The sequence below is a fragment of the Cervus elaphus genome, chromosome 23, assembly GCF_910594005.1.
Source record: "Cervus elaphus chromosome 23, mCerEla1.1, whole genome shotgun sequence".
Classification (NCBI taxonomy): Eukaryota; Metazoa; Chordata; class Mammalia; order Artiodactyla; family Cervidae; genus Cervus; species Cervus elaphus.
In genome coordinates this window covers 27,862,274-29,015,706 of record NC_057837.1, presented here as the reverse complement: position 1 = coordinate 29,015,706, position 1,153,433 = coordinate 27,862,274, and the positions used below count along the sequence as shown (strand labels likewise).

The following is a 1,153,433-nucleotide window of genomic DNA, read 5'->3' as shown; positions in this document are numbered from 1 at the left end:
ATGCTGCTATGAACATGTGCTTGCTAAGTCATTTCAGTTGTGTCTTTCTCATCGTAAGTCTAAGAACGGTAGCCTGCAGGCTCCTCTATTCATGGGATTCTCCGGGCAAGACTACTGGAGTGGGTTGCCAGGCCTTCTTCCAGCGGATCTTTCCCATCCATGAATAGAATCTGAATCTCATGTCTCCTGCATTGGCAGCTGGGTTCTTTACCACTAGTGCCACCTGGCATAGATGTACAAGTATCTGTTGGATCCTTGCTTTCATTCCCAGAAGTGAAATTGCTAGATTGCACATTAAATCTATGTCTAATTTTTAGGAACCACTAATTTTCTTTTCTTTCTTGTTCTTTTTTTTTTTTTTTTAAATTTTTGGTCACACTTCAAGGCTTGTAGGATGTTAGTTCCCTGACTAGGGATTGAACCTGTTATAGCCACGCTTTCCGGGAAACAAACTCACTTAGAAGGACAATGCAGATAGTGGAGTGCAGTTTATTACACCGGCGGGCCCGAGGCAGAGTCTCCTCTTAGCCAAGGGCCGCGACCAGCATTTGTGAAACTCACCACCCCAATCCCTTGATGCTTACAAAGGAAGGGTAAATACAATCACAATACCCCCTTCATTCACGTGTTATGTGTTCAAACAGTTAATAATCAATAAGCCCACGGTTACATTCCAACCAGTTAATAACCGATAAACCTGTGCTTACATTCTGATAGATAGTGTCCGGAGGCAGGGGTGATTAGTGTCTGTTTTCTCTTAGGTGATGAGTAACCTGGATATGATCTTCAAGGTTCCCCTGTCCGGAGGGGGTCTTATCCTTCCACTGTCGTTCCCAGAGACACTAAGCAGAGAGTTCAGAGTCCACTGGAGAGGTGGCCGAGCACGATCAGCACAGACAGGCCTGAGATAGAGTCCAGGCCCTATGAATTCCTTCTTCAAACCTGCAACCCCTGAGTCTTAATCGCTGGACCATCAGGGAAGTCCCTGGGAACCACTAATTTTCCATAGCAGCTGCACCATTTTACATTCTCAGTTAGCAGTGCACAAGGTTTTCATTTTCTCCACATTCTCACCAACACTTTATTTTCTGTTTTTCTGATGAGAGCCATCCTCATGGGTGAAAAGTAGAAACTCACATTTTGAGTAAAATAGTAGTTTGTTGTCTCTTCCATAGCAGGAGGTGCCTCCAGCTCCCACTGGAGATCCTTTGGCAGAGAATATGATTGGTTTTGTAAGTAGTGAGCAACAGTTCAATTGCTCTGTGGAGTTTCTTCAGCCTCCTTGGGGCTGCTTGAAGTCTAACCATGCAGGCAGAGTTTAAGGATCAGTCCAGAGATGTGGGCAAAGTTTATGCAGAAAATTTGGGGCTGATCTTCTCTCCTGCTCTCCTTTCTCAGATTTCTCCCCCTCACTTTCCAACAACTGTGGTTTCCCTGCTTCTGTTCTGTGGTTTTTTAGCCCAGAAAGACTGCAGGTTTCTATCCAAGGTTTTGCAGCTCTTCTATCCCCAGCGCCATCCTAAAGATACCATCTGACTTCAGGCTAAAGGCCACACAAGTAGGAAACTCAGCTGGCGCCACTACTGCCCTGAATATGGATTCCTCTCCAGGTTCTGCCTGCTTTTTGATCACTCACCAGAACTTCAGGAGTTGTTTTGGGATTTTATTTACAGTTGACAATTCTCTTCTGTGGGAGCATTGAGTCCACCATTACTGGAACCAGACCCTTATCCCCTTTCTCACCATCCATTCTCATCTTCAAACGATGCTGCTGCCGTGTGAATAAACCCAGGCTGCTTCTTCCTCTTTTGGTGTTGGTGGCGGTTTGGTGTTGGTCGTGCGGCTTGCAGGATCTTAGTTCCCAACCAGGGGTCCAATGCGTGGAGTCTTAACTACTGCACTGCCAGTGTCCCAGTTTTTGGACACTGAGCATATCTTTTGAAATCTTAAGAGCTGTTAATATTTTTATGATTTTAAAAAATCTGTAATAAAGCATCTTAAAATCATAACTCAATTATAGAAAAAACATCACAATCCCCTTCAGAACGCTAAGGGGAAACTCCACAATGGCTTCACATTCTTTTACTTCCAGGCACGTGAGCTGAGGCTTAGTTGACTCATTTAATCTCTTCCCTAAATTGTGTTTATGCTCCACGAAGTAGCTCAACATTTAACCAGAAAAGTTCTAAATTTCTCACTATGTGGGACGCAGGAGAAACATGAGGTTAATCCTGCAAAACAAGCGTCCATTGGATCAGTATTTTCTCTGGGTGCCTTGTGAAAAAAAGCTGACAGGTTTCAGATTGGAAAAAGATAATTCTGAGATCTGGGGGTTAATAAGAGATTTGTCTGCCTTTCTTCAGTAGTCCATTCGCTCAACAAATATGTGTTAGATTCGCATTACCTACTCATTAGCTTGTTTAATGAAAACTAGTTTAGTCATTTGTGGATTAGTGATTAGCTGGTGTGGTCACACTTTTCTTCGTCAATAAATTAATTTATTTCATGAATTTAATTTAGTTAATTTGTGAATGAATCAACACAATAATTTAATTCTTCAATAAATTTCTAATCCTTATTCCAAGGCCCTGCAAGATCCTGAAATGCCTTCTGAAATATCAAGTTAATCAGTTTTGCTCAGTATAGTTTTAGCATCAATTATATCTTCTTGCATTATTGGAAAACCAGGAGTCATGCATAGTACCTGTATTAGTTTTCTCAAATATTAGGTAAAGTTTTACTTTTCTGGTCATCAGTTTCATAATCAAAGGCCTATGTAAATTTCCCATGATCTCTTGAAGGGAGGCATCATTCAATGAGGTGTCTTTTTTTTTTTTTATTTGCCTGGGCTGTCTTAGTTGCAGCTTGGGGGATCTTTGATCTTCATTGAAGCTCATGGGGTTTTTTTTTTTTTTGGTTGCAGCATGTGAACTCTTTAACTGCAGCATGTGAGATCTATTGCCCTGACCAGGGATGGAACCCAGGTCCCCTGCATTGGGAGCGTAGAGTCTTAGCCACTGGATTACCAAGGAAGTCCTGTCAATGAGGTGTTCTTGACTAGCCGTATGATTTTAAGCCGATTATTCCAGCATATGGACCTCCAGCTCATTTTGGAACCACTCTCCTCTCTGGCACTTCTTGTCCTGTACCTCCGAGTCTCTATCGTAAGCTGGTCAGCCTCTCAGTCCCTGGGTAAAGTCCCAAGCCTCTCCTTCCCTATCTCATACTCTACCTACCTTCCATCCCCCACCTGTCTTCGTCCTTATCCTTTCCCTAAGAACAAAGTTACTTTTGGATTTCCTTTTTGCACTAATTTTTATGTGCAGATTTCTGAATTCTCTTGGAGGGGATTCTAATTCTGATGGCCAGGAATCTGTACTTTTCTTCATGGGCATACTACAACCTGCATTGTCCTACAGGGACTTGAACCTAGAAGAGCCTTGCCCTTGGCTTACTGCTCTGCTGTCACCATCTTAAAGTGCTTAAATCATTTTTTTTTTACAAGATGCATTTTAAAACATTTTATTCTGCGCTGGCCCCCACAGCTATGTAAGCAGTTCTGCATTTGGGAGAGGTGCTCAGTGGGCCAAGAGTTGTGCAATTCACTGGGGAAGGGGAAAAGAGCAATCAGGGCTATTTATGACATGACTGAGGGATAGAAGGGGACCAGAAAGTTAGAAATGGAGGGAAAATAGGATCATCTTTTAGCAGTGCTCCCTTTTCCCTTGGAAATCTCCTTAAAACGCCGGACCATAGTTACAGGACATAGTGGTAGACATCTTGGAGATCAATCAATGTGTTAGTTGCTCAGTCATGTCTGACTCTTTGCAACCCCATGGATTGTGGCCCACCAGGCTCCTCTGTTCATGGGATTTTCCAGGCAAGAATACTGGAGTAGGTATCCGTTCCCTTCTCAAGAGCATCTCCTCAACCCAGGGATTGAACCCAGGTCTTCCCCACTACAGGCAAACTCTTTACTGTCTGAGCCACCAGGGGAGTCTCCAAAGAACTTTCAAATGATCAGATCAGTCAATTCTCATCTACTCTTGGGGAATCCCTGCCAAATTCTACAAAAGGAATCTGTCTCTAAAAATAGATTGATTTAAAAAACCCTGCCATGGAATTTACACACTGGCTCATCTCTTTCGTCCAACAAGTAAACTAATTAAAAGATAGACAAGTTTATCCCAGGAAAGCCAGGAGCAAAATCTTGTCCTGTAAAGTATAAGAAGTGGCAGTAAGGTGCTTCACAGATGTTGACTGTAAAGGGATGTTATACTATGTTGGTTCAGGACAGAAATCCTGGGAGAGTGAATTAGAAAGAGAATTATGATGTCGACCTTTTCAAGAGGTGATAACATGCTGCCCAGGCAGAACCTGAGGGAAAACAATGAGATTCATATGTGAGAAGAAAACAAAGGAAAACATGTGAGATAATTTCAGACTGTCCTGGAAAAAAGAATTATCTATGTCGATCTAAATAGAAAGGTCTCTGTGATGATCTGGACAACAGAAAGGCAGAGTTGAGGTTGCAAATTCCTGCCTGCTTGCTTTGTAATCATTCTTTTGTTGGCTCTCAATAAGTGTAAAATAGTATTAAAAGTCCACGGGATAAACCATTTCGAACAGCCTAGATTCCATTAGAATTCTAAACAATAGCATTTGAAAGCTCTTGCTGAAGTCCTTTCATTTAATAATTGACTGCTCTTGACGCGAGTTCATTTCAGAGCATGATTTTGAAAATGGGAGCCGAGTAAAACATATACCCTGGTAGCTCAGCTGGTAAAGAATCCTCCTGCAATGCAGAAAACCCCAGTTTGATTCTGGGGTTGGGAAGATCCGCTGGAGAAGGGATAGGCTACCCACTCCAGTATTCTTGGGCTTCCCTGGCGGCTCAGCCTGTAAAGGATCTGCCTGCAATGTGGGAGTCCTGGATTGGGAAGATCCCCTGGAGAAGGGAACAGCTACCTTCTCCAGTATTCTGGCCTGGAGAATTTCATGGACTATTCCTTGGGGTTGCAAAGAGTTGGGCATGACAGAGTGACTATCACTATCACTTTCAAAACATATACACGTAAAATTCAGCTCTATTGAGGTGCACTGTTTTATTTCTTATGTGTTGGGATTACTTGGGAGCAGTGGGCATTTGTAGGCAATTCTTTTGCTAATGGTTACTATGGTCAATCTACGAAGTCAACTATTTTTCTGTAAGTCTATTTCCATTGAGTCTTTCAACACAGAAGGAATAACAATGGCATATTGAACTCAACAACCAAGTTTAAACATTGCATTCAGGGCACTAAGTGCTTCCCTTAATGCAAATTGCTGAAGTGAGCAAGGGAAGTACATTTTGGTGTTTTCTTCAAAGTCCTGACTATTGCACTGAGCCTGAAGTATGGACGACAGGAAATTCTACAGCCAAGAAACATTATCTATACATAACATCCTGCAGAAGATAAAGCTCCATCCAAGTTTTACCATGATACAGATTGTTCATTTACTGTGAAACTCAAAGAATGTATATATATATATACACAAACACATACACATATATATTTTCATGTATCTTAGATGGAAAGATTGTTAGTACTTCCATGACTTATGTGTTTTTTAATGTTAATACTCAATTTTTAAAAATAAATTGAGAAGTCACAATTTTTCCTTAAGCTTATAAATCTTATTTTGCTTTAAATTATATGCAGTGAATTTCTAAAATTCACTTTAAGGCCCTTTGATTCATCTTTGGGTTCCATTTAAAAACTAAACTCCTTTAAACATTTAAAATTTATTTAAATATCTTTAAATGTGGAGAAGGAAATGGCAACCCACTCCAGTATTCTTGCCTGGAAAAATCCATGGACAGAGGAGTCTGGCGGGCTGAAGTCCATGGGATTACTTGACTGAGCATGTGTGCATGAGGGTGGAGGGAGATGGGTTGGTAGCAATAAACTGGTAGAACTAAAAAAAAAAAAATAATAAACATCTTTAAATGTTAAACTTTATTTAACATTTAAAATGTTATTTTTAAATATCTGATTTATTTATATAGCTTTATTTCTAAGTCCTTCAATTGTCTCTGGAACACCAAAATTTCCCAAAACTTACTTAAAAAATATAAATACAATGTATATAATATGATAATACATGCATCACACTTACCTACTTATATATAATCTGCTATGCTGTGCTTAGTTGCTCTGCTGTGTCCGACTATTTGCAACCTCATGGTCCTCTATCCACCAGGCTCCTCTGTCCATAGGATTCTCCAGGCAAGAATACTGGAGCGGGTTGCCATACCCTTCTCCAGGGGATCTTTCAACCCAGGGGTCAAACCCAAGTCTCCCACATGGCAGGCGGATTTTTTACCATCTGAGCCACCAGGGAAGCCCATAATCTTAAATTCCCTGAAATCTTTCAGTACTGTTTACAAACTGGGTTTTAAATGGTCAGTTTAAAAATCAAGAGTCTGAATCAGTTAATCCATGCCAGTTGTTCTTTTAGACAATTTATACAAACATTTCAAATGCAAGGTACACAAAATTTTACATGCAATTTAACACCAAAATGTAAATATTATGAATTGCACTTACTCAATTATCTTTAGACTTAGCTCTAAGCTGACCTGGTATTAATCACACCCACCAAGGAACCAATTATACTTTCCCACATTCATTTCATTTTTCTTTCCAAGTATTTTTTTGGAATACCATTCCAAGGAAGTGGGATTTCCATTCCAAGTGCATTGAGGTGACCTCAGTGCATAAAAATTAGATTGGCCTGAGCATAAGATGAAGAGTTAGAGACATCCAACATAATTTTTTTCACCAATAGACTGTCATATTGAGTCTTTTTTTCTTTTTGATTGGAAGATAATTACAATGCTGTGTTGGATTCTGCCATACAACATAAATTGGCCATAAGTATACGTATGTCCCCTCCCTCTTGAACTTCTCTCCCACCTCCACCCTATCCCACCCCTCTAGCTTTTCACAGAGCACTGGATTGAGCTTCCTGTGTTATATAGGAACTTCTCACTAACTAACTATTTGACTATGACAAGCCTAGATAGCGTATTAAAAAGCAGATACATCACTTTGCCAACAAAGGTCCATATAGTCAAAGCTATGGGGTTTTTCTACTAATCATGTATGGATGTGAGAGTTAGACCATAAAGAAGCCTGAGAGCTGAAGAATCGATGCCTTCTAATTGTGCTGCTGGAGAAGATTCTTGAGAGTCCCTTGGACTACAAGGAGATCAAACCAGTCAATTCTAAATAAAATAAACCCTGAATATTTATTAGAAGGACTGATGCTGAAGTTGAAGCTCAAATACTTTGACCACCTGATGCAAAAAGCCAACCCACTGGAAAAGACCTGATGCCAGAGAAAGATTGAGGGCAGGAGAAGGGGGCAAAAGAGGATGAGATGGTCATATGGCATCACTGACTCAATGGGCATGAGTTTGAGCAAACTCAGGGTGATAGTGAAGGACAGGGAGGCCTGGAGTGCTGCAGTCCACGGGATCACAAAGAGTTGGACACGATTCAGCAACTGAACAACAGCAATCTGATTTACACAGAGTAGTGTGTATGTTTCAGTGCTACTCTCAATTCATCCCACCTCTCCTTCCCCACTGTATACACAAGTCTGTTTTCTATGTCTGCATCTCTATTCCTGCCCTGCAAATAGGTTAACCAACACCATCTTTCTAGATTTCATATATATGCATCAATATACAATATTTGTTTTTCTCTTTCTGACATACTTCACTGTGTATAACAGCATATTGACCCTTTTATCGGAAATTGAGGTGATATTCATGTAGCATAAAATTAACCACTTTAAAATAAATAAAAAATTCATCAGAATTGAGTACATCCACAATGTGTGAAACCACCCCCTTTATTTAGTTTTAAAACATTTCCATAACTCCAAATAAAGCCCTGTTCCCAGTGAGGAGTTATTCTATTACTCACTACCTCTGCTCCCAGGAACCACCAGTCTGCTTTTAGTTTCTATGGTTTTGCCTATTCTGGGTATTTAATATAAATGGAGTCATACAACATGTGGATTTTTGTGTCAGGGTGCTTTCATTTAGCATGACTTTAGATTCATCCATATCATAGCATGTTGTTGTTTAGTCACTAAGTCTGACTTTTTTGCCACCCCCAGGGACTGTAGCTCGCCAGGCTCCTCTGTCCATGGAATTTTCCAGGCAAGAATACTGGAATGGGTTGCCATTTCCTTCTCCTGACCCAGAGATTGAACCCACATCTTCTGCTTTGGCAGTTAGATTCTTTACCACTGAGCCACCATGGAAGCCCATGTTGCAGCATGTATCACTACTTTATTCCCTTCTGTGGCTAAATAATATTCCCTTGTATGGATAAACTGCAATTTGTGTATCCATTTATCCACTGATGGACATTTGGGTTGTTTCCACCTTTGACTCTTGTGAACAATGCTGCTATGAATGTGCTTGTACACGTGTTTTCGTGAACACCTGCCTTCAATTCTTTGGAGTATTTACCTAGGAGTAGAATTACTGGGTCGTGTGTGTGGTAATTCTACGCTTCGCTTTTTGAGGAACTGCCAAACTCTTTTCCACGGCAGCTGAACTATTTTATACCACCCCACTCAGCAATGTGTGAGGGTTCCAACTTCTTGACATCCTACTCAACACTTGTTACTTGCTATTAAAAAAGAATGATGGCCATCTTAGTGCCTATGAAGTGCTATCTTCTTATGGTTTTGATTTACATTTCCCGAGTGACTAATCATGCTTGAGACCTTTTTTTCTTAATGGCTTCTACCAATGGGGAGGGAAGCATGAAGTCAATGTCCTACACTGTAGGTCCTTTGAATTCATGCTCATTCTTTTGTTAGCTACTCTCAATTGTGTCCTAGATTAGGGCAAATTATATTATGTGACCTTCCTACCAAACCTCAATTCCATTCGTCCTCTTTGCTTCACAACCTAATTGGATTCAACCAATCTGTGTAATGCTTATTTCTACTCTACATTCTTTTCACATTCTATCTGGCAGAGCTGTTACCTTAAATAACTGTTTGTGTGACATCCTTTAGCTTCTGCTTGCCTCTCCTGCCTGTTTAACTGCATGGTCAATTTCTCAAGTCATTCTTTTTGTTTTTGGCCCTTCCACCTGGCATGCACGATCTTAGTTCTCTGACCAGGGATCAAACCTGTGCTCCCTGCAGTGGAAGTGCACAGTCTTAGCCACTGGACCACCAGGGAAGTCCCTCTAAATTCATTCCAATGATAATATTCTAAGTATAACATTAAATATATTGGGAGGTTGGAAATTTCAGACTGTGACCAAAGTATGTTTTGGCAGAATCAGATTACTGTCCTTTAAGAATTAATAACCATTCATTTAGGAAATTTTCCTTTTGAATCAAATAACCTTGATGGAGACCACAACGTTCAAGCAATGGCAATTTACCTCAATTGCTTGGATGGTAAATTGGTGCCTGTGGGGGGAGTAGGTAGTTCACCAATAGGAACTAGGCAGCGCCTGCCTTGTAAATGTCTTTTCTGACGATCACCTTCAGGCCATGGTCATATCTAATTAGGAGTGTCCTGGGAGTGGAGAGATGTTGATGAGAACAGAGAGCATAACCAATCGGTGCAGACGAAAATCAGAATTATAGATGAGGGTTTATAGTGTGGCAGCCAAGGATGCAGCAAGGCACAAACAACTCATATGGGGACAGATCAGAAAGGAATTCAGAGGTCACTGATCATGTCCTCGGTGGTACTTTTTATGCATGGCCCAAAAAGAGCTTTGCCGAGATACATGGAGACTTACAAGACTCCTGAAGCTATGAAACGATCCATCTCAAATCTACAGTCTGTTTCCATGAAAGTCTGGCCCTGCTATACCTGGGATTTCAGATGAGAAACCAAAGAGCAGAAGCACGGGGAGAGACTGTACTCCTTAGCATCTACACCCCACGATCTCCAGCTCTTGGACAATTGTCTGGGACAACGGAAAACTAAATTGCCACTCAAATACAAAACAGTGTTGCTTTTATTGTTCTCCTGATGAATTGTATATTGAAGGCAGAGGAGAGCAGAGGGGTCTGTGTTAATTCAAGCTATAAGAAGAGTCTTGTGTAAATCCAGGACCACCCAGGGACTAGCAGTGGCCAGCAGTGGTCAGCCCTCAAAACAACTAAATAAAATCATCACCGTAACAGGAGATGGCTTTTCTCTTCTCTTCTTGCTTTGCCAGCTGCAAAACAACCACTGTCTTAAAAGACTCGGAAGAGTCCCAAGTGTACTGAGAGGGGACCTCATGTCCCCAGCCTCCCGCTGGCCATAATGAAGGAGGAGGATGTGCTTTGCTTTGATGTACAGCTGTAGGTTTTTTAATGAGGGAGGCAAGAGATCAGATTCCATTAGGACATTTCCTTTTAAGCCTTGATTATTCAGCAGCCCTGTTGAAATTAGCTGTTCATTTATCTATGAGCAGCTGCATGCAGGGTTGGTCGCTTTTGCTTGTAGTGTGAAACTGACTAGGGCTGGGAGAAGGCACTCCTGAATATTTATCTAATTCAGTTATTCTTCTGTGCCATTTTTTTTTCTTCTTCTGTGCAATAGCCCCAGATTCTGAAGTTGCTAGAATTTCACTGTAAAAATGGCCAAGAAATTTGATCTGGATTTGTAAATCCGTAGCTTGGTTCCAATAGGAGACAAGTCCTCTGGGTCCAACCCTCCTGTTCCTCTTCCACGCGACATTAATGCCAATCTTGGCACATCTTGTCACAGCTGCAAAGCAGGGCTGGGCCCTCCTGTTGGCCTGTTCTGATGAGCTCCCTGCAGCGCTACCGGAATGGTCATATTCATGACTGTCAGGGTCTGGCTGGAAATACGAGGTGTGTGTTTCAGAGCAGAGGCCAAACTCTACTTACTGTCCTGGAAAGGTGTGTGTGGTTAGATGAGACTTTGTCAGGGGATCAAAGAAGCAGGAATGAAGGAGGACCCGGGCATGGGGCAGAGATTTGGTGCCAAGTTGGAGAACTGGCAGGGCTAGAAGGGATTCACACACATGCACACACACACACAAAGAAGTGGCATTCTGATCAACAGAATTATTGTCGTGTATTTCGTTCAATGGACCACCAGGAGCACAAGGGTTTCTCACTCTTTAAATAAAACTTTGTTATGCATGTGCTTTTGTTTGACAAGACCTCTGCATTATTATTTTTTCAATATTTTATTTGTTCTTAAAAATCAAATGCAATTTTTTCAGCTTAAAAAAAAATTTTTTTTTTTTGCAATGTTGTGTTGCAAATCAGCCATAATTATACCTACAACCCCTCCCTCCCCTCTTCCCTCTGGGTCATCACAGAGCACCAGACTGGGCTTCCTGTGCTACACAGCAACTTCTCACCAGCTATCCATCTTATTTCCAATAAATAGAGTATATATGTTGATGCTACTTTCTCCATTCATCTCACTCCCTCCTTCCCCCACTGTGTCCACAAGTCCATTCTCTACATTTGCATTTCCTTTCCTTCCCTTCAAATAGATTCATCAGTATCCTTTTTCTAGATTCCGTATGTATCAAATGCAATTTTTATCTTTGGCCACGTGGCATGTGGTATCTTAGTTCCCCAACCAGGGATCGAACATGTGATCCCTGCCTTGGAAGCACAGAGTCTTAACCACTGGACCACCAGGGAAGGGCCAAAAATTAAGTGCAATTTTAAAGGTTACTGTCCATTTAGCGTGATTACAAAACGTTGGCTGTATTCCCCGTGTTGTACAATACATCCCTGAGCCTGTCTTACACCAAATAGTTTGTACCTCCCCCTCTCCCACCCCTGTACTGCCCCTCCCCACCTAAGACCTCTGCATTATTGATTTAACTGTTCCACTCACCATGTTCTTTTCTCCCTACATGTGTCAGTTGCTTGAGCCATTTCACCACATTTGGTGCTCAAAGATGGAGTTCTACTCAGGGACCTTCAAGTTCCCTGGAAGCTGACCCCCAAGTTCTTTTTACTTTGAGAAAAAACAGGCCAAACAAATCCTGGACCCAGTGGAAGCGCCTCTGTCATTTCTTCTTCAACCTTTCCAGCCTATTTTGGAACAGGTTCCACATTTCCTTCACCTCCCGATGGGCTTCATGGTTTTATGGGCTGTTCTTACTCTCGCTAGGTTGTTTGTGTTGTTCTTGGGTCTCTTTCAGTGTTTCCAGTGGTTACTTAATGATCCTCCACGTGTTTTCTGAACTGGCCACCAGCCTCAGCTGACTCTGCTTTGTTCCTGCTTGCTAGGAACCCTCTGGAGACAAATGCCATGGTAGTTGATGACACAGGCAACTGACATTTTACAATCCTTCATTACTCAGAAGAATGCTTTGTAATTGGTGTTGGCAAGTTCATGAAAATGTGATGTGCTCAGCCCCAGAGAACAGACTAGTGGCTGTCAAGGGGGAGGGGTTTGGGGGAGGGATGGAGTGGGAAGTTGGGGTTAGCAGATATATTCTATTATATATCGAATGGATAAGCAATAAGGTCCTACTGTATAGCACGGGGAACTATATTCAATATCCTGTGATAAACTGTAGTGGAAAAGGATAGTTGAAAAAAGAATATATGTGTATAGCTCAATCACTTTGCTGTACAGCATAAATTAATACAACATTGTAAATCAATTATACTTAATTAAAAATATTAATAAAATCTGAAAACTGGAGAGGGCCTCTAACATAGTTTGGTGAAATGTATGAATCTAGCCTTAGTTCCTTTGAAAAAACATTGGATTTTATTGATCATCGGGCTTTGGGCTTTCGTAGCCATAGGGGTCCACTGACTGAGTAAAAGATATTTAACAAATACTCATTTTTTAGCTATGAGCCAGATAACATTTCATAATTAAAACTAAAGTGTATAAAATTATAAATTAATTTTTCCAAAAAAACCCCCAAATATCTCTTTTCTTTTTTCTTTTTTACATTAATTTATTTTAATTGGAGAATGATTGCTTTACAATATTGTGATGGTTTTTGCCATACATCAACATGGATCCGCTACAGGTACACATGTGTCCCTTCTATCCTGAAACCCCTTCCGCCACCCTCCCCACCCCATCTCTCTGGGTTGTCCCAGAGCACCAGCTTTGGGTGCCCTGCTTCATGCATTGAACTTGCGTTGGTCATCTGTCTTACATATGGTAATGTACATGTTTCAGTGGTGTTCTGTCAAATCATCCCCCCTCAGCTTCTCCCAGTGAGTCCAAAAGTCTGTTCTTTACATTTGTGTCTCCTTTGCTGCCCTGAATGTAGGATCATTGGTACCATCTTTCTAAATTCCCATATATATGTGTTAAATACAATATTTGTCTTTCTCTTTCTGACTTTCTTTACTCTGTATGATAAGCTCCAGGTTCATCCACCTCATTAGAACTGACTCAAATGCATTCCTTTTTATGGTTGGGTAATATTCCATTGTAGCTGAGTAATATTCCACTGTGTATATGTACCACAGATTTCTTATCCATTCATCTGCCAATGGACATCTAGGTTGCTTCCATGTCCGAGCTATTAAATGGTGCTGCAATGATCATTGGGGTACATGTGTCTCTTTCAATTCTGGTTTCCTCAGGGTGTATGCCCAGCATTGGGATTGCTGGGTTGTACGGCAATTCTATTTACAGAAAAAACCCAAAATATTATCTCATGTTCTAACCTGCTAGACCTACCAACATAATATAATCACTAGAAAGACTGTTAATGAATGGAGTAATTTTTCAACCTTATGCTGTTTTTTTACTCTTTTTATTTTATATTGGAGTATAGGCAATTAACGATGCTGTGGTAGTTTCAGGTTGCCAGCAACATGTGTCCATTCTCCTCCAAACTCCCCTCCCATCCAGGCTGCCATATTGAGCAGAGTTCCCTGTGCTATACAGTAGGTCCTTGTTTGGTTATCCATTTTAAATACAGCAGTGTAGACATGTCAGTCCCAAACTCACTAACGATCCCTTTCCCTCATCCTTTCCCCCTGGTAACCATAAGTTTGTTCTCTAAGCCTGTGAGTCTGTTTCTGTTTTGTAAATAAGTTCATTTGTATCATTTATTTTTAGATTCTGCATATAAGGAATGTCATTTGATATTTCTCCTTCTCTGACTTGCTTCACTCAGTATGACAATCTCTGGGTCCATCCATGTTGCTGCAAATGGTATTATTTCATTATTTTCAATGGCTGAGTAATATTTCATTGTGTACATGTGCACATCTTCTTTATCCATTCCTCTGTCGATAGACATTTGGATTGCTTCCATGTCCAGGCTATTGCACATAGTGCTGCTATGAACACTTGGGTGCAGTTATCCTATGCTGTTTTATCATAGTAAATAAAAGCTTCTATCTATTTTTCACATTAAAAACTAGTGTCCTTAGCAATGTTGAATATTACTGTTGGGAAAGATGAGTTTGACTTTTTGATAAACAGTGTAAAAGTTAAGGAAAAATTGATAATTTTAAATGCTTTTAGAGTGCGAAGCCCAACTGTGGGATATTAGCTTGAAGTCTGAACTTATCAAATCCTCTGTACGTATTTGTGATACTTTTGTGCCCATGTCCCTATACTTCTGTGCTGCTCACTCTCCTTGGATATTTGTGCCTTGTCCATTGTTGATGTCCTTAAAACACATCTCCACGTAGCCACCTGCTGGATTAAGGATGACTTTAAATGCTCTGGGTAGGGTGTACAGGGCGTTACATCCACAGCTTCCTAGACTCTGGCAGCTGATAGGTTATACCTATCTGTACCTACTGCTTGTTTTACTGATAAAAAGATGTGTTTGCTTCAAACTTCTTTACACCTGTTGTTATTTTAATACCCTAATGTAATGAGACATGAAATAAGTCAACAAAATATGAGTGCCAAAAGAAAGGGAATGGGGACTATGAAAAGCAAATCAAATGCTTGGAAAAGAAGGAGGATGAGCTTCTGAAGACAAACTGCTGTCAGGTTAGATGTGGGCAACTGGGCTTCCCTTGTGGCTCAGCTGGTAAAGAATCCCCCTCCAATGAGGGAGACCTGGGTTCGATCCCTGGGTTGGGAAGATTGCCTGGAGAAGGGAAAGGCTACCCACTCCAGTATTTTGGCCTGGAGAATTCCATGGACTGTATAGCCCATGGGGTCACAAAGAGTTGGACACGACTGAGTGACTTTTACACTCAAGAGAACATTAATATAAGATGAGTAAAAATCAAGAACGAGTTTTTACACAGATTGCTTTGCAATTCTTTCCCCATTCTTGTTCCCAAACAAGGCAGGGCGGGGTGGGAAGGACAGGGTGGGACAAATTGAGAGGGTAGCACTGACGTGTATACACTGCTATGTGTAAAATAACTAGCTATTGGGAAGCTGCTGAATAGCACAAAGAGCTGAGTTCAATACTCTGTGATGCCCTAGAGGGGTGGGATGAGGGGTTGGAGTGGGAGGGAGGCTCATGAGGGAGGGGATATATGTATACATATAGCTGATTCCCAGATGGTGCAAGTGGCCAATGCAGGAGATGCAAGAGTCATGGGTTTGATCCCCGGGTGGGGAAGATCCCTTGGAGAAGGGAATGGCCACCCACTCCAGTATGTCTTGCCTGGAAAATTCCATGGATAGAGGAACCTGTATGGCTACAGCTCATGGGGTCCCAAAGAATCAGATACAACCGAGCACACACATAGCCGGTTCACTTCACTGTACGGCAGAAACACAACACTGTACACCAAAGATACTCCATTTAAAAATAAAATTCTTAAAAATAAAGTTCAAAAAAGAATAAAACCCCAACAAGTTGGATATTGTATAGTTAGTGCATTATGGGTGTGATTTGTGGAGGAAACCAGACAGGGGAACCGCAGTTAGAAGGCTTAAGAGGAAACATTGACCCTACACCAAGTAAATGGGTGAATAAACACCCAATATGAGTTTATGCTGAATTAAGTGTTCAAGGCATAGATTATTTTTATATAGTTGCCTGCTTTGGTTAACTACTCATCTACCTGAAATTGAGCCAATAAGAGGACTTCCTGGGTACCAATCCTTTATCAGACATCTTGGGTGCAGTCTCCTCCAGGAAGCTTTCCTGATTGAAGCCTCCTTCATCCTGGCTCCCAGCCATTTGTCCATCACAGCATTTTATTACACAGCAACTGTTGGCTTAGTTGTCTCTATCCTCCACTAGGTTGTGAGTCTGCTGAGATCAGTGAACTCATTTTTAATCTCCAAATTCTTAGGTCTTGAAACACTGTCTGGCCCCAGTGTGGATGCATGAAGGCTTATTGATTGAAGATTGAGAAACAGACTTCATTAAATGTGTTGATGATATAACCAAAATTTAAAAAATAAAGAAAATGGTGTATCACTTTATGGAAAGATTGTGGAAAAACTTTGTTAGTATAAGGGAGTCATTTCTCTGGACTTGTGATGTGTCTTGTGATGAGATTAAAGACCAAATACTTGGGAATCACAGAGCAACGTCAATAGATTTTACTGTTAGTGTGCATTGTCTGGACACTTCGTCTAACTGCAAGATATTCGTGTATGTCTTTTTCACTTTGCAGAATTTTTGCTCCCTTTTGTTTTTCGCCCTTCACGTGCTATATTCTGTTTCCAGCAGCAGGGCTGGGGCTGCCCCACATCGAACGGACAGCCTCAAGGCATCTGAATCCTTCAGTTTCAAATCTTGTTTATTCTCCTTCCTCTCTTCCCTAACCTCAAATCAACATATGCGTCTAGTCTAGGAGTCTAGGGGACTTTTCAAGGCCGCGTATCCGGTTTCCTTTAATAGACTTGCAGCCTAACTAAGCCAAGAATTATCTCCCCCCTGCCACCCCCACCCCCATCTTTTACATTCTTTAATTCCTTGGTTTTAACTCTTTAATCAAATGTCTTGTTTTAATGTTCTCTTGCCCTGTGGCATTTGGCTTTTGTCTAGCCACAAAATGCTCCATTTTGTATACATTTTAAAAAGTGGCTTGCAAGAGGAAATACTTCATTCAAAAGTGAATTGTGTAGTTTGAACACTTAAAAGCTTAGAACCAAAGAGTCTGCAGGAGGCGTCAGTCACAGAACATGGATGACACAGGCACAGTTCAACAGGAAAATTTTTAAGTGAATTCATTTAATATAAGCAGCAATTTAATGGGTACTTGGAAAACATATAAATATGGAGCTGAATGTCATTTTTATTTGCTGTAAGCATGCCACTTCCCCTGAAGTCCCCTGAAAGGATGGCCAAATTTGAAAAACAAAGAACCTGAGAAATAGAACTCTATTGCAAATGAATGATTATCTACATTAAAAATCCCAAAGAACTAAGAGAGTTTATCAAGTAGTAATATGAGAGTTTATCAAATTCACAGGATAGAAGATCAATATATGGAAATCAGTTGTATTTCTATATAGTAGCAATAAGTAATTAGAAGTTGACATTTTAAAAATGTATCATTTACATGTATATGTATGACTGACTCTTTTCACTGTTCTCCTGAAACTATGACAATATTGTTAACCAGCTATACCACAATACACAATTAAAAGTTTTTTTAAAAGGTGTCTTTTAGAATAGAATCAAAACCATGAAATATGAAGGGATAACGTTAACAAAATATGTGCAAGATCTGTATGCTGAAAAGTACAAAACTTTAATGGAAGAAATCTAAAAAGATCTAACTAGATGTAAAGATATATCATGTTTATGGATTAGAAGACTAAATATTGTTAAAATGTCAGCTCTCCTCAAATGGAGTTACAGATTTAATATCATCTCAATTACAATCTCAGGAAGGTTTTTGAAAAAAAAATTACATATTGATTCGAAGATGTGTATGGAGAAATAAAGGACTTAGCATAACCAGAGGAATTTAAAAGAAAACCAAAGTTGGATGACTCACACTGCCCGACTTTAAGACTTAAAGCAAAACAAATAGCACAGTGTGATCTTGGTAAATGGAGAGATCTAGAGATATATGGGACAGAATGGAAAGTCCAGAAATAGACTCACATTTATATAGTCAGTTGGTTTCCAACAAAGTTACCATGGTAATTCAATTTATAAAAAACGATATTTTTAAAAATGGGACTGGGAATTTCCCTGGCAGTTCAGTGGTTAGGACGCAGTGCTTTGAAATCTTTTGTAAGCCAAAGTAATGTAAAGCGAAGAAGGAATTATAACTTAGAACACATCTTGCTAAAGGATGCAAAATAAATAGAGATAAAGCAGAGATGCTCACAGACACAATTCAAAGCTATAACGACTTGATGCTGAGATGCTGAGTGTGGTTCCCAGGAAAGGAGCTTGGCGGGGGGCGGGCCTCCAACAAACACCGAACGTTATTTTTGCTTTCTACCTTTTTTTTTTTTCTGTAAAAGCAAAAATCGCTTTCGGATTTCAGTTAGCAAAAACAGGTACCAATGTAAGTCTTTTGTAAAAGTAAAGTGGTGTAAAGCACTCTTTCAAGGATACTTGTATGAAGTTTCAATGACAGGATGTATTAATACAAATTTGTATCCAATCGTATTTGACGTATGCCAGTTTTGTTCTCTTAGACTGTGTCTCCTGCATGGCTTCAGCCTTCTTGGGCAAGACCAGGGCTCTCTCAAGTGAACTTGCCCATTTCAAGTTTACATCTGTCTTCCCCAGGAAAAGGGCCCCAGGCTTCAGGCGCAACCCCAAATCTGCCACAGACTTGCCAGTTGTATACTTCTCTTTGTACACAACCCCCACTTACAGGGAGTTTAGCAAGAGTCCCACACAGGCCTCAACAGGAAGGTTTCTTTCCTGAGTCTTGAATTCACAGTGAAAACCAGGCCATGACCTTCAAAAAAAAACTCTTAAAATATCCTGTGTCTTTCTCCCTGCTAACTTCCTTTTCCTTTCCAGCCTCTCCTCCTACCCCACCCCTGTCCCATCCCCGGTAAGGCCTTCCTGTCCCCTCTCCCCTTCTCTTCCTCCGTCTGCTCTTATCTGCTCACCTGCCATTCTTATTCTTACTGTTCTTTTTTTTTTTTTTCCACTTTCGCTACTCTTTTTTTTTTTTAATAATTTTTATTGGGGTATAGTTGCTTCACAATGTTGTGTTAGTTTCAACTGTACAGAAAAGTGATTCAGCCATATGTACACATAGATTGCTCTTCCTTGGATTTCCACCCCATTTAGGTCCCCACAGAGCATTGAGTAGGGTCCTCTGTGTTAGACAGTAGTTTCTCATTAGTTATCTGTTTTATATATATGCTGCTGCTGCTGCTGCTAAGTCGCTTCAGTCATGTCCGACTCTGTGCGACCCCATAGACGGCAGCCCACTAGGCTCCTCTGTCCCTGGGATTCTCCAGGCAAGAACACTGGAGTAGGTTGCCATTTCCTTCTCCAATGCATGAAAGTGAAAAGTGAAAGTGAAGTCGCTCAGTCGTGCCCGACTCTTAGCGACCCCATGTACTGCAGCCCACCAGGCTCCTCCATCCAGGGGATTTTCCAGGCAAGAGTACTGGAGTGGGATGCCATTGCCTTCTCTGTTTTATATATATATATAGTAGTATGTATATGTCAATCCCAATTAAAGTACTCTGACAACTACAAGGGACTCAAATGTATCTTTTCTTAAATCTATTTTTTACTGAAGCATAATTGAATGACAATGTTGTGTTAATTTCTGCTATACAGAAAAGTGACTCAGTTATATACATATATATATGTGTGTGTGTGTATGCATTCTTTTTCACATTCTTTTCCATTATGGTTTATCACAGGATATTGAATGTAGTTCCCTGTGCTAGATAGTAGAACCTTGTTTATTCATCCCAGTTTGCATCTGCAACATGATTGCTGTTCTTATTCAATCAAGTGTTGTGTTCTCAGAAGCCTAGGAGAAAATCTGCCACAGACTTGCCAGCTGTATACTCTCCGAGTGCCTCCACTTTTTTAATACCAGGCGGACCCAGGCGAGGGACAATACCCTTTATCAGCCTCTGGGTGTGATTCAAGCTCATGCATATTCATGTTTCAACCTCATCAGTAGTCCCCTGGGCTGACTGTGTCATCCAGAGAGCACAGAGCATTGTGGAAATCTCAGTTAAAACAATGTCCCTTGTCTTTTCATTGGCCTGGATCTATATTGAAACACAAGTTTCCAATCGCTCCATAGAATCAGATTCTTTTCCTATATAGAAAACTGAGTCTTAAAAAAACAGCCACTCCAGCAAATGGGCAATGTGCCTTTATCAAAATTCCCAATAAAGACACAGCTCTGCCTACCACAAGGAAATCAGAATCATTTTTTGAAATAATTACTTTAAGAAACTTTTTGTGACACAGTAGGGAAATATCTAACATCTTTTGGAACGATTAGAAATAATTGTCATAAAAATGTTTGAGGGAATAAACTGGAAGCTGAGTTTTTGGGTGATTATTTCTACAATCAGGAAGTAACATAATGGTCCTGTTAATAATTCCATCATACTGAATTTTTAATATAATTCAAACAATATCTATCTCATTTGTCTCATGGCTCTCTCATTATACTAAAAACACCAAGAGGATGAAAATATTGATTCCTGTCTGCCTTCAAGATTTCAAGGTAATTAGGAAAAAAAATAGGTACAAAAAAATTATAATATGTGACAGATAACAAGTTTGTTGCCTTCTAGAGTGTAGATATTGTGCTTTATATCAGGGTGTTCTTGTCTCATATCTAGCTCACTCCTTTGCAGACAGAGATATTTAATAAGTGTTTGAAAATTACTGGCTGTTATAAAGAAAAAAAAGAAGCAATGAATCCAGATGATGAAAATTAGGGATGGCCTCATGGGGAAAGTAGGGCTTGAGCTGAAATTTAACACATGGGCAGAGGGACCTCCCAGGTGTTCCAGTGGTTGGGATTCCACGCTTCCAATGCAGGGGGCTCGGGTTTAGATTCCTTGTCTAGAAACTAGGATCCCATATGCCTTACAGTAAAAAAGGAAAACAATACAACAACAAAAACATGGGTAGAATTTGGATCTGTTAAAAGGGGAAGGAATATAATTCCTGCCTGAGGGAACAGTATGAGCAAGGTTCAGAGGTGGGAGCAAGTATGTTCACGCCAATGGGAGGGAAACTGGCTGGAGCAAAGCATTCCCGTTAGCAAGGTTAGGGTTTAGTATTCAAAATGCCAATAAGGATAATCACTAATTCTCTCCATACAGGATCATCCTCATCAGCTTACAAAGAAAGTAACAAGAATTACACCTAGGCCTCATCATGCCATCGAGTTCTTCCAATGTAAAAATAAAACAAATATTAATAGAACCTTTCTTAGCTCTGTATTTACCATCACCTACCTCCCTAGAAAAAGTTGCCTATACCAGCTGCCTCCAGTTCCTCCACTCCTGTTCTTTCTTTTTTGTAATTGAAATGTAGTTGATTTATAATATTGTGTTAGTTTCAGGCGTACGGTAAGTGGTTCATATATTTTTTATATGTGATTATAATATATATGATAATTTATAATTATAATAAATTTATATTGTAAATAATATATAGAACATAGAAGTATAATATATTTTATATATTTATATATGTTGTAAAATTTTCCATTTACATTATTTCAAGATATTGAATATAGTTCCCTGTGTTATACAGTAAACCCTTGTTGCTTATCTATTTTATATATAGTTGTATGTACTTGTTAATCCCAAGCTCCTAATTTATCTCTCACCCTTCCCCTTTGGTAACCATAAGTTTGCTTTCTGTGTCTGTGAGTCTGTTTCTGTTTTGTAAATAGATTCATTCACATTACTTTTTAGATTTCATATATAAGTGATATCATATAATATTAGTCTGTCTCTGTCTGGCTTACTTCATTTAGTATGATAACCTCTAGGCCCATCCATGTTCCAGCAAATGGCAAGATTTCATTCATTTTTATGGTTAAGTAATATTCCATGGTATATTTTTATATATATGTACCACATCCTTTTGTCTGTTCGTCTGTTGACGGCAACTTAGGTTGCTTCCACGGCTTGGCTATTGCAAATAGTGCTGCAGGAATTCCCTCGCGGTCCAGTAGTTAGCACTCTGTGCTTTCACTGCTGAGGGCCCGGATTCAATTCTTGTTCAGGGAAATATAAGCCCACAAGTAGCATGATGTGGACAAAAAAAAAAGTGCCACCATGAATATTGGTTCCCATTCTATCTTGAGCTGCCCCATCCAGGTCTCCATCCCTTCTGCCCCACCAGTGACATGGAGGTTGTAAATCCAATGGTCAGCTCTTGGCCCCCATCTCACTGAGCCTCCAGCAGTGTTTGAGACTGCTGACCACTCTCCCTTTCTTGAAACATTGGCTCCACTTGGCCTCCAGGGCCCTGATCTCTTGGTTTTCATTCTCTTTCACTGGCCGTTCATTCTCTGTATCTTTTGCTACTTTTCAGTCACCTGCCTAATCTTTAAATGCCAGGTGGCCCACGGCAGAGACCTCAGTCATTTCCTTGGTGACATATGCAGTTTCCCAGCTTTCAGTATCGTATACCCACTGATGATTTCTAAATGTATAGCTCCAGACTGGACCTCTCCTGTTAATTCCAAACCCATATCCAAGTACTTTGTTCAATATCCTTGAACAATGCAGATATTATAGGCACGGACCCTTCCTGGAGTCGAAAAATCCTGGTATAATTGATAATCAGCCCTCCATATCCACAGTTCCCCATGGGCAGATTCAGCCAGTCAAGACTCTGTAGTGCGTATTTAGTGAAAATATCCTGGTTTAAATGCAGTTCACACCCATGTGGTTCAAGGGTCAGCTCTACTTATTTGATCTTTTCACTTGGATCATGGAGGGCGGCTCAGACTAAGCATACCCAAAGTTGAACTCTTCCACCTTCTCAGAAAAAGGAAATGCTATTCTTCCAGGTCCAAGTCAAGCCCCAAACTTTGAAGTCACCCTTGACTCTTTTTCTCTCCCACTCACCATCTCATAATCTGTCAGCAAATTCAGCTGGTTTTACCTTCACAATTTCCGTCATGTGACTCTTTCTCATCACTCAGGTTCTAGCCGCCACCTTCTCTCTCCCAGAAGAATGCATAGTCTTCCAAACATTCTTTCTGCTTCCACCTTTGTTCCCTTGGAGTCTGTCTTCAACCATGCAACTGCGTGATCCCATGAAAATGTATATCAAACTGGTCTCTCCTCTGTTCGAAATCTTCTGTTGGTGGCTTCCCAGCTCACTCGGAGTTAAAGCCAGACGCCCTCCAACAGCCCATGGGGCCTTCTGTGATCTGACTTCATCATCCATCATTTCCTCTGGACCTGCCCTTCAACTGTTTGCCTTCTTGCTGTTTCTCGAATTTGCTGTGTGTGTCAGCCTCATGCCCTCTGCGCTGCTATTCTAGTTGCCTGCAAAGATTTTCCTCCCAATGCCTGCAAAAGGAGTGCCTTCATATCCTCCAGGTGTTTGCCCAAATGTCACTTTCTGGGAGAAACCTTCCCTTGCCACCCAATTTAAAATTACACATTGCCATCACCACTTTTTATTACCTTCCTAGCTTATTTTATTTTTTAAAGTTTTATTGGACTATAGTTGAGATTTACAATGTTGTGTTAGTTTCAGGTGTACAGCAAAGTGTATCTGTTATACGTACACATATGTCCACTCTCTTTTAGATTCTTTTCCCATATAGCCATCACAGAGTATTGAGTACTTGAGTATTCCCTGTGCTATGCAGTAGGTCCTTATTAGTTATCTATCCCACTGGGTTTCTTCTATAGCATAGGAATAACTAATGCTATTGGACATATTATATGCCTTTCTATTCTTCTTCTCTTCTCTTTCCTCTTTCCTTCTTTTTTCATTCCTTCCTTTCTTGTTTGACTTCCTTGTCTAGAGTGTGTATCAGATAAAGGCAGGGATTTTTTTCCATTGTGTTCACTGTTGTATTCCCAGGGACTAGAATGAACAGGGCCTGGAACAACAGAAAAGTGTATCTGAGAATTATGTGTTAAATGAATAAATCCCCATTTAACTGATGGCAAAACCGAGGCTTAGAGAAGCTGAGTAAGTTGGCCAAGGTTACTCAGCTGCTCAGCAGGGGACATGAGACAGAAATTTCCATCAGTTGGTCTGGGCATTCAATCACTATATTCAGTTCTCTAGTGGGCAAAACAAGCATTTTTTAAATCTTACACAAGACATGGCACTGTTCTCCAGGCATTTTTAGTTATTTTATAACCTCCAAACTGTGAAAATATTTGATTCCCGCCCCCCCCGCTCCGTTGTTGGGAGTTGTAACTTGCTCAAAAATAAATGATGATAAAAGAACATGCTAATTCTAAATGTACACATCACTTTGTTAATTACCAAAAGGGTTATTTGGGAATTCACTTCTATTTTGAGAAGATAAGAAAAATCAGGAAATGAATTAAATTTATTATCCAAAGTAGTACAATATATCAGAAAAGTTTCATGAAAGAAGAAATATTCAGAATTGTTCAGTTTTGCTTATCTATTTTCATCCTAATTATACAAAGAACATAGCTAATTAGGAAAAATTATCTAGGCATATGTTTTGATAATTGTTCATAAGCAATATTATATAAGATCCAGGTCTTTCTAAATCCTTAAGAAGCTACTATTTCTTTTTTGTTTTGTTTTTGGATGTGGCATGTGGGATCTTAGTTCCCCGACCAGGGATTGAACCCACACCTCCTGCATTGGAAGTGCAGGGTCTTATCTGCTGGACCACCAGGGAAGTCCCAGAAGCTACTATTTCTGAAAATGTGTACAGTTCTTGTAAAGTAATAAATCTGATCAGTAACTATAATTCATGAGAAAATGCATTGTTCTATAAGAGTAAACGTCCCCTGCCTCTATATGTGTTCTTAATTTTCGGCTCAACTGAATTCATTAACACTGGCTCTATATTGTTTGATGGAAAAGAAAGCCATTTGAAAAAAAAAGTTGTATATATTTACAATATGTAACATGCTGATTTGATACATACATATGTAGTGGGATGATTACTACAGTCAAGCTAATTAACATGCTATCTCACATAGTTAGCATTGTGTGTGTGTGGGGGGGACTTTCCACTTTTCCGAAAATAATTTCTTAAAGAAAGAAGTAACTTTTAATTTTGATCAAAGGGTAACTAAAGGTTTGGATCTGAGGAAGGAAGCCTTATGTAACTAACTAGTTATGTTGGACATGCACTACAGGTGCTATGGCTTACGCAATAGTGTTCCCTATGTAGGAAAGGAGTGTTCATAGATGTCCATTCAATGAAGATTATGTATCTGTGGTCCAGGCAGAATTTGATAGAGATGGAGAGGAACATGTAGATTTGAGAGAAAAACAGTGAAAGCAATGGACTGGTTTTGTGACCCAAGTAGATGTGGGGCCCTAGAGAGGAAATGATTACCCTAAAGTTGTAGGATGGAGATTGTCAGGGGTCCTCTTGATAAGAGCATAAGTAGGGTTTTTCCAGTAGTCATGTATGGATGTGAAAGTTGGACTATAAAGAAAACTGAGCACCGAAGAATTGATGCTTTTGAACTGTGGTGTTGGAGAAGACTCTTGAGAGTCCCTTGGACTGCAAGGAGATCCAACCAGTCCATCCTAAAGGAAATGAGTCCTGAATATTCATTGGAAGGACTGATGCTGAAGCTGAAACTCCAATACTTTGGCCACCTAATGCGAAGAACTGACTTATTGGAAAAGACCCTGATGCTGGGAAAGATTGAAGGCAGGAGCAGAAGGGGATGACAGAGGATAAGATGGTTGGATGGCATCACTGACTCAATGGACATGAGTTTGAGTAAACTCCAGGAGTTGGTGATGGACAAGGAGGCCTGGTGTGCTGCAGTCCATGGGGTCACAAAGAGCTGGACGTGGCTGAACAACTGAACTGAACTGAGGGGAGTTGAGAGGAAAAAAGAGAAGTTCTGCTTTTGATTGGTCACATTGATAAACTGTCTCTCAAAAAGGTGAGACATATATATAACTAAGCCATGAATATCATTAATCATTCTGAAAATCAATTTCCATACTACTAGGTTCCTCCTATCCTGTGAGAAAATTTTAACTGCTGATTTGACTCATCGAAAGTGTGTGGGATTCTCCCAGTTTCCTATTTCATTCTGAATCACTTGGAGCAAGTTGATTTTTTCTAGGAATTTTTCCATTTCATTTAAATTTTCAGATAAAGTTGTCCCTGGTATTTCTATATTCTCTTTTGTGTGTCTTGAGTATCAATAGTTATGTCTCCATATTAATTCCTAATATTCTTTAAATTTTGTCTCTCTGTCTCTCATCATTTTGGACAGAAGTTTTTCAATTTTATTGATCTTTTAAAGAAAAAGAAATAGCTTCTACTCTATCTTTGCATTTCTTCATTTATCCATTTAACTATTGGGGAGGCCAAAAAGTTTGTTCAGGTTTTTCCATAAGTTGTTACAGAAAAACCCGAGCAAACTTTTTGGCCAACCCACTAGTTGTTTATGCACTCATGTAGATGAGAGCAGATGGTGTAAGCAGTTGTTGTAGGGAGAAATGATTTGGGAAGAGCAGGTGCATGTCAAAGTCCGGTTTCTTGCAATGTGTCTCAGCTGTTGACTTGCAAAAGGGGGATCATCAGGTCAGGCTGCAATCAGAACAACGCAGGTTGTTTTGCGCAATGGCAGTGACTGAGAGGTGCCAGGAAGGATTACAAACATTGCCAGAAACTAGCCTTCAGCCACCCCACAGGACTCTGTCCTTTTTATCACTCAGTCTTTCTCTCTAATTTTCCTTCATGGGTGTGTGCCTAGTCACTCAGTCAGCGGAGCGACTCTTGGCGACCCCATGGACTGTAGCCTGCCAGGTTCTTCCATCCATGGAATTTTCCAGGCAAGAATACTGGAGTAGATTGCCATTTCTTTCTCCAGGAGATCTTCCCAACCCAGTGATCGAATCAGTCTCCTGTATTTCCTGCATTGGCAAGTGAATTCTTTAGCACTGTGCCATGTGGGAACTTTTCCCTTATCAAGTTCAAATATTTACTAATATTAATATTATCCAGCTATACCTGACATTAGGTAGCATTTTAGTCCATGTTGAATTTTGGTGGAACACATAAAAGAATGTTATCACTCAGAGAGCAATTTTTAAAGCCCAGGAATCATTAGCACTTCAACTATGTGGCAATTCTCTAGGCAGAGTTAATAAGCAAACTTTCTGTGGCAAGATTTAACGTTAGTTTGCAGTTTGGACTTTAGTTGCAAGCCCAAAGTGGATTAAGCAGCCCCCAATTTCCAGCCAAGATGGGATAGCAACAGAAAAACCATTAATACTGTAATTTTTAGATAGAACATATATGTATACACACACCACTTCATATACATATATATATATATATAATATATATGTGTGTGTGTGTGTGTGTGTGCGCGCAATGGTGCTGTCTTTTTTTACACAGAACATTCATTTAACTAGATATAGATTTCAATTGAATCATTAACCACTAAATCCAGAGGCATTAGCCTACAGTAAGTTAAATATCTTATCCAAAATCAGAAAGCTAGTTGGTAGCAGAGCCATGGTTTAGATCTCTTCTGCCCTAGCCTGGTCTTTATTCTATAATTTTATGAACTTACTTTATTGCATTGTTTAAAAGGCAGGTGAATACGTATAAATAGCATTCAACTAGTTATTACCATTATGGCCATTTTAAGGGACACTTTCTGCTAATAGAAATGTATCTGGAATGTAGAGCAAGAAGAAAAAAAAGCTGGAGCAAATGCAGAGTGTTCTCAGTGAACTGGCCACTTGTTCTCTATGTTGGTTTTAGAATTAGGAAACATATAGGAGGAATTGTCTTTACTATGCTTATGTGCAGAGATGGTTTGTTTACTCATTAATATATACCTACTACTAAGACATCTGAATATTTTTGACAGGATGAGGGTTTGAGTGTTTTTTCCCCTCTCTTTGCTTTTAGAGATTTTTGTGTAAATGTACAGGAAGACACTCAGGAAATCCTTCCTTTTTTCTGGCTTTGGATTTATGTAAAGAAAAAGACGTAGAGGTCAGACCTTTGCACCATGCCCTAGTTGTTCATGCGACTAACGGCTGTTTCTTTGGATTCTTAAGGGATGTTTAGTTGCAAAGTTGAATCACCATCTTATAGAGTCCCTCTGATTTTAAAATTATGAGTAATAAAGACAAGTGTTTTGTAAAAACAAAATCAAAATCAAGCATTTTAGGCAACACATATATTAAAGGTTTTGAAATGAAAACTCTGCTGATTTTTAGACTAGAAATGACAGAGTGTCCAGTTACATTATGAAGCAGGGCTGTGTTGTTAAGTTTGCCAGACGCTTTGTAGCAGATTAACCATTAACTATTCAGGTAGATTCCCTATCTCCTCCTCTTTTGTTTGGCTTGGTAGGCATTTTTCATGTTCCTTTACCTGCTGGGTATTTCTCTGCCTTTTCATCTTGTTTCGATTGCTGTGTTTGGGGTGGCCTTTCTGAATTCTGGTGGTCCCTTTTTATTGTGGAGGTTTCTCCCAGTGGGTGGGGTTGGACAATTGGCTTGTCAAGGTTTCCTGGTTAGGGAAGCTTGCGTCGGTGTTCTGGTGCGTGGAGCTGGATTTCTTCTCTCTGGAGTGCAATGGAGGGTCCAGTAGTGAGTTTTGAGATGGGTCTATGTGTTTGGTGTGACTTTAGGAAGCCTGTATGTTGACGCTCAGGGCTATGTTCCTGCGTTGCTGGAGAATTTGTGTGGTATGTCTTGCTCTGGAACTTATTGGCTCTTGGGAACCATTAACTATTAAAGGGAAGAGGGTTCCTTTTTCTTACGGGTGCTGTTAGCATATTTAATGAAGTTATTCCATTCCCATACTCACAAATGCTCGTGCTCCAAGGGGTGGAGCCCCCAAACCTGTGATATTTTCAAACTATAGAATGTAGCAGGATGAGGTTAGATCTCAGTAGGCCTGATGGCTTCCTCTTTCACCCTCTGGGACCAGCTGCCATGGGAGGAAGTCCCTGTGAGCCTGCACCTGAGGTACCCAAGCAGACAGCTCCAGTCAGCATCTGGACTTTGAGGCCACTCAGGACAAGCCGGTCCATAGCCAACCTCCCAGGTGACAGCAAATGCATGATAGAGTGAAAGAGAACAGAAACCAAACAGAGCAGAAGCAAGGTATCCCAGCTGAGCCTCCTCCAAATTGCCAACCCACAGCACAGTGAGCAAATCATTCATTATTTTAAGCCACTATGTTTGGACATGCTGGGTTATTCATTAATAGATAACTGATACAGATATTGAAGAATATGACTTTTAAAATGTGAACTGAAAATTAAGATTCTATTTCTTTTTGAATGAACTCTTATCTATTCAAATGGCCATGTACATGGTGCAAAATTTAAGACACAAAAGGGTATAGATATATAAAAATATTTCCCTCCTCTGGGGCACTTTTAAGCCTTTCTCATCTGTTGGGAGCTATGCAGGATGATGGTTCGAACATAAGGCAACTATTTCAAGATCATACATAGGGAAAATGACCAAGTGGGAGATTAAAACACAACATATCTCATTCCAAATTGATTTGCTTTGTTCATTTTATGTTCCCTCCACATGTTCATCTCTGCTCTCCTCAGTTTTCTTTAGGAAAGAATACAAAAGGTGCCAGATGTCAAAGCAGAAGGCTGAGGTTAAAGCTGAGAGTATGGGTGGTCTTTTGGGTGAGTGTTGTAAGATGGAAGATTATTATGTGTACTCTGCAGTAGAGAATCTATCACTAATGATTGGTTAACAGACTCAAAAACCACTCAGAGGAACATTTTCTTTGTTTTATTTTTGGAGAAAGTGAGCAAAGGCTCTCTGTACACCTGGTGAACTGTGCCAGCCCAGGACTAGAGACCCAGGGAGGTGCTGCCAGCTCACCTGAACTTCCTGAGGTTCTGTCCACACCCAGAATATGGAATCTACCAGGACATCAGACTCAGGATGAGAGTTATGTGTCACCTGATGTAACCCCTGGGAAGTCTAGCTGTGTCCTGAAAGTCCAGGCTTATTTACTGGACAAACATCTGTCATGCCCTGAATACGGTCCAGGTGCTGTTGATAGAGGCTGTGGATTCAAGCATAAATATCACCCTGCGTGTTTGTGCATGCCAAGTTGCTCTGTCATGTCTGATTATGTGTGACTGTATACATGGACCGTAGCCCGCCAGGCTCCTCTGTCCATGAGGTTTCCCAGGTGAGAATACTGGAGTGGGTTGCCATTTCCTTCTCCAGGGGATCTTCCCGATCCAGGGATCAAACCTTTGTCTTACTTGCAGGTGATTGCCACCTGGGAAGCCCCAACACTCTTGCAGGTGATTGCCACCTGGGAAGTCCCAACACTCTAGTCCATTACCTTTTTAAAATTAAAAAAAAAAATTATTTCTTTTTGGTTGCTCTGGGTCTTTGCAGTGAGTGGGGGCTACTCTTCTCTGTGGTGTGTGGGCTTTTCACTGTGGGGGCTTCTCTTGTGGAGCACAGACTTTAGGAGCAGTAGTTGCGGCACGAAGGCTTAGTTACTCGAGGCATGTGGAATCTTTCCCGACTAGGGATGCAACCTGTGTCCCTTGCACTGACAGGTGGATTCTCATCCATTGTACCACCAAGGAAGTCCTAGTCCACAACCTTTAAGTTCTTATTTCCGGTTCCACCCACAGTGACTCCAGGTGTCCCAAGCCAAATTGGATATTTGATCCTAGCTGAATTAAGATCTCCTTAAGATTCTTAGGAATGTGAAATATGATAAAAGCTCCAAACCGTAGACTTAATGAATGAGTATTGGTGTCCTATCTTTTAATAAAGCTTAGACTCAAGAAGTGCAAAGTAAATATTTGATCTCCTCCTATTGTTTTTTATTTAGAAGAAGTAATGGTTCTTGATACAAAGGTAAGGAAGAGGCTGAGAGCTTCTGGACATTAATACCCCAGTATAGGGAATAAGCTGCATGTTTCTGTTTCTCTCCAGGGCAGGGAAGAGCCTGTGTGGTCACTTATCACATCTAGACACTCTGTCCATTGTCCTGGTATCATCAACGTTTGTCCAGGCTGCTTTAAGGGAACGTTATAGACTCACTGGTGGATCTATAGAAGGCATCCTTCTGCTCAGGCTGCCGTAACAGTGGCTTAAACCACAGACACTTATTTCTCACAGTTCTAGAGCCTGGAAGTCCAAGACCAAGGTGCTGGCAGAGTTGGTCTCTGGTGAAGCTCTTCCTGGCTTGCGGATGACTGCCTGTGGCTGTGTTCTCTCATGGCCTCTATGTGTGTGCACGCACACACACACACATACATACACACACACACACAGACAGAGAGACCTCTGGTATCTCTTCCTTTTCTTACAAGGTCACCATTCTTACAGGATTAGGTCCCCACTCTCATGACCTCATTTAACCTTCCTAAAGGCCCTGTCTCCAGATATAGTCACATTAGAGGTTTCAACATACGAATTTGGGGAAGACATTATTCAGTCCCTAACGTTCCTTATATGCCAGACACTAGGTTAAGCAGGAGGCTATGTATATCTGTGAAGATATGTACATCTATCAAGTATAAACTCTGCTCAAGGAGGGCACATATTTATAATTCGTGCACTAATTATAAGGTCATACTAGGTACAGAGGGGCAGAAAAAGTCCATTCAGTTTGAGCAAGTTAGGAAGTCTTCTCAGAGGAACTTGGGTTTCAGAGAGGAGAGGAGCTCTTGGGGATTGGGGTGGGGAAGTGTGCTAGGCAGCAGAAGTGTGCTGGTAGAAAAGCCAGCAGGTGACTTCTTTCATGCAGTCCTCATAGTCACAAGATAGGGCCATTTAGCAAATACAGCTCTCTGGCTGAGTGGAGCCAAGGGTATGTGTTTGGGGGAAGTAGAAAGACCCCAGGAAGGTCATCAAAGTGACATCAAGAAATGTGTTGCTCTTTGGGGTACTGTGTGAAGGAACTTGAACTGGGTCATGTAGTAGGAATTGGATATCCTTTAAAGGATTTTTTATTTTATTTATTTATTTTTAATTGGAATGTCATTGCATTATGATATGTTTATTTCTACAGTACATTGAAGTGAATCAGCTATATGTATATATATATATATATATATATACATATATCCCTTCCCTCTTGAGCCTTGCTCCCACCCTTCCCATCTCTCCCCTCTAGGTCATATTAGAGCACAGAGCTGAGCTCCCTGTGCTATATAGTAGCTTCCCACTAGCTGAGGGTTTTAAGAGCAGATTAGAACTTTGAAAGTTCACTGGGGAAGCAATCTGGAGGAAAAACATATATGAGATGAGAGGCTGGGGATATTGGGAGGCTACTGCTACAGGGTGGTGACAGATCCCAAAGGCCAACTGTGGCAGAACCGGTGGGATAGGGGCAGGGAGAGCCATCAAGGCATCATGTAGAACTGACTCCCATGTGGGGAGTGGGGAAAATCTAAGCCGGATCCCAGATTCTGGTTTGGTGACTGATGGATCCATTGTCAAGAGCAGAGCCAACACAACCCAAGAATGGGAGAGAAGTAAGACTTGTGGGGAACAAAGTGGATAAAGTTCACACAGGTCAATTTTGGGGCTTGGAAGACACTGTCTCTCTAAATCCTGTGGCAGGTGATCCCACCCCCTAGCAGGCTTCAAGGCCTAGGGAAGACCAGACTCTAAAGTATTATGACTTCAGAGCATCTTTGGAGGAAGTCATTGATTCGTCTGCTCAGTTGCTAAGTCATGTACAAAACTCTTTGCAACCCCACGGACTGTAGCCTGCCAGGCTCCTCTGTCCACGGGATTATCCCGACAAAGAATACTAGAAGGGGTTGCCATTTCCTTCTCTAGGGGATCTTCCCAACCCAGGATGGAACCGGAGTCTCCTGCATTGGCAGGTGGATTCTTTACCCCTGAGCCACCCGGGAAGTCCCAACTGGTTTACCAAAACCCATAATTGATATGACTTTTTTGTGTGATCATGACCCAAGCTGTTTCGGTCAGAAAGGTTTGCCCATAAACAAGTGCTTATTCACCTGCAGCCAAGAAAATTAAAAAGCTTTTGATCTAAAACCCATTACTGTTGTCTTTATTGTTTGTTACTCTGAAACAGATACCTCCCCCACCATTTTTTTTTTTTTAACCTGCTGTGATTCAGGGAGATTGTAATCTAAGAGTCTTAGGGTTGGGCAGAGAAGCAATTTGCTCTAAGAGAGCTGAGAAAAATGAAAACCTGAGAGGAAAAAAAAAAAAAAAAGAGGCAAAACATACCTTTTTCTCCTTTCCTAAAAATTTAAATACCCTTTCATGAGTGAGGAGGAGGAGTCTGAACAAATTACCCGGTCTCTGGGTTTCAGGCCCTGGTTGGTCAGTAAATTTGTACGGTTACAAAACAAATCTGATTCCCTGTCCCTTTGAGTTTTCTCTGGAGACGTGTTGGCAGGATTTTAATGGGGAAGCTTGAAGCCAGACAACAGCAGCCAAACACCCCAGAGTGCTTGTTCTTGCGGGGATGGTGGTATGTGTGTAATTTCCCATTTCTCTCATCTGGTGATACTCAGTTTTTTGTTCCAATACAGTATTCTCTCTCCTTCGAGAGTTCCCAAAGCGAACCAAACTAAAACCACAGAAGAAAAACCTCCGGAACCAAACCCGCTGACTTTTTCCCGGTGTAGCCCTAGTGGGCCACGGTCCGGAGAGCCGAGCTCCAGCCAGCGCGGCGGGGCGTGTCCGAGGGCGTGGCCTCAGCAATCTCGCCCCGCCCCCGCCCCGCCCCGCCGCTTAATTCGGACGCGCGGGGCCGCGGGGTGTGAAAGAGCCGCCCAGCGCCGGACGGGTAGCTGCCGCCGTCGGAGCCACCGCCCGGGCCGCTCTCAGCTGCTGGGCCACTGGGTGCCGCCGCGGCCGCCCGGAGCGAGCGCCGGGGAGGGAGCCGGGCGCCTTTGTGCGCGCGCCGAGGTGGGTTCGCCTCCGGCACTTACTTTGCACACAAAGACTGGGAGCTGAGGGGAGGCGGGGTGCCCGCCAGGGCTACCGCGTGGCCGCCCACCCTGCTCTGACCCCCGGCGCGAGGTTTTCCCGGTGGGAAGGGCCGCCAGGCTTCCCCTCCCCGCGGCTGGCGCGGGGGTGGGGGTCCTTGCGTGCGGGGGTTGGAGGGTTACGGTGCGCAGGGCGGTGGGCTTGCGGGGACCCCCGGCCACCCCGCGCTGTGCAGGGGACGGGTCCGGGGTGCGGGGTCGGGGCGTGGCAGGGGCCGCGTGCGGGGAGTCCCTGGTACCCGGGGATGCAGGGGATACGGGGAGTGCCGCCAGGGAGGCTAGCCTGGGCGGCCGCTCCGCTCGGCTTATTGTTGCTTCCTCGGCCCTGAAAATGGAGAGACCCTGCTTGGAGCGGGGATGCGCTGCCCACCGGCTGCGTCGCGCGCGGCCCGATGCCGAGCCCGGGGCGCCCGGCTCGCACCTCGCAGCCCTGGCCGCCGCGGAGCCTCCGCCTGGACAAACAAAGGAGGGGCAGCGCGGGGGTTGCCCCGCTGGTTGAAAGGTGATCGGGGCACTGTTTCCCAAACAGCCTGCAAGTAACTTTTCCATATCTGCCTCCTCTCCGCTCTGCTCCTATTGCTCCAGTGAACCCAGTATGTTGGGTGGCGTCTGTACCCAAGGCGTCCTAAAATTTTGATTCTCATAACTCCTCCCCCTAGCATCTTCGGGTCTCCTCTGGGATGGCGGGGATGCCTCTGGCCAAGTTTTGACGAGCTTTATAGGGGATGGTAACAGTCCTTCTGAAATATGGAGAGGAATCCCGTAGAGGATAAATGGCAGATCTTCTCTGTAGTAAGATACCGTAGCCTGCCTTTCGCGGGAAGACTTGAGTCAGTGACAGTAGAGCAAAGTTCTTTGATGAGAATGAGTGTGATATTTAAGACAAATATAGAAAATTTGAATAAGGCCTGTTAGGCTTTATATTTTTAACTTGCCAACAGGTACTTAGTTTCTCCTCGGACTATGTCCCTCTTTCATCACATTGGAGATTTCAACTGTACAAATTGCTTTGAGATAATATCTGAGGTGCATGTCTAGAGATTTCTTAGTGCTAGTAGTTTCCAGCTTAAAGCTTTTAGGTGTAAAATTATATATGTTTATTAACAAATTGAAAAAAAACAGGGAAAAAAAAGTCACTCATGTACCCAACCACCCAGACATACCCTAGAAAAAAGGCATATTTGCTTCATTTATGGCTTGGCAGCCCTGGTGTGAAGTGTGTGTGTGTGTGTGTGTGTGTGTGTATATGAATGTGAATGAATGAAGGAGTTACTGATTATTAATCTTGACCACTACCATCAGTCTAAAATATGATCTCTAATAACCTCAGTCTACAATGATGTTTTGCCAACAGATTGTTTGAAATATATTTCCTTATAGCCTTGCAAATAACCACCTTGTGTAGAAGGGGGAGGGAAGAAGTAGAAAAAACAATGCAAGTTCCACTTAAGTAGGAAAGAATGGACTGATGAAAGCATTTAATGTACTCTGTTCTTTGGATTTCAGGAGTAGTTTTGGGTTGACTTTTTTAAAAAATAAAAGCAACCTTTCATTTTTTAAAATGTTAAAAAAAATAAAATTGTGTTCTAAGAGCCACGAAAAATTGTAACAGAAAAGAACTCTTTTTGTAGAACCAGGAATAGCCATGGTTTTGTAGCTGGTGACATGCTTGCTTCTAAAAGACCTTGCATTGGGAAAGTAAAACAAGAAGGATTTTCCTGTGAGTGTAGAGAGTAGTTTTCAAGTGCCTGTGTTCTGGGAAAAAAACAAAAAAACAAAAAACACATTAAACCACACATTTGGCCACTGAATGTTTTTGTCATTATATACTTTTATTTTCCACTTGTAAAATTTTCCGACATTTAATTTCTCCAATATGAAAGTTTAAAAAGAGATCTTAGAAATGACTGTTTAGAAGTACTAGACTGATGATTAGGATGATGCAATGTTTTCTGAAGTTAGAAAATTTACGAGAAGGAAGTTGTGGTTACGTACTGTCAGGTGCAGTCTTTGTTCCTGTTTCTAACGTGGGGCTCCTTACTGTGCATATGTGTTTGGGGGGCTTACGCTACAGTACAGTTGGCTCTCCAAACCCCTGAGTTTTACATCCCCACAGTCACCCAATCAAGGATTGAATCTGCAGGTGTCAAACCCCAAGATGGAGAGGGCCAACTGTATTCATCGTACTGCACCATTTTATATAGGGACGTGAGCATCTGTAGATTTTGGTGTCCTCAGGGGTCCTGCAGCCAATACCCATAGACACAGAGGACCAACAACAGTGACCTGTGAGTGTAAAGTTTGTGACCTGTTGTGATAATGATACCTTTCTCCATCTAAAAGTCAAAAGAAACTAAAATAGGGGCTATCAGAATCTCTTAATCTTATTTTTCAATCCTCCTGTGACCTGGAACAGTCCAAGCAGCATAGCCAAGCTGGACAGGAGGTCAGAGTTGAGTCGCTTTGCTCTTAAAAGTTCTGTTGCTTTACAGGGAGGAGAGAAAAGTTTGGAAGTGGTCTAGGGTTACAGACTTGTATGGCTGTTTGTGATGGCCTGTCCCTGTGGCCTGGCGATTACATTCCTGACATATTTAAAAGTAGGCTTGGTTTGAACTTGAGAGAAGTGCTCTGAGAAGTCTGGTTCCTGAACTGTATGTGGTAGGATGCATGTGGTCATTTGTTCATTCATTCCTTTGATTTCTTCATTGTTTAAAATGTCACAGAGATGGAAAAGAGTTTTTACTGATTTTGATGGGAGTGGTTAAGGTATGGAAAACTTCTTCAAAAAGAGGGAACATAGTAGGTTAATAACATGGCTTCATTTTTTTTAAGAGTTTTTCTTTTTTTTTAATGTGGACCATTTTTAAAGTCTTTGTTGAATTTGTTACAATATTGCTTCTGTTTATGTTTTGGTTTTTTGGCCATGAGGCATGTTGGATCTTAACTCCCTGGCCAGGGATCCAATCTGTACCCCCTGCATTGGAAGGCAAAGTCTTAACCACTGGACTGCCAGGGAAGTCTCATAGGGCTTCATCTTCTTAATGTCCTGTCTGCCCTTTCCTTCCAGAATTCTCTGAAAATGTTTGGAGAAGAGAGGCCAGGAGGTTTGGTTGGGTGAGGTCTGGATTTGAGGCATTTTTGAAGTCCCCGGATATCTTGAGAGATACAAACTTGTCAGCCTTTTTTAAGTCTGGAGAAAGTAGCTGTGAGCACTGACCCGTTTTTGCATCTCACTTTGGGCTCCCGTTGTGCAGGGAGAGAACTGTGCAACAGAGGAGTCTGTGTGCACAGCCCGGGGCCACTTAGTGCTGGAATGACCTGAGGAGACTTCATTGCATTTCCTCACGTAATTTCCTAGTTCAAGCTTGGCCTAGTTTTGCTCTTTGTTAGTGAAGCAAACCAGTTTCTCCCCTTCTCCTTGTGCAAGAAGTGCTGGGTCCCATCCATCTGAACTGTAAACCTTTCCTTATGCAATGTACCCAGGGAACTCCGCTGAAAAGGATTCACGCTTTTATTGCATCTGATGCTGCTGATTCCAGGACCCTGTCAGTAAAAGAGAGAAAATCATTGGTCAGCTGCCATTTAGTCCTGGTGAATGGACGAGAGGCTATTTCTAAGGCTGATTGGGATGCTTTGTTTTCTATTCATTCCTTCATTGAACAGACATTTTCTTAGCTCTTCCCATGTGCCGGCACTGCCCTTGCATTGGGCGTACTGCAGTTGACAAGTCCCATTGGGTCCCTGTCCACCTGGCAGGGTAGGAGAGGAAAATATTTAAAGAATTGTGTAAAATCATTGTGTTTAATGACCATGATGTTAAGAGAAGGGAAGGGAAGCTTTGTGAATTAAGGTATCTCAAAGAGAATGGTGTAAATCCCAGCTCAGGCTGTGCGATTGAGTTTCTGAACTGTGGGTAAAGTGTCTGGGGTGAGAGGCGTGGTGGGAACTGAGTGTGATTTACCCAAGGCTGAGAGCTTGGTGATAGGAGCTTGGTGGAATAGACTTGGAAGACTGTTCAGTTGTGTCTAGAATTTGGCTGAGGGTTTGGGACACTTTCTGGTGCAAAATTGAGGAGGGACTAGGAAACCAAGGTCTTGTTCTTAATGTTCTTGCTGAAGGTAAACCTGCAGGCCATTTGTGGTGGGGATGTGGTGTCCCAGCAGGTCTGAGGGATTCCAAGGACCTGAGGGCTAGTGTTATGTGGTGGGGGGAGGCAGGACCAACTACATCTGTGCCCATCCCAGGTTCTGTTACTATTGAAAAGATAAGAGAGGGGTTTGTGGGGAACTTGTGGGAGGTCTTATTTAAGAAGACCTTTCAGACTCAGGTGAGCTGTAGGAAGGAAAACGGGGAGCAATGCAGAAAAAGAAGGGCTATCGCTTTGACATGAGTAAACTCTTCTGTGAACTCTGCAGTTCTACCAAGGGTTGCATTGAAGGTCAAGTAGCCATAGTCTGTGCCTCGTGTGCTTGGAGAGGTGGGAAGGAGGCATAGTTTAGTGACAGTGATGTTCCTTACAGACAGCACAATCTTGGAGTTCTGCAGTGTGGGAAAAAAACTCCCTCCACCCTCAGAGCTGTGAAAACAGCATGACCTATGTATGGGCTGTCTGCAGTGCTATTCCCGGATATGCTACTGAATTATAAACCCTTAGCAATTGTTTCATGGAGAAGTCTTAAATGAAGGATTGTAGAGCCTAGGCAAAAGATAGGAAAAAAAAAAAAAAAGTGCAGGTAGACCAGCTGTCCAAATCCTGGTGGGTTGTAGGTATGCGTTGTCTGGAGGATTTTCTCACTTTGTTCTCTGTTCTCCTTTCTGTTGTCAATGCCAAGGGTATTATAGTGAAGCATATATGGGGTACAGCCCTGCTTGGTACCAGCTCTGGGTGAGAGGAGTGGAATTGGGGAACGGGGCATGTTAATGAATGTGCTGTAGGGGAACGGTTTGGAGCTTTGAAGCCAGACACATCTGAGTTAGAACCAGGTAGCTCAGTTGCTAAAGAATCTGCCTGCAGACCCCGGTTCAATTCCTGGGTCAGGAAGAAAAGCTGGGGAAGGGATAGACTACCCACTCCAGCATTCTTGGGCTTCCCTAATGGCTCAGATGGTAAAGAATCTGCCCGCAATGCGGGAGACCCTGGGTTAGGAAGATCCCCTGGAGAAGGGCATGGCAACCCACTCCAGTAGTCTTGCCTGGAGAATCCTCATGGACAGAGGAGGAGCCTGGCAGGCTATAGTCCACAGGGTCGCAAAGAGTCGGACACCACTGAGCAAGTAAACATACACACACACACACACACACACCCAGTTTCATGAGCTCCACAAGTCACGGAGGCCCTGGGAGCTCTAGTGCTTTTGTTCGTGAGATGCACTTGGTGAGATCTCCCTCAAGGGCCTGAAGCCCTAAAACACAGTCCGTGAGACATGGCTGGCCATGGGTGTTGAGGCTCTTGTGTCATCGCGCACAGATTGTTGGTGACAGTGGTGCCAAGATGCTGATGAGGGACACCAGTGAGAGGAGGCGAGCGGTGAAGGGCTTTATCCCTTTTCGTCTGACCTTTCGGGATGCCTTCACGCCTTCAGGAGTGTTTTAAAGATAACCTGGCTTTGCTCTTAGAAACGGTGTGTTTTATTCTATTCTTGGACACAGATTCTGGCACCCTTTGTAAAGTGTCATATTCACGTGTCTAGGAGAGAGGCTGTGATCCCATGGTGTCAGCTTTTCTGTGTCATTCTTAGTATATGTAACACAGAGTGCATTGTAACACAGAGTGCATTCGGTGATCATTCGGGTTACACTCACATTTCATCCAGGTTTTTCAGGCGTATGGGCGGGATCCATGCTCATCAGTTTACAAAACCATGCAGTCATGTTATGAACTCCTGCAGTATAAATAATCAGTTGTTTCTGGGTGTCTCATGGAGAGGTATGAACATGTCCTTATGCTAGAGGAAGTTAATGCCATTGTGGATATGTATAGAAGGGGGCTTTCTAGGTGGCTCAGTGGTAAAGAATCTGCCTCTCAATGCAGGAGATCCAGGAGTCGCGAGCTGGATCCTTGAGTCAGCAAAATCCCCTGGAGAAGGAAATGTCAACCCACTCCAGTATTCTTGCCTCCAGAACTCCATAGACAGAAGAGCCTGGTGGACTACAGTCCATGGGGTCACAAAGAGTCAGACACACACACACACGTGTAGAAGCACTTTCTTTTGAACGTTCTGTTCCCTTACATTGTCATGTCATTTAAGATAGGTAAAGCTGTGGTCAGGGTTCTTTATCTTTCTTTCGTTTTTTTTCCCAGATGCCCAGAGTAGTGCAGTGTGTTGGAAAGAGAGAGACCTAGTGTTTTAAAATGTTCAGAATCCTGGGCCCAAGTTCACCATTAATGGTTTCCTAGCAGGTCATTTATTTCTCTTTTTTCTGCTTCCTCATCGATATGAAGATAATCAGCCTTGCCTACTTCTTAGAGTGGTCTTGAGGGAGAGGTGGAAGTCTGTCTTCATTTTACCTACTGGCATGCTCAGGATGATCAGTCGTCATTCCTGGGGCTGCTCTGGGGTTCAGTATCATGCTAGCCACCCCCTAGGATCAGGTGACTCTTTGAAGGTGAGGGGAGGCAGGGCACAGAAGGGAGAGCAGGACTGGCTGCATCACCCTTTGTGTTCCTGATGTGGGGTGGGAGTGAGGGAGCATCAGTTATACTGTGCATGGTGCAGGGAGGCACTGTGGATGTGTACGACCCTGTCAGACTTAGCATCTGACTGGCTTAGGCAGTTAACCTAGTAGGGCTTCCATATTCTCATCTGTGAAATGTAATTATAATAAATATTTTTATTATTACCAACTAACAGTTCTTGAGCACTTCCTGCCTTGTGCTAAGTGCTTCATAAGTGCTCTTTATTCCTTCAGCAAATACTTAATGAATTTTTCTCCATGCCAGACCCTGTGCCAGACTCTGGAGCGTGTAGATGGGAGGGGTAAAATTCTGCCTGCATGGGGCTTCTCTTCTAGCGGGAAGACAGAGTATAAGGCATACACAGATGATGTGCTTCTGAGCCCTGTTGGTGCTGTAAAGAAATCAGGTCAAGGGGCAGGAGCAGAGGCGGGCCTGCATCTGTCTGTGCAGGTTCAAGTACAGATAACAACCCAGGGGCCGGAGGCAGTCATCATGTGGGCCTACAGGCCACTGGGGACCAGGGGAGGGTCCTGAGCAGGAAGTGGTGGAGGTCGGCCTTGTGTTTTGTAAATATCCCCCTGTAGCCATGATTGCAAAGGCCAGAGTGGAGGCAGGAGGACACATGGAGGTTCTTGTGAGTCCTGGGGACTGCGATAGAGCTGGTGAGAAGTGGTTGGATGGATCCTGAAATACTTTGAAGGTGGAGCCATCAGGACTTGATCATGGTTTGGAGCTGATAACAGGAGAGGAGAGAAGTCATGAGTGATACGTCTGTGTTTAGCCTCAGCCCCTGGGTGAAGATTGACACCGTTTATTGATCTGGGAGACCCGGGAGAAGATTATCAATGCACACAAACAGCCTCTGAAATGAAAGCCGTTTTAGGCTTCCAATTTCACAGATGTGGAAACTGAGGGTTAGAGAAGTAACAAGTTGGCTGTAAGATTAAGCCGAGTCAGGATTAGGATCCAGGTCTAGTCCTTGCCCCAACCTTGCATTCTCAGCTGTTTTGCCGTGTTCAGCAAAGTATCTGAATTTACTGTCAAGAGTAGTTTGGTGAGAAAGGACCTGTGCAAACACTGAATACATGTCTCTCTCTCTTTTTTCATTACAGCCTTATTGAGGTGTCAGTTATATACCATTCAGCTCCCCCATGATGAGTGTACAGTTCCGTAAGTTTTAGGAAGTTTGTACAGTTGAGCAGCCATCGCTCTATCCAGTTTTTGACTCTGTAGTCACTTCCTGTTTCCATCCCTAGTTTCAGGCAACCATTGATCTTCTGTCTCTAAGGTTATGCCTTTTCTAGAAATTTCCTACATAGAGAATCATATACTACGTGGCCTTTTGTGTCCAGTTTTGTTCATTTAACCGAGAATTTCTGAGGCTCATCCATCGTGGCACAACACGTCTGGTCTTAAGGAACATTCTTTGCCTTGGTCAGAAAGAGGAGCTCAGTGCTGATGAGAATGATTTCTGTGGAGATGGGCCTTCAGATGATGATAAACGTAAGGATGGCACGCCTTTCTCATTGTGCCAGGTGTGGTTTTGTTCATTATATTCTGTGGTCTTCCAAGAAATGCCTCGAGGGAGGTACCATTAGTGTTAGTGTTTTACAAAGGAAGAGAAGTAAGCCTAGAGAGATGGAAAAGCTCGCCCCAGGTTCTAAGAGCTGGGATCAGAATTCGGCCTTGCCTCCTGTTGGCCACAACTCCACAGTCACTTATCTATGTTGATGAAACTTCTGACTTCTTAGCCTTAGGAAGGGCTTGGAATCCCAGGTGGAATAATGCACTTGCCAGGTCAATCTAAAACTGTAGTTTTAAGGAGGACATTTATACTGCATTTTAATTTGGGCATCCTTCCATGGAAATGATGACGTCTTAAAGTGATGCATTTTTGAAGGAATTTTCTTAGGTATGATGTGAGGATAGCACCAAATTAAAAACACATAATTATGTCATTAGGTAGAGCTTGTGTGTTTGAGTTGTGTCTTCAATATTATGTTTACCAGAAGGGCAGTTTTTTGGGTATGAAGTTTCCCAAGGCTGGTACCTTCTTATTAGTGGGCAGAATTTAATTAGGCATCATGCATTTTTCAAAATGCATTTTCTCCAATTCACATAGAGTTCATACTGGAAGATTTTGTCTTCCCCATTGCAGAAGAGTTCTTTGTACATCACAGATGGCTGAAAGTTTTGAGAAGAGTTTTAAACACTTCATATCTTTCTGTATATACTTATTTTTTAAAAGGTTATCAAGTTGCTTGTTAAGAGCTAGTTATATAATTTAGCCATTTAGCCATGATAAGTGATAACCTCATTGGACTACGGACTAACTTTGCATGAGATTCTGCCCTTGGTTTCTGGTAAGGCACTTTTTACTGGTGTCACAGCTTCCTAACTTTTTAAAATGGAATTATAGCATCTTTAAACTAACTCTGTAAGTGTAGTATAGCTTTCATTTTTAGGGATTTGAAATTATAGTTCCAGTTTACTAGTTCAAAATAGCAAACAAAGAAAGGTGACTTTTTATTTTAGAAAACCTGATCTTAATAGTAAAAGATCAACAGGATTAAGTTTTGATCTAAAAAGATTGTCTTTGAATCTGTGTTAATCTAATCTCTTCCTGCCATTAAAACCAGAGGGGACTGTACTCTTTTTGAAAAAGATTAACCAGTGAAATGCCAGATCTTGAAAACTTAGCCAATGGGGACAACCACTGTTGCAGACTCATTGGGCCGTTCCTAGGAGTGGCAGGTTAAAAAAACTCATGACTTGAGCTAGAACAGAGTGTTAGGATTTGGGAGCAGAGGGAGAGACTTTAAAAAATGCAGTAAGGAAGCCTGGTCTTTAGTTGCATCACACTGTTTAACTTCACTCTCTGCCCTGGTTAGACAGCTTGCTTCAGCTGTGCCGGCTACTAGCACACACAGCTCAGAAGCTGGAAACAGGCTCCCACTTGTTTCTGTTTGCATTCCAGGCTTGCTTCCGACTGGCAGTAGCCTTGAGAGGGGATGTGGTACTGGGCAGCCAAACCAAATAAAACTTGAATTGCAGGAGGTATAAATGGTTGGAGCAGTTTATGTACGTTCTACCTCAGTAATAATAATAATAAAATAATTATTATTTGGCCACACAGTGTGGCTTGCAGAATCTTAGTGTGCTGACCAGGGATTGAACTTGTGCCCCCCTGCAGTGGAAGCACAGAGCCCTAACCACTGGACCTCCAGGGAAGTCCCATCTATCTAAATTATTTGGGGAAACAAACAAACAAACAAAAAAAACACCTGTAAACTACACAAAACCAAATCTCTCCAGGGACTAGCTGCTAGGGTGGAGTCTTGTTCAAGAATGCAAAATCTGCATTACCACTTAGGTGTTCATCTTGTTTCCTTCTCTCCCATTTCATAGGTACTCTGCTTGCTTCAAATGCTGACCTCTCTGCTCAGAGCATTGATTTTACTCTTTTGAATGAAGCTCACAACTGCTAGAATCCTGTTGGCAGAAATGGTGCTCAGGAACCTGTAAATTTCTCTCTAGATTACCATACTTACTGCCTCTTGTTCTACCAACCAAGATCTTTTGAGCCTTCTTACCAAAAGTTTCCTTTCCTGTGCAGAGTGGGGTATGGCTCAGTTTCTGCTCATGGGCCCTGCCCTTTCACTTGGGGAGTGGCTGAATTGCAGTTTCAGAGCATCAGAAGGCAAAGTGGGGGGGGGGGCAGCCCAGGAATTTGTAGGACTCTCCATCTTCCCCACATTGATTTCACCCCTCATTGGCTTAAGAATGTCTTTTAGTAGTTGATTTCTTCATGCCAGGGTCTGAACAAAGCCCGCACATTGCGTTTGATATGCCTTGTGTAGTTTCAACTCTAGAGCAGCTCTTCTTCCCCCTGTCCTGTTCTCCCTAAGTTATTGCTTTGTTGAAGAAGCAAGTCAGTTGTCTTATAGAATGTCCCACATTCTGGATTTGACTGAGAGTTTTCTCTTTAAACATTTTCTACTAGTCTCTGTATTTCTGTAACCTGGAAATTAGCACTAAAGCTTGAGATTGTTGATATAAAACAATAAAACAACCACTTAATTTTACAGCAAAATGGGTTTATTTGGGAACAGCAAAGAATTGCTTTTGGGGACCTGCAACTTATGGTGAACCATAGGTAAATCCAGAGAACAAAGGAGAGAAACATTCTTTTATAGAGAGGTGAGAGTTGGGAGGGGCCATTATAAACAGAGTCCATTGGCGGAAACTGGGAGTTCAAAGTGTTGTGGCTTTTCCTTGGCTGATGTGTGACAGTCTCTTATTGGCTGGGCTGTTACTGGGCAAAGAGAAGTCCTTCCTCCTGCTGGGTGATAAAGTAATAACCTTCTTTCTGTTGGAGATACAAAGGTATCTCTTTTCCTTTTCAGTCTGCAGTTGGCCTTGACTGATGGGACCTGAGAACTCCCTCTTCTGGCCTCCTGATTCCATTTTAAATGAGGTTTCCTTTTATTAATTTTCATAGATTCATGTTCAGCTTTGTGGGGCAAGATGAGTTTGTTGATGGTATTGTACACTTCATGTCCCATTATCTCGGAACAATATCTGGTTTTCTCCCTTATAGTGATGCTGAGGTTAATCATTGGGTTCATGTAGTGGCAGCTTGATCCTTTCGTTGTAAATTTTCTCATCATTCTTTCTCTAAGGGTCTGTTAGCATCCTCTGGGAACTGTTGCCTGAATTGATTATTTCATGAGAGGTTGCTGATTCTTCTTGTCTTAATGAACATGTTAGTGAGTGTGAGATGAAACTTAAACTAGCCAGGGTGTCCACTTGAGGATGGCTCAATAATCAGTAGGAAAGCAATGATTGGCTTGGCTTTATCCAAGCATAGCGAATACTTCCAGACATTAGAGCTAATTGCCATTTGCACCCACTTTTATGAATGTTACTGTGAAAGTGAAAAAGTGAAAGTGCAAGTCACTCAGTGGTGTCCAACTCTTTGCGACCCCATGGACTATACAGTCCATGGGATTCTTCAGGCCAGGATACTGGAGTGGGTAGCTGTTCCCTTCTTCAGGGGATCTTCCCAACCCAGGGATCGAACCCAGGTCTCCCACATTGCAGGTGGATTCTTTACCAGCTGAGCCACCAGAGAAGCCCAAGAATACTAGAGTGGGTAGCCTATCCCTTCTCCAGTGGATCTTCCTGACCCAGGAATCGAACAGGGGTCTCCTGCATTGCAGGCAGATTCTTTACCAGCTGAGCTACCAGGGAAGCCCATGTTACTGTGCCAGGTTGATTTTATTGTAAGTCTTGTTTAGCAGCAACATAAAAAATTCTATCTGTGTTTGCTAACTTGGGTGCTTGACTGTCACCTAAAAATTAAGAGATTATGACATGGGTTTATAAATTAGAATTTCATATGATGGTGTAGACCATGATAGATTATCTTCTTCAGTAATCATCTAAAATTTCCTGACACATATGGATATTTATGCCTCATCTTTCCTTATAAGAGAAGATGTAAACCATTGATAAGTTTAAAAATACAGGAGGCAAATGACAAATCTGAAATAGTTGAGTTTCTGTTCTGCCTAGATGGAAGAAAAATGGACCTCTGCTGGCAACTTTCGACTTCATTGTTAAGATCGGAAAGGATGGATTATTGCAATGTGTGTAGCAGGAAGTAATTGGGAATTCCTTTTCAAGGAGGGTGGTTATAGCAAATGAATTTAATATATGTGTGCTCCGTCACTGCCACTGGAACAACCACAATATGATTTGGGGACATACCCAACATTTGAAGGCCCCTGGGATGGAAATACATTGTTTCCTCCTGCCATAGGCAGGCTCGCCTTTTGCCAGCATGTAAGTGTGTTAGTCAGTTGTGTCTGACTCTTTGCAACCCTGTGGACTGTAGCCTGCAAAACTCCTCTGTCCATGGCATTCTCCAGGCAAGAATACTGAAGTGGTTTGCCATTTCCTTTTCCAGGGGATCTTCCCAACCCAGGGATCGAACCTAGGTCTCCTGCATTGCAGACAGATTCTTCACCATGTGAGCCATATGTTCTTGGAAACTACAGCATGAAAAGGATATTCATAAAGCAGGTTCTAGGATCCCCACAGGCACAGTCTCATGATTAGGAGTTGTGCCTGTGACCTGACACTTGGTATTAAATGAATTGTAGCTGTGATCAGTACATCATAAAGGTGTGACAATTAGAAACCTAAAAGAATTTGAAATTAGAAACTACCCTGCATTGTCACAAAGGAGTTGAGCTTGAGGAAGCCTTAGAGATCAAGAGATCATCTCATTTAGACTCATTTTGTTTGGTGAATAAACCAACACTCAGCTGTGTTAACTACCTTACCTGAGACCACATAGCTCATTAGTGGTTGACTTTGGAACTGGAACTCACCCCACACTAACAGCCGCTAACATGTGGGTGTTTCTTACGCACGTGCTAACTGCTCTCTATGCGTTGTTTATGGGATCCTCATTCCGGGATGGAGGACTTTAATTGACTGTATTTTACTGTGGAGGACGCTGATGCTTAGAGACCGTCAATGATTTATCCAAGATCACAAAGAACTCAGAGTTGGCCCTCTGTATCTGCAGGTTCTGCATCTGTGGATTCAACCAACTTTTGATAAATTCCAGAAGGTTCTAAAATGCTTGAATTTGTGGCATTCTGATAATTATTTGCAAAACATCTATATTGTATGTACAGCTATTTAAATAGTATTTGCATTTATTAGGTATTATAAGTAATCTGGAGATGATTTTACAGTGTACAGGAGGATGGATGCTCTTAGGTTTTACGCAAATACTTCATCTAAGGATCTTGCACATCTCAGTATCAAATAAATCGCAGCTGTGACCAGTACATCATAAAGGTGTGACAACTGGAAACCTAGAAGAATTTGAAATTAGAAACTACCCTGCATTGTCACAAAGGGTTTGAGCTTGAGGAAGCCTTAGAGATCAAGAGATCATCTTATCTAGACTTTGGTGTCCGTGGTGGTCCTGGAACCCTTCTGTGCTGATACTGGGGGATGACTGTATATTCCTTAGAGAAAAGGTGTGTTTATTCACCCTCTGGTTCTGCCTTTTACTTTAGCCTTTTCTTCTTTTCTTCCTTCCTTCTTGCTCCTCATCACTATTATTATTTTAACTTTATTATTCCTTATTAAAGGAATTATTCCTAACAACCCATAGACATTGCCTTTCCATCCATGGCTTTCCATTTACTCTAAAGATTTATATTAAACCCACCAACTCTAATGTGTAAACATGGTCAATGGAAAACAATAAGTAATTTGACTTGACTACTTAGCGTTTAAAAGAGTTTTGGGAAGGTAAAAAAGCTCCTTTGAGCATTCTTAAAAACAAACAAACAAAAAATCCACCTAACCTTTAAGTTCTAGAAAACCTCACCGAGGCATTTCCTTGCAGCAGGCCTGGAAAGCAGAAGCTCCTTCCTTGAAAGTCTCCTCATCTCTTGCTTCTCTCCTCCTCCACCTTTTCCTCCTCTCTCTCCTCTTCCTCATTCTGTCACATTCCAGGCAGTGCTGTGGCAGAGATTTCATCAGGAGCAGGAGCAGGCCTGCTTTTGGGAGCAGGGGCGTGAAGGGTGATGGAGAGGGAGCAATGAAGGTGAGATGTTGCTTCTGGAAACGGGAGAGGGCATTGGTGTTGAGTGTTAGCTTCTCATTTCTGAAGCTTGCAAGACTCACCTTGTTTCTGTCCATGCTGCCCCCACAGAGCCAGGTGTGGGTGCCGCAGAAGTGTCGTTTTGATGAGATGGTCTGTGTTGTCTTGAGTACATAAGGGAGCAGGGAAATGTGGAGACCCTGGTAACGTCCAGGGAAATCTCCACTTGGAAATGTTTTGTACCCTGGTCCATGGGTGACATGAAACAGTTTGTGATAGAACAAAAACCCAGTTGGCTTTTCAGCTATCTGTATAGGTGCCCAGAGTAGAATTTGTTTCTAAATTGCAGTTCTTCGTGAGCTTCCTGTGTCAGACATACAGCTGAATCTGCATTGATGGGCTCAGCCAACACTGGTTTTTCTCCCCCCTCTCCATTTGTGTTCGAAACAAAGCCGCCTGCAGATACAGCCTGGGAGATGCTGCTTGCATGGGCTTCTTGGTGGACCCTGGCGCGGCGCTGACTTATTTCAAATGCTGCCTTTTTATAGCCTCTTCACAGTAATTGTTAGACGTTAGATGTTCTCTCTACCACCGCCATGTAGATTAATATGACTTTTTAAATGGAGATAAATTATGTTTTACTCACAGATGACTCATTTCATAGCCCTCTTTAAATACATGTCCAACCGTTTCTCTCAAGTGTCACTCTCCATTCTCTGTAAGCCGTAGTCTCTGAGGGGGTGGAGGCTTTCCAGAATATGGAGTTCTGTATGGAAATCTGGTGCTCAGAGAAGCTAGGACCCCAACATCTTACAAGTCTCCTTAGTGTAGACCTAGGACCAGACTTCTCTTCCCTTGATGGCTAATCCAGCACAGCTTCCTTTGCTCTGACATGCCTTGCCTACCCCCATCGGCCCCATGGACTGGCACTTGCCATCACAAAAGAGAAAGCATCCTAGTTTCTGGCATCCTAGGGTGTTGGCAATTATTTTATTGCAGAAAAAGAAGAATATGTTGTGCGTGTGTGTGTGTGTGTGTGTGTGTGTGTGTGTGTGTGTCTGTGCTGAGTCTTCATTGCTTTGCCCAGGCTTTTCTCTGGTTGTGGCAAGTGGGAGCTGCTCTTCATTGTGGTGCCTGGGCTTTCTCATTGCAGTGGTTTCTCTTGTTGTGGACCATGAACTCTAGGCATGTGGGCTTCAGTAGTTGTGGTTCTCGGGCTTTAGAGCACTGGCTTAGTAGCTGTGGTACACGGGCTTAGTTGCCCTGCATGTGGGGTCTTCCAGGACCAGGGATCAAACCTGTGTCCCCTGCACTGGCAGAATGTTTTATTTTATTTTATTTTATTTATTTATTTTTATTGTAGTGGTTTTTGTCATACATTGACATGAATCAGCCATGGATTTACATGTATTCCCCATCCCGATCTCCCCTCCCACCAATGTTTAAAAAAAAAAACCTCACATGGTTCTGTCATCCTAAAAAAAATCTCTTTCTTTCTTTCTTTTTTTTTGATGTGTATGTTCTTATTCATTCTAATATGAAGTCTTTAAAATGTTCAACATTAAAAAATAGTTATTTGTACCATAAGCAGAAACTACGGTGTTTATTTAAATACCTGAGAACTGTCTTTGCTGATGTTGTCTGGTGTCCACGTTTTGACTTCTAGGGCTAAGCTACTTCCTGTGGGTTGAATAAATATATGATGTCTTTCAATGTAAATCAGTGAGACTATATAAGAGTAAATATATGAGTTCTTTCCATAATTTTGGAAGAGTGCTTCTCACATCACCATTCCCTGCAAGTCTTTTTTCAAGTGTTGATTGTCATCAATGAGAAGGAGATGAACCTTCTGTCAGACAGACCTTGGGAGGTAGGTTCTTTTCTCTTTGTGAGCCCAGTGTTTTCGATTCTACAGTGTGAGTCCTAGGCAGGAGTTGGAGGTCAAGCACCTGGCATGGTGCCCGCAGGTACCAGCGTCAGTGTCCTCCCTGTGTCTGCCCCCCTTACACTGCGGTCTGGGTGTCACGTCACACCTGGCTGTTTTCACCCACCTGATGGAACAAAGCAGTTCAGTTCCGTTAGGACCCAGTTCGTTTGCCACAGGTTCAGAGTGCCTGCGTCAGCCCTACCTCCCTCGTGGACCTTCTGCACCTGAAGTGCTCTGCTAGTTGTATAAGCAGCGGTAGCTGGAGAGATGGGTTAGGAAGCTGAGGGAGAAGGGCCAGAGAGACCACCGGGCTCAAGGCTGTGGGTGTGGCCGCGAGCCAGCTCGGGTGTGGTAACAAACACCACAGACCAGGCAGCGTAACAGCAGACCTGTATTTCTCACCGTTCTGGAGGCTGGACGTCCAGGATCAAGATGCTGGCAGATTTGATGTCTCATTGAGGGCCCTTTTCCTAGTTTGCAGATGGCTGTCTTGCTGTATCCCCACATGGCAAACAGAGATCCCCTTTGTGTCTTTTCTTGTGAGGGCACGAATCTCATTTGTGAGGGCTCACCCTCGTGGCCTCATCACCTCCCAAAGGCCCTGTCTCCAAATACCATCCTTTTGGGAGTTAAGGTTTCAGCAGTGATTCTTGGGGAGATGCAGACATTCAGCCTGTGTGAGCTGAGGTTTAGGACCTATAGGCAGGCATCTTAGAAACAAAGATGAGTTCTATAGAGAAGGAAGGTTTTCAGTGGTTCAGGATGGAAGTGAAGTAGGGGGGATAGGATGAGAAGTGAGAGTGAAGCTCTGGGTCAGGAATCTGAGCCAGCCAGCAGAGCAGAGAATCGGGTCAGTAGGTCACCCATAGCCAGGAGTCCAAGGATGCTGGATAAAGGTTCTCACCCTGTTTATTTGTTGGTTTGTGGGCTCCTGTAAGCACAGGAACTGATTGCTGAATGAGGGGAGCCTTACAGGTAAAGAGGGACCCAGGGTCAGCAGTGAATGCAAGAGAGCAGCCCATCTGGTACCTCCTAGGTTGTCTGCAGGCAGCTTGATCCGTGTCTTCTTTGCACAGTGTAACTTTAGTAGAGCCTTCATCCACACTCAGAGTGACCTGGTCTGGTTGATAGATCATGTCATCATCCTTTGTATATTTCCTCAGTTGCAGGTAGGTATTTGCTGTGTGCATAAAAAAATCCCCATCAAAATTTTGTCTGACATGAGGTTTATTACCTGCCTCACTGAGGGAGCTTGGCTGCTATCTCTTTGCTCCTTGTTTGAACTCTGAAGAATGTTCTGTGTTAGCATTATGTTCTGTTTTTCAGCTTTCTTTTCTCTTGGTTTTCCTTCTGTTTGGGCAGCAATCCGCTAATGCCGTAAACTGTCACTCGGTTGCACCAGCAGCATATCTAATTGCACCTCTTCACCTGGAGCTCCTCAGGAGACCCTGCTCTCCCTGGGGCTTCCTGGGTGCCGGCGCCCCACCCCCAGTAGACCCTGGTGGCAGAGACTGGTGAAGAAAGGAGGAGGAGAGGAGGTGGAGGATGCTTTGTGTCCTTTTACTGGTCATCCTGATGAGAAGGATTTTGGAGTCTTGTTTGCGGTCTCGCCATTGGGGTGTGGGGGAGGGGAGGGAGGTGGGGTGGGGAACAGAGCCCAGGGTGCCGTCTTGGGGCTGTTGATAACATGCCCTGCTTCTTTCTTGTTCCCTTTGCCCTGGGTTCTCTGTGCTTCTGATAAGAGCTATATTCCACAGAAGGAGAGGTGACAAGCTATTAATATCTGATAGGGTCTTGCGCTTTGATAGTTTTGTTTGGGATGAATTGAGAGCAAGGCTCAGAGGGCTTGCATGCCCCCCAAACCCCCGGGCTGAGAGAACAGACCCCGACTGCACCTCGCCCCTGCGGGAGGGACTTCTGCATCTTTGGGTTTCTCTGTGGTCACTTGATCGTGGACTGCGTTTTTCCATCTCTGATTGGAAACTCCCAGGGCAGGACCTTGTCGTCCTAATCTCATCCTACTCAGGGTCAGGGCTTCTTCCTAAGTAACCACTGCTGCTCTGAGTCAGGCTCAGATGCCGGATTCAGACCCTGAGTGTGGCTGTCTGTTGAGTGGGGCTGGGCCAGCTTCGTAACTACGTTCATAAAGCACTGGAGGAAGGCTGGGCCTGTGCTGTCAGACCTTGTTTCAGACTCCGTGTGGGTGAGCATCAGAGATGTGCAGGAGGAGCCTGGAGTTTCTTCTGAAAGTAATGTTTACTTGCTCCCACATTTCCTGAGCTTGAAAGGACTTGCAAAGGACTTGCAAATCCCACTCTGCAAAGGACTTGCCCTGAAACATAGCCAGACACATGCGCATACACAACACCAGCAGCAGCAGCAACAGAACAGAGCCTTTAAGGGGAAAGTGTTGACCTGCACTTTAGTTTGTATCCCCAGGCCTTGGAACCTGAGAAGAACCAGCTTTGTGATATACTGCAGAGGGTCCCACTGCAGTGTGGAAATACCCTTCCAGTGAGTGGAAGGGTCCTGTGTGTCTGTGTGTTTTCCTCTCCTTGGCTTCTGTTGGTTAATTACTTCCTCTGCAAACTTCTCCCCATCCTTCCCACAGCTGATGTTGGCGAGTAAATGTGCCGGTTGGTTGGGTGGGGCCTGTCTTCTTCCTGCATCTCCACCCACCCTATCTTTACAAGTTGGGTGGGGTGCCATGTCAGGCCACGAATTCTGTGACCCCTTTTTAAAAAAATAAACAGAGCTGTGCTGCCAGCTTGTGATCGCCCCTAGATGAAAGGTTATTAAAATGGAAAAGGGCCATGGGCTGGTAGGTGGTTGCTTGCCCAGGAAGGTGAGCTTGCTTCCTGTTGTCTGAGCTCTCTGGTGCATTCCACGGTTCTGCATTTCATGTTACTTGTGGTTAATGAATAGCAGATCCTTTCCATGTAGTCTGTTTGGTTCTGGGTTATATACATTTCTCCAAAGAGTCCTAACTCTGGATCTTAAATAAGACCTAGATCATCTTATTAATTAAGTGGAAAAGGACGTGTCCTCCCCTCTCTGCCTGGTTAACTGCCGTCTCATGTATATTTTTCTCTGTCCAGTTTCTTTAAATAGAGAAGTCATGTGAATTCGGAGGCGCTCAATCACACTGCTTGGTTCCACCTTCTGGGCCTGCAGTTTATTATTGAGCTTTATCAGTAAAATGGGGATAATAATAGTACACACTTTATGGAGTTTTACAAGAACACAGTGAGTACACTTGCAGAGTGCTTGCATATAATATAGTTAGCATTCAGTTCAATGTTAAAAAATGTGGGTATTGATAATAACATAAAGCTGAGTACTCTGGTGCTGTTTTTGGAACTGTTATCCATCTCCTAGAGGTATGGTTACCATCTTTCCTCCGATCATGAGCAGAGGAAGTTGTGTGAGAATCATGCATGCATTTCTGGGGTTGACAAAGAAGAATATTTAAAATTGGGAGTGGCTTAGAAAACCTGAATCCTTTGGGTTACTTGCAGCAAACAGGATGTTGATAATAGGTTCTTTGGTTGGAGATGGGTTTTATTTTAACGTGTCTGGAGTTTTATCTGCTGTCACCAAGACTACAGCAGCAGAATGCCTGAACTGAAGCTGTCAGCCCTGGAAAGCATCCTACACAATCTTGATCAATCAGCCTCAACTCCCCACAGCCTATCTCCTTACCTGGGCTTTGATTTATCAACTACTGTGATGGGACTTCCCTGGTGGTCCAGTGGCTAAGTCTGTGTGCTCCTAATTAATGCAGGGGGCCTGAGTTCAATCCGTGGTCAGGGAACTCGATCCAGCAACTAAAGACATGCCACAATGAAGACACGCACAGCCAAAATAAATAAAACAAAAAACAAATAAAACTACCACGGCTGTGGGCCCCTGCAGAGGAAGCCCAAGTTAGACATCCCCTGGGACCTCTTGATGACTTTATCAGGCTGGGGGCAGGGGGAGGCAGTTTTTAACATCTTTCAGGCCAGTTGAGTCCCACCATGTTCAGTGGGATGGAACTCTGAGACCTACATCAGCCGCTCCCACAAAGTGAGAGAGTCGACCAGAAGCTGGCCTCGCCTTGCCGCCTCCCTGACCTAGTTTCCAGCCACTTTCCTCTTCTGTGTGCTCCAGCCACACTGGCCTCTTTTCTGTTTTTCTTACACAAGCCAAGCTCACGCTTGCCCGGGGCTGGACGGGCTCTCCAGAGCTGCCATCTGGAAAGCTCATCCCAGGTCTTGAGCCTCTCCGTCACCCTTTCCAGAGCCAGCCCCTGACCTGCAGCCGCTCACCTGCCCACTTGCCCTCCTTCCCAGACACGTTGCAGATACCTTGTCTGCTCACTGATTTCTTGCTGGTCCCTCGCCCCACCACTGGAAGAGAAAGTCCATGAAACCAGGGTTTCCAGCACAGAGACACTGCTTTGTTCTCACATGTGGCCCTTTGCTGGACTGCCAGGTGTCCTTCCAGTAGGGGAGATGGCTTCTCCTACTTGCAGAGCAGCAGGGGATAAGAGGGCGCTAGGTCGCAATTACCAAGGATAACCGAACGGTCTGTCTTCTCTGTAAGCCACAGAGGGAAACATTTGGGAAACGTGTTCTGCAGAATACATGATTTGAGCTTCCATCTTGGCATGTAAAGAAGGCTGAGCACCAAAGAACTGATGCGTTCAAACTGTGGTGCTGGAGAAGACCCCTGAGAGTCCCTTGGACAGCAAGATCAAACCAGTCAGTCTTACAGGAAATCAACTCTGAGAAAACTCATTGGGAGGACTGATACTGAAACTGAAGCTCCAGTACTTTGATCATCTGATGAGAACAACTGACTCATTAGAAAAGTCCCTGATGCTGGGAAAGATTGAGGGAAGAAGGAGAAGAGGGCGTCAGAGATTGAGATGGCTGGATGGCATCACTGCAGCAATGGACATGAACTTGGGCAAACTTGGGGAGATGGTGAGGGACAGGGAAGCCTGGTGTGCTGCAGTCCATGGGGTTGCAAAGAATCGGACATGACTGGGCGACTCAACAACAACAACATCTTGGCATGAAGTCGGGATCTTGGGAGGCCAAATAGGATCAGGTTAGCGTTTCATTTTCATGAATTAAAATGAATGAAAGGCCAGTGACTTCAAGGCCAGGCCTAATCCTATGCCCTTGGCCTTTAACTGTTTTCTGACACTATGTACCTGGAGCTCAGTTCCAGGAGACTCCCTGCTCCCGTCTTCATAGGCCCATCTCGAATTGTTGGTCCCCAGGTGACCCACTCCTGTTTCTTATTGTGATAAAATATACAAGTAAAATTTACCATTTTAACCATTTTTGAGAGAATAACTAGTTCAGTGGCATTCAGCACATTCACATTGATGTACAACCGTCACTATCATCCATCTCCAGAACTGTCTTCAGCTTCCCCAAATGGAAACCCTGTCCTCGTTAAACACTAACTCCCTGTTCCCCCTCCGTCTGCCTTGGTACCCACCCTCTCTTTTCTGTCCTTGTGAAAATGATGACTCTAGGTATTTCGTATACTGTGTGGGATCACACAATATTCGTCATCTTGTGGCTTGTTTTTACTTCACTTACATAACGTTTTCAGGGTTCATCCATGTTGTAGCATGAGTCAGAATTTCACTCCTTTTTAAAGCTAAATAGTATTCCATTGTATGTATCCACTGTGTTTTGTTAACACATCTGTCTGTTGACGGATCTGTCTTTTATACTGTGGGTTATAGTCAGCATTTTAAAACATACAGTAGGAAATGTTTGCCTGTATTAAGGATCAGTACTGTTTTGTGAAATGTGTGTGTGTGTGTGTGTGTTGTACTAAACCATACTGATTTTTTTACAGGCATTGTAGAGTAGAATGCTTCAGCATCTCCCGGGTCTGTGGCACTCATCACATCGAGAACTCTGCAGTGCTTCCTGTGTTTTGGGAGGGATGGGCTAGGAAAGTAGGAGCTTGAAGAGCAGGTTAACTCTGCCTTCTTGTTTGTTTTGAGCATCATGTGCCCAGAGTGATACACTTGGAAGGAATTCAGGTGGGCCCAGTGGGAGTCAGACAGCATTGTTTGTAAATAGTTTTCAGGGTTTTCCCTGAAACTTGTCTCTCTGGGGTCCTTCCCTGCTGTAGGGCACAGAATGAGATGGGGCTGCTTGCCTGGGAGAGTCTGCAGCTCTCGGAGGGCGGGCTTGGTGTAGGAGTTGACATGGACCTTGGATCAGAGCTGAGGTCAGCTCATGGGATATTATGTCTCGATCACGCCTCTGTGGTTGTTGTGTCATGCTCTTTGTCTTGATCTGGACTTGGTTATTTCCTACTAATTTAGTATCAGCAATCTAGCACTAGAAGGAAACTTTCTTGGTTTTAGAGGGACAGACCCTTCAGCCCAGAGGTCACTCAGGTATTTGTATGAAATGGGGACTAGTGCTCAAGACCCTCCTCCCCTGATGTTTTTTCCCCCACTGTATTAAATGCTTCCCTCCGAAATAGAAACATCCCAGCATATTTCACGAGTGGGCTGTAATGTCATGAATTAAGATAATTAAAAGTATAGGTTTGCATTATCTCAAAGCCTGGATGCTATAGAGATTGTGGGGGTTACAGAGAATGTTAGAATTCCACCTCCTTTAGTTGGGGTTGTTGTTGTTGAGTCACTGAGTCGTGTCTGACTCTTTGCAACCTCCTGACTGTCGCCCGCCAGCCTCCTCTGCCCATGGGATTTCCCAGGCAAGGCAAGAATACTGGAGTGGGTTGCCATTTCCTTCTCCAGGGGATCTTCCCAACCCAAGGATCAAACACAAGCCTCCTGCATTGGTAGGTGGATTCTTCACCACTGAGCCACCAGGGAATCCGCCTCTAGTTGGGAAGGGGATTATAAGTAGTTGGAAAGATCAATCAAGGGTGATCAAGGTGTGTGAATGTCAGGCTGGGGATGGTGCACATGCAGACCTGGGGAGATCACAGTGCATTTGTGGGTGTGTGTGTGCGTGTGACCCCAGTGCATTTGCGGTGTGTGTGTGTGTGTGTGTGATCCCAGTGTGTATGTATGTATGTGTGTGTGTATGTTTATAACACTTATTGAGGGAGCTGATTCTCAGGGGGACATGTTTGCTTTCATTGATAGGTTTCAATTAGCCTGTAAAGAGGGTATTTACTTGTAAGCTCTGAGGATGTTTTTCTGCACATGTGCTGCTGGAGACAGTGTGTTCCGTCTGGAAGGTCGGTAACTGGTACCAGGGTCCAGCGTCGGACGGTTTGTTTTTCATTGTTTGCACTCGTTTCTATGCCAGATGAAGTCATGCAGTTGCACACAGAGATGGGTATGCAAACTTTCCTGCTTTTTGAAGTTGCTGCAGAGACTCCCTTTGAACTTTAGTTCTCATTTTTAAAATTTCCAGCAAGACAGCTTCTTGGTGGGGGAGAGGTGGTGGTGGTGGTAAATTCTTGTTCTGGGTGCCTTGCTTTTATCACTAGAAAAAAGCATTACTGTTGGGAGGTGTGTTCCTGCTGTGGTCTTTTCATCTGTTGCCTTGAACGAGGAGCCTGAAGGATTCTGAAGAGATTAACATATATCCTCTATAACGTGTGGTTGCTTATGCCTTGAATAGGTAACATGTGTGGGGTGATTTTCTGGGCAAACTTTATCTTCCTAAAGGATGGCTTTTAAAATGTTGAATGTTCATGATGAAAGCATAAATATGTGAACATCTGAGGTCATAGTAAACCTTGAGATCTTCCCCTGAGTCATTGAATAGTCCTTCAGATGTGTGAACTTGAACTAGTGGGTTTAACAAAACATCAGACATATACAAGACTAAATAAAAAGTCACGTCTTGTTGTAGTTTGGGATGCCATGTCTTTGCCAGGGAGAGAGCTCTGTAAGAGGCTGTCTTGCAGTTGTAAACTAATTTTTTTTCCCAAACAATTTCTTCAAATGCCCCAGCATCTCTTATCAAACTCTGGATGAGTTGCCCTTTGGTCACCTTTTAAAAATATCTTTCAACATTCAGTAAGTTTTGTCTCCATTATTTTATCCATGTTTCATCCAGTGCCTGGGCTCCTGGTGATTAAATTGTGCTTCTTCTTTGAAGATCTCCACTTCCAGTGCAATGTGACTCTCCAATGAAAATTACAGGACTGATGTGTGTGTTGAAGTGCTTCATTTTAGCAAATTTTCATTTGCTTTGTAATTGTTTTGCTTCTCATCTCCACTTTCTCCTTGATGGTTGTGGTTATAAGATGCACAAACTTGTGAAAACAGCAAGACACTCTGATAGGCCTTGGTTTTAACTTGCTGCCTATTCCTTGGTGGGGGGTGGTTTTTTTGGGTGTCCATTGTGGAAGCAGTATTTTCAGTCTCTGTTCATACCTGTCTAATGACCCAAGGGGATTTAAATGCTGTCCTTCACTGTGGTGTCATAATTTCCACAGTGTTTTTGACTTGTTTTGCTACCTACTACTTCACACTCCTGTCTCGCCTAGATGTGTGCAGATATTTGCTGACAAAGTAATGTTGATGTAGACAAACAGATCACACACACACATACCACACCAATGCATGGGGCCTGGGATTGATTACTGGTCAGGGAACCAAGATCTTGCCTGCCACATGGTGTAGCCAAAATGATAAAAATAAAAATAAAAATGTACAAAACCGAAAATTTTCAATAGCAATCAATACATGCCATCTTGAGTAATAATGGCTTAGCTTTTGAAAGCTTTCATTCATAGATGAATTCTTTTTCTTTAACTAAGGAAGGTGGTTTAGAAGTTCATGTTTCTTGGTAGCTGCATTAGTGGCCACCCCTGAGAACATCCTGCTTTCTGAAACATTTTCACGTCCCTGAACTGCTGAGACCTCGCTCTCTCCTGCCTTCTCTTCTCTTTCTGGATCCTCCCCTTGGGTCTCCTTTGCAGTCTCCTCTTCTTTGTCTTCCCTTTGGAATTTGGGGGTTTTGGAGGGCACCTTTGTCACCCTATGAGTAATACGAGCGGTTTCCTTAGCCTCAGTTGCTTGTGGATTTGGGGCTCCCAGATCTACACGCCTGGCCTGTATCTGACTCCCGAGCTCAAGCACCATGTCCAGTGCTTCCTTTATTGTACATGTTCACACGTGCGCTTTACGGGCCTCTAAGCACCGTGTGTCTCGCTCTTCTCTCTGATCAACCTTGTTTATCCTAGAGCATCCATTTTGGCAAATGGCTCCACTGTGCCCCCAGGTGAGTTTGGATCTCTGGTTTTGCTATGCTGGATTGCAGCCATGAAATTAAAGGACGCTTACTCCTTGGAAGGAAAGTTATGACCAACCTAGATAGCATATTAAAAAGCAGAGATTACTTTGCCAACAAAGGTCCATCTAGTCAAGGCTATGGTTTTTCCAGTGGTCATGTATGGATGTGAGAGTTGGAATATAAAGAAAGCTGAGCACCGAAGAATTGATGCTTTTGAACTGTGGTGTTGGAGAAGACTCTTGAGAGTCCCTTGGACTGCAAGGAGATCCAGCCAGTCCATCCTAAAGGAGCTCAGTCCTGGGTGTTCATTGGAAGGACTGATGCTGAAGCTGAAACTCCAATACTTGGGCCACCTGATGCGAAGAGCTGACTCATTGGAAAAGACCCTGATGCTGGGAAAGATGGAGGGCAGGAGGAGAAGGGATTGACAGAGGATGAGATGGTTGGGTGGCATCACCGATTCAATGGACACGGGTTTCGGTGGACTGCGGGAGTTGGTGATGGACAGGGAGGCTTGGCGTGCTACAGTTCATGAGGTTGCAGAGTCGGATACGACTGAGCGACTGAACTAAACTGTCTTGGGCTCCCTCTCTTTTCTTCTGATCCATCTTGTATTTGAGGTCTGTGCCTCCATGTGGCTGTGAAGGGGTCACCCTGGGTCTGTATTTCATCCGGATGATCTTCCTGTTCTCAGGGCCTCCTGGGCTTTGCTTGTTCAAACCCAGCGCCTATCATGTCTCCTCTGTTAAGGGCCTGCTTTACCTCTTAGAATGTGAGCCTTATGAGAGCAGGGACTTCGTTTTGTTCACTGCTTTATCCTTAGTATTGGTGAGCTGGGCACCTGCTACACCTGAAATAAATGTTTTTTTAATTAATTACTTTTTAAAATTAATTAACATTTTCGCCATGCCATGGGCATGTGGGATCTTAGTTCTCCAACCAGGGATTGAACCTATGCCTCCTGAAGTGGAAGCATGGAGTCTTAGCCTCTGGACCACCAGGGAAGTCCCAGTAAATATGTATTTTAATGAAATAGTTTTTTATTTTCAACCTGATTTAAAAAAAAACAAAAAACAACTGTGACTGGTTACTTTGTAGAGACCATATGTTTTGGAAAAACAGGACAAGGGTGGAGAAGAATTCCTCTTCTGGAGATGCTAGGAATATCTATAATGATATAACAGTTTTGGACTTTTTGACTGGAGTGTTGTTGATCAGAAAGTAAAGTTGTAACAGGCACTAAGTGGGTGTTTTCTTATTTCCATTGAGTTCTGGTCCTGGTGGTTGGGAGGGAGCATGTGTCACTGACTCTGCAGAGTTGACAGAATCACTCGTATAGTTTGGTAGGAGGAAGTAAAAACAGATGATGGTAACTGTGAAGATAAGTGTGTATCAGGTACCATCATCTGAATCACTCTGCTCTTACCCCAGATGTCTCGATAATTTATTCTTTTTGTTTTTTTTTAAGCAACAAGTGGAGAGGTAGTTGTGGTCAGAGATCTATATCTCTGATTTCCCAGAGTCCTGTTTTCCTTGCAATATCTGCTTTAAAAAAGTGTGTGGTAACAGAATGTTGAAATACATTAAGTATTTGGGGACCTGATTATTTAGAAACTAAATGTGGGCCAGAAGAGGAAGGATTCCATTCAACAAAGACACTACTCATCCATCAAAGGTCTTGGAGAAGTTTCATTTTGAGTAGAAGTTTGTTACAAGCAAACAAAATAATACATAGGTTTATTTGTTTAAGGAGACCCTTTATTCTCCAGCTTAGTGGCTCTCAAACTTTTGGATCTCAGGACCCTTTACACTGTTATAAAGCAGTTGGTTGGCCAAAAAGTTCCAGGGTGTTTTCCCCTACCATCTTATGAAATGTAACACAACGGCGGAAAAAAAAAAAAAAAAAAACAATGAAATGTAACACAAACTAACCTTTTGGCCAACCCTTTACTTGTGGCCCCTCAAAGACCTTTGCCTGTTGTAATATCTGTTGATTATTTATTGTTAGGAATTAAAATTGAGAAAGTTGAAAATTTTCACTTAAAAATGACAAAATAACTATAAACCCATTACAGTTTAGGAAAAGATCATTTGTATTGAAAAATGTTTCCAAAACAGAAAAAAAAAAACCCAACATGATTTTACTTTTGTGCACATTTCTTCGATTATGTTTAAAAATGGAGCATAACTGTTCTGCAAAATTGAAACAATACTGAGTCTACTGGCATTGTTTTACCTTTTTGCAAATCTGTTTCATAACCAGCTATAATAGAATGTAACTCAGTTTTCATATCTGCTTCTGCATTCAGTCTGTTGTAGGTTGTTTCAGTTGAAGTATATGCAGAAAATCCGATCTCATGCAGATACATAGCTGGTTAAGGTGGGAGTATTGAAATAATCTTTTCAGGGAATTATGGATGGTGCAATGTGGATTCTGACACCATGACAATGGTCTTTTCTTACTCTGTTAATGTTAAAATTCATTAGATTACCTTTCGTTTTGAATAAGAAGAAGGAAAAGTGAACCTGTTTAATGCCATATTATGCAACCATATTTTAAAAGTATTTTATCACAGATGGAATGCTTACAAATGTGGTAAATTGTCTACTTAGTAGGACCCTCATTTTGCTAAAAATTAATGAAAAGACATATGTGTTAAATGAAAGGAAAATATATCAAAATATGGATGTGTTTAGTGATGCATTCATGGATGATATTTTATTTTCTGTCTACTATTCTGATTTTCCAAATTTTCTAGGATCACATTGCTTCCAAAACCTGGGTGAGGGGAGTTTTTCTTTTTTTTTAATAGTGAAATAAGTGTGTCTGTTAAGCCTTTTCCCCCCACAGGTTACCTTGTTTGTGAAAATTCCAGTTTTTATAGTTGGAGTGGTAACTAAGACCCCTTTCCCTCCTTTAAGTTTTTATTTATTTATCAGATTAATGTAACTTTTCTATGTCTGTTTTTAACCTCAGGACTTTCCCTCTTTCCTTGGATAACAATTAATTGATTTATTAGAGAGACTTTATTCAGGGCTTATTCAAGCAAATTATTGGCAGTGGAACTTTATAGCAAGGACGCAATTTACTTTTCCTCATTTCTGCTACACCTCAAGCAAACACAGATTCTTATCTAAGTAAAATGATTAAAGGATTTTGTCCTGTGGTGATAGTACAGCTCCTTAGTAGTTGAGAAATATCCTGGAAATTAGCATATCATTAACCTGTCAGTTATTTTATCTAAGTCCTTTTGTCAGCGGTGTGTTGTGTGTTTCTCTTTACAGTTGTATGGCTGGAAGTTGAAGTGTGTACGCGGAGCTGCAAAGGGCAGTTCACATCTGGGGATGAGCTCCCTGCTGACACCTGGATTTAGGAAGCCTGTTTACTCATTGTTGTGTAACTGACACAACAATGATAAAAAAAAGCGGTGGCTTTTATCCTTTCTCTATGGACAGGAATCCAAATATGCTGGTGGTCTGTTTTCCTGAAAGTGGAGGATTTCATCTTGTTATTTCTTGGTTTTATGTTCCTTGTGATATAATTAAGTGATTATTAAGATGTCTACAGAAGCAGCTAAGCACTCACAAAGCAGAAAATTAGCAGTTTTGCATTCACTACTTATCATCTTAAAGATATGAACATTGTTACTTTGATAGTTCCAATTGAACATAGAGTTCTGTGGCTTTAGTTAATAAATTAGTAACTGTTAATGTTTGCAATCTCTCCCAAGACTGTTTACAAAGGCACACCTGACTCTGAAGTATAAACTGTGATAGGAAATCACTTTATTGCTTGTCCTAATATTGTTTTACTAAATTAAAAGACTCTTCTATTCTCTGCTTAAAACAGTTGAGACTATTCTACTTGGGGGCACCCTTAAAGCTTTCTTCATTAAATTTGGAAACATTCTAATTTGACTTTAGTCAGCTTTTATGAGTTGAGCATTTTTGAGGCTAAGAAATGTACTCCGAGTATACCTATTGATTTCTTCCTTTTATAATTGAAACCAGTCTTTGAATTTAATTATTTCTTGGCTTTGTCCTTGTCTTTAATGTGATAGATGGGGCTTGGATGGTATCACAGGTTCTAAGTAAGACATAAGAAGTGTTATTATTATTGCATCCCCATAATCATGAACTGTGGGAGCATTTAGGATATACTCTGAAATCATTGCCACAATAGAGAAGATAGACTTGACGAAGGCAGGAGCTTTGATTATGTTCCTGCTAATTTCATGCTGTTTAGAACAGTGCGTTTATGCTCAAGTTTCTCAATCGTGTCTGACTCTTTACAACTCCATGGACTGTAGCCCACCAGGCTCCTCTGTCTATGGAATTTTTATGTCAAGAATACTGGAGTGGGTTGTCATTCCTACTCCAGAGGGTCTTCCCAACCCAGGGATTGAAACTATGTCTCCTGCATCTTCTGCATTAGCAGGCAGATTCTTTCCACTGAGCTACCTGGGAAGCCCGAATACCTACATGGGTGACAGTGTGTTAGTCACTCAGTTGTGTCCAACTCTTGGCAACCCTAAGGACTGTAGCCTACCAGGCTCCTCTGTCCGTGGAGTTCTTTAGGCAAGACTACTACTGGAGGGGGTTGCCATTCCCTTCTCCAGGGTATCTTCCCAACCCAGGAGTCAAACCCAGGTCTCCCACATTGCAGGCAGATTCTTTACTTCTGAGCCACCTGGGAAGTCCAAGAATACTGGAGTGGGTAGCCTATCCCTTCTCTAGGGGATCTTCCCAAGCCAGGAATCAAACCAGGGCCTCCTGCATTGCAGGCAGATTGTTACTGCTGGGCTACTGGGGGAACCGAACCTAGATGGGAGATGATCAAAAAACGTGTTCCCAGCAGTAAATTGAACAGTTCCAGGTGGGGGTTAGGGGGCAGGATGCAAACTTAGGACAGAGACAAATGGTGGAAGGACCCAGGTTAGATAGGGTGATCTGGGCAGATGGTGTATGAGTGGAGATTAAAGGGTGAGCCAGTGGTTACGAGAGATTTGCGATGGGGATGAGTTGTGGTGGAGGGAATTAGCATGAACACAAACTAGGTAAGCAATGAAAGGAGGCCAGTGGGACTGGAGGGCGGGGAGTAGGGTCTGGAGAGAGATGCAGGAGATGAGGTGTGAGAAATACACCTGGGTAGGGAGTGACAGACACCGTCAGGGGTTTAGAGAAGCTTCTGGTGAGTGACCTGACCTCACCTCATTTGTATTTTAAGACAGTCCCATGGGAGGAATATAAACTCTTAATGCAGGCTTCCTGCTTTAACATTTTTTTCTTTGATAATGAGAACATTGGGACAGCATTTTTAGCTATGAAACTGTTGGTTTCTGTTTGAGATGCAGTAATAACAATGTTGGGCTTCTCAAGTGACTCAAGGGGTAAAGAATCTGCCTGCAATGCAGGAGATGCGGGTTTGATCTCTGAGTCGGGAAGATTCCCTGGAGAAGGAGATGGCAACCCACTACAGTATTCTTGCCTGGGAAATCCCATGGACAGAGGAGCCTGGCAGGCTACAGTTCATGGGGTTGGAAAGAGTCAGACACGACTTAGCAACTGAGCACACACAATGACAAGGTGACCTCCTAAGTTTTCACCCTGAAATTTACATTGCGGCTTAACTGTGGGGCCAGGCTGGTGGCCTGGGTCGCATCCTACAGGTTCCCAGCAGGAAGAACAGGAAGGGGCTAGTCCAGCCAGTGGTTGGCACAGCTTTGCAGTGTCAAGAGTAGAACCGTGATTCGTTGGGGCTGTGATCGATGTGAATACTGTGACCTGGCTGACAGCTGGCAAGCCGAGCGCTGACTGATGTATTTCCTTTTTCAATCACAGCATCCTGGCTGAGCCAGGAACAATCCAGAAACTCCACCATCAGCACTTGGAGATCTTCTGTGCTTTTGGGAAGAATGAGCATGGACTAGTTTATTGTACATTTCTGATGTCAAATTACTGATGGTGAATCAGTCGTTTCAGATGACAGAGGAGGTCCGGATGGAAGGCCTCTTTAGAGCAACTGTTATTAATTGTTATTAATCCGTAGTGCTCTTTATTATAGGGAATGCTGAGAGAGGGAATGCTGAGAGAGGAGTGCTGTGCTTGTCTTAACTGGTTTGCTTTCTTAACTCTGCCTGGTCGCCTCCAAGCTTGGAGAGTCTGGGCGTACAAGCAGTGAGGGGCTGCATTTCAGATACAAACTTTAATCTGGATTTCATCTGGTCACAGATCTTCCGAAGAGTCACCCTATTATTTTGTATTATGCCTAAAAAATAGGGCTTCCTGGTGGCTCAGTAGTAAAGAATCCACCTGCAGTATAGGAGCACTGGAGACATGGGTTCGATCCCTGGGTGGGGAAGATCCCCGGGAGGAGGGCATGGCAACCCACTCCCATATTCTTGCTTGGACAGAGGAGCCTGGCCAGCTACAGTCCCTGGGGTCGCGAAAAGTCAGACTGAAGCGACTTCGCATGCATACCTAAAGATGGGCAAAAATAGTTCTCACATTTCCCCTTTGCAGGGGGATAGGGAGTGGCTTAGATGGAGTGGCTTAGAAAGGCCTGTTTGTGTTTGAGCGTGACTGTGTTGCCTGGTGCAGTATGTGTGTGTGTGTGTGCGTGTGTCTGTCCTGATTGGTGAGAATCTCTGGTCTCCTGGTCTGGGGCTCATAGGTGAGGAAACTGACTACTAGGGACATGATCCTTGTCTGAACCACAGAGCCTGGCGGTGGCTGAGCTGGGACCAGGACCTGGCATTTTTGATGCTTGGATCTGTGCCCTTTGACAGAATGTGTTGTTTGGATTAATTGTAAAGGAAATGGTCAGTAACAGATGTAATGAGGAAATAAGTAACATCCCATCATTTCAAGCCACTGAGTTCACTGGCAGTGAACCATTTTAAGAGAAAACAAAATTTGGTTTTAGCTAGTGAGGTGGAAACAACTTATTTTAAAAAGTGAGAATGAGGCAAAATAAAACTAGATTAAAGACAAAGTTGTTCATCTAGGATACTTTGTATCTTTATTTTATAATCAGGCATTAAATAAGAACATCAGTGAGTATGCACACTACTGTGTATAAGATAAATAATAAGTTATTATTACTGTAATAACTAATACCTGCTGTATAGGACAGGGACCTCTACTTAATACTCTGTAATGACCTGTATGCGAAAAGAATCTAAGAAAGAGTGGCTGTATGTATATGTATAACTGATTTACTTTACTGTATAGCAGAAACTAACTTGACATTGTGAATCAACTACAATAATAATTTTTAAAAAGTAGAATGTCAGTGGGACTGACTTTTAATGATTGTAAATTCATAATGCCCTCAGTACTTAATTTAGTTAAAATAATGAATGTGTAAGGAAATCTACTTTTGTTAGATAATATTATTTAATCTGGTAGGTCGTTTCAAAATTTTTCCCCTATGGGTAAAAAGCCACTGTATCTCTTCAGATTGTTAAATAGATATATAACAGCAATGTTCTGTTTTCTGAACATTCATAAATTCAACATGTGTCCTTTAGATTGATGAGTATATTTTTCCAAGTCAGCCTTATGGGTTGTATTCCCTTTTGGTTTGGCAAAATAGTGATTTCTTTTTAAAAATATTTGTTTGTTTGTTTTTGGCTGTGTTGGGTCTTTGTTGCTGCACAGGCTTGTCGTTGCGGCAGCTTCTCTGGTGCAGAGCACGGGCTCAGGGCTCGTGGGCTTCCGTGTGCGGCACGTGGGCGTGGTAGTTGGAGCTCTTGGGCTCTAGAGCATAAGGTCAGTAGTTGTGGTACATGGGCTTAGTTGGCCCAAAGCCTGTGGGATCTTCCGGAATCAGGGATTGAACCTGTGTCCCCTGCCGTGGTAGGCAGATTCCGTACCACTGAGCCACCAGGGAGACCCAAACTGGGGAATTCTTAATACTTGGAAAGTATATAATATAATTAGTGATAGGATGTATAGTGTAAAACAAAGAACTAAAGTGGTAAATACTGATCTGTGCAGGCATTTACTGTCCACTGTTACTATGACAACTGATAATTTAAGTCTAACATACATAGCTAGCTTGTTACACCTTGAGGGCACATGTGCAGTTAATTTCTTTGTTTTTTAAAACAGACTGGATTCAGTGATTGGGTGATGTTGTATTATTGACATGTCTTCCATCAACTTGGTAAAATTAACTTGTTTGATGTGTTCTGGTTCTTTCCATGGAACCAGCCTGTCAGTGCTTCTGTTTACCCACTTTCTGGGGGGTAAGGAAGTGGAGGAGGTAGCATTTGGCAACTAAGGTGGACAGGAAAGCAAGGGAGAAATGTAACCCCATTTTGAAAAGGTTTGTCGACACTTATTAACCACTCAGTCCCGGTACTTCCTGTTTCCAAAACTGATTTAATGCCAGCCTACCCTCCACTATGAGATTGTTTATTGCCTTCAGCAGAGTTCCTGGCATATTTGAGGCTCTGCCCCTCTAATTCCTGCCAGATCCCCAAGCCACAACTGGCTTAGTCGCTCTCCTGCCTTATTCTGTCCCCCGTCAGGACCTCGCAGGGTAAATACAGTTTAACCCTAGTGATTGTTTTAGGGTGCTCCTGCCGCACCATCTGAGTCCAGCCTTTGTGCTCTCTGCCTGTCATTGTCTTGGCTCTGAATGAAGCCTGACAACTTGGCCCTGTCTAGCAAACATTAGACACTCACCTCCCTTCCCTTAGTAAACATACTCATGATATGTGTTGTTTACTCTTGCCTGCAGTGCTGGTGAAATATTTCCTAAGGTTAATAAAAGGTATTTGTAGGGGAGGTGTGTTTGAAGGGTGGAGCAGTAAGAGGGTAGAAGGAAAAAAAAAGGTAAGGTTTCTATTGCTGAACAAAAGATAAGAAGTTTCTGAGTTTGAATAGGTGAAGCCCACTCACCTGAGATATTTGGTGACCTGCGCAGGTAGCAGCTGGGATGCTGGGTCGTGGGAGTGATGAGTCCTTATTAGCAGATGTTAATCTAAACAGCAACCTTGAGAAGGGAAGATAAGGAACCAGGCTCAGAAGACAGCCCCCACACACATTTTGAAATGAGTTGACTTATGTTTGAACTCTGGCCTTTCCATGACTAGTTGTATGAATTGGATAAGTGCCTTGGCCCAGGGATCCCCAACCTCCAGGATCTAATGCCTGATGATCCGAGATGGAGCTGATGTAATAATAATAGAAATAAAGTGCACAGTAAATGTAATGTGCTTGAATTATCCCCAAACCCCTCCTGCCCCCTGTTTATGGAAAAATTGTCTTCTGTGAAACTGGTTCCTAGAGCCAAAACAGTTGGGGACTGCTGCCTCAGCCCCTCTGGCACTCAGAATCTACCTCCGGTGTTGTGAAAATTCACTATTTGGGGACATTTAGGACTGTTTTCAGCCCATGTGCTAATATTTATTGAGTAATCATTTTAAGTATTTATATTGTTGAACCAAGGTCACCCAGCTAATACGTGACAGAGTTGGCTTTGGCGTTCTCAGACTTTAAAGCTTAGCTCTTTCTATGGTTTCATAACCACCATTCCTGCTGCCATGTCTCTTCTTACCAGGAAGAAAAATAGATCAATTCTTAGTTGCCTCCCTTACCATTTTCTGGCCAGGTTCCCATGTGGTCGGTGTAAATGACCTTGGACGGTTGAGTTGCAGGTACCCAGGACTGGAGAACTTCCTCTTACTGTTTTTGTTTTTTTGTGTGTGTGTGTGATTCTTTTTATTTTTAAAAGTAATTTTATTTAGTTGTTTGTTATTGGCTGTGCTAGGTCTTCATCGCTATGTGCAGGCGTTCTCCAGTTGCAGTGAGTGGGGCCACTCTCTAGTTGTGATGTGCAGGCTTCTCATTGCGGTCGCTTCTCTTGTTGCGGAGCACTGGCTCTGGAGCATGGGCTCAGTAGCTGTGCACGGACTTAGTTGCTCCTTGGCATGTAGGATCTTCCTGGATCAGGGATCGAACCTGTGTCTCCTTCCTTGGCAGGCAGATTCTTTACCACTGAGCCACCAAGGGAAGCCCCCTCTTACTCATTGTTCACTCCAGTTAACTGTGGAGTTTCGTCCTGTGTCTTAAAAAAATATGTAAATAGAATTGTTTTGGAATTAAGAAGCTGAGTTATACTGTAGTTTTTAACAAATAGGCAAATGCCATAAAGTTAGTTTTAAATATTGCTGTACTATGGCTATCATTTTATTTGTGGATAGAGAAACTGTTGAACCTGCTTTTAAAAGACACTTTAATAAGGGGAGAAAATACTGCCTTGGTGATCTCCATCCCCTATGTTCATCATCATGGAGAAAAAGACTTATCACTGAACTATGAACAAACATAATTCTCCAAGTAATCTCTAATTTGTATTCCTTTTCTCATTCACACATAGCTAGAAGGATTTGAGGTTATTCTTTAGCGATTGGAATAATGGTATTTTAAAGATTAGACAGAGGAGAAGATGATGGCTTCAACATTAGTAATAGAAGCCCAAATAAACTTTTAAAAGGTCATGGTTCTGAAGTGTTTCCCATTTGGAGGGGATGGTGACAGTTGGCATACATGGCATCTTCCAGTTTACATTTCCATTGGAAATTTTCAGGTGTCTTCCCTAGTACCTGAGTGCTGCCAGAGGCTGGTGGCAAAGTTAAGTAAATGAATTAGGATAAGATTTTCCAAGCTGCCTCCACTAGTGGATCACAGAACTGATTTAGTGGGTCACAAGAAGCATTACCTGGAGTAGGAAATGGCAACCCACTCCAGTATTCTTGCCTGGAGAATTCCATGGACAGAGGAGCCTGGAGGGCAACAGTTCATGGGCTTGCAAAGAGTCAGACCCAACTGAGCCACTAAGCAAGAAGCACTACCAAAAAAAAAAAAAAAAGTGAAAATTATGAGTGTATATAGTGTCAGGCTATCGCTTCTGGAAACTTTTACTTTACTTTAGTGTGGGCTTGTTATTAGGTCCCTGTGTATAAAGACAATTACAGACAGAAAAGTTTGGAAGCCATTGATCTCAGGTGTTTTTGAAAGTTTATCATCTTGAGAGCAAGTCTAAATGTTGCATGGAAGGGAAGTTCTTTAGCTGAGTCCTTGACATTGGTTTTTGTATAGGGTTCACAGAATGAAATTTAGGAATACAGTGTGGTAACTCAGAGATGTTTTTTTCCCCCAAAGCTAACATATATTTTATAAGTAGAAAATAAGGTTTATAATTTTAACTCCAGTGGTTCATGGATGAAATTACAAAATAAAGTTGATAGTGGCCTTCCTAATTATCATATCACATGTACCTTTGTGTTTGTAGATTTTTACTATAGACTAAATTTAAAAATTTTAAATTGGATTCTTAAATATTTGGGTTCATACTCAGTTTGGCCATTTGTAAGATTATAAACTAAAGGGTAGTGATTTTTGTTCCTTGAATTACCTTGAAAACTTTTAAAATGAAACATTTTTTCATGGCCTTTGGCTATGTTTTGCTTTTGAATATTTCATTTAAGTAGGTAAAACTATCCTGTCTTAATTAAGCTTTTCAGATTCCTTATTTTTTTTTTTAAGGCATCAAGGAAGTAGTTAGCTATCATGATACATCTGTAGTTTCTTGTTAAATTATTTTATAACTGTTCTTCTGGAAGCCGTGAATGATTTCCTTTATAACTAGCTATAAGTAGAGGAGAAATTTTCATTATGAATGTGTTGATATGCCCCTTATCCTTGCCCTTTTCATTTAATTAACCAGTAGCTCCTGTTGTGTGTAGATTTTAAAACAGATACAAAGTTCTAAACTTTTGGAGAAGAGCTGTAGAGAAGTCAGAAGCTGATGGGAAGTTTCTGGATGCAAAGTTCTTGAGTAAGGAGTCCTGTTGCAACAAAAGAAGTAAGAGCATCTCAAACTTGGGTAACTTCAGGGAGAGAGAGAAGCAGAGTTCTCCACTTCCTGTGCAACTGGGGTGGAGCAGAGCATTTGCTAGTTACCAGCTGTCCTGTTCTTTTACTTAATCAGTGTTGCTGCTGTGGATGGGTCAAGACTTGGGGAAAACATATAAAAGAATAGTATTGTTGGTAAGCAACAGATTTGATTGAGATGCCAGAGTGAATAGCCTGATGGAGGATGTTTTAGTACTCAACGGAACTTGTCCTGATCCCTGTTGGCTGAGGACCTGGGGCTGTAGACACTGGTAAGTGCATACTTGGATGGAAGGAGGAAGGGGTGATGGCTAAGGCTTTATTTTAAGAGAGAATGTCCTTGATGGAAGCTACCAAATAAATATGAGAGTTTTGCAGTAGTCATAAATTGTACATAAAACAATTTATGTTTGAACATAAACATCCCTAAAACATCTTGTTGGAATGAAGATGAATAATATCACCCAGTTTCTGTAGGACCTGGGTTATGATTGATGTATCTGTTGCTTGTCACTCAAGCTAAGTGCCTGTGTCTCTGAGGCCTCTGTATGCTTTCGGAATAGATACATTTTTAAAATATTGACTATTTTCTAATTAACCTCGAGCCCCCCTTCCTTTCCAGTAAGAAGAAAGGCTGTGTTATGTTAGGCTTTTCAGACACGGTGGCACCTGGTTTCTGCTGGTTTAAATGCAGGCTCCTTGTCTTCAGGCTTTTGTTTTTCGTGTTCCTTGCTTGCCAAGTAGGTTGCTGTCATTTTTCCCCCATTCTTATTTTGAAAATTTTCCTCTGCTTATTCCTGCCCGTTGTACATGGAGAAAGTCAGAGCTCCAGTGGAGGCCCAAGGGGGATTGTATCCAGTTTGTAGGTTGGGTGGGCCTGTTAGGTGGCGGGGGTGGTGTGGGGGGGAAGGAGGGCTGAAATCACTGTTTAGATCACAGAGACAGCCTCTTGGAGCTGGGGGCGCCTTGTTTTTCTTTTCCTGTCACTGCAAGACAACCTGTGGGAACACGGTAAGGCCTGGCAACCTAGAATGACAAACCTCTGGGGGAGGTGAGTTAATGCGTGGAGTTCACACGTGGTTTACTCCCTCAATCTGGCATCTCCTCCCACGACAAATTTGTTTATGTTTGAACTTTTGCCAAAATCCCCTTCCTTTAAAAAGGGGAGTTTTGTGTGGAAGGAGAAGCTAAAGGCTGAAAGGATTTCCATTAAAAGGGCCCCATCTCTGTTGTTCACTGTAGCTTTCCTTATGAATGTTCTGAGGACAGAACACTTCTGAGAAACGATCGGTGCTCTAGTTTCCTGGTCAGCTTTGGAGCTGAGAGGCAGGGTAGCCTCTGACTTCACCCAGAGGGGCCCAATGAGCCCCTCGTCAGGAGGCTGGAGTGCCTTTGAAGACAGTTGAATTGGGTTTGTGTCCTAGTCAGCTCCGGCTGCCATAGGCTGAGTGGACGCAGGAGCCTGGTGGGCCACTGCCCGTGGGTTGCACGTAGTCTGACACGACTGAGCGACTTAACACTTGAGTGGGTTAAACAACAGACATTTATTTCTCATGGTTCTGGAGGCTGGAAGTCCAAGATCAGGGTGCAGTTTGGATTCCTGGTGAGGACTCTCTGCCTGGCTTACAGATGGCAGACAGCCTTCTGACCTGAGTCTTTACAAGGTGGGGCTGGGGGAGATGCCAGTTCTGCTATCTCATCCTCCTGTGAGGACACCAGTCCCATCATGAGAGCCTCACCCCCATGACTTCATTTAGTCCTGATCATCTCACAAAGACCTCACCTCCGCATACTGTCATATTGGGGGTTGGGGCTTCAACATATGAATTTGGGGGGGCACATTCCACCCATAACTGTCTGTGTGTGGCAGATTCGATTGTCTACCTAACAGCCACTGCTGTCCCCCCTTTGCTGCTGGAATGCCATGTCTGCATTTTCCCAGGACCCTTTGTTGCTATGGTGATCACAGGACACAGTTCTGGCCAATGAGAGGGCTTCTGGGAGCGGCCTCCCTCCCAGATAAAGGGACCTCAGGGGGCGCCTTCCCAGTCTGCCTTTCCTCCTGGAGATGCCAGGGCTGCTGAGCAGAACAGAGCAGTGAGAAGATCCCAGTGCCCCCAAGACACCACTGAGCTCTGAGGCAGCCCTGCACAGCCTACCACCACATTCTTGTGAGAGGTAAAAACAGCGCTTGTGGCGCTGCTCCTTTTAGGCAGGTTTTGTGTGTGGTCCAGGGCATCCTCACTGATGGAGTCACAGGGGAGAACCTTCCTCCTTTTGGAGTTGGGAGGAGGTACAGTCTTAGAAACACCTTATCCCTGACACTGGCCTGGGCTTCCCACCCTCAAGGTGTACATATCACAGTATGGATTGTGAGCCTGTCTCCTCCAGGCCTTGAGCTCTGGACATCAGGGACCACATCTCACTCCTCCAAGATCTTTAGGGGCTGACCCGAGGCTCTTAGAAAGGAGTGGACACTCGTGGTCTGACCTTGGCTTAATAACCCTATGTTGGTTTTGGTGTCCTCATCACAAGGCTGGCTATTTGTTGTTCACAGAAAGCCCACCGGGTAACCAGTAGAGGAGTAAGTGGGAAAAGAGACTTTAATTAAAAGTACCTGGGCTTGCACACTGCTGCTCTCTGGGGTTTAGTTAGCGCCAGACAGTCCTCCAAAGACTCAGATGGAGATGTGCCCCAATCCTCATGCTAATTTGTCACTGTGGAAGGAGAAATCAAATCAAATATTACATTTGTATAATTATGAAACATATTAGCCATCCAGAAAAGCACATAAATTGGAACCATTGTTTCTCACATAAAGGCCTCTTTTCTTTAGAGTGAAAAATGAGGTTTTCGCAACTCTGCTGTATTTCACACATGAAATAATTGAGTGATTGGAAGTCAGAGCATCTTGTTCTATGGACATGAACCTATTTGACCCACAATATGGCTGAAATATAGTGTATTTGAGATGAAAAGTTGTAAAAGTATAGCATAATTGTCATTTTACCACTAAGGAAGCAGACCCAGAGAAGCAATAAGTCAGGATTTAGGTTAGTGGACCTTTACTTTTCAGGTTTTTTTCTGCTGTACCTCATGTTATTAGTAACTTATTAAGATAAAAGAGTGTTGAATTCCACCAGCCAGCAGCCTCCAGGAATGCACGTGTCATTGTAGAGATTCAGTTCATTTAGCAGCAGGGCGAGTGTAGCCCGGAAGAGCATTGGGATTCTGGGATTCTCTTGGAAAGGCAGAGTTGGATTTGCGCTTGTGCTGGGTGACTTGAAGGTGGGGTTAGAGAAATGGGGCCAGAGCTGGGTTGGATGTGGTAAGGAAGCAGGTACATTTCAGTGATTGGGTATATCTTAATTTTTATATAGGATGCAAGAGATTAAAGTGGGGTTAGAGTTGCCACTTGGTAAAGAATTAGCAGTCACAGGTCAGTGAGAAAAGTGGGATGGTCATTCGTTTTTGTGGAGGTAGGCACGGGCTTGGTGTCTGGGTTCTCTGCTGATGGAATATTGGGCTCGGTTGTTAGTAAGGCCTGTCTTTCCTTGTTCCATTGTTGGTAGGGCAGATTTTTACTTTTCCGGTAGTTGATTTGATTTGATCCTGGATAATGATCCTTGAGGGATGGTTGGCTTTAGTAGGAGAAGAATGAGACGGTGAGTGGAGAGTCCAAAGAGGGTGTCTGAAGTCACTGTCTGAACAGTCACTGTTCTTCAATGTTGTAGTTGCTCAATGTTAGTATCAGGTTTTTTAAAAAAGGCAAATGAGTTGTTTTCTCCTACCCTAAGAGGCATGGGTGGTTTTTTTTTTTTTGGCCATGCTTCATGTATGTGGGATCTTAGTTCCCCGACCAGGGATTGAACCCATGCCCCCCTGCATTGGAAGTGCAGAGTCCCAACCACTGGACCCACCAGGGAAGTAACAAGAGGTGTTTTTGTTTGTTTTGTTGTTTTAATCATCACAGTGACTTTGTAGTCTTCTGGAATTTGGCAGGATTGTGGAAGCAGATGGAAATGTGGATACTTATAACTGAAGCATATATCATCTGCAAAGATGCCATCCAGTTATTGATCAAGAGGTAACATTAATGGTGGTGGTAGTACTGATGTCAACCCTCCTGCCCCCCAAATCAGTAGAAAATGAATTTAGAAAACTCAGTACAGTTCAGTACAGGAGTCAGAAGCGAGTGAGGTGGTGTAGTCCAGCCAAGTGAGGGCCGGGGCAGACACGCACTTATGGTCCCGGCTTGGCCACCTTCTCTCTGAACTCAGCCAAACTTCCATCTCTCTGGGCCTCTGTTTCCTCCTCTTTGCTGCTGGGGAAGTTGAACAGATGGTCTCTGCTCTTACGTTTCTCTGTTAAGTCCTTTTTGAAGATACTCTCCTCTTTGGAAAATACTTCCATTTTATGAAATTATTATTCGTCCCTGAAAGCAGGAATATTTGAGGGCTTTGAAAGCTAGTCCAGCAGGAAGTTGTTTTTTTTTTTCTGGTCTGTGTAGTTTCCTTCCTCTCAGCAGGGGCCAGGCCTAAACCCACATCTTCCCAGGGCATCCCCTTTGTAGTCTCCTGAAATGAATGGCCTGAGGTGTTAACACCTTAGAAAGTCACATCCAGTAAATGTGCCAAGGGAGGCGCCTTTATTCAGGAATTTTCAGTTTGGGGGTAAAGGCTGGTGGTGTGTGTTTGCAAGTTTGAATTTTATGACTATAAAATAGCATTATATAAAAATTTAAGTATTATGATGCATGCAAATGTTGAATGCAGGAACCAAAATAGTAAAAGAAATTGATCAAAGTTGCCTAATTTCTAAGATAGTGGGCCAGGTGGCTTGTCCCGGGTGTTTATGGAATGGCCAGTGGCAGCTCCACTCTTGCTGGTGACAGGAAAGCTTTGCATGTTTAGTCCATATCATGCTCCGTGCTGCCACTCAAGGGCTTTAGGATTTCTGTTGATGGGGGCTGGTATTTAATGTGCACTTATATCAAAACGTCTTTTTAAAGACTCCAGTGATGTTGAGCAGATCTTCACCATGAGGTGAGTCAGTGGTGCCTGTGTTAGTGGTAACGCCGCCTGCCTCCCCGGCCCAGCCATAGCTTTGTAACAGGGCACTGAAACTCTAGGAAGAGTGGGGCGCATCGTGTTGTTGACTGAGGGAAAGGCGCTCAGGGCACTCTCACAGGTACAGAGTTACCCCAGGGAGGCCCTAGAGCAGAGTGGTGTGGAGTGTGGACTCCGGAGCGAGCTGTGCGAGCTTTGCAGCCTTAGGGAATTTACCTAGCTTCTCTGGGCCTCAGTCTCCCCGTCTGTACAATGGGGCGAATTTTAGTATCTCCCTCAAAAGGTTGTTCTGGGCACCCCCTGGGCTTCTCAGGGCTTCTTAGGGCACTCCCCCTGGGCTTCTCTGGGCACTCCCCCTGGGCTTCTCAGCTTCTCCCCCTGCAGCTGGTCATTGGACACTCCAAATACCTTTTGTTCATGCAGATGCACGTATTAGAAAATAAAGGACATACTATTTTTGGAACCTAGTGTTTTTCTCCCATTCGATCCATCATGAATATTTCCCCTTTCATTACTTATTCTAATAATATGGTTTTAAAGCTGCATTGTATTGCATTATTAGATATTTAAATGGGGTTTCTTTTTTCACTGTCGTGAACCACACATGAAATATTCTTATACATATGTTTTGTGTACATGTCTGGTTATCTCCTTGGAGTAAATTCCTGGGAGTGGAATTACCAGATTCACAGATGTGTATATGTTAAAGCCTCTTGTCACAGACTGCCCACAATTCTTCAGGCAGGAAGTAGCAAAATTTTATCTTCTTATGAATAGCCTGTGAGAGTAGATAGTGATTTTCTAAGTGTAAGGCAGTGAGGAGAAAAAACTGTCATTGACTGTATGAAATTCACGTGTTTGGGCTTTGTTGGGAGTAGGCAGGAAGAAGGTGGATTTATAGAGAAGGCAAAGATATGTCAAGAAAAGCTAAGAAGGAGCAAAAGGCTGAACTGTGGCTTGATTTCAGGGTAGTTTAGGATTCAGATGAATTAATTTAATAGTAGTGTAATGTGTACTTGCTATAGGTGGTTTCACGCAAAGAGGAATAAACAGTGCTTCGTTTTTGTTGATCATATATGGTATATGTGTGGTTCTTGACTGGATTATCTAGGGGCTCCCTGGACTGGGGCTCTGATTTAATAAAGTCTAGTCCACGCTCCCTCCTATGTGGACATCTCTAGCCCTGGACCAGGCCATTGAGACTCTCCTCGAGGGACTAGGAGTGAGGGTGGCTGCGTCTGGAGTAACGGGGCGTTAGGATCAGAAAGCCTAGAGTCAGACGCTGGGAACAGGGGCGAGCAGGCGTGGAGGGCACGGTGGGGCGTGCATGGAACGTGAGAGGGGTGCCCTCCCTGGGTCCGTCTGGCCCTGATGACAGGGCCAGAATTTCACAGCCTTGGGTCAGAAGCCCCCGTGGTGGGAGCACCAGATAAGCCGAACTCTTCTATCTTCTCAGAATGTTAGAACCAAGAAGGGAGCTCACGACCGTCTGGTCTAGCCTTCTCTCGTTACAGATAAGGAAGATAAATAATTTATTGTTTTCAATTAAACTTCACCTCTTAAGTTTTTAAAATCAGATAGTCAACCTTGAAACAGAATTGGCTTTCTTTCCTTGTTCTGGGAGAGCTGAACTTTTGAGAATTGAAAGGTCTGAATGGTGGACGGGAAAGCAGATGGCACAAGTGACCATATTGCTCAGCCCTGAGACACTGAATAGATTTCATGTCAAACCTGCACCTCCCCCTGTCACAGGGGCTTCCCGCATGTCTGGCTGCAGAGCGGCACACATCTGCCTGGTCCCCAAAGGCTTCAAAATAATTTTGGGCTTAGGGGAGCTCTCCTCTTGTGCCAGCCCCATGTTTTTCTTGAATTTACACACGCTAGTTTTCTTAGAGCAATTCTTCAAAAATGGTCTTCTTCTTTTCCATTGAGTAAAGAAACACATGTGACAAATACTTCTTTTAAAAAACAACAGCTGCTCTGAACACAGACTGTGCCTTCTGCCACTGGGTGACACTGTTAGACCACAGAACACTCTTCGAGAGTAAAATCAAGGGTCTTTGAACTTCAGATCTCATCAGGCTGCTTTACCTAGGAGAGAGAGAAACTCTGAACCACTTAATGGCCATCTATCAAATGTTATTTGATAAGTGTAATTTATCAGCCTACGGCAATTTTGAGGCCAGTGGGTTTAGGGTAATCAATTATTGAGGAAATCTGTTAATTGGACAGCATTTCAGCTGCTTAGAGGCTTGTGCAGATTGATGGGCTGCATATTAATGAGGTGCTAATTACTTCATGGGAATATTGGTGCAAGCCTGTGCACTCAGATTTATTTCCCACCAGACAATCTGAGTTATCTTTCTGGGGCAAAAGACACCTGGCTCATACATAGCAATTCATGTTACAGACTTTGAGTGAGGGTTTTGGGGGTCATCTTAAGCAAGAAGGAGCGTCATCTGCTGGGTTAGAAAAAAATGGGCATTTGGTTCCCTGGACTGATATGTACCAGGAGAACTAGGAACTTGTCTGTCACTCATTCTGAGCTTTTTCTTAAGATTTTTTTTTTTTTTGATGTGGACCATTTTTAAAGTTTTTATTGAATGTGTGACAATATAGCTTCTGTTGTGTGTTTTGGTTTTTTGGCTACAAGGCATGGGGGATCTTAGTGCCCCAAGGAGGGATTGAACCTGCTCCCTCTGCATTAGAAGGGGAAGTCTTAACCACGGGACCACCAGAGAAGTCCCCAGGCTTTGTCAAGATCAGCTGAGGACACAGTTTGTTCAAAGCCTGAGATGTCCTCTCTCCCCCTCCCCTGTTTTCCGTCCCTCGTGTGGGTCTGAGCTCTGCACGTCACTTGTCAGTGAGTCAAATTGAGTTGAACGATACACAGGAGGTATAGATAGCAATGTTTCTGCAGATAAGAAATGAGGAAAAGTCAGGCCTTCCCTTTGTGACTTTAAAGTGAGAGACTGTCATTGTCGTTTTCATAGCAGCAGCTATAAGCATCGCTCGAGAAGGGTTCACAGTGAGTGTCTTGTTGGGACAGAAGGGAGGAGAGCCACAAGAGGGATCAGGAGAGGCTTCAGGAGATGAGCTGCCTGGCTTGGGTTCTTCATTCCTTCAGTATCCGGCCCCTTCATTCAGTGCAGTTCTTTCGGGTGCCCGTGGGGTGACTCCCAGCCTGGGAATGCAGGAGGGAATAAAGCTGGGTATGCCGCTGGCCCCCCTGATGCTTAGCTGTGGGCACAAGGAGCCAGTGGCCCCACCTTCCTGTTGGTTCTTCGTCATCAACTAGTCATGGTGGGGCTGCTTCCACTTTGGACGGCATATGTGTGAGGCATTGTGCTGGGGGTGGGGAGGAGGGTGACTGAAATTGGTCAGGGGTCTTTTCCCCACTGAAGGGATGCACATCTCTCCTGCAGGAGGGACCACCTGGAGATGCAGGAAAAATTGACGGATGATAACTGTCAGATTCATGGACGGAGGGAACACCAAGTAACATCGTACTCAGCACTGCAGATGGGAGGGAGGCAGCTGGGGAGAGTGGCCGGGGGGAGAAACTAGTCACAGAACTGGAGGACTAAGGGTGTGGGGGCTGGGAAGGCGAGGCCGAGAAAGGTCTTTAGCTGAGGCCTGTTCCTGAGACCTCTCAGCACCGAGGGGTCAGGATGGAAGAGGACACGGGGCCATCGGGTGTGGAGAGAACCAAGAGAGAGGGTCTTCCAGGTGGCTGGCTTTCAGGTTGAGAAGGAGACGGACAGCAGCTTTGAATTCTCACAAGAGGCTGGGGAGAAAGTACCCTGAGAAGCCGGGGGCCTCCTGCACGTGGCCTGTGAGGTAAATGGGACGTTCTCTGCGATCTCTTTCTGTTAGGGATCCGCTGGTGGCTTTTTGTCCCTGGGGCCTTGAAGGTCGCAGCCCTTATGGACAGACCTGGGGGCCAGAGCCCAGGACCTTGAATCTTAAGGAACATCTGCCCCCGCAGCTAGCAGTTGGGAAGGAAGAGGTTTGCTACCGCCCTTCCAGGTTGAAATATATGTTGATTTGTTCTCAGGGGAAAAGCCCAAGTGCGTTTGCCTGGTTGAGAAGTTGCTGCCCTGCAGGAAGGACGAATGGCGTAGTGGACCCTGTGATACCCCATGCAGCGCTGGTGGCCCTCCTGCAGTGGTGGTGGGACCCCGCCCCGGTGATCCCCTCCTGGGCGCCCCGTCTCCCTCTCTCAGCTGTGTGCTGACCCCCTATCACTCACTGCTCGCAGAATGAGGTAGTGCTGCCGTCCACCAGGGAGTTCCAGACTCTTCTCTGGAGGCAGACAGAGGGCATGTACAGAGTCTGTGTCTCAGCTGAGGTTCTAGGACTTGCTTAGGTATTGGAGAAAAAACATCACCTGGATGAGCTGCCTGCCCGGATGGTGTGGACGTCATCGTTGGTTCGGTGCCTTTGAGGGATTTTGTTCACTTCTTTCTCTTCCTCCCTCAACTGAGCAACTTAGTAAATTTTTATCAATTTTATATTAGTTTTGTTCTACTGAGAGACATTTTTTTCTCATACCACCATTGTGGTTTTGTTTTTATTTTCTTTGTATATTTTGTCTTCACACTTCCCCAAGGTAGCTTGAATGGCCAACTTACTAGCAAAATAGGTTATTCAAGAACTGCTTTTTTGATTTCCTTTTTTTAAACTTTTACTTAGGCTTTGAGCATGACCTCATTGGCGACATAGCAAACTCCTTTTTCTTGCAAAGCATTGGACTTGGGGGAGCTAGAAGGCAGAAGGAATTCAGTCACAGGGTTAATTTGCTGGTTTCTATGGAAAGCAACCCAAACTTGGATCTGTTGACTGTCAGCATCACTTTTTTTTTTTTTTTTCTGATTAGACACCTGCAGTCTCTTGGGTGCCCAGCTTAGGTATGAGCATTTTCTGAGGTCCTGACGTTGCAGGCGTGTATTTTCTGGTTACTCCTTGTATGTGTTTGAACTGTTCTGTGTTAGATTATTAATACACTGCTTGATTATAAACGTGCAGGAGCAGTGCACTTTACTTACAGAGCCAGTGGAGTGAAGTGCAGAAGAACAAAGTGCTGTGTTTTTTGGTGACATTTTTGTTTGTCCTCCACCCATTGCTTCTCTGTCCACCCCTTTCCCATGGGGTTTGACTGAACATTATGCAAAAATACCTCTAAAAAGATATTGCCTGTTTTCTGTTTTGACTTTTTTGTAGAGTTGTCCGCTGAGTCATTAGGTCAGGTTCCACCAGGGCTATGGGAGGCTAAGTACATTATGAACATTTGATGTGTGAACAGTTTAACTCTTTATATTGGACTAGCTTCTGTTTTTATTTGTTGTTATTGTTCAGTCCTCAAGTGGTGTCTGACTCTTTGTGACCCCATGGACTGTAGCCCAACAGACTCGTTTGTACTGCACTATCTCCCAGTGTTTGCTCAAATTCATGTCCATTGAGTCAGTGATGCTATCTAACCATCTCATCCTCTGCCGCCTCCTTCTCTATTTGCCTTCATCTTTCCCAGCATCAGAGTCTTTTTTCCAGTGAGCCAGCTTTTCCCATCAAAGTATTGGAGTTTCAGCTTCAGTATAAGTCCTTGACTATTCAGGGTTGATTTCCTTTAGGGTTGACTGATTTGATCTCCTTGCAGTCCAAGGGACTCTCAAGAGTCTTCTCCAACACAGTTCGAAATTATGTTTTTATTGATCCCTCATATTTATATTATTGCTCTATATGCAGAATAGTTATTTACAACAGAAACCAGAGTGACATGGCAGCTCAGCTGTACAGATAAGAAAACCAAAGCCCAGAGACTGGCACATAATCAGCATTTTCATGGTGTGGACTGGCTTGGGCTGTGGACTCTTCTCTCTGCTTTGGCCGTGAAACAAAAGCCTGTCAGGGATTCTGTTTTCTCCCATAGACTCTGTCCCTCTCTTCCATCTAAGAACAAATTGGAAAAATGAGCAGAGGCCAATATGGGGTTCACCATTAAGCTTGGTCTAAACTAGTATACTTGTACTGTGTGGTCATCCATTTTTCAGTTTGATAGGACATTGATTCATGGAGAGTTAGATTAATGAATTAATTTGTTTTAACTATTCAACCATCCAATTTATTGAGCATCTGCCACATGGTCTGGTACCATGTGTAGTGAATGTTCTCCTTAAGTTTTACTCAGTGCTCACAACGATTCTGCAAGCGTGGCTATGAGAGCCTTGATTTACAGGTGAGGAAATCAAGACTCAGGTTAAGTCACATAATTGGTACGTGGCATAATAGGCTTCTAATTCAGGATGGAGGTGGTCTTCAAACTGGCTGGTATTTATTACTTCTCATGACTCAGCAAGGTTTAAAATGGATGAAATAGCAAAACTGTAATAACACAGCAGCAACTAAATGATCTCTAGGTTGTAATTTTAATAGCTATTAATATTTAATAGGGACTGTATTTATTGAGGTATAATACACATACAGAGAAGAGCATAAGCCAAAAAAAAAAAAAAAATGAACTGCTTGTTAAATTTTCAGAGTGAGTATGCCTGTGTAACTAGAACCAGAAATCAGAACCTTACCAGCACCCCAGGAGCCCTGTATCTTCCCGTGCACTCACTCTGTGCTCCCATTATACTGACATCTGACATCAGAGGTGGTTTTGCTCGTATTGAACATCGGATTGATGGAATGATCCAAGATGGACGCTTGTGTGTCTGGCTTCTTTTGCCGAACATTGTATTTCTGAGACTCAGTCAGGCTGTTGTCATTCTCCTAGCTCTTTGTTCTTCAGCTGTATCCTCATGCCCCACAGTTTGCTTCTCCACCCAATTGTTAATGGACATTGGGGTTGCCTCTCATTCGGGGCTGTCATGAATAGCGCTACTCTGAACATCCTTATAAAAACATTTATGTGTTTGAAAGGAAATGTGTCTCTCTTGCCACCTTTCCCCACTTCAGTATGATTTTCTGCAAGGTGTTTTCTGGTTGGGATTATAAAGCTATGAGGTTAGAATGCTTCTAAAATCTTGTTGAGAAAATCATCCTGTTTAAAGTGAAACCCGTTCTCTGCTCTCCTGCCTGCCCCCCTCCATTATCCCAGTGCAGAAGAGTGTGATGTTGAAAGGGGTGAAAGCACCCCTTTGGAATCAGACCCAAGTTCAAATGCTGGACCTGTACTTACCAAGCTGTGTAACCTGGGGCAGAATAACAGGGTTTCTGTTTATGGTGCTTAGTTGCTCGATCGTGTCCAACTCTTGTGACCCCATGGACTGTAGCCTGCCAGGCTCCTCTGTCCATGGGGATTCTCCATGCAAGAATACCAGAGTAGGTTGCCACACCCTTCTCCACAGGATCTTCCCAACCCAGGGACCAAACTTCCCACATTGCATGTGGATTCTTTACCAACTGAGGCATCAGGGACGCCCAAGAATACTAGTGTGGGTAGCCTATCCCTTCTCCAGGGGATCTTCCCAACCCAGGAATCGAACCGGGATCTCCTGCTTTGCAGGCAGAGTCTTTACCAGCTGCACTACCAGGGAAGCCCTAGTTGTTGTTATTTGTGGCCAGTGACAGCACTTGTCACAGGTGACATTTATGGAAGGCTTACTGTTTCCAGGCCCTGCGTTGGGTGTGCATTTCTCATTTATTCTTCATAATCATCTAAGAGGATCTGCCTTTCCTCCTCCTCTTCCTTCCTCTTCCTCCTCCTCTTCCTCTTCTTCTCCGTCTTCTTCCCCCTTCCCCTCCTTTCTTCTTCTTGTTCTTTTTAACTGGTGAGGAAACATAGCCCGAAATCACACTTACAATAAATGAGAACTGAAATTTGGACCCATTTGGTGTGATCGGAGCCCACATCGTTGAAGCTGTCTGAACTCAGAGGGAATTGGGAGACTCACAGGGAATAAAAACTCCTGCCTCACTGGGCCATCATGAGGCTTGCATGGGGAGATGCTTATGTAGAACATTGAGAGATGATGCATAGTTGACTCCAGAGTGGATTCATCTCGTGGCTTGTCTCTGATGCTTTTACTAACAGTGTTGAGGGTCCGGGTGAGGTGGCCCAGCTCCACTGGGCGTCATCCTGGAAACGGACACCTTGTTATTTGTGGAGCCATCGCCACCTGCCAGTTGTCCCGTCTCACTTGGTCCAGCTTAGATCTTAAACATTGGCACATGTTTTGTCTTCCCAAGGTTTCTCTTGCCTTCTTTCCCATCTTCTAAATATAAAATGTGTGCCTTTTTTTAATGTAAAATACATTTTTCAGGGATGAGAAAACGAGTTTGGTATTTTCCCAAGCGCGTCACTGTTTGGCAAGCGTGCTGCAACATCTCTGTGGCCAGTTTATTGCGAGTCTGAAATTCCAGCAGCGGTGGACCCGGCACAGTTGGAAAAGTCACATTTCTGAGCTTGTGTTGATTGCTCTGGCTCGGCGTCACTTGTCTGCCTTAGTTGAGTTTGTGGCCACGAAGGTCATCTGGGCACTTGTCTGATGCCTTTGGGTCCCAGATGTCTCCTGGTAATGAGACTGAATCTTCAGGTTGTTCCCAGGCTCAGGAGTTTTGTAAGTGAAGCCCTTGGCTGTTTGGGAGAAATTCCAATTTTAACTCTCTCTCTGCTGTCTCAGGGCCTTTCTCCTCACAACCAGCCTCCCTTCTGGGAACTGTGGGTGCTGAGGGAGACTGCCGTGGCTCCAGGGACAGTCCTTCCTCTTCCAGGTTGACCCAAGCTTGGACTTGGCTGGCCTGCAAACTTAAATGACTTGGGCTTTTCAGAGTATTGTGAGAGGGTTGCTAGAATCTGTTAGAGACAGCCTGGGAAACAAATGCTCTTAAAAACTTCCTGGGAATTACTTTCCAGAAGATACAGCACTTCAAACATTTAATTGTTTAGCTTCGGTTGGTTCTAGTTTAGCTGTAACCTGCGTGCACTGACAGGTTTCAGGTATTGTTTTATAAAGGATTCATTTATGAGTGCTTCTAGATAGATTTTAAATACTGAGGTGAACATGGAACTTAGCATATCTGTAAATTATGATTTTTTTCTCTCATATGATTGTTTTATTTTATAGTATAAATATAAATTTTATATGTACTGAAGTGAAGTGAAGTGAAAGTCGCTCAGTCGTGTCTGACTGTTTGTGACCCCATGGACTACACAGTCCATGAAATTCTCCAGGCCAGAACACTGGAGTGGGTAGCTTTTCTCTTCTCCAGGAGATCTTCCCAACCCAGGGATCGAACCCAGGTCTCCTGCATTGCAGGTGGATTCTTTACCAGCTGAGCCACGAGGGAAGACCCCAAAATTTGGGTGACTTGTTTTATTTCAATACTCAGTTTATTGTGGTCTAGAACCAAACCTGCAATATCTCTGAGGATTAAGTTTTAACTTCTGTCTTTGTGGGAATTCCCTGGTGGTCCAGTGACTAGGACTCTGAACTAATAAGTGTCTGGGTTCAGTCCCTGGTCAGGGAACTAAGATCCCTCAAGCCCTGCAAAAAAAAAAATATCTATATCTATATATCTTTGTGATGTAGAAATATGAAAATGAACTCCTGGAGCCAGGAATAGTCTAATGGGAAACCCAGATGCAGTCAATGTTTTTCATTGTTGTGAAATTGTGGAATTTTTCTGTGGGAATGGTTATTCACCTCTGAAAAGCAATCAACCCAAAATACCTGGGACTGGCAGAGGCCTGGACCCAGGGTTAACCTTTGAAAAGGGAAAAAAAATGCAAAGAAGGACTCAAGAGGGCATCTGTAGGGCTGGAATTCCCTTCTTTTTTTCTGGGACAGTGGAGTTTAGTAATGATTTTGCTCATTCACAGGAATCAAAGGTAGAATTCTCGTCAGGTTACATTTTTAGTGTGCAGTGTTAGTATGTGTCTAGAGTGCAAATCTGTGTTGTTATTCAACAGCTTAGAATCTTTCACTGAATCCCCTCGACCTCAAAACAGCATCTGTTTCTCAGCATCAGCCCTGCCTCCTTGGTACACGCCCTGCACTGTAGCCAGAGCCATTCAGAACTCCATGTGCGTGTGATAGACTTTTCACACTTTGCAGAAGGGTCTTAGTGTCGGTAGTGTCGGTAGCATGAATGGGTCTTAGAACCATTGAAAGTTACCAGCGACTGTGGATTACATGAAGGGAGGAGGTGAGTCAACCTAGGGAGACTTCCCAGTGAGCTAGGGGATTGTAAAGAATGCTTTATTATCATTAAAACAAACAAACCAGCAAACAGCAAAGAGAATTAATGGGCTCCATCATTTAAAAGAAGAAAAAGCTTAAAAAACAGAAAAAAGTTAACCAGAGAGAATATGAAGGGGGCTTTCCCAACTCTAGTTGTGAAGAAGAGGAATGTACCTTCATTTCAGTATCTGTGGGTCATTTAGTTTGAACTTTTTTATGTGTTTGAAGCACTCATACGCTTTAAAAGTCCTTGAGAAGTAGAGTTTTGTATACAGGGTTTCCCAGACCTCTGGGTAAAATATGAAATGTTGTTGGCTACATAGTTCGACTAACAATAGCTTCTATTTATTGAATCTGGCATCATAGATGTGCCAGAAATTATTACATTTTACGACCACACTCATTTTGAGAACCGAGGGGCTTTGTCCAAGATCTCAAACCAGGTTTGCTTCTCCTCTACTGAGCTGACCCTCATTTTCCTTCACTGACTTGATAGTTTCTAAAAAATCCCTTTATAAATCAGTTACTGGTCCAGGGGCGTGTATCTGACAAGAGTGTCTTCATGTTAATTTCTGGAAGAAGGTTTCATGTAGCAGTACTGATATCCATTTCAAAGTGCCTTTACTTCCAGACATTTTTCTGTCTCCTCTTTCCTTCTGGGCTGTGGATTACTGGTTGCTCAGAGCCCTTCAGGCTTTAAACCTTGTTGCTTGAGACTCCAAATAACTCCGGGGCTCCCTCTCCTGGTGGTTCTTCCTGGACTCTGTTCTTTCATTTAAAGATTAGTCTTTGACTCAGTGCAAGGTATCTGGTAAGTCAGATTGTAAAGAATCTGCTCGCAATGCGGGAGACCTGGGTTTGATTCCTGGGTTGGGAAGATCCCTTGGAGAAGAGAATAGCAACTCACTGCAATATTTTTGCCTGGAAAATTCCACAGACAGAGTCTGAGACTGGTGGGCTACCGTCTGTGGGGTTGCAGAGTCAGACACAACCGTGCGACTGAGCACGCGTGCATACAGGAATGGGGAGCAGTCCGTGGGTGCAGGGCCTCCATCATGTACAGTTTTCAGGGCCACACTCCTTCGCATCCATAACCTTCTCCAGACCCCAGCATGGTCCCCTCCCGGGGACCACAGGGTTCCCCTCAGTCTGGTTCACAGTCACGCTTGAGGTCGGAACACTTGACTCAGGCTGGGGCCCCCTTTCCCGTCTCCACTTGGATGAAGGACCAACCAGGGAGAGAGAAGAAGGAAGAAGTTTGTGCCTTCGCTTATGGGCAGAGCTCCGTCAGCCACTGCCCACCCGTGGCCTGTCTGCCTCTGTCCAGCAGGAGACAGGCCAAGCCTATCTCACTCCTCTCGGCCAGTGGGAAAAGAGAGGCTTCCCAGACCCCCAGTCTTAAGAGAAAGTGGAGAAGAATCCAAGCTAGAACTTGTTCCCTAGGGTCAGAACTGAAGTCCGTTCACTGTGTACACAGGAAGCTCAATCAGTGTCTTGGCACCAAGGCCCAAGACAATGTCTGTAGCCCGGCCCTGACCTCTAGGAACCGTGGGCAGTGGGCATTTCTGTGGGCTCCTGTCATGGGAATAGTGGGAGTGGAGGGCCGGGGGTGGGGGAGCGAAGTGAGAGACCCCGGCAGTCACTTAGTAAGACCAGGAAGGAGCCGCCCAGGGTCTGGGCGCTCACTGCGTCAGCTGCCTGCGCTCAATCACCTGGGTGTCTAGGGATGTCTCCAACCCAGCACGTCCCAGAGGGAGCTCCTGACCTCACTCCCGTCTGCTGTCCTCACAGTCTCCACCGCGGCAGCTCTGTCCTCGTTGTTCAGGCCAGAGCCCTTGGAGGCACCTCGACCTCTCTGCGTCTCACTCCTGCTTTGCAATCCTTCAGGAAGTCCCGAGGGCTGGGATGAAGTGACATCCGGCCTGCTGCACCCACCTCTCACCTGGGTCCCCTGACAGCTGCCTCCTGGAGTCCTTCCTTGGCTGTGCTGGGCCTGTCCTACTCTCGGCAGCTAGAGTAATCATCCAGACACATGAGTCAGAGCGCGTCACTTCCTGCTCAGAGCCCTGAATGGCTCTTTGCTGTCACTCAAGGCAAAGGCCCTGGCACTGGCCTTCAAGTGCCCGCATCGAATCCCACCCCTCTCCGGTGCCCCCACTGGTTCCCTTCCATCCCCACCTTCACTCACATCTGTCCTTCCTCAGATGCATCAGGCGTGCTCCTGACTCCTCATTCCCGAGTCTGGAACACTCTTCTCCGCAGGTCTACAGGCTCCCCTCCCCTGCTGACACCTTGACCTCAGGAGGCAGGAATCTGGATTTGAGGTCAGGGAGATTATCCCTGGTTTAGGGCAGAGGGACCAATCCTTTTATGGCAGCTCATTGCCTTCTTGTCTACTGATTAACTAGGATGAAACTGCTGTTGGCTTTTAAACAAAATCAAGACTGCCTGCAGGCCTGTCTGGCACTTCTCCAGTCTCCACCGAGGAGTGCGTGCTCCGAGGGGCCCATTCAAATAGGCTGCTGAGATGGGGTCGCTGACCTACCACAGGCCAGGTTCGTGAGTTTCCGTTTGGGGGAGGCTGCAGACATACTTGTCTTTAAAAGATCAATGCAGGTAGCATTTAAGGAATATTTGGTTTAATCTGTTAGATGGTGGTGGTGGTGGTTTAGTCGCTAAGTCGTGTCCGACTCTTGCGATCCCATGGACTGTAGCCTGCCAGGCTTCTCTGTCCATGGGATTCTCCAGGCAAGAATACTAGAGTGGGTTGCTATTTCCTTCTCCAGGGGATCTTCCTGACCCAGGAATCGAACCCGGGTCTCCTGTACTGCAGGCAGATTCTTCACCAACTGAGCTACGAGGGAAGCAATCTTCTAGATACGTGTATATTATTGCTTGGCCATGCATTTGTACCTAAAATATACAAATGATGCAGCTACAGCTTTTCTGTTTTCGTTGCTTTAATTTATTCTTTGTTTTTTTTTTTCTCTTTATTTCATGTTAATTTTCAAAAGATCTTTCTATTAAAAATAGGAAACATTGTAATTTGGTAGACAGGACATGAGTTTTAAGATCGGAGAGTGTTTTGTTTTTTTTTCAAGTTTGAGATTTACACTATTGGCAAAATTAGCCTAGGCAAGTTATTTTCACTTTTATTCCTCTGTTTATTGTCTGTGGAATAAAGATTCTAGTGCTTCTGTTCATAGGACTCTCACTGGTATCAGGTGTGATCACGTACCTGCAGGTGCTGTATCTAAAGTGTTGGGAAATTGTTGGCTGCTGTTGAAGAAAGTTCAGAGATTCAGGAAACATCACCGATGACTTTTGAGACCCAAGACTCCTACTTGTAGCTACCGGCCTCTGGACCCATTTTACATATTTCTAAATTTTACTTGAGATTGCATCTTTATTCGATTATCCCCCCACTCCCCCACCCCATGCCAGAGTCCATGGAAGCACCTAGCCACCTTTCTCCTCCCTGCACCCCTGCCCCGTGTGCAAACACACACACACACCCTCACTTGGGTGTTTGCTTGGGGCATTGATTTCATGGGCAGAAATAAAGATGGAGCCTATCTTCTAGGAGCTTGTTCACAGAGGCTTTGTCCTCTTTCTGTTTGTTACAGATTTGATTAAGTTAAAAATTTATTCAGCTTCTGCCATGTGCCAGACACTTGGCTGGACCCTCGGATTTAAAACTGGAGACGAAGTGGTTCTGGCTCTTTCACGGAACAGACAGACACATATGGTTACAGTGTGTGCGTGCATGAGTGCTCAGTCGCGTCCGACTCTTTTGTGGCCCCACGGACTGTAGTCTGCCAGGCTCCCCTGTCCATGGGATTCTGAAGGCAAGAATGCTGGAGTGAGTTTGCCATTTCCTTCTCCAGATGATCTTCCCAGATCAGAGATTAAACCCGTGTCTTCTGCGATCGTAGGCGGCCACTGGGGAAGCCCTCCCATGTGTAAGGATGCTTCTTGTACCAGAAATACATCTGCATGGTGCTGCTGGGGCTCTGAGGATGCAGGGGAGGGGGACCAATCTCTCGACTCACCAGGAGAGGTGGGGACAGGTGGCGGTGCTGGGTATGAACGCGCTCAGATGGTATCCTCCCTCATGCCCTCGCCCTCTTCTCAGATCCCTGTTCCATCTGGGGGCATGGCTCTTGCCAGAGAATTAACACGCATGTACTCTGGACTTTCCAGGGAAGTCCCACTATCAGATACTTTGCTGTGGTGAGGCCCCGCCTCTGGTTTTTGGTTTGGAAAATTTAGTCATCCTGCAGGACAGGGAGGCGTAAAATGACGTGTTGGTTATCTTGAAAGATTTATGTGTGTTGGGGAGAGGGAGCAGGGGTGGGTAAGTGCTGAGAGACATGCCCAGGGGTCTGCAGCAGTCGGATACCTGCCAGGTGGACCACAGGGGTTTCAGGCAGCACTCAGCCAGCCATGTCCCCCCAGCTCTTGCCCCCATGCGTTTTCTCTTCCGTCTCACAAAATATGACACGTTTTCACATGGTGCTCGCTGTGTATCGAGGCTGCAGGGGACGAAGGAAGGAGATGTGTGCCCCACTTGCCAGGGGCCTCTACACACACGCACTTAAAATTGAACACAGGACCCAGGGTCGTCACGATATGTGTTCCTTTCACATACTGATGCAGAGTCCAAGCCCAGAAATAAGCCACTTTGGGCGGTCTGTTCTGTTCTCCAGTGAAGCCTTCCTCTTCCTTCTAGACAAGAAGTGTGGAGAGCTGGGCTCTGCTGCCTGGTCCCCCCACCCCCGCTGCCTCCGGCACTCTTCTGGCAGCTGGGGGGTGGGGTGTGTGTGCAGATGAAATCCTTGCCCTCAGGAGCAGCAGCTCTAGGTGGCCAGTGACCAGTCAGTCAACCTGTGGTTTGGAGGAAGCAGGGAAGGGCTGGGGTGGGATTACAGGTTTAAGCAGGGCAGGTAGGAGGTCAGGGCTCTCTGAGAAGGTGCCATTTGAGGAAAGATGCGAAAGGCTGTGAACGGGATGGAGTCTCCAGGGTGCTCACAGGAGTGGGAAGGGAGACAGGGACCAGTAGCCTGGCAGGATATGGAGGCTGATCTGCCCCTGGGGAGCTGCTGGTCTCTTATGCGAGCTCTGGGATCTGTACGTTTTTAGAACGTCTTAATTTGGAGGCTGAAGGGAACATGAAGGACCTGGGTCTGGTGCCCAGGTGCTCATCGTGGGTTTAGCAGGTATTCAGAAACGGTGGAGGGCAGGACCCGTGTGACCTGAAGCTCACAGTGAGCCTGTGGGGACCCATGTGGCTGTGCTTTAGCTGTCCGCTCGCAGAACCAGGTGGGTTCCTCCGGCTTCTCGTCGCCCCCGTGGCTAAGACAGAGCTTCAGAGGGTTTCCAGTGAAGTGGTGGAGGCACCCTGGAGGATGTGCTCGGCCGTCCTGGGCCTCTGCTTTGGGCAGACAGACGTCTGAACCGACACCACAGTGACTCTCGTCGTTCTGTTTCAGACAGCCCACTGGAGGATTCTGACCCCAAGGACACGTATCTCATCCCGAGAAACATCATGGCCGAGCCAGACTATATAGACGATGACAATCCCGAACTCATTAGGCCTCAGAAACTAGTCAATCCTGTCAAGACATCCCGGAACCATCAAGACCTTCACAGAGAACTTCTTATGAATCAGAAAAGGTACGATGGCTTTTTGAGCAAAGTTTTCCTTAGGGGACTTTTGAGGTAACTAGATTTGTTTCTTGACCATGTTTAAAGCTTCCTTATTCCTTCAAGCATCCTTGAGTCAGAGCATCTATGATGTAAACCTGTCTATAGGCTCAGCTGCCGCCCCCACGATCACTCGGAGTTCTGTGGTCCTGAGTCCCCTTCTCAGATGGACACATATTTTAGAATGTATACACAAGAGGCTGGATTAAGGATAAAAGAGCGTGTCCTGCATTGAAGAGAAGTACATTGTTTCTTAGATTTGTAAAAATCCTGAATTTTCTCTGTATATTTGGGGAAATGTGAGAACCAGATAGTGCCCATCTTAGCATTTGTAGAGTGACAGAGAGAAGTCTCTAGAACCACATCAGACTTAACAATAGATAAGGGCCCCCTTTCTTGTGTTTTCATTTGTTTGTTTTTTTAGGGAGCATTTTAAATGATTACAATCATTTTTATTATTACTATTTGTTGTTTGGAGAGGAGTAAAACATTTACCTTCTGTCTTCCTTGTGAACCATTTGTTAGTTCCATCTGTGTCATAATGCAATTTTGATTGTTGGGTTTGGTGTATTCTGCTTTTTAAATTTTTTGAAAATTTATTTTATTGAAATATAGTTAATTTGCAATGTTGTGTTACTTTGTGGTGGACAGCAAAGTGATTCAGTTATACATGTAAATATATATTCTTTTCCATTATGGTTTACCACAGGACGTTGAATATAGTTCCCTGTACTATATGGTAGGACTCTCTTGTCCATCCATTCTGTATATAATAGTTTGCATCTGCTAATCCCAAACTCCCAATCCATCCCTCCCCTGTTCTCTGTCTTGGCAATGATGAGTCTGTTTTCTGTGTCTGTGAGCATGTTTCGTAGATAAGTTAATTTGTGTCATATTTTAGATTTCACAAGTAAGTAATGTCATATGGTATCTCTTTCTCATTCTGACTTTGCCTTGTATCATGGTCTCTAGGTCCATTCATTTTGTAGCACATGGCATTATTTCATTCTTTTTTATGGCTGGTACTCTGCTCTTTAAGTGATTCTAAGCAAGACCCCTGGACTAGGAGAGCTGAGGATGTAGAGTTGCTTCATGTATTAAGACACAAGTTGCTTTCTCTAAGATCTGTTAAGCTTCATTTAGAACTGTTTTCAGGTCTTCAGACTAAAATTGTCAGTCTGAATTGTGAAACTATGGATCACTCAACCACTCACTGTTTGCTCTGCCTTGGTGAAAAGGTAGCTACTACTCACTGAACTGAAAGATGTGCAGACAAAGCTAAGCACTGGGGTAATGTTTGGAAGGAAGGCTTAATTAAAAATAAAACCTTTTAAAAAGGATATGAGGGGCTATTTTTATGGTAATTCTCTGTCTGAGTATATCTAGGCCAGAACTCCTAACTTCTGTCCCAGGAACTCTCTACGATTACATCTCTCCCTCCAGAAGTGGAAATGTGTTTTGCTTTCTGTTACCAGCACGACAGTGTGCTGCTGGGTTAACTCTTATTCAACAGAATGTGAGTTTGATCCTTTTTGAGTAAGTGCTTAACTTCTACCTGTCTTCATCACATAAAAGTTAAAACAACAACAAAACCAAATGGGTATCATCATGCCCAAAGTTAAACAGAACTATGTAAGTTCCTCAGTAGGCCAGAGAATTTGGAAGCTGTCCCTGGGAAACCACGTCTGCATTTTGCTGGGAAGATGGAAAGTTTAATATCCTCTAAAAGAGAGTAGCTAAATGGTTTTCTGAACAAAAAGTTTTCTGACTGTCTTTATCTCTTGGATCTCAGCTTCCTTGTCTGTCAGATGACACTAGGACACTTAGTTGGATCTCTGAGAAACATTCTAGTTCAAACTGTTGTTGGTTTTTTGTTTTTTCTATGACATCTACAAAAAGCCTCCATGTCAGAAATAGAGGCAAAAGTAAACCAAAATTGGCAGCATAGTCGTTGTTTGAATTAGAGGCTCTAGACTATTCTGCAGAAATGTATGTAGCAGCCTGGGTCATACCCGTATAGGCAGAACATTACCGGTTTGGTTTGTGCAGTGAATCTGTTGCCAGATTTCCCGGAGTAGGTACATCCTGGGAGGATGCAGCATCCTCCTGTTGGCCTTTCTCCTGTGCTTTTTCTTCTCTCTTTGTTTGCACAGCTGACCTCTCAGCTGGGCCCTGCTCAGCTGCTTTTAGAGAGATTTTAGAGAATGGTCGTGTTCTCTTGAGCACCAAGGTGTAGAGAGCACATGGGCTTTGAGGTCGGGGAGAAATGGTATGGATCCGGTTCAACATTTAACTTGTTGTTTGGTTGCTACATCATGTCTGACTCTTTGTGACCCCGTGGACAGCTTGCCAGGCTTCTCTGTCCATGGTATTCTCCAGACAAGAATACTAGCGTGGGTTGCCATTCCCTGCCCCAGGGGATCTTCCCAACCTTTTATGATTTTGGACAAGGTCCTTCTTCCTGAGATCTGTTTCTTCATCTACTAAGTAAGAGATAAAAATAATCTTTCTTATAAAGATGAAAATGAAGGAGAGCATGTATAAACACCTACTAAAATACCTGACTTATGTAAGATGTGCTCAGTTAGCACCATCCGTCTTTCCACTTGCCCTGCAGCAGCATCTGAAAAATCCCTATTGCTTGTTCCTGTTTTTCTCTGAAGAGTTCTGATCTGGTTGTAGAAGTGTATTTAAAAAAATAAAAGTTGCAAAATCAAGTGAGTGTATCTTATACTACTTCTTCAGGTTTTTTTCAAAGGCAAAATCTTAGTTTGGTAGAATCCTCTTATTAGAAACACAACTGGTTTTAGAGTAAAGACTTCTAAAGCAGTTTCTTCTCTTATATTCATCTTCTAACACATATACTTTTTCACAACTTTGGCTTTTTGTTTCTAAGTTTTAGTACCAAATAATAGAAAGTATCACATCAATAGTATGTATGAATGAATGAATAAAAGTTGCTCAGTCAGGGCCGACTTAGTGACCCCATGGACTACATTATAGGCTGCCATGCTTCTCTGTCCATGGAATCTTCAGGCAAGAATACTGGAGTGGATAGCCATTTCCTTCTCCAGGGGATCTTCCCAATCCAGGGATCAAACCTGGGTCTCATGCATTGCAGGCAGATTCTTTACCATCTGAACCAGCAGGGAAGCCCCAATAGTATGTATATATTCAGTTAAAGGATTGTCATACTTGCTGACTAGTTTATACCATAATGAAATTCTATTGACTTTTCTGCAATTTGTAAAGGGCTTTCCCATATTTTATCCAATGATTTTTTCAGAAACCCAGTGTGTGTTGTTTTGGAATTGTTCTAATTTGATATGTGAATGAAGGGAAACTCTTCAGGGTACCAGGCTAAGGAGTCTTCTCAAGGTGACACGGTAGCTTTTTGGAATAAAAAAGGGTTGAAATCAATATAGAATTATGTATGTCTTTAATTATATATATGCTTAAAGACAGCTGTGAATCAAATTTACTATGAATGAGGGACTTCCCTGGTGTTCCAGTGACGAAAACTCTTCACTCCCAATGCAGGGGTCCTGGGTTCGATCCCTGGTCAGGAAACTAGATCCTGTGTGCCCCAACTAAAGATCCTGCAAGCCCCAACAAAGATTGAAGATCCCAAGTGCCACAACTAAGACTTGGCACAGCCCAATAAATAACTTAAAAAATAATATATAAATGAGAAGAAGGGGTAGGAATAGGAGAGGAAGATAGAACTGAGATCACAGAACAAGCTTTGTGGAACCTTTGCTCTTTGTGGCTGCACATTTGGCTCAAAGCTCTGTTGCAGTTCAAAGAGTTGTTGGAAGCACCTTCTAGAGATCAGAAGACAAAAGCAGAGGGCACATTCTCATAGGTGTTCTCACACCGCATTCCACACTCCTTCAAGTATGTCATTCTGCTCTTCTGTTGCCAGCTTCTGGACCCAGCTAAGGTTCAGGTTAAAAGTCTTTAAATTTTTTTTGAAAAGATGTTTTTGATGTGGACCATTTTTAAAGTCTTTTATTGAATTTGTTACAATGTTGCTTCTGTTTTATGTTTTGATTTTTTTCGCTGAGAGGCATGTGGGATCATAACTCCCTGACCAGTGACTGAACCTGCACCCTCTGCATTGGAAGATGAAATCTTAACCACTGGGCCACCAGGGAAGTCCCTAAAAGTCTTTATATTTTGATCTGGTCATGCCACTTGGTCTGACCATTAAGACCTTGTGTTAGGGTTCTTAGATTCTTTAGCTATTTCCATAAAATGGCAGATTGCAAGAGGCATTATTTTTGATACTTGAAAGATCAGTGTTCAAGAGTGCTTATTTCTGATTTAATTTAGAGAGAATCTGCCTTCTCTAAAAAAGAGTATCCATGCTAATTCACTTCAGTCGTGTCTGACTCTTGGCGACCCTATGGACCGTAGCCTGCCTGGCTCCTCTGTCCATGGGATACTCCAGGCAAGAATACTCCAGGCAATGCCCTCCTCCAGGGGATCTCCCCGATGCAGGGATCGAACCTGTGTCTCTTATGTCTCCTGCATTGGCAGGTGGGTTCTTTACCACCGAACCATCAGGGAAGCCATTCTAAAAAGAGTCCTTTGGGACAAATATAGAATACCCAGCTACCCTGCATCCCCACCGTTGGATCTTTGGCTTGTACCTTTCAGTCAGCAGTTTCCAGGACCTTCTGCAGTCGGCGTGCTTTGCTAGACAAACAATTCGTTTCTCAATAAATGCTTATTGCTGTGCATCATGAAAAAAAAAAATAAGGGAAGTTGTGATAGAAATATTTGCATTTGAATCCATGCAGATAGAAAGGGCTCAGTCAAAAATGTAGAGGTGGGCCGAACAAACCAGAAGATTCCAAGATTCAAGCTCAAGGGCTGGAGAACCAAAGGCAACCCTCCTCCTCCCCCATAAAGGAAAATGTTAGGCCACGAGGCTTGGCTGGGTAGGCAGGGGAAGGGAGCGTGTTGTGTCTGAGTTTGTGCCAGACCTGCCTCTGCTGGTGCTGACCCGCGTGATGGTTCCCCTGCCCCAGGGTTCAGTGTGGCTGCCGTGGAGGTGGGGCGGTCCAGTCGGCCCCCAGATGTGTTCAGTGGTTTCTATGAAAAGTGAAAGGGACCCTTAAAAGTTGTCTGTACGTTTTCATCGGGGGCGGCGGGAATATAAATTGTTGCAGCCTAGTTGGAAAGTGATTTGGCCATCCACATCCGAATCCAGAATTTGTAGATGCTTAGCTAGCAGTTATGCTTCTGAGAATGTCGCCAACAGAAATACTTGGATAGGACAGATATAAATGGTCGAGGAAGTCTCTGGCCTCCTTGTGTTCAATCAGGGACAACTGGACACAACCTAAATATCTCATTATAGGCGTGGCACAATTTTGGCGCTTCTGTGCTCTGATAAAGGTATAGGTAGTATAGGGGAGCACAGACTAGATGGGGAGTTATCTGTGGATGCAGTAGTGTGGGGAGGGCTTCCCAGGTGGCTCCGTTGGTAAAGAATCCACCTGCCAATGGAGGGGACTCAGGTTCCATCCCTTGGTTGGGAAGATCCCCTGGAGGAGGAAATGGCAACCCACTCCAGTATTTTTGGTTGGAAAAGTCCATGGACAGAGGATCCTGGTGGACTACAGTCCAAGGGGTCACAAAGAATCGGACACAATTGAACAACAGCACACGTGCACACAGGAATGGGGAGCAGTCCATGGGTGTAGGGCCTCTATCTCGTACAGTTTTCAGAGCCACCACTCACCTAGAATATCATGCAAGTGGTGTGCCCAGCAGATGTTGACCAGGGGGAGCTGAGGTGTGCTTTCACTTTTTGTCTTGCTAATATGTATATGTCAGCTAAGTTTTCTTTTTTTTTTCCAAAGTGTTAGTCGCTAAGTCATGTCCAACTCTTTGTGACTGCATGGACTGTAACCCGCCAGGCTCCTCTGTCCATGGGATTTCGCAGGCAAGATTACTGGAGTGGGTTGCCATTTCCTTCTCCAAAGGGTCTTCCCAACCCAGGGATCGAACCTGGGTCTCCTGCATTGCAGGCAGATTCTTTACCATCTGAGCCACCAGGGAAGCCCTAAAAAACATGGTTTTTTTCAAAGAGGACTTACTAATTTAAAAAATCAACTTGGTCCACTATAAAAGTCACAGTAAGCAATTCAGGAATAACTGTTAGTCTTGACTGGGTACCATGGCCCCCAGGCCAAGTTTTCAGTCATCAGGTGATTGAAAGTTCTTGTTAATTGCATATGTCAGAATGGATTAAAGATAATCAATGTTGTCATGCAGAGGCTTATACTGTCATTTTTATGAAACTTGGGAGAGACTCATTTCTGTCTGTCTATGCTCTCTCTGCAGTCTGATCCAGTTTTAGACTCAGAGAATCACATAGATAGTGCTTGCCTTTTTCCATTTAGCAGAAAGTTAAGTGAGCCGCTTAATAAAATATTAATTAAATTTGTATGACTTCTTGACTATTATAAGTGCAGGACATTTATCATATAAGCCCCATTTTCCTGAGTTTTGTGTTACTAAATATTTTATCTTACTGCACTATTGGGTAAAATCTTTGAACAGAAAATGAATACGTGTATTAGTTAAACTCATTCACATGTTTCTATAGAGTGCCAGCTTAATGCATCATACATCAGTTTGTTCAACAGCTTTTGCATAATCCAGAAGCACTTAATAACAGTTGAGGTTAATTTCTTCAGTGAATTATAGTTTGAAATTTAAATTATGCAGGTAGCTAAATTCTTAATTCTATAATTTAAATCCCTGAACTCTGTAAGTGTCCTAGTGAGAGTTTTTAATAGTCATGAAGCTCAGTGGGTCTTTCTCAGATTATTTACAAACATTTTCCAATGCTCAGTGACACCTAAATCTATCAGAGGAAAGTACCATAAGCAACTTTTTTATTGCACTGAGTAAAGATTTGGTTTCTGGAATAGTCTGTCTATACTTTTCTCCTCCTCATACAATCTTAATAACTGGGAAACAAATTGTAATTAAATCACAAAATAGCCTCTTTTATTTCACTGGAAATATGGCTGAATTTAATATTTTCTTTTTTTAAAAAAAAAAGTTCTGCTAATGAAAATGGGGAAAGGGAAGACATACATGTTATTTTGAGGTCTGTGTTCTTTATCTTCAGTGATGGATTATACTCATCTTTATAAACAGCAGCTTTGAAAAAATCATTTATTGTGATTTAAAAAGTAGGTAGAGAGGAGAGATGCCAGAATTTTAAAAATTCCGATAGATGAGGAAGTGTGATGTTTGCAAGTGTGATTAGTTTGCAAAATGTGATAGGGTGAACTTGAAAGAGATTGAAGCAAGGGTGTTGTTGAGATCCTTAAAATCAGAACATGTTTTGGAAATTCTTTAAGTTATTCAGATGACTCCTAGTTCATTAGTCGCCTTAGCTGATTGGAGTAGTTTGGAGAACAGCCACGGAGGTTGATGGGGCTGGTGCACAGACTCCCGGGCGTCATCATCAGGCCGGCAGGTGTGTGGGGAGGCACCCGGGCCTCCTCGGTCCCGGGCTGATCCAGCAGCGCTGGTTTCCTGCAGCCCAGAAAAGCGTGAGTTCCTGTTGTGGCTGTGGGTGTGCTCGTGGACTCTAGTGTGATAGCATTGTCACTTATACCCTTGGCTGTCTGACCTTGATAACGCTCTTCCTGTTTTGTAACTTGTGTTTTTGTCATCAGTGTGAATACTGAGTTGAGATACTTTAGGGGCCAGTGGAGACTGGCTCAAGAGAGGGAGCTTGGTGAAGAGGAGGTGGGCAGCTAAGCCAGCACCGAGGGTTGGGGCATGAGGGGGAGTCCAGACTGGAGAAACCCTGGGGAACAACCTGGCCAACAACCAGTTGGAGACTGGGCAAATCCCAGCTGACTTTAGCATAGAAATCCCTTCTACGAAAGTGTCAGTGAATGTCCTTCCCCTGACCCAGCTCAAACCTTTCAGATGAGAGTTGCTAGGTAATGGCCTGAGTTTTGGGTTTTGTTTTGCTCCATTTGAAGAGCTGGCAGCCTGATCCATCGCTCCCTGAAGCCTGACTCCCAAGCGTTGTCAGCAGTTGAACTGTGTGTCTGAAATGGTTCCAGAGTACTGGCCTGGGAGTCGGGATCCAGATTTTCCGTGGCCACGACCCCAGCAGTGATGGAGCCTTGGGTATGCCTTGGGATGTGTGAGAATCCTCTCCCAAGTCTCAAAGAGGGAGGGTTGGAGGATGTTTCCAGGCCATTTTGTTGTTGAGCTTTCTGCTAGCTTCTCTCCAGGCTGCATTTAATACTTGGGGTCAGGGGCTCCATCTTGGGAAACTTCCCCTGCAATTCCTGGTGGAGGCATCTTCCTCTTCAGTATAGTTGACCATCACATGCCCTGAATGAGCATGCTATTCCTGAACTTCCCCCACAAACCACAAACACTAGCCTCCCTTGCATGGCCTGGTATCTGACATACAGTAGAGATTTTATTGAGCGGTGGGTTTTGCTTACTCTTAAAAGTATGCTCTTGCCCTTTTCTTTCATGCTTGTGAATTTCTGAGGCCCCTCAGTGCTGACTGTTAGCTGGTAGTAGGCGTCACAGTCATGCTAAGTCACTAGACCCTTCTGTGGTTGATGCTTAAATTTCTGATCATGGAAGATGCGTCCATTAGATTACAACTCTTAAATTTTGTTGATGCTTTAAAAAAATTTTTCAATTTAAATTATTTTTACTTTTTTCAATAAAAAAATTTTTTTTGAAGTACAGTATTGCGTTAGTTTGAGGTTTTCAGCAAAGTGATTTGTTAATGCTTTTTTGCAGGGGTCTTGCTCCTCAGAATAAACCAGAACTGCAGAAAGTGATGGAAAAGAGAAAACGAGATCAAGTAATAAAGCAGAAGGAAGAAGAAGCACAAAAGAAGAAATCTGACTTGGAAATAGAACTATTAAAACGGCAGCAGAAGTTGGAGCAGGTAAGGGTGATTGGGGGTAAAGGTGGGGGTTTTTTATTGAGATATTTGACATAAAATATTGTTTGAGGGAAAATGTATTGATTTGATACATTTGTATCACAATTGTCATAGTAGTGTTAGCGCACACCTCTGTCGTATAATTACCCTTTCTTCTAGTGGTGTAGAGTGTTCTAGTTTCTTAATGTTCACGTTTATAATCGCTTTGTTCCCTGTAATCCCTGGACTATGTATTAGGCCTCCAGGACTTACCTTCTAGTTGCGAGTGTGTACCCTTAAATGCATCTTTCCCATTCCCCCAGCCTAAGTCCCTGCTAGTCCCCATTTTACCCTCTGTTTTTAGATTCCATATATAAGAGAGATCATATAGTACTTATCTTCTCAGACTTACCTTGTCCCGAATTTCCCAGACACGTCAGATGTAAGTGTTTATATATGGTGAAAGGAAAAGCTGAGACAGATGTCTGCAGGTGGACTAAAAGACGTTCAAGATAAAGAGAAGGATTCTGTTGAGGATCTAGAAGAGATCAGGGAGGCACAGCCAAAGCCAGGGACCACCATTGAATTCACAGCCCAGTGCTGGGGCTCAAGCACATGAGTGAAGTTCAGCTTCACTCACAGCTGGAGAGCCCCTGTGTGTTGCCCTCAGCTCTTGTTTTCATCCTTAGCCTTGATCTTCAGGTTCTCATCACCCCCGCAGGGTTTCAGCAATAACCCAGTCGGCTGCTGCTTCTCTGCAGAATTCTTACCCCAGGACCTAGATCCTGCCGCATATATGAAAATATAAATATATTTAAAGTGGAGACAGGGGAAACTTTTCTTCTGTTATGAATCGAAGTCATTTGGGCCTTTGGGAAGAGAAAACAGTGTTTTTGGAAAGCCTCTCCCTTTGTAAATAATTTGTAAATAATTCTCCTGTTTCTGAATTCTGTTTAGCTTGAACTCGAGAAACAGAAATTGCAAGAAGAGCAAGAAAATGCCCCAGAGTTTGTGAAGGTTAAAGGCAATCTCAGAAGAACAGGCCAAGAAGTGGCGCAAGCCCAGGAGTCGTAGGTCCAGGCTGCAGACACCACGCACCCAGCCCAGCACACAGAAGGCCTGTGCCAGGGCCTCCCCAGCGCTTAAGCTCAGGGCCAAAGCCCCTGGAGCAAATCCCAGCCAGCAGGGATCTGTTATTTTCAAAAGGGTTTGATTTTGGTTTTTCTCCCATCTGGGTGGGTGAGTCACCTGTGACTGTTGCAGTTCCTGTTCGCCAAACAAAGGATATTGACCAGCACTTAAGGTGGGACAGTGGACCTGTGTTCAAAGACTTTTAAAAGACAGCAACAAGAAACAAAGGAAGAGGACACTGGAGTAAATTCTTGAGAGTTGCACTACTTGGTTTTTCTTTCAATCCAAGTTTAGTGGGGCACAGAGCCTTTTCTCTTTCAAAACCTAAAGAAAAACGCCTTTCGTTCTTCTTTCTTATCTATCCAATAATTTAGATTGCACAGAAATGCGTTGAATCTGTTACATCCACCGTTTGTAAATTCCGTTTTCTTGTCTCATTTACACTTTCACCTAGTTTAGGCTTCACACTGGAGAATGTTAATATTCATGTTGAGCACAACTCTTACCTTTGTCGACATTAAGATTCAGAAATAGGATAAGGAGGTGTAAAAATACAGAAACAAAAATATGGAAACAAAACTCTGTAAATGTCCATCTCGATCTTGTTTTCATTCCTGCTGGTTTTCTGAGGCTTCATGGTGACCTTCTACTTCAGGGAAGGTATGTCCTACAAATCCATTATTGCTTTGATAACTGTTAGGGCTTTTGTTTCATTTTTTTTTTTTTTTAATTTCTTGCTCATTTAGTCCTTTTATGTCAAATAATCTCCCAGCCTTTTGAGGAATAAAAACTAGTCCGAATAACCCAACTTAAGTGTCAAAGGAGTGGGTTCAAGTCTTTTGGTTTCTTCTGAGAACGGTATGGGGAAATCTCCCACCGGAAGCTTGGGAAGGAAGTGTTCTTTGGACTTTTTGATGTGAAACGAATATGAACTGGTCTCTGCAAGAATTATAGCATTTATGCATTTTGAATATTATTTGAATCCAAGCTTTGAAATTCTCTAATGATCACCAGCTCTTTGCCCTTTTTCCTTGTGAAGGAAGACTGTCTCATCCCTACCTTCATGATGGTGATACTGTTGGTAAGGATGATGTTGTGACCACTGTTGATCTCTCAGGAACAGCTGAGGAGATGGGGCACACTCAGTCTGTGCTCTCCAATTGGCATACTATCCTCCACATGAACCCCGAGTTACCAACTTTACAGCCAGATTCTTAATGCAAAATCCATTCTCTGTCATCGGTATGGGCAGGGGAAGCATTTCTACTTGGGGTGGTTTAGAAGAATCTGTGTGGATCCAGTATGTTCTCTGTAGAAACAATTCATCCAGTAATTTCAACATCGAAGGCTCCTCTTATAATTCAAGAATCAAAGAAAGCTGGATCCTAAGCTTTTAAATCCTTAATCAGCCTAGTAGAAATTAGCTTTCTCTGGGAATTCTGCAGTTTTCATGGTTGGCCATTAGGCTTATATTCATCCCTAATGTGAACAAGACAAAAGTAAATGCATGGATAATATACTGTAGTCAGAGAACATGTGGACTACACCTGATTACACCAGATTATTTCTTTCATTAGCAAGTATTATATGAATAAAATACGAGGTGTTTAGGATAAAATGTTGCTGTATAGTAATTTGCTTTGGAAGGATGGAAGGATAACTATTTTTTCCCATCCTTTTTGCAAGAAGAAAGTGCGTTAACTAAGCATCTTGAAAGTACATTTCTGATTGCACATTGACTAGAGTTCTTTCTCTGTGTATATGGAATAGTGATGCGATTTATAAAATGAAGATTCAAGACTAGCTCATAGCCTTTAATCCAGCTGGATATGCAAGATCTTTAGATCCTGTATCCTTGAAGCAGTTCTGCCACTTGATAAAAATTTTAAGGGCCCAGACAGGCTTCTTTAGAAGGACCAATTCTGTTCCTAGAACTTACCTAGAATTCATGCTTCACTGGGAAAAGCTAAATTCCTAAAGCATTTCCCTCAATCTCACTCACAAATCTGTAAAATTAGTAGTGGTTGGTAGTCCAAGGTCTGGCCGAAAGAAGACTTGTAAATAGTGTCAAGTGATGTTTCCTCGCTAAACAGTGGAATGTACAGATAGAAAAGCTCTTTGAAGTTGCCAGGTCAGCTTGGCTCATAAGCTTGAGTTTAAAAAGGCATCATTCTCTCCCCCCACCGCTGCCCCACACTTCAATACTCTATAGTCCAAACCTCTAGGACTCACGGACATCTGAGCAGTTTTGGGCTTTGAGCCACTTTTTGACAAAAATGGCTCCATTTTTCCACTCTATGGTTTTCTTAAAATAGCTCAGTGTTTTCTAGTCTCCAAGTAGGAAGGTAGTGTTGCTTTCTAAGCTACCACAGTTGACTTTATTCTTCTACTCTGAAAAATGTTCACTTGTTTGAGTGTATATAATATATATAAAGGGAGCCTTAATGGATTTGTTTTCATAATTTAATATTTTTTGTATTTGCTCTTGTATAATTGTTTTTAATGGAAAGTATTACAGAATTGAGGGTGGAATTCTTAGAACCAAAGTTATTCTTAATAAAAATCACCACATGCTTGGACCTTACAGCTGTGTTTGTCTGATCTGTTTATGGTGGATGTCTGGAGCTGATGTGGGGGGTGCTGTGTTCAATTCAAGGGTTAGAAAGTGGTTCTGGGGTTTCCGTCTGATGGTCTTCTCCCCAAATCAGTTATGTCCCCTTGCCTTGTGTATTTATTCTGTCAAGAAAATTCATGCTAAGATATTGTTACACTTAGAATATGTGGTATTTTAGCAATAGCTGTTAGTTCTTCAGATCAGAGTACTCTGTATTTTAAGTAGCTTGGTAGAACAGTGGGAGATATATTTTTGGAAGGGCCATGTTTTAGTGCTTGTGAGCACACATGGCGTAAGTATGACCTTGAAATTATTTTGCTTATTCAGCTAAATTAATTTCATCCTCAAAGAAGTCACTTTGGGAAGCTGTACATGTGATTACATTATACTATTGGTTGTAATAGCCTTGGAGAGTCAAAATTTCTTTACTTTATAATATGCCTTTATTTTTCATCCCCCAATTACTACTCAGCTCATTCATCCAACTCCAATATCTTTGGACTGTTTTAAAAAATTATATCTACTCAGGACAGTGAAGATTTTCTATGTCTAGGGTTATACCATGAGCTCCAAAAGCCAATGAAGAAGGTGGGCTACAAAAATAATTTGAGGAATAACTACATCCTTGGAATAACTAGGCAGTTTTTCAAGGTGACAGTTTTGAGACTGTTGGTCCATTTCATTAGAGCATTTTGTGCTTCTTACGGTATAGTCATAGATTTGAAAGAAGACAGAGGTTAATTAACACATTATTGACTTGAGACATATCAACACCTCAGGCTTTAGTTTTTGTAAAACTCTCCTGGTCGAAAATGTGTGAATATGTTTGGTAAGATTTAAAATGCCAAAGTACAGCTAAAAAGAAGGAATAATATACTACTACCAGGCTTACATTTACGAATATAATGAAAAATGAAGTGTTTTATTCCAAGGTCTTAGGGTAAATAAAATCTTTATAAGATAACTGCAGTCTCACAATTATAATTTCTCCTTTTTTTCTTCTGAGAAAATGCAGTCTGATTATCAATTGGGGATGTTTTGGAACGTCTTCTCATTTGCCCAGGAAGATGGTAATGCCAGAGTCTGGTATGCCTTATCAATATCTTGTATAATTAGTAGAATCATATTGAGATTTTGTCTACTAAAAGTCATTAAGTTGTGTTTCCTCTGAGACGTTTGGCTATGTATTGTCTTGGATGTACTATCAGGTCCTTTTAAATTTGTTGTTTCTATGTTTATGGCCCCCTTTCTACTTGGTTATTATGTGTGACCACTGCTGATGATCACTCTTGTGCTATAATTTCCAGGGTGAACCAACAAACCCAGTTGTCTATCAGCTGGTGAATGGATAAGCAAAATGTGGTATATCCATGTGATGGAATATTATTCAGCCATGAAAAGGAGCGAAGTACTGATACAGGCTTCAACATGAACAAACCTCAGAAACATTCTGCTAAGTGAAAGGTGGCTGGCACAAAAGACGACACAGTATACACTTACATCCGTATGCAATATTCAGAGTAGATAAAACTATAGGGACAAAAAGCAGAATAGTAGTTCTAGTGGTAGGAGTGGGAAGTGATTGCAAATGGACATGAGATTTTGGGGATGGGGTGATAGAAATTATTTAAAACAAAATTGTGACAGTCATTCAACTCTTCACCTGTACAAGTAACTGTGTAAACATACTAATACCCACTTCAGATGGGTAGCTTTTATGGTATGTGAGTTATACCTCAATCAAACTTTTTAAAATGCACACATCCTTTGAATGCACAGTTCGATTTCTAGGAATTCTTTGGAAGGGCTTATCTGCACAAAGATTGTTGTTCAAAGATAGTGGAGCATTTCTCATAATTTCTCTTGGGAACACCCCAACTATATTGCAGTAGTTTGCTAGATTAAGTGTAATACATCCCTACTCCCTTTTAGGTATCATAATTCGTTTCTTTCAAAATAATCTGTGTGTGCTCAGTCACTCAGTTGTGTCCAACTGTTAGTGACCCCATGGACTATAACCCACCAGGCTTCTCTGTCCATGGGGATTCTCCAGGCAAGCATACTGGAGTGGGTGGCCAGGCCTTCCTCCAGGGGATCTTCCCAACCCAGTGATTGAACCCAGGTCTCCCACATTGCAGGCAGATTCTTTACCATCTAAGCTACCAGGAAAGGCATTAATATTTTATTTACTTGTACAGAAATAAGACTTTGAAGCTATACTGTCACATAAAAAAGCAAACTACAGAATCCCATTAACATGAAAAAATTAAAAGTATATTATCCATGCATCTACATAAAAGCTTATAAATAAGACATTTATTTATCATCTCAGTGGTGGTTACTTCTGAGGGAGGGAAAGGAATTTGGCTCAGAAATAAAGGGGGCTTCCTAGTTTAATTTGTGTATATTTTTAATATTTTTTTCACAGTTAAAAGGTGTTCTTGAGTCACCAGTATTTAAAAGGTCATAGAAAGCAAAGAAAAACCTTGGAAAAAAATGTGTTTCATACAAAATTATCTTCAGAACTGAATAATACATTTTGAGTTTATTTTTGTGTATGGTGTTAGAAAGGGTTCTAGTTTCATTCTTTTACAAGTGGTTGACCAGTTTTTCCAGCACCACTTGTAAGACCAGAAACTGTAAAACTCCTAGAGGAGAACATAGGCAAAGCACTCTCCAACATAAATCACAGCAAGATCCTCTATGACCCACCTCCCAGAATATTGGAAATAAAAGCAAAACTAAACAAATGGGACCTAATGAAACTTAAAAGCTTTTGCACAACAAAGGAAACTATAAGCAAGGTGAAAAGACAGTCTTCAGAATGGGAGAAAATAATAGCAAATGAAGCAATAGACAAAGGATTAATCTCAAAAATATACAAGTAATTCCTGCAGCTTAATTCCAGAAAAATAAATGACCCAATCAAAAAGTGGGCCAAAGATCTAAACAGACATTTCTCCAAAGAAGACATACAGATGGCTAACAAACACATGAAAAGATGCTCAACATCACTCATTAGAGAAATGCAAATCAAAACCACAATGAGGTACCATTACACGCCAGTCAGGATGGCTGCTATCCAAAAGTCTACAAGCAATAAATGCTGGAGAGGGTGTGGAGAAAAGGGAACCCTCTTACCCTGTTGGTGGGAATGCAAACTAGTACAGCCACTATGGAGAACAGTGTGGAGATTCCTTAAAAAACTGGAAATAGAACTGCCATATGACCCAGCAATCCCACTCCTGGGCATACACACCGAGGAAACCAGAACTGAAAGAAACATGTGCACCCCAATGTTCATCGAAGCACTGTTTATAATAGCCAGGACATGGAAGCAACCTAGATGCCCATCAGCAGACGAATGGATAAGGAAGCTGTGGTACATATACACAATGGAATATTAACTCAGCCATTAAAAAGAATTCATTTGAATCAGTTCTAATGAGATGGATGAAACTGGAGCCCATTATACAGAGTGAAGTAAACCCGAAAGATGAAGACCAATACAGTATACTAACACATATATATGGAATTTAGAAAGATGGTAACGATAACCCTATATACAAGACAGAAAAAGAGACATAGATGTATAGAACAGACTTTTGGACTCTATGGGAGAAGGCGAGGGTGGGATGATCTGAGAGAACAGTATCGAAACATGTATATTATCAAGTGTGAAACAGATGGCCAGTCCAGGTTGGATGCATGAGACAATTGCTCGAGGCTGGTGCACTGGGATGACCCAGAGGGATGGGATGGGGAGGTAGGCGGGAGGGGGGTTCAGGATGGGGAACACATGTAAATCCATGGCTGACTCATGTCAATTTATGGCAAAAACCACTATAATATTGTAAAGTAATTAGCCTCCAACTAATAAAAATAAATGAAAAAAAAAAAGAACTGAATAATACTCATTTAATAATTATTTGCACCTAGATCATGTGGTGAAAAAATTACAATGGAATGATTTCAGTGTTTTCAACAGCAAAGTAAAAGTGACTGTTTTAAGAAACTGTCAAGAATCCAATTATTTTAAGCACACAGACCTGTAATTGAAGTAGAGTCAAAGGAAAAGAGGGTCCAGGGAAGGAATAAAGAGAAGCATTGACTCTAGAATGGCAGTGAGGAATGTTTCAATTCTTTGTTGACCCCCAGGGTTCTTGGCCTCCTTAATCAATAGAAATTGATCAGAGGCCAGAAAAGAAACTCAGGAAAGGCTTTATTGGGGCCCCTGCTGCAGCAGGGGGCAGCGAGAACCAGAGCAGTTAGTTGCTCTTGGTCACTTCCTGAATTGAGGTGGTGAGCTGGTTCCTTATATGGGGTTAGGGTAGGGGCAGGTCCAGGGGTCCAGACAGAGGGGTGGCTTAGGTGGCTTGCCCACTGCTTTGTTGGTGTTGAGTGCAGGGGGCATGCACAGTCCTCTGCTTTGGCTCCCAGCACCCTGTTTTTGCACTCCACTCTTCAGAAGTGCCAATGGGGCTTTTTTGTCTTTTTGTATCGTATTGTTCATAATTTGCCCCAACTGTGCATGCACACAGTTATTTTTAGTCCTTAATAGTTTGTCTTTTGTTGAGGAGATGTTTTTCCAGGTATAGGCATTGCAGCAAAGGGTCCTAGGTGCCAAATCCCAGCCTGTCTCACAATGATGAACCAGAGACCTAAGGTGGGGCTCCTTGTAAGGGGTCCAGTTGTAGGCTTCAGCCTAAAAACAACTCTGCTCTTTAAATGTTTCCTCTGCTGTTGGAATGTAGGATAGTGCGGCTACATTATTGGTTTTTCGTATGTTTGTTTTTGTTGGCTGAGGTCAAGGAGACTGGGAACTTGGGGACATGTATCTTGGCAATGAATTACTGGTACCCTCTGCACACAGGGCCTTGGGAGCTTTAGGTTGACCAATCACAGTGTTCCTGGCGCATCTTCTCTTTTGGATGATGGTGAAAGTTCTATTCACCTTCTCCCTTGCTTCCAGGTGGAGATTTCATTCTATTACTAATACTTTTATTTCTTTTTCTGCTTCTTCTGGATAAAGGCTTAAAATTTAAACTCAGACTCAGCCATAAAAGAGAATGAAATCTGAACATTCACAGCAACATGGATGGACCTAGAGACTGTCATCCTAAGTGAAGTCAGAGAAGAACAAATATTACGTGGTATCACTTCCATATGGAATCTAAACATTAGCACAAATGAACTTATTTACAAAACAGAAACAGACTGACAGCCGTGGAAAACATATCTGGTTACCAAAGGGGAATGGGGGGAGGGATAAATTGTGATATTGGATTACCAGATGCATACTACTATATATAAAATGGAAACAACGAAGATTTACTGTAATATACAGGGAACTATATATTAAATAAGTTGTAGTAAACTATAATGGAAAAGTATATGAAAAAAAGACTTGATATATAAATGTATACATGTAATCACTTTGCTGTATACCTGAAATTAACAGTTTTTCACACCAACTATACTTCAATAAAAAAGTAAATAATTTTTTTTAAAAAAGATCTCAGCTTAGAAGAGGAATTAGCCAAGAAATGGAGAAATGCTGTCCCTTTCCAAAGGGCTAATAGGCCTTGGAATGGAAGCTGGCTTAGAAGAGAATTCATGCTGGAGAAAATAGACAGCAGTGCCAATTGTCCTGACTTTGCTATTGAAGTGGGAGATGTGATCACATGCATACCACCTTGGTCATTTCTCCACCGTCATTGACTTGTTCAAGAGATTTCAGGAAACCATCACATCTATGTCAGTCAGGTACCAACAAAGAGGGTCACCATGATCAAAACATCTAGTAAACCACTGTGCAAAAATCTTACACAGTGAACTGTGAGCCAGAATCGGGTTCATATGTAGCCTCTTTAGAGCTGGAATTCAACCTAGGACTTTCACAAGGAGAAAATTCACGGTGTAAACTCAAATAAGCAAAGGCAATTTTCTGGCTAAAACTCATAAATTGGCTTTAATTTGATGAGCTGGTTATCCCCATTTCTCTCTCCTTCCGCAGTGATTTCAGTGTTTCTCAAAGATAAGCCCCTAGATCGATCAACTAAAAGTACTTACTGAAGACGTTTACAAGGTATTTTGCAACAGGCCAGTTCTAGCCCTAGGGTATTTATAATCTTGTTCAGCCATAAGACTTTGCATGGGTTGTAACAAATAATTACAAGCATTAAATTAAATAAAAGACCACATGAACACCGAGAAGATAAGGCCTATAGGAGCAAATTAAGAAAAGAAAATAAACACGCTAAATCAAGTGGTTTTATTGCTACATAGATGCTCTCGTAAATGTTCTCAGAGAGGAAGCAGTGGAAAGGAACCGTTCAAGTAAAGTTTTAAATGAAATGTGCATATTATTTATCCTTGATCTTCCTCTTTGCTTCACTGTCTCTTTACAAAAAAAAAAAAGACTGGACAGTTTGAAAACCCAGGTTCTTCTGAATATCAGTGACAAGAGAGTGGAGAGTGGCAAAGAGGGCATAGCAAGTAAACCCTCAGCCCCACCGTGTACAACAGTTTGTAGCATTGCCAGGTGATGAATGACACTGTTTATTTCCGAAGAACTTCCTGAGATACTGAAGGTTAGGCTGTGGGTGAATTTAGATTTGCTTCCTAGCGTGAACCCTGAAGAGCTGTGCAGTTTGCGGTGGCATGATTAATACCAAGTAAGTAGCAAGCTTTCCCCATGTGCCTGGAGTGGGTACACAGGAATGAACAGGGTTCCAAGGAAGCATGCATTTCAGGTCCAGGTTCTTTGTTTTTAAACCACAGTGCTCAGCGACGGGCTACAAAATCATGTTCAGTCTCTGTTGTTTGGGAGCTTAAAATCTAAGGAGCCAAATGTTATTCAAAAAATCAGACAATGTGACAACTGGGGTATGTGCTATGATCACTGCCTGCCCCGCCCCCCCACCCCATCCACCGGCCCCAGTCAGGAAACCAGACAATGACAGTGAATCCACAGGGCAAGTCAGCAAATCTAGCCGATAAGAAGCTACTGTTGTTGTTGTTGAGTAGCTAAGTCATATTCAGTTCTTTGTGACCCCATGGACAGTAGCACACCAGGCTCCTTTGTCCTCCACTATCTCCTGGAATTTGCTCAAATTCATGTCCAGTGAGCCGGTGTTGCTATCCAACCATCTCATCCTCTGTCACCCCCTTCTCCTTTTGCCTTCAATCTTTGCCAGCATCAGGGTCTTTTCCAATGAGCTGGCTCTTCACATCAGGTGGCCAAGGTCAGAAAGATCAAAGGCAAGGCTGAGGAGAACAAAATTGAATGCATGTAATTACCCTTCCTTTTCCACATTTTATTCTTCAGCCGAGGACATTAGCCTATAATCCGAGACTTGGATGATTCCGAATGTAGGCTGTTTACTCATACTGATAAGCTGTTCATCTTAAAAGTAAGTCCCCTTCTCTCTCATCCTCAACACAACTCATTAACTACACCCCCTCCTCCTTCTCACATAGTGAAACAGAAAAGGTATTTAAATTGGTTTTTCTTTCCTTTGGCTGCTCTGCACAGCATGTGGGATCTTAGTTCTCCAACCAGGGATAAAACCCGTGCCCCCTGCATTGGTAAGTGCAGTCTTAACCACTGGACTGCCAGGGAAGTCCCTAAGACATTTTAAAGGTTGATCAAACGTTACCCAGTCAGGTGAGTTTTTCTTTGCAAACCTGCAACCATGAGGCTCTTATCAACTTGCTGTGTTGGAGATGATGACTTCACCATATTTCTGCGAATGGCCTGCATCTTACTCAAGATCTTGGGGAATCTGACCATCCAAGCTGTGCTGGCCTTTTCTGCAGTGCTGCATTGTTTTCCTCCTGTCTTATTTGACCTGTGGTGGCTTTTGGCTCTGGCTATGCAGTGTCATCGGAGAAGGCAATGGCACCCCACTCCACTACTCTTGCCTGGGAAATCGCATGGACGGAGGAACCTGGTGGGCTACAGTCCATGGGGTCGTGAAGAGTCAGACACAACTGAGTGACTTCACTTTCACTTTTCACTTTCATGCACTGGAGAAGGAAGTGGCAACCCACTCCAGTGTTCTTGCCTGGAGAATCCCAGGGACGGGAGCCTGGTGGGCTGCCGTCTGTGGGGTCGCACAGAGTCGGACACGACTGAAGTGACTTAGCAGCAGCAGCGGCATGCAGTGTCATACCTCTCCCTGTTCTGTGATGGAGGACGGGCATGGGGACTCCAGGGAAGCCCAGCGAGAGAGCCTTCAGGTGGAGGGGTGGCCAGTCGAGAAATTCAGAAGAGACCCCTTCTTTCCTGAGTTCACCCTCTCCTCTCCCAAGGAGTCATTTATTGAGAGCCTGCTATATGCTAGCCAGCATGAAGGTTGAATCTGAGTATGATAGAGGTCCCCATTCCGGAGCTTATGCTCCTTGGAGGCCCTTCAAGTAAACAAATGTCCTCAACATGCAAGGAACCTCCCGTGTATTGACCTTAACAGATGCGGATATAGTAAGTGTTGTAGGAACCACCAAAAAAAGCAATGTATGTTTTTCTAAGAGAGTATGAGGGAAAGGCAAATCTAGGCGTCACAAGAAAGTCCCATGCTCTTGTTGTGTCACTATAGGAACACACCTATAGGCTCACACACGTTTGTGTACGAGCCAAACGCAGTGATCCAAAGCCACGGTCAGCTCCTGGGCCTCCTTTCCCCAACTTGAAACTAACTTTGAGTCATTCTCCCCAGTTGACAGCATGAACCAGGAGGTATTTGGGGGTGGCTGTCTTCAGTAGAGGGTTGTGTGTGTGAGAGAGAGAGAGAGAGGGAGAGAGAGAGATGGGATTCACAATGGATGTTGGATTGGAGTTTGAGGGAAACATGAGTGGGCAACAGAGTAAGGTTAGGAGCCCAGGCTCTTGTTTGAATCTCAGCCCCTCCGTTTTCTAGCTTTGCAATCCTGGGAAAATAAAGTCTCTGGCCTCAGCTTTCTCATCTGAACAGTGGGGATAATGAGCAGACCTGTGTCACTGGGTCATGTGGGCTTTACAGGAGTCAGCACATGTGAAGCACATAATAGACGTTAGTGGCTGTGATGGTTTCTGTTCTTTGGGTCTGTGGTCTCCAGCTTGTCTTTATGAACAAGTGCAGTCTTGTTCAGCAGAGACTCTTGTGCCAGACGGCTTCAGGACTGTGTGGCTTACAGAATCCACGCCCAGGGCCAAGGCGATCCCAGTACAAGACTCTGCCTCATGGTGTGATTTAAAGCCATAACACCCACCTGCTCCCAGAATTACTCTCCTAAAAGCCTATAGCATTCTTTATTAGTATTTCTTAAATTGGAGGACAATTGCTTTACAATGTTGTGTTGGTCTCTTCTGTACAATGAAGTGAATCAGCTGCATGTTTACGTATATCCCCTCCCTCTTGGATCTCCCTCCCACCCCTCTCTTCCCACCGCTCTAGGCCATCACAGAGCACCGAGCTGAGCTCCCTGTGCTATATAGCAGCTTCCCACTAGCATCTGTTTTACACATGGTTGTGTATATATGTCAGCCCTATTCTCTTAGTTCATCCCCACCCCCCTTCCTTCTCCTCTGTGTCCACCTGTCTATTCTCTACGTCTGCGTCTCTATTCCTGCCCTGCAAATAGATTTAATTCCTACCACAGTCTAAATCTGTGAAAACTCCGATGTGCTGTCACCCGGAGAGAGAGAACAGTTACCCTCTCGTGTGTGGCACAGACACCTTGATGCACCCTTAAGTCCTAGGAACAGGACAGTCCCTTTTGGGCTGGGGAAGAGAGGAGACAGACTGGGCCATGAGCCGAGGGCTTGTGGAAGCTAAGCAGGAACCCTGAGGAGTCAGGAGCAGGAGGGTGGCTGGTATGGCTGGTGCAGGGGCAAGGCATGTGGGGCTTGGGGGCTGGTATTTGGGGCATGTTGCTGGCGCACAATAGGTGCTCAGTAAATACTTGCCATTGAAAGATGGGGCCTAGAAAGAGGCAGCTTGGGCACTGGCAGTTGTGGGCTGTCTTCAGTTGCCCAGGGACAACAGGGAGCCAGTAAGGGAGGTCCCTGGAGGTGTTGCCAGCCCATTCTAAGGTCCAGGGATGCCTCTGTCCCTACTGCCCCTTCTCACCATGGCAGGATCCTAATTCAGATGCTTCTAGGAAACAAGGCTTCCCTGGGGGTCGTCTTCAGTGACAAGGCAAGGCAGTCACATGGAACCTCTGTGCACGTCCACTCTGGCGAGAGGAAGGCTGGCGGCCTCAGGCTTCTAAATTTGATCCTTTCTGCTAGGCTGTTTTAATCTGCAGAACTGAGTGGTCATGAGGAGTAAATGAATAATAAAAATCAAGCCCTGGCTTAGGGCACAGTCTCTATAGACCCACCAAGGATGGGGGCTGACTGCTGCTATTACTGCCCTCAAAAGTGATGCAAGGGACTACCCGGGTGGTCCAGTGGCTATGACTCTGTGCTTGCAGTGCAGGGGGCGTGGGTTCCATCCCTGGTTGGGGAGCTAGGGTTCCCACAGGCTCTGTGGCACAGCTTAGAAAGAAAGAAAAAAACATTTTTCTTTTTTTGTTTTTTAAAGATGCGAGATGCTGCCCTCTAGTGTGCATCAGCAGAACTTTAAGTTTTTAATTAGAATTGAAATTAATTAATAAATTTAGTATTATTTCCTCTGTTGGCCTTAGGGTATTTTTCAGGATATCCGTTTTCTGTTCTTGATCTGAGGTGTCTAATGGAAGTCAAGCACGTCTGATTGATGCGCTAGCCTCCTGCACAGAGAGCAGAGCCTCTCTCTTCTGGTCCCACAACCTCTCTTCCTGTGGGGTGGTGGGTGAGTCCCTGGGCCTCTGGATGCGCAGTGTTTGTCATCTGTAAACTGGACTACCCAGCCCTTTTCAGTCTACAGCCAAGCCTGAGGAGCACAGTTTCACCCATTCATTCATTCATCCGACCAATCTGTGGTGGAGCCCGCTGAGTACCAGCCCTGGATCCTTCGTGAGGAAGGAGGGTGGGGGTGGGGGACTGCCATCGGGGAACTGGTGACCCAGGAGGAAATAGACCGACACACGAAATGAACAAGCCATGGAACCATTTCTCAAGGGACTCCTTCCTCCATTCTTGGCGTCCAGCCTTTTTCCTTTCCTAATACTAAAATTTTTTTCCCTGAAACACAAATCTGGACATCACTGGCTTGCTCAGAAACCAGCTCCCTTTTCAATACAAAAATGTCCAGTTTCTCTGTCCTGGACATTTCTCTATTCTGGCTGCTCCACTAGGCTGCTTCTGGTGTTTGGAACTCATAGCAGGTGACCTTGGCTTGGCAACAGGTGTACTGCTAAGTGCTTTATCTGTTCATCTTTGCCACAACCCAAGAGCTCCTATCACCACTCTCTGCTTATCAATGGGGAAACCAAGGCAGAGAGGAGCCAAGGAACTGGCCTGAGGCTGCACAGCTTGTAAACAGCAAGTCTCTGGGACTCAGACCCAGGTCCCCCTTATGGCAGAGCCCGTGTCCTTGACTTCTGTGCCACACTGACACCTAGCTTCCGGCTTCTGCACCTCTGCTCACATAGGGTGTGTGGGCTGTCCGGTGAAATCTCATCAATTACTCAGAGGTCCTGAGCACCAGGCTGCCCCTCACATCCATGGCCCTGCTCTGCCACCCCCAGCCCTGGAAGGGCCCCTGCCTGGGTCAAGCCTTGTCACATGTGGCGGAGTTCGTACTCATTTGCCTCCCTGGACACGTGACCAGTATCTCATCCACACCTGCAGCTGCCTGAACTAAACACAGGTTTGCTGAATGGCAGGAAATGAACAGCGCGGGAGAGTGCCCTGCACGCTGGAAAGCCTCAGAGAATCAGAAGTCAGCAGATGCTTTTAAAATGTCTTTATAAATGTAAACGGGTGTAGAAGATGAAATGTTTCGCTTGTGCCCGAGCATTTCTTGGTCTTGATTTTAGTATTACAATTCAGAGTGGCTTCTGTGATTTTAACCAAGGTTCACTATCTGGGGAAGTGTTTGTGTTCCTTACTGAGAAAGAGACTTGAAGCTATCCTGACATAGACTTTGCACAAAGGCAACCTTGAGGGACTTCCCTGGTGGTCCACTGGCTGGGACTCTGTGTTGCCAATGCAGGGGACCCAGATTCAATCCCTGGTCAGGGAACTAGGTCCCACATGCTGCAACTAAGACCCGGTGCAGCAAAATGGTTTTTTTTTTTTTTTTTTTTAAAGCAACTTGACCCTCCTGACAGAGCTCCAAGTAGCTTCAGTGCAGTGACTCTGATTGGGAGAAAAGTTTTTTCTTCATCCTTACCTCACCAGGAAATGGGTAGGACCCTGGTCTCGGATTTATGCACTTGATTCTGTCTGGGGCTCTGCCCCTCACTGACTGTTCCTTATTAAACTTCTCAGTGGAACAAGGGAGTTCCCCAAATGATTTCTGGGATTCCTTCAAATCCTAGGGTTCTTAGATTCAGATCTTGGCTCTGCAGCCTCATTGCTTAGAGTCATTTAATGATTTTAGAAAGCGGTTTCCTTGGCTATAAATTGGAGCTGGCCTAAATTATCAGAAGTCTGTGGGCACTGTGGAGAAATATGAATGTAAATTGCCCTTGCAATTAAAAATCTAACAAGTGGGGACTTCCTGGTGGTCCAGTGGCTAAGACTTCGCACTGCCAATGCCAGGGGGGCCCGAGTTTGATTCCTGGTCAGGGAACTGGCTCCCACATCCTGCAACTAAAGGTTCACATTCCACAACTAAAGATCCCACATGCCACAACTGAGACCGGTGCAGCCAAATAAATAGATAATTATTTTTTTAAAAATCTAATAAATGGAAAGAACTAAAGAGCGCAGTGTGTTGTCAGAGGTAAGTTTCAAAGGATGGCTCCCTATGGTAGCAGCCAATTTTCTCTTTTTAGAAGATGAATTAGATAGGTGAAACCTGGAGTCTTTTTTTTTTGAGGGGGAGCTCTGTGACAAAATGAGGTTTATATAGTCTGTGACAATAGAAACTACATCCCTTGTTCTCTAAGTAGATTTTCTTCCTCTTTCTCTGGTCTTCACTTTCTCTCATTTCATCTTATCTATCTGATCTTCCTGAATAATAGTTCTAGACTAAAAAATGAGTAACCTTAATGCCTTTTGTGACTGCAAATGAAAATTGCTTTATATGAAATAATTTGGAATCAGGAAGAGATTATAACATTAAAAAAACAAAATTTTCTTAAATAATGTTATGTGCTTGGCTATTGTAAACAGTGCTGCTATAAACATTGGGGGGCATGTATCTTTTTGAATTAACCTGGGTCATGGTTACATGAGTGTTTGCTTTATAATTATTTACAACACAGACATTCTTTATATACTCTTCTTAGTGTGAAATATTCCACAGTCCATTTTTTTCAATGACAACATTTCAGTTAAACTTAATGATTGGTTCTGTAAGAGAAACCTTGGTCCCATAGGAAGTGGACACCAGCATATCTGGGAAGAAGAAAGAAACCAGGAGCTTTCACAATATGATGGTCTTGAAGAAAGGATCTCTAATTTCATCTCTGAGCAGGCCCCTCTCCCACTGCCCTGCAGTAGTATCTTGCCTATCAACCAGCTCTCCCGGTGGGTTCTAGCAACTGCCAATATGCAGTGGAGTGAATACAATTTGTTCCGAGGAACAAAGGTGAGATAATTAGGGTGCATTCACATTGCAGCAAAAGGAATTGGATTAGATTTGCTTCACCTGTTACTTGTTTAAATCAATAGCACTGGCAACCATTGTAATAAATCTGTAGGATGTATATTGGCCTTACCACATTTGTCCGTGCAAACCCCAGACCCTCTCATCTTCATCTCCTTTTACTGGCCCCCTTATTGGGAGGCTGAGCAAGTACAAGCATCTGTTGATAGGAAATTTTATTTGGAATTCACTTAAAAGCCCAGATCCCTATAAAAATGGAACAAACGAAGGTTATAAGGGGAGGAGAGCCCATGCATAATAAATTACCCTTCACTTTCACTTTGTAATTTCTTTTGGCCCTAATCTCTATTTTCATGTCTGCGTTAAACTTGGCAGAGATTTGTCTGCCTGTGAGGGCTGTGGGGGCACTAGAGTGTGAGGCCTTTGAAAACCGGACTCTCCCCTGTTCTTAGAGGAAGAAGTACTTTGGGATGCTCCTACTAGAAATTTTGAAGGGGGACCTTCAGTGTACCATTTGGGGAGGTAAAGTCCATGCAGCAGTGTCTTAATTCCGTCAGTTTCTTCTATAAGGGGTTTTACTGTTATTTTAATAGGATGGATGTATTTCTTTGAAAAGAGCACCATGTAAGGGAATGAATAAATAACTAGTAAGTAATATTTAAATTCATTCTAATAACAGACTTTCTTAGTTATTTCCCTCCGGACATTGGCCATGCCCCATGTTAATCTGTAGCCCTAGTACCTGGCATGATAGGAGCCACTGGTGGGGACTGGACCCACTGGTGGGAACTCACTGAATCACATTGAATGAGTGAATGAATGAGATGAACGCTGAGTCTGGCATCCAGGCTTTCACTAGTGCTCTTTCCTGACCATACTTTCAGGATCCCTGAATCTAGAGACTTTTCCCCCAGCTTGTTATTCTGTTAATTTTGAGTGGAATAACAGTAACAGTTTTCCATTGCACCCAGGACTAAGGTCATCAGTAACCTGAGGCTGAGTTTGTGGTATTAGGATCTTAAAGATCAAGATTCTGTTTGTATCTGAAACAAAAAATTGAGTTGTGCTAATTCATGTAGAATAGCACATTACATCTTTTCCCATAAAATGATATTATTAAATGAATTTAGATGGCCTCTCAAGGGAATTAAAAGAGATATCCTCTACTTCAGGCTCCAGAGCATTGGATCTCTTCCTTCAGTTCAGTTCAGTTCATTCGCTCAGTCGTGTCCGATTCTTCGCGACCCCATGGAATGCAGCATGCCAGGCCTCCCTGTTGGATCCCTTGGTGGTTGTCAAAACCAATTTCTGGGCCCTGAGGATAAAAGAAAACAAGCACCTGTCCACAGGGGTCACTCATCATGCTTCCCAAACATAAATTTCTGTGAAATAGAGCCATAAGAGTGGGAATTTAAAGCAATGTGTAGTTAGTGAGAAATATTTTTCTTTTTGCTAGGCTGTGTGTGAAATTGAATGGTTATGAAAGCAGTATGCCTTCACTGCAGGCACAAAGATTTGGAGGTCAAGCACAGATGCCCTCCATAGAAGCATACGGCCAGGGCCTGCTGAGGGTTGTAGTGCCCAAGAACCTCCTTGGCCTCTGAAACATCGAAGTGCCCAGGAATCAATACCTGTGCTCCGCCAGTATGTCTACTGAACCAGAGCTAATAGCATCAGTGAGTAACTTCCTAGGAAATGTCTCTTTCCTTCCTTCTTTCCTCTCTCCTCCCTTCCTCCCTCTTTCTTTCTTCTGTTCTTGTTATAACAAGAGCACTGTGGCTGAATTTTTTACAAGCATTTGACAAAAACCCCACCACAGCCTAGAACATCAACATTCATCTTCTGGATGACATGTGCCAGTCAACCATTTCCCTGTTGACCAAAAAAGAGGCTTCCAGCTCCCTGGAGGGGCAGGAACGCACGGAAACAACAAGACCATGAAAGTGCGTTCCAAGCTGGACTGAAGGACCATGAGGTGTGGAGGCAGGGGGAGTTCAGGGGTGTTCCAGGTAAGCAGATCTAGAGTCAAATCCTGTTTCATTTATGCATTTACTCAGAAAATATTTGAATATTTGAATATCTGTTCTACTGGCCAGATTCTGTTCAAGCCATCCATTGTATATCAGTAGACAGAGAAATTCCCTATTTTCACTGAACTTGCAAGCTCATAGAGGGAGCATGCAAAAGACAATGCAACCAGATTACCATATTTTGTTGATCTGGGGGCAGTACAGAGTTTCACCGTTAGCCGCTCTGAATTTGGGAGGCTTTCTGTAATCACAGGGCATCTTACAATTGCTGCCGGCCAGGCAGCTGTCTTTAAGTATGTCATCGACTGCGACTGTGCTAAGCAGAGCTGTGAAATAGGAGCGGGGCAGTTGCACAGCCGTTATCGCGAGAGTATTGGCACGAGACCCAGAAAGCGACCGTTAGAGATCCCGCTGTGGCAACGGTCAGCCTGGCAGCGGGAGTCCTCGCGGCAGAAAGTGTGGTGAGAGGCGGATCACAGCCTTCTCCCCGGGGCCCTCCAGGTGCTCTGGCCTCAGGCCAGCAGGTGAACTGGGGGGCCGTGGGACAGGCCAGGGGCTGTGTCTCACATGGCTGCCCGTTTGTCGGGTCCAAGCCTGGAAGTGACCGTGAACCTCTTCACGGTCCTCGCCTGTGAGACTTGATGGCGACCTTGGTCGTCTCCACGGGTCTCCGTCCACAGAAGCCCCAGCAACTGAAGGATACGCACACTGCCATTCAGGTAATGCCTTCAACCAGCTTCAGTCTCTCCATTTAAGTTTCAGAAATCGATCCGGCTTAGATGAGTTGTCTAACCCTGGGAGGTCCGGGTTAAATTGCTAGGACATTGCAAGTCGTTACTTCGGGTCCACCTCTGTGGTCTGGGCTGTTCTAAGAAGGCAATCACTGTGAATTGGGAGTTATCCCAGTTGGTATTAGCTACAACACGTATTCCTATTGATCCTGTACAAAGGAGTCTCTCCAGGTTAAATGAAAAGTCTGGAGGCCGGCGGGGTCCTGGGTGCCTGGCTCCCTCATTGATGATGGCTGGGTGGGGACTTGGACCTTAGGGGGCTGCCAGCTGAGATCTACCTCTTCAGCAGGGCCCGGGTCCTGGCAGGAGGACCCAGACTGGGGGCTCGACCAATGCTCCTGGGACTCTGTCTTCTTAGCCAGGATCTGTTCCTCAGAGAGTGAAAGTCGAGCCTTGGGACCTTGCCTTTTCTAATCCGAACAGAGAATAACGTTTGGTGAAGGTTTACAGGAACATCGTGACCTGACCATGACTTCGCCTCAAGAACAGAGGACCTGGGACTTCCCTGGTGGTCCAGTGGTTAAGACTTCACCTTCCAATGCAGGGGATGCAGGTTCAATCCCAATCCCTGGTAGGGGAACTAAGATCCTATAAGCCTCATGGACACAAAACCGAAAGATAAAACAGAAGTGATATTGCAACAAGTTCATTAAGGACTTTAGAAATGATCCACATCAAAAAAATCTTAAAAAAAAAAAAGAACAAAGGATCTGACACCAAGAAGTCTGCAACAACTAACCATGCCCCTTTCCTGGAAAAGGGCTTTGCTGAAAGCTCTCGGGGAGTTTGGGGGTTTTAAGGCATGAGCCACCTGTCTCCTTGCGGGGTCCCTGCAGTAAACCTTTCTCTGCTGCAAATTGCAACGTTTTACTATCGTTTGTCCTCACTGTGCATCAGGCACATGGACTTGCGTTTGATAACAGCTGATCATAATGCTGTTGCTGCTCCAATCCAGTCATGCACATTGTTGGTTCTCTATGCATAGAATTTAATCTGCCACTTAAAGATGTCTCCAAAGAGTCCTTGATGTGAATGAAATAACAAGCTATGTACACTGAAAGACTTGGGAACCAAAGAAGCAAATACTCATTCTTGGAAGAATGACCACAATTCCATATTTTCTTTTTAAATTAAAAAAAATTAAATTAATGTTTTCTCACTGTTTAAAACATTATATTCTTTTTGATCAAAATCATGTGTGTATTTAATTTTGAGGACATTAGATTTTAGGTTTTGAATTATATTATTGGATTTATAATTGCTTTATGATGTTGTTAGTTTCTGCTGTACAACCCTAACCATATTTTCATATAAACAACTAACAATGTTTTGACACCTTAAGAAAGGAAGACGCCTCCAAGTAGATGTAGCCATATTTTATTAGTGAGCTGTATTTGCAAATGGATTCCTGATCACATGCCAAGGATATCAAGGCTGTAGATTACTCTTAAAACTTCTGAATTACACAAATTACCAAAGAAATTTGAGCAGTGTGACCTGACATTAAAGCATTGACTCAGCTGGCTAGTCTTCCCTTTTAGTGACACATGACCTAATGGTGTGTCTGAAAATTCTTGCTGCCTTTGTTGAAATGTGGTATTTTGAGTGTAAGAAGTGTTGTAGAGGAGAATAACATAGGAAAGTGCCATTGCAAATAATGTGGATTTGAAAGTGCTCACTGGGCAAGTAACATTTGAGCCAAGATCTGGAGGAATTCAAGGAAGAGCCATGCTTCCTTCCAGGGGAAGAGTGTTTGGGGAAGAATGACTAAAAAAATAATGATTTAAGGGCATACTCCAGCAAAACACAAAATAATTTAACGCTCTCACTGGGATGTATGTTTCAGGAAGACAGAGACTATGAGCTTGTGGCTGTTAGATCTCCCTGGAGGTCAGTATTTGTGGATTACATGAATAAACTAAAAAAATGAAAAGGAATGCTATAGTGAGGGATGAAACCATTAACATTTAAAGTTACATTTATTTTAAAAATTATTTATTTATTTAGCCATGCTGGATCTTCATTGCTGTGCTCAGGCTTTCTCTAGTTTCAGAGAGTGGGGGCTACTCTCTAGTCGTGATGTGCAGGCTTATTGTTATGGCTCCTTTTGTTGCAGAGCACGGGCTCTAGAGCATTTGGGGACAGTAAGTGGGGCACATGGGCTCAGGAGTCGCGGCTTCCGGGCTCTAGAGCACAGGCTTGATAGTTGTGGTGCACAGGCTTAGTTGCTCTGAGGTATGTGGGAGCTTCCTGGACTAAAAATTGAACCCTCTTCTCCTGTATTGGCTGGTGGATTCTTTACCACTGAGCCACCAGGGAAGCCCTAAAGTTACGTTTAGATTGTTGCTGTTAATGTTGTCATAAGGTTTCATACTGCTATGGTCTGAATGTTTGTGTTCCCCCCAAACTCATATGTTGGAACCCTAATCCCCAAGGTGATGGTATTAGGAGGTTAGGCCTTTGGAAGATGATCAGGTCGTGAGGGTGAAGCCCTCCTAATAGGGATTAGTGCCCTTAGCACAATGGTAGTGCATCTTACTCCAGATCAGAAGGTTGTATGTTCAAGTCACATCAGGGTAAAGCTGACTTTTTTTGGGATACGCAGGTAGCTCTGTGGTCAAGAATCTGCCTGCCAATGCAGGGGACACAGGTTTTATCCCTGGGTCAAGAAGATCCTCTGGAAGAAGAAATGGCCTGAAAAATCCCATGGACAGAGGAGCCTGGTGGACTGCAGTCCATGGGGTTGCAAAGAGTCCAACACAACTGAGTGGCTGAACATGCATGCATGCATGCATATCCTTATAAGAGACCCTACAGCTGGATACAAGAAGTCTGTGACCCAGAAGAGGCCCTTCATCTGGTCAAGCTGGCTTCTGATCTTGGACTTTCAGCTTCCAGAACTTTGAGAAATAAATTTTTGTTGTGTTTTAAGCCACCCAGTCTGTGGCATTTTGTTATATAAGCCCCAGTGGACCAAGACAAATTTTTTAAAGAATTAAAAAACTAAACAATATATGTCCCTAGAGAATTGCAAATTAAAGCAATTATCAAATATACCATTAGAATGGCAAAGATGTCAAACAGTGACAACCTCACATGCTGATGGTAATGTGGAACAGAAGAAACTCTCATCCATTGCTGGAGGAATGCAGATTGGTACAGCCACTTTGGGAGTTTCTTACAAGACGAACCATAATCTTACCATGCAATCTAGCAATTGCACTCCTTGGTATTTATCCAAACACATTTATAAGTTATGTCCACATGTCCTCAGAAATCCTACTCATGGATGTTTACGGCAGCCTTATTTATAATTTCTAAAACTTGGAAGTAACCAAGATGTCCTTCAGTGGATGAATGGTTAAATAAATTATGGTATATCCAGATAATGGAATATTATTCAGCACTAAAAAAAAAGAATGACATGGAGGAAACTTAGTTGCATATTACTTAGTGAAGGAAGCAATATGAAAAAGCTACAAAAAAAAAAGAAAAAGCTACATACTGTATGATTTTAACTATGTGACATCCTGCAAAAGACAAAACTATGGAGACAGTAAAGGATCAGTGACTGCAGGAGTTGGGGACAAGAGGGTTGAACAGCAGAGTGCCAAGGATTTTGAAGGCAGTGAAACTACCCTGTCTGACATTATAATGGTGGATACATGTCATTACACATTTGTCAAAACCCACCGAATGTAAAACACCAACACCAAGAGTGAACGTTAATGTAATCTATGATTTTGGGTGGTAATGATGAATCAGGTTTACTGATTGTAACAAATGCACCACTCTGGTGTGGAGTTTGATAGTGGGAGAAGCTGTGTGTGCATGGGGGTGGGGGCAAACGATAATATATGGGAACTCTCTACTTTCTGCTCAAAGGTACAGAAAGTGAGCCTAAAAGTGCTCTAAAAAATAGTCTATTAGACGTTAAAAAAAAAGCCCTCATGATAATAATTACAATCTTGGAGCTAAAATTCAACATTATTTCAACAAAGCTTAAGGCAAGGGGTCATTAAGAAGAGAGGATACAATAAGTTGTCACCGTATCATCTTGTTTGATTTGGAGAAGAGGGAGATTAAAATATTAATTATTGATGTTGCCAGAAAATGTAGTTTAATTGAGTTAGCTAAAGATGGAAGTAAAACTAGTAGACTAGAAATAGAATGTAGAGCTACAGGAAGAGTGTGCTAAGTCACTTCAGTCATGTCTGACTCTGTGCAACCCTATGGACTGTAGCCTTCCAGGTTTCTCTGTCTACAGGGATTCTCCAGACAAGAATACCGGAGTGGGTTGCCGTGCCCTCCTCCAGGGATCTTAGCGACCCAGGGATCGAACCCCAGCTCCTGCACCCCCTGCACTGCAGGTGGATTCTTTACCTCTGAGCCATAAGGGAAGTCCTCAAGAAGAGTGTAGAAAAGGAAAAAGAGAGTTTAATGGATCCAGTATATATTGGGAAAGGAAAAAAAAACCCATTGAGATAATATAAGAAAACATAAATGGAGTGGGTAAGAATAACATCTTCACCTACTAACAAGACAAAACTCCCCCAACTCCTGCCCCTGGTTAAGGGACAATCTGGTGCTAGGTGTGGGCAGGGAGGGAAGGTGACTACAGGGGACTTCTCTCAGGGCTCCCTGCAGCGAAGTGGGTGCTGGCAGGGGATGCTCTGGTGAGGAGCCTCCTTCCCCCAGGGGAGCCTGGGGGCAGCAGAGAAAGGAGTTTGCAAAACCTGATTCATCCCATGCCAGCCATCAATCTGCTGGTGAGATTTTTCTGGGTATTGCTATAGTGGGAATCAGGCAGGAATTAACTCAGAAGCAAAGTCATCCCTCTCTTCCAGGTGCTGTGGTGCACAAACATTATTCTGGTTCACGTTCTCTTGCTCACTGGTGCCTCATTGACATGAGGAGATGGTCAGGCACATCCTCCTGTGATCTGGTGAATAGTCCCCTCTGTGTGGGTCTGAGGGTGTGGACCAGCCAGCCTCTGTGTGGTTACAGTAGTTTTTTTGTTTATCCCTTGTTAGGTGTCCCGTTGACTCATTCTTGTCTACTGAACTCAGGAGTTTTACCAGACTCTATGGGGGAAGTGCTTCCATATCTGCCTTTGCAGTTGCTTAATCACAGGCCAGTCAGCCCTGATCCATTGAGCTGTCCAGTCCTGCCCTATCTGCATTACACTGTCCACAAAGTTCCCAGCGTTTCACTTTGCTATTTCCCAGAGCTCTTTTCTTGACTAATTTTTGTGTGCTTTGGTTATATCCATGGAGGTTTGAGAAGGAGGGAATACAGATGACAACCTGAAGATGCAAGTTACAGTTCTAAAATGACAACTCTGCTTATTCTGAGGGTGAAACACTCATTTGGGTGTGCCAAGTCTGTGATAATATGTGTGTTAAGAAACAAAGCCCATCCTTATGCGCACACCCAGCATGCTTCCCCAAGGCCTTTGCATGGCTCACCCCACCTCTATGCTGGCCCTTCCCTTGAACACTCACATAGTTTATTCCCCTTTACTCAGTTCTGTGCTCCGATGTCCCCTCCTCAAGTTATTTTCCCCATCTCTTTGTTCCTTGCTTTGTTTTTATTTCTTAACATGTATCACTCCTTGATGGGCTTCCCTGGTGGCTCAGTGGTAAAGAATCCACTTGCCAATGCAGGAGACGCAGGTTTGATCCCTGTTCTGGGAAGATAACCCTGGCGAAGGAAATGGCAATCCACTCCACTATTCTTGTCTGGAAAACCCCATGGACAAAGGAACCTGGTGGGCTATAGTCTATGGGATCAAAAAAGAGTCGGACATAACTTAGCAACTGAATAACAGCAACAACAGTCACTCCTTGACATTGTATTACGTATTTATCTGTTTGCTTTCTGCCTTCCCTTTCAATAGGAATAAACTCCAGAAGAGGGCAGGAACTTTGCCAACTTCTGTATCCCCAGCACCTAGAACAGTGGCACACAGGAGCATTTGTCTGTATTTGTGAACATGAGGATGTGTGGCCGTGGAGAAACTGAGGTAGCTGAACTGCAGTCCTCACTTTTTTTCCGTAATGTCAGATTCACACTACAACTAACCTTATCGTTTCAGAGGTGTTTTACTCCTAGATAAAAAATATATAAATGTATATAAAATTTATGTATATATATAAAAAATATATATATATCTTGCATTTCATTGCATGGTAATATGTCGACTTTCTGGTTAACAAATCCACCTCTGTGATACTGAGGTATAAAGCCCTGAGCTATAACCATATCAGAGATCTAAATCTGCTACCTGTCACCTTGTTGTCTGGGGTGTCCCTCTGAGTATAACCTTTAATTTGTGAGCATGTAACTTGGATTTGCCAGCTGGACAATCCTTCAGAAATAATAAGGCAGTTCCACGGTTCCCAGTGGCTGTGTCTGGTTGGTTCTGTCCTCAGCTGACATCATTTTATTAATACCAGCAATCCCTCCCTGCCTTTCTATTATTTTGCAGTGTGATTAATGGTAAGCCTCTGGATGGAAGGAGCTTTACAACAGTAAATGATCATTTAAGTCATGCTTTGATTACCTCCAGCTGCTTGTTCATGTAGACACTAACTGTTCAAGGTGGAAAGTCGTTGCTAGATGTAGGATTTAAGTACCCAGAGGGGTTAGAGTGGAAAGAAGGTTCTGAGGAGGACTGAATTTCTGAACATTGTGGGCTGATTTTCTGAAGCAGTGTTTGGGCAAAGGCAAGGGTTAGTCATTTCATTAGTAAAGTTGCAGGGCTTCCCAAGTAGCACTAGTGGTAAAGAATCCAACTGTCAATGCAGGAGACATAAGAGACTTGGGTTCAATCCCTCAATCTGGAAGATCCCCTGAAAAGGAAGTAGCAACCTGCTCCAATATTCTTGCCTGGAAAAGCCCATGGACAAAGGAGCCTGGTGCAGAGTCAGACATGACTGAGCAACTGAGCATGAGCATGAAGTGCTATTCGTACTAAAAGTCCTCCAGGAGAGACACGTGAGCCAGGAAAAATAACAGTTCCAAGGAAGGAAGGAGGGAACAAAGGAGGCAGAGACCAGGGGAAGAAAGGAAACAGTTTTTGTTGGGAAGTAATAGAAGAATTTTGCTCACTGATGTCAGTTTAAGGTCTTCTATCCAGAACACTTACTAATAGGACCATAATTGGTTCTCTTTCCCCCTGATTTCTGGAAATAATAATACAGAAGTCAACAGAAGTGCTTTGATGTTGCCAAAATTGCCTTGTGCACCATAAGTTCTGGAAGCAGCATTTCAGGGCACAGGTAAATTGAAGCTGGTACCAGTGGACAGATGTAATAAACATACTGATGGCTACTCCCAGAATTCCTCCTTTTGTAAATTAGTAATTCAGAGTCTTGAGTTACTGTCAGGAAGCCAGAGGTTGTCCTGGCTCCCAGAATGATTTTCAGGGTTGCTGATTGACCTTATGATGCCATCTTGGATATGGATTCAGACTAGTTCAAAGGGTACATTTTGGTGAAAGCTGTTATAGGAAAATCCCATCTCTGGAACGCTCTATAATTCCCTCTTGGTTTAGCATCCCTCTGTGGCACCAAACCCAGATGGGATGTTAAGTGATGGGATATATCAGGGAGTATGGGAAGAATCCCCTTGTGCAAGTTTTGCCTCCAGTTGGGCCTTAAAGTTTCCTTGAAGCAAAGTCATCATCATATGTACTGGTTCGTGCTTAGCACATTCAGACATATGACACTCTACCATTAGCCCTGGAAACTCTTCAGATGTCACTTAACTCATTATTGACCAGGAAATTTTTGCAGAAACTAATACCTATTGCCAGTGATTTTTCTTTTGGCCAGCCAAAAATTAATTCTGTTATTTCACTAACACTTTGTGGGTTATTACATTTAATAGTTACACTTAACACACCTGTAAAATCTTCTGATTTTCATGAGATGTTGTCTTCAATCCACTCCACTGTAGAAGCAAAGAAATATTCTCCAGCACTGTGAGTTTCATGTTCACTTTTCATATCAGAATCAATCACTAAGTCTTTTTGTCTTTTTGTTGGTCTAACATTCACCTCATTTGAATCACAACTGTATTACGAAGAACTGTCTTCTGAGACACTAGTATATATGTCTTGTGGACAATCAGAAAAAGCCTCTGTATACAACTCACTGAAAAATTCTTCTTCACTCAAAATTTCACAATGCATCATTTTTGAAAAATTTATGTTTATAATAAACACAAGGCTGGAGCAAAAACCTAATGGGGCAAAATGTGAATGATAGCAATTGTAAGTTGTACAATGAAGTGAAAAGTGAAAGTGTTAGTTGCTTAGTCATGTCTGACTCTTTGTGACCCCATGAATTGTAGCCTGCCAGGCTTCTCTGTTCATGGAATTCGCCAGGCAAGAAAACTGGAATGGATAGTCATTCCCTTCTCCAGAGGGTCTTCCAGACGCAGGGATGGAACCTAAGTCTCCTGCACTGCAGGCAATTCTTTACCATCTGAGCCACCAGGGAAGCCCAGTGTTCTGATAACAGAATATATATTCATGTCTCTGGTCAATAATGTGTTTAATATGTTGGCAACAAAGCTACCCCTTGAATCCTCCTGCAGGTTAAGTGGCAAGATCTCAGGCAAATAACATAATTACATAAATTCTAACAAGAGGGTGAGTCATCAGCAAGGGGCCTTGATTCTTGGTAAAAAAGTGAAGATGGCATAGCATTAAAAATGTGGGCTTGGCATTGAAACAAGTATACTATCAAGGGTGAAACAGACCACCAGTCCAGGTTGGATGCATGAGACAAGTGCTCAGGGCTGGTGCACTGGGAAGACCCAGAGGCATGGGATGGGGAGGGAGGCGGGAGGGGGGATCGGGATGGGGAACACATGTAAATCCATGGCTGATTCATGTCAATGTATGGCAAAAACCACTACAATACTGTAAAGTAATTAGCCTCCAACTAATAGAAATAAATAAAAAAATAATAATAAAAATGCGGGCTTGGGAATCTGAAAAATACACAATCCCCTAATTGGTAGTGCATGAGCTTCAGCTAATTACCTAGCTTCCGGGAGCCTCAGTTTCTCCGTCTGTGAGATGGGTTCTTACTAGCAGACCTTGCATATTCTAAATGCATAATAATTGCCATTGTATGATTACTGCTATTGTCATTAATTATAGAGAGTAATAGGAAGAAATAGCCAAAACAAAATTGACTCCAAATCTTCTCTGGTCAATCACATTCCCCAAAATCAAATTCAAGAATCCCTCAACTGTATGTCATTGCCATCAATGCCAACTGGACAGTCATTTCCCTTCAGTCTTTCTTTCATACAGTTTCCAGTTATTATGTAGAAAGTGAAAATCTTACCATGTTACTTCCTTCCCCCAGCTCCAGATTCCTGAGAAAAGGCCTCTATTATTTCCCCATGGGGGTCCCTGAGGACAGCCTACCTTGGTCCCCCTGTAATTCCATGGGGGGCAGTTATGAATTATAATTCTATATCAGAATCCCCCTGGATCCTGATCAGCTGGAACCATCTGTAGTAGTACTTGCAGTTGCTAGGGTTCCCTGGGGTGCTCACATCTTCCTCTTTCCCTTCTGTTGTCAATTTGGGCACTGCTACTCACTCATCCTTAAGACTCAACCTGGGGACTTCCCTTATGGTCCAGTGGCTAAAACTCTGCACCCCCAGTGCAGGGGTCCCAGACTCAATCCCTGGTTGGGGAACTGGATCCCACATACCACAGCTAAGACTGGTGCAGCCAAATAAATAAATATTTTTTTAAAAAAAGAAAAACAAAAAGACTCAACCCAAATGTGGTCTCCTTTGTGAATCCTGGGCTCATACCCAGGAGGGCACTCCCTCCGTTGTGCTGGACCTGGGGCATAGACAGCTTTCTGGTTGCATGTATGTCATGGGGTAGCAGGTGGTTGTTTACCTGCCCCCTTTCTCCACTGGACTGTGAGCTTCTGAGGGGTTCAGACCTTGTCTTGCTCATCTTGGTGGCCTCTGTGCAGGACTCAGTACTTGATGGCAGTTGCTCAGCAAGTGAGTAGAATGAATCAGTGAATGATAATCAGTGTTGCATATAAGAAGCTGGATGCACCTCTAGGTACCAACTTCCTTCCCATTGTGCCCGGTAGGAAACCTAAGTGCAGACAGGCCTGGTTGCATCCCCATGCTTTCCAGCCCCAGCTCCTTGGGCCTTTCATTTCGCTAAGTCTGGAGGTGCTTCCCAGTCTCCCCTACCTGTCCAACAAAACTTTCCTTCTTTGAAGCCCCACTTAGAAATTCTACATTATTACTGTTCAGTGCCAGTTATAAACACTGGATGCAGTGCCAGTGTCTACATCCCCTGATTATCTATATGCCCTTGAGGAACTGTATCTTTCATCATAGTTTGGTGCCCAGTGAAGTGCCTGGATCACGGGATTTATTCCGTAAATGCTGAGTGTGTAAATGGTTGATATACACTTAATAGCCTTACATTCATTTGGGACATGTTTTCTACTGGTGTCTTAATCACCTTTTCATATCACAGAATTCTTTTTCTAAAATTATTTATTTGGCTGTGTTGAGTCTTAGTTGCGGCATATACAGGATCTTTAGTTATGGCATGTGGGATCTAGTTCCCTGACCAGGGATAGAACCTGGGCCCCCCTGCATTGTGAATGTGGAGTCTTAGCCACTGGACCACCAGGGAAGTCCCCATATCATAGAATTCTTGAAATTACTTTTAGTACCTATCCCAGGCCCAAAGATTTAAGCGGCCCTTAATAAATATTTTTTGGTTACTTAAGGCTTTCCTTTACATTGCATTTTATAGCTTATATTTTGCCATTCTTAAATTTCTTAAAATTATCCCCAAAGTGAAAGACAAATACTTTAAGCTTTTTTTAAAAAATGTTTTATCTGTTTGGTTTTATTTACATTTTCCTCAAGTTCATACAAATCTATAAAAACAGATTGACGTTTCCCTGAGTAGATATTCTTCTATTTTTGTCAAAAAAAGTTTACAATTTTCTGTGACTTTCTATTTAATTAATTAATTTATTTTAATTGGAGGATAATTACTTTACAATATTGTGATGGTTTTTTGCCATGCATCAACAGGAATCGGGTGCCCTGCATCATGCATCGAACTTGCATTCAAATCAAGGTTTTAGCAGAGAAATAGCACTGTGATAACTATAGATGAACGAGCACGTGAATGGTTAGTGCTGCTGGGTGGCAGAAAAATAGCCCAACGCTAGAGGTCCCTCCCTCCACAGGTTCCACTGGCTCTGCCCAGGATTCCTGCCAACTTCCCTGGCTTCTGGCTTGGAACAAAAAGTGAGGAGCAAAGGAAATTTGAACCAGGGAATTCTTTGTGGCATCGAAAATTAGATCTTATGTATCAGTCCTGCACCGCAGAGGCGTTGGCAGAGCAACAAGGAAAATATTATTTTCTGCCCCCAAATCCTAGCCCCAGTTTAATTTTATTCTATATTTATCTGGCTCTTGAATTAGCCATGTGCCTTTATTCAAATCCTTTTATCTCAGCCCCATCTGGGAAGCAATCTGGGTTTGGTTGCTAGTTTTTCACTGAAATAACACCATAGAATATAAGCAAGGAATGGGATCCCCTTGTCCCTCACAGGGGCATGTCAAATCTTCAAAGATTTAGTAACCAGTTTAATGGCCTTTATTTGAGGGAAGGAATCCATGGATTGGGGGAGTATGGTGCCTCACACACTGTGGAGCCCTCTTCCCAAGGTTTTTTTTTTTTTTTTTTTTTTGTAATTTTTATTTTTTAATCCTAATGTCTTTTATTTTTTTAAAACTAGAATACTTTAAGCTAACAATTTCAGTTTATTTATTTTAAAGTATTTCTTTACTTATTTGGCTGCACTGGGACTATTTAGTTTTATTTTTATCATTTTAAATTTTTATTGGGGTCTTCTAGAGTGTTAGAAGAGGCAGTGTGGAAACAAGGCATGCTTGGTTAGGAGGCCAGGGAGTTCCTTCTAAGGCTAGCAGGCCCTGTTTTCTAGGGTAAGGGCAGGTTGCTAAAGTTGAGTTGGAGGGTTGTGATTGGTGTGTGTTGTTTCCCCCACAGGTGTTTCTGTAAGTGCAGGAGGACAGGTTTAGATTTGTGATGTGTGTTGGACCCTTGGGGTGGCCTCCATACTGTGGGTCCTAGGTTAGGAATTAACTTCCTCCAACAAGGTGGGTATGGGAATAAACTCAAGGGTTACTGGGGTCTTGTAGTTCTGGCTGTTCCTCATCCAGGTCAGGGCTCCTCCCAGACCTGAAGCATGTCCATTATTCCCATGCAACCAGCAAGTGCCAGAGAGGAGAATCTAAGTGGGTACCTTATTCTTTTCTCCAAGGGTCAGTTACTTGTAAGAAATCAATTGAGGTGCATACTTTTACTTTTGAAATGAGAAACACATTTTAACTTAAGTTAGAAAATACATGCACCCTAATGTTCACAGCAGTAGCATTTACAATAGCCAGGACAAAGAAGCAATCTAAATGTCCATCTACAGAGGAATGGATAAAGAAGATATGGTACATAGGTATAATAGAATATTACTCAACTGTGAAAAGGAATGAAATTGGGTCATTTGTAGAGATGAGGATTGACCTAGAGGCTGAATGGAGAGTGAAGTTAAGTCAGAAAGAAATAAAACAAATATCATATATATGTGGTATCTAGAAAAATGGTATCAGTTCAGTTCAGTCGCTCAGTCGTGTCTGACTCTTTGCGACCCCATGGGCTGCAGCATGCCAGGCTTCCCTGTCCATCACTAACTCCCAGAGCTTGCTCAAACTCATATCCATTGAGCTGGTGATGCCATCCAACCATCACATCCTCTATTGTTGCCTTCTCCTCTTGCCTTTAATCTTTCCCAGCATTAGGGTCTTTTCCAGTGAGTCAGTTCTTCACATCAGGTGGCCAAAGTATTGGAGTTTCAGCTTCAGCAATCAGTCCTTCCAATGGATATTCAGCACTGATTTCCTTTAGGATTGACTGATTTGATCTCCTTGCAATCCAAGGGACTCTCAAGAGTCTTCTCCAACACCACAGTTCAAACGCACCAATTCTCCGGCACTCGGGTTTCTTTAAATTGATAATTATGTATACAATTGAGAACTGATGGGAACCTACTGTACAGCACAGGGAACTCTACTTACTGCTCTGTGGTGACCTGAAGGGAAGGGAATCCAGAAGGAGGGGATGTATGTATACCAGATAGCTAATTCATTTTGCTATACAATAGAAACTAACACAGCATTATAAAGCAAATATACTGCAATAAAAGTTAATTAATAAAAAGGAAGGAAAATACAGAATAGAAAGATGTCTTTCAAGGAAATGAGTTAATAAAGTTTCAACTCTGTGCTGTGGTGCTGATGGAGTAGGGAAGAGGAGGTGGCCAGAAGTAAGAGACTCTCTGTGGCCTCCTTGTTGCTAAAGCAAATGTAACTTCTCCAGGACTGATCTTCTATGAACTCCCAAAGGCAACATTGCAGGTCACAGGAAAGCCTGCCCCCTTCTCTATCTGCACTGCAAGGGGCCTCCAACTCTGTCTCCTATAAACACCTACCTCTTGACATCTTATGTCCCAGGGATGTACTGTTGATGGCAGAGGGCACCTTATAGAGCACAAAACTGGAGAAGAGGCTGGCAGTGGGTCTGGAACAAACAAGGCTCTGGGCAATTTGATCATAGAGTTCTGGGGTCTAGGAGCAGGGCCATGAGCTCTTGTTATTGAAGGAGGAGAACCTCTCAGCTCTGTGAACCCCTCAGTCCATGTCAGGGGCTCAGCCAGAAAAGGACCAGCTCAGGGATCAGGGCAAGGACCCTTGTTGTCCAGATATAAAAGTAGTACTGTGTTATCTTAAGGTCTCCATCCTTGGTTCCTTGGTTTTCTGGTTCCATGTTCATTGCTCCCTGATCTAGAGCCTTCTCAACTAAGGACCAGGGAATATCCCATATGTAATATAACCAAAATTGCTTTCCCCATGCCTAGTAGCTAAGTTCTTAAGGATTTTTGCCAAATCCAGTGGCTTTGTACTTGGCCGAAAATGTGAGTAGCAAAGGAAATTTGAACCAGCAACTGTTTGATTGAGACAGGCTTTCTTCTTCTTTTTAAGTTTTTGTTTTATGTTGGACTATAGCCTATTAACAATGTTGTGACAGTTTCAGGTTGACAGCAAAGGGATTCAGTCATATATATCTATATATATCTATATCCATTCTCCACCCAACTCCCCTCCTGTCTAGGCTGCCACGTAACATTGAAGAGAGTTCTCTGTGCAATATAGTAGGACCTTGTTGGTTATCTGTTTTTTTTTTTTTTTGGTTATCTGTTTTAAATATAGCAGTGTGTACATGTTGACCCCAAATTCCCTAACTATTCCTTGCCCCCATCCTTCCCCCTGGTAACTGTGAGTTCCTTCTCTGTGAGTCTGTTTCTATTTTGTAAATTTGTATTCATTTCTTTTTAGATTCTACATATAAGGGATATTGTAAGATATTTCTTTTCTGTCTCACTTACTTCACTCAATATGACAATCTGTAGATCCATCCATATTGCAAGGCAGTCTTTCTTCTGATAGTATTGGGACCTGTTTAGAAGTAGCAGAAAATTACACAAGTTATCAATGCAATTCTGCATTCATCGCTGCTTCTCTGATTTGCTCCAAAGTGATTTTTGACTAGTTTCTAAGTGGATAACACCGAGAGATGAGATCAGACACACCTGGGGCCTGTGCAGAGAGTCTCCAAGTGGGTTTTGGAACCATAAGGCCAAACTCCATTTGCTGGGAGTGTGAAGAGTGTAAGAACAAAGAGTGGAGGTGGGGGTGGGGCGCTACAGATATCTCCGATGCCTCAATGTCAAAAGCCCACAGCAGATTATAGACATGTTAGTTTGCCACCCTGGAATTCTGCTTGGGGTTTTGGCAGAGTCTCTTAGCTGGCTGTGACCTGGCCACAAATTTGGGGAAAGCTAATGGGTTTCATATGTTTTTGGCAACTCTGGGCCCACCTATAGTACTGAAATAACTCAGGAAATGCCTTTGCTGGCTCCTGACTGCTTTTATTTTCCCTACAAAGAGACACAACTCAGAGGCCCCTGTAATTTCCAAATCAACGAGCAGGAACACCTGTGACTTGCTAATGGCTTGAAACGTTGGGGGTAAAGATGCTCAGAACTTGACAGTAGCATTCTGGTTAATTTAGGAAGAGGCCACCTTGGACCCCGAGTGAGCTGAATTTTCCCAGCCTTGTGTCCCTTGTTTCGTTATGAACACGTACAGCCTCCTACAAGGTGCACAGATTCTGAAATGGAATCCAATTAACCTTTAGCAGGGTTTGAGCTGGGAGGCTGGAAAGCACATTTGTTTCACCTAATTCCACAGTTGTCATGATGCTAATAGACGGTAGCACATTGAGGACCTCGTCACCATTGTGTTTTTATAGGCTGGCAATTAGCACCTCCGTTTTCCTGCAGCCTGGAAGGCAGGAATCTCCAGGTTGGGTTCCCTCTCACAGCTTCTCTTGCTTCTGAGCTACAGTGTGTGTGTATGTGCTCTGCAGGTGCCCGGAAAATCCCCCCAGTTCTCCCCTCAGTGGGGTCACAGCCAAATAATAAGCTTCAGTAAGAATGTCAATTTTAAAATAGTGCAATCACTTTTCTATATGAAATGTGTTTCTTTGGAAGGTGTAGAACTTCTGTTGTGCCAGTAATTTAAAAATATGTATTTTTTTGGAGATTGGGGGTATTTTGGTTATCAATTGCGGTGCACAAATTACCCTAAAATTTAGTGACTGAAAACAACTGTGTCATTTATCATCGTTGTATTGGTTTTCTAGGGCCTCCATAACAAAGTAGCACGGTCAGGAGGTTTAAACAACAGACTTATATTGTCTCCCAGTTCTGGAGGCTGGAAGTCCAAGGTTAAAGTGTTGGCAGGGCTGGATTTTCCTGAGGCCTCTCTCATTGGCTTATAGATGCCATCTTCTCCCAGTATCTTCACATAGCTGTCCCTCTCTGTGTATCTATCTGTGTCCTCATCTCCTCTTCTTATAAGGACACCAGCCAGATTGGATTAGGGCCCATCCTGGTTACCTCATTTTAACTTGTGAGTGAAAGTCGCTCAGTCATATCTGACTCTCTATGACCCCATGGACTGTAGTCCATGGAATTCTCCAGGACAGAATACTACAGTGGGTAGCCTTTCCCTTATCCAGGGGATCTTCCCAACCCAGGGATTAAACCCAGGCCTCTGGCATTACAGAAGGATTCTTTATCAGCTTAGCCACCAGGGAAGCCCCATTTTAACTTAATTACCCCTTGACATCACTGACTTTATGGACATGAGTTTGAGTAAGCTCTGGGAGTTGGTGATGGACAGGGAAGCCTGGCATGCTGCAGTCCTTTGGGTCACAAAGAGTCGGACACGACTGAGCAACTGAACTGAACTGAACATCTTTAAAAGTCCTGTCTCTAAATACAGTCACATTCTGAGGTACTGGGGCTTTGATCTTGAACACATGAATTTGAGGGGACATAATTCAGCCTGTAACAGTCATGAATCTACAGTTTGGACAGAGGTCAGCAGAGATGACCCCCTGGAGGCGGGCATGGCAATCCTGTTCAGTATTCTTGTCTGGAGAATCTCCATGGACAGAGGACCCTAGTGGCCTACAGTCCATGGGGTCACAGAGTTGGACATGATGGAAGCAACTTAGCATGCAAACAAGCACACAGCGGAGACGACTCATTCTGCTCCACATCTGGGACCTCATCAGGGCTGACTGCATAGATGAGAGCTAGACGATCTGGCCCCGGCCTCCCCAGCCCTGACATCTCTCTGTCTCCATTGTCTCTCTTCCCATATGCCTTTCCCAGGGTTGACTGCTTCAGGGGAGCTGGACTTCTTACATACCTGCTGAGTCAGAAATCTAAGGAACTTTGGCAGAAGAACTTTTAACAACCTAGCCTCAGACTCACCATTGCCAATATCTCTGTTTTTTTCTTTTTGGCTGCACCACATGACCTGTGTGATTGTGATTCCCTGACTAGGGATCGAACTTGGGCCCTCAGCAGTGAAAGCAAAGAGTCCTAACCATTGGATTGTCAGGGAAGTCCCAATTCCTCTTTACTCAGTGGGCCACCCAAGGCCAGGTCCAATTCACTATGGAAAAGGTTGAATAAGTATGTGGATACTGGGAGGTTTTTGGTGTTGGAGCATCATGTTGGAGGTTGGGTACTGCAGGCAAGAACATGAACTTGACACATAGAGCTGAAAAGAGATGCATTTGTATATAGTGCTAATTATAGACATTCGGCAATACACAATTATAAGGTTGTGGTAGTTCCTCGGCTGGTATGTCTGCTCCTCCATCTCTCTTCCTCTGGGAATGCTCTCCTTATATCAGAATTTCCTGGGTTTAAGAGAAGTATCACAATAAGGAACAGGTACTGCTATAGGCTGAATGTTTGTGTCTCTCCCCGGTTCATATGTCAAAATCTAACCCTCAAAGGAATGGTGTTAGGAGGTGGGGCCTCTGAGAGGTGATTAGGTCTTGAAGGTGGAGCCTTCATATATGAGATTAGTGCCCTTACAGAAGGGACCCCAGAGAACTATTTTACCCATTCTGCCACGTGAGGACAGTGAGAAGATAACAGAATGGAAGCGGGTTCTCATCAAACACTGAGTCTGCTGGCACCTTGATCTTGTACTTCCAGCCTCCAGAACCATGAGAAATAAATTTCTGCTGTTTATAAGCCACCCGGTATATAGTATTCTGTCATAGCATCTGGAACAGATTAACACATGCATCAATATCCTTTAAGTACCATCGACACCAAGGTGGCAAGGACAGGGGAATAGAGAATTTAGAGCAGTGTCACCCAGAGTGTGGAATCCTGCCAGTGTTTGTGACTGGCCCAGGAGGAGATAAGAGATTAAGAGTTCAGAAACTTTTATTGCAATTGAACTGAGTCATTTTAGTCCATTGAGTCTAATATTTTCATTTTTATTTATTTTTATTTTTTAAAGGATTGATTGATTTATTTTATTTTTGTCTGTGCTAGATCTTGGTTGCTCCACGCAGGCTTTCTCCAGTTGGGGTGAGGGGTTCATTGCTGTGACTTCTCTTGCTGCGCAGCACAGGCTCTAGGGCATGTGGGCTTCAGTAGTAGTGGTGCATAGGCTTAGTTGCTCCAAAGCATGTGGAATCTTCCCAGACCAGAGCTCAAACCCCTGCCACTTGCATTGACAGGTAGATCCTTCACCACTAGACCACCAGGGAAGCCCTGAATCTAATATTTTAAAATGTGGGTTTATTTTTATATGTATTTGGTTTGTTTCATTTTTCACTAATTTATTTTATTGTCTTATTGCATCAGCCTGCCATTTGGGCCAGAATTAGAAACTATGAATCTGTCACAGTTGAGCGCTTGGGAAGCACTGACTTAGGAATCTGAGTCCAGCTCCAAGAAGCAGAGAGAATGGTGGTTGTAGGGGCTGGGGTTGGCAGGTGCCAGGAGTGCTCAAAGAGGAGATAGAATCTTCTAGGACCAAGGTTCCTGAGTTAAGATGGAGGGCTCTAGAAGAAAGCTCAAGTATTAATATTACCAGTCTTCTCTGGTTGCGTTCTTCCTACTTGTACACAGGACATGGGACTGTGTTGGGGTCAGACTGAAACCATGAGGGGATTATGAAATGAGAGAGGGGTTTGCTTTTTCACAGACACATCTTGGTCAGAATGTCCCTATGGGTGTAAATATCTATGGTGTGGTTTCCATGATGTCCAGCTGACATCACATCAATCAAATTCTCCCTGGAACATTTTACGCCAGATTGGTTTCAATCTTTAAATTACCCCAGGCCCTCCAAAGTCTCCAGCTATAGGGAAAAAAGTCCTGATGCTTTAACAATGACCATTTGGCATGCTTTTCAGGCAGATTGAATGAGGCTTGAGCGAAGGACATGAGTTTGAGCTAGCTTCGGAAGATGGTGAAGGACAGGGAAGCCTGGCATGCTGCAGTCCATAGGGTCACAAAGAGTCAGACATGACTGAGCAACTGAACAATAACAATAACAAATGAGGCTTATTACATTTCTGTAAAGGGCCTAGTAGCTGATAAGTGATAAACCAAAGTTCTCTTTATGGGCTTATGATAATTTATGGTTTTAAAAAAAAGTCTTTAAAAAATAAAAATTTTAAAGTATTCATTCCACTTTCCTAGCAATTTCAGGCTTATTTTAGGTTTCAGCCAAGTTTGTAATCCTCTATAATAGATGAATCAATGAACTATGGTTTAGCAGAGGGTCAAGCTGACACAATCATCCCAAAGTTATTTGAAAACTGACTACAAAAAAGTCTTACCACGATTACAGCATTTTTTTAGTCAGGTGAAGAACAAGTCACAACAAAGTGTGTAAAATGATTCCCAGAGAAGCAATAAAGTCCATAGGGAAGGGCGTAGAGAGGCTATTCTTTGTCCTGCCAACGAGCAAGAATAAACACTAGGGTCTTCCCTGAGTCCAAAGTGTAGCTTTTGGAAAATAAAGATTTACGATGTGGGTATAAATGGTGATGAATCACTCAGTGATACAGGCTTTCTGGCATAGCCCGTCAAAAGTAACGAGCCATAGTCTATTCCAGAGTTCGTCCAGTTGTAAGTGTTCCCGATAAAATATGGAATAGAATAGAGCACAATTTGTCTGAGTCTCTGTACAACCTTCTCCCAATTACTGTGCTTCTGTCCCTGTCAGTGGTGGAAATAAATGGACTGATAATTATAGCCCCAGATACACTCTCGTAGCTTGAACTTCCTCAGGCTTTGCCAGGCACTGTGTCTAATGGGGTCACATTATGAGTCATAACTCAACATTTTATTGTCTCCTCCGATGCCCCCTTGGCCTTCTGTGCCCCCACTGACCTCCATTTCAGTGCAGAGTTCTTCCCACATCTCAGGGGCCCCCTGGAGGATGCCTCTTGCCTTTAAATGAGTCTGCTCCTCGTAGGACTGTTTCTGCCGTGGGCGTGCAGGGTCCTCCCGGGCACATCTGATGCTCTGCTGTTTTTGTTGGACTTAATGGTCTCCACTGATACCATCACACCTTTCTCTGGGCGCTGCCAAATTCACAGGGGCCCTCTGGCTGCCAAAGCTCTGTGGTGGTCTATGCAAGAGTAGGGGAACAAACACCTGTTTGTTTCTTACTCTGTTGTGTGTGTGTGTGCATGTGTGCACAATCTGTAACGCTTATACCAGGGAGTTTTACAAATATTTCGATGGACCAGCCTGTCTAATTTTACTAATTTTTTTTTTTTACTAATTTCTCTCTCCCCCAGACCTGCTTACAGCAGCTGCCCTTCCTCCCACGTGTACTCTCCATGGCCCCCCCACCCCCCCACCTCATCCACCCTGGCCAGAGTGAATTCTCTCCCAGGAAACACCTTAGCTCCCATGCAAATAGCAAATCTATCCCACCAGTTATCCAGACAAGCTCGACAAACATGGGTCCCAGCTGAAGCTCCAGCTGGGACATGCATTATATTTTCTTTTGTCTTTTTGCAAAGGTTTTCATGGTTACGGATGAGCCCCTTTCTTGGAAGGTTGGAGAGATGATATTGGCTGTCTGGAAACTAGGGCACTGGGGCGCTTCTCCTGGCTAGCTCCCAGGACGTGTTAATGATACATGGGTGAGACCTTGACCATGGCTGTGCTGCTTGATCTGTCCGTTATGTAGCTGACACCATGCATTCCATCCTGTCTCCACCTGGCTGTGTTAGGAGTGCTGTCTGTGTCCTAGGAAAGCCATTGGTGTGACTTACATGGATGTAATGTTTCAGCAGGCAGTTCTGGGGAAATGTGAGGGCAGAATGCCTCCTTGACACATTCTGATTTATATTGCTTTTAGATCAACTTTATTTACATACCTAACTTTAGGAAGCAGTCTTTTTTTTTTTTAAAGTGATGGGTAGGGAAGTTGAGAAAAAAAATCCAGGAAGTTAAAAACTCTGAGCCATGCCAAAGTATCTTTCTTACAGTCTTCAGTGGCCTACCCTGGAAGTGAACTTGAAGCAGAGAGAGACAGAAAAAGCAGAAGACATTAGCACCTGGACAGACTGATGCCTGTTTACTTCTCAGATCTGGGCAGCGTTCCAGGGTATCAGCACATGCTGCCTGTCTCCAGGATGACTTCATGTCATACTGTTGTTTTCACGAGCCATGAAGGACACGAGTCCAGGTCACAGATGGCTGGTCCCAGCGAGTCATGCTTTCAGTTCCAAGATCTTGCTCCATGAGGGTGATTGATGGATGCTTAGGGAAGTCTGAGCTTCACCTTTCCAGAGGTTACCATGGAACTGGCTAAACCAAGCTGAAACTTAAAAAAAAAATCACACATACCATGGATAATAGCAATAACAGGTATTTCAGAAAAGAAGCACTTAGAAACCCAATAGACCAATAAGTAACTATTATATTTTTTTCTGCATTCACTTATAGTGTAAGAGGTGAAATAATATGAAGAAAAGGGTGTTTGAGACTTTGAGTGAATCAGTGCACTCAATTGACTGGTTAAATATTCATGTAACTAGAGCCACTTTGGGTGAAAAGCTATAGTGGGTATTGGATGCCCTTATTTCTTCAAAATAGTGGGAAAAAAAGGAATAAGAAAAGTCTATATTATATTCGCATATCCTTAGTTCCCTGTTGGGAACTAAGAGGAAGATGTATCAATATCTTAACTTCTTTTATTTTTAAGGGCTTCCCTGGTGGCTGAGTGGTAAAGAATCTGCCTGACGATGCAGGAGACGTGGGTTCAATCCCTGGGTCAGAAAGATCCCTGGAGAAGGAAGTGGCAACCCACTCCCGTATTCTTGCCTGGGAAATCTCATGGACAGAGGAGCCTTGTGAGCTCTAGTCCCATGGGGTTGCAAAGGACTGGACACGACTTAGTGACTAAACAACAACAGTTGATTTACAATGGCATGTTAGTTTCAGGTGTACAGCAGAGTGATTGAGCATATTCTTTTTTATATTCTTTTATATTATAAGCTGTTAAAAATATTGAGTATGGTTCCCTTCCTGTGCTATACAGTAGATCCTTGTTTGTTTCTGCTTATTTTTTAGTAGTGTCTTCTCTGAGCCTGTATATTTTAAATTTGGTCATGCTCTACTGACAATGTTTATTTCTGCTTTCTTCAGTTGGTATTATTTCCAGAGCATTTCATCACTACCATTACATATTATTTAAGAGCATCATTTTATTATTTTTTATCATTTTCGTGTTTTATTGAGGTATGATTGATGTACAATAATGTATGTTTCAAATGTACAGCATAAAATAAGCCAGAGTTTTTAAAGGTTATACTTCATTATAGTTATTATAAAATACTGGCTGTATTTCCCTGTGTTGTACAATATATCCTTGTAGCTTATTTATTTTGTATATAGTAGCTTGTACCTCTTAATTCCCTACCCTTCTCTTGACACTCCCTGTGCCTTTCTTCCCTTTCCCCACCGGTAACCACTAGTTTAGGTCTTCCCTGATATCTCAGTTGGTAAAGAATCTGCCTGTAATGCAGGAGACCCCAGTTTGATTCCTAGGTTGGGAAGATCTGCTAGAGAAGGGATAGGCTACCCACTCCAGTATTCTTGGGCTTCCCTGGTGGTTCAGCTGGTAAAGAATCCACCTGCAATATGGGAGACCTGGGTTTGATCCCTGGGTTGGGAAGATCCCCTGGAGAAGAGAAAGGCTACCCACTCCAGTATTCTGGCCTGGAGAATCCCACAGTCCATGGGTTCACAAAGACTCAGACACAAGTGAGTGACTTTCACTTTCACTTTCCTTTCAAGCACTAGTTTGTTCTGTCTCTGTGAATCTGTTGCTTTTTTTGTTACAGAGGGCATAATTTTATTTATTTTAAATATATATATATATATATTTATTTATTTATCTATCTAACTAGCTAGCTAGCTAGCTAGCTGCACCTAGGGGCAAGGAGATCCAACCAGTCCATCCTAAAGGAGATCAGTCCTGGGTGTTCATTGGAAGGACTGATGCTGAAGCTGAAACTCCGATACTTCGGCCACATCATGCGAAGAGTTGACTCATTGGAAAAGACCCTGATGCTGGGAGGGATTGGGGGAAGGAGGAGAAGGGGACGACAGAGGACAGAGGATGAGATGGCTGGATGGCATCACCGACTTGATGGACATGAGTTTGAGTAAACTCCGGGAGTTGTGATGGACAAGGAGGCCTGGCATGCTGCGATTCATGGGGTCGCAAAGAGTCGGACACGACTGAGCGACTGAACTGAACTGAACTGAATTGAGGGCTTACCTGGTAGCTCAGCTGGTAAAGAATCCTCATGCAAAGAGGGAGACCTGGGTTTGATCCCTGGGTTGAGAAGATCCCCTGGAGAAGGGAACAGCTACCCACTCCAGTGTTCTGGCCTGGAGAATTCCATGGACTGTATAGCTCATGGGGTCACAAAGAGTGGGACACGACTGAGCGACTTTCACTTTCATTTTCACATGTGAACTCTTAGTTGAGGCATGTGACCTAGTTCCCTGACCAGGAATCAAATGGGCCCCCTGCACTGGGAACGTGGAGTCTTAGCCACTGGACAAGCAAGGAAGTCCTTGGAAGGCATCATTTTAGATCAGGGATCCCCAGCCTCTGGGATCTAATGCATGGTGATCTGAGGTGTAGCTGATTTAATAATAACAGAAATAAAGTGCACAATAAATTTAGCATACTGAATCATCCTGAAACCATTCCCACACCCCACAGTGGTCTCTGGAAAAATTGTCTTCCACGAAACCAGTCCCCTGGTGCCAAAAATGTTGGGGACCGTTGTTTTAGAGGGGCTGTATAACAGTTTATCACAAAGATTCTCTTATAGCTGAACATTTGATTCCAGTGTTTATCACAACTGTTACTGCAATGAACAAGTTTACCTTGATCTTTACTTGAGTTTCAGATGAATTCCTTAGGGAAGATACTTAGAAGACATCCTGTTATGAGCTTGAAAGTTGACCTTCTGTGAGTTTTAAACTAATACAAGTCTTTTCATTATCATTTTGGTTGTTACCTTAGGTTTAACAACATAATCCTTGACTTGTCAGAGCTTAATTAATAATTGGTACTTTTAGCTCTTTTTGGATAAAACAAGATCTTTTGTTGTTTTCTAAAATTCACATGCCATCATTGTTGTGTATTTTAATTCTATTTTATTCCTCAGGAAAAAAATTTGTTTTTTGCTTTTAATTTGTCAAAGCATTCAGATTTAATGTACCCTTTCAGTGTACATCATTTCCTCTCACAGCTGTGACTTTGTGTGGGGTAATTTTTCTGATGTCTGAAGAACTCCCTTAGTATTTCTTGCTGGGATTGTCTGCTGGTGATAAATGTTCTGCTTTGGTTTGCTTGAAAATATCTTCATCTCAGTTTAATTCTTGATGGATGCTTTCCCTGGATATAGTTATAGTTACTTCATTTCTTAGTTTTCTATCTTTCATTTTTTCCTATCATTCACTAATAACTACTGCTCCATTAAAAATAAGTTGTCTTTTTTTTCCAGGCAGCAGATTTTAAGATTTGAATTTTTCTTTCTTTCTTTTTTTTTTTTTTAAGTAATTTTAATAATATGTACCCAGGTGAGGATTTCTTCTTGTTTATCCTGTTTGGAATTTGTAGGGCTTGACTTGATGGCTTGATGTCAAAAATTTTGTTAGTTTTAGACAATATTTAACCAAACATGTCTTCCCTGTTTTCTTCTGAATCTCATTCTTGGTCTCCAGTTACACTGTGTCATACCGTCATCTAGCACCCTTTATGTTTTTCTACATTCTTTTCTGTATCTCCTATCCTTTTCTGTCGCTCATTCTGGATCTTTTTTTCTTGGCTGTATTTTATTCATCAAGTCTTCCTTCACCTATCCAATCTGCTGTAAATCCACCCTTCAAATTATTAATTTCAATTGTTGAATTTTTTCCAATCTAGAATTTTAATTTGTTCCTTTTTTTAATTTCAAATAGTTTCATCCTCTCTGTTGAAATTCTGTCTTGTTTATTTCCCTGAAAACTTCTATCATAAAGACTATGTCTGATTACTACAATATCTGGAATCCTGTAGGTCTCTTTGTTTTCTCTCCCATTTCTACTGTTTCATTCATGTGACTTTATATATTTCATGAGATTATTTTTTATTTTGAAGTTACAAAATTATTTGTAGGAATGACATGAGGCCAAGACTTCTTTTCTTTTTTTAAATTTATTTTATTAAAGTCTAATTGACTTACAATATTGTGTTAATTTCTACCATACAGCAAAGTGATTCTCGCTCTCTTTATATATGTATATACATATACATTCTTTTTGAAAAAATACTCTTTTCAATTATGATTTATCTCACAATATTGAATGTAGTTCCCTGTGTAGGATCTTATTGTTTATCCATTCTATATATTATAGTAGCATCTGCTAATCCCAAACTCCCAGTCCAATCCTCCCCCACCCTACCTTTCCCTTGGCAACTGCAAGTCTATTCTCTATGTCTGTGTGTTTGTTTCTATTTTGTAATAAGTTCATTTGTGTTATATTTTAGATTCCACATTTAAGTGATATCATATGGTGTTTGTCCTTCTCTGCCTGACTTCACTTAGTATGATAATCTCTAGGTCCATCCACTTTGCTGCAAATGGCATGATTTTATTCTTTTTCATGGTCAGAAAGTATTCCATTGCATATAAGTACCACCTGTTCTTTACCCATTCATCTGTTGATAAGATATCTAGGTTGTTTCCATGTCTTCAGTATTGTAAATACTGCTTCTATGAACATAGGATTGCATGTATCTATTGTAATTATAGTTTCCTCTGGATTTATGCCCAGGAGTAGATTGCACGATCATATGGCAACTCTATTTTTAGTTTTTTGAGAAACCTCCATACTGTTCTCCATAGTGGCTGTACCATTTTACATTCCCACCAACTGTATAGGAGGGTTCCCTTTTCTTCACACTCTGCAGCATTTATTATTTGTAGACTTTTTAATCATGGCCATTCTGACCGGTGTGAGATGGTGTCTTATTGTGGTTTTGATTTGCGTTCAAGAATGATTTTTTTTCCTTTGTCTGTAGCTTGGGTGGAACTAACAATTTGAGGCATCCTTGATACAACTTCAGGGACTGAGATAATTCAGAGACCTAGGAGGACTACTATACCTCCTGATCACCCCTCTCGTAGTAAATAGCTCTGTAAAGTCTCAATCCAAAGAAAAGGCATTCACTGGGACTTCTTTCTGATTGGCATCTGGACCATAAACCTTTTTCTTGGTCAAAAGCAGTAGTTGGTCTCTCAAGTATGGCCTTAGAGTTGGCAAACACTTCTAGGGGAAATCAGTCCTCATTACCAGCTCATCTCTCCTCCCCTAGCTCTTGACCCAGTAACTCTCTTTATCTTATTAGCTGTTTTCTCTCCCATCATGGACAGGGTAGAGCTGGGAGTGCCCTGGCGCAGAGGGGTCCTTCTGCCACCTTGGAGTCCAGGACCTGGGAAAGACGCTGCAGATAAGACAACAGTACCATTATCATCCTCTCACCAAGACACCAAATTCATTTCATTGTCTGCCTGAAATAATTAATCAACTTATATTTTGAACTTCAAATTTTTTTTTTTTTTGCTTTGAAATGAAACCTAGTGAAATACCATTCTTGGTGGCATTGAGCGCGTGTGTGCTAAGTCACTTCAGTTATGTCCAACTCTGTGTGACTCTATGGACTGTAGCCCACCAGGCTCTTCTGTCCAGGGATTCTCCAGGCAAGAATACTAGAAGGGGTTGTCATTTCCTTCTCCAGGGGACCTTCCAGACCCAGGGATCAAACCCGGGTCTCTTATGTCTCCTGCACTGGCAGATGAGTTAGTGCCACCTGGGAAGCCCCTTGATGCCACTATTTTGATGCTAATGTTTTGTCAGATCTGCTTTAAGTGGGATGGGGGGAATTTCTGATAGGACTCCATCCTTTTCCAGTCTCACATTTATTTAGGAAAGAATGCCAGGTAACAACCCAGGCTAACAAAAAGCAAAAAGTGTGAGGCCAAAACCACAGCTCCCATTTTCAAAGTCAGTCACCACTCTGGCTGATCTCAGATCTGATGTGTTTCAAATCCTCAAAATACCACCACTTTCTTTTCCTGTGTGCTCCTCAGCCCAGCCTAACCTTCAGATAGATAGGAAATAAGGCTGCTCTTAGGGAAGGAAGGATGTGAACGCAGTCTGGTTGTGGTTTTTCATCTCTGAGGGCAGCTTAGAACACTTCTCAGGAAACCATACTGGTGAGAGCTTAACCACTGTTTTGCAAAGTTTACAAATGTTAAGGCCTTAGAGACCAGCACTGCCCACAATTTTAGGGTGGGCACAGTGTGCCTACTTGTCTCACTTGTGCTTTGATGAAATATCACACTGTTAATGAGAACAAAAAGAAGGAAAGTTAAAACTATTGCACTTTTTTTCTGTTTACTTTTCTTTAACAATGTATATTCAACCCACTCCAGTATTCTTGCCTGGGAAATCCCATGGACAGGGGAGCCTGGGGCTCTACAGTCCATGGGGTCACAAAGAGTCGGACGCAACTGAGTGACTAAGCAATACATAACAATGACAACAATATATGAGCTGGAAGGACAAAGGGAAGTTGAGACTATGGGGGCTGGATGCAGAGGCGCAGCAATGCTGGGGGAGACTGGTTTGTTACACGTGAAGAGTTTCACAGCTCCAGTCAAAGTTTTGCTTTCTAATTTCATATTTGTGAAATATCTTAGACCCGGGAAGGACCAAGGAAACACAAGAGAAGGGGTGTGTGTTAGGCAGAGTTTTCCATAGAAACAGAATAGCTGTATATAGATATATGGTTATGTATATGCAGAGTATTTGTATATATATATATATATATATCTCTACATACAGAATATATATTTCTATATACAGTTATTTATATATCTATAGCTATATATGGCCACTAGGAAAGCCCATATATATCTATATAGACATATAGATATATAACCACTAGGGAAGCCCATATATATCTTTAGCGGTAAAGAATCCACCTGCAATTTAGGAGCCACAGGAGAGGTGTGTTTGATCCCTGGGTTGGGAAGATCCCCTGGAGGAGGGCACGACAACCACCAGTATTCTTGCCTGGAGAATCCCATGGACAGAGGAGCCTTGCAGGCTACAGTCCATGGGGTCACAAAGAGTTGGACACAACTGAAGCAACTTAGCACGCATAGATACATATGGATATCTATGTACAGGTACACACATGCACACACACACATGGAGAGAAAGAGTATCTTTTGGGGGGGAATTGGGTCATGTGATTGTGGCAGGGACTGGCAAATTCAAAATCCATAAACAGGCCAGCAGACTGGAAGCTTCAGGCAGCATTCCTATGTTATAGTCTGGAGATCAGATTCCTTCTTTTCTGGAAACTTTGGTCTTTGCCCTTAAGGCCTTCAACTGATTGCATGAAGCCCACCATGTATTGATTCTAATCTGTGCTTTTTTTGGCAATACGGAGTTAGGATGGAATTTTACTTTAGTAGTACAGTTCATGAAAGCTGCCTTTTGATGTCACACATTCATTTTTCACTCTGGGCCAACTCTTTACACCCAAAAAGCCAGCAATTTTCTTTAACATTTTGTATATTAGAGTAGGATGGAAGTATGTTCTGTAGTCAGTTCTCTTTCATCATCAGACTACACAGACCAAATAAATGTGGCCCCAAGGGCAGCAGATCATAATCACATCCAGGAAGTAATCCATTCTGTTAAAAAGACCTGTGCCATAAATAAATCAACATGGCTGCTGTCTCCTTACAGTTTCGTTTCCCATCTGAGACTCACAAGTGTGGTCGGGACCTCAGGCCATGGTGATTTCTTATAATTCTTTGATGAGTGATTTCTATTAAGCCTATTAATCTATTAATTAGATTAATTATAGATTAATTCTATTAATCTAAATTTTAAATAGTAATAGGTGAGGGGAATACAGTAATGGTACTCTAAGCCTAGTTCCCATGGATATGATCACTCTGGCATTAGTTCAGTTCAGTTGCTCAGTTGAGTCTGACTCTTTGCGACCCTATGGACTGCAGCATGCCAGGCTTCCTTGTCCATCCATTCTGGCATGGATGGGGACATTTTCTGGTGATGTTTTTCTAATGAATGTCTCATTAATTTTCTTTCTTTCATTTTCCTTTTTTTAAAAAAAAACACAAAGCTTATTCTAGTTTAAATGACATGCTTCCTTGGAAAGAGCAAGTGCAAATTATCTTTTGTTAGAAATGAAAGGGCACATCATGAATGCTTTTCCTCCATAGGGTTTCAAAGAATGCATTCATGCCTCTGGACAGAGAAAAAATTGGTTCTGAATTAACTACACAGTGAAGATTAAAATGTAATTTTCATGTCAGGGGTCCATCAGGTCCCTTACCTTTCCAGCCCAGGTGAGGCAGGGCTGCCTGGCTTCCTTCTCTCTTGGGGTGCTGCCTGTTTCCGTGGGATGCACATAGAACCCTAAGAAGCTGTCCAATTTGGGGCCATGATAGCAGTTATCAAGTGGACAGTGACCTTATTATAGTAAGTCCCCTACATGCGGATGAGTACCATCCTGAGGACATATTCATAAGACTGATTTGTTCATAAGTCAGACAAAGTTAGCCTAGGTACCCAACTAACACAGTCAACTATATAGGATTGTACTGTAATAGTTTTATAATATTTTCCACACAAACAATACATAAGAAACAAACACACACCAAAATTTTTTTGATCTTACAGTACAGTACCTTGAAAAGTAGAGTAGTAGATCGCAACAAACTGTAGAAAATTCTTCAAGAAATGGGAATACTAGACCACCTTACCTGTCTCCTGAGAAATCTGTATTCAGGTCAAGAAGCAACAGTTAGAACTGGACGTGGAATAACAGACTGGTTCGAAATTGAGAAAGGAGTACGTCAAGGCTGTATATTGTCACCCTGCTTATTTAACTTATATGCAGAGTACATCATGTGAAATGCTGGGCTGAAGCACAAGCTGGAATCAAGATTGCCGGGAGAAATATCAATAACCTCAGATATGCAGATGACACCACCCTTATGGCAGAAAGTGAAGAAGAACTAAAGAGCTTCTTTTTTTTTTTCATTTAATTTTATTAGTTGGAGGCTAATTACTTTACAATATTGTAGTGGTTTTTGCCATACATTGACATGAATCAGCCATGGATTTACATGTGTTCCCCATCCCGATCCCCCCTCCCGTCTCCCTCCCCATCCTATCCCTCTGGGTCTTCCCAGTGCACCAGCCCTGAGCACTTGTCTCATGCATCCAACCTGGGCTGGTGGTCTGTTTCACCCTTGATAGTATACTTGTTTCAGTGCTATTCTCTCAGAACATCCCACCCTCGCCTTCTTGATGAAAGTGAAAGAGGAGAGTGAAAAAGCTGGCTTCAAACTCAACATTCAAAAAACGAAGATCGTGACACCAGTTCCATCTCTTCATGGCAAATAGATGGGGAAACAATGGAAACAGTGACAGATTATTTTCTTGGGCTCCAAAATCACTGCAGATGGTGACTGCAGCCATGAAATTAAAAAACACTTCCTCCTTGGAAGAAAAGCTATGACCAACCTAGACAGCATATTAAAAAGTAGAGACATTACTTTGCCAACAAAGGTCCATCTAATCAAAGCTATGGTTTTTCCAGTAGTCATGTATGGATGTGAGAGTTGGACTGTAAAGAAAGCTGAACACCAAAGAATGGATACTTTTGAACTGTGGTGTTGGAGAAGACTCTTGAGAATCCCTTGACTGTAAGGAGATCCAGCCAGTCAATCCTAAAGGAAATCAGTCCTGAATATTCATTGGAAGGACTGATGTTGAAGTGGAAACTCCAATATTTTGGTCACCTGATGCGAAGAACTGACTCATTGGAAAAGACCGTGATGCTGGGAAAGATTGAAGACAGGAGGAGAAGGGGATGACAGAGGATGAGATGGTTGGATGACATCTCTGACTTGATGGACATGAGTTTGAGCAGGCTCTGGGAGTTGGTGATGGACAGGGAAGCCTGGAGTGCTGCAGTCCATGGGGTTGCAAAGAGTCGGACACGACTGAGTCACTGAACTGAACTGAACCAGCTATATCACTGCTGCTTTTATGCTTGTTTCTGAATGTCCTGGGCTTGAAATAATGATATGGTACTACTGTACTATAAAATATACAAGAGCACAACCACTGTAGATGATGTGCACTTGACAATATACAACAGACACATGAACTGACGGGTGTGATTGGACATGCAAACACTCATCCGCATCTTTGAAAGTTTGCAACTTGAAGGTTCATATGTAGGGGATTTACTGTATTTGATTCTTCCACTCATTTGGGATCTAGTTTTGGAACTAATGAATACCCCCAAGTACCAAGTAGAGGAGCTTGTGACACTAAATACCTCTCTTTGTTACATTCAACAATGATTTGTCACGTGCTCACTATATCCACCCCCCCCCCCCCCACTCCCCACTGAGTTCTAGGGCTGAGTACTAGGCCTGAAAGTGCAATGCTAAAAAAAATGGTTTTCTTAAACATCTGTGGATTTAACCTTTTTTGAGTGCTCTATTAGACTATGCCTTTTCAAAAGATCAGATTTAGTTCTTGGTGAGGACTTGCTTCTTGGCTTGTAGCCCGTCACCATCTTGCTGTGAGCGCATGTCACTTCTTCTTTGTGTGTGAGAACAAGAGAGAAATCTCTTTTGTCTCTTCTTCTTCAGATAAGCGCACTCATTCCATCATGGGGACCCCACCCTCATGACCTCATCTAAACCTGTTTTCTCCCAAAGGCCCTGCTTCCATGTACCATCACATTGTGGGTAGAAGATTCAATATATGAATTTGAGGGGACACAAACATTCAGTCCATTACAGTCCCCCTTGGAGAGGGAACCAGCCCAGGAGATGCCTCTTGAAGAGAAATGTGTTTGATCCCTGCATGAGCTGGAAGGAAACTGAAGATCACAGGGAGATTGCTCTGTGGGGAAACCCCTTCCTCCTTCTGCCCCACGGACTCCCCGCCCTCGGCAGGCCTGCTGACTACTTCAGTCCAAAGGTGAGGAGATTTATTCAGGGCCATGTTCCCAGGCCCGGGCCTGCTGATGGCTAAGTTTTCTCTCCTCTTGTTTAATTGGGTGCATTGGGCCATTCTGTATTCCAAGGTCATGCATGTCAGCTACTCACTAATTTCTGCTCCATCCCAGCTTACCAATATCTTTGCTGGTAAATCATTTTACTTCTCCTTTTCCTTTAGCTCTATTTCCAAAAGTTGAGAGTTATTCTGTTAAATTAGGAGGAAGAAGCCCTTTCAGAAATGAGCTGCTCCCTGACCCCTATAGCAGGTACTCTTGGCTCCTCTCCAGTCCGCAGAGTCCATCCTCAGATGTTGCCTGCTCTGGGTCCTATCTGTTAGCTGTTGCCTTTCAGCTTCTCCCATGTCTCATCCCAAGTCCTGAATGGGACTCTGGCCATGTGACTGGTGTCTTTCAAAGAACATGGGATCTTTGCCATCTCTCAGCCATCATCCTGCTCTTACTTCTTTCCCAGAAGACTTCCAAAGAGCATCTCAATGTGAATGAGAACTGCCAGATGGAGGAGTTCCACGTGTTTGCCTGGAAGTGGGTGCTCCAATTTTAAAAGCCCTGTGCCCAGAATTACATTCTGTTCTGCTTACCTCTCAAGCCCTCATTGGCAAAAAGAGACTCCATGGCTGGAGGGCTTCCCAGGACTCCTGGTGTTCTCGGGCCCAGCCCTCATCAGTATTTCTTATCTCTCTCAGTGCATCCAGGCATGATCTTTCATACACGAGGTGTCTATGAAGCATGTGCCTTGTCCAAAGTCATCAGCAGAGCCTGGTCAGGGGAACTCAGTGCCTTGGTTTTTTTTTTTTTAAACCAGTAAGTCTTTTTTTTTTTTTTTTTTTGATAATTTTTAAAATTTATTTATATATTATGTTTATTTTTGCTGTGCTGGGTTTTCGTTGCTGTGCAGGCTTTTCTCTAGTTGCAGGGAGCAGGGGCTACTCTTTAGTTGTGGTGCACAGGATTTTCATTGCGGTGGCTTCTCTTGTTTCAGAGCATGTGCTCTAGGGCGCACAGGCATCAGGAGTTGCGGCTTGAGGGCTCAGGATTTGCAGCTTCCGGCTCTAGAGCACAGGCTCAGTAGTTGTGGTGCACAGGCTTAGTTGCTCTGAGACATTTGGAATCTTCCTGGACCAGGGATTGAACCTGTCTCCTGCATTGGCAGGTGGATTCTTTACCTCTGAGCCACCAGGGAAGCCTAGTGCCTTGATTTTAAGTACACTTCTCTTTCACATTGTGACACAGAAAGTAGTTCAGTGTAGCGGGATCCACAGAGGGCTGGTGGCCAAAGACCTGCTGCCTGTTGTAGCTCAGTCACCACCAACCACTTGTGGGGTCTGGGGCAGCTTCTCCAGCCTCTGTTCCTTTGAGAACTGTGATGGTCAGCAGGAGCGTTTGTGTTCCCTCCCCCTGCCACTCAAGACCCTGCCCCTTTCCCACTGGCTGCAGAACCTTACAGAAAGCTGCTACCAATGACTGGATTTGCTCATAGAGCTGGATCCTATTTGTCCTGCCGCTCTTCATGTAAGACAAGGGATAAAATATATCACTGGTGTTCCAACAATTTTTAAGACAGAAATTCTCCCTTCAGATAACATCAGACAGGGCAACCCTGTGTATGAGTACAGTCATTCTCCTTATTCCTGGATTCTGTACTGGCAAAGTCACCCACTTGCGAACATTTATGTGTACCTCTAAAAGCAGTACCCACAGTCATTCATGGATATGTGCTTGGTGGTGGAATGTTTGAATCAGCCGCGTGCCTGGCCCCAGCTGAGGCTGAACAAGGCTCTGCCGCTTTGTCTCAGCCCCACCCAGAGATGACCAGAGGGTGGAGATGTAGGGCAGGTGGCAGGGCTGTGCACGGTGCCCCATCTCTGGGGCTGGCAGACAGGGTTTGAATATCAACTCTGACACCTGCTAGTTGGGGTGCCTCAAGGAAATCATCTTCTACTCTGAACCCTGTTTCCTCTTTTGTAAAACAGAGAGGACAGAGTCTACCAGAGTGTTTTTTTCTTTTAGAATTTAAGATTACAATTTACATGTGTATATAAACACACACACATATACACATACTTCCCCTAGAAGCAATAGTGCAGTATTCACTAATTGAGCATTCAAGTGACTTTATGGAACGTGAATAACTTGTGTGAATAACCAGACTGACTATATACCAAATGCAAAACTAGCCTGGAGACCCATTAGCTGGCTGTTTTCCACCTGTAAGTGGGGTGGGGAACCTAACTTGACAAGCCTGTGCAGGGGACCCTAAGGAGCCCCGCTGTGAGTGCGACTCCATGTGGTCCGGATTCCCTGGTCTGAGCAGAAACTCCTCCAGTCGAGCCAGGCCAGAGGATGGCTCTTCTTGGAGAGTCACAAAAGGACATGTTTCTTCCGGAGGAAGATTCCCCACGCAGCTCCTCTGGGGAGGTCTCAGCCTCTCAGTCTCATCAAAGGGCCCCTTTCTACTCATGTGGTCAGGATATCAGATCCAGAACTTCCTCTGCCCTTGACTTTCTTGTCTTGTTTCCTTTACTGAAATGAGGTGTGATTGTTTGAGCTTTAACTATCACAGTTTGTGTGTCTGTATTTGTATCTGTGCTTGTGTGTGTGTGTGTATGTGTGTGTGCATGCATGCATGTATATGTGTGCTTATCTGTGTGTATGCATGGGTACATGCATGGGTGCTTCTATATAGTGTCTGTGTATGCATGTTGATGTGTGTATGTATACATGCATTTCTCTCTGTGTGTGCATACATGCATGTGCATTTGTGTGTTTGTATCCGTGCTGTGTGTATGTGTGTGTCTGTCTGTGTGTGAATGTCTCTGTGTTTGTATCTGTCTTCTGTATATGTTTGCGTATGTATGCATGTGTGTAGGTCCGTGTGTGTGTGTACTGGAGGTGGGGTGTCATAAAAAGCGAGGGCAGCAACAGCATGAGTGGTGAATTTAAAGGCAGAAGAGAAAGGTGAACTTCCCCAGTGAGGCAGCTTCTGAGGCAGGAACTGACTTAAAAGATGTAAAAATCCTTTCCTATCTCAGCATTTGAACCTCCGCCCAGATGGTGACTTTAGCCTGATCAAAACCAGACAGAAGCCCTCCTCCCTCTCATCCTCCCTCTGCTCTCCCCCTTGCACCCTCTCCTTCCTGCCCTGCTTCTCTGTCCTGTCCCTCTCCTGCCCAGGTCACAACTGGATCTCTGTCAGTAGCAGTGGCTTTAAAGCCAACTCCCGCCATGCATCCCTGCCCCTGTGCCCAGCCTCCCTGTCCTATTCCACTTGTAGGGAAGGCGGAGCTTTATTCATCCCCAGCAGCACCACATCCCCCTCTTTCTGTGGCTCTGGAGCCACCACTTAAAGCTCAGGACATGGGAGCTAGCGGTCAGCCACGGGTGGTACAAGAGAATAGCACATCCACCATCCTCAGAGGAGAGCATTCCGAAATGGCAGGACACCTGCTTCCCCTCACAGCACGAAAGGACACAGAGTGTGGTGCTCAGATGATCTTTCCTTCATTTTAATGGGAGGACTGGCTGTGAGAGGTCCAGGGCTCAGGTACCACATTAGGGAGTGGGTCAAAGACCACCACTGCCTCGTCGACACCCATTCGCTTGTTTGTTTATTGGTGATAGACTGTCACTGACAGCGTCCTGTGTGCCAGGCACTGTTCTAGGTAGTCGGGACCCCAGAGTCTCCCCTGACTCAGCCATTGGCTGTGGAGGAAGTGACTGTGTGTTTGGGACCAATGAAACACTGTACTGCTTGGGGTTCCACTGTATCCAGGAGAGCCCTTGATTTTCATCTCCCCACCCCTCTCAGATACCTTCAAGGTCGAGAGGATTCTCTGGGCTGCCAGGGCTTTGGGTGTACCTTGTCTTCCCTGGTGACTCAGAGGGTAAAGCGTCTGCCTGCAATGTAGGAGACCTGGGTGCGATCCCTGGGTCAGGAAGATCCCCTGGAGAAGGAGATGGCAAGCCACTCTGGTACTGTTGCCTGGAAAATCTCATGGACGGAGAAGCCTGGTAGGCTACAGTCCATGGGGTCGCAAAGAGTTGGACACGACTGAGCGACTTCACTTCACTTCTTCAATTCCCTGTCAGGGACAGGGCTGAGCTGACTGTCTCCAGGTCCTCAGTTCCAGTTAGAGTCATTGTTCATTTGTTAACAACTTGCTAGACTTTATTGAGCAAAGAGTTTGTTTTTTTCCTCTTAAGATTGAAAACCCACTACCCTACTTATTCACCTTCAGGTTTGGAAGGCGGCTTCCAACCCTGAGATAAAGTCTAATCATGTCAACTCACTTACCTTGTTTCTTTTTTCTTCTTAAACTTACTTTTTTTTTTTTTTTTAATTAAAGTAGTGTTGATTTACAATGTTGTATTAGTTTCAGGTATATGGCACAGTGATTCAGATGTATCTCTATCTATGTATTTTTTTTCCAGATTCTTTTCCCTTATAGGTTATTAAAAAATATTGGATATAGTTCCTTGTGCTACACAGTAGGTCCTTGTTGATTATCTATTTTATATATAGTAATATGTATACCTTGATCCCAAACCCGTAGTTTCACTTACCTTGTTTCTGCCTCACATCTTATCTGGGGGATCAGGAAGGGGTCATAATAACTGCCAACAGCTTCCATAACTATCCTTTTATGTTTTCAAAACAATTTTATATACAGTATGTCATTAGATTTACATTGCCTCTCTCTCATGGTTGTAGTCACAACGGACAAAGCAATGATTGTATTTTCTGGAAGAAATAAACAAGGGTGCAGAGAATGTCTAAATGGATGGCTTCTGTGTAATGACAGAGTAGGCTGCAAGAACATATTTTTTCTATAGCACAATCACATTATTTTAAAAGTCCAAATACATTTGGGTTTTTAATGTATCAATAATTAAACAGGACAATGAAATAAAAATTACAGCTATCTCCCCTTCCCGCCTTTCTTTCCTCATGGGCAGTTGCTGTCGGTGCAGCTGACAAATCTGTTTACCACTGAGAAATAAACTGCTTTTCTAATATAAAGGGGCACCCAAACAGTGTCCACTCTTATAAGAAGACATAAAATATATACTTTGATTAAAAGAAAGTGTCAACCAGGGACTCAGTGGGCTTTTCTCCTGACTGTAGCCAGTAGCCCTGAAGTAAGGGTTCAGACCATGAGAAATGAAAAGTGGTCCACAGAAGAAGCCCCAAGCCTAACAGCACTTTGTAACAGATATTCTGATTGTATGCTTTGAACAGAAGCAAACTTTTCTGATGCATCTGAATTCTGTGGCTATTTATGTCCTCCCTCATTTTAAAGAATATTTGCTTGCTAGTTGAAAAATCATTATGATATCTTTCAAACATAAAAAAGATTTATATCATATATCTGTGTTTAAGATATAAGCATGAGTCAGAGACACATACTCATCATTTCATTTAAGAAATTACAAGAATTTTATGATTGTATTCCTTGCTTTTAGCCCTCAGGGATAAACACTGTTCGGTTTTTGTGTTCATCCTTCCCTCAATTTTTATTATAGGTTTACTACATAAGTGTAAATGGCTTCATTTTGTGTTTTTTACCATTAAATAAATAGAATCCTGATGTTTTTCTGCTTCCATGACGAACTTTTTAGTGTTATATGTTTCATAGATGCATTCTTAGAAAAAATTAGAAAAATCTATTAGTGTATGTAATTTTATTAGTTAATTTTAAAATCTTTTTTCTTAAAAATTTAATTTATCTAAGCTAAAACAGAAGCAGAAACAATTTACCCATTTCTTTTACCCCTCACTTTCTGTCTCTGGCAGCCACTGTGTGTTCTCTGCTTTAAATCTTTTTAAAAATTGAAGTATAGTTGATTTACAGTGTTGTGTTAATTTCTGCTGTAAAGTGACTCCATTTTACACATATATACATTCTTTTTCATATACTTTCCCATATGATTTATCACAGGATATTGAATATAGTCCCCTGTGCTATACAGTAGGACTTTGTTCATCCTACATATAAAAGCTTACATCTGCTAACCCCTACCTCCAACTCCATCCCTTCCCTAACCCCCTCCCCCATGGCAACCACCTGTCCTCTATGTCTGTGAGTCTGTTTCTGTTTCATAGATAAGTTCATTTGTATCATACTTTAGATTCCACATGTAAGTGATATCATATGGTATTAGTCTATCTCTGTCTGACATACTTCACTTAGTATGATAATCTCTAGGTCTATCCATGTTGCTGCAAACAGCATTATTTCATTCTTTTTTATAGCTGAGTAGTATAAGGCATAATACTGAATAGAAGTGGTAAGGATAGACATTCTTGCTTTATTCCTAATTGAACATATTCCTTCTTTCATAACTACGTGTGATGCTAGCATAGATTTTCAATAGATGCACTTTATCAAGTTGAGGCATTTTCTTCTGTCACAGCTGGCAGAAACTTTTTTTTATTATTATGAATAGCTGTTAAATTTTGTCAAATACTTCTGTGTTAATTTGGGGTGATCATATGGCTTTTATTTTAAAATTTGTTCATATAATTAATTATGTTGACTATCAACCTTGAATTCCTGGGATGCACCTCACTCGCTCATGATGTATTCTCCTTATATATTGATGGACTTGGTTTGATAAAATTTTGTTGAGGATTCTTACAACTATGCTGTGTTAGTTTCCTGTTGCCACTGTAAAAACTGCCATATGTTTCATGGCATAGAACACAAATTTATCTTCTTACAATTTTGGAGGTCAGAATCCCCAAAGCCATTTCACTGGGGTAAAGTTAAGGAGTTGGCTGGGCTGATTCCTTTTGGAGATTCTGAAGGGAGAATCCATCCATTTCCTTGATTTTTTTAGCTTCTTGTAGCCCCTTTTTACATCTTAAGCATCACTCTCGTCTCTGCTTCTGTCATCACATCTCCATGTTCTCTAATTTTGACTCCTCCAGCCTGCCTCTATCTTATAAGACCCTTTTGATTGCATCAGGTCCCACTGGATAATCTGGGATAATCTCCCGTCTCAGGATCCTTCATTTAATGACACCTACAAAGTCCTTTTTGCCATTTGAGGTAACGTTAAAGGTTCTGGGGACTAGGGCATGGACATATTTGTGTAGGGACATTATTCTGCCTGCCACATCTTCATGGAAGTATCCAGTTATCTTTGAGGGGAAAATTTTATATAATTTTGGTATTATGGTAAAGCTGCCCTCATAAAATCAGTTGAGAAATCGTCTCTCTTCTGTTTTCTGAAAGTGTGTGGGTTGATTTGGTATAGTTTATTCCTTGAAGGCTTAGTAGAATTCATCAGGAAAGCCATGTACTCCTCAGCAAATTCTCTCCTGAACCTCTAAGCTAAGTCAGGCCCTCCTGTTAAACTTTCTGAAACACCCTATACCTTTTCCTTGGAGCACTCAACACAATTTCTAATGATATATGTAGTTGTGTGATTACTTTGTTTATGTATGCCTCTACCAGAATATAAGCAGGGTGTAGGCCTGTCTCTTTCACTGATGAATACCCAGAACATATCACTGAATTTAGCACATATTAGTTACTCAATATGTAGTTTTTGAATAAATAAATGGATGCATTCCTGTTCTATGAGACTTCCCTGTAATTTTATATTTTCCCTCCCTGCTTTACAAAATAAGGATGCTTTCTTTTACTTATTTATTTTAATAATTGACAATAATTTATTCTACTTTATTGATATATAATTGACAAAATTGTAAGCATTTTTGGATTAAGCTAGATCACATTGGTTTCTCTTTCTCCTTACTGAAACTGTCTTAGAAATGGTCAGTCAGGTGAAGACTAGTATATACTTTGTGGAAGTAGGCTATGTGAGGACACTATGAGAAAGTGGCTGTCTGTAAGCCTGCAAGGGAGTTCTCACCAAGAATGGAATCTGCTGGTACCTTGGTCTGGGACTTCCCAGCCTCCATCTGTGAGAAATAAATGTCTGTTGTTTAAGTCATGCAGGCTGAGGTCTTTGTTATGGTCGTCCTGGGCTAAGACAGCAAGCACATCATATGTTATCTGCCGTGTTTACTCCACTAAAGCCTTCCCAGTCCTGTGTCCACCCTGGACCTGCTCTGCCTTGCATGCAGATGAGCAAGGCCAAAGATGCCTCCAACAAGAAAGAGTGGACCTGCAGTAGTCTGCAGCCTGGCTTCCTTTAGACAGTCCATCTCTTCAAACTTGCTTCAGTAGGTCCCTGAACGCTGCACTCCCTCACCCTAACTTTTCTCTTTCCTTGCCAAAGAAACAGGTGTGCATGCACACACACACAGACCCACAAGTGAACATCTATATACAACTCCAACTTCACAAGTGAAAGTGAAAGTGGCTCAGTCATGTCCAACTCTTTGCGACCCCATGGACTATATAGTCCATGGAATTCTCCAGGCCAGAGTATTGGAGTGGGTAGCCTTTCACTTTTCCAGGCAATCTTCCCAACCCAGGGATTGAACCCAGGTCTCCCACATTGCAGGCGGATTCTTTTTTTTTTTTTTTTGCAGGCGGATTCTTTACCAGCTGAGCCACAAGGGAAGCCCAAGAATATGGAATTGGTAGTCTATCCCTTCTCCAGCGGATCTTCCTGACCCAGGAATCGAACTGGGGTCTTCTGCTTTGCAGGCAGATTCTTTACCAACTGAGCTATCAGGGAAGCCCAAAGTGAAAATTGCTCAGTCGATTTTCTGTTTGGCTGTTTGTGACCACATGGACTATACAGTCCATGGAATTCTCCAGGCCAGAAATACACCTTCAAATGCAGTAAATCCCATGGTGATAAAGTCTCCTTCATTTAGATCACCTAAATGTATTCAAATATGAAGAAATAAGAATCTTTTACTTAGAAATAAGAAGAAATAAGACTCTTACTTCCAACTTATTTTTTCATTTGCGAAAATTTGTTGATAGCGCCAATGTGGCTCTAACCACGTCTAACTTAGATGGCTTCACAGGATGACTTCAGCCTAAGTAGAATGTGTCCGCGGTGCCTGCAGCCAGACTTGCCTGATTCATCGCTGTTGCTCTGAGATCAGTCATCAACTACCGAATCTTGAACACTTGGAAGGAATTGAAAAATCTCTGGAGAAGAAAGTCAAGGGAAATAAATGTGTCCTCAGATGGCCTTTGCTCACTCAATCTGACAAATGTAGATTATGTTGTTTGAAATACTTTCCAGTCTGCTAGGAAATGTCCCCATATGGAGCGTATGAAGGGAATTAAGCCCTCATATTGTTAGACAACACTCTGCTGTGTATGAAATGCCAGAGATTTGAAATGAAAGATGATGACGTCATCTGGTTCACTGTGCCAGAAAAGCCTTCTTTTTTCAAGTCTGTCATCAGACTGCAGTGTTTGGAGCTTTTATTGCCTGCAATTACTTACACATAGCAAAGTCGCACAGGGCCAGGTTCAAGTTCAATTTATCTTTACATCTGTAGTACCTAGCTTGGTAAAGGTGCCTGGTAGATACTTAATCCTGTTTCCTGAATGGAATTCTATTGATTCTTCATGTAAAGCCAAGTCTTTAACATATTGACCATTTTCTAGTTTGATTATTGAATTAACATTTATTATCTGAAACACATGAAGCACTGGTTTTTTATTCTTGATATTTATTTATTTTTTGGATGCACTGCATAGCATGTGGGATCTTAATCCCCAGATCAGGGATCAAACCTGTGCCCCCTGCACTGGAAGCTTGGAGTCTTAACCACTGGACTGCCAGGGAAGATACCAATACTTTTTTGATAAGCACATAAAAACAGATTCATCCATCTTCACAAGTAAATAAGATAAAACACTAAAAAACTTCTAAGGAAAGAAACAAACGATAATAAAATTCTACCCCCCAAAAGATAAAACATATGATACAATGGAATGCTTATAACGAACCTTGTGATTTACTAAAAATAAAAAAAAAAATAGAATAAACTCTATTTTTAAAATGAGAGAGAACTGTGTGTAAAGAACATAAAACTGACTCTGTCTTGTCTCATTTTTTCCTAAAAGCAAGTCTTAATAGACACCACAGGCAAACAAACAGAAAAGACTAATGAGAAACTGAAAACTACAGAACTTATAAAATGCTCATTGTAATATAATATGACAAATTTTACAGATAAATTAGAAAAGCTCTAATGTGCTCCTCATAATAGGAGAGATTGAAATAACCAAGGGATTTTAATTGTGTGCTCCACAAGCTCAGAATTTTATCCACGGGGGAAAAGTTATTTCTTTAAAAGATAAATAGATAAATCTGTGCCGTGTACAGATTATTCTTAAAGAATTGCTTATAGGCAATGCCTACATTTAGGTACTATGATTCTTTTTTAAAATAATTTTATTCATTTATGTTTGGCTGTGCTGGGTCTTTGTTGCTCTGTGGGCTTTTCTCTAGCTGCAGAGGGTGGGGACTACTCTTTAGGTGCAACGCATGGCCTTCTTATTGAGGTGGCTTCTCTTGTTCTCTAGGGCACTTGGGCTCAGTAGTTGAGGCTCATGGACTCTAGAGCATAGACTCAATTGTTGTGCATACATACTTATTTTGCTTCAAGGCGTGTAGGATCTTCTTGGACCAACGATTGAACCCATGTCTCCTGCGTTGGCAGGTAGATTCTTTACCACTGAACCACCAGGGAAGCCCCATTTTACTATGATTCTTGAAGACTAACCTCAAATGGGCTTGTTACAGGATGACTCTGTACCCAAGTTGTTATTCTGCGTGTCTTCCCTGATAACTGTCAAAGAAGATGTGGAAATCTCTATTAGGCCACATTGAATAAAGCATATGGTAAAATTAAAGTCTGTAAAGCACATAGTAAACCTCCTGGAGCTATTCCACATTCTTTAAAAATCTTTCCTGGTGTAAGAACACATACAGATGGTCAATAGGCACATGAAAAGATGCTCAACATTACTAATTATTAGAGAAATGCAAATCAAAACTACACTGAGGTACCCCCTCATACCAGTCAGAATAACCATCATTAAAAAGTCTACAGATAAATGCTGGAGAGGATATGGAGAAAAGGGAACCCTCCTATATTGTTGGTGGGAATACAAATTGGTGCAACCACTGTGGACAACAGTATGGAGGTTCCACAAAAAACTAAAACTAGAATTACTGTATGATTCAGCAATCCCACTCCTGGGCATATATACAGACAAAACTATAATTCAAAAAGATATATGACCCCTATGTTTATAGCAGCACTATTCACAATAGCCAAGACAAAGAAATAACCTAAATGTCCATCAATAGAGGAATGGATAAAGAAGATGTGGTATATATATACAATGGAATATTACTCACCCATAAAAAGAATGAAATAATGCTGTTTGCAGCAACATGAATGCAACTAGAGACCATTATACTAAATGAAGTAAATCAGAAAGTAAATGAAGTATATCACAAATACCATGTGATATCACTTATATATGGAATCTGAAATATGACACAAATGAATCTATCTATGAAACAGAAACAAACTCACGTATATAGAGAACAGACTTGTAGTTGCCAAGGGAGAGAGATTTGGGGGATGGATGGAGTTGGAAGTTGGGGTTAGCAGATGAAAGCTTTTATATATAGGATAGATAAACAACAAGGTCCTATTGTACAGCACAGAAAACTATATTCAATATCCCGTGATAAACCATAATGAAAAAGAATGTATATATACGTATAACTGAATCACTTTGCTGTATAGCAGTAATTAACACAACATTGTATATGAACTATACTTCAATTAAAAAAATATTTTTTTGTTGTTGTTATAAAATGGTGCCATTGGTTTTTAAAGAGAATTGTTTCACTGCACCAACAGCTGCATCAAAACTCCCATAGGACACACAACAGGGGCTTCAAGGACCGTCATCACTTCACCCCTCTCCTGGAACCCCTGAACTCTCTGTTCATTGAAATTCTGCTGGTTCAGTCTAAACATCAGCTTTTTCTCTCTTGCTGTGATACCACTTGAAATCTGACCCCATCCCTTGATTTTATTAACAGTAGTTGGGAAATCCAAATCATTAAATCATAATCTCACATCCTAACTGCATTTTAAAAATATTTTTTAAAAATTATTAAAAAAAAATCTTTGGTTCTGCTGCATCTTCATTGTAGCACCAAGTCTTCTCTTGTTGTCGAGTTCAGGCAGCATGTGGCTCAGGGCTCAGTTGTGGCATGCAGGCTAAGTTGCCCTGAGGCATGTGGAATCCCAGTTCCCTGACTAGGGATTGAACCTGAGTCCCTCACGTTGCAAGCTGAATTTTTACACTGGACCACCAGGGAAGTCCTCTAACTGAATGTTTAATCTGAGTTCACATTGATTATTCTGCCATCATCTTGTTTTTCTTTACAATAAGAAATGTGAAAGAAGGAAATGCCTCGGGGCATTGCCAGGCAGAACTGACTTCATGACCTGTGCTTTCCTCACTTCTTTAAATGCTGTTTTTGCTGTCTTGACACTCTTAATACTTCCTGGTCAAGGGGCCTACATTCTTATTTCTCACTGAGCTCCTCAAATTATAGAGCTGGTCCTGTGGTCACTGCCCTCATCTGTTTCTCAGACAAGCAGAAAGCTGGAATTGAGTGAAGTTGGATGAAATACTGAAGAAGACCACCTTGGTGTGGCTGAGACACAGTGTGGATTTTTGCTGTGTTTGTTCATATTTGCTGAACATGGCATCTCTGGGGAATCCAGATTCTTCATGGGAAATAGTAGTGGGATCTCTCGAGCTGCAGGCTATTATTCCTTATGCTGTCCCTTAAGTCTAGTACATGTTCCTGGCAGCATGGAAGAAAAAAAAATAAAAAGAGAGAGATGCACATGGAAGCAGAACAGTGAGGGAGGCAGCCCAGTGGTGTCCATGTTGTCATGCTTTCCCTAGACATTTGGCTACACCAGAGCATAGGATGTAGCCAAGTATTTTAACCTACTTTGTGCTGTGAAATTCTGATCTATCCAAGTAAATGTAATCCATTATTCAGAAATCATTTATGTCTAACTCTCCAAAGTATTATTCTTAAAGCCCCTTTGAGGTCTAGAAAAATGTTAGAAGCTCATAGAAGTTTTCTAGACTCCTATGGCTGACTTGCACTTTGCATAAATCAAGATGAACCACAGAATCAGAAAACAAACTTATGGTTACCAAAGGGAAAAGGTGTGGGGAGGAGGGATCAAATGGGAGTTTGGGATTGACATACACACACTATTTAAAATAGGTAACCAACAGGACCTACTGTATAGCACAGGGAACTCTACTCAATATTCTGTAATAACTTGAATGGGAAAAGATTTTGAAAAAGAATAAATATGTGTATATACAACTGAATCACTTCGCAGTACACCTGAAACCAACACATTGCATTTCAACTATATTGCATTATAAAATAAAAATTTGAAAAAAAGATGAACAATCCCCTCTTTTGAGACTGCCTTCTGTCATAAAGCCTAGTCCTTAATGGTGAGAGTATGATACATGGTCTCTGATGTTAGATGGCAGGCAGTGAGTGTCCCAGTCCTACCTCTGCAGTTTTAGTGACTATGGGTGGGTCTTTGTCTTGCCAGGACCATGATTCCCAGGAATGGGCTTAAAAGGGTCTTCTTTGCTGCCCAGACTACCATTTGCTCTTTGCTTCTCATTGTGGTCCCTGTGGTGCACCTACCTGAACCACAAGGGACTTTTATTTAGCAAAAGGTAGAGTCAAACTGTTGGAGTAACAGGCAAATTTGGCCTTGGAGTACAGAACGAAGCAGGGCAAAGGCTAATAGAGTTTTGTCAAGAGAACGCACTGGTCATAGCAAACATCCTCTTCCAACAACGCAAGAGAAGACTCTACACATGGACATCACCAGATGGTCAACACCGAAATCAGATTGATTATATTCTTTGCAGCCAAAGATGGAGAAGCTCTATACAGTCAGCAAAAACAAGACCGGGAGCTGACTGTGGCTCAGATCATGAACTCCTTATTGCTAAATTCAGACTTCAATTGAAGAAACTAGGGAAAACCACTAGACCATCCAGGTATGACCTAAATCAAATACCTTATGACTATACAGTGGAAGTGAGAAATAGATTTAAGGGACTAGATCTGATAGAGTGCCTGATGAACTATGGACGGAGGTTCGTGACATTGTACAGGAGACAGGGATCAAGATGATCCCCATGGAAAAGAAATGCAAAAAGGCAAAATGGCTGTCTGAGGAGGCCTTACAAATAGCTGTGAAAAGAAGAGAAGCAAAAAGCAAAGGAGAAAAGGAAAGATATTCCTGTTTGAATGCAGAGTTCCAAAGAACAGCAAGGAGAGATAAGAAAGCCTTCCTCAGCGATCAATGCAAAGAAATAGAGGAAAACAAGAGAATGGGAAAGACTAGAGATCTCTTGAAGAAAATTAGAGATACCAAGGGAACATTTCATGCAAAAATGGGTTTGATAAAGGACAGAAATGGTATGGACCTAACAGAAGCAGAAGATATTAAGAAGAGGTGGCAAGAATACACAGAAGAACTGTACAAAAAAGATCTTCATGACCCAGATAATCACGATGGTGTGATCACTCACCTAGAACCAGACATCCTGGCATGTGAAGTCAGGTGGGCCTTAGAAAGCATCACTACGAACTAGTGGAGGTGATGGAATTCCAGTTGAGCTATTTCAAATCCTGAAAGATGATGCTGTTACAGTGCTGCACTCAGTATGCCAGCAAATTTGGGAAACTCAGCAGTGGCCACAGGACTGGAAAAGGTCAGTTTTCATTCCAATCCCAAAGAAAGGCAATCCCAAAGAATGCTCAAACTACCACACAATTGCACTTATCTCCCACGCTAGTAAAGGAATGCTCAAAATTCTCCAAGCCATGCTTCAGCAATACGTGAACCATGAACTTTCAGATGTTCAAGCTGTTTTTAGAAAAGACAGAGGAACCAGAGATCAAATTGCCAACATCCGCTGGATCATCGAAAAAGCAAGAGAGCTCCAGAAAAACATCTATTTCTGCTTTATTGACTATGCCAAAGTCTTCAACTGTGTGGATCACAATAAACTGTGGAAATACCAGACCACCTGACGCACCTTTTGAGAAACCTATACACAGGTCAGGAAGCAACAGTTAGAACTGGACATGGGACAACAGACTGGTTCCAAATAGGAAAAGGAGTCCGTCAAGGCTATGTATTGTCACCCTGCTTATTTAACTTATATGCAGAGTACATCATGAGAAACGCTGGGCTGGAAGAAGCATAAGCTGTAATCAAGATTGCCAGGAGACATATCAACAACCTCAGATATGCAGATGACACCACCTTTATGGCTGAAAGTGAAGAGGAACTAAAAAGCCTCTTGATAAAAGTGAAAGAGGAGAGTGAAAAAGTTGGCTTAAAGCTCAACATTCAGAAAACTAAGATCATGGCATCTGGTCCCGTCACTTCATGGGAAATAGATGGGGAGACAGTGAAAGCAGTGTCAGACTTTATTTTTTTGGGCTGCAAAATCACTGTAGATGGTGATTGCAGCCATGAAATTAAAAGACGCTTACTCCTTGGAAGGAAAGTTATGACCAACCTAGATAGCATATTATAAAGCAGAGACATTACTTTGCCAACAAAGGTTTGTCTAGTCAAGGCTATGGTTTTTCCAGGTCATGTATGGATGTGAGAGTTGGACTGTGAAGAAAGCTGAGCGCCGAAAAATTGATGCTTTTGAACTGTGGTGTTGGGAAAGACTCTTGAGAGTCCCTTGGACTGCAAGGAGATCCAACCAGTCCATCCTAAAGGAGATCAGTCCTGGGTGCTCATTGGAAGGACTGACGCTGAAGCTGAAACTCCGATACTTCGGCCACCTCATGCGAAGAGTTGACTCATTGAAAAAGACCCTGATGCTGGGAGGGATTGGGGGCAGGAGGAGAAGGGGACAACAGAGGATGAGATGGCTGGATGGCATCACCAACTCAATGGGCATGAATTTGAGTAAACTCCGGGAGTTGGTGATGGACAGGGAGGCCTGTCATGCTGTGATTCATGGGGTCGCAAAGAGTCGGACACGACTGAGCGACTGAACTGAACTGAACTGAGAGTCAAACTGTATGCTATTAAACAACAAAGTCATAGCTATGGTTTTTCTGTGAGTCATGTACGGATGTGAGAGCTGGACAGTAAAAAAGACTGAGCACAGGAGAATTGATGCCCTCGAATGTGGTGCTTGAGAAGACTCTTGAGAATCTCTTGGCCAGCAAGGAGATCAAACCCATCAATGCTAAAGGAAACCAGTCCTGAATATTCATCGGAAGGACTTATACTGAAGCTGAAGCTCCAATACTTTGGCCACCTGATGCCAAGAGCTGACTCATTGGAAAAGACCCTGATGCTGGGAAAGATTTTTGAAGGCAGGAGAAGAGGGCGACAGAGGATGAGATGGTTGGATGGACAACTCAATGGTCATGAGTGTGAGCAAACTCCGGGAGATGGTGAAGGACAGGGAAGCCTGGCCTGCTGTAGTCCATGGGGTTACAAAGAGTCGGACATAACTGAGCAACTGAACAACAACAAGTTAAACAACAAGGTCACTGCACTATAATAAAACATAATGGAAAAGAATATTTAAAAATACATGTATAACTGAATCATTTTACTTTTGGGACCTTGATTTTGGACTTCCAGGCTTCAGAGCTATGAGAAATGACCCAGTTTATAAACCACTCAGTCTACAATATTCTGTTTGTTATAGTAGCTCAATGGACGAAGATGATAGCTTTGCACAATATCTGGCTTTTGCCTGCCATGCAGACCTGACTGTACATGAACCTTCAGCTCCAACACCATCTGCCTAATTCAGAGTCTGTTTCTTAGTTCCAGATTCCTGCCTGGGAGGAGTGACAATCCAGCCTAGAGCGTGTTCTGTCTTCCCCAATCCCAGCAATTGTGGTGGGCAGTTGCCCCTTCTAAGTGGGTGAGGCAGCTTCTTTAATAAGAGACTGTTGATGGGGAATATATGATGGATGTCTTTGGTCCAGCAACACAAGTCTGTGTAATTCATGGTGACACTTAATCAATATCAAGAAGCTCCAGCTTTAGGTTAAGACAGAACCTTGAGTTCATTAATCCTCTAAAGCAACTACACTAATCCTGCTAGAATATTAGTGCATAGAAACTTACTTGGATATGCCTCATTTGTTTTTGGCCTTTTATGATCCTAGAGCGAGTTCAAAACTGAAATTCAGTCTTTGAGCTTTCCTAGTTTTCACCCAGCTTGGTCAAGATATTAATGTTTAATTTATAATATCAGGGATTGTCTTATAAAAAATTTTGAGGATGGTGCAGACTCCTAAAATGAAGATGAACTAACTTACTTTGTGGTGGTATGTTAAATCTGGGGTATTGGAGATAATTAGCTTTATGAGCATCAAAGCCATTAATATTTATTGAGGATGAACAGGGTATAATCAATTTGGCACAATGTAAAAAATGATAAAGTTGTTTGCTTCTAATATTTGTTGAATGTTCATCATATGAGACAATAGTCACTTCCATCATTGAATTGGGAAATGAAAGCAAAGCCAATTTTATGTAAATGAAAAGTTAAACATAAAAGTCTAATTCTGTAGGTATTCTCTTAAATCAAGTTGAAGACTTCAGAAGTGCTGCTTGTACAATAAAACTCATCTTTCATTGAAATATAGAAAGATAGAGTTGATGGTGACCTTGGACCTAATCATAGTGTCTTGTTTTTAAAGAGGAAATTGAAGCCTAATGAAGGGTCTGAGTGACCAGTTCAAAGGTCATGTGGCTAATGGGGTCTCTTTCCCTAAGAGCACACTCCCTCGGTGACACTGGTGTGAGGTGATTATATGCTCTTTAGGTTGTCTACAGTGTTCATCTGGATGAATTTGTACACACACACACATATATATATATACAAATATGCTTGCATATATACACATCTCACACACATTTTATGTGTATGTATCTTACACATATGTACATATTTTCATATTTATATATATATTATACACATAACACCTGTAGCATTCATAACATCTTGCAGAAAAACCTGAACATTTTTTTGCCAATACAATATTTCCATGTAACTATTCAAATGATACCCCCAGCATCCCACAAAATATTCCTTCTCAGTATATACTTCATCCCTACAAAAGTAAGTACTATCTGCCAGCATCATCAAAGCATTATATTTCTTATCTAAAAGGAATTAAAGTTTCAAACTATGGGAAAGTCCCATAATTTATTTTCCATTCATTTATTTAATAAATATTTGTTGATCACTCTCTAATGAATTTTTGTACAGGCACTGGAGACTCAGTGAGGATGAATCATTTCTTGTACCATTTCTTGGTATTATAGATAATGCTGGAATCAGTCTCACTATATTTTGAAGGTTTTTTCCCCTTTAATTTTATTCTAAGTGTGTATCATTTTGAAATGTATTATATATTACATATACCAATTTGCGTTATTCTTTGTAGCTTTAATATTGAGTTTGAACCTTTAAAACAGTGGTCCCCAACCTTTTTGACATCAGGGACTGGTTTCGTGGAAGATAATTTTTCCATAGACTGGGAAGGGGGGGAAATAGTTTGGTGATGATTCAAGCCCATTATATTTATTATGCACTTTATTTCTAATCTAATGCTGTCACTGATATGACAGGAGGTACTGGTCTGAGACCCGGAGGTTGGGGACCCCTGCTTTAAAACATTTGCTTATTTTTGAAGGAGAACAGGTTTGCCATTGAACATAGAAGGAATATGACGACAGCAGAATGAAACCATTCCTTACTTAACCTATTGGGAACTCTGGCTGTCAGGACCAAACAGCCATAGCTATAGTGCCATTATCTACGAGGGGCAGCACGTCCTAGAGAAGGCAAAGTGCCCAGTTGGGATAAAGCTCGTGATCTTGTTGTGTGTTCTGCCCTGAGTCACTGTGGTGCAGAAGGAGAGAGACCAGGCAGGAAAATGAAGATGGAACGTCCCAGGAGAACACTGTATGGACGACACCTGTCTATATGTGGAAATAAATCTCTGCACCTCATTGTATTTTTGAGATATGTTAGTTTTATTCCAAAGGCAAAATGGGCAAGAGAATCTTTTAAAAAAATTACCTAACTTATTTTTGTCTGTGCTGGGTCTTTGTTGCTGTGCACTTGCTTTCTCTAGTTGCAGTGGAGCAGGCGCTACTCTCTAGCTGCACTGCTCGGGCTTCTCATTGTGATGGCTTTTCTTGTTTCAGAGCATGGGTTGTAGGGTGCATGGGCTTCAGTAGCTGCACCACATGGGCTTAGTTGCCCCTCAACACGTGGAATCCTCCCAGAGCAGGGGTTGAACCCATGTCCCCCGAATTGACAAACGAATTTTTAACCACTGGTGACCTCCAGGGGAGTCTGGGCAGGTGAATCTTGGCTGTTGCATCAGAAGTGTCCCTGCAGTCCGCATATCTAAATAATGCCTGAATGCTTGCTGAGTGCATTTCCCCAGAAAGGAAGACACTCCAAAGGAAACTGTTAATTATAGGTACTATTCTGGGTCAGTGCTCTTGCAAGTCTCAGCCTTATCATAGACAGTCAGTTTATCACTGTGTTAGAACTGAATTTAGATGTTTTTAGAAAGGGGAAAGTGTATTTTTCAGTTTTTTGTAGTATAAAAAAAAGAGAGAGATGTCTACTCTATTCTTTCTGAAAAAAAAAAAAAAGAAAAAAACAAATAGTGAGCACAGTTGAAAACAAAACCATGTATCTCCATAGTAAATGGCTTCTGGAGAGTGAGACCTAATCTATAAAGCTGTATAGGATTACCAAACACTATCGACAGACTCACCGTTTATCATTTACTAAAAGGCCTTGGGAAGGAAATAGTGGAGGAATTCACGACTCATGTCCCTAGGAGTGGTTGAGAGTTTGCTGTCTCTCTTCTTGGAGCGAATGGGAGGCTGCCCAGATGAACATTTGTTTCAGACAATTAAATTGAGGGAGTCATGATTGACGTGTTTTCATGTTATTCTTTCTTGGTTTGATAGAGAAAATCTCCTGGAATCAAGCTAATTTACAAATGAAGGGGTTTATTTTCCCTTTGCTTTGTGGACATAATTGTCCCCATTAACTTTAATAGGAGTTCTGGGGCCTGGTCTGAAGGGAGAAGGATGGCTTAGCATGGAGAGCTGGTTCTCTGCTATTAAATCCTCTGGGAGGAAATGCACCCAACTTCTCCACTGTGAAGAAAACAGAAGCTGTTTGAAACCATTCACATTTTGCTCTATTGATGCCTTAAAAAGAAATACAATGAAAGCCTGATGAGTGCTAGAACAATTTTATGTGGCTCTTGAAAAGATTAAGGATCATCTTAAAAACACCACAGACATTTTGTCTTGAGTAATGGGGATGTGTGTAGCAATAAATGCACACCACTAACGGAGAGCCTGACTTCTGCATCCTGTAACCAATATATGTTCATATCCAAAAGGTCAGATTGACCAATAAAACTTCCATAAAACTCAGAGAGTGGCAATCCAATCTCCTGAGAAATGAATTTGAGATACTATCAGGGAAGTAGTTCACAGTGAGGGTCTGTGTTTTGCTCTTTTGAAGAATATACATCAAAAGTGCTATAGGCATCCGGACAAGATAATGAAGGTACTTTTAATTATGAAGTTGGCTTTATTAATGACTTAAAACATCACATGGCATAGTGTACAATGTGAAACTGAAAGAGGGCTGTGGGAGAACAGAACTCTACTTAGGATTTAATTGTAATTTCTGCAAATGTTTATCGTCCTTGCTCACTGCCTGGCCGTGTTAGACATTCAGTAAGTTTTGTTGAATGAAACAATGAGTGACTGGTTGCTTATGATATGTGGTGCACCATCCTTATCAGGACAGTCAAATGTGGTCCTGGCTTTCAGGGAAGCACAGTCTAATAGATAATGCATATACAACTAGAGTGTCCTTTTTCCAGCTCTACTGTTTTAAATTCAAATACAAAGCCTATTATTCCAAGTGCAGTATTACAGAGAAGCACCAATTAAGTATAATGGGAGAACGCAGAAGGAAGTGATGAACCCTGTCTGAAGGTGACCTGGGGAGGCTTCACAGAGGAAATACCAGTTGACTTAGACACCTGTAATAGGGAGGGAAAGGAAAACATGAGCACAGGATCAGCTACAGGAACATGCACATCCTTTTCAGAGAATAGCTAATAGCCTAAGCTTTGTGGCCACAGCTAATTGGGTCTGTGTGGGGACAAGTGTAGGAAGACACAGGTGGAGGATGGTAAAGGCACAAGTTCCAATCATGCTGCAAGGGATACTGAATATCAGATGAAGGACTCTGAATATTTTTCTTTTTTAAAAATGATGGAATAATTGATTTTTTAAAAAGAAAGTAGGGTGATGTCAGGATTTAACCTGAGTTCTAGAACGATGACTGACATCGGTGTAGAAAATATATTGAGAGGGAAAGACAAGACTGTAGACAATGTTTATTATGGTGGCAGTTATAATAATGTAGATGATAACGATGATGATCTGAACAAGAGTAGGATCATTGGCAGCAGGGATGGGGAGGTATTCTGCCAAACCATCCATCCACCCACCTATCCATCATCCATCCATCCACTCACCCATCCATCCATTTACTCAATCAACAACTAATTGTGAAGTGTCATAGCCAATACTAATCCTTCCCTAACATCTATTTTCTCTCTTTAATTTCCCCAACAAACCTTACTTTCTTCCTGATATTAGGTGACTACGTACTTTTAGAGATGCTGAGCTCTCTCAGTTCCAGGCAGTTGATCTCAATTAGTCTATTCATTCATTCATTCAATATTTATTGGGTACCTTCTAGGGTTCAGGCATTGTTTTCAGAACTGGGGCTACAGAAGTGAGAAGAATAATTATGATTCTTCCCTCCAGTTAAAATGCTCACACTCTATTATTGGAGATATTTACCTTGACTAGATAGACGACATCAAAATTCACTGCAGTCAGACTTGTCACGTTCATCCATACCTTAAGCTTTTCTCCTGGGTACACATTTGTAGTCAGGCAGGATCAGAGTGACCATTTCTGGCTAATGGGCTGTGGATGAAACTTCACTTCCAAACAAGTGTTTTCCTCTTCAGTCATCCTGAATGAATAGATCATATGCTCTTGTTGGTACAGGTAGAAAAATCATCATTAGCTGGGGTCACTAAGTCTTCATGGAAGACAAGGAATCATCATTACCTGAGCAGATTTTGCTTGAAAGAGAAATATGCCCTTGTTTATAAATAATTAGGATTTGGGGAGTTGATTGTTACTGTAATATAAGCTAGCCTGTTCTTCCCACGTGGGTCAGTGGTAAAGAATCCGCTGGCCAAGCAGGAGATGTGGGTTCAATCCCTGGATTGGGATGATCCCCCGAAGAAGGAAATGGCAACCCATTCCAGTATTCTTGCCTGGGAAATCACATGGACAAAGGAACCTGGCAGGCTGCAGTCCATGAGGTTGCAAAGAGTTGGACAAAACTTAGCAACTAAACAACAAAAACAGCAGCAATCTAACTAATATGATGATTAATGCTGTCATTGAGGTAGGAGCTAAGTGCCATAGGAGCCCAGGGAAGGGAGTAACTCACTATCTGAGGTGTCAAAAAGGGGACTTTGGAGGTAATAACTTGAGTCAGGAAAAATGATTAAGATTTAGCTAGGCAGATAGGCAAGTGAGAGACTTCCATGTAATGGAAACATCCTGGGCAGAGGCTTAGGGGCTTGAAATAGCTCGACATATTGGGAGAACCATGCATGGATTTGTTTGGCTGCATGTAGAGTGTGTGGCTGCAGAATGCCCTCTGACAGCCCAGGAGTTCTGCTCATTACTACAGCACACTGAGTGTAGATGGTGGAAGACAGCAAGAGTCCCAAATAAAAGGAGCAAGTCAAATGTCAGAGCTCAATCATGATAATTAGGGGTAGAATTAAGGCTTTTCCTTCCACTTCAGACTTTCAGTCTTTGCTGTCACTAAATACCATTAAATGAAGTGATACAACTTCTGAACGTCTTTCAGACAATTCCCCGTGGGCTCATGGAGAGCTTTTAAGAGGGAGTAAACTTTGGAGGCAATGGTGTAAACAGGGATTATCCAGGCAGAATTAACAAAAGTGGGCAGATTCCATTTCAGTTGTATATGTTTATAATCTAAAAAAGGAAACCTAAAAATACCCTTAGAGCCTTGATATGTTCTGTGGCAGATTTAGTACTATAGAAAGGGACAATGCATAGTTATTCTTAAAATGTCTTTTCTAAGCCTCACAAACTTTATAATAAAGAAATATATGCTGTCATACAAATTGTTATATATCTCAAGGAAATGAATTGGCTAGAAAATGCTTTTTGGTCACTTTACAAAACTAGACAATTTTGCTCTTCCCTCTTTTTTGTATTTTTCATGGTATTGGTTAATTTATTTTTGAGCTGATCACATGCTAGATATAATCTAAAAAGTAATACACAAATGCAACAAATTGGGTTATCCCTCTTTATTTCTTCACATTAAAAAAACAAAACAAAACATGGGAACTAAGTAATTTCCTAACATTCAAGACTGTAATCTTTTCTACTTGAAGGCAGGAATGGCCTAGTTATTTTTATTTCTCTCAGAGCCTAGTGAAAGCTGATAACATAAATTTATTTAATCACAACAAATATTCACCCATGCCTACTCTGAGCCATGTAGTGTTCTAAGTGCTGAGGGTAGTCCACAAACTGGATGGAAAAGGTGCCTTAAGAAACTTGCATTTGAGATGGTGGCTGGGGCTATGGAGAACAACAGATCAGGGAAGGGTAGGGGTGCTGAGGATTGTTTGCTGTTATTTATGGAATGATTGGGGAGGCTTAGCCTTGATAAGGTGACATTTGTTCAGAGACTTGAAGAAAATGAGCTGAAGACCATGTGGATGTCTAGGGGAAGAGATGCTCAGGCAGAAGGAGCAGCCATGAAGAGATCCCAAGATGGCGTGTGCTTGGCATGTTGTAGGAACAGCAAGGACGTCAGAGGGGCGAGAAAGGAGTGAGCAAGGAGCAGAATAATGGGTTGTAGGATCAACGTGTTCTTGGGATCAGATTTTATAGGGTGTTTAGGTCTCTCTAGGAATTTTGGTTTCTATGCTGAGTCTTAAGGGGAGCTTCTGAAGGCTCCAAGAGGAGGGTGTTCTCTGACTTTAATGGGCTGAAATGTGCCCCCTCAAAATCCATAGGATAAAGTCCAAACCCCCAGTACCTCAGACTGTGACTGTATTTGGAGGTGGGGCCTTTAAGAGCAAATTTAGTTAAAATTGGGTCATATGAACATAAAGGGAAAGTCGCTCAGTCATATCTGACTCTTTGCGACCCTGTGGACTGAAGCCCACCAGGCTCCTCTGTCCATGAAATTCTCCGGGCAAGAATACTAGAGTGGGTAGCCATTCCCTTCTTCAGGGGATCTTCCTGACCCTGACATTGAGCCCAGGTCTCCTGCATTGCTGGCAGTTTTTTTTTTTTTTTTTACTGTTTGAGCCACCAGGGAAGCCCACATTTTCTCACTTTCACTTTAAGAACAAATTTAGTTAAAACTGGATCATATGGGTAGGGCTTCCCTGGTAGCTCTGCTTGTAAAGAATCCCCCTGCAGTGCTGGAGACCCTGATTCGATTCCTGGGTCAGGAAGATGCACTGGAGAAGGGATAGGCTACCCACTCAAGTATTCTTGGGCTTCCCTGGTGGCTCAGCTGGTAAAGAATCTGCCTGCAATGAGGGAGACCTGGATTCGATCTCTAGGTTGGGGGGATCCTCTGGAGAAGGGGACAACTACCCACTCCAGTATTCTGGCCTGGAGAACTCCACTGACTGTATAGTCCATGGGATTGCAAAGAGTTGGACATACCTGAACAAGTTTCACTCACTCACTCATGTGGCTGGGCCCTGGTCCAATATGATTGGTGCCTTTATAACAGGAGGGGATTAGGACAGAGACACGCACAGAAGGAGGATGATGTGAAGACACAGGAAGAAGACAGCCACTCACAGACTGAGGAGAGAAGCTGCAGGAGGAGCCAACTCTGCCCATACCTCAGTCTTGGACCTGCAGCTTCCAAACCTCTGAGGAAAAAAGTGTCTGTGTTTAAGGCCCCCAGACACTGGTACTTTGTTATGGCAGTCTAAGCAGACTAAAACAACACTGATCTTCCTTTTCAAACAAGGTCATTCTATCCTCTTGAGTGCAGAATGTTTCAGGAAGGGCAAAAGCTGGAAGAACAGGTAAATGCTATTTAGGTAATCCAGGTGAGATTTGCTGGCACTTAGTTCTGAGAGGTTGAAGTGGAGGAGTTATGACATGGTCAGATTCGGGATCTGTTTTTTTTTTTTTAGTTTATTTGGACTGTGCCGAGTCTTAATTGCAGCAGATGGGATCTCTAGTTGTGGCAATTTAACTCTTAGTTGTGGCATTTGCACTTAGTTGTGGCATGTGGGAATCCAGTTCCCTGACCAGGGATTGAACTCAGGTCCCCTGCATTATTACTGTGTAGTCTTAGCCACCGGACCACCAGGGAAGTCCCCCTGGGATCTATTTTGAAGGTAGAGAGATGGAATTTGCTCTTGGCTTAGTTACTGAATGTGAGACCAAGAGCAGACTCATGACTGTCTCTCAGGTTCACTGCGTGAGCAATTAGAAAAAGGATTTTGCCATTTTCTGAGGTGGGAAGACAGGGAGAGGAGGGGGTTTGGAGGGTGGCGTGGGAATCAGGACCACGATCTGGATGTGTGACTCTGACATGCCTGCTAGAGACCAAGTACATTGCTAATGCCACATAATGCCAAATAATTTTAAGAGCCTTTGTCTACTGAGTACCCAGTAGGTGATTACATGATGCTCCTTGGATAAATTAGTGGATGAAACTGGAGATGAGGGTTTTAGCTTTGTTCTTCTTTTGTTTTGGGGAAAAGCTCATTATCTCTCTGCTTGCATCTGAAAACAATTTAAATACTACTGCAGAGTTATCTTGCTTCAAGCTATATTTTTACAAATTATGATGTGGTGGTGGCAGCTCAGGGGTTCATGTAAAAAATATGTTGCATTACTGTTTTGAGGGAATTTTCCAAATTTATTAAAGTAGGACACATAATTCAAATAACAAAATGGATCTTTTATCATTTCTGGAACAGTTCTTGGTCCTTTTCTCCCACTGAGCTTTTAGTCCATCTTGTCCCCTCTGGTCTGTCTACATCAGGGTCTCCCAGGGAAGCACCCCTCAAGTGCTACTAGATGCTGACGTGGCTAACAGTGGCCACTCATGTGATTCCGTCCATACCATCATGAAAATTTGCTTCAAAATGATGCTTAGTATTCTCTAAAGGAGCTAGAACAGGCTAGAAAAATTTCAAACTTCCATCCCGCTGACGCACTGTGACACAAATATTTTATGGATGAATTTTTTTCCAGCTGTGATTTTTTTTCCTTGATACTATTTGAATACCATTTAAAACTTATAAGAAACTTTCAAAAGTAGGACAAGAAACACTGCTGTATTTAAAATAGATAACTAACAAGAACATACCATATAGCACAGGGAACTCTGGTCAATATTATGTGGCAACCTGGATGGGAGGAGTTTGGGGGAGAATGGATACACATACATGTATGGCTGAGTCACTTTGCTGTCCACCGGAAACTACCGCAGCATTGTTAATTGGCTATACTCCAATATAAAGTAAAAAGCTTTTTTTTTTTTTTAAAGAAAAAAAGAATAGTACAAGGATTTCCTAAATACCCTTTACCTGGAATTATCAATTATTTATATTTTATTTTCCTCTCCTTTGAGCATGCATACACTTGTTTTTTCTGAATTATATGGAAGTTGGAGATTTCATCCCCTTTTGCCCCTAAATACTTTGTCATGTATTTCCTTAAAACAGGAATATTCTTTTACATAATCATACTATCATGATCAAAATCAAGATATTTGCCATTAATAAAATGCTACTATTCGGTCCACAGTCTATATTTAGTTTTTCCATAGATGGCATTTCTTTATTGACATTTCTTTTCTGACTATTTTTTAAAATCAAAGTATAGTTGATTAACAGTGTTGTATTAATTTTAGGTGTACAGCCAAGTAATTTATTTATACTTACATAAAGTAAGTAAGTGCTCAGTCGCTCAGTCTTTGTCTTTTTGTGGCCCCATGGACTGTAGCCTGTCAGGCTCCTCTGTCCCTGGAATTCACCAGGCAAGAATACTAGAATGGGGTGCCATTTCCTACTCCAAGGGATCTTACTGACCCAGGAATTACACTCAAGTCTCTTTTGTCTCCTGCATTGTCAGGCAGATTCTTTACCACTATGGCCACCTGGGAAGCCCAATACCTACATAATTATCTATTCTTTTCAGATTCTTTTCCCTTATAGGTTATTATGAAATACTGAGTATAGTTCCTTGTGCTATACAGTATGTCCTTGTTGGTTATCTATTTTATGTGTAGAAATGTATATATGTTAATACCAATTATATGTTAATACCAATTTATCTCTCTTCTCCTTTCCCCTTTAGTAACCGTAAGCTTGTTTTCTATGTCTGTGGGTTTTCTGACCATTTTAAATGTGATGATCCAAGGTCAAAGATTACCTTTATTTGTCATAACCTGTTTTCCTTTAATTTAGTTTCTCAGCCTATCTTTATGATCTTGATCTTAACCTTTAAAAAATATTTAATTTTGATTGCCCTGGGTCTTCATTGCTTTGTGTGGGCTTTCCTAGTTACAGCAAACAGGGCCTACTCTTCAATGTGGTGCCCGGGCTTCTCATTGTGGTGGCTTCTCTTATTGCATAGCACAGGTGCTAGAGCGTGCAGACTTCAATAATTGTAGCTCAAGGGCTCAGTTGTTCTGTGGCATGTGGAATCTTCCCAGACCAGGGATTGAATCCATGTCCTCTGGTGAATTCTTATCCACCGCACCACCAGGGAAGTCCAGTCTTGACATTGTATTGAAAAGTAGAGTCCATATAACTTGTAGACTGTTTCTCTGTTTGACTTGTCTGCTATTTCCTCATAACTAGATTTGGGTTCTGCCTTTGGCAGGAACAGCAGAAAGTACTGTGTCCTTCTTGGTGCATTGCATCAGGAGGCCCATGCCTGTTTGAATTGGGGTGATGGTGACTTTGCTCACTTGGTAAAGATGGCGCTTCCCACGTCTCTCCCTTGTAAAGTTACCCTAGCTCCCTCTGTAGTGATTTGTCAGGAGACACTGTGAGACTTTAAGGGCTTCCCTGGTGGCTCAGACAGTAAAGAATCTACCTGCAATGCAGGATATCTGGGTTCGATCCCTGGGTCAAGAAATATCCCCTGGAGAAGGGAATGGCAACCCACTCCAGTATTCTTGCCTGGAGAATTCCATGGACAGAGGAGCCTGGCGGGCTATAGTCCATGGGTTCGCAAAGAGTCAGATACGACTAAGTGACTAACACTTTCACTATGAGACTTATATGAACATCCTGTTTCTTATCAAACTTTCTTCTGCTGGTGTATCTGTCCATGAGTTTCTGTCTCTAGGTTGACTGACTTTTATTGGGAATCCATTGATGAATTTCTGTCTCCAGGTTGATTGACTTTTATTGGTTATCCTTTGATGAGTTTCTGTCTCCTGGTTGATTAAAGCATATGATGTCTATTCAACTCAACATTTTCAGGATTCTTTCTTTCTAGATCTGTGTGGGGAGCTCAATGAAGCATAACTGAGGCACATGTATTCACGGCCTTCATTAGTCATGAAGACCATGATTAATTAAAATATCTGGCAAGATGTCATAAAATTAATGGCCCTCCTGGAAAGTCAAAGGGGTCTGTTGCAGCCCTTATTTAAAATTTGAAGATCATCTTATAGCACTGACAGTTCTCTATATGTAGAATATGTATAATCTACATATACTTCTGGATGGTATGAAAAAGATATAAAAAAGCTATAAAATAAATCCCTGATATGAGTTTGTTTCATTTTCTTTGATCTTTTCCATCCAATAGTAGAATGAGCAACATGTTTTAGTAAATGGAAGTGCTGCATGGCTAAAAGTAAAAATGTCAGTTTCTAAGTAACTTTAAGAATCTTTATTTCTTGTGACAACACAGAAATTACATAAATGCTCTCACCACCCACATGTATATATGATGCCCTTTTCTTCCTCTTCCAGTTATATAAGTTTTACATTATTGGGAGCATGAATTGCACTTTTTTTTCGTAAATAACTACTATACCATACCATGAAAACCAAACTGAGATGCAAATTATTTATGTGTTTACATGATAAACCATGCAAAACAGTGAAGATTATTGACCCAAGTATATTGGATCAATTCACAAACAACGTCTTATAAGTAATAAAATTACTTTGTAAATATTCAACAAAATGAAAAATAAAACTCTCAGCATTTTTAGTTCTCCTGTGTGTCTCCCCAGCTTTCAGGTTACCAGGTTTTATCAGGTGGGTGTAAAATTTCATGTTAATTCTGCCCTAGCACGGGGCCAACTGATTGGACCTCTTCTGGCCTTGCCAATATAGGATCTGTCACCACAAGCTGGCCCCCTCTTTCTAGCCCTCCTATGTACCCACACAGACTCAGGGGCTTGCAAGAGAGGTCTGAGTAAATGAAAGAACAGATCAGGGACTTGCCTATGTGGGTGATGGTACAGAGCCAAAGAATGTTCTCCTTGTGCTGTCCGCCCCAGGCTTTCTTCAGGAACACAGGCTGAGGGAGGCAGAACCGGTTTTTGTTTGTATGCTGTTATGGGCTTTGTCAGCGAGTCTCAAGCATCGCTTACAGTGAGGAACACAGAGACTGAGCACTTAATTTTTTTTTTTTTTACTGGAGGATAATTGCTTTACAATATTGTGTTGGTCTCTGCCGTTCATTGTCATGATCAGCCTCAGGTATACATATGTCCATTCCCTCCTGCACCCTCCTCCCATCTTCTACCCCTCTGGGTTGTCACAGAGCACTGGCTTGAGTTCCCTGTGTCACACAGCAAACTCCCACTTGTTATCTACTTTACTTATGGTATTGTATATATTTCCATGCTATTCTCTCAACTCATCCCACCCTCTCCTTCCCCTACTGTGTCCACAAGTCTATTCTCTATGAGACTGAGCATTTTTAATGTGCTCTGCTATTGGAAGAACTGAACTCAATCTGTTTGCAGAAAGCAAGAGATAAGTTATTAGACTCTGATCTTTGTTGTAGGTGCTTAAAATGAGGACTCCTGGGTTACAGTTGTATTACAGTGGGAGGGATGGGGATGCAGAAACTGACCATAGTAGGGGAGCATTTCATTATGAGGATGGCCCAGAGTTAAATCCTTTTGTAAGATGTGAGATTCAGCAAACCTTCAAAGGAAGTAGAGGCACAAAGACCTTCAGACCTTGTTCTCATGCTAGGATTATCATTTTAAGGAACCTCTAGCTTCCTTAATGTGGACTGAATATTATGGCATCACAAAGAGCTTTCTTTCTCATGTGCTCTGAACCTTAGCATGGTTTAATGTATAGGAGCAGCAAATCCACACCACACGAATGACATTATTTATTTATCTGCTTTGTATTTTAGGCGCATCATGCGGGATCTTTCATTGTGGTGCATAGGTTCAATAGTTGCAGCGCTCAGGCTTAGTTGCCCTGCAACTTGTGGGATCTTAGTTTCCCCACCAGGGATCAAACCTGTATCCCCCGTATTGGAAGACAGATTCCTAACCACTGGACCACCAGGGAAGTCCCTGAAATAATTATTTTATACTGTCTGACAAATGGCCAAGATGTTGAATACTCCATAAGATGAATATGCTCTTTTTACATAATAGTTCAGTTCAGTTCAGTCACTCAGTTGTGTCCAACTCTTTGCGAACCCATGGACTGCAGCATGCCCGACCTCCCTGTCCATCACCAACTCCCGGAGTTTACTCAAACTCATGTCCATTGAGTTGGTGATGCCATCCAACCATCTCATCCTCTGTCAACCCCTTCTCCTCCCACCTTCAATCTTTTCCAGCATGATGCTTTTCAAATGAGTCTGGGTCTTTGCATGGGTCTTTTCAAATGAGTCTGTTCTTTGCATCAGGTGGCCGAAATATTGGAGTTTCAGCTTCAGCATCAGTCCTTCCATTGAATGTTCAGGACTGATTTCCTTTAGGATGGACTGGCTGGCTCTCCTTGCAGACCATGGGACACTCAAGAGTCTTCTGTAACACCACAGTTCAAAAGCATCAATTCTTTGGTGCTCATATTTCTTTATAGTCCAACTCTCACATCCATACATGACTACTGGAAAAATCATAGCTTTGACTAGACAGACCTTTGTTGGTAAAGTAATGTCTCTGCTTTTTAATATACTGTCTAGGTTGGTCATAACTTTCCTTCCAAGGAGTAAGCGTCTTTTATTTTCATGGCTGCAGTTACCACCTGCAGTGATTTTGGAGCCCCCCAAACAAAAGTTTGCCATTGTTTCCCCATCTATTTGCCATGAAGTGATGGGACCATGATTTTAGTTTTCTCAATGTTTAGTTTTAGGCCAACTTTTTCATTCTCCTTTTTAATTTCATCAAGAGGCTCTTTAGTTCTTTTTTCTTTTCCGCCATAAACATGGTGTCATCTGCATATCTGAGGTTATTGATATTTCTCCCAGCAATCTTGATTCCAGCTTGTGATTCATCCAGTCCAGCATTTCTCATGATGTACTCTGCATATAAGTTAAATAAGCTGGGTGACAATATACAGCCTTGAAGTATTCCTTTCCCAATTTGGAGCCAGTCTTTTGTTCCATGTCCAGTTCTAATTGTTGCTTCTTCACCTGCATACAGATTTCTCAAGGGGCAGGTCAGGTGATCTGGTATTCCCATCTCTTTAAGAGTTTTCCACACTTTGTTGTGATCCAGCCAGTCTAAGGCTTTGGCATAGTCAGTAAAGCAGAAATAGATGTTTTTCTGGAACTCTCTTGCTTTTTCAGTGATCCAGTGGATGTCGGCAATTTGATCTCTGGTTCCTCTGCCTTTTCTAAATCCAGCTTGAACATCTGGAAGTTCATGGTTCACGAACTGTTGAAGCCTGGCTTAGAGAATTTTGAGCATTACTTTACTAGTGTGGGAGATGAGTGCAATTGTGCAATAGTTTGAGCATTCTTTGGCATTGCCTTTCTTTGGAACTGGAATGAAAACTGACCTTTTCCAGTCCTGTAGCCACTGCTGAGTTTTCCAAATTTGCTGGCATACTGAGTGCAGCACTTTCACAGCATCCTTTTTTAGGATTTGAAATAGCTCAACGGGAATTCCATCGCTTCCACTAGCTTTGTTTGTAGTGATGCTTCTTAAGGCCCATTTGACTTAGCATTTCAGGATGTCTGGCTCTAGGTGAGTGATTACACCATTGTGGTTATCTGGGTCATAATGATCTTTTTTGTATAGCTCTTCTGTGTATTCTTGCCACCTCTTCTGAATATCTTCTGCTTCTGTTAGGTCCATACCATTTCTGTCCTTTATGTGCTCATCTTTGCATGAAATGTTCACTTGGTATCTCTAATTTTCTTCAAGAGATCTCTAGTCTTTCCCATTCCATTGTTTTCCTCTATTTCTTTGCACTGATCACTGAGGAAGGCTTTCTTATCTCTCCTTGCTATTCTTTGGAACTCTGCATTCAAATGGGTATATCTTTCCTTTTCTCCTTTGCTTTTCGCTTCTCTTCTTTTCACAGCTATTTGTAAGGCCTCCTCAGACAGCCATTTTGCTTGTTTGCATTTCTTTTTCTTGGGGATGGTCTTGATCACTGCCTCCTGTACAGTGTCACAAACCTCCATCCATAGTTCTTCAGGCACTCTATCAGATCTAATCCCTTGAATCTGTTTGTCACTTCCATTGTATAATCGTAAGGGATTTGATTTAGGTCATACCTGAATGGTCTAGTGGTTTTCCCTAGTTTCTTCAATTGAAGTCTGAATTTGGCAATAAGGAGTTCATGATCTGAGCCACAGTCAGCTCCTGATCTTGTTTTTGCTGACTGTATAGAGCTTCTCCATCTTTGGCTGCAAAGAATATAATCAATCTGATTTTGATATTGACCATCTGGTGATGTCCGCGTGATGTCTGGTGATGTCTCTTGCGTTGTTGGAAGAGGGTGTTTGTTATGACCAGTGTGTTCTCTTGACAAAACTCTATTAGCCTTTGCCCTGCTTCATTCTGTACTCCAAGGCCAAATTTGCCTGTTACTCCAGGTATCTCTTGACTTCCTACTTTTGCCTTCAAGTCCCCTATAATGAAAAGGACATCTTTTTTGAGTGTTAGTTCTACAGGGTCTTGTAGGTCTTCATAGAACCTTTCAACTTCAGCTTCTTCAGCATTACTGGTCAAGGCATAGACTTGGATTACTGTGATATTGAATGGTTTGCCTTGGAAATGAACAGAGATCATTCTGTTGTTTTTGAGATTGCATCCAAGTACTGCATTTTGGACTCTTGTTGACTATGATGGCTACTCCATTTCTTCTATGGGATTCTTGCCCACAGTAGTAGATATAATGGTCATCTGAGTTAAATTCACCTATTCCAGTCCATTTTAGCTCACTGATTCCTAAAATGTTTATATTCACTCTTGCCACTTCCTGTTTAACTGCTTCCCCTTTGCCTTGATTCATGGACCTAACATTCCAGATTCCTATGCGATATTGCTCTTTACAGCATCAGTGTTTGCTCCTATCACCAGTCACATCCACAACTGGGTGTTGTTTTTGCTTTGGCTCTGTCTCTTCATTCTTTCTGGAGTTATTTGTCCACTGATCTCCAGTAGCATATTGGGCACGTTCTGACCTGGGGAGTTCATCTTTCAGTGTCCTGTCTTTTTGCCTTTTCATACTGTTCATGGTGTTCTCTTTTTACATATGTGTGTGTCTAATCGGTAACATGTTCAACAGTGTTCTTACAACATTCAAATATTCATTGCTATTTACAAGAACTAAGTTAGAGTTGAATCATGCAATAATTTCTTTATGTAGACTCAAAGAAGGCATCTGTAGACCCAAAGTGAAATCTCTGTTGTCTTTGGGAGACTGCTTGTGGAGCTAGGAGTGTCTAGCTACGTTTGTCAGTAGCCCCCATTGGTACTCTTCCCCTTCAATGGCTGTTTATTGAATTCATGGGCTAACAAGGTCACTGTTTTATTAACTAGAAAGGTTTTTGGGCGGCTGGATGGTCAATAACATTGACCATTCATAAATCAAATAATTAAGTCAAATGAAGCCCACACAACATAGGCTGACAGTTGCATAGAAAGTAACTTCCCATGAGTACTTCTACTGTACAGTGTGTTTCACTAGATTCCAGTCTTTTCTGGGATTAGCTTGGAGAGCTAGTTTTGGATTTTTGAATGTGGAGTAATTCATATCACAGCTATAACTGGGCACTTGTGTTGGTTCTGCCAGAGTGTCATGGGGCTGTCACATTTAGTGAACTATTCATTCCCCAAGGGCACTCCACAAAGTACTTTATTTTAAAACTTTTTACTTTTTATTAGGGTATAGTCGATTAACAATGTTGTGATAGTTTCAGATTGACAGCAAAGGGTCTCAGCCATACATTTACATGTATCCATTCTTCCCTAAACTCCCCTCCCATCCAGGCTGCCACATAACATCGAGCAGAGTTCCCTGTGCTATACAGAACATTCTTGTTGGTTATCCATTTAAAATATAGCAGTTTGGACATGTTGAAGTACCAATGAATCTTCCAAGACTCAGGAAAACCAAGACCACCACCACACATCTCATGTTCCTATAGAGCTTTAGCTGTTTCACGGGGTATTTTCACTGGTCATTTCTGCTATGGAAGAGCAGGAATGTTCTGGGCATATTTTCTTCCCCACCAGGCTCCTCTGTCCATGGGATTCTACAGGTGAGAATACTGGGGTGGGTTGCCATTTCCTATTCCAGGGTATCTTCCCGACTTAGGTATTGAACCCAGGTCTCCCGCATTGCAGGCAGATTCTTTATCATATGAGCCACCAGGGAAGCCTGAAGAATACTGAAGTGGGTTGCCATGACCTCCTCCAGGGCATCTTCCCAACCCAGGGACTGGACCCAGATCTTCTGCATTGCAGACAGATTCTTTACTTTCTGAGCCACCAGGGAAGCCCTTTTCTTCATGGAAAGACCAAAGACAAGGAAGCAAAAACAGAAGGAAAAAAAAACACCTCCCATTAAACTCAATGATATCTTTAGCTTTAAAAATCATAATGATAAAATCCTATATTTCCCATTTATGAAGCATCCATGATGTACCAAGTATTGTGTGGTAATCTTCACCACATTGACTTACATGCTCAAGATGCCCTTACAGAACAGAGAGTGCCCTCATTTTACAGATGACCTGGGTTCTGACTATAAAGTGATAAGACTAGGATTCAAACCTGGATCAGATTATCCTCATAAATATCTGGATAGAAGATGGAGTCAAGGTCAGATGATCTGAGGATGGAGTAAACCATCTTCTCTGCTACACGCATTTCTAGGGCTTAAGACTGAACTGGGAGTGTGAAAGGATGTTGATGGACACGTGCAAGTTTCACTGAGTTCCATGGTACCAAGGGGACAGTAGCTAATATGCAATGTTTAGTAGGTGCTGATCATCATTCTAAGCTCCCAGGTGCATAATTATGCAATGAATCCCTGCTGTGAATTTATGAGCTATGTACTCTATGATCCCCATTATGCCTGCTTAGGTAGCTAGCAGGCTCTTCAGGGCTCCGGATCTTGATGTGCGAGCAGAAGCACTCTGAAGTGACAGGAGAGTTAGACTTTTCTCTTAACTGTCCTTGTGAAATGCCATTTGTTGTAACACTTCGGGCATTGGTTAATAAAATCTAAGACAACAGTCTGAAATATGTGTTTTGAATTTCACATTTGTTTGTTTTAATTACAAGGGCGATTTTTTTTTTCAAACTACAGTGTGTTTTTAAATGAATTTTTGAATCCAAACCTCTTCAATGGAAGGGCATGGAATGTAAAAAAATCCTTATTCTTTGAGCAAGTCAGGTAAATGAGGAGAAATCTAAGGGAAGCCACCACTGAACAGAGGGAATCATTGCTATCAATGGGGCTCAGAGAACACAGGCCTTTAATTGCAACGAAAGGAGCAACACTCCAAATGCTCTTGATAAAAACTGATTGTGTCTCTGAATTCCACGGTAAAGCTCCCCAAGGATGTCTGACAGAGACTCAGAAACCAGTAGCAGTAGATCTAACAATGCCAATAAATTTAACAATGAAGTTATCAATTTACATCCAATAACATATGGTTTAGAATAGAACATCACTGAAAAAATTACCACGAACATCTATCTTCCCCCAAATTTAGATAACATATAACTATCATAAAATTTTTTACAGTTTTATTACTAGTCCAGCCATATATGTCCCTTTAGGAAAAATTTAAAAATTGAGACAAGAATAATTTTTTTATTTACCTGGTGATTATTCCTACGACTCAGAAAACAAGCACTGGTTGTTGTTTTTCATGGTTTTATTTCCAAGAACATCTGTGTTCTTCTGATGCAGGCTAGCAGCCATGTGATTCCACTTTGGCTAATTACTTTTGCTAGTAAGGAGCTGTCCAGATTTGAAGTCACTTCTATCTCTCTGCTGAGAGTGGCTCGATGGAAGGTCGGGGTGGGGGGTGGTGGTACCATTTTTGCCAAATGGTAGGAAAGAAAATGAGAATAATAAAGGTATTGGTACTTAAAGACAGTCTCTTTTATCCAGAGATCAACTGTTGTCTACAAAGTGATGGAACATGGACTTCTCTGGTGGTCCAGTGGTTAAGACTCTGCCTTCTAGAGTAGGGGGTGTGAGTTCAATCCCTGGTTGGGGAGCTAAGATCCCACATGCCACATGAGCAAAAATAATTAGGTATTATTATATGAAAGGTAACAAACTTTTGATCTGTAAAATGAACATAGAGTGTACTATCATTTTGTTGAATAGGCAGAGATTTTGCCACCTGAAAATTTGAGAGAGAAAAAAAAATCAAAACATAAAACAGAAGCAATATTGTAACAAAATTCAAGGAAGGCTTTTAAAAGTGTTCCTATTAAAAGTATTTAAAAAATTAAGTGATAGAACAAATCTAGGACAAAGCTAGAGCAGAACCAGAGCCCAAGACTTTATATTCTTCGTTGTTTGTTCTCCGTCCTCTTGGTCAGGAATTCCAATTATGGTGGCATATTCTTCAACTTGGCTCAGTCTCTCTTTGTTTTCATCTCAACTCAAAGCAGCAACTTTCTTGCTTCCTATTATGGTTCTCAGAGGAATGGATTTTCTGCAAGGGAGCATCTCCACTTAAGTCTTTTTGTGTGTTAAGCAGAGTTTTAGTTGAAAACGTAGCTTGTGTTTGTATCTTTGGCATTTAGGGTTCAACTTAGCTTAATTTACATAGTAACAAAAGAGGGATGGAGGGGTCATTTGAGAGGACAAGGGGTAGATAAAAAACAGACTATCATCTATTGGAGGTCAGATGGCCATGGACCCAGTGAGGGGTGGGCAGGTGAGATGCGTTTGTAGGGGTGGCATGAGATTAGAAATCAAGAAAATAATTGACATGCAGAAATAAGAGGAATCAAGAAGCCCAAGCAGAGGATCTGAGCTCCAGAGAACCAGGGTCCAGACATTTCTTCCATCTAATTTTGTAATTTAAAAATAGCGATAGGGCGTGGGATTCCCTGGATGTCCAATGGTTAGAACTCAGTGCTTTCACTGCCCTGGATTTGGTCTCTGATCGGGGAACTAAGATCCCATAGCTGCAAAAAAATAGAAAAAAGAAAAAATGGTAATAATAGTGGTAGGATATTGATTTTTATTGAAATGTAATTTTTTAAAAGCTATTTGGACACACTTAGGACTCCCTCTTGTCATCATTTCCCTTGTCGGTTAACATTTATAATGAAGAAATCAAAACTTTGTATATTTGTAATCTTTAAGATTGTTCTTTGAGGTGTAAGTATATTCAATAATATTCTCATTTTATAATAATCCATGGAAATAGGCTGACACTTTAGAATTCAGCATGACTGTGTCAAGAGTGGAAAATATGTTTTCATTTAAGTTAAGAAGAAAAAAGAATTCATGGTCAAATGACTGTTAAAATATAAATAAGAGTTGGAATGAAGAAAAAATCCAGAGAGGGTTGTAAAATGTACTGTGTTGGCAATGATGCTAGTTATGACTCTGATGGCCAGGAAAAATATTATAGTGTTTCTCATGCCATCTAAAGGCTAATATCACAATTTATGGACTACATAGAATGTTGTATTTAAACTCCTGGGAAATTTTAAAGCTGTATATACCAAGATAATACTTGAGGAAATAAAAAGTATAAATACTTGTGTTTTAAATCTTCAAGGTGGCATTAAAGTTGTGAATGTGAAGTTCACAGCCCCCGATCCCCTTTGCTTCAGCTTCTCCTCCAACTCTCCTTTTTCAGAAGTAAAAAGGACAAAAACCACATGCAAAGATTCTGGTAAAAATATTTCTTAAGAGGTAGAGAAAATAAGACAATGTGAAAGGAGGATCAAGAGACCTGGGAGCAAATATGGGACCAGGAAGGAGTGGTTAGGGGGATGTGGTTAGGGCAAAAATGTGAATGAATCCTTAAAGATTTGGGGAACCAGAGAAGTCTAAAGGGGACTAAATGCTAGTAGGAGATGCAGGGATTTTTCTGACCATCCTTAAATGTTTGAGAGAGAAGTGAGGATGTTAATTCCAATTTGGGCCATTCTTCTTTCACTGGGACCCTGATCCACAGTTGTACAGTAAGGGTCAGGGCATAAAGACTGTTAGATCCAAGTGACAGGAGACCACTCCATCCTGACTAGATCTGTGTTGGAGGACAAAAATCCACAGGTTCTGGGATTTCCCTGGTGGTCCAGTGGTTAAGACTTGACCTTCCAATTCAGGAGATACAGTTTGATCTCTGGTTGGGGAACTAAGATCCCACATGCCTCTTGGTCAAAAAACTGAAACATAAAACAGAAGCAATTTTGTAAAAAATTCCATTAAGACTTTAAAAAATTTCCACATCAAAATATCTTTAAACAAGCAGTGTATGTTATCTTAGTTTACTTAACAGCTGTCTAATACTGATGCTCTTTTGTCTCATGTATGGGTAAGGAGGACCGAGATTTGGAGAGAAGGCTTGGGTTGACCACGTGCTGACAGGGTGTACCCACACCCATTCTCCAATAGGCTGGCCCCATGCTCTGACCCCTTTCTTCCCTTTTTAAACAACATTTTAAGAGTTCAAGATTGATTCTTCTTTTTTCTCTCAATCTGAAGCCCCCATCACAAGTCTTTCTCTTCTGCTCTAGAAGATATTCAACAGAAAAGATGGGTGATGAAATGCCAGTCCTATGTGTGGCTTTGCTGGCTGGCTTGTTTGACCTACGGGGCCTTAAGACCTCTGTCTCAGATTTTCCCAAGTGAAAAACAGGCCTAGAAATGTTATTCTCATTCTCACAGAGAGTTAGCAGCAGCAGCAGAAAGGCAGGGCTGCCATACAGATCCTCAGGAGTAGAGCAGTTAGTAGAGTCAACAAGAGCCTAGTTCTTCCCATGATCAGCCTGAAGTCTTCCTCACAGGACCTTAGTAAATGAATGCCTTGGCAAACCAAGGATTGATTGGGACTCTGGTTCTGTTGCTGAGGTAGAATTCAGAATCTAAGCTGTACTTCTGCACTTATGAGAATTGGGGGTGAGAAGGGATGGGGCCAGAAAGGTTCTTCCAGGTGTCTCTGGAGCAGGCAAAGGTCCTTGAGTGAACATGTACATTTGTTGACTGGAGTATCAGACCCTGTAGAATAAACCCTATTCAAATATAGATGTGTGACTCAATGGGTCACTTGTTATATTACACACACAAATTATCCTTCATTAGCTTCTTTTGTTTGGGGTAAATTGCAGTGACAGTAATATGGACTTAAATTCTAGTCCTCTTATCAAACAAATTCAGAATGTACACTCTTGCCCACACTGATTTCATAATAAGTGCCCATCCAAGCATGTTTGTTGCTTGGATGAAAGAGGGGGCATTTCTTCCTTTCCAAGCCTTTCTGAAATTTAAGGAGTATTTGGATGAAGGCTAGTGATTCTTTTGATGCCAGGGGTTACTCAGTGCTCATCTGACATTTCAAACTGTTTGGCAAAGGGAAGGCCGTCAGATCTTGTGCTTTTGTTGTCAGAGCTTCCCTGGTGGTTCAGATGGTAAAGAATCTGCCCACAATGTGGGAGACCTAGGTTTGATCCCTGGGTTGGGAAGATCTCCTGGAGGAGGCATGGCAACCCACTCCAGTGTCCTTGGGGCTTCCCTGCTGGCTCACGTGATAGAGAACCTGCCCGCACAGACCGAGAGCAGCACCGCACAGCCTTCTGCTGGCAGATCGCTTAGCTTCCCTGCTGCATCTGAGACCAAGGAACCCATAATAAGGTCATCCCATCAGGAGAATAACAACAATTGGAAAGAAGCTTCTTTACTTTTTGTTAGAGCCTTTTCATGACTGACTGGATCCAGAAGAAGGGACATATTGATTCTGTGTCCTTTTGCTGAGTATGGTGGCATGACAAGTGTGACCTACAGGACATACTAGGTAAGATTTTGGTATTGCAACAAAAGCAAACACAGCAGAACAATAGATCAGAGTTCAGGTTGACCTGAGGCAGTCAGTAGGCAGTCCTAGGCATTTTGTCCTGGTAAGGAGAACTGTTCATTTCATTCATAAGTTTCTTCTTCTTCTTCCCCTTCTTCCTCTCCTTATCCTCCTCTTCCTTCTTTCCTCTTTCTCTTCCCTTTCCCTTCCACCTTCTTCTGAAAATGCTTTGGAAACTTTCTCCAAAGGGAAATGTCCTTTCCAAGCCCAGAATTGTTAATCCTTTTGCAGGCCAAGTTTCTGTCTTGTTCCAAAAAGAGAGCATTGACAGTAAATTCGGTGTCTCCTTAAAGTACCCCTTTATTTAAACCTTCAAATGTGTTTCATTTGTTATTGTTGTTTGCTGTTATTTTTAAGCCACAATGCTTACCCATCCTTACACCATCTATTTTGGGCACCCCGAGACGAAGAACTGAAATCAATGCTGGCTGTTGCTTTCTCAATTAGTTCAAGGGTTCCAAGAAGCCCTATGTGCCCTAAGCATTGTCTGTTAACTCGATAATAATGACTTACACACATGTGTAATGTTCATTGATTTTATTGTAAGGAATAAGATACAAACTTGTTTATAAACATTATTAAATCTGTAGTAGCTTTTGGCTCTTTCAATGTGTATTGAGTATAGCGATTATGAAGATATTGTTTTGAAAAGCACAAAGGGATTCTAATGTTGAAAAAAGATGGAAGTCAGTGGGGCAGAAAATGAGATTCAGAAGAGCACCTACCTCTCCAGACCCTCCATCACTTTATCTGGTTCCTCACAGAATTTGTTCCCCTTATGGGAAACGGCCAGAATGGACCAAGAGATCGAATGACTTGGGAAAGAATTTCAGCCCTGTTCCTTCTTTCTTAGCTATATATAACCGTGGTCAAGTTCCATGGCCTCTGAGTGCCTCAATTTTCTCATCTGTACTATGGGGACAATAGTTGTTGTTGTTCAGTTGCTAAGTCATGTCTGACTTTTTGCGACTTCATGGGTTGTAGCATGCCAGGCTCCTCTGTTCCTCACTGTCTCCTGGAGTTTGCTCATATTCATGTCCACTGAGTCGGTGATTCTATCTAACCATATCATCCTCTGTACTCCACCCCCCATTCTCCTTGCATCAGGGTATTTTCCAATGAGTCAGCTCCTTTGCTTCAAGTAGCCAAAGTACTAGAGCTTCAGCTTCAGCATCAGTTCTTTCAATGAATATTCAGGATTGATTTCCTTTAGGATTGACTGGTTTGATCTCCTTGCTGTCACTAGTAGGTCTATTTAAACTGTTTACAATAAGGCTTGGAGTACAATTACTATTCAACAAATAATAGCTACTGTTTATTAAAGATAACAATGACTTTTCTTTAAGAGGCCAAGACTGAGAAATTTCGGTTTGATTGGACAGAACCCCTGTTTATCATGAGTGTCCTTTGCTTGAGCTATGTAATGGGGAGAAAGGGCTTCCCAGGTGCTGCTAGAGATAAAGAACCTGCCTGCCAATTCAGGAGACATAAGAGATGTGTGTTTGATCCCTGGGTCAGGAAGATCCCCTGGAAGAGGGCATGGCAACCTACTCCACTATTCTTGCTTGGAGAATCGCATGGACAGAGGAGCCTGGAGGGCTACAGTCCATACGGTTGCAAAGACTTGAATGTGACTGAAGCAACTTAACATGCATGCATGTGTAGAAAACCCTGCCTTCCCACAAAGGATAAAGTGCTAAAATGATCCCCAAGGAACAAGGCTGATGAAAATATTTAGTTTTGTTCTGATTGAACAAACTCAGCACATGTTTAGTAGTTCCTTTATTTTTAGATTAAAAGGAAAAAGGAGAAGCCAAGCCTTCCAGATAAACCTGCCTGACAGCTTGGGACCACTGACCAGAGAGGACTGCTGATCATCCAGGCTCCCACTGGGCTGCCTGCCTGTGTCCTTCAACCTTGACGACAGGTTCTGGAAGACAACCTGGCAGCCCTCTCACAGTCCATTAAGGCAGCAGATGCAAACAGACTCAGAAGCCAACTGCTGAAATCAGGTTAATTTCAGCCCTGTCCTGGGGCTGCCCACTCACAGCCAATGCCAACTCAACCCAGAACTCTCAAGGTTAGGTCATGGTAAAGCTCTCATTAATGGACATTTCTCAGTAGGATCTGTGCTAAATAAATGCAGAACTGGGCGGCTGGATGGCTTCTGTTTCGAATAGAAATTGCCAGCCTATCATTAGGAGATGGGAGGATGGTTGAGCATAGAAATAGGAGACAAAGACACAGAAGCAGAGTCGGGTGAATAGGGAAATATCTGGCACTTGATCTATGTTCATTTCCTAGAAGATGAAATTGTTTCAGGAACACTGGACTTAATTGGGTTATGTGATTGAAATGTTTATGAAACAATAAGGTTTATTTGTATCTTCCCATTGCAACAGTAGTGTGGACCCATGTGGAGAAGCAGAAAGAAAGAGAGGAGTAGTTCAAGGATCATTTGTTTTTATCTTTCTCAGCACTCTGGCTTACTTGTTGACTCAAGTTTGTACTTACACTGAGAAAAATCTGCTTCTAGGTTTTCCTCTTGTGATTCACAGTCAAAATAATTTGAACTTAAATTTGGGGAAGAGGAAAGAATTTGAAGGTTGCCATCTTTTTTAGAAAAGCTTTTTGTTTTATATTGGAGTAAAGCCAGTTGAGAATGCTGTGACAGTTTCATGTAGACAGTACTCAGTCATACGTACATGTGTATCCATTCTCCCCAAATTCCCCTCCCATCCAGGCTGCCACACTGAACTTTGAGCAGAGTTCCTTGTGCTATGTAGTAGATGCTTGTTGGTTATCCATTTTAAATATAGCAGTGTGTACATATCCATCCCAAGCTCCCTAACCATCCCTTCCTCCCATTCTCACCCTTGGCAACCATAAGTTTGTTCTCTAAGTCTGTGAGTCTGTTTCTGTTTCATAAATAGTTTATTTATATCATTTTAGAGTCCACATACAAAAGATCTTATATGATATTTCTCCTTCTCTGTTTGACATACTTCATTCAATATGACAATTTGTAGGTCCATCCATGTTGCTGCAAATGGCATTATTTCATTCTTTTTAATGACTGAGTAATATTTCATTGTACAAATATACCATATTTGTTTATCCATTCCTGTCAATGGACATTTATGTTGCTTCCATGTCTTGGCTATTGTAAATAGTGCTGCTATGAACACTGGGATGCATGTATCCTTTTGGGCCATGTTTTTCTCTGGAGTGGAATTGGTAACTCTATTTATAGTTTTTAAGGAACCTTCCTACTATTGGAACAGTGTTTTTAGTTTTTAAGGAACTGAAGTGACTGTACCAATTTATATTCCCACCAACAGTATAGGAGGGTTCCTGAAGGTTGTCATCTTTGTGGTAACAGTTACACTGCCTCTTAGGGAAAACACCTTTCTATTAGTCTGAAAGGGAAAATAATGTGCTTTTTCTCTCTCATCATTACATTTCTGGTGGCTGTGTTTCTCTGATGGGCTGGTCCTCTATTCTCTCTCTGTTGTTTTCCTTGGTGCTGCCCCAACTTCCCTCCTTTCTCTGCCCCAGCACCCAGTTCAACAAGCTCCGCAAATGGCCATGTGTGCCTTTTCTAGACTGGGCACCTGGCTGAGCACTGGGGTATAGGAGACAAGTATGTCTGATCCTTGTTCATAAAGGGTCCATAGTTCTAGTGGTATAGGACTTGCCTGCCCCTTGGGGAAAAGTCAGGGCAAAATGAGTGGAGGAATCCTGAGAAAACACTCTTTTCTCTGCAGTTCTTACCTACAAAATACCCTAGGCTCATTTGGGCTCATGGCTGGTAAATGAAGGTGACCAGAAGCTTGCTTAACTGGGTATTTTCCAGAGTGATGGTTTAAGTAGCAGTGCTGCCTGTAGTTAAGTGCCTGGGTATTGGAATTAGACAGGACTGGCTTGGAATTCTGGCTTTGCCATGAACCACTGTGTGACCTTGAAAAATATACCTAACCTCTCTGAGCATCAACTTCTGCATATGCTAAAATGGGATAATAATAATGAGTTCATAGGGCTATTGAATGACATAAGAAGTGCAAAGTGGGTAGCACATACTAGGGGCTTAATAAATGGTAACTGCTTTTATTTTATAGCTGTTTATGTTTGTGGATGAATTCTTAGCCTCTGTGAAGGGTCAGACTGTATATAGGGAGCAGTTGACACATGAGCCATGGGTACCTGGGAACTCAGGTGGGTCTGAGGAGGTGGGGGGCAATGATGACCTCTTAGCTTTGGCAGCAGTTGAGTCCTCTCCTGTGGAAAGGAAATGGCCCATTTAGCCAGCTGCATAACCAAACTGCTACCATCAGAGTCTTTTTAAAATGGAGCTTTGTAAATGTGTGCCATGCAGCCTACGGTAATGAGATTCATGCTTCTTCAGTGGTAATCTTCCACCAGACAGCATTTTAAATCTTTTCCTATTTGGTGCACAGAACTGAGTCCAGGATATATATATTTCCAAGTGTCATTTTTAATTTAATGCATGATTGAACGTATTACCACTGGCACAGCTAAATAGTTAAACTAGAATCTATCAATTTGTCCTGAACTGTTGACACGCAGGGTAATGCTACAGTTAAATTAAATTTAAATATAAGAATGAGAGGCAGCTTGGTTTCGTGGCAGCCCTGGGGGCTGCTTTCTCAGTGAGGCCTGGCTGTAGGAGGAAAAGGACATTTTAAAATATGAGGTGCATCGCTCCCCTCCCCTCCATATGGCTCGGGGAATGTGCTGATTCTCTTGTGTTTCTGGTTGTTTTCCTGGACTGTGTGGCGGAGCAGACCAGGTGTCCAGAGTCTGGCAGGAAGACACTGTGCAAATGTAAAAGCAAATCACAGTTAATAGGAAAAACCTGGTTTGCAAATCATAACAGTTCAGAATGGGAACAGATTTGGGAGACCCCAGAATATCACAGTCAGGGAGACCAGCCAGAGCTTCTATCCAGCTCAGAGGGTCTGGGAAACCTGCCCAAGGATGTCTGAGTTGAGAACTGGGCCCTAAACTCAGAGTAAATGTTTTCTTCTCTGCATCTGAATAGGCTTAATGCAAAGACATGGCCAGGTATGCCCCACTGCTCATTTCTGTGATAACCTGGGCAAGTGAGTGAGCCCCTTGGAGCTCAGTATGCTTGTCTGTAAAATGAGGGTAGACTCACTAGCTGTCTCATCGGGTTGTCAAGACCACTAAGGAAGTTCTAGGTGTGGAATGATTACAATAGCGACCCATACTTGAGAAAGGCCCTGTAGATAGAAACTAGTCTTGCAGCTGTTGTACCAGTAAATATTACTTTACTATTGATTCAACATTTTCTCTGAACTGTTTTCTAGGAGTGGGAACACTCCCACTCCCAAGTATGTCCTCCATAGCTTGGTCCTCTGGTGTCCCCTTGCAGAAGGATTTGAGATGCCCCATGCATTAGTCAGTCTGCTGGGAGGGCCGTGAGGAGTTCCTGAAAGTTGGAGAGTTAAAACCGGAGACACATATTGTCTCATAGTTCTGGCGATCAGAAGTCCAAAGTCAAAGGGTTGGCTGGGATGTGCTATCTCTGAAGGCACTAGGGGAGGACCCTTCATCACTTTTTCTGGCTTCAGGTGGTTCCAAAAGCTCCTTGACTTGTGCCCACATCGTGCCAGTGTCTAGCTTCATTGTCACCTGGTCTTCTTTTCTTTCCAATGTGTCTGTCTTTTGTGCGTTCCTTATAAGGATGTTCATTATTGGGTTTAGGACCTATCTGGGTAACCCAGGATCTCATTTCATCTCAGATCTCATTGTGAGATCGTCACCTTATCTGCAAAGACCCTGGTAACGTGCCTTCACGTGCTAAGTGCTCAACACATAAAAGAAGTGAAAGTATTAGTCTCTCAGTCATGTCTGACTCTTTGTGACCCCATGGACTATAGCCCACCAGGCTCCTCTGTCCATGGGATTCTCTAGGCAAGAACACTGGAGTGGGTAACCATTCCCTTCTCCAGAGGATCTTCCTGACCTAGGGATCGAACCCAGGTCTCCTGCAATGCAGGCAGATGCTTTCTCGTCTGAGTGACCAGGGAAGCCCACTCAACACATAACTAAAGCTTTATTCAGAAATTCCCCTTGGATTATTGTAAAATAAGTGATATCCAGGTACAAGGGGCTGCTTCTGGTTTCCCACGTAGCTCGGAACACAATGGCTGCTCAAATGCAGGGATACCCAGAATACACCCACAAATATGGTCTGTTTAAAAATTCTTAAAAGGAAATCAACTCAGTGTGTTTCATTACTGATAAACAGAGCAACCTCTATGTACATGCCTCACATAGAGAAAGGAAGTTTCAGTCACATGCTTTCATAAAAATGACCTAGAAATTTAATAGGGTCCCTGTAAGATGCTTTAAGTCCAAGTTCCTTCTGGACTATTCTGCAGGAAAGTCCAGTATTCAGACTGTGTAGGGAAGGGTGCTCAGTTTCCTTGTTTCTGCATTGTTTGGATTTGCATCATTCATTACTTTTGAAGCCCAAACATAATGGGTGGAGGAAAAAGAAAAGTAAGGTCCATCTATCCATCTACAGTAGTGACATCAGATGCAGCTGGCTGGCCAGCCCTGCCAGCTCTGCTCGGCCTGCTGCTCAGAGCAAGGGAGGCAGCTGGCTGGCCCCTGGTAAGACTTTGTCAGCTGTGCAGCTGTGAGCCCTGGCTCATTGCTGCTTGAGCTTGGTGTAGACTGCCAGCTGCTGAATCTCCGGTGATTATGCTGAGATGCCCAGCAGATGAGGCACATTCAAGTCATGCTGCTTGTGGTCAGTAGCAGCCATTGTTATCACTGTCCTACTGATGGAGATTTAAGCACTCAGGTGATTTCTTAATTCCTTTGGCCCCTGACCTTTAAGATGATGATCAGATTTTTATGAGCTCTTAGACGCTTTTTTTTTAATTACTCATGATTTTGCCAAACCTGTGTTGTTGATGCCAGCAGTTCTGGGACAGAGCTTGCCATGATTAGAATTCAAGATACTTTTGAAGCTGACTTTCATTTCTTGTTCTTCTTAGATGATGCCAGAACTTGGAGTGTTCTGTATCTTTGAGGGAACTTCAAAACTGAGATACATACTAAAACTCTTGAGTTGGGTTGCTGGGGGATAGGGACACTGGACAAGTTGATAAGAAGGTGGGAGGGGTATAGTGTGTCCTGAAGTGTGATATCAAGGTCACCAGGATAACCATTTATAGCCACCAGGTCAATGAGTTCTGAAATTTGAAACTAGCCAAGAATCATTCTTTTGACTTCAGCCTGTCCTTTTATTGAAGAGCAAGTGCTACTGGGAAAGGCTAGCCAATTCATCTGTTTTCAGATATGTCTACTTGAACATACATGTGTCTATTGGATCATTTGCTGAGATTAAGTTTTGTTGGAAGGGTGCAGGAGGGAGAAAGAGGGCACTGGATGTCTGAATGGGGTGAGGAATCAGGAGAGGGTCATGGGTAAGAGATGATAGACAGAGCGAGGCTACCTTCATGTATTTTCCTAGGCTTGGCACCATGAAGAACGGAGTGATGGGATATCTGGACATCTTGGATGACAGCGACAGTGAGGAAAAAGGTATGATTAGAATTATGCTCCCCTAGAGAGAGACAGGGTGATCCAGCCAATAGCTTAAAATACAGCAGAGTGTTATTTAGGGTCCAGGGCCTTTGTCTTATAATAATTTTTTTCTGGATGTAATATATAGCCTGATACTTTAAAATATAGTTTTCCTCTCCTACCCCCACCCAACACAGCACTCATAGACCATCACTGGTAGCTTAGTCTCTTTCCTTGGCTCTCCAGATGCCATTTTGGAAGTAGGACAAGGGCTTTCCTGCAAAGTCATGGTACAAGAGCTGATAAGTAGAAAATACAATGTTACACTTATGTTTAAAATAACAGGTATGGACTGTTCTACAGCCAGTGGGTTGTAAATATTATCGGGTTTCCTTTATCCCCTAAGTTAAAACTAGCCTGTGAAAATTTAAAATGGCAAACCTAAAATTACATTATTACAGGGAGAAATAAGATTATTATGGTTTTGATGGGGTCAAACCATGAAATAGAATAAACTTTGTTGGTGAAACTGACTCAAGAATTCAGAGTGCAGGAAATTAATTCCATATCTCAGAGAGATAAGAAAGATTAAGTTAAGCAGGCTCATATTTAGTGATTCATAAAATACAATGAAAAAAAGGGAGGGGGACTTCCTGGTGGTCCAGTGGTTAAGCTCCACGCTTCTACTACAGGGGGTGTGAGTTTGATCCCTGGTCAGGGAACTTAGATCTTGCATTCCATGCAGCTCAGGAAAAAAAATTTAAAAATAAAACAAATATCATGAAATCTAGAAAAATGGTACTGATGAACCTATTTGAACATTGACATCTTAGGATCCTATCAGTGAACTAAAATGGACAGGAATGGGTGAATTCAATTCAGATGACCATTATATTTACTACTGTGGGCAAGAATCCCTTAGTAGCCCTCATGGAGTAGCCCTCATAATCAACAAAAGAGTCTGAAATGCAGTACTTGGGTGCAATCTCAAAAGCAACAGAATGATCTCGGTTCATTTCCAAGGCAAACCATTCAATATCACAGTAATCTATGCCCCAACCACTGATGCCAAAGAAGCTGAAGTTGACCAGTTCTATGAAGACCTAAAACACCTTCTAGAACTAACATCAAAAAACAATGTCCTTTCCATCATAGGGGATTGAAATGCAAAAGTAGGAAGCAAAGAGATAACTGAAATAACAGGCAAGTTTGATCTTGGAGTACAAGATGAAGCAGGGCAAAGGCTAACAGAGTTTTGTCAAGAGAACATGCTGGTCACAGCAAACACCCTTTCCCAACAACCCAAAAGACGATTCTACACATAGACATCACTAGATGGTCAATACTGAAATCAGATTGATTATGTTCTTTGAAGCTGAAGATGAAGGCACTCTATACAATCAGCAAAAACAAGACCTGGAGCTGACTGTGGCTCAGATCATGAGCTCCTTATTGCAAAATTCAGGCCTAAATTGAAGAAAATAGGAAAAACCACTAGGTTATTCTGGTATGACCTAAATCAAATCCCTTATGATTATACAGTGGAGGTGACAAATAGATTCAAGGGATTAGATCTTGTAGGCAGAGTGCCTCAAGAACTATGGACAGAGGTTTGTAACACTGTACAGGAGACAGTGACCAAAACCATCCTAAAGAAAATGAAATGCAAGGGAAAGTGCTTGTCTAAGGAGCCTTAGGGATAGCTGAGGAAAGAAGAAAAGTGAAAGATAAAGGAGAAAGGGAAAGATATACCCAACTGAATGCAGAATGTCAGAGAATAGCAAGGAGAGACAAGAAGGCCTTCTTAAATGAACAATGCAGAACGTCAGAGAATAGCAAGGAGAGACAAGAAGGCCTTCTTAAATGAACAATATATATATATATATATATATATATATATATATATATATATATATACACAGTAGAATGGGAAAGACCAAGGATCTCTTCAAGAGAATTGGAGATATCAAGGGAAAATTTCATGCAAGGATGGGCACAATAAAGGACAGAAATGGTAAGGACCAAACAGAAGCAGAAGAGATTAAGAAGAGGTGGCAAGAATACTCTGTATCCATACCTGGATAACCATGATGGTGTGGTTACTAACCTAGAGTCAGACATCCTGGAATGTGAAGTCAAGTGGGCCTTAGGAAGCATTTCCATGAACAAAGCTAGTAGAGGTGATGGAATTCCAGCTGAGCTATTTCAAATCCTAAAAGATGATGCTATCAAAGTGCAGCACTCAATATGTCAGCAAATTTGGAAAACTTAGCAGTGGCCACAGGACCAGAAAAGGTTAGTTTTTGTTCCAGTCCCAAAGAAGGGCAATGCCAAAAGTTCAAGCTACTGTGCAATTGCAGTCACTTCATATTCCAGTAAGGTTATGCTCAAAATCCTTCAAGCTAGGCTTCAACAGTACATGAACTGAGAACATCCAGATGGACACGCTAGATTTAGAAAAGGCAGAGAAACAAGAGATCAAATTGTCAACATTTGTTGGATCACAGAGAAAGTTAGGGAATTCCCGAAAAACATCTACTTCTGCTTCATTGATTACACCAAAACCTCTGACTGTGTGGATCACAAAGAAATGTGGAACATTCTTAAAGAGATGGGAGTACCAGACCACCTTACCTGCATCCTGAGAAATCTGTATACAGGGCAAGAAGCAACAGCTAGAACCCGACATGGAACAATGGACTGCTTCAAAACTGGGAAAGGAGTACATCAAGGCTGTATACTGTCACCCTGCTTATTTAGCTTACATGCAGAGTGCATGCGTGCTAAGTCGCTTCAGTCACATCTGACTCTTTGCGACTCTATGGACCATAGCCCACCAGGCTCCTCTGTGCATGGGATTCTCCAGGCAAGAACCCACTGGAGTGGGTTGCCGTCCCCTCCTCCAGGGCATCTTCCAGCCCCAGGGATGGAACCTGCATCTCTTAAGTCTCATGCGTTGGCAGGCAGGCTGTTTACCACTAGCACCATCTGGAAAGCCTCTACATGAAGAGTACATCATGTGAAATGCCAAGGCTGGATGAATCACAAACTGGAATCAAGATTGCAGGGAGAAATATCACCCTCAGATATGCTGATGATACCACTCTTAACAGCAGAGAGTGAAGAAGAACCAAAAAACCTCTTGATGAGGGTAGAAGAGGAGAGTGAAAAAGCTGGCTTAAAACTCAACATTCAAAAAAATAAGATCATGACATCTGGTCCCATCACTTCATGACAAATAGAAGAGGGAAAAAAGATCTGGCCTCTAATTTAGAGGTTATTTATTTTTGGACAATTATCACTCAAGATTGGAACCTGTAATCATTAGCCTGGGTTAACCTCAGTGTTTCTTTAAAAGTAGTTATTGAAGAAAACTATGTTTCTTCCCTTAAACTTATAAACCCTGTTACAGGAAATTGAATTTACTCCCTAATAACTAAACTCTGTATGATTTTACTGGCCATAGTAATATAAACCAGGTTAAATTTCTCTTTTCAGAAAAATTTTTCATAATCCAGAATTTCCTCCTTGAGTTAGCTATACAAGTAAAATAAGGTTTTGTTTATGTCCAAAACCACAAATTCTCATAATTTTGCAACTCACCCCCCTCTCCAAGATAGGAGAGAGCTCTAGTCTTTCTTGGGGGTCTCTCCTCCAAGAAATAGGATAATAGGAGAACCCTGGAGAGTTTATAAGGGCTAAAATGGGACCTGTCAAGCCTTGTTCTTAAACCTGCATGAGAATCCTATGCCTCCAGGATGCTTTCAGCCCTCAGAACCCAAGACACTGATACCTGGTCCTGAGACTGTCACTGAGGAAATGTGGGAGATTGAGAAAATTCAAATATTCCCTCTTAAATCAAACACAAGATGGTTCCATTGTCCATCTGTGTCCAGTGAGGACTCTGAATGAATTTACCTAAATTCAAGTAGAAAGTCAAGGTTATGTAATGAATATAGGGCTCTCACGATAATCACCTAACATGCTCAGGGCAATCATGTTCTAGATTTGTAGTATCAGAATAGCTTGGCAAATAGTGTGTATATACGTTGGGGTGGAGTGAAGATTTCTTTCAGGATTCCTGTGTCCTTAGAATTCTATGTCACTTACACATTCTGAGTTCTTGAATAATACCCATTAGGCTTCTTAAACCTACAGGTGAAGTTTGCTTAAGTTAATACCTTAATTCTCCTGAGGTATCCAGTTCTGCAAAACAATTATATCAAGACATTTTTTGCTTGTTTTGAGCTGCTGAGGATATGCTAGGCTGGAGAAATGTGCATTTGACAACCACTGAAGTTGAGTTTTTGGCTCATTATCTTCAACTGAGGGCTTCCCAGGTGGTGCTAGTGGTAAAGAACCTGCCTGCCAATGCAGAAGATGGAAGAGACGCAGGTTCGATCCCTGGGTTGGGAAGATCCCCTGGAGGAGGGCATGGCAACCTGCTCCAGGATTCTTGCTTGGAGAATCCCTATGGACAGAGGAGCCTGGTGGGCTACAGTCCATAGGGTTGCAAAGAGTTGAATATGAGTGAAGTGACTTAGCACAGCACACGCACGCCCTTGGATGGGGCTTGTTATGGGACTTTTTTAAGGTCAATGTCTCCATCCAGTCCAACCAAGTTCTGTTACATGTTTTGGATCTCATGGTATGTGGCTGAGGGTGTGTATCATATTGCTTTACACTAAGTGCTCTCCTATTTGGAAGAATCTCATTATCGCTCCTCTGTCATGAAATGCTGTTGATAAATTGATCCTATCAGTTACTCATTGGGTCCTTTATTTAATAAATAATGCCTGCACTATTCTTGACCATTAGTCCAGAATTAGTCAGCATGCACTTTTTATGCTTTAGGGATAAAACAGGAAAACAGACATGCTTTCAACTATCACAGAGCTCAATCTAGCAGGAAAAACAGACATTAAGCATATAATTATGACTATTAAATGCATAATTACAGGTATGAGAAATGCTGTAAAAGAATTCTGGGTGCTATGGGAAGGTTTAACAGGCAGACCTCAAAGTTGGGGAAGTCAAGGAAGATTTTTTTGAGGAAGGTGAAGCTGAAATAGGATGGAAGCATTTACATATGACTGTGTGGCAGGGATGCAATTTTTACTGGGTTTTAGGATGTGCCTGAGTCCCAGTTACTGTGCTCTAGTGGCCACCTGAGTTGGCTATAAAGCTGTTTCACTTGTCTCTGCATTTCTGGGGTCAGTGATTCAATGGGCCATGCGTGAAACTATGAGACTGTGCCCAGACCAGGAGCTAGAGGGAACCTTAAAGCTTTCCTTCAATGATGAGTCATGTTCATTATGGATTTTAATCCCTTGAGTATCCTGAGTTTCTGGATAGTCAATGAAGAAATTAAGAGCCTTTCTTTCTACTCTAGTACTAATGATTAGGGTGATTTAGGTTTCTACTCTCATCAGTTCCAAGGGGAAAGTTATATAATGTGGGTCTCACTAATAATGGCTTCTAGTCAAGGGCTCCCTCCATGAACACAGCCCTACATCCTTCCCAGCTCAGCCAAAGATTCTCGGGGTCTTCTCCATCTCATACTACTTCAGAGTGACTCTGAGAATCCTTTCCTGGATGTCCCAGAATGATCCTCCTGTTTTGCTCACTAGACGGCTTCTCCACTGTGCTGATACTTTCCGTAGAGTGCCAGGCGGTGCCTCTGAATAATTTGACATTAACCTGAGTCTAGATTTTCTTGTTTTGTTGAAACAAGGTGGCCATGTGCTCTGGGTTACCAAGAGCATCCATACTTGTAGTCTTCTTTCCCTTGAGTCAAGGTGAGTGTTCCAATTTACCACAGTCAACCCACTGCTTCTCTGGAAATTGTACAATGCCCCTGGGAGAAAGGGCTTCTCAGGTGGCACTAATGGTAAAGAATCCGTCTGCTAATGCAGGAGACAAAAGCAACACGGGTTCCATCCCTGGGTGGGGAAGATCCCCTGGAGGAGGGCATGGCAACCCACTCCAGGATTCTTGCTTGGAGGATCCCACAGACAGACGAGCCTAGCAGGCTACAGTCTGTGGGGTCGCATAGAGTTGGACACGACTGAAGCAACTTAACATGCAGGCACGCATGCCTGGGAGAAAAAGAGGGAACCGAGAAGCAATATAGATGATCACACCCAATGCTGCCCACGTTTGGTTTCCTTTCCACTCCTGCAGCCCCTAACACACTTCTTGAGTGGCAGTGTGGACTGTTGAGCCCCTACCACACTTCTTGGGTGGCAGTGTGGACTGTTTAGCTTGGAGAAAGAGGTTTTGACCCAAATGAAGGACCTCATGTCTGTGAACTCAGGGCAGATAGTTCGGGGGAGGGGAAGCCCTATCTTATGACACACAAGTTTAAATTTTCCAAAGCTCTGTGTGGGAGTGGCTGTTATAAATCCTGTTATCTGTTGATGGGATTTGAGCCTGAAACGCCCACGTGCTGCTTTGAAATTTTCCTCCATCTGTTCATTTCTGCAGAGCTTATTTATTTATTTAGGACAAGAGAATTGGCCTAGTAATGTCCCTAGCTGAAGAATTGGGATGGTAGATCTGAGGAGAAAATAGATAACTGTTTGCTGGGGGGTTCCTGATGTGTGTCTACCTAGGTCCCCTTCCTCTGGTATCTTCAGATTAAAAGGTTCTGGTGATTCAGATTAGAAGATTCAATTCATGGTTGATTAGTAGTAGAAGTTAGCAGCGGTGACTCGTCTATTCTCAGCGTGGGGAGTCCTACAGAGTAACAGTGGGGGTGTCCACAGAGGCCACTAGAAACTGAAGTGAGTGGCTTTCAGATCACAACATTGTGATAGGCAAGGACTGTTCACTAGGCTGTGGAAAATAAGATCAAATAACTATTTAGGGACTCAGCTTGGACTTGACCCAACTTGTACCTACTTCAGGAAGGAATTTGATCCTTAATTTGCCTTTGGGAAACTTCCCATAATTTTTTTTTTTTCCCTAATTCAACCTCTGGAGTTTTCTTCTTATCTCCTTCTTGGTTATGAGTCAAGTACATCCCAAGGCTTCCTTTCCCAGAATCACTTCCTTCCCCTTTGATGACAGGTGGGGTTTTGGCCCCAATTCCCACTCAGGTTTTTTGACCCATGTCTGTTGCGGACAAAATGTTGTGAACAAAAGCTCTCAGAGCCCTGACCCTTCCTCTCACCTCTCTGCTGTCCTTGGCCACAATTCTTCTGCAGACCCAGAAAAAATTGGAGCACTATCTTGCAGTTATTTCATAATCATGAAGCACTTCTTGGATGTTTATGCCTTTAGCAGATATTCACTGAGTGTCCCATATGAACAGAATACAGAACTGAAAATGTACACAAAGTTTTTGTTCTCAAGGACCTGATGGCTGAGTGGAAAAGACCTATGTAGAACAAGAAACTATACATACACTCATAATTTTCCATAGTGTAAAGTGTTGTGAAGAGTGAAAGGGAAGTAATGAAAACTGGGGACCTGAATGGGTTGAGGGCTTCCCAGAGGAGGTGACTTTCTTCCTGAAGTCATGGCTTCTCTATTTGCATTTCCCCCCACTATTTGCACTATATTTAGATTCTACTTCTGTTAAGGGTGTGATTGAGAATTAAAGCAACTCTTGTTCTATTAAAAATGAATTTGCTTGGGTAATTCTCTCCATCCCTGTTACCTCTGGTGCTTGATTACTGAGATCAGGAAAATGCAAGACATCCACGGATAAATTATTTTGTAACATCATGTTTACAGAGTGTGAGCAACTCACTTGGAAACTTTAGGCATTAGTCTTACTTGTGATGTGATGAAGTCCCTGGGGAGGGAATAGACTAGGTAGAAAGCTAAAAGGAAAACTTAGCTGACAGTTAAGACACCAAGCAGTCAGAAGAGGTAACCCTCTCTGCTGTTCGTTTTGGTAATCCCAGCTGCCCTATGGGCTGGGGGTTTATGTAAAACAGAATGTGTGACAATGGCTGGCTTGGGGATCTACCACAAAAATATTTGAGACTTGCTCCTTGGGAACCCCAGTCCTAGATGAATGTTTTCCCAAGACTCCACAAAAAGTCATAGATAGGCGATGAGGGTCCCCATATCAACCACTTGGGATGAGCCCAGGAATCTGCATTTCTGCTGCATTCCCAGGTGATGCTGCTGTTGCTGATCCTGCAAGCCAACTCCATAATCGCTCTCCTGGTTTCTCTCCCTGGTCCTGCTCCTCAGATTCCTCATTTCTCATATGGACACTGGCTTTTACCCACATTTCTCATCGTTGTTTCTCTTTTCTGTAATTCTACCAGCCCTAACACCAGCTCAGCTCACACTTTGGTCATTTTTGAAATGAGTGAAACAAACAAACAAAAAGATATTCTCTTTGCCTTTCCATCTAAGGCTTAGGGGAGCACACAGGGCTACCCCATATCCAGAAAATAGATCCTTTTTTTTTCTTTGTCTTTCATTGTCTCCATTAGATTGTTTCAGCCTTGTAGCTTTTTCATTGCTGCACCTGCTTTCTTTCTTACAAATGCTTTCAACCTAAAACAAACTGGTTATGAAACGAAATTGCACATCTACATGGGAACACGTTTATAATGAATTTTCTTTCCAGTTTACTGAACCATTTTTGGATTTATTTGGCAGTGAGTTTGGAGATCTCAGAAGAGGATGTAGAATCAGTGATTTATGCATTGTAATTTGGATGGTGTAGCAGGATTACAGTTCTGATGATGTCACACATCAAGGCAATGTGTTAATGTTTGCATTTCTAGTAACATTTTAAAAAGTAAAAAGAAATGGGTAAAGTTAATTTTAATAGTATATTTCATTTCTTATCTAAAATATTATTATTTCTACACATAATCAATATAGAAATTGTGGGCTTTTCTAGTGGTTCGGAGGTAAAAATTCCACTTGCCAATACAGGAGGCACAGCTTTAGTCCCTGAGTTAGGAAGATCCCCTGGAGAAGGAAATGGCAACCCACTCCAGTATTCTTGCCTATGGAATCCCATGGACAGAGAAGCCTGGTGGGTTACAGTCCATGGAGCCACAAAAGAGTCAGGACACAACTTTGCTACTAAATAACAAGAACAAGAACAACAACAACAACAACATTGTTTTGTACTAAGCCTTTGAAACCCAATGTGCATTTCATATTTATAGCCTATTTAAATCTAGACATTTCAAGCACTCCATCACCATGTGTGGTTAGTGGTTTCTAAATCATTGTTTTCCATTTCCTCTTTGACTGCCTGGATTTAAATACAATTGGCTCTCGGTATCCCAGGGTTTTGAATCAGCAGATTCAACCAACCGAAGATCAAATCTGCAGATGTGAAACCCCTGAATACAGAGGGCAGACTGTACACACTGTTTTATATGAGACATGAGCGTCCCTGGAGTTAGGTATCCGTGGGGATCCTGGAACCAATCCCAATCAGATGTCAAGGGGTGACTGCAGTGTCATTTAAAAATTAAGGCCTTTCAATATTGATGTCTCTGACATCTGTGTTAGAGTGAGACTAGTGTCTTATAAGCATAAATGGGACATCCAAAATATATATCAATATAATGGGTCAAAGACGAGTTTTTTCTCATTCACATAAAATCCAAAGTGAATATTCCTGATCAGCAGGTGGCTCTTTTCCAGGCAGTGATTCAGGAACCCTGCTCCCTTCTGTTGTGGCTCCTCAGTTTTCAACACGTAACTTTCACAGTCGCCATGCTCTTCTGTATCATGCTTTTTTCAGCTGGGGGTAGCTGGCCTGTGAGTGATGCATATTATGTTTGTGCATCATTGCTTGATATGTCTTACTGCGAGGAAGTAAGACATAGCTGTGTGCTCAGGAGAAAAGGGAAATAGATTCAGATTGGTGACCATCTAGCTAGTTTTCACCATAGTTTCAAAGGATCTAAAGGGTTTATCTCTGCAAAGAATAGAGGGAAGAATGTTCTTGGCAGGGGAAAAGATACACACAAGGCTCTGAGGCAAGAAAGAGCTTGACATGTTTGAGGAGCTGAAACAAGAATAGGGTGGCTGAAATACTTACTGGGGAAGCATAGTAATGTTTTCTAAACTCTTTAGACTCTTAGGTTAATTTCTCTTTCAGTAATAGTCTGGCCTATTTTTATGTATGTCCAAAAGAGAAATAATAAAATAAATACTATGATCACACACACACACACACACACAAAGAATAGGGTGGTTGAACCATGGTGAGCAGGAATGGAGCAACTGAGAGAGTGGTGAAGAAATGGGTGGGGGTCCAAGTAGGAGAGCAGTCTGGGATTGTTAATTTTTTGTTGTCATAAAATACAGGTAACATCAAACTTAACAATTTAACCATTTGTAACTATATCATTCACGCATTTAATACATTCACATTGTTGTGCAACCATAACCACCCTCCATTTCAAGAATATTTTTTGTCATCCAAAACTGAAATTCTGTACCGAATTCCCCCTCCCTCTAGCCTTTGGGAACCACTAGTTTACTTTCTGTCTCTGTGAATTTGACACGGTTTTAGGAACTTCTTATAAGAGCATTCATATAGTATTTGTCCTTTTGTGTCTGGCTTATTGCTTCTAGCATAATATCTTCAAGATTCATCCATGTTGTAGCACATATCAGACTTTTATTCCTTTTTTAAAGACTGAATGATATTCCCTTGCCCTTGCACACATATAAGACATCCTGTTTATCCATTCATCTTCCATCAGTCGGCCTTTGGGTTGTTCCACCTTTCAGCTATTGTGAATAATGCTGCTTTGAACGCCAGTGTACACATATCTGTCTGAGTTCCTGCTTTCAATTTTTTGGGCTATATACCAAGACAAATTGCCAGATCATATCATAATTCTATATTTAATTTTTTGAGGAACCACCATAATGTTTTCCTCCATGGCTGCACCATTTCGCATTCCCACCAGCAAGGTGCGAAGGGTCCATTTTCTCTACATTCTCCCCAGCATTTATAATTTTGTTTTTCTTTTAAAAATAATAACCATAGTAATGGGTATGAATGGTACCCATAGTAATGTTATCTCACTGTGGTTTCAATTTGCATCTCTCTAATGTTCAGTGATGTTGAGCCTGTTTTCATGTGCTTATTGGCCATTTTTGTCAGTCTTATTTGGAGAAATGTCTGTTCAAATTTTAGGCCTTTTTTGAATTGGTTTGTTTAGTTTTTAATTGTTGTTGAGGGAGTTAGGATTTTATTCTCAGTGCAATGGAAAGGCATCGTGGCACTCAAGCAAGGAAGTGATGTTTTAGGGAGAACCTATGCCTTTCTCAAAGGATTGTGTGAAATTCTCCAGCAACACAGGCTGCTGGGTCCAGAAGCAGTGTGGGTGGATATGGATGACATCACTAACCACAAGAGTCTCTGTTCACTATGAGCTAAAAATGTCACGTAATTAGGGCAGAAGGCTTAGGTTCTGTTTTTCCTCCCACAAACTTCAGCAACGTCCTATATTTCTATGCTGTTCCCATAGTGTCCCATATTTTCATATACTGAGACTGAGATGGGGTGGGGGTGGGGCAAAGCTCTGAGTCTGTGACAATGATTCACTCTCCAGGGCCCATGTAGTCCTGTGAATTTTTAAAAATTGACTTATCTTAGTTGATTTTAAATGTTTCAGATGTACTTTTTCAGATTATTTTTCATTACGGATTATTGCAAGATATTTAAATTTATTTATTTTTGGCTGCATTGGATTCTTCGTTGCTGTATGCAGGCTTTCTTTAGTTGTGGTGAGTTGGGGCTACTCTCTAGGTACAGGGCTCAGGCTTCTCATTGCAGTGGCTTCTCTTGTCCTAGAGCACAGGGATCCTCAGTGACTGCAGCTCATGGGCTCTGTAGTTGTGGCACATGGGCTTAGTTGCTCTGCAGTATGTGGGATCTTCCTGTAGCAGGAATCAAATCCATGTCCCCTGCACTGGTAGGCTGATTCTTAACTGCTGGACCACCAGGGAAGTCCTATTGCAAGGTATTGAATATAGTTCCTGTGCTACACAGTAGGTCCTTGTTGTTTATCTATTTTACATATAGTAGTGTGTTTGTGTTAATCCCAAAGTCCTAGTTTATCCCCCCTGTCCCTTGCCTCCACCCGGGCCTGTGATTCTTAAAGGGCCTGATGAGGGAACTCAATTAGTTCAGGCACTGATCTTGGTTGTTGTGATTACAGCGAAGAAACCTGTTCCTTGAAAAACTGGTGATATTATCAATTCATTTCACACCAGCCCAACAGAAACAACAGAGTCTGAGTAAGAGATCAGTGACAGGGAAGCGATAGGGCTTCTGCAGTCCTGAGAGCTAGCTCCCCTCATTTGGTTTTGTACATCCCATTATGTTCAAGTCAGAATTCGATATTAGACTTAACAGAGCACTTGACAATTTTATCAGTTTATCAGAGTAGGACACGAGCAACTGAGCACGCATGCATGCCCTGTGCTATACAGTAGGTTCTCATTAGTTATCTATTTTATTTGTAGAGATGTGGATGGATATGTTCTTGTTTACCCACTAAGGCAGTGGTTCTCAAACCTGAGTGTGTTAAAATTGTCTGGTGGTGCTGGTTCAGTCACTAAGTTATGTCCGACTCTTGCGACCCCTTGAACTATAGCCTGCCAGGTTCTTCTGTCCATGGGACTTCCCAGGCAAGAACACTGGAGTGGGTTGCCATTTTCTCTTCCAGAGGATCTTCCTGACCCTGGTACTGAACCTGTGTCTCCTGCATTGCAGGCAGATGCTTTACCACTAAGGGCCTGTTCAAACACATAGTGCTGGGCCCAGTCTCCCCAAACTTCTGACTCAGTAGGACTAGGGTGGGCAAGAATGTACATTCCCAAATGCCCAGGGGTTGCTGCTGCTGCCAGTCTGGGCCTCCCTGTTGAACCCTCACCTGAAGACACTAAGCCTAGCCCTGTAGAGTCAGAAAGCCAGCTGATTTAGGGTTCTTCAGTTAGCGGTGACTCAGCTACTGTTCATCGTGGCCTGGTGATAGGCAGCCACATCCTCTGGGGAGGTTTCCTTCTGCACTGCAGTATGCAAGGTGTTCGTGTGGGGGGTAGGGGTGATGAACACAGACATGCCAGTCCATGACCCTGGGGATTCTTCAAAGCCCACTGCTTTTCTGTGCAGACATTGTAAGTAGAAAGCCCCAGGCCCTGATATGGCTGGGAGAAAGTTACCTACTCTTTCTCTCCTGTTTGTTTCATGTGATGAAAAGGGACAATGCTATTGTCTCTATTGCTCAGCAGTACACAGGCATTAATTAACACCCGTGAAAATCTTTGATCTCATTCAGGCAGCTCATTAAAAATACATTAATTGAACATCCACCTTATGAAACCTTTGTTCTACATACTGGAGATAGAGCAGTGAACACAAATCAGTCCCTGATCAAGTTAAAACTTTTTTTCCTAGTGGCAGAGATATGAAAAAAACAAATGGAAAGGTAAATATGTGCTATGTTGGATGGCAATAGATACTGTGGGGGAAACAGGGTAGAGTATGGGAGATAGGATGTGGTGAGAATGGAAAGATTTGCCCTTTGTGTGTTTGTGTGTGTGTGTGTGAGCACATGTACATGCATAGTGGTCAGGGAGGTGTCTCTGAGAAGATGGCACTTGGGCATAGACTCTGAGGAAGTGAGGGAGTGAGCCACCTGAAAATCTGGAGGAACAGTGTGTTAGGCAGAGGGAACAGCATGTGCAAAGGTCCTGGGATGAGAGTACTTGACATTTCAGGGAAGAGCCAAGAAGCTAGTGTGACTAGTGAGGAACCAGATTAAAGAGGAGAGGGTGAGAGAGAAAGTCAGAGAAATAACCAGGACCAGCTTGCATAGGACCTTGTAAACTATTCTAAAGAGATGAAGTGGGCATCACTGGAGGGTTTGGGGCAGAGAAGGGGTACAGTGGGATTTACATATTAAAAGGTTTTTCTTAGCTGCCAGTGGCACTGTAAGGGAGTTATGGGGGCCAGGCAGGAAGGAAGACCAGTTAGGATGCAGATTCAATAACCAAGATGAGTCATAATGGTTGATGGGATCAGGATGCAAAAGGGGTGATCTTGAAGGAAAAGCCAACAGTGTTTACTCATTTAGACTAGGGGGAGGGGGAGAGAGAGGGGATACAGGATGGCTCCAGGTTCTTTGAGTCCAGCAACTGGAATAACAGAATTGCCAGTAATTAACTGAGCCCGGGGAAACATGCATAAGAAGCAGGCCCGTGGTCTAGCTGAGCACACAGGAGAGAGGAAAACAATATAAGATGTAAAGGGAAATCACTCAGATCCTACAACCTCAGCAGAGGTTTTATTTTTATTTTATTTACTTTTATTTTTTGTAATTCTTTCCATTTTCTATTCCTATTCATTTGTAGTTTACACAGAGGTGTAGGTAACATTATTGAGTAGTTAAAATATGACAGTTAACTGTAATAAGCATTTCTCATATCACACTGAATCCTTGAAAACTGCCCAGAATAAAGACCACAAAAGCTTAGACAGGTTGAGTAACACCTAGCTAGTAAACAGAATTCAATTTCACCCAGAACTAGAGTTTCACCCAGAACTAGAGTTTCACCCATGACTGTCTGACTTCAAAAATCCAAGTTATTCCCTATTGCACTACATTTCTTTATTATGTATGTATATAAAACCCAGAGAACCCCAAGTGTTACAGCTTTTAGAGTCATTGTCTCCTTTCTCTGGTGCTGATGGAGTTTCTCCCCTTCCACAAGATTCCTGCATCCTTTTCAGGGATCACTTTCCCTGGAATGTCTGAAATAAAGTTTAGACCTTCAGGGCTAAACGTGTAATCCACCATGAGGTTTATTGACTTGTGACAGTGGGGGAGAGAGCTCCAGGGAAACCAGAGTGTCTCATCACACAGAGGAGGTGATGAGGTTGTCAGGACTGGGGGAGACGGTGGGATTTACCTCAGATTCAACTAAATCAATGTCATGGTTTCAAAGCAAAGTAGGGCTGTGTGTAAAGGAAATAGCATCCTCCTGGGCTAAGGGAACAGACTCAGATTTTTTTTGGAAATGACAGGGTTAAGAGAAACATGGGTGGTTTATCCAAAATCCCTTATCTGAGGCTCTGCACCTGGGTTGGAAATTCAGGCTACTTCGTCTGTGTCCAGGATGACTGGGCTCTCTCAGCTAAGAGCGGGATGTTCCATTCTTATGAAAATGATTTTGGACAGGAAAGTTTCTGGAAATTTATAATTTTAGAGAACACAGTTTCTCAGGTCTATGTCTTTTTTTAAATTTTTTTAGAAATAAAGTCTTTAATTTACAAACATTTTACATTTACAGGAAGATTATTAAAGAGATTTGCCATAATCTGCCTACTTATTTGCCCCTATTATTACCATTTAACTTTATTATGATACTTTTGTTACAATTAATGAACAAATATTGATTTTTAAAAAAATTTTAAATTGGAGGATAATTGCTTTACAATGTTGTATTAGTTTCTGGTGTACAACAAAGTGAGTCAGCCATATATATATACATATATCCCCTCCTTCTTGTACCTCCCTCCCACTGCCCCATCCCACCTCTCTAGGTCATTACTGAACTGAGCTCCCTGTGCTATCCAGCAGGTTCCCACTAGCCATCTATTTTACACACGGTAATATATGTATGTCAGTGCTACTCTCAGTTCGTCCCACCCTCTCCTTTCCCCACTGTATCTCTATTCCTGCCCTGCAAATAGGCTCATCCGTACCATTTTTCTAGATTCCATATATATATGTGTGTGTGTGTTAATATATGATATTTGTTTTTCTCTTTCTGACTTACTTCACTCTGTATAACAGGCTCTAGGCTCATATATCTCAGTAACACTGACTCAAATTCATTCAGGGCTATGTCTTTTTGCTTATTAACAAAAGTGCTCAGAAGGAAGCTGACTTCTCTGCTCTGTGCCCTTATTCCTGGGGCTCCTGTTTTTCTTGCAACCCAGGCTCACTCTGCCACGGTCCTATGTCTCTCCAACCCATGAGTTCCACTCACATCAGCTGCTGGTACTTGTCTGTGCATTTGGGGTCGTGGTGTGGGATTACAGTACCATGAAGGTGACGCTGTGATGTTTCACTGCCAAGATGACAGTCTCAACAATCGTTTCCTACCTCAAGGAAATTGTCCACTAGCAAGCCCTGCTTACTGCCCTTTTCTTAGACTTCTCTGCCCTCCTTGGTTTTCTGAGTCTCCAAGTTTTCCTCTTTTCTCCTGTTTTGGGGCCTCCACCATTCTGAAAATTATGGGGGGAGTCATTAACATCCCCAAAGCTGCCCTCTTTGAAGAGGGATGTCTCTGATCCCCCTTTTCATATGCACAGGACCTCACATAGGAGAGTGAACGTAAACAGAAGTGAGTGAAGGGGTTCCATTTGCCTTTAGGAAGGACATCTGGATGCATGCAGATGAAGCACCAGAGGCAGGGAAGCCAGTGAGGAGGCAATGTGGACAGTGCATCCCCTGAGAGAGCCTGAACTGAGGAGGATTGAAGGGAAGCAGAAAATCACATCCCCAGAAAGGCTGGAGGATGGCTGCGAGTGACTGCAAGGGAACCTCAGGTGAAGTGGCCAGGGCCTCCCTGAGAACAGGAGCTGAGGGGAGGGAGAGACTCAAAGTCTGTAAAGATAGGAGCAAATGCCTGACCCTAGGGGGCTACTAGGAGACACTCTCTACTACCCAGGTCATGGCTGGTCCAGGCAGATGAGAGAGACCATTTTAGGGTTGTTTTCTGGTTTTCTGGGGGCTTGTGCATCTGACCTGGTAGGTGGACCGGATGGATTATTTTACCCTCACTTCACATTTTCACTTCGTCAGCAAAATGGACATGCCCGTCAGGGTGTACCTGATGCTCTCCATTAGACTGCCTCGGGCCGTGAGGGCTGTTCAGTGGTGTGTAAGTGATAACTGTAATAGCTCTATTACAATGCACACTCAAGAGTAAACCGTCCCATTAATCTTCACTGCATGAGGAAAAAAGCATCATTTGATGAGATACTAGAAGAATTTGCTGGAAGAAATGCCCACAACATAGTGTGAGGATGAAGAACAAAAGAAGCTCTGTTTTTTTTTTTTTTTTAAGGTGACATCACTGATTCCAACAGATACTAATTGAGAATTTACTATGTGCCAGGAACTGTTCTAGGCACTACATAGAGCAGTGAATGAAGAAAGCAAGACCCCTTCTTATGGAGCTGATATTTGGTGAGGGAGACAGGCAAATAACAAGTAACAAATAAGTGAGACAATTGAATTGTGGTAAGTGCAGTGAAGACAGAGGATTCATGTTCCTGAACTCAGGTTTGGCTACTTGTCATTCAGGAATCCAATACTGAGAGACAAGTGTTGGGTAAAAGGAAAGACAGCTTTTTTGAGGAGGCTCACAACCCTGGGGAGAAGGTGGGCTCATGTCCCAAAGAGCTAACTCCCCCTTGTCCATCAGGGAGCCAGAGTTTTGTTGTTGTTCAGTTGCTCACTCATGTCCGACTGACTCTTTGTGACCCTGTGGACTGCAGCACGCCAGGCTTCCCTGTCCTTCACTATCTCCCAGAGTTTGCTTAAACTCATGTCCATTGAGTTGATGATGCCATCTAACCATCTTGTCCTCTGTCACCCCCTTCTCTTCTTGCCCTCAATCTTTTCCAGCATTAGGGTCTTTTCCAATGAGTTTTTAAAGGAGAGTTTCAGGGGTGCATATGTGGGGGAGGGGGTTGTATGCCGAGCAGTACAGTGAGCTCTGACAGTCACCTTGAAATTGATTGTGCAGCAGTATGACTAGCACCATCTTGATTGTTTTAAGTACAGTTAATCTTCAGTTCCAAGGTCAGTTTGTTTCCATTTCCTTGAGGCCAGCTCTTGGAATTGTGTAAGACGGAGCACTTTATGTCCCATCTACAGACTGCTCTTCACGCTGTTATCGTCTCCCACCTGGTGAGGGTTTCAGTATCTGCAAAACAGCTCAAAGGACATGGCTCAGAATTTTTGTGTAGCCTTGAGGAGAAACTAAAGGTCCTTGACTATGTTTAATGGCTGTTATTGTTTTGTCTTATTTGACTGTCTTCCTTTGTTTCTGCATTTCTCATTTCTCTGATTAAATTTGTTCTTTGACTGAAGTTTTCCTGCAGCAGGCAGGTGGAAAACATGGTGGTTGAGGCCAGGGTGGGGAATCTGCCCTGGAAAGGCCCCATAGGATGCTGGTCTGTAACATTAACAGGGCAACATGATGGAGTATATTAGGATGGTCAGGGCAGGCCTTTCTGATAAGGTGATGGTGAGGCTTATTCATCTGGCTCAAACCATGGAAGTCTCCACTGATGGCAAGTTGAAAGCACCAGTGATCTAGGCTTCAGGCAACTTTGATTAGGAATACCATCAGAACTCACGTAACCACCTTCTTGCAGTGGCCTCTCTCCACGTTCCTAATTGCCTAGAAGTACAGGCTGCTTCGACCTTGATGAGACATGGATGTTTTGAGAAGACACCAGACTGCATCTGGTGTAATACTGTTGTTATCAGCTTAGGAGATGAGAGCATGGAGGGTGCAACCTCCCTGGGTCTCAGGGCTACCATGGGAGGAAGAAGGGCAGGAGTGGAGGGCTTTGGACCCCCAGTGCTGGGTGCTTCCTGCTCCAGCCATGGACCCTGGACTGTTTTTCTTTACTTCCTTTTCTCACATCATCTTATGGACCTCCTAGTCATGTTATCGACTCTTATCATCGTCTCCCTTACCCTCTCTTCACGACATCATATGTCCTGAAGAGAAGCTGTACCTAAGGCTAAAGAGAGAATTTATTACATTATAGCCTACCACTTTTTAGAAAGACCATGCAGGGATCGACACCAATCATGCAGAATTAAAGTTATCCATATGTGTTTGTGGATGGACCATCTATGTATACATACATGTTCATGTGTGTATATTACCACTAGCGCCTCCTGGGAAGCCCTATGAATATATATTTAAATATATTTTATATATAAAATTTGAAAATATATTTTATTCCATATCTTACATCTATTTTTTTATCTTGTGATAAAGTATCAGCTATGAGGTCCCTATAGAAATGAAACATGAATGTGACTGTCCTTTGACCTTGAAGTCCAATACAGACTAACTAGGACAGGATGATTTTGGTGGAAGAGGAACAGTGTCCCTGCTCTTTGTTCATGAAGGTCACAGCACTGGAGCTGGGGTGGCCAGGTGCTTGGGTCACCCTTGGCCAACCTGCCTCTAGCTGCCAAGGTCCATGGGATCAGAGTCCATCTCTGGCATGTGGTGCTGTTCCAGAGCTGCTACAGCTCACGGAGCCCCATGCTGACTGTGCTGATCCCGCAAGACCTCTGTGAGCTCTTTCATTCTGTTGCTCCCTGAGGCTGGCTGGGAGCAGATGGCGTAGACAGGCCCTAGACACTGGGGGAAGAAGTTGTCTGCCCAAAATCATCCCCCTCACTGTGGCATGAAATACCCTTTGTATTAAAGACCAGCAAGTCAATTACTTAATGTATTTACACTGAAGTATAGTTGACTTAAAATATTATATTAGTTTCACATGTATAGCAGAGCGATTCAATGTTTTTGTAGATTATATATTGACTATAATTCCTAATATGTGATATCCTTATTTATAGCTTATTTATTAGTAGTTTGTATCTCTTAATCCTGTACCCCTATCTTGCCCCTCCTCCCTTCCCTCTCCCCACTGGTAACCACTGATTTGTTTTCTATATCTGTGAGTCTGTTTCTGTTTTGTTATATTCATTAATTTTAAAATTTTGTATATGTGATAACATATAATATTTGCCTTTCTCTATCTGACATATCTCACTAAGCCTAATACCCTTCAGGTTCATCTATGTTGTTGCAAATGGAAAAATTTTATCCTTTCTTATGGCTTAGTAATATTCCATTATGTGTGTATTATCTTCTTTATTCATCTGTTGATGGAGACTTAGGTTGCTTGCATTTCTTGGCAATGAACACTGGAGTTCATGTATCTTTTTAAAATATTGTTATTGTTTATTTTGGATATATACCCAGGAGAGGAATTTCTGGATCATGTGGTAGTTCTATTTTTAGGTTTTTGTTTTTTATAGTGACTGCATCAATTTACATTCCCACCAACAGTGTATACGTGTTCTCTTTTCTCCACACCCTTGTCAATACTTGTCATTTGTGGTCTTTTTGATGATAACCATTCCAAGAGGTCGGAGGTGATAATCTCTTTGTGGTCATTTCTAAAGGTGCTGGACAGGGAGGGGGCAGTTTCTAGATAATCTTCTGTGCCCAGGGGGACGAGGTTACTTATGGGGAACCCATCTCCTCTTTCCTGTATTTATTCATTTGACAAATATTAGTGGGAATACTATGTGCAAGGCACTATTTAGATGTGGGGATAGAATGGTAAACAGAAGTCCTCAATCTCACAGAGCTGATATTCTAGCAGGGATGAAGGAAACAGTGAAGAGATAAATAAGTAAAATGAATAGTGTCATAGATGATGATAAGTACTTTGGAGGAAGATATGCAGAGGGAGGTAAGGAATCCCAGTGGGAGGGGGATTCATGATGCCCTTTTAAGTAGAATGGTTAGGAAAGCCCATGGGAAGGGAAAGAGGTTATGCAGTTCTGGGGGGTGGGGTGGGAGGTGTTCCAGGTAGAAGGACCAGTAAGGGCAGATGCGGAAAGTGGGATTCTGAGGGTGACTGGGGACCAGCGCGGAGGCCACGTGGCTGGAGTGGAGGAGGTGGGGAGAGAGGAGGGGATGGGGTTAGAGGCTGGAGGGTATCAGCTCAGGTACGGCCCTGTGCTCTGAAAGCACCAGATGTGGACACCATTGGTGCGGACACCATTGCAGACTTTTGAGCTGGGGAGCTACATGGTCACACACCGGAAAGTGTTGCGTTGGGCACTGTGTTCAGGATAGACAAAAGTGTAAACTGTAGATCAACTGGGAGGCTCTGGCTGTGACCCAAGTGAGATATGACAGTAGGGACCCTGCAAAGGGGGTAGGTCTGTGCAAGGGATGATTCAGGGACCCTGAAGACCAGAGCTGTTTTCTCCATAACTTGGTCTATTGTAGATTTTGCTATAAATCTCCCTGGCATACACACTTGCTTCCAGAATCACTGATAAGACCACTGGAGAGGGCCTGTTGTCTCAGGCTCTGGAGCTTAGACCATGTGTCCCTCCCTCCACCCCCCAACTCCCCCCACCCCCCACCACCACACATGCCATGGCCAAGCAGCACCTCATCACCTCCTGCACAAGCAGAACAGGTTGAAGGCTCGTTGATGAAAGGGCTGGAGGTACTAGCTCTCCTTACCTTTTCCTCATCCTCAACACCTGCTCAGCTCTGGTCTCTGTGACCTTGGACATGCTGCTAAATACATATATTCCCTGAAGACCAGCTTTTATGGGGAGGATGTTTGAGCTGTGATTTCTGTGCTTGTTCAGACCAGAGGCAGGAACCCTGAGTTCATGGAAGGGCATCTGTTGGACGGATGCAGATGGACGTGGCCGTGGCCCGACCCCTGCGCATTTGCTGGGGTCCAGAGGGGCAACTCCTGCCCCTCCCCACCTGTGGACAGGAAACCACAGATGGCTGGGCAATTTCATGTTCTGTGATGTTTTCAAAGCTCCCTGTGTGGTGTGTGCAGCCACACTGCTTGCTTCCAGGAAACTGCCTCCAGTGTGGGGAATTTGTCATTTGTATCCAGCTCCATTAAAAGCTTTGTAGTAGTACAAACCCCAGGCAGAAATGGCCTTTCTCTAAATGCCAAAAAAATCACTGAGTTCAAATGTACTGTGTTTATAAAAAGAACTCAGGCGGAGTGATTTTTCACACCTGGTGCTTCCCCTGTTCACTGTGAACGTGACAAAACATTCTGGTGACAATGAGATCATTTGCCCTGACTATCTTCATGGTCTATTTCCTTAGAAAAGATTATTCTTTGTTGCTCTTTAAAAAATTGTATTATGAGTTATTTTGAAAAGATGATTTTTTTTTCAATGCACAAGAGATACCTTTCTTCAGATTTGGCTTTTTTGGGGGTTTAAGTTTAGGAATGCTATGCCTTAATATCTACAAGATGATAAATGCATCTGCCTTTTCATGCAGAATTTCCACTTTGGGGATTTATTTTGTAAGTTCACGTCCCTGTATATGAAATAACATCTTAAGCATTGTTTGTAGTGACAAAGAGAAACTTGTTTAAAAAAACCCCACAATGCCACACCTTCATAGCAGGACCCTATGCCATGTAAAGAGGGATCAGGGTGTGCTCTTTTTACCAACATAGTATGATTTCTAGGATATGTGATTTAGTGGAAGAGCTAATTTTTGCATAAAATGGAGGAAAATAAGCATATATTTGTACTTGCTTGCATAGCATAAAGAAACACTAGAAGGGAAAAGAAATGGATAAAAATTATTCCTTTGGGGGCAAGAGAAATGGAGTGGATGAAGATGTGATGCAGTGTATTTATTAAAGTTTTGGTGCTACAGTCATCATATATTTTATCCCCACAAATTTTTTACAAGAAAGATACACCCAATCATATCCAGGCTCCAGTGGCTCGTCACTTGGCTTCTGACAGTGGTGCAGGGAAGTGCAAAGAGCTTTGATAATTATGTAATTTTTAAGCACCAGCCAGTGGAAGGTGGGGGTTGAGAGCAGGCTCTGGGGGAGGAAATAAGACCCAGGACCTACCTGAAGGCATTTACAGCCTAGCAGAGGGGACAGGTAAGTAAATTGCTGGTGATAACACATTGCACTGAGAATCACATGAGAGGAAAGTACAGGATGCTGTGGTGCTTGGAGGAGGACTGGAGAGGAACATGGAACTCCCATAGGGGATGGGGCTGGAGACAGAGGTGAGAAGGAAGGAGCTGGAAAGAGAAAGAATGGAGAGGCTCAACGGGGCAAGGAGAAGAGGACATAGTGTGGAGTTTGGTGTGCTTAGGGAAATGCAGGCAGTTCAACACAGCTGAAATGGAGTGGGTGAAATTGACAGGGGAATGATGGGATGTCAAAGACAGAAGAGAAGTGACCCAGTCATAAAGGTCCTTTTTTGTCATCCTATGACTGATGGTGCTTTTGCTACCAATACCTTTCCTCCCTTTATCCAATCTTCTATTTGTGGTTAGCATATGGGTTCTTGGACTCAACATTACCCAGCCTCCTTTGCAAATGTGTACAGCCATGTGACTACATTCTGGCCAATGGGATGTAAATGGAAGTGATGTGCACCTTCTAGAAAGTGCCTTCAAAGGATGGAATGTGCCTTTTCCCTTCTTTTCCCCTTTCTTCTGGATGAAATGCAGATGTGATAGCTAGAGTTAGAGCAGTCATTTTGGACCTAATGGAAGACACTTAAAGAGAGGAGTAGAGCACTGAGACTTAAGGGCCTATATTTATGTAAGAGAGAAGTTATCTGTTCCTAGCAGTTAAATCTAATACTAATTAACCTGGGTTAATTAGTAGTTATTCCTCAGTAGTTTAGGATTATGTTTCAAATATACCCAACTTCACTTTAATAGCTTTATCTCAAGTTAGGAACCCTAAGTTTAGTCTGTAAATATTTTTGGTCTGCACAATGTCTTTGAGTGAACATCTCTGTAATCTTTCTATCTGTTAAGTATGTGACTTTTGGATAATTGAAAACCCATCTCCTTCTAGCTTGATATCATGTATTTTAATCAAGTATTGAAGAATGGCTAACAGGGTGGACTGTGACACCAAACTCCTAGCATTTGAATCCTGCCTGTGTCACTTACCAGCTGTGTGACTTCAGATAAATTTTTTGTTCTCAATAAATCCCAGTTTCCCCCTCTCTAAAATGAGGAAACAGATAGTCCTTCCTTCATAGCCTTGTTGAGACAATCAAATGATAAAATTTAGGAAGAGCAATTAGCACAGTGCCTGATACTTGTAACCACCTGATACATACTAACTTCTAATACTAGCTAGGGTCTCCCATCCTTGAGAATCTTTAGGTACATTTCAAATAGTCTCATCAACATACCCAAAACTCCCCTCCAAGAGTCACATGAGGCCCCCTTTCCAAGCTGGATAGCTCTTAGAAACCGCTGAATCTCTGCTTCATTTTCTGAGACTGGCATTCCCAGTCAGCTCTCTGCAGCATCCTGGGCTCTACACTAGCAGCCAGGTTATTGGCTCCACCTAAAAAGAGAAAGCATGTCTGTCTCCTCATGGAGAAGTCCAGGGACCCATGTCCCCAAATCCTGGAGGCACCACTTCATTTTTTGATATGAATGCACTCCCTTAATTGTGCCTGTGCAACCATATGTGCCAGTGCTTAGGCCCCCAAGCAAAATCTCTCTCTGGCCAATGTGAAGGGTTTCCAACTCTACAGGGAAGCTAGGGCAATATATAGTCAAGAGGGAGGGGGAGAGTTTGCATGGCCACACATTCTCTCATGTTTCCAGAGGGGAGCCATCTCTGACTTATCTTCATTGTCTGTGAATCTGTGAACAAAGCAACTTGTGCCAGAGTATCTCAAGTAAGCTTCCTCCTAACTGTTTCTTGTGAGCGTGCATGCTAAGTTACTTCAGTCGTGTCCGACTCTTTGCGACCCTATGGATTGTAGCTCACCAGGCTCCTCTGTTCATGGAATTCTCCAGGCAAGAATACTGGAGTGGGTTGCTGTGCCTACCTCAAGGGGCTCTCTTGACCACATCTCTTATGTCTCCTGCCTTGGCAGGCGGGTTCTTTACCCTTAGCGCCACCTGGGAAGCTCAGCTGTTTCTTAGCAGTTCACAAAATACAGTGTTATGTTAATGATACAAGTTAATAACAAATGGAACACTCTCCGACATAAATCACAGCAGGATCCTCTATGACCCACCTCCCAGAATATTGGAAATAAAAGCAAAAATAAACAAATGGGACCTAATGAAACTTAAAAGCTTTTGCACAACGAAGAAACTATAAGCAAGGTGAAAAGACAGCCTTCAGAATGGGAGAAAATAATAGCAAATGAAAAAACAGACAAAGGATTAATCTCAAAAATATACAAGCAACTCCTACAGCTCAATTCCAGAAAAATAAATGACCCAATCAAAAAATGGGCCAAAGAGCTAAACAGACATTTCTCCAAAGAAGACATACAGATGGCTAACAAACACATGTAAAGATGCTTAGCATCACTCATTATCAGAGAAATGCAAATCAAAACCTCAATGAGGTACCATTACATGCCAGTCAAGATGGCTGCTATCCAAAAGTCTACAAGCAATAAATGCTGGAGAGGGTGTGGAGGAAAGGGAACCCTCTTACACTGTTGGTGGGAATGCAAACTAGTACAGCCACTATGGAGAACAGTGTGGAGATTCCTTAAAAAACTGGAAATAGAACTGCCATATGACCCAGCAATCCCACTCCTGGGCATACACACCGAGGAAACCAGATCTGAAAGAGACACGTGCACCCCAATGTTCATCGAAGCACTGTTTATAATAGCCAGGACATGGAAGCAACCTAGATGCCCATCAGCAGACGAATGGATAAGGAAGCTGTGGTACATATACACAATGGAATATTACTCATCCATTAAAAAGAATTCATTTGAATCAGTTCTAATGAGATGGATGAAACTGGAGCCCATTATACAGAGAGAAGTAAGCCAGAAAGATAAAGACCAATATAGTATACTAATGCATATAGATGGAATTTAGAAAGATGGTAATGATAACCCTATATGCAAAACAGAAAAAGAGACACAGATGTACAGAACAGACTTTTGGACTCTGTGGGTGAAGGCGAGGGTGGGATGTTCAGAGAGAACAGCATTGAAACAGGTATACTATCAAGGGTGAAAGAGATCACCAGTCCAGGTTGGATAGATGAGACAGGTGCTCAGGGCTGGTGCACTGGGAAGACCCAGAGGGATGGGATGAAGAGGGAGGCGGGAGGGGGGATGGGGATGGGGAACACATGTAAATCCATGGCTGATTCATGTCAATGTATGGCAAAAACCACTACAATATTGTACAATATTGTCAAGTAATTAGCCTCCAACGAATAAAAATAAATGGAAAAAGTAAAAAAAAAAAAAATAGCAAATGGAAAGGGTAACTAGCATTTATCTAAGGCCTTTTAAGTACCAGGCACTTTATATATGTCATCTCATGTAATCCTCACACCAAAGCTGAGAATGGTTAGCCCAATTTCTGTAGAAGAAGGAACTGGGATTCAGAAAGGATAACTTGCCTGAGGTCACCCAGATAATATACAACAGGGCTGGGATTTGAACTCTGGTCTGCCTGGCACCGAAGCCCTTTCCCTCTGCTGAGCTACAGCAGAACCTGGGTAAGTAGCAAACATTTGTCCGTAACACTCTCCCCCCAGTATTCCACTGACAGTCATCTGTTACCCACAGGGAACTGCAGTTGTCTACAGCAAACCTGGTCCAGATTAGGGGCCTCAGCAGGTGACAAGACACTCTGAATAACATCATGAATGAGGAAATAGTGCAGCTTATTGCCTAGGCTGGAGGGCAGATCATTGACTGACTGCCAACTTTGGGGAAAATCGGCTGTTTACTAGAGATAAATCAAACAAGGAATATTTCAACATTAAGGTATATGAATTTTGGCAGGGAAAGATTTGATGACTTAATGGTGAGCACTGGAGGCTAATTTGGAAATAGCAGATAACTCCGTCTGTACCTAAAACGGTAGGCTGTGTTATTAAAATGGAGTGCCGACGAGCCTGGAGACAGTGTTATTTAAATTGGATGGGATAGAGGCCATTCAGTCCCAGATGATGGCTTTTATGGCTGCTTAGGATTCATGATGTGTTGGGCCTGTTCAGGTCAGTGGCCTGGCTGTGTGCATGGCACCTCCTAACGGATCAGTGGACTGGAGGCAGCTATCAGCCTGCTGGATGGGTCCTCTGGCTTCAGAAGGGGACATTAGAGAAGCTTACAGATGAGTCCTCTGGACTCTACACAGCCAATGCTCAGTTACCTGAATGGAGGACAAGAGCTTGGCCGATCTGCAGAAAACTGCATTTTGACCATCGTGGCTGATGTACCTACCTGGGCATGTTGCCAAGGTAGGAAGGCCAAATAACATTTGCTTCTCCCAGCCCCACCTACAGTATTGTTGCAGGAGGAGGGCAACCAGGCAGCCTCAGTGTGACAAGCTAAGTGATTGGATGGTGCAAGCATGGGCAGCTATGGATGGGGTTATACCAGTCCAAATGGGTATCAACCTGTAAGGCATCCTGAGGAAGCTACAGTTCCCACATTGGACAGGAGAAGGCAATCCTGAGAGGGTCTCTGGATGCCAGTGTGTGGCTACTTCCCTACTGGCCATTGGGGCTCCTACCAGGAGGCAAAGGGGCATTTGCTTACCAGGATGCCAACATTGTCACCAGACTGGTCATCTCCCTTGCCATAGCTGCCCATGTTTGCACCATCCAGTTCAAGAAGAGAGAGGGAGAATGAACAAATGAATTTTCCCATCCTTCACTTTTTTTGTTCTATTTAGACCCTCAAGAGATTGGGTGATGCCCACTCAGCCAGGCTGAGGAGGGTGGTTTGCTCAGTCCACTAATTCAAATGCTTATCTCTTCTTCCCTCAGTCCACTTATTCAAATGCTTCTTCTTCTGAAAACACCCTCACAGGCATAATGACGCAGAAATAATATTTTGACAGCTATCTGACTTTGCTCTTTTTGGCCTTTTGTATTTTCTTAATGAATTTTAGGATCAACTTGCCAATTTCTAAAAAAAGAAAAGAAGTAAAATTTTGGGAATTTGATTGGGGTTGCATTAAACTCATAGATAAATTAGGAGAATATTTGATGTTTATAATACCATGTCCTACAATCCATGTACATGTCATACATCTTGATTCATTTACTTTCTCTTTATTTTCTCTCAGTAGTGTATTTTTAGTTTGCATTGTAGAGTTTTTGCATGCCATAGTGGCTATTGAAGGTCTGAGTTGTTTCAAAGGCAACAAAAGGATAAATTGAGAAGCTGAATATTCTTTTGAATGAAAGTTGAAATGTTTTTCAATTAGCTCAGCAACCACCAAACTACACAGCCTTTACCACAGCAAGAATCTGGAGTGAACTTCAATCCTCCTTTCCAAACAAAAAAGTGGACTATTGTAGGTTGAATTGTGTTTTCCCCCCAAAAGGTATCCTGAAGCCCACACGCCCTTTTCTTGGATGCAAGATAGTCTGAGAAATATAGTTTTTGACATTTGAGTCTCTGTGATGCAAGAAGGCACACGAGCAGTGAAAGTGGTGTTGAGTGAGACAGCTCGTAGCCCTGAATAAGAGGTTAGGATGTTTACTGCCTTGGTTTGTGTCTGGAAGAGAAAACCATCCAGATCAGCTCAGAGGGTCTTCCCCATCTCAGAACTTCTCCATAGTGCCTCCTTTTTGCATACTGTTTAGTTCTACCCACCTCTCACTCCCTGGTAGTCTTGGATTTTGAGATTTAACTCTTTCCTGCCCTTTCCTTTGTGAAGGTGACATTAGTACCTGGTTTCAAAAGCTCTGACAATTCATAGTATCTATTTCCCGGTCCATAGAAACTGTTGGTCAGTCTGCCTTCCCAACATGTTCAAGGCAGAAGCCGATTCTTGAAACCTCTAAGAGCCTCCTCTCTTTGCTATCACTTTTGTCCTCGGAGTTCTTTTCCTGGGACTGGCTGCAGTTCTGTCTAACAATAGCACCACATGGCATCCTGCCTCTCACTCTACTTCCATCAGCAATACATTCTTCTCTCCTCTGGTGCAGCTGACTGCCGGGTGCTTTTGAAATAGGATCAACAACACATGCTGCTACTTGGCATCAGTACACACTCACACATATGTAATGTGTGTGGTCTAGCCACTCTCTTCCACTATGGCAACTGGGGCACAAGCCTTGTGAGATCACCCTGGCACAGTCCACAGCATCCAGTGATGTGTGCATGGGCTCTGGAAATGGCACCCACATGATCCAGTGAAGAAGAGTGACATTGTCATGGTGCCCAAACCTGAGTGCCATCTTGCCCCTTCTCTTCAAGTGTTGAGCGGATTGCATTTGTATTGCTTTGGTAGGAGGTAAAAAAGGGCTGGGGAGTTTCATAAGCTTCTGTGACTGTTGGCCCCACATTCTCCTGAAGAGCGAGCTGTACTGAAAGCTGCTCTCTGATCTTTCCTAAGCTCTTTGACAGACATATATTTGCTGCTACAGCTGCTCAGATCATATTTATTTTTGGGTGAAGGAGAGGCTGGCACTTGTACTTGACAACAGGATGTGATTGGTTGAATCAAGCTGGCTATCGTGTCCTTGATTCCTCAACTTGAATTAGTTTTCTACTGTGTATGTCAGTCAGGGTCCAGGCAGGAAACAGATGGACTCCTCCAATGAAATGATTGCAGCGAGTTAATTAAGGCAATTTTTATAAAGTGGAGGGAGTAGTTTAGGGGTACCCGCAAGAGACTGTGAAGCATCCTTTGGTGGGCTGAAAGGGCCAGAGCAGGGAGCAAGTCTGAGAACTCTGGAGAGAAGGGTTGTAAGGAGATGGCTGCCTGCCTGTGCTCTTAGTCTCAGAGAAACAGCCACTCCATGGCATCCAGCAGGGAGGGGCTGGTGGAACACAGCCTCAGCTTCTTCCTGCCCTCCTGTCTCTTACCCCTCATTGAGCCAACCAGCCAGAAGCCAGAGGGCAAGGAGCTCCCCTGCAGCCTACAGAGATCAGTGGGTTCAGTGACGGGTACAAAGTGGAAGTGGAGAAATAAGTAGAAAATCACCAACAACTTCACTGGAACATACTAGAATGAATTTCCCCCACTGTGCTTGGGCACAAGAAATGCCTCATTGCTTTAGTTTTCTAAATTGAGGCAAAACTGGCTCAAGATACCATTATTATCATAAGTCACAAATGAATATCAGTTACTGAGAAACACCCCTGTATGACACTGGGTTTTAAACTGTCCTGGCTCTTATGTGACTGCGGGAAAAGCTGTAAGCGCCCTTTCTGTAGTAGACGCCTGTGTTTTTGCCAGTTTGTTCCTTTGTTTTAGCACATAGCCTCTCATGTTCATACAGGAAATGACTTCCCCCTAGTTGTACATATACTGATTGTGGCGGATTGTTAACCAAGTGCCCTGCCCTTCTTTGGCCAAGGGGTAGGCAACCAACCCACCAAGCCAGTCACACTCAATTTTCTGAAAGTTTGAATTGGAGCTGAGTACTTGATACCTAGACGAGGTGGTGCTAGTGGCAAAAAACTTGCCTGACAATGCAGGAGACATAAGGATGCGGATTCCATCCCTGGGTCAGGAAGATCACTTGGAGGAGGACATGGCAACCCACTCCAGTATTCTTGCCTGAAGAATCCCATGGACAGAGGAGCCTAGCAGGCTATAGTCCATGGGGTTGCAAAGAGTTGAACACAACTGAAGCAACTTACACACTTGCATTTGATACCTGCACAGAAAATAGTCAGAGAAGGCAATGGCACCCCACTCCAGTACTCTTGCCTGGAAAATCCCATGGATGGAGGAGCCTGGTAGGCTGCCGTCCATGGGGTCGCTAGGAGTTGGACACGACTGAGCGACTTCATTTTCACTTTTCACTTTCATGCATTGGAGAAGGAAATGATAACCCACTCCAGTACTCTTGCCTGGAGAATCCCAGGGATGAGGAGCCTGGTGGGCTGCCGTCTATGGGATCGCACAGAGTTGAACACGACTGAAGCGACTTAGCAGCAGCAGCAGCAACAGGAGAAAATAGTGGAAACCGAAGCATCCCAATCATGGAGCCCTAAGGAGATGGTCATCTCTTGTTACCTCGATAACCTGAACTTTGCTGGTTTCTGTCCTTTTGGACACCTGGGTTTTCAGTTTTCTCTCTGATTCTCTGAGATGACCTTTATAATTACTAGCATTGTTCTTGTTGCTTACAACCCAAGCATCCTTATAGCTACACTATTGTTGGCATGGCAACGTCTGCTACATGGTAACTTTGCTTCCCCTGTTTCTGACCTCCCAGCAGCACTGGGAGAGCTGCAGGGAGCTCTTTGCCAAGGTCTTCCTCCAACCACAGGCTTTACCAGAAGGGACCTTTGTCACACTTATAAACTGCAGGCTTGGTGTCCAGCCTGTCATTAGGTGTCCAGGGAGCATCCTGGGGAAGAGGGAACATCCCCACGACTTGTGCAAAACCCATCCCTTTGTACCCCATGTTCCCATCCTTCACTTCAAGGAGTTAAGACTGGGTTGGGCCAGTTCTCTGGAATCCAAATCTTCAGTGCTCTCATCTCTTGGACTAGTGACCTCTCTTACCTTGGTAGCCCACATTAAAAATAATAAAACTTAACTCCTTGCAAACAAGATAACTCTTGATTTCTAGGGTTCAAAACCTTGGACTGTCTTCTTAAATGGTCAAGTGCTGGGAAAATCCATTATTTTGCTGTGAGAAAACTTTAGTATAAGACCAAAACAAAACAATACACAAAAAGTTCGTTTCTCAAATGGTTAATACTGTACCATTACTCTCTATATTTTTGACAGAATGAATCTAAATCTACACTATGTATATCTGGGGTATCTTTTCACTTTCTCTTTCCTCAAATATAATTGTCATGAATATAATTTACTACTAAACTAGAAGGTATTTCTGTGTATGCAAATAAATTATATTTATCCATAATTAAGTATATGTCATTATATATAAACAGTATCTCTTTTGAAACTGTTGGAAAAATGAATGAAATAATACCTACAACAAATGACTCTCTACTAATTCACTGGCACTGGTCATTAATGACCTTAGTCAACATAACTGAGACAAAACTCACGGTTTTGTCTTAATTAAGACTTCCCTCCCTGTACCCATTTTTCATCACTCATGCGTCATGGCTACTGATCTCAGCACTGTTCCTCCCCAGTCTTTCTGGTAAACCTCCATGTCTAAACTATATCTCACCACCTGTAAGAAAATTTCCAAAATTGATTGGTATTTTACCTTTACTTAATATGAATGTATAATATAAATCCAAATACATGTTCACTTTCTACCACTTGTATGTATTTATGTCTGTGTTATATCTATGTCTGTTATTGTAACTCCAGAAAGAATGAAGGGATGGAGCCAAAGCAAAAACAATACCCAGTTGTGGATGTGACTGGTGATAGAAGCAAGGTCCGATGCTGTAAAGAGCAATGGTGCATAGGAACCTTGAATGTTAGGTCCATGAATCAAGACAAATTGGAAATAGTCAAACAGGAGATGGCAAGAGTGAACGTCGACATTCTAGGAATCAACGAACTGAAATGGACTGGAATGGGTGAATTTAACTCAGATGACCATTATATCTACTACTGTGGGCAGGAATCCCTTAGAAGAAACGGAGTAGCCGTCATGGTCAACAAAAGAGTCCGAAATGCAGTACTTGGATGCAATCTCAAAAACAACAGAGTGATCTCTGTTTGTTTCCAAGGCAAACCATTCAATATCATGGTAATCCAAGTCTATGCCCCAACCAGTAACGCTGAAGAAGCTGAACAGGTCTGTGAAGACCTATAAGACCTTTTAGAACTAACACCCCCCAAAAAATGTCCTTTTCATTATAGGCGACTGGAATGCGAAAGTAGGAAGTCAAGAAACACTTGGAGTAACAGGCAAAATTGGCCTTGGAGTACAGAATGAAGCAGGGCAAAGGCTAATAGAGTTTTGCCAAGAGAACACACTGGTCACAGCAAACACCCTCTTCCAACAACACAAGAGAAGACTCTACACGTGGACATCACCAGATGGCCAATACCAAAATCAGATTGATTATATTCTTTGCAGCCAAAGATGGAGAAGCTCTAGACAGTCAGCAAAAACAAGACCGGGAGCTGACTGTGGCTCAGATCATGAACTCCTTATTGCCAAATTCACACTTCAATTGAAGAAAGTAGGGAAAACCACTAGACCATTCAGGTATGACCTAAATCAAATCCCTTTTGATTATACAGTGGAAGTGAGAAATAGATTTAAAGGACTAGATCTATAGACAGAGTGCCTGATGAACTATGGACAGAGGTTTGTGACATTGTACAGGAGACAGGGATCAAGACCATCCCCATGGAAAAGAAATGCAAAAAAACAAAATGGCATTCTGAGGAGGCCTTACAAATAGCTGTAAAATGAAGAGAAGCTAAGAGCAAAGGAGAAAAGGAAAGATATTCCTGTTTGAATGCAGAGTTCCAAAGAATAGCAAGGATAGATAAGAAAGCCTTCCTCAGCAATCAATGCAAAGAAATAGAGGAAAACAAGAGAATGGGAAAGACTAGAGATCTCTTCAGAAAATTATGGATACTAAGGGAGCATTTCATGCAAAGATCGGTTAGATAAAGGACAGAAATGGTATGGACCTAACAGAAGCAGAAGATATTCAGAAGAGGTGGCAAGAATACACAGAAGAACTGTACAAAAAAGATCTTCAAAAAAAAAAAAAAAAGATCTTCACAACCCAGATAATCACGATGGTGTGATCACTCACCTAGAGCCAGACATCCAGGAATGTGAAGTCAAGTGGGTCTTAGAAAGCATCACGATGAACAAAGCTAGTGGAGGTGATAGAATTCTGGTGGAGATATTTCAAATCCTAAAAGATGATGCTGTGAAAGTGTTGCACTCAATATGCCAGCAAATTTGGAAAACTCAACAGTGGCCACAGGACTGGAAAAGGTCAGTTTTCATTCCAATTCCAAAGAAAGGCAATGCCAAAGAATGCTCAAACTATTGCACAATTGCACTCATCTCCCACGCTAGTAAAGTAATGCTTAAAATTCTCCAAACCAGGCTTCAGCAACACGTGAACCGTGAACTTCCAGATGTTCAAGCTGGTTTTAGAAAAGGCAGAGGAACCAGAGGTCAAATTGCCAACATCCGCTGGATCATCGAAAAAGCAAGAGAGTTCCAGAAAAACCTATTTCTGCTTTATTGACTATGCCAGAGCCTTTGACTGTGTGGATCACAATAAACTGTGGAAAATTCTGAAAGAGATGGGAATACTAGACCACCTGACCTGCCTCTTGAGAAACCTGTATGCAGGTCAGGAAGCAACAGTTAGAACTGGACATGGAACAACAGACTGGTTCCCAGTAGGAAAAGGAGTGCATCAAGGCTATATATTGTCACCCTGCTTATTTAACTTATATGCAGAGTACATCATGATCAACTCAGGACTGGAAGAAGCACAAGCTGTAATCAAGATTGCCAGGAGAGATATCAATAACCTCAGATAGGCAAATAACACCCCCCCCCCCTTATGGCGGAAAGTGAAGAGGAACTAAGAAGTCTCTTGATGCAAGTGAAAGAGGAGAGTGAAAAAGTTGGCTTAAAGCTCAACATTCAGAAAACTAAGATCATGGCATCTGGTCCTGTCATGAAGTGACGGGAAATAGATGGCGAAACAGTGGAAACAGTGTCAGACTTTATTTTTTGGGCTCCAAAATCACTGCAGATGATGATTGGAGCCATGAAATTAAAAGACATTTACTCCTTGGAAGGAAAGTTGTGACCAACCTAGATAGCATATTAAAAAGCAGAGACATTACTTTGCCAACAAAGTTCCGTCTAGTCAAGGCTATGGTTTTTCCAGTGGTCAGGTATGGATGTGAGAGTTGGACTGTAAAGAAAGCTGAGCGCCGAAGAACTGATGCTTTTGAACTGTGGTGTTGGGGAAGACTCTTGAGAATCCCTTGGACTGCAAGGAGATCCAACCAGTCCATCCTAAAGGAGATCAGTCCTGGGTGTTCATTGGAAGGACTGATGCTGAAGCTTAAACTCCAATACTTTGCCCACCTCATGCGAAGACTTGACTCATTGGAAAAAGACCCTGATGCTGGGAGGGATTGGGGGCAGGAGGAGAGGGGGATGACAGAGGACAAGATGGCTGGATGGCATCACCGACTTGATGGACACGAGTTTGAGTAAACTCCGGGAGTTGGTGACAGACAGGGAGGCCTGGTGTGCTGCAATTCATGTGGTCGCAGATTCAGACATGACTGAGCAACTGAACTGAATTGATGTTTGTCTATCTCTAATCTATTTCTCTATCTATCCATCATCCCTATGTTTACATAAGCAGAGATTTTGCCCATGTGTTAAAACTTAATTACGAATAAGAACTTATTTATAAGCAGAAGAAACAGGTGGGAGAAAAACTATTCTTTGCCCTGAACATGCCAATTTATTGAACTTCAGACAAATAGAAATAATTCTCTTGTCTTCTTTTTGAAGAGAAGGAATTAAAACCATCTATCATAATTTAATGGTAACAGATTAGAACTCTATACTGACATGGGAATCATAAGAATTATACAAAAGAGCACCATGCAATAGGCAAGCAAAGTTGATCTAGGATGGACATATTGTCTTAAAAATGTTAACTGTCTAAGAATAAACAATTAGTAAAAATTTTGGTAGCCTGGAAGACTGAAAAATTTCTTTAATTACTGAAAATTCAAGTTGGTATTGGGAGAAGAGAAAGAATACTGTATTGTGATTTATGATTATGAATCATAAAATGCCCAATTTCAGTGCAAAAGAGAATATTTGTTAGGTTTACATTTTATGTTCCAGGAAGCAGAATGATTTCAGTTTCTTGGTGATTTATGTCCCTTAAATACCTTTCAAAGAATACTTATAAATTCATGTATGTCTGCAGAAGTTGATGGGACCTACAGAAAAGACTTCTAGGCACAAAATTTTTTCTTTACTCAGGTGTCTCACAAATTGGAATTCTATTAGAGACAATACTTTTGTATTATGTTTTATCCACATTTTCATGATTTATTAATGTTGCAAACATAAACCACCATCTTCAGGAAACTGCAGAACATAAAGATGCAGAGGTCTTAGCTCTGCCTAAGACTTTATAGCCAATAGGGCTCCCTAGCCATGTTAAATAAGCAACCATATGTAGCAAAAAAAGAAAGTATGCTTCAAAAGCATATAAATACAGTAGTGAAGGAGAGAGCTTGAGGTATTACCTTGAAAAAAGGCCTACAGGGGTCCTGAAGCTGATGGTCCATAAGCCTGCATGGGGACTTGAAGAATGATGGATCCAAAATCACTAATGGAATTCAAACTTGTTAGGAACAAATGCCCTGACATTTGAAAGCTGGCCTTTGAGGTGGAAAGTGTGGACTCACTGTATACTTTGAGCCTCTGAGTCCAGAAATAAGGGTGTGAACAGGGAGTTTGACTTGTTGAGTTGGTAGTGGTTTAGTTACTAAGTTATGTACAACTCTTGTCACCCCATGGCCTGTAGCCCACCAGGATTCTCTGTCCATGGAATTCTCCAGGCAAGAATACTGGAGTGGGTAGCCATTTCCTTCTCCACGGGATCTTCCTGACCTGGGGTTTGAACCCAGGTCTCCTGCATTGCAGGCAGGTTCTTTACTCACTGAGATACGAGGGAAGCTGTTGAGTTGGAGTTTGCTTTAATGCCCCTCTCTCGCTCCAGGTCCCTGCTTCTTCCTTTCAGAACCGTTAGAATTCAGTCTGAGAATACTTCTTGCCACCCTCCTCTACCTCATAGACTTGTCCCCATTCTAAGATGTCAATGCACTGACCACCTAAGGACCTGGGAGAGTTGAGCATTGATCCAGATCACTTTCATCTCATCTCACTGGTCCCAACCCCATTACAGATATTTCAGTGATTTTCACTTTTTGCCCACTGTATATGTCCCTAGAATTTCCCTGTCCCCACATGAATCCATGACAGCAAAAAAGGGTGAATCAGAAAGGAAAAATCAATTATATTACTTTTATAATAAGCTTGTTGCCCTAAGCCTCCCAGGTTATCAGTGCTGCTGGTCCTCCGGGCTCTAAACCTTCAGGTCAGTGTTTTATATTTGTGTTAAGGAGTTGTATCTGGAATCAGACTAGGAAGGGATCTGAAGCACAGCATTGGTCACTGCAGCAACAAAAAGGATGCTGCCTGAGTTTCCACACTACCAGCCAGTATTGATGACTCAGCAGTACTGATGCCTGCCTTCCATTCAAGGTTGTAGTAATGACGGATTTGTCCTGGGCAGGGAGCCAGTACACCGCCTGACTGGCAGACACCTTTGCCCAGAGTTCTTTCATTCTCTCCCTACATAGAAGGGCCCTAGTGGTCCTGGGAAGAAGCAGTCCTATGACCCAGTATGTAAATGAACTCCTTGGAAGGGATTTTGGGGACTTGACAGTGCTGCCTCTTTGCAGGTTCTAAAAAAGGGCCAATCTTCCATAGAAAACTCTTTTAGAAAGTGTGCCAGCCTGGGAATGGCCTTATAGGGTGCTAATGAGCAGATAATGAGGACATAAGGAGCCCCGTCTGATCACTTTGATGGAAAATGAGAGAGGTGGAGAGAGATTACATATAATTAGTCTTTATCTTAATCACATTCTAGCTGCATCCTCAGACGTAATCCCAACAGTAGCTACATATGAAATGGACAAAACTCTAGTAATTAGGTAGAATTTCCAACATTTATATATATTTCTCATTATTTTTTCATTTTCTAATTTCATCTCTCTTTTTTCCTTGATGAATCTGGCTAAGGGTTTGTCAATTTTGTTTATCTTCTCAAAGAACCAGCTTTTAGTTTTATTCATCTTTACTATTGTTTCATTTCTTTTTCATTTATTTCTGCTTGGATCTTTATGATTTCTTTCCTTCTAACAATTTTGGGGTTTTTTTCCTTCTTATTTTTCCAGTTGCTTTAGGCGTAAAGTTAGGTTGTCTGTTTGATGTTTTTCTTGCTTCTTGAGGTAGGATTGTATTGCTATAAACTTCCCTCTTAGAACCCATAGGTTTTGAGTTGTTGTGTTTTCATTGTCATTTGTTTATAGAAATTTTTTGATCTCCCTTTTGATTTTTTTCAGTAACCTATTGGTTATTTATAAACATGTTGTTTAATCTCCATGTGTTTGTGTTTCTTACAGTTTTTTTTTCTTGTAATTGATATCTAGTCTCATACTGTTGTGGTTGGAGAAGATGCTTGATACAATTTCAATTTTCTTAAATTTACTGAGGTTTGATTTGTGACCCAAGATGTGTTCTATCCTGGAGAATGTTCCATGTGCACTTGAGAAGAAGGTGCATTCTTCTGCATTTGGATGGAATGGCCTGAAGATATCAATGAGATCCATCTCATCTAATGTATCATTTAAGACTTGTGTTTCCATATTAATTTTCTGCTTTGATGATCTGTCCATTGGTATGAGTGGGGTGTTAAAGTCTCCTACTATTATTGTGTTATGGTCAATTTCTCCTTTTATGTCTGTTAGTATTTGTCTTATGTATTGAGGTGCCCGTATGTTGGGTGCATAGATATTTATAGTTGTTATATCTTCCTCTTGGACTGATCCCTTGATCATTATGTAGTGTCCTTCCTTATCTCTTGTTACTTCTTTATTTTAAAGTCTATTTTGTCTGATACGAGGATTGCTACTCTAGCTTTCTTTTGCTTCCCATTTGCATGGAATATATCTTTCTATTCTCTCACTTTCAGTCCATATATATCTTGAGGTCTGAAGTGGGTTTCTTGTAGACAGCATATATATGGGTCTTGTTTTTGTATCCATTCAGCCAGTCTGTGTCTTTTAATGGAGCATTCAAACCATTTACATTTAAAGTAATTACTGATATATGTGTTCCTATTGCCACTTTCTAATTGTTTGGGGTTGATTTTGTAGATCTTTTTTCTTCTCTTGTATTTCTTGACTACATAAGTCCCTTTAACATTTGTTGTAAATCTGGTTTGGTAGTACTGAATTCTCTTAACTTTTGCTTGTCTGAAAAGCTTTTTATTTCTCCATCAATTTTGAATGAGATCCTTGCTGGGTACAGTAATCTTGGCTGTAGATTTTTTTCCCTTTCAGTATTTTAAATATATCCTGCCACTTTCTTCTGGCCTGTAGAGTTTCTGCTGAAAGATCAGCTGTTAAGCATATGGAGTTTCCCTTGTATGTTACTTGTTGCTTCTCCCTTGCTGCTTTTAATAATTCTTTCTTTGTGTTTAGAGTTTGTTAGTTTGATTAATATGTGTCTTGGCATGTTTCTTCTTGGGTTTATCCTGTATAGGACTCTTTGTGCGTCTTGGATTTGATTGACTATTTCCTTTTCCATGTTGGGGAAATTTTCAACTCTAATGTCTTCAAAAATTTTCTCATACCCTTTCTTTTTCTCTTCTTCTTCTGGGACCCCTATGATTCGAATGTTGGTGCATTTGATATGGTCCCACAGGTCTCTGAGACTGTCCTTGGCTCCTTTTGTTCTTTTTACTTTATTCTGCTCTTCAAAAGTTATTTCCACCATTTTATCTTCCAGCTCACTGATTCATTCTTCTGCTTCAACATTCTGCTTTTGATTCCTTCTAGAGTATTTTTAATTTCAGTAATTGTGTTGTTTGTCTCTGTATGTTTATTCTTTAACTCTTCTAGGTCCTTGGTAATTGATTTCTGCATTTTCCCCATTTTGTTTTCAAGGTTTTTGACCATCTTTACTATCATTATTCTGAATTCTTTTTCAGGTAATTTTCCTATTTCCTTTTCATTTATTTGTACTTCTGTGTTTCTAGTTTGTTCCTTCATTTGTGAAGTATTTCTCTACCTTTTCTTTTTTTTTTTTTCTACCTTTTCATTTTTTGAAAAATTATTGTGTTTGAGGTCTCGTTTTCCCAAGCTTCAAGGAAAGTTGAATTCTTTCCTTGAAGAAGGTTGAATTCTTTCTTCCTTTTGGTTTCTGCCCTCCTAAACCAGTCCATCCTAAAGGAGATCAGTCCTGGGTGTTCATTGGAAGGACTGATGCTGAAGCTGAAACTCCAATACTTTGGCCACCTCATGCGAAGAGTTGACTCATTGGAAAAGACCCTGATGCTGGGAGGGATTGGGGGCAGGAGGAGAAGGGGACGACAGAGGATGAGATGGCTGGATGGCATCTCCGACTCGATGGGCATGAGTTTGAGTAAACTCTGGGAGTTGGTGATGGACAGGGAGGCCTGGCGTGATGCAATTCATGGGTTCACAAGGAGTCGGACACTACTGAGCAACTGAACTGAACTGAACTGAAGGTTGGTCCAGTGGTTTGTGTGAGCTTCACATAGGGTGAGATTTGTGCTGAGTTTTTTTGTTCGTTTGTTTGTTTTTCCCCCGATGGGCAAGGCTGAGTGAGGTGGTTGGTACTCCTGTCTGCTGATGATTGGGTTTGTATTTTTGTTTTGTTTGTTGTTTAGATTAGGCATCCTACACAGGGTGCTACTGGTGGTTGGGTGATGCCGGGTCTTATATTCAAGTGGTTTTCTTTGTATGAGTTCTCACCATTTGATACTCCCTAGGGTTAGTTCTCTGGTAGTCTAGGGTCTTGGAGTCAGTGCTCCCACTCCAAAGGCTCAGGGTTTGATCTCTGGTCAGAAACAAAGATTCCACAAGTGATTTGTTATGGCATTAAGGGGGAGTAAAAGAAATATCCAAAAATGAGAAACCAAAGCTGAACCCTAGACAAATGGCAGTTACGAAATCAGGCAAATAATAATTAAAATAATGGAATATACACATATACATTATACACCCATGAGCAAAGTGAAAACAGTCCAACAAAAATAAAGTACAGTAGATTGATTTGGCAAACAAAGGAAATAAAAAATTATATTTACCAGTTAAGAACAAAACTAACTTAAGCACAAACTGGAAAACAAAACTAAAGCAAGGTGCGAAGTGGGGAATAAAGTAATGAAAACAAAGCTAACAAATATGTTGAGAGGAAAGGAAAGAAAGAAAACAAAGAATAGATCTGCAAAGTTAAATAAAGGTAGATGAAGAAGATTTATATACATTAAAGATTAACTGCAAGGGGAAAAGAACAATAGGAAAGGCAAATGCAGGAATAAATGTAGAAAAAAATAATAAGTTTAAAAAATTAAAATTCTGAAAAAGAGAAGAGAGAACAAAATGGAAGAAGAAAGAAAAAGGCGGGGGGGGTGGGGGTGGCGGGAGGGGCAGGGCAGGGAGGAAAACTCCACAGAACTGCAAAAGCCCAATGTAGAGGCAGAGGTTTATAACAACAATAGAAAGTTTGACTGAATATACACATATACATATACACCCATAAGCAGAATCAATACAGTTCAACAAAAATTAAGTGCAATAGATGGACCTGGTGAACAAAGGAAACCAAAAAATTACATCTACCAGAGCAAAATTAACTAAAGCACAAACTGGAAAACAAAACTAAAGGAAGGTGCCAAATGGGGAATAAAGCCATGAAAATAAAACTAACAAATATGTTGAGAGGAAAGGAGAGAAAGGAAAGAAAGAAAGAATAGATATGCAAAGTTAAATAGAGGTAGATAAAAAGAAGATTTATATACGTTAAAGATTAACTGCAAGGGGAAAAGAACAGTAGGAAAAGCAAACAAAGGAATAAATGTAGAAAAAACAATAATAGGCTTAAAAAATTAAAATAAAAAAGAGAGAAGGAAAAAAAGAGGAAAACTCCCCAGAACTTCAGAAGCCCAATGTAGAGGCAAAGGTTTATGACAACAATACAAAATGTGACTGAGGAAAAAGAAAAAAAAGACAACTCAAAAGCTTAATTGGATTTCTTAGTGCCAATAAAATCGACAACTACAATGGGGCAGGAAGAGGAAAAAAAATCCAAAATCTGCAGAACAAGTAAAAAAATAATAATAAATGTTTTTCTTGAGTCACTGCTGTTGGAGTCCTTCCCCATGCTGGGAATCACAGTCCAATTTACCTCCCTAGGATGCCCTCTAACACTCTACTGATTCTCTGTACCGCTGTGGGGGCTGCTCAGATTTTAATCTGGTTCTACTCCTGTGTGTTCTTGCCTCCAATGTCCACAGCTATTAGAGCTAGTGCATTTTCTTTTGTGGGAGCTCTCAATGGCCTTTTATATATTCCATACACACAGAGTCTGCTTAGTTGATCATGTGAATTTAATCTACAGCTTGTACAGCTGGTGGGAAGGTTTTGGGTCTTCTTCCTTAGCCGCACTGCGCTGGGTTTCAATTGTGGTTTTATTTCCACCTCTACATGTGGGTCGTCCACTGGGGGTTTAGCTCCTGAGGCTGCCCTGGAAGGCTTGGGTTTGCTCCTGTGAGGGCCAGGTGTGGAGGTGGTGCAGGTGCTTGGGTCACAGGGGTTCTGGCAGCACCAGGTACTCAGGGGAGTTGGCAGGTAGGGTAGTAGGAAATACAGTGCTCTAGAAGGGTATGGCAACCAGTATTGGCCAATACTCTCCAGTATTCTTGCCTGGAGAACCCCATCTCTGACAGAGAAGCCTGGCAGGCCACAGTCTACAGGTCGCAAAGAGTTGAACAGGACCGAAGCAACGCTGTGCGCATAAACACAAGACTTTCCCCCCACCACCCCGTGGCAGCTCTGCCCCAGGGAGAATTGATTGTGAAGGTGGTGCAGCTGCTTGGCTTGCAGGGACCCTGGCAGTGCCAAGTGTGCAGGGGACACGGACTGCCTCCACCGCAGGAGTTATGGCCCTATCAGAGTCTTTTTTCGAGCCTCTTGTAGCTGGCGATCAGAAGGCCTCCTTGGCCAGTCTTTCTCCTTAGCTCCGCCCGTTCAGGCACTTAGAGGGATCCCTTGCCTGGGGTCCTTCTCTGTTGTTTGGCGCTCTATTTTCTCATTCTGTGAGAACACATGTGAATAGAAGCATTAATATTTAATATAACTACACAGTTGAGACCATTTCACAATAAATGACTGGAGGAGTCTGAAATTTACCATCTTATTGACCATTTTGGGCATTTGGTATTAATTATTTTATGTTGAATATCCTCTATTTTTTTTTTTCAGGAGCTAATTAGGCTGTATTTCATTTGGGAAACCTCACAAGGGAAGGGCTCTTACCTGTAGACATTTTGAAGTTAATTCTTTTTTAGCTCTTATTCTAGCAAAAATAGGGAGTGAAGATATTCCCATTGTTTTCTCATTCTCTCCCCAGCTGTCCTTTGTTCTTGTGTTAGGCCCAGCTCAGGGGCTCCTTGGTCCTTCTGACAGCAACCAAAAGAAAGAATGAGGAGTTGGCTGCCAGCATCTGGTTTGATTCTCAAATATTTAAATTCCATGTTAGTGCTGGTCCTGCCCATACACAGCCCTGGGAGAAATCATTACTAAGACAATAGTTAATGTGATGAAAGAACAGGGGACAAACATGGAAATAAAACACTTAATGGCAACTATTTTGTTAAACAATGCAATATTATTTGAGAGAGACATTCCATTTTCTCTCTTGGATTATTAATATTTTTAGGTTAATTTCCCTCTGTTTTGTATATTGCATGACTTGAATAATTTTATATTTAGAAATATTTTGGAATGGAAACCTTTCCTATATTGCATATGGTGAAACTTAGCTTCCCTTTTAATATCTTTAGTTTTTGTTTTTTTTTAAGATTTCTTGTGTGGACCATTTTAAAAATCTTTATTAAATTTGTTACAATATTGCTTCTGCTTTATGTTTTGTTTTTTTGACCACAAGGCATCTGAGATCTCAGCTCCCCAATCAGGAATCGAACTTGTACCCCCTGTATTGGGAGGCAAAGTGTTAACCACTAAACTGCCCGGGAAGTCCCATCTTTAGTATTCTTAAACAGACTTCTTCTGGAGAATGCGAATAGAAATATTTAGTACATTCCTATGAAATGCCAATATTGTTCTCTCTTTAAAAAATTAGTAAATATTTATAATATATAAAAAACTCTTTCTTAAAAAAAATAATGTGTTAGTGGTGAATTTGGTCATGGTCATAGAAGCTAGACCTTTGAGAATGATTACTGAGATTCATTTTAAAACACCTTTATGTTCTCTCTTGTATTAAAACACATCACAAGGGAATGTTTAGTCTTCATTCTCCTGTGAGGGAGAAGTTGGAAGTCAACCCTGAAAGGTACATTCACAGAGGATTGCCATGATGGAACTTGTCTACTCAACTTCACAGCAATGCTGAGTTTATAAACCTCAAAGTTTCTTTGCTCCCAGCTCTTTGCTTGACTTTTCCATCTTGACATTAGCTCAAAGTGAGGAGTAAAGGATGATAACTTCAAGTTGTGAGTTCTGTGTCTTCAACCTGTTGACCTGATAGGGCCCAATCCTGTTAGTTCCTGTGGGATGGTGATGAATTTGTCATTTCTTGTCTCCTTGCAGAAATTTCCCCTTCTGTCTCATGTTCTGATTTCCAGTGTACAATTAAGGCTAAAACTCTCTCATCTTTGTTGTTGTTGCTTGGCTGGCTGACACCAGTGTTCTTGGGTGATCTTTGGTTTGACACTACTGGATAGCATGGTTTGCTGTTTGCAGATGTATGCATTGCTATAAGTAAATTTGGGCACAAAAGATTTAGAAAGAGAAGAATCCACTGATAGCATAATTTACAAAGAGATCAGTAGTTTTGAAAAAGTATTCATCATAATACTCAGTTCTTAAATGGCTCTTTGTTGTGGTGCGAGGGCTCTGCTGCCCTGCAGCGTGTGGGATCTTAATTTCTCTACCCGTGATGAAAGCTACATCACCTGTACTAGATAATGGATTCTTAACCACTGGACCACCAGGGAAGTCCCCATTGTGCTTGATTTTTAAAAAGTGGGATCTGTCCATCTCTGTTCTTTATCTACTTTATCAATTAGAAGCAGAGTCTCTATCTTATTTGTTGGATTTTTGTAAAGATAAAGCTACTTTCACAAGTATAAGCAACAGGGCATATTAAGACAATAGTCTAGATAATCCAAGCCCCAGATTACTTTGATATTGCCCAAAAATTGTAGGAAAAGTATACCTGAATCCATATTACCACCTACCTTGAGTTTTCACATATAGTTTTGGGAGTTTTTTCATCATCAATTATAAAAATAAATCACAATAATAAATATTTTTGGCCAGATTTCAGCCCTGTTCACAATTCTATTTTTTTAAATAAACTTGAAAAATTTTTAGAACAGAGTTAGATTTGTAGAAAAATTGAACAGAGAGTTCTCTTTATAGTCTACACACAGTTTCCTCTACTATTAATGTCTTTATTATAACATAGTGTATATGTATGGTATATTTGCCCAAATTAATGAATCAATATTGATATATAAATTATCATATCAATAATAAGATAAAGTCCATACCTCATTTAGACTTTCTTTGTTGTTACAAAATGTCCCTTTTCTGTTTTAGGTTCCCATCCAGGATACCCCATTTTGCTTACGTCTTATGTCTCTATAGGGTCTCCTTGGCTGTGACAGTTTATATAGACTTTTCCTTGTTTTTGATGACTTTAACACTTTTAAGGTGCACTGGTCAGGTATCTTATAGAATGTCCCTCAACTGGGGTTGGTCTGGTGCTTTTCTCATGGAAGGACTGGAGTTAAGGATTCTGGAAAGAGAGAAATTAGTAGAAACAATCTGCCACTTTCAGGTGGTTCAGACAGTAAAGAATCTGCCTGCAATGCAGGAGACCTGGGTTTGATCCCTGGGTTGGGAAGAATCCCTGGAGAAGTGAAAGGTTACCCACTCCAGTATTCTGGCCTGGAGAATCCCATGGACTGTATAGTCCATCTGGTCACAAAGAGTTGGACATGACTGAGTGACTTTCACTTTCACTTTTCATCACATTGCATCAAGGGTACATACTGTCAGTATAACTCATCACTATTGATGTTGACCTTGATCACCTGGCCAACGTGTAGTGTATGTCAGTCAAGGACTCTTTCAATAGGCAAATCCCCACTGCATACTAAAAAGACAGTAAAGAAATTTCTTTATGTGTCACCTGTTAGGACACAGTTTTACTTGAAAGAAACTGTACCTATAATGTTAATTTTGGGCAGTGAGAGATTGCATGAATATAGAATGAAACAAAACTACCTATAATTGACAAAACAATTGAATTTCTAATAAAGTTTCATTTGATTTTTAAACGTTTGCAAGTATGAAAAAAAACACAAAAATTGCATCTAATTGTTCTGAATCCTATATTGTAGTAAACACTAGACTTTTTACTACTAAAAGACAAATGCTAATGTAATTTATTCATTAAAATATTTGAACATGTTGCTGTGCTGGTGTCACAGAGATATATGTTAGAATTACAAACCAAGGTTTTACTTTTTCTTACCTGTGGGCCTATTATTTGTAGGAAAAGTAGGGATTAGGGAAACTACCAGACATTGGGAGAAGAGTCAGGTCATTAACAATGTTAAAAGAAATGATAACTCATGGGCTGTGTAATATGACTATGAAACATTGTCTGCATAAAAGTTAGTTGTTGATAACTGGAACTTCCATCAACCAACCCAGATGCAGTCATTAATCAATGTTACATACACAAACAAAGAAGACTTATTCACAGGGGAAATTTGAAATATGTCAGCAAAGCATTTTCTCCCCATCTTGCTTCATTTCATGCTGGCCAAATATTTAGAATTTCCTCTTCTTTGCTCTCTAGTGGATCAGCCATTGGCCTGTATCCATGAGAAGGCAATATGCCCAGTTGAACAGTATATCCAGTACTTTTAAGAATATCCCTGGAGATTAATTTCATTTGATCATTTACAGGAGAAATGTTTAGTGAAATAATATTAACACTCTGTAGGATGACATAATATACAAAACTACACTTGCCTGATGAGATGTTTAATAAAATTGAGCACCAGTTCCCAATCAGACCTATGAAAAGAGGGAATAAGAATATTGTTCTTCAAATGAAATAATATTTGTGGCAATGTGGATGGACCTATAGATTATCATACTAAGTGAAGCAAGTCAGAAATAGGAAGACAAATGCCATATGATATCACTTATATGTGGAATCTAAAGTATGGCACAAAGAAATTTATCTACAAAACAAAAACAGACTCCCAGATATAGAGAACAGATTTGTGTTTGCCAAGGGGGAAGGGATTGGGGGAGGTGATTGGGGGAGGGATGTGTTAGGAGTTTGGGATTAGCAGATGCAAATTAGTATATATAGGGTGGATAAACAACAAGGTCCTACTGTATAACACAGGTAACTAATAATATTCAATATCCTAGGATAAACCACAATGGAAGTGAAAGTCACTCAGTCATGTCCAACTTCTTGCGACCGCATGGGCTATACTGTCCATGGAATTCTCCAGGCCAGAAATACAACTTCAAATGCAGTAAATCCATGGTGATAAAGTCTCCTTCATTTAGATCACCTAAATATATTCAAATATGAAGAAATATGAATCTTTTACTTAGAAATAAGAAGAAATAAGACAGATTCTTTACCAGCTGAGCCACAAGGGAAGCCCAAACCATAATGGAAAAGAATATTAAAAAGTACATATATGTACAACTGAATCATTTTGCTGTACAGTTGGAATTAACACAATATTGTAAATCAACTATATTTCAATAAAATAAAAATGTAAACATTCTTTATATGATAAAACTGTCCATTTAATATCATAGGTAAAATCATACTGAGCTTACATATATTCAGAATTATTCACCCTCAACCTGATACAAAAATAATTCAGTACAATTCAATTCTTTTATTCAATAAAATTATGTACTTAGCAACTATTTCCTAATGCTGAGGACACAGTAAAAAGCAAAATAGACAGAGCCTTGCTTTCTCAGAGCCTAACATATTTTAATCTCAGGTTGTATGGGAAGAAGGTAGAAAGATGAGAAACACATGCATAGATGCAATGTCGCATGGTGAAAAGTGCAATGGAGAAAAGTAAAGCAGGAAAGGCTTAGGAAGCACAAGGAGAGGAAGTAATTTTAAATAGGGGAGTCAGGGAAAAAGCATCACTTAGAATCTAACATTTGAACAAACACGTGGAGGTGGTAAAGGGGTGAGCCATCCAAATACCAGGGAAGAGCTTTCCAGGCATCCGTAGTAGCAAGTGCAAGGGCCCTGAGGCAGGAATATATCTGATATGTTCAAGTAATAATAGCATCTCCTGTAACTGGAAAGAATTTAATGAGTACTGAAGTCTTAGGTTGCACAGATGGAAGAGGCAGACCATCTAGGGCTTTGCAAAGAAGTATCAAGAATCTGTCTGCAATACAGGAAACATAGGTTTGATCCCTGGGGTTGGGAAGATCCCCTGGAAAAGGGAATGGCAACCCACCCCAGTATTCTTGCCTGGAGAATTCCATGGACAGAGGAGCCTGGTGGGCTACAGTCTATGAGGTCACAAAGAGTTGGACACAACTGAGTGACTAACACTTTCACTTTTCATCAGGATTTTGGAAGATTTTGAGCAGGAATGTGACAAAATCTGACCTAACATCTTGAAAATCACTCTAATTGCCCTTTTGGACTGTGCTAAGGAGGCTGTTGCAATAATCCCTGTGAGAGGGCCTTGTGGCTGAGATAGAGCGGTGATGCTAGGAAGGACTGGGATTCTGGAAGTGTTTTGAAGGTACAGTCAGCAAGTTTTGCCTACACATAAATGTGGATGTGAATTTCTTTTCAGCATGAGTAGCAGGATGGAGTGGCTTTCACAATGGCTATTTTTCAGAAATTTCTATTTTCTTGTCCACATAATAACGTATAAAAAAGAAATGAGCTTTAAAAGGAACTCCATTAGAAAACTATGGTTATATACTTAGAAGAGCTAAAATAATCAACCAAAGCTATTAGAGATAATAGAACAGTGAGAAAAACTGCTGGTCAAAAGACAGAATCACGCAGAGAAGTCCTATACTCTAATGCCTTTATTATCCAGCTAAAAATATAATAATAAAAGACTTCCAATTTATGATAGCCAAAAAATTGAATTATGTGTTGATTAAACTTGTGTGATAGTATATAAAACATATTAAAAAAAAACTACAAAATTTTCATGGTGGACCAAAAGGCCTGAATGTGTAGAAAAATACATCCTTTTCGGAGAGGAAGGTTGAGTGAAGGTGGCAATTTTTTCTGTTTGTAGTTTTAAGACACCTTATGGCTCAGACAGTAAAGGTTTTACCTGAAATGCGGGAGACCAGAGTTTGATCCCTAAGTCGGGAAAATTCCCTGGAGAAGTAAATGGCTATTTACTCCAGTATTCTTGCCTGGAAAATCCCATGGTTGGAGGAGCCTGGCAGGCTACAATCCATGGGGTTGCAAAGAGTCAGACACGACTGAGTGACTTCATTTCCCTTCACTTCTTCAGTTGAAATACCAATGACGTCACTGGTGTTTTAAAGAGTTCAAAATAACTGATTCTATAGTATTCTTGGAAAGATAGACAAAAATATGAAAGTGTTAATGAAGAACTAATAATGATAAAATATATTTTTAAAAAATAACAATAATTGAGCTGGTATTAGAAGGAAAAATACAGATCATTGAAATAAAATAGGGCATGCATAAATAATTTTTAGTACATATGTAAAGATAATACATGGCAAATAAGTATAATAGAATTATATAGAACAAACTTATTCTATACATGCTTCTGGAGTAATTTTATTTCAGTGTGGCAAAAGACAAATTTACCTCAAAAATTAAAATAGAAAACTAAGTCGTATACAAAGAGATAGTTTATTTAACCAAAGACAGAAATCATTTTGGATTATTAGAGAAGTTATAAAGAAAAAAATGGGCAAAGGTTTTAAAATAAAATTCAAACTTCTGTACAATTAAAATAAAACAAAGATAAAATAGCAGCAAAATAAAGAAAAAAATTTTAAGTTCTTGCAGGAAGTCCAAGTGTCACATGCACAGTTATTGAATGTTTTATAAATTTACCTTTACAACAGATAGAAATTTAATAGATAAAATATGTAAACAGCTTATAAAATCCCCAAAACCACCACCAAATCTCCAATAGACAAATATATGTGTACATATATATATATATATATATATACACAAATGGAGAATAAACAAGTCTCACAAGAGAAAAATTGCTTAACCTCATTTATCAGAAAATAAATAGAAATTAAACTCATTCCAGAGTAAATTACACACCTATTAAATCAGTCAACATCAGAGGAAGTGCTGATGAATCTTGAAGCTGCCTCTTGCACTAGAGATGACGCTGGAAATTGATTCATTTCAACAGGGCAATATTTTAGGCAACATGAAACTAATTTTAGCTTTATTCTAGTAATCTTAGTATGGGGAAGTGTGTGTATGAAAATAATTTAAAAGGAAAGCAAATGTTATCTGTATAAAGCTGAGTTACAGTGGTATTACCTTCAATAGTTACAACAATAACTAGAGAGCAAAAAAAACAAATATTCATCACTTGATTATAATGATGAAGTAGCCTATAGTTCAACAATCTGATGTGAGCTGTTTATTATGAGCCTAAGGTGAGGAATAAGAAAAGTAGTTATCAGATAAGGATTATAGTAGAAAATAGCAAAACACAAAATTTTGACTATGATTCAAATATCACAGAAGGTTTACCTGTGCTTAAAGATGAGAGATGTTACTATGAAAGATAGTTGAGTCTTGGTAAAGGAGTCTTGGTAAAGGACTTTGTGATGTAATTTGTGTAGAATTTTAAAAAATCAACATTAAAGAATTAACAGGAACATCTGCATATACTAACGGATGAATTGGAGGTATTTGGGTGTTACAAGAAAAGTACTGATTTGCCTGTTTCCTATGCTTTGTCTTCTTTACACAGTATTGCTCATTTCATTTTAGAACTGGTGTGGCAAAAATGTCAAGGCTGTTGGCACCTGCATTCTGTTAGCCCTTTGGGAAGGAGAGTCCTGGCTGTAGGTGGACTGGTGGAGTAGGTGGGTTGGTGAAGCTGACCAGGCCATGGTGCTGCATGGACAACATATGTCCTAGGGTTTGGGGACAGGGTTGGAGTCTTGTGGAATTAGAATGCTGGGCAGAGGACAAAGGCAAAACCAGCTGTGTGGATCCAGCCAGCCCAGCAAGGAAGTGGCTTATGAAGGCATATGTATTGGCACAATACAGAATATCATGGACTCCTTTCTCTGGTTTAGAGCTAAGATGGACTGCATTTGCTGGTGAGTGGCATCTGAAACTCCCCTGGGTGGCCCAGGGAGGCCAGCAGTGGGGCTACCATCCACAGTTGTACTTCAGAGGAGTAGGCAGAGAATTTTGTTTGAGTCTGGGTCTGAGCAACAGCAGGACAGGATGGGTTCTGGGCTCAGGTCCCTGAAAGACATTAGGGAGAGTGCCCAGGTAAGCTTGCCCTTATGTAGGCCTTGTATGGAGTGGTCATCCACTCTGGAACCTTGTGCGTTCATGTTAGGCAGCAGCTCCCACTGAGAGGCCTGGCATAGGGGAGGAGGGTGTAGGCGTGAACCATCCCTCTGGGACCAGCATCTCCCAGAGCACATTGTCCTGGTTGAAGCAGAAGAAGAAAGAAAGCAAAAACATGGGAACTCTCTACTGAGATTAAAAACCTTTGAACAAAGGTGCTTCAAGCCCTCCTTAGCAGATTAACATATCACTGTTTCTATGCCTCCTTCATGTTTTCTCAACATTTCTATGCATTTTCACCTTTCTTTTTATTTCATGGGAAGATACAGCCCTCTGCCCAATGACAGCCCCTCTGTCTGGGAATCCATTCTCCTTCGATTCTTTTGGGCTTTGTATGTCCTTTGTCTTTTCATCTTGCTGGCTTCTTTAAAATATACCTGTGACTCTTCTGCTTTCAGCAGCAACAACCAACAAACAACGATGTCTTCTCCTAACCCTATGAGCTCCTCAATCTATACCTTTCTTCTTGTCCATGAGCTGATCATGCCCTCTTTGAACAATTACAATAAAACTTCTATCTTCCTCAAATTGGGACACATGGTTTCGAAGGTATTGGCCTTCTGTGGACCCCTTTGTCTGGCAAAGCAATAAAACAATTCTTTTCTACTTCACTCCCCAAAAGACAACTTTATTGAGGTAAAATTGACATGCAATAACCTGCACTTTTTTGGTTGCACTGGGTCTTCATTGCAGCTCACAGGTTTTCTCTAGTTGTGGCAAGCAGGCTCTCTAGTTCCAGTGCACGGGCTTAGTTGCCCCATGGCATATGGGATCTTAGCTCCTTGAACAAGGATCAAACCCATGTCCTCTGCATTGGAAGGCAGATTCTTAACCATTGGACCACTAGGGATGTCCAAACCTGCACATACTTGAAGAACACAATTTGAAAGTTCTTACACGTTTACACATCCTTAAGATCACCGCCATCATGAAGATAATGACATAGTCATCACCACCCACGTTTTCCTCATGCCTTGTGTTAATCCCTCCCCTCTGTGGACCCTTTGCTATATGTTCACTCCTTCCTACACCAGTCCTATTCCCCAGGAAACAACTGACCTGCTATCACTATGCATTAGTTTAAACAATCCAGAATTTTATATGAATGGAATTACATAATATGTATATTTTGGTCTAGTTTCTTTCATGCACTGTAATTATTTTGAGATTAATTCACATTGTCTGTATTGATAGTTCATTCCTTGTCTTTGTCAGGTTGAGAAAGTTCCTTTCTATTACTAGTTTGCAGAATTAAAAAAAAAATCAGGAATAGATGCTGAAATTTGTCATTTGCTTTTTAAATACATCAATTGAGGTAATTTTATGTTTTTTTTTTCTTTTTTAGTTTGTTATTATGACAAATTACATAGGTTGCTTTCAGAATGTTAAACCAACTTTGTATTCTTTGGATAAGCTTTGGCTGGTCATGATATATTATCTTTTTAATATATTGTTAGGTTCTAGTTTCTATAATTTAGTTTAGAATGTTTGCATCCTTGTTCATGAGGGTTACTTAATTTATAATTTTCCTTTCTTATACTGTCTTTATCTGATTTTGATATCAAGGTAATGCTGACCTTATAAAATGAGTTCAGAAATATTTTCTCCTCTTCCATGTTCTCAAATAACTTATAAAGAATTGTTATTTCTTTAAATATTTGCTATAATCAGTGAAGCCATTTGGGCCTGATTTTGGAGGGGATAAAGGGTGGGAAGTTTTATTTATTTCAAATCTCTCTTCTTTCTATTCATTTTGTATTTCTGAAAAAGTCTTTATAGCTTTTGCTTTTGAAAGTCACTTTTGTTGGATTAAAGAATCCTAACAGTTTTCCTTTAAATTTATTAAAGGATGTTGCTCTGCTGATTTCTGATAAGAAATCTAATGTTACCTTTACCTTTGTTCCTGTGTGTGTGACATAGGTTTGTTTCACTCTGGTTGCTTTCAAAATAGTTTCCTTGTCACTGATACTGTGCAATTTGATTACAATGTGACTTGGTGTAGTTTTCTTCATGTTTCTCATGCTTAGAGTTTGTTCATCTGTAATGTTTAATTTGGGGAAGTTTTAGCCATTATTTCTTCAAATATATTTTCTGTATTTGCCTTTCTTCAGGGATATAAATTATATGTACACTAGGCTGATAGAAGGGACCCTACAGTTCACAGATGCTCATTTTGTTTTATTTAGAAAAAAATTTTTTATCTCTTTCAATTGGCATAGTATATACATTTTCAAGTTCACTAATTTCTCTTTCTTTAATATATAATCTCCATTAATCCAAACCAATTTTTTTTTCTATTTTTGACATTGTAGTTTCTAATCTCTGAAAGTTCAAATTGGTTCTATTTTGTATCTTTCATATCTCTACTTAATTTTTTTAACATATTCAATAAAATTACAATAACTCTTTTGATGTTCTTTTCTGATAACTTTAACAAGTGTGTTAGTTCTGGATGATTTTTATTGATTTGTCTGTTATTTAATGGTCATAGTTCCCTACTGCTTTCCATACCTGGCAATTTTTATTACGTGTCAGGCATTGTAAATTTTGCCTTCTTGGGTGCTGGATATTTTTGAACTTATATAAATGTTCTTTAGCTTTGTTTTGGAACACAGTTAACTTACATGTCTTGCTATTCAGATTTGCTAGGCACTGATCAATCTATGGCGAATTATTCCTTTTTTCCCAGGTGGTGCAGTGGTAAAGAATCCACCTTCCAATGCAGGAGACACAGCTTTGATCCCTGGGTCGGGAAGATCCCCTGGAGGAGGAAATGGCAACCCACTGTTGTATTCTTGCCTGGACAATCCCATGGACAGAAGGATCTGGCAGACTACAGTCTATGGAATTGCGAAGAGTTGGACACAACTGAGTGAGTGAGCATGAGCATCCTTGCTACTGAGGCAAGAACTTTTTGAGCATCCTACCTAATGCACCATGAATTAGGCTTTCCTGACTGGATGTATGAACAGGTACAATTCCTGGGTCTGTGTGAGAACTCTGTCCATCTTGGTCCCCCCTGACTCTCAACTTTGTCTCCTAAATTTGGGGAATCTGATTCCACTTGGGATTCCCTCTCTGTTCTGGGGCCCAAAACACCTTTAGCCAATAATCTGAGACAGTTATAAGGCAAATTGTGGATCATTGTCCTTTGTTGCCCTGCTTTCAGTATCTTAAAAAATATTGGTTCATATATTTTGTCTGTTTTTTTGTTTGTTTATTTTCGGTGGGAGGGTAAATTTTGTCCCTGTTACTCCATCTTGGCTAGAAGCAGAAGTTCTTGGAAATATATTTAAATCCTCTTAAAATACAAATATTTACATGGCTGCCATTAGAGTATATGTATCATTTTATGGTCAAATCAACATTATGTCTCAGACAGACAGTTTCTATATTTCTAAATAGCTTTCATAATTGCCCTTTTAGTAGATGCAAAATATTCCACAGTGTGCCAAATTTATTTGAGAGCAATTTATACATTAAAGAACGATTGGTTCCAAAAAAGAATTTCAGATGGCTTACTGACAAAAAGGCCTACTAAATAAGAGTAATACACTATGAATTAAAAAGAAAAACAAGGTTGAGGAAAACCAAGAAAGTAATAATGCCAACTATGATAATATCTGCTTTAATTGAAAGTAAAATTAGGCTTCAAGTATTCTGGCAGCCAAAGGTGCCAACTGTGATGAGTTCTATTATTTTCATTTTATGGATGTAGAGGAGATTTAAGGGAACTGACTGTTATTTAAGGCCTACTGCGTTCTGCTTAACCAAAGGTATAATAACATTTGACTTGATTTTCACCTCATCCTCTTGGCACCTACCCTGTGTCACAGAGCAAATGACAAGAGTAGCTTTCTGATTTCCAAGAGGAAAATGTCATAGCAAGGATTCTGGGGCTAAAGCCACCGGTCATTCAAACTATCTCAGGAGGGACAGACATTTTCCTTGTACTAAATTCCAAGAGAAATTTGTTGCATGGGGCAATTTACACACGCAGCAGTGAGTGACTCAAACATCAGAGTCTACCCAACAGCTTCACACTAAGTACAGAAGAGGTTTTTCTTGGCTTTTTTTTTTTTTTTCTTTGCAATAGATTTTGCTTGGGGTGACATTAAACTGTGCTTTAACTGACGTGCTCTTAGGAGGAGCTACACTGAAAGGAGGGCTTCCCAGGTTGCTCAGTGGTAAAGAATCTTCCTGCCAAGCAGGAGGCATGGGTTGGGAAAATCCCCTTGAGAAGGAAATGTCAACTCACCCTAGTATTCTTGCCTGGGAAATTCCATGGACAGAATTTTTCCTGGCGGGCTACAGTCCATGGGGTCACAAAGACTTGGATATACTGAGTGACTAAACAGCAGCAGCAACACTGAAAGGAATTACTATGCAGATTTCTTGAGATGTTACATTAGCCAAAGATGGAACTTAGTTACTTAGAGGAAAGGATTGCTGTTCTCCAAACTTTCTATTTTGCTGATTTTGATTGCTCTTGGTTAAGGTTTTACAAAGATCTATAGAGCTCATATCTTTGTTTCTTTCTTTGTTTGATAAGGGTTTGTTTTATACTAATTGATTTTTCTTCTTCAGACTACTCCATTATTCTTCCCAGTTTAATCTCTACATCTGTAACTCGACTAAAAGCTCCAGGCATCTTTGTGGAGGAACCATTATGTTTGGAACTCTGAGGTTCTCTTTCTTCTCCTCTGTCAGACTGCTAGTTTTCTTCACAAAAGCCCCATGTTCTACCCACCCCTTCTAGTGTGCTGTCCTTGACCCTTTCTTCTTGTATTTGACATTTTAGCATCCTTATTGGTGGCCAGTTTAATATTATTGAGCTCCTACTGATCTGTGCTTGATGCTTGGAGCTATGGGATTTCACAGAGAGAAATGGTGCCTGATTCTGATGTCAGGTTGTTCATTCTCTAGTAGGAGGATAATAAAGGAAAGTGAACAATTGTTGCAAAAAAAACAGTAACTTAAACGTTGTACAAACGGCAGAGGCACTCATGGCACCACTGGATCCAGCCGCATTCACTCCACTCCATCTTCCCACAGCATTTGAACTTGGGTGGACACTGATATTAAGCTGCAAACTTTTTTGTCTCTTTTCCAACTCTACCCCTTCGTTTCTACATGGTCACCTCCAGAGATCAAGTCCTGAGCCTTTGGAGTGGGAGCACTGACTCCAAGACCCTAGACTATGAGAGAACTAACCCTAGGGAGTATCAAATAGTGAGAACTCATACAAAGAAAACCACTTGAATATAAGACCCGGCATCACCCAACCACCAGTAGCACCCTGTGCAGGACACCTAATCTAAGCAACAAACAAAACAAAAATACAAACCCAATCATCAGCAGACAGAATTACCACCTCACTCAGCCTTGCCCATCGGGGGGAAAACAAACAAAAACTCAGAACAAGTCTCACCCTATATGAAGCTTACACAAAGTACTAGACCAACCTTAGGAGGGCAGAAACCAAAAGGAAGAAAGAATTCAACCTTGAAGCCTGGGAAAAGGAGACTTCAAACACAGTAAGTTAAAAAAAATAATGAAAAGGCAGAGAAATATTACACAAATGGGGGAACAAACTAGAAACACAGAAGTACAAATAAATGAAGAGGAAATGGTCAAACTACCTGAAACAGAATTCAGAATAATGATAGTAAAGATGGTCAAAAACCTTGAAAACAAAGTGGAGAAAATGCAAGAATCAATTAACAAAGACCTAGAAGAGTTAAAGAATAAACATACAGAGACAAACAACACAATTACTGAAATTAAAAATACTCTAGAAGGAATCAAAAGCAGAATGTTGAAGCAGAAGAATGAATCAGTGAGCTGGAAGATAAAATGGTGGAAATAACTTTTGAAGAGCAGAATAAAGTAAAAAGAACAAAAGGAGCCAAGGACAGTCTCAGAGACCTGTGGGACCATATCAAATGCACCAACATTCGAATCATAGGGGTCCCAGAAGAAGAAGAGAAAAAGAAAGGGTATGAGAAAATTTTTGAAGACATTAGAGTTGAAAATTTCCCCAACATGGAAAAGGAAATAGTCAATCAAATCCAAGACGCACAAAGAGTCCTATACAGGATAAACCCAAGAAGAAACATGCCAAGACACATATTAATCAAACTAACAAACTCTAAACACAAAGAAAGAATTATTAAAAGCAGCAAGGGAGAAGCAACAAGTAACATACAAGGGAAACTCCATATGCTTAACAGCTGATCTTTCAGCAGAAACTCTACAGGCCAGAAGAAAGTGGCAGGATATATTTAAAATACTGAAAGGGAAAAAAATCTACAGCCAAGATTACTGTACCCAGCAAGGATCTCATTCAAAATTGATGGAGAAATAAAAAGCTTTTCAGACAAGCAAAAGTTAAGAGAATTCAGTACTACCAAACCAGATTTACAACAAATGTTAAAGGGACTTATGTAGTCAAGAAATACAAGAGAAGAAAAAAGATCTACAAAATCAACCCCAAACAATTAGAAAGTGGCAATAGGAACACATATATCAGTAATTACTTTAAATGTAAATGGTTTGAATGCTCCATTAAAAGACACAGACTGGCTGAATGGATACAAAAACAAGACCCATATATATGCTGTCTACAAGAAACCCACTTCAGACCTCAAGATATATATGGACTGAAAGTGAGAGAATAGAAAGATATATTCCATGCAAATGGGAAGCAAAAGAAAGCTAGAGTAGCAATCCTCGTATCAGACAAAATAGACTTTAAAATAAAGAAGTAACAAGAGATAAGGAAGGACACTACATAATGATCAAGGGATCAGTCCAAGAGGAAGATATAACAACTATAAATATCTATGCACCCAACATACGGGCACCTCAATACATAAGACAAATACTAACAGACATAAAAGGAGAAATTGACCATAACACAATAATAGTAGGAGACTTTAACACCCCACTCATACCAATGGACAGATCATCAAAGCAGAAAATTAATATGGAAACACAAGTCTTAAATGATACATTAGATGAGATGGATCTCATTGATATCTTCAGGCCATTCCATCCAAATGCAGAAGAATGCACCTTCTTCTCAAGTGCACATGGAACATTCTCCAGGATAGAACACATCTTGGGTCACAAATCAAACCTCAGTAAATTTAAGAAAATTGAAATTGTATCAAGCATCTTCTCCAACCACAACAGTATGAGACTAGATATCAATTACAAGAAAAAAAACTGTAAGAAACATAAACACATGGAGATTAAACAACATGTTTATAAATAACCAATAGGTTACTGAAAAAAATCAAAAGGGAGATCAAAAAATTTCTATAAACAAATGACAATGAAAACACAACAACTCAAAACCTATGGGTTCTAAGAGGGAAGTTTATAGCAATACAATCCTACCTAAAGAAACAAGAAAAACATCAAACAGACAACCTAACTTTACACCTAAAACGACTGGAAAAAGAAGAACAAAAGAAACCCAAAATTATTAGAAGGAAAGAAATCATAAAGATCCAAGCAGAAATAAATAAAAAAGAAATGAAAGAAACAATAGTAAAGATTAATAAAACTAAAGCTGGTTCTTTGAGAAGATAGACAAAATTGACAAACATTTAGCCAGACTCATAAAGAACAGAAGAGAGAAGAATCAATTCAACAAAATTAGAAGTGGAAAAGGAGAGGTTACAACAGACAATGCAGAAACAAAGTGTTATAAGAGAGTATTATGAACAACTACATGGTAATAAAATGGAAAACCTGGAAGAAATGGACAGATTTTTAGAAAAGTTCAATTTTCCAAGACTGAACCAGGAAGAAATAGAAATTATGAACAACCCAACTACAAGCACTGAAATTGAAACTGTGATAAAAAATCTCCCAAAAAACAAAAGCCCAGGACCAGATGGCTTCACAGGAGAATTCTATCATCCATTTCAGTTCAGTTCAGTTCAGTCGCTCAGTTGTGTCTGACCCTTCATGACCCCATGGACCACAGCATGCCAGGCCTCCCTGTCCATCACCAACACCCAGAGTCTAGTTAAACTCATCTCCACTGAGTTGGTGATGCCATCCAACCATCTCATCTTCTGTTGACCCCTTCTCCTCCTGCCTTCAATCTTTTCCAGCATCAGGGTCTTTTCAAATGAGTCAGCTCTTCGCGATCAGGTGGCCAAAGTATTGGACTTTCAGCTTCAATATCAGTCCTTCCAATGAACACTCAGGTCTGATCTCTTTTATGATGGATTGGTTGGTTCTCCTTGCAGTCCAAGGGACTCTCAAGAGTCTTCTCCAACACCACAGTTCAAAAGCATCAATTCTTTGGCCCTCAGCTTTCTTTAAGGTTCAACTCTCACATCCGTACATGACCACTGGAAAAACCATAGCCTTGACTAGACGAACCTTTATTGGCAAAGTAATGTCTCTGCTTTTTAATATGCTGCCTAGGTTGGTCATAACTTTCCTTCCAAGGAGCAAGCGTCTTTTAATTTCATGTCTGCAATCACCATCTGCAGTGATTTTGGAGCTCCCCAAAATAAAGTCAGCCACTGTTTCCCCATCTATTTCCCATGAAGTGATGGGACCGGATGCCATCATCAACCCTTTAGAGAAGAGCTAATACCTGTCCTTCTGAAAGTCTTTCAAAAACTTGCAGAGGAAGGAACACTTCCAAGCTCATTCTCAGAGGCCACCATCACCCTGATACCAAAACCAGACAAAGACAACACAAAAAAAGAAAACTACAGGCCAATATCACTGATGAACATAGGTGCAAAAATCCTCAACAAAATTTTAGCAAACAGAAATCAGTAACACATCAAAAAGCTCATACACTATGATCAAGTTGGGTTTATTCCAGGAATGCAAGGATTCTTCAATATACACAAATCAGTCAATGTGATACACTATATTAACAAATTGAATGATAAAAACCATATGATAATCTCAATAGGTGCAGAAAAAGCCTTTGACTAAAATCCAGCACCCATTTATGATTAAAACTCTTAAAAAAATGGGCATAAAAGGAACCTACCTCAACATAGCAAAGGACATATATGATAAGCCTACAGCAAACATTATTCTCAGTGGTCAGAAACTGAAAGCATTCCCCCTAAGATCAGGAACAAGACAAGGTGTCCACTTTCACCACTATTATTCAACATAGTTCTGGAAGTCCTAGATACAGCAATCAGAGAAGAAAAAGAAATAAAAGGAATCTGGATTGGAAAAGAAGAAGTAAAGCTCTCACTGTTTGCAGATGACATGATACTGTACATAGAAAACCCTAAAGATAGTATCAGAAAATTACTAGTGCTAATCAGTGAGTTTAGCAAAGCTGCAGGATACAAAGTCAATACACAGAAGTCACTTGCATTTTTACATACTAACAATACAAAATCAGAAAGAGAAATTAAGGAATCAATCCCATTCACCATTGCCGCAAAAAGAATTAAATATTTGGGAATAAACTTACCTAAGGAGACAAATGAACTGTATGCAGAAAATTATAAGACACTAATGAAAGAAATCAAAGACAACATAAACAGATGGAGAGATATTCCATGTTCCTGGGTAGGAAGAATCAATATTGTGAAAATGACTGTACTACTAAATGCAATCTACAGATTCAGTGCAATCCCTATCAAATTACAACGGCATTTTTCACAGAACTAGAACGAGAAACTTCACAATTCATATGGAAACACAAAAGACCCCAAAGAGCCAAAGCAGCCTTGAGAAAGAAGAATGGATCTGGAGGAATCAACCTTCCTGACTTCAGATTATGGTTGAATAGGACTTCCCTGGTGGCTCAGATGGTAAAGTGTCTGCCTACAAAGCAGGAGACCCAGGTTCGATCCTTGGGTTGGGAAGATCCTCTGGAGAAGGAAATGGCAACCAACTCCAGTACTCTTGCCTGGAAAATCCCATGAATGGAGGAGCCTGGTAGGCTACAGTCCATGGGGCCACAGAGTCAGACATGACTGAGTGACTTCACCTCACTTCACAAAGCTACAGTCATCAAGACAGTATGGTACTAGCACAAATACAAAAATATAGACCAATCGAACAAGATAGAAAGCCTAGAGATAAACCCATGCACCTATGGGTACCTTATTTTTGACAAAGGAGGCAAGAATATACAATGGGGTAAAGACAGCCTTTCTCTAAATGATGCTGAGAAAACTGGATGGCTACATGTAAAAGAATGAAATTAGAACACTTCCTAACACCATACACAAAGATAAAATCAAAATGGATTAAAAACCTAAATGTAATTTCAGAAACAATAACTGTACAAAAAATATCTTCATGACCCAGATAATCATGATGGTGTGATCACTCACACTCAGCTAGAGCCAGACATCCTGGTATGTGAAGTTAAGTGGGCCTTAGGAAGCATCACTACGAACAAAGCTACTGGAGGTGATGTAATTCTGGTGGAGATATTTCAAATCCTGAAAGATGATGCTGTGAAAGTGCTGCACTCAATATGTCAACAAATTTGGAAAACTCAGCAGTGGCCACAGGACTGGAAAAGGTCAGCTTTCATTCAAATCCCAAAGAAAGGCAATGCCAAAGAATGTTCAGACTACCGCACAATTGCACTCATCTCACACACTAGGAAAGTAATGCTTAAAATTCTCCAAGCCAGGCTTCAGCAATACATGAACCATAAACTTCCAGATGTTCAAGCTGGTTTTAGAAAAGGAAGAGGAACCAGAGATCAAATTGCCAACATCCACTGGATCATCGAAAAAGCAAGAGAGCTCCAGAAAAGCATCTATTTCTGCTTTATTGACTATGCCAAAGCCTTCAACTGTGTGGATCACAATAAACTGTGGAAAATTCTGAAAGAGATGGAAATACCAGACCACCTGACCTGCCTCTTGAGGAACCTGTATACAGGTCAGGAAGCAGCAATTAGAACTGGACATGGAACAACAAACTGGTTCACAATAGGAAAAGGAGTATGTTAAGGCTATATATTGTCACCCTGCTTATTTAACTTATATGAAGAGTACATCATGAGAAATGCCGGGCTGGAGGAAGCACAAGCTGGAATCAAGATTGCCGGGAGAAATATCAATAACCTCAGATATGCAAATGACAACACCCTTATGGCAGAAAGTGAAGAAGAACTAAAGAGCCTCTTGATGAAAGTGAAAGAGGAGAGTGAAAAAGTTGGCTTAAAGCTCAACATTCAGAAAACTAAGATCATGGCATCTGGTCCCATCACTTCATGGGAAATAGATGGGGAAACAGTGGAAACAGTGGCTGACTTAATTTTTTGGGGCTCCAGAATCACTGCAGATGGTGATTGCAGACATGAAATTAAAAGACGCTTGCTCCTTGGAAGGAAAGTTATGACCAACCTAGGCAGCATATTAAAAAGCAGAGACATTACTTTGCCAATAAAGGTTCGTCTAGTCAAGGCTATGGTTTTTCCAGTGGTCATGTACGGATGTGAGAGTTGAACCTTAAAGAAAGCTGAGGGCCAAAGAATTGATGCTTTTGAACTGTGGTGTTGGAGAAGACTCTTGAGAGTCCCTTGGACTGCAAGGAGAACCAACCAATCCATCATAAAAGAGATCAGACCTGAGTGTTCATTGGAAGGACTGATGTTGAAGCTGAAAGTCCAATACTTTGGCCACCTGATTGCGATGAGTTGACTCATTTGAAAAGACCCTGATGCTGGGAAAGATTGAAGGCAGGAGAAGAATGGGTCAACAGAAGATGAGATGGTTGGATGGCATCATCAACTCAATGGACATGAGTTTGAGTAAACTCTGGGAGTTGGTGACCGATAGGGAGGCCTGGCATGCTGTGGTCCGTGGGGTCATGAAGAGTCAGACACAACTGAGCGACTGAACTGTACTGAATGCATATATACAGAATCTAGAAAAATGGTGTTGAAGAATTTATTTACAGGGCATATATGGAGAAGCAGACATAGAGAACAGACTTATGGACATGGGGAGAGAGGAGGACAAGGGTGAGATGTATGGAAAGAGTAACATGGAAGCTTACCTTACCATGTATAAAATAGATAGCCAACGGGAATTTGCTCTATGACTCAGGAAACTCAAACAGTGGCTCTGTGTCAATGAAGAGGGATGGAATAGCGCAGCAGATGGGAGGGAGTTTCAAATGGAAGGGGATATATGTGTATTTATGGCTGATTCATGTTGAGGTTCGACAGAAAACAACAACATTCTGTAAAGCAATTCTTCTTCAATAAAAAATAAATTTTAAAAAGATGGTAAAGCAATTAAAATTGCTATTATTGCTCTATTCCAATTAAATTTTTTTTTAAAATAATAAAAAAAAGTTGTATAAACAAAGCACATTTGAATGCTCAAATGGAAAAGACAGAAAATGTTGCATCAAGGTTATAACTCTTGGTATTGAAAGTTATGTAAACCTATATACTTTCACCAGAGCCAGTTTTTGCAGCTCCCGGACTTGCTTCGCCCCTATCATGGCCTCTGGAATTTAGCTCTTTGCTTGGTGGGGAGCCCAGCTGCTGTCACTGTCATTTCACTTCCTAGCACAGCCAGCCATCCCAGCCTCCTCCAGAGTGTTGGCCAGACTTTGAGCCAGCTTCTATCACATACACTGAGGAAGGACCCTTAGCAGCCCCGGTGCCTACAAAGGTGGGACTGGCCCAGAAAGGTGAAAGATGTCCTTTCATTACTGTGCTCGCATGTTATGCCTTTATGTTATGTGGATGGCTACCTGAAGGTCAGCTAAAACTCTGAAATGTAAGGGAGTTCATGACCTGTAGAGCCCATTTAGCAAACAAGTCAGCTGATGGACAGGAGCAGGCTGGTAACCCCCTCACCCACTCTGATGGACCATCCCAGGGAATGAAGTCCTGTGCCTGTCTGGTCTCCATTCCTCACTACTGAGCATCTGTACTGTGACCAGCTGTAAAGGTACCGTGTGGTATCCACTCTCATCCCCTCCCGTCTCCTTCACTCTTGCTGCCCTGAGATGACATATCCCAATAATGTCCTCACGCTTGAGGCGTGTTGCTGGATGTTCTTTCTATGGCAGGGACTCAGGGTGAGGCTTTCCAAGCAAAGTGCAGAGAGAGGGAGGCAGGTGTGCTGAGGTCTGGTGTCAGTGGCTGGCATGCAGTCTCTCGCCCGCCGGTGTCCTGGGCTTCTCCATACAGGAACTCCTCCGGCTGGGCCCACTGTGGGATACACAGTTCCTCTGCCCTTGTCCACCAGCTGCAATAGCCAGATAGTTACTTTTTTCCTTATGCTTTCTATAATTTCCAAGTATGTAATCCACATGGAATCATAAACCAGAAGTCATAAAAGAGAAGTTCTATGTATTCCCTTAAATTCCAACTCAAAAACAATGACGTTCTAGAAGCTAAAAGTAACCTCTCTCTGCTCTGTGATGCCTGAACTGTTTTTAGGTCACTTTATAGCATTTATCACAGACTGTCTTGTCTCATAAATGATTCTTGGGTATCATTGCATCTACCAGATGAAAAGCCACTTGAGGGGAGAGATTATAATTGAGTTTTGTACCTTCTGCAAAGCCTATCACAGAATACAGCATATAGTAGGTACTCAACAAGGATGAGCTGAATACACTTAGCAACCCGTCCACAAGGTTAAGAGAACCCGTAAATATGTTCCTTAAATCATTACTATTATTATGGTTAATTTAAAATTCTTTTATGGAACCCACCAACAAATCTAAAATGTTTAGCAGCTCAGTACAAAGCCACACTCAGATCATACTGTGAATTTTCAAGCACCTGACAGTGGAGATTGATTCTCAGATGTTCCCAAGGTCAAGGACATTAGAATCCAATCCAACAATATGGAAGAGAGTTTTGACCCATTGGATCACCATAAGAAACTTTTCATTCACTCCAGAAATATTAATGAAGTGAATGAAAAGTTTCTTATGTCCATAGGAACATTTAAAGGTTATTGATTTCTTTCCCCCAATTTTTATTTAGAAAATTGATTTCCATTTTCCTATACTTCATACTGTGTAGTTAATTCCAAAGAATTTTTGTAGTCATTACAGCAGGTGAATAAAGGGAGAAATCAGAAAAGGGCATGAGAAACTTGCCAGAAGTATTAGTAATTGCTATTTTTAGTTGAAAAGGTGGACTCCACAAGAAGATATAAGCTTGGCAGTACTCATAAAAAAGAAAAAAAAGATGACTTAATTTTCTTAAATCTTTGGGAAGCCCTTATATAATAAGCCTGGGCCGACTTCTTCTTCTTTTTTTCCATTGACATCTTCCCAGGAAAATGCTGCACGATATGATTTTCAAGGCTAATTTGCTTTTTTTGTCTTAAGCACTGTCCCTGGCTACAAATTATCCTTCCAAGCCTCCGTAAGATAGAGTCTCCTTCAAAATTCCTAACAGGCAGCCTGGTGGAGAGATGGGAGGGAAAGAAGGGAGGGAGGCAGAGAGGGAGGGAGGGAGAGAGAGGTAGAGGGTGTCTGTCTGCCGTGTACATGTGGTGCAGGCAGGGAGATCAGAACGCTCACAGAACAGGCAGTGTAATTACATGGCCCTCGGAAGTATGCTAGCCCCACGGGGAACTCGGCTTGCCTGTCTACTTGGGGAGGAAAAGTAGATTTGGGGATGGTGGAAGGGGTCAGTTCATAACTGACTTCCTGCTTGGTTCTGGTGAGAGCATCTGCTCATCTCCAGTGACTGCCTGATGCTCGTGGTCAGGCTCTGCTCTCTCGCTCCCAGAGACTTGATTTTGCAAAAGGAAACACACCTTTCTGCAGGAAAGAAGACTCTGACCAGACTGCGAGCGGTAGGTTGACATCCAGCTTGTTTATGCAGCAGAATTGCTGAGAGATGCAGAGAAGGCGGGGAGGGGAGGTTATTCAGGCTGCCTGATTTGTCTGCAATAGGAAATGTTTTATTTTAATTGTCAGTTAAAAGAAGAGTTGCTGCCTAGGCTCAGGTGCCAGTGAAGCATCTCAGCTTTTATAATTGCGTTTGATGTGGTTTCTGTGCTTGCACGGCTTAGGGAAGCTAGGCAGGGTTCACCTTTAAAAAACCTGCAGCTTCCTATTTTTCCTCTTTTTCTCCTCCCTCTCCCTAAGCAGAATTCTCACCCCTTCTTGCCAACATCTCCTTGACCTCCCCTGCCACCCCATGTGAAATGTGGCCACTCAGTGTCTCGAGCCCTTTTGCACCTGAGTCTGGATTTTTTGCTGTTTTGCTGTAGGTTTCTGTGGATACTGTGCAGTTGCCCAGGGCCCAGGCGGACTGAGTGTGCAGGAGGTTCGTGTATGGGAATCGGAGACCATGGCAGTGCAGCTGGTGCCAGACTCCGCGCTCAGCCTGCTGATGGTAAGTGCTCGGGAGGAGGTGGGGCCCGGGCAGCGCCCAGCTCCAGCCTCTCTGCATCACACACCACACACCATGGGCTGCTGCTCCTGCTGCTTCAGTAGCTGCAGACATGTTCAAAATCTCTGCTTTATCCCACACGCTGTTCTGAAATGATTTCTTAAGTAAAGAGTCTCAGCCATGACAAAGCACTTCCAGGGAAAAGAAGCCTTAGATTTGCCATTTTAGAAACTTGTTGCTTAATGCTATTTTGAGAGATGAGTTTGCAAACAGGTGCTGAGAGCCTCCGGAAATAGATTCCCACCAACGCCTCCCCCTGGATTTCAGCATCCTCTCCCTGCCCCCCAATGTGCCTTTTTTTTTTCAATCTAAATCAAGGTAATCAGGTTTGTTTGTTTGTTTATTTACGTCTTCTCCTGGCAACCGTGCAATTTTTTGCCCACGCCGTGATGGAATAGGCCTTTCATTCCAGGTGCCCGTGTGTCTACTCAGATTTCCCCATAAAATCAGCCCATGGGGTTGGCTTGTGGCCTTTTGTGGCAGTTGGGCTGCAGAGCTGGAGAAAGCTTATCTCCCAACCACAATTGAGGAGACGGTGGCAAGCTCTGTATGGATCACTGACCTACTTTCAGTTGCTCTGTGATTTCTGTTATGTTAAAAAGGCCTCTGCTCTTAGCATATTTAAACAAACAAGGTCAGTGACATTGCCTTGTTTTTACTCAATTGACCTTTTGCTGGACTCTGGATTCAGGGTTTGCTTCTTCTGTCCTGTGGCTCCGCCCTCCTCCTCACCGTGTAGCCCACGTGTCCTGGGGATGCTGACGGAAGCAGCCCGCATTAAGCTGGGTATGTGAATGGGTGTCACAGTGACACGGGAGATTTTACACACAAAGCATAAGTACTTCGGCTGTGTGCACTGGCCTCTCCTTTCCGATGGAGAAGGGGAGATGCTGTTTTTTGGAGACCTGGGGAGTTTATTAAGGCTGCTTGGAAGATGAACAGGCTGGGAGCCTATCTCCTGGGTGGTGAGCCAGGTCAAGCTAGGAGACAGATCCTTTGGTTCTGCCTTATCCCAAATGTGGTTTAGGCCACAGAGGTACTTGAAATAATTGAGATCTCATGAGCCTCTGCTGGCTTCTGATGTCACTGGGGCAGAAGGATGGGAAAGAATGAAAGTTGTTTTCTGGAGAAATTACCCTTTGTACATTTTCCTTCCATCATAACTTCTATTGTTTGGTGATGCTTTAACCTCCATCATCTACCCATGGCCACAGAAGTGGATGGTGGGCATTTTGAATGTTTGTGACCGTGGCAGGCACTGAAGTGGCAGTAATTGTGAGGAGCAGGGGACTCCCAGGAAACTGAGAGTCTGGGTTATATGCCAGAAAAGTAGAGATGTAGCACGCTCACATGTAGGTATGCACATATATATTATCTGATATTGTTTAAATAATACAGAAATAAATTCTGCATTGTGCTAATGCAAAGCAGAAACTTGTTCTTGAGAAATGGCCTGCTTGCTTCCAGATTTCTGCTCTGAATTCTCTCTCAGGCTTCTGAGCACTGAGATATCTGTCTGTTTTCCTGGAAGCCCTAAAGTTGCATCTTTGGTACCCAAACAGCTCAACATCCTGGTCTAGCTGCTTCTGATACAGACACACGCAGGTTCTCCTGGTTCCCAGATATTCCTGGGGCTCCCAGATGTTACGGTCACCAACCCGGAAGTCTCTGCAGCTCAAACTTTATCCTCTCTTTGTCAGCGGCCTCTGCCCTCAGATCTCTCCCCAGAACTCACCTCCTGCCCAGATTAAAGGACTGTGTGCACTTCTCACTTGGAAGCAGGGGGAAATAGCTCTTGACACTGTGATGGACCTTTAGATTAGAAAACCCTGGAGCATTGTGTGTAATCGGAGTCAATGCATGTTTTCTGGTTCATGTGTTGTTCGTGGGAATTTTCCCCTATGGACTTCACTGCTTTTTTTCATCTTTAAGGGTAAAGCCTTCAAGCAATTATTTCCCTGACCAACTACATGATGAGTGCAAAAATTATCAGCAAGTCCAGAAGGAAAGAAAGAAGGAAAAGAGGCCGTTTAGCAGAGTTGCTTTGGCTGTGAGTTGAGGAAGGAAGCTATAAACATTATTATTTATTAGCTAATCAATCAGCCAATCAGTTCCCAGTATTTATGGAGTGCTCAATGACTGAGGGAAGAAGCATAGTGTAAGATCGAGAGTGGAAGCCCCCCACCCTCCCAAACACCCAGTCTGGGGGAAGGTCAATATCAGGATGCCTGATTGCAATTCTGGTTCTGTGCCTTGGAGTCACTGGGCTGCAGGGAATCCCAGGGGTGAGGGGAGGAAGGGGGAGCATAGGTCCACGCCCATTGCTTTTGGATAAGGAGTTGGCCAGAGGTTATATTCAGTGTAGCCTCTAAATGGTTCAGGGCAGATGTTTATTTGGCAGTGTAAATGGCAGCAGAGTCTAGAGGTGGAAAACCCTGTGTTCTGTTCCCGGCTCTACCATTCACTGGGTGATCCTGGGTATGTCGCTTCCCCTCTCTGTGCCTTAATCTGAAGGGGTCATGCTCATCACCAGGATTCTTTACAGCTCTGTTAGACATGATTTCAGACCCCTTGGAATAGTATTAAATATTTAGAAGAGGGCTCCTAATGCTTTATTCAGCATCGTGTCTTATTTGCACCTTTAACATGTGAACAATAGTGCTTTTGGAAATGTGTTCCCATCCATGTGGCTTTTACGCCAGGGTAAGTATGTTTCATACTATTTGCTGGAATGGGTGAGCATTAGGATTCATTCACATTCTGCTGTCAGGAGTCCTACCCCATGGAAGTCTGATTTATATTGTTGGACAAGAGCAGATGACTTTTGAGAAGTGCCTAGTTGCCTTTGTAATGTGGGGCTGGGTTTGGGCATCTGGGTGGGGTTCTGGGTTGTACTGTGTGGCTGATGAGATTCCACACAAGATGAAGGCCCTCAACAACCAACGAAGGGTGATCTTGGAAAGGATGGGTGCTAGTGGTGGGGACAGTCTCCCATGCTGTGGAAAAGCCCATCTTTCCAGAAAACTTGGGAAGCAAGTAAAGATATGTGTTTGTCACACTGTTAGGAGCTTTCAGCCTGATGTGAGTAATTGTAGAGCAGGAAGCTCATTTGCTGAAGTCATGTGAGTTTGGAACACACTAAAGCCGGGGATTCATTGATTATTTTGTAGTGACAGGATAGAGATACACAACCAAGGGGCTACCAAAATGACATTATGACATTTTAGCTTTGAGATTCTGAAAGTTCAGACACTGATTAAAATTATTTTTAATGTAAATTAGCCAGCTTGTCAATGCACATCATGTTTTTCTGCAAGCAAAGTGTCTCTATATATATTATCTCATATAATCCCTTCAATAATTTTATTTTTAAGACAAAATTGTTAATCAGAATTTGGGAACCTGTCAGTGGTCACACAGCAAAAATTGATGGTGCAAAGTCTCAAAATTGAGGTCCTCTGACTCTTAAGCCAGTGCTCTGATACCATTTTAAAGCTTGAGAAACTGGCCACCAGGATCTTCTGACACTTTGGATCAGGCCCTTAGGGGGGCCTCACCTTGGAGCCCTTTTGCATTTTCCCTGTTTCTAGGTGGGTAATCCTGGCTTCCTGGTCATCATTATTCTTTTCCATGTAGACATGTAAAATCAAAAAGTGGCATACCACAAGTATGACTCAAGACATCTGGTTTGACACTAGCCAAATGAAGTATTTTTATATCTGTCAAAGACTTGCTGTGTTTTCAAGGTCCCATTCTCTCGGACTCTGTTTCTAAGAAATTTCTGTCCTAAGAGCCACATTTTACAATAGGAAAATTAAATATGTAAAAACTCTAATCTAATAAGTCAGATGAATTAGCAGGTGGTTATTCTCAATGAATGAAGAGTGTGAATTAGACTATCCAGCAGGTTCTTCCCTTTATAAAAACTTGATTTTATATTTCTGAAATTCTCTCTAATAGAGTCACTCCTTGGTTTGTTTTAAATAGATTCCAGTTGATAATCTGCTGTCTTGTAGCTTTATTTTTCTCATTTCATTTCATTATAGACTCTTCTATCTTCAACCACTTTCTTCATTTGGATATTTTCTTTTTAATTAACCAAAAATTATTTGCTGAGTATATGCTCTGTCCAAAAAGAATAAAAACTGGTCACTGGCTTTAGTGGACTTATAATCTAATTGGAGAGACAAGATAGAGATATGTGGAGACTCTATTACGCATTCACAGGATGACTTCAGAGAATGACATAAGGACTGTAATAATACAGTGCATAACCATTACCAAGTGAGCTCTGGGGTATGCTGAGTTCAAAAACCCTGGGGTGCACTGATTGTCAGAATGGAGGAACTGATTAAGTTAGGTATAGTGTTGAGGAATGGATGTGTCAGGAGAGGAGATTTGAGGTGAGGAGAGTGATGGAATTACACTCAAATCTATCTTGTGTTTGGGCAATGGAAATCAACTGGTTTGCATAGAGTGGCTATAAGTAACAAAGGGTTACATGGTCAGGAGAATAGATTGGGGTGTGATTAAGGTCTAGTTCTGTTTGTTGTTGTTCAGTCACTAAGTTGTGTCTGATTCTTTGTGACCCCATGGGCTGCAGCATGCCAGGCTTCCTTGTCCTTCACTATCTCCTGAAGTTTGCTCAGATCCATGTTCAGTGAGTTGGTGATATTATCTAACCATCTCATCCTCTGCTGCCCTCTTCTCCTTTGCCTTCTGTCTTTCCCAGCATCATGGTCTTTTCCAATGAGTCAGCTCTTCACATCAGGTGGCCAAAGTATTGGAGCTTCAGCTTCAGCGTCAGTCCTTCCAATGAATATTCAGGGTTGATTTCCTTTGGATTGACTGGTTTGATCTCCTTACAGTCCAAGGAACTCTCAAGAGTCTTCTTTAGCATCACAATTCGAAAGCATCAGTTCTTTGGTGCTGAGCCTTCTTTATGCTCCAACTCTCACATCTGTACATGACTACTAGAAAAACCATAGCTTTGACTATATAGGCCTAATTTTCACCTAAATTTGACCAGTGACAGGTGTCTATTCAGAATTTCTATTAAAACCACAGATTTTCACCAGACCCCAGTTGGTAAATGGCATAGACTAAAATTGAACTCTCCCTTGAGGAATCGTGCTCTTGAGTTAACAATAATAATCTTTATTTTTTGGCTATTCGAGGTTTTTTTGTATTTCCATACAAATTGTGAAATTCTTTGGTCTAGTTCTGTGAAAAATACCGTTGGTAACTTGATAGGGATTGCATTGAATCTATAGATTGCTTTGGGTAGAATAGCCATTTTGACAATATTGATTCTTCCAATCCATGAACACGGTATGTTTCTCCATCTGTTTGTGTCCTCTTTGATTTCTTTCATCAGTGTTTTATAGTTTTCTATGTATAGGTCTTTTGTTTCTTTAGGTAGATATACTCCTAAGTATTTTATTCTTTTTGTTGCAATGGTGAATGGTATTGTTTCCTTAATTTCTCTTTCTGTTTTTTCATTGTTAGTATATAGGAATGCAAGGGATTTCTGTGTGTTAATTTTATATCCTGCAACTTTACTATATTCATTGATTAGCTCTAGTAATTTTCTGGTAGAGTCTTTAGGGTTTTCTATATAGAGGATCATGTCATCTGCAAACAGTGAGAGTTTTACTTCTTCTTTTCCTATCTGGATTCCTTTTACTTCTTTTTCTGCTCTGATTGCTGTGGCCAGAACTTCCAACACTATGTTGAATAGTAGTGGTGAGAGTGGGCACCCTTGTCTTGTTCCTGATTTCAGGGGAAATGCCTTCAATTTTTCACCATTGAGGGTGATGCTTGCTGTGGGTTTGTCATATATAGCTTTTATTATGTTGAGGTATGTTCCTTCTATTCCTGCTTTCTGGAGAGTTTTAATCATAAATGAGTGTTGAATTTTGTCAAAGGCTTTCTCTGCATCTATTGAGATAATCATATGGTTTTTATCTTTTAATTTGTTAATGTGGTGTATTACATTGATTGATTTGCGGATATTAAAGAATCCTTGCATTCCTGGGATAAAGCCCACTTGGTCATGGTGTATGATTTTTTTAATATGTTGTTGGATTCTGTTTGCTAGAATTTTGTTAAGGATTTTTGCATCTATGTTCATCAGTGATATTGGCCTGTAGTTTTCTTTTTTTGTGGCATCTTTGTCTGGTTTTGGAATTAGGGTGATGGTGGCCTCATAGAATGAGTTTGGAAGCTTACCTTCATCTGCAATTTTCTGGAAGAGTTTGAGTAAGGTAATCTTGAGAAAGAAGAATGGAACTGGAGGAATCAACCTGCCTGACTTCAGACTATACTACAAAGCCACAGTCATCAAGACAGTATGGTACTGGCACAAAGACAGAAATATAGATCAATGGAACAGAATAGAAAGCCCAGAGATAAATCCACGGACCTATGGACACCTTATCTTTGACAAAGGAGGCAAGGATATACAATGGAAAAAAGACAACCTCTTTAACAAGTGGTGCTGGGATAACTGGTCAACCACATGTAAAAGAATGAAACTAGAACACTTTCTAACACCATACACAAATAAACTCAAAATGGATTAAAGATCTAAATGTAAGACCAGAAACTATAAAACTCCTAGAGGAGAACATAGGCAAAACACTCTCCGACATAAATCACAGCAAGATCCTCTATGACCCACCTCCCAGAATATTGGAAATAAAAGCAAAAATAAACAAATGGGACCTAATGAAACTTAAAAGCTTTTGCACTACAAAGGAAACTATAAGTAAGGTGAAAAGACAGCCCTCAGATTGGGAGAAAATAATAGCAAATGAAGAAACAGACAAAGGATTAATCTCAAAAATATACAAGCAACTCCTACAGCTCAATTCCAGAAAAATAAATGACCCAATCAAAAAATGGGCCAAAGAACTAAACAGACATTTCTCCAAAGAAGACATATAGATGGCTAACAAACACATGAAAAGATGCTCAACATCACTCATTATTAGAGAAATGCAAATCAAAACCACAATGAGGTACCATTACTCGCCAGTCAGGATGGCTGCTATCCAAAAGTCTACAAGCAATAAATGCTGGAGAGGGTGTGGAGAAAAGGGAACCCTCTTACACTGTTGGTGGGAATGCAAACTAGTACAGCCGCTATGGAAAACAGTGTGGAGATTTCTTAAGAAACTGGAAATAGAACTGCCATATGACCCAGCAATCCCACTTCTGGGCATACACACTGAGGAAACCAGATCTGAAAGAGACACGTGCACCCCAATGTTCATCGCAGCACTGTTTATAATAGCCAGGACATGGAAGCAACCTAGATGCCCATCAGCAGATGAATGGATAAGGAAGCTGTGGTACATATACACCATGGAATATTACTCAGCCATTAAAAAGAATTCATTTGAACCAGTCCTAATGAGATGGATGAAACTGGAGCCCATTATACAGAGTGAAGTAAGCCAGAAAGATAAAGAACATTACAGCATACTAACACATATATATGGAATTTAGAAAGAAGGTAATGATAACCCTATATGCAAAACGGAAAAAGAGACACAGAAATACAGAACAGACTTTTGAACTCTGTGGGAGAATGTGAGGGTGGGATATTTCAAAAGAACAGCATGTATACTATTTATGGTGAAACAGATCACCAGCCCAGGTGGGATGCATGAGACAAATGCTCGGGCCTGGTGCACTGGGAAGACCCAGAGGAATCGGGTGGAGAGGGAGGTGGGAGGGGGGATCGGGATGGGGAATATGTGTAAATCTATGGCTGATTCATATCAATGTATGACAAATAAATAAATAAATAAAAATTAAAAAAAAATCTTTATTTTTTTCAAAGTGCTTTTGCATTTGTTGTCTTATCAGATGTCCTCTGCAATTCAAGTGGGACAAGCTCTCTATTGTTCTTTTATATGATGAAGCTGAGACTCAGAGAAGTTTAAATGACTTGCCCAACATGAAATTGAAATATTACCCAGGTTTCCATGATGGCTAACTCATAAGTTTGAAAATGTGATATTGACAACCTTTGTGGAAATTCAAAGAATAATACAAAGATGGGACCATCTAAGCATGGGGCCTGGGATGGGGACCCTGGATGTTGTAGTCTACAGGTGTGACTGGTTCATTTATCTTTCTGGTTTAAAGTAGAATAATTATGCAAAGTCTCTGGGAAATGTCTTGTCATTGTTACAACTAAGGCAGTAACTAAAATCCTTCTTACACTTAATTGTCTAGTTTCTAAGGTGTGATTTCCTAATGGGTAAATCTGAAATCTTGATATCAATAATTTTTGTCATTAGTGTTTAATATATAAATTTATCTGTTCTCAGAAGATGAAATTTGAAATCAATGACAGACAAATCACTTCTCTCAGATCATTCTTTTTGAATATATATATTTTTTCATTTTATATCAAATCTGTCCCTCTGGTTGTGACAGAGACCTACTCAAATTAGCATCACAAAGAGAGGAAGATATTGACCAATGTAATTGGGAAGACCAATAAATGACACAGCTCCAGGAAAAGCTGGATCAAGGACTTTGGGTGATGGCCTCAGAACTGTTTTCTGCCTCCCCCTGTGTCTCAATTCTACTTTGCGCTCATTGACTTCAGGCTCTGGAAGATTCATCCTCCAGCAACTCTGGGATTATTTGTCCTTAGGAGTTAGTGAACCAAGCTAAATGAATAAGACTTTTTTTTTTTTTTAACAAGTTCATCTGTTACCATCTGTTTGGCCCTGTTGGATAATAGGCTTTTCCTAGAACAATCACGATGAGTCCAGGAATGTGTTCTTTGATCAAGCAGGTTGGCTTCTGTCTCTAGACCTGAGGTGAGGAAGGAGGTGGGTCAATTGGCTGAAAACTCCACCTGAATCACATGAAATGGGAAGGGCAAGTTCCAAAAGGAAAAGAACTCTCTGTAAGAGGGGAAGGGATGTAGTAAAGCAAAACCCATAGAAGTCCATTACAATGGTCATTGCAACGAGTTTACCATTATGGGAAGCCTACAGAACTAGCCATGGAGGGAAAGCATTGGTGAACCCTAAATCATAGGTTCAGTTTCACTCAAAAAGATAAATGGGAAACCCCAATTGTCTAAATAGTTTATGCTGGGTTGAATAAGTCTCACCATCACTAAAGTGGGATAATAATAGCTACTATTAATACATAAGATTTAGAATAATTCAATGAGATGTGTATGCAGAGTACTTAGCACTGTTCCTGGACCAAAGTTAGTGCACAGTAAGTCCAGCTATCCCTAAGTATCTCTGGGAGGTTAGTTTCAGTACCCCAGTGGAAACCAAGGTCCTCAAGTTCCCTGTATAAAATGATGTAGAATTTGAGTATAACCTACCCACTTTCTCACATGCACTTTAAATCATCCCTAGATTGCTTATAAGACCTCATACAATGTAAATGCTATGTCAACAGTTGTTATGCTGTATTGTTTAGGGAATAATGACAAGAAAAGAAATCTGTGCATGTTCAGCACAGACATAAACATCATGGGTCTGACTATACAGAGCATGTCAGCAACAATGTAATATTATTAGGGATTGCTTTCACTCAATGATCTGAAAGAGAAATACATAGGATAAAACAGAATATTTAAAATACAAATAGAAAATATAATTATAAATATAGAAAATATAAATGTATTCTCTCTCTCTTTCTCTCATACCCACACATGAACCCAAACCCTAGCTCTTCTCTCTTTCTCTCTCTTTTTGGCTGCACAGTGCAGCATGTAGGATCTTAGTTCCCTGACTGGGAAGCAAATCTATGTCCTCTGCATTGGAATTATAGATTCTTCACCACTGGACTATGAGGGAAGTCCCTGGTCCTTTTCTGTTGCTAACCCTCATGATGATGATGGTGATGGTGATGTTTGCTATATGTTGCCTACAGTGTGGACATTCTCACGGAATGTGAGAAGGATCATCTGCACAGGAAGAACTGGGTTCTCCTAGTAGATGTTGACGCTGTGGAGGAGGTCAGGGGTATTGGCGTCAGGATCTGTGGAGTTTGAGGGCTCAGGATCTTCAGGCATCGAAGGCTGAGGTTCCACAGTTGCAGATGCTTTAGTTAGCAGTGTTGTTATTGGAAGCTGGGTTTGTTTTTTTTTTCATTTCCTTTGCATCAGCAAATAAATCTAGTGGTGGTTGTAAGAGTGTTGTTATTCCTCTGGTGACACAGAAACTTTGTTCCATCTAAAGACTGTGCTCAAGAATCATGTCCTTTAAAAACATTTGTGCCTGTTGAAAGTCTGCTTCAAATTTTTCAAGTGTCCAAATTGATGGCTCTGCCTCCTTAAAATTTTCTGCATCACCACCACCATCATCATCACCTGTGAGGATTTCAGCATGTCTTCAAGTTCCTTATTGGTAAGAATTCCTCTATGTTCTTCTACATGTTCCTCAACATCACCCATGATGATGTCAGAGAATTCTTGCCCACCAGTTTCCCTTGCAATGTTCAAGGTGTTCCTGACTTTTGCATCAAGAGCAGGGGAGCTCCTGAAATCTCTGCCTGCCTCACTCCATAATAGCTTCCAACACACATTGACTGGCTTCAGCTTTAGGGCACTGACAGACCTCTGTAACTGTGAAGCGCTTCCATAAATCAGTGATGCTGCTGTCTGGTTGACATCAAGGGTACCACAGATCCTCCTGAAGGTGAGGGAGGTACGTGTCACCTTCGTGCAGTTGATGATACCTTGATCAAGGGGCTGCAGTAGCGATGCAGTGTAGGAGGCAGAAACATCAGCTCCATATTCTCAGCAGGAGAAGCAGAGATTGGGGTGGCTGGGAGCCAATGTAATGTCAGTTGCAAGGAAGATTGTAAATGGCAGTGCCTTTCTTCAAAGTGCTTCTTCCTTTTAGGAATGAAGCATTGATGGAATCATTCCAAGAGCAAGATGGCCATTACCCAAGCCCTCTTGTGGTGCCAGAACAAGTGCAGGTAGTTTTCGGTTTGGTTTTTAAGGGCCTGGGGATTGTTTGCTCATTTGCTTTTGTGACCTGCTGTGTTGCCATGTGGCACCAAAGTGAGGTGATCTTTTAGACTTTGAGCCCCGGGGCTCTTTTGGCACTGGCACTCATGGATATAGGTGTGATTAGTCGTCCTCCAGAACAAGCCTGGATCATCACAACTGAAGGCTTGCTCTGAACGGTAGCCTTTCTCTTCTCTTCTGTGAGTCTCCTGAGCTCTTCTGGGAACCATGGTGCTGCCTCGACATCAGGCCATGTGGGTTCTCCCGTGATCTTTAAGTTCTAGAGGCTGTAGCAATATGCATAGCTAGTCAGCCTTCCCTCACTAGCTTTAAAGTCCTTCGTCTTCTCAACCTCCTCAGAGTAGTTCTTGTACAGACTATGTGCTTTCTCACACATCATTTTGCCATCAACAGGGACATATTTCTGTGACATATCCTCAAGCCACCCACTTAATAGTTTCTGTCTTTGCAAGCACTTTGTCACCAACCAGAGAGACCTCATTTGCCATTGTAGGGGCAGCACAAACACTGCCATGGATTTCAGCTGCTTTCTGGTTTACTACTCAAATGTTGGATTTATACTTATTGACTCTACGGCCCACTTTGGCAAGTGGCACACCACTTTCTAAAAGATCTAGGATTTTCACTTTCTCATCAAGAAATAGCCCTTTATGCTCTCTTAGACTTCAAGGGGTGACTTTGACCACTTACTTGCTTTGTAGGAGTCATTTTTTTCACAGAAAGAAAGGGTGCACAAAACATAGCAATGCATAAATAAGACATGAGGTTGAACAAGGCTCATTCAAGGAGTGCTGGGGAAAGACTGAGGACCTGAGAAGGTAGATGCTCCAGCAGGGAATACCTACCTACACATCACTTTATTCAAATGTATTCACTGTGGTGCTCAGAATATGGCTAATTTAAGTTTTTCTTATAGAAACTTTCTGGAATTTTCTTCCCCAATATTTATGACCAATTTTTGGTTGAATTGTAGGGGGGTGCATAACCTGTGGATACAGAGGACCAACTATATTAACTGCTTGCTTTTTCTTAAAATAATATGAAACAACCATCTACCCAAACTCATCTCATTGGATTCCTGCAGGAGACAGAATCAACCTAAAAGAAAAAGTTACCCAGTTCTCTCTTTCTGTAAACCCAGTCTCTGAATAATCAGTGACCACTTTTGGACAATCAGGCAATGGTTTTAGAAAAACTGGTGCTCTGAGGGTCAGGTGAACCATTCCAGTCAAATTTAAATTTGCATTCCTGTCTTGAATAACTAACAATTTTTTCTTACTCTCTGAGGGGAAATGATTAAAATATGGACTGCAATATGTTCTCTCTGGCAAATGCAAAATGCCCACCATCCAGGCCTGGTACACATGACTGGGCAGCTATTAGTGCATCTCTGCTAAAAATTAATTGTGCGGCTGCTTTGCAAAGTTTAATGGCGGTGTGGAGAGCATATGGTCCTGGTGCAGGTAGCAGTTTCTCATTGAATTCTCTGCCAAAATAGGAAATCTAATGGAACATATGGTATGTAGCCTGGTTGTAATCAAAGGTCCTGGAAAGATGCTTGACTAAGATTGTGTGGTACATACCGAGTAGGACACAATTCCAGTGTCGGGGTAACAGTGCATCTCATGTTGCATAGTGATGAATGCTTTCTATAACCCTGGATATTGACATTTTGGTTTTGCTGTTTAGACCTGGAGGAGCAATTTCCCTGAGGGGTAGAGGCACTTCCTTTTCCCAAGAAACATTAAGCACAACCATGATTTTAATTTTCATTTTTCATTCTTGACTGTCTGGTGGTGTCTGTGGCTCAGGCTTGCCCCCAAGCTCCCGGTGATTACCAAACCAAATGCTTATTGATTTATCCTCCTGCATATCCTGCAGGTACCTCAGACTCAGATCACCCCAAAGAGGACTTACGCTCTACTCATAGTCTGCACATCTTGGTGATAGCATCATTTACTCTGTCATCTCAGAATTCACCTTCTACTCTTTCTTCTCCCACATCCATCTTGTCCAGTTATCTCAAGTTCCTGGTACTTCTGCTTCCTTCTCTTTTCCCCTATCCGGCTCCTCCTTCCCCTCCTCCCTGACTCCCGCCACTGTTTAATAAGTCTATAATCTCATGTACCTGGGCTACCTGCAGAGCCACCTACCTGGTCTTCCTGCTTCTGTCAGACACAGAACACTCCTTGAATTTGTCCACTTTGCTCTTTTCTCATGCTGCCTCTTCATCCCTCTGCACGTGTTCCAGAGTGATATTTACCAAAGAAAGGTCTACTTTCTAGACCTAATATCCTCTGATTGTACCCAATTACACACAGAATCAGGCTCAAGCTTTTCAGTATACCATGTTGGTCACTTCAAACTCTGGTCTCTGCTCACCTGCATGGCCTTATGTCCCACTGTTCCCTCCACCAACCTTCAAAATTCCTATGTTAGCAGTTGTATGATATGTTCTTTCCACTATCTGGATTCTCATTCTTTTAGTTTCCCCTTTATTTCATTCACACACACACCAATTTTTCCTATCATCTCATTTATTGATAACACTGCTATATGATATTTGACTTCTGCATCTATTTTCCTTAATAGAGTGTGAGCCCATCAAAAATAGAGAATGCTTGTCATCTATTCAGTCAACAAATATTTACTGAATACCTACTAGTCTCTGGATACTGTTTTAATGTAAAAGATGCAGCAGAGAACAAGCTGAATGAGGCTTCTGCTGTCCTTGAGATCCCATTCTCTGGGGGGAGATTAAAAAAATAAATATATTGAAAATAAACAGAAATAAAAATGTTTAAGAGCCCTACTGGGAATGTAAAACAATCATGGGGAGACACTACTCTAGCTTTAGAGTAGATGATCAAGGAAACCTCCTCAGAGTAGGTGACTTTTAAGCTAAAAAGCAACTGGTAACAAGGAAACAATGGGCTATGGGCTAAACTTTTCATCCAAAGAAAAGGCTATAAGACCAGAAGGAGTTTAGCAAGCCCCAATGCCTGGCACTGAACTCAGTGAATTGAGTAGATTGATGTCAGGATTGAGCACTTCCAAGCATTAGCACTGGGCCAGGCTCTGGGAGGAATCTGAGGTAAGTACAGCGCATAGTCCTTATCCAGAGCTTAAATCTCATTAGAGAAGCAGAATTACAGAAAACATCGAGGTACCACTGCATGAAAGGAAATGGCCCCAAATTAATGGATGTGGTACCAACAACATGTTGGAAGGCGTTCAGAGGCATGTGGCTGTGGTCAGGGGGACAGGCGAGTGAAGCTTAGAGATCTAGCTAAGACAGAATCTGTGGAAGAAAAGGACATCAAGTCATATCAAAGGGTGCATTTCCATCCAGTTTTATTGCAATATAATTGACATACAACATTGTATTAAGTTTAAAGTGTACAATATGTTGATTTGATACAGTTATATATTGGAGAGTGATTACCACCATAAACGATTTGTCCACCAAATGGATGAATTCATTAGCTAACACTTCCCTCTTGCCATATAATTACCAGTTCATTTTTGTGATAAGAACATCTACAATCTACCCTCTTAGCAACTTTCAAGTATGTAATACCTCACTAACTGTAGTTACCAAGCTGTACACTAGATCTCCAGAATTTATTCACCTCCTAACTGGAAGTTTGTACCCTTTGATCAACATCTCACCTTTTCCCTCATCACAGCTCCTAGTAACTCCATTCTACTCTCCGTTTCTGTGAGTTCAGCTTTTTTAGATTCCATGTATTAGTGAGATAACACAGTAATGTCTTGCTCTTTCTGGCTTATCTCACTTAGCCAAATGCCTTCAAGGTCCATCCATGTTGTTGCAAAGGCAGGATTTCCTTCTTTATATTACTGAACAATATTCCATGCATACATATTCCATATCTTTTTTATCCAGTCATCTATTGATGGGTGCTTACACTGTTTCCATGTCTTGACTAATGTACGTAGTGCTGCTGTAAACATGGGTGTTCTCACAGATATATCTCTGAGATCTTTGTTTCATTTCCTTTGGATAAATACCCAGGAGTGGAATTGGGGTGTATTTATTTTTGATGGAAGAGGAAAGAGAAGGTATCTTCCCTTCAACAAAATGAGGGAAATTCAGGAGGAAATGATTATAAATGGCCAAGCATGGGAAGGGGATGATGGCAGAGGTGGGATGTGAGGGAGGGGTTGGTCAGGAGCCAATGGTCTAAATGAGGAGGAAGAAAGCCAGTGAATCGAGTTGGGACCAGATGAAGGAAGATGCTACAAATGCTTCAATGAGCACCTGGGGTGGAATCAGGGACACTTAAGAGCCTGCCTTGGGTGGGGACTGACTTAATGATTGTGGGGGTGGAGAAGTTTAATCTGGAGGTAGCATGCAGGGTGCACTGGGGAGATGGAAGGGAGAATTCAGGTTAGAGTCATTTTCATCAGTTCTGGTGGGTGATGAAGAGGCAGCATGAGAAAAGAGCAAAGTGGACAAATTCAAGAAGTGTTCTGAAGGCAGCATCCTTAGGACTTTATGATGGATTGACAGTAGGGGACCACACACAGGGAGAAGTAGCCAAGTTGGCAGAGTATTGGCTATTGGCGCTGCAGGGAGTGGGGACAGATAGGAACAACTTCAGGGTGGGAAATTCAATATGAAGAACAGGCTGCAATTAACTTAGCAGTCTGAGTGGAAGGTGCTGAGGTAATAACAAGATTTCCCAGCAGAGATATGTGATGGGTAGTTGGAGATGCTGGTCCCTTTGGGTCCGGGATTAGATGTGAAGGGGCAGAACTGGAAGTGAGACCAGAAACTCAGGAATCCTGAAGAAAGATTGTAGGGAGGAAAAAACAGGAGGTCAAGCCTGTGAAAGGTGAATTCCAGCAGATGTGGTTAGAAAGAGTTCATATTACCTTGGTATATGAGGCCACCTTTGGGCCATATCAATGTTACCTTGACTGTGGAATTAATTTTTCTTGTGTTAAATATACCACATGGCCTCATTGGAGCAGCCAAGAAGCTTTTTTGCTAGACGCTGGTTAAATGCAGTTCCATTAGATGACTGTACTTTGTCAGATTTCTGTAGTGCATGACTGAGCTGGGAATGTATGTAAGCAAACTATTACTAAACTTCACAAAGCAGCTGATGTGTCTGTCATGTGTATGTGTGCACATGTATTCCAATTATACTGCTGCACACAACTGTCTCACACTGTGTGACTTAATGCAATCATTTTACTGTGCTCACCAATTCTATGGGTCACAAGTTCCAACAGTTGATGATGGGAATGGCTTGTCTCTGCTCTAGTGTCTGGAGCCCTGGCTGGGAAGAGTCAAAGTCTGGGGTCACTGGACAGGTGGAGTCTGGCATCTCCTGGAGGTGTCTCCACTTATATATGGTGGTGGTGATGTTGCTGTCAGCTGGACCACAGCTGGTTGTGTTGACCACAGTGATTGTCCAGGTCCTCTCCCTATTGGCTTGGGCTTCCTCACAACATGGCTACTTCCAAATAGTTGCACTGCTTACATGATGGCTCAGGACCCAGAACCAAGTGTCTGAGCTAACAAGGCAGAGCTGTGTGACCTTTGGGGACCTAGCCTCAGCAGGCACACAGACCAACTTCTGCTGGATTTCCTTGGTTGCCAGAAGTCACTAAGGCTAGACTCAGAGAGTCTAACCCTAAACGGAGAGGATGAGCCCCCACCTTTTGATGCAAACATGTCAGCATATTTTCGGATGTGTTTAAAAGTCATCACAGTGTGTGTAACCTAATTGCATGTTCCTTGAGGGTCCTTTACTTGTTGTATTATGCACAACTTGTCTATGGAATTTTGCTTCATAAATATTTATTGATGGAATGGTAGATTGATATCTGAACATGCCAACTATTTATTTATTTATTGCCTATTAGCAAAGAGTTGCTTTTGACTTTTCAGGTTTTTATCCAAACTCTAAATATCCGAAGAGTCACAAGTGTTTCATGCTTCTATGTTGTACCTTCAAAGACTGTCCAGAGAATGTATGAGTCGTGAAGAATGTCAGGATCCATGACCTCTACCCCAGGTTTTAGTTCCCACTGATGACTGGGAGCTAATAATGCAATAATGTTGCTTCCTTTACATGCTTGGAATTTGGACTCCTAATTTGTTTTGTGTCTTTACTGCCATGTGTCAGGGTAAAAGAAGGGATGTAGCTTGGTGTTAGGACTGAAATGCCTTTTATTTTTCCCCTCTTGAAGAATGTGAGCATAATTGAGCCGTAATGAACACGGCTGAGGTCATTTCCCAGGGATTAATGACAGGGAGAATGTGTTCATGGCCTGAGGCTTAGTCTTTGGTCATTAACCTAGTTGGTCATTAATATTGTCCAGGAGTGCTTTATGTTAGGCCATTACAATCACTGCCATATGCCGCTACGATCAGGGACGTGAATATTACCTGTGTCAACAACTATTTGCTACCTCCCCATTCCCCATGATTACTGAGCCAGGCAGTAATACACACTCCAAAACCATGAAGCACCAAAGGCAGGAAAATCTGAAGCTTCCCTTCCCCCCTCATCCCTTCTCCCTCCTCCCTTTCCCTCCCTGCTTCTTCCCTTCCCCTCTCTTTTAAAAATGTTTGTGGAAGATAGCACTTAGATAAAGCACTAGGATATAGGAATAGATATGTAAATACCACCTGGTCCCTGCTCTCAAGAAGTTTAGAGTTTTGCTGGAAATGTCAATACGCAAATAATTTCAACACAGCAAGTTAATGTTATGACAGAGAAGTCGTCAATGTATTGTAGAACACAGGAACACAGAGTAGGAGCCTTTAAAGGGTACTGATGTTTCAGGTGAGTTTTGAAGGATTAGAGATGGGAGGTGGATGGTGGTGTTGGGAGCTCCAGATATAGGGAACAGTGTACACAGATGCAAATGAGAGAGCTGTATGTTTCAGCAACTATGTGGCATTTGGGTATGGGAATAGTAAGAGGGGATGGCAGAGATGAGATCAAGATCCTAGCTAGGCATGGACACAGGCTGCTTTCTGAGCAAATGGTAAGGAGTTTGAACTTGAAACTTACTAAGGGTCACTAATGCTTTTAAACATGGGATGATGTGCTCAGAGTTGGGATGCAGGAATATCACTTTAAAAGTAGTACCAAGAATGGATAGAAAGAAGAAGTTACTTGAGGGGAGGGAACCTGGGTAAGAGGATATGGAAATCATCCTGTTGACAGTCCAGTTGGATGAATGCCGGGCCACTGGGGATGGAGGGAAGGGATAGACTCATGGGCCACTGAAGTGGAAGGCAGAGATGGGTGCTTCATCATGACTCCCACTAATAAAATAAATACCTGCCTCAACTGGCTTACAGTAGGAAATCCTTTAGTTCAGATAGCAAGTCCAAAGGTAAAGTCATTACCAGACTCTGCTCCCACCCCTACTCCCACCTCCCCTGCTCTCTCTGCTCTGTCTGCAGGCTGATTTCCCTCACATGGTCACAAGATGGCTGCCAGCAACACCTGTTCAAGCCTAGGTGGAGAGAGGAAATGTTTTTCCTCAAAATAGGAGCAATAAATTCTTCCTTTCTTTTTGAGAGTGCCCACTCAGGTCATCTGCCCTCCCCAGGGGAAAGTCAAGCACCAGCTGGCTTAAGCCTGGGATTATGAACTGATCACTAGCCAAGAGGCATGGAGTGAGCCTGCTTGGCTTGGATACATCAGTATTTGTGCTGCATCTGCGAATGGGGTCAATTTCACATAAGAGGAAGAGAAGAAGGTGGGTGTGGTTGCTGCAGAGCAGTATCTATGACTAGAGCACAGAAAAGGGCACTCAACCTTCCCACCCTTTCTTGGGAGAACTGAAGGAAGAGAGAGGTCAGTGTGTGGATTGTAAGTTTTTTGAGAGAAGGACATATGTCTCATTCACCATTGTTTATTTAGCTCTTATCTCAGTGCCTGGCACATAGTAAGTGCTCAGTAAACATTTGTTGACTAAGTAAACTCATCTAGAAAGTGACCTGAGCTTGAAGGTACAGATCATGAGATGATGTAGAGGAAAAATTTCAAGCAGATTTAAAAGAATTTGCAACAGTGAAGAATCATACAATTGCATCATACATTTCAGTGAATTTAAGAAGTTTAGAATCACAGGCACAAAAGTCCAAGGCAGGGAGAGGCTGAGGATGATGTTAGAGAGTTAAGGAATGACCATATTCTGCTGAGGAGCTTGGGTCATCTCTTACAGAGAATGGAAGACACCTGAAAAATTTTAGACAAGAGAATGAAGTAATCCCATGCACATTTGTCTAGATCATTCTGCAAAGATGTGTAGAACATGATAAAGTGAAATCAGCAGTTGGTTAGTTTTTGATGGGATGTGTAGGAGGAGTTGGACTGTGAAGAAAGCTGAGCACTGAAAAATTGATGCTTTTGAACTGTGGTGTTGGAGAAGACTCTTGAGAGTCCCTTGGACTGCAAAGAGATCCAACTAGTCCATCCTAAAGGAGATCAGTCCTGAGTGTTCATTGGAAGGACTGATGCTGAAGCTGAAACTCCAGTACTGTGGCCACCTAATGTGACGAGTTGACTCATTGGAAAAGACCCTGATGCTGGGAGGGATTGGGGGCAGGAGGAGAAGGGGACAACAGAGGATGAGATGGCTGGATGGCATCACCGACTCGATGGGCATGAATTTGAGTAAACTCCGGCAGTTGGTGATGGACAGGGAGACCTGGCGTGCTGCGATTCATGGGGTCGCAAAGAGTCAGACATGACTGAGTGACTGAACTGAACTGTAGGAGTCAAGGATGACCTTAGGTCATTATGTTGGGTGAGGAGGCAGGGGGAGGTCACAAGGAAGAATAGATTTTAAAGGATTAATGATACTTTGTTTTGGATGGGCTCATGGGAACCAGTGAAACATTATAGGGGAGGTGTCTAGCTGTGGTCAGGTGTTTGCGTGTGAAGCTGGGGAAGAGTTCTGGTTAGGACATGCATATTCAGATTTGCCAATATTCAGGTGCCAGTTTGAACAACGCGAGAGAATGAAACCACCTGGGGAGTGTAGACTAGGTGGAGCCGTGAGCCATGGGTGAGGCACTGAAAGGGTAGGGAGTGGGAAGAAAGCCCAAAGAAAGAGACAAAGAAAGTCAAGAAGGTGGAAGAAGGTCCAGGAGCATATGCTGTCTTGGATGACAAGAGAATGGAGTTCTAAGAAAGACCGAGAATTGATGATTGAGGCCATCAAGTGAAGCAGAGAGATAAAGGGAAAAAAAATCTGAAACGTGTTTATTGTATTTGCCAATCAGGATGGCAGTGGTGACCTTATGGTGAGATGCTTCTTAGATGTGATAAAATCAGAAGCTAGGTTGCAAGTGAATGATGAGGGAATAGAAAGTAAGTAAATACACAGAAACGATACAGGAGAAGGGGAGAAGAGATGGTAACCTGAGGAGTGGAAGGAAACAAGGGAGGCATTTCAGAGATGGGGAAATCATAAGCATTGCTATGGACTCAAGGAGAGAGGCTCAAAGAGATTGCAACATTAAAAGTGCAAGGGACTGGGGAGGGGATGTTGGCAATGACGTGATCTCACAGTTCCAAAATGGCTGCTGCAGCTCCAACCATCACATCCCTCACTTCTGTGTCTAAAAGCAGAAAGAGGATGAACAGTAAAGAGAGCACTCCTTGTGTCTCTTAATTTCTATCAAGGAGGAAAATTGCTCCCCCTCCCACAACCCCTCCTAAATGCCCTCCTAAACTATTGACTGGGAATCTAAAACATACATTTCCCAATGTCCCTTGTAGCTGGGGTTCTGCATGTGGTCTGGCTTCCATGAAGCAAGCTCTCTGGCACCAGACTTGGAGAAGTGAAGTGAATGAGTTGAAGTGACTGTTGTAAATTTTCTTGCAAGCAAGATGGCAGAGTATCTGGTTCTTTGGGACCAACTGTCATGAAGGTGCCAGTGTCTAGTCTCTGGTGTCAGAGGTGGTGGCTGAGTGATGGTCTGGGGTCTGGAGGTATGCTTTGGCATTACGTTTGGCTCTGTGGTGAATGACCTTTGTCAACTGGTTTTCCCATATGTTCTTAAACTACCTAGTATGTGTGTGTGTGTGTGTGTGTGTTTGCATGTGTGTCTGTGCATGCAGGCATGCACGCCTGTTCTCAGTCATTTCTGACTCTTTGCAACTGCATGGACTGTAGCCTGTCAGGCTTCTTCGTCCATGGAATTTTCCAGGCAAGAATACTGGAGTGGGTTGCCATTTCCTACTCCAGGGGATCTAAATTCCCTAATACTCTGTAATAATGTCCTTCCTGCTTAAACTAATTAGAGTGGATTTTGTTGTTTGCAACAAAGAACCTGGGAGAACACACAAGATCCGCTCCAGCTGTCAGAGGGACTGGAAAAGAGAATCGCTGGCTTTTTTAGGTTCTTCTTGGAGAGCTGAAGGTTCAGGATAATGGCTGCTGTGTAGGGAACCAAAAGGATTTGCCAAAGATAAATGCGAACCTAAATAGGTTTTAAATAGAACAGACTGGTTAAGTGTTTTATTTGGTACAAGACGTTTTTGGGGACCATCAAAATATTTAAAGTATAACCATCATTTTATGACAGTGCTTTATGTGAAATAACCAATAGTACAAAAGCTAAACCTATTTCATTTCTGTTGTCTACTGATAATAGCCTCTGAAACACCAGTCAGGTCACCATCTAGATTTGAGGGATGACAGTTCCAAAATAGAATTCAGAGAAGGGAAGGTAGGAAGGAAGCAGGATTATCTTTTTAAATAAATATTATAATCTTAATTATGATTATGTAGACACACAGGCAAGGTGGGCATGGCAACCCACTCCGATATTCTTGCCTGGAGAATCCCCATGAACAGAGGAGCCTGGTGGGCTACAGTCCATGGGGTCGCAGAGTTGGCCACAACTGAGTGACTAAGTACACAGACACACAGGCAATATGGTTTTTGAAAATCTCGGTAGATACTTAGCCATTCAAGTCTTGGATCCAAATTCTTTTGACTATTAATACCATTTTTTGCAAATTAAGGTTATTTGGCTGGTTTTTAAAAATACAAATAACTTTACATGATATATGTAACTCATATATATATATATTTCACCCTCTGGGAAAAAATATATAACCTTCCACTCTAGTTCCTTAATCCTTTGGATTATTGTGTATCCTTCCAGAAATTGTCCATACAGATGCAAATCTTTACTTGTCAATCCCTATAGCATTATTTCATTCTTTTAAAAGAATATACAGTATTGTATGAATTATAGTTTATTTAATCAATCCCTTCTTAGGCTATTTTAAATATTTTATAATTACAAACTATCCTGCAGTGAAGATTCATGTGCATCCATCTTTGTGCAGATGGCTTGAATATTATTTTTGTTCAGTCACTCAGTCATGTCCGACTGTTTGCAACCCCATGGACTGCAGCACACCAAGCTTCCCTGTCCTTCACTATCTCCTGGAGTTTGCTCAGACTTATGTCCATTGAGTCGATGATGCCATCCAACCATCTCACCCTCTGTTGCCTCTTTCTCCTGCCCTTAATCTTTCTCAGCATCAGGGTCTTTTCCAATGAGTTGGCTTTTTGCATCAGGTGGCCCAACTCTTGGAGCTTCAGCGTCAGCATCAGTCCTTGGGATGAATGTTCAGAGTTGATTTTCTTTTGTATTGACTGGTTTGATCTCTTTGCCATCCAAGGGACTCTCAAGAGTCTTCTCTAGCACCACAGTTCGAAAGCATCATTTCTTTGGCACTCAGTTTTCTTTATGGTCTAACTCTCACATACATATACAACTACTGGAAAAACCATAGCTTTGACTAGATGGACCGTTATTGGCTAATTGATGTCCCTGCTTTTTAATATGCTGTCTAGGTTTGTCATAGCTTTTCTTCCAGGGAGCAAGTGTCTTTTAAAATTTCATGGCTGCAGTCACCATCTACAGTAATTTTGGAGCCCAGGAAAATAAAGTCTGTCACTGTTTCCATTTTTCCCCCATCTATTTGCCATGAAGTGATGGGACTGGATGCCATGATCTTATTTTTTTGAATGTTGAGTTTTAAGCCACCTTTTAACTCTCTCCTTTCACCTTCATTAAGAGGCTCTTTACTGTAGGTCAAATTCCTAGATGGAGAATGCTGAATCAAGGTATATCATTAAACATTTTTTATAGATATTGTCATATTATTCTCTTCAAAAAGACACCATGCAAATTTGTCTTTTAAAATTACACTTTCAAAGCTCTAGGTATATAAGAGCCCATTCCTATCTGCTGGTACTGAGTATGGAGACTATAGGAAAAGTGAGCTGTTCTCCAAAGGATATTTGGAATCTTACTGCACAAACAATTACTGCATTAAATGTCTGCAAAATTCAAGTGGCAAATGAGCATTGAATATCAATTACACATCTGTTCCATCTCAAAGGCAGATGGCCTTTTAATTTTATATCCCAAAAATTATACCCAAATTTCATCTCTTCCTCAGATTCCTCCCCTCTCTTCTTTTACTTCCACTGAGAAAATGGTTCATTGCACTTGTCACATATCAAATTAATTTTAACAGAAAGCACAATGAAACTCTCTTACTCACTTTAGTAAGCAGATATCTAGGACTATATTACTAAAGAAACATATATGTGGTCCCAGCAATTGTTTAAACACTGCAGAGTACCATCCAAGCAAAATTAGAAGGTCCCTACCTTCTGTGATTTTACAATCTTGAGAAATTGGCATAAAATGTAAATGATTAAAGGCCAAATACAAAGCAGAATCCAAATGCTATATGTATAATTTAGCTATTCGTACTTGTTAATGCAAAGAAGAAAGAGGTCGCTTTGTAGAGGAGCTCTCAGGGATTCTATGAAGTAGATGGGTGTTGGTTTGGCTTTGTGGGCTGGGAAGTGAAATGGAAAAGCTCTCTCCAAAGAAACGGGGAGAGGAGTGGGGTTGCTGTGAGCCAGTGGAACTGAGTGAGATCAGGGTTTGGGTGGATGAGATGGGACTACGTGACAAAAGGCCATGCTTGTTGGTAGAAATATACAGGAAATAATAGGAATTGAGTGTGATCTACTGGAAGGAGACTTTGGGAGAAAGAAGACGTGTCATGGGTGCAGAATGAGGGCCAAGAACCAAAGTGGCTTGTGGTCTGGTCTCTCACATTCAGCCATTTAAATCCAAAGTAGACCCATCTTAGTGTCCCACATATAAAATGCCATCCTTCTTTGTTCTAGAGCTTTGTGAATTTATCTAAATTTTTCCAGCCATTGTCCAGGACCTGAGTATATGCTCAGCAAAAGACTAAAGACTGGGGGCGGTGGTGGGAGAAGGAAATTGATGCTTTTTCAGTTTTTGTGAAAATGATTTGTCTGGTGTTCTCAATCCTGACCTGATTTTGTTAGTACTGTGTAATTACGGGGTGATGATCTTTAGCCTCTCTCCACTGGGAAGACGCCAGTCCATCAGGTCCCTTTCCTAACAATGGCGGCAGTGGTGGTGAACAAGCATCCCATTAATGCTTGAATGTTTTCAAAGAGTGTGCTTGTCTTTCAATATGAAAACAGACTTAAAAGAGGTACACTACTCAGAGATGAAAGATAGTTGCAGGGAGATAAAAACCTTTGAATTTATAAGAGGTAGCTATTTCATATGAAAGCCAAGCTATATTTTTCTCTCAATCTGCTCCTGCATGATTTTATCTGACTTTTCTAATTATGGTAACAGAACAAGAAAAATCCAGACTGCCGTTCACACTCTCACTCCTTTCCTCAAGGGAAAAAATAATAAATTGGTAGTATTTACGCCAAAGAAAGGGAAACAAAGACAACATGTAAATTTTCTTTGTGTGAGTTATCCTTGGCACGTTTCTTTCTCTTCTCTTCCCAAAGTCATTTAAAAGAGTGTCACTCAAGGCCAATTAAAAGGATTTGGATGAGAAACTTCGAGTTTACAGTTGGTCCAATCAATAGTACAATTTGTCCATCAATAGACTTCGAAATGCTCTTCAGAAATGACTACGTTTAACTGTGGCTGAATGATTAGAAAATGCAATTTCATTGAGCAAGTCAAGCCCTTCTTTGTTTGAAAAACTGAGCTTCAGAGTGCTGAAAATCAGTTGTGTGTGTGTGTGTGTGTGTGTGTGTGTGTGTGTGTAGACTATCGATTGGGTACGGAGAAACTGATGTATCTTAGATACTTTCCAACACAAAATTTTTGTCACTGACTTTTCCACACGTCTTGTGATGAAACCCATGGAGAAAGGAAGTAAAAAATTGGGACTCAGGACTAGAGTTAGTTCTAAAATAAGATCAAGTATGCCTTTCTTACCCAGAGAGTGTGTTTAAACTTAAAGCTTTGTTAAGACAAATTTCTTATCTTCTCTGGAGTCTAGGAAGGCAGATAAATGTTGCTAAACAAAAACTGTGGAATTATTCCACTATTTCCTCGTCTTTTCTGAAATAGCTTCAGTGGAATCTATGATTCCTGTCATACAAGTTGTTGCTCTGGGCAGGGAACATTTTGTTTCTTCCCTTTGGGTTTTCTTCTGCAGTTACCTGAACAATGTAGCCGGTGAGAGAGGTTCTTCCTCACCCCCAACAGGAGGGGCAGTGGGTAGGTTCATAGTTCTGGCTCTGGAAGGTGTGAAATTAAAATAAGAAACAGAGGTTTAGCTTTTGCACCTCAAGGTATCTTTTAAAAACACTGTGTAAATGTCACTACTGGCCGCCTCAAGTCAGACCAAGTAGAACGTGTCATGTGATCAAGTTCTTTTTCTTTTCATGATTCGTTTTTGGGGAGAGTGATTTCTCACCTGGGGACATTCTCCTTGATTAGTGTATTAGTCAGTATATTGAGCTGTCTTAACAAAACCCACAGACTGAGTGGCTTAAACAATATACATTTATTTCTCAGTTACAGAGGCTGGCATCCAGGATCAAGGTGCTGTCCAGTTGGGTTTCTGGTGTGAGCTGTCTTCTGAGCTTGCCATTGGTGTTAGTGAACCAAACTTGGGTCTGCTTGCCCACATGCAGTCAAGCCAATCTACTGACACTGGGTTGTGGAGGAAGAGAGTCCATCATTTATTGCAGGGCACCAAGCAAGGAGGATGCTCAAAAGATCGGAACTCCCTGAAGGCTTTCCGGGAAGGCATTTTAAAGGCAGTGTGAGGGAGGGAGCTGTAGAGTACCTGATCTGCTCTTGCAAAATTCCCAGATTGTTTGGCATCAAGGTGAAATTTCAAGTAGTCTAGTCTCTGTTCTTGTGGTCAGAAGTTTTCATCTGCAGGGGGTCCTCTTCACACATTTTAGGAATGTGTGTCAAGACTTTATATCTTTCAGAGAACAGGTGTTCAGTGATTCTGCTATGTGGTAGATTTAGTCTAAATTGTTACCAGTTTCTCAGCTCAACAGTTATTCTGCTTTTCTACAGCGTCACATTTCCTGATCATTAACCCCCCTTTTTTGTAATTGGAGTATAATTTTTTTACAGTGTTGCATTAGTTTCTGCTGTACCCAGAAAGTGACCCAGCAATCCCACTACATGTCATATAGGAGAAAACCATAATTCAATAAGACACATGTACCCCAATGTTCGTTGTAGCACTATTTACAATAGCCAGGAATGGAACCAACCTGAGTGTCCATAGACAGATGAATAAAGAAGGTGTGGTATACACATACAATGGAATATTACTCAGCCATAAAAAGGAATGAAATTGGGCCATTTAGAGATGTGGATGGATCTAGAGTCTGTCATACAGAGTGAAGTCAGAAACAAATACCATATATCAAATATCATATATCATATATATAATATATGATCATATATCATATATTAACATATGTATGTGGAATCTAGAAAAATGGTACAGATGAACATAATCATTAACTCTTAATTCAGCCTTTCAAGACTCAAAGGAGGCCTGGGAGACTAAAGCAAAAGCCTTTTACTTCAGAGGACAGGTACACAGGGGCTTGCACATGGTTGGAATGGTAGCCTTCTCACTGGATCCTCACACGACAAAGAGACCAAGAACGTTCCTGATGTCTCCTCCTCTTATAGTACAGCAATCTTACCAGATTGGGGCCCCACCATTATGACCTCATTTCACCTGGATTGCTTCCATAAAAGCCCTGTCTCCAAATGTTTGTTACATTGGGAGTTAGGGCTTCAGCATATAAAATTTGGGGAAACACAAGCATTCAGTCCTTAAGAACTGGTTAACATAGCTTCATGCAAAGCCCAGCCCTTTCTTGGATGTTGTTTTTTCTTTCTAATTGTCTCTGATTCCATGCTTGGCTTTAAATTAATAGCTTTATTAATGTGGGTTTTGTTTCTAGTGACAAATGGATGCAAATGTGTTATCAAAAGAGAAGTATCAGAAGTTCAAAACTGAGAATAAAGATAATTGATAAACAGCTTTAATGGCTGATAAGTATGAATATATTCCTACTTTAGTCACAAGAGTAGATTCTTTTTGGAAGCTAAAAAAATTTTTTTAATAGGGTCTTGATTTTGCTAAATGTTTCCAGATATTCTCCCTGGTTCCCCTGCCCCTCCCCACAGACATATTGGGTTCAGTGTTTTAGATAAAGTTATAAGGATAAAGGAGCCTGGTGGGCTATAGTCCATGGTATTGCAAAGAATCAGACATGACTGAGCAACCAATACACACACACACAAGTCATTTTGCCTTTTTCAAGACCTGGAGAAATTTAAAATAAAAACTTTAATCACTACACCTTAAACTGAGTCATTAGGTCTACATTTCTTATTTTTTGTGATGTGCATTTCCCTCAGAGGGACATAGGATTCCTATTATGCACCTACATCAAAATATCAAAACAGATATCCTTAATTCTTTTCCATGGAGAAAATGAGAAGATTCTGGTGGGGAGAGCCTCTGTCCCTTGCTATTCACATCCTAATACTCAGAATTTCTTGGGTGTTAGTGCTGCCTGCTCTTATAACATCCATAACCTTGAAACAGAACATTGGAGCTGTCTGATGGCATCTCTCTCAGTTTGCTCAGCTGTTCACTGCATTCTAGAATTAACTGGTTACTATTTTGGCTTAAAGGAGTTTCCTGGCTTCTCTTGGGTAAACGTTTACTTTCCCACCAGGATAGCACTGATAACCTCTCAAGGCTGGGAGAAGATATTTCTCAACTCCTTCCCCTCTTTTCCATTTTGAACTTGGCTCATTTTAATTTTCACTCTCCTATTTAAAATGTATGCAATTCCTCTGGGCTTCCCTGGTGGCTTAGACCATACAGAATATGCCTGCAAGACAGGAGACCTGGGTTTGATCCCTGGGTTGGGAAGGTCCTCTGGAGAAGGGCATGGCAACCCACTCCAGTATTCTTGCCTGGAGAATCCCCGTGGACAGAGGAGACGCAGGCTACAGTCTGTGGGATTGTAAAGAGTTGGGCATGACTGAGCAACTAAGCACAGCATAGCGCATAATTCCTTCAGGAAAAACATATGTTTCTCATATAACAACTGCTTTCTGTCGTTTCACTCTCAGTATAATGGTTATGAATCAGATACTTATGAAGGAGCAACTAACCACCAAGGGGAGCCCAGTAAAGAAAACATCTGGTACACAAGCTTGCCATGATTATGAGCTGTATTATTTTATTACTAGCATTAAAATCTATGAAGATGTTCCCTTGGCTTCAGATGTATGTGGTTTCTAATACATGTTATATTGTGCTGGAAACTCAAGTATTTGTATGGGAAAATATACAAACTGTATTACTTAAAATTCTTTCCAGCAATTTCCTATGTGCAGTATGCTACTTTGAAGTGTTTTGTAATTAGAGGTGGGTTTATGGGACATATGAATCTCCTTGAGGCACATGCATATCTGGGGAAAATGTGAATAATACAGCCTGGAAGAAAGATTAAGGACAAGGCACAGACTCTCGAATATTTTCAAAGATGTCAAAATCTTTCCCTGACTTTTTTCCACACTAACCATGAACAAGTACGGGCTGTTTGCAAGTATAGGTAGCAGAAAGAGGTGTAGCATTCTGTTTTGATTTGGGTTCCTCCCAGAAGCAGACCCTGAGGCCAGGATTTGAGCACAGGTTGTGGTCAGAGGAAATGCTTATAGGGAGGTGGGGAAGTGAGGCAGAAAAGAAAAGGAAGTCAAAAAAGTAGGCATTGTCCAACTGATTTCCACTGCAGGCATGAATTACTCAATCAGGAAACACTTGGAGAAGTGTAGAGGCGCCTTAGATATCCCAGTGCAGGGGAGAGGCAACGAGGGTAGTTGTCCACCAGCCCTCCATCTGCCACTTGCTGCAGGGTGCCCAGGGTCCATTCATTCTCCATCTCTTCTGATTTGTCACTTCCCAGTGCTCTGTGATTAAACAGCATTCTCCCACTTCTAGGAAAAAAGACCTCAGACAGAGTTGTGTTTTCTTTTTTTTTAATATAAATTTACTTATTTTAATTGGAGGCTAATTACTTTACAATATTGTAGTGGTTTTTGCCATACATTGACACGAATCTGCCATGGGTGTACATGTATTCCCCATCCTGAACCCCATTCCCACCTCCCTCCCTGTCCCATCCCTCTAGGTCATCCCAGTGCACCAACCCCTAGCACCCTGTATCATGCACTGAACCTGGACTGGTGATTCATTTCACATATGCTAATATACATGTTTCAATGCCCTTCTCCCATATCATCCCACCCTTGTCCTCTCCCACAGAGTCCAAAAGACTGTTCTATACATCTGTGTCAGGCAGAGTTTTTAAGCAGTGATTGAGGGGAGCTGGCAGGACATTGGGAGTGCCTACCCTAGTGTCCGTGCACAGAGGAGCCACTCTGGCTTCGACATGATTCAGGCAGTATTCCATTGAACTGTAAACTAGCACCGTGAGTAGTAAATAGTGATATGCTGCCTATAAATGTTTAGAATGAGATTATCTAGTTTTATTAAATCTACTGCTCTCGACATCACTAATCAATAGGAAAATGTGAATCAAAACCACAATGAATTATGGCCTAATATCCATTAGGATGGCTACTACCAAAGAAATAAAGAAAGAAAGAAGCCCAGAAAATAACAAGAGTTGGTGAGAATGTGGAGGAATTGGAACCCTTGTGCACTGTTAATGGGAGTACAAAATGGTGCAACTGCTATGAAAAATAGTATGGAAGTTCCTCAAAAAGTTGAAAATGGAATAACCATTTGATCCAAGCAATTCTATTTCTAGATATACCCTAAAGAATTAAAAGTAAGATCTGAAGAGTTATTTGTTCACCTATGTTCACAGCTGCTTATTTATAACAGTTAAAAAATGGAAGCAACTCAAGTGACCATAAGCAAAAGAACTATTGTTGTTAAGTCACTATGTCTGACTTTGGCAACCCCATGGACTTTAACCCAGCAGGCTCTGTCCGTGGGCTTTCACAGGCAAGGCAAGAATACTGGAGTAGGCTGTCATTTCATTCTCCAGGGGATCTTTCCAACCCAAGATCAAACCCACATCTCCTGCACTGACAGGTGGATTCTTTACCATTGAGCCATCTGTCAGAAGAATGGATAAGCAAAATGTGGTATATCTATGCAAGAGAATATTTCTCAGTCTTAAAAAGGAAGGAAACTTGGACACAAGCATTAAGGCCTTATGCTCAGTGAAAGAAGCTGGACACAAGAGGATAGATACTGTATGATTCCACCTCGATGAGGTATCGAGAGTAGCCAGATTCACAGAGAAAGAATGTAGAATGATGGCTCTCAGAGACTTCAGGAGAAAGAATGAGGAAAAGAAAAAAGTGCTGCAACTTCATTCATCTACCTCTTTTTACTTTTAAGTCTTTATCCCTTCTTTCTGGCTACAAATGCTGCCTGTGTCAGCCCTTGTCTTTGCCCCCTCAACTGAATTCACTGACAACCTGTGTGTGCAACCTCACACCTGCCCCGAGAGTCCTGACCATCTGGTGAAGAACATGATGGATTTCAGTGCTTTATCTCCCTGCCCCGGAGGCATAGACAAAGGCACACTTCCCAACCTAAGGACCTATCAGCCAAGTTGCAACTTCTGAGCAGCCACTTGGGGCTTCTCTCCAAATATTGTGTGTGCTGCCAGGCCCTAGCATCCATAGTCCACTGACCAGCAGCATCGGCATCACCAGGGAACTTGTTAGAAGTGCAGAATCTGGGATTTCACCCCGAGCTATGGAATCACTCTTTGCATTTTGACGAGAACCTGCGGTTTCCTTTGTACGTTAACATTGGAAAAGCAGTTGCATAAGTTTCAGGGCAATGGTTCTCAACCCTGGATGTATATTAAAATCATGGAGATGGGGGAAGCTTTTGGAAAACTGCTAGTACTCTGAAGTTCTGATTGTGTTGCCTTCAGGTAAGAGTACTGTGTTAAGCACTGTGTTAAGTTATGTGTTAAACACTGTTCTAAGAATATGTGTTAAATAATTTAAGCCTGTGAATGCATGCTCAGTCATGTCCAACTCTTTGAGACCCCATGGACTGTAGCCCACCAGGCTCCTCTGTTCACGGAATTATCCAGGCAAGAATACTGGAGTGGGTTGCCATTTCTTACTCCACAGGATCTTCCCAAACCAGGGATCGAACCTGCATCTCTTGCATTAGCAAGCAGGTTCTTTATCACTATGCCACCTGGGAAGCCCATGAAACCCCTGTAATGTGGGCCCTGTTATTATCTCCATTGTGCATTGAAAGCACAGAGAAGTTTGGTAACTTGCTCAAGTCACACAGCTGGTCCATGGCAGAGTTGGAATCCAGAGTCTGACTCCAAAGCTCATGTTCTTCATGTGATTTTTTCTTAAGTATCTTAAAAAAAATTTATTTCTGTGGCTGTATTGAGTCTTAGTTGTGGTTGCTGTGGCTCGTGGGATCTTTGATCGTCATTGCAGCATGTGGGTTTTTTTTTCAGTTGTGGTGTGCAGGATCTTTAGTTATGACATGCAAACTCTTAGTTGTGGCCTGTGGGATCTAGTTACTTGACCCAGGATGGAAGCCAGGCCCCTTGCAGTCTCAGCCACTGTGACCACCAGGGATGTCCCCCCATTATGCTATTTTTGAATAAAAGTCCCCTTAATACAAAGTGAGAAGGCTTCTGTGAATACATTCCATGCAGGGCAGATTTCACTATGAAGCTCCTTCGCTGAATTTAGTTTGATGCTGCATAACATATAAATTTGATTTTTAATAGTTTTCACTGGGCCCTCATCCACACCCCCAGGCCAGCCAGCTCAGCCTCTGGTGGTTAAACTTTGTTATTGGCCTGCAACTGACTTCAGGCATTGAAAGCACGGAGAAAGTTAGTAACTCACTCAAGATCACACAACTTGGGAAACTGTGGGAAGAGAAAAGAATTCTGGAGGGAAACCATGTATGTAAGAAGTGGATTGAAGGGTATGGGATGTCCAGGAAAGGGCTTCAGAAGAAAGGCCATCTGCTGCAATATATACAAATCAAAGCTCTCCCACTTCAGCGAGATCTGTTCCATAGCCACCTGAACTTGGAGGCCACTGTTTCTCAGTTCTATTTCCAGCTGGAAAGCTCCTGGGTATTACTCTCCTCTCTCAAGCTTTACCCAACTGACTTCATGGGTCAGTTGATGCCCTGTTGTCATGACTCACTGAGTTCCTTCAACCTGTACCCAATCATTTAGGATTCTACCTGCTCCTTTTCCAGATAATTTATCTTCGCCTTTTTAAAATCACTGGCTCAATTCTCCCTTCTTGAATCATGTTATTAATTTCACTGTCTACAAATCCTTCCTGATTCATTGTAAATTTAGCCTTTCTAAAGCATACTGTTACATTGGAAAACATATTTTATTATAGGAAAATAAGAATTATGTGTGGAGTGTAGTTGTATTCATAGGTCTTGAGATTGTAGAAAGAAGATAATGTTTGAAAAAAATTCAAGAGGATTCACTAGACACTGAGTATTTTTTATAACAGGCGATATGTCATCAATGGAATGAGGCTTTACGGTTTATAGAAAAAAAACAAACAAACCAATTTTGCTATTAAGAGCAAACTGGCCCAGTACTGAAAGTAAAACATCCTGCCCTCTGCTCATGGGACATTTCCTCTTTCAGCATCTGAGAAGTGGACAGTTCCCATGGGAGACCTTTCCACTTTGACACCTTTAGTTTAGATAATTCTCTAGAAGGACTCACAGAACTCCCTGAAAGCTGTTATAGTTACAATTTATTACAGTATAAGGATTCAGGTTAAAACCAGCCAAAGTAAGAAGCACTAGGGCAGAGTCCAGGGACATTACTACATTGCCTTTTTTTCCCCCAGCTTTAATGAAATATAATAGACATATAACATTGTGTAAGTTCAAGGTGTACAATGTGTTGCTTTCATACATTTATATATGTTGTTGTTCAGTCGCTAAATCATGTCTGACTCTTTGGGACCCCATGGACTGCAGCGTGCCAGGCTTCCTTGCTCTTTACCATCTTCCAGAGTTTGCTTAAACTCATGTCCATTATATATGTTGCAACATGATTATTACCATAACACTAGTTACCACTTCCATCCTGTTACTTTTTTTGTGGTGGTGGTGGCAAATTTAAGATTTACTCTCTTAGTAACATTCAAATATATATAGAAATACAATATTATTAGCTATAGTCACCATGCTGTACCTTAGAACCCCAGTACAAGGGGGATCTTGTTATAACTGGAAGCTTATTCTCTTTTACCATTATCTCCCCATTTCCACCTACCCCCAGACCCTTGTAACCACAAATCTCCTCTCTGTTTCTGTGAGGTCAGCATTGTTTTAAGATTCCTCATATAAGTGATATGCTGTTTGTCTGGCTTATTTCCATAGCATAATGCCCTCAAGATTCTTCCAAGTTGCACAAATGGTAGGATTTCCTTCTTTCTTGTGACTGAATAATATTCTATTGTTTATATACAAAGAGTTTATCACAAAGAGGCAGACATGACTGAAGCGACTAAGCACACAATATGGGTATTTAGATATCTTGCTGAGAACCTGAGTTCAATTCCTTTGGATATACATTCGAAAGTGGGATTGTTGGATCATATTCCATTGTCCTTTCCATGGATGAGGGTTACTTTCCTGGTACTGATGTTTGGCAACGTGCATATAGTACTGCCAACCAGGAAAGCTCACTCAAGCCTCTGTTGTCAAGAATTTTCACTGAGGTTCAATCATATATTTCCCACATAGCATTCACATGGACTCTTAAGAGTCCCTTGGACTGCAAGGAGATCAAACCAGTCAATCCTAAAAGAAATCAACCCTAAATATTCATTGGAAGGACTGATGCTGAAGCTACAGCTCCAGTAATTGGCTACCTGATTGGAAAATGAGCCAACTCATTGGAAAAGACCCTGATGCTGGGAAAGACTGAGGGTAGGAGGAGAAGGGGGCAACAGAAGATGAGATAGTTGTATGGCATCATCAACTCATGCATCATCATGCACATGAGTTTGACCAAACTCAGGGAGATGGTAAAGAACAGGGAAGCCTAGCGTGCTGCAGTCCATAGGGTCGCAAAGAGTTGGACATGACTGAGAGACTGAACAACAACAAAGGGCCTGGAATTAAAAAAAACAAAACACCTTCGGAGACTGGCTAATGACTTATGTGGTCTTGGACGAGTGAAAAAAGGACTGATGTTTATATAGTGCTTGAAGCAGGGCCTGGTACAGTGGTACTTGGGTTAATCCTCCACATCTCCAAGCCCATTGCCTTTCATGTAATTGAAAACTGACTCTGGGTAGAATTAAGCAGTTCAGTCTCACAAATAAAAGACCTGAGGAAGATCCGAAGGCTGGAGAGACATGGAAGGACCTTGAATTTATGCTTTGCTAAGGAAGTGCATTCCACTTAGAAAGTCAGACTTTACTACAATATTGTAAAGTAATTAGCCTCCAACTAATAAAAATAAATGAAAAAAAAAAAGTCAGTCTTTTGATACATTCACCAACTTTGTCAGGTAGATCTTTCTGGGTTATGTCACACAAGGTGGGTGTCTAGCTAGATTCTTCTCTGTATTCTGGGCCAAAAAATTGTTCCTTGGGACATCCTTCTAGAACCTTCCCTGTATGCTTCCACTTTCTTGCCTTCCTCTCTGCCTTGCTTCCTTGTGCGGTCCTGAGCAGAAAGCCCACCGATTCTATAGTGACTTCGCTTTCCTGTTCCTCCCTGCCCCCAGCCTACTTGTCCTTGGGTTTCAACTTAGCCAACCAACACATTGAATTCTTCTAATCTTTCCTGATAGATCAATCCTTCTCAGCCCTTAATTATTCATGCAGCTCTCCTCTGAATTCTCTTCAGGCTGCTGGCTCTTTTCTGGCAGTTGAGAGTCTTGTCTGAAGCAACTCATGCAGTTCCTGGGAGCTGTGCATTGGTACTTAAGGCGAGGAAGCCCCAAGGACAGACAAAGGGGTGACTGCAGTTGGGGAGGTGAGATGTGCAGCAGGAGTAGACGTTGGGGTGACTCACCTTAAATTATGGCTCCCCCACTTGATAGCTGTGTGCCATTGGCTAAATTAGTCAACCCCTTGCTGGAAAAATAGGGTGAAAATAATGTTTACATTGACTAGTGCTTATAAATATAAAATGAAGTTCTGGGTCAAAGTAAGCATCAATGCTTCTTCATGGGAGCATTTATTTTTATTAGCAGCAGCCAGCTTTCTCTCCCTCATCCAATCTTGCTATCCATTAGCTTCTCCACTGGCCAACCATATACCTATATTCATGCCACTAAACTAGTGCAGTTCTTCAGGATAATAACTTCTGCTGATAAAAGATCACAGTTAGATGAATGTGGAACAAGACATAAACAGAGAGGAGGAGGCCATTCCTTTCCATGGAAACTTTGGCAGGAAGTTATCCATCTGAAGAAAATGGATTAAAGATTCCTTAGCTTAGGAGTCTTGCATCTTGTGGCTGGTGACTACAGGAATAGGTCTGGACCAATCTCTTTGTCTCTACAAGGCTGAAAATGTCTGGTTTTCCAGGATTGTCCCAGTGTAAGCACTGAAAGTCCTATAACCCAGGAAACTCCTCTAGGGCAAATGGGAGCAGTAAGTCATCCTACAGTGAACGCCCCCTTTCCCCAATACCTTAGGTAATACCATCCTAAAATTGAGCTCAACATACCACTTTATCATCTGAATAACCCAGACTTTCCCTTGTTCAGTCTGGCAGTTGTAGTCTTTCCAAATATGGCCCCAACTTGCTTCCAAGCCTCATTTTAATGTCCTCACGCCTCATGCTTCGCTCCTACCAGCTCCTCCCTGTCCTCCCGGCATGCTTCTCCCCCTTTATGAGGTGCTTTTCTCTATAAAGGCTGCTAATAACACAAATACAGTCAATCAGAGAATAGTCAATCCCAAGGTCACAAGTGGTTCCAGTGATTTTTCCTTAAACCTGGCATAGTTCACTGATTTATGTTGCTTATCTGATTCATGCATGTATTTGAGGTTGGAAGTTATGATACAGAGCAGGAATTGGCCTGCCGTTCCTAAACCCACCTTCCCCTTTCCACTGCTACCTGCAGGCAAGAAAACACAAATGGCAACTAAACAAAATCAGGAAAAACAAAGCATGAAATAAAGTGAGAACTTTAGTGAAGAAGTAGAAACCATAAAAATGGACCAAACAGAAATATTATGTCCCACAGAGCCTAAAATAGACAGTGATTATTCTGTCTTGGTGGCATGACAGCAGTCTTAGGTAGCATGTGAATGAGTGAATGTATCTGTCATAATAAAACTTTGTTTTCAAAAGTGGGCATTGTGTTAAGTTTGACACTTAGCCCATATTAGTTCCTGATATAATTCATCTGCCTCATTTTACAGCTAAGGAAAACAGAGAGATAACATCAGTTACTGCTGCTGCTACTGCTAAGTCACTTCAGTCGTGTCTGACGCTGTGCGACCCCATAGACAGCAGCCCACCAGGCTCCTCATCCCTCGGATTCTCCAGGCAAGAACACTGGAGTGGGTTACCATTTCCTTCTCCAATGAGTGAAAGTGAAGTCGCTCAGTCATGTCCAACTCTAAGCAACCCCATGGACTGAAGCCTACCAGGCTCCTCCATCCATGGGATTTTCCAGGCAAGAGTACTGGAGTGGGGTGCCATTGCCTTCTCCGAACATCAGTTACTAGTTTGTAGCAAAACTCATGCTAAGGTCTCAGCTTTTTAGACCTCAAAAGGCCAACATGAATACGTCTACTTCATGTCATCATTCATCTACTACTGGTCAGCTTCCCTCTTGAGCTTCAATTCCACCCTGCTGGACACAGCGATATGACTGAAGCTATAGAAATAAGGGTAGAAGGTACAGGTGATGGAACTTAGCCAAACCTATAATAAGGTGTCCTCTCCCCGCTGCCAATAGTCTATAACAGCTTGACACTCATGTACCTAAAAATGGTACCTAGAAATCCTTCATTTTTGCTCTGAGTATGATTTCTTAAAATGGAAGCCTGAATGATATTCACAATCTTCTTTATAAATATTCATAATCTTCTTTGTATCCTCTTTCCTAAGGAAAAAAATATATAGAAAAATATCTTCTGAAAAGAGCCTATGGAGACCTGGGTTTCTCCTTGTGGAGTTAAGGGGGAGATAGCAAATAGGTTTCATCTTTTAAGATACATTTGTTCACTTGTTCCAGGATGCCTGAAGCACTGTGGAATGCTCAGGTTCAGAGAGAGAGCTCTGTGATTGACCAGTGATGTCTGCCATGGCACAGAAATAAGGAAGGAGGCTTGTAGGCTACATATTTCCATCACTAATTTAGGACAGGAAGATAATTGGGAAGAAGTTGCATTAACTTTCTTCTTCCTTGTTGTTCCTCTCTGGGGCAGTAATGAAGACAAAGCTACAAGAAAGGAGGCTCCTGTAATGAAGAGATGCCCTAAAGGGTACTGAATCAGGAAGGAGAGTGGTTGTAATTCATGGTGATGACTCTCGAGAAAGTAAATGAGAAGATAGGCAGAAAGTCCTGCATTAATCCCCCTTTGGCATTAAGAACTTGGCCTCTCTTCTCCTGTAATCTGCACATTAGCCTTTTATACTAATAAGCAGTCAGAGCTATTAACCCTTTTTCCTGGTATGTTTGAGATCATTTGAATATTATAGATGATGTAGAAAGATGGATCGTACTGATACCTGAGGGCAGATGAAGGTTGATTACAAGGGCTTGGGGATCAGAAAAGTGGCTTCTGAATGGACAGAGCCATAAGACTGACAAGTCAAGGACAGGAAACCCTTTCTGAGAAGATGACAGGCAGGACGTGGGGAAGCAGAGAGCTCCTGTTGCGGGGTAAAGGACACGCTGCACCTACATCTAGGAACTGGAGGTTAAGATCAGCTCTTTCTCTTGAGCATCAGCCTCTGTTTTTCAGTCTGCATGTTCCTATCTGTGAGTAGCCTTGTCAGGTCAGACCAGAATTTTATTGCTTTGGCCAAAGGCCTTTACAGGAAATATCTTTATCCAACAAATGTTTATGACTTTGTGTACATCACCTGGTCCCTCTTGGCTCTATTTTTCTTCTGGTGGGAGCAAGATGTGAGTTATGACTACAGTAGTTTCCCTGCCGTTCCAGATGATTCATTTTTGCATTTTATCTTATAAAGACACTTCTTGTTAAATAATTAAAACAATAGAAATAGTCATTGGAAAAATATTTTCTTAACAAAGCGCTTAGACATAGAGAACTGTATCATGCCCTTCTCCCCAGTTCCAAAAGGATTGTTTGTTCCATTTTGTTTATTTCAAACCGGTTTGGACTGCTGCATCCTGCTTTCTGGAATTATTTTTGAGATAATAGAACTTTTTGAAAGCTTATGCTATTGAGTTTATATAAGTTGATTTGCAAAAGCTTTTGCCATTAAGCAGTAAATTTTATTCTTTAAAATGTGTGTTAAACTGAAGTTTCTGTATTTCCTTCCCACCTCCCTCTCCCCAACTTCTTGTAAGGGAAGACTGCCCATCCATAGCCTCTGCTGCAACCTTATTGTATATGGTTTTCCCTCTCCTCATTTCCTTTCATCCCAGCCCCACTAGATAAGGGGAAGCCCAGAATGGAGGCAGTACCTTTGACATATGGCCCTGACAGACCTCCCACAAAATGTGAGCTGGGTGCAGCAGATTCTTTGGTCTGGAATTAGGGAGCATGGAGAGACTGAGGCAGTAGTAACTGACATGGAAAGTTCAAGACATGTATAGGGTCAGAGAGCCTATTTTTCGCACCCAAAAAGAAAGCATTTGACTTTTTAGCAAATCAGAGGTTCCCAGTGAATCAGATCTTTAGTGGAAATTAGGTATGTCTACAGCTATGGTAGATCCTAGAGTAAGTTATCACACAAAGGGAAACGTGGCCTAAAACCATCCCATGGGGCTCGGCCCCCCAGTACTGGAAGAGTAACACCATATTGATAAGGGGCTCTCATCACCTCTTCTGCTCCATATATACTTGTCCCAAAGCCTGAATTTCTAAAGGCTGATCCTCCTCGGAACCACTGTTTTAAGGAGGGAGAGATTGATCTCATTACAGATAGATCTTAGAGTTCAGTTTCAGATCACCACAATAAAGCAAATAAAGCAAGTTGCACAATTTTTTTGGTTTCCCAGTACATGTAAAAGTTATGTTTACACTATACTGTTGTCTATTAAGTGTGCAATAGCATTATGTCTAAAAAAAGTATGTACCTTAATTTAAAAATACTTTCTTGCTAAAAAATGCTAGCCATCATCTGAACCATCAGTGAGTTGTAACAGTAACTTCAAAGATCTTTGATGACAGATCGCCATAACCAATATAATCATGATGGAAAATCTTGAAATATTATGAGAATTACCATACTGTGATTCAAAGACATGAAGTGAACAAATGGTACCTGTAGACTTGCTTAGGGTTGTCAAAAATCTGGGGAAGTGTTGCCACAAATTTACACAATGTGTAAAAATTGCAGTATTTGCTAAGTGCAATAAAACAAAGTCTGTGTGTACTAAAAATGCTTTGTCTCTGTGTCTAAAAAGACTCCAGTTTTCTCATTTACAAAAAGCAAAGAGTGAGGTAAGTCAGAAAGGGAAAAACAAATATTGTGTATTAACTCATATATATGGAATTGAGAAAAATGGTACTGATGAACCTGTTTGCAGGCAGGAATAGAGATGAAGACAGAACAGAGCTTTGTGCTCTCTGATGACGTAGAGGGATGGGATGTGGGGTGGTGGGAGGGAGGGCCACATATATATTTCTATTTACAGCTGATTCATGTTGTTGTAGAGCAGGAACTAACACAACGTTGTAAAGCAATTATCCTCCAATTGGAAAAAAGCAGAAAGTCCCGGTTTACACCATCCCCATGTTGCCAGGGTAGATACAGGATTAATGGGAGACCCCGAAGGACACGTGCTGAGTGAGGCAGAGGACAGATGCCATGCAAATGAGGGACAGAATAATAGCGGAGCTCAGCACACCTGAGCCCACTGTAACCTTTGGGCAGCCTTCTTGAAAATAATATGGGAGATGATATTTAATCAAGCTTATGTGTTTCAGAAGACTGTGGTGGGGAATCTTGCCAAGCAGATTTAGGCTTCAGTGACCTTTTCTGACATTACAAATAGAGTCAGCAGGTTAACACAATGCAGAATGTGCTGTGTAGTAGAAAAAAAAAAACTTTTATGTCTTTATTATACTTTTTTTTTTTTTTGAAAGACTCTAAAGGCCTCCCTTTCATTGGTTTGTCCATTCAAATCTGCCTGAATTTGGGACCAGTTTACATTATGGATGAAGGAGGCATCGTAATCATGCCTCTATCAAGGGTCAGTGAACTATGGATTGCAATACTTGGCAGAGATATTGCATTTACTGCGTGGCCACAGGCATGGCCTTATTATTTTTTCTGGAGGACACCTAATATATTTACTTGTCCCTTTTTTATTGGTCTGTGCTAGGTCATTTGGACTTCTGGTCTTCCAGGCCCTGACTTTTTGCATCGCTGATGAGTTAAAGCAGATATTGCCTATTTTTAAATTTAAAAGTAGGAGATCATACATATGAAAGAATGCATAAAATGTATGTCCATTCTAAAATAGAATAAAATAAGCATTGATGTGAATAGGAAACAGACTAGCAGCCCCTAGTCCTGGGTCCCCTCCCTGTCTGCACCCTCTCCCACCCCACCTGGAGGTACCAACCTGATTTCACATTAATCATTCCTTTGCTGTTCTTGGTAGTTGTGCTGAGTTGCTATGCCCTCACAATACATTTATTTTTGCCAGTTTTTGAATGTTTTAGAGATAAAATTATCCTGTATGCATTTGCCTCTGGCTTTGTCTTTAACTTGATGTGATCGCTGAGGTTCCTTCACATTATAATGTTCAATTATGAATATTCCATCATTTATTTACCCATTTAACTGTTGATAAGCATCTGAATTGCTTCTAGATTTTTGCTAGAGTGACAATGCCACATGAATATTCCTGAATGTGTTTTCTGTAGCACAAGTTCAAGAGTTTCTCCAGGGTTTACACCAAGGAATGGAATTGTTGGGGCTTGGGGTAAATGCAGCATGTATAATGTAAAATGTTTTCAACAAAGTTGCACAAATTTAACCTTTAACCAGCTATGGACAAGCATTACCTGCTCTGTCTACAGTTTCATCAAAACTTAGGATTGCCAACCTAATAGTGTGAAATGATAATCTAAATGTGAAATGACTTTTGTTATTTCCCAATTTGTTTGTGAAACAGCACATTCTTGTTCATTGGACCTTCGAGTTTCCTCTTCTATAAAATTCCTGTTCTTCTCTTACACACATTTTTCAATCAATTGCTTGTTTTTTGTTATTAGGTTAGCAATTTGTTACAAGCTCATAACATTTATTCTTTACAGTTGTAATTGTTGTATTATCTACATTTGGTTGCTTATATTTTCTCTCTCCTTAAGATAATAATTTTTAGTGAGCAGAAATTCTTGATTCTAATGTAGTCAAATTTATAAATCTTTTCTCTTTGAATTACACATTGGTGTGTTTAAGAAATTCTACCCAGAGGTCATAAAGATGAACTCCTCAGTTCAGTTCAGTTGCTCAGTCATGTCCGATTCTTTGCGACCCCACGGACTGCAACACGCCAGGATTCCCTGTCCATCACCAACTCCCAGGGCTTACTCAAACTCATGTCCATTGCATTGGGGCCATCCAACCATCTCATCCTCTGTTGTCCCCTTCTCCTCTGGCCTTCAATCTTTCCCAGCATCAGGGTCTTTTCCAATGAATCAGTTCCTTGCATCAGGTGGTCAAAGTATTGGAGTTTCAGCTTCAGTCCTTCCAATGAATCAGTCCTTCCAATTGAAATCAGTCCTTCTGATGAATATTCAGGACTGATTCCCTTTAGGACAGACTGATTGGATCTCCTTGCAGTCCAAGGGACTCTCAAGAATCTTTTCCAACACCACAGTTCAAAAGCATCAATTCTTTGGTGCTCAGCTTTCTTCACAGTCCAACTCTCACATCCATACATGACTACTGGAAAAACCATAGCTTTCACTAGACAGACCTCTGTTCGCAAAGTAATATCTCTGCTTTTTTTTTTTTTTTTTTTTTTTTATATCTCTGCTTTTTAATATGCTGTCTAGGTTGGTCATAGCTTTCCTTCCAAGGAGCAAGCGTCTTTTATTTTCATGGCTTCAATCACCATCTGCAGTGATTTTGGAGCCCAAGAAAATACTCTCTCACTGTTTTCATTGTTTCCCCATCTATTTGCCATGATCTTAGTTCTGAATGTTGCATTTCAAGGCAACTTCTTCTCGCTCCTCTTTCACTTTCATCAAGAGGTTCTTTAGTTCTCCTTTGCTTTTTGCCATAAGGGTGGTGTCATTAGCATATCTGAGGTTATTGATATTTCTCCCTGCAATCTTGATTTCAGCTTGTGCTTCATCCAGCCTGGCATTTTGCATGATGTACTCTGCTTATAAGTTATAAGTTAAATAAGCAGAGACACAATATATAGCCTTGACATACTCCTTTCCCTATTTGGAACCAGTCTGTTGTTCCATGTCCAGTTCTAGCTGTTGCTTCTTGACCTGCATACAGATTTCTCAAGAGGCAGGTCAGGTGGTCTGGTATTCCCATCTCTTTCAGAATTTCACAGAGTTTTCTGTGATCCACACAGTCAAAGGCTTTGGCATAGTCAATAAAGCAGAAGTAGATGTTTTTCTGGAACTCTCTTGCTTTTTCGATGATCCAGCAGATGTTGGCAATTTGATCTCTGCTTCCTTTGCCTTTTCTAAATCCAGCTTGAACATTGGAAGTTCACAGTTCATATACTAATGAAGTCTGGCTTGGAGAATTTTAAGCATTATTTTACTAGTGTGTGAGATGAGTGCAATTGTGCAGTAGTTTGAGCATTCTTTGGCCTTGCCTTTCTTTGGGCTTGGAATGAAAACTAATCTTTTCCAGTCCTGTGGCCACTGCTGAGTTTTCCAAATTTGCTGGCATATTGAGTGAAGCACTTTCAGGATTTGAAATAGCTCAACTGGAATTCCATCACCTCCACGAGCTTTGTTCGTAGTGATGCTTCCTAAGGCCCATTTGACTTCGCATTCTAGGATGTCAGGTTCTAGGTGAGTGATCACACAATCATGGTTATCTGGGTCATGAAGATCTTTATTGTACAGTTCTTCTGTGTATTCTTGCCACCTTTTCTTAATATCTTCTGCTTCTGTTATATCTTCCCATTTCTGTCCTTTATTGAGGCCATCTTTGCATGAAATGTTCCCTTGGTATCTCTCATTTTCTTGAAGAGATCTCTACTCTTTCCCATTCTATTGTTTTCCTCTATTTCTTTGCACTGATCACTGAGGAAGGCTTTCTTATCTCTCCTTGCTATTCTTTGGAACTCTGCATTCAAATGGATATATCTTTCCTTTTCTCTTTTGCCTTAAGCTTCTCTTCTTTTCTCAGCTATTTGTAAGGCCTTGTCAGACAACCATTTTCCGTTTTTGCATTTCTTTTTCTTGGGGATGGTCTTGATCTCTGCCTCCTGAACATATGTCGCAAACTCCCATCCATAGATCTTCAAGGCAGTCTGTCTATCAGATCTAATCCCTTGAGTCTATTTGTCACTTCTGTATAATCGTAAAGGTTTTGATTTAGGTCATAGCTGAATGGTTTAGTGGTTTTGCCTACTTTCTTCAATTTATGTCTGAATTTGGCAATAAGGAGTTCATGATCTGAGCCACAGTCAACTCCTGGTCTTGTTTTTGCTTACTATATACCTTCTCCATCTTTGGCTGCAAAGAACATAATCAATCTGATTTCGGTATCAATCTTCTGGTGATGTCCATGTGTACATCATTCTCTGTGTTGTTGGAAGAGGGTGTTTGCTATGACTAGTGCATTCTCTTGACAAACCTCTGTTAGCCTTTGCTCTGCTTCATTTTGTACTTCAAGGCCAAATTTGCTGTTACTCCAGGTGTTTCTTGACTTCCTACTTTTGCATTCCAGTCCCATTTAATGAAAAGGACATATTTTTGGGGGTGTTAGTTCTAGAAATTCTTGCAGGTCTTCATAGAACCATTCAGCTTTAGCTTCTTCAGCATTACTGGTTGGGGCATGGACTTGGATTACTTTGATATTGAATGGTTTGCCTTGGAAACGAACAGAAATCATTTTTGAGATTGCACCCAAGTGCTGCATTTTGGACTCTTTTGTTCACTATGTTGGCTACTCCATTTCTTATACAGGATTCTTGCCCACGGTAGTAAATACACTGGTCATCTAATTTAAATTCACCAATTCCAGTCCATTTTATTTCACTTATTCCTAAAATGTTGATATTCACTCTTGCCATCTCCCCTTTGACCTCTTCCAATTGGCTTTGATTCATGGACCTAACATTCCAGGTTCCTATGCAATATTGCTCTTTACAGCATCGGACTTTACTTCCGTCACCCGTTACATCCACAACTGGGTGTTGTTTTTGCTTTGGCTCCATCTCTTCATTCTTTCTGAAGTTATTTTCCACTGATCTCCAGTAGTATATTGGGCACCTACTGACCTGGGGAGCTCATCTTTCAGTGTCCTATCTTTTTGCCTTTTCATAAAGGCAATCCCAAAGAATGCTCAAACTACCACACAATTGCACTCATCTCACACGCTAGTAAAGTAATGCTCAAAATTCTCCAAGCCAGGCTTCAGCAATACATGAACCATGAACTTCCAGATGTTCTAGCTGGTTTTAGAAAAGGCAGAGGAACCAGAGATCAAATTGCCAACATCCGCTGGATCATTGAAAAATCAAGTGAGTTCCAGAAAAGCATCTATTTCTGCTTTATTGACTATGCCAAAGCCTTTGACTGTGTGAATCACAATAAACTGTGGAAAATTCTGAAAGAGATGGGAATACCAGACCACCTGACCTGCCTCTTGAGAAACCTATATGCAGGTCAGGAAGCAACAGTTAGGACTGGATATGGAACAGCAGACTGGTTCCAAATAAGAAAAGGAGTATGTCAAGGCTATATATTGTCACCCTGCTTATTTAACTTATATGAAGAGTACATCATGAGAAACGCTGGTCTGGAAGAAGCACAAGCTGGAATCAAGATTGCTGGGAGAAATATCAATAACCTCAGATATGCAGATGACAACACCCTTATGGCAGAAAGTGAAGAGAAACCAAAAAGCCTCTTGATGAAAGTGAAAGAGGAGAGTGAAAAAGTTGGCTTAAAGCTCAACATTCAGAAAGCTAAGATCATGGCATCTGGTCCCATCACTTCATGGGAAATAGATGGGGAGACAGTGGAAACAGTGTCAGACTTTATTTTTTGGGGCTCCAAAAATCACTGCAGATGGTGATTGCAGCCATGAAATTAAAAGACGCTTACTCCTTGGAAGGAAAGTTATGACCAACCTAGACAGCATATTAAAAGGCAGAGACATTACTTTGCCAACAAAGGTCCGTCTCGTCAAGGCTATGGTTTTTCCAGTGGTCATGTATGGATGTGAGAGTTGGACTGTGAAGAAAGCTGAGCGCTAAAGAACTGATGCTTTTGAACTGTGGTGTTGGAGAAGACTCTTGAGAGTCCCTTGGACTGCAAGGAGATCCAACCAGTCCATCCTAAAGGAGATCAGTCCTGGGTGTTCATTGGAAGGACTGATGCTGAAGCTGAAACTCCAGTACTTTGGCCACCTAATGCGATGAGTTGACTCATTGGAAAAGACCCTGATGCTGGGAGGGATTGGAGGCAGGAGGAGAAGGGGACGACAGAGGATGAGATGGCTGGATGGCATCACCGACTCGATGGACATGAGGGGGTTTGAGTAAACTCCGGCAGTTGGTGATGGACAGGGAGGCCTGCCGTGCTGTGATTCATGGGATCACAACTAGTCAGACACGACTGAGCGACTGAACTGAACTGAACTGAACTGTTCATGGGGTTCTCAAGGCAAGAATACTGAAATGGTTTGCCATTCCCTTCTCCAGTGAACCACATTTTGTCAGAACTCTCCACCATGACCTGTCCGTCTTGGGTGGCCCTACATGGCATGGCTCGTAGTTTCATTGAGTTAGACAAGGTTGTGGTCCATGTGATCAGTTTGATTAGTTTTCTGTGATTGTGGTTTTCATTCTGTCTTCCCTCTGAAGGATAAGGATAAGAGGCTTATGGAAGCTTCCTGATGGGAGAGACTGACTGAGGGGGAAACTGTGTCTTGTTCTGATGGGTGGGGCCATGCTCAGTAAATCTTGAATCCAATTTTCTGTTAATGGGCAGGGCTGTGTTACCTCCCTGTTGTTTGACCTGAGACCAAACTATAGTGGAGGTAATGAAGATAAAGGCAACCTCCTTCAATGGTCCCATGTATGTATGCACTGTGGCACTCAGTGCCCCTGACCCGTGCATCTGCTGGAGACTCCTGGACACTCATGGGCAAGTCTGGGTCAGTCTCTTGTGGGGTCACTGCTCCTTTCTCCTGGGTCCTGGTGTGCACAAGGTTTTGTTTGTGCCCTCCAAGAGTCTGTTTCCCCACTCCTGTGTAAGTTCTAGTGGCTCTATGGTGGGGTTAACGGCGACCTCCTCCAAGAGGGCTTATGCCATACCACGGTCTGCCGCACCCAGAATCCCTGCCCCTGTGGCAGGCTGCTACTGACCCACACCTCTGCAGGAGACACTCAAGCACTCAAAGGCATGTCCGGCTCAGTCTCAGTGGGGACTCCTGGTATGCATAAGGTTTTGTTTGAGCCCTCTGAGCATCTCTGGCGGGGGTGGTGTTTGATTCTAAATGTGATATTGCCCCTCCTACCATCTTGCTGGGGCTTCTCCTTTGCCTTTGGACATGGGCAGGTTTTTGGTCGGATCCGAAATTCTCCTGGGTACAGTCGTTCAGTAGCAAGTTGTAAGTTTGGAGTTCTCACAGGAGTAGATGAGCACATGTCCTTCTACCCCACCATCTTGTAGATCCCTTGTGTAAAGATGAACTCCTACTTCTTCTAAAGTTTTATCATTTTCCCTATGGGCTTTAATAAAATCTACCAGGACTTATGTTTGTGTAGATAAGAGGAAATTTAACACTTTTATAGAATTGTCTGTCCTCTCTCCACTCATCTGTGTTGCTCTGAGATAGGTAAGATCTCCATATATGCGTGGGCATATTTCTAAGCATTCTATTTTGTTCAGTTAGCCTGTTTCTCATACCCTGTGCCAGCATCAAGAAGAAGTGTTTGAGTATAAAATATCACAGTCCAAATTTCCTCACTTTATTTCTCTTCCCAACTTGCTGTGAATAAACCCCATGTTCCTAGAGGATCAGTTATTTACAGTGGAGTCCCAAACCAATTTCACTACTAGTAAGAGATACCTGTTATTGAGTTCCTCTGTGCCAGATATTGTGCTAGGCAGTTGGCATATATTTTATACATTTTAGAACCCAAACCCTGTGAAGCAGCTATAATTATTCCCATTTCACAGATGAGGAAACTGAGTTTAAAAAGAATTGAGTAACTCTTCCAAGATCCTACAATATGGAACCTGCAAGGCCATTTTCCCTCAATACCTCAGTGCTGTTTCCCTTGGTTTATTCAGGTATTTGTATTTTTAATACATGGTGATGACTTACTTGGATGAGGAAAGTCTAAATTCCCATCATGAAATTGCCCATATTCCCTCTTGTATAATAAATTTCAACTTAATTAGAACTATCCATTCTCCCTTCTCTCATCCCCTCAAATCTAGGCAAACTGGATTTCTGCAGCCCAAGAGGCCTGGAGGCTTACTTTAAAGTAAGATTTCACAGTTTCTCTTTGGGAGGAATGGAGCATCCTCCTGCTTCACTATCAGGAAGTTGGACTATGTGCTTTGTGATAAATGCCCCCCTCTTAACTACCTCTTTAAGTATTTTAGCCACACTCACATTTCTAAAAAATAATAATAATAATAATAATGGTGAAGATGAAGAGCCTGGTGAGGGCTGGGTTGGCATACATCTTTCTTCTCAGAGTTGGTGTCTTTTCATCTTCTTTTTTCCCCTGGAGAAAGTCGTTTCATTTAGAGCATCAATTTCCTTTGAAAACGAAAGATAAGCACCTTTCTTCTCCGCAGGAGTCTAGGAAAGATTCTGTGGTTAGTTTGTAAGGCACTTTGAGCTTCTCAGGTAAGAGTCGTTTTGGAATTTCTGAGATTAAGGAATTATTGTCTTAACATCCTGTTTTTCTGAAACCTGATATTTACTGTTTTTTCCCATTTGTTTTGGTCTTTGCAAAAGATACCTCAAAAGCTGGCAGAGAGGTAAACCTTAAGAAGGTTGAGAATGTGTCTTTAATAGGGGCAGTGCAAGAAAGGGATGTGGGCAAGGGTGAAGAGGGGCCTTGTTTCTCATTGGTAAAAAGACAAACATCCCTATGATAGGAATGGTCTTATTTATAAGAGTTGGTGGTGGCTGCCAATATGATTGGGTCTTAGAACGTGTTAGGTGGGCTATCCCATCCCCAGTGACTGACATCCTACTCCTTGGGTCCTAAAGATCTTCTGATGCTTTGTAATCTCTGTTACAATGTTTATACATCTGAGAGAAATATACTGAAGGTGTTATCACTGCTATCTTTATCAACTTATTCAATTGCTTTAGAAATGTGTTTAATAACTACTAAGTGCCAAAACCAATGCTAAGGTCAGGGGATATAAAAAGAAAGGCAACAGAACCTTCTCCCTTTAGGACCTTGTAGGCTGGTACAATACATTTAAGAAAGCTGTAATTACAGTTGCGGGAACTGTGTCTACACACACACACACACACACACTTTCTGTAGAAACTCAGAAGAGGGGCACCTGATCACCAGCCTACCCCACAGCAGGGATGACCTGATGGCCATGTGAGAGCATGAATGGGTCACAGAAGTGAGCATGTCAGAGAATAAGATGATGGCAAGAAAAGAATTAGAACATTAGTTGGTGAAGCTGGAAGATAAACTTTGTCTGCTTTAATTTTATTAAAGATTGACCATGAAACAAAGAAAGTGTTAATCACTCAGTTGTTTCTGACTCTTTGCGATCCCATGGACTGTAGCCTTCCAGGCTCCTCCATCCATGGGATTCTCCAGGCAAGAATACTGGAGTGGGTTGCCATTTCCTTTTCCAGGGAATCTTCCTGACCCAGGGATAAAGATTGACCATAACAGTACAGAATCCCAAAAGCAACTCGAAATATACTTCTCGTGAGAATAGAAATGTGCTGTTTCTATTACTTCACTGGGGGCTGTGTAACCACTATACCCTTCAGAATCTTTCATTGGCTCCACTGTGCGGGCAACTACATTCCTGACCCCAAAAGTCCTTGGCAAACTTACACACATGGATGTGGTCTCTTCCTAGCCTCCACACCCATCTGACTTTCCAAAGGATTACTTTGTTAAGTTTCATTGGTGTAGAGCAGATCCAGGGCTCTGGACGGTGGCCTCCCTGTGCAACAGTGGAAGTGAATTCTGCCTCCGAGCCAGGCAGGCTGCTGGCCTTATGCTGTGAAACATAGCTGCTTGCCTCCTGGGAGTTGGTTGTTAGAGACTAGCTTCATAGGGAACAAAGAGGTGGGTTTCTCTTCATGCAGCTCTTTCCCCATCATAACAATTTCAGTTTTCCTGGCACAGTTTTCCTCAAGCCATTACTTAAGTGAGAGCAGCATGAATATGAATATTACAATTTGAGCAGAAAACTTGCAAAAGCAAGAGGTTGAGATGCGAAGGCTCCTTCAGCCTGGAGACTTGACCACATGACCGAGGAAGCCAGAAGTCCGGTCCTGCCTGCACTTTCATTTAAGAGACAATAAGGAGCTAGTTGGGTGAGAACAGACTACAAAGCTGTCACATCCTTTCTTTCTCTTTTTAACTGTTTCTTGATGAGCAAAGAAATTTCTAGTGAGCATTTGCAATTCCTTTTTTCAGACAGCCAAGTACAAATCCATTTGCTGAGTCCAAGAAGAACTGGGGCTTCGCTAAGAATGCCAAAGCTTTACAAAGCAAAATCGGGAAGGGCAATTTCTGATCTTAAATTAGCACCATCAGGTGTGAGGAGAATTCTAATCATCCACATGTGTTGCACAGCGATGATATTTTAGGAATTTTGAAGTTATTGCACAGATCCACCATTTTGCTTTTTTGAATAAAATAGGAAACTAGTATTTCCCAGCCCAGACTGTTCAGATCAGAACATGATCACCACCCTTTGATTCATTTACTGGCCCTTGACGGCAGTGGAGCTCCTGATCTGTTGCCTGCCGGTTGGCTGGCACTGATCCGTAATCTTAAACCTTGAGATGAGAGTCATTGCTTTTCAGGGAGTGCTGCTGTTGGGGAGGGGAGATGAGGGAGCAGATATGTGTTGTGCATACTCAGCACCATTGCCTACCGTGGGTGCTTCACAGGTAGGGCTTTGTATAATCCTCACAACAGCCTCAAGATATATTACTATCCCATTTTACAGGTGATCAGATAAGTTGAGTAACTTGCTCATGGTCTCACAGACAGCTTATCTATAAGGGGACAGACCTGAGTCACCCAGAAGCTGCGCTTTTCTGGCTACAGCAAGGCAGAGACGGGAGCCAGCAGTGTTAGCTAGGATTCTGTGCCCTGTGCACCATGGGGTGCGCACCGTCTCATCAGTAGAATTTCGTAGACTCCGAGTTAAAGAGAGAACCCATCTTAGAGGCTCTGATGTTCCTTCCAGTTGAACCTCATTGTTCAGACTAGTGTTTTCCATCCACATCTTTCCTCATGTCTAGAATATTGGCAGCTGCTGGGGTCTACAGCTTATAGCCCCACTGGGACTCTGACTCCTAGAGTGGGCTTTGTGATGACAAGAATTAGGCCCAGCTCCAAGAATGTAAATATGAAAACTAAGCAGGAGAGCTGGGGGAGTCTTGCTGGAGGGATTCACTTTGGGGGTTTAGTATGCTTTGCTCATCACCCCAAGTCTGACCTTCACTATAACCTTACTGGGAAGTGTCATCACTTATTCTCAGATGTCTAGTGAATTTCAATACTTAAAACATATTAAACCCTGCTTTACAGTACCTCAGCTATTCAGATTAATAGGAATTTTAAATCAGCACATTCAAAGTGTTCTTTCATTAAATAAACAATTACTGTGTAGCTTCTATATATCAAGCCCAGGTTGAAAGTGAAGTGAAAGTGTTAGTTGTGTCCAACTCTTTGCGACCCCAGGGATCAAACCCGTGTCCTCCTGCATTGGTAGGTGGATTCTTTACCACTGAGCCCCCCTCCCAACCACCCCCCCCCGCCGGAAACCATAAGCCCCAGGATGAACCTGGCTTAACAAATGTTTCCCAAGTGTAGTCCCCACTCTTAAGAGCCATCTAGGGGAATTCTGTAGTAGTACAGAAAAGAGGACAGCTCCCTTCTGCTATGGATTGAAGAGAAGGTTCCCAGAGGAAGACACTTTTGTGATGGACCTTGAAGGATGAATAGGAGTTTTCTAGGAAGAGAAGGCAAGAATGAAGACTATAGTTATATGACCACCACACAGGCATACAGAATAAGTACTGACGAAGTGCATACAGCACCACACAAGTTTTGCAGTCACCTTACATATTTTATTGCCAATGTGTTTAGCTCTCTAAGAGTATTTTATAATTGTTCTTTTGTTGCTGTATATTTTAGTTACCATTATCACTATCAGAAAGTGTTATTTGGCATGCATACATCAAGTTCAAGTAAGTAGAGTTCATTCAATGGTGATATGCATGGTGACAATTTGGGGCATCTTAGGCAGATATGGGCTTCCCTGGTGGCTCAGTGGTAAAGAATCGGCCTGCCAATGCAGGAGACACGGGTCTAATCCCTGGGTTGGGAAGATCTCTTGGAGAAGGAAATGGCAACCCACTCCAGTATTCTTGCCTGGGAAATCTCACGGACAAAGGAGACTGGCAGGCTACAGCCTGTGGGGTTGGACAGACTTAGTGATTAAACAACAACAACAAAGGAAGGTATATGATATTAGCAATGTTTACTGAGTTTACCTAATGTTTACTGAGTACCTACTTTATGTCAGCCTCTGAGGTATTGGTTACACATATAACCTTGTTTAAATTTGACAACAATCCTATGAGATGAGTATTTTTGCTCATTTTTAACAGTCAAGATAACTAAGACACAGAGAGGTAAAATAGTGTTTATAGACTGGTTGGGTTTAGATACTGCCTTACTTACTAGTTTTTGTTTGATCATGAACCAGTTACTTAAACCCTCCAACCAGCAAATTGGTTGTAATAATAGTAGACTTATCAAAAGGTTGTGGGGGAATCAGTTGAGATGATCTGTATTCAACCCTTGGCCCAGTATAAGTGCTCAATGAAGTATGACTGTTTTTAGTTATTATAACAGAGGTTAGGAAACTCACCCAGAATTAATCACTATTCTATTTGATTCCAAAACATGTACATGCGTGCTTTACAATTAGAGCTCAGATTCCATGACCTACAGGGATTATTTGCAAGATAAACGAAGTTGTTGAAACAACATGTATTATAAATAAATAGTTAAAGGTCAACATTACACACAACTGAAGGAATTCTTGTTATTATGAGGCAGTGAGTAAATGGATATGAACCCAAGAGAAAACAAAAAGTTTTGAATGCCACTACATGGGTCCAGTCTGAAATCTAAAAATTTTCCTTTCTTGAATTTATTTCTTTGTCTCTTGGTTGGTGGAAGTTTTGTTTTCAGTCTTTTCATCTTTACCATGGCTATAGAAATATATAGGGTAAGGTAAAGCAACGTTATGGGGCTTCCTCAGTGGCCTATTGGTAAAGAATCCACCTGCAATGCAGGAAATATGTGTTCAATCCCTATGTCAGGAAAATCCCCTGGAGAAGGGAATGGCAACCCACTCCAGTATTCTTACCTGGAGAATCCCACGGACAGAGGAGCTTGTCAGGCTACAGTCCATAGGGTCACAAAGGGTCAGACATGACTGAAGAGATTTAGTATGCCACACAAAGCAATGCTATAAGTCTGTAGTTAGGTGTTAAATATTTTATATCAAGCCTTATTTCTTTTCAATTACCAGCTTTTCAACCATTCCGTTTGAACTCTGCTGCTTTAGCAACTTCAAATTTTGGCAGAGGTCATTTTGATTTGAAGCCATTCAAACTCTGAAATCTTGCTAAGTTAAAGTCAGCACCTGCTAGGAATCTGAAACTGAAGATGAGAGATTTAGCTGAGAATTGTGGTTGGAGGAGAGCTTATAAATGACGTTTAGCAAGCACTGTTTTCTGTGGACACTGCTGTGTGATAACCCCTTCATATTTGTGAGTTGAGCCTAAAACTCATCCCTGGAACTCACAAGAAACACTGATGTCCTTTGAGGACACAACTCAAGTGTCCAGTAATAATGTTATCTGGACTTTAGCCTTCACAGTCCTTTCTGGAGGGAGGTATTTTGGTGTCAGGGCAAACCGCGAGAAACTACTTTTTCTGATTGTAGTTAAGGTGTTTCCTAGCTCAGCAATTCAAGGAAGGGAAGGGAAGGAGGACCTTCCAGCCTGTATAAAAAGATCCCTCTGAGAGCAATATACAGAAGGGAGGAGGTTGTGTATGTGTACTTTAGCTTGGACGACCCTGATTTCAAATTCTTACAACAGGTAAAAGGATGATTAATTGATGAGCAAATGTGGATGTGTCTCTTTCCAGATAGGTTCTCATCAAACCTGTATCTTTCCAGTTGCAAAGTTCATTTATGACCTGGAGTCTGAGCCGTGTTGATTCTCAGTTTCTTTATATGGTTAATTTCTGCATTTTTGTTCTGAAAGCTTCCTGCATTTTTAGCTGCATTGAATTCCATTTAGCATTGGGGGTAACTAAAGAACATCTCTTTGGAAGCCCATGACAGGGCTGTGTTAGAATGTATGGATTTCCCTTTCTCTCCTACCTTTGCTTAACCTGCTAGGCTATGACTCCTTCCTCATAACTAAAGCAAAGGCGGTTACTCATTTTATTAGAGAGCTTGTCTGGAGACTTCTGAGCCTTCTGGAAGGATTAATGAACCACAGTTGCTAGTTTATCTTGTCTGTAAGCAGGAGAGTTGGCTTAGCAAGCCATGAGCTCTTTGGGATCACAATCTAGGTTAAGCCTCTACTTTTAGAAAGGACACTTGCCAGCCCCTCATAAATACCTTCACACATATTTACTTTAATTTATTGACTAGTTTGGTCCTACATGTCCCTGTGTAAGTTTACTATATCTGGGCTGAAGTCAAGTGAGAAGGGGTTTTCGTGGCTCAGAACAGGCAGACAATTGGACTGCAAATGGTTAAGAGTAGGTTAGGATGGAGAGTTAGCATTTAATGGGTACAGAGTTTCCACTGGAGAAGATGAAAAAGTTCTGGAGATGGACGGTGGTGATGGTTGTATGTGAATGTCCTTAATACCACTGACTTAAAAAGGATTTAAGTGGCAAATTTCATGTTATGTATATTTTACCACAGACTAGGTGGTACTTAACAGAAATCCATGGTCTCATAGTTCTGGAGGTTAGAAGCCTAAGATCAAGCAGAGGTAGTTTCTTCCAAGGCCTCTCTCCTTGACTTGTAGGTGACTATCTTACCCACAAGTCTTCATATGGCCTTCCCCTCTCTGTGTCTGTGTCCTAATTTCCTCTTTTTAAAAGGACACCAGTCATATTTGAATAGGGCAGCTCCCAAGGACCTCATTTTAATTTAAGTCCCTCTTTAAAGACCCCATCCCTAAATATCATCACATTCTGATATCCTGGGGGTAAGGATTTCCGCATATGAAGTAAGCTTAATAACAATAATATGAATCATTAAGTCAATCTTCAGGAAAATCAACCCTGAATACTCATTTACCAATAAGTACTGATGCTGAAGTTGAAGCTCCAGTATTTTGGTCTCCTGATGCTAACAGCTGACTCAATGGAAAAGTCACTGATGCTGGGAAAGATTTAAGGCAGAAGGAGAAGAGGGCATCAGAGGATGAGATGGCTGGATGGCATCACCGATGCAGTGAACATGAACTTGGGCAGATTTTGGGAGATGGTGAGGGACAGGGAGGCCTGGCATGCTGTAGTCCATGGGGTCAAAAGAGTCAGACACAACTGGGTGACTGAAAAACAACAGCATATGAATTTGAGAGAACACAACTCAGCCCATAAGAAAAATACAGTTTTAGAAAGTAGGTTGGACTTGATTATCAGAAGGACTTCAAAACTTCCCATTTCTGACTTAGTGAATCTCAAGTGAAGTGTGAGAATAGCCTGCATATTCTCCAAAATTCATATGCCTTTCAGAATCTAGATATATGGGCTTAGATCTTTTGAAATACCTCCCTGGGAGCAAAGTCTGTTAGGAAAGGAGGAGAGAATGGATATGGTTAATTATTTTTACAGCTTAAACTAGACCTGTTTGAAAAGGATACTTTTTTTAATTTAAAAATTGATCTGGGTATATTTAGATTATGTTGTTTATTGGTTAAAGTTAGATTATGTTGTTTATAATACATACAAAGCATTTACATGGTTGGCTTGACCTTGGTAGGTCTGAGATGTAAGCAGTTTCATAATGTGCATGGCCAAGGTCAGGGTGGAATAAAGTCAATACATCATGAGGGGGTGATTATCAAGATGCTTTTCCACCAGGTTGGGCTGCAGGGACCTAGGCAGCTCCCTTGCTGTCCCTCTGCTTTGTCCCTCTCCCACATTGCCCTACCCAACACCAGGTAGCATTGTCCTTAGAAATTAAGTGACCATTTATGTGCCCAGAGGGTCAAATTCTACTCAAGATAGGTAAAGAGCTGTCAGGAGCCTGGGGTGGTCTGCTCATTCCTCCACAATTAACATAGTGATATTGGACAGTTCACCTCTCTGGGTCCCGGTTTCCACATCTATGAAGTGTGGGATGTGTACTAGATGGCAAGAATGTGTAGTGGTTATGAATGTAGGCTTGAGTCAGGCAGACCTGGGTTGGAAGACTGTCGTCTTAAAGAGGTGACTTCATTTTTGACCCCAGTTTCTTCAAAATGGGGAAAATAATGGGGAGATACTTGTTATCTTATAGAGTTGTTGTGAGGATCACTGAGGTAATGCATGTAACCCTAGCATCTAGTAGGCACCCATGACTGATCATCGTCACCTCCATTACCATCTAAGCTTCCATTTCAGATTCAGAATGATGGTTCTGTGATACTAAATCACAAAGAAGGGGATTCAACTTGACAAGATGGGCAACTGACTCATTTTTTTAATTGAGGTATAGTCAATTTATAATATCATGTTAGTTTCAGGTGTATGATACAGTGATTCATGTGTGTGTGTGTGTGTGTGTGTGTGTGTGTATATACACTTCAGCAGTTTCTCTTCCCCCAGAGGACATCAGAAAACATTAAGTTCCCTATGCTATACAGTTGATCCTTGTTGGTCATCTGTTTTATATAAGTAGTGTGTATATCTTAATCCCAACCACTTAATTTATCCCTACTTCCACCCTCTCTTTCCTCTTTGGTAACCATAAGTTTGTTTTCTCTGTCTGTGAGTCTCTTTCTCTTTTGGAAATTTGTCTGTGAGTCTCTTTCTCTTTTGGAAATAAGCTCATTTGTACCTTTTTTTTTTTTTTTTTGATTCAACATATAAGTGATATATATTTTCTGTTTGGCTTACTTTACTTAGTATAATCTCTAGGTCCATCCATGTTGCTATGAATGGCATCTCATTCTTTTTAACGGCTGAGCAATATTCCATCACACACACACACACACACACACACACACACACATATAAACTACATCTTCTTTATCCATTCTTCTGTCAATGGACATTTAGGTTGCTTGCATGTCTTGGCTATTGTATATAGCGGTACTATAAACATGGGGGTACATGTATCTTTTTGAATTATGGTTTTCTCCAGAAATATGCCCAGGAGTAGGATTGCTGGCTCATATGGTAGCTCTTGTTTTTTAAGTAACCTTCACACTGTTCTCTACAGTGGCTGCACCAATTTACATTTCCTCCAACAGTATAGGCAGAGAAGACAATGGCACCCCACTCCAGTACTCTTGCCTGGAAAATCACATGGAAGGAGGAGCCTGATAGGCTGCAGTCCATGGGGTCGGTAAGAGTTGGACACGACTGAGCAACTTCACTTTCACTTTTCACTTTCATGCATTGGAAAAGGAAATGGCAACCCACTCCAGTGTTCTTGCCTGGAGAATCCCAGGGATGGGGGAGCCTGATGGGCTGCTGCCTATGGGGTTGCACAGAGTCGGACATAACTGAAGCAACTTAGCAGCAGCAGCAGCAGCCAACAGTATAGGAGGGCTTCTTTTTCTCCACACCCTCTTCAGTGTTTATTGTTTGTAGATATTTTGATGATGGCCATTCTGACCAGTGGGAGGTGATACCTCACTGCAGTTTTGATTTGCTTTTCTCTAATAATTAGCAATATTGAGCATCCTTTCATGTGCCTTTTGGCCATCTGTATGTCTTCTTTGGAGAAATGTATTTAGATCTTCTGCCCATTTTTTAATTGAGTTGTTTTGGATTTTTTGATATTGAGTTGCATAAATTGTTTACATATTTTGAAAGAGGTATAAAAAAGAATGTTATAAGCAGTAAATTCAGACTCTTGACATGAGTTTTATAAAAGCTGAAGAACCCCACTTATTGGAGGAAATAGTTTACTTTGATAGTGGCTTTACGTTGAAGCTATTTATGCTTTCTAAACACCTACAGATCAATACCAGCTGGTTGTTGGAGCCCAGGCCAGGTGCTCAGCACACCCTGAAGTGATTGGGACCTTGTGAGATTCCCATGGCTCCCCCAGCTGATACACCAAATAGACCAAAGTACCAAAGAGAAAGAGGAGAATTCCAACAGCACAGCTGTGATAAACTAGAGAAAGGAAATCCATACATTTCATCCCGAAAACACAGAATCAAAGGCAAAAAAAAACAGAAAATAAAGATTCCCTTCTTGGTGTCCTCGCTGTGGGTCTCCTCTGTAACATTTGTCAGATGGGATGAGATTGATGGCTTCACCAGGCCAGGCACAGAGCTCTGTGAGCTGCAAAGACTGCAGAGTCACATGGTTACCTGGAAGACACATGACCGCCTTCAAACCCCAGGTCCGGGGCCAGGCAGGATTCTTTCCCTCATCTCATTCGTTAAACCTCTCAACCTGTGTCACCTTTTTGTGCCTTTATTTACATTCCTAAAGAAATGGAGCCTGGCCCCAATTACTTATTTCAACAAAAGGTTATAAGGATAAATATGTTCAAAGTTGTTTGCTGACTGAGATGTAGATCTCTATGAATGTGGGGAGATTGTTGCATTTTCATGTTGAATTATGGTGACCTTAGATAAGTGTTTTCCAGCTGACCCTTGAATATAGTGGATTTAAACTGCATAGGGTCTCCTTTCACATGAATATTTTTCATGAATATTTTTCAATAGTAGAGTGTTGTAGAATGACACGATCCCCAAATGGTAAATGCCTGGATTCCCCTCCCCCTGGGCCCTACTGGGCTGGAGCCCCTTCCCTGACTGGTGAAGATCTTATGGATCAGCCGAGAGCATCCTCAGTAGGCAACCTAGCATGGGGAAGGAGGGGCCAGAAAGGGTGACCAGGTGGAGAGTATAGTAACAGTGTGTGGGCTGGATGTCTTGAATGTTTATTGCCAGGCATTAAGTTGTATGTTCTAGGTTAACTCTTTTAATCATTACAACAACTGTAAGAGGTAGGTTCTGTTTCTAACTTCATTTGATGGATGAGGAAACCTAGGCACAGAGAAGTTAAATAATTGTCCAGTTTCACAAGTGGTAAAGCCAGGTTTCAAACCCTGGCAGTCAGGCTTCACAAGCCATCCCCTTAACCATGTTCCAACCTCTTACTAAAACTATAGGTTCATAGGCTCCTTCACAGCCCAAGGGTATACATTTTATGTATTTATTTTTAATTTAAAAATTTTTTTTCTTGGAGTTCAGTTGCTTTAAAATGTTGTGTTAGTTCCAGGTGTACGAGAAAGTGAATCAGTTATATGTGTGTGTATATATCCTCTCCCTTTTGGATTCCCTTCCTATTTAGGTCACCCCAGAGCATCGAGTAGTTCCCTGAGCTGTACAGTAGGATCTCATTAGTTGTCTATTTTATACATAGTATCAATAGTGTGTATATGCCAGTCCCATTCTCCCAATTCATCCCCCTCTTAGTGTCCATACATTTGTGTTTCTTTTTCTACTTTGCAAATAAGATCATCTATACCATTTTTCCAGATTCCACATATATGCATTGATATATGATATTTGTTTTACTCTTTCTGACTTACTTCATTCTGTGTGACAGTCTCTAGATGCATTTATGTGTCTACAAATGACCCAATTTCATTCCTTTTTATGGCTTAATAATATTCCATTTGCCTTCTTGTTTGCTGAGATGATTCTCTCATTTCTAAACATGATTCCTCCATCCTTCCCGGCCCTCATGCTCAGATTCAGACGTTCCTCCCTGACAACAGTAAGGGCTTCTCCTGAGCATCTCATCTGGTTGGGGATGGTGGGACACTGGGCCTATGACACTCCCTCACCCCCCACAAATGTGAGAAATGTGGGCCAGGAAAGAAAGGAGGAGGCAGACACTCTGCTGATCACACTGGAAGGAAGGGCAAGGCTATGTTGATGTTTGGCAGAAACCAACACAATACTATAAAGCAATTATCCTTCAATTAAAAGTAAATAAATTTTATATAACAAAGAGAAACAGAAAGTAAACAGAAAGAAAACTGTCTCAAGCTCGGGGGGCTCCAGTGAGGTGAGGATTCTAGCCTTTTCCTACTGCCTGTGGGGGTTCATGACATGGGGCCAATTTTCCTCACATGATTTTAGGCAATTCCAACTTCCCTGGGCAGGAATGGAAGCTAGAGGCAGAGCGCCAGAGTGGCAAGCTGAACCTGAAAACGGGAACACAGAGTTCCTGAGCAGAGAGGCCAGAAGCTGGGGCTTCTCAATGAGTAATTTTGGAGGAAGAGCTCTCCCTGAATGGGATTCCCGAGAGGTGGGGAGGAAAGTAATACAGGGAGGTGAGGTTTGCTCCAAGTGGCTTTTTGTGGGGGTCTTGAGCAGCCTCCTTAGAGGAAGTATTCTAGTTGAGTCACATTGGGTCAGATTGTGAAGCTGGACACATTGAACTTCCGCTTGGCTCTCAGAAGCACACAGTGTGCTCACAGGGCAGTGTTTCAGGCAATGTTGCATAGTCAGGACAATGAGGCATGGATTTTAGAGCCAGAAAGGTCCTTACACATTAACATAAAATACTGTTTTCTGTTGGAAAGAAAACAAAAAAGCATCCCCTGGAGCTCATTTGACTTGGTCAATGTCAAACGCTGGCAGGCCAAGACCAAATTCTTGGTTTTGTGATGCACTCTGATGGTGTGTTTGTAAAGACTAGAGATGGATTCCTGATGGAAAAGACTTAAATTTCTACCTAAAGAGAGGTCTGCATTTAACCACCTTTATCATCTAATGGCAGTCTGGTTGTATATAAGACAAAGCAAAAACTTCAGAGCACACTGAAACAGCTTAAATATCATCCAAAAGTATAAATTGGGCCTGATTCTCTTCTTTCAGACATTTTTCTTTGTTTGTTCTTTCTATATTCCCCTTCTTTGCATTGCCTGACATCTTTGCATAGGCTCAGCATATTCAAATGACCACAAAGCACGTGGCTGATGTTGGATATATAACTTGTATTTGCATATTTTGACTTAAAGGCAATATTGTTGTGTGCACTTCCTGGTATATTTTGTCCATCTATGCCTTTGTGCATTTTAAATACTCCCTGTACAAAGCTTATGTGGGCTTTATTTTGTTTAATTCTATTAGGAGAGGTTGAGACTTTGGCAATCACCCTTGTGTTGTTTGGTTAGTCTAAGCACTACGAACGTAAGTCTGGGAGATTAGTGATGGACACAAGGTTTTCTCCATTTCCCCGGGAAGGGGCAGAGATCCTGACATCCAGGAAATCAGACCCTCCCTTTATGGAGACAAGGTGAAACTGCCTGGCACCATCCAGTAGCTGGAGTCAGAAGTTAGACTTTGAAGGGTTGACCAGAGCAGGATGTGTCCTTCCAGAGACTGTGGGAAACAGGAAAACCAAGTATAAAGCTTGAGAGAGAGAAGGATGTCAACCTGGAAACTGAAATTCCAATGCCAAGGCCGAGGTCAGGGGTAAGAACCAATTTGTGATTCAGCTGCCAAACAGAAACTTGACAGCCAGAGATTTTAGTCAAAGGATCCAAAGTCCCCTCCACACTCATCCAAAGGACATGGAGACCAGCTTCAAAAAAGAATCCAGAGTCCCAAGCTGGAGGTACATAGAGATTAGGTCCCACCAAGTCTCTTGCCACATCTATGTCTATTGTTTGGATCTGGAAGTTCTATGAAAAGTTTAGAATTCACTTCTACCTTGAATCTAAGCTCTGTTCTAATTTGAAAAGATTAGCAGGGAATATTGCTAATTTCGTTCACTCAAAAAAAAAAAATCGCCTGCTCTGTGAGCTGATGCATTTTATATTACCTATTTTAATATTTCATTTGCAAAATGAATTTTGTTGAATTGGGAAGCCAGTGTTATGACTAAGAGATGCAGATTGAATACTTGAATAGAGATCAACAGAATAAAAGGGAACCTTTAACCAGCATTTTGCCATCTGGCTATGTAATTTCAAATCACCATAGTTCTCTATGGTGGCAGAATTAGTTACCTCCTTGCCCCCAGGAGAGGTATGTTTAAAAAAAAAAAAAGAACAGGAAGGTGTTTCAGAGCCTGAGATAACTATTTGAGCAAAACATTTGCCAGTTAAATTGATTTAAATATTAACTTCAAATATAACTGAGACAGTGGCATTCAAGCCCCTTTGTAAAGGTATGAACTTTGAGTAAGTCAACATTATCGACCATCCTAAAGGTAAATCATTCACGGAAAGACAAATCAGATGTCTTCAAAGTGTCAGTCACTGAAATTGCCATGACTTTAAGGGAAATTAGTTGTTTTAGGAAATCTTGAGAGACTCTTAGAGAAAATGAACCTGCCTTCAAAATGCCAGAGTTGCAAAATGGCGGAACAGTCATGGAGATGTTGGGATAGAAGATGGCTTGGATGGCTTAGCTACAGATCCCTTTTGTTTCTACTTCTGCTTGTTCAACTTTCACAATAGGAAGACAAAGAAGTCAGTGAAAAGAATGAAGGTGTTGGAGTGGCAAAGACAATTAGCCCCAACTAAAAATCCCATGCACTCCCCTCAATTTCCCAGCATTCTTTGAAGGCAAGTTAGGATTATGTGACTATTTCTGGCCAATGGCCTGGAAGAAGAAGTGATATTTGTCACTTTTCAGGTGAGGCAATTGAGAGCCAATATGCCTTCTCCATCTCTCTCCTCCTGCCTACAGCAAAGTTGACTGTAGGAAACCATGTTTTCCTGATGGCATAGCAACAAGATGGGGAAAAGTTACCTGAACTGCACTGGGCTTTGTGTGAGAAAAAAATAAACATTTATTTTATCATATTTTTTGAGATATCAAGATTTGTTGGGAGCAGTTTCTCAGGATAATCTGCTTAAGTCCTCAAATTTGTCCACTGAATAAAACAACTCTCAAAAAAGAGGGGGAGGGGATTTGTTTGTTGCTATTCTTACCTGATCAATGTGATAGGTCCCTTTATGATTTTTCTGACAGGTGGTTGAGTAAAGTAACAAATAAAATGCATTGTTAATTAATATTAGTTTTAATGAATTACAAATGAATTTACTAAGCTAATTATTAAGTAACAGCCATAAGAGTTTCACTGAAAAGATTTTATTTTTTTAAATAAATTTATTTATTTTAATTGGAGGCTAATTACTTTACAATATTGTAGTGGTTTTGCCATACATTGACATGAATCCGCCACAGGTGTACATGTGTTCCCCATCCTGAACCCCCTTCCCACCTCCCTCCCCATCCCATCTCTCTGGGTCATCCCAGTGCACCAGCCCTGAGCACCCTGTCTAATACATCGAACCTGGACTGCGATCCATTTCATATATGAGAATATACATGTTTCAATGCCATTCTCCCAAATCATCCCACCCTCGCCCTCTCTGAAAAGATTTTAGAAATGCCATGATGGAGACTTCCCTGATTTTCCAGTGGTTAGGACTCTCTGCTTCCATTTCAGGGGACCCAGATTCAATCCCTGGTTGGGAATCTAAGATCCTGCATGCCACATGGCAGGGCCAAAAGACCAACACCCCCTCCCCAAACAAACAAACAAACAAAAAATGCCATGATGTTGGCTGCTATAATTCCCAGAGCAAGGTAGGTTAATTTTACCTCCAGCTAATGACTTTTAAAGTATGTTTGTTAAAATGCAGATCATGTTATAGAATATCAAGAAAATGCCTCATTCGAGAGTTCCCTGGTGGCCTAGTGGTTAGGATTCTGGGCTTTCACTGCCATGGCTCAGGTTCAAGCTGTGGTCAGGGAATTAAGATCTGGCAAGCTGAGATCAAAGAAAATGTCTCATTGCCCTCTCAGCTTAAAAATTTTACAGATGTTGATTATTAAATAAGAAAATAACTTAATGCAAAGGTATCCCAAACCCTGTATCATAGGATGTTCTTTAGAGTAAATAAGAATGTTGTAATTGAGCACAGCTGTATTCTAACAGTTGTCATAATGGCATCTGCCAGAAGGATGTTTGCTATATAAATTAGCAATAATAATCATGGGTTCTCCCTGGTGGCTCAGATGGTAAAGAACCTGCCTGCAGTGCAGGATACCCGAGTTCAAACCTTGGGTCAGGAAGATCCCCCTGGAGAAGGAAATGGCAATCCATTCTGGTATTCTTGCCTAGAGAATTCCATGGACAGAAGAGCCTGGAGGTAGGCTATGGTCCATGGGGTCCCAAAGAATCAGACACAACTGAGTTATGGGTCAAATTGTGTGAAAATTGCTTCTTCAGTGGGTAGGAGGGATTTCTCATTAAAGGGGATGAATGGGTCAAGGATTTGGGAATCTTCAGATCATGGACCATTTTGGTAGGCAGGTTAATAGTTCCCCAAAGATGTCCTAATCCTAATCCTCAGAACCTGTGAGTATGTTACCATACATGACAAAAGGGGGCTTAGCAAATGTGATAAAGTTAAAGACCTTGAGATGGGAAGACTCTTGGATCATCCAGGTGGACCCAGTCTAATCACATGAGTCCATAGAAACAGAGAACTTTCCTCAGTCGGAGTCAGAAAGAGAGATGTGACAGTGGAATTAGGGGTCAGAAAGAGAGACAAGACAATGGAAGTAGGTCAGAGAGATGCTCCTTTGCTGCCTTTGAAGATGGAGGAAGGGGGCCGTGAGCCAAGGCATGTGGGCAGCCTCTCAAAAGTGGAAAAGTCAAGGAGAGATTCTTCCCTAGAGACTTCAGAAAGGAGTACATCCCTGCTGACACTTTGATTTAGTTCAGTGAGATTCATATCAGACTTCTAACCTACAAAACAAAAAGGTAATGGATTTGGGTTGTTTCAGGTGTTAAATTTGGGATAATTTGTTACAGCATCAATAGGATATAACCATGGCAGATATTAAGGCCACTCATAAAAGCTGTGATGTGGTTACCATTTCAAGGCTTTTCTTTGTTGAGCTTATGACCAGTATGGCATTTAGTGAGAATACCCACCTGCGAGAGTCACCACCCCATCCCATGGCCTTGCCCAACCAGCGGCATCCACAGAGCTGCTGTAGTATGACTTTATGGTTCAGGATGCAATTGTCTAAACACAGAGAGAAATCAAAATTTATTTCAGGTCCCCTACTTTTGCCCCGATTCCTATACCTAAACCTCAGATAGTTTTGTCACTGGCTCCTTGTCCTTGGATTTTATCCCAAGGAGTATACTTAGTGGACAACTCTTACCCGATGGTTTCTTCAAATGTGAGGCAATTTTTAAAAATGTAGTTGCTATTTAATTTGGATTAGACCCTGATGCTTTTCATTGAAAAGGACCCTGATCCTGGGAAAGATTAAGGGCCAAAGGAGAAGGGGGTAATGGAGGATGAGATGGCTAGATGACATCACCGACTCAATGGACATGAGTTTGAGCAAACTCTGGAAAATAGCAAAGGACAGGGAAGCCTGGTATGCTGCAGTCCATGGGATCCCAAAGAGTTGGACACAACTTAGTGACTGAACAACAACACTTGATTTGGAGCATTTTCAAATTGAGGATAGGCCCAAAATATGTAGTAACTCTGAACAGTAAGCCTTGGCTCTCAATGGTTTGACATGGAAGGGAATGCTTACTGGCTTCTACTGGCTCTTGGCTTAATTTGGGCAAAACCTTGCCTATGTCCTGAGCATGCACATGAATTGCAAATGAACAGCTACCAATCTTTGCATTTCCATAGGGATACCATGTCAGTTTCATAATTTGTCAGATATTTCAGACCTTAAGTGTCTTTCTCTAAGTATTAGTTAATCTTCAGTGGTTTGTTGGAGGCCCTGGCAAGTAGGTAGCACATGAAGAACTATAGCAATTTTGTTGCTACATTTTTTTATGAAGATGAATGGAAAAGTAAATGATTTGAGGAAGTCTTACAGTATATTACATTTTCAGTGTTTAGGCCTATTTGTGGAAAATAAATAGATCTAGGGCTGAAGCATTATGAATGGAGAGAGTGCAAGGCATTCATTGATTAGATGAAGACATCTATACAAAGAATTCACATTCAATTATCTGTCATTTGTGTCATTGTAGGCAGTACAAGTGGCCTATAACGTTGGAAGAACTGCCTTTTACTGTATATTTGTTGAAAAATGTCACTTATTTCTTGTTTATAGCAATGCCATGATTTGACAGTTGTGTTTCGTACTTGAAGCAAAAAGTAAAAAAAACAAATATACATAAACATGCACAAACACATACCTACATACAGGTTATTCCACTAATAAATGATTAATTTGAGCTATACATTTAAAATATGTGTCCTCTGTTTTAAATTCGATCACATTCTAATATTTGTGAATCAGTTATTTGGAATCTAGAATGCGTTATATCCTATAAGATAATCCTACAGAGATTAGGTATCTAAGGCCTCGGTCACAAACAACTATTTATGTTATAATAACACTAGGGATGTTTGCCAGGATGTACAGCTAGTAAATAGAAAAGTCAGGACTCAAATCTAAATTCTGAAAATTCTGTTAATTTATATTGACACAAAAATGATTTATAAACATTTAACTTAGAGTATTTGGAGCCTTAAAAGAGATTATTTGTTCACTCCATTGAATTCTTAATTGGCTGACTTGCATACACAAATAAAATGAAGAGAGTAGTCCATTCTGGAAATAAAAATAGATATTTTGCCCAGAGAGGCTGTATTGAGTGGCTTATGAGTAAGAAGAGGGCCTTGAAATTTGGCAAAACCATATTGCCTGACATTGGGCAACTTACTTAATGGGCCTCTAGTTTCCTCAACTTTAACACAGGTTAATAACATGCACTTCCTAGGGATGTTGTAAGGATTAAATGAGATAGTATGTGAAGATACAACTTTAAGCTATATGTATTTTTCCTTGCTTCTTCTCTTCCTTCTTTTAAACCTCCAGACATGTGTTCACAAGAACTACAATACACACAGACTTCATTTGTCTGAAAGAAACATGTGACACATAAAATAATAATTTAAAAAATCCCAAGGTCTTGATCTCTTACCTTTCTTAACCTCTCTTTATTTCTTCAGCCATGGATTTGATTTGTAGAACTGGAGCCAATTATGTTTTCTCTATGTGCCTTTGTTCTGACTCTATCAACTGCATCTATCCTCCTGCCCCAGGCATTGTGTCTCCTAAATAAAACGTGTTTTGTCAATACACAGTGCTAGCAACACTGAAACTTAAATGCTGCTTTGGAATTCTGAAGAAAAAAATAGTTCCGTTCTTGATTATTTCCATGACACAGTGTGGGGATTCATTATATCTAATGGTAGCTTGATGATATAAATTGTCTATTGACTACAACATGAACATTTATACCCATCTATTCACCCTAAAATTCTTAGTGTTCTCCAGAGAGCAGTAAAAGGATATGATTTATAATAGTATAATTAACTTTCAACTATATTTGCAAATTATATTTCTTGGAGTCTTTTCATAACAAAGAAAATAAAGGAAGTTAAACTAATGTATATACTCAAGTATGTAAATGTGATTTTTCTCCTTTCCAATTTTTTTCTCTTTTATGAATGTATTCTCTTTATGTCATTAACCTTTGAGGAAACATTTTCAAACATCCTTTTCTGCTTTCTGCTTTACTGAATGTTTGTGTAAAATAGTCCTGCATAGCCTTACACACACACACACACACACTGACACACACACACACTGACACACACACACACACACACACTGAGAGTTAAAAGCATCCAATGAAACAGAATTGTGGTCATTTAATTCAGTGATTCAATGGTATTGTACCAGAAAGTATATTAATAATCTAGAAATATGTTAGTCACTCAGTTGTGTCCGACTCTTTGCGACCCCATGCTCCTCTGACCATGGAATTCTCCAGGCAAGAATACTAGAGTGGGTTGCCATTCCCTTCTCCAGGGGATCTCCACAATCCAGGGATTGAACCTGGGTCTTCTGTATTGCAAGTGGATTGTTTACTGTCTGAGCCACCATGGAAGCCCCAATAATCTAAAAGCCCCTCCCCAAACTTCATCTGACTTTGAGAGAAACCTTGAGGGATAAGCAGTAGTTTTCAGTCAGGGACTAGTTTATCCCTCCAAGACTCATCCCTAGAGCAGGGATCCCCAACCTCTGGGCTGTGGACCGGTGCCTCCTGTCAGATCACAAGATTAGAAATAAAGTGCACAATAAATGCAATGCATTTGAATCATCCTGAAACCATCGCCTCCCTACATTCTGGTCTATAGAAAAGTTGTCTTCCATGAAATTGGTCCCTGGTGCCAAAAAGCTTGAGGACCGCTGTCCTAGAGGACATTTGGCCATGTCTGGAGAGGTTGTCACAGCTAGAGAGAAGGGGTGAACACATCTAGTCTATTGAGACCAGGTCTGTTAAACAGTCTGTGGTACACAAGACAGACCCCCGAGTGCAAGGAATTAACCAGCTCCAAATGTCAATAGTGTCAAGCTTAGGAAACCTGCTCAAAGCTTGCAGATTGTTCAGCTCACTGGTCCGTGTGATTCAGCACTTTTGATACTGGCCATCTTCAATACCAGACCATTTGACCTGTCTCCTGAGAAATCTATATACTGGTCAAGAAGCAACAATTAGAACTGAACATGGAACAACAGACTGGTTCCAAATCAAGAAAGGAGTACGTCAAGGCTGTATGTTGTCACCCTGCTTATTTAACTTATATGCAGAGTACATCATGCAAAATGTAGGACTAGATGAAGCACAAGCTGGAATCAAGGTTATGGGGAGAAATATCAATAACCTCAGATATGCAGATGACACCACCCTTATGGCAGAAAGCAAAGAAGAACTAAAGAGCCTCTTGATAAAAGTGAAAGAGGACAGTGAAAAAGTTGGCTTAATACTCAACATTGAGAAAGCTAAGATCATGGCATCTGGTCCCATCACTTCCTGGTAAATAGATGGGGAAACAATGGAAACAGTGAGAGACTTTATTTTCTTTGACTCCAAAATCACCACAGATGGTGACTGCAGCCATGAAATTAAAAGATGCTTGCTCCTTGGAAGAAAAGTTATGACCAACCTAGACAGCATATTAAAAAGCAGAGACATTACTTAACCAACAAAGGTCCGTTTAGTCAAAGCTATGGTTTTTCTGGTAGTCATGTATGGATGTGAGATTTGGACTATAAAGAAAGCTGAGCACTGAAGAATTGATGCTTTTGAACTGTGGTGTTGGAGAAGACTCTTGAGAGTCCCTTGGCCTGCAAGGAGATCCAACCAGTCCATCCTAAAGGAGACCAGTCCTGGGTGTTCATTGGAAGGACTGATGCTGAAGCTGAAACTCCAATACTTTGGCCACCTCATGCGAAGAGTTGACTCACTGGAAAAGACCCTGATGCTGGAAGGGATTGGGGGCAGGAGGAGAGGGGGACGACAGAGGATGAAATGGTTGGATGTCATCATTGACATGATGGACATGAGTTTGAGTAGGCTCCAGGAGTTGGTGATGGACAGGGAAGCCTGGCATGCTGCAATCCATGGGGTGGCAAAGTTGGACATGACTGAGCGACTGAACTGAACTGAATCTTCAGATTATTTTCTTTTTTCCCAAGTCTGAAGACTTGTGCTGAGGCAAGAGGGGACTTGGTAGGCAGTTACTGAGCTACTCTGAATGCTTCTTTATTTTCAAAGTGCATCACAACCTCCTCTCCATATATCCCTCTAGCAAATGGTGGCTGTTATCCCATTTGACATCCAGATCACTCTTTCTCAATTAATTTACATTATAAGGTCCATTTTCCCATTATGTTCACCTATTTTATTTTTAGACTGAGTAAATAACTCCTGTTGAAATAATAGGAAGAGACATACATAGCATACTTAGACAATCCGTTGTTGCAGTAGCTATTGGGGCAGGTAGAGATAATATCATTACTCCAACATGAGTAGGGAGAGTGATGGGGCAGCACCAGGTGGGATTTATGATAAATGGTTTTCTCTTTCTCCTTGGTTGCTCTGGCAACCAGTAGCAAACACATGTGAAGCCATAGTCCCAACCTATCTGGAGGGCACTGATTTGGGATGCTAGTATGCAGATCTAAAATATCTTGACTTTTTAGAATTCCATAGCCAGATCTTATTACTCAGAACCATTCCTAAATCCTTGTCATGTAGCTAGTGAGCCATTCCATTTTAATTCTGGTAGGATTATTAGAAATCACTATAGCAATAATCAGTTTTGCATTTTTACTCTCAGAAATGCCCTGTCTTTTAAAAGTATATTCTCATTATTTCTAGCTTGTATAATTTTATAAATATGAGTCCTTGTTCTAAAGTTTATATGATTTACTTAAAAAATTTTCATCTAAGAAGTGATGGATTTTTCTGAATTATAGCATAAATCACAAAACATCTTCCAAATCCCTATCAAAAAACTTTTAGGTTAAAAAGAAAAGCCTATTTGAATGATCCTACAGATATAACCAAGGATAAAATACCATCTGCTCATTTTAATCAGGTATAACCTTAAACTAAGGGCACTGAAGAGATTTTTTAAAAGGACAATGATAATAACATTAACATATTTTGTTATAATTTTGTAGCACTTTAAAATTTAGAAATCATAATAGTTAACTTTTATTGGGGGAATATTTTATAGATCAGGCACACAAATATTTTGTGTGAATTATTCCATTTTATCCTCACCACTGTCCCATGAAACACTACAACTCTTAATCTACTTCAGAAATGAAGAAACCAAGGACCTGAAGGTATTTAAGTGTCACATTAAAGTAGTAAGTGGAGTCAGGATTGGAACCCAGATCTGTGTAATCAGATTCTGGGTTCTTTCTTTAAAAAAGAAAAAGCAGTTTTTAAAAAAATTAATTTAAAAAATTTATTCTTTGGCTTCATTGGGCCTTTGTTACTATGCTCAGGCTGTCTCTAGTTGTGGTGAGCGGGGACTACTCTCTAGTTGCAGTGCACGGGCTTCACATTGTGGTGGCTTCTCTTGGTGCAGAGCACATTCTATAGCATGCAGGGCCAGTAATTGTGGCATGCTGGCTTAGTTGCCCTGAGGCATGTAGAATCTTCCCAGACTGTGGATAGAACCCATGTCCCCTACACTGGCAAGGGGATTCTTAGCCACTGGACCACCAGAGAAGTCCCAGATTTTGGGTTCTTAACTATGTGCTTTCACAAGCACCATCATGCTGATTAAAAAGGGTACAGTGTCAGGAACAGTCACTCCAACTTCCACAAAATGTATATAGGTTAACTGCTTTCATGCCTTCATCTCTCTGTTTTCTCCCTGACATATATACATCCTATCTTAGCTACCCATTAACTTGACAGTTATCATAGGGCAGTGATAGCTATGATAGTTGGCTCCTTTGATCTGTAGACCTCTAACTCTAATGCCGAGTCCTTCTGATTCCTTCTAGTGCTGACTCATTATTGCCCCCAAATTGGACAGAGGCATGATATGATGGTTTACACCCACAGCATCACTCCATCTGTATTCTCCCAGCATCTCATAGCAGTGAGCTAGCTGGAGGTGCAAAGAAGGCAATGGCACCCCACTCCTGTACTCTTGCCTGGAAAATCCCATGGATGGAGAAGCCTGGTAGGCTGTGGTCCATGGGGTCGCTTAGAGTTGGACACAACTGAGCGACTTCACTTTCACTTTTCACTTTCATGCATTGGAGAAGGTAATGGCAACTCACTCCAGTGTTCTTGCCTGGAGAATCCCAGGGATGGGGGAGCCTGGTGGGCTGACGTCTATGGGGTCGCACAGAGTTGGACATGGCTGAAGTGACTTAGCAGCAGCAGCAGCTGGAGGTGGGCTGTGAACTTGACATTTCTTTAGGTCTTGAGCTTGAACTTGACTCCATAATATGGTCTTTCTTGTTTTATTAGAAAATTAATATTTTAAGTTACTTACCAGGTGATTTATTTAACTTCTACTTCCTGAAACTTTGACAAAAGCGACCACCCTGGAAAATCTCACATGGTTCACCAGAGGTTTCCTACTGCCTGACACAAGGAATCATGCCTCTTAAGAGTATCTGCTGTGCTTTGGGAAACAAGGGAGGGATACGTCTTTGATCCAGAAGTAGCACAAGTGGCTATGGGAAAAGTTGAGAGCCAATAATGGGCAAAAGGCTTCTTTTTTCCCCAAAACTTGGAATAATGGTAATGGATTACAATAGTAAGTGACTAGTTCATCCTTGTGTCAGTGAAATTTAGAGGAAGTAAAAGTTGAAGGCAGGGAAAATATAGACCAATAGGTTTTTTAAATGAAATATTCCATAGGAATTCCTTATATTCAGGCTAAATAATATTACAACCAAATTGAGGGGGCATTCACTTTATTTTTTTAATATAAACTTAAGTTAGCACTGAGCACAGGGCATAGTATAACATTTGAAATATGGAAAGGATTCAATAAATGTCTGTTGATAAAATTAATAATTCATTGATGGCTATGAATCGGTCATCAGTAACAGTCTAGCAATACCTTAGCTATGAAAGAGTAACTTTGAGGATAATGACTACTTCTAAAGGGAACTAGTTAGGCATTGCACAACATGAAGAACAGGCCTGTATATTTTCTTTTTTATTTATTTGGCTGCCTCGGGTCTTAGTTGCATCCTGTGGGATCTGTCCTTGTGGTGCACAGACACTCTAGTTGTGGCTCGGGCTCACTAGTTGCGGCACGTGAGCTTGGTTGCTCCATGGCATGTGGGATCTTAGTTCTCCAACCAGGGATCAAACCTGTGTCCCCGGCACTGCAGGGTGGATTCTTAAGCACTAGATCACCAGGGAAGTCCCATCCAGCCTGTATATCTGTTACCCTTTTTCAGGATACTCATCCCAATGAAAGCTGGGGTAAAAGAAAAGACAGGAAAATCCTTGCTCAGACACTTGTGGTTTGCTTTATGGAAAGACAGTGGCTGCAGTGCCTCCAGAGACTCCAGGAAGTAGCTTTATCTCTGCTGTTACTCCATCTCTAAACTGGGCATAACCAGCTTCATGGGAGGGCCATGTGGATTAATGAGCTCATCTTGTGAAGTGCTTGGCAGATGGAAGGGTTTTGAGTGGTGCTCTGATTGTCTTCATTAGTTTTTGTAGACAGTCCAAGAGTGAATCTTTAGCAAGGATATGTGTGATTAATGCCACAGCTCTTTATAGGTAGTGTGGGGATGTCCGTGCAGGGGAGAAGAGCCTGATGCTGCTCTACCCCATCTCTTCCCCTGGTCACCACTGACTGCTTATTCCCCAGCCCCAGTCTAAGCATCTTCTTTGGATTACCTCTTCTGGCAACTGAACTGTCTGCAGGAATGTCTTAATTAGGTTTGGGATTTGCTTCTTGTCTTAGTTGTTTCGGGTGGCTATAACAAAATACCAGAGGATGTGTTAGTCACTCAGTGTTGTCTGGTTCTTTGCAACCCCATGGACTATAGCCTGCCAGGCTCCTTTGTCCATGGAATTCTCCAGGCAAGATTGCTGGAGTGAGTAGCCATTCTCTTCCTCAGGGGATCTTCCCAACCCAGGGATCAGACCAGAGTCTCCTACATTGCAGACAGATTCTTTACTGTCTGAGCCACCAGGAAGCACACTAGAGGATGGGTGGCTTATTGACATTTATTTCTCATGGTTCTGGAGGCTGGGAAGTCCAAGATCAACGTGCCGGCATATTTGTTGTTTGATGAGAGCCCGCTTCCTGGTTCACAGGTGGTTGCCTTCTTGTTGTGTCCTCACAAGTCAGAAATGGCCAGGAAGCTCTCTGGGATCTCTTTTATAAGGGCACTAATCCCATTCCTGAAGGTTCTACCCCTATTACCTAATCACCTCCCAGAGTCCTCACCTCCTACACCATCACACTGTAGGTTAAATTGCAACAGATGAATTTTGTGGGGACACAAACCTTCAGTCAATAGCCTTTATCAAGGGCAGGCCTGAGTCACAGTGGAAATTAAGTGTCTTCCAGTTCTTCTAAATGACTCCAAGGGCTTCTTGAACATTGTCCCTGTTCTGCACACACTCCAACCCCAGAATACTAGGAGTTTAGGAGGTCTTGTCTGGGATCCAAAGATCCCATCATTGATACCACAAACCTCTACCAATCCTTGTAGCATCTTCCTGGCAACAGCAGGTGGTGGTGTGTGGTACGTGGACAGACTGAGGAAACTCAGAGCTGGCTGTGGACAGGGATGACTTTCTGGTGAAGGATATTTACGAGAAACAGCCTCTATATTTTGAGGTTCCAAAGTATATGAAATGGATCCACTTATTAATATTTTTTAAAAAAGAAAGTTTATGAAACAAAGGAAGAAGATGGAAACTTTGGGTGATTCTTAGCAGCAAGCTTGTCCAGAGGCTTTACAAGCGATTTATTTGGCTAGCCCCACCTCCCTCTGGATTGGCTGAAGTCAAGGCCATGGGCTCATGAGTTTCTGTGCAGGGACCTCAGCTCTGCCTAGAAGACGCTTCACTCGGATGGGGCTGGTGGGGAGGGACCAGCTGGGCCATCTGGCTGTCCTGCCAGCTCCCAGGAGAGGGTATCACTGTCCTGCTTTCTCAAATTAAGTCTGTCCAAACTTCATGGCTCTGTGTCCTTAAACACTGCCATCAGAAAATAGCACATGAGTCCCTTCTTGGCTATTTGTCCTGAAAGGAAATTTCTGAGCAAGAATGGGACAGGAATTCAGGCCAGGGGGGTGCTGTGCTAGTTTATTTACCCCATTTGCTGGATCTGACTGACAGAATGAGAACAGCAAGGACTGGATTTGCTGTTTACTTCCTTTATGGCTTGCCCTCTGGTCTTCCTGATGAATTAGGGAGCTATTCAGTATGCTAACTTGTTTAATCTACTTGTAAAAGAAAATGTTCTTTAGGAGGGGATGCTCTTCACCGAGATCTTAACACACCTGAAGCCTGAGGCCGCAGGACCACCAGGTGATGTGCTTTGTCTTTTTCTCCATCACTAGAGCTTTATCTTTTGTCTCTCAACCCCTCTGGGAACGAGAAAGAGGCTCATTCTAAATTCCTTCTGCTGCTCACACCCAGAAGCCTTTTGTATGTTTGTAAATCATGAACTCTGGCAAGGGAGGGTCTCAGTTGGCAGGATGAGGTAAGAATGGTTCAGCTTTCTGAGCAAAAACACTCAAGCTCCGGCTCCTTTCTGCCTGCCCCACCATCATCATGCCAACAGCACCATTTATGCTCACATTCCAGAGCCTTCTGGATAAGCCTCATTACACAAAATATTATCACGAATATTTACGTATAATCATTACCCAGAATTTGCAAAGTGCCAGCAATGAGATTTTTAACATGCATGGCAACTTCATGCTGTAGTTATTTAAAGGCTGTTTTACAGAACCAGGTCTCAAAGGAGGAGGTAACTTGCCTAGAGTTACCTAGTTAGCATTAGGGAACCAGAGAGGAGATAGCCAGGTGAGGGAGATGATGTCTCAGCCCAGTTTTCATGTATTTGAAGAAAAGTGCAGACTGAAATACGGTATCTGCATTTTGTGGCTTTGTAGGAAGAAGACAGGTTTTCCTCCAGACTCTTTCCACTTATGAATCAAAGATTATCCTTGAAATTTTGGGAGCATATGGAAGTGGAAGAAGTATGTTGAGGAATGACACAAAGATATGGAGAGAAGGACAGAGAAGTCTAGAGGGGGACAGGGGGAAATGAAGAGTATGTGTGTGTGTGTGCGCGTTTGTGTAAGACTGTGAATAGCTGCCTCCCACCAGCCTCTGGTTGGTTAACAACCTCCCTTGAGGCCAATACCTGGGTTGGAGTCTCTCAGTTACTTTTCTTTGGACACAAGCGGCCTCAAAAGAACCTAGTAGAGTAATTTTACAAGATCTTTTTTAACTACATTACTGCCAAGAAAAAAGATCCTTCCTCGCTCTCCCTTCAGGCTACAGATGAAACAACTAAGGTGCAGAGAAGTTAAACGATTTACCCAAGGTCACCAACTCACCAACGACCGAGCCGGGATGAGAGCCCAGGTCTTCTTTCCTCATTGGGTGGCACAGCCATGGCATCCTCTTTGGAAGGGAAAAGTGAATTTACAGTGAAAATCACTCAGTCGTGTCCAACTCTTTACAACTCCATGAACTATACAGTCCATGGAATTCTCCAGGCCAAAATACGAGTGGGTAGCCTTTTCCTTCTCCAGGGGATCTTCCCAACCCAGCAATTGAACCCAGGTCTCCAACAGATGGATTCTTTACCAACTGAACCACAAGGGAAGCCCTTCGGAAGGAAAATTATTTGGAAAAGGCAGCTGTTCAAAAGCAGCAGCTTTGATTGGGATCCTTGAAAGGAAAGAGCTGGGCATTTGGGCTGGTGGTGAGGCAGTAAACCTTTCAGTACAGGACTACCTGGATGGGGAGATAACAGGGACACATTCTGACAACCAGTTAGATATCAAAACTGTCTGTTAATAGGGGCTGGTATCATGCAGCATAAATAGCTGATTACATGAGGCAAAAGTCTTAGCCCCAGAACCCAGAATGGTCTTATCCAGCATCCTTAAAGACTCTCTCCATTGTTCAGTTGAGTTGCTCAGTCATTTCCAAAATCTTTGAGACCCCAAGGACCGCAACATGCCAGGCTTCCCTGTCCATCATCAATTCCCAGAGCTAGATCAAACTCATGTCCATTGTGTCAGTGATGCCATCCAACCATCTCATCCTCTGTCACCCCCTTCTCCTTCCATCTTCAATCTTTCCCAGCATGAGGGTCTTTTCCAATGATTCAGCTCTTCACATCAGGTAGCCAAAGTATTAGAACTTCAGCTTCAGCATCAGTCCTTCCAATGAACACTTAGGACTGATCTCCTTTAGGATGGACTGGTTGGATCTGCTTGCAGTCTGAGGGACTCTCAAGAGTCTTCTCCAATACCACAGTTCAAAAGCATCAATTCTTCAGCACTCAGGTTTTTTAATAGGTGTCACTGTGTGCGTTTAATAATGCCATTGTCATGCCTACTGTGTAACTACTGTATATCTAATAGATATACTTGCTAAAGTTTTCTTCTACACTTTTTGATATCTGTTCTCTCATTTATTGGTTTCTGCTGATGTCCAAGTAGATGAGAGCAGTCAGGTTAACTACATTTAAATATGGTCTGGAGAATTCTTCACATTTAGTTTGTTCATTTATTTATTCACTCATCAAATATGTATTTAGCCCACCATGCCTAAAGAATCCATAAACAAGAATATAAGCAAATGTAACGGGAATAATACTCCCAATATTTAGTCAGTATATTTTGATGCCCCTTTAAATCTAAACTCGATGTAGCCTCAAGACTGATTCGTGAGGCATATTGCCCCAAGGAAGGAAAGATTGGAGGCTGTGTGGAACAAAGGGACCAGGGATCATGCTGATGGCTGAAGGCCAGACTCCAGCTTCTCAATCTCATGTGTTCATTGCCCAGGTACCATCTTGTATTAAAATTCTCCCCAAGAAGTTAGGCATAAAGCTCTTAGAGATCATCTATGTCAATGTTTTCCTTTTCCCAGTGAAAAACTGGCTTTAAAATGTGAGTGACATACTCAAAGAAGTTAGTGGCACAGCCCAAAACTTGACCCGAATGCTCTTTTTGGAATCGAGCAATTCTGAACAGTATATCACCGTATCTTCTTTGTTATTAGGGGAAATGCTCAGATTTTCTCCTATATTCATGTTTTACTTTTAATTCATTTTTATGGTCAGGGAAATAGTTTGCCTTGACAAAACTCATGTTTCATCATTGCTGGGAGAGTCTCTCTTAAGAACAAAGGTGGGGATTGTGAGCATGGCTGGTGAATGCTCCTTGGCTGTTTTGTGAGCTTGGCTGTGAATGCCCCTTGAGTCTGTTCTGCTCCTTGACAGGAAGTGGTCAATTTGAAGTGGTCAAGATCAGCATGTGCCTTGAATGGTGATCATTCTGGCTTCAGTTCTAATCTTCATAATGATTCAACACTGTCATTGAGGTGTCAGACCATGAAAGAAAACACTTTCCTTGTGACATAATGAGTATTTGGGACAACTGGTAACCCTCTGATTGGATCAGTGTGTGAAACTTGAGCCCCAGAAGACTTTTCATGTTTTCTCTGTGTTGTTGCAGCTGTTGTTGGCTTGACCCATCAACTCAGTCATTGTTTGGTGTCCATATCTACAGACTGGACAGTTTCCCTCTGCTAGATTGTTTGACTTGTGGGGACTAACACTTTATTGGTTTACTTGAGGATAAACAGATCCCCACCTAGAACTTGGATTACTGTGAAAGCAAATGAGAGTCTGCATGGTATGGAAGGGAGAGAGGGCAGTGGTTGGAAGGTGGATCATGCTAAGCTGGAGTCTGGGTCTTTCCATGACCTGATGAGACTCTACTACAGGTCACTTCACTTTAATTCATTCCTCTTTGTTCCCTTTTCTGCATGATGTCAGTGATAGTCTGCCCCGGGAGTCTAGTTGAGCTGCCAACAAGATGAGACATGGATTTTTTTTTCTCTCTGTATCTGGACAGTATCTATGACATAGAGATTTTTTTCTTTCTTGCAATGCTAGTATTAATTTCCTCTGAGTATTGTTAAGAGGAGGTAGAGGTATACATGAGAGAATAAGCTGGAACCACGTATGGATGGGAGATGCTAAATGGGACACTGTGGTCATCATGGCATGTATCCTATGAGCCATGTGGAAGCAGATCCCATGGTGACAATGTCAAGCTGCCCTCCCCCAGTGTGGGAAACCTGTAGTCAACAGGGAGGGAGACCTACAAGGTGCATCCAACTCTGTGCTTGTACATTTTCAAAATGAGCTAATTCAAGCATTTTCCTTTTCAAAAATGTTTTATTTGGTGAAAAAATTTATGGTCGCTATTAAAAATGTGAAAAAGAAATTATGGAGGAGAAAATTAAGATGATTTTGTATTGTGACACCTAGTGATATGAAGATTTTAATATTGGCAAATGTTTTCTCTCAAAAGTTTCTCCAATTGCTTTACCATTGCTGGAATATGGATGCTCACTTCACTGCATCAAAGCCAGCATTAATTATTAAAATTGAAAAAAGTGCCAGTTTTATTGATGAGAACTGGTGGGCAAAATATTGTTTTAAGTAATATTTTATTAATATAATTGTTGAAAAATTATATATTTTTTAGTTGTGAATTTTTGTTTACAGGTATGACTACTTTTAAAATTTGTTCATGTGTTCTTTTTTATTTTTGAGGCCACTTTGTATGTTTGGTACATTAAGCATTACATGTCATTGTTAAAAATAAATATTTCCCCTTGTTGTTTGTCCCATATGTCTTATTTTTATTTATTTATACATTTGACTGTTCCAGATCTTAGTTGTGGCACTTGGGATCATTGATCTCTGTTGAGGCATTCGAACTCTTGTTGCAGCATGTGGAATCTAGTTCCCTGACCAGGGATCAAACACTGGGAACCTGTAGTCTTAGCCTCTGGACCACCAGTGAAGTCCCTGGTTCATACTTTTTTAATTGTATGATTCCATTCTTTTTGTTACAGGATATGATTAGTATATAATACATTGCACATATTTAAAGTGTACATTCTTGATAAATTTTGACATATATATATATATATACATATATATACAGTCATTAAACCATCACCACAATCAAGATAATGAACCAACACATCATTCCTAGAAGTTTCCTTGTGTCCGTTGTAATCCCTCTCCTAGCATGTTAAATTTGAACAATTCTACTGGGTATCTAATAGTATCTAACTGTGGTTTAACTGGCTTTTTCCAAATAACTACTGATACCGGACATATTTTCATATCATATTGCCATTCTTATATCTTCTTTAGTGAAGTGTCTGTTAAAATTATTTGTCCATTTTTAAATTTATCTTATTATTGAACTTTGAACATCAATATATAAATATTTTAGATAAAATCCCTTTGTCATATATATGTCTGCAAATATTTTCTCCCAGTCTGTGGCTTGCCTTTTATTTTGTAACGTGTCTTTTAGGAATATAAGTTTTAAATTTTGACAAAGTCAAATTTATTGATTTCTTTTTTTTCTAGTGTATGTTTTTTGTGTCCTAGTTTAGAAATATTTTCCAAATTTTGGATTATGGTCCATAGTGTTGCAAAAAGTGGGACACAGCTGAGCAAACACACACACACACTCACACACACATACAGACACACCCAAGGCTCTCCAATATTTCCAGCACCATTTGTTGAAAAGATTTCCTTTCCCCTCTGAATTTTGCATTGATGTCCTAGGGCTGACATAACAAATTACAATCTGGGTGACTTAAAACCCAGAAACTAACTTTCTTCTAGTTCTAGAAGATAGAAGGTCAAAATAAGGGGTGAATCCTTCTTTTTCTCTTCCTAGCTTCTCATGGTTGCTGGCACTCCTTAGCACTGCTTGGCTTACAGCCACTCCAGTGTCTGCTTCTGGCTCCATGTGACAGTCTTTCCTCTGTGTGTCTGTTTTCTCTTCTTATTAGGATACCAGTCATACTGGTTATAAGGGCCACCATGCTCCTTATGAACTCATCTAAACCGGTTACATCTGCAAAGACCCTATCCCCAATTAAGTTCACATTCTGAGACTCTGGGTGGACATGCATTTAACCCAGTATAAATTACTTGGACATAAGTAATTTGCTGGAAATAAGTTAACCATGTATGTGACTTATACTCTTTGATTTGGTTCATTGCTTTTATGCTTCAAAAGTCATTTATCATCCTGAGGTCAAATATTAACCTCTGTTTTATTCCAACTTATTAAATGCTTTGGCTTTTAAAAATTGGGGTATATTTTGGAGTATTTTATATAGTTACACGGTAAGCTTATTTTTTTCTTCCAAACAACCAATTTCTTTTTTTCCTACCTAGTATCTAGTATTTATTTTAGGTTTTAATTTCTGAAGATATACACATGATAATTTATATAAATATCTGTATATGATTACATATACCTTTTTAAATTTTATTTTTTGTTTGTTTACTTTTGGCTGTGCTGGGTCTTTCTTGCTGCATGGGCTTTCTCTAGTTGCAGCAAGCAGGGGCTACTCTCTAGTTATGGTGAAAGGGCTTCTCTCATTGTGACATATGGTCTCTAGAGGGCACAGGCTTCAGTAGTTGGATTGTAAGGGCTTAGCTGCCCTGTGGCATGTGAGATCTTCCCAGACCAGGGATGGAATACGTGTCCCCTCCATTGATAGGCAAATTCTGAACCAATGGACCACTCCAGAAGTCCCTACATATACTTTTTTTTTTTTTTTAAAGAGAGTCATCATCCATTTCAGGGGTAATTCATCTCTTGCCTTTTCTGTTTCTTCCTTTAAGTTCTTATTAACATATACAGTAAGACCAATTAATGACCATTTTGTTCTAATACTGTTTTTGAGATTTTTACCAGTATTGCTCTCTAATAATCATTGTAACTTTATAATTGACTTTAACAATTATCAGGGGAAAATTTCCTATAACTTTCATACTTTCATTTTTTTCTTGCTTATTTGTCAAAATAAACTTTAAAATAATTTAGTCAAAATTGTTCAAGTCCACTGTAATTTCTACTCAACTAGCATTGTACTGATGCACAATTTTGTAGAGGACTGCCATTTTTTTCAATTTTAGTTACACCACAGAGAAACCGTTTATGCCTTCTTTTAATGTGATTTTTTTAATATCTTTCATTAAAGCTTTATAGTTTTCATGATATGGGTTTCTATTATGCATTTCTTATTAGCATCATTCCTAAATATTTCTACTTATTGATTTCCATTATAAACAGAGTCTTTCTTTTCTCTATTACATTTTTTTAACCAGTTTTTTAATCAGGAACCTGAATGTTTTTGGTATATTTATATTTTATCTGGTGACTTACTTAAACTACCTTTATCAATTCAATGATTTTCAAAATTGCTCTTATCTCCTTTTGACATCCAAGCTTTAAACTTCATTTATTTATTTAGGGTCCCTTTCATGATTGTTTTCTCGTGTCTGGACTAATTACCTTTTCAGATCTGCAATTTGAGGCATGTTTCTCATAACTGGATTCCCAGTGTCCAGCAAGTGCTATTCTACTAGTCTGATTTTCTCATGCCTTTGCTTCTTTGTTCTCTGAAATTCTAAGCATCATGGTGCATTAAAATGTATAATTTCCAGTGAGTAGTAACACCAGTGCTTTTCTTGGGTCCCCATCTACATTTCCTCTTGGAGACCATGCTTTGGCACAATGTCCCCTACCATTTCCTGTCTGGTGGCATACCCTACTTCTTTTCCTGAGAATTGCTCTGTCCGGTTGGGTGGAGGAGATCTGGAGTGGGTAGTACTGTGTTGCAATTCTTTGCCAAACTGCTGTTGAAATATTAGGATAGTTTTCTTAAACCTTAGAAGAGATGCTCACTATTTATCTTGAATGTTTCATGCTGTCATATTCTGCAGAAATGATTAATGATGATGCCAACTCAGTTACTTAGTCTTCAGTGGAATTAACCTTGACCAGAGCATAGATGAAGATACCAAAAATTTCTTAACATGAGCAAAGTCTCTGTTCCAGCAAGAGATCATATACCCATGTCTTTTAGAGATGAATGTATATATATATTTTTGGTCCTTAAATGTTATTAAAGTAATCTATTTGATTCAGAGCTATTCAGATTTATCTTTGTCTTTATTACAAATTATGGAGAGCAAAAGATAATAATCTGTTGAAAAAAGTAAGAATTCATGAGTCTACAGTGATGTGAATGAATGAATAAATTAATGGGGAAGAAAGGACAGCTCTTCCTTAAAGTAGAATGTCAACTAATGCATGCAAAATAAATTATGGAATTAAAAACACACCATTTGCCAACCAGCATAGTAATAATTGGCTTAGCATAGTGGATCAAAATTTGAGGAATAAAAGGATATTTACATGGTCTCCAAGTATATTCCCCACAAGCTACTTTTTGTTATAAAGAGAAAAATAGTAACTTTACAGTACAGATCATGACAGACATCTCCTGAACCAATGATCAAAGGTAATGTTGCCAAAAATGGCACAAATGGACAGCAAGTGCCACCTGACACCATGCTGTGAGAACTCGGCATCACTTGTGGAGTATTCCTGCCAAAAGGCGTAACTGAGCTCTAATTATGAGGAAACATTGGACAAACCCAAAGTGAAGGATACTCTCCAAAATAACTAGCCTAAATTCTTCCTAAATATCAATATCATAAAATACAGACAAATAAAAGAGTCAAGAATTGTAGATTTGACATGATGTGTCATCTAAATGCAGCACATGATATTGAATTCTTTTGCTATAAAGGAAATTATTGGGACAAATGACAAAAAGAATCTCAGTAAGATTTGTAGATTAGATGATAATAATTGTTCAGTGGTGGTTTCTTAATGTTGATGATTTCCTGTGGTTATGTGACAAAATAGTTTGGTTTTCAGAAAGACATGGTAGAGTATTTAGGGACACATTTTTCTTTAAATCTGAGAAAAATATGAAAGAGAAAGAAAAGGCCAAAACAAGTGGAATAAAATGTTAACTTTCGAGAAATCTAGAAGAGTGTCTGGTCATATGTATATCTGAAGTCTTATCAAAATGAAATATAAGCAAATACAAGTCTTAAAAGTAAAAGTATGTTAGTGAGATGTCATTTTGTACCATGTTTTAATTGTCATACTATTAAGCACTTACATAGCACTTGCTCTTTGGTCCTGTATTTTTCTTATTTAGTTTTTATCCTGTGAGCAAAGTGGTGTTGTTTTCCCCATTTTCAGACCCAGATTGAGGGACAGTAAGGTTAATTAATTGGCCTGTATTTATATGCTAGTAGAGGGAGGACATGAGATATGAACTCATAGAACTCTGGATCCAGAATCCTTGTAAGGGCTGAGTAAATCACAATAGACTTCTTATTTCAAAACTCATTCATAATACCTGGAACTGCTTTTCAGAAGTTTCTGTATAGAGTCTGTATTAATTTTCTGCTTAGCAATAGCAGTAGCAGTCTGCTTAACATGTTACCCCAAAACTTATGACTTGAAATAACAGACATTTAATACTCACAGTGTCTGTTGGTCAGGAATCTGGGTGCAACTCAGGTGGGTGTCTCTGTTTCAAGATTTCTCAAAAGGTTGTAATTGTAGTTGAAGCTGTTGGCTGGGGCTATGCTCTCATCTGAAGGCTTGCCTGGGAGATATTTGCATCCAAACCCACTCCATTGGTTGTCAGGAGTTCTGGGTTCTGTATCATATGGCTCTCCCACAAAGATGCCTTGTGATGTGGCAGCTGGACTCCTCCAGTTCAAGCAAAGAGAAAGACAGAGAGAGAGAGAGAGAAAATGCCTAAGATAGAAGCCACAGTCTTCTTATAATTGGACCTCAGAAGTGACATCCTGTGTTTTCTACTTACGAGAAACAGTAAGATCGTCTCACCTGGGAAGAGAAGGGAATTTCACATTTCACTAGGGAGTAAATACCAGGAGGTCGGGGTCATTGGTGGCTGTCTTAGAGGCCACTTGCCACAGAGTTTATGTATTAGTTGTATATATGTTTTCACATTTATTCTTGTTGGGTATAAAGATTGCTGTCTTTTAAATTTTTGTTTTATTTATTTATGGTTGTGCTAGGTCTTTGTTGCTGTGCAGAGGCTTCTCTAGTTATGGTGAGCAGGGGCTACTCTCTAGCTGCAGTGAGCGGACTTCTCATTGCAGGGGCTTCTCTTGTTGTGGAGCATGGTCTCTGGGGCTCAAGGGCTTCAGTAGTGGTAGGGTACAGGGCCTAGAGTGCATGGCCTTCAGTAGTTGTGGCACACAGGCTTAGTGGAATGTGGCATGTGGATTCTGAGGCATGTGGAATCTTTCTGGACCAGGGAATGAACCTGTGTCCCCTGCATTGGCAAGTGGATTCTTAACCACTGGGCTACCAGGGAAGTCCAGTGATCTCTTGAAAGAGGCCAGTTTTTGAATGCAGCTAGAAACATGTGACAGAAGAATGGAATGGCAGCTATCTAAGAGATGATTTGTCCTGGCAAGGAGTACAATTGGCTTCCTATTCCCTTTTCCCATTTAGTACCATTAGCCCTCTAGGTACTGGACATACCTCCCAGGTACCACCAAGTGACCGGCTGTAACTTTGGGCCCTCTCCCTGAGACTGCCCATTTCCTTACTGTTCACTGGGTCCATGTCTTCATCCGCCTGGCTGAAGTGGATTAGTGGACTCCCTGAGGGTAGAGAATGTGTCATTTTTGCCAAAACAGTTACTTCCCACCTAGCACAAACCCTGGGCCAGGAACTGGGTTGAAAGAGCATTGGCTTCTTCCCTAGGAGAGTTTGATTGATTTTTGGCCATAGCAGAGGACCTGACATATGCCAAGTGCTTTGCACACTTGGTTGGTTCTATAAGACAGGCTATTATATCTGTGCAGTTGTAATGGGGAGACCAAACAGATTTTGGACTTGATACCTTCTCGGGATTACAGCCTTAATCTTTTCTCCTTAATTGGAAAATCCTTTTGCAGGGCAACACCTCTGTGAAAGTATTTCAGGCAACAGTTTATAAAACAAGACATCATTTCCACCCAGTTCTGTCTCCTGCCATTCCATGTGGCCTGCTTTCTCTTTCTTGACCCCCTGAAATTCTCACTGTTGGAGTTATGCTTTTGGAATAGGCATGACTTTTTTTTGAAGCGAGAAAAAGAAAAATATAAATTGGAAAATAACACCTCATTTAATTCCATTACCCAGAGATTAACTAAGTTAACTTGTTGTTGTGCTTTTTCCTCATATTTTTTGATGTATGCATACTTTTATTTTTTAAAAATGATAAAGTTAGGGAATTCCATGGTGGTCCAGTGGTTAGGACTCCACGCTGTCACTGTTGTGGGCTTGAGCTCAATCCCTGGTCAGGAAACTAAGATCCCAGAAGCTGCAAGGTCAAAATAATAATAATAAAGCTAGAATCACATTACACAACCTCTCATTTTTTCCACCTAACACTTCATGAATGTTAAATATGGCTGCTTACCATTCCATTGTGAGCATGTAAGTAGTTTAGCACATCTCTCATTGTGGATTCTTAGTCTTTTTCCAAGGTTTTGTCCTTAAAAATAATGCTATCATGAATATCCTTGGGCTAAATAATCATGTGAATTTCTGATGGGCTCCCTCTGATAAATTCCTGTATGTGAAATTACTGAGTCAGAGAAAAGAATGATGACTGCCGTGGATTCTGAGACCAGCAGGAAGCTGTGGAAAGACAATTGGCTGAAGAAAGTGAACATGAGGTCAGGGGCCACATGAGGGGAGTACAGGCAGTGGTGTTAGTGGTTCAGCATGTGACCCCCTGGCCTGCAGTCAAACACTAGCTCTTTGATCTTAGCAAAGTTACTTCAACTTCTGAACCTCAGTTTCTTTATCTGTAAAATGGGATGAATGATCTCAAGTGAATCAGAATATAGGTCCAAAAGGCTTTTACCAAAAGCATCCCTTATTAAAGAAGCCATGTCTAAAAACTGGGATCCTTACAAAGTATCTGAAAATTTGAAATCCTTTAACTAAAAATGGTGGCAGTGATAAAAGAATCCTTCTCCCAATGCAGGAGATGTAAGAGATACGGCTTTGATCCCTGGTCGGAAAGATCCCCTGGAGGAGGAAATGGCAACCCCCTCCAGTATTCTTGCCTGGAAAATTCTCTGGACAGAGGAGCCTGGTGAGCTGCAGTCCACAGAGTTATAAGGAGTCGGACACAACTGAGCACAACACACAGAACAAAATATTGTTTAAAGAGAACACATTGGCATGAAAAGACTTGCATCCCTAAAATGTAAGCATCCCAGACATCCCAGCATTTGTTTGGGATGCTCACAGGGGTTTCTTGACAGAATACAGAACAAGTCAACAGAAAGGAGGCAAATGAATTGAACACAGATTTAGCAATTATTTCCGAGAATCTGACCTCATGAATTGAGAATACTGGATGCCGTTGTAAACAGAGCTTCTGAAGATTTCCTTCAAAGGCAGTAGTTGGTTACATTGTGCTGCTCATAAATACACACCTATAGTTTGAATACATAAAACAGCTGTCCTAATGTTATATTAATGCGTATTCATGGCTTGGGATAAACTTTCTAGTGACAGAGTACTATATCTCAGACAACTCAGATGGAAATGAAGATGACATGTTCTGGAAAAAAATGAATTGAATGACTCAAAAATTGGCTCTAGAGATAATGAACATGCGATGAATAAAATTATGTAATGATATGTCAGACTGGAAAGAGGCAATATTTCTCCATTAATGCATAATTTAAATAGTTTGTGGTTTTAAATATGTATGTGCAACCAAATTAATATTAATAAATTAAATTTTGTAAGTCATATTTACTTTAGCTACAGCCCTAAGAGTTTATATAAGTGACTGGATAAAAACTGGTATTGGGAAGATCTTCTCATTAAGATGGGTCTGCTTATATTTGGGTATAGATGTATTAGTTATTTAACTCCTGGTGTTGTGTGAGAATAAAGATGTGATGTTTATTGATGCTCAGGCCTCTTCCTGGCACATAGTAAGTGCTCCAGTCTGCTGGCTTGTACCATGGGGGCGTCAGATGGCAGACATCAACTCCGGTTGAATACCCATTGCGGGGCTGGGGTGGGGGAGGGAGGGGGTTTAGGACATAGAAGCATAAGGCACACTTACTTCTTCTATCATGTGGCATAGGATAGGATTTGACCATCTACAGTGGCTTGTTTCCAAAAGCAATTTTTTTTTAACTCTTAGAAATAATGTTTTGTGTAAGGCCCCAGTAGAGCTTTCTGGCTCTTGCACTGTGTGTGGAAGCACTTTACAAATTACCCCCCAAGTTTCTCTATGTCCTCACGACACATGGAAGCATGGAGTGGAGCTGAGCTTTACTTCATGGTTGAGACTTCATCGTGTGAGTCCTATGCCCCCTGTGGCATCCACTCCCTCTCCTCATCATCTGCGCCTCCCTCAATGGGGCTCATTCCCATTTGTCATTTGAAAGGAAGAGAATAGATGTGTCTTTCATACCAGCTTCCTCTGCCAGATTGTGACATATGGATCCTTGGGCTGCTGTTTAGAACACTGGCTAGAGAGAGAGACAGGCAGAGAGAGGGTGAGGCAAAGATAGAAAGTGAAACAGAGACAGAGAGAGATACAGAGAGAGAGGGAGACAGAAACAGAGAGACATACAGAGGTACATATATATAGAGAGGGAAACAGAGAGAGAGACAAAGAAACAGAGATATAGAGGGTTATAGAGATAGAGAGAGACACAAAGAGAGAGAGGTAGAGAGAGACAGAGAAGCAGAGAGAGGCAGAGAGGGCTGTCTGCATGGTAAGCTAGCTAGTTTAGCAGAAGAAGAAAGTGGCAAGAAATTTAATGTGATCTTATTCCTCCCAACAGGGGCTCTGAGCTGCGTTTTCCATTATCGGGTTTGGGGGACTGTGTAATGTCTTTATCCCTGGGCCTGAGGCCCTAACCTAGGTCTTCAGTAGCAAGTGCTCAGCAGTGGGACCATTGGAAAGATAAATAACTGTCCTTCTGAGGCTCTCTGTGGCCACCTAGGTAGCATACTCAGTTTCTACCACAATGAAAGCAGGATTCCCCCAAAGATGCCATCTGGTCTCCTACTGGCCTCTTGGGGTCCCTAGGCCCCCTGTGTGACCAGCAGTGTGTACATATGGATACCAGAGGAGACCTGCTGTTTCTATCCCACCCCCACCTCGTGTTGGTTTACATACTGAAGAAGCTGCTCACATAGCCAAGTGGAGAACTGCCAACATCCTTTGTTTATTTGGAAAAGTCTGCTTTGAAGAAAAATGGTCCAGGGCTTCACATACATGTAAAGGCTGCCGGGTCTCTGCAGTGAGCCTGTGGCTGGCATCTGCGGCCCCCTCCCCTTCCACGTCCCTGAAGTGCATGCTCTCAGACCCCTCTGCTACTGGACATACCAGCTCTCCTCTCCTACATGTCTTCAATCCCTCTGTGTCTCCATGTATTCTCCCTCTCTGTTTTCCTTGAAGAGGGTATTTACCTCCCTCTCTACCTTGTTGGCACCGTACCTTCCTTTGGGAATGGTGCTACACATTTCTGCCTAGGGGACTTGGTGTTTTGTCAAAACAACTTAATTTCTTTCAGCCCATTCTATCTCTGTGTGTGTGTGCTTTCTAAGTTTTTTCTGAATCAGGACTCCTTAGTGTATTTGAAAAAGTACTTTCCTGATATGAGTAACATTAGATCTCATGTTTGGTTGTGATATAAAATTTTTTCTTGATAAACTGACATTGCCTCCATTTCTCTGTAATACTCCTGAATCAAAGACCTAAATCTTTATTGAAACCTGAGAAAACTTTGGTGGTTCAACAAGAAACTAAGCATCGACCAACAGATTCTCTGAAAGGTTCCTACTGAGCCTAGGACTAGATTTGTCCTTGGTGGGGGGCAGGGTATAGAGTTGATCTGGGGGAGCCCCTTGCAGGGGTAGGTCAGCAGCCCACAAAGACTCCCTTTGGGTCACTTCCAGGATGATTACAGCCCAGGCCTATGAGAGAGAGGGGTTCTTTGTGGCCAGTGTGCTGCTATGTTCTCATGGCAAAGCCAGCTTTAATTTTCTAGCATCAGTAGCTAATGAGTATTTTCAGAGTTACTCTCTGATCACTGGCAACCAGGGGAGGCTAGAGCTACTGAACAAAGAACCACAGACTCAGAGGCTTACACAATAGGAGTTTTGCAGTTCTGGAGGTTGGAAGTCCAAGACAGAGGTGTCAGCAGCGTTGGTTTCTTCTGAGGCCTCTCTCTTTGACTTGTAGATGTCCACCTTCTTCCAGTGTCTTCACATTATCTTCCCCTCCATGAGTGTTTGCATCCAAATTTCCTCTTAATGTAAGGACTCCAGTGATATAGGATTGCTGCCCACCCTGAGGGCCTTATTTAACTTAATTTAATAACCTCTGTAAAGACCCAATGTCCAAAAGAGAGTCACATTCTAAGATACTGGAGATTATGGTTTCAACATAAGAATTTAAGGGGAATGCCTTTCAGCTGTAACAGGACTCAAGCATCTACTGGAAAGCACTTTGCTCTCTTCTAATGCCATAAATACTGTATATGTTCCTCTTCAACTTACCCTCTGGGTGATTTATAAGTAGGAACTCACTTTCTCCACACTTCAATCCCTTGGGTAGGTATTAATTTTGTCACCATTCACGAGGAAAGAGTAAAGGAGGATAACCTACTGATACCTCATAGCTGGTCGCTGGCCCATGGACCAGAGGCCAGACTCCGGCCCCACACTCTCTTCCCTGTGTAGATCCACCCCTGTTTTTCAGCCCTCCCCCCACCCCAGCACCAGCACTGTTCATCCTGATCTGAGAGCCTAAGAAAGACTCGAGACTTAATTCCTCGGGACCCAAGGTAAACTGTGCTGTGCAGTGTCTGTGAGCAAATGTGTCAGAAGAATGAACATTAGGGTTTTATCTCTCATTTTACAGCTGGGGTCATAGGATGTTGAGCCTTTGTGGAAGAAATTCAAGGGATCCAACAGCACTGGAGGGCTCTGCTTTCCAAAGAAGACTATTCTTCCAGAAAGGCGGTGCTTATTTAGACGTGAATCAAGTGGGGCAGATAAATCATTATTTTATCTCAAGGATAAACAACATAGCCCTTTAGAGATGACAGTGACTCATAATGGTTGTTGGTGGTGGTTTAGTTGCTAAGTCATGTCTGACTCTTGTGATCCCATGGACTGTAGCCTGCCAGGCTTCTCTGTCCATGGGATTCTCCAGGTAAGAATACTGGATTGGGTTGTCATTTCCTTCTCCAGGGGATCTTCCTGACCCAGGAATCAAACCTGGGTCTCCTGCATTGCAGGCAGATGATTTACCAACTGAGCTATCATAATGGTTCTTAATGGTTAAACCAGACATGAATGTTAAAGGGAACTTTACATTACAGTGGAAAGTGAACAGGTCTTAGAGTTTTAGCTGTTAGTACTAATTTAGTGGGTGTGATGTTTTGCCCCAACTGCTTCATCTGGAAAATGGGTACGTAATATCTCATTGCAGAGTTGCTGATGGTTTACAGATTATAGGCAGACATTATTTTATTGCACTTTACTGTGCTAAACAAATACTGTTTTGTTTTTGTGCTTCTTCTTCTTTTTTTTTTTTTTACAAATTGAAGGTTTGTGACAACCTCTTGTTGAGCAAGTCTATCAGCGCCATTTTTCTAACAGCCTCTGCTTGCTCCATGTCTCTGTGTCACATTTACAGTGATTTTCACAGTATTTCATTTTCATTCTGATTATATTTGTCATGGTGATCAGTGATCGCTGACCTTTGATGTTACTACTACAACTTTCTGAAGGCTCAGATGATGGTTAGCATTTTTTAAAAAATATATATGTCCCCTCTTGAGCCTCCCTCCCACCCCACCCCTGTCCCACCCCCTAGGCTGTCACAGAGCATCAAGCTGAAGTCCCTCTGCTATACAACAGCTTCTCACTAGCTATCTATTTTACATATAGCAGTGTATATATGTCAATACTAGCATTTTTTAGCTACAAAGTGTTTTTCAGTTAAGGGATGTGCTTTTTTAACGTTAAAAAAAGAACTCTTATTAGACTACACTGTAGTTAAACAAAGCTTTCTAAGTGCTAGGAAAACAAAACTGTGTGATGTACTTTATTGTGATATTCACCTTATTGAGGTGACCTGAAACGGAAACTGCAGTATCTCTGAGGTCTGTTTGTATATATGTTAGGGTACCCAGTTCAGTATCTCAGTTTTTTTTTTTTTTGGTTCTGTCACAAAATATAGGCTAGGCTAAATAAACTGCAGTAACAAATTACCCACAGTCTTAGTGGTTTATCCCTACAAATATTTGTGTCTAGTGTAGTATGTCTCCCCTTGACTCATCACTCTGATAGAAAAGCCACCATCTCAAGCATTGCTGGTCACCAGCCCTCTCTCGAGAATCTTGCACCATCAATGAATGCTTCTCTTTGTGAGTGACAAATGTTGCTTCTCAGCACTCACTAGCTGAACCCAGCCATGTGGCTCCACAGAAGCGCAAGCGGGCCCTGCACACAAACTTTCCAGTACCTGCCAGGAGGAGTAGGTGAAGAGCAATAAGGACACTTCACTCTATAGTGTAGGTACTGAGTGCATGGTACCAATATTCTTGGGGCTTCCCAGGTGGCTCAGTGGTAAAGAATTTGCCTGCCAATGCAGATGTAGGTTTGATCTCTGGGTCAGGAAGATCCCCTAGAGAAGGAAATGGCAACCCACTCCAGTAATTTTACCTGGGAAATCCCATGGACAGAGGATTCTTCAGGCTACAGTCCATGGGGTCACAAAAGAGTGAGACAACCAACATTCTTATAACCAGGTCTGCCTTTACTGAAAACTACTGTACTTGCTTTCACTTGCTCTCTTTCCAGAAGGGCTTAATGAATCCTAATCAAGTGGACTAATTGCTTGAGGTGCATATCCTCTTGCCCCCTCACCCTTGGGGAAAATTATCTGTGAATATCCCAAAGTCAGCTGTTATTTTCTGAGTTGTCATGGTAGAGCTGTGTAGACTCATCTATAAAAAGAAAGTATTTTTGACCATGCATTGAAAAGGATATTTTAGGACTCTGTCAGTGACATCACATATTTGTGTGTCTTGGGCAGAGATTGAAAGCCAGAGTTGATCATTTTAATCTGACTCATCCAGCTGAGGTCCACTCTGCTTTTTAGCACTGACCTGGATGTGGTTACATTCCAGCCCCGTACTGACTGCTCCCCTTAACTTTTTAAAAAATTGCAGTAAAATCTATGTAATATAAAATTTGCCATCTTAAGCACTTAAAAAATTATTTTGTATTGGGATACAGCTGGTTAACAACATTGCGGTAGTTTCCAGGTGCAAAGCAAAGGGGCTTGGCCACGTACATGCATGTGTATGCTCTGCCCAAGCTCTGCTTCCATTCGGCTGTCCCAGAACACTGAGGAGAGTCCCCTGCACTTAGGAGGGCCTTGTTGGTTATCCACTTTAAATATAGCAGAGTGTACATGTCCATCCCAAACTCCCTGACTATCCAGTCCTCCCATCCTTCCCCCTGGCGACCATAATGTCATCCTCTAAGTCTGTGAATCTCTTTCTGTTTTTTAAGTAAGTTCGTTTTTAACCATTCTTAAATATTTAGTGTTATTCATCAGTTCGGTTCAGTTCAGTCTCTCAGTTGTGTCTGACTCTGTGACACCATGGGCTGCAGCCCGCCAGGCCTCCCTGTCCAGCACCAACTCCTGGAGTTTACCCAAACTCATCTCCTTTGAGTCGGTGATGCCATCCAATAATCTCATCCTCTGTTGACCCCTTCTCCTCCTGCCCTCAACCTTTCCCAGCATCAGGGTCTTTTACAATGAGTCAGTTCTTCACATCAGGTGGCCAAAGTATTGGAGTTTCAGCTTCAACATTAGTCCTTCCAATGAATATTCAGGAACATTCTCCTTTAGGATGGACTGGTTGGATCTCCTTGCAGGCCAAGGGACTCTCAAGAGTCTTCTCCAACACCACATTTCAAAAGCATCAATTCTTCGGTGCTCAGTTTTCTTTATAGTCCAACGCTCACGTGCATATATGACTACTGGGAAAACCATAGCTTTGACCAGACAGACTTATGTTGGCAAAGTAATGTCTCTGCTTTTTAATATGCTGTCTAGGTTGGTCATAGCTTTTCTTCCAAGGAGCAAGCGTCTTTTAATTTCATGGCTGCAGTTACCATCTGCAGTGATTTTGGAGTCCAAAAGAGTAAGTCTGCCATTGTTTCCACTGTTTCTTCATCTATTTGCCATGATGAGACTGGATGCCATGATCTTAGTTTTCTGAATGTTGAGTTTTAAACCAACTTTTTCACTCTCCTCTTTCACTTTCTTTTTTTCTTTTTTTTTGAAATTTTTTTTCACTTATTTTTATTAGTTGGAGGCTAATTACTTTACAATATTGTAGTGGGTTTTGTCATACATTGACATGAATCAGCCATGGATTTACATGTATTCCCCATCCCAATCCCCTCTCCCACCTCCCTCTTTACCCGATCCCTCTGGGTCTTCCCAGTGCACCAGGCCCAAGCACTTGTCTCATGCATCCCACCTGGGCTGGTGATCTGTTTCACCATAGATAACATACATGTTCCGATGCTGTTCTCTCAAAACATCCCACCCTCGCCTTCTCCCACAGAGTCCAAAAGTCTGTTCTGTACATCTGTGTCTCTTTTTCTGTTTTGCATATAGGGTTATCATTACCATCTTTCTGAATTCCATATATATGTGTTAGCATGCTGTAATGTTCTTTATCTTTCTGGCTTACTTCACTCTGTATAATGGGCTCCAGTTTCATCCATCTCATTAGAACCGGTTCAAATGAATTCTTTTTAACGGCTGAGTAATATTCCATGGTGTATATGTACCACAGCTTCCTTATCCATTCGTCTGCTGATGGGCATCTAGGTTGCTTCCATGTCCTGGCTATTATAAACAGTGCTGCGATGAACATTGGGGTGCACGTGTCTCTTTCAGATCTGGTTTCCTCAGTGTGTATGCCCAGAAGTGGGATTGCTGGGTCATATGGCAGTTCTATTTCCAGTTTCTTAAGAAATCTCCACACTGTTTTCCATAGCGGCTGTACTAGTTTGCATTCCCACCAACAGTGTAAGAGGGTTCCCTTTTCTCCACACCCTCTCCAGCATTTATTGCTTGTAGACTTTTGGATAGCAGCCATCCTGACTGGCGTGTAATGGTACCTCACTGTGGTTTTGATTTGCATTTCTCTGATAATGAGTGATGTTGAGCATTTTTTCCTGTGTTTGTTAGCCATCTGTATGTCTTCTTTGGAGAAATGTCTGTTTAGTTCTTTGGCCCATTTTTTGATTGGGTCATTTATTTTTCTGGAATTGAGCTGCAGGAGTTGCTTGTATATTTTTGAGATTAATCCTTTGTCTGTTGCTTTGTTTGCTATTATTTTCTCCCAATCTGAGGGCTGTCTTTTCACCTTACTTATAGTTTCCTTTGTAGTGCAAAAGCTTTTAAGTTTCATTAGGTCCCATTTGTTTATTTTTGTTTTTATTTCCAATATTCTGGGAGGTGGGTCATAGAGGATCCTGCTGTGATTTATGTTGGAGAGTGTTTTGCCTATGTTCTCCTCTAGGAGTTTTATAGTTTCTGGTCTTACGTTTAGATCTTTAATCCATTTTGAGTGTATTTTTGTGTATGGTGTTAGAAAGTGTTCTAGTTTCATTCTTTTACAAGTGGTTGACCAGTTTTCCCAGCACCACTTGTTAAAGAGGTTGTCTTTTTTCCATTGTATATCCTTGCCTCCTTTGTCAAAGATAAGGTGTCCATAGGTCCGTGGATTTATCTCTGGGCTTTCTATTCTGTTCCATTGATCTATATTTCTGTCTTTGTGCCAGTACCATACTGTCTTGATGACTGTGACTTTGTAGTATAGTCTGAAGTCAGGCAGGTTGATTCCTCCAGTTCCATTCTTCTTTCTCAAGATTACTTTGGCTATTCAAGGTTTTTTGTATATCCATACAAATTGTGAAATTATTTGTTCTAGTTCTGTGAAAAATACCGTTGGTAGCTTGATAGGGATTGCATTGAATCTATAGATTGCTTTGGGTAGTATAGCCATTTTGACAATATCGTTTCTTCCAATCCATGAACATGGTATGTTTCTCCATCTGTTTGTGTCCTCTTTGATTTCTTTCATCAGTGTTTTATAGTTTTCTATGTATAGGTCTTTTGTTTCTTTAGGTAGATATACTCCTAAGTATTTTATTCTTTTTGTTGCAATGGTGAATGGTATTGTTTCCTTAATTTCTCTTTCTGTTTTCTCATTGTTAGTGTATAGGAATGCAAGGGATTTCTGTGTGTTAATTTTATATCCTGCAACTTTACTATATTCATTGATTAGCTCTAGTAATTTTCTGGTAGAGTCTTCAGGGCTTTCTATGTAGAGGATCATGTCATCTGCAAACAGCGAGAGTTTCACTTCTTTTCCTATCTGGATTCCTTTTACTTCTTTTTCTGCTCTGATTGCTGTGGCCAAAACGTCCAAAACTATGTTGAATAGTAGTGCACCCTTGTCTTGTTCCTGATTTCAGGGGAAATGCTTTCAATTTTTCACCATTGAGGGTAATGCTTTCTGTGGGTTTGTCATATATAGCTTTTATTATGTTGAGGTATGTTCCTTCTATTCCTGCTTTCTGGAGAGTTTTAATCATAAATGGGTGTTGAATTTTGTCAAAGGCTTTCTCTGCATCTATTGAGATAATCATATGGTTTTTATCTTTCAATCCTCTTTCACTTTCATCAAGAGGTTCTTTAGTTCTTCTTTGCTTTCTGGCATAAGGGTGGTGTCATCTGCTTATCTGAGGTTATTGATATTTCTCCCAGCAATCTTTATTCCAGCTTGTGCTTCATCCACCCCATAATTTCTCATGATGTACTCTGCATATAAGTGAAATAAGCAGGGTGACAATATACAGCCTTGATGTATTTCTTTTCCTATTTGGAACCAGTCTGTTGATCCATGTCCAGTTCTAACTGTTGCTTCCTGACCTGCATACAGATTTCTCAAGAGGCAGGTCAGGTGGTCTGGTATTCCCAACTCTTTCAGAATTTTTCACAGTTTGTTGTGATCCACACATCAAAGGCTTTGGTGTAATCAGTAAAGCAGAAATAGATGTTTTTCTGGAACTCTCTTGCTTTTTTGATAATCCAGTGGATGTTGGCAATTTGATCTCTGGTTCCTTTGCCTTTTCTAAATCCAGCTTGAACATCTGTAAGTTCATGGTTCAAGTACTATTGAAGCCTGGCTTGGAGAATTTTGAGCATTACTTATACTAGCATGTGAGATGAGTGCAATTGTGCGGTAGTTTGAGCATTTTTTGGCATTGCCTTTTCTTTGGGATTGAAATGAAAACTGAGCTTTTCCAGTCCTGTGGCCATTGCTGAGTTTTCCAAATTTGCTGGCATATTGAGTGAATCACTTTCACAGCATCATCTTTTAGGATTTGAAATAGCTCAACTGGAATTCCTTCACCTCCACTAGCTTGTTCATTGTGATGCTTCCTAAGGCCCACTTAACTTCACATTCCAGAATGTCTGGCTTTAGGTTGTGAGGCGAGCAGAAGTAACGCAGCTTAGATTAGGAGTAGACTTTCCTCCTTGGTACGACTGTTTGCCAATTAGGACCAATTAGCTTTCACTTAATACTGACCACTGTTTGCCAATTAGGAAATTAGGAACGGGGCGGAAACCCCCAGGAAAGTCCCGCGCGCGCAAAGTATTGACCAATGAAATTGCTTTGCAAACGTGTAACCAATCCGCTTCTAACCCTATAAATTTGTGTAACAGCTTGGGCTCGGGGCTCTCTGACTCGCACCACTGTGTTGGTTGCGGACGGAGAGTCCTGGCTCGAGTCAGTAATAAACTTCCCTTCCTGCGAGTTGCATTGTCTTGGAGGCCTTCTCTCTTCCCACTCAGGGATTTGGACATCGGGCATAACAAGGTGAGTGGTCACACCATTGTGATTATCTGGGTCATGAAGATCTTTTTTGTATAGTTCTTTTCTGTATTCTTGCCACCTCTTCTTAATATCTTCTGCTTCTGTTAGGTCCATACCATTTTTGTCCTTTATTGAGCCCATCTTTGCATGAAATGTTCCCTTGGTATCTGGAATTTTCTTGAAGAGATCTCTAGTCTTTCTCATTCTATTGTTTTCCTCTATTTCTTTGCACTGATCACTGAGGAAGACTTTCTTATCTCTCCTTGCTGTTCTTTGGAACTCTGCATTCAAATGGGTATATCTTTCCTTTTCTCCTTTGCTTTTTGCTTCTCTTCTTTTCACAGCTATTTGTAAGGCCTCCTGAAACAGTCATTTTGCTTTTTTGCATTTGTTTTCCATGGGGATGGTCTTGATCCCTACTTCCTATACAATGTTATGAAACTCCATCCATAGTTCTTCAGGCAATCTGTCAGATCTAATCCCTTGAATCTGTTTGTCACTTCTGTTGTATAATCATAAGGGATTTGATTTAGGTCATACCTGAATGGTCTAGTGATTTTCCCTACTTTCTCAATTCATGTCTGAATTTGGCAATAAGGAGTTCATGATCTGACCCATGGGCAGCTCCCGGTCTTGTTTTTGCTGACTGTATAGAGCTTCTCCATCTTTGCCTGCAAAGAATATAATCATTCTGATTTTGATATTGACCATCTGGTGATGTCCATGTGTAGAGTTTTCTCTTGTGTTGTTGGAAGAGGGTGTTTGCTATGACCAATGCGTTCTCTTGACAAAACTCTATTAGCCTTTGCCTTGCTTCATTCTGTACTCTAAGGCCAAATTTGCCTGTTACTCCAGGTGTCTCTTGACTTCCTACTTTTGCATTCAAGTCCCTGATAATGAAAAGGACATCTTTTTTGGGTGTTAGTTCTAGAAGGTCTTGTAGGTCTTTATAGAACTGTTCAACTTCAGCCTCTTCAGCATTACTGGTTAGGGCATAGACTTGTATTACAGTGATATTGAATGGTTTGCCTTGGAAACGAACAGAGGTCATTCTGTCATTTTTGAGATTGCATCCAAGTACTGCTTTTGGACCATTTTGTTGACTATGGCGGCTACTCCATTTCTTCTAAGTGTTATTCATAGATTTACATAATTGTGCAACCATCGCCACCAGCCGGTGCAGAACTTTTTTCATCTTCCCAGACTGAAACTCCACAGCCACTAAATGTAACTCTCCATTCCCCCTGCCCCATCTCCTGGCAACATCGTTCTACCTTCCATCTCTATAAATTTGACTACTCTCACTACTTCACATAAATGGAATCACATGGTATCTGTCCTTTTGTGACTGCTTATTTCACTTAATCACATTGTCTTAGAGGTTTATCTATATTATAATGTGTCTAAATTTCCTTCCTTTTAAAGGCTGAATAATATTCTCTTATATGTATAGACATTTGGTTTATCCATTCTTGTCTGCAGACACTTGGGTTGCTTCCACTTTTTGACTGTTGTGAATAATGCTGCTCTGAATATGTGTGTGAAAATACCTGTTTGAGCCCCTGCTTTCAGTTTTTGGGGGGAGATCTATACCCAGAAGTGGAAGTACTGGATTTTGTGGTAATTATATTTTAAAATTTTTGAGTCACTGCCATGTCATTTTCTATAGTTTTTACAGCACTTACCATTCCCTCCATCAGGGTGCACTTTTTATACCCTGGCTGACCTCCCCATGGAGGTCTTCAGAGTATAAGTTGCTTGTTTCACATTCTTGTACAAAGAACAGAGTCCTTCTTGCACCCCATTTATCATGACTTCATTGGGCATTTATTGCCTCCTTATCCTTGTTTTACTTTGTAAAGTTACTCAGAGGTCATGTACTAGAGGCATAGGTTATACTTTAAATCCTGACAAAGAACATGGGAACAAGTTATCCTTGGTATGGATTTTGGTCATTTTTTATTGCTGTTAATATACTTGCTATACCTATGGGCTGTCTATCGTAGAATTTTTCCAATATTCTTAGTAATGATGTGTAAGAAACACAAAGTCTAATATAGACATGCAGCCCCTTAGAGGTTTGTGGGAATAAAGTTACTTTAAGGAATGTACTTGATGTTTAGTTAGCATCTGACTTCTAGGTATACTAGTTATATATACTAGATATATCTGACTACATGCTACTCCATCAAAAATACAAAACAAAACAAAATTTGGGGAATCTAGCTAAATCTGTGGATGTTTTCCTTCTCCTTCCTCACTCTCCATGACTCTGGATGGTAATAAATATCTCATCAATGGAATCTGCCCCTCATTTTCTCAATATACTGTATAACCTTTTACTTGAAATGATGACTTTCCCCCATATCTTTTGGGTCCCAAGCCTGAAAAGATTTTAATTTCCTAGACTTGAAGTTAGCCTGTGAGGAGAGGTACAAATAAATGCTTTGAAGAGCAGTGTAGAGAAAACAGCCCCAACTTTTCCCACTGTCTGCTTCTCACTCCTGCAGTCAGGCTATTCTCCATCAGTTTTGTCTGAGCAAACAGTGCTCCACACCTGTCCACCACCAACCCCACCTGGGTGCATAGCTCTCCAAGAAAAGCAGCTCGGGGGTGATACTTGCTTAGGAAAACAGAAGATAGCCTATTTCAAGTTCTTCCTACAATGCCAGGAAATTCCTACCTGGGTGTCCTCGAGTCCTTGGGAAGCCATCTTCCCATACTTCCAGGCAGACATGCACATGCAACAGACAGTTCTGTAGTTTTATCTTATTTGCGTCATCTTTGTTCCTGACAGCACTTCTGTATAATTCTCAGTTTGGTTTTTTTTCTTAGAAGGAAAAAACAACTCCCCCCAATACTCTGTCAAGGAGAAGGAAATGGCAACCCACTCCAGCACTCTTGCCTGGAGAATCCCATGGAGGGAGGAGCGTGGTGGGCTACAGTCAGTGGGGTCGCTAAGAGTCGGACGCGACTGAGTGACTTCACTTTCACTTTTCACTTTCATGCATTGGAGAAGGAAATGGCAACTCCTGTATTCTTGCCTGGAGAATCCCAGGGACAGAGGAGCCTGGTGGACTGCTGTCTATGGGGTCACACAGGGTCGGACACAACTGAAGCGACTTAGCAGCAGCAGCAGCCAATACTCTGTCAAAGGGGATTAGAGTCACTGTGACATTCTAGGCTGGCTAATAAATAATTTGAATGAAAGTTACATAAACTCTGAACACAAGTGTGAGAATTCACAGGTGTCCTTCAAACCATTGTATTTCCATATTTCTGCTCTTTATGGAAGACTTTTTTTAAAAAAACGAGAGATAAAAATAAACTCATAATTGAAATCTCTTTTATGGTAAATAGGAATATTAATTGCTGTTGAATAATCAGCCTCACCTGATTATTTGGAGTTATACTCAAAATACTGACAATAGCAAAAAGGTTCTAGTAACAACAGGTCTAGATAGTTTCAACTGAGTCACTAGTGGGTAGTTTAATATAAAAAGTCCAGGTCAAAGCCAAGTCTGTTTAATATACATTCTTTTTTCCTCTAAATGGGACTGACAGGCTATTTTATAAATATGGTGACATGAAATTACATTTTACACTAGCTAGCTATTTTATTATAGGCTATTTTTAAAACAGACTGTTTTATAGGGCTGCTTTATTATATACCTTGAAAGCACTGCATCTTGGTAGAAGATATTCTGTTCTCATTAAACCAGCAGAAACCTATGTAGACTTAATTAATAGCCAACAGAACTTGGGTAACTGCGTCTTCATTTGCAAAATGCTGAGCCGTTAAGAGGATCAATCAGTAGGGGGTGGTGTAATCCACAAACACAGGCATTTTTCACGTGGTTCTGTTCATGCATCTGAATGAAAAATTGTTCAGGATTTTATTTTTGAAGTGTATTAAGGAAAAGACATCCCAGCAGGGGCTTAACAAAGGACTTCTCTCTTTTTCTAAACTTTTAATTTTCATTTCAGGCTTTATAGTTTGGAAACCATTTTGAAGTCAACGTAGTGAATATTAAACAGGGAAGGAAATGAGGCCAAGCTGTTACCTTGTAAAAATCAGATACTAACCTTTTATCACAGCCTGAGTGGAAGGTGTGATAGACTCAGAATGACCATTTTGATCTTGTTAAATGGGTGAATTTAGTAATAATGGTTAAATCTTAGGCAGACATAAGGGGAATTAAAACGGGGGTGGGTTTGTGAGGGGGTCCTGATCTCTAGGGCATAAACTTGAACCTTCATCTGGAGACCAAGGTTGTCCTGTTGAACTGAATTAAACTAAACATTGCCAGTGTTGCCCCTAACAACAGTTGCTAGGCGACCTTTGCCAGCATGTGGAGGGGTGGGAATCACTGCAGATCAGGGCACTGTTTATCATCATACACCAGTGGGCTTGATTTGGGAAGGGCCTGACACTTATACTGAGTGGGCCACGTGATAAAAATGTCACACTCACCCTGGGAAAGGGAGGCATTTGGGGACGGTCTGAGAAATCAGAAATAGTTGTCATGCAGCTGGTATTGCATCCCTGCCTGTGTGATCTCCAACTGAAACTTCCAGCACAGGCTTTGAGTGATCAACAGCATTGAATGTACAGTGTGACCATCCTACTCTGTTGGGGGAGGCTGGGAAGGGAAGGGAAGATGGAGCGAGTGAGGAATAATGAAGATTTCATTGCTCGATCAGTACTGAAACTGTAACTCTGGTAACAATCAATTGTAACTCTAGTAACAATCCATGTGGTACCCTATGTCACAATGTCCAAATCAAGTGAGCACACACTCAAAGCATTCTTTCAATCAGTACTTGATTTAATTTACAGTTCGCCAGATATCTCATGATGTAATTCCCTTCCTGAGGCGCAAAGGATCCTATTGCAGAAGCCTATTTATTCTTCTAAAGGTGTTACATCTATTGCAGCAGAAAATGTCGATGCTGTTCATTGAACAGATTAGCTCAGCATAAGCAGAGCCCAAGTGGGTGTTTCCAAAAATCACACTGCTCTTTGAGCTGAGTGCATGCTTGAAAGGGCATCTTTTCTTTTCCTACTCTCTTTCCACTTGGCCAATCTATGCAGTCTCAGTGGTTGGGCTGAGTTGTGTGTGGTTTGAGTAGTTAGATCGTAAATCAATAGAAACATGCCTGACCCCACTTTGTCTTTACTGTTTTAAAGGAGCAATTCTTTACAAGACTTTCTTTTTAAAAAGCAATTAAAAAGCTATTTTTAATTAGAGCAAATTAAAGCAGTTCATAAATTTATTAATCCCTGGAGCGTCATACCACCTAAATAACACCCCTGCTTCAGCGATTTCAACTCTTAAATGATCCAGCTCTGTTACCACAAAGGAAACGAAAAGGAAGCGAGTCTCTAGGACATTTTTCTATGAATGTGCCAGATAATTAAAATGACAGTAGCTCCAGGGTGAAATGTCATACCTGCCTTCCCATGTTCTCAATATTAGAACTGCATTTAGAAGACACTTTTATAGGTCACCAGTCAGGAAGGGTAGAAATAAATCAATGAAAAAAAAAAGCATCTTACTCTCTTGCTCAAAAAAGAAGAAGGGAAAGAAACAGATGTTTAAAAGGTCCTTTAGAGAAGTGATGGGTCAGAAGATGATATTATTTCCCTAAGGAAGATGTAGGGTTTCACTGGTTCTCAGATGGTAAAGAGTCTGCCTGTAATGTGGGAGACCCAGGTTCAATCCTTGGGTCGGGAAGATCCCCTGGAGAAGGAAATGGCGACCAACTCCAATATTCTTGCCTGGAAAATCCCTATGGACAGAGGAGCCTGACAGGCTACAGTCTATAGTGTCTCAAAGAGTTGGACATGACTGAGCAACTAACACACTAGGAAGACGTAAATTGGGTGATGATCTGGTTTCTGGACCGAGCATCATATAATGGCTCAGGGCTCTGGCTCTGAGATCAGGTTTGGACTCATTTATTGTTGCCGACACTTGCTGATGACCCCCATCAGGTGTGATTTTATCTGGATAAGCTCCCAATTCGCCTACAAATTTCAGATAATAAATATATCATGCATATACAATATATAATTAAAAAATTTGATGACACATAGTATGTAAGATGCTTCAGACTGTGCCTGGCAGTGGTAAGCTTGCAATAGATGTTAGGGTGGTTGGTGCCTTATTTTTGCTGTAATTCGCTGGGAAAGCTGTTCTTAGGGAGGATTCCTAAAGGGAGAAGTGAGTGTTATTTGAACTTGGGGAGCACATTGGCAGGTTGGAATGGTCCCCTCAATGGCACCTATGGTGGAATTCTGGGATGACACGAGCAGGGTAGGAACAGAAGCTTCTGGAAACAGATGAGGACCAAGGCGACATCTGCCTGCCACTAGGAGATGTCCAAGGGAGGCCCTTCACTGATAACCTCAGTGGCCTGACTGTGGTGGACACTCAGAGACCCAGAGTGGATGATGGATTCCCAGAGGGACCTTAAGTGGCCGACATAATGAGTAGCATTTATGGTGAACTTCATAGTTTCTCACATTGTCCACTCTTTCAATCCTAGCAACAGCCTATGACATAAATAGGGCTGGGAGTTTTCCTTCCTCTCTGTTCTGTTTCTCTGTTTCTCAGCAGAAGAGAAACTGATGGTCAAAACCTGTGACTTGCTCCTGATCAAATGATCCGGCATAAGAAGTGGAAGGCACAGGGACCTAGCACATGTGTTCTACCCCCAAATCCCACATGCTAGAGTCTTGGCTTTCTGTAACAGTGCTCTATCATGTCCGCATGTCCATTTGGCTTCAGTGCAGCTGAGGGGACAACACTTGTATATTGCCAGGGTTTCTCTCTGTTTCCGATCCCAGGATTTTCCCAGAAGCCTCCTGATCCTGAAGTAGGAAAGTTTAATGCCCTTGGAGGCAACTCTCAACCAACGGGAGGGTGGAAAAGAGATGGTGGAGGAGGGTGGAGAAGAGATGGTGGACAAACGCCCCAGCCTCTGTTCCCTGAGGGGACAATTTGGGGGACATCCTACAAGGCTCTTTAGGGGTCCCCAGTGAGATGTAGCCCACCCCTTGCTGCAGCAGGAATCACCCAATAATAACCTTTTTAGACTTCACTTCCTCTGTCTCACTTTTCTGCCCTCTCATGCTAAATACCTTGGAGAAGGAAATGCCAACCCACTCCAGTATTCTTGCTCGGAGAATTCCATGGACAGAGGAGCCTGGTGGGCTACAGTCTGTGGGGTCGCAAAGAGTTGGACACAACTGAGCGACTAATGCATGCTAATACCTAGGGTTTCCACTGTGATAAACTACTCACATCCTGCGTTCAGAGAAACCCAAAGGAAAGCAACAAACCTTTAACAAGGAAACTCTAAAGCTTTTATAAGCAAGAAGGACAAAGGCCATATTTAATATTCCAGTTGAATAATTCAAATCTCATTTTGTAAATTTTGAAGAATTTGAAAAATATTCCAATTGGATTCAAAATTCAACAGGGCAAAGGAAGACATTTCCCCATGTATTCTTTAAAATTTACTTATTTATTTTAATTGGAGGATAATTACTTTACAATAGAGTGGTGGTTCTTGCCATCCATCAATATGAATCAGCCACAGGCATACATTTGTCCCCTCTATCCTGTACCCCCTCCCACCTCCCTCCCCACCCCACCCCTCCAGGTTGTCGCAGCACACTGACTTCTGGCTTCTGTGGAGCCTGGTGGTCTGAGTCCTTGCAGGTTTGCTGTCCCTTAGCCGTGGGGCCGCCCAGAGGCACGGAGCTGGAGCACAGCTGAGGGCCTTTGCTGCCCCATGCAGTCTATTATTCCCTTCACTGGATTCACGCGGAAATGTGAAGGGTCTTCCATCCTCTGCCCCTTGGCAATCCCACCACAGAGCTCTGTCGGGGAGGCCAGCAAGGGCCAGCAGTGGGTCAGGGAGGGCTGAGCGCTCAGAATTGGTCACCTCCTCCTGCTTAGACTTCTCGTCATCATTCAGTGGGATGCCCGTGGGAGGCAGGGTTAGAACTTGGTATGAGTTCAGGCTCTTACTCCTGCCTGCTGTATGGACAGGAGTAAGCCACTTAGCTATCTGAGTGTTGGCTCCTCAACTGGACAAAAAAAAGGTGGGGGAGGAGGAGCAAAACTAATGAAGATGTATGTATATAACTTATGAGGCTGTTGTAGTCACAAAGGTGGAGATATATATGAAAGTGCTTAGAAAACCAAAGAGAAAAAAAGAAGTGTTCTTAATTTATAGGAGGTGGAGAGGGGGAAGGAGAAAGAGAAAGGAGAGAAAAGGTTACAAGGACCCTGTTTAGGAGGTTCCATCCCCTCAGGCTTCTCCCCCTGCCTAAAAACAGCTGCCTCCCCTCCACCTGTAGCCACTTTGCCTGGCCCACTCCTCTCTGCCTTTTGATCTCAGTTTAAAGCTTACTTGCTCCAGGAAGCCCACTCGGACTACCCCTCCACTAGCTCTTTGCAGTTGCTTCTGTGCCCTCATGCCAACTTGAACTTGACCCGTCAGAGCTCTTCCTTCACTGTCTGTGGTTTGTCTGCATTCCGTACAGCCCCATGACGATGGGCCTCAACACTACCTCACCTCAGTACCTTAAGGACTTCCCTGGTGGCTCAGACCGCAAAGCATTTGTCTACAATGCAGGAGACCTGGATTCGATCCCTGGGTCGGGAAGATTCCCTGGAGAAGGAAATGGCAACCCACTCCAGTACTCTTGCCTAGAAAATCCCATGGACAGAGGAGCCTGGTGTCCATGGGGTCGCAAAGAGTCAGACATGACTGAGTGACTTCACTTTCACTCAGTACCTAACCCAGTGCTTGGCATGCAGCGTGCTCAAAAACTAAAATGAGACCAGATATGCTATCTCAATCACTCCATGGTTGAGATTTTGAAGATGCAATATACTTGGTCTAAATCATCTTAATCTTGTTACTAACCAACCACTATAGTTATTAAAATATCAGAAAGTGCAGCCCATTGGTTAGGATATTTTTCTAGGAGAAGAACAAATCATCGACTGAGGTATAGACATTAGAGTCACTTTATTCAAATTTAGAATTAGGAGGCCCAGCTTTTCCTAAAGGTGAAGCAAGCCCTGAATTATGAACTTTGGAGATTTAAGTAAACATGCCTGTTTGAAAACTTGTCAGTATACAAAAGAAACACCATCACCAGCTCACCTTATCAATATGCTACATTGTAAACTTTAAAAAATAAGTTTCCCCTCCACCTGCTTTCATTTCATGGAAGGAGTACTTTCATTTACTGAGTGCTGCAGGTGCAGGAATATGTGACAATGAAAGATTGTGTGTGTGTGTGTGTGTGTGTGTGTGTGTCAAAATTCCTTGCAGAATTTCAGCATATTGTACATAATATGCATCTTTCAAAAAGCTTAAAATTTAAATGTCAGAAATATTGCTGCTCTGTGCTTAGTGTCTCAATCTTTTTAGACACATTTAAGTAACAGTTCAGTAGTCAATCCCTGTAGTGATTTAACACACAGGTACCTTTTCTTGTAACTTTCATGTCTGTGCTGATCTTAAAGTCATAAGTATGAAACTGCTACTAACAGTCCAAGATAGCTATTTATCTTTCCTGTCCAATTAAGTAACAAAGAATAGAAAGGTGTGATGAGAGTCTGATGCGGTTGATGTTATACTATGATCAGCGTATATTACTAAGAGTTATAAGTGCTCTGAGTCCTGAATGGGCCACAGCCCAACTCCTATGTTCACTGCAGCACATTCATGATGGTCAGGATGTGGAGACAACCTAAATTCCCATCGACAGATGAATGGATAAAGAGAGTGTGGTATACAAATACAATGGAATGTCATTCAGCCTTAAAAAAGAAGGAAATTATGCAATGGGCAATGGCATGAATGAACTTAAGTGAAATAAACCAGCCACAGAAATACAATGCTGCATGACAGCACTTATATGAGGTATTGATAATAGTTAAATTTGTAACATCAAATAGTGGAATGGCAGTTCCCAGTTGTCAGAGTGTGGGAGAAATGGGGAGTTACTAATCAATAGGCACAGTTTCAGTCAAGTAAGAAGAAGTTCTAGAGATCAGCTGTATAATATTGCATCTATAGTCGACAATAATATACACTTAAACATGTGATGAGGGTAGGTCTCATTAACTTTTTATCACTACAAAATAAAATTTTAAAATGAACAAGAGCAAACAAACAAACAAACAAAAAACACAAAGCTACTTTATGGTAGGCTCCCAGTACAGGTATTTTGATAGTACTTGGGATTTGCAGTTTGCTGGCATCATTCTTTATTTTCTTACCCAGGCAGAAGAGCAGGTTTAGAAGAATAAAGGGGTGTCCAGTCAAGGTCTCTGTACTGGTTTAAGATATCTGTTAGACATGTCAATGATGACTATACACACAGTTGGAGTCCGGTGCTTGAGGGAGGTCTAGAATGGAGGAGAATGTGGGCAACATCAAATTGCGCTGCCATTCAGAGCATAAATTGGGTGCAGTTATCTAAGGAGAGTAACTAGTGAAAGGAGGAGGCTCAACCAGGTACTGCAGCCTTCAGCAGTTCCCAGGTGCACTCCGCCCACCTGGACGCTCCTGCTCAGCAGAAGAGCCTCAGGGAACTCAGGGCTTCTCTTCAGGGCAGAAAGAAGTCAAGGTGTCCCCAAGTACAGTAACCTTAATCAGTGCTGGGAGGGTAGTTGCTAGCCACAAGCCAGACACAGTAGTTATCCTGCTGTAAGAGTCTTTGTTACAAAGCTGCCTGCAGGACCAGCATGGATGGTGTTCCCACAACTCCCCCACCCCTGCATCAGCTCCTGAAAATAGAGGTCCTGGAAGCACTCCTCATCTACTTTGTTTTTGCTTCATCTCTGTCAAAATACCCTGGCCACCACAGGAGTTGGGGCGCAGGGAAATTTTTCTTCTCTGCCTTCACCCCAAACCCACCACTCCCCTACTTGCTTTGCTTCTGCTTGGAATTTCCATCAAAGATCCAGCTTAGTACTGGAAGTCACATGACCAACTTATTCCAGGCCTCCCCTTTTATAACATAGGCCACACTTTAACATCTTTGGATTGTGTGATTTTGCTTCTAAATCCTGCAGAGAACATGAATGAGCTGTCCCTTCTCTCACCACCACCTTCTTTTGTGAAGCCATTTGTCCTGTTTGAATAAGAATAAATCATTGACTTATAAATAAGCCAATGTCTTGTGGGTACTGTATACACAGTATCTCTAATTCTTACGGCAATTCCTGAAATATAGGCTTTATTATCTGTTCTTTACAGATGAGGAGACTGAGACCCCAAGATCACTTGATCAACATCACACAAGATGAAGGGGGATTTTACACGGAGCCTTAGTTGGACTTAGTGTTAAATATCACCTGTTCAGAATGTTTCCTTCTTGGATTGTTCATTTGTTTATTTATTGATTGGCCACCATCTGAACTCCCTGACTATTTAAGGGCATCTCGCACCTGATATGTAAGACAGGCTCCCACTGCCCAGGATGGAATCCGAGCAGTTGGCTCTCTGCCTGGTTCTCTGCCTGTGCAGAGATAATGTACCAGTGCAGGGGCAGTTGTAGGTTAGTTATTAGAGGCACTGTAGTTTTAGTGACAGCATCAAGCTCCCAGTGGTATGGGGCCAGCTGTCCCAACTGACTGATGATGGGAGACCTCAGCTATCTCCTCTGCTCCCTAGACCCCTGACTCATCTTCTTTCTTTCACTCTGGTTTCCTAGTCACCCTCTCAGCCCAGGTGTGCTTCTCTACCTTCTTCCAGCGATGCCTCTTTTGCTTGAATCAGTCAGAGCTGCTTTCTTGGACTATAACCAAGAACTCTCATCCATGCTGCTGAGGAATCCAGGCTACCTTTTACAGGAGGGGCGTTTTACCTGGGAAAAGATGCTTCCCCAAAGACCTATAAACAGGAATGGGACCGAGGGAGAGGGTTTTACTTTGCTCTTTTTTACCACTGCATTGAAGGCAAGTGCAACATGAAGAACATTCCTTGTAGGACGTCCTAAAGAATGTGAAAGAAGACTTGGAGGCACTGTGGAGAACAGTCACGCATGAGACTCAGTGGAGTTCTTTCACTCTCAGTCTCTTCCTGGCCCTGTAAATTCTTGTTATGGGATTTTTTGAGACTCAGATACACTGTCTTCTGCCCTGGGTTGTTGCATCCTTCACTGTCAATGGTTGGATTTGCTGTCTGATTCTTAGAAGAGTCAGAGGTGAATTCAGAATGAGGATTATGATCTGTACTTATTCTGTAGAGTCCTCACAAAGTCATCCTAATTAGTTTTTTTGCCTGGCAGATAGCACAACCAGCAAGTAACCTGAGGACAGAAGACACCCTTTCATACTCTGGGATTCTCTCCTCATTTTTGTTAGCTCTGCAACAGCACAGCAGTCTTGGGCTGGCTGGAGAGTTGTTGGAAGGAAGCTCCCCTATGGGACATATGGCAACAGCTGACTCTGTAATACACATGTTATCAGGCATAACAAATACCCCATACCAAACCCCACCGAAGCAACAAATGGACGGCTGTTAACCTTGGTCTGGAAGATGTATGATAGCATGGTACCGGAAATGAAGCACTTCTAGCAATGCAGCAGTGGGTATGTAGGGAAAGATGGGGACTGCTGCTAAAAGACTGCTTAGGTTGCCCAGAAAGCCCTCTTACTGAAGCATAGCAAATCCATAAACATGGTAATGGTGAGCACAGGCCTAGAGGTGGACTAGTTGCTAACTGGAAGAGAGCTAAAACCTTTTTGTCTCCATGTGTCTATGAAGGAGCAAATAAGAAAAAAAGAACAAGACCTATAAAAGTACAGTTTATAAAGATAAATGCTTTAAAACTTGAGCATGGAAAAGTTTAGAGCAATGCTGAAAATTTTCTATAATCTGTGACTCCTTCATGATTGATCTAATGCAGAGCCACAGGGGCTGTTAGTAGATGTGGAACCATGAAGTTTCCAGAATTTGTTCATGAAAGGAGAAGATCTGAATGCCTAACATAGAGACATTTCTCCAACTGCTCTTGGCTGAAAGTTTCTGCCATTTTAATAAGGAAGAATTGGTCTTTGGCATCAGACCCACACTGTAGTTATTGAGTTCTGTTTCTAGGACAAGATCCGGTCCCTTTTGATTGCGGCCCTCTGCCCACATTCATACCCCAAAGCCACATAAGACCTACTCTGGCATTGAATGCCCAAACCAGCCCCTTGGGGCTCCATTCTGGGGCAATAAGTCTGAACATCCCTGTGTAAGATGGGCTGGTTGCTGCCTTTGAGAAATACCCCTGTGCCCAACTCACAGCAACCCTAGGATCCCTCTGAAGTGGTTCAGAGAACCAGGAAGGGGAGGAGGTTGCTGATAAGAACTATATATGAACACAAGGGAAAACAGAATCAGTCTCTGATGTTTTGATTAGTGGGAGTGGCTGACCCGGGACTCACAGACTCCTCACTAGGGACTGAAGCAAACTGATCCAGAAACAGAGGGTTGGAGCAGTTGACTCAACCAGAACTGAATTTTTTTCCCCAACCCCTGAGGTCCTAGCAAATAGGCAATCAACATCCCAAATGCGTATCTTCAGAGATGCTATGTCAAGTGTTCAGACAAAAAAAAGAGATGCATTTCATTTATCTGCTTGCCTGGCCCCCAGTTCTGAAAGAGTACCCAGCATTCTGGGCTTGGTCTCAGGAGGGAAAATGGTAGATTTCTAGGCTTGAGATTTCTTTCTCCCCGCTTCATGTTGGCACTAGAGCAAAGAAGAGATGTTTGAATTCTCAGCAGTGGCAAAACACAGCCTATTTAGAATCTTTTCCTTGTGTCGCATTGATTTATTATTTCAGGCCCACTTTCAAAAACAACTTTCTAGTTTTTGAATCTTGAATTAGGACCTGAAACGGTTTCTGATTCTGACTTCAGCTCTCCACATTGTAAAAGGCAATCACCTGGGTGCCTATGTGGTTTAATTGTAACCACCTCTGTCTCTCTGTGCTGAGTCGGTTCTTCTGTGAGGAAGCAAAACCAGTGGGTTTCTTTTGGCTCGCCTGTTTTTATTCTTTTTTAGTCTGTTTCTATTCTCGTGAATTTGCAAAGCTCTTACATCCTGTACTGAACTGAGTAGGGTCACAAAAGTGCCCAGAATGATTTTGTTTCTGGAAGTGGGGATACTGTGAAATCAGATGGTTTTGAGGACATATATTTTTATGCCTCAGTGGAAGTTGAAAACTAATAATATCTGTGTGTGTGTGTGTGTGCATGCCAAGTTGCTTCAGTAGCGTCCAACTCTTTGCAAACCTAGGAACTGTAGCCCGCCAGGCTCCTCTGTCCATAGGGATTCTCCAGACAAGAATACTAGAGTGGGTTGCCATGCCCGCCTCCAGGGGATATTCCTGATCCGGGGATAGAACCCACATCTCTTATGTCTCCTTAATTGGCAGGAGGTGGGTTCTTTACCACTAGCACCACCTCGGAAGCCCCAGTAATATCAGTAACAATAATTTTATATTATCTTTAATTCACAGTGATCCTATAAGGTAGATATTATCCCCATTTTGCACATGAGGAAACTGAGGCTCAGAATGGTTAAGAAAATGGCAGAGGGTCATGTAGCTATTATGTGTCAGAAATGGGTTGGAATTTTTTTCTGCTCTGCCACTCTACCTAACTAAAAATTATCATGAAGGCTTAGGAGTGCAAATCATTGCTCTTGTGAGTAGCAAGAACAATAGCTGCAACAAAAACAAACAACAATAATAACAACTAGTATTTATTGAGCACTTACCAGATGCCAGGAACTTTGATTGCATTATCTTCATGATCCTCACAATAATGTTGTGATTTAGATATTAACTTTATTCCTATTTTACAAACAAGGCAATTGATACCTAGGATTGCTAAAGAAACGTGCTCAGGGACCCAGAACTTTATATCCAATATCTACACTCCACGTTCCTAATTATTTCTCAGTAACAATGATCAGAAGTGTTCTTATCTGATATTAAGTAGGTGGAAGAAGAGGATCCCACAATTCTCATTTCTGAAATGAGAAACTGTAGTGAACTTTCTGCTTCCCTGATAGCTCAGTTGGTAGAGAATCTTGCCTGCAATGCAAGAGACCCCAGTTCAATTCGTGGGTCAGGAAGATCCGCTGGAGAAGGGATAGGCTACCCACTCTAGTATTCTTGGTCTTCCCTTGGCTCAGCTGGTTGTAAAGATTCTATCAATTGTAAATGAGAGGTACATGCCTTTCCTGTGTTTTACTCAGGGATGTGACACAGTGCTGTCATTAGAAAAATCATCAATGACTACATTTACAAGAAGGTCTCTGAGCAGTTGGGATCTGAGAGTTCTCTGACCATTAGATCAGCTCATCTCTGTAGACAGGGGTGGAATGAAGCAAATTGGATTTTCCACCAATTCCCAAAGGGCATGAACTCAACTTTCATAGTTCACAGGACAATTCAAGTTTTGATTTGGGGCAGAATGACCCCATGTAGAGAGGACAGGCTAGCTAGATGGTATGAGCATTCAGCTCTGTTTCAAGGCAAGAGCTCTGAGGAGTCTGAATTTTAGTTTTGTTTTATATAGAACTTGTTGACAAAAATCTCTTGGTTTTTGAAATAAAAATACATGTGTGTTTGTATGTTTGTGATATAACAGTCTTGTATAATTGGCCATAAGAAAAAAAACCAAGATCTTCAAATACATTTTACAAGGTTACGGAAGTATCTGTGGTTGCCATTTTTGCATACCTAATTTTAGTTTCAAAATACGGCACTTAAAGCAATGCTATGTATTGAGTAGCACAAGTTTAAATGATGGTGTAGACATGCATGCACACACACACACGATGTCTACTCATGTCACCAAGTTGGCTTTAAATTAATCTTGTGTCTGTGCTGTGCAACAGAAAAAAAGTCTAAGTGAAATTGCTCAGTCATGTCCGACTGTTTGCGACCCCATGGACTGTAACCTTCCAGGCTTCTCCATCTATGGGATTTTCCAGGCACTGGAGTGGGTTGCCATTTCCTTCTCCAGAGGATCTTCCTGACCCAGGGATTGAACCCAGGTCTCCTGCATTGCAGGCAGACCCTTTACTGTCTGAGCCACCAGGGAATATTACCTCTGTGAAAACCTCTTTTCCTGAATATGCTTTAAATTTTGAACTATGTTAAGCAAAAGATGACAAAAGACTCTTACCCTGGACATAAATCCATTCCACCCTCCCGTCATTAAAAAGTTCACTTTTATCTTAAAAACATTTCTCCAGCATTGGTGATGAAGAAGGGGAACAGGGCAAGGAAAATCTACATAAGCAGATAATCCCAGCAGTACCTGTATGAAGCTGTGGGGTGTGTTTTTGTACTCATATTACATAGCGGTTCAGCTGACTATGTGAGAATACCTAACAATTGAAACTAAATCACGGAGCAATCTTGGGCAATCTGATGTAAAAGTTCTGGAGAATTGACTTCCACATCCTGCTTTATGCCTCTGAACTGTGAGGGCTAAACCATAATTTTCCTAAATGTAAGAAATTAATTGCATGTATTTCTCAATGACTGAAAAACCTCAAACAAACAGAAATTGGTGATTTGTATTAATCTAGACCCTAATTTGCTTTAACTCAGTTACTCCAGATACATGCATCCCCTGTGGGCTCTATTACACATTGATTCAAATGTATTGTTTGCTTTATGTCAGAAGTCTGCATCATCTTATAAAACTTAGCTACTCTTACATTCTTGTTTCCAAACCACATTTTTCTCAAGAAAGCCTCATTCTGTATCTTTGGACTGCAGTTATTTACTTTCTCCTAAGCAGACAGAGTTAGGAAAATACTATTTTCACCTACAAAATGAGACATTTGTAAACTGGTGTATGAATGGTGGTGGTCAGTCACTCAGTCATGTCCATCTCTTTGCAACCCCAAGGACTGTAGCCCACCAGGCTCCTCTGTCCATGAGATTCTCCAGACAAGAATACTGGAGGGGGTTGCCATTTCCTCTTCCAGAAGATCTTCCTGCTATGTAAGTAGGTGACTGAATAATTGACCACCCAAGCCTTTGCACTTGTGAGAGAGAATGGGAATGTTATTAAAATTATGTCTGAATAATAAGATTAATCAATCTGATTTTGGTATTGACCATCTGGTGATGTCCATGTGTAGAGTCTTCTCTTGTGTTATTGGAAGAGGGTATTTGCTGTGACCAGTGTCTTCTCTTGGCAAAACTCTATTAGCCTTTGCCCTGCTTCATTCTGTACTCCAAGGCCAAATTTGCCTGTTACTCCAGGTATTTCTTGACTTCCTACTTTTGCATTCCAGTCCCCTATAATGAAAAGGACATCTTTTTTGGGTGTTAGTTCTAAAAGGTCTTGTAGGTCTTCGTAGAACCATTCAACTTCAGCTTCTTGTGCATTACTGGTTGGGTCATAGACTTGGATTACGTGATGTTGAATGGTTTGCCTAGGAAACAAAAAGAGATCATTCTGTTGTTTTTGAGATTGCATCCATTTCGGACCATTTTGTTGACTGTGATGGCTACTCCATTTCTTCTAAGGGATTCTTGCCCACAGTAGTAGGTATAATGGTGATCTGAGTTAAATTCACCCATTCCAGTCTGTTTTAGTTCGCTGATTCCTAAAATGTCAACATTCACTCTTGCCATCTCCTATTTGACCATGTCCAATTTGCCTTGATTCAAGAATCTCATATTCCAGGTTCCTATGCAATATTGTTCATTAGAGCATTGGACTTTGCTTCCATCACCAGTCATATCCACAACTGGGTGTTGTTTTTGCTTTGGCTCTGATTGTTTATATTCTTTGCAGCCAAAACTGGAGAAGCTCCATACAGTCAGCAAAAACAAGACCAGGAGTTGACTGTGGCTCAGATCATGAACTCCTAATTGCCAAACACAGATTTAAATTGAAGAAAGTAGGGAAAACCACTAGACCATTCAGGTATGACCTAAATCAAATCCCTTATGATTATACAACAAAAGTGACAAATAGATTCAAGGGATTAGATCTGATAGAGTGTCTGAAGAACTATGGATGGAGATTCGTGACATTGTACAGGAGGCAGAGATAAAGAACATCCCCAAGAACAATAAATGCAAAAAGGCAAAATGGTTGTCTGACGAGGCCTTACAAATAGCTGTGTTAAGAAGGGAAGCGAAAAGCAAAGGAGAAAAGGAAAGATATACCCATTTGAATGCAGAGTTCCAAGGAACAGCAAGGAGAGATAAGAAAGCCTTCCTCAGTGATCAGTGCAAAGAAATAGAGGAAAACAATAGAATGAGAAAGACTAGAGATCTCTTCAAGAAAATTGCAGATACCAAGGGAACATTTCATGCAAAGATGGGCTCAATAAAGGCAAGGAATGGTACAGACCTAATAGAAGGAGAAGATATCAAGAAGAGGTGGCAAGAATACACAGAAGAACTATACAAAAAAGATCTTCATGATCCAGATAATCACAATGGTGTGCTCACTCACCTAGAGCCAGATATCCTGGAATGTGAAGTCAAATGGGCCTTAGGAAGCATCACTATGAACAAGCTAGTGGAGGTGATGAAATTCCAGTTGAGCTATTTCAAATCCTAAAAGATGATGCTGTGAGGTGCTTCGCTCAATATGCCAGCAAATTTGGAAAACTCAGCAGTGGCCACAGGACTGGAAAAGGTCAGTTTTCATTCCAATCCCAAAGAAAGGCAATGCCAAAGAGGGCTCAAACTACCAAACAATTGCCCTCATCTCCACACTAGTAAAGTAATGCTCAAAATTCTCTAAGCCAGGCTTCAACAGTACGTGAACTGTGAACTTACAGATGTTCAAGCTTGATTTAGAAAAGGCAAAGGAAGCAGAGATCAAATTGCCAACATTCACTAGATCATTGAAAAAGCAAGAGAGTTCCAGGAAAACATGTACTTCTGCCTTATTGACTACGCCAAAACCTTTGACTGTGTGGATCACAAAAACTGTGGAAAATTCCAAAAAAGATGGGAATACCAGACCACTTGACCTGCCTCTTGAGAAATTTGTTGCAGGTGAGGAAGCAACAGTTAGAACTGGACATGGAACAACAGACTGGTTCCAAATAGGAAAAGAAGTTCATCAAGGCTGTATACTGTCACCCTGCTTATTTAACTTATATGCAGAGTACATCATGAGAAATGCAGGACTGGTTGAAGCACAGACTGGAATCAAGATTTCTGGGAGAGATATCAATAACCTCAGATATGCAGATGACACCACCCTCATGGCAGAAAGCAAAGAAGAACTAAAGAGCCTCTTGATGAAAGTGAAAGAGGAGAGTGAAAAAGTTGACTTAAAACACAAGATTCAGAAAAATAAGGTCATGGCATCTGGTCCCATCTCTTCATGGCAATAGATGGGGAAACAATGGAAACAGTGAGAGACTTTATTTTCTTGGACTCCAAAATCACTGCAGGTGGTGACTGCTGCCATGAAATTAAAATATGCTTGCTCCTTGGCAAAAAGGTTATGACAAACCTAGACAGTATATTAAAAAGCAGAGACATTACTTTGCCAACAAAGGTCCATCTAGTCAAGGCTATGGTTTTTCCAGTAGTCATGTATAGATGTGAGAGTTGGACTATAAAGAAAGCTGAGCACCGAAGAACTGATGCTTTTGAACTGTGGTGTTGGAGAAGACTCTTGAGAGTCCCTCGGACTGCAAGGAGATCCAACCAGTCCATCCTAAAGGAGATCAGTCCTGAATATTCATTGGAAGGACTGATGTTGCAGCTGAAACTCCAATACTTTTGCCACCTGATGCAAGGAGCTGACTCATTTGAAAAGACCCTGATGCTGGGAAAGATTGAGGGCAGGAGGAGAAGGGGATGACAGAGGATGAGATGGTTAGATGGCATCACCGACGTGATGGACAAGAGTTTGGATAGACTGTGGGAGTTGGTGATGGACAGGGAGGGCTGGCGTGCTGCGGTTCATGGGCGCAAAGAGTCGGACATGACTGAGCGACTGAACTGAACTGAACTCACATTCATACCTGACTCATACCGGAGTCATAGCTATATCTATATGAACCTTTGTCAGCAAAGTAATGTCTGTGCTTTTTAATATGCAATCTAGATTTATCATAGGTTTCCTTCCAAGGAGCAAGCATCTTTTAATTTCATCAGTTTAATTTCATGGCTGAATTTAAAGAAAAGAGAGAGAGAACTTTGCTTCTTCAAGAAATTGGGAGTAGATCACTTTTTCTGAATGTGCAGTCCTGGGTGGGCTGTGTTCAAGCAATGACACTTAGTATGTGGACCCAGATACTGAAAGGTCTTCAGAGCTGTGGTAAGGAATTTTGATTTCATTTTGAGGTAGGGGGTCCCACTGCAGTGCTTTAAAGGCAATAGCAAGTGAGACCTCTGGGTCTAGCTGTGAAGAGTGGTTGAGGGGTCTAGAGTGGGAGCCATAGGAAGGAAATGACGGAAGCCTAGAAAGGACTGTCACAGTGATAAAGGGTGGAGTCAGTGGGTAAGGGCTTTGATGTGGGGGCTGAGGAAGATTAGGGAATTAAAGATGTACTCATGGGTTGAACTGTGTACTCCCAAATTTATATATTGAAATCCTAACCCCTAGTGTCCTTATGAAAAGAGCACACTGGGACACAGACTAGACAGGAAAGACCATGTGAAGACATGCAGGGACTCCAAGGAGAAAGGCCTAGGACAGATCCTTCTCTCACAGCCTCCGGGAGGAATCAACCTGCCGACACCTTGATCATGGACTTTGAGCTCCAGTATTGTGGAACAAAACATGTCTGTTGTCTAAGCCTCCTGACTTGTGTTACCTTGTTAGGACAGTCCTAGCAAACAAATACAGATGGCCACTTGGGGTTTAAGTTTGAAGAGTGGGGAGCATTCCTTAAGACAGGGATCCCCAACCTCTGGGATCTAATGTGTGATGATCTGAGGTGGAGCTGATGTAATAATAATAGAAGTAAGGTGCACAATAAATATAATGTGCTTAAATTATCCTGAAATTGTCCCCTCACTCCTGTCCATGGGAAAATTGTCTTCCATGAAACCAGTCCCTGGTGCCAAAACGGTTGGAGACTGCTGCTAAGGTGAACAGGAGCCCGTGGAGGGAGATGGTGATAACACAGTTTCAACATGTTGACTTTGGGGGACTTGTCTGACCTCAGAGTCAAGAGGTCCAACTGGACGTGGACAGTCAAGGCTCTGGAAAGATGTCTGGGCTGGAGTTCCAGGTTCAGGAGCCATCATGAGTAGGATTCTCAGGCACTGATACTGTGGGAGTGGGCCTCAGGGAAGGGATTGGGGTGAGGGGTGAACAGAAAGAGAGTCCTGCTGTCACTTTGGTACTGAGTGCTTTCTTTACATTCAAGTGGATGAAAAAGGCTTTGTTAATACGTTGCTTCAAAATAGTTGCTTGTAGGAATTCGCAAAAAAAGGCATAGTAAGATTAGGGCATCAAATAGAAAGTCTGGCTGCCGAGAGTTCAGCCTTGGCTGCCCCCTTGGGTTAAGAAATTGCCCCATTGAATTGGTCCCAGAACAGACTCACACAGACCTTACAAGAAATGTTATCTAGACCCCAAATACCAAATTATTAATTTATAATGCGAGATAGGACTGGCAAGTAGAACAGACATGTGTGTCTTCCTAACCAACCTCTTCAACTGCTTACAGAAGAGCTGTAGAAACAAATAATTAGAATGTTGTCTGGTACCCATGGAATCAGAATAAGGGGGTTAGTTTCATGGTTTAAATTGGTAATCAGTTCAGGCTCTCATAGCCTGATGCAGTGCTCCCCATGATCCAGAGGAGATGCCGTACAGACTGCACATCGATTCATCCCGTCCAGCCATCAGCTGGCTATCCTCCACCCTGGTCAGTGCAGGCATGCTGAGTCGCTCAGTCATGCCTGACTCTTGAGACCCCCATGGACTGTAACCTACTAGGCTCCTCTGTCCATGGGATTACCCAGGCAAGAATACTGGAGTGGAGTTGCCATGCCTTTCTCCTGGCAATCTTTTCTGACCCAGGAATTGAACCCAAGTCTCTTGCATCTCCTGCATTGGCAGGTGGATTCTTTACCACTGAGCCACCTGAGAATCCCTCTGTGCTTGTGAGGTACTGCCAACTTTCATCGCTATGGTGTTCTTGCATCCATATTAATGAAGATGTGATTTGTCTTTTTTAATTTTTTGAAGAATAGCTAATTTATAATGTTGTGTTAGTTTCTGGCATACTGGTATACAGCAAAGTGATTCAGTATATATATTTTTTTCTATTATTTTTCTATTATTTTTTCATATTATTTTTATTTATTATTTTCTATTATATTATTTTCATATATTTTCTATTTTTTTCATATTCTTTTCTATTATAGTTTATTACAAGTGGTTTGTCTTTGAAATATGAATATCTTCCAATAGATTAAAGACTTGCCTTAATGCCTGAAGAACTGTTCACTTCCTTTGGAATAATTCTGCATATTGCTACTTTCATCCATTATGTTCTGACTTCAAGCTTCATTTCCCTTATTTCCACATTCTTGGCTGTGAGGGCTGGATTTCAGGGTTGGGGATGAGGCCTCACTGTGGTTCTCATGTCAATTTCTTAAATAGGTATAAATATAATATTTTTAAAGTAGTGATTTCAGTAATGGTTATTTCCGGCTCAATGCTTTGCAGCAAATTATTTTTTCAGTTTTGTTATCTCTTTATTTTTAGTTGTTGTTGGAGTATACTTGCCTTAGAGTGTTAGTTTCTGCTGTACAACAGTGAGAATGAGCTATGTGTATACACATGTTCCCTCCTTCCTGAGCTTCCCTCCCACCCCTCACCCCACCCCTCACCCCACCCCTCTAGGTTGCAGCAAATTTGTTGTTGTTCATTTGTAAAATATTGTTCCCTTACTGTCTCATCTGGGGTTTCCCTGATGGCTCAGTCTGTAAAAAATCTGCCTGCAGTGCAGTAGACCTTGGTTTGATCCTTGGGTCAGGAAGATCCCCTGTAGAAGGAAGTGGCAATCTACTCCAATATTCTTGCCTTGAGAATCCCATGGACAGAGGAACCTGATGGGCTACAGTCCAAGGGGTCGCAAAGAGCTGGACACGACTTAGTGACTAAACCACTAGCACTACCACCTTTAGGGTTTTCTCTTTATACTCACTCTCCTCTTGGGTATATTTCCCCTTTCCCTCTCCCCACTATTTCTAACACAAATGCTAGGTCTCTTTGGAGTCAGGTGACTCTCACCCTGGACTCTTGTTTTTAGGACTGTCTATAATTCAGAGGACATGGTTCATAATGGGAAAGGCAGGGCACATTTATTTCAGGTTTGCTGGTCCATTACTTTGAGCCCTCTTGGAAACTTTCCTTTTCCTTTAGTGAAATGAGAAATGGTTTCCTGTGGGGCCGCTCTCCATCAGTGACAAGCTGAACTTACAAATAAAGTTGATAAAACTTTTGGCCTCTCTCCCCATAGCTGCAGGCCAGTGAAACTAAATTAATCAAGTCTTCCCTCTTAACATGACTGTCATCAAAAGTCATATGCTGTAAGGAGATAAACATGAGCCTCTTTTAAGCTTCTGCTTTCATCTTTAGCTGCTTCTGGATAGTGATGGGAGCGGACCCCTGAATGGCTGCAGGTGGCAGTTGGAATTTTATCCACGTAGGCTTGCTTGCAAGTTGCTGGTATATTGAAGTTCTTTGCAGGAAAAATATTTCAGAATTTGGCCATTTTCACAGTCAAAAACGCTCCCTTATAACTATATTAACTGGTCTTTTAACTGGATAAATCCCAGATTTTTCTTCATGGTCTGAGTAAGGAGTGGAAATGAGGGAAGAAAAAACAAACTAAACACAGCTTTGCACTCAAAGGGCCCCCATCTGATGGGGAGATAGACACATATGCAAGAGACAATCACCCGGTAGCAGACATCCTAAAGGAGCCCCATGATGTTGCAGAGGGTCAAGGACGGGCAGAGAACTCCCCACCCCCATTAGAAGATAGGGGATTGTTCAGGTGTGGTCCCACACTGAGAAATAAAGACCTTGATTTGAAGACACTTCTCAGGAACTGGGCTATTTCTATGGGGCTGGCTTTCTGCACATGTTGTTGGGAGATGTGGATTTGAAAAAGAAGGAATTTTTCTTTCCATCTGAGGGTTCAAGGCAGCCCTGTTCTAAGAGTGAAATGGTCTGGACTTCTTCCTCAAGCAGAGCCATGGATGATAAATGCCACAGAGCCAAATTTTCAAAGGGGTGATTTGAGGGAACCCAGGGCAAATCTCCCTGCTGTAAATGACCAGCTTTAGAGAAGAGTCCCCCAAAATCTTTTCAGCTAGCCACTCAGCAGAAATGAGTTATTGGGTGGTAGGGGGATCCATGTTACAGGGGTCTATGGGGTTGAAGAGGAGAGCTCAACACAGGGATGGAGAGGGGCCAGGGCTTCCCATCCTTGTCACCTGCCTCTGCCCACATATCATACTTGGCTCTTTTCAATGATTCTCCAAGAACCCTAAAGAAAATCATTGGAGTCACTGGCACCAGAGTCTGTCACCTTCTAGAGAGCAGCTCTTCCTAGAGAGAAGCATGGTTGTGCCCACCATGTGGAAGGAAGGAGGAGGGAGTGTGTGTCCCTGGCATGGATGGTGCTGCCAGGGTGATTGTGCCATGCTGGCCCTGCTGAGCAGTTGTGCCTGATCATCCGAGAAATGTGGACCACTAAGGTCTTTCTCTCAGGGGAAGTGAAAATTACTAGACCAGTAGTTCTCAGGAATTTATTAATTTCAGAGCTCCATGGTGATCACCAATAGTCAGAAGTACCACCTGAATGCAACAAGAAAGCAATAAATAATATTTCTCTCCTCAAGATTTTTTCACTCCAAATGATCTCCAGGACTTGCCTATTCAAGACTGTTTTCCAGTTGTGCAACAAGTTGGGGACAGGTGGGAGTAGCACGTGTGTGGGTGAATGCTAAATTGCTTCAGTCATGTCTGACTTTGTCCATGTGATTCTCCAGGCCAGAATACTGGAGTGGGTTGCCGTGTCCTCCTTCAGGGGATCTTCTTGACCCGGGAATCGAATCTGCGTCTCTTACCTCTCCAGTATTGGCAGGCGGGGCACCTGGGAAACACCAGGGTAGCACCCTGGGGAAGCTACCACCTGGGAAGCCCGAGAGTAGCACAGTTGAATGGAAAAGGGTCACATGTGGTGAGAATCAAATTTTGAATATTGTTAAAAGAAGTACATCTAATTTCTGAGTATCTGTTCATACTACTGGTTCAGAAAATCCTCTGTTACAGACAGCTTAGTTTCTCTCTGTCTGTCGCTTCAAATCAGATTTTCATACCTTCTGCTCTAAAAGGGTAGTTCTGATTATTCAACAACTGGATAAGCATCACGCACCTCTTTTACACTGCACCATGGCAGGCACAAGCTGGGCTAGGTATTTTGCTGACCAGGGAGCACCAAGCAAACGTACGTTCTCTACATAATGAGAACTTTTGCTTACTAAGACCTGTTGATAATTATTTTGCACTGCCGATAGAGAACCCAAACACTCAGGAGTTTCAAGTGATTTCACAGCTGATTTATATGCACGAAGAATAATTCACACCATGTAATTTTCCTTGCCAGATTGATTCTCATTTGAATATTGAAAGATATGTCATTTTAAAATAATTTCATACTTCACTGATGAACTAAAATTGAGACATTGGACACATATGGCATGTGTGTGTTTGTGGGCAAGAAAACAATCACCTTCTCTCTTAGGAAGGCAGGGACAGCAAAATCCATGAGAAGGAATTAACCATCTTTGAGAGAAGCAACCATCATTTTTTTAAACCTGTTATCTAGAGAAGTAAACCGGGGTTTCACGACTCAGTAGTCAACTGTGCCCGCTCCAGTAGCACAAGGGAGTTCAGAAACAAAATCATGGGCATGAAAAGTCCACCAATTAAGAGATACAGATTCACAGATTAACCTTCTTGAAAGCAAAGATTTTAGAGATGCAGGAAGCTGGTTTGGTTTTGAAGAAAGGAAGGTGTTGTGATCCATCTCCCCAGATCACACCATCCAGGACTGGCCTTGGCTCACTGGGGTCAGAGAGCCCATTCTGGGTACCTGCCCTCACACAGCACTCTCTTTGAGGCATCCCACCCAGACCCCCAGGCTTCCTTCTCTGCATTTCTCTAAACTTTGATATGAGGCCTCCATTGTCACCAAAACCCCTGACTTAACCTTCTCCTGAAAACCCTCCACCCCCATAGATGCAGAAGTTTGCCCCTACCTGTATTGAGCAGGCCCTTGGTCAAGTTCAGATAACAGTGCTCACCTTGTCAAGAGGGTTTAAGGCCCCTTGGGTCAGTAGAGCAGCATCCAGGGCACTAGCCTTGCCAGACTTGCCTCTGCTCTGCCCAACCAGGATCCTGGCTCAGCCCCTTGCTTCTCCTCCGCCTAAATCTTTCCGCCATTGGCTGAATGACCCACTTTTTGGGGGGGATACCTCTTCTCAGTCAATATGGTCAGATTACTAACCCCCACATTATCCCATGTGCCTGCCTCAATGAGCTATGTCCTGCCACTGAGCTGCAGACACCTGTCATTCCAGACCATGCAACTTCTCCAACCCCCACTGCCTTCTTCCTGGATGCCAAGGCCACCAAGCAACCTACTTAGAGCCCCTCTCACCTGGTTGGTCCAGTGCAGGAGGACCTTGGGTTCTGACTTTCTCCCTTCTTTACTGATTTCAGCCACTTTAAAAGTCACTTACTGCAAAATCAGAATGCTTTCAAGCAGTTCAGGTGAATTTTCTCTGATTGTTTTGGAGAGTGCATCAGTGTTGAGAGGACTTTAAGGCCGTATAGCTCCAACATACCAAACAAATTCAACAATTGGCTGAAAAGCTGGAGATAGAGATGCCATCCTGACCCCACTTTAGTTCATTGGGGTGGGAGGGCATTGTGATTTCCAGGAAGGATTTTGAATTGCTCTGCTCAATTAAAAGAGGTGAAGGGGTCTTTTGAATGGCATGTCAAATTAGTAATATTATCAGTGATACAAGTAAAGTTAAAATTGCTTTCTGGGATGGCACAGTATAAATGAGGCACTTGAGATTTGACCTGATGGAGTGAATTCACACTGACCTAGTGGTGGGGGTCTCTTTGGAGAAGAATGGTAAGTTGTGTCTTTGGCCCCTAGAGGACAAGAGTAAACCAGTGTGAGTCACCAGAACATTAACTTCTGGAATGACAGCAGAGGAAAACACAGATCTTGGACTTTGAGGGCCAGGTGATCACGATGGTAAGTGGACGACCAGGCTTGAAAAACAGCCTCTTGCTCCAGATAGTGTCTCTGATGAGATTCATAATAAATCATGTAAAATTAATCGCAGGAATCTCCACTTTACTCTCTTGTCTTGAAATCAAGGGGAGAATATTTTTATTTCTCTTGATTTCTGGTACTTCCAAGCTTTAAGAAAGATGCATTTTCAGTTCAGTCAGTTCAGTGATGTCCTATCCTTTGCGACCCCATGGACCGCAGCATGCCAGGCTTCTCTGTCCATCCCCAACTCCCAGAGCTTGCTCAAACTCATGTCCATTGAGTCGGTGATGCCATCCAATCATTTCACCCTGTGTCATCCCCTTCTCCTGTCACATGATTCATGTGACTCATCTTAAAAACCTAGGCCCTGACCCAAAGCCGATTCCCTCCTTCCCACAGTCAGGTTTTGTTCCTGGAATGAGTCTTGAATGTGGACATTCACCAGCACGTACCCACCTTCCCTTGGCCCCTCAGAAGTTCTCAGGACTCCTGTCTGAAGGTATTCCATTTGGCTTAGCTGTCTCTGTTTACTGCTCCATTCTTAAAAAACAAAACAATAATAAATGTAGTTACTGGACACAAATGGATCAGCACAACTCGTCAAAAGAGCAAGAGTTTGTAGCCTGAGACTTCATGGACTCGAAGACCATCACTGCCTCATTCTGTCATCTCAGAAACTTATTTTTCTGAGCCACAGTTTCCTCATTGGATAGAAATAATATCCAATATAAATAAGAATAGTAATATCTAGGTTACAATTTCAAGATGCAATTAACATGTGCTAGCATGGAGTAAAGTGAAGAAGTGAAGTTGCTCAGACAGTCGTGTCCGACTCCTTGCAACCCCATGGACTACAGGTATCCTACTCTTTGCAACCCCAGGGACTATAGTCCATGGAATTCTCCAGGCAAGAATACTGGAATGGGTTGCCATTTCCTTCACCAGGGGATCTTCCCCATCCAGGGGTTGAACCTGGGTCTCCCGCACTGCAGAAAGACTGTTTACTGTCTGAGTCACCAGGGAAGCCTAGCATGGAGTAGGTGCTCAGTAAATATTTGCAGAATGTTGTGAATGAGCCAATTTCCCATGTGTTGCTCCTGATGTAAGTTCCAGGACATCTAGGTCCTCAAGAAAAACGTCTGACAAAGACAACAGAGGCAGTTCTTTTAAAACTTTTTCAGTCCTTCATATTTTCTTTCTTCTTAAAAAAATTATTCATTTTATTATTTATTTGGCTGTGCTGGCTCTAGTTGAGGCATGCACTTGGGAACTTAGTTGCAGCTTGCAGGACATTTAATTGCAGCATGTGAACTCTTAGTTGCAACATGCGGGACTTAGTTCCTGACCAGGAATCGAACCTGGGCTCCCTGTATTGAGAGCACAGAGTCTTAGCCATTGGACTACCAGGGAAGTCCCTGGCAGGTGTTGTTCTTCATACAGAAAGAATCCAGAGACTCAAGGTGCCCACAGTCACAAAGAACTTATATGAGTGCTAAGACAATGCAGAATAGAAACACTGGCTTTTGAGATGTCTCCATTATTCTGTTCCTAGTTCTTTTTGTCACACAGACTGAGCCCTGCTTACCTGACTTACTCTTGCTTATTCTTTGGCTTCCTCTCACCTCCTGTTTTCCTGGCCTCTCCTTTACTTCCTCTTCTTTGTTTCACAAACAGCTCCATAGCTAAGACACTCTCGATTCAATCTATGATGTACCACAGCTTATATGGATTGCATGAGATGGTGTGAGATTCTATATACAAGAGAACTTTGTAAACTATGAAATGTTGTACAAATGTAAAGAATGATGACATTGGTGGTTGGGATGATGCTTTGTCATTATGACTGAAGCCCAGCAATTTAACCCTAGTGATGATAACTCAGCAGTTTTGAATTCTTATTTGGGTCAGTTAATGAGCCTTTGAACAACTATGTCTTCTTGGTGAAAGAAGAAATGAGTCCAAAAATCTATTAAATTCTCTGCTGGTCTGAATGAAGATGTGGATAAAAAAGGGAATCCATGTGTCTAATCTTTAGGAACATCTTTAACTTCATTTCATGCCAATTTAAATCAACTAAGTTGACATGAAACTGGGAAATGATTGGATATAGATTACAAAAGAAGAGGAGAGAGTGGAGAAAAAAGATGACTATTTTGGAGGAGACACTGCTAGCCTACAGAGCAGCTTTGTGAGAATTTCTATAGGTGGTCCTTCTTGTAGCTGAATAGAGCCCTGTCCCAGAAGGGGGTCCCAGACTGCACAGAGCCAACTGTGACCAGGTGCTCCAGTGCAGGCCACCACCTATCAACCCTGCTGGGTAGTCCAGAGTGGGAACACATGTCCTCCAAGGATCAGTGCTAAGGACTGTTTCCTCTGACATTTTAAAATTCATCTACAGAATAGCGTGCATATTCATTTTGAAAACATATTCTATACAGTAAAATGTTTAAACAAAAAGATGAATGCATTAGGTGTAATTACAGAAAAGTGAGGAACTGAAGTTAACACTTAGGAAATCCCATGGATGGGTTTTGGGGAAAAGTTCTGAGCATGTTCTCGTGTCCTCAGCAGCCAGTTATGTTTCAGACATATAGTAGATGCTCAGGAAATGGATGAGAAAGAACTAAAGAAAGGGTGGGAATTTGGGAATAGGAGAAGGAGGTTTTGGATACAAAGGAGGTTCTGGATACAGAAGGAGGTTCTGGATACACAGAGTTTAAGGAATTGGTCCCTTCCTCTGGGATCTGCTATCTCACCAAGGAAGAGGGCTTGGTTTGGTAGTTGGTACAAGACTGATAATTTACAGGTTCCTTAAAGAACTTGGGCTTCTCTGGTGGCTCAGATAGGTAAAGAATCTGCCTGCAATGCAGGAGACCTGGGTTTGATACCTGGGTTGGGAAGATCCCCTGGAGAAGGGTATGGCAACCCATTCCGGTATTCTTGCCTGGAGAATTCCATGGACAGAGTAGCCTGGTGGGCTACAGCCCATGGAGCCACAAAGAGTTGGACATGACTGAGTGTCTTTCAGTCACTTGCCCACTAAAGAAATATATTCATCTTGTGACCAAAGGTATTTTTGAAAACCCAGAAGTTTGTTTTCCTTTCCAGCAAACTCAGGTTGTATCCCTACTTGAGATGGGGGTGTGATTCCCCATGTGTAAAATAGACAGCTAATGGGAACCTGGTATAAAGCACAGAGAGCTCAGCTCAGTACTCTGTGATAACCTAAAGGGGTGGGATGGGAGTGGGAGGGAGGGAGATCCAAGAGGGAGGGGATATATGTAACCATACAGCTGATTCAATTCATTGTACGACAGAAACTAACACAACAGTGTAATACTCCAATAATAATAATAATAATAAAAAGAAACCAAGAGGTATCCCAAGAATACTAATATTAGGGTATTTGTGAAGAGAGGGGAAAAATTGAACTGATTTTATCCTTGATGTTAATTCCATCATGAATGGCAAGGATGGGGTGAATACTTGTTCAGCAAATCTCAGAATTCTTCAGGGAACTGGGAACAACCACAGTTTATGTGAAACTAGTGGGTTTTCCTCAGCCTAAACATAGAGTTCATGCCCCAAAGCAGGCGAATATGGCCTTAGGTGCCACTGTCAGAAAAAGGTTGAACTCCTTTTCACAATAGTTAATTCAGTGTTAGCAAACAGAGTTTGAAAAATAAGAAAATGAAATGACCTGTTCAGAATGATAAGACTTTCTCAGTAAGGATGACAGAGGCAGGGAGAGTGACCTCTAAGACTCCCATGACTAAATTCTTAAATAGTGTGAAATGGTTAATATCACAGTAGGCTCTCCTTGTTCTTCGGCAAAACTTGGTGAATTTACTGACTGACTGGTTAATATAGACTTTCACTTGTGTGTTTGTACTATTCTTTCAAGTTTTCCTCCAAGATCTTCAAATAGAACCTCTAAGAAAAGCTTTCAACATGAGCGGGATAAACAGTTGGACACCTCCACCTAGTATTCTATAGGGAATTGTGTTATTACACTCAGTTTTATTAAATTTTCTTTTTTTCCCACTTAATGCTTTTTCTCTAAAAGAAGGAAAGCAAAAAAAGAAAAAAAAAACCCTAAAGTCACTCTTGCTAGTTTCAGTTTATAAAGTTGAAAGAGTTACAGTGAAAAAAGAAAACCATTCTTTCATGTTTTGACTAAGGGTAGGCATTCTGTAGTCTTATTAGTGATATTCTGGTGTTATATTAACTTTGCAACCACACCGTGCAATTCAAGTAGCAGACGGCAAAAAAAAAAAAACCAAGTTAAGCATGCTGTTACATTTTTTATGAGTAAGAAATATTGGTCCCTTTCAAATCAGAGTCATTTATATTGATGGCTTTAATTATTTTAGGACTTGGCTTATTTTTCACTTAAGTATACAGATGGAATTTAAAATAACTTTTGAACCCCTGGAATGTATTTATTTTCCATGACTTTTCCTTTAAAGTCAAGACTAAGGTTTCTAGAGCTGATGGTATCTACTTTTTTCCTATTTAACTGGCTGCTACTGTGTCCTTTCAATAGTCCAGCTGTTGGCATTTAAAATTTTCACTTTCTTTTATCTGAAATCTAATCTGATGAAGTGACCCAGTTCATCACGCTTGTGCTAATTCAGCCACAATAATAAATTGCAAAAAGTTGGAATAATGTGCTTTTTGTTATAAACCCATTAGCTTTATTGGTGTGATTCTGCCTTACAAATTATGATGTTCGAGGATAAATTAGTAAGGGGCTGTTACTTAGATAATTCTTTGTTTGCATTTAGACTCAATGCAAAGATTTTTTAAAATCACAGCTGGTTTCCTTCCTTTCTGTGTTTCCCAGAATGCTTCACCTTGCTTGTGTCTATGTGGTGTGACAGTGGAGGTCTAGGCACCGGGGAGATACGTCAGATACAAGAGTGTCTATGAACCGTGGGGCTCCAGACATCAAAACTTGTTGTTTTGATTGAGAATCTAGAGAAATGCTGCCTACAAGAAACTCAAAAATTTTAGAGAAATTTGATAGAAATAGAGATATGTGGAAATAATGCTGTACAAGATAATGCATGTTAAGTACTAAGTTACAATAATTTTGAGCTCAAAAGAGAGACAAGTTATACAGTTTTTGAGCTGGTAGGACCTTTATTTTAATTTTCAACAATCTTTTTATTTATTTATTTGGCTGTACCAGGTCTTAGTTGCAGCACTCAGGATCTTGAATCTTCATTGCAGTATCTTTAGTTGCAGCATGAGAACTCATAGTTGTGGCACGTAGGACCTAGTTCCCTTTGTATGTGTGCATGAGTGCTCAGTTATGTCTAACTCTGCGACCCCAAGGAATGTAGCCCACCCAGGCTCCTCTGTCCATGGAATTTCCCATCAAGGATACTGGCGTGGGTTGGGTTGCAATTTCCTTCTCTAGGGGATCTTCCAGACCCACAAATGGAACCTGTGTCTCCTGCATTGCAGGCAGATTCTTACCTGCTAAGCCATCAGGGAAGCCTGACCAGGGATCAAACCCAGGCCCCCTGCATTGGGAGTTCAGAGTCTTAGCCACTGAGCCACCAGGGAAGTCCCTGGCAGGACCTTTAGACTCACCTAATTCTGCTCCCTTATTTTCCAGAGGTAAAACTGAGATAAGGAAAAGTTAAATGATTTGTCTGGGCTCCCTCAGCTTACATTCAGCAGAATCACAGCTAAATCAACATATGCTAACTTGCAACCCAGAACTTTGGGTCCCAGCATTGCCTCTTCTTATCATCACAAGTATAGTCAAGGAAGGCTACATAGAACACATGGGATTGGAGTTGCACTTTGAAGGCCTAAGTTCAAAGACTTTAGGTAGAATTGTGTAGGTTGGACTCTGAACATCTCTCTGTTTGCCCCCATAAATGCTAATGACCAGCTCCTGAAGGGGAAGACATTCTATAAATGGATGAGATTTACATATGCAGAGAGCATGAAATCTCTGTAGCATCTCTCCCTGAGTGACTGCTAAGCACTGTGCCCTTCATTCAAATGGCATCAAGGAGGTTGCAGTCTTCAACTGCAACCTGAAATACTGAAATACTTGAAATACTGCCACCTCTGGTTTGTCTGTTCCCTGGGTTCAGTTCAGATCAGTCTAGTATCTCAGTCCTGACTGACTCTTTGTGACCCCATGGACTGCAGCACACCAGGCCTCCCTCTCCATCAACAACTCCGGTGTTTACTCAAACTCATGTCCATTGAGTCAGTGATGCCATCCAACCATCTCATCCTCTGTCGACCCCATCTCATCCTCTGTCGACCCCTTCTCCTCCCGCCTTCAATCTTTCCCAGCATCAGGTTCTTTTCCAATGAGTCAGTTCTTCACATCAGGTGGCCAAAGTATTGGCGTTTCAGCTTCAGCATCAGTCCTTCCAATGAATATTCAGGATTGATTTCCTTTAGGCTGGACTGGTTGGATCTCCTTGTTGTCCAAGGGACTCTCAAGAGTTTTCTCCAACACCACAGTTTAAAAGCATCAATTTTTTGGTGCTCAGCTTTCTTTATAGTCCAACACTCACATCCATAAATAACTACTGGAAAAACCATAGCCTTGACTAGACAGACCTTTGTTGGTCTCTGCTTTTAAACATGCTGTCTAGAAAAAAAAAAAAAGAAAAAAAAAATAAAAAAAAAAATAAACATGCTGTCTAGGTTGGTCATAACTTTTCTTCCAAGGAGCAAGCATCTTTTAATTTCATGGCTGCAGTCAACATCTGCACTGATTTTGGAGCCCCCCAAAAAATAAAGCTTCTCACTGGAATATCCCCATCTATTTGCCATGAAGTGATGGAACCAGATGCCAATATCTTAGTTTTCTGAATGTTGAGCTTTAAGTCAACTTTTTCACTCTCCTCTTTCACTTTCATTAAGAGGCTCTTTCGTTCTTCTTTGCTTTCTGCCATAAGGATGGTGTCATCTGCGTATTTGAGGTTATTGATATTTCTCCCTGCAATTGTGATTCCAGCTTGTGCTTCATCCAGTCCTGAGTTTATCATGATGTACTCTGCATATAAGTTCAATAAGCAGGGTGACCATATACAGACTGGACATACTCCTTTCCCTACTTGGAACCAGTCTGTTGTTCCATGTCCAGTTCTAACTGTTGCTTCCTGACCTACATACAGATTTCTCAGGAGGCAGGTCAAGTGATCTGATATTCCCATTCTTGAAGAATTTTCCACAGTTTTTGTTATCCACACAGTTGAAGGTTTTGGCATAGTCAATAAAGCAGAAGTAGATGTTTTTCTGGAACTCTCTTGCTTTTTCGATGATCCAGCGGATGTTGGCAATTTGATCTCTGGTTCCTCTGCCTTTTCTAAATCCAGTTTGAATATCTGGAAGTTTACGGTTCACATACTGTTGAAGCCTGGCTTGGAGAATTTTGAGCATTACTTTGCTACAGTGTGAGATGAGTGCAATTGTTTGGTAGTTTGAGCATTCTTTGGCATTGCCTTTCTTAGGGATTGGAATGAAAACTGACATTTTCCAGCCCTGTGGCCACTGCTGAGTTTTCCAAATTTGCTGGCATATTGAGTGAAGCACTTTCACAGCATCGTCTTTTAGGATTTGAAATAGCTCAACTGAAATTCCATCACCTCCGTTAGCTTTGTTCGTAGTGATGCTTCCTAAGGCCCACTTGACTTCACATTCTAGGATGTCTGGTTCTAGGTGAGTGATCACACCATTGTGATTATCTGGGTCATGAAGATCTTTTTTGTATAGTTCCTCTGTGTATTCTTGCCACATCTTCTTAATATCTTCTGCTTCTGTTAGATCCATACCATTTCTGTCCTTTATTGAGCCCATCTTTGCATGAAAAGTTCCCTTGGTATCTGGAATTTTCTTAAAGAGATCTCTAGTCTTTCCCATTCTATTGGTTTCCTCTATTTCTTTGCGCTGATCACTGAGGAAGGCTTTCTTATCTCTCCTTGCTATTCTTTGGAACTCTGCATTCAAATGGGTATATGCTTCCTTTCCCCTTTGCCTTTCACTTCTCTTCTTTTCACAGCTATTTGTAAGGCCTTGTCAGACAACCATTTTGCCTTTTTGCATTTATTGTTCTTGGGGATGGTCTTGGTCCCTGCCTCTTGTATAATGTCACGAACCCCATCCATAGTTATTCAGGCACTCTGTCTGTCAGATCTAGCCCCTTGAATCTATTTGTCACTTCCAGTGTAAGGGATTTAATTTAGGTCATACCTGAATGGTCTAGTGGTTTTCCCTGCTTTCTTCAATTTAAGTCTGAGTTTGGCAATTAGAAGTTCATGATCTGAGTCCCAATCAGCTCCCAGTCTTGTTTTTTCTGACTGTATGGAGCTTCTTCATCTTTGGCTGCAAAGAATATAATCAATCTGATTTCGGTATTGACCATCTGGTGATGTCCATGTGCAGGTTCTTCTCTTGTGTTGTTGGAAGGGAGTATTTGCTAAGACTAATGCATTCTCTTGGCAAAACTCTGTTAGCCTTTGTCCTGCTTCATTCTGTACTCTAAGGCCAAATTTGCCTGTTACTCCAGGTGTTTCTTGACTTCCTACTTTTGCATTCCAGTCCCCTATAATGAAAAGGACATCTTCTTTGGGTGTTAGTTCTAGAAGGTCTTATAGGTCTTCATAGAACCATTCAACTTCAGCTTCTTGTGCATTACTGGTTGGGGCATAGACTTGGATTACTGTGATATTGAGTGATTTGCCTTGGAAACAAACAGAGATCATTCTGTCATTTTTGAGATTGCATCCAAGTACTGCATTTCATACTCTTTTGTTGACTATGATGGCTACTCCATTTCTTCTAATAGATTCTTGCCCACAGTAGTAGGTATAATGGCGATCTGAGTTATAGTCACCCATTCCAGTCCATTTTAGTTTGCTGATTCCTAAAATGTCGATGTTCACTCTTGCCATCTCCTGTTTGACCACTTCCAATTTGCCTTGATTCATGGACCTAACATTCCAGGTTCCTATGCAATAGTGCTTTCTACAGCATCAGATTTAACTTCCATCACCAATCACATCCACAACTGGGTGTTGTTTATGCTTTGGTTCCCTCTCTTCATTCTTTCTGGAGTTATTTTTCCACTGATCTCCAGTAACATATTGGGCACCTACCGACCTGGGGAGTTCATCTTTCAGTGTCCTATCTTTTTGCCTTTTCATACTGTTCATGGGGTTCTCAAGGCAAGAATACTGAAGTGGTTTGCTATTCCCTTTCCAGTGGACCACATTTTGTCAGAACTCTCCACCATGACCCATCCGTCTTGGGTGGCCCTACATGGAATGGCTCATAGTTTCACTGAGTTAGACAAGGCTGTGCTCCATATGGTCAGATTGGTTAGTTTTCTGTGATTGTGGTTTTCAGTCTGTCTGCCCTCTGATCAAGAAAGATTAGAGGCTTATGGAAACTTATGGGAGAGACTGACTGAGGGGGAGACTGGGTATTGTTCTGATGGCCATGTTCAGTAAATCTTTAATCCAATTTTCTGTTGATGGGTGGGGCCGTGTTCCCTCCCTATTGTTTGACCTGAGGCCAAACTGTGGTGGAGGTAATGAAGATAGCGGTGACCTCCTTCAAAGGTCCCATCACTCACTGCTACACTCAGTGACCCCAACCCTGCAGCAGGCCATTGCTGGCCCATGCCTCTGCAGGTGCTGATGCGAGGCATCCATCACAAAACCACAGAGTCATTCTCCTGCTCTCCTACTCTGGCTTCAAGGCATCTTCCTATGCTTTAATGATATAGATAATTTCTGCCTGGTGTCCAGTATCCACAGGAGAAAAGCTGGCTGAGCTTGTGGCTATCATCACAGGGACTAAATGATTTTCAGTATCAGGAGTGCAGATCTGTTCTTCCATTAAGGGAGAAATAAGATCACTGGATGCTGGAAGCTCAGGGCAGACATCTGATCCATCCCCTATTGCTCTGATAAGGCAGTGGGGGTGGGCGTGGAGGGTGGAGTTAGGTGAAGTTGGAAGGACAGCAGGGACTGTTCCACTGCTTGCTAGACGCAGGAGGTCTTTGGAGGCAAAGGATAATGATGTCCCGTCTCTTATAATTAATATTCTCCCAAAGGATATCTTCCCAGGGCAGCTGATGCAAAGGCCTCGGTGCCTCTGAATTCTGGTGTGGATGCTGCTGAGCAGCCCTTGTTAGTGGGGGTCCCATAGGGAAGGTGTCGAATGGGGGTAGAATGGGGAGGGCCTCCCCTTTCTCCTCCTGGGAGAGGAGTGCCAATTTGGAGCTGTCCTGGGGGAACTTCTTCAGCCCAAACAAAGACAGATTGTCTCAAGCAGCAAACTGGGATGTCTTTTCATACCCTAGGCATCTTTTTGGAGTGCGAATCTACTTTGTTTTATCACACGGGTTCACTAAACAGAGATGAAGAAGATCTGGAGCCTGTTTTCCTGAGCTAAGGTATCATGGAGATACAGTCAGAGCTTTAAAGCACTTTATATTGAAATACCTCTCTTGGCAGCCCTTGTACAATTTCCATAAGAAAGTGGATTAAAATGTGTTGTAATGTCTGACAGTTTCCCAAGTCACTTAATTTGACTCATTCTTAAGATTCTTCCTTAAATATTAGATCCCAGCTCCAAATACTTTGTGGTCTTGGAAACATGGAAATGCATGATATCCTAGGCTGGCCCACACCAGACCCTCACTTGTCCTTTGCCCTGTCAAGGACAGTAAAGCTTTGGGGGACCCAAGATAAGTAAAATACAATTGTTGCCCCCTAAAAATCTTATCATGGCACACAAGGAGAGGGTAATTTAGCAGAAAGAGTATGTGGGCCTTTATAAGCAATATGTACATTTTAGTCTGATTCCTATCACAGTGCTGTAGAAATGTCTAGGAAACTCACTTTTCCTTGCCTGTGAAATAGAGATAGATCTATTAAACATTTCGGGTCCTCTCTCCAGCTTTTCAGCATCATAAATAATATTGTGATGAACATCCCTGCACAGAGATCTTTGTGGACTCTCTGGTTTTTTGGGCCAGCTCTCCAGAAGCAGAGGTGTCAACTAGGTCAAAGATTTTGAATGATTTTAAAGCTGTTGATTGGCCCAGATGCAGTTACTTCCCAGAAATACTGTATTATTTTGCATTTCCACCATGAATTTCCCCTGTGGTTCAGATGCTAAAGAATCTGCCTGTAATGTAGAAGACCCGGATTCTATCCCTGGGTCAGGAAGATCCCCTGGAGAAAGGAATGGCTGCCCCTCCAGTATTCTTACCTAGAGAATTCCATGGACAGAGGAGCCTGGCAGGTTACAGCCCATGGGGTCGCAGAGTCAGACATGACTGAGCAACTAACACTTTCACTTTGCATTTCAATCAGTGGGGTAGGAGCCTGCTGATCTCATCTCCAGTGTTTTATGTTATTATTTTTAATATATTTTGCTTCTCCATTTAAAGATTGAGTTTTGAACTAGCTTTTTAACATGGAACATCTGGGTCTACAAATAGGAGACTGAATAAAGAAGTTAGGACTAAAAAGAGCAATGGAGCATAAAGTAGATGAATATATATTAAAATTCAAAATACAGACCCCGAGTGTGGGAAAAACAGCAACAATAGTTTTTTTGTTCATTGTTTAAAAAAAAAACAAACTTGTCAGTGGTGGATCCATCTTTTCATTTTTTGTTCCAATTTAAGTACTAGTTGGTTATCTGTGTGTGGCTGAGGTAGGAGGAAAAAATGTGAGCTTTCGTGTTGAGAAGGTTGTAAGAAACTTGTGGGTCTATGTGGTTATGTGAGAATGAGTTAGATTACTCTGAATATTTAGCTTTGGAAACAACCAACAGGTCAGTGGCTGGGCTTCTATTAGCAGTGGCTGGATGTGATGCCCATCACACAGGAATGCAGGCTGGGTCACTGACGTGAGGCCTGGCCTGTGGGTAGAGCAGCCATGAGCCATCTTTTGTCTGTCTGAACCTACTCCCTCCAGAATACACAATAAATCTTGGGAAGAAACAGGAGCCTCAAGAAATGGCAAGGTGGACTTCCCTGGTGGTCCACTGGTTAAGAAGCCAACTGCCATTGTAGGGGGCACAGGTTAGATCCCTTGTCAAGGGATTCTACATGCTGTGAGGCAACTAAGCCCATGTACCACAACTACTGAAGCCTGAACACTTTAGAGCCCATCTCCACAAGAAAAGAAGCCACTGCAATGAGCAGTCCACACACTGCAACTTGAGTGTAGCCCCCACTCTACTCTGGGTGAGGAGTAAGCAATGGTTCAAGGGTGGGGATAGGAGGATGGGGAGAGGTGGGTTGTTGATAAGGATCGGAGTGTGTGCAGGCCTGCATTTCTTTAATCTGGCCTCAGGTGGTCTCCTCAAGAGCTTCTGTGATTCTTGAGGTTATCAAACTGGGACCTTCTCTCTGGAATTGATAATATCTCATCAGGTAGTTGACATCTTCCATTTGTTGGGGGTTTCATTACCTACAGAAGTACTCAAAGATATTCTTGTGTCTATTCCTTGAGGGGAATCAGGACCCTGCCCCAAGGTTACACTATTGTTTATTGGCTGCTCCTCTCTTGTCTCCAGATTCCCCTCCTTTCCTCAGTAACAACTGTTTGAACCTGCACTTTGAAACTCAGGAAAGGTTTTGGAGGCTGAAGCCTATTTCCTACAAACAAGAAACTGGGGACAGAGGGGCTTCCATGCCCAGGAGCCCCAAGGATCTTGCTTGGTTTCAGTCACACGATGTGCCATCCATAAGCTGGATAACCAAGAAAGGCAGTGGTGTAAAGCAGTTTGAGTCCAAAAGCCTGTGAACCAGTTGAGTCTATGGCATAAATCGCAGTCCAAGGGCAGGAGAAGATGAGCTATGTTCTGGCTCAGCAGTGAGGCAGGATTGAAGGACTAAATTCCCCCTTCCTCCACACTGTTCTCTATTCAGGCCCTGATGAGTTGGATGGCGCCCACCCACGCAGGGGAGGGCCAACCAGCTTTTCAACTGCTGATCTCATTGGGAAACCCCCTCACAGATGCACCCAGAAATAATCTGGGCATCCCAGGATCCAGTCATGTTGACACACAAAATTCACCATGACAATGATCTTGGGAGGCTACTTTAAAGATTAGGAAATTTTTCACATCCCAAATGAAGCAGAGGCCTCAGAATCTACAGGAATGAACACAATTTCTAAATAGCCTGAGTCACTTGGGCCCCAAGGAATTTCTGGCATGTGAATTCACATTCATGGGGCTTCCTAGGTGTCTCAAGTGGTAAAGAATCTGCCTGCCAATACAGGAGCCACAGATTCAAACCTTGGGTCAAGAAGTTCCCCTGAAGAAGGAAATGGCTACCCACTCCAGTATTTTTGCCACATGCAGGCAACGAGTTCACATTCGTAGTAATATCAGGAACTCAGCCAAAAATCAGGGAACGAACGTATTGGGTTGGTCAAAAAAGTTAATTCAAGTTTTTCTGTAAGAAGTTACCAAAAAATCAAATGAACTTTTTGACCAACCCAATAGATTCTCAGGGTGTCAGAAAGCTTACAGGGATATAAAACAGTTACATAGCGGAAGGTAAGTTCTATAGTCCTTCCATTGCCTGGAGAATTTTCTGCAGAGTTGGAAATGCTCTATCTCTACATGGCCAATATGGTAGCAACTAGCAACATGTGGTGGGTACTTGAAATGTGTCCAATGCAACTGAGAAATTGAATTTGTAATGGTATTTTTAGAATTCATTTTAATGTAAATGGTCACCTGTGGCTGTTGGCTGCTACACTGGCTAGCACATGTTTTCAAGTGATAAAAACCTTTTTTAGGTTTATGGCTAACACTGTTGAAAGTCCAAGTCCTGTTTTAAGTAAACTTTTAATTTATACAAAGAAGTAAAATGTTATAGCTATCAAAAGTGGGATCCAGCTGCTTGCCACTCTAAAGCCAATAAAGACACCAGGTTGGTAGAAAGGAAAGTTTGCTTTATTTTGGAGGACGGCAACTGGGGATTGGAGTAGGGGTGGAGAGGGTGGTTTCACGTCAGAAGGCCAACTCCCCACAACTGACAATCAGTGGGAAAGAGCTTATATAGATGAAGGGAGGGGGCTACATGCAGAAACATCACAGTCAGCTCTGACAATCATCTTGAAATTAGTCATGCAGTGGTCTGATCAGTGTCATTCTGATTGTTTTAAAAACAGTTAATCTTCAATTCCAGGCTCAGTTTCTCTGAGGCCAATTCTCAGAATTATGGTAGCTTACGGCTAAAGTCTGGTCATCGAATAGTTAACTTCTTCCACCTGGTGTGAGTTTCAGTATCTACAAGACAGCTCACAGGATATGGCTCAGAATATTACCTATAGCCCTTGAGGAGGAACTAAAGGTCCTTGACTTTGCTTACTGACTTTATTATTATTTTGTCCTGTTTGATTGCTTTTCTTTGCTTCTGCATTTTCTCGCTTGTCTAATTAAACTTATTCTTTGGCTAAAGTTTTTCTACAGACAAAAAGCAGGTGGAGGACACAGTAGGGAAGGACCATAGGGTCCTGCTTTGTTTCATTATCATTTCATCAAAAAAGAAGAATGAGGCAGCAGACTTGGGTAAAGAGCAGCTGAGTCGTCAGGCATGAAACTGAGCTTAGAGAGGATGAATTTGTTTGAAATGCAACCAAGTTGGATTTGCTTTGCTGGGGTGTGCTTTGCTGGGGCGTTGATTCCTTTCCTTCCTGGTTGCAGGGTTATTTTGGTGGTTCGGGGTTTCATGTTCAATAGGCTTGATTTTTCACACAGCTGGGGGATCTCAGCGTGAAAGCTCTCTGCCTGATCTTCCCAATCCCTCCTTGCTTGGTCCCACTGCACAGATGTGAATGTGACACTTTAATCTTTCTCAAAGACACTGATCAAGGATGACCGTTTCTATGATGTCCCCACATAGAAAAATAAACAAAATCCAACCTTATGGAATAAAAATGATATTATTCTGGGCAAGAGGAGTATCAGAGCACCAAAGGTTGCCATGTCTTTGCTATTCTTTGATGGAGTAGGTGCTAGTCGACCAGTTTACAACTGTCAGAAAAAGAATTGACCTTAACTATGGCCATCCGCCTTGACGTAGGATGTTGTGAGTTTCCACTCTTACATAAACCATCATTACCATAATTAATAATTATTTATGGATGGTATAGTGATATTTTTTCAATGAACCCCTCTTTCTTCTTTTCAACCATTTTTCAATGCTAAAGGAAACCTGGTAAATAAGAAAATTGACTATCCAGAGAAGAAACTAGCTTTCACATCTCTTACAAAAGGCTTCTTGTTCACTTTTTTAAAGGTAATTTATCCACTGTTGAGGTATAATTAACATCAACCTTTGTGAGTTTGAGGTGTACAATATAATAATTTGATATCTGTCTCTGTTCTGAAATGATCACCATGATAAGTCTAGCTAACACCCATCCATTGTTAACAAATATTTTTTTCTTATGATGAGGACTTTTAAGATGTATTTTCTTAGCTACTTTCAAATATGGTATTATTAACTGCAGTTACCATTCTGTACATTACATCCTATGATGTTTATTTTATAACTGAGTTTCTACCTTTTGACCCTCTTCACTGGTTTCATCTACCCACAACCCAACTCTCCCCTTTGGCAACCACCTGTGTGTTCTCTGTATCTATGAGCTCCTTTTTTTGTTTATTTTTTGAGATCATATAATATCTGTCTGACTTATTTCACTTAGCATAATGCCCTCAAGGTCTATCCGTACTGTCTGAGTTCCATCCTTTTCCATGTCTGAGTAATAGTCCATTGTATATACATACCATATCTTCTTTATCCATTCATCCATTGATGGACACTTAGGTTGTTTTCATATATTTTCCATTTTCTACAAAATAATAATTCAATCCATGTCTACTATCAATAAGTGCTTTCATCAATAAAGATGAAAAAAGGGAAAGTTGCAAAAATGTCCAATGATGATGGCACAGAGCCTAATGACAAGATGCAAACAAGGCAGGTGACACCCATGGGTCCATGGAAAGTACTTACTGATTCAAAAATCAAATGATCAGGACTAGAGGGGAAAAAAAGTTAATGTAGCTGAATTCCTATCTGATTTATATGTTTATTAGAGAGTGACAAGGGCCACTTGAACACTGTTATTACTAATTAACATAATAACTGCTTACTTTCTAGGATCTAGACACTTTCTAGAATCTAGTGTTGTCAATAGTTTATTGGCTTCCCCCTCTCACAAGTGTGACTTGCAGAAACATTCTCTGTTAACTATAGGAAGATGGCCTGTGTAATAATTAGGCTCAGTTTCAGACAGCCCATGTGTGCTGCATGCTAAGTCGCTTCAGTTGTGTCTGACTCTGCAACCCTATGGTCTGTAGCCCACCAGGTTCCTCTTTCCATGGGATTTTCCAGGCAAGAACACTGGAGTGGGTTGCCATTTCCTTCTCCAGGAGATCTTCCCGACTCAGAGACTGAGCCCGTGTCTCTTAAGTCTCCTGCATTGGCAGGCAGGTTCTTTATCACTAGTGCCACCTGGAAAGCTCATCCCTACCCAATTTTGAGAAGGAAAATGAGAAAATTGTATCAGTTGTCAACTTCTTCTACTATATCAAATATTCAAGTAATTGAGTATTTAATTTATATGAAAATGTATAGGCATTGCAATAAACATTTAAATTTAAAAAGTGAAGAAAATGAAGCAAAAGGAAAGAAAGACTATCAGTAAACATTGAGTGTGCAACCACATTTCTGCATTCCATCAATGTGGGCACCAATCTGATTCTAAATACCCCATCAGCCCTGCAAAGTTAGAGACATCCAGTTCTGAGATGCATGGTAACTGCACAGTCAAAACTAATTGGGTGCTTGGCAAGAGGACACCTTTTCCTGGACAGACCTCCAGGGTACAAACTTTCTGCTCTAAGATGAATAAGGTCTAGAGATATAATGTAAACCTGGTGACTACTACTGGTTGATAATATATTGTATAGTTGAAATCTGCTAAAAGAGTAGAACTTAAATGTGGCCACCAAAAGTAAATAGATAAATAAGAAAATTAAAAATCTAATACATATTAGAATTCATGGGAAACAATAAAGGATAAATAAACAAACACTAAAACAATAGCTAAAGCAAATGGGATTAACTTTTTTTATAATAAAACTTAAGAATATAATCAACAGATAACACTTAAAAATAAAACTAGTAATGTGGAATTAAAATGTTTATTTGGGCAAGAAAGAAAAATTATTTTTAAATTCAATTAACTTGAATTAGGTAATTTAGTTTTAAGTTAATTGTAAAGTCCAAAATCACTGCAGATGGGGACTGCAGCCATGAAAGTAAAATATGCTTGCTCCTTGGAAGGAAAGTTATGACCAACCTAGACAGCATATTAAAAAGCAGAGACATTACTTTGCCAACAAAGGTCCATCTAGTCAAGGCTATGGTTTTTCCAGTAGTCATGCATGGATGTGAGTATTGGACTATAAAGAAAGCTGAGGGCCAAAGAATTGATGCTTTTGAACTGTGGTGTTGGAGAAGACTCTTGAGAGTCCCTTGGACTGCAAGGAGATCCAACCAGTCCATCCTAAAGGAGACCAGTCCTGGGTGTTCATTGCAAGGACTGATGCTGAAGCTGAAACTCCAGTACTTTGGCCACCTCATGCAAAGAGTTGACTCATTTGAAAAGACCCTGATGCTGGGAGGGATTGAGGGCAGGAGGAGAAAGGGACGACAGAGAATGAGATGGCTGGATAGCATCACCGACTCGATGGACATGAGTTTGAGTAAACTCCGGGAGTTGGTGATGGACAGGGAGGCCTGGCGTGCTGTGATTCATGGGGTCACAAAGAGTTGGACACAACTGAGCGACTGAACTGAACTGAACTGAAATCTGTTTAGATGCAGAGCCCAAATTTTGTAGGAAAGCTCCAGGATAATGAACAGTAGAAAGAGGAGAAAGCATCAGTACATATTATGTCAATGAGATCCCAGAGTAATGCTGAATTGCCTATCTAGTCAATAAAACCTACCTGTGATAAGATAAAATGAGGATCACATCAGAAAGGAGAATAAAGGGGGTAATAGGAGGAAACCAAGAAAGAGTTTGGGCTATCAATAAAATCCCCTGAGAAACTGATGCCCAGCAGCATCCTCACTTCCTCACTGTCCCGTCCCTGGGTCACCAGAGCCTGGGGTGTCTCCTCTGCCCTGTGCCTCAAGCTTATTAGAGTGATATAGGGCCCTTCATCCACTTAACTCTTACCTTGCGTGACAAGAGGGCTTCCAGAGTACCCCTGGCCCTTCTGAGACCTGATGACCTGCTTGTTTTGACTGATTCAGGTTCCACTGCTTCGTGGACATTGCACGGCAGTTACCTCAACATCTCAGGTCTCCCCCATGTGCTGGTCCACATGAGGTCACCTAACATGAATACCCACATCTCCCTCGCCCTGAGACTCTGAAGAGTCTATTCTGTTCTTGTAGAGATCTGCTCCTCTGTTATTCCTGGGGATCCCAAAGAAAGGATATTCTATGTGTCCAGGCAGCCACTCCCCACTGGGATCTTCCTGTCGTGTCATCATCTCAACTGTTAAGTTTGGGAATGTACTGTGAATGCTTAGCAATTCCAAGAGACTGTTCAGGCACATTTCCTGATAGGAGCTGCTTTGCTGGATGAAGGTGAAGGTGAGGAAGCCACCTAAGTTTGCCTGGTCTGTCCTGTAGACTCCTTACTCCCCAAAGAGCCCAATATCAGAAATACCAGAAAAAAGGTCAAGCTGGCATGGCATGCAGTGGGCAGTGAAGAAGTAGGACGTTTCTGTCTCTTTAGCATGGTTTGGGGATATTTGTTTCTCAAGCTTGAGGATGCAGTGTTCTTGCTTTCCAGGATTAATAATCTGTACACTCAGGCTTTAGCATGAAGTTGACATTTTAATAGGACGTCTATGTGTATGTATGTGTATACATACATAACAAATACTTCAAAGCAATCTTATGGTATAAAATAGTAGTAGTAGTTTTAGTAATATAATATAGTGTAAATCTTGCTATAACTAGAGTGATATATAACCTATTTGCCAAGAATGGTTTTGGTTTATGTCTTTTGCTCCAACGTTATTATAGTCTCCTTCACTCTTAAAAGTTATCATTACACGAGCCATAATACAATAAATGGGAGTTCCAGTGTGTTGGTTCTGTCAAATACGAAGTTCCTTATTTGTGAGGCTGATGAATGAGTGAGGCTCCCCAGGTGGCTCAGTGGTGAAGAATCTGCCTACCAATGCAGGAGACTCGGGAGAGGAGAGTTCAATCCCTGGGTTGGAACGATCTCCTGGAGGAGGAAATGGCAACCCACTCCAGTATTCCTGCCTGGAAAATCCCAGGAACAGAGGAGCCTGGTAGGCTACAGTCCATGGGGTCACAAAGAGTCAGACATGACAGCATGCATGCCCAGAGTGAACAAGTGAGGTTCTGGGTTGGTCTTTTGGGTACAACCTTGTTGCGGCGCCACCTGGTGGCAGGTTTCTGGGATAACAAATATCTATAGGGACAATTCTGGGTGTTGTGACTGGCTGAGACTTGAAGGATAGTAGAAGGCAATGGCACCCCACTCCAGTACTCTTGCTTAGAGAATCCCATGGATGGAGGAGCCTAATAGGCTGCAGTCCATGGGGTCGTGAAGAGTCGGACATGGCTGAGTGACTTCACTTTCACTTTTCACTTTTATGCATTGGAGAAGGAAATGGCAACCCACTCCGATGTTCTTGCCTGGAGAATCCCAGGGATGGGGTTGCACAGAGTCGGACACGACTGAAGTGACTTAGCAGGAAGGGTAATTCCCAGGTGGCTTCTCTCGTAGCTCAGCTGGTAAAGAATCTGCCTACAAATGCAGGAGACCCTGGTTCGATTCCTGAGTCAAGAAGTTCCCCTGGCGAAGGGATAGGCTACCCACTCCAGCATTCTTGGGCTTCCCTGGTGGCTCAGACGGTAAAGAATCTGCCCATAATGAGGGAGACCTGGGTTTGATCTCTGGGTTGGGAAGATCCCCTGGAGGAGGGCATGGCAACCCACTTCAGTATGCTTCCCTGGAGAATTCCCATGGACAGGGGAGCATGGCTGGCTACCATCCATAGGGTCACAAAGAGTTGGACAAAACTGAGTGACTAAGCACAGCACAGTGGCAATTCCCAGGTGGCAGTAGTGGTAAAGAACCTGCCTGCCAGTGCAGGAGACAGAAGACATGTGGATTCAATCCCTTGGTCAGGAAGATCCCCTGGAGGAGGGCATGGCAACCATTCCAGTATTCTTGCCTGGAGAATCCTATGGACAAAGGAGACTGGTGACCTACAGTCCATAGGGTCACAAAGAGTTGGACACAACTGAAGAAACTTAGCACACACAGTAGCAATTCTAGGATTCTTCCAGTTAGTTTGTCTCTAGTTCATGGCGATTGGCCTGGCAAACTGCTTGCAAATACCTTCACCCATCTTAGATGGAGTTGCCTGCCTTCTGCCTGGCCTTGCCTTCCTTTTAACAGTATCCTTCCCCCAGACAAAAGCTTTGTCCATCCCATTTAGACAACTAAGGATGGGCACAGAGATGGGGGTAAGTCACTTTATATTTGATTTTAAGTTATCACATTTTGTCAGAGTTCTCCACCATGACCGTCCATCTTAGGTGGCCCTGCATGGCATGGCTCATAGCTTCACTGAGTTACACAAGGCTGTGATCCATGTGATCATTTTGGTTAGCTTTCTCTGAAGACCGAGTACCAAAGAATTGATGCTTTTGAATAGTGCTGCTGGAGAAGACTCTTGAGAGTCCCTTGGATGGCAAGGAGATCAAACCAGTCAATCCTAAAGGAAATCAACCCTGAATATACATTGGAAGGACTGATGCTGAAGTTGAAGCTCCAATATGTTGGCCATCTGATGCAAAGAGCTGACTCATTGGAAAAGACCCTGAGGCTGGGAAAGATTGAGAGCAGGAGGAGAAGGGGGCGACAGAGGATGAGATGATTGGATGGCATTATCGACTCAATGGATATGAGTTTGAGTAAACTCCAGAAGTGGTGAAGGACAGGGAAGCCTGGAGTGCTGTAGTCCATGGTGTCACAATGAGTTGGACAGGACTTAGTGACTGAACAACAACAAAGTTATCACAGTTAGCACTGGTAATCACAATAATAGTTAACATTTATTGAGAGATTTCTGCGATTCATCAGTTTACATTAAGAAAGTCATTTCTAATCAAATACCAGATAAATGTAAGTGCCCTGTAAACTCTGCTGTGATGCACACCCTGTAATCAACTCCACTGAGGTGGATGTCTCTCTGTATCTGTGATACATATAGGAATACTGTTTTAGTTTGTGCTTTTCTTTTTTATAAAAGTGGAGCCTTCAGATTTTGACTTAAATTGAATTTTAGCCTTGGATTTGAATCTTTCATGTTCTTCATGTGCCCCCAGAGCCATTTGCTAGTAGGTATATTTTTAAAATTTTCAATATCTCTGTAACTTTTGCAGGTTCAACTATTAGGCTGAAGGTCATTCTTCAGAGACACTCTGAGATTGATCCTTGGAGAGTAGGTCAAGTCTGAGTTGACCTGATCTTAATTTCTGATTGGGTCCCAATCAACCCCAGACATCACCAGTTTCTACTAATGAGCTTCCTGCCACATTCCCCTGTGACTCTGTGTGTGTGTGTGTGTGTGTGTGTGTGTGTGTAGTTATATTGGAAATATTTTCAGATGGGAGTTAGAATATGCTTTTGCTTCCCTGGTGGCTCAGTGATACTCTGCCTGTTAGTGCAGAAGATGTGAGTTTGATCCCTGGGTTGGGAAGATCCTCTGGAGAAGGAAATGGCAACCCACTCCAGTACTCTTGCCTGGGAAATCCCATGGACAGAGGAGCCCGGTGGGCTATAGTCTATGGGGTTATAAACAAGTTGGACACAATTTGGTGACTGAACAACAGTATATGCTTTTGCAGTTCCTGGCTGTTGTTATTGATTTGCCTTCCCTGAGAAAATCTTTATTGAATCTCTACTCCTACTGATCTTTCACAACAAGCTAGTAAAGAGACACAATCACTGCTTTCTGAATACATTACATGAAACATTTCAGTGTTGTCAAGTGGTAAAAAAAAAAAAATTACTTGATTCAGAATCTTTGTGTATGTTCAGTGTGGTACAGGAAACTATGATGGTGTGTACCATGGAAGAGGATGTTCACTTCCTATGTGAACCTCTCCTGGGCTGTGCATATGCTGAAGGCTTGGATGGACCTACTGCAACTTGCAACTATTAATTTCCTAATGGTATACAGCCTCAGAAAAGGAGCCAGTTTCCCTCTGGTCTTTCTGCTATGAGTTTACCACCTCCTTGCCTGGCAATCATGTGAAGAATTGATTGGACCCAGCTTGACTCTTCCTGTAGCAGGGACACCTGGAGATCTCTCAGCGCGAAGAGTCAGACTTGATGTTCCAAACTGAGCAAGTTTATTTATTATCTGAGGCGAGAACGGAATAATTGGGGGAACCTTAGGGAAATAATTTTTGCAGGTAGTTTTCAGTCTATAACTGCAGCCCTGCGTGTCTCTGTTATTTCCTGATAGCAACTGATTTTTAATGCAAAGAAACACAGGGGAGACATTTTACTTTTGTGAGAAAGATTTACTCTCACACGCAGGTATGCTCCTCTCAGGTATGTTTTTCTTTTAAAATTTCCCTGAAATCGTGAGTCAGATTTTAGAGATTTTGTTTCTAGTTCTTGTTCCATTTCTAATTTACTGGATTATAATAAGAAATAGCCTCTGGGTGTTTCCACTCAAGCAAAAATAAAAATTAGGACATTAAGACTCCATAAAAAGGATTGTCAGGGGAATATGGTAGATTATTTTTGACATTCTAGAAGAAAGAAATAACATATACTACTAATAATAGTTCTCATTGTTCTATTTAAACCTGCCCTGAGAATAAGAATTGCTATTTAATTTTTAAGGAAGGAAGGGAAAATAAGCAGAGAGATGATTACTTAATGCTTTGACCAGTCTGAAGTGGAGTAGGGGGCATTCCTCCTCAAAACCGGGATGTGATTCATAATTTTCATCCAATGGTCTTTACAAAACCAGATGAGGCATTTTTTCAAAGGACATTTGAAATATAAAGGATAATATTTTTTAAGGACAAAGGAAGGTTTTGAATTTTATTAGAAAAGCTAAGAAAGGGGGGGGGTCATGAAATGCAAGATTTTTATCAATTTCATGGTCTTGACATTTCAGAAATTAAAAGTTCTCAAAAATGCACCCCCACCCCACTGCCCCTTTACCACCAACCTCCTCAGTGCTTAACCCAGTGGTATGAAAAAAGGACTTGGTATGAGGTTGATGAGTGAATATAGGAATGTATAGCTGGGTGAACTAATGAAGAAACAGGTTACTATTCTGGTATCTCACCAGTGGTTTGTTGTTGCTTGTTTCTGTTACACTCAGATTGTTTGGGAAATGGAGACAAATATAAAAATGAAAATAATAATCACAGGGGATCACATTGTAAAGATATGGCATATTTCCTTCTGTTTTTCATGCATGCACACTACATACACACACACATGGGTGTTTGTATATAACTCTATAACCTCACTTTTCTAACTTGACATCATAATATATAGTCGTGTGATTAACTGTTTCTCCGATTAGTATTCTATTGTGAAGACTTTCACAGACAAAATGTGGTTAAAAATACGATTGGATGTACCTCAATAGGATTAAATTGTCTTGCAGATTGGGTATTTAAGTTTCACTATGAAAATAATTCTGTCATGAGTTCCTTTTCTATAAATAGTTATGCCGTCATAAGACAACTTCTTTAGGATGATTCCAAGATGTAGTGGAAAGGCCATTCTTGATTTGCTTTGCCTGTTTTTTATCAACCTCTTCTATTCTCCTTTTGACCTGTCATGCTCTCTGCCGACAGTGCCTGTTTTATTGGGGAAGGTAAAACTTGTCTCTCCCATAAGGAAGTGAATACAGCTGGTTCTCATGCCTGGTCACCTGCTGGGGGATAAGAAAGGCAGAAAGTGGCTTTAGACACCTACATCCAATCTTTTCGGGCTCTCAGATTAAATCGGGCTCTCAGCTTAAATCCAGACGTTGGTGCAACTACTGTAGAAAACAATTTGGTATTTCCTTACATAGTTAAATATAGAATTATCATGTGACCCAGCAATTCCCCTCCCAGGTTTAGACCCCAGAGAACTGAAAGCAGGGACTCAAATACATGCACACACACATTCAGAGAAACATTATTCCAATAGCCAGAAAGTGGAAACAACTCAAGATACCCATCAACTGCTGATTGCATAAATAAATCACCTGATGGATATCATTCAGTCAAAGGAATAAGGTATTGATACAGGCTACAACACAGATGATCCACAAAAACATTATACTGAGTTAAAGGAGCCGGACACAGAAGGTCACATTTTATGTGATTCCATTTATATGAATGACAGAATAGGTGAATCTATAGAGACAGATCACAGATTAGTGGTTGCCAGGAGCTGGGGAGAGGGAAGAATACTTACAAGTGTCACCAAAGGCTGCCCCATTGCCATAGCACAGCTCTCAAAGCAAGGCATATCCCTGGGTTCGTGATTCTTGGTGGATTAATTGATTAAGAGGCAACCTATCAGGAAGAAGCAAGGTAGAGTTTTTTGGTTTATAGGTTTACAAGCAATCAAAATGTGTTTAAAAATCATCTGAAGTAAGAGCATGTTCTTCAACATCTGTGATTGCCAGAAATCCCATTCAGACATAAAACAAAATTAGCCATGGTTGGCCCAGAGTGGAATTTCTGAACAGAGTATTTAACTTGACCTAGATATTGACAAGGATAACAGTGCAATCCTTGATGTTGAAGTCAGCAAACACAGGCTGTTATTCTTTATGTCTTTTGGGCATGACTCTCTGTGCACATTGTTGTGTACACAGTCCTGATGCTGAAGCCCGTTGGGGGTGATTAGAGCTGTAATAGCAAATAAATATATCATCCCCTGGTAGATTCTGGTCGACCTCTAGAAGAAGACATTGACTCAAAAATACTTAAAAACTTCTTCAAGAAATTCATTATGTTTTTAAATTCAGTTATATAGAGGCAGAGATGTCAGACCCTGGAAATTCACAGACTAAAAGTCATACATTGGTAATGCCGTCCGTGCCCACTAGTGTGCTTGAGTTTACTGTCTGACACTGGAGAAAGCAAGAAGGCACTTCTTTGGAGAGGTTTAGAGAGTGGAAAAAAATAAATAAGCCTGGAGAGATCCTGAAACTCTCTTAAGGAAAGAGGTTCAAAGGAGAAGGCTCTTACCTAAACCTGAAGGTTTGAAGAGGCCAGTCTGGATGAACAAGATTGTGGAGAAGACTTGTTTCACAAATCCTTGTATTCAGTACCTTTGAACAGAATTTGTGTTTTCAGACTGAGTATTCAAAATTTTCTTTTTCTTTCACACCAACAAGTTATTAGGGTTGCTATTTTTAACAGCTGATCAGTCTCTTTCAACATCATTCAAATAAGGTAAATAACATTGTGTGTGCGTGTGTATGTGTGTGTTCCCAAAATGGTGCATAGAGTTAAACCAAATCCTTTTAGCAATTCTCACAGAGATAAAGTAGAAATGACATACCTATTTGTCCAAATCCCTGAAGGCTTTTTATACAAAACCTGGAAATGTCAGTAAGTTGGGATCACCTTGGATGATAAGGGGATAGTAACTTCAAAGATAAAGAATTACCAGGTAACCAGTTATGCACCTTTAACTGGGGCTCAGAACAGTTAATTATTAGCAATGAAGGCTTAAACGGTGATCAGTTAGGGCCAGTGGGGATTAAGGCCTGATGATGTTTCAACTAGGGATATGAAACATGTAACTAAAGATATCCTGATGGAAGAAGAGATCCACAGCCAGTGAGAGAATAATTTTAATTATAGAATAAAGAGAAAATAGGAAGGAAGAATGAAGCAGCATCTAGGAAGTAAGTATACAAAGAGCTGCAGTCATGCCTAAGGAGATGGAGCATTTACCAGGAGGAAAAAAAAATATCCAACCAGTTGCACTGAAAACTCCCGTCTAAATGTGAAAGCAGGGAATATATTCTGAAGCTGGAAATATTCATCAGTGTGTTAAATGTCACACATTCTAAAAATATGAGATAGATTTCAACAGCCCTATAGTTAAAGACTGATGATTGGGATTTTGCTTTTATGATGCCACAGCAATTCAGATGGTTCTTAGGTCTCCATAGCAACAGCCCGATGCTACTTTTTGTTCTTCTGAGTTATTGCATGATGCTCGATGCACTGCATGAGAAATAGAAGCAGTTGATTGTAATCTCTAATTAGTGACACAGAGACCAGAATCAGGAAGAACTTTTATTGGCATTGGGTCTGAGCCTTGTAAACTGGAGCCATGATGCGGCAGCCTTTATTCTATGAGCTAGCACTTAAACTGGGTGTCAACCTTTGCATTGATGAACCATGGCTCTGTATCAATAGCACTGGAGCTTAATGAACTGTGTGTCCATCTTGATAAAGTTCCTTGGAGCAGGTGACCCCTTCTATTTGTGTTGCCCAATTTTCTTAAAAGTTGCCACCAGTATATATGATATATGAATGGTGGTTGCTAGCCATGAAGTGGCTAGTGACCATTTTCACTCTAGGATGAGCACCAGACTAACCTGCTAGGACAGAGGCACAGTGGTGTGTCATGGAACAATTGGCAAGTCGCTATAATGGTTTATACCTCAGTTTTCCCATCGTGAAAGGGGGTGATGAGCAAAGTCTTTTTCTTACTCACAGGGTGATGTCTGCATTTAGACCAGTTTTGTCAAACATGTTTTGGAAGTTGACTTACTCCAGAGAACCCCAAGTGCCCTAAGCTTTTATATGAGAGTTATCAAGGTGCTTTGTGGCTTAACCTAAAGCCAGAACACCGTGAAGCTTACACGATAGAAATCTCTCCTGAGCTCTCATTAAATTTACAAGGGTTTTCTTACTGAGGCCAACTTACATTCCCAACCCTTTCACCATCATTCTCATTAACGAGTATCTGGCTGAGTTAAGATCCATCCAAACTCACCTTGACACTGGCTGTTTTTCAGTTAGAGTCAGAAGTTTATGGACTCTAGTTCTAAGCAGTGACACCCACATTTGTTATCCTGTCTAAATCAATTCACTCCAATGTGTTACTCTTCCTCTGTAGGAGAAGATGTTTATACACTAACAAAGACTGTTACTTTGTGTACAGGAGGTAACCAATAAATACCTGTCCTCTTTCCTCCTCTTAATCCTTTCTCCATCTAAGATTCTTAAATTTCTGGAATTTTGCTATAAAGTTATGAGAGGTGAGTCAGTGATGTGTGTTTGAAGCTGAGGATAACATTCTAGTGATGCTACAGCAGCAGTGTCAGTGCGAGGTATTAAGCTCTTATTCTCCACAAGACACTACACATAGTGATGGGTATCAGAGGGGTTAAAAGGCAGTTAAAAGATAAAAGATAACAAGGTTCAGTTCAGTTCAGTCGCTCAGTTGTGTCTGACTCTCTGCAACCCCATGAACCGCAGCACGCCAGGCTTCCCTGTCCATCACCAACTCCCAGAGTCTATCCAAACCCATGTCCATTGAGTCAGTGATGCCATCCAACCTTCTCATCCTCTGTCGTCCCCTTCTCCTCCTGCCCTCAATCTTTCCCAGCATCAGGGTCTTTTCCAATGAGTCAGTTCTTCACATCAGGTGGCCAAAGTATTGGAGTTTCGGGTTCAGCATCAGTCCTTGCAACGAACACCCAGGACTGATCTCCTTTAGGATGGACTGGTTGAATCTCCTTGCAGTCCAAGGGACTCTCAAGAGTCTTCTCCAACACCACAGTTCAAAAGCATCAATTCTTCAGTGCTCAGCTTTCTTTATAGTCCAACTCTCACATTCACACATGACCACTGGAAAAACCATAGCCTTGACTAAACGGACCTTTGTTGGCAAAGTAATGTCTCTGCCTTTTAATATGCAGTCTAGGTTGGTCATAACTTTCCTTCCAAGGAGCAAGCGTCTTTTAATTTCATGTCTGCAATCACCATCTACAGTGATTTTGGAGCCCAGAAAAATAAAGTCAGCCACTGTTTCCACTGTTTCCCCATCTATTTGCCATGAAGTGATGGGATCAGATGCCATGATCTTAGTTTTCTGAATGTTGAGCTTTAAGCCAACTTTTTCACTCTCCTCTTTCACTTTCATCAAGAGGCTCTTTAGTTCCTCTTCACTTTCTGCCATAAGTGTGGTGTCATCTGCATATCTGAGGTTATTGATATTTCTCCCGTTAACCTTGATTCCAGCTTGTGCCTTCTCCAGCCCAGCGTTTCTCATGATGTACTCTGCATATAAGTTAAATAAGCAGGGTGACAATATACAGCCCTGATGTACTTCTTTTCCTATTTGGAACCAGTCTGTTGTTCCATGTCCAGTTCTAACTGTTGCTTCCTGACCTGCATACAAGTTTCTCAAGAGGCAGGTCAGGTGGTTTGGTATTCCCATCTCTTTAAGAATTTTCTACAGTTTATTGTGATCCAAACAGTCAAAGGCTTTGACATAGTCAATAAAGCAGAAGCTAAGTGTCAAATAGGAAATATAGATAAGGGGGGTAGGCCTGGGTTACTGAGCAAAAGCTTCCTGAAGAAAGAGGAATAACTGTGGTCTTTTAAGAGAGCTAACATTTATTGAGTGTGTATTAAGTAAAGAACATTGGGCCCTTTGCCCACTTAATCTCACTGATTAAGAGGGAGATTCTTTTTCTTTAATGATATTATCTTTCTCTGTCTGACTTATTTCACTCAGTATGAAAATTTCTTTTGTTAATATTTATTTTTATTTATTTGCTTATTTGTCAGTGTCAGGTCTAAGTTGTGGTACCCAGGATCTTCAGTCTTCATTACAGCATGCGAAATCTTTTAGTTGGGAGCGGGAAGTCTTAGCCACTGTACCACCAGGGAAATCATTAAGAGGGAGACTCTTGGTAATGTAATCGAAGTGGAAAAGTGGGAATATTGGCCTAGAAGTGAGAATGATTGAATAATAAGTTTGGCAGGAGGAGAGGTACACAGGAAAGATGATAGTAAATGAATCTAAAAGTCAAAATAAGGAGTTTGAACTGCGTTTTCAAGTCATGGGGAGTCATGTCATACCTTTTTTTTTTTTTTTTTTTAGTAGAGAATGCTGTGTACCTAATTGTACAATTTAAGAAAGAAACACTGGTGAAATCAATCAGGATACCACTGAGACAGCCCAGGCATTAGGTCGTGGCACCTGGACATAAATGGAGAGGCAGAAGGCAAGGGAGAGTATAAGGTTGATCAGAAGAATTATTACCATCAGTGGCAGCATTTGGAGGTCTAGGGGAGGGAGCTCGTCTGGGAGAAAGAATGTTAGAGCTGAGTTTGGATGTATTAAATTTGAGGGGACCACAAGAAGATGAAGAGATCTTCCCTGTAGGGTATTAGAGATGGGGAACTTGCATTGTGAGGGCTGCTGGAAAGCATACCCCTCACCTTCCTCATGGGGAAATGGGAAGGACACAGCCTGACAGCAGAGCTTAACTGAGCATCTTATCCTCGCTCTTCAGGGAGTAGCTGAGATTGGCCACCATTAGAAACTACCTTCTGGGCATCCTTGGTGTGTTTTAGTCGCTTAGTTGTGTCTGACTCTTTGTGATCCCATGGACTGTAGCCTACCAGGCTCCTCTGTCCACGGGATTCTCCAGGCCAGAATACTGGAGTGGGTTGACATTTCCTTCTCCAGGGGATCTTCCCAACCCAAGATTCGAACCCAGGTCTCCTGCATTGCAGGCAGACGCTTTACCATCTGTGCTACTAGGGAAGCCCATAATCCTGTAATTCTGTGATTCTGCCTAATTACTTGGGCAGAATGCTACATGGCTTTTATTTTCTGGCCAGTGCCCTAAGGGAATGTGAACCATCTATTTCTTTTAATTCCATCTCTCTTTGTGTTATCTTTCTTTGTATCACTGACTTTTCTCCTAGCAAATTATGAATTCAAATAAAAACCAAATTCTCCAAGTCTGACATCCCAAAACACATTATTCAGCAAGTTCTCACTGGGTACCTTTTTTTTTTTTTTGACAGACCCTTGTCCTCTCTCATTTCTTCCCACCATAACTGGCTGTCTGTTTCCCTCTGTACACTGGAGGGTGAATGGAGAAATGCTTTGGATACAGGTCAAAGCAAATGTCCAGGGAGAGTTTCTGAGTCATTTCACCAGTGTTTGTAAGTCTAAATAAAATACATTTATTGGCAAAGGATATATAATATAAGATTTGGAGGAGAAAGAACATCAAATTAGGAGGGCTGAGGACTTTGTATAACATTAGGAAATTCACTGAGTTCCCTGACACTCAGTTTTTACCTACCTGTTGAAATAAGTGGATAGGCTAGTTAGTATAAAATTCAGCTCTAATATAATAATGCTTTTATATCGTGGAGTTAGGCTTACTATGCCTTTGAGAAGTAGCATCGTTATATTTCTAGACTATAAGTGTTTCTTATTAAAATTTGTTCTTAAAGGGTACACTGTGCCCAGCGCCACCTTCAGCAGTCAAAGACCAATCTGTCCTGCTGCATCTCCTGGTTAGAAATCTGAAGCTCAATAAGCCTCTGTAGCCTCAGAGGCTGAATGACTCTCCTCTCTCAGGAGGGTCTGAATATTACTAAGAGAGCAGATGCACAGTCTAGACCTGTGGGTTACATGTGGGTGACATTGAATATGAAAGCAGCAGGGTCCACAGATCATCATGTTTCCTTTGAACTACCTGGGTCCCAGCTTGCACCCTTCCCCACTCTACGTCTCCATTGACCATGGACTCTGGGTAACTCATCATCTGGACCTGTTCCTGTCTTTATGTTTGACCCAGGATGACTCTGTTCTGGCTGCACATTTGCTAGCTGTTATTTATTTATTTATGGCTGTGCTTTATTGCTGCTCATGGGCTTTCTCTAGTTGTGGGGAGTGGGAGTGACTTTCCAGTTGTGATGTGCGAACTTCGCATCTCAGTGGTTCTTGTTGTGGAGCACAGGATTGAGGTGCTTGGGCTTTAGTAGCTGTGGCGCATGGGTTTAGTTGCCCTGTATCATATGGGATTTTCCCAGACCAGGGCTCGAACCCATGTCCCCTGCATTGGCAAGCGCATCCTTAACTACTGGACTACCAAGGAAGTCCCCTTTTTATTTTTTTTTTTAATTCAGAGCATTGCTAAGCCTGTCCAGTTCAGTTCAGTCACTCAGTCATGTCCTACTCTTTGTGACCCCATGGACTGCAGCTCGCCAGGCTTCCCTGTCCATCACCAACTCCCGGAGCGTGCTTCAGACTCATGTCCATTGAGTCAGTGATGCCATCTAACCATCTCATCCTCTGTTGTCCCCTTCTCCTCCTGCCTTCAATCTTTCCCAGCATCAGGGTCTTTTCCAGGGAGTCAGTTCTTCGCATCAGGTGGCCAATGTATTGGAGCTTCATCTTCAGCATCAGTCCTTCCAATGAATATTCAGGACTGATTTCCTTTAGGATGGACTTTTTGGATCTCCATGCAGCCTGTCTCTGCCCCACTGCTATTGTCAGTCTATCCTACTCTTTACAGAGCCTGACCGCTGCTGCTTCTGCTGGCTCCGGTCCAACTCAGCCCCACACCTTCCACAACTAGTCTGAATTACCCTCCCCTATGGTTTTGGCTGGACATCACTCCGCTGCCGTGATGTCTTTCTAGAATGACTGAAGCGCCCATTCCTGAAGCTGCCACTGCTGCCCCTGCTCCGATGTGGCTGCTGGAGGTACTCCGCCTCGGCTACCAACCCCTGACGCTGCTGCCACTCATGCTGTGCCGTGCTAAATCGCTTCAGCTGTGTCCACCTCTTTGTGACCCTGTGTACTGGAACCTGCCAGGCTCCTCTGTCCATGGGATACTCCAGGTCAAGAATACTGGAGTGGGTTGCCATGCCCTCTTCCAGGGAAATCTTCCTGACCCAGGGATCCAAACCCCAGCTCCAGCAGCCCCTGCATTGCAGGCAGATTCTTTACCACTGAGCCACCAAGGAAGCCCCGCTGCCAGTCATACCCAGGCTCAATTCTGTTTCCTACTTTACCACCACCGTGACCTCTTCTGTTGAAAGCATCACCAATAGGCACTATAACCTCAGTGCAAGGATGCTATGATCAGCCCCACCTCCAGTGCTAACTGGTGTCCCTACAGCTTTACCCAGGCTTCCCTGGTGGCTCAGCTGGTAAAGAATCTGCCTGCAATGCAGGAGACCTGGTTTCGACCCCTGGGTTGGGAAGATCCCCTGGAGGAGGGAAAGGCTACCCACTCCAGTATTCTGGCCTGGAGAAGTCCATGGACTGTATGGGGTCGCTAATAGTCGGACACGACTGAGTGACTTCACTTTCACTTTCAACTTTCATGCATTGGAGAAGGAAATGGCAACCCACTCCAGTGTTCTTGCCTGGAGAATCTCAGGGACAGGGGAGCCTGATGGGCTGCTGTCTATGGGGTCGCACAGAGTCGGACACGACTGAAGCGACTTAGCAGCAGCAGCAGCATATTATATACATAATAGGAAAAGTGAGATGAAGATGACTTCTGAGCTACATGCCTGGGAAAAACTTGTCCAGACACAGATTCTGGCAAAGGGTAATCAAGATGTGCAATGGTCTTGGGTTGGTTTCTCAGAGAAAAAGTAAACAAAATCAAGGCCCAGCGACCCAGATTCAAAGCATTCCTTTCTCCTGGGCATTGTTTTCTTTCATTCCAAGCTCTCTAGTTGTGTAACTGTCTAAACATATTCAGACATGAAAGGGAGACACCCTAAACTACTTTCGTGGTCATGTTTGTTTATGCACCATTTTGCCCACAGAGTTGCATCCCGGCGATCTTTGCCTGAGGATCCAGCATTTCCTTAAAAAAAAAAAAGAAGAAGAAATACCACTTTATTCCTCAAACTTCTCTCCTTTCATTTCTGAGCCATAGCCTATGTACCATACATCTGTGCTCCTTTGAAACATAGCTTCAAGAGATTTGTTTCATAGAGAGGTGAAAAAGAAGTTATGTCTTGCCCGGCCTGGGCATGTGCTTCTGCAAACAGTCAGGATGCCCCTCGGGAGATGGGCATGGTGCCTTGCACAGGGAACTTTAATCTTTGTTGAGTGAATGAATTCACTTAAATTGGAAAGAAATACCATTTGTTCAGGAAGATTTTGGAACATTTGAGAACTAGCAATTTTCCCATTTCCCGTTGAATAGAATAGAAAGTTGTCTAAGAGAAGTGGGGTACATAACGAAGATTACTTAACAAGTTAAATAGAGAAAATGAGTTCAGGTATAAGAGCTTTTATGATCCGGTTTTTAAAGGTCCGGTCGCTTTCCCCAGACCTTGGCCAGGTAGTCATTCCATGATCATAGCAAAGTTTAAAATAATTCCTTCTTTCCTCCCCCTCTATAGCTGTTCCATATCTCATAATTTCTCTTGATTCTTATGATTAATTACCATTATGTTTCAAGTCGATATGCTTTACATTCAGAGTTTGGTTTCTCGGGTTCAGGCTGAGGTTCTGAATCAGAAAAGTCACGTATTATTAGAACTGAAGCAGAAATATTCCTAATGTCTGATTAAAATGCCAATGACTGTGACCTCAGGCACTGGTGCCTCTCTTTTTGTTTATGAAAGAAAGTCACTAGTCTTGCTTTTAAGGCACATACTTAGATCTCAAGGTTCAGATATAGCTTGTGAACCAGAGTGTGTTTTCAGGTTTGGGAATAAAAGATGCCTATCAATATCTATCATTAATTCCATGAGTTTGACATGGTAAGAAATTGAATTAAGCAATTATTTTCCTTTGTGCCTCAGGCCAAAACTGGCCAATGAAACTTAAGTTGATTTGAAAAACTCCTCAGAGCTATGAAAATAATGCACATTGAGGCATATTTTATTATTTGAAAGGTCATGTTCTCAGCATAATTCCATTATTAGGTAATCTCACTGCTGGTAATTAAAGAGAACATTGAGTACTGCACAGGTATGCACACTTCAACTTGTCATGTCAAATAACTTTAAAGAATCAGAATTCATAATATATAAGAATTTCCTGCAGAATGTTAAGTAAATTAATATGGAACTTTCAAGAAAACACTGATGGTATAAAGTGAACTATCCTATTATTTCATTTGTGTGTGGTGTATAGATTTTTTCCCTAACAATGTGAGGTATAAATTAAGTTTTAAATTCGGAAAAATCACATCTGAGATCATATAACCTGGAGATCACTTGGCAGCACTTTGCGCACCTTGGTGTTGTTACCTTTGTCCTCAAGCGTGATGTTGTTTTCTGCCTCTGTGTTTCCTTTTTTTTTTTTAATATTCATTTTTTATTTACTTGGCTGTGTCAGGTCTTAGTTGTGGCACACAGGATCTTCATTGCGTCAAGCGGGATTTTTGTTGCATCACACAGACTCTCAACTTGCAGTGTGCAAGCTCAGTACTTGCTTCGTGACATGTGAGAGCTTAGTTCCCTGTCCAGGGATTGAACCCATGTCTCCTGTATTGTGAGGTGGATTCGTAACCACTGGACCACCAGGGAAGTCCCTGTGTTTGGTTTTCATATGTTAACCTCTCTGCCTGACATCCTCTCTTTAGTCTGACCCTTCTCCACACTCATTCCACTAACTTGACAACCGTCAATCTCATACACTGTCCACATAATGGTCTTAGAGCCACAAGAATAGCCCTCCCTATGAAGTCTTCATCCACAGTGTGAGGTGAATCAGTCCTTCCCCACCTTCAGTTCCACTTTAATTGTCCAACCCTCTATGCTAGTTCTCTCTGGTATCATTCAGGTCTTTGAAGGCATTTTCATCTCCAATCCTTGAAATTCTTCAAGAGCCATGGCTAGTCTTCATTAGCTTGGTATCCTCAGAGCAGAGGCTCTGGCTGGGCCTAACATACAGTAGGTTCTTCCTATAGACAAAATGTTTGTGCCCGCCCCCCCTCCCCAAATTCAAATGTTGAAACCTAATCCCTAAAGTGATGTGATGTTATTTGGAAGTGAGCCCTCTGAGAAATGATTAGGTTGTGAGGGTGGAGTCCTTGAATGGGATGAGTGCCCTTGGAAGAGGGACTCCAGAGAACTGCCTTGTCCCTCCCTCCCTGTGAGGACACAGAAAACAGCAACAGTCTATGAACTAGGAAGTGGGCTCTCACCAGACAGTGAGTCTGCTGACACCTTGATCTTGGCCTCCCCAACCTCCAGAACTGTAAGAAGTAAATTTCTGTTGCTAACATACAACCCTGTCTATGGTGTTTCTATGACAGCAGCCTGAAAGGACTAAGACATTTCTTAACACATACATGTGATTTGAAAGAATCTGCAGCATCCTGGGGCCCAGCTTCAATGAGCTCAGTCATTAATGAGGTGCTTTTAGGATAGAAGATGGGGGCTCTCTTTCACACCCTCAGGGTGCAGGATGGGCACATTGGAAAAAAAGATTCTTGTTCTATTTACACAGCTGGAGGGTTCAAAGAAATCTCCGAGCTGGAAACTGCTGGGATTCACCTCTCTGCATATCATTGTCATTTTTGTCCCATCCTCTCTGCATAGCATTATCATTTTTGTACCATCTGTGCCCAGGGTTTGATTTCTGAAAGTGATTTGTCTACAGCCTGACCTTCCTGAACATTTTGAGAGAAGGATCAAGAAAAGTTGTTTCCCTTGCATAATATTCTTCAGCACAATGCCTTATTTTGTAGCTTTGAAATAAGGACCCCAAGAGAAACAGGAGGCCTTTAAAAATGCTAACAGATGCCTTCTTTGCAGGGAAGAGGGTGGAGAGGGTTAAAGGAACATCCAGCTGCCTCTCCTTCTTCCTCAGGGTCCAAAGGAAGGAAAGTGCCAGCAGCTTCCTCAGTGTCTCGGGTCCAGATACCCTGTTTTGCTTTTCTCCTTATCTGTGTTCTCAAAGGTCTTCTAAGCAAATACCAGAGTAATGGGCTGAGGCCGCAGCAGCTGTTGGTTTCCTCACTCTTGACAAAAGCACTTAAACCAAAAACCTTAAAGAAAAGAAAGAGAGAAATATAAACACCTCTTTTTAAAGGCCTTGCAAAGTCATGTCACTTTGTTCCTTATCCTTTTTTGTACAACACAGGAATAGCTAGAGACCCATTTCCACTTAAAGCCTGCATGAGGATGAACAAAAGCAGTTTCTTTTTTCCCACTGTGTGGCACTTTTTCAGAAAGTCATGAACTGCTGAAGTAAGATGTCTCCCAGGGCTAGATTCCAATTAACTGTGGCACTGATTGCTGATAACTTTTGGCAATCACCAGTTCTTTAGGAAATGGGACAGAGTATCTGAAAGATCATAAAGACAAGATGACTGATCAACCAAGACTTAGAACCTAACACCCACTTTCCCCCAGGCTTCCTCAATTTTAGAATGAAAATAGTGGAGGGGAAAAAAAGCATTGAGAATGAAATGTTGCCAGTCTTATGCTTCATACTCAGTAACATAAAAGTGCTAGTGTGTGTCTTGAAACTCAGATATTGATCCAGAGGTCTGGAAAATACTTGAATGATCATCATTTCCATCAAACTCTGCATGACTTGCTTTCCGAACCATCTGGAGTAGGAAAACATGAAATTTGGACTTGGGAGATGTGTGTCTGTACTGGTTGTACTGTTTTCAGGACTGTGATCTTGGATAAGTCATTGTATCCATTGGCTGCATAACAGACACACTGCCTGGGACCAGGAGACTACCTGAGATATGCCCTTCTGGTGGACATTGTCAGCCATCTATTTGTAACACATCTGCTAACATCCCACTGGCTCACACCAGTCATACAGCCACACCCAGAGGAACTGAGAGAGTATAGTGAAGTCTAGGTGGAAGATGGCATAGATAACAAAATGCATGAAGGGTTGAGGCTAAATGATACAATGTACCATGATACTTAATTCTCTCAGTCTCTGTTCTTTCATCTGTTAAATGGGGATAATAATGCACCACTGAAGAGTAAACAAGATGGTACTCAGGACTACTCACCTCAAAGCTAGAACAAAGTCAATAGCTGATAAATGTTACTTTCTTCCCACTCCCCTCTCCAACTTTGCAAGATGGAAATTAATGCCTGCCACACCACACAAGATTATTGTGAGGTTCTGAAAAGGAAATGCATGTGAAAGCACTTGCAAAAAATGTCAATTGGTATATAATTTTTGTATTGTGATAACTTAGAGAATGCTCCCTCTTACCAGATACAAACATAAATTCAAACATATGGATATTAATTCACAATTGTCATTGAGTACTTTGGTTCAGCATGGAGTAAGTGGAAATTTTGTCTGTGATATGCTGTGGTATTTACATTATAAAGCAAAGTAAATACGTGTGGCCCAAGATCAAGGACAGGGGCAGGGGAAAGTGAAAATGGAAGGGGAAAGTATGGCATGAGCTAAAGTGACACTCAGAGTGTTGCCCAAGATAACTGGAACCCCCCCATCCAGGAATAAGGTCTTTGCTGTGCTTTATCATCTGCAAGTTCAGTTCAGTCGCTCAGTTGTGTCCGACTCTTTGCGACCCCATGGACTGCAGCACACCAGCCTTCCCTGTCCATCACCTACTCCCGGAGCTTGCTCAAACTCGTCTTCATCGAGTTGGTGATGCCATCCAACCAGCTCATCACATCACCTGAAAGCCTCAGTCTTAATGACATAGTTTCCCAACAAGAAGCAAGGAGTGATGGGTCATGGAGGGAAAACCCTGATGGTTGTCAGGTCACAGTCTTCTTACCTTAATAAATAAAAAACTGTTTATGAAGCCAGGCAATACTGTTACAGAAAGGAGAACCCCTCCAGGACCCTAGAGTGGGTTCTTGTCTAACACCTGTAAGTTGTTTAGGGAGACACATGTGCCGACAAAGCAAGAGACTTTGTTGGGAAGGGGGACCCAGGTGGAGAGCAGGAGGGTAAGGGAACCTAGGAGAACAGCTCTGCCACATGGCTCACAGTCTCAGGTTTTATGGTGATGCAGTTAGTTTCCAGGTTGTCTCTGCCCATCATTCTGACTCAGGGTCCTTCCTGGTGGTGCATGCACGTCATTCAGTCAGGATGAATTCCAGCGAGAAGGATTCTGGGAGATTGGTCAGACATGTGGGCTAGTGTCGCCTCTCTCCTTTTGACCTTTTCCGAATTCTTCCAGTTGGTGGTAGGCTCTTAGTTCCATGTTCCTTTCCAGGACCTCCTGTTGCTAACGTAACTCATGCAAGTGGCTAGTGCTACTGCTTGCCTGGCCAGAGCCGGCAGTTTCAGTCAGTGTTTCCCCTTTCAACACCATCCTCAGATAACGAGCCTCAAATGTGCAACTGGATGTGGTCCCCAGAGACTACAAGGGACCATAGAAATTAACCTTGAAGATGGAGAGGGTGGGGAAGAAAGGGTCAGCATCTTAAAGCGAGAGATGGGAAACCTGAGCCTCTGACAGAGACCTGTCTGATGGCCTTTGTGACATTTCCAAGTGCTTCTGGCCTAGAGAGGTTTATTATGAAGTTCTTTCTTTTTTTTTTTTTTAATGTCAAAATAGGGAAGATGGATGGCCCAAAGGATAAATGCATTTGCTGAGAGGTTCCTTAGTGCAGGAATATTGCCTCCAAGGTCAGAAGCCCCTACCGTGCAGTGGAAATTCCTTGAGCCAAGACTCTCTTTCCCTGTGATGCAAACTTAACTGATATTTTACCAATTTCTGTATATTTGGTATCCATTGACTTGTTCTTCCAAGGCTGAGTTAATCCCAGATTGTAATTCCTGCCCTTTTTGAAGCAGAAGGAACTCTTCTGGAACATGAAATAGTACATGGAGAATGCCTCAATCTAAGGAAATCTGGGGGAAGAGATGTGAATGAGTGTTCCCACTTTTGCATATTTTGGCAACATTAATCATCCTTAAGAGTGTCAGGAGGTCTAATGAACTGGTGATTATTGTCAACTGACATTGCACATCTATTGCCCAGGTTAGAATATTTCCTGAAACCCTACCACCACCACCATCTGCCCCTTCCCATTCCCCAAATAAATCTAATGAATTTAAATATAAGAGATGGAATGGTCAGTATTTAAAGGACTTAGATATAGACAGTAAATTGACTGGTATATTCCTTTTCACAAATAACTCATTATCTTTAATAAACACCAGACTTGTGCTTGGTAAGTGCCTTACATGGTAACTGACTTGAGGTGGATGGCCAATGAAGATTGATAGGTTTCATCAACGAATAAGGTACTAAAGTTAACACAATAGCCTAAAACAATGCAGTTTCAAATGCTTAATTTGCGGTCTGTAACTAATAAAAAACAGACCGTTAACTCTTTATATGTCTCCTGTTGCTGGAAGAGATGGGAAGGAACTAGTGTTCTCACTAACTGTGGCCTCATTGAGCTAAATGGAGGTCCATTGTGTGAGCAAATTACTTAGCCAAAACATCCACAAAATAGCAATGAGCACATTACTTCCCTCATAGGGTAGTTGAGGGGGTGATGTGAGCTAATGATGAAAATTACTTAGTCCAGCATCTAGTACAAGTTAAGTATTTAATAGCCATCATCATCTTCATCTTTACCATCACCATCAGCATCACCTCAAGATCCTAATTTGGTCCAGGTCCTATCAATGTTTAAAGGTTTGGGTTAGTCAGGGACCTCTCAGACCATTGTGAACGTGGTGAGCAACCCCAGACTTCAGGTTCTAGAGATATGGAGTGTGAGTAACCAGAAAAATTACACTTTCTTTATGTGGTGTGACAACACAGGAGATCCAAAATTCCTTCGTCAAGCTTCCTCCTCTGGCTCAGGAAGGCTATTATGGTTCCAAAAACTGTGCTTGGAGTTTGTCAGAAACCAACTAGCCTCAAACATATAATCAGTCTATTTTTTAAAAAAAACCTTGACATAGTCCCACTCTGTTGTACCAGTTTAACCCTCTGAGAGATTCAGGGTCAAAGAGAGAGACAAGAAGCAGGAAGTGATTAGTTGTGGCAAAATCAAAAAAGGGCAAAGAGAAGGTTTGAGAAAAGTGATTGGAATTGGTAATCCTGGGTGAGTCGGGTTCCAGGAGTAGGAAAGAACAAGACCAAACAGAAAGCTTCAGGAAAGATTTGTGGAAAATAAAAGGCACAAGATGGATGTACCTTGTCCAGGTTGTTGAGAAGTCAAAGAGGATGAAAGCTGGCTAGAATGGGTGATGTGCCAGAATGAGCGGAATAGCCAGCCTGTTTCAATGTCCAGCGCTAGGAAGTGGGGCAGATGAGCACTGCTGTCTTAAAAAAACCAAGAGTGATTTTCTCCCTCCCCCAAATAAAGCCCTTGAGGAGATAAAGGAAGGATTTGGGAGGTGGGAATATAATTAAACATGGAGGTGGAGGAATGGAATCTTGTGGAACAAATTGGTTGTTAGTTGATCCAGAAAGTGACTAATGGGTATCCCGCCAGAAGATGAGTGGAGCCATAGTGGAAGGGGAATCTCCTGGGAGGGGTGACAATCCTACAGAGAAACACAAGAACATGGATGGGCAGAGGTTGATATAAAAAATGGGGTGGCAAGAGCTTTCTCCACCCCATTTTCCACTGTATCACCTGAAACTCAAATAGGTCCCCAATCATAGTAGGTACATTACAAGTTGGTCAGATAGATGACTGAATATATAAAAGGTTAAATAACCCCTGAATATTAGTATGCTGTATACAAAAATGTCATGTTTAAGCTAGTAACTAAAAGAACAAGGTCCAGAGACCCCCCAGAATGCCAAAGATCAAGGCAGAATGTTGCACTCAGTACGCTGGGGTTATTGAGGATTTGTCTGGATGCTAAGACTCAAGCCAAACGATGGATATAATTGGTTGAATTAGAATGAGGTTACAGTTGTGCACGTGTCATGTAGTAGAGAAAGGTGAAGAGTAAAGGGCTGAGAGAGGAGAGGAATCAGAGGGTGAAAGTGTTGGTGTAGACCCTGGGACTCTTTAGAATGTGAGTGTGTGAGCTGGAGGAGAAAACACGGGTTCATGAAGGACAAAGAACACAAACGAAGGATGAAGAACACAAATAAAAGAAGAGGCTGGATAAGAGGATCAACTTCTGATACCATCTGGGGGTCAGCATGCGGGTCACCCCTATCCTGGAGATTAATTGAGAGTCAGGCATAAAAGCAGCAAGTTCTATCCAGGGAGCATTAACTTTAAATTTCATTGATGAGTTCACATGTAGTATGTGCGTGTCACACATATGGTGTAGAGATTTCAAATTATTTCCACATAGAGAATTTCTCAAACATAAAAAAGTTCCAGAAAACCTCATCTTTTTCAATTTCATTATGCTCTGACCCCAATCTTGGCAGTATTTTTTCACTGTCTAGTTTTTACAAGGGACCAACCAACAAGGCTGAATGAAACACTCAATCCTTGTTTATGTGGAGTCCTGGGCAGCACGCACACTTAATATTTCATGCTTAGCCCTTCAGGAACTGAGTCCATAAATCTGCTTTTGAAAGTTTTCCTAGGAAGAGGCTCTGCCTATACGTTCATACACATCTGGCCAAACGGCAAGAAAACCCAATTAACTATCCAGATGTTATGTCAACACTGAGCTTAAAAAAAAAAAATGGTAGCCTAGAAATATCCAAGTGATGAGATTTCTTTTTTGGCTTTCTGCACACCAGTCAGAAAACCAGCTGAGTAATGGTGGCAACTGGGTGCACGGCTGTTGGGTCCGTTCCTTAAAAGAGGAGTAAAGGAATGAATGAATGAATGAACAGCTCCACAGGGCCTTGGGCTGTCAGCTCTAGAGAGAGCATCTGCCAGCGGATCCTGGGGAGCAGGGGGATGCCCCGGGGAACAGCTAAGCCACCTCGCCTCCTGTCCTGGGTGAGCTGTCCCTGTGCTTTGGTGCAGATCACTTTTCTTGGCTCAAATGTGGTACCTAAGACAGGGATCATTTGTCAAGTGAGCCTGGTACACAGAGAGCTGTAGGCAGATTATGGAAAGAGAGAGGGAGGAGAGGGAGGGAGGGGAGAGAGAGCGCGGGAGAGAGAGAAAGAGCGAGGGAAGAGGGCGAGGAGAGGAGCAGGCTTCTTCAGGAACAGCGCTTTTCAGGCACCGGAGATTCAAGTTAGACAGGGTGGCAAGGCGCCTCTGGGAAGAGGGGAGTGACCGGCGACTCCCGGCATGGCTCTTTTCTTGTGGGATGCTTGAAGACAGCGCGCAGACAGAGTAACTTGGAGGAGAGGGAAACTGGCATGAGGATTCTGCCAAAATGGAAGGGCTCCTGTCTCCGATGAGGACGAAGGTAAGGGGAGTGGATCTCCATTTCTTTTGATTCCGCTCAAAGGTAAAGGAAAGGCGGCTGAGGTGTCCTCGGGCTTCTGTGAATGGGAGGCTCAGGGAGCTTTTGTCTTGTTTCAGAACTAGGCTGGCAGATGCAACTGGATCTCTCAAAGAATAGGCTAGCCTCAAAGGCAGTGCGATTCTGGGAAGGGGAAAGCAGCGGGGGAGAGAACCATCTGTCAGTGCGGACAATGGGAATCTTAGTGAATGAGTTCTCCTCTCGGGTGATTAGACAGCCATATTTTAGCAGGATTTCCAATTACTCTTCTTCGGAGGCTGTGCAGCCCTCAGAGATCGTTGCAGGAAGTACCAATTTCTGCACTGCTGTTAAGCAGAAAGAGTAACATGTTTGAAAGGAGAGCATGCCCAGCTCCCACTCGAAATATGCTCTTGCCTCTTCCTCTTCTCTAGAGCGAGAGGGCCAGGGAATCCTCAGTGAAAAGTAGGTTAATGCATTCTGGAAGCCAGCGTGTTCTCAGGGAACTGCCAGACCCATGGAAAAGAGTCCAGTGCACTGGACTAGCCTGATGTCTAGAACTCAGTCCTCTAACATTTAGAGGCGCTTGTAAGAAACAGCTCACCCTCTCCCGGAGGCTCTGGGAACTTACTCTCTGGGCTGGAGTTTGCTTTTTCGCTTGAAAAAGGGATGCTGTGAAGATGGGGCATTAAAAGCTCAGATGAGGACTATATTTGATATCTGCTATATCCACATGTAACTCGAAATGGGTGCACCAAAAGTTTTACTACCTTTTCTAAAATAAAATCAGAGGGAAATTATTTCCATAACCACCCAGAAGAGTTAAAGCCAAAAGATTATAGCTTTGATTTGATTTTCACCTCTTTGATCCTCTATTTAGTGATTCCAACACAAATAGACTCTTTTGTCATTGCACATTTTTTCTCTTGCTTGTTAATGAGCATGACCACAGTGTTTTAAGAGAATATTAGAACTAGAGTCTTATGCATGAAAGCTTCCATCCTTGGGGAGAATTCCCCATCTTCCTCTCTTGGTCCCCACTCGTGTGACAGTCATTCATTAGACGGACTGCCCCAAGTGAATTTGTTACCAGGGGCTGAGTTCTAATCTCAGCCCCTGGGCTGACTGGCTGACTGATCTCCTGCAAGACCTCTTCTGTGACCCATTTGCTCTCTCTTTTTTTTTTTTTCCACTTGCTCTCTTGAAGCATGTAGCTGGCATCGTTATGGTTGCAGGCAGCATGCCTCAATTCAAGGTGCTGCAGAGACAGCAGGTATCTTTTCCTATGTTGCCTACCACTGCATAGAGAGTGGCAAATGACAGTGGCTTCCTGTGTCTCTTTATTGACAGGGTGCGGTATGAGTGCTTTAGGGAATAGCCTGGAAATCTGTATGGCGAGCTTCTGAAATTGCTGCCACTGGCACTCTACCCTAGTCTAGTGCATGGTCAGGCTTCCATCAAAGCAATGAATCTGTGCTCACAACCTTAATGCGAGTACAACTCTCATAGACTTGGACGGAAGTTCCCAATGCAAATGAGTCAAGACCTAAGCACAGTGGCTGTGGCGTAAATCACACTGTGGGCCAATTAGAATGGCATGCTCTTGCAGGGGGAGATATGAATGTCAGTGGGTCAGACTACTCATATATTATGTTTATCAGTTTAATTCACATCACAGCTTTTCCCTTAACCATTATATCACCCAGTGAAACTATGGAGTAGGGGGTGGTCCCACTAGAGTTCAAACATAGTCTCTACATAGCAAATGGACTCATTCAGGCCCACTAATTTTTAGGTTTCATGAGATTTGTGTGTGTGAATTAAACTGCTTCTGTGAATTCTTTTTAACTCTCTGACACTGGAAATCGATTTATCCATATTGAAGATTCAAATTACGTTGAATTTGGTACCTTCCAGTATCATCCTGGCTCAGGGGACAAGACCTGACTGTGCAGGAGTCAAAAGGAGATCCCTTTGATGGGTCTCAGCTTTGGTTCCTTAATTGCCCTGTCCTGTGTTGTTGAAATTACCCTCTGAATTGTAAAAATCTACCCAGAGATGTAGATCAGTGGCAGTGGGTTGTTGTTCTTAAACTGTGATCCACACTGTGTCTCATTAGGTCTATTCTGGAATATTTTCACCCTTTCATAAGTATTTAGCTGGAAGTTTCTGACTTCAGAGTATCATAATATGTTGGACAAAGAAAGCCTCCTAGCGCTGAATTGTGGTGTATTATGGTTACTTAATAACTTACTGACAGTTTAAAGCAAGTGTTGAGGTAAATTGGACATCATGCACTAATTTCATTACGCTGTGTAATAGACTTAACCAGTGTAAATCATGGGTGCTTAATGCATTTTTATCTTGGGATTTGCATAATCGACACATAAATATGCATGAGGTTAACTGAAAATGGCAAAAGGAGGTGGGCAAAATGTTCCTGAGTGATCAAATAAGGCATTTGCAAGGAGTGCACCTGAGCACTGCATCTCCTGGGTGGCGGCCGCACCAGACATACCTGGAAACCGGGCAGCAGCTGGCCTCCTGCGTCACAGCGTGCTGTCAGTGACACAGGGACTCACGGAAGCTTTTGGCTCGTGGCTGGACTCACCTGAGTATACTACTTATTCTTCCTTTTATATATAATGCAATCTCAGAGCATCTGCAGGCTGATGGATAGACTTGTGACTGGTCTCCTGGCAGGTCACGACACAGGCCTCAGGATTCTAACCATAACAAATGATGTTTGCAGAGACTGGGGGTTGGAGGGAGGAAAAGAGAGGCACTGATTGAGTCATTTCTCCTAGGAGGGTCCAGGAAAGAATTTTATAATTAATCTTCTTTGTGCACTTTTTAAATGTGTCCTTTTTAAATTCGATTTTTAATCCCCCAACTTCCATAATTCTCTTTAATCCTCTGTGCACTGCCTCCAGTGAATGAGGCTGGCAGAAAAATTCCTCTCATTTTCAGCTTCTTGTTATTCCTGCTTGCCAGTGCCTGCTGTAAAATTTGCAGGAGGAGAAGAAAGGGGAGGGAAGGTGAGAGGAGGGAGGGAAGGGAAGATGGCTTGGTTAAAAGTTCATCTTTTGTTTTTTCCTTTCAGTTTTACTGAGATGTAATTGACATACCACACTGCATACATTTAAGGTGTAGAGAGTAATGACTTAACATATATATATGTATATATATATATATATATATATATATACACACATACACACACACATATATATATATTTCAAAATGATCATCACTGAGTTTATTTAACATCCAGCTCCTCATATAGTTACCAAAAAATGCTTTCCTTTGTGATGAAAACTTTTAGGATTTACTCTCTTAACAACTTTCAAATATAACAGCCAATAGTGTTCACTGTTCTCACCACACTGTACATTACATTCCTAGTACTGAGTGATCTTATGATTGGAAACTGTACATTTTGACCACCTTCCTTCCAATTCCCTCTACAGCCCCGTGCCTCTGGTAACCACAAATGTGATCTCTTTTTCTGTAAGTTTTTTTTTAATTCCTCATTTGAGAGAGATGAGTGAGATCATACAATATTCATCTTTCTCTGACTTATCACCCTTAGCACAATTCCTTCAAGTTTCATACATGTTGTCACAAAAGGCCAGGATTGCCTTATTTTTATGGCTGAATAGTATTTCATGTGTGTGTGTGTGTGTGTGTGTGTATAAAACAATTTCTTCATCCATTCATCCATTGATAGACATTTCTGTTGCTTCCATAGCTTGACTATTGTGAGTAGTGTGACAATGAATAAGGGGCGCAAATATCTTTTTGAGCTTGTGATTTCATTTCCTTTGGATAAATACCCAGAAATAGAATTACTGGATCATATGATAGCTTTATTTTCCATGTTTTGAGAAACATGAGGTCTATCTTTTATGTCCAAAAGATTTTATATCCAAGGTGGGTTTTATCAAGTGACTGCACTGTAAATGGATTAAAATGAACTTCTCTACAAAGGATGGAGTATTAACTTCCAGAAAGTTTAACTTGACAGGTTAGTAACTCTTCTGTGTACTAACTTGAGTTTTTAGAATACCATGACACTCTTGTCTTTTATATCTGCTTTCCATTAATAATTAGCTAACTTCCAGGAGAAGGTGTTGCTTATGTTTGAACCTCCCTAATTTCTGCCCAAGGATATTGTGGATATTACTTCACTTCAGTTACTTTTTTTTAAAAGAATGATTTCTGATCTGTGGCATAGGGTGATTTTCTAAGGGAAGTCATTCTGAAAGGATCAGGCCATTTGTGAAAGGGATACTAAGGAGAACTGTAAACTGAGCTGATAACAGTATAAGCATTTGAAGTTAGCACAAGAATTGTGTCTGGCTCTTGTGCACCCAGAGTAAGTGTCCCACGCAGCAGTTGCTGTCACTTCAAGGACAATCCTCCACCACACTGCAATTTTGGAAACATTAGATACAGATGTAAGATGTGAACATCATAAAATTGCAGGCAATACAGAGAGCAAAAGAAAGAATCAAAAGAGTGCAAAGCTCTCTGGCTCTTTAGATCAATTATCATGCAATATAGGAAACCCTTCAAGTCACTTAGAATTGTGCTAAATCTTCTCAAGACTTTGCCAGGACTCCATGGAGGAGTGTGTGAAATGATCCATTGTGTTCTGCCTGCTTGATACGTAGATTCTGAAAAAAATACTGAAATCTCCCTTTTAAAGAGCTCCTTGAAATTAGTACAGACTAAAGAATGCTGTAGTCTGAGTCGGAAAGTCTAAGGCAGAGGCTTGACAATTACTTTCAAACACATTAAATATACACAAGATTATTCACCAGCTAATGACAGGCTATACTTTATCTTAATGGAGACTTAAATAAGAGGAAAACTACTGGAGCTGAAACATGACAGCTGTAGATTAAATTCAAGGCAGTGTTTCTTGACATCAAAATGTTTTTCCTGAGAAAAGTTTATGTGGTTTCTAATCTAGAGGCTTCTGAGACAGGTAAGGACGATCCTACCTATGAAGCCAAGAGGAGTCTTTAAGACACTCCCTGTTTTTATGATGCTGTGAATTTTCACCATAAAGCCAATAAAACCAGATATAAGTTTGCTGACAAGGCATGCACTAGATTGCTTTACAAAGAGCTACATGTATTGAATCACTCAACTCAGTTGGGTGCAAACAGGAAACAACTTTATTCTTTTTTCAAACAACCTCTTGCAAGCAAACTGAATTGTGGAGAGGAAGTCAGGGACTACATAGGACAATTTATCTGCTTAATGAGAGGAGATGCACAAGGCAACATAACCTTCCCTAATCAGGCGATAGACTACATCACACTCCCCAAAACCTGTAAAACTTGTGGTTCACACTGTAGCTTTGCTGTTGACTTGGGTGTTTTTCTGAGACAGTTTCTTTGTGTACAAAATGCATACAGTGATGAAACCAATACCATATCAGGAGTCCCCAACCTCCAGGATCTAATGCCTGGTGATCTGAGGTGGAGCTGATGTAATAATAATAGAAATAAAGTGCACAATAAATGTAGGGTGCTTGAATCATCTAGAAACCATCACCCCACCCGGGTCCATGGAAAAATTGTCTTCCATAAAACCAGTCCCTGGTGCCCAAAATGTTGGGGACCGCTGCATAGACTGTTTTGAGAAGTAAATAAGATAATGGCTACAGGGTCTTGTCACATTATAATAAATGTTAGCCATTACTAGTATCCTGTGTGAATGAATATATACCAAAATGCAAGTCTCACGACAAAATGTTTGGGATGCACTGCCATAGTCATGAGCATAAGTACGAAAGGCAGAGCATTGGTCTTCAAGCTGAAATGCAGAAGGAGAGCCCCTTCCCACTGCAAGGTCCCTGTGAAGTCAGGCCCTCACCTGTCAAGGTGCAGCTCCAAGAGCTGAGAATAAAACAGATGCCTTTGGAGCGTAAATCAGTTCTCATCACAGTCAGGGCCTTCGCAACAAATGATGATGATGTGGAAATTGTTTAGAAGAAAAGACTGTAGATTCAGCTGAAGCCGAAAGGTTTCCTCTCCAGAACCTCGAGAAAATCAGTTTTCTGCTCCAGGTTTTGGTTTTGTCATCTCCACACTGACACCTTCATAAAAGAACAGTCCTTCTTTCTTTTGTGCTTTAGATCTTACCAAGTTGAAGGTGCATTATCTTCTGTGGTCTTTACTGCAGTGGTTACAAGGCCTCAGAGAGGAAAGAGCTGGGAATAGGCAGAGCGATGCCTCTGTGGGTCTCCCCAGATGGATCAGCTCTCCTGTCTCCCGACAGTGGGGCCTTGGTGCTTGGAAACCAGACCTGGGCAAATGCAGGATGCAAGGCTTGTTCCACTCCCCAGAAGGTAGATGAAAGAGCCAGGAACAGACCACGAAACAGCCTGGTAACTTTTGGACTCTCAAAGCCATGATTGGTTTAAAGCCTTTTCCATCATGTCCCAACAAAAATCCTGTTGGCCCAGGAGATTTTATGAAGTCACAGAGGAGGCTGGCTGGACGACCCTGTGGAAGCAGAAAAGGAATGGGCCCCTGGCTTCATCAGATTGGGTAACAGGGCCCCAGGTGGCAACATCCTGGGGCCAGTAAGCCAAATTCTACTTGTACCTAGGAAAAACAACACAGATGAGGGCCCTCAAGCTACTGAGCTCATGCTGTATAATTAAACTGGAATATGAATGTGGCAGGTAAATTTTAACATGATTGAGGGAGGAGAGGGCATAGATGAAGGTTTTTGAGCATTTCTGAAATATAAAAAAAAGAAAATGAAAATCGCTCAGTCATGTCCGACTCTTTGTAACCCATGAACTGTATGTAGCTTGTCATGCTCCTCTGTTCATGGAATTCTCCAGGCAAGAATACTGGAGTGGGTAGCCATTCCCTTCTCCAGGGATCTTTCCAACCCAAGATTCGAACTGGGATCTTTGAACTGGATTCTTTACTAGCTGAGCTACCATGGAAGCCCTATAAAAAATAGAGAGTTGATATATTTGTGGTAATTCTGTTCATTTTCCAGTCAGATCTATTTGGTACATTTCCAGCAGGAGAAGAGATCTCAACAACAAAGCTGCTGAGCAAGAGAAAGTAACCCGGCAGTTATTCTATCTCATTTACCTATCCATCCAGCAAGGACTTATTAAGTGCTTGGATCAAGTGTCAGGGAATAAATTCGTTTCTTTCTGTCAAGGTTGTCCAGACAAAAGGGGAACATGTTAAAGATCCACAAACCAGACAAAGCAGCCCAGTCCCTTCCCTTGAAAAGAATCTGAGCACACGCTCTAGAGGCTGGAAGCAGGAGAAAATGTTCTCCCCAAAGGGCACGTTCCTTTTCACTGAGTGAGATGCTTTTCATAAGTGGATGATAGCAATTGGATAAATTAACTCCGCATTGGTATTCAAAGGGAATTACGTTAATGGTAATAACTGAGTGTCTTCAAAGGGATAAAGATGCCTCCAGGAGGATCCTAGTGCATCTTGGAAGGTTTCCTTTATCTACGTGAAGAGCATGAACTCCGATGTATTTTCTAAATGGGAAAACTGAACACAGTTATTTCTCTAAAGATTTCAAGTCAAATGCTGTAGTTAGCACTGGGAAAACCAGGTTAGAAAATGCAGTGTAGAGTATGATGAAATTTGATAAAGACCAAAGTCCTTAGTTAATTCATTTTGATAACTAGAATAACCCCAACTACACAGTTGGACTTTCTATTATTCTTCTGTCTCTACAGATTTTTAGTGAGAGATTCATATTTGTGTATGTGTAGCTCTCATTCACTTTCAAAATTGATGTTTCTGAAGATGATTCCAATGCTAGTGTATGTCATAGAAATGGAGCAGAATTTAGATATTTTCCTATAGGCTATAAAACAAAGTTTAATTTACAGGTTAAATAAATCATGGCTAGCTCTTGGGTAGGGCTCTTGGGCATGTGCATTGTGGATAGATTGGAAAGATGTTAGCATTTACTGTAAGGTACTTTGTTTTCAATTTTAGGGGTAAAATCATAGTATGTACCAAGGATATGCTATAGTATATAACAAACAGTGAAGAGAATGCAAGTTCTCTAACTCAGCACTGGCCAAGAGAAAAATAATTTGAGCTACAGGAGTAATTTTAAAGTTGCTTGTAGCCACATTAAAAAAAAAAATATAGACATAGCTATAAGTATTGGGTTGTCCAAAAAGTTCATTCAGTTTTTGGTAAGATGTTAAAGGAAAATCTTAATGAACATTTTGGCCAACCCAATAATTTTAATGATGTCTTTTATTTGTTAAAAACATCTAATATATTATCATTTCCACATGTCATCAATATCAACATTATGAATGAGATATTTTACATTCTTTCTTTATAGTGTCTTCAAAATATGGAGTGCATTTTATGCTTACAGCACTTCTGGACCCAGACTGGCCACATTTCAAGGGTTCAGTAGGCACAGATGGTTGGTGGCCACCATGCTAGACAGGGCATCTCTAACTGATTTATTGGTACAACCAGCGAAGCCATAAAGCTGGGATTTGTCTAATACTGGTCAATTGCCATTGCTGTTCTAATAGCTTATGTTGACAACATCGGCTCTCCCCAGGGCTGTATTGTAGTTGGGATGCTGGTGCAGCCCAGGAGCTCTGGTATAAGCATATTTGGTGGGATGAATGCCCAGAGCACTTTGACCTCGACCATGAAAGCTGATGGTCACACACAAAGCATGAATGATCTCAATGCCCCCATTGTGTGGGAGGGATGGGGGTCAGGTCAGAGGGGGCATGTGGACACCAGGGAACAGAGCAATTCTAAGTGGTTCATGGGGTTGTTTTCCACATTTCCCTCCCAGTCAATTTAACATTAATACTTGAGTTTTTCTCTCTCTTTTTTCTTTGCCATTCCAAGTGTTGTTTCAGGTCTTTCCCTTTGGTGTAATCGCATTTCTGTAGGGATTTTCTCTAGCTGGTTGCTACAGACACCAAGGCACTCTATGCAAAGGTATTGTCAGCTGGGGGAGCATTTTCCTCCACTCTCCTCAAACAACAGACTTGAATCTCTTGGCTCTGCTGATCCTCCATGATCTCCACCCCCAGCCCACACCTCTCCCTCCAATTTCATGGCTACACATCCAAACAGTTGTTTGTTTCTGTTGTTGCTCTCGTCACTTGCTGGATATTCTAGAGACATTTTAAACCTAATATAAGCATGAACTCATTGTTACCTCCTCAAGCTGCTCCTTCCTGTGTCCCCACCTCACTAAGTGGCAGCCCCTTCCATCTAGGCTCAAGCCAAAGACCTGGTCTCTACACCCTCTTCTTCCCCTGATTCTTCATATCCCCTCAGTTCCCACGTCCTGGTTTCTCATCTCTGCACTCTGTCTTACATCTCTTCCTTCCTCTTCATCCACGAGATCACACTTGCAGTGCAAGTGGTCATCTTTTGACTGACTGCTTATTTGAGCCTCCTTACTGGGCTTCTGGTCGCCAAGACTCACTTCCTCTAATCCATCAATTTATTCATGACAGAGCCACTGTTCATAGACACAAACCCAATCATGTCACTCTTCTTCTCAAAATTCTTCTCTAGGTGCTTCCATCACCTATGAAGAAAACTATCCCCTCTAGTGTGACATCTGGGTAAATGTTACCAATCAGGGTTGTTGGCCTCCTTAATCAATAGAAACTGATTAGAGGCCAGACAGGAAATCCAGGCAAGGCCTTATTGGGCTCCTGCTGCAATAAGGGAGAGTAAGAACAAGTAACAGGTGCCCTTGCTCTCCTGCTCACTCTGAGGAGGGGGGAAGCTGGTGAGGGTAGGGGTGTGTCCAGGGGTCAGGCTGAAGTGGTGGCTTAGGTGGTTTGCCCACGTCTCAGGGCATGTGCAGGGGGCAGGCGCCGTACGCTGCTTTTCTCTCAGCTCTTCAAAAATGTCTTCATCCTTATTTTAAAGCAGAGCAACTGAGACTTGAGATGGTCAAGTAACTTTCTAAATATTATCACAGTCATCATGAGGTTAGAGCCAGGACCTGACCCCTTAGTTGACCTCAAATCCCGCATTTCTTTCCACTATACCAAATGCCTCCCAAATCTGTGATGTGGTTGCTGGTATTGTATGATATAAAGGTGATCCAGTAAAGAATGAGCCAGATTATGGTAGGTTCTGGGCTCCATTTGGGCAAAAGATAGTCTAGGAGCTGTGGAGAAGACTCAAAGGCTCTCCATGTAAGGTCACTTTCCACAGTATCAGAGCAAACGCTGTGCATGTCCTCTTATTAGGTTGGTCTGATGTATGGGACCTCCTTCACAGAGCATAGGGGGGTTGCTTTGCATTAGTTTTAGATTCAGTTTGGACTTCACTGCAACTCAAACCTGAACCTCAGGGCTTGCAAGGGGTGGTGAGTTTTGTTTGTAAAATATTCGTGTTCCTTTGCTCTTCTCTCAGGAGACCTACCTCTATTAAATGAATGAACCAACAACAGCAATACAGCCAACTACTCTGACATGAGTTCATTTGCTCTAAGGAAACATGTATCTGGATTGCTGTAAAGTTTCTTTTGCTTTACAGCTTAATGTTTTCATGAAGAGAGTCTTGATGGACTAATGAGCCTCTTTGATGAACCCAATGAGATCATCAGGCAAGGCTCGTGCTCAGATTTACAAGCTGTGGCCCAGGAATGGCTAGGAGTCTATGGATCTTCAAAGGTTTCTATTAAAGTATTTTCCAAGCAGTATTGAGTTATACATAAAATGGCTAATATGCCTTATTCGTCATGACTTATTTCAGGTATACAAAAACACATAAAGAATATAGACCTGTAGACCTATATATGTGTCACCCAGATTAAGAAATGAAACATTGCTGACAGAGTATCATCCCCCTTCTTACTTTCCCAGAGTTGACATCCTTTCTGAATTTGAGATTTACCATTTTATACCTTTATTTATATTCTTACTACCAACATTTGTCGTGAAAAGACAGTGATATTGTATGTATATTTTAGTGCTTCCCAGAAACAGTGCCTAAGTGTATGAACCTTCTGCAACTTGTTCTCGCCACTCAGCAGGGCATGTGTATCACCAACAGGGATGTGTGCAGCTGCAGGCCACTTGTTTTCCCTCCTGCAGGAATTGCTAGAGCACAGCAAGTGCATGGAAGACCTCAGGTCTTATGTCCGCTCTCTTGTGGGTGGATGTGTCCCTCTCTCACCTCTTTCAGTCATTGCAAGCAACATTGCAATGTCCACTCTGATATACATCTCCTTGAACTCACGGGGAAAGTTTCCAGAGTGTCTACACTGGGAGCAAAATCTGGGCTGGGAGGTATGGACATCCTAACATTTACTAAATTGTTCTGCAAAGACAATGACCATCAGAGCATTTTATTTCCCTGTTGTTATGACTCTCTCTTCACCGTATTCTGTGGTAGGGACAGCATAAATGTTTTTGTCTATATATGCAGCATTTATTGTACTCGTTGCATTGTGTCCAGAGGATGAAAATAAGAGAGGTATTTGATTACCTCCCACCAAAACCTCCATCTGCTCTCATTCTACTCTAACATGTACTTTCTCTCTTTAAAAATTTTATTTATTTAATTTAAGTATAGCTGGTTTATAATGTTATATTAGAGTCAGGTGTATAGCACAGTGCCTCAATTATACATATGTATCCTTTTCTCCTGTAAAGTGAAAGTGAAGTCACTCAGTCATGTCTAACTCTTTGCGACCCCATGGACTGTCTATGGGATTTTCCAGGCAAGAGTACTGTAGTGGGTTGCCATTTCCTTCTCCAGGATATCTTCCCAACCAGGGATTCTCCTATAGATTATTACAAAATATTGAATAGAGTTCCCTGTGCTATACAGTAGGTCCTTGTTGATTATTTTGTATATAGTAGTGTGTATATGTTAATCCCATCCTCCTGATTAATCCCTCCCCTTCCTCTTTTCCCTTTGATAACCATATGTTTACTTTCTATGTCTCTGAGTCTTTTTCTATTTTGTACATAAGTTCATTTGTATTTTTTTCCCCTAGATTCCACATATAAGTGATATCATATGATATTTGTCTTCTTCTTTCTGGTTTATTTCACTTGGTATGATAATGTCTAGGCCCATCCATGTTGCTGCAAATGGCATCTCATTCTTTTTTATATCTGAGTAATATTCCATTGTATATATGCACTGCATCTTTACCCATTCATCAGTCGATGGACATTAAGGTTTTTTCCAACTTACATGTACTTTCTAAGTCATCATCCCAATATCCCAGCACCCTCCCTACTGTGCATTGCATTATATGTATGACCTTAACATATGTCACTAATGTGTGTATGTGTGTTTGTATTTATAGCATTAATCAGCATTACCTGATCTGAGACTGCTTGATTTTACTGGGGTTTTTGATATGTGCTGCTTTGCTCTGTCCTTGACATAAGCGAAAACTTACAGAAAAAGAAATTTTCTTTACATAAAATTCATGAAACGATAATTTCATGCTACTGCTACATGCTACTGCTACTAAAGCCAAGCTCACCTTCTTTAAGGCTGTCTAAGAGCAGTGGACACAGGACTGGAAAAGGTCAGTTTTCATTCCAATCCCAAAGAAAGGCAATCCCAAAGAATGTTCAAACTACTGCACAATTGCACTCATCTCACATGCTGGTAAAGTAATGCTCAAAATTCTCCAAGCCAGGCTTCAGCAATACGTGAACCATGAACTTTCAGATGTTCAAGCTGGTTTTAGAAAAGGCAGAGGAACCAGAGATCAAATTGCCAATATCCGCTGGATCATCAGAAAAGCAAGAGAGTTCCAGAAAAACATCTATTTCTGCTTTATTGACTATGCCAAAGCCTTTGACTGTTTGGATCACAATAAACTGTGGAAAATTCTGAAAGAGATGGGCATACCAGACCACCTGACCTGCCTCTTGAGAAACCTATATGCAGGTCAGGAAGCAACAGTTAGAACGGGACATGGAACAACAGACTGGTTCCAAATAGAAAAAGGAGTACATCAGGGCTGTATGTTGTCACCCTGCTTATTTAACTTATATGCAGAGTACATCATGAGAAACGCTGGGCTGGAAGAAGCACGAGCTGGAATCAAGATTGCCAGGAGAAATATCAATAACCTCAGATATGCAGATGACACCACCCTTATGGCAGAAAGTGAAGAGGAACTAAAGAGCCTCATGATGAAAGTGAAAGAGGAGAGTGAAAAAGTTGGCTTAAAGCTCAACATTCAAAAAACTAATATCATGGCACCCAGTTCCATCACTTCATGGGAAATAGATGGGGAAACAGTGGAAACAGTGGCAGACTTTATTCTTTTGGGGCTCCAAAATCACTGCAGATGGTGATTGCAGCCATGAAATTAAAAGATGCTTGCTCCTTGGAAGAAAAGCTATGACCAACCTAGACAGCATATTGAAAAGCAAAGACATTCCTTTGCCAACAAAGTTCCATCTAGTCAAGGCTATGGTTTTTCCACTGGTCATGTATGGATGTGAGAGTTGGACTGTGAAGAAAGCTGAGCACTGAAGAATTGATGCTTTTGAACTGTGGTGTTGGAGAAGACTCTTGAGAGTCCCTCGGACTGCAAGGAGATCCAACCAGTCCATCCTAAAGGAGATCAGTCCTGGGTGTTCATTGGAAGGACTGATGCTGAAGCTGAAACTCTAATACTTTGGCCACCTCATGCAAAGAGTTGACTCATTTGAAAAGACTCTGATGCTGGGAGGGATTGGGGGCAGGTGGAGAAGGGGACGACAGAGGATGAGATGGTTGGATGGCATCACCGGCTCAATAGACATGAGTTTGAGTAAACTCCAGGAGTTGGTGATGGACAGGGAAGCCTGGTGTGCTGTGCTCCATGGGGTCACAAAGAGTTGGACACGACTGAGTGACTGAACTAAACTGAAGGAAGGAGAATCTCCACATGGAAAAAGATAGCAGCTAATCCTCTAACCTTTTGTTCCTTTTCCTGGCGATCCAGCTTCCCTGAGAGAACCACTTGGGATTTGTTGCCATCAAAACTAGGCTGGCCTCAGAGGCACTATTACTAGTTCTGCTTCTTGGGGGACCTCTATGAGAATTTGTATTTTGCATTTCTACCCAATAATCTTCAAAAGACAAAGAGTCAGGACTGTACACCATCTGATGATCACCTCATAGCTGAGCATTGGCCCACGATTATACCATCCACCTTGTTTCTTTCAGGCTAGAGGAAAGAGCAGAGATTTGCTTAGTAACAAATGATGTGGTTCTGCTAAATGCAGACTTAGGCATTGCCCTGCATTATTAAAGGTTTTGCAGAGGTTTGAAAAGGGAAAAAATGAGAGGAGAATTGACTTCTCACCCCGTACAGGGTAATACAAGCCTGCCACACTCAAAAGAAACTGCCACATGGGAATCAGAAACATAGTCACACTGAATTTAGTCTTAGTCCCCCAAAAACATCATTACTAGGGTCAATCAATGATGTTAATTTGAATTTTATTGATTTTATACTTATATATGTGTGTTTAAGTTACAAATTTGACTTTATAGTAATGGAAGAACTCTAAGCATAAAGAAATTATATTTTTTAATGGTCACACACATTTAAGTAACTAAAATTATTTTGTCCTTGAAAGGGGTCCACACATTTCTGAAGTGAAATCAAACCTCTTGGTATAGCTGAGACTCAGATGGAATATTTCCCTGTGAGTTTCTCATCTCTCTCAGGAGGAATAATTCACTCATGTTATAGTCCTCGTGGATGCTCCTGCTTGTCCCCTTCCTTGGCAGAAGCTTTCCTTCTTCCTCACCTGCAGTTCCTGCAAAAGCTGCTGGAAGCTCTCAAAATCCACACCCTAGAGCTTAAGGTCAAAGAGAGACATAACCTTCTTGCCCCACCTCTCTGAGATCACTTCCAGTTTGTTACTTCCTGTATCAGGTCCAGCCATGTGTTTCAAGCCCCAGGTCATCTAAGACAGGAAATTGGTTACCCAGGTGCTAGAAGAGCTAAGCAGCTGAACAGGGGATGGTGAAGTGACAGCAGGAAGCCACTATTCCACCGCCCACCCCACCCCCACCCCCCCACCCGCATAAGGCTGTAGGGACGGGAAGGAGGTAAGGTTACTTCAACTTCCCAGCCTGAGCCATCTGTCAGGAATCAGAGTTCCAGCAGGGGCTGCCTGGTAAAAGCCAAGTTCATGGAGGGAGACACAGTGAAGGAGAGACAGCCCTGATAGAAGGCTGTCTTCCCTCTTAACTCCCTACTGACAAAGAAAACAACCAGAGAGTCTGGGAATGCACTTCCTGTGACACAGAACAAGGGAAGGGAGGAAAACAGGCCTATGAAGGTGTGACTCCCGAGTTGTATTTTTTTTGTACAACAGCCCTCCACTTCTCTCAAATAACTGATACTGGGAATGACCATTATGGGTGACTCCCCCTTCAACACACTGGTATGGCCTCACTCTATGTCAGGCAGGACAAACAGGATTCTTATTTTGTACCAGTGTGATTGGTTGTTGTGGCTGCCTGGGTCCCCTTGTTGATGTTCCTGTGATTCTATTTGTGCATGTACAGTTGGGGAAAGAGTAGTGGATTGATTAGTCATATCTGTCAAGAGCACAGAGGGTAGCATCAGCACTCATGTTTGGTATATGCTATCTGTATCCTCTGGTTCCATCCTAAAAATCATTCAGGAGACAACATATGAAAGTTAACATTGATATATAACAGATTTGAATCCTAGTCTATCTACAAGGGTGGAGAAGAAAATGGTAACCCACTCCAGTATTCATGCCTGGAGAATCACATGGACAAAGAAGCCTGGTGGGCTGCAGTCCATGAGGTCACACAGTTGGATACAACTGAAGCGACTTAGCATGCATGCACAAGAGTAGGTGTGTAAGAGTGTTCATTGCTTTATTTTCTTAAATTGAATTAATGTGAATCTGAGTCTTTATCCCTATAGATCAGGAGGGATTACTCTCGTCATTATTTTCTCATGGTGCATGGAAAATAGGAGACCTGTCTTCTTCAGTCCATCATGGTCACCACTGACAGCTCACTGTCTAGCCTACATGATGCAAGTTGGGTAGCTCTCTGCTTCGCTGCCTTGTATGGGGCCCAGGGTCTTTGCCAAGGCCAGGAACCCTAGTGCCCAGGGTCCAGCATTCCCAGGAGCCCCTTGCAGTCATCTTCTTCTTGGATCTTGCCTTCTTCCCAGGGCTCCACCAGAGAGTGGGGTAAAGATCTCTACTGCTCATGGAACCACCTGACCTCTATCTACATCCCAGGCTAGAGAACTCTCTCTTCTCTACATTCTTAACTCATTATTGACCAGGGGATTTTTGTAGAAACTAGCTCCTGTGGCAAGTAATTTTTATTTTGGCCTGCCACAACTGAGTTCTGTTGTATCACTAACGCTTTGCAGTTTATTACATTCAATAGGTATACCCAACACACCTCTAAAGTCTTCTCCAGCACCATGAGTTTCATTTTCACTTTCCATATCAGAATCAATCACTCAGGTTTTTTTGTTTTTTGTTGGTCTAATATTCACATTGTCTGAATCAGAACTTATTTGAAGAACTATCATCTTCTGAGACACTAGTATATATGTTGTTTGTATAATCAAAGTATCTGAATAAAATTCACTGAAAAATTCTTCTTTACTTAAAACTTCATGATGCATCATTTTTGAAAATTTTACAGTAATAAACTTGGATTTATAACATACACAAGGTTGGAACAAAAAACTAATGGAGCAAAATGTGAGTTATAATGGCAATCATAGGTTGTATAATAAACTCTTGATCAGTTTTAAGCTCTTAACAACTTCTCACTGTCATATTAATTGTATCACTCTCTAAAAACATATTGATACCTCTCTGGTCAGTAATGAGTTAAGTCCAAGATGCTCAATAAAGGTGGTCCAAAAGGAAGACATTTGTCCCCAGATGTCCCCCTTGGTCAGTGCAACAACCAAGATGCCAGCCAGATAATTTTACTTCAGTTTCACTGGCTGAGTTACTCTCTTTAGACTTCTCTAATGGGAACACACAGATATATCTGGTTTGGCTACATATCTATTTTCTGGCAGATTCTGGTATATTAAGAGACAGCATAAATGCATTACATTGCCTTCTCTTTGTGCTGCTCAGTGTCCCAGTCTCTCACTCTTCTGCCCTTGGGAATCCTGGCAACATCTTTTCAACAATCTGAGTTTTAGGAAACTAGAAAGTGGGGTAGAACGTGCCCTGAAAGCTACTTCTTCTTTGGGCTTGGGTGGAAATCTTTCTGAAGTGAGAGGCATGGGGGCCTGCTGTCTTCCCAAAATAAAGGAAAGAAAAATACAAGGATAAAAGAAATTAATTAAACATCTCTAAAACTAATCTACAGCATTTCCAAGAAGCACAGCCTGGGGGTGGGAGGGAGGGAGGAAGGGTTACAGCGAGGATGGGCTGCTCTCCCTGTAGAAGGTTCCATTCTTTCAATAAGATACTCATCCTCCTGCAGTGGGCAGCAACTTTCCCAGGCACGGGGGCTGTTCCTGCAAATAAATGACCAGAACTACCCCATGGAGCTTTGAACTGAGAAGTCAAGGAATTTCAATAACCTCATCCTCTGCCTCTGAGCAGCATTTGAAATCCCTAAGTGTGTGACAAATTCAGTACCTAGGATATCACTAAGGTGTGATTCTTAACTGAGATTGCTCTGGAAAAAGCCCACAGTTGGCAATTACGAGGTCTTCATGTGAATGAGTATGAAATCAGTATAGTAATTTGTAGAGTAATTTTTAAAAGTGCTGATGTATTTGCACCTTGTTTCATTAGCTAAAGCTTCCTAGGAGATGAGCTGGGGAGGAAAATGGAAATGTGTACTTTGAGGTTCCTGGCTGTGAGTGTGTCTCCTAGGAAACCACGTGTGATGGAGCATGGTAGACTCTCCAAAACGGGAGAGGAGGAGTGAGAATTGATGGCCAATATGCACAGGGAAAGGAAAAAATAAATCACTGATTGAGCCCATGGTCTTTAATTCACAAAGTAAATACTCCATTTTTAGTGAAATTTTCTGGAACTGCTGATAAATTTGACGTAGGTAGAGGGCGGGAGAAGTCAAAATGGTTATATTGGCTGGACTGGAATGCAATCTAATCTCATTAATATGCAAAAAATTAAGCAACATACAAATGAAATAACAGCATCATCTCTACTTTGATGTCCCAGCATAAATGAAAATAACAATCTAATTATCTTCTGAGAATAAAGATGATACTACTTACTCCCTATCAGCAAGTCATAGGCATTGATTTGTTTTTACCAGTGGAGGCCACGTATGAAATGCATGAAATGTCCATGCTCCTCCATCTCCTTCCTTTCATGACCGAAGTATAGATCTTGATCCTAAATGGAAGAGTGCGGGCTAGGACACTTGGGGACAAGAAGCCTGTAAGTTAACCCCTTATCCTCCACCCTCCTTGAGGATGGGAAGTGGAGCTGCTACATGTTTAAGGTGATGGCGGGATATTGAAAAGGCATTTACATCAAACCCACTGGATATTTCTGTACCTCTAGTATAATTAATATTGAAGTATTAAGTACATTATGGCAGGAATTCCATTGCCTGATGAATGTTGTAATTTCTGTTTATTCCCCATGCTGTGCATTACAACCCTAGGACGTATTTACTTTATAACCGGATATTTATACCTTTGGCCCTCCTTCACCCAATTTACCCACCCACCCTGACCTCTGACAACTACCAATCTGTTCTCTGTATCTATGAGCTTGATTTTTGTTTGTTTGCATGTTTGGTTTTTTGTTTTTATTTTGTTTTGATTTCACATGTAAGGCATATCATATGGTATATATCTTTACCTGACTTATTTAATTTAGCATAATGCCTTCAAGGTTCATCCATGTAATCACAAAAGGCAGGATTTCATTTGTTTTTTTTAAATGACTGAATCAAAAAATAAATAAATAAAATGACTGAATCATATTCCATGTATGTATGTATGCATGCATATACACACACACACATACATACACAACATTTTCTTTATCCATTTATCCATTGATGGACATTTAGGTTGCTTATCTATCTGGTGGCTCAGATGTAAAGAGTCTGCCTGCAATGCAGGAGACCTGGGTTCAACTCCTGAGTCAGGAAGATCCCCTGGAGAAGGAAATAGCAATCCACTCCAGTATTCTTGCCTGGAAAATGCCATGGATAGAGGAGCCTGGCAGGCTGCAGTCCATGGGGTCACAAAGAGTCAGACATGACTGAATGACTAATACAGATACCATATCTTAAGGTGACAGGAATATTTAAAAAACAGTTACATCAAATTCACTGAATATGTCTATGCCAAAATACAATTAATATTGAAATAGTAAGCATATTATGGGAAGCATCGAGTTGTCTAATGACTATTGTAATTTATTTTTCAGTTGAAATTCTTCTATGACATGCTTTTTCTACAAAAACAATGGACCCTAAAAGAGTCCAGTTTCTCTGTAAGCAGGTACAGTTTAGGAAGTTTTAAGAACTTGGCTTTTGACTTCCTTGTGATGTTTATAGGTTATTAAAATCACCCTTATCAATGTTTTGTCATTTCTGTGCTTTGGTGTGTGAATTAGGTTTATTTTCAGTGATGTGTATTTAATCATGTATTATAGTTCATTCATAATTACAAGTGTGTGAGCGTTTGCATATATTTGGGTCTGTATATGGGAAGTAAAATCATAGTGTAAACATTTAATCATCTAGGAAACATTTTAACACTATGAGGTGTTACCCCAGATTTTAATGTTAAATATTCCTGGTTCTATTGTTACAATTCCTCAAAGAAACAGGGGTGGGGAGGGTTTTTTCATTGTTTCTTTTTTAAAAGGGGGTTTCCTCTGGATTTTAGAACCCTTGAGAATGTTTTATTTTTCATTCATTACTTGCAAAGGTGAGTTCCTGGTTGAAGCCAGGGTCAACTCATGACCATGCGTTCTGGTTGAATGTATTGAAAAATGGAGAAGTGTTTTCTAGAAAATGGATGAAAAGAATAACACAGTCATGACATGTAAACTTCCTGAAGCTCATTAACCTGGAAATGGAAAAAGGACAGTTAAAACACTTTATTTCTTTCCTTATCTGACTATATTTCATGAACTCTAGTACAGTAAATAGGGCATGTACACTCTTCAAGTGCCTAGTGAGGCTCAGTCTTCTCCAAGACCTTCTCCATAACATCATAGCACAGCACAGTACTTACTAGTAGAGAGTGTACCTCTTAAGGGAATGAGGACAGCCAACATTATTGAGAGGGTTCTCAAGAAATTAATGGAATTAAGTGATCCTCAAATACCCTCGGTGAAAGGTGAAAAGTTGCCCAGTGGTGTCTGACTCTTTGCAACCCCATGGACCTTAGCCTACCAGGCTCTTCCTCCATGGGATTTTCCAGGAAAGGATACTGGAGTGGGTTGCCATTTCCTTTTCCAACACCTTTAGATAGGAAGAATTTCAACTATTCCCTCCTTTACAGATAAAGAAATTGAGGCACCAGAAACACTAAGCAACTGTTCCAAGATCACATAGTAAATGAAGGAGTTAGGATCTGAACCCAGGCAGTGTGGGTCCAGAGCCTACATCCTTAGCAAGTCTCTGTGGCATCTCTGATCTGGAACTGGGGTTTGGCTCCAGCATGTAGAGCCAATTGACTCCCACTAGAAACATAGTAGACACCCACTGGGGCTGGCTCTGGATCTTCTCATCCCCAGACAGAAGGAGAGTCTGTCCTTCAGACTCTCACCTGCTTTGAAAGTCATAAGCTGTTCACCAGCTGCAGGTTGGCATGAGGAAAGGAACATTTGTATCTTTTCCAAAAGGTACTATGTCCTGGGGCTCTGAAATTACAATCCAAGCTATCTTTCAATGAACTGGCCTGTCTGGCATTTTGTTTATTTATTCATAATTTATACTTTGTGTATAAAAAAGGAGTTGAGGCAGCATAATACAGCCACATACATGTACTTCTTAGATGAAAATAGAAAATTACACACTTGAAAAGGAAATGAAGCAAGTAGATGATATTTACTATAATTAAGCATTCCTGTCATTTGCTTCAACTAATCACATACAAAACTCTTTTATTTTCAACCCATCAATCAACTCATTTGTACTTGGAGGCTACCTTGTGCCCAGTAAGTGCTAGGTGCTCTTTGTGAGACAAAGATGTTGAAGATATGACTGTTGAAGAGATGGCTACATGCTGACATTGAACCTCAGGGAAAGTCTGGTATATGTGAACCAAGAGATGAGAACAAGATCACACTTCATCGCCATACTGTGTCAGAAATTGTGTCAGGAGGGGCTCTGAGAAGTGAAAAACCAGTCAAGTGTGGAAGAATTCATCCCTGTATTTCCAGGATTCCAACAGGTATCATATGTAGGTAATGGCCACCATAACAGTCCACAGCAGTGAGATGAATAAGGTGCTGATCAAAATGGTTTTGCTATCAACTGTGTTGTGTCCTCTTGGGTTGAATTACATCATGTTGTAATGCTATTGGACCCATCGGTCTTCAGAGGAAGTACCTATCCTGACTGCCTCCCACATTTTGTAGGAATCTTTTCCTTCCTATATCATTCTGTGAATCATCTAGCTGCCACATCCAACATGGTAGAGGAGTGGTGACAAAGAGAAGAGCTAATATTTATCCTGCACTTTCTATGAGTCAGCTTTTAAGCATTCTTCATGTAGAACTCAGGCTCCCCTGGTGGTTTGGTGGTAAAGAATCCACCTGTAATGCAGGAGACACAGGTTTGATCCTTGGGTTGGGAAGATTCCCTGGAGAAGGAAATGGCAAACCACTCCAGTATTTTTGCCCATGGAAATCCCATGGACAGAGGAGCCTGATGGGCTACAGTCCATGGGATTGCAAAAGAGGTGGCCACGACTTAGTGACTGAACAACAACAACGTAGAGCTCACTGAATCCTTACACTAGTTTTATGAGGTGGGTCCTGTTACCAGCCCCACACTGAGATACAGAGATGTTTAGTCATTAGATTAAGGTCACAGGGTCAGCACCCAGCAGATCTGTCAACCACTAAGCCTTCTGAGACGATGATTTCATTTCCAGATTATATTGTTAGAAAAATGTTGTAAGGTTTGTCTGAAATCTACCTTCACATGCTGAGACCCAGTAATCCGGTTTTATCCTATCAGTGCAGAATAAGTCTTTTCTTCCAAAAGAAAATGTTCCCAAACCTTTGTCAGAGAGCCTGGTCTTTTCTTCTTAGGAAGGTGAACACCCTTCCGGTTTTTTTAGATAGTTTCTGCCTCTCAGGCAACATAATGAGAGATTGAGAGCCTGTCTTCTGGACCCCAGCAGTGTAAGTTCAAGTCATTCTGTCAGTCAATGGTTTTGTGACCTGGACATGACGCTTAACCTCTCAGTATCTCAACTTCCTCACCCTGTAGTAGTAAAATATAATTTTTGAAGATGTAACTACTAGAGTAACAATAAAATCTGCAAAACATCCTGGTCATAATGTCTAAATTGTTTGTATGTGTAACACAGGGCCTAGCCCAGAGCAAGTCGGTGCTATTATTACTGGGACTCACTGCACACACACCCCCACACTGACCCTGGGGATAGTATCTTAAGAGCAGCACTCAAACCTCAACAGGGGGAGGATGAGACACTGAACGTCTCAGTGACCTGTGTGTAGAACTCATTTTTTAAACTGGTGAGCATTAGTTAATTGTATATATTATCTCCATATGGGGAAGAGAAGGAACAGTGAGATCTAGGGGTGGTTAATTAAGTGACTCTTCCAAAGTCACTCAATAAGTCAGTGGTAGAATTAGGCTTAGAATTGTAGTTTCCTGAGCTTTTTGTGCTTACTTAGCAGTCCTCTGTGGTTGTCACCCACCTTATGTATACTATTTATGCTTCTTTCACTTGCCCTTATATGTATGTGTCTACTCTTTCGGTGTAAGCTTATATCTGTTCACAGTAACACCAGTCTCCAGGTCACCCCAGAAATGAACCTTGAAGTGACTTTGGATTCCTTTCCCTTCCCTGCCAGTAACACTGGCAGGCATCAATTTCTCCAGGCATCAGTAAAACAAAGGAGCAGCATTAGATGGTTTCAAAGGACCCTTCAGTTCTAAGAGTTTGTCCTTCCAGAGCTGGATAGTAGTTACAGCAGTAAAAATAGGTTTTAACCAGGAAGTATTGAAATGGGGGGAAAGTGACCCAGGGGAAATGGAACAGGGTCCATTCTGAATACAGCATGGACAAGTAGGGATTTATAGCCAAGGAGCGGGGGTGGGGATCCATGGTTAGAAAATTGCTAAGAGGAAACTTCAGAGGTAAGGGTGGATTCTGGCTAAAATGACTTGATAGGATTCTTGCTGAAGGCAGGAATCACCTGAGGAATCTGATCAAATGTCTAGGATGGGGATTCTAAACCACCTTGACAGGATGCTTGCTACAGCTGGGCAATGCAGGCCCAGTAAGGACACAAGGATGGACTCTGAACGTGGAGGCCTGGAGGGTTTAGAGGAGCCTGACTAGTGAAGGAGAGAGCATGTGTGGGTTTCCATGTCTTTGTCTCAACCCCGTGATTGCCATCTCCAGAATTTCTCTTAAAACCACATCCTTCTCTGCAGCAAGCACCCCATTCATCAGACTTACCACCCAACCCCAGAACCAAGTGGGGTTTGAAGCAGTTTAGGTTTTTCTCATTACAAGGCTACTTCCCTGTTTGACCCAAGGCTTTAGAAATCATCCTCTGTCTTTCAGGCTCAAGATGGCCATGGCATCTATCAGAACAAATTCCCACATGGCAGCCCAGCATGATAATACCCTTGTGAGTGACGCAAATTGTGCTGAGACAATTACCAAACATGATAAGGCTGCCGACTGCAGATAGAAAAAGTGCTATAAAGACACATTTACTGCCAGGGAGATGGTTTAGAGCAGAAACCCATCAAGGTTTTGTACTTTTCAATTTGAGCAGTGTAAATTGTGTGTGATGCCGAGCAAAGATAATTATTGGTACTATTTGAAATACTCACCTAAACACATCAGAGACTAAAAAGGAGCAAGAGAAATAAGAAGGAATCCTGTTGGGTTGTTAGACTCTTGTTTTCCCTCCTCCCCTCTCCTACACCCTCAGAATCAGTTCCCAGGGGAGTCCCCATCCTTGTTCTTTTAAGGCACTTGTAACCATGTGACCAAGTGCTGTAGCTCTCAGGAGTAATGCTGATTTGCATGTAGACAAGCTAAAGTCAAATGAATGAACTTCCAAGGAAGAAACTTTGAATATTAGCCAGCAGATGGGGAGGACTTTTGGGGAGCCCTCAAATCCCCCCCAGTAGCATGTAGGGGTCTTCTCTTCCACTTCTTTGTCACCCAAACTTCCACATCTTTTCAGTTTTAACAGTTTACTCCAGCTCTTCTATGCCCTCACCCTTTGTTCTCATTAAGTGAAAATGATACATACACATGACCTTTGTGTCCCATTTTTATTACACTAACAACATTTACTTTGGCAGCCAGGAACGGCAGGAAGATCCAAACTCAGATGTCTAGGAGGCTCAGGCTTTAATTCTACCCATTAAAATATTGTCTGGCTTTAGGTACTTCCCTATAATCTGTTCTCATTTTCTCTCATCTGGAAAGGAGACTGTTGGGTTATATTATCACTCAGAGGCTCTTCCAGGTTGGAAAGTCCCAATGCTAGTCATGAAGCAAATGTTAGTTTTGGAGAGTTTATTGGATGCAAACTCATAATCCACATCCTAGAACCAGATTTCCAGTTAAGGGTGCTCATCTCAGTGTTACTGCTTCTCTTAATTCTCTTAGGGCACAGGATAGATTTTTGACAGTATTTGTTCTCTAAGAAGCAGTCATCATGAGATTATGGCTTCTAAAGGGTCAGCATTTTACAAGGTCATATTTTCTGCTTAAATTGCCTGACAGTTTCCCTTAATAGCAGAGAGTACACTTTACTTAGAAAATCTGTGCTCAACAATTTAGAGGATGTCACCAGATCACGTGTATAAATGATACACACTTCTTGAATAACCATTACTGCTAGACAGAGAGGGGGCATACCAAAGGGGTTAACAATGGGAATGCTGGAACTTTCTGACAAAAACATCTTTCCTGTTAGTAGCACCTTTGTTTAAAAAACTGTCTTTCCAAAAAGTTCTTTGTCATGTCTCCCTCTATAAGAAAGAGCTTTCCCCATATATTATTGATCCTAATATTAATAAAAGCTAGTCACCCAAACTCTGTTTTGTTTTTTTTTAATAAACCTTCCTTTGTGAAAACAGAGCCTATTAGAGCAAATGTACATTTTGTGATCCTTCAGGGGAAATGAGATTTTTCAGTCAACCGATGTTTGTTGAATTCTGTCACTATGCCAGGCATCAGAGGTTTCCTTATGACACAAGGAATTTGTCATATTGAGGATCACACACACACACCCCAAATGCTAAACCAGAAAGACCACATCGTGAGAAGCACTGGAGGAAATAAAGTGGAAGCAACCAACCCTGATATGAAAGTGTAGAGAGAGGAAGCAATTCATCTTGCCCGGGAGTGGGGTGGAGAGAGCTGGGGTGATCATCAAGGGAGGTGTTACAGGAAGGGTAAGCTCTGAGGTGCACTTGAAGGAGAAATAGAATTTCGGTAGGTGGAGGAGATGGAGATGGAGGTGTGGAAGAAGGCATTCTGGGCAAGAGGAATAGATCCTGTATTAGTCCAAGTTCTCCAGGGAAACAAAACCAACAGGATGTGTGTATACATGTGCACATCATGCATCATGCTCAGTCAGGTCCTACTCTTTGCAACCCCATGAACTGTATCCCACCAGGCTCACATACACACACATAAACACACACACATACACACTCTTTATATATATGTAAAGGGATGTATTGTAAGGAATTGGCTCATGTGGTTATGGAAAGCAAGTCCCACGATCTGCAGAGTGAGTCAGTGAGCTCTAGCCTCAGTAGAGTCATACAGTTCCAGTCCAAAGACTGGCAGATGTGAGACTCAGGGAGAGCCAGTGTTCAGTTCTAATCTGAAAGCAGGAAAAAAAGCCCATGTCCCAGTTTGAAGGGACTCAACCAGGAATAATTCCCTCTTACTCCGAGCAGGGTCAGCCCTTTGTTCTATCCATGCTTTCTGCTGATTGGATGAGGCCCACCCACAGGGGGGAGGGCAATCTGCTTTACTCAGTGTACCCATTTATATGTTAATTTCATCCAGAAACACTTTCACAGTCACACCTGGAATAATGTTTGACCAAATATCTGGGTACCCTGTGGGCCAATCAGGGTGACACATAAAATTAACAGTCACAACCTGGGCAAAGGCAGAGCAGAGAGAAGACACTCTGTGTGTTTCAAGATGAGTCTCCGACATGAGAACAGGCAGAAGGTGGTGAGAGATGAAGCTGAATTGGTAGTACAGGACGCTTTGGTGAAGATGCTTAGGTGCCCTGCTCTCTGGACCTCTTTTTCTTACTTGTCAAATGATGATAAAAATGCTTTCCTCGCAGGTGCTGTGAAGTGCAGTTCCTGCAGTGGCTTCTGCAGTGGCTGGCATGTACTGGGAGCTCAAAAATACTTGTACTTTCCCTTGCATCTTCTGAGTGGAGACATTTAAAGGTCCTTATCTACCCATACCTGGTTTCTGATAAAATATCAGATCACCACCATCTCTTTAGCTTAGAAAACATGTCCAGTCTCTGTCTGCTTGAATTCTCCCCTCTCCCTGAAGTGTGTACATCTTACCAGTGCCTGTCTCTGCCCGCAGGCTAGCCCCTTTGGAGAGATGCCCTTTTGGGATGAACTGTAACAGCCTCCCATTGCCCTTTATGACTGAGTCTCTGCTGTCCTTGGAGGAGTGCTGGTCAGTCACTTGCCGTTTTTTGTTTCAGTATTTTAACAAGAAGCAGTTGTATTAGCTGAATGTCATGGATGCTGGTAGATAGATTAAAATTACTAAGCTTCCAACTTTCTCCTGGTCCCTTGTCCCAGCAGCATTAAGAAGATAATGAAGCAGATTGAATTTATTTATTTTGCTATCATTGTCATAAAACATTTACTGCATTACCAGTACAAGATCATTATCTTAGGGAGAAAGATGAGCCACTTAAAAGGCTGTGGAGAGTCTTTTTCACAAGACACAGTTGGATTCATCTGCTTCATCCTATCCACCATATTGTACAGAAAAAGGCATGTCTTGGGCACCTTGGTGTCACCAACAATGAACACTCAGCGAGACATGTAGAAAATTTGTGAATGAATAAACAAGCTTTTTCTTTTTTGGTTTATCATTTCCTCTCACTAAGATGATAAACACAGGAAAAGATAATTTAGGATAGAAGAAATGAATTTGTTTTGGGATGTGTTGAGACTGACACAGGTCTATGTTTAATTTAAGCTATTAATCTGGTCCAGACTGTTATTACTATTTCTTACCTGCAATCTTGCCATAACTTTACCACATCAATTTCTTCCAAATCTTTTCTTCATGTAGAAATCAGCCTGATGTATATAAAAGCAATTCCAAATACATTTCTTTGCTTAATACTTGAATTTCTAAACTTGAAGTTTAGTTGATTTATAATGTTGTGTTAGTTTCTGCTGTATGGCAAAATGATTCAATTATATGTATCTATGCATTATTTTTTTAATTCCTTTCCATTATGGTTTATCATAGGATACTGAGTGTGCTATACAATTGGACCTTATTGCTTATCCACTCTATATATAGTAGCTTACAGCTTCTAACCCCAACCTCCTTCTCCATCCCTCCCCCAAGTCCCACTGCGTTGGCAACCACCAGTCTATTCTCTAGGTTTATGAGTCTGTTTCTTTTTTTTTTTTTTCCAGAGAAGTTTATATTTGGGCCTTAAGCTTTTGAAAATAAAGTTTAGAGACATAGCATATTAATACCACTGTAATACACATGAAATATTCTATCAGACCCTAAAAATTAACATAAACTTAAACTTTCTCATAGTCAACAAAATAGTGGCTGGGTGCCGATTTTATTAGATAATTTGGTTACAGCATTTTAATTATCATTTTACGTCTATCTAGGTGTAGCTGAAACTCAAAATGCACATCAAAGTAAAACTATATCACAAGTCAATGCCATACTAAATGTACTTGGTCTCTGCTGTAAAATTCTAGTCAGACTTCATTTTTACTCCCTTCTCATCATGGCCCAAGTGGCTCTGACAGAAACGCAGGACTCGGTGCTCATTGTCACACAACAACCACTGTCTTTTTCATAACTTCTACAAAATTTGAAAGGGGAGGTGAGTCTGTTTCTTAAACCAGCTTATTCTTGATTCATTCAGCATCCAGAGTTAGTTGAAAACTCAATGACCCATTTTCCATTCCCATTCAGTAAATATGTTGGTCAGCTTTTAGTCTCTCAGCTTACCTGCTGGGATGCTGAAATGGTCATTCTGTCTAACAATAGCTTCATATTATGAGGAGCCTGTCCACACTTGCTTACCAGCAGAATGAGTGCAGGACAGCTCTGTTCAAAGATTTTGCTGTGGGACTTCCCAGGTGGTCCAGTAGTTAAGACTTCAGCTTCCAATGCAGGGGATGCAGATTCTATCCCTGGTTGGGGAGCTATTCCCACACATCTCCTGTCCAAAGGACCAAAACATAAAAACAGAAGTAATTTTGTTAACAAAATCAATAAAGGCTTAAAGATTTTGATGTGCTCAACCCCAAAATTCTCCCCAGTGAAAAAGCACTTGGGGCTTAAATAATCCCATAAGAGAAGGAAAAGAGGCAGGAATGAAATAGGTTCAGGGAGGATGAAAATGAAACTAGGGAACAGAGAAGGAGGGCAGCAGAACACCCTTTCATATTCAGAGGTGGAAAAAATATATAAGCAGGTGGCAGCTTTTGAGCAGAGGATGATCGGGGTAGGCGAGGAAGCTGGCGGGGAAGAGGCTAGGATGGAGAAGAGCTGGAAACTGCGTCTTAGAGGTATTTCTATTCAGTGAGAGCAGGTCTTCCTGGGCTACGTGGCATGAATTCTTTTCATACCTCCCTACTCATCTCCTCTCAACTTCAATCACTTCGCTCATATTACGCAAACAACTTTGTAACATCAAAATCAGTGTGTACCGATGGCTCTCAAGTCTCAGGGGAAAATTCAAAAGGTGGGTGTTTCAATGCGAGAGGAGGAAAGAGAGAAACGTGCCAAACCAACTCAAAGATTTCATTCAGTCAAACCCAACACCTTTTTGTCACTTGTCATAGCTTCAAAACACACAAGTTCCCAAGAAGAATTTAAAGCTCAGCTCAAATAGCCCAATGTGCTTGCTTGTAGACTACAAATCTGGCTTCAGAGTCAAAAGGCATCTTTCCACTGGGGACGGTATTCCGGTAGAGAAAGATAATTTTTAATGACTTCAGAGTCAAATTATACTCTTCCCATTCCAGTGGAAGAAAAGCAGAAGTCATAAGATCCTCCTTGTAGGAGTCACCTAAAGAAAATCCCTCCACGTGCGCTGGTTTTGGGGAGGTCAGAATAGCAGGACCTGGGGGCTTCACGTCACGAATGGATGGTTTTTGTTGAGTTGGAATAATCAGTAAGCACCAGTAATCAAGGGGGCAGTGAGAGCGTGGGGGTGCTGTCTGCAGGGAGAGGGCAAGCTACATGCAAGCATGGGAACTTCGTGGCAGTGCCTGAATTTCTCTCTTACTCATCTGTGGAATGCATAAACCTAGTTATGAACACTTAAAACCTACGTTTCCTAGATACGTTAACAAGATGATAGGAGAACTTTGAGCAACCTGGTTAGAGAGGGCAGTGAGAGGACCAGGGCAACCCCTGAAAATGGGAAACCAAGCTAGGGAGGCCGCAGCATATGTTCTCAATGGGTCGAATATTTAGAATTCATCTCATGACCCTGTACCTCTGAGCACTTGAAAAAGTAAATCAGGAAGCTGACTTTTCAGTTCAATGCTGCTTTTGTACTGAGTGCTTGCTTATTTAAATTTTTTTTCTATGAAAATATTATGGAAATAGAATGGCAGGTTACCTCTGCTGCCTCTAGACCTAAAACAAAATAGTGCCTCAAAAACTCTTTTGTTTCCCTTCAGTGTAGTTGTCAAGGGCATTGTATTCAGACACTTGACATGATAGGGTTTGTTATCGTGCATTTCTAAACTTAGTCTCATCCTCGTCCTCAGTAATCCTATTTTTTAAGTCTCCTTTGTCAACAGCCAGACAAGGGTAGTGAATGTTTTTCTCCTATTGCCTTAGTCTCTATCACTCTTTCTGCCTCATTTCTCTTTCTCTTTCTCTGATTGTCCATCCATTCATCCATCCACCCACCCACCTATCTATGTATGCTTTCTAAGGTTCATTGAAATCAAAACAGTTAAAGACATCTTGCAAAAGACATACTTTATAGCAGAAAAGGAACAAAGAAAGAAAACAAAGGAAAAAGAGTCAAAGGAAACCAAAGACTAAGCTAGTCTTCTTTTATTGGAAGTCATGTAGAAATTATCAAAAGGTAAATTACAGCTGTGGTTCTCAATTTGCTACTCATGCATATGTGCTAAGTCACCTCAGTCATGTCCGATTCTTTGTGACCCTATAGACTATAGCTCTCCAGGCTCCTCTGTCCATGGGATTCTCCAGGCAAGAATACTAAAGTGGGTTGCCATGCCCTCCTCCAAGGTATCTTCCTGACCCAGGGATCAAACCCACATCTCTTTTGTCTCCTGCACTGGCAAGTGAGTTCTTTTCCACTAGTGCCACCTGGGAAACCCAAATTTGCTAGTTCTCACAACAAATAGAAGAAATCAGCCTGTCCCAAGACTCAGGTCATGTCAGATGCTCCTTAGCATCTCCTTTAGCATTTCCTCCTCTCTCTGCCCATCACTACATGCTCCTAACATTATTTTCCCATCTGAATTCACCATATGTGGAACAAACTATTAATTCTAGAAGTAGAGAAAGAGGGAGGCCCTTTGTCCTCTAAATGGTAGGCTTTATTCAGAGAGTACAAAATCACAAGACATGAACGGTGAGTAAGCATGCTTTCAAGTCACCTCCCATTCTCCAAGTGGGTAAAAAGTGTCCTAGATGAGCAGAGGATTATGTGCCCACCTCTCCAGGCAGGATACTGCACACAGGAGGGAGTGGGTCCCCAGAAGAGCTGTGTCCTTCCTTCTTCAACCAGAGAAGGACCAGGACACCTGCCAGCTGGGCCTCAGCTGCCACTGGATGGGATCCTGTTGGCGCAGGCAGTCCCCAGCCATGGCCGTGGTACTCTCCTCGCATGGTCCATGGTCATGTTTCTTGTTGAGATGGCCAAGCTTCTCACTCGGTCTCAGAGACCGACTGCTGAGGCAGCAGGGACCCATGGATGCTTTTAAAACATATAGCCAAATGCCTGCCTGACTTTTACATTCTCCAACATCACTTTGGCACCTAAAATTGAACTCAATTATTCACTCAGTTTTCATATGACATCTTCATATTTAAAGCCTAGAGACTTCTACAAAATGCTTTTATCTGGCCCCAACTAGCCATGCCCCAAGAACCTCTTAGCAAGATACCTTTCTTTCCTCTTAATTTAACATCAATAGAGTCTATCTTAGGCTGAATTGAAATCACTTGTTCCTTCCACAGTCAAATTATTGAGCCAAATCCTTGAAAGTTTGGTCAGAATTCACTTACTCGGATTTCACTGAGTTTTTTCTCCTTCTTATCCTGATATTCCTGACAAGGGCACAAGATAAAACAGGACTAGCTATTCGTAAATTAGATGATCAGGATGGCTGCCCTGTCTTTAGAATTCTGATGGTACAGAAAAATACAGTTGTTGTCAAGGACCCACTATAGAGCACAAGGAACTGTATTCGGTATCCTGTAATAACCTATAAAGGAAACGAATCTGAAAATGAACTTATACATCTATAACTAGATAGATGTAACTGAATCACTTTGAAAGTGAAGTGAAAGTCGCTTGGTTGTGTCTGACTGTTTGTGATCCCATGGACTATACAGTCCATGGTATTCTCCAGGTCAGAATACTGGAGTGGGTAGCCTTTCCCTTCTCCAGGGGATCTTCCCGACCCAGGGATCAAACCCAGATCTCCCGCATTGCTGACGGATTCTTCACCAGCTAAGCCACCAGGGAAGTCCGAATCACTTTGATGTACACGTGAAACATTGTAAATCAATTGTACTTCAATTAAAAAGAAAAAAAAAAAAAAACAGTTGTTGAATCAACTGGAAACCACAGTAGGGGCTCAACCCCTGTTTGGCAGGTCACCGTGAGTAGAGACCATGCCTGTGGCAGAATAGAACTGGTTTCCTTCCACTCACAGTGTGACTCACATTCACACTGTGAGTCACAGGCAGGGCTGGGCTGGTGATGTGTCTCTCTTGTGGCTTCCTGTGATTGCCATGGTGTGTCCATTTCCTGCAAGGAAAGCTCCCAACATCAAATGAAAGGTTTTAAAAGAGAAAAATGGAGGGATGGTGGAATATACTCGAGACCCAGTTGTCTTACTCAGTTCAGGCTGTTATAACACATTATCATGGACCCAGTGATTTCAACAACAGACTTCATTTCTCACAGTTCTGGGAGCTGGGAGGTCCAAAGTCAAGGTGCATGCAGATTCAGCACCAGTCCTGGTTTACAGGTGGCTGCTCTCTTGCTGTGTTCTCACGTGGCCTTTCTGTGAGGTATGCATGTAGGGAAAAAGATTCAGAGATATTTTGTGTCTCTTCCTTTTAAAGGGTGCTATCCCCACCATGAGAACTCCCTCATGACCTAACGTGCATGTGTGTGAAGTCGCTTCAGTTGTGTCCAACTCTGCGATCCCATGGACTGTAGCCTGCCAGGCTCCTCTGTCCATGGGATTCTCCAGGCAAGAATACTAGAGTGGGTAGCAATGCCCTCCTCCAAGGGATCTTCCCAATCCAGGGATCGAACCTGTGTCTCTTACATGTCCTGCATTGGCAGGCAGGTTCTTTACCACTAGTGCCACTTGGGAAGCCCCATGGCCTAATAATATAAGCCTAAGTAAGTAAGTAAGTGAAGTCCTCAGTCGTGTCTGACTCTTTGCGACCCCATGGACTATAGCCTACCAGGCTCCTCCGTCCATGGGATTTCCCAAGCAAGAATACTGGAGTGGGTTGCCATTTCCTTTGTCAGGAGATCTTCCTGACCCAGGGATTGAACCTGATCTCCCACATTGTATGCAGACACTTACAATGTGGGCCACTAGGGAAGCCCTAACCATCTCCCAAAGGCCCCATGTCCAGAGCCCATCACGCTGGGGAGGAGGGCTTCAACACAGGAATTTGAGGACTCAGACATTCAGTCCACAATACCAGAGGTCTCTGCCTCATTCTCCCTCCTCTTTCCATGATGAGAGTCTCACAGAGTCCCAGGTGCCCATGGGTCAGAGGGTCAAAGATCTCAAAGGGTCAAAGACATCAGGAGGTGGAAGCTGCCTGACATCTGCTCCCACAAACCCCTGGCAGCCTCTCCATCCTCAGCACACACTCCACTGTCTTTTCCCTCAATATTTCTCGATCTGGTTGGTTGACACCTTAGAAAGGCAAGCGTGGCTCCATGAGAACTCCCATCTGACTGTGTATATGTGAATTTTCTGCCCCACTGGTCAGGGAAAAGAAATTGGAAATTGCCTGTGTGACTGCAGGTCACAAGATGATGGCCAGCAGAGCAGGGGCCTTGGGATGAGATTACAGAGGTGGGGTGTTTTTTTCCAGAGTGAAGAGGCCTTAGCTGTGGTCACAGTGTAGGGTAGAGGTCCATCAATCTGACAGCCCAGCTCCCAGCCCTGACTGCATGCTACCACCCTTGCAGGACAGGAGGAACCAGGTTTCCTGGGTCAGAGATATGCAGAAAATGACCCCCGTCCACCCAGTGACCTGGTGTCTTGTGTGTCTCTCTCTCCTGAGCCAAGATTTTAAAGTATATTTTCATCTATGCCCAAATTTCTTGTAATGGCCTGGCAAGTGGATGAGAATCTTCAGATGAAAGCCTCAGACATTTGACACGGGAGCCGGAGCAGTTACACTGCTAAGCCACAGACACTTAACTAAGTTACTCTGTCTATTTCGTTCATGGGTTGGGTCTCTGTCTTTTCCAGTAGTCTCCAAACGGTCACACCTTAACTGGATTCCATCATCAAGGCAGAGTACTGAAGCAGGGTGACCCAGGAGAGACACCAGATGGAAGAGACAACAGGGTGGTGGGAGGGCAGTCACTTGGATAAACTAATGAAGCATCCAGAAGGTTCTCTTTCCTTTTCCCTGAATCTGACTCTGATTCACTCTGCTCTGGGGGTCCCTCAGCACTTCCACATCACCTTACCCTCTCCTCCCTCTGGTGGTTTGGCCAGCCCTGGTGTTTGGGGTGTGGCATAATTAGAGGAGAGATTTGTGAACGCTGCAATTCACTCTTTCCTTTGTTCTAGCAAAAGTATAATTAGGGGATTTGTGTGGTTCAACTCCATGTTACAAATGCTACAGTTCAGTGCTTATGGTGTAACAGGGCCAATTATAGGAGAACCACAGAGACGGCATGTGAGAATTTAACCCTGTCTGGTGCAGCTAACCTTTTCCAAAAGAACAGCAGTACTGTGCCTCTCCAGGTGACAAGTATACAAGCCAGAGATGCTAGATTCCACCCAGGCATGTTAACCTCAGACCAAAGCTTGAGCTTCAACCCAGGATCTAACTGGAATGTCCCCTTGGAGAATTTAGGAATTACAGAGGCTTGATCCCAGGCTAAACAGATTTCAAAGCCTTCTTGGAGTCTGGTGTTAGGAGTTTTGAGACAAGTATATAAAGCTTTATTTCCTATGTCAAATAAACATACGCATACCTACAGATGGATACTGGAAGGTAGGTTTCAATGCTAATGCCTAAGTTGTGCAGCTTATATACAAATATTTAGGTATGTGATCATCACATTGTTTTTCAAGTGTGAATGAGAAGCTACAGTACATGTCCTGTGTTAGGTGGAACTTAGCAATGCCACCAAACACTGCAATGACCTCTAAGGAGAAACACCTAAGAATATGGATGGTGGTGAGACAGACAAAGGTTTCCAGGTGGTAGAAAACAGACATCTCTGAATATAGTAAAGACAAGAATGGCAGACATCTGGGGTTGGGGAGAAAGTGCCGTGGCAGCAAAAGATGTGTTCCCTTCATCTGTGGCAATTGCCATGGGTTCCCGAGAGGAAATCTAGGATTGGGGAAGAAGCATAGTGGGTCCACAAGGCATGGAAACAGCCTGAATCCAACTGTAGGACCACAGGCCAGGGAGGCTTGTGGGGAGGACAGCTCTGAGGAACCAGGAGAACCGAGAGGGCGTGCTGCAACATGGAAGGAGCTGGAAGGATCATCTACCCAAAGCTTCAGCCAGGTGCCCACAGCTAGGTGATGGAAAATCTGGCAGCATGTGGGCAATGAGGTTTGTAGACTTCAGAGACCAACCACTGACTTTTTGTTGTTTCATGTTAATTAAAGCCGGTAATATCACCCAACAGTATATCTTGGCTCAGGAGAGAGAGACACACAAGATACCAGGTCACTGGGTGGACGGGGGTCATTTTCTGCATATCTCTGACCCAGGAAACCTGGTTCCTCCTGTCCTGCAAGGGTGGTAGCATGCAGTCAGGGCTGGGAGCTGGGCTGTCAGATTGATGGACCTCTACCCTACACTGTGACCACAGCTAAGGCCTCTTCACTCTGGAAAAAAACACCCCACCTCTGTAATCTCATCCCAAGGCCCCTGCTCTGCTGGCCATCATCTTGTGACCTGCAGTCACACAGGCAATTTCCAATTTCTTTTCCCTGACCAGTGGGGCAGAAAATTCACATATACACAGTCAGATGGGAGTTCTCATGGAGCCACGCTTGCCTTTCTAAGGTGTCAACCAACCAGATCGAGAAATATTGAGGGAAAAGACAGTGGAGTGTGTGCTGAGGATGGAGAGGCTGCCAGGGGTTTGTGGGAGCAGATGTCAGGCAGCTTCCACCTCCTGATGTCTTTGACCCTTTGAGATCTTTGACCCTCTGACCCATGGGCACCTGGGACTCTGTGAGACTCTCATCATGGAAAGAGGAGGGAGAATGAGGCAGAGACCTCTGGTATTGTGGACTGAATGTCTGAGTCCTCAAATTCCTGTGTTGAAGCCCTCCTCCCCAGCGTGATGGGCTCTGGACATGGGGCCTTTGGGAGATGGTTAGGGCTTCCCTAGTGGCCCACATTGTAAGTGTCTGCATACAATGTGGGAGATCAGGTTCAATCCCTGGGTCAGGAAGATCTCCTGACAAAGGAAATGGCAACCCACTCCAGTATTCTTGCTTGGGAAATCCCATGGACGGAGGAGCCTGGTAGGCTATAGTCCATGGGGTCGCAAAGAGTCAGACACGACTGAGGACTTCACTTACTTACTTACTTAGGCTTATATTATTAGGCCATGGGGCTTCCCAAGTGGCACTAGTGGTAAAGAACCTGCCTGCCAATGCAGGACATGTAAGAGACACAGGTTCGATCCCTGGATTGGGAAGATCCCTTGGAGGAGGGCATTGCTACCCACTCTAGTATTCTTGCCTGGAGAATCCCATGGACAGAGGAGCCTGGCAGGCTACAGTCCATGGGATCGCAGAGTTGGACACAACTGAAGCGACTTCACACACATGCACGTTAGGTCATGAGGGAGTTCTCATGGTGGGGATAGCACCCTTTAAAAGGAAGAGACACAAAATATCTCTGAATCTTTTTCCCTACATGCATACCTCACAGAAAGGCCACGTGAGAACACAGCAAGAGAGCAGCCACCTGTAAACCAGGACTGGTGCTGAATCTGCATGCACCTTGACTTTGGACCTCCCAGCTCCCAGAACTGTGAGAAATGAAGTCTGTTGTTGAAATCACTGGGTCCACTGTGGAATATACTCCACTGTTGTATTGACATTCTCTGCGACCTTTAGCTGGTTTTGCAATTGCTGATTCCAAATTGCTTCAACCATTCATGTATATCTAGGAGTAGTAATGGTATTATTATAAATTATGGGTGATTTTTAATCAGTAAGCAATCCTGAGCCTCTCAGAGGAACTGTTTTTGTTTGGTCTTTTCCTGATTTAAGTCAAATGATCAAAGGGAGAAGTGTCTCTGTGCTTTGGTTCTTTGAATTATTAACTAGATAGACTGTAATAAGATGCTTCATTCCCATTCACAATGGTGGAAAGAGAGAGAAAGATGAAAGGCTATGGGGGTGTAGTATATATCAACGGAAAGTTTCATCCATATGAGGCAAGGCATAGGTTCAAAGAGGGGGTGGGGGCTGGAGACATGTTATCTGAGGGACAGAATTGTACTGTGGATATACAGACTTGCAAAGGAAGCTAATTTTCTTAGCCTGACAACAAGCAGTGTTCCTTCCCATGTATGCACCTGGCACTTTTTCACTTTCATCATCTTTCCGACTCTTACAACCCAAACACAGGGAATCCAGGACAGGTGAGGTTAAATGAGGTTAAAGGAGAGCTGTCACACTGGAGATGGTGTCAGGCCCGAGAGCGTTGATGGTGATGAAGATGATGATGATAATGGTGATGGTGATGATGGTAGTGATGACAGGGATGATGATATGGTGATGGTGATAGTGGTGATGATGTGGTGGTGATGATGGTGATGGTAGTGATGATGGTGATGATGATTGTGGTGGTGATGATGGCAGCAAGTGATATGCATATGTAGACAGATCTCATTTTATTGTGCTTTGTTTCATTGCATTCTTTTCTTTTTTCTTTTTTGGCAAAGCAAAGGTTTGAGGCAACCCTGCATTGGGGAAGTCTACTGGCACCATTTTTCTAAGAACATTTTCTCACTTTGTGTTACTCTGTCCAATCTTGATAATTCTCCCAATATTTCAAACTTTTTCTTATTATTACATTTGTTGACCTGGGATCTTTGATGTCACCACACCTCACTGAAGGCTCAGTTGATGGCTAACAGTTTTTAGCAAGAAAGGGTTTCTTAATTAAGGTGTGTACATTGTTTCTTTAGACATAGTTTTATTGCACAGTAGAGTGTAGACATAACTTTTACATGCACTGGGAAACCAAAAAAGTCATGTGATTCGCTTTATAGGAGTATTCAGTTTGTTGTGGTAATGTGGAACTGAAGCCACAATATCTCTGCATTGGCATGTCTCTACTGCTTATGATCTACAGTTATCATGGGCATTTTCTCATCATACAACTAAGAGACCCCATCTGTGTAATGTATTGGGAGGCAGAAAACCTTAGACTCTAGATTTGCTCAACTACCATATTCAAAGTCATGTACCAACCAGCAAATGTATTCTATTTTTGCAGGGAAAACATAATCAAAATTTGCATCAGATTTGACTCCCTAGAATACTTGGAATACAATGACTATACAAACAGCCTTTGCCCTCAATAATGTCACATTCGAGTAAAGGGAAGAATCACAAGTGCTTATCACTCTCTAAGAAAGCAAAAGATAAGAAGTGATAGGAAAAGTGGTCCAACCTCTAAAAGTGGGCTCAGAGGCAGTGGGGATAGCTGGGGGAGGGGGTGATTGAAGGAGGCTTTCTGAAGATGGAATTCGAATTAGTGTTTGGAGGATGGGTTGGATTTCAGTAAGAGGTGGGCCAAAGTTACTCCAGGGAGAGAAAATGTCACGAGCAGTAACATAGCAGAGATAAACACAGGCATGTGAGAGAGCAGTGAGTGATCCACTTGGGATGCAGCAAAGGACACAGGAAAGATGGTTCTGAGCTAAAACACGAAAAATGTTGGTAATTGGTCCAACTGTGAAGGGTCTTAGAGGGAGAGACAGATACTGTCATCATCCTCTTATACAGATGAGAACATTGAAGCAGAGAGAGGACATGGTTAGAAAGCCAGGATATGGGCCTGGGTGGTTTGGCTTCAGAAGCCACCCTCTTAAAGGCTACATGGCAGGACCTCTAGCCTGTCTAGGACCTCTAGCTCTAAAACCCTCTCCATCTTCAGCTTCCCCAGTGTGTAGTGAGGCCTCCCCTCTACCTCACAGAGCAGTGGGATCAGCATCAGTTATTTTGCTTTGGATTGCAAGTAACAGACTCTAACTCAGACCAACTGAAATCAAAGGCAAATGGATGAACTCACAGAACACGAAGTCCAGAGGTCAGGCATGAGCCATCACTGGTCAGTTCAGTGGCTCAGCATTCACATCCAGACTGTGGTGCTCCCTGCCCCTCCCGCTCCAGGCTGTGGGCCAGCCTCTACCACTGGCTGACTGCTCTCACTACCTCCCTGGTCTGGTCTCAGCTCTCCAGGGCAGCCTTTCTGACTCCCTCCTGATATCCGCTTCACTTCCAAGACTCCTGCAGTACCCATGGGTCTCCTCCTCCGAGCAGGGCTGTGCTATCTCATTATGTGACCGTGGCATTAGTGTCAGCCCTTCCCTTTAGACTTCAAGCACAGTGAGGGAAGGAGCTCTGTTCCTTTTTTGTTCATTGTTGGTTCTCTAGTGCCTGCCACTCAAATACTTTGCAGTGAATAAACAACAACACGTTTCCCTAGTACCTGGAAGCCCAAGGGCTACAATAAATATGTAATATGGAGCATTACTAATTACGATGTATTCTCCTATGGTGCTTTTCCCTGAGGCAAATTACTATCAGTTTCTTGCCCCCCCCCAACCATTATCCTCTTTGTTCTTCCTATACCCTCTAAGTGTGTGTGCTCATTTGTGTCCAACTCTTTGTGACCCCCTAGACTGTAGCCCTCCAAGCTTCTCTGTCCATGGGATTTTCAAGGCAAGAATACTGGAGTGGGTTTCCATTTCCTACTCCAGGGGATCTTCCTGACCCAGGGAGCAAGCCCATGTCTCTATGTCTCCTGTACTGGCAGGTGGATTCTTTACCACTAGCACCACCCATAAAACCCACGTTCATTTCAATAGCCACACCACCCCCTGTCCCACATGGTGATTCAGATTATTCTGCCACCTTGGGGCATTTCTCTGGCCCATGTCCAAAGCTGCCCAAACAGACAGAAGGAAAGGATGTATTTTTGGAGATAAACAAGGGTGCCTATTGACCCAGCTGCCGCTGGTGGTCATTTTGTAGCCAAGGTTGTGCTAGTGGAGTTGGGAAAAAATGGAGAGAAGTTTAGCAGGTAAAAGTGAACAGGACTTGATGGTGTTTGGGGACATAAGGGATGAGGGAGAAGATAGTCTTAAGGAAGACCCCTCATTTCTGACTTGGACCACTGGGTGATAGATGGAGGTTCCCCAGTTACCAGGATAAAAAACACTGGATAAACAGACTCATCCAGGCCAGATTATCATGCGCTGCTCTGCAATCAGTTCCATAAATTAAAGCAAGTCCAAATTCATCTCCGCTTCTTGTTTGCTTCTGTTGTACTGTGTCCGGCCCCCTGTTGTCCTGTTTATCACATTTCTCCTTGTATCAATCAGACTTATTGACTAATGTTTGCATGTCCTCCCTGGACTAGCCTGAGAACTTGGAGATAACAGGATATGTGTTCCCTCCCTGTGCGGGGTGTGTGTGTGTGTGTGTGTGTGTGTGTGTGTGATTGCATTCCCCACAGCAGATTATTGCTTTGTCCACATAAGCACTTGATAAATATTTGCTGGATTTAGCTGGGCTGTAGCTTTGTGAGAATCAGACAGCAATTCTTTGGTGGAGGAGTTGTGTTCTAACCTTGGAGCTGACAGAACGCCCACCTCGTCAGCTTTCCTCACTCCTGACTGTGCCATTAGTGGTTGCATGTTTGAAGAGTTCATCCCATAAGCCTCTCCTAAGTGCAAATGGACCTTTGAAAGCCTTGGCCTGACTACAGGGTGGCCGTATCTTTGACTATATGAAGCCCATCACCCTTTTTTCTTTGGAGGATAGGGTACAGCTTTCTCCCTGTTCTTCCAAATAGGTTTGCTATTATTTTGGCAAATCTAAAACAATATTCGAAGGCGGGGGAGAAGCAGCTGGGGGACATTACTTGTAATTGCTTAATATTATTATCACATTTGCTTACAAGAAAACAGAGGCAACCTGCCATCAGTCAAGGGAGGGCATTATCATAGACGTTGAACATGGTGCTTGCTCCGGAGTGTCATGGCAACCATCCCATGGTCCTGGTCTTGATGGCTTCCTGCTGCATCTCGGTCGTAGCTGAGTTGCTTCATTAACTTTGCTTTCTTCAACCTCATTTGTAAACGGAAGCTAGGAAACAGCCCCATGCAGAGTTTCATGCTCCTCTGCTCTGAAAAGCTGATGTTACAAAACAAAGTAGAATCTCTCCTTTCTAGCCTTCTTCAAACACTGTCTATTTGTGCATTCAGAGGTTCATGGGTCCTACTGTGGTCCCCAAAGAAGGGCTCATTCAGAGGTGACAGGAGATTACACACTATCCAGGTCTGTCTTTTTACAGGTGGGAAAAATGGAGTCAGGAAAGGTGCATGCCCAGCAGTGGATAGAGTCCTGTTTGGTGATCATGCACTCTTGAGTTCAAATCCTGGCTCCATCACTTACTACCTAGCTAGCTACTTACTTGTGACAGAGCCTCGGTTTTCTCCTCTGTGAGATGAGGGATTATAACATCTGCCTGTAAGACCTATTGTGAGAACCCCAGATCAAGCAAACTTCGTGGTACCTGGTACAGAGCAAGTGCTTGGTACCTGGGTACTGAAATTATTATTATATTTAGAGTCACAAAAGGAGCTGATGGGGAAGATGGACTCAGACTCTCGTGTCTTATAAGTCTGGCCTGATTCAACTACACCCCTGAGTCAGGAGGCCCTGGAATCCGGATGCTTACAGCATCTGCTCCATAAAGAGTTTCCCTCATTTTAAGCCTAGTGCTGTCCAGTTGCAGACAATCTCAGTGGGTGAGCTTTTGGTTGAATATTTGCCCTAAGCCCTGCTCCCTGTAGCATTTTACAGAAGCTTCTGCATTATCCTAGGGGATGTGGGGAGAATACATGGGTATACAGGGAGTTGCCAATAAAACGGCCAGTCTCCATCTCAAAGACTCAGGGGGCTACCGACATGGAGAAGACTCAGATCCAAGCACACCTCAGGGTCCACTGGGCACAAGCTTCACAAAGGAGTCACAAGGATGGTAGAGTTTAAACTTCACCATCAGTTCCAAGACAGCATGGTGGGCTCTCTCCTAGGGCTGGGGTCAAGTACCTCAGAATTCTTGAAGGTTCTGAGAGGTGAGGCAGACTTCTAGGACACAGAAGGATTTTCCACTGAGGAAAGGCTGTAGGTAGAGTGTGGTTTAGAAAGCAGAGTTCCTTCACTACTGAAGGAAAGATGGGAGAGCCCAGAAGCGTGGCCCTAGACCTGCAGAGGAACCTGACCCTTCTGGATAAGCCTGGTTTTCTTATGCAGGGAGAAGACTGGAGGCCCTCCAGTCCTGTGCATTTTGCCCTTGTTGTCACAAAGTTATCCTTCCAATTGGTAAAAGAAATGGAACTGGAGGAATGTTGCTGGAAGTTTTGGCCAGAAACCCAAAGATGCTGGCAAGAAGGAAAACTTCTGGAGAAGAGCTAGCAAAGGGGTGCTTGTGTGCTTACATGCACTTGTGTGCTTATGGGTCTTCCCCAGGAACAGACTGGTGTGAAACCACCAGCACTCAGCCTGTTGGGACCATGACCACAGAATATGTCCTGCCTTTGCATGGCAGGGCCAGTGTGTGTGTGCTCAGCCGTGTCTGACTCTTTGTGACCCTATGGACTGTAGCCTGTCAGGCTCCTCTGTCCATGGGATTTCCCAGTCAAGAACATTGGAGTGGGTTGCCATTTCCTTCTCCTGGGGATCTTCCTGACCCAGGACCCAGGGATTGAACCCAGGTCTCCTGCATTAGCAGGGAATTCTTTACCCTTGAGCCACCAGGGAAGCCCCGGCAGGGCCAGTGCAAGCTTCAGTTTGGCCGGAAGTCATGTTTGTGATTATTTTAGCAGCAGCTACCTTTTGGGTCATGCAATGCCTTGTGTTTACTTTCTCATTCAATCCCCACAACATCCCTACAAAGCAAGTACTTTGATTCCCCTTTAACAAATGGAGACAATGAAGCTTAGAGAGCTTAGGTAATTTGCCTGCAGACAAAGTTGGCAGGAAGATGAGTGAGATTAGAACCCAGTTTTCCCACCCTTTGATGCCCACACTTGCACACTCTACTTGTGTAACAGCAGAGCCATTCTGTGCCAAGTACACATATTCCCTGTGTTTCCGAGATCAGACGAGATCGGGCACACTCAGGGTGGTATAGCCATAGACACACATTCCCTATGTTAACATCATGCTGACACCAACCTTATAAGGTCAATATATGGCTAGTAACATCTCCATCTAACTGATGGGGAGATTGAGGCACCAGGGGGCTAAGAGATTTGCTCCAGTTTGCATAGCTAGTGGGTGGCAGGGAAAGGGTGACGAGCCAGTGTGGATCGGTCCCATGTGCTTGCCATTTGCTGTGGAGCTCTTGACGTCCAATCCCTGGAACCGCAGTACAAACATCACTCAGAACTTCAGGCCTCTTCCCAGAATGCCCAAAATCAAGACCCACAGTGATCTGGCCGGGCCCACTCACATCTGCTTGTGGTTTCTCTCCAGTTCACCCACTGGTGATGGAGATGACACTCTGCTTTCTAAATTCTTGTTCCTTGAAGTATGATCACTGAACTAACAATGTCCCCATCACCTGGGGGTTTATTAGAAATTCAGGGCTGCACTCAGATCTACTGAAGCAGAAGCTGTGTTTTAATAGGATCCCTGGGTGATTTACATGCACGTGAGAGGCTGAGAGACACTGACTTAAAACAAAGAAGATTACACCAACAAGATCCCCCTCTGATCTTGCTGCTTCAGAGACAAGAGAAGAGAGCTGGAAAGAAAGCAGCCAGGAGACACAGTCCTTTGCCTAGAAGGCCTGTGTGCTGATTAAGGTAAAAGAGGGCATGACAACCTGCTCCAGTATTCCTGCCTAGAGAATCCCATGGATAAGGAGCCTGGCATGCCATAGACCAGAGGGTAGCACAGAGTTGGACATGATGGAAGCAACTTAGCACACATGCAGATGCTGACACAGGTAATCTAAGTCTCTGTGATTAACAATAAGTATTTCTCACTTGTGTAAAATCTAATCTGGGGAGGGCTCTGCTCCCAGAAAATTGGAAGAGATGCTTATTATTAATACTTCAGTTCACCCTCCATGCCTACCTCTAAGTAGAAGGGAACATGGAAAACATGCTCTGGCTGAGTGATCAGGAAAAAGCTTTAGTGACTAGCCAGCCATTCCCACCACAGTTCACGGGTATACTTTTATTTCCCAAATGTTCATTTATTCATTGAATAAATGAATGAATGAATGCATGAATAGTATTGAAGAAATGAATAAGATTCATATATGCACCCATTCATCTATTTATTCATTCGACAAACATTTGTGAATGCCTAGTATATAGAAGGACTTAGAATAACAAGGGAATAGAAGTGTTCCATCTTGTCAATAGCTCAGTATCCAGAGGGATGATAATCAGCAGCCCAGTGACTAGAGACCATGGACAAGAGTAAGGAGGGGCATTCTGGGAACCCAGAGGAGATGGGCATCAAGCAGGGACATGAGGGAAGGCTTCCTGGCAGGAGTGATGTTGAAGTGACTTTAGACATATGGAAAGAATAAACAGGCTTCCCTAGTGGCTCAGACAGCAAAGAATCTGCCTGCAATGCAGGAGACCCGAGTTTGATCCCTGGGTCCTGAAGATTGTGTGGAGAAGAGAATGGCAACCTACTCCAGTATTCTTGTCTGGAGAAGACAGAGGAACCTGGCAGGCTACAGTCCATAGAATTGCAAAGAGTAGGACATGACTGAGTGACTAACACAACACAAAGAATAAACAAGGCAGAGTGAAGTTTGAAGACTGAACTGCAGCACAAGCAGCCTGTGTGAAGTCATGAAGGAGCTTAAGTTTGGGAAACTGAGATGTTGGTCAGTTGGATGATGCTTTTGGGGAAGGATGAGCAATGTGGAGGAAGACAATTCAGAATAGCTGAGTTGCCTATCTCCTGGAAGGTGGGAAAAGGTGGATCCACAATCTGGCCCCAGCTGGCAGGAAAAGATGCAAAGAGTCCTGACCACACACTTGCATGTCATTCTCATGCCTAGTCACCCAGAGAACAGTCACAAACAGACACCTGCACACACACACACACACACACAAATAAGCTTCCTCCCTACAATGCCCTTTATAACTCTGCAAGAATGGAGGTGCAAGCTGCTTTAAATTATCCCATATTTTATAGTCCTGAAACAGCTGTCACCTGCCTTGCCCTGGGGAACTCATTACTGAAGGAGGGATATGCAGATTTCACCCACTACCTAGGTCTTGAGTGGTACTGGGTTTTCAGAACAGCTGCACACTATCTCCACCAAACTCTCAGCCCCAAATACGTCCTTTCGCAGGTCTGTGGGACAGAACACAAAGTTCTGTCCATCATAATTAGGGAGAGTGATTAATAACTTAATCAGAACAAAGAGCAGCCCACAGGTGTCACCCCCTCTCATTTGTTGGGCTTTGAGCCCCCATTAATCACAGGACATTCTGAATGCAGAACAGACAGGTTGATTTGAAGCTTAGCATTGGGGTAACCTCGCTGCTGCTCCCTGATCTGCTTAACAAACGCTGCCAATATATCACGGCGAACAGCACCGTCAGCCTGTATTTTTAATGAACTTCTGAAACAGGGAAATGTAATATCTGCATGTGGAGGATGCTTGCTCCATCCCTCCTTCTCCCACTGGGGGATTCTCAGAGCCACTGCAGCACAGATGCACAGATGAGGAAGTTCTACGAAGTTAAATCCCACCCACGGAACCCTGCGCTCTGTTCTGCTGTCTCACTTTCTCCCACAGACCACAGGCTCCTCCCCCTGACCTCCTCTTCCGCTCCTAAGGATGCTCCTGAGAGATGCTTCCCTGCAGTTCTTGGTTCACAGAAGCTTATAGTTCTGGTGTCTGCAGGTGTAAGAATAAGTCACCCTCCTGTGTTTGTCACCTCTCTAAACTTGGGTGCTCACCTGACTTGCCCTGGCTGCTGGCGGGTGACAACCCATGGGTCCCTCAACATTGCTCCTGGCCACATTCCTGAGCTGGACTCTCAATTGGAAACCAATTCCTCTTCCAACAAAACACCATGTAGTCAACTGGGATTCTCCATCCCTCACTGTGGAAACACAACTGGCTGATGATGAAGGAAGGAAATTGGTTAAAAGGGAAGCCACTACGGAGGTTACAGAATTTCCAGGAGAGCCAGAGAATTGCTGGGATTCAGGTTAGATGGCTGGAAGAGATGCCCCAGACCTCACCTCCCAGTAGATGCCCTGAAGACACTATCACCACACCCAGATGCTGCAGCCCACAACCCCAGACACTAGACACCCTCACTAGGACAGCTGCCATCGCTGTTGCTCTGAGGCCACACACTCTCCCATGGCTAGACTGCTGCCACTGGAGATGCCCCTCAGTGCCCAGGACTCCTCGAAATGAGCCTCTGAATCCATGTGTAAAGTCAATGCAGATGCCCAGGTCCAGTGCCCATACCCTACCTTCAGGGTGTCTGGGAGAGTGAGGAAGCACCAAATATTTTCAGCTTCCCTGGCGGAAATGGACTCAGGCCCACCAAGTCTCATCTGGTGGGTGTGCCCCAAACTGGAAAGAGGTCCGTTGTTGACTTCTTCTGTCTTGTGCCTCTGGTGGATGAAGTGAGGTTTAAATGCATCAATACCAGGTGGCTCATAATATTATTCACAATAGACAATTAACACTTTCAGACACTGATAATGGGTTCACTCTCCATCCTTCCTGCCATTTCCATAAAGTCTTCGCTTATAAACATCTGATGTGTGTGTGCGTTCAGTCATGTCCAACTCTTTGCAACCCTATGGACTGTAGCCTGCCAGCCTCCTCTGTCCCTGGGATTCTTTAGACAAGAATACTGGAGTGGGTAGCAATTCCCTTCTCCAGGGATCTTCTCAACCCAGGGATCAAACCTGGGTCTTTTGCATTGCAGGCAGACTCTTCACTATCTGAGGCACTGGTGTCTACATCCCCATCTAATAAGGGTTGGCTGCCTCTGACATGATGCATCTTCAAGGGAAAAGGGTCTTGGGAATTTTTTGTTTGTTTGCTGGTTTTTTTTAAGATTTTTTTTAATGTGGGCCATTTTTTTTAAAGTCTTTATTGAATATGTTACAATATTGCTTCTTTTTTATGTTTTGGTTTTTGGGCTGCAAGGCATATGGGATCTTAGCTCACTGACCAGGAATTGAACCCACACCCCCTGTATTGGAAGGCAAAGTCTTAGCCAGTGGACTGCCAGGGAAGTCCTGGCCAAGGGAGTTGAATTCTGTGTGGCTATTGATAGATGTCCTTTCAGTTAAATCTCTATTTGTAATCTCCCTACCTTATCAGTTTGCTGCCAAAAATGAACTCTGTTGTTCTCAAGGTCTCCAATTGTCGTGTCTTTAACGTTGGCCATGTCGACTACGTTTAGGGCCAAGAGTCTCAGGGATGCGTCTGAAGATTCAGATTCCTGGGCCCTAGCTCCAGAGATTAGGGTGTCATGGATGTCTGATAAAACTGGTCTAGAGGTGTGAAGGTTAAATTCTTTGGCAATTTCACAATGTCTCTGAACATCCCCATTTCCCAGGTGCTGCACTCACTGCTTGAATATTTAGGGCATCCAAGCTCACCCCAGGCTCTAGACAGGCTCACATATCCAAGAAAACACATAGCAGCTGTCCTAGACTTCCAGGTTATGCTGCATGGGCTCCCGGAGTCCCCAGGATGCTCTGTGGTGTGTGTCGTCTTCTCCACTCCATCAGGAGATGCCCACACCACACTATTAGTGTTGACACAGAGCCAGCTCCCTCCACCTTCCTTCCCCAGGTTAACTGATCTATCTTGTTTGGCATTGACTTCAACCTTTACTTGATAATGTTGGCCTCTTGTTGGAGCCCTCTTTTTTGGCCTCACTGGGTGAAAAAAAAATGCTCATTGCCTGATGCCTTAGGAGCATAGATCTCAGTAAAGAAGGCTGCTGAGTTCTCAGAGTCTCAGAGACCTGAAGTCACCATGAACCCCATGGCAATACGACAACCCATCAACTTCTACACAGTGGAACCCTTGTTTCCTTGGAACTGGAGGGCAGTGGCCCTGATGATAAGGAGGCCAGCAGACTGTCATTTGCACAATGAATCAAGATTCATCTTCATACGTAGGGCTGAATAAGCGGCTCTCATTCATTCGCTCTTTTATTCACTCATTCAGCAAATATGACTTGAGTGACCACTGCATGCAAGGCCCTGTTTAGACCCTGCTTTGTGATGAACTCAGCCTTTCTCCTGGAATGGAGGAAAGGAGCCAGTGTGAGTCTGGGCCTTGCGAGAAGTGGACACCAAGTCAAGTATGAATATGCAAGGGGAAGTGCCTGCATGAATGGCAATGGAATTATTGTTCAGTCACTCAGCTGTGTCCAGCTCTTTGTGACCAAATGGGGTAGAGTGGGGAGAAGCTGGGTGAGGCCTCAAAAGGCAGTCCAAGTTTGACCTGGAGTGAAGGAGAAAGGGAGTGCTATGATCTGCAGGTTTGCATTCCTTCCAAAATTTTAGGTTGAAATCCTTACCTCCAAAGATTATGATATTAGGAGGTGGGACCTGTGAGAAGTGCTAAAGATTCTTGAGAGCCCCTTGGACAGCAAGGAGATCAAACCAGTCAATCCTAAAGGTAATCAGTCCTGAATATTCATTGGAAGGACTGATGCTGAAGCTGAAGCTCCAATACTTGGGCCATGTGATGTGAAGGGCCAATTCATTTGAAAAGACCCTGATGCTGGGAAAGATTGAAGGCAGGAGGAGGAGGGCAACAGAGGATGAGGTGGCATCTCTGAATCAATGGACGTGAGTTTGAGCAAACTCCTGGAGATAGTGAAGGACAGGGAAGCCTGACATGCTGCAGTCCATGGGGTCACAAAGAGTTGGACATGACTTAGTGACTGAACTACAACTGCCGCAAGTCGTGATGGTGGAGCCCTTCTGAATGGGATTAGTGCCATTGTAAGACAGAGGCTCCAGAGAGATCCCTCACCACCTTCTGCCTTAAGAAGACATGATAAAATATCTGTGTCTCTGAAAAAGGCCCTCAACCAAGCATGCCAGCACCCTGGTCTTGGACTTCAGCCTCTAAAACCATAAGATGTACGTTTCTATTGTTTATAACCCACTTGGGCTGCAGTGTTTTGTTGTATCAGCCCAAACTAAGATAAGTGGAGCAGTTTGGTTGGAAGCATCACAAACCACTGTGCTTGAGCCACTTGGAGTACCTGAGCCTAAACTGGCCAACAAATGAGTCCAGTGTCTGTAAGGAATGGGCTGCCTGAGTATCTCTGCTGCACTTGGGCATAGGTAGGGAGCAGCCCATGGATGGTGATACCTCAGGGCCAGCACAATGATGGATTTCAATGCATAGCAGAGGGCCCTGGCCCGTCATGCTCTCAGCTCTAGGAGGTCTACCAGGTGCATCCCCTTGGTGGTCACAGAGCCATACTTTTCACAAAACCAGAATGAAAAAGGGAGCTGGAGTAAATTTCGGTGTAAAGTCAGAGCTAAGGTAAGAAGAAGTTATATCCATCTTTCTGTAGGATGGCTTAGACTAGCTTGACTGATAACCCCTTTCTGTCTTCTAAAGGCAAGAAGTAACTTATGATGAGTGACTGTATAAATTGTGCCAGGTGCTGGTCTGAGCAGCAAAGGGTGGACAGGGCAGATGTTATGAGATGGCATTTGTTTACTGCTTGTTTAAAAGCATGGAGTTTTGCGTAATGAGGAAGCTGAGTTCAAGGAAGACCTCTCTAAGTCTTCCTTCTGCCTCAAGATCCCCTGATTAGAAGCCCCCTTTCACCCCTTCTGCTACCACTTACATCAGGGCTTCTTTTTTAGCAATGTCAGGGCTCAGTAAATCCCAGGATAAGCAAGTACTACAGTAATTCTCAATATCCACTTTCAGCCAAACTAGAAAACACAAAAGGCATAACACTGAAGTCTGTTCAACTCAGCAGTTTCAACAGATTCAATATGATTGTAACAGAGGAAGAAACATGCAAAAACCACACACCAGTGTGCATTCTTCATATGAATCTGAGGTGAAAAAATAAGCTGTCGCAGTAGTGTTTGGGTTTTCCTAACAGATGCTACACACGTTTCGTGGAGTGAAACATGTTCCTGTTTTCCTGTGTCAGCTCTGATTCCTAACAGGACAGAGCAATGAGGCAGGGCATGAAATTTTCATAACCAAGGCCCCCATTTGCATGCTTGAGAGCTGAGATAGCCTGAGGAGAAAAACAACAATCGCACAGAGATCTGAAGTGTTTCTGAATATTGGGCTGTTCCCCACCCCCAACCCATGCTTTGAGATTGATGAGTGCAGATGACATTTACAAAATATTTCTTCATTCTTTCACTCAGAGATATTTATTGAGTATCTATTATGGGCACGGGTTTTTCTTTTTTTTTTTTTTAAGAAACTACAGTACAGCCAGAGACGCTGATTGAAAATGGGGTGGGGTTCAGGGGAGTTAAATGGAGTTTTACATCCATTTCTTGCATAAAGTAGAGGAGAGTATAATCATGAAAGCAAAACCTTAGTCTGTGATAGAAAGACTGTAAGACTGGACATCATCTGTCTAACCAGATAAAAGAGCAATTATCTATAATTTTTCTTACGTAGTTGGTGATTCCATGAGAACTAAGAGGTAAGCTACATGTAGCCCAACCAATGATGGATTGGGACCTTTGGGTATGTAATGATCAAGGGATAACCAGAAATGTCTGAACCAGCATGCACTGGACAATGCAGTGCCAACTCACACACATGGTTACTGTACATTTGCAGTGTGCCTGGTCAGAACCGAGGTGCTCTAAGTATAAACAACACACTGGATTTCCATATCGGGGCTGCTCTAGACTATATAGACTTCTCCGAGTTGGGTTCTCTTACTGTATCCTTAGAACACACTCAATTCCTGGAATGTGCAAGGTGGTCTAAGATGTTTTCCAAGTGGGTGAGAGCATGAGTTAAGCAAGTCAGCACTGTCAGTAGTAGGAAGGTGATCATTTATTATCTCTCTCTGCACCCACTCTTAGTAGCCCATTCACGTTCCTTCCATGGTTCATTCATACCTTCTGACAAGCCCATTAGGAACTTGCTCTAAGGCATCCAGATGGTGGTCACAGGTCCTAAAGCAAACCCACTTGTGCTAATCCTGGCAGCTTCAATGGTTCTGCAAACTCAAATAGCCACAGTGGATCTGTGGGGTTCAGAAGCTCTCTGAAGGGAGCTCAACTGCCCATGCTCAGTTTTCCCTCACTGATTTCTTGCCTCTTACATTTCTTCAAACATTTTAGTTAGTAGATACACACACAGAGAGACATGCATCTTCTTTATCTGTTCCTCTGTCGATGGACTTTAAGTTGCAAAGCACTATTGAATGATGCTCTCAGAACCCAATCTGCATCTCAGGGTAGGAGCCAGCAGGTGGCAGACCAGAGCTCACCCACAGAGAGATGAACCCAAGGAAAAGGAGAGGGAGAATGAGGGAGAATGGGGAACAGATCTCCCTAAGCCTGCAAGAGCTTGTCCAAGCCATCCTCCCTAAATCTTTGTTGGGACACAGAGCAGACAATGGGCAGGGATGGTCTTTCAGAGAAGTCTGGGAAGGGGAGACTAAATTTCCAAACCAAGCCATACCCAAGCATGTTAAGCTTTTGAAAAGCCACTGAGACCTAGCCCAGTCCATGCACTGGAGTCTGGCGAGCTCACATCACCTCTCAGTATCCTTGGAGATAGGATAGGTTGGCATTATGGTGTGGGGTACAGAAGAACAGACCTTCCTGATCCTTCACCCTGGAGGTCAAGAGATCTGATTTCCAGGCTATTCAAATAGTGTTTGCTCAATAATCGAAATCTGATGAAGGAGAAAAACAAACATTTGTACATATATATACATATATGTACATTTCTAATTAGAGTTTCACTAATTGGTCTTTGATTCAGATAATTGAAGAAATGAACAACAAATGACTTCTGAAAATGGGCTTCTTGTGTATAGGTGCCTTTTTTTTAAAAGGAACATTTTAGCCAATAATGGTGAAGACAAATGAAATGAAAAAATCCGTGAACCCCGCAGCATTCTTTGAGCTGGTTTTCTGTCAAAGAATGCAAAATATAGCGTCATTAAAAGGGGTATTATAGATGTATCTGTACTAGACACACAAGCTCCTGTCCCCCCCCAGCCCCACCAAGTCATCCAGGCTGGCCCCTTGGTGTGTGTTTCCCAATTAGCACACACTTACACAGCCACCATTTAATAACCCCTTTGTATGTTGCCTTAATTATAATAATTATACCCATTGAGTGAGGATAGAGATGGGAGCATAGAATGAGATGTCCTTTTGAATTTGGAAGAAATAAAGTTTAATCATTGCCTTTCCCTAATCCTGAACTAAAGTGAGCAGATGGGGAGTTCTCAGGGGAGGTATTGTGAGCTCTTCAAAGCCATCTCGTTCTTCTGAAATCAATTGAGAGAAAATGCAGACCTGGCCTCATCCAGACCCTGGCAAAGTGTTCTTCACTGCTCTGTCTTCCCTTCTCTTCTCCACACTAATCCATCGCACATACCTGCCAGATTAATCCTCCTAAAATGCCACATTAATCATGTTATTCCTGCACACTGATCTTCATTGCTCCTAATTACTTAGAGAATTAAATTAAAAACCACATCCCACTGCTACAGGCCCAGCCCAGCAGGACGCACGTCCTCATATCTGACCTTTGCCTTCAGGTACCTCCAGGCCGGTCCCTGTCCTTCTGATAAACCACTCATCTTAGTGTTTCTCAAACAATTCCTGAACTGTTTTTGTTTTGTTCACACTGAACTGAACTAGTTTTTTTCACACTAGTCCCCAGGCTGTAATTCTCTTTGTCTTTTCAAATGCTACCTTCCTTGCTCCAGTAATCACTGAGCACCTATGGTGTGTGAGGAACTGTGTGTGAAATATCCTTCTTCCCCGGTGCACACAGCACTTGACTTTTTTGATCACTTTTGTCATTAATTTGTCCATCAGTCGTAGACTCCTGTGACAGTCACTTATGCCAGGAGTCCCCAGCCTCCGAGATCTAATGCCTGATTATCTGAGGTGGAGCTGATGTGATAATAAAAGAAAGAAAGCACACAATAAATGAAACGCACTTGAATCATCCCAAAAGCATCCCTCCCTGCCACCAGTTCATGGAAAAATTGTCTTCCATGAAACTGGTCCCTGATGCCATAAAGGTTGGGGACCACTGGTTTATTCTGTTATAGTCAACTACGTTAGTTCTCTTCTGGCTGTTCTAACAGAAGACCATTGGCTGTAGGCTTGCAAACAACACACCTTCATTTCTCACAGTTCTGGAGGCCAGAAGTCCAAAATGAAGGTGCCAGCAAATTTGGTGTCTGGTGAGGACCTGCTTCTTCGTTCATAGACGGCTGTCTTCTGGCTGTGTCCCCACATGGTGAGAAGGGAGAAGGAGTTCTCTGGGGTCCCTTTTATGAGAGCACTAGTCCCATTCAAGGAGGCTTCCCAGGTGGCTTACTAGTAAAGATTCTGCCTACCAGTGGCAGGAGATGCAGGAGACTTTGGTTCAGTCCCTGGGTGGGAAAGATCCCCTGGAGGAGGAAGTGGCAACCCACTGCAGTATTCTTGCCTGGAGAACCTCATGGGTAGAGGAACCTCATGGGCTACAGTCCATAGGGTCACAAAGAGTTGGACACGACTGAGCGACTGAACACACATGCAATCCCATCCAAGAGGGCTTCCCTTTCATGACCTAATCAGCTCCCAGAGGTCCCACCTCCTAATACCGTCACTGGGGGTAGGGGATAGGATTTAGTGTATAATGGGGGGGGGGGGTGGAAATCAGACTATAGCATATACTGTTCATTTTTTAAAATGTATTTACCTCATCTCTCAGTGAGATTTCAAGTTTCTTAGTACAAGGATCACGCTTTATTCTTTTTGGTACGTGACATAATGCTTTGACAGAGCTAGGTACGCCCAATACACATTTCTTCTATGGATGAATTAATTAATTAATGGATTCATTTTGTTAAAATTCAGTCTTAATGATGTCTGCACTCTGATCTTTCTCACAGTAGCAATCTTTTCCCAACCGTAGCATTTCAGGCTTAGAAATCCCTCCAGGGAAGAGGCAGTAATGCTGCCTAAGCAATCCATTCTCTCTCTCTCTTTTTAAATTTAATTAATTAATTATGTCTGTGCTGGGTCTTCGTTGCTTCACACAGGCTTTCTCTTATTGTGGCAAGTGGGGGTGACTCTTGTTGTGGAATACAGGCTCTAGGGCTCAAGGGCCTCAGTAGTTTTGGTGCACAGCCTTAGTTGCCCACAGCATTATGGAATCTTCCTGGACCAGGGATTGAACCCATGTGCCCTGCATTGCAAGGCAGATTCTTAACCCCTAGACCACCAGAGAAGTCCAGCAACCCATTCCTGAAGGAAGGGATGTGGAGGGGAGAGTGGTCCATGAGCTAGACACATGGACATGGTTATAAACCATCCAATAAAACCATGAGTCAAGTCATTCTCAATGGGTCCAGGCCTCAAGGAAACCCAAGGTATAGAGCCCTGTGGTTTTACAAAACAGAAGTATAATAAATAAGAGTTAAAACATACCCTATGCACCCGAAGGATGTTATGCTAAGTGAAATAAGCCAGTCACAAAAGGAGAAATACTGTGTATTCCACTTCTATGAGGTACCTGGAGTAGTCAAATGCCTGGAAACAGAAAGTCGAGTAGTGGTTTCTGGGGACTGGGGGAGAGGGACAGGGAGTTGTTTAGTGGCTTCAGAATTTCCATTTTGCAAGATGACAAGTGTTCTGGAGGTGGGTTGCACAACAATGTGAATGGACTTCCCACAAGTGAACTTTATAGTTTTAAATGGTTAAGATGGTAAATTTTATGTTAGGTATATTTTATCATAACTTTTAAAAATTTAAATTACTATTAAAAGAAACAGATAACTGCTCATGAGATAATTCTTAGAAATGTGTTTGGCACATTAAGATCATTTCAACAATGGCAAAAAAAAAAATTCTTATTTTCAGCATGACAAAGGAATTCACAGCTGTTTCTCAAAACAAAGGAGAAATCTGATTGAATATAGTTCAGGTGACCAGATGGATCCTTCCCTTGAAGGTTTTCTAATTTTCCTTTAGAAAATAAATAAATAAAAGAGATACACATCTCAGTTGTCCAGAATGTGTATTTCTACATCATCTTCTTGAATCATGAAAAAGAAGAAAACCTCAAAGATCACTTTACAATTTATAAAATCACTCACATTTGCTATTTTTTCAGACTTGAGAATGTCACAGAGGTCTATAGCACCTCATTTCCATGGTTGATCGTGGGCAAAGGTGTTTTTTCTTTCTTTCAATTCTCTCAAATGAATTTTTCCCATTCATTTTACAAACCACTTTCTCTTTATTTGGTCTTCTAAATTAAACTGAAATATCTTGGCAGCTTTTTCATGAAATCTCTCTTATAATTACATATTTGTAAGCAGTGTTTGTGTTTACATAACTTAATTTTTTTTTACCATATTTACTTTTAATAAGAGTTTTAGTGCCTCAGAGGTGGAACATTTAGGAATAGAGGAGAGACCATTTGTAAGATATAGAGATGGTGAAGACGTTTAGGTACCCATATGGAACAGTTCATATCTATTGTTGATTAAATTTGCTTACCAAGGTTATTAATTCCATAAATGCAGTCAGCCGGGACCTGGGCTTCTTGAGTTGTGGTACACTCCACCATCCTCAGTATATCCCCTCATGGCCCCAACTTGCTGCTTGAGATCAACACATTACATCTGTATTCCAGGCTGCAGTGAAGCAGAAAGGGGAGAGGCTATGTCCTCCTGGTTAAGGAGGCTTTGCTAACACCCACTAAGCACAGCAGTCACAGAACATATCTGCATGAGAATGCACTTGTATACCCCTTTTAAACGGGCTCATTGCTGATCTGATTAAAACATGTGTTTTGGTCCATGGAGCATAGGATAGAAAAGAATATCAAGGTTGATGCCACAGGCTCTGTTACTTCTGCAGTGGAGCCTGTGTTGGCCAAGGCACCTATGTCAAGGAGAGACTCATATCATGAAACCAGATATGAAAGGTGCCCAAATAGAACAAAACGTAAATCGTGTCAAACTCTTCATCATGACTATTTTTTAAACATTCCTGATTTGCTGTAGGCTGGGTTTAGCGTTTCAGAGGGGAAAAAAAAAAAAAAAAGCTTCAGGAAGTAGCTGTGACAAGTTGCCCTGTGTGAAACCTCCCGTGCATATAATCACTGCACCAGATATAATTGGGAGCTAATTTCATATTTCCTGCATATCATATTGGAAAATTGAGCTGTCAGATATATTTAAGGGCTACATGCCAAATGAGAACACCCAAGCCCTGCTCTTTTCAAGAATACATTTCTGCAAGACCTTTTCTTTTCTCTCTTCAAGACTTAACAATAGCATTTTACTAGGAGCCAGACCCATCTCATTCAGGAAGCTTTGAAGTTCAGGTATTTGCTGTATATAAAATTTAGAGAACTCACAGAAGACACTATATAACTGAGGGAAATCTTCTCTGAAGTATCTTTTCCCATAAAAAAAAAATCCCTTAAGTTCCAAATCTAATTGTGGATTGTAATGCAGCAGGCTGATGTCTCATACATTATATGAGGTTCAGTTGGGTCTTGATAATCTGTGATCAGGGTGCCCTGACATACCTGTGTAATCAAAAGCTTGGTTAATAAGAAATGAGCAGAAAATTATTCAGTCTGTCTCTTGAGAGACATTAAACTACATGCTGTGAATGTATATTGCTGAAGCCTTACTGCTGCTGTGGGACCATCGATTCTGTCCTTTATCAACGGATCTTCCAATCACTGGACAACCCCACTTGTGTTCTTCTCCCATAGCTTTTACTGAGCTCTTTTGCATCTTGGATTTCCCTGGTTGCTCAGATGGTAAAGAATCTGCCTGAAGTGTGCGAGACCCAGGTTCAATCCCTGGGTGGGGAAGATTCACCTGGAGAAGGAAATGGCAACCCACTCCAGTATTCTTGCCTAGAGAATCCCAGGGACAGAGGAGCCTGGTGTGCTGCAGTCCATGGGACTGCAAAGAGTCAGACATGGCTGAGCAACTAACGCTTTTGCATCTGGTGGTTTTTCAGAATATGCTTAACTAGGAGGAAATCTGCATCTTCTATTCTCTAAAAGCAGTCCACAAGTTGGACTGAAATCTGCTGAAAACAACTTGATCTCATTTAGTTTCTAGAACTGATTGAGAGGTGATGGTCCTCAAACATCTGGTGGGAGATATGCTTAAAATTCTATTCAATGACCTTGATCAGTTCAGTTCAGTTCAGTCACTCAGTCGTGTCCGACTCTTTGCGACCCCATGAATCACAGCATGCCAGGTCTCCCTGTCCATCACCAACTCCTGGAGCTTACCAAAACTCGTCTGCATCAAGTCAGTGATGCCATCCAATCATCTCATCCTCTGTCAACCCCTTCTCCTCCTGGCCCCAATCCCTCCCAGCATCAGGGTCTTTTTCAATGAGTCAACTCTTCACATGAGGTGGCCAAAGTACTGGAGTTTCAGCTTCAGCATCAGTCCTTGCAATGAACACCCAGGACTGATCTCCTTTAGGATGGACTGGTTGGACCTCCTTGCTGTCCAAGGGACTTTCAAGAGTCTTCTCCAACACTACAGTTCAAAAGCATCAATTCTTCAGCACTCAGCTTTCTTCACAGTCCAACTCTCACATCCATACATGACCACTGGAAAAACCATAGCCTTGACTAGACAGACCTTTGTTGGCAAAGTAATGTCTCTGCTTTTTAATATGCTATCTAGATTGGTCATAACTTTCCTTCCAAGGAGCAAGCGTCTTTTAATTTCATGGCTGCAATCACCACCTGCAGTTATTTTGGAGCCCAAAAAAAATAAAGTCTGACACTGTTTCCACTGTTTCCCCATCTATTTCCAGTGATAGGAAATGCCAAAATGAAGAGGGAAGAAGGAAGAAGAGAAGGAAGAGAATATACTTCTGGGATTTGTTCCATGAGTGGTTGATGGGTGTAATTCACAAAGTAAGATGTGTTGTGTTGTGTTAGCATAGAACCAGTCTCAACACTGGAAGGTAGCAGTTCTCAAGCACCAAGATGGTGACCATATGGACCAGGTCCAAATATGAGTAGAACATGAAGCAGGTAGAAGGATCATTGGTTCCTTCTTCATCTCCTTGTGTTGTTTTGCTTTTTACCTGATGTTCTTTCTATTTCATTCCCAGTATCATTTTTTCCCTCTCCTCTTGTCTCAAAAGAGTCTGTTGAACCTAATTTACCTAGTTGTTATAAAGTGTAATGAATTCCATTGGAATTTCAGCCAATGATCAATTTCTGAGAAAGGATATTTTGACTAGCAGATCACAGAGGCCTTTTTTTACCTGCTCCAAAGGCTATCTATGTGGCAAGTAACTCTTTTTTTATCATCAGTTCAGTTCAGTCACTCAGTCGTGTCCGACTCTTTGCGACCCCATGAATCACAACACGCCAGGCCACCCTGTCCATCACCAACTTCCGGATTCCACTCAAACTCATGTCCATCGAATCGGTGATGCCATCCAGCCATCTCATCCTCTGTCGTCCCCTTCTCCTCCTGCCCCCAATCCCTCCCAGCATCAGGGTCTTTTCCAATGAGTCAACTCTTTGCATGAGGTGGCCAAAGTATTGGAGTTTCAGCTTCAGCATCAGTCCTTCCAATGAACACCCAGGACTGATCTCCTTTAGGATGGACTGGTTGGATCTCCTTGCAGTCCAAGGGACTCTCAAGAGTCTTCTCCAACACTACAGTTCAAAAGCATCAATTTTTCGGCGCTCAGCTTTCTTCACAGTCCACCTCTCACATCCATACTTGACCACTGGAAAAACCATAGCCTTGACTAGACAGACCTTTGTTGGCAAAGTAATGTCTCTGCTTTTTAATATGCTATCTAGATTGGTCACAACTTTCCTTCCAAGGAGTAAGCGTCTTTTAATTTCATGTAAGTGTCTTTTAATTTTTATCACAGATTTGTCTTTTTCATTGCTTTTATTTACTTTCAATTAAAATATCATTGATTTCAATGTTGTGTTAGTTTTAGATGTATAGCAAAGTGATTCAGTTATATATTTGTGTGTATACACATTATATATATATATATTTATATATATTCTTTATATATATATATTCTTTTTCAGATTATTTTCCCTTATAGGTTATTAAAAATATTGAGTATAGTTCCCTTGCTATACAGTAGGTCCTTGTTGGTTATCTATTTTATATATCAGAAAGTAACTCATAAGAAAAATGCCTGGGAAGTGTCTTAGCAAGTTTCTCTATTGCAAGTCAGTTTCACTAGTTTCATTGCCCCCAGGGTGGTACAGGATAACTGTAGGAAGTTCTGGGTAATCCTGTAATCTTCATGAGATAGAGAATTGACAAAAGGATTACAATATCAGGTGAGAAGCTATTTAACTTCATTGAGCTATTACCTGTTATTGTTATTCAGTTGCTCAGTCATGTCTGATTCTTTGTGACCCCATGGAGCTATCACCTAGTCCAGAGGTTTATCAAACTTTTTGATCTTAAGCAAAATATTTGTAAGTAGAAACAGTAGAGGGATTCTTTTTTTTTTTATCACACACATAAATTTTAACTGCCAAAGTTCTTTGACTTCCATAGTTTCATCATGTAATTCTGAACAACATTTTCAAGGTTTTTCTTTCCTCTGTTAAAAACACAGGTTGGATAGAGATGTGGAGGTGAAAGGTTTTCAGCAGTATTCTGAAAAGGTCCATACTTCTCTTTATGAGTGTCCCTTTGAGTCTTCACCATTGTGACTCCTTCACAAAAAAGGAAAACATTCCTCAAAGGAGGCAGTAGGGGAATTCTTAACACATAAAACATCAAGCCGATTAAGCAGAGCTGTGTTGGTGGAAACCAGGGTGAGCATCAGGAGAAGGAGATTTGGGGAGGGGAAGAGGATGTCAGAGGCTCTTGCAGGGACCTCTGGGATTTAAAGCTTAAAGTCTAAACACTGTGGCACCATCCAACCCCCATGTCACAAAGATCCAGAAGCCTGAGTTCTGAGATGCTAAAAGACTTGCCCAAAATTACATAGTCAGGAGGGGCTGCATTAAACTGGACTCAACATTCCAAACTTCTAGTTAGAAGTTTCCCATAACAGTGAGCCAAAGACTGATCTTCCCTTCAGTGTTTATCTTTCCCAATTATTTGAAAACTTAGAAAGTGTAGGGAGTACAAGGGAAAAAATGAAATCCACCTAAAATCCTGTCAACCAGAAAAATGTACATGCTTTATTTCCAGTATAATCTTGACTTCAAGACTCTTAGACGTACTTAACTTTTCTCAGGTTGATTCAAATATGTGATTGATTCTCAGACAGTGAATACAGAGAATCTAATGTCCCAGACCCTATAGAGCATACCTGTGTGTGGAAAGATTAAGCTATTCCATTATTCAGAATTTTAAGGAGAAATCTATGGTGGAACAGTCTTTTTGAAATTACTCTTCCTAAAATCACAATAACTAGTTATCCTAGCACCCAAACACAGTCTATCATTATGGAGAATGATGGGATAATTTTTAAATATTTGCAACAGAGCATTTTTCTAGGCATTTCTCTCAAATGTCTGAGTATATCAAGTTCTGGCTGCAGCTGAATGTTTCTAGTGTATTTTTGAAGCTCCAGCATGGATGCTACTTCAAATTAAAAAAAGCGGTAGAAAATGAAATGCTTCTTTTACCACATGTATTAAGTGATTCTAAATTCATAAGTTCAGGTGAATCATGGTGAAAGTGAAAATGAAGATGACATAAATCACAGGGTAGCCCACGTGGATTTTTGCTGGGCTGATTGTGAAACAAGGATGGAATGAGCCATCAAAAACCAACACATTTGGGGTAAAACCCAGAGATCTGCACTCCACCTGAGAGTTTGCATAAATGTCAGGAACAGAGAATTGAGGGGTGAGCTGGACAGTGGACAGGGAGATGATGCTTGCCTGAATGTCAGGCTGCCTTGGTTCAAACCAGGTTCTGTGCCTTGAAACTTATTTAATCTCTCCGACCATCTCCATCCCCACCTATAAAGGGGGAACTAAAAATGGTACCAATCCTTTAAGATTTAATAAGATTTTTATCCTCTTTGACCTCCTGTCTGTCTCCTAACCCTGCCCTGGAAATATAGACTAGAAAGACTGTTTTATTGGATGCATCTGGAAGGCCAAAACAAAGATGAACCATAGTTATGGGTTTGAGGCTTAAGCCAAAGGTAGGCCTGAATGTGACACTGATGGAGTGTGAAGGTCAAGTAGACAGAGCAAACCCTGTATTGCTGGGTACCCGCCGAGACACAGTTCGAAGAGAGAGCACAGAATTTCCCAAGGCAAATAAAATAGTTTCCCTGTACCGAATGCTGTGTGCTGGACACTGAGCTAATTGGAATGTATCTGTTCTTTCCTTTGATGCTTTAAACAATGCATGCTTTCAGATGAACAAATAAAGTTTAGAGAATTCACACAACTAGCCCAAGGTCACACAGCTGGTGGGTGGCAGAGCTGGGATTCCAGTCCAAGTCTAGTCACCCCTAAAGCTCATATTCCTGTCCTCTATGCCACACTGCCTGCCAGAAGGCAGGCCAGATTGGGATCATTGCATGAACAAAAGTCTTAGACCTTTTGAACACTGATCCAGGTGTTTACATGACTGTGAGGGATGTAAAAAGGACTTGAGGCTGTATCATGGACCCTTGAGCACCATATAAGAAGCATTTACTTTATTGGTCAAGTGAAAAGAGCCATTGTGAGCTTCAGATACTAGAGAAAATCCTATGACTTGCATTTTCAGAGCATAACTCTGTTGGCAGCTTATGGGGATGGATTTGTTGGAGAAGAGACATGAGCCAGAGGTGGCCAGTTTGAAGACTATGACAATAGTCCCCTGAGAGCTTCCTAGACTAGGAAAAGGGAATAGAAAAGAAATTACATGTAAAGAATCCACTGACAGTGCAGGAGACTAAGAGATGTAGGTTTGATCCCTGGGTGAGGAAGAGCCCCTGGAGGAAGGCATGGCAACCCACTCCAGTATTCTTGCCTGGAGAATCCATGGACAGAAGAGCTTAACTGGCTACAGTCGGGGTAGCAAAGGGCCAGACACGACTAAAGCAACTGAGCATGCACACATGTATGTATGTGTATGCATATATATAAACAAAGATCTAGGACATCGTATATTCACAAGTGTAACAGTTAAGGACACTGACTCTGGAAACTGACAGTCTAAAGTCTGCATCTTAGTTCTGTCACATACTAATTGTTTAACATTGAACAATCAACTTCCTCCCTTATAAAGCAGAGACAATGATTGGCTTCGCTAGTTAGAGCTGCTATAATAAAATACCGTGGACTGAAGGGCATATAAACAACAGACATTCATTTCTCACAGTTTTGGAGGCTGGAAGTTTAAGATCAGGGTGCAAGTATGGCTGAGTTCTGATAAGAGCCCTCTTCTGGGTTACAGACTGTCAGCTTCTCCTTGTAACCTTACTTGGCAGAAAAAGAGTATGAGAACTCTCTGATGTCTCTTTTATAAGGGCCCTAATCCCATTCATTAGGGCTCTATCCTTATGACCTAATTTCCCCAAAGGTCCCACTTTCTAATACCATCATACTGGGGGTTGGGATTTCAACATATGAATTATATGAATATACAAACACTTTCAACTCATTGCAATGATATTACCTTAGAATGTATTGTGAAAGTAAGGATTAAAAAGATGAATCACTTAAAAGCAATAATAATACAGTGGCCTAGCCCATATTTAGTGCTGAATAAATAATAGCTACTTTACTATCATTATAATAATTGCTAATAATTCCTTACTGCCTCAGTCTTTCCTATCAATCAGAGGAAAAAACTGCAGAGAATAAGAATTAATGAATTTTAAATAATATTTCATTGTGATCTCATTTAAACCATTTAAAATTTTCAAAAATTGTATTTCTCATGTTTCCTAGGATGAGCAGGGTTGAGAATCTGTGGTATGCAGGCTGATGTCTTCCACAAATAGACATTTTGTTGTTCTTTCAGTTCAGTTCAGTTGCTTAGTCTTTATTGCAATCATGGACTGCAGCACGCCAGGTTTCCCTGTCCATCACCAACTCCTAGAGCTTATTCAAACTTATGTCCATCAAGTTGGTGATGCCATCCAACCATCTCATCCTCTGTCATCCCCTTCTCCTCCTACCTTCAATCTTGTGCATCATTGGGATCTTTTCCAAGAAGTCAGTTCTTCGCATCATGTGGCCAAAGTATTAGAGCTTCAGCTTCAAGCGTCAGTCCTTCCAATGAATATTTAGGACTGATTTCCTTTAGGATTGACTGGTTTGATCTGCTTTCAGTCCAAGGGACTCTCAAGAGACTTCTCCAACACCACAGTTCAAAAGCATCAATTCTTTGGCACTCAGCTTTCTTTATGGTCCAACTCTCTCATCCATACATGACTACTGGAAAAGCCATAACTTTGACTAGATGGACCTTTGTTGGCAAAGTAATGTTTCTGCTTTTTAATATGCTGTCTAGGTTGGTCATAGCTTTCCTTCCAAGGAGCAAGCATCTTTTAATTTCATGGCTACAGTCAACATCTGCAGTGATTTTGGAGTCTAAGAAAATAAAGTCTCTCACTGTTTGCATTGTTTCCCCATCTATTTGCCATGAAGTGATGGGACCAGATGCCATGATCTTCATTCTTTGAATGTTGAGTTTTAAATCAACTTTTTCACTCTCCTCTTTCACTTTCATCAAGAGGCTCTTCAGTTCCTCTTTGCTTTCTGCCCTAAGGATGGTATCATCTGCGTATCTGAGGTTGTTGATATTTCTCCCGAAAATCTTGATTCCAGCTTGTGCTTCATCCAGCCTGGCATTTTGCATGATGTACTCTGCATATAAGTTAAATAAGCAAGGTGACAGTATATAGCCTTGATATACTGCTTTCACCATTTGGAACCAGTCCATAGTTCCATGTCTGGTTCCAACTGTTGCTTCTTGACCTGCATACAGATTTCTCAGGAGGCAGGTCAGATGGTCTGGTATTTCCATCTCTTGAAGAATTTTTCACAGTTCGTTGTGATCCACACAGTCAAAGGCTTTGGTGTAGTTAATAAAGCAGAAGTAGATTTTTTTTCTGGAACTCTCTTGCTTTTGCTATGATCCAATAGATGTTGGCAATTTGATCTCTAGTTTCTCTGCCTTTTCTAAATCCAGTTTGCACATCTGAAGTTCTTGGTTCACGTAGTGTTGAAGCCTGACTTGGAGAATTTTGAGCATTACTTTGCTAGCGTGTGAGATGAGTGCAATTGTGGGGTAGTTTGAACATTCTTTGGCATTGCCTTTCTTAGGATTGGAATGAAAACTGACCTTTTCCAGTCCTGTGGCCACTGCTGAGTTTTCCAAATTTGCTGGCATATTGAGTGCAGTTCTTTAACACCATCATCTTTTAGAACTTGAAATAGCTCAACTGGAATTCCATCACCTCCACTAGCTTTGTTCATAGTGATGCTTCCTAAGGCCCACTTGACTTCACATTCCAGAATGTCTGGCTCTAGGTGAGTGATCACACCTTCATGATTATCTGGGTTGTGAAGATCTTTTTTGTATAGTTCTGTGTATTCTTGCCACCTTTTCTTAATATCTTCTGCTTCTGTTAGATCATACCATTTCTGTCCTTTTTTGTGCCCATCTTTGCATGAAAATTTCCCTTGGTATCTCTAATTTTCTTGAAAATATCTCTAGTCTTTCCCATTCTATTGTTTTCCTCTATTTCTTTGCATTGATCACTGAGGAAGGCTTTCTTATCTCTCCTGGCTATTCTTTGGAACTCTGCATTCAAATGGGTATATCTTTCCTTTTCTCCTTTTCCTTTAGGTTCTCTCCTTTTGTCAGCTGTTTGTAAGGCCTCCTCAGACAACCATTTTGGCTTTTTGCATTTCTTTTTCTTGGGGATGGTCTTTATCCCTGCCTCCTGTACAATGTCACGAACCTCTGTCCATAGTTCTTCAGGCACTCTATCAGATCTAATCCCTTGAATCTATTTGTCACTTCCACTGTATAGTCATAAGGTATTTGATTTAGGTCATACCTGAATAGTCTAGTGGTTTTCCCTACTTTCTTCAATTGAAGTCTGAATTTGGCAATAAGGAGTTCATGATCTGAGCCACAGTCAGCTCCTGGTTTTATTTTTGCTGACTGTATAGAGCTTCTCCATCTTTGGCTGCAAAGAATGTAATCAATCTCATTTTGGTTTTGACCATCTGGTGATGTCCATGTGTAAAGTCATCTCTTGTGTTGTTAGAAGAGGGTGTTCTCTATGACCAGTGAATTCTTTTGGTAAAACTCTATTAGCCTTTGCCCTGCTTCGTTTTGTACTTCAAGGCCAAACTTGCCTGTTATTCCAGGTATCTCTTGACTTCCTACTTTTGCATTCCAGGCCCCTATGATGAAAAGGGCATTATTTTTTGTTGTTAGTTATAGAAGGTCTGTTGATCATCATAGAACTGTTCAACTTCAGTTTCTTCAGCATTAGTGTTTGGGCCATAGACTTGGATTACTGTGATATTGAATGATTTGCCTTGGAAATGAACAGAGATCATTCTGTCTTTTTGAGATTGCACCCATGTACTCCATTTTAGACTGTTTTGTTGACTATGAGGGCTATTCCATTTATTCTAAGAGCTTCTTGCCCACAGCAGTCGAGATAATGGTCATCTAAATTAAATTCGCTTGTTGTTTTTTTAAATTGTTGTTCTTTAGTGAATGAATAACATGCAGTGCATCTAAATAAGCTGTCTTGCTAACATCCCCTTTGCATGGATGGGGAATGGCATGCTGCTGTCCTGTTTTTTTTTTTTTTGCTGTCCTGTTTTTATTTCGCTGCCTTTTTGACTCAGGCCCTCCTGGGTCCTCAACTCCTGGACAGCAGAGTCCAGGTCTTCCCGATTCTTTTCATGGTCAAGCAGAGTGAGCCCTATGCAAAATTAGTTTCTTAAAATTTACTCTGTGTGATTTATCTGTTTGAAATTTGGAGGGAAATATCTAATAACTAAAAACCTATTTATTTGCAAAGTTGTATTAAGGAGTCATTTTTCCCAAAGTTGCCTAGAAGATTTCTGTGAAGTCAGCTCCCTACCTCTAGGGGGATTGGGGAGTCACAGAGGCCCCAAATTGCTGCCAGGGGAAGTACTAATTAAGAATGCCTGACACTATTTTTTCCCTCCAAGAACAGGATGGTGAGGGTTATTTTTACAGCTTCTCTCAGTCGGGCACAGATGATCCAAATTCACAACACACTAGACTGTTCTAGTTTTACATTTTTACTCCTCAAATCTTCTTATTGTTCTACTGGTTTTACTGATTCTTGGAGAGCGAGTCCTGTGTTGGTCTTACACTGATGCCCTTTGGACTTGCCCTGGGGTGGGATCACTGACCTCTGGATGAAGTGTGGTATAACTAAGCTCTGGAGGAGTTAGATGTGATTTGGAAAGCATATTAGTTGTGCTTAATTATATGTTGAATCGTGTATGGGCTAACACCTTCACATGTGGTCTTTGTTTCGTTCCTTCGTATTGAATAAGGATTTGACCTGCTGTGTAAGAGGAACAATGATTCTGTAGAAATGGATCCAGTAAACAACACTGGCTCATAGGCTGCACAGTGCTAAAGGAGATGATATTGAGAAGTACACACATAAAATTATTCAAACAGTGATCCCCAGCGATATGCTTAGACTCTCTATGCATTGCACTATTAATAGCTCAGTTCCCCACAGACAGAGCAAGCATTCAAATTCAATTGACAGCTGTAAATTACAATACAAATAGCATCAAATCACTGAATGGCCCAGTGCCAAAATAATAATATCACCCTTTTTGCATCAGGGTAAATCTGCTCTGAGTGTGAAAGTGATGGCTAGCAGGAGACACGCAACAGCACATGCAGCATCTTTTAACACTGAACTATTTGCTCTGGAGGATGCCTGGGGGAGATGTCATGAGTGGAATGGTCCATGGTCTCTTGAGTGAAAAAAAGCAAATCTTAGAGTTTCATGTTGGTCTCATTTAACTATTAAAATCAGTGGATTTTTTCTTAGTTTCTGAACCAGGCAGCCTCACAGTTTCCTTAATTATCAGAGTCATTAAAACTCACCCTTCAGAGACAATGAAGACAATAAGAGATTTGAAATCATGAGTTTCTTAGTGTTTATACAGTATATGTACACATATACCCTTGAACTCACATGCACATATACAACCAGGTATATGTGTGTGCATGCATACATGCACACACTATAATGGCAGTTGCCACAGCAACTCTAATTTGCACAAATATTGTTACCTGAACTGGAAAAATCCACTTCTCTATCATGTTCATAGAACCCAGGCAAGCCTGAGAATCTGGGCGGGGCTGAGGGCTCTCATGATCCCAGTAGAGAGAGAGGTAAGGTGGATTCTGAAGCACAAGGACCAGGTTGAGCCGCACAGTAGCACTCACTGAATTGGTACCCATGCACCTCTCGCCTGCAGTTGTTTGTGTGGAGTGATGGAGGAGTAGTAGATGAGCAGTAGCTGGTTACCCTGGCTGGCTCTCCATTTGGGAGGGTGCAGCAGGGGCAGGAGGAGAAGGAGATGACAGAAGATGAGATGGCTGGATGGCATCACCGACTCGATGGACATGAGTTTGAGTAAACTCCAGGAGTTGGTGATGGACAGGGAGGCCTGGCGTGCTGCAGTTCATGGGGTCGCAAAGAGTCAGACACGACTGAGCGACTGAACTGAGCTGAACTGAACTGAGCCTTTTGTGTTCACACTGCAGGGAGACTGGCCAAGGCAAGAGCTGGGGTTAGGAAAGCTGCACATCATTACATTTCCATTCTAATGACACTTCCCCCACTTCTGTGATCATCCCCCCCCAGGGGGCCTCGTTAACATAGTTTTCATGCCTCCCATGCACAGACTCTGGAGTTATAGCACCGGCCACAGCATCATGCCAAACACCTTTCTCTTCTGTTGAGAACTTTCCATCTGTGCATAGGGCAGTGTGACATGTGGCCCTGCCTTTGGGGTCGACCAAGAGGTGGGCAAAGGGACAGATGATTCTGTTGAGCCAGGCTGTCCTGATTGGCAGCCCCATGCTGTCACGAATTGCTGACCTCAACCTGCTCTTTCCAGAAGGCTCCACCGGACAGCAGCTTCATTTATATGTTCTGCTCCAGTGGTTTGAATTTTATTATCTCCTCCACAGCCCTTTTGGCAAGAGCTTCCACCTTCCTGCTCCAGGCACCCCTTAAAATTTGACAGCTGAAGTCTATGGTTAAAGCCATCTTCCTTTTAAAAAGCATTTCCTTTCTAGCTCTGGTTTATTTTCCATATAAATTCACTAGGTGGCAGCGAACAGTGAGGGAAAGAAGGCTGCCTTTGAGAGGCTTTTGAGGGCAAGTGTGACTGAACATTCTAGGATATCCAACCTGCACCTTTTGGGGGGGAGGGGCCATGCCTTGTGGCATGCAGGAACTTAGCTCCTGAACCAGGGATCAAACCCGTGCCCCCTGCACTGGGAGCACAGAGCCTTAACCACATAGACCACCTAGGGAGTCCTTCAACCTGCAATTTTAAGGGAACACCTAGTATTTTACTAAATGATGAAATGCAAGATTCATTGTCAAACTCCTCTTAGCTTTCTGCTAATTTCTTTTCGGTTATATTCACAAAATCGTTGAAACCAATGACATTTATTCATTGCCTATAAACATATTGCCTTTTCAGAAAACAGTAATTACAATCAGGTCCTACTTGTCCAGTCAAAATTTCTATTGTGTGTGTAAGTGTAAGTGGGTATAAATGTGAAGGTGTTTGTGTTTTCTTTAGAAGACAAGTGAGCCTCATGATTTCTTGGAGGATTTAGGTGTTGTTCTTTGATTAATTTCTCTAGGTAACCATCACCTCCCTTTCACCCTATTAGATTTAGGGTCACAGTTTTTGCAACAGGCAAAGCCTGGAATCTTATATTGCCTCTGCCTTGAGAAGACTCTAAAACTTCAAATTTATGAAAGGACAGTAAAATCTTAGTGCTTATGCTCTCAATTAGTTTATATGCTGCCTAGTTTTTAACCTAAATGCACTTTGTGCAGAGGGGAAGAAAACAGTTATAAATCAACTGGAAAGGCAGTTTCCATAAACTACTGCGTTGTGCTGAGGCTGGAGAGGTTGACCTGACCAGGATCAGGAATGCAGGGGCTGTCATGTCACAGCCTGTGCACCTCCTCTTCTTTACCCACGGGCCCTGCCCTGGCCCTGACTCTGGCCCTGGCCTGGGAAACTTAACAGAAGTGATGCAGGAAGCTCTGTTTCTCGCCACACATTCCTGGACACAACAGCATTATTGCGTCAGCCATGTTGCTGCTCTAATGCTGATCTCATACTCCAGCTGTCATAACTCAGCTTCCTCCAACTTCTGGATCCTTCTCTCTGTGCAGGTCTCTGCCCTGCTCTTGATAACCAGTCCACTCCCACTGTACTGCCTTGGTCTCACTGGACACTCTCCAAGGCCTTTATAATCTGAGCCTGGTCTCAGGACCCAATTATCTGATGCAGACCATCCCCAAGTGCCTCTGGCCACTAAATATTGCTAACTTCCGGGTCCCTGAAAGTGTCCTCCACTGAGCTGTTTGGATGCCATGTGACTCCCCTTTGAATCCCTCCCATGAGATCACAGTGAAAAACTCCAGCTTTGCTGATGCCCTTGACAAACTCTGAGGAGGGTTACTATGTTCGAGGCTCCGAGCAGGTACTAGAGATACAGTGGGAATCAGACATGGTCCCTGTTGTCAGAGAGCTCACACCCACCTCCAGGTCTGTGTTCTGCCTTGGTATCTCCCCTCAAAGCCTGCTTCAGGGTCTGTTCCTGTGTTAGGCCACAGTCGCTCCCAGTCTGTCTGATCCTATTGCTGCAAACTGGGGTGTGGTTGGCTGCGTCTGAGGCTATCGAAACGTCCTACTCAGTTTCAGGTAAAACTCCTGTGTTCTCGGTCCACAAGCAGGTTGGGCTACCATTATTCAACTTGAAGAGAGAGACAGAGAGCTGAATAGTCACATAATCAGTCTTCTTCCTGGGTTTCCGTGGCCAGGAGTCCCCAACAGCAAGTGCAGCACAGAACAGACATGAGGAACCTGCCTGGTTTGGGGTGTGACGCCCTGGACCATTTACATCCTGCCAATGAACTTGCTGTTTGAGAGATGAATGTGTCTGGAGTGTAAAGTCATCCCTGTGCTCAGTCAGTCGTGTCCGACTCTTTGGTGCCCCGTGGACTGTAGCCCACCTGTCTACTCAGTCCATGGGACTTCCCAGGCAAGAATACTGAAGTGGGTTACCATTTCCTTCACCAAAAGTCACCTTTTTCTTAGGTTTAATCACATACATGATCAAGAGATCCTGAGGTGGCATTGAGTGAAAATAAGGCATCGCTTGCTAAGAGTATGAAAACAACTGGGGAGAAGTTTCTGTAAATAGTGGACAGTTGTACCTTCTAGAGAAGCTGTGCTTGGGATACTCTGTTAATTATCTTCTAAGTGAGTAGTGTGGGTTGTTAATAACATTGGCAGTTCCAGTTGTGGACTTAAAGATGCACGTGATAAATCTTAATGATATGCTAGCTGGACGGCAAATAAGAAAAACCAAGCTCCTCTCTGGTTCTCCCATTGGAATGAGTCAGGCATTGAAGAAAGATACACTCATAGGAAAACTAAGATTGGGAAAATTAGTTCAATCAGTTCTCTTAGAAAAAAAGAGATCTTTACATACATGGTGCAGTTTTTCCACGGAGCTATTTTTTCATGCAGTTATAGGAGTGCTTTGCTTTGTTTTGTTTTGTTTTGAATGCTGGGTGGCACTACCTTGTCTACTGTATACATATGCTTACATTCACACACGTATGCAGGAACCACCTGATTGCTTTTTAATGATGTTTAAAAGATAAAATGACTTACTTAAGACATTAAGTGTACAAAGAAACTCTCTTTAGGAATCTGAACAACCTTCCTCTCTTTCTTGCACTCTCATTCATGCCTTATAGTTTTAAGACCTTTGGGGACATTTCGTGGTTTGCTGATCTACACTGGCAGGATCCAAGAGTGGTGACATCAATGTTGGTTTGGGTGCTTTAATTTGGGTGCTTCTCTGTTATGAGAACTGAAGCTTGAAAATTTATAACAGTGACCAAAAGATGTATTGCAGAGTCCTGAACCCATGCTAACAAAGTATCCTCAATACAACTCATAAACTTAGAAACAGAGAAAAAAATCACAAATCATATCCAGGTCCATTGCATTCTGGTTCCCTCCTTCTTGGCCAGTTGTTGAAGGCTTTAGCACAGAGGGGCTGGGTAATTGCATTCTGATTTGAATCCAGACCCCAATCTCTGTGCCCCAATTCTGCGTTTCCTGCCCCTGCCCCTGCCCCATGCACATCCCTGCAAAGCAGCCCCTTCCTAGTGTGATGACCACCATCACGCTGATTTCGGAGTATCCTCAGGCTCTCTCTCTGCATCTCCCAGCACATGGTGCAAAATGCCTCACCCATGCTTCTACCAATCTTACTAATTCCCTTCCTGTTTCCAGTTCCTATCTGTCAGGTCTGTGCAGCACAAAGCTATGGGAGGGTTAACTTTTGCATACACTGTGAGTATACCGAATATTCTTTCCTGCGTGCCTGGGGATGTGCAGCCCTCCAGAATTTCAGACAAAAGTAAGAATATCTTCTAGACCAAATGCTACCTGAAGTCCTGTCTCCTGTTACTCAGGAAGCTTTTCTATTACAGTTATTTCTAGGTCCCTGCCATAAATATCCTCCCAGCAGTCATCTGCCCCTGAGGCAGAGTTTTACAATTTTATGCTGGCTGTTTGGGTTACACAATCACAGGACTGCCATCCATTCTAGAGCCATTTCAACTCTTCCTCTCTCTCTCCTAGAGAATATCGCCCCTGCTCTGTTAGAAGCGAGCAAGATTTATTTTTGTTTCCTGAAAAATCTGTACAGTTTATATAAAGCCATCAGGAGCCGGTCAGCTCATGTGGTTTAATCCATGAACTCGTGAAGGGGATGCAGGAAACAAAACAAGGTCTGGAAATTACCTTGACATCTGGGCTGTGAGCTCCTGTTCCATGGCACCGGGCCAGGTCCCCACACAATCCATCCACACTGGGGGTGGTAGCATCTCTCAATGGGGCAGGGAGAGATTTTCCCAGAAGAAAAAATTCCAGTAAAACTAGAGTTTGTATTTTTTTTTAAAGCTTGAGAGGGTATACTGTTTTACAATTCACAATGAATAAGGTGTTTCAAAGCCAAGACCCTAATGAGATAATCACCGCCAAAGCGGCCACTGAAAGGAGCATGTTTGAAAACTTATTGAAAACATAGAATGGGCTGGCCCTGTGCCTAGCATACTGCTTAAGAGGCGGGGGAGACGGTCTTTGTTTTCCCTGCAACAGGTGACTGTTCAGAGTCTGAACAGTCCAGCCTCTCTGGGAACCGTGCTGATATGTGCATGCAGGGGCTGGTGGGCCCAGTCCCTGGGGGGGAAGGATGGACCATGGAGGGGGTGCAGGGGTGGGGGGGAGTGAGCCAGGGGCAGCTGCCCTATTCACGGTGCTCTCCCTGTGGAAACAACTTCCAGGGAGCCATCACCAGGGTCTGGGAGGCACACAGGTATAATCAGGAGAGGCTCTGTGACTGTAAAATCAGCTGGGAAAGTAAATGGACTCCAAGCACTGGGCAAATGCCAAGAAAGAGGCTTTGAAGTGGTGGTGACCAGAAGCTGGCTGAACAAGCCCTACCGACTTCCTCATAAGTACTCATCTTTTTTTTCTTGGCTTTTACTTATTTTTTAATTTCTATTGGTGGATAGTTGCTTTATAGTGTTATATTAGTTTCTACTGTACAGCAAAATGAATCAGCCGTACATATACATATATCCCCTCACTTTTGGATTTCCTTCCAATTCAGGTCACCACAGAGCATTAAGTAGATTTCCCTGTGGTATACAAGGTGCTCTCATTAGTTACCTATTTTATGAAAGCGAAAGTGTCAATCACTCAGTGGAGTCTGACTCTTTGCCACCCATGGCCTGTAGCCCGCCAGTCTCCTCTGTCCATGGAATTCTCCAGGCAAGAATACTGGAGTGGGTAGCCATTCCCTTCTCCAGGAGATCTTCCTGACCCAGTGATCAAATCCAGTTCTCCTGCACTGCAGGCAGACTCTTTACCGTCTGAGCTATGAGGCAATGTATATGGGTTAATCCCAATCTCCCAATTCATCCCACCCCCTCTTCCCCTTGGTCTCCATACATTTGTTCTCTATGTCTATATTTCTGTTTTGCAAATAGGTTCATCTATACCATTTTTCTAGATTATACATGTATGCATTATTATACGATATTGTTTTTCTCTTTCTGACTTATTTCACTCTGATGACAGTCTCTAGGCCCATTCACATCTCTGAAAATGGCACAATTTTGTTCCTTTTATGGCTGAGAAATACTAAAAAAAAAAAAAACGCTTTACTTGGTATATGGCTTAGTTGTTGTTGTTCAGTTGCTAAGTCATGTCTGACTCTTCCAGCCCCATGAATTGCAGCATACCAGGCTTCCCTGTCCTTCACTATCTCCCGGAGTTTCCTCAAATTCATGCCCATTGAGTTAGTGATGCCATCCAACCATCTCATCATCTGTCGCTCCCTTCTTCTCCTGCCTTCAACCTTTCCCAGCATTAGGGTCTTTTCCAATGAGTCGGCTCTTCTCATCAGGTGGCCAGAGTATTAGAGCTTCAGCTTCAGTCCTTCCAATGAATATTCATGGTTGATTTCTTTTAGGATTGACTGGTTTGATCTCCTTGGTGTCCAAGGAACTCTCAAGAGTCTTCTCCAACACGACAATTTGAAAGCATCAATTCTTCAGTGCTCAGTCTCCTTTATGGTCCAAGTCTCACATCCATTCATGAGTACTAATAAAACTATAGCTTTAACTATATGGACCTTTGTGGACAAAGTCTCTACTTTTTAATACGCTGTCTAGGTTTGTCATAGCTTTTCTTCCAAGAAGCGAACGTCTTTTAGTTAATGATTTCACTCACCATCCACAGTGATTTAGGAGCCCAAGAAAATAAAATCTGTCACTGTTTCCACTGTTTCCCCATCTATTTGCCATGAAGTGATGGGACTGGATGCCATGATCTTAGCTTTTTGAATGTTGAGTTTTAAGCCAGCTTTTTCAGTCTCCTCTTTCAGCCTCATCAAGAGGTTCTTTAGTCCCTCTTAGCTTTCTGCCATTAGGGTGATATCATCTGTATATATGAGGTTGTTGATATTTCTCCCAGAAATCTTGATTCCAGTTTGTGAGTCATCCAGCCCAGTATTTAACATGATGTACTCTACATATATAATGGCTGAGTAATACTTTTAAAACATTTGATTATCCCAAATTATGTCAATGGGAAACATCCCTATTTCACTTACAGAAGATAAGATGCAAATCATAACAAAGTACATTATGAAGAAGCTTTTAGTATAAGTATTTTCAATCCTTTATTTAGAATACATGAACATGGAGTCAAATTTTTTATATTGGCGGATTTGCTGTTCATATTAGTGAATTTGAGGTACTATCAAATGCTGAGTTATCCAAGATTAATCAAATGTTCAGTCTACTAAGGCAGAAAAGCAGACTGGCTGGTACATTTGAAAGATTTTTTGTTAGAATAGTGGAAACCAAACTGAGATTTTCATTTAGACTTAGTTAAACAGTAATTAGATTTAATCAGTATATCCTGTTCCCTAGCCTACCTAATTAGTTTTACTTCTTTGCAAAGTAAAACTGGAAGTATCACTTCCATTTATTTTATACTAAATGTGGACCTGGACTAGAGAAATATATATCTAAAGTGGAATTACATGCCTTTAAATAAGTTGGAGAATTCTTAAAAGACCAAGGCACAAAAGGCTTCCACCCAATCCCATTAAAGTTGAAGGCAGAGGATTTTGCAAAAAAAAAAGAGAGAGAGAGAGAAATTTGTTGCAGTGCTCATCAAAATGAGCCCCTGCATGCCTGTTGCAGGCCAAAAAGGATGCTGATGCTCAAAGCTGTGAAATGAATGCATGATTCCTGCTGCTGAAATGAACAGTTAATGCAAATCCCTCCAAGTTCATGAATCACATTTGGGACCAGGCAGATGGTCCATGCCCAAAATCGTGACTACACCAATTTCACAGAGAGGAGGTTTTCACAGGACAGTGAGTGCAAATGAGTAGATGGGAAGATTGCGGCTGCCCACACACTCCCCCCTCCACCAATCCCACAGGCTGAGCTTTCCCTGGCGTGTTGCATGCCCGACGTGTGAGGCAGCCTTTTTTCCCAGCATCCCCATGGGCACTGAGTTGAAAGGCAAGCTCTCTGAATATAAGATTCTGAGACCTGTTTAATCTCTCTGCTGCAGAAAGAATTTTTGATAAGGGGGCCTATTCCTTGCAAACTCTCAGAGCTTCACCCATGGGTTGTCAAGCCACAGGAGCAAGACTGGTGATTGGAGAAAATAAGAACACTTGAAAGCTACTTTTCAGTTAGTACTAACTAGAACCCAAACAGGGGGCTGTGTTCTTTATAGACACCATTTTCTGTAAATCCACAACCCTGGGAAATGGAAATTCACATCTACATTTACAGATGAGAAAACTGGGACTTAGAGGGAATAACCAGCCCAGAAAATAGGAGTTAGGATGCAACCACCTCTTGCTGCCTCCAGGCTCATACCCAATGTCCTATGATATAATGGCACAGGGCAACCTACTTTGCAAGAAGGTTTTCAGAGCCTTTGATGAAAACTTCTTGATTTATAAAGAGATGGAAGAGTAATTTGGTTAGTGAAAATGAGGAGGATTTATTTTAGCATTGAGCAAGGAGGTGTTTCAAAAGGGACCCAGGACTTTGTTTTTATCTGTTGATAAGGCCAACACATCAGGAGACAGTTGTTATGGAAAAGGATTTGGTAGTCACCATTCCTAAGGGGAGAGGGCATGGCGCACCTCACAGGACCACACAGGGAAGCACCGGAGTCAGGCAGAAGACAGAAGAAGCAGGGAAAGGCGGGGGTAAAAGTCCTTATTGTGGATTATCACGGGAACGATTGGACAAGGAAGGCTGAGCAGCAGGGCACACTTGACGGTCGGATACTTTAACTTTGGCAGGTTCTGGGAATAGAGATGGTCTCTAGCTGTATCTGTCCCTGGGATGATTTGAGGCTGAGGGATAATGTCCCAGCCTGCAGGAGCCTGATGAAAGGAGATGGGTAGAGAAATAGACTCAGAATTGATTGGTTTGCATGTCAAGGTGTATTGGCTATCAAATTGTTTCCTGTCTCTAGGAGTTATTAATAATTCCAGGAGCCCTCTCACCCTTTTTGTGGTTTTGCTCTCCACAGTTTCAGTTGCCTACAGTTAACCTCAGTCCAAAATTATTAAATGGAATATTCCAGGAAAAGATAATGCTTAAGCTTTAGATTTTGAGCCACTCTGAGTCACGTGATGAGATCCTGAGCTGTCCCACTGTGTCCTGCCCAGAATGTGAATCATTCTTTTGTTGAGTATCACACTATTTATATACCCAGTAGCCACCTCAGTTATCAGATTGACAGTCCGTTTATCATGGTGCTTGTGTTTAAGTCATCCTTATTTTACTTAATAATGGCTCCAAAGCACAAGAGGAGTGATGCTGGCCATTTAGATCTGCCAATGAGAAAGGTGTCAAGAACTTACTATAAGTGAAAAGGTAAAATTTCTCAACTTAAATGAGGAAAGGGAAAAATTGTATGCTGAGGTTGCCAAGATCTACAGAGAACACATCTATCCATGAAGTTGTGAAAAAGGAAAAAGAAACTCATGCTAGTTTTGCTGCTGTATTTGAAACTGCAAAAGTTACAGTCACAGTGGGCAGTGAGTGCTTAGTTAAGATGTAAAAGGCATTAAATTTGTACAATAAGTTATTCTGAGACAGATTGAGAGAGACCACGTTTACACAACTTTGATTACTGCATATTGTTATAATTACTCTGTTCTATTTCTAGTTACTGTTATTCCCTTGCTGAACCTAATTTATAAGTTGAACTTTATCATAGGTAAGTATGTATAGGAAAAAACATAATATATGTAGTGGGAAAAGTGAAAGTGTTTCAGTACTAAATTGTTTACAACATCCACTAGGGTCCTTGGAATGTATCCCCTGTGGATGGGGATGGGGTGGTATGAAATAAAAAGTATGATTAATACAAGAGTGCCCCTACAAAACCTTCTGGTGCATATACCTTATTTACTTTCTGCCATGACAACCTAAGCAGCAGTCATGGCTACAGATGTTTTATGGGACAATTTTGCTGCTTTCAGAGCACAATCTGTGTACTGTTCACAAGTCTAAGGAGGCTGAAACATGGGCTTGTGTGCCATTTTTCTCTAGGTATAACCTCTCATAAATGAGTCTTTATTAGTGCAGGTATTTGACTCCTGGAAATATTTCTTTAGAAATAGGATCACCTGCTTCTTTAACAACCAGATTTTTCATTCCCTGGAGTTTCAATGGGACAAAGGTGGGGAAGAGATGCCTAACAAAAGTATACTGTTGTTGCTGTTCTGTTAGGAAATCATGTCCGACTCTTGTGACCCCATGGACTGCAGCACACCAGGCTTCCCTGTTCTTCACTATCTCCTGGAGTTTGCTCAAACTCATGTCCATTGAGTTGGTGATGCCATCTCACCATCTCATCCTCTGTTGCACCCTTTTCTTCCTGCCTTCACTGTTTCCCAGGATCAGGGTCTTTTTCCAATGAGTCGGCTCTTCGAATCAGGTGGCCAAAGTAGTGGCACTTTAGCTTCAGCATCAGTCCTTCCAATGAATGTTCAGGGGTTGATATTCTTTAGGAATGACTGGTTTGATCTCCTTGCAGTTCAAGGGACTCTCAAGAGTCTTCTCCAGCACCACAATTGAAAAGCATCAATTCCTCGGCATTCAAAAGTATGGATGTCATTATAACTTTTATATGATGCTCATATCAAGTTTTTTGTTTTATTTATGTCTTTGACAATAGTCTGTCTTCTTTGCTACCAAAAATGAAGGAATTGTGGCTATGAGAGGAATCGGCTCTAAAATCTACTTAGATGTCTCCTCATCCATTGGTGGACACAAGACAGTAGCAGTAACTTGGGTGGGTAGAGTCACTGTCAAATTCCTCTGTCAATTCACAGCTTCCCCTGCCTTTAGGGGTGTCCTCAGACTGAAGTCATGCCTAGAGGGATCACCTTTGCCATACTTCCATTCACCTGGAGGCACCTAAGGATCCAGTTCCTTTTATGTTCAAACAAAACAGAGTGGAGACAGTAACAGTCCATTACACCCCACCCTGCCTCCTCACCCTTCCTTTCAGAGGGGCCGATGGCCAAGAGCAGGTGCTCTGCAATACGACATGGGTTCCTCTTATGGCTCCACACCTGACCATCTCAGTGACTGGGGCTGGTCACCTGACCTCTATGTGCTCTAGGGGTTTTTTCCCTAATCTCTAGAATGCAATGATAATAACAGAAGCTATATTGTAGAATTGGTGTGAAGATTAATTAACTATTTCAGGGACAGAGTAAGGCTCACAGATATCAGCTGTTATTAATAATCTTTGGAACAGTATTTTCCCAAGTGGGGCCCATGGTCCACCTATACCAAAATAACCTATGCTGCTTTGGCAATGGTCCTAGAGAATCAGATTCTCTAGGGAGGTTCCAGGACTCTCTCCCCAGCCAGTCCTTATACATAAAGTGTGAGAACCACACCTTAAACTTTAAGGTTGAAAGTGGCAGATAGAGAAACTTTAAGGATAGAGGCTTTTCAGGCAGGCAGATCTAACTTCAGATTTCACCTCCTCCCTTAAATAGACCTGTGTGGTGCAGAACAAGTTACTGAGTTTATAGTTTCCTGGAGCTGCTATTTCAATACACTGAGATATTAACATCTATTTTGTTCAACAAATATTTATCAGTGATGCTATGTATACAACACCCTTCTAGCTGCTGGGAATATAATAGTGAACATTCTTGAAAAATCTACTTGTTCAGATTATTGTCAGACCTTGGTGGAAGGCACTAGAGCTCTCCACTTCTCTACAGCTCAGATTCCAGGAAAATGCCAGAGCACTGGGTCATTCATTGATTGGACCACTCAGCCCAAGAGATAGCATCCCATAGAGGAAGGGGCACAGTGACTTAAAATGATGTAGCCAGTTCTGTCACAAACTAGTTGGTGACCTTAGACACAGCACTACAAAATCCTTGAGCTTCAGAACCTTCTCTTGCAGAATAAGAATGTTGGACTCAAGAACTCTACAATCTCTTCCAGCTTTATCAGCTCATGGGAGATCTATTCTAAATACAATTAGGAGTTCTTGGCTCTTCTTGAATAAGCAGATTTGGGGACTCCCAATATCTATCCCTATCTATCCCCCCTCCATGTCTACAGGGCTTCTAGTCACTTTTGAGAAAGAAATGTTGGGTTCTGTGCAAAGACTCTCGCATTGGTTGACAACAAAGATGGTATGTCTTTTGCAGAATTCAAGACTGGAATATTAGTAGAAACATCCTAGGTTGCATCTGTGTTTAACAGCGAGTAGAAAAATCTTTGAAAAGTGTGGTCTGAGTTAAGACAGATAAACTTAAAAAAAAAAATTACATGTTGAAAGGTTTAGGGCAGTCCAAGACCATGACTAGAGCCAGACAACCAGATTGGAAGGCTGAATTTGCCACAGGAAGAATTTGCTTGTGTTGCTTCCAATAAGTTACCCATCTACTCTGATCTGAAGGAAAACCTGCCTCCTAGGAATGTATGGGGATTAAAAACAATAATGAATGTCTAATGTTTGACATAGTTCCCTACATCATTGAACACACTCAATATATTAACATGATATTTATTATGATCATCATCATTATATTGTTATTATTACTACTACATTATTATACTTTAACATTTTCCTGGACATAAAGCTCACTACTGAACATTCACTTACTTTCTCCTCCATCACCCCATGTGGTATGCAGAGATGGTACTATCTTAGATAAGGAGTCAATATGGGGCAACCGTGATTCCCACTCAATTCTGCTTCAGAGGGTCTCAGTCCAAAGTGGCTTTCCTGTCTCCTCTTCATCTGAGCTATCCAACGAAGTGCTTACAAGACCCTCAGTGCAGGCAGACCCTGGAAGAGGCAGTCAGGCACAGCAGCCTTCATCTGGCTGCCTAACGTAAACTGACAAATGTCTCACCACCAACATTTTGTTTTGTTTTTGGTCCTTTTGCCTTTGTCAGACACGTGCAGAAGGAAGTCGATACCAGAAATGTCACTTCAGCACAGACTAGAAATTGACTGCTGGGTTTTACATGGAGAGTTTATTAAAAAGTAAATTGATAGCTAAAAAGAACTCCGACTAAGAGAAGCCCATAAACTTAATGGCATTTATTAATTTATGGGCTTTTATCCCAAAATGAGTCATCTCTCTATAAAAGCATCAAAGAGCTGTGATTTGGTTAGGACGATGCCTGCTGTCTCCCCTTACAGAGATGACGACGACCGACCAACATCTGAACTGGTTAGATGCCCGGCAGCACACTCGCCACTTCAATCAGGCTGCCTTTCTCCAGGCCTCTCTTTGACTTGACACATTTATTTATCTCATTGTGATCAGTTTCTCACTCTACTAACACAAGCCTGGTAGATAATCCAGAAAAGGCAGCAGATGAGCCCTAATGAGACCCCGCTGGGCGCTGACCCCAGGATTCTTCTTCGAACTCAGCCTCTTGCTGACTTGCCAGGCTCCCTCTCAGGCTACAGTCTTCTCATCTGCAAAGTGAGGGGCTGGCATCACCAGCTCCTAATTGCAAACTGTCCTCAGGGAGGATCCAAAGGCATCTGGCCAGCAAAGTCCTGGGAAACAACCCCCAGCAAGGAGGGGCCCACTGTCTTGTCTCAGTCCTGGCACTCTCATAATGGCACCAGGAAAGAGAGACCCCAACAAAGAACATGCCCTGCCTGTCAAGTCACTGATCCCCATGAGTCCAGTGAAAGAGACTTCATGGTGCTGGAGGGCTTGTCATTGTGGGTGAGGGTTCCCTTCCTGGACTAACCTGCACACAGGACCCAGTTCCCATGTCCATGGCTGGGAAAATATGGAGGAAAGGATAGAATATCATCACAGCCTTCAGTTGTTAATGTGACAAAGTGGGGAAGTAGAAAAAGTGGACTGTGTGGAAGTCTGTCTCTATAGGACACTCCAGATAGAGCTGGGGAAGGAGTAGTCACATGACCCAACACTAGTACAGAACAGTCCATCTGAGTGCCGGTCTTGAGTGCCAGTGGTGTTTGAGGCAACAAAGGATACATAGAGTCAACACATAGGTCTGTTATTCTCTGGCCAGGGATTTTTTGTCTACAACTACTGTAGATTTCACCCATTTCATTATATACCATTGCTCTGAAGGCTTGATCATCTCAACATGCATGCTAGATGTAAAAAAAAAAAAAGATGGACCAGAAATTGTCATTTAATTTTTATTACTGGAAATATTAGAAGACACTTTTATTGTTTTTATATCATTTACTTTCTTCACATTTTGAGACATAAAAATCTAGCATGTATTGTCACTTTCTCAATGCTGGCCCCTGTTGTGTTTTCTGTGGCATTCATGTTTACTGTTCACATTGACCTCATAAGGAGTTTGCTGTTATTCCCAAGAAATAGACAGGGAAGGGAAGGTGGGATATTACATACACAGGTGGCGAGAGGAAAGGTTGGGATTTGACCACCTGCAGGATCTATTGGCCAGTTATCTGACCACCTGATGAGAAGAGCTGACTCATTGGAAAAGATCTGGATGCTGAGAAAGATTGAAGACAGGAGGAGAAGGCAGAAGCAGAGGATGAGATAGTTAGATAGCATCACCGACTCAATGGACACAAACTTGAGCAAATTCTGGGAGATAGTGAAGGACAGGGAAGCCTGGCATGCTGTAGTCCATGAGATTGCAAAAAGTCGGACACGAATGAGTGACTGAACAGCAACAGCAGGGATCTACTGTTATCCTCTCTGCCATACTGGGATGCCTCCCTCTGCACAGCTGCATGTGACTGCTAGGGTCAGGGAGGAAAGAAAAATGAGGGCTCTGGACCCTCTGAGATGACGAGACCTGGGCTGTCTCTAAAGGAAATCCTTCAGGACCTGGGGGTATTACTGGATGCCTCTTCCAGGAAGGAATTCCTAGGACTCATCCAGAACACGGAACCTTAATGCAAATGGCCCGCCAGAAGGGCTGCATGCAATGCGCCCGTCCTCACAGAGGGATGACAACCCAGGACAGCCAGAGGCTGAGAGGTGCAACTGGAAACATGGGTTTGGAGCCAGAAGACCTGGGTTTGAACTTCACTGTTACAACTTCTCTGAGCATCAGCTCCTTTGTGCATCATCTAGAGCGACAGTTCCCAACCTCTTTGGCACCAGGGACCAGTTTCATGGAAGACAATTTTCCCACAGACCAGGGGTGGAGGAATGGTTTGGGGATGATTCAAGTGCATTACATTTATTGTGCACTTTTATTATTACATCGGCTGCACCTCAGATCATCAGGTATTAGATCCCTGAGATGGGGGACCCCCAATCTAGAGGTCACCACCTCTACCATGCCCAAACCCAGAGAGTTATTATGAGGGTCACATGAAAAACAGATGTCAGACACTATAAAATGCAACATGTTTCAGAGATTGCTTCACACATGGTAGGTGCTCAGTGCATGACTGTTGAATGAGGTAACTTTATTCCATGAGCCCGTGTATCTTGCAGACAGGGAGAAAGGCAGCTTGCTTCATATGGCTTCCCTGGTGGCTCAGAGGTTAAAGCGTCTGCCTGAAATGAAGGAGACCTGGGTTCAATCCCTGGGTCAGGAAGATCCCCTGGAGAAGGGAATGGCAACCCACTCCAGTACTCTTGCCCGAGAATCCCATGGAGGGAGGAGCCTGATAGGCTACAGTCCACGGGGTCACAAAGAGTTGGACACAACTGAGCGACTTCACTCTCATGTGCCACTGAAAATGAATCAATTGTCCCAGGTGTAGTCTGGCTCCCACTAAATGATAGAGGCATTCAAGATTTGACACAAAGTAGGCAAACTTCCTGAGAGTTGGCATCTTAAAGCCTTGAGTGTGTCAGAATCTGGGATTCCTGGTGTCTCCTCACTTCTCTAATAGTTTGAGTGACACTGAGCTAGCCCTGAAGGAAACTGAAAGAAAGTATTAATACTCCTAGACCCAGGCCTTCTATTAAGAGGCTTAAAGTGCAAGATTCCAAGGGCTGTCTTCCCCACAAGCCTCTGGACTCTGCCTTCTCCTTTGTGCTTACTCCATCGTACACATGTCCACTCTCAGCTCCATATCTTTTCATCTCTTACTACCCCTTCTGTCTCCCCTACTTGAGAACTCACTGAGGGAAAGAGCCGCCCTTCATTCAACCTCATATGCTGAGGAGAGTTGTCCCGTTTGGGGGAATATGTGTGAAATGAACATATGAAGAAATTGATCAAATAATTCATTACTAGAGAGAGATCCAGGCAAGTATATGAAAAGGCAAATTGGTGGACTGCATCTATCTTGTTCCTCCTTCCCCCACCACCCCAAAATAAACAGTAATGACATTTAACAACTTCATACATTTTAGTTTCTTTTTTATTTATTTATTTATTTATTCAAATTCTTTAAAAGTATTTTTTTTTCCATTTATTTTTCTTGGAGGCTAATTACTTTACAATATTGTAGTGGTTTTTGCCATACATTGACATGAATCAGCCATGGATTTACATGTGTTCCCCATCCCGATCCCCTCTCCCGCCTCCCTCTCCATCCCATCCCTCTGGATCTTCCCAGTGCACCAGCCCTGAGCACCCGTCTCATGCATCCAACCTGGACTGGTGATCTGTTTCACCCTTGATAGTATACTTGTTTCAATGCTGTTCTCTCTGAACATCCCACCCTCATCTTCTCCCACAGAGTCTAAAAGTCTGTTCTGTACATCTGTGTCTCTTTTTCTGTTTTGCATATAGGGTTATCGTTCCCATCTTTTTAAATTCCATATATATGCGTTAGTATACTGTATTGGTCTTTATCTTTCTGGCTTACTTCACTCTGTATAATGGGCTCTAGTTTCATCTATCTCATTAGAACTGATTCAAATGAATTCTTTTTAATGGCTGAGTAATATTCCATAGTGTATATGTACCACAGCTTCCTTATCCATTCATCTGCTGATGGGCATCTAGGTTGCTTCCATGTCCTGGCTATTATAAACAGTGCTGCGATGAACATTGGGGTGCACGTGTCTCTTTCAGATCTGGTTTCCTTGGTGTGTATGCCTAGGAGTGGGATTGCTGGGTCATATGGCAGTTCTATTTCCAGTTTTTTAAGGAATCTCCACACTGTTCTCCATAGTGGCTGTACTAGTTTGCATTCCCACCAACAGTGTAAGAGGGTTCCCTTTTCTCCACACCCTCTCCAGCATTTATTGCTTGTAGACTTTTGGATAGCAGCCATTCTGACTGGCGTGTAATGGTACCTCATAGAGGTTTTGATTTGCATTTCTCTGATAATGAGTGATGTTGAGCATCTTTTCATGTGTTTGTTAGCCATCTGTATGTCACACTTTAGCTTCTTAAGGTGATGGTTTTAGTCCCAGAAATGGCAAAGTAAACCCAAGCACACTGTATTCTTTGGCCACGCTCACAAGTTCTGCAGTCCTCGTAATCATGCAGATTACCTGGGAGAGGCCAGTCGGGATTCACAGACAGGCCCGTGTGACACAGCTTCAGGCTTCTGGGTGCGACCCACGCTAGATAGATGAATAGGTAAAGGGATGCATGGGGTATGTGTGGTGCACTGGCCTCATAGCCCTGGGGCTGGTTTTTCTGAGCCTCAGGAGTGACAGACAGACCCAAGACCAGCTGGTCCTACAGCTTAAGTCAGGTTCTTCTGGCAAATATTAGTACCTTCCTGTAATTATCAACTTCCCTGGTGGCTCAGATGGTAAAGTACCTGCAGTGCGGGAGACCCGGGTTTGATCCCTGGGTTGGGAAGATCCCCTGGAGAAGGAAATGGCAACCCACTCCAGTATTCTTGCCTGGAAAATCCCATGGACAGAGGACCCTGATAGGCTACAGTCCATGGGGTCACAAAGAGTCGGACATGACTGAGCAACTTCACTTTCCTGTTAATTAAATGTAGGTGGTATATTACAAGCTCATGTTAGACTCAAGTATATTTTGCCACTGTTAGTTTGGGAAAGTAACATGGTCTAGGAAAGAGATAGCCCTGGATGTTCTTAGCCCTGAAAATTTACATCAACTCTTCAGAACTTGGTTCCTTGATTTGAAAAATAGAACCAATGGTAGGTAATGTATACTGTTGTTCTGATGATTAAATATGATAAGGGAGGTAAAGTATTTACTGAGTACCTGGATTGATTAGGTGCCAAGGAAATAATATTCCCTACTTCCTTGCCTCTCCCCAATATAGTAATAGTAATCAGATGAGCAGGATCTCATCAGAACATAAACAGCTAACTGAAGTGAAAAAGAACATTTTAAAAGACATAGATCACTGATGATCTCTATGCAAATGTGAGTGTAATTTAAAATAAGCTGTATCTAGTCATTGCTGATGATCTTACAGCGCTTTCCCTTGGCAGTGCTCTGTTTGCAGAAGTTGGCATGAGTTAGTGTAGCTTTTTTCTTTAATTATTAGAGCACCTTTGTTTGACTGTACAAAGTATGTCATGCTGCATGCTGAGTCACTTGAGTTGTGTCCGACTCTTTCGACTCTTTGAGACCCATGGTTCCTCTGTCCATGGGATTCTCCAGGCAAGAATACTGGAGTGAGTTGCTATGCCCCGCCCCCCCCCCCCCCCCCCCCGCCCCAGGGAATCTTCCCAACCCAGGGATCGAACCTGTATCTCTTATGTCTCCTACACTGGCGGGCAGGTTCTTTACCAGTATTTCAACTGTCAAGTAATTCTGGGTAATCTTCTCTCCCTGTCCGCAGGACTTGCTGTATTATAAGCTTCTGAAATATCTATTAAACCATCTAAGAGTACTTCCCTTGAAGTCAAGACCTGAAGGCTTCTTTTTTATATTCCTACCCTCATCCTGTCCCACATGCTTAGCCAGGAATGACCAGTGTTACCACCTTAAAAACCGCTCTTGACTTGTGTGAGTCTCCTCTCCTCAGTGGAGCTGCATCTTTTCCAGCTGTAAGTAACCATAAGTATGCAGTTGTACAAGTTCCTGGACACTATCCAGGATCTATAGAGACTCAAAATGTTAAGGAGGAAGAGCTAGTTCTATAGCCAGACATGCCCAATTGGTCCAACACCCTCCTGGATGAGACATTTCCTCTTTTATATGCTCATTAAACATGAACTCTGAATGCATTCATCCCCAAGGCCATTGCACCCAGACACAGAAATGCTTTTGTTCTGCACAGTAGTTTATAGCATTTGCAGTAGCTGTGATGTCTTTTTGACTGTTGACGTTGATCACTGTTGCTTTCCTGAACTGGGTGCATTCAACATTTTGGATGTGAAACTGCTGATAATTTATCTGGTTGAAGATGCAGGTCTTAAACATTTGCACTGCCTGACTCTCATCCTTAGCTTCAGGACAAGTGGGGGACAGGAGAACAGAGCCCAGGTTGAGGGCAGTTGACACACCCTTGAGACATATGTCCTCCCTGACCCTTCCACTGCTTCTAGTTTTGCTCTGTCCACTACTGAGTCTCCATTCCCATAACCCATACCTTTACAATTTACCTTGACTACCCTTCTACTTGCCACGTAAGTATTTGTTGGTGCCATGGTACTACCTGGGCTTCCCTGATAGCTCAGTTGATAAAGAATCTACCTGCAAGGCAGGAGACCCCAGTTTGATTCCTGGGTTGGGAAGATCCCCTGGAGAAGGAATAGGCTACCCACTCCAGTATTCTTGGGCTTCCCTTATGGCTCAGCTGGTAAAGAATCCACCTGCAATGTGGGAGACCTGGATTTGACCCCTGGGTTGGGAAGATCCCCTGGAGAAGGGAAAGGCTACCCACTCCAGTATTCTGGCCTGGAGAATTCCATGGACTGTATAGTCCATGGGGTCTCAAAGAGTCGGACATGATTGATTGACTTTCACTTTCTTTTCAAGGTACTACCTACACGAAATTTAAAATGAACTTTTGGTGACTCAACTCATGCAGGGCAACTTAGTCTTCCAACACCTGACTTACCAGGAATTTCAACTCTATTGTGTGGGAGTTAGATGAGTGCTGGTGGTGAAAAATTGATGAAAAGGGCAGACTTTATCCTGAATTGCCCCTCACTCCATCCCCTCCCTCTATAGCAAGCAGCCTCTGAGCAAGGCAAGACACCCCCAGTCTCATCAGTTATCATCTGAGATCTTTTCTATCACGGATACCAGCCATGTAGTATCTGACCTCAGATCCCCATCAGGTTTTGTTTTTGGAGGGTATATTCAAGGTCCTTTGTGTTTAGTTTCAACCACACAACCACAAAGCTAACCATCCAAAGATGATGACCAAATTAAGGAAATAACCTGGGAACTGGAGGAATATTAACATTTCTTACAAACAACCTAGTGATCTGGTTCTTTATGACCTAGAACACCTCCTTTCATACCAAAAATGCTTCCAAGTTTCCCATTCCACAGATCTCCTCGTGAGCCTTCTCTCAGGTCCACCAACAACCCAGCCTGCAGGTCACCCTCACTCTCCACTTAATAAAGGAGTTGTAAGAAGTATACCAATCAGCAAGATCCCCAGAGACAACATATAAATAGAAGACAGTGCCTGGCACTAACATCTGAGCCAAGAGATAGGGACCCCCTGTTGTGTGGGTGTAGGTTACAGGGTATCCTCACAGAGTAAGTCTTGTCCTTGAATCTTTTCTCTTTTTCTAATATGAAGTTATTTTTCTTTAATCCTTTTTTAGGCCCTTTCTCTCTTGCCTTTCCTATAAATTATGAACATATGTATATATTTTCCTAGTAATCAGTATTCCTAACTCTACTTTCCAAAGACTTGTGTTGAAGAAACAAACCACATAACTGGGAAGTGTGTGGGGCTAAGAGAAAGTAGAAAGCTATTTCCCAGAAGCATGTTTTATTACTTTTGATTCAACTATCTCCATCTCACCTCATTTTCCTTTAAGGCTATATATGTAGCAAACTGAGATGCACAGATATGGAATCTCCATGAGGAATGTGTGCAGACAAAAAGCTTATTAGCATAGTTTCCTCTCTTCTAAAAAAATCCTCCCCTTTCCCAAAATAACTGATAAATGATCCTTTGTGGTGGCGGTTGTGGTGCTGCCTTTACGCTGTCAAACGCCTACTTTACATCTTGCTGAAAATTAGAGCTTTGCAGCTGTGGCCAGCAAATATGGATGCTTACTCATTGGCTGATATCACCAAGGTTCGGAAAGCACTAGGTTTTAGAAGACCAGCTGAGGCCAACTCACAGAATTTTAAGTCTTTAAAATCTTTTAGGTTTGTAATTGCCAAAGAATGCTTACAACTTTGAAGAGTAAGGGTTATGTGAATGCTACATCATGCTAAAAAAGCTGCACAGACACAGTTGTTATTTGGGGTTTGTTCTTGCTAATATCGCCTTCACTTGGCGCTTTGAGGACAGTATCCTGGAGAAGTAAAAACTGACTTCCCAAAACTCCAGTTGTGCTTAAGCCCAGAATCTCCTTGACCCTACGTCACCTTGTCCCTTCTTCTCCATTTGGCCATCGAGCTGTCCTTATGCAGTTGATTTCAGCTAGATATCCAGAAGCAGTCTTATTTAAACACAGATCGTGAAAGATGAATGAATGGTCAATTGACTTGAACCTTCCCAAGAAAGCTATTCTTTTAAGGAGGATGTTGTTAGAATAAATCAATGTCTGATGGGTGGAATTTCAGGTAGAAGCATCAATGTTTATTGAAGGTTTATTAAACATTGGTCGCAGTTCTTTGAATTTTATGGCAAAACCACAAAATTAAGAGAAGCAGCCTGGTAATAGTACATGGACAATAACGCTTCCCAGCACCTCTTTCACACACTCTCTCTCTCACCTCAACTACCAGCTCCCACTCGTCGAAGTGTCCACCCCAGTTAACCATCCCTGAGTCTTCTCAAGTCATTCTTCATTCAATGATTACCTAGAGAAGATGCCCAGCAAGCACAGATCTTTCTGCACATGTGTCCGGTCATTACCTGCCTCATTACCACCCATATCTTAAGTCACCAGCAGCACTCAAGTCCTATCCACCTACCTCCTAAGAACAGAGTTCAGAGACAATAAAAATTCAGAATTTACATTTTCTTTCTATGCCATCTCCATCTCTTCCTCTCCTAGCTTAAAAATATTTTCCAATCCAAAGTAGGTCTTTTTTTCTCCTAAATCAGTTCTTTACATGAAGTATTTTCAGATGTTAAGAGTATTTTGGGATCATTTCCAAAGAAGATTTTTTTTCTTTACATTTTTAAATGTAATTAATCCCAAACCAAGGGTTTCTCCTGTGTTTGGAGAATGAAGGCATGATGTATGAAAGCTAAGCTTAACTTGAAGCTGGAAAATCAGGATTTACAGTGGCCAGTGTTAACACAAACTTTGTTTGAAAGTCATATGCATTTACTAGACTTCATCCCCAGCTAGGTCAAGATGCCAGCCTGATTGATTTTGATCCCTTGGAGAATTGGTTGCCTTTCTGAGTGTGGCATGGAATTTCTGGGGGCTAAGTCAGCCTTGGATTTATGTTTCCTCTTGACAAGCTTCTAAGAGACTTCATTATAAATACCCTCACAATTGGAATGGCCACAAGGAACAGCAGAAAGGTAATATGAGGAGGGTACCAGTGGTCAGGGGTCTGGGTTCTTTCCCTGGTAAGAGATGTTTGACTTGGCACATCAATGACCTCAGAGTAATTAATCAGAGAGTAATTAATAAAGGGTTAGCCAGTATGGATCTTATCTTGCAACTTTTCTATTTTCTTTCACTAGGTATATCAGTCTTGACTTGAAATTCTTGCATCTTCTTTTAAGAAGCTAAAGAAACTTCCTTTGGCAATGCATCTGTCAACTCAGTGATCTTGAAACATAAACTTCTCCCCTACGCTGCTGATCAGTGGTGGTGTGAGCCGCCTTGTTTGCAGAAATCTTGTCTGCATCTGTTTGCTGTTGCATCCCCAGTGTCTAGCAGTGTCTTGTACACAGTAGACTTTCAGTGGATAGTTGTTGAATGAATTAATGAACCAAGATATAGCCCTAACCCTGGATAACAGTCCAAAGGAGTTCCAGAGCCCTGAGAGAGATGAGTGGTCTGGTGCTTCTGAAGTCCCCAGATGGACAGCATTGCATTATCAAGTCCATTCTTGCTCAGATGGAAGACTAGCTCTTGCTGTCTGCCTCTCTTCAGCTCACTCTTCTTGACCATTTTACTTTCATCCAGTTCTTCTCCAGTTATTTAACAGGGCTGCCTGTTATATTGCTAATTAAATGTTGATAGAAGAAAAATACTGGGGGGGGGGGACAAATAAAATGAAAGATTAAGGGTGAGGAACATAGTGTATAGTTGTCTTTTTTTAAAGTATTATTGATTTACAGCATTGTGTACAGTTGGCATTTTTGAGTTCACTTCTTTGAACTGTACCTCCATTACAAGATGAAGGATCTTCCAAATTTCCAGGGGGAGTAGGGAGGGTTGGTAGTGTGAGGACAGAAGGAAAGATATGGAGCAGTTCTGGTCTGTGTGAGGTTTGAGGGGAAAGAAAGTAAATACACTGTGATGTTCTGTGCAAACCATTCCATCAAGAACACCCTCATCAAGACCTTTTGTTCTTCAAAGCTGATGGCTATTGATCTGTGTTGAATAGACCAGCCCAAGAAGCAGCCCAGTGGGGCTTCTCTGGTGGCACAGTGGTAAAGAATCCACCTGCCAATGCAGGAGACAGAGGAGATGCAGTTTTGATCCCTGGGTTGAGAAGATCCCCTGGAGTAGGAAATGGCACCCACTCCAGTATTCTTGTCTGGAAAATCCCATGACAAGAGGAGCCTGGTGGGCTAGGGTCCATATGGGGTCACAAGATTCAGGCATGACTGAGAGCACACACACACAGACACACTCACACCTGAGACATCCGAATGTGCCTTAACTAGCATTGCTCTCAAAGTAGCCAGAGACAGATAGCAAATGTTAGAAAGGAAAATTAAAGACCGTAAGAATCTTCTATGGAAGGTGTAATTCCCAAATATTTGGTTTCAGGGGCCATGAAAATATTTAAAATTTCCTTAAACCTAACTTTAACACTTTTGCCTTGGGAAGCCAGTGGAGCAGAAAGGGGGCGAGGGACTATCCTACATTAACACCATAATAATAAGTGAAACACCAAAACATGGGAAAATATACACTTTTTAAATAAACCAGTCTTTTTTTTTTTTTCCAGTGGGTTTTGTCATACATTGATATGAATCAGCCATGGATTTACATGTATTCCCAATCCCGATCCCCCCTCCCACCTCCCTCTCCACCCGATTCCTCTGGGTCTTCCCAGTGCACCAGGCCGGAGCACTTGTCTCATGCATCCCACCTGGGCTGGTGATCTGTTTCACCATAGATAGTATACATGCTGTTCTTTTGAAATATCCCACCCTCACATTCTCCCACAAAGTTCAAAAGTCTGTTCTGTATTTCTGTGTTTCTTTTTCTGTTTTGCATATAGGGTTATCGTTATCACCTTTCTAAATTCCATATATATGTGTTAGCATGCTGTAATGTTCTTTATCTTTCTGGCTTACTTCACTCTGTATAATGGGCTCCAGTTTCATCCATCTCATTAGGACTGGTTCAAATGAATTCTTTTTAATGGCTGAGTAATATTCCATGGTGTATATATACCACAGCTTCCTTATCCATTCATCTGCTGATGGGCATCTAGGTTGCTTCCATGTCCTGGCTATTATAAACAGTGCTGCGATGAACATTGGGGTGCACGTGTCTCTTTCAGATCTGGTTTCCTCAGTGTGTATGCCCAGAAGTGGGATTGCTGGGTCATATGGCAGTTCTATTTCCAGTTTTTTAAGAAATCTCCACACTGTTCTCCATAGCGGCTGTACTAGTTTGCATTCCCACCAACAGTGTAAGAGGGTTCCCTTTTCTCCACACCCTCTCCAGCATTTATTGCTTGTAGACTTTTGGATAGCAGCCATCCTGACTGGCGTGTAATGGTACCTCATTGTGGTTTTGATTTGCATTTCTCTGATAATGAGTGATGTTGAGCATCTTTTCATGTGTTTGTTAGCCATCTGTATGTCTTCTTTGGAGAAATGTCTGTTTAGTTCTTTGGCCCATTTTTTGATTGGGTCATTTATTTTTCTGGAATTGAGCTGCAGGAGTTGCTTGTATATTTTTGAGATTAATCCTTTGTCTGTTTCTTCATTTGCTATTATTTTCTCCCAATCTGAGGGCTGTCTTTTCACCTTGCTTATAGTTTCCTTTGTAGTGCAAAAGCTTTTAAATTTCATTAGGTCCCATTTGTTTAGTTTTGCTTTTATTTCCAATATTCTGGGAGGTGGGTCATAGAGGATCCTGCTGTGATTTATGTCGGAGAGTGTTTTGCCTATGTTCTCCTCTAGGAGTTTTATAGTTTCTGGTCTTACATTTAGATCTTTAATCCATTTTGAGTTTATTTTTGTGTATGGTGTTAGAAAGTGTTCTAGTTTCATTCTTTTACAAGTGGTTGACCAGTTTTCCCAGCACCACTTGTTAAAGAGGTTGTCTTTTTTCCATTGTATATCCTTGCCTCCTTTGTCAAAGATAAGGTGTCCATAGGTTCGTGGATTTATCTCTGGGCTTTCTATTCTGTTCCATTGATCTATATTTCTGTCTTTGTGCCAGTACCATACTGTCTTGATGACTGTGGCTTTGTAGTAGAGTCTGAAGTCAGGCAGGTTGATTCCTCCAGTTCCATTCTTCTTTCTCAAGATTATTTTGGCTATTCGAGGTTTTTTGTATTTCCATACAAATTGTGAAATTCTTTGGTCTAGTTCTGTGAAAAATACCGTTGGTAGCTTGATAGGGATTGCATTGAATCTATAGACTGCTTTGGGTAGAATAGCCATTTTGACAATATTGATTCTTCCAATCCATGAACACGGTATGTTTCTCCATCTGTTTGTGTCCTCTTTGATTTCTTTCATCAGTGTTTTATAGTTTTCTATGTATAGGTCCTTTGTTTCTTTAGGTAGATATACTCCTAAGTATTTTATTCTTTTTGTTGCAATGGTGAATGGTATTGTTTCCTTAATTTCTCTTTCTGTTTTTTCATTGTTAGTATATAGGAATGCAAGGGATTTCTGTGTGTTAATTTTATATCCTGCAACTTTACTATATTCATTGATTAGCTCTAGTAATTTTCTGGTAGAGTCTTTAGGGTTTTCTATATAGAGGATCATGTCATCTGCAAACAGTGAGAGTTTTACTTCTTCTTTTCCTATCTGGATTCCTTTTACTTCTTTTTCTGCTCTGATTGCTGTGGCCAGAACTTCCAACACTATGTTGAATAGTAGTGGTGAGAGTGGGCACCCTTGTCTTGTTCCTGATTTCAGGGGAAATGCCTTCAATTTTTCACCATTGAGGGTGATGCTTGCTGTGGGTTTGTCATATACAGCTTTTATTATGTTGAGGTATGTTCCTTCGATTCCTGCTTTCTGGAGAGTTTTAATCATAAATGAGTGTTGAATTTTGTCAAAGGCTTTCTCTGCATCTATTGAGATAATCATATGGTTTTTATCTTTCAATTTGTTAATGTGGTGTATTACATTGATTGATTTGCGGATATTAAAGAATCCTTGCATTCCTGAGATAAAGCCCACTTGGTCATGGTGTATGATTTTTTTAATATGTTGTTGGATTCTGTTTGCTAGAATTTTGTTAAGGATTTTTGCATCTATGTTCATCAGTGAAATTGGCCTGTAGTTTTCTTTTTTTGTGGCATCTTTGTCTGGTTTTGGAATTAGGGTGATAGTGGCCTCATAGAATGAGTTTGGAAGCTTACCTTCATCTGCAATTTTCTGGAAGAGTTTGAGTAAGATAGGTGTTAGCTCTTCTCTAAATTTTTGGTAGAATTCAGCTGTGAAGCCATCTGGTCCTGGGCTTTTGTTTGCTGGAAGATTTTTGATGACAGTTTCGATTTCCTTGCCTGTGATGGGTCTGTTAAGATCTTCTATTTCTTCCTGGTTCAGTTTTGGAAAGTTATACTTTTCTAAGAATTTGTCCATTTCATCCAAGTTGTCCATTTTATTGGCATAGAGCTGCTGGTAGTAGTCTCTTATGATCCTTTGTATTTCAGTGTTGTCTGTTGTGATCTCTCCATTTTCATTTCTAATTTTGTTAATTTGGTTTTTCTCTCTTTGTTTCTTAATGAGTCTTGCTAATGGTTTGTCAATTTTGTTTATTTTTTCAAAAAACCAGCTTTTAGCTTTGTTGATTTTTGCTATGGTCTCTTTAGTTTCTTTTGCATTTATTTCTGCCCTGATTTTTAAGATTTCTTTCCTTCTACTAACCCTGGGGTTCTTCATTTCTTCCTTCTCTAGTTGCTTTAGGTGTAGAGTTAGGTTATTTATTTGGTTTTTTTCTTGTTTCTTGATGTAAGCCTGTAATGCTATGAACCTTCCCCTTAGCACTGCTTTTACAGTGTCCCATAGGTTTTGGGTTGTTGTGTTTTCATTTTCATTCATTTCTATACATATTTTGATTTCTTTTTTGATTTCTTCTATGATTTGTTGGTTATTCAGAAGCGTGTTATTTAGCCTCCATATGTTTGAAGTTTTAACAATTTTTTTCCTGTAATTGAGATCTAATCTTACTGCACTGTGGTCAGAAAAGATGACTGGAATGATTTCAATTTTTTTGAATTTTCCAAGACCAGATTTATGGCCCAGGATGTGATCTATTCTGGAGAATGTTCCGTGTGCACTTGAGAAAAAGGTGAAGTTGATTGTTTTGGGGTGAAATGTCCTATAGATATCAATTAGGTCTAGCTGGTCCATTGTGTCATTTAAGGTTTGTGTTTCCTTGTTAATTTTCTGTTTAGTTGATCTATCCATAGTTGTGAGTGGGGTATTAAAGTCTCCCACTATTATTGTGTTACTATTAATTTCCTCTTTCATACTCGTTAGTGTTTGCCATACATATTGCGGTGCTCCTATGTTGGGTGCATATATATTTATAATTGTTATATCTTCTTCTTTGATTGATCCTTTGATCATTATGTAGTGTCCTTCTTTGTCTCTTTTCACATCCTTTATTTGAAAGTCTATTTTATCTGATATGAGTATTGCGACTCCTGCTTTCTTTTGGTCTCCGTTTGCATGAAATATTTTTTTCCAGCCCTTCACTTTTAGTCTGTATGTGTCTCTTGTTTTGAGGTGGGTCTCTTGTAGACAGCATATATAGGGGTCTTGTTTTTGTATCCATTCAGCCAATCTTTGTCTTTTGGTTGGGGCATTCAACCCATTTACATTTAGGGTAATTATTGATAGGTGTGGTCCCGTTGCCATTTACTTTGTTGTTTTGGGTTCACGTTTATACAACCTTTCTGTATTTCCTGTCTAGAGAAGATCCTTTAGCATTTGTTGAAGAGCTGGTTTGGTGGTGCTGAATTCTCTCAGCTTTTGCTTATCTGTAAAGCTTTTGAATTCTCCTTCATATCTGAATGAGATCCTTGCTGGATACAGTAATCTAGGTTGTAGGTTATTCTCTTTCATTATTTTCAGTACATCCTGCCATTCCCTTCTGGCCTGGAGGGTTTCTATTGATAGATCAGCTGTTATCCTTATGGGAATCCCTTTGTGTGTTATTTGTTGTTTTTCCCTTGCTGCTTTTAATATTTGTTCTTTGTGTTTGATCTTTGTTAATTTGATTAATATGTGTCTTGGGGTGTTTCGCCTTGGGTTTATCCTGTTTGGGACTCTCTGGGTTTCTTGGATTTGGGTGGCTATTTCCTTCCCCATTTTAGGGAAGTTTTCAGCTATTATCTCCTCGAGTATTTTCTCATGGCCTTTCTTTTTGTCTTCTTCTTCTGGAACTCCTATGATTCGAATGTTGGGGCGTTTCACAGTGTCCCAGAGGTCCCTGAGGTTGTCCTCATTTCTTTTGATCCTTTTTTCTTTTTTCCTCTCTGCTTCATTTATTTCCACCATTTTATCTTCTACCTCACTTATCCTATCTTCTGTCTCCATTATTCTACTCTTGGTTCCCTCCAAAGTGTTTTTGATCTCATTCATTGCATTATTCATTTTTAATTGACTCTTTTTTATTTCTTCTAGGTCTTTATTAAACAGTTCTTGAATCTTTTCAATCTTTGTTTCCAGGCTATTTATCTGTAACTCCATTTTGTTTTCAAGATTTTGGATCATTTTTATTATCATTATTCTTAATTCTTTTTCAGGTAGATTCCCTATCTCCTCCTCTTTTGTTTGACTTGGTGGGCATTTTTCATGTTCCTTTACCTGTTGGGTATTTCTTTGCTTTTTCATCTTGTTTAGGTTGCTGTATCTGGAGTGGGCTTTCTGTATTCTGGAGGTCTGTGGTTCCTTTTTATTGTGGAGGATTAACCCAGTGGGTGGGGTTAGACGATTGGCTTGTCAAGATTTCCTGGTTAGGGGAGCTTGCGTCAGTGTTCTGGTGCGTGGAACTTGATTTCTTCTCCTTGGAGAGCAATGGAGTGCCCAGTAATGAGTTTTGAGATGGGTCTATGTGTTAGGTGTGTCCTTGGGCAGCCTGTATGTTGATGTTCAGGGCTATGTTCCTGCGTTGCTGGAGAATTTGCGTGGTATGTTTTGCTCTAAAACTTATTGGCTCTTGGGTGGTGGTTGGTTTCAGTGTAGGTATGGAGGCTTTTGGACGGTCACTTATTACTTAAAGTTCCATGTAGTCAGGAGTTTTCTGGTGTTCTCAGGTTTTGGGCTTAAGTCTCCTGCCTCTGGATTTCAGTTTTATTCTTCCTGTAGTCTCAGGACTTCTCCAACTATACAGCCCTGATAAGAAAACTTCTAGGTTAATGGCTAAAAGATTCTCCCCCGTTAGGGACACCCAGAGAGGTTCACAGATTTACATGAAGAAGAGGAGAGGGAGGAGGGAGATAGAGATGAACAGGAGGAGAAAAAGGGGGACTCAAGAGGAGAGAGACAGATCTACGCAGCTGTCTGTTCCCAGAGTGTTCTCCGTAGCCCAGTCACCTACAAGGATTCACAGAATTGGATTGGGAAGAGAAGGGGAAAGGAGGAAATAGAGGTGTTCTGAGGTAGAAAACAGAGAGTCAAGATTGGGAGAGAATAATCTTCGGTTTAAAAATAGGGCTTCTCTTTTTTTTTTTTTGTAAGGTTATAGTGTATTGAAAATGAAAATTAAGGAGTAGTAGAGGAGTACTAGAGGACTTTAAAAGAAATAAGAGAAAAAGAAAAATAGAAAATAGAAGAGAAAAAGGAAAGAAAAAAAAGAAAAAAAAAAGAAAGAAAAAGAAAAAAAAAATTTTTTTTTCCCCCTTATTAAAAAATCGTAAAAGTCTGTGGAAATGAAAGTTAAGGAGTAATGGGGGAGTAATAGGGGATTTTAAAGGAAAATAAAAGAGAAGAAAGAAAAAAGAAAAAAAAGAAAAAAATTTAAAAAAATTAAAAAAAAAAAAAGAGAAAAAAGTAAAATTATATCTAGGAGTTTCTCTGGAGCTGTTGCGGTCAGTGTGGGTTCGGCTCAGTTTCAGATAGCTCCTCGTTCCAGCTTACGCTTCTCGATATCTACAGGCCCCTCCGGTGTAGTCAGCGTTTCCTAGAGGGATTTTAATCTGTTGCACCAGTCCCTTCTGAAGCGGTTCCCTTTGTTTATTTGGCTTCTGTTTGCCGGTCTCTTCAGAGCCTCATTTCCGCCCTGACACAGGCGGGCAGAGGTGGACTCTTATTCAGGTAGCTAGTTCCGTCGCTCTGCGGGGCAGGGAGGGGCTTGCGCTGCCGGGCGGGGCTGGCGCTGCTTTCTCCGTCTGTGCTGCTCAGGCTCCCGGCTGTTCTATATGGAGCGCGCCCCGAGCTGCGCGCGGTTCCAGCCCTCGGGTGTTCCACAAAACCGCAGAACGAAAAGCTGCGCCTTCTCTCTGCGCCTTCCCCGTCAGAGCGGTCCAGGCAGCCAGGGGCTTGGTGGACGCACTCTACCCAGGTGTGGCGCGCCCCCTCCCTTCCGTGGACCCAGTCTCAGTTTCCGCTGGCGCCAGTCGGGTGCGCGCGCCTTCCGCCCTCCGCGTCCCCAGCCCCAGTCCCCGCCCGTGCCGGTCGGGTGCCTGCGCCCTGTGTCTCGCCGCGACCTTCCCCTCCCCCCTGCCTCCTGCCTCCGGCGGGGCTGGGCCGGTCCGCAGCCTGCGAGCTCCTCTCTGGACCCTCTCGGTCTCTTTGTTCTGCGAACGGCCGGCAGTGTGTTCGGGCGGTTAATTTACTCTCTCTCTTGGTCTCCCACAGTTCAAGTTGGCAACTCACAGAAGTTCCCTCCGATTGTCCTCAGGGCACTCGGGTCCGGACCCTACCCCAAGCAATGCCGCCTAAGAGCTCCCGGGACAGATCTCCATCCTTAGCTCTTTTGTCTCACTTTTTATCTTTTATATTTTGTCCTACCTCCTTTCGAAGACAATGGGCTGCTTTTCTGGGCGCCTGATGACCTCAGCTAGCGATCTGAAGTTGTTTTGCGAAGTTTGCTCTGCGTTCAGTTATTCTTTTGATGAATTTGTAGGAGAGAAAGTGGTCTCCCCGTCCTACTCCTCCGCCATCTTGGCTCCTCCCTAAACCACAGTCTTTAAAGTTGTATCCATTTGGCTTCAGGAAAATTCCCTTACAATTGTTCTTATTTTTCACATTTTGTCATGGACCAATAAAATTTATTCATGAGTCCCCATACCAGTGCTTATGCACAGCTGTCCTGGAGGCTCCAGGGCAAACAGGCTGAATTCAGATGAAACTCATGAACTCTCTCCCAAGAAAATAGGCAGATGCATACACGCTTTTGCAAACAACTTCAGGAAGTTCATCTCTAAGATAAGCACTTGTGCTCTAGAGAACCATTATATGAATAGAGATCAGTCATCTGAATTCATTATACCATAGCCAGTCATTTTTGCAATTTTATCTTAATTTTATAGCTGTACATACCAAGGCATGGTAGTTCAATAACTTAGAGTCCATCACCATGTGAATTAGTGGCAGAACGAGGAATGCAGTTCACTTGACCTAAGTTTTGGAATGTGAAGTCAAGTGGGCCTTAGGAAGCATCATTATGAACAAAGCTAGTGGAGGTGATAGAATCCTAGTTGAGCTATTTCAAATCCTAAAAGATGATGCTGTGAAAGTGCTGCACTCAACATGTCAGCAAATTTGGAAAACTCAGCAGTGGCCACAGGACTGGAAAAGGTCAGTTTTCATTCCAATCCCAAAGAAAGGCAATGCCAAAGAATGCTCAAACTACCGCACAATTGCACTCATCTCACACGCTGGTAAAGAAATGCTCAAAATTCTCCAAGCCAGGCTTCAGCAGTATGTGAACCGTGAACTTCCAGATGTTCAAGCTGGTTTTAGAAAAGACAGAGGAACCAGAGATCAAATTGCCAACATCCACTAGATCATCGAAAAAGCAAGAGAGTTCCAGAAAAACATCTATTTCTGCTTTATTGACTACACCAAAGCCCTTGACTGTGTGGATCACAATAAACCGTGGAAAATTCTGAAAGAGATGGGAATACCAGACCACCTGACCTGCCTCTTGAGAAATCTGTATGCAGGTCAGGAAGCAATAGTTAGAACTGGACATGGAACAACAGACTGGTTCCAAATAGGAAAAGGAGTACATCAAGGTTATATATTGTCACCCTGCTTATTTAACTTATACAGAGTATAAGTACAGAGTACATCATGAGAAATGCTGGGCTGGATGAAGCACAAGCTGGAATAAAGATTGCCGGGAGAAATATCAGTAACCTCAGATATGCAAATGACACCACCCTTATGGCGGAAAGTGAAGAAGAACTAAAGAGCCACTTGATGAAAGTGAAAGAGGAGAGTGAAAAAGTTGACTTAAAGCTCAACATTCAGAAAACTGAGATCATGGCATCTGGTCCGATCACTTCATGGCAAATAGATGGGGAAACAATGGCTGACTTTATTTTTGGGGGCTCCAAAGTCACTGCAGATGGTGACTGCAGCCATGAAATTAAAAGACGCTTACTCCTTGGAAGGAAAGTTATGACCAACCTAGACAGCATATTAAAAAGCAGAGACATTACATTTCCACAAAGGTCCGCCTAGTCAAGCCTGTGGTTTTTCCAGTAGTCATGTATGGATGTGAGAGTTGGACTATCAAGAAAGCTGAGGGCTGAAAAATTGATGCTTTTGAACTGTGGTGTTGGAGAAGACTCTTGAGAGTCCCTCGGACTGCAAGGAGATCCAACCAGTCCATCCTAAAGGATATCAGTCCCGGGTGTTCATTGGAAGGACTGATGCTGAAGCTGAAACTCCAATAGTTTTGCCACCTGATGCGAAGAGCTGACTCTTTGGAAAAGACCCTGATGCTGAGAAAGATTGAGCGCAGGAGGAAAAGGGGACGACAGAGGATGAGATGGTTGGATGGCATCACCAACTCAATGGACAAGAGTGAGTAAACTCTGGGAGTTGGTGATGGACAGGGAGGCCTGGTGTGCTGCGGTTCATGGGGTCGCAAAGAGTCAGTGAGGACTGAGTGACTGAACTGAACTGACCTAAGTTCAGCATTGACTTAGCTAAACTACATAACTATCTGAGAATGTAACATAGAGGGCAAATGATATTTCCCCGACAGTACTGAAAAGTAAATCAGCAAATCTACTTTCTCCCTACCCTGGAGGCAGGAGTGGCTGCTGGGAATGGGGCGAGGTGGGGCTGATTGGAAACAGAGTGACATTACAGAAAGAACAAAAGCAATGCCCTTGGATGTGAGACAATAATATACTCACAAATCATTCAGGATTTTTTTAAGAGAAAAAGAAAACTGACCAGATAAGACAGCTTCCTTCATCTCACTTAGCCTAGGGGAGAAAAAACTGGGAAACAATTCCAATTAACCCTAATAAAACTAACATCATAATATGGGGCTAGTTCAGCCACTACCCAGCGGTGTATGATCTTCAAACTCACACAAATGTAAGTTATATCCAATGTAAGGTATTATTGTTTCTATATAATTTAATTATTTTCAATGGAAAGGGAAGGAAAAATGTCCTCCCATCCCCAGTACCCTTTTTTACATCCCAGGGTTAAGAACTCTGAGTAGAGCTACTGAGCACAGCCCAAAGTCAGATGTCCATACGAACATAATGAACAAAAGACAGTAACACATGCACTTGTGTGTGTGTGCCTAGTTGCTCAGTTGTGTCCTAGTCTCTGCGACCCCATGGACCATAGCCCATCAGGTTTCTCTGTCCGTGAGATTCTTCAGGCAAGGATACTGGAGTGGGTTGCCCTCCTGCAGGGGATCTTCCCAATCCGGTGATCAAACCAGTGTCTTATGCATCTCCTGCATTGGCAGGCAGATTCTTTACCACTGAGCCACCTGGGAAGCCAAGATATGCACTTACTAGATTATAATGAATCAAAACTTTATTGAGATCAAATTTTCTGCACCACACTTGAATGATAAAATCACAGGGAAATAAATAGCAAGGATCTGGTCTATATTATATATTCTTGATCATAACCAGTCTCCTGTATGCTCCCCTCAGGCATGTGGTATAATCACCCCTTAGCACAATCATCAGGGAAATGAAGTCTTACTTCTTTCATTGACATCACCCAAGACTTCACACACTCTCCCTGGGACCTGGGTCTGGAAAAGGTTGACCTTGTAACATGTAACATGTAACAGCTGCTTAGGTGTCAGTGACTTCATACCTGACTCCTCTTGGGCATATTTGGGCTGCAAAAGATGATCCTAGAAAGCAGACGGCTTCATTTATTTATGATGAACTTTCAGTGGTAGGATTGCAGATGGGGTAACACTGGATGGAACAGAGATTATAACTGGAGTGGAAGGAAACTTTCCCAGCACAAGTCTTGCTCTGCTTCTGCTATGTCTGACCCCTAGAATCAGTTCTGGTCCTACTGCTCCTATTCCTGCCAATTGATGACTCTTTCTTGTGTATACGTATGGAGGTGTGCGCGTGCCACACACTCCTCCCCACTTCATGTTTTTGCTGTTTCTGTTTTCTGGAAGTCCCTAGATACTTATCCCAGTAGGATGATGTGAGCAGGAGGATTACGGGCTAGGACTCTGGTCACCTCTAAACATTCCCTGGAGAAGAAGTTACTATGACCCTCTTCATGCTTTATTCAGCCTCTGAGTCTGTGAGCCAAGAGGTGAGGTGTACAAAAAAAGAAGCAGATGGGTTCCTCCTCTTTCATGAGAGCGGGGCTTCTTTGCTTCATCAAGTTAAGCAAGGTTTGTTGTTTAATTGCTCAGTCATGTCCGACTCTTTTGTGACCCCATGGACTGTAAGTAGACTGCCAGGCTCCTCCTGTCCATGGAATTTCCCAGGCAAAAATATTTTAGTGGGTTGCCATTTCCTTCTCCAGGGGATCTTCCTGACCCAGGTATCAAACACCAGTCTCCTGAATTGGCAGGCAGGTTCTTTACCACTGCACCACCTGGAAAGCCCTAAGCAAGGTTAGACCACTGTTTATTTTACTTTAATTCCAACAGCCTTTCTGATAGTAGAAATTTCTCCGGGATTCTGTTACTTGATGTTCCTATGTTGGATACTTGAATGAGTTCTTAGCATTTTTGGTGACTTAGGTATTTCAGTGCAAATTGGAGAGGTTGCATAAAGGCCTCTCCCCATAGTCTGCTTCAAGCAAGAACTGGAAAAACAGAGTTGGACTGAATAAGGCAAGGCTCCCATTCTCCATCTGTCTCCTCCCATTACTAGTAGAATGAAATATCAGTGATGGGTGTGGGCAAAGCCTCCATAGCCATCAATAGGGGTTTATGATACTCTACCATTCAAATTAGGAAGTACTGGGAGAATGCCTGAAAATGATATGGCATTCGATAAATGCTTGGTAACATTATTAGATATATTATTATTACCACATGCTAAAATTGCTTCTGCTGCTGTTTTAATGACTGATCACTTCCTCAGTGTTCAAAATAAGCATAATACTCTGGTCGCTGAAATTCACGAGGAACTTCACAGTAATGGGCACTAGCAAAGGGCTCTTTAAAGTTCATGCAGAAAAAATCATAATTTCCCGAGAATAAGCATTTACTGTTTTCCAAAGGCTGAAGGAACGCCTTCCCCATCGGTGGCCATGGCAATGTCGGGTGGAAGAATTAGATACTTGGATAGCCGCTTTCACATGGTGCTTTTTTACAATAAGGAATATTTCTGAGGTTGCTGGAAGTGGTCATAACGACGCGTAATTTAAAAGCACTATGAAAGGAAAAGTGGAACTGTGAACTCATGCATTCTTTCAGTGAGGCTGTAGTTAGGGAAAACATCAATATAAAAATAGACTATTTTTAGGACCTCAATATCTTCAGCTCCGTGGACGCTTCTGAGTCATATTTTATGAGGACACACTTGGCTACTGTTGGGCTCCAGCTCCGGTCCAGCTGGGGGGATTAAGCATGCATTCCATTGTTGAGCACTTCCCAGAGAGATTGCTAGCGTGTTCTGACTGCAAAATCTTTACTCCTGGTATTGACTTAGTAACAGAAAGAACATGACTTGATTTTTCAAATCCCTGGTAGATCTATAGCTTCTCTTAAGCTTTTGAACCATTCAGTAGGCCTCAAAAGTCTCGGGGAAGCTGCAAAATGTCCATTTTTATATTTCTACTGTTTAGTGCACTTAAAACTCATGGAGCAATTTTTTTTATGAGACGTATATAGCAAGTAGATTTAATTTTCATGTTTTGACTACCTCACCTTTACTACTGAGGTAGATAGGAAATTCTAAGGAGTTTGGAATGCATTGGCAAGAGAACACATATCAGATAGGCATTAGCTAAATCCACATGCACAATTATATGGTTTAAAGCAGCAGTCCCCATCATTTTTGGTGCCAGGGACTGGTTTCATGGAAGACAATTTTTCCATAGACCAGGGGTGGGGGTGGGGGGGATGATTTAGGAATGAGTCAAGTGTATTACATTTATTGTACACTTTATTTCTTTTATTATCATATCAGTTGCACCTGAGATCATCAGGCATTGTATCCCAGAGGTTGGGAACCCCAGTTTAAAGCCATGATGCCCAGTCTATACTGGCTTGTTTAGATAATGGCCAGGTAGTTATTAAGAAATAACTACATGCCCAGCAATGGTTTGAACCCTTTTGGGTTTAAACAGAGCAGTAACAAGTTTATCACTAAATTACGGACATGGAATTAAAGCTTATGGCATAGAACTTTTTTCTAAGAGGAAAGGAAACAAAGTAAAACTAACTTTGGCTTTTATCTTTAATTTGGGGTATGTTACTTGAACTTTCTGAGCCTCAGTTTCCATGTATGTAAAATTTCCAGAGATAATAAAACCAACCTAATAGTGTAGTTGAGAAAATAATATAATAAATATAAATGGCATAGCAAATATTTGGCTCATCTTGATGAGGCAAATCAGGGCCAAAATTAAAAGAAGAATCTGCTTCTTCTTTTTTTTTTTTTTTTTAAACCCATACAGTGTTTATTTATTTATTTATTTTTTAATGTTTCAAAAAGTGGGGAGGTAAAGGTTTATTTTTTTTTTTAAGATTCCACATATAATATATATTTTTTCCATTTATTTTTATTAGTTGGAAGCTAATTATTTTACAATATTGTAGTGGTTTTTGCCATACATTGACATGAATCAGCCATGGATTTACATGTGTTCCCCATCCTGAACCCCCCTCCCACCTCCCTTCCCATCCCATCCCTCTGGGTCTTCCCAGTGCACCAGCCCCGAGCACTTGTCTCATGCATCCAACCTGGACTGGTGATCTGTTTCACACTTGATAGTGTACATGTTTCAGTGCTGTTCTCTCAGATCATCCCACCCTCGCCTTCTCCCATAGAGTCCAAAAGTCTGTTCTGTACATCTGTGTCCCTTTTTCTGTCTTGCATATAGGGTTATTGTTATCATCTTTCTAAATTCCATATATATGCGTTGGTATACTGTATTGGTGTTTATCTTTCTGGCTTACTTCACTCTGTATAATGGGCTCCAGTTTCATCCATCTCATTAGAACTGAAGAATCTGCTTCTTGCCTCTGCTTTAAAGTGTTGGAGATTGATATTTGCTAATGTCCAGGAGTAATTCAGGCTGGAAAGATGTACACACACTAACCATAGCATCCAGAAAACTGAGGTGGGAACTAAGATGCTAGAAATTTACATTTATTTTTATTATTTGAGATTTATTACTTGGACTGGAAATATTTATGCCTTCAAAATAAGTACATTCTTTCCTTATGTATAAAGTTCTTAAAATAGTATCTGGTTCATATTAAGTGCTAATAAATAATCACTAAAACTTAAGTTGTATGATTACAGTTAACATGAGAAGCACTGTCAAAAAAAACCCAGAAAAGGTGCGGTGTCTGTAAGATCAGCACATTATGTCCCTAGAGACAAAACCATTGGGATTAAAACAAAGGAGTTGGAGGAATAAAATGAATGCCCACATAGTGGATTAGTGGACCCTGCAGAATGCTCACCCTCCACCCATATACCCCCACCTATTTCTGAACATTACCTTGATTTTGTTCAATACCCATCGCTCAGGCAAAGCCAACCCACCCCCAGTTCTAACCGTCAGCTCCTTTGGGCTAGAACAACACCTTTCTTACCCTACAGCTAATTCCAGTCCCTCAGTGGGAATGTGGTTAACAGATAAAAAGGAAATCTGTTGGGAGGCGACCAGGAAAGCTACAGGAAGGGACTCCCTCTTCTCTTTCTAGACAGGATCTGGGCTGGATGTGAACCATAATTCAGTCCACAGCAGACAGTTTCCAACAAATCCCACCTCTAGCTTTTGGATTCTCCTGGGTTTTTGCGAAACAGCACTGGGACTCCAAAGGAGACAGGAGCTCATACTTTAGCCACCTGGTTTCATTCACACACAAACATTAGGCTCCACAGTGATGTCCACAAAACATAACTAGATTTGGACCAGGTTTTCTCTCTCTTTCAATCCTGGTATGACATTTAATAAGCTCTTTGATTTTTGTTTTTCTTAGTTGTTTGTTAACCAAAATTATTGGATAAAGTTAAGTATGCTTTGCATTTTGCTTTTTGTATTCACCTCCATTATATCTCAATTCACCGTTATTGCCTTGACTACAAAAAACATTTTTAGTTTGACCACAGCATTTTTTCCTTGCTCCCACCTACCTTCTAAACCAAAGCTAGACATATGTGATTATGGCAGCCTAAAACACCACTTGGGCCTCTGAGTGCTGCATATCCCGTTTGGATTTGTGGTTTAGCTGGTGGGTGTGTGTAAACATGTACAACCAGTCTGCTCTCTGGAGACCCTACAATTGCAGGGTTCTCTATGGCGTGTTCCTTCACCAAAGGGCTTCACTTGGACTTCAAAGATTGCCATGCTGAGAGGTGTGCAGTGCTTCTGCCAGTCCGTCCCCTCTCCTGTCTTCTCATGCGGAGAAAGGACCATGAGAATCATATCCCTACTAACCTAGTTGAGGTGCTCAGTCAGCAGCGAATGTCTGTGTTTATCCTTTTCTATGAAATTTACTCAACTTTTCCTCTAGTTTCTACCACAGTACAGTAAATGAAAAGACCTGGATTTGAACAGTAACATGATGTAAAAAAAGATACCTTTCACGTTTCTTCTCTCTTAGACTCTTTCTTCCTCTTCCAGTGTCTTACTGATCCAGACTAGACAATATGTGTGTGTGTGTGTGTGTTTGTGTGTGCTCAGTTATATCTGACTCTTTGTGACCCCATGGCCTCTAGCCTGCCCGACTACTCTGTCCATGGGATTTTCCAGGCAAGGATGCTGGAGTGGGTTGCCATTTCCTTCCTCCTCCAGGGGATCTTCCTGACCCAGGGATTGAACCTGTGTCTCTTGCATCTCCTGCATTGACAGGTGGATTATTTACCACTGCACCACTCAATACACTTAAAGATAAATGGTGGAAAGATTCTAGAAGGAGAAATGAAGATTTTGAAAGCATACATTTAAAATTATATATATCGAAGTACATTTTTGTCCTTGAAAAAAGCAAAAGATGTGTAAATTTAAACTCCAGATTGGGCCTAAACCAATGAATTCTACATGGTGGATGAATTCATTATGAAAATAGCTAAAATATACTCTGTTTTCTCATCTCTAAGGACACAAAGAAGGAAAGGAAGCTTGCATTTGGGGATATGGTATATTTGGTAAGAGAAACTCCCACCCACCATCACCTCCCTCAACCAAGCCTAGGTTTTTCTGATCATTTCTCTCCAGTTTCAGCTCTTAAAGGAACCAGAAATAGACACACATCTATAGTGGGTTCAATTTAAGGCCTTAGTGAAGGTGAAGGTGAATTTAAGACCTTAGTGAAGGTGAATTCACTGATTCCTTTATAGGGAACTAGAGATTACTTCCCTGATCAAAACTGTTCCTTTATTTCTGGGTGAGTTTGACTATTATTTTTTAATCACATTCACCAACACAGACTAAGTTTGGTTCCTGGAGACTCTAATGAGTGTCGAGAGTAAACAAACACACTAGATGGGAAAGTGGTGTTTTACTTTCAAAATTAGCTTAGCACACATTGACTTCTTTTTATTTTATTTTAATTTATTGAAGTATATTACAATGTTATATTCAGGTATACCAAAAATAGTTTGCTATTTTCATAGATTACACACCATACGAAGTTATTATAAAATACTAACTATATCCCTTGTGCTGTGCATTTCATCTCTGGGACTTATCTACTTTGTAACTGGTAGTTTGTATCTCTCAATCCCTTTCACTTATTTCACCTCTCCTCCTACCTCTCTCCCCTTTGGTAACACTATTTGCTCTCTCTGTCTGTACTCATTTGCTTTGTTCTTTAGATGCCACCTATAAGTGAAAACATACAGTATTTGTCTTTCTCTGTCTGACTTATTTCACTAAGCATAATGCCCTCTGGGTCCATCCATGTTGTCAAAAATGACCAAATACCATTCTTTTTAATGGATGAGTAATATTCCATCATTGTGTGTGTGTGTGTGTGTGTGTGTGAGTGTGAGTGATAGCTCCACAGATAAAAAATCGGTCTTCAATGCAGGAAATACAGAAGACACAGGTTCAGTCCCTGGGTTGGCAAGATTCCCTGGAGGAGGAAATAGCAACCCACTCCAGTATTCTTGCCTGAAAAAATCTCATAGAGGAGCCTGATGGGCTACAGTCCATGGAGTCGCAAAGAGTAAGATGCAACTAAGCATGCATGCATCCGTGTGTATATGTAAGTATACATGTGTACAGCGTCTTCTTTACCTGTTGATGGGCACTTAGGTTGCTTCCATATCTTGGCTATTCTAATTAATGCTGCAGTGAACATAGGGGTGCATATTCTTTTCTAATTAGTGTTTTCATTTTCTTTTGATAAATATCCAAGGAGTCGACTTGCCAGATATTAAAAATAGAACATGTTGTCTTCTATCTTGTTGGATTTGTGTTTCCCTTTCTTTGAAATGTCTTGAGTTGAAGCAATAAGGCAAAATAGCTGCAGAGCCTGATGTTTATTATTTTCTTGTATTTGTCGACATAACCTATTCTCATAAATCCAGCTCTAGGGTAAAGATAATGTGTGAGGAAGATGCTATATTCAGATTGTGGTGAGGAGAACATTTTCTCTCTCTCTTTCTGCTTTCGCTTCATTAAGAATGTTGCTGTATTCACTGGGATTTGAAAAATAAGGCGCCAGTGTGCTCTCTGCCTGTGTCATCTTACCAGAGAGAGAAATAAATAACCCAGTCTAGGGTCTGTGCTGACAATATTGCATGACTAAACTTCCACTGACCTAAAAGCAAAATGCCTTCATTGCAAAGCTCTTTTAAGTCTCACTCTCCAAACCTAGCTGAAGTTTCTTGAATTCTTATTGTTGGCTGCTTTTTAGATATGACAAGTCCAAAGAAATACAAACTATGTCAGTCCATTTACTAAGGTTTCAAGGTTTTGTGACAAAACATAATCTGCCAGGCCTGGCATGGTTAAATATAACCATAGAAAAACTCACTTACTAAGGGAGATGTCAGGAACAATGATTTTTTTCCCCTAAATATTCTGTAAGCAATATCTTTTCTTTCGAAGGTAAGTGGGGCAAGAAAGCAAGAACTCTCCACCAGTGCTTTTCTCTCACTAGAAGAGACAAAGAAGCAGCAGAGAGCTGAGCTCTGCATTTGAAACGGCTGAGTATTTGCACCTGAATGAACCGGAGCAGATGTCCGGGTGTAGGGGGAGGCCTCCCCTAGGCTCTGGGTTTGGATTGGTTGAAAGATGTGTGAGTGGCAGGTTAGATGGCCAATAGCAAAGCAGTGATGCCATGAGCACCACTGGTCCAGGGAAGTGGTAACTGGAGCTGAGACTGGTCCTGTAGAAATATTGGGGGAATCTTTAAAATGTGAGGGAGAAGAACTAATCCCACATACTTCATAGCAAAGCCTTAAGTAAGTAAATAAATTTTCAGTTTAAAAAAGAATGAGGTTGGTATTTTAAAAATGAAAACAGCAAATATCTTTAAAATGAAGGCAGGTATAATTTACAGTCTTTTTAATCCTTCAGTCATTTCAGAAGCTTTGTAAGAAAACAAATCTAGGGATCATTCAATGTGTGCAAAGTTCACTGATTTTAGGTCTTGACTACGTGTGTGTGTGTGTGGCTAGAACAGTGGAGGGGTGGGGTATACAAGGAAGTCAGAAAAAGGGATGCAAACCTCACTGTCTATTCCCGAGGTTCTTACTGTCTGGATGGGAACACAGACAGAGCATGAAGATGAAGGTGGCATCTGGAAGGAGCAGACCCCCTAACCGTCCTGTAAAGTAACCTGAAAACCTAACCTATTCAAATCTTCCTTGGAAGGAAATAGTATTAATGTATTAATTTGTTAACAAAGAGACCGTGGTTGAATTTCTAGGGACAAGGACCAACTGACACTTAGGTAGTTGGAGGCAGGTTTTTCTCCGGAGTGAATCAGTGCTTTCTGTTGCCAGTGAATTTGAGGTTCTTGCTTCATCACAAAAAAATCTGGAGACAAAGTCATAGGTAAGATGTGGATTTATTTAGAAAGAAACACACTCCACAGACAGAGCATGGCCCATCTCAGAAGGTGAGAGAGAGAGCCCCGAAACATGACGTGGTTAGTTTTTATGGTCTGGGTAATTTCATAGGCTAACTAGTGGGAGGATTATTCCAATTATTTAGCGGGGAGAGGGGAGGATTTCCAGGGATTGGGCCACTGCCCACTTTGGGCCTTTTATGATTGCCCTCAGAACTGTCATGGTTCTGGTGGGTGTGTCATTTGGCTTATGTTAATGTACTACAATGAGTGTTTACTGAGGCTCAAGGCCTACTGGAAGTCAAATCTTCCATTATTTTGAACCCAGGTAGTTCTCACCAGTCTTTGTCATGTGCTATGTTTATGTCATTCATTTAAAGATTGTGCTCTGCCCCCTTCCCTCCTGTTTCATCTCCACCCATCTTCCTGGAAGGAGATAAAAATTGAAGCCCCAACAAAGTGGACTTGAGATGGGAGTTGGAGTGAAATACTCCCTCTCTTAGGATCTGAGAAGATAGTTTTTACTGAAACTGGAGAGGAAAACTGCCTGGAGAGACTGGGGCCTGGGATGGTGCTGGGTAGTCTGGCCTCTCTCCTTGGAGACTATCCAGTTTCTATGTGGGAGGCTGGCCATGTACCAAATAGGGACCACATGTGTACAGCAATTTCCATTTTTCTTTGCACTCGCGTTGAATTTTCAAAAAGGCCTATAAAAGTGTCAGCCTGGTCTCAGTCATGGGGGAAATTAGGGCAAGACTTGTTTCCATTCTTAGAGTTGTACAGAGAAGAATGAAAGAGGAGTGGTCTCTGTCCACAAACCAGAATTGGAGTCCCAGGGGTTGGGCCCAGAGAGGCAGTCTCTCCAGGGTCACCAGCAATGGAGGTGGAGGCAGGGATATAACTACACATGAAGGACCCAAACCAAGGACCCAGGGCTATTTGTTCTGGAATGTACCAAAGATAGGGCCTCAGAAAACGCTCTGAAATAGCAGGGGTCTTTTTGATGGAGCAGCACAGGGTTCAATCTCTGCAGAAGCAGATGGCAAACACCCTTGTTGTTGGTCAGTCACTGGCAAATGCTCTTGGCAAGTGCCAGTTTGCAGTTGACAAAGGGAAATGTGAGTGACTCCTTGGCTATAGGGGTGAAAGATCAACAAATCAAACCAAGTACTCAGTGTTAATGACTGAATACTTGTGACCCCAAAATTTGTATCTTGAAACCCTACTCCCAATATGATAGTATTAAAAGGTCAGGCTGGTAAGGGTACAGTAAGTCACCTAAATATGAATGAGTTTTGTTACGAGAGCACATTGGCAAGTCCAATCTGTCTGTTAAGTCCAACAAAGTTAGCTGAGGTACCCAACTAACACAGTTAGCTGTATAATACCATTAAGTGAAGTGAAGTGAAAGTCACTCAGTCGTGAATTCTCCAGGCCAGAATACTGGAGTGGGTAGCCTTTCCCTTCTCCAAGGGATCTTCCCAACCTAGGGATCGAACTCAGGTCTCCCACATTGCAGGTGGATTCTTTACCAGCTGAGCCACAAGGAAAACCCAAGAATACTGGAGTGGGTAGCCTATCCCATCTCCAGCGAATCTTCCCAACCCAGGGATTGAACTGGGGTCTCCTGCATTACAGGCAGATTCTTTACCACCTGAGCTATCAGGGAAGCCCTTATAGTAGTTTTAAAATAGTTTCACACAAATAATACATTGAAAACAAACAAAAAATAAAAATATTTTTAATCTTACAGTACAGTACCTTGAAAAGTACAAAAATACAGCACAACAGCTCCACACAAGGGTACATTCACATCTTTAAAGTTCAAAACTTAAGTTTCATGTGTTGGGGACTTGCTGTAGTAGAAATTAGATGAGGTTATGAGGGTGGAGCTCTTATTAGGAAATAGATGAGGTCATGAGGGTGGGATTAAGATTCAGAGAGAGTTTACTTGCTCCCTACTCTTTGTCACAGATGCATATAAAGAGCAGGCAGCCTCTGCAGCTTGGTCGAGGGTCTTCATTAGAACCCAGTCAGGCTGGCACCCCAATCTAATGCCCACTGTCCAGAACAGTGAGAAATACTCTTTGTTTTCTATAAGCCACCAGGTTGTGGTATTTTTGGTACAGTAGGCCAAAGAGACTAAGACACTTAGGGAATATAGAATAAGTGGGTTGACAGAGTTGGGTGAAGATAGTGAGCTAAGAGGAGCTTCGCTGGTGGTTCAGATGGTAAAAGAGTCTGCCCATAATGCAGGAGACCTGGGTTCCATCCCTGGGTCGGGAAGATCCCCTGGAGAAGGGAATGGCAACCCACTCCAGTATTCTTGCCTGGAGAATTCCATGGACAGAGGAGCCTGGCGAGCTACAGTTCATGGAGTCACAAAGAATCGGACATGACTGAGTGACTAACACACATACACAGTGAGCTAAGAGTCACAGGAAAGGTATGTTTGAAGTGAAGTTCTAGGGAAACTGGGACGCAAAAAGTAAGCATTCTAACTGCTAGCTGGGGGAAACCTGCAGGCTAGGCTCTGATGATATCCAAGCCTTGTGACTGATGGGACTTTCAGGCTGCACACCATGCTTCATGCATATCCTCCCCCCAAGATCTGCACTTGATTTTGTTGTTGTGCTGTGCAGTGAGGGATCTTAGTTCCCTCACCTGGGATTAAACCCCCACCTTCAGCAGTTCTAAACACTGGCTCTTGCCTCATGCTCAGTTGCTTAGACACGTGTGACTATTTGCGCCCTTTAGACTGTAGCCCACCCGCCTCCTCTGCCCTGGGATTCTCCAGGCAAGAATACTGGAGAGAGTTGCCTTTTCCTCCTCCAGGGGATCTTCCTGATCCAGGGATCGAACCTGTGTTTCCTGCATTGCAGTCAGATTCTTTATCCCTGAGCCATCAGGGGAAGCTCCTTAAATACTGGACCGCTAGGGAATTCCCTAGATCCACACATTTTAAGAGGTGTTTTCCTGTGCAGGAGCAGAATTACTCATGGAACTGCGATCCTCCTTAACTTCTCAAAGACTTCGTTTCATCATCCACAAAAAAGGGGATAATAACAGTACCCACTTCAGAGGGCTCTTGTGGGAATTAAATGAGTTGATTCTTGCAAAACTCTCAGGACAGCAACATCTAGCATAAGGGAACAGTGCAGTAAGTAAGAGCCATTTCTACCTAACATGCCTTTGCTCTGTGTTCCAACTGCTTTGCATGGATGAACCCATTTAATCTTCACAACAACTCTGGGAGATGAATACCATAAACCCCATTTTACAGATGGGAAAACTGAGGCCAAGAGAAGTTAAAGGAACGATCTAACACCAATATGTGTGTTGTAAGTGATGGAACCAAGCTTATACCCACATCATGACTCTTTACCTCCACATATAGGGGCTCAATAAAGACTTCTTGGTATGAAAAAATGGGTTGCATGGTGGTGTGGTATGCATGATGTGGAGAGCAACTGTAAATACATGGTCAACTCATAAAAGCAAGATTTTTTCCTCATGTTTAATAAAATCTTTACACAATGAAGTCCAACTTTTTAAAAACATAAGATCCAACAGCTCCTAAGAACATTAAAGAGAAAAAAGAATTTACTGTAGGCCACCGTGAATTACAAGGTGTAGAAGGACACAGTTTGATTGATCTTTTTCCTGATATGCCAACAACCACAGTGGGAGAAGGTATTGCGGTTTTAAAAGGCCACAGTCTATCTTTGGTTCTTAAAGATCTGGAATGCTTGTCAGCATGTTTCTTCAACTTCCTGTTCTCAGCCTGTTTTGAAGACTGTCTAATGTGAAACTGTCCACTTCACCATGAATTCCTTATTTATATAAGGAATTATATGTTATTAAATATATATTATTATCTCCTCACCCCACAAGTCCCCATTGTGCTTGCCTGCTAAGTCATTTGAGTCGTGTCCAGCTCTTTGCAACCCCAAGGACTGTAACCTGCCAGGGTACTCTGTCCATTAGATTCTCCAGGCAAGAATACTGGAGTGGGTTACCATTTTTGCTCCACAAGTCACCATAGCACATTTGTAATTCATTTGTCCTAATTGCTCTGCTTACCATCTTTGTAAACTTGTTTATTTGAAAAAGGTAGGAGAAGGGTCTCAGGTACAAATTAAACCAGCATTATCTGTATATGTGGAATCGACAGTGGACAAATCCAACACTTATTTTCTCCAGTAACTGGCTTCTCAACTTCTTTCTACATCATTCTATGAGCCCTCTGTTGGTCCTGAACCCAAAATCCTGTTTGTCATGGTCATCTCATGTATTCTTTTTGACTACAAGGGAGTTTCCCCATGCTCTGCCAATAAGAGATGCTGTCGATAAAGGCTAACTTCGCTGACATTTCTGAGCAAACTCTGGGAACTGGAGGTGAGTCGGTGAGTGGCAGTCTCCAGGGCCAGAAAGAAAGAAATATTTTTGTTTTAATAACAACTGGGGAGAGCCTGTTCTGTTCACAAAAATCATTAGTTTTTATTACTATAAGATGCTCCCTTATGTAATAAGTGTGTGCCTGTGTGCTAAGTCACTTTGGAAATGTAATAAATAGGGAGCTTTAAAAAATCAGCTATGCAAAATGAGGGGGTTGTGCTGTTAAGAGGAAAATGAAATGAAGAAGGCATTCTCAAAGCTCCTTGACCAGAATTTCCAAAGTTCCTGCTTCTCCATCCAAATCCATTCCAGTCCCAGAAGTTGTGTGCTGCAGCATGAATATCCCTGGGACGATTCTGAGTTCTGTGGCTGGCGGGGACTCCAGAGAACTGGTGTCCATCCTACTAATGTCTAGGGAGGCTAGTTCACTTTTCAGGTGATTCTGGTTGTTTGGTTACTACCCCCCACACTCCTACATCTCTCCTCATCCTCCTCCCCTGTAAGGACTCCACCTCCCTCCACTGTGATCTTGGAATTTTACTGATTAACAAATCAGAAATGATGTCTAATGTTTACCTAGTGACTGTGTGCTAGACTGTGCACTCAGTGCTTCATACATTATTCACTGACTGGTCAGAGCTGCTCTCTAAAGTAGGTACTATCGTCCCCCTTGCTGGGAAAGAGGCTGAGACTTGACCTTAAGAGTCTACCTCGGGTCTCCCAGTGGGGAAGCAGCAATGCCGTGATCCTCTCTGTTCTGCCTGACTCCAAGGCTTCTTTCTGTTTCACACCAGTACCTCACAACTTGTTGATATTCAAACCCCAAGGAGTCACATTCTCCTACATTTCTTCAATTTGAAAATCCCTTAAAGGGGAATATTTCTGGGATGGAAAGTGCTTCTCATCCTCAGGTTTCACTTTTCTTGTTACAGTCAGTTTTGCTTTCTAGAGTATTCAGCACTAGTACAATGGGTTTTCAGAACAGATAGGAGAGGAACCAACAGGAATATTTAAATTATCTTCCCCATCACTAAGAGTCTGTGTTAAGCATTCAAGTTTGTATCAAAGAAAGATTGGATAGTTTACATCAACCTCTGACCCTTTGGCCTCTGAAATGAGTACAGCTGACTGTGCTCTGGTTTGAAAAACTGAAATGAACCCAGTGGCCTCTTTTTCTCCTTTTCTTTCTTCTTTCTTACTTCTTTCTTTTTCTTGTTTGTTTTTGTCTTGTTTGTTATGATGATCTTCTGCTGTTTGGGATCTTGGTTCAGTTGATAAGCTGATAAAAACTTGGCCCCTCTACCTAGGATCAGGCACATATATTTATTTAAACACATTTTGGCTATGGTCTTAGGGATCTTAGTTCCTCAACCAAGGATTGAACCCAGGCCCATGGCAGTAAAAACTCAGAGTCCTAACCACTGGACCCCCAAGCCTGCCTTTTTTTAAACACAGTCAATTAGATCCCAAGTACTCAACTGATGCGGGAAAAGAGTTTTTCCAAAAGGTTATAGAACAGCTTTGCACGTTGCCATGTGTCTTTTATACACTGTTTTTAAAGATTCCCCCGAGAACAGAGAAAAGGAAATTCATGGCCTCTCTTGTGACGTTAGTAAGCTTTTACCTTCAGGTTTTATGAAGAAAAAAGTGTCACTGTTTCTAATCACTATGGTCACTTTAGTGCAGCAGGGATTGTAAAGCTCAGTTGTGTCTTAATTTTTCATTGCTGTATTTTATCCCATTATATGGTTACACAGTAGGAACATCAGTCAGTTCAGCTGCTCAGTCGTGTCCGACTCTCTGCAACCCCACGGACTGCAGCACGCCAGGCTTCCCTGTCCATCACCAACTCCTGGAACCGACTCAAACTCATGTCCACCGTGTTGGTGATGCCATCCAACCATCTCATTCTCTGTCATCCCCTTCTCCTCCTGCCTTCAATCTTTCCCAGTATTAGGATCTTTTCCAATGAGTCAGTTCTTCGCAGCAGGTGGCCAAAGTATTGGAGTTTCAGTTTCTGCATCAGTCCTTCCAATGAATATTCAGGACTGACTTCCTTTAAGATTGACTGGTTGGATCTCCTTGCTGTCCAAGGGACTCTCAAGAGTCTTTTCCAATACCACAGTTCAAAAGCATCAATTCTTTGGCGCTCAGCTTTCTTTATAGTCCAACTCTCACATCCATATATGACTACTGGAAAAACCATAGCCTTAACTAGACAGACCTTTGTTGGCAAAGTAATGTCTCTGCTTTTAAATATGCTGTCTAGGTTGGTCATAGCTTTTCTTCCAAGGAGCAAGCGTCTTTTAATTTCATGGCTACAGTCACCATCTGCAGTGATTTTGTGGTAGGAACATACTACATATTTATCTGTTATACCTCTGATGGGCATTTAGATTGTTTTTATTTTAAAGTTGTCATGAGTAATGCTTCTGTGAAAGTCCCTGAGCATGTCCTCTGGTGCTTATATAGACACTTACTTGGAAGGGAACTTACTTTTATGGGACACTTATTTTGGAGGATGGGTACATTCCTAGATGTGAAATTTATTTGAAAATGTTCCCTGACTTTAAATCTTGTTTAAATAAATAGCTTAGGTATGAAGATTATAGTGTGTTTCCTTCCCTTTTGGTGCAGAAAACAAATTCATTTACAAACAAAAATAATTTCAATTAGAATTCATGAAAAAAGCTAATCTGTAACCGAAACGTGGAACTATCAGAAGTACCACAGCAAAGCATGTCTTTTCTGAGAGCGTCATCAGAAAGGCTTTTTGAAAAACGTCACAAGGAAACCAAGTTAGCCTCCTTTAAAAGCACTCTGAAGAATTCAAAGGACAGAAAGAGTTCTCTTTTATCTGAGGAAAGCAGACGTGTCCAAATTGCCCTATTTTAGCATGAAAACAAAAAAACACAATAAAAAAAAGGAATCGATCAGACTCCACATTCTTTATGACTTTTTGACACCCTGCAATTTGCCATTTCCAAAGCTGCATTATGATCAAATAAGTCATTTTGCTTTCTCATAAAGGAGTCCTAGCTTTCCTTTAATGAAGAAGAAATAAAACAGTTATCCCACCCGGAAGGCCTGGCGCATACTACTCCACAGCCCTGAGAAATAGATTTCTGCAGGCTTGTGGGCAAGACTCCTGAAGACTCCTGGCCTCCTCCTCATCCCTGGCCTCTTCTGGTCCAGACACTTTCCCAACATCACCTCGTGAAAGGGAGCATCTGTGTGAATGAGCACTGCTCCACTGTGTCCACTGCAGGCCAGAAAGCTCTCAGTGCCTGTGATGAATGCATTTCAGAGTGGATCAAGGAGATACCTGAGCTGATCTGAGGCCTCTGAGGAGTCCTCAGTTCTGTTAATAAAGGACCGAAGCGGGACCACTGCACCTGGAGATGTTACGTCTGGATCCGGGTCCCTGGGTCCAAGATGGTCTCCAGCAGTCAGGCCAACTGAGGCCACAGTTCCCGGGGCTTGTTCCCTCATCTCCAAGATACAGTCAGCCTCAGATGAACCTTATACTCCTCCCAGTTTTAAGAATTGCATCACTGTGCTTTTTGCTCCAACATTAATTTCCACTGAATTTCTTTAGTACCGTTATTGAATCTCTCCATTACACAAGGGAGATGCTATTAAGATTATCTTGTTAATAAAAAAAAAAAAAATTATCTTGTTAATGAATAACAGACATTTTCCAGTGAGCCCCATCACCACCACACACTTTTAAACCAGCTTTGCTTCTTCACAAGAACTCTCTCTGTTTCATCCAACAGAAGAATGATTTTCCCTCCGTGACAGGGAACAAGCGATGGCTCACAAAACTAGGACGTTGGACACACATAGCCCAGTGTAGTGGTTACATCACTGACTCTGGAGCCAGAAAGCTTGGGCACAGATTCTGACTCCACCATTAGACTGGCTGTGTGACTGTTAGTAAGTGACTCTCTGTTCCTAAGTTTCCCCATCTGTAAGATGGAAATGGAGAAATGATAACCATCTCATGGGATTATAGTGAGGATAAGTTCATATTTGTGTGGCACTTAGAACAATGCCTGTGTGTGTTAATCACGTCAGTGGTGTCCAACTCTTTGAGATCCTATGCACTGTAGTCTGCCAGGCTCCTCTGTCCATGGAATTCTCCAGGCAAGAATAATGGATTGTGTCACCATTTCCTTCTCCAGGGGATCTTCCCAACCTAGGGATCGAACCTGGGTCTCACGCATTGCAGGTGGATTTTTTACCATCTGAGCCACCAGGGAAGCCCAGTACAATGCTTGGCACAGGACAAAGATTAAATGGGAGTTATATATAGAAATAGATACATTCAAAGATATAGAAAGAGAATAGATGGATGGATAGATAGACAAAGGATGGATCGATGGGAGAAAGAAAATGGAAAGATCAATTGATGATAGATAATAAATGGTTGGAAAGAAAATAGGTAAATGATGGACAGATGAGTGGATGGATGTATGTATGGATGGATGGAAGGAATAAAAGAAAGAAATTTGGATAGATTGATGATAAATAAGCAAGTAAACAAGCATAAGATCTACCTTAGAAACTAGAATGTCAAATTTGTAGCTGTGAAAGAACCAACTCACCCATAGTACGTATAATATCTACCCCATTGTGAATGTGAGTAAAAAGGGATATCATTAAATAACAATACAAGTACATGGTCTAAGTATATGGGTTATGTTCTATAAAACAGTCTTCTAACAATTTGTGAGTCTAAGCATTTCCACCCACAGGATTAATAGCTTGGTGATTATAGCACATGACAAAATCACTATAACCTCAATGCAAATCCAATAGAAAACAACAAACTCAGTAAATATTTAACATGTTTAATTACTTTAAATTAATTAAATTCATTATTTAGTTTGTTGGCTGTCATTCTGTAATGATTTTTTATGTGTCCATGAAGTGACTGAGATCTGCATTGCCCCTTTCAAAAATGCTCAAGACATGGTGTCCTGAAGATCAATATCATTATCATTTTGTCCAAACACAGCAAGTGACCTTGAAAGTAAGTGGAAATCTGAACAGAGATGAGCAAGCATAGAAAATAGAGGTGCATCATAAATTCAGTGAGGTAGGAGGACCAGCTTTATGGATGCAAGTCAATGGTCACAAGTCTTTGATCCACAAAGTCACCAGGGAATCGGTAGCTGTACCTGGTGGAGGTGACAATCTCATGTATCTTGGCACATAGTGGAAATTCTGAGGATCTTTATCACCTATGATTCTGAGTTTAGTAGATGTGAAATGGAATAGCTGACAAATGTTATCCACTTTGTACAGTCCACCTCTGATCAAGTGTCACGGTCCAATGTCTTTCAAGATTCAGCCTTTTTATTGCTTTGAGATCTCTTCTCAAGGTCAAGGGGAAATTTTATGAAGGAATGAATTACCCTGTTCTGGCTTAGCGTGGTTTTAATTTCCATTCATCCTAACAGGTGCGTTTTGGGGGGTAAGTGATACAGAGGTGCATAAGGGAGCCATTAATAAAGATTCTCTTATATTGCCTTTAAGTATGGATATCAGCAAGTACATGCGTCTAACATCTTGCTGCTAATCATTAGTTTATACTCATTATCAGAATGTTCATGAGACACAGCTGGACCCATCTGGATCAATGAATACTTGGTAAAGGGGGAATTCACATTAGCGAATTTTTGTGAACCATTTTTTTCAATTATTAAAGGAGATTATAAATTGAAATAAAAGTGAGATGCCATTTTTCACTTGTCATATTTCCAGGATTCAAAAGTTTTTGTCACACCATGTGGCTGACAGTGTCAGGAATCAGGCACTCTCTATTTTGGGGGGAGAGTAAATTGGCACAAACTCTATGGTGGGTAAAGAAAAAATTTTAATGTACATGACCTTTAAGTCAGCAGTTCCGCCTCTAGAAGTCTACACACACAAAATGTATTTTCATCTTGTCTTACCAACACATTGAAATCCCCATCAATAGGGTACAGATTAATAAAATATTCCAGATAGTGAAGTACTATTGCAATTGTAAATATTTGTGATAATACAAAAGTTGTGATATTTTATGCCTGAATCTGATCAGAACATCTCCAGAAACATCTCCAACTGAATGGCTGTAGATATAAAAGAAAGTTTTTAACCTGTTCTTGTTTGTTTTAAATTTTGTGCCACCTGCATACATTACCAATATAAAAATCATTAACAAAAAGATGTTCAAAAAACTGGAGCTCAGTCTTGTGCCTAGAAACCAGCTGTTCATTCTCAAGCACACACATAGGCAAGAGATTTCATCCTGGTGAGGGGCAGTAGTTTCCAGAGGGCACTGATGTTTCCAGAACACCCTTGCAAGGACTTGAGTCAACTAAGAAGTGAAATAAGATCACTACACTCTCCCTTGGCCTGGTTTTGTCCTTTCTCCACCCCCTTAAAATCGAAGGCAAGTGTTTATTTCTGCTTCCCTTTTCTGCCTGGCCAATGCTCTCTTCCCTGGGTTGGCATTGAAACTGTGGGAGAGAATAAACACATGGAGAGGAAGACAGAGGATCTGCTTGCAGTGATTCGCCTATGGGCTGTTTCTTCACATCTTTGGTCTGTGTTTTAGTAGCAGTGTGATGATGCGCTGAAAATCAGAGATAGAATTGCAGATGTTAAAAGCTGATCGTAGCTGACGTTCCTCTGGTTCCAGGAAGCACCAATCCCTGCCTGTAATAAACTCCTCACCAGTCTGTATCACGGGGAAAAAAAATACAGACAAGAGAGGGAGTTCTCTATCCAACTAAATGCCATCCACTTAAAATTCTGAGATTCTCTCTCTTCTATTTTTAGTATGTGTTAAAAATGTCTTTCCTTTAATACAATCTCAGTGATGGCAGATGGGAACAGGCTAATTTTGTTATTTGTTCTTGTTAATGCCCCAACTTAGCATATAAGATACTGGCAGCCCTAGCTTGGTCCTCTAAATATTTAATTTGATGTGCAAATTGTTGTGTTCTGTGACACCCATAGTCTAGAGTCCCTTGTGTAGGCTCAGCCTGGATTTAGACACCTGCAGAAACTGAGCCCAAAGAGGCTATGAACCTCAGTCACAGATGGGAGACCCCAGGGTCACTGCTGCCTCAGCTGTACTTGAACAGCCTCCAGGCAAGGTGAGAGGGAGCACTGACCTCCCTGGTAGCCACATGGAAACCTAGTTAGGGCAAATCCTGGCCGTTTGTGAAGCCATCCACGCGGTAAAGCGCTCACATCATTTAATCTCCATCTTTAGCCAAAGGTCCTGTAAAAGAGGGAGAAAAGTGATATTAACCATGGGGCTACCCTAAGAGCTTGAGACAAGACACATAGCATGTGAAAAAGTCCTACTCATGTAGTATATTAAATAACATACTTGAAAGAGCATGTGATACCAAAATTTCCCCTCTTTTGTGCCCTGTGATCTTCGTGTGACCAGTGGGAATTCCTCTGACCACATTTAGGAAAAGATTTCATCTTACCCTAATCAGGGCACAGTGTGGTATAGACGTCTCAGAGGAGTATAGCCTAAGACACTTGAATGCTTCAGGCTCTGTTTAAGCCAGAGGAAAATCTGTGGAGAATTCCTCTTGGCACCTGCATTGACAGGTGAGTCTCCCTATTATGAAATCACTCCCAGAATTGAAGTTGTTGCAGAAAAGTCAGTGCACCTCTGGTGGAATGAACCTTTCTCCTTTTAGGTCTGGCCCGAGTGAAAATGTCAGGGCCTGGTCCCTAGAGCAGGGCTGCCATGGTGAGATAAATCCAGGTCATTTTGTTTTCTTCTCTCTTCGGGGTTAATACTCCAGCTAAACTTGAACAGGGATTTGTCAAATGCATGAGGAACTCGGGTTATCTATTGATTAGGGCTGTGAGTTATGGGTAGAGACCCACCCAAAGCCCAGGTCTGATCATCTTCCCCCCACCCAATTCTTCTTATGAAAATATTTATCTTGTTGTCTTGTGGAAACTTCATTTTTCTCAGTGATGGGATTATATCAGTCTCATGAGGGTTAAAAGCCAAAAGCCATTCACAACTGCCATTTTTCATCCAGCTGCACTCGGAGTGCTCCTCCAAGTTCTGGGGATCAGGCAGGGCTCTTCTGGCTGAAGGACGGAGAATGTCAAGAACCAGTGCCTGGATTCGGACCACCTTGGAACTCTTTTTTTTTTTCTCCTTAACTTGATATATAGTTGATTTACAATGTTGTGTTAGTTTCAGGCATAGAGCAATGTGATTCTATTATACGTAGAGATATATCTATTCTTTTACAAATTCTTTTCCCTTATAGATTATAATAAAATATTAAGTATAGTTCCCTGTGCTATACAGCAGGTTCTTGTTGATTATCTATTTTACATATGGTAATATATACATATATATGTTAACCCCAAACTCCTCATTATCCTTCCCCCCGCCTTCCCCTTTGGTTACCTTAAGTTTGTTTTCTATGTCTGTGGGTCTATTTCTGTTTTGTAGATAAGTTCATTTGTATTCTGTTTAGATTCTACCTATAAGTGATATCATATGATATTTGTCTTCCTCTATCTGACTTACTTAGTATGATATCTCTAGATCCATCCCTGTTGCTGCAAGTGGCATCCTTTCATTCTTTTCTATGGCTGAGTAATATTCATTTAGCATAAATATACCACTTCTTTATCCATTCATCCGTAAATAGACATTTAGGTTGCTTCCCTGTCTTGGCTATTCTAAATAGTGCTGAGATGAATATTAGGATATACGTTTCTTTTTGAATTAGGGCTTTTCTCCAAATATATGCTCAGGAGTGGAATTGTAGGATCATATTGTAGTTCCATTATATTTTTAGCTTTCTAAGGAACCTCCATACTGTTCCCCATCATGGTCATACTAATTTAAATTCCCACCAACAGTGTAGGAACGTTCCCTTTTCTCCACACACTTTCCAGCATTTATCATTTGTATACTTTTTGATGATGGCCATTCTGACTGTGTGAAGTGCTTCACTGTGAACTCTTAAGAGAGATACACTAACAGGAGGCCAGCCTGCCACAGTCAAAATAGCCATGTGGACTGCTATAATAAAATACTACAGACCTGGTGCCTTTTAAGCAAGAGAAATTTATTTCTCACAGTTTTGGAAGCTGGAAATTCCAAGATCAAGGTGCCAGCAGATTCAGGGGCTGGTGAGAACCTATTTCCTGGTTCATAGATATCCATCTTCTAGCTATAACCTCATGTGGCAGAAGGAAGAGACAAGGGAGCTCTCTGGGATTTCTTTTGTAAGGGCACTAATCCTATTCATGAGGGCTCCTCCCTCATGACCTAATCACCTCCCAGAGGCTCTGCCTCCAGATACCATCACACTGGAGTCAGGTCTTCCACTTGTGGATATAATGAGGACACAAACATTCAGTTCATAGCAAGCAGTAACTATCCCATAGTTTGCATGCCCACAAGTTCTTGTTTTAGACTAGCTCAAAGCACTCTATCTAAATGTATTGGGTTCATTTTTAAAACATCCCTGCAAGACATGGAAATCTTTAAATCCTGTGCCACTTGAACAGATGAGAAAGAATCATCAAAAATGTCTGTAAAAGATTTGGGAGGATGAGGATCTTTGCTCCCACAACCTGTATTTGAACTCCAGAAAGCAAGGTGCCCTGAAAGGTATGGATGGTGGAGTTGGAATGATTATCCTTGGCACATCCCAAGGTACGCTGCAGGGGGTGAAGTTGGAATCTCTACAAGCTTCTTTTACTCCAAATGGTAGAGCAAGTAAATGACAGGTGGCAGGACTGAAAGAAATCAGACAAATATTTATGTGTTCCCTCCATCATCAGCCCAGAGTACCACTGCATGTGCCTGACACGAGTTTCACTGCTTGTTGGTTTTGAAAGTCTTGAAATTCATCCTTGTGAATGAGTAGGGGATACGGGTATGGGAGGCAGGGCCAGAGTGGAGTAGAGAGGACAGATGCAGAGAAACAGAGCCTTTGTATTCGTCAGAGAGGCTGTCAAAATTGAAAACGCTTGGTGCGTGGGGAAGACAAGGTTGCTTGTGTAAGCTATCTGACAAATGAAATGAGGCAGACACTGTGGGCATGGTCTGCTGATAGAGGACCCTGCCCTGAGCCACAGCAGTGCCAGCCTGCCACAGGCCCTATACAGGCAAACCTTTAAATTAACATGTCTGTCCTCTGAGAGACAGCTGGAGCAGTCAGGCGAGCCTTTATTACTAGACCCAGACAGGCAGCTGTCTGTAGGGCCATCAAAAGAGCCTGTTTTACTTAAGCATGCATATTCTTAAAATCCCTCTCTTTCTAGTTTTAAGGTAAGGCAGAAACTTGACAGACAAGTACATCAATGTGAAAAAGTGAAAGTGTTAGTTGCTCAGTCGTGTCTGATCTTTGCAACCCAATGGACTGTAACCTGCCAGGCTCCTCTGTCCACAGGATTTCCCTGGGAAGAACACTGGAGTAGGTAGAGATTCTCTTCTCCAGGGGATCTTCCTGAACCGGGGATTGAACCCGATTCTCCTGCATTGGCAGGTGGATTCTTTACCATAGCGCCAACTGGAAAGCGCCTTGCTTGCAGACAATTGTACATAATAGAAATTGTCCGATATAACTTGAACCACAAGAGAACCTCACCTCTGCACAATGTTCAAGCTCTAAAAGTGGATGATTTGTTTCAAAGCTGCAGAATAACATAGTTCTGTCTCAAAGACTGGTTTGCCATAGCTTCCCTCAGGAAGACTGAAGGGAGACTGGTTTCATGTCTGTTCAAGGAATTCTGCCAATCCGTCTTCGAAGGACTTTTCTTTCATCTAAGTCCTGTCACCAAAATACTGAGGCTGCTGAAGGAAGTTTTTCATGGACTTTGGGAGAAGGAAATGGTCAATGAGATTCAAAGAGAAAGAAACTCGAAATTTTTAAAAATACCCACCAATGTTATGATTTAGATGTGCAGAGCAGGTTCTAGCGTTTGCCTACTATATTAGATGTGTTGCTGATTAATTGTTCTCAATTGGCAAGCTTCAGCACAGTGGTGGGTGTCAGATTCTTCTCAGATGGCCATGAGGCGTCAATGACTGAAGTGTATTTGTTTCCTCAATGAGACGTATACATCTGTGGGATAGTGTCAGGATCTCAAGCTGCCAGTATTGAGACACTGGCTGCTACCTTCTCAAATCCAATGGTCTCTGGGCTCAGACCCCCAGAATCCATCACTGCCCCCAGCCACACCCCTGCCACTTACTTCTGCAAACCCCATCCTCAGGACATGTGCTCTACACCTCATTCATTCTTGTTCATTTCCCATGGGATGGAAGTCATGTCCTTCCTATTTTTTTTTCAATCAATGAACCCTCTCATCTCCCAAGTCCCAGAGTGAGTGCTCCCCAATAAGGAAGTACATCCTTTTTTCATATTCTCAAAAAAGGATAGTATAAAATTTTATCAGCACATCTTGCCATGTCTTCTGTAGACCATAAGTCTCAAAGAAACAGCCATGTCTTTTTTATTATTATTATTATTGAAGTATAGTTGCTTTGCAATTTTGTGTTGGTTTCTACTGAACAACCAACTGAATCCGCTATATGTATACATATATCCCCTCTTTTGTGGATTACCTTCCCATTTAGGTTACCACAGAGCTCTGAGTAGAGGTTCCTGTGCTATACAGTAGGTTCTCATTAGTTATTTTATACATAGTAGTGTATATTATGTCAATCCTAACTCCCCCCAATTCACCCCACACCTCCCATCCCCCCTTGGTATCTCTATGTTTGTTCTTTATGTCCGTGTCTCTATTTCTGCTTTGAAAATAAGTTCATCTATACTATTTTCCTAGATTTCACATATATGTTACTATAAGATGTTGGTTTTTCTCTTTCTGGCTTACTTCACTCTGTATGACAGTCTCTAGGTCCACCCACGTCTCTGCAAATGGCACAGTCTCACTTGTTTTTACGGCTGAGTAATAGTCCATCATATGAACGTATCACATCTTCTTTATCCAGTCCTCTGTTGATGGACATTTAGGTGGCTTCCATGTCATAGCTATTGTAAATAGTGCTGCAGTGAACCCTGGGTGCATGGATCTTTGAATTATGGTTTTCACCAGGTATATGCCCAGGAGTGGGATTGCTGGGTCATATGGTAGCTCTGTTTTTCTCTCTTTAAGGAACCTCCATACTGTTTTCCACAGCGGCTGCACCAACTTACATTCCTACCAACAGCATAGGAGAGTTCCCTTTTATCCACACCCTCACTAGCATTTATTGTTTATAGACTTTTTGATGTGGACATTCTGACCAGTGTGAGTGGTACACCATTGTAGTTTTGGTTTGCATTTCTCTAATAATTAGTGATGTCATCTTTTCATGTGTTTGAAAGAGCTGTGTCTTGATCTTCTTAGTAGTACAAGGACTCATCCCAATACTAGCCCAGTTGCTGAATAAATACTTGTTAAAAGTTTATGTGAATAAGTGAACAAATAAGCATCCATACTTGATATAAGCATCAGTGAAACTTCTCCATAGATATGGCTTTTCCAGTAGTCATGTGTGGATGTGATAGTTGGACCATAAAGAAGACTGAAAGCTGAAGAATTAATGCTTCTGAACCGTGGTGTTGGAGAAGACTCTTGAGAGTCCCTTGGACCGCAAGGAGATCCCACCAGTCAATTCGAAAGGAAATCAATCCTGAATATTCATTAAAAGGACTGATTCTGAAGCTGAAGCTCCAATACTTTGGCCACCTGATTCAAAGAGCTGACTCAATGGAAAAGATCCTGATGCTGGGAAAGGTTGAAGGTAGGAGAAGGGGACAACAGAGGACAAGATGGTTGGATGGCATCAGTGACTCAATGGACATGCATTTGAGCAAGCTCTAGGAGATAGTGAAGGACAGGGAAGCCTGGCGTGCTGCTTTCCATGGGGTTGCAAAGAGTCAGACACAGCTGAGGGACTGTGTCTGGTAACAACATAGTTACCAAAAATGTGTATCAATTAGAGTTACTACCTCATATGGGTGACATCCACAATCCGCTACCAGTCTTCCCATTCTCCCTTCATACTAACTCTCTTCCAGTCCATCTTTCCCCTTTGGAAACTGTTAAGGCAGCTTTGCTCCTAAAAGTAGGATGTTTTTGATACGTCGTTCTTAGAGCTCTAGCTCAAGAATATTAATTACTCACACCCCAAATTATGCACAGTTTCTTGTTGCTGAAGTTTGCTGTGTGTATTCTAAGAGAAGCCATGTCTTGGGTTGCTCTTAAAATCATGTAAGGTCACTGCTGAGACTGGGAGATAGACTGCCTTAGATGAGAAATATTAACTGTTCTCCATAGGCTGATCCCTGTCCATGCCAGGAAGAGGATTAATGAAATACACAGTATATTTTTTATGAAATCCCAGATTTTTGAAATACTTTGTCCAAATTGAATTCTAAAGGCAAGGGGCTCAAGAAAACCTGATTTTGAAAGCTCTCCGGAGTGTCTCAGGAGACCAGAACAGTATTACATTTGTGCACACACCTCGCCTCTCCTGCGGTCTCCAGGTTATAAGGCCAACAGGTCACTCTTAGATGTGGTGAGAGCAGGTACCTCGCATTTTGGGTTCCTTCGGGTCAGGTAGAGTTTTAACTCTACTTGTTTAAAAGATGCAACTACACGGCAGGACTTCTGCTGGTGCTGAGTCTTGGTGGCTGACATTGTTTGCTCTGGTACTTGCCTGCATTGCAGACATGGGAAACACATTAGCTCATAGGGAGGTTTGTGAATATGAGTTCACCCATCAGGGAAATATATTTTCTGTACACTCTTGGCTATTAGAGCCATTCATCACAATACTGTCGCCCCCTCCGTGGTGTCTTTGTCTAACAAGAGATGCTTGTCATGGAACCCACTCTAATTCCCCTATTAGAGGCCTGAAAACAGAATCAAAACCATAATTCAGAGAACATTTATGTACAATTTATGACTGACTGTCAAGCTAAACTACTCTGACAGACTCGAAATCTACTTTATAAATAACATGATGCTTTGTATCAGTTCTTTTCTTGGTCCTTTATTTTACGCTTGCTGTGCTTAAATGTTATATGCTGAGTGAAGTGGGTCTGTACCTCCTTTGGGAAAAATGAAAATTCATGGGAAGATACTAAATTGGAGAGTATCAGCTGTTCCCACTTTAAAGAGCTCATGAGAAGGGGACAAGTTTTATTATAAACCAGAGAGTTTCATATTTTTGTTTCCTTCTCCAATGCTTGTAGGCCACCTTCTCCATTGGCATCAATATTAACTGTTAAGCGGTCATAGCTTGTTTGGAGTCAGGGGCTAGAATTTGCATGGATTGTTCAGCAATTATTTAAGGAATGGAATAGAACTCAGTAGACCAAGGCTCTTTTTGTTATAGGACAGTAACAGGATGGGTGGCATCTGTACCACCATAGGCTTGACAACCAAGTGTTCCTGAGAGATGTACTCATGCCTGAAAAATTGTCCAAAGCAGTGGTCTTTCTTAAGATATCAGATTTTAGCCTTGAAAGGGAAAGGAATTCTGACACAAGCTACAACCTTGATAACATTATGCTACATGAAAGAAACCAGACATGAAAGAACAAATATTGTGTGATTCCACTTACATGAGGTACCAAGCTGTCAAATCCATAGAGACAGAAAGTAGAAATGGGGCTGCCAGGAACTGGGGTGGTGGGGAGTTACAGTTTAATAGGTATAGAGATTGAGTCCTACAAGATGAAAAGAGTTCTGGAGGTGGGTTACAAACAATGTGAATGGCCTTAACACTGCTGAACTAGCCACTTCAATATAGTCAGTTCAGTTCAGTCACTCAGTCGTGTCCGACTCTTTGCGACCCCATGAACCACAGCACGCCAGGCATCCCTGTCCATCACCAACTCCCAGAGTTTACTCAAACTCATGTCCACTGAGTCGGTGATGCCATCTAACCATCTCATCCTCTGTTGTCCCCTTCTCCTTCTGCCTTTAATCTTTCCCAGCATCAGAGTCTTTTCCAATGAGTCAGTTCTTTGCATCAGGTGGCCAAAATATTGGAGTTTCAGCTTCTTCCAATGAACACCCAGGACTGATCTCTTTTAGGATGGACTGGTTGGGTCTCCTTGCAGTCCAAGGGACTCTCAAGAGACTTCTCCAACACCACAGTTCAAAAGCATCAATTCTTTGGCACTCAGCTTTCTTTAGAGTCCAAATCTCACATCCATGCATGACTACTGGGAAAAACCACAGCCTTGACTAGACGGACCTTGGTTGACAAAGTAACGTCTCTGCTTTTTAATACACTGTCTATGTTGGTCATAACTTTCCTTCCAAGGAGTAAGCATCTTAATTTCATGGCTGCAGTCACTATCTGCAATGATTTTGGAGCCCCCAAAAATAAATTCAGCCACTGTTTCCCCATCTTTTTGCCATGAAGTGATGGGACCGGATGCCATGATCTTAGTTTTCTGAGTGTTGAGCTTTAACTCAACTTTTTCACTCTCCTCTTTCACTTTCATCAAGAGGCTCCTTAGTTCTTCTTCACTTTCTGCCATAAGAGTGGTGTCATCTACATATCTGAGATTACTGATATTTCTCCCGGCAATCTTGATTCCAGCTTCATCCATCCCAGCGTTTCTCATGATATATTCTGCATATAAGTTAAATAAGCAGGGTGACAATATACAATCTTGACATACTCCTTTTCCTATTTGAAACCAGTCTGTTGTTCCATGTCCAGTTCTAACTGTTGCTTCCTCACCTACATACAGGTTTCTCAAGAGGCAGCTCAGGTGGTCTGGTATTCCCATCTCCTTCAGAATTTTCCACAGTTTATTGTGATCCACACAGTCAAAGGCTTTGGCACAGTCAATAAAGCAGAAATAGATGTTTTTCTGGAACTCTCTTGCTTTTTTGATGATCCAGCAGATGTTGGCAATTTGATCTCTAGTTTCTCTGCCTTTTCTAAAACCAGCTTGAATATCTAGAAGTTCATGGTTCACATATTGCTGAAGCCTGGCTTGGAGAATTTTGAGCACTACTTTCCTAGTGTGTGAGATGAGTGCAATCGTGCAGTAGTTTGAGCATTCTTTGGTATTGCCTTTCTTTGGGATTGGAATGAAAACTGACCTTTTCAGTCCTGTGGCCACTGCTGAGTTTTGCAAATTTGCTGACATGTTGAGTGCAGCACTTTCACAGCATCATCTTTCAGGATTTGAAATAGCTCAACTGGAATTCCATCACCTCCACTAGCTTTGTTCGTAGTGATGCTTCCTAAGACCCACTTGACTTCACATTCCAGGATGTCTGGCTCTAGGTGAGTGAGCACACCATCATGATTATCTGGGTTGTGAAGATCTTTTTTGTATAGTTCTTCTGTGTATTCTTGTCACCTCTCCTTAATATCTTCTGCTTCTGTTAGGTCCATACCATTTCTGTCCTTTATTGAACCCATCTTTGCATGAAATGTTCCTTTAGTATCTCTAATTTTCTTGAAGTGATCTCTAATCTTTCCTTTTCTATTGTTTTCCTCTATTTCTCTGTATTGATCGCTGAGGAAGGCTTGCTGGTTAATTTCATGCTATGCATGTTTTACCATAGTTAAAACCTTTTAAGTAAAAACAAGAAGCAGCAAACCTTGGAGACAGAAAAGAAGAAATGGCCTTCACAAGATTGACTGGATAGTCTTTCACTGGCAGAAGCTTGAGGAGTTGATGCAAGATATTCAATTTTTTTCCTTGATGTTTATCTACTCTTACAGAGGAGGGGGTGGGAAGGACACAGGATGGGGGGTGAGTCTAAGTATCTAATAATATTCTGAGGAAAAAGGTCGTTTCCTTGTTTTTTACAAGACTATGTGCTTTTCTGTCATCGTGTACAGAACAAGGTCTGATGGGGGTTTTACAAAGAACCATTGATGGTGTGTCTGTGTGAATTGCCCCGGCATCGGTCACAGCCAACTTCGGCGGGACCCACTGCCCCCGCTCTACAATACACTCCAGTGTGTTTGGCCGTTTATGAAAGGTCACAAATGAACTGAGAAATGGGCTGGAGTCAAAAACATGTGGCCCTATAAATATCAGAGCCAGACGGTTTAGTCCATTTTTCCCCCACTCTCCCTACTCAACCCATCTTGCTTTCTCTCTCTCCTTCACCCACTGTCAGGATTTCCCTGCCTTTCCTACGGCACCTCAGACCCTGAAGTTATCAAGAAGCAGGATTCTTCACTGCGTGACATCACTTTATATCAAGACTGGTTCCACAGCACCCTTAATACGCTTCTTTTTTTTTTCCCCCCCAATCCTTTATGATTTCTGGCTACAAAGCTCTACCTGGACAGTCTGCAATGCTCTGTTCTCTTTTGAGGGTTTCTGCTTCCCATTAGTGGCGATTCTGCCTTGTCATTAAATTTGTCACCAAATTTTCCGAGTGGAGGCGTTTACAGGTTTGGGCCATCAGGGGGGACCAGATCACCCATCGGATCGTCCGTTATGACTTTAGCTGCCAAACTGGAGGACTTTGAGGTGACACTGGAACACCTGCTCATGGATGTGTTTGTAAGTAAAAGCAGACCCTCCCTCTGCCACCCCCAGGGTCTTCGTGTCCCCGTCACTGAGTCTGATTCTCTTCCACAATCATCCAATCCTTCCTGTGCTGTTGTTAATTTCTTCCTCCTGTGCCTCTAGGGGGAGAAAACCATAAGGTCACTAAATGCCTGAGCTGTGCAGATTGGTCTATATGGATTACAAAGCAGAGTAGCAACTTTTTAAACCAAATAACTTTCAGAAGTAGGAATGAATGAGATGAAGAAATAAAAAGTGTTTGCCAGGAGAGACCAAAGCAGCTTCAAAAGGCATTGCCTAGGAGAATCAGATTCATTTGTAAAGGGAAACAATCACTCTAGAAAAAAGGGGGAGGGTTGCCTGAAAAGTGTGTACTTTGCTGATGAAGGATGCAGAGGGCAGGGCAGTGTGAAGCCCCCTCTCCAGTGCTTGGATCCCTGCGTCTTTCCCCTTTCATAGGTATCAGGTTACCAAGACTTTCTCAGGAGTTGATTTTATAGAGAAGGCTGTCTGAGTGACTCTTTTAAAGAAAAAGCTCTTAACAGGGACAACTTCTGTGCCGTGATGAGCTCAGAAACACGGTCTTTGAAAACCCTTGGCGTCCGTAATGACCTAAACCGTGTTGCTGGGCCACACCAGCCACAGTCTTTCTCAGTCTCTCCTGGGGGTTTCCTGTCGGTGATAGGGTCTGTCTGCTTGGTGTTCCTGGTGGGGGTTTAGGGAACACCAGACTGTGTGAAACACGCAGGTGGTTACCTTCCAAGAACAACGCTGGCTCTGCCCTGGGAAAAGGCAGCTGGAGTGCATTTGGAGGACAAGCCACCCTGCCTCTCAAATCTGGAAAAGGCTTTGGGAGGGTTGGCTCTTTCTCTACTCTGCATCACTGAAGCCCTTTCAGGAACCTTTGGGGGAATGGTGTGTTTTGGCAGACGTGAGAGTCCGGGGCTTTTTCTCTTTATTAATTTATAATTTGTCTTCAAACTGAGGCAACATGATGCTGGCAGGATTCCCAGAAGAAGGAATCAACGTTTCCAGGGCTGGGAACCGGGATCTCAGGGACTCATGGTCACCCTGACCATAGGGCCGGGAAATTACGCCTTAAGGAGGAGAGTTGTCAAGAACTAAGAGGGTCTTTCTGGGTTTCCAGTGGTGGGAGACCCACAGCTAGCATCCTTACCTTATCTGAAGTATAAGTAGAGATGGAATGGCAGGATGAGAGGGTTTCTCTAATGGCTGATATCCTCTATCCAGCCACCACTGCCTGCCATGGTGGGGCTGGTGGCGGGTGGCCATAGGGTCTTGCGTCGGGGCAGTGTGGTATATCAAAGAATTGGTGTGAGTTTAGTTTGGGGGGTATGAAATTAACCAAGGAGTTGTTTCCTCTAAATACCATGAAGTCATTAATATATCTTTCTTCTCTCCTTAACCACCTGTACCCCATGCTATTTTACCAATGCTTCCATCTCCATTGTCTTGTTTGGAAGGTCCTAGAAGGGATTGCTGTCACACCCTCCATCCTTTTCAAGAAACACAACCCATAATTTCATGGCCCCAGTTTAGGTCCTCACTACCTCTCACTTGGACTAAGCATCTAATTATTCTCTTGTATCCAGTGTTTCTCCTCCAGTTCATCCTACCATTACCATCTCCAGATCAATCTCCTGACACTCTATTTTTTAATTCATAAAAAATAATCTTACACTAGTTTTAGATTCACAGCACAACTGAGCAAAAAGTATAAAGATTTCCCATATACCCCCATCCCCACACACTCACAACACCCCATACTACAGATATCCTTAGTAAGAGTAGTACATTTGCTACAATTGATGAACCTACCCTGACACATCATTATCCCTAAAAGTCAATATTTTACATTAGGGTTTACTCTTGGTGTTGTCTGAATAAATGTATAATGATGTGTATCCACCACTGCTGTATCACACAAGATAGTTTCACTGCCCTAAAAATCCTCTATTCTCCATCTCTTCATACATCTCTCTCCCCTAATGCCTGGAAACTAATAATCTTTTTATTGACTCCATAGTTTTGCCTTTTTCAGAATGCCATATAGTTGGAATCATAAATATATAGCTTGGCTTCTTTCACTTAGCAATATGAATTTAGGCGTGCGTGCTCAGTCATGTCCAACTCTTCGAGACCCCATTGACTGTAGGCTTCCAGGCTCCATGGGATTCCCCAGGCAAGAATACTGGAGTGGGTAGCCATTTCCTCTTCCAGGGAGATCTTCCCAACCCAGAGATCGAACCCGCATCTCCTACATCTCCTACATTGGCAGGTGAATTCTTTACCACTGCACCACCTGGGAAGCCCCATATGAATTTAAGTTTCTTCCATTTCTTTTCATGGCTTGATAGCTCATTTTTTCAGTACTGAATATTATTCCATTGTCTGGATATGCTACAGTCTGTTTATTCATTAACCTACTGAAGGAGAACTTAATTTCAAATTTTGGCAATTATGAGTAAGCTTCTATAAAAATCCATGTGCAGGTTCCTATGTGGCTGTAAGTTTCAGTTCATTTGAGTAAATGCCAAGGAGCTTGATTGCTGGATTATATGATAAGAGCATATTTCGTTTTGTAAGAAACAGCCAAATTGCATTCCAAACTGTTTGTGCCATTTTGCATTCCCACTGAATGAGAGCTCCTATTATTTTACATTCTCACCATTTGGTATTATCAGTGTTTTGGATTTTGACCATTTTAATAAGCATGTAGTGGTATCTCATTGCTGCCTTAATTTGCATTTCCTTAATAATATATGATTTTGAGCATCTTTTCAGTACCTTTGCTCTTTTGCCAAATATCACTTGGCTGTATTTATGTAGGTTTATTTCTGGGCTATTTATTCAGTTATATTGGTCTAATCTATTCTTGTACCACTAGCATACTGTTTTAATTAGTGTAACTTTTTAGTAAGTCAAAGGTAGTGTCAGCTCTTCAACTTTGTTTTTTTCACCAATATTGAGTCAACTAATCTGTATCTCTTGCCTCTCCATAAAAATTTCAGAATCAGTTTGTTGATATCCATAAAATTCCTTGCTGGGATTTTGATTGAGATTGTATTAAACACATAGATCAAGTTGGGAAGAACTAGCATTCTTGTAATATTGAGCCTTCCTATCCATGAACATAGAACATTTCTCTATTTTTTTCTTCTCTGGTATCTCTCATGACAATTCTCTCATTTCACTCACATATATCTTGTACATATTTGTTAGAATTATACTTAAACATTTTGTTTTGGGGGGGGAGTGTTAATGTAAATGGGAGGGCTTCCCTGGTGGCTCACGTGATAAAGAGCCTGCCTGCAGTGGAGGAGACCCGGGTTCAGTCCCTGGGTCGGGAAGGTCCCCTGGAGAAGGGCATGGCAGCTCACTCCAGGACCTTTGCCTGGTGAACTCCATGGACAGAGGAGCCTGGCGGGCTACAGTCCCTGGGATCACAAAGAGTTGGACACAACTGAGCAACTAACACACTCACAATGTAAATGGTAATATGTTTTTCATTTTTAATTCCACTTGTTCATTGCTAATACGTGGGAAAACCATTGACTTTTGTATGTTAACTTTATATCTTGTAACCTTCCTATAATCACTTATTAGTTCCAAGTATATTTTTGTCAATTCCTTCAAATTTTCTACTTGGATAATCATGTCATTTGTGAACAGAGATAGTTTTATTTTCTCTTTCCAAATCTATATAACTTTTGTTTCTTTTTCTTGTCTTATTGTATTACTTAGGACTTTGTTCAATAAGATGTTGAAAGCAATGCTGAGAAGGATATCCATGCCTTGTTCCTGATCTTAGAGGGAAAACTTCAGGTTTATCACTGCTCAGTATGATGTTAGCTGTAGGTTTTTGAGGATATTCTTCATCAAGTTGGGGAAGTTTACCTCTGATCCCTAGTTTACTGAGAGGTTTTTTTTAATCATGAATGGGTGTTGAATTTTGTCTAATTCCTTATCTGTATATATTGATATGATCATGTGATTTTTTTTCTCTAGCTTTTTGATATGATGAAATACATTAGTTAATTTTTGAATGTTTAAACAGCCTGGGATAAATCCAACTTGGGCATAGTATATAATTATTTTTTATCTGTTGTATTCTATTTACTAATACTTTGTTGAGGATTTTTATATCTATGTTCACAAGAGATATCAGTCTGTAGTTTCCTTTTCTAATAATGTCCATGTCTGGTTTTGACATTAGAGCAATGCTCGCTTCATGGAATGAGTTAGGAAGTCTTCTCTCTGTTTCTATTTTCTGGAAAAGACTGTTGACAACTGTACTTTCTTCTGTAAATGTTCAGTAGAATTCATCAGTGAATCCCACCTACCCTCTGACTTCTCTCAAGTTTTTTTCTTTATCACACATACAAGAATTTTTTCTTTACGCTGTGTTCATAGCAACACTATTTATAATAGCCAACCATCTAGGAAACAGCCTAAATGTCCAAAGACAGATGGATAAAGAAAATATGTATATGCATGTATTCCAGTAGTAATATTCAATATAATATGGACTACTACTCAGCCATAAAGCGAATGAAATAGTGCCATTTGTAGCAACATGGATGGACCTAGAGACCATCACGCTAAGTGATGTAAACCAGGAAGAGAAAGACACATATCATATGACACCACTTATTATCTGTAGAATCTAAACTGTGACACAAATGAACATGTCTACAGCACAGAAGCAGACTCCCAGACATAGAGAATCTCTCTGTGGTTGCCAAGGAGGCAGGGCATGGGGAGGGATGGACCAGGAGTTTGGGATTAGTAGATGCAAACTGTTATACATAGAATGGATAAGCAACAAGGTCCTACTGTATAGCCCAGGGCACTGTATTCAGTATCTTATAATAAACCGTAATGGAAAAATATGAAAAATGCTTTTTTTTAAAAAAGATTTTTTCCTTTGTCTTTGATCTTCTGAAGTTTGACAATAATATTCCTAAGTATAGTTTTTTGTTTGTTTTTGTTGTTTTTGTGGGATTTTTTGGTGTGTGGCTTTGTGGTGGGGGCTGATTTTAGGGTTTTGTAGGTAGGCGGATTTATCTGGTTTGATAGTCTCTGAGCTTTCTAGATCTATGTTTTGTGCCTGACACTAAATTTGGAGAAATTCTCAGTCATTATTTCTTCAAATATTGCTTTTTCTTTTTTTCTCTTTCTTCTCCTATTCCCATTATGCATATGTTACATGTTTTGTAGCTGTCACAGTTCTTGCATATTCCATTCTGGTTTTATTTTCAGTGTTTTTTTCTCTTTTTTTTTTCCATTTTAGGAGTTTCTGTTGTCATATCCTCAAGCTCAGAGATTTCTTCCTCAGCCATGTCCAGTTGACTGATGGAATCATCAAAGGCATTCTTCATTTATCTTACAGTGTTTTTGATCTCTAGAGTTTCTTTTTGATTCTTTCTTAGAATTTCTATCTCTCTGTTTATGTTATTCATCTGTTCCTTTGTATAATTAACCTTTCCATTACTGCCCTTAGGATAAAAATTATTGCTTCTATTGTTGCTGTTTGTTTGTTTGTTTGCTTTCTGGTCTGATTTAGTTCCAACACTCCTTACATGTCTGACTCTGGCTCTGATGCTTGTTTGACTGAACTGTATCTTTAAACTGTTTCTTACCTTTGAGGATGCCTTGTAATTTCAAGGTGGACATGATGTACTGTATAAAAGGAACTGTGGTGAATGGGCTTTTAGCAATGAGGCAGTGAGGTGAGCATTGGGGCATTTGATAGTCCCAGGTGAGGTCTCACTATTTTAGAAGCCTATGCCCTGTGTCTATGGTGAAACAGGTCACCAGCCCAGGTGGGATGCATGAGACAAGTGCTCGGACCTGGTGCACTGGGAAGACCCAGGGGAATCGGATGGAGAGGGAGGTGGGAGGGGGGATCGGGATGGGGAATACGTGTAAATCTATTGCTGATTCATGTCAATGTATGACAAAACCCACTGAAAAAATAAATAAATAAATAAATAAATAAAAAAGAAGCCTATGCCCTTAGGCTGTGAATTTCACAGCACTTCTCAGGGTTTTCCGCCTGCCCCCCCCCCACCGCCCCCTTTAGGTGAGACAGAATGGATGGAGTGGGCTGGAGTTGGCATTTCCCTTCCTGCAAGTAGGTTATGCTCTGATTCAACCTCAACTGTTTAGGCTCTGGTAAAATATTTTCTCCTGAAGGCAGCCTTGTTCAGAAGCACAGAATGCTCTGCTGTATCTCTGCATACACATCCTTAAAGAATACTGAGAATGAGCTTCAATGTCACATGGATTTGAGGTCTCAATCACAGCTTTGCAAGTGTTTAATCTTGATGAGCTTTGTCTTCCTCATCAAAGTGTAGCTAATACTACTCAGGTTATAGGATCACAGTGAATGTTTAAAAGAGGTCATCTAGAGCAAGAGCCCAGAGCCATGCCTGATGCACAGGAGGCACTGGGTGAGCAAATTATCTTCTTCCTTTTGCCTTCTCCTAGAAAAGGCATTGGTTGGTTGGTTGGTTGGTTTCTAAATAAATTTCATTTATTTATTTGTAAATTGTGGCTGCACTGGGTCTTTGTTGTGGCTCACGGGCTTTCTCTAGTTACAGCACGTGGAGGCTTCTCTAGTTGCAGTACATGGGTTCTTTAGTTGCCCTATGGCGTGTGGGATATTAGTTCTTCAAACAGGGATCGAACCCACATCCCCTGCATTTGAAGGTGGATTCTTAACCATGGGACCACCAGGGAAGTCCCAAGGCATCGTTTTTAAGTCCCTAACTGTAAAAAGTCATATCCCATGTCTTTGCCTCTAAAGCTCTCTCTCACTCCCATCACCAAACCTTCCCCTTTGAATGAAGGACAGTATTTGCTCCCTGCCTCAATCACATCAACCTGTGGCCATTTCTCCTGACTCCTTCCAAAATGGCAGCAGGCACCTCGTCCTGAATTCACCCAGTAGTGGACAGGGATGGAGCCCTGGGCACAGGCTGTGCTTGGCTTCTGCTCTCCATCTGGGATCCCCTGGTAGGGCCTTTTAGCAAAGGGACCAGAGTCTGCAGCTCCCAGTAGAGAGGCAGGGAGAGTGTTCGACATCCCACATGGCTTGGGAGGATAAAAATCAATGTATGAATGAGGGGATGTGATATCTACAGCCCAGTGTACCCCTCTCTGCATTCCTAGGGACTATAGACTTTCTCACGTGCGTCTAATTGTCTAGAAAGAATATTTGCAGCCGAGTCCCATTAGCCTTGAGTTTCCTCCATAGCTCATTAGAATGTCATCTAACTATCTCAACAACAGCTGTTTCCATATTGACACTTCCTTTCCAGGATTACAAAGATCCGCTGGGGGATTTCGTGGGAATGCAAGGCTTCTGCAAGATGAGATAAAAGGGACACATCAGGCGTAGTGTTTCATAATTAGTTGTCACCACTCTGAGGCTCCTGTAGCTGCTGCAGTGCTGCTAGGCTCACAAAAGGAAATAACACATGTGTATATGCGTGAGCATTCATACATGCAAACACAACCCAACACTGAGGTAAAGAGTTCAAAAGACATCCCTGGCAGCCCAGTGGTTAAGACTCCACACTTTCACTGCAGGGGGTGTGGGTTCAGTCCCTGGTGGGAAAACTGAGATTCCACAAGCCATGCAGCATAGCCCTCCCCACCTCCGCCCCCCAAAAAAGGTAAGATCACTCAAAAGCATGAATGACCCTTCAGGACTGGCTCCAGAATTGATGGCAGTGCCTTTGCTGATGTATTTGTCTTTCTCCTTTCGTCTGTCTATCCTCATCTTGTTTCAAAAGATGTATGGTGCTTCTTTCCGAGGTGTAGCTTAAAAGCTAGGCATTTTAAGCTATTTCAATTGAACAGCCATTTTCAACAGCCATTTCAATAGCAGATTCATGGATGGAGAGCCCGGTAACAGACACTGAAAGAAAAGACACCAGAGGAAATGAAGCAGGTCTCCTAAAACATTCACTCGAGTTAAATAACCCCAGTGTCTGGACCCAAATCTGTCCATTGAGAAAGAGGTCTGGCAATCCGGCTCTCCTTCCACAGCCAGCGTCTGCTGTCAGTGTCCCATGCACAGCTTCTCAGGGCCATGAGTGCCCTTCCAATTACCACTCACTACCCCCAGGCCTTATCCAGCTCACATTATCTTGAATGTTGCTCCTTCTCCTGACAGTTTCTCATTTTTATCAAAATTATGCCCGTGCATGGCAATTTTCATAGCATTGTGAAGTTGAAGAGTACTGGAAGATTTATAAACACAAACACTAGGCTGCATTTCCACTTCTTTTCATCTCTGAGTCCCTCTCCCCAGGGGCGCCCATGGACATTTTCTTTCAACTGTTGCTTCTGGTAGTTAATGCCAGATTTCTCGATCATCTGTTTATACTGTGATTTCTTAATCACTCAATTTTTGGCATTTTAGGCTGCCGCCCTGAGAGATGAGGCTTAAAATTTACTTCAGTTGTTACTCCACATCCCTACAGGCTCACACATCTCCTTTCCTATTTTCTCAAAATATCTCTATCACAGTTTAAGTCAAAATTCACTTTTATTATGACTATCAAGGTATTGTTTACAGCTAACAACTATTGTATAGTATCATTACATAGCCTGGATTTTCCAACTTTATGTTTTTCCAGGAATTAATACTTGCCTTATTTAATTGTTCACTTACTTAATATCCTATTATGCCCATCAAGTATTTTTCTCTAAGATCATCAATAAAGCTGTGTCTCTCCTCTCAATTTGGCAAATTCATTATTTGCTACTCAACCTATTCTTTTGTCTTTTTCTTTTTTTTTTTGAGGCATCCTTCCTAGATCCCTCCATCCTCCTATACCAATTGAACTAGCTCTCTAAGTCTCCTAAATGATTGTCTTCTTGAGGCTCCCTTTTCTTCACCATTATTCTGGGAATCCCTTTGCACCTGTCCTGTGATTCATTCTCCTTTTCTTGGAACTCAGGTTCTCCTCTTTGTAGGTTTAACTTTCTTTTGCTGGAGATCGTCTTCCAGTAAGCTCCTGAGAAACAGTGCATAAGAAGTAAATTTTTGTGTTCTTGAATGTCTTCCCTCACACTTGACTAATAACTTGTCTAGTTGTTACGTGTCTGCTGTTGAAATCCAGACCTACATTTCCAAGCTTGACTTCCCTCTTTAGTTTCAGGTCAAAACGTTCATGCACCAAAAATTCTGTACATTCAGAGCTACACTTATCATTGCTCCAAATCTCCCCCATCTTCTGTGTATTTATCTGAATTTATAGGACCTTTCTTCCTCTAGCCCCTCAGTAGAGAGGAACACTATTCTTCCTTCGAGCATTTATAACTTGTCGACATCATGTATTCAACCTTTCACCACCATTCTAGTTCTGGAGTTAATCATCACTGATTTGGACAATTGTGTTGACATTGTAGCTGCTCTCCTTGTCTCTACGCACCTTGACTCTCCATTCTACCCTTCATCCTTTATCCCTCAAGTTAAAAATATTCAGGAAGGTAGTATCATTCCTTTCAAAAGTAACTTTTAATGACTCTTTCTTGCAAATCGAATAAGATCTACAGTATATTCTTCTATAGCATTCAAATCAGAATATGATCTCATTGTCATCTGTGACCACCTTGTTCTCACACATGTGATTCACCGGCTCATTCAAGTTTCACAGCGGTCTATTACCTGTGTTCATGCTATAGGGGTTTAAAATTCAAATAGAATGGGATATGCAGGCAGACAGTAATAGAATCCCCTACTCATCCTCATTTAAATCTAAGGATTTGCCCACTGAAAGTATTTTTCCCATTTTGGCCATGATTTGATATTGAGAAAACATTTGGCATTTTGACTTACAGGAGCCCTCTAAGACACACTCAAGATAAGCCACATTCCTAAAATGTGTCACCCAACTTCCTAATAGATTCAAATGTTTTCTTTCCTCTTCTAGGGCAAATACAGACAATGTGGCTTATTACAGAGACCCCTGGGTAAAATGGGCACTTACCCTTGGGAGTGACACACTCCTGGGCACAGGAAAGAAAGCAAGCTGATGGCCCAAGAGAAAACCATCCCATTTTGCAGCACCAAAGATATCACTTAAACCAAGATGAACCTTTCTCTTATTGAAGAAAACTGCATGTTAAACTTCTCCTTCTGGGAAAAGGAAGCATAGAAATTAGCAGCAGATTTAAGAGTGGGTCGTTTACCACCCAATGCTTAACTGAAATTTGACAGCTAAAAAATAAATCAAAAGTCAACCTCCATTGACTGTTTGGAAGTATACTACATATATATTCAGCTAATCCGGGGCAGTCAATACCACAGATAAGGACATTATTTATCTGTCCATTCTAGGTGCAATTACACAGTTTAACCAGTACAAATAGCACTTCATAAATAGAGCAAATCAATGCTAGTTATCAAAATCCATCCACAACCGATAGCACATGAAAAAGGGCTTTGCAAAATGGCCTTGAAAGCCAATCTACATGACCAGTCCCACACAGGTCAGCTTATTGACTTCTTAATCACACAGGCATCCTGGCAACCTTATTGATTCCTCAGGACCTGGCCGTGACGTCACTCCTAACAGCACATGCACTGAGCCATTATTGCCATGCAGAAGAGCCATCATCCCAGGCTGCAGCCATTGATTGCCTGACTTAGCCTCTTGCTAGGAAGAGCAAGTGAAGCTCTGATGAGGGGGCAGGGGGCAAATCATACCCAGGTTCCATGTGAAGAACTTTCCTGTGGAGGAATAAGATCCATCAGCTGCTTGCAATCCAAGAGCTCTGCCTATTCCCTCTTTCCCTGGGTGACTAGTTGAAATAATCCTGCCAGCATGCTGAGGAGTCCTTTATTTGATGTCCATGAAACAAGGGTTGCTAAGATAGAATATGGACTAATCCTCCACATAAGCCATTAATATCTTCCACTTGACATTCTCTTCCCCTTGATCACTATCATAAAGATTGAATGAGACTCTGGGATTCCTGGTTAGTAAGCAAGGTTTCCATCAGCAAAACGCTATGTTTTCTTCCCTGTCCTGGAAGACTGAGATCTTTTCTTTTGTGATGGGATGTGTGTCTTTGAATTGATGGAGATAGAGGGTCTTACTCTGGGCTAATTAATTCTCTACCCAAATGGAACATCCTCAAGAGGAAATTCTCAAAATCTCTTTATCCCACCAAAAAAAGTGGGACTTAGCAGGGTGACCTTTAGGGAGTTCAGATGGATGAAACATGGCCATCATAGCAGGATATTGTATGAAGAGGGAGAGAAGTAGATGGTGAGGCCCAGGAATGCTGTTGTGGTGACAGGGGCAACAGGAAAACAGAGAGAGAGAGAGTGTGTGTGTGTGATTTTCAAAAACCTTTCACAAACATGATTTCATTTTCTCCTGATGCGTAGATGTTCAGTAACCTTCCAGGTGCCAGGTCAGGTATAAGGTCAGTGTTCTTTCACTTCCCCAGAGACCCTCATCAAGGACAGGAACTGAGTTTTAGGGACAAAAGAAAACTCTTCCAATAAGCAAAAGGTTTCTTGTGTCCTCAACTCCCGGCACATCTAGGAGAGTTGTTAACAGTTCATGGACTGTGAGGCCACTTTCAGGGGACCCTGGACAGGTAACTCCACTTCTCCCACCTTAGTTTCTTCATCCAGGGAGAACAAGAGTACCTATTTGATAAGATGTTGTGAGAACTAAGGGAATGACAGTATTTTTTTAAAAACCTTTGGAAGAGTTCCTGAAATAGACAACATTGGTTTAGACAAGGGTAAGGTTACTTAGCAGCAGCAGCAAGGTTGGTGTGGAGCTTGGTATGAAATACCAGTAGAGCACAGACAATGTCATTGTCACCTCAGAAGCAAATAGTAGATTCATCTTCATCCACCAAACCTTTCCCAGCAAGGATGAGCGGGAGTCAAACTGAAGGATTCAGGTTATACTTCTTTTCTTTGCCTGGATGGTCATGGAAAAAAACTGTTCCATGAAGCCCAGGACAGAGCCCAACTAAATAAAAGCAGCTTGAAACAGAAAGAGAAGAAAAGGGGTAGGGGGAAGAAGGGAAGGAAAAATTCATCTGCTTACTCAAGCTAGCTACCATTCTACCTACTGCTTCTTCCAAATGCCACAGGAGGAAGGAAGGTCTGTCCAAAGTTGGGTAATGACTACCATGCCTAGCACCAGGGCAAACCTTAGTTCCAACCAAGAGAAACCAAAACTCCTGCACGGGGACCTATAGATAATCCCACAGGCTCTGGGCACATGAGGTTCAGGGACACCGGTGTTGCTCCACATCTTGGTTCTGTTCTTTGGGATATTGGGTTTCATGTTTGGCCTAAATTCCAGCCACTTTTCAAACAGAAAATTATGACTGTCGGCAGTATTTCTGTTTGCATAGCCTCAGTCACAGCTTACTCTAATATGACGTGACATGAATCACCCAAGTTAGCTGAGTTAGGAGCTGGTGGAAAAGGTGCTGGAATGTTGAAGAAAGACAGGGCTTCCCTCCCTCCTGCTGGAGGAATTTTCCAAATTGGTTAGGAATGTGTTGTCTTCTTGTGTTTGGGTCCATCTCAGCTGATTGATTCTCTCATCCATTTTACGTGACAGTCGTTAAAAACTCCACACTTCATTCAAGAGCCAGAGACCGATGATGCTGGACGTGGGGAAAGTAGGAGAGGTCAGGTCAAGACAGTCTCTCTCTCTGGGTCTGACGGGGGTTTAAACCCAGTCTTGTCCTCGCAGGACGCCTGTGCATTGCTGGAAGTCCCTGCCCACCTCCCCACCCCCTGCCGTACTCACTGCTGGGGATTTCTCACTGCAGTTCCCGGGCACAAGCGATACCTGTTAACATTCTCAATACCCGTGTGTGGGGAAGGCGGACGAGAGGTGGTTCTCACATCAATGATTCTTTAACGCCAGCCAGGTCCTAGTCTGCCTGGAGACAGCATCGCTTCCCACGGGTTGAGGGCTCAGTCCTACAAGCCTGCCCTACCCCCAGTTTCAGACACTAATTGCAAATCCAGGTTGCCACGACCAGATGGCTATAAGTCAGACCTTCTCTGGGAGTTTGGTTCATTTGCTAGAGCAGCTTACAGAACTCAGAAACATTTTAGTTACTAGATGACCAATTGATTATTAAAGGATACAACTTAGGAACAGTCAGATGGAAGAGAAGCATGGGACAAACTATGAGCACACCCATCTCCCACACATCTCCAACCGGAAGCTCTCCAAACCCCAGACTATTGGGATTTTATGGAGGCTTCATTACATAGTCAGGATTGATTACATCATCAGCCCTTGGTGACTGATTCAGCCTCCAGCCCCTTCCCTCTCCCCAGAAGTCAGGGAGTAGGGCTGAAATTTCTAGCCCTCCAGGCACAGGCTGGGTTCCTCAGGTGACCAGCCCCGTTCTTAGGTATCCTAGGGACTTTACAAACTTCACCTTACGAACATAACAAACGTACCTCTATCATTCTCACCGGTTAGAAAATTCCAAGAGTGTTAAGAGTTTTGTGCCAGGAAAGGAGACTAAGACCAAATGTATATACTTTTTTATTTTTTAATAATTGTATTTGTTTATTTATGGCTGTGCTGGGTCTTCACTACTGCATGGGCTTTTCTCTAGTTGCGGTGAGAGGGGGCTACTCCATCGCAGTGTGCAAGCTTCTCATTGAGGTGGCTTCTCTTGTGGAACAGGGGCTCGAGGGCACGCAGGCTTCAGAAGCTACAGCTCCCGGGCCCTAGAGCACAGACTCAGTGGTCGTGGTACTCGTTGCTTCATGGCACGTGGGATCTTCCCTGATCAGGGATTGAACCCGTGTCTCCTATATTGGCAGGCAGATTCTTTACCACTGAGTTCTCAAAGGGAAGCCCTCAAAGGCATATTTTTTATTATAGATCACAATATCTAACTCTTTCCCAGGTGGTCACATAAAATCCCTCTCTTTGCCCCCAGCCTCCATCTCCCTTCCTTCACACAACATGCTGAGCACCTGGGATGAACCAAGACCATAGGATGAGACTGACCTCCTTCCTTTTGCTTCCAGCGGCTGCTCCAGGCGATCCCCTTTCCTGGTCACCTTCCCTGCGTGCACCTCACAGCCAGTCCCTCCCCCAGGTCTGAGGTGAGGGACCAGTGGCGCCCCCTTCTCTCTCGTTCTTCTGGCTGGACAACCTAAAGGGAAGGTCAGCTGAGGGCTTCAGAACCTCCCTTGCAAACCCTTGAGGGGGTTTGGAAGAAGGTGGCTCCTGCTGCCTTGAAACCACAGATAAAACTTAGCAAGAGCCCTTTCACATCCTACTCAACTGACAAGAAATAATGGCTTGAGATGGACGTTGGGAGAAGCATCTCAACTGTCCACTTTCTGTTGTCCTGTTTCCCCAATGTAAGTCACAGTCCACCTTTCACCAGAGAAAGGATGCAAGTGGCCAAAAAGGCCAGGGCTGACATTTCTCAGATGGATTCTGTCCTTCTTTCTGGAAAGGCGCTTCAGCTCACCACCTTCTGCCCCTACCCCAGACTCACAGTGACCTCAGGCTGCCCTCTGACCCCTCCCCTCCCCCACAGCATGCCCTCAGTCACCTCCATCAGACACCTCTCCGTCCCATGACCCCTTCTCTTTGTGTTCTGCCAAATGAACAAAATCACGCTGTGCGAATGAATTGACTGAGTGCCAGTAAGTTACAGTCGGTGGTGAGACTGGCATCCACATGCACCTGCCGAGGGCCAAAAAGGACTGGCCTCACAAATGGTAACTGCAGGTCCTGGGCCAGGAGGGGGAATAAGCACTTGGTTCTAGCGTGTCAGGCTCACTCTGGGCAGGAGGGTACAAAGATCAGTCCCCGTTCTGTGCCCAGTGTCCTCCCAGGAAATCACTCATGGCACCCTCCCATGGCTGCCACGCAGGTGCCCTCCTGGTCAGTGGCCTGACGTGGAAGTCAGCATCGCACCCAGGCACACACAGCACCCCAGGCGACCTTCCTTCCTGCCTCCCACTAGCTGTGCTGTTAGGAAATGCTTTCCCCCCCGACAGGCTGTCATTCCCTGACCCCCCTCTCTCCCCTCCTGCTATTCCTGACCATGAACTCCCATTTGATTGGATACATCTTACTTCTTTGGTGTGTCAAGACCATTGATTTTCCTGAAATATCGCTCGATTGATTCCTATGCATTTTCATTCCAGAGTTTGAATGTGAATACTTCTCACTGACAAGGGAAGGAAATATTCAGAATAAACAACCAAAAAGCTCCACCAGCCTAGAATGGGTGCTGTGGTCCCAGAGGCATCAGAAGCAGCAGCTTCAGGGACTCTAGAATGGAGGTCTGTCATCTCCACACCATCTCCCAGCAGGGCTCACTGATACCCTGATGGGGCAGGATCCTCCTGGTCTGTCCCCTGCCCATTAGGCTGCTGCTCCCAGGAGGCACAGGGAACCCTATCGTCCACCACCCTGGCAAAAACATACTCTAGCCACTTAATGGTATCAGCAGGGGATTGGTTCCTGGACCAATCCCAGTATCTGTGAATGCCACATTCACAAGTTCTACCAACTGCGGGTCAAAACCTGTCTCCAGGTTGATTGAATCTACTGATGGCAGGGGGTAGCCAGCTGTACCCCATTTCAAAGGCTTAGCTCCAAGGGACATCGAAGCAGTGGTTCCAGAGATACTAGCACTGCTCCATCTAACACCATTTTCTGTATTAACATTCTCTCTTTTTCAAAGACTTCCCATTCCAAAGGTCTTCCCATTCCTCTGCTGGGCACTGTGGATACATCTCTATTTTAGATTTCCAAAGTGCTATAATCGGATAAAGTCCTCTGAGGTAGGTGAGAATACAAGGGACCAAGTCAGGGCCTGAAATTAGCCAAATTGACTTTGGTTTTCATCTTAGCTCTGACAGTTCTAGCTGTGCTACCTTGGTCAACTTATTAACCCTCTCTGGGCCCTAATTTCATCAATTGTAAAACATGGATGTTTGTGTATGCTCAGTCATGTCTGACTCTTTGCAACCTCATAGACTGTAGCCTGCCAGGCTCTTCTGTCCATGGGACTTCCCAGAATGGGTTGCCATTTCCTTCTCCAGGGGATCTTCCTGACCAACCCAGGGATCAAATCCAAGTCCCTTGCATCTCTTGCATCAGCAGGTGAATTCTTTACCTCTGAGATAATGAAACTTAATTCTGCCATGGAGACAAGTCATTGGTAACCTTCTAGCATGTTTCCTGGCAATGGCCGAGCATTCACTAAATATCAGTTACCCCCACCTCTCTAAAGTGGTCATATCTGCTAAGGTATGGGTTATATCCATTCCCAAAAAACATATTTGTATTGTAACAGTGTAACAATAGTCTTCTGAAAATAAGTACATTAGATTCAATAATTAATTAAAACATGTAAATCTCAAACACCTAGAGTAAGACCATAAGAAAGATAATTTTGAACAAGCTGAACTTTAAGAGCCTTCAAACCTCTCTGAGGAGGTGTCCTCCTACTCTGTGGGGACTGAGGAGGATTCTCTATTAGCTGGGAGGAGGCGCCGGTGCTGATAGGAGAAATGATCCTGCCCCACACCCTACCCCTTGGGGAGGGGGGTAGAATGTGAAGGGCTCAAATGTGTGGGAGTCTGGCCAAGGGTTATTTTTTTTTGTTTCCATTAACATTCTCTTCTATATGTATTTTAACTTTAATCAAAGACATATGTTTTTGTTTTATTTGCACTTAGTTCATCAAAGTGTCTCTTACAATCTGAACTATGCTGCAAAGACTTGAGCTCTTCAGCGAAACCTTCATTAATACCCCTGGGAAACAGGAAGTTGCATTTAGTCAAATATAAATAAATCCAGCTCCCAGGGGCTTTGCCCTAGCCTGGGTCAGGAAGAGATGGTGACTTCTCTGTTGATCTGATCCATGGCCCCCTCTCAAGCTGCACTTGCAAACAGAAATCCCAGGGCTCTGGCCAGATCAGGGTTTTGAAAATGTGCCTCTCCTTTGTTCAAAACCGTTGTGGATTCAACAAGGAAAGAGAGACTTGATTTGGCCAGATTACTGGGTAGCATTCCAGATGCATTTCCACCAGGCAGTGCAGAAAGGAAATGAGAAAGAGGAAGAAGAGTTAGCCTAAACCACCTCGCCAAAGACTCTGTGCAGGTCATTCTGGAGAACTTTCCATCTCCCCGCACCTCGTCTCCCCCCGCCCCTTCCCTCTCACCCTCTCACTAACTCTCCAACTGCACATATGGAACCCATTATGAACAAAGCCCGATTGTTGTATATTTGGAATTTCCCACATCAACTTGATGCTTTCTTTAACTGCCTCTTAATGTGTGTCTGAGTTGGGTGACCAGACCCACGTCTCTGTTCCCCCACCCTCACCCCCCAGGAGCACCCCCATTCTAAGAGTCTTTTTCCGGATTCATTTTCAAGCAGTGTAAAATTCCACATTTTTCCCTTCTGCACCCCACCCCCACTTCCCATCAGATTCTTAGAATAAACAGAACTTTCTTTTCCATCATTTTCAATAAACGGGTCTGTAGAGAATAAATAAAAGCTGGTTCCCAAAACATAAGAGTGATATTAGGCAAACACCCAAAAGCATGGGATTTTTACAAAGGAAATGGCATCCCTTTCATAAAACCCCACAACATAGCAGCAGAGGCAAAAATAAGTTAAAAAGAGGAAAACCTAAAATACCTCCAATCCTAGAAGCCCCTTACTTGTTTTTCCTGTTGAGTAATTTTCTCTGCTCTCGAAATAAGCAGGTTTAGGGAATAGAGATGAGGGCAGTCTCACAAGTGAACAATATGTCAGAAACAAAATATTACAGGACACTTAAACTTTTAGAGCATGTGTACCCTCGGTCTGAGAAGCTTGTCTGATGTAGAATTTCACCATCTGATTAGAGAAGAATATACAAATGTGATGGGTGAATCTGAGCGTAGACAGTCCTTTTCAGAGCCTTGTAAAATCAAACATAATTTCTTCATGTTTATTGGCACACATAAAAACCAATGCTCTGTAACACAAACATTTAAATGAGGAGATGCCAAATGGGAGTCTGTCTGGTGTATTTGATTTGATTCATCTGAACCATGTGATACAAACGTTTTCTCCTTTCTTCCCTCAGACTTCCTCTTTGTGGATGCCATTCACATATATAATTAACTGTATGCCTACATTTGTTTTCTATCTGTTGGAAAGCAGGAAGAAAAAAACATGCACGTCTGACACTCAGGGTCATACGTCTAATTTATGGCTACAAAGAGGGACTCCCCCTCAAGTCCCCACTGTGTTATGTCACTGCCCTTCAAATATTTTCCCTGTGTCCAGAAGAGAGTGAAATCAGAATGCAGAATTGCACATTAATCTCTGCACCAGATGGTGATATTCCAAATAGTCTTTTTAAGGTGAGCATGTGACCTACTGTACGGCCGAGGGGCTTTAGAGTCACGTGACAGAGTGAATAATAAGTCTGATAGGGTTTCCATTAGACAACTGACCTGGTTACCGTCTGGAACCGAGGGAAGCAAAGTTGACATTTCAGGATCACTCCCCCCCAGAAGCGTCACTCACTGGCCCACTCCTGGGACGTGCAGTCTCACCGAGGGACTGACAGGCAGGGGCAGACAGGAGGGAGCGGGGCTGAGCTCCGGGCGGCGCGCTGAAGTTGCAGAACTTGGGCTCTTTTTTTTCCTTTCCCATCCCCCACCTCCAGACACACCACATCTTGACTCATACGGTCGTCGAAAGAAAAAAAAACCTCTTTCAGTTATTTGATATTTGCGAAACCTCCAGGAGACCGTAACTTAGTTTTGAGGACGCGTCCATCTCTCCCTTTGCTGGGAACAGATACACACACACACACACTCACTCACACTCACGCAGACACACTCACCCACGGCTCTACACCATGGTGGTTCAGGCTGCAGTGGCTCCAAATAGATCCCAGAGACTTCTACTGAAAATCCCGTATGGATCTCTGAGAAGACGCAGCGTGGAGAGGGTAAGCAACGTGGCGGGCTGTTGGCTTTTCACCCAAGCAATTGCTCCGAAGGAAAGGAGAGGCTTCTTTTCATTGTACATAGCATTCCTTCTGGAAGTCGTGTTTTCCTAAAAAAAAATTCAAATTCCGGGGGCTGGAGAAATCTATAGTATATGCAATTTTATTCTTAACAGATAATGATAAGACATTTGAAGCAAATTCTGGTCCCCGTGCATGGAGGTGGGAGCCCTAAGAGATGAAAGATAAAAGATTGGGGTAGGGATTGCCCTCTGGAAAGAGGATGGAAGATGCGGGTGCTTGCTGAAAAGAGCTTTGGGCTGTAAAACCTGTTTTCCTCTCTGGTGAAACAGATCCATTAGTGCAGCAGGGCTGCGAATTCCCTGTCCTTTTCTGGGAGACAGTGTCTTCAAAGGAGGTGATAAAGACCGAAGGAGCTGTGATGCTTTGAGGGTTTAAATGATGCACCTGGTTGATTACAATCCCCTCTGTTGTTTTGTTGTTGTTTCAAATATCTTGCTATCATTCGGTTTTGTTTTGTTTTTTTTAACATTATGGATGGTGACTCTGTTAATTTTCTGAAAACATGCTTACTTTACGGTAGCGCCTGGCAGACAAGATGCTGTAAAACAATAACAGGGATTTGTCTTTCTCTGAAGTGACTAATGCACTTTGGGGGAATGACTGTAGTTAATACAAATCTGGTCATACTTGGGATGTGGGGGGCTCATGCATGTGGGGGCAGTGCCTGTATCCACTCATGGGGGGGATGGTTTGTGGGTCTCAGAAACACCCCAAATCCATTTGCGTCATGGCAGGCCCCTCCGTGAGCTGTGGATGTCTACTTAGACATTTCAGGTTAAGGTGTAATCTTAAATCAATAAGGCAAAGAGCATCACAAACTGCTCTCATGATAGATCAGTGAACCTGCTGCATCTTATAAAGGGGAGCAGCATCTAATTCAAGTGACTTTTTCTGGTTTGTATACTGACTACTCAGTAATTTTTAAATTTAAGGAAAACATGATTTAAGTTTTAAAAGTAGGAGGGGCATTCTAGACTTCCAGAGGGAGTTGATTTCCTGACTTTCTATGAGTTACATTTTTTTCTGCCGTTTGAGTAACAATGAAAAAACTTCACTTCCTTTTCTGACTGTGTGTGGGTCTTTCTTCTGAGACATATTTCTTGGGCTGCATATGAGGGTCATCAACTTAAATGTATTTAGTGTCTAATGTGTGCTCCCTTTTATTCCAAGAGCTTTAGATTATAGGACCAAATGTTATAGCAAAATTTTCAAATTAACCATTATGTTTAAAAGTGTAGTTTATCATAACGTGATTTTGGGTTCTGGTAAAACATTTTTGACCTGTATGATAATTAAGTTTATATAATATGTTCTGTTCATGAAAACTCACATGCAAATGTGAGTTGCCCACACTAAAGTTGTACCACGTGACAAAACTAAGGAGAGAATTATCCTGCACATATACACAAAAAATCCTCAGTAACCTGTTTAACCGTAAGAATCTCCAGATGGAGGTATAATAAATCACGTATGTTTCATAAGTCCAGATGTATGCAGGCACCATTTCTGTTATTTGTTTAAGAAAAGCTGACAATATATGAACATGGTGTCACATATGAAACCTGTCTATTATTGCATGTGTTGGTGTACACTGACATTCCAGACACAGACCTACGTCCTGTCTTTGGACACACCAGTGTCGCCAGGGTCTCAGGAGTCTGATCCGAAAGCTTCTGGGCCCTTAAGAGAAGCGTGTCCATCATCAGAGCATCAAATGTCCTATTAATCTCCATGGCCAACTGTGAAGTGGAGGGATCGAGACCCCATCACTCACAAGAGGAGCCCCTTTATGTCCCTGTGAGGCTACGCACTCACCCTCCACCATGGGGGAGGGAGAGACTAACTGCAATATATGATGTCATGTCGATTTCAATTGGATATTTTATGGCATGGTTGGTTTATGACAACTTTAAGAATCAGTATCATATATTTATATACAAAGGCGGCAGGAAAGGCTAGAGGTGGCATCTACTTTCAGGGCAAACACTGAGAACCACTGCTCTTTTCCTGGGACTCCCTGAATTCAAGAAGTGACAGCTTTCTTGGTTATGTCAGCAGTTTACATGCTGCCAGACATCTGAGTGATTTCAGTGGCCTCATGATGTTTAATGGCGGTAAAACCTTGCATTTCTACAACACCTTTGCCCAGTGCACTTTGTAGGGAGGCACAGAGAATTGGGCTTATTTATTGCCCCTGCCCTGTATGAACAGGGAAACAAAGGCATGTGGAGGTTTAATCTTCCCTCCGGAGACATACGGTCAAGGACAGAGCAAAACTTCAGTCAGGGACCTGATATATTACATCCCTGCCATGGAGTCCATATTTTATCACCTTTGCTCCCTGAAAGAGCTTTGACATTGCAACCTGGCCCTGAGAAATGGGCTATACCCAGCTTGTCACTAGTATTTCACAAAAAAGGAAACTTAACCAAAGGCAGAGATCCTGGCAACCAAAGAGAACCCATGACCTAGTGCACTGACAGTCATGCACTGTTCAGGATTAAACAGGGGCTTCTGTTTTCCAACTGCCTAGAAGTTGAGGTTAAAAAACAGAAATGCACATTTCTAACTCTCCTACTTTGACAGCCATCAAATCCTGAATTACAAAAACACTCAGACTGGGAGACCAAGCCTGGTTCTTGTTCATGTTTTCACAGACTGCCATCAGCCCATCACCATGCTATGCAGAGTGGAAAAAGACATCTAAAATGTCTGTGTTTGGTAATATAGCAGAGATTAGGGATCTGGGGTTTATATAAATGAAACAGTTATAAACCATACAATAGTCATACAATCCAGCTACAGTTAACTAAGGGAGATGTGTGTGTGCTAAGTCACTTCACACATGTGAAGACACACACATGTGTGTCTGACTCTTTGCAGCCCTATGGACTGTAGCCCACTTGGTTCCTCTGTCCATGGAATTTCCCAAGCAAGAATACTGGAGTGGGTTGCCATGCCCTCCTCCAGGGGATCTTCCTGTCCCAGGGATTGAACCCACATCTCTTAAGTCTCCTGCATTTGCAAGCAAGTTCTTTACCCCTAGCACCACCTGGGAAGCCCAAAGTGGAAGTGCTAGTTACTCAATAGTGTCCAACTCTTTGCAACCCCATGGACTGTAGCCCACCAGGCTCTTCTGCCAATGGAATTCTCCAGGCAAGAATACAGGAGTGGGTAGCCATTCCCTTCTTCCTGGTGGCTCAGATGGTAAAGAATCCATCTGCAATGTAGCAGACCCAGGTTCAATTTCTGGGTCAGGAAGATCCCCTGGAGCAGGGAATGGCTATCCACTCCAGTATTCTTGCCTGGAGAATTCTATGGAGAGAGGAGCCTGGTGGGCTACAGCTTATGGGGTCACAAAGAGCCGGACATGACTGACTGACTAACACACACACGCTAGAAACTAGAAATGAAGATGATTCAGGTGCAGAAGGAAGCATCTAGGTGGTTTAGAAAGGGTGGACCTGGCAGCCACACTGTCCCAAGAAACAAGAGCCTCACTCTCCGCTAACTGTGTGACTTTGGCAGTGACTCAGGCTTTCTCAGCCTGGTTTATTCATCTGCACTATCTACCTTCAAAGATGACTGTTAAGGATTAGAGGTGATGTATGTAAGACCCTACCATGATACCTGGCATGTAGAAAGGAGGCAACCATTAATGATGGGCATATTTTTATTTTATTGAATTATGGTTGACTTAACAGTGTTGTGTTAATTTCTGCTATGCAACAAAGTGATTCTTTTCCATTATGGCTTATCCCAGTGTTTTGAATATAGTTCCCTGTGCTGTATAGCAGGACCTTGTTGTCCATCCATTCTATATATAATAGTTCATATCTACTAATCCCAAACTCCCAATCCATACCTTCCCCACCCCCATCCCCTTGACAACCACAAGTCTATCCTTCTGTCTGTGAGTCTGTTTTGTAGATAAGTTCATTTGTGTCATATTTTAAATTCCACATATAAGTGATAACATATGGTATTTGTCTTTCTCTTTGACTTCTTCACTTAGTAGGACCTCTGGATCCATCCATGTAGCTACAAATGGCATTTTTTCATTCTTTTATGACTGAGTAGTAGTCCATTGCATACACACACACACACACACACACTCACACACACACACACAACATCTTTACCATTCATAAGGGTGCATGTATCTCTTCAAATTAGTTTTCTTCAGATATATGCCCAGGATTGGGATTACTGGATCATATAGCAGCTCTATTTTCAGTTTTTTGAGAAACCTGCATACTGTTTTCCATAGTCGCTGCACCAATTTACATTCAATAGGCATATTTTTGAGGTTTACCTTTGAGTAGAGGAACACTTGTCTTGTATTTTTAACAACCAATAGCCTTTTATACACACTCGTTAGTCACACTTACTGTTACCTGGAGAGGTTCTTTAAGGCTCATTCACTTGATAAAGCCAAGACAGAAGTATTTCTGGTGATAATTTTCCTTGGATTCCCAATTTTATGTAAACATGAAAACCAGAGTGTTTCAAATTCATTGCACACCAGTGCCAACTAAGTCAACTTATTCAAGCCTGGATGACTTCTGTAGGGCCTTTTGCTTCTACAGCTGGAAAGGTAAAACTCAACTTCATGGAAAATTTTAATAAATGTAAGAACATAATGTATAAATGAGTTAAGTAAAGAGCAAGTGTGGACCTTTAAGTGGGGGGAGGAGTTTACTTTGGTGTTGGGAGGGACGTTTTTATTAAACTTCAATGATTTTATAATATGAGGAAATGGTTTCATGATGGAGATTACCTTTGTAAGTCCAAAATCTAAGACTGGGCCAAGCTATATCTGGCCCGCATTGCTTTAATGTGTGTATTTCTTTAAAATATGTATTTATTTAGCTGCTCTGGGTCTTAGTTGTGGCATGCGATGTTCGATCTTCATTGTGACATGAGGTATCTTTTAGTTGAGGCATGTGGGATCCAGTTCCCGGACCAGGGATTGAATCCAGGCCTCTTGCATTAGGAGTGCAGAGTCTTAGCTACTGGACCACCAGGGAAGTCTGTACTATGTGCATTTATTTAAGATGCCCATCTCCCTGCTGATTTATCCTATCAGTCAGACCCACGTGTCCTAGGGTGGACTGGACATCTCTCTTCTCTTGAGTGTCTCAACCCCTCACATTCAACATGTTCAAAGTGGAACTCATCATCTCACCCACAGTCCTGTTCCTCTTCCTCCAACACCACCAGCCACCTGAACGCCCACACAGGAACCCAGGTATCTTCCCTTTCCTTAGGGTCCCCCATCTAATCACTCACCATATGCTTCCAATTCTAGCTCCAGAATCTCTCTCACATCTAAGTCCTCCCCATTTCTTAGTTCAGGCCCCTATCATCTTCCACTTGTGTACTTAAAATCCCTGCCTCAGGAGAAGTACAAATGCCTAAAGATAATTACTAGGCCCTTCATAATCGAGACCCTCTCCAGCTTGATATCGCCCCATCCTTTACTCTGGATACTGTACACTCCAACCATACCGAACATATCTGTGGTTCCTCCAACTACCATGCTCTCCCTTGCCACACAGCCTTTGCATGTGCTTTTGTAGGCTTGATACATACTGCCTTCTCCTTCCACCTACTCAACTCCCTATTCACACCCTTCAGTCTAAAGGTAACATCCTGTGGGAAGCCTTTCCAGGTACCCTATCCCTTTTCCAAGTATGAATAACTGTTTTCCCTTCCTTCAGACTCTCTAAGCTCTCCATATGTCCCTTGAGTGTGTGTGCTAAGTCGCTTCTGTCATGTCAGACTCTTTGTGGCCCATGGACTGTAGTCTACCAGGCTCCTCTGTCCATGGGCTTCTCCAGGCAAGAATATTGGAGCGGGTTGTCATGCCCTCCTCCAGGGGATCTTCCCAACCCAGGAATGGAAGCTGTGTCTCTTGTATCTCCTGCATTAGCAGGCGGGTTCTTTTTTTCTGTCACCACTAGCATCATCTAGGAATCCCCTGAATGTCCTTTGAAAGTGTAAGAGAAAATCACTCAGCCATGTCTGGCACTTTGCGACCCAACAGACTATACAGTCAATGGAATTCTCCAGGCAAGAATACGGGGGTGGGTTGCCATGACCTCCTCCAGGGGATCTTCCCAACCCAGGGATCGAACCCAGGTCTCCCACATTGCAGGTGGATTCTTTACCAGCTGAGCCATGAGGGAAGTCCAAGAATACTGGAGTGGTAATATGTCCTTTGTAATAGCACAAATGACATTGCATTGAATCTGCCTATTGTCAGCCTGTTTCCTTCATGTTCATTCCCCACATGATGACATGCTCCTGGAGGACGGGAGGCACAACTTGGCCCCTAGTTCCTAACAGGAGGGTGATAAACGTTCACTAGATGAGAGAATGAATGAAATCTGAAAGATGCCAGAAGCTTCCCTCAGGGAGAAAACTAGGGAAGGGGATCAGAATGAAGCCATAAACAGGAAGAGCCTCACATCTCATGTTATATGGCTACCAGCCTAATTTTTGCTGGTGGAAAATGTGTCCATGATTCTATGTTAATGCAAACTGAGGAGACAAATGCTTTTCTCCTGTTCATTCTGAAATCTAAGACCAAAGCATGTGTCTTGAAGGGGAACGTGCGTATCTGAACAATTGATCAGATTCAGTATCTGTCTCTTCACAGAGTAGTAGGAATTGGATATCTTTATTGAAAAAAATAAATAAGAAAGCATTCTCTTTTACTGCAATTATTTAAATATCCAAGTGAAAAAGGATTTTTTTTTTTTTTTGCCCTGGAAAGTCTAAAATGGTGTGGTATTTTTGGAGCAGTATCTTTAACACAGTATAAATTAAACCTTTTTGCACCCACATTATTCATTACTTGACATGTTATTCCAGGTTGACGTGTGGCCCATCTATTATTTTGCAAACCATTACATTATCACAGCTGCTAAGCTGCATAACTTAGGCGTTCAGAGTACAACAGAGTCTCTGTTGTGGAGTGTGTGGTGCTTACATTCTGAATGTATTCATGCAGGCAAGTGCAAGACTTTACCAAAAACACATACAGCAGACGGCTTTTAGTGGATATTTATTACCATCAAAAGCAGACAGCCAAGAAATGGTTCAGACAGATCAGTGTATTCACACATATTATTATCCAACCCCCTCATCCTGCATAGGTTTTGTTCCTTCTATAAATACACACATCTCTGGAGGAGGAAGAACATGAATTGTATCAGGGACTCCAGTTCTTGGGTTCACAGGCTGTATTGAAGGCCATGTGGTACATGTGGGTCAGTCCCATGGAATTTTAACTGACCCAAACTTGGTGCACCAACTTTTATTTTATTTCTCACAACAGCTCATGTCAAGTTTAAATCAATGGCTTCTCGTCTTGGCCAGAACGAGATGGCGTAATGGAAAGGCTGTCCCCTCTGCTGGGTACCACACCAGGGTTCTCATTCCTCAGGCTGGAGGAAAGGTGAAATATAGAAGCATGGACACATTTTCCACCAGCAAAAATGGGGCTGATGGTCATTTAACATTCAAATGGTCAGGACCCACAGGACCCTTACTGTCCTGCACCAAACTTTCAAGCTCAGCATGAAACCAGGCAATGATTTTCCTCTTTAGACTACTTGTCCCCACGTCCTGATTTCTTCTTAGGACTCTTGTTAACATTTTGGGTCAAATCCCATCACTCATCCTAAAGCAGTGCTTCTCAACCTTGGCTTCACTGTGGAAGCACCTGAGAAGCTTTAAAAATCCCAGCAACCAAGCTGTACCCCAAACCAATAAATATCAGCATCTCTGGAGAAGGGGACACAAGCACCATCATAGTTAAGCCCCCAGGTGATTCTACTGCATGGCCACATTGAGAACTGCTGCCCCATGGTGAGATTATTGCCAAGATAGATTGTCTGGACAAGATGCTAGCTTGAAGAAATTAGCTAGTTCCGGTGTTTTCTTGTGTCTTCACATAAAAAGAAAATAAATGAGTCAATTGTATTGGATTTTTAGTCAAGAGTGTCATTCTCAATAGGAGAAAAAAATTAATCTCTTTGAAAGTTGAGTCCATATTCCTAGGACAGCTTATGAAGTGCCCAACACTTTGAGATCACTTTCTGGAGAACTGAACACAGCCTTCTGAAGTCAGAGAGGCTAGTACCATGTAAGACTTCCTTTTAGATAAGTTGGGATCTGGAACATCCAAATCCAGTTACTCCAGCAAAGTTCTTCTCCATTGCAGCAGAGACAGAGTCCCTTCTGGGTATATTTCAACCTACCATCTTGCAGCCATGTTCCTAAAACCAATCCTTTATTCTCAGGACACTCTTTATAGGTATTCTGAAAGCAGATTTCTTATAAATTGCTCTAGCAGAGTGAACACTATCCACCTGTGTAATAAAAGAGTTTTTTTGAGCGCATAGTTGAAAACAGTCCACTGTTATTTGTATTGATTTATCAATGCACCTCTGAGAACAATAGTATCTATGTGTAGGAAACAATATAGAAGAAAACTCTGCCATGGATCTGTGGTTTCTAATCTGGGAGTGGATGAACCACATTTGTGGATTTTTCATTCTTTTTTTTCCTCTTCCTTTCATGGACACTCAATAACTAATTGCTACAAAGGATGTGATCAATTCTTCTACTAAGTTTCAGAGCCTAGAGCAGTACCTGGCACATATATAGCATATTTATTGGATGAATACACATTTATCGGATGGGTAGATGAATAAAAAGAATGTTTTCATGATCATAAACTCAAACAGAATTGTCAACCAAAAGATGAGGTTGCAAAGTGCTTGCCTTCCTTATGCATGTCAATATCTATGTCATTGTCAGTTCTAACAAAGTGACTCAGTTTAGGATGTTAATTGTATTAGTAGGGAACTTGCTTATGAAAATCTTCTTGTTCTACTCAATACTCTGTTATCAGGTATATGGGAAAAGAATCTTTAAAAGAGAGGAAGAAAAGAAAAACTTCCTGAAACCCTATACTACACAATTAACCCTTCTGAGTGCATGGGCAACCCTATTCCTTCCCAGTCAGAATCAGTAATAGTTCATAAACATGCCCCTGATCATTTGCCTCCACTGCCTGCTGACTTTTCTCAAACATGCCCAAGGTCACATTTCCACATGGATAGATTGCATCCCCAACGGTCCTTCCAGTTCCTCTCTTGAAACATTAATCAGGAAAAACCAATAAGGCTTTTAGAAGTATATTAATAATTTCTGGAAAATGTGGTTCAAGTTCAATCAAACAAAATCAGTCTTAGAATATAAATATCCCAAGGACTGTAATATCTAGGGCCCAACATTCAATTTTTTAATTCTACAAAAAATTTTTTAATACCTACTACATGCCACGCAGTGTTCTAGGCCCAGGGGATGTAGAAAAGCCTCTGCTTTCATGTTGTGGTGGGCCCTCTTTTTCTGCTGATGTGAAACCTGCATATAGAGAAGGCTGAGTATAATATGCCATTCTATACAAGGGGCTTGAGCATTCATGGATTTGGATATATATGGGGTTCTTGAAGGGCTTCCCTGGTAACTCTACTGGTAAAGAATCCACCTGCAATGCAGGAGACCCTGGTTCAATTTCTGGGTTGGGAAGATCCCCTGGAGAAAGGATAGGCTACCCACTCCAGTATTTATGGGCTTTTCTGGGGCCAGAGGGGGCGTTCCTGGTGGCTCAGATGGTAAAGAATCCACCTGCAGTGCGGGAGACCTGGGTTTGATCCCTGAGTCAGGAAGATCCCCTGGAAGAGGGCATAGCCGCCCACTCCAGTTATCCTTGCCTGGAGAATCCCCACGGACAGAGAAGCCTGGTGGGCTACAGTCCATGGAGTCGCAAAGAGTCGGACATGACTGAGTGACTAAGCACAGCACAGCACACCGGGTCTTGGAACTAATCCCTCACAGACACACAGGGATGACTATAATCGGTGATAATGCCTCTCAGGAAATAAATAGTAGGATAAGAGGTGCAGAGTATGCTGCATCTTGTAGGATGTGGATCTCTGTTAATGTGGTTTTGGAGGAGCAGCATGGAGAAGTAAGAGCAGGGCACACAGCCATCTGGGCAGAGGACACTGCACATACACAGTTATGATGCAGGCTGATATACTTGATGGATTTGAGGAATCAAGGAGGGCATCCAGGACTGGGGCAGAGTAAGGGGTGATAGCTGGGACACAGTGGGGGTGGGGTTAAGTGGTTGGGAGCAGCAGCCAGGGAAGTGTTTGGAACCCTGATGACAGAGGGCTGCACCAGCCACAAGAAGGACTTTGGGGTTTTACTCTGAGCAGGACAGAAAGAGACCAGTGGTTTGAGGACAGAAGGATGACCTCAGCTGACACGTTTTAAAGGAGCCCCTGCAGCTAGTAGGCCAAGAGAGAACTGGGCAAGGAAGTGGGTGTCTCATTAGGTCATGAGTGTAAGAATCTTGATGAGAGATGCTGACTCTGGAGGTGGTGAGAAATGAATGGATTTGGATTTAGCTAGAATGTAGGGTTGACAGGATTGACTGATGGGTCAGGTGATGAAGAAAGAAGAGTCAAGAAAGAGTTCTAAGCACCGAGAGAGTGGAGTTGACATTAAGATAGGAAACGCTGCAAGACAAGCTGGGTGGTGATGACAGCAGGGGTGGGGAGATGAGGGGTTCTGTTTGGATGTGTTAAACTTGAGAGGATGACTAAAAATGCAAATGGAGGACATTAAAAACATGTTTGGTGTTTAGGCGAGAGTCTGCACTGGACATGTAAATGTGGATGGTAATCTGGGGTTGATAGGACTAGCTTATCTCAGGCCCTGAAGAGCTGACTGTGGCATCTCTTCCCAATGTGTGGCCACTTTCAATGACCACAGTGGGCAGCTTGAAAGGGTTGGTGATGGGAGAATTTACACCATGGAAATTGGCCAACATTATAAATCGGGGCTATTTTCCCTGGGGAGTCAGTGGTTGAACATTGTCTGGTATACTCTTGGAGGATGATGTTAATAGCCACAAGACCTAAACAGTGGCACAAAGAAATGTCAGAGGACTGGACCCAAGTTTAGAGGTCAGTCCCAGGAGGAGGAACCAGCAAAGAAGGCAAGTGAGGTGCAAAGAGAATTGAAGAGAAACCCTTAGAAGGAATGTTGGACTATCCAGTGCTGCCATTAGTTGAGTACTACAAGGACTAGGAAGTCATCTGAGTACAGTATTATCAAAAAGCCTGTGTGCAAGCCATATGCAAGTCATCCAGGTGTTTTCAAAACCCACTGATACATGGTTTCCCCACCAGACATACTGAATCTGAACCTCTGAGGGTTATAACATGGACTAAAGTTTGAGAAACAGTACCAGAAGAATGTGTGTGCTCAGTCATTTAGATGTATCCAATTCTCTGCGACCCCACAGACTGCAGCCCGCCAGGCTCCTCTCTCCATGGAATTTTCCAGACAAGAACACTGAACTGGGTTGCGGCTATTTCCTCCTCCAGGAGATCTTCTCAACCCAGGGATCAAACCAGCATCTCCTGTGCCTCCTGCATTGGCAGGCAGATTCTTTACCATCTGGGCCACCAGGGAAGTCTTCCTGGAAGTACAGTTTATCAGAAAGAAAAAAATAATAGGTACCAGTGAAGGATAGAAAAGAGCACAGTGCAGGGAGGGGAAAATACGAGGGAAGGAAAAGGGAGAAACTCTCAGGAGAATTCTTACTCAACCTGAGGTCAGTCCTGGACCAAGCAAGTGGAGCCCAGGATGAGGACTAATGGGTGAAGGTTACAACAACCAAGGCCAGTAGTGACTCTTCCTCCCTGAAGCATCTTAGAAACTCAGTGCTCCTGTTTTAAACAGCTCCCCCTCCTCAACTTGAACCACTATGTTAGAAAAATAGAACTGCAGTCAGTCGCTTAGAACTAGTCCAGCGGGGGGAAGAAAAAAAGGCAAAAGAGATGAAAGACCAATTTCAACATCTCACATTGGTCACCTGTGTCAAAAGCCAGCACCCCACCACTATTAGTTTTCCTATGAGCGCTCTGAAAGAAAACAAAACAACAAAAACACCTCTTTTGCTTTGTTTGTTTTGTTTCACTCCTGAAAATGTTTTAAAAATGGGCTGCTGCTATCATGTGTCAGAGCTTCATAACCCAGCCAAGTCCCAGAATAGATCTAGAAAGTATAATTTAGGGCTGAGGCAGCCACCAAATGCCTGAAATGAGCAGGTCCTGATTTGAACCCTGAGTGTTGGGGTTTAGACCTATTCTGTAAAAGCAGATGGATTTTGGATTGAACTGGAAGAAATCATGTTTTTGACATCAGGCTCTGTCTCAATGAGTCCTCATGGCATTTCTTATAGAAGAAAATCTTGGTCTTATCTGCCAGTTGGGCTGAAGGAAGGTGAAGGCCTTTAGTAATGCAAACATGGTGCTTTATGTACATCGTGTTGATCAGAGGGTTTCTATCCGGGGCAATTGAAAATATCCACCAGATTAGCACATACCTAGTTCCTCTCCTCATCCACTTTCATCTTACTTTTAGGTACATCAAATTTAAACTACTGAAAAGCTTTAAAGGCAGATGTGTTGTGAGTCCCTCCCACAGTTCTGGGCTGATTTAGGGAATTAGACTGTTTCATCTCTCAAGCAGAATCAGGTGTGTCTGGGTTTGGATGAGTTCAGTTTCCAGTGCCCCCAAGAAAGATCTTCTTCTGCATGTGTGCAGTAGTACCCTTGCTTTGCCCTGCTGTGTGGTGTGGCCAGGTCCATCCACATATAGGCAGCAATGCAGGTGCCAGGATCCAGAATCCTTCTTGTTAAGATGTCAACCTAGGGGAAGAATAAGGAAAGGAAACCCCTTTTCCCTCCACCATCCCACTGGGTCCTAGTTATAGGTTTTCAAGTATCAGAGTGTTTAGGGAGAGGAGCTACCAAAGAAAGAAAAGAGTCTTCTGGAAACACATGGGAGGGGGCACTCGTTGATTTGATATCAGCAGCATAGAATAATAAGCTCACACCAGGGCCCCTGGTGACAGCTCTGTCCTCCTCCTGAGGGCTATGCCCAGGGAGCAGAAGCCAAGGTCCCCAGGCTGTGAGCCATCTCATTCCATCACCTGGGGGTGGGTAGAGGGGGTGAATACCACTATCCTGAGGCATTTGGCTCAGGCTCAGAGTCCATTCTTAATCACTGTGAAAGTATTAGTCGTTCAATCATGTCTGACTCTCTGTGACCCCATGGACTATCACCTGCCAGGTTCCTCTGTCCATGGACTTCTCCAGGCAAGAATACTGGAGTGGGTTGCCATTCCCTTCTCCAGGAGACCTTTCTGACCAAGGGATCTAACTCAGGTCTCGCACATTTCAGGCAGATTCTTTACCATCTGAGCTGTATTTCTAGCACAATCCCTGGACATGTATTCTGAGGTCCCCTCTAGAGAGCACAGAACCAAAGGCCAACAGCAAACAAAAGTGTCTTCTCAAGTCTGTGACTCCCTTTTTCCTTCAGTCGAATGCCTTTAAGGTGGCATGAGAGAAACATGGATTGTGTGTCTTAGAATAGGGCCTGAGCAAGGCAAGACTTTTCTTGCTCCTTCTGAGACCCACCCATTAGAAACAGACTGTTTTCAAGGGTTTATATCCGTCTCCAATACTTCCCTTAGGACCTCATCCTTCCTCTTAATCCTGAGCTGCCTCTATTCATTCTGGTCATCCTATAAAATAGGGCGCCACACAGGCATCATAACGCAGATGCCTACCAGAGTCAGGCAGGTCAAATACATGGAGGTCAAGAAGGAAAGTGGTACCTTGCAAACTGGAGAACTTGCTTTTTAGCAAATGGCCAGTTACTACTCAGCTTTACCATGGGTAAACTGGGGCTGGTGTTCCTAGAGCTTCTGATTTTTCAAAGGAAAATTTTCATGCAATTTTCGTATAATTAAGAATATATATACACACACATATATGTATTTGTGTGTGTATATATGTGTGTGAAAAAGAGGTGAAATATCTCAATTTTCATTTGCCAGCAACAAGTATAAGCTTAAAGGAAAACATGACATGCTAAAGAAAGCATGTCTACAGGCTACATTTGGTCCATAAAGTGCCAGTTTTTTACTTCTACAATAAAAGAGCACAATCCCACACCAAATATCTATGTATTCTCTCTTCTTAGTCTTGCATATCATAAAAAGGAGACATGGCGATACAAAATGAATCTTGGAATAGATCCTTCAGACCCTCCAGCTGGCATCATAATCCTACTACTAAATGAGAATTTTTTTTTTAAAAAAAAGCCTCTTCTGATAGATCAAATGCAAATTTTAAAACACACTAAAATAAATGAAATATCCTTCAGCTATAAGAAACAGGAAGACAGCATCCTGTTGGCTGAGAGTGGGGTTTTATTACCTAGTAAGAGGAATAGAACTCAAGAAGCTACTGAGCCTATGATCTAATCATAACCTTATTAGGGCATCTAAGCATCAGCCCATTTGTTTGCTTTTGGCAAATGTTCCCTGGTATCAAAGCAGACTATATCGAACAATTTCATCCAATGAAGCAATCACTCCATCACCTAGAGGTGTACTTTACTGCTAACTCATATTTACAGAGCAGCAGTGTGTGGTCTTACCCCAAACCAGACATTGCACAAGAACCAAAATGAAGTTCTTTTATGATCCAGGTGGTTGGCCGGTAACAGCAGAACTAAATATTTTTTTCATTTTCAATCATCTCTTTCATGCTTGATGGAGGAGAATTCTGGGGTCTCAGCCAAGTCCTTGAGCAGGAACTTGAATAGATTCACAGTTCCTTTTCTGATGAAAGCCTTGGCTCTACCCACAGGAGCTCTTGATCTTACTGGGAGGTCAAGGTGGAATGCTGCTCCAACAGAGGGACAGTACAAGGCGCACTTTTCAACTGTCCCTTCCATGTGGCACCTCTCACTCAGACCCATAGCAGAGATGTAGCTCTTTAATTTTAATCTCAGAACATCTTCATTTCTACCTCTCGCTAGATGAGGCTACTGTGAATTGCCTGCCTTCCAGCACTTAACCAAAGTCTTCCTCTGGATGACTAGGAAGAGCAAATTGAGGGACATTTTATCTATTCATTATTTAAATCCTTTGAAGGACATTGTATCTATTCATTACTTTAATCCCTTTAAACTTTGTCATTCTGGAGTTAAACAATCAAATATCAACACACCTGAACCATATTTTCTCAGCTCCCTGATGAAATTTTTTTTTTTTTAATTAAGATTTAGCTCATCCTTATTGAGCTGAAAATCCCATGGACAGAGGAGCCTGGCAGGCTACAAGTCCATGAGGTCACAAGAGTCGGACACAACTTAGCAACTAAACCACCACCATGCTTATTGAAGGTTGATACCCTTTTTCACAGTCATGCAGGATGCCATCTGGGTCTGAGCTAGGGCCAAGAGAGCTAGGACTTGGGCAGAACATAGAGTATGGTGGGCAGGATTTATAGGACATAAAACCAAGGCAAGGAATGAGAATTCACTGTTGGCAGGAATCCCTCAAATTAGTCCTATGGACAGGTGGGTGTGTCCTGAGAGGGAAAGAATTGGATGGACCTGGGGAAATCGGGGTTGAAATGGTCGATGGAGACCAGAGAAGTCAGAGGAGAAGTTGGTTCAGAGCAGAGGTAGGAGGAAGAGTCTGCAGGAATCCCTTGAACAACTTAAAGAGCCACAAGCAGGTCTGGGCACAGCCTGGACTGTGGACAAGCAGAGAGTGGGTGAGGCGCCACCTTGCTCAGAAAGCCAACGGAAGAAACATGTGTAAAAATGCTTCTGAGACTTTTCAAAATGACAGTTAAAGATAATGTTGATTATGTTATTCAGTATTCCTTCTATAAGGTCCATCCTTTTCATTCCTTTTGGAGCAAATAAGTATATAATTCCATTCAGTTACCTTTTTTACCTTTGCCACCAGGAAACTCAAAACTAAAGTAGGGCTAATTTGCTTGTTATAGCTGCCTTTTCATTTTATCTCTTCCATTTAACTCATTTCTGTTATTTTCTCTTTTTCTTCTTTTTTTACATTGTCCTTAATTTCCTGGAGAAGGAAATGGCAACCCACTCCAGTACTCTTGCCTGGAAAATCCCATGGACAAAGGAGCATGGTAGGCTACAGTCCATGGGATCACAAAGAGTTCAGGCACGACTGAGAAATTTCATTTTTTTTTTAAATTTCCTAGTTTACCCTTATATTCCATGTATACAGTTGACTTTTTAAAAAAAAATTTTAATTAATTATTTGACTGCATTGTTGGGTCTTAGTTGTGGCACACGGGATCTTCACTGCATCATGCGGGATCTTTCGTTGCTACTTGCTGACTCTAGTTCTGGTGCACAGGCTCAGTAGTTGCGACACGCAGCCTTAGTTGCTCTGAGGCATGTGCGATCTTAGTTCCCCAACCAGGGATCAGACCTGTGTCCCCTGCATTGCAAGGCAATTCTTAACCACTGGACCACCAGAGAAGTCCCTACATTTGACTCTTAAACAATGTAGTGCGTAATGGTACCAGCTCTTGGCACAGTGGGAAACCCACATGTAATTTATAGTTAGTCATCCAGATTTGCAGTTCTTTTCTATCCACAATTCCTCCATATCTGAGAATCCACCATCCACAGATTAGGTAGTACTGTAGCATTCCTACTGAAAAAAATCCATATAAGGGAGCCTACATGGTTCAAAACCATGTTGTTGAAGGGCCTGCTGTATGTTTGTGTGCATATGTTTTGCTCCTTCCCAAGCAGTGTGGAGTCCTAATCCAAACCCTGTTTGCGTTAGATTCTGTCAGGGAAATCAACACAGTGGAAACAGTCAGCTAGGAGTAGAAAACAGAACAAAGCATACAGCATCCCTTCTCCTGGCAGTGCTAAAGATCCCAACAGGTGTATTCAAAATGCTGCCAGGTAAGCCGAGCCCTGGGAACTCCGTGCTCTGAACAAGGCAGTGCTTTTTCCCAGAAGGAAATGAATTCACTGGAATGTTCAGCCCTGAAAAGCAGAGCCCCTCCATGTCCCCCCATTGTGTGCCGTGTGAGCTCGGTGACTTAGTGCAGCCCCTCGGTGGCAGTTATTCTGGGGGAAGATCAGAGAACACGCACCAGACCGTAGCCCCAGGGGAGGGTCAGAGGCGCACACCCTCATTCAGGGTCATGCCCAACGCCCACCCTCCAGTCAGGCTGTAACTCTGCCTGAGGATGGCTTTTCTGAGGAGCCCTAACTTGCTGTGCTGAGAGCCGAAAGAAAGGTGTGTCTGCTTTCATGTTCCCACCAGGATGCTGGAAGCTTCCTTTTTGTCCTTTTCACCCTCTGCTTCTTTTTTTCTTTGCCTTTCTAAATTTTGCTGTCAGCGTGCTCTGCTGTCAACCATCAGATACACAAATAACAATAGCTTCCTGAGAAAGCGCTGCTGCTGCAGGCAATGGGTCAGCGCCAAGCAGAGGAGGAAAGCCTGGGACAGTTTCAGGGGAACCGCAGCATTCAGATTGCAGTTTCGGGAGAATTGTTTGATTTCTATGAGGGATGCTGGCTAGAAGCAACCTCGAAACCTGGCCTCAATATCTTCTCTTTGAGGGGAAGAGACTTTAAACTCTGCCCCCACCCCCAATACCTTGGCTTTCTTGTTTTATTTGTTTAATGTTGAAGGCCAGTTCATTACCAGAATCTAGTCTCTGATCTTGGCATTCATGGGAACAAAGATGAAAACAAAAGCTGGGAGGCGATGAGGCTTCCATGTCAGGTTTACTCCCAGAGGAAGAAATAACACTTCCCAAATGCTGGCTCCATTGCTCAGCAGTTTTCTGAGCATGTCTGACCTTGAGATGTCAGGTGTCACTATCCTGGGCTAGTCCACCTGGCCAGGCTATGGGAACGCGGGTTGCTCAGCTCACTGTCAAAGAGGCAGAATCTCGCTCCCTGGTGGCTGAGACATCCGGCCAAGAAGCTCTGGCAAAGGAAGGGCTCCCGAGTGCACTTCCTTCCATCCTGCGGTGAATGAACTGGGTCAGCCAGGGTCAAGGAGCAAATGTCAAGTGACACGTTCTCCTCCCTCCTTCCTCAGCACATCCCCGAGCATGGCCCCTGGGGGAGATAGAACGGAAATGCAGGGACCAGGGTGGCCTGGCCAGGCCAGGCCCCTCAGAAAGAGGGGAAGCAACCCCTTCTGTGTCTTTCCGGTGCCACATCCTCTTTTCCCTTCCCCTCCCCCTGCAGATTAATCTAGTTCTCCAAGGAAATGACCAGCAGCAAATTCAGACGGAAAGGAAGTTGCTGAGACCCACAAGACCTTGATAGACAATGATATAAAAGTACATTTTTATTCAATGAGCTCCTACTTTGTGCTTTACTTTACAGTTATCAGTCTTCCCTGGTGGCTCAAATGGTAAAGTCTGCCTGCAGTACAGGAGACCTGGGTTCGATCCCTGGGTCGGGAAAATCTTCTGGAGAAGGAAATGGCAACCCACTCCAGTATTCTTGCCTGGAGGATCCCCTGGACAGAGGAGCCTGGCGGGCTACAGTCCATGAGGTCACAAAGAGTTGGACACGACTGAGTGACTAACACACTAATTTACAGATACCTTCTCCTTTAGCCCCCAGACAGCCCTGTGAGATTGGTTTTCCTACCTCCCTGCTTTATAGAAGAGGAAGACAGAGATTAACTCATTCTCCCAGGGTTCCACAGCTGCCACCATCAGCAGATCCAGGATTTGAACCCAGGCAGAGACCTCTTTGAGAGGAGTCTGCTTGGGGTCCAATCTGGAAGGAGACTTCTAGGCCCTAAGATTGGGAGAAAAGTGTCCTTGAGGGAGGAATGAGCATTGCTAGATTTGGCAAGTGAAAATATGGGATACCCAGGTAAATTCTGAGTTTCAGGTGAACGACAAACAAATAGTGCTTTAGTGTAAGTCTGTCTCATGTTGTTTACGTGAAATGCAAATTCAGCTGGGCATCCTATATTTGCCTGGCAGTTCTGACTATAGGGCTGCTCTCATTTCTCTCTTTGTATTATCTTGCTGTCATATTAAGTGGGCTATCTGCCTGCTTTCTTTGATTTTTCTTATGTCCTTTTGTGCTTCTGCACGTAAATTTGCTTCAAAATCATTTGTTAGAGATGACTGATTATTGCTTGAGCTCCCATAGTAAGCTGGGGCTTAGATGTTGTTCAGAAAGTGGTGGCTCATGCCCTCTGGGACAGTAGACATTAGGGTACAAGCCCTGGGCACCCTTGCTTCCCCTATAGAAATAAAAGTACCCACTGGCAGCAGTGGGAGGTGCCACTAGGGGGCCAAGAAGACTTAGATAACTTGCCCCTGACTCAACCCGAGGAGATGTGCTTATAAGAGATTTATTTCCACCCTCAGTGACATTCGGGCAAAGATTTCCATAAGTGAAAGCAACAGTTACTAAAGATCCCTGTTCTAGGCTGTTCTGCTCAAAGCAGTGCTTCTCCAATATCATTGAACAGAGGGATCATCTGAGGATCTCGTCAAATGCAGATTCTGATTCAGCTGGTCTGGGGTGGGTCCTGGGACTCTGCATTTCTAATAGGCTCCCAAATAACACTGATGCACTAACATGTCTGGTCTTCCCAGTGGCACTAGTGGTAAAGAACCTGCCTGCCAATGCAGCAGTTCAATCCCTGGTTTGGGAAGATCCCCTGGAGGATGTCCTAACTGCTGTACACAGACACAGATTTATCCCCCCATCTTTGTTTCACATATTATCTCTCTGTCCTCTATCTATCTGTATCTATCTCTATGTCTATCAATCAATCATCTTTACCATGACTATTTTATACAAATGTTTCAGCAAGATCAGTGTGAATGTCCCTAACTATTTTTTTTTCTTTTATGCCATTTATTGATGGTGGAGTTACACTGGAAAATAATCCTAACAGAAGAATCATCTTGAATGGAATCTTTCTTCCTTTTTTTATTTTTTATTGGACGATAATTGCTTTACAGAATTTTGTTGTTTTCTGTCAAACCTCAACATGAATCAACCATAGGTATACATATATCCCCTCCCTTTTAAACCTGCCTCCCATCTCCCTCCCCATCCCACCCCTCTAGGTTGATACAGAGCACCTGTTTGAGTTTTCTGAGCCATACAGCAGTTCCCATTGGCTATCTATTTTATACATGGAAATGTAAGTTTCCATGTTACTCTTTCCATACATCTTACCCTCTCCTCCCCTCTCCCCATGTCCACAAGTCTATTCTCTATGTCTGTTTCTCCACCTCTGCCTTGTAAATAAATTCTTCAGTACCATTTTTCTAAATTCCATATGGGTGCATTAGAATATGATATTTATCTTTCTCTTTCTGACTCACTTCACTCTGTATAATAGATTCTAGGTTCATCCACCTCATCAGAACTGACTCAAATGCATTCCTTTTATGGCTGAGAAATATTCCATTGTGTATATGTACCACAGCTTCTTGTCCATTCATCTGTTGATGGACATCTAGGTTGCTTCCATGTTCTAGCTACTGTGAATAGTGCTGCAGTGAACAATGGGATACATGTGTCTTTTTCTGTTTTGGTTTCCTTGGGGTATATGCCTAGAAGTGGAATTGCTGGGTCATATGGTGGTTTTATTTCTAGTTTTTTAAGGAATCTCCATACCGTCTTCCATAGTGGCTGGATCAATTTACATTCCCACCAAAAGTGCAAGAGCATTCCCTTTTCTCCACACCCTCTCCAGCATTTATTGCTTATAGACTTTTTGATAGCAGCCATTCTGACTGGCATGAGATGGTACCTCACTGTGGTTTTAATTAGCATTTTTCTGATAATGAGTGATGTTGAGCATCTTTTCATGTGTTTGTTAGCCATCTGTATGTCTTCTTTGGAGAAATGTCTCTTTAGGTCTTTTTCCCACTTTTTGATTGGGTTGTTTGTTTTTCTGGCATTGAGTTGTATGAGCTGCTTGTATATTTTGGAAATTAATCCTGTCAGTTGTTTCATTTGCTATTATTTCCTCCCATCCTGAGGGTTGTCTTTTCACCTTGCTTATAGTTTCCTTTGCTGTGCAAAAGCTTTTAAGTTTAATCAGGTCCCACTTGTTTACTTTTGTTTTTGTTTCCATTTCTCTAGGAGGTGGGTCATAGAGGATGCTTTGATTTATGTCATTGAGTGTTCTGCCTTTGTTTTCTTCTGAGAGTTTTATAGTTTCTGGTCTTACACTTAGGTCTTTAATCCATTTTGAGTTTATCTTTGTGTATGGTGTTAGGAAGTGTTCTAATTTCATTCTTTTACATGTAGCTGTCCAGTTTTCCCAGCACCATTTATTGAAGAGGCAGTCTTTGCCCCATTGTATATTCTTGCCTCCTTTGTCAAAAATAAGGTACCCACCCATGCATGGGTTTATTTCTGGGCTTTCTATGTTGTTCCATTGGTCTATATTTCTATTTTTGTGCCAGTACCGTACTGTCTTGATGACTGTAGCTTTGTAGTATAATCTGAAGTCAGGCAGGTTGATTCCTCCGGTCCCACTATCCTTTCTCGGGACTTATTTGGCTACTTGGGGTCTTTTGTGTTTCCATATGAATTTTGAAATTTTTTCTTCTAGTTCTATGAAAAATGCCATTGGTAATTTGATAGGGATTGCATTGAATCTGTAGATTGCATTTGGTAGTATAGTTATTTTCACAATACTGATTCTTCCTACCCAGGAACATGATATATCTCTCCATCTGTTTATGTCATCTTTTATTTCTTTCATCAGAGTCTTATAATTTTCTGTGTACAGTTCTTTTGTCTCCTTAGGTAAGTTTGTTCCTAGATGTTTAATTCTTTTTGTTGCAGTGGTGAATGGGATTGATTTCTTAATTTCTTTTTCTGATTTTTCATTGTTAGTGTATAAAAATGCAAGTGATTTCTGTGTATTGATTTTGTATCCTGCAACTTTGCTAAACACACTGATTAGCTCTACTAATTTTCTGATACTATCTTTAGGGTTTTCTATGTATAGTATCATGTCATCTGCAAACAGTGAGAGCTTTACTTCTTCTTTTCTGATCTAGATTCCTTTTGTTTCTTTTTCTTCTCTGATTGCTGTAGCTAGGACTTCCAGAACTATGTTGAGTAATAGTGGTGAAAGTGGACACCGTTGTCTTGTTACTAATCTTAGGGGGAATGTTTTCAGTTTTTCACCATTGAGAATAATGTTTGCTGTAGGCTTATCATATATGACCTTTACTATGTTGAAGTAGGTTCCTTCTATGCTCATTTTTTAAAGAGTTTTAATCATAAATGGGTGCTGAATTTTGTCAAAGGCTTTTTATGCATCTATTGAGATTATCATATGGTTTTTATCTTTCAGTTTGTTAATATGGTGTATAACATTGATTGATTTGCATGTATTGAAGAATCCTTTCATTCCTGGAATAAACCCAACTTGATCATGGTGCATGAGCTTTTTGATGTGTTGCTGAATTCTGTTTGCTAAAATTTTGTTGAGGATTTTTGCATCTATGTTCATCAGTGATATTGGCCTGTAGTTTTCTTTTTGTGTGTTGCCTTTGTCTGGTTTTGGTAATAGGGTGATGGTGGCCTCATAAAATGAGCTTGGAAGTGTTCCTTCCTCTGCAATTTTTTGGAAGAGTTTTAGAAGGATAGGTATTAGATCTTCTCTAAATGTTTGAAAGAATTCTCCTGTGACCACCTGGTCCTGGACTTCTGATTTTTTTTTTTTTTTTGACAGATTTTTGATCACAGTCTCAATTTCAGTGCTTGTAATTAGGTTGTTCATCATTTCTATTTCTTCCTGGTTCAGTCTTGAAAGATTGAACTTTTTAAAGAATCTTTCCATTTCTTCCAGGTTATCCATTTTATTGCCATATAGTTGTTCATGCTTTGGCCACCTGATGCAAAGAGCTGACTCATTTGAAAAGACCCAGATGCTGGGAAAGATTGAGGGCAGGAGGAGAAGGGGGTGACAGAGGATGAGATGGTTGGATGGCATCACTGACTCAATGGACATGGGTTTGGGTAGACTCTGGCAGTTGGTGATGGATAGGGAGGCCTGGTGTGCTGCAGTTCATGGGGTTGCAGAGTCGGATACGACTGAGCAACTGAACTGAACTGTTCATAATAGTCTCTTATAATCCTTTGTATTTCTGCATTCCCTGTTGTAACCTCTCCTTTTTCATTTCTAATTTTGTTGATTTGATTCTTCTCTCTTTTCTTCTTAATGAGTCTGACTAAAGATTTGTCGATTTTGTTTACCTTCTCAAAGAACCAGCTTTTAGTTTTATTAATCTTTAGTATTGTTTCTGTCATTCCTTTTTCATTTATTTCTGCTTGGATCCTTATGATTTCTTTCCTTCTACTAATTTTGGGGGTTTTTTGTTCTTTTTCCAGTTGTTTTAGGTGTAAAGTTAGGTTGTCTGTTCGATGTTTTTCTTATTTCTTGAGGTGGGATTGTATTGCTATAAACTTCCCTCTCAGGACTGCTTTTGCTACATCCCATAGGTTTTGAGTTGTCATGTTTTCTTTGTCATTTATTTCTAGAATTTTTTTTTATTTCCCTTTTGATTTCTTCAGTAACCTGTTGGTTTTTTAGAAACGTGTTGTTTAATCTCCATGTGTTTGCGTTTTTTACAGTTTTTTCCTTGTAATTGATATCTAGTCTCATAGCATTGTGGTCAGAGAAGATGCTTGATACAATTTCAATTTTCTTAAATTTATTGAGGTTTGATTTGTGACCCAAGATATGGTCTATCCAGGAGAATGTTCCATGTGCACTTGAGAAGAAGGTATATTCTTTTGCATTTGGATGGAATGGCCTGAAGCTCTCAATGAGATCCATCTCATCTAATGTATCATTTAAGACTTGTGTTTTCATATTAATTTTCTGCTTTGATGATCTGTCCATTGGTGTGAGTGGGGTGTTAAAGTCTCCTACTACTATTGTGTTACTCTAAGTTTCTCCTTTTATGTCTGTTAGTGTTTGTCTTATGTATTGAGGTGCCCCTGTGTTGGGTGCATAGATATTTATAATTGTTATGTCTTCCTCTTGGTTTGATCCCTTGATTATTATGTAGTGTCCTTCCTTATCTCATGTAATCTGCTTTATTTTAAGGTCTATTTTTTCTGATATGAGGATTGCTACTCCAGCTTTCTTTTGCTTCCCATTTGCATGGATTCAGTCTATATATGTCTTGAGGTCTGAAGTGGGTTTCTTGTAGACAGCATATATATGGTCTGCCAGGTCATGCTCTGTACGTACCAAACTCTGATTGGAAATTGCCATCTGGTGTTTAAGAGTTAAGGCAGATGACGCTGACCTTCTTTTATTCCCCTTGCTGATCAGGATAGACTCTGGACGTGTCTCTTGGTTCTTTTCAGATTCTTTTTAACAGAACAGCAGAAGTGACTGTGATAGAACTAGACATCAGACTTTAGACCACGGTGTCAGGCTGAACCTCCCGTGGTTTTCTTTCTGCTCTTTTCTGTTATTCAGTCATACTCAGGACATCTCAGGGCTTCCCAGGTGGCTTAGTGGTAAAGAATCCGCCTGCAACGCAGAAAACATGGGTTCAATCTCTGAGTCAGGAAGATCCCCTCTAGAGTCGTTTTCTAAGTGAAACATTGCTTTGAAATATAATAAGTAAGAAATTCCATAGCATGGATGGGAGTGTGTGTGGGTGTGATACCCATATTTAGGAATGAGGAACCACATTTTAGCCAGGTTTCTAGGGATAGATTTGCTTATATTGAGATTCAGGAAAGAAAGAAATTGTTTTTGGTCGATAGGTTAGTGTTATTCACACAGATCTTGCCCACTCAATGAGCAAAGAAATCTGCATGATGCCAGGGGGTCATAAGAGAGGAAGAAAAGGATACAGCACATTGAGATGTTTCATTTCTGAGAAGCATTCCTTCCATGGAGAGTGTAAATTCTTAAATATCTAATCCACTCTGAAATAGTCTGTCCCACCTTAATGTCCTATCACAGTCAAAGAGTCCACTGTGAGAATTTTACATTTGCCAAATTTGGAAGTCCAACAGACCTGAAACAGTTCTGGGTCCTAAAAAGTCTTTAACCCATGCATAACCAAATGGGAATCTTTATGGGTTTTGCATAATCCTAAGAAGTCCTCTACACAGATTAAAAGCAGATCCCTCATATGTATGAAGGAGATAGTTTCCATCTTCCTCTGCCCAAATAATAAATAAAATAATTAGACCTGTGACACCAGCCCTCCGCCTACTATCCTATCAGATTTTTTTTTCACTTTCTATTACATCCTCCAAGGTACTTGTCTCTGTTAAATGTATTGCTGTCCTTTTAAAAAATAAAATGAAGTGTTTACTTTTTGGCCACAGATGATATTGAGAGCCCCTGCCTTGAAATGATTTGGGTTTTTTTCCCCCTCTTCCTTTACAGCTGTGACCTAGTTAATTGTAGGTGGGCAGCAAACTCTGAAATCATTGGACTTTCTTCTTTACTTAGAAATCTCACTCTGTGAAATTGTAGGATGTCCTCCTTAATAACAGTAAGTCAGGTTTTGAGATCAGCAACATTTGTGTCCTTTGTGTGTTGAGATAAAGAAGAGTGTTTTGCCTGCAGTTTCCTCATGGTTAGGGGAGAGGGAGAGGACAGAAAGACATGAAAATGACCCAAAGATGAGTCACTCATTTCTAAAACAAGAGTCTAAATGCTCTTTGTTGACGTGGATTTTAACCTCTGAAACGTTCTGCCCTCTTGACCACAGGGACAAAGAAGTAAGTGATTCAGGCTCTCGGCTTGGGTGCTTCATCCCTGCCTTTGGGGAATCAAGTCCTGAAATATCACATCAGTAAGAAACCATTTTAATTTAAAAATAAAGGCACATTACTAAGAGTCAGGCTTTTCAAGTCAACAAGTATGTTCTCATGGTGGGAAGAAAATCCTTTTAACAAAATATTTATTTTAACAAATTGAATTATTTTGGGGGGTGGTTAGAGGGGGGCAAGGAATCGTTGGGTAAAAGGTCCTTAAGTGTTGATTTTTCATTCTGTGTATGGGATAAAGGTCATTCACTAGCCTCTACCATGAAAAGGTGTCCAAGAATGAAACTGTAAAAAGTAAATGTCATGACTGACTCACTTCTGTTTCTGTACCACTGAGCCACCAGGGAAGCCCACAATAGAGTATTATTCAGCCTTTAAAAAGGAAGCAAATTCTAACACAGATTACAACATAGATAAACCTTGAAAAGATTATGCTAAATGAAATAAGCCCAGTCACAAAAGAACAAATACTCTGTGATTCCACTTGCATGAGCTACCTTGAATAAGCAAATTCATAGAGTCAGAACAGTGGTTTCTAGGGACCCTGGGGAGTTGTATGTTGGATGATAATTTCAGTTTCGTAGTTAAAAGATTGATGATGGTGCTGATTGCCCAACAGTGTGAATGTACTTAATACCATTGAACTGTTCACTTGACATGGTCAAAATGGTAAATTTCATGTTTATGTATATTTTACAAGGCTTCCCAGATGGCTCAGTGGTAAAGAACCTGCGTGCCAATGCCGGAGATGTGGCTTTGATCCCTGGTGGAAAAGATCCCCAGAGACGGGAATGGCAACTCACTCCAGCATTCTTGCCTAAAGAATTCCATAGACAAAGGAGTCTGGCAGGCTATAGTCCATGGGGTTGCAAAAGAGACACAACATAGCAACTCAGCATGCTTGCATATTTTGCAATATATTTTCTTAAAGATCAGTGTTTGCAGCCTAGAGGGTTAGAGGGTGTGATACCCAACAGGTATATGCTTCCTTTCTTCACACAGGAAATGAGGAGGAGGTGGTCGTCCTGGTTTGGGCTCTGAACACATGTTCAATTTCATGAAATCCTTGCCATGGGGGCTGCTCTGTTTTCCACATTTTGAAATCCAGAATGAGTTTGAGTGGATGAGGTGGAGTGGTTGCTCAAAAGAGTGTCTCAGGCCGCTTAATTGTGGCCAAACTCACAAAGGAGATCTCAGACCTGCCCATTATGGGTGCTTAATTAACAAGATGCCTGCTCCTAGCTGTGGTACAATGAGGCCATCATCCTGGGTTTATTAAGAGACACGAGCAGAAGGCACTGAGTTCCTAAGCGCCTCCTCACAGCCAAATCCTAAATCATGACCTTTGTTTCTGCATCAAGCAAGTAATAACCACCCCAATCCAATTTCCTCCCTCTCTTGTGGAAATTTACCTCAAGTTATACCACATAGAGACTTCTGTAGAAAAAAAGGAAAGAATTCATTATATCTTTCATAACAAATCAAACAATAAAGTCTCAGCCAGTTTTCCTTACAGATTTTCAGATGCTTTCATGGCCTGGGTAGGTGTTATTATATTTTTTTCTCTTGCACTGTTAAAGGGCGTTACATTTCTTTCCATCGCCTGTTTTCCTGGCCCACCTGCCTATGCAATTTTAGGGTTGCCAATTGAGAAGGACCTCTTGCAAATTAGGAGACACAGTGAGCCTTGGATTAAGTGTTTCACTTATATGGGGCTGCTTGGTCTCTGTCAGAAATTGGGAAGACATAGGAGCGATCTAAATAAAAGGAATTTTATTTTCAGTTACTTATTTGACTGCATCAGGTCTTAGTTGTGGCACACTGGTCTTTCGTTGTGGTGCCTAGACTGGCGCTTGGGCTTTCTAGTTGTGGCAGGCAGGCTTAGTTACTCCATGGCATGTGGGATCTTATTTTCATGACCAGGGATCGAACCTGTATCCTCCACATTGCAAGGCAAATTCTTAACCACCAGGGAAGTCCCAGTAAAAGGAGTTTTAGGTTGGTGGATATGGGTGCCTGCTGGAGCCTTACTTCCTTCCCATCTGTGCACTTGTACTTTGGCAGGTCTCAACTCACCTGCTTCTACCCACAGATCATTATGCCCCGCTAGGAGCTTGACCACTGCTGTAAAGGGAAGGTTGTGAAATCCCCTGGCATGGGCAAAGGGAGGGGGGTTTTTCCTTCCAGCCCTATGTCCAGCTGTGAAGCCTTGGCTTACCTTTCCTTATATCCTTTGATCTGTTTGCTTTCAGCCCACCTAGTTTCTGGCCTACTCGAATTCTACATTCATTATCCTATTATGTGCAGATATTGTGATTGCCCACTTTGAACTCATTGGTTCACCTTGGCCTTTAAACTCTTGGTGACTCTGAATATCTGTGACCACTGACATGATTTCCTAGCCATACTTTGCCTAGATCTCCAACCTCAATATAGTTCTTAGTTTTCCAAGCTCTGTTGCTAAATCCTAAGCCATTTCCATTATACTTGCTCAGTCAAGGATGCAGAAGAGACCCCACCACCCATAATCAGGTTAATTTAAATGGTTCTGAAAAGCAACACTCCAGATAAATATTTTTATCCATAAGAGATCTTAATGAGAAAGCATAGTAATAAATTCTTCAACGGTAGTCTAGGCAACTCACTACATTAATAAGCTGAGCCTAAAACAGGCCTAATTTTGTATATATTAAAGGATTTGCTTCTTGGCTCACTTCAGTTTTGTAATACAAACATCCAGTTCTTGGAATGATCCAATCATCTTGATCAACTCTACTAAAGAATTCATGGTTGTTTTTTGTTTTGTTTTATGTGTTTGGGGGTTTTTCTGTCATTACTATGGATCTTGTTCATGAGAGGACTTTTATTAACTCTGGAAAATGTGACAGACAGAATAAATGTGACAGATTTATTGCCACAACCATGTAGGAATACCGTCTCTGGAACCAGGCATAACTGTGGGACTTCTGGCCTAGGTGGCACTAAGGATAAGGATACAGAGCCCTGGGGTAGGCCAAGGGGGTGGTCAGGAGGTAGTCTCCTAGCTGGGTTCTTCTGATGGCAGACATCCTTTATTTCTCTGCTTTCTTTTCCCCTTGGGAAAAGCATTCCAAGAAAGCAAGGGGGAAACGTAACCTAGAGAACAGCTTCCCAAAGTCATTATCTCACCAAAATGGCATCTGATCTACAAAAGCGGCATTGACCCCACTTCCATTAGCAAGGCCCTTCCATCCGCATTCATCAAGCCTCCAGCATCATCACTGTCATAGTGTGTCATGTCTTCACTACTCAATAAGAAAAGGGATGCAGGGCTAACCCTGTACACCTACTCTTTGAGAAACCAGAGCAAGAAGAACCACAGAAGCTCCTGTTACAGAGCTTAAGCTACTCCAGGGTAGATTTTAGGAAGGCACGTCACCCAACAGCAGCAGGAAGAGCCACAAGCCTATGCTTTTATGTAAGAGACACATTTTCATTCATTCTTTGCCATTTCTATTCTTTCTCTGCCATTTCTATTCTTTTTCTACCATTTCCAACATTTCTGTTAAGCTCAAGACACAGGTTTTTTTTAAGTGGATTTGTTAAATTAGAAGAAATTTTAAAGAGGAACCAAACTTCACTAGAAATGAGTAATAAGTTTTTAAAACCTTCTAACATATTATGAACAACATAAAAGTATAAAGAACATCAAGTCCACAGTCGAGACAAGGGTTCAGAGGAATTTAAGCTATCAGTAAAAAAGTAAGTGTTCTTTTTCCCGATTTACCTCTTACCAATTCTACTTGCCTTCCATTAGAAGGAGAAATATTAACTTTCTCCTCACTGAGTTTCCCTCAAACCTCTTCACAGCTTCTAGACACAGATTTTCTAATGTCTTCTTGGTTCCCCCTTGGAGGGAAAGTTATCTCTCGCAGCTCTCCTCTGAGCAGTAACTCATCCTAATCCCCTCCGTGAGAAGGAAGAGGAGATAGTTCTCAAGTAGCCAGCAGACCCTGCCCCAGCTTTATAACTCCATTCCCAACAGGCCCCAGACCCTTCCAACTGCTTACAACCCCTAAACAAAACAATGCATTTATTTTTTCACACTAAGGCTGTGATCTTATAAAACAGTATATGCTGTTTTGCAAAGTATGTGCTCAAAAAACATCCTTGGCCACTGAGTTCCATGGAAACCAAGTAACAGATTAAGAAAGAGAGGAGGTGGGGGCGTTTAATATCCCTTCAGGGTCTGGACTGATTTGGTTCAGGCAGCCCTGATTTTTATTTCTATGGGGGCCTGGCATGTATCTGAGAACTGACTTTCTTTCGTAACCAGGGTAATTGATAGGATGACATCACTTTTACGGCCCTAGGATCCCTTGTATAATGGTTTTTAGCGCTTAGGGGAAATATTTCTAAACATAGCTCTTGGCGTGCAGCTCTGGAGCCCTTAAACCAGAGGGCAGTCCTGCCTCTCTGCTACTTTCCCAGGGACCCAAAATATTTTTATGTACACAGCCAAGCTTTTTTTTTTTTTTTTTTTTTTATGATTTTCCTACCCCTAAATGATCAGAATGAGCTCCCTAGCATTTTATTCCCAGGTTGAGGAACAATGACGCACTGATGACTCTGTCAGAGCTGGGACATTTTCCAGACCCAAATATAGGATTAAGTGTGTTAGTGAGCAGTTCTGAAACGCCTCAGAATTTCAAAAAATTGTTTGGGTTTCGGTTTTGCATGTTGCCCACTCACTTCATCAGACAAGTGCTATTTCTAAATATCTTTTTCCCAAAGAACTGGCACTGGGATTATAAAGTGACAAATAGGAACTTCCAAAAGTGTTCAGACTTTTGCCCCAAATGGTAGGCATGAGAGTGTCAGGAGCAGAAGAAGAAGGATGGGGAGGGGAAATTCTGGGCTCTTCTGAGACTCCTGCCTCTGTGTCCCCAGAGCCCATTCACATGCTTGGGGCTAAGTCAGGAAAGACGGCAGGCCAGCTCTTGAAAGGTGGGCACTGCCTGCTGGCCCTTGTGCCCCACCCTATCCAAAGGCCATGTCATAGAACCCGACCAGGAAAGCACGATCGCTTGACCCACCAGAAGAGCTGTAGTCAAAAGGGCAGATGTTAACAAGGTTGGCAAGGATGTGGAGAAATGAAAACCCTCACACACTGCTGACGGGAATGTAAAATGGTGCAGCAGCTATGGAACACAGCTTGTCAATTCCTTAAGAGGTTAAACATGGAGATAACACGGCAATGGCACTCCTAGGTAGCTGCCTAAAAGACATGCAAAATGTACATCCACACAAAAGCCTGTACATGAATGTCCATAACAACATTATTTATAATAGCCCCAAAGTATAAACAACCCAATTGCCCACCATCCAGTGGATAAATGGATTAACAAAACGTGTTATCTCTACACAATGGAATTTTATCCAGTAAGAGAAAGAAGTGAAGTGCTGATACCAGCTACAATAGTAATGAACCTTGAAAACATGCTCAGTCAAAGAAGCCAGGCACAGAGATCATACTTACATAAAATGTCCAGAACAGGCAAAGCTATAGAGACCGAAAGTAAATTAGTGGTTGCAGGTGACTGGTGGAAGGAGGGAGAAAGATGGGAAGTGGTGGTACCAGCTGATGGGTATGTGGTTTCATTTTGGGGTGATGAAAATGTTCTCAAATTAGATCGTGGTGATGGTTATAGAACCCAGTGAATTAGTGAATATACTAAAATCCATTGAACTATATACTGTAGATGAGTGAAGTGTATGGTATGTAAAATATGTCTCAATCAAGGGTTCTTTTTTAAAGAATACTAACAAAGAATAATGGGCCAACTTCATTTAAAGAATGACGCTTCCACTTCTACCCAGACTTGCATTTTGGTTATACATGAAGATTTAAAAACAAAAGCATTCAATTGGTGAAAAGAACTAAATGTACAATAGATTTCAGCCTGTTTGGTCCTGTGCTGGAACCCAGGGTGGGAGGGAGTGTGGGGGAATATATAATAAAAATAAGAATTAGTGCTAAGGGATGATAAGGTCTGTGACACAGAAATATTAACTGTACACAAAACCCCATAGAAATCTGCTCTCTACAAAACCTGAAGATATGGTTGATGGGTGTTTCTGAACACATCCCTGCTTTTTGCCTCGCTCTTGTGGATCTTTTTGTTTGCTGGCATCTTCTCAGGCTCACTTTGGAATAAGTTGCCTGTTGATCCTTTTTAGTTCTTCCAAGAAAGCAGATGTGGCTTTAATAAGGCGTTAATTCTGGCTGAAATGTCGTGGCATTGGGTCTCAACCAGACTGGGCCTTGATGCTGGAGAAACTGTCCTTTCCCCTCCGGTTCTACCAGCAAAGGATAACATAACTCATCTAAGAGAATCTTTTAAAAACGGCTATTTGTGCCTCCCGGTAGCTGAATTTAACCTAACATAGAGTATAGCCAGTCAATCTTCTGGCTGACATTTTCTAAAATAGATGTCACTAAATAATCAGTGAATAATTAAGATGGGTTAATTAGATTGCATTTCTGAACATATTTCTTTGGTTGCTATAAATAGACTTCTCCCCCTGTGTGCCATTTCCTGTGTCTCTGTATACTTGCAAATTTTGTTCATAATGACGCTAGGCATTACTTCCAACTTGAGTTTTTCCAAATTCTTTTCAAAGTAGTAATTATGTCTGAAAACATCCCTTGAGTCAGGCAAAGACAATTATTGCTTTAAAAAAAAAAAATCCTTCTGTCTTTACAAAAATAGTGAGGAGAGTCTAGGAGCAGAGATGGAATACCCAAAGGCATGGAGATAGAGAGAGCTGGAGCAAGGGTGGAGCAGATGGGGGAGGGAATCCAGGCAGAGCCCTGCTCTCCGCCCCACACTCCCTGGGAGGTCCTGCCCACCTCTTCCTGCCTTTGCTCTATGCAGGAACTCCTGGCTTCACCAGGCTTGCCTCCCCCTGGAGTCGGTTCCCTTCCCAAAGGTGGAACCATAGGACCAAGACACCAATTTTATCAGTGATGTTCCCCCAGGGAAGAAAACAGGCAAACACACAGCAACTGATCCAGTTCTGCCAACTAACTTAAAACTTGGACTCTTTACCCCAAATGTTAGCAAAGAAGTTCACGAAAGGAGGGGTGATGCAGGATGGATCTTGACTATGTCTTCCCAACATCTCATGGTCCTGCTCTCCATTTCGATATCCAGCGGGTCACCACTTCATTACTCCTGAGAGTTGATGATCAAATGTCTAAGGGATAAACCACCTAGCAAGCTAGTTTTCTATCATTTTCAAAGAAAGAATAACGAAAGTGATTAAATGGAGTTGGGAGTAGTAAGACAAATCCAGGTCATTTGTTGGCTTGGTGAGCCCTGGGGTCATGTCCCAACATCTGCACAATATCCATGTGGCCTGGACAGGTCATTCTGACTTTCTCCTCTGTAATATGATGGTACAAAGACACACAAACACACAGAGACACACACATTTATATCTAACTGCTCTGAGCATCATAATTCCCTTTAAAGGCACAGGGCATCATGGTTGATGGTAGTGGTGTTTGCATGCACATCCTCAGATGCCATCATGGAATCTGCCCTGTGAAAGTCTGAATTAGTGACTGAAAGTCTAGGACAGAATCAGATATGATTGAAAAGACAGGGCCAGTGAAACCAGGTAGCATCCTCCACCAGCACTAGGGCATGACCTGTCCCTGCCATCTGTGCCTCCCCAGGCTCAAAGCCATCCACTGGCATGACCAGGCTCAAGCTGCAGGCTTTAGAGCCAGTCCCCGCAGTGGACGGCCCTGTCCCTGTGTGTACCAAAGACTTCAGGGCATGTGATTAGGCCCCGCTGTTCTCAGGAATTATTATGTTTATATTCAGGCATGTTTTTAAAAAGTTTATTAGGGCACCTTTAGACTTCAAAGAGAAGGCAATGGCAACCCACTCCACTACTCTTGCCTGGACAATCCCATGGATGGAGGAGCCTCGTAGGCTGCAGTCCATGGGGTCGCAAAGAGTCAGACACGACTGAGTGACTTGACTTTCCCTTTTCACTTTCATGCATTGGAGAAGGAAATGGCAGCCCACTCCAGTGTTCTTGCCTGGAGAATCCCAGGGACGGGGGAGCCTGGTGGGCTGCCGTCTATGGGGTCGCACAGAGTCGGACACGACTAAAGTGACTTAGCAGCAGCAGAAGACCTCAAAGATTCCCAGACTATAAGCTAAATATATATTTAACTATAAAGAAATGTTTTAATCACATTATTTAACAATAGTGTAAAACAGAACCTTTAAACTGGTCCCTATCCTTCCCATAATTACATGCTCTGAATAAGAGCCTGGTTCACGGCCAATATCCCCATGGAGATATATGAGCTTGGGGACATAGACAACAGCTAACTATGATATCGCTTGCCTTTGTTTCTTCTTGAAAATACCAAAGTAGTTAGCTAATGGTAATAGAGCAGTCACTTTCCATATACTACTTTTTTAAAATTAATTTAGCTTCTTTCTCTTTTTTTTTCTTTCTTCCTTCCTTTGTTCCTTCTTTCTTTCTTTTACTTGAAAGTGAAACTATCTCTGCTGATGTCTTTGTAGAAAGACAGGATTCCTTCATAACCACACCACCACCACCTTTTATTTTGGGGTATGTGAAAATAAAGGAATGGTACACAGGAATAAAATCATGCAGTTTTTCCCTGGAGCCCTGACCCACGGGAAAATGATAAAAATCATCCAAAAAGACTGTCAGTGAAAGTGGTCTTCACATATTCATTAAATGAATGAGTGCATGGATCCATAGCAGAAGGGATTCCAAAAAGGTGATTCAGAGAAACACAGATCTGGAAATGATCTCGAGAGTTTTATACTATCAGTGATGGATAGTATCCTAGAATTACTTGATCATGGGAAACCTCCCCAAAAATTAAGATCAGGTACATGCCACACCCTGCATTATCCACTTTAAGTATATACCCTGACTTAATCCTCACAATAGCCCTGTGAGGTTGGTATGCTTTCCGTCTTACAGATAAAGAACTACTAGGGTTGGCCAAAAACTTTGTTCAGATATTTTCCATAACACGTTATGAGAAAACCTGAGTGAACTTTTTGGCCAACACAATAAACCAGAGAAGTTAATGTGTCTGAGGTCACACAGTAAGTGGTAGGGCCGAATTCAAACTCAGTTATTTCTCGCATCAGGACACTCCAGGAGGTAGTGAGCTATGAGTTCTGTGGGTTTTGTTCTACTACTTTTCGGATGATAGTAAAGGTTCCAGTTGAAGAGACAAGATAATCAATCAATATAAAGGATGTGCAGAAGGCAAATATGCCTCAGTGACTACCACACACTCAAAATGATGTTAAGACTAAACATGCTATTTCCTTTACTGTACAGGTTGTGTTATGAGCTAATCTTCCCTCCCCTTCTCACTTTGAAATCTTGTCTTTTGGTCAGTAAGCTATTGAACTAGATGCAGATGCCCTTCTAAAAGATGGTTTAAAATAATCAAAATAATAATCAATGATAATAATCACAAAAAATCAAAACTAACTTGATTGACATCTCAAAGAGCTTTATTTTGTTGAACTGAATGCCCTTCCTTGAGATAAGGTCGCCACAAGATTTATTTAATACATGATAAAGTCACAAGAGCATTTATAGAAAATGACCCATCATGGGGAAGAGGAGATGGGCCACCTTTATCCCCTTTATCTCCTCTCTTCTAAAATCTCAGATGTGGATATTACATCTAGCAGATAAGTTTTCTTACTGCCCTTCTCTCCCTAACCTAAACTTGGGAGATTTCCAAAGTAAATGCCTGGATTTTTACAAATTGTCGACAGATATAGCAGTTTTTCCAGTGTTGATTTGGGGGAAAAAAAAAAACCAAAAACTGCCCTTTTGGTTTTGCCATGCAGGAACTCTGGTTCTGGAAGTTTTAAAGAGTTAAGAGTCTGGATGGAATGCCTTGGGAATGTTGGCAGGAGGCTGAAAGTCCATCCCCTTTGCTTCTCACCCTGGATGGAATCCCGGAACCATGAGCACACAGTGACGACTCCGGATCCACGTTCTTTCTAAAATTCTGTTCTGATCTGCCCCGAAAGTCAGCTGAGTGTCCTCCGAGGTCCACCGAGTGCTATTATCTGCAGGGGAGGCTTATTTTTACCTTGTCCTGGGAGAGTTTCTGGAGGCAGGGAGAAAATTTAGGAGCTGTTAGCTCATCCTTGTGCAGAAACAGTCTCTGAAGACTAGTGAGGGTGCTGGGGAGGGAGAGTAGGGGGTAGGACAGAGGCCCCAGTGGAGGCAGAGTTATTTGGGCTGCATTTTTCCTGGTCTGATGACATCTCAGTGACATTTGAACTTGGCGTCAGGAAAAGAACACAGCCCTGCATATGGGGCCTGGGACCAGAAGGGCAGAGGCGGGGTCTTGGCTGGCATGGCTGCGGGGCCGCTGGGCTCTGAGGACCTGCTGAGTGCCTGGAACCGGCTGGTGTGGGGCCTGACTTGCCGGGCTTTGAGGACGTGCCGAGGCGGGAACGTGCGGGTCCTGCAACTGATGTTGAAACCATGGTGCATCTCCAGGGCTGTCTACCAGGTGGGACCAGAAGCTCCTCTTCTGTTTCTTTGTAGCATGAGAAATTCGTGGGGAATGGTGGGAAAGGGACGTCAGCTCTTGTCCTTTCTCTATCATGTGTAATAAGGGGAGGAGTCCACCTTCATCTGGCATCATCTTCTAGGTACCGGGCAATGGGAGAGGTGCACTGTAAGGATCTAATTCAGTTTTCCGGACAACCTGATAAAAATGGGTGTTTGTGGCACCTTTTGGAGATAAGGTTATTAAAACTCAGGGAGGGATATAAGGTGTTCGGTGTTACCCAGCTGATAAATGACAGAGCCCTGGGATTTGCACCCAAGTTTTTCTGGCTACAAAGATGAGGATGCCCTCCCCACAAGTTCATGCTCCTCTCACAAGAGATGCTATTTTCTCAAGGAGTGTGTGTGTGTGTATAGGGGTGGTGAGAACCTGATGAGGGGTGTTGGCTGGCAGGACAGGAAGTGAGGAGGGAAGAGCACTGAGCAGCAATATCAAGTCCCCATCCTCCCCATCTTCACCTCCCTCTCATGTGGTAGCTTCCCTTCTCAGACATTCCCACACAAGTGTGAGAAATGGGGAAAGTTTTCTGCAGCTGGGTGGCTCTTCTGAGCCCACTGGCTGGGGACACAGGGCTCTTAAAGAGGGAGAGGGTCTGCTTTCCCGCTCATCCATCCAGACTGGTGGCATGAAGCCAGGTCCCTGCCGACCATGGGGGTTTCAGTCCTGATAGCCCAGCCCAGCCTGAGAAGAAGGATCCAGACTGACTGAGAGGGTTGGGGGAAATGAAGGCAAAAGAGAAAAGGTCCAGCTCTGCCCCTGCCTGCTTCTTGGAGGCAGGTGTCACTAGCTTGGCCTCAGTTAATGTTTTCTTGCAGTGCTGTTTCTTTTACTAAGTTAGCTTGAGAGGTGTTGGCCCCCTCTCTGCTTCCCACACTGCCTGGAAACAAGCAGGCGCAGCTGGCCTTTGTATTCTTAAGCATAATTTGTCTGCATATAATCTCGTAATGAACCATAGTGGCTAAACACAGGGCCCTGCAGCCACCCTTCCCCCCAGTCCTCCCGGTGGACTGTCCATGCTTGCACTGAATGGACAGCTCCTTGGAAGATAAGCCCAGGCGCCCTGGGTTGGTTTCACAGAGGGACACAGCCTTCCCAGAACCCCTTTCTCCTACTTCTTCATCTGCCTATTGGCAGATGGGATGGCAACCATTCAAGTCGTTTCTAAAAATGAGGATTTTTCCCCCAGAATTCTTGTGTTTGAAAGGCATATGCCTATAGTTTTGCTGTAAACAGCAAATAAGGATGTCTATGTCTATAATAGATCATATGTAAAAGAAACTTGAAAGAAGTCTTCCCAAATTTGACAAGAATCTGAAAAGTCTTTAGAATGTTTCCCATGACAAACTGTGATTCTGAAAGACATCTGGGGGTGGGGGGGAATCACCCAGATGGGAGATACAAACAATAACTAACATGGCTGGTTTGTCCATTTGAGGCTCTTTTTAAAACCTCGGTTTCAGAGTCAAATCTCAACAGCTTGGTTTTGAGGCTAATTGCTTAAACCAGATGAGTCTGTCTTATTTGTTGCTAATTACAACTGAATTTGGGAGTCCTGGCTTCTTACCTCTGTTTCCCACTTTCTGCTTTATTATAATTTTTATTATTTCTTGGCTGTACTGTGGGACAGGTGGGATCTTTGTTCCCCAGCCAATCAAAACCATGCCCCCTGCAGTGGAAGCATGCCAACTGCTGTGTCTCCAGGGATGTCCCTCTCCCACGTTCTTTTTTCTCCTATTTTCCTCGCTTATGTTTCATCGAGTTATATAAAAATCAGGATTCTAAATCGAGTGAGCAGGGTGCACTAGCCCCATGTCAGTGGGCCTTTTTAAGACTTTCCTTCATGTTATAAGTGTACTGGAGAGAACATGGAATTATTGGCCACCAGACCTGGAAGACACCTTCCTCCTGCTTCAACTTCAACTCAATTCATCAGACACTTACTGAATAGGAGTTTTACACCTGGCCCTTGGGAGGCAATTGGGACTCAAAAGCTAATCACACCTCATGCTTGTCCATGATTTGTCTCTGGCCATGCCGGACTGGCCAGCCAAGCCGAAGTGGTCAGCCTAGAGGTCAGCTGCCTATGACCCAAATGGCCTGTCTGTCGCCAACAGGTAATTCCCACAGGTGGATTTGAAAGGCATTTGTGGAGGGGAAAAGAAGGGCGGCAGGTCTAAATGAGTTCACTGACCTATGAGGTCACATTGACCAGTTAGCTGTCTGCAGAGCCAGGCTAGGGGTCTTGGAAAAGAAAGTGTAGCTGAGAGCAAAAGACAACTGTACTGGACCTGAGTGGACTGTTCAGTTCAGTCACTTAGCCGTGTCTGACTCTTTGCAACCCCATGGACTACAGCATGCCAGGCTTCCCCATCCTTCACCAACTCCCAGAGCTTGCCTCAAACTCCTGTCCATCGAGTCAGTGATGCCATCCACCCATCGCATCCTCTGTTGTCCCCTTCCCCTCCTGCCTTCAAACTTGCCCAGTCTTTTCCAATGAGTCAGTTCTTCACATCAGGTGGCCAAAGTTCTGGAGTTTCAGCTTCAGCATTGGTCCTTCCAATGAACAGTCAGGACTAACTTCCTTTAGGATTAACTGGTTGGATCTCCTTGCAGTCCAAGGGACTCTGAAGAACCTTCTCCAACACCACAGTTCGAATGCATCAATTCTTTGGTGCTCAGCTTTCTTTATAGTCCAACTCTCACATCTATACATGACTACTGGAAAAACCACAGCCTTGACTAGATGGACCTTTGTCGGCAAAGTAATGTCTCTGCTTTTTAATATGCTGTCTAGGTTGGTCACAACTTTTCTTCCAAGGAGTAAGCGTCTTTTAATTTCAAGGGTGCAGTAACCATCTGTAGTGATTTTGGAGCCCAAGAAAATAAAGTCTCTCACTGATTCCATTTTTTCCCCATCTATACGCCATGAAGTGATGGGACTGGATGCCATGATCTTAGTTTTCTGAATGTTGAGTTCTAAGCCAACATTTTTACTCTCCTCTTTCACTTTCATCAAGAGTCTCTTTAGTTCTTCTTCGCTTTCCTACCATAAGGGTGGTGTCATATGCATATCGGAGGTTATTGCTATTTCTCCCCACAGTCTTAATTCCAGCTTGTGCTTCATCCAGCCCAGCATTTCTCATGATGTACTCTGCATATAAGTTAAATAAGTTTAAATAAGCGGGGTGACAATATACAACCTTGACATACTCCTTTTCCTATTTGGAGCCTGTCTGTTGTTTCATGTCCAGTTCTAACTGTTGCTTCTTGACCTACATAGATTTCTCAGGAGGCAGGTCAGGTGGTCCCATCTCTTTCAGAATTTCCCACAGTTTGTTGTGATCCACACAGTCAAAGGCTTTGACGTAGTCAATAAAGCAGAAGTAGATGCTTTTTCGATGACCCAGCAGATGTCGGCAATTTGATCTCTCTTTCCTCTGCCTTTTCTAAATCCAGCTTGAACATCTGGAAGTTCACGGTTCACTTATTGTTGAATCCTGGCTTGGAGAATTTTGAGCATTACTTTGCTGGTATGTGAGATGAGTGCAATTGTGCAGTAGTTTGAACATTTTTAGACATTGCCTTTTTTGGGGATTGGAACGGAAGGAATGGGGGTGGACTGAAGGAATCCTAAATGAGACCTACCATCTCCTGGGCACCTTCACCTATTCCCACGCCCATTCGCACTGGCAAGCAGGTTTGGTTTAAATGGACATGCAAAGCAAAATACCTGCCTGTCTTCAGAAGCTCACAGCCTCCTGGGGATGAGTCAAAAAACAAATAGAGTTTTCAAAGGAAGAGTGGAGAGAGTAACTAATTTTGCTCAGGGAAGACTTTTCAGACAGTCTTTTTTCTCTCCTAGCCTGTGGCTTCTCCATTATAGAATATGGCTTAGCCAAAGTGTACGGGTAGGGAGGGAGGTGGGAGGGGGGTTCAGGATGGGAAACACATGTACACTCATGGCTGATTCGTGTCACTGTATGGCAAAAACCACTAAAATATTGTAAAGTAATTAGCCTCCAATTAAAATAACTAAATTAATTTTTTAAAAGTATAAGGGTAAAATAGGACGTATTTGTGAAAGTGTGCTGCAACTGCTGAAATACAAATGGAAAATATTATTGTTATTTTTATTGAAGTATAGTTGATTTATAGTATTATATTAGTTTCAAGTGTACAACACAATGACAGTATGATTATGGATTATTGATAATAGTCCATTTAAAATTATTACAAAATAATAGCAGTATTTCCCTGTTCTGTACAATATATTCCCGTTGTTGATCTGTTTTATACATAGTAATTTGTACCTCTTAATCCTCTACTCCTTTCTTGCTCCTGCCCCCTTCCCTCTGCCCACTGATAACCACTAGTCTCTTCTCTGTATCTGTGAATCTGTTTCTGTTTTGTCCTATTTGTGTTATTTTTTAGATTCCACATACAGAGTGATATCATACAGTATTTGTCTTTCTCTGTATGACTTATTTTACTAAACATACTACCCTCTAGGTCCATTCACATTGTTGCAAATAGCAGAGTTTCATTCTTTTGTATGACTGAGTAGTATTCCATTGTGTGTGTGTGTGTGTGTGTGTGTGTGTGTGCACGTACATACCACATCTTTATACACTCATCTGTTGATGGACACTTATATTGCTTCCACTGTTGCTACTGTTGCTATGAATATTAAGGTATGTGTATCTTTCCAAATTACTGTGTTTTTTTTTGTTTTTTTTTTCAGATGTAATCCCAGGAGTAGAATTGCTGGGTCATATGATGGTTCCATTTTTAGTTTTCTGAGAAACCTCCATATTGTTTTCCTCAGTGGCTGCACTAATTCACACTCTCACAAACAATGTACAAGGGTTTCTTTTGCTTCACTTCCTCACCAGCGTTTGTTATTTGTGTTCTTTTTTGATGACAGGTTGCTTCCACGTCGTGGCTATTGTAAATAGTGCTGCTGTGAACGTTAGGGTGCGTGAATCTTTTCACATTAGTGTTTTCATTTTCTTCAACTATATACACAGGAATAGAATTGCTGGATTGTATGGCAGTTCTATTTTTAGTTTTTCATTATCATTTTTTTTAATATGCTGTATCCTTACTGTTTTTTATCTTAGGGAAAATTCATAAAGAGTGGAGTGCCTTTAGGAATAGTAAAGGACAAGGAAGCCTGGCATACTGCACTCCATGGGGTCACAAAGAGTTGAACATGACTTAGTGACTGAATAACAATGTACAACAATGAACAATGATTATTTTTTAATATACTGTATTATTATTGTTTTTTATCTTGGGAAAAATTCATCAAGAGTGCCTTTACTTACTAGTGGTAAGGTGATGAATGGCCATTTTTATGTATTTTGTTTAGGCAGTTGTCTAGGGAAAACTCTCTGCTTTCCTTTACTCTCATGCTGCTCTCACACTCACAATGCTTGTGATGTGGGTAGATTTTCCACACCAAGCAATTCTGACACTAACTGCCTATAGGGAGCACAAGTTCAGGTTAAGGGCTCAGGCTGAGAACTGCCCTACACTTCAGACACCAAACATACATCCCATTTACCCACAACTTCTGGCTGACTTGTCTACAAATTGGAGGTTCCCATGATCCCCTCCTTGGATTTGGTCATTTGCTAGAAGAGCTCACAGAACTCAGGAAAACACATTTACCAGTTTCTTACATGACAGAGGAAACGAGAAAGGATATAGACAAATAGCCAGATGGAGAGATTCGTAGGGCGAGGTCTGGGAAGGTCCCAAGTGCAGGAGCTCCTAGCCCTGTGGAACTGAGATGCACATTATCCCAGCACATGGATATGTTCACCAACCCAGGAGCTTTTTGAACCCCATATGTTTGAAATTATATGGATGCTTCATCATGTAGGTATGCTCAATCATTAACTCAGTCTTCAGCCCCTCTCTCCTTCCCAGAAGATGAGGATGGAGATGAAATTTTTAAGCTTCCAATCATGGCTTGATCTTTCCAGTGACAAGTCCCCATTCTGAAGCCATCCAATAGCCCAACAGAGTCACCTCATTAAAGACATTCCTATCACTCAGGAATTCTAAGGGGTTTAGGAGCCCTGTGTCAGGAACCAGGGTTGAAGTCCAAATATAAGAACAAAAAATACTCCCAGTGCTCTTCTCTTTAAGGAAAAATTACAGGAGTTTAAGGAGCTCTGTACCAGAAATGGAAGATAGAAACCTATATATATATATATATATATATATATATATATATAACTTTTTTTTCTATTATTTCATAGCAATGCTTTCTTGGTTGACAGTTTCTCCATTGCCTGAAGTGATGGCTATCATTCCCTGGTTGGACTTTTGATTCTGTTGGGGAGCTTTTAAAGCCACCCATGCCCAGATCTGACTCCCAGAGATTCTTGTTGAATTGATCTGGAGCCTATGTATGTATGTTTTTTAAGGTTGCTAGGTATTTATTGTGCAATCCAGCTGAAGAGCCTCTGAGCTGAAGAAAGCTCATTCCATTGTCAGATAGTAAGCAGGTGCTTATTTTCTGTGCCTATGAATCTATTTCTGTTTTGTAAAAAAGTGCATTTGTATCATTTTTTAAGGTTCCACATGTAAGCAATATCATATGACATTTGTCTTTTCCTGTCCGGCTTCCTTCACTTAGTATGATAATCTTGATCATGATAATCATGTTGCTGAAATTTGGCTCCCTGCATTTTAAGCCTGATTTCTCTGATGTGGAGGCCACATAGTTCCATAACCAGGTTCTGTAAGGTGTAGTAATATCTGGATAAGACCCCAGGCCCTGTACCTTTATGGACAATACAGGTTAAGTCAACACTTTGGGGTGAGGAGTATGACTGAAAGCCAATCCTTCAATGGCATCATCCATTTCTATCTTTTCATGTGTTCTTAGTTGCTCAGTCATGTCCAATTTTTTGTGACCCCGTGGATTGTAGCCTGCCAGGCTCCTCTGTCCATGGGGATTCTTCCAGGCAAAAATACTGGAGTGGGTTGCCGTGCCCACCTCCAGGGGATCTTCCCAACCCAGGATTGAACCCAGGTCTCCCTCATTACAGGCGGATTCCTTACCATCTTATCTACCAGGTAGTCCCATCTTTTCGTAGATAAACGGAAATGACCATGAACTTCAAACATATATTCTTTTAACCCAAACTGCATGTATCGCAATTCAGCTGCCCCTGAGCTGAGCTCCAGAAAGTGTCCATGGCCATTCCAAGGCTATGTGATCAGGAAGGGAAGTTTAGCAGGGGGAAGGTCAGTACAGAAAGAGACAGTAGACATAACTAATTGCAATTATAATAGCTCCATTATACAACTGTGACTATGTACACATATCACCAGCAGTCATCCTAGAGCCCTAGAAGAGATCCCAAGAAGTGACAGGCCCTGAAGTTTATGCCTCATTCGCATCGTGATGAAGCCACCTTTGTTTCCTCCTGCCCAACCACTTATCATGAGTATGAACTACAGAAGAAATAAGATAAATAAGACCAGTAACCTAAATTATTGCTGTGCCATAAATTGCTTCTGGCTCCAAAGATGAAGAGCACATATGCGTGGCATATGTGAGCCTGTTTTAGTTTATTTTTTTAGTTGGATGTCATTCATTTTTTCAATTTCTTCATTTTTGGTCTATTTGCAGAAACGGCACCCTTCATGAGAGTTGTTAGCTTTGTTTCTGTTTTTTATTTTTTGAGGCTGCTGAATGAAGTCCAAAGAAGAAACTTACCTGCTCTTCCTGACTTTAGGATATAAGCCATAGGGGAGAAACTAGGAGTGGAAAAATGTTCCAGTGTATGTTCCCACCTTCCTCTAAGGAGTATGGTTTCTTTATGTGTATTTAAAATTATTTGTGGCTCACCCATCACTTTCTTCTAGAAGAGAATATGAACCAGGAGCCAGAGTGACACCCAGGTGTTGGGAATTTGGGGAGAGTCCTTTTTTATTTATACTGAGAGGTTCTAACCCAGTACTCTGACACTGCCTTTCTATGGCCCACAGAATTAGCCCTACATTGACCTGTATGTACTGAATTTCCCACTAACACTGCCAGAAAAACAAACAAAAACAAAAAAGTCAATGACAGAGGAGACTGCTTTATCACCCTGGGATGGAGTTTACAGTCACAGAGAATGGTTTGTGTGTTTTTCTTTTAATAGGAATTGTGCTTCTGAAACTGAGAGGAATGATTTTGAAACTGCATTTTTATCAACTGTCTGTATAATGAGTTATAATGATGTCAGTGGTAAATTCTTCTAATGATGAATAATTCCTCTAAAAGGGGATTGGGTTTGCAATGATTTATTTGTATCTTCTAAAGCAACTAATACAACCAGTCTGGGACCGATAGATGATGCCATGATTCCGGGAAACGTTCCCACATGTGCAAAGCTAGGCTTTGATGCTCAATTTGCTATTTTTGCTGTTCCTCTTTCATCATTTCGTTCCAGCAATGTATGTTTTCCAGGGGTTGTGCTTTTTGTATTATTTAGTGCCTACATATGCTGTGGGGCTGAGCCTTTCCTCCAATGATCTACAACATATGTTATAGTTAAAGGGAAAAAAATAGGTTTGCACCAAGCAAAACAATTACCAAATTTATCCTATTTCTTTCTACCTTTTGTCAAGTCTGTGCATTCGTTTACTTCAACCTTTTCTGCCACTTATTACAGCTATTCGTTCCCATTGGTAAAGGGTTATGTGAATTCATTTCTGCTGATGTGCTTGAATGTTACACACACGTCTTTGCAACTTCATTTTTTTACATTGACAGGAGTCACGTGTTTGCAATAGAACCTCATGAATCTGCAAAGCTCATTCTTGAATTTTCTAGCGATGTATTTGCAAAGTAGGATCTCAGTTTTTACTTTGTTCAGAAAATATTTTTGAGTCTGACATGCAGTAGATTTTCATCCTTCTTGAAAGCACTTTCCTTGGTTTCAGTGAGAAAATAATACTTTCAAGGTTTAAAATTAGCTGTCAGTTACTGCATCAAGCAATGCTCACTTTGGGCCAGCCCCTCCCAACAGATGCTAATCTGCTTTGAAAGCATTGTGGAAATCAACTCAGAAGTTTCTCTTTTGACAAATATCACATTACCTTTGAATAATGAGGGCTTCTAAATTTCTACTCAGGTTGAGCTTTGGAAATAGTCATCCCAACAGAAGGAGAGTAGCCAATTTTTCAGTTAAATTGTGTGATTGTTTAAGGGTCTTAGGGCTGAGGCTGATGGAAACTGTGGGAGATCCAATTTCTCTGCCGTTGCCTGGAAATAATGATTATTTAACTAAATGGCGAGTCTTTATCTAATATCCTCAAAATGCCGTCTTCTTCACAAAGCAGTGTCCTTTCAAAAATCCCATCGAGAGACAATTTTCAAACTTCCTAACTTTAAGCAAAACATACATGCATAGAGTCAATAGGGTATTGTCAAATGAATTCTCTTATTTTTGATTCTCAATGCCAGTGCGGGGGGTGGGGGGGGGGGCAGTGGTTATAAATGAAGATACTGCATTGAGGCTCAGAGAAGTTAGTGACTAGCCTCCTGTGGGACAGGATCTCAGCATCTGTGTTATCAACATTTGTTCTGGAGTGATGATTACCTATGCAAGTGTCACCTGATTTGAAGGCATCTCTTTCTATAGAGTCGTTTGAAAGATGATGGGCCAGTGGTAGCTGCAGAAATCCAATATTCTAAAGTATATTCCTATCTTTACCAATAAATCTGGCTATGACATATTTCTATCTCGGTTTCTTCACTAAACGAAGATTCATTCATTCATTTATTCAGATGTTTGCTCATTCATCTAACAAATAATTAAAGAACACCTGCTATGTGCTGATACTGTGCTGAGTTCTAAAGATGGGATGGTGAACAAAACTGAACATGGTGCCATATTTGTTTACAGATTATATTACAGTGGTGGAGTTCTGACAATCACTCACTCAGCAGAACTAATAATTATGCAAACTCACAGGAAATTAAAATTGAACGTCAGTGCTTTGAGGACAAGTTACCTGAGGGCCTGAGAGAGTTTAACTGGGAAACCTACTTGTTCTGTGACATCAAAGAAGGCTTCCTGAAAAGATAATAGACGAGCAGAAGTCTTATTAATAAAGACAAGTGGGTATGAACTAGGTAAAGGGAATGAGCAGAAACAACACAATGTACCAGCTTAAAATTGCTGCAGCAAAAAGGAGCACAACTAGACTGAATTTGTTAGGCTGACAATGACGCGTCTTTATGCAATAAGTGTAATGTGATTTATATCATTTACAGTAATGATGTCCATACTGCTTAACCACTGGCCACTCTTCACTGAGCCTTGTTCTAACCTGGCACTGGACCTTCTGAAAACCAGCTGGCCTGTGTTAGAAGCCTCACCATCCAGTCTTAGCTGGAAATTTTCTTTATTCTCAAGGCTATGAGCTCATCCCCACACCAGATGCGTTCCTAATAAATGATGATTGTGCAATCTGATTATTTTCATCATGCTAGCTCTCTTTGGAAGATGGAAGCAGGGCATAGGATCTCTTTATTATCTTTCTAAGTTGGAAGAGAATTTCCTCATTATGTTCGCACACCCTGCATTTTGAGAGAAAACATGTAGTGTAGACTAGGCAGTTCAGCCCTGAGGGTCCACTAATAGTAATGGGTTTTTTATATTTATTTATTTGGCTGCACCAGGTCTCAGTTGTGGCACACAGAATCTTTTAGTTGCGGTGTGTGGGATCTAGTTCCCTGACCAGGGATTGAACCTGGCCCTTCTGCATGGAGAATGCAGAGTCTTAACTACTGGACCACCAAGAAGTCCGATTATCATTTCAACTGTAGACAATCAATTCATTTTCCTCACCAGGTACATGAATTAAAGTAACTGGGGCTTCTGCAGTAGATACCTTGGAAATCTCAGTGACTTATCACAACAGAAATGTAGTTTTCACTCATAGTAAGTCTAACTTGTTCTGGTTTGTATACAGCCCTCCCCAGAATCATTCAGGGTCATCTCATGACTTGTCCCTCCTCTAGGGTCTCAGTGGCCTATTTATTTAATAAAGAAGAACAGGGCAGGGAAGCACCCTTAGAGTTTTTCATGGTCCAGACCTCGAAGTAGAACTCTTCCCTTATACTCACATACCATTGGCCAGAAGGTGGTCACATGACCACCCCCACCTACTAGGAAAGCTGAGAAGAACAGGTAGGTGGGTACCTGGCCCACCTATTGCAGCTGGCTTAGGGCTTGTGCCCTGAGTCAGTGAATTAGGTATGAAGTCCCAATCCCCAGACTACATCTTCTCATCTAGGAAACAAATAACTCTATTTACCACCTACTATTATCTTTAGGGGGATTCCTTTGTGATTCAAATGGTAAAGAATTGCCTACAATGCAGGAGACCTGGGTTAGCTTTAGGATTGAATGAGTCATTACATGTTAAATACTTAGAGCAAGTATGATAAATAATACCAGCTCAATAGATGTTAAGCTATTATTATTAATTTATTCATTTGCTATAAAATAAGAGCAAATTTAAAGGTGCCTGAGCCTTTTGTATCATCTACTCTGAGAAATGAATGGGGATATAAAACAACATTCTTTAAATTCTAAATGAAGGAAAAAATACTCAATTTACAAAATTTGTACAAGATTGTTCTTCAAGAGCCTCCTTTCAGTTTCCAGGGGAAATTTAAGGAAATCTTTTGACAGACAATTATGTCAGGAAGTAAGCTGTGACCCAAGATTCTAAGTAGGCAATCTTGGTGTCTTAGGTATTGGTGGCCTCTGGGGACCCAGCGCTGAATGAGAGTCCCAAGGTTGGTGCTTCCTAGAAATCTGAAGGGCTCTCTGATCTATCCTCCCCGCTGAGCCTGGATCCAAGCACAGGGGCTGCCTCTCCAGTACCAGGCAGCTTTGTTTGTGCTTTCTAGGCGAGCATTTGCTTTGTGATTTCCCTGTTTCACAGCAACCACTGTGGCTTTTTTGAGCAGCATCTGCTGGTTTGGGCCAAATTACCTGCAGTTTGCTTTTTCTCTTGGCCAAGTCCAGAGGGCAGGATACCTCCCACCCCCAGCATTTTCCAAGCAAGAGGCTGTCCTTGTTGCTCTCCAGGCCTGGGGGGAAAATTACACCTGACACTTCGTGTGAGGGCTCTGATCCAGGCATAGCAGCAGAGGGGCAGCAAGTGCCAGCTCTCAGGGTGTGCTCAGAGGCAGGTCTAGAGGATCCTGATGAGGTAGATATGACCTCCTTGAACCCCTGAGGTTACATTTAGTTTCCTCCTGTGCCCACAAAACCTTAGCTAAACCCTTGGAAAAAAAAAGATTGGCTCAGCTGTTGTGTCACAACCTGGCCTTGCTCTTAAATGTCACTGCAGGGTATTGAGATCAAATCTTTAAAAAAAAAAAAACAAACAGCTTTTGAAGAAGGTGGATAGACATTATCTGATTATCATTGAGAGAGGAGGTTGCTGAGAAAAGATAGTGAAAATTCCAGCCCTTGCTGTCTAATAAAATTCCATTATTTAAGTCACTTTGTAGAATAAAATACTTGGAGTGCTGGGGAATCTCGTTAACTTAGTCAAGAGTAATTCCTTCTCTTCTGCCAAGGCTATATTGCAAGCACCCAAGGAAACTACTTGTTGAGACTGTTGGTGACTATAAAACTAAAATAAATTGAAGGTGTTTGTTGAGTTATGCTCCAAGCACTTTGTTGTGATTGTTGTTTAGTCACTAAGTTATGTCCAACTCTTTTGCAACCCCCTGGACTGTAGCCTGGCAGGTTCCTCTGTCCATAGAATTCTCCAGGCAAGAATACTAGAGTGGGTTGCCATTTCCTTCCCCAGGATGTCTTCCCTACCTAGGAATCGAACCCTCATCTCCTACATTGGCATGTGGATTCTTTATTGCTGAGTCACCTGCGAAGTCCTCTAAGCACTTTACATATGCATTAATTTTCTCCATGATCCTTTAATGTAGCTACTATGATTATCCCATTTTACAGATAAGAAAAGGGAGGTTAGGTCACCCATCCCAAGGTCTTACAGCTCCTAAGAAACAATCAGAGGCCAGGTGTGTAGTGATTATAGAAATCACCTGTTCACATTCTGCATTGTTAGCCATCTACCACCAGGAGGTCCCTTATGTTGCCACCCTTGGCTCCCACAGCCATTTGAGTGATGAGTATTGGGTCACCATGTCTTGGCATATTTGATAATCTGTGCAGTACAGTCCTTAGGTGGCCTTTATCTCCTAGAATTCCCTGTCTGCAGTTTCTTTGTTGTGTTTGGGATTGAAGGATAAAAACAGATCTCTTTTCCGTTGCCTGAAATCTAGTGAAATACACAGCAATTTCTGCCTCCTGGGCTAGATTCTATTAGCTTGGTCTAAGTTAGAGGTTCTTGATAATAATAGCTGACAATTACTTAAGGATCCATATATGTGCCTTTTGGGGCTTCCCTTGTGGCTCAGCTGGTAAAAAATCCACCTGCAATGCAGAAGACCTAAGTTCGATCCATGGGTTGGGAAGATCCCCTGGAGAAGGGAAGAGCTACTCACTCCAGTATTCTGGCCTGGAGAACTCCGTGAACTGTATAGTCCATGGGGTCGCAAAGAGTCAGACGTGACTGAGCGACTTTCACTTCACTCTATGTGCCTTTCACATGTTTATACTTAATCTTCAAGGCTACCAGATGAGAGGGTACCATTACAGTCTACCTTTATACATGAGGTAACTGAGTCACCATGAACTTAATGTCTCTTACTCAAGATCAAACAGCTGGCAAGCTGTGGAGTCAAGATTCAAACCCAGCCAGTTTGACTTCAGAGTTCAGAATTTGAAGCATAAGTCGCTGTAGCTGATGCTGGGGTGCTGACTGCAAATCTGTTTTCGTGGAATCCTTGCATTACCTCCTTCTTGCTTCTGCTTCAGTTTCACGGTCATCTTGTCTACAGCCATGTTAACCATAAATGCAAATGTCCTTGGCTTGTTTCATTCATGACATAGTTCTTAATTGGGGCAGGGCAGCATGGTACTTATGGAACTTGTTGAATCTCCACTCTAACAAGTAATAACTATGTGATCACTATCTTGTTACTGAGCCTCAGTTTCCTCCACTGTAAAACAGGGATACATAAGACCTCACAATCGTGTTGTCATGAGTGAGACATTAACATAAAACTCTTAACATCATTCTGGTGAACAGGAAACATTCAGTAAAAGGAAGTTCTGTGATGGCTCAGATGTAAAGAATCTGCCCAGGTTCAGTCCCTGTGTTGGGGATTCCCCTGGGGAAGGGCATGACAACCCATGCGAGTATTCTTGCCTGGAGAATTCTGTGGACAGAGTAGCCTGGTGGGCTGTACAGTCCATGGGGTCACAAAGAGTCAGACACAACTGAGTGACTAACACTTTCACTTTCATTGTCATTATTGGGCTTCCCAGGTGGCTCAGTGGTAAAGAACCCACCTGCCAATGCGGGAGACCTAGGAGATTCGTGTTTGATCCCTGGATCGAGGAAGATCCCCTGGAGGAGGGCTTGGCAACCCACTCCAGTATTCTTGCCTGGAGAATCCCATGGACAGAGGAGCCTGGAAGGCTACACAGTTCATAGGGTCACAAAAAGTTGAATATGACTGAAGTGACTTAGCATGCACCCATTGCCATTGTTAATGTTGCTCTTTTACATTTGAATCAGCAAACATTGACTAAGTTCCAACAGTCAGTGTACTAATACTGAGAGAAAAACAAAAGCCTTGGTAAGGTATTTGCTACAAGTTTCAAACCAGCTGCGTAAATCAGTCAGGTGAGTAGAAAAAAGATAACTAGGGATGTGTGGCAGTAGCCGATAGAGACCAACCAAGTAAGAAGTTCAGACAACAAATCCTGTGGGATTTCAAAGAAGGGACAAGAGCTCAGAGCCAGATCAAGGAGGAAGACAAAGACCACATAGGATTTAGCTAGGCTATAGGAGAAGGAAAATTTCCCAAATAGAAAAATTATTACAAATACTGGAAAAGATGCAGGAGAAACAACATCCAATGTAGTCACAGTTGCCGTATATGATCAACTGCCTAAGTGGCTAGCAGGACAGAGGAAGGGGGGGAGAGTTTGGGGCCAGAGAGCTACAGGGACCAGAACAGGACCGAATGGAATGGGGGTGAAGGCAGCCAAACAGCTAGTGACTCACTCAACCCCCTGAATTAACATTGCAGCCAGAAGTAACGCCAAGGAGTCCCAATTCCCAGCTAGATTCTGAATATGGGAAGGCTCTGGATAAAGGAAGGCTTTGCTGGGGGAAAAGGTGGGAAAAGGTTCCCTCCTTTTTCTTTAGACTCTGCTTATGATGAAGTACAAACCAAAGAGAAGCAGGAAGATTTATAAACATTAACAGTTGGGCAGTAGAGCCTCTCAAAGGAGCCTGCCTGTTTATTGAATCTTTCAGCTTCAAGACAAAGTTGCCTTCCCACACCCATCCATACAGAGTCAGGGCCACCCCAGGAGAGAGCACTGATCTTGTTATTAACCGACTGTTTGGGTCACTCTCTGGTTCAGGGCCTGCTGACTTTTTCCAGGACTTTCTAAGCCAGTTGTTTAGCAAGAATGTTCTGGATAAAGCAGACACTCAGTTCTCAGGAACTGAGGAAGTACCCAGGGTGGGGGCTGGAGGGAGGGTCAGAGCTGAACGTGGAACTCATTGTGAATCTCGGTTTTCAAAAATGCTCAAAGTTCCTGCGTTCTGTCCCTCCCAAGCACTTGGTGAGGGCCAAGATTCAGAGAGAGTCCATTTGTTTTATCTTTCTCCTCCAACCTTGTACAGTTCTCCAAATCATTCATGATGCTCAGAAATGCATGTCAGTTTATTTGTATCTTAAAAGCCACTGCTAAATCCATTTTCTGTGCCACCGGAAAAAATAAACAGCCATACATCCACAATTATTTCTCTTTATTTCCAGCTAGTTATTTTTTTCCAGTTTCTTGAGGTGTAACTGCCATATAGCACTGTATCAGTTTAAGATGTACAGCATAATGACTTGCTTACATATACTGTTGGGTGATTACTGCAATAAGTTTAGTGAACATACATCATTTGCGTGCTTGCTAAGTTGCTTCAGTCATATCTGACTCTTTGCAACCCTATGAACTGTAGCCCACCAGGTTCTTCTGTCCGTGGGATTCTCCAGGCAAGAATACTAGAGTGAGTTGCCATGCCCTCCTCCAGGGGATCTTCCCCACCCAGGGGTTGAACCTGTGCTTCCTGTGGCTTCTGCATTACAGGCGGATTCTTTACCACTGAGCCACTGGGGAAGCCCATCGTCTTGCAAAGATACCAAAAAAAAAAAAAAAAAAAAGAGAGAGAGAGAGAAAGAAAAAAACCATTTTTCCTTGTGATAAGAAGTCTTGGGGTTTGCTCTTTTAACAGCTTTCACATAGCATACAGTAGTGTTAACTACAGTCATCATGACATATGTTAAATTAAATCCCCAGTATTATTTATCTTATAACTGAAAATTTATACCTTTTGACTATTTTCATCCAATTCCTCCCGCCTCCCACCCCTGCCTCTGGTAGCCACAAACATGATCTCTTTTTCTATGAGTTTGTGGGGTTTTTGTTGTTGTGTTTTTAGATTCCACAGATAGGAGCAATCATACATTGCTTGTCTTTCTCCATCTGACTTTTTTCACTTAGTACAATGCCCTCAAGGTCCATCTATGTTGTACAAATGGCAGGATTTCCTTCTTTTCTTATGGATGAATAATATTTCATTGTGTATATATACCACAACTTCTTTATGTATATATCCACCACCATGGACTCTTAAGTTTATTTCCATGTCTTGGCCATTGTAAATAATGGGAGTAAACATGGGCGCCACTTGTAATTTTAGATTAGCATCATGGTGTACCTGAGATGAGCAGAGACTTGGTGTCAGACTGAATCAGGTCCAAATTACCTGTCTCCACCAAACATAGGTCCATATCTACCTGTTGCATGAACCTGGCAAGCTCCATAGTTGTCTTGAGACTTGGTTTCCTCTTCTGTAAAATGGGGGTAACAGTCAATTTCTTGTAACCTTGTTTTGAGGATAAGACATCCTCCCTAAAGCACTCAGCATATTGTGTTCCCACAGGAGATGCTCAATAAAGGGTAGCTGTTTCATTATTAACACTTCATTCATCATTTGAGCATTCTTAGAAATCCAGCTTTGCTAGGAAGGCCCTATGCAGTAGCTTTAGAGATAAATGTGAAAGGGCTCAACAACATAAAAACCACCTTAATGTTTTTCACATGCATTACCAATTTCAAACCAAGAGCAGGAGAGCCTGGAAAATATAGAAATATTCTTCGGATGTACTACTTTTTATTTAAGAACAACGTCCTTCCCCTCGTAGCATTGGGTACGAATCAGTACCCCTCTTCCCACCTCCACCTCCCCAAAGGGGTGCCTTTCTGGCAGGCTGGGTATTTCCACCATGGAACAGTTTCTTGGTAGGGTCTTTAATACATGAGAAATTCTAAAACAAAATATACCCCAGCGGGGCACTGGGTCCACGTTGGCAAGTAAGCCTGCATCAGGTGACACCTCCGCTATTACAACGTGGTTTTAATTAAAGAAGGACTTGCAGCCCCGGACTTCAAGGGGAACTACCCAGCCCCATGTGAAGGCCCTCAGGCTAATAGTACGCTCTTCTGGGACCGGAGTTCTTGAGCCAGAGAGCGCCTTCTCCACTCCTGTACTGTTTCAGCCTCACCAAGCCACCAGATTCTTCTTCACCTGTTTACATTTCAGGAACTTGGATTAAAGGACAGTAGATGGTTAAGTAGCATTTAGGAGCAGAATTATTCCAATCGGATAGAATGACTACCTTACACATTTGGACATGATGTATGGTTTGTTAAGATCCACAGCCTTTGGAAAATGAAGCCAGTCCAAGAAAGAAAATCATGGCTAAGGCTAAAAGAATCAAAGTCAAGGTCCTTTATTAGGAGAAAATTCAAACTGCTTTAAAAAAAATCTCATTGGAGTTTAGTTGCTTTACAGTGTTGTATTAGTCTCTACTGTACAGTGCAGTGAATCAGCTATACCTGTATATAAATGCTGCTGCTACGTCGCTTCAGTCATGTCCGACTCTGTGCGACCATAGACGGCAGCCCACCAGGCTCCCCCATCCCTGGGATTCTCCAGGCAAGAACACTGAAGTGGGTTGCCACTTCCTTCTCCAATGCATGAAAGTGAGAAGTGAAAGGGAAGTTGCTCAGTCGTGTCCAACTCTTAGCAACCTCATGGACTGCAGCCTACCAGGCTTCTCCGTCCATGGGATTTTCCAGGAAAGGGTACTGGAGTGGGGTGCCATTGCCTTCTCTGATAACTATATAACTATATATATATATATATCCCCTCCTTTTTGGATTTCCTTCCCGTTGAGGTCACGAAAGCATTCAGTAGACGTCCCTATGCTATACCGTAAGTTCTCATTAGTCATCTATTTAATACACAGTATCCATGGTGTATAGGTGTCAATCCCAATCTCGCACTTCATCCCACCACCCCACCCTTTCCCCCTTGATGTCCATACATTTGTTCTCTATGTCTGTGTCTCTACTTCCACTTTGTAAATAAGATCATTTATGTCAATTTTTTCATAGTCCACATATATGTGTTGATATATGATATCTGTTTTTCTCTTTCTCTCTTACTTCACTGAATATGACAATCTCTAGGCCCATCTATGTCTCTACAAATGAGCCAATTTCATTCCTTTTGATAGCTGAGTAATATTCCACTTTATATATGTACCACATCTTTTTTATCCACCCCTCTGTTGATGCACATTTAGGTTGTTTCCCTGTCCTGGCTACTGTAAACAGTGCTGTAATGAACACTGGGGTGCATTTAAACTGCTTTTAAAGACAATGTGCTGATTACCTCTAGCCTGCCTGAGACCTAAAGGATCACAAGTTAAAAGGGTAGCAACAGAATCGGATTGCATAGACCTCCTAGTTTCATGTGGGTACCCTGGGTGAATTTGATGCAGGGTTTTGGACCCCGGGGGTCTGTGATATACTCCAGGTGCGACCTTGGAGGAGCCTAACTGAGGATCGCATCACATAGGCTGCCAGCAGGAGGAGATGGGGATGTCCTGCCATAGGACTGTGACACCCCGTCTGGGTGGGCTCTGATGGTTGAGGGACCATGCTTCTCACCTAGAGACCCATTCCCATTTCTTGAACAGCCAGAGCCATGAAGCACTATACAGAGTTTTGAAAGAGGTATCTTATTTATTTCTGTACAAACCCAGAGAAAAGCAGTGAAGACTTGGTAGAGAAGTGAAAACTCCATACATCTGAGTCTGTTTCTGCCCTGACCTCCTAGCACAGTTCTAGATCATTCCTTTTTGCTCCAGATTTTTTTTTTTTTTTTTTTGGTAAAGAAGGAGTGAGGACAGGTGGCTGCCTTGTGGTTATTCTTTCAAAATGAATTTCTTGTCTGTTTATGATAGGCTGAGTTCTGAGATTTTACAAAGGCTAAAAATTGCTGATGCTGCCAAGGTAACAACAATATGTAGCTTTTTCATTTCTTGGGGAAAACTTGCATAGCTCAGTATAGAATAGAAAGGGAAATGCCACACACATTACAGGAAAATGTTCACAAGGTGATGGTATATGGAAACAAAAATAGGATACACAACCCTTCAGACACAGGAATTCCCATTTCACAAACAGAACACCCATTTTGAAAAATCGGGTAGAAAATAGTGTTATGACAAAAGTAGGATATGTGTGCTTCCCATATGTCAGATACGAAGCTGTATGTTCTCAGACATAACTTAATTTTTTAAAATATTTATTCATTTTGTTGTGTCAGGTCTTTGTTATGGGGCTCGGGCTCAGTAATTGTAGCCATGGACTTAGTTGTTGCATGGCATGTGGGATCTTTTTTTTTTTTTTGCATGTGGGATCTTAGTTCCCTGAAGAGGGATCAAACCTGTGTCACCTATTGTTATCATCCTGCCTTCAAACAGCATTGTTTAAAGAATGTCTTATATCTAATCTTGATTGAGAAAATCAGATCTTGCTTGTTTTCCTATCTTCTCTGATGCTAGATCAACACTGTGTTAAGTTAGTTGAATTTCAGTGAAGGAGATAAGGAAAGACAGAGATGAAATCTGTTCAGATTCAGCCTTTCCTCAAGTTAAAACCAGTCTTTGAGTCACTAATCAAGATGATGCCAGAAATAACATTACACTGAAACATCAGTAAAATTCAGCCAGAACAACTAAAGCAAGTGTCCCCCCACCCCCCTTTTTATTTTTCGCCTCCGCCTGACTGGGAATTCAGCATCCCCAAAGCCGCTCATCTGGGGCAAGATGTTAGGGTGTGTGCCTGTTTTTCATCTCCACAGGACCAGCTGTGGGTGGAGGAGAATTTCTCACACAGGATCAGGTCACACTGCATTTACCCAGAGGGCTCTTTCCTGGTGAAATTGTCTGTGTGTTGCAAAGTCAGTAACTCTGCTAATTAAAGAAACGTTTTCTGAGATGCTATGATCTGTCATAGAAGTATTGACTCTTGATGACATGGGGAATGACTAGCATCTCGTTTTATGCATTCCAAAGAGAAAGATACACAGATGTGAATGTCTTTTCTCCATACCCATCGCTTCTGAAACAAGATGCTGAGAAATCTCAGAGTTGGAAAACTGAGTATAAAGGGAAGACACTCACATTGTACCTCTACTCTCAGTATGTAGTCACATCTAACTCTTTGAGACCCCATGGACTGTAGCCCACCAGGCTTCTCTGTCCATGGGACTTCCCAGGCAAAAATACTGGAGTGGGTTGCCATTTTCTTTCCCAAGGGATCTTCCTGATCCAAGGATTGAACCCGCCACCAGGGAGTACTTGGCTATATTACTGCTTCACTCCTGACACCACAAGTGTGGGTTTTCCACACATCAGGCAGTTCTGTGACACTATTTAACCTAGTTTTGACACTATCTACCTAGAGATAGCATCAGATACTACAGGCGAAGAGGTCAGCCTCACAGGACCACCCCCCACCCCGACCCTTTTCAGATGCCAGCTGCAAGTACAGGTTGTAACCTGTGCATCTGATCAACTGCAGATCAGAGGTTCCACCACCACCTCCCAAGTTCCATTAATTGCTAGAGTGGCTTATAGAACTCAGGAAAACAGTTTCAGTTCAGTCACTCAGTCGTGTCCAACTCTTTGCGACGCCATGGACTACAGCATACCAGGCTTCTCTGTCCATCACCAACTCCCAGAGCTTGCTCAAACTCATGTCCATCAAGTTGGTGATGCCATCCAACCGTCTCATTCTCTGTCATCCTCCCCTTCTCCTCCTGCCTTCAATCTTTTCCAGCATCAGGGTCTTTTCCAATGAGTCAGTTCTTCGCATCAGGTGGCCAAACTATTGGAGCTTCGACTTCAGCATCAGTCCTTCCAATGAATATTCAGGACTGATTTCCTTTAGGATTGACTGTTTAATTCCTAGATAACTGGTTTATCATAAATGGATAGTACTCATGGACAGCCAGATGGAAGAGATGCATAGGGCAAGGTATGTGGGGGGTGGTGGAAACATTCCACACCCTCTCTAGGTGCCTCCCTCCCAGCAGACCCAAAAGTTCTCTGAACACCATGCTTTGATGTTTTTTATGAAGGCTTCAAAGTGTAGGCATAATTGATTAAATCATTGGCCATTGGTAATTTTTTTATTGGAGTATAATTGCTTTATAATGTTGTGTTGGTTTCTGCTGTACAAGGAAGTGAATCAGCCATATGTATATATGATATCCCCTCCTTCTTGAGCCTCCCTTCCTCCTACCGTCCACGCCATCCCTCTAGGTCATCACAGAGACCAAGCTGAGCTCCCTGTGCTACACAACAGCTTCCCACTGGGTATCTGTTTTACACGTGGTAGTGTATATATGTCAGTGCAGCTCTCTCAATTTGTCCCACCCTCTTCTTCCTCTGTTGTGTCCACGCATCTGTTCTCTATGTCTGCATCTCTATTCCTGCCCTGCAAATAGGGTCAATAGTACCATTTATCTAGATTCTGTATATATGCATTAATACAATTTTTTTCTCTTTCTGACTTACTTCACCCTGTATGACAGACTGGAGACTGATTCAACCTCTAGTCCCTCTCCCCTTCCTAGAGGTCTCAACCCTCTAATCTCACAGTATTTTCCCTGGTAACCAGTCCCCTTCCTTCAGTTCAGTTCAGTTGTTCAGTTGTGTATGACTCTTTGTGACCCCATGGATGCCAAGCTTCGCTGTCCATCACCAACTCGCCAAGCTTGCTGAAACTCATGTCCATCAAGTTGGTGATCCCCTTCCTTAGGGGCTTTCCAAAAGTCACTCCATTAACATAAACTCAGGTGTGATTGAAAGGGGCTTTTTATGAATAACAAAAAACATCTCATCACTCTTATCACTGAAGGTATCTGAGGGTTTTAGCAGCTCTGTGCCAGGAACAGGGATGAAGACCAAATATATATTACTGATAAATCACAATGTTACACCCAGTTTCAGTTATCAGCTTGGTGGTATTGTGTTTGTTGTTGTGTTTAGTTACTGTGTCCAACTCTTTGCAACCCCATGGACTGTAGCCCACCAGGTTCCTCTGTCTGTGAGATTTTCCAGAATAGTAGATTGGGTTGCCATTTCCTCCTCCAGGGTTTCTTCCTGACACAGTAATCAAATTCATGTCCCCTGCATTGGCAGGCTGATTCTTCCACTGAGCCACCAGGGAAGCCAGCCTGGTAGTAGTTATTATCTGTCACCAACTCCGGAACTCAGTATCTTATATACAAAAATAGGGATTTATAAAATCTACCCAATAGAGTTGATGTGAGGATCACAAGCTTTGTGAATCATAAAAGATATTACAACATTTGAGTATGTTTGAAACTTTGGAACAATCTTGGCAGTATCAATTATTGTCTGCACTATGTTCTTTTTGATGAAATATATGCTACTATACTTGAGCTGCTAGGACCCATATTTCCCAAATCAGGCAGATAAGTACACGAAGAAAACTCTTCTGAAGTCATGTGTTAATTCCTATGTGAACTAAATTACTGTGTATATAAGCAAAGCTCGACTTAAAAAAAAAAAAATGCAGTTTTAGAAGATGTAGAAAACTTCTGATTTGGAACAAGACGAAACTCCTCTCACAAATCCCCCCATACCAAAGTCAACAACTTCTTTGCTCTGGGTGTCCTCATTCAGCAGAATGGTGCAGTTTTTACCAAAGATCAGTCAACACTGATACATCATAATCACCCAAAGCACACAGTGTATCTTAGAGTTCACTCTTGATGTTGTACGTCCTATGGGTTTAGACAAAAGTATAATGATGTGTATCCATTGTTATAATATCGTAAGAGTAATTTCAGTGTCCTAAATCTTTGCTGTCTATTCATCCCCAACCACTGCCCAAAGCACCTGATCTTTTTTATCGGCCCATAGTTTGGCTTGCTGGTTGTTCTCCTACAACCATGATAGGCTGTCCATGTTGATTTTTTTTGGGGGGGGGGCGGACCAAAATGATTGTTTGTGGGGTTTTTTTTGTCTCTTTTTTAAATTGAAGTATAGTTGATCTACAATGTCATGTTAGTTCCAGGTGGTAGTGTTGTTTTTCAGTCACTAGGTCGTGTCTGACTCTCTGCAATCCTATGAACTGCAACACACCAGGCTTCCCTGTCCTTCACTATCTCCCAGAGTTTCCTCAAACTCATGTCCATCGAGTCGGTGATACCACTCAACCATCTCATCCTCTGTCACCTTCTTCTCCTGCTGCCTTCGATCTTTCTCAGCATCAGGGTCTTTTCCAGTGAGTCAGCTCTTTACATCAGGTGGCCAAACTATTGGAGCTTCAGCTTTAGCATCAATCCTTCCAGTGAGTATTCAGGGTTGATTTCCTTTAGGATTGACTGGTTTGATATCTTTGCTGTCAAAGGGACTGTCAAGAGCCTTCTCCAGCACCACGTTTCAAAAGCATCAATTCTTTGGTGCTCAGCTAGTTTTAGGTATACAGCACAATGATTCAGTTTACATACTTATATATTCCTTTTTAGACTCTTTTTTGTAGATTATTACAAAATATTGAGTGTAGATGCCTGTGTTATACAGTAGGTCCTACTGTTATGTAGTTATAGGTTATATTTATATATATATGTTATATATATATAGGTCCTCGGTTATCTATTTTATATATAGCAGTGTGTATATACTAATCCCAAACTTCTAAGTTATCCCTTCTTGAGCCCCTACTTCCCCTTTGGTAACCATAAATTTGTTTTCTATATCTGTGAATCTCTTTCTGTTTTGGAAATAAGTTCATTATTTTAAAATACATGCTGATTTTTAACTGATCACTTTATAGCTCAGCCAGAGAAAGGTGGCAAAAGAAAAGAAGCACAGATTGGAGGATGTAAAAGAAAAGAGAAAGAAGACTGGTTTCTATTCCCATGGCAGAGTGCACTAAAGTTGCACCAAAAAGTGAGTCAGTGGCCACTAGAGTCTGTAGAGGGGCTTAAGGGAGATCAAGTGTGTTCCATGAATAAAAGTCACATTTATGTGACTTGGGGAAATGAGGAAATGGACAAGTGACTATCACACCACCCAGAGCACCTGAAATCTCTGTGATGAGGAGGAAAAATTCTGCCATGTCAGGAGGTACCTCCAGTATCAGCTTGCTTCTGAGAAGGAGGTAGAGAGAGTAGGGAATTGGGGGAAAGCTCTGCATCTCAGCTGCTTGGTTTCAGACTCAGACCTTCAACCCATAAATGTGCTCCTTGAGTTCAGGGAAGGACTTGTCTGGAAAGTCCAGCTGAGTTAGTTCTTCTAGCCCTGAGCTTAGGAAGCATCCGCAAGTTATCCCAGCTGCCTGGTGGTCAGGCACACTGGGTCAGGGCAGGGCTACCATCAAGCAGAGTTGAAAGCAGATCTGATCCCTTCCTTTGCCCCTTTGTATCCCAACTTATCATTGTGCACCCCAAAATTATTCCACACCTGTGTGTGTTAGTTGCTCAGTCATGTCCAACTCTTAGCGACCCCACAGACTATAGCCCGCCAGGTTTCTCTGTCCATGGAATTCTCCAGGCAAAAATACTGGAGTGGGTTGCCATTCTCTTCTCCAGGGGGATCTTCCTGACCCAGGGATCAAACCCAGGTCTCTTATGTCTTCTGCATTGCAGGTAGATTCTTCACCTTCTGAGCTACCAGGGAAGCCCTAAACCACTTGGAAGCTGCAAGTGAGGAAGGCAAATGTTAGGGATGCGTAAATAATGCTTGGGCTCTGATTCATGACTTTGATTTCAGCCAGAGGAACGTAAAACGGATGCATTTTCCTGGCCTGGTCTGGCTTCTTCCTCAACGCCTGCAAAGTAAGCAAAAAAATGAAGGACTTAGTTGCTGGTGATAATTGGATAAGGAGAAAGAAAGGACAGCCAAATGCAGAGATTCCCCTCCCCCCATTTAAATGTGGAGGTGGCAGGATTGCTAGGACTGACCCTGAATATATAATTGAGCAAGCTTTGTTGAACTGCTTGTCACTCTGAGCATGTAAGTTCTCCCAGCCCGGTTTACTTAACACACTGTTCCAGAGGCGGAAACCGGTTTGAATTTGAACCTCCCCAGAGCCCTGCCTGGCATATTTGCAGACAGTGGTGCCCGTGAGACATCTCAAACTTTACAACTCGATATTTAAGCATTTATGAGACTTGAACTGTGTTCCATTTAAATGGAAAAAAAAAAAAGGTGGTGGGGGGATAGGCAAAGAAAAAAATATCCTGAGGTTTCCAGCAAGGGTAATTAGCCCCAAATGTTTCATAAAGGATTTGATGACATTCTAGTTTTAAGATTCTTTCCCAGATCTGTTGTAGGAGGGAAAGAAAAGAAAGGAACTTATGAAAAACTTACCATTGCTTTAAAAAGAGAAAAACAAAAGAACTATATGAGCAAACAAAGTGGCTGGACCCATATTTAAGAGAAGCCTAACACACAAAGCTCATCCCAGGGTAGAAGATTAAAATTTTACTGGACAGAAAATATTTAAGACACTGACTTGGCAGTTTTCATCTGCCACACCCTAGAAATGCCTTTGAAATAAAATCTCCTTGTCTATTTACTCTACGTGTGCCCGTATGGTCCAGGTTTGGCTTTGCCCAGCCACCCTTCAGTTAAGGCATGCTTCTCAGGTGTTACTCCCACCTTGCCAATGCTGGTGAGAGGCATGAGAGGGCTACAATGACATAAACGCTCCGGAAGAACTGGTGCTGATGTCCACCCACATGACAGCTCATCAGCATGGCTCCACCTAATAGCACTGACCTCCCTGGATGAGGCCCACACTGCAGGACTGTCCCCAGCAGCCCCAGGGAACCGAAGACTCAGATACTGAGATATCTCGCAAAGACTCAGATACTCTGTGTTCCTGATTGCAGGGCTAGGGGTTGCTTTCTGCATGTTGCTTTGAGTACAAATGGAGAGGACACAGCACTAGGAGGTATTTATCAAGCCTTCCCATGTCACAAAAGAAGCTTCCAGAACAATCTGTCAGCAGCTGAGACACAGCACTTGTCTCCAAAAATATTAATAGCTATGAACTTCTGAACAGGGGAGTTTTCTGTCCAGTGCCAGGGAGAACCTTGAACATTTAAGCAGGCCAAACACTACTGTGCTCTGTCCACCCTGCTAATGGTGTCCCCTGCTCATAAAAGATCCCCAAGAAATAAAACAGACCTCCTGAATGGTTTCAATATTCACCTGCTGGGGAAGGGGCTCCTAGACAGAAGGCCTCTCCTGGTTTCACCAAGTCTTTCACTCTGTTTCCTCTACTTGGAAGACACATTCCAAGTTCCTCCTGATGTCTGGGTTCTCCAAGACCTTATCTGTTTCAACAGCCCGGTGGATTTTGCCTGCCTTCCCATCTTACGAGCAGGAACCCCACTCCAGCACCTCCTGAGTAAGACTTACAACACCAATTTAACCACAAACACCAACCTACTACCATATCAGGTATTAGGAAAGGCATAAAATATATTGAATATCAGTATTATCTAAAAGGAATTAAAAGTCTTGGCTTTATAATTACACCAAAAACATTACTTTTGGATTTAGGTCTATTTTTCATCAAATAATCTATTTTGATCAAGAGTTGAGGTTGGCTTTTGTGTCCTCACAAAAGGATGTTTTGCCATGGGAAACAGCCCAGTTCTTCACAAATGCCATAGAAATTTGCAAAATGAAATATATAACCCATAGTTTTAGAAAGACTTGACAGTGTTTTATAATTCACGAAACCATTCCCCACCCCACTCTGTGTAAGATCAGACACTTTATGACAGAAACCACAACACAGCTGTTTTTCTCAAGGCAAATAAAAGCAGAAGACACAGCTTTTTTTTTTAACTCTTTCTTTTTATACGGGAAGAAGGTTTTTCATTTCTGCAGAAAATTCAGAGATCTCAGTAAAATTCACTCACACCTTTTCTAGGCATCACAATCAGAAAATCAAGGCATATGCCTTAGCCAGTTCAGGTTGTAACAAAACTTGAGATTTAATAATAATAGATAAATGTATTGCTCACAATCTGGGAATTCCAAAATCAAGGTGCCAGCAGATTCAGATTTCTGTGAGACCCTCTTCCTGGTTCATAGATGGTCTTCTCGCTGTGTCCTCACATAGCGGGAAGGGCAAGGGAGCTTCTGGGGTCTCTTTTAGGAGGGCACTAATCCTGTTCACACGGAGAAGGCAATGGCACCCCACTCCAGTACTCTTGCCTGGAAAATCCCATTGATGGAGGAGCCTGGTAGGCTGCAGTCCATGGGGTCGCTAAAAGTCGGACAGGACTGAGCGACTTCACTTTCACTTTTCACTGTCATGCATTGGAGAAGGAAATGGCAACCCAACTCCAGTGTTCTTGCCAGGAGAATCCCAGGGACGGGGGAGCCTGGTGGGCTGCCGTCTATGGGGTGGCACAGAGTCGGACACGACTGAAGTGACTTAGCAGCAGCAGCAGCAATCCTATTCACAAGGGCTCCACCCAAAAGCCCCATCTCCAAACACCATCGCACTAGGGATGAGATTTCAAGATATGACTGGCGGGAGGAGAGCACAGACATGTCCTGTACACTGTTCCCATCGTGGAAACCCAGATATGCCCTCAACCATCCTCGCTCCTTCCCTGGTGAAGCCTCAATAGCCTGCAGGGAGCCCCTGATCTCAATCAGATGCCTTCAAGCTGGACATGCCTTTCAGACCTGAAGGCACCCTGGGTTCTCAGAGCTCGGCCGCAGCAAGTTCACTCTCCTGTGAAGGGCACTGGGGCTCGGCCTTGCAGGGAGAGAGCAATGGAGAAGCTGAGATGGCACAGGCAGGGAGCTGGGGAGCGATGTGAAAGGGAGAACTCGTTAGTGCCTTTAATGAGCCTTCTCCGGTTTCATTTGTGGCTGAATCAGAAACTTTCTGAGTCATTTACTCTGTCATAGACCAGTTTGCAGAGTGGGTAACCACCCTCAGAGAGGCGAGGGTTCTGGCATCCCAGAGAGGCTGGGATGAACACATACTACCACCCAGTGTGAGGTCGCCATGCTGGCCTGGGGAGGCCAGGCATCAGCCTTCAGCTCTGCGGGCTCCACCTGCAGCCTCTCAGAGCTCACCTGAACAGGAGGCTATGGGTGCAAGCTGGGCTTGCTGGCCTCTAACCTGTATGTCCCATGATCCCATCAGACTCTACTAGCAGGCTTGGAACACAGTCTAGTGTCCTCAGGGAACCCCTGAGGAGCAAGCTAGAGTCAATGTCCCAGAAGACCTCAAGACTCTTCTGGGGTCACACTTTGCCACTTGGTTCTCCTCCTGTGGGCATCCAACCAGAAACATCGCCCTGGGAGATTCTAGACCAGGGTAAGATTGATCCTGCTGAAATAGCAGGAGAGGTTCGCTCCATTCCAGGGACAGTCGTGAGGTTGTGGTCACCTTCTCCTAAAGGGCAGGCACACATCCTAACTACAGTTCTACCAGCCTGAGCCTGTAGGTAGCAGAAAAGCTCCCCTAGGTAACCTGTCAGGTTACTGAGATAACTTCTCTCACCTTTTAGTTTAATTTAGTTTGACTTTTTCTTTTTTTTTAATTGAAGTATAGTTGATTTACAATGTTGTGTTAGTTTCAAGTGTTCAGCAAACTGATTCCATTGGCACTTTGCACTGAGTTTAATTGGACTCTTTTGACACATGGTCCTTGGGCGCTGGATTGTCTAGTTCTTGGTTCCTTCTTCATCCACCTCATAGGCTCTTTGGAATTCTCCCATCCTACTTTCTCACACTGTTGTCAGTGGCACTGGCACTGTTGAGACCTGGTCCCATCCTGGCCACTGACTGGCCGTGTAATGATTGACAGGCTAACCACTCTGACAACTTACTGGAGCACAGGACTGAGGATAACCTGGGCTGCAACTTTCCATGTGTGTGGGTAAGGCAACAGGGTCAGGTTGCTTGGAGAAGCCAAACAGATCATCCTCATCTTGCAGCTGTTTTCCCAGGGCATCAGCCAGACTCTTCCCCGGCAGGCTTTGCTTCTCATCACTACCCATATCACCCTCCGTTCCTCAGTCCCTTCAGAATCCACCAGGTCAGAACATTAACAGGGGTGTGAAGAAGCAGAAATGGACTCATTTTTGCTCTAGACTCATAGCTTCCAGACTGAGAAAAAGAAGGGTTCCCAGGGTAATAGATGGACATGATGCAGACATCTAATTTTAACAGATAGCTTTTTCAATGGAACAAGAAATGACATACATAGCATCACATTAAATGTAAAGGCTCCTGTCTTCTTCCTTTTTTTTTTTTTGTAATGAAATCAGCATGACATTGAAGAATGTCCTTTTTGGGAGTGGACCAGGAGTAACCCTACATTTTTGCCCCTTCCGATAATGGCAATCTCATACTCATAAGTGGACTCGAGGGAAGGCTGTCATGGCTGGCGTTGGTCACAGAACTCGAAGAAACTGGCTTCCATGGGAGGAGTCAACCCATGACCTTGCCCTCAGTTGACACTGTTCTGCATGAAACAGTGTCAGACCCACAGGGAAGGAAGGATATTGCTCATAACTCCTTCAGATTCACCAGGCAAAACCTGGGCAGTAGTAATAGTTCTTGCTTTCTAACTCCTAGGGCCAAATGGCTTGTAGGACAGGACTTCAACAAGTATCTAGTTGTTTTCCTATATTTATTTCCATCAAAGGCCTGCACTGTCTGCTCTGCCAACAATTGGAAATTAATATCTTGGTAAGCCTTACAAGTGTGGATCCCTTCAAGGTTTTCAAAGTGCTCCAACTGCCCATCAGGACATGGAACCTTGTTTTCCAACCTCAGCGATGAGATGGGAAAATCTTTTTGCTGCCAGGATGGGAAATCTGTTTTAATGTAGGCTCTGCACCGACTCCCCTTGTGGCCATCCTGCTGAAAAGAGAGGCAATACATTTAAAAGTTGTCAGGCAAGGACACTCACTCTGCAGTACCACAGATCATTGTTGTTCTTGGCTCCACAAAGCCATTGGAAGGTTTCGTTCCATTCTATATTTAGTCATGCCTGCTATGAAATTAGGAATACTTTTATGTCATTGACATTTGACACATAGACATTTTTCTGGACGGACAAAAACATTCAAGCTCTCTTGTTAATGTTGGGAAAGTCCAACCCTCTCCTCTCCAAATGTGGCAGTTTCTAAAATCAGAGCCAGGGACTAACCAACCAGAAGTTTATATTACAAATAAATCCCACACGTTATGCCAGGGAAGTATGTCAAGAGGCTGACAGTGAAGCTGGCCAAGCCAAAATGTTTCCTGAAAAATTAGAATTCCCAAATAGTGAATTACAGCTTTTTACCTGATGAAAAATAGAGGCAAATTGGGTTGGTAATCCGATGATAAAGTAAAGAGTAGGTCCAAAGTATAACCAAAATCATGTGGGTAAGAATTCTCAAGACCTCAGATGATCTCCAGGCTGGTTTCTGTCTCTAAACTCACTCTGCATTGACTAATCCCATGAGACGCTGAACAATTTAAACCACACAGTTGATACTGGAGTTGAATTTCCTGTAGCTGTTTCCGAGGTTCTCTCCTTACCCTGCAGCCCTTATTCCTCCAAATCAAGGATTTGCCAACCTGGGCACTGTGGACACTTCAGTCTGAACAATTCTCTGTTGCAGTCACTGTCCTGTGCATTTTAAGATCTTTAGCAGCATCCCTGGCCCGTACCCCCCAGACGTCAGTAGCACCTCTCAAGTTGTAGCAATCAAAAATGTCTCCAGATGTGGCCAAACATCCCTTGAGCGTTCACCCCACTGTTGAGAACCTGTTAACCCCTCTGTGCCCAGAAGGAAGCTCTGTCAAGAGTTAACCTGAATTTGTGCTGTGTGGATATATGTTATCATTATCTGTGGAGGGTGTCCTGCAACAGAGCAAAGAATATACGTTAAAGCCACAACAGGAGTGCTTTCAGAAAAAAACTTTTCTAATACTGAGGGTCATTAATTATGATATACATCCAGTGTGACTCTTTGAAGATCTTTGAAAATTCAGTTAGAAGACTAGCAGGTAGTAGGTTTAGGTCAGGGCATGTAAGTAGAATAGAATTTGCTTAAAGTCCTTTTTAAAATTTTTTGATTACTTTCTTTCATATGGAACTGAAAGGATATGAGTAGACAAGAATACAAAGGATAAAAGGAAAAGTAGATTGTTTCACAAGAGGTTTTTTTTACCCTTCTTTAACTGAAGAGCTAGGCATCTGGAGAGGAAAAAAAGCCACCAAGAATAAGCTTGAATGAGAAACAGTGGAGAATGAAATTGAGAAATTAGTGGATCATTCATAACAGGATATAATGGTTACAATTAAGAGATTTGCCTAGTGATAAATGCTTCAGAACATGCATGTTACAAACTGCTCCTCCATCCCTTTCACTGGAAATGGATTTACAGATTGGAGGGCTTTTTAAAGTTTAATTTTAAGTCCACTTTTTTTCACTTCAGTTTTATTAATCTTCAGCATAAATATTAATTTATGAGCACAATGCCCAAAGGGCCTCAACATAGCCTCTCACGAAGAATAATAAATATCACTACCGCAGTTCACCAAAAGCAGCATGAGTGTGAAAGAGCCTGACAATGTGCTAAAGCAAAGACACCCCTCCTTCTCCAGGACCACATTTAAAGGAACAGCGCCCTAAGTCGGATGTATTTTGTAAATTTCATTTATTTATTTATTTTAGGCTGTGCTGGGTCTTCGTTGCTGCTCGAGGGCTTGCTCTAGTAGTGGTGAGCGGAGGCTACTCTCTGGTTGTGGTGTGTGGGCTTCTCATTGCGGTGGTTTCTCTGGTTGCAGAGTGCTGGTCTAGGCACACAGGCTTCAGTAGTTGCAGTACATGGGCTTAGCTGCCCATGGGATGTGAAGTCTTTCTGGATCAGGGGTTGAACCCATGTCCCCTGCACTGACAGGTGGAGTCTTAACCACTGGACCACCAGGAAAGTCCCAAGGATGATGTATGGAAAGGCTTGGCACCGGGATGCAGTAGGAAGAATTTTGGCATCCACTGCTTAAGAGTTTGTAGCTATCAGCACATAAACTTCAAGTTGTTTTCTCCGTTTATCTGCTAACTATTGTTTCACTGTCCTTTCTGCTTCATTGAGTACATTCTCCACGGGGTCAATTATTCCAGATCTTTACTGGAAGCACCTCTGTCATCAGAAGTCCCTTAACAATTCACCTGAGGTTTGCTATTAGCAAAATGAGAGCTCCTCTTTGCTCTCTCCAAAGACGCATAGCTTCTGGAAATGGCAAACATTTCATGCTTTCTAGGAATAAAGGGGGTTACCCACCAAAAAGATTGCAAAAACGTCACCCCTGGAGGCCTTTTTCAACCTCTTATTTGCTGTCAGGAATCTTTCCATCTTGCTGAGAAGTGAAGGCTCCCTAGGCTAGCCTGGCCAAGTTTGTTCCTTCTGCCTGTCTAGCCATGGGCAGCAAAGACCTCAGCTGCATTTATTAAATGGATCAGAAGCAACACAAAGAAATGTCAAAACAATTTATTTAAGGGGAAAAGCTTAGTTAACACATGCGTGTACAGCATAAGTGATGAAAGGCTAACAAGAGGAGAATGTTTTTTTCTTTCTAATCAAAGAAGAACAAAGACTTGTAGATATTTGGGACTCAAAGCAACACAAGCATCCTGGGTTCACCACCTCATTTACAATGAAGAGCATTCTCAGCCCACCCACAGGAAGAGACTGGGCCAAGGAATCCAGTGGGATGTTCAGATTCTAGCCCTGGGCCATTCTTGCCTCCCCACCACCCCTGTGTGATTTAAAACTGTGACTACTGTACAGCCTGAAACAAGCTGAAGTTCTTGACTTTCCTCTAAGCTCATTTGCTGATTCCTCCACGAAGCCTTCCTGGATGTGTATGTCTTATGGTTATTTGTGTACCAGCAGGTCAGGGTAGGGGTTCCATCCATTTCTTTATATCTTGTTTGCAGTGTCTGACCCCCTGGCTTTGAATCAATATAGAACCTCCTCTTGTGCAAACCCACTTCCCATTATTTACACAAATCTTGCTGGGATGGGGCCAACAGGCTAGGTGTCAAAGGGAGCAGAGAAGAGAGAAGAATCCTGATCAGGACAAGCTGGTGCAGCACACTTGAACTGGAGAAGCAGACAGACTATGATCTGAGTCATAGTTTTTCCACTTGAAAGATGCATTTCTACAGGGAAGTCAGGTGACTTCCTGAGCCTCCATTTCAGTTTGTAAGAAGGAGGAGAACCTAAGGGGTCATGGCTGGTGCAAGATAGCAACAGAGTGACAAGTGGGAAGAGTCCAGTATCACCTCAGGGAATGTAGGGGATGCTCAGGACAGACTCCCCCTGGCTTTTCTGTCCTGATGGTCTTTCTTCACTTCCTCTCTGGAAAACTCAAATCAGAGACAATCCACTTGTTTTGACCCATTTCCTGAAACATATGGTGCCCTTTATATAAAAATATTCTCACTTAGCACATTACTCGTGCATCATCCTGGGACTTTCTTGAATATCATCCATCAATGGCTATCATTTCCAGAGCAAGAGCCCCTGTTCTGGTCCTGAATCTACGCAGTTCTCGTCATAACTTGATATTGAATTTTTTGCAAGGTTCACTTCTAGTTTCTCTGCAGGAGAGCAAAAATTCTACTTAGCATCCTAGTCTAATGCTGTACATGCAAAAACATTCTGCAACTGATTGACAGCAAAGAGACGGGCCATTTTATTTCAGCAAATGTGTAGAGACAAAGCTTATGCACTGTAGAAGCATCAATATTTAGTAACCAGATATAAGTGGGATGGTCTGCAAGCTTTGTTTTCCTCTGTCCTTTGGTAAATGAGTGTAAAAAAACAGTCAACTCCCAATTTTAAAAAGTGTTGTTTTTTTTTTAAATTGAAGTATAGTTGATTTACAATGTTGTGTTAGTTTCAGATGTACTGAAAAATAATTCATGCACACACATACACACACACACACCCCAGTGGGATTCTTTCCCCTTAAAGGTTTTTTATAAAATATTGACTACAGTTCCTTGTGCTCTACAGTACAACCTTGTTGGTTATCTAATTTATATATAGTAGTGTGAACATGTCAAACTCCTAATTTATCCTCTCCCCCCATTTCCACTTTGGTAATGATCAGCTTGTTTTCTATGTATGTGAATTTGTTTCTGTTTTGGAAACAAGTTCATTTGTATCATTTTTTTTTAGATTCTACATATAAGTAATATCATATGATATTTGTCTTTGTCTGACTTCACTTAGTATGATAATCTGTAGCTGCATCCTTGTTGCTGCAAACGGCATTGATTCATTTTTTTAGGCTGAGTAATATTCCATTTTATATGTATGTATCTGTGTGTGTATGTATACATATATATGTGTGTACATATATATATATGGTATGTATATACATATATATACCACATCTTCTTTATCCACCCATCTGTCAATGGAGGTTGAGATTGCTTCCATGTCTTGACTATTATGAATAGTCCTGCAAATAATATTATGTTTTTCCCCAGATATATGTGCACAAGTGGGATTACAGGATCATATGGTAGCTCTATGTTTAGTTTTTTAAGGACCTTCCATACTATTCTTCATAGTGGCTCCACCAATTTACATTTCCACCAACCATGTAGAAAGTTTCCTTTTTCTCCACAGGCTCTCTAGCATTTGTTATTTGTAACTTTTTGATGGAAGGCAAGGACACTTTGAGAACCCTGTTTTTCCAGCTATAAAAGTAAGCCTGTCTTCTCCAGCAATTAAATAAATAAAGTGGATCCTCAGATATTTGTTGAGGGAAATAATTCTGATTTTTCTCCAAAATCTGATGTCCACATTTTGAAAACAAATACTTTCCTCTGTCCTGCTGACCAGCAGAACCAGAAGCTGGATTGTCTACACCTTATTAGGATCTGTTCCTTGTTCCAGCAGTTCTTTGGATATAAGAAATCAGCTTAATGAGTCCCTAAAACTGAATTTCTTTTAGGATCTTTTCAAGACCTCCTTCCATATTTTTCACTACCCTGGATGCTGTCATCATTGATGAATTTTAGGTAAGGGTAGGACTCATATATTTTTTCCAAAGTGTGAAAATTTAATTAACCCTGCATACAGGTGCTTGCCAAATCCCATAGTGCTTTTTTAGATCACATCTTTTAGACATTCATTCATAACAGTTTTAAGGTTTCTTTGCAATCCTGGGTGATTCTGGCGGTTGCTATTTTCTGCATAATAGATGTTGAGCTGTCAAGGGTTCTTTATTTCCCTACACAGTTACAAGGGTGATGATTCTACATTTTGCTCCGTTATTCCCAGAGTTCAGCTTGCCTGATGGTTCACATAAATGAGTTTCTCCGCCACGTCTGTCTCGCCACCTGCCTCCCCCTCATCTGTTGCCCACGTCCCTGGGGATGCCAAGTCTTTTCTTTCTGTGCCTCGATGCCCCCTGGGAAAGAGATGCAGGGGGCAGGCGATACATATTGGCCATAATCATCCAAAATATAAACAAAAACCATGAAACTTATCCTTACCTATTGAAAAACTGAAAGGAAACTTTTAAACATACACAAATCTGACTGTTCTTGGAGTACAAAATGAAGCAGAGCAAAGGCTAACAGAGTTTTTTCAAGAGAACACCCTGGTCATAGGAAACATCTTTTCCAACAACACAAGAGACATCTCTAAACATGGACAACACCAAATGGTCGATACTGAAATCATATTTATTTATATTCTTTGCAGCTGAAGATGGAGAAGCTCTATACAGTCAACAGTAACATGACCTGGAGCTGATTATGGCTCAGATCATGAGCTCCTTATTGCAAAACTTAGACTTAAATTGAAGAAAGTGGGGAAAACCACTAGGCCATCCAGGAATGACCTAAATCAAATCCCTTATGATTATACAATGGAGGTGATGAATAGATTCAGGGGATTAGATCAGGCAGAGAAAGTGCCTAAAGAACTACGGACAGAGGTTCATGACATTGTACATGAGGCGGTGATCAAAACCATCCTAAAGAACAAGAAATTCAAGAAGGCAAAGTGGTTGTCTGAGGAAGCATTACAAATAGCTGAGGAAAGAAGAGAAGTGAAAAGCAAAGGAGAAAGGGGAAGATATACCCAACTGAATGCAAAGTTCTAGAGAACAGCAAGGAGAGATAATCTTATTCAATGAACAATGCAAAGAAATAGAGGAAAACAATAGCATGGAAAAGACCAGGGATCTCTTCAAGAAAATTAGAGCTATCAGTGGAACATTTCATGCAAGGATGGGCATGATAAAGGACAGAAATGGTAAGGACTTAACAGAAGCAGAAGAGATTAAGAAGAGGTGGCAAGAATACACAGAAGAACTATACAAAAAATATCTTAATGACCAGGATAAGCACTATGGTTTGGTCACTCAGCTAGAGCCAGACACCCTCGAATGTGAAGTCAAGTGGGCCTTAGGAAGCATTACTACAAACAAAGCTAGTGGAAGTGATAGAATTTCAGCTGACCTATTTGAAATCCTTTGATGCTGTTAAAGTGCTGCGCTCAATATATTGCAAATTGGGAAAACTCAGCAGTGGCCACAAGACTGGAAAAGGTCACTTTTCATTCCAATTCCAAAGAAGGGCAATGTTAAAGAATGTTCAAACTACCGAACAATTGAACTCATTTCAGGTACTAGCAAGATTATGTTCAAAATCCTTCAAGTTAGGCTTCACAGTATCTGAACCAAAAACTTCCAGATGTACTGCTGCTGCTGCTAAGTTGCTTCAGTCATGTCCGGCTCTGTGCGACCCCATAGACGGCAGCCCACCAGGCTCCCCCATCCCTGGGATTCTCCAGGCAAGAATACTGGAGTGGGTTGCCATTTCCTTCTCCAATGCATGAAAGTGAAACGTGAAAGCGAAGTCGCTCAGTCGTGTCTGACTCCTAGCGACCCCATGGACTGCAGCCTACCAGGCTCCTCCATCCATGGGATTTTCCAGGCAAGAGTACTGGAGTGGGTTGCCATTGCCTTCTCCGCCAGATATACTGGCTGGGTTTAGAAAAGGCAGAGGAACCAGAGATCAAATTGCCAACATTCGTTGGATCATAGAGAAAGCAAGGGAATTCCAGAAAGAAAAACCCATTTAGTTCTGCTTCATTGACTATGCTAAGGCCTTTTACTGTGCAGACCACAACAAACTGTGGAAAATTCTTAAAGATGTGGGAATATCAGACCACCTTACCTATCTCCTGAGAAACCTTTACAGGGGTCAAGAAGCAACGGTTAGAATCAGGCATGGAACAATAGACCGGTTCAAAATTGGGAAAGGAGTATGACCAGGCTTTATGTTGTCACCCTGCTTATTTAACTTATATGCAGAGTATATCATGTGAAATGCTGGACTGGATGAATCATAAGCTGGAATCAAGATTGCTGGGAGAAATATCAACAACTTCACATATGCAGATGATACCACCCTAATAGCAGAAAGTAAAGAGGAGCTAAAGAGCCTCTTGATAAGGGTGAAAAAGGAGAGTGAAAAAGAAAAGGCTAGCTTAGAACTCAGCATTCAAAAAACTAACATCATGGCATCTGAGCCCATCACTTCATGGCAAATAGAAGGGGGAAAAGTGGAAGTAGTGACAGATTTTATTTTCTTGGGCTCCAAAATCACTGCAGATGGTGACTGCAGACATGAAATTAAAAGACGCCTGCTCCTTGGAAGAAAAGCTATGACAAAGCTAGATAGCATATTTAAAAGCAGAGACATCACTTTGCTGATGAAGGGCCATATAGTCAAAGCTATATGGTTTTTCCAGTAGTGATGCATGGATGTGAGAACTGGACCAGAAGGAAAGCTGAGAGCAGAAGAATTGATGTTTTTGAACAGTGGTGTTGGAGAAGACTCTTGAGAGTCTCTTGGATAGCACAGTGATCAAACCAGTCAATCCTAAAGGAAATCAGCCCTGACTATTCACTGGAAGGACTGATGCTGAAGCTGAAACTCCAACACTTCAGCCACCTGATGTGAAGAACTGACTTATTTGAAAAGACCCTGATGCTGGGAAAGATTGAAGGCAAGAGGAGAAGGGAATGACAGAGGATGAGATGGTTGAATGGTATCACTGACTCAATGGACATGAGTTTGAGCAAACTCCAGGAGATGGTGAAAGACAGGGAAGCCTGGTGTGCTACAGTCCATGGGGTTGCAAAGAGTCAGACATGACTGAGCGACTGAACCACAATAGAATCACAGGTCCAGACAGTGGGGAAGATGAACCAGATTGGCCAGCACTCTGCATCACAAGCATGATGTAGCCTCTGCCTAATCATCAGATAAACAGAATTATGAGAAACTGTAGTTTGCCTAGGAAAGATTTTCAGGTGATGAAGAGTCTGGAAACATTTCTTTTGAGAAACAGAGAAAAAAAAAGTTTAGGTTAAAGAAAAAAAGACATAAGAAGGGTGTGATTTATCTGTCATTACTTACAGTTAGTGCATTCATTCAATATTCATTAAACAAACATTTCTGGAGCACTTTCTGTGTACCAGGGAAGGAACACCACAGGCAGGAGAGAGGGCCTGGTCACTGCTTTCACAAAACCTGGAGTTTGTTGTAGTGGAACCAGGAGAAAAGATTTTCCAAGGGCAGCGTATGGTTTGGTTAGAAGTGCTTGTTGTTGGCCAGTTGCTGTTTTTGCCTTATTGTTTCTTAATTCTGGATTTGTTTGTTCCTATTTCACTGTCTTTTTTTCTCATTCTTTCTTTCTCAAGAACAGGCAATTATGCCTGAGTGTGAGATATGTGGTGATCAGGGGTGCTAGGCATGTAGAAGCACAGGGAGAAGCAGGCAGCCAGAACGTGGTGGTCAGAAAAGTCCATTTTGGGAAATAATGTGCTGAAGTCTTAGCTCTGAAATGGGCCAGGGGTAGTGGTGGTGGAATTCATCAGCCAGCAGTCCCCTGGGGGTGCAGAAATACGTCAAGGAGGGAGATTGAATTTGTTCAGCCCTGGCTGGAGCCGCCCCAGTCCTAAAGGGGTGAGTGGGGGTGTATAAACAAACGACCTGAGCCTTGGTGAGGGGTCAAGTGACCTGGATCCTAGACCTCCCTTGGTTTCAATTTAGCTGTGGAGCCTTGAGCAGTGGCCTGGTCTCTCGGGAGCTGGCAGCATGCTGATAGACTAAATTGTCTCGAACCTACTCTCCTCCCCTGACCTTTAAATGGCCCCATCACATTTCGGGTCTCAGGTTAAAATGTTAGACAGTTTTCCCAGGACCGGTATCATTTAGGCAAAGACTAAAAAGAACAGGCACTGGGATTTGCTGGTAACTAAAGGACCCATTTACCTTATTATTCTTAACTCTGCCCTGTGACATTCCATAATTAAATGTTCTCTCACTCAAAGCACATTTTTTCCCTAAAGTTGAAATCCCTTCATCTGTCTCTTCCCCCACCCCTTTTGGAAATATCTCGCAGTGATCCTCTGCTTGTGACTGGATTTTACAGTTGATTAGAGTGAATCATCTTGTACACAGTAGGAACAAATCATGCCTTGCTACAAAACTATCCACAGGTCATTCACCAGCCTCCACAGGCACCAATGGGCTCATGGAGCTGACGGCTTCCTTTCTGATTCCTAGGAAGACTCATACAGGACAGGGAACCCTGTGGCTTATCTAGCAGAAACCAGCGTTATCAAACACTCAACAAGGAAGTCAAGTAGTGGCAGGAACCTACCCTCTGCTCACTCATCACCTCTCTGTTAAGTTTCTCAGCCAGAGCCCCGTAAGCCAGGAAATCCAGAGAACTTTCTCTGAACAAAGCAGGCTGCCATGAGTGACAGAGGCAGCGTCAAACCTGCCCTGTAAAGACCTGACTTAGCCTGTTGGGATTTTAGCCGGACGTGCTCCCAACACACATAGTTCTGTGCAACCGTAAGGTCATCTCTGCCTCTAAGGTTTAGATTCAACTTTATCACATTCATCTCTTCTAGATGGAAATTCAAAGTCTTTTTCTTGCAGAAAAAGATTAAGTCTCACACTCTGTCCTGCCCAGATTAATAATTATTATGATCAGTATGATTAATATTTATTCCTTGCTTATTATTACTGGGCTTGTCTCTGTGATTTTCATGGACTATCTCATTTAATCCCAACAACGTTATAAGGCAGATGTGGTCCCTATTTAACAGATAAGCTAGGGAGTTTCCCAGCGGTCCAGTGGTTAAGACTGCACACTTCCACTGCAGGGTGCACATGTTCGATTCCTGGTTGGGGAACTAAGATCCTGTATGTCTTGTGGTGCGGCCAAAAAGAAAAAAGAAAATAGATGAACTCACTGAGGCACAGATTGTATAGTTTAATTTGCCCGATTAAAGAGCTGGGAAGTAGCTCAGTCAAGACTCAAATCTGCAGAGGCTGACCCCAGATCTTGCTTTTGTACCACTGCACCTCATTGCCACTGTGCCTGCTGAGAATTTAAATGCCAAAAGTTATATTAAGTTGGCATCAGTTCCCATTTGGGACAACATCAGAAACTAGACTTCCCACTTTGGGGAGCTCTAGTCTCCTCCCCTCTTTTTATTCAGGTGGTAGAATTAGGCTGCCTGCAAGCCATTTCTCCAGATCAGGGTTCTTCTTCCATAGCAGACCGTTTATCTCATCTTCAGAAACTGATTTCCCTCTGGAAGTGATGACACTTCATCCCTCCAGACTTGACCATTGAAAACCTTAAATGTGCCTCATTCCTGTGAACAGGGGACCCAAGGCGTGGCAGACTTGATGCCAAAGGTGGGTACCTATAGCCCAGGAGAATAGTCTCATCCTGGAGAACATATAAGGAAGTCTTCCAGACAGCCTGCTAATTATTCTGTATGGAGAGGAACGGACTGGACAAATTGTGAAACATGGAGCTGTCACTATTACTACTGGACGAGGGAAATTTACATTTTGTGTGTGGAGCGGTAACGTAGTTTAAAAATAAAAATCTGCTGCAGGCTACCATCCCACAAATAATGTGCAGCTTGCTGTGCAGCCAAACACTCTACAAATAACAAGGAAATAAAATGTGAGGCTAACAGGATGGCTTGGCGTGGGAAGAAAAGGATCCCAAGCATGTCTAATTACTTTCAAATCAATTTCTAATATGTCACCAAACACTCAATCATATTTGAAATGGGTAGCTCAGCTGGTAAAGAATGCACCTGCAATACAAGAGACCCCAGTTTGATTCCTGGGTTGGGAAGTACCCTGGAGAAGGGATAGGCTACCCACTCCAGCATTCTTGGGCTTCCCTGGTGGCTCAGATGGTAAAGAATCTGCCTGCAATGTGGGAGACCTGGGTTCAATCCCTGGGTTAGAAAGAGCCCCTGAAGGAGGGCATGGCAACCCACTCTAGTATTCTTGCCTGGAGAATCCCCATGGACAGAGGAGGTCCATGGGGTTGCAATGAGTCAGGCACGACTGAGCAACTAAGCACAATAGCAGAGGCATGGCTTCATAAAAACTCCACGTAACACTATTCCAGATAGGCCTCCTGCTTCTTGTTATGCTGTGATGCATCTCTGATAAAGTGGAAGGAAGACGCAAGGGCATTGGAGAAATTTCCCTGCAGTTTATACACACTGGGCCTTCTGAGTGGCTGAGTGTCCACATGGTCCTCCAGCCCTGGGGTGGACTCAACAGTGATAGGGCCTCATTCCCAGAAATTCACACCTCCTGCCCTGCCACATGGCCACACACCCTCAGAGTAGCCATCCTGCTGGCCTCAGCGCTTGTATGAAATCACAGAATGGGCTGCTAAAGAAAATATATAATGTCCATTTATCACTGAATATAAAAAGAAATGAAATGGAGCCACTAAAATAAAAAAACTATTAGTCTTCTATAAAGAGTCTTTATTTTTGTTTATTTTTAATTATCTATTTGTGGCTACATGGGCTTTTTGTGGCAAGGGTGGGCTAGTTGTGGTGAGGGTGGGCTACTCTTGAGCCAGAGTGAAGGTGCTCAGGCACCTCATTGTGGCGGCTTGTCTTGTTACAGAGCACAAGCTCTAGGGTTCATGGGCTTCAGTAGCTGTGGTGTGGGCTTAGTTTCTCTGCAACATGTGGAATCTTCCTGCACTAGGATTCAAACCCACGTCCCCAGCATTGGCAGGAGGATTCTTAACCACTGGACCACCAGGAGAGTCCCAGAGTCTTTATTTTTCAACTCCACAGGTTAAAAACAATGCCTTGGATCATTTACCTCAATCCAAGATACAAATGCCAATCCAAACACTTGTGTAAAGAATTGGATTTTCATTGATTCCAATTCACAGTTCAGGATTTTATTTTATTTTATATTTTATTGTAAGTAGAAGAGACAAACAGACTCACTTGTGAAATCAGCTAACGATATGTTAAATAGAACCATCCTTTTTCTTCTGGATGAATTTCTACTTTTTAAAATAGATCATTGAGTTATCATTTTGAATCCTGAACACAATTTTTGTGAAAATGTACTCTAGAAATATACTAAGAATTCCAAAAATCAATTTCATTTCTTAGGGTCTCCAGTTTAATGTACATGTTCCAAAAAAGCTTAAATTTCTTGGACTTCTAACACTGCCAACTATTTTAGAATTTAAAAATCAAATTGTGTTCATTTTTCATGTGTTGTTATGAAGTTACAGCCTGTCTTCCATGCTGACCTCTCTCCACATGTATAGAGTTTACAGAGCATTTACATTTGTGGTCATGTTAGCTTCACTTGTAAGAGACAGCCTAATGGAATAACTAAACTTTTCCTGATCCTTTCCTGCTACTGGTATTTATTAGCTATTTTTTAAATTATCTTTGGGCTTCCCGGGTGGTGCTAGTGGTAAAGAATCTGCCTGCCAATGCAAGAGACACAGGTTCCATCTATGGGTTGGGAAGATCCCCTGGAATAGGAAATGGCAACCCACTCCAGTATTTTTACCGGAAAAATTCCATGGACAGAGGAGCCTGGTGGACTACAATCCGCACGACTGAGCAGACAGCACAAATTATCTTGCTGCTCCTTGTATCCGGATAAAAGGAAGAAACTAACTGAACCCAATTGAAATTCAGATTTTTTGCTTCTTCAGTAGTGTGAGAAAAATCAGATACCAATATATGATTTACAGGATGCTGTAAAAATCAATCTTCAAGCAGAAATTCAGACATGAATTTCATGGGCAGACATGAATATAGGGTAAATCTAGTGTTACGGTCTGAATGTTTCTATTCCCTCAATACTCCTATGTTGAAACCTAACCTCTAATGTGATGGTGTTAGGAAGTGAGGTGTCTGAGAAGTGATTAGGTCATGAGGGTGAAGCCCCTGTGAATAGGATTAGTGCCCTTATAAAAGAGATCCCAGAGAGATCCTGAACCCCCCCACCATGTGAGGACACAGAAGAAAGTTGGCAGTCTGTAGCCCAGAACTTTCTTACCAGTTCCCAACCAAGCCAGCACCCTGATGTGGGTCTTCCAGCCCCCAGAACTTTGAGAAATATATTTCTGTTGTTTATAAGCTACCCAGTTTGTGGTACTTGTTATAGAACCCTGAACAGATTTCCATTATCATGGAAATGGTCTTTCTAAACAAATGGTTTTACATGCTAGGGGAGAGGATGATGAATGAAATTGGGCATCATTCTAAATAGACATCATAAATAGAGATTTATTTTGAACTCTTTGAATTCTTTGGAAAGGTGGGGGATTCAGTAAGTAGGAGTAAACACAGAAATTTCCAAGTGACCTTGCAGCGGCTGTTTATTTCTCTGTTCTGGAGTTATCTGGTGCTCAGTGGTGCCTCTGGATGTCTTTATTCCCTTTATTCTGTATATCCTTGTATATTGTCAGCACACTTTTCTTATTTATCTATGTGAGGAAATTGCCTAAGTCAAGGAGGACACGTGAAGATCCATGCACTCAGGGAGCTATGAGCGAGGCAAACATCCTCTCTTACAGCGAGAGTCAAAGCTGTTTCCAACAGCAACGGGGGGCCACAAAAAAAAACATTGTGCTTTATGCTACTGTTTAGAGGAGGTGGCATTAAAAAGCCTGCAGATCAGCGTCTGGGTTTATGATCTTTACTTCTGGCTTCCAAGTTACTGGCTGGTCATTGGCACTGCTGATGTGTCGCTTGTGTCTGTGTGTGTTTTAACTTTTTTTTTAAATATCGGAGTCAAGCTAATTAACAAGACTGTGATAGTTTTGGATATACATGTATCCATTCTCCCCCAAACTCCCTTCCCATGCAGGCTGCCACATAACATTAAGCAGAGTTCCCTGTACTATACAGTAGGTCTTTGTTGGTTATCTATTTTAAGTATAGCGGTGTGTACATGTCCATCCCAAACTCCCTGACTATCGCTACTGTACCCTTCCCCCTGGCAACCATAAGTTTGTGTTGCTTTTTTACTACGGACAAGAGTTGCTCTGGGTATTCCCTTGGCCTTAATCAATACCCACTACAAAAGGGAACAATCTATTAGAGCATCTTCACCCCTCCTTCCCCTGTGCGTTAAGGTGTCCAGACAGGATTATTCCCTACATCTCCAGCGTCTGGACCAGTCTGGCTGAAAATGACTCCAACAAGGAGGCTTTGATCACCTCTCTGAGGATCTGTGATCACAGCCTGAGAAATGTCTCCTGACATACAGCCTCGCTTTCTGTGCTCTTCTGTTTCTTCACATGACTCTCAGCGATGCCCAAAATGCCAAAGGAAAAACAGGTCAAAAGTGAACATATTCCTTCACTCTGGTTTTCAGATCTCTGCAGCCAAGAATTTCTTTTTTGAACCAGATGTCCAAATGGAAGAAATACAAAGTTGATTTCCTTCAACAGCAATTTTTACCATGTACACTTTCAATCAATCAGATACACTTACAGATACACTTTTATATTTACAAAAACAAACAAACAAAAGAACACCTTTCACCACAATGGAAAATTTCATAGTGTTAATCTAAAAATGGGTTTCTTTGGGGACTTAGTCATCAAAGAGACCTTCTGCAATGCAGGAGACCCAAGTTCTATCCCTGAGTTGGGAAGATCCCCTGGAGGATGGCATGGCAACCCACTCCAGTATTCTTGCCTGGAGAATCCCACGGACAGAGGAACCTGGCCTGGCAGTCCATAGGGTTGCACAGAGTTGAACATGACTGATACAACTGAGTGTACACGCACACATACAATGAAGAGGGGGGTAAGATTAAAAAACATTGGCATTCTCCTCTTGCCAAAATTAACTTTCTTGGGGAAATATTCTAAATAAACAGGAACTCTAAGTGGGAACTGATCACATTAGCAAGGCTGAATCTTTATTCACAAAAGTAAGCATACAGGCGCTTTTGGCTGATTATAAAAACTGCCCTTAGAGGAAATTCTTCCGGTGACATTTCTATCTCTTTCTCTCTTGTCCCAGTGGTCAAGTTCAAGCCCTATCCTAGGTGCACTGATTGAATCTCAATCCTGACCAGTGACGTGATCAGTCTTAGCCGCCCTAGTGGTCTCTCTAAGGGGCTGCAGTGTCTCTCCAATGATGTCACCGGGCAGACATGCAGCCAGTAGTCAGTGAAGAAATAGTTTAATTGAATTCTCTATGAAGTCATTCTTTGAACAAGCGTCTGTGATATGCCAGATACTTGTCCAAACACTGGGGATAAAGCAGAGAACAAAACATGCCCATCCCCACCTTCATGGGAGTCCCTGTGTGTGGAACAGGGTAGCAGAAAATAAACAAACCTGTACTGTATCCAGTGATGTGCAATGCCATAAAGCAAAGTGAAGCAGCCTAGGAGGGCAAAGAGAGGTAGCAGGGGAAAGGATGTGGTTTAGACTGTGTGATCCATATGGCTTTCCATTGAGAGAAGCCCTATATGCACCACCAGACTCTATCTGGGGAAAGAGAGTTCCAGGCAGAGGGAACAGTAAGTGCAATGGCCAGGAGGAGGGAACATGGCTTGTCCAGGGACTGGAATAAAGGGAAGGAGAGAGAAGGACAGTGGGAGGAGATGAATGGGAGTCAGGAAAAAGTGTTCCGGATAATGTTAATTTTTTTTTCTAGGCTGGTGTATACACTTTAGATTTTACTCTGAATCAGATGGGAAGTGTTGGAGGAATTTGAGCTGAGACATAAAAGTGCTCGGGCTTATGACTTCAAAGAATGGTTCTAACCACTGCTGGCCCAGCCGGCACAGCCTGAGTGAAATTGTGATGCCAGTAATTTGGAAGCCGAAAAGTCCACACTCAGGAACACCAGGCTGGTGGCTGGTGTGTTGTGTCCTTGACCTTTTCACTTGGCCTTGGACTTGGTAAACACCTGAGGAAGAAAGTGGTTTCTTTACATGTACACTCTAGTATCCCCCTCAAGGGAATGTTGGCAGGTTTATAAAATTCAAGCAGATGGACTTTTTTTTTAATATATCAAACTGCTCCTGGAAAGACTCACTTCCACAGAGTCTTCTACTCTGATTTATTCTGTGTCTAAAATGTGCGTACTTTGTTATTTCTTTCAAGAAAATACACAATGACCCTTGGTTATTATTTTGGATGGAGTGCATTTTTTTCACCCATTTTCTCAGTTCTGACAAGTATAATTTACCCAAAGAATGAACTACTCCGAGTTAGTTATAATACTGCATAGCAAATCAGTCCACTCTTTGAATATCACTATTTATTGCTGACAATTGCTGTAGTCTGAAGAAGTTGTAAATAGACAGACATGGCAGAAATAGTCGACATTTCTGTCACATGCTTCATTGTAATGATTCAGTTCTACTGACTATATCCTAGAAAGAGAAAAAAATGACAAAGCACTGAACTTGTTGGTTTCTGAATTATTTTTAAGCAGCATCATCTGATTCTAATTGTGTCTCATATTTTGACTTTTTCTAATCAGAAGCAGTGTGATCTTGTCATTAAAATAATAAAACGAGAATTGCATCTACTACTGTGAGTCAACATGGGAGGAGAATGAGAGCTTTTTATTTTAGAGCAGACTCCACTTACCCTATAGACAGAAATCAATCTTCTCTAATCCCACAAAATAAATAACCTTGTTCTAACTTCTGTGTGACCTTGAGCAAGTCACTTAACCTCTCTGGATTCTACCTTCTTCTATGAAATAACAAGAGTTGGACCACATATTCGCAAACAAATTTTCTGGCTCCATAAATATCTTTAATTGCTGTTATAACACATGTATTAACATTGCTCTTAAAAACCACTGCCCATCTGCTTACTTTCATAGTTTCTTAACTTCTTATTCTTCACTGCCTATCAGCAATATCAGGGGTAGGCAGATAGAAGATGGACAGGTGAATTGCCATGTCTTAGTTCAGGCTGCTATTTAAAAAAATACCCTAGATGAGGTGGATTAAACAACAGAAATTTATTTCTCATAGTTCTGGAGACCAGCAAGTCCAAGGTCAAGGTGCCAGCAGATATGGTGTCTGGTGAGGGCTCTCTTCCCAGTTTGTAGATGACCACCCTCTCACTGTGTCCTCAACGTCACAGGGAGGAAGCTCTGGTGTCTCTCCCTCTTCTTCTTTTTTTAAAAAAATATTTTATTTATTTACTTGATTGTGCCAAGTCTTAGCTGAAGCACACAGGATCTTTAACTGCAGCAGGTGAACTCTTAGTTGTGGCAAGTGGGATCTAGTTCCCTAACCAGGGATCAAACCCAGGCTCCCTGCATCAGGAGCACAGAGTCTTAGCCACTGGATCACCAGAGAAGTCCTTCTTCCTCTTCTTACAAAGACACTAATCTCAATCTCATGACCTCATCCAGCCCTAATCACCTCCCAAGGACCCCATTATATTGAGGGTTAAAACTCCAGCATATGAATTTGGTGGGGGACAAATTCAGTCCGTAGCAGCTGCCATACAAAATTTCTGAATTCTTAACCTAAGGAGACAAAGCTTGTTAGAGAAACAATATCAAATAATGTGAGGACACTGGAACCATGCTGGGTTTGAATTTCATCTCGGTTCTCACTAACTCTGTGACTCTTCCTTATCTGTACAATGGGGATAAAGAGTTAAGAGAGAAATTGAGTGCTTGGCACAATGCCTGACCACAGTAAGAATTTACATCTGTTTGTTACTGTTCTGCTATTGAAGCATCTACAGAACTCCTCCCATTCTAAGAGCAACAGAAGGATTTTTCAAAGAAAAAGAAAACAATGCATTAAATATAGAAACTGGCTCCCAGGCCCTTTTAAACATAATGTATGTAAAAAAAAATTTTGGAATAATAATGAAGAGTACTTGCCTAAAACAAAGCACTCCCAAGGGAGAACCAGTGTTTGATTTCTGACTTCCTAGGAGTTTTGGGGAAATACTCTTAGGTACAGTGGTTTATCCAATACACATCCACAGTACTGAAATTCAAGTTCTGATAATGTGTCTGAATCTGAGTGTAACTACAGGGTATGTTGTACTATAGGTTCTTACAGCCTAGAAAGAATACCTGTAATCACCTTGAAGTAATCATCTCATTCTGGACAAATAAGCTCAATATACTAAATAATTGGGTCTAAATAACTGAGTAGGATTAGGTGATGGCAGGTGGGGTTTGAGGGAGGTGATGCAGGAGTTCAGTTAAAGAATCTTGTCATGACCTTAAGGACAGCACTGCAGTGTTGTCCTGACAAGACCCAAATGTTTGGATGGAAATTACATCAGTAACTACATAGTTTTGCTTCCACCAAAATAGTGCCTAGATGTTAGAGGAATGCCCAAATGCCTGACTTTATTTTTCTTCATCTAACTGCTTTCAGATAGATTTGCTGTGACTCTGAAATTGCTTTTCCCTTGAAGGCTTTCTCCCATTGCTGTAACCTTTACCAATTTAAAACCCCCCTCCCCTCCTGACTGATGGGAGAGGTTTGGGACTGTGGAGGGAGAGTTTTCAGTGGCCTCTTTGATGGTCAGGTGTACATTTGGGGGCAGAATTTCAATCCAGACTTTTAAAAAATTAAGATTTCAAAAGAGATACTCTTCCACTTAATTGCTACTTTTTCATTCATTGGCATTTATTGTATATAAATATACATCATTGTGACACATTTTCTACACTCTAAGTCTAGCAATAATGCATTATTCTTTGAGATACATATTCTGCAAGCATATTTCTGAAAGTCTCTAGCTCTAAGTTTTCTTTCCTTCTCGAACCCTTCCTTTCAAACTGTTTATGCTATTGCTTCCCAGAAGTAATGTGCAGCAGCACACAACTAGGAAAAACAGGAATCTAGTTGCTTATTAACTCATTAGTACAATGATGAATGAGCAGCTTCCTAAGTAAAATGATCCCCAACTGCAGTGTAAACAAAGTCACCGACCACTGGCTTATTTAAAAGTCACCACGTTAGAACAGGGATTTCCGTTTTAATCTTTTTTGCTAAGGGATCTTTTTTTTTTTTGCACATCAACCTTATTCATTAATGTTATCTTTTAAACCCATTTATTCAACATGGATGGACCTAGAGATTATCATACTAACTGAAGCAAGTCAGACAGAGAAAAACAAATTATCAGGTGATATTGCTTATATGTGGAATCTTAAAAAAAAAGTTCTACCATAAAGTTCTTTACAGATGAGAAACAGACTCACAGACACAGAAAACAAACTTATGGTTACAAAGGGGAAAGTGGGGGGAAGAGATAAATTCAGAGTATGGGATTAAGACACATACTAATATATATAAAATAGGTAAATCAACATGGCCCTACTGTGTAGCACAAGGAACCATATGCAATAACTTCTAACAACCTATAATGAAAAAGAATCTGAAAAAGAATAGATAAATGCATACATATATATATATATATATATAAAACTGAATCACTCTGCTGTACATGCGAAACCAGCATGACTTTGTAAATGAAGCTTACTGCCGTGAAAAAAAGAAAAACACTCAAAACTTTCTCCTGCTTCTGTAAGTCAAACTTTAAAAGCCTTTTCAGTGAAAGCTGGCAATAAGCTGAAGTTCAAGTTTTGCTTTGCTTGGAAGTTTTTATTTTATTTCCTTTTCATTGTAAAGTAGATATTAATTTTCAGCAGCTGTGGCTGATTAGTGACGATGTGTGGCAGGCCCCATCACAGTGTTGTGAAGTGATTGTCCTCTAAAATAAATAAATAAATTTTTAAAAAAATCAACAACTAAATTATCAAACAGTAAAATTTTACAAAAAAATTAGTGAGAGAGGCAGAAGTTTTCAAAGAATGTCATATTTTTCTATTTGTACATAGAAACAAATGTGTAATCAATATCTAATATCACAAAATAAATTCTACCTAAATTTTTGTGCACCCTACACACACACATATCTAGTGTAATTGCAACCATTTCCTAAGCAAGTGCGGAACAAACCAGAGAACACAGTATTTCCTCTTCAGCACCCAATCAAATATCACTTTGGAAATTAAGAGAAACCTTCTAAATCTAAGACAAAGCAGCCCAAAGCAAGATATCTATAAATGAGCTATAAAGATACCAAGTAGAATGGAACCTGGAAATTAGGGGACATATGGGCTTCCCTGGTATTTACCAGTTGGTAAATAATCGACCTGCAATGCAGGAGACCCTGGTTTGATTTCTGGGGCAGGAAGATCTGCTGGAAAAGGGATAGGCCACTCACTCCAGTATTCTTGGGCTTCCCTTGTGGCTCAGCTGGTAAAGAATCTGCCTGCAATGCAGGAGACCTGGGTTCAACCCCTGGGTGGGGAAGATCCCCTAGAGAAGGGAAAGGCTACCCACTCCAGTATTCTGGCCTGGAGGATTCCAGGGACTGTATAGTCCATTAGGGTCACAAAGAGTCAGACACAACTGAGTGATTTTCACTATCATTTAAATATGTATTTGAAAACCTTTGTGTATGTGTGTGTGTGTTTATAAAGCCTATTTTGCTTTGTTTTACAATATTCTTTTTTTAATTAATTTTTATTGGCATATAATTGCTTTACAATATCATGAACAAATGAATCAGCCATGTATGGACATATATCCCCTTCCTTTTGGACTTCCAAACAAAACTGGGTCCTTTGTAAAGATATGGATGGACCTAGAGAGTGGCATATAGAGTTAAGTAAGTCAGAAAGAGAAAAATAGACATCATATACATAGACATCATATACATCTAGAAAAAGGGTACAGATGATCTTATTTGTTTCTTGATTGAGATCCATACCTCACACTTAGCATGGTTCCTTTATCACCTAGTCCAGAGCTTTGCCAATAGTAGACATTATATAAACATCAGTCAAGTGAATGAATAAATGGATGAATAAATCACTCTCAAAGCCTCCTTCCAAAACAATGTTGGTACCCCAGTTGGGGCTAGGATGGGGTCATTGAAACTAGAAATATCATTTGACATGTATTCATTCAACAAGAATTTACTGAGCTTAGTATGTGTCACTATCATTCAAGGCTCTGAGATACAACACAGAACAAAGTGGCTAAAAACAGTGCCTTCAGGAAATCATCTAGTATGGAAAAACAGACAGTGGACAAATCATCAAACATAGTATGTTAGGAAATGATGAGTACAAAGGAGAAAAAAAATCAGTAATCAGGGAGAGAACATGTTGTGGGCAATTTTAGAACAAGGATCCCCTTTTTTTATTTTTTAGAGTTTTATTGGAGTATGGTTGATTTACAGCTGTATACTTGAAACTATACAGCAAAGTGAATCAGTTATAAACATACATATATCCACTCTTTTTAGACTTTTTTTTCCCATATAGGTCATTACAGAGTATTAAGTAGAGTCCCCTGTGTTATACAGTAGGTCCTTATTAGTTACCTGTTTTATATGTAGTAGTGTATGTATATCAACCCCAATCTCTCGATTTATCCTCCCCTTTCCCTCCTGGTAACCGTAAATTTTTTCTTACATCCATGACTTTATTTCTATTTTGTAAAATTCTAATAGCAGATGAGTTGATTTCTCCCCACTGGAATACTGTGGACGAAAGTAGTGGCAACCACTTTCCATAGAGTGCTTTATAGTTTACTATGCTCTCTTGTACGTTTTGCTTAACATATCCCTTTATATAAAAAGGGAGATATCCCTTTTTATTGATGATACAACTGGGGGTCCGAAGCTGGTTAAACAGCTTAGCCAGAGCCATACACCCAGTGAGCACGGAGCCCGGTGCTGGCTTGGATCTCTGGTCCCATCTGCCTGAGGGATGGGGGGTACACCTGTCACTCCTGCCACCTTGGGAACCAAGGAAGCCTGTAATGGTGTGTTTCTGTTCTGCTCAGAGTTGCTGCCTCGTGAAGTTTGATATTTACAGTTTCCGGGTTTGGATTTTTTTTCTTCCCTAGGGGGAATAAAAGTACAATGTGTGCTTATTATTAAAAAAAATGTTTTGTTCAGAGTATTAAGCTACAAAAAAAGAGAAGAATTGGGTAAAGTCAAAGAATTTCCCGACAATCCATCCCATGCTTATAAATTTTGAATCAGGCCCTAGCTGCCACAATTGGTGCCACACACGTTTGTCATCTGGGCCATCGCCTGACTTGCTATTCATTAAATTCAAGCCACTACTTGGTGATGAGAGTCTTTATCAGATAGTATTACTCATGCCTGCTATACTGAATTTTTTAAAATTTCACTTATAATTTCAATTAAGTTTTGAGAGCTGAAACTTCAGTAGGCCCACAGAAATGATTCTTTTCCCATTTAGAATTATTCAAGTATAAAATCTCACAGCAAATTTGTCAAACTTAGAGCTTTCATTTTAAATCCACTCGACCACTGTTTCAGGAGAGTCCTAAGATCAAGGCCTGCTTTTTTTTTTTTTTTTTTTTAAAGAAAATGAGTAGAATGTTTTTCTTCATCCCCTAAAAGCAAGTGAACAAACAAAAAAAGCATTAATCAACAAATATTTACTGAAAATCTGGCATCATTTTATTAAAGTGCTGGCTCAAAACTAGAGAAAAATATAGATGTGGGAAGCAGATGAAGAGGTTTGAATTCCAGTTGTGTTTCTCATTGAGTAACCTATGCAAGTTAGGCACTAAACCTCAGTTTCTTCTTCTGTGAAGTGGGCATAACACCTGCACTGAAATGTCATTACAGGAATTAAATGAAACATAGACTGTTACATGTCTGGCAGATAAATAGATAGTCAATAAATGGAATTATTACATGGCTATTGAATGCCTGTTGGCCCTTTCCTCCAGGGCAATGAGAACTTGACTTGGGCTACAAGCTCCCAAAGCCCGAGGGGGTGGACAGGACTAAACCCCAAGAGCGGCCAAAGGAGCAATGAGGTCCAGGAACTGGATGAAAGCAACCTCAAGTGAGGAACCATCCAGAAAACCCAAGAAGGCAGAAACCAAAACCAGAGTGAAGAGTCTGGAGTGGGGACCAGGCAGCTTGAAGTGTGTGGTCGAGTTGACAGAACTGAGAAGGGCTTTCTGAAACAGTCTGCGGGGGGCAGGGCGTGGATAAGATGAAACCTTCTAGAGGATTCCAGGCCAAGCTAGGTCAGGCAGCCATTGAGGATGAGGAACTCAATAAATGAACAGCAGACTTCTATCTTGGAGGGGTCTGCATTTCTAATTGACCTGCAGTCAGCACCATTCCAGATAGTGTTTACTTCTCAAAGTCCATGCCTTCAGTGCTGCTTAAAGTCAGACAATATTACATTTGTTCTCTGAATACAAATTACTAGTGTTGGGAACCCATAGCTTCTGAGCCAGCCACCCAAATGGAACCCTTCTTTGGTGGTACTTGCTCCCTGACTCCGAGACTCAGGGAACTCAGGGTCAGGAGTCCATTTGCCCACCCAGGGAGGGCTTCTCACCTGCAGGATCACAGGTGGCGCCTAACCCCTGCAGGGACACCCATCCACTGTGTCACAAGGAGGCCACCCCATTGGTTAGCAGCCCTGAGTTACAAAGTCACAGTAAAGTCTGCACTCTTAAAGCCCCTCTGTCCCCACAGGGATCTAGTTTCCTGTACCAGCACTTAACACACCAGATCTCCCTGAGATCAATTCTCCAGGTAGCTGGCTCCTGCCTTCCCTCACCAGAGCTATGCTTTCAAGGACTAAATATCACTGTTCCCTTCAATCACTGAAGTTGGTCCTAAAAGCTTTGCATCCCTAATTATGTTCATCTTGACATAGTTAAAATTGCAAGCATTCATCTTAAAATGTAGCCCATGAAATTAAACTTAGTAATTCGCATATGTTCTGAATATATAGGTCCTATAAACCCCTCTGTGAACACTGTGGTTTATTTTGTGTACTAATATTGCACTAGATTTTGAGCCAACCCTGTAACACTCCAGGTTCCTAATTAAGTGTGTCATCAAAGAAAGTCAGGATTTTTTTTAATACTAACTGCTTTTTTTCATCCAATGTATATGTAGTTGGTTTGGTTAAACCCGTTATTTCCTGGTGTTAAATCCATCATTCTTGTAAAGCTTCTCAGATCTTTATGAATACGGCTTTTTAGCTCTCTTTTAAGTTTTGATCATTTTGAAAATCTGATAAGAATTCTTCATAATTTCAACCAAGGGATTACTAAAAATAGTTATCTGTACATAACCATGAACAAGGTCTGTGCCACACAACCAGGGACCAATAAAACTCTTATTAGACTACAACTGTTATTTTTCCGAGTAATATTGAATGCCATTGATTATTGATATTAGTCAATAATATTAATTTAGCATACTGTTGATAATGGCTTTACTGTCAGTACTCATCACAGGCATACTGAATACAGTTACTTAATATTTACTATGTGATTTCATTAATTGACATTCTTTGCACATGTTTATTTTATGAGTTATGAACTTGCCCATGGTAAGGGTATACTCCTATTTTTTGTTTTAATTTTTATTTTATTTCAAATTTTTATTTTATATTGGGGCATAGTTGATTAACAATGTTGCTAGTTTCAGGTGTACAATGAAGTGATTCATTTACACATATACATATATCCTTTTTCAATTTTTTTTCCCATCCAAGTTATTATAGTACATTGAACAGCATTCCCTGTGTTACACAGTAGGTCCTTGTTGGTTATCTATTTTAAATACAGTAGTGTGTACATGTTAATCCCAAACTCCTAATTTATCCCTCCCCCAGATGTGTTGTTCAGTTGCTAAGTCATGTCTGACTCTTTGCAGCTCTATGGACTACAGCACACCAGGCTCCTCTGTCCTCCACTGTCTCTCAGAGTTTGCTCAGATTCATGTCCATTGAGTTTGAATAAGCTCTGGGAGTTGGTAAAATGGACAGGGAAGCCTGGCGTGCTGCAGTCCATGGGATCGCAAAGAGTCAGACATGACTGAGCGACTGAATTGGACCGAATTGAACTGATGTCCATTGAGTCAGTGATGCCATCTAACCATCTCATGCTCAGCTCTCCCTTCTTTTGCCTTCAATCTTTCCCAGCATCAGGGTTTTTTCAAATAAGTCAGCTTTTCGCATCTGGTGACCAAAGTATTGGAGCTTCAGCATTCATCCTTCCAATGAATATTCAGGGTTGATTTCCTTTAGGATTGACTGGTTTGATCTCCTTGCAGTCCAGGGGACTCTGAAGAGTCTTCTCCAGCACCATAATTCGAAAGCATCAATTCTTCAGCATTCAGACTTCTTTATGATCCAACTCTCACATCCATATATGCCTACTGGAAAAACCATAGCTTTGATTGTACGGACACCAAGATACACTCACTCCTTTTTGAATGTTTTCAGACCTCATGTTACAATTATAGAATTCAGGTATATATGAGAAACTTTGTAAAATGTTTCACTGAAACTAAAGTATACTCTGTTGATTAGCCTTAGCAAAATGGAAATCAGGACACCTTTAGAACAGGAGGTGTCCACTGGTGCCTTCCCCTTCTTGGGCACAGCAGGGGCCACAGCTGAGTCACTTGATAGTTCTTCATCTTGCCCATGGTCATCTTCTCCTTTGCAGGATGCAAATGTGCCCCAGGGAGGCAGAGAGGTGTTGGGTCTACATATGGTCAAGCCTCATCTCACCTTCCAGATTTCTCTACCCACTCATTACAGTTGCCTTTCAGAGGCTCTGCCCTCTCTCTACAATCCAACTTCCACATGGTATACCTCCCTTCTGGCCACAGCCATTCCCATCTCATAAACTATGTACTTACTCACTTATTTGTTTATTGCCTGCCTCCTCCACTAGAATGGCAGCTTCATGAGTGGAGGGACAGGATGGCTGCACCAATTTACATTCCCACCAACAGTGTACTAGGGTTCCCTTTAAAGGCTGTAGTCTTGGGTTAGGGTGGGGTGGGGGTGGGGGGCAGTTGTTTGTGTGTTTTTATTTGCATTCCATGAAAGAAACTAACAATTCATCTCTGAGTTTGAAAATTTCAGCCAGCAGTTTACTCTGGCTGAGGGAAAAGATAAGCTCAGGAAGCTATTCTTTTTAAAAGTCAAATTTCAGAGACACTTTTGCTTTTCTTAAAATTTTCTTAAAAAGACAAATTTTAAAACTACTAGATTTTTGCCATGAAACTCCCAGAGGCTTAAAAGTAGAGCATTCTTGATAAGTGATGCAGTGGCTACTGGTGCAGGCACAGGGCCAAACGGTGTGATACAGCTGTCTGTCACAGGTGGTGCCCAGCTGTGTATATGATTATTTACTGGTTCCAGTGGCTGTTGGGCACAGTAAGAACATTCCTATATTTTGTTGAAAAAAAATTATGCTATTTGCCATCAGTTCAGTTCAGTTCAGTTCAGTCGCTCAGTCGTGTCCAACTCTTTGCAACCCCATGGTCTGCAGCACGCCAGGCTTCCCTGTCCATCACCAACTCTTGGAGCTTACTCAAACTCATGTCCAGTGAGTCGGTGATGCCATCCAACCATCTCATCCTCTGTCGTCCGCGTCTTCTCCCGCCTTCAATCTTGCCCAGCATCAGGGTCTTTTCCAATGAATCAGTTCTTCACATCAGGTGGCCAAAGTATTGGAGCTTCAGCTTCAGCATCAGTCCTTCCAATAAATATTCAAGACTGACTTCCTTTAGGATTGACTGGTTGGATCTCCTTGCAGTCCAAGGGACTCTCAAGAGCCTTCTCCAACACCACAGTTCAAAAGCATCAATTCTCAAAAGCGCTCAGCTTTCTTTATTGTCTAATTCTCACATCTGTACATGACTACTGGAAAAACCATAGCCTTGACTAGACAGACCTTTGTTGGCAGAGTACTGTCTCTGCTTTTTAATATGCTGTCTGGGTTGGTCATAGCTTTTCTTCGAAGGAGCAAGCGTCTTTTAACTTCATGGCTTCAGACACCATCTGCAGTGATTTTGGAGCCCCCCAAAATAAGCTCTTTTACTGTTTCCATTGTTTCCCCACCTTTTTTGCCATGATAGAACCAGATGCCATGATCTTAGTTTTCTGAATATTGAGTTTTAAGCCAACTTTTTCACTCTCCTCTTTCACTTTCATCAAGAGGCTCTTTAGTTCTTCACTTTCTGCCATAAGGTGGTGTCATCTGCATATCTGAGGTTATTGATATTTCTCCCAGCAATCTTGATTCCAGCTTGTGCTTCCACCAGCCCAGCATTTCTCATGATGTACACTGCATATAAGTTAAATAAACAGGGTGACAATATATAGCCTTGATGTATTCCTTTCCTGATTTGGAACCAGTCTGTTGTTCCACATCCAGTTCTAACTGTTGCTTCTTCACTTGTATACAGATTTCTCAGGAGGTAGGTCAGTTGGTCTGGTATTCCCATCTCTTTCAGAATTTTCCACAGTTGTGATCCACACAGTCAAAGGCTTTGGCATGGTCAATAAAGCAGATATTTTTCTGGAACTCCCTAGCTTTTTCAATGATCCAGCAGATGTTGGCAATTTGATCGCTCTTTCCTCTGCCTTTTCTAAATCCAGCTTGAGCATCTGGAGTTCATGGCTCACATACTGTTGAAGCCTGGCATGGAGAATTTTGAGCATTATTTTGCTAGTGTGTGAGATGAGTGCAATTGTACAGCAGTTTGAGCATTCTCTGGCATTGCCTTTCTTTGGGATTGGAATGAAAACTGACCTTTTCCAGCCCCGTGGCCACTGTTGAGTTTTCCCAAATTTGCTAGCATATTGAGTGAAGCACTTTCACAGCATCATCTTTTAGGATTTGAAATAGCTCAACTGGAATTCCATCACCTCCACTAGCTTTGTTCGTAGTGATGCTTCCTAAGGTCCACTTGACCTTGCATTCAAGGATGCCTGGATTCAAATCTGCCTCTTTCTGGGTATGAACTTTCAGCAAGTTACTTAATGTTTCTGCGCCTCATTTTCTGGATCTATATAATGGAAATTGATAATACCTACTGTTGAGGCAGTCCAAGCACAGATTGGAAAAGAATTTCCAGACACGCAGCATTTCATAAGGGAGTGAGTTTATTAAGAACAAGCAGCAGAAATAATGTGGGCACTGAGAGTGCAGTGGGTCAACCTCCTGACAGACCAAGGAGAGTCAACCATTTTTCGTGGGTTAATAACCAGTTTTTATAACCTCAAGACAAAGAAAATTCCTGCTGGAAGGTTTGTAGTAGGTGATTGGTTAGGGTGCCATAGAGTGACTACTGGGGTGGGCATTTTTGCCTAATTTGGGGTCAGGAAGCCTGCTGGCAATGGTCAAGAGGGCTTTTGGCAACAGTTACCAAGGGGCTCAGCCACTTTCAGAGGTGGCCTTGGTTCTGGGCTCCACTTCTGTGGTCTTGGGGCAAGGCCTCCCACCTGTGGCCTTGGGGCTGGACTCAACACCTACTTGCAGTGTTGCTGCAGGAATTAAAGATGATTCACATAATGTTCCTGGTGTCATTCAATAAATAATAGCCATTATTATTTTTATTGTCTGATCCCAGTTTAGGTTATAACCATTTCCAAGGGAATTTTCTTTGCAAATAGCACAGAAGGCATCATCTGAAGATTCTAAAGGTACTTTCCTTTCTCTCTGCTGTATCCACTCTTCTACTGAGAACTCAAGACCAAAATTTCCCTCAAGGATCCTCACCTCAGGCTTCCCTGGTAGCTCAGCTGGTAAAGAATCTGCCTGCAATGTGGAAGACCTGGATTTGATCCCTGGGTTGGGAAGATCCCCTGGAGAAGGGAATGACTATGCACTCCACTGTTCTGGCCTGGAGTATTCCATGGACTGTTTAGTCCATGAGCTCACAAAGAGTTGGACACGACTGAGTGACTTTCACATCCTCAGCTCTGCCTGAGAGCAGCTCTTCAGACCACAGTGTTTATTTCCTTATTTTGCACTTTTGAAAGAGTGAGAAAGAGGGTGGAATCCAAGAAAGCACCCTTAAGGGTCTTCCCAAGACCCCATTAAAGAAGAATATAAAAGAATATAAACCAAGGAAGAACCCTGTGTTTTGGAAAGTCAACATCAAAATGGTTTAGAGTTTACTAAGTAGAGACTGAGAGGAGGGGTGGAAAAATATCCATTTCAAGATAGAATTTACAGCTGCAGGATTATTAAGTGTTTTCAGTAGGCCTCCATGAATGCTTTTAGGCATCTTCAGAACGCAGTGCAGAAGTTCCACACTGCCAACAGTGCATACACAGTGCACAACTTGCCCTGGCTCATTTATGAGCGACAGAGCTCATTTATAGCTTCAGATTGACTATAATTTAGGCCACTTTTATTAAAACAATTATAGGGAATTGCATATAAACACTGATCAAATGCTGTTTCCTACCATCACAGATGCTTCTTCTGTTTTTTATTAGCTGAATGGATTCACTTCAAAAATCTACTGGATAATGATCATAATGCTTAGCCAAAAAACAGTGATAAAGCAACATTAAATATACTGTATACAGATGAACAAAGTTGGAGGATTTCATATAAAATAAAAACAAAAAATAAGCACCACCATGATTCCTACCTTGGAGGAAATCCTGAGTGAGGCATGCAGACAAATGCAGAAATGGTTACAGTTAAAGTGGATAGAGATATGCATAGGCTAGTATAGAGCAAGAGAGTGTTGTTAACCAGGTGCTTGTCATAGAGCAAGAGAGTGTTGTTAACTAGGTGCTTGTCATAGAGCAAGAGAGTGTTGTTAACTAGGTAGGCGACAGGATGGGAACTACCTCAGAGTGTGTTTCCTGTCATGTCCCAGCCCAGCCAGTGCCTACTGGTGAATATATCAATGATCTTTGACTTTACCCCCAGGTATGAGAAGAGATTTTTTTTTTCTCTCAGAATGGAACAACATGATCATATTTCCTTTTTGATATGGAAGAAACCAGTTATAAAGAATTTCCATTGGAATTAAATTCTTTTCTTAAAGGTTCTTTTTGATATGGACCATTTTTAAAGTCTTCATTGAATTTGTTATAATATTGCTTCTGTTTCACGTTTTGGTTTTTTGACCAGGAGGCATGCAGGATCTTAGTTCCCTGATCAGGGATCAAACCTGCACCCCCTGCATTGGAAAGCAAAGTCTTAACCACTGGACTGCCAGGGAAGTCCCAGAATTAAATTCTTAAAACTACAATTCTACAGGCAAGAATCTTTATTCCTTCATTAAATTCATCCTTTAATGAATATTTATTGAACATTTGATATGTGCCACAGACAGTTCTAGGCTTGAGAGAGTCAGCCAAAAAAAAAAGAAAAAAAGACATAATCCCTCCTCTCCTGGGAGGGACTGATAATGAACAAAACACACAAGTAAATAAGTCATATAGTCTGTTAGAAGGTGATAAGGGCAACCTAGAGAAAAAACAAAACAAAACAGGGACGGATGAGGGTGAAAAGCAGAAGCAGGAGAGTGAGTGAGAGGAGTTACTTTCTTAAGAAAGATGGTCATAGATCATAGTGAGTTTGGCATTTGAAAAACTGAATGACCACTATGAAAAAGAAAGAAAACTTGCTTCCATGTCTCATTACTAGGGAAAAAAAAAAAAAAAAAAAAGATGGTCAGAAAGTCTCTCTTTAAGAAGGTGACATTTGAGCAGGGACCTGAAAAAGGTTTGGACTTGATTGCACTGATATCTGGGAAGCTACATTCCAGGCAGCGGGCCACGCAAAGGCCCTGGAACAGATGGAGTTTGAGGGGTCAGAACAGCGGCGGGGAGGCCAGGGTGCCTGGAGCAGAACCAAGGCCACAGTTGGCAGAAGAGTGATGTTCGCTGATCAGCAGCATCAGCATCCTGGGAACTGATCAGAAATCATAACTCAAACTTATGATTGCCGGGGGAAGGAAGTGGGGAAGGGATAGTTACGGAGTTTGGTATGGACATGTACACACTGCTATACTTAAAATGGAGAACCAACAAGGACCTACCGTATAGCACCTGGAACTCTGCTCAATGTTGTATGGCAGCCTGGATATGAGGGGAGTTTGGGAGAGAAAGGATACATGTATATGTGAAGGCTGAGTCCCTTCACTGTTCACCTCAAACTATCACAACATTGTTAACAGGCTATACCCCAATACAAAATAAAAAGTTTAAAAAAAAAGAAATGCAGATTCTTGCACCCCCAACCCAGATCTATGAAGTAGAAACTCTGTTGTGAGGTTGGGGGGGGAGGGCGGTTTGCTGGAGAAGGTGAGACCCAGGGGATTGGTTTTGACAAGTCTTCCAGGTGATCCCAATGCTGGCTTAAGTCTGAGAACCACTACCTGAGAGCTAGATCCTGAGCCCTCTTTCCCCCCTGTGGTATCTTTTCTGGACAATCTCATCAAGTGCCATAGGTTTAAATGCCCTCTGTGTACAGTTCAGTCACTCAGTCGTGTCTGACTCTTTGCAGCCCCCCGTTGAGCAGAGTTCTAAGTGCTCTGCAGCATGCCAGCATGCCAGACTGCAGCATGCCAGGCTTCCCTGTCCATCATCAACTCCCGGAGCTTGCTCAAACTCATGTCCATCGAGTCGGTGATGCCATCCAAGGATCTCGTCCTCTGTCATCCCCTTCGCCTCCTGCCTTCAATCTTTCCCAGCATCAGGGTCTTTTCCAATGAGTCAGTTCTTTGCATCAGGTGGCCAAAGTACTGGAGCTTCAGCTTCAGCATCAGTCCTTCCAATGAATATTCAGGATTGGTTTCCTTTAGGATTTCCTTCCTCTGTGTATAGGCATTGCCAAACTTTTTCCTTTTCCACCCATATATCTTTTTTAGTTCTAATCTTGCATATCCAATTCCCATCTCAGCAAACAGCCTAACCAACTTTCTGTTTGAATCAGAACCCTAGAAATCTGCTGCACTGAGCCCACTTTATTCATGATGTGAATTATAGTGAATTCTTGCCATTATAACTTAGGGTAGGTCTGATCTATACTTGATGGCAGAAGAAAAGTCATCACATCACAAGTCATCACTTAATCACAGTTTTCAGCCCTATCTTAACTCCAGGAAATGGAATTGCTTTCTCCCCTGGGCCTCTGTTCTCTTAAATCCTGGGCCCATTCCCCCCACAATGGCTCATGGTTCCAATACAGTCTTCTTGCTTGCTTGCTTGAGAGATTGATGATTGATGTCACCTGCACAAAAGCCTTCTCTATTAGAAGTTTCAACTGAGAGAGAAATACTTGCTGAGAATTTTTTCCATTCAATTTCACAAATATTTCTCTTAATGCCCTTTCATAATGCGGTGATGGGCCCACAAATAAGTAACAAATACTAAGTTCCCGTTGATAGACACTGTATTAGGAATAAGGGAAGTAATGCCTCCTAATTTAATACTTGACCATTGGACGGTGAGTTGAGTGAGGGTCAATAATCTCAACTCTGAACTCAGACCGCTTAAGTTTGATATTTGGTTGTTGCTTACTTGTCCTCTGTTGGATCTGAGGTGGGTTATAAACCATCTCTCTGCCTTATTCCCTTCCCTCCAAATGGGGTTCATAATAGTACTGCCCCCCCCAGGGTTGTTGAAAAGATTAAATGAATTATTGTATGTAAAGTGCATAAGCAATATCTGGCATTAAGTGCCAAGACTTAACTATTGTTAATACATATTTCAGAGCAAATAAACAGAAAGGGTTTGGTGAGAGAGTTAACCTATGTCCTTGAGTGTACTTCTGATGTACACCAATTTTATAATATGGTACTCACTGTGATACAGCTGCTCCCAGGGCTCCAAATGACATTAATTAGCTTGTGATGTTTTGATTGATTCTTGTCTGTGTTTCACGAAGACTTGCCCTGGGTTTTCACTGCCCTGAGTTGAGGCAATCTAAATCAGGATTCCCAACCAGGAAAAAATAATAAGCAACAATTTCATGTAATGAGAACATAACAAGATTATAAAACATAGCTATTTTAAAATAGCATTGCTATTTAAAAAAAAAATAATGACATAAAACACAGCTATTAGATGATTTCTTCATATACCCCAGGGACTGTGGACTTAAGTGCTAGCTATCAGTCCAGGAGAGGAGATATAATTCTTTTTGATTGAAATGGCTCAGAATTGGCCTTTAATTGACCAGGGAGTAAGAAGAAAAAAGGATTGGGTATAAAAACATAATCGGGTTTACTTAAAGCCAGTCAAGGACTTTAACCTGCCCCCAAAGGGGTCTTGCTTTATCTTCAAAATCTGGTGAAAGTGTAGAAAGAAAACATGCCACTTTTGTTCTCCAGAAACCTAGAGAACCTGGAATGTAAAACAGTGTCTATTTGGTACAGGTTAGGAACTAATATAACAATACAACATACTACCCTCTTCCTAGATGCCTTCCAAGTGTGACTCAATGAATACCTTTTAAAAATTAAATTTATTAATTTTTTTTCTGTGCTAGGTCTTCATTGCGGTGAATGGGCTTTTCGTTGCCATGTGTTGCCTTTTTCTAGTTTTGATGAGTGGGAGCTACTCTCTAGTTGCGGTGTACAGGCTTCTCATTTCAGTGGCTTCTCTTGTTGCAGGGCACGGGCTCTAGAGGGTGCGGGCTTGAGTAGTTGTGGTGCACATGCTTAGTTGCTCTGCAGTAACTAAGTGATCCAACCAGTTAGCTGCTCTGTGGCAACCAGTGATTGAATCCATGTCCCCTAGGTTGGCAGGCAGATTCTTAACCAATGAACCACTAGGGAAGTCCTTCAATCCACAATTAAAAGTGTATATCAAAGTAAGCGCATGGCCCTGCTCACTGAGATTGCCTGTATATGTCATGTGTATTAGTATGTAATGGTCAAGTTTGGAAGAAAAAGAGCTCAGAGTCACAAAAGGATGACTCCGGGTTCAACTGTGAGGAACACAGTCCCTTTGGCTTGTTATTTCACCTTTTAAAACCCCAGGTTCTTCATCTGTAGAAGAGAGAAAAATAATTTCCACCTCATAGGACTCTTGTGATGATCAAATTCATGAATGTTTTGGAAAGTTCTTAGCATGGTGCCTGGCACAGAATGTATATACTCAAAATAATATTAGCTATCAACTGTGGTCAGTTATATGGTTTTGAAAATATTTAATATGTATTGAATCCATGGTCTTAATAAGGCTAGAGAGAGAAATGGTTTTTCAAACATATTTATTTGGCTGTGCTGGGTCTTAGTTGCAGCACACAGGATCTTCGATGTTTGTTGTGGCATGTGGAGTCTAGTTCCCTGACCAGTGATGGAAACCAGGCTTCCTGCACTGAGAGTGAGGCGTCTTAGCCACTGGACCACCAGGGAAGTCCCCATCAGGCCAGTTTTAAAGGTGAAGAAACGGATGCCAAAAAATTAAGAGACTTGTTCAATGTCACACTGCACCTTCAGAGCAGGAGTCTAGGGCTCCTCCATGCTACAGGTTCCTACAGAAGGATTATGCAGCCCTGACTCAGATCCACCCCACACTGGTGTCTGTCCTCAGCTGGGCAGATACACAAAAGAAAGAGTGGGGACCATCTTTCTCCACCATCTGTGCTACTCTGGCTAAGATCCAAGCTGAGGCATCTTCTCCTAACTGTTCCATGTATTGCCCCGAGCTTGTTAGGAAAGCTGTGACTTCAGATCCCAGAGTTAAGAACCATGTACTTTCTATTAGTGAAGAGTGTATAATTTTTGTTCTGCAAATTTGGGCATTAAAAAAAAAAGTCATATTAGTTTACTCCTCTAAGCCCAATTAAATCTATGTCCTTCCTCACCAAGGTGGCAGGAATTTATTCATTTTCTCCTCTCCCCCAACTCACATTCGACCTCATGACATAAAAAAGGTCTCTTGTCATTGGTCCAGCACGGATGCCACTGAAATGCTCAAGGACCTGAGAACATGAGGTCCATTTTATATTGCTGTTGTTCAGTCGCTCAGTTGTTTCCAACTCTCTGCGACCCCATGGACTGTAGCCCACGAGGCTTCTCTGTCCATGGGCTTCTCCAGGCAAGAATACTGGAGTGGGTTGCCATGCCCTCCTCCAGGGGATCTTCCCAACACAGGGATCGAACCCAGGTCTCCCACATTGTAGGCGGATTCTTTACCATCTGAGCCGCCAGGAAGTCCAAGAATATTGGAGTGGGTAACCTATCCCTTCTCCAGCGGATCATCCTGACCCAGGAATTTAACCGGGGTCTCCTGCATTGCAGGCGAATTCTTTACCAGCTGAGCTACCAGGGAAGCCTCCACTTTATATCACTTTTATTTATTTGGTTGCGTCGGGTTTTAGTTGCGGCATGCGTGATCTTCCTTGTGGTGTGTGGGCTCTCTAGTTGTGGCACATGGGCTCCAGTAGTTGCAGCATGCCAGCTTAGTTTCCCAGTGGTATGTGGAATCTTAGTTCCCCAACCAGGGATCAAACCTGCGTCCCCTGCACTGGAAGGCAGATTCTTAACCACTTTACCACCAGGGAAGTCCCATTCAGGTCCATTTTTAAAGCCAAAGATTCCTGCCTAAAATCCTTTGCTGTGCCTACGACACACCTCCTAGAATTGGGTACCTTCACCCAGTGTCCTCATGCTACCCTAGCAGATGAGCAGCGCCCCTTGAGGCACTCTGTAGACATGCAGTATGGGAATTTCCATTTGCTGGTGGCACCCCTTTCTTCTTCCTGGGGTCCTACTGCCTTTCTCCACCCTTTTCTCCATCCCCCATTTGCAAGTAGAGGACAGCACCTCTCCTCTACTGGAGACTTCAACTCCTTTCAACACAAAGCTCCCTAGCTCTGTATGAGAATCCCACATTATCAGGTCTCAAAATCCTGTTTGCTCTCTGGAAGAACAAAAGGAAAGTATTTCTCCTTCCTTCTGAATCTTCCCCAGTACTGAAAGCAAAACACAAAGGCATAGGTCCAGAAACTGGCCTTCCATGTTTCTTTTTTCAGTTTAATGCTTCAAAAAGCATCACATTTGAGCTTAAAATGGAAACATTTTCTATTCTTTCATCACAACCACAGGTTAGGGCTGGCCGATGGACCAACGCTTCGCCAAGGTCCTTTGATTCTTTATGTCTTTGCAAGAAACTGCCTGAATTGTCAGTCTTGGAATTGGCTTCTCTCCAGAAAACAAACCATTACAGAATTTGGACTGGCAAAGCCTGTCATCCATTAACTCCAAGGATCAATGCTGATGAAAGAGAAGATAGATTCCTTTCATATTTTCATTAACCTCCAGATAATTTAACTTTAAATTTTTATCTCATTAATCTACTTTAACCATGGCCAATTTCTCTCAGTACTTCAAATGTAGTTTTACCTTTTCTAAATTTTTATCCATTCTCAGTTTGGGGTCCAAACACAAAACACTTAGGGGGTAAAGAGAGCCTGCATCAGGTACTAGCCCAGGCCATGGGGTCAGAGTGAGAATAAAACACTAGAGGCCCTCACAGGTACACACTAATATTGCCTGGTCCTGTTCTAAGTTTTTCCACATATACTGATTCATTTAATCCTTACAACAACTCAATAAGGTTGGTAGTATTATGAGTCCCATTTCATAGTTGAGAAAACTGAGGCACAGAGAGGTTAAGACACTTTCCCAAGGTTGCACAGCTAGCAGGTGGCAGAGGCAAGAGCCAAGTCTGGAAGTCTGACATCAGTCTGTGCCTTTAACATGCAGCTTTGAGTACCAACCATAGTTAAGAAGGAAATAAACAGGCTGATGATACAAAGAGCAGATGGGGAGGTCACTTCCCAAGTGCCTATCAGGGAAGGCTATCTAGGAGGCAGCACTTGAGCTAAAACCTGAAGGATGGCAAGGAGCCAGCAATACAAACAGTGAGGGGGCGGAGGTGAGCATTCTAGGCAGGAGAAACAAGACAAGCAAAAGCCAAGAAAAGGAAAGAGACATTCAAGGGCAGAAAAGTGGCCTGGGTGGCAAAACATAGCGAGGGACTTGGAGAATAACATGGGATGACGATGGGGTGGATGCTTCAGGAGCTGTGAGAAGCCCAGATGGTTGTAAGCAGAGATAGGACATGATCTGAGTTGCTTCTACAGTCACTGGCTGCTGGGGGAATAACAGGACGAGCGAGAACCAGGAACATAGGGGACCTGGAATAGGGTTATGGAATTCAAGGGGAGAAAGTGATGGTGGAGGTCTGGTGGCAACAGACAAGGATGGATGGATAAGGAAGGCTTGGTGCTCAGGACTTGTCAGGCATCTGAAGTGAAGACTTCATTCCTAAGAGCCAGGGAAACCTGGATGGGTTTAAGCAAAGAAGTCCTGTGCTCAGATGTGGGTTTCAGCAGAATGACTCTGGGTGGTGTGGAGAATGTGTTTGAGAGACAAAACTGGGATCCAGTCAGGAGGCTGCTAGAGACACAAGGGTGAAAGGTGATACTCACTGACCAAGGGGCATGGGTTACTCGTGCCACAAAGATTAACCACCCAGCACTAGGCACTGGAACAAATCAGACAAGGTGCTGGTCTCAAGGAACTTTCCAGAGCTCTTTATGAGGACAGGCTTGGTGATATCTTGACAGTGAAAAATGAATGAAAGGAAGGAGAGGAAAGGTCCTTCTCTACCTGAGGGGAGAGAAAGGATGCTGTTTTGTAAGATAGGGAACCTGGAAAGAGGCTTTGCCTGTGGGTCAACTTGAGTTCAGGACAAACTTGAGAGTTCGATGGCCACAGTGGAAAGGCAGGAGGTAGATGTAGATGGAACCCCAAGACTCTTCTAAGAATGCAAACTAACAGTTGGAAGAGAAATGTTACTTTTGAACATCTCCTTAATTGCCACCTGCTAGGTGTTGCAGTTTAAACAAATAAGCACCAGAAATAACCTGCTTCTAAAGAATAATATTTCCCCTAAGGGCTTCAGAACACAAGAAGATGGGTTTCAGTGGCAACATGAAAGAACTGGGCTTTGCTTAAGAACAATCCCCAAGGACTTCAAAAGTACATCCCTTTCAGCTTCCCATTGCTCAGATTCAGACAATCAAGTCCTCCACCCAAGAGCATGGTGATCACCACAGCTTGAAATAAGATGGGTAGTCCTTATCATAGGTGTTAACCTTTCCCTCCAACATTATCTGTACACAGCAGTATACCTTCTGTTGACTGACAGACCTCAAGCTGTCAAATATCTTTCCCAGAGATCTTTAGAGAACACACAAGCTGTGTCTGGTAAGATCAGTTGGAAGACAGGAAATGTGAGATTTCTTTTCATTATAACATAAAGTTTGTAAGTTTTCACTCCTGCCAGTGCCCTGGAAATAATGGTCCAGTACACTAGAGTCTCCATCAAACCAGGGTGAATGGGGAACCAGCCCCTCCCTTGAAGGATGGATCGGTGGATGGATGGATCCTGGGAATTCAACAGAAGAGTGAGTTCTAGAGAAAGATTTTACCTCTGAGGCAAGCTGGCTTTTCCCCCTTCACTAAGCGGGTGCTCCTGTCTGCTTCTCCCTTTATTTCATCAACCGTGTTTTGACAATTCCTGAAGAAAAAAAGAAAGAAAAGAAAACGTGTCTAAGGCAAATTGAGCTCCTGAAGCAATAAACATTTAGACATACAATGTGAATTGAGTTACTGTTCTCTGTCGGGATAGTCTCCCAGTCTGTTTCTCTTTTTTGAAGAGAGACCGTGTCAGGCCGTCTTCCTCCCCCCGGGCTCTGAAGGGGAGTCTCCCCTCCGCAGTAATTGTTGCGAATTCTGACAATAGCCCACGACTAGGTTATCTCACAGGAACTTCCATTTCCAAAGAGTTGAGGGGAGATTAATGCAAGAAAACTGGACTAGATCAAGGGTGAAGAGCCGACCCTTCAGCCAAGTTTAACCAAGGTAGCCTTTTCCTGGGTCTCCCAGGTGGGAGGGGGGCCTCTCGCGGTGAGTTTCGGTGGGGTTTGCTGGGGACAGAGTCGGGGTCCTCCGGTCCGGAATCCCCGCTCTCCTCCGCACAGCCTCTGCTGTTCGGCGGCTGATTCAGGACCTAACTTTGTCCAGATCGCTTGCGCAGCAGAGAGGGAACCGGGGACTCGGCCAGCTCGGGGGTACCGGGGACCTCCCGGCTGGGCTGGGGCCGGGCCCGGCCGGGCGCGTTCATTGTTGTCTCGGTGCGGGCGGCGCTCCGGGGCCCTGCGGCGGGCGCGGGAGGCGGCGGCGCGCTCCGCCGCGCGGGGACTCGCCGGAGCCCGCCTATCGCCCGGCCTCCCGCCGCCCCGAGCGCGCTCGCCGTGCCCGGGTGCGCCGCGCGGGGCCGCCCAGGATGCGGCGGGCTGGGCGCGGCGGCCCGGGGCTCGGCGCGCGGGCGAGGGGCGGGCCGGCGGTGGTGCGCCCTGGCGCGCGGCCAGGCTCGGCGTGAGCGGCGCGAGCGGGCGATGGGCTGACTGGGGACCCGCGGGGGCGGCGGGGCGGCGGCGGCGGCAGCGACGGGGGCGGGGGCGCGCCGGGGCCGGCGGGGCGGTTGCGGGCGCCGCACGGCGGAGGCGGAGGCGCCGGGCGCGGATGCCACCGGGTAGGCCCCGGGCCTGCGCACCCGGGGCGCATGGGACTCCCGTTTCGGTGGATCCGCCGCTGCAAACCTGAAGTTCCTCGGCTCCCCGGGAAGCGCCACGAATAAAAGGTAATGTGTCTTTGTTTCCCGTCCGCGATTGCCGGCAGGCGATAGATTCTGCAGCACTTCTGGGTCCTTGTCTGGCCGGTGAGAGGGGCATGACACTTGTGCTTTACTGAGGACACGGAGCACTGAATGCTGAAGATGTGACATTGTTCCAGTGCACACCCTTACAGTGCACACCCCACGTGCGGACAGACTCTGCTCCCTCCCCCCACACCCACTTTCTTGGGCACCTTGATCTCACTCAGGCTGGATTAACCCGGGGAGAAAGGAAAGGACGTTGCTGCGGGCAGACCTGGGCTGGATATTTTTTAAAAACTCATTTGTCTGTAAGTGACAGGGTAGTCCTTCTTTGGGGGCAGGCGGCAGGCTGCAGATCGAGTCTGCTAAAATGGACTGCTCGTCACATTCCAAATGGCTGCAGCAAGTTCGATGCAGGGAGACAGTGGGAGGAGGGGAAGAGGGAAGCCCCTTCAGGACGGGGTCATTTAAAAATGACCAAACGCCGTGCTTCTGTATTGCAAGCAGCGGCCCCAAGGTGGGTGCATAGTGCATTTAGGAAAGGCGAACCGTCCCTGTACTTTGAAAGCTGTGTGCAAGCTGCCCGTGTGTCATCAGGAACTCGGTGCTAACCTCGTTAGCAGAGTAACTGCTCAGTAGATTCAAGAGAATTTCCAAGGGATGGCTATTCTAATAATCTAATGGCGGTGGCTTCCTAATAGACACACTCCTTCTGAATGATGCGGCCATGCCGGTCCCCCGGAAGCTCTGCTTGCTGCGAAAAGGCGATCCAATGCCAGTAAAGGACTCCCTGACCCCACCGTGAAAGGAGGAGGTTCTTTCTCCCCTATGAATGGAACATCCCAATAGAGGTTGCTACCGCTGTTGTGGCTTCTCTCAGTTTAAATCCTCACAGCATCTCATGAAAGGGATTCTCAGAACACCTAAGCCAACCACCAGTTTCTAAATGTGAGCTGTTCAGGGCGGATGGCTTATATTAGGTGTTGGCATAGACTCAGCTGTATTTAGACCCCTGGTCAGGCTGACTTGATCTGTATTTTACCTGAGTGAGTTTTGAACAGCTATTCACATCCCCCTGACACCTCAGCATCTGCAAGTCTGTGTTTTTTTTTCTGAAAGCATGGCTGTGATGTTCTGGAGAGCACCAGTCCAAGAAAGAGCCAGGGGCAGACTTCTGACTTCATTAAGGGAAGCCATTGCTGACCCTGGGGGCACTGTCTCAGGAGTTGGATGCAGAAATCTGTTCCTTATACTAGTTAGAACTTAGCTCCACATGTCATCTTTTGAATGTGCCACGAAGTGGGGAGTTGGGGAAGACAAACATTTCATTGTTTCTGGTTTTTAAATTGCTTCAAGTTCATTCATAGCATTTGGCCCCTTTTGGAGTCTGGCTTGGACAAGGTGGGAAGACCAAAAACAAACAGTTCCAATCAGTAGACATCTGATTTTGGTTCTTCAAGTGTTCATCTCTTGCAACCAGAGGGCCAGAGGATGAACCTCTTCTGTTGGCCAAGGGATCCTTTCTGCTGTGAATGAAATCTGGGTTTACTTAAGGCACACCAGGAATGGGGGGGTCTTGCTTCAAATAGGTTTGAATCTCTTCAGTCCGGAAAGGTTGTATGTGTGTGTGTTAGCCGCCCAATTGTGTCTGACTCTGCAACCAAATGGACTGTAGCCGACCAGGCTCCTCTGTCCATGGAGTTAAATAGCTGCAATTACTTTATGGGAAGCAATATTTGGACTTGCTTTGAAATCAACACTATTGTCCTGTTAGTGAGTACAATGTTGCCTCCAAATAACTTGGGAAAAATGTGATGCTGGATGTGTTGTAGAAGTAACCTTTTAGAATAACAACATTAAACTCTTCTTGTGTTAAAAAGGGAACAATGTTGGTTGAAATGAGGATCGGAAAATCCCTCCACCCACTTAAAATTTTTTTATTGAAACACAAGTGATTTGCAATCTTATTAGTTTCAGGTATACAGAAAGGTAATTCAAATGTGTGTATACACACACACACACACACACACACACACACACACATATATATTCTTTTTTAGGTTCTTTTCTGTAATATGTTATTACAAGATATTGAATATAGTTCCCGGTGCTGTACAGTAGATAACCTAATAGGTTATCAATTTTAAATGTAGTAGTATGTATATGTTAACCCCAAACTCCTAATTTATTCCTCCCTGCCTTTCCCCTTTGGTAACCATGTTTGTCTTCTGTTTGTGAGTCTGTTTCTCTTTTGTAAATGAGTTCATTTGTACCATTTTCTTTTTTTAGGTCCTGCATATAAGTGATACCATATATTGTGTTTATCTTATTTCACTTAGTATGGTAATCTCTGGGTCCATCCATGTTGCTACAAATAGCATTATTTCATTCTTTTTAGTAGCTGAGTAATATTCCATTGTGTGTATATATATATATATATATATATACCACATCTTCTTTATCTGGTCATCTGTCAGTGGACATTTCGGTTGCTCCCATGTCTTGGCTATTGTAAACAGTGCTGCTATGAACATTGGGGTGCATGTATCCTTTTGAACCACATTTTTCTCCAGATACCTACCCAGGAGTGGGATTGCCGGATCATATGGTAGCTCTGTTTTTAGTTTTTTAAGGAACCTCTACACTGTTTTCTATAGTGGCTGTACCAATTTACATTCCCAACAACAGTGTAGGAAGAGGGCTCCCTTTTCTCCACACCCTCTCCGGCATTTGTTGTCTGTAGACTCTTTAACAATGGCAGTTCTGACCAGTATGAGGTAATGCCTCATGGTAGTTTTGATCTGCATTTCTGTAATAATTGGCAGTGTTGAACATCTTTTCATGTGCCTGTTGGCCATCTGTATGTCTTCTTTGGAGAAATGTCTGTTTAGATCTTCTGCACATTTTTTTATTTCTCCACCTACTTTTATTCTGACCAAGTGTGATCTGCCACTGCTGTTGCTAGTATTCTTTCTGGCACTTGAGCTAATTTTATTAATAAGACTTGTTATTTATGGCATAGGGCCGCTTTGTTATTTGTAGACGTCTTTGCCAAGTCCCCTGACAGCCTGGCAGGCGGCAAGTGCCATTAGCATTATCTTGTTGTGGGGGGACCCAAACCTCTTGAGGCTCGGTGAGTTGCTGTTTTTCATCCGTGAGAAGTGCCCCCCAGATGTGGATGTGCTCAGTTGTATTGCAGTGTCCAGGGTATAGTCTGAGATCAAAAGATAAACCAAGAATGAGTCTGAGGGACTTCCCTGGCAGTCTAGTGGTTCAGATTTCAAGCTTCCACTGCAGGGAACATGGGTTCAACCCTGGTCGGGGAACTAAGATCCCACATGTCACACAGTATGGCAAAAAACAAACAAACAAACAAAGGAATACATGCTAGTATGGGCCCTGGAACTTGGGGAAAGGCTCTGTGGACTACTGGGGATGCCAGAGTTATAAAGGAAAGGGCTCCTGAGTCAGGCTCGATGGGTTGATGCGTGAGTGTGATCCATCTGTAATGGGGGAGGCAGTGATGAGATGAAAGGTCCAGGAAATAGTGTATTGAGGGGGACCTGTCAGGGTACCTTGGTCATATAGTAAATATGGGGTTGGACATGACTGCCTCCCGAGGAGATCATTACCAACTTTACTGCATAAATACACCGTTTGTGCTCATGTTATTAATGCTAGCATGTGTGTCTTAAGTAAAAGACTTCCAGTTCTGTTCATGTGTCATATATTCACCAGTTATAAGAGTTGCGTGTAGCCTGACACACCAAATGACTGGAAATATGATCAGGCAATTCAAAGCTCAAGTTTTGTTCTAAGAAATTTTTGCATGTGTCAATACTTCTTTAAAAAGAAAAAAAAAAAAGAAACTGTAACTTCTGGAGAATTTCCATTTAAACTAGGGGAAATGAGAAAGACATGCTAACAGTTAAATAGGTTATGAAGTTAGTTTAAACCACATTCTACACAGTATCAGAATATATAAGTCTAGATTCACCAATGGCATTCTTTCATGTTTTTTGTTTATTTCTTAAGACTTGTCTCATATCTTTTAAAAATATTTTTGATTTATTTTTAAGATTATTATTATTTTAAAAGTAATTTTATTTATTTATGTATTTTTGACTGTGCTGGGTCTTCGTTTCTTTGTGCAGGCTTTCTCTAGTTGTGACAAGCAGGGCTACACATGCAGTGGCTTCTCTTGCTTCAGAGCACAGGTTCTAGAGCACAGACTTAATGGTTGTGGCACATGGGTTTAGTCACCCGCGGCATGTGGGATTGTCCCACACCAGGAAGTCAGTCTATGTCATATGCACCTGCAGGTGGATTCTTAACCAGTGGACCACCAGGTTATATTTTTGAGTCTCAGCTGACATGTCATTAAGCTTTGTGGCAGGAATTCTCTATTTGGATGTATTCATTGTAAAAAATTCCAGCATCTCTATTAGAAAAGATCTCTGAGACCTCACAGGGAGAGAAACCATGGGCAAAGATCTTTTATCTAAATTTTAAAAACAGCATTCTTCTTGAGCTAAAGATGCAAAACAGGGACTGCCTTATGGGATGAGCATGTACTCGTAACCTCCCCAGGACACTGGTTAACCGTTCTCTCCATCTTGCCTATTTCTGATTCCTTGCCATCTATTGCTCTCTAAATAGGTAATTAAAGTAACAAAAGTAGACATTGGATGTCTCCTAAAAGGTAGGAGTTGATGTGAGAAAAGGAAGAGAAGGGATCATTCCATCAGTTACATAGGATACGTAGGTGCTTGAACATTTCCTACAATAAGCAAAAATCAAAGCTGTAAAGAATCTGGGGAAAGTAGCCACTAACAGTTTCACCTGTTGGAGAAGGGTGAGACTTGAGTATTTTACCTTGTTCTGTTTATTCTAGCTGTAGTCAGACTGAAGTGTGTTGGCGGTATCTTCCGTTTTTGTTTTTGGTTTTCCCGGGACGTTAACCTCCAGAGCTGGCACCACAGCTCTTGGAACTCTGGCCTCCAGTGTCACATTGCACACAGAGCCTGTCGGTGTTGCTACTCTCTTTTGCAAGTTTTCTGAATCAGCATAAATCCAGCTTATCAGAAATTCTCTCCACAGCACTTTCCTTTTGGTTCCCTAAATCCATCAGCTGCCACCCTTTCCCCTGCCCTGTGGGATCAGCATCTCTTTCTCTTATAAGGAATAATTTAGACACACCCTTTTATTCTTATAAGGAATAATTTAGACACTTTTGAGGCTACCAGCACCACCACTAGCACCATTATCCAAAAAGTATCCAGCATTATGCCTCTCTTACTTTCTCAGGTTATCAGCTACTGCTACTGTTAACTGAGTTGCATTAATGCTTATTTTGGGTGCTGTTTGCTGTTGAGCGAGTGTTTTTTGGAAAGGAGGTGTTCAGTTCTTAATTGTATCAGTGGAAATGAGGTATTTTCCTCCAAAAGAGAAATACTTTTATCTTTAAAGATGGAAATTACTGCTAAGAATAAAGGCTGTGATTGTTGGAAGGGATCTAAGGGGTCTGGTTCAGTTCAGTGACCTTAGGACTATTAAACGATCAAGAGAAAATGAGCTGGTAGGTTCTGTTTGAACTTAATGGGTAGCCTCTCTGTAGATGTTCAAGCATCGCTAACTCCAGGTCATAGATGGAGCGGATAGGGTCCAACTTGTTAGGAAGGCTAATCTCCATCATATGTGGTGGTTTCTGGTTTTTTTGTTTTAACATTGAAGCTCTGGCCATTCCTTGATGCAGTGCGAGAAGGCATGAGCTGTGTGGGATCAAGAACAGTTGTATGTTCACAGCTTCTCCTCAAATTCTCACTACATTCATGCACGCTATCTTGCTATCTTATTGGTGATTATTTGCCAATCCATAATTATTGCATATTTTCTGTTCACTGAAGGCTCCTTAAATTTACTGTCTGCTCATGATGGGCACTCAGTAGATCCTATTTGAATAAGAAAATCACAGAGTGACTCTTCATACCAATCCCAACACTAATGTATTTCAGCATCTTCAGAAACCTGTAAAATCCAGTGATCTAAAGAAAATTGGAACCTTTTAGGTTGTCCTGTATCTAACATTTTTTTTTTAAAGTCTGTTCTGTGGTGTGGCCCCTTGTTCCCACTTAGCAGTACCTTGCCCTTTTGGTACTCATGCAGAATACCAAACTTTTTTGACAGTAATTTTCACTTCGAATTAACCAAAAGCTGTCATCTCAGTCTTGGACTCCAACTCCATCATTTCCGTCATAATTAGCCCATTCTTCTGGTGATGCAGGCTTCTTTGCAAGGCTTTTTGCCTTTCTTTGTCCTTGCAATACGAGGAATGCAAGAAAAAAACAGTGTGTAATGGGTCTTAGATTGATAATGCATGACAGCAAATGGAAATAATAATCGGAGAGTTGCCAGGCTGTGCCATTCATAACCATAAAATGCACAATTATGCCATCCCCACATGCCTGTGAAGAAGTATGTAAATGTGACAAACCCAAACTGGGAAACCCTAACAGTGTGGAGCCATCTGGAGCTGGGCAGCACACCTGCAAACAGTGGGTAGTGCGGTACAGGCTTACCAATCTCTCTGCTCCCTTTGGCTACCCCCCTAGAGATCCTGGATGTGTGTTTCTCTGTTGCTCAGAGAGAGAGAGAGCGCGCGGAGAAGAGGGGAGGGTGATGAGGACAAGAACCAGATTGGAGCCAACACAATGCAGGGCAGTGTTCTGCCTTCTCAATCCCCTTTTATTGGGATGGTTGAGTGTTTTGTAACAGAGTAGCTACAGAGTGTCCAGTAGTACAGATGTAGCCTGCAGGTCTTGGCAGGAGAGCAGAGACCTCGATTGAGCAAAGCAGCAGAGAGCTGCAGTCACACTAAATGTTGAGCTCAAATTGTGGACCATGCACATATGAGATTTGGGGATTCTCCATTGAGTCGGACATCTCAGATGGAGCTTGAGGAAAGAAAGGGGGCATATAGGTCATTTTTACAAATTAGGAGATGCTCACAGAGGTTCAGGGACCTTGCCTGCCAAGGTCTCAGTTGCAGGGCCAAGATTAGAGTCCCTACTACCTGACTGTTTTGGCAAAGGAAGAGTGGGGCTGTGGAGTCATCTCACCATGGCTTGGATTTCTAGCTCTGCCACTTCCTGGCTGTGAGGACTGGGGTGAATTACTAAATCTTTCTGAGCCCCAGTTTTCTTAATTATCAGAAAAGTTATATTCAGTGGAACCAATGAGATAGTATCTGTGAAGCACCCAGCACAAAATAATAAGGAACTTTTTTAGAATCAGAAATTGTATCCTTGCATTCTCCCCTCCCTTCTTGACATGCTTGTGTCCCTGGAAGACCCAACAATACTAATTGCAGGAGATTTAGAACACATGAGATGGGGACTACCGTGGTGGTCGAAGGGTTAAGAATCCGCCTTGCAATTAAGAGGATGCATGGTTCAATCCCTGGTTGGGGAACTAGGATCCCACATATCACAGAGCAATGTAGTCTACAGGCTGCAATGAAGGATCTGACAATGATGTGCCGAAACTAAAACCCAACTCAGCCAAATAAATAAATATTTTTTTAAAAAGAACACATGGAGTGTAAGAAGGCCACTGGTCAAGGACGTGGGCCATGTATACCATTCCATTGTACTATGGGAGTAGAAGGGGACTCCTCACCCACTGTCCTGGAATGAATTTTATAAAGAGAAAGTAGTGTAAGGAAAAAAACCCTGTTAACTCTGATATTCCATAAAAGTCAGCCATCCTTCCAGAAAGGATTCTGCAGGTAAAGACATCACTGGAATCACCCTTACCTCCCTGGGACAGAGCAGGCTTACAGAGAAGGGGACAGAATCCTGCAGCATTGCAGCAAGTCTCAAGCAAATCCAGGAGCACTCATCCTGTGAGGGTTGGTTGGGGGAAGGGAGGAGAGAGAAGAAATATGATTTCGCCTTTGCACTAATGGATTCTGTCACCCTACCTTTCTGAAATTCTTCAGTTTTCAGGATTGATCAGAAAGCTCTTAAGGCTTTTATCTTGAAAAAAATTCTCCAATAGAAATAAGGGTATGTCAGTCAATGATTATACCAGTCTTTTTTTTTAAATGGAAGTATAATCGACTTAAAATATTACGTTAGTTTCAAGTGTACAACCAAGTTATTCAGTTATATATGTGCTTTTTCAGGTGATTTTCCAATGTAGGTTATTACAAGATACTGAATATTACTCTGTTTTTTGTACAGTAAATTCTTGTTGCTTATCTATTTAATGTATGGTAGTTTGCATTTGTAAATTACATACTCCTCATTTGTCCCTCCCCCTCCTTTTCCCCTTTGGTAACCATAAGTTTGTTTTCTATGTCTGTGAGCTGTTTCAGGTTCATAAATAGATTTATTTGTTTTATTTTTTAGATTGTACATATAAGTGACAGTATATAATATTTGTCTTTCTCTGTCTCTTATTTCATTCAGTATGATAATCTCTAGGTCTATCCATGTTTCATTCTTTTTTAGAGCTGAGTATTACTCCATTGTATGTATGTACCACATCTTCTTTATTCATTCATCTCTCAATGGACATTGAAATTGCTTCCATGTTTTGGCTATTGTAAACAATGCTGCTATGAACATAGGGGTGTATATATCTCTTTGAATTAGAGTTTTCTCCAGATATATGCCCAGGAGTGGGATTGCTAAATCATATAGCAACTCTATTTTTAGTTTTTTTAGGAACCTCCATACTGTTTTCCACAGTGGCTGCACCAATTTACATTCCCACCAACAGTGTAGAAGGATTCCCTTTTCTCTGTACCCTCTCTAGCATTTGTCACTTGTAGACTTTTTGTTGATGTTCATTCTAACCGGTGTGAAGTGGTACCTCATTATGGTTTTGATTTGCATTTCTCTAATAATTAGCAATGTGGAGCATCTTTTCATGAGCCTGTTCATGTCATCTGTTTCTTAACAGCAAAGAAAACAATCCAATCACTATATAAAAGTTTTCCATTCATGGTCATCAACTAGAAAGATTTTCAACTCCAATTTTCCTGTTTATATTTCACCCAAGTACTTTATGCAGCAAGTGAATGGCAGAAATAAGCCTAAAACTTGAGTGTACCAGATGCTCATGTGAGTTTTTTAATTGCACCCACCATCTGACTGCTCTGAAAATACTGGGAGAGTTTCCTCATAGTAGAAGTCAACAGGCGAATTTGCAGAATATTCATCAGAAATTACTTAAGCACCTAATAACCTTTGAGATGGTAAATAAAATAAATCAGAATGAGAGGCTGTCCATCTTCTGGAGACAGATTAAACACACACACACACAGGCAGCAGAAAAAAAGCGTTAAACAAGGGAAGTATTTATAGGCTATAATAGCCACATCCAGAACAAGGGTATATTTTGGTGGATCTTCAGGGACAGCTTATGGGCTCCGTTTGCCTAGACAGGGTGGAGTGTGTCTGTCATTTTATGGAGAAATTATAAACTGCCGTTTGTTCGTGGTTCCGTCTTTCTTTCTTGTGGAAAATGTGGTTTCTCTAGCCCACCACAGTTGAGTTTCTCTGCCCTCCTGTTCCTAAGGTTCTAACTTAATCCATGGAGATTTTGTGCCCTTGAGATATAGAAGTCTATAATGTCCAACTTGGAAAGATACTCAAATATATCATGATCATATTATCCAATATTCCAAAGAATAATGTCCCAAACCACAGTCCTTTGGGTTTTTTAATGGCAAAGTTCTTTTTTTGTCTTGCCAGTAGGTCTGATCATATGCCTAAAGAAAGAACAAAACCCAACTGAAAAAATCCAGAAGCTGTTAAGTTTCGTACTGTGGCTTTGGGCTTTCTGTTGGAAATAGAGAAAAGTTAATTTGTTGAGCATCGCTGTTTCTTGTTTGTGGAAAGGTGGGAGCGGGGAAGCTCAAGTTACCATCACTTCCCTGTGGCCCAGAAGGTGAGGCTGATAATAGCCAGGCATCTGCTCACCCCTCCCCATCAGATCCTGCCTGGTAAGACTGCCTTTCAGACTGGCTTTGAAACTCCAGAGTCTCTGTCTGGCTGATTACCAACGTTTACCAAATACAATTCCCCAGAGGAACTGCTCTCCTCTGGTAGTCCAGAGTTAGCCAAGGCTTTGCTGCATTTCCTTTTGTTCTTACTAGTTCCACCTGGTTTTTTGATTACCCCATTCCTCTTCCTCCTAAGGCTTCAAACTCATTGTCCTGTGATAAATGACTCACCACGCCTGCCTAGCTCTTCCTTTTTGCTACGTTACTAGCATCAAGCTCTCCTGGCCTTTTACCATCAATTTCTCCAATGCCTCCTTCGTATGTTTTCTTCCCAAGTTCTTTTGGGTTGCGGTACCTACTGCCACTGCCATGGTTCAAGGCCTCCTCTTTGCTTCCTGAGTTATTGTAAAATCTTCACAACTTGTCCTTTTACCATCTTCCTGCCACACACACACACACACGCATGCAGACATCTTCTCTCTACTTCTCCTTGCCCTCCTGCCTTCATTCTCTGTAGACCACAGCCCTTAACACGGAATAAAAGGCCCCACCACAACCTGGAAGCTTCTTACTTTTTTTAAATACTTATTTATGTATGTATTTGTTTTTGGCTGCACCACGTCTTTGCTGCTATGAGAGGGCTTTCTCTAGTTGTGGCGAGCAGGGGCTACTCTCTAGTTGCAGTGCGTGGGTTTCTCTTTGTGGTAGCTCCTCTTGTTGCAGAGCACAGGCTCCAGAGTGTGCAGGCTTCAGTAGTTGTGGTACATAGGCTTACCTGCCCCGAGGCATGTGGAATATTCCTGGACCAGGGATCAAACCCGTGCCCCCTGCTTTGGGAAGCAAATTCCCAACCACTGGATCACGCCAGGGAAGTCCAGCTTCTTATTTCTTAAACTTCTCCTCTCCCCTTATCCTTCATACACTTGGTCTGTTCAGGCAACCGTAACAAGATACTCAGCGGCTTATAAATAACCCACATTTATTTCTCACTGTTCTGGAGACGGGGGAGTCCAGGTACCAGCAGATTTGGTGTCTTGTGAGGACCATTTCCTGGTTCATGGATGGCATGTTCTTGCTGTGTCCCCCACACTGCTGTTCGGGGTGAGAGATCTCTCTGGACCCTCTTTTTCTGCGGACACTAATCCCATTCATGGTGGCTCTACTCTCATGACCTCATCACCTCCAAACACCCCACCTCCTGATACCATCATGTGAGGGATAAGGATTCAGCGTGTGAATTTTGGAGGGACACAGTCATTCAGTCTGTTGTGCACATACACCCACACACCCTTGCCTTTCCCATGCGCATTTGACCTCTGCTGGACGTCAGTCTCTTGCTGACTCACCCTTCACATTAAGAGGCCCTCCAGTCCCTTCTCTGCCTGGACTCTCCTGCGTGTTCCTCAGGTCCAGCCTGCAGTGTTGCCTCCTCCTGCTCCTCCAAGTGGGGCACGTCTTCCTCCTGTGTTCTCCTGCACTGACCTCACCAGGTGTCTGTCCAGTTCGATCTCAAATTCAAATGACCCGTTTGTGCATATGTTTCCCACTGTAGCTTGTAAGGGAAGGATTGTATCTTTTTTATCTTTAATTGAAATATAGTTTATTTACAATATTGTATTAGTTTCTGGTGTACAGCAAAGCATCAGGTACATATACACGTGTGTCCATGTGTATATGGACAGTCACTTCAGTCGTGCCTCTCTATCACCCTGTGGACTGTAGCCCACCAGGCTCCTCTGTCCATGGGATTCTCCAGGCAAGAATACTGCAGTGGGTTGCCATGCCCTCCTCCAGGGGTTCCTCCCAACCCAGGGAAGAACGCACATCTCCTGCATCCTCTGCATTGGCAGGCAGATTCTTTATACACATGCACGTATAAATATACATATTTTTTCATATTCTTTCCATTATCTATCAAGATATTTAATGGTATATATTGAACTGTATGTCAACTGTAGTTCCCAACAAGTAGGACCTTGTGATTTACCTTGTTTATATGTAGTAGTTTGTGTCCCTTCATCCCAAACTCCTAACTTATCCCTCCCCTCTCCTTCCCCCTTTGGTAACCAAAAGTTTGTTTTCTATGTCTGTGAGTCTGTTTCTATTTTGTAAGTAAGTTCATTTGTATCATTTTTTTAGATTCCACATATGAGTTATATACCCTATGGTATATGTCTTTCTCTGTCTGGCTTCCTTAGTATGAAAGGTAAGTCTATCCTTGTTGCTGCAAATGGCATTATTTCATTGTTTTTATGGCTGAGTAGTATTTCACTGTGTATATATACTACATCCTCTCTTTGCATTCATCTGTTGATGGACATTGTAGGTTGCTTGCCTCCACGTCTTACCTATTGTAAATAGTGCTGCAATGAACATTGGGGTGTGTATATCTTTCCGAATTGTAGTTCTTTATGGATGCTATGCCCGGAAATGGGATCGCAGGATCGTATGGTAGTTCTGTTCTTAGTCCTTTGAGGACCCTTCATGCTGTTCTCCACAGTGGCTGCACTTTATTTGCCTTTGATCCTAAAGCACCTTATATTGTGTCCAGCGTTTGGTAGGTGCTCAGGAATGTAAATGAGGGACTGTTTGGCACCTACTGTGGTTTCTCGTTTCCTTCCTTGTTTGCATATAGCTGGAACTAATGTTCTTCCGTGCTTAAGCCTAGTGTCCTTCCCCTGTCAGCCCTCCTCTGCCTGCAGGTGTCTGTGTCACAGAGTAAGGAGGAAGAGAACCAGAAAGGTGCGGCACAGCTCTGTCCTTCGTACGAAGGTGAGCCTGGTGCCCCAGCTGGCAGAGAGGCAGAAAGTGCCCGCGCATCCAGCTCCTTCATTTATCCCTTTCGTCAGTCAGTCAGTCAGTCAATTATTCCGACTGATATACTTACTTATGCGCCTCTTCTGTCCTGGGAATCTGTCAGCAAACAAAAGGGACCAAACTTGCCGCCCTCGGGAGCTTGCACTCTACAAGGAGAGACAGGCAGGAGGCATAATGAATAAGTAAATCATTAGATCCTGTGCTGGAGGGTGCCGATTGCTATAAGGAAGATGAAGCAGAGGCCGGGAAGCATGGCGAGGTTGCTGCTTTAAATTCAGGATGTGATGTTATAAAAAGGTGACATGAGCAAAGCTTTGAAGGATGTAAGCGATGAGCCATGTGGGTGTCTTGGGGGAACATTCCAGACAGAGGAGAGAGCTCATCACAGGCCCCCGGTGGAAGAGAGTGGCTTGTCGGGAACAGCAAGGAGATGAGGGTGGAACAGCAGGCGAAGTGAGGGGGGTAAAGAGGTAGGAACGTGTCTGTACTGGGGGCAGTGGGACTGACTGCTGGAGAGTGTGGATCTAGGAGGCACCCTGACCCCAAGGGGACGGTTTGGGGGCTGTGTGGGGACCAGACTGCAAGATAGGCAGAGGGCACTGCCAGGGTGCCAGCTGGGTGGCCATTGCAGGAAGGGGGCAAGTGATAAAGTGACGATGATGAGCAGGCTTAAGGGTCTGGATATTTGGAGATTTTTCTGGTGAGCTGGATGTGGGATCTGAGAGGACAGAATGTGCTGGTGGAGAGCTGGAGTGGCCGTTAGCCAAGAGGGCAAAGCTTTGGGTGAAGGTGGTTTGCAGAGGAAGTGCGTGCGTGCTCAGTCATAGAGTTGTGTTCGACTCTTTGCAACCCCATGGACTATAGCCCACGAAGCTCCTGGTCCGTAGGATTTCCCAGGCAAGAATACTAGAGTGGATTGCCATTTTGTAGAAGATAGGTCAGTAGTTCACTTTTTTTGAGATATTTAGCAGCTAGCCAAAAGGAGATGCTGAGTGGGCAATTTTGCATTCATCATGTACAAGCCTAGGAAATGAGGAGGTCCCGGCAGAGACACAAAGTGGGACTCAGCCAAGTAGAGCTGATATTTAAAGACTTCATGGCTCAGTCCTGGAGGTGACAACATCTGAGAAAAAGACACCATAAATCCAGCTCACACTGCAAATTTTTAAAAATGCAATATATTAAAAAATGAAGTAATTTCTCCTCAAAGTGTAAAGAACCCTGCTGAGATGTATAGTTGCATACATTGGACTCTTCAGTCACTTATTCACTCAGCAAACATTCCTTAGGTGGCAAGTGTGTGGTATGTGTACACCAGGTGGGACTGTAATACAATTCAGAGGAATAGCAGTGATAACAACAACAAAAACAAACTGGACTTTTCAGATCATCCTGATGGTCTGTCCCTTTTTTGATGCACAAAAGGAATAACTCTAACTCTTACATTTTATTTATTTATTTGGCTTGTTGGGCCCTAGTTGCGTTATTGTGGGATCTTTAGTTGCAGAGCAGAGGCTTAGTTGCTCCCCCCAATATGTGGGATCTTAGTTCCCCAACCAGGGATCAAACCCATGTCCCCTGCATTGCAAGTCAGATTCTTAACCACTGGATCATCAGGGAAGTTCCTAACTTTTGTGTTTTAAACGGATTTATTGATGTACCATTGACATACAATAGGCTTTACATATTTAAAGTGTACCGTTTAGTGAGTTTAGACATATGCAGGCAGGTTGGTTGGTCTAGGGGGATGATTGTCGCTTTGGACATATGTCCACACCTATGTAACCATCACCACAGTCAAGAATTATAACTCCATATTTTCATCAATCATGCTTAGTGAGAGTTTGGTGTGTTTCAAGCTCCCTGCTGGACACTGTGAAGGATATAAGATGAAATCACTATTCCCTGTCTATTTGTTTGCTCAAATTTAAAATTCTCCCTTTCTCTAAAGAGTTATCGCATCATACACTCATTTCCAGGTCTTTCCTCTGATGTTTGCTGAAAGTACACTCAAATTTGGTTACCAAAGGCTTTGAAATGACATGTGTAAACTGTTTGACACCTGCGTTCCTGGTTAAATTGGGAAAAAGGAAAGGTCAGGAACCCTGCCATCTTTTCATCGGTTCTGATATAAGCAGAAACTTTTCTTTAATTGCTTCTTGCATGGAAACAGCCCAAACAGTAAGCTCTGTTTCCCCCTTTTTCCCTGTGTGTAGGCAGGATAGTAATTACCACCTGCTGAAAACTTGGAGAAATCCGTTCCGTGTCCAATTAGAATTTTTGATTTGACTGATAGATCCGGCATCCTGTCTTTATTTCTGTGCCTGCTCTCAATGATACGCACCCTGGGGACTTCCCTGGTGTTCCAGTGGTTAAGAATCTGCCTTGCAATGCAGGAGACACGGGGGTACTATTAATAAGATCCCACAAGCCACAGGGCAACCAAGTCTGCACGCTGCAACTACTAAACCCACAGTGCCGCAACTAGAGAGTCCGTGGGCCACGACAAACAATTCTACCTGATACAACCAAGACCCAACACAGCCAAGTAAACAAATAAGTATTTAAAAAAATAACATGCCACTGAGAGGCTGTGCATCCTGGGGTGAAAAGAGTGGGGAGCTCGCTTTTGGTTTTGCAGTCCTCCCTCGCCCTCCCGCCACTTCCCTTTCTTTCCTAACCTGATGCTGCACTCCTGTTTGTGAATGATACAGGCACCCAGGGTTCCTGTTCTGTCTGTGGCATTGCCGCAGCAGAACCAGGAGGCTGGGGAGCAGGTCTACAGGAGGCGGCTGGGGTGGCGCACGCGGCAGCCAGCCAGCGTTGCAACCTCCGACAAGATGAATGGAGGGTGAGCCCTGCCAGCGCAGCTCGCGCAAGAGGGGGCAGTCCCTGCCAGCGACACTCCAGCCGAATCCTTTCCAGGGAACTCGGTTATGTAAACATCCAGGCGTCAGCCTCCAGGCCAGATGGACGCCCGGGCCGACGTCTAAGGTGGCTGTGAAAACGGCCCTCGGTGCAAGTCTCCAGGTTCTCAAGTTCTGTCTGCAGCTTTGTGTTGGCAGCACTGGGCCAGGGAGGCGCTAGGGCTCGCTGCTTCCTGCCGGAGCTGGGACCACCCTGCAGGACTGTGTGCCCCAGGTCTGCTGTGTGTGATGCCATTGGAAATTGGTCTGATTTCAGCCTCAGTCTCGGAAGGATCAGTTTTTGGGCTGGAGCACTGCCTTCCAAACCTGGAGGACTTGGCGTCTGCGCGCTGGGCCCCGGGACCCAGCCATGGGTGGCACGTGACTTTGCGTCCTGTGCCGGTTCCATGAGAGCAGGTGGCCTGGGGGGTCGTGCATGGGCGGTAGATGACAGGGTCACCCTGTCACTGGAGCCTTTGCTGTTTAAGCCCACATGCGGCTTTCCCATCAGCCCTGGGAAGACTTGGTCTCTAGATCTTTACCTCCTCTGATTGCCCTTCCTTGGCCTTGCTCCAGGTTCTTTCATTTGGTACCTAAAATATGGTATTCAGAATTCAACACAGATTTTGGGCTTCCCAGGTGGCACTAAAGGTAAAGAATTCAACACAGATTTCCAGATACGGTTAACTGTAGTAGGATATAGGAGGCATCCTGATTTCATTATTCAGGATGCTATACTTCCAGCATGTGAACTAAGAACAGGACCTGAAACCATAAACAATATGACTTCACTTTGTAGCTGTTGAAGATACCATCTAAACAAGCCTCTTGTCATCTGTAAGTGTGGTTGGCACACTTTCTGTGTCTGGTTATAAGTTGTGAGGGCGTAGTATAGATATTGAGAGCTTATATTTATGATAGCATCTCTTTTTATGATATGAAAATATCTGTGATTTTATGGACCTGAAGGTCACAGGTACTACTATAGTTTGTCGCCTACATTCTTTTTAAAAATACTTATGTATGTAATTATTTGGCAGTGCCGGGTCTCAGTTGCAGCAGGCAGGATCTTTGATCTTCCTTGTGACGTGTGGGATCTAGTTCCCTGACCAGGGATCGAACCTGGGAGCACCCAAGTCTTAGCTACTGGACCACCAGGGAAATCCCTGTAATAGTATCTCTTTATAGTTTTCCAATTGCTTGTGTCTTTTCTAAGGCACTTAGCCTCAACACTTGCGATTAGAACCCTCTTTCCAGACTCCTCTCATTTTTACACCAGTTAGGATTAGATTGATGCGAAAATATCGTCCAGTATATACATCAGTGATTTAGCCATCCTCAGACTCTTGGCTGGAAGCTGCCCCTCCTTCCTGTTGTAAAGAGGGTTCTCCAGCTGTACTTCTCACTGCTCTGTACCCACATGCCACCCTCTGCCTCAGCTCTGCTGCCCAGCTGATGTTTCGAGAACACACCACATTCTCTTCCGTCCAGGTCTTCTTCCGTCAGGTCATCTCTGCCGGATGTCCTCTCTTCCGACAGCACTTCCTCACCAGAGCATTCACCAATCTCCCAGGTGTGAGTGAGGGTCCCCCCACCCTGTGCCCCATTGCATCTTATACCCACCCCATTGTCACACGTTACACTGTAATCTCCTGTTAACTTAAGGTACTTCTGCTGAACATTGAAGCTCTTTAAATATAGGAACAAAATTGTGTTCATCATTAAATATCTAATAAGATGCCTGGCACAGCACTATGTGCCATAAATATTTGTAGATGAACACACACTGATGGACACAGCTGTGTATAATCCTCTAACCTCATTTCTCTTATTTCATGAGGGTTGGTCACTGGTTTACTCTCCGGATTACTAGAGAGATGGCTAGATCTCTTCTAGAGGAGAAATTATTATCAAAGGAGATGAACTCTGCAGTGTGAATCTGCCCACATTGCAGGCAGATTCTTTACCATCTGAGCCACCAGGGAAGCCCAAGAAACTAGAGTGGGTAGCCTACTCCTTTCTCCAGGGAATCTTTCTGACCCAGGAATCGAACCAGGGTCTCCCGCATTGCAGGTGGATTCTTTAACAGCTGAGCTATCAGGAAAGCCTGTGAACTCTTTAGCCATTTGCAGTTTAATTTCCTAGGATATTAGTAGTCTTCTACTTAACTTATAATCATCTGATAATTAAATAATTTTATCTTTAACATATTAATCACTTTATAGTTGTTAACCATACCAACTCGGCATTTGCTTTTCCTTTTTGCTTATGGTCATTTACAGAGTAAAATTACTTTTTAGAAAAATAATTTTAAAATGTAATCAAATGTATATACATTTTTCCCTTTTGGCCCATCCATTGCTTTTATACTTAAAAAGACGTGATAAGCCTGTCTATTTTAATATTTCACTGTATGAACCACTTGGAATTTATTCTGGGGAAAGAAGTACAGTTTGTGTTCTGAACAGTTTTTTAAATTAATTAATTCTATTTTGGCTGTGCTGGGTCTTCGCTGCTGCGATGGGCTTTCTCTAGTTGTGGTGCTCGGGCTTCTCCTTGTGGTGGCTTCTCTTGTGATGGTGGAGTGTGGGCTCCACGTGTGCGGATTTCAGTCGTTGCAACGCACGGGCTCTAGAGCACAGGCTCAGTAGTTGTAGCACACAGGCTTGGTTGCCTCACAGCACGTGGAATCTTCCTGGACCAGGGATTGAACCTACATCCCCTGGAATGGCAGGTATATTCTCAACTTCTGGACCACAGGGAAGTCCAATTTACATTCTTTTAGTCATTAGTCCTACCATTTACCTTCTTGGTGAGGAGACTGAAACTAAACAGGATCTAAGTGGTCCAGAAGCTCATCTTTTAACAAAGATTTATTGGTGCCAAACAATGAAAACATTCCTTTTCTCACTCTTATTTCTTGGGACGTATCTTGAAAGGCTCTTCTATTGTCCTTAGATGTTCCTCATTTTAAACCTTTGCTTCAGTTTTCCAACTCTGTCCCTCTAGGGTTGTGACACTTTCTCATCTATTTCCATCACATATATAATGTATTTCATGCCCTTGACACGTTGTATATATTATACTAAAATATACTAAATTATATACTATACTAAATTCCTTCGTGAATTCTCCATGCAGATACTTTGTGTTCTTTGAATGTCAGAATCTTCACTTTCTCATTCAATTTTATTTTTATTGTGTTATTTTTATCTTTAAAGTGTTTGTATTGAAATTTCGATCTCATGCAAATATTATTCTTGCAGATCCACAGAGTCAACCTCATCTTTTTTTCTGGGCTTTAAAACCATTTTCCTTGAGTCTGGGGCCCCCATAGGAATACCCATCTGTCCTTTTCTGTAAAAAATCCAAGTGCAGTCATCAGAACAAAGGAAAGTGTAGATCCTTGCCTTTTCCTATGGAAGAAGCATCTCCATTCCACCCAACACTCTATTTTTTTTCCTTATAACTTTTATGGTTTCTTTTTTTAAATTAATTAATGTATTTTAATTAGTCTCTAATTGCTTTACAATATTGTAGTGATTTTTGCCATATATCAGCCATAGGTGTAGATGTGTCCCCCATCCTGAACCCCCCTCCCACCTCCCTCCCCATCCCATTGCTCAGGTCCACCAACACTCTTACCTCTGAGACACTGAAGTCAGAACTCCACCTGCCTAAGCACAGGTGTCATTTTCTTTCTTCTTTGCTCACCTCAAGGAGAACCCTGGAATGTTGGATGGGTTAGAAGGGTTCTTGCTGCCTCCTTTGCATGTTTTGTTTCTTTGGGTTTTATACCTTCCCAGTCACCTTTGAAGGATGTCTTCATGGACACCCATGTTATAAACAGTTGTCAGTAAGAATAACACCTGAAAAAAAAGAACACCCTGAATCTGCTGAGAGAATCAGGTGGGGTCTCTTTGGCAGCAGGAGGGCTTCATCTCCTCCTCTGATAACAGACTGTGTGTTGCCCAGCAGTTCTTGTGGTCCCCGCCAATGTCAACGTGGGGTACTGACACCCCTAAACCTCCATTCCTTCACTGGCTCTGACATGCCTTCCATCAGCTCTAGTGGATTCTGACACATGACCAGGGCCCAGGGACTTTGCTCTGTGAAGGCCTAGTACTTACTCAGTGCAGGGAATAGCTATCCGAAAGATACCCACCTGGCCCATCACCCCCTCCCACCCGGCCACAGTAATGGACAGCCTAGTGTGAGTGGCAAAAAGTTGCAGTCTCATCAAGGCCATCCTGTGCCTTAGGGGAGGGGTGTGTGCATCATTGATGAAAACCGCATTCCATGCTGCAGGTCAGGACGCATTGTCTCTCATCTGTCTGACAGTGCTGCTCAGACAAACGTCACCTTCCCAAACTAGAGCCTTCTGTGCCAAGCAGAGTTCCACACACTGTGTACATTAACTTGGTTATTCCTTTTGGCAGCCCCACGAGGTTGGCATGAGGACGGTTTCCATTTCAGAGACTGAGGAGTGAGACACAAGTTGGTGAAGTTCTTGTGGATTCACACCCTAGCCCCTGGTGAAGCTGGGATAAGACACGAACCTAGGTGGTCCCGCCCCAGAGCCTTCCTCCCATCTTCTCTAAGCCCTGGCACCGTGACCTGGGGAGGACAGAGGCAGGGGAGACTCGAGGCCTGGCATCAGGGCTGCCAGACCAGGCTGGGAAATCACACATCACACACACCGTTCCCTGCCCCTCCGCCCCCTGCCACTGGCGGCCAACGGGGCAGAGAAAGCTTGTGCATCATCATAGAGTCTGGAAGAATGAATGAAAGTCACATCCATCTTTTCCTTAAACTAGTGACCTCTGAGAAACAAGATGAAGCTTCCTTTGATCACTGCTGTGTCTCCAGCCCCTTCTGTGTGCAGTCTGGAACAGGCAGGCAGAGATTGTCCTCTGGGGACATGAGGGAAGAGAAGGTGGTTCCAGGCCAAAGAGATGGCATGGGCTGGGCCTGGAAACAAGGGTGGCCCTCAGAGGAACAGAACCTAGAAGTCCAGGGCAGTTGAGTCCTGGACTTGGACTGGTCTTGGAATTGCGGGGATGGGGTTAGGGAGGAAGGAAAGCATTTGGAAACAACAACAACAAAAAAAAACAGGTCAGGTGAGATGAGGCCAGATCTCAGAGGGCTCATGATCCAGCATTCAGGCATTAGTCTCCCACAAGTGGTAGCAACAGTGTGTAATCAACAGGAGATGTTTTACAACCTCCTCAGGAATCTCCTTCTCGGGCCTTTATTCCCCAGGGCCTTCTGTCCAGATCTGCTCAGGATCCTGCTGTCTACACATCCCCACCTCTGTTCCCAGACATCCTCTGTCCAGACTTCCCAGGATTCCCTCTCATGTCGAAACTCCCAGCTCACCTTCACTTATGAGAAGGCTCCATTCCTTTTGCCCAGCCCTCTCCAAATAATGATCATAATAATACAACATCAAGTAGTGTGGAGTCTCCATGGATCTTCAAAGACCTTAGTTGTTCTACTTGCAGAACCAAAGTTGTGTGGAAACAACTTTTTTGGGTAGAAAGCAAAAGCTTGCCTATAGATGTGCTGTGAATGAGGTGAATATGTGTTAACAAGTGTATTTTGGATAGGCTAGCAGATTGAGATCTTGCTAATGTACTCAAAATGTTGGTCAAGAAAATCATTGTCTTCGGAAGATGCTCTGGCAGCAGCAGGAGCCAAGTGTGATGACCAGGTCACTCTTCTTTCCGTGTCCAGCTGGTTAGAATGTAATTCAGAAAGTACTGCTGCCTTCCAGGAACTGAACGCCTCACCTGCACTTCCGTTCACGTCTGTTAACTGAACTGTAGTATCATCACTATTCTGTGGTCACTTAGCAGGTGTCTGGGCTTCCCTGGTGGCTCAGCTGGTAAAGAATTCACCTGCAATGCGGGAGACCTGGGTTCAATCCCTGGGTTGAGAAGATCCCCTGGAGAAGGGAACAGCTACTCACTCTAGTATTCTGGCTTGGAGAATTCCATGGACAGTATAGTCCATGGTATTGCAAAGAGTTGGACACGACTGAGCGACTTTCATTTTCACTTTCTTTCACTTAATGGGTGTCTGTGGTGCATAACCAGGGCCCATGCGTGTGGCTTTCCCAGTGTCCTTTTCATCCTGACTATGTAGTTGGCTCTCAGACAGGAGAGTCTGATTGTCACACTCTAGCCCTGGACTGAAATGCCCCTCTTGGGCCTTGACCTTCTGGATCTGAGACACACCTGTCCAACCTCCATGTCTATAGCTTGTCCTCAGATTGCAGTGTCTTGTTGGAAGAGAAAAAAATGTCCCTTCCTTCCTTACATCCTACAACAGAGCTCTGGCTGGGAGCTCCTCCTCACTGGGATCACATGAGCCCATCAGTGGACTGGCTGTCCTCTCCTTTGACTTTCTAAGTCTATCCCTCATTATTTCAACTTTATGCCCCAAGACTGATGATGAATTTTTTGATCCTCTCACCTGCAGCCCCATCTGGAGAGGATTGAAATGATGGTCCAGTAGGACTTGTGGCTTGATCACACAGAGCAGTGGTCTGCAGGGCAGCAGAATTGGGGACTAAAATTGTCCACTTGTTACCAAGTCGGAGCTTGTACTGTTCGCTGCATGACAGTCTAATAAATCGAGAGATGAGTTGTTGGAGCAACAAACAGCCTTTATTCAGAAAGCCAGCAGATCAAAGAGACGGTGGACTCATGTCCAAAAGAACCAGCTTGCTTTAATTAGAATTCAGGCTTCTTTTATACTGAAGGAGATGGGGTGTGGTTGGTTGTTGCCAACTTTCTGGTGTTGGAATCCTTTGGTCTTGCAGCTGTCACCATAGTTCTGGTCACAGTGGTCCTATAAACCTTCAACAAGATAAATGTTCTCTGTTTTGCAACTTTTTATCTCTAAATGAATAGAAAAGTTTTACCTTTAAAGGTCAGAGCCTTGAGAATGGGGTGTCCTATATATTTCAGACTGTAGGCAGCATTCGTTCAAGCAATAGAATACAAAGGTTAAAGAAAAAGAAACAGAGCCAACATGGAGTGAGATTTCTTCTTCCCTGTGACACACGGGGCCACGTCAGCTCTCTGTTGTCCCCAGCCCTTAGTGCTCCACAACAGCATTACTTCTCTTCCTGCGTTACCAGAGAAAACCCAGTTTCCTTTTGCTGGAGGCAGAGAGACCCAGACAGCAGCATCACTGCCACCACAATTTGCTTTCCAAAGATCCTCCAGTGAACCACTGACTACACTCATGACCTCATCAAATGCACACTTGCAGCTGGTCAAGCTTTGAAGAATGCTAGGCTGTTTCAGTTCTTATTACAATGCATTGCCACGTGAATTTGTTTCTAATAAAGACACACGTTTAATCATTTTCATCTGGGTTTTATCAGTTCCGACTGTATTCAGCAGCCAAGAACCTCAAGGACACGCCTGTGTGTGTCCTTCTGTACCTCGGAGACTCATAGTAAAGACAGAGGTGAAATAATTTGCCAGAAGTCATGGAGCAAAGTCAGGACAAGGTCATTCTCCCTAAATCAGGCTTCTGCTGTCTAGCACCTGGTATCTTCTTTCTTTCCATTAGTTTCTTGATTTTAATATGATGTCACTATAAATCAGACAGAAGGAAAAATTATAATAAAAAGGACAATATACCTTTCAATTTTTCTTAAAGGTTCTGGGCAGAGGCTCCTTATGCACTTTTACTATATTATAATATTACAATAGCTTATTATATCTGGTATTTCCATGGCACAGGTTAGATGTGGGTAGCAGATAGATGAGTATTTTTTTAACAACTTTTTGAAAAGTTAATAATTCATTTATTTCTAGCTGTGCTGGGTCTTTGTTGCTGTGTGTGGGCTTTCTCTGGTTGCAGGGAACAGGGACTCTAGTTGCAGAGTTGCAGTGTATGGGGTTCTTATTGCGGTGGCTTCTCTTGTGGCCAACGGGCTTAGTTGCCTCGTGGTATGTGATCTTCCCGGACCACGGATTGAACCCATGTCCCTGCATTGGCAGGTGAATTCTTAACCACTGGACCACCAAGGAAGTCCCAACAATGAATATTTTAAATAACTTTTAATTTGTTTAATATCCTTTCTGTTAATTTATTTACTGTGGGGTTGACTTTCTTGAGGCCGCTGTGGATGTGCTGTGTTTATTCGTCTCCTGAGTATGACAGCTTCGTGATTCTGGAGATTCTGGAATCCTGTGACTTTCTGGTACTTAGGGGAGTCCCTGGTCTTCATTTGTCTGCAGAGGAAACTGAAGGGATGTGACACGTTGAGGTGACCCAAAGAGCAGATGCTCCAACAATGAGTTACCCTGGGAACTCATCGTCATGAATCTGGAATTTCCTTCTGAGCCACAGAGGGGCCTGGGTCAGAGGGCAGACTGTGAGGTGCTGCTCTCATGCTTCCGGCATCCTCAGGATGCCCCATTCTTTATTGAATTTGTTACAATATTGCTTCTGATTTATGTTTTGGTTTTTTGGCCCTGTGGCATGTGGGATCTTAGATCCCCAACCAGACATCGAATCTACACCCCTTGCATTGGAAGGTGAAGCATTAACCACTGGACTGCCAAGGAAGTTCTGATGATAACGTTTTAAAGGATAAGATTTCTATACATCTGTGTCTCTTTTTCTGTCCTGCATATAAATTAAATAAATAAATAAATAAAAATAAAATTAAAAAAAAAAGATAAGATTTCAGGTTGTTTGGAGGAGTATTGATAGTTTTCCTAAGTATGCTTTGGAAATGTTAATTCTTTGTTTCATGCAATTCCAATGAGTCTTTAATATTTCTTATTTTATTGCTCCATAAATTATTATCTCTAGAATGAATATGAATTGCAACGTGGTAACTTACTAGGCACAGAACAAGTAGTCATGTGGTAACTGTGACCCTGGCTCTCCTCCCCCTCCCTACACTCTCCCCAGCCCCCAGTGTCTTAGTGGTAACGGTTCCAGTATAAATTAATCTCAGGAAATATCATGGTAACATGTGTTAATTTATTTTAATTTTTTAAAAGCATATGTTTTTCTGAGTTCAAGATCTGTTACCCTGCCGCCTTTGGCATAATATCATTAGTTTTCTATGAAAATATTATTAACAAGGGGACTAGGGCTATTTCTTTGTAGTGTGTATAGCATAGTAGATCCATTACTTGAAAAGTGACAGGAATAGGGCAGAGCAGACATCCAAGAAATGACTCAGAGAGGGAGAGGGGGCTGTTAGATAGAGGAAAGGGTGATAATGAGAAGAATATTGAATCTGGGTTTACTTTGTTTTGAATTTGAAGAGAAAATATTCCTAACGAAGCATGTTTTCACATGATGAACTCGGTACCCGGTACCTCTTCATGTAAAGCTCTTCAAAATCACCCTTTGGGGGAGTTTGTCATCGCTGGTTAGGTAGTTGTTTTTCAGTAACACCCTGCAGAGGGGACCCCTCTGTCATATTGGGACAGACCCCCTCTGCCATCAGGAATATGTCAGGCTCTGGTGGATGGAGGCCCTCAAATACAGATACTTCTAATCCCCCATTTCACATTCTGCATTCCCTGGACCCCTCCTGGACACAGTCAGGTTCCCTCCCGCAGGGAGAGAAGGTGGGAGACCTTCAGTCTTAAGAGTTCTAATGTCTGTGACCATTGTAATTCTCACTTGTACATTAATTAGTGTGCCTTGGTATGTTAAAATCATAGAAAATTGGTACAAATGAACTTATTTACAAAACAGAAATTGAGTCACAGATGTAGAAAACAAACACAGTTTCCAAGGGGCGGAGAGAGATAAATTGGGAGACTGGGATTCACATCTGCACACTATGGTATGTGAAACAGACAACTAATAAAGACCTACGCTATAGCACAGGGAACGCTGTTTGGTGCTCTGTGATAAGCTGTATGGGAACGGAGTCTGGAACAGTAGTTGTATGTATGGCTGATTTTCTTTGCTGTACATCAGAAATTAATACAACATTGTAAGTCAACAAAACTCTAATTAAAAATTAATTTTAATATCTCACAGGCAATCTAAAATGAATTTACTGAGAAGGAAGCCTCTCAAGCTTCATTTCCTATAGCTGACCTCAGGCAGAGTCCTTCATTTTTCCAGATAAAGTTTCTTTTTTGCATTTTTTAACTGAAAAAGAAAAAAAGATGTGCGGTCATGTTTGGGTGGAGGTGTAGGACCACCCATAACCCTGCTACCGCAGCACATAATTATTTTATTTTGGCCTCTTAATTCCCACAATTGTATTGGCTACCTTTATAGTACACATTTCATATTCTGCTGTGTTCACTTAAGCTTGTATCATACATGCATTTCCATGTTTGTGCATAGTTTTCGTGATTCACTGTATGTCTTAACAGCAAAGTTGGATAAATAGAGCGGACACCTTATTTCCAAAATCACACTATTCTGTGTATCCTTTGGCATCACAGTGCACTTGGCAGGCATCTGCTTGGTATAGAATTGTTCTGTAACAAGTCGATTCATGGCTGGAGAGGTAGCCAGCTGAAATCTGCAAGATGCCTTGTTCTCCGAAAGGATTTCCTTTGAGGGCAATGCCAGCCCTCCAGTTGTGCCCGAGCAGCTGAAAATGAGAACAAGGAAAGCAGTATTAGTTTGCAATTGTTAGTATTCAGAAGAAAATTTCACTGTGCCTGGGAAGCCAGACAAAGCTACAGATGTCCAGCCGCTCTCTACACACATCCAGGATGGCAAACCTTTTCTCAGCTGATGATGAAAGCAAGATGCTCCTATTTTCCATCCATGTGGAACAACAAACAGGTCTCCTTTTTGAGGAAAAAAAGAGCCACAGCTGTGCTGTCAAAAGAAAGCTGTGCTTTCAAAAACATGATGATTCAAAGTTGAGTTTCTGTTTAGACTCACTTCTCTGTGCAGATTTTTCTCAGGGGCAGTTTGCCTTCCAAAAGGGAAAGTGAAATCGCTCAGTCATGTCCAACTCTTTGCGGCCTCATGGACTGTAGCCCACCAGGCTCCTCCGTCCGTGGAATTTTCCAGGCAAGAATACTGGAGTGGGTTGCCATTTCCTTCTCCAGGGGATCTTCCTGACCCAGGGATTGAACCCGGGTCTCCCGCATTGCAGGCGAACGCTTTACCGTCTGAGCCACCAGGGAAGCAAATTTCCTATTAGAATAGGGAGTGTGCTTGTAAATCCCCCAAGATTTAGTAGTGAGATTTTGTTTAAGGGAAGAATGACGTTGAAAGATCCTTGGGTAGATCTTAACATCTGAATGTACAGCTACTTCTTTAAATGTCTGAGCATATAAGATGAGATGCAGGGAATGGAATTGTATGTTTCAGATGAAAATGAGACTCAGGCATGCGAGTCTGACCTTAGATATGGGTATGAACTCAGGGTCACGTCACACTTTGCAAGTTTGGAAATATTTTAGGAAAAATAATAAGGCTACCTTTTCTTTATGGCCGTGAATAGAACTTTATTTGATATAGTAATGTCTGTTGGATACTGATTTTCCTTGGTTTTTATACAACTTATTAGAATGTGAGTAAGTAACTCAAGTACATGTTTATACCCTTAACCGTTTACAGTATAAAGAAGTTCAGAACTTTGTGTTTTATATATGGAAAGGACAAACAGAATTTCTTAAAATTCCTTAAAATTGTCCTTAGCTTTGAAATTGCTGTATAATGCAAGGAACTCAACCTGGTGCTCTGTGACAGCCTAGAGGGACAGGATGGGATGGGGAGGGTGGGAGAGAGTTTCAAGAGAGAGGAGATATATGTATACGTATGACTGATTCACTTTTGTGTGGCAGAAACCAATACAACATTGTAAAGCAATTATCCGCCAATTAAAATAAATTTAAAAATTAAAAAATGTTGTCCCCACCCTTCAGAAAAGTTTCTCAAACCATTAATATTCATAAATGTTTTTAAAGGAATTCCAAAATAATATTCAAGATGGTTGTAGCACTCCCCTTCCTAGAGCTCCCTCTCTGTTGACCTTGAGTTCGTCCTAGTAAGAGCTGAATTGCTGAATATCTAAAATGTTATCCAAAATGCTTGTGCAGTTGCTGTCAGCTGCTCTATTGAAATGTGAACATTTTGGATGCTCTTTTTTGTTAAGAGAATCATTTATACATTTTGGTATGGCAGCATATATTTTAGCATAATTTAAAATTATAATAGCTTTCTTTGAACTTAGATTGGGCAATGATTGAAATGAAACTGATGGATTTTTTTTTTTCCAGCCAAGTTTTTTATTCACTTTGTAGTTTTCCTTTTTAAAAAAAATTGAGATATAGTTGGTTTATAAGATTATATTCAGGCATGCAGCATAATTTGATCTCTGTTGTATATGTTGTTAAGTGATCCCCAGAATAAGTCTAGTTAACATCTATATAAGTTACAAAATTTGTTTCTTGTGATGAGAACTTTTGATATCCGCTGTCTTCAAATATACAATATTGTATTGTTCATTATAGTCAGCAGACTGTACAGTACATACCCAAGTCTTATTTTAACTGGAAGCTTGTACTTTTGACCACCTTCACCCAGTTTTCACCCCCACCCCCATTCTCCTGTTTCTGGCAACCACCAACATGTTCTCAGTATCTAGGAGTTCATGGCTTTTTTGTTTCATTGGTTTATTTTAGATTCTACATATAAGTGAGATCATACAGTATTTTTTTCTGTCTGACTTACTTTACTTAGCATAATGCTCTACAAGTCCATCCACGTTGTCATAAATGGCTAGATTTCCTTTCTTATGACTGAATCATATTCTTATAAATAACTATGAGTGATAATATGACTTGATGGAAGCATGAATAATACTATGACTTGGTTGGCTTCTTTGAAGGAAGGAGAAAGAATTCTCTTGTGGGAATAGACAACAGCTCTGCACACGCCAGTGGTCAGGGAAGGAGCCGGGTTGGGCAAGGAGAGAAGAGGCTGCCTTCTCCGTGTTTCCTGGAGAAAGCACTCCTGAGAACGTACTGCGATGCCCATGAAGTGAGGCAAGGCCGGAATCAGTCCATGTTCATCCTTCCTTTGGGTCTGCATGACATGGCTGATAGCTGGGGAAAGAGAAGGTGGCTTCAGTGGGGGCTACAGTCATATGCAAAGCCAAAGACTGGGAGGAGTCTTGAAGTCTTCGGGTCCAGGCAGCTGTGTTGGGGTGGCTCATACTCACTTGTGAGCATAGTTGTTATCTTTTCAGGAATTCTGTGCTTCAGTTGTAAAACATAGCCATTATTAACACTAAATTATATAAACTTACAGTTAAATAAATTATGTTAGAACAAAGTTAATACATACTATAATAACTAAATAAATCAATTTAACACATCCTAATTATTTTACTGGCCTTTGCTAGTATCTCCATTCTTGAAGTGGTATGTATTAGGTTTTTCTTGTTTTGTTTCTACTTACTTTATTACTGCTTTATTGTTGTTGTTCTTACCACTGAGATTCTTTACCACTGAGCCACCTGGAAAGCCCCACTGGTTTATTATAAAAGGATGAAACCCAGGAACAGCCCGACAGAAGAAACGCATAGGGAAGTTATGGGGGAGAGGCACGGAGCTTCCCTGCCCTCTCGCAGCATCATTCTACCTGGAGGTGCTGTGTTTTGTCTCTGTCTGTTAGAAATACTCTGCGTGTTGTCCTGACAGTTGCTTGAAATCAGACGTGGTGAAGCTTCTTGGAGCAGCAAGAGTCTTTTGGTTAGAGTGGTGGCTGTCTTAATATCTCCCAGAAAGCAGTGGTCTTCAGAGGATTTCCTTTGAGGATGATGCCAGGGCTCCAGCAAATGCTACAAATTTGGAAGCATTCTGAAAGCTTTTTCCTTCCAGAAAGCTGGTTGTTAAACATTTACCATTGCTCCCAGTGGGCCCACGTACTTGTTTTAATACCTGAGATGGGGGTGCAGAGATGAACAGAGGCTTGTTCAAAGTCCTGCAGCCAATAACCAGCAGGGTTAAGACTTGACTTGGTCTCCTGCTGCCTGCCAAGGTGCTCCTTCTATTGTACAGATATGTTATTGGTGAAGGGCACAAGGTGAGCGGTCAGGTTCAGCTGTGAGCTTTTATCTCCAAGGTTCCTGTAACACAAGGGACAGTTCTGTAGAGACTAGAGTCATACATGATGAGAGGGGATGATTAACAGAGAAATCAAGTTCAGTTGCCAGTGGGGTGGTCTTTTGCTCCCTGTGATCAAATAGGGGAACGAGTTGGGAGGTGGCAGAGACCAGATACTGAACTGTGACCCTAATGCACAGTGATAAACTTATTGAAGAGTGACTCAAGAATGAAGAACTATTACCACCTGATATTATGTTATATATGCATTTGCTAGTTTATTTTACATCTCCCCCATAAGAATGTAACCTCCGTGAGGACAGGGACCTAGTCTTGTGTGCCACTATGCACCAGCTCCCAAAATAGTACCTGGCACATAGAAAATGTTCAATAAATATTTTTGAATGAATGAATGAACCAATCCTGCCATTTCTTGGCCTTATAGTCTTGAACTCCCAGGGGAGGTTTTGCCCAGAGGAATGTGCCTGCTGGCATCCAGCATGGGGACCCTCTAACCTTGTGAAAGGCCACTAGACTCTTGGTGACCATCATTTGTCTTTCTTCTTAGATGACGGAGGGCCGTCGATGTCAAGTACATCTTCTTGATGACCGGAAGCTGGAACTCCTAGTTCAGGTAAACGACTCTTGGCCAACTTTCTAAGTTTTTTCTGCAACTGATGCAGTTCAGATATTGATTCAGCTGAAGGGTGGGTGAGAAAATAAATCATTTAAAAATCTCTATTAAAATCTCTGAGAGAAGATTGGGGCACACCATGGTGTTTGTGTGTATATGTGTGTATGTGTGTGTGTGTGCACGCACACATGCTTGCACGCTATTTTTGTTCATTCTGCTTCTTTGTACAGGACCCTTAAGGCATTCAAGGCCAGATATAGATCAAACCTATTGTTACAAATCTCTAGAAAAGGAAATTCCACAACTGCCATTAGCTAATCTTTCTGAATGGAAGGAGTTAGCTATAGTATAACCTAGAGAACTCTTGCTACAAGACTGATTTTGTCATCTTCCTTGCTTGAGTTACAGAAAATAGTTCATTATTTTCAAGTTAAACCTTCATAGGTGTGACGAAAGGATAGCAATCTCCTGGCTCTGTCTTCTCTCTAAAGGCTGAGTAACCCCAACTCCCTCCCAGAGGTCATCATTGCCATCACTGTTGATCACCTATATGTTAGTTGACACATAGGAAATCATTTATCCCCAAACAAAGAACTTATCCATGGCAGAGAAGTCAGAGCAGGCATTAGAACCCAGGCATTAGATTTAGTCCATTAGAAATGGACCCTGGTTTTGTTCAGCTTCAAAAAATATGTATCATTGTTTTACTCAGAGCCCTAAAGAATGGTGAAGTTTCCAAACTTGATTTAAAGAACTTAATTCCAAATCTCTTGTTCACCTCCAACTTTTCTAACCATATTTGCTTAATATTCTCCAGTGTCTATCATATTCTTAGGGCAGTGCTCCTTAACCTCCATCATATCTGCCCTGGAGATGCTGCAGTTCATCAATGGGTTGAAACAATGCCCATATGCTCATTCACGAGGGAAAACTATGCTCCCGTGGGGAGATTTACATAGAGGCACTCAGATCTCATTGTGCTGCCTGGATTTGAAAATGTTCAAACTGCTAACTTAAAGAGTGACTACTTTTAATAAGATTTCAGTTTTAAAGGTGTTACAAAGGCAGTGTAGGAAGGAGAGAAACTGTGCGAAGAAGCTCAAAACCGCAATTAACAGTTCAACTCCTGTTCTCATTTTGGTAGATTTCTTTCCAGCACTTTTCATATTTGTATTTCTTACATAGTTGCAATCATGTGTGACTAATTCTCTGTGTTTTCTTTTTTCACTTAATGTTGTCTTTCATTAGCCTTTTCCAAGTTACTGAAAATTGTCATCTTTGTGAATAGCTTCATAAATTCCAAAAATGGATATTCCATTAGTATTGAGTCACTTACTTATTTAGGTCCATTGAAGGTTTCTTTACAGTTTTTCCACTATTACATTTTTACTATTACTACTAAATGCTGTGATTAATTTATCTACCCTTGTACTGTTCTCCCGGGTTTAGGATTATGTCCTTGTTAGACTAGATTCGGAGGACCACAGGCTTATTAAGAGTTGAAACTTTGGCTTGGATTGGAGGGTGGGGCAGTGGATGAGACTATAAAGTGAGCAAGATCTCTTCAGTTAGCAGCATCACAAACTAATAAAGCACTTGGAGCTTTAAATGGTTAAGAGTCAACTTGAGATGCTGAGAGGTGAGTGGTCTGGTGTGTTTTAGATGCTTTTTAATATCAACTCTTAAAGGCTTAGAAAGCAGCTACCCTCTTAAACAGGAAATGACACCTCAATGGCAGTGAAATGACAATCGGTTGGCTGATTTGCTCTGGGGAGGTATGGTTGGGGGCATCTGAAGTAGTCTCAAGTCACTGAAAAGAGATGCAATTACTGATGTGCAGCAGTTTTGGAAAGGGCATTTTCAACCGTTTACCATCAAGAAAATGTTGAATTGGACCAAGTAAGAGAAGTTCATACTCTTCCCATCCCTTTTCAGAACATGCTTCAAATGTTATTCCTTCTTCCTGGAACACTCCTTCCCATGCCCTCACCTCTGTCCCTGGATAGTTTCTGTTAAGCTTTCAGTTCCCAAATTCGAAGACACTTTTCCCTCTGAGACTTTCCTTGTCCCCCCAGGTCAGGGTCTTACTGTTACCCAATCAGACTTGGGTCTGCTCACCCATACACAGTAAGGCTGGTTGCTGAAACAAGATTGTGGTGAAGGGAAGTGCAGCATTTATTGCAGGTACTAAGGGCTTCCCTTGTGGCTCAGCTGGTAAAGAATCCACCTGCAATGCAAGAGACCTGGCTTCAATCCCTGGGTTGGGAAGATCCCCTGGAGAAGGGAAAGGCTACCCACTCCAGCATTCTGTCCTGGAGAATTCCATAGACTGTATCGTCTATAGGGTCGCAAAAAGCCGGGCACGACTGAGCAACTTCGACTCACCAAGATAGGAGTCCAGGCAGCTAATGATTGAAAGGCCTGAACACCCCAAGGGCTTCCAGGGAATGGCTTTTAAACACATGATGAGGTTGTGATCAACGTGTGGACTTTCTTCAGATTGGTTTGTAGTGGGGTAATTGGAAGTCAGCATCATCAGCTTTCTGGTTCCAGCCAAGCTGGGGTCTTTGTGTTTGTGGTCAGCACAGAGTTAACTTCTTCCACCTGGTGAGGGGGTGGGTTAGTATCTACAGAGCAACTCAAAGGCTATGGCTCAGAATATTATCTATGGTCTAGGTCCTTCACATTGTTTAATGGCTGAGCTATTATTATTTTGTCTTGCTTATTTCCTTTGTTTCTGTATTTTCTCACTTCTGTGATTAAATTTATTTTCTGGAACTTGGAGAAGGCTAAAGTTCTTCTATAAATAAGAGGCAGGCAGAGGACATGGTGGGGGGAGGGTGTCTGTCCTGGGAAGACCCCCCGCTGACAGTCCTGCTCAGTGACATTAACTTTCACTCTTGCCCCTGAGGTTTCGCTCTTACTGTCACAACTCATCACAACTCACTGCCATGGCCTGTTTACTTGGCATTTCCCAGAGCCATCGACAGTGTGAGGGCTGGGTCTGTGTCATGATCACTGTGTAGCCCCAACACCCAGCCCAGGGCCTGGCACATAGGTCACTAAATAAATCCTTGTGAATGAAACCATGGGCAAATCCTAAGATACTCTGGAAGTATCTCCCTCAAGGACCATAGAACCAATTGCTTTCAGTTTAGCACCAAAAAAAAAAAAAAAAACGTGGAAGCAACCTAAATGTCCATCAACAAACAAATGGATAAAGATGTTGCACATATATACAAAGGAATGTTACTCAGCCATAAAAAAGAACAAAATGACACCATTTGCAGTGACATGGATGGAGACTGTCATACTGAGTAAAGTAAGTCAGAGAAAGACAAATATATGATACCACTTGTATGTGGAATCTAAAAAAAAATTTTTACCAATGAACTTATTTACAAAAATACAGTCACAGATGTGGAAAACAAACTTCTAGTTACTGAAGGGGGAAGGGATAAATTGGAAGGTTGGGATTGATGTATACAAACTGCTATATATAAAATGGATAGCTGATAAGGATCTACTGTGTAGCACAGGAAACTCCACTGAATGAATACTCCGTAATGATCTATATGGGGCTTCCTTAATGGCTTAGATGGTTAAAAAAAAAAACTCTGCCTGTAATGCGGGAGACCCAGGTTCAATCCCTGTGTTGGGAAGATCCCCTGGAGAAGGGAATGGAAAACCACTCCAACATTCTTCAGAGGAGAATTCCACGGACAGAGGAGTTTGGCGGGCTACAGTCGGGTCACAAAGAGTCAGACACAACTGAGCAGCTAACACTTTCACTTTCAGTGACCTATGAGGGAAGAGAATCTTAAACAGAATGGATATATGTATATGTATAACTGATTTCACTTTGCTTACAGCAGAAAGTAACATACATAACGGTATAAATCTATACCCCAATAAAATTAATTTTTAAAATATGAAGAAGAAGATGGTTGTTTTGAGATGTTAATCTGCTATCTTCTTGTTCAGCTGGCTTTCCGAATAAAGTTGTATTCCTTGCCTCAGGGGAAAAAAAAATGAAGAAGAAATGATTCTAAACTCTCATATATTATTACAGTATGAGTTGCAACAGAACTTGGAGAAACAAGGATGGACAAAAGCCAACTTAAATATATGACTTTTCTTTGTATCCTACAAGCTACTGTAGTCCAGGATTGTACTCTCTTGACAGAAGCTTTAGGGGATTCCCTATTCTCGAATTCATTGGGATCCAAGTTTTTAATAGCATATAATATTTTGACTCAGAACCCTTTTTTTTTTAACAGCTTCATAGACTGAGAACTTTGTAAGTTGTTTAGTCACCACTGTTATGCATATTAAATGCTAATGTTTTTGCCGTTGTTGAGAACAGTTCCAGAATATCTGTAATAAGCTGTGGACTGAGTAGTACCCTTCCTAATCTTTTGATCTGGTGGGGAAGGGTGGATGTTTCCTACACTGACCTCACAGGGGTTATAATATGGAGAGGCAAGTTTGGAGGAAATGGTCATCTCTCTCAAAGATGAAAACAGGTTTACACACAAGGATGAATGAATGAATGAAGGGCATTGATAACAGCAACAGACATGGGAGGTCCAGCTTTTCAGGCGCTAAAGATTAGGGTAAGAGACTCATCCAAGGCTAGACCACAGACCTTCAGAAGCAGCAGTTTCCAGCAGCAGAAGTGGTAGAACACTGGGCTAAGAATCAACATGTAACCAGAATTGCTTTTGTATCAGAAGGATGCTGGTAATCAGACAACTACAGAGATTATTTCCTGCACCTGTGCAGACCTGGCCACTGTAATGGAAGCCTTTCCCTTCTAAGGGTTACAGAGCAAATGGCCATAATCCCCACATTGAAGGCTTATTACAAAACCCTTTTGAGATTGCCAAGTGGAATCTGCGCTTCCAAGTTCCTGATGGTGTTGAGTAAATCCCACATTATGTGTACAGGGGAAAGAACAGAGGTCAAGAATTCACATACAGGGATATTAATATTCAGAAGGCTCATCCCTCAATCCACAGGCAGGTTCCTGACACCCACGACATGACCATGTAATGCCCTAAGTCACTGAACTGCACTTACGGACAGCTGGAACCATACTGTGACACAAAGATGTGATTTAGTAACAAGTCAACCCTTCAGCCTTGGTCATCATTGTGTGAACTTTGTCCAGCCACATCGTACTCCCATTCAACAGAGTCAGTGGCATTTTCTCCATTGCACCAAATTGTTTCAACCTTTTAGAAACGTACTTGAAAAACCCTGCATCAAAATACAAGAGGCCACCATCATGGACTTTTCTCAACCAACCTCTTGATACTTGTATAACCAGAAGTATGCCAGGAGGGTGCCATGCTTGTTTTGTATTAAACTGAACTTCTCGCATCTGGCCTTCCTATAGTTATTCCTTTAAAATTACTTTCTTCACTTTTTTCTGATCTGAATGTGTATTTAAGGGAACATTTTGGAAGCAAAGAAAGAGAAATGAGCTTTACTCTTAGTGAGAATCATTTCAATAAGACGGAGAGGAATTTCCTGACAGTGAGGGTCAGTGGGTGGAGGATTGGAAGCTGTTAATGGGAAGATTCCGGGCCCTTTCTCTTGGCTTTCTTAAAAATACAATAGATTTTTCACTAGACTGAAATGGCTGAGGTGTGGTCCTTCCTTATTAGAGTCTCTTGAGGCTTATGATACTGTGTGAGAGCTTGTCTTCCTGGAAGACAAGCCAATGAGAGAAAAACAGATATGTAGCTTCTACTTCCAGAGATGCCTTGTGCCAAGGTCTTTCCTGGTTCTTTGGATGAGTGGGTATTATGCTCATAGTAGAATTTCCTCCCTTTGATGAGAGAACACACCAGAGTCTTCTCCATCCCCTGCCACAGAGGGAGCTGCCCAGTGATGCGGGGCAAATCCTAAGATTACTGTCTGTCTCTTCTCTGACCCCATCTCTAAGTGGCCATTGGCAGCACATTTATAACTATTTACTTCCGTTAAAGTAGAGGAACAAAGTGTCCTGTGATTCTGAGAAATGGAGCAAACTTAAACAAGTCAGTGTGTTTTCAAGAGAATTAAAGATAGCAGCTGGACTATTCTTGTGTATTACATAGTGTCCCTAATCCTGATAAAACCAGTGCGACAGAAACATCAGGAGAGATTTAAAGCTACACTGTGGGGTACAGTTGGAGCCCTTGAAATGTGGCCAGTCCCAATTAAGATGGACTGTGACTGTAAATCATGCTCCAGATTCTGAAGACTTCATTTCTTTTAAATAAAATATCTAACTAATGATTTTTATATCAGTGATTCCATGTTGAAATAATATTAGGCTATGTGAAATGAAAGAGAATACATAATTAAAATTAATCTCAACTATTTCTTGTTCCTAGTTTCATGTGGCTAACTAAAAAACATGAAAATTTCCTGTTAGGCTCCCATGATATTTCTGTTGGACAGCTATCTCTGAAGGATAAAGAGTAGATCATTTAAGCAAGAGAAAAATTATAAACCTAATAGACTTGCTTAAGGTTATCCAAATTTCCTATTGAACGACCTCTGTAATAATGATGGCACTTTACAGAGTTTCTCTGGAGCATATCTTATTTAATCTTCACATTAACTATGTAAATAAAATGCTAATTCAGATGGAGAAACAGAAACTCAGACAGGTTGATTAACATGCTCAAGGGTCACAGAGTAGTGTACGCAGCTGGAACACTGCTCCTCTGACGTTTCAGCCTATTCTCTTTCATTGCACAAGTACGAAATATATGTGATCAATATCAGACTTAATGAGATGGTTCATGTAATATGTGGCTGCCATGTTGGCCCCAACACCAGCTTCATAAATGACTAGAATTAAAGACTTAAAACCTCCTCTCAGGGCTTCCCTGGTGATGCTCAGTGGTAAAGAATCTGCCTGCCATTGGCAGGAGACATAGTTTCGATCCCTGGTCCAGGAAGATTCCACATGCTATGGAGCAGCTAAGCCCATGTGCCACGATTAGTGAGCCTGTGCTCTCGGGCCTGGCATCTGCTGCAACTACTGAGCCCACGCACCACAGCTGTGGAAGCCCATGCACCCTAGAGCCTGTCCTCCACAAGAGAAACCACTGTGATGAGAAGCCTGTGTACCACAACTAGATAGTAGCCCCCACTTGCCTCAACTAAAGAAAAGCTCATGCAGCAACAAAGACCCAGCACAGCTACAGATAAATAAATAAAAGTTTAAAAAAACAAACCTCATCTCAGATCGAGAACTGAAGATGGGCTTCCTGGGGTCGTTCTGTTTCTTTGAACTCAGTTTCTAATCGATAAAGTCAAGAAACACAGATTTGACACATGATAAAGAGTTTCAACATCTTGTCTTAGCCTGAGGGTATCGGGTATGAGAGAAACTTAGCAGCAGATTCAATAATTCTTGGCTTCTCATCACTTTCCTCTGCCTGACAAAGATGCTAGTGATACAGGCTTAAAAATAAAGTAAGTTTATATAGCCTCTGAATAAAGCAGCATTGAAGGCAAAGTAATATTCTTACCTATAATAGGCTTAAAAAATGCAACCTGCACCTGACTTTTTCAGAAATCTGGAACTCTAATGGTGTTGCATGAAATAAATGAACAAGCCCTGAGTTTCCTCTGTGTGCACACACACATACATATTCACGCTCACCCCCATGCTTAGCTACTTCCATGGTTTATCATGTTTTTCTATAAAAATGCAAAGATTATTTTCTACCAAGGAAGCCAGGAATTTCCCCAAAATGCACTTTGCCAAGAAAAGAAATATACAGAGTTGATTCCATATCTTGTCAGCCGAGAAGGGTGGTCTATTTTGCTAGCTAGCCTGTCTACTGAAGCGAGAGCTGGCAGGGCCATCTGCTCCTGTCTGGACTGAAGTCACCAGGAGGTATGGTCTCAGCCAGGGGTGGGAAGCCCTGTGCAGAGCTGGGAGCAGACCAAGGGCCCTGGGTGTTCTGGACCTTCTGTCTGGGACCTCCCAGGCCCCCAGGCCATCTCATAAAACAGGAGCCAGGGGGGTCAGGCAGCAGTGCTGTGAGCTGACCTCAGAGTCACTGCAGTGGCCATCATCATTTATTAAGCTTCTGGCTGCAAAGCTGGGCATTCCCCCAAATGAGCGAAACAGATGTCTTCCCAGCCCCTGGGGTGGCTGATACTATTTAACATCTTAAAGGCACATTGTGAAGCAAATAGATGTTAAGTTACGGATCACAGACGGAGGATATAATGGTATGTAATGGTCACTCTAAGTGGAATCAAAATTAGTGGCTTGGAGGAATTAGAAATAGTTCTTAAAGTATACCCTTGGGGGCCACAAGCAGCTCAGGAGTTTCCACCTCTGGCGAGAGGAAGGAGGGACCTTCACATCCTCCCTTTTGCATGAAGGGCCTTTATGGAAAAGTTGGGGAGCTCTGCTCTGCTTGATAACCAAAGCCAACCTCAGTCTCCCTGTGGGGCTGTGACAGAGGAGTGTCAGGATTCAGCAGGTTATGCAGTCATCCGGGGGCCACACCCGCTACACACACCCCAGCATACAGGCACACACAACTCAGGGAGCAGCCAGTTCAGGGCAAGGAGGAGAAACCAGGTACCAGGCGGTTGAGGTCCAGGCTCTGGTTAGTTAGCAACATCCCCTTCTTTGCTTCCTTCCCCACCTTACCCTCCTTCCACCCCAGCCCTCTGTTTCTGTACACCATTCTCCCTTGATATTACTTTTAACCGGCTTTTAAGCATATCACTCGGAATACTTTGAAATGGCCAATATTGGCTGATTATGTCCTACTGAAAAGACAGTTTTGTGGGGTTCAAACTGTGTGGAGGGCAAGAAAGGGAATTTCAGGAGAGGAAGACAGCGCAACACCTCACCTCCCAGAAATGACCCTCTAGAAAGTTGATTTTTGTGGCTTTGTTTTGTATATGTGTGTGCTACTGCTGAGTTATTTTTTTTGTTGATACTTTTACAAAATTGTTTCCACAAATTCTCCGAGGTAACCCAAAGCAGTGTTTTCAGAAAGGAGCCTTGGGAGGCAGGTGGGGACTGTGGGCTCTGGTGTAGCCTCTTTGCCCAAGAAGGGTGAGAAAGGTGAGGGGTAGAAATGAGCTTAACACACAACGCAGGTCAGCAAAATGTGTCACTAGGGGAAAGATACACAGAAAACACACACATGTGTGTGCACCCCCCCACCCCAGGAGAGTGTGGAGATGGAGAGAGAGCCGGCCATCTGGAAAGGATGGCTTCACAGGAACCTGGGTGTTTTCTGTTTTTTATCCACAACTCACATTAATTTTTGGCACATTGCTCGACTTGAATTGCGCTTGCTCATTTGGTAAAACTCTATTATTCATCTTTCCCTGTGCTGCAGAGATGTCACTGTGCCTCCCTTTGCAGCAGAAGGTCATGTCTAGAGGTGGGCTGGGCGACTTTTTGCACATCAGGGGTATTCTTACTTCTGCAATGGGCTGTGTGTTCTCCACTGGCTGTAACAGCACCCCTTTGTCTGTGCAGTTATACCAAGGGCACCCCATTCTCCCTTATAAGGAGGGGGTGCAGGAGGATTTGGGGAGGCAGAGCTGTGCGTTCTGGCAGCCTCTGCTGAAACTTGTCCCATCCTGCCTGAGATGGAGAGGAGGGAGGGAGGGAGAAGGGATCAAAGGTTTGGGGAACTCTCGGCTGCTCTGTGCTCTTCCCTGTCCCTCCCACCCCTGTGGCCCTGCGCCAGAGCCCTTGAATCTCTCCGCTGTCCAGGTTGCTCACTTGCCCAGCAAAGAACCAACAATTTAGTTATCAAAGCAACACAGAAGATTTCCAGATCTTGCCAAAGCCCCCATCTCATACATCGAGCCACCTGCTGGGTCCAGCAGACTGTGGAGATATCGCAGGTTTGGTTCTGAGGACTATGATATGGCAAGTCACACAGTGTTTTTGTTTCCATGTTTCATTTGCTTTATCTTTTAGGTTTCACATATAAGTGAAAACCTACGGTATTTGTCTTTCTGTGTCTGACTTACTGCACGACATATAATACTGTGTGGGTCCATCCATGTTGCTGCAAATGGCAACATTTTCATTCTGTTCTATGGCTGAGTAACATTCCAGTGTGTGTGTGTGTATATGTATCACAACTTCTTTACCCATTCATCTGTTGATGGCCACTTAAGTTGCTTCCATTATCTTAGCAATTGTAAATGATGCTTCTCTGAATATTAGAGTGCATATATTGTTTCAAATTAGTATTTTCATTTTCTTCAGATATATGCCCAGGCAAGGAGCTGCTGGATCATATGGTAGTTCTGGGCCTTAGGTTTTTCAGGACTCTACTGTTTTGCACAGTGAATGCACCAACTTACATTCCTACCAATGGTGATACTAGTGGTTGCCTTTCTCCACATCCTTGCCAACAGTTGTTATTTGTTGTATTTTTTGATGGCAGCCATTCTATAAAAATATCGAATCACTATGTTATACCCCTGAACCTAATATAATACTGTAGATAAACTTGGATTTTAAAATACTTGGATTTTAAAATTTCTGTTTATACTATACTATAGTCTCAGTGTCATGTAAATGGAGAAAGTTTGAACCCCTCTGGCTTGTTCCTTACCCCTGACAGGGACTCACCTGAGGGGTCTCAGCAGAGCCCTCAGGGTTTAGAAATCACTAGATAGAAACCAGCTGATAGAAAATATAAGTATACTTTACTTTATGCAAATGAACACATTCCCAAACAGTTCAATACGATTAGAGCTTTAATTCCCAAAGCCAATTTTTAATGCTTTGGGAAATTTTATGGCTTAGTGATTCATCATCAGTATAGCTAACTGAGCACTTCTTTCTGTACCAAACTGTTCTAAGGGTTCCATATGTGCTGAATCATCAGATAATAATTAACTCCATTATTCTTCCCATTTTTCAGATGAGGAAATTTCGGCATAGAGCAGTTAAGTAGCTTATTCAGGGTGGCACAGCAGGGAACGAGTAGATACCTGATTCAAAATTAGGCTGTATGGCTCTGGGGAGGAGCAATCTGTCACTGACAGCACAGATTCAAGGGCCAGACAGCCTGGCTTCAAAACCTGGCCAGAATTTAAATCAGTCATGGTCCCGGAGTTACCAACCTGATGCTTAGTAGCTCCATCACCTTGGCCAATTGTCCAGCCTCTTTAAGCTTCAGTTTCCTTATCTGTAACCCAGGAATCAAAACTGCCTCCAATCTTCCTGCTGTAATTTTATCTATACAATAATTTTAGAACTTGCCTCATGGAGTTATGATTAGGATTCAATGAATTAGAACACGTAACATGCTCAGAAGACTTCGCTGCACATCTTGGGCCATCCGATGCCCAAACTGGACCACTTAGTGGCTATGGTAACCTGGGCAAGCCGCTTCCTCTGCTACCTCTTGGTAAAGTGGAATTGTTATCTACCTCATCCTCTGGGGAAATGCTACATAATTTGTGGTGTAATTATTCCTGTAATTTGGTCTTCCTTGTGACTCTGTACAAGGCTTTATGGAGTATTTCTAGAGTGCAGTGCAAGTTCACTTGACAAGGGATGGGGTTGAGTGTCAGTCAAAAATGTCTTAATTGCTTAACCTTTTAGGCTTTCTAACACATGGTCCCCCGAGGCTTTTATGAACGGTGGTTATCACTTCTAATCCTCCCAGTGTCATATACAACTCTAATGACAAAGTCGTAGAGGACAGGGGGTACTTCCCAGGTGGTGCTAGTTGTAAAGAATCTGACTGCCATTGCAGGAGACACAGGCGATGTAGGTTTGATCCCTGGATCTGGAAGATCCCTTGGAGTAGAATATGGCAACCCACTCCAATATTCTTGCCTGGAAAAATTCCATGGACAGAGGAGCCTGGCTAGAGTCTGTGGGGCCTCAAAGAGTTGGACACGACTAAGCAACTGAACACATACACACACAGAGGACAGACAGGATGTAAGTGGAAATGTATTCATGCCAAGTACTGATAACCATCTAGATGAGCGAATGCAGTTGTAACTTCCAACTATGTCAGAGCCTGCTAAGCACTTGTCACTCTGGGGAATAAAATAGGGGAAAAAAAAGATTTTGATGGTTGCAACCCAGTCTCTTATAAATGACCCTATCTATAATACTTTACCCTGAAATAATCTTGAAGCCTAATTTTATACAAGTGGATCATATTGAATGTGAAATGTGGGAGGGTAAGAACTGAAGGCAAGCATGATTCCTTGTAAATAAGTTAGTGATTGGTTTTCCAGCTCATTACTCACAGTCTCAAGTTCTCACAAGTTCTCGCATTAACTGTTATTTCCCACTAAGGGCTGTATCCTTTCCAGGGGATGTGGTGCGCTAGCCAGATTTTGTAGCCCAGAGCAGGATGGACATTTTTGGGCATTCAGTTGCATTCTTTGCTACTCTGCAAGGCTCAGAAGAACGTATGCCCAACCAGGGCTGTTGGAATACCAGCCATCTGAGATCATTCCCAGGAGAACTGCCTGGTTCCAGAAACGCCTAACTGCCAGTTCAAAACTGGTCACAACTTTTTCCTTGAGGGGAAGAGGATTTTAAAATCTCACGTGACTTCCTTTGACAGTGGCTTAGATGAATACAGTGATTCTTTTTTAAAAAAATTTTATCTTATATCATAATATAGTTGATTAACAATATTGTGTTAGCTTTAGGTGTAGAGTGACTCAGTTATACATATACATGTATATATTCTTTTTCATGCTATTTTCCCATTTAGGTTGTTACAGAATATTGAGCAGAGTTCCCTGTGCTACACAGTAGGTCCTTGTTGTTTGGTTATGTGTTTTAAATGTAGCTCTGTGTACATGGCAATCTCAAACTCCCGATCTAAGTACAGTGAATCTTACATTTTAAACTGTTGATGGATGTGTTGCTAAATTAAACCTAGCCGGATGTCAGTGTTATAAAAATTATTGATTAACCTTCCTTACTCTTGTAATAGACTCAATGATTTTTAAAACAACAGAGAGAATATCAGTGGATTCATACAAAGGTATGTTGGATTGTACTAATCCTCCAAATGACCCCAGTTCTCCATTTCATTTAATAGTATATCTATAACAGAATCAGAGAGGTGTGACCGGATAACTGCCTTCTCATTTGCCTTTCAGAGGTGAATAAAATGATATATAAACTAATGAATGCTATGATACCGAGCTCCCTCCAGCATTCAGTTGGCTTTGTCAAATGCACACACACTGTATTTTAGGGAGGAGCGCTGCCCTGTGACCCTGAGTTCAACAGCTGTGCTCTCACCAGATTGTATTCAGAAGCGCAAAAACAATCATCTTTCTGTTCAGCTTCACTTTGAGCTCCAGATTAAATGCAATTACTTCTCCGGAAGTTCTCAGGCTCCTGGTCTCCACTGGTCACGTGCTGGCTGCAGCAACTCCAAGTACCACATCTTCACTCAGCCACATTCCAAAGAAGGAAGGGAGTTTCTCCTCTTGGAACTCTTTTATCATGAAGGACAAACCTTCTCTGTCCCCTACTTCCCTCCCCACCCCACACTCTGTTGGTTCCTATTCACAGATCTGAGCTAGTCCCTGACAAGGTGAACAGAAATGGTGTGGTGGGCATAAGCCAGGACTTCTCAAAGTGTAGTCTGAGATTGGCAGTGGTAGCATCACTTGGACATCTTGAGCTTCACGTTAGAAATGAGATTCTCGGGCTCTACCTGGGATGTGCTGAACCAGAGACTCTGGGGGTGGAGCCCGGTGATGGAGCCAGAATCTGGTTCTATGCAGCCCGCCATGGGAGCCTGCACGCTCCCAGGCACACTGCGTGCTAAGGCAGTAAGAATCTAATGTGGAGGAGAGTGCAGGCCTGTATGCCATTCCAGTGTTTCCCTCTGGGGCTCACAGTTAGGGTCAGTGTGAGGCAGTGGTTCGCAGGCTTTGGGATTTAAGGAACCATAAAATGTAAAGAAAAAAGAAAAGTAGGGCTGGATTTTTTTTTTCTTTTGGTCAAGTAAGAATATTAAAAAATATTGCTGACTACATTAACCTTCATTTATGTAATAAAAAAGAAAAACATACCAAAAAGGATAAACAAGGAGAATAAAGAGCAGTCCTTTAAGTGTAGGATACCTTTTGCTTTATAAAACGTTTACGTACATTAATCTTATTTTCCTTGTTTCACCACTGACCCATGGAAAACTGGATCAGGGCTTAGCAGCCACTGATGTGATAAAGTTCGTACTTTTGATAAAGTCAAAATCTTGACCCCCCCCCCCTCCTGTGGATGGTGTGTGGGCTTAGGAAACATTTATCTGTATGAACCTCAGCTTTCTTGTTGCCAGCATGGGAATTGTAATAACTACCTTGCAGGGCTGTGGTGAGAATTAGAAATGATGAAACCAAGTACCCTCTTCTCAGGGGTCCTGTGGTGGCTGCTTTCATCCAAAAATTGATGCCATGATATTGAACAGATGAATAGATGAACAAATTGCTTTCAAAATAAGAACTCCTCGAGTCTTCAAGTTAGCACTTCTGTCCTCTTGTGGCAAAAGGGACGACCAGATTATTTTTCAGTGACTCAAAGCATAGGGACTAGGTATCCTTTAAAAAGAAAGAGAGGAGGGGGAACATAGGAGAGGGCACAAGCTCATGAAGTTATTCTGGGGATAATCATTTTAATTCCTAAAATCCAACCAACCTTGAGCTTGGTCATTTTTTAGCCCCCGAACACCTCTGTCTTCAGGTGTTTAGCTGCATAATAATAGCCCGTCTGTGACTGACAAAGCCTCCGGTTGTGACAGTCACAAGGCAGCAGTGTCACCTTTGGGGAAGCGGATGGGCGGAAGAGGCTGCATACCCGAAATGTGCTTCTGGCCCCAGCCAGAGTTAGTGGGAGTTAGTGCAGACTCCACTCGTCCCCAACAAGACCATCTGCCCTCAGAGACCAGCGACAAGCTTGGGGCTCCCCAATAACCCTGCATTTCTGACCAGCTGGCTATAAATTTGGGGGTTCCCATCACCCTCTGAGGTTCAGGAATTCACCATCATGACTCATGAAATTCGGGAAAGCATGATACTTAGGATTATAGGATTTTATTGTAAGGGATACAAATCAGAACCTGCCAGTGAAGAGACACATAGGACAAGGTCTAGAGGGTCCCAAATGCCAAATTTCCTTGTCCCCTCCCGTTGGAATCAGGACGCATCACTCTCTCAGGGCAACTGTGTTTGCCTACCGGGAAGCTCCATCAAGCATCACTGTCCAGGCTTTTATTGGGGTTTCACTGCAGAGGCATGACTTTTCTTCATTTTTTTATTGAAGTATAATGAACATATAAAATTGTTTAAGGTATACAATGTATTGATTTGATATATTTATATATTGCAATATGAGTACCATTAGTCTCTTAGCAACTTTGAAGTTTATAGTACAGTATTGTTGACAGTAATCTCTATGCTGTGTGGACTATTATGTATAGAATGGATAAAAAACAAAAGTCCTAGTGTATAGCACAGGGAACTATATTCAACATCCTGTGATAAACCATCATGGAAAAGAATATATATATACATATATATGTATACATGTATGTATAACTGAATCACTCTTCTGTACAGCAGAAATTAATACAACATTGTAAATCAACTATACTTCAATAAAATGAATTTTTAAAAAAATGTTATTGATGTTAGAAAAGCTTAAAGGAGAAAGAAAGGAGAGAAGAATGCTAACTGTGTCCTAAGGCCAAATGAATCGGGACCTCACTGAAAAGCCTCTACGGACTTCCTCAGAATGATCATAGTGGCCATGTATGGCAGGGATCCTGTTGGCTGAGAGGACCACTGAGGAAGTTCATTTAAAAAGTATTTCCTAGTAAATATAATTTCCTTCATCTCTGTCCAGTCAGATGACTAAATACCATTTTGAGGTGACCTCCTCAAAATGTCTTTAGAATTGGTGATTCTTTCAGCCAAGCCTTGCCACTGCTACTGCTAAGTCACTTCAGTAGTGTCCGACTCTGTGCAACCCCATAGACAGCAGCCCACCAGGCTCCGCTGTCCTGGGATTCTCCAGGCAAGAGTACTGGAGTGGGCTGCCATTTCCTTCTCCAATGCATGAAAGTGAAAAGTGAAAGTGAAGTCGCTCAGTCGCGTCCGACTATTCTCGACCCCATGAACTGCAGCCCACCAGGCTCCTCTGCCCATGGGATTTTCCAGGCAAGAGTACTAAGTGGGTTGCCATTGCCTTCTCCATCAGCCAAGTCCTAAAGTTATGTTAATCATTATTTATCTTATTCATCATAAGGTGGCTTTTATTCAAGGTCATGGTCAGTATTTTTTTTTAATTGGGATATAGTTGCTTTATAATATTGTACAACAAATAGAATTAACTGCACATATACATATCCCCTCCCACTGGGACCTCCCTCCCACACACCCCCTCCCACCCATCTTATGCCACAGTCATGGTCAGTATTTTAGACCAGATAATAAAGGGAAACCAGGCAATGTCCCCACCTCCCAGGAGCTTACAATTAAAGACTGTCATGTCAGTGCCTTCAGATATGTAGAAAACAGTTCAGAGGGTAAGTGATGCATTAAGCCAAGAAATGCATCAGAGAGAAATGAATTTATGAGAGGAGACCATAAATGGGGTGCTGGAATTCAGAGTCTCTTTCCCATGATGTTTGCAGTGGAGGAATGACTACAGAAGAAATGTTATGCCGTGTCTTTCATGGGAAGGATGATTTCTGGTGGAGTTAAGCCTGTTTTGCTCGTCCATCGTCTTCAAAGGTGCTGCTCACTGGGTAGGTTACCGTGGAGGCCAGAGATAGATTCTGGGCTGTTTTCATGTTGTCAGAACAGGAAACAGAAGGAAAAGACAGAGGAAGTGAACAGAAGATGCCCAGGGGGATGGTGTAACGAGAGTCGCGTGGATTGATGGACATCTTGCAGAAGACGCATGGAATTGGGCTTTGATGAGAAGCAAGCAGGAGGTCATGCTAGCAGCTCATGTTTGAGCTTCTTATTGGTGAATGCATGGCTATACCATCAGAGTCAGAACTCCGACTTAGCGTCTATATGATGCCAGCATAGAGTCAAGATTAACTTTGAGGAAGAATATTGCCCAAGAGGATAGAACTGAGAAGCTGCTCATTCCAGCCAACTATTGGAAAAAGCACAGTGGCTGAGAACATGACCCTCTGATCCTTTGTAACTGTCGTGTGTTCCCCGCTGTGGACATTCTGTAATCTGTGGAAGGCTCTAAACAGCTTCATTTAAAAAAGGTCAGGCGTCTTGGCTGGCATTCTCAGCTTTCTGGCGTGCATCATGGGAGAACGGTGATTCAGACCCAACTGGGCCTCCCAGACCTGGGCGTTGGGACCCTTGGACCTTGTGACCTCAGCCCAGTGTACTGCCGCATGAGTTTCTTTGCAGCTCGGTGACCATGTTAAGGGAGAGAGAAAGCGGGCAGTTTGTTTGGTTTAATCTTGTATTTCTGATTTGGGATGGTTTTCTCAGAAAGCCACTCTTGTAAGGAAACCACTCTCTGAACCAGCATTCACCCAAATGTGTTCCCTGGAACACGAAGCCCAGAGTGTTCTCTGAGAGGAGAGGGTCCAGTATCAAGGAAGTTTGGGAAATGCCTCACGGTACATTCCCATCTGAGATATGGGCACATCTGCCTGTTGAAACCATCGAGGAGATCTGTGGTGAAGGCATCTGGTCAGCTAGTCTTCCCAGGCCTCCCTACCCATGAAAATCCCTCTCTCCTGGGTGGTCCCACTTAGTGGGGTTTATGGGGCCAGGGGTCTATGTTATAATACCCTGGAAAATGCTATGTCTGACTCCACGTCCAGAGGCATCCTGTCTCAGCCCCACCGGAGCCAGTGGGATGACTCTGAGCAGACCAATTGGCCTTTCTGTGCCTCAGTTTTCCTAACAAAAAACACCAGTTTGGGTGCCACTTCTTTTTCCTTCTCAGGAAAGCTACCAAGATCATGGCAAAATGACAAAAGTGTTTTGAGTGCTTTAGGAAGCTGATGCCACCACAATGTTGGATGAATGTCCTGAGAGTTCCTTCCAAGAAAACTGGTATCCATTCTTTAAGACAGATTCTGCAGAGATGTAATGCCAGGCCCACAGTAGGCACTCTCTAGGTGTTGATTGAGTCAATAAGTATAAAAAAATATATAACAACATATGACAGTTATGAATATTTAAATCTCATTCACTTAGTTGTGTCCGACTCTGCCACCCCATGGACTCTAGCCCACCAGGATCCTCTGTCAATGGGATTTCCCAGGCAAGAATACTGGAGTGGGTTATCATTTCCTCCTCCAGAGGATCTTTCCGACCCAGGGATTGAATGCATGTCTCCTATGTCTCCTGCATTGGCAGGTGGGTTCTTTACTGCTGAACCATCAGGGAAGTCCCATATAACAACATATGGCAATTATGAATATGTACATACCAGGCATACTTCTAAGTATATTTATATATTTTGACTGATGTTCGTGACATCTCCGGGAGAAACTGTTCTTAGCTCTGCACTACAGTTGAGGAAGCTGAGTCACAGAGAGTGGAATTAATTGCTGAAGGTCCCACAGAAGTGAAGGAACTGGGTTGAAACCCCAGTTTGTCTGATATCTGAGCCCTCATAACCATTCTGTTTGCTGTCATGCTGAATGAAAGCACTTTGAAAAGGAAACAAAAATGTATTTCTTTCTAGTCCATTGTGATGACCTCTATCTCAGGCCCTCCTCTGGCAGCCAGACTCTTTGGTCTTAGACAGATGAAGGTGTAGTTACTTGTCTATGTACATGGCCCTCACAGGAAGGATCTAATTGTCTGGATGTTCCTTTGCCCAAACAGAAGTAAGGAAAAACTCAACAGGGTAGAATTCCAGAGGTAAGAGTGAGGTCTGCATAGTCCAGAGGGGAAATGTTGACTCTATTGGCTTAAAAAGTCACTTGCTGTCCAATGCCTTTAAGTCACCCCCCAACCTTCTTAAAATTGTACTTCATTTTATTGCACTTCAAAGGTCTGTGGAAGCCCTGCATCGAGCAAGTTTATCAGCACCATTTTTCCAACAGTGTTTGCTCATCATGTGTCTCTGTGTCAGATTTTGGTAATTCTCACAATATTTCAGATTTTTTAATTATTATAATTGTTATGGTGATCTTTGATGTTGCTACACTGACATGCCAAAGCCTCAAATCACAGTTGGCATTTTTCAACATTGAAGTGTTTTTAATTAAGTTATGTAGATTTCTTTAGACATAATGCTACTGCACACTTAATAGACTACAGAAGGGGTCCCCAACCCCCCAGGCCATGGACCAGTTATACACTGGGCACACAGCCAGCGGTGAGTGACAGGTGAGTCAGCAAACAAGCTTCATCTTGCCAGTCCCCATCGCTCGCATTACTGCCTGAACCATCCCCTCCCCACCCCAAGTTCATGGGAAAATTGTCTTCCATGAAACTGCTCCCTGGTGTCAAAAAGATTGGGGACCACCAGACTACAGTAGAGTAACATTTATATGTGCTGGGAAACCAGGAAGTCCAAGTGACTTATTTTATTGAGGTGATCTGAAAGTAAACCCACAATATCTCCTAGGTGTGTCTATAACAGTTCAGCTCGTATACAAACTTGGTATCATGACATGAAATTGTGTCAAAATCCCTTGAAAGTTTCACATGCACCCCTACATTACCACAGTGAATGTAGGTACTTGAAATTATGATGCTCGGCCACCAATAGTGCAGCATTTTCTATCTTCAGCTAATTCTGTTCCTCACCCCTTCTGGCAGTGTTTACATCCTACAACTCCTTTCACCTAAATCTTAAAACACCCCCTTTCAGTAGCCTTCCTGGAAGTATGTCATATATCGGCCCCATTCCTTTTCTGTTGATGTTCTTTGTAACCCTGAAGACTGTTCTCCAGACCAGAAATTTCAGGCACATCAGTGTTGTCTTCCCTATGCCCTTGGGGAGGATGTCGATCTATTCAACGTTTTCTTTCTAATGTCAGGCTTTCAAATTCTGGTACCCTGTGAGCATTCAAACATTAATACTTGGAGGGGCTCAGAAGAGCCTCAGGGTTAAGGAGCTTGACTCCTTGCCATTTCTCTTCATTCTGGAGAAGCAGCCAGGGGATTCAGCTCATGTCTGCAGTCAGATTTTAGGGAAGACTAAACTAACTTGTGTCTGGAGACTGGTTTCTTAAGAGAACTGGCTCTCCTGCTACGAGCCTTGATATTTTTCAGACCAGCTTACGCATCCTCAGGGATGAGAACTTCCTTCCTCCTTATGTGTGTCCACTGTGGGCTTGACTTTTAAGCCCAGATCTATGTGTGACCAAAAAAGAACATCTGTCTAAAAACTCCCTGCAAGATGACATGATCCTCTACATAGAAAACCCTAAAGACTCTTCCAGAAAATTACTAGAGCTAATCAATGAATATAATAAAGTTGCAGGATATAAAATTAACACACAAAAATCCCTTGCATTCCTATATACTAACAATGAAAAAACAGAAAGAGAAATTAAGGAAACAATACCATTCACCATTGCAACAAAAAGAATAAAATACTTAGGAGTATATCTACCTAAAGAAACAAAAGACTTATACATAGAAAACTATAAAACACTGATGAAAGAAATCAAAGAGGACACAAACAGATGGAGAAACATACCATGCTCATGGATTGGAAGAATCAATATTGTCAAAATGGCTATTCTACCCAAAGCAATCTATAGATTCAATGCAATCCCTATCAAGCTACCAACGGTATTTTTCACAGAACTAGAACAAATAATTTCACAATTTGTATGGAAATACAAAAAACCTCAAATAGCCAAAGTAATCTTGAGAAAGAAGAATGGAACTGGAGGAATCAACCTGCCTGACTTGAGACTCTACTACAAAGCCACAGTCATCAAGACAGTATGGTACTGGCACAAAGACAGAAATATAGATCAATGGAACAGAATAGAAAGCCCAGAGATATAAAAAAAAAAAAAGAAGAAAAAAAAAAAAAAAAGAAAGCCCAGAGATAAATCCACGAACTTATGGACACCTTATCTTTGACAAAGGAGGCAAGGATATACAATGGAAAAAAGACAACCTCTTTAACAAGTGGTGCTGGGAAAGCTGGTCAACCACTTGTAAAAGAATCAAACTAGAACACTTTCTAACATCATACACAAAAATACACTCAAAATGGATTAAAGATCTAAATGTAAGACCAGAAACTATAAAACTCCTAGAGGAGAACATAGGCAAAACACTCTCCAACATAAACCACAGCAAGATCCTCTATGACCCACCTCCCAGAATATTGGAAATAAAAGCAAAACTAAACAAATGGGACCTAATGAAACTTAAAAGCTTTTGCACAACAAAGGAAACTATAAGCAAGGTGAAAAGACAGCCCTCAGATTGGGAGAAAATAATAGCAAATGAAGAAACAGACAAAGGATTAATCTCAAAAATATACAAGCAACTCCTGCAGCTCAATTCCAGAAAAATAAATGACCCAATCAAAAAATGCGCCAGAGAACTAAACAGACATTTCTCCAAAGAAGACATACAGATGGCTAACAAACACATGAAAAGGTGCTCAACATCACTCATTATTAGAGAAATGCAAATCAAAACCACAATGAGGTACCATTACACACCAGTCAGGATGGCTGCTATCCAAAAGTCTACAAGCAATAAATGCTGGAGAGGGTGTGGAGAAAAGGGAACCCTCTTACACTGTTGGTGGGAATGCAAACTAGTACAGCCACTATGGAAAACAGTGTGGAGATTCCTTAAAAAACTGGAAATAGAACTGCCATATGACCCAGCAATCCCACTTCTGGGCATACACACTGAGGAAACCAGATCTGAAAGAGACACGTGCACCCCAATGTTCATCGCAGCACTGTTTATAATAGCCAGGACATGGAAGCAACCTAGATGCCCATCAGCAGATGAATGGATAAGGAAGCTGTGGTACATATACACCATGGAATATTACTCAGCCATTAAAAAGAATTCATTTGAATCAGTTCTATTGAGATGGATGAAACTGGAGCCCATTATACAGAATGAAGTAAGCTGGAAAGATAAAGAACATTACAGCATACTAACACATATATATGGAATTTAGAAAGATGGTAACGACAACCCTTTATGCAAAACAGAAAAAGAGACACAGATGTACAGAACAGACTTTTGAACTCTGTGGGAGAAGGCGAGGGTGGGATGTTGCGAAAGAACAGCATGTATATTATCTATGGTGAAACAGGTCACCAGCCCAGGTGGGATGCATGAGACAAGTGCTCGGGCCTGGTGCACTGGGAAGACCCAGAGGAATCGGGTGGAGAGGGAGGTGGGAGGGGGGATCGGGATGGGGAATACGTGTAAATCTATTGCTGATTCATGTCAATGTATGACAAAACCCACTGTGTATGACAAAACCCACTGAAAAAAAAAAAAACTCCCTGCAAGCTTGTGCTGGAGAGGGGGTACTTCCTTTCATGTACTTTTCACTGTGGGTGCCTTTTACTGTTTTGGATCATGTGCCATCTTTCTCTTTAAAAAAAAAAAAGAAAGCTTCTAAGTATCTCTAATGGCCTTTTTGAGACACAATTGACATACATCAAACTGCATATACTTAACGTGTACAGTTGGGTCATTTTGATGTGTGCATACATCTGTAAAACCATCAAAAAGTCTAACTAGTTCTGTAAGCACAGCCAACAAGTGGCTCATCTTCCCTGAGCCCACAGGAGACCCTCAGATACTCAGGATCCCTCCTTAGTGAAGCTGTTGTTGGTCATGAGACTCAGTAATGTGATCCCCAGATGGCTGGGCTATCAGATTGTCACGGTACTCTTGGGCTCTCTGGAAATCATCTTAGGAATTTTAGGGGGTCTGTGGAGGAAAGATGAGTGTTTCTTTTCTACTTCTCCATGCCTTTACCCCCAGACTCTCAGCTTGGGGATTCTAGGGCATGAATGCAAGACAGGGTGCTATCCTGGCCTTGGCAAGCTGGCAGGGAACTGGAAACTGGCCTTGGGCACATTGAACATGGGCAACGGGTTTCACTTCTTCATCTGCTCCTGGGCAGGAAAGCTGGGCAGGAAGAGTCCTAGGAATAGGACATTTCAACAGGAACTGAACCCTTAATCAATGCTGAAGGAGGGCACCAATAGAGTGGGGTGGGGTGGGTAGGGGATTTGTGGATCAGGCCCTCAACTCCTGAGAAAGTTCCGTTGTCTGCTCCCAGTGTATAGTCACTCCTCCCAGACAAGAAGTCATAACAAGTAAAGAGGACCAGGGTTGTGTTATTTGAAAATGTTAAGTTGTGAAAGTTTTATTTCAGATACACACCTCTAATTTGTGCCTCTGACTCTCACACAAAGGCAGTTATTTGCAATTCACATGCAGAAGGTCGTGCCCCAAACTGAAGAAGGTCGTGGGCATCTTTCCTCTTGGTTTGAGTGTAGTACATGAATAGGCCAGGTAGCTTTGTTTTTGGGCAAGAGCTTTGTAAACAAACTTAATCCAAATGATTTATCTCTGGACTTCCCTGGTGGTCCAGTGGTTAAGAATCTACTTTATAATGCAGAGGATGCGGGTTTGATCCCTGATCTGCGAGCTAAGATCCCACATGCTGTGGGCCAACTGAGTCCTTGTCACAACTAGAGAATCCGTGCACTGCAACGAACGATCCCGCATGATGCAACTAAGGCCCAACACAGTCAGATAAATAAATTTTTAAAAATATACTTTTAAAAAAAGGATGTAGGGACTTCCTTCATGGTCCAGTGGCTAAGACTCTGCACTCCCAGTGTAGGGAGCCCAAGTTCAACCCCTGGTCAGGGAGCTAGTCCCACATGCAGCAACTAAAACCTGGTAGAGCAAAAAAATTCAATAAATGTTTAAAAAAGATGTATCTCACCTGACCCAATTCCCAGCGTGCCACGTGCCCTTTCTGTTCCACGTCGTGCTGTATTTTGGCTCTGTGAAGATTCTAAGTTGGATTGGTGCTGTGGCTTGCTGTTCAATGTCATGGTTGTGATTTATTCAGAAAAATACGGATGAAGGTAAGTTGAGAGTCAGACCTTTTTCACAGTCCCGTGTCAATTAAAAATGAAATACAAATGGTGTCTGTAATACATGAAGACCAGAGCATGCTGCTTTGAGTAACTATAGAGGACACACCCTCCAATTCAGGCCAGGAGATCATGAGCAGTTGCTCAGATGACTAAGAGTTTCAAGACTGCCTTTTTGAGAAATAATTTTTAAAAAATTCCCTAGTTCTCAGATTTCAGTTTAAAGAATGTAATATGTGTGTATCCCTTGTTGGAAAAGTTATGGTGGGTCTACAAACAAAGATACTCTTAAGGTTAGATTCTTGGCGAATTAGTGTGTTTTCTGTAAAACTAGACTTTCATGTTTATTATCTTTTTCTTACATCTTTAAGATGTTGTAGTCATGAAACATTCAGGTGAAAGATTGGGCGATAGAAATGGAATAAATTATAGAATTCTGAATTAAAGATATTAAAGAACTATAAGTTTGTGTATTTCCTCTCCTTCCCTCTTTTGAGGCCATACCCAGTCAATTTTGAAAATAGCTTGCCTTCAAAATATACTTGATACCTTGTTTCATGGGGCTGGAGTTTCAGTTATGCAAAATGAAAAGAGTTCTTAGGATTGGTTGCATAACAAAGTGAATGTCCTCAATGCTTGAACTATACACCTAAAAATTGTTAAGATGGTAAATTTTGTATTATTTATGTTTTACCACAATTAAAAAAAATCCTTGGTACCTGGCAGCCTTCTTGGAAAGCATGTCGGTGCTGAAAAAAAATTTTTTTTTAATTGTATTGAAGTATAGTTGTTTTACAGTATTGTATTAATTTCTGCTGTACCGCAGAGTGACTCAGTTATACACATAGATTCTTCTTCCTATTTTCCATCATGGTGCACCATAGGATATTGAATATAGTTGCCAGTACTGTACAGTGCTGTGCCAAGCTGCTTCAGTCATGGCCAACTGTTTGTGGCCCTGCAGTCCCCCTGTAGCCCACCAGGCTTCTCTGTCCATGGATTCTCCAGGCAAGAATACCGGGGTGGGTTGCCGTGCCCTCCTCCAGGGGATATTCCCAACCCAGGGATCGAACTTGACTCTTAGGTCTCCTGCATTGGCAGGTGGGTTCTTTACCACTAGCACCACTTGGGAATCCCTTGCAAAACCTTAGTGAGGGAATTCTTATTTTTTTGAGATTTGGCAATTTTTATTAAATTCACCAGGATCTATTTTCAGGATTCTATTGTAATATTTAGTGCACAAAAATTACCTTAAAAAACAGTGTGAAAGAATAACTATAAAATGCAATTTGTTCTTGTTGTTTAGTTGCTAAGTTGTGTCTGACTCTTTTGAGACCCCATGGACTATGGCCTGCCAGGCTCCTCTGTCCATGGGATTTCCCAGGCAAGAATACTGGAGTGGGTTTGCCATTTTATCTCCAGGGAGTAAGGGAATTCTTAATATCTTTGTAAATTCTCTCCTCATAGAATTTCACATCATAGCTTCTTTAGGGGAAAGAAAGAAAGAGGAGCTTAACACCACCTGTGAAATATGCTTTCACAAGCACAAATGGGATTAAAGAGTAACGCCGCTTAGTGTTCTCTGACCTGCTGGATACTCATGAAGAGAAGAGGAAGGGACAGTTCTTCAAAGGCTCCGAGACCTCACAGTTAGGGTTCAGACCTTCTTTCGTCTAGACCTGACCCCTGACAGAGGCCAGAGCCAGCCCGCTGCCCTGAGGGTGCTCCCTGGAACGAGATGGGAAACCCAGACGCCAGCACTGCGCTCCTGCAGCTGAGCAGTTCCGGAAAGGAGGGTAGCCCAGAGGAGTTCCCAGAAAGGGAGAGGCCTCTGAAGCCACTGTCAGAGGCTGCTCGCGCTTTCGCCTCTTCCGTCCACGCTCACTCTCCCTCCGGGAAGCACAGATGATTCCTGGCAGGTCCTGCTCAGGGTGGTGCCCTCTGGCTTTTCTGGAGTGTTTTGCTTCCGGCTGCACCTTCAGACCTTGGCTGTAGCACACCACCCAGCCTACTAGTCTCCAAGGCAGAATGCTAGGATATTTAGGGTAGCGTAAAAGGCATGATGCTGAAGCTGAAGCTCCAGTACTTTGGCCACCTGATGCAAAGAGCCGACTCACTGGAAAAGACCCTGATGCTGGGAAAGATTGAAGGCAAAAAGAAGAGGGAGGCAGAGGATGAGATGGTTAGATGGCATCACTGACTCAATGGACGTGAACTTGGGCAAACTACGAGAGATAGTGAGGGACAGGGAGGCCTGGTGAGCTGCAGTCCATGGGGTCGCAAGAGTTGGACATGACTTAGTGACAGAACAACAACAAAGGGCATGAAATTACAGTTTCTCTTTCAAACAGACGTAGAGATGTTTAAACATTCCCCACCAACAAGATGTGATATCTCACTGTGCTTAAGGCAACTCAGCCGGCAATCCTCCCGCTTTGAGTTCGGCCCCTGCCCCTTGCTAGCGCTGTGATCTGGAGTGATCTTTCCTGCCTTGGTCTCTCCAGACATACAGTGGGGACATTTACCTTTTTCTTGAGTTCCTAATTATAATTGGCACATCTGATCATGTAACCCCCTTAAACGTATAGAATCAAATCCCAGCATTGTGACGAGGCTCAGAGACCTATTGTCTTCCTTCACCATCCATCCTCTGTGGGTCTTATGCCCCTTAAATGTGTTATTATTCAGCCAGGTTTGATGGAGTCATGCCAGGCTCTGCTTCTGTTATAACCCTCACATATTGTATTCATATTATACATAGAGGGTTGGGTTTTGGCTTTTGTTGTAAGTCTTTCTTCTCCACAAGCAGCATCAGAAGTGAGGAGTTCTGGCCTTGGGGTCCAGTGCCCAGGATCTAGGTCTGGTGTGAAGCCCAGATACATGAAGAAATAGCTGTGTGACCATTCCTGTAGGAATAATGTTAACGATAGTACTTGCTTCATGAGATTGTAGAGAAGAATGACTGTAATGGTGTGTATATTACTGAGCACCTTACTGGATGCCAGACGGTGTTTTAGGAGTTTTACTCCTTGCAACAAGAAGCAGATGAGATACTGACTTTTGTGGAGAGTTTCATTTAACTTGCCTAAGGCCCCATAGGTGGTGAATGACTTCTGTTTGTTTTGTTTTGGTGGGTTTTTTGGGTAGGAGTTGGGGTTTGGCTGCACTGGGCCCTCGTTGCTGCGAGCAGGCTTTTCTCTAGTTGTGGCGAGTGGGGGCTACTCACTAGCTGTGGTACGTGAGCTTCTCATGGCGTTGGCTTCTCTTGCTGCAGAGCATGGACTCTAGGTGCCTGGGCTTCAGTAGTTGTGGCTCTCAGGCTCTAGAGTGTGGGCTCAATCATTGTGGTGCACAGGTTTAGTTGCCCTGAGGCATATGGAATCTTCCTGGACCAGAGACTGAACCCCTGTCCCCTACATTGGCAGGCAGATTCTTAACCAGTGGACCACCAGGGAAGTCCATAAATGGCTTCTGAATCGGGACTCTGAACCCCGTGGAGTCGGTGGGGCAGGTGTGCCATGTATGTGTGTAGTTGTGGCTGCTTGCCTGTGAGCTCCTCCAGGTGTGTGTGTGGGGGGGGGGGGGTTGGAGTTTGACTCCCTGTTGTGGACCCTGGCACCTTGCACTCTGCCCAGCACACTGCCCAGCACACTTTGGGTGCTCCATCCAAATACTGCTTGGCATCCAGGGGAAGCATCTATGGGAAGGCCGTGTGTAAACTGACAGGTGTCAGACAGTCGTGCCCCCAACACTCTGTTACTTTCTTCAGGGCAGCTCAATCCCAGCTGCAGGTTAGAATCAGTGATTCCTGGACTGCCCCTCCCCCCACAGATCAATTAAGCCCAGCCTCGTTAGGGTGGGGCTCAGGTGGTAGTGGCTTCTTTAAGTTCCCAGGTGGTCCTCATGGGTTGCCAAGGCTGGTTATGGCTAATTTAGAACATCCCAGCTGACATTTCTGTCCAGGCCTCCTGCTTCCTGTTTCAGAACCTCCTACTCTGAATTGAGCCCCAAGGTCCATGGAGGAACAGATTTTTGGAGGACAGTGGAGAGTCCTGGATTTCATTGTTGCTGTTAGTTCATCAGGAGGGCACGTTAATCAAGTAGTTAAAAAAGTCTGCCTAGAATTTATGTTGTAAGAGATGCTAAAAGAGGATACAGTAGGCCCTCCCTATCCATGGTTGTGTCCGAGGATTCAACCAACCTTGGATCATAAATAATAGTACATGATCCATGGTTGTTTGATTCCACAGATGTGGAACCCGAGGATCTGTAGGACCAACTTAGGGGCTTGAGCATCCATGAGCGAGTTTTGGTCTCCCTGAGAGGTCTGGGAACCCATCCCCCGTGGATACCGAGGGCCCACTGTTATCAGTGTATGCAGGAAATGCAGAATCCAGGTTCAATCTCCAGGGACCCAAATGGGGAGAACTGGTTCTCCTGAACTAATATATCACCAGGGCCCACCTCATATGCATTAAAAAATGGTTATTATTTTTGTTTTTGCTCTGTTTTATTTTTCCCTCCACTCTCTGGCTAAGAAAGTTAAAGCCTTGAAGATGAAGTGCCAAGAGATTTTTTTTCCCCTTTGCCTGCATTAAAACGGTCCTGAGGGATTAGGCTTGATGAATTCTGATGGACCCGGGCATGTGGCTCATCTCATAGTAACTCAGCCCTGCCCTCAGTGAATGCCAGGATGTTCCCTGGTGACAACAGCTGGTGGGAAGTCCTCCCCAAGGAAGGCAGCATGAGATGAAGATGTTGATAGAGGTTGGGGGTGGGGAGGAGGAATGCAAAGAGAAAGTGGGGAAGGAATTAACAGGCAGGAACTAATCATCACTCATCAAGAACTGAATTCTGTTTTACACATACAGTCTTGTTTCATCTTCACAGCATTCGTAAGGTCAGTGGAATTTCACCCATTTTACAGAAAAAGGCAGAAGCTCTGAGAAACTAAGCAACTTGGTCAGGACCCCACAGCAGCTGACGAACCATGGTTGTAATCCAGATCTCTGACTTCAAAACCCTCCCTGTTTCCTGACAATGATCCAGGGTCCCTAAGGCCACCATTTGATGCTCAGGTCTCCAAGGGGCAGCCCGTGAAGTTGACCTCACCCAGAGGAGCCCTGCTTGGGGACCAGAAAAGCATGGTCTGAAAACTCAGCAGAGACTGTAGGTGAGGGTCCCACCTCTCTCTATGTTCCTCTTTGTTCAACTGAGAAGTGTCTTGTGGGAAGACTTAGGTCAGGAGTAATTTTAATTTTTTTATTACTTTTTATTGGGGTATAGTTGCTTTACAATGTTGTGTTAGTGTCTGGGGTACAGCAAGGTGAATCAGCCATATATCCTTCCCATTTAGGTCACCACAGAGCACCGAGTAGAGTTCCCTGGGCCATACAATAGGTTCTCATTAGTTATGTATTTTATACATAGTATCAATGGTGTATATGTGTCAATCCCAATCTCCCAACTCATCCCCACATGATGTCCATGTTTGTTCTCTACATCTGTGTCTCTGTTTCTATTTTGCAAATCAGATTATCTACACCATTTTTCGAGATTCTTTTTCTAGATATTAACGTATATTTGTTAAGATCAGTTCAGTTCAGATGCTCAGTCGTGTCTGATTCTTTGCGACCCCATGGACTGCAGCATGCCAGGCCTCCCTGTCCATCACCAACTCCTGGAGTTTGCTCACAAATTCATGCCCATTGAGTTGGTGATGTCGACCAACGATCTCATTCTCTGTCGTCCGCCTCTCCTCCCTCCCGCCTTCAATCTTTCCCAGCATCAGGGTCTTTACCAAGGAGTCAGCTCTTCACATCAGGTGGCCAAAGTATTGGAGTTTCAGCTTCAACATCAGTCCTTCCAGTGAATATTCAGGACTGATTTCCTTTAGGATGGACTGGTTAGATCTCCTTGCAGTCCAAGGGACTCTCAAGAGTCTTCTCCAACACCACAGTTCAGAAGCATCAATTCTTCAGTGCTCAGCTTTCTTTATAGTCCAACTCTCACATCTGTACATGACTACTGGAAAAACCATAGCCTTGACTAGGCGGACCTTTGTTGGCAAAGTAATGTCTCTGCTTTTTAATATGCTGTCTAGGTTGGTCACAACTTTTCTTCCGAAGAGTAAGCATCTTTTAACTTCATGGCTGAAATCATCATCTGTAGTGACTTTGGAGCCCAAAAAAATAAAATCTGACACTGTTTCCACTGTTTCTCTATCTATTTGCATGAAGTGATGGGACCGGATGCCATGATCTTAGTTTTCTGAATGTTGAGCTTTAAGTTTTACACTCTCCTCTTTCACTTTCATCAAGAGGCTCTTTAGTTCTTCTTCACTTTCTGCCATAAGGGTGGTGTCATCTGCATATCTGAGGTTATTGATATTTCTCCCAGCAATCTTGATTCCAGCTTGTGCTTCCTCCAGCCCAGCATTTCTCATGATGTATTCCGCATATAAGTTAAATAAGCAGGGTGACAATATACAGCCTTGATGTACTCCTTTCCCTATTTGGAACCAGTCTGTTGTTCCATGTCCAGTTCTGTTTCTTCCTGACCTGCATACAGATTTCTCAGGCGGTAGGTCAGGTGGTCTGGTATTCCCATCTCTTGAAGAATTTTCCACAGTTTATATGGAAATTTCACACAGTCAAAGGCTTTGGCATAGTCAATAAATCAGAAATAGATGTTTTTCTGGAACTCTCTTTCTTTTTCAATGACCCAATGGATGTTGGCAATTTGATCTCTGGTTCCTCTGCCTTTTCTAAATCCAGCTTGAACATCTGGAAGTTCACGGTTCATGTATTGTTGAAGTCTGGCTTGGAGAATTTTAAGTGTCACTTTACTAGTGTGTGAGATGAGTGCAATTGTGCGGTAGTTTGAGCATTCTTTGGCATTGCCTTTCTTTGGGATTGGAATGAAAACTGACCTTTTCCAGTCCTGTGCCACTGCTGAGTTTTCCAAATTTGCTGACATATTGAGTGCAGCACTTTCACAGCATCATCTTTGAGGATTTGAAAGAGCTCAACTGGAATTCCATCACCTCCACTAGCTTTGTTCGTAGTGATGCTTCCTAAGGCCCACTTGACTTCACATTCTAGGATGTCTAGCTCTAGGTGAGTGATCACACCATCGTGATTATCGGGGTCGGGAAGATCTTTTTTTACAGTTCTTCTGTGTATTCTTGCCAGCTCTTCTTAAGATCTTCTGCTTCTGTTAGGTCCATACCATTTCTGTCCTTTATTGAGCCCATCTTTGCATAAAATGTTCCCTTGGTATCTGGAATTTTCTTGAAGAGATCTCTAGTCTTTCCCATTCTATTGTTTTCCTCTATTTCTTTGCATTGATCTCTGAGGAAGGCTTTCTTATCTCTCCTTGCTATTCTTTGGAATTCTGCATTCAGATGCTTATATCTTTCCTTTTCTCCTTTACTTTTTGCTTCTCTTCTTTTCACAGCTATTTGTAAGGACTCCTCAGACAGCCATTTTGCTTTTTTGCATTTCTTTTTCTTGGGGATGGTCTTGATCCCTGTCTCCTGTACGATGTCACGAATCTCCGTCCATAGTTCATCAGGCACTCTGTCTATCAGATCTAGTCCCTTAAATCTATTTCTCACTATTAGAGATTTGATTTAGGTCATACCTGAATGGTCTAGTGGTTTTCCCTACTTTCTTCAATTGAAGTCTGAATTTGGCAATAAGGAGTTCATGATCTGAGCCACAGTCAGCTCCTGGTCTTGTTTTTGCTGACTGTATAGAGCTTCTCCATCTTTGGCTGCAAAGAATATAATCAGTCTGATTTTGGTGGACATCTGGTGATGTCCACGTGTAGAGTCTTCTCTTGTGTTGTTGGAAGAGGGTGTTTGCTATGACCAGTGTGTTCTCTTGGTAAAACTCTATTAGCCTTTGCCCTGCTTCATTCTGTACTCCAAGGCCAAATTTGCCTGTTACTCCAGGTGTTTCTTGACTTCCTACCTTTGCATTCCAGTCCCCAGTAATGAAAAGGACATCTTTTTTGGGTGTTAGTTCTACAAGGTCTTGTAGGTCTTCATAGAACCATTCAAGTTCAGCTTCTTCAGCATTACTGGTCGGGGCATAGACTTGGATTACTGTGATATTGAATGGTTTGTCTTGGAAATGAAAAGAGATTATTCTGTTGTTTTTGAGATTGCATCCAAATACTGCATTTTGGACTTTCTTGTTGACTATGATGGCTACTCCATTTCTTCTAAGCGATTCTTGCCCATAGTAGTAGATATAATGGTCATCTGAGTTAAACTCACCCATTCCAGTCCATTTTAGTTTGCTGATTCCTAAAATGTCGACGTTCACTCTTGCCATCTCCTGTTTGACCACTTCCAATTTGCCTTGATTCATGGACCTCACATTCTAGGTTCCTATGCAATATTGCTCTTTACAGCATGAGACTTTACTTCTATTACCAGTCACATCCACAACTGGGTGTTGTTTTTGCTTTGGCTCTGTCCCTTCATTCTTTTTGAAGTTATTTCTCCACTGATCTCCTGTAGCATATAGGGCACCAACTTACCTGGGGAGTTCATCTTTCAGTGTCATATCTTTTTGCTTTTTCATACTGTTCACGGGGTTCTCAAGGCAAGAACAATATTAATTCGTTAATATACAATATTCATTAATATACAATATTTGTTTTTCTCTTTTTGACTTGCTTCACTCTGCATGGCAGTCTCTAGATCCATCCATGTCTCAACAAATAACCCATTTTCGTTCCTTTTTATGGCTAATATGCCACTGTATATATGTGCCACATCTTTATCCATTCCTGTGCTGATGGACATTTAGGTTGCTTCCATGTCCTGGCTATTGTAAATAGTGCTAATGGACTAACTTTTAAAAATCAGAAGTTAAGGTACTGAGCACACATGTGTGCTGAACACACACACACACACTGTATGAACATGAACACAAAAGTACAGGGTCAAACTTTCTGTTTCTTTTAGCCTCCTGTGAAGATTCTGCTGGCCATGCTGAAGTTGGATTCATGTGAAGCCTCGTGTTGGTCCCGCGGGGGTGGGCATAGGTGAAATGAAGCAGTTGAAAGTTGGCTATATCTCCCAACTTCTCTGCTCTTAGATCCAAGGACTTGGTGGCCAGGAGAGAACAGGGGATCTCTGATCTCAGCCCAGGGCTCTTCCTACTACACCTTGACTTTGGAGAAGCTCCGGGAGGAAGTTCATCTTATTTTCATTATTTTTCCCCCTTCTCATTGTAATGGTACTGCCATCTCGAATCCTTGACTTCATCAATAGGAGTCTTTCTAAAGGGCTCGGCAAGGCAGTAGCACAGAACAAAATCTCTTTTGTGCCTTTGACCTGGGCCAGAGTCTGGCCCTTCGTCACACAAGTGGAGGAAAGAGGGGCAGGAGTGACAGCTCCCTGCCCAAAGGACACCCCGCCTAGCAACCAGGCGACACTGCTGCCTCAGGGTCGGAGGCTGTGATGATCGCTCTGTGCAGACTGACATGCCATTAAGAGTGTGAAGCGTACTGACTCGACTCTACAAAGGGAAATGGAGGGCCTTAAGAGGGCGTGGGGGGGAGCCTGGGGAGGCACCAGGTCAGGCCCCCAGATGAGTCACCACTCAGTACAGACGCCAGCAGTGCCCGGTGGGGGTGCGAGGGTCTCCCGCGCTGCATGTGCACCATTTCCCTGCAAGCCTAAGAGTTACGTGTCACAGCAGATGGTTCTGCCGGGGCCTGGATTCATTCTGATGAAACGATTTTTGATTCAGAGAGACAGGTGGGTGACAAGGGCAGAAAGATTGGGATGTACACCTTTGTCCTCGTTTCCTTCCTCCTCATTGCCAGGCCCCCCACACTTCCTTGGCTCCGTTTAGTAAGGGTGACTGGGGCTCATGCTCTGGATAATAAACCAGGAGGAGGCACAAGCCCCGAGCTGGATCCTCTCCTAGAAGAGCCCAACTGAATATGTGGAGAGACCCCAGCAGTTGAGGGTGACTCCCTGACACCTCCTGAGATGGACGTCCTTGCTGGTTTTGATGGCACTTGAACCTGGTAGGACTTAGAACAAGGACGGGTGAGGTCCCTTGGGGCCTGTGTGAAGACCGAGAAAGGCCTGGACCTGGAGACAGAACTCAGGGGACACTGGTTTTTATCAGTGTGAAGGCTCCTCTTGCTCTGATCCTTCCTCCACTATTCATTAATTGATGGATGCATCCATCCATCCATTCATTCATTGATCCACCTGGGCAGTCACTTAACATTGACCCATCTGGGTCAGGCTCCGTGAAAGTGAAGATAAAGAGGATGCTGTTCCTGCTCCCCAGACATGGTCATTCTTGGAGAGGAATAGACTCTGAGCACAGGTGCGCCTGCTGCAGGACCCGAACGTCCGGGGAGGCTGATGGACCCTGTGAGCCTGAGCCCAGCCGTCACATGGCGGTGCTGGGGCAGCCTGGGTGGGAACTTGAGAGCAGGTGTGAGGTCAAGGCAGCTCCCCCTTCAGAGAGGCTACAGCACAGGGTCTTAAATTTAAAAGGTAGTCGGGGGCGAGGGGGCTTCCCTGGTGGTCCAGTGGTTAGGACTTCATGCTTCCACTTCAGGGGGAACAGGTTCAATCCCTGGTTGGGGAACTAAGGTCCCACATGCCACACTGAGAGGCCAAAAAAAAGGTGGTAGGGGCAGCAAAGGAAGAGAAAGGGGCCGGGCAGCCCCGGGAGCGAATGTGCAGTGGGAAAGCCCAGCAGTAAAGGAAAGAACAGGGCTCCCGCCTACCCCCTTGGTGTGGAGGTCTCCTCCCGGTGGGCTTGCAGACCTTCCCAAGATGAGATGCACATGCAGACCAGCCCTGCCTCCTGGCCTTGTATCAGCACCTTCGATTCATCCCCCTCATGTCCAAGGGCACTTGGCTCAGCTCACCTGCTTCTCCTTTTTCCCATTGTGAATTTTTGGATGCAATTCCTTCCTCTCACCTTATCATTCTGCAGGAGGCTGGTGTGGTTTGCCTGAATTGGACTGCCTGCCAATTTCTTCGGTGGCTTGGCTTCAGAGTCAAGACAGAACATCAGTGCCAAGCTGCCTAATGGCTGACGCGAACATGTGTTAAGAACCTAATAAAATATCGCCTCCAAAATTTCCGGCCAAATTCACTTATGTAAATAAATCAAACATAAGGCCAGTCCCAGAATATCCTATCGGGCTTCGGGAGACCGCTTTAAAACCTGCTCCAAGCCGAGAGGGCAGTGCTTAGAGGACTAAACTGCGGAACAGTCCTGTCCTTCCCAGGGACCATGCTGCCAAGACATGCTGTCTGCTGTCCCTTCCCATGTGGGACCAATCGATAAATTTCTTCCTGGATGCACTCCCAGGAAAGGCTTGCCTGTGTGTGAGAACTTAGTGTGCTTCTTGGGTCTGCTAACAAAACTGGTGTTACCTGGTCAGCACCAGGAGCTAGTTTATTTCACAACATGTGATCACCTTCAGTGGAGTCTGTCTTATTTAGTGTTTTAATCCCCCCAGTTTACACCATCTAAAATTTTGTAAGCTTCCTCCAAGCCTTCTGAAAGTGGGGCTGGGGGGCAATGTAGGCAAATAATAAAATAGTATTTCTGATCTGAGAATGAGGGTCTTACAGGCGCACAGTTTTTCCTTGGACCTTGTAGCACATCATCTGTTCTCATCCACTTAATTAGCACATTGCACAGGAGGGGCTGCAGTGCTTTTGCTTTGTTGTCGGCTGACTTCAGTGAAACAGCTCTTCAGGAATAAATATTCCTCAGCCAAAAGTTGCTCTCCCCTCCCTTACCTCCTGAGACACCAGCGCCTGTGCACTTTCTCATCTTTCTCCCACCCCGGTGGCAAGAGTGCCTTCTTAATTATATTGGAAATGACATCATGGGCAGAGCTCACTGTCTGTCTCTAGCTTGTACCTGCCAGCAATTTGCAAGAGCCATGGGGGGAGGGTCCGCAGGGAGGAGCCTTGGGGAACTTCCAAATTAAAATGCTAGCCAACTCAGAAAGCCAGCACCATGCCTCCGATAAGTCCCTGGAGCAGCAGAGAGATTTCTTTCTGGCCAGTAAATGTCGTTTTAACACTAAAGAAGCAGGAGACAAGGCCTGATGTGAGAGAGTACATCACTGTAGTGAATGGAGGCAAGCATCACTGAGCAGACACTGGGAGCAGAGATGGGTACTATTTAGGGCAAGTCTACCCAAACAAGTTCATTTCCAAGGGAAGTTGTCTGCTTTCTCTTCTCCTTATTGCCTAGTGATGATTTACTCATGGTCCCTGAGATAGAGGATTTGATAGTTCACCCAAAAGAAGATTTAGATTCCGATCAGAGTAGGCCCATATCAAAGCGATGAGGGGATAAGTAATTTGTATGGGGATTCAGTTACTGATGGAAGGAGAAAAGGAGAGTATGCATTTATTCAGCACCTTCATGCACTAGGTATTTTATAAATGATCACGTATTGACTCCTCACAGCAACCCATGAAGTAGGTATGTTGTTCCAATGTTTCAAAGTGAAAATAAATGCCAGTCATGTTACATATTGAATAGGATTGGGTTTCCAAGCCCTGGCATCTGACTACAAATCCACTGACTAGACTGCATGAAAGGGGCGCTTACATTTTAAGACCCATCACAGCACCGTATATATTTTTAAGCCCCTCACAATATCCCACTCTCCCCATCATCATGCTAGAAGGCAAGCTCTCTATTTCCTGTGTGTGGGTGATGAAGCCATACTCTCTGAAAACCATCCATGCCCTTGGCATAAGACAGTAGGTGCCATCCTTCGGTACATCACATGTACCTGTCCCAGAAAATGGCTCTACCCTAACTCTTCCTCTCTGCGCTTGCCATATCGTCCCCTTACTAATGAGACTCCTAAGAGCTCCTTGATACCGTGGACTACAGAATTTATGGTTGGAATGGTCGAGCCTTGCGTTAGGTTCCATGGCCTCCAGTGAACCACACAGAGCTAATTTCGAAGCTCCGATGTCCTGTACCCTGGAACGATGCTCTTCTTCACTCTTGCCTGAATGTTAGGCAAAGGGAAGAACTCTGTGTGCAGTGTCATGGAGACCTCGAGTTTGAATGGGTTTGGGTGTCATTTGTCCCATTGGAAAGGTGACCAATTGGCCAGTTTCATCCTGGAGAACTCACTTCACCTTCCAGGGTGGTTTACGTCAAAAATAGTAATTTATCACTCACGGTAGGACAAAATAGGGTCATGACCTGGTATGTAGGGCAAGCTTTGAGTTAAAGGGAAAAATAGAAGTGGTAGACATGATGACGTGGGCGATGGATCCCAAGACCCTTAGCATCCTCCATATTTGCTTCCAGAATCTCCAAACTGGGGCGGCAGACTGTCAGCCAGCCCGACCTTTAGAGACCATCTGAACACCGTGCATCTTTTTGTGGTTTCGCCTCACTGAAGCGGTTATCATCTCATGAATTCAGAGAGGCTGCCGAGGGGAGCCACCCTGGACGAGCAGTCTGCGTGACATTGCCCTGAGCAGGCTGGAGTCTGGGGGACTACTGTGTTAATCAGCAGGCGCTCCCTACTGAACATCTGCCCGCCCACCCGGAGTCCCCAGGGAGCAGACCCTGAATAAAGCAGGCTCCCCAGCCGGCTGGCAGGAGCACTTTGCATTTCTGGAGGAGTAATGATTATGTGCGCCTGTCAGAGCCTTCCCATTGGGCATCATTCAAATGCACAGATGAGAAAGACTCGGCTTCCCAGACTGATAGCAACCCCAACTTTTCCCCACACTGGGACCAGGGTGTATCTTAGCAAAATGTGGAAGAAACCATGTGGAAATAAGAGGATGAGAACAAGGGAATACATTAGTATCGCATAAATAATAACATATAAGAATAGTATAAAAGAAGGGGCCAAGTAAGTGGGAAACCAAAGGTTATTCCCTGGAAGTCCCTGATGCTGGGTTAAATGACAGGATCTGTTGGAAAGAGCGAGAATGGGGAGGAGGCAGAAGGATGAGGTTAAAGGGAGTTTGTTGTAGGGAGAAGTCAGGTTGGAGGAAAAGATGCGTTAAAAGGAGGTGTTAGGACTACAGACACAATACATCCTTTCCTGGGGATATGAGTAACTTTGCCAAAGTATATGTCAGAGCATCCTTCGTGGGTGCCTGGAGGTATAAGACCCCGGTGAAACCCGCAGACTGTCTTGCATCTGGGTCTGTGGTTTCTGGACCACATGGGGCCCCACAGTCTCTGCCTTAGAGTTCTATGCTTCCAACCAGGCTTGATGGAGGTTTCATTCTCCCCCATGGTCAGCTTTGTTGCTAGATTGGTGGAGCAGTCAAACCAAGACCTTCAGTCTGTCCCGATCTACCAATTAAAAAAAATAACAAACCACCTTCATTAAGCACCTATTGTGTGCCAGGCACTGTGCTTGGGTGCAGGGCTACACATATTGATCAAACCTGATCCTGCCCTCCAGAAACATATTGTCTGGCAGAATTCTGTTGCGTTTAAAAAATGCAGCTTCAAACTCTTCCTGTCTGTGCTGTCTGTTACTTGCTGGATTATGCAGCTTTTAAAACCAAATCTTTGGAGTCAGTCCCGGTCTCGAGCCCCTCGTCTGCCCTGTGCCCCTGGGGGGTGGTGCCTTGGGCACAGTGACCGTTCTAAGCCCCAGTGTCTGCATGCGTACAACGTGTTACAGGTTTGCTTTGAAGATGAAATAAGATGATATAAGTGAAGCATGCAGCCCAGAACCTGGAGGGGGGCAGGGGGCTGTAGAATATGGTGGTGCCTCGGGGCAGAGGGGCAGTGGCAGCTGGAGGGAAAGTGGGAAAGAGCCAGGAAACCTGGACATTAGCATGGTGTGTGCAGTGACAGCTTTTTGTTTGCCAGGACTCCCACGTGATTGATGCCCTCTCGTTTTCTTTCCTTCCTGTTTCAGATCATTGCAGCCTTTTCTCAAACCACCTGCTTAAGTGGACTGTTGTTGTTCAGTTGCTAAGTCGTGTCTGACTCTTTTCTGCGACCCCGTGGACTGTAGCCTACCAGGCTCCTCTGTCCATGGGATTTCCCAGGCAAGAATGCAAGAGTGGGTTGCCATTTCCTTCTCCAGGGGATCTTCCCAACCCAGGGATCAAACCTGTGTCTCCTACATTGGCAGGCGGGCCAACAGTGAAGTCCAATGTGGACTAGCAAAGGGCTGTCCTGGCCCCATGTGTGCTGATCACTAAGGTGATCTCCCTTGTCCATGGACAGGCTTCTCAGCCCCATGAATCTTAGTTTCCTGCCTTATCAGTTAAACATGGGTTGGGTAACCAGTCAGTGGCTCTTTATATAATCCAATGTTCCTAGGTGACTTATACCTGCCTGAATGTTTAGTTAAATCTGCTGGTTACTAGCCTTGTGCATTTAGCAAGTTAGTCCTTTCTCTGGGCTTTGGCTCCTCCTGTATTGCATTGGGGTGATCCTGACATCTGCCTCCTGAGTGAGGATTGACTCACTTCTCTGCTGGGAGAGATGCTGCACCAGTAAACGGAAACCCTTAGTATTGGCTGTGTCTGGAGTCAGCTTTGCTGCGATGCTCTGCTGCTGGTCCCTCCTGAGCAGGACGTCAGCCATTCGTCTCCTGTCCTCTAATGAGTTGGGGTTCAGACTGAATGGGGACCTCCCAGATGGTGAGATGCTCTCTCTGTCAGGACCCACTGAGATTTACAACACCCCCATCTCTACCCCTGCCTATCCCAGGCACCTGGGGGCCCTGAAGAACCAATCAGCCTACATAAAGCCACCCGGCGTTTGCCCCCAGCCACGGGAACCCAGGGGCTGCTGGAAGAGGCAGGAAGGAAGCCCACCTCCCCAGCTAATCAGCAAGAGCATCAAGGGGACGACCGGGAAGGGGAAACGCAGCCAGACCCGCGGATGTGTGCAGGATGACCTCATGCATTCTCTCCATCGCCGGTGGGATGGAGCAGCAGCCAATCAGCGGTCCGCTGCTTATTGCCGAGCCCCCCCCAGGCGCGGGGAGAGGGGGGCGGAGGGCGGGAGCCAGGTTCCCAGCTGCTCCAGGAAACAATAACAGGCAGGGCTTCAAAGAGGCCGCAGGCAAGTTCTGGCATCATTAATTCAGAGCTGGCCCTCTTCGCCTCCCAGTCTCCCTCTAGGTTTTCAGAGAAGTTGGGAAGAAAGAGCACGCTGACCTCGCTTGCTTTCTTTCCACTCTCGGCACAGGGCTCTGCCGCCCTACGGCTGCTCCGCCTCCGCCGCCTTCTTCAGGGCGGGAATCACGTTTTTCTGGGATGGGGGCTGGCAGTGCCCGGTGCCCAGGGGCAGGTATGACCCAGCTGTCCTCAGCAGCCTGGCGGTCACAGGAGGCGCTGTGGCCACAAGTGAGTTGTCCAGAACAGCCTTGGGGAGGAAGGAAAGGGGAGAGGGTGATCTCTCAGTCTCCCAGCCCCATGATTCCTCCCAAAGCACAGATGGGAGATGTGTGAGGTTTTAATATTTTTAATGCAATTCATTCAGAAGTAGCCATTCCATTGATTTCGAATCTGTGAGTTGCCCCCAAGAAATGGAAGATGACAGGAAAGGGCTTGAGGGGAGAAATGACTGAGTTAAAGCTGCTGGCAGCCACCGGCTGCCTCCAATCAGCCCCTGAGACAAAGGTGTCCCCAGCTGGATTGTGTTTAGGGATTCCTTGCCCGGGTCAATGGCATTATAAAGAGTACAGGGCTTTCTGCGGAGACCCCATTTTATGTCTCAAACAACCAAAAGGTTTGGGTTTTCCTGTTGGTAGGACCTGAACGCCAGGCTCTGCGGGGCTTCTGTCTGTAGGTGTGCGTTCATTTTCTGAGGCTGCTGTAACAGATCACCACAAACTTGGGTGGTTGAAATAACAAACACATTCTCTCACAGTTCTGAAAGGCAGAAGCCAAAGTCAAGCTGTCAGCAGAGCTGAGCTTCCTCTGGAAGCCGGAGGGGAAAATCCGTTCTTTTTGGTTTCTGGTGACTGCCAGCCTTCCCTGACATGTGGCTTCATCACTCCCATCTCTATCTTCACACGGTCCTCTAGTGTGTGGTTGTATGCATCAGAACTCCATCCTTCTCTCTCCTAGAAGGATCTGTGTGATTGCACTTCCTTTCAAGGATCATAATCACATCATTTGTAATCGGGGGTCATGTTCACTGGCTCCAGCATTTAGGATAGACCTTTTGGGAGGGGGTCATCATTCAGCCCATTACAGGGCACAGCAAGTCATGTCACAAATAATTCACCATGTTCAGAGCACCCTGTTCTATTTGCAGAGCCAAAACAGGCAAGTAACCCAAGTGTCCATCAGTGGATCAATAAATAAACAGAATGTGGTTCATTCATACTGTGGAGTATTATTCAGCCCTGAAAAGTAAGGAAATTCTGATACCTGCTGTGACGTGAATGAACTCTGAAGATGTTATGCTAAGTGAAATAAGCCAGCCACAAAAGGACAAACACTTTATACTTGTTGTACTTAGATGGGGTACCTGAAGTAGTCAGGTTCATAGGAATGGAAAGCAGACTGATGGTTGCCAGGGGCTGGAGGAGGGGGGAATGGGGAATTGTTTTGCAAGAGGAAATATTCTAGGGTGGCACAACAGTGTGAATATACTTAATATTGAACTGCATACTTAAAAGTGGTTAAGATGCTCAATTTTATGTTATGTGTGTTTTACCATACTTTAAAAAATGTTTGAATTAAAAATAATACTGTTTGTTAACACATATATGTGGAATCTAAAAAAATGGTACAGGTGAACCTATTTGCAGGGCAGGGACAGAGACACAGATATAGAGAGTGGATGGACATGAAGAGGGATGAACTGGAGGATTGGGTTAACGTATATACACTACCATGTGTAAAATAGATAGCTAGTAGGAGCCTGTTGTATAACACAGGAACTCAGCTCAATGATGACCTGGAGGGGTGGGATGGCAGGGAAGGGAGGCTTAAGAGGGAGGAGATATATTTGTATATATATAGCTGGTTCATGGCAGAAACTAGCATAACATTGCAAAGCAACCGTACCCCAATTTAAAAAAATGTTAAAGAATAATAAAAATAAATAAATTTACTGCAGTGTAAGAGTATGCATGCCAGGGATGAACAAAATCCCTGTGGTAAATGCTAGAGAAGTTCAGAGGAGAATGAGACTATTTAGAGATGGGATGATCCAGGGTCCTTCCTGGAAGAAGGGGGTCTTGAGCAAAATAAAATTGAAATGGGAGGGGGCAGGAGAGAGAGGATATTGTGGGCAAAGGTTTGGAAATAGAAATGAGATTGGTGGGTTTTTTGTTGTTTTTTTTTTTCACTCTGATACAAACAGATTGGACAGAAATGAGCACTTTGGGAGAGAATTGGAGAAAAGTGAGATTGGATAGGCCCTATATTCAAAAGAGTGGCCTTAAATACCAGACTGGCCTTTACAACTTGATACCATTTAGGAGATTATTATAGTAATTCATAGGTGAGATAATGAGCATCTGAAATAATAGTGAACACATAGAACATCCACTTTGTTGCAAACACTTGCTCTGGCACCTAATGTGGGTCAGTATTAATTCATTAAGTCCTCATTGCAGTCCTATGATATGGGCATGGAGATCATCCCCATTTTGCAGCCAAGGAAACTGAGGTGCAGAGAGGTCAGGTGACTTGCCCAAGATTGTATAAGAAGGATGGCTATGTTAACTTATAGATTTAAGAGATCCAGGGAGATCCAGAATGGTTGCAGAGTCTTTTAGAAAGAGTGACTAGACCCTTGAGAACATTGAGCAGGTTTTAGGGAAGGAAGGAACTAAATTCAATAAAAAGCTTAATGAATAAAGAATCCAAGGGCAGGAGTCTTAATTCATCAATCTAGTTCATAATTTTATAGAGGAAAATGCTGAGGTTCGTAGAAGTTACACAGTTTGTCTAAGAGCATCTCTCTGGAATGGACCCATGTTAAGTGGAAAGTAGACTGTGTGATTGATAATAAAAATATTCTGTGGAGAACTAGAGAGGAACTAGGGTACCATCTGGTCAGCTGATTCCTCTCACCACACTTTGCATGCACAGTTCACAAGGTCAGCTAGAAGGATCATGTGTGCCCAGAGCACTGTATAGCCATGTGTCCATGTGAAGTGTTCTTTTGATCTTTACAATCCAATCATGTCCCACCTTGGAAGCCAGTATAGACGGGGCCCATTCTGGAACCCTGTCCATGCAGGTATGTGCAGTTTCCCACTGGAACAGTCCAGAGCCCTGGGAACTCAGATCTGCATGGTAGAGTAAGATGTTTATAAAGAAATTCTATTTGTCAGTTATAAGGAGGATTAAAAGCCTAGAAGGGCACATGGGAAAAGAATCTGAGATAGGAAAAGAAAATGAGAAAAGCTATGGAGTGAACAAAATTCATTGTGGGTTGAGAGAAAGTCAGTCTTAAATGTCGTGACCTCGGAGAGCCTGGATGGCACCAGTGACCCAGAACAGGCTATTTCTAACTCACGATGCGTAGGGCTTGCCTTGCTCACATTGGCATTGAGGCCTCAGCCACATTTGTCCTGTAGAACCTGACCAGTCTACAGGCCACCTGGCTGGCCTCGCTCCCACCCAAATCCTGCAAAGCTCCACAAATGTTTACAGCACAAGTAATTGGCAAATTATAATCAGCACATTTTGTAAACGTCCCTTCAAAGTAACTAATAGCATAAAGCTTTCTGCTTACCCAGCAGTGTTCACCAAATGAGTTTAGGAAACGTTCTGAACGATGTAAGTTCATTAATCACCACCGCGTCAAGGTGGGATATTGTCTTAGTTTGCAAGATCGGGGAATCACTGACTGATGCCTTAAACAGTTTAAACCTACCATACAGGGAATTAAAATTTCAATGCCTGAATCAATTGGATAAGCTAGGTTATGCTCTGATGACAAACCAACCCCTAAGGTCACAGTGGAAACTTAACAATGAGGTTTATTTCTCACTCATGCTACTCATCCATGACGTGAGTGGGAGAGCTTGCTGTCTGTGGTAGAGCGGCTACCAGCTAGGGCATTGCCAGTCACCATGACAGTAGAAGAGGAGTGTGTCTTATTTTTTTAAGATTTTTTTTGATGTGGATCATTTTTAAAGTCTTTATTGAATTTGTTACAAGAGTGCTTCTGTTTTATGTTTTGGTTTCTTGGTCTTGAGCCATGTGGGATATGATTAGCTCCCTGACCAGGGTTCGAACCAGCACCTCCTGCATTGGAAGGTGAATCCTTAACTACTGAACTGCAAGGAAACTCACGAAAATCTCTTCATCTAGCTGATAAGGTCGTCATATAGGCGGCTACTCATATGAAGGACCTGGCAGTACCTCAGTAAGTTCTTTGAAAGGCATGAGATTGAAAGAACGGGAATTAAATATGTAATCTGAGTGTTTCAGATGACTGGCTAAGGTAGCCCCATGCCTCCATTTCTGCAGAGAAAAGGCCTTACTGCTGGGACGCAAATATTAATATTTAAGGCCTATGGGCTAAGACTACACGACTTTTCCCAGCTCATTTCCCTTTCCCAGACTCCCCACCACCTCTCCTGCACACAGGCTGGTCATTCACCCAGCCCATTCTATGGAACGATTACAGTATTTAGTCATGTGATAGATGGCTTCTACTCTCTTCCTGGGTAGACTTGTGTACCTCTGGTCAATTCCATTGAGATGATGGCTTTCAAGTTTAACTCTCTTCTTTTCTTGGGTAAATTTGTATACCTCTGGTCATTTCCCTTGAGATGATGGCTTTCAAGTTTAACTCTCAAAGAGAAGGAAATCTTATTTCCATCATTTCCAAGTTTGGTCTGGGAATCTCCCCATTACCTCTAAGAACCCACAAATAATGAATTACTAGTCACACCTCATTCTATAAAACCAGTTTGATCCAATGCTTCCCCCATGCACCTTCTATCACCATTCACCAGAGTTGACCTCATGTGACTTTTGCCATTAAAAAAAAAAATCAAATCTGTTCCGAGACCAGCGAGGATGCTTTTACGCATGTGACACAAGCTTCAAAGGTAGATCCCAAAGTAAAGAAATAGCAGATCACAGAAATGCTGTGACTGCTCTGAAAGGGATGCAAGCATTTGGAAAGATGAGTTATGGTACTTTACAATGTAAAAATCAGCCTTGCCTCCCTCCATTGGGTCACAGCCTCTGCATTAAATACTTTTTATCTAGGCATTCAGGTACCTCGTGGGGGTGGAGGTGATGCTAGCAACACAGCCCCACAGCATCCCTTAGCAAATATAGCCTGAAGCTTCAAGAGCCTCCCTCCCCTTGGATTCTACTTGTCACTCATTAATAATGCTCTGAGATGTACCACATTTACTCCCCTGCCTTCCTTAGTGTGAATGGAAGTATAGCATATGGGATGACATTGATTTACCAAAATGGATTCTCCTGTTGATTTATGTCTTTTTGGGGGGAGGAAGCTCTGCCCCCACTTCAAAACCACTCTCATCATTTTTGGCAGTTTTCATTGGTAAATTGATGGTGATGAGGCCCCGAGACTGCCATGCTGGGAGCCCAGGATGAGGCAGCAGAGACGGAACCATCTGCTTTGGCTTTTTGAAATGAACACTAGCTGTTACTCTGTGCCCTAATGAGAGTCTAAGGGCCTATTGGCAAGTACTGTGTGCTGTGCATTTTTGTATCTCCTGCAGGGTTCGCTAGTGCCCTGCACATTTTAGGCACTCCATAAATGTTTGTTGGATCAAAGGAAGTGCCCCTGTCTTAGTCTGCCTGGGCTGCCTAACAAATACAATAGACCTGGAGGCTTAAATAGGAGACACTGATTTTGTCACAGTTCTACAGGGTGGAAGTCTGAGGTCTGGGTGCCAGCCTGGTTGGGCTCTATGAGGGCTCTTTTCTTCACTTGGAGACTGCAGCCTTCTCACTGTGTCCTCACCTGGTGGAAAGAGAGCAAGCCAGCTTTCTGGGATCTCTTCTTATAAGGACACTAGTCCTACCATGAGAACCTTCCCTCATGACCTCATCTAACCCTGATCAGCTCCCAAAGGCCCCACTGCCTGATTCCATCACAGTGAGGTTTAGGGCTTCCACATATGAATTTGGGAGGGGGGGACACAGTACAGTCCTTAGTAGCACCAAAAAAGTGAAATAAGAAACTAAACTGCCTTGTAACTCTTTTTTTTTTCTTACCATCTTAACCCATTTCACCCACCCCTACTCATCCCCCCATCTCTGGCAACCATCAGTCTGTTCTGTGGATCTATGAAGTGTTTTTTAATTTTCTTTTTTAGATTCCACATAGAAGTGAAGACCATATAGTATTTGTCTTTCTCTGTTTGATTTATTTCACTTAGCATAATACCCTCAAGATCCACCCATGTTGTTGTGAATGGTAAAATTTCCCTCTTCTTTATGGCTGAATAATACTGCACTGTGTGCATATACCACATTTTCTTTACCCATTCATCTATAGATGGACACTTAGCTTGTTTCCATGTCTAGACTGTAGTAAATAATGCTGCAGTGAACAAGGGGGTACGTATGTCTTTTCAAGTTAGTGTTTTTGTTTACTTTGGATAAATACCCAGAAGTGGAATTGCGAGATCATATGCTAGTTCTAAAACTGTTATGTAACTCTGTTAAAATTAATTTCTATTTATTTTATTTTTGGCTGTGCTGGCTGGCTGCCGCTGCACGCAGGGTTTCCTCAGTTGCGGCGAGTGGGGGCTGCTCAGTTGCTGTGCGTGGGCTTCTCACCACGGTGGCTTCTCTCACTGTGGAGTGCAGGCCGAGGCTTTCGGGCTGCAGTAGTTGCAATGCACAGGCCCAGCTGCTCCGTGGCACGTGGGATCCTCCCAGATCAGGGGTCGAACCCGTGTCCCTCACACTGGCTGGTAGGCTCTCAACCACTGGACCATCAGGGAAGTCCTGCTACGTAACTCTTGATTTACACATCTTATCCACCCTCTTAATAGAAGAATGGAACAAAGTAACCACCAGAGCAGGAAATATACTCAGGAATGGTATACTGATGTGCGTAAATGCAAACACACACACACACACGTTTTCTCTTCTCGCATCCTTTTATGCTTTGTGCTTAGAGACATCCAGCGAGTATGCTTGGAACAGGGCAGTTGTTGTAGAATAAAGGCAATGCATCTGCAAAAGCCTGATCTTGGAGGCAATTTAGAAATAGTTGATACCTTTTGGCTCCACATCTGTATTATCAGCCTTTCCTTCCCCTCCTACGTCTGAACCTGGTGGTGGTGGTGTTCAGTTGCTAAGTCGCGTCTGACTCTTTGTGACCCTGTGGACTGCAGCACACCAGGCTTCCCTGTCCTTTACTACCTCCCGGAATTTGTTCAGACTCAGTCCATTGAGTTGGTGATGCTATCTAACCATCTCATCCTCTGCCACCCCCTTCTCCTGTCCTCAGTCTTTCCCAGCATCATAGTCTTGTCCAGTGAGTCAGCTCTTCGCATCAGGTGGCCAAAGTATTAGAGCTTTAGCATCAGTCCTTCCAATGAATATTCAGGGTTTATTTCCTTTAGGATGGCTGGTTTGATCTCCTTGCTGTTCAAGGGGCTCTCAAAAGTCTTCTCCAGCACCACAGTTCAAAAGCATCAATTCTTTGGTGTTCAGCCTTCTTTATGGTCCAACTCTCACATCTATACATGACTACTGGGAAAACCAGAGCTTTGACTATATGAACCTTTGTCAGCAAAGAGAGGTCTGTGCTTTTTAATATGCTCTCTATATTTGTCATAGCTTTTTTTCCAAAGAGCAAGCGCCTTTTAGTTTCATGACTGCAGTCACTGTCCACAGTGATTTTAGAGCCCAAGAAAATAAAATATGAGCCTGGTAGTCTGTAGTCATCTCAACAGTGATAGGCCAGAGTGATGGATGTATTGACAATGCAAACAGCTACAATGATTTCATACTCCTTTAGATTGGCAGAGATCTTCAGGAAAGTGTTCATGATAAAAATATTCTTGGATAAAAATATTCTTGGAAAGGCAGATTTTTGGTTTATTCTTAAATAACTATTCTTAAGTTCCTTTGGCCTTAATGTTAACATTTCTGGCAGGAAGCTACTTTTATTGTTTGAATTTTAAATTATGGGAGTGTAGAAAATGATCTGGGCTTCCCGAGTGGCTCAGATGGTAAAGAATCTGCCTGCCAATGCAGGAGACGCTGGTTTGATCCCGGGGCTGGGAAGATCCTCTGGAGAAGGAAATGGCAACTTAACCCCAGTATTCTTGCCTGGAGAATTCCATGGACAGAGAAGGCTGGTGGGCTATAGTGCATGGGGTCGCAAAGAGTCAGACACGACTGAGCAACCAACACACACACACACACCCCCATGCATAGAGTAGTCAAGGGTAGTCTCTGGAACCAGGGTTCAAATCTCAACCCCAATACTTAAAGAGAGATGTTTAATCTTTGGGCACCTGTTTCCTCCCCATACAATGGAATTAATAATAGAACCACCTTATAGAGTTGTGATGAGGGTTAAAGAAGCTGGTGTTTGTAAAGTGCTTGAAACAGGCCCTAGCACATAGCAAATACTATATAAGTGCATGGTATATATATATATATACATACATACATACATACATACATATATATATATATATATATATATACATACACACACACACACACACATATATATATATGAGGTTGGCTACAAAGTTCAAGTTTTTCCATTATATCTTATGGGAAAATCAAAATGAACTTATTGGCCAAACCAATATATCTATCTTCACATTCTATATTAATTACAGTATTACTATATTGTAGTATTATATAACATTTGTGTTATACAATATATATTTGATGTATGTCACAGCATATTTATGTTACATATGTTAGTGTTAGTTGCTTAGTCTTGTCTGGCTCTTTGCAACCCCATGAACTGTAGCCTGCCAGGCTCCTCAAGTCCATGGGATTTCCCAGGAAGAATGCTGGAGTGGGCAGCCATTTCCTTCTCCAAAGGATCTTCCCGACCCAGGGATTGAACCCATGTCTCCTGCATGGCAGGCAAATTCTTTACCATCTGAGCCACCAGGGTGGCCCATTACGTATGTATGACTATGTATTTATATAAGGGGCTTCCCTGGTGGCTCAGATGGTAAAGCGTCTGCCTACAATGCGGGAGGCCCGGGTTCAACCCCTGAGTCCAGAAGATCTCCTGGAGAAGGAAATGGCAACCCACTCCAGTACTCTTGCCTGGAAAATCCCTTGGATGGAGGAGCCTGGTAGGCTACAGTCCCTGGTGTCGCAAACAGTCGGACATGACTGGGCGACTTCACTTTCATGTATATGTATGTGTATATATATATATATATATATATTTAAAATAAGATATCTTCCTGTCAACTCAGTATAAAATGTTCTCCTGTGTGGGGGAGGAGAGCTGTGAGGTCTGACAGCCTTGTCAGTGAGCAAGTACCATTTGTTGATAAAATACCAGTAAACAAGTCAGAAGGTCTCAGTCCACTGATGGCCCTGTCCTCATTGTCAACTCCTTGGGTTTTATAAAAACCATGTGTATGGATGTTCTTGAACTTTGAGACATTCCCTTCAGGACATATGAGACTGAGATTGCATGTTTCAGGAAATGGAATCTCTCATCACTTACTCTTCCACTTTGTTCTCTCTCCAGCCCAAGCTTTTGGCCAAGGAGCTGCTTGACCTCGTGGCCTCTCACTTCAACCTGAAGGAGAAGGAATACTTTGGAATTGCCTTCACGGATGAGACGTAAGTACCCATGTGTTCAGAGAAGGGAAAATATGGAACCCGAAATTGCACTGTCTCAACTGTCCGCAGTGAAGGCTGCTGCAGGCCACTTAGGTCTTGCGGTTCAGGGTCAGTCCAAGTTCATCATTTGAATTTCAAAGGCCTTGTGATCATGCCTGGAACAGCCAAAGGATATAATTAGGGTGATGCTCATATTATGAAATTATTAGGTAAACCAGTTCTTATAATCAAGCCGGTGCGTGTTCAGAACTAAAATGTTTCTTTTTTTAAAAAAGTAGATTTGTCTGGGTTTGTTTTCTGTTAGAGTTAAACGAAAACGTCTGGAAATGCAGCATTTCTTTTTAGTGTTGGAATAACAGTAACAGGAAGTCAGTGCGATGATAAATTCAAAATGAAGAGTATCTGTGCAGTTTCACTGTCAACGATGAAGTAGACTATAAAAATGGAAAATTCAGACTGCTCATCTGATGAAAAGTACATTTGTGTTCAGTGATCTTTCAATTTGGCTCTCTAAAATGGTGTTTTGCAACACAAGGAAGGAGTATCTTTACTAAAATTTCAATTTCCTTCTTAATATATTGTTAATAAAAGAGTATGGTGTACACCTTCCCAAATTCCTCGATACACTGTTCTAAGCAAATGTTTTACAGTTTTTGCTCCTCTGTGCATACACACACACTTGCACACATGCTCCTCCAGATCCTTAGAATTACAGAGATGATGTCCTAAAACATTAATAGATTAGGGTTAGGTTAGCATCTGGACAAGATGACTCAGGGAGGCAAGTCCAATTGAAGCAGGCTGGGCTCAGGAGCAAGGACTGGAGGCATCCATACTGGTCAGTGGGAGAGATGATCAGGTGCACATGTGCGAGGACCCTCCGGGAGCTGCAGATGGATGGGGCGGCCGCAGCATTTATCATCCATATCAGGACCCTGTGGGTAAAAGAGGGTGTATGTTGGGACTGTCTGGGGCAAACTGGGCAGATTATCAACCCTCTAAATTAGCAACCTTTCAGGTGGCAGCGTGAGCAGTATTGGGGGCAGAGTCACACCTGGCTCCAGAAAGTAAGGAGGAACAGGCTGCCCCTGGTCCTGGAGCCTCGGAGAACTGAGCCAGAAGGGAGACAGGACTGCTTGCGCCTGGTCTAGAAGGATCACTGTGCCTGTGGGTGGGACCTCGTAAACAGGGCTGTGACCCGGAGGGCTGTGATGGGAAAGAGCCAGCAAAGTAAATTTTAAAAATTCTTTAAGACAAATGTACAAATATACATGGAGAATAACCACTTTCATGAATGTAGTTGTTTTCTACCCTTTCTCCTGAAAACCTCTGTAACCCTCTGAACTGGTACCCAGACATTTTTCACTAATTAGAAGGAAACCACAGTTTCGATTTGTCATATCCCATTGTTCACATTTCCCAAGTACGTTTCCTCTTCTCAGAGAGCCAGTGAACTCAAGATGGGTCTCAATTTGACTTCCCTTTTGGATAAACAAGTCAGAGAACGAGCTTATTGTCCTGGGCCCAGGAGGAAAAAATACACCTGCCAAAGGTTTCAGATCACAGCCCTAATGGCACCAGCCAGGAAGAAATGAACGTCAGGGAGAAAGTTGCTCTGTTCCCAGGAGAGATGGAAGCAGGAAAACCACGCAGCACCACCCACCTGTCCCATCGAATGGAGCCTGTCTGCCCCAGGCTCCCTGGGCTGGTGGGGAAAGTGTGTCTGTGTGCCTGTGTGTGTGTATACGCCTGTTCCAGGTCTTGACTCTCCTGGCCCCCTGGGCTGGTGGGGAAAGTGTGTGTGTCCCTGTGTCTGTGTGTGTGCACGTGCATGCAGGCTGGAGGCACGCAGCCTGAAGGGAAGGGTCCCTCTCCCTGGACTGTGAACTGGCAGCTGGAGAGCCTTGTGGGGGAGGGTGGGGGTGATAATGAGGATATGAACCATCTTCTGGCACCGTCCAGAGGAAGAGTGGCCACCACCAACCTCTTCACCTGGGTGTGGGTGGGAGGGCTCCCCTGGCGATTGTAGACGTGGCGGACAGCCAGCCGAGATCAGTGGACAAGACTTTGCAGCTGGCAGACAGTTCCTGGAAAAGAGATGGCAGATGGGCCTGACTCACCAGGGAACAGTGAGTATCAGGGGCCCCTAGGAAGTCAGGAACCGGCCTCCAAGAGACCAGGATGAGGAGACAGAACAAAGGGAAGGCAGGGGTGGCCGTTGACTCAGGGCATTGTCAGTCAAGGGCTGACCACACCTGGGGCCAAGGCGTTGGCTCATGGCCTCTTTGGTCATCTGACCTTTTCTCCTTTTCTTGGTGGGAAAGGAGTGAATGAAAGCTGTGACCACAGAATGGTGCCTGTGGGTGAGGCTTGGTCTGTGCGGTCTGCTTAGTTGCTCAGTCATGTACAACTCTTTGTGACTCCATGGACTGTAGCCCGCCAGGCTCCTCTGTCCATGGAATTCCCAAGGCAAGAATACTGGAGTGGGTACCCATGCCCTAATCCAAGGGATCTTCCTGACCTAGGGCTCGAACCCAGGTCTCCCGCATTGCAGGTAGTTTCTTTACCATCTGAGCCATCAGGGAAGCGTCTAGGGTGGTGATAATATGTCGGTAACCACTATCCTTGTCTTCTATCCGGCCCCTGGTCTCACACTGGGCACTGCTAGACAGTAATGCCAGATCATTTAATAACTGGATTTTCAAATTGTGCGTGTGTATTGTGTTTGTGTGTGTGTGATTTCTGCAGGTACTATACTGGGTATTTTATAATAAAATGCAGTTGAACTTTCGTCCTTTATTGCAATCCATGGCATACCCCATGCATTTGCCTTTTTCCTAATTCAGATCAAAACAAGACTTAGAAAGTGCTGTTGGGACTTCCCAGTCAGTTCAGTGGTTAAGACTCCACTCTCCCAGTGCAGGGGGCACCATTTCCATCCCTTGTTAGGGAACTTAAGGTCCCTCATGCTGCATGGTACAGCCAAAAAGAAGAAGGAAAAAGTGCTATAAGCTATAAAATACTGCACTAGTGTTAGGAATTGCCAGCAGTGTTGTAATTCCTAATAGTACAATATGTATAGTCAGTGAGTCTTTCAGTGTGAACTGCTGTTGATGACATTTTGTAGGATCTGGATGGGCATGGAGAAAAGAAATATGAAACAGAATGTAGACGAAACTGGAAGATTCTCTAAGTTCCCTTCACCCCTAAGTTGCATTCATTAATAGTGTCCAAGGCCACAGTGCCAGACTCTGTGTCCAGGGATATTTCCTATCATTAGTTAATCAATGCAGGATTAGTACTAGGTCTATCTTCTGTTTTTTTTTTAAATTCAATTTTTAAAAGTTTTATGTAGAAATAAATAGTTATACAGAAAAGCTGCACAGACAGTACAGAGTTCTCATATACCCCTCACCCAGCTTCCCCTAATGTGAATATCATAAATACCATGTGATGAGTATCAAAACTAAGACATTAACCTTGGTATTGATACTGTTAGTAACTGAACTACAGACTTTATTCAAATTTCACCACTTTCCCACTGATTATCTTTTTCTGTTTCTGATTCAAGTGCATTTAGCCCCTTTTATTTTTAACAACTCTGCACAAATAAAAAGATATCCAGGTGAACTTTGGTTTTTCATGGTTTCTTTTATTGCACTTCACAGACACTGTGTTTTTTACAGACTGAAGGTCTGTGTGGTAACCCTTCATGGAGCCAGCCGGTCAGTGCCATTTTTCCAACAGCATCTGCTCATCTTGTGTCTCTGTCATATGGTCTGGTAATTCTCACAATACTTCAAGCTTCTTCATTTTTACTGTATTTTTTATGGTTTTCTGTGATCAGTGATCTTTGATGTTACTCTTGTAAAAAAGATTACAGCTCACAGAAGGCTCAGATGAGTGTTAGCATTTTTTAGCCATAAAGTATATTTAATTAAATTATGTACCTTGATTTCTTAGACAGTGCTACTGCAGAGTTAATAGACTACTGTATAGTGTAAATATAACTTTTATATGCACTGGGAAACCAAAAAATCCATGTGGCTCTCATTTTTGTGACATTCACTTTATTTTGGTGGTCTGGAAGCAATCACCCAGTTTATCTCTGAGGTGTCCATAGATGGTTATCTGTGAGTATCTGAAGTGTGGTGATCCATGCAAACTATGACATTTTAGCAGTCTTTAAAATGTTCTGAAGCCAAGTAAGAGCCTAGTGTAAGTCTTTTTTTTAATATAATTTTATTTATATATTTTTGTTTGTGCTGGGTTTTCATTGCCCCATGCAGTCTTTAGTTGCAGCAAGCAGAGGCTACACTTTTTGTTTCTGTGCTCAGGCTTCTCGTTGAGGTGGCGTCTCATGTTTTGGAGCACAGGCTCCAGGCACATGGGCTTCAGTAGTTGCAGCACACGGGCTCAGTAGATGTGGTGTTTGGGTGTAGTTGCTCCGTGGCATTTGGAATCTTCCTGGATCAGGAATCAAACCCTTGTCACCTGTGTCGCCAGACAGGTTCTCATCCACTGTGCCACCAGGGAAGTCCTAGTATAAATCGGATCTTAAAATAATTAATGTTTTTGCTACTGACATGGTCCTCAACCTTGACTCCACAGTGGATTCACCTTGGACACTTTATAAAATGCCAGTGTCTGGGCCCTGCCCCCAGAAGTTCTGATTTAATTGGTCAGGGTGTGGCCCAAGCAGGAGGATTTTTGAAAGCTCTCCAGTTGATTCTTGTGTATAGCCAGTTTGAAAACCACTGTTGTAGAGCAGAGGGATGCTGGTGTAAGTTGTCTCTGCCCACTCCCTTCAGATCCAGGAAGAAAAGCTGAGTTCATTCTAACTTTGAATATTTGGGGCCCATCAGGACTCATGCCACGAGCCTGCAAAGTTATAAACTCTTCCCCATTCCAGATTCTGGAAACCTAACTGTTTAGAACGCACTCAGAACTTCAGATTTTGTGTTTCCTAGAGTGCAAATAGACTAACTGAGATTTTCATGTATCAAACACTAATGTTCATCATTTAAGCAAAGTTATTTTTGTATGTTATTTTTGAAATATTCCCACTGCTGTTTCAACACCTAGGCTGATTTTTTTCAGAGGTCATGGTTCTGATGGTATAATTTAAATCCGTAAAGCCCTATTTTTAGTTATCTGATCTATTCTCAGTCATAATTTTTCCTCTATTTGGGTTTCTTTAAAAAAAAAAAAGAAAAAAACCTTATTGAAGTGAAATTGACATACAAAACTGCACATATTTAAGGCTTCCCCTGTGGCTCAGCAGGTAAAGAATCCACCTGCAGCGCAGGAGCCACGGAGGACTCAGGTTTGACCCCTGGGTCGGAAAGAGCCCCTGGGGGAGGACAATGGCAACCCACTGCATCGTTCTTGCCAGAAAAATCCCACGGACAGAGGAGTCCAGCGGACTACAGTACAAAGCGTCAGAAAGAGTGGAACACGACTAAGCAAGCACAGCACATACTTAAAGTGTACAGTTCAATGAGTTTGTACATAGGCAAACATGGATAACACCCAAGTTTTTAATTTAAAAAAAATTTTATTTTATATTGGACTTTAGTTGATTTATTTTATATTGGACTATAGTTGATTTACAATGTAATTCAGCAAAGTAATTCAGTTATATATATAGATACATCTATTCTTTTTCAAATTCTTTTCTGATGTAGGTTATTACGGAATATTGGCACAGGCAAACACCTGTAACACCAAAGTTTTCCATTCTTAAAATAAAAAAATTGACAGAGGATCCCACCATCAACAGCAATAACTGAATGGCTTTTAGGCTATTTAGCAGAAATGGTCAAATACCCCTCAAGGTGAACTCATGATTAATTATAACATATTTAAATTTTAATTTCCTGTCATAAATTTTAAGGATTGTTTGTCAAATGCTGTAAATGAATATCTGTGTAACAACACTTTAAGAAGTATTTAGAAAGTTGAAGGAAAAAGATACAAAACTCAGTTAAGCCATTGTTGCACATTTTCAAAGCTATGTACAGTTCCAGTGTATTCTCACATACCAACTAGGAAAATGAATAGTTCTTAACCTCTTATTTAATCACAGACCCCTGTGAAATTTAAGAAGTTACATTCCCTCACCCCCACAATTGTTTACACACAGAATAACTTAGTGCTTAAATTTTGGAAGGTTCACAGGCACTCTGAAGCCAGAATCTAAGTTGAAGAACCGATTAAGGATTTTTTTAAAAACATCATGCTGTGTCTTAATTAATTGAGCCATGGATAGGTACTGATAAGGGAGTGTGATTTATCTGGATAATTAAATACCCATATCACACTGGAATTGCATCTGTAGACCCAATGCCAGGACAATGGGGAGAACCCTCGGTTCAGCAGCATCTTTGAGTCCTGTGTCCCTTGACTGGAGCCAGGACCAGCATGGACCGAGACATGTGAAAAGGATCTAGTGGATGAGCATCCCCAGTCACAAGCTGATGTGCAATTTAAAAAAGCAGAAAAGCAGTTTTCCAATTGCAGAAGAAACCACCACAAGTTGCAGCCCTGGGAATGTAATTTATTTGGAAATAGGTTTGGGATTTCCATTCATTAAATGCTCTGTACCATGCAACCGAGGAGAAAATCAATGGCTACAACCTCGGTGTCCGGGTTGTAATAGCTGCTTCTGGGAACGCGGCATTCAGCGTTCATTACCCCCTCGGAGGCAGCCCGCTGAGACCTTCAGACGCCGTGGCAAACAACAGGACCTTCTGTTCATGAACCAGAAAAGGGCTTTAGCAGAACTCTTCCTGTGTGCAGCTAAGAGAAAAAAAATGAGGCAACCAGAAGGGGTCTTAGGAATCCAATCTTTCTCTTGACCTTTTCCTCCCAAAGCCCGGTGGTACAGGGGAGCCCAGGCCCCGGCCTAGGTGAATTCTCATTGGATACAGAGATTGTTTAGTTATGGCAGGAGCAGCGTCCAGACGTGGAGGGCAGTCGCGGAACCAACAGCAATATTGATCTATGGGGCTTATCTAAAGTCAATGTATTCGCTTCTCCGCAAATGTTTATTAAGCATCCACTACTGATCCTGGAGATACAGAAGTAACTGGCCTGTGACCCCTTGGAGAGCTTGTATTTTTAGTTTAGACAGTAAATATTTAAGATATAGGTAGGAGATGCTAGAAAAGAAAATTTTGAGTAGCCTTCAGAGGACATTGTAGAGCACACAGTCCCTCTGTGTGTAATAAAAAAATTGAAGGCATAAATTCAGATGGACAAAATAACCCATGATTTAGTCATTCAGGCTCCCTATATATTGTTTCTCTTAAACTTCATCTGTGTGTGTCTCTTTCTTGTAGAGACACACACACACACACACACACACACACACACACACACTCTTGAAAGCCACTCTTTGAGGGAGTCTAGCTAAACCAGTATTCCTAGCTGTCCTTGCTGAGCACACGTACTTCTGACCCTAAAGAAGTACTGAAGCACAGAAATCTTCCTTTTGAAGAACTTCAAACCTAGCCTTTCCATCTAATGATACCTGAAAAAACTTCATCTTCTTGCTTTGACATTTTTTGGAAGCACATTCCCTAAGAATCAGCTGTCTACAATAAAAACCTCTAAAAGGCACCAAGTCTCATTCTCCCCTGGGGTTCAAGATCGTGTTGGGTTCAGATACACTTATCACACACCTCTACCCCAGTGATTCTTTACAAACAAAGCTCCCTTTAAGGCCTTCTCTATTGAGGGTGCCATTGTGTGGACCAGAAATCTATTTGTATTGTATGGAGAAGCTAAAAGCAATCTGTTAAATAAATGCATCCAATTTCTGTTGCCTAGAAGCAATTGCATATTTATTACTGACCCAACAGTTTGACCTATTGCCTCCATAAACCAAATAGGTGTTATCTTGCTCAGCTTTAAAGATAGTTATCAGTCAAGCAATAACAAAAATACTGTGAGCGTCTGCTGGGACTTTTTTTTTTTTTTTGCTTTGTTATAGGCCAATGTACTGATGTGAATTCTCAAATGAAAAATCAATGAGATAATGAAACCCAAGCTATCAGGCATCTCTTAGTTAAACTGTATAGAAAAAATGCTTCTTCTGCTCTTTGCTTCCCATCCTACCTAAGCTTAAAGAAAAGAAAAACAAGATTTGAGGAAGAGACCTGATGTTGGGAACAAGAGGTGTTATGTAAGGAAAAAAAAATCACGGACAGTGAGGAATCCTTGATTCTTGGGTGTAGGAAATGTCACCTTGAACCCAACGCAGTCAGCAGAAATTATTTTAATGCATGGAAAGTGGTGTCCTCAGAAATGAGATTTACAGTTTCCTTTTTAACCCATCCCTTAGCTTTGGCCCAGCTATTGGGCAGTTATCCTCAGGGACCCAGGGTGGGTCACTGGTGCCTCAGTCTTTCCTTTCATAGCACCTTTGTAGTGGAGAGATTTTATAGGCACATAAAGTGGAAGGGTCGCAGGACTCCAGGTGCAGGAAGAGCCCTCCCCAAGGATTTCAGAACCCTGCTTGTGTGTGTGTGTGTGTGTGTGTGCTATTATTCCTTGCAGAACTGGGGTTGAGGAATCTTAGTAGAGGAAGTAGGGGGAGGAAGTTCATTTTCCCTCCAAGGCCAACTATTCAGTTACGGGGGAATTCTGGCCTCCTTGTTCTTTCTGCTTTTTGACCATTTTCTTAATCTAGTCATTTCATGGTTTGATCAATGCTGAACTAATACATGGCTGGGAACCAAGGAATTCGTACCTTTAATGTTCTTTTAAAAAAAGTTTAGCGTGGGCAATGAAATTACCTAGGGAAATGGGATCCATCTACCTGTTTGTTCTCCATTAACATGGATGAAGAAGATGGGCAATGAGCAAACCCCGCAGAGTAGTACCCTAGTAACAACCATGTCTGTATTTCCTCAAAGGGTTCCCGCTTTCAGGTTCTCCACCAAGTGAATTACGGCCCCCAGGTCAAATCCCCAGCACTCTGAGTGGTTAGAAATGTGGTGCCCTTGGGTGGAATGAGAATTTCTCAAGGCTGACCCATTGATGGATCCTCAGGGCACAGGTAGAACATTCCATCTCAATTCCTCCTTATTCCTTGCATTTGGGACCATAGGAAAACTGCTGTGCACCATTCTAATCTCTCTCTTGAAAGATTCTGGAAAAGGTTAGTCTCACCAGATTCTTTATCAGGAGTTATTGCAAGGCAAAAGATTAAAGTTTAAACCTGCACGGTCATTGGATGAATTTCTGTTCTGAGTTTTTATTGATTCTGTATTTGTTTGGGATCATTAATTACAGGGCCAAACTAACAGCTAAAATTGTTTCCATTCCATCCCAAACTAACAGCCAAAGTTCTGTGACCCTGAGGCCACACTCTGAACCACCTCCTTTAAGCAACTCCCAAACCCCAAGCCAGTACTCCTCCTCCCATCCTTAATCACCCCAGAGCCAATTACCAGAGAACCAGGGATAGCTCTTAAGACTCAAGGTCCACCAGAACTGTTCAGGCTAGCCAGTCCTAAGCTGTCCCCCATGCCTTTTCCATGAAAACCCCAGTGAAGTCTCTTCCTGTGTCCTCCATATTCCTTTCTGCCTCATGAACAACGCTGGAGCTTCTTCTCATGACCCTGCATGGGGTGGGTGCCTCTCATTTCCAGGAAACCATGAGGAACATTAAACTTTCCCTTCAGTGGCCTTGACCTCTCATGGTTGTCTCTCAGTCACTTTTGTAAGTTAAGATCAGGGCACACCTCAGCTTCTTTAAGAGGTAGTCATCTAACCAGTGAGCAAGCACTTTGACGTCCGTAATATTTGCCAAGTGCTATACTGTGTTCTAGGGATGATTCTGTTTTAATGTTGAAATCTTACAACTGAGCTGTAGAAACAGGTCCTATTTTTTAGATAACTAATTACACTAGGCTATGTTAAATGCCTTGCAGATGACACAAACCAGAACCTCTGGAGACATTGGAAGGAAAACCCAGACTTAGGCAATCAGAAGCCTTCACTAAAAGTAAGATTTGAACTTGGCCTTGAATAGTGGCTAGCATTCAGATAAAGAGGATGGAGAGAATGTTCCAAGGAAGAGAAACCAAATGATCGAAGTCCTGGGGTGAGCATGCATATGACATGTTTGCAAGAGCTGAGCACAAAGAGAGGATCCTGGAAGATGTTTGACATTTTCAGAGGTCGAAGTGGGGGTGGGGGGAGTCTGTGGGTTATTACACCTTGATAATGAGGTCTGTTTGTCTTACCTTCCAGTTAATCAAAAATGCACATGCTGTTACCTGAGGGAGTAGATCTGTGTTTTTCGTATGTAGAAAGTCTGTTGAGGAAAAGTGTGTACACAGAGTAAGTTCCATGGACTTCGGGAAGGGCAGCAGCAGAGCTATGCCCAGGATGGGTGCTGTGAGAGTCCAGAGGAGGACCCACAGCCCGGACTGGTGTGTGGTGTGAGGAAGGGGTACCAGGGAAGGCTTCCCAGAGAAGACACAGGAGAGCTGTGTCTTGAAGGATGGGCCAGACGTCACTGGGCAGTGAAGAGGAAGAAGGGCATTCTAGGCAGAGGGAAAAGCATGAGTTAAGGCACAGAGGTTTAAAACAACATGATCCCTACAGGGCATTGTCAACATTTCAGGTCTGACCAGAGACAATGATGGCATTGAGGCCTTCTGTTTCCAGATCCCATGTTCTTTCGAAGAAAAATTTATCCTGCCTTTCTGGAAGATGCCGGTCCAATTGTTTTGCACAGAGAACTTTTTTCCATTCTTTTTTTTTTAACCCTTATACTCAGAATTGAGAAACTGCTTTAAACATGAAAGATAAAGTTAATAAAAAAAATGTTTTGTCTAGATGAAAATGCCTGGAGGAGAAAGAGGCCAGAGTTCCTCCAATGGACACTCTTTTGAGGCAGCCCTCATCCTCATCTCTGGAGCCATGGGCTTGGGCTTAGTTGAAAGAGGGGTTTGTTTATTTTTGTGTGCAGAAGGTGTGGTTTGAAAGACATCTCAAAATGGAGATGGAAAGCCTCCAGCTTTCATTCTTTGGAGGCTTGGAGGAGCAAACCTTTTAATACAATGATGCAACAGCTTTTGTTCAGTAAGCACAGCCTTTCACATGGGTGTATACATTATAAACACCAGTGTTACACAGCATCAGGCCCCGAAGAAATGTTGTGCAATAGTGTCTGTTCAGCATGGGCTTACTGAGTCACAGAGATGATGGGACTCAGCCCTTCTGAATGATGGGCTGAGACTGGGGAAGGAGAGGAGAGGAAAGGGACAAGGTGGATCCCTTTGCTCACCCTTGTTCTGTGATTCTGTCTTGCTCTTCAAAGACCAAGCTCCTCAACTTGGCACCAAGACCCTGGTCCCCACTCTCTAGCCTCATCCCTTTCTGTTCACTTGATACCATGGTGCCAGGTTTTTCTCTCCACCTCAGGGCCTTTGCACACACTGGCCTTGCTGCTTGGAATGTTATTTCCTCTTCCTCTTTGCTTTCCTCCTGTCATTCTTCAAATCTCAATCAAACATCAAGCAGCATTTCTTGGACCCCCAGACTAGATTGGGTCCTTACAGGTCCTAATACTATTAGTAATTGCAGAATTAATTGTGAAAATAATTGCTGAGTTCCTGTCTCCTGACAAGAATATAAGCATCAGGGGTAAAGGGACTGTGTTAATTTTGCTTACTGCTACATCTCCAGACCCTTATCTGGAGAAGATGCTCAATTAATATTTATGGAGGGAGGAAGGGAAGGAAAAAATAAATGCAGAAGTGACCCTATTTGCATATCATCAAGTATTTCCATCGTTCACTGTTTAAAATAGCTTTAATGAGGTAAAATTGACATGCAGTAAACTACACAATTAAAGTTTACAATTTCCTGAGTGTTGATATGTCTGCACTCAAGAAGCCATCACCACCTTCAAGATAATGAACATCTCCATCACACCCAAAGGTTTGCTCATCCCCCACCACACACACACACTGTCCCCCCCATCACGCACCCCTGGCAACCACCAATCTGCTTTCTGTCGCCGCAGATTAGTTTGTACTTTCTAGAGTTTTCTATAAATGGTATCATACAATCTGTACTCTGTTTGTCTGGCTTCTCCCACTCAGGATAATTATTTTGAGATTCATCTTTGTTGCTCTGTGTATTAATAGCTCATTGTCTTTGTCACTGAGTAGTATTCCTTTCTATATCGTAATTGTTCCATTCCCCTGTGATCAGCATTGGGGTTGTTTCAAATTTCGAGCTATTACAAATAACATGAACATCTGTGTGTGAAAGTCATTGTATGGAAGTCTGCTTTCATTTCTCTTGGGTAAATTGCTAGGAGTGGAAAGGCTGGGTCGTGTGCTAGGTGTATGCTTCATTTTTAAAGAAATTGTCTCTGACTCACTTTGTACCCAATCTGCTTCCAGCAAGATATGCTGAAGATTGCCAACATGTTTCTAAAGTGTGTTTGGAGGCCTGTGACAGAAAAGACTGTCTTTCTTTCCTGTGGTGGTCAGGGAATTCAGGACAAAAAAAAAAGAGAGAATGATTGCCTTTTCATTTCAGTGCTATCGAGGAAATGGACTGCGGGTCTCAAATCCCCAACTTTGATTGTTACACGGTATCTCCTGCTGACGCAATATTTCTCCAATATTTCCTTTGGTGTCTGCAAATTATAGAACTTAAGAGGGAAGAGTGAAGCAGAGGTCCACGTTTCTCTGTGCTCCAGCATGTGCCATATATGCAGACATAGACCTTCATCCCAAGCAACTTTGGCAAAACCCAAAGGTCTAATCCACTGGTCTCTCTTTTCCACAGGGGACACTTGAACTGGCTTCAGCTAGATCGAAGAGTCTTGGAACATGACTTCCCCAAAAAGTCGGGACCAGTGGTTTTATACTTTTGTGTCAGGTATGAACATTGGGTATCCACCCTTTTGCTTTTTTTCCCCCTTTGTCAGAAAAGCCCAGGAGGGTAGAGCAATCAAAGAAAGGGGAACTCAAGTTTATCTTGGTTCGCTGCCAGGAGTAGAGGTCATGGTATAGAGTTCCATGTAAACACAGGGCGTGAGTGTGTGAGGCTTGAACATACATGTTTTTGCTCTGGCACTAGGATGCTTGTGTTGAATGAAGGTAAAACCTTTTTGGTTTTGCTTTTTGGGTGGGGGCGAGGGGAAGAGGGCATATATCTCAAAGGAAACTGAGTCTCTGAGAATAACACAAACCTGGGGATTCCTTTGTTGGTGTTTGAAGCCACACAACAAAAGTCTGTGTATTTCTTTCTGCCGCTAGTGCCGCTTGGCTTCTTGAAACCTGTGTGCTTTATCCCAGGTAGGAATAGTTGCAACTCAGCAACAAACCACAGATAAATGCATTTCCCAGTATGGGAAGCTAAGGTATAATAATATTTCAGAAACAGTAGGAATTTTCTGTCCATTAATTTTGTGTAAGAAGTTTTATTTTGTGACTGCAGAGAACTATATGCTTCTTACATTTAATGTTTGCAACAATCTAATGAAGACAACCAGACTTATCACTTGGGCTTGCAAAACGTTGTGTGAAGCCAGAGCGGGGATCACGTCAGGGGCTCAAGTGCAAAGTACTGATGTAAATCATGTGAAACAGATCTGAATCTGAGCTCCCAGACCCAGCAGGTCTCTGAGTACCCTGTCTGTTGAGCACCAGGCTATTTCTGCTGCATAGCTGTAGAGGTGTTTGGGTTCAAATGCTTCAGTCTTAAAATGCACACCAACCCTTTCACTCAAGGCATAGAATGGAAAAGTCATTCTATAAAGCAAAGAGGAACAGTAGCACCAGGAGGGGTGGCGGCATCAAGGGAGACTTGCTTATATTTAAGCAGTTCATGAACTCATAATCAGAGGGGAACACATCCATACACTTGACATGTACCTGGCCCCCCTTCTTCTTGGTGTTTTTTTTTTTTGCCAGCATTAGTCAAGAAGAGAAACACTGGGCTGGTTGCCTATTAGCTATTTTTTCAAGTGTTTGTTATGAGCTGAGTTATTTGTGGGTTTGGGGAACGAAGCTTTGGAGAAAAGCTTGGGACAGCATGAGATTGCCTGGTTGCAGTGTTTGCACTCGAGGATCTGCATGCCAACACATCCAAATCTCTCCAGGCTGATGTCCCTCCCTGGAACCAGATACACAGAGGACTGCCAAGGTAGACCAGTGCAACCAGCCTGGCGACGGGCTGACTGAAGGCCCAAGGACATGTGTTTTCTTGGTTTGCTGAAGCAGGCATCTCCCCAAATGCTCACTGGGAAAATCTCTCCAAAATCACATTTAGTGATGGATACCCCACAGAAACACAAGGCAGAGCTTCCTGTAGCTCATCCTACCAGCAGGTCTTTCTGGAGAGCCTCAGGTTTCTATTTCTGGTTACTTTTTGGCCGCCTATAGAGGTCAAACTCAACAGGTCCAAAGCCAAATTCATCATCTTCCCACCCACCTCCCCAGACCTTCTGTGATCACATCAAATGTGACATTGTTATCCATTTATTATAGGCTTTAACCTTTTTTTTTTTTTTTGCTTGTTTTTTGCTAAAACACAGTTTATTGTCTTACAGTTCTGGATATCAGAAGTTCTAGAGATCAAAAGTCCTAAAAGGATCTTATGAGGCTAAAATCAACCTGTGGGTAGCAGGATCATATTCCTGCTGGATTCTCTAGGGGAGGATCCTTTCTTTGCCCCTTCCAGATTCGAGAGTTTAGTCTTAAATCTTTTTTTTTTTTTTTTTGGTCTTGAAAGTGAAAGTGTTAGTCTATCAGTCATGTCCAACTCTTTGTGACCCTATGGACTCCTCTGTCCGTGGGATTTCCCAGGCAAGACTACTAGAGTGGTTAGCCATTCCCTTCTCCAGGGGATCTTCCAAACCCAGGAATCAAACCTGGGTCTCCTGCATTGTAGGCAGATTCTTTACCATCTGAACCATCAGGGAAGCCCTTTTTTAAAAATCTTATGATTCTATAAATTCAAAATTTACCTTAGTTAATTTATTTAACTACACTGGGCTAAAATAAAGGTGTCAGCAGGCCTGTGCTGCCTGCTTAAGGTTCTCAAAGAGTCTATTCCCTTGACTTTTTTTTTTAATTTTATTTTGGCTATGTTGGGTCTTTGTTGTGGCCCAAGGGTTTCTCTAGTTGTGGCACAGGCTTAGCTGCCCTGAGTCATGTGGGATCTTAATTCCCTAATCAGAGGTTGAACCTGCATCTCCTGCTGCTGCTGCTGCTGCTAAGTTGGTTCAGTCGTGTCTGACTCTGTGCGACCCCATAGATGGCAGCCCACCAGGCTCCCCCGTCCCTGAGATTCTCCAGGCAAGAATACTGGAGTGGGTTGCCGTTTCCTTCTCCAATGCATGAAAGTGAAAAGTGAAAGTGAAGTCGTTCAGTCATGTCTGACTCCCAGCAACCCCATGGACCGCAGCCTACCAGGATCCTCCTTCCATGGGATTTTCCAGGCAAGAGTACTAGAGTGGGGTGCCGCTGCCTTCTCCGGCATCTCCTGCACTGGAAGGCAGATTCTTAACCACCAGACCACCAGAGTAGGCCCTGTTCCCTTGACTTTTGCCACTTTCAAGAGACTGCCCACATTCTTAGACTCAAGGCCCCTTTTCTCTACCTTGAAAACCAGCAACGTCAGTAGGCTTAAATCTTAAAGTCTGTCCTCCTTTTCTTTCCCTCAAATTGTTACAGGCATTAATTCTCTGCTACTACTTACAAAATCTTTCTCTGCCTTGCCCTCTCCTCTTTATTACCTGAACTCAGGCCCTTGTCTTCTGTCACTTGAATGATTACATCAGCCTCCCAGGGTGGGTGTCTCCTTAGCACTGGCCACAGAGGATGCTGTCTTCCGAAACCCCTCCTTCCCTGAGTCCCCACTTTGCAGCTGGCTGTAACAGCACAAATCAAAACTCTGATCATTTGTTTTATCCCAGAGAGGAGGCAGATTCTCCCTCAGGGATAAATTCTGTGCTTTTACCTTGATTTTTGGCCTGGGAAGAATTCCCAGTTTATAACTTCATGCCTTTCTGAGGATGGCTACAGGCTATATTTTTCCAAAGGAGTGGTATGACAAATTATCTTCATAAAAGACCCAAACCTTGGAGTATACCAGAGTCTCTAAAAGACATCCTGTCCAGCTGGGCTCTTTCTCTTTGTGTCCATACTAAGCTTTCTAAGCAAGAAGCCAGGGGTCCATCACCCGTGCATTCCCCATGCATCCTGACTCTCCAGCCCCTCACTGCCACTCTCCTTTCCTTTAAGCATCTATGTTACATCTGTATAACATGTGTACAGTCATATCGGAGAATAAAGGCAGAAGAAAACCACCTGATAAAAGAGACCATGGGAGAGATTGGCTGCCTTAAGCCAAGATTTAGGAACTCATCAAGTAGAAATCTTAACCCTTTGTCACCGAGGATCTGTGTTTGCGCTGCCACCCAACATAGCTCGTTCCTTGGCATTTATATATTCTTTCACTGCAGTGCATATTCAGAACATCTAGTGAAGGCAGAATTAGTGCCTCCTTTCAGCTGATTAGGAAAAATAAGACCCAAATATATTAATAAATAATGTGAATTGGAACTCACAGAATTCTGTTTCATCCTCTAAGCCAGGAAATAAACTTTTCCCTCTGATAGCTCAGTTGGTAAAGAATCTGCCTGCAATGCAGGAGACCCCAGTTCGATTCCTGGGTCGGGAAGATCCGCTGGGGAAGGGATAGGCTACCCACTCCAGTATTCTGGCCTGGAGAAGTCCATGGACTGTAGAGTCCCTGGGGTCGCAAAGAGTTGGACATGACTGAGCAACTTTCACTTTCACTTCCTTCAAGGGTGTGAAGCGGCATTCAGCTGCCAAGATAGCCTCAGAGTGACAGGAAGGAGAGCTGAGAACCTGCCATCACTGACCCGTTATTTAGCCTCAAAGGGACTTGATCCCTACAACTCTCATCGATCAAATGACCAGGAATGGCCACAGTGACATCAGGGTCTTAGTAATTACCTAAAAAGGAAAAAGGTCAGAGAGAAGGCAGCTGTCCATCACTGTGGGTGAATTAGTTCGCAACAGTCCTTGAAGCAGCTGTTGTTTTTCCTAATCAAGATAAGGAGATGGGGAACCAAGATGTTTAGGTAAATTCTCTCCCCAGCATGGCTAGTAAGTTACTGTATCTGCCCAGCCAGATCTGACTCCCATCCTGGGGCCCTGCCCCCTGTACCACGCAGTCTCCCTCTCACAAATGAAAAGGGACATCGAGATTGCTAATCAAAGAGCCCACCATTGCCCCCTGTGCAGGCAGGGCCAGAGGACTTGAGTCGAGATCACCAGCCTTGACCCATCTCCGGCTCCACGCTTGGCCGCCTCTGCAGCCCTGGTGTCCATTTGCAGTGCTGGGTGAGAGGGGCAGTAAGAGAGGCAGCCCTCCCAGACCTGACCTTGCTGCTCTGGGACTGCCAGAGTCAGCACCATGGACAGAGCGCCCCCTGCAGGGACAACCGCAACCTGCAGTCCCGAAGCTTGGCAGCCCCATTGGAAACCACCTTAGCAAATGGTAGGGTAGTCTTAAAGAGGGAAGCAGAGATGTGTGCCATTAGTCCCTCTTGAGAGGGACTTGCCGTCTCCTGACAACAGGGACCTCCAATATGGAGACGTTCTGCCCTGTGCTGTGCTGTCTCCTGTTCTACAGAGAAAACTCCTCTGTCCAGCTGGTCCCTTTTTGTCATTCTGAGCTGCATCACTGCTGGACATTAAGAGCTAAAAGCCTATCATTTCAACTATGGGTTGTCAACAGCTTTCTAACTTGTGAATTCCATGCTATGTACTCACCATCATCTATGGGTTTGGATATTGGTTTATGAATATTCACTGGGGGCTTGTATGATGTAGTTGCTGTTTGAGGATTTAAGAATTGATCAGTGAAGAAATTAAACCTCCCAACTTCTAAGATCCCTTTCTCCCACCTCCATCCCTCTCCCCCTCTCCCTCTCTCTCATACACACACACCCCTCATTCCATCATCTGAGGCTGGCAGGTCCACATACCTTCTAGTTCCAGCCCCTCCCACCACCTCAGGGAGCTCACTCCCCTCAGTCTCTGCTGTTTATCTTAAGCCGCTGCTTCTCCACGGACCCCTCCCCTCCACATCCGCAGCACTCTCACCCTCACAAAAGAAAATACCTCCCTGACTTGCCTCATCCTGCAGTTCCCACCCCTGTGCCCCGTTCTGTTCATAGCAGAGGTTCAGAAGGATGGGCTTGCTGCCCCTTTTCCCATGTCCCACTGATCCCTCAGTCTCTAAGGGTCCAGTGTCTGGTTCTATCAGCTCCATGGTAACTGGAGATCTCTGGGCACCAAATTGCACAGGCGGTTCTCTGCCCTCCTGTCTGAATTGAATAACATCATCATCTTTCTGTCCCCAAACCTGGACTTCTTGCTTTGATGCCTCCTTATCTCTGCAGGGGACACCATCACCCATTCAGCCCCTCAAGCCAGGAACTTGAAAGTCAGCCTGGATGTCATCTGCTCTCTCCCACCTGTTCCCTTCTCTGCCCTCTTATCTGTGAATTCCTCTTATCTACATATCTTAAATAGCTCCATCCTTTACCTTCCGTGGGCTTCCCTGGTGGCTCAGATAATTAAGAATCTGTCTGCAATGCAGGAGACCTAGGTTCAATCCCTGGGTTGGGGAGATACCGTGGAGAATGTAATCACAACCCACTCCAGTATTCTTACCTGGAGAATTGCAGGGACAGAGGAGCCTGGTGGGCTACAGTCCACAGGGTCACAAAGAGTCGGACACAACTGAGTAACTAACATTTTCATTTTTACCCTCCATGTACATGCCCCTGTCTGTAATTAGGACCTTCATAAGTCTCAGCTGGTCCTGAAATCTTGTTCATCTCTGCTTCAGGTCTTGGCCCCTCCCACCCTCTTCTATATGTTGTTACTAAGCACCTTTCTAGGATTGTCATTTGATCCCCAGTGCATTAGTGTGCTAAGGCTGCCCTCGCTTGTCCTGGGTGACTTGACTTGTGCATGCCTCTCCAGCTTCATCTTCCCATCCCCTGACCCCTCACACATCCTCTACAAGCTTCCCAGTGTTCAGTGTTTGACAAAGATCACATTTAATGACAAGATCATTGTTTAATGCCATGAGGCAAGTTCCCCAAATTGAGAGCAGTGACCGTCTGGTAGGGACCACCAGTCAAGCTTAAGAAATAGGTCAAGAGGGTTTCCCTGGTGGTCCAGCAGTTAAGAATTTGCCTTGCAGTGCAGGGGACACTGGTTTGATCCCTGGTCCGGGAAGTCCCAACATGCCACAGGGCAACTAAGCCCATGTGCCTAGAGACTGTGCTCTGCAACAAGAGAAGCCACCACAAAGAGAAGCCATGCACTGCGACTGGAGAGGAGCCCCTACTTGCCACGACTGGAGAAAGCCCACACACAGCAACAAAGACCCAGAACAACCAAACACAATTAAGGAAAAAAAGAAATAGGTCAAGAAAAAATAGAAGGAAAAATATGCCTACTCACCCAAAGAAGTCGCTTTGTCCTTTTTGGTTTTTTGTTTGTTTGTTTTTATTTTTTGACCACAAGACAGGTGGGATCTCATCCCTGATCAGGGATCAAACCCATGATGCCTGTGTTGGAAGCACAGAATCTTTACCACTGGACCGCCAGGGAAGTCCCCTTCTTATTTTTTTTTTTTTAAATGGACTTGAGTTTATGCTCAGGATAATTCCTCCATGTCTGGGTGTTCCTTTCATTGTGTATTCTCCAGCCAAGCCTTCTTGGAGCTCTGGTCATCGACACTGTTTGTAGGAAAATAAATAGAAATTATATGTGTCTCTTCAAACCTAGAGTTTCACAAACAATAAACTAAAGTGAGCTACAGAGAAGAAAAAAAAAAGAAAGGAGATGCCAGGAAGCTGTCATCTGGGAGGGGGGATTTTATAGCCGAGTTCACGACCTGCCTGTTGGTGTCTTTCCGGGCTGATTAAGACAGCAAGTGCTGTTTCCCGTCACTCACAGTAACAACGATGGTGTGGACCTAAAAGGAGGTGTCCGCTAACCAGAACTCACTAGATCTCAACTGGGTGTCCCAGTTAGGATTCTCGGCACTGTTGAAATTCTCAACATCAGAGATACTTGGCTGCAGAAACTCACAGCAGTATTAATTATCCTTCTCATTACTATCACTCCTTTTTGCTACCAAAAGCCAGCATTCCAAATGTGACATTTGTGTTCATTACGAAATGAAATCATTGGGCCATTTAATTAACACTTGCCGTAAATAGTCAGTAATTCCCAAGTGCCAAGTGGGGATGTGAGAGGGAAGAGGAGGAGTGAGGGGGCCCGTAGGAGCCCTTAGATGATGTCATCCGGCAGAGTGGTGTTCAGTCTGCCGCCACCTGAGGCTTCTACAGGTTAAGGAGACCAGACTTCCCCAAGGCTCCAGAGCCTTGAGTATTTAATACGCTCAGACATGTAATAGCATAGCACATATGTATTCCCACTTCAGACCATCTGATAAAATGTCCTCGGATTAGCATCATCTGGGTCAGTTTGCGTGTGGCATCAGTTGTGGTACTGAGCCAGGTTTACCCTTGGCCCAGAGCACTGTTTCCTTTGACTCAAAAAGAAGCCCTGTGATTCAGTCCTACTGGGAATTCCCTGGCAGTCCAGTGGTTAGGACTCGGTGCTTTCACTGCCCGGAGCCTGGGTTCAGTCCCTGGTCAGGGAACTAAGATGTCACAAGCTGCACAGCATGGGAGAATGAGGAAAAAGATTCAGGCCTATTAAATGTGCTGAAGAATCAGCTTAGGTTTTTTGTTTTTTTTTTAATATTTACTTATTTGCCTGCATTGGGTCTTAGTTACAGCATGTGGGATCTTTGTTATGGCATGTGGGTTTCTCTAGTTGTGGTACACTGGCTTAGTTGCCCCCGAAGCATGTGGGATCTTAGGTTTCCAACCAGGGGTCAAACCTGCATCCCTGCATTGGAACCACCAGGGAAGTTCCCATGAAGAACCTATTTTAGAGTGTAGGCCTTATTATTATTCAGGTGACTTGGGGCCAACAGATAAGGATATGACTAACATTGAAAAGAGAGATTGCTAGTCGGTTCCCAAGAGGAGAGGGTTCCCAGCAGAGTAAAGCGCATGAGGAAGCACCAGGCTCAGCCAGGAAGCAGAGTGAGGGACCAATGGGCAAGAGCCTTTACTGTGGTTTCTGCAGGAGTCGATCAGGCGCGGTAAGCAGGCTTAGGATGGGCTAGTTTGAATAACTTCAGCAGCCTCTGGGGGTATGTGGACTCTCCCAAGTTAACCAGTTCTTAGCTCTGAGATAATTAAGGGAGGTGAATAGCAGCCTGGAGTGTGAAATTCCCCTGGGGCAGGCGAAAAAGGTAGTAGGCTTTGGATTGCCCACAGGGTAAGCAAGACCCTAGATGTCAAAGCATCCAGACCCCTCTGTTAATACAAAATCAGACTTGGAATCATCCACACAGACCCTCTGAATATGAGAGACATCATCCGTATCCTTAGGTTTACCCAGAGAGCTGGAATTTTTTTGTGTGAACCCACTCTTAACACTGACATTCCGCACTGGTAGGTAAGCAAATGCAATATCGCCATCTAGTGCCTCAAAGGAGGACCTTTGACAAGGCTCTCAGGAAAAACCAAAAGAGCAGATTAAGTGTTAGTCGTTCAGCCGTGCCTGACTCTGCCACCCCATGGACTGTAGCTCGCCAGGCTTCTCTGTCCATTGGGTTTTCCAGGCAAGAATACTGGAATGGGTAGCCATTCCTTTCTCCAGGGGATCTTCCCAACCCAGGGATTGAACCCGAGTCTCCTGCATTGCAGGCAAATTCTTTACCATCTGAGTCACCAGGGAAGCCCAAAAGAACAGAACTGGGATCTCAACTTTGAACAGACACTGTCAACCTTTCCCATTTCCCTAGAAGTTCTTCTCCCCAAGTGTGTGCTGGGCCTGGGCATGGGATTGAGATGTATGAGGTTTGTTTTCCTCTGGGCACTTTTGACTCACCAGCTCCCTAGCACAGATGGAAAGTTCAGGATGAATTAAATATCCAGGATTACAGAAGAATAATATGACAGCCCTGGAACTCACTGGGTTTCCCAAGCTGTTTCTTGGTGATAAAGGTTAACAGGAAACTGCTTTCCAGTTTCTGTCAAAAGGAAGTGATTTTTTTTCCCCTCCACCTCAGAATATAGTTATTTCCTCCACCTTCCTGTCTCTTGTGAGCCAGAGAACAAATACTACCTCAAAAGGCATAGAATTTGCTATCTAATTTCAGTTCCCCATTATTAGAGAGCTGGAAAGGGAATTGTAATGTTTTTGCTTAATATGCTATTGAAGAAAAAATTGGGAGGGGGTGGGACAGAATGTCTTCACTCCTTAATTGTCAAGCATTAAAATGAATGGGATCGAGACATAAGGCATTGTTTTGAAAATCAAGTTATTTCAGACCCAACATCTTTAGGTTCATAATTATTACAGAACTAAGGTCACTCACTGGCAAATTCCAGAAGCCTCTGCTATTCAGTCATCAGCATATCTCTGTGAACAGCTTTGTACGTTCACACTGAGAGAAGGGGCAGAGGGGCAGGGGCTGGGTGTGGAGTGTGGACTGTAAGGACCCCTAATCATTATAAATGGTCTGGGAAATCATTTATTTTTTTTCTCCCTCCTGCATGTCTTTGTCACTCATTTCACTGTTCAGTAAGCACTCCCAACAGTGGCGTATGGAGAGGAGAACAGTTGAAAATCAGAGTTTTTCACTCATAGAAACTTACATGTTATATATGCAGTGGAATACTATTCAGCCATAAAAAAGAACAAAATAATGCCGTTTGCAGTAATATGGATGAAACTAGAGATTATCACACTATGTGGAGTAATTCAGAAAAAGGAAGACAAGTCCCATATGATACCACTTTTATGTGAAATCTAAGCTATGACACAAAAGGAGCTTATCTATGAAACAGAAACAGACTCACAAGATACAGAGGACAGACTTGTGTTTGCCAAGGGGCAGGGAGGGAGGGAGAGGGATGGACTGGACTTGGGGTTTGGTAGCCCGCCAGACTCCTCTGTCCGTGGAATTCTCCAGGCAAGAGTGCTGGAGTAGGGTTTCCCTGGTGGCTCAGTGCGGGAGGCACAGGTTCGATCCCTGGTCTGGGAAGATCCCTCATGCTGCAGGGTAGCTCAGCCAGTGTATCAGAACTGCTGAGCCTGTGCAGAGCGCAGGAGCTGCAACTGCTGAGCCCGTGTGGTGCAGCAACTCCTGAAGCTCTCGCACCCCAGAGCCCCTGCTCCACAAGAGAAGCCAGTGCAATGAGGAGCTTGCGTGCTGCGACTAGAGAGTTGCCCCTGCTCTTGCAACTAGAGTAAAGCTCATGCAGCAGCGAAGACCCAGCACAGCCAGAAATTTTTTAAATTATATATAAAAAAAGGAATGCTGGAGTGGGTAACCGTTCCCTTCCCCTGGGGATCTTCCCAACCCAGGAATCAAACCTGGGTCTCCTGCATTATAGGTAGATTCTTGACCGTCTGAGCTACCAGGCAACCCCAGATACAAATTGTTACATTTAGAATGGATAAACAGCAAGGTCCTACTGTATAGCACAGGGAACTATATTCAATGTCCTGTGATAAGCCATAATGGAAAAGAATGTTTTTAAAAAAAAAAAAAAGAATGTAAAAAGAAATAAATTTTTTAAAAATTGTGCATGTTGGTGCCAGGTCCTGGATTAGTGCTGGAAATGCAAAAATGAATGAGATTGGGTCCCAGCCCTTAAGGAGTCAGCAGCCTAGTGAGAAGGCCTCTCAGGGAACAGGGAATCATGGGACCAGGGGCCACAATAAGCAGAGGGTGTCACCGGAGCCCAGGAGAGGAGATCCTCCATGGGGACTGTCCTCAGAGTCAATGAAAACATGTCATGGCTGAGCAAGGCAGAAGGGAGCAGGAGTGAGCTGGGATCTGCAGCAGGATTGTTCTGGGGGTGAGAGGAATAGCTTGGACACAGGTATAGAGGCAGAATTGATTTGTAATAGGCCACGCTTGCAGGTCTCTGGGCTTCCCTGGGAGCTCAGCTGGTAAAGAATCCACCTGCAATGTAGGAGACCCCAGTTCGATTCCTGGGTTGGGGAGATCCCCTGGAAGAGGACATGGCAACCCACTCTAGTGTTCTTGCCTAGAGAATCCATGGACAGAGGAGCCTGGCGGGCTACAGTCGGAAACACTGAGCGACTAAGCACAGTGCTGCAAGTCTCCCAGCTGATCTGGCTTTGCTCTCCCCCAACCCCCTGCCCCAGAGCCCTGAGCCTTTGTCACCCTCCCCTCCCCCACCTGCCTTCCTTTCCCTTCCCTTCCATCTGTCTGCCTTCTTTCCTTCTGATTTTGCTATTCTGACTACCCATTGCCAAGAACCTTTTACAAGGGATGGAGACTTTTAAATGACATCACATTTAACTTGCAGTCAGTCCTCCAGATGCATGGATCAGATGTAAAACCCTGGGATACGTACTGACTGTACTGCACCATTTTATATCAGAGACTTGAGCATCCAAGGGATATCCTTGGGGATGGGATCCTGGAACCAATCCCCTGCCAATACAGAGAGACAACTGTGTTTTGTTTTGAGAAGTAGAATTTGCCACCGCATTTTAAGTCTTTGTTATTAGGAGAGTGAAAGGGGCGCAGCTTTCCAGTTTCTCTGAGACTGCTACAGACCCTTTATGGAGACCTTCATGACCTAAAATGCTTGGTCCAAAAGCAGGAGGCAAGTGCTTTGTTTTTTCGGTAGGGGAAAGGTGTAATCAGCCAGCCTGTTCATTCCCAGGCTTTGCACAAATGAAGATAGTATTGTAATTTCCAAAAATTTTGTAGACCTTTCAAGATGGTAATTGTAGGACTAATATTGTGGATTGAAAATATCTACTAATATCTGAAGTTACTCTGGAGTTACTCACAAATTTAACTGAATCTGTGTTGTATTCATCACAACAGCCTCTGTGCATATCTGTGAAATGGTCAAAGATGTTGTTTACTTAGCTGTAGACCAGAGGTTGCAAGGTGGGATGCCGTGGACTTGCCCTAGCCTACACAAACGTGTTGTCTGCCTTATGCAATGTTGGTGTGTTGATTTTGCTGTTTTTCTTGTTGTTTAGTCTCGAAGTCATGTCCGACTCTTTTGCAACCCCATGGACTGTAGCCCATCACCTCCTCTGTCCATAGAATTCTCCAGGCAAGAATACTGGAGTGGGTTGCCATTTCCTGCTCCAGTAGATTTTCCCAGCCCAGGGATCTGCGTGCAAGCAGATTCTTTACCACTGAGCCACCAGGAAGCTCTTAATCTGAATTAGGTTCCAGTACTTGAAAGCAGCAGACATTTTAGGTGGGGAACTGCTGACCGTGTCCTGCTATCTTTTATAGTCTAGCAAGCAGAAGCCCAGCATTACTTGTCCTGAATCACACAGCCCTGGGCGCAGATTACCAGGCTCTTGGCTTCCTCCCCATGACTCCTTCCATCACATCTTAATGCTGTTCTGAAAGACCACAGCACTTGTTTTTTTCTCATTTCAGTTTCCACAAGCCCCCCTCCACCCGGAGTTGTCACCCCTTCTCAGAACCTCCTCCCCTCCAAGGCTCTGCGTGCCAATCATTTCCTTCTCCCCTGTCATCCCGGCTCCCTCAGTACAGCTGATCCTGAGACAAGTACAAGTGCCTTATCTAATTAGGGAATTGAATAAACTCCAGAATCAACTTGTAAAGACTTATTGAATGCAAACTTAAATAATTTCAGCGTGTGTCATCTTGAAAAAAAATCGCATAAGCTTCATCTGCATAAGAATCCAATTTTCATTTGGCTTCATGTTCATGAATATCACAGTGTTAAGAACACCGGCCCCAGCCTTCTGGATGTGGAGATGTCAAATCCCACCTTGCTGTCTTCAGAAGATCTGTCGTAACCATTTCAAAGAAAAATAAGGCCCTTTATTCGACTAAGCAAAAGAAATTATCTTTTAAAACTCCAACTTAACAGTGATTAGGACAGAAAGTAATGTCATGGAAGCAAGTGACATTGTAAAAAAAAATTGGAAACAGGTAAGGGAAATAGAAGTAAACGGTCAAGTTCAAGTTTACTCCTGGAGGCTGACGGCAAACCTGGCTCCTAGCTATGGAAAGGGCTGTCAGTCGTGATGGTCCTAATCCACTATAAATAAAACTTGAAAAGCACTAAGGAACTGATGACTTTTTCTTTTGTTCCTGTTGGGTTGGAAGTCCTCATCCTCCAGTCAGATCATGTAACTCAGACTTGATTTTCTGGCTCATCAGCTGGTGTGTCTGTGGTTCATTGGCAGCTGTTCTCTTGTAGGTTCTATATTGAGAGCATCTCATACCTGAAGGACAATGCCACCATCGAGCTTTTCTTCCTGAATGCCAAGTCCTGCATCTACAAGGTAAGAACTACTTCTTCCTGTTTGGAGTTTTCTGTTGAAATCTGAAAGTCTCCTTTGTAGCTGGGAATCCCAGCTTGCTGCCCTTAATGCGATGCTATTGATTAGTAGAAAGTGTGTTAGTCACTCAGTCATGTGCGAGTCTGCGACCCCATGGACTATAGCCCTCACAGGCTCCTCTGTCCAATGGATTCTCCAGGCGAGAATATTGGAGTGGGCTACCATTTCCTTCTCTATGGGATCTTCCTGACCCAGGGATTGAACTCCGGTCTCCTGCATTGCATCCACTACTTCTATTGATTAGTAGAAGTAATTTCTAAATTAATGGCTATAAATAAATGAGAACTCCAAGGAGCTAAAGCTATCGAGTGTTTATAACATGACTCCTTCCAATCCTGTAACCATGTTATGGCTCCTTGGAGGTGTTTCTTAACTTGATTAGGAGTCTCCTTAACTTGGCAACTGTGACCTAAGAAGGGAAACCCAGACTAGTGTGACAAATGCACTAGGTCTCATAAGGATAAATGAGCCTCTTATAACCAAATGCATGTATATTTGATCATTTTTGGATATTCTGGAAGTATCTCTCAAAAGGATGCTATTGGTACTTTGGGTGGGACAACTTTTTAAATTTATTGAAGTCTAGCTGATTTAGTGGCGGACAGGGAAGCCTGGCATACTGCAGCTCGTGTGGACGCAAAGAGTCTGACACGACTTAGTGACGGAAAAAGAACAAGAAGTTGATTTACAATGTCTTTGCTGTACAACAAAGTGATTCATTTATACATATATTCATTCATTTTTGTATTCTTTCCCATTGTGGTTTACCCCGGAATATTGAATATCATTCCCTGCACTGTGCAGTAAGGGCTCTTGTTTTTCCATTCTATATATAGTAGTTTGCATCTGCTAATCCCAAGCTCCCAATCCATCCCTCCCCACCCCAACCCTCTTATCAACCACTGTTCTCTATGGCAGTGGGACATTTTTTTAACTGTGATAAAATTTACCATGGTAACCACTGATAAGTGTATATTAACACCTAACAGGTATCACATGTTTACCTTATGCAACCACTCTTACCATCTATCCACAGAACTCCTCATCTTACTAAACTGAAACTCTGTATCCCTTAAACAATAATTCCCTATTCTCTGGCAACTTCCATCCTACTTTCTATTTCTCTGTATTTGATTATTCTGGGTCCCTCACATAAGGGGACTCCTGCAATATTTGACCTTCTGTGTCGGGTTTATTTCACTTAGCATAATGTCCTCAAGGTTCATCCATATTGTATCATGTGTCAGAATTTCCTTCCTTTTTACAGCTAATATTCCATTGTATGCATTTTCCACCTTTTGTTTATTCATCCATCCATCAGTGGATACTTGCATTACTTTCACTTTTTGGTTGTTAGGAGTAATGCGGCTATGAACGTTGTTGTTTCGTCTCCGACTCTGCAACCCCACAGACTGCAGCATGCCAGGCTTCCCTGTCCTTCACTATCTCCTGGAGTTTGCCCAAACTCACATCCATTGAGTCACTGATACCATCCAACCATCTTATCCTCTGTCACCCCCTTCTCCTCTTGCCCTCAATCTTTCCCAGCATCAGGGTCTTTTTCAGTAAGTCGACTCTTCATATCAGGTGGCCAAAGTATTGGAGCTTCAGCTTCAGCAGCAGTCCTTCCAGTGAATATTCAGGGTTGATTCCCTTTAGGATTGGCTGGTGTGATCTCCTAGATGTCCAAGGGACTCTCAAGAGCCTTCTCCAACACCACAATTCGAAAGCATCAATTCTTCAGCCTCCTTTAAGGTTCACCTCTCACATCCGTATGTGACTACTGGGAAAACATAGGTTTATAAGTTTCTATTCATATCCCTGCTTTCAGTTGTTTGGGGTGAATACCCAGAAGTGGAATTGCTCAATCATGTGGTAATTCTGTTTTTCAGTTTTTTAGGACCTGCCTTACTGCTTTCCATAAAGACTGCGTCATTTTATATTCCCACCAACAGCACATAAAGATTCCAAATTTGCACATCCTCACCAACACTTACTATTTTCTGGGTTTTCAAAAAAAAACCCAAACAAACAGCCATCCTAGTAGTGTTAGGCAATCTCTCTTTGTGGCTTTGATTTCCGTTTCCCTGATGATTAGTGATGTTGAGCATCATCTCGTGTGCTCCCTGGCCACTTGTACGTCTTCTTTAGGGCCACGTCTCTTCATGGGACAGTTCTTAATTGAGTGGGACAGTCTCTTGCATCCAATTCCCCATATTCTTGTAGTGTTTCCTTTCACTCGATAACCCAAAATGTCCACAGAAAATTTTGAGGACACACTCCGTCCTGGGGTTGAGAACCGTAACTAGGACAATGTACTTAAAGTAAAGACCCACTCTGCACCCGCCAACAAACCTCCTTCTGTCTCATGAGTGCAGCCTTAGGCCAGCTCATTAACAGCCAGGGAGAGGGATTGCTGATACCTACTCTCGTGGCACCATGGTGGGCTTGGCGCTGAGTGATCTCTGTAAGTTATGTGGCTGAAACTTTGCACCACCTCTGAAGTGAATACTGTTCTTTATCCTAGCTTTCTCTGTGAGGCAACTGAGACACAGGGTGGTTATGAGATTCACCAGGGTTGCATATCGACTGAATGGCTGACGCTGGCAGCCTGACTCAGGATCACAGAGCTCAGCCTTTGGGCTGCACTGTGCCCGTGCGGCCAAACCCTCCACAGAGAACTTCAAAGCCAGGTACACCTGTTGTGACATGGTCAATGGCTGTGTTCAAAGGAGTTCCCATCCTGCTGCCTATACTTTTCCTGCTTAACTAAACCCAGCTTTGAGGGACTGCAGCAACCCACCACATGTCGAAGCACACACATGAGACCTGAAATGGTCTATCAGCCATCACTTTTCCTTCTAGAATGATTTCAGCACCTCACTGCACAAAATAGTTCCACAAAATGCAAGTGTTCAAAATCCTGGAGGCTATGGTAGTGATCAAATTCAACCTGTGAAAGAACCTCACTCGCTGACAGTTGCTGAATCAGGACTTAACCTGAGCTCAAGCTCAGGGTACTCTGAGTAGAGTATTTGGGGATTTTGCTAAATGGCAGCACAAAGATGCTAAATGTCGTTCTAGGGATTTGTGGTTTTCTTTCTCTCTCTAAACCTCATTTTCTCACTATAAAGTGAAAATAATACCAGCCTTACTTATCTCATAGGTAGCAAGTGTCTGATGGCCTTTGCTTAGTCCATGTGAAAGCCGTTTGAAAGAAATAAACAGTGAGGACTTGTCCACAAGGGGGCAGACTTGGGCAGTAGATACTTAGAAAGTTGCTACTGGTGTGAGATCGCCATCAACCCTGGCAAGTGAAAAGTTGCCCCCAGATTGTGCTTATCCAGGCCCCTGGGTTAAGGGAGCAAACATGGTTTCTCTCAGAGTTGTTCAGTTCAGTCTAGTCACAGATGCTGAGCTGAAGGTGATGACTTCGGTGTTTCTGAATCATGATCACAGAGGTTTCTGGGATTAACGGGAAATAAAAAGAAATTCCCAGAACTAAATATTATAGGTTCCCCAAGTGGAGGAGGTGATACATTAGGAACAAGCTACATATAGGGTCCAGGATGCCCATAGCATCAGCCTGCCTGCAGACCTGAGTGCCCTTCTAGGGCCCCCGCTCTCTCTTCTCAGCATCTGTCCTGGAGCATAGTGAGTCCTGCCAGTGAGCCGGAGATGGCTTTTCTGATGGTGACAAAGGAGATGGAATCACGTCACAAGGCCACCTGTCTCTCATCATCAAAAAGAATATTTTTATTTGCATAATTGACACAGCATATAAAATTTTCCTTTTAATTTTATTGGAGTATAGTTACAATGCTGTGTTATTTTCAGTATACAGCAAAATGATTCAGTTATATATATATTCATTCTTTTTTAGGTTCTTTTCTCATATAGGTTATCCCAGAATATTGAGTAGAGTTCCCTGTGCTATACAGTAGATCCTTGTTGGTCATCTGTCTTATATATCATAGTGATTGTTGTTGTTCAGTTGCTCAGTTATATCAGATTCTTTGTGACCCCAGGGACTGCAGCATACCAGGCTTCCCTTCACTATCTCCCAGAGTTTGCTCAAACTCATGTCCATTGAGTTGGTGATGCCATCCAACCATCTCATCCTCTGTCGTCCCCTGCCTCTCCTGCCCTCAATCTTTCCCAGCATCAGGGTCTTTTTCAATGAGTTGGCTCTTCACATAGGTGGCCAAAGTATTGGAGCTTCAGCATCAGTCCTCCCAACGAATATTCAGGCTTTATCTCCGTGCATAAAGGTGTGCGTGTGTTTATCCCAAGCTCCTGATTTATCCCTCCACCACCACGTTTCCTCTTTGGTAACCGTAAGTGTGTTTTCTATATCTTTAAGTCCTTTTGTTTCGTAAATAAGTTCATTTGTTTCATTTAAACATTTCTTTCACATATATTACGTTATGCGAGACTCACAAGTGAGATGGAATCATCGCGTTTACTGAGGGAGGAAAGTGGTGCTGGAGAGAGTTAATAACTTAGTCAGACAAGGAACCTGAAGTGGTGGAGCAGGCTTGGCACCACTGTAAACATGCAAAGATGGCAGGAGGCTCTGGAGCAGAGTGATTCTGATTAGGGATTTGGATTCCTGGGTTCCTTCCTACCTCTGCGTCTTAGCAACTGCAATAAATGTGGACACCTTCTGTGATGTCTCCAAGCTTCATTTTCCTCTTCAGTTGAACAACAATATTAAAAAACCCAAACCCACCAGCTTCTTGGGAAGATTAAGCGAGATAGACGTGAATGTGGCCAGCACCCCACCAGGCACGTTATTAGCTCCCATTGAGGTAGAATTGCTCCCTTGGAAGCAGACCCAAGTTCCTCCTGGCTGCAGTCTTCTGTGTGCCGCCCACACTGCCCTCTTGCGACTTGAGGAACCCGAGAGCAGGGCCAGACACATCCCTGGCGAGTGATGCTGATACTGGCTGACCCAGCACCCTCCCTGTGGCTTGGGAAGCAATTCCTACAATGTACTAGAATCGAAATCTACGTTGTTCAGATACAATAAGCTGTTCATTCCTGCTTCCTCCAACTTATTTCATTCACTTAAAAAAAAAAAGATTATTATTTTTTTAAATATTTATTTATTTGTTTGGCTGGGCCAGATCTTAGTTGCAGCTTGCAGGATCTAGTTCCCTGACGAGGGATTGAACCAGGACCTCCTGCATTGGGAGCACAGACTCTTAGCCAATGGACCATCAGGGAAGTCCTTCATCCACTTTTAACACATTAATGTTTATGCTTATCTAAGTAATATATGATATAGTTTAAAAGTCAAGAGGCTGTTTATGAAAAAGAGCCCACCCCCCACCACTTCCAACAATTTTAGCTGTTTCTTCTGGTATTTGCCTCTCTCTGCTTCTAAATAATTGGGACAGGGTCTTATTCCTTGATTTATCCATTTTTTATATAGGTGAGGACTGAGGTCTCCTATGCACCCACCCACACTTTCCCCTTCCCATTTCTCTCAGTGTGGTGATACCACAATCCTAGGCAAAAGACATACCCATCAGCATTACCATTATTATGACTAACCCAAGTAGCATCCTAGGGTTTCGATTCCTTTATAGACAACCGGTTATTTTACCTAAAGGTAATGGCCATTTTGCCATTACTTGCTTTAGTTTCTATCCATCCATCTTTTTTTCCCCAAAAGCTCCTACAGATTTTCAAATGTCTACTGACGTTAATTTCCATATACATCAGGTAATTTATCTGTTCCTCTCTTTGGCTGGGTTTTTTGTTGTTGCCTTTGTTGTTCTTCCTGGGACCTCCCTTTTGGAGCACTCTGTCCTTCTGCTCTTGTCTGAATGTAGCCTCATTTGCAGCCCTCAGCCCAGGATGTCCTCGTTTCTGTCCCATCTTTCCTTCACCCCAACTCTGGAGTAGGTACTTTGCTTCCTGGGTCCCAGGTCTTCCTGTGTTTTTACACTTTTGTTTCACTGGAGAACGTCCTGCACTGATCCAGGGAAAACGTATATGGGAAGTAAAATGTTGGGGTCCTTGCACACCTGAAAAAGTCTTTGTTTTACCTTCACATCTGGTTTCATAGTTTGACTGGATGTGAAAATACAGAATGACCTCTCTCAGTATATCACAGGTGTTGCAGCAGAGTCTTCAAGAGTTGCTCTGGGGAAGTCTGTGTCTGTAAGTGGACACTGTAAGTGGACTGCCCCCACCATGACCTCCATGGGATCTGTTAGGATTTCCTTCTATTCCCCTTTATCTGAAATTGCAGGATGGTGTGCCTTGAAGTAGGTCTTGGTAAACCCACTGTGTTGTGTAGATGGACACTTTTAGTCTGGAGATTCATATTCCTCTTCATTTCTGGCAGGTTTTTGGTATTATTTCTTGTATGATGTCTCTTTGTTTCCTCTCTGCCCTCCTTCTGGAGCCACCATTAATCAGAGGCTGGGCATGACCTCCTGCTTTGACATCTCATTTCTCCTATTTTCCTTCTTTGTCATTTTGCCCTACTTTCTAGAAGATTTTCCTCAATGTTATCTTTAATCTCCTCTATTAACCTTTGCTATCATGCTTTGAATTTCTCAGACTCCTTCATATTAACTGATTTTTCTTTAGATACATATAATCCTATTATTGTCTTTGAACCAAATATCCCCTTATCTCTCCAGTAATATTAATTATCATGCACATTCTGTTTCTTTTCAGTTCTTTTTGTTTGCTGTTGATTTATTTTGGTCTCTGTCTTTTATGTGGGCTTCCCAAAAGGCGCTAGTGGTAAAGAACCTGCCTGCCAATGCAGGAGACATAAGAGACACCGGTTCAATCCCTGGGTCAGGAAAATCCCCTGGAGGAGCGCATGACAACCCAGTCCAGTATTCTTGCCTGGAGAATCCCATGGACAGAGGAGCCTGGCAGGCTACAGTCCATGAGATTGCAAAGAGTCAGACATGACTGAAGTGACAGAGCAAGCATGCACTCTGCCTTTCATGTAGGGGGCTTTCCATCCATAACTAAGAGTGAGACCCTCAAAAGCTCCCAGTGCCCAGGTGGAGATGGGCCCCTGTGTCTGTGTCCCGTGGCAAGCTCGTTCTTTCAGCGGGAACCCCAAGTATCAGTGCTTGGGGTCTTTTCTCGTGACTCTTCATTGCCTTATTTCACTCCTGGGATGTCAGCTCCCACTGTAGCATCTGGGGGAGGGAGTGGCCTCCACTGGGGTGTAGACCTCCTTTTTAATCCCTGCTCTCTCTGCCCACTTCATCCCAGCTTCCTATGTATCATCTTCTCCAGAGAACCAACCTCTTATCTCTTCAACAGCACAAAAATGAGGGAAGGTGTTTTGTTTATTTATCTTGTCATTTTCCCCAAACCACAAATGCCAGCTCCCACCCTCCACTCTTCCTTCACCAGGAGGCAGAAAACATAACTACAGTGGCTCCTCTCTCACTTCTCCTTTCTTTTCAGTCCCCCTATTTTCTACCAAAAGAGCAGGGAATAACAGTCATAATCTGTCCAGGATGCAGAACGTTAGAATCTGGTCACCAGTGACCAGGGCTGGAAGTATTGGCTTTAAGTGGAGCAGGGGGAGGTTTAGAAAGGGGTCACTGATGCCCCATGTGGCCATTTTGCTCCAACAGCGTTTCTGTTGTTTTTCAACTTGGTTGTGTTTCAGGTGGATGATGGAAAGGAAATTTATGGCCAAGGGTTGGATAAAACTCATTCAGAAATGTGTGTCTGGTTCCTAGGAAAACTCACATGGGAAGTGGGCCTGGGATGATGTGTGTTTCCTAGGAAGCGACACAGGAAACCAGAGCTCCTCCTGCCAGGCTTTCCATCTGGCCGTCTCTCTCCTGGGATATGGCTTCCTCTGTCAACTGGAGAGGCCCATCAGTTAGTCTGGCCAGGGGACAGTGGACTTGTCATGCTAGAGGGAGCGATGGGGTGGGCATGGACTCTAATCCCAGCACTTTCCCCACCTTCAGGATGGAATCCTGCCTGCTTGGAATTCTCCACTGGCAGAGTGAGATTTCTGTCAAAAATTAGTTGCTGCAATCATTTTCAAAAGCTTTGCAATACAACAATTTCTAGGTCATAAAATGCCAAGTGTTTTTTTCAATTTTTAGGAAGAAGGGTTCCCTTAGATGGTAGATCTTAAAGTTATAAGGAAATAGAGAACTCTGCAGTCCAGCCTCTAGGTGTCTTCAGTGACATACCTTCCAAGAGACAGGAAGAGAGGCTCACAGGCTGAAGGACCTTACACTGCTATTCAGTCCCTCGGAGGAGTTATCTGATCCTCAGCTGACTTAAGTTGGGTGGAGTAAGGGACTGGTCAAGATGACCAGCTGCCTTGTTATGAATCTCACGTTTAAACTGAAGGGGATGATCATCCACTCTTTAAATAAATCCACCCATCACATTTAAATGCTTGATCTCAAAATGTATCTTGTCAAATATTATAACCAAAGAGGCAGGACCCCTGGTCACCATCTGAAGATGCACAGAAATATGTCTTGTTGGGTTGGAGGAAAAAGTTGGCACTAAGTACATTTTGATAATCATCTTCTCTTGACGTATCACTGAACCAGGTGCATAGTCAATGCTCAGGGAATTAGCAAGTTTGGAGCCTACATGTCTCCATTGAGAAGAGCGTGTTAAAAAAAAAAAAAGCTTAAAATCCCTCCTTTGTGCTGGGGTCTTGTCCAGCCTTCTGCGCTGAGATGTCCCCATTGAACTGAGAACATATGATTAAAGTTTGAACAGTCATCCCTGGTCCATATTTGCTACTTGGATCTAAGTACCATCTTCTTACTGAAATTGAAATAAGCAGTCTTTATCTAAGATCTTCCAGGAGGTTTGCTAATGAGCAGATAATATCTCTTCTGAAGATGAGAGAAACAAAAGCCCAGAATCAAGTCCCACAAGACAAAGGAACCAATGTAAACATTCATCTCAGACTCACAGAATCCCAGTCCTTATCTCTTAGATGGATGCATGCCGGCTTGGTGTGTGTGCTCACATGACAGGGAGAGGAAGGGAAAGAAGACAGAGAGGGACTTCCCTCTTCAGCTCTCTAGAAAGAAACTCACACAGACCCATCATCTGGGCTGTGCCTGTGATCTCCATAGGAGAGAGTCCTCAAGATCATGAAATGCACTGTATACCGTGGACACTGCGAGAAATCCCCAGGCCACCAAGTGCGAGTGCCCCAGACAAACATGAAGTGACTTGATGGATGAAAATCTGGCAAAGGGCTCAGAAAGAGAAATTGTGCAAGACCACATCAGTCTCATCCTGCACCCCAGCCCCTCATTGCCTGGGGGCACCTTCCTGTAGCCACTGTGGGTTGTGCAATGAGACAGGGCAGTCACCGGGAACAGCGAGGCTGAGTGTGAGTGTGAGGACCCACTGGGGTGATATACACGGTGACCAACATATAGACACGTGTAGACACACACTTGCACAATGCTTCCCACCTCTTTTTTTTTAAAGTCTTCTTAAAGATTCCAATAAATTCTAAAACATAAATGCTAAAAAAAAAAAAAAATGAACAAAACTGTGAACAGAACAGAGATTCTGTGGAGTTCAGATGGTCCGTAAAGACCAGGGAACAAAAAAAATAATAATACAGACTTGATCTTTGTGGTGTGTCTTAGAGTGTCCACATCACCTGTACAGTTCCACTTCACCAGACTCAGTACAGTACTTGAAAAAGAAATTGTTCTCCTGGGAGTTCCTTGGTGGTCCGGTGGTTAGGACTCACTATGGCTTCCAGTGCAGGGGCCATAGGTTTGACCCCTGGTCAGGGAACTGAGTTCCCACAAGTCACAAGGCATGGCCAAGGAGGAAGGAGTGAAGAAAGAAAGAAAGAAAAGAAAATGTTTTCCTCATTCTACTGATGAGAAAACTGAAACTCGAAGAGGTCCAGTGATGTATTTATTCAAAGTCCCAAAGTAGAAAGTGTCTTAAAGAGGATGGCAGGAAACCATCTTCTTCAGGCGTTTTGTGGGTGCAAAGAAAGATGGTTATTACAATGGGTGAAGATTTTACTAGGAAAACTATTGGACAACCCTGAAGGTTGTTTTGCTTGAACTTTGCAGAGGTCATCCTCATGGAAATCTCCTCAACCTACCATGTGGTTGCTTATCATCTTTTCTGTTATAATTCTTTCATGAATCTTCCATGAAAGCTGGACTTTCTCTCATTCCTGACCATGGAGGGATGTTTTTTGTTAAGATTCTCAGTTGAGTCTGAAGACCACCATGAAGGTCCCCGGAGCAAGGTAATCGTGATGAGGTCCTCCAGCTTTCAGGACTTTTGGAGAATGTCCATAACACCTGCCACTTGGGGGTCTCATGGGGCTCTTTCTTTGGAACACTCGGAGACCCTCAAAGTAGAAATCTTTCTGAGAATATTGTTAACTCTGAGACTGCTGATAAATGACCTCAAGCCTCTTCCTTTAGCGACTTAATCACCTGGGATAAAATCTTGTGGAGTGGGAGAAAGTGGCATCATCTTCCCAGCCCTGTCTGAACATACACACACACACCCTTGCAGAGTCACATTTTGTCTTTGCATACCATGTATCAAAAGATCAGAGAAAGCAGCATGGGTTATTCAGTAGAAAAAGTATAACAGTGCTTTCTTGGTGGCTCAGGGGTAAAGAATCCCCTGCCAATACAGCAGACACAGGATTCAATCTCTGGGTTGGGAAAATCCTCTAGAGAAGGAAATGACTACCCACTCCAGTATTCTTGGCTGGGAAATTCCATGTACAGAGGAGCCTGGCGGGCTACAGCCCATGGGATCACAGAGTTGGACACAATCAGACACAATTTAGCATCTAAAAAACAATACAGTAAAAACATATCCAAAGGACCTGTGAACTCCGTGACATCACTTTCCCTCCTATCAGCATCTCCCTCTTACCAGTGAATCTCAAAAGAAAATGACTCCATGCCCTTCAGACCACCTTGGATTCCCAAGGAAGACTAGCTCAGCAGACAGCCCTGCTCTGCAGATCCCCCACCCCAATGGCTCTCGGAGCCCTGGAGACACAAAGGAATGTCGCACGTTCAGCCCGTGGGCGGTGCCAGATGGGAAAACACCCGTACCCCTTCCTTGAAGGGCCTTCTGTTCCCTATCCTCCTCTGATTCATCCTCCGTCAAAGGAAAACCCAGCGCCCCAAGAAAGCATAAGGTTTTTGCATGCACTCTTTGTGGTCTTCTTCAGTTAATCTGCTCTGCTTGAGCAGAAACACTTGAAAGAAGCCCCCTCTGTTCAAGAAAAGCCAGATAAGGAAAAGGTGGAAGGTGGAGTCATCTCTCGAATGTTCTGTGGGAAGTGGACGCCTGGAAACATCTGTCCACTCCTCCCCATGGGGACTCAGCTCTCGGGGTTTGAGGCACAGTGGGAAATGTGTGGTGTGGGCAGGAAGCCTAGAGCTCTGCTCCATCTCAGGGGAGTTTTAAAGGTAAAAGTCACCTGGCAGGGCCAGGGATGCAAAAGGGAAGGTTTCATCCTTTGTAAACCTTGTGTTGTAAACAGACCTCAGGGAACTGGGCAGATTGCATAGTAGGAAAGAATTTTCTTCCCAGTTGGAGGATCTCTTCCCCTGGCCCCCATTCCCCAGTCCTAGATTGGGTCTTATAAACACCATTTAGATCTCTGAACTGACTCCTCTGAGGACAGACAATGTGGTGATTTTTTTCTTTTTTTAAGATTTATTTTTTATTTTTGGCTGTGCTGGGTCTTCGTTGCTGCTCCCAGGCTTTTTCTAGTTGCAGCAGTCATGGGCTACTCTTTGTTGCAGTGCACAGACTTCTTATTGTGGTGTCTTCTCTTGTGGAGCATGGGCTCTAAGGACATGGTCTTCTGTAGTTGCTGCGCATGGGCTTAGTTGCTCCGTAACATGTGGATCTTCCCGGACCAGGGATGGAACCAATGTCCCCTGCATTGATAGGCAGGTTCTTAACTAGTAGATTATCAGGGAAGCCTAATGCTGTGATTCTTGAACTCAATATTAAACAGAATCGGTGAGAAGGAATACTGCAGCTCTCTTTCTCATCAGATTTTACAAAAGTGGGGGGATGTCTGGGCCACCTTATTTTTCAATCCTTCTTCCTCTTACTGATCACGTTCTGGCTCTCAGTGTTTTTAATATCTTCACTGGGAGATGGTCAAGAACAGAGAAGGTGGAAACTCACCCCGTTTAGAGTTGCTAGTTTTCATTTACCCTAAGGACACATGCAGTTGGTAAGAAAGAATTCATGTAAATCAGGTCAGTGTTAAATGGGCATCTTAGGTAGCTTGACTCTGAAAAATGGTACGTTACAATTAATGTTGCCCCATGACTAGGGAATGGCAGTTCCCCCCAGGACTGCAGAATGGACTGTGCAAAACCAAATCAATTAGAAAATGACCACCGTCCACCCTCCCCACATTTGTCCCCTCCCCAAAGGTGTGGATGTTTTCCTTTAGCAGATGAGTCGAGTAATGAACTAAAAACCATGTGCACATGTTCCAGGGCTGTTCCTGATGGTTGGTTTTAAGTTGGCCTCTCCTGGGATGTTAACTATTAGCCACTGTTGACCATCGCCTGCAACCTCGGTGTAAATGTTTGACAGAGCACACACACCGATACACCCACAAGCACACACTGGTGACTTCAGGAAGTCGATTGGTGGGAATGGAAAAGCATATAGTGCGAGTAGAAATGATCCATTGTGGAAACCCTGGACAGTGTTTCTGTTAAATCATTTGTCCACTGTTAAATGATTTACATTCAGATGGGACCTGGTAATCCCAGGACTGCAATTCCAGGCATTCCTCCACACTCCAGCACTGACAGTCTGTATCAATTACAGTGGCCGTAAAGCTCTTTCAGCTGGTTAAGCATAAAGAATTATTGTCCCCGATCCATCCACGTCTCTCTTAGCTCGCACTCCTAGGTAGTTTGGTAGCAAACATTATTATCCATCTTTGAAATTCCTAAACCTGAAGGAGCCTGCAGGATATCCTCCCCTCTAAAGATACAGGTGTGCTTTAGTGCATTGTTTTGAAATACAGGGGCAAGTCCTGGACCACACAAAAATCTTCAGAAAATCCATGAATCAGAATTTGGTTTACAATTCAAAGAAAAGTAACTTGTTTTGGTTGTGCTGGGTCTTCATTGCTGCGCTCAGGCTTGCCCTAGTTGTAGCAAGCAGGGCTAGTCTAGCTGCGGTGGCTTCTCTCTTTGCGGAGCACCAGCTCTAGGGTGTGGGCTTCAGCAGTTGTGGCACATGGGCTTAGTTGCTCTGCAGCATGTGAGATCTTCCCAGACCACGTATCAAACCTGTGTCCCCTGCATTGGCAGATGGATTCTTAACCACTAGACCACCATCAGGGAAGTCCTGAGAGAAACGTTTTTAAACTTTCTGCAGTGAGTGAAGAGCCTGTTTTTGCTCTGACATCATGGTAGTCAACAGCTACCTTGAAGTATTGAGTACATGAAGAAATGTGTCTCATACAACTGGGAAACTGTATTTTTAACTTTATGTAACTTTAAAGAGTCTTAACTCCATCATAACCTTTTCTCCAGCAAAGTCTTATTACTGGTTCTGAAGTAGAGTTTACAAAGAAAAATGCATGTGGTGATCAAGTAACCTTAATCCATCAATTAATCAGATTGACAGATTTGTAAAAAGTTGGAGACTGATCCATTCCTTAATTTCTCATGAAGACCTAAAGATAAAGCCCCGGAAGTGACTGTGTAGACACAGGACCATTGGAGCTCTTATAAGAGCTGTAGAAATGATGTCAGGGAGCATTTGGGTCCAAGTAATTCAGAAAAGATGTTCTATGGGTGTTTGAGATTCTGGGTAACATCTCAGATAAGAAGGACCTCTCCTCTTTCGGGGGAGATCATAAAGAAATCATTGTTAAAGTACCAAACTTATCTTACTTGGTTTTCCTTTCAGGAGCTGATTGATGTTGACAGTGAAGTGGTGTTTGAATTGGCCTCATATATTTTACAGGTAAGTTGTTTCCCTTCATCTTTGTATTCCAGGGCCATACACAGAAGAAATAGGAATAAGACACCTCATGAATGGCAGTTGTTATAGCCACTGGCTCTTTACTCCTTATTTTTTAGCCACAAGCAGGAAAGAGCTATTAGGGAAACTATACCATAGCAATAAACAGTGTCTCCTCTATTCTCTGTTCTTGTCCAAAATTTTAAGACAGTATCTCTCTGCAAGGGAAAATTGTGAGTATAACCTGAGATTGGGAAACTGAGATCATCTGGTGACCCCCTCTTCTTCATGTCACTGGAGAAAGTCAAGTGAAAAAACTAGAATTTAATTGCCAGGAGAAGCATTGTCATGAAAGACGAGGAAAATACCTTTAAGCTTGTGTGGAAAAAGAGGGATCGCCGAATATTAGCCACAAGGGCAAGATCAGAAACACTGGCAGAATGAACCGAAATGATGTCATTAACTTTTTCCTTCAGCAAAGATTTATTGAGCAACTACTGTGCTCCAGGCATTATGCTAGATTCATTACAGACTCCATGGTCCGCCCCCCGCCGCCCCCAGAAGCCCCACAGTACAAGACAAAACAGCTAGTACCATAAGACATAGACACATAGTGCTACCCAGACACATGTCCGGGTTCAGAATCTTTACAGTGGAAAAAGTTAGATCAGGGCTTAGAAGTGGAAACTTTCCTTTTCATTATAAATTGCTTTCTGTGTATAGAACTTTCTAAAGTTTGTCTCCTATTCAGGTGGTAAATGCATGCATCCTTCCTTAATTATATTCTCGTAGCTGATAGGATAAAATAGCAGTCAGTTGGAATGATTCGATAGAGGAGTTCATGATTCTACAGTGCATTTAAAAATCTGTAACACAGATCAGAATGAGTCACTGATGTTGAATTTTCTTCTTCTACAGGAGGCAAAGGGAGATTTTTCTAGGTGAGTTTACCTAAGTTTTTTGGCTTAAAAATATATTCTATTGCATCTGTATGAAAAGAAACTATTGTGTTATTCTTCATAGGAGGTCAGTTTATTAATATTATATATTAATGATGAAATCCAGTTCCCAACTTGTCAGTGGAAAAATTACATCAAGCAGAGAAGATGTAGTAATAGCAGGAGAATATTCGGTACCAGATGAAAGTTACTAGGGATTTCCCTAGTGGTCCAATGGTCAAGACTACCGAGGGTGTGGGTTTGATCCCTAGTCAGGGAACTAAGATCCAGCATGCCACATGGCACGGCCAAAAACTGAAAGAAAAAAAAAGAAAGTTACTAAAGGGCTGCCATTAGACGTTTTTTTCCCCTCTTTTAGTTCCAACCCTGAACAGACAAAATGCCAGCCTCTAAAAAATACCTTAATGAAAGTGTTAAACATAAATACCCTACTTCTACTTTCCTTCCTTTCCTGGATATTACATTAGGGAGAGAACAAAAACAGACTTAACTGTGGGGAAAACTGTGCCCTGCTTTAATAACTCTGTAGACCCACAAACTTCATTCTCAATCTTTCATTTCATTAAGCACGGCCCATTGACTAGCAGGGCTGTATTGCCAGTCTTTCCTGATCTGTAGTGGAGTCAGATAGGGGGTGGTCACCATCCACCAACACAGCTGTCTGCTCAAAAACAGATACCATTCCTGGAATTCTGTTTTACTAGACACCCCTGAGGGAAGTCTCCAGAACAGCCCATTCTTTAGAATTGAGGCCTAGAGACATAAAGATTAACCTCATGTACAAGAAAACAGCATCAGGGCATATGATTCTGGCCCATTGAAAGGAAATTAACAAAAGTGGTATGAAAAGCATGGATCCCTACTTCTTTTCTAATAAAGAACTTGGATGTTTTCTCATGCTTTGGGGAATCTGATCTGTAAATGTAACCTAACCTACTTCACTTGGTATCTACCTCTACTTCTCCAGCTTTGTCAAGTTCATGCTGACTAGGTTTTCAGGTCTTAGCTGCCTTCTCTCTATTCCCCATGCATTTGAAGGCTTTCTAACAAAGGCAGAGGCATATGTTCTCATTCAGATATCTCAGCAAAAGCAAAAAAATTCTTTTACAATGTAAAACAAGGGTCAGTAAGCATTTTCTGTAAAGGGCCAGATAGTGCACACATGGGTTTTGCAGGCCACCCAGTCTCTGTTGCAATTAATCACTTCTCCCTTTCTAAGTGCAGAGCAGCCAGAGATAGTAGGTAATCAGATGAGTATATCGGTATTCCAATAAAACTTTATTTATAAACTCAGAAATTTGAATGTCATATACATTTTCATATACCACAAAATAATCCTCTTTTGACCTTTTTCCCAACGTTTTAAGATATTTTTCTTAAGATTTTTTCCCCCAAACCATTCTTAGTTCACAGGCCACATAAAAACAAGCAGGGGGCTGGATCTGGCCAGTGGGTTGCAGTGGGCTGACCCCTGTTCCTAAAATATAGTCCCTTCAGCTCAATTTGATTATTTGTAGAAGGAGACCTCCAGGCCCCTTTTATTTAGGTTTCCCAAGTTCTTGCTATGAAACAGAGGTAGTCCATTTTTTTTGGATGAAGGTTTATTTATAGCCCTAGCAGGAGACCTTGGACATTGTAGGTGGTCGATAACCATTGACCAAATGGGTTTAGGGAAACATTTTCAGGATTTAGAAACTATACTTTGTTCTGTTTTTCTTTGTTAGTTTTTTATGTCCTTCATTGCATCTGAGGCTCTTGATAAGTTCAGGTTCATATCTATTGAAAAAGGGCTCAGGAGTCCCATGAAAAAAAGGTTTAATAACCACAGATCTAATGACCTCCATCGTCTGGTCTACTCACTCTGAAGGTACTTTTATCCCCCTTTTCTTTCACCGGCTCTAAACTCTGCTGTAAATATTATTTATTTTTGAGAGTCCCCTGACAGGATGGAATGTGAGCCAGGAACAGCATCATCTGGCCCCACAGATCCTGGGAACATGGGGCCACAAGGGTGGCCAGCAGTGAGGGGGGCAGGCCTGGCCTCCAGTAACTCATGGCCCCCTCATGAGCTTGTGGAATGCCAGCTCGTTGGCTGCAGAGAAACAAAGGACCCTGGTTTGACTTCATTTGTCAAAGTGTTCCATCGAAGTTTGTTTGTAGCAGCAGCTGTCAGGAGTGAGAAATAGCTGTCAAGGGAGGGGAGAGGTCAGACACCTTATCTAAAAGGTCACTTTATCTCCCAACATAAAACTCACATCACAGAAGATAGGATTCCCTGATAAACACTGTTCTCCATAGGAGTCCACAGTTAGTATGCTTGAGTGGCCTGGAGTTTGGAACCAGAGAAGAAATTCAAAATTCCTTGTTAATATCTTCCATCCATATCTGGGAAAATCCCCATAACACTGAAGTGGACCTCATTTGATATGGTGGCTGAACATCAGGTGTTTTAGATGTCCCCTTCTCAGAATTAGTATTGGAGAATATTGTTTTTGCTCTATTAATAATGAATGCCAGATTCTACATTCTTAATTGTGTTTAACTGAATAGCTTTGACTTATATGCATGCTCAGTTACTCAGTTGTGTCTGACTCTTTGTGATTCCATGGACTGTAGCCTGCCAGGCTTCTCTGTACATGGGATATTACAGGAAAGAATACTGGAGTGGGTTGCCATTTTCTCCATGGGATCATCCCGATCCCAATCATCCCAGGGATTGAAACTGTGTTTCTTGCATCTCCTGCATTGGCAGGTGGATTCTTTACCACTGAGCCACCTGGGAAGCCTTTGATTTATATACATATCCTGTAAATAAAATGCATTTTCCTGAGCAATATTTGTAACATAAGATGTCAGCTTAGAACACACAGAGCACTGTGGAAGCCTTTTATATAACTCGTGGTCCAGGGCTTCATTCTGAGACCTCCTGGAATCTGGAAGATCCAATAACCTTTTAAATGAATGGCTGCACACAGATGGCAAAGGAACTCTTCATAACCCGTGCATGCGTGTGTGCTAAGTTACTTTAGTCATGTCCTACTCTTTGCGACCCCATGGACTGCAGCCTGCCAGGCTCCTCTATCCATGGAATTCTACAGGCAAGCATCCTAAAATGGGTTTCCATGCCCTCCTCCAAGGGTTCTTCCCAACCCAGGGATCAAGCCTGCATCTCCTGCATTGCAGGCGGATTCTTGACCCACTGAGCCTCCTGGGAAGCCCCTTCATAGCCTGAAGATCCTGAATCTCTGCCATCCTTTTTAAAAGGTTACTTTGCCCAGGATGTTATTATCCTATACATTTACATTTCAGGGAATAGATACAGATTACATTTATGTAGAATGAGTGTTGAAACTCTACATATTATGGGAACTCTCTGGCAGTCCAGTGGTTAGGACTTGGAGCTTTCACTACTGTGGCCCAGATTTAATCCCTAGTTGAGGAACTAAGATGCTATAAGCTGCTCAGTGCAGAAAAAAAAAATCCACATCTATGGGAGCAAGTTCCTTGATGCACAGGAAGAAAAGTGTTCTTTTAACAAAAGGGAGAAGTTGAAAGTGCTGATACTACTTTACTAGATTAAGAACTATGTAGGGTCAGCCCAGAGCCACAACTACTCTTTCTCGTGAAACTCACAGCTGTTCTGTTTCTTCTTTTGGACTCTTTGCTCAGCAGACCCCTGAAGGCTGATTCTTACGTAACCCCCTTTTCCTTCCAGTTAATGGAATTGTTCACTTCCTTGTTTTATTGAACTTAACAATGAAATCTTGGGTTTAGTTTGCTGAAAGAAAGTGAGAGAGGAATAGATGGATGGTAAGTGTTGTTCACAACAGGAAGAAATACATATCACCCATGTCCATATTCTAGCATAGAGTGGACAAATTCATAAGATATAGTGAAAGGTTGAGGAAATCATCTTATCTAAAAATAATATTTTCTCCTTTGTAGTATTTTCCTTAACACAGCATGTAGTTATCATATTTCATTTCCTGGTACATGCATATGTTTGAAAACATGAATGTCCATCAGCAATGAGGAAATCAGTGGAGTTGGCATTTCTGTTTAAAAACAATTGAATAGCCTAAGAACTGTCCATCATGGCAGCTACACAGGCAATATTAGGGTGAAAAGGCTCAACACAGTTTTAAAAACAAACAGTTCTCCTTTGATAATCTCTCCTGAGCATTAGTCATTAGCTAACACACATTTCCCAGGATTTATATGTACTTTATTCACCACAACCTCTGCAGTGGTTTAAATGCCAAGCCCTGACTTTTCTTGTTTTAAAAAAAAATTTTTTTTAAACATTGGATTTCTGTAGAAAAATAATATTCTCATCTTTAAAAGGTCAAAAAAAAAAGCTAATGCAGGGAACACCTAATTTAATCAACTGAACAGGACTTTCAAATTGTATAGTTACATTCTAATTTAATAGATTTCTTAGTATACTGTACTAAGCAAGTTACTACTTATAGAACTTGATTTTTTTTTTGCTTTTGTCCCTAAAGAGATCTTAACTGAAAATCCTAGTGTCTAATCTTTATACTCTGGTTTTGAGAATAGCCTCACTTTTTACCTTCTGTCAGCCCTTCTGAAAGTGGGCCGCCAAATAAAAGGAAAAAAGATCATTTTAAACATTTTACCAAATTAGTGAATTGATTAAAAATACTTTATGCTACCAGGACATCCCCAGTGTTCCAGTGTGGCTAAGACTCCATGCTCCTAATGCAGGGAGCCCAAGTTCGATCCCTGGTCAGGGAACTAGATCCCATATATCACAACTAAGACCCAGGGCAGCCAAATAAATAAATAAAAATATTTTGGGGCTTCTGGTGACTCAGTGGTAAGGAGTCCTTACCACTCCTGCCAATGCAGGAGACAAGGGTTCAATCCCTGATGTGGGAAGATCCCACATGCCTTGGAGCAAGTAAGCCGAGCGCCACAGTTTTTGAGCCTGTGCTGTAGAGCCCAGGAACTGCAACCGTTGAGTGCACGCGCCGCAGCTGCTGAGCCCGCATGCCGTAGAACCAGTGCTCCACAGCAAGAGAAGCCGCGGCAATGAGAGAAGCCTGTGTATCGCCACAAGAGAGTAACCCCCACTTTCCACAACTAGAGAAAAGCCCATGGAGCAATGGAGACCTAGCCAAAAAATAAAGTTATTTTTTAATAAAGTTATTTTAAAAATAAATATATAATTAAAAAAAATAAGTCAAGGCACAGTTATATAAGATTAAAATAAATAAATTCCCAAGTCACACTACCTTTGATATAAAGAATCATGCACAAATTAATAGGGACTAGTAAAAAGTAAAATTGGTTCTGTAGAATTTTTTGTGAACAAGATTTACAGAAACCAGATCAGGACAGCTCGGTTACTTGGGGCCACCTGTTGGGACCTGGAAATATCTTTGCTACAGATAACCGGATGTATTAATGAAAAGTGAGAGTCGCTCAGTCGTGTCCGACTCTTTGTGACCCCATGGACTGTCCATGGAATTCTCTAGGCCAGAATCCTGGAGTGGGTAGCTTTTTCATTCTCCAGGAGATCGTCCCAACCCAGGAAACAAACTCAGGTCTCCCGCTTTGCAGGAGGATTCTTTACCAACTGAGCTATCAGGAAAGCCATGCTAATCATTGAAAGGCTTACGAGGACCAGTAAGCAAGCAGCACTTGAAAAAGGCTTGTACTGAGGAAATCCCATGTAAAGATCTGTGAGTCACATTTTGCTTACCTGTTAGGCAAAGCTTATCATATGCTTGCTTTAAAGATGATGGCAAGCTGCCCTCCATCTACAGCTTCTCAGTTCCAAATAAACACAGCAACCATAGTCAAAGAAGTTTCTATGATACCTGTACCGAGTTACAGGCTGGTCCTAGTAAGACAATATCTGCTGCTCAGAGTTCCAGGGTCAGTAAGAGTCTTACTGTAACCTTGATTTATCAAACTGCAGATTTCTAATTCTCCTTAATAATGATAATGCTACTTTTAGATACAGAGCAGCACGTTACTCCCTCAACAGAAATGAATAGTGGTCCTTCATTAACAAAAAAAAAATTGATTTTTAACTCCATTTTAGATGAGAAATTGGAGTATTTATTTGTCCCGAAAAATTCCTTTCAGCTTCCACAGATTTGCTCTAGAAGAACAGTTAGAAGCAAAAAAAAAAAGTGAAGATCTTTTAATATTTTACCTTCTGTAAACCATGAGACCATGTATTCATTAAGAGAGAGAAAATGAAATTTCTGTGGGGAAAAAATATACCCTCTTGATTTTTTTTTGTTCTTTGTGTGATATCTGTTCTGCATTTTTTTAAGAGCATTTGTGAATTAATGCAATGAAATAATACTTACTGGTATCTGAAAATTCCAGGCTTGTAGGTGTTGTGGGTTTTTTTTTTTTTTTTTTTTTTTTTGTCTTTTTGTCAGACTAGGTGATGATGCCTTTTAGGTAGTCATAGGTTAAAGGAGGACTTCCCAGGTGACTCAGTGGTAAAAAGCCTGCCTGCCAATGCAGGAAACTCAGGAGGCTCAGGGTTTCATCCCTGGGTTGGGAAGATCCCCTGGAGGAGGGCATGGCAACCCACTCCAGTATTCTTGCCTGGAGAATTCCATGGACAGAGGAGCCTGGTGGGCTACAGTCCATAGGGTTGCAAAGAGTCAGACATGACTGAGGCCCCTCAGCACACACACACATGCAGGTTAAATGAAGAGTTTTAAAAGATCAACAGGAAAAGAAGACAAAGGGCTGACTTTCTTATAAAAGACTGTTTTGGTAACATAAACATTTATATAGATTACTATCTTTTAAAAGATGACAGCATTATTTTCTTGCCCTGTTAAGAGAGTATTGAAAGTTATTAATCACAGGTGGTGGTCTATAAATCACAATTCTGAGCCTACTAACATCATTACTTTGCACTTACATAAGTGGTTTTACTACTGCAAGTCAGAGCTCAGTTTTATAGCAGTCTTAGAGCATTTGATCATTTGGGGTATATTTTCCTACAGTGTTTTAATTGGCCTCTTGAAAGAAGGCAGCTGGTATGATCATATAGTAAGAGAAATAGATTTACTGAGACTTTTAGATAATTAGTAAAAAAAAAAAAAAAAAAAGACTCGGACAGCTGTGTTTGAAAGAGTCAACATTTGGAATACAACTTACATAACCTATTAGTATCTTCAATACACAAACTTGCAGATTTCCCTATTGGAAAATTCCTAGGAAAAAAAGTCATCTGTTAAGCTTGAAACACATGGAAGCCCCAAGAAGAGTTTTTGTAAGAAGTATTTAAATGTATATAAATCTCATATATAATTTTATCAAGAAAGGAGAAAGGAGTGTGTGATATTTTCCCGTGACTTATGAAGGACTAAGAGAAACAGCTGGAATCTCTCACACCAGCAGGACCTTTTGAAAGGAATGGAATCTGAAATTTTGAAACAAAATGTACAAATGGAAAAGTTATTACAGAAAGCTTTGTTTTGTGCACAACAGTCCGTTTCACTGAGGTTTTCAAGTGTGTAATTCACAGTTTGCGAACATAGAAAAGTATTCAGATAGGGTATTTTGCAGGATGATATTCTTCAAATCCTATGGGAATTGTTTAAGGAAAAAGTGAAACAACTTGTGTATTATGACAGCTTGTCTCATTTGCTAAGCATTTCTTTAATATCATTGTTATATTTTGAGTTAACCTTGATAATAGCAAAAAAGTTCATAACTATGACATTATGTCAGTTCTTCAGAATTAAGATTCTGTCTCAGAAGCATAATGTTTTAGAAAATTAATCAGTTGCTTTTTCTTGTGCCCTCTTGAGTAAAATTCTTGCCTCACCTTGTAGGCTTATAAAAAAATTTTCACTTGTTTTAAATTTTACAAGTTTACAGTTATGTTAGAAACTCACAAAAATTGTTCCTGTCATCCTAGAAAACCAAACTCACTAATTGAGAAAGAAATCATTATTTAGGTAAATTAGCCTTTAACATCAGAAATAAAGGCACATACATACTGGTTTTGCCCCTCCATCCAGGTGGCAAATTAGTGTGGCCTATTTATCCATGATGCACGCCTGGAATCCATAGTCCCATGCTGGAAAAATCTCAGAGGGATTCCGCGTGCTTCCCAGGTGTCTCCAAGTGTCACAACAAGAGAAACATCATAAGCTTTGCCCCCAGCCACCAGCTCTGTGAGCTTCCCTCCACCCCTGAGAGAAAGAGCATGTGATAGGGAAGAGAGAATCATCTTCTTTGCTGTAACCTGAACTTCAGCTTGGTTCACAAAAAAAAAAAGGAAGGAAGGAGAGAAATTGTTTCTTTCATGGTTAATTACAATCAGCAGAGATCATCTACAAGTCTCAGAGTTTTCTAGATGTATTGTACCATTGGATAAAGCAATACAGATCCACAGGGCATCTCTGAAGCTTTTCCCAGTGTTTCTGAATTGAGAGATTTGTCGGTTTTAGACAGTAATGCGGGCTATCCTGTAACACCCACGACCGCATCGGGGACAGCCCCTGGACTCCAGGGTGTCCACACTTCTGCGTCAGAATGTGGACATTCACACCAAGGGCAAGAGAGAGAAGGTCAAACACTAGGTTTGCCACCCCATTGGCTAGAAGGCTGTTTTCTACATTGTTTATTTGACTCACTGGGTCTCCATTGCAGTGCTCGGCCTTTAGTTGCAGCTGTGGGCTCACTAGTTGCCGCGCCTGCGCTTAGTTGTGGTGTGTGGGATTGAACCCAGGCCCCCTTGCGTTGGGTCTTAGCCCCTAGACCACCAGGGAGGTCCCTAAACGGCTTTATTTCTTAGAGGTTTTCACATTTTGGAATTGTGGCTAATGAGGACCCGTAATATTCTTTTTTCCTTATGAAACCCCTCTCCCTGGAGAACTTGACCTTCATGATACACTTAAGAAATATGGAGGAGTTGGTAGAACATTAGCTTTCTGTGACCGCTTCTGAGTCTCACATTCATCCTTTCTGTAACACTAGTGTAGTCTTCTGGCTTTAGTGCTGTAGCGTTTTAGTACCAGGGGACCTCAAAATCACTGGTTTCAGCAAGAATTCTCCCATGTGAAGCCAGTTCTATTTGCCCAAGTTTTGTCCTGTAAATTATGAACATCTTACGTGAGCCAGAAGGAATCTTCTGAAAAAGCATTCCCTCATTTTTAAAGGACAACAAGGACTTCCCTGGTGGCTTAGACGGTAAAGAGTCTGCCTACAATGCGGGAGACCTGGGTTCAATCCCTGGGTCAGGAAGATCTCCTGGAGAAGGAAATGGCAGCCCACTCCAGTATTCTTGCCTGGAAAATCCCATGGATGGAGGAGCCTGGTAGGCTACAGTCCATGGGGTGGCAAAGAGTCAGACACGACTGAGCGATTTCACTTTCACAAGCACCTTGTGGATTTTACTAATACTCCTATCAAGTTTAATTTTTGCTTTCTTCACTTTATGCTGTCTTGGTTAAATGTATTGTAGCTGTTTTTTTGTGGCAAATCCCCTAGTTGACAGATTGCTAGAAAGCTGAGTTTTCCAGAGTAGGTCCTTCAAACTTCCCGTGTTTTATGACCAGGGTAGACATTAAAAGCAAGGTCTATCATCTTAAGGAGAAAAAAAGAGCCGTAAATCAGACCAGCAGAGCATTGAGAGATCACTTTTTTGCAGGCAACATTAATCACTATCTAAAAGTTTTGAATAAAATCAAATATTAAAAATAAGAAGACCAAAAAAAAATAAGAATTCAGTTTTACTCTCAGTTGAGCAAGTGACTTTCAAAGAGACCTTTTTTTCTTTTTCTATTAATAAAAGTGGAACCTAACTTTTGTTTGGAACAAGGAACTGTTTTAGAGTGTTTTATAAGTTGGCATTTATCAGGTACCCTGAACTCTGGGAGAAATGTCCAAGTGGAAGATCTTGAGAGAGAAAGCTGGGCACTTCTAGCACATTCTTTTGGTTTCAGCTTCCCAAGTCCCTGGAGATAGAGTGACCAGCTGTCCCGTTAAGGCAGCTTTGTGATTTGCAGTCCGAGTTTGGCCAGATTGCCTGACGGGCGGTCCCCCTCTAAGTTATCACAGATGTTTACAGACAGCAGAAAAGCAAACAGGACGTTTCTACATAGCTGTCCTTTGGGAAGGTTTAAGAGCCCTGGATCCCTTCCAGAATGTAATGGATTTGGATGGATTTCACGCCTTTGTGATTTCTTGTTGTATTTGTCTGTGTCACCTTGCCCTGGGGGAGCACTCGAAAAGCCACTGCTGCTCCAGCCAGGATGTCAGACCTGGGACTCTCATCAGGGATGCTTGTTTGCCAACAAATGAGTGTTTAGTGGGTAAGACAATCCCTTCCTCCTTTAGTTCCATCCTTCCCCAAATATGCTTTAGATGAGTCTGAGTAAACCCAAATCCATACTTCAGCTTAACTGCCTTTCTTACAGTTGCATCTAGTAAAATTCAACCCATAGGGTGCCTCCCTAGGCACTGATGAATCAGTGAATCAAATCCCTGTTCTTGGGGAGCTTATAGTTAATAAACAGAGATCAGACCCAAAAACTCATTATTGTGGTCTCTTGGGTATTTGAGGACCTGAGTATTTCTTTAAGCTATGTCTTAATAGCACGTGAGTAAAGATCCCAGGCTCTGCTTGGGAATTGAATTTTCCTAAACATAAGGAGGCAACCTGTTTGAAAAGCTCCAGTGACTGACAACTGTCTCCTACCCAAACCTGGACTCTGCCAGCCTGGCACGGAAGGTCCTCAAAATCTTAGCCTAGTCTGCCCTTTATTTGGCCAAACTGCCCCTTGTACACCACCTACCCTGGTTGATCTCTTCAGTTCATAGTGTCTCACCTCCATGGTCTGCTGGATTCCACTGAGAACAAAAATGAGATTCCTATTCTTTTCTTCATGCAGGTCTTGCCAAAGCCTGCTTTTATACTAGAGCCCACAGAGACTTTCCTTTCCTCCACACGTTTTAGTTTGTTGTTTGAATCGACATGATCCAATACTGCCCATCTCATCGGCTAGCTTTTAACTTGTACCTCTTGCTCCATGCCCTGAATTGTGAGCATTTTTTGATTGAGGACTATGTCTTATCTTTTTTATTTTAATATTTCCTACACTACTTCCTAATAACAGGGGCTCCATAAATACATTCAACTTATTGATTATTAATCAATAAATTCTTGCCACTTGAGTGATAACAGTTCAAGGACTTGGATTTATTGATTTCAGCAGTTACAAATTGAGTTATTCTTTCCAGTTGGTTGTTCAAAGCCAAGATTCACAAGCTTCACTGTCACTGTTTCTTGTGGGGCTTCCCTTGTGGCTCAGCTGGTAAAGAATCCACCTGCAATGCAGGAGACGTAGGTTCCACCCATGGGTTGGGAAAATCCCCTGGAGAAGGGAAAGGCTTCTGTTTCTTAGTCCACTTGAAAAGTGCCCTTTCTGGGCGAAGCAGTAAGGTTATATCCATGTGCCTCTTTGTCACCATGTATGTGCACTTGAAGTCTGGAAGTGGTTTTGCCCAGAGACACTTGGCATCCAAAAGTCACTGCTGGAGGCAGTGTTTCTGGCTGGTTGGGGACCCACAGAAAGTCACGTGACTGCAGTATTCCTTCTTCCCTTTGTATTTACCTACTGAGCACCTGTCTCGTTGCTTTTTAGATGCCACTGCCCAATGTCCGGGCCATCAGTCTTTGCCTTGCCTTTCATGAGCAGCCTGGAAGCTGCTACTATAGCCGAGGTTAGACCTGTGTGTGAAGGCAGGCTCCACGGGTGGCCTCTGCTCCCCAGCAGGGCCCTCGAGATGCTCTGGTGGACCAGTACAGACAGAACCCGGTACACACCAAAACCATCCCAAAGGGATGCTGCCGACAGCTCTAGAGGTAGACAGTGGGGGCCAACACTCAGATGCCTTGTCCCGGTGGGGGACGCAGGTCTGCTGAGCGCGTGTGGGGGAGTCCAGTCTCTGAAAACCCCTGGTTAAACGTGGCAAGTTCAAAGTATCTTCCAAACCTGAGAACGTGTGAGTGCAGAGGAAGTCTGGCCCGGGGACCAGACGCGTAAGACGTCCTCCTCGTGCCTAATGATCGGCTTCACACCTGCTGAGTTTTTTCTGGACCTTGTCAAAACCAAATGACTTGTATACAAAACAGAAACAGACCCACAGACATAGAAAACAAATTTATGGTTATCAAAGGGGAAAGGGCTGGGGGGATAAATTAGGAGCTTGGGATTAACATAACCATGCTGCTAAATACAAAATGGTTAACCACCAAGGACCTACCGTATAGCATAGAAAACTTTGCTCATTATTTTGCGAGATCTATATATATGTAAAACTGAACCACTTGGCTGTACTCCTGAAACTAGCACAACTTTGTAAACCAACTATACTCCAATAGAAAAAATTGTTGAAGTCAAATTTTTTGAGAATTTGAAAATATGTTTTAATTATCATGTTTCAGAACATAAGTAAGGGGAAATTTCTTTTTTACTTAGGAAGAAAGAGGTTAATACACTAGACCAGTGATTTCTGAAGGTAGATAACTTAATATAGTGAAATCATGCCTTATTAACAGGACAATAGCATCTTATAAAGAACACCACATTTTATATAATAAAGAATTTTTAAATTATCTTGATTTTAAAGAGCAAATGTTGTTGATTTGTCATATTTTGGACAACAGTTTCTAACATGTGGTTAATCCAGGCAAAGAAAACTGGTTAATGAGGGAAACAGTTCATGGTGAAAACAGTCGAAAACAACTCCATTCTCAGAGCCCACGACTGGGCCCCCAGGAGCTCCCGAGGTCCCCCTTTGGGGACCCTGATGACCCTCTCCCACATTCCTGCTGCCCAGGGACACTCATCTGTACCCGCTTGGCATGCAGGGCTTGAAAAGAACCCTCAGGCACCCCAGAGGGCTCTACCCCGCCCTGCTGTGTGCACAAGGATAGGCCACGGGGCTCTGCATGCTGTGTGTCCCCTTGTGACTCTCTTAAGTAAATCAGCACGAAGAAAGCACCACTTTTCACCAAAGGAGCACAGACGTGGGGTGTGAGGACCAGATGGCGGGGGTCGGGTCTCCTGGTGCAGTACGGTGGTCTTCTCCCGGGCCAGCCGTGTTTCTGCCATGCCCCCTGTCTGCCCCTGTCTTGCAGCAATGAAGTGGTGAGGACAGACCTGAAGAAGCTGCCAGCGCTTCCCACACAGGCCCTGAAGGAGCACCCCTCCCTGGCTTACTGGTAAGGCCCTTTTCTCTGCACGCCCCAGTCATCCCCCCAAGGAAGGAGACCCTGCTAAGGAGGCAAGGGACTCCGGGCGACTGTCCACCCTCCCCACCACCACGGGTCAACCTAGTCTCCAATCAGAGCGATTCCAAACTGTATCGAGTGGCCCGAGCCTTCATGAATCCATTTTTTGCATTTATTTAAATGACACGGAATATGAGAGCTGTTTTTCCTATTTTCTTTCTTTTCCTCTTTTTTTTTTAATAAAAGGGAAAACTTCTAAAATTTCACTTTGGATGCCTTGCCTCCTTGGAGAACCCTTCATGAACTGCTAGAATTTCACTTTGGGATCCTTGTCATTTGATGACAGCATGTGTGGGGTTTTGAGATGTGGGAGGATGAGAGGGGTTTCTTCTTTGCAGAAGAGGGAGGTTGATTCTTTTCTTTTCCCACAATGTTTCATATCTCCCGATGTAGCTGCCGTGTAACATTACACCATAGTTCATCTGTTAGGCCCTACACTACTGATTCTCAATGAATCGGGCATTTGAACCGTTCTCAGATTGTGGTTCAGGTCACAGTGGAGTGGGGTTTGCATGGCTGGGTAGTGTGTTGAAATACTGTAGGGCCAGCAAGCCCCCAGCCACCATCCTTTGAAAGAAAAACGCCACTTCCCTAATCATTCTTATGACTCTGTAACCAAAAGCACTTTTTGTTAGGCTTTTGTAAGGGCTTTTATTTTAAAATAATAAGATAAAAATCACAGAACAAGTCAATGTTGTTGCATTATAACATATGACTTTTCAGCATTTCTCTTAATACACTTTATGAAGTTTACAGTTTAATAATAACATTTTATCTTGTCTAGACACCTTTCCCATTGCCAAACTAGTTGTTCAGTCATCCGGGTGGCTTTAGGGGATTCTTTTGGCTGGGATGGGGTGTGTCTTACTGTGGAGGGCATTAGCAGGATGAAACTCTAGGACATAAATCATGTCTTGCCAAGAGACCAAGTGATGGGGCAGCTGGACAGGAAATAAAACGGCTGAACCCTGAGTCTGTCAGCTTCCACCTGTGTGATGGCATTCTCGGTTTCATTTCTCTGAACTGTTTGTTGCTAGTCTTTTAAACAGTGCTCAGGGCCTTATAATTTGCCTTCAAAGAACAAGATTGGTTTAACACACAAAGACTTTGCATGTGTCAGTTTCCAAACTTCCAGCCTGGCAGCATGCACATACAAACACCCCAGATGGCACTCTTGTTTCCTTTTTTGTGGAACCAAATTGCCCTCTCCCCAGTTCCTTATGCTCCCTGTGCTCCTTAGGCTTCCTTCTCTGTCCTCCCAGCAGTTTATTTTCAGGAAACCAGTGATGAAGGGACTGGAGCTGCAAGGAGATAATTCACAAAACTGGTAGTTCCTACCCGGTGAAATGTATTTGCCGGCAGAGGCTGTAATGTTGCTGGCTTGTCTGGAGTTGCTTTGAGCCTAATGAATCCCTCAGTTATCTCATTTGTATGTTTCCAAATGTTGTTTATACCCTGGCTGCTCATTTCAGAGCCGTGAACCCCTTTTCTCTCTCTCCTTCCTGTCTCTGGGTTTTCTTCTGTTATCTCCATAGCTGCTCTGTGTGCAAACGTCATCACTGACCCATGACTCCTTCCTTCACGCTGGTGCTCTCTCTTTTGTCAGTATGAACAGCTTCATCCTCGTCCATGTCTCTAGCTGTCCTGCCAGAACAGCCCTGTATCTCTGTAACCAGGCCCACACTTTCCCCAGGTCTCATTTGGACCCAGAGGCAAATGTTACTATCTAAATGTCCTAGGAGGATGACAGGACAGAGGGAGGGATGCTTTTGAAGCAGGTGCCCCCAGGTTCTACAGCTCAGCTTGTACACAAACAAGCCAGTGGCATGAACCATTGTCATGATGCATAGCTTAAAAGAAAAAAAAGGCGCCCCCACACACAGATGCAGTGGAGAACCTTCAGGCCTAAATAAGCCATAGGGATCCTGTCCACACTAGCCAGGGAAGGCATTACAGCCTAGTGAGCAGAACAGTAATTTAGGATCCCAGCCATGTCTCTGAGCTGTGGGGGTAATGACAGTCCAGGAAGCTCTGCTGCCTTGATTTTCCATCTGTAAAATGGGACTAACCATTCCAGCCAAATCCAGACTGTAATTAAGAGAGGAATATTAATAAACAAGCACATAATGCAGTTAGAAAGTTGTGAGCGGTGCACAATAATGCCAAGCCATCACCCAGTAATCCTTTCTGCTCATTTTCCCCAAGCATACCATGGGTTTGGACTTCTCACCCTGCATGATCTCCTCATGGGAGGGTGGCATCGAGTCACACAGTGCCCAGGGCCCTGGGTCAAGGCAGCATCAGGGCCCTGACCTGGCTTCTCTTGATGCAGGACCACAAATACACCCAGACAGGGCGTGAGGGGATGTCTTCCTTTACTCTGAAATCACTGGCCCCTGCAGGCCAAGACAGGGAGCCTGTCCAAGGAGCCTCCTCCAAGACAGGGAGCCCTGTGGCCATTGCCTTGTTTCTGCGTTCCCTGCATGCAGAGATGATATTGACCTTAACAGCACGACCCAGTCCCTGCCTGGAGGCACCATCAGGCTGGGTCACTTGCCTTTTTGCTTCATGTAACACCATGTCCTCCAAATGGTGTTTGGGGATTCCATTTCCTCTGGCTGGTGGGTCTCTGATAATAATCCCATGGAGGGGTGGTTGGTGCCATGATCATCTGTCAGTCCCCATGGAGGGACGGGGATTGGAGGGGGTCCCGGGAAGCAGGGCGTCACATGCCTGCCCACGGTATTTCCACTGGGACAGACAGAGAGGGGAAAGCCAAGGAAGCAGGAAGATACTGAGGCCTCGCAGAGGGTCTCAGACAGCAGGAGAAACTAGGCGGGAGAGGGTGGGGGTGGCAGATCCCTGCAGCTGTCAGGCTCAGTGAGGCCCCAAGGGTCAGGCCATTTATTTTGTGAACAGCTGCACAGCTGCCTGCCGGTGTTTCTGACCCTGCTGGTGTCTTTCCTGAGCCATGCTGGTGTTCACCACTACAGCGCTATGTTGAATTCCAACCCCCATCCCAGCCTGGGGAGCCAGGGACCCTCTTTGCGACTCTACAAAGGAAGCAGGCTTGTAGCTATACTGTGTGGCTTGACCCCGGATCTGAGGGTCAACCTCCCTAAATGCTACATCATCGTGTGCCCACCCAGCTCTTGATTCAGCAGGCAGCTGGAGAGGAAGCTGAAAGGGTGACCCCAGAATGTCCTGACTCCACTCTGATGGTCTGTGAGGCTGGCGTCCACCCCAGCAAGGACACTTGTGGAGAATTTTCTGTCAGGAGAGGGCCTTGTCCCCCTCGATGCAGAGCTACCATGGTGTGAGGTGTGTGGGAGCTGGGGAGAAACATGACTGCATCTGCCCCTTTCTGAACAGAGGGTGCTCGGACCCCATAGACTGGACTCTCAGCTAGACAAAGGCCCCTCGTAGCCAGTCATTCCCCATCTGGGACATCAGGAAAGACACTTTCCTGCCAGGGACCAATCTTGCACAAGTCAAATTTCAGAATACTAACATGCAGAGATATTCATAGAAGATTAAGAGAGTAACTAGAAGAAAAATAAACTACCCCCAAGTACTAGGTAATGAACATACAGAATGTGTGCTCCCCTCCCCAGAAGTGACCTCACTAATAAGAGGTGGGTGAAAGAAGGCTTTCGATCCGCTCTGGGATAATAAATGAATCATAGCTTGTAAAGTTCAACTGAGGAGGTCTTGAGGGTTCATCCCTGGAATTACCTCCCATTGTGGAGTCCACAGGCTGTGGGGAGGAAGAGTAAGGTGGAGGCCTGAGGAAGAAGGTTCCAAGGTCTCAGAGGCCAAGCTTTTGGACTTGACCTCCCAGCAGGTGGAATGTGGTTCTTGAGTTGGGCTTGGCATTTCCAAAGGCATCAGGGTACAGGGTCACTTCCCAGGGAGGCCCTTCACACTGTCTGCCTCGTCACAGGAGGGTGAGGCCCCCATGCCCCTCAAGGAGCAAGCTAACATCTCGCTGTGTTAGACCTGAGATTTCAGAAGGTTACCGGGTCCCCATCTGGCTTCCGATGACTGCCTTCTTGTCTCACAGTGCTCCTGTGGGCCTTTTATTGCTCTATGATTTGTATTAACCAGCCCCAAATTCCTGAACTTTCCCATCCTCCTTAGACACCCTCAATTCTTAACTGCTAACAGGGTAGAGAGGCCATGAATGTCTTGTCGAGGTCAACACCTGCTTCCCCCTGCCTGGGCAGATGGAATTGAGGAGGTGAGGAGGGGGAGGAGGACCCGATGGAGGTTGCCAGGAATGTCCACGTGGACCTCCAGCAGTGGTTGTCTCCCTGTCCTCATCCTGCATCCCTCCCCACTGGGATGTGTGCTCCTTTCATCCTCTGCTCCCACAAGGAGTCTGATCCCCCAAACCTGAGCTAAACTCAAGCCAAAGAGAAGTGAGTCCTCTGAGGGGAAAGTGGACTCTTTTGGAACTTCCATCGCCCTGGACATCTCACTTCGTCTGGGTTCCAAAATGCTGCTTCCAGGACAAATCATTCTTCCAGGAGCTGTTGGCTTCTTGGAGCCACTCATGAGGATGTGGGGCTGATGGTCTTTTCATGAGGAGGGCTCAGGGCCGTCACCTGGAGACTGAGGTAGAGACTCCTTTTTCCTCTTGTTCTAGTGAGGACCGGGTCATCGAGCACTACAAGAAACTCAACGGCCAGACCAGAGGCCAAGCCATCGTCAAGTAAGTACCCCGCCCCTCCCAGTGCTGATGAGGTTGTGTGTATGTTCACATAGAAAATGTCAGGATTGTTCAGTTCTTCTGGGAGAGACTCCAGTGGGTGGTGGTTCCATTTAATTTTCAAGTAATAACCATTCTGAGAACTTTATCATGTACACACAGACACCAATGTGTGTATGATACCAGTTCTGCTGAATAACCATGTGTGTGCATGTGTGTGTTGTTTTGTTTTGTTTTGTTTTAACAGCTACATGAGCATCGTAGAGTCTCTCCCAACCTATGGGGTTCACTATTATGCAGTGAAGGTAAGTGACCTCATTTGGTAAACATTGCCAACATGCCCTTAAAAAGATTCTCATTTCTTTCTTTTTAATCTTAGTGAAGTTTTTTGGGGTTTGGGGAGGACTCAGTCAGGGAGATCGCATGCTGGGGGAGTTGGGACCATGGAACACCCCCCCAGTGTAGTTAAGACTTGATTCAGAGACTCTCCAAAATTCACTTTCACTTTTGTGAAGTGGGTGTGATAAATGCCTAATTCCTTTCAATTCTCAGAAGAATCCTGGAGATCAGGACCACAGAGCCTCTCAGTAGGAAGATTCCAAGGAACTATAGAGAACAAAAACTTAAGCAGAATCAACAATGTTTCTCTTGGTGGTCAAATGCCACGTAGGCAGCCAAATAGGAGAAGTGGGACTATGGGTTGAGCAATCAATAGCCTCTATCTTCTTAAATATGCTGATGGCAGGTCCAATGTGACACTGGCCCCATTGTAAATTCTTTTACATTTGATACATAATGTCCAAGACTGGGATCCCTTCTTTGCAATAATGGATAATGATGTTCCCAGGCTCCTTTTTCTATCCTGAGAAAGGATAACTTCGTTTCCCTTCATTTACCCCAGCGTGAAGTTTATCAAAGTCATTGCCCCAAATCTGGACAAAAGGAACAGAAAACCCTTCTGAACTCAAGACAGTCCCACCAAGCAACCCAATATTCTCAGGCTCTTCTGCCAATTTCCTTCCCCGTGTTTCTACCTGACTGTATTTTTTATAAAGATTTATTTATTTACTTTGTTTTTTGTCTGTGACTGGTCTTTGTTGCTACATGCAGGCTTTCTCCAGTTGCAGTGAGTGGTGGCTGCTCTTCGTTGTGGCGCTTGGCCATCTCATTGTGGTGGCCTCTTGTTGCAGAGCACTGGCTCTAGGCACTCAAGCTTCAGTAGTTGTGGCACACAGGCTTAGTTGCTCCGTGATATGTGGGATGTTCCTGCATCAGGGATTGAACTAGTATCTCTTGCATTGCAAGGTGGATTCTTAACCACTAGACAACCAGGGAAGCCCCACCTGACTATATCTTTAATTCTTTTAGATCAGAGTGTGCCGTGTTTCATTCATTATTGTGTCAACGGCATTTTGCACATCCTTGGTGTGCATTTAATGGCCTGTATCTTCCTCCAAACTGCAGCTTTCTGATAACAAAGACTGTGTTGTATTCTGTTATATATTCCTGGAATCCAGCAGAATCTGGCATAGTGCCTGGCATGTAGTAGGTGCTCAGCAAATATTTACCAAGTGCCTTTATTGAGAATTGAATTGAGTAGTTGGATGTATATATTTCCATGATGGGAACAGATATCAGAGTGATATTTGTGGAGCCCAGTTTTGAGGCATATGTGGGGACTCCAGTCCCACCCAGCAGCTCATCTCCAGATCTATCACAGCCTACAGTGGTTCAGTTCTTCCTGATATCCTTCCAACACCCTTTCCACCAATGAAAGCTCTTCATCTCTCTTCACCATGATGCACAGAACTCAGAACCATGGCAGTCATCCCTGTCTTTCTCAAGTCTAAGCTGTAGTCTTGTCATGAGAAATATGACCTGGCCTTCTGAGCTAAATTCTGTCCCACATGAAAAGTATGAATCATCTAAGGAGACAATCCCTGTACCACTCTGCCCGGGGATATGGCCCCTGAAATCAGTGGGCAGTCAACTCCCCAAAAGGAAATTGAATTGATCATGAAAAAGAGATTCAAAATCCCCCCTGCTGGCTGCCAGGGTTCAACTCTTACACTGTGACTGAGTCTAGAACCCATGTCCATTTTGCTATCTTGCTACCATAAAGGAAATAGGAGGACCCAGCATTAGTCCTGACATTATTACAAGAGGCATATCACAGAAATCAAACTGTGAGTCTCTCTGTCACTTGTGGAAATATTCCACAGTGCTGTTTAGCAGAGAGGTCTGAATTCATGAATGGAGCCAGTAATTCAGGAATCCCTGACTCCATTCCATTCTCTGATTTGCTGTTTGTTCTAAGCATGATCTCACCTCTGCTGCTCATAATTAAAAGAGAGATTAAGGGATTTCCCTGGTGTCCAGTGGCTGAGGAAACACCTTGCAAGGCAGGAGACACAGGTTCAATCCCTGGTCAGGGAACTAAGATCCCACATGCCACAGAGCAATTAAGCTCATACACCACAGCTCCAGAAGCCCCTGCACTGTAACTGCTGATTTCAAGCTCCACAATGAAAGATCCCACATGACAACCATGTGCTGCAACTAAGACCTGACCCAGCTAAATAAATATATATTGAAAATAAATAGAGGCTTCCTTGGTGGCTCTGTGGTAAAGAATTTGCCTACCAGTGCAGAAGACACGGGTTCAATCCCTGGTCTGGGAAGATCCCACATGCCGTGGAGCAACTAATCCTATGTGTCACAACTACTGAGCCAGTGCTCTGGAGCCTGGGAACTGCAACTACTGAGTGCATATGCCACAGCTACTGAAGCTAAAGCACCCTGGATCCTGTGCCTCCCAACAAGAGAAGCCACCATGCTGAGAAGCTGGCACACCACAACTAGGGAGTAGCCCCTGCTCGTCACAACTAGGGAAAAATCCCGAGAAGCAGCGAAGACCCAGCACAGCCAGAAATAAATGAATAAAGATAATATACGTGTGTATATATATAATAAAATAAACAAATAAAATAGAGATTAATAAATCTGCTTCTCCAACTACTCCACAAAAATTTTCTAAGTATTAGAAGACTATTGAGATAGGTTGAGATACCTAGATGGAAAGGCTTTCAGGTGGAACTTCATCTGGGTTTTACGAACACAGTGTAAACCTGAATTCTGTTTCCTCATCAGCCCTAGAACTTGATGAAAGGACAACCTCTGATATGCATGTTATCTGCCATCCAATAAAACTTTGGAAATATGCTCCTTTGCTGTTTGTGAGAGACCTCGTGAATCTCCAGGTGCCAGGTGTGCCTGTGTGTTTGACTTTTGGACTCTCAAGCTTGCGGGATTGCTCTCCCACTTATTTGGAGAAAGAGCCTAAGCAACTATATCGAGACTCACTGTTTGGTGGCCTTCCTTGTAAATTTCACAGATGCCCCGTGTCTCAGTGTGATAATACCTCTTGCCTCAACAATCTGGAACCACAGTGGCTTTCATCTGTCCTCTTGTTCTGTTCTTCAAAACCAGTGCAGTGACATGGGCACTTTCCAGAGACGGGAGTTTTATACCGTTACAGAAATTTAGAAGCTGTTCTAAAAATTTTAAATGTAGTTCTTTTGCTTTTTACCTTTGTGCTTACCTTGAAGCACAGACTCATGCCCCACAAAACCCTGAAGCCAACTTTGAGCTTTCAGGACGTCCACCGTGGGCTCTATTAGGTCATTCATCCGTGTGGCAATTAGAACAAATCCAGGGAAAGGCTGCTTGATATGCCCACTGCCAATTCCTAGCATTTGGGATCGTCTTGTTAACAATCACCCTACTTGAATGGAGATTTACCATCTAGGGGCCAGAGGTCTCTGTTAAAGGAGTAAACAGAGGGTCTTGGCATTTCTCATTCTGCCCCCGGAGTGTCTAGGCTTCAATTTTGTTACTTTGTCCTGTAGCCTGGGTCACCCAGGCCAGCCTGGAAGCCACTGGCCTCGTAAGTGAGCGGGACGCATTGGGAAGCACCTGCTCGCCCTGCACTGCCATCAGCCTGCTGGGGGCGGGGGGAAAGAGAGGGTCCTGAGTACAGTAGGACACAACATTTGCATGATTTCCTTGTCTAAAACGAGAGGAGTCTGGGACTTCCCTGGCGGTCCAGTGGTTAAGGCTTTCCCTTCCAATGCAGAGGGTGCTGGTTTGATCCCTGGTCAGGGATCTAGAATCCCACGTGCCTTGGAGCCAAAGGGCCAGAACATGAGACAGAAGCAACATTATAACAAATTCAATAAAGACTGTAAAAATGGTCTACATAAAAAAAAAAAATAGCTAACATAAGAAAGAGATGCACAACTTAAGAAAAAAGAAGAGGAGTTGATCTATGTATAACTGATTCACTTTGCTATACAGAAGAAACTAACACAATGTTATAAATCAACCCTACTCCAAAAAAAATTGTTTTTAAAAATTAGAGGAGTCTTAAATGCATATTACTAAGTGAAAGAAGTCAATCTGAAAAGGCTGCATATTGTATGATTCCAACTAAATGACATCCTGGAAAAGACAAATCTGGTTGCCAGAACCTGGGATGAATAGATAGAACACACAGGATTTTTAGAGCAATGAAAATACTCTGTGCAACACTATATGATTGATACATATCTATACACATTTGTCCAGACCTATGGAATGTACAATCTAAGAATGGATCCTGAGGGGAGCTATGGACTCTGGGTGATTGAGATGGGTCAGTGTAGGTTCATCAGTTACTACAAAAGTACCATTCCAGTGTGGGATGTTATTGATAGGGGAGGCTGTACACGTGTAGGGACGAGAATATATGGGAAATCTTTGTACCTTCCTCTCAATTTTGCCATGAACCTAAAACTGCTGTAAAAAAAAAAAAATCTTTTAAGGCAAAATTTTTAGGGGGGGGTCACCTTTCATAGTTTCCATGGTTCCTTCCAGCTCTGACAGCCGATGACAGTTTCTCGGCTCAGAAGGTCATTTTGTCAGTGCTTAGCATCTCTCAGATTTTCCTTAGTTGGGGGGGTGGGGGGCAGAGGTGGGCAGCGCTGAAAACCTAAAGTCTTCGAAGGAGAACAGAGAACAAGGCATCTGCTTTTGACTCAGAATGGGGGAGACAACCACAGCTATGCTGCTGGTTAGGAGTGGAGCTGGGTCCCCAGCCCAGAGGACTTTCCAAGTCGCATCACTGAGCATCCTTTGATGGCAGGGCACACCTGTCAAGGTAAATCGTAGAGAGGCGGGCTCCATCCCTTTCAAAGAATTTGCTTTTCCCTTTGTCTTCAGATGAAGCAGATCTCTTGGCTCGTGTTTCTCTCCTCTGGTCCTGCTTACCCATGCTCCTTTTGATGTCCTAGGACAAGCAGGGGATACCGTGGTGGCTGGGCCTGAGCTACAAAGGCATCTTCCAGTATGACTACCATGATAAAGTCAAGCCCAGGAAGGTAAGCATGCTCTCCTTGGTGGGCCAATGGTGCTCCGGTGGAGGGAGGAACAGGCTGAGAAGTGACAAAAATTGTTGCCGTGAACCCTCGGGGCCTCTGGGCTCCCCAGTCTCCTGATAAGTGGGGTGTATACAAACTACTCCAAACTCATCCAGTGTGCCTTCTCTGGGCAAATACTTTTCCTTCCTGTCACTAAGGAAATGGAAGCTGTAAAATTATTTAAGGTAAGAAGACTAGGAGATTTCCAGGTGGCGCTAGTGGTAAAGAACCTGCCTGCCAATGCAAGAAACACAGGAGATGCGAGTTTGATCCCTGGGTTGGGAAGGTCCCCTGGAGGAGGGCATGACAACCCACTCCAGTATTCTTGCCTGAAGAATTCCATGGACAGAGGAGACTGGTGGGCTACAGTCCATGGGGTCACAAAGAGTCAGACATGACTGAAGCGACTTAGCACATATAGAACAAGAAGACTAGGTCAGCTTACCCAGAGCAGATGAACAATAGGACTCTGACAGACCATTCTGGCCCTTCATTCTCTGGGATGCTGTGCTAATGGGAATGTGAAGGAGTGTCTCTCTTGAATCCTGAGGCTAATCTGAGTTTTCCCAAAGGTTTTCTTTTTTGTTTTTTTAGAAAGGGATGGGGGAACCTAAAAGAAGAGATCGTAGGTCAAAAAGAGGTGAAAAATAAAGAAGCATGAGAGGCTTGCCTGCCAATCCAGTAAATATTTTCTGGCATATTAGAAGCGATCAGAAATCTGGAAGAAATAAGACCACTTGCCAAAAAAGAAAGGGAAGCTTAACAGAGTATATAGAGTCACGGTGAAGCCAAAACAGAATGTTTGAAGGGGACACAGGACTTGGATTTTCTCTGTTTTCATTTCTACACATTTTTCAGACCAGAACAAATTGAAAAATTATAATGGAAAAAATGTCTCTGAGGCGAAAGCTGTCATTCAGCTCCTCCAGGCAGAGAAGAAAATGGGGAGACAGTATGCGAATCAGACCCTGAGATACAGATTAAAAGTCTATCAAAACCACACTTGCTTTTGGTTTTGGAGGGAGAAAGCCGTATGAGTTCATTATGTCACTGCAGAATGCTTTCCAAGCTGCTTTATCCACGAGCAGGATTGAAATCCACGCTACACATCCGAGCTTATTGTAGTCTATCCGGTGGACATCTGCCCTTAGCCAGCTTCTCATTAAACTGATAGAGAAAAAGTGGCTCGGTGTTGAGGAGGATTTTCACTCAATTGATCAGTAAGTCAGTTAAGTTCTATGAAAAGATCCTGAGCCTGTGATGGAGGAATTCTTCCTTGGGGACAATTCAGAAGGAACCTGGCTGTTCCAGGGACGATTGTTCTGTGACTATTTTCAAAACCCCTCCAGTTTCCTGCTGCAAGACATGATTTGGACTCTGCGTTCTTATTTTTTCTTCTTTGTCTTTCTCAGTCACTGGGTCTGTACTTCTTCAAACACTCTTAACTTTCTGTTTCTTTTTTACCTCTTTCTCTTATAACCTTTATAAATTTCTGTGCTTTTTCTTGAATTTTCTCTTTACTCCTTTCTTCTTTTTATTTTTTAAACTTTTTAGTTTATATTGGAGTCTAGCTGTTTAACAACATTGTGAAAGTTTCAGTTAAATGGCAGAGTGACTCAGCCATACATGTACATGTATCCATTCTCCCCCAAACTCCCCTCCCATCCAGGCTGCCACATAACACTGAGCAGAGTTCAATGTGCTATACAGTAGGACCTTGTTGGTTATCCATTTTAGATATAGCAGTGTACACATGCCTATCCCAGACTCTGTAACTCTCCCTTCCCCCCACTCTTTCCCCAACGGCAACCTTAAGTTTGTTCTCTTCAGTCTGAGTCTGCCTCTGTTTTGTAAATAAGTTCATTTGTACATTGACAGTCCCCTCTGTACCATCTGCTTGGCTATTTTTACTGCTTGCAAGAGCCACAAAGACTCCTAGATCCTTTAACCCAATCCTAGTAACAATATATGCATCTCTCACTTGCCCCACTGGTGGAGACCAAGGCCAGCTTGGACGACAGAGTCTACAGTGGAATTCATTAAAATCCCATGGCTGAACTCTTCTCTCCCTCTGAATGTTTTTGTTTTATTTTATTTATTTTTTATTTTTTTTCACTTATCTACAAGGTTAGCTTTTATTTTTTTTTTTTCATTTATTTTTATATTAGTTGGAGGCTAATTACTTCACAACATTGCAGTGGGTTTTGTCATACATTGACATGAATCAGCCATGGAGTTACATGTATTCCCCATCCTGATCCCTGCCTCCCATCTCCCTCTCCACCCGATTCCTCTGGGTCTTCCCAGTGCACCAGGCCCGAGCACTTGTCTCATGCATCCCATCTGGGCTGGTGATCTGTTTCACTATAGATAATATTCATGCTGTTCTCTCAAAACCTCCCACCCTCGCCTTCTCCCACAGAGTCCAAAAGTCTGTTCTGTACATCTGTGTCTCTTTTTCTGTTTTGCATATAGGGTTGTCATTACCATCTTTCTAAATTCCATATATATGTGTTAGTATGCTGTAATGTTCTTTATCTTTCTGGCTTACTTCACTCTGTATAATGGGCTCCAGTTTCATCCATCTCATTAGAACTGGTTCAAATGAATTCTTTTTAACGGCTGAGTAATATTCCATGGTGTATATGTACCACAGCTTCCTTATCCATTCGTCTGCTGATGGGCATCTAGGTTGCTTCCATGTCCTGGCTATTATAAACAGTGCTGCGATGAACATTGGGGTGCACGTGTCTCTTTCAGATCTGGTTTCCTCAGTGTGTATGCCCAGAAGTGGGATTGCTGGGTCATATGGCAGTTCTATTTCCAGTTTTTTAAGAAATCTCCACACTGTTCTCCATAGTGGCTGTACTAGTTTGCATTCCCACCAACAGTGTAAGAGGGTTCCCTTTTCTCCACACCCTCTCCAGCATTTATTGCTTGTAGACTTTTGGATAGCAGCCATCCTGACTGGTGTGTAATGGTACCTCATTGTGGTTTTGATTTGCATTTCTCTGATAATGAGTGATGTTGAGCATCTTTTCATGTGTTTGTTAGCCATCTGTATGTCTTCTTTGGAGAAATGTCTGTTTAGTTCTTTGGCCCATTTTTTGATTGGGTCATTTATTTTTCTGGAATTGAGCTGCAGGAGTTGCTTGTATATTTTTGAGATTAATCCTTTGTCTGTTTCTTCATTTGCTATTATTTTCTCCCAATCTGAGGGCTGTCTTTTCACCTTGCTTATAGTTTCCTTTGTAGTGCAAAAGCTTTTAAGTTTCATTAGGTCTCATTTGTTTATTTTTGCTTTTATTTCCAATATTCTGGGAGGTGGGTCATAGAGGATCTTGCTGTGATTTATGTCGGAGAGTGTTTTGCCTATGTTCTCCTCTAGGAGTTTTGTAGTTTCTGGTCTTACATTTAGATCTTTAATCCATTTTGAGTTTATTTTTGTGTATGGTGTTAGAAAGTGTTCTAGTTTCATTCTTTTACAAGTGGTTGACCAGTTTTCCCAGCACCACTTGTTAAAGAGGTTGTCTTTTTTCCATTGTATATCCTTGCCTCCTTTGTCGAAGATAAGGTGTCCATAGGTTCGTCGATTTATCTCTGGGCTTTCTATTCTGTTCCATTGATCTATATTTCTGTCTTTGTGCCAGTACCATACTGTCTTGATGACTGTGGCTTTGTAATAGAGTCTCAAGTCAGGCAGGTTGATTCCTCCAGTTCCATTCTTCTTTCTCAAGATTACTTTGGCTACTCAAGGTTTTTTGTATTTCCATACAAATTGTGAAATTATTTGTTCTAGTTCTGTGAAAAATACCGTTGGTAGCTTGATAGGGATTGCATTGAATCTATAGATTGCTTTGGGTAGAATAGTCATTTTGACAATATTGATTCTTCCAATCCATGAACACGGTATGTTTCTCCATCTGTTTGTGTCCTCTTTGATTTCTTTCATCAGTGTTTTATAGTTTTCTATGTATAAGTCTTTTGTTTCTTTAGGTAGACATACTCCTAAGTGTTTTATTCTTTTTGTTGCAATGGTGAATGGTATTGTTTCCTTAATTTCTCTTTCTGTTTTCTCATTGTTAGTGTATAGGAATGCAAGGCATTTCTGTGTGTTAATTTTATATCCTGCAACTTTACTATATTCATTGATTAGCTCTAGTAATTTTCTGGTAGAGTCTTTAGGGTTTTCTATGTAGAGGATCATGTCATCTGCAAACAGTGAGAGTTTTACTTCTTCTTTTCCTATCTGGATTCCTTTGACTTCTTTTTCTGCTCTGATTGCTGTGGCCAAAACTTCCAACACTATGTTGAATAGTAGTGGTGAGCATGGGCACCCTTGTCTTGTTCCTGATTTCAGGGGAAATGCTTTCAATTTTTCACCATTGAGGGTAATGCTTGCTGTGGGTTTGTCATATATAGCTTTTATTATGTTGAGGTATGTTCCTTCTATTCCTGCTTTCTGGAGAGTTTTAATCATAAATGAGTGTTGAATTTTGTCAAAGGCTTTCTCTGCATCTATTGAGATAATCATATGGTTTTTATCTTTCAATTTGTTAATGTGGTGTATTACATTGATTGATTTGTGGATATTAAAGAATCCTTGCATTCCTGGGATAAAGCCCACTTCGTCATGGTGTATGATCTTTTTAATATGTTGTTGGATTCTGTTTGCTAGAATTTTGTTAAGGATTTTTGCATCTATGTTCATCAGTGATATTGGCCTGTAGTTTTCTTTTTTTATGGCATCTTTGTCTGGTTTTGGAATTAGGGTGATGGTGGCCTCATAGAATGAGTTTGGAAGTTTACCTTCGTCTGCAATTTTCTGGAAGAGTTTGAGTAAGATAGGTGTTAGCTCTTCTCTAAATTTTTGGTAGAATTCAGCTGTGAAGCCATCTGGTCCTGGGCTTTTGTTTGCTGGAAGATTTTTGATGACAGTTTCGATTTCCTTGCTTGTGATGGGTCTGTTAAGATCTTCTATTTCTTCCTGGTTCAGTTTTGGAAAGTTATACTTTTCTAAGAATTTGTCCATTTCTTCCAAGTTGTCCATTTTATTGGCATAGAGCTGCTGGTAGTAGTCTCTTATGATCCTTTGTATTTCAGTGTTGTCTGTTGTGATCTCTCCATTTTCATTTCTAATTTTGTTAATTTGGTTCTTCTCTCTTTGTTTCTTAATGAGTCTTGCTAATGGTTTGTGAATTTTGTTTATTTTTTCAAAAAAACCAGCTTTTAGCTTTGTTGATTTTTGCTATGGTCTCTTTAGTTTCTTTTGCATTTATTTCTGCCCTAATTTTTAAGATTTCTTTCCTTCTACTAACCCTGGGGTTCTTCATTTCTTCCTTCTCTAATTGCTTTAGGTGTAGAGTTAGGTTATTTATTTGGCTTTTTTCTTGTTTCTTGATGTAAGCCTGTAATGCTATGAACCTTCCCCTTAGCACTGCTTTTACAGTGTCCCATAGATTTTGGGTTGTTGTGTTTTCATTTTCATTCATTTCTATGCATATTTTGATTTCTTTTTTGATTTCTTCTTTGATTTCTTCTATGATTTGTTGGTTATTCAGAAGCGTGTTATTTAGCCTCCATATGTTTGAATTTTTAACAATTTTTTTCCTGTAATTGAGATCTAATCTTACTGCACTGTGGTCAGAAAAGATGACTGGAATGATTTCAATTTTTTTGAATTTTCCAAGACCAGATTTATGGCCCAGGATGTGATCTATTCTGGAGAAGGTTCCGTGTGCACTTGAGAAAAAGGTGAAGTTGATTGTTTTGGGGTGAAATGTCCTATAGATATCAATTAGGTCTAGCTGGTCCATTGTGTCATTTAAGGTTTGTGTTTCCTTGTTAATTTTCTGTTTAGTTGATCCATCCATAGTTGTGAGTGGGGTATTAAAGTCTCCCACTATTATTGTGTTACTATTAATTTCCTCTTTCATACTCATTAGCGTTTGCCATACAGATTGTGGTGCTCCTGTGTTGGGTGCATATATATTTATAATTGTTATATCTTCTTCTTGGATTGATCCTTTGATCATTATGTAGTGTCCTTCTTTGTCTCTTTTCACATCCTTTATTTGAAAGTCTATTTTATCTGATTTGAGTATTGCGACTCCTGCTTTCTTTTGGTCTCCGTTTGCGTGAAGTATTTTTTTCCAGCCCTTCACTTTTAGTCTGTATGTGTCTCTTGTTTTGAGGTGGGTCTCTTGTAGACAGCATATATAGGGGTCTTGTTTTTGTATCCATTCAGCCAATCTTTGTCTTTTGGTTGGGGCATTCAGCCCATTTACATTTAAGGTAATTATTGATAGGTGTGGTCCCATTGCCATTTACTTTGTTGTTTTGGGTTCATGTTTATACAACCTTTCTGCATTTCCTGTCTAGAGAAGATCCTTTAGCATTTGTTGAAGAGCTGGTTTGGTGGTGCTGAATTCTCTCAGCTTTTGCTTGTCTGTAAAGCTTTTGAATTCTCCTTCATATCTGAATGAGATCCTTGCTGGGTACAGTAATCTAGGTTGTAGGTTATTCTCTTTCATTATTTTCAGTATGTCCTGCCATTCCCTTCTGGCCTGGAGGGTTTCTATTGATAGATCAGCTGTTATCCTTATGGGAATCCCTTTGTGTGTTATTTGTTGTTTCTCCCTTGCTGCTTTTAATATTTGTTCTTTGTGTTTGATCTTTGTTAATTTGATTAATATGTGTCTTGGGGTGTTTCGCCTTGGGTTTATCCTGTTTGGGACTCTCTGGGTTTCTTGGACTTGGGTGGCTATTTCCTTCCCCATTTTAGGGAAGTTTTCAGCTATTATCTCCTCGAGTATTTTCTCATGGCCTTTCTTTTTGTCTTCTTCTTCTGGGACTCCTATGATTCAAATGTTGGGGCGTTTCACATTGTCCCAGAGGTCCCTGAGGTTGTCCTCATTTCTTTTGATTCTTTTTTCTTTTTTCCTCTCTGCTTCATTTATTTCCACCATTTTACCTTCTACCTCACTTATCCTATCTTCTGTCTCCATTATTCTACTCTTGGTTCCCTCCAGAGTGTTTTTGATCTCATTTATTGCATTATTCATTTTTAATTGACTCTTTTTTATTTCTTCTAGGTCTTTATTAAACAGTTCTTGCATCTTTTCAATCTTTGTCTCCAGGCTATTTATCTGTAACTCCATTTTGTTTTCAAGATTTTGGATCATTTTTATTATCATTATTCTAAATTCTTTTTCAGGTAGATTCCCTATCTCCTCCTCTTTTGTTTGACTTGGTGGGCATTTTTCATGTTCCTTTACCTGTTGGGTATTTCTCTGCCTTTTCATCTTGTTTAGATTGCTGTGTCTGGAGTGGGCTTTCTGTATTCTGGAGGTCTGTGGTTCCTTTTTATTGTGGAGGTTTTACCTAGTGGCTGGGGTTGGATGATTGGCTTGTCAAGGTTTCCTGGTTAGGGAAGCTTGTGTCGGTGTTCTGGTGCGTGGAACTAGATTTCTTCTCTCTGGAGAGCAATGGAGTGCCCAGTAATGAGTTTTGAGATGGTCTATGTGTTAGGTGTGACCTTGGGCAGCCTGTATGTTGATGTTCAGGGCTATGTTCCTGCGTTGCTGGAGAATTTGCGTGGTATGTCTTGCTCTAAAACTTATTGGCTCTTGGGTGGTGGTTGGTTTCAGTGTAGGTAAGGAGGCTTTTGGATGGTCTCTTATTACTTAAAGTTCCATGTAGTCAGGAGATTTTTGGTGTTGTCAGGTTTTGGGCTTAAGTCTTCTGCCTCTGGATTTCAGTTTTATTCTTCCAGTAGTCTCAAGACTTCTCCAACTATACAACACTGATAATAAAACTTCTAGGTTAATGGAAAAAGATTCTCCCCCGTGAGGGACACCCAGAGAGGTTCACAGAATTACATGAAGAAGAGGAGAGGGAGGAGGGAGATAGAGATGAGCAGGAGGAGAAAAAGGGGGACTCAAGAGGAGAGAGACAGATCTACACAGTTGTCTGTTCCCAGAGTGTTCTCCGTAGCCCAGACACCCACAAAGGTTCACAGAATTGGATTGGGAAGAGAAGGGGAAAGGAGGAAATAGAGGTGTTCTGAGGTAGAAAACGGAGAGTCAAGATTGGGAGAGAGTAATCAACACACTCCTGAATAAAAATGGGAACTGAATATTGGATTCTTAAATGTCCACAATTTATATCATATCCTGAAAAACAAAGGTTAAAAATCTAGAGTAGAGGTTAGACTCTTAAAAATACAATATTAAAAACAAAAACACAAAAAAAAATTTAGAAATATATATGAAGCTTGGTTTAAAAATAGGGCTTCTCTTTTTTTTTTTTTGGTAAGGTTATAGTGTAATGAAAATGAAAATTAAGGAGTAGTAGAGGAGTAATAGAGGACTTTAAAAGGAAATAAGAGAAAAAGAAAAAGAAAATAGAAGAGAAAAAAAAAAAGAAAAAAAAATTTTTCCTAATTAAAAAAATCGTAAAAATCTATGAAAATGAAAGTTAAGGAGTAATGGGGGAGTAATAGGGAATTTTAAAAGAAAATAAAAGAGAAAAAAGAAAAAAAAATTTTTTTTCTTACTTAAAAAAAAAAAAAGTAAAAATATATCTAGGAATTTCTCTGGAGCTGCTGCGGTCAGTGTGGGTTCAGTTCAGTTTCAGATAGCTCCTCGTTCCTGCGTACACTTCTTGATATCTACATGCCCCTTCCGGTGTAGTCGGTGTTATCTACAGGGATTTTAATCTGTTGCACTGGTCCCTTCTGAAGCGGTTCCCTTTGGTTATTTGGCTTCTGTTTGCCAGTCTCTTCAGTGCCTAATTTCTGCCCTGACACAGGCGGGCGGAGGTGGTCTCTTGTTCAGGTTGCTAGTTCCGTCGCGCTGCTGCGAGGGGCTGGCGCTGCTTTCCCGGTGTACCGCTGCTCAGGCTCCCGGCTGTTCTATATGGAGCGTGGCCTGCGCTGCGCGCGGTTCCATCCCTCGGGTGTTCCACAAAAGCGCGTAACAAAAAGCTGCGCCTGCTTTTTGTGCCTTCCCTGTCAGAGCGGCTCAGGCAGCCAGAAGCTTGACGGGCGCACTCCCCCCAGGTGCGGCGCGCCTTCTCCCCTCCGCCGTCCCAGTCTCAGTTTCCGCCGGCGCCAGTCGGATGCCTGCACCTTCTGCCCTCCGCGTCCCCAGCCCCAGTCCCCGCCCGCGCCGGTCGGGTGCCTGCGCCCTGTGTCTCACCGCGACCCTCCCGGCGGATGTCGATCATCCAGAATCTCAGGAGGTCTTTGATTAGAAACTGGAGGCCTGTTTGCAGTGCGGTAGGGGATGCGGTCCTTGGGGCTGAGCCTGCCCCTTTCCCCTTCCCCCTGCCTTCTGCCTCCGGCGGGCCTGGGCCGGTCCGCAGCCTGCGAGCTCTTCTCTGGACTTGCTCGGTCCCTTTGTTCTGCGAACGGCCAGCAGTGTGTTCAGGCCGGTTAATTATCTCTCTCTCTCTCTTGCTATCCCACAGTTTAAGTTGGTAACTCACAAAAGCTCCCTCCGATTGTCCTCAGGGCACTCAGGCCCGGTCCTTACCCTAAGCAATGCCGCCGGCTCCTCTCTGTTCTGCCCCCACTTGCTGGTGGCGGATGCGGGTGTCTGGGGTACTTTTCTGCTGGGAGTTGCTTTTAGGCACATAATCTGTGGGTTTTATTTATTGTTCCCCTCCCAGTCAGGTTGCCCTCCGAGATTCAAAATCTTCCCCCAGACCCGCCAGTGCGAGGGTTTCCTGGTGTTTGGAAACTTCCTCTTTTAAGACTCCCTTCCCAGGATGGATCTCCATCCTTAGCTCTTTTGTCTCTCTTTTTATCTTTTATATTTTGTCCTACCTCCTTTCGAAGACAATGGGTTGCTTTTCTGGGCGCCTGATGACCTCAGCTAGCGATCAGAAGTTGTTTTGTGAAGTTTGCTCTGTGTTCAATTATTCTTTTGATGAATTTGTAGGAGAGAAAGTGGTGTCCCCGTCCTATTCCTCCGCCATCTTGGCTCCTCCCTCTCTGAATGTTTTTGAAAATTGTGCTAACTAGTATTGGTATGTGTTCAGTTTGATTTATTAATATGTTTAAGCTTGCTTTGTTTCTCTAATTGAGGTGCTAATGAAGTTTTTAGATGTAGTGAGGTAGCCTTGATATTTGTGAAACATACAAAATGCAGCACAGGGGTTCAATAAATTGTAACTATTCCTGTAAGACTCCAAAAGAGACTTCAAAATAATGAAAAGTGGGAAGCAAAATGTGTGAATAATCACCCTTTGAATGAGAGAATTTACTCTCATTGGTTGAATTTATGCAGGTCAGTGGATTAAAAATGTTAACAAGTGAATACATGTATTCAGAATATTGACTGTATTCAAACTGAGTTGTTACTGAAAATGTTGCATGCTTCTATGTCCCCTAAGGAAGCATTTGGGATTCTCAAGTCTATCACTAACTGAGGGACAACCAGGCCATCAGAGTCACTATTCATTCATTTCTTCATTCCTTCAGAAATGTGTTTTGCATACCCTCTATGCACCAAGCAGGCCACAGGGTGCTGAGATAAGACACACATCAGGTCTTCAGGTCCTGCCAGGCTATTAGATAGAGAGGTGTAGTAATTGCACCTTACAGATAAGACAGGTCTATGTGAGGGCTGATGGTGAATTGGCTGGGCTTACGGAGAAGGAGCTGTGTTTTGTGGTGGTGACAGAGGTATTGAAGATGGACCAGTGGGGTGAGGAGACACACAGGTGTGCATGAAAGCACCATGAAGGAGAGGAGCATGGTGTGATGGAGAAGCACAGGGCACCTCTAGGGCTGGAACATAGTGGGAGAGGAGGCTGATGGGGCTCCCGCATCCGGAGTCCTGAGGATTTGCGAGGAAGATTTCCTCTTTGAGGCAGCAGGAGCCTCTGAAGCAGACAAGTGGCCATTTTTGACTTCCTTAGCCAGAGGAGCATCGTTCTGACAGCTGGTGGAGGATAAGTGGAGTGATACAGGATAATACTTGCAGACTGAGACATCATTACACTAATGTAGGTGTGAGCTGGTGGGGGCTTGGGGGTGGCTGTCTGTGCTGGGGATGGAGAAGGGGAATTGGAAGAGGGATGTTTAGAAGGTAATGTGACTGATCAATGGCAAGGGGTGAGAGGATGGCAGTCAGAGAAGGAGGAGAACCTAGAACAACTCCCAGGCTTCTTGATCAACCAGATCCTGGGATATGAGAGAAGGAGAGAGAAGAGCAGTTTAGGACACACCATGTCTTAGGCTGATGGGGCATTTAGGTAGCCTTGGCAGATAGGCAGTGGGTTTTCAGTTGGAGCTCCACAGTATCAATTTCCAAATCATAACTGAACAGAGAGAGGAGCGGGAGATGTACTCAGCACACAGAAAAAGTTACAGTAGCCGTAAGTGAATTTCAGTTCCCCATTGTGACATTCCCTGTGAGGCTGAAGGGCAGGCTGGGGACTGGGACACCCTGACCTTGCTATAACTTGGGGAGCCCTCTTTAGGAAGTAAATGTGCAATTGGAATACAAAATTAAGAACGGGCTTTTGAAAAGCCCATGAGGAGAAGAGAGCAGAAATTTCATTAGCCCAAGTGGTATCCACCTCTACTGAGACCTGCCGTGGGCCCTAAAGACTTAGCCTGAGCTGTAGAGAAGCGGTCCCAGCTGCAGGGAACACGAGGCAGGGCGCCTGTCCCTTTTGCTCACAGCCAGCACCTCACCATCATAAGAAGGCCATCTCTCTTCCATGTAGGGCTTCCCTGGTGGCTCAGATGGTAAAGCATCTGCCTGCAGTGTGGGAGACCTGGGTTCAATCCCTGGGCTGGAAAGATCCCCTGGAGAAGGCAATGGCAACCACTCCGGTATTCTTGCCTAGAAAATTCCATGGACGGAGGAACCTGGTAGGCTACAGTCCATGGGATCGCAAAGAGTGGGACACAACTGAGCGACTTCACTTTCACTTTCTTTTCTTCCATGTAAGGCACCTGAGAGCTTCTGAATGCACAGAGCATACTCCCTGGCTCCAGACCTGTGAATCTAAAGAGACGCAGGCATGTGGTAGAGACCACTGGTAGAGACCACGCACACTTACATATGCGTGCCCCAAATCTGTCTTCAGCTAAAGATGGGAAACTAACATGAAACTGTCCGAATGGAGAGAGGCCCCAGTCTCCCCTGATCCCCCCATCTCTCATCTCTGACCCAGCCGCTGAATGTCTAGAAAGCCTCACAGTCAATTCTGCCTTGGTGGCCAGAGTTGAGGATCACCCCAGAGGCCAGCGGTTCGTCCTTTCTGAACTCAGACTCAAGGTGGATCAGCCACACATCCTCTGCACCTGGGGAGCTGGCCACAGGGCTCAAGTTCAGGCCGGCTCTGAATGAAGGATGGCCCTCCAGGCAGCAATCGCACCCTGGCAAAGGGGGCCAGGCAGAGCTCGCCACCTGGGACCCCTGCAGCGCTCAGGAAACGGGGAGTGGCACCCAGTTCTGGGCACCTGAAAGCCCTTTTGTAGCAACAGTTGCCCCTCCAGCCCAGGCAGGAGTCTTCCTGACACTCTGACCCAGTTACAGCAGCTAGGCCCTATGGCACTGAGACAGTGGGAGTCAGCTTTCAAGTAGGGGCAGGACCAGGGTGAGCCGCACCTTTGCCTTCAGAGGAGCTGGAGGCATCTCTCGGCGTCCTTGGCTGCAGTAGCATCAGCAGATCATGCACACAGCCAGAAACAGGCCCTCAGTAGTCTCCTGTGAGAATGCACTCAGGTGCCTCCCTAGGGGCCCCGAGAAGAAGCAGGTAGCTAATGACTGTCCCAAAGTGGACAGCACCACAGCTGTTCCAGCTTCTCTGGGGGTTGGGGCTACTAGTTTGCCACTCTGGTTGCAGTCTTCCCTAAATGGCTTAATCCTCACTCTGAAGCCCTGGGGGCTTTGGGGGAGATGGAGTAAAGCTCGGGGTCCCTCGTTGGTGGAGCAGGGAGAGCATTCTAGGCCCCTCCCAATCACTCGCCCCTATCTATTACCTGGATCTTCTAAACAGATGGGCATCTGGCCTCGCAGAGCACAGCCCAAAATGCAAGCTGCTGATGTTAGGGGAAAAAAATAGCTTCTTTGCCCTCAGGGCACACGTGTCAGGAATAGCAAGGCACTTGTAGATGTCCCAAGAGGGTGTTTTGGCTCTTGAGTATATTCAGAAGCTCAGAACTATTTCAGAATGATGTGCGCAAGAATAGCCCCCCAAATGCCTAAAAAGCCGACACATAGGACTAAAAACAAAATAACCCAGGCTCCCATCTATACTAGAATAGTGGCCCTTGCTTACATAGATGACTTTTTTTTTTTTTTTTTTTTTGGCTTCATGGGGTCTTATTTGTGGCATGTGGGATCTAGTTCCCTGACCAGGGATCAAATCCAGGCCCCCTGAATTGTGGGCTGAGTCTTAGCCACTGGACCACCAGGGAAGTCCCAAGATGAGTTCTTTTAAAATGAACAGATGGAATCCCAAACAGTGTCTGAGGATAGGTTATAGAATTGTTTATAAGTCATTAAATATCCCCCCGCCATCAACTCTCATTGAATCCTGTTGTTTCTCTCCTTCACCCACTGATGTTTTCCCTCTCACTCAGCCTGCCTCCCCACTCCTGCACGCTTGTTCATACAATGCCAAACATGCCTCTCTTCTTTACCATGATTGTGGGGTGATCATTTTAGGCACTGTCAATGAATGAGGTTTCAGAGAACAAGAGTGGCAGTATTTTCATGTCTAAATGTCTGGGTTTAGTAGTGGTCTCAGAAGTGCAGAGAGGATTACGTTGGTGAAAAAAGAAAAAATGTTGCAGCTGCGTAGATCATTTCCCCTTCTTTCTCCTGGGTGCCACATTCCCTTTGAGCACATGCCGGTGCTGCTTCTGCTGCATCGCTTCTGTCGTGTCCGACTCTGCGCGACCCCACAGACGGCAGCCCACCAGGCTCCCCCGTCCCTGGGATTCTCCAGGCAAGAACACCGGAGTGGGTTGCCACTTCCTTCTCCAGAGCACATGTCTACATGTATAGAAATGGAACTTTTCACAGGTGAGAGGTCCTTCATTCCACCTCTGAAGGACCTGTTGAGCTTCCCTGGTGGCTCAGTGGTGACGAATCCATCTGCCAATGCAGGAGACACAGGTTTGATCCCTGAATCGGGCAGATCCCCTGGAGGAGGGCATGGCAACCCACTGCAATATTCTTGCCTGGAGAATCCCATAGACAGAGAAGCCTGGGGGACTACAGTCCATGGGGTCTCAAAGAGACGGACACGACTTAGCGACTAAACAACAACTGTCCGGTTGACTTCAGGGACTCATGAAACATTATCAGTTGAACTTGTCAGTTCAAGTGCACTTGGACACTTGAAGTAAAATATCAAGCTTCATCTTGGGTTATATTTATGGCCAAGGAAAGACACACAGGCATCAAACAAGAGTAAATGCCACTACATACAGTGACCGTCAGTGGGGACACGCCACGAATCAGCTGGCATGTCAGTCTCAGGCAGCTGTGTTGGTACAAGCGAGAGTGTTTCTACTTCACTGCGAACATTTGAATGAAAATTAAATGATCTATACTGAAAAGATACTGTTTATTAACTCCCATGGAACCAGGATCACATGGGGCAGAGATAAATAAGGCTGGGTGAAGTCAGTAACAAAGGGCTCCCTCTTTTAGAGGAGGACCTTGCACTCCTTAGATCAGAGCCTGAAAAATTCTGAAAGCTCTGATCTCTGGGACAATCTGCCTCTTCTTGGGAGCACTGGGACCAAAGGTTTCAGGTGATTCACTTCTCCCACGCTCAAGAATCAGTTCCCACCAGCACCAAGCTGAGCTGTGTGCTCTGTCCTCTGGCTGTAGTCTGCACTCCCCAGTCCTGTGGAGAGCCCAGCCATTGAATCATCAGAAAACATTATCATTTACAACAGAAAACGCTTTCTGAGTGGGGCGCCAGGAAGAGTCAGAATAAAGATCCGTCCATCAGGCTTTATCAGGCGCTATATGCATTTAAAAAAAGAACAGTGTGAAACACGTGACTCCAAAGAAACCTTAGAAAGAATATTCAATATCTGCAAATCATCACTGATAGCTGCAGCCCACTCACCAGCCCATATTTAATGAAATCTCTCCGTGGGGGGAGGATGACAGTGCTGCTCCTTGTTACGTATTCAGCAGACAGCATTTACTTATTTATTTGATGTGCAATTAGGGGCACTCTTATGTTCACTTAGATGCTCAATTAGGAGCCTGGAGGGCTCCCCTCTGAGACATTAGGAGAAGGAACCAGAGTAAATGGTCTACCCCTTCCCCCCAGAGCAGCCAATGCAGCTTCCTATGGTTCCTCTGAGCATTTCGGAATCAAGAGCATTAGCTCAGAGAACTGATGCATTGCTTGTCACTGCCCCAGATTAGTAAGGATTTTTGAACTAGATGAAACGATGAGACAGGAAGAGAAAATAATATTTACAGGAAATATTCCATCAACTATGAGCCAGCTCCCAGCTCATAGTCAGCCAGCCTGCTGAATTATTCAACGCGATAAGCACGCCTTTAAGTGCTTTGCCGACTTATTTTTCAGCTTCTGTTTGGACGCACTTGACTCATCCTTGGGCCGCTGAGCTCTCTGCCTTGGCAGGCCCTGGGCGGGTGCCTCCCTCATCCCGTTATCTGTATTCCCCTGGGAGACTGCACCCTGGGCTCCCCGGGGAGGAAGAGCTCCACAGAGTATGTTCAGCATTCCAAGCATTTTGCAGCCTTTGCTTTTTCAGTATCTGATCAAAGGGCTCCTTTGTTGCCTCCTTCAGATCTCACTCAGCACTGAGTGGACCAGGAAGCGTTCAGTGCCTGTGGGTGACAGGCCCTGGCCACAGGTCACCAAGGGGAGCTGGCCTCAAAGCTGAGGAGTGGGCCTGCTGAGGGATGCTGGGGTGCAGGGAGGAAGTGGGGGCAGAGAGTCACCAGCATCTGCCATCTTTAAATAACTCCCCAGGAAAGGAAAAAAGCAGTTGTATTCTAGGAAGATTGAGATGCTCTTCTCAAAGCATCAGTAGTGCATACGTGTATGTGCATAGTTGTATCTGACTCTTTGCAACCCCATGGACTATAGCCCCCTAGGCTCCTCTGTTCATGGAATTTTCCAGGCAAGAATACTGGATTGAGTTGCCGTTTTCTCCTGCAGGGTATCTTCCCAACCCAGGGATCGAACCCGAGTCTCCTGTATCTCCTGTATTGGCAGGCAGATTCTTTACCACTGTACCACCTGAGAAGACATCCTCTTCTCAAAGCGTGTGCATTAAGCATAGCTGAGTTCTCTCCCTTTGGAACAGGAATCCCAGTCTCTCCTGTCATCCAAGAATTTCAGTCCCCTGAATGTGCTGAGCTGGAGCTTTGGAACTCCAGTAGAAAGTGTTGAATATGAAATCTTTTAGTAAAATGGTCCCCGAGGCAGAAATACCAATTGCTTGTCCTGAGCCAATCCCTGAAGATGATACAGTAAGCAAAAAAGACAGCTCCCTGCCCTCATAGAGCTTAGAGTCTAGAGAAGATGGTCAAAGCACTAGGTCTCTTAACGTAAAGTGTCAGAGTAGTGAATTCGACACAGACAGTCAATCAGTAAGGAAGAGGGGGATGGTATGGAATGGTCAGGAGTGGTCTCACTGAAGAGGTGATGTTTAAGTGACTCTACTCCAAGTGGTGCACCTCCCCTGAGAAGCAGAGTTGGAGGTGGATTCTCTCACAGGAGATGTACTGGGAAACGGTCTGGAATTAACACCAAAGAACAAAGGGAAGCAGACAGGACCCAGCAGAGGGGGAACTGGATCTGTGATTTAACCTCAGGCAAAGCTGAGGAACTGCAACCAGCAGACCCATCACCTTAGCTCAGCATCAACCAATCATTAGGTACAGGTGACCCGTCAGGGTGGGGTCGTGACCCTGGGCAAGATTGGCTCTGCGCAGCTGAGGGTGTGCAGAGGTGATAAATCCTGCAGTCCTGAAGGAGGTGCTGGTCGGTGCAGTCGCTTTTACTGCAGTGGTTCCTCAGGTGTGGCCCTTGAACCAGCAGATCTGCTACATGACCTGGGAACACATGAGGACCACATATTCGAGGTACCCGCCTGACTCTGAAATTCAGAGGCTGGGATGTGGCAGTGTGGGTTTTCACAAGCCCTCAGGAAGATTTGGAGACAGGCTGTAGAGTTTGAGGATGACTGCTCTACACACGGGTAACAGAAGCTTTCTGTTGTTCAGCTTTGTTGTTAAGATAGTGTCATCTAAGTTAAAGTCAGATTCCTTCTTATAACAGTTTTAAAAAGAGGTTGTATAAGCCAGTGACCTCCATGTCCACTTAAAGGCCCAAAATAAATCTCAAAATCTCAACCAAGGAGTAATTTGAGGTCTATTAACTCACTTCCAAGGGATTCAGAGTTGTGATAAACAGCTTATTTAACTTCTCTGTGCCTATGTTTTTATGTCTGTGAAATGGAGGCTCTAAAACATGAGCAATAGTTCAGTTACCTTCAACTTGAATATGTTTACATCTCAAAGAGTTGCCTGTTCCCCACAATAAAAGTGCTGTTGCCCTTGACATAGCAAATATTGTTACAGTCTCTTTTATGCTGAACACAAGAGGCAGGATCACCATGAAGAGCAAACAGCGTCTCTTTGTTAAGATGATTGATTTTTTTCTTGGTCACTGGATCTGAGAACCCAGGGTCCCTTGGTTCCCACAGGTTCCTCTGGAGGCCATTTCAAAGCCTGGTCCTGAGTTAAACCCTCCCCCTCAGCAACTTATTTTCTTGTTGGAACTGTCTCCATAATACTCGTGCTAATGTCAAACTGTCCCTTTTGAACATGCTGTCTATGAGCAGAAAATAAAAGCATGCGCCCATCCAGGTGGGTAATCTTCAAGAGCTATAAGGTGAGTCATTTCTCTGGAAAGGTACAGGAGGACAGAAATGCAATTCTTCTCTTAAAAATTTTTTGTTTTTGTTTTTGGCTGCACTGGGTCTTTGTTGCTGCGTGCAGGCTTTCTCTGGTTGTGGCAGTCAGGGGCTATTTTAGTTGCAGTGCACAGGCTTCCCATTGAGGTGGCTTCTCTTGTGGAGCACAGGCTCAGTAGTTGTGGTTCACAGGCTTGGCTGCCTTGCATCTAAGTGTGGGAACTTGCTGTGTCCCCTGTATTGGCAGGTGAATTCACCACTGGACCAGTGCAATTCAGGGAGGTCCCAATGCAATTCTTCCTTTAGGAGAAGCAGATCCAAATCTCTCATGGGTTGACCTGCTTGGAGGTACCTCTTAGAGGTGGTACCTTTTACTGTGAAGAACTCGCCCAAGTGCTATCTGGTTACCAGGGTAACTCTCCAGGCCTGGCATCACCCTTTGGGTATTCTGTTCCTGCTCCCACCTCCTACTGTTATTTCTGATGGCAAGATGTCCAATCTGGTGGTCAAGACCCCTCATTTATAGATCCAGGTCTCCAAGCTCAGTCGCATCCCTGGGCCTCAGTTTCCCATCAACAAGGCAGCTGCTGCAGATGATGGGGAATCTTGAGGTCGAGAGAAGCAGGAAACAAGAAATGGGGGAGAGGGATGAAGCTAGGGGCAAGCTTGCTGTAAAGCCAGGAGTTAGTCCTTCGTGAAAGGAAGAGTGGAAAACAACATTTTCTCAGAAGGAAGTGGTAGAGAGAGAGAGAACGCCAGTTTCTAAGTGGGTAAATCCCTGTCTGTCTCTGACTATTGTCCAGATTCACTGAAACCCCAGCTAGATCCAAGCAGATGACCAGAAATAGTTTCCCACCCTGCCCCCGGCCCAGCTGAGTGTCTGTCCCTCATGTGGGGTGTGAGGTCTCCCGGAGCTCATCTGCCACCCATGGCCGAGTGTCATCTTCTTATTAAGCAGCAGCTTGTGTCAAGCACTAGGATCACTATATACACAGCCACGTTGATACTGGGGAGAGAGGGGAGTAGGGGTCAGACTCAACACTCTGTATTTATAGTGAAGGTCGCTCAGTCATGTCCAACTCTTTGCAACCCAACCCCATGGACTGTACAGTCCATGGAATTCTCCAGGCCAGAATACTGGAGTGGGTAGCCTTTCCCTTCTCCAGGGGATCTTCCCAACCCCCAGGAGATTGAACCCAGGTCTCCCGCATTGCAGGCAGATTCTTTACCAACTGAGCCACAAGAGAAGCCCAGGAATACTGGAGTGGGTAGCCTATCCATTCTCCACTGGATCTTCCTGACCCAGGAATCAATCTGGGGTCTCCTGCATTGCAGGCGGATTCTTTACCAACTGAACTATCTGTATTTATAACATCCAATGAACTATCTGTATTTATAACATCCAAATAAACACCCAGCCAGACAGGCCAGTAGCCCCCTTGAGACTGCCGAACTTCTAGATAACTGGCAGAAACAGACTCCTGCTACCCAGGGCACCCCATAGACCTTGGGTGTAATCTGAAGACGATAATGAAAACCAAAGGCTCTTGTTGGATCTCTGTCTTTGGTAGAGGCACCTCCAGTAGCCCCACCCACTCCAAAGGGAGCCCTGAACCAGTAGTGACTTAGGAACTAGTTGGATTTCTCTCGCTTAAAAACCAAAGACTTGGTCAGGCTAACAAGAATATCGATGACCTGGGACTCAAAAGACATTTCTTCTATCTCCCACTGTTCTTTTAAAAGTATTCTTCCGTAGATGGAAAGGCAAGCAGCTCATGACTTTTCTGATCTCCCAGGTAATAAAGAGTCACTTTAAATAGCAAAGTTAATTTTATTAAGAAATGAGATAGGGAGTTTGGGATGGACATGTACATACTGCTATACTTAAAATGAATAACCAACAAGGACCTACTACATAGCATATGGAACCCTGCTTAGTGTTATGTAGCAGCCTGGATAGGAGGGGAGGTTGAGGGAGAATGTATACAGGTATATGTATGGGTGAGTCCCTGATAATTTCAGATGAACAATGTTAACCACTGGACCACTAGGTGAAGAGTATGTTCACCTGAAGCTATCACAACATTGTTTGTTAATTGGCTGTACCCCAATACAAAATAAAAAGTTTAAACTGAAAACAAAAAAAATTAGAGTGCCCAATCCTTGATAACAACCAAAGCCCCCAACTTGATGTAACATTAAATCTCATCCCAACTGGGCAACCTCCATCTCTCCATACCTCCTCTGATGGCAGCTAGCAGCCCTCTCCTCGTTGTTTAGATGTGAGCAGGGGTCAGGTGGCAATCTCAGCTTCAGCCCTTAACTTTAGGAGACGCCCGGCAAGTTCTGTAGGCAACAGTGGGGGAGTGGGAGGGATGGTATGTGTGTGTGTGTCGCTCAGTCATGTCTGACTCATTGCGACCCCATGGACTTGTCGCCCGCCAGACTCCTCTGAGATGGATTATCATAAAGTCTTGGCTAGTACATCGCTGTCGGATCCTGCAACTCTGGTTGTGCAGTGGTGTCATCACCTACCAATATCATTACTCCTGACCAACTGTGCTAAGACCTGGGGCAACCCCAGAGAGCCCTGGCCAGTGAACCCAGAGACCATCCCAGCACACAGGTCTTTCCAGCATTTGTGACAGGTGTTTCTGATGCTACATGGGTTTTTGAAAGATTCCTCACCAATCCTGAGACTCATTCTAGAAAGTGTGCATGCATGCTAAGTTGCTTCAGTCATGTCCGACTCTGTGACTCCATGAACTGTAGCCTACCAGGCTCCTCTGTCCGTGGGATTCTCCAGGCAAGAATACTGAAGTGGGTTGACTTGCCCTCCTTCAGGGGATACTCCTGACCCAGGAATCAAACCTGTGTTTCTTAACGTCTACCTGCATTGGCAGGCAGGTTCTTTACCCACTAGCATCACCAAATGTGGCCTGTGGGTTACCCCCACCCCCTGAGTGGACCCAGCCTCCTCATGATGAGTATTTCTGTTCTAACCTTTTATCAAGAGGTCAAAGAATCAGAGGGCTTCTAGGTGCCCATCTCTCCAGGCCTCCCTGGACCATAAACCAGCTTCTAGCCCTGCCTATAGCAACGATCAGGAGATACAGCTGAGGGAATGGCCTCTCTGTGGCCGTGCACAGGTGTATATCTATAACCACATCATGGAGCTGATGCTTGGAGCTGTGGGGGTTGAGAAACATGTCCCTAGCCAGATTTCTTACATGGTAGTGTCAGAGAACACCCCCAGAGATACCTCAGTTATGATAGCACAAAGCAGTCGGGCTGGCGGAGATCAGTTGTCATCTGCAGAGCCCACCCCAGCAGACACGAGAGGAAAGCCCTACAGAAGGACCATCAAAGCAGGGGGAGTCAGAAGCTGCCTGTGGAAAAGGGGCAGTCCTGGGATTAGGGGGCCTTATCCTGGACTGATGTCTCCTTTTAAGTAAGTAATTTCACCAAAGAGCATCTTCGGTTTTATGGTTCATGAAGAGTAAGATTTAGCAGTCAGAGCAGTGGAAAGGCCTAAGAAGCTCCTGGTTACCCCCATTTCTCCACAACCCCCCAAGCCCTAGTCACCCAGAAACCTACTTTCCTGTCACTCTGGCCTTGCCTGTGCCAGACATGTTGTATAAATGGAACCAGAATCTGTGGCCTTTCATGCTTGGCTTCTTTCACTTAGAATATTGTGGTTAAGGTTCATCCCTGTTGTAGCATGAATCAGAACTTCATTCCTTCTCATGGCTGAATAAGTTTCAATCATTCTCTGTTTACTTCAGCGTTTTCTGCTCTCACACAGCAAACACATTACACAAATGGTGCCTTGGGTCCTCATCCTTATAGTGTCCCTGATAACGGGGTACAGCTTTGCCCCAGTTTCCTTCTGATAGCCACTCTGCTGTCACTGCAGCAATGCCTTCCCCGACTGCTTTATAAACAGTGACAACCCCTGTCCTACCCCTGATGCTTGTCCTCAAACCTGCTACCCTCTAATGTCCTCCGTACAGTTCTCTGATTTATTTTCCTACCTCACAGAAATGTGTGGGGACTGTTGGTGTTTTCTTTTTTTTTTTTTTCCCCGGCCTCGCCTCCCGGAGACCAGCTCCCGGGAGCGCCGGCCTCCGCCTGGCGGACGGGGCGGGGGCCTGGTGTTTTCTTTACTGCATGCCCACTGGTATTGCAGTGCCTGACCCAAGGTAGAAGATAGTGGTTAAATGAAAAAAGGCAGGCAGAGCGGAATATCTCTGCTATCTGTTAGGATGTTGTGAGCCACCTCCATATATATGTGTATTGTGGTCTCAGAGATAGAAGGATAAATAGCATAGCTTCTATAAGGAAGGGTTGGAGGAAAAGATCAGACATCTGTAAGGAAAGGGAGGGAGGCAGGAGAGCTTTTAACAGCTTAGACTTGTTGATGGAAAAACAAAAAGCATGACATTTCCCTAGTCCATCTAGAGCAGCGGTCCCCAGACTTTTTGGCACCAGGGAACAGTTTCATGGAAGACACTTTTTCTATGCACTGGGGTGAGGTGGGGGATGCTATGGGGATGATTCAAGAGCTTTATATTTATTGTGCACTTTGTTTCTGTTATTATTGCATTAACTCCACCTCAGGTCGTCAGGCATTATATTCCAGAGATTGGGGACTCCTGCTCTAGACTGTCTCTTGATTTTATTTTTTTGTCTCTTGGAGCGAAAAGGATCCAAATTACTACTAGTTACTAGATGTCAAAAGGGAATCTCTGGAGGATGGCAGGCCACTGAATCATTCAGCTGGATGCCTTTTCTTGCTTAGAAGCAGGAAATGTCAGGCTGAGAAACCCTGCTTGTCAGATCCAGTACCCTTTGCCTTGTCTCGGATCTCAGCTTGTTTCTGCTGAACCCCACAATACTTACGAAGCTCTGTGAGGTTTTTTCCTTCTTAATGAGCATGATTCAGAGGGGAATCCTGGGTTGATCTTCCTGAGGTGTGAACCTATTTCATACTAAACCCTAGCACAGCCTGAACATTGTCAAGCTCTCACTCCTGCACCTGGGGGCTCGTTGGCCAAGCCTGGAGGTGGGACTGGGGGACTCTACCGGAGGGTTCAGCCTGCTCCAGGTCATGCCTAGCAAAGAGCCTTCCACCGATCTAGCCAGAATGGGTTGTGAGGGGTCACTCCAGGTCTGGATTCAAGAGGATTCCAGCTTGAGTTTCTGAGCTCCTGGAGACCCACTCACTTTGGAACAGACTTGAATTCAGACAGAGCTACCAGAAGAAGGAAGAGCTGTAGTTCCTGGGTTGCAGTTCCCGGGCTGGCAGCCCTGCCACTTCCCCATTGCCGTTTCCCGTGTGGTTTAGAAATATACTAACAAGATGTGCAGATTCAGGGTCTGGTGGTTCCTCATGGCATGGAGGTTACCTGAATTTTGAGCAGATAGGGGTCAAATACAAACTTCCACCATTTATGATCTGTGTGACTTGGAGAAAGTGATTTAACCTCTCTGAACTCTGGCTGCCATAATAACCTACCATCTAGAGTTCTTCATTCATTCACTTATTCCCTTAACAATTACTGAGTGCCTAATATGCCCTGAAGCACTGTGCTATGTGCCAGGAAAATACCTTAAACAAGCCTAGAGTCTAGTAGAAAAGACATTTGAGTAAAAAAAAGACATTTTATGACACAGGATGAGAACTGGCTTGACAGAGGGTGATGAATGAATATCAAGGAGAACCAGCCCAGTTGAGGGCTGGGATGTCTGGGGAGTGGGAACAGCCCTCATGAAAAAACATGGTTTAGGGCAGGTTGCAGAGAAGTGCCCGTTTCCTCCTCTGCTCTCATGGCTCCTCTCCCAAATTCACAGTTCACACACTGACCTGCCCACTTCAGGATTCCTCTAGGGAAACGGGAACAAGGGCAGAGCCCTTCTGGAAAGAGAGAAATTCTAGAATTGGAATCCTTACCACATCTCCTTAAAACATCCCCTCGTCTCTTCTTTCTGGGAAGGCTAAGCTGTGGAGCAGATACAGAACTGCTTAGTAAGAGAGACCAGAGAGAGAGAGAGGGAAATCGCCAAAGTCAGCCAAGGCACCAGCGGCAGAGATGGCGGTTCAGCCCCAGCCTCCCCGCCCCTCCTGGCTGCGCCACCATCACAGAACAGCCGGCAGGACCGCCGAGTGCTCTCAGCAGCAGTCTGAGCCAGCCGTCCCAGGCCTGCCCTGGCCCCAGGCCTGCCCGGCCCCCGTGCTCCCTAGGACACTTTCCAACCAGGAGAGCCTGGAGCCCACACCTGCACTCTGCACCCCACAGAAACCAGGGTCTGCCAGGCCTTCCCCTCCCCAGAAGGATGGGCCAGCCCTTGAAGCACTGGCTGGTTTAAAGTGCATGCCAGCTGCTCTTAAGTGATTATTCCCAAAGAGGCCTTGCTGGTTGATTAACATTTTTAAACTTTGTTTTACAGATAACACTAGAGTATTGTCATTTCTTTTTTTTTTTTTTAAGCTTGATTATCCAGGTTTTTAATTATGAGTGTCTACTTTTATTTATGTAGAGCTGGTTGTCATCCTATCCTCTATTCTACCCCATCTCCCAAGGATTCAGGTTGACCCCATCAGGGAAATCAGATCTCACTGTGACACAACACCCCTGGGCAGGGCTTCCAGGCATGAGAGAACTCTCAACTGCCAACTATACCCCCAAAAAAATTTTTTTAAATACAGAGTTACCCAAAGGAGTTTAAAAAAAAAAAAAAAAAAAAAAACCCTTAATAGCCATCCAAGAAAAGATCTTTACCATTGCAAGCGGTTCCCATCAAAATTCCCCACCCAAGATGGACTTACTGCTTTGCAGGCCAATTCCATCTTTGAAGCATCCCATTCACAGAAGTCATAGCAGATGTTGAATGGTTTTTTAAAAAATATTTATTTAGTTATTTGACTGCTCTGAGTCTTAATTGTGGCATGTGGGATCTAGTTCCTTAATGAGGAATTGAACCCAGGCCCCTTGCTTTGGGAGCGCAGAGTCTCAGCCACTGGACCACCAGGGAAGTCCGAAGCCTTGAAGTATTTTTTTTTTTTTTTTTTAAAGAAAAGCCTGGCGTGCAGAGACGTGAAGCCACACCAAACTGAGCCCCTATGCTCACTGCTGGAAAAAAACAAAGCTCGACTCGGGTAACATGAATTACCTGGCCAGAAACCCCTGGCCAGTTTCTCCCTTGGGACACTAACCCACATCCATCCCCCCAGAGGCAGATGGAGGAAGGAAGAAATTCCATCAGGAGGCCAAGGATAAGGAAGGAAAAAACGCTTTGAGCTTCTCTTGAAAGTTTTTACATTTGCCAAAGCTTTATGGTCAGGTCTTTCCCTGAGAAAAAGCCAAAATACACACAAGAAAATGATACAGATAGATGCCCCCCAAGGAGAGAAATAAAAGGAAATTGCATCCAGTGGGGACAAATAAAATGGCCTGTTTTCTCCATGGACCTCTTAAGTATCTGTGGATCTTCTTTTCTTCTCTCTGCCCCTAGTAACGACTCTGAAGCCAAAGGAAGCTAAAAGGTTTTTGATGGGTTAAAAAGAGGCCGTCTGTTAAAGGGTCAGGGCCTGGTGCTCCAGACGTCTGTCACTGAATTAACCAAATCAGTCGAGAGCTCCTGTAGTCTGACACTGAGGAGTCAGCCAGAGGAACATCTTGATTCCATTAGGTCCAGCGGTGCAGAAAAATTAGCTATTGTTTTCTTGGCTGGGTATCTGGCCCTCTCGGGAGAAAATGGAGGCCAGGGAGCCCTCTTTCAGCACTGGTCCTGAGGACACCCTCACAACCGCTCTCTGAGCTAGTAACGTGGAGACAGAGTTTGCTTGTCTTGGAGGCCATGGTTTGGACTCCAGTCTGGCCTATTCCATGTGAATACTACTGAGCTGTATCATAGGAGGCTGCTTCCTCTCAGGGTGAATGTTGTGAGATTAGAAGTCATAGCAGGCAGGATTCCCTGGCGGTCCAGTAGTTAGGACTCCACGCTTTCACTGCAGGGGGCACAGGGGTCCGATTCCTAGTTAGGGAGCTAAGATCCCACAAGGTGTGTGATACCCCCCAAAAATATCAGCAGGCAAATGGTCAAAACTGACTCTGGTCAAAATTGTGGTGGACCAAGGAACTGACTGGATAAGAACTGGAAGCAAAGAACCTAAAGAGAATACATCAAAACCAACTCAAGCGGATGCAGGAGAACCTGGGTTAGACTTATCCTTGTGTGGTGAAAAATTCAATGAACAAAAAACATTTTTTAAAATGCCCATGGCACCATATTAGCCATCTTTTAAAAAAGAATTTCACAAACCTGTACTTTGGGCTATGTGTTCAAAATAATGAGAACTTTATTTTTTACATGAAGAGTAATACTGTCATGTGAGTGATGGCAGAAAGAGAATATAATGGCTGATATTTAAGTGCTAACTACATACCTAGCTCCATTTGCAGCACTTAGTATGTATTAGTTCATTGATACAGCATTGCTATGAAAACAAAACTGATGTTGTTGGTAGTCTTATTTCAAAGATGATAAAAGAAAAACAAAGAAATTTTATTGCCAAGGATAAACAGCCAGTAAGTTATAGACAGTGCAGCTTTGAAAACTGTGCTTTTAGTCAGTGAAACAGTTAGCTCCCTTATCTGCAAGTCTCACATCTGTGGATTCAACCAACTGCAAGATTGAAAATATTCAGAAATAATTTTTAAACTCCAGAAGGTTCCAAAAAGCAAAACCTGAATTTGCTGCATGCCAGCAACTAGTTACATAGCATTTATATTAGGTTATTGTAAATAACTTGGGGATGATTTACAGTGTACAGAGGATCTGCCTGGGGTTTATGAAAATACCACTCCATTTTATGTAATGGACTTGAGCATCCTCAGATTTTAGTATCCAAGGAAGGTCCTGGAACGAAGCCCCTGAGGATATCCAGGGTCAACTGTACTGTTTCCCATAAATAGGAGATGTTTAAAACAAGTGACTTTATTTTTAAATTCCAAAGAGTAGCCAGGTGGCATTTCAAGGATTTATAGGCTGACCTTCACTCCATGCTTTGGATGCAGAAGGCCCACACACATGCCCCGCCTTTGGTAAGGGAAGGCAGAAAAGGAAGCCAAGATAAAGAGGGACTTACAGAGTCAGGACTGGCACTGAGGCCTCCTGACTTCCAAGTCAGAGCTCTCATCCCTAAAAATGATGAACCAAAACCAGGGAGTCTCAGCAATGGTCATAAATATTGATTCCGAGACAAAAGTACAAGACATATTTCATAAATTGGTGCGGTGCCTCCATGGAGTTTTTGTTTTTTTAATACTATTTATTTTGGTTGCACTGGCTCTTCGTTGCTGCACACAGACTTTCTCTAGTTTCAGCACGCAGGGGCTACTCTTTGTTGCAATGCATGGGCTTCTCTTTGTGGTGGTTTTTCCTGTTGTAAAACACAGGCTCTGGGCGCATGGGCTTAGTTGCTCTGTAACATGTGGAATCTTCCCAGACCAGGGATCAAACCCGTGTCCCCTGCATTTAACCTCATTTAACCTCATTTAACCTCATAACCTGCATTTACTCATTTAACCTCTGCAGGCAGATTCTTTACCACTGGACCACCAGGGAAGTCCCTCCCTAGAACAGAAGCCTGATACAGAAACTCTAGGAGGTTTTAAACTCCGTCTTGAAGGTAGTTCCTATGCCGTGGATACAGTCTGCTTTATGTATGTCACATCCTCCCAAAAAGCGCCTTAGCCAGAGACACATGTGAAGCATGTCCTTTCTCTGCCCTCTTAGCATAGGTTTGTGCAAAGTAGACACCACTACTTGAATGTTCGAAAGAGGAATGGGGATTGGATGTTACCTAAATCCCCAGGGCCTTGTTTCGGTCTTCTGTAAGCATAAAATACTGGCTTGGCCAAAAGTTCCTTTGGATTTTTCCGTAAGATGGTGTGGAAAAACCCAAACAAAGTTTCTGATCAGCCCAATATATTGAATACCCATGCAGCTGATATGAAAACCTCCAACATAGAGTGTTAACCCATTAAAAACAGCCCTGCTTCTGTTGTTCATAGAATTAGTTCCTGAATGACAGGGGAGCCTTATCAGGGCACTCCTGTAAAAGCTTCTGAGTGTGCAGGCTTTGGGGTTTTCTGTGTTGTTCTCCTATTTTAATTCAAGTCCATTCGGTTGGGGTTGAGTGACTTCTTTTGTGCTGTATCCGTCTCAGTGTGTGTCAGCTCATGTTTATTTGCTGAAGGTATAAATATACCTGGAGATGATAGTGACAACTTCTAGAGGGTGAACAGAGCAAAAATGAAATCAGGAAGTGGGTTTTTATTGGTATTTTTCATCCTGAGCTCCAAAGTTATTCCTGGCCTGATTCTCATTCTTCTTATAATACAAGAGAACTCCTTGCTGGTGTTTGCAAAGCAGGCAGCCAAGAACCTTTGGAGGAGCGATGGCTTACTTAACCATCGGCTGGAAACAACTGTTCTCACTCATTACCAGGTCCTCCTGGTGTGTTAGGAAGAGCCCACGAGAGTGGGCCTGACATCGGTTACTCATTTAACCTCTGCCAGTCCCTTAACTTCTCCACCCTGGGCTTGCTTTATCTGTGGGAGGCGGGGGCTGGCCAGATGGCCCCCGGGACGCAGTATAATGGCCCCTCTAGAAGCAGCAGGAAGTTACTCAGAGAGAGGTCATTAAGAGGCTCGGTGACTCAACCTCAGGGACAGGAGGAAGTCAAGCCCCCACCCCGCAAGTCCTGCTCCAGAATCAGCCACTAGAGCTGGCTTCCTCTCAAGCCTTTATTTCCGTCTCATTTCGAGAGCTCACCCATCACCCCACGTGCTGCGCTGGCGCCCAGTAAACAGTGGCTACGGAGGAAGTCTCGGAGTCAAGGCCCTTGGGCCCGTCCCCACTGCTCCTTCACCCACTCCGAGAGAACAGGACAGGAGTCTTTCCCAGCCCTGACCTCCAGCGTACACAGGATGTGGCAGTTAGGCAGACCAGCTAATGGGATCCAGGAACCTGGTCCGGCTTGTTAAGCGTTTTAGTGTGCTCTGCTGCACTCAGGGCACAGAGGCTGTGTTTATTAGCCACTCCTGTCTGCTTTCTGTGTGTAAACATTTTCCGTCTCCTCTTTTACGCATCACATTGAGCCCCAGCAAGGGGAACTGGAGGACCCATGTTTGCTTGGGAACTGCACCTCTGGGTCAGAAGCCACAAATCCACATCCACGACCAGCCGTGGTTCCAATCATGGCAACAGGCACGGTCTCCATAAGACCACTTCTGGAAGGTTTCTCTTCTCTCTTGTTTTCTGGGCAAGGCCAAATTATTAAGTCTGTTCTTAATCATGATTGTTACTTGTTAGTCCTGGATGGAAGCATCCAGGACTGATACTGAAGCATCTCTGTGTAGAAAACCAGAGGAAGCCAGAACTCTAAGGAGAGAAAGGAGTAATAAGTGTTATCATTTACAGCCTGTAAAGGAGAGAAAAGCCTCCGTATAGGATGGAAAAGATGTGGCTTATACTTCCTACCTAGCTGCTCGTTTGTAAAAAAAAAAAAAAAAATCATTCCACTCGTAAAGTTAACCATCCATTAGTGAGTAAGAGCTGTTCCCAATAATTGGTGGACCCCGTAGGGAAAGGAACATAGTTAGAGGTTAGAGTAATGGGCCAGGTGCCCTTGACTCCTATTTCTGGTTCCTTCACTGACTTGCTGTGTGGCCTTAGGCATTTTCCCCTCATTTCTCTGGGCCTCATTTTCCCCAAGAAGAAAGTTTCCCACTTGCTCTTCGTGGCGGGGGGTGGTTGATGCTAAAAGATCAAAGAAGAGGCGTCTGCTTTTCAAAGATGCCCCAATGAAGTGCATTTGGCCTTTTTCATAGGTATTAATTAATAAGTCCTTTGATTACTGATAGACCTGTGTCTGAGATTTTAGGTAGCTCCTTGGGCAGAATTGGCCATAGGAATTAGCCAAACTCCTAAGGGATCTAGCCCAGCCATAACCATCTTTGTGCGTCCAATGAGTTCGTTATGTGGAGTCCCAAAACATGTTGGTGTCTTTAGCTGGTGTCTGGGTTATGATAGCTGCAGTGAGTAAAGGGGTTCTTTTGAAGTGACATGGATGATCGAGGGCTGCCCCCAAACCAGCGCCTCAGAGCCTAGTGTACCCTGTTCACAAAGGGGAGCCAAGCCGAATGTCTGCTGTTTATCTGCTTGTTGTTCGACTCTACCAGCCTCAGAGGGAGGGTTTAGTAGGCACAGCCTTAGAACGGTGGGCACAGGGGCCCTCGAGCACAAGAGGCCACGTTGATGTGTGGGGCGTCCAGCTTCCTTCATCCCCCTGCCTGTTTCCAAGCACTCAGTGTACCCCCAGGTGTGGGAGGAAAAGATGAGACCATTGTTCCCTCATGAACACCTCCTCTGGGGTTCCTGGGACCTTCCTGGCCTGGAAAACTACCCTCCTACCCTCCCTTCCCAGTGTTTTCATTTACAAAAAAGAAGAAAAAAAATAAGGAAAAAACCCTGCCTAGAGCAAACGGGGCAAAGCCACTGTTCTGCTCCTGTTGGAAATGCCTACAGATGCTGGGAGCTGGGCCATCAGGGTTCCGTGCCGAGGCAGGAGTCTGCAATGCACCGTCAGTAGGCAGAAGGGCCACAGCAGATACAAGGTTGTGTTCTGGTCCTTGGCAGACACGAGGCTCTCCACTCCAGGGGCATGGGGAGTACTTTCGGGGAACACCCGGCATAAGTTCTGTTTTGTAAAAAGCCAGGGAGGGAGAAATTGCCAGGGAACGCAGCCCCTGAGTGTTGGGCTTTGGGAGTTTTCACCAGGAAGGAGGGAGCTCCCGACCCGAGGCCCATGTGAGGTGCTCACCAGCGCACCAATGCCAAGAGGATAAAGCCCAGGAGGTCTGCCCATCAGATGCATCTTCCCCCATATGTTGTCCCCCAAAGACAGTGCCTGAGGCATGAGCATCAGTGAGGACCAGTGGCATAATCTGCAGGGCCCAAGACAAATGAAAATTCAGAGTCTATTTATCAAGCTTATTGAGAATTTTGAGATGGAGACAGCAGAATGTTAGACCAAGCACAGGGCCCTCGGGTCACACACCCGAGAAACAGGTCCTGGCCGAGGCTCCACCTTACCTGGCCAGGTGGGTGCCACGCACATGCTGCAAGTCCCCCTCAGGGGTCAGCCATCTCCTACCCACCCCCCTCTTTGGAGAAAAGGGGATGGGGGGTAGGCAGGGTACTAAATCCATACACTTCAGATTTCTGGGACTTTTATTTTCTTAAACCCCAATGACAGGGCTAGAAGTTAAAAAAAAAGGAAAAAAAAAAGCTTAATAATTTTGGTTGTTCTGGAGTTAATCTACCTCATTTGCCAGGATTTGGGAGAAGTAAGAGCAACTGGAATTGCACTGAGACCTGAGTTCACCGAGCATTTACTTTGTACCAGTACCGTGCCAGGGGTCTGTGTTGCTTCTACCTTAGAAGTGTTACTGCCATTTTACAGATGGGAAAACTGAGGCTAAAGGAGATGCAGTCACTTACCTGATGTCACACTGTTTGGATGTAAGGGGCTCAGGATTCAAACAAATGTAGCCGGACTCCAGAGCATCTGCCTGGCCACTTTGTTCTATGTACTACCTACCTCCAGGTTACAAGGTCAGGGAGCTGTTAGTTCTGGTGCTTGTGTGTCTGTGGCCAAGTTCATGTGGAACCTCGGTAAATACCTATCAGTGGGGAATCAGAGAGGAACTCTGTGCATCTCACTACGGAATTTAGCAGAGCAATCAGTTAAGAGCTTAAGGCTCAGATCTGGGACTCGAGTCATCGACTACACAGGTGGCTTTTCATCTGTGATTGGACACAAGGCTGTCTGAGCTCCTGTAGGACTTGCTTTCCTTGGAACTGACCTGAAAGGAAAAAAAGGAAGTACAATTTTCCTTGGACTTCAGAGCAAAATGTACTCTGAGCTGTAAACAAAAGAGATGGCTTTGAAATCAGAGAAAATCCATGTCCTCCTCCCCATTAGGCAGACAGAATCGTTTTAAGATTCTGCAGAGCAGGTTGTGAGAAGAAGGCAGCCTTACCGGAAACAGTTTTATTCTGGCCCAGTTTGACAACAAGGCGGAGTCCTTTGGCCAGGCCTGTGTCTTGGGCCTGGCAAGGAGGATTGATGGGACACAGAAATTGTCCTCTTGCAGGAAAGAATGTGAACAGATCAGAAAGTGTCAGGGGCATCAGGTGAGAGGATTCTGGGTCTAAGACAAGACCCTGAAAAGCATCTGCCTTAACTCAGTGGGCTATGCAAGGGAGGACCAGGGGAAGAAATCAGCCACTTGCAGGGTGAAGATCTGTTTGGCCCTTCTTTTGGCTAAACAAACTCAAATTCTATTGAAGGGACTACAATATTGCATCAGATACAAATATGAATGTTATGGGCATAAGTTGAACTTCTTTTGACATTTCCCTCAGAGTTTAAATAACTTTCTTTTTCATCGAATGCAAGAACCACCTCGCAGAGCAGTGTTGCCACTCTAATTACTCCCAAACATCTTAGTGAACAGACTCGCTCAGCTAAGGAAGAATGTCCACCAGGGCCTTCAGGGCCTTTGGGCAGTGCCAGGAACTCTGTTTAGCTCCCACTGTTCAGAACGGCCCTAATTTCACTCTCCGACTCCCCAGTGGCCACAAGCCCCTGGCTGCAGCATCCCCCTAGCCCTGATTTTCTTTGTGCTGAAGAAAGAAGCTGGGCTTGTCAGGCTTCTGTTGTTATCTGGAGTCGCCTGCCCCCAAATAGGGTCGGAGCAGCCCCTACCCTTGGAGGGAAAGCTTCCCCAGCCGCCCCAGATCACCAGGGCGAGTCCGGCCGCTGACACATTAGTGGGCGGGAAGTGGAGTCCCGAGGGGAGGCTGGGAATGCAAGCGCCTTACCACTGGAGCACTGCAGGGAGGAAGCCGGATCAGCGCTGTAGGCAGATGGCTACTGCTCCCTCCTGAGAGCGCCGGCTCCCTCCCTCCCTCCCTCCGCCAGCCCGCCCTCCACTCCTCCTCCTCCCCCTCGCCTTGGAGGGAAAACTGCAGAGCCGGGAACTATCTTGGAGAATTCAACAAAGGCCCAGCAGAGCTGGGGAACCACTTGAAAAGAACTTGTTTTGTTCCTGTTGAGAAGCCTGCAGGAAAATCCACACCCACGTTGCCGGGGTTTTGAGCTGGAGAGCTGTGTGTGTGTGTGTGTGTGTGTGTGTGTGTGTGTGTGTGTGTGTGTGAAGCAAGAGGCATAGGAGGTGCAAACAACTGCACGGGTTCAGCTCTGATAAGGAAACTGCCAGCTGTAAGTTCAGCCGCAGACGGAGGACTGCAGCCGTGAGCCTCTCACACTTGAACTTCAACTGCATTGTTTTCTGTCCAGATATTCCAGTGGAGACAGTTGGAAAACCTGTATTTCAGGGAGAAGAAGTTTTCTGTGGAAGTTCATGACCCACGCAGGTAAGCTAGAAATGTTTTTTCCTCCTGGGAGTGCATGCCCTGCTGACATATTACTTACATTACTGTTTTTGTGCTGTCACTGTTCGTGTTATTAATAATTTAGGGGGAAGAAGGTGGTTGATTGGGAGAATAGAGTTCAAATAAGACAGTAGAGCTTTGTTTTTGTTCTATGTGTTGAGAAATGCAGTGTGTGTGTGTAAAGAGCAATGCCATGATCATCTCATCTGACTACATGTGTTGCCCGTATATGTGGAGTTGTCTTTACAAGCCGGGGCACTTTAGGAAAGATTTGTAGCGCTTTGGAACAATTACCAAATTAAAGTGAGCCTGAGTCCTTTTAGGAAGTTTTTGCCAGAGAAGAGTCTGAGGGGTGGCTTGTCAGTTTCTGAGACTGTTTTTGGTTGGACTGTCAGTAGCAGAGGGAACCTACAGTCTAAAGAGTTGTGCTGAATGGTCTCATTCCTTGAGCTGTAACTTTAGGGTATTCGCAGTGGTGGGTGAATATGAAAGAAATGCAAGTCTTTTTCTCTCCACCTTACATTGTACCCCAGGGAGCAATCGTGTCAGAATCAGTGCTTCCCCAAGTCCAGCGCTGAACAATAGGGTCCCATTTTGGAATGCAGCAAGCCCTTTGAGGAAGGTTCTCAGGTTGGGGTGGGGGGGTGCACTGTGATTTTTCCTCTCTTTGTCTGCTAGTCCTAGAGTTATAGGCAGCCCAGAAGCAGCAGCAAAATTCCCTGAAAACAGACCTAATGCTTAAGGATAAATCACTTTCAACAGGTCCAAAAGCAGACTGAGAACAGGAAGGAAGCCTTGGAAAGACAGGCGGAGGGCAGGGTCTCTGGGGGAGTAAATGGGAACGTGATGTGCTGTTGCTGCCCTGGCCATGGCTTAGGGCAGAGGAGCTGTTGGCACCAGCTTCCCACACACATGGCTTCTGGGCGTTCAGGCCAAGGTGCCTCCCAGAAAGTTCTCAGCTCAAGACCTCCGGAGTAAGATTCATGCCCCGTCAGAGGGTGAGGCTTGTTGGGGGGTGGCTGTCTCTGCTCCTGCAGCCAGTGATAACCCAAGAGGACTGATGCATCGCTCGCCTGGTCCTGTAATCTGCGTGAAGCAGCCTCCCATGTAGCCAAGAGCGCCCCCCATGTGCCACAGTTACTATGCAGTCGGCAAGCTGAAAACGACCTAAGTCCAGGTGGTGGTCAGGTGATGACAGGAGTGTTGGCAGCATTTTTCAGGGTCTGGTGATGAAGGGTCTCATGGTCCGGAGACCCAGTCTCTACAGAGCAGGAATCCGTTGGTGCAGGACAGGTGGTAGCAGAGAGACGCTGAAAACAATTTCCCCAAATGAGTGCTACAGTGGGTCAGATGCAGAAAACGCGGATGACTGACAAAATAAAGATGGAGATTGAATGACCTAAGAGACTGAGGGTAAGGACTAGACAGATGCTAAGCCTGTGTTCTGTAGGGAATTCTGCTAAGGCAAAGGTATCTTGGACACATCCTTGCGTGTGTGTCTGTGTGTGTCTGTGTGTCTGTGTTCTTGTTCTCTCCAGGCCTGTTGTCCTATCATGTTGTAATACCAAATTCCCTTCCTTTTCCCAAGGCCCAGGGGTATCGGAAAGAGTCCAAACCTCACAAGTTCCTATTACATGGGCCTTTAGCCTATTACATGAAAGTGATCCATCTCACATTTGCTGAGTAGCATCAGTGTTGGGGCAGTGTCCTATAACGGTGTTCATAACTTACTATGTGTTACTTTGTTTTGGGGCCTGGGGTATAGAAAAAAGTCATACAGGGTCTACTTGCCCTGAAAAGAACTTCTAGCACAGCTGGGGAGAAGGAATAAGGAACTTAATGTGTATTAAGTGTTTGCTATGCACAGTCACTGTTCTAAACACTCGGACTGTTATCTGATTGGGTCCTTGCTATAACCCTCAGAAGTAGGTACTAGTATTCTTGTCCTACTTGGAAAATAGGCACAGAAGAAGCTCCGTAACCTGCTCCAGGTTACAAAAAGCAAGCCGGATAGAGGCAGGGTGTCAATCCGGGGAGTCTGGCTCCATAGCTCACATGCCTTCCACCACATTATACATGGACAGAGGGTACCAAATGCCAAACGACACAGCCTATAAATGCTGCAGCTGGCCAGGCTGGTCTGGAGAGGCATTCTGAGAAGGAGAAATCCTTAGCTAAGGACGTAGAGCTCAAAGTGGGCCCTCTGGGGGATAAAGATGCCAGTCAGGTGGGTGTCAGAGAGAAGAGGGAGGTAGAGGAGCCCGAGGCAGCCCGAGCGCTGAATGTGAGCAGTGACCACATCCCCTCAAGGAGTGTAGTCCTCTGTCAGCCTAGAGACCGGCAGAGAGAGGAAAGGGGAGGCAAGGAGGGCCCAGAGATGTGGCTTCCTTGATGTCAGAGGTGGAAACCCAGGTTGACGATGGCTTTAAAGGTGCACCAGAGTAGGCAAAGGGGACCATTCTAGATTAGCTGCTAAGCTGAGTGGTGTAGCCAAAGCTCCAACCCTGACTTCCGCCTGGCGCTTCAGTGAGCGCTCTTCTACAGGCCTCCTGGCGCTCCTCCAGTTAAACGTGTCATCCTGTTGCTGTTGCCTTGTTTATTTGAACACGGAAGAGTCATCTAATAGTCTGTACTTTGTTGGGATGGTTCAGTAGTCAGCCCCTCCCCCAACCCAGGAAGGAAGCCAGGACTGAAGTTATAGGATGGCAAGAGCCAGGGCAGAATCATGTCCTGAAGACCAATGTCCCGGGACATGGCAAGTACAGGGGGTTGGCTCGGCCGCCACAGAAGATGCTTCAAGATTTTCTCTCCTGGAGATGCATCCTGACACAATACCCAACATTGTGTCTGCGATTCACTGGGCTTGGCAGACATTCCATTTCTAAGGTTTTGGCCAAACAGAAGAGTCGGTGGGATGGGAAGAGCCTGAAGGGAACCCTGTAGAGAAGAGACCAACTCATAATGGAGCGTGAGAAACGCTCTGGGAACATCTGATTCAGGTGCTGCTGGGAACTCCCAGGGCAGCCAGCCCCCTGCCTCCTCCTACGCCTCCACCTTACCTGAAAAATACATCTTGCCCCACTCTGCTCTCACTGCTGCCACTGAAGCACATTTCAAATGACTTTTCCATTCTAATTCATCTTTTCTAGGAGGGGGGAAAAAAACGTATTTTCTCCCAGGATCAGCCATTGCTGTGGAAGCCAGATTGAGTGTTCTCATCGCAGTTTCAGAGACCATGGGGGTTCCCTTCTCACTCTCTCGCCGGCTCTTTTTCTGTTATTTTCAACTGTGTGTTCTTCTGTGAGCTGGCATTTTAACTTTGGTTTTAACCAAAAGAATAATGTTCTGCTTAGAATCTATAGTCTTAACTAACCACCAGTTTGGAATTCCTCCTTAAAAGTGGGTCTGTAGAACACCTGCTGTTAAATCTTGAGACCCTAAGAGAAGATGATTGGAGCAACTTCTAATTTCCTTCAAGGAAAAAAACTGGCCATGAAAATAATGTAATTATTCACAAGTCCTGATCACCCCCAAGGTTCTGGAAATGTGACAGCTCAATCTGGAACACATATTGTTCTTCTGATGTGCACATAAGATACCCCAAGCGTCACCCCCTGCCCCCTCACATGCACACACGCGAGTATGCACACACACATTCTGAGATTTCACTTGCAAAATTGTGTACCCATCCTATAAAATATACTTTACTAAGAACACGATCGTATAACTTTTTCCCCCATGATTCCATTAATGTGATGAATTACATTAGGACCAGTCTCTCCCACCTTCCATTTAAAGTCTGATTGCCTCTCTCTGCACTGTCCAACATCCTCCACATTTCCTACATCCGTGTGTATGTGGAAGTGGTTTGGGTAGCAGGGGAGAGATTGGACGGGCCCATTTCTTTCTGCCTTCCCTATCCTGATTATTTTTATACCCCACCTGCCCTCTGAATATATTTGATATTGAAACCAGCTCTTTCAAGGAAGATTGCCTGAGAATAATGTAAGGAGTCCTGATTGCCTTAGATGATGTGGTGATTAGAAGAAAATTTACTCATCCTTCACCACAGGCAGTGTTGCCTGGTTAATAAAGGGCATTGTCAAAGGCTTTTCCTGTCTCCAAAGTTTGTCTTGGCCCAGTGCCGGGAGCTGAAGATCAGAAAAGACCGTCCTATGACCTCGAATGACCCATCTTATTTCAGACAAGGCAGAGGCTTAGCCAAATTTTGACCCCTAAGGAGCCAGTAAATCAAAATATTAGCAGGATTCACAATAGCCAAGATATGGCAGCAACCTAAGTGTCCACTGATGGATGAAGAAATTGTGGTGTGTATGCACAACAGAGTATCATTCAACCTTAAAAAAAGAGAGAGACCCTGCTGTTTGCAATAACGCGGATGGACCTGGAGGACATTATAAAGTGAAATAAGGCAGACGCAGAGAACAGAACTATGTAGTCTCGTTTATAGATGGCAACTAAAAGAGTCGATACGCAGAAGCAGAGAGCAGAATGGCCATCACTAGGGGTAGGGCGGAACAAGGAGGCAGGGGAAATGGAGAGATGCTGGTCAGAAGGTACAAAGGAGTAATTATGGAAGAATTGGCCTAGAGGCAGAATGTACAGCATGGTGACTATAGTTAATAATATACTGGAAACTGGCTAAGAACAGATTTCAGGTGCTCTGACCATAAACACACACAAGCACACATGATGGTAATATTGGAGGAGAGGAGATGTTCTTTAGCTTGACTGCAGTGATCACTGTGTATATGAAGATCAAATCATCATATTCTATACCTTAAATAGAATCCTTTTCTATTTAATAAAATGAAAAGCTGGCCTTTGTCAGCCAGCTGCACGTGTGTGCACACAGGGCCCTTCGGTTACCTTTATGCCAGAGCCGTTGGACCCAGTGGGTTCTTGGTAAAAGCTGTGGACTGAGGACTGGAGTCCTTCGTGGCCAGCGCAGTTGGTTGACCCTTCTGGTTCTTGCTCTCCCAGGGCTTCGGTGACAAGAAGGACGTTTGGACACAGCGGCATCGCGGTGCACACGTGGTACGCGTGTCCAGCGCTGATCAAGTCCATCTGGGCTATGGCCATTAGCCAGCACCAGTTCTATCTGGACAGAAAGCAGAGCAAGGTAAGGCCTTCTCCTGGGGTGGGGAGGGCCTCTGCCGAGCCCAGACCTTCCACTGGGCCTCGAGCTCTCCTGAGGGCAGGGCCCTTTTCTGGGTCTTGTAGTTTGAGGACTGGGCATTGGATGGCTGTGAGAGGCCCTGCTTCCCTTGCTCTGAGATGGGCACAGGTACAGACTGGCCTTTTAGGGCTATCAGAGGCAGGAATGAGATCAACTCTTTAAGAGAATAATTCTTTCTCAGCGACGTGGTCAAGAGCAGTCAGAGCCACTTAAGCCATTTGACACAGCCAGGTAGGAATTCTGCTTTCAAACCCCTAGAGCCTCTCCCAGAGGTAAGCGGTCAAGCCCTTTTTGGTGTGTAAACACTGGCATGTTGTTTTCCTTTTGAGGAAAAAAAAAAAAGCAACTAGTCTCAACTAATAGACACCACCTAACTGTTAAGGATAATTGCTTGTGAAAACCCTCCAGGCTTTTCCAACTGCCAACTCCATTTCTTAAAAATGCAAAACTGGAAACATTAAAAAAAAAAAATTTTTTTTTAAAAGCAACAACTCTGTTTCCCTCAGGTAGACCCAGAGCCTCAGGCCTTAATAAACAGTCATCCTCCAAGGGAGGTTTACTCCAGCCCAAGTTCACATACACGGGGTGGGGGAGGGGTGCATTTTCTGTTGGGTGGGAAAACGACATCTCCCCAGTTCACACAGGGCTTCTGTCAACATTCTGCCCCTTCTTCCTCCTGCCTCGGCTTCTGGGCTCCCCTCACCCTCCCCACACAAGCCTCTCCCGTTCATTACCCCTCAGGTGAAGAGCCATATCAAGATGGGCTCTGTATCTTTCTCAGGATTCTGGTGGCTCCGGAAGGGTGGGGAATGGACCTTGGCCCCTTGCCTAGCCACACCATCACCCATGCGAGGTTTTGTCCCATCCCGTGAGTCCTGAAAGGGGAGGAGGTGGCAGGACTCTGGGCCTACTGGGTCCAAGACTTATTGGATTGATGCCCTTTAGGATTCTTGTGGCTTCTTCTTTTGTGTTATTTTCCTTCTGGTTGGAGATGGTTTTTCCCTGGCTTGGGGAGAAGATTGGAAGGAGAGATGTTGAGTGGGAGGTAAGAAAGATAGTAGGACAATAGGACGGGAAGAAAGCAAGCAAACCCTAAAGTCATCATTCAGCTTCAAATCATGGCCTTTCCCATGTGGGAGTCACTTTCCCCTCTGTAACACATTTTCTCCTCTCCTAGGTCTTCTTTCTGACCCCCCTTCTGGTCATTTTCTGGGATGAGTGGGCACAGGATGGAATATTTTTGTTGCCAGGAATAATGAGAGTGTTCTACAGCTCTCCTGGTGATGACGGGCTTTGGCACAGGAATTTGAGGCCCGATTAGATCCAAAGAAACAGGGCCAAAGTGTTTTGACTCATGCTTTGTATTGAGACAGTGGGTGGGTGTCAGCGATTTGCCCTCCAGTGGCAAGAGTTGGAGGTCGAAACCTTAGAACCTTGATTCTCTCCTCTGTACTGTTTGGCAATGCATGATGAGAGGTAAGAGAGTTTGACAACCCTCCTGAACCCCACTACCCATTCCTCTTGCGAGGACCCCACACACACTGATGCCACAATGTTGAATGCAGAAAAGAAAAAGCATGCTTCACCCTAAGGATGGTACCTTAGCTGTTTGAACTCCTCCTCCTTGTGCTGGCTTTTTGCATTAGAACATCTTTGGGATAACTCAGGAAGCTCATCCTTAGGGTTCTACACCCCTATTGAAGGTTGTCTCACCTGCAGCTGGGGAGGCTTTATGGAGCAGGCTTATAGGTCAACCCACTGATACAGCAAGTAAACCTTTAAAAGTAACCATCAGGGACTTCCCTGGTCAACCAGTGGTTAAGAATCCACTTGCCAATGCAGGGAACATGGATTTGATCCCTGATCCAGGAATATCCCACATGTTGCAGAGCAGTTAAGCCTGTGTGCCACAACTACTGAGCCCAGAGACCCTAGAGCCCATGCTCCACAGCAAGAAAAGCCACTGCAGTGAGAAGCCCAGGCACAACTAGAGAACACCCAAGCACAGCAATGAAGACTCAGTGCAGCCAAAAATAATTAATTAAAAGTAACTATCAAGGATTACCTGTTAACAAGAAGTGTCTTTTAAGAGACCAAACCAAACGCTTATAGCCATAGAGAACTTTCACCTCAGCAACCCCTGGAGGACTGAAGGAAATACACCTATTCCTAGGAGCAGGAGAATTTTCTCCAGAAAATCTCTGAATAGTCACAGGTGCTCCAGAGCCCATGCATTTCCTTTTGGAACCAGTTCCTCTGCCTGCGGTATCAGGTGAGGAACAGGTTGCACCATAGAGAAGTCCAAGGATTCTGCCTTCTCGTTCTGTGACCCTGGACAAGCCTTTCCTCACTCCTTCTTGCTTTCCTCAGTTAAATAACAGCAAAGAAACCCCTGACCAAAATCATTGACTGGTCCAGTGACACAGTATTTGTGATTGCTTTAGGAGATGTGAGCTGTCTTTCATTATTATCATTCTAATCGAACATACTGTTCCCTGGCTGACACCTGTGTAAAGTTTAAACTCTTTAAAAGTACCCCCAAACCAGAGATGATAAAATTTGCCTCAGGAATTGTGTTACAACACCTTTTACTTCTGGAATGTTCTTTAGACAATAGCAATGTGACCCATCTCCAGTGAGCAGGATGGTTCCGGGTGAGTGATGGTTGGCAGGCCTGGGATAAAGTGTTTCCAAGTATTTCTGAGCAGCCAGTGTTGGCTGGCATGCTAGCCATTGCTTCACACTCTACTGTAGTGGGCCATGCCAACCATTCCTTTCTCTGAAGTGCTTCAGCAAAGCCCAAGCCTCCCAAGGGATTCTTTTCAACCCCAGAAACAAGTGTGGTCTGGTGGTTGGAGTCAGCAGGGGTAGGTAACCGAGAAGTCTTGTGTTCATACACTGGCTCTTGGTTATTTTCTTCTTTCAGGGTTCTGGTGTAAATCACTTAAAATCTCTCCTTCTCTCTCTCTCTCTCTCTCTCTCACACACACACACACACACACACACACACACACACACACACACACACACACACACACACACACACACACACACACACACACACACACACACACACACACACACACACACACACACACACACAGCCTCCATCACTAAAGGCAGAGCAGAAGAGGCCATACTGGTTCCTTTCTGGTGGCTCCTTCAGGTTGAGGGGCTGTACAGTCACCAGTGACATTTGGTAAATTACATCTGCTGACCCCAAAGATCAGAAATGTCATCAGCTGGATCCTGCCAACCTATGTACCCAAGGAATCTCTAATAGAGTTCAGAGGAAAATATTTGAAAACTTAAATTGTTTAGAGTGAATATTAGTCACTGTTCCTCTGAATTCAGATTGAGGACTTGTTGAGTTGGCCCCCAGACCTAACATCTTTCCTCCTGAATCTTTTTTCCCCACTTGATCCAGTCTGCTATTCTTTATTCTGTCTAGATCAAAAGCCAAGTGAAAGCATGGTAGAGGCCGATTAAACCTTGCTCACAGAATGCCTGTAGTAATAATTAGTACAGCAAGACCCTCCAAGCAAAACGTCTAGAGCTTTGGAGGTTCTTTGACCCAAAGACCTGACTTTACAAGGAGGGAGTCTCCCCTCAAGTTGTCTCCTCTTGGTGCTCTCTCTCTTCCTGATCTAAGCAGGCATTGTGATATTTCCATTCTAGACAGAAGTCAGTAATTTCCTAAAACTTCTGAGAATCTAATCTCCCTCAAAAGCACACCTGTTGTCCCTTTTTCCTAGTTTGTTTCCTGTCTCCGAGGTTAATGTGGCTGGGATGGGGTCGAGGGGAGACGGGTTTCCCACGAGATTGATGAGATCCCCTGAAACATTCAGTGGAGTCATTCATTGAACCTCACCTAGCAAATTCCTCCCAGGACCTGATTTATAGCTTATTCCAATTCCAATGACCTTGATGTCTATTATCTAATTTAGTCTTGACATCACACCTCTGTGATGTGGGTTTTAAGAGCTTCATTTTACAAACAGGGATCTCAGGATCAGAGAGGTTGGAAATCAAGGTCCATCTGTGATTTGCTGGAAAGAGCCAAGATTCCAGTCCAGGTCTTTCTGACTCCAGAGCCTGGATCCTTCACCAGGGTGAATTGGGCTGTGACTTCATGAGTTATTCTTGCATAACTGCATGCGTGGGCTCCTCTTGGTGACGCGTGGGCCTTGGTAAGAGAATACTGTTGAAAGAAAGGAAGTGATGGGTTGTGCTTTCTCTGCTTTGCTCAGAGGATAAAACTTAGCCAGGTGCATGTGATTGATATTCTGTGTCAAAATGAAACGAAGGCCTTCCTGCTTTCTGCTACAAGCCAGAAAACCCTGCCAGGAACTGGCAGCTGGGATTATTTCACAAGCAAGGAAGCCGTCACTCCAGGAAGGCAGCCTGGTTCTGAATGTAGGGACAGAAGTTGAGGCTGGAGAGGAGACAACAGTTAAGGAGGGACCAGTTCCTGGCGGTCCAGTGGTCAGGACTCGGGACAGGGGGCACCGATCCAACCCATGGTTGGACAACTAAGATGCCACAAGCCGCATCACGGGAAAAAAAAAGGATCAGTGAGATAGAAGAGTGTGAGGAAGAAGACAAGTCAGACCCGATAAACAAAAAAAGCAAAAAATCTCAGCATTTCCTCTGCCTCTCAGGCTCTCATCTAATTCAGGTGAGGAAAGTACTTGGCAGTCGAAAGTCATTGTCTTTCACCAATTTTGGCATCAACACGGAGGCCAGAGGAAGGTCAGGGTCTCAGGGTTCAGACAAACTCTGCTGGAGACCACTGTGGGCACAGGATGTGAAGGGAGCCGGGCAGTGGTCTGCCCACATTCCATGGTTTCTCCTGTGTCAGGACAGACTGGGCCTCACACCAGCCAGGAGTGAACACACATCAAATAACTGAAAACCTCAGTGGGGAGCCTTGCCCGGTTCTATCTGTGCATCCCTGGCATATCACCAATGACCACAGAAAGATGGCCACATGTACAGGTTACACTAGCATTGATAGCTGTTTTCTGGAAGTCCACAGTACATCAGGAGCCCCTGCCTGAAGCATTATCATGAACTGATTTCCCGATGATGAAGGGAAAATAAACAACATGCTCAGAAATTGTCAGGGGGCACACAAACCCATCTCCACCTCCAGAGCTGGGAACTAGAGCAGAAAGCTTCACTGCAGCAGTTACTTTTAGGAATGTAATTGTGAACACAGGGTTCTCTTCTGATCTCTTCTGGTCCGCTCTGCTGTTTGCCAAAGTGGGCCAGTTAATTTGTGGAGTCAGTGGAGTTTTAGCCATAATCTGAAGACTTGGGCTCATACATTTAGGTATCAGAATGGAAGCAGGGCACCGTGCCAGGTGCCCCTTAATGGGAACCAAACATCCCAACGAACATTTGTTCCAGAAGCCCTTACACACCATGCTTACACACTGTGCTTGCGCACCACACTTGCAGGCTGGTAGCGTGGTCACTTCCCAACCCTCTGAGTTTTCGTAACTCCATGGCTAACACTTTAAGAGTTTGAACCACTTTAGAACTTACTGAAACGTCCTAAACTTACTTCAGACATCTCTTAAATCATTCACCAAGCTGACAATTATTTTTTTCTCCTTCTTTAAGCACAAAATCCTGTATAATCACTACTGTTTATTGACAGCTATGTAGGAGGTGGTGTGGGGATGGGAAGAGAAGGGGGAGGAGAAGGGAGGGACGCCTTTCTCTTGTCTGACTTCCTTTGACCCTCACACAACCTTGAGCAGTAGGTGGTGTTTTCCCTGTTTCATCCTGGGAATAATGAGGCTCCATGAGCTTAAAGTCATTCCCCAAATCGGGACACCCCCCCCCCCCCCCCCACCAAGGTCTATCTGACTCCAAATCCACACTCTGTAAGCCTTGTATACACAGCCTGGGGGATGACAGGTTTAGAAAATTCCTAGTGAGTCACCTCTGGAGTCTTATCTGCTCCTGAGGGAAAGTTTCAGAGGATGAGCAATGGGCCCCGGGACACACACAGAAAAATGCCGCAGTTCGGGCCATGAGGCCGTTTGCTAGATCTCAGCATGACAAGCGATCACTGTGGTCGGCGTGTCCTCGCCAGGAGGGGAGTGTCCTCCACCTAACCTGTCCAACCCGGTGGTCTTTCTAGTCGAAGATCCATGCCGCCCGCAGCCTGAGCGAAATTGCCATTGACTTGACTGAGACGGGGACGCTGAAGACGTCTAAGCTGGCCAACATGGGCAGCAAAGGCAAGATCATCAGTGGCAGCAGTGGCAGCCTCCTGTCCTCAGGTGAGCAGACCCCAAAAGAGGTCCCCCTGCAGCAGGGGTGCAAGCCCTGGGTTGGGGGGGAACGCTCCGAGGGTGGGTGAGGGGGGCGGTCGGGACCATGTAGCAGGCTCGGCGGGAGCTGGTTCTGGCGTCTAGAGCAAGGTTTATAGTCCAGCAGGGATCGGAGAAAAATGGCCAAAGGTGTGCGTGTTGGGCGGGGGTGGGGGCGGGGTGTGGCGCGGAAGAACCACACAGTGTGGGGAGGACACACAAGGGTCTTAGAGCAGCGTCCAGGGCCTTCTTGAGGCTGATGGCCAGCCAGAGGAGTGTCTGCTCCAGGGGCAGAAGGTGGGATCCCTTGGGTGCCACTCAAGGAGAATTACCTAAGAAAGGGCTGAAGGTCCGAGTCATGGTGCTGAGTGACCTGCACTGTGTTCCCAGGGGAACTTCTTGAGGCTTTCAAAAGTACAGAAAACTCTTTGATCGTTTGGAAAGGAGAGTCTTGCTGTCTGACGCCTTTGGAAAGAGAGGATCAGCAGGTCTGACGCCGTCTGTTTCTGCAGGGCCCTGGGCAAGAGTTTGTCGTCTGTGCGACGTTGGGAGGGGCAGAAATGCCCCGAGGTTTCAGGTCTGGCTAGATTCAGGAGAAGGGATGCCTTTGCTGAAGTGACAGGAAGGGGAGCTGTTTGAGTTGGGCAAGGAATCTGGAGAGGAGGAGGCAAAAATTGCCTGAAAATGTTACAGAAATATAATAATGCAGGTCACCCCCCAGGCCACATGGTCATGGCCGGATTATTCTTGGGGCCAGTGTCTTCTTCCTTACCTCTGAGCCAGAGGGTGAAACAAGAAGGCTTTGCCCTGCCTTATCTTCCAGAGTCATTTCTATACAGGTGGTGGCAGCAGACAATAACAAAGTGAAATAAAAAAGGGAAAAGATTCATCAGTCCCATGATGACCTAGAGGGCTGGGATGGGGGGGTGTGGGAGGAAGATAAAGATGGAGGGGATATAAATACAGTTGTGACTGATTTGCACTGTTGTATGGCAAAAACCAACACAGCATGGTAAAGCAATTATCCTCCAATTAAAAATAAAAAAGAAACTTAAAAAAGGAAAAAGACAGGAGTAGGGAGAAAAGCTGAAATCTGTCTAGTTAATTTCTGGGCTGGTGGAGTCCAGTCAGAACCGGAACACATTCAGACCTGAAGGGCAAGGGTGAGGATGGACAGGCCTTTGTAAGGTCCTGAGGGACCCATGGCCAGGTGTTCATGTGGCCATGGGTTTTATAAAATCTGTGAAGGTAATACATTTAGCCACCAAAATTATATAAGTGTCAGGCCCCACGCAGCTGCCTCTGCCTCTGCTAGGTCACCATTAAGGATCACTGTCAACCCCTCCCTGTCTTGGATCCTTAAAATGTTTTCATCAATACAATGGTCTGAGTAATCATTATTTCTGAGGCTTACAGGGTTCCAGTGAAGACCATGGACAATGCTGTAGCAAAGAGAATCCCTTCCAAAGTCCAAGACCCCTGCCTGGAATTTCAGCCACTCCTGATTCCCTGCTGAATGAGGGAGGGCAGGGCCAGCAGTGTGATTGTCCCTGAGACACTCCCCTATGTGCGTGCTCGGTTGCTAAGTCATGTCAGACTCTTTGTGACCCTATGGATTGTAACCCGCCCAGCTCCTCTGCCCAGGAGATTCACCATTTCCTCCTCCAGGGAATCTTCCTGACCCAGGGATCAAACCCACATCTCCGGTGTCTCCTGCACTGGCAGGCAGGTTCTTTATCACGGAGCCACCTGGGAGCCCAGAGTCTCAGATTTGAGCCTGGATTCATCTGTCCACCATCCTCCTAATCTAGCCCCGATGAGGCTGACTCTTCCTCCAGCCTCAGCTAGGGCCACACCCCTGCTGTGGTTTCACATCCACTCGGAAATCCACGTTCTTCCTTCACATGGCATGTTATATCCAGGAGGAGAATAGATTCTTCCAGCTCAGGTATATCATAACCCCTTGGGAGGTTCCTTCAAACTCAGATAGCTGTGTACTAACCCTGGAGTGTCTGATCTAAGAGACTGGGGTGAGACCAGAAATTTGCCTTTCTAGCAAGTTCCGACAAGTTCCCTGGTGCTGTTGATGCCGCTGGTCTGGGGACCTTGCTTTGAGAGTCTCTCTTCTTGTTGAAAAAGAGAGAAAAGCCTGAGGTAGGTGTACAGCTCAAGATCAAGGACCCTAGGTCTCCCCACTTTTACCAAATGAACCTAACTAGTATTTTTTTTTCAACTATTTATTTGGCTGCGTTGAATCTTAGTTGTGGCATATGGGATCTTCATTGTACCATGCAAGATCTTTCTCTGCAGCAAGCAGGCTTCAGTAATTGGGGCGTGTGGGCTTGGTTGCTCCTTGGTATGTGGGATCTTAGCTCCCCAACCAGGAATTGAGCCCACGTCCCCTGCATTGCAAGGCTTCTGAACTACTTGACCCCCAGGGAAGTCCCTCCTCTCCCCATTTTTACACCTATGTCCTGGTCCATCTGCAGGGGCCCTTCGTCTCTGGCAGCCTCCAGGGATGCAAAGCTAACAGCAGGTACAGAGGAACGGGTGAGCAGGAGCCCCAAAATTTCTAACATGGAACGACATTACTCAACCATCAGAGATGAGATCCAGGCAGTTTTAATACTAGGAAGCAATTCCTCTCTGTCATCGCCATCAGCTTTACATTAATCAATCCCATGGGCTAGGAGATGAATCAACTGCTGAATCCACTCCCACACCTAATATCTTTATCCCAGGATATTAGAGCTGTTCTAACTTAGTGATGAAGACCCCAGGCAAAGCTGTTTGGAAGTTGGTGGAAGCAACCGGGGTCCCCTGACAGCACCGCTTCTGCAGCGGCTTCATTGGCAGGACCGAGGCCCTCTGGCTTTTCTCCACCTGCCCTCTGCTGCTTAGCTAAGCAAGAGGAAGGCTGGGTGGAGGAGAAGGCGGGGAGGTGTGAGTCGTGCCTGTGACCAGGCCCGGGAGCGCGTGGCACTCGACCCGTTAGATCTTGAAGAACTGGCCTTAAATGCGGAGGCGGAGGCTCTGTGGGGAGGTTTCCCTCCTAACTTAGGAAAGGCCATGGGTCAGTGGAGGGAGAGACCGTGCACAGGAAGTATTCCATCACCAACGCAGGGAGCTTCTAGGACCTGTACACCGGGCGATTAGGGCCTCCAGGTGTGTGGTTGCTGTGCCTCTGACTTTCCATATGCAGGAGAAAAAGATGCCTTCTCCTGAGGCCTTGTGGTCCCACCTGGAAGGGATGGTTGCCCATCCCCCAGGTGAAAATATAGGCTGGCTCTCCACCTGCTTTTCATCCTCTAGACTGGGGGTGCCCAACCTCTGGGCCACAGACCAGTACCTCCCTCAGATCAGTGGCAGCATTAGATTAGAAATAAAGTGCACAATAAATGTAATGTACTTGAATCCTCCCAACCCCCTCACCCCCGCCCCGAGGCCATGGAACCGGTCTTTGGTGCCAAAAAGGTAGGGGACCACTGCCTTAGTGAATCCTTCTCAACTGCACATTGAGAGGCCTGAATTTTAGTGATGGGCTTGCATAAATGAGAGAGCATCAGTCTTTCTGGATGGACCTGATTTAAACACTCTTTTATGATACTTGCCAGAACTATGATCTACCTCTCATTCAGGAAATAGGATACAAATAACCCAGTGTCCTATTTGATCAGTTATTTTCATTTCCTTCACCTGTATTTTGTATTTGCGTGCATGTCTGACTCTTTTCGACCCCATGAACTATAGTCCACCAGGCTCCTCTGTTCATGGGATTTTCCCAGTGAGAACTAGAGTGGGTTGCCATTTCCCCCTCCAAGGGATCTTCCTACCCCAGGGATCAAACCCAAGCCTCCTATGGCAGGTGGATTCTTTATCACTGACCTGGGAAGCCCACCTAGTGCCTCGCTAAAAAAAAAAAAAAAAAAAGATGGTGTCTAATAGTCCTGAAAAACATTTTGAAAAACTAATCATCACTCGAAAATCTTTTTTTTTTAGCTCAGTGCCTGACACCCAATAGTTTCTCCACACATGATTTTTAAAAATTTTTTACATTCTTTCCCCATGACTCATGTATTTGATGACTGGAAATTTGTACCTTTTGACCCCCTTCACCTATTTCCCCCACGGTCACCCCCTGCCTCTGACGACCGCCAATCTCTTCTTTTTATCTATGAGCTCAGGGGAGGTTATGGGTTTTATTTGTTTGTGTTTAGATTCTATGTATCAGTGGAATCAAATAGTATTTGCCTTTTTCCAGTTTATTTCACTTAGCATAATGCCTTCAGGGTCCATTTTTATTGTTGCAAATGACAAGGTTTAATTTTTTTGTTATGACTGAATAGCATTATGTTGTGTGTGTGTGTGTGTGTTATAAAGTCACAATTTCTTCACCCATTCATCTACTGGTGGACACAGGTTGTTTCCATGTCTTGGCGCTTGTGAATAGTGCTGTAGTGAACATGGGGGTAGAGATATCTTTTCCAGTTAGTGTTCCATTTCTTCAGATAAATACCCAGAAGTGAAATTGCTGGGTCATGTGGAAGTTCTATTATTAGTTTTTTGAGGAACTTCTGTACTGTTACGTGGTGGCTGCACCAACTCACATTCCCACCAGCAGTGTAAGGAGAGTTCCCTTTCTCTTTCTCCACATCGTCGCCAACAGGTGTTCTTTTTGATGACAGCCATTCTCACAGATCCCAGGTGATTTCCCACTGTGGTTTTGATTTGTGTTTCCCTGAAGATTAATGATTCTGGATATCTTCTTATTAATGATATTGGTCATATGTATGTCTTCTTTGGAAAATGTCTCTTCAGATTCTCTGCCCATTTTTTAATTGGACTTTTTTGTTGTTGTTATTGAGTTGTGTGAATTTTTTTACATATTTTGAATATTAGTCCTTTGTCGGATATATGATTTGCCAACATTTTCTCCCATTCAGTAGGTTGTGTTTTCTCTTTGTTGATGGTTTCCTTTGTTGTGCAGAAGCTTCTTAGTTTGATGTAGTCCCATTTGTTTTTGTTTTTTTTTTTTTTTTTAGTATTTATTTATTTGGCTGTGCTGGGTCTTAGTTGCCACACTCAGAAGTTCTGATCTTCGTGGCAGTTTGTGGGATCTTTAGTTATGGAATGTGGGATCTAGTTCCCTGACCAGGGACTGAACCCAGGCCCCCTGCATTGGTAGTGAGACACCTTAGGCACTGGACCACCAGGGAAGTCCTGAGTCCCATTCATTTATTTTTACTTTTGTTGCCTCTGCTTTTGGTGTCAAATTTAAAGAAATCTTCACCAAGACTGATGTCAATGATACACGATTATTGAAATTAAATTTTGAAGGATACTAGTAAGAATCCTGTGTGTGCTGCATTTTAAGAACCTTCTGTGTTCCCAGAGTGTATGGTATCTTGGTCCTTGTCAGGATCTCTCATAAACCTACCACCAACATTTTCCATCAGACTATCATGATGGTATCAGACCTTCAGAGGTTACTTTTCAGATCAGGCCCCTCCTGCAAATACCATCCATCTTCATTCTCTTTGATTCATCCTTCCACCCTTGTCTGTCTCCAAAATGTGTTGTAACTGAGCCGTATAACCACACTGTGATATTTTACAGTATAAATATTTTTTTCCAGCTCCCAAACTTGGCTAGGAACTATGCACAGCATTTTAAAAGTTATAGCCTCTCTCCTCAAAGAGTTTGCATGCCGTGTATTGATGTAAAACAGAGATAAAATATTGTCAACGTCTAGTAACTCTGAGGGCAATTTTCCTATTTAACAAGGTCACGTCATTACCAAGTACTGGACTTCAGTCATTTTAAAGAAATCTGAGGTCTCAGATGCTAAAGAAAAGAAGAAATGTTATGGATATCGTTAAAGAAGTCAGAAGTCCACTCTTACTAATGGCCCATTCAGGGGCTAACATTTCAAAAAGAAACAGTCTGCAGAGTTGAAATGATTTACTAAGGCCCGGGGCCAGGACCCCTGAGATTTTCAGGGGTGACACCCGGGGCTGTCCCGTGGGAGATCTGAGTAGAGACCCTTAGAGGTACTGAGCCTTCTGAGCTCTGTTGGATCAAAAGGGGTCAAGCTCTTACTTCCTCACATTGCACTGTATGAGATTCAGATTCTAGGAAGGTTAAGGAACCAATCCTGAATCCATTTGTAAAGGGGTGCTGATGGGCAGGCTTTGAAAGATGTGAGGACCCTTGTCTCAGAGCACATCTTCTGATAGATGGCCTGGCCTTCCCAGGGTCCCCAGAAGAGGGAATATGGAGGCAGCTCAAGGCACAGCCCCCATTCCAGGCCAGTAGAGCCCCACCCACTGCCCCCATGGTGGTCTCCTCACTAGCTCTGCACCTCTGGGTACCCAGCCAGCCTGCTGCCTGACCACTATGGGGGAGGTGGGGTGAGCAGGGGACATTGTAGTCACTCTGCCTAGTTGCTCAGTCACTCAGTCCTGTCTGACTCTTTGCGACCCCATGGACTGCAGCACGCCAGGCTTCCCTGTCCTTCACCATCTTTTTCTTAAAATCTCAAAAATGATGGGAAAGGGAGAAAAAATGGAATGACAAAATAAAAGACGCAAGAATTGCATGTTGAACACACATGACCTTTCCCAAGATCCTCTGAAAGCGAGAGAGAGTGGAGGATTGTCTTAGCATTGCTTCTGGAACTCGCCATCCCAGGACAGTTCTGGTTTCAGTGGGAAGGTAGGGGCTCAGGGAGATGTGTTTTTACTTTTAGCCAATTTAAAGAAAATGGCATAGACTCTCTTAGGAGAGACACTGTGTTCTGCTTCCCCATGTGGATTGTTGCATTAACCATCCCTCCCCCCAAACAAACAAAAAAAAAGTCATTGTGCATCCTTTCTTAAAGAAATAGAACAATGAGACATGTTGTCTTTTTGAATGGAAATACAGGGGCAGAAGCCACCCACTCTCTCCAAAACAGAACTTGGCATGTTGTGTCTATAAATAGGAATCGGGCTGTGGGATTAATGAGATGGCAGTTGAGTCATCTTCATTGTGAAGAGCAGGATTGCAAAGAATGTTGTGATGGATCTTTGGTTTAAAAAATAAAATAAAAAAGAAATAGCACAAAGCCTGCAGTCTGCTGGGATCGCTCAACTCTGACCTTTTCCGCTCTGGGGAAAAACATGTTGTACTGAGTGTAGGGCCTCCTCTGTCTGGGACCCATCCATGTCCATGACTCAACTCTTCACACGTTCACCTTCTCTGAATGCCAGCACTTCCTGCCATTGTTGGGAAGTTTATTAATAACTAGTGTAACAATGAGGGTGCCAGCTATCTGCCATCTTTCCTTCCAGAGGACTGATCTGATAGGCGCCTGCCAGCTTTATGGTTCGGGGCTGTGTTCAGCTCAGAATACACAGCCCCGTAGTTGGTGTCAATCACGCAATATTTGGGGGCTTTTTTCTTCTTTTTGTCATCTTTTTTTTTAAATGACTTCCCTGGTGGCTCAGGCGGTAAAGCGTCTGCCTATAATGCGGGAGACCTGGGTTTGATCCCTGGGTCGGGAAGATCCCCTGGAGAAGGAAATGGCAACCCACTCCAGTAATCTTGCCTGGAAAATCCCATGGACAGAGGAGCCTGGTAGGCTACAGTCCATGGGGTCACAAAGAGTCAGACACGACTGAGTGACTTCACTTTTCTTCTTTTTGTCATCTTTTTTGTTTTTTAATGTAGATTTTATTCCTATAGTTCAAATGTATTTCCTTTATGTTTTGCAATTACTTGATAACAATTTTTTGCTACATGGCATGTGAGATCCTAGTTCCCCAAGTAGGGATTGAACCCAGGCTTCCTGCCTTAGAAGTTCAGCATCTTAACCACTGGACCTACAGGAAAGTCCCATCTCCATCCTTTCTCTTCAGCTCACAGTCTATCTCTTCCATGTATTTCTCTTCAGCTTTTTCAAGTTCTGTTGTCCTCTTAAGTCTAATGATGCCCAGATTCCTGGGCTCAGTGCCCTGCAGACGGGGTCAGCCTGCAGGACTGCCAGAGGGCTCACCTTCTGCCAGAGTATGTTTATACAGGACTGTGTAACTGGTGAGGGCTGTGAAATCTGTGTGGAATAGATGTTTCTGGCTGTGGCTTGTGCAGGACAGGCCTGAGTCAAAATACTGAGAAGACAGCTTGGTTGTCCTTTTCTGCTCTCTCATCAGGGGGTTAAAACAAACACATACACAAATAAAGCCATTTATACTGATATATGTATGCCCTCCTGTGTAAAGGAATATTTGCCTACTAAAGAAAACCAGGACAGAATGATCATCTATAGCCTAAGTGAATAACTTTGAAACTGATGGAATTTTTAAACAGTGATAAAGAAATCACTGTCCCCACCCATAGGCTTTTTGCACTCTTCCCATTTATTGAGACCAGCCTTCTCAATATTGCCATTGAATCAGAGTTTTGGAGACAGAAGGATAAGCCCTCGTATTTCACAATATAAGAAATAGAAACCATATAAGTTAACTCATAACAGTAGTTTCAACTGGGTACTTTACCAGATGCTGCTAATTTTTCATTAATTTTTATTGAAGTATAGCTGCTTTACAATGTTGTATTAGTTTTTCCTAAACAACAAAGTGAGTCAGCTATACATGTACATATATCCTCATTTTTTGGAATTTTCTTCCCATTTACATCACCAGAGAGCACTGAGTAGATTCTGTGAGTCATACAGTAGGTTCTCATTAGTTATCCATCTTATACCTGGTATCAGTAGTGGTACTGATTGATTGACCCCAATCTCCCCTTTCATCCCACCCCTCTTTTCCCTGCTGAGTGTCCATACGTTTGTTCTCTACATCTTTGTCTCTATTTCTGTTTTGCAAATAAGATCATTTGTATTATTTTTCTAGACTCCACATATATGAATTAATATATATTTGTTTTTCTCTTTCTGACTTCACTCTATATGAGTCTCTGGGTCCATCCACGTCTCTATAAATGACCCAATTTTGTTCCTTTTTATGGCTGAGTAATATTCCACTTATATATGTACCACATCTTCCTTATCCATTCCTCTTTTGATGGACATTTAGATTTCTTCCATGTCCTGGCTGTTGTAAACAGTGCTAATAGGACTGCAGTGAATATTGGGGTACATGTGTCTTTTTAAATTATGGTTTTCTCTGGGTATATGCCCAGGAGTGGGATTGCTGGATTATATGGTAGTTTGTTTTTTAGTTTTTTAAGGAACCTCCATAGTGGCTGTATCAATTTATATTCCCACCATCAGTGCGAAGGATCCCTCTTCTCCACACTCTCTCCAGCATTTATTGTTTGTAGACTTTTATAATGATAACCATTCTGATGGGTGTAATTTTTTTTTTTTTATGTTGAACTTGTATCTTTCAACTTTCCTGAATTTGGTTTTTAGCTCAGATTATGTATGTACACGCGTGTGTTCTTTGGATGGACATGTTCGTTCAGTTGTGTCTCTTTGCAACCCCATGGACTGTACCTGCAAGGCTCCTCCATCCATGGGATTTTCCAGGCAAGAATACTAGAGTGGGTTGCCATTTCCTTCACCAGGGGATCTTCCCAACCCAGGGATCGGACCCGGGTCTCCCGCACTGCAGGCAGACTCTTCACCATCTGAACCACCAGGGAAGCCCATTTGATGGGTGTCAGATGAAACCCCATTATAGTTTTGATTTGTACTTCTCTAATAATTAGTGATATTGAGCATCTTTTCGTGTGTTTATTGACCATCTGTTTGTCGTCTTCAGAGAAGTGTCTATTTAGGTCCTCTGCCCATTTTAAAATTTTTTTTCTTTTTTTTCTATTGAGCTGCATGAGCTGTTTGCATATTTGGGAGATTACTCCTTTGTTCATCGCCTTGTTTGCAAACATTTTCTCCCATTCTGAGTGTTATCTTTTTATGTTGTTTATGGTTTCCTTTGCTATGCAAAAGCTTTTAAGTTTAACTAGGTCCCATTTGTTAATTTTTGTTTTTATTTTCATTACTCTAAGAGGTGGGTCAAGAAAGATCCTGCTGTGATTTATGTCAAAGAATGTTCTGCCTGTGTTTTCCTCTAAGAGTTTTGTAGGGTCTGGCCTTACATTTAGGTCTTCAACCCATTTTTAGTTTATTTTTGTGTATGGTGTTAGGGTGTATTCTCATTTCATTCTTTTGCATGTAACTGTACAGTTTTCCCAGCACCACTCATTGAATAAGAAGCTGTCTTTTCTCCATTGTATATTCTTGCCTCCTGTGTCATAGATTAGGTGACCATAGGTGTATGAACTTACTCTGGGCCTTCTATCCTGTTCCATTGGTCTATATTTCTGCTTTTGTGCCCGTTACCATACTGTCTTGATTACTTCTAGTACAGACTGAAGTCAAGAAGCCTGATTCCCTTCAGCTCCATTTTTTCTTTCTTAAGATTGCTTTGGCCATTCAGGGTCTGCTGTGTTTCTGTACAAATTCTAACATTTTCTGTTCAAGTTCTGTGAAAAATGACATTGGTAATTTGATAGGGATTGGGTTGAATCTATAGATTGCTTTGGGTAGTATAGTCATTTTCACAATATTGATTCTTCCAATCCAAGAACATGTATACCTCTCCATCTGTTTGTGTCATCTTTGATTTCTCTCATCTGTATATCATGGTTTTCTGCATACAGATATTTTGCCTTCTTAGGTAAGTTTATTTTTTTATTCAAAAGATAAGTGCTTTACAATATTGTGTTGGTTTCTGCCATACACCAGTACTTACGTAGGTTTTTTCCTAGGTATTTTACCCTTTTCAATGCAATGATAATGGGATTATTTACTTAATTTCTGTTTTTGATCTTTTGTTGTTAGTATAGAGAAATGCAAGAGATGTCTGTATTAATTTTTTTTGTTTTTTCCTAGTCATATTTATTTTTGAGATCTCAAGTAACATTCTTAGAAATAATAACAAGGAGTGAAAATTTTAGGCTATCCAAAGGAAGTGGGTGGGTTTTTAAGAGGTGAGCAATAGAGCAACCTTGGCCAAAAGGAGTTTTGGAGGAGGGAGTGCAGGACTGAATTGTCAATGGGAGGTGAAGAAATATTTGAAGGCAGAGTTTGGCTGTGAAGAGTGGAGAGTGGTATTGAGCTAACTGAAACGGAAAGCAAGAGTGAATCAGGAAGATTCATTCTTAAAATAGAAAACTCGAGAATGTCTAACTAGTGAAAAGAAGAATTCAAGAGAGGGAAATAAAGTATGATCTAGAAAACAAATCACTGCAAAAGAAAAAAATAAATATCAGAGCACATGTAAGCATTGCCTTTAGATAAAAGTTGTAACACCTCTTCCATTGAAACTAGAGGAAAGGAAGAATGATTAAGTTATATGTAGGTTTTGGGATTTGGTAAAGCTTAGAATTAAATTTCACCCTTCTGTTTTAATTTTGTATCCTGTGACTTTACTGAATTTATTGATGAGCTCTAGTAGTTTTCTGGTGGCATCTTTAGGATTTTCTATGTGTAGTATTAGGTCATCTACAAACAGTGACAGTTTTACTTTTCCAATTTGGATTCCTGTGATTTCTTTTTCTTCTCTGGTTACTATAGCTAGGACTCCGAAGACTATGTTGAGTAACAGTGGTGAGAGTGGACACTCTTGTCTTGTTTCTGATCTTAGAGGAAATGCTTTCAGTTTTTCACCAGTGAGAATAATGTTTGCTGTGGGTTTGTCATATATGGCCTTTATTACGTTGAGGTAGGTTACCCCGATGCTCATTTCTGGAGAATTTTTATCGTAAATTAAGTGTTGAATTTTGTCGAAAGTTTTTTTCTGCATCTATTGAAATGATCATGTGGTTTTTATTCTTTAGTTTGTTAATGTGATGTATCACACTGATGAATTTGCAGATATTGAAGAATCCTTGCATCCCTGGGACAAATCCCACTTGATCATGGTGTGTAGTGCTTTAAATGTATTCTTGAATTCAGTTTGCTAGTGTTTTATTGAGGATTTTTGCATCTATGTTCGTCAGTGATATTGGCTTGTAATATTCTTTTTTTGTGATATCTTTGTCTGGTTTTGGTATCTGGTGATGGTGGCTTCATAGAATGATCTTGGGAGTGTTTCTCCCCCTGCAGTTTTTTGGAAGAGTTTGAGAAGCATAGGTGTTAACTCTTCTCTAAATGTTTGATAAAATTCGCCTGTGAAGCTATCTGGTACTGGACTTTTGTTGGGAGATTTTTAATTAGTTTCAATTTCATTACTTGTGATTGGTCTGTCCATATTTTCTGTTTCTTCCTGGCTCAGTCTTGGAAGGCTGTACGTCTTTAAGAATTTGTTCATTTCTTCCAGAGTGTCCATTTTATTGGCATACAGTTGTTTGTAGTGGAATCTTCTCTTAGAATCCTTTGTATTTCTGTGCTGTCTGTTGTGGCTTCTCTTTTTTCATTTCTAATTTAATTGTCTTGAGTCCTGTCCCTTTTTATCTTGATGAGTCTGGCTAAAGGTTTATCAATTTTGTTTATCTTCTCAAAGAGCCAGCATTCAGTTTTATTGATCTTTGCTATTGTTTTCTTCATTTCTATTTCATTTATTTCTGCTCTGATCTTTATCACTTCTTTCCTTCTGCTAACTTTGGGTTTAGTTTTGGTTTTTGGCGGAAGAGGGGTTCTTCTTTCACTAGTTGCTTTAGGTGTAAAGTTAGGTTGTTTATTTAAGATTTTTCTTGTTTTTTGAGGTAGGATTGTATTGCTGTAAACTTTACTTTTAGAACTACTTTTGCTGCATCCCATAGATTTGGGGTTGTTGTGTTTTCATTGTCATTTGTTTCCAGGTATTTTTTATTTCTTCTCTGACTTCTAGAGTGATCTCTTGGTTATTTAGTAGCATATTGTTTAGCTTCCATGTGTTTCTGGGTTTTTACAGTTTTTCCTGTAATTGATTTCTAATCTCATAGGGCTGTAATCGGAAAAGATGCTTGATATGTTTTCAGTTTTCTTAAATTTACCAAGGCTTGATTTGTGATCCAAGATGTGATCTATGCTGGAGAGTGTTCCATGCACACTTGAAAAGAAAGTGTATCCTACTGGTTTTTGGACGGAATATCCTATAGATATCAGTTGAGTCTGTCTGGTCTAATGTGTCATTTAAGGCTTGTGTTTCCTTATTTTCTGTCTGGTTGATCTGTTCTTTGGTGTAAATGGAGTGTTAAAGTCCCCCATTATTATTGGGTTACTGTAGATTTCCCCTTTTATGGCTGTTAGCATTTGCCTTATATATTGGGGTGCTCCCATGTTGAATGTACAGATATTTACAATCGTTATGTCTTCTTCTTGGATTGATCCCTTGATCATTATGTAGTGTCCTTCCTTGTCTCTTGTAACAGTGTTTTATTTTTTAAAGTTTATTTTGTCTGATATGAGTATTGCTACTCCAGGTTTCTTTTGAGATGCTGTTAATTTTTTAAATAACTTGCTCAATTCTCTCTCCTCCTCCCCCTATTTTTCTTTTGAATTATCTTTGTACTCTTCACCCTTTGGTAAAAGTGCCACTACTTTTTTTTTCCCCCTGAGTCCCAAAGACTCTTAGCTGCCACCAAAAGGTGTTTATTTTCGAAGTGCTCCCATTTCAATACTCTTTAACATGAACTATTTTATTTTTAAAATTTCTGACCCTAATGAAAAGCTTTCCAGGCATGAACTTTTCACATTAAAAAAAATCACATTTCATTCCCTGAGACGCTTTCCAGAGATCACATATTTATCCTGAAATCTGCCAGGTGGCTCTATTTCCCATATTCTCTTAGGACATCTTTTCTGTAAGAAATTCATAATTGAGGATTTTTGAGGCAAATAAATATCTCTCATCATAAAGAAGGGTTCAGACCTTTCCCTCATATTTATTTCTGGGGTATCTGCCAAAACTTTTCCTTACAGCTTTTATAGATCTGCTGGGACTATGCCTTCTTCCTTCTTTTTTTTTTTTTTTCTTCCTAAAAGTCTAAACAGACAGTCATTTCCTTCCCTTACTTTTAGGACAATGGATTTCTTTCTTCTTTGGGGGACTGTTTGTTTCAAATTCCCCCTGCTTTCAGAGAGGAAAGCACCCCTTATGTCTCCTGAGGTCAGCAGACTGGTCATCAGAATTCCAAATTTTACACATCTGTGTAAAAACAGATGAGCCTGGTTCCTGACAACATTCTCTTCAAGAGGATGCATTCTCATATCCGGTGTGGAGTAGCCCAGAGTCTTTTGAAAGATTGGAGCCCATTCTCCATCTCAGCCCAATGAGCACATCCTTCCCATTTACCGGCGGGGCAGGGAGCTGCTGTTTGTGTGAGCTGGCCTTCTCCTCACATCCTGCCCCAGGGAACCAGCTGCCCATTGGGTGACAACTGGAGTTCCCCAGCTGGAACCTCTGGAAAGTCCTAGAAGCAGTTTCTCCAGAGGTGGCAGAACAAGTTTTCTCTGTATCCCTGCCAACAACATCGCTAGCATCTGGGAGTTCACTCCAGAGATTTTGCAAAGCCCATTGAAAGTCTCTCTGATCTTGAGCACATCATTCAAACTCTCCTGGCTGTGTTTGGTTAGGAATTGTCTTCTTAGAGGTCAGATCTTTTTCTCCCCTTCACTGGCCAGTTGATGAATGACTGATTTCTATAAAGGATGTGGATTAAAATATGATCATCCGATAGCCAAAGACAAAAGATATTTTCAATCTGGGCTCATTCAAAGAGATGCTGACTAGGCAGTGAGTAAGATTAGTTTTCCAGAGAACTAATCTGATGCTGGTCTTGCTGGCAGTGGACCACAGGGAGACTCGGCCTCCTCAGACTAGACTTAGGGACATCATCAGCCCTGCAGGCTAATTATATAATTGACCCTGGGATGTAGGCTTACTCCTTACATGGCTGCCACCACCTCTCCCATTCGAGTGCATGGTTTATTTCCTTCCTCCTGCTAGATAGTTTTTTGTGGCCAAACTCACGGCTCTCTGAGGGCTGGGCTTATATCCGGTTACCTGTCTCCCCATCCCCTGCCCCCACCATGCACACAGACGGTGCTTCAAAGACTTCACTGGTGCATTGGAAGAACCCCTGGGCTGCTCCTCCTTCTTTCTGCCTATATATTCATCCATACATCCTGCAGAAAGGGTCTGTCTGGGCTTGGAGAGACAGATAGGACTGCATGCTAACAATGTTATAGCAAGACAAAGTTCCTCCCCTTGTGGTATTTCCATCCTTAGGATGAAATAGACCAAACAGGAAGCTGGAATCCCAGCTCTGCCTCCTTGTGTCCTGGTGACCACTTCTATGGAAATGGGGTTAATGTTTTTGTGAGAATGAAATGAAGTAGAATATGTGGGAAGCTCCTGTCAGGGGTTCTGTAAAAATCCCTCCCTTCCCTTTTTTCTCCCACGTTCCCTGCATGTGGACCTTCCACTGGCTTTCTGCATTTCCCGCCTGTTCACCATTCTTCCTGCTTTACACTCTGAGGCTCCTCAGAATCGGGGTGCCAACTCCTAACAAAAGTCAGTGAGACTGCTTAATACAAATAACTACAAATATTCATGTAGTGCCTGTGATGTTCTGAGCTCTGGTCTGAGCATCTTGTCAGCACTGTCTCCTTTGATTGTCCCAACTTTTGAAGAAGTCCTGTTTTCATTCTCACATCATAAGGGAGGTAACAGACTGAGAGAGGTCATGTAACATTGCCGAGACCTCACAGCAAGTAAGTCGCAGAGCCAGGACACGAGCCTAGACTTGTTAACTCTGAACTACTAGATGGTAGTATTCTGCCTCCAGAGGCTACAAGACCAGTAGAAGTTTCTCAAGGTGTATTCACAGCACTCTATCCTTATAAGCTTCGTGCTGCTTGAAAATTTGACACCACCACCAAGAAAGTATTCATGCGCTACTTAGATCTTTCACAGATATTCATAATCACTCCTGTTTTTCCCAGGGTTGCTACATCAACTGATGATTTTTGGACAGCCCTTTCCACGTAGCACTTGGCTACTGTTTGTCAGTCTACACATTTTTAAATATCCCTCTTCTGGCTCCAGGAAATTGCCGTCCATCTTCATATATCATTAATCCCAAACACAGCTCAGATTAAACAGTATTCAAGTCTACAGTTATTTGCTTTGGTCTTTTGATAAGATGCAGAGGTCAGTCCTTTAGGTGCTGGTCAATAATTAGACGTTTCCTTTTGATGTGAAGCACTCTGTAGCAATAGCTGGGAGAGGGACCAGAGTTGCCACGATATTTATCTGTTCTGTAGGCAGGGATGGGAAAGAAAAGAGGAGGAAGGTGATACCGTATGTAAGGTTTCTTTTGTAAATTTTGTAAAAATGACTCCTAGAGGTGAGAGGGAACTGCCTCAGTAAGTCGTTTATTGACAGCTTATTTACTAGAAACGTATAGAGTGTTTCAACATTCACTTACATAACAAATCACCAGTAACAGGTGTTAGTTTCCACAGAAATCCCCTGGTCAGTAGTGTCTGAAGTACCAGATTCTTTGAGTTTGGAGAAATCTTGGGGGTTAGTTGGTTGGTCATTTTCTAGTTGGAGACTTCATGGCTCTGAGAGGTTAACAACCCAAGTGTGTGTGTGTGCTCAGTTGTGTTTGACTCTTTGCAACCCCATGGACTATAGCCTGCCAGACTCCTCTGTCCATGGAATTTTCCAGGCAAGAATACTGGAGTGGGTTGCCAGTTCCTACTCTAGGGGAATATTCCCAACCCAGGCATCAAGCCCGCATCTCCTGCATTGGCAGGTGCATTGTTCAACACTGAGCCACATGGGAAGCTCTTACAACCCGAGATCTGACACCACGAAAACCTGCAAGATCTTCTAGAACTAACACCCAAAAAAGATATTCTTTTCATTATAGGGAACTGGAATGCAAAAGTAGGAAGTCAAGAAACACTTGGAGTAACAGGCAAATTTGGTCTTGGAGTACAGAATGAAGCAGGGCAAAGGCTAATAGAGTTTTGCCAAGAGAACACACTGGTCATAGCAAACGCCCTCTTCCAACAACACAAGAGAAGACTCTACACATGGACATCACCAGATGGCCAACACTGAAATCAGATTGATTATATTCTTTGCAGCCAAAGATGAAGAAGCTCTAGACAGTCAGCAAAAACAAGACCAGGAGCTGACTGTGGCTCAGATCATGAACTCCTTATTGCCAAATTCAGACTTCAATTGAAGAAAGTAGGGAAAACCACTAGACAATTTAGGTATGAGTTTGAGTAAACTCTGAGAGTTGGTGATGGACAGGGAGGCCTGGTGGGCTGCAGTCCGTGGGGTCGCAAAGAGTCGGACAAACTCATGTCCATTGAGTTGCTGATGCCATCCAACCATGTCATCCTCTGTTGTCCCCTTCTCCTCCTGTCTTCAATCTTTCCCAGCATCAGGGTCTTTTCAAATGAGTCAGTTCTTCACATCAGGTAACCAAAGTATTGGAGTTTCAGCTTCAACATCAGTCCTTCCAATGACTGAGTCAGACTGAGCAACTGAACTGAACTGAACTACATTGGAAATCCAGATGTCTTTTATCCTTCACAGCTCCTCTCAAAGATAGCAGATTCCCATCTTGTTCATTTCTAAGGATCTGAACGTATAACCTTGGAGTGGTGTTACCTGTAAAAAGGCATGTGTGTGCTCACATAACTGGAAATGGATAAATTGTAGTTACTGAGAACTTTTATACCATTCACCATGTGTAGATGCTGATTGGAAATTATTTCTGTGCTTAGAATCCTTTCAGATGCACTCACGAACCTTTAGTTTGCAAGATGCTCCTTGCCCTAAGTCCCTGAGGTTCTTCTGATTGTGTTACTCCCCTGGATTCATTCTGTTCTGTCACTTGAGAGAATGAAGAGTGAATGTCTGCCTCCCAGTTTCTGGCTGTCTGGCTATTCTACCTTTTAGATGCCACACCTGCCTTGCAGGGATGTCTGAAGGGTAACAACATCAACATCATAGAGCACTTGGGGCTCCTTCTTCTGATGACCTTGAGTTTCTTTCTTTGGTGCTGTTACTGGTGCACCCTTGTCACTGAGCACTCGGCCGCCTCCCCCCGTGATTGCCATATTTGCTTGGTTGCACGTAACAGCCCCATAGACTCAGATCCCATAAGCTCCAGAAATGAGCAGCTGTAAGAATTCAGCACGCCTGCCCAGATGGTGCATTTCCTTTTCGGAAACAGAGGCACTGGGAACCTCTTTTTCAAATGCGTTGTGACAAGACCCCAGTGCAGAGCTGCCTTAGCTAGAGAAGGGTAGAGTGGGGAGCCCAGGACCTGCTGAACTTCCTTGACCCCCATCCCACCCTCATCCACAGCCACCCTAAAAAGCATAACTACAAACCCAGGGGCTCAAGAAACAGAATTTGAAAAGTGCCCAGACCTCTTTCGCTTCTTCTAAAGATGAGCTTTGGAGCCCCAGTGGCGGCACAAAGAGCTTCTTTTCCTTGGCAAATGGCCTCCTGGAGCAGTGGCGAGAAAGTCATTTCAATCATATCTCTCTTTATGATTCTACCCAGTGTGTACCCGTGTGAGTATGAGCGCTCATTCAAGTCTGCCCTAGATATAAGCTAAATGCTAAATGTGCGTGATATCATTAGTCTTTATTTTATAGACATCCTTTTATTTATTTATTTACCACACCACATGGCATATGGAGGGAATATCCCCTGGAGAAGGAAATGGCAACACACTCCAGTATACTTGCCTGGGAAATCCCATGGAAAGAGGAGCCTGGTAGGCTACAGTCCATAGGGTCACAAAGAGTCAGACACGACTGAAGAGACTTAGCACGTGTGGCATGTGGAATCTTAGCTCTCCAATCAGGGATCAAACTCAGGCCTCCTGCTTTGGGAGTGCAGAGTCTTAACCACTGGATCACCAGGGAAATCCTCTCATTAGTCTTTTCAGCAGATTGAGGAGGGCAGGTCACTTGCCCAAGGTCACTCATCTAGGGAGTGGTTTAGAATACATCCAGACCAGATCATTTTACCCTCTCCTCGCCATCCAGTTACCATGATAATAACACTGCATGTCTAGGCCAGCCAGCTCATTTACTTTGCTAAGATTTAACTTGGTGCCTGGCACCGTATTCCTACTGAAGCAACTTCAAAATTAAAGGTGTGAAGCAGTGCCAGCCAAATGTTAGTGGTGCCCAATATGGAGACAGCTCTGTGGTGGAGACAGCTCCACCACTCTGTCTTATATGAGCTTGGTATTTAGGCTAATGATTAGGTTGTTGTTCAGTCGCTAAGTCATATCCGACTCTGCGACCCCATGGACTGCAGCACGCCAGGCTTCCCTGTCTTTCACTATCTCCCAGTTTACTCACACTCATATCCATTGAGTCAGTGATGCCATCCAACTATCTCATCCTCTGTCACCCCCTTCTCCTGCCTCAATCTTTCCCAGCATCAGCGTCTTTTCCAATGAGTCCGCTCTTTGCATCACATGGCCAAAGTATTGGAGCTTCAGCTTTAGCATCAGTCCTTCCAATGAATATTCAGGGTTGGTTTCCTTTAGGATTGACTTATTTGATTTCCTTGCTGTCCAAGGAACTCTCAAGAGTCTTCTCAAGCACCACAGTTCAAAAGCATTAATTCTTTGACCCTCAGCTTTCTTTATGGTCCAACTCTCACATCCATACATGACTATGTGGAAAAACTATTTGACTATGTGGACCTTTGTCGGCAAAGTAATGTCTCTGCTTTTGAATACATGATCTAGGTTTGTCATAGCTTTTCTTCCAAGGAGCAAGTGTCTTTTAATTTTGTGGCTGCAGTTACTGTCCGTGGTGATTTTGGAGCCTAGGAAAATAAAATCTGCCACAGTTTCCACTTTTTCCTTGTCTATTTTCCATGAAGTGATGGTACCAGATGCCATGATCTTAGTTTTCTTAATATTGAGTTTTAAGGCAGCTTTTTCACTCTCCTCTTTCACCCTCATCAAGAGGCTCTTTAGTTTCTCTTTGCTTTCTGCCATTAGAGTGGTATTATCTGCATATTTGAGGTTGTTGATATTTCTCCCATCAATCTTGATTCCAGCCTGTGATTCATCCAGGCTTACATTTCACATGATGCACTCTGCATAAAAGTTAAATAAGCAAGGTGACAATATAAAGCCTGGATGTACTTTCTTCCCAATTTTGAACCAATCCATTGTTCCATGTCCAGTTCTAACTGTTGCTTCTTGACCTGCATACAGCTTTCTCAGGGAGCAGATAAAGTGGTCTAGTATTCCTGTCTCCTGAAGGATTTTCCACAGTTTGTTGTGATCCACACAGTCAAAGGCTTTAGCATAGTCAATGAAGCAGAAGTAGATGTTTTTTCTGGAATTCTCTTGCTTTTTCTGTGATCCAACAAATGTTGGCTATTTGGTCTCTGGTTCCTCTGCCTTTTCTAAATCCAGCTTGTACATCTGGAAGTTCTCAGTTCATGTACTGTTGAAGCCTAGCTTGAAGGATTTGAGCATTACCTTGCTAGCATGTGAAATGAATGCAATTGTATGGTAATCTGAACATCCTTTGGCATTGCCTTTCTTTGGGATTGGAATGAAAACTGACCTTTCCAGTCCTGTGGCCACTGCTGAGTTTTTCAAATTTGCTGGTATATTGAGTGCAGCACTTTACTAACAGCATAAACTTTTAGGATTTTAAGTAGCTCCAGTGGAATTCCATCACCTCCACTAGCTTTGTTGAAAGTAATGCTTCTTAAGGCCCACTTGACTTTATACTCCAGGATGTCTGACTCTAGATAGTGATGACACCATTGCGGTTATCTGGGTCAGTAAGAGCTGTTTTGTATAGTTCTGTGTATTCTTGCCATCTCTTCTTAATATCTTCTGCTTCTGTTAGGTCCTCACCACTTTTGTCCTTTATTGTGCCTATTTTTCCATGAAATGTTCCCCTTGGTATCTCTAATTTTCTTGAAGAGATCTCTAGTCTTTCCCATTCTGTTGTTTTCCTGTATTTCTTTGCATTGATCGCTGAGGAAGGCTTTCTTATCTCTTCTTGCTATTCTTGGAACTCTGCATTCAGTTGGGTAAATCTTTCCCTTTCTCCTTTGCCTTTCACTTCTCTTCTTTTCTTAGCTGCATGTAAGCCCTCCTCAGACAACCACTTTGCCTTCTTACATTTCTTTTTCTTTGAGATGGTTTTGGTCATAGCTTCCTGTTCTTCAGACACTCCATCTACCAGATTTAATCCCTTGAATCTACTTGTCACTTCGACTGTATAGTCATAAGGGATTTGATTTAGATCATACCTGAATGGCCTAGTGGTTTTCCCTACTTTCTTCAATTTAAGCCTGAATTTTGCAATAAGGAGCTGATGATCTGAGCCAGTCAGCTCCCAGTCTTGTTTTTGCTGACTGTGTAGAGCTTCTCTATCTTCAGCTGCAAAGAATATGATCAATCTAATTTCGGCATTGCTCATCTCATGATGTCCATGTTTAGAGTCATCTCTTGTGTTGTTGGAAGAGGGTGTTTGCTATGACCAGTGTATGCTCTGGCAAAATTCCTTTAGGCTTTGCCCTGCTTCACCTTGTACTCCAAGGACAAACTTGCCTGTTACTCCAGGTATCTCTTGACTTCCTACTTTTGCATTCCAATCGCCTGTGATGAAAAGGACATCTCTTTTGGGTGTTAGTTCTAGAAGGTCTTGTAAATCTTCATAGAATTACTCAACTTCAGCTTCTTTGGCATCAGTGGTTGGGGCATAGAGTTGGATTACTGTGATGTTGAATGGTTTGCCTTGGAAGCAAACCAAGATCATTCTGTCATTTTTGAGATGGCACCCAAGTACTGCATTCTCAACTCTTCTGTTGACTGTGAGGGCTATTGCATTTCTTCTAAGAGACTTTTGCCCACAGTAGCAGATATAATGGTCACCTGAATCAAATTTGCTGATTCTTCTCCATTTTAGTTCACTGATTTCTAAAATGCTGATGTTCACATTTTAGGAATTATTTAGGCTAATTATTATAAATAATAATAATTTAGGTAGTGCTAATGAGCTCAAAACCAAAGCTTAACTAGTCTCATAACTAGAGGTCAGATCATCCAGAAACACTGTGTTTTACCACCCAGAGTTTAATGTTGTGATTTTAGCCATCCTTTAAATATAATTCATTCTTAGCTTAGACTTCATAAATCATCATGTCCTATTGAGAGGTTAGGTAGAGGTGAGAGGGGAAACATTGAATGTTTCATTTGTGCTAGAAATCCTTTCATCTTCTTAGAACCAAGTTTCCCCAGGTCTGTTTTTTAAATCTAAAGTCTGATTTCCTTCCCGTATTATTTTATATTCTTATTAATTCTTTCAGTGATGAAATAGAGCTTAGCTCATTAAATTTTCCTGGGTCTTCACCTGTGGTAAGTGACTCTGGCTAAGAGAATGAAATTAAGATTCAAAATGGTTTTTTAATAGCTGTATTATGTTAGATGGATGTAGACTGGATATAGTTCAGGACTAATAAGCTCAGGGTAATTGACTTATGGGGGTAGAAAACCTGAAGCATTTCAAAAAGGGGAGCCTGCAGTAGTGTCCAGCCAAGTGTGACATAAGCACACCATATGGATTTAGAATCTGAGAGATATGAGGTCATAGACGCTTTGTGAGGGTCAAGTTTTCGTTTGCATTTACTGTTGAATTTGGAAACATGCAACTGAAGCATGACGAAATCCAGGAAAGAGCTTCAAAAATGATTAAAAGCTTGGAAGGTCGATTCTATAAAGAAACCATTTACAGGGACTTGATTTCTTTACCGAGATGAGATATTATAGCATCTCACAACTTAATTATAGCATCTAAGCATATGATTGACAACAGTATTTGTTTATTCAAGCTAATATGTATTAGCTAGTATGGAGACAAAAATGGTCCATTCCTGCAGTGATGGAGATTCTCTGTTTCAAATTAGAATGGAGTAGGGGGTAGGGGAAGCCTAGAATGGAGTCAAAGTGTACCTAAACATTGAAAATTTTTGAGGATTAGGGTTATAAGAACCTAGGTGCCTGATAATTGAGGGAACATCAGTACTCCTGCTGAGAGCCTAAAGAAGAAAGAAGAATCGTATATTTATGGGGATGATTGGAGCCTCGCAGGGTTTTTGATGTAAAAGCATAGAAGTATTTTCTAGTGTTGATTCTGAGACACCTTTTTTAACCACTGGAAGTAACAGAACAGTTGACTCTTGAGAATTCCTTTTGGATTATTCTCAAATCTGTCATCCATTCACTGAATCATTCCAAAATGCTTCCTAAGGAAATATAGTTCCTACCCCTCCCTCCAACAAATCTGCTGGAATTTTTATTGGGATTACAGTGATTCACTGGTTTAGTTCCTGAAGAATTGACATCATTACAACACCAAGCCTCCAATCCATGACCAGAGTACTTCCCTATCTTGTTTGAGGTCTTGTGTTTTTCTCAGCAGAGTATTCTACTTTTCATTGTGGAGATCCCACCCACCTTTCACTAGATGAATCTCTAGGTATTCGATGTCGTTTGATGCTGTTGCAGATCTCATGACAGGGGCCCCTTGAAGGCACATCCATCCATTTCTAAGATTTCCACTCTCTGTGGCACAAGAAGCAGAGTAATAAGCAACTTTTCCTTTCCCAGGGAGTCAAGGTCCCTTGTCTAACCATCCAGGTAGAAAAGGTATAATAGCTTCACTGCAGGAAACCTATTTCAGAGTCCAAACATTGCAGCCCAGAAATGATTCTTCTGATCTAATGTTAATCTCTCCAGTTGGCATTTTGGCTTATTTTCCTTTTGTTTGGTTTACAGTTTACCTTACACAACGGTTTCCTATCTAGCAGGCTACTATTTGAATCAGCAAGCAGATATTTCTATGCTGCATGTAAAAATAGGAATAACTTTTATTAGGAGAGAATTTGCTCATGATTCAGTCTTGCATTCAAGAACTACAATAAAAATCTAATTTTATTTTTTAACTATATGTGCGTAGCTAAAAAGACCAAAAGAAAATGCTTGTTGGTGGTTATCTCTGGGTGACTAGCTCATGGATTATTTTTACACCTGTCTACATTGTCAAATTTTTATGATAAACATGCATTATCTTTGTACTAAGAAAAAAATAAGCACTTTAAATTGAAAGAAATTAAAACTATGTATTAAAATGACTGGCTCAGGAATTCCCTGGCAGCCCAATGGTTAGGACTCTGTGCTTTCATTATCAAGGGTGCAATCTCAATCCCTAGGGGAGGAACTAAGATCCCTTAAGCTATGTGGCATGGCCAAAAACAAATTAAACAAAATGACTGGCTCAATTTACTTCCCCTTCATGGTGCAAAATGTTTATTAAAATTTGCTAGTGAAATTAAAATGGATATGCGACATATCTTAAGATAATCAAGGAAGAGAAACTTCTCTTTCAGGCATGTACATTTCCCTATCAGTCTTTCTGACCAGTTGCAAATTACCCAGAGTGCTGAGAAGTTGTTCCTCAAGCTTGGAGTCCCAAGCACCTGTTTTATTTCACACTCCCTTGATTCCAGGGGTGAATCCCACATCCACAGCGTGGGCTTTGGTTCAGTTCCTTTGTGGTCCAGATGTGCATCCCTTCGTCGACTGGCCTAGTAACCCTGCTGTTAATTGACAGGTTCTCAGGAATCGGATAGCTCTCAGTCGGCCAAGAAAGACATGCTGGCGGCCTTGAAATCCAGGCAGGAAGCTCTGGAGGAAACACTGCGCCAGCGGCTGGAAGAGCTGAAGAAACTCTGCCTCCGAGAAGCAGTGAGTACCCCCGCTTCATCCGGTGCGCTCATCTGTGCTCGCGTATGTATAAAAGGCAAGGGTGGTGTCACAGTGGGCTTAAGAGGGAAGCAGGACCTCTTTTGTTGATGACACCCAGCCCCTGGGATGAGCATCCCTCATCTTGGACCACAGTGAAACACTCTGACAGCAGTGAAAGCACGTCTTGGCAGAATTCCCAGTGAGAACCTCTGCCCAGGGGCCAAATGACAAGTAGTAATAACAGTCATGATAACAACAGTAAACAGCAACATTCACATGGTACCTCATAGCTTATAAAGCATTTTCTCATATGACAGGACCACGTTGGATGGAATGGTTTGCCATCTTCCTAAGACTTTGGCCCTGAGTTTATCATTGTTATGGCTTTTGTTTCTCTTGAGTATATTTCAGATTTATTTTTGTTGAGATCATAGTGAGAAGCACCTTTGGGGATCAACAAGGAGGTCAGGGTTTCATCTGATATGTAACCCTCTTTAAAACTCATGATCTGGTGTGTGTCTTTTAGTGTTTATTTTTTGGTAGATGGTGCTTTTTTTTTTCTTTAGCTTTTTATATTTTGTTTGTTTGTTTTGTTTTTACAGTAGGTCTTTGGTTATTTGTTTTAAATATATCAGTGTCTACATGTCAATCGCAAACTCCCAATCTATACCTCCCCCCGGTAGTCATAAATTCATTCTCTAAGTCTGTGAATCTGTTTCTGCTTTGTAAATAAGTTCATTTGTATCAAATTTTTTTTGTATTTCACATATAAGTGATGTCATATGATATTTATCTTTCTCTGACTTACTTCACTTTGAATGACAATCTCCAGGTCCATCCATGTTGCTGCAAATGGCATCATTTCCTTCTTTTTGATGACTGAGTAATATTCCATCGTGTCTATATACCACATCTTCTTAATCCATTCATCTTTCAATGAACATTTCTGTTGCCTTCACATCTTGGCTACTACAGACAGTACTGCAGTGAACATTAGGGTGCATGTATACTTTCAAAAAAAGTTTTTCTGGTTTCAGAAAAGTTTTTTTCCAGATATATGCCCAGGAGTTGGATTGATTCTAGACATGTATCTGGATCATATGGTAGCTCTATTTTTACTTTTTTGAGGAACCTCCATACTGTTTTCCACAGTGGCTGCGCCAATTTACATTCCCACCAACAGTGTAGAAGGGTTCCCTTTTCTCCACACCCTCTCCAGCACTGATTAATTGTAGACTTTTTGATGACAGCCATTGAGACTGGTGTGAGGTGATACCTGACTGTAGTTACGATTTGTATTTCTCTAATAATTAGTGATGCTGAGCATCTTTTCATGTGCTTTTTGGCCATCTGTATGTTTTCTTTGCAGAAATGTCTGTTTAGGTCTTTGGCCTATTTTTTGATTGGGTTGTTTACTTTTTGGATATTGAGTTGCATGAGCTGTTTGTAAATGAAATCTTAGCCTAATTATCTAAAAAATATTCTAATTTTATGCAAAACAATGCTTCCTCAGGTATATATATATATATACACACACATATATATTATATATATATACACACACATACACACACACACTAGTCTCACCTCTCATTGAGATTTAGGGGCTGTAGCAGATCACTATTTATATTTATTTGTGTGTCTTTTTCCACCACCTTCTGCTTATATCACAGTTCTTTGTTATGTTTGAAGGCTTGATTTCTTTTAATGCAGTTCACATTACTGTGAGCATGCTTGCACACGGATACATGGGGTGGGAACCCCTGGGGGAGAGATAGTCCTGCATGTAACAGTACAAGGAGCTTTGTTGGTCAACAGCTCCCAAAGGGAAGTAGAAAGGTGTTCCCAAACTAAGCTGAAGAGTGTTACTCCCCTCCCCCAAATCATAATGCCTTACTCCGGGAAGAATGAAAGCAGGGGCCACAGAAGGAGATCACGTTACAGTTCAACTTGGCTTAATTATGCTCTGGATTGATTTAAACCGGAGCCGGCTCAAAGCAGACCCACATTAGCGCAAATCCTTTGCAAATCTTGGGAAAAGCAGTTGGCCCGGCTGGGGGATGTGTTCTGTGATACTGTTAATATCAGCAAGCTTTTTATAAAGAATGCGTTGGAAAGACTGAGACAACATGGGTGTGGGTATCTGCAGTTGTTAATTTGTAAAGCCTTATTTTGCTTTTAATAAAGGCAGCATCCTTAAACCCAGCTGGGAACCAGCACTAGAAAACTGGTGAAACATGTCCGGACAAGGTTAGCATGTCTGTCAAAGGTCTACAGGTCTCTCTTAAATATAAAAGCAAAATAAGGAAAACAAAGCTCTTACTTTTTGTAATGTGGACACCAGAAAATAGAGCTCGAGCGGCAGAAATGACTTCACAGGAAGCCGGTCACAGTCTCCTACCTCCTCTGAACTCAGGGGACAGGAGAACCTGTCTCCTGACAGTCCTGCTCTTTCTGTGTCCCCCACACACCATGCCCCCAGCTCAGGGTATCGAGAAGCTTTTTGTCATCTGGGGCATGGGGCAGCCCAAATGAGATGCAGTGGGAGTGTTTGGCAGAATATAACTGACATAAGAATAGAAGGGGAACCGGGTCTATTGCAGAGAAGGCGATGGCAACCCACTCCAGTGTTCTTGCCTGGAGAATCCCAGGGACAGGGGAGCCTGGTGGGCTGCCGTCTCTGTGGTCGCACAGAGCCGGACACAGCTGAAGCGACTTAGCAGCAGCAGTGGCGGCTCCATTGAGCCTCTCACCAGAGTGTGTTAAACTCCCCTTTCGCCAGCAGCTCTGGTTACACGTGAAATCAGATTAAATATGGAGAATCAAGGCCTGGACTCAAATACCTTCAAGCAGATGGTGGAAAATCAGTAGCTTTATTTTTTAAAAAGATATTTTGTTTTAAAACCACAGACTTTTTTTGTCTTCTTTGAAGTTTTATTTCATTATTCTCAGAAGGCTTGGTACTCTTGCTGGGACAATACAGATTCTCAATTTGCAGTAACTATCAGTACAGCTTTTCAATATTTCCTCTTCCATTGTAGTAGCTTACAATGGAAGAGGAAATTTAGAGACAGCCTTTAAACTTTTCATAGATTTTAAAAAAATTTTGTTTTTTGTTGGACTGGAATTGATCTGCAATTTTGTGTTAGAAAATGACAGACTCTTTAGAGTTTTAAATCATTTTTTTACATTTTAACAACTTTTCCCTCCTTTTTTAAGTCACAAAGCCAAAAAGAAAGTCCTAACAGCATAAAACCCTCTATCTGTCATGTTATTTATAGGCAGACTTTCAGGGCAGTAGATAAAAATGTTGCCAAGTAAACACATAACTACTTGGGAGACATTTGAACCACGTTTAAAAAAAGAAGAGAGGAAAAAAAAAAAACAGGGAAGAAAACTGCCAAGCATTTTGTACTCAAAGAGTTGGCCATTGTGTTCTGAAATGCTTACACCGGGGAATAAAAAGGCCAGGAGGTCGTTTCCTGATGGCCTGAACCCAGGAGGAGAGGCCTGGGATCACAGGGAGTGCGATCACACACACACACAACTCATCATGTACAGACACACACCCCAGTGTGCACACACAGGGGTGGCACAGAAAAGCCAGATCACTCCTTCTGTTAGAAGGTCAGTCTGCCCCTGGAAACTAATGATCAGGGCTCACCTGCCCATAGGAGGCTGCCTGGCATAGAAGTTTCTGTGTGAGTGACGGATGTTCCCAAGAAGAGCCTGCACTGGGTCTTTATGTAGCATCCATGTTGGTTTGAGACTAGAGACCAGGGCTCGGCTCTGCCTGGAAGGGTCACGTGTGCCTTGGAGGCAGGCAGTGAGTTTCCCAGGCTTTTCTGGTCCCTGGAAGTGACTCCTTGCAGTAGACACCTGGGCTCCACCATGCGGATCAGCTGCTGACTCAAATATAATCTTTATTCAGCCCAAAGGTAACCACTCATAGAGAGCCTAATCCTAACTGTGAATCATCCCACAGACCTCTCTTCACCTTTTCCTGGGACCATTGTCCCCATGGTGGTCTGTCTGCTAAATTCACTGTCCTTCTACTCACAACAGTTAGATTTCCAGAGCCCCAAAGGCACATACACCGGATTTTTTTTAATACCTTTGTCAGTAGTATGGATTATATTTTAGTTTCAAGTGAAACTCATATCTGTACACATTTAATGTCTTTTGAGCTCAGCCTGTTCCTTGAGCATCCAGCCAGAGTGGAATAATTATTACTCATATTCAGGTTTTAAATAATGTAATAATGCCCTTTTCTGGGATTTACCCAATAGATACCAATCTTCCTAAGAAAGCTCATTTGAAAGACTCATTTTGAACTTTGATACGTGAGAGGGAACAGTTGATGCAGTGAAAAGAACCAGAGTTTAGAGCCAGAAAGACCAGAGATCTCGTGTTGCCACTGCTCTTACTGGCTGGGCAGTCTCGCTGGGCACACAGTAGACACGCTGGACATGTGTATGAAATTAACAAGTGAATGAAATTCGGGTTTTTATGATGGAAACCAACAGTGACTTAACTTACCTGATAGGAACTTACTTTGGGAAAAACTTTTCCAAGTGCTTCTGGTCTGTAAAAGGACTGCTCTCATGCATTTGTAGAAATGAAATTGCACTGTAGGACCTCCTGTTAACCTTAATATTGTGTAAGGTTATGGTTTCAAATCTATGTATTGGATCTGTGCTTTGAAGAGCGTGCATGTGTGTGTGCACATGTATGTGCGTGCATGCATGCATATGTGTCTCTGTGTGTGCATGTGTGTGTCCGTTTATGTGCATGCGTGTATGTGTGTGTGCGTGCGTGTGTCCATGTCCTAGAAGCCAATCATGGACGCTCTGCTGATCCCTCCTCCCATGATGTCACACCTCTACAGGAGCTGACGGGCAAACTGCCTGTAGAGTATCCCCTGGATCCAGGAGAGGAGCCACCCATTGTTCGAAGAAGAATCGGGACGGCCTTCAAGCTGGATGAGCAGAAAATCTTGCCCAAAGGAGAGGTGCGTGTTTCTTCTCTCTGTGGCTGGACTCTCTGACACCCGCCTTACTGGCCCATTTGTGAGGATGCCAGGGTTTACTCTGATGATGTTTCATTCTACCCAACACCGCACCCTCTTTTCCTCCTGAGTAGCCCTCCTTGTAATCTTTTCTTAAGTTATCTGTTTGGTCAGTATTCAGTGCCCATTGGTAGGATTGGTTACCTGTGTTAATCTGAAAGCATTTTGATTTCTGCAGAGGCTGTGTGTCTGACTCAATAGGCCTGTCGCAGGCAGCAAAGTTAACGGGAGGCTATTCCATAAAAGTCATGTGTACTTCTCCCAGCTCTTTGTCACTGAGAGCCGAATGTGCTGTGTGACCTATGAGAGAAAACAATCAAAAAGGAAGAATGCTGAGGCCATGTCAGCAGGTGCAGGAGTGCTGTTGGCTGAGGAAAGACCGTCGGGTCTGCCCTTATTGCGGTTCAGTCACTAAGTTGTGTCTGACTCTTTGTGACCCCATGGACTGCAGCATGCCAGGCTTCCCTGTCCTTCATCGTCTCTCAGAGCTTGATCAAACTCATGCCCATTGAGTCAGTAATGCCATCCAACCATCTCATCCTCTGTCACCAGCTTTTCCTCCTGCCCTCAATCTTTCCCAGCATCAGAGTGTTTTTCAGTGAGCCTTGGGCACCCAGTTGGTTAATGAGTTATCCAGTCTCAGAGCAAGAGAAATTCAAGGCCAGGCACACCTCAGGCCCCAGGGGCATGTCCAGGAAATGGCTTTCCAAATTTATTACAAATATAGTTACTCATTACAACACTATTGAACAGAGGGTTCCAAAGGGCAGGAATCAGAGCCAGTGGAGAAGGGAATTCTGTACGTGCTTAGTGTTTTTAAAAAGAGAACCTGATGTTGTCACATAACACGTGCAGTGGTTGAATTTAGGGGGAAACACACATGCCCTGGAGACAACTGAGGGGGGTGACCAGCCTCCTGAAATCTGTAATAGCAGCCCCCCATCCCCAGGCCCTGGGGAGAACTGGTGGATGCACCAGAACCCGTCATCCAAACCCGGAGGCAGTTTTCCTCTTCTGTAGAACGAAGGTCATAACCCTCATCTCTCCAGACTGTCCCTGGGATTAAGTGAGCAAGTGGACGGAAAATATTTAACTCAGTATTGACAACTGCTAGATGCTTGGTAACCATGAGGGGTATAGCAGGAGGGGTGCTGGGCTGTGGGTGGGCCTGGGACTTTATCAAAGTCAGAGCTGAGGTGCAGGCCGGTGCAATTTAGAGAACTGCCTGGTGGAGTATTTTTCAAACCTGGCTGTCATCAGAATTGCCTGGAGACTTCCACTCCTCTTGTACTGGTAGGACACCTGCACTGAACTTTCCAGGGGAGACCCCACTGGAGTGAGCACCCCACCCTACCCACGCGCTGTTGTTCTTCCCACGTTCCCATCACGCCTTCTCACAGTGCCTCTGTCACACTTCCCTGTAAAAGATGCTCGGCTCCCTGAGAATCCCTGTCTCCTGCAGATGTCATCAGCAGGTGCGCCTTTCTCCTGGGAATGCCCTTGACCTCCCTGTTCACACGCAGGCAGCCATCTGTGCAGATGAGCCGCCAGCCTTGTCCTTGGCTCGGTTTAAGTAGCAAGAGTGTGTCCCGGGCTCCCACAAAATCGCGGTCAGGGTCTTGGGCCAGGGCTGTTCTGCCTGCCCGGGAGCAGCTGCAAGCTGAGGTCACTCTGACAGACCGGGCTGTGTCCTTGGTGACTTTTTTGTCTGGAGGGTCCGGGCAAGAGTCCACCTGGTTATGGTTACTCTTCTCCAGGGATGAAGAAATGCATTAGGCGTTTGAAGGACCCAGGGACTTTTATTAGCCGCTTACTCGTTCCTTTCAGTCTCCCCCTGGGCCTGTCCCTTCAGGGCTCCACAGGAAGTGAAGTCCAGCTCAGAGTTTTGTGCCTGATGGAGGCACCCTGCCGGGCACACGGTGCCCACAGGCGAGGATGGAGTATTCAGCCATTGACTAGGAAGTGTTGGCTCCAACGAGCTCAGTGCTCTGTTCTTTCGTGGTTAGATCTGTTCCTTTCAGCCTTTAGCCAGGCTGTGTATCCTCCGGAGCTACAATGCGGGCTTGGGCTCCCCTGGTCTTAATGGTCTGGGCGGTGTTTGCAGAAGGCACCAGCTGAGCTGCAGAGAAGCCAGCAGTTAATCTGAGGGCCCCCTTCATCCTCTGGGCCCAGGAGGCACCTTCTGGCGGCCACAGTTGCATTTCTCCTGGGTTCATAACCCTATTTGAGGGAAAATTCATCCCCCTGCTCCTTTCAGCCAAAGTCAGGAGTAGAGGAGGAAGGAAGGGAGGCACATGGGAAAGGAAGGGTGCCCAGGATGATCCAAGGAGCAGGGACCCGGCTCCATCACCCACCAGCCAGACTCACTGAGGGTCCCTGGTCATTCAGCAGAAGTTTTGTGCAGAGCAGGTGTGTGGACAGCAGCGTTCACAGAAAAACATCTGAAGGAGGCATGATTAAGTAGGGATGAGGCCCAGCATGAAGGGCTCAAAATAGGAGAGACAGAGGGCATGTGCTGTGGCTGGGGGCGGGGGTGGGATGTCCCTGTGAGTCCCCTGCTAGCAGACCCACAGAAGAGCACAGAGAGACCATGCCCCTGATGGAACGAGGATGCCAACCCAGTGGGCCCTGGATCACCTCCAAGCTGGGTCTTCCAGAACATCACTGGAGACCTTGGAAATGAACCCTAGTGGCCCCCAGGCCTGAAAACTCCTTGCTTCTCAGTGACGGTGCCAGTCTCAGGGCTGATGTTGTCCCCAGGATGGATCAGGGGCCTAGAGTCTCAAAAGTGGGCGTGTCCAGGTCCCTGGCTGCCAGGGACTGGAGGAGCAGGCGCTGAGGGGCCAGGCCCAGCTGGGGTGGGCCCTGCGGCCTCTGGCTCCCTAGTGCACATGTCTCGCACGGCGGGGCGGGGTTGGGAGGATGGGCCTCACCTGTTCTGCATCTGCCTAAGTGCAGCCTCGGCTACCCCTCCTGCAGGAAGCCGAGTTGGAGCGCCTGGAGCGGGAGTTTGCCATTCAGTCCCAGATTACAGAGGCCGCCCGCCGCCTGGCCAGTGACCCCAATGTCAGCAAAAAACTGAAGAAGCAGAGGAAAACCTCTTATCTGAACGCACTGAAGAAGCTGCAGGAGATTGAAAGTGCCATCAACGAGAACCGCGTCAAATCTGGAAAGAAACCCACCCAGAGGGCCTCGCTGATCATTGACGGTCAGTGCTAAGACCACTCCCCACTGTGGGTGTCCCTTCCCCCACTGGCCTCAGGGGGTGGGGGTCCCTGTCCAGAGCATGGACCCAAAGCGCAGACCCCAGAGTAACCTAGCAAGCTGCTGAACTACCCCTGTGCCTTAATGTTTCCATCCATAAAATGAAGCTAGAAAGACCTGGTACCAATGAGAGCAATAAGATGCACTCAGAACCAGAGATAAAAGGGATTATACAAATCAAAGGAGCATTATTACTCTTTATGGCCTCTTGGGAATGCACTCCTCTCAGTCTCCTGGGAGCTGTCCTGAGCCAGCCTAGGCTCCCACATCCTCAGGGACCTGGTCACCCTACGCACGTCTGGAAGGAAAGGTGGGAGGCTGGGCTGCCCCGAGGCCAGCACCCCCGCGGCCCTCTTTTGTCTCCATGGGCTTCCGTCCCACTGCCGAAGCTGGAGAGATCTGGGGCTCCCCACTCTGATGGTCTAGAGCCCCAAACCCCGGTCCAGGAGGGGCTAGGAGCTGGGGAGACTGTATTTGGTGAACACTAGAAGGAAAGAACCCAGAATTCATCACCAACCCTCAATTCTTTCCCAACTATCATGATACTTTTTTTCTTTTTTTAAGTCAGCAAACACTGTTTCTTTTAAGGGAAGTATAGTTGTGTTGTGTAACACTGCATTCCTTTCAGGTGTATAGCAAAGTGATCCACAAAAGACTAGATATATACAGCTGTTCTTTTTCAGATTCTTATCCATTACAGGTTATTACAGGGTAATTAAATATAGTTCCCTGAATATAGTAGGTCCTTCCTTATCAATTTCTTTAAGATATATTATCAAGTATCCTTTCATAGTTTATACATATTTATCATACGTTAGCTCCAGGAAGACAGAAAGTAGAAGAGAGGTTTGGAGGAGTTGGGGAAGATGGACAGGGGACAGAGCTTTAGTTTGGGGAAGATGACAGAAGTTCTGGGGCTGGATGGTGGTGACGGCTGCACCACAGTGTGGATGTTCTTAAGTTCACTGAACTGTACAGCTAAAATGGTAAACTTTCCATTATGTGTGTTTTACCACCGCTATGTGTATATATTGCTGTAACTTAAAACTGTGGGCATCCTGGGGAGGGGATAATAGATTGCCGACTCCAAGATGCTAGTCAAGGCTGTGTCTCGTAGCAGTTCATAGTTCATCAAGCAATACAAATAAAGAGAATTCTTAGTTCAAAGAGAGAAAGATCATAAAACAATTCTCTCACTGTAGGAAATTTGAAATTACTATCCTTCTGCCTCTTGCCCTATTGTCCTTGGCCAAGATATTATCATTTTCCCTAAAAGAGCTGCAGTCAGCCTGCCTTTCTCTGTCTTCTCTGCCTTTTGGGACTTCCTTCTGCACCCTTGAAGGGACCTGGGGGTTCCCCAACTCTGCAGAAACATCAGCTAGGCTGACAGAGTCTGGGAGGGACAGCTGAGGGACAGAAGTCTTGCTGGTCGACCACAGAAGAGCATGGTTCCCCCGCCTGCTCAGTGAGGGCCATTCTGTGAGGACAGCCAACAGAGTCCGTCTGTAACTCACTCTCTGACCAGCTGGTGAATGGTCCCATCCAAGCTGTTAGCCATGTATTTTACCTGCTTAAGAATATACCTTCTCCATTTTGCTGCCTCCTTGAAATAATGTTTCATCATAAGAGCCCACTTGAATTAAAGTAATACCAGTTTCTTCTTCCATGCCTTAGCCTGGTTTGTTATTTAAGAGATAAAAGGCTAAGCTTGGGATCTAAAGACCTGGGATCTTTTGCTAACTTAGCCAGGAGAGCAGCACAGTCCTGGACAAGCCATCCCTCCCTAGATATCCCTCAGTTTCCCTAGCTGCTAAAGGAAGGGGATTATCTTTCTGTCTCCCTCTGGGTGTGTTCTCATGGTTAATTGAATGGTGTCTCTGAAAATAAGCTTCGGAGAGAGAAGTTGTACTTAGAAGCTTGTTTTGTCTGCTAATGACTTAAGAAGTTTCTTGAGAAGTCATTTACTGTCATATGAGCCAAACCAAACTCCTCACCCTAGTTTCGCGTGTGTAGAATAAATAGCAGGTCACTTCTTTGGGTTGAGTTGGAACGCGCCCTGAGATGGGCCGGGGCAATGATGTGGCCAGGCGGCCTTTATGCTGGATATTAAGCTGCTCAGTATTGCTGTCGCCAGTGAAACAAAGAACGGGCACATTGCAGTGTCAGGGATGGGGGGTGAGTCATGACCTACCACAGAGACTGTCAAAAGAAATGCCTAACAGCATTTTGATTGTGTTTCATGGGTTCTTTCTGATTAGAAAGAAATGGGATGGTGGGAAACTCAACGGCATTCACAGATAGAGCTTTGTCTCAGGGGTGTGTTCAACTCATACATTTATGCTTTTTGTCTTCCCAGATGGAAATATTGCCAGTGAAGACAGTTCCCTGTCAGATGCCCTTGTTCTTGAAGATGGTATGTTGTCTGTTTCCTGCTTGAGAACTCAGAGCATAGATTATTACTGGGATTAAACTGAACGTAGTCTGGGACAGCCTGGGATTAAGCTATATGTAGTCTGGAACAGCCCAGTGGAAACCCAGGAGCCAGATCAAGATGACGCCGGGTTCCCTGTGATTCTTTCACTTCTCAGAGGTCACCTATTTGGCTGAGAGTGGGTGGGTGCTACAGAAACACACGCCTATTGGAATTTCATTATGTCTTGGGGCCTGGAGGTAAGATTTAAGGTGATGGTGAGTGGTTTGAGTTGTTTGGTCATGTCCAACTCTTTGTGACTCCATGCACTGCAGCACGCCAGGCTTCCCTGTCTTTACTGTCTCCTGGAGTTTGCTCAAACTCATGTCCATTGAGTTGGTGATGTTATCCAAGTGAGTGGATGGTGTTTGACTTTTTTATTTGCCAAAACCACATTTTTACCTGAACAGATGATTTAAACACCATGTATAGTTTCCTTTTGAGTATAATTTCTGGAGGAAAGAAGTGGACATTGGTTTGGGTCATAAAGATTGAAACCATCTAGGAGAGCCTTCAGGCAGCCAGAAGAAAGCAAGTCTCTGTACCTTCCTGAGAAATGGTGAAAGGGAAAGAAGGATGTCCCTTTAGACTCCTGGTCACCTAGAAAACTGTCTTCTTATTGCTCATTGACCTCCAAAAACATAGTGATTCTCAGGATATTTTCTTGGGAAATTCTTACAAAACTAGAAATGATTGCACACCTACCACCCCCCAACCCCAGCCCACCATCACCACCACACATCAGAGAAGGAATTCCAAACACAGAACCATATTAGAGAATGTTACCATGAATTTAAGCCCAACCTGGAGAGGTCAGGGCATTAATGACATGGAAATACTGGATTGGCCAAAAAGGTCATCCAGGTTTTTCTGTAAGATCTTTTTGACTTTTTCTTTTTTTTTTTTTTTAAATCTTTTTTGGCCAATCCATCATATTAAGTGGCAGTTATTTATTTTTTTTTGCCCTTTAGGAAAACTTCAGGTGGTAAGGGGTGATTCAGAGAGAAAACATGAAAGATCTTGCTCCCAGTCATAATGATAACTATAATATTCATTGTCATTGATGTGAGATGAGGCTGGCAGCATATTTACGCAGTTGTCTTGGCCCTGCTATTTGCAATCAGATCGTCATATTTTGGAGAACAAAATGGCAACCCACTCCAGTACTCTTGCCTGGAAAATCCCATGGACAGAGGAGCCTGGTAGGCTACAGTCCATGGAATCTCTAAGAGTCCGCATGACTGAGCGACTTCACTTTCACGTTTCACTTTCATGCATTGGAGAAGGAAATGGCAACCCACTCCATTGTTCTTGCCTGCTAAGTCCCAGGGAGGGGGGAGCCTGGTGGGCTGCCATCTGTGGGGTCACACAGAGTCCGACACAACTGAAGCGACTTAGCAGCAGCAGCAGCAGCAGCATACTTTTATTCATTACATGGGTGGGAGGAAATGCTGGAACTGCAGGGGAGTGGGGGCCATGTTTTGAATAGCAGAGATCCAGCACTGGTTTTGACCTCTGTGGACTCCAGTCTCTGCTGGGGAGGAAAGCGGAACATTTGAAGGAGATTCCTCTGTAAGGAGAACCTGGAGTAGGACTAGATTGTCTTTAGCATTGCGTGTGATCGGTTTCTTCCCCACATGCCAGACCTTGGACCTACCAAGGGGCATAAATGCATCACTTGGGCCCCCCACTCCCATCGCAGGTCGCTCCTTCCAGGGGCTCTTTCCTCACTGATTTGAGGGGTAAAACAGTGAAACCACTGCTCCTGTCCACTGACCTCCGATGGCGGGGGGTGAAATTAGGGTGGGCGGAGCCTGCCGGGGTAGGTGGGGAGGATGACTCTCGCTAACTTACACTCTTTTTTCCGTCTTGGTGCAGAAGACTCTCAGGTCACCAGCACACTGTCCCCCTTACAGTCCCCTCACAAGGGGCTCCCTCCTCGGCCACCGTCGCACAACCGGCCGCCTCCTCCCCAGTCCCTGGAGGGACTCAGGCAGATGCACTATCACCGCAACGACTATGACAAGTCGCCCATAAAGCCCAAAATGTGGAGCGAGTCCTCGCTAGATGAGCCTTACGAGAAGGTCAAGAAACGTTCCTCGCACAGTCACTCCAGGTGAGCTGGGCCGGGAAGGCCACACGAGGTCACTGTCCACACAGGCAGAATCCAAGGGTTAAGCAGCATCTGTGAGTCACAGGTACCCGCGCTGCGCCTCCCCTGGGCTGCCTTCCAGCAGGGCTGCGCCACAGCGCCCTCTGCTGCCGACTCGCTGGAGGTGCAGGTTTGTCATTCGCAGGGAAATTGGGGTTTTTGGCTCACAATCCACGTTTGCAGCAGCTTGCTTGAATGTCCTTAAATTCCATGGGAATTAATTAGGAAATAATAGGCAGAAGTATTCTGAAATGGCAAATTAGAGTCCACTCAGAAGAATCCCAAAATGGCTGAGAACCCTAAACCATCATCCAACAGAATTCCAGAGCCAAATAGCTGTAATCTTAGCTGTGTATTACCAGTTCATTATTCAGCTGATACGGAGAGGGGGGTTTTTGTCTGCCTCTCTGTTTTTCTCATTTCCCTTCATTATGCCCTGTAAAACTCCCAGTGGGTACCCAGACAGGTAAATATTTGTCTTACGGAAAACAGAAACTGTGGTTGAGGGCAGGGGCTTCACAGAACAGGGGCTTCGTCTCACGCTGCCATAAGGCATGAAGGGTAAGGGATACGGACACCCATCCACTTCTGGGGGAGTCCTGGGCAGACTTCCCTGACCCCGAGAGGGATGTCCTGAGGCCACAGTCAGCGACCTCAGTGAAGGGGCAGCCCTAGCAGGCAGTGACCGGCATGGCCTCCTCTGGTTTGCAGCAACCACAAGCGCTTCCCCAGCACGGGGAGCTGTGCCGAAGCAGGAGGGGGGAGCAGCTCCCTGCAGACCAGCCCCATCCGCAGCCTCCCGCACTGGAACTCGCAGTGCAGCATGCCATCCACACCTGACCTCCGCGTCCGGAGTCCCCACTACGTGCATTCCACGAGGTGAGTCTCCCCATCTCCCTCCATGGGCCAGACCCCCACCTTTGTAAAAATTTGGCCCCACACTGGCCCAGGTAACTGGTGAACTAGAGTCAGGACTGAACCGATGAGGTAGGCTCTTCTGTAAGTGAAGCAGAATTAAAACTGAGCAGGCAGCAGGAGGCCCCCAGGAGCCAAGAGACACATTATATCCCACTGTCTGCATCAGTGGGGCACCAGGAGCTGGCCAGGAATCCCTCAGACACTGTGGGTATGGAAGGAGCTTTCCCAGTAAGAGCAGAGGCGGGAACTTGAGCCGGATTAGCAGGGATCAGAACAGCCTTGCCCAGAGGAGGGTCCCCATGTATCTTTCTACTGAAGCCTAAGTTTATCCTGGACTTCCTTGAATGCCCCCAGGGGGTAAATTCATTAAACAGCAAAAGGAAAAGTGAGGTTTCAGTGAATTCCACCTTCCTTTCCTAAAAAGAGGCAAAACCAAAGCCATCAGTCAATTTTCTCTGACACTTAAATCCATAGGGACTATAGTTCAAAGGACAGATAGTGTGATCTGCTGTAAGCGGTGAACCATTTATACAGGATAACACTGAGCTCTCCAGGCAAGAGTCTCTCATCCATCCATCCATTCATTCATTCACTCACTCATACAACAGATACTTATCAAGTGCATCTATGTACCAAATACCATTCTTGGGCACAGTGCAGTGGACAAAAAAGACTACACCTTGCTTCCATCAGACTGATGTTTTAGTAGGAAGAGAGTTCACAGTAAAGAAATGTCAGCGGTGATTAGTATTGAGAATAATGAATGGGCAAGAAGCTAGACAGTGAAGGGAGAGACCATCATTTAAATGAAACCAACAGAGAAGGCTTCTCTAATAAGATAACATTTGAGCAGAGACCTGGATGGGATGGGTGGTGAGCTCTAAGGATATTCAGGGAACAGGAAGGTCAAAGTGCCAAATTCAGGCTTGCACTTGGCATATTCCCATGAGCTTGGGTGGAAGTAGGGGGTGGGACCAGAGAGGAAACTGAGGCCTGAGTCAAAGAGGGCCACATGATTGGGATTTCGCAGTCTACCCTGAGTGACAGTCACCCCTGGGACTCACCTCTTCATGTACTTGGTCAGCCCAGCCATGGTGAATTTCTATGGAGTCCTTACACTCTGCCCCCATGGCCATATTGATGGATATTTATTGTGTGACTCCAATAAGTGGAATGGATTATAAACAAAGTAGTGGAGGGGCAAGTGTTTATTTGCATCTGTCATTTTTAAGTGTTCCACATGCCACCAGTCTTCCTTTTTACACAAGTGTTCACAGGGAAATAGAAATCTATTTACATGGGTTTCATAATAGTACTGGGTGGAACGGTATGATTGCTTCTGCAAGGCCTTTTTTGTTTTGTTTTGTTTTGTTTTTTTGACCTACTAAAATAGCATTTCACCGACTTAACATAATGCTAAAATGGGGATAATCTTGGTTCACTGTGTCTATAGCATCTCTTTTCATCTTTAAAAAAAGGGAGGGGGGCCTGGCTATTGGCGTGCTTTTTTCAGAAGTAACACGTGGGCGCTGTCTCTGACCCCACCGCCCATTCAAAATCAAACATCAGAGCGGAGGCCTGGGGATCAGCCGTCCCCTTCTCGCCCTGTCTTCACCTGGGAGGGTTGGGAAGCACCAGCTCTTGGACTCAGTTTCCGAAGTCTGATGCACGTTTCCGAAGGCCCCGGGCTGCGATCGCAGAGCTGCCAGACCCTTCCCCTGGGCGCCCCCAGACCCACCTCGCCGGTCCTCTCCCCGCAGGTCGGTGGACCTCAGCCCCACGCGGCTGCACAGCCTGGCCCTGCACTTTCGGCACCGGAGCTCCAGCTTGGAGTCCCAGGGCAAGCTCCTGGGCTCAGAGAACGACACGGGGAGCCCCGACTTCTACACGCCACGGACTCGTAGCAGCAACGGCTCGGACCCCATGGACGACTGTTCGTCGTGCACCAGCCACTCGAGCTCGGAGCACTACTACCCGGCGCAGATGAACGCCAACTACTCCACGCTGGCCGAGGACTCGCCGTCCAAGGCGCGCGCGCGCCAGCGCCAGCGCCAGCGGGCGGCGGGCGCCCTGGGCGCGGCGAACTCGGGGAGCATGCCCAACCTAGCAGCGCGCGGCGGCGGCCACGGCGTCTACCTGCACAGCCAGAGCCAGCCGAGCTCGCAGTACCGCATCAAGGAGTACCCGCTGTACGTGGAGGGCGGCGCCACGCCGGTGGTGGTGCGCAGCCTGGAGAGCGACCAGGAAGGCCACTACAGCGTCAAGGCGCAGTTCAAGACCTCCAACTCCTACACGGCCGGCGGCCTCTTCCGGGAGAGCTGGCGCGGCGGCGACGAGGGCGACGCGGGCCGCCTGACGCCCTCGCGCTCGCAGATCCTGCGGACTCCGTCCCTGGGCCGCGAGGGCGCCCCCGACAAGGGCGCCGGCCGCGCCGCTGTCTCGGACGAGCTGCGCCAGTGGTACCAGCGCTCGAGCGCCTCGCACAAGGAGCACAGCCGCCTGTCGCACACCAGCTCCACCTCCTCGGACAGCGGCTCCCAGTACAGCACCTCCTCCCAGAGCACCTTCGTGGCGCACAGCAGGGTCACCCGGATGCCCCAGATGTGCAAGGCCACGTCAGGTGAGGAGGGACCGGGGACTGGGAGGGCGCGCGACCGGGTGGGCGCGAGCGTGGTCATCGGTCAGGATGTGGACCGGTGGAGAGTGCAGGTTTTAGAGCCGGCAGTAAGGAGAGATGGTTAATTCTAGAAACCTAGCTGTGCGATGTGCAAGACCTTCGTCCCCCTCCTTTCCCGTCCCTTCCATTCTGCCCTTGGTTTTGCCGAAGGAGGAAGACCTGGGACGGGGTGGGGCGGTGCATCTGACACCCTAGCCCACCCCCAGCGGGCTGCGCAGTCTCCCATTTCAGCGTCCTAAGTTCTGGTGCCATTCACCCCTCCAGCCACTTCTTGTAAGGACAGAGATGCAGGAAGTGGTGAAGTCCGTGTTTCCAGGTTTATCCAGTCAAAGGTGTGCCTTTGCCCTGGTGAACGGGTTTGGCGGTAGAGAGTGGAGGGCACCCTTGCAGAGGAGAGCTCCCTCCAGGCGATGCTTGGTCCTGAGGCCCTGAGATTTGGCAGACTGGCTGCAGAAAGAAGTGGCAGTTCTGCCTGAGTTCCCCAGTGACTTCAGGGAACTCCTGACTGCACCTCAGCATCCCTTTCCAGTGATGTTATGATTTGACCAGAGTAATTTTTGTCAAGTGCTTCTGAGGTCCTGGAGTTACACCTTCACAGTTTCATCATCAGATGAAAGGTTACCTTGTATTCTTGTACTTGGGCATTAAGCAGTACTGAATCCAGTGAAAAAATGGAAGAAAGCAGCCTCCCCCTTCAGTTACATTCCCTTCCCCTCTCAGGCTCCAAGAAAGAAGAATGGTAATAACCAGGATGTGTCCTGCCTTGGCCACATCCCTGAGGGGTTCTCAGCACCTGCGCTCATGAGGCTTGTGTAGGTCATGTTTCCACAAAGAGGGGGGAGACTGTAGCGATAAGAGCACCTTTCTAGTTGGTGGACGGGTGCTACCCATTCACGAATCGCCTGATAGTGCCAATCTGACAAAGAGAGCAACTGCATTCCCCTGGCTGTAGGAAAGAAAATGGGGGAGGACTTTGAGACATAATAAAAATGATTCTCAAAGTATAACATGAGCAGCGAAGGGAAGGAAGTCCAAGTCAGGATTTGACTTGGGGCTAGAAATTAGGATAAGTAAGGGCAAAAACCCAGGGAAAGGGGAGTATCTTAAGGAAGGAAAACGAGGGGTCCCTCTTTGGGGGACTGAAGGAGATGCCTGGGGCTTAGGGAGGGCAGGGCAAAGAGGAAGGCCCGGCCAGCTCCCAGCTACACCAGGCCACAGGGCTCCTACGTCCTCTCCCCAGTGCCCCGCTGACTCATGTATTAAGGTTCATCAGCTGAATGACAAGTTTCAGGGACAGGAATAAATATGGTTCAAGTCCATGGTGAGAGAACCATGGACTCCAACATCCTAAAAGCTTCTTCAGATGCGTCTGTCATCTGTCAAATCAGCCCAGCCCAAATGTCACTCAGGTGACATTTGCCATCAATTTCCTAGGAGGATTTTGAGAGTAACTGCATGAGTAAGTTCTGCATAGTGTTTAAAGAGCATGTTTCCCTGTGACCCTATTAGGAGAAGCCTTGGTTGGACAGGGCAGGAGTGTTTATATTCTGTCAGAATTGTAGTGCTTATCTAGATTTGCTTTACCTGAACAGATTCAGTAAATCTTTTCAAACATATTTTAAAGTAAAAATTCTAGGAAGCTGTATCTGACCTTTCCCGATGAAAAAGATTGCATTCCCAAGGAGGCAGAGGGATGCATTTAAGTAGGATTTGCTTCCTAGTAAGTTTTCCCAACTAAAAAAATCCTGTTCCCATCAATAAGTTCCTAGTAGTCAGACTTGGATGAGCTCTGAAAAGTCCTGCCTCATTTGACGTGTCCTAAACATGGTAAATGACAAGCCTGAAACAGCAGAGACCACAAGCTCCGAGAACCTTTCTGGAGGTTCTCTAGTCTATGTAATGAAGAACAGTTTTAACCTTGGGGCCACATCTGGAAACTCCCTGGGGCATATCTCACTGGTGTCCAGAGAAATCAGTCATGCCTGCACTAGGTCAGCCCGGGTCCCCCTCTGAGGACTGTGGGGACTGTCACCATCCTTGTAGCCACTTCCCAGTGGCAAAGCAGGGGACCTGGAATCCCAGGCGAGCTTGACTCAGCATGCTAGAACGGCTCAGGAGAGAAAACGTAATTGGCCAAATGTGGGGAGAGGAGCAGATGTTTTCCAATCAGGACCCTGCGACGGGTCCTGGGAGCATCTCTGGAAGGAAGCTCCTCCGCTCCCCTGGGTCTGACCCGTCTTTTCTGCACCACCCACACGCAGCTGCCTTACCTCAAAGCCAGAGAAGCTCAACACCGTCAAGTGAAATCGGAGCGACGCCCCCCAGCAGCCCCCACCACATCCTAAGCTGGCAGACCGGGTGAGTTCCCTTGGCAGACCTCTGATTCTCTCTCCCAGGTTCTCGAACCCTCCTCAGCCTTCTCTGTGGGTTAGAAGATAGCAGGTATAAGATCCTAGTAACATGGAGAAGGAAATGGCAAACCACTCCAGCATTCTTGCCTGAAGAATCCCATGGACAGAGGAGCCTGGTGGGCTGCTGTCCTTGGGGTCGCAAAGAGTCAGACATGACTGAGCGACTGAGCACTCAGGAAAAAAAAAAAAAAGATCCTACTAACAGAGGGTGTGTGTGCAGAACGATGTCCTGGGAATGATGGACAGCACTGGGAAGCTCCCTCCTCTCCAGAGAGGCCCCAGGCCCAGCTGGTCACCCCCACCCCTCCCAGCGCGGTCTCTTTATTCAGCTGATTCTCTCTACTCTCTTTCAAAGTTGGTGATAATCCCAAAAATGTGGAGGTGAGTGCACTTCTTTGACCAGATGTCTGTGCTTGGCAGACGTTTTTCAGTTTCTGCACATTTATCTCTAGTGATTTTAAGCCAGGCTTTGCCTTAGTATTTGACAGTAGAACTAAGATTGAGTGCTTGCTGTGTACTCAAAGATCAGGAGCTTCTTCTAACCTGTATCAGCTTATGTAATCCTTACTGCAACGTTGCAGGACTTCCCTCCAGACTTTTTTCTGTTCTATAGATGAGGCTCAGAGAACGTCAGTGCCTTGCCATCTTACACAGTTGGATGACCCTGGAATTTCAGCCCTGCACTGTTACCCCAAACCAACGCCTTGTCTTTTTCCACTAAGCCAGTGGTTCTTAAAATGCAGTACCCAGACCAGCAGCATAAGCATCACCTGGGGTATTGTTAGAAATGCACAAACATCGTGGGTCCATCGGTGACCCACTGAGTCAGAACCTAAGTCGAGGGTGGAGGGCGCTGGCAGTCAGTGTGGTGACAAGCCCTCCAGGGGATTGTGATGCACTCAAGTTTGATGTCACTGAACCACCCCATGCTGCCTCTTACTCCTCTTGAATTAACAGAGCCTGCAGTCCCAGCTGCCAGTGTTCTCTGTCCACTCCCCCTGCTTGGTTTGTCTGTGGGGCAGCAGCTACCCACTCTGTCCTTATGACACTTCCTTACGTGCCATCTGCACCCCAGCTCTAGCTCCTCTGGTTAGGCAGCTGCTGCAAGGCTTCGGGCCCAAGAGTTTCAAGAGGACAGATCCATAAGAGTGACCTTTTGTGTATATGGTACCTCCACTGACTAAGCCATCACCCCAAGTAAGGACTTTCTGGTTTCAGGGTGTCTGTCTGACTCCTCCACATTTTCTGGATCACACCCGGTCTCACCTGCTCCAAATGTATGACTGTCACTTGACTGACCGCAGGCTGTGGAGCTTAGGAGCACCTTTACCCTGGAGCGGATCTGGGTGGCTGCCTATGTTTGACACAGCTAGTGAGGACCCGAGACCAATTTGAAACAAAAAATTTTTAGTTGGTCCTTAAACTCTTTTATCAGATTGGGTTGAGTTATCATTAATGAATAATAACTATTCTCTGTGATGTGATTAGAAAATGAGAAGTAGTGCCAAAGCCTGGCTGCCTTCTTAACAGAACCAAAGTGATCTTTGAGTCGTGCACGGGGTTGAAAATATCCTATTTGTCACTAACACTTGGGTGCATAGTCAGCTGGGCTTTCCAGTGTATTGATAAGCTACTCATCGTGTCTGTGTCAGTTCCTCTCTTTAACATGACCTCTCTTCTCTTCCTTTTCCTGCTTTCCTTGGTTCAGAGAAGCGACAGAAAACTCGCCCATTATGGATGGGTCCGAGTCTCCAGCCCACCAAAGTACTGATGAATAGAGGTATCGTAAGGGAACGTGTTGTTCTTCCAGCCCTTCCCCTTCCCTGCTCGTGAGCTGGAGAGCTCACGTGTGGTGCAGGAGTTGCCTTTGCTCATATGGATCGTAATCTCTGGGGGGATCATCTGAGTGGTGTGGAAGCTGTCGTCTTCGTGTCCTGTCTGTAGATACATGTGGGACTCGATCTTTATGTGTCTGTTTCCACATCAGATGTTAGATGTTCCCACTGCTCCTTCCCCAAAAAGACCTCAAAGTGTGTTTTAGACCTTCCTGGGCTCTTTGTACATGCAGATACTTATAGAATCTTTTACTAGTTTTACTAACCAGTGTTTGTTGAAAAGAACAGCATCATGCAGTTTACATCTCAAAGCGCCAGGGGCAGACGGAGTTGGTCTAGAAGCATCTATCACCCATGATTTCCTCCCAGTGATTTTGAGTGACAGCTGTCCACTGTACCAAATGCTGTGCATTCCAGCATGGGGTCCACAGACAAGCCTTGTCCCCTGTGTCACCTGGGAGTTTGTTAGAAGTAGACTCTTGGACCTATGGAATTTGAATCTGCATTTTAACAGGACCCCTGGGTGAAGCATGTGCATGTTGGAATTTGCAAAGCCCTGCTTCAGTGGGCATAAAAACGTAAACACTCGGTCTGGTTCCTATTCTTAAGGGGTGACAAAGTATTGAAATTAATAGCATTTCAAGGGTTAACTGAGAAGATAATGATACAGCTTCTTTCAAAGCCACTTCCAAGTGGTAAGTTTACTCAATCAAAAGATGGCAATGCTAACTCTTGTAGCACTTATGTATTCAATACTCTGAGACGTGGGGAGAGGAATCTCTTCTGGTTTCTAGAGATGCTGTGTGAACTTGGCTTCAGAGGCCCAAGGTGGGAGCAGGGTCTTTGACAGGCAGAGGCTGAGGAACGCCCTTCCAAGGGCGAAAGCACAGATGTAGAAACAAGCAGGGGTGTGTGGGGGAACAAGAGAGTGCCTTCTTGCTGTAGAGAAAGAGCTAGACCTTCTCCTGAGAAGGAGGATGGGACAAATCTTCAACAGGAGGAGAGATGAAGAACAACTTTTGCTGCAGATGCCCTGAGCTGATAGATGGGGGAATCTGGAAAATGGGCTTAGCCTTTCGAGGAAAGTAGTGTTAAAAAACAAAATTCAACTGAGTAAATCTGAAAAATCCTACTGGCTTTATTTCAGTGATTTGTGAATCAAGGAGCTTCCAGTCCAGCAGAAAGCAAGGAGCTCCAAGATGATGCACAGAAGCAGGGGTGTGCAGGCAGGAGGGAGCAGGCAGGCACAGGCAGTTACACCAGCTGAAGAGGCAGGTGGTGACGGCCCAGTTGCTTTCCTTTAGGGGACGGCAGGTGACGTCCTCATCGTGCAGATTGGGGGATTCCATTCCTGGGGGAGCTGAAACTGTAAAGTCAAGTCTCGGTTTGATGACATGGAGCTTAGCCTATACAACTGCATTTTGGGTCTGCTGTTTTTAACAGTTCCCCCCTTTTCATCAGTGATCCAACTGTAAGGCAGCAGGGCTACCCCCAGCTATGGCTCTGGAGTTCTTCCCGGCTTTTCGCTGAATCTCTGGGTGGTCTTCACAGGCCATGACCCTGGGTTCACACTCTTTCAGTCAGTCATTCTGCTCCTTTTCTGATGTTCTGTTTGAGGGAGAGCATGTGCTTGGTTGCCTGTGGCTGCAAAGCTGTATTTAAAGCTTCTGAGAGAACACAGCACCCTATGGTAACTACTCTTGTAAAGAGAATGACCCCCAAAGACAGACTATGTTGGTTGGGCTGTTGGCCTAAGGAAGTGCTGGGCTTGTTCAGTCATCTTCTGTGGCTGAGTCTCACCTTCCCCCGAAGTGTTGATCCAGGTGCAGGGGTGTGGGTCACAGCTCAGACACCTCCATGCTCGGCTAGAGGCTGTCAGAGGCTTGCCTCATCAGGAACAACTCTGGCCAGTCTAGGGATTTTTTATTGGGCAGCTGTTGCTTTACCATCAGGGTCTGCAGTATCTTCAAGAGGTAAGGAGAGACTGCCGATCATGGCCTCCTTTGCATCAGCTCTTGGCCGGGGGAGGAGGGATCTGCCAAAGAAAGCAGATTTTGAAATCTCTGACTCCTGCCTGGGAATTTGTGTTGAATCTGTGGCTAGGGACTTGGAAGGTGACAGCCTGGAAGCCAGTAAAAGGGAAGGGTTTGTAGACAGCACAGGTGGTTTTATTCTGGTCTCCCTTGCCTTGTGTCCCTTTCTCTGTACACAGCCTGGATGCAAGGTTCCCTGGGTAGATAACCAGAGACAAGAAAGCAGACCCCCAGGGTTAAGGAGTGGGACACACTAGAGATGGGGGCTGGCTGAGTTTCAATCCAGAGAAACCGAGGCCCTGGAAATGAGGGAGAGGCTGTGATGGATGGGCAGAAGTAGTTAATCACCAGCATCGTAGTGTTAATAATTCAAACGGTCGTCTGGAGGTTGGATTTGTCCTCCTTTGCAGTGGTCTGAGATGTGGGGATGATGGCATTCTCTCTCCAAAGCAGAAAGATGGACAGAAGAATCATAGAAAACCTTCACAGGCTAAGAGTTAGGAAAAGGATGGTCAGAGAGGGAAGGAGGAATGGAAAGAAATGTCCTTGGTCTGACATTTTGGGAGGAAGCAGTCTTACCTCCGTGGTGGCCACTTCTCTCCCTAGTCAGTTTGGTTTGAGATTGCCAGCTTTTGTGCAGGAGGGACCAGAAGGTAGGTGGAGCCTTCATCCGTTGTGACGTCTCTACCCAAGGTTTGATCCTTGTGATTGGGCAGCCATGTGGCCATCAAGAGCTCGTGGTAGGTTACTTTCCATGAATCTCCCTTCTGCAAAAGCATTAGGATAAAAGATCTGTCTGTAAATAATAACTTAAAAATGCCCAATGGTAAAGATCTGATGAGAGTTCATTACAATGAAATTGACAAGGAAATGTTATTTCTGTGATATACAACATTTTTTTTAACTTTTTATCTTATACTGGGGTATAGCCAATTAACAATGTTGTGATGGTTTCAGGTGGACGGTGCAGGGACTCAGCCATACACATACTACATGTACCTATCCTCCCCCAAGCCCCTCCCAGCCAGGCTGCCACGTAACATTGAGCAGAGTTCCCTGTGCTATACAGTAGGTCCTTGCTGATCATCCATTTTAAATGTGGCATTGTGTAGGTGTCCATCCCAAACTCCCTATCTGTCCCATCCCCTTGGCAACCATGAGATCATTCTCTGAGTCTGTTTCTGTTTTCTAAGTAAGTTCATTTGTTACCATTTCGTCTTAGGTTCCACGCACACGGGATGTCACAGGGTGTTTCTCCTCCTCTGTCTGGCTTACTTCCCTCAGTGTGACCCTCTCTAGATCCATCCATGTTGCTGCAGATGGCACCGTTTCATTCTTTCTAATGGCAGAGTCCTAGCCCATTGTGTACATGTGCCACATCTTTATCCATTCCCCCGCTGACAGACATTCAGGGTGCTTCCTTGTCTTGGCTGTTGTAAACAGTGCTACAGTCAACACTGGGGTGCATGTAGCCTTACAGATGTTTTTCTCCACATATGTGATAGACAACATTTTAAGATAAACAGAATTATGATCGATAACGTTATACCAAGATAGATTTCTAGAAATTTCACACAATTTCTAGCGTACTTAATTATATTAATAACATGCATCCATACAAATTACCCAAAAAGGTTTATCATCAGTTGACAATGTGTCCCGTGAACCTGAACAATAAAACTAATTAGTATAACATCTTTCATAAGGTAAGAGACAGATCCTTTGAAGTCTGATTTAAGATAACCATAAGGAAATGGGTACGCCAGTACTACAGTTCTAATCAGAGAACGGTAAAAAGAGGCACTGGGAAGCTTGGCTACAAAAGTTTTAACTCTGTAGCTGACATAGAAGGGACTTCAGGTGGTGTGTATGATGGCACTAACGATAGGGGAAATCAGGTTAAAGGCAGACCAGGAAGTCATCAACATCATGGACAGACTGGAGTTTTAAACAGCAGATCCAGAGTCTGAAAGGTATCTTCCCTGGGCAGTCAGTCCCTGGGAGACACAGGCAAGGCGTTATCCCTCCAGATCAGGGCCAACAGGAGAGAAATCAAGTAAGTGGAAGAGTTTGGTTAACGTGTTATTGACCAGGGGAGTTTTGCAGAAACTAATGCTTGTGCTGGTGATGTGGCTGGCCAAAAATTGTTGTTTCACTAACACTTTGTGGGTTATTACATTCAGTAGTTACATCTGACACACCTGTCAAGTCTTCTCATTTTCATGAAATGTTGTCTTCCATCCACTCCTCTGTAGGAGCAAAGAAGCATTCTCCGGCGCTGTGAGTCTCATGTTCACTTTCTTTATCAGAATCAGTCACTCAGGTTTTCTGTCTCCTTGTTGGTCTAATTAAATGTCTCTGAGTCAGAACTATATTCTGAAGAACTACCACCTTCCAAGACACTAGTATATATGTCACTTGGACAATCAGAGGAAATACCTGCATAAAATTCTTCACTGAATTTTATGAAATTCTGAAATTCTTCACTCAAAATTTCACAATGTGTCATTTTTGAAAATGTTACGCTTATAATACACATAAGGTTGGAACAGAAACCTAACAGAGCAAAATGTGATAATGACAATCACAAGTTGTATAGTGAACCCTTGATCAATTTTAAGCTGTAACAATTTCCCACAGTGATATTGTGTCACCCTCTAAAAATGTATTGATACATCTCTGGTCAATAATGTGTTAATAACCCCCACCCCCACCATGAATTTCATAGTAAAGGAGAACAGTGGTAGAAATCAAGTTAGATTACACAGGCCTGGCCCGGCGTCTGGGGACCGCTGTCCACGTCATCTGCTTCTGCTGCCAGGAGAGCCTGAGGGTGAGATCGCAGATGGCTCTGCTGTCCATTCAGGTCCTGTGACTCCTTGCAGGTGGGACGGAGGTTCTCAAGCTTAGCTGTGCAGGAACTGGTGAGCAGTACCAGAAAAGGTCGTTTCCCAGGAGGGGAGCAGGAGTCCTTCAGCTGCTGTCTTTTTCAGTGGACATATTCTCCAGGAAGTAGTGGATGAGCACTATCAGTGGCAGGTTGTAATCTTGTTCAGCGTAAGTTTCTTCAACTTGAGGAGGAATTGACAATAGATGACCAGCGATTTTTTGATGGGTTCTGTTGGGCAACATGAGGGTCAGAGAGTGGCGAGTGAGGCAGAGGGAGTGAGTGTCTGTTTTTCAAAGGCAGGGACCTTAGATTCAGAAGGCCCAGTGACAGCACCTTGGTCACCTCCTCACTGGGTTTTAATGAGGTCCTCAGTCTTCTGTCCTGTCCTGAAGGCAGCCCGTACAGCCTAAGCAGGGACTCTGCGGAGTTCTTAGGTTGGAGCCAGTGAATGAGTTCTCAGTCACTGTGCAGAAATGATGGGGGTGCCCCATACAGGGAGGACGTTTTGAAGTTATTTCTTTGCTACAAAAGAGGCAGCTGCTTATCAACAGAAAAACGCTTCTACCCAGCGAGAAACATACAGCTCACTACAATAGTATTTGTTCACTTGTTTACTCGTTGTTAACAGTTATGTTTAATTAGAAAAGTTCTCTAGCCATTAAACAGCTAGCCAATGTCTTATCTTTTTACGGACACATTTTGTAACCGAGATAACATGAACTTATTTGACTAGTAAACACAGGTAGAATCAAATTATGTCTGCATTATATCAATATTTAACACACCTACTTTGATCAGACCAACAAACTTAAGAGAGCTCTTGATTTATCCCAGATCATGTGAATTTGAAAAATATTTGGGTTAAGTTTCTGTATTTCTGAATTTTAGAATATTTAATTTGATAATAATTTTTCTTTAAGCCAATTAGATGCATTTTTTACAAACTGATTATACAGTACCAGTCAGAGGCAGAAACACATTACAAACCTATGTGTACATACACAAACATACAGACAGATGCAGAGGTTGGGAAGCTTTGGTTTTAAAGTTTTGGCCATGAGACAGGTACAATAAAGCAGAACTTACTAGTGTATAGAAGAACTGTTTTATCCAAATCCTGTTTCTGGACACTGGAGTAAGTTAAACTTACCTGCTCAAAATGGGAGGTCCCTCAAGGACTTTTCTTTCTTAGATTCAGATCTTTTACAGTGTCTGCAAGCCTTCTGAAGTGAATGGAGTATGCTTGGGGACTGAGAAAAAGAATAGGTGCCCTTTGATTTGCTTCTAAACCTGCATTTCTATTCTTGTAAAGACTAGGTTTATAAGACAAGGACAGGTTACAATGTGAATGACATCACAGGCTGTCTCACGCCTCCAACTATATCATCTTCTATTTGCTTCTTTAGATCAGGCAGAAGATTGACTAAGATGGAATTCAAAAGATTCCTATGCTCCAGATTTAGAGCTTTGTCTTTGGAATGTTTTTCTTTCCCTCTGGGTACACATTTTCATTTTGACTTAGGAACTTTATCCCCAATAGGCTCTGAATATCAGCTTCCAGTTTGGCCAACTTCTGACCATAGAGCCACTTAAACAACCTTTTAAATATCTTGTCAGGAGGACAAACAGTAAATATTCCTGGCCATATTGAAAGACCTCACGGACGCAAGATGCATTCCCAAAGAGGGTGCCAAGGATACCACCCTCCCAGATCCAGAGCCACTCCCATTACCAAAAGGGAAGACTCAGTTCCCCCTGAGGGCTGGCACCCATCAGGCAGGACCTGAGCTACAAACGGGTGCAATTTACATTTCTGTGCTGTTTGTCCAACCTGACGTTCACCAAGTTCTCAGGACACAAAACAAGACAGACCAGAAGGCAGCAATAGCCCCTGAGAGAGAAAAGATCAACCAGTGTGTCTGGATTTGGAAAGGAAGGGATGTGAAAGTTTACCTTTCTCTCTCAGCTGGCCCTGGTAGGCAGATTCAGAACTGACTCTGGTCAGAATGCTCACCCTGGCTGGTGTCTGCTGGATTGACCAGGATCCCATCTGCAGGCTCTGTAACAAGTTGGGGTTTAGAGAATGTAGCTTCACTAGCTACCGAGATTCAGCAAGGTTTTCCATTAATTTTATTATTAGTTTCCCCTTGGCTGTGGAAGGGAGCAACTGGAAGCAGTTACAGGAGAATCCCATGGAGTCCTGTTGACCCTGGGAGAGCCCGGGGCAGGGGGCGAGGGGTGCCCTCCTCTGGGGATGGATTTAGGGGTGTCTGTGCGACCACCAACTTGACAAGGCCTTTTGTTACAGTCATGCAGTCTCTTCAAAGTGGAGAGACGATGCAGACAGAGGACAGGCAGAATGAATCCAGGACAGAGGGGAGCAGGAGGAGTTAAAGTTTTACCCTTCCTTATTTTAGGAATCTCTTGTGTCTTTAAGTTTTTTATTAGCCTTTTGCAGTGAGTTTCAGTGAAGCTATTTGGGAATTTTGAAGCCTTCTGCAAGCTTCATCATACCGACTAAACTAGGCATCCCACTCCACTTGTTTGATGTGGACTTCTGAAGTGAACAATCTTATGTAACGGGAACATTCCTTCTGGTGGCCACCGTTATTCTAGTTTGTCTTCAGTAAGAGCAGTCCATGTGAAAGTGAAGAGACCACAATGTTTTTTTAACATAAAACTGCTGGGGGTAGTTCCTAAGGTGGTGGTGGGGGGGGGGCACTCTTAAAACATTTAGGTGACTGGGATCCCATTTGTGGAGTTTTTCCTGGAGCAGAGAAAATCCTTGACAGCCTCAGGGCTAAACTGAGGGCCAGGACTCGGGTCTGACAGTCTGCCTCTCACAGGATACTTCCTTTTCCTGGTGGACAGCCAGTGCCCTGTATGTCAAGACCTCCAACCAGGGCTTCCTCATTACACTCAATTTTCTTGCAGGTGGCCAGTGACCTTGTGCCCCTTCTGGGCCATGACCACGTTTTCCTACCTGGGAGCCTGGGCTCTGGAGATGGTTGTCTCTCATCAGGTGCTCGACCCATGCCCTCCAATTTTTGTTTTAATTTTGCTCTCAGGAAAACTACGTTTAAGTGTAAACCAAGTGCACTCTAATTCAGAAACTAATAAAGTACTCACCAGAAGGACAATCTGTCTTTGTCCAAATCCGGAATAAAGCTGGAGAGAACTCAAAACAGGAATCTTGGACTGTGAAGTCCTCTTGGGATCCCAAGGCTGTCACCGCTGTTTAAAAAAAAAAAATTCAACAAAGTAAAAAAAATCTTGTTGGCTTCGTTCATTTAAGCTGCAACCCAATTCCTTGTGGAATTAGAAACAGTCCTGTCTTACAAACCTAGTCTCTACAAGAACAGAAATGCAGTTCTAGAAGGCATTCAAAGCAACCCCTCTTCATCTCAAAAGGGGGGAGGTGCGGACATTATAAAAGACCTGGATTTAGGAAGGGAAAGTCCTTCTTGGAGGAACTCCCATGCTTTCCCGGCTCCTTTGAGATGGGGATGTTCCACCTGGTCTCCTCCAGGAACTCTAACCCAGGCCAGCTCTTAGAAACTTCAGGGAGGTAATTCTTATCAGAAGGGAAAAAAGAGAAGCAAGGGTATGGGGAGCTCAGGTGAATGAAAAACCTTAAATGTTTTCCCCACAACTGAGCAGCTAACCTTAATTTATTCCAGCTTCCAGAAACATGACTTCGACCCAACTGTTCTTTTATAAGGGTTTCCCAGGTGGTGCTAGTGGTAAGGAACCCACCTGCAACACAGGAGATGTAAGAGACATGGGTTCGATCCCTGGGTCAGGAAGATCCCCTGGAGGGCAGGGCGCGGTAACTGACTTAGCATGTATGCATGTTCTTTTATAAACTAGAGGGTTTTTCATGATAGCACCTGCCTCGCAGGAGAGCAAACAAGGAGCTTGCTGGTTCTCTTTTCATCTCTGCCTTTCCTTCCTGCCCCTGGTGGTCACCTCCTCAGGAGGAAGTGAACAGCCTTGTACTGAGAAAGCCACTTGTCCACACTCAGTCACTTGCCCATCTCTGACCAGTGACTGGGGTTAGAGGACTCCACTGGTCCCCCTGGGCCACTTGGCTACCCTCAGTGAGGGTGGGGGGACACGCTGGTGGCGAATACCACCAGGTCAACACAAAGAGAGAGAGAGAGATTGCCGCCCCCCGTAAACAGCGTATGTCCACGTGGGGTCCAACCACCTTCTGCCACGGAAAGTCTCTCAGTCCCTCAGGCACAACGGGAAGGTCAGTTGTGTCAGGAGGAGAGTGTGCAGGGTGGGTGTGATGGAGTCAGCCACTTATCACCTGAAGACAGTGATGATGGCCATGGCCAGTTACAGAATTGAGGACCTTGATGTCACTTTGCTTCTGAAGCCACCTTTCAGCATATTAACCCCAGCATACATTTCAGGGGATCCAGGCACAGGACTCTCTTTAAAGGCTACAGTATGCTCCCAGAGCCTTGGGTCTTGCCGCGTTGATGGGTTTTTTTAAAAAGCCAGATGAGAAACCTTCACAAAATCCAGAATGCCTTCATCTCCTTGTTCCTATAAAAATGACAACAAATCAAACAGAAAAAATGGTGATAATGGCTTATTCTCAGTCATAAACTGGGACACGACGTTGTGTGTAAGATGCTCTTAAACCCACTGTTGTCTGCATCTCCTCCTGCCCCAGCACTGGTCATGGAAAGGGTCAGCAGCAGGCAAAGGGACAGATCCCCTTCTGACATTTATTCTGTTTCCAGACAGGTGTTTCTACCCCTAGCAGCATGCGCTCTGGGAGGTCAGACTCAAAATTCCAGCCTGAATAGCACCTAGACCTACTAACCGAGACGCACTGACCAGTGTCACTCACAGGAATGTTACTCAGAACTGAAGGCTGAAGTTAGAGGCCTGCAGGTTTGGAATCGGCACAAGTGAACTCTCTGGAGTTACTAGGAGTAGAAGCTCAGCACAAAGGAAGAGCACACGAGGTGGCCCAGGCCATGCTGCCCACGGCTGCTTCCGCACAAGGCGCGGAGGTCAGCCGTCCCCACATCGGGGCCTGCGGGCAGGACAGGGAGAGGAAGGCAGGAACGCTCTCCTCAGGGGGCATGGCTGCTTTTTTGAACCAGCCTCTGGGAGCCTCCTGGGCAAATTCAGGCCTATATTCACTGAGATGAGGTGTGATCTTCATCTTGCCCTGGAAGAGCTAGCTCAGGATGAGTGCAGAGGGACTGTTTTTCCAAGGAATGATGCTGAGTAATGATTCTGGGCTTTGACATAGCCCTGTGATGGCCTCTTGATACGTTAACAACTACAGCTGATCCTGAACACCACAGTGTGAACTGCACAGGTCCAATTATATTCAGATATTTTTTCCAGTAAATACACAGTCAGCCAGCCCTCCATATCTGCTGAGGAGGAACTGCAGATAAGGGCCCACCATCCTTATATCAGGGACTGAAGCAGCCTTGGACTTTGGCATCCAGGGGGCTCCTGGACCCAATCCCCTCCACATGGATGGGGATGACTGTACCTCCACCCAACCTACATCATGACACACACCTGAAAAATCTTTAAAGTCCTTTCTATACACTTTCCTATATATTTTCAATACTTTTTTGATCATCACACAATACATGTTATCAAGTAAACAGCATTTAAGACTCCACTCAAAAATATCACCTCAGTTTTACTACAGGGAAACCTGCCACTTCGAATGTGCTTCCAGGACAGAATAAAAATCTAGTAAACTTAGGTACGTCTGGGGTCTGAGGGAGGACGAACCAAGCAACTATTCCGAGAAGAAAAGAATCCTGAGGACTCCAGCCAGAGGGGTTCTAGGCCTTGGCTGCCTGGAGAGTCAGCTGGGGGCTTTGAAAGCTCCTGACACACAAGCACACCCCGACCATTAAGCTAGCCGGGCCCTGACAGGAGTGTTTGGAAGGTTCCCGGGTGACTCCCACGTGCACCCGGGCGTGAGGACTGCTGCTCCCTCTCCCTCCAAGATGGTCAAGGATGTTTCCAGTCCCCGAAAGCCTGCTGTACACAGCACTGCCCCAGGCCCTGTGAACACGTCCTCCTGAATGCAGGCTGCAAAGTGTCATTCCCCGCTAATGGTCTCCTCTCCTCCTTGGGTCCCTGCAGGAGCTACGGTGACAGCTGTTTCCTGGACTCTTCCCTCTATCCAGAACTAGCTGATGTCCAGTGGTACGGGCAGGAAAAAGCCAAGCCCGGGACCCTTGTATGAGCCCGCCGGCCTCCACCTGACCGCCTCGCCGCCATTCTGAGATCACCTCACTGCCTCTCATTTGCCTTACCCAGACGCACTGTCTCCCTGCACCAGCTTCAGCCCTCAGCACTTTTTTTCTCCTGTCTCCGCAACCCCTCACCCTCAAAAAACCTGACTGAGGAGACATTCTGGAAGGTTCCGGTCCCACTGTGTGTCCCCTGGCTCCCTTGCCCAGAGAGCCAGGCACCAGTCCTCAATGGCATCTTGGTGCCCCCCACCCCTCCGTGACAGCCCCCGGGCCAGGAACCGGCGGGGAAGCTGGTTGGCATGGATTCCTGTGGACCAGTGGCACTGGGGAGACCAGGGAAGGGACTCAGTACAGGGTGATCCAGAAAGACTAGGGAAGCGGAGGCCCACCCGCCACCTGAAGGCCATCCACGCATGTTGTGAAGAGGCTGCCTCGGGGAATATTCAGCTGAAATATTTCCTAGGAGGAGTGGCTATTGGGGGAGGGGGGAACGGAAACAGGAAGCTGAACACGTCAGAGATGCATCCGAGGATCACAATCAGTTCTATGCTGCCAAAGATTTTAAAAAACACACACACACAAAATAAGAGGGCCCAAGAGGAAGACATTCCTTCTGCAATGAAATCTCTTAAATCCTCAACTGCGACCACATCCCACACGTGGAAGTCGACCATCTGTGACGTGTCCCCCTCTGTAACCCTTCCCTGGACATTCACCTCCCTCTCCCGAGAGCCTGAAAACTCACCCAAGGTGATGGGCAAGTCGGACAGCCCCAGCCAGCATTGCTGACTTGAATCTCCACGAGCCTGGACGCGAAGGAGAACAGCCCCATGGCGGGCAACAGAGAGTCCGCTCAGCCCCGGCCTGCATGGGGGTTCAGTCCGAGACACAGACCTGCCTTCCTCTGGGGATCTGTAGGGAGCGTAAGGTGATGGTTGCCAAAAGTGGTTCTCTCATTAAAACAACCAGTAAACGCATATCCTATTTTTTCGCACAAGGTGTTTCATTTGATTTTTACGGGAAGCCAAGGGAAAAAAAAGCACATTACAATCCATTAAAGTATTTACCTGTCACGGCCCATTTTCTGTTTGTTAGCACTTGTGTGACAAAGAGCTCAGATCCGACGTCTCTCAGCACCCGGTGACCAATGTGTCACTTCTTCCAAGAACCCAACTACACCCTTAGATAGGAAGACTGTACTCACGTGTCTACCAGCTGGCAGGCAGAGCAGGGTTGAAAAAATATATCAGCTCCCAGAGGGCCCGGATGCCTGTGACACCATCAGCTACCTTGATGTATCACGTTGGTCTGCAGGTACCAAAAAAGGAAGAGAGAAAACAGGTGTGTGGGAGCTGCCCGTTTACATGTGTGTTGAGCTATGCTCAATACACAACTGGAAAGCCATCCGTTTCTCCAAAGGCCTCAAAATACTTTTCTAATACTAACAAGTGCACACTCTGAGTTGGCTTGTTTCAAATGGCACAAACATGGTCTCCACAGAGATGGGACGCTGTGCTTACCTGGCGCAAGTAGGGGGGAGGTGCGGGGGGGGATTAATTTTTTTCTCACTTATAATGACTCTTCCTATTGGAAAGGCAGTGGACAGCCAGATAGGAGCTGGGTTGGCTGTAGATTTGTGGGTAAGCAGAACTGAAGCTAGCTTTAGCATAAAAAGAAAAGTCTTTTTTTTTTTTTAATGTATATGTAATCCAAGAATAACAATAGACTCTACCAGACCAGGAGGGTAGGCATGGATACTTACCAGTGGTTAAAAAGCAACAGCCACGGTGTTTCCCCCACTGCAGGGTGTTTCCCCCGCTGCAGGTCAGAAAGCACTGTGGGACTCCTCTGGGGCGCGGAGCAGGATGGGGCCAGTTGGGACGGTTCAGGGCCTGGCTCCCTGGCTGCGTTGGTGATACCAGCTTGCAGAAGGGAGTAATATTCACAGAACACTCTGGGGGTAGACCCTGCAGGGTAAATAAAATTGATGATAATGTTATTAAAGGATTATGGGGATTGACATGGGGGGAGGGGTGTTGCTCTTACTTTACAGTCAAGAGTTAACAAACAGCAAGTTTTTTCCCTTCCCATTTGGAAACAAGTCTCTATGAGGCCAGATTCTTTCTCCCAAAAGAAGATGCACAAATAACAAACTGAACTCTCAGAGTTAAGTCAAAAGGGAACTAGAGGAGGTGACAAGCTTATATGGCTACAGGGCATACAACATGGACAGTAGTTTGAAATCAAGTTGGAAGTCAGCTCGATCAAGTTTTTAGCCCAGTTGGGTTACAAGGAATGACAGACAAAAATTCTATCTCAACACGTGGGTTTGGGATTCAGGAGACAGAAAGGAGTGGAGGTGGGGGTGGGGGGTGGAATTACAGTTCAGACAAACATCCTGATAGTCTGGTAGCAAAGACAGAGATTAAGTAAAACAGGTTTTACTGTTGAGCTGCATTCATGTTCCTACAAGATGTACATAAAGTGTTGGTCCTGTGAGACTGACATGATTAATGATCAGTGTGGTGGGAAGTGATATAGTTATTGTACACAAGCACTGGCAAGCTCTTTATATTTCCCTATTTCTTTAAAGCATCTTAATGAAATACGAAACCCTGGTCTGATATAAAGTCCCTATTGGATTCCTTGGATACGTGTAAGAAACTGCCTGTTTAGCCAGAAGGCTGGTGAAAACACCTACATCAGACTTTGTTGTGAGACAGGTGGGTTTTTTAATTTTCTTATATGCAGGTGAGTGTTGAAACTGTTCAAATTCCACTTTGTTTTCATTCAGTATTAGTTTAGTTCTTCATAGAGCAAACCCCATCCAGGTGCTATCAGATGACCAGTTACTGCTTAATTAACTAGGTGTAAAGTTTTACATATACATTCATGTCAATAGTTTATTACAAGTTGTGTAAAATGGACTCTAGTTTAATAATGGGGAGGAAAGGATTAGGTTGCTCCTGAAACTGACTTGTAGAGCATGTAAGATGATTTTACTGGATTCTGTTCAACTGTAATCAATGACAAAGATGTATGTTGTAGACAAAGTTGCAGAATTAAAAAGAAATCTGCTTTTAATTTATTCTTTTTGTATTAAGAATTTGTATAGTACCTTTACATTTTGCAAAACAGTGTTGTCAACACTTATTAAAGCATTTTCAAAATGAAAAGATCCCAGCTGCCTCCTGGACATTCTGTTTGTGTCTAACTGATCAATGCCTACGCACGCTTCGGGGAGCTTTAATTCGGTTGCCTGTGTCCTCGTCGGGCTTTTTTTGACAAGCCAACTGAGGAGACGGGCAGGCAGCTCAGACTTTCCTACCAGTGCTGTTCATCGTACCACAGCTCAGACTCCATCCCCCACCTTCCAAATCCTGTCACCAAAGCAACAGCCCGCTGGGCCCGCAGGCACAAAGCCCTGCCCTGAGGGACACAGCCTTTGCTGCCATGGCACCCCGGCCCCCTAACCCACACTGCACCTCCTCGCTAGCACAGGACTAGAAATCTGACAGGCAACAGCACCCCAGGACGGAGAGCCCGGCTGAAGCATCTGCCGCCAGTGCGGGCTAACCCTCCCAAAAAGGCAAACAAGCCACTGAGAATGGACTCAAAGCGTGTCTGGAAGCGAGCCCCTCAGGACAGCATCTTACACCAAAGCCTGTCTGTCCTTGGCAAAGCTACCAGGGCCTCCTCTCAAAAGATAATCAACACTGACTTCAAACAAATAGGATCTTCTGTTAATAAGTCTTTTACATGTAAACATGTTGCTGCTCAGGAAATAAACCTACTGTCTCCTATTAAGCTCTATCACCTGAAAGCAACCAACCAACCACAACAGGAAGATGGAACTTTCCCGTTACACACACACACACACACACACACACACACACACTCTCCCCTTACGTTGTGACAAGGCAATTTCAAAAAGTCATTATTTTGGTTACTAGAGAACACAAAGTAAATAGCTGGCTCCTGTAGAAAGCATTAAAAATAGCCAGGTCTTACTCCCAAAATACCAGTTCAAACAAGCTCAGACATGAAGTTCCTCTAAAAAGAGGAATATCAGAGAAGCCCTGATGGGGGTCAGCCAGCAGGCAGTGGCCACAGCGGAAGTCAGCCTCTCACTGCATGTTCTGCAGTGGTCCCAGGTCCTCTGCATCTAATGGAAGAGGGTAAATGAGCCCGGTGGATAGGACGTAATCAAGAGTGTCAGCGGGATCCCTCCGGGATCTGTCGTTCAAGAGGCTGCCTGGTGAGACAGTAGAGACAAGCTGACCGGACAGAGGCACGACCTCTCTGCCTTGCACAGAGCCCCACTCCCGGCAGTCAGTATCTGTCCAGGTAAGAGCTGAAGGGCCTGCACTGCAATTCAGGAGGATGAAGCTGCAGTTCAGCAGGTTAGCTGATAAGGCTCACACATGTGCAGTTGTACCAAAATCTCTTTTTCCATCAGAAACCCACTTTACTCTCCATAAATCTTTATCCCCATAAACAAGTAGTTTCCTTTTTTCACCCATTCATCCTATTTTCCATCAAAGCCTTTCTAATAATGCTTCCCTTCCTCCCACTCTACCAAAACCCCTCAAGGTCAAGGATGACTCCCCACATGGCCAGATGCAAGGGTTAATTCTCTGTTCACATGTTAGGTGACTCACCAGCAGCATTGGGCATGGCTTACCCCTCTTGCTTCCTTCATGGAAAGACTCTTGTTACTTGAATCCAGGACAGGACATTCTCTGGTTTTTCCTCCTCATCACGGTCAGGGCTCCTCCTGCCCAGCTCCCTGATGTTTACTCCGTCTCCCCGAGGTCTACGCACTAGACTGTCCCAGAGCTCAGATCAAGCTTTACCGTGCAGTCACTTCCCGTAGTTCTCATCATGTCCATGGTTTAAAATGTCATCTGTGTGCCAAGGACATCTGTACTACTCACTGGACCTCCTCTCTGAACCTTGTATATCCTGCAGCCCACTCAACAGCTCCACACGAATGTCTAATGTGCTAACACGTCTGGAAGCGAATTTCTGAGCTGCCCTCCAAATCCACTCCATCAGTGACCTCGCTCAGTCGAGTTAGAGGCACCTCCAGTCACCCAGAACTCAGGCCCAAATCCTTGGACTCACCCATGAGGACCTCCTGTCCTTGTCGCATCTGCAGCCAACCAAGTGGATGTGAAATCCCTGCCCTTGTTCTCTTGAGGGTGGAGGAGGGAGAGAGATAATATATAACACATTAGAAGGCTGGAAGAAAGTAATGTTGGTCAGTGGAAGATTCAGCCTATGACAGGCGGGGATCCACCTTTCCTCCAAGTAAGGTACGGAGAGCTGATGAGTGTGGAGGCAGCGGCAGACCTTAGGCCTGCGTCCGTGTTCCACCTGCTGTGAGGGAAACTAGGGGAGGCCACCTTCCAGGTGACAAGGGAAGGACGGAGGATCGGGAAGCAGCAGTCATGGGGGAGGACAGCCCCAAGAGGAGAGGAGGCAGGGCGCAAGCGCCCTCGGACTCTGGACACGGGATGGGACTCCCCTCCAGCGGCACTGCGGGGGGCGGGGGCCGACAGGATGAGCCAGGGGCCGTGCGACCGGAGGACAACAGGCGGAGAGAGAAGATGGCCCTGGTGAGAAACTGGAGTGATGATGATGGACTCCAGATGGATTACAGAGAAAAGCAAAGCCAGGAAGATGCCGAGGAAGCAGAAGGAAGCAGAGGAACGAACGGCGAGAAGGTGTTGGAGAGACTGAGGCAGAGCAGAGAGGGAGTTAAAGGGAGGGCACGAGGACAGGACTTCACGGCCAGACAGGAGGGAAAACGCCAGTTTCCCCGCATCTGGGCTCTCCACGCTTGGGGTGAGCCCCACGATCTGGGAGCGAAGTCCACATGTGCAGGAGGGAAGCACCCTGAACTGCAGGCTGGGGGAAGGTGACCCGCCACACCTCCCCTCAAGCAGGAACCACGAATCTGGCTGCCTGTTCAATCCGGGGGCCGAGCACGTCAATTATTTTAGCAGAAAGGGTGTAACGGAAAGGACTGTTAACCAGAGAGTGAAGAGGTGACAGGAAGGGGGGGGGACCCTGAGGTATCAGAGAGATGAGAACCACAGGAAGAGCCACTGGTCTCAGGGCTGGAAACAGAGACTAGGGACTCTGAAGAAAGACTTAGAGGTTTGAGGAGCTGGGAACCAAACCTCTGAGGCCTGGACGCTGCTCAGGTGGTTTGGGTGCCTCGGGAACTTGGCGGGACCCCACAGAGCCAGGATCCAAATGTCCGGGGAGAAGCACTGGCTGATGCTGCTGCGACGGTTCTACAAAAGCCTGGAAAACCTGAGAGCGGGGACCACCGCCTCCAGAACGCCGAGTGTCACCGTGGGCTGCAGGCCCGTGGCTGGGCCACCACCACGGGGGACAGGTAGTGAACACGGAGGAACAGGGCCTCCCTCCCTCCTCGGGGCTCCTGTCTCCCATGTGGCCCATGATCGGTAGAACCCAACACAAAGCCAGTCGCAGAGGAGAAACGTGGTCTGCAGAGCCTCATCCCAAAGCAGGGTGTGGCAAGTGCCAAGGAGAAGCTGTCAGTCAAAAAGCAATTTTCTATAAAGGACAAAACCATACATACCTTTTTGGCTCAAGTTTGTGTAATTTCAGTTACTGCTCTAGAAGGAATGGTGGTAGTTAGCAAATCAAAGCATACCAAGACACTTTCTCCCTGAATGACAGAATCACAAGTGTACGTTTTCTCAGGTATCTTTCACACCCACAGAGGTATCCGGAATTTATTCCTCTCAAAGTCACTCCTAAGCCTAGTGGAGATTTGGGAGTAACTCAGAGAGGAGCAAGCGCTCAATGCCTCTGTCCCACAGAGTGACACGAATCTCTACCACAGGTTGACCTCTGTCTGCTCTACAACCTGGCCGTCTATGGACTTCCATTAACACTCACTGGATTCGGGTTTCCTGCAGCTGAAACAACCTGGCGCCAATATCCAGAGAGCTCATTCAGGTGAATGCTGATATACTTAACATGCATCTTATGAGAATGTGGCAAAAACGAAAACCAAGTCTTAATGAAATGGCAATCTAATACAATTACAAAGTTTAACAATAATACAAAAACACATTATTTCTCTCCGCTCAAATCCCATACACAGGCACTGCGCTATGCAAAGATTATATAATTTAGGATTCACATGATTTTTTATAAAATCTATGTGGCAAAGATAGCTGACAAAGGTTATGTCAGTATCTGAGCTAGTGATAAGATTATTTCCCCTATGCATAGAAATGGAGAAGGGAATGGCAACCCACTGCAGTATTCTTGCCTGGTGGATCCCATGGACAGAGGAGCCTGGAGGGCTACAGTCCACGGGGTCACACAGAGTCGGACACGACTGAGCGACTAATACTATGCATAGAAGACCTGACATAAAGTCAAGCCACAGAGCAGGACTTGTAACGGGCACTGAACACAGGGCTCAGCCAATGTACAAGGACCTATGTTAAGTCGGTAAGAAAAAGGCCAGGAATTCAGTAGAAAAAAGTGACAAAAGCAAAATCTTGAACAGAAACTTCACAAAAGTTAAAATCCAAATGGCCATGGAGTACATATGAAAAATGCTCCACTTAATTTTCCTCAGCAAAACACAAACTAAAACCACAACACAGCACCATGTTAACCCGTCAGAAGAGCCGAAGTGGAGATGGCCGAGGGCATTCCAGGAGAGGCCTGGACCCCTCAAGTCACGCATGTGGCACTGTGGACTGGCACGCACCCTTTGGAAAACTCTTGTGGCACTACCTTCTGAGTACACACATACCCAAACATTTCTCAACTTCATATACACCCTGGAGAAATTTATAATTCACAAAAAAATACATGTACAGCATTCACACCCAAAGTGGAGACAACTCAAACGTCTATCAAATGTAGAACGGGACAGAGAAATGAGAATCAAATCACAATGAGGGACTTCCCTGGTGGGCCAGTGGCTAAGAAGCCGCAGGAGGTCTGGGTTCAAAACCCTGTCAGGGAACTAGATCCCACCTGCTGCAACTAAGAAGATCGAAGATCCTCCCTGCCACGGCTAAGACCTGGTGCAGTCAAATAAACAAATAACAACAACAAGCAAACTAACTCACATGGGGAATGACTGCTAATGGGTCCTGGGTTTCTTTCGGGGTGATGAAAATGTTCTCCATTTACATGTGCTGCTGACTACACAATTCTGAATATTCTAAAGACTACTGTACCCGTTGAGTGGGTGAATCTTACAGTACATGCATCCAATATTAAGAAAGATGTTTTTTTAAATGATGACAGCAGAAATCAAGGCCATGGCTTTGTCCTGACAAGGCATGAAGAGATTTCTGGGGCACTAATAACATTATCTTCCCTGACTTGAATGATAGTTACTTTGAGAGAGTTTCACTCTGAAAAAGTTGTATGATATGGTATCTTTCTGATGTGTGTACTTTGCTGTATATGTTACAATTGAATAAAACTTTACAATGAAGGAAATGTAATCTAGCTGTGAGTCTTGGGAAATAATCTTCGAAGGGCTAAACAAACCCTCAACAAGTAACTGATTAACAATACTAGACTCCTGCTCGCTCTCTCTGCCTCAACCCTAACTCATAGTTTAAACAACCTCATATCTTATAATGTCTTTGTTTATTCTTGCTTTACACAATGTATAGCCAGCCCAAGGTAGTCATCTATTCTTACCTTCAATTTTCTTACATGAGGCCTGTCCTGGAGGTTCTCTCTATGCACAAGTCACCTCATTTGAAACCTAAGAATTATTGCTTCAAAAATATTTAACTGAAATACTCAAGGTTTTATAATATGCCAAATTCCACATAAACCTGGAGAGCTAAGTGTTCTCTATTAAAAAATAAATAAATAGAAGAAATACAGAGTCCTTTTGCCCTAAATTCATCCACCAGGTCACTTCCTTCTGTAACTCTGATAATTCTTTTTAATCTGTGGTTTTCAAACTGCTGGTCACAACACATTAATGAGTTGTAAGCCACTTTAGAGTCACACCTGCATATTTTTAAAAGAAACACAACAGGAAAGAAAAAATAAGAACACACCACTCACGGCATGGTCAGGGAATACACACAGTGATACTGGGTCCTATCTATTTGTTACGGCTGATTGTCGAGCTATGGTCAAAGCATGTCAAAGCCACAACTTTAATCCTCCTGCTTTATGAGACGGCAAAACCGAAATCAGGCTCAGAGGACAACGCTAATGGTTTGTGATGTCTCCTAAGTCTGAAGGGAAGAGCAAGTTGGAGAGTAAAGGCAATTTGGTTTTGGCAAGCTGTCAACACTGGGAGTTTAGAGGGCAAGGAGAGCTGGGTGTGCGGATGACTTCTGACTGTCACGGCAGGAAGCTTGCTGAATGCCTCGGTGATCACCAGTGACACTCAAAAAGCAGTTCAAACCTTCTTAGCTGCCCTCCGTGGTCAAAGTATGTGTTCATCTTGAATGCTGGGAGAAAGCTGACAATGATTTCAAAGCGGGTCTTAAGGACAGAGAGGAGAGACTAAACAAAAGGAAGTGGCCTACTTAAACAAGAGTAACCATTACCATCAACACAAGGATTAGTCTGGGCGAGTTTATAAGAGTTTGTGGAAAAATGAGTAAATAATCAATGCTTTCAAAATAAACTGTTTTGGTAAATGTAAAAAAATATATATATACACACACATATGTATGTGTGTGTGTGTATTTTAAATGAGTATGTTTCCAAAATCCTAAAAGGGGTCAGTTCACACCACAGTGACAACTGCCAACCACACTGCATTCCCTCCAGTTAGTCCACGCCACCAGAACTTATTTTTAAATTTCAAAAGATTTTAAGGTTACTGTTAACCATTCCAGGACAAACTAGTGTGCAGTCAGAATTCAGCCCATCCAACCGCTGAGTCTGATGAAAACCAGTTGCCATAACTGTTCCCACAGCGACCCTCTGGGACTGGGGCTGGCTCCTCACGCTCTCGACAGCTGGAAAGTCTTAGAAAAACCTGCTGAGAGAAAGTGCTTTCAGTTCAAGCCTCCCAGTATACTCCATACCATAAACTTCTAGGGGAGAAAGTTAAGGGACTTCATGGGCGAGGATGGGGAGGAAGGAGGCATGCTCCACAGGGTTACGCTCTTGCAGATATTCAAAGGGTATGGCCACACCTCAACCGAAGCTCCCGTTTCACCCATTCCGCCCCGTTTAGCTCTACTGCCTTTCCAGGGTCCAGAAGTAATAAAGCAGTTACTACAGGGCAGAAAAGGAGCTAGTAATGGGACCCACAAGTTCAAATCTACCAAACTCTTTCAAATAACTGGATTTCTGCAGAATTTGTTGTTGTTGTTTAGTTGCTAAGTCATGTCCAACTCTTTTGCAATCCCGTGGATTATAGCCTGCCAGGCTCCTCTGTCCATAGGATTTTCCAGGCAAGAATGCTGGAGTGTGTTGCCATTTCCTTTTTCAGGGGATCTTCCTGACCCAAGGATAGAACCCAAGTCTCCTGCATTGCAGGCGGATTCTTTACTGCTAAGCCACTACCGTATTTACTGTGGTCAAATCCCAGGACAATCTAAAGTGCTAAAGGGGCCCAGGAGATCATCAGAAGGAAAAACTTAACATTCAGAAGTTGTACTGCTTATCAACCCTATTTTCTATTCCTCCAAATTCTTTTCAGAGACGCAGTGCATCCTAAATGCTCATACTAGCGACAACCGCCTTCCCAGCTCCGGTCTGTTGGGACCTTCCCCTTCTTCCTACAAGATCCGGGCTGCCCCCCTCTCCTCTCTATGTGTCAACTGTTTCTAGCCTCAGTTTTCTTTTCCTAGTTTTTCCCCAAGGGCTGAAGTCACAGCCATGACCTCCAGACTGCCACAGCCCTGTACTGCAATGCTGAAAAATACTGCTGTCTTTGCAGTTGGCAAGAACACTCCTAAGAAACACGGGATTTACTTTTGAGGGAAAACCAGTGTTTTATTAGATTTGAATCCAGAAAGACACAACTCCTTTGGAAAGGAGTCTGGGGAGGTGGGGAGGAAGAGAGAGAAGAATATACTTATTTCAGGAGTGTGACTGATTTTAAAAGATAGGCCTTTATTGTTTTAGAAACAGCTAAAAATTAGAAACATGTAGCATCTGCTGCACTATAATTTTCATGATTTGGAGAATGAGAGAGGTCATTTTTTACTAAACCCCCATGACAGGTACAGTCCTCTGAAGACCTTTAACTTCTGGGAAATAGAAAACTTCTCTACGAGGAATCTACACCTTTCAACCTGCCTCCCTCTACCCAAGCCCTAAAATGACTAACATTCACAGCACCACAGAATACCTTACACATTTTTTTTTCCTCAAACCATCTACCCATGCTGATCAGTTCTAGAAGGTACTGGTGTCACATGATGCAGTTTCTTCTCTGTGTGCAATATTAACTCACAGCAAATGGGACGACAACACAAAATAAGCTGACTACCATAGTGTGACCTGCCTATGAATTAAAAAAAAAGTGATCTGTGGAGTACTCATTCAACAATATTTATAAACAAGTTCGATACAAGACTATATAACTGAAGTCTACATTGTTGTCACATCTTATAAAAGTCTGTCTCTTATTGCTCTAGTAAGCTTCCTTCAGTCTTAATTAATTTAATAAGAAATGGTTTTCTAAAGTGGGGTGAAGGGCAAGGAACACTGATTTAATTCAGGACAGCAGGCCTCAGCCACCATCGAGCAAATAACCAGTGGACAGAATCAGCCCAGAGTAGCCACAGACCCCACAAGTGGCCAAAACTGGCTTTCAGGGCTTTCCAAGAAGGACCAGAATAAGTAATTGAATCCACCTGCACTCACTTAGCTGACTCCAGGCCCCACTTTCTGGGTTCTTCTAAACTCAGAAATGGCTGAAAGTGTGAGCAACTATAGAGTGTGGATACAGTAAGTGCTTAATAAATACTTCCACTAACTAGTACTGCTGACACTGCCGCCAGCAGCACAGCTGTCATCATGAGGTGAGCACACACCGTCCTGACCACTGGTTCAGGAAAGCTACTTTGTCTTCACTCTGCCAACAAGAAGGACACAATTGTTATGTACATAGTTATTTGCCAGGTAGCATGCTATACAGTTTATTTTACTTAAAACAGTGATGCTATGCGGCATGGACAATGACTACCACCATCTGCAGACAAGGAAGCTGAAGTTTAGAGAGATGAAGTGCCTTGCTCGTGGGTGTACAGACATACACATGCCTATGTTGCTGAAACCTGAGGTGAGGCAGTTCTGATGTCAGAGCCCCTCTCCTACCAGGAGCCGCCAGCACCACTCCATCTGGTCAAGTACCATTCTATTTACCCACCTGCCTCTATTCACTGAGTCCTCTTAACTTCTAAAGCGCAGTGATTCATTACAGTTATCTGGGTGTGACACTGTGCAAGAGTCAAAAGAAGTCCTCGCTTGAGTGAAATCAGACCAAGCCCTACAGCCTGGGCAGTGACAAGAGTCCGGCACCTTTCTCTTTGGCCAGCGGGACGGAGCAGGGCCAGCCATCCACCACGGTCTCGGGAGGACGACATTAGTAGGCAGTCCTACTCTAGGAAGAGCCAGCAGCAGCCCTGACAATCCATTTCCTCATCTTGAAACCTTGATGCCTGGGGTTACTGAATTTGAACTTCTGTTGGTTTAATATACCATCTTTGTTTTCCAAACTTCTATATCCTGTTAATCTGTTCTGAGAGATGACCAATACTATAGCTTTAAATGTGTAGCTTTAAAGGATAAAAGCTTTAAAATGCAAGATAGACACTTAATAGTAAAAACATTTACATTCAAATATATTGCAAGGTGGCAAGAGTCAAGCAACATTTAAGGACGATCAAGTTTCATTAAATGGTTCCATATTTTTGTTGAAAAATATAAAAATATTTCTCTATAAACACAACATAAAAGGCAATGTGAAAATTACTATATTTTACAGAAATCATTAAGCCCATCCTCAAATGTTCCTCTTTAATCCTCTCAGTGCAACTTTTAGGTCTAGAGGGGAAAAGTTATTTTAAACCGTGTTCTGTGACTGTTTTAAATTTACACATTTAAATTATTGGAGAAAGTCTTTAGTACTTAATTTTTTGACTACTTAAAAGTAAGACACAAAAATCACTCTGCAGTCAGATGTGACATGAGAGCCAACACAGGTTCTTAAAACCAAGAGCTGCATTAGGTAGAACTCAGAGACCAGAAGCTCCTTTTTTCTTCTTCCCTCATTGCAACTGGTGGTAATTCCAGAAGTCCGTGCCAGGCTTCCTTAAGCTTCTCTTGATATTTACACACTGCACACAGATCTCATAGTGCATTGTACTCCACACATTTTGATGGATCTGTAGGAAAGTGCTTCTGGCAAATGGTCATTAACCTCTTCAGTCCCTAAGAAAACAAAAAAAAAAATAGTGGTTGGCTATGATATGATTAATTTTTTTAAATTTTTGTTTAATTTTTTATTTCTGGCTGCCCTAGGTCTTCACTGCTGTGCACAGGCTTTCTCTAGTTGTGGCGAGTGGGGGCTATTCCCCAGTGGCGGTGCAGGCTTCTCGCTGTGGCGGCCTCTCTGGGGGCGCGCAGGCTCCACGGTGTGTGAGCTGCAGGAGCCGTGGCCCCCGGCTCGGGGACACGGGCTCGGCATTGTGCTGCACAGGCCTAGGTGCTCCGAGGCATGTGGAGTCTTCCTGACCCAGGGATTGAACCCGTATCTCCTGCATTGGCAGGCAGATTCTTTACCACTGAGCCATCAGGGAAGCCCTCAAACAACTCGTAAGCTAAGTGAAATCACCAAAAACAGAACAAAACAACAAGAAAAAAGCCTGCCAATCTCTGTGGTCCCAGAGGAAGCAGATAACACAAATATAAATTACTTCTATGAAGTTATAATCTAAGTTATAATCTAACTATAATCTGAGTTATAATCTAAGAGATTAAGCATCAGAGAAACAAGATTTTTCAAACATCTTACTTAAAGTCTATTGTGGGTTCAAAAACTGTCCTTATTATGCTGTCTAAGGACTGGGAGTGTGGAGGGAGGCTATCTTTCAGCTCATGTCCAAGAAGGAAGACATGCTGACAAAGACAGACCAGGGAATTTGCTTTGTTCCTGGCTTTTTATTGTTGTATCCTGTACCCTAATAGGGTATTTGCTTAAGGACAAAGACCCTTCTGGCTTTAGACCAGCTTTTCCTACTGTGAATTCTAATCATGTGGATGCAGAATTGGATCCATGAAATCCATGAAACTGTCTGCGATATCGTTAATCTAGGATCCTAAGTTTTCTTGAAGGAACAGGTGAGAAGAGAGGCGAAGCCAGGAAAGGGAACACTCTGATGAAATACTAAACAGCTTCAGTCCACAGCAAAACACAGCAAGAGTTATTATGAACCAATAAAGGCAAACTGACAGTAAGACAAGTGGGGGTCATTTTCCTTACACCGCAGGATTAGAATTTTAGGCATTTATGTCTTTACAGAAGATAACTGTGATGCTTAGATACACTCACTAAACTGATTCTCTGACTTAAAAATAAATATTAAAAGAGTCTCCATCATAAAGTTACCATGGAATGTTTGCAATAAGGACTGCTAGCACCCAGCACAGATTTTCAAAGGGGCATAATCTCACGATAACCTATGAATATTTTCCAAATGGAAACAAATCTTTTCAATTAGATCTCTCACGATTTTAGTTTCAAGTTGCTTGAAGATGCTTAAACCAGTAGGATAAACTGCTTAGCTTAGCTTACTGCAAATAGCTTAAAATCAGTAGTATTCTTAAAAATAGTTTTTACTTATATAAAAATAATACATTTATTTAATAAATCTTTATTCAGGACCTACTATATGCAAAGCAATGTTCTAGACTGTGGGAATACAGCAGAGAATAAGAGAAAAATCCCCATTCTCATTGAGAATGTATTCTAATAAAGGGAGACGAGAAAAGGTGTAAGACAGACAAGAAACAAAATGCCTGTAAATGTCTAATGTGTTGAATGATGGTAAGCGCTACAGAAAAGATCAGGCAGGCAAGAGGTGTGCCTGGTGTGAGAAGTGACCAGAAGGACTCTGGCCTTCCCTGAACGCAAGAGCCATTGAAACGCTCTGAGCATCACAGTCTGGTTTGTATTTTAACTGCATCTCTCTGGGTGCTGTACAGATACTGAACAAGAGGGGCAAGGAAAGGAGCTCAGAGCAGAGACACTGCAACCATCCAGAGAAGAGAGGCTGGTGGCTGGAACCAGGTGGGGGCAGTGGAGATGGTGAAGGGATCAGATTCCAGATGTAATTTGAATATGGAACCATCACGGTTTGCTGATGTGGGCTGAGAAGGAGAAAAGCCAAGGATAATGCCATGCTTTGTGTGCATGTTACTATATATACATATTTTTTAATCACATAGTTCTTGTATCAAATAATAGTAGTCCCCTGCCTCATCTTTTCCAATCCCTAATCCCTGCATCGCAAAGGCAAACACTTCAAATCTCTGAAGTGTTCCTTTTCGTATTTACTGCTGTACTTCTAAACACTACATTGATAGTGCTTGATTTTTTCTAGTTTTTATTTTTTTCTCTATCAGTACTACCAAAGTTGAAAATTTAATTTTCTTACACCTGCACATTGGCCTCACACAGTGCACACACACCTTTATCTCCCCATTCCTTCCACAAATCACAATTTTCAGTGAACACATATTCAGGATATACTTCATAATGTCTACACAAATACTGTCCAAAACAGAGTCAACATCCTTTTTCTTGGGTATTTTCCCCTAACTTTTTGCTTTTCTGTGTAACTATCAGTTCCTTCTCCAACAGTGAGACCACTCCCAACATGACCAAGGACAACAGGTGGTCCGGGCCCACTCGCTGCTGCAGTCTAGATCAGCTGCATTCCAGACCTCCTCGTACTGCTATGATCCTGGAGCATCCCTTCATGTTCCATCTGGGAATTCCTTCTGCCCGGCTCGTGTGCTGGATCTTATTTCCTGGATCTTTTGTGTTTGTTTCCCTCGTTTTGGTGAAGCACATCCTCCAAGTAGACCCAACATAACATAGTGGAGGTGTTAAGACTCCCCAGGTTCAAATCCCAATCCCACCACCTACTGGTTGTGGGACTTGGGAACTTACTTCTCCATACCTCAGTTTCCCAACTTGTAAAGCACAGAAATCATAGTATCACACTCGTATTACATATGTGAGAGAAGAGAGAATACATACGCTAAATTGCTACAAGGACCACATAGTAATAAACAGCATGTAAGTGTCAGCTATGATTATGACTTCAGAGAATGTGACACAGAGTATGTGACACAAACTGGGCCAGATTGTTGCCACCACCTGTCTAAAAGTATCTTAAGCCTATATCACACTGATTGACAGTTCATATAGGAACAGAATTCAGAGCTGGAAGACTGTTTTCCCTCACCATCACAAAGTCATTACTCCACTGACCTCTTGCTTCCAGTACTGGAAGAAGAAGAATGGGGGTATTTTAACTCCTGAGCCTTCTTAAGCAACCTGTTTTTCTCCAGAAGCACTGGATATCTCGTTCTTTATCTTTGGCCCTCCAATATTTCATTATATTGAGCCTCAATATGAGACTCTTCCTGCTCATTTGTCATGCATTCGGTGAGCTCTTCTTTCCATTCTAGAAAAGTATGTTCTTCAATTCTGGGAAGCTTTTTGCGTTAATTCTTTATTTCCTATCCTCCAATTTCTCTGTTCTCCTTTCCCTAGAATTTGAATAGCTGCAGACCTTATAGGTTGACTCCTTCATTCTCTTATTTTCTAAACTTCTGAGAGTTCTTCATCTTCTCTTTTATCTAATTTTTAAAATTTCTGCTGTAACATTTAACTTCTGAGAGCTCAATTTGATTCTGACTCTTTTTGTAGCTACTATTCTTATCTCATGGTTACAACTTTATCTAAGAATACTAGCTAAATTTTTAATTGAAGGGTTTTTTTCCTTTCCCCTATACTGTAATTCCGTTACTCTCAACTCCATTCTTACTGTGTGTTTTGGTCTCAGTCTTTCATATTGGAAACTTCCCCAAACACCTGATGATCCTAAATGAACATGCATATTTATGAGTAAGGCAATAAGGAGCTAAAGGAAACTCACTGAAAGGGCAGGGCTTGTCAGTGGAACTTCACTTTAGGACAATATGGCAGTAAGCCAGTTTTTTCAGTGTTGGAATGCTAAATGTTAGTAACTGTACATCTTTTCTCTTTGGTCAGTTCAGAGAAGAACTCTTCCATTCCTGAATTGGCAGTAAAAGCTCAGCTGCCAGCATCAGAGGAACCAAAGGAGAAGAGGAAACAGAGGTCCCATTTGTCACACACACACTCACTTGAATTGTCTGTTCTGAGTGAGGAGGGAATCTCACCTTGCCTGAGGGTAGACTCCCTCAGCAGGTTTGTGTTCTGCGAGAGGGGAGACAGGAATGGGGGCCCAATTGCACAGGGAGAAGGAACCTCTGGACAACTTATCCTAATTTCAACCACTCCTTCATTTTCAGCCCCATCCCACAGTCTGGCCTTTTATAAATGCCTAAATGTCCCACGTCCTGAGCCTTTCTAGATTCTACAGATTCCTTATTAGTGACTCCTTAATGACTTTCTCCCCACACAATATTAGCTGAATTGATTTTTTTAAAATCAGTATTGTTTCCAGGAAAATAGTCTGCATTTTAAGAAGTCTGATGAACTGTACATTTAATCTGGTACACTTAAGATGATAAAGCTGAGACATTACTTTGCCAACAAAGGTCCATCTTGTCAAGGCTATGGTTTTTCCAGTAGTTATGTATGGATGTGAGAGCTGGACTGTAAAGAAAGCTGAGCACTCAAGAATTGACGCTTTTGAACTGTGGTGTTGGAGAATCTTGAGTGTCCCTTGGACTGCAAGGAGATCCAACCAGTCCATCCTAAAGGAAATCAGTCCTGAATATTCATTGGAAGGACTGATGTTGAAGCTCAAACTCCAATACTTTAGCCACCTGAATGCGAAAGCTGACTCACTGGAAAAGTCCCTGAAGCTGGGAAAGATTGAAGGCGGGAGGAGAAGGGGACGACAGAGGATGAGATGGTTGGATGGCATCACTGACTCAATGGACATGAGTTTGAGTAAACTCCGGGAGTTGGTGATGGACAGGGAGGCCTGGCGTGCTGCAATCCATGTGGTCGTAAAGAGTCGGACATGACTAAGGGACTGAACTGAACATGGCCCCACCCATCAGAGCAAGACACAGATTTCCCCACAGTCAGTCCCTCCCATGAGGAAGCTTCCACAAGCCTCTTATCCTTATCCATCAGAGGGCAGACAGAATGGAAACCACAATTACAGAAAACCGATCACTTGGATCACAAGCTTGTCTCACTCAAGAAGCTACAAGCCATGCCATGTAGGGCCACCCAAGACAGCAGTCATGGTGGACAGTTCTTACTAAACATGGTCTACTGGAGAAGGGAATGGCAAACGACTTCAGTATTCTTGCCTTGAGAACCTCATGAACAGTATGAAAAGGCAAAAAGATATGACACTGAAAGATGAACTCCCCAGGTTGGTAGGTGCCCAATATGCTACTAGGGCAGAGTGGAGAAATAGCTCCAGAAAGAATGAAGAGACACCCTCTTCCAACAACACAAGAGACGAATCTACACATGGACATCACCAGATGGTCAGTACTGAAATCAGATTGATTATATTCTTTGCAGCTGAGGATGGTGAAGCTCTACAGAGTCAGCAAAAACAATACCAGAGGCAGACTGTGGCTCAGATCATGAACTCCTTATTGCAAAATTCAGAAATAAATTGAAGAAAGCAGGGCAAACCACTAGACCATTTAGGTATGACCTAAATCAAATCCCTAATGATTATACAGTGGTAGTGAGAAATAGATTCAAGGAATTAGATCTGATAGACAGAGTGCCTAAAGAACTATGGACGGAGGTTTGTTTAACACTCTACAGGAGGCAGTGATCAAAACCATCTCCAAGAAGTGAGCAAGTGACTGAGAGTTGCTCAGTCATGTCTGACTCTGCAACACCATGGACTGTGTATTCTTGCCACTTCTTCTTATCTTCTGCTTCTGTTAGGTTCATATCCTTCCTGCCCTTTATTGAGCCCATCTTTGCATGAAATGTTCCCTCAGTATCTCTAATTTTCTTGAAGAGATCTCTAGTCTTTACCATTCCTCTATTTCCTCTATTTCTTTGCACTGATCGCTGAGGAAGGCTTTCTTATCTCTCCTTGCTATTCTTTGGAACTCTGCATTCAGATGCTTATATCTTTCCTTTTCTCCTTTGCTTTTCACTTCTCTTCTTCTCACAGCTATTTGTAAGGCCTGCTCGGTCAGCCATTTTGCCTTTTTGCATTTCTTTTTCTTGGGGATGGTCTTTATCCCTGTCTCCTGTACAATGTCACGAACCTCCGTCCATAGTTCATCAGGCACTCTATCAGATCTAGTCCCTTAAATCTATTTCTCACTTCCACACTATAATCATAAGGGATTTGACTTAGGTCATACCTGAATGGTCTAGTGGTTTTCCCTACTTTCTTCAATTTAAATCTGAATTTGGCAGTAAAGAGTTCATGATCTGAGCCATAGTCAGCTCCCGGTCTTGTTTTTGTTGACTGTATAGAGCTTCTCCATCTTTGGCTGCAAAGAATATAATCAATCTGATTCCGGTGTTGGCCATCTGGTGATGTCCATGTGTAGAGTCTTCTCTTGTGTTGTTGGAAGAGGGTGTTTGCTAGGACCAGTGCATTCTCTTGGCAAAACTCTATTAGCCTTTGCCCTGCTTCATTCTGTACTCCAAGGCCAAATTTGCCTGTTACTCCAGGTGTTTCTTAAGTTCCTACTTTTGCATTCCAGTCCCCTATAATGAAAAGGACATCTTTTTGGGTGTTAGTTCTAGAAGGTCTTATAGGTCTTCAGAGAACCATTCAAGTTCAGCTTCTTCAGCATTACTGGTCAGGGCATAGACTTGGATTACCATGATACTGAATGGTTTGCCTTGGAAACAAACAGAGATCATTCTGTCATTTTTGAGATTGCACCCAAGTACTGCATTTCAGACTCTTTTGTTGACTATGATGGCTATTCTATTTCTTCTAAGGGATTCCTGCCCACAGTAATAGATGTAATGGTCATCTGAGTTAAATTCACCCATTCCAGTCCATTTTAGTTCTCTGATTCCTAGAATGTTGACATTCACTCTTGCCATCTCCTGTTTGACCACTTCCAATTTGCCTTGATTCATGGATTGTTAGGATATGTTAGGAATGTTAGGATAGGAACCTAACATTCCAGGTTCCTACGCAATATTGCTCTTTACAGCATTGGACCTTGCTTCCATCACCAGTCACATCCACAACTGGGTGTTGTTTTTGTTTTGGCTCCATCCCTTCATTCTTTCTGGAGTTATTTCTCCACTGATCTCTGGTAGCATATTGGGCACCTACAGACCTGGGGAGTTCACCTTTCAGTGAACATCTATCAGAGTTCATTTTCAGTGAACAGCCACTCAGGTCTGACAGAATGAAGTCCACTGGAGAAGGGAATGGCAAACCACTTCAGTATTCTTGCTTTGAGAACCCCATGAACAGTATGAAAAGACAAAAAGATAGGACACTCAAAGACTTTTATCTTGGTGGGCTCCAAAATCACTTCAGATGGTGACGCAGCCATGAAATTAAAAGACGCTTGCTCCTTGGACAAAAAGCTATGACAAACCTAGACAGTGTATTAAAAAGCAGAGACATTACTTTACCCCGTATAGTCAAAGCTATGGTTTTTCCAGTAGTCATGGGTGGATGTGAGAGTTGGACTATAAAGAAAGCTGAGCACTGAAGAATTGATGCTTTTGAACTATGGTGTTGGAGAAGACTCTTGAGAGTCCCCTGCACAGCAAGGAGATCAAACCAGTCAATCCTAAAGGAAATCAGTCCCGAATATTCATTGGAAGGACTGATGCTGAAGCTGAAACTCCAATACTTTGGCCACCTAATGCAAAGAACTGATTCATTGGAAAAGACCCTGATGCTAGGAAAGATTGAAGGCGGGAGGAGAAGGCGATGACAGAGAATGAGATGGTTGGATGGCATCACTGACTCACTGGATATGAGTTTGAGAAGCTCTGGGAGTCGGTGATGAACAGGAAAGCCTAGTGTGCTGCAGTCCATGGAGTCGCAAAGAGTCAGATATGACTGAGCAACTGAACTGAACTGAATGAACTGCCAATGTTCTAATAAAGGAATGAATTAACATGAGATAGTTAAAAATTAACCCTAACTTCGATGGAATACACCTTTAACCCAAAGTGTGATTTTCTAAAAATGTGTACTCAGTAAAAATTTCTACACTTTCAATATTCATAGCCATGTATATACCAAGGCCAATCCTTCAAAAAGTGTCCACAGGAATTCCTTTCACACAAGTGTATATGATTAAAATTGGATGGATCTAAATTACTCATTCCAGACTTTTCAATTTCTGATCTGGATCAAGCTGCTGGGGACAAAAGCAATCTCACGCAGCTTCCAATGAAGAGTCCCAATGCAACTGCCAAATGTATTCAAACTGCTCAGGCTCTGCAGGACTTAGTGGAAAATTGAAGAAAACTTGGTTTGGGATTAACTTAATCTTCTTCTTGAGTTTATGGTAAGAACAGAGCTGGTCCCATTTTTACCTGTCTGAATGTCTGTTCCATAAATGAACAGAATTACAAATTCAAAGGTTTATCATTTCATAAAAAGTAGTATCAAATGACAAGTGATAATTACATTTTGAAAATAGCACTCACCTACTTAATCCAAGTAGGTGTAAATATATGCCGAATGACCAATTTGAGGAAAGATTTTTTACAAGGACTTCACAGTGCAAGATGATCTTTTCTTTTTTTTTTCTCATGCATGTCGTTGAGAAATATGTTAATGTCCCACGTAAAATGTATGTTCAGCTGCCCAGCTAAAAAAACATCATGGCACCAACACTTAGTGTTCTATGATATTAAAAGATAATGCAGGGCTTCCCTGGAGGCCCAGTGATAGAGAATCACCTGCCAATGCAGAAGACACAAGTTCAGTCCCTGGTCTGGAAGACCCCACATGCAGTGGAACAACTACTAAGGGCATGCTCAACTACTGCGCCTGTGCTCTGGAGCCTGGGAGCCACAGTGACAGGCCCGCAGGCTACAGCTACCGAAGCCTGCACACCTAGAACCCGCGCTCAGCAACTAGGGAAGCCACTACAGTGGAGAAGCTTGTGCATCCCAGCGAAGAGCAGCCCCCCACTCCCCGCAACCAGAGAAAAACCTGTGCAGCAATGAATACCCAGCACAGTCAAAAATAAAATAAACTTACAAAAAAACTGTTTTGGAGGTAATATAGATGAAAGAGAAATGCCAGCAGTATTTTTCTCTAAAAATCTGTTTTAATATGCCAGGAAGTTATTAAATGGGTAAACTGTTACCAAAGTAACCTGCCTTTAAGAAATGCTTTTCCAGACCCAAGAATGCCAGAAGGTAGGATATGGCCACTTGAATCATAAACGTGTGACACAGAATCTGATGCACAGAGAGTGTGTACCAACAAACAATGATATTGTGTATCCAGCACATGGATCAAGCTGTGATTGCTCACTGCAGTAACCAATGTTTCTGTTATACCATTTTCAGCAATACATGAACATGTTATAAATTTACAAATGTTTCACAAAAACAAATCAAGCAAAGTCCAGATGAAATATGCCAAACTCTGAAATGCAGATATAAATACCTGACATAAAATGCTGGAATGATGTTTTCACCAGGGAATTTACAAACTTGAGGTTACTGGACACAACTTGCCAGAGAAGAGTATTAAGGAACATTTTGCCTTTTGGAATAGTGAAGACTTGAGAAAAATTATTTGGAATGAATATTACTCCTTAATCTTCTAATTCCCAAAGAAACGTGTGTTGAAACAGCACACAGGGCAGTTAATCTACATGAATTAGGAAGGGTATCCACAGGAAAAGGAAGGGCACACTCACGTTGGGTAATATGATGGTAGTAGTTCCAAGGATTTTACAAAGGCCTGGGCAAGACCAGGACCAACAAGAGACAGTACAGCATCCCCCAGCCGGCAATACTCTGAAGCCACGGCCCGCCTGTTTCCAAGGGGGTGAGGGAAGAAAGTGGTGACTGAAAGTAGACAGAGATGGCCAGACCTTGAGGAGCGGTGCAGTGCCTCCACAAGAGGAAGCCAGGAAAATAAACACTCCAAACTCGTTCCTCTCCTGCCTACAAAATGCCTTCCCAGCTCTCTCACAGCCCGCCCCATTCAGAAGTCAGAGGGCAAAGGAGCCTGTCACTGTTGTTCATGAAAGCCAGGTTTCCAGGGCACAAGGGACAGGACCAGGTAAGGAAGGATGGGCTGGATCTGGAGGGCAAAACACCACGTGAGGTCAATTTCAGCTTTTTGTCCTGCTCTTCTTTACCAACAAGTAAAGAACTGTCACAACATGAACCTTTTCAAGAGATGTCTGGAAATGACTGAATTATCAAGACTAACTAATGAGGAGCTTCCTGTAATCTGTGCAGAAGCTTTACCCAAATCTGGGCCAAAGGTTACCTCTGCATTTGGCAGACCGACCGAAGTCCTTCAAGTTCCTACCAACAGTTCCATCTCACCCGAGATTCGAGATTCGCAGTTAACTAATACGCTATCCAACTTCTCTTTGATCTGCATGGTGAGAAAACCCTCCCTGTGGTGTGTTTAATTTTTGTGAGAAAGAGAACACTTCAAACAACTTTCACAGTTTAAATTCCACAGAGGTCTGCATAATACCCAAAGATGAAATCATGTTATGGTAAAGAGCCCCTTGAACTGTTTCCAGGCCAAAATACTGGAGTGGGTAGCCCTTCCCTTCTCTAGGGGATCTTCCCAACCAAGGGATTGAACCCAGGTCTCCCGCACTGTAGTCAGATTCTTTACCAGCTGAGCCACCAGGGAAGCCCCAGTAAAGATCCCCTTGAAATATTTTCACCGTATTTCAGAAAACAGTTATTTCTTACCAGTATTTGTATTCAACAAGTAATTCTTCTATACATTGCAAGATTTCATTTAAGTGATGCCCCAAGACCTGGCAATATTAGCCAATAACGACACACATCAGAATAATGGTTATTTCTGATGGGAAGAGGACTTAGGCTCAGAAAAGGAATGAGGGAAATTTCAGTGATGCTGCTAGAAACTTCCTGTTATCCAGACCTTGTTTTACATCTGGATACAAAATCACAACATACATGAAGAATCACTGAGCTGTACAATTAAGATCAGTACACTTTACATGCTTCACTACTTACAAAGGTTTACTATATCTTAATTTAGAAAGAAAATACCCTATTAAGTGACTTTCACAGTTACCTCCTCAGCAAATATCTTAACAATAAAAAGGTTTGAGTTTACACATTTACTACCAGGTCAACAAACTACGGCCCCCAGGCTGCTCATCCCTTTTATACACGGAATTTCACTGGAACACGGCCACTGGCTGCTTTCACACAGCTGCGAGGTTGGAGAGTTGTAGCAGAAACCTATGAAGTGCAAAGCCTAAAGTATTTACTACCTGACCCTTTAAGAAAAAGTGGGTCACTCCCTGACTTCAACTTCAAATCATACATTTAAACAGTCCCTTTGTAGGAATAATTCAAATCCATCTCACCCGAATACCAAAATAAGAGGAGAGAGATTCAAAAGACAGCTTAGTAAATCCCTCAGTTAACTGTAATCAAGAATTTCATAAAATGCTAACATGGGGGTGGCAGCATTTTGCCTTGAGCTGCACCATGGGTTTAAGACAGATCAAAAACTAGCACTTAATTTGGCCTCACAAACTGCTAATTTTTTGTTTTTGTTATTGCCAATATTTTAAAAATAGGAGCATATGTTTTTTTTTTTAAATTAAGGATTCTGGCATCTCACTAAAAAATAAAAAGATGGAGCAACATTAGAAAAATATTCCTACAAAGTAACAATGAGCTGAGGTGACACCAGTGATGCCGAGGCTAAGATGCAGCTGACACTTCATGCTGTGCTTGCACTACCACGGTTTAAATTTTTATTTTATATTGGAGTACAGTGGAACTAACAACACTGTAAATCAGCTGTCCCCCTTTCTCATCACAGAGCTGACAGGAAAATGAAATACTGCTTCTGTGTCTACCTGAAAAGTAGGAAAAGACAAATCAGATCAAGGGTCAGGGACTTCTTACCACTCAGCTCACTTGTTACCTGACTATCCTGTGAGTGTCAATTTGCAACCTCAGGTTTAAGCAATGGCCTCTAGGGAAAACAGCAGAGAGGATCCAGAGATATCAACAGACCAGAAAAGGGTAATAGTTAACCAGATTCTCTCAAATATCAAGTGGTAGGGATCATCCCAGTATCTTCTAAAGCAGCCCTACTCCTATTTGGGGGCAATTCTGCCTGTTAAAAAAAGTTTCTTTGTATTATTTTTGAAACCTCTTACCAGTCTACCATTGTTTCAAGACAAAAAGACTAAAAAAGGAAGAATCTTTTCCTTAAGCTAATTAGAAATGCATCTTTCTTCCCACACCTTGCTGCTATTGTTTAGTCGCTAAGTCATGTCCGACTCTTGGCAATCACAAGGACACAGGCTCCTCTGTGCATGGAATTCTCCAGGAAAGAATACTGCAGTGGGTGGCCATTTCCTTCTCCAGCGGGTCTTCCTGACCCAGGGATCAAACCAGCATTTCCTGCATTGGCAGGTGGAATCTTTACCATTGAGTCACCAGGGCCTTAACTATGTAGGACAAATTTAACCTCTCTTCCACCACAAAGTTCTCTCTTTATCGACAGTTACCCAGACCCCCAACAAGAGTCTCCTTTCTCAAGGACTAGAATAAAAGCCAGACTTTCACCTCTCTTGCCTCTAAGTATTCATTCAACGGGCAAGTCTTGATTGAGCACCGACCACAAGCACTATTTCTAGACTCTGAGGACACATCAGTGAGCTATGCTCCTGCCTGTGGAACGTACAGTAAATTAAATTATTACGTCTCTCTAACAACGTAGCATAAGCTCTCATGAGACCTTCCAGTAGCCATACTACAATACTGTTACTGTACTTACAGTCCACCAAATTCCCTAATTCTACCAGATATACACTGCTCAAACTGCTCAAGCAACTGAGTTTCAAATTTCTTTATGGTCATCATTATCTTTTAGAATAAGATAAGTATTAATTTTTTAGAATCAGCCTTTTTCTTCAGTCTGTCAAGAACTTCCAGTACGCAAATTACTTCTCCATCTGAATGTACACCCTATCCCTCTGTTTCTTACTGTCTGTAAATCTGATAAATATACCTCTCGGTAGAGCCGTCAAAGTTGGTCATGAAGACTGTTGAACAGGAGAGTGCTGAGGTCACTAAGAGCCCCACGGCATATCGCCAGCATCCACCCAGACAGACATGGATTCATTCCTCAGTCCTCATGGCTTCTCTCACCCAACAAGCTGAGTCCACCTGGTTACCTTATCATTATTTACATCTGTACGCAAGAATATTATTATGTTTAGGTCAAACACCTTCCTAAAGTGCAGATACAGTATGTTCACCAGTATTCCCTAATCACCTTGGGGAAAAAGGAATGGAAGGAGAAAAGTTAAAAAGAAAGAACATTGGGGTTTCCCTGGTGATTCAGAGGTGGCAATCCGCCTGCCAAAGCAGGAGACACAGGCTCAATCCCTGATCCAGAGAGATTCCACATGCTGCAGAGCAACTAAGCCCACGCACCAGAACTAGAGCCTGTGCCTAGAGTTCAAGCTCACGACAAGAGAAGCCACTGCAATGAGAAGCCCACACATCACAACCAGAGAGTAGCCCCTGCACTCCACAAGCACAGCCAAAACCAGCACAGCCAAAAATAATTTTTTTTTTTTTTACAAAAACGAAGAACAACAGAGGGAGGTCATTGTATAGCTATAATAATAAATACTACTCCAAAATAAACCAGAAATCTTTAAAATACTAGGCATATTTTAAAAAAGAAAAAACAGTTTATAAGATGGTAATCAAACCACTGTTTAAAAAAGGCATGCTGTCTTTAAGACAGGGCTTCCCAAAGGCGGCTCAGCAGAAAAGAATGTGCCTGCTGCTGCAGGAGACTCGGGTTCAATCTCTGGGTCAGAAAGATCCCCTGCAGGAGGAAACGGCAACCCACTCCAGTATTCCTGCCTGGAAAACTCCATGGACAGGGGAGCCTGGTGGGCTACAGTCCATTGGGTTGCAAAAAAGAGTCAGACAAGAATGAGCATGTGCTCCACACACACACACACAAAATGAAGTTTTATACACGCTACAGCTTTGGCCATGGTAGAGCTGAAGACAGTCAGTAAATTTAATCACTGGAAACAATGTTCTACTGTTAAAGCCAAACCACTTCTTCCCCCAGCTAAAAGCTTTTTGCCTTCAATACAGTCAATGATGGTTATTTAAAAAATGGAAATGTCTTTGATTTCCACAACTATATCTGAACTCTAAAATTCTACCATTCTCATTAGGGGGTCAAGTTGAAATCATATTTTAAAATGTTAATACATATGAATAAGGCACAAAGCATGACATGCAAAATAACCTTTAGCACTTGGAACTGAAATGAAATAAAATGGTAATGCATGAATATGATAGTGACTGTTGTCCGGCACAAATTCTGAAAACATGTTATGCATTTTAAGTGAATCTTATACTTTAAATAAACTTTTGAGTTTCATCTTCAAGCTTTAGAGTTAACATCCAGCAAAAGTCATTATACAGACACAACCTGGGATTGTTGATAACTTGGCAAAAGCTAGGTTATAACTGAGGTTTTTCCCACCACTGAAAACAAAAGTTTAACCCAACAGCATTATTATCAGGTTTGTGTGAGGCACAATAACTTTAAGAAAATAACCTATAAATACTTTAAATCTATTTGTGTAGAGAAGTGTTGTTACAAATTATTTAAAAAATACTACTAGCCAAATTTTGACTATTCATACCTTTTTAGTCTAGATGTTAAACCTACCTTGAAAATAACAAAATTGTGACTTATTGCAAAATACTCTAAATTCATCATTTTTCAGTAAATTCCCAAAGCAAACAGTAATAGCTTTATTTCACTACTAAGGTAATTAAAGCACAACACTTGACTCTGTCTTACATCATCTATGACACTTAAAAGGTTTCTGTTTTACAGTTCAGTGAAGGTGTCTTAAATATAAGCACTACTTACACAAAGTGTGGACTTGCACCCTGTCATGCTATATCCTAGTGCTGTAATTCTCCTTCTCTCAAAACTCAGTTTGAGAAGTGGGGAATGTTAACCTCCAGAGCACTTCGCCCTCCAAACTACTTACCTGAATATATTTCCGCTGTGTCTCATCGTTTAAAACATGTGCAACATGCTTGGAAAAAATCTTTTCCCTGCCAGTTCTGGCATGGATGCCAACCATAGTGACACCAATGGGCCAAGGGGCGTTTCCAATGGCCATCTGAAGATAGGCATCATTAGCCTAAAGAGAAAGTTTAAGTAGAGATCAGAAAGGCAGAAATATTCTGTTCGTCCAGATTTTTCATTTAAAGTATTTCACAGCCCTACATGATGTAATTTTCATCCATTTCTTAGGCATGTTGAAAATATTACTATTCCCATTATTCAAACAAAAGAAATTAAAACAGGGGTGACTGATTGCTTGCCCAGGACCACAAATGTCTGTGGAGAAACAGAAATCAACGCTAACTAACCCAGTGAGTAAAAAGACAAACATTCCTTGCAGCCTTCAGGCATTAAATTTTAATGCAGCTCAGCTCTGGAAGTACTAGATAGGTAACCTAATGCACTGATAGAGATTCCAGTCTGAGTCTCTGTTAGGCCCGGTCTTCTCCATAGGTGGTCACAGGGAAGACAGCGGCTAACTAGTTTTTCACAATCCCACCTGAAGCTACATCCTCTCCCCACACAGCAGTGTGGACCTCTGGAAGTAGTGTGGGCTCTGTGTGCTGGGACTATCACATTGGTCCCAAAGCAGATGTGTAAACAGATTAAAAACTGGCCCTCAAATAGCTCAAGGATGAGATCGTTTCACTTTGGCCCCCCCCCGAAACCTCCCACTTGCCAAGAATCTTAAAAATAAAAGCTACATTTTCCCTGGGGGCTCAGTGGTAAAGAATCCACCTCCCAATGCAGCAGACACGAGTTCGATCCCTGGTCCAAGAAGAGCCCACGTGCTGTGGAGCAACTAAGCCCGTGCACCATAACTGCTGAGCCTGTGCTCCAGAGCCGGGAGCCGCAGCTACTGAAGCCCACGGGCCCAGAGCCCACGCTCAGCAAGAAGAGAGGCCACCACAGTGACAAGCTTGCCCGCCACAGCTAGAGAGTAGCCCCCGCTCACTGCAAGGAGACAAAGCCTGTGCAGCAATGAAGACCCAGCACAGCCAATGAATAAATAAAATTATATTTTAAAAATTTTAAGGCTACAAAATGAGAAGACAGAAAGCAATGAAGACAAACGGCTTTTTCTAAACCAAGCGTGGCTGCTCGTGGAGGGAAAGAAGGAAAAATACAAAACAGAAAGCAAGTAAATTCTAGAAGACCCAACGGTGTCAGAGAGGCTTATACAGCCAGGACTCAAAGAGATTTCAATTTTAAAAATCAAACACCTATGAGATTGATATAATGTAGAATTTTAGAAGGGCATATACACATTTTTTATCACTGATACTTGTGCATGAGAAATCACTGGATATTAACTGATAAAATTTTCAATATTTGGTTTCCCCCAATTTTCAAAGAAAACTGTCCAAATATTAAAGTTTTAGTTCTGTCTGTACTTTATATAAAATAAACTTTCACCAGCTTCTCAGATAATATATGAGAATGAAAAAAGTACCAAGGAGAAGCCATGGTCTTGCACAGACAAGTGACCTGAATTCTCTCTGCAGTGATGGTGACCTTATCCATCCATCTCAAGGGGATCACCCTTCGTAAGCAACAGGCAACTCACAGAAACTACCCAAAATTAAAGCTGACACTCATAAAACAGAAACACTTTCTTTGACTAACAAACTGGCCCTCAGGCAGAGGGAGTAGCTCATCAGGGAGCCCTCCAATCAGCCAGGATCACCGAGCTAAGGACAGACACTCAGAGCACGGCGATAAGCAACGGCTTCCCAGCGTTCCTGGTAGAGCCTGTCTGCTGCTCCGGAACTGTCATTGAAGGTGCTGCCGGAAGTCCTCCTCTCCTCCTCCTCTCTTGGAAGGCACAGCCCGTGGAAGCCTCCCTCCTCAGACTTGGCTGACGGCCCACGAGCACAGGCATACTTTCAAGGCCGCTAGCGGTACAGGGGGCCCTTCTCTTCCTGTTCATCACCACCAACTGAAAGCCATCCACACACCTTTCTAAACTCTGCCCTCAGAGCACGTGGACACCAGATGTCTCTCCTCAGCCAGCTCCTCCCCGAGTCCATTCAGAAGAAGGACACTGCAGCAAGGGGAAGAGTCCTCCCTTACTAGGCTCTGCTATGTTGCAGTCCTGAAAAGGGAGCAAGGAATTCTGGCAGCCTGACCCAGAACATTTTCTCAGAGAAACCAGCATAAAGGTGGTTAAGTTCCACGGTGTCATTAGTCCAACAATTTAGCTATATGATAGATTAAGTAGGCTTTTACAGCTGGCCTGGGAAACTGATCTAATAACATTGCTTCTATGGGAAAATTTGTTCCAAGCCATAATCAACCATCTATAAACTTAGAAATTCAGTCCCATTCATGAAAGGAACACTGCCTATATCCAATTTGTGCTCTGCAGAATCTTTATACTTTCCTTCAAAATGACTAAAAAATAAAACGTGGTCTAAAAATTTTTTTATTTATTCACACCTAACAATATTCATTCATATCTAATAATAAATTATAAAATGCAAAGTTTTTCCACATTTATTCTTAAATCTGCTATTAAAATACCTCCACATGAGATGAACTTATTATGCACAATCTAGATACACTCATAATTTTGATGCACAGCATGGTAATGTACCTTCACATATTCCCTCTGCAACATGAATTTAATAATATCTGTTATGGATTCTTTAATATCAGCAGGAAGGTTCTGGAAAAGGAAAAAAAAAAATTATGGAAGCTCAGTATGTAGTTATAGATCACATTTATCCTAACTTTATATATTCTGTTTTTAAAAAATCAGTTAATGAAAGCATTTTTTGAGAAACCTCACCCTTTTCCGTAGCTTTCTGAAAAGGGGTCTGAGATAGGACTCAGTCTGTTTTTGAGTAGCACTGTTCAATTTACCCTGCACACTGCGCTTCACATAATCCTCTCTGGCATTCAGCTCTTTAGCCCAAACACCAAGAAGAAACTGTGGAAAGAAAGGGTAAATTTAGACTACAATGCCACCCAGTGGTTCATAAGCATGAAAGTTCTTTGATGCACAAAACAGTATACATTCATCCTCAGAGTAAATGTCTTAACTGATTAATATTAGTTGCTGATGTTTTAACGAACTATTTCTGCTTAGTAACTCATAGATGTTTTAAAGCAGTGCTTTTGCAAATCACAAACCTTCCTATTCTATACATATTCCTAGCTCAAGTGTGATCCATTTCCCCCCTAAAAAGAACCCTTGGCTGAAATACAAAAAAGTTCCATTTTCAGGCCAGAAACTCTGTGCCCCAAGTTCCTGGGATGAAATAGGAAGAAGTTTCACAGGTAACTGTTTGATAGAAATAAACTTTTACTTGTATTTCCATTACATAAAATTCAACCTGCTTAGACTTACCAGCCATAATGCCATGTGCTATGATATTTAATCAATTTTCCAAGGATGATGATGCTGTATTTGGACTTTGCACTTTTACAGTAGAGACAATTCAATTAAAAATTCCCTCTAAAACACTTGACCAAAGAAGGAAGGAAAAAAGGAACAAAAATACAAGAAACTATGACCAGCCCCCATCCCACCCTAGAAAACTACCCAGGTGCTCCTTGAATTTAACTACACAAAGAGTGCCCTTTCTGGAGGCAGCTAAACAGTGAAGGCTGAGGAGGCCATATTCCCCTAGTGGTGTTACCTGTGCAAGTACTATTGGGAGAGGCCATCACTCAGAGGAAATTCTAGTTTATATTAGATCCCATACCTTAGCTAATTCCATGCAAAATCCTCAGTGGGTTAAGAATCTTGATGACCGATTATGTTGTATTTAAACTGTAAATACAAGTTAAAAGCATTTCTTGCATTTAAATCTCTTGGTCTGAATATAAATATTGATAATTTGTGAAGAAATGTTAAAAGGAATCTGGGGTTTGCACATACTCTCCTTAAACCACTGAAGAGAGAAAAGCTGGGAAGAAAGATAGAAGGAGCTACTGATAATTCTGTGAAAAGTTACCCAAGTGTTTGCCTTTTTCACTGCCAATGTCTTGCCACTTTTTCCTTATGTCATCTCTCAGAGAAGCTTCTGGAATCCTCTCCCTATTACACTCTTTCCCAGGATGTTTAAAAAAAATTTTAATCCTTAAAACTTCTTGTTCATTCTACTGCTCTGATTCTTTTCTGTGTGTTTACAATAATAAGTCAGCTTTACAAGTGCCATGAAGAAAGTAAATATACATTTTCTGTTTAACCTCTATATCCAAACACATACGAACAATATAAACACTATACATGCAGAAATGTTTAATGAGAGTCTGCCTTTCCAGTCTTTAACTCTTAAACAATTCAGAACTGTAAGACCAAAAAAAAAAAAAAAGTAAGACCAATTCTTATCTAAAGAAAACATCCTCCATTCCGAGCCAAAAAGCACATACCTTAAGGAATTTGGTAATGATGTCCATGTCTTTATGATCATCACCTTTTCCTAAAGACTCTCCCAGCGCCTGAAAAGAAGGGATGTTTCTGTTCGTTAGTCAAGAGCAACAGCTGAATATATATGCTATTAACATCAGTCCAAACGTGGTCCTTTATTACATGTACAGTCCAATTTTGATTTAAAGCCTGACAGAATTTCTAGATAGATTAAAAATATCAATTTGCCATTTAAATTTAGACAGCATGTTATCGTTTATGAATCTAAAGATAAAGGGAGTGACTGCTAATAAATGTGAGGTTTCTCTCTAGGGGAATAAAAATGCTCTAAAATTAGACTGTGATGATGGTTGTACGAACTTGTGAATATATTAAAAACCACTGAATTGTACATATTAAAAGGATAAATTGCATAGTATGTGACTATCTCCAAAGTTGTTTAAAATGCCCAGAACTGGTTTGTTCACCAGTTTTATTTCAGTAAAATTATTACTTCAGTAAAATTCAGGGGGTGGGAGTACAAATAAAACAACCACCTCACATATGTCCACCTAAGCCTAATTCATGTTGATGTATGGCAAAAATCAAACCAATATTGTAAAGCAATCAGTCAATTAAAAATAAATATATATTAAAAGATAAATAAAAAGGGGGAAAATCTCAAAAAAACAAACAATAACCTCAACTACAGTCTCACTCACAGGAGCCAACATGGGTTAAGAGCAAGGAATGAAAGGTAACAGGAAAATGACTTTACAATTATTAAGAAATTTAAGTCATTATTTTTGCTCACACTAGACAGAGAATTCAAAATTATTTCAAGTAATATTACATATATCACTCCACATTCAACATGCTGGCAAAAATAAGAAAGCAAGATATTGCCAAGTGTTGGCAGGGATGTACCGATACACTGCTGATGGTGGAGTAGAGACTGGTAACCCATTCCAAAGAGCAACCTGGCAGTATTCAGACAAGGTAAGAAGCAATCTTGCTTCTGGTCCAGAGGGGTTATGTACAAGACTGACTGTCACAAAACCGTGGTAACAGGAAGAGGGGTGCAATTGTGCTATTATTAAATAATCGTGCTATTATTAAAAGGCACTGAAAGTCACACTGTATAAAATACTATGTAACAATTAAAATCAAAAGTTTAGATGACATAGCATATCAAGGATGGAACTTGAAAATAAAAAACAGAATGAAGAATTTCACAATAAAGTATCATTTATGTATACCAAAGCACATGCATACAAAACATTACTGGTTTTACAAGACAATAAAAGGATGCACAACAAACATATCAGAATGAATACTTTTGAAGGCAGGAAGGAGGGGAATGTGTGTAGAAAATGAGAAAAAAGGGAGTGAACAAACAACAGGCATGAAATAGAAGAAGGGCCTTTGTAATAACCAAAGATGCCAGGGTGCTGTGAACTGAACAGTCTGATGAGCTCAACCATCAGCCCAGGGAATGAAAGGTGGGGTGGGGGAGTGAGGAAGGTGGTGAGGGATCACCTCTAATTCTTCAATTGTGGTGTTTTCTTCATGAACTTTCAAATCATTCTGGGTGTCTTCCTCTCCAGGCTCTTGGCCACCCACAAGTTCATTGAGGTACTGCTGATCAATCTTATCCAAAGCTGCTTTCAGATCATTCCTCAATCCCTGAGGGAAGGTAAAAAGTTACACCTGGTATGAAATTTCAATGATGTTTCACTTCTGATTTTTTTCTCTGATAATGAGTATAATTCATTTTTCTCTCCACAAGGAAACTCAAACAATATTTCAATTTATTATACAGCTATGACTGCTATACATTCAAAGTCAATTCTTATGAGCATATTCAAATTTAAAAGAATATACACATAATAGCTAGTCTGACGGTCAGAAAAATAAAAAATATAAATGACAAATCCAATTAAGAATCTGCATAAATGCTGTAATTTTCTAATGAGGCCTAGAGAAAGTGACCAGGCGCTCTACCCATTTTCCTGGTTCACTGAAAATGTCTAACAACTCCAACTGCTTTCAACTTCCAAAACATTTGGCAACGTCAACAGTAGAAAGCCAGAGTCTCAACCACGTCCTAGACTTCACTACGTTTCTAACAAACCAGTAAACTCCACATTTTATTCACTTCTAGTTTGTAATCATTTGATTAAAATGGAAGCCTTAAAGATAGACCCTTATCATATACCACATATAAAAATTAACTTAAAATGGATCAAAGACTTAAATTTAATGGCTAAAACTATAGAACTGTAACTCTTAGAGTTAACTGCAACAGAAAATCTGATTTAAAATAAGCAAAAGACTTGAATAGACATCACACAATGGCCAGTAAGTAAATGAAAAGATGCTCAACCTCACTAATCATTGGGGAAATGCAAATCAAACCACAGAGATACCACTTCACAACCATCAAGATGGATAGTATCAACAAAAAACAGAAAATAACAACATGGCTAGGATATGGAGAAACAGACCCATTGTGCACTGCTGGAAATGTAAAACAGTACAGCTGCTATGGAAAAGGTTACAGCAATATCTGAAAAAGTTAAACGTACCTACATCAAGGCACATTACAGTTAAAATGTCAAAAGTTAAAGACAGTTCCTATAAGAGAATACAGGCGGAGCACTCTGACATAAATCTTGGTAGTATTTTCTTTAATCAGTCTCCTAAGGCAAAAGAAATAAAACCAAAACCAAACAAATGGGACCTGATTAAACTTAAAAGCTTTTGCAAAGCAAAGAAACCATCAGCAAAATGAAAAAACAACCTACTGAATGGGAGAAAATATTTACAAATGATGTGACCCTCAAGGGATTAATATCCAAAATATACAAACAGCTCATACAACTCAATATCAAAAAACCACCCAATCCAAAAATGGTCAGAAGATACGAAAAGACACTTCTCAGAGAAGACATACATATGACTAATGGGCACATGAAAAGATGCTCTACATTACTAATTATTCATTTCAGTCGCTCAGTCATGTCCAACTCTTTGCAACCCCATAAACTGCAGCACACCAGGCTTCCCTGTCCATCACCAACTCCCAGAGCATGCTCAAACTCATGTCCATCAAGTCGGTGATGCCATCTAGCCATCTCATCCTCTGTTGTCCCCTTCTCCCCCTGCCTTCAATGTTTCCCATCATCAGGGTCTTTTCAAATAAGTCAGTTCTTCACATCAAGTGGCCAAAGTATTGGAGCTTCAGCATCAGTCCTTCCAATGAATATTCAGGACTGATCACCTTTAGGATGGACTGGTTGGGTCTCCTTGCAGTCCAGGGGACTCTCAAGAATCTTCTCCAACACCACAGTTCAAAAGCATCAATTCTTCAGTAGTCAGCTTTCTTTATAGTCCAACTCTCACATCCATACAGGATACTGGAAAAACCATAGCCATAGCTTTGACTAGACGGACCACTAATTACCAGAGAAATGCAAATCAAAACCACAATGAGGTATCACCTCACACAAGTCAGAACAACCATCATTAAAAAGCCTACACACAGCAAACGCTGAAGAGGATATAAAGCAAACCCTTGTACACTAGTGCTGGGAATGAAAACTGATATAGCCATTATTTTTCTCCTTAAAAAACTAAAAATAGAACCACCATATGACACAGCAATTGCACTCCTGCCTATGCATCCAGAAAAAAACAAAAGTATGAAAAGATACATGCACCTCAAAGTTCATAGCAGCACTGGTTACAATAACCAAGACATGGAAGCGGCCCGAGCACCCCAGACAACTGATTAAGAACATGTATGCATGTCTGTCACACACACACACACACACAGAGGAATACTACTCAGCCATAATAAAGAATGGGGTTCTGGCACTTGTAACAACACGGATGGATCTGAGACTACTGTGTCTTGTGAAATAAGTTAGGCTGAGAAAAACAAATACTGTATGATATCACTTATGTAGAATCTAAAAAATAATAGAAATGAGTGTATATGCAAAACAGAGACAGACTCACAGATACAGAAAACAAATTGTGGTTACCAATGAGAAAAAGAAAGGGGAGAGCAACAAATTAGGGCTACCAGATATACAAACTATATTTAAAACAGAGAAGCAACAAGGATGCTGTATAGATAGCAAGGAGAATTATACCCACTATTGTGTAATAACCTATAATGGAGTATAATCTGCAAAAGATACTTAGTCACTACGCTCTCTACCCAAAGTTAACACAGTATTATAAATCAATTACACTCTACTTTAAAAAAAAAAAGTTACAGAAAGGAAAGAATCTTAAAAGCAGCAGGAGAAAAACAACTTGCTTTGAATAACGAACCACCCCCCAATAAGACTATCAGGATATTTTTTAGCAGAAACTTTGCAGGCCAGGAGGGAGTGGCACAATATATCTGAAGTGCTAAAAGAAAAAACTTCCAAGAACACGCTACCCAGCAAAGTTATCATTCAGAATTGAAAGAGCAAGAGTTTTCAGACCAGCAAAAGCTAAGAGAGTTCCTAACCACTAAACTATCCTTGTAAGAAATATTAAAGGGACTTCTTTCAGCTGGCAAGAAAACATATGAAAGTATTAAATCTCAATGATAAAAGTAAATGTATGGTACAGGTGGTAAATTAATCACTTATAAAGCTCGTATGAAGATTAAAAGACAAAAGTAGTAAAAATAACCATAAGTGCAGTAATTAGTTAAGGGCTACACAATACAAAAAGATGCAAAATGTGGTATCAGGAAAAAATGTGAAGGGAGAGGAGGAAAAGTGTTGAGCTTCAGAATGTGTTCAAACTTAAGTTACTAACTTTTAGACAGTTCCGGTTATGAAATAAATAACTGACATGGATGTAACGTACAGCATGGTGACTAAAAATACTGCACTGCACATTTCAAAGTTACTCAGAAAGTAGATTTTTGAAGAAGTCTTCATCACAAGAAAACAATTTTTGTAACTACATACAGTGATGAATATTAGACTTACTGTGGTGATCATTTTGCAATATATACAAATATCAAGTCATCATGCTGTACATCTGGAATATGTTATATGTCAGTTATACCGCAACTTTCAAAAGTCCAAATAAATTCTAGTACTGGATAAGATCAGAATACAGGAGGTTGTAGTAAGTTAATATTAAAAGCTAGAAAATTTCTCAAGTAATGAGACATGAGTAGCAGAAAAATTAAATTGGGTAACAAAAACAATAGTGCACGTTAGCAATTTAGACTCTTTTGATAAAAGGAAAGTGACTTGGGATATAGAAGAGGAACAAATACTGGTGAAATGAGGCATTACAAAACCACTTAGCTCTTTCCAAGGATTTAGGTTAGGAAACTTTAGGTAGGACTGAAAATAAAAACAAACTGCTGTGCACATTAACAATATAAATGAAGAAAATGTTTTAAATTCATTTATGCTTTTAGAAAGAAGTTAAACACAGAATCACCATAGAATTCAGCAATTCCACTTCTAGGAATATATGTAAAAGAAGAGAAAGCAAGAAACTTGAACACATATTTATATACCTGTGTCCATAGCAGCATTATTCACAATAGCCCAAAAGGCAGAAGCAACCTACCTGTCCAACAAGGATGAATGGATTAACAAAATGGTGTCCATACATACAATGACATATTAGCTTTAAAAGGGCAGGAAATGCTGCCTCTGCTACAACAAAGCTGCACCTTTAAGGCAGCATGCCTAGCAAGAAGGCCAGACTAGGGAGCCTTCAGGTGACCTCAGCCGCAACCCTCACCTGACTCTATCACAGGCGAGACCCCAACCAAAACACTACCCAGCTTAACCCAGTCGAACCACAGAACGTGATGGAGAATGATAAACTATCTTAGGATACAAGGTTTCAGGGTGGTTTGTTACCATCACAAATAACTGAGAAAGATTTTATGATAATGAATTGTTTTAAGGTGTAAGTTTTGGGGTGGTTTGTTACACAACTACATATAACTACATCTGTCTCTCTCAGTAACTGAAAGAGCAAGTAAATAAGTAAATAAGACCACAAAAGACCTAAACACCACTGTAACTGACATTTCAAAAGCTCTTTTCAAGAGTCCATGGAATATTCACCAAGATGGATTATAAACTGAGCCATAAAACAAGATCAGAGTCCTAAAAGTAAAGCTGAAACTATTAAAGTTTCAGAAGAAAATACAGAAAATACCATCTCTTTAAGATCTTAGGGTAGGCAAAGTTTTCTTAAGCAAAACACCACAAGCAGTAATTATAAAGTGAACTTTGTCAAAATTCAAAAGTCCTACCCATGAAAAGACACCGTTAAGAAAACAGGTAACACCTAGGAAAAAACAGATACAAAACATGAATTTGTATATCTAACGAAGAATCCAGGTTATACATAAAGAACTCCTATAATTCAAAAATAAAAAGACAACCCAACTGAAGCATGAACAAAAGACACACTGCATAGAGAAAGATGAGGCTAATAAGTCTATAAAAAGATGCTCATAATCTTTAGTTGTCAGGGAATTGTGAATAGAACCACATGAGATACTACTACACAAACAAGAGAATGGTTAAAATTTAAAAGACTAACAATAACAAACACTAATGAGACAGCACTGGCAATATCTGGCATTTCTTAAAAAGTTGACTATACATTTACTGTTACTATTCAGCAATTCCACTTCCAGAGAGATAAAAATGTATTTAACCTAGGAGAAATAACACAGAGCCAAAATAGATTTGTGTAAAAATGTTCACAGCAGTTTTATTCGTAACAGCCCAAGGCTAGAAACATATGGTGATAAATTCATATTACTGATTATCATCAAAAATGAAAAGGAACAAGTTACCAACATCCACAACAACATGGATGAATCCACAAAATCTTACACTGAGCAAAAGAAGCCAGACATATCCTCTGTGATTCTACCAAGTGAAATACTAACACAAGTAAAGTTCATCGATGGTGACAGGTTTTTTTTTTGGTGACAGAATTTTAAATGGTAGTTGCCCAAGAGTGGAGGAGAAAGAATCCAGGTACTGGCCAAGAAAGGGTGCTGGGGAGTTTTCATGTGCATGTGATGAAAATACTCCATATCTTCATAAGGGTAGTTGCCACACACTTGCAAGCATTTTCAAAATGCACTGAACCACATGCTCAAGATGTGTGCCTTTTAAAAGAAAATTTACATTCAGCAGCAGTAATCTGGCAACTTCATTTTTCCTTTTTTCCATATAATAATGCAATTATTTGAAGTCTGTCAAAGTCTGTAGTATTCTGAGCTATGTGGTACAATGATATTCTAGCTTTGTTCTTTTTACCTTGTTAACTTCCGGTGTGAGGATCTCTATTTTTCTTAAACGTTGAAAAGCATCATAATCTGTTTCTCCAAAGAGTCTGATTGGTTCTCCTCTTTCTCTCAATCTTCTGATAACCTATTAAAAAAAAAGAAAGAAAGAAACAATAGTAATTCCTATTTTAGAAGACTAAACACTTACTTTGAAAATTAGATGTGAAAGTAAGTTCTATTTGTTCTTTCTTTAGTTTTCCACAAACAGATATACTGAATTACTGTCACACCTTAAATAACCCTAATGGTTTAGGTCATTTGGTGAGTGTTACAGAAAGGACCAATCTATGTAGTAGGCAACATAAGAAAACCATCAAGATGGGAAGGAGTGATAACATTCATACAGAGAAAAAAAAGTCTGGTATCAGTTGATAAGCCAATGACCAGAGACAGGCAAGGGTCAGCACTGTAATACTAAATTAAAACCCAAAACTAGTCCCTTAGACAAGAAAGAGAGTCACAAATGGGTGGAGGGGGGCACATGCAGGGCTTTTGGAGGGCTGATAACATTTCTCCTTGACTTTGGTGATGGCTGTGTGAGAGTCTGTTTTGTTTTGCAATTATCTACTATATTGCACATTTTACACACACTCTGTATACATGCTATATTTCATAAAAAGGACTAATAAAAATTATAATTAAGAAAATAAGCTGTAATTAGAAAAAAATTACCAAGAACAATCTGGGAACTCAAATGGTATCACACTTAGAAACCACTGGCAAGGCTTCCACTGGATTAACTGAAACTAAAACTTAAAGGTCGTCTAATGCTATCTCCAATCAATGCAGAAATGACCTCAAAAACAGCTTCTTGAAGGCCAGTGTCTGACAAATGACAGGAATCACACCTCTTCATGGAGCAGCCCACCTCATCTTTGGACAGTTATACTATGCTTCTCAAAATACACAAAAACCTACCTCTTTCAATTATCTCAGCTTTATGAAAAGACAGAATACTCAATGTTTTTTCAAAATTAGAGCTGTGGTCAACATATCTGTTTTCAAAAATCTCTAATATTCTTCTCTTCAGGCCAAGTATTCAAAAGTCCTTCATCTACTTTTCACATGACAGCTTCTGGAGTCAGCCCTCCTTTCCTCTGAAAGTTTCATTTTGCTCAAAGTTCATTGTGTACCTGTGTATATAATCTTAACTCTTTTTTCACATGAGTATCTTAAAATTTTGCTGCTGCTGAAGGAAAATAATAGCTGATATTGACCAGGGTATGGACAAAGCCTATAGGCTAGAGTATGAAATGGTGGAACGTGTTTACAGAGCTCTCTGGTAATTTATATCCAAAGTGTTAGACATGTATTAATATATAGGCTTTAGTAGACTCCAGAAATCATGTTTCTAGAAAATTTTCCAAAGGAAACTAATCATAAATTATTACACATGCAATGACATCTGTATAAGGATGTTCATCTCAGTATAACCTACAAAAGGGAAATGCTGAGGCAATCTGAATGGCAATTAACAAAGAATTGGTTTCAAAAATAATAAAGTAGTAGTTCTAAAATATTATGGGAAATTATGCAGTCATAAAAAATTATATAGATTCTATATTTTGACTTAGAAAGATGTATCAAGAGAAAGTAAAAGGAAATCAACCCTGAATATTCATTGGAAGGACTGATGCTGAAGCTGAAGCTCCAATACTTTGGCCACCTGATGTGAAGAGCCAACTCACTGGAAAAGATGCTGATGCTGGGAAAGACTGAGGACAAAAGGAGAAGAGGGCAGCAGAGGATGAGGTGGTTTGATAGCATCACCAACTCAAAAGATATGAATTTGAGCAAACTTGGGAGACAGTGGAGGACAGAGAGGCCTGGAGGGATACAGTCCGTGGGGTTGCAAAGAGTTGGACACAGACCTAGCAACTGAACAACAACAAAAGTTACCATTTTATAACTTACTTTCTCTTAATACATAAATGATATTATTTTAAATCACTTTGACAAATTATCTAAATATAATTATTCCAAATATATGCATTTAATTATACTTATTTAGAATGTGTTTAGTTTTTAAAGTTTAGAAGGATATATTCTTTAAAAAATTTAAGACATAAGATATTCTTTAAACTATTTAAGACAACAGTATCAAGAAAAGCAAAAACTTAGAACCTCGTAAAGAAAACTGACGGAGAAGGCAATGGCACCCCACTCCAGTACTCTTGCCTGGAGAATCCCATGGACAGAGGAGCCTGGTGGGCTGCAGTCCATGGGGTCACTAAGAGTCTGACACGACCGAACGACTTCCCTTTCACTTTTCACTTTCATGCATTGGAGAAGGAAATGGCAACCCACTCCAGTGTTCTTGCCTGGAGAATCCCACAGACGGGGGACCTGGTGGGCTGCCGTCTATGGGGTCGCAGAGTCAGACAAGACTGAAGCGACTTAGCAGCAGCAGCAGCAAAGAAAACTGAACTATAATACTATGCTGGTCAGGTAAGTCATTTTATATGGGAAATGATGACATTAGAGCTAGAGATTAGAACTAGAGATAATCTAATCTCTATTAGATAATCTAATTTCTATTAGAACTAGAGATAAATGCAATCCTGCGGAGATCCCTTTTTTTTTTTTTTTAACAAAGCACTGATATATAAAACTTACCTCTTGTCTAGAAAGAGTCATGGGTAATTTTTCCTCTGCCAGTTCAAGTTCTAATACTGGATTCGATGAAGTTAATGGTTTCTGGTCCTCATCTTTTGGCTGTATCTACATTAATAGCCAAAAGAAATGAAATTCCCCTTTTAAAATACAATATGGTTTATTTTAACATGTACCATTCTATATATTAGGCATCCACTGAAATGAAACATGTTTAACATATTGAAGGCTTTCTAAGTGTTCCTCTGCACAAACAGCTCATAACTGATGTACATGCTTGCAAGAGCATAGGGACACCCAAGGAGAGAGCGTGCACCCTGGAAGCATTCTTGCTACAGAAGAGCAACAGAAGTTATCAATAAAATGGTTTCCACAATCAAAAACTTAAAGGTTGAAATCTAGACTCATTTTCTCCCTAGACTCCAAGATTTTTACTTTCTTCTTGGAAACAATCAGCTTGCTTCTCCTCTTGGAGAAAATCATCTTACAGGGTTATTTGATCCTTGCTCTAGATTTAAAATGAAGACCAAAGAAAAAAGAACTGCTTGATAACAAAAAACCTGTGAAGTCTCAAGCTCTTTCCTATCCTGATTTTTGAAAGGTATATTCCAAGTGCACAGGAATCATTGCTGGATGTGTAAAAAAACTTCCCAGTGCTCCACAGAACTTGCCCATGAACTGAGCCATGAAGGAAAATAATGAAAACCAGCCACTCTCTACTCATAGCACACAGAGATCAGACTGGACATTGTTGTTCATATGAAACTGCAGGGAAAAAAACTCTTCTAATATTTTCTTGAGTCAGCTTCCCAAGTCACAGTTTAGGAAAATTGAGTTCAGCAATTTATAAGCCCCACTGCGTGATCTGTAAAAAGATACTGAAACATGGTTTTCCAGTTGACCTAAGACAAATCTAATAGGTCAAAAGAAGATCCAAAAAAAAATCAAAGAAGATCAACATTAAGGGAAACCATTCAGTTAAGAAAGGCTGTATGGTTACAATTTTATACTTGATGATTCCACACTTTAGGTTAAAGGTTATATTAATCAGTGTTAATAGTGATAACAGAAAATGTAAGTAAAAAACTAAACTTTCGCCATTTTCACAAACCAAATCAGCATCAAGCCTCAATAAAAGGTAACTAGTTTTTATAAGAGAATAAAAGTAACATGCTGTATTTTCACTACTACCAACAAGAAACCATTAAATATGCTTTAGAAAGAAAACCCTGTAAAAAGAGGTATTTCTCCCAAAATCTCAGGATGAAAAGCATTTTCAATTATAAAATGGCAGTGAGTAGCCTTAAGGAAAAGACCTAAGACATTCTGTCAGCTGGACTCAACGTTACAAGCGGTATCTTTACAGCACTGATTTTGCTTCAGTGCTTTCCTCTATGCTGGCAAGAAAGGACTGCTGTTATAGCAAGAGCAATCTAACCAAAGGAAAAATGTCACTGTTTATTGTCCTACTTTATCAAAAAGTTAGAAAGGTTCAAATCTAAGGATATGGGAAAGAAACCGAGTCAGCGGACTAAGCCCAGGGTAAGTGATTCTTATTTTACTTTAAGTGTGAGTTAGACAACGCTAAGGCAAGCAAATAATGGAAATCCTTTCTGACTATCTATTCGATATTTAGATGGTTTTAAAACATATTTTAATTCCCTACACTAGAAGCAAATGAAATCAACATACTTAAGAGAAGTATCAAAATACCAATGTAAACTTTCATATTTTAAAAATCTATCAGAAATACAACTACAGTTTTAACACCTACCCTCTCCCAAGAGTACAAAGTGAAAGCAAATCCATATACATACCATTTGCATTCTTCATGCTTTCTTCTAGAAATGCTATGCCAGATAAAATTAATTTCCAGAACTTTCCCCATTACATGCACAAGAGTATTATTGTATAATCGATGTTTCACAAGCAGAGTCAATTTCAAATTTATGATTTGTCAAAAGTATTTCAATAGAACCTCTGAACTTTGTTTAAAAAATTAGACTAGATACAGTTATCTTTTAAAATAAATTAAACACAACTTCACCTCGTAACCTTTAACCCCTCCCAATAAAAACCCCAATACATTATTAACTAGGTAATCTCAAAGATAATTTTAGTCATGTTTCTAAAGTATTCAAAGTTTTCTAGACAACTCATTTATTTCTAATATTTCAAGATCACATTTTCTATCCAGTAGGCTGAGCAGTGTTTGAAATGTGATACCTTATCATATAAAATGGCTATATCTCAGGCCAAAAGGGATTATTCACATTGCAAACATAAAACAATGGCTTAAAATATTCAAGAGAAAGCAGGGGAGATACCACTGCTGCTGAATGAATAAAATGTTTTGAACCCTTTACAAATGGACTTTTATTGGGAGAGGCGGGGGAAGGAGCGGTGGTAGTGATGAAAATGAGGTAGTATCAGATCCAGGACTTAATTAAAAGAAAAAAAATTCAAGCTTTGATCTCAAGCCACTTCATGCTGTCCACAAAAAGCCAAACCATTCCAAGCCAAAGGTCATGCATGTATTTTCCTGAATTCAAGATTAAAAGAAAAAAAAAGAAAAACAAAATCATACCTCTCCAGATGGCTTCTCATTTACAGGCTAATGTATAACATTGATAAATTGAACAAAGATCAATTGTTTTGTTACTTTAACAACGGCTGTATAAATTTAAACTCAGAAATATATAATTTAACATAAAAGCAGGCATTCATACCTTGTAGCCACATCTTTCAAAATATGCTTCCTCTTCTTTTTTTGCAAGTTCACTACGCTTGAAATATTTTTTATTTTCCTATTGAAGAAAGAAGTAAGTTAATAATAACAGAAGTTGTAACTTTCCTATTGAAGATACAAGTAAGTTTCTTCCTACTGAAGAAAGAAGTTCAAATCTCATGTCTCTTGATCAACAACCTTGAAAGTTTTTCAAGAACTATAAAGTTTTTTAGGTCCCACAGAGATTATAGTGATTTCCTGAACATACCACCTGTCCTCCACCCTGGTCTAAACATGAAGACATTTCTCTTGTAGCATCATTTTAACTGACATTATCCAACAGCACAGAGAAGGAACCAACCCCATTTACCAAATGTTAACACTGTTTTGATTTAATTTCCTGGTGTTTTAATTTAATTTCTACAAATGGATTCATTACGAACCACATAAAATGTGATCCTTTAATTCTTTTCTCCTAACAGACCCAATCAAACAAAAATTATGGTAGCTTCAGCTGACATTTTAAATCTCATTAACAAGAGAGCTCCAAGGATGTGTCCACATTCTTTTTTGTCATCTGGAATCTTATTATAATGATCAGCTAACTGTATTTGTATTAACCAATTTTTAAAAATAATCTGGACATAGGATGGTTTAGGAGAGCTTCTCTAGTACAAAGATGGTTCAAAGGTATTTGGTTTTAAAATGACATGATGTTAAGAGATAAACTCAGCCTACTGTGGCAGGGAAAAAGGGTTAGCTCTTTCCAAGCTATATATAAAATTATCCTGTTAAAAATGCAGTACCTTGGATCATTTCATAATGTATAAAACTATCAAATCACTATGTTGAACACCTGAAAGTCATATTTTATGTCAGTTATAATGTAAAAAAAATACAGTTCCTCATTTGCAAGTTTGTTACTATCTGCAGTTCTGCCTCTTAGATACTACTTCACTGATGACTTAGTTCAAATCAAGATACCACCTTACTTCATAAGGAGTAACCATAACAATACCTCAATAATACCTCATATTTAGTGCCTCACAGTTCCAAAGCTCACTCAGGCAGTAATCATCAGCGATGCTATACCCTGACAAGGAAGTTTGATAGTGAACAATAGAAAGATCAGGTTGCCACACTTGAACCCACTGCTCAAGCCTGGCACCAGTAAAACATCAAGGAAGTACACTGCAAACCACTTAAATATGTCCTCCCCAAAAATCCAAATCAACCTCTGATCATACAACTTCCTAGAAAGATAAAGGAGACAGAAAAAAGCTCAACCACCACAGGAAAGCAATCAAACACTAACACATTTCATAAAAGTAGCCCCAGTTTCTCCAACAAGTTGACGAATTTAAAAAGTGGGGGACCTGAGGGAAAAGAAAATGTTTTCACTAAAAGAAACCAAGAGTCATAATAAATGCAATGAGTGGATTCTTGTGTGGACTTGATTTGAACAAACCAACTGTAAAAACATATATATGTTTGCATTTTAATATCAACAGGGGATATTTGAATGTAAGAAGAGTATTTCATGGTATTAAGGACCCAATTTTAATTTTGTTGAGTGTGATCTTAGTTCTATAAAGATATGTTCTTATTTTCTAGAGTTACATGTGTTGGGGGAAAGGTAGATAGGAGTTCATTATACAACTCTATTTGTGTATATATTAAAAACTAACAGCTTATAATTAACAGCTTTTTCTAAGTTCATTCATTAACTCACAAAATATTTACTGACTTATCTGATGCACCCCAAGCACAACTTTACAGATATAAAGACGACGTTACCCAGGGTAAGAAACTGATGGCATCATCTGAACATCAAAACTACTGTGGAGAAGGTGGATGCAAATAAAATTAATCCCACTGGAGAGGCGTGAAATCTGAGAATTAGAAAGGTCAGGTGACATTCCCAGAACTCAATAAGCCTCGTGAATAACAAAGATACGACTAAGACCTCTGGTCCTCAAATCCTTTGTGCTGATCCGGTATTCTACGTTACAGTTTTTCACACCCAAAATGCATTTCAACATCACTAATTGTTCCTTTTGACTATGTATAATAGAACGTACTGGTCTTATTTCAAATAAATGAATTGACAACATGGTCTGGTAGCCTCTCAGAAAGAGCTGGTATATAGGAAGAAAGTAACAGGACTCCCCAGGCCACAGACAACCTTTAACTATGGTATCTTTTACTACCATGTTTCAATTCCAGTGAACAAACCTACCAAAACCTTAAACCTAGAACATCCATTCCCAAAATGTAGACTTCTGGGGGTCCCTAAGACCCTTCCAGAGACTGCACAGGTCAAATTCATTTTCATAACACTGAGCTGAATTTTTACACATAATACACAGTGGTTTGCTGTGTACTTCCTTGATGTTTTACTGGTGCCAGGCTTGAGCAATGGGTTCAGGTGTGTGGGAACCTGATCTTTCCATTGTTCACCATTAAACTTCCTTGTCAGGGTACAGCATCACTGATGATCACTGCCTGAGTGAGCTGTGGAACTATGAGGCGCTAAATACCTGTGTGGAGGAATTACTGAGGTATTATTATGGTTACTGCTAATGAGCTAGGGCAGTGTTATGAAAGTTCATCTGATTTTACATAAAAATAAAAGACACTTTTCATTTTCACCAAGAACTTTATTAGAAAACATCCACTAACTGAACAAATTTTTTTGGCCAACCCAATACTAAGTCATGTGCCCCACCCCACTGCCCTTTTCACTATGCTCAGATTTGCACTGATGGTACAAAAGCTATGGTGAAAACAACTCCTAGAACGTTGGCATAAATATTGTTGACTTATCAGTAGTCACTTGTATCCCTCACCACCATGCTCTTGCCAGAAAATAAAAAGGTCAGTTTCTCTGAAGAATGTCTTGATAAAGTACAATTTTACTAAATCTTAACCCTTAAGTACATGGCCCTTTAATATTTGGTATGATGAAATGAAAGGAAATGAAACATATGAAGCACTTCCACGACATAATGAAGTAGGAGAGCTCTCTCAAAGAAAAACACTTGTGCAACTTGCTGATTATTCAGACTTGCATTTTTGGCAAACATTTTCTCAAAACTGAACAAAGCAACCTTGTCACCTAAAGGAAAACAATGACAGTATTTGTTGTCTGTGATAAAATTCCACCTGTCAAGGGAAAAGGAGAATGGTAGAAAAGTGGCATCCTTCACTGTGAACTCGCTGGCTTCCTGATACATAAAGGCTCCTTTGATGAAATCAGTGGTGATATTAACAGCTGTAACTGTTAAAACACTGTCTAATGCAAAAATCAACATTTAGAAGATCGGCACAATTCAGCATAGCTGAGAAACTCATGATGTCACAAAGGCAAGATGTTACAAAACCATGCACAGGCAAAAGATCTAGGAGCAGAACAGATCAGAATACAATAGGTCTAGAACAGACCAAATCAACAGATTTTAATATCCAAAAGGTCCACTGATACAGGTCAGAACTTTAACTCTCAGCTAATCAACAGACTGGTTCCAAATAGGAAAAGGAGTATGTCAAGGCTGTATATTGTCACCCTGCTTATTTAACTTATATGCAGAGTACATCATGAGAAACGCTGGGCTAGATGAAGCACAAGCTAGAATCAAGATTGCTGGGAGAAATATTAATAACCTCAGATATGCAGATGACACCATCCTTATGGCAGAAAATGAAGAAGAACTAAAGAGCCTCTTGACGAAAGTGAAAGAGGAGAGTGAAAAAGGTGGCTTAAAGCTCAGCATTCAGAAAACTAAGATCATGGCATCTGGTCCCATCACTTCATGGCAAATAGATGGGGAAACAGTGGCAGACTTTATTTTTTGGGCTCCAAAATCACTGCAGATGGTGACTGTAGCCATGAAATTAAAAGACACTTGCTCCTTGGGAGAAAAGTTATGACCAACCTAGACAGCATATTAAAAAGCAGAGACATTACTTTGCCAATAAAGGTCCATCTAGTCAAGGTTATGGTTTTTCCAGTAGTCATGTATGGATCTGAGAGTTGGACTATAAAGAAAGCTGAGCGCCAAAGAATTGATGCTTTTGAACTGTGGTGTTGGAGAAGACTCTTGAGAGTTCCTTGGACTGCAAGGAGATCCAACCAGTTCATCCTAAAGGATATCAGTCCTGGGTGTTCACTGGAAGGACTGATGTTGAAGCTGAAACTCCAATACTTTGGCCACCTGATGCGAAGAGCTGACTCACTGGAAAAGACCCTGATGCTGGGAGGGATTGGGGGCAAGAGGAGAAGGGGATGACAGAGGATGAGATGGCTGGATGGCATCACCGACTCAATGGAGATGATTTGGAGTAAAATCCTGGAGTTGGTGATGGACAGGGAGGCCTAGCCTGCTGTAGTCCATGGGGTCGCAAATAGTTGGACACAACTGAGCGACTAAACAGAATGGAATTTTTAAGAAACTCACCACTTGTCCAGTTCTGGTATAATATCAAAGAAAAATATCCACAATTACTGAAAAGGTTATTAAAATACTCCCTTTTCTAATTACCTCTCCTTCTCAAGATGAATTTTATTCAGCTACTTGAACAAAAAAAAAACATGCTGCAACAGGCTGAAAAAAGAAAACAGGAGAATCCAATTGTCTACTAATACAGTGGGGAGACTGGCAAAATGTAAAATATGCCATTCTTCTCACTAAATTTCTATTGTTTTAGAAAACAGTTTTCATAAAAATGTGTTATTTATGCTAACATGATGGGTTTTTTTTTACTATACTTCTACATGGAATATACATATACATTTTTAATACCTTAGTTTTAATTTCTAATAAAGATCAACAAATACATTCTACATAAACAAAAGCTCTCTGGACTTGTAATTAAGAACGTGAGAGAGACCAACAAGTGTCCTGAGACCAACAGTGTCCTGTCCGAGAAAAGGCCACTTGCTGGCATTCTCCAGGCCTGCACTAGCTCTTAAATGCTGGGAAGCTACTTGGGTCCCAATGTCGCCCACTGATCCTGGTGTATTTAACCCAGTTTCCTCCCCTATTGTCTACACTGATCATTATTCACTTCCCATTCTCTCAAACCTCTAAGCCCTTTATGTCTCCTGTTATTTCCAGCATATGATGAAGACACTCTACAAAGAAAAGGGAAGCCAGCAAACACGAACTCTGAATCCCCCCAGCACCGACCCCTTCTTCATCTGAGAATGGAAGAGGAAACCCTTGTCCTGTCTAAGGCCAACCCCTTCTAGCTGTCTTCCAGATCTCAAATCCTCCTGCCTTTCTCATAGTTAATTATCTATTTTCTCTCCTGCATCTCCCCCTTTTATTTCTCTACTGGTACAAATGATCATCACTTACATATACTCAAGACTCTGCAACCTTAAAGGAAACATTCATTACCTGTGCTGGGTATCATGCTAAGTACCATTTACAGCAGAACTACAATAAAATGTTCTCTAGTCTGTCTCCAAAGGAAATCAGTCCTGAATACTCATTGGAAGGACTGATGTTGAAGCTGAAACTCCAATCCTTTGGCCACCTGATGCGAAGAACTGACTCATTGGAAAAGACCCTGATTCTGGGAAAGACTGAAGGCGGGAGGAGAAGCGGATGACAGAGGATGAGATGGTTGGATGGCATCACCAACTCGATGGACATGAGTTTGAGGAAACTCCGAGAGTTGGTGATGGACAGGGAGGCCTGGCGTGCTGCAGTCCATGGGGTCACAAAGAGTCGGACACGACTGAGCGACTGAACTGAACTGAGCTGAAGTCCATCTCCACCTCCTCACTGCCAGGTCTCTGAGCAGCTGACCACCAACTGGGAGTCCATTCTTAACGCTCCACTGAAAAATTCCCTGAGCTCATCACTAACTTGCAAGGTGCAAATCTAAGGATCTTCAACTGTAATTCTCTTTGTTTTCAATCGCCTTCCTTCGGCTGTCGGACACTTTTCTTATTTCTTCCTTACTGGTCGGCTCAGATTTTCTATTTCTTGTTTTTCTGGTCATTTGTTTCACTTTGATTTGCCAATTTATCAGAACGTACTAATGCATTATTTGCCCTAATTATTGTATTTATTATTTCCTTTTTTCCAGTAACTTCCACACTGGTTCCTATAGTTCCTTCCTTTATTGTTTCAATTTCAGGATTTTGTCAATTTCTGTTAAAGGAGATTTTTCTTTTTTTAATTAAGTAGTTTCTATACTCTTATAAATGAAAAAAGCAAGTGCAGAAGAATGAATCTAGTATGCTGCCATCTTTATTAAAAAAGGAGAAAAGACACACCTCTGCATTTTCACATTTGCTTCCAAAGCATGAAATAACTGCAGGAGACCCCAAAGTTGACAATGTTAGCTGCTCTGGAGGAGGTGAACTGGAAGTTGGGGCACATGAGTAAGAAGGAAACTTTTTACTGTTCACCCTTTAGTATGTTTTGAATTTTGAATCATTTGAATGCATTATCTATTAACAATAAATTTAATTTTTGAAAACTAGTTTGCTTCTCATTTCTAAAAGTTATATTGAGAAAAATATAAGCGTTTTGCTTCTTACTATGTAACCCTTCACTTCAGGGCAAAAGAAGGTGGTCAAAACCAAAAGGTTCCCTACCATGTTTCACTATCAGCCTGCACACTCAAGCGGTGATTTCTATTTAAAACATTTCTAAGGCACGCTGAAAACACCAAACAAACTTATGGGAGATATGTTCGTGACACAACTGACACCGTAGTATTTTAAAACCTAAGATTAGTAACACACCCCTCTTTATAGGTAACTCAGGCAGGATAGAGAACTTGCCCAAACTTAAAAAGCCCTCTGTAACGGAGCCCCAGTGAACTTTAGGACTTGTTAACTCCTTTTACAAAGTTAGTTTCCTTTCTAGATGTATTCCAAATCTTTGAACTCTACATTTGTTGGCTCAATGACAGAATATACAACACAGCCCTACAAACACAAGCCTGAAAGTGGCTGGTAGCAATTTTAAGACAACATGTGAACTGAAGGTAACTGTGTTCCCTCCTAAAGCACTTGAACTCTCCATTGGACCTCTCACTCCAGCAGATTTTAAAAACAAGTTAAAGAGGGTATACATAAAAAGCACTTCTTCTTTTAAAGACAGAGCCTCATTCCTGCATGGTGCTTCACACATGCTATTCTTGGGTTTTGTTCAAGTTGTACTTTCTGGATTATAAACCTGAAATTCCCAGGCCTAAAGAGAACAAATCTTTCTACCACATCACCTGAAACTATAGCCCACACTAATGAAGAAGAGTCAAAACTAAAAACCAAATGCAACATGACTGTCACCATTTCATTAAGTAGAATCATCATTCCTTCAATCAGATTAAGCTTTTTAGTGTTTACAAAAATGAACATCAAACACAAACATCATCAAGAGTTCTACAAAAAGACACTGGAGAGCTAACAAATACACAGCCTGGACACCCAAAGCGGAATGTGAGCTGATAATCACGAACCATGTGACAGGGTCAGTTTCCTGCTAAAAAATGGAAATAAGCCTTAAAGAGTATGGAGTAACAAACCCAATGGCTGGGCACCCAAACACAATTTAAAGAGACACAATACTTCCAAGTGTAAGAACTGTAAACTGTCAAGGGATCCTATTAGCTAGGCGATATGTTTTCTCAATGATGCCATCCAAAGTAGAAAACTATCCAAATTTACCATGCACAGGTGAATTCTATGTACTTCATAATTATATATATTTGTATGACCCTATGGGGGCTTCCCTGATAGCCCAGTTGGTAAAGCATCCACCTGCAATGCAGGAGACCCTAGTTCAATTCCTGGGTCAGGAAGATTCGCTGGCATAGGGATAGGCTACCCACTCCAATATATCTAGGCTTCCCTTGTGGCTCAGCTGGTAAAGAATATGCCTGAAAAGCAGGAGACCTGGATTCAATCCCTCGGCTGGGAAGATCCCCTGGAGGAAGGGAAAGCTACCCACTCCAGTATTCTGGCCTAGAGAATTCCATGGACTATATAGTCCACGGGCTCCCAAAGAGTTGGGCATAACTGAACGACTTTCACTTTCACTTTTTTCATATCACCATATATAAAATTAGACAAAAATGTATGTGAGAAATAAATGCCAATCTTACACGGGCTCCTTAATGAAAAAGTTAAACATACACTTACTGTATTATCCAACCATTCCACTCCTATGCATTTATTCAAGAGAAATCAAGGGATATGTCCAAACAGAAACCTGTACACTCACGTTCACAGCAGCTTTATCATGATAGCCAAAAAACAGAAATGACCCAAATGTCTATCAACAGCCTAATGAATAAACAAATTGGGGGTATATCGATACAATGGTAGAAGACTGTTCAGTAACAAAAATAATGAAATTCTGATACAAATCCATGAATGAATCTCAAAATTAGACTGAAAGAAAGCAGATGAGAGAGCTTGTTTTGGACAACTCTGCATAAAACTCTAGAAAGTGCAATCTAAGTAACAGAAGGCAGACCCACAGTAGCCTGTGGAAGGGTAGGTAGAGCCCAGGGAGGGGGAAGAAAGCAGGATCAGAGGGGGCACAAGGAAACGCTGGGGCGAGACAGATATGTTCACGCTCCTCACTGTGGTGACAGCATCACCGGTGCAGACACGGCATAACTGACTGAGCTGTGCACTTTAAATACATGCAGCTTCCTCTGTGTCAAGTACACCTCAATAAAGCTGCTTAAATAAGCAGCACAGATGGGCGCAGCCTAAGTGTGCACCAGTAAGTAGGTGGATAAAGAAGATGTGCTACATATACACACAAGGCACTACTGCCCAGTCATAAAAAAAAAACAAAATTCTGTCATCTGCAGCAACATGGATGGACTTGGAGGGCATGTGCAAGTGAAACAGGCAGAGAAAGGCAAATTTATGTGGAATCTAAAAAGTACCACAAACTAGTGACTATAAAAAAGAAAAAGCAGACTCACAGATACAATAGAGAACAAACTGGTGGTTACCAGCGGAAAGGGTGGAGGGGCAATACAGGGGTAGGGGAATAAGAGGTACAAACTATTATGTATAAGCTACAAGGACATACTGTACATACATGTATGTATGTACATACATACAAGGACATACATACAAGGACAACACAAGGAAGAGTCAATATTTTATAATAACTATATGTGGAACAGAGCCTTTAAAATTGTGAATCACTCTACTGTATACCTGGAACTTATGTAAGTATAGCAACTATACTTCAATTAAAAAAACAAAATTAAACAGAGTGTTAGCATCTACACTGCCTGACTTTACAACTCACCAAACTGCAGCAGCAATCAAGACAGTGTGGCACTGACATAAAGATCAACAAACAGATTAGAACAAGAGAGCAGAGCAGAACAGAACAGAGCCACACAAACTATTGCTGATTTTTAATGATACCAAAACCATCCAAAGGGAAAAGAAAAACAGTTTCAATAAATGGTGCTAGAACAAATGGATATCCAAATACAATAAACCACACCCCTGCCTCACATCATACAAAAAAACTGATCCATAAAAAGTTTGTTTTTGTAAAAGATAAAACCATAAAGCTTTTAGATGTTATAAGAGAATATCTTACTCTCTTGAGTAAATGCTTAGGAGTGGAATAGCTCTATCACTCAGCAGGTCTAAGTTTTACTTTAAGAAACTGCCAAACTGTTTTTCAACAGGTTACACTATTTTATATTCCCAGGTAAGATACAGTCAACATTAACCATGAAAAACTGATAAGCTGGACTTCATTAAAATTAAAAACTTTTAAGGAGATGAACAGAAAACCCACAGTCTAGAAAATTCACAATATATACTGACAAAGGAGTGATATCCATGGTATCTATAAAGAATTCCTTGAACTTACTACGGATAAACCAACCAATCCAATTTTAAAATATGCAAGTAATTTTAAGCCAAATCACAAAAGATATACAAATAGAAAAACACACAAGATATATTTAACATTAATTCTCAGGGAGATGCGTATTAAAACCACCATGAGATATTACGATACATCCACCAGAATAGCTGAAGTTAGACTGAAGCACAAATCGCTGACACAATGTCTAGGTCTGAACCGTCTTGCTTTGCTGGTGGAGGCGAGACACAGTCCGACCACTTTGGGAAAATGTCTGATGGCTTTCTATAAAACTAAACACATAACAAACCCCATGACCTAGCAATTCCATTCCCCGGCATTTTCCTACTAGAAATGAAAACACAAGGCTCGCACAGGGATTTCCCTGGTGTTCCAGTGGCCAATGCAGAGGACACAGGTTCAATCCCTGGCCAGGAAGGTCCCACAGGCCGCAGCACGCTGAGCCCGCGCGCCACAACTAATGAGGCCTGCGAGCCCGAGACCCCGAGCTCTGCCTCAAGAGAAGCCCCCGAAACGAGGAGCCCGCGCGCAGCTGGAGGCAAGCACACAACCAAGCCCCAGCACAGCCAAAACCAGTCAGGGACTTAAAAAACAAAAGACTTGCACAAGAGGGTCCACAGCTAGATCCTAGAAACAGCCCAGGTGACCATCCTCAGGGTAGCAGATCAACAGACTGGTATTCTGCAACACAATACTTCTCAGCAATAAAAGGAATAAACAACTGACACACACAACAACATGAATAAAATTAAGCTTGTGTCATATAAGAGTCCGTAAAGTTCTAGGGCAGGCAAAGCCAACGGATGGCGGAAAGAAATCGAAGCAGCAGTTGCTTCTGGGGATGGTAAAGGCTGACTGCAAGGTGGAATGAAGGCAATGTTCTGTACCTCGATACACACAGGGTCACACAGGTGTGTATGCATTTATCAAAAATCACTGAGTGGGACACTTACGATTTGTGTATTTTTTCATATGTATAGACAAACACTGAACACTAGTCAATGAAAAACATGTCAAATTATATATATTTAAGGGTAAAGTGTAACAATGTCTGTAAATCTGAAACGCATTAAGATCAGTACCTTGGCTTCAGGACCCTGTAAGCAGCTGGAAAACACTCATCTAAAGAGCCATCTTTGGTCATTTCAAGCGGATTCCCAGCTTTTTATGGTTCATCTGTTTTATGTGAAATGGTAACAACTTAGCTTGTATCTCTTGTCAAAGTGTGGAAAAGCTGCCTTCCACTATTCTAAAATGTTCTGCCTGCTTTACTGTCCTGAGGTAAAAGCAGTTTCTGCACTGCTAGATGGACTGACAAATGGATATACAATGGTGGACAGATGGACAGTCAAAGAATAAAGCAAATATATTAAAATGTTAATCACAGGCTTAACTGCAAATCTAGATGGTAGGCATATGGGTGTTCACAGTACAATTATTTTGAGTGTTCTGTACAATTAAAAGCTTTCACAGTGAAGTTCTGAGGAAAAAAGTCTTTGCAGGAAATGTCAAGACATGGTATCAACATGACAAATTCCCTTCCACGCTGTTTTCTGACTGTACCAAAAAACTTGTGAAAGGCTCCTCACCAACTGCTAGAGAGAGAGAGGTGTTGGAGAGTTTTATAGAAGACTGTGGGAATGAAGGCAAAGTGTGAATAAAGGCAAGCTCAAGGACTGGAATAAATGAAGAAGGGTCAGCAGAGTTGGGACAGCTGCCTGGTACTAGGGATTAAAGGGCACAGAGATGTTCACCAGCCCAGAAAGGACTAGTTCTTGACCTTTTTGAGTCAAAGATCCCTTTAATGATATCATCAACAGGAGGAGGGGACGTGGGGTCATAGATATATATACATGCTAAACTTTTTATTTATATACCATACCAGAAATGGTATGGACCTAACAGAAGCAGAAGATGTTAAAAAGAGGTGGCAAGAATACACAGGAGAACTATGCCAAAAAGATCTTCACAACCCAGATAATCATGATGGTGGTGATCACTCACCTAGAACCAGACATCCTGGAATGTGAAGTCAAGTGGGCCTTAGGAAGCATCATTATGAACAAAGCTAGTGGAAGTGATGGAATTCCAGTTGAGCTATTTCACATCCTGAAAGATGATGCTGTGAAAGTGCTGCACTGAATATGCCAGCAAATTTGGAAAACTCAGCAGTGGTCACAGGACTGGCAAAGGTCAGTTTTCATTCCAATCCCAAAGAAAGGCAATGCCAAAGAATGCTCAAACTACCGCACAATTACACTCTTCTCACACTTTAGTAAAGCAATGCTCAAAATTCTCCAAGCCAGGCTTCAGCAATACATGAACCGTGAACTTTCAGATGTTCAAGCTAGTTTTAGAAAGGGCAGAGGAACCAGAGATCAAATTGCCAACATCTGCTGGATCATCGAAAAAACAAGAGAGTTCCAGAAAAACATCTATTTCTGCTTCACTGACTATGCCAAAGCCTTTGACTGTGTGGATCACAATAAACTGTGGAAAATTCTGAAAGAGATGGGAATACCAGACCACCTGACCTGCCTCTTAAGAAACTTGTATGCAGGTCAGGAAGCAACAGTTAGAACTGGACATGGAACAACAGACTGGTTCCAAATAGGAAAAGGAGTATGTCAAGGCTGTATATTTCACCCTGCTTATTTAACTTATATGCAGAGTACATCATAAGAAACGCTGGGCTGGAGGAAGCACAAGCTGGAATCAAGATTGCTGGGGAAAATATCAATAACCTCAGATATGCAGATGACACCACCTTTATGGCAGAAAGTGAAGAACTAAAGAGCCTCTTGATGAAAGTGAAAGAGGAGAGTGAAAAAGTTGGCATAAAGCTCAACATTCAGAAAACTAAGATCATGGCATCTGGTCCCATCACTTCATGGCAAATAGATGGGGAAACACTGGAAACAGTGGCTGACTTTATTTTGGGGGGCTCCAAAATCACTGCAGATGGTGACTGCAGCCATGAAATTAAAAGATGCTTACTCCTTGGAAGGAAAGTTATGACGCACCTAGACAGCATATTAAAAAGCAGAGACATTACTTTGCCAACAAAGGTCCATCTGGTCAAGGCTATGGTTTTTCCAGTAGTCATGTATGGATGTGAGATTTGGGCTACAAAGAAAGCTGAGTGCAGAATAATTGATGCTTTTGAGCTGTGGTGTTGAAGAAGACTCCTGAGAGTCCCTTGGACTGGGAAGTAGCCAAGGCCTGAACTTTAAGGAAAACCAACATTTAACGGATAAAAACCAAACAATAAAAAAGCAACAACAAAAGAGAAGCCTCTAAAGGAGATCAGAAATAAGTAGCCTAAAAAGTAGACGCAAATGCAGGATGCTCTGGGGTAAGAGGCCAAGGGAAGTGGAGAAAGTGGACCAGTCTAGTACAAATGCTCTTGAGGTTAAGAAACCATGGCAGTTACTACGGCCCCTGATTAGGATGGATTCAGTGTAACTGCCAGGGCAGAAACCAGGTTAAGGAGTAAGTGAGAAACAGAATTTAAGAAGCTTGGCTATAAAGAAAAAGAACAGCTGTGTGGGGTTTTGTTTCTGATTTTATTTTTAATAACAGTTGTGTTTTAAAAAACAAACAAAAAAAGGAGATGTATGTATGTCTGTTGAAACATACATATAGCACTGAAACATATATACATACATCATGTATGTTTCAGTGCTGCTGGAGATAAGCCAGTAGAGAGATTAAGACACAGGAGGAAAGGAGACAAGTGATATTTAGGTTCTGATGATGCTAATAAAGATGAGAGTTGGGCTTCAACATGTAAGTGGAAGGTGTGACCCAACATACAGCCAATATCTCATCCACCTTCATAGGAGAAAGGTGAGGAATTTATTGACTGATGTCTTCTCTTTATAAAACTGAAAGTAGGTTCCTTACAGTAAAGGATCAAGCATTATTTTTTAAAAAATCCTCTGTGGCACAGTGTAGTACCTTGCACAGAGGAAACATTCAACAAATATTGGAAAAAAACACAGCTAAAATTCTACACAAAGTCCATCTTCCAAACTGCAACTAATACAACTGCTAATTAAGCCCCACTGAGTGCTGTAGTGGCCTGGCTTTCCATGTGAATGAGGCTTTGTGTTAAATGAAGATTCACCAACACCAGGGATCCAAAGCACTGGCATTCTAGCAAGAGGGAGGCCGAATTTACCTCCAAGAAGTTACACCTGGAAGAGCACTGAACACAGGTGACAGGAGGCTGCTTTACAAGCTCCTCCAGTTCTGACAAAGGGGCGCTCACAAGCTAAGTATTTACTATATCCAACCACTGGGCTAACAAGAAAAAGCTGAGGGGCGTCCCTGGCGGCTCAGTGGAGAAGAATCTACCTGTCAATGCGGGAGACATGGGTCTGATCCCTGATCCAGGAAGACCCCACGTGCCGAGGAGCAACGGAGCCCACTGAGCCTGAGTTAGAGCCCAGAAGTCGCAACTACTGAAGCCCACACGCCTAGAGCCCGTGATCTACAACAAAAGAAGCCCCCGAAATGAGAAGCCCGAGCACTGAAACTGAAGAGTAGACCCCACTCGGCAGCACTACAGAAAAGCCCTCATAGCAACGAAGACCCAGCACATTCTAAATGTTGCTAGAATTTCAAATTAATTAATTTAAAAAAGAAAAGGCTGGGACACCATGCTACATAGAGGATGGATAAACAAGGTCCTACTGTATGGCACAAAGGACTATAGTCAATATCCCATGATAAACCATAATGGAAAAAATATGAAAAAGAACATATATATGTATAACTCAACGACTTTGCTGTAGAAGTCACAGCAGAAATTAAATGCTACATTGTAAAATGACGAAAGAGGAGGTGGCGCTTCTGGAAAAACAGTACAACAGAAATGGGCGTTTCCCAGCTACAGAAAGGGTAGTGAAAAGGATTCACTGATCCGCGACCAGAAATTTTTTAAAAATCAAACAGGACAATGGATTAAAACAAAGAAATGTATGATAGAATCACATGTACTTAAGATAAGAAATGTTGCATGAAAATGTTTTCATACATATCAGATCAAAATATAGATTTATTTCTTACTGTGGCTGGGGCAGTGGGAAATTTGAAAGTTACTGACAGACACTATAATACAGAAAGATAAAGGCTATAAAGCAAACAATTCCGTATAAAATTATATGGCAGCAAAGCAAATGACTGTCTCCCCAGGCATTAAAAAGAAAAGGTGTCCAGTCTGGGCTTCCCCTCATAGCTCAGTTGGTAAAGAATCTGCCTGCAATGCAGGAGACCCCGGTTCAATTCCTGGGTCGGGAATATCTGCAGGAGAAGGAATAGGCTACCCACTCCAGTATTCTTGGGCTTCCCTTGTGGCTCAGCTGGTAAAGAATCCATCTGCAGAAGACCTGGGTTCGATTCCCTGGGTGGGAAAGATCCCCTGGAGAAGGGAAAGGCTACGCACTCCAGTATTCTGGCCTGGAGAATTCCATGGACTTGTATAGTCCATGGGGACGCAGAGTCTGACTCCACTGAGCGACTTTCACTACACATATTGCCCTATGTTATGCAGGAGAACTCACCCACGCAGTGAGGACTGAGATCCACCACAGAGCCCGGAGAAAATCAGACAACCCTCAGCTTCATCATCCGTGGAAAGAGCATACTAACTGCCCTACGTACCAAGCGGGGTTGCTGTAAAGCTCTATTGAGAAAGCATACTATGGTGTTTGAAAAACACACATTGTGTATGTTAATTTAAGATAATTTAATTCTTAGATTAGCCCTATGAACACCAGTTCTATGTTCACAGGTGAAGATAAACAGCTGGTCTGCAGCGGTTAAGGGAGTAAGCTTCAGAGTGGAAGAGGAGTCTGATTCAGGCGCTCTCTCTTGCTAGCTGTGCAGATCTGTGTCAATCTGTAAATCAACCTAGCTTCTCTTAGTTTCCATTTTCTCATCTGTGAATGGCAGCAACAAGTAACTTTATGGAATTGATGTGCAAATTAAACAAGGTATCATGGAGAAGGAAATGGCAACCCACTCCAGTATTCTTGCCTGGAAAAGTCCATGGACAGAGGAGCCTGGCGGGCTGCAGTCCATGGGGTTACATGACTGAGCATGTGTGCACGAGGGTGGAGGGAGATGGGTTGGTAGCAATAAAGTTGTAGAACTGAAAAAACTAAATAAATAAACAAGGTATCAGATATGAAGCCTTCTGCATACTGCCTTGCGGATTACTATTACTGGAACTATGACTTTCAGTATTTTATTTTTTTGACTTTCAGTATTTTAACCCGCATCTCATGTATGTCCCTTTGCTGGCCCTAATCGGGAAATCAATCTTATCTCCTGGCCAGGGATATCGGAGTAATTAAATCAACTATCAAATTACAAACTTAAAGACATACCCGAAAAATTTTATACATGATGATAAATTAAGAACAATTATGTAGAATCAGTGTTTATAATTAATCATTTTTAAAGATTAGTCTATTTCCAAGACAAAGAAACTAATTATGCAAATACACACGTTGTAAACACTGAGAATGAGCTGAGCTTTTCCTGATTCCATTTTCCCTCTAAAATATTTTGTATTCCAACACCTGGCCCTTTATAACACCCACTGTGCATTCCAACATCTAAATCAGCTTTTTCAAATACTCCAGAAACCATTCATCAAAGGTAAAAGGCACCCAGTTAAGAGATGAAAATACCAAGTTACAAATATGAACAAGCTCTGCCCCACACCATTTGCTAAATAACACTATTTAATTAGCTCCACTTTGTTAATTACTTTTTAAAGTTTCAATGATTATGAAACTTCCATCTGCCAAGCTAACAATCCCAACTTACACTACAGCAAATACTTAAGTCAGGTGTTCTCACAGTGTAGTAGTCCACAAGAGTCCCTGGGGTCGTTAAGACCCTCTGAGAGGGTCCCTGAGGTCAAAACTATTCTCAGTACTAAGGTATTATTTACCCGTTCACTCTGTTACATTTACACTGAGAGTGAAAAGTGAGTCTCCTGAAGGCTTCACAACAATCAAGACAACAGCACTAAACTGTACCAGCTGTCCGATTCGTCCATGCTGAGCACTAATGGAATGGGGTAGTTTCACTTAACTACCTCCTTGAAGTTGTAAAATTGTTAATTTTACTAAGTCGTGGTCCTTAACCACATCTTTTTAATATCCTGTGCGATAAAACAGGAAGGACACATAAAGTGCAAAGCCTTCTTAAAATGACAGAAGTGAACGACCAGAAAAAAACTGGGGCGGTCCGAAAAATACCGACGGACGGGAATGGGTATGAGGGACAGCTGGGGGAAGGAGAACTGCCAGTCTCGGGTTTTCCTGCAATTCCCACACTTCCATCCCAAAGGCTGCCGAGTGTAGTGCCAAGGGCACAGTGGGTCTAGCGGCGGCCTCTCTCGGGCCGCGGCGGGGTTCTGGCTGAGCCCCACCCAGACAGGACCCGCTCAGCACCGTTCCCCTCTCCCCAGGCCCTCTCCCACGCAAACACTCAGCTCCTCCGTCGCCAACGCCCACGACCCCAAGGCTCCTCACCACCAACAGGTTCCTGTCCTCCACCAGCTGCCGCTTCCGGAGGATCTCCGATTTCAGAACGTCCATCTTGCTGTCCGGGTTGAAGCTGTCTCGAGTTTTCTTTCTCCCTCTCCAGCTCCAGCTCCCTGGACTAAGACTTTAAACCCAGCCAGCCACCGCTAACCTACTTACACGGAGGCAGCCCAAATACCGGAGGACAACAACTGACAGGGCGGCTTCCGGCGGAAGCTGAGGTGAGCGAGAGGAGGGGAAAGAGTGCCCCAGGGCTCCTATTATTGACGTAGTCCCTGAGGGTCGGCGCCCCCTGGCGGTCCTCTCCGATATCGTGCTTGTAGTTTCCGTGGAGATAGGAACAAAAGTGGAAAACATGAACACGAGTCTTCTAAAGGGATGCTGCATTTTAAAAAAATAAGCTATATACCTATGTCAACGGTACTTCAGTTTTAAAAGAAGATAAAGGTTATACCTTTTTGTACCTGCTACTTCAGATGCAAAAGCTTCATAGCGGAACACTTCATTTATGATTACTGAAGCCAGATCTTTTACCTGCTACAGGAGAATTTCACTTTGGAGTTCCTGAAGCTACCTGCGTGCCAAAATTAATGTACTCAAGTGAGAAAACCCATAACAATAATACTAACTCATAAGTACAGAGTAAAAGGTGTTCGCTGCTGGCTGGTGAAACTACCTATAAACTTAGACAATTATAGTACATTCATTTAAGTAATTTCAGAAGTAAATATGTCCCTCCTCCCTGAGTTCTAGATTGTTCGTATATCTTAGTGATAATTGAACATTTACCCCAGCAAACTGAGATAATCTCTTTGGTCATGTGTTCAGCAATCAAGATTTTCAGTGAGACAATTAAAGATGTAATTGAAAAAAATTGTTAATGGCGTTGCAAGAATACAAATTAAATTGGGGGGAAATTATATCAAGAGATTTTAATTTTTTTTTTTGAGATTTTAATTTTTAAAAGACCCTAAAAACTGTTTACAGTTTTATTGTTGGTTCTATGCCACTGAAGCTGTTTTTAAGTTTCTAGTTAAGTCATAACTGAACAATATTAGACATGCTGCTTTTCCCTAGTCAAAAAAGGAAAGAAATATTCAGTTCAGTCGATTCATAATGGGTGAGATGGTTTGGCAAAATAAAAGATGATAGAGAATTGTTTCAACTTACAAAGTACTTTTACTGTATATGTGTATGTGTTGGTTATATTTCCTTTAAAAGATATGTGACTTTTGCCAGAAATAAATCAACATAGGAAGTTAATTCAGTCTCTGAGCTAAGATGCTTTGCTAATTAGTGCTTTTGAAAACTTTTACTGAAAAAAAAAAAAAGGTCTTGAATCATTAAACATGGTAACATTTTTACATGGATTTGTTTCCTGAGTTACTTATAGTTCAATAAGCAAATAATAATTTATTAGCCTATTCCTGTTTAGGGTTTAGAAATGATGACACAAAATCCTGAAGGTTGACACAAGTAATTGTAACAGTAATGGAAGCTCACAGAGAAGGAACAGCTAGTGTAAACCAGGGAAGACAGTAGCTTCTATAAACAGGCTCCTTTTAAATTTCAGATTTTCATTGATCTTGATGTTAATGTAAATATGTGCATTAAATCCTAATAAAGGCCTAAGATGGAAGAGTGGGAGAGACATGTACTTGAACAAGCAAACTGATAAGGAAGCTTTTCAGTTTATACTGAGGGGAAAAACAGATGACCAGGAGAGCTAAGAAATACTCAAGAGAACTAGTTAATCCTGAATCTAAGGAGTCATATTCATTTTTAAAATATGCGTCCCCTTCTATCACAGTTTTTTAAAAAGCAAAATATTAGAAACAATCTAAGTGTCATATATGGGGGAATGGTTAAATAAAGTCATAGTTCATACATACAACTGAACAATATGTTCAGAAAATATTCAATGATATGAGAATCCTCATGACAAAATGTTTAGTTAAAAAAGTAGAGGACTTCCCTGGTGGTCCAGTGGTTAGGACTCCATGCTTCCACTGCAGGGGCTGCTGGTTCAATCCCTAGTTGGGGAACTAAGATCCCAAATGCTGCACAGCCAAGAAAAAAATTTTAAATAAAAATTAGAAAGTAGGATAATGAAACTAGAAATATAACATACAGTCTCTATTTGGTTAAAAAAAAAAAAAGCATGTAAACCTAGAAAATTATTGAACAGAAACATATCCAAATATCAGATTATTACCTATTCTTCTTTATACTGTAATTGTACAAATTCCACAATTTGTGTGTGGGGGGGTGAATCCTGAGAGGCAGTCATTTTCTGTTTTATTTCATTACTATTGAGATTCTTTATAAAATTTCAGCATTACTACTTTAAAAATTATGTGATAAATTTTAAATAATGCCAGTAAAAGAAAACAAAAAATTAGACAAAAAAGAGAATGTTTTCTAACCGTCATACTTATTCAGTCAATATTTAGATGTCTCAGACTTCCCTGGTGGTCCAGGGGTTAAATATCCACCTGCCAATGCAGAAGTCACAGGTTCTATCCCTGGTCCAGGAAGATCCCACAAGCCTCGGGGTAACTAAGCCTGTGTGCCACAACTACTGATCCCAAGAGCCAAAACTTCTGAAGCCTGTGCTTCAGAGCCCGAGCTCTGCGGCAAGAGAAGCCTGAGCACCACAACTGGAGAGCAGCCCCCGCTTGCTGTAACAAGAGAAAGTCTGTGCGCAGCAAGGAAGACCCAGGACAACCAAAAATAAGTGAATAAATAAAAATAGTTTGATGTCTCCTATGAGCCCTGGTGGCTCAGATGGTAAAGCGTCTTGCCTGCAATGCAGGAGACCCGGGTTCAATCCCTGGGTCGGGAAGATCCCCTGGAGAAGGAAATGGCAACCCACTCCAGTACTCTTGCCTGGAAAATTCCCTGGACAGAGGAACCTGGTAGGCTACAGCCCATGGGGTCGCAAAGAGTCGAAAACGACTGAGTGACTTCACTTCACTTCACTTCACTATGAGCTCTGTACTACTTTAGGTTCTGTGGACTAAACCAAATATTGATACCATACATAGTCCTATCCATGAGGATGTTACCAGCTAAAAGTTAAATTATATAAGATAAACATGATTTTGTAGCATATATAGGGCTATTAAAAGTATTTACAGAAACTAAAACAAGAAATAGTAAAAACTCAATAGGTATATAATTGATGAGATTATTCTGCCATTGAAATAACCCATCCTAAGAGATTATCTGTCATTTCTGGAAAATGGGGAAATACCAACTTTAATCAGCATGATCTGGGTCTGTTTTGTTGCTGTCCTAAAGCATAGACTGTGACTTCTTTTTTGAAAGCTATATAATCTCATCCTGGGAGGTTTCCTGGCAATCCAGTGATGAGGACTTGGTGCTTTCACTGCGGGGCCCAGGTTCAATCCCTGGTGAGATCCCAGGGATCTCAGAAGCCAGAAGATCCCAGAAGCCACAAAGCACAACAACAAATTAATTCATTCATTACAACATTTAAGTTTAAAAATCTCACACAGTGGCCCTCCGTTGTCAGCATGCCTCAAGATAACCCAGAGGACTTTTAAAAACCCAGATTGTGGGTCCCCAGAATGTCTCATTCAAAAGGTTTGGAGAGGAGCCCAAGAATTTGCGTTTTGAACAAATTCCCAAGTGAGGCAGCTGCTGTGGATCCAGGGACCACACTTTGAGAACCACTGATCTAATATATTATTCTGGAGCATCTGGTGAGTCAGAAACTCGGTCTGCAGGAAGTCCTGATAAACAAGATGGGGGAGGAAGCGGTCTACAGTACTGTCATGGGGCCTCCCAGGGCGTCTGCCCACTCACAGTGGTGCTTTGGGAAATTTCCTAAATAGAAGGGGCCGGCTCCCTTTGGAGCCAGCCACGGTCACAGGCCTGCTTCTGCGTGTTCACAGACAGTGGGCTGGGACCTGGCCTCATGTGGACCATTCAGAGTCTGTGCCCTGGAAAATTTATGCTGGAATTGAGTCAGTCTTTCCAAGTACAGAAGGTGGGGATTGGAGAGTGGTGGAAACCATTCCAGGGGCATGCTGGAGCCAGATCAGTCCATTTTGAACTTCAAGAAGCTACTACGTGGGACTTCCCTGATGGTCCAGTGGATAAGCCTCTGCACTATCAATGCAGGTTTGATCCCTGGTCGGGGAACTAGATCCCACATGCCACAGCTAAAAATCCTGCAAGCTGCAACTAAGACCCAATGCAGCCAAGTAAATGAATAAATATTTCTTTTGAATAAAGAGCCCATTGCTCCATTTAAAAAAAAAATTTATGAATCAGCTGTTATGCATAGCTATCATTAAAAATTAAATGTTAACAATAAAACACATTATATTGTAAACAACAGTAATAAATACACAGAACCTATTACTCACTAATTATATTACTGCATTTTACTATTATTTATTCTCTTGGAGTTAGTTATGACTTGCATCTATGAGGTGGGAATATTATAGAATGTTGAGCTCAGTGCCTGTCTTTCCCTGATGCCACACTTGAGGAGCTCATGTTGGTAACTTGAAATCAGCCAAAATGGGAGTATTTACACCACAGAAACTGGCAAATGCTACCAATCTGGACTTGATTTATTGTTTATCTAAGCTTTAAAAAGTGATGGGGGAAAATTTAATAATATGGTACACAGTTTCTCAACCTTAGGCCAGATCATTCTTTTTTGGAAAAGAAATGTCACTAACTCTATCCAATAGATGCTGGTAACACCCTTTCTATAGTTACGACAACCAAAAATGTCTCTGGACATTGCTAAACATCCCCAGAGGGGCAAAATCTCTCTCCAGGTGAGAACCATTGATACAAATGAAATTTAAAGCATCATGTCTATGACCATTACATGGTAAAGAGGACAAAGATTTGTGTAGTTCTTCTTCCAGGATTTGAAGACTATTATGTGAATCAAAAAGAAGCCTCTAGGACTTCCCTGGTGGTACAGTTCACTTCAGTCAGTTCAGTCGTTCAGTCGTGTCTGACTCTTTGCGACCCTATGGACTGCAGCATGCCAGGCTTCCCTGTCCATCATCAACCCCCAGAGCCTGCTCAAACTCATGTCCATCAGGTCGGTGATGCCATCCAGCCATGTAATCCTCTATCGTCCCCTTCTCCTCCTGCCCTCAATCTTTCCCAGCATCAGGGTCTTTTCCAAGGAGTCAGTTCTTCGCATCTGGTGGCCAAAGTATTGGAGTTTCAGCTTCAACATCAGTCCTTCCAATGAATATTAAGGACTGATTTCCTTTAGGATGGACTGGCTGGATCTCCTTGCAGTCCAAAGAACTCTCAAGAGTCTTCTGCAACACTACAGTTCAAAAGCATCAATTCTTTGGCGCTCAGCTTTCTTTATAGTCCAACTCTCACATCCATTCATGACTACTGGAAAAACTATAGCTTTGACTAGACAGACCTTTGTTGGCAAAATAATGTCTCTGCTTTTTAATATGCTGTCTATGTTGGTCATAGCATTTCTTCCAAGGAGCAAGTGTCTTTTAATTTCATGCCTTCAGTCACCATCTGCAGTGATTTTGGAGCCCCACAAAATAAAGTTTCTCACTGTTTCCATTGTTTCCCCATCTATTTGCCATGAAGTGATGGAACCGGATGCCGTGATCTTAGTTTTCTGAATGTTAAGTTTTAAGCCAACTTTTTCACTCCTTGCACTTTCATCAAGAGGCTCTTTAGTTCTTCTTCACTTCCTGGGGGTACAATGGATAAGAATCCACCTGCCAATGTAGGGGACATGGGTTTGATCCCTGGTCCAAGAAGATCCCACATGCCTCAGGGCAACAAAGCCCTGTGCCATGGCTACTGAGCCCAAGCACCTAGAGCCCATGCTCCATAACAAGAGAGGCCACCACAATAAAAAGCCCCAGCACTGCAACAAAGAGTAACCCCCACTTGCTGCAACTAGAGAAAGGCCATAGTCAGCAACAAAGACCCAGTAAGACAAAAATAAATAAAATGATTCAGCTTTCAATAAAAATTATGAACCAAGAAGCCTCTCACATTATTGACCAACAAGTGACATTCTGACATGCATCTTTGTTGTTTCATTTTTTATTCATTAATTTAAGCAAAAATGTCCATCAGTATTCATGTCAGAGCTGGACGTGTTCATCAATTATAACCACAGGTTGGCTGGGGATACAAGAGTTCTGCAAAAATCAATGAAAGCATTCTGTGAGAATCAATGGGCTATATGGAATTTACAATACAGAGTATAACAGCATTCATTATCACCTATACATTTACCTCTGTCTCCTTTGTATCAGTAAAAACGACACGAATATATGTGTGCACTTCTTTTTGTCCAGAGACCCAGTATTTAAACATCTGCCAGCACAGCACAAGCCATGGCTCACCTCCCAGGTGGGCTTTGCTAAACCATTCAGCAAAGAAAGTTGGAATATCGAGGAAAAAAGTGAAACAGATTTGCAAGAAGAATCCTGAGTGACAAGACAATGGAGATGAGTCCCCGAAGCCCCAGTTTACCGTGGTTCTTCCACGTCAAAAAAGAAAGAAAGAAAGAAACCTATTGAATCTACCATTTTAAGGTACTCTTTTTTCACATTTTAATGTTTCTGAATTCAGGATGCATTATAGAACCAGTGTGTTTGAGTTGCTATGGTATTCTACCCAGGCACTGTTCAGGGCTCAGGTGTCCATCCCCCACCTGCCCTGAACTGGGGGTACACAGCTGCCTCCCTCACTGGACACAGACTGGCTGCAGGGACCTGCCTCAGCCAAGGTTAGAGCGCCTCCAGGGGGCGTCCACCGCCAATGACTGCCTGGAGATTCCAAGGTCCAGCCCATGTCTCAACTTGGAGGCAACTCTAAAGAGTCATTCTAGCTCCAGAGCTCCCCAAGGATGACAGGGGGTCTTAGCTGCAACTTCTCTGCAGTCCAGTTTCTCTCTGTGCCAAACCCTGCCTTCCTCACTTCCTTACAGGTGCATCTCCAAGAACAGTCTCTAGGAAACCACAAACAAATGTGTGCAAAGCAAACAAATGCTTTGAGAGGTAGACATAGGTATTGTGGTTCAGTTGTTAGGAGATGATGAAATTGGCCTGCTAGTTTTGACATCAGTCGTTGTTGTGATTGTGGTTGATCAGTTACTCCAGAGCCTGTTCCTAGTCTGGTGACACAAGCAAAGATGAATTTCTGGACACTAAAAGTTGAGGAGCAGAGCTTGGATCCTGGTAGGTTTGTAAATATCAGCCCCGTGAAGCCCTGGTTGAGACAATCCCCAGCAGACAATCCCTACTGATACCTTTTTTTCCTGGACTTTTTTGGGGATCAGATTAAGGGGACAGACCATATACCATATCAGTTCCCCTTTTTTCTTGCCTAACATTTCCTGTCTACTCTGGTCATCCCTTCTAGTCTGCTTGTCTCAAGTATTTTACACTGTATTATTAGTGGGGTATGTGAAATGAATGAAATAAAAATGGAGTCAGTACCATTTGCAACAACACGGATGGACCTAAAGTGTATCATGCTTAATGAAATAAGATAAAGACAACCACTGTATGTTTTCAATTATATGTGAAATCTGAAAAAGTACAATTGAATGGCTGTAACAAAAGAGAAACAGACTCAAAGATATAGAGAATAAACCAGCAGAGAGGGCAGAGGGGGGAGCGGCAAGATAGGGGAAGGGGACTAAGAGATATAAACTCAAAGGTATAAAATAAAAAAGTATAGATAAGAAATAACCCATTGTATATCCTTGCCTCCTTTGTCGAAGATAAGGTGTCCATAGGTTCATGGATTTATCTCTGGGCTTTCTATTCTGTTCCATTGATCTATATTTCTGTCTTTGTGCCAGTACCATACTGTCTTGATGACTGTGGCTTTGTAGCATAGTCTGAAGTCAGGCAGGTTGATTCCTCCAGTTCCATTCTTCTTTCTCAAGATTACTTTGGCTATTCGAGGTTTTTAGTATTTCCATACAAACTGAGAAATTATTTGTTCTAGTTCTGAAAAATACCGTTGATAGCTTAATAGGGATTGCATTGAATCTATTGATTGCTTTGGGTAGAATAGCCATTTTGACAATATTGATTCTTCCAATCCATGAACACGGTATGTTTCTCCATCTGTTTGTGTCCTCTTTGATTTCTTTCATCAGTGTTTTATAGTTTTCTATGTATAGGTCTTTTGTTTCTTTAGGTAGATATACTCCTAAGTATTTTATTCTTTTTGTTGCAATGGTGAATGGTATTGTTTCCTTAATTTCTCTTTCTTTTTTCTCATTCTTAGTGTATAGGAATGCAAGGGATTTCTGTGTGTTAATTTTACATCCTGCAACTTTACTATATTTGTTGATTAGCTCTAGTAATTTTCTGGTAGAGTCTTTAGGGTTTTCTATGTAGAGGATCATGTCATCTGCAAACAGCGAGAGTTTTACTTCTTCTTTTCCTATCTGGATTCCTTTTACTTCTTTTTCTGCTCTGATTGCTGTGGCCAAAACTTCCAAAACTATGTTGAATAGTAGTGGTGAGAGTGGGCACCCTTGTCTTGTTCCTGATTTTAGGGGAAATGCTTTCAATTTTTCACCATTGAGGGTAATGCTTGCTGTGGGTTTGTCATATATAGCTTTTATTATGTTGAGGTATGTTCCTTCTATTCCTGCTTTCTGGAGAGTTTTAATCATAAATGGGTGTTGAGTTTTGTCAAAGGCTTTCTCTGCATCTATTGAGATAATCATATGGTTTTTCTCTTTCAATTTGTTAATGTGGTGTATTACATTGATTGATTTGCAGATATTAAAGAATCCTTGCATTCCTGGGATCAATGGAAAAAAGACAACCTCTTTAACAAGTGGTGCTGGGAAAACTGGTCAACCACTTGTAAAAGAATGAAACTAGAACACTTTCTAACACCATACACAAAAATAAACTCAAAATGGATTAAAGATCTAAATGTAAGACCAGAAACTATAAAACTCCTAGAGGAGAACATTGGCAAAACACTCTCCGACATAAATCACAGCAGGATCCTCTATGACCCACCTCCCAGAATATTGAAAATAAAAGCAAAAATAAACAAATGGGACCTAATGAAACTTAAAAGCTTTTGCACAACAAAGGAAACTATAAGCAAGTTGAAAAGACAGCCCTCAGATTGGGAGAAAATAATAGCAAACAAAGCAACAGACAAAGGATTAATCTCAAAAATATACAAGCAACTCCTGAAGCTCAATTCCAGAAAAATAAATGACCCAATCAAAAAATGGGCCAAAGAACTAAACAGACATTTCTCCAAAGAAGACATACAGATGGCTAACAAACACATGAAAAGATGCTCAACATCACTCATCATCAGAAAAATGCAAATCAAAACCACAATGAGGTACCATTACATGCCAGTCAGGATGGCTGCTATCCAAAAGTCTACAAGCAATAAATGCTGGAGAGGGTGTGGAGAAAAGGGAACCCTCTTACACTGTTGGTGGGAATGCAAACAAGTACAGCTGCTATGGAGAACAGTATGGAGATTTCTTAAAAAACTGGAAATAGAACTGCCATATGACCCAGCAATCCCACTTCTGGGCATACACACTGAGGAAACCAAATCTGAAAGAGACACGTGCACCCCAGTGTTCATCACAGCACTGTTTATAATAGCCAGGACATGGAAGCAACCTAGATGCCCATCAGCAGACAAATGGATAAGGAAGCTGTGGTACATATACACCATGGAATATTACTCAGCCATTAAAAAGAATTCATTTGAATCAGTCCTAATGAGATGGATGAAATTGGAGCCCATTATACAGAGTGAAGTAAGCCAGAAAGATAAAGAACATTACAGCATACTAACACATATATATGGAATTTAGAAAGATGGTAATGATAACCCTATGCAAAACAGAAAAAGAGACACAGATGTACAGAACAGACTTTTGGACTCTGTGGGAGAAGGCGAGGGTGGGATGTTTTGAGAGAACAGCATCGAAACATGTATATTATCTATAGTGAAACAGATCACCAGCCCAGGTTGGATGCATGAGACAAGTGCTCGGGCCTGGTGCACTGGGAAGACTCAGAGGAATTGGGTAGAGAGGGAGGTGGGAGGGGGGGATCGGGATGGGGAATACATGTAAATCCATGGCTGATTCATGTCAATGTATGATAAAACCCACTGCAATATTGTAAAGTAATTAGCCTCCAACTAATATAAAAATAAATGAAAGAAAAAAAAAAGAAATAACCCAGTTGTTCCATGGAAAATTCCACTATTGGTGCCAATATAATAGAGATCATTATTTTGCAAAACTGTTCATCCTAATTATCTGTTTTTAGAAGCTTGTATTGTCTATGGATGCTCATTCTACATTTGAAAATAATAAATATATTTTGAAGATTAAAAAATAAAAAGGTTACAAGAATACGTTATACAGCATAGTGAGTATAGCCAATATTTTTAGCAATTTTAAATGGAGTATAATCTTTAAAAATATTGAAGAGACCAAATCCTAACCACTGAACCACTAAATCCCCCATTTTATTTTTTTTAAATAATTTTAGTTAGTTGTTTTTGGCTGTGCAGGGTCTTCACTGCTGCACGGGATTCTCTCTAGTTGTGGGGCAGGCTTCTCACTGCAATGGCTTCTCTTGTCACGGCTCTAGGGCACATTGGCTCTGGAGTCGTGATTCCAGGGCTCCAGAGCACAGGTTCAATAGTTGGAGGCACAGCCTTAGTTGTCTCATGGCATGTGGGATCTTCCCAAACCAGGGATTGAACTTGTGTCTCCTGCACAGGCAGGTGGATTATTTACCACTGAACCACCAGGAAAGCCCCCCCTCCCATTTTATTTATTTCTTTTTGGCTGTGCCACATGGCTTGCAGGATCTTAGTTCCCCAACTAGAGATGGAACCTGGGCACACAGCAGTGAAAGCACCAAGTCCTAGCCACTGGACCACCAGGGAAGTCCCTCCAGTTCAGTTCAGTCACTCAGTCACATCCGACTCTTTGCGACCCCATGGACTGCAGCAGGCCAGGCCTCCCTGTCCATCACCAACTCCCGGGGTTTACTAAAACTCATGGCCATTGAGTCGGTGATGCCATCCAACCATCTCATCCTCTGTCGTCCCCTTCTCCTCCTGCCCTGAATCTTTCCCAGCATCAGGGTCTTCTCCAATGAGTCAGTTCTTCGCATCTGGTGGCCAAAGTATTGGAGTTTCGGCTTCAGCATCAGTCCTTCCAATGAATATTAAGGACTGATCTCCTTTAGGATGGACTGGTTGGATCTCCTTGCAGTTCAAGGGACTCTCAAGAGCCTTCTCCAACACCACAATTCAAAAGCATCAATTCTTCAGTGCTCAGCTTTCTTTATAGTCCAACTCTCACGTCCATACATGACTACTGGAAAAACCATAGCTTTGACTAGACGGACCTTTGTTGGCGAAGTAATGTCTCTGCCCATCAGAACAAAACCCAGTTTCCCCCTCAGTCAGTCTCTCCCATCAGGAAGCTTCCATAAGCCTCCTGTCCTTCTCCATCAGAGGGCAGACAAACTGAAAACCACAATCACAGGAAACTAACCAATCCGATCACACAGACCACAGCCTTGTCTAACTCAGTGAAACTATGAGCCATGCCAGGTAGGGCCACCCAAGACAGACAGGTCATGGTGGAGAGTTCTGACAAAATGTGATCCACTGGAGAAAGGAATGGCAAACCACTTCAGTATTCTTGCTTTGAGAACCCCATGAACAGTATGAACAGTATCTGAGCCACAATCAGTTCCCAGTCTTGTTTTTGCTGACTATATAGAGCTTCTCCAACTTTGACTGCAAAGATTTTGGTCAAAAAAAATCTGATTTCGGTATTGACCATCTGGTGATGTCCATGTGTAGCGTCTTCTCTTGTGTTGTTGGAAGAGGGTGTTATCTATGACCAGTGTGTTCTCTTGGCAAAACTCTATTAGCCTTTACCCTGCTTCATTATGTACTCCAAGGCCAAATTTGCCTGTTACTCCAGGTATCTCTTGAGTTCCTACTTTTGCATTCCAGTCCCCTATAATGAAAAGGACATCTTTTGGAGTGTTAGTTCTAGAAGGTCTTATAGGTCTTCATAGAACAATTCAACTTCAGCTTCTTCAGCATTACTGGTCAGGGTATAGACTTGGATTACCGTGATATTGAATGGTTTGCCTTGGAAACGAACAGACCATTCCATTGTTTTTGAGATTGCATCCAAGTACTGCATTTCGGACTCTTTTGTTGACTATGATGGCTACTCCATTTCTTCTAAGTGATTCTTGCCCACAGTAGAATCATAGTATAATGGTCATCTGAGTTAAATTCACCCATTCCAGTCCATTTTAGTTCACTAATTCCTAAAATGTCAATGTTTACTCTCACCATCTCCTGTTTGACCACTTCCAATTTGCCTTGATTCATGGACTTCACATTTCAGGTTCTTATGCAATATTGCTCTTTACAGCATCAGACTTTACTTCCATCACCAGTCACATCCACAGCTGGGTGGTGTTTTTACTTTGGCTCCATCTTTTCTTTCTTCTTGGAGTTATTTCTCCACTGATCTCTAGTAGCATATTGAGTACCTACCAACCTGGGGAGTTCATCTTTCAGTGTCCTATCTTTTTGCCTTTCTGTACTGTTCATGGGGTTCTCAAGGCAAGAATACTGACGTGGTTTGCCATTCCCTTCTCCAGTGGACCACATTTTGTCAGAACTCTCCACCATGACCCATCCGTCTTGGGTGGCCCTAGACGGCATGGCTCATAGTTTCATTGAGTTAGACAAGGCTGTGGTCCTAGTGGTCTGATTTTAAAATACACCGAGTTCAGATGTTTTCACTGCAGAGAACCACATAGTCTTTACAGAACAGTAATTCAAACTTTCTGGGCTCAGAAACTCTTTCTATTTGCAATAATTCTTAGAGATTTCAGGAAGGCTTTGTTGAGGTGAATCATACCTATCAATATTTATCATACTGAAAATTAAAATAAAAATCTTAAATTATTAATTCATTTTAAAATAACAACAAACACACTATATCTTAAAACAGATATACTTTTGTGGAAAAATAATGGTTTCAAAAAATTTAGGGAGAAGAGTGGCATTCACTGGCTGTGTGTGCTCAGTTGCTTAGTTGTGCCTGACTCTTTGTGACCCAATGGACTGTAACCCACCAGGCTTCTCTGTTCATGGAATTTTCCTGGCAAGAATACTAGAGTGGGTTGCCATTTCCTGGTCCAGGGGATCTTCCTGATCAGGGGATCCAACTCAAGTCTCCTGCTTTGCAGGTAGATTCTTTACCACTGAGCCACCTGGGAAGCCCAGTATTCATTTACATCATTTCACATCTATTTAGTATCTAGCATAAACAAAAGAAATCCAGGTTCTCACATTCACTTCTAACATTCAGTCTGTTGTAATGTGTTATTTTGTTTAAAGTATGTGAAAAAGGGACTTCCCTGGTGGTCCAGTGATTAGGACTCCTCACTTCACTGCAGGGGGCATGAGTTCAGTCAGGGAACTAAAAGGAAAATCTTGCTTCAGACAGCTATGCAATTGGGAAATGGCAGTATCTTAATCAGACTAGTGTAGACATTCTTCTTTGATACTATACCCAACATGACAAACTGTGGCTTTCTAAAAATTAGTTGCAGTGTGGAATCAGAAACCATATGAATAAATTTTCCTACTCTGTTACATTAATGTCCATCAGTCTTTCTTGAACTTTATTTGTTATTGTTTTTTAATTTTTATTGGAGTAGAGTAGATTTACAATGTTGAGTTAGTTTCTGGTGTATCTTGAACTTTAAATGTATCATTTACTTACGCATGATTTTCTAACATCATGGACTGGTCATTTGGAAAATATTAGTTCGCTGATTTATGCAGGTCTTCCAAAGGCTAACGCACTATATTTTTGTTGTTGTTTAGTTACTAAGTTGTGTCCAACTCTTTTGTGACCCCATGGACTGTATCCTGCTAGGCTCCTATCCATGGGATTTCTCAGCCAGGAGTATTGGAGTGGGTTGCCATATCCTTCTCTAGGATCTTTCCAACCTAGGAATCAAACCCATGTCTCTTATATTGGCAGGTGGGTTCTTTATCATTGAGCCACCTGGGAAGCCCAACACATTATATTACATATTTTAAAAATCATTTATTAATATCCTCAGAAAAGGGTCTCCTCAGAAAAGCCTTTTGTTAGTGGTGGGAATGTAAATTTGTACAGCATTAGGGAACAGTATGAGGTTCCTCCAAAAGCTAAAAATAGAGTTGATATATGATTCAGCAATCCCACTCCTGGGCATATACCCAGACAAAACTATAATTTGAAAAGATCCATGCACCCGTATGTTCATAGCAGCACTATTCACAATAGCCAAGACATGGAAACAACCTAAATGTCCACTGACAGATAAATGGATAAAGTATAAATATAGATATATAATGGAATATTACGCAGCTATTAAAAAGAATGAAACAACGCCATTTGCAGCCCCACGGGTCCACCTAGAGATTATCATACTAAGTGAAGTAAGTCAGAAAGGGAATGACAAATACAATATGACATCACTTATATGCAGAATCTAAAATACAACACAAATGAACACATTCATAAAACAGAAACAGACTCACAGGCATCGAGAACAGACTTGTGGTTGGCCAAGGCAGAGGGCAGGTGGAGGAGGGAAGGATTGGAAGCTTGGGATTAGTAGATGCAAACTATTATATATGGGATGCATTTTTAAAAAAAAAACAGGTCTTGCTATATAGCATAGGGAGCTATATTCAGTATCCTGTGATAAACCAAAATGGAAAAGAATATAAATATATATATATACATATATATGTATAACTGAGTCATTTTGCTGTACAACAGAAACTAAACAACACTGTAAATCAACTATACTTTAATAAAAAATGTTAAAGCTTTTTAATTACAGGAAAGAGATTAAGCTCATGGTGGCAGATACAATTTGGTAATTGTAAAATGCTAGTTTTTACTGAAATCTCGTATTTTATCCCTAGCAACAGATTTTGTCAGTTGTTTCCTTTAAGTGACAAGCTCACTTTGTTCGTTTGCAAGAAGATGCCTCCCAATAACCAAGTCTGAATACCATATTTTGTCTCTTGCTTCTTCTTTTAAGTAAAAGCAGTAGCCCACACACAGAAAGAAAGAAGAGCTGGCTCAGCTTGCAATTCAGACAACACACATGCTTTTCCTAAAGCCAACCATTAGAATTCAGTATGCAACAGAAGTGCTTCATGTGTACTTCCGGTTTCATCACACAGAATATTAAAAAGATGCCTAGCCATGTGGCAAGAGTTGATAAAATTAATCATTTTTACTGCTTTATTAAGAACTTTTTAAGTGAAGCTGGCTTTCGTGTGTGTGAGGGCATGAATATGAAGGATCTGACTAGTGGTACAGTTTAGAGCCACAGTTTTGATTCATGCTAATGCATCAGTGAACTTACTATTGCTTTTGTACCTTCAATGTAAATGTCAGCTTTCTAAAATGTAATATATAAATTCTGTGTTCCACTTATATTTTTTATGGAGTGGGGTTTTGTCAAAGGAGAAAATTATCTTAAAGATCACATGGAAGTAAATATTTCCAAAAATAGCCACAAAAAATAGTGAAAAGGCAAAAAAAAAAAAGATAGTGAAAAGGTGTAGTGAATTGTTACTTCTCTCTTTCCACTTTTTTTTTTAACCAGAGGATAATTGCTTTACAATATTGTGTTGGCTTCTGAATTGTTACTTCTAACCTAAAAGACGAACTGCTAAGGAACTGCTGTCCCACGCTATTATTGTTTAGTCACTCAGTCGTGTCTGACTCTGCAAACCCATGGACTGTAGCCCACCAAGCTCCTCTGTTCACGGGATTTCCCAGGCAAGAATACTGGAATGGGTAGCCATTTCCTTCTTCAGGGGATCTTTCCAGCTCAGGGATTGAACTCATGTCTCTTCCATTGGCAGGTGGATTTTTACCGCTGAACCACCAGGGAAGCCTGCTGTCCCATCATAAACAATTATAAAAATAGGGGAAATAAATGAAACAACTCTTTTTCAGATTCTGGACAACAGGCAGCACAGGCCTGTGCCTCTATGGCCAGGGAAGCCAGCGAGCTGAGTGCTTGCTCTGGACTGCTACCTGGGGGTCGTTTCCAGGATACAAGGCACACAGGCAGAACCCAGTGGTCTCACGGAGTTGAGGAAAGGAGTTCTGAACACTAATGAAGCTACATTTGTGGGACAGAATTCTGGGAAGGACAGAAGCACTGAAGGAGAATCCTCGAGAGATCTGCAGAGGAGTCCCTTCAGATCATTGACTGAACCCTGATCTTCGTGTTCAGGTGAAACTCCCGACACGGAGTAAAGAATCACCCTGAAGCAGAGACCACACGATACACAGAACTCAAACAGGGCTAGGGCCTACACCAGGCATAGAAGAGAGTCTTCAGAAGGGAATCACCCACACCACGGTGATCTAATTGATTTTCGACTGAAGGCTGCTCTGACTTACCCTAAAAAAGCAGAAAAGCCGTCCTCAAAAGGGTCAGTCTGATTCCAACCAGCTTAACTGTGTGTCAGGCCAAAGGTCAATATTTTTGAAGGAATACAATGATATCTAGCACCCAACAATATAAAAATCCAGTGTCCCGAAATCCAAACAAAACTACTGGGCATGCGAAAAATATAATTCATAACCAAGAGGTTACTAGTAAAGAGTATTTATAGAAAACCTACAGCTGGTATCATACTGAATGGTGAAAGAATGAATGGTTCCCCATTGGTTTGAGGAAACAACCCAAACATATATCAACTAATAAATGGATAAAAACAAATGGTAGTATAAGCTTTTCAAAGGAATAATTATCCCGCAATAAAAAAAGAATGAACAGCTGAGACATGCAACAACATGAAAAAGTCTCAAAACATGCTAAGTGAAATATTCCAGACACAAAATACCTTATACTTCGTGATTCCATGTATATGAATTCCTCAAAAATGAAAACTACAGTGATTGAAAGCATATTAGTGATTACTAGGAGCAGGAAAGTGAAAGTGAAGTCGCTCAGTCGCGTCAGACTCTTTGCGACTTCATGGACTGTAGCATACCACGCTCCTCCATCCATGGGGTTTTTCAGGCAAGACTACTGGAGTGGGTTGCCATTGCCTTCTCCAGCTAGGAGCAGGACTTGCTGGCAATTGACTACAAAGGGGCAGGAAGGAGCTTTTTGGGGCGGGGGGGGAGGATGGAACTATTTCTATATCATAAAGTTAAAAAAAAAAAAAAACCACTTCTAGGCACACCCTAAACTTCCTATCACCTGGAATATTCCATAGTCCTCCAACTGCATCCATTCCTTAGTACCCTCTACCATTCTCTTGTCCTGTGCTAACCACCGTACCCAAAATATACACACTTCCTTGTTGGGCTGTTGGGGAGGACATTATTTGTGACCACAGTCACTACAGTTCATAAGGAGAGACAAAGCATTGCAAGTTGGCAAAAGCAATGGTCATGAGAAAAGCCAGCTATGAACAGCCCCTGAGTGTTAGAAAAATCTTTCAAAGCACAATTATATGCTATATTTCATCAACTCTAAGATGCTTTTTTTTTTTCACATTTTAACTTCTCTGAAACACAGATGCATCTTCAGTTGATGATATCATGCAATTATAACTGGCTGTGTTTCTTTTTCTTAGCAATACCTTTTTTCAAACAGTGCACCTTAGAAGTAATGGCAAATCCCAGAGTCAATAAACTGTAAGATGGCTGGACAGAGGATGCACACGATGTGGCTGTGGCTTCTGGGGTAAGAAAGCAGAGATGAGAGCAAAGTTTGAATCCAGAGAACTGGAACCATGCCCTGCGCTGGAGTCTTCATGTTACATTTGAAATGAACAGCCCTGTCCCCACTCATTCCTGTCTCTTGTTAAAGCTGAGGAAGTACCCTGGCAAGTGGTTGCCAACAGACTCAGGAACAAGCTGGAAGAAATAATGCTAGGGAAAGGTAACAAGTGCATGTCCCATCTCCAGCAGGGGGCACCACAGAGAAGACAAATAGATGGATTTGAGCCTGGCTCAGGTGAGGGAGAGTATGGTTGGCCAACTGCGTTAGGAAATTAGGTAACTAAGCAACTTGCCACAGTGCTACTAGGGGATGAGAGGACAGGGCTTCTCCACTATAATTACTTATCTTTCTGAACTTCAGTTTCTTCATTTGTAAAATAAGGGATAATGATCATACCAACCTAATAGAATGAGTACATGGACTAAAAAGACATAAAAAAACATGTGAGGGCTAAAAACAAGCCTGGCATATGGTAATACTCAATAATTTTATGTATCATTATGGTCATTTCCGTAAATACTCAAAATTACATTCATTCATTCACTCATTCTTTCAACAAGCATGCTTAGCAGTTATGATGCTAGGAGCTGAATAGTTTATTGTATTTTGTCGCTGTTCTTTATGTCTTTTTAATATGCTTAGAAATAGCCAGTAACAAACACCAGTTCCTCATACTCTCCTCAACTACTTATCATCCTCAATGTATTTTATTTGTTCCAATATCTTGCCAATTAAGCAATTAGTTGAAAATAGAGCCAAGGCTTTACTCTTTATATTAAAACCAATACTATTGATTCATCATAGACTATCCCAGCTGTTTGCATGCCAACAATGATCTAGAAAAATACACAAGGCTGAAAAAAGAGAAATAGAAAGTGGCTTCGTTAATGAAGGAGGTGTTATTGTAAGGCAGTCATTTGCAAAATAAAGATAATACTACACTGGCACAGATTTTGAGAGAAATAAATGAAATTATATGTCAAGATGCATAAATTTATTATTATAAGTAGACTCATTATTATAGATTTTGTAATAAAAAATAACATGGTACCCCAAAACTAATATATGTCAATTATGCTTTAATTTTTTTAATTAAAAAATTATTTTCTTTTGATTGATGAATATTTTAGTAAAATTCCTAAGAGAGGTAGAGACAAATATTACTCTGAATTTAGATATGATTTTTTATTGTATTGAATAAAGGAAATTATCCATGATTTATTAATGGGCACTAGTGCTACATCTGTCATCTGTACTTCCTATTTCCCAAATTTGTATTTCTTCCTTTGATTCCAAGCCCCTTAGCCTTTCAAAAGGAAAAACATGCTTTTAGACCAGAGGTTGTTCAACCCTGCCTGCTCAGTAGAATCATCTAGGGAATTTTGAAAAACACTGATGCCCAGGCCTTATCCCAGAATAGCTAAGGCAGAATCTGGACATTAGTCAATCTAAAAGCTTTCCAGGTGCTCCTAGTGTGATTCAATACTGAGAATCACTAGTAGCAAATTAAACACCACCTATGCTATTTAAAAATCACACACGTGCAACAATACACTTTCTGGTGTCAGCTTCTCTCCTGACGTCGTTTTGTTGAGCATGACCTGCACACAAGACAGCACTGAGTGTGGACTGTCGTGCGTCCCTTTCGTATCCCCATCACCCTTCAATTACACTTTTCTTTTTTTTTTTTTTCAATTACACTTTTCTTATTGCGGCTAATAGTCCACCTTACTGCATAATTATTTCTGTATGTATTTAAATTATCTTTTAGAATATACCTTTCCTGAAGATAAGAACACTGACAGTGCCTTTTAATGGCAGATCTTTGCTGTTTCATTTGCCCACTTTACGATTTCACTGGGGAGTGACCATGCATCCCCTCCCCAACCTTCACTCCTGCCTTATACCTCCCTCCTGAATAACATAACTACGTTTTTTAATTTACTTATTTTATTTTGGCTGTGTCAGGTCTTAGCTGCAACGTGCGGAATCTCTGTTGCATTATGCAGGGTCTTTCGTTGCAGTGCATGGACTCCAGTTGTGTCACAGCCTCCAAAGCACGTGGACTAAGCAGTTGTCATGTGCGGGCTTAGTTTCTCCACAGCATGTGGAATCTTAGTTCCCCAACCAGGGATCGAACCCATGTCCCCTGCATTCCAAGGTGGATTCTTAAGCACTGGACCACTAGGGAAGTCCCCTAATATACCTATTTTCTTTTCCTAATTCAGGTGTCACCTCCACACACTTAATTTTGTTCTCATGGAATTCCATTCACCATTCATACTTCTTCCAAGTGTTTTCCCCCTCAAATTATCACTAGAACGGCTTTACAATTCTTCCTCTCCCTTGGTTCTTCACTTACAGCTTCACTCTTCTTTTCTTCCTACTAACTCTTTGCCTCATTCTCTCCTATCACTCAACCACCTTTTCTCTAAGTCCTCCACAAAGGGTATTAGCCTCATTCAAAGGAATAAGTTGCCCAAAGGACAGAGCTGGGGTGTTCAGGGGCATCACTTCTGGCCAGTGTTGGTGAGGTGTTCAATGAGAGCTAGACCTTGAGACAAAAGAAAGGCTAGTGGGGAAGACCAGATCGTCCACACTGGTTAGGTGGGGTGGGGGGCAAGCCGTGGGTGAGGATATGGCCCATTGGTGCAATGCCAAGAGGAAGAGGTGAGACAAGAAGAATAACCAGCAAGTTCATGATCTGCCAAGAAGAAACAGGTTAGACTCAGGGACAGATAGAGAGGAAAAATAGGTAACAAAGTGCAGAGATCAGAGTTCACAAGGCATACAGTTAATGAAACAGGTTCTGGTTTGATCAGCACTCCACACCTCTTTTTGCTATCCTGTCAGTCTTAAAGTGCTCATACTTAGATACCTTCTCGCTCTGCTCCTTATTAAAGACCTTCCTCCTGATAGCTCTCCTAGAGCTATCAAACTAGGACTTTGTGGTGTAAGAGGTGAAAATTGCTTATAGTCCTTAGTGTAGACGGTAGACAGACATGTTAGCTTCTTAGATGTAGTTCCTGTTAACAGAGCTGAGGGAATGAGGAGATCATGTCAGGTGTTACGGGGCCTGGATTGGACCAGACAGAAGTACTGACTCAGGCAGAGGCAATCTTAGGGGTAAATGCAAGTTACTGCTGTGAAGAGAAATCGGAAGTTCGTGCTAAAAGGACAGCATCAAGCATGGGATCAGAGAAACAAGTCTAAGGCCATAAATAGGAGGAGGGGCAAGGGATCAAAGCCAGAATATTTCTAATATTTTCATGAAGCAGAGTGCAATCGTGAAATAAACACTAGGCATGCACAGCGTGTCAGAACAGGCATTCCCAAGACCTGGACTCGTGTACTAGGATAGCTAACCAATTTAAGGACACAGGGGCTGATGAATCTTGTCCAAGAGATCCCTCCTATCAGACAGGATAGACCCAGAGTTGCCCATCTGAGATTTCTTGATGGAGGACGGAGTTCCTCTCTTGGGTGTGTATGAGTATCCAAGGGCACCCTTCAGGGGGCCCCTCCCACTGGACCAGAGTGGGAACAGGTCTTGGAGGTTGTGGCTACATCAACCTCACTAAGCATTTACCTGGGGCCTCATGTAAGACTGTTGGAGTCAGTCTTCAGGGTGTATAATAGAGGTCAGGTGCTGAAATGTGTAGAACAGCACATACCAGGGGAACTGGTATGATTGCATGGGGAAGGCAATCAGAGCTGTGAACACTGTAATTCTGAACTTTGTAATAGACTCTCTGATAAAGATAGATGGGGTGGATGGTGGAAGGGGAGTCAGCAGCTCTCCCATCTGAATCCCTCCCCTTGCTATCTGGTACTTATTGATCAGGGCCTTAGATTGTAACGTCCCTTGTCATGCTAATGGAGGCCTGTAGGTGTTTCTGAGCAACGTGAGCACCTACAGGGATCTGACCAGGAGCTGGGCTCACAGAGGTTCAGGATGATCCCAGGAAGAGGTGGAGGTAAAACTGTAAATAACACAAAAGGGAGTACCCAGGGGAGGTGAGTTCTGGGAGCTGTTATTTCTGGATGACTCACTTAACCTGTTCATCTTTGCTGCCATTAAACACAAAGAGTGCCACTGTCCCAACCTCCTCTGAAAAGTGTCATCCTCAATAAATTCCATAGCTGCATAAGGATATCTGGGCACTGATGACGGTGACTTCCAAACAGTCCCAGCAGAGTCATTAATGCAGACAATATTTCAGAGCCCGCTAAGTCATAAGCTAAGGGTCCTTGAGCACAGCCCTGCCCTGGCCTCCCAAGAATGGGGGATAGAGGATCCACTTGGGGGTTAGTCCCTTCCCCCTCAGCACAGTGACAGCTCTATCAATACTCTTCCTTGACCTTGTTACCACCACCCTCCAATCCCATGAGGTGAATAATATCACTCCCTGGGCAAAGAGACACGGTGTGATCAAATGACTTGCCTTGTCACATAGCACTGAGCAGAAGACCTTGAACCCAGGTTGGCATTGTTTCAAAGTCCATGATCTTACCAACTAAATTAGTACTGCCTCAAGGTAGAGAACAGTCTTGGGGGACAAAGCACAGATGAAGGACACATCAGTCAGACACTGTTTCGGGCTTGCTGATTTCAACATTAATTCCAATCACAGCCAAAAGGGAAGAGAAAGTGAGTATGAATGATGGGCACCAGGTGGTCTAGAAGGACCTAGCTATTCCAGAATCCATCTAAATCCAGTATGGGGATTTTCCATAAACCTTTGTTGAGGGGCCTGGAAAAAGAAGTTTTTTGTTCTTGCTGCTTGTTTCTGTTTTTTTAAATCAAGAGCCAGACTTGATTTTCGTGGTTAAATAATGAGTTTCTCAAAATGACTAGGTGGAAAAGATCTAATGCTGGGAAAGATTGAGGGCAAGAGAAGAAGTGGATGACAGAGGATGAGACGGTTGGATGGCATCACCAACTCAATGGACATGAGTTTGAGTAAACTCCAGGAGATCGCAAAGGACAGGGAAGCCTGGGGTGCTGCGGTCCATGGGGTCACAAAGAGTTGGACATGACTTAGCAACTGAACAACAACAACAGTACTCACTGAAGGTACATCCCGGGACCCAAGAAACACCAGGACAGCAATAAGTTTATGAAAAGAATTATTTAGGGACGTCCCTGATGGTCCAGTGGTTAAGAAATCTGCCTGCCAATGCAGGGCACACAGATTCAATCCCTGTTCCGGGAGGACCCCACATGCCGTGGAGAAATAAGCCCAGGCCCCACAGCTACTGAGCCTGTGTTCTAGAGCCCAGCATCCACAACTACTGAGCCCACAAGCTGTAACTACTGAAACCCTCGCATTTTAGAGCCCATGCCCTGCAATGAGAAGCCACTGCAACGAGAGGCCCGAGAACCACAACTAGAGAAAGCCCACAAACAGCAACAAAGAGCCAGTACACTGCAGAGAAGACCCAGCAGAGCCAAAAAAAAGAAATATTTAAATCAAAGAAAGCATTAGTCTAAATGGGAAGTAAGGATTACAGAATATTTCAAATGAATACAGCTGTATAGAATTATAGAAATTTGGAAATAGAACAAACTAAAATCAGGTACAATTTGAATTTTATCAGATAATCACAAATGTTATCATTTGATAACATTTATATACATATTTTATATGCATATTTATAGACTTTGTAATGATTCTATGCATATTATTTCATATCCTGCCTTCTTAACAATATTATATGCACTTTTCCATTTTGACTAATAGTCTTCATAAGTTTATTTAGTTATATAATATTTCATTAAGTGAGCTATAACCAAAATTAATTTAAATCATTCTGCTCCTGTTGGATATTTAGATCACTGCAAGTTTTTGCTATTATAAATTATTCTGCAGTGAACATCTTTATGCAAATGGAACTTTATTTGCATAAAGTATTTTAGATTCATTACTTCTTATATTTACTACCACTCTAGGCCAGATCTTAAGCATCACATAGCTCCATGAATGAATTCACATGCTAGTCAGTCTCCCTAGCTTCTGATCTATCCTGCATAACTCTAAGAGATTAATTATCCAAAAATGCCACTTTCATCTTGTCAATTTCTTACCTAAGATATCCTTCTCTGTCTGCCTTCCATCACCTGGTATAACTGGACTATTCTATTATAACCTTTATAGACCAAGTGGAAGTGTGTTGGGGTCCCGAAGGCTAATCAGCAAGACCCAGGAAAACAGATGGTAGAGGTAACTTAGTAGACAGGAAAAACTAAAAATCAGCCAGACTTGTTGGTAATACAATATCATTAAGAAGCAAGCTATTCACCTCAAAGAAACGTGGGAAGTCCTGGAAATTAGAGGCACTAAATAAGACAGAGGGAGGCATGAAATGCAACCAGAAATAGAGGGACCAAACTTCCCAGGAGGTCCAGTGGCTAAGACTCTGCACTCACAATGCAGGGAGCCCAGGTTCAATCCCTGGTCAGGGAACTAGATTCCACATGCCACAACTAAGAATTTGAATGCCACAACTTAAAAAAAGATCTCGCATTGAACAACCAAATAAATAAATTTTTTAAAAAAATAGAGGGGTTAGTTGAAAGTGGCTGTAAAAAGTCTCTTCCATACTCCATGAAGTTGGGTGCTCCTCCCCAACCCAGAAAAGGTGTGGGAGGTTTACTTTTGGATAAATTAAACCCTACAATCTGCACATAGACACCAGACACAGTAGAGGAGGGCAGTGAAGAAATGTCCCTAAGATTTCTTTGCATGAAAGTTTGTATAGTGAATGGTGTAGTCCAAGGTCCCCTACCCCATTGTCATCTCCCAAGTTTAGACCACCAACCACCAACCTGTCTCACCACTGTTCCCCATCCTTGCCTCTAACCTCCTGGAGATTAAGTGCACATACATTTGCATTTGAAGGTCAACCAATAAAACAGTTATACGCCTGCCAATTACCCTACAGTGAAGCAAGCACACCAGACAACAAGCCTTGTTCATACTCATTAAGTTGCCAAGTAGGACTTCTAAAATACCCAACTTTTAACTGTAAAAGGACAGCCCATGATCACTGAGCAATTGAGGAACACCATCTATGTTGTTCTTTTCCAAGACTGTTTTGGATATTTTAGGTCCTTTACCCTTCCACATAATTGTTCTGATTTTTTTCCACCATATATTAACTTTGTCTTTTCCAAAACCTAATATGTGTGCATGCTAAGTTGCTTCAGTCATGTCCGACTCTTTGCGACCCTACGGACTGTAGGCCGCCTGGCTCCTCTGTCCGTGGGATTCTCCAGGCAAGATACTGAGTCGAATCAAATAGTATGTATTCCAGCTTTGTTCACTCAGCATTCCTGTCACATTCAGGCATGTATAAGTAGTACATTCCTTTTGATTACTGACTAGTATTACACTGTATGATAATATCATAATTTTTAACCTACTTTCTTACTGATAGATATTTTGTCTCCAGATTTGGGCTAATATGAAGAGAGCTGTCGCAAGTGTTCATGTTCGTATGTTTGAGTGGATACACAACTTTGTTTCTCTTGGGTAAATAACTAGGAGTGGAATTGCTGGGTCAAAGAAAGGGATAACATCACAAGAAATTACCAAACCTTTTCCAAGGTGATATTATAATTTTACATCCCACCAGTTGCTTCACATCCTCCTCTCAACATTTTCCACTCTCATTTTTTAAAATATATTTTAGCCATTAGAATAGTATCTCATGGGTTTTATTTTGTTTTGTTGTTAGAAGTGGGTATTTATTTTAGAAACAATTTCAAACTTAAGAAAAGTTGCAGATAAAGTACAAAGTACAGTCCCCCTTGAACCAGTTGAGAGTAGTTGCCAATATCATGTTCTTTACTCTCAAATAGTATTTCCTACAGAAAAGGATTTTATCCTGCATGATCACAACACTGTCAACAAAATCAGTAAACTCTCATGATTACATTACTAGTATTTAAGAACTACTTGCCAGAATGGCCATCATCAAAAACAAACAAACAAACAAAAATGCTGGAGAGGGTGTGGAGAAAAGGGAGCCCTCTTACACTGCTGGTGGGCTTGTAAATTGGTACAGCCACTGTGGAGAACAGTTTGGAAGTTCCTTAAGAAACTAAACATAGAACTACCATATGACACAGCAATCCCACTACTGGGCATATACCCTAAGAAAACCATAATTAAAAAAGATACATGGACTCCAATCTTCATTGCAGCACTATTTACCATAGCCAGGACGTGGAAGCAACCTAGACGTCCATCAATAGATGAATGGATAAACATGTGGTACATATATACAATGGAATATAACTCAGTCATAAAAAGGAACAAAATTGAGTCAGTTGAAGTGATGTAGATGAATCTAGAGGCTGTCATACAGAGTGAAGTAAGTCAGAAAGAGAAAAACAAATATATATTAACGCACACATATGAAATCTAGAAAAGTGGTATGGATGAATCTATTTGCAGGGCAAGAATAGAGGTGCAGACAAAGATAACAACGTTGTGGACACAGGAGGGGACGGAGAGGGTGGGACTAACTGGAGAGTAGCATTAACATATATACACTACCATGTGTAAAATAGATCAATACCTAGTAGGAAGCAGCTGTGTAATACAGGTTGCTCAACTTGGTGCTCTGTGATGACCTAGAGGGGTGGGATGGGAGGGAGGGAGAGAGGCTCTAGAGTGAGGGAATATATGTATACATGAATTTTATTAAAATGTCCATTCTCAGCACTTTCCAGTGGCTCACTCCGCACTCCCAATGCAGGGGGCATGGGTTCAATCCCTGGTCAGGGAACTAGATCCTGCATGCCACAACTAAGAGTTCGCCTGCTGCAACTAAAGATCCCATAGGCCGCAACAAAGACCAAAGATCTCAAGAGCCGCAACTAAGAACCGATGCAGCCAAATATATAAGTATTTTTTAAATGTCCTTTCTCCTCCCACATATCTCTGGGGGTAAACCCTGCCTCATTTAGATCAGTGTTGTAATTCATCTCCCCTGCTTCAGTGATATGTTTAGGAAGGGTCATCTATCAGTCAGGAAATTAGAAGCTACGTTTTGCAGGCTAGATATAAAGGGTTCTAATATAGGAAACTGGTGGATTACTCAGAAAAAAAAAAAAGGGCCGAAGAGAGCAATGGTCAGATAAATCACTGCTCATCTTCTCAACCTGAAGCATTCAAGCAGATGGCTCTCAAAACTCACCTTGAAGTTTCTCTGAGTATCACATCCGCTCACAATTCTGGCTGAAACAGACTGGAGAATAATGATCTTTCCATCACTCTGGCTCAAGGATTCCTCCTGCACATATGCTCTAGTATGGAACCATATGATAAAGGGGATTCTGGCAAATGTCGCTCCTGGCTTCTCCTCTTCCAAGCAAAGGAGAACTTAGGGGTGATGATGACACCAAATCAATAAGGGATAATCCAATCCAGGGCATTGACCCAAGTCAGCCAAAGGCACAGGAAGGGAAGAAAGCTGGAGAGCTTCTGAAAAAATATTTGCTGATAAACTAAATAAAACAAATACTTGCAGTAAGGATAGTCCTCCTTCGCTTTCCACTGGAATTCTCTTCTATGTGACTCTTGGAACCAAAGGATTGATCTTATGATCATGAGAAGAGCCAGTTGAGATGGAGGCAGCTACATCTTGAAGCTTGTCCAATCTGCATTTCTTGTTATGTGAGAATATATGTTCTTATTTAAGTTATTTTCAATTGTTTTTTCTGCTATTTATAACAGACAGAGCACATTACTTAGGTCATGCAGGTAAATCCCAGGAGAAATCATTTACAAGAGTGAAAATGGGAGACTTAATGAAACAAGACTGGGATAATGAGTTGCAGTACAGAGCATGGTGATTTTTATTCTGTGCTTTGCACTATTTCATGTTGTAAAGACGATATATGCACTACTTGGATAAAAGATTGAATTGGAAAAGAAACAGTCCAGGGACTTCCCTTGTGGTCCAGTGGCGAAGACTCTGCACTCCCAAAGCAGGGGGCCTGGTTTCGATCCATGGTCACAGAACTAGATCCCACATGCCACAACTCAAAGTTCACTTGTGGAAACCAGCATAAATAAATAAAAATGGATATTTAAAAAATACGGGGCAAGACAACTCATGTCCATCTCCACAGTGAGCTTTTCTTGATTTACTCTGATCTATAGAACAAAAAGAAATGGCAGCTAAATGCCACAGCTTGTCCTTTTATCTTAGCATTCTCAAAGCCAACATATAAGATTGTGTAGGTCCTCAAGACACGTCTATTGAAGAATGGGTAAATAAACAAATGAATAAACACAATTACAAACACATGGCTTTTTAAAAATAATGTTGTGGGGGACTATACTTTCATTCAACTCAATCCACTGCTCAAAAAATAATTTAGAATGACACTTTTATTTCAGCTTTATTTCAGTTGAGGAGTCATACAGAAAGTTTCATTAATTTTGCTATCTTGTTTTTTTCCCCAAATTATTTAACTTATTATCATTATATACTTTAACCACCAAAGTATGTTCCAAATTTTCCTTGATTGTTTCCAAAAGTCCAATGCATCTTTAAGGATGAAGATTTTTCATTGCTGAGAACTGAAATAACTTGACATAAATTCTGAAGGTAATTCCAAACAGAGACCTGCATGTTTTTGAACAATGCAATGTTCAAATGCAATGCAAAGCAATGACGTATGAATACAAAGATTTCAACATACATGTTGACAACTTTGAGGAAAAACTCCATTTATTTGGAGTATTAGTGCTACTTGGCATGACAAAAATGTGTTTATCTCATGGTTACACGTCATGTAACACATATGTTTATCTATATGAGGATAATGGGAAGACAGTAAATAGGAAATCCACAATGTCATGAAGACATGACTAGATAATGCCAATTTAGTTTTTAATGTTCCTGTTGAGAATCACTGTTTTAGTTCTCCCAGGGAATCTTACAAAGATGAAATAAATGAGGCACTAGTGCTACAGTTTTGCTACCCAATGTTTGTTTGATCAGAATTTAATGGATCCTTATGGCCCTACTTTCTTCCTTTCTCTTCACTTTGTCTAAACAGTGTTTGCTAGGTTGTAGGTAGGGATACCTGAGGACACATCACATTCAGAGGAAGCATCGTTGTGACAGCAAAAAGTCACTGGATAAATATAAATAGAAACCACAGTGTCTCAAAAATTGCCAAAAGGGGGATAGATCTTACAACCCACAGCAAAACTTGAAAATCTTCGCTTGCTTTCTCCCCTCTGGTAGAGGGGCCTGGGCCTGGGCCTGGCAGGAACACTGTCCTGGTCTTTCTCTACATTTCCTTGTGCCTGCCCCCCCCGCCCACCGCCATCTCCCTTCTCCACTTCTGGCTCATGTTCCCCTTCCATACACACACTGTCTTCTTCCTTCTCTGCACGTCGGCTCTCATCTTCCATATCTGCTCCTTTCTCGCTTTGTCACTTCCTGAGATCAACGTAACCGTTCTTGGCTGCATTTAATTCCCTCTCTCCCATTAGCCTGGTCCAGTGCAATCCTAGGACCAGGGACACAGCATCGGTAAAGACAGAATTCGCCTTGCCAAGGTGAGAAGCAAGGAGATCCAACCAGTCCATCCTAAAGGAAATCAGTCCTGACTATTCATTGGAAGGACTGATGCTGAAGCTGAAACTCCAATACTTTGGCCACCCGATGTGAAGAACTGACTCATTTGAAAAGACCCTGATGCAGGGAAAGATTGAGGGTGGGAGGAGAAGGGGAGGACAGAGGATGAGATGGTTGGATGGCATCACCAACTCAATGGACATGAATTTGAATAAACTCCGGGAGTTGGTGATGGGACAGGGAGGCCTGGGGTGTAGCATTCCATGGGGTCACAAAGAGTCAGACATGACTGAGCAACTGAACTGACTGAAGGTGAGAAGGTGAGGTGTGAATCCTCAAATATTATTATTGTTTCTTGTCATACCAACATCTCACAGGCAGAATTACATTTCACTACAAACTATGATGAATAACCTTAACCAGATATACTCTTAGGACATCATCAGGTACAACAAGGTCTGGCTATAGAGTCCAGGTGAACAATTCAGGGACCACTTATTCACTGAATATGGCTACAGCCCTGCTGGGAGCTGATTAAATTGGCATTGATTTACATGGATGGGTTTGCATGCATTTACATAAGATATGGCTCAGTGGTAAAGAGTCTGCCTACTAATGCAGGAGATGTGGGTTCTATCACTGGGTTGGGACGATCCCCTGGAGGAGGAAATGACAACTCACTCCAGTATTCTTGCCTAGAGAACTACATGGGCAGAGGAGACTGGTGCTACAGTCCAAGGAGTTGCAAAGAGTCAGACACAACCGAGCGACTAACCCTACTACCATTACATATAAGGAGCTATCTCGTGCCTGGGACTACCTCATCCCTCAGAACCCCCTCCTTTGATTTGATACCTCAGCACCACTTTTCTAGGCCTGAAAGGGTGTCTAAAGCTCCAGAAAGTGCCAAGAACCCTCCTACATCCACACACCCTACTGCTCTCTCTGGACTCTGAACCTTGGGTGAAGTTCTGAGGACTGAAGTGTATGGAAGCTGCAGGAGCAGAAATTCCTATTTATTATAGGGTTGCCAAATAAAATACAGGGCACTCAGTTAAATCTAAACTTCACATAAAGAATGAATAATTTCTTAGTATGTCCCTAATATTGATGATAAGCTTATTTTAAAAGCACTCATTCTTTATGTGAAATTCAAATTTAACTGGAGGCTCCTGTTTGATTATCTGTTCTTACCTAGGTCTGGTAACCCTAATTTATGAGAATCAACCAAGAGTGAAAAAACCTTAGGCTTAAAAATGGAAATTCTCAGGTATAAACTGCCTCTTGAATTGCCCACAAGAAAATGTACCTGAAACATCAAAATATCAAGAAAGCAGTCTCTGAAAGACAAATACTATATGATATCACTCTCAGGTGGGGTGTAAACTAGGGCACAAATGAACCTTTCTACAAAACAGAAATAGACTTGTGGTTGCCAAGGGGGAGGGAAGGACTGGGAGTTTGGGATTAGCAGATGAAAACCACTATGCATAGGATGGATAAACAACAAGGTCCTACTGTATAGCTCAGGGAACTATAGTCAACATCCTGGGATAAACCATAAGGGAAAAGAATGTTTTTTAAAATGTCTGTATGCATATAACGGAGTCACTTTGCTGTCCAGCAGACTGGCACAACATTGTAAATCAACTATACTTCAATTTAAAAAAAGAAAAAAAGCCAGTCTCTGAAAATACCAAGACCAGACAGAGGGAGTCTGCAGCACTAAGATGTTGAAGTATCTAAACATATTTTATTGGTCTCCTACAGATAGAGACCAAGTCAACTTGTCCTAAAAGAGTATATGGTGTTGTAGGCACATGAAAATTTACTTGTCAATAAGTATAGATGAGCTTAAAGTCTCTTCTTGGTTCCTGGAAGGGGGAGTTGGGAATTTCAAAGCAAAATGCTTATAGGAATGTTTAAAAATCTGAGGGAAATCTACATTGCCAAACTGAGAGATGATATAGATCAAAGATCCTACAATAAAATGTAACTACAGTGACTTGGAAAACTTAAGAGGGATGAGGGTAGGCATCAGGCAATGTGCAAAAAAAAAATCATGATTTTTGAAAAACACTAATTGAGTAGAAAAGTGAAAATCTGAAGTGATAAATTCAGTCTAATCTGGCTAATTCTCACTTTCTTATCTTCAATCTTGATTATTCTCATAAAAAGGAGGAAATAAGGAGTCTCACCCTAATTCTTCAGAGAGTAGAACTATTACAGAGTCACTTCATGGAGCTGAATCATTATTTTAAAGATAAATATGTAATATATGTTTATGTAATTATAAACAATTTCAGTTAAATTAGTGAAAATTATTAGCATTGTATAGATATATCTGGGCTTCCCTGGTGGTTCAGAGGTAAAGAATCCACCTGCCAAGCAGGAGATGCAAGTTCAATACCTGTGTTGGGAAGATCCCCTGGAGAAGGGAACAGTAAACCACTCCAGTATTCTTGCCTGGGAAATCCCATGGACAGAGGACACTGGCAGGCTACAGTCCATAGGGTCACAAGAGTCCAACAGGGCTTACCAACTAAACAGCATAGATGTATCTATATGGATTATTCATTATTAATCATCAAATTATGAAACCAGAAGAATCACCAAATTACCTAAGTTTCACAGCAGATATTCAATTTATTTGTCTTGCTTTGCTGTTTTAAAGACTATCAATACATACCTCTATTAGATACAGATATCAAAGCATTCTTGAGCAAAGGTTTAACTACAAAGGATTTTACAAGTGAAATGAGACTGTTTGGCCTCCCAGCGAGGATGGAACAGAGCATGTGCTAGTTCAATGGTAGCAGTAGCTACTGAAAATGATGAATTCGAAGCAGCTTCCTGCACCCACAGCTATTCCCTGTGGCATGAATAGGATGGTGAATCCAGGGTGAGTTTGTCAATGATGAGATTTAGCCCAAGTGAAAGCAGAGCTTCCCTGAGAACAGATCAGGGAAACAGGAAGAGGTGTTTGGAGCAAGTAAAAAGAATGAAGCAGTAGGAGGCTTTAGAGTGAAGGACCAGGTAGTCACAGATAAGACTGTGCTGTTTATGTCTCCTCTGAAAAAGTCCAAAAACGACTCCACACGCTCAGCTCTCTGTTTGAAGGAAACAGACTCTATTCTGCTGAAATATGATTTCGGAGCCATGACGGTTAATTTTATGTGTCAACTTGACTGACCTGATTAAACATTACTTCAGGGTGTGTCTGTGAGGGTGTGTCTGGATGAGATTAGCAGCTCAATCAGTGGACTCCATTAAGTAGATCACCCTCCCAAGTGCTGGTGGGCATTACCCAATTCATTATAGGCTGGTGTAGAATCCTGAACAGAACAGAGGAAGAGGTATTTACCCTTTTGCTTCCTACCTCCTTGATCTGGGACACCGACCTTCTCCTGATCTTGGATTTACGCCATCAGTTCCTCTGGTTCTCAGACCTTCGGACTTAGACTGTAATTACACCACCAGTTTTCCTGGGTCTCTAGCTTGTAGATGCATTTCGTGGGACTTCTCAGCCTTTGTAATGACTTGAGTCAATTCCTCAAATAAATCTCTTTACCTACATGTATATTGTTAACCTAAAATAATAAAGCAGTCAATTATTTTACCAGTAAAATGGGTTCATTCTGGAGCCGCAAAGGATTGCCATTCAGTGCGTACAATGATGGTGAACCACGTGATAAAACAAAGGAGAAGAAACTTTTTTATAGAGGAGAAGGAAGAATTGGGAGGGGTTATTACAGAGTCCAATGGGGGAAACTTGGAGGGGGAAGTACAGTGGCTTTTCATTGGTTGGGTTGTAACAATCTGATTGGCTGAGCTGTTGCCAGGCGGAGAAAACTTTTTGATCCTGCAGTCAGTGTTAAAGTAGTGTCACTTCCTGCTGGGGATGCAAAATAGGTCTTTTACTGTTGGTATCTGCGTTGATGTTAAATGGCATGTGTGTGAGTACTCTTCTGCCTCCCAGCTCCATTTCAGTGAAGTTTCCTTTCATTCATTTGCATAGTATCCATATATCTACAGCTATACCTCTCCTGTTGCTGCTGCTGCTGCTAAGTCGCTTCAGTTGTGTCTGACTCTGTGTGACCCCATAGACGGCAGCCCACCAGGCTCCCCCGTCCCTGGGATTCTCCAGGCAAGAACAGTGGTCCTACAAAGGTCCATATAGTTAAAGCTATGGTTCTTCCAGTAGTCGTGTATGGATGTGAGAGTTGGACTGTAAAGAAAGCTGAGCACTGAAGAATTGATGCTTTTGAACTGTGGTGTTGGAGAAGACTCTTGAGAGTCCCTTGGACTGCAAGGAGATCCAACCAGCCCATCCTAAAGGAGATCAGTCCTGAATGTTCACTGGAAGGACTGATGCTGAAGCTGAAACTCCAATACTTTGGCCACCTGATGAGAAGAACTGACTCCTTGGAAAAGACCCTGATGCTGGGAAAGATTGAAGGCAGAAGGAGAAGGGGATGTCAGAGGATGAGACAGCTGGATGGCATCACCAACTTGATGGACATTAGTTTGAGCAAGCTCCAGGAGTTGGTGATGGACGAGGAAGCCTGTTATGCTGCAGTCCATGGGGCCACAAAGAGTTGGACATGACGAGCGACCGAATTGAGCTGAACTGATTGGTTCTGTTTCTCTGGGGAAACCCTAATAGGAGAGTAAAAATAAGTCCATGAGGCATCACAGAGGGAAATGAATCTATATTTGCCAACATGGAGGCCTCCTCTGGCACATCCTCTTTGCCCAGCCCCAACCACTCACCATCTAAATTCCATTTCCTATTTTTCATTCAGTTTTAGAAGTGACAGTCCATGTGAAAAACAGCAGCTTTTTCTCACTTTGGCAGCTAACCAAAGAGTATACTCACTGATGGCAGGAGAAATCTCTCAGATCTGTATTTCCCAGGGTTCTAAAACCTAGAAGCAAGTGATTTGCACACAGATAGGAGTTTCAGTGAATTAATGAATGCAATCTCCAAATGGTTAACATTTACAAACACTAACTAGCAGTATATTATTAATCTCCAAAAACAAACCAGACTGAATCACAGAGACCATCTTGCTGGGGATGCAAAGTAGGTCTTTTATTCTTGGGATCTGTACTGACCTCTGTATTTACAATTCTCACCCAGACTCCTTTAGAATGAGACTGAAGCATGAGATCAGGGGAGTGGAAAACAGACTGCAGACACCGAAGGTGTGGCTGCGGCTTTACCAAACTTTGTCCAGCACTCAATTAGCCAACACAAAATGAATAAAAGTCCTGTTAGCATGTCACACACACTGGGGAAAGAACAAATGAAATCACATGGATAAAATTCATCTCTTTCTATAAAATTTGTTCATTTGATCTTTCTCCCAAACCTTCTTTGACATGATTAACCAAAGATTGAAAACTGAAGATAGGAAACAAACAAAAGCCCATTGGATTATCTAGTCCACATTTTTTGGCCCTGTGTGCAAATTGTTTGTTCCCTAGAGAAATATTTTCTACTTCTTTTTTAAGAATTTTTTTTTATATGGACCATTTTTTTAAACCCTTTATTGGATTTTGTTAAAATATTGATCCTGTTTTAAAATTTTGTTTTTGGCCAGGAGGTATGTGGGATCTTAGTTCCCTGACCAGGGATTGAACCCACACTTCCTGCATTGGAAGGCAAAGTCTTAACCACTGGACCGCCAGGGAAGTCCCTAGAAATATTTTCTAGAACTTTGTCTAATCCATTTCTGGTAGATTTGCTCGTTTCAGCCTTTTTCTGAAGAATTTATTCCAGTTATTGTTTAATCACTCAGTAGTATCCAACTCTTTGCATCCCCATGGACTGTAGCCCACCAGGTTCCTCTGTCCATGAGATTTCCCAGGCAAGAATACTGGAGTGGGTTGCCATTTCCTACTCCAGGGCACATTCCCAAACCAGGAATTAAACCTGCATCTCCTGCTTTGGCAGGCAGATTCTTTACCACTGAACCACCAGGGAAAGATTCCTTATTCCAGTTAGGCACAACTTTGACACCTGAGAGTTATTCTGAGATTTCCATTTCAGTTTGCCTTATTTCAGTTTTGCCCCATTACTCCTACTTAGACCCCTCCCCTGTCACCATACTGTGGGTCGTTTTCACATTCCTTTTTAGGCATAATTTAACCATGCTTCACACATTAACTTGAGTAGACAGTATATGGTATAAATTACAGAAAACAGCGATGTGTGAAGACATTCTGTGGTGAATAAATTAAAACATTAATTTCAGACATATCAAACTAACACTTTTTAAATTTGTGGTTCATATAATTTTCAGGCCTGTTTTCTAAGGTCTTTGGAATGGAGGAATTAAATGGAAGATTAGTCTAAAACTTCTACTTTTATTTCATGGGATAGAGATCAGCCATTCCCATGAATATTTAAAAGAGGAAGAATTTTAAAAAGGGAATTTAACACAGAGGACCTACTCAGATTTACGGAGATGTTGACATTCAGATATACATGTGAGAAAAACTGGGTTTAGCAACTCACCAGACATTATCACCACCAATCTGGCAGTAAAGAGAATTAAGACTATTGACAAGCAGGAGAGGACTTTCTCACCCACCGAGGATTTGTGCAACTTGGTACAATGAGTCTGAGTTGACAGAAGAAGCAAATGTATTTATATTGCAAAGGGAAGATTTTACAAAGGAGAATCTAACTCAAATTGACCAAAATTGCTAGCTGGAAACTATTCTCAGCACAGGCTCACCAGGGATCCTGGAGTTTCTGGTTTTCACAGCTGATATAGAACCACAGCATGTACATGGAACTGGCACCAAAATGCATGTGTGTGTGTGCATGCGCACGCACACACACACACACATACACATCTTTTTAGGTAGTGAGACTTGAGGAAAATGATCAAGTTAATTCTTGCTCCTAGTTTTATTATACTTCATAGTATGTATCACTTACTCTGTATCTTTATTTTTTATTGCCTCTTTCCCCCAACCCCTTCTAGAATTCAAACTCCATGTGGACAGAAATTTTTGTTTTGTCTTGCTCACTTCTATAACCAAGGGACCTAGATATGGCCTGACACAGAGTAGACAGCTAATGAATACAGCTTGAAGATATTCATTTGGCACTGATTCTCTAGTTAAGGAACAAAACAGAAAGATACCATGCATACTTTTCTGTTAAAAAGAGCTAACTCTCCCCCCTAAAACCAATACAGAATGGGGAAAGGCTCTTTAATTTCCTAAAGGTAGGCTTTAAGATAGTGTTAGTCCTTAAAGATAACTGGGAAGCATCTAAGATCTGTCCATCTAATGACGGTCTTGACGATAAGGCTCATGAAGGCAGAGACACTGTCTCATTTTTCTCTTGATATCAGCTCATGATGTGGACCTGGGATAAGGTAATAAATAAAAACCAGTTGGAAGAGCTGACCTGGACTGTGTTAGTCCCTGATCTGGGCATTTCTATGTGTTAATTCAATTACTTTTTTTTACAATAATTCTATGTGGGGGGTTACAAGTCTTACCCCCTAGTTTCCAGCTCATAACATAAGGCTTTAAGATCATTATTGAATAATTGGCAGTTATCAATGCTTTTGAACTGTGGTGTTGGAGAAGACAGTTGCTTGGACTGCAAGGAGATCCAACCCGTCCATCCTAAAGGAGATCAGTCCTGGGTGTTCATTGGTAGGACTGATGTTGAAGCTGAAACTCCAATACTTTGGCCACCTGATGCAGAGAGCTGACTCATTTGAAAAGACCCTGATGCTGGGAAAGATTGAGGGCAGGAGGAGAAGGGGACGACAGAGGATGAGATAGTTGGATGGCATCACCGACACAATGGACGTGGGTTTGGGTGGACTCTGGGAGTTGGTGATGGACAGGGAGGCCTTGGCGTGCTGCGGTTCATGGGGTCACAGAGTCAGACACAACTGAGTGACTGAACTGAACTGAACTGAACTGAATGTACCTTGTCTCCCAGATCCAAACTTGCCCTTCTCTGAGCTGGCGGCTGGTGGAGGGCAAGGCTGTCAACAGAGGGCGCCAGAGGGACACACCTCAGCCCCAGGAAGACATCCTGTTCACCTTCTGGCCCTCCATGGCTGGTATTTGATGTTGGAGGCTGGTGGCCAGCTTGGAGGACTCCAGCGGAACTTCTGGCCACTCTGTCCTCACTGGGAACAGTTTCTGCAGTCCAGCTCTGGCCCCACCTTCTGGACTGTCTTCCCCCATATGAGGTTGTTGCTGTCATTGTTTGGTCGCTAAGTCGTGTCTGACTCTGCGACCCCATGACTGCAGCACATGAGGTACCCACAGCTTCTCTGAAGGGGGCTGACTCTTACCCTTGGGTTTAGGGGTGGGACTGGGGTGGCCCCTGCCCTGGTCCTCTGTCCCTTTATTGTCCCCTCTCCTTCAGCCAAGACGTCATGGCTGCAGTCTCTGTAGCCCTCGAATGCTTTTTACCCTGTTTAGTAGCTCAGCTCCTTCTACTAATTACCAAGCCTTTACATTAAATTGTCCTCAGATACAGTGCTGGGAGGATGCTATATTATATCAAACAATGAACCGCCCAAGATGCTGCTGGTGGGAAGCAATCAAGCTGGGCTTCAAAGCCAAGAGATCTGGAACCAGAGGACACACTCCAAACTTCCATGCTACGTTGTCTAAAACATTTGGGAGAAAATTCAGGTTAGCTTCCCCTATGGCCTGGACATCACTCATGCCACAGGAAGTACTTACTTGCCTAGAATCTCACTCAATGGCAAAAAGTTAGAGTGTTAGAGGAGGAAGGTACTCAAATGCACCTCCTCAAGTATGGTTTCCAGGTGGCGCTAGTGGTAAAGAAACTGCCTGCAGGTGCCGGAGACAGAAGAGACGCAGGTTCGATCCCTGGGTGGGGAAGATCCACTGGAGGAGGGCAGGACAACCTACTTCCGTGTTCTTGCCTGGAGAATCCCCATGGACAAAGGAGCCTAGAAGTTACAGCCCACAGGGTCGTAAAAAGTTGGTCACGACTGAAGCCACTTATGACCAAGAGACGGAAAACTGGACCTCGGAAAGACCCCTGTCCTAGTCCTTGGAGCGCCTGTGTGCCCCAACGAGAGTCTGGGTGCCACAGTGAAAGGTCCTGCATGATGCAACCAAGACCTGACACAGCCAGCTAAAAAAATAAACAAAAGAGACAGGCAGAGTGGGACTTCACACACACAGAGGAGCAGGTGTCATGAAGACAGAGGCAGAGATCAGAATGATGTGGCCACAAGTGAAGGAATGCCTGCAGCCTCCAGAAGCTAGCAGAGGTGAGGCCCAGAAAGAGGCCAAGAACAGATCTCCTCCAGTGCCTCGGGAGGGCACATAGTCCCCTGCTGCCACCCGAACTGTGACCCCAAGGTACCCATTTCTGAGTTCTGACCCCCAGAAATAGGAGAGAATAAATTACCATTATTTTAAGTCACCGAGTTTGTGGTAATTTGTTACATCGGCCTCAGGAAACTGATCCACTGACAAATTCAAGTTTCTTATGTGACTGGAAAAGATCTATATGATTGATCCTTTAACAACACTGATTTGAGCTGTGTGTGTCCACATGTACTTGGAGTGTTTTTGGACTTGTACTTGGAGTGTTTTCGGTAGTAAGTCTTATAGTACTGCATGACCCACAGTTGGTTAAATCCTCAGATGTGGAACCTTAGATACAGAGGAATCATGGATACAGAGGAACTGCATAGGTGGAAAGTGGACTTTAATTATATTCAGATTTTTTACCATGCCAAGAGTCAGCGTCCCTAACTGCAGAGTTGTTCACAGGTCAACTATAAAGCTACCTTCATTAAAATTCAGAGTTTTAAGAACATTCAGGATGAAAATACGAGCTACAGATTAGAAGACATTTGCAAAATAATATTCTACAAAGGACTTATATCCAAATATAGAACTCTTTCAAATGAAAGAAAAAAGACCAACAACTGGTAAATGAGCCATTAAAAAGAATGAAATAATGCCATTTGCAGCAACAGGGCTGGACCTGGAGATCATCATATTAAGTGAAGTCAGAAGAAAAAGACAAATATATGATATCGCTTACAAGCAGAATGTTAAAAAAAAATACAAATGAACTTACAAAACAGAAACGGACTCACAGAGAATGAATTTATGGTTACCAGATGGCAAAGGGTGGGAAGGAGGGATAGACTGGGAGACTGGGATTGATGTATACACACTGCTTTATTTAAAACAGATAACCAGCAAGGGCCTACTGTATAGCACAGGGAACTCTGCTCGATATTCTCTAATAACCTAAATGGAAAAAGAACTTGAAAAAGGATACATGCATATGCATAATATAACTGAATCACTTTGCTGTACACCTAAAGCTAACACATTGTTATCAATTAACCATGTGCTGCATGTGCTCAGTGTGTTGGATTCTCTGCAACCCCATGGACGGTAGCCTGCCAGCCTCCTCTGTCCATGGGATTTCCCAGGCAAGAATACTGGAGTGGGTTGCCATTCCCTTCTCCAGGGGGATTTTCACAATCCAGGGACTGAAGTCGTCGTGTCTCTTGTATCTCCTGCATTGGCAGGCAGGTACTTTACGACGAGCACCATCTGGGAAGCCCATTAATAGTTAATCAACTATACCCCAATATAAAATTAAAATTTTAAATGGCCAAAAGACTTGAACAGGCCTGTGAAAGAAAAGGATGTCCAAATGACCAATAAGCACATGAAAATGTGCTTAGTGTCACTGGACAATTGGGGAATGCAAATTAAAATCCCAATGAGGCAAAAATGTACCACTATGCTCCGATTAACACCAAGTGCTGGTGAAGATGTGGGATAGCTAGCACTCTCATATACTGCCTGTGAGAATGTGTGAGTGTGTGCTCAGTCATGTCTCTTTTGCAACCCCATAGACTGTAGCCAGGCTTCTCTGTTCATGGGATTTCCCCCCCACACAAGGATACTGGAGCAGGTTGCCATTTCCTTCTCCAGGAGATCTTCCTGACCCAGCGATACAGCCCAAGTTTCCCAAGTCTCCTGAATTGCAGGCAGATTCTTTACTACTGTACAACTTTTGATACAACTACTCAGGAAAACTATTCGATAGTACTTACTAAAGCCAAACACACACACACACACATATACACACTCTAATCCAGAAATTCCACTCATGAACAGAACATATACACAAGATACAGTGTGCTTATGTCCACCTAAAGACATAAACTAAAACGTACAAGAATATCCATCAACTGTAGAATGGATAAAAAATTGCAGTATATTTATATAATGAAATAATATAGAGCAAAGTAAATGAATGAACTCTTGTACCCAACAACAGGAATGAATCTCACAGACATAATGCTGAGCAAAACCTTGATACAAAATGGTACACATTGTATGATGCCATTTATATGAAGTTCAGGAACACAGGAAACCAAGCTCTGGTGATAGAGGTTAGTTAGACTTATGGTGTCCTTGGGAGATTGTCTGCTGGGAGGGACCTCAGGGGAGCTGAAAATGTCCTAGATCTTAACCTGGCAGAGGGTGGTTTTTCTGTGGATGTAGACATAAGTAAAAGAAATTCATTGACGTGAATACTTAAGATTCATGTTCTTTACTATATATGTTAGATCTTCATTTAAAAAACATTAAATTTTTATTTTAAAGAAATGGCAGAAAGTAAGGTTAATGCATCACACTTAAGAGTCAGGAAACCTGCATGGCATTCAAGCTTCACTAAAAAACAATCTCATGAAAACTGATTTTCCTCATTTGCAAATTTGGAACATTAATACCTATCAACTTCCTATAGCAATTAAGAGCATTAGATAATGTATAAGTATTCTTGAGTTCCTATATGAGAAGCCTCATATAAATATACAGTAATGTTTTTGGTGGCACATTTCAAGATCTCATCTTCACTTAAGTAATCTCTTACAGATACTACCTCCTTTAAGTTATAATTGCTAAAACCCATGAAGTAAATGAAAATGGAAACTTGAGTTATGCCAGCAACAAACTGATAAACTGAGTCTAGAGTAGGGCTTACTTCTATTCTTTCCATGACCCTTCTGATGGGTGATCGTCACAAAATGAAAAGTTAATATTTATACTTATTAATCTTCCTGGAGGATTCCAGAATCAACTGACAGGATTTTCAATTCCAGAGACTCCAATCAAAGATTATAAACAGCCTCAAGCCATAATACCATCCCACTTATCTCCTTTTTGAGGGTTATTACATAAATAACAGCCAGGTTACAGTCATTATCTATGCACATAGTGTGGTTCAAATCATATAGTTCCTGTAAATCTGAGCCGTCTAATGTGGTAGCACTAGCCACATGTGGCTATTAAATATGTGAACTTAGCTAATCTGAATTGGCTTGTCCTCTAAGTGTAAAACACACACCATTTTCAAAACAGTGTGCAAAGAAAAAGAAATGTAAATTGTATCACTGAGTATTTTTATATTGATTGCATATCAAAATGATAATATTTTTAATATACTGGGTTAAATAAGATGTATTATTCAAATAAATTTAACTTGTTTATTTTTACTTCTTAAAAATGTGGCTGATAGAAAACTTTAAATTCCATTTATGGCTTGCATTATATTTCTATTGGACAGCAGGGCTCTAAATAAAGATGGAGATCTTTTTAATGCTGCTCTTCTCAGTACAGAGTTTTCAGAAAAGGATTTTTAAAAATTAGGGTTAAGGTTGCTTAAGTATTCTCTGGCCAAATTACCTGCCTTTATCAGAGATTAAAACCTATCTTTAATCTTTATCTACAATCAACTGAATTCTAGAATGGTCATATGATTAAATATTTGGCCTACCTGAAGTCATGAAATATTTGACCAGTTTTCCCTGAGCTTTAATAATATGTAAACCTGTGGCTCTAAAACCTTTGGGGAAACCTGAACTAGTGAGACAGAAAAAATGACCTTAATATATCTCCTGTAGGATTGTGCAGAACACCCCTACATTAAAAACTCAAAAACAACAGACTGTTACGGACTTCCGTGGTGGTCCAGCTGTTATGACTCTGTGCTTCCACTGCAAGGCGCACAAGTTCCCTGGTCAGTGAACTAAGATCCTGCATGCTGCGTGGCAGCCAAAAAAACCAAACCAAACCAAATACCAAACAAAATACTGCTACAAGCTGAATTGTGTTCCCTGCCCTCACACTCCTATGTTGAAGCTCTAACCCCCAAACGTGAGGGTACTGAGAGGCAGGGCCTTTGGGAGGTAATCAGGTTTTGGATGAGGCACTGATGATGGGATTATAAGAAGAGATCAAAACTCTCTTTCCACCACTGTGAGAAGGCAGCTGTCTACAAGCCAACAAGAGAGCCCGCACCAGGAACTGATCCTGCCAGACCTGAATACGGGGCTTCTAGTCTTCAGAACCATGAGAAAGTAAATTTCAATTGTTGAAACCACTTCATCTATTGCATTTTGTATGGCAGCTCAAGTGACTAATATCTACCACTTAAAGCAATCTCTAATTAAACATCATTATTAATCTTTTGTTCTAGTTTAGTCGCTTAAGTCATGTCTGACTCTTTGGGACCCCATGGGCTGTATCCCCCCGAGCTCCTCTGTTCATGGGATTTCCCGGACACCTACTGGAGTGTGTTGCTATTTCCTTCTCCATGGGATCTTCCTGGCCCAGGGATTGAACCAGCATCTCCTGCATTGGCAGGTAGATTCTTTACCACTGAGCCACCAGGGAAGCCCTCTTATTTAATCTTTTATTAATGGTAATTTTGAATATATTACCTTTTTTGTTATATAAAGGTATGGTGATTTGCACAATGTGGAGAATAAACAAGTATTTGCCGATTTTCTCTACCTGTTAATAGGACAAGGCTGACTTATGGCCTCTGTAGACCAACTTCCTCGCAGACCATTTCTGTTGAACCAGGAAGAAGGGTCAAAGAGAATAATCATTATTTTAAAACATTATCACAATGAAATATCTTTTCTTAACTATATAAAAAATATTTTCTTCAGCAAAGGGAATTCATATTCCCACTTGAACTGAAAATGCTAAGTTGTTAATATCCCCCTAGGGATCTGCTTCTTGGTATGGCACCTTCAATGATTTTATCATAGCAAGCATAATAAAGTCTCATTTTATGCTCCAAGGCATGAACGATCCTAAATGTTTTTCAATCAGTACAGTCCTCAGCCTGTGGCTTCTGGAATAACATTTTTAAAGGCACTAAAAATAGAAAGAAAGGGTCCCCGCCCAGGGGACAGAATCAGGTGTTTTGTTTCTTCAGAAATCTTCAAAACACGTTCAGGTACATGGTTTTAAAGAAAGAGAGGCAAAAAAAACAGTAGAAAACCAAATAGAGTAGTTGACCAATCCTTGCTATCACTTTAATCCTTTCTGCTACCTTTTAGAACTCCGAAAAATGTATATAATTTTGTTTGTCCTACACATATTTTCTAGGAAAAGGCCCTGAACTCTGAACATAATCTCCAAGGAGACAGTGAGCAAAAGTTAAAAACCTCTTATTTAAGGGTTCATTTTAGGGAACAAAAGGAACACTCCTCATTGTTTATTTGGCCCCTGTTGCACTGGCATGCAGGATCATAGTTCCTTGACCAGGGATGGAACCTGAGCCCCCTGCATTAAGTGCAGAGTCCTAACCACCTGACCACCAGGGAAGTCCCCTGAACTGTCCTTTTTCTCACTTTGAAACCAGCCTTCCCACTTATTACATATATACCACCTAATATACCCTGATGTTGGGAGGGATTGGGGGTAGGAGAAGGGGACGACAGAAGATGAGATGGCTGGATGGCATCACCGACTCAATGGACATGAGTTTGAGTAAGCTCCGGGAGTTGGTGATGGACAGGGAGGCCTGGCGTGCTGCGATTCGTGGGGTCGCAAAGAGTCGGACACGACTGAGCGACTGAATTGAACTGAACTGAACTGACCTAATATAAGACCTCGGAAGGTGTACCAGGCTCTGCTTCTGCTATATGATGGGTTACCTGGTTCCTTGATTTCCTGGTGTGTATGTGCTTATGCAGGTTGCCTCCAACTTATCCCTTTCTCTTAGGCGTCCCTGTTAAATAAGAGGGGATCCTGGGGCTTCCTTGGTGTCTCCATGGTAAAGAATCTGACTGCCAATGCAGGAGACATGGTTCGACCCCTGATCCCAGAGGATCCCACATGCTGCGGAGCAACTAAGTAGTTTCACAAATACTGAGCCTGTGGCTCTAAAGCCTGGGAACCGAAACTACAGAGCCCTTGAGCCTCCAGAACAAGGGAAGCCATTGCAAAGAGAAGCCTGAACACCAAAACTAGAGAAAAACCTGCCCAGCAAGGAAGATCCAGTACTGCCAAAAATAAATAATACATAAAATTAATCAAAAAAAAAAAAAATAAAAAAAGAGTGAGTCCTGAGCAGCTGCCTCTTCATTGGAGTGAGGTTGGCAGTGTTACCACATTTATCAACATACCCTCCCCACTTATTCTCTCCACTCTTTTGAGGTCACTTGAACTTGTCACAGTGCTGGTTCCGACATCCATCTCTTTACTCTCTTTGTATTTGCGTCTAGAGATGACCAGTTTGGTGGCGGTACTTTTCAGCTTATCAGATCACATTTCTGACCTGCCAGTCCCCGCTGGTATAGAATTCTCTTCCATCCCCACAATCAAGTTGTTGTGAAAAAGCAATGGAGTACTCTTAGCTCCCTAGAAAAGAATGCAATATAAAACTAACACAAGCTTTGCGTTGCTGCCGATTATTCTGGCAGAGCCCTGTGCACCTGCCTTGGCCATGTCTTCCCTAAGAGTCAGAAGGGAGGTGGGGCACCCACTGACGTCGCATTGCTCACCCCATCCACCCTCTCCAAGCCCCACATTCCAAGTTCTCTCCTTGAACTTAACTCCCAATCTTCCTACATCCCTCCTCGCATTGGAGTAAAGAACTGAAGCTCACTCTTTTCCATACTCGGCTGATCAGAAAATTCTAAAATCTCTTTTCCTTGCAGAGCTCAGATGGGTAAGTTTTGGGGTTTTGGTTGATTTTTTTTTTCCCCCTAAAACTTGCCTGAAACCAGTGTCTGTCCTCCGATACCCTGAATCTCACGCGACAGGAATGGGCTGGCCAGGAGGGTCGCCGACACCCAGGGCCGTTGAGAACAAGATCGGCCCCGGGAAGATGCAAGCGAGCTCGGAGGCGGGAGCCAGGCCCCCCCCGGGCAGCCGCACCCCGACTCGCCGGCCCCCGAGGCACCTGCGTCGGGACCCCAGCGCCTGGCAGGGACGGCGGTCCCCGGGGGCGGGCGGGCCGGCCGGGCCGAGGGCGCTGCGCCGCGGCCTCCGGCTCCTCCTCCGGGAGCCGCGCGGCCAGGCCGGTGGGTGGCGGCGGCCCGGGCCCCGGGGGATGGCGGCGGCCGCGCTCCGCCAGCAGGTGGCCCCGGGGTCCCGGCGGCGCCGCCTCCTCCCGGCGCCCCTCCTCCCGCGGGGGCGGTCAGCGCCCCGACCCGGCTCGCACCCTGCCGCCGCCGCCGCCGCCGCCCTCGGCCCGCCCGCCGCGTCCCCGGGGCCGCGCTCGCCGCCGCCGCCGCCGCGTCGGGAGCTGCACCCAGGCTGGCCCGCGGCGAGCGCCCAGGGCGCCGGCAGCCCCGGCCCGCCCTCCCCGCCCCCAACTCGCTCCCCAAAGGAAAGTTCGGCTCCGGCGGCGTCTCGCCCGGCAGCCGGGGATGAGCTGGGGTCGGGGGGCGAGCTGAGCGGCGGCCAGGAGGGGGCAACTTCGCCCGGGAGAGCGCCTCCCGCCCGGCCCCGCCGGCCGCAGCCCCCGGGCGGGCTCGAGTGGTTTTTCCCTTGCCTGTGCCTCCCCCCTGCGGATCCAAGAGACGGACCTTGGTCCCCGCGCTCCTGCTGCCGGGTGACAAGAGCCAGCGCCGCCGCCGCCTCGGCCGCCGCTCCCTCCGTCCCTCCGCCCGGCCGCCCCCGGCCGCAGCCCCTGCCCTGCCCGCCCGCCGCACCATGGAGTTCTCGGAGAGGAAGCGGAGCAGGAAATCGCAGAGCTTCAAACTGGTGAACCGAGGTAAGCGGGGCCGGGCCGGGCCGGGCGGGGGGCGTGCGGGCGGCGGAGGGAGGACTTGGCCGCCGCGTAAACAGCCCCCGGCCCCGGTGCGGCCAACTCCGAGGGCCGGGGCTCCTGATACCCCCCCGCCCCGGGTCCCCTCCCCGAGTGGGGCTTCGGCCGCACACACGCCGGGCGGCGAGGAAAGTTGTGCGGCTGGGGGTGAGGGGGGAGGCAGGATGTGATTCCGCGTAAACAAGTCGGAGGGCACATCAGGAAATTAGCAAACAATGACACTTGGGGAGCGGGGAGCCTTCTTTGGTATTCCTCGCCTGTGGCTCGGCGGCCGGGTGGGGGAGGACGCGTCTCCATCAGGCCGTGCGGACACCCACCCGGACCAGTGGTCGCGGTGGTTTGGGGTTGGTGTGCTTTTTTTCCTCCCTCCTGCAAAAAGAAGGAGAAAAGGTGGTGGTGGCTGTTGTTAAGACCGAGAAAGAAGCTCATTAGGTGCCCAAGCCCAGAGAAGAATTATTGACATTCAGCATCTTTCCCGGATATGTTATTTGGGCAGGGAAGATGTTTTCGAATAGATCACGTAACAGTCAGATAAGTATCATTAAAAAGAAAAAAACGAAAAATACAGCCGGTCCCTGACGATTTAACAGGTGTACACCGTGGTCTCTGGGCTTGGGTTTATTTTATCAGGGGAGAGGAAAGTTGAATAGTCCTGCCTGTGTTCAGTGACTTGTTAAAGCGTCTTTATTTTTCCTGATTAGACTTTTCAAAAAACGATAAGAATGTAAGGGCAGACAAAAAATTATATCTATCAAAATGCATCGTGTCACCTTAAATTAGATGCAGGTGACTTTTTCTCCCCTTCATGTCACAAGTCCCAATATTGAGTTTAGAATGATCGTGTTCAAGTGTCATCTTTAAATCAGCTTGAAGTCAAAACCAAACCAGAGAACCTGTCCACTCTGTTCCTCTGTTGTAGTATCTAGCACTGGCATCAGACTAGAGAGCAAGGTGATTATTTTAACAACCTGGAGAAGTCACATGTAAGCTGATGAAAATTAGAGGGCGATTGCAATTTCCAGCTAAGCTAACTGTGGTGTAGATTCAATAAAGCCTGCTTTTGGTTAGTCTGAAATTGATTTCGATTATAGACATTTTGAAGATCTACTCCTATCTGTTAACTCGAATTTAGTTTGGACACTGTTTGATGAAAAAAGCCTGTCGTAGTTGTACGTATTCAAAATATTTGGCTTTGCTTTTTTCTCTGTACAGTTTTTTTCCCCCAGCAGTGTTAATTACTCAGTCATTTGTACTTTAAAAGTACCTCCATTTGTGACTGGCCTGTTGGTCTATCTGATTCCTTCTGGAATCTAGGTGGCTTTCTTATTTATGACTTAAGGAAACTTACTTTGTTGTTCAGTTGCTCGGTTGAGTCCGACTCTGAGACTCCATGGACTGCAGCATGCCAGGCTTCCCTGTCCTTCCCTATCTCCCGGAGTTTGCTCAAACTCATGGAACTTAACTACTTTATCTTAAAAGTGAGATAAGTTTTGTAGACCTTGTTCTGGGAGGGCTAAGGCCCCCAAAAGGGAATCACTGTTAAGAAGGATTGTCTAGTTTCTTACCTAAGCAATCCTACTTTTTAGAAACAGTTGCCAAAGTGCAGTAGCCTCTTTAGAGAAGCTTGTAAAATACTGTGTTTTAAAGTTTGACTGACATAGCAAGTCTGTCTTTTTCCTTTTTTTAAAAAAAATTACGGGTCTGCTTTTTCTCTCTGCTTTGCAGGTGCATTTTTAGAACTTAAACGATTGTATGTTGAAGTGTGGTAGCCGAATGCAAGACTCTCTTTCTTATTCCAAATTATACTATGTTTGAAATAACAAATCAGTATTTTTTATGTGTGCTTGCCTGCAAGCTGCTCAAAGGCTAGGATTTTTCTGGATAAGCTAAGAGTACCAGGTAACTCTGAAGCGTACTATCATCTACTCATGCAAATAGGTTGTAGAGATAAATTTGGAAGCTTCTTCTGGCCTACGACTGGGCAAGGTTTTTTCCTTTTCCTTATAAAAATACTTGTCATTTGGAAGAAAAGAAGCCTGGTATGTAATTGGCATCTGTGGACCAAATTTCCTGTGAAAACTGTGTGATCAAGCAGAGCTGTTTTCTAAAGTGAAAATAATAATTTCAAGTTCGTGTACTTCTCCAGAGTAAGCAGAGCGGCAGGGATTACCAGTGACTGTAAATTCTGTGATGAACTGAGATCTCAAAAAATTATAAAGTATAGCTTACACATAACGTATATAATGAGATTCTCGCCTTTCTTGCTTATTCATATCTTGCAGGTCATTAGAATTCTAATTTTTGGCTGTTTTCTCACCCCAGATTATCACCATGAGGTCTATAAGATCTCAGACTTCAGCAGCGATGTTAATGGGGAGGCCAAAGAGACACAACCCATTTTTTTAGGTAGGTTCTTATGTCAATTAATTTCTCAGCAAAACAGTGTGGCCATTTGCAATTAGGGGGAAGGGGGAAAAAAAAAAAGATTGTGCTAGAATGGGAAATGTCTGCCACTGCTTAATGTATGACATTCTTTTCAAGACCTTTTATTTTACAGATTGCCAATAGATCCCTTATTAACATGGCTAAAAGTTGTAATTTCAGACATAAATGTTTATTAGTGTCTACACACAGTGCTAATTATCACTCACTCCCGGAGCCAGAAGCTGACCGTGCAGTTTTGTGGCTCTGTGCTCACCCCATTTACATCGCATATTCGCTGGCATGCTTCATTGGCAATAGTTTGTGTAATTGGGGTATTACATCTTTGACATCTGGATAACAGAAATTCAATTTCCAGGAAGCTGCTATTTGTTTGCTTTTGCCTCCTCCTTGGGTGGGGTAGAGGATTAATATGCTGTCTGATGATAATGTCCCTTCACCGCTGTGGCCTGGTTGCTAATCCTGCCATGACAAAATTAAATTAACTCTCCAGCCAAAAAGCAGAAGGAAAAGGAAAGTGTGATGGTCCGTCGAACCACCTCTAGGTAGGACTAGTGATCACGGAGCCATTCCTCATTCGTCTGCCCAGCTTTATGCTCACTTCACACCACGTCAGAGAGGGGAGGCCGGTCCCTGCTCTCACCACCCTCCTTCCTGACCCACCCCAGGGCCACGCTGAGCAAAGCAGCGCCTTGGAGGCCATCCGACAAGAGTAGCTTCATGATGGATGAGTAGGTTCCCTAAAATGATGCCGCTCTGTCCACGTGTGGTTTTCAGTACAGAAACTGTACCCGAAGGGCCTTGCCCATGCAGTTTGTTACTTGTAGACCATGAGTCAAAAAAATTTCCCGAATAGCTCAGCAGGTAAAGAATCCATCTGCAATGCAGGAGACACAAGAGGCGCAGGTTTGATCCCTGGGTTGGGAAGATCCCCTGGAGAAAGAAATGGCAACCCATTCCAGTATTTTTGCCTGAAAATTCCCATGGACAGAGGAACCAAAAATGAAACAATTTAGGCTTTTGCCACTAAGGATGAAGTACCTGTGAGGTCGGAGTGGAGGACAAATCATGGCACTGGGCCTCCACCGTACCCACCCCCAACACTTCCTAGAGCCTGGGTGGCAGTGTGAGAGCTGGGTACCCCATGAGGAAGCAGAAGTGGGAGACAGTCCTGGCAAGAGCCATTGAAAGCAAGGGCCAGAATGGCCATGTCTCTGGGGAGAGTTGATAGGTCATTAAAAAAAATTTTTTTTTAATTGGAAGATAATTGCTTTACAGTATTTTGTTAATTTCTGCTGTTGAAAAGTGAAAAAGTGAGTGTTAGTCAGCTCAGTCGTATCTGACTCTTTGTGACCCCAGGGGCTGTAGCCCGCCAGGCTCCTCTGTCCATGGGATTCTCCAGGCAAGAATACTGGAGTGGGTTGCCATTCCCTACTCCAGGGCATCTTCCCAACACAGGGATCGAACCTGGGTCCCTTGCATAGCAGACAGATTCTTTACCATCTGAGCCACCGTGCAACTACGTAAATCAGCTATAATGTGTACATGTATTCCCTCCCTCTTGGACCTCCTCCTTGATACCACCCGTCTAGGTCATCACAGAGCTCCGATCTGCGCTTCCTGTGCTGTACAGTAGCTTCCCACCAGCTATCTATTTTACACATAGTAGGTCTTTTGGAAGCAAGATGGGTGCTCAGATGCAGGGTACTGCCAGTTAAAACAACAAGGAAGCCAGGCAGTTGAGGGTTCTCTTGATCTTGCTTGATGGAAGAGAAAGGGTGGGTTGCAAAGGACTGAGAATTGAAATGGGTACTGAATAGAGCAGGGGTCCCCAACTTCTGGGATCTGAAATGCCTGATGATTTGAGGTAGAGCTGATGTAATAATAATAGAAATAAAGTACCCAACAAATGGAATGCGTTTGAATCATCCTGAAACCATCCCCCCCGCCGCAGTCCATGGAAAAATTGTCTTCCACGAAACCAGTCCCTGGTGCCAAAACGGTAGGGGATCACTGGGACAGAGGTAAAACAGGAGGGAAATAATGACATTTCTTCCACCAGCGAGCACCGAAGGCGTGTGGCGCTTTCCATCCAGGCAGAGACTGTGGCTGGGGCCAGCACTGCTCTCAGCATCTGTTTTCTGTTCTGAGGGTCTAGAACCCAAAAGGTTCACAGTCAAGAGAGGTGCTGTGACCCAGGAGGAGAATATTCCTGGACTGTACTCTGTTCAGTTCTTTCCACTTATTCAGAATCCTGTATTTTCAGTTCCCTTAACTTGATCAGTCGGAATTCTATATCAAAGCACCACTCAATCTAACCATTTGAAAGGAAGAACTTGCCAATTAGTAGAAAGAGGTACATTTATCATAAAAAAGGAACATCATATCCTTGGTTTAGTTCATCTCCACACAGCAGGCTGTTCCCCCGTCTGCTGGGTACTTGGAAAAGGGTGAGGATGCGATACAGTGGGTGGATTCCAGGTACAAAAGGTGCTAGTGCTCGAGATTTGGTAAGAGGTAAACTTTCAGGGGCTTCCCTGGTGGGTCAGAGGTTAAAGCATCTGCCTTCAATTCGGGAGACCTGGGTTCAGTCCCTGGGTTGGGAAGATCCCCTGGAGAAGGAAATGGTAACCCACTCCAGTATTCTTGCCTGGAGAATCCCATGGACGGAGGAGCCTGGTATGCTACAGTCCATGGGGTCACAAAGAGTCGGACACGACTGAGCGACTTCACTTTCACTTTCAAACTTTCCAAGGGGCAGGTCTGGCTTCATTCTTCCTAGCTTGAGCCCAGGAAGATAAGAGAACATCAGTGCAAGGCCAGGCTTGTGATAAGTTTCTAAGTCGCTGTTGGTCACAGAGGCCTTAGACATCAAGAGACAAGATGGAACAGTGTGAAAGTGCCTAGGTAATTCTCAGTCTTTTGCTCATTCTGGGGAAAGTGGGATATGGCTCCCATGGAACATTTCTATTTTGTGATCTTCAAGTCAATTTGGGGGAAAAAAAAAATGGGAAGAGCAAATGATTATGCAAACCTGATTTCTAGAGTAATTGAAAACAGTTACTGATAACATATGAAACACAGTTCTGTTGTTGATGGTGTTATAAAGTGGACTTTTTTAGGTTATAGTTCTTTCTCGCAAATGTCAGTCACATTTGTTTTGTAAATGGTTTGAGTCCACCCATGATATTACGCATCATGGTGTAGAATTCCACGTGAGGTCTGTGACACCCAAGGGAGATTGTTAGCAAAAACAGCAGAACTGTTTGACCTGTAACGCATTCCAGAAACAGGGCCTTTGGCATGCTGCATGGGATTTTCTGTCAAATGTCCATATGTGTCATCTCTGATACTATCTGCACCTGTAAGATTACAGTTCATGTCTCAGGAAAAGAGTGCTCCAGAATTTGGCAGAGGTTCCCACCTCAAATCAATTTCCCTGGGATATTTTTAGGTTGTTGACTAAGGCAGCACATTCAACAGGTTAGGATGGCTCAGTGGTGTGAACAGTTTGACCGAGAGCTTTTTGGGTGTTCTTCCCACACGTTTAATTTGCTAGCAGGGTCAGGAGAGATTACCCTGTGGACATTGGCTTTGTCCAGCTGGCCGTAATGGGCCACTATGAAGATTTGAGCACTATTTTGGAGAAAAACGGCTTAATTCCTTTTGATCAGTGTAACAGATTTTTCTTATTTTTTGAGAATATATGACAAACTCAGCACTTTTCTGGAATGGGAGTGGGGTTGGGGGCAACCAAAGAAGTGGATAGGACAGGGATCTTCTCTCAATGATTAAAATCCAGCTGGACAGGGACTTCCCCTGCTGGTCCAGTGGTTAAGACTCTGCTTCCAATGCAGGAGGCCTGGGTTTGATCCCTGGTCGGAGAACTAGATCCCACATGCCTCAGTGAAGATTGCACATGCTACAACTAAGAACTGGTATAGCCAAAAAAATAAAAAATCCTGTTGAACAAATTCAGGACGCAGTGAAGGACAAAATTCAGTCATCCTAACAACTGCAGTTGTCTGAGCACTTCCTGTGTGCCCAGCATCGAGTCGAGTCATTGACAAGAAGGATCTCATTTACCCCTCAGAGCAAATCTCTTAAGAGTCCTCACTATCCGTGTTTTGTAGACAAGACTAGAGGTGTTGGGCTTCTCTTGTGGCTCGGCTGGTAAAGAATCCGCCTGCAATGCGGGAGACCTGGGTTCAGTCCTTAGGTTGGGAAGATCCCCTGGAGAAGGGAAAGTCTACCCACTCCAGTATTCTGGCCCGGAGAATTCCATGGACTGTATAGTCCATAGGGTCACGAAAAGTCGGACACGACTGAGTGACTTTCACTAGAGGTGTCAGGGAGGCTGCCACAGGTCTCCCAAGGGGCAGGTGTGATCGCTGGGACCCCACCAGTCCATGTGAGCTGGGAACACCCCGCAGCACAGCGTGTGTGTGTGTGTGTGTGTGTGTGTGTGTGTGTGTGTGTGTGTGTGTGTGTGTGTGTGTGTGTGTGTGTGTGTGTGTGTGTGTGTGGTAAATGACAGACGTGAGCCTTTAGGGCAAAAGCTGAGCTAGAAGGAAAGGATCACATTGCCGGTGGGGTGGGGCGTGCTGGAAAGGCAACACTGTGACCTTGGGGAGGGTTTGAATAGGCAGGGGAGCTGGAGAAGATTCCAGGTGGGAGAGGTGATGGGAGCCTCAGCAGAGAACCGAGTATCACTATAATCAGACTTTAAGTGAGGGTTGTGCTCTGTAGTTTGGACAGTACTGGCCCAGCTGTCATGATTTTCTTTTTTTTTTTGGCAGCACTAGGTCTTAGTTGTGGCACCTGAGGTCTTCGATCTTTGTTGCAACATGCGGGCATGCAAACTCTTAGTTTCAGCATGTGGGATCTTAGTTCCTGACTAGGGATTGAACCCAGCCCCCCTGTACTGGGAGCACAAAGTGTTAACCACTGGACCACCAGGGAGATCCACATCCCCTGATTTTTCTCTTTTTTTTTTTTTGGCTGCCCTGGGCGCAGGCTTTCTCTAGTTTTGGCAGGCGGGGTCACGCTGTGGTTGTGGTGCGTGGGGTTCTCACTGAGGTGCTTCTCTTGATACAGAGCACGGGCTCTACAGCGCTGGCTCAAGAGTTGTGGCTTGTGGGCTTAGTTGCCCCATGGCATGTGAGATAATCTTGGACCAGGGATCGAACCCATGTCCCCTGCATTGGCAGGTGAATTCTTAACCACTGAACCACCAGGGACGTTCCATCTCATGACTTTTACAGCGGACCTGTGCGTGGCCTGGGTGGATGTCATTATTCCCATTGCCCAGAGGAAGAAACTGAAGCTCAGAGTTAAGTGACTTGCTCATAAGTAGCAGATCCTGGACTAAACCCAGGACTCCTGTCCCAAGGTCTTTCCCTCTGCCTGGTTGAGCCGGGCAAATCCAGGGATCATTGGAGAAACCTCAGCCAGCATCAGGGCACTTTTAGGAAGTATTTTAATGCAACAATGAATTTATTATCCATAACAATAGCAAACATTTTGGAAAATCTTTTTCTATCTAGATTTTGTCCTAGGTTTAGTATTATAGTAGATAGATGTGAAACATGTCTTTTCAGGTGTCTGGTCCCATTCATTTGTTCAGTCCGATATGTATTGTGCTTCGGTTATGTGCTGTGCTGGCTGTTCTCTTTAATGTTGAGTCTGTGAAACAGCTTTCAGAAGACGAAGCTCAAGGTGCAGTAGCCGAGCTGAGCAAGCGGGGTCGAGATCTCTGATGTTTTGAATCTTTCAATGGCTTTCTTGATGACAGCCAGCCCTTTAAGAGTCCCCCGAATCTTGAAGATTCTCCTGGGGTTAGGAATCCAGCCAACCAGAGTAGTGTCATTCATCAAGTTGGATGCCAGGTACCATGCTAAGAACTTTGTTTTGGGAGGTTTTTTTTGGGGGGGGGGGTTACGCCTTGAGGCTTATGGGATCTTAGTTCCCCAACCAGCGATTGAACCCAGGGCTGCAGCAGTGAAAGTCCTGAGTCCTAACCACTGGACTACCATGGAAGTCCCCACGTGGAGAACTTTGCATGTTATCCCATTCATTTCAGTTCAGTCACTCAGCTGTGTCCGACTCTTTGCGACCCCATGAACTGCAGCACGCGAGCCCTCCCTGTCCATCACCAACTCCCAGAGTCCACCCAAACCCATGCCCATTGAGTCAGTGATGCCATCCAACCATCTCATCCTCTGTTGTCCCCTTCTCCTCCTGCCGTCAATTTTTCCCAGCATCGGGGTCTTTTCAAATGAGTCAGCTCTTCGCATCAGGTGGTCAGAGTATTGGAGTTTCAGCTTCAGAATCATTCCTACCAATGAACACCCAGGACTGATCTCCTTTAGGATGGACTGGTTGGTTATCCCATTAATTGTCCCCCAACAGTATTATTATTCCCACTTTGAGGAATTTGAGGTTTTCATGAAGTAACTCAGTGACAGAACCAGGATCCAAATCAGGGTCTGTTGTCTCCAAAGCTCTCTTACCCACGTGGAAGGCTTGTTGAAATGAACTCCCAGGGGTATAAAGGTGGGGGGGGGAGCAGAGCAGCCAGGAGCAGGTGGAGGAGGTCCTGAGCACCTGTCCCATGTCCCACCTCCTCCGCTGGCCTCTGCAGAATGGTCAGGGTGCCCTCAGCACTGTGGAAAAGCCTCTGGTCCAGATGATTTTGGAGAATTCCTACAGCACTGATGCTATGTCTGGTTCTACTGTGGGTCCAGAAATGGTTTCAAAAACAAGAGCAAGCCAAGTCCAATCTGAGAGCCTCTTGAGGAGCCTTAAGGACTGGTGGCTTCTTTGAACATAAATGCTCATAAGTACCTGTGCTTCTGTGGCTGTGGGCGCAGGCTTAGTCGTCCTTGGAGAGGACTCACTTTATTGCCTGAAGTTTAAGAGCTTTTGCTGCTAGGCTGTCTCATACTTCCACTAATCACTGAGTTAATACTACAACCCCTCCTGAAGGTGGGTGTTATGTCCCTTAGATGAATACAAATGGGAAGCTGACCTCAGAGATGACAGCAACTTGCCCAAGGTCACACAGGAATTAGTAGCTGACCAGGCTTTAAAATTGGGTCTTTTAACATCTCATTCTGTCCTCTTTTCTCTGTGCCAGAGCTGCCTCACTCCCCCCACCCTGCACCCCCACCTTCTGCTCAAAAAAGCTGATCTTAACATGTAATTCATCATCCTACCCCATGCTCAGAGACTTAACTGTCTTCTCATGGATTCTAGGGTCAAGTTGAAATCCCTTAACTTAATGTTGAGTATCCAGTCTGCCCCTAATGTCCATCTCCATCTTCAACTTCGATGTAACTCACCTCCCTGGGCCCCACTGCCCCCTCACCCCTAGCAAAGTAGGATTTCAGGTGAGAAAGCGGGCCCCACCACAGGTAGAAGGAATGGCATGGCCAAAAGCTTGGTTGAGGGGAAGCCCGGGACCCATTTGGGAAGAAAGAGACTCGGGTTTGTTTAATGTCTACTGTGGTCGGTGAAGCCTTGGTTTGAATCTCAGGTTAACAGTTCAGCACACCTTGAACAGACTCTTGAAGGTCTTATCTTCTATAATGAAATGCTGATGGAGATCCTAACTCCCTCATCCAGTGCCCCCATAGCACACAACACATCCTTTGTGGTGAAACACATTTTCAAACTAGAAAACACTGCATTTGTTTTTGTCCCCTTTTTCTCTGAATTAGAGGTTATCTTTTCTCCTGGGCACCTCAGCACTAAATAGGAATGCCGCTCTCCTATAGCATTTACCGCAGACTGCCTACAATAGTTCCTTGTTTCGTATGTGCCTTTACTGTGCTTCATGTCACCCTGAACACATCCCATGTTGAACTATGGTTGTTTTTAACCCACCTCTCCTCCTGTACATTGGAGGATCACAGAGAAAGTGGGACCTAAACTCTTTTGTGAATCCTTTAGAGCAGGGGTCCCCAGCCTCTGGGCCGTGTCCTGGCACCTCCTGTTGGATCAGTGGTGGCATTAGATTACAAATAAAGTGCATGGTAAACTTAATGCCCTTGGATCATCCCAAAGCCATACCCTGCCCCCGGTCCATGGAAAAGTCATCTTGCACCAAAAAGGTCCCTGGTGCTGAGAAGGTTGGAGACCGCTGCTTTAGACCACTTAGCACAGTGATTTGTTTGAATACAATAGGTACCCGACATGATGGGTGCTCAAATCCCTGTCATCTCTGGGCATGAGTATACTGGACCCAAATTGAAAAATAACATATGTTTTGCTGGCTCTGTACTTCACCGTGATCTTGGCAGAACTTTACAAAGGGGCTGAAGATGGTCCTGCCCTGTTCGTAAGCCCATGTTTAGAACTAACCGTCTGGTTCTTGGGCTCCACTTGCAGCAGGTTTTCCTACCTGCATTTAAGAAAATCCATGCATCAGGTGGCAACAGACCCTGGTAGCTGTCCCGTTTGGACCCTCCGTCCCCACCCCCGATGTGTGCGTCTACACACACCTCTTTCAGTTTCTCCTAAAAGCTCAGGGTGGTTCTGTGACTGCCCTGTGAGTGAAACTCGTGGTGGGGTTGTGTGAGTTGGCTTTTCCCCCACCTATCACCACAACATCACTGAAACAAAGAAATCTTCACAAGGGACAGACTCTAAGGAGGTATCTTAACAGTTTAGCCTCCCTGGTTCCCATGGGAATATGGATTTTTTTCCTTTTGGAGGAAAAGAGTATGGCCATTCATAAGGGGAAAAAGAGACTGGGGAGCAGTGTGTTTCGCATCTCAAAGTTAAAAATAGACCTAGGACATTTACAAAGCACATCTGTTATTCTTAAAAGTGTTGGAGAGAATGCCACCTGCGAAGGAGGGTTACGCAGTAGCAGGACGCTTGCAGGGGCCCATGGTAATTGATGCAGGGGCGCCTGGAGGGCCCGTGGAGGATCGCACCCTCCCCCGTCCCCACCAGAACCTCCTATTGTGTCTGGCTCTCAGATCAGGACTCAGAAGATAGATTGAGACCCCGCAGGAACTGCCACCTGCCTGCTTCAGGCTGATTCCTGACACTGCTCTTCCCACTTCCTATGCTTCAGCCACTCCAAACCACTTTCCACTCCTGCAGCCACCTCGCTTCCCCTCTTTACTGCCTGCACTGACCACCTCCTCTGCTTGCAACCCTGCGCCTGCACCATGCTCCCTCTTCTGTGCTTGGCTATCTCTTATCCCTGAAGACTCCAAGATGACGTTGCTTCTTCCAGGCAGTCTTCTTTGATTTCCGCCTCCCCTCTCCTTCCACAGCATTTCCACCAAAGTGAAGGCACTGCCAGTTTCATTCTCTCTCTCTCTTCCTGTGTCCCCACTGCCCAGCACCATGCTGGGCACGTTACAAACATCCAAGGATGCTCAGTGAATGAGCGAGGAGCTCCACTTCAAATTAAAAATAGTGAGATCAGCTACTCTGAAGCTTTATCATTCACCTCTTTTACCTCCAAGCTCCCATCTTGGCTTCATGAGGTGAATCTATGTGTCCATCTCAGGAGTTACCTGGACCTCACATGTCAGTAGTAAAATACCCAGTGGAACAGTTACTTTTCTTTTTTTTGAAAATAATAATTTTTAAAGTAATTAATTTCATTTATTTTAAAGTTTTTGATTGTGCTGGGTCTTCATTGCTGCGCGCATGCCTTCTCCAGTTGCAGAGAGCTGGGGCTGCTCTTTGTTGGGTGGTGCGTGGGCTTCCCTTGTTGCGGCGCTCCAGGCGCGAGGGCTCAGTAGTTGTGGTCCAGAGGCACTAGTGTGCTGGCTCAGAAGTTGCTGTGCACAGGCTTGGCTGCTCTGAGGCATGTGGAATATTCCCGGACAGGGGCTCAAACCTGTGTTCCGTGCATCGGCAGGTGGCTTCTTAACCACTGTCCTACCAGGGAACTCCACGGTTACTTTTCATTACACATGTTTTTCTTTCCGGTTAAGTTAATAGCTGGCCCCCTTTTAAAGTTGAACTCAAGACTAGGATGCCTTTGTGTGTGTTCCTGCCCCTGCCCCCAGGGTCTTACAGACTTAGACCCCACCTGTGAGGGTATCCCTGAAATATTGCGGTACTGTGGTGCTGGTCCCTGCCTGCCATCACCTCTACGTAACTGCCTTGTCTGTGAGATCTCTGTTGACCCCTCAAGTCTCAGCTTGAATTCCTGCAGGGCAAGACTTTGAGCTTCCTGTGTTCCCAGGGCACAATACCTGGCAACAAGTAGGCTCTGGGTTGCTAATTTTGGGTAAATGAGTACCATGTTAAAACATGTTGAAATGTATTTTGCCTCCAGTTATCAGCTGATCCGAGTGGGACGGTTTGTTAAGCCGAGAAGGTTTTCTTGGGCAGGACTGTCGTACACATGGAGGGAGGTTAGGATCGTACCCTCTGAATGTTGGCATCATAAATACACGTGCAGGTCGAGAGCTTCCCACTCAGTCACTGTGACGACCAGCCTCCAGCACGTGGGAGCCAGAGTGTGATCCTTCGCGTGCCAGGGTTGTGGGGTTCTTTAGCTTTTTTAAAAAATTGTTTTTGGCCGTGCTGGGATTAGGTTCCTGCACACGGGTTTTCTCTAGTTGTGACGAGCGGGGGCTACTCTCTTCTTGCGGTGTGTGGTCTTCTCATTGCGGTGGCTTCTCTTGTTGTGGAGCCCAGGCTCTCGTGTGCATGGGCTTCAGCAATTGCGGCGCATGGGCTTAGGTGCCCTGTAGCATGTGGAATCTTCCGGGACACAGGGATTGAACCTGTGTCCCCTGCATTGGCAGGCCAATTCTTAGCCACTGGACCATCAGGGAAGTCCAGGTCCTTTAGCTTTGAGTGGGGAAAAAGCCTGGATGCCTTTCCTTCACCATTCTCTCTCTGATGCCCTGTGTGCAGGGGGACAGCAGAGACAGAGGCTGTGATGGACCAGTTCAGCTGTATCACCCTTCGGAGAAGGAAGAGATCAAAGGGCACATTCCATTCAGGGTCAGGTTACTGCACCTCCTTTCCACGCAATGGACGGCTTACTGCCTGCATATCTGAGCATATATTTTAAAACCATGAAGAAGTTTAGACAGGTTTTCTTTCAAGATTCCAGACAGTATCCTGGTAAATAAGAATCCATAAAATTGTTCTCTTAGTATTGCAATTTTCTCCCCCAGCTTGTACAAATATATAGTGTGTTCTCTGAATTCCAAGGGTTTTACAATGTTTTTTGTTTTTTTTTTTTAACTTGGAAATCAAATTTTACATCTGAAAGGTTAATGGAGAAAACTAATTATGCTATCTGGTAACCAAATGTGTGATGGGACATTTGTCTCTGTAATTAACAGCAAGGAGCTTTTATAGTTTCATAAAATCGAATGCTACATCGAGTATTCCGTGAGCATTTGTTTGGACGAGGTGTCCAAAACAGAGATGTTTATGGACGATATAAAGTTGAACTGAGATGGAATGCAGGTGTCTGCTGTGCATCTCGCAGAATTTCTCATTGTTGAAATGGAAGCCAGAAGATTAATAACTTGACTTTGTCATGATAAAATAAGTAATGTGTTCTTGGAACAGTGGTGCGGCACATAAGTTACTCGGTAATTCCAAGAATTTATTCTGTTCCAGGAATAATATCCTGACCAATTTATTTTTTACAGAAAAAGTTGATGCAACATAATAGCCTCCGAAGTTGCTTGTGTGGCTAATGGAATTATATCTCAAATGTGACTTTACGCCCACGTGTAAGATGTAAAGAACCCCACAAAAATGCAAGGTTAAGGCACACCTTGAAAGTAAGGAGTCAGGAGGTGCACAAGTAAAGGTTCTTCTGTGAACATTAACTCATTCTCCTCGCACATATATAATTTTTTCAATTACTAGCAAGACTTTAATGGGTACCTTAATAAGCGCTGTGTGAAATATAGCGGTGCCGTCGTTGCTGCGGGAGTGGGAGCTCGAGCTGTCCCTGTGAACTGTTTAACTCCTCCTGTGAGAGGCAGGGACGCAGACCCAGACCTAGTCCGTCTTCCTCTGATTTCCTTTGGTCATTCTGGGCAACTCAAGTCTTTGACGTAGACCATTTTTAAAGTCTTTATTCACTTTGTTGCAACAGTGCTTCTGTTTCACGTTCTGGTTTTTTGGCTGCAAGGCATGTAGGATCTTAGCTCCCTGTGAACCATTGCCCCCCCACCCCACCCACTGCCACCTCCTGCATCAGAAGGTGAAAGTCTTAACCACTGGTCCCCCAGGGAAGTCCATGTCTTGTTTGTTTGTTTGTTTGTTTGTTTTGGCAACTCAGTCTTATCCTTTGTGAAAGGAGGTGGGGGGTGGGGGTGGGGGTGGTGTGGATTTCTTGTTTGTTCTCCTGGATGAACTGGGAAGAGGCAGAGAATGAGACCTGTTCCCCTGGGGAGCTTCCCTGATAGCTCAGTTGGTAAAGAATCCACCTGCAGTGCAGGAGACCCTGGTCCCATTCCTGGGTTGGGAAGATCCCCTGGAGAAGGGATAGGCTACACACTCCAGTATTCTTGGGCTTCCCTGCTGGCTCAGCTGGCAAAGAATCTGCCTGCAGTGCAGAAGACCTGGGTTTGATCCCTGGGAAGGGAAGATCCCCTGGAGAAGGGAAGGGCTACCCACTCCAGTATTCTGGCCTGGAGAATTCCATGGGCATCGAGTTCATGGGGTTGCAAACAGTCAGACATGATGGAGCGACTTTCACTTTCAGGCATCAAGTAGCCTCATCTGGCCACCCCCTCACACCCCATGGAAACAAGGAGAACTTCTGTCACAGATGTCGGTTTACGCCTTGTACATCAGTGGTGTTGGGGGGTTGTTCCCCCCGCAACTTTTCTCAACAGTAGCTTCAGCATATCTGATTCTAGAATTAACCATTCCTATACCCATTGGTAGGTCTTTATTGAGCAGCCCTTGGTGCCAAGCTGGGAGATTTGACAACCCATAGGTTGTGATAGAAAGACAGAGCCAGGGGACCTCACCTGGGGGCTGAAGGGAGGTGACCCTTGAGAAGAGGACATTTAAGCAAAGAAGGACCTAAAGAGTAAGTATAAGGTGGGGCTGAGGCTGTGAGACAGTAAGGAAGTGAGAGCCTGTCCCAGGAGCCAAAGACCCTCCTTAGAGAAATTCTTTTCTTTTATTAAAAAAAATTTTTTTTTGGCCATGAACATGGCATGTGCGATCTTAGTTCCCTGACCAGGGTTTGAGCCCGCCACCCTCCGCACTGGAAGAACAGAGTCTTAATCACTGGACTGTCAGGGAAGTCCCTGAAGACCTTCCATAGAGCTGAAATGGGGAGCCCTCTGGCCATCCAGTATAGTCACTAATGGGGTTTGGATTCAACTGTCCTGAAGTTAGGCCTGGTTTTTTTTAAAGCTATCCATGTGATTCTCATGTGTATCAGACCCAAGAGCCACCGCCTCGAACAGGGGGAGACGTGGCCAGAGCCAAGGCTGGAGAAGCCCCCAGTGCAAGAGTTGGGCCCCATCACCTTCCACCAAGGCAGGTCCCATGACAAGGTCTGCATTTCCGAAAAATCACCCTGGCTTCAGCATGGACTGTGGTGGGGTGGAGCAGTGCTGCAGGCTTTTGGCCGTAGCCCCTTCAAGTGATGATGAGAGAGGGGTGGAAGGACTCCTGAGTAATCTAGAAGTTACAATAAGCAGGACTCAGTGTTTAAGTGGCTGTGGAAGGGAAGAGATGGAAGATGAGGCCCAGTTTTCTGGCTTGGATAGCCAAGTTGGTGCTGTTTATCGAGGCTTGGTGATAGTCATCGTAAAATACATTCTTGGACGTAGTTTTAAGGTTGCTTTTGAAATGTCCAAGTGGAACTGTCCAGTGAGCAATTGGATGTATGGGTCGAGAGCCCTGAGGTGGGATCAGGGCTGAAGTCATCACAGATGGTCACTGGAGCCAGAAGAGAGGTGGGGTGGGTGGGGTGAATCCAGAAAGTGTGTGGAGAGGGAGAGGCCCGTGTGGGACAGGGTCCAAGAAAACTTCAGCATTTAAGGCAGTGGCCGTGACCTGTAAGTGGGTCATGAAGTCAGTTTAGCAGACTGTCACCCACACAAACTATCGATACAATAATAATAAGAGAAATAGGTTAGAAAATATCAGAGTGTCTTGCATGCAGGAAGGATAAATTCATGAAACTTTGATTTTCTTGCTGTGAATCACAGTCCAGAAAGTTTGGAAGCTGCTGAGTACAGCCGCAGTTGCCTCACCCCTGGCCTCGCTCAGGGAAGGCAGCCACTGCCAGTCTCCAGGTGCCTTCGGGCCCACAGTTAATCAGTTTCTTGAGATTCGTGGAAGAGAAAGATGCTGTGAACATCATACATCTCTCATCATCATTAATATTATTTATACTGAAGATGTTGGAGAAGACTCTTGAGAATCCCTTGGACTGCAAGGAGATCCAACCAGTCTATCCTAAAGGAAATCAGTCCTGGGTATTCATTGGAAGGACTGATGTTGAAGCTGAAACTCCAATATTTTGGCCACCTGATGCGAAAAGCTGACTCATTTGAAAAAACCCTGATGTTGGGAAAGATTGAAGGCAGGAGGAGAAGGGGACGACAGAGGACGAGATGATTAGATGCATCACCGACTCAGTGGACATGAGTTTGGGTAGACTCTGGGAGTTGGTGATGGACAGGGAGGCTTGGCATGCTGTGGTTCATGGGCTCGCAAAGAGTCGGACACGACTGAGCGACTGAACTGAACTGAACTGAATACTGAAGATGAAACTGTACAACAGCATGAGTATTTTAAGTTGGAATATTTTTAAAAATTTAAATGACCGAAGAAACAGTACCGCCAGTACTTAACCTTGTTCATCCTTAATTGACCCACGATATGGTATGTAAGTTAATATTTAAGTCAGTAGGGGCAATGTGCAGTTCTGTACTAGCGTTCTTTAAGAGTTTTCTGTGCAGTAGAGCAGAGGGTCAGGATTTCAGGTTATATGGAAACAGATTGTCTCTTTCCAGACAGTCAATTATGAACATTTTATTTCTGATTAAACGAGGGCAAGATTTTGTTTATGCTCCTCTCGGAAAATGAAAGCAGCCCTTGGTCTGCAGTCTTGTTATATTTTTCCAATGTGTGTTGTCAGCCTTTGAAGACTTTTGCTTTATGTCTCAGAGAACCATAGGCACAAATAAATTCTCATCTTCTGTAGGACTAACGGGACTCACATGAGCCCTGTTTTGAATTTAAAGGGCATGTCTGAGCTGCCTTCTTAGTTTGAAACCGTACAGCTAAGTTGGACTCCATAAAGGTAGTGTGGTCCAAAGATTTCACTGTTTCCACCATGGGTATTAAGATCAGTGGGTGGTTAGTGTGCTGCCCACTTCATGCAGTGCCCAGTGCAGGTCTCTGCAGTTTCCTGGATGCAGTGCAGTGGGCTTCACGGATGGAACCCTTCCTGCTGGCCAGCTGGTTAGTTCCCTGCCCATCCTGGTAGAACAGTGAGGCTCATGGACCTTGGAAGGTGATGGGTCTCTAATGTCTAAATTCAAAGTCCGTGTTTTCTCCTGGGGAAGATGTACTCATCAACTTCTGAACCCATTTAGCTTGTGATCAGGATTAAGGGTAGGCAGTGTGCTTGCCCGAGGGCCCCGTACATAGTAAAGTGGTGGTCCATAAATGGTGACTCTAACCCTTTTCCTCCTAAGCACATCCAAATTCCTGTAAAAAACACATAGCTTGGGACTTCCCTGGTGATCTGATGGTTAAGAATCAGCCTGGAAATGCAGGGGACGCAAATTAGATCCCTGGTTGGAGAACTAATATCCCACATGCTATGGGGCAACTAAGCTCACGTGCTGAAACTAAAGAAACTGTTCTGTAACTAGAAAGTCTGTGCATCAGAACAAGGGCAGTCACATAGTGCAGCAAAGATCCAGTGAGCTGCAGCTGAGACCAGACGCAGCCAAAATAAATGTTCATTAAAAACAACAACAACAACCATGGTTTGTACGCTTCTAGAGAAAATCATCTTAGGCCTGTACCCCTGGATTGCAAAGTGCACCCCAGGCAGCCCCCTCCTTCCCTGACTTCCTTTTCACCACCTACTTCCCACTCCTGCCCAGCTTCATCTTTGCTGGGAAACATCAGAGAAGATTTTTTTTATGTCCAAAGCTGTTTCCACCAGTTGCCTTATACCCAACTTTACAATCCCACAGGGAAAAGAGTGTACATAATTCTTCCAGATTATTTTTTTTCTTACAAAAATTAACACATATTCATTTCAAAATCATTTTTTTTACAGTTTTCATTTATAAAGTTGAAAACAAGATATTAAAAAAATCCTGTCCCAGTCACCCTCTCCAGAGGTAACCGTAGAGTATGCGTAAAAAATACAGGCGTGTGTGTTACAAAAAGGAAAATGGGGCTTTCTCTGGTGGCGCAGTGGATAAGAATCCACCTGCCAACTCAGGGGACATAGGTTCGGTAATCCCTGGTCCAGGAGGATTCCACATTCTGTGGAGCAACTAAGCCCATGCACCACAGCTGCTGAGCCCTCGCTCTAGATCCCGTGAGCTGCAGCTGCTGGGCCCACGAGCTGCAACTATTGGAGCCCGTGCACCCTGGAGTCCGTGCTCCTCCCCTGGAGAAGCCACTGCAGTGTGATACCCAAGCACCGCAACTAGAGAGTAACGCCCCGGCTCTCTGCAACTAGAGAAAGCCTGTGCACAATAACTAAGATCTAGCACAGCCAAAAATGAATGAAAAATAAATCAACCATTCAAAAAGGAAAATAGAACTATCCTGTATAATGTTTTGTAATTTTTTTTTTGCTTAACCAAATCTCCATCTGTTCCACACAGGTTGAGTGCCTAGTTTAAGCCAGGCAGGCTCTGACTATCCAGTATTGAAGGAAATAATCATGGTCTCAGCCTTCATGGAGTTTATAGGATAATCCTGCACTTATTTCCAAATGACTATAAAAAGGTCTGCTTCATCCTTTTCAGACATGTAAAGATACACTGTAATCTCAGTCTACAGATATGTCATAATTCACTTATCTAATACTCACTGATTGATGTCTGGGTGGTTTGCAATGTCTCACTAGTGAAAATGATGCTACCGTGAATGTTCTTATAAGTATGTCATAGACATTTGTCTAAATGTTTCTGTAGGATAAATGCCTATGAGTGGAATTGCCGAATTTCCCCTAAAAGGGCCCCTACCTGTAGCCTATGAGAGGGACCATAACCCTACACCTTCATCAAAAATGGGCTTTTTGAATCTGTTTATTGTTGTTTAGTCACTAAATCATGTCCAACTCTTGCAACCCGATGGACTGTAGCCTTCTAGGCTCCTCTGTCCATGGGATTTCCCAGGCAAGAATACCAGAGTGGTTGCTATTTCCTTCTCCAGGGGATCTTCCCAACCTAGGGATCAAACTCAAGTCTCTTGCTTGGCAATGGATTCTTTACCATTACACCATCTGGGAAGCCCTATGAATCTATGCTGCTGCTGCTGCTGCTGCTAAGTCACTTCAGTCGTGTCCATAGTCTTTGCCAAATTAATAGACAAAGAATTTTACATTATGTAATTTTTGTTACATTAATCATTAGGGACATTAAGAGATTTGAACTATTTATTTCCCTTATGAGTTGCATGTTCATGTCTTGTGCCCATTTTCCATTGTTAGTAGGTATGTGGCATCGTCTTCTTCTTCACTGATTTGTAAGACCTGTCCTGTACATTTGGGATCTGAACTCTTGGCTTGATTATTCCTTAACATTATTCGAAGTGGTGGCTTCTGACCTACCCACTTAATGTGGCTGGAGTTAACAGTCCATGTCTGATGAAGGAACATTCAATTGGGAGGCCATGCTGTATTTGTTATAAAATCAAATTTTTCCTTGTTATAAATACATTTGGGGAAGAGAAAAGTAGATAAACTCTCTGAATTGGTTGGGTAGTTCTAGTGGTGTCATATTGCTTTCTTCATTGATGTCCTGTCATTTTCAGGATAAAGTAAAAACAAGGTCCCTGTGTTCTATGTTTCACCCATTCAGTGATCATTCAGTTCAACCAATCAGCTTCTCACTGGTTTTTCCTCTGCCTTCAGTGGTCTTCTCTCTTCTCTCCCTCAAAGCACCCATGGACTTGCTGACCACATGTTCTTCACCAACTCAGGTCTTCCTCTCTTCATGAAGTCAGCTGTAATCCTCACAAAGTTATCTCGTCCTGTCAATTCCCAAAACACTCGTAATTTAGGCATCATCCAAGGCATTTATCCTGTGTTCTCTAGGTTTAATCTGTCCGATCGTGCTATAAATGTATTCCTAGAGCACATAGCTGGAGACAGTCATAAGCAACAGCCCTTTGCCTTCTGTAATGGTTCTGAGTTGGGGGACCGTGGGGCCCTGGGCTGTTCCATGGAGAGAGGGATCTGCACATTTCGGTGGGCTCAAAGCAGAGAATACTTGCATTTATTTTTTTAGATAAAGCATGAAGCCATCAAAGAAAATTGTTCCTTCATCCCCTTTTAGGGCTTTGCCCCTAAACTTCTCATGGATGTTTTTTCTACTCTGTCTGTAGATGCTCTTTGAGGGACATACTTTTTAAAACTTATTTTTAATTGGAGGATAATTGCTTTACAATGTTGTGTTAGTTTCTGGTGTGCAGTGAAGTCAGTCAGCCATATGTATACATGTGTCCCCTCCCTCCGGGGCCTCTCTCCCACCCCACGCTGATCCCGCCTCTCTCGGTCATCTCAGCGCTGAGCTGAGCTCCCCGTGGTGTACGGCAGCTTCCCACCAGCTCTCGGTTTTACACGTGGTAGTGTGTATGTCAGTGCTGCTGCCTCAGTCTGTCCCACTGAGGGACACATTTGAGAAGCAGCGTGACAGCCCATGTCGATTCATGTCCTGGTGTTTCTTTGCTCCCCTGGCCCTTCTTACCCGTCTCAAGCCTTTCTTCCCCTTTCTGCTTTGCAGGCCCATCTTCCCAGCCTGGACCAGTGGCATTCTGTCTTGGGACCTGTCTTGGCATCACTTCCTCAGTCTCAGTTAAAAAGAGCTCCTGCCTCCCATGCTAGCTGTGGGTGGCCCAGGCTGGGTGAGCTTGCCCACATGTCAGGAGAGAGGCCCTGAGTCCTCGGAATCCTTGTGCGTTCATCTGGGTTCCCAGCGAGGCTGTAAACCCTGGAGGGGAGAGATGGTATCTTGTCCTTCTTGTCTTTTTCTTTCTTTGGTCCTACAGAAATCTCATATTTAGTAGTAGTAGTACAGTAAATATTTATTGAATAGATGATTGAACCTGATGTTATCTAAACAGATTTGTAAGGAACCTCGTCTTTTCAATGAAAACGCCTTCTATGCCTGGGCTTCTTAATTATATTCCACCTAACACTTCAGTTGAACAGGAGGGTCGCCCAGCACTGTGGCAGCACGTGTGCGGGTTAACTCCCCCTGATCAACACATCTGATTCCACCAGTTCACCGATCCTGCAGCCGACGTTTGCATCCTTCCTTCCTAGTGGCATTTAGACTACACAGTGTTCTCAACTGGACTCCAAGGACTGTTTTGGGAATGTAGGTTCTGATACATTCTCTTCCGTAGATCTTGGCTCCTCTTTATTTGGGGGATTCCACTTCAGATTGCTTCAGAGCAAAGGGTTCACTTGGCAGCCATCACTCTGTTCTCTATGCTTTTCAGACCCTTCTTGCCATTAGCACCCCCAGGCCTACATGTCCCTGGTAAACGTGGCTGCCGCCCCCAGGGATGGCCAGCCAGGACCTTGATAGTGTCTGCAAGTCAGCACAGGTTTGGGGCATTGATGCTAACCCGGGTCTTCTCAGGGTGCAGAGTCCACTGCAGATGCCTGGCTATTCCACTCACGTGTCGAGCATTGTGGTGGAGAGAGCTGCTGTGTGGTCTTGATGGACCCTGCTTCCTTTTTTCCTGCTTTCCTTTTTTCTCACTGCTCTCATTTGACAGGTCAGAGTTCAGCCTTTTCTACAATACGACTCCACGCCAGCTTCTGCTAGTGTTTGAGAAGGAGGTACTTGTACTATCCAGTATAAATCATGGTTATCTCAGTATTTCTCACTGATAAACTCAACTTTTTTCTGTTTAACTACCATTACCTGGAAAATGTAAGGAGTTTTTTTTTTGCAAGGAGTTTTAAACCTTTTTTGGAGGCTGCACTTTGTGGCTTTTGGAATCTTAGTTCCTCGACTGGGGATCGAATCCTGGGCCCACAGCAGTGAAAGCACCCAGCTGTAACCACTGGACCGCCAGGAAGTTCCCTTAAAAGGCCTTTTCCAAAAAGGATGTTCACAGTGGTATGCAGCCATTGCCACTGTTTCCAGCACTTCTTCAACATCCCAGACAGGAGGCATCCTTAATACCACTCCTTCAGCATATCTTCTCAGAGGTTCCTCCTCTGTTTCTAGAACTGGAGGGGTCAGCTTTTTAGACCATAAGGTTGCCCAGCCTCCTGCCTGGAAGCTACAGTTTGAGGCCACTTTTTCCTATGGATAATGAACAGTGTTCGTGATAACCTGTCAAGTGTTTGAAGAGGAGTCACTCAGTAGCTATTTGTCTCTCAGAGAAACGACCCAACTTCTTTAACCTTTCCTTGATCCTTTCATCTTTTTTGTTGACTTTTGCATGATCTCAAGTTTCTCGACAGCCTCTTTAAAAGAGTGCAAAACTGGACGTGATGGGAGGTCCCTGGTGGCTGTGGTTAGAACTCTGTGCTTTCACTGCTGTGGCCCGTGTTCAATCCCTGGTCGGGGAATCCCCGTTCAATCCCTCGTTCAATCCCCGAGTTGTGTGGTTCGGCCAAAAACAAACAAAAAGGCTGGACATGATACCACAGTAAGAGCCAAAGCATAGTGGATGTAGTGGTGACTGTCCCCCAGTCCTTTCAGTGTCCATCAGTCCTTCTGTAGACATGAGTTGGGGAGTGGCACCCTGGGGATGGACTAGACGGTGGTCAGGGTGCGTGAGGAGCTGGAGATGATGCGGTTGTGACCACGGGGACTGCTGCCTGCCCTGGGGACTCAGAGTCCAGGAGGAGCAGGTGAACTCACTTGGCCAGCTTGGACACACGTGAGCTCTTAGCTTTTAATGTTGAAGTGAGGGTGCTGAGCTCTCCACGTGTTAAATCAACAGGAAACCTAGTATCTCCGTATAAGATGTCCTGCCACCCCCTGAGCTGTTTGTGAGCCCAAGGGGTTGTCTCCGTCCAAAGGGGCCAGGTACCACTGGTAATAACAATAGCTACTGCTGTCTCCAGTATTCCCACTTCATCACCATCAACTTCTTGTACATTCCCAACTGCCTGCCGACTATATAAATTTCCTTTGTCAGAACTAGTCTCAGGGTGGTGGTCCAGTGGCTAAGAATCCATGCTCCCAATGCAGGGGGCCTGGGTTCCATCCCTTGTCGGGGAGCTAGATCCCACATGCCACAACTGAAGATCCCACATGCTTCAGCTAAGACTCGACACAGCCAAATAAATAATAAAATAATAAATATTTTTTTAAAAAACTAGCCTCATTGTATTCCCACTCCCCTGCAATCTTCTAATTCTCTGACTGATGTTAGATAGCATCCACTCAGTCACCCCAGCTAGAAACCTCAGATTTATCTTTCACTGATTCTTCTTCACATCCTTGCACCCACCCCCACATCCAGTGAATCACCAAGTCTATTTGGTGAACCTTCTTCAATGTCTCCCTCTCCATCACCATCACCCTATCCTGGCCCAGTCTGTCACGGTCATTCACGAAACCTTTGGCAATAACCTTCTAGCCAGTTTCCTCTCCCCACGCTACTTTCGCCATAGTTTTGCCAGATTTGTTTTTCTAAGGGAAAGATCTGATTGTTTACCATCCTTATGTTAAAGAGAGAGTGAATTTGAAATTACCTAGAGCCGGACTTCCATGGTGGTCCAGTGGCTAAGACTCCATGCTCCCAATGCAGGGGGCCCAGGTTCAATCCCTGGTCAGGGAACTAGATCCCATATACCTCAACCAAGAGTTCACATGCCATAACTAAAGATCCTGCCTGCCGCTGCTAAGATTTGGTACAGCCAGATAAATAAATTAAAATATTGAAATAAATAACCCAGAGCAATAACCCAATATCTCCAGTGCAAAATTATTCTTCCTTAACCTGGCACCTTAATGGGATGACCTCACTGTATGCGTTGACTTCATCACCTGCCACTTTTCTTTATGAACCTTAAACTCCCAGCACACAGACCGCTGTTCAGGAAGAAGAGGGGGAAGTGGTACAGCTGTGGCATCTACCCAGACAGTGAGCTCCTGCCTGCAAGAGTGATGCTCAGGGGCCACCCTCCGCAGTCCCAAGGGAATGGGAGGTGAATAACTTTCACACAGGGGGCTTCAGGGAGGCAGGGTCCTCAGAGAAGGGCCAGCTTTTAGCTCCAGCAAGAAATCAGAGGTGTCTACAGATAGCAGGGTAGTCTGCTCGCTGGAGTTCTGGGGGCACGTAGTTAAAAGAGGTGTAGGTCAGCAGGCTGGGGAAAATCAGGACCATTTTTCAGAATAACCAACCCATACAAAAGGATTTGAGTAAAAGATGTTGAAAGATTTGGAAGGGGAGTACCTTTCAATTTGAACAGGATGATCTTTGTATCTCTGGGGCCCAGGAGATGCTTGATAAATTGTTACTGAATAATGTATTTCTGGTACTTTTTGACTCCATCCTATTAATATTGGGTTGGCCAAAAGGTTCATTTGGGTTTTTCTCAATATGTGGTTTGTTTATAACCTTAGTATCACATTTAATTCTACTAGACTTCGTTCTGGTTGTGATACAACATTTCTTTCATTTACGTAAGGAAGGTGTATGAAATGACTGTTATATCTCAACACTAGTTAATTTTTCATACAAAGATATGGTGACTATTTTGAGTCTTTGTGAAAAGAAGGCATATAGAAATGGATATATAATGTTAATGTACATCATCTCACTCTATCTTTGAGCATTACTGCCTTTTTTCTTTCATTACCCCAAACCATGAATAATCGTGTTCTATGTAGCATGTTTTTCTCTCCTAACCAAGTCATCCTATATGATGACTTCTGTGTTGCAAGACTCTCTGTTCTGTATTTTGCAAATTATTTATGTAAAGGAAAGTAATCTATGTAAAGGAAAGTGAGTCTTGAAATTTAGCAAAGGGTAAAATCCAACCTGTAATCTTTTGTCAGTCTTGTCCAAGGAGTCCAGTTACTAAACATACAAACCATTTTTCATTTAAGATTGTTTTACTAATGCAGCCACACACCATGGGTCCATGTTTGTAAGATTCCTGTTCGTTTTTTCTAAAAAGACCCAGCCCCTTGTGGTTAAACATGTGTAAAGGCATGGCTGGGTTTGGAAAGTGAACAGGTTTCCTCATGGAATTGTTGCTTCTTTTTGTTGTTTGTTGTTTGTTTTTGTTTTTTGCCCTTATCGCACATCGTGTGGGATCTTAGTTCCCCAACCAGGAATTGAAACATTCTTGGCAGTGAAAGTGCGGAGTCCTAACCACTGGGCAACCAGGGAATTCCCTGGAATCGTGCTTCTTTAGAGCTTCTTTTTCCTGGCATTTATACATGGAGAGGACATCAACTGATTAGAACTGGAAAGACAAAGTGGTCAACTAGTGCTTCAAATCTCAATATCTTAATTTATCCCACTTTTTTTTTTTTTTTGAGTCAGAGAATTTGGCTTCACTGTGGCAATCAGAATAAGCCCACTCTTTCTGAGAAGGACATACGTGACTTTTAGAGCTTTTCGGTGCCCTGTGAACATCTTGGTAACGGGAAAAACCTACATCCCTCCTTGACTGCTCCCCCTGGGTTATGCCAAGCATGGACTGGTTCAGAATTCATTTTTTACGGTTCAGGAAGCTGAAGTCTGAGAATAGCAGGTGGCTCATCTTGTAGCAAGTAGCAAGTCAGCACAGTTGGGAAGTGAGTCCAGGTCTGGGGCACCCCAGCCCCGGTCTGTCCCCGGACCCACCCCCCAGCATCTGTGGTCCAACCTGCAAGCTTCACCCTCTCCATCCCAGCGTGTGCAGGCTGCTCAGCTTTCTCTGTCGTCCTCACTTTTAATCTTCAGGTCTCCCTCCTGATCCTCTGCTGCACCCCTCCTGAATGTGTGAGGACTCGATTCCCCTCTCTCTGCAGAGTGCATCATCCCCCCGCTCGTGTGTGTGTGTGTGTGTGTGTGTGTGTGTGTGTGAGAGAGAGAGAGAGACAGAGAGACAGAGAGAGACAGAGACAGAGAGAGATGCGGTTCTAGGGCCTCCTCCCCCGGTGGCGTGCTCAGGGCTGCTCCTGACTTCTCTGGCTAAAGGAAAGACAGCTCATCCCGCTGCCCTCTGGGGACACCCAGCCTGTCACCTCCAGGAGGCTGCCCCGCAACCAGCCCGTTTCCAGCCTTCCCCATGTCTCTCAGCTTTCCTTGACTCCAGCAATTCTTACACTTAGCTGTTTTCTGTCCTTTCAGCTGTCCCGCAGTTGGATAGACTGTGAGCCGTCTTCTCAGGAAGTCAGCCAGCTCTGCTACCTGCCTTCACAGCCCCCTGTTTTTCTTCCTCCACAGTCCCAGGTCCTAATCGGTTGTCATGGTTTGCCTCTTGTTTTGATTTTGTAAGTCAGCCCACAGCCAGGATCTCCCTCTTTCTTCCACAATCCTAGTTGTCCTCTTCAAAGTATCAAGTGTGCAGAATTCACACTCTACTTTCAGTCTTGTAAGTTTCAGAGCTGTAGGTTCTCCGACTATGAAACTAAGCTCATGACAAAGCAACTTTGATCCTAGAAAGTTCCAGGATCCTCATGACCTTTTTTCCCTCCTTCTGAAGACAGCACTTTATCATAGGATTCAGTCACTGGAGCAGAAGTGGAACCTTTGAAAAGAGAGTGGCCCTTTGGCTGTGATGCGTCAGGGTTCATGTGGGGAGTAAGCTGGCACTGATCCAGGCTCCAGGCAGCGTGCCCGCCTCTGCCTGGCTTGGCTGGTGTGGTTCTTGCCGGGGCCCTGGGACGGAGGGGAGTGGCAGCCACCAGCCAGTGTCAACCGAGATCAGCGTGCTGCAGCCTAGATGCGTGTGTGACGTCCCTGGTCCAGAATAAAAGCCCTGCAGGAAAGAAGCTCCTTCCTGCCCAAGCTGTGCTGTTAGTCACGCCGGGAAAGGGCTGGTTTGGATGCTGAAAGTAACAGCAGCCACACTGGCTTATAGATTTATCTCTCAGAATTCCTCTGGGACCTTTTCCAGACACACCCTGTTCCCCAGACATCCTGAGAAAGTTGTAAATGCTGGCTTCGCATTTCTTCAATTGTGCTTGGTCATTCATTCTCATAAAAATCTGGAACATGATTTATTGTTTCTGTATTGTCATTTTCACAGGTGTTTGAAATGAAAAGAGTTTTATGACAAAGTAAAATATTTCTCCTCTCAAGCATATGCCAACACAGAGCAGTATTGTAAATTTGGAAATCTGTGTTAATTCTGCATTTGTTCATGTTAGCTATTAAAGACAATTAATACTTTTGTTATCATTTTAAAAATTGAAGATACTAACTTCACAGCATAAAAATAGAAAAGTTTCCTTACATTCAGTTTTGTTACTGTTGTTGTTAGGTTTGCTAAGTCATGTCCGACTCTTTGTGACCCCGTGGACCTTTTCAGGCAAGAATAATGAAATGGGTTGCCATTTCCTTCTCCATTACATTCAGTAATGTATTTGTGTATTAATAAGTTAAATATCTAACTAGACAATGCAAAATACCTATATTCATTGTGCAGTTACCAGTGTGATAGAGAAATCTGGCTAATATGCTGAGGGCATTACAACATAATTATATTAAATGTACTCAGGACTTCCCTGGTGGTCTGGTAGTTAATACTCCCAATGTAGGATGTTCCCAATTGGAGTTCCCAATGTAGGATGCGTGGGTTTGATACCTGGTCAGGAACTAAGATCCCACATGCTGCACAGATGTGGCCAAAAATTAAAAATAAATAAATAAATGTGCTAGATTTGTTTGTAGGAGCTATGTTTTCCTAGTAGATGCTTTCTGTGGGCCTTTTCCTTCTTTCATAGTTGAAATTTCAAGCATTTAGTAGAGTGACTCTGAGTGTGTACTCTGGCATTAGACTTTTATTTTAAAACCCAAATTAGAGAATAAGAAGAAAAGACTACTTCCCTTAACCTTTGTAAAGTTACTGGCTGATGACAATTTAAGAAGACAGTATGTTTACAGTGGGCTTCCTTTGTGGCTCAGCAGTACAGAACCTAGCTGCCAATGCAGGAGATGAGGGTTCAATCCTTGTGTCGGGAAGATCCCCTGGAAATGGGAATGGCTACCCACTCCAGTATTCTTGCCTGGAGAATTCCATGGACAGAGGAGCCTGGCGGGCTACAGTCCATGAGGTCACAAAGAGTTGGACATAACTGAGAGGCTGAGCAAGCATGCATGCATGTGTGAAATAGCCCCTAATAGATCTGGGCATCCTTTAATGATATTATTTCTAGAAAATATTTTATATCTGTATAATTTCAGTCATCTTTAAGTAATATTTATTAAGCACCCTCGGTGCAATACAGATACCTTGGTTCAAAAAAAAAAAATAATAATGCTCTGAGGAAAGAAGATTCTTAAAAGAGAAGCTTGCATCTGGAGTCAGTAAATCCTCCCCTGATTCCAAAGAAGGAAGGAGTGGTGTCTCGTTTTTTGTTTTTCTTTTCTGGTAGTGGATTATTTTTTCTTTCACTAATTTACAGTGCTGTCTCTGGCCCTGTTTCCATTAGGAGATGAAAGCATGGAAATTAAAAAACAAATTACAGGAATGAGAAGATTACTGAATGACAGCGCTGGGAGGATATATCAGCGTGTGGGCAAGGAGGGGGAGAAACTTAAAGAGGAACCCCAGGATTTGGATGTGATCTGGCCTCAGCGTTTGAACTCTGCAGAGGCCCCCCAGAGCCTCCACCCGTCTTCCCGGGGCACGTGGAATGAGCTGCCACCCCAGAGCGGGCAGTTCTCAGGGCAGTACGGCACCCGCTCCCGAACCTTCCAGAGCCAGCCCCACCCTGCTGGGAGCTCCAACGGTATGGCCCTCATCAGACACTCACAGTCGTCGCAATGTGTTTTCTGTCTATAAACATTCAGTGTGTTCTTTGAGTTCAATATAGTAAACCCTCCTTTAATTGCCTACCTTAATTGAGTTATTTTAAAAGCCAGGGAAGACATAAAAGAAAAAGAGCATAAAAAAAAATCTAGACTTGAGATGCAGGAAAAACTGGGGGTTCTCTATTAGAAGGGATAGTTTCTTGATAGACACTTTAGCTCTTTAAGAAGTCAAAGCCATCAATGGCTGAGATACGGATATCATTGTCACAAACAACTGAACGTTAGGGCAGAAAGAGCTCCACTGTGTCCTTCAAAGAGGCTTCCTGGTCACGTGGTGTATTATTAACACATCCCCTTGCTAAGTCCTGGGCTTTCTTCATTACGGGGCGAGTCACTTAAAGGGAGGACTGATGAACCCACCAGTCAAGTGACACCTTGACTTTAACCTCCCATTCAAGCTCCTGACCCAAATGATCCATATGTTACAACTTGCTTCATTCAGGTTGAAAATTATTCCTTTAAAGTAAAATTTCCTTAATTTAAATTCCTCATGGGTTTTCTAAAATTAATTTGGAGTATAGGTGATTTATAGTGTTGTGTTAGTTTCAGGTGTATAGCAAAGTGAATCAGCGATGCACTTAAATATATCCACTCGTTCTTAGATGCTTTTCCCATGTCGGTCACCATAGGGTATTGAGTAGAGTTCCCTGTGCTATCCAGTAGGTTCTTATTAGTTATCTATTTTTTTAATTTAGTTTTTTTTAGTTATCTATTTTAAATTCCTAATTGTTAAGGGGGAAAAACTCAAATGGCAATTTTTTTTTTCCCCAAAGCGTAAGGAAAAACTTGATTTCTCCATTCATGTTAATTTTCCCTCCAGTAACACTGATCGTTATTCGTGTTATAAATTAGATACAGATGTGCAGATCTGTAGTTTTAACAAAGGGAATGAGAAGAAAGGAAGAACGCATTTCTAGTTTCTTTAAAAAGTTAAGGATTCCCCGCCCCAATCATCATCCTTCAAGAAAAAGAGAACTATTGTGATTGTATGTTTTGTTTTAAGCACAGTTTGTGATAACCAGTTCAAAGGTATGAAAAGCCATCACTAGCTACTGCTGAAGAGACAGGGAAGGACCCCAAGAGATGTATGGGTGTCTTCTGTCTCTCTTAATATTACATAAGCCAATATCAGATTCTCATGCTGGCGTGCTTCCAGGTTAGAAAGAGATGGCTCTTTAAAGAGTCCTCCATAAAAATAAAAAGGCAGTTCTCTTTAAAATTAGAAAATGATTTATAACAAGCTGAGAAGGATTGGTTTTGTCCTCTAAAATGATACAGACTTGGAATAGTGACTAGGAATATTCACAAAGTCCTCCTAACTCTACTGCTGTGGGAGAAATGACTAGAGAAATAAAATGGCCTCAGGAATCTATGAAACTAATAAGCGCCCCATCAGAAAGTATTGGGTGAATACTGTTCTATTTTCCAGGCCCCAACAAGGATGGTGGGTTTACTTTGGAAAATATGAGTAATGGTCAGAGTTACAAACCTAAATTCCCCCATATTTGTTTTAAAATACTTCTGGGTTAATGGCGTATTTTTTATCAGAATACATTTGGTATCTCACTGGAGTTTTAATTTAATCATTTGTAGTTTTAAAGTTGTAACATCTCATTTTGCTACAACTCTGAATGTACATAATTGTGCTGCTCCACACATTAAGTATTCCATAGTTTTGCTGTGGTGAAACTTTTAATAATTAATATTTGCAAAGAATGCATATTGCAGGATGTAAATTACATTTAATGTATAGTAAAGAATATAACCGGACCAAAACCTTAGAACTTCCCTCTTCCACCTATGAAAAAACCCAAGTGAGAGCAGTCTCTTATCCTGATCCCCTTTAAGGGAACTTGGATACTGAGGCCAGGGCTACTGTACTGAAAGCATGTTTTTCCAAATGTCCCGTTTTATTCCAGCAATAACAGGAAGATATTTGTTTACATGTAAGTGAAACAGAGGAGGAAAATTTTATGATGTATTAAACAGTGACAAGGGCTTCCTTGATAGCTCAGTTGGTAAAGAATCTGCCTGCAATGCAGGAGACCCTGGTTTGATTCCTGGGTCGGGAAGATCCCCTGGAAAAGAGATAGGCTACCCACTCCAGTATTCTTGAGCTTCCCTTGTGATTCAGCTGGTAGAATCCGCCAGCAATGCAAGAGACCTGGGTTCGATTCCTGGGTTGGGAAGACCCCCCTGGAGAAGGGAAAGGCTACCCACTCCAGTATTCTGGCCTGGAGAATTCCATGGACTGTATAGTTCATGGGGTCGCAAAGAGTTGGACACAACTGAGCGGCTTTCACTTTCAAACAGTGAAAACGAGACTAAAATGAAACTGAAGAACTGGGAATGGAAGATGTAGAAGGGCACTCCTTTATGAAGCTGGGGAAAAGCCAACACAGCAGCAGCCTCTGACCCTCAGTTCACATGGACCCTCCCAGGCCCTGCTGCCCCCGCTTCCCCCCACCCAGACACACCACACCCAGCACAGAAGCAATGTGTTGACAATTCTTAATTTTTGGAATCACATGGTTAATGCTAAAACTATCTTTTAAATAGTTAGATACATTTAATTCTCAGTATGAACCCTCAGGACATGTGCAGCTACCCGGTTTGTTTGGTTTTAGATAAAGGCTGTTCACAGAGCTAGTTTTTTTGTGCAAAGTAGCACAAGTGTGTTCTTAGTAAATGTTTTCTGTATCGTTATCTGAGATGAATTGGGGTGGCAGCAAACTGTGTGTGTCCGTCCACACAGGCTCCGCCGCCCTGTGATACGACACACACCTGACGGGAGAAACCCGGACAGTCAGCTAAAGTCAGACCCCAACCTCCAGGCTGTGAAAATCACCGGGTACCTCGCTTATTTTCCCCTTTATAATCTTGCTGCTGCTTGGCGGCCATCATTCTCTCCTTTCCCGCTCAGGAGAACTTCCAGTGGTGAATTCATCAGCTGGATCCAACTGCTGCACTTGTAACTGCCAGTCGACGTTGCAGGCCATCCTCCAAGAGCTCAAGACCATGCGGAAACTGATACAGATTCAGGCAGGTATGCAGGTCCGGCCTCAGAGGGAGGCTCTTCAGTGGGGATATTCATTATGCTTTGATTACACTGTGCCTCCCACCTTGCTGTCTCACCAGCAAGGTTTCCTTTTTTTTTTTTTTTAATTAACAAATTTTTTATGGAAGTATAGTTGATGGGGTACTTCTTCAAGCATCCATTTTTCTCTGTTTTTTCCAGAACCCACCTTCCTGTTAGCCAGCGTCACAGATGCTTTCTGGCTGACACTGCTCAGTCCTTCTGTACATGTGCTCCTGGTCCTTCACAAATGTCAGCTAATTAAACTTTGAAACAATTACACCCGAAGGCGGGCAGAGCCCTTCGGCTCCTCTCCCTAGTGTAAATTGACAAGGAGGTTCGTGATGGGGAAGGAGGTGAGAATGGCTCATCTTCCCTCCTAAGGGGCTCGGTTTGGGGGGCTGTGTGCATCTTACAACCCTCACTTCTGCACAAGCCCACCCTGCCTCCCACCCTGGGCTCCCTGTGATGGGTGAGGAGCCAAGCAGTTCTGTACATGCAGAGGAGCCCTTAGGAAGCCTGGGCTCTGCTGGTAGATTCCAGAGTATCAGCTGACAAGAAACGTTGGCCCTCGGGCTCTGCTTGTGGCTTTTCTCCCTAACATTCAGGTCAGAGAGGCTCAGAGACAACTCTGGTTTTGTCTTTTTATTTACACGATGCTTTTTTTGTTGTTGTTGTTCTCACTCCTGTTAGACAAGTTGAGGAACCGAAGAGCAGTGAACTTGCATTTTAGGGTCAGAGTTCCAGTTTCTCCTGTCTTAGCTTGGGTGACTTCTCTGAACCTCAGATTTCTCATCTGTAACTAGAGTATTAATATCTAACTCACAGGGTTGTTTTGAAAATAGAAGAGATAGTAAATGCAACTGAACTCGGTAAAGCATGATCTGAGCCTCAGCTATTTTGTGAGTGTTGTTACGAAGACCTGGAGCATTTCTTAGAAGTCTGGAAGTCTAAGTCCTAATTATAGTGGCTGTGATTTCTAGTCTCCAAAATTAGGGGAGAAAACGCTTTTTTTGTCATAGGGGAGCCTCACGTGCTGCAGTCCATGGGATCCCAAAGGGTCATACACGACTTAGCGACTGAACAACAGCAACAGAAAATAATAAATCATTTCATTAAGCCTTCCACTTCATCAGGGAAAACTGCTCTTGAAGCTGGAAAATGGCCCAGTCATATATAACTAACTTCCCCCCTTTCCACTGTAAAGGCATTCAGACAGCTCAGAAATCGTCCTTGGTGCCGTTTAGTTAATTCTAGTAAAATTTTAATATTCAGTGATGTGGTTTGATACTTAAAAAGCTTAATACTTAAACATATCAGTCACCCAAGACCACGTGCAAGTAAAATGAGCAAAAGGCTTTCTGAGAAGCAACATCTAATTTTATGCACTGGATTTAGTCTTATCCCAAGGGAAAAAATAAAAAGCATTTTGGTCAGGCCAGTAAGCATTTAACTCACCTTGTTCCACAAGGATAATCTGTGTTCTTATTAACCCAGCAGAGGCTAACATCTCCTAAATAAGGAGCTCAGAAAGAAAGGTTACTTCATTCTGTACAGATTTCTTTCCTCAGAGGAAGAATTTGTTAGCACTTAAGAAAATATGCGTATGAAATGGTAATGATTTATTTTGTTACTTAAGCTCCTTACTCCCAAAATGGCAAACTACAAATTGCAACCATTTAAATCCCTGACTGAAGCCTTTTGAGAATCTATTAAGTAAATGCCACTATGTCACCCTGTTTCCTTTTATGAACCTTTGCAGATTAGGGCAGTAAACGACCCCAGAGCTGACAGGGATCCCAGAGGATAAACTGAATAAATTAGTCCCCTTTAATTTTCTTAAACTGAAGGGTCTGTGTTGAGTGAGTAGATTGACTTAAGGTTTATTACCTGTAAAATGTAGATTTACCTTCGACTTAGAAAGTTTCACCTTTACTTCTGGGAGAAGGCAAGGAATAAGATCAAGCGATAAGATCTGATTCGAAAGAACACAGCTCTGTCCAGACTTGCAGAAAAAGAAGAAAACCTCAGACCCTGTGTTCTTTAAACGCAAAACATTTTCGCTTTTAATTTTGGAAAGTGAGGCTTGGTGAGGCTGGAGTCCTAGGTCATTGATAACTGCTTCAGTTGTCTAACTTTCCAAATGGAGACCTAACCTCAGCTGAAAATTCAGACCTAACAGAGAAAAGTTCCAGTCCGGCTTATATATTGGGGATCACTGGAATAGCTTTTAAAAAAATCCCGATACCCAGGCATCTCCCTGGGAAATTCCAATCCCAGTTAGTCTGGATTGAGCCTGAGGCACTGGCTTTTTTTTTTTTTTTCTTTTTTTTAAAGGTGAATCCAGTGAGACTAATGTGTAGCTGAGGTTGAGAACCAGTGAGCGAGACTACTTACTGCATGAGTGATTAAAAAAACTTTTCAGTGCTCATCTGCAGTGCAAGTAGTGTGTTTCTAATACTTATTTATAAATTTCTGTCCAGCCTAGAGATGCAGATATCAAGTTCAGAGTACAGATATTCCCCATTTACAACCTGATAAGAAAAGATCCATATTGTGTGCATGTCAAGATCTTTAGGTTTTCATCTGGCTTATTTTTAAAGCTGTATTTCTGTGAAAAAGCAGCTGTGGTCATATTTTTAAAAAACATACTAACACATGAAGATTTAAGTAATAACGCCATTTTTCCACTTTCCATCAGAGTATTTTTAAATGGTTAACAAGCACTACTTCTTGAAGGGCACCTCTGAGAACTCTAATTACCATCCTTGATTCCCTTAAGTATATATTCAGCATCAGCACTCATTTCTCAATCAGCGCTTCTCGTCTTTGGAGCTCAGACCATTCCTGGACCTTACTGATTTGTTCTTCTTGTACTGAGCTATATTTTTCCTGTTTTTCAGCTCCATAAAACTGAGTTATGGGGAAACAGCTTGGTCAGAACCCAGTAGCATAGTGTGTGGAGATGGCTGATGTGTGGACCTTATTGGTTTGTGGGGCAGGAGTAACTGGACCTGAAATTGACCAACAGACCTAGCCCACATGCTTACTGGTCATTCTCAAGTGATGCTTTTGATCAGACTTGCCGAAATGAGCATCGTTGCCCGACTTTTGTTGATTTCGGCACCTATAGGTTGCTGGCTACCAATCAGTTTAATCTCAAGTGGAATATTCCCGAGATTGGCTTTTCAAAAAACATGGATGTCTACACCTCAATTTAAGTTCTGGGGTTCTTGGTAATACAAAAATGTCATGTGATGTGTAAAATCATGCTTCAGTGTTTTCTCATAGCTCATCATCCTTTCCTCCTTACGATTACCCACCAGGTAATCAATTAGCCACCAGGATTTGGAGGAGAGTTTTCTCTTGGGTTTTTTCTGCCCATAGACCTTTTGAGGCAGCATTTGGTCACGCTCAGGTTTAGCGTGAGGTTGATCTCGATGTGCCTCATCGTCCAGTGAACCCATTTCAGCCTCAGTTGATGGAGCAAGAATATTCTCCTAGGTTAGACACACATGGCTGTACCATATTTTTGTTTGTTGTTCACAGTTGGAACCCAAAACAGACAACAACCCCCAATTTCCCTTATCTGCTCCCAGCGAACTGCCGTCTCACGCAAGAGAAATAAAAAGAAAAAAGTGCCCCCAAAGACTGTGGAACCTCTCACTGTGAAACAGAAGCCCAGTGCATTGGAAGCTGAGAAGAAGGCTGCAGGGGCCCCCGAGAATTCCAGTCTCCCCGCGGCCGAGCACCCCTCTCCTGGGGAGAACCACATTCTAGGATTTGGCATCGTGCTCGAATCACCAGCCTCCGATGTAAGTTGATGTTTTCTAGCTGCTGATGCTAATATGTAACTTTCAGACACTGTGCCATATTTATACACTTTGCCCTTCACTAGTTCTGCCCAAGAAAACCAGAGAAACTTGCAAAATACACATGGGAAAGAGGAAAGGAGAACTCTTAATGCTCTCCTTGCCCAGAATTTTCTCTTCTGAAAATCTTAGGCCTTATTTACCTCAGCATGTTTCCATTCTCTCCGAAAGGAGAAGGGTGATGGAGTAAATATTCTCTTCACTAATTTCGTTAACATTTGTAATTTTGAAGCGGCCGTTTTCAATTTCCTCAGCATAGAGAGCTAAAAGAATGTAATTAAATCCTTTGTAGATGGACATAAATGAGCAGAACCCTACAGATAAGGTCACACCTTTCTAGAAACACAAACTAATAATAAAAAAAAAAAAAAAGCAGTGCTCACGCTAATTCTATTTTATAGATGCAAGGATGCAAGTCACACTGCTAATTAGGTTGCAGTGCCGTGCCATTGAGTCTGTGTAATGATAGGTTAACATTCTGCAAAGGCTTTTCTATTTTAATATCATAGCTTGAAGGTCGTCACAGCCCGAGATACTGGATGACATCTAAGACAACCGTCGGACTTAACATTTTAGAGTCACACGGCCGTAAACGAACTTAGCGACGTGTTCTGTCGGCCACGGCGAACTCGCCTTAGTGTCTTATGAGTACGCTGATGCTGTGAACCCCAACTTGTTGGGAGAGTTCCTAAAATAAACCAGAACGAGTGGGCTATTATTACCAGATGGCATAGGATGAGAACCCTGCTGAGAACTCCCACAGGCCTATATAGGATGCAAGTGTGGTCCTACTCTTCAACTTTAAATAAGAAATACATTGCTATTTTAAAACAGCATTCCTTTCATGTTGGAGAAAGACAAGCTGCTAGCTTGGGTCTTTAATAAAGGGAGGCAATGAAAATGATCTTCTCATGACTTTTTTAGACTAGAAAATCACTTGAACTTTTATCCCCTCCTTGATGAGAAGAGTTCATGTTTGTTTTTTATCCATGAACACATGCACGATTGTTAAGAAGTTCTTCCAAACTAAAAACTTAGCCTTAGAAAATCATTAATGGTGACAGCCTTCCACCCTGGACTAGCTGATTCATTTCATCCTATCCGGTGGTTATTGTAGCTGAGGCCCTAGGTTCAAAACCCATGTCAGTCACACATTTGGAAGCAGAGGCAGATGATACCCCAGCACAAAGTACATTCAGCCTGAAGCAGCTTTCACAATACTTTTATATTTTTCTTGAATTATTTAGAGCCTTCTCTCTGTGATAGGCATTAGTGTATCAGAAGTAACCACTGGAGTTGTGAAAATCATCTTCTAAATGAGTCAATCTCATGCTAATCACTGAACTTCCTCCTTTTTAAAAATTTTAAGCTCTAAACATACTTCAGAGATAAACTGAGAAAGATCTGATAAAGGCTATATGTACATTAGTGAAACAGAACTTTCCTTTACCAATATCAGAATGCCAAAAAAAGTAATTTGCTTTTTATTCATGATGAGTTTTGCTAACAAGAACTATTAAATTTAATAAAGCACATTCAGAATTGTTCATGAAGACTCAGGGGCTAACTATCTTTGATAAAAGAATAACATGCTTCTTAAAAAAAAAAGCACAAACTGTATATAGATGTTATCTTTACTTTATCCAACTGCTCCGCCCTTTGATTCATCTGCTGAATGGAAACTAACTGCCCTTAGAGAACCACACAGCGCGTCCCATCACTGGAAACTGTCCTCAGAGTCTTGCTGGCGTGGGTGAGGCTGTTGGCCCCTTAGGTGGTGGGTCCATCAGTGCTAAAGGTGTCTAAATTTAGACACCCTTCTCGTCTTTTATTATTCCTTAGCTATGAACCTTTTACACTTTGGTGGAAGTCCAGAGGAGAAAATAGAAAATAGATAATAATCTTATAGGAATTCCTCTATAAAACTGATTGGAGAAAAAGTAATAAAGCAGGATTATATGTAAGTAGATGGGCATTATGTATCTGAAGACAGGCTCTGAAAATACCCAGTGTTGGGAAGATTAGGTCCAGAATTGTAGGAGTGGGCAGGTGGGCCAGTGTGGCTGAAGCAGCCTTGTGGCTGAGCTGGTAGCACATGATCACGTGAATGTGGGCTCAACAGTGTATCAGACAGTGAAAGCCCCAGCGTGTTATCCGAGGCCCTTGGCTTTTTTATCTTGTGGGCACTAGGGAGCCACTGCAGGCTTCAAGTAGAGGAATAGTCATATCCGTGTTTAGACTGGAATCTGGAAGCGCCTTGTGGATGACTGATCAACACAGAGAAGAGACCAGAGACCAGGAGACAGATAATTCCAGGCAGCCAGGCAAGAGATGGGTAGAGTCCAGCCATGAGCAGTGAAGGGACAGAGAAATGAGAGGCGCCCAGGAGGTACCCCCCACGGGAGACCTGGTGCCTTGGGAGAAGCAAGCCCCACATGTCTATCCTAGAAAATGAGGTTAGTCAGTACTGACTTCCTTAACTGAGACAGGGAAGGCAGGAGCAGGCCTTCATTTCCAAATGGGAAGTGACAGGAGGTTGAGTATCCTCAAAAAGTCCAGTAGATGTTTGAAGCGCAGGAAAAATATTAGAGCTGGAAGCAATGGAAAAAAGGATACATAAAACCTGTGCCTTTATTGACTTTTAAGAAAAAAATTTTTTTAAATCAGAATTTTTAAAAAGTCATTTATTTATTTTTGGCCACACCTTGCAGAGTGTGGGATCTTAGTTCCCTGACGAGGAATGGAACCTGTGCCCCCTGCAGTGGAAGCGCAGAGTCTTAACCACCGAACTGCCAGGGACGCTCCTATATTGCTTTTTAAATTAAAAAAAAAAAATACCGTAAATTGTTTAAAGTTCACAATGTATGAAGTTATCTTTTTTATGCTGTGGCTTTTAGCATTGCCCAAATACAAATTTGTGTGTCTGGACACAAGCAGGAACATGAGGGACTATGGATCATTGCAGGAGGACCAGCGAGCCCCTGACACCTGATGGGTAGCCCTGCTCAGTGCGGAAAAGCAGGGCATCCTAGTCAGCACTAACCGCAGTGAGAACCTCAGACTGTTGTCCGTACTCAGTGATCTAGGGCACGCAGGGAACCCTGCCCCAGTGCCTGGCCCAGAAAAGGTGCTCAGTAAACAGCCATGCATCCTCCACTGCATTAACCACAATACATGAAATCACCTTATAGAACTTTGGTTCTAGGACTTGGCTTTAATTAGAACCCTCTCCTCAATTTAATGTGATTTTCCCTCCTTCCCCCTTGGCTTCTTAAGGGCAGGGATTAAATAAAAAAATAATAACAATAATAGTAGTTGTAGTCGTGTTTGCCAAGTAATTTTTCAGATTTCATCCTTACTCTTTGAGGTATTATTATTATCCTCAACTTATAAATGAGGAAGGACTTCCCTGATGGTCCAGTGGCTAAGACTCCATGCTCCCAATGCCAGGGGCCTAGGTTCTATCCCTGGTCAGGGAACTAGATCCCACATGCCACAACTAAGACCTGGCGCAGACAAATAAATACATTAAAAAAAAAAGATTGATAGATGAAAAGACTGGCATAAAGGGTTAAGTAGCCTGCTCGAGCCCACGCAGTCAGAGGTGGAGTTGGTTCTCAGACCAGGGCTGAGTGTACCCTATCCACCAAGTGCTCGACTCAGCGCATTCGCTAGCCCAGTTCTGTGTGTGACCACCGCTAACTGTTCATGAGATGATGGTAACACAAAGGAGAAGAGAAAGGTTAGACTGTGGCTCTGTATGCTGGCTGGTTGGTTGGTTTGGGTTATTTATTTATTTGGCCACACCCTACAGTTTGCAGGATCCAAATTCCGCAACCAGGGATGGAACCCATGCCCCCTGCAGAGGAAGCACAGAGACCTGACCGCTGGGCCGCCAGGGAAGTCCCCGTGTATGCTGTTTACTTGGAAGTTTCCAGGGGAGACCTTCATGGTCAAGGGTATAGCTCTGAGGTCAGGATGCCCAGGCTAGAAGCCCAGCGTGTAACCCTGACAAAGGTACCCACCCTCACCTCCCTCAGTTTTCCCGGAGTAAAATGGGAGTAATAATAGTGCTGACCTCACAGGGTGGGCCAGCTGGAAGAATTAAATGACATTATCTATGTAAAGCACTTAAAATAGTACCTGGTACCTTTTTAAGCTCTCAGTAAATATTGCTTCCTTCTTAAACCATAGCAGTACCTTTATAGGGATAAATATAACTTTGTTAAGTAAACATACAGGTATATACACTTGAGCAAATACACATGAACTAATTGTATTTTTTAAAAGAGAGTGGCCAGAAGTGGTTCTCTCTGGGGGCAGGATTACTTGACCCATTTTAAGTTAGTGCATTAAATAAAACTGAAATCTGAACTGCACAGAAGCAAAAACAGAAACCCCAAACCAAATTTCAGATTTAAATACAATATTCAATTCTTTCTTTAGGAGTTCCCAACCCAGTATTCTATCAGGACTCAGAGAAGACAGGTGTAAATGTTTGACAGTTTTCCCTACCTAGTTGGATTTATTGATTTTTTTTTTCAGGGTAGATACACATGGCTTAGGTTTACTTCCTTGTTGTTGCTTCCTGTTTGGCTTATTGTTTGGCCTTGATGAAACACTAAGATCAGTTTTTTAAAATATTTTAAATATTTTTTAAAAACATAGAAAATGTTTTTCTATTTTCTGTAGTTACTATGAATATTTTCCAGTAATCCCAGATCACACAGAAGTTATCAGAAGATACAGCTACATATTCATCAACTTAAGATAATTTTGTTAATGTTTATGTCATTCTTAAATAATTTAAAATGCACTGGTGCTTTCAACATAAATAGCTACTGAATTCAGAATCTGTTTTCTTAATTTCTTCATAGCCCAATAAGTAAAGTAACCCACTGGGAACTGGTAAAGCAGATCCATCAAGCAAGCAATTTTTTAATTTATTCATTGACATGTTGAAATTTAAGGCAGTGTATGCTTGAGAGTTAAAGTTCTAGTGCAGACTGCCTGGGTTCACAGCCCTGCTTCACCACTTATTAGCTGGATAATCTTAACAAGTTACCTAATCTCTCTAAACTTTAGTTTTTGCATCTGCAAATTGGGGATCAGGAAAGTGACTGCTTCATAGGATGATAAGAATTGAATTAGGAAACCCATGTAATGCGGGATGGACATGCTAATTACTGCACCATTGTCAAGGGCTACTGAAATGAATGAAATAGTCCTCGCCCTTCAGGGACCATATGAGGAAAACACATAAGCAGTAATCACAGTGTAATAGGATGTAAGCGGAGCTGTCCTCTGCCCGGGGGGTTAAGGACAGGCTCTCAGAGGTGGCCATTTTCTCCAAAGAGCAGTTTCCATGGAGTTGTGATGGGAGAAATTAGACCACAGTGGTTGAAATCTTATGAAACATTTTGGCTCAAATAGCATGAGCATAAATCAAGCCCAAGTCCTCAGAGCCATTAATTTACCACCTGAGAAAGGAAGGCACTGAAAACATTTCTGAAAGAAAGACTTCGCAATATCTCATTATGCAAGTGCGTGGAGTCATTTTCAAACTATTACCTTTCCCTTACTTTTTTTAAAGTTAATTAATTAAGTTAGTTAGCCACACCTTGCAGCTTGCAGGATCATAGTTTCCTGACCAGGGATTGAACCCTGGGTCCTGGGCAGTGAAAGCACCGGGTGGGTCCTGACCACTGGACCTCCAGTGAGTGCCCCCCTGTGTTTTCTTTTCTAACTTTAAATTCTGCCAACATTTTGTCGAATAAAATTCGATCAAGGATTGGCTCTTTAATGACTTCCTGGTAATTATCACCCTATTCAACATTCAGTGTAGACTAGTCTAGAGATCATGTATACTTTTTGATACAACTCCTGCCTGAGCATTTTTTCCTCATTACAGAACATCCTTTTTACACAATGGGTCCACCCACTGTGCCCCATCGAAGCAGTGGTTCGTGGCTCTGCCGCGTCCACAGGCCACACTGTTTTGTGCTGTGACAGCTGAACCAATAAAATCAGGTCTGCCTTTCAATCCCGTGGGTTCTTGAGCCTACCCAACTGACTGGCCATGATCTTGGCATGGCTTAATAAATAGTGACAGTAACACTGGCTAAATCTACCTGGAGCAGACCTGAGTTAGAGGAAACATTTTCAGTATTTCTCAAAGAGAGGCAGATCACATTTGCGAGCAAAACAAAATCAGTTATGAAAGGGTTTTGTGGGTTTTTTTTTTTAATTTTCATAAACTAAAGCTTGTTTTCCTAGAAGTACATCTAGTGCACTGCTAAATAAACTCTTAAATGAGAATAAAGGATCATTGTATATAATAATGTTATGAACAGAAGGACTGAATTCACTGTTCTTATGAGTTTTGTTATACATTTTCAGTTCAAATGCAGTTAGTCATACTTAAAAGACTCCTTACCTTTTCATCCATAGTTTTCTTATAGGTTTCAATCTTGAGCCAGTCTGAAACTTGACTAGGTAGCAAGTCAAGTTTACAAAATGTTGTGTATAGTTAATTAACTTGAGATTGAAAATCTGGGACTAATGCCCAATATGAATATTCCTGTACTTCTACTTACTTTAACCTGATGACTATATGTCGCTTTTTACGTGTCTTCCTATAATTTGCAGCCAACAATGCCTTACATAAAATAGCCAGTATCAGAAATATTGCCTGTGTGATTAATTTGTATGATCTCAAAATTGTTTTATGTATTTTTCTTTAGATTATACAGGGGAGTCATATACTCAGACTTAGGGGAAAAATGTTTTTTCTTTTTTAGCCACACCTTGTGTCATGTGGGATCTTAGTTCCCCAAGCAGGGATCAAACCCCAGACCCCTGCAGTGGAAATGCAGACTCAACCACTGGACCACCTGGAAAGTCCCTGGGGAAATCTGTTAATTTACCAGGTGTTATAGGATCCCCCCCCACCAAACTAGATCTTGATCCCACCTACTTCTAATCAAAGGGGGACCAGAGTTGAAATGCAACTGTGAAGAGAAACAAGATAGTTAATGTCTACAGGCCTGGGTCCAGGAACATTTTTAAGCATTCTCATGACTACATGCAGTTTTTGCCTCCCAAACTTCACTGGGTATAAGATGCAATACCATTGGATAGGAAGGTTCAACATTTGATACATTACTGTGCTAAGTGGCTGAGGTACTGAAAATAGGCAAGCCATCCATGGGAATCCAAATTTATAGTGGGCATTCAGACTCTTGACTCTTAAAAAGGTGACTCTAAGAGTCGTAAATCCTGTCCCATACTTTGAATGTCATCATTTAAAAATCATATTACTTCAGTAATCAATAGAATCTGTAAATCAGTATATGAGCTGTCTGTCCTCGCTGGAGTATCAGACAGTAATTCTGTCAGAGGAAATCTAGCTTTTAAAATGATATTCATTTGGAATAATGGTGGTTTCTATCATAGCCATCACCAGTAAGCAGAGGGATCTCACTTAGACTAGACGGTAAACAAAAAGAGAAGAGATTCAAGCATACGATTACAGAGTTTTAACCTGTTTTTAAATGTAAGTAGAAAGCTGTGGATCACTACCAGGTCCACTGTGATTATATTTATAAAATGGAAGCGATAAAAAGATTTCATTGTAAAACAATGAGATTAATCAACCATCAAATTCTTCACGTCTTAGGAAGTAAGGCTCCCCACTCCTTTTTTTTTTTTTAAAGGAATTGCTTTGTAGTTTTGTGACACCCTAGTGCTCGCTGACAACCAGCTAAGAAATCTGCTTGAAAGAAAAGACTTGAGGAGCAGGGCGGGCCAGAGACCAGTCACCTTGGCCTCTGCCGCTGCCCCTGGCTGTTGCCTCCACTAATAAAACTGACTCCTTTGTAAAGGAGGCATAACTGGGCAAGTTCGTGTTCCTTGATCTGGAGGAAAGTCTTCAAAGTAACAACAATCATCTGATAGTAGAAAGTAGAGCACAAAGTATTGATAGCTTCTGCAGCGGGATAGCATCTCAGAAATCAGAACACTGCTCTGATCCCATTGGGAGTCTCAGCTCCACAGAAAGCTCCAGATGCTTAGTTTTAGGAATCGAAGCAGATGCCGCAAACAGCAACTGTATCTCTCTGAAATCCTAAAACCTCCAAGGCCCTAATAAAATGCTCTCCTGCGCCCTCTACCCAAACCCCTTCTCCCCTCACCAGCCAACTCTGCCTGATGGTCCTTGCCCCTCTTGCGGCGTTGGTCATTCTCCACTCTGTACGATGGGGGTTTATGTATCTGTCTCATCTAGTGAGCCCAACCTTAAACTCCTTCCACACTGAGGATGCCAAGTAAATATTGATTGAGTCAGGGCCGTGTTCTGTAGGTAGCTTGCTCCCCCAGCCAGCACGGGCCCTGCGAGGAGAAGGCTGGCAGGCTGGACTGGGGCGCAGCCGACTTCCACAGCCACTTCCTTTATGTGGGGATAAAAGACCTCGAAATCAATACTAGTCATTTTGAATGAATTCTTCCATAGTGTTTTGTTCATTCTGAGAAAAATCTATCAGGCGCTAGCCGGGTGTTTGGCACTCTGAATGCCAAAGACAGTACACGTTCTGATGAGAAACACAAACTCCCAACTAAACAAATGCATCATGAAAAGTGCCAGAAATGTAGTTCATAGAAAACACTGCGTCTGTGAAGAAAGGAGTGGCCAGTCCTGCCTGGTGGGCTAATCTAGGTCAGTCTCTGAAACCAGGTTCAAGTCCTACACGATGAATCCAAGGGGAGGTGCTAGGAGTCTCAGAGGTCAGGTGGCTGCTTTAAACCCCTGCTTGGTGGTTATCAGCGTCCAGCAGACATACATGAATGAGAGACCATGGTTCATCTTTCCCTTTTCTCTCTTGCGAATTTAAGAGCTTCTGTACCACCCCCCGCCCAAACCCCCGGATCTTCAAATAGCTGTGAGTTGCTATTTCTATGAAGTAGACAGGGACTCTTTTTAAGTGGTTTTCAAATGATATAGGAGCATTTAGCAAAAATCTGGCCAGTTCATTTAGCATAAAAGGTCTAAATTAGGCACCCATAGGATGTGCAAAATAAAATTGTGACTATGGATACAACTTTATCTCAGATTCTGATGTAGAATTCCTTCAATCCTAACATTTCTACATTGAGTCATTCAACAAATGTGCCTTGAGTTGCCCAAGTGTACACCTTCTGTCCCAGGAGTTGGGGGCCCAGACTCTGGCTCCCGTCAGCCTCCTCTGCAGACCATCACCAGCAGTGAGGGGCAAAAAGTCAGGGGCCCACCCGGCAACACTGTTTTTAGAGTGATATTCACTGTGCATTCAGAGACCAAAAGCCAAATGGGAGAGCAAAGCAGGGAAGTGAGATGATTTTCTGGAAAATCCAGTTGAGAATTCCACTTTGGAGGAGGAGCAGGGCCCTAGATGGTCCCCACACAGTCTGAGTCATTTAAGCCTTTCCCCAAGCCTAGGTGGCACCAGTGGTAAAGAATCCACCTGCCAATGCAGGAGATGTGGGAGACTGGAGTTTGATCCCTGGGTCAGGAAGATCCCCTGGAGCAGGAAATGGCAACCCAGTCTAGTATTCTTGCTTAGAAAATTCCATGGATAGGTACAGTCCGTGGGGTTGCAAAGGGCTGGACACGACTCAGTGACTGAGCATGAGCACTGAACCCTTTGCTCTGACCACAGGGCGTAGTGCACATAGCTGGCATTCTGAGAAGCAGTAGGACAAACAATAATTCCTGTTCTCCGGGAGAAAAACAAGACCCAAATCCTCACATGTCTCATATGATTTAGAAAATCTAAAGTGGCAGGCATCAGGTTAGCCAAGTTTGCAATAAGATATCTAAGAATTAGCTTTTATGATCTATCTTAAGTGAGATTTCCTGCTGACTTTTTTCAAATGAAAGTTTACCAACTGCATTTCTTCACCCTAAAGTTACTATTTTAAAGTCATCATGTTCTAATCCGTAGTGAATGACTTAGTAGTTTTTGTAATGACTAATGAACTTTTATCTATTTAACAAGAATTTATTTAGTGCCTACTGTGTTCCAGGCCCTGGAGACATAAAGCCTGAGTTCTAGGCATCAGGAAGGGCCACAATCTAATCAGTTATTATAATATAGTATAATAAATACAATCAGATAAATATGAACATCCTTGATAGTCCAGTGGCTAAGACTCCACACTCCAAATGCAGGGGGCCCTGGTAAGGGAACTAGATCCCACATGCTACAACTAAAAAAATGATTGTGACTACTGCAATGAAGATTGAAGACCCTGAGTGCCACAACTAAGACCTGGCACAGCCAAATAAATGAATGAATAAATAATTTTTTTTTTTCTTAAAACAGATAGCAGTGACAAAGAGTACATAGCTGCCTCCTTGGGAAAGAAGGAGCTAAGAAAGTCTTTGAAAAGGAAATGGTATGAGCGGGTTGAAAGATGAAAGGATGAGTTGTAAACATCCATGGCATATACATAGAGAATGTATTATCAGTGTCTGAGCTTATATGGTAGAGTTCAGGTTGAAAGGCCCCTTGTCAGCCTTCTGACCCAGTATCCCCCAGCCAGGAAATCTCCAGCAGGAAGCACTGGTACTGGTACACTGGTCTCCCGATGATGCTCTGGAATAGAGCTTCAGATTTCCCTCCCCAAAGCAGGGGTCAGGGCACCTGTTCAGGATTTTTGTTTATTTTATACATTAGTTGACATAAGTTTTCCCTGGAGGGAAAAATAACAGTTCCACAGCTAAAAACCACTGGCCTAGTACAAACAGCATGAGACCTTTGGGGTAGCCCCATGTCCATAGGCAAATGAGATCAAATTATTTAAGGCAGGAGAAAGTGATCTGTAAACTGTAATGCAATTGAACACCTCTAAATTATTTTTTTTAAGTCATTTTTGTTATGATCTCTTTGGGCCTGAGTTCCTTCCTTTACAAAGTGAAGACATTTCACCCAGAAGTCTCAAGTCCCCTGGGTAGCTCTAGACTTAAATGCTTTGGAAATTATCCAGCTTTCTCTTAACTCTTTCTGAGGACGAGAATGCTTTTTCAGCGTACTCCTTTGCACTGTTTTTGATGAGACTTAATACTGGAATTAGAGCATCTTGCTGGTGAATTACAACTAGTCACTGGTTTTGTAAATTGCAAACACTGGCACGCAAAGCTGAGGCTGTGTGGTTTTCACGATATATGGCCATTGCAAGAGCTGGTGATGTTTTTTGTTGCACATATGCCCAACATTGGTAACTTCAAATCTTGCTTTTAATGACATATTTATGTTCTTTTGGTAGCCAGAAGTGCAACTTGCTGAAGGCTTCGATGTGTTTATGCCTAAATCTCAGCTGGACTCTATATTGTCAAACTACACTCGCTCAGGAAGCCTTCTGTTTAGAAAACTGGTGTGTGCATTTTTTGATGACAAGACTTTGGCTAACTCCTTACCCAATGGGAAGAGGAAAAGAGGACTCAATGACAACCGGAAAGGACTAGACCAAAATATTGTGGGTGCAATAAAAGGTTGGTCTGCCTCATTTCATTTTAACGGGGTCTTTGTTAAGCTTTGCCTTCATTCCATAAAGATGCAGCTGAAACTGTAGTCAATGAACTAGAGGTGAATTTAACTTGCTGATGGACATCTGCCCACCGGCATGGCTTTTGGGTATGAGCTCCTTAACCCTCCGCCCCAAATACCACTAGAACTTGCTGTTTCAAGGGGATGTTAACTTGTTAAAATCAGAATTTAAAAGCCAGTCTGATCTGCTGCAGAACCAAAACGAAATCGTTCCTTAATTAACTTTGAAAATGAAAGTATGTTTTCCTCTCAGTCATTTCACACTAAGAACTTCCTCAACATAGGATTTCTACTTAGATTTTTAGTTGTCAGAAGGAATACAGCTGTGATGCTCTTTTGAAAGAAAGTAAAACAGTTCTCTCCAAAGTTGAGAAGTTGCTTTACCAGCTGACTGCTTCTAAAGACACCCTAAGTGGAAGTGAACCCACTGTGAAGCCAGACCCTGCTCTGCTCCCTGGGGTTTTGTGATGTGGAGTCATGCCAGTTACATGTAGACAAGACCCTGTGTCTCCCCACGCACACTGTGAAGGTGTGTCTGAATCTCACTACATTAGGATAGCCAGGTGCATGCATACATGGATCTTCATTTAAGTCCAGTTCCACATCCTAGATGTATTTTTTAATTTAGTTCTTCCTATTCCTCAATGTTAACATGTCTTTATTTAGGATTCTGATAAATGTAATTTTAGGTAATAGAAGTATGTGACTTTCAGGAAGAATGTCAATGAATTGGCAAATTTAAAACACAGCTGCCATGAACATGAAATTTGGGGTCAAGCCTTAGTTCCTCTAGAATCACTGACTGGAATGTTCCTCCCTGGCTGTGGACTGGGACTGGCATCCAGAAAGCACCCCCAGCCTCCTACCTCTTGGTCCCCGAAAAATGAGTCAATGAGCGTAATAGCACTTAGAGTATACTTGGAAACCCATGACTGACTTTTGAAAATAATACAGTTTTTAAATGGAGCTAGCAAGTACCAGGCAGCCTTTGTTCATGGCCAGGAGGACATGAGCCTTCATTAGGACAAAATTTCTTATTCTCCAACAGTTTTTTCACTTAAAGTGACAGTTCAGTTGTAGTAAATAAGCTACAGAGATATCATAATCGGTGCCACTTCTGAAAAGAATGATTCAGCCTGAAGCGACACTGAAAACAAGATTACAGAATTTGAAAAATAGCCAGTGATGTAACTAGGACTTGCTGAAGTGAAGAAGGGTCCTGTTTGGATTTAATATGGCTGGGGCTTGTGGAAACATGAAGGTCAAGGCTGATGATGCTTTTCATGCTGAAGCTCTTAAACATGCTGCAATGTAGCCAGGAATTGTTTTAATTTTCTTTTTTTTTTTCTAGGGCAGTATATTAACAGTATGAAAGTGTTTGGAAATTAGAGGATCATAAAAGACCACGTTTCATTTTAATAACAGTAGAAGAGTTACCCTAATCATAGATGATAACAAAATATATCATTACAAGTAGACCGATACGGGTTTTATTCTACCATTTTCCGTTTAGACTGGCCATGATACCATATTCTGAGAAAGTATATTACTAACAGAAGCAGACAACACGCCTTAATCTTCTTCACATCTCTCCTCTTTAGCTAGAAATAAAAATGGCAATGAGCCCTCTTCAAACCCTAGTGCATCATAGAGCAGTTTATTCAAACCAAGAAGAACTTTAATTTTCCATACTTTTTTTTTGTTGAATTAAACCTGGCATTAAAATTCTTTTAGGACAACAAACAAACACAGTAACTTTAAAATAAACGGAAATCCACCCATAAGACACCAACAACCTAAGTCAACAGATATTGTATGTTCGCTTGTTTGCTTCCAGTGTTGATTCATAGAAACATTTTTATTTTTCTTTCTTTTCCTTCTTACAAAAATAACACATGCTTGTTAAAAAAAGAAATCCAAACCATGAAAAAACAGAGAAAGCTGAAAGGCTTCCATCATCCCACTCTGCAGAGGGTCTGTGTGCATTCCTATAATCTTCGTTAAAACTATAAATGAGGTGTCAGCTTTGTCTCTCTAACGAGAACATTCTGTTCATGCTGATCAGCCAGCATTTTTACCTGATTTTTCTGACAATTTCTTACAAGCACCTTGAGGACAAGCTTTGTCATCCTGTTTTTTTTATTGCCTGTTGCACCTCACTGAGAGCTCTACACCCAGTCGGGTTTCCATAAATACATGCGGGGTGAATGAATAGATGTAGGTTTTTGTTTTTCATGCTGACTTTGCCTTAATTTATTGACATAGTGGGCCTATTACTAAACATCCATCCTCAGGGCTTCTCACACCTCATTTGGAACAGCTGACATCAGATGTTGCTGTAAATTTTTACTTGTTAATAAAGTGCCAATGAAACCAAAAATATGGAAACAAAAATTGAATGTAAATTTGAATATACTTCTCTTAATTCCCTAATTTTCCTCTTTTCATATCATACTTTGACTCACTAAAAATTTATTGACTCACATAACTACAATATGAAGTGATTTTTGGAAGTAGTTATTAACTGAAGTTCTTTTTTTTGTTTTATCTGGTTTTGGTTATCACTGTGCTGTGTGACTTGCAGCATCTTAGTTCCCTGACCAGGGATTGAACCCAGATCCCTGGCACTGTAAGTGCAGTCCTAACCACTGGACCATCAGGGGATTCCCAAAGTTCTTTTTTTTAAAAAAAAAAAAAAGAGAAAATAACAAAATAACATGCATACATGAAAGAGACCCAAGAAATCTAAGCAACTCTTAATTTAAGGTCTTACAGAATAATTATACCCAGTTTTTCTTGCTATTATTAGAGCTAAAAAGAAATTTATTTCCCCAACCAAGTCTTTTGAATCTGAGTAATCTGGCAAAGTAATAAAATGATTTCTTTCTTTATAATTATGGCAAGACTACTCATACTTTGAAAAGATTTTGCAAGTATTAAGTGTTCTGTCTTTCTTCCTCTGTCCTTTATGGGACAGTGCACCAATACTATATTAATTTGCAAAGTTTTACAACTTAGGGATATACAAAGACTGGCCAATTTTATAAAACCTTCAAAGTAAAAACAATAGTGGGGCTGGATTTTGTTTCGAAGTGATAAGGTTGGTTAAGAATGGGAACAAAGATGAAGGAAAACCTGTAAAATGCTTATAGATAGGAACAGAAATGTACTGAAAAAGCAGTTTATTATAGGATTGTTAACATAGCTCTTTGTAGTGATAATTAATATTCCCCATAGTATAGTATCTTGAAAATAAAATATAAACCTCTTTATAGAGATCATGCTTTCAATGTAATCTCATCTGTCTTATGGTAGCTAACACTTATTGGTAATTCATTAAAAATTCATTTATAGCTGTGACCCAAGGTGTTGATGATGGAAGGATCCTTAATTAGAAACATCAACCTGGGCACTTGGAATTTAACTCTGGGAAGAAGCAACTTAGGATCTTATTAAGTGGAGTCTTGGGTTTTGGTGCTGAGGAGAGTTTAGTATCCTAGATTTAATTTGGAAATGATCTTACAGCCAGGATGCAGCATTGAGGTCAGGACCTAGGCAGACCGTCCTCCCTTCATGCTTTACCTGCCAGAGACCACCTAGTTCTTGATGTCTTATGCCAGGAGACCATGCAGGGTGACCTAGTGAGAGTTATGTCAGATATTGACATAATCACTCATGTCTGAAGGCTCTTCAGAAAGTATAGTTGCAGTAAAGCCGTTTTTAGAACCTAGGTTATGATTTTTAATTGAGCTTCATAGTAATTAGTTGAGTTTTATTATTGAGTTGGCCCAAAAGTTCATTATTGTTTTCCACGGTCTTAAGTAAAAACCTGAACGAACTTTTGGGCCAACCTGGTACTATCCAACAAACTAGATTCTTGAATCCTCTTGCATTCAGAGCAAATTATGTCTGCTTGTCAAGTGCAAGAACCACTCTATTGCCCTTCGCTCACTCCATGCAATACACGATGCAGCACAAACTTTGATGCTGCTCTTGGGGGCATCTAGGCTGCTGACCCGCTGGTATGGCCCACAAGGATCGGCATGTCCCCAGAAGTGCCTTGGGTGGTGGTGTTTCTGACACTTCATGAGACCCACCCTTTCATAGGCTTTGCTAAACAGACCACCACAACCTCTCCTTTTCTTCCAACAACTCAAGAGACATCCAGGGTCTGTATTTGTCATTTTATTTTTTTGAACTTTTTGGCTGTGCCTCTTGGCAAGAGGGATCTTAGTTCCCCGACCAGGGATCGAACCTGCACCCCCTGCGGTGGAAGCACAGAGTCTTAACCACCGGACTACCAGAGAAGTGCCTGCCGTTTTAGAACTCCTTTATTCTCCAGTTTTATTGTATATCATCACTCATTTCCTTGGATTTATTCCCCAAAAGTGAACAGCTATTTTCTATCTGGTCTCTAATAGACTTTAATATGTTTGGGGGTGGAATCTACATCTGACTTCTTAGTCATTTCTATCTTTTTTTTTTTTTAATAATTTTATTTATTTATTTATTTTTGGCTGTGCTGGGTCTTTGTTGCTGTGAGGACTTTCTCAAGTTGCTGCTAGTGGGGGATACTCTTCATTGCAATGTGTGGGCTTCTCGTTGTCATGGCTTCTCTTGTTGCAGAACAAGAGCCATGGGCTCTAGAGCACATGGGCTCAGCAGTTGCAGCTCTCGGGCTAGAGCACAGACTCAGTTGTGGTGCATGGGCTTAGTTGCTCCACAGCACGTGGGATCTTCCTGGAACAGGGATCAAACCTGTGTCTCCTGCATTGGTAGGCAGATTCTTTACCACTGAGCCACCAGGGAAGCCCTTCCTTATTTCTTGATGGGAACTTCTTTGTGTCTGAGAGCTCTCTTTAAGAACAAGGCTGAAACATCCGCTTGCATTTTCGTTCCATTTATGGGAGAGGAAGCTGAGGCTGTGAGAAGTTGAGTAAACTTAAAGGAAACAGCTAGTAAGTGGGAAAACCAAGATTGAACCCCAGGTCTCTCTCCAAAGCCATTACTTTGTTTCTTATATGAGGACTATCTGAAAAGAAAGAAAGGTATCTCAACTTAAAATTTTTAATCTTAAAATTTAGCATTTTGGATTCTTTATAAATTCCACTGGGAAGGTGGTCATGCTAATGATTTGAAATGACTGGTCAGTTGTGTGGTATTCAGGATGAATTTCTAGATAAGCTTAGCTCTCCTTCAGTTTATTTCCTAGTTTCTAGGGCAGGTCTTCCTTTGAAAACACTGAGAATCAGTCCCATTAACAGTAGAGAGGAAAATAGACGTATGATCCTTTCCCTAGGGAAAGAGACACTTGCAGTACATAGAACCATGGAGAAAGAGCATGCACGTCCCACTGCACGTGCAACTTCCAACACTGTATATAAATTTAGTTCTAGGTGAAGTGTTTGCCCATTGGAGCCAATCGATGAATGCTTTCATTCAAAAATCCTTTTAGTTTCCATGTTACAACGCTGGAAGTCACAATGCGACTTGCCTGCTCTTTCTCTGTGGTTCTTGTGGTTCTATGTACTGGAAGTGTTCATGTTAATGTTTGGCAGAAACTAACATAATTCTGTAAAGTATAAACATCATTTATCCTTCAATTAAAAAGTAAATTACTTTAAAAAAGAATCCTTTTAGAAGATGACTAACCATTGTGGACAGGGAAGCCTGGCATGCTGCAGTCCATGGGGTTGCAAAGAGTCGGACATGACTGAGTGACTGAACTGAACTAAACTGAACCATTTGTGAATTTATCTGTTCGTCGGTTTACGTATCAGATCAGCTTAAAACAGGACAGGACTGCATAATATATGATGGCAAACTCCAAGAGATTATTTAACAACATCACATTCATAACTTGTCTGTGACTGCTACCTAGTTGTTGTGATTGGCATTCTCCCTCTTTTTATGGAGGCCCAGCAACACATGGGTGATGTTGAACCTTGATCATTCTGCACCTAGAACCCTATGTGTTCAACCCCTGCCATAGCTGGTCTTGTATTTCAAGGTGCATCAGAATTACAACAGGTATTGGTTCAAAATTCAGATTTCTGGGTCCCCTCCTGGAGGTTGATTCAGTAGGTAGAGGGTAGTCCAGGAATCTGGATTTTGAACAAGCAGCTGCTGATGACTGATGGTGAGTGTTTCCAGACCGCCCACTTGGCAGGGCTTCCCTGATGTCTCAGACGGAAAAGAGTCTGCTTGCAGTGTGGGAGACCTGGGTCCCATCCCTGGGTTGGGAAGATCCCCTGGAGAAGAAAATGCAACCCATTCCAGTATTCTTGCCTGGAAAAGCCTGTGAACGGAAGAGCCTGGCTGGCTACAGTCCATGGGGTCGCAGAGAGTTGGACACCGCTGAGTGACTCACACACACACACTTGGCAGAGCAGCGCCACCCCAGCTCGGGTTGTAATGACTGGTTCCAGGGAGACTCCGTCTGGTCTGGGCTGCCTGGCCCTCCTGCACATGTCCATCCCTCTGTTGCTAAGAGTGCCTCTTTTCTGAAGCCTGCCCTGCGTCTCTCCTGGAGCAAATGACAAGATAACCTGTGTCCACAGCTCTCATCGTTAGACTGTCTGGGGCTTAACCTGATTTTTTTCCTGTCATCTGACATAAGGGTTCTGGTTTCAGACATACCCTCAGTGCCTCCCCAGGACTGGAGTGATGAACTACCTCGTTTCCCAAAGTGGAAAAAGGGCATAGCCAGACTCAGCCGGAGACTAGTGTGTGGATCAATAAACACATGTGTAGTATGCTGGGAGGGTCTACTGTCACTACACAGAAGGTCGTCTCTGTCCTTGGCAAGCATTTGCCCAGATTCCTCCTCGATGGCATGCTTGGAGCACTTTGCCACCAACTTCCACACCAAACAGCATCACACAGAAGACGTGGTCTTGGCCGCTTTTCTGATTCCAGTTAAGTCACAAGAACACCCAAACATTTGCAGTATTTTCATTGACCTCACAAACTTAGAAATCATCAACAGGCAAGACTTTTCTGTTAACAACACTCAGGCTTATTACCAACCCACTGAGAGCTGGGAACAGGTGCCCTGACCTTCAGGGTGTGCAGTCCCGCAGAGCGACAGACCTGTAAACAGTGAGCCGAACCCAACACCATCTCCAAGACAAGACAGGAGGAACGTCAAGTGCCCATTACTGATGGAGTGATTGCAAATCCCGGTTAAGAGAAGGGCTCACGGAACAGGTGACGTTGGAACTCAGTGTCCTAGATGCAAAGAGAATGGAAAAGGTTAACTTACAGAGTAAGATTAACGAAGCTTCAACACAGTAAGACATTGGGTGAAAGCCTTTCGCCTCCAGAACAGTTTAAAGTCTATTCTAAGCGTAGGGCCTTGAATCCTCGCCAACCTGTTTACCTTCGAGTGTTTAACTTCATGAATATAAATGCCAATTGCCATGGATGCAAACATAGTTTACCCTCAGGGGTTTTCAGCCTGGGCTGTGCTTTTTATTTTTTTAAAGTATTAAGTCTTTATTGAATTTGTTACCATATTGCTTCTGTTTTTTATGTTTTGGTTTTTTGGCCTGGAGGCATGTGGAATCTTAGCTCCCCAGCTAAGTGGGAGGGATCGCACCTGCACCCCCTGCATTGGGAGGCGAAGTCTTAACCACTGAACTGCCAGGGAAGTCCCTGGGACTGTGATCCTTAAAGTTGCTTCTTAAAGCTGCCTCAGCACCATCTCAGACTTATTGAGCCAGAAAACTTGGGATTGGGGCCATAAGGAGTAGCCAGATTGTCCCTCATTTGTCACTGGTCATCTGTAAGCTCAGAAAAGGAACCTCCTCCCCTTCCTCAAAGGGACAAGTCCATCTGCATAAGGAGCAAGGGACACATGGAAACGTTTGTTGAGAAGGACGTTGTGGCTTTTGTTGATGTTGTCTTCACCCCATCTCATCACAGACAGGAGCCCGCCATGGATTAACTCGCAGGGACTCAGTTGTAAGTCCCAGGTACTGAATTCTCACCCAGCCTGCCTTTCAGCACCAGCTGGGGCTGAAGTAAACAGCCTCCTGTCAAAAGAGATGGGTTTCTGTCGCACAGGCAGGGCCACCACAGCACAACTGTGCATTTTGTGATGTTACAGGCACCCTTCCCGGGGTGGACGCTGTCAATTTGTTTATCTCTTACGACAGTTTTCTGGCAGATGCTAGTCATATGTCCCAAGGGAGAGGTACCGTCCTAATTTCTAGCCACGGCACAGTATGACATGGCCTAGCCACAGCCCTGGACAGAAGCAGCAGTATTTTCTGCTTAGCCCACCTCACTATTCTTTAAATCCCTGAATTGCGCGGCTAATCTGAAATGCTCGTCATTTAGCATCTTCAGGTAATGCCACGTCTGTTTTCTTTTGCATTGCCAGGAAGCAGAATTGGATAATGAGTCCCAAACTAGTCAAATTACATTCCTCGTTGCTTTTCTCCTGGACCTATCATTGGTGCTAGTGACCTGGCAATTATTTTAATTCATTTCCATGAAGAGTTATTGACTGTCTCCTGCAAGAGACTCAGCAGACTTCTGAGAGACTCGGGAATTGACATTCGCTTGGACAGCTGCCCCACAGATGTCTATGCAGTGATTGTGGGATATTTGCTGTCACTGTGGTACCAGGGACTGGTGGTCAGCTCACAAAAAACCTAGGATAGATGTCAGTTTCCATTAAGAAAATGCCTCAAAATCCATGGGCCTTTATTTAAAATTGAACTGAAAGCTGTCATGGATTGTGGGTGCCTGGAAGACATCTCCATATAACAGCAAGCCTGGCTGCAGCTGTCTTAGAAGAGGGAGATGCTGCCTCTTGGAATTAGTCGGGTTTTCGCACTGCCTCTCCCTTTAGTCAAGTCTCTGTTTCGCTGACTGTGTTTCTAGGATCTTCTTTCTTCCTTCTGGCACTTCTTTTGATTATGATGCTTCTCCATCATCAGCTCCCGGTATTTCTCAGAACCACAGTGTCCCCTTGTCAACCCTTTGCCTTTGATCACAGAGCCCATCTAGCAGGCCTTATGTTACATACAAGAGTCCCAACACCACTCCATCACCACCCGTCCCACATGGAAGCAGCTTAGCCATCTACAACTAAGTAGGGGAAAATCTTAATTAGAAATGTGAATGGAAGCCAGGTGCAAAAGGAGACAGGTGACAGCAGGAACCAAGGCATGCAGGCCATCCAGCCTAACCACTACAAGATGTGGGGACCTGTCCTGGCCTCCTTCTAGAGTCAGGGTTGGTCCTTCTTACCCATGCGTGCATCACCTGAAAGGTGGCTTGGGCCTTCTTACACTAACATTCCCTGGCAGGAATTTTTTTTTTTTTTTTTTGGCTGTACCACTTGGCATGCAAGATCTTAGTTCCCCGACCAGGCATCAGACCCACAATCCCTGCAGTGGAAGCACAGAGTCTTAACCACTGGACCACCAGACACACCATTATTGACAGCAGCATCAACATTCTCCTGCTTTTCAAGTTTGAAAGCTCAGACATCATGAATGCCATTTTTTCCTTTCTGCCACTGATCACTGGGTCTGATCACGACCCAGTCCTATCAGTGCTTTCTGTCCTTTGTCTCCCATTCACTGGTCTCAGCTTCTCTGACACCATCCTAGTCCAGCTGTCTATCACTTTGACCCCGAAGTTCTGCAGAAACACTTTTTAAATATACTTCCTACCCCTCACTCTTCATCTAGGTTGTACTAACAGTATACTAACAGCCACTTGTAAGATGAGAGTCCATGGCATTTTTCCTACCTCCTCTTTGCCGGTTAAATCAAGTGCAAACTCTAGCCTTTCCCCAGACTCCCCGGAGCTTGACCACATTTCCCCCAGGCTCCTACCTGGTGAAGCAGCCCAGCACTGACACTGTTCCTTAAGCATCACTTGCTTGTCTCAGACTTTGAGCCTTGCTATGTTCCCCAGGCTACGATGCTCTTCTCCCTTTGTAGGCAAATCCTGCCCATTCTTCTTAGTCCAGCCCAGGTCTCATTACCTTGACGGTGAGACTCTCTCCTGGTGCCTGAGCCTCCATCGATTTTTCCTTTCTCTAAACTCCTATAGCACACATGTTACCTTTATACAGCTTAGCAGTACATCCTAACCCTTAGCTTTGCTACTCATGGTTTAGGTGGAGGATGGCTCTATCATTTATTGCCCAAATTGGAACCCTTTGAGAGTGAACATGGTGCTGTTAATCACTTCACTGGGTAAACAGGCATTTTGAACTCTCCAGTGAAAATCAGGATTTTTGGTCATCCTCCTTGTGCTTGGACATCTTATCTTCCCAAGACTGGGAGCGCCTAGAGGGCAAATCTTACATGGGGAATATTTGCTTTGCATGTTTCTTGGCATGTGAAATGCAGTTAATGATCAATAAATGCAGGAAGGAAGGAAAGATGGATGGAGGGAATCAGGCAGTCAGTTTATCCTCACTGAAAAAGCTGGTGTCTTAAGAATCAAAACTACTCTACCCCACATGAATCCAAGGTAAGCACACAACTTCTCTATGGCCAGTTGGAAGAGAGCCACTGAAGTTAGAGAAGGCAGAATTAGAAGTTTGAAGATAGAAGAAACAACAGTAACAGACAAATCAGGTGGTATAGAGGAGTTGAGGATGGTATAAATCTTGTCAGTCAAAACCATCAAAGCGATCCTGAATATAAAACCTAATTTGTATTCTGTGGAGGCTCTGAAAGCATGAATTATCATTATATATCAAAGAGCAGCCACCACAGTATGCAATATAGGAAGTGTAGTTTTTCCCACTTTCATTCACACCAGAAAGTAATCATCTCCAAAAGGTAAAGTGTAATAATTTCCTCATGGGATTTTGATTTTAAATAAACTCCCAAATTGAATCCCAAAGCAAGCTAAATGTGCCATTTTCTGTCTTTTACCATCTCAAGACTTCTTGATAATGTCAGTATACTTACCCATCCCTGTGTCTCCTTAGCATCCGTCATCACGGCACCTCGGTGGCTCAAAAAGAGAGTACTGAAAGATTGAGAACTTCCTCTTGTCAATCTCAACATAACTCCCAAATTTCCTTAAGCTGATCTCAATTAGAAGGGAGTTGTTCACCGTTAAGAAAGAAGAGGAAATAGAACCCCAGCTCCGAGGCATCAGCCCTGTCCTAACACCCAGCATCTTCACTGCCATGCTCACTTGCAACATCAGCCACGGGCGGATGGAGGCAGGGATGGGGTGAGTGTGTTGCTCTGCTGACCTGATCCCCATGGGCGAGACCTCAGCACCCCCTCTGCTCTCACAGCTCATCATTCTTGTCCTTCCCATCTCGGCCGTCTCTGAATTTTGGTGGTGGTGAGGGACAGAATGGTCCTTGAGCTTCCCAAATATGTCATCACTCGTTCTGGTCCTGTGACTATTAACTGGCCAGCGGGCGCACTCAGGACCTCATGGAATGACTTCGAAAGTTCACAAGCCAAGAATCCTAGCTTTAAAAACCAAGAGGAAAATTCAGCACTTTCCCCTCATTTGTTTCTATGAAGAACAGATACACATAGAAGCAATGCTGATCAATGCTTAGCTACTCCGCGGACGCGTGATTTATGCCACTGCCCAACTATTTGAGCTGATGATTCCCGAGATTTTAAATTTCATTTCACCCAAGCCTCTCAGTTTCTGACCTATGAAGTAAAGGAGTTATATTATTGCTAGGATGCCTTTCAAGCAGAATTTCATCTATGATCTTGAAACATTTCTCTTTACCAAAAAAGGGGGGTACATAGTGAAACACCATTAGGTCAAAGTTTGCTATTCACCAGACCTTAATATTTAGCAGATACAATTCATCCCCTTGAAACACACAGCACAGTAAGTGAACATGTGGCCACGTGCTGCACCACAAGCCAAAGAAAAGTGTTACACTTCTCACTAGTTGTGTTATAGATCAGCCCTACTGAGGGGTTCCTCATGTGTGTGTGCATGCGCACGCTCAGTCATGTCCAACTCTTTAGGACCCCAAGGACTATAGCCCACAGGCTCCTCTGTCCATGGGATTTTCCAGGCAAGAATACTGGAGTGGGTTACCATTTCCTCCTCCAGGGGATCTTCCTGACCCAGGGATGGAAACCACGTCTCTGGCATCTCCTGCATTGCAGGAAGGTTCTTTACTGTTGAGCAACCAGGGAAGCCCTTGAGGACTTCCTTAGATAAAAGTAAATTAAAATTAAATTTGTTTAATGTAAGACACCACTAGAGGCACTTCCTCTTAGACACAGACACCACTGTAGCCAAAGCCAAATTTTTAAAAAAGAGACAAGGGATCTAGTTCTTTTCCTCTAGACGCTTCTCTGGCCTCTGATCTTTGAGAATCGCTGTGATTCCCCAAGACTGTTCAAACCTCCAAGTCCCACCAGTTTGGGGACAATGAAAGGAGCATCATGGGATGTAGAATTACTCCTGACTGCCATGTAAGGTCTTGAGACACTACCCTCTCCTGAAGAAAAAAAATAGTGTGACTTGACTAATTTTTCAACTTGCTTCCAATTCAGAAATTCTGTGGTTCAGTGCTGCTAAGTCACTTCAGCTTTGTCTGACTCTGCCACCCCATGGACTGTGGCCCACCAGGCTCCTCTGCCCATGGCATTCTCCAGGCAAGAATACTGGAGTGAGTTGCCATTTCCTCCTCCAGGGGATCTTCCTGACCCAGGGATCGAACCCATGTCTCTTGGCAGGCAGGTTCTTTACCACTTGAGCCACCTTCAGTACATTTATCCAAATTCTCATAATTAAAAAATATGTCCAGAAATCGGTTTTATGGCTATCCAGAGTCTTCTTCATTACAACAACTACCTAGAAGTTCCCACCCCGTGGAAGGTTCAGCACTGAGGACAAAGTATTCCATGGTCGTTGAGGTCAGCTATGACTCTGCTGAGCCAGTTGCCTGCCCTGCAGGCTCCTACATATGCAGTTCAGTATGATATTCTGATCTCATCAGTAAACACATTATTGTTTGCATGACTGCTTTAACTTTCCTCCTAACCTGAAGACTTCACATTTAGGTGTATTTGTTGATACACTTAAGCTCAGTATTATTAAATCAAACCCCAGATGAACTCGGGGACTCAGTGTCTTTCAAGACTGATGACTATTTACTGAAGAATTCTTCCTTCAGTTCTTTTGAGTTAAGTCACAGACCTGAAAAAAAGAGTTTCTCTGATTTATTATTCCACCAGCCATGCATTTATGCTGCCTGTCATGTGCCAGTCACTAACAAGAGAGCTGTGATCTCTGCGCTTGTCGATAATCTAGATGATCACTAGATGGTATGATTTAAAAACCACTAGTTAACCAACTCAGGGAGGCCCTTCCTGAGAAGGTCACACTTCAGCTGAGACCTGCAGGATGATGGATTCCTGCCTTCATCTGTTATTTCTAGCAGGCAAATCACCCAGACTTCTCCTGGGTCTCTTTTATTTATATTTTGGCCATGCTGCATAGCATGCAGGATCTTAGTTCACTGACCAGGGATCAAACTCATGTCCCCTGCGGTGGAAGCTCAGAGTCTCAATCACTGAACCACCAGAGAAGTCCCTGCTGGCTCTCTTTTACAGAAAGCTTCTGGTGCTCATTGCAAGAGAGAGTGTGTGTAAGGCATGATCTTGAGACCCTTCAACACTGGTATTTCCACGGCCTCATCCTAGGAGACGTCTGAGCTGTTCATAGACTGATCTACAAACAGCGTTTGTCCGAATTAGCAGTAAGTAGTCTTGAGGTCAAAAGTGGAAATAATACATTCCTCTTCATCTTGAATGTGTTGAAGATATTTTCCAAGATTCCTTTTCTCTCTGTCTTACCACCGAGATCGAAAACAGATGTTAGACTTACTTCATACCCCACCCTCGCTCCTTAATTTTTTAAGAATCAAAATGTTCCTCCACCAGACTTTCTTGCTCTTTCTCCCTCCTGTTCCAGAGTATTGTGAAGTTGGTATGAATGTTCCCCCTTCATTTTTTCATCCTTACTGCTCAAATATGTATGCATTCATCACATTTACTACTTCGCAAATTTGTGAGTGTACATACATGGCTTCATCCTGTACTTTTTTGCAAGTTTGTGTGTTTTTTCCCTCAAATTGATCCATATCAGTACATTATAAATCTAGTTTATTCCTTTTAACTGCTCACCGCTGTATAAATAAAGCACTTTCTTTCCCCAGTCTTCTGTTCATAGACAGTTATGTTGGTCCTCCTTGCTTTTGATTTCCTGTGGAAGGCGGCGTGCAGCAGGCAGTGGAACTAAGTCTCAGGGTAGAAGTGTTGTCATCACCACTAAGATTTGTGCAACAGTTCTCTAATGCCAACAGTATGGTTTAGACACCCCCCCGAAATGGATCCAAAATCCCATTTTTCCTTATTTTCACTGACATCTGGTGTTAACAAATTTGACTTTTGTCAGTCTGATGGGTCTCAAGTAGCACCTCAGGGGTGGGTTCCCTGATAAGTAATGAGGTTGAGCATCATTTCATGTTTATTACTATTTGGGTATTTGCCTGTGAACATCCATCCTTTTCCTGTGTTTCCCATCAGGTTGTTGGTTCCTTGTTGACTTACATGAATTCTTTCCTCTGTTTCAGGTGTTGAAAATATTTTTTCTTATTTTCCAACTTGTAGAAACTTCTGACCTTTATCATACCAGAGTTTAGAATTAGCAGTCAGATGGATTACTTTATGCCTAGTGCATTTCTTGTGCCCTTTTTAAGAAGTCCTCCCTGCCCTGATTATGTAATGATATTCTTTTTTTTTTTTCTTTTTCCCAACAAAGTTTTCAAGTTTTCTCTTTCATATTCAAGTCTTTTATCCATCTGGAATTTACCTTTGCTATAAAATTTGAGGGAGGGATTGAATGTGTTTTTTTCCTACGGGTTGTCAGTTATTTTAACACCATACTCTTTTTTTTTTAATGTGAATTGTAATCCACCTCTGTCATAAACTAATCGCCCCCTTTCCATGTTTACATTTGGTCTTTTATCTGCCTCTGAGCCAGTACTACACAGTTTTCATTAGTTTGGCATTGCTGTAATTCTTAATATCCTGCAGGTCCTGTCCTCTTTTTTTCCCGTCCCCCTTCCTGTTCTTTCCTCCCACATTCTGTTTCTTCATCCTCAGGTACAGCCTAAGGTCATTCTTTGAATGCGGGTCTGTGTGGCATAGTCTTTCCATCTTTGTTCTGCCTATGTCTTATTTCATCCTTGCTGTGCACCCAAGCTACCCGAGGCTGTGTCCCTCCCCGTACCTTACCAAGGCCACCTGGGCCCCTTGATCGGGAGGGGGAGGCGTGATCCCGCAGACCCGGGGAGGGGTCTCCCACCCCGTGGCAGCCATGCCTCTGTCTTGTGTGGGTGAAAGTACCACCAGCGTTCACAGCTGTCACACGTAAGCATTGCCTCAGCTATAGATTCGTTCCTATGGAGAATTCAACCACTGTTCTTTTCCAGAATCTGTGCTCATTGTTGTTCAATCGCTAAGTCGTGTCCAACTCTTTGCAACCCTGTGGACTGCAGCATGCCAGGCTTCCCTGTCTTTCACTATTTCCCGGAGCTTGCTGAAACTCATGTCCATTGATTCAGTGATACCATCCAACCATGTCATCCTCTACCACCCCCTTCTCCTGCCCTCAATCTTTCCAAGCATTACGATCTTTTCCAGTGAGTCAGCTCTTCACATCAGATGGCCAAAGTACTGGAGCTTCAGCTTTAGCATCAGTCCTTCCAATGGATACTCAGGATTGTTTTCCTTTAGGATTGACTGGTTTGATCTCCTTGCTGTCCAAGAGACTCTCAAGAGTCTTCTTCAGCTCCAGTTTGAAAGCGTCAATTCTTCGGTGCTCAGCCTTCTTTATGGTCCAACTCTCACATTCATACATGACTACTGGAAAAACCATAGCTTTGACTAGACAGACCTTTGTCAGCAAAGAGATGTCTCTGCTTTTTAATACATTGTCTAGGTTTGTCACAACTTTTCTTCCAAGGAACAAGTGTCTTTTAATTTCATGACTGCCTTAAAAATTAAATAACTTATATGGAAAATAATCCCTATTAGCTGTGCCACCTTGCACCAGTTATTTAACCTGCCTGAACTTTCAGCTTGTCATCACAAAAGAAATAGGATCACAATACCTGTGCCACCAGGCTCCTGCCAAGCTTAAATGAGACAGATGGTGCTCAGCACATGAGGAGTTTCAAATCGTAGCTTGGAAAGAGGCAAAGGAGAGAGGGAATGGTTGGTTGTGGGCTGGGGTGCTGGCTGACCTGTCCTCACTTAGGTGGGTGGATGTGGGCGCAAGCAGCCTGCAGGGAAACCTAGTCGGCTTGTCCACCTCTCTCTGGGGCTGGTCCCAAGCTTCCTCCCCGCTCGCACATCCCCAGGACCCTGCTGCGGACAGCTGTCTTTCTCACCCTCAGTCCCCAGCCGCTCACAAGGTCCAGGAGTTTAGCAGATCTAACGAGGACTCCACTTTCAGTTCTGATTGATGTAAACCTTGACTTCTGCTCGTTTTTCTGATCAGAAGTTTATACCAAGTCTGCCAATCAGAAGTAGGCTCTCAGGGCTGCCTGAAGTTATTCATGGTGAATTTCATGGTGAAATGAAAGCTCCCCAAGCCTCCTCCTGCTTCATTACATAGTCTGTGTGATCCAGGGGCTTTCTTTCAGCATCTGTACCGTGCCCTGCTTTTCCCAGTGCAGAGAGCCAGAAAAACCTACATGGAGAGCCCTCTAGAACAAGGGTCCCCAACCTCTGGGATCTAATGCCTGATGATCTGAGCTGATGTAATAATAGAAAGAACATGCCCAACAATGTAAAGTACCTGAATCATCCCCAAACCCCGTCACATCCAGACTCGAGCCACACCACTGTGTTCACTGGTAGTGACATCAGATGCCGGGTTCCCAGGGAAGGATCTGCTTAGCCACCACCAGCTTATTCATTATTGATGCACAATTAAAGGGCAGGGTTTGAATGAATGCAGGCATCTGAGAAAAGTCCTTATTTGCGTACAGATCAAATTAAACCTTTGTCATTTCCCTGGCGACTTCATGCATCTTTGTGCCTTGGGACCTCAGATGATGTTAAGCAGAGTAGATGCTTCCACAGTTGTATTCAGTTTAATGGTTGGCCTTAATCCACTTGTTCAGATAATTTGGACTTGTGTAAAATCATCCCTCGCTTCCCCTTAATATATTAAACTAGGAGAGAAGGGAAATTTCTTTTCAGGACCTATCGCATTCTAAGGATAAATGCAAATTGTTCTCCTCTGATTCTTAATGACCCACTATTAACATAGTAGGAAGCCCAACGCATTACTGCAATACCTCTTTTCACATCATTACTCCTAATGAAACTGTTAGCAGGGTAATAGCTTGACCTTTAGCTATAGATTCAGATAGCAAAAATACGTTCTGCTTACCCAATACCTATCCACATAGCATATGGAATGTTTTCAGATCAATCCAACCACAAACCTTTGGCCCCTTTCTCAGGCCTCATCTACCCATGTCACAAGGAATAGGATTTCGTCCTCTGTATGTAGATTCTAGTTAAAAGTTTCTTTTAAGTTTGGGTGTAAGCCAGAAACGAGAACATCAGTAACATGCTCAGTGGAAATAATTGTTTGTAGATGTATTTTTTCCCCCGAAAGCCTAATGCTTTGCCTTCAAAGTCCTCAGATGCAGACGGAGGAGGCAGAGAGTTCCCTGGTCTCTCGTGATTGAAAGCAGATAAGCTTTTGCTGAAAGGAGAAAAAAATAGCCAGCAATTGTTGCCTTTTGAACACGCAGCAGAATACTTGAGCTCAGGATGAGATTAGAAAGATCCCCTTGGATGCCACCCACACAGTAGGGGACCTTCCCCTACTGGACTTGCTCATTGACACATGCGTCTGCCGGGAATCACTTCGATGTTGGCATAATCCAAATCTATTTGGTTAATTTCAAATCTTTACTTCCTAATCTGGGCTAATTTGGATGCATGCATTTCCCAGTCTAGGAAGAGAGGGGTTGCCATGGAAATTAATTACATAAATAACATTACAAGGAAGGAGGGAGATGTTTACCTGTAAGATGGTACACTCAATCATTTTGTGGTACAATTTTCTTATAAACTAATAGGGTGCCAAATACAGGTACTTTTTTCTAGTCGTTCAAACAGGATTTCAAGAACCTTTCTGCAGCTCTGATTAAGAAGTGTCACAATAAGAAATGTCATTGTGGGTATTTGACTATAATAAAACCTGGTTACTTTAAATATATGCCATTAAGACTTTCTGCTAATTCAGATAGGCCTTGCTCCTCCAATTGGCCTAAATGTCTGAGCTGTTGTATTTACTTCCGTCAGAAACAAAAGCAGAAAGTATGTTTGTTTATCCTTCAGATGTTTATGGGGCTCTTAGTTGGGGGCACTGCAGTAGGTGCTTTTAGGGAGATAAGACGCAGGCCCCTGAAGTTGTCTACAGTCTGGTAGAGGAGACTCGCAGGCAGCCCCATCCCCAGGATATTGTCCCCTCTGCCTCTCTCCTGGGTGGAGCCTGCTTACTTGCATGGCCCATGCATCCTGTGGTGGGCAGCCTGTTGATGTTTTCCCTGGACCTTAATTCTGCCTCCTCCTCCTCTCAGTTGGGAGTTGGGATACAGACTTTACATCAGCACCACTCCGCATCATCCTCTCTCCCCCAGGTCCTGCTGGCATCTGGGAAAACCTCACCATTCACATGACCGCCTAGAGCTAGAGTGTCCAGACCTCGTCCACACTGGCTCTCAACCTCCGCTTCAGCCCTACACTGCTGACCGCACGTCCTGCTACCCTTTATCCCTGGTACTTGCTTGCCAACCCCACTGAGATTTCCATTCCCTGGTCTCTTATGTCATCCCAAGTCTGAACTACTTTCTGGCTTCACTTGCTTCCTAGATTTGGGTGGAAAGGAAAATGGGTGAAGGAAGCAGTAATTCATGCCGGGGGAGGGGAGCAGGCATCTTCACCAACATCTTCAATGCTGTCCTTTATATCCTGTACCTTTGCCAAAACCAGCCAGCAAATTCGTAACCCTAGACCAGCCTTCTCATCCGCCATCTCCTCTCTGGACAAGGAGCTGCCAAGTGCCCTGGAGAAAACACCTGCCCTGCGGTTGCCACCACAGTCACGCGGCCCTCCTGCTCAGCACCCTGCATCCTCACTGCCTTACAATTCCAGATGTTCCCGCACTCTCCCCGCCCCTCACTGCCCGGTCCAGTGAGGCCTCAGGGGCAGTGATGACCACCTCTGACCACTTCTAAATCCACCCCTGTCTTCCCATTCTCTGGGTTCAGAGGAGGAAGTTTTCCTCCTGATTCTGGTCGAGGGTCACCCCTCTCTCTCCAGGATCCCAGCCCCCAGTTTCTCTGGTATATGGTTCCTCTGATTGTTCCTTTCTTCTCTCTGGATCCTACCCCCTCCAGCAGTGCTGCCTGCCTTCCCCCGCCCCAGCCTTCCTCCTCCTCTTCTTCCCCGCTCCCACAAACGTGGTGTTTGGAGAGTGCTCTCTCTGGTCACCTTCCCCACGTCCTTGCCGGCTGCCAGGGACCCTCTCCACACCTCCTTCCTGGCTCTTTTGCACCGGGGACTGTGGGTCTGTCCCCTGTAGTGTATTCACACACTCCCTCCTGCACCAGACCATGCTTCCCAGCTGCTCCCTGGGCTCTATGCCTTAGCCTCCCTCAGACCCCAGGGGTTCCTGCTGTTCTGTGCTTTGCCCAGCCCTCTGTTGAAACCTTCTCCCTGCCCACTGTGTTTTCTCTTGTCGTTTTAACAACCACACACGTTTGTGCCCTTGAAGTCTACATCTTGGGCAGAGACCCCTTCCCTGAACTACAGGCATCTGTGTTGAAACAACTGCCAGCCGTGCCCTGTGGTAGCTCCACAGATGCCCCAAACTCAGCGTGTCCCAAACCGTGCCTGATGCATCTGGCCCATCCCCTCACAATCCCTCCTCCTGGATTTACAAGTCATGTGAGTCTCCAGAAATGCCAGTTCCCCATCTGTTCCATCATCCCTTCTGTCTTCACTAGCGCCACCCCAATTCTATGACTATGCACATTCCTCAAAGGCATCCGTGCTCCCCCACACACATAGCTACCCGTCCCGGGCCGCCCTGCATCTCCTCCTGCACAACTGGATTGTTGATGTGTGTACACTCCCCCCCTGCCAACCCTACCCCTGCATCCACGGACTTTGCACCTGCAGGTTCAACCAGCTGCCAATAGAAATATTTGGGAAAAAATTCCAGAAAGTTCCAAACAAAACAAACTTGCCAAGTGCAGGCATCTTATTTACATAGTATTTGCATTGTGTTAAGTATTCTAAATCATCCCTGAGATGATTTAAAGTATATGGGAAGGTGTGCATGGGTGGTATGCATATAATACACATTGTACATATGGGACTTAAGCATCCATGGATTTGGGCACCCGGGGGGGTCCTGAAACCCATCCCCCACAGATTCCAGACTGTTTATGACTTTTTCCCCTTCTCTCACATTACTGTTTACTTAGGATAAATTTATAGACGTAGGATTACCAATCCAGAGGAATAACAGTTTTATGTCCCTTGTCATATACAGCCATCTTATTTCCCAAAAGAGTCTTGCCAGTTTAAGCCAACAGTCAAACTTGCATGTACCAGGTCCACACAGTTTCATCCATATTAGTATTATCTTAATCACTTAGCTAATTTAGTAGATATGTGTTTTGCAACCTAGGGGCTTACCCCTTACTTGAATGTTTTCCATATTGTTTTTTGCTAAGTCTACTTTGTCCATTTATCCGTGGAGGCTTGAAGTTACGCTTTTATTTGGGATGAGCTCTTCCTGTGGTGGTGGAAGCTAGTGCCACTAGCTCTGCTCATTCAAATGAAAATTTTATTTTTTATCCAATAGAAATTGTTCACAGTTAGTTGAATCTGACAACATTTTCCTGTGTCCTTTCTTTTTGAAAGAAACCTTTAAAACATTAAAATGATCACTGTTTTAAACACCAAAGAGGCAATGTGACATGACCTCATGGCAGGCCTTGACCTCAAGGGGAGCAGGTTGAAAAGTGCTCGGGAATGCAGCGTGAAGCGGAAGTGCCAGCCCCAGCGCCCTGTGCACCGTCGCACGCTGTGCGGCTTTGCTCAGATAATTGTCCTGCTCCCTTGTGTCCTGGCACACAACTCCCAGAGCTTCCTTTGTGCTTCCAGGGAGCTCTTCTCTAGGAGCTGCTAGTTCAGGATGCAAGAAGTTGACTCAAAGTAGGATTGGAGCTTTCACTAAGACCCAACTGCATTGATCCACTGAGCGCTGGTCCAGTTAGCGGGAATCACCATGAGAACATCATCTCTCTGTGTAATTTTCCATTTGATTTGTTTTTTGATGTGGACCGTTTCTAAAGTCTTTATTGAATCTGTTACAATATTGCTTCTGTTTTGTGTTTTGGTTTTTTGGTCTCGAGGCGTGTGGGGTCTTAGCTCCCTGACCAGGGATCGAACCTATACTTCCTGCGTTGGAAGTCTTATCCACTGAACCGCCAGGGAAGTCCCCTCCATGTGATTTTGAGTTAACAACAGAAAAGTGAAATACGTTAATACACTTGCAGAATTCTGTCATGGGGCCAATGGACCCCTAGGAAGCATTTTCTCTGCCCATAAAACAATACACTTGGACGTGGAGCAATCAGAAAAAGCAGTTTCAGTAGAACTACTAGCATTTATAGCCAGTTTCATTTGGAAGCACAGGATATGGTGTGCAGGATGGGCCCTGCCAAGCTCCATCTTCACCAAAAGAATGTCATATGGATCTGGAGAATAGCCACTGCAGAACTGATATCTTTTAGAAATATACTTCCCCCTGCCCCTTCTTGGGGGTATGATCCTATTTCAAATCTGCATTTTCTTTTTTCAAATGTTTAACAATATTTCACATTTTCTTTCAGTCTTCACAGAAAAATATTGCACTGCTAATCACGTGGATAAACTTCCTGGCCCAAGAGACTGGGTTCAGATTCTGCAGGATCAAATCAAACTGGCGAGAAGAAGGTTAAAAAGAGGCTCAGGTATGAATAAGCTGCAAGAAAATAATTGCAGAAGCCCTCAACTGAATTCTTAGATGTTGCAAAATACAGTTATTTACTCTCGGATACTTCATTGTCTTTTGAGGGAGAAGCTTTATATAATGTGCCTTGGTTTTGTGTTTTAAAATCTTATTCAAATGATTTTGAAATTCACCCTAAGATTAAATAGTGACAATTACATCAGGTCGTTTACTTTAAATAGCACAAATGAAAAAGATTGCTAATCTCATTGGTAGTCTTGTGTTTGAAACAAGGTCTTTCTTTTGTGATCTGCTTCTGTTACCTGTTGGTTTTTATTTGTTTGGATCTGCATGACTTTATAAAAAGTACTAGTTGCTTTACGTTAAAAAAAAATGAAATAACAATAAACATCCATGTGAAATACCATGTGAAATAGAAAGGGCTTTTTAAGTAAACTATTCACTTACCTTTTTTTTTTTCAATCTGGGCTTGGCAATTCTGGGATAATTCTTCTAGGAAAAGTGAACACTGGTTGCATTTGCCCGTTTCGACTTGGGCATCTGAATTCTCAGTCTCCCCAAAGCAGCAGTGGGACAGTTTATCCCTTTGGAGTCAGTTTTCTGCCATTATGTAGTTATTATTTTAAAAACAAAACAAAGCATAATTCCTAATCAAATCTCAGGACCCCTGGCCTTCTAAGAGCCTTCTATGCCTCTGTGGCTGTGATGTGAGAGTTTGGCGGACAGATTTTATTTATTTTTATTGAAATATAACTGATTTGCAATGCTGTGCCCACTCTGCTATAGAGAGTGACTCAGCTCTAACTCATACGGACATTCTTTTCTTATATTCTTTCCCATTATCATTTACCACAGGATATTGAATATAGTTCCCTGTGCTGTACAGTAGGCCCTTGTTGTGTATCCATTCTAAATATAATAATTTGCATCTACCAACCCCAAACTCCCGGTCCATCCCTCCCCCTCCCCCTTTCACTCTAGCAACCAGAAGCTTGTTCTCTGAGTCTGTTTCTCTCTCATGGGTGGGCTCATTTGTGCCATATTTTAGGTTCCACATATGAGTGATATCATGTGGCATTTCTCCCTCTGACTTACTTCACTTAGTATGATCATCTCTAGTTGCATCTATGTTGCTGCAAATGGCATTATTTCATTTTTTATGGCTGAGTAATATTCCATGGCATATATGTACCACATCTTCTTTTTCCATTCATCTGGGGAGACAGAGTTTAGATGCTAGAATGTCACACTTTGGGATTTAACAGAGGTCTGGAGGTCCATGAGAACAGTAATACAAACTCAGGAGACTATCTGTAACATAGCCTCTTGGAATTCTCACCGTGAGTAGAAATAACTGTGACCAAGCGTCCTGAGGAGCCCAGTTACCAGCCCTTGGAAGGAGAGCTCTGGGCTCAGGCTCAGAGTGCCTTTGACAAGACCCAGAGCATGGAGGGACCACGTGGTTTTCCAGTGTGAAAAAGCTTATAGTCAGACTTCCCCAGTAGCACAGTGAGTAAGAATCCACCTGCCAATGCAGGGGACACGTGTTCAATCCCTGGTCCAGGAAGATTCCACATGCCACAGAGCAGCTAAGCCTGTGCACCGCAACTACTGAAGTCTTTACACCTAGGGCCTGTGCTCTGCCATAAGAAACCACCACAGTGAGAAGCCCTCGCACCAAAACAGAGAATAGCGCCTGCTGTCCGCAACTAGAGAAAGCCCATCAGCAGCAACAAAGGCCCAACACAGCCAAAAATAAATAATAATTAAAAAAAAAAAAACCCTTACGGGTCTATAAAAGTAGCCAGCAGGACTCAACTCCTAGGTGAGTTTTCTATTAAAAAATCTTCCCTTCCTCCTTCTTTACCCTTCTAGCTTCTTCTTACACTTAACTGATTCTCTTTTTATAAAGAGCAGTGGACTACTAATTTAACTGGTAAACAAATGGATTGTCGCTTTAGGTAACAAGTCACAGAGAAGTCAGTAGATCCAGTTCCCAGGACTCATGTCTGCTCTCCGCCAGCTCTGGCTCTCAGACAAGTCACCAGGTCCTTCTCCTCCTTGGGTCTCCATCACAGGGGACAAGAAGTACAGCCAGTCTCAGCACTGTCCTGAGGCTCCTGACGTGTGCTATACAGGAATGCCTATCAGCGAAGTTAGCGTACCTCTCAGAACAGGTCTGTCTTTGGGCACAGCCGTGCTTGGCAGTGTGGGGCTCACTGGGCAGCCACAGTTGCGTCCTCAGTCAGGAGACCCACCGGCCTGCTACGCCAGGGCAGCTGTTTTGCTCCTATGGTCCAGGCGTGATTATCAGTGACGCTCCTTTCGCTCTCAAAGGTTTTCAGGCTTGGGCAGTAAGTCATGCCCTCACCCTCCTCTTCTCTGCCTCCTGCATCCCCAAATCACCAGCAATAAACACAGCACAGCGTGGTGCAGAGGACACGCTGCCCTCCTAGCTCTGGTCTGCCATTTACAATCTGGCAACCTGGACCAGTGTCTCAACCTCTCTGAGCCTCAGGTTCTCCATTTATATAATGAGGCTGATACCTTCCACGGGGTGTTTTCAGAATTAAAATTAGATAAAGTATTGCCACTGATGGAGAGCAGAAATATAATAATGCTCAAAAAATGCCCCCTTATTCTCCTTCCCTTTGCCAACTCAAAGTTGGACCAATGTCTCAACCTCTCTGAGCCTCGGGTTCTCCATTTATATAACGAGGCTGATACCTTCCACGACGTGTTTTCAGAATTAAAATTAGATAAAGTATTGCCACTGATGGAGAGCAGAAATATAATAATGCTCAAAAAATGCCCCCTTATTCTCCTTCCCTTTGCCAACTCAAAACAAAACAAAGTGACTCCTTTTTCCTTGCACATCTTAAAAGCACTTCTCTGTCTTTCTCCTGGCATCGTTGGTCAGATTTCTTCCCAAAGGGTCTCTGGTCCCAGAGTTCGCCTCCCCATCCCAGTTCACTTTATTTATTTCTTACTGGAGGATAATTGCTTTACAATGTTGTGTTAGTTTCTGCGGACAACGTCGCGAGTCGGTTATATGTACATATATACATAATCCCCTCCCTCTCATCCGACCCCTCTAGGTCATCACAGATCATGGCTGAGCTCCCCATGTTATATAGCAGCTTAGGATCCATTGCATTTTGCCCTCTGACTTCACTCCTCTGCAGAAACGTTTGCCACGTTCACATTGGATCATCAGATTTCACTTGTTTATATTAGCAGTAGAACTTGACCTCCATACTGATTTTTACCCTGTCGAATCTCCTTCTTGACACGCTCTTCCCCCAGGTTCTGCGATTTCATTCTGTTTCTCTTCCAGATTCCCCCTCAGTGTCTGGGGTCTCCTTCCCTGCTTCTTTCACTTCTGCCTGTCTCCTCTGTCCTGCATCCTCCCTGGTGACGTCCACTGACCCATCGTCCCCAGCGCGCGGCTCCAAGCTTGGCCATATCCTGAGACCCGAGTCTTCGTTCCCTGTGCCTCTGCTAATGGGGTCTGTTCATGCCCCGCCCTGGGTTAAATACATCTGACTTCCTGTCAGCCTCCAAATAAAATCCCTGCTAAACGCCCCTCTCAGCACAGCATCCATGGTTATTCACCGTCTAGCGCCAGCCTTATCGCCTGCCATCAGCTTCTGCCCCCTGAAGCCACATCAGCCCCCTCCCTGGTCTGAAATAGGCTGGCACCCCCACACCCACTTTCTCTCTGCTTGGAAAACATGCAGCATCTCAAAGGTTACTTCCTCCTGGAGGCCTCACAGGCAGCCCAGACACTGATCTTCCGCCACCGGAATAGTGACAGGGACACACCTGTCTCCTCCACGAGATCCTTGGGAGCAGAGGCTGTGTGTCCCTAAATGTTTAGAACAGCGTGTGCCACAGCGTGGACACGTGGGACTATTTGTTGAATGAACCAATGAACCAATGAATAGAAACAAAGGGACAGCAGTCCACAGCAAACAGGTCTTAGCTCATCGCAGTCACGTGAAATCCCGGAGAATAACCCATTAGTTCCTTACTTGAGGTTCAAGTGCTTCCCCATCCCCCCCAGAACCTGGGGGTGGCTGTGTCCAGGGTACCCCTGCAGCCACTCTCCAGATGCCTGTCCTCCCTCCTCAGGTCCTTTCTCTCACTTCTCTGCCCCCATCTCCTTACTGCTCTTTCTTCCCTCCCGACTGCCGCTTCTCCCAGCCTCCCCCAAAGGTTCAGAGTCGTGAGTCAGGATGTCTGGAGCTCACGCTGAGTGGATTAACTGAATAACACCTGGGAAGATCAACCTTCTGCTGGCAGGTCTCATCTCTTCTCAGGCTGAAGGCACCCTGTCTCCGCCTGGAGACACCTTACAAAGGCCGCCTTGTGACTCTTGACCCCTTAGATCTCAGGCTCCAAGGAAAGAGCTCTTTGCAGCTGACTGACAGGTGTTAGGAAGGACAGCACCCTGAGTCAGCCCTTGTTAAGTGAGCACTGGTGTCATGTTGGGTGCATGTCTCAGATGATTCCTAATCAAATTCCAAGAAGAAGCCTGAACACTGTTCCTGTTAGCCTGAATTCTGCATTAACCCATCCTGACTGTTTTGAGTATGTGAGCACTTGTATCTACCTGTTGGCTTTTCAGAGCAAATTCTCGAACCCCCAGAACAAAAGACACTAAGTCTATTGTCAGAGAGAACTGAGATTTATCACTGTGGAGAGACTGAAATGTAATATGAGGTTAGTCCCAAGGAGACGAAAAGAGCCACAGCCACCCCACCCAGCCACCTGCTGCCCTGTGGCCCCTGCACCCTGGTCCCGGTCATGCCGTCAGCTTCCAGCAAATCTGTACAGGCTCCTTCCACCTAAACCCCTGTGTCACAAGGGGTGATGGGCGCATACGGGAGGATACAGGGAGTGCTCGGAGCTCCTCGGAAGCTTGCGGGGAAAGGGTGGGATAAATTCTCATCCTGACACTGCTGACTGAGGAGCTACAGAGACCACCTGGAAGAAGAGGGCTCGGGGTCCCAGAGCCTGCACCTCCAGCGGAGGTGAGTGACTCACCATCCCTAAAGGACTAAGTTCTAGTCTGAAGGGTCACCTTTGAAGGCAGAAGATGTGCATCGGGCGTAGCGCGCTGGGCCTGTGCTGAATACACTGGAGAGCACTATTCTCAGAGACGCTGGACTAGAAGAACAAGCTCCGTTTTGATGTTGTTCCCCCCTCCTGTGTATATTTTATACATAAACACACCTCTTTTTTTGTTTTTTTTTTTTCTGTTGTCAGATGCTGAAACCAATTACTCTAGGCTCTGGCCTCCATTCCCTTTCCTGTGACACGCACACACAGTGGGGACCTTCCTCCACGTCCCCCAGATAGACTGGCCAGGGAACACACTCCTTAACCATCTCAGGGTTTGGGTCAGTAATTCCCATGCTGTTGGTACAGAATGGGGTGCAGTCTGCACCCCCCTGCCCCATCTCACCTGCCCAGATGACCGCCTGCCCTGCTCTGGGGTCGTGGTCTCATCTGATTTAGGATGCTTTCACTTCTGACCCTGGCTTTAGAGTCTCTGCCTAGAGAGCTGTGACTGGCACCTTGGCAGTTCTCTCCTGCCCTTCTAGCAGGTTCTATCAGCGTCTGAGAAGTGGAAGGTGACACAGAGACCACACAGAGACCACAGGAGCTCAAAATGGCGGCGCTTCTGCAGTGACCTGCCAAGTAGGCTCTGCCTCCCAGTTTCGTCGCTTCGTGCCGCTCGGAGAGAATCAAGTGGGTTAGTAATTCATTCCCCCACTTCATTCTCTCCGAGCGGCATGGAAGTGGGACCCCAGCAAACCGGAACTGGAGCCACATGTGTTGCTGTCATCCCCTGATGGGATCTAAGGGGCCGGGGGTCAATGCTATTGCTTGCTCTTTTTGTGTCTCCTTCTTGGTCTAAGTGACAATACAGTGTCTCAAAGGTATTCCACAGCTTCAACCTGATTTATCATATTTGGCCCAGTTCCTGGAATTAGGTACACACTCTACCTGGGCAAATAATCAACTCACCGCTAAAGCCAGCCCTCACAGCCTCCATGAAAAAAGGAGTGCCCCCCACAGACTTGAAAAGTTGTTCTTCAAATTCAAATAGAAACTCATTCAGGGCTCTCATCACATGTAGTAATTTTTCTTCGATAACTGGAATGATTCCTTTCCTGGTGTGGATTTTTTTTTTTTTTTATCATTTTCATTAGATTATGTCCTCGGCGCGGAAATTGCAATTTTTTTTATTTGTGTTGGATCTAAGAGTAAAGCTGTTGCTGCTATTACATTTTTATTGGACTTGTTCAATCTTCCTCAAATTTCACAACTTGCCTGTCACCAGAGAAGAAAGACTGTGAGCTTGTTGTTACAGACAGATGTTATAATTAAATTTAAGTAACAGTCATGTTCTTCATCCAAGACACTTGGCTCTGTTCATGCAGCGGGCAGCTGCTAATTTATACATAATCCTTTACAGATTTGGGGGTTGTGTATGTTTGGTTCTTACAGAGCACATATTTGCACAGGCCTGTTTTTAAAAAGTGAGGATAGCTGAATTACAAAGTGATCAACTTCATCCCTGGAACTGATTTTTGTCACCACTCAGTAAAAAGCAGTTTTTCATAGAAAGTAGAGGAAGTTATTAAAGTGTAAAATGAACTAAAACTTTAAGTTTTATAGACTCATGCACCTGGAGAACAGACCTGTAGTTGCCAAGGGGAAGTGAGGCAAGGGAGGGAAGGCATGGGATTAGCAGATGCAAACTATTATACATAGGATGGGTAAACAACAAGGCTGTACTGTACAGCGCAGGAAGTTATAGTCAATATCCTGGGATAAACCATAATGGAAAAGAATATAAAAGAAGAATGTCTATATGTATATAACTGAGTTCCTTTGCTGTATCGCAGAGATGGGCACAACATTGTAAAATCAGCTATACTGCAATTTAAAAAATTAATTTAAAAAACCTGAAGTTTTAAAAATGTAGCTTATAGTGATGCATGTTATATATGTTTGGACTATTAATAGCAAAGAGATTAAGTCAAGGCGTTAACCTGAGTCAAATCCTTGGCAGAGTCACTTACTAGCTGTATTATTACCTTAGGTAAATTTATTAATGTCTGAATCCATTGCCTCATTTGTTCAAATGGGCATAGGCTAGACCTACCTTGTAGGGGTTGCTAAGGATTAGATGACATGGTGCATATAGTAAGTCCTCAGTAGGTGGTAAGCATTTAGTAAATGGTGATGCCTATCATAGCTATTATTATTATTACTGAAGAAACTTTTAAATCCCAGAAAATGAAAAATCATCTTCCTATTCAAGTTCACTGAAACCAATCGGAAGAGAATAGTGTCAGGACGTCCCTAGAGGTCCAGTGGCTAAGACTCCAAACTCCCAATGCAAGGGGCCTGAGTTCAATGCCTGGTGAGGGGACTAGATCCCACATGCTGAAACTAAGACCCAGCACAGCCAAATAAATAAATAAAAATTTTTAAAGAGAATAATGTCTTCTAAATATGAAAATAACATGCTTGTTATTTTTTTAAATATGAAAGAAAATTTTAAAATTTGTTAAACTTGAACAAAATTTTAAATATTCATAAACTTTTCATGCAGAAACACTTAACATTTTAGTGTGAGCTGTATTTTGCCCATAAATATATTGACAGAATTCTAATCTTACCATTTGTCCCATCTGGATATGTTTTATATTATTAAGCATTCACCTACATCATCATCTTCTCCAACCAAAACTGGTCTTGACTACTCTGTCTCAGTGTTTTTCTTTGTGGTGGGTTTAGCAGGTAAGGGGTGATGAGTCTTTCACAGGCCAGCGTGTGGCAATCTGCAGACGGGATGGTAGAGAGGTGAACGAGGGGAAATCTCTGAATGTCTCCATCCACCTCTGAACCCTGATTGTGTCTAAACTCACAATGATCAAGAACTTCCCTGGCAGTCCAGTGGTTAAAACGCCGCACTTCCTCTGCAGGGGCATGGGTTCCATCCCTGGTGAGGGTAGTAAGATGTCGAGCAGCCCAAAAAACAAAACCACAGCAAGCAGAACAAGAACAAAGCACTAGTTTGTGTCCCACCAACTCAGCATTACAGCGTGTTGCACGCAGCAGCCCTCACCCAACTGCCCTCTTGGGCACACGTGCAGGAAATTCCAATAGGGCTGCAGCCTTCGGACAGAGGGAGCAGGCCAGAGTGATCCCAGTAGCTGTGGAATGCTCTGGCCTATCCACAGCACGTCCAGGAAACTGACAAGCCCATCATCACTTACCAGGAAACAAAGAGGCACCTTCTTTTTTTGTACTTGGTGGAAGGTTCTCTGTGACAAAAGGGTCTACTTTTGGAAAACTCTTAAGGGCAATTGAAATATATGAGATGAGCAGCATTTTGCATTTTAAAGGATAGAAGTAACAAATCTTTTGAAGAAATGCTTATTATTCTTTCTGATTTTATCCATGACTTTATGTTGATTTTAGATTGAGTTTCCAGCCATCAAAAAAGGTTTCGTTCCCAAGCTGTCATAAGCCTGCCCCACTGGAATATTTCTGTGAATGACCAGTAAAATTCTGCCATAGGAATTCACTGACCTCCATGCTTTCAACAATCAGGTTTAAACAATTCACCCCAAATTCTGGGTAGATACTGAAGCCTGTGTAAATAAGCGAAAATGAACTGAAATCATCAATGAGTGATAGAATAAGGACCATAAGATATAAAAAAATTTAATACACGAAAATAGATTTTATATCATTTAAAAAAATTTTATTTAAGTAATGCTCCTAAAATCTCTAATGTGATCCAGCCTAAACTGGGAAGGGAAAAGAAAGGTGAAAACTATTATGTACACTGGAGTTTTTAAATTGTATTACCATATTACGCAGAATGAATGAATGCCTTGAAACTAATGAGATTCTTATTTTATGTTTGTAACCAGCAGAGGCAGCTGACAGTGATGAACGGCTGGACGGTGTTTCTCTAACCCCAACAGGTAAAACACATTTCCATTTTCATCACCCGCTGGAAAATATGGCATATGAGAATATTTGCATTGAAAATGTTTTTAACATCAGAGATGCCGATGCTTGAGCAAACTACTTCCGTTGAGAGACCCAGCCCCTAGTCCTCAGAGGAGCTCAGTGCCCTGCGTTCAGGGAGATTTTGCAAATTGAATATGAAAAGCTACAGTTTTCTCACATTCTGTTTCATCATCTTGAAAACCTCAGAATAGCAAGTCCTAAGAACTTAGTGTCACATTTTGCCTCCCCAAACCTTGGGACATTAAAAAGATATCTATTTTGACATAAAATGATATTTCTGTTTAGATTAGGGATCATCTGTTCTATGGTGGGACTCCTGTCTGTCCTGGCCTCTCCCTCCTCCCCTCAAAGGGCTTTGAGGGGCAGTATCACCACTGTCCCTATAATGGGCACCCTTCGAATACTGTGCTTTGAGTGAGTGAATAAGCTGATCCATCTCTTCAGGTGACTAACACTGTAACCAGATCAGCTGAATATAACATCTCACTGATGCATCTGTGGCAGGGATAAGCTGCCGACTTCATTCAAACTTATTATTTAACTCTCCAGTAATCCTTCCAACCTTGGTCTCTGCCTGTGCCTCAGTTCTCACCCAAGAGGCCAAGGGACAGATGTCCAATCAGTGACCCTCGTGACAGAGTTTATCCCTCAGTTGGTCTCAAGATTCTGTATTGACTGCCTTGGAAATACCTCTAACAACCAAACCCAGACATCGCCCTGCACCTCCCCCTTCAAAAACCCTGTCGGTGAACAAGCTCAGCTCAGTGATCTCTCTCCCTTTGGCATGGTAGCGCCAGCAACTGTGAAAGGCATGTGTAGGAACTCTGCAAGGCCCCGTGTACACAGGCAGCACTCACCCTGACTTCAGGGTATACAGACACACATTAGTGAACTTCAGAGTAGTCACAGCCACACGAGTGAGACGGTGCTTTCTTTGTCACCGAGTAACCAAGCAACAGATAGATGGATAGGTAAATGAAATAAACTGCGGGGGCCAACAGCAACCTGCTTCTGTCAAGGTCTCACTGGATATAGTCATTACAGAAATGCCAGAAAAGTGGTTTCTCTTCTAGTTTGGCTATGTGTCCATATTTATGAGGGAAGATAACTGAAATGCATGATCTCTATTGTTCCTGTCCTTCTCTGAGTATCAGGAAAATTCCCATTATCCTTGTTCTGACCACCCCCTCCCAGTAGAGGCATGAAGTACTGCTACTAATGATGAGATTGTCCCCTTTTGGGAGGCCCTCTGGAGGAACCCCTGGCTGTTCTACTTGTATCTGTTGGCCAAAAAGTTCATTGGAAACTTTTGTTTCCAATGTCTTATGGAAAACCCCCACTGACCTCTTTGGCCAACCCAATACTTTCCAGGGTTCCTCCCCAACCAGCCCCATTGTCCCCAGGGCATTTGCACTGCCCATCCTGGCCCATCCAAAGCCCATCTGCCACAGTGGGCTTTTAAGAAGTATATTATTTGAAAACCACTCCCCTTGAAATAATACCTTTGCATTTTTCCATCTGAAGATGGAGACAGAGAGATGTTTCAGATGAGAAAATTGAACCCGGGATGGTAGAACCGCCTCATGGAACTGAAAACACTTTCAAGGACTCTGAGAAAAAAAGGAACGTTAGAGGTCATCTAGTCCCGTCCCTCGTTTTTATCCAGTCCTTTTATTTTACAGGTAAAAAAGCCTGAGGCCCAGAAACACTAAATGACTTTTCAAGGTCTCACAGCTGGTTGGTGGCCTGGCCGGAGCCCAGGCCTCTCAACTCCCAGCCGGTCCACTGCGTAGCTTTCTTAAACCTTCTCTGCATGTTTCCTAGTGATCCTAAGAGTTGATGGATGTACTAATCCCTGTAGGATTCCGTTTCAGTGTTGCCCCGTCGTAAGCCGGCCTAAAGTCTGCTGCAGTTCAGCTCTCGGGTTTGTCCTCAGATCCCGAGGCTGTGAGGTCCCAGTGAGGGCAGTTGTAAGACACCCCCCGCAGGTCTTTTCACTAGACTCCTGCTAGAGATTTGATACAAATCACTAGACAGCATGAGAAATAATAACACTTAATCATCTCGAAAAAGGGAAAAGAAGTCACGGATTGGTGCCCGAATCTTGCAGTCATGGAATGAAATGATCTTGATTAGACTAGCAAGTCTCCCCAGAGCCTCTAACCTAAACTCATAGCCCGGGGCTTCTCTGAACACAGCGCCACCACTGCATGCTCTCTTCTTACGAGTCTCCTAATGAGACCGTCTGAGACCGTCCCATACATGCAGCTTCCTCCCTGGATCTGAGACTCACTGGCAGGTTAGTCCTCATCTGGTTATCTGGTCTCTCTGAGCCAGCCATAGTTGGTCTTTTTTTAAAGATTTAACAATGCTTTTATTATCCGGTTAAGGTCTTTTTGCTCCTTCCAAATTCATGTATGTTGAGGAGGGCTGGGACAGGGGTATAACTCCCCAAGTGTTTCTATGAACCAGAACCAACCAGGCCAACTTTACGGTCAGGCGTCAGATGACATTAATCCCAATCCATCACACTTAAGCAACCTTCTGTTTATCTAGTTTTAACAAAATGGATACATATTTTACAGTGGAAAACATTTTCTTAATTTCTCTTCCCTCCACCCTTTCAGTAAGCATTTTTGAGCAAGGCCAGGAATCAGCACTGAGTTGGGAGACTTCTGAATTTGAAATAGGTTAGTGCAGAGTGCACCTAGGCTTAGCATTTTGGGGTCATCATTTGGCATCCGTTTACATACTTTTAGAAATTAATACAGAAAAGTGTAACGAAGAAAATGTAAATTACTTTTGCCACCCAGACACAGTCGTTATTATTGGGTGTTTTTTTCCCCAGCCTTTTCTCTGTATTTTTTTTAAATTTATACACTGGAGGTCAAATCCATCCAGTTGGTTCCCTAAGGTTTTGTTCTGTTTTGGTTGACCACCTAACAAGAATTTTCCATTTTATTACAAATCTCCATACACATTCTTTTAATAGCTGCATGATATTCTGTTTTACAGGTAAATTATATTTTATTTAGCCATTATCTATTGCTGGATAATACATGTGAACATCCTCTAGAAGTAACCCACATTCATGGATTTTCCTGCAAAAATCATTATTGCAGATTTCTAATGGCCTAAAATTGCTCATCTGGCACACCTAAAGCCTTGGTTAAGAAACAGTGATTTAAAAAAAAAAAGAAACAGTGATTCAGAGATAAAACACAGATGCCTCCCCAAGAGGTCCTACATCTGGCCCTGTCATGGAAGAGCGTACAAGTCCTCCCTAGAGAAGGGACCCCCTTCACGCTCTTGTCTCTGTTGTAGGTCATATACTTGACACCAGGAGAGAAAAACCGGAAGACACAGGGACAGCTTTCACTGCCTAGACTTTCCTTTAGTGACCCTGCTCCTTAGTACACACAGCTCCTCCACTTGAATCTCCTCAAAGATCCACTAGCATTTCAGGTCACTGCAAGGCATGGGTGTTCCATGGAGCTGACCCTTCATGTTTGAATAGTTTTCATATTCTTTCTTTGTCATATGCAATAACCAGGCCTCCGATTTGGTCTAAGATTTTTAAAAAATCATCTTTAGAGTTGAACTGTCAGCCTTTCAACATCCAACGTATCATTCAGTTGGTTCGTTGTCCATCAAAAAGGAGCAGTTTTATTTTCTTTTGTTTTTTTCAATGTGAATATAGTAGAGAGTTTGGAAGCACACATTTTAACATAAATTGCTTCAATGCATTTTATAAAGGAGAGTAGCCCTTTCAGGAGGACTGAAGGAGCAGTGGTGAAGGCCAAGATTAATTAGAACTGTCATCAGCCTCGAAGATGGAAAAGTTGTTTTGGGAGACAGGGTGACTCTAACCTATTAGATGAAATCATTTGTGACATTATTTCCCCCCAAAATAATCATGTCCCTGATAAGTGCAAATGATACATGAATTGTCAGGAAAGAAAAACCTTTCACGTAGGTTGTGTGTTAACACAGTGACAAAATACCTAATTGGAAGGTGAGAAACTCAGAGTAAGCAGCCTTCCACATGATACCCAACAACTATTTTAACAGATGACTCTAACTGAGTAGTCCAGGGTTGTGGCATCGTGTGGCAACTGGCCACAAATGTACTTACCCTTCACACTTCATTCAGCTCTAGCACACGTGCTCTCCACTTGACATAAAACCAACAAATGAAAATGTGGGTTCATTTCCAAGAAGTATTTTGGCATGTGGGTATATGTTTTACAGAGATATTTATCTCCAGATTCCTTTCTCTAGTTGAGATGGTGAATTTAAAATAACCTGTTTGTTTAGGAACATTACTTTTATACCTCATTTACTGTATAAAGCAAATTACCATGAATCTTTGACACTTGACCCAAAGGTCAAAAGTTGGCTTGAAAGGAATTTGGAGAGTAGAAACACCAAACCTTGGGGAGGGGGTATGCTATACTGCCATTTAACACATGTCCCTGACAGTTATTTGATCGAAGCAGAGAGTGTTAGAGCTCAGAGTTATAGCTCAGGCCTTCAGGCCTATAGTTCACCCCTCGTTTTGCGGTGAGGCAGCTGAGGAGTGAGGGCTATGGCCATCCTGGGCTGGGCAACAACCCGTCAACCTGCTAGCCAAACCAGGAACCTCAATTCCTTCCTACCCCACCCAAGGTACTTGTGCCATACGTGTGACACAGGGCAGTTGACCTTGAGCCAGGAGGAGAGCTCCAGGGGGGTTCAGGAATCCACTAAAGACCAGCCAGTTAACCCAAGGCGTCCCTGTGAAGTGACAAAGCTGGTCTAGGTGTGGCTTATAGACTCGATCCAGCTGCTAGACAGCTACGTCTCATACATGTATGTCTTTTGTCTTCTTTTTGGAGCCTCCAGGAAGGTTCAGAGAAATGGTTTCCATCACAAGTTTAGTCAGCCTTTTCGATTTCAGGCCAGTTAGTAGCCCCTTCCTTGAGACCCACTCCTCTGTTCATCACAGGGTCTAACAAAGTACTGTGAACCCAGGCTTTTGTTTTTCTGCAAGGCATTTTTTAAAATTTGTCTTCTGCCTCTCAGAAGGAAGTCTTTCTTGAGGGAATTGAAAAGATTAATTAGTGACCTTTCACCTCTGTTATAATACTATGAATACGATGAATACGTTGGGAATAAAGGTAGAAACATCTACCTTGCGGCTGTGGAATCTGTTAAATACACACTATGAAACTTCAAAGCACTTCCTGCCAGGACTAGGCAAGAGCTTGAATTTTTCACTACTTGAGAGGGGGGTGGGGATTGTTCAGTTCACAGATATGTGCAATGGATTCACAAATTGGAAATACGTGTTGTAAAACTGCAACAGCAAAATCATTTTTGTAAATTAAAACTGTATTTGTGTTTACTTAACTGTGACTACTGTTCAGACTCTACTCAGAAATCCTTTTTATAGGCTTTCTTAGCAAAAAAAAAAAAAATTATTATTCCATACCTATGGATCATGTCTCAATCTTCTGTATATATGTTTTATTAATATGTAAATATTTAGATTTTTTTAAGATTACTATGTTCTTTTAAAAAAAAATTCCATGCAAGGCTAGTTGTGAAAATGGTGTATAACATGTGTTGTGATATCAAGTCCCAAGACACCCTTTATGTCTGTTCTGGAAGAAAACAATAAATTACTTTAATTGAATGCGCCTGTCTCGTGCCTGTGCACCAGCCCTCCCGCGTTTATGAAGAGGAGCCAATGCAAGCCATTAATTAAAAGGTATTTATTAATACTCTGGTGATCTTACGTGAAAGTTTTATCATCTCTTTATGAAGTTAATTTTTAAAAATAAACGCACGGGCCAGATTGCCACCAGAAAGAGAGTCTTGGAACGTCTCAAGTCGCAGGCTCTGTCTGGCGATCAGATCAATGGCAAGCCCCACAGTAACACTTGAGCAGTAAGTACTGATATGCTTGAAGCCTAATTTTAAATGAATTAGGTGTCTTCATAATCTTCACTTAAAAGGTTAAGCCCCGCTTCTATGGAAACAACACATCAGAAGGACAAGTCAATCTCCTCTAATGCAAAGTGGCTGTTCAAACCTAATTGCTTTTATTCTCCTCTCTGAACACAGAAGGGCGCTACTCTGCATGGGCACTTGCCCCCTCCTGCCTCCAAAGGCCCCCCAAGGCGGGTCTGTCAGCTCTGTCCAGGCTTTGGGTCAGGATCCGGTTCTTGGGCCCTCATTTGGGGGAAGGGGGTGGTGGGCTAGTCTACAGCTGGGAGGAGGGTAAGAAAGCCCCTGGATTGCAGGAGTGAAAGTGACAAGGGTGAACTGCTTGGAGAGAAAGGAAATCAAAACTCCTGCCAGCCGATCCTTCATGAACCCTCCATGTACCCGCATCTCTTGGAAGCTTAGGGTCTGGCCCCAACCTGCCCCTCATGGTGTAACCGCTCCCCTACCCTGCCCCCCGCACACACGCAGGGCTTGATATGGCCCTTTTACTGGGGAATCATTTATATATATTTTTTAATTATTGCTATGTCATGTGATTTGGCCCCGGGACACCTTTGTTCCCACCTACTGGTGAAGATCTGTGCTCTCTAGTTCTCCTGGTTGACACCCTGAAGAGGTGAGGGCTGGAGCTGGGGCAGCCTGTCAGCCTGGGACCATCCCACAAAACGGGGCGGTTGTGGGGGCCACTGAAAGATTCTGAGTAAGAGGTCTGATCAGAGTTACAGGCACCGTCGATGGGTCTGGCTAAAGTCTGGAATATTTAGTGGAGGGGAGGGGTACATCAGGAGCAGGGAGTCCCATTAAGAAACTATGGGAACAACTAAGGATGGATAGAGGACCCCAGAGGACCAAGCCCCACATGCTAAAGCACAGGAGGACCAAGAGGACCTAGTGATGCACTAGCTCGGCTGCAGGAGGGAGCGCAGCCTGCGAGAGGAGGGAGGAGGTGTGGAAGACGACACCCAGGTCTCCGGCTGGAGAACCATGAGATTGGAAACATGAGGGGAGGGGCCGTTTGGAAAAAGATGACAGACAAGTTCAGGTGCACATGGGACTCCGTTACTTCTTTCAGTGAGTGGTCGCTGAACACTTAGGGTCTGCCTGGTACAGTTCTGGGGGCTGGGAGCACAGCCGTGAGCCCCAGGGAACACCAGCGCTTAAAGTCTGCTGAGTTCCTGAGTTCCGGAACAAGAAGAGGGAACTTAAATTGAGCAGCTTTGTCTCAAGGTAGAGTTGATCAAGATTTGAAGCCCCAGTCATTCCACATAATTCAAGTCTGAACTAAACTACACCAGTACAGAGGGTCTGTCAGCTCACGAGAAGCCCCCAGTCCCCATCAAGTCACAGTCTTTCAGTCCCTTTGAGTCACTTACCATGCTCTGAGATTGTCTTGTTTATTTATGTTTATTATCTGTTTTTCCTTTGAATCTAAGCATCATGATGTCAGGGATCTTTAAGGCCACATAGATTTCAGGCCTTGGGGAAAGAAAACATGTTTTCAGGACCCCCACTTCCCATCCTCCCCAGCAGAGGCGGACTAGGACACACACTTCCCTCTCCCTCTTCTGTGTCTCATAGCCTTGGATCACGTGGACTTTCTGTCCCTATGTTGACTCTTCATAAGTGTCCATAACTCTGCTGGAGGGATACTGGGTGCTCCCCAGGAGAATCTGGTAACTAATGATTCAGAACAAAGCTTTGAATTTTCACAAACCAACTCCGTTTGCATTTTGTAACCTCCGAAAGTATGATAGTGATCATCCCTCCCAAAATACATATTATATGCATGTATGTATTATTTAGTTCTATTTTGTTATCGGTGAAATTAAAAGAATGTAAAATGAGTCATAATGGGAAAGCCGAAGAACAATAAAGAAATGGAGCCCTTGTAGGATAATCCACAGCATGCTGTGCTTTCATACCGATATTCCAAATAGACTCAATACTTATGGGCCTTTCCATTGTGTTTTACCTTTTTTTTTTTTTTGTCCATTTTCATCTGTTAATGCTGAGAAATTGAAGGACATTTTAAACTTAAACTTTGAAACTAAGCTACTTCAGCTAATTCCTTTAAAACACATATCAAAAATGAAGCTAAGCAGTTGAAACTGCTGCTAGCCTGGGTCCTCTCACCATGGATAACCCAGAAAATGTTTTTCAAATGTCTGAAGCCCATATGCAGAGTTACAAGGGCAATGACCCACTTGGAGAATTTTCCTGAGAATAAAGAATACTTCAGTTCAGTCACTCAGTCGTGTCCGACTCTTTGTGATCCCATGGACTGCAGCATGCCAGGCCTCCCTGTCCATCACCAATTCCTGGAGTTTACTCAAACTCATGTCCATCAAGTCGGTGATGCTGTCCAACCATCTAATCCAACCATTCTCTTCCCGCCTTCAGTCTTTCCCAGCATCAGGGTCTTTTCAAATGAGTCAGTTCTTCACATCAGGTGGCCAAAGTATTGGAGCTTCAGCTTCAGTCCTTCCAATGAATATTCAGGACTGATTTCCTTTAGGATTGACTGGTTGGATCTCCTTGCAGTCCAAGGGACTCGCAAGAATCTTCTCCAACACCACAGTTCAAAAGCATCAATTGTTCGGCGCTCAGCCTTCTTTATAGTCCAACTCTCACATCCATACATGACCACTGGAAAAACCATAGCCTTGACTAGACAGACCTTTGTTGACAAAGTAATGTCTCTGCTTTTTAATATGCTGTCTAGATTGGTCATAACTTTCCTTCCAAGGAGTAAGCGTCTTTTAATTTCATGGCTGCAATCACCATCTGCAGTGATTTTGGAGCCCGAAAATAGTAAGTCTGTCACTGTTTCCATTGTTTCCCCACCTATTTGCCATGAAGTGATGGGACCAGATGCCATGATCTTAGTTTTCTGAATGTTGAGCTTTAAGCCAGCTTTTTCACTCTCCTCTTTCACTTTCATCAAGAGGCTCTTTAGTTCTGCTTCGCTTTCTGCCATAAGTGTGGTGTCATCTGCATATCTGAGGTATTGATATTTCTCCCGGCAATCTTGATTCCAGCTTGTGCTTCCTCCAGCCCAGCATTTCTCAAGATGTACTCTGCATATAAGTTAAATAAGCAGGGTGACAATATACAGCCTTGACATACTCCTTTCCCAATTTGGAACCAGTCTGTTGTTCCATGTCTAGCGCTAACTGTTGCTTTTTGACCTGCATACAGATTTCTCAGGAGGCAGGTCAGGAGCTCTGGTATTCCCATCTCTTGAAGACTTTTCCCCAGTTTGTTGTGAACAACTTCCTCAGAGCATCTAATGAAGGAATTTTTAGATTAGAAGAGATATCACAATGACCCAAGGTTCATCAACTATTGTTTAAAATTTTCCGAGTGCAACAGTGACCATCACCAGTTTTTTCAGTTTCTGTACAACCACGGGATCAGAACCTGGTCAGCTCCTCTGTGGAACCCAGGGAGCTGCTGCAACAACAGTACAGGGTGTTTCAGACACGCCTCACTGAAACCATTTGCCAACTCAAGCGAGAACCTCAGAACCTCTGCTTGATGCTCAGATTTTAAATCAAAGGTAACATCAAAATCAAATCCAGGAAATAACTCAGCCTGCATTTCTAAGAGTCCACAACTTTCTGGAGCAACACCTGCAGCTGGTAATAAAGGGTCGAACATGGAACAAAGAGTGATCACGATTTCTAAATCAGGATATTCTGCACACCCATCTGTGGCAGACAAAGCTGATGTTGAGCAGTTTGTCATGTCAAGGAGCAGCTTATTCGCGGAGAATCAGAGTTTCCCTTCAAAGAGCTGAGAGCCCAGAAATACAATCTATGGAGAGAGCATGAACAATGGGTAAATAAAGAGAGACATTATATGAAAAGGAAAGAAGCAAATGCTTTTGAAGAACAACTATTAAAACAGAAAATGGATGAGCTTCATAAGAAGTTACACCAAGTAGCAGAGATGTCTCATGAGAACCTTCCCTCCTCCCAGGGGACATCTGAAGTCAGTCCAGCATGTTTGGGGCCACACACAGACTCCCAGCAGGAACTAAGAGCTCCAGGTCTTCCAGCCATCCCTCAGCAGACCTCAAAGAATGAGGACGAGAAACCCAGAGAGGCCACTTCTGTTCCTCTTATGGCAAATGCTGTCACCACTGCTTTGGTGTTCCCAACCATCAACCAGAGTGTAGCTTGCCCGGTTCCTTTGGCAGGCCAGCCAGTGATGGACACCATGTTTTCAGGGGCCAGCAAAGATGCCAGGTGTGTGAACAAAAGTACTCATGAATTCAGGCCACAGAGTAGAGCAGAGATAAAAGAAGGGTGTGAAACACAGAGGTTACTAACACAAGTTCCTTTCACACAACTCCAAACACATCACTGGCACTGGTTCAGGCAACACCATCCAAAGTGCAGCCATCACCCATAGTGCACACAAAGGAAGCTCTCGGTTTCATCGTGAATGTTTCAGGCTCCTACAGTTCCTGATATTTTTGATGACAAAGAGGAATGGCCATCTCTAGGTCAAAATGAAGATGCGTTTGAAGCCAAGTTTCAAAAAAAATGTAACATCTTCTGGGGCTTGGGGAGTCAGTAAGATCATCTCTTTTTTGTCATATGCTTTTCCTGTATTTGAAGATGGAAACAAAAAAAATTATGGATTACCATAGCCAAAAAAATAAACCTGCAGGAGCCAGGACCTTTGGAGAACGTCCCATGAGCTGGTTTCCTACAAAACCAAATGAAGTGCCTCATACTGATGAGTTTCTGGATGATTCAGCCGTGGGGGGCATCTGCTGCAACAAAAACCTGGTGCCCAGCCCCAAGAGCCCAGGAGACTTTAGGTTCGCCGTGCAGCTCGCGTCCACAGGCTTCCCATGGACTCCGCGCACCCACTGGAAGATAAAGAAAATATGGTAGGAAACCAGCACACCCATGTAGCTTTGGATTCTTTCAAAAGAAACAAGGTGGAACCCTTGAAAGAGAGAAAGTTCAGTCCAATTGAAGAGATAAGACGAGACTAAGTGTGCCCCACAGATGTCCCTTCTGTGTCCTTGCTCTGTCTGGGCCAGCCTGCTGCAGCCGTGCTGACCAGCAAGGCAGAGTGGAACCTCAAGTCCTGTAAAGTCACAGACCCTGACTTTGCCATTGAAGAGGATCCGGCAGAAGCCAGCGCTGGGCTCCAGGCTGAACTGACGCAGGCTGGCTCACTTGGGAATGTAGACATTCCAAACTTCACTGTTGAGAATTCCTGGGATGAGGAGTTGATTCTCAAACTTTTATCTGGGCTTTCTAAACCAGCGAGTTCCTATCCAAATACTTATGAATGGACATGTAAGCTTCCAGCCATCAAGCCCAAGACTGAATTCCAACTAGGCTCTTTGCTGGTCTACGTTGATCACCTTCTTGGAGAAGGGGCCTTTGCCCAAGTCTATGAAGTTACCCATGGAGATGTGAAAAATAGCAAAAATAAGGAGAAATTTGTTTTGAAGGTAAACAATCTGTACATTATAGAAATGAATTTTAGAAAAAAAAATTAAGCTGATGCGAGTGTGTTAAATGGAGAAGCTGGTCAGAAACCAGCTCTTCTGAACTCCAGGTGTGCATGCTCTCCAAAATGATGCCATCCAGATTACAAATGTGGAGGGCCCTCGATGTGAATAGGGAGCAAAAAAAAAAAAAATCCATCTTACAAAGGAAATTGGGCATCCTAAATTGGTTCAATGAAGTGGTGGACCAACTGCACATTCCACTAGGAGAATTGCTTTCTGCCGTCCTCGAGCAATGGAGGGAGGAAGGATACATTACAATAGATGGCACTTACTCTGTATATGACTGAATTAAGAATTCTCCACATTGATGTATTCCTAACCACTGAATAGGGGGAAATCAGACTCAGTTAACAGTCCCCTTCCTCTCTTGTAATCAACACTGCAGCACTGCCCTGTCTTTAGGAGAACTCTCACTGGCGTGAAGCAATCCACCTTCCTCCACTGCAACCTCACAGACCCTCCCTGTAACACAGACCCAGAGCTGTGGGCATCTTGGATTCAGTAAGATTTTGCTTGTTCATATGGTTTGTGTCACGGACTGTTCAAGTGTGTATGTCCTCCCTGCCTCCCTGGAAGCCATAACCACAGCTGTCTTTCCCTCTCTCTGGGTGGATGGGCTCAACGATCATGGAGGACTGGGTATATTTTAAATGTCCAGGTGACTCCTGGATGTTGGCTGGTGGTCATATTAAGAGAAAGGAGCCCCAAATACACCTTGATAATGCCGAGGCTAGCATTTTGACACACAGCTTTAGAAAATGAGCAAACTCTCAGAGACCAAAAAGTGACTTTTGATTGGAAAGTACCCACTGACTTTGGAGGTGGAAAAGAGGAGGTGGTGGAAGCTGACAAAATGAGTCTGAATTCATTTGAAAGACTGAATGCAAGAGAAAAGTCAAGAAATGCTCTAGAAATTGTGAGAGAGACATAGGCCCCTCCCATCCTTCTCCCATTTAAACATAAAATTATTGAAATTGAAGCTGTGGTTTTGGTACAAGAATAGACAGATCCATGAAACAGAGTGGAGATTTAAGGAAAAATTTGCCTCTATACAGCATATATGAAAAGTATTGTTATAATTAGCATAACATATGTTCAGCTGCTATAACAAAGAGCCCCCCCGCCCCAGTAAGGCACTCAAATGCAAAACAGATTTTTTTCCCTTCCAACTGATAATAGCCTAGAAGTGGGTGTCGGGGTCCAGGGTGGTCATAGGCAGCTCTGCTTCATGTGGTCATCCAGAAACCCAGTTATATCCATCTTATTGTGCTATCACCCCTGGGAAACACCCTCATCCAAGTGGTCAAAGCTGACTCACCAGCACAAGTCTATATTTAAGACTCTGGGAAGGGGGAGTAAGAGTGGAGGGGAACTGGGGCTTCCCTGGTGGCTCAGTGGTAAAAATAAATCCCCCTGCTAATGCAGGAGACAGATTTGATTCGTGATCCAAGAAGATCCACGAAACAATTTAAAAGAGTAGAGGAAAGGTCAAAGAATTGAAAAACTCCTGAGCACACAGAGATTTGTACACAAATGTTCAGAGCAGCATTATTCATAGTAGCCAAAAATTGGAAACTTCAGTGTCCCTCAACTGATGAAAGGATAAAGTGTGTTATACCCAAACAGTGGAATATTATTCAGCAATTAAAGAAAATGAAATACTGATACATGCTGATATGGATGAATCTTGAAAACATTATGCTAAGTGAAGGAAACTAGACACAAAGGTCATATATACTATGATTCCATTTATATGAAATGTCCACATTAGCCAATCTGAAGAGACAGAGTATTGTAATTAGCAGTTGCTTAGGACCAGGATGGGGAGCAGTAATAGGAAGTCACTGCTAAGGGATGCAGAGTTACCCTTTGTAATGATGAATATGTTCTAAAATTAGATAGTGGTGATGGTGCACAACCCTGACTATATTAAAAACCACTGACTTGTATACTTAACTTTTTCTAAACTTACATATTTTGGCAGCATGTGGGATCTTAGCTCCCCAAGCAGGGATCAAACCTGTGTCCCCTGCCATGGGAGCACAGAGTCGTAACCACTGGACCACCAGGAAAATCACCTATACACTTTAAAAGGGCAAGTTTTATAGTATGTGAATTATACCTCAGTCAAACTGTTAAAAAATTACAGTATAAAAAAAAAAAATTACAGTATAGTTGGATCCTCTTATCTTACTCTGTGTGACAATTCCAGAGATTTCAAGGATTTAAATAAAAAACTAGAAAATTTGAAATTAATATTTATACAAGCTTGAGGAAAGAAAGGATTTCTTAAACATGATGCTGTAGTAAGAAATAATCAACTCAGAATTATTTAATTAATTAATGGGCATACAAACCGAGGAAACCAGATCTGAAAGAGACACGTGTACCCCAATGTTCATCGCAGCACTGTATATAATAGCCAGGACATGGAAGCAACCTAGATGCCCATCAGCAGACGAATGGATAAGAAAGCTGTGGTACATATACACCATGGAATATTACTCAGTCATTAAAAAGAATACATTTGAATCAGTTCTAATGAGATGGATGAAACTGGAGTCTATTATACAGAGTGAGGTAAGCCAGAAAGATAAAGACCAATACAGTATACTAATGCATATATATGGAATTTAGAAAGATGGTAACAATAACCCTATATGCAAGACAGAAAAAGAGACACAGATGTACAGAACAGACTTTTGGACTCTATGGGAGAAGGTGAGGGTGGGATAATCTGAGAGAACAGCATCAAAACATGTATATTATTAAGTGTGAAACAGATCACCAGTCCAGGCTGGATGCATGAGACAAGTGCTTGGGGCTGGTGCACTGGGAAGACCCAGAGGGATGGGATGGGAAGGGAGGTGGAAGGGGGTTTCAGGATGGGGAACACATGTAAATCCATGGCTGATTCATGTCAATTATGGCAAAAACCACTACAATATTGTAAAGTAATTAGCCTCTAACTAATAAAAATAAATGGAAAAAAAAAGTATATTGGTTAATAAATAAATAAATAAATAAAAAGAAACAGGAAAAAAAAATTTAAAGTGTACTTCAAAAAGTTTACAAAGAAAAACAGCAAATGACAAAATGAGAAAAATATATGCAGAATAAATGATTTTTTAAGAAAGAATATACTTATCACATATCCAACTCATAAATAAATGGCCAATAAACATTAATATGCTAAAAATTAAACCAAGAAATGCAAATTAAATAGTGGAAAGAAAATTATGGTTATTCAGTTGGCAAATATTGAAAGATAGCACCAGTGTTTCTCTTTGTGCTGAAGGGAACTCTTAGCCATTATGAATAGACATGTTCATTGCTACAGTATTTCTGATGACAGTTTGTAAATAAATATCAAATTTGTTTAAAACTTTTGATCCAGCAATTTTACTTGAAGGAATTCATCTGTAAGAAGAAAGATTTGCTCCAAGATCAATGTACAGGGTATTAATCACAATATTGTTTAAATATTTTTAAAAATTAGAATAATTTACATGTTATAATGTAAACTTATATTTAAATTATAATACATTCTTAAATTAAAATACTATATAGGCATTTTGTGTCTTAAAGACTTAAATATTTAAGACGTGACACCATAAGACTCCTAGAAAAGAACATAGACAGGCAAAACATTCTTTGACATACCAGTGTTTTCTTAGGTCAATCTCCCAAAGCAATAGAAATAAAAACAAATATAAACAGATGAGACTGAATCAAACTTACAAGCTTTTGTACAGCAAAGGAAACCATAAACAAAACAAAAAGGCATCCTATGGACCAGAAGAAAATATTTGCAAATAATGTGACCAACAAGGGCTTAATTTCCAAAATATACAAACAGTTCATACAACTCAACAACAACAACAAAAAAATCCAAATGAAATAATGCCATTTGCAGCAACATGGATGGACCTAGAGATTATCATATTAAGTGAAGTAAATCAGAAAGAGAAAGACAATTATCATATGATAACATTTATATGTGGAATTTAAAGGACAAAGGAATATATCTATGAAACAGAAACAGACTCTCACAGAACAGACTTGTGGTTGTCAAGTCGGGGAGGTAGGAGAGGGGTGGATTGGGAGTTTGCAATTAGCAGATGCGAACTATTATTTATAGAATGGATAGACAACAAAGTCCTACTATAGTGCAGGGAGCTATATTCAATATCATGTGATAAACTATAATGGAAAAGAAGATGCAAAAGAACGCATATATGTGTGTATAACTGAGTCCCTTTGGTCCACAGCAGAAATTAACACAACACTGTAAATCAACTAAACTTCAATTTTTTAGAAAAGAATACTATACATCCATTTTCAGTGGTATAAACAGAGATCAACAGTCAAGAGGTGAAAAAAGCAGATGAACAAAAAAGAACAATACCAAATTGTTTTTTTTTTTTAATATACGAACTGAAAAAAACGTCTAAGGGGACATATGCCCAACTACTGATAGCTACCTCTGAATGGTGAGATTAATGGGAACTTTAAAATTTTCTTCCTGTTATTTATCTAAATTAACTTTCATGTAATGAACAGGGAATGAAAAGGGAGGCTATTCTTAAGACTTTTTAATAATGCAGAAAAATATTTATGGCATGAAGTAATGCCCATACAGTTAAAGCTATGGTTTTTCCACTAGTCATGTATGGATGTGAGAGTTGGACCATAAAGAAGGCTGAGTGCTGAAAAATTGATGCTTTTGAACTGTAGTGCTGGAGAAGACTCTTGAGACTGCCTTGGACAGCAATGAGCTCAAACCAGTCAATCCTGAAGGAAATCAACCCCAAATATTCATTGGAAGGACCGAGGCTGAAGCTAAAGTTCCAATACTTTGGCCACCTGATGCGAAGAGATGACTCACTGGGAAAGACCCTGATGCTGGGAAAGATTGAAGGCAAAAGGAGAAGGGGGTGACAGTGCATGAGATGGTTAGGTGGCATCCAGTGGACATGAGTTTGAGTGGACTGCAGGAAATGGTGAAGGACGGAGAAGCCTGCTGTGCTGCAGTCCACGGGGTCGCAAAGAGTCAGACACGACTGAGCAACTAAATGACAATATATTAAATAGTATGTTCAGCCTGATCATACTTTTTATTTCAGAAACTCCTTTATTTTTATAAAGTTAGATTAATGGTCATTGTGTGCAACTATAGCGAAATTGCAGCATGTTCAAAAACATACCTACATCAACAACCTCCTACAGCTTTAAAAAGGTACAGACGTCGTGTTACCCATTGGCCTGATCACATTCTATAAAAGCAATATTTACACACACGCACAGGAAAAAAGAAATTGTTAACAGTGGTTAGCTCTGGGTGGTAGAATTATGTGTGACTGGAAAAATTATTTGTGTAAGTTTTCTAACATGAACACTTTTTTGTTGTTCAGTCACTCAGTTGTGTCCGATTTTTTGCAATCCCGTGGACTGCAGCACACCAGGCTTCACTAACATTGTAAATCAACTATATTCCAATAAAAATTTAAATATTTGAAGGTAAAGGAAGAAAAGGCTCACAGGTCTATATTATGTGTATGTATGTATGTCATGCTTATTGCTTAGATACTGTTAGGAATACCTGAAATATCAATGTAAAGTCTTATAACACAGAGTTCCAAAGAATCGTATAAGCTCCAGTGAAAACTTCACCTTGTTGCTCCTATAAGTATGTTGAACCCCTTTATAGAGCTCGGTAAATCAGTGCTTCACTTTGAATGGGGGGAAAAGTCATTCTGCAGCTTAACACGAAAAGCATATCCTCTCTGTAGCTTGAAAGGACACTGGAGCTGATGATTTATAAAAAATATATCAGCTGCAAGATAAGAAGAAACCCATCCGAGGTCTAAATGCATCTGACACATCAGTTTAAAAGACAATTCCACCAGGGCCCTTGGGATTCGGGGAGAATGGCTGCCTAAGAAAAAGAAAATCGGTGGGTTCCTGTAATAAATGAAACCAAGACATGGGCAGCCAGGCCACGACAGTCTTCACTCACATGCTTATCCCTCTGTGCAAGGTGACAGGGACCTAACAGGTGGGATTGATGGCTGTCAGGCCCACAGGTAACACCCACTCCCCGTGACTACCGACCAACAGAGATTGGGCACATGGCGCAGGCCAGGCACTGTCCTAAAGCTTTAAAGCCCAGTGTAACTCACCTAATCCACAGAGCCATCCTGTGAAGTAACTGCTATGTTTATCCCCATTTAACAGATGAAAAAAGTGAGGCAGTTTATTCCAGTTCACTAAGGAGTCGTTTTTTTTTTCCATTTATTTTTATTAGTTGGAGGCTAATTACTTTACAATATTGTAGTGGGTTTTGTCATACATTGACATGAATCAGCCATGGATTTACATGTGTTCCCCATCCCGATCCCCCCTCCCACCTCCCTCTCCATCCCATCCCTCTGGGTCTTCCCAGTGCACCAGCCCCAAGCACTTGTCTCATGCATCCAGCGTGGGCTGGTGATCTGTTTCACACTTAATAATATACATGTTTTGATGCTGTTCTCTCGAAACATCCCACCCTCGCCTTCTCCCACAGAGTCCAAAATTCTGTTCTGTACATCTGTGTCTCTTTTTCTGTTTTGCATATAGGGTTATCGTTACCATCTTTCTAAATTCCATATATATGCGTTAGTATACTGTATTGGTCTTTATCTTTCTGGCTTACTTCACTCTGTATAATGGGCTCCAGTTTCATCCATCTCATTAGAACTGATTCAAATGAATTCTTTTTAATGGCTGAGTAATATTCCATGGTATATATGTACCACAGCTTTCTTATCCATTCGTCTGCTGATGGGCATCTAGGTTGCTTCCATGTCCTGGCTATTATAAACAGTGCTGCGATGAACATTGGGGTGCATGTGTCTCTTTCAGATCTGGTTTCCTCAGTGTGTATGCCCAGAAGTGGGACTGCTGGGTCATATGGCAGTTCTAATTTAAGGAGTCGTTTTTAGCCAAAATATGAATCCAGGAAGTGTGACACCAGTTCCCATTCATCCAGACTTTCAGTAAAATGCTCAGAATAACTCCACTGAGGGCCAGGCCTATAGGAGTTGCCTTTACTAAGCCCTTTATTCTTGACCTCAAGGCTGGTCAGAGTGCCTTGACCAGCACTCCACTTTCTAGGGTGACCCTGAACCCCACAGACACGATACCTAGGAGGTTGGGCAGCATCAGCTGGAGAAGAAACCAAACCCACAAATCCCAAAAGACATTTAGCAAACCGACAACTATTTACCAGGCCACTACAGTAGGGGGTCCTGCCCCAGCAAAGGGGACTAAGAGTACCTAACATGCTGTCCCTGCTTTCAGGGGTGGATGAGGGCATAGAACATCACCCAGCACAATTACAGAGCCTGGACAAGCTCCAGGAGCTCTGAATCCTCAGGTTCCTCTAACTGCCACTAGAAAATATTCAGGAAAAAAAATTCCAGATAGTTCCAAAGAGCAAAATTTGAATTTGCCCCATGCCCAAACTGTTGTTTACATTGCATTTTTATTTAAATTACATTTTAGTTTGCACAAAAGCATTGAACCAGGAACGATAACACTGTCCTAAGTACTTTACAGACAAGAATTCAGTTGATCTCAGTTCTAAGCTTGGAAGTACTACTAGGATCCTTCCCATTCTACAGATGAGGAGACTGAGTTAGAGAGCTTAACTAACTTGCCCAGAGTGCGAATAAGTGGCAGAGATGGGATTCAAAGCCAGGCATCTGATCTAGAGCCTGTGCTTCTGGTCTCTGTGCTATAGGATGTACTTCCAGGCACATGTCTTGGATGTCTGTTCTCTGTCAGACCGTGTTTTAAGTATTTTAACTAAATCATGTTGAAATACCCTCAACACACTGTCAGAAAGAGCCAGGGAAATAGCCAGTGTCTTAACCTGAAATAGGTTCTTTGTTAAAAGGATTCCAAATGTACACAGCAGAGTGGTTAGCAGATAGACTTTTGTCATCAATTGACCACAATTTAAATACTGACTCAGCTATCTATCTTTTTTTTTTTAATATTTATTTATTTGGCTGCATCTTAGCCTGATCTTAGTTTCCCGACCAGGAATGGAACCCAAGTCCCCTACATTGGAAGGCAGATTCTTAACCACCAGACCACCAGGGAAGTCCGGTCAGCTATCTTTTTATTTCTAATTTCCTTCCCCTCTTCACTGTCCATATGTCCACTCAAAGAATTAGAAGGAACACACTGAAATGCGGGTCAGACTATCCCCAGAATGATGCTGCTGCTGCTGCTGCTAAGTCGCTTCAGTCGTGTCCGACTCTGTGCTACCCCATAGACGGCAGCCGACCAGGCTCCCCCGTCCCTGAGATTCTCCAGGCAAGAACACTGGAATGGGTTGCCATTTCCTTCTCCAATGCATGAAAGTGAAAAGTGAAAGTGAAGATGCTCAGTCGTGTCCGACTCTTAGCGACCCCATGGACTGCAGCCTACCAGGCTCCTCCGTCCATGGGATTGTCCAGGCAAGAGTACCGGAGTGGGGTGCCATTGCCTTCTCCCCAGAATGATGAGAGCCACTGAAAACCCTCCACATCAGTGGAGAGACATTTGCTGCAGGTGGCAGGGCTGGGGAAGCCAGAGGGAGTGATGCCCCAAATCAATGACCCTCAGAGTATGATTCTCCAGATGGGTGGCAGCAGCATCACCTGGGAAACTTGTTAGTGATGCAAAACCTCCTGTCCCGCCCCAGGTCTGCTGACCCAGCAGATCTGGCGGGAGGCTCAGTGAGTTTGGACGAGGCCTGCAGATCACCCAGATGCACGCTGAAGTTCGAGAGCCACAGCCCCAGGAGAGCTGGGCGATATGGGGAGGCCCCAACCTCAGAGCACGACGTGGACAACCAGTAACTAGCGACTAAGGACAACAACGTGAATTCGGTCCCTTAACAAGTCAGGGTGGATTCAGTGCTTTCCCCGGGCTAGCATCACTGACCCTGGCCTTCTGATTGGAGGGAACCAGGAGGTATTAATCACAGAAGCTACTGGAGGTGCCAGTCCCCCAGTGGCTGGTTGGAGGCAGGGCAAGCATGTGAAGAATTTCAGACCTGGGCCCTCTCTATTTTAACTGCTGGACAGAGGCCCCTAGAGGGCAGGGACTAACCACAGAACTCTCACTCCCTTGGGCCACATGCTTAGCTGGCCACTCCCTCCCCTAGACTTGTTCAGCGCATGTTCCTCCTGGACTTCCCCTCCACCCCTTCTGTGGTTGCCCTGGACAGTCACATAACCCACTCCATGGCCTTGACCAGCACTCTGCCCTCCAGGATGACCCTGAACCCCACAGACACAATACCCGGGAGGTTGGACAGCATCACTGGAGAAGAAACCAAACCCACAAACCCCAAAAGACATTCAGCAAACTGACAGCTATTTACCAGGCCACTACGGCAGGGGGTCCTGCCCCAGGAAAGGGGACTAAAGTACCTAACATGCAGTCCCTGCTTTTTAGGGGTGGATGAGGGCATAGAATATCACCCAGCACAATTACAGACCTTGGACAGGCTCCAGGAGCTCTGGACCCTAAGGTTCCTCTAACTGCCAATAGAAAATATTCAGAAAAAAAAAATTCCAGAAAGTTTCAAAAAATCAAAACTTGAATTTGCCCCATGCCTGGCCTGCTATTTACATTTCACTTACATTGTGTTAGGTATTAATGGTATTAGGTAGGTTATATGCAAACATCAGGCCATTTTATATAAGGGACTTGAGCAGGCAAGGATTTTGGTATCTGTGGGGTTTCCTGGAATCCGTGCCCTGCAGACACCCAGGGCTGACTAGAGAGACATGGGAGGAGGTAAAGCTTGTAGCCAAGTGGTCAAAAACCTTGGAAACTAGAGTAACAAATTCCAAACAGATTCTATAGGCCAGGGTTTCCCAAAGTGGAAGTATATTTCTCAGAATATTCTCTAGGTAGAATTTTAATACATGTTATGGGACAGTCCATGGGGCCGCAAAGAGTCGGACACGACTGAGTGACTTCACTTCACTTCACGGGACTAAAAGAGTTCTAGCACCCATACCAACAGGTAAGTCTCAGGACCCCAGTCAGGCATCCTGCAAATCCACTCAGTTCTGACAGTCTCTACCCAGAGATAGCATCAGATTCCACAGCTGGTCCTACAAGACTGCCCCTGCTCCATTCAGACTAGTCCAGGTTGTCAACTATGCTTCTGACAACCAGCTATATATCAGAGATTGCCACAGCTTTCTCAGGTTTGAGTAATTTGTTAGAGCAGCTCATAGAAACATTTTATTCACCAGATGATTGTTATCGCTGTTCAGTCACTAAGTTGTGTCTGACTCTGCGACACCATGGACTG

General features: G+C 42.8%; 5 protein-coding genes, 3 long non-coding RNA genes, 2 other non-coding genes and 1 pseudogene across 31 annotated transcripts in view; 5 read left to right on the top strand and 6 right to left on the bottom strand.

Moving 5' to 3' along the window:
• The window catches only part of FAM107B (family with sequence similarity 107 member B), a 205,274-nt gene extending 100,199 nt beyond the window's left edge, over nucleotides 1-105,075 (top strand). Inside the window, exons 1-4 of one of the 4 annotated variants that reach the window (XM_043883544.1) lie at nucleotides 33,832-33,989; nucleotides 92,209-92,392; nucleotides 101,234-101,384; nucleotides 102,318-105,075. In XM_043883544.1, the coding sequence (XP_043739479.1) occupies nucleotides 92,265-92,392; nucleotides 101,234-101,384; nucleotides 102,318-102,434 (396 nt within the window). In that variant the 5' untranslated portion in view covers nucleotides 33,832-33,989; nucleotides 92,209-92,264 and the 3' untranslated portion in view covers nucleotides 102,435-105,075. Of the gene's footprint in view, nucleotides 1-33,831; nucleotides 33,990-85,072; nucleotides 85,094-89,149; nucleotides 89,272-92,208; nucleotides 92,393-101,233; nucleotides 101,385-102,317 lie in introns of those variants that run through there. The other 3 variants (XM_043883542.1, XM_043883543.1, XM_043883541.1) reach the window with 3 other exon arrangements.
• Nucleotides 105,076-162,416: 57,341 nt separating this feature from the next.
• On the bottom strand, nucleotides 162,417-162,489 carry TRNAC-GCA. The gene has a single exon. It is a non-coding gene; the product is annotated as a tRNA-Cys (tRNA).
• Nucleotides 162,490-263,224: 100,735 nt separating this feature from the next.
• TRNAC-ACA lies at nucleotides 263,225-263,296 on the top strand. The gene has a single exon. It is a non-coding gene; the product is annotated as a tRNA-Cys (tRNA).
• A 173,052-nt stretch (nucleotides 263,297-436,348) lies between these two features.
• Nucleotides 436,349-945,719, top strand: FRMD4A (FERM domain containing 4A). Of its 5 annotated transcripts, none has more exons than XM_043884599.1 (23): nucleotides 436,349-436,496; nucleotides 725,842-725,907; nucleotides 775,709-775,803; nucleotides 788,626-788,718; nucleotides 802,226-802,310; nucleotides 816,315-816,371; nucleotides 817,287-817,309; nucleotides 830,484-830,567; nucleotides 835,285-835,350; nucleotides 835,595-835,652; nucleotides 840,678-840,764; nucleotides 874,187-874,263; nucleotides 879,286-879,424; nucleotides 885,636-885,777; nucleotides 910,436-910,569; nucleotides 915,458-915,580; nucleotides 918,617-918,845; nucleotides 921,258-921,314; nucleotides 923,250-923,487; nucleotides 924,235-924,402; nucleotides 926,202-927,061; nucleotides 929,380-929,476; nucleotides 942,429-945,719. In XM_043884599.1, exons 1-23 carry the CDS (start codon nucleotides 436,464-436,466, stop codon nucleotides 942,529-942,531), a joined length of 3,114 nt encoding a protein of 1,037 aa, XP_043740534.1. In that variant the 5' UTR covers nucleotides 436,349-436,463; the 3' UTR covers nucleotides 942,532-945,719. The 5 variants fall into 5 exon arrangements, with proteins under 5 accessions (XP_043740534.1, XP_043740533.1, XP_043740532.1 ...); XM_043884598.1 differs by lacking the exon at nucleotides 436,349-436,496 and adding an exon at nucleotides 587,987-588,378; XM_043884597.1 differs by lacking the exon at nucleotides 436,349-436,496 and adding an exon at nucleotides 622,423-624,844.
• LOC122681970 lies at nucleotides 557,635-587,987 on the bottom strand. Its single transcript, XR_006337178.1, has 3 exons — nucleotides 587,876-587,987; nucleotides 558,936-559,045; nucleotides 557,635-558,391 (listed from the first exon to the last, which is right to left on the bottom strand). It is a non-coding gene; the product is annotated as an uncharacterized LOC122681970 (long non-coding RNA).
• On the bottom strand, nucleotides 576,012-582,387 carry LOC122681971. Its single transcript, XR_006337179.1, has 2 exons — nucleotides 579,371-582,387; nucleotides 576,012-577,290 (listed from the first exon to the last, which is right to left on the bottom strand). It is a non-coding gene; the product is annotated as an uncharacterized LOC122681971 (long non-coding RNA).
• Nucleotides 932,479-941,133, bottom strand: LOC122681969. Of its 7 annotated transcripts, none has more exons than XR_006337175.1 (5): nucleotides 939,417-941,133; nucleotides 937,438-938,346; nucleotides 934,607-934,827; nucleotides 933,977-934,164; nucleotides 932,479-933,399 (listed from the first exon to the last, which is right to left on the bottom strand). It is a non-coding gene; the product is annotated as an uncharacterized LOC122681969 (long non-coding RNA). The 7 variants fall into 7 exon arrangements; XR_006337172.1 differs by having other exon boundaries at nucleotides 933,977-934,827; nucleotides 937,438-937,537; nucleotides 938,241-938,346; XR_006337174.1 differs by having other exon boundaries at nucleotides 933,977-934,827; nucleotides 939,417-939,521; nucleotides 939,953-941,133.
• A 7,917-nt stretch (nucleotides 945,720-953,636) lies between the features above and the next one.
• Nucleotides 953,637-1,005,794, bottom strand: PRPF18 (pre-mRNA processing factor 18). 2 transcript variants are annotated; one of them, XM_043884602.1, is made up of 11 exons: nucleotides 1,005,578-1,005,794; nucleotides 988,130-988,207; nucleotides 987,988-988,014; nucleotides 985,404-985,508; nucleotides 982,759-982,872; nucleotides 976,976-977,122; nucleotides 975,460-975,528; nucleotides 973,871-974,011; nucleotides 973,676-973,747; nucleotides 971,000-971,155; nucleotides 953,637-955,981 (listed from the first exon to the last, which is right to left on the bottom strand). In XM_043884602.1, exons 1-11 carry the CDS (start codon nucleotides 1,005,641-1,005,643, stop codon nucleotides 955,901-955,903), a joined length of 1,056 nt encoding a protein of 351 aa, XP_043740537.1. In that variant the 5' UTR covers nucleotides 1,005,644-1,005,794; the 3' UTR covers nucleotides 953,637-955,900. The 2 variants fall into 2 exon arrangements, with proteins under 2 accessions (XP_043740537.1, XP_043740538.1); XM_043884603.1 differs by lacking the exon at nucleotides 987,988-988,014.
• A 34,992-nt stretch (nucleotides 1,005,795-1,040,786) lies between these two features.
• On the bottom strand, nucleotides 1,040,787-1,052,111 carry LOC122681063 (serine/arginine repetitive matrix protein 3-like). Its single transcript, XM_043882791.1, has 4 exons — nucleotides 1,052,006-1,052,111; nucleotides 1,051,165-1,051,961; nucleotides 1,047,305-1,047,308; nucleotides 1,040,787-1,040,799 (listed from the first exon to the last, which is right to left on the bottom strand). The coding sequence occupies exons 1-2, from the start codon at nucleotides 1,052,109-1,052,111 to the stop codon at nucleotides 1,051,204-1,051,206; spliced, it is 864 nt and encodes a 287-aa protein (XP_043738726.1). The 3' UTR covers nucleotides 1,040,787-1,040,799; nucleotides 1,047,305-1,047,308; nucleotides 1,051,165-1,051,203.
• On the top strand, nucleotides 1,050,967-1,137,214 carry BEND7 (BEN domain containing 7). Of its 8 annotated transcripts, none has more exons than XM_043884025.1 (10): nucleotides 1,050,967-1,051,120; nucleotides 1,051,975-1,052,170; nucleotides 1,054,547-1,054,630; nucleotides 1,081,468-1,081,767; nucleotides 1,084,773-1,084,895; nucleotides 1,088,475-1,088,740; nucleotides 1,100,099-1,100,324; nucleotides 1,122,353-1,122,472; nucleotides 1,131,435-1,131,488; nucleotides 1,133,062-1,137,214. In XM_043884025.1, exons 2-10 carry the CDS (start codon nucleotides 1,052,110-1,052,112, stop codon nucleotides 1,133,109-1,133,111), a joined length of 1,284 nt encoding a protein of 427 aa, XP_043739960.1. In that variant the 5' UTR covers nucleotides 1,050,967-1,051,120; nucleotides 1,051,975-1,052,109; the 3' UTR covers nucleotides 1,133,112-1,137,214. The 8 variants fall into 8 exon arrangements, with proteins under 8 accessions (XP_043739960.1, XP_043739958.1, XP_043739962.1 ...); XM_043884026.1 differs by having other exon boundaries at nucleotides 1,050,968-1,051,120; nucleotides 1,133,220-1,137,214; XM_043884023.1 differs by lacking the exon at nucleotides 1,133,062-1,137,214 and having other exon boundaries at nucleotides 1,131,435-1,133,051.
• A 2,448-nt stretch (nucleotides 1,137,215-1,139,662) lies between these two features.
• On the top strand, nucleotides 1,139,663-1,151,961 carry LOC122681062 (annotated as a pseudogene).
• Nucleotides 1,151,962-1,153,433: the final 1,472 nt, after the last annotated feature.

Excerpts from the sequence above, each read along its gene's own strand:
- FRMD4A (XM_043884597.1), top strand. The coding sequence starts at position 624,686 with ATGGCTGCGGGGCCGCTGGGCTCTGAGGACCTGCTGAGTGCCTGGAAC. Across the intron at positions 923,488-924,234 it reads TCCTCGCACAGTCACTCCAG|CAACCACAAGCGCTTCCCCA; the intron begins GTGAGCTGGGCC and ends TCTGGTTTGCAG. Across the intron at positions 927,062-929,379 it reads GATGTGCAAGGCCACGTCAG|CTGCCTTACCTCAAAGCCAG; the intron begins GTGAGGAGGGAC and ends ACCCACACGCAG.
- PRPF18 (XM_043884602.1), bottom strand. The coding sequence starts at position 1,005,643 with ATGGACGTTCTGAAATCGGAGATCCTCCGGAAGCGGCAGCTGGTGGAG. Across the intron at positions 988,208-1,005,577 it reads AGGACAGGAACCTGTTGGTG|GAAAATAAAAAATATTTCAA; the intron begins GTGAGGAGCCTT and ends TTTCTTCAATAG. Across the intron at positions 985,509-987,987 it reads ATGAGAAGCCATCTGGAGAG|ATACAGCCAAAAGATGAGGA; the intron begins GTATGATTTTGT and ends CTATTAATGTAG.
- BEND7 (XM_043884023.1), top strand. The coding sequence starts at position 1,052,110 with ATGGAGTTCTCGGAGAGGAAGCGGAGCAGGAAATCGCAGAGCTTCAAA. Across the intron at positions 1,084,896-1,088,474 it reads ACTGATACAGATTCAGGCAG|TTGGAACCCAAAACAGACAA; the intron begins GTATGCAGGTCC and ends TGTTGTTCACAG. Across the intron at positions 1,100,325-1,122,352 it reads TATTGTGGGTGCAATAAAAG|TCTTCACAGAAAAATATTGC; the intron begins GTTGGTCTGCCT and ends ATTTTCTTTCAG.
- LOC122681063 (XM_043882791.1), bottom strand. The coding sequence starts at position 1,052,111 with ATGGTGCGGCGGGCGGGCAGGGCAGGGGCTGCGGCCGGGGGCGGCCGG. Across the intron at positions 1,051,962-1,052,005 it reads GCGCTGGCTCTTGTCACCCG|GGGGGAGGCACAGGCAAGGG; the intron begins GCAGCAGGAGCG and ends TTGGATCCGCAG.